Genomic DNA, 1,097,824 nt, shown 5'->3' with positions numbered 1-1,097,824 from the left:
GTAATAATAATAATAATTATTTTTTAAACGTAAAGTTAATTCGTAATAAAGAAAAATAACAAGTAATAACAGTTAAAAATTATTAATTTCAAAAATGGAAGTTTAATATAGTTATTTTTTTTAATCATTTACAATTTGTTAATGAGAAAAGAAATTATAACAAATAATTGATTATATTAATAGTTATAAATAGTTATTATAGTCTCAATTCCTATACTTATAAACTGTTTACTTTTTTCAATTTTCACTTGTGGTTTAGTTTACTTTTTGTTAGTACTTTACTTTGCTGTACACTTCATCTTATTTACAATTTTGTCTTATCAATGGCTCTAAGAAGATAAGTTATATCAAATCTACGCCCCTTACGATAATAAGACATCCGATACATATTTCATTATTCATAGTAGTTGATGAAAAGTCAAGTATTTAAAAAGTTAAAGTTTTTTTATAGTGCTGGATTTAAAAATAAACTTATTTCTATATTTACATACAAATTTCCCGAACACGAAAATATAGTACATAACAAGAAAAAAAGTTTTTGTCTACTACGTAAGTATTTATGTCACTTATCATATATAATTTTATTCAAATATTTTGATTTGTAATCATGTGAAATATAACTGTTAAAAACGTATGATCGAATCCTATCTATAGACTAGGTTTTCTTTTGTCTTTTGTAAAATTATTCAACTCCAAAAAAGAGTATTTATATCTTGATTTTGTTTTAGATTAAAACATGAAGATAAATCCTTTGAGCGTAGTCAATTTATTATTAGCATATCAAAGTTTACAAATACCAGATAGCGAGATTAATTTCAGAGAAATTAAATTGTCAAAAAAGTTGGAAGAAATATTAATAGATGCCGTGTATGAGTTTAATGATATTGATATGATTGTTGAAGAGACGCTAGATTTTCATGAAGATTATAAAGATACTGATGCTAAAATAATCGAAGATGAAGTTCAACATCACTTTCCCGATCCTGATTTTGCACCAACAAATCAGTGCACAAATGATGATGAAGAAATCACATTTGATTATAAACAAAGAGCCGTAGAATTTTGGAGGAGCGGAAAAAACAAAAACTTAAAACTGGATACTGTACAACATAGATTCAAAAAAGCTTCATCTATAAGTAAACTTAAACGTTGGGCGAAAACAATTAAAAAAAATGGAACTTACCGAGAAAAAATTGCGCAAATTTGCGAATACACGTTTGATAATTTAAAAGCCGCTATTGCAGCTGGTACGATAGTGCATGGTCGAGATATACGGAAATGGGCATTGCAAGCTCAAAAAATTGTTGGCCATGAAGATATAAGATTTAAGGCTTCTCAAAATTGGTTACTAAAATTTAAAAAAGCTCATAGAATAATATCTAGAAAAATAAATAAATTTATCACCAAAAAACATTAGAAAGTAAAGAAGAACTATAAACTAATGCTGATGCTTTTGTAGCTGATGTTAAATCATGTATACCAGAAATCAGCATTCCAAACTTTTATAATTCAGATCAGAGTGGTTTCCAATGAGAAATGCACTCGGGAAGAACATTAGTAGTTGAAGGAGAAAAGCAGGGGCAATGTCTGGTATAGTCGGTTTCATCGACAACGCACAGTTATACAATTCAGCCAACTATATCAGCAACCGGGAAACTTTTATCACCACTTTTTATAGTATTAAAAGAAAAAAGTGGTCAATTCGGTCCCATAGTGGAATCTTCATTATTTAGACCAGAAAATGTGCATGTGGAAGCATCTAAATCTGGAAAATTAACGACAAGTTAGTATATTTTTGTTTATTATAATGCAATGACATAAAAAAATGTTGACATTTTTTTATTTTAGATCATTTTAAAATTTGGTTGAAAGAAGTTTTTTACCCAAATGTTGGACCTCAATCTGTACTTTTACTCGACTCTTGGAGTGGACATTGCGATAAAGCTGTAAGGGAAACGATGCCGAGAAACAAAATTGTTAATATAAAAAAATTCCCACAGGAACGACAGGGAACATCCAACCACTCGATGTTTATGGATTTCGTATCTCGAAAAACTTCGTTCGACGTTTATCAGATCAAGTAATTTTGGTGGACTATGAAATGAATCTACATTTAAGAAAGAACATCATAAAAATGCAGTCTCTTGTCCATAATCAGCTTTCTTCACCAAGATATATAAATATTTTTAAGTACGCTTGGTATAAAAGCGGCTATATTGCTGAAAAACCAGCTAAAACAGATAACCCTGTTGATTTTAGTTTTGGAGATTCTTGCAATATATATTACGAAGTAGTAGCATGTAAAAATGTTGCTATAATACGGTGTAGTTGGTGTAAAAGATCATTATGTTTCAAACACTTTTTCGATGATTATCATTTCTGTAAGGAATTCGTTGAATGATTTAATTTACCAATAAATAAAAAAAAGAAAAATATGAAAATTATTATGAAAAATCAAAATATATGTAGTATCGCGTACGATGGCTCTTACGTAAATATATTTATGTATCTACATACGAATATAAATATATATGTATAGATCTATAAATGATAATTAGACCTCGTGTTATTCTCGTGTTTATTTTTAAGAGATATTTCTCGCCAATTTGGTACTATTAAAATAAAATGTATTAAACATATTTTTATTTGTCATAAATTATGTTTGAGCTACAGATATATTTTATCAAAAAAAAATGGGATACCCCACGTACGGTGTAGAAATAAATTATTTTAAGAAAAAGCAATTGATAAACTCAATTCTCCCAAAGTTAGGTCTATTAGACTACATTTGGTTGGATAAGGGTGGTTTATAGGGGTTTGATGGGTTAGAGGCAGGTTGGTTAGTTGAGGTAGCTTCTAGGGGTGGTTTCTAGGGGGTGAAACACACCTTAAATATATTTTTTTTTAATCCGGAAACAGGTTAATTTAATTTTGGTATTTTTTCATTATCAGTGCGATTTTTAAATCACTCGAGCTAATTTACTATATTACATGTCGTAAAACAGTACAAAAAATAGTGTATTTACCCCTATTAAAAAGGGGGTTGCAACCCTTCGGTATAAATGTTATGTCCTTAAAAGCGCCTATTTATACACTGAGAAAAAATAATGGTTGGTTCAACGTATCAGCTGTTCATTCAACTAATCCGCTGTTCACTTGACTGGCCCTCTATCGGCTCAATTGCGCGTATGATGATTTTACAGACTCGTCTGTTGAATTGGTAGAATTCACTATGATAAAATAAGCCAACAGCAGAGTCTGTTGTTTCGACATCAATTATGTTGTGTTAACGTCACATATGTTAGAATATCAGAACCTTGTTGAATCAACAGAAAACTTGATGTTATGGCTAAAGACCTTAGGTGGTTAAAACGAATGCTTCTCGAAAGTTGAAACAACTGCAAAAGTTTTTGTTTCAATAGCATTGATATTGATTTAACTTAATTTTTATTGAATCAACTAAATATTTTATTTAATCAACTGAAGTTTCAAAAAAATAATAATTGTACCGCTGTCGGTGTCTATCTGTCTGTCTCTCTTTCTTGATTATTCTTACTTATATACCTCATACACACTCATATTAGTTATTTATGCGTTAGTAGCGTAACGGGTGCCATATTACACCGGAGGAGAGTATGTTTTCAGCGCGGGATAGTATGAGAGCCGAGGCAGCGAGCGTAGCGAGAATTTTAGAGCAAAAAAGTTGGTAACATAAAGCGACACTAGGTGGCTAATCTTAATTTACTATCTTTTCTGCGAGTGCATAGAAATTCTTTCCATTAGTATATAAGAAGCCTTAAGACCCCTACTATATAAGAAAAATGGAGAGTTGGCGAGTAACTCTCCTGATCGTTGCGAGCGTTTATATATGTATGCGTTAGGAATTGCGTGCGAAATAATCTGTAGTCTTCTATATGTTTAAATTTGTATTCTGTGTGTATGTGGAGTTTATAATAGTCTGATCTGATCTCTCTTCCCCCTCTATCTCTCCCTCTCTCCCATTTCAAATATAACATTTTATTCAGATTAGAAAAAAAAATTTTATAGAGAATTTAGTTCGTTAGGTTGATACAAAAAAAGTTTTAAATGAATGAACCAATAACCTTACGTTAAAGCAAGCTATGCATGACATCGACTCAACGGAGGTTCTATCAAATGAACAGAGTACATGTATCAATTCAACAGAAGGGCGTCTGTAAAACTGATATATCGGGTGTCTTGAAACAACGAAGGAGTCTTTGTTGCTCCATTTTAACAGAGCGTCTGTTGTTGATTCAACCATACTTATTTCTCAGTGTAAGAAATTTTTTAACGTTGAGTTTACTGAAAAATATTCATTTGATGCTGAGAAATATTTAAAAAACTGATTTTAGGGATTGATTTTCAGGGTGGATTTCACCCCTTAGAAGCCCTTATGGGCCGATAAAAAAAAACACGTATCTAATTTTTTTTCAAGTACTACAACATATCCCAAAATCATTTAAATCTGTGAGGTCAGGTTGGGGTGGTTTTCCCTTGTAAGCGATCAGCTTTGAATAACCCAACCCAACAAATTGTTCTGATCACACTAGCGGTGATATATATTCATTCATAAAAAAAAATATATATATATATATATATATATATATATATATATATATATATAATAATTCCCTCTAGATTTTTAAGAATAAACAGGCATAAACCTTTTTATTATTCCAAAATAACCCTTCTTAAATTAACTGATTGATACGTGATTGACGTTGCGGAGGATTAAAAGTACAAGGTTGTAACGGTCCTATCTATGAGCTGTTTTCTTATTTCACTGAATCACTGCAACCCGCTAAACTCATCAATCTATTTACATCAATTAGCATATTAAACGGCACCACCTCACATATTATTTGATTGACTTAGTACCAGAGTCAAATTTCATGACCATATAAGGAGCGTGACGTCACATACTTATAGATATAGATATAATAGTTTTTGTTATTTGAATAAAATATGTTAATTAAGAGTAAGTTTGATGAGACAAAGCATTTTTTATATAGATTTTAGAATATACATTTAGATTATAGTAATTTTATTTGCGTTTAATTATTAAATGAAATTGAATTTTAATATGCAAAGTTCATTTTTTTATTACATTGTAAATATTAATTATTAGAAAATAATGAATATCTTAAGAACATGAGTAAAAATTGGTTTCATTGATAATAGTTTAATTATAACTGTTATCAATAAATAAATAATTAATAATTTATTTAAACATAAAGTTGAATATAGATTCAAATCATTAATTTTGTACATAATAATGACAGCTTTATAATTTATAAATCTTAATTAATTAATCTAGTAATTACATTATAAGATTTGTGACGGTGAACGTCAAATTAGCGCTAATTACCTAACCTAATTGATGCCCGCGGGGGGCAGCACTTGCCGGGAGACCAAAAATGTAACGACGGAATTCGGTACGCGAGCAGACGGAACGCGCGCGATTGAAAATGAACCAGTGAGGGTTTAACCATCATCGCGCTCGCCCGTGAATACGACACTAGCTACCGCTACACGAACCGCCAGGACTGAATTCCGCAAACAGAACGTCCGTACCAGAGCTGATTTTGAGTGACCGCTGTTACCGAGGTGCCGTGCAGCTACCAGGAGTGCAGACCGGAGCCAGCAGAAAAGCGCTGTGTCCTGTGACTTCGAAAGTGTGTGTGAGGTTTCGCCATCGAGGGCGAAACCACGTGCGCGTGAGTTCGCGACCCGCGACACGAATAAAAACAGACCGCTTTCACGCAGTGCGACTTGTTACCGTCATCTTCGTGCGCCTGCCGAATAAAGATAAGCTGGCCAGCTTAATCTCGCGATCGCGATTGCATGCGTAATAACTAATTTTCCGTGCTCGAAGCGTGCATGTAATAGCTCTACGGACAAAGAGCAGCGAACGTCCCGACACTGCATGTTGTTGTCGAGCGTGCGCCGATGTAAACATAAACACGCGGGCCGACTCTAATGCAGCATTGAAAAGATTATAAACAGTTTTCGTACACGATATTAACAAGTACTTTCAGAGTGTTCTTTTTGTATTCGTAGTTAGTTGGTTGACTGACACCTGTTTCCCCTTGCTCTCCGACTTCCCCGTTTGATACAGGTGATTACGAAAGTATTTACGCGATCGCCTCAATAAAATTAATTAAACGGTAAGCAACCCCGTTACAGATTATAGAAAAAACCGTTACAAATATGAAAATTTATTATAATTCAAATGTTATTAAATAATTGGAGTATGTCTTTTCAGAAATTACTTCTACAATTGATAAACTATTAATTTATGTAAAATTTTATTATTGTTTTATTGTAAATATTGTGATATTACATTAATTAACTTTATTAGTTAATAACTTTTGACGAAAACTATTTGTGATAATTGTAAATCATACTAAAACGATCAATAACTAATTTTGTAAAGTTTAAATGTTTTAAAATTTCAGTATTAATGTTTATTCTCTTGTAAATTTAGAAAATTCATTTCTCAAAATTGCGAATACTTCTCGAAGATTCGAAAATTTCTCGAAGAGAGTTATCCTGCGAAAATAGGCGGGAAAATCTGTGTATAAATACGCTGATTTTTGCACAGACTAGCATTCACTCCTAGCCTTGCAAAGTGAGCGCATGAGATTGAATAAACTTGGCTAATATATAAGTTCTTTCTCTCATTGTGATTAACTTCGCAAATCCTCTCTCTTCCTATTGTAACTCATGCTCGACTTATAGAACACTTCGCGCTATAAGAAACTTGGGCTGAATGATATCCTTTATAAGAAAGACTTTAGCTCTGCTTATGGGACAATTTGCATCATAAGAAACTAGGGCAAAGTCTGTCTTTTCCTTGAAATTTTACTTACATACTTATATACATTATTTGTTGATTTATTTCATATTAATAATTAGGGTAAAATTGAAAGAAACGAATTCTTACTCATTAACGCGACAAGACCACGAGAATACGAACTATAAAATAAATTATAAGTGATACGAACATCACAAGGTTATCGATTGTTCATGCCCTTTCTTATCAGATAATTATGAAACATAAACAAAAATACTAGATATAATTTGTATTTCGAGTTTTCGAAAAATTAATTATCGAGCTTTTCGTCAGATGCAGACAAGGTACCAGGGTAGTTTGTTCTATAGTCCTTTTGAGGATAGTAGCGAGTAATATCCGTGGAAACCTTTCCTTTAGTTTCTTTCTTCGGCTTGCATAATTTGTATTTCGAGTTTTCGAAAAATTAATTATCGAGCTTTTCGTCAGATGCAGACAAGGTACCAGGGTAGTTTGTTCTACAGTCCTTTTGAGGATAGTAGCGAGTAATATCCGTGGAAACCTTTCCTTTAGTTTCTTTCTTCGGCTTGCATAATAGTCCTTTAGGATAGTTAGGGAATTTAGAAAGTCTTCGAAAATGCGGGGCTACGTGTGTAATGTTCAATTGAATGTACGTCAGCTGGCATTTATGAATGGTATTCAGAATATCATTAAAAGATTGTAATAGCGTCGGCCTGCAATGCCGATATCTTCACTACTATTACCAATTATTTGAAAGGGGGAAGGCAAGGGAGGCGGTGTATCGCTCCAAGCAAAGCAGGAAGGAGAACAGCGGGCAAAATGACTTCACACACAATTTGTTAACACACGTTTATTATAAACGCACTACCACGAGTGCCGACGAGAACACAAATCACTTATTACTAATAACACGCGAAACTTAGCCTAAACGAGATGACCGGCACGTTAGCGCCATGTCACCTCGTTAACCGGCTCAAACAATCACTTAAATTGCGCACTGCCGAAAACTACGCCGGCTCGGGAAAGCCTGGCGTAGCAACGCGAACCGTGAGAATCGCCGAGGAAAATTAGAGAGAGAAACGAGAGGAGAGGAAAACTAAACCTGACCAAATTCTGTTTGCTGCTTGGCAGGTGGGCTGTAGGTGAGGCGACTAGCGCAAAACGTGGCCCAGTCTTCTTTGTCGTCACGGCTCTCGCACTTCCTCTCTGGTCTGAGGCAGGGAAACAATGGTCGTCCTTCCAGTGCGGCCGATCTCCTCCTTCTCTGTCGATCTAGTGACGAGTGCCTGCGAGTCGGCTTCTCACGCCTTCTCCCACCACTTGCCTAATCGGCGGCACGCGGCACTGCCCGTCGCGACAAGTGCCGCGCGCCAAGCCCAATCCTCAAACTATTGCTTCTCTCTCTCTCTCTCTCTCTCTCGCACTCTCAATACTCGAGCGCGTAGTCGCGTCCACGGCTTCTCCTTCCACTCTCGTGCGTAGCTGAAAAATAAAGGGCAGGCATCAGGCACGTGGTAAAAACGTGCGCTTGATGCCGGCCGTGCGCCTTTGCCCAGGAAGGAGAGGGAGATAAGCGCACGGTGCAGGCCATGACGGGCCTACACCGTCACAAGATAAATAGCTAGAAGAGATGAACGAAATCATCCATTTCTAGTCCTAGATAAAATCTCTAGAATATGTGTTAATTGTAATCGGTTAATAGTTGCTGAGATTGCTTTAGAGGATGCAGATTCAGCCTGTTTGCGACTAAACGTTGTTACGCAAACAGCATCTCAGACTTGCATTATTTGCAATGCGTAAAATGCCATTTTCAGGTTATCTTAAGAATGTAGGGCTCAGGTTTTTATAAAAAGAAACATTCTTATACCAGAGAATGTATGTAGTTGTAGACATCACTTGAATGACAGTGGGGTTTTCTTCGATCCACTAATGCTTGGCTTGCAATCTATTCATCGACCGTATGTTATTAGAGGTCAGCAATTACAGTAATGATAAACTTGGTAATGAAAAGGGGTAAAGGAATTGACTATACGAGGGTCATTTGAAATTCCGTGCAAAAATAAAAACTACTTTATTTTTTTTAATAAATCTTTTTTGTTTTTCAACATAGTCTTCTTTTAGGCTTATACACTTCATCCAACGCTGTTCTAGTTTGTTAATCCCTTCCAAATAATAGGATTTGTCCAAGTCTGTAAAATAGGCATTCGTTTCTGCAATCACCTCCTCGTTTGAATAAAATCTTTTCCCCGCCAGCCATTTTTTCATATTAGGGAACAAATAGTAGTCCGACGGAACCAAGTCTGGAGAATAGAGGGAATGTGAAATGAGTTGGAACCCTATCTCCATCAGTTTTGCGGCCATAACTGCTGCGGCGTGAGCTGGCGCATTGTCGTGGTGGAAGAGGACTTTTTTGTGGGCCAATCGTGGACGTTTCTCTAGCAACTTGGTTTTCAAACGATCCAATAACGATGAATAATATTCGCCTGTAATGGTTTTACCCTTTTCCAGATAGTCGATGAAGATTATTCCTTGTGAATCTCAAAAGACAGTCGCCATAACCTTCCCGGCCGAAGGAATTGTCTTCGCCTTTTTCGGAGCAGATTCCCCCTTGGTAACCCATTGTTTAGACTGTTCTTTGGTCTCAGGAGTGTAGTGATGTATCCATGTTTCATCTACAGTGATGAAACAACGCTTAAAGTCTTGCGAATTTTGCTGAAACAGTTGCAAACCATTCTTGGAACACTTCACACGATCTCGTTTTTGGTCAATTGTGAGCAATCGCGGCACCCATCTAGCGGATAGCTTTTTCATGTCCAAATGTTGGTGCAAAATATTATGTACCCGTTCGCTCGAGATGCCTACAGTACTAGCAATCTCACGCACCTTCACTCTTCTATCAGCTATCACCATATCATGGATTTTATCAATGATTTCTGAAATGGTAACCTCAACAGGGCGTCCAGAACGTTCAGCGTCTTTTGTGCTCATGTGGCCACTCCGAAAATTTTGAAACCACTTATACACCATTCTAATCGAAGGTTCACAATCACCATAATGTTTATCAAGCTTCTGTTTAATCTCCTGAGGCGTTTTGCCTTTGAAAAAGTAATGTTTAATCAATACACGAAATTCTTTTTCGTCCATTTTTTTACAAGCACTCGATTTCTTCGATTGAAACGAATGTAAAACGCAAAGTAATTGGCCGATTTGGCTGAAACTTGGTGTGTGCTCTTCCAAGATATGCCACTAACTGAAAATAATCTTGATACGCAAGATTATTTTACGACAGTGACGTCGTGACAGTCAGTCAGTCAGTTTCGTGACAGTCGACGAAACATGGATCCACTGGAATATAGTATACCAGAGACCAAGGAACAGTCGAAACAGTGGACTTTACCCGGCGAAAGTGCTCCGAAGAAAGCGAAGACTGCCCTATCGGCCGGAAAGGGTGATGACCACCGTTTTCTGGGATTCACAAGGTGTGATCTACATCGACTACCTGGAAAGGGGCAAAACGGTCACAGGGCTGTACTATACCGAATTATTGGGCCGATTCGACGTCGAATTGCAGAAAAACGGCCCCATTTGGCGAAGAAAAAAGTGCTCTTCCACCATGTCAACGCACCGGCTCACACCTCCGCCGTCGCCATGGCCAAATTGGTTGAATTAGGCTACGAACTGCTGCCCCATTCACCGTATTCTCCAGATTTAGCCTGTGACTTAGCCGTGCGACTTCATTTTGTTTCCAAACTTGAGAAAGTCATTCGCCGGGCAGAAATTTGAGTCGAATGAGGAGGTAATCGCTGCTACGGAAGCCTACTTTTCAGACCTCGAGGAAACATATTTTTCAGATGGGTTAAAGAAGTTAGAGCATCGCTGGGCCAAGTGTATCGAACTAAAAGGACACTATGTTGAAAAATAAAACGCCACTTTTCCAAAATTTTCGTTTTTCTATTATAGGCTAAGTACTTATCAGACCACCTTCGTATATCTATTACTTTTTGACGTCACGCTATTTATTTTGATTCGACTCTTATATGAATATAATCAAGTAAACAGTGAGGTAGCGTCGCTTAAAGTATTAATTTGAATAAACAGTTAGATACGTTAGACTGGTTGTAGTGATTCAGTGATATAATAAACTAGCTCATAGATAGGACCGTTACATCCAATAAAGAAGGCAAAAGGAACAAAAAATTCTGTGTTGAATGCTACGATTACATTTGAGGACTACGTCAAATGTCTTCGAGAAAATCTGATTCTAATCCAACAGAAAAAGTCTATAAGATCACGTCATCATCAGTTGTACAGCGAGACAAACAAAGATCGCATTCAGTACGCATGACGATAAACGCTTCTTGCTACCTGGAACCACCGATACACTTCCTTGGGGTCATTACGGCATCCCATTGGTCGAAATGGAAGGGATAGTAGCGTTAAGAAGGATAGTAGTTGAGCAGCCAAAAATGACTAGAGTAGGGTACGGGTTATATCAATTAGAATCCGAGGCTTCAGAGCTTATTCTCATCAAGAAAAAGTTACCTGCAACGACAAGTAGTGAACAGCAGCAGCAGCAGTCTTCTAACTTCATTCTTAGTCAACTTTCTTCAAGGAAAAATCAGTTACTGAAAGCTCGTTTTGTATGAGTTTGAAGTTTGGAACGTTCAACTTGAACGAAAAAAACGAAATTTAGACAAATGCCTTCTTATCAAAATTAATCGCTGAAATTCAATATAATAATGATAAAAAGCCAAAACAAAACTATTGGAATCACCTACCACCCTCTAAAAAATACCCTTAAAAATTAAGACATTCTCGAATATTGTTATATGTTATTTAGTACAAAATAATTAATTATTTTCAACAACAATTATTTATTCTTATGTAAAATCATGAGTGAAAATTTTGAGCGCTTGGAACTACCCCGAACCACCCCTAATTTCATTTAAACAGGTAAGAAAGCAAAATTGATATCTTTTAGCTCTAATTTGTTATTAGCCACTAAATCGTTTTATATTTTCGCATATAATTATTTATTGTCATGTAAGGAATTGGTGTACAAAGTTTGAGCGAGCGGAACGATACGCAACTACCCCTAAGTTAATTTAACAACTAATCACATATAGGGAATACGCAGTTTTTGGGCTGCCATTTGTTATTAGCCACTCGATATTTAAATTTTTTTGTATATTATTGTTGAATGTCATGTACAGAACTGGTGTACAAAGTTTGAGCGATCGGAACGATACGCAACTACCCCTAAGTTAATTTAACAACTAATCACATATAGGGAATACGCAGTTTTCAGGCTGCCATTTGTTATTAGCCACTCCTTTTTATAATTTTTTTGCATAAACTTGTTGAATGTCATGTAGAGAACTGGTGTACAAAGTTTGAGCGATCGGAACGATACGCAACTACCCCTAAGTTAATTTAACAATTTACGCGATCAAGGAAATTCGCTGTATTTACGCCCCCATTTGTTATTAGCCACTCCTTTTTTTAGTTTTTTTACTTAACATCGTTGAATGTCATGTAAGGAATTGGTGTACAAAGTTTGAGCGAGCGGAACGATACGCAACTACCCCTAAGTTAATTTAACAACTAATCACATATAGGGAATACGCAGTTTTTGGGCTGCCATTTGTTATTAGCCACTCGATATTTAAATTTTTTTGTATATTATTGTTGAATGTCATGTACAGAACTGGTGTACAAAGTTTGAGCGATCGGAACGATACGCAACTACCCCTAAGTTTAATTAACAATTTACGCGATCAAGGAAATTCGCTGTATTTACGCCCCCATTTGTTATTAGCCATTCCTTTTTTTACTTTTTTTGCTTGACATTGTTGAATGTCATGTAAAGAACTGGTGTAAAAAGTTTGAGCGATCGGAACGATACGCTACTACCCCTAAGTTAATTAAACAACTAAACACATATAGGGAATACGCAGTTTTCGGGCTGCCATTTGTTATTAGCCACTCGATATTTAAATTTTTTTGTATATTATTGTTGAATGTCATGTAAAGAACTGGTGTAAAAAGTTTGAGCCATCGGAACGATACGCAACTACCCCTAAGTTAATTTAACAACTAATCACATATAGGGAATACGCAGTTTTCAGGCTGCCATTTGTTATTAGCCACTCCTTTTTATAATTTTTTTGCATAAACTTGTTGAATGTCATGTAGAGAACTGGTGTACAAAGTTTGAGCGATCGGAACGATACGCAACTACCCCTAAGTTAATTTAACAATTTACGCGATCAAGGAAATTCGCTGTATTTACGCCCCCATTTGTTATTAGCCACTCCTTTTTTTAGTTTTTTTACTTAACATCGTTGAATGTCATGTAAGGAATTGGTGTACAAAGTTTGAGCGAGCGGAACGATACGCAACTACCCCTAAGTTAATTTAACAACTAATCACATATAGGGAATACGCAGTTTTTGGGCTGCCATTTGTTATTAGCCACTCGATATTTAAATTTTTTTGTATATTATTGTTGAATGTCATGTACAGAACTGGTGTACAAAGTTTGAGCGATCGGAACGATACGCAACTACCCCTAAGTTTAATTAACAATTTACGCGATCAAGGAAATTCGCTGTATTTACGCCCCCATTTGTTATTAGCCATTCCTTTTTTTACTTTTTTTGCTTGACATTGTTGAATGTCATGTAAAGAACTGGTGTAAAAAGTTTGAGCGATCGGAAAGATACGCTACTACCCCTAAGTTAATTAAACAACTAAACACATATAGGGAATACGCAGTTTTCGGGCTGCCATTTGTTATTAGCCACTCGATATTTAAATTTTTTTGTATATTATTGTTGAATGTCATGTAAAGAACTGGTGTAAAAAGTTTGAGCGATCGGAACGATACGCAACTACCCCTAAGTTAATTTAACAACTAATCACATATAGGGAATACGCAGTTTTCAGGCTGCCATTTGTTATTAGCCACTCCTTTTTATAATTTTTTTGCATAAACTTGTTGAATGTCATGTAGAGAACTGGTGTACAAAGTTTGAGCGATCGGAACGATACGCAACTACCCCTAAGTTAATTTAACAATTTACGCGATCAAGGAAATTCGCTGTATTTACGCCCCCATTTGTTATTAGCCACTCCTTTTTTTAGTTTTTTTACTTAACATCGTTGAATGTCATGTAAAGAACTGGTGTAAAAAGTTTGAGCGATCGGAACGATAGGCAACTACCCCTAAGTTAATTAAACAACTAAACACATATAGGGAATACGCAGTTTTCGGACTGCCATTTGTTATTAGCCACTCGATATTTAAATATTTTTGTATATTATTGTTGAATGTCATGTCAAGAACTGGTGTACAAAGTTTGAGCGATCGGAACGATACGCTACTACCCCTAAGTTGATTTAACAATTTACGCGATCAAGGAAATTCGCTGTATTTACGCCCCCATTTGTTATTAGCCACTCCTTTTTTTAGTTTTTTTACTTAACATCGTTGAATGTCATGTACAGAACTGGTGTACAAAGTTTGAGCGATCGGAACGATACGCAACTACCCCTAAGTTAATTTAACAACTAATCACATATAGGGAATACGCAGTTTTCGGGTTGCCATTTGTTATTAGCCACTCGATATTTAAATTTTTTTGTATATTATTGTTGAATGTCATGTAAAGAACTGGTGTAAAAAGTTTGACCGATCGGAACGATACGCAACTACCCCTAAGTTAATTTAACAACTAATCACATATAGGGAATACGCAGTTTTTGGGCTGCCATTTGTTATTAGCCACTCGATATTTAAATTTTTTTGTATATTATTGTTGAATGTCATGTACAGAACTGGTGTACAAAGTTTGAGCTATCGGAACGATACGCAACTACCCCTAAGTTAATTTAACAACTAATCACATATAGGGAATACGCAGTTTTCAGGCTGCCATTTGTTATTAGCCACTCCTTTTTATAATTTTTTTGCATAAACTTGTTGAATGTCATGTAGAGAACTGGTGTACAAAGTTTGAGCGATCGGAACGATACGCAACTACCCCTAAGTTAATTTAACAATTTACGCGATCAAGGAAATTCGCTGTATTTACGCCCCCATTTGTTATTAGCCACTCCTTTTTTTAGTTTTTTTACTTAACATCGTTGAATGTCATGTAAGGAATTGGTGTACAAAGTTTGAGCGAGCGGAACGATACGCAACTACCCCTAAGTTAATTTAACAACTAATCACATATAGGGAATACGCAGTTTTTGGGCTGCCATTTGTTATTAGCCACTCGATATTTAAATTTTTTTGTATATTATTGTTGAATGTCATGTACAGAACTGGTGTACAAAGTTTGAGCGATCGGAACGATACGCAACTACCCCTAAGTTTAATTAACAATTTACGCGATCAAGGAAATTCGCTGTATTTACGCCCCCATTTGTTATTAGCCATTCCTTTTTTTACTTTTTTTGCTTGACATTGTTGAATGTCATGTAAAGAACTGGTGTAAAAAGTTTGAGCGATCGGAAAGATACGCTACTACCCCTAAGTTAATTAAACAACTAAACACATATAGGGAATACGCAGTTTTCGGGCTGCCATTTGTTATTAGCCACTCGATATTTAAATTTTTTTGTATATTATTGTTGAATGTCATGTAAAGAACTGGTGTAAAAAGTTTGAGCGATCGGAACGATACGCAACTACCCCTAAGTTAATTTAACAACTAATCACATATAGGGAATACGCAGTTTTCAGGCTGCCATTTGTTATTAGCCACTCCTTTTTATAATTTTTTTGCATAAACTTGTTGAATGTCATGTAGAGAACTGGTGTACAAAGTTTGAGCGATCGGAACGATAAGCAACTACCCCTAAGTTAATTTAACAATTTACGCGATCAAGGAAATTCGCTGTATTTACGCCCCCATTTGTTATTAGCCACTCCTTTGTTTAGTTTTTTTACTTAACATCGTTGAATGTCATGTAAAGAACTGGTGTAAAAAGTTTGAGCGATCGGAACGATAGGCAACTACCCCTAAGTTAATTAAACAACTAAACACATATAGGGAATACGCAGTTTTCGGACTGCCATTTGTTATTAGCCACTCGATATTTAAATATTTTTGTATATTATTGTTGAATGTCATGTCAAGAACTGGTGTACAAAGTTTGAGCGATCGGAACGATACGCTACTACCCCTAAGTTAATTTAACAATTTACGCGATCAAGGAAATTCGCTGTATTTACGCCCCCATTTGTTATTAGCCACTCCTTTTTTTAGTTTTTTTACTTAACATCGTTGAATGTCATGTACAGAACTGGTGTACAAAGTTTGAGCGATCGGAACGATACGCAACTACCCCTAAGTTAATTTAACAACTAATCACATATAGGGAATACGCAGTTTTCGGGTTGCCATTTGTTATTAGCCACTCGATATTTAAATTTTTTTGTATATTATTGTTGAATGTCATGTAAAGAACTGGTGTAAAAAGTTTGACCGATCGGAACGATACGCAACTACCCCTAAGTTAATTTAACAACTAATCACATATAGGGAATACGCAGTTTTTGGGCTGCCATTTGTTATTAGCCACTCGATATTTAAATTTTTTTGTATATTATTGTTGAATGTCATGTACAGAACTGGTGTACAAAGTTTGAGCGATCGGAACGATACGCAACTACCCCTAAGTTTAATTAACAATTTACGCGATCAAGGAAATTCGCTGTATTTACGCCCCCATTTGTTATTAGCCACTCCTTTTTTTAGTTTTTTTACTTAACATCGTTGAATGTCATGTAAAGAACTGGTGTAAAAAGTTTGAGCGATCGGAACGATACGCAACTACCCCTAAGATAATTTAACAACACATGCAATTAAGAAAATTAAAAAAAAAATTAATTTTTTCTCCCCTTATAAAAATGTGTTAGAAGCCGGATTGAAGTATTTTATTCGTGACCTGATTGGCCCTCATGAAAAAAATTGCGAAAATTCAAATTGATTTTAGTCTATTTTTTATTTCAGATCAATTTTAGTTGGTTTTTATCAAGAAAATAAAACATCAAATATATAATCTTTCATTCATCTTTTACGATTGTAACGGAATTATATAAGCCGACTATTCGTTGAAGAATAGTTGCTCGCGGCCGTCCGCACAATATTTATCAAAGGAGGGCTCGGGAGGCACGAATGCTCCCACGACTGAATGGCACACCGAGCGTGTGTGCCAATCGCGCACGAATTGAAGGAAAATCGGGAAAACGAACGGGTTAACGCAATAATATATGACACATATATATATTATTACAAATTTATTAATACGACACAATAAATGAAAATGAAAGAAAAACACACAAATTAATAATTAGACGGAGCACGCACACTCCGTCTCGCAAATCGGCCTAATACAAAAATCGCTAATCCGCTTAACCGGATTATCGGCAATCCTTGCCCGATAATCCGCTTAAGCCTAAGCGCCCGCGAACTCAAAACCCGGCAACGGGGGCCGGCATCACTGCCCGACCTGCACCGTTGCACCCGCGAACACCCCGGACATGCAAGAGAGCGAGAGAGAGAGAGAGAGAGAAAGAGAAAACCGGCACCGACCTTCCAACGGCGACCTCAGGCGAAGATGGCCGCTCCCGGTCAACGGCTGCGGCCTGCTGCTGCTGCTGATGTTGTTGCTGTTGCTGTTGTTGCTGCAACGGTTGCTGTTGTTGCTGTTGCGGCTGCTCAGCCGCTCGCCGGATCCGCTCACCGAACACGCGCGCGCCGGCGGTACGGGCTTCGCCCTTACCCACGCACACCGGTGCTGGGCGGCAAGGCTTGGCTGGGCGCGACCCAGCCACTCACTCCTCACTCACAACAAAAATGAACCCCCGATGCGCGCCCACACACCGGGTGCGCATCCACAAAACAAAAAAACGTGGCGAAGCACCGCACCGCGTCCAAAAACCAACGGAAGATCCGAAACGGCGACAAACGAAAAACAAACGCGCGCACGCGATCGGCCAGCCCAAACGAAACTGACGATTTCCCCCCTCGGCCGCGCTCTCCCCATTCCGCTCGCTCCCCCGCATGACGATCCTGGCAACGGATCGCCAGCTCGTCGGCCGCATCCAGCTCCGCCAACGCCCGTTCGCCGCACCTCAAACAGAGAAAAACCAGGCATGAGAGTGCATACCAACACACTCTCAGCCCGGGCGTAGCGAACGGACGAGAGAGAGACGAAAGAGAAGTCGGTGAGCCGAAATTCTCCGTCACAGCCCCCCCGTAGCAACCGATCCTGCACCAGGATCGGGAGCTATCCCCCGCTCTCATCGTCCGTGTGTCACACCCGGGTTGGGTCCCGAGGACAGGCTCGTCCTGATGGCAATCCTGCCCAGGGAGCCTCGCATCTCGCTGACCACGAGAAAAAAAAAAATGAATGGTGGGTCATCACTACGAAACGGGACAACAAAACAGAAAGAGAAAAAAAAAAAAAAAAAAAAACGAAACCGAAACCATGCGTCATTGCGGGGTTCAGAGCGCGACTTACCTTGGGTCCCGCGTGGCCTCACCTACTGGCCACCCTCACGGGCGGGAGGCTGCGAGACCTGATCAGCCTCCTCCACAAGGCGCAGGCGATCCTCTCGGGACAGCCCGGCAAGGTAAGCCAGGACCCTCACACGAGAGGCCGGCCTCGGCGCCGACGGCACTGGTGACACCGATGGTGGTGAGGGCGTCACCGACGCCACAGGTGGTAGTGGCGTCTCCGGCGCCAAAGATGTTGATGGCGCCGCTTGTGCCGTCGGGAGCACTGGCGGCTCCGTGGTTGGTGAGCCCCGCTCGGCCCGAGCTCGGACCTCAGCCAGAAGCCGGCGTCGAGCCCGACGCCTAGCCGCCACTGAGGTGGGCGATGGCGTGCCCTGCTTGGCGGCGGCGGCTCCGGCCCTGGGCCGAGGCAGCTGACACCGGCTTGCCAGCGCGCCATCGGCGGTCTGATGGTCGACCGCGGTGCACGCCGGAGAGACCCGCTTGGCCTCAATCCCCTTCCTCGTGCGCCGCCCCCCCGCTCGGGTCACAGGGCGAAAATGGCCGTCACCGCAAAGGCGGTAGACGATACCATCATCACCCACGACCCGACGCGAAGACGACGCCGAGGCGGGGACGGACAAACCCGTCTCCAGGGTAGGTGAAGGTGTCGCGGTCGTCGCGGCTTCCGGCACCAGACCAACCCGAGCCTCGGATGGAGACGTCGACGGGGCCTTCCCCACCAGTCCCGCGGGTGGAGACGAATCCGAGTTCCCCACAAGAGGGGAACCGGCCCTCACCGTCTCCTTCTGGGGGCACCCAACCTCACCGGACGCGTCCGGCTCCGCCGACGATCGGCACTGAGGAAACTCCTCCTGTCGAGGAGTTGGCTCCTCACCGATGTAGCGGAACTCTACGTCCCTGGTGAAATCGGGCAGCCGCCCAGACCTCTTCTTACGAGACGGTTGAGGGGTCGCCTCCTCCCTGTATCCCGCGGGAGGGTAGAGGCCCCGGCCCCCGGTCGCGACAGTTGGGAGCGCCACACGCTTCGGCTGCTCCGCTTGTACCCCCGACGCCGGGAGGAAACGATACTCGAGAGGGATTTCATCCCTCCTCGAGTGGCCGCGAGATGGACGCGGCTCCCCCCGAATCGCCGGAAGCACGTTCCGGGCTCCCGGACACCGTAACTCGGTGCTCGGACCGGGGTTACGTGGCTCAACGAGAGCCTGCAGACCCCGGGTCCGTGCCGTCCGGAGCCCCATGGGCGAGCCCGCGTACAGGCGCTCCACCAGTTTTTCCTGCCGCGGCCCGCGGGCGGCCAGGTTGGCCAGCGCCCTCTGCAACGGCAGTGCCTGGCGAGCCGGGCCGGAGTTGAGACTATTGTCCCACTCCGACCTACCCCTCAGTGGAGAGGCCTCCACCGGGACCATCCTGGCCACCAAGGCCTCACTGGCCCGGCGTTCCCGCGCCAGCCGCTCAGCACGCGGCAGAGATCGGACAGCGGAAAACGGCGCCCCGGAAGGAGTCGCCAAGGGAATTGGCTCCTCCCCCAGGTATGCCGCGAGCTCCAATTGCGCGGCTCCGCTGCCGATCTCCAGCGCGTCCCCAGCAGACGCGGACATGGAGGCGTCCTCCACCTCCGGACATGGCTCGCCAGACCCACGAACGGGGAAAGGCCCACTGCCCCGGGGCTCGGAGGGCATCACGGCGGCCACCGAGGCCACACTCCCTCCGAACCGCGCAGAACTCACCTCAACGACCGAGTTGGCCACCGGTCTGGCTTCCGCCGCGGCATCACTGTCCGCCGCGGAGCCTTCCAATGGCTCCGGTGTCGAGGTCGGGGCCGACCCCTCACCTCCAGACCCGCTGTCCGTCCCGACGAGGGCTCCCAGTTTGCGGATCTCGTCCGCCAGTGACATGCTGCTGGACCTGTAACCAACCAATCAACCCAATCTAGAGCCTACCCAATAATACTCTGTCGGGACACCACAATGACCGCATGCAACACCAGCTCACCATAAACAAGAGCGACGACAAAAACACTCACGATTCGCACGACTGGAAAACGCAAAACTCGACCCACCATTCGCCGACTTACAAACTATTGGCCGTTTCTACACACACGCTGTCGCTCGGTTCGAACGCGGAGGGACATATCGCTTTAACTCCTTCACGTGTACGCGGTCCACCTGCTTCTTGCTATCCGTCGTCAGAATATACAATTCTGGGGACAGCACCTCCAGCACCTTATACGGACCGATATACAAAGGGTCAAGTTTGGCGTTCCTACCTAGCGCTGCGTTGGACAGAGTGTGGGAGCGTCGCAAGACCAAATCTCCCTCTTGGAACTGGACGAACCGGCGGCCACGATCATAGTGGCGCTTCTGCCTGTCCTGCGCCTGCTCAATATGCCTGACCACCAGGCTCCTCAGAGCATTGAGGCGCTTCAGCCGGTCCGCCCACTCCTCAGGAGACAACCGAACAAAAGGGCCCCGCACCTCTACTTCCCTACGCAGGCTCTTCGCTTGACGCGGTTCCCGACCAAAATTGAGGAACGCCGGTGACACCTTTGTACTCGCCTGTACCGCCGTATTTATAGCATGCCGAAACTCGTGCAGGTGCTTATCCCAGTCGCGATGATCATGATCTACAAAAATGGAGATCATGGTCTTCAACGTCTTGATCGCACGTTCACAAAAGTCTGCCTGTTGATGGTAGGGTGGGCAGGGCACGTGTTCAATCCCATACTCTTTGAGTACGGTCATGAAGTCCGCCCCGCAATAGTTCTTACCACTGTCGCTGACCAAATACTCCGGAACTTCCCACCGGAATAAAATAAGTTCCTCGAGCGCACATCCTAACATCTTACCGGTCGCGACTGTCAGTGGTTTGAACTCCACCCATTTCGTAAACAAGTCCTGGAAAACCACCAGGTACTTGTAACGATTTTTGCTGCGGGGCAGTTCGACAACATCCGTGGCAATCACTGCCCACGGACGCTCCACCACACGCTTGCTCATCAGACCTTGTGGCGCGCGTTGTTCTAGTTTGTACCTCTGGCAGGCCGGGCAAGACTGCACAAAACCCTGCACGTCAAACCACATGCCAGGCCAGAAGTACTCGCGCGCTATGCGATCGTACGTTTTCTCGCGTCCGAAATGTCCGGTCGACGGTTCGCAATGAGCATCCCGCATCACACGTTCTCGATGCTCACCCGGAACTACGAGTCGCCAGCACTGCTCCTTATGAGTCACTGGATCTAGGAGTTCATTCGTGCCGTACTTGTACAGCATTCCGTCCTCAACCTTCCACCCGCGGTATTTAAGTGGACGCGCTTCCACGTCCTTCATCCGCTGAAGGTACCACGGGTCGTTGATGACTTCGAATGCTGCAGCCTCCACGTCGCTCCCAAACCCACGAGACAACGCATCAGGGACATGGTGGAGTGTCCCCTTGCGATACACCAGCTCGAAGTCCCATTGCTGCAACTCGAGGATCCAGCGGGCCAGACGTCCCGTCGGATCCTTCTTGTTCTTCAACCAGGTCAGAGCCGTATGATCGGTGACTGCAATAAAATGCGCGCCCTCGATGTACGGTCTGAACTTCTGGATTCCGAACAGCAGCCCTAGGCACTCGAGCTCGGACACGGTGTAATTTTTCTCGTGCTCATTAAGCATGCGACTCGCGTAACATATCGGGTGATCGTACCCTTCGTCGTCTTTTTGCATCAGGCAAGCACCCAGTGCATAAGACGACGCGTCGCAGTGCACGTAGAACGGCCGACAAAAATCCGGTCGCACAAGCACGGGAGCTTCCGTAAGAGCTCGCTTGAGCGCATCGAACGCTCGTTGCTGCTCGGAGTCCCAGTGCCATGCTTCGCCCTTGTGCAACAGCTTCGTTAAGGGTACTTTCAGATGTGACTCATGCTCGATGAACCTGGAGTACCATCCACACATCCCCAGGAAACGACGCAGCTGTTTGATGTTCTGTTGGGCTGGAAAGTCCAGCACAGGCTGAACTCGATCAGAGTCAGGCCGCAGCCCACCCTCGTCGAGAAGATATCCCAGGAACGTGACCCTGGAGCAACCAAATTCACTCTTCTCGACGTTGATCTCCAGCCCCGCCCGGACCATGCGCTCCAGCGCCTTCTCGAGCCACACCAAGTGATCCTCGAACGTTTCCGTGACTATGATCACATCGTCGAGGTACTTGAATACATGCGGCTCGAAATCTGGTCCGAACAGCGCGTCCATCAAGCGCATGAAGGTTGCGGGAGCGTTGACCAGACCAAAAATCATCCGGTTACACTCCCAGAGCCCGCAACCCGGCGCACCAAACGCCGTGTACTTTCTACTATCTTCCTGCAAGGGCACCTGTAAATAGGCACTCTTGAGGTCGATCTTAGAAATGTACCGGGCTCCTCGCAACCTATCGAGAATCACATCTACCCCCGGCATGGGGTAAGCATCGATCCGAGTGGTCTTGTTCACCGGCCTCAGGTCGATGCACAAACGGTAGCTACCATCGTGCTTTTTCACGACCACCGGTGCACTGCACCACTCGCTCTGAGACGGACGTATCACTCCTTTCTGATACCAGTCCTGAATCTCCTGGCGAATAAACTCCGTGACCTGCGGAGAGTACCTGCGCATCGGCGTCTTAATTGGCCTGGCACCTTGCACATCGATGACGTGCTCGATAAGGTCCGTTTGCGCAGGGGATCTCTCCGGCACCACTCGCCGCACCAACGTCTCAACCTGGAGTCGTTGGGGCTCCTGCAGTGCCGAAAGTCCTCCTACCTCCGCGGTCAATTGGAGCTTTCCTGGTTGGTCGGGAAAGTACACCCGGCCATCTTGCCATTGGGCAAAATCATGCCAACTCTCCCGACCTGCGACACTCCATGCATTATGTTCGGCATCCATACGGAAACCAAACGCACGGATGAAGTCCTGTCCAAGGAGCATATCGTACTGCAATCCCTGCTCGCACGCATACGCCTCAATGGACCGGACCACAGTGTCGATCTCGATCACCAGCCTCAGTTTTCCTACCATACTGACTGATGTACCCGAGAAACCATTTACTGCTCCTGGAGTTTTCCTCACCTGAGCCTGGAAGTCTTGCGTGACTCGGCAGCCTACCACTGACACTTGCGCTCCGGTGTCAAACAGCGCACTGTAAGGCTCGCCATTGATGAGCAATATGAGCAGAGGACGGTTCTCCGTTACCATGTCAACTGCGGGATCTCCGTTGTCAGAGGCGCCCGGGCAACCCGTTGTGTCACTCACAACGCCCACCCCCGCCGGAACCGACGAAGCTTTCAGCTCTCTCGTCGCGTTTCTCACGCACGGGGAAGCCTCTGTACCCGGCACCTCGCGTCCACGCAGTTGACCTGTCCGCTCTAAGAACCCCTGCAAGGTCTGACAACCGGGGGCAACTTGCTGCGATTGCTCGCTCGCAAGTCGCCTCACACACAGTTGCGACCTAGGGCTCCCCTGCTCACCTCGCACTTCCTGGGACTCGCTTCCGTCAGCCACCTGCCAACGGCTCTCGAGTCGCCGGCTCAGTTGTCGCCAGTATTCATACGTCTCAGGCCCCGGATCTTCTTGGGGTCTTACGCGTATGTCCCATCCGCTGTGCTCCACGCCGGCTGCCCTCTGCGAGTTATGGCGGAGAGCGTAGGGCCACCGTTCCCCGCTGGCCTGTTTTCCGCCATCCGACGAATCGGCTCGCAGTTGATGCACGTGCGAAACGTGCAGTTGGGCGCCTGGCAGTTTTGGCACGACTCCACCGGGGCTCCAAAGGGGCAGCTGGGGGCATAATGGCCCACCCGGTTGCATCGGTAGCACACAGGTGCTCCGCGAGCCTGGTCGTTCTGGCGGCCAGTATTATGCGGGCATTGTGACCGTCTATGTCCCTCCCCGTTGCAACCAAAACAACGACCTCGAAACGGGGATGGACCCTGGCCGCCTCCAGAACTTGCGCCACCTTGTCCCTGCTGCAGGACTACAGCTCGCGCTGGAGCCTGCAGGGACGGCGCTGCTCGCGGGTTCGTGCCCCCACCGGCAACCTTCCCTTGGGCCTGGGCGTTGGGATAACGCCCGGGTGCTGAGTGCATCACTGCACTCGCCATGCACCCCTCAGCCCCCGAACCGCCACACGACGAACGCCCCGAAACCGGTGCTCCCGAGGACTTGGCACCCTTGCTCTTCTTCTTCTTCTGCTTCGGCTTGCTGGCCGGCTGCTCCTTGGAGGTTTGGGAGACCTCGACGGCAATCTCTGCAACGTGGGTCTTCCTCGCCTTCCCTCGGTACGCAGCATCCTCCACCAGCAAGTTATCCTTGGCAGAAGGTGGGTGCCATCTCCTCTCGCGATCCTGGTGCCTCTCCAACCTGTCTCCATAATAACGGAGATCGCGGAGGTCGTGTACGGGTCTATCTCGGAGGTAGCGCCCATACTCCGGGTTCAACCCGGCCATCGCCAATCGCACTTGCCGTCTGTCGGACGGAGGGGACCGCATCCGCCGCACGATACTCTGGAATGCGGTGAGGTAGTCAGCGATCGACTCGTCCTCACCCTGCATCCGGCGGCTCAACTCACAGTAGAGCTCCTCACGGTCCAACGTCCGGCAGTACTGGTGGCGGAAATCAACAGCAAAATCATGGAAGGTGCGCCACCCTCCGAGGTTGTTCGCCAACCAAACCTCCGCGCGATCGGAGAAGATCGCATCCAGGGCCGGGAGCACCTCACAATCGGGGAGGTTATATAACCTCACGCAGCGCTTCAACTTCTCCAGGAAGCGTTCTGCACCCGATCCCGCGGCGCCGTTGAACCGCACGTTCCAGGCCCTAAACGCCGAAATCGCATCGGCGGGCCTGCCATTCAAACGGCCGCGCGACCTCTCCCTGCGCGCGCCTCGATGGCCCGAACGTACGCGCCCCCGACGACACCGGTGATGGCGTCGCCGGTGGCACGCGCTCACGTCATTGCTGGAAGAACTTCCAGCGATGGAGGGCTCGGATTCGGAGGAGCTCGTGGCTTCCCGGCTGTGCCGCCCTCTGCGCGACCGTCTCCTGGGCCTCAAATGCGCCTTGCTCGCCTCACTAGGCGAGTCTGACGTTGAGGACAGCAGCAGCGGCGGCCTCGCCAGGACAGGTCGTCGCTCCTCCTCGAATCCACTCGAGGCGGCGAAGTGCTGTCGCCACTCGCGTGCGAGCTTGCGAGGGCACCTGCGTTTGGGAGAGTCCAAACCCGTTAACCGCTCCCCCCGCTGGGGGTCAGCTGCGGGGCCACCCGGGCCCATCGGGGGCCGGGGCCGCAGCGGGGAGGGCTGTACCGTCGGCATCACGGACATCAGCGGGGCCGTACCAGCAGGCCCATAACCCAGAACCTGCAAGGCCGCCAACACCTGCTGCAAAAATAGCGGGTCAAGGGGCGGCACTGGCACCGCTGGAACCGGGACGGGTCCGGCAGCCACGTCCCCCGGGCCCTCAGCCTGCTCCAGGTGGGCCCCCCGTGGCAACGCCGCAGCTACCGCAGCCTCTCTCGCGGTATCACCGGAGTCGGAGCCTGTCGAGGCGCTCCGGACTTCCTCCTCAAGCAGGGTACGGTTGCCCTGGTCCTCGCTCAAGACCGGCCCAACTCCAGGAGGGAAGTGCTTCACCTTCCCCTGGACCGTTGAGCTGAGCAAGGACACGTCACCCGTTTCCGTGCGAGCGAAAAAAGGATTCCGGGCCAGAGTATCCTCAAACCGTGCGCGCAAACTCTGGTCCGGCACTACGTCGTGCGCTTCGCCAGAGGAGGAATCGGGGATGCGCCCCGACATAAAGTCAGAGGGGAAAAGGGGCACCTCAGTTCCGGATCGCGTATTCGCCAAGAACACGCGGAAAACGCGGTCCTGTAGCACCGGGAGTCCACCCTCTGTAGTTAGCCCCTGAGTCCGCATATACCTCACCAGTTCCTCACGCGGAACCCTGGTGATGCTGGCCCTCAGGTGCTGTAACTCCGGCTGCCTAGATAATCGGCGCATAAACAAATTCGCGTCGGCTGCGGGGGGCGGCATCTTAACGGGACCGAGCGACAGACGCGACGCGATCGCTGCCCAGCGATCCTAATAAAAAACGAAAACGAAAAAAAACAACAACAATCACGTCAACGACCTCGGCACCAAAAGGGGACAAGAAGGGGGGGGGGGGGGAACAGCGCCTGTCCTGCGGTCTCTCGGTCAACCACTGGCTGGGCCGGGCCGCAAGGAGGGTCGCGGCAATCACTGCCTGCCACTCAACCGACCGCCGAAACCGCCAGTCCCAGAAACACGCTAAAGCTGCTTCGGTTTGCTGAAAGAAAAACCCCCTCCACCTCCTGAAAAGAAAAGCACGGCAGCGCACGCGACCCCGGTCACCAACGGCAAACGAGGGAACAAAAAACGGACAACCTACCGGTGCAACGATTGTCGGTCTCGCCGCCGATCCACCTTCCCCTATGCCGCGTCGTTAAGCCCCTGTCACCGCTACCGATTCGCGATCATCCTACTCGCGCACGCGTCGCGCCCTCCCCACAAGGGATGCCATGTAACGGAATTATATAAGCCGACTATTCGTTGAAGAATAGTTGCTCGCGGCCGTCCGCACAATATTTATCAAAGGAGGGCTCGGGAGGCACGAATGCTCCCACGACTGAATGGCACACCGAGCGTGTGTGCCAATCGCGCACGAATTGAAGGAAAATCGGGAAAACGAACGGGTTAACGCAATAATATATAACACATATATATATTATTACAAATTTATTAATACGACACAATAAATGAAAATGAAAGAAAAACACACAAATTAATAATTAGACGGAGCACGCACACTCCGTCTCGCAAATCGGCCTAATACAAAAATCGCTAATCCGCTTAACCGGATTATCGGCAATCCCTGCCCGATAATCCGCTTAAGCCTAAGCGCCCGCGAACTCAAAACCCGGCAACGGGGGCCGGCATCACTGCCCGACCTGCACCATTGCACCCGCGAACACCCCGGACATGCAAGAGAGCGAGAGAGAGAGAGAGAGAGAAAGAGAAAACCGGCACCGACCTTCCAACGGCGACCTCAGGCGAAGATGGCCGCTCCCGGTCAACGGCTGCGGCCTGCTGCTGCTGCTGATGTTGTTGCTGTTGCTGTTGTTGCTGCAACGGTTGCTGTTGTTGCTGTTGCGGCTGCTCAGCCGCTCGCCGGATCCGCTCACCGAACACGCGCGCGCCGGCGGTACGGGCTTCGCCCTTACCCACGCACACCGGTGCTGGGCGGCAAGGCTTGGCTGGGCGCGACCCAGCCACTCACTCCTCACTCACAACAAAAATGAACCCCCGATGCGCGCCCACACACCGGGTGCGCATCCACAAAACAAAAAAACGTGGCGAAGCACCGCACCGCGTCCAAAAACCAACGGAAGATCCGAAACGGCGACAAACGAAAAACAAACGCGCGCACGCGATCGGCCAGCCCAAACGAAACTGCCGATTTCCCCCCTCGGCCGCGCTCTCCCCATTCCGCTCGCTCCCCCGCATGACGATCCTGGCAACGGATCGCCAGCTCGTCGGCCGCATCCAGCTCCGCCAACGCCCGTTCGCCGCACCTCAAACAGAGAAAAACCAGGCATGAGAGTGCATACCAACACACTCTCAGCCCGGGCGTAGCGAACGGACGAGAGAGAGACGAAAGAGAAGTCGGCGAGCCGAAATTCTCCGTCACACGATCATATTGTGGATTATTGTTTATCAGTTTTATCCCCGTATAAAAAAGTGTTTGATTCCATGTTGCAGCATTTTATTCGTGATCGGATTGGTTCGGATACATATGCTGTTATCCGTTGGCAAATAAGCGTGTAAGTGTGGTTTAGAGTTAATATTTTAGTAATAAAGTTTGAATTTTTCATAATTTATCATGATTTATCATACGGATAATTTTGAAGATTATAAAATGTAACAGGCTGTCATTTAGTCGGTAATCTCCTAAAAGTGCCCGTACTCTAACTATATGAAGCCTTGTTATCTATGCGCTCGATGCGCATTAACCTACCTTGCCTAGGAGTGCGCCTGCGCAGAGTCTCTTCAAAGTTCCGAGTTGGGTTCCCCCAACTCGCCACTTGGCGGCGCTGTCGCTCGTACTATTAGCGCTCGAGCGGCCACCACCGGAACCCAGGACGTCGACTCGCGTCTAGTGATTCTCACGCGATTCGTGCTTCGCAACCGGCGAATTCGAATCGGAATGTAAACAAATATGCGCGACCTCCGGACAAAGGGAAACACAATAACGGAAACTCGTTCGAATAAAGACCAAGGGATGATTTATTAACTGAAATCAATTACACAGGGATTTGGCCGAGAGACTGACGCGCGCACGCGTGAATGACAATACACGCTTTTTGAGAGAGAGAGAGAGAAAAACCACGAATGCCGCGAACTACCTGCTCGCACGCAATATATCTGTTCTTCGCGCTCGCTGCGCGGATTCGCACGCCAAATTAACAACAATCAGAAACAGGGAAGGTGCACCTACCGCAACGACGGCGTGGATACGGTGGCCAACCGTATCCGAATAACTCGTAGTTATTAAACTGCTCCGCTGTTCTGCCTCTAATGCTGTCACCGCTGTTGTTGTTGCCGCTACTGTTGCTGCTGTTACTGGTGTTGCTGCTGCTGCAGTTGCTGTTGCCGCTGTTGCTGCTGCTGCTGCAGATGCTGCTGTCGCCCACACTCACCCGCGCAAATCACAGTCTCAGTCAGTGGCAAAACAAAACGAGAAAACTCGGGACGGATGGAGGTTAGGCACACGGATTGACTGAGTATCACAGTCGTACTGGCGCTCGGAGCCTCCCCTCCCGGTCGTTGCCCCTTACGCGCTCTCTCTCTCTCGCGAACCGAACGCGGCTCACCTCGCTTAACCGCTAATTCCATCGCGCGAGTCAAACGATTTTCGGTAATCGTTGCAGCCCCCTCCTAGCTTCGAACTACCGGATCGAACTACCCTATTGACTCGCGACCCCAAGGACAGGATTGGGGAAGGAGAGGAACCAACACATCCTATTCTCAACAAATACTTTATTTGCCCATCCCGGGCCACCACCCCCCCACGTCATTTGCCGGAGCCCCCTGGCGCCTTATGCCTTGGGTAGCGCCAGTGCTCCGACTTGTTGGGGCACTTCGACGTGGTCGTGATCCCGGGATGGCCGCAGATATAGCAGCCTCTTCCCGGTCGCCTGACGAGGCTGGGCTCCGCCCCATGGCCCTGGCTTCCTGTCGGTTGTTGGGGCGGCGTGGCTGCTGACGCCGGGGCGGCGATGAATGTAACGCCGCCCACCGTGGCGGATGTGCGTCCCCCCTCGGTTCGCACCACCACGGTAGGGTCGGAAACCGACCCGTCCACGCGGACCACGAATTCCTGCCCGGCGCCGGGGGCCCCCGACGCTCTCTTGTGTTGAGCCTTGGTCGGGGGCTTGGCTGGAGCCCTGGCCGCATCCCTGCTCGTCGGGGCCGCCGGTGGCAACACTGCCGGCGGGCCCGCGGCCTCTGGGGACTCCAGCCCCCGGTCAACGCGCTGGAGGGCCTCTCCGTAGGCCCTCTGCCGCCGGACTACAGGAGCCCACTCCCCCAGCAGTTCCTGGGCACCTCGGAAGTCGAGGAACTCTCCCAGGTGCGCATGCACCTGGCGCTGGAGTTCCCCGACGAACTCCCAGGCATTCTCGAGCTCCTGGAGGCCCAATCTCACGTGCCTCCAGGTGTTCTCGAGACCCACCTGCTGGGGGACTCGTGGGTGGGTGCAGACCCAGTGCTGGCTGCCGCAGGCCTCCCTTGGCCCGGGGCACTGGGTCGAGCTCTCCACCGTGGACGCGCTCGACCCTTGGGTCTGCGTACCCTGGTCTTGCGTGGACTGTGACCGACGACCCTCTTCGGATGGGCCGTCGGTCTGGGTGGATACTTCCCGGGTCGAGGGCTTGGATGCCTGGGCCCTCATACCTTCCCGGAGGAAGTCATCCACCCGCTGGCGAGAGCGGCCCTCGCGAGCGGCCGTCTCGACCTGGGCCCGAATGAAGCGACGTAAATCGCCGATCAGCCGATCGGCGCCCGGGCCCAATCCCAGGTCGAGCAGCAGCTGGGTTGCCGTCTCGAGGGCCTCCTCACTGATGACCAGCTTCCTCTCCATCTGTAAAAGAGAAGAAGTGGGGTCAAGGGATTTCTCAGGCTCAGCCCTTAACCTACCCGTCGCCGTGTAATGCTCGACGCTATTCTTTACGAGGACGTCCCGGTCCCCGGCGCTTTCCTCGCGAGCATGGCCCATTTGCGGGGGCAGCTGGCAGCACCACCTTCCGCACGTGCTGGGCGGTTCTACGTGGTCTGCCCCTTCCCTTTACCGCATTGCCATCCAGGTCGTCTCCACCTGGTTCTCGAGGTTCGCACGCGGGGTTTTTGCGCGGCCTACCTCGGCCACGCTTAACCGGCGCCTCGATCGATACTTCCGGAGCCGCCGCGGGTTTCTCACGCTCGTTCGAGGGGGCCGCATTCGCGACGCGTTCGCATATCGGATCCTCGCTGGATCCCTCGATCTTCGCTGGCGGGTCGCCTACGCCCTCCTCCTCGTCCAGCGGTGCTGAGTCCCCGCCTCCTGGTTCCTCGTCGTCCTCATCAGAGTATGGGCCGAAATAGGGCTTGAGATCCTTGGCGTGGATCAGCTCGGGCAACTCCTCCTGCTGGTTACCTAGGCGGTAGGTATTCGTCCCGCATACCTCCAAAATCACGTAGGGACCAGCGTATTTCGGTGCCAACTTCGCCGAAACGCCCTGAGCTGCGGAAGACAAGATGCGGTTCCGCTTCCACACCCAGTCCCCAACCCTAAAGTCGGCCTGACGTCTCCTCCGGTTGTAGTAGACCGCCTGACGAGCCGCCTCCTCCCTGGACTTAGAGCCAGCGCGTTCCCACAAGTTTGGTAACTGGCGCATGTGCTCGCCCCATTCGGTCAGTTCTTGGCCCTCGGAAGCTTCCCGAGCCAACTGATCCTGGGCCCTTCTAAAGGTCGAGGGGGGAGTAGGCTGTCTACCGAAGACCAGCATGGCCGGGCTATACCCTGTCGCGCTGTGAGTTGCCGAGTTCAACGCAAAGTTGAACTCAGGCAGGTGCTCGTCCCAGCTCTTATGGTCCCGCTCCACGTACGATATGAGCATGGCCTTGAGGGTTCGGTTCACTCGCTCCGTGGGGTTTGCCTGTGGGTGGTAAACTGGGGTAAGGGCGCGCTGGATGCCGTTCCTCGACAGGTAGGCATCGACCTCTTGATTTTTAAATTCGGTCCCGTTGTCCGAAAGAAAAATCTCTGGCGCCCCAAACCTGGTGACCACCCTCTCGTGCAATTCCCGTACGATGGTCCTTCCGTTGGCCTTGCGCACGGGCACGCACTCCACCCACCGAGTGAACAGGTCTAAAAAGACCAAAATATACTCGAACCCTCGTGAGCTCTTTGGGAAGGGGCCAGTGATGTCACTGGCCACCACCTGCCAGGGTCGCGAGACCTCTCGACGACCCATCAGCCCGCAAGGCGGCCTTTGCTCTGCCTTGCATTGCTGACATACCGGGCAACTCCGCACGTACTCTCTGACCTGATCGTACATCTTTGGCCAGAAATACAGGTGCCTAGCCCGGGAGAACGTTCGTTCTCTCCCCTGGTGTCCCGCTGCTGGCGCATCGTGCACCTCCTCAAGTACTTGATGCCTCTTCTCGGCAGGAACCACTAGCTTCCAGGCTTCCTCGTTGTCTATGGACCCTTCGCTCTCCTCAGTTGGATGGTAATGATACAGTCTCCCACCCACTACCTTCCAGGTAGGCTGAGAATGTGGGTCCTGGCATACCTCCCTGTATCTCTGAAGGTACCAGGCATCGGCAGTTTCCGGCAGATGAGTCATGGCACCCACTTCTACCACCCCCTCCTCATAGGCCCTAGATAAAGCGTCTGGCACCACGTTGAGGTCTCCTTTTCGATACTCTATATCGAACACGTGCCCTTGTAATGCTAACGCCCAACGCGCTAGCCTTCCTGTAGGATTCCTCATACTGTGGAGCCACTTAAGGCAACTATGATCGGTGATGACTTTGAAGTGGTGCCCCTCAACATAGGGCCGGAACTTCCCGATGGCCCATACAACTGCCAGGCATTCTCTTTCGGAGACTGTATAATTCCTCTCCGCACTGTTTAAGGAGCGACTGGCGTACTCAATTACGCGCTCCTGTCCATCGACTTCTTGCGTCAATACCGCGCCTATCCCACTATCGCTCGCGTCCGTTTGTAGCACGAACTGCGCGTTGGGATCTGGCGACTGCAAGATCGGTGCCGAGACCATTGCGTCTCGCAACCGTCCGAAAGCCTGTTCCTGTTCCTGCTGCCAAGCAAACGGGATGCTCTTCTTCGTCAGGCGGTTTATCGGTTCAGCGATTGTTGCGAAGTCGGGTATGAAGCGACGATACCACGACATCATCCCCATGAATCGCTTCACCTGTCTGATCGTCCGTGGTACTGGGTACTCCATGATGGGCTTGATCTTCTCTGGATCTGGCCTTACCCCTTCACGGTTCACCAGGACCCCCAGGTACTTGACTTCCGACTTACAGAAGTGGCTTTTGGTCTTATTCACAGTGAGGCCCGCACCCAGGATTCGTTGTAAAACCAATCCCAGGTGTCGCTTATGCTCCTCAAAAGATGGCGAGATAATAATCACGTCGTCGAGGTACGCAAAAGCGAAAGGATCTAAATCCGGGCCAATCACTCTGTCCATCAACCTCTGGAAAGTCGCGCCGGCGTAGGACAATCCGAAGGGCATTCTCTTGAACTGAAAATGCCCCAGGCCGGGGACTGTAAACGCCGTAATTGGGCGCGACTCCTTTTTAAGAGGTATCTGGTGGTACGCGCTACTCAAGTCCAGTGTCGAGATGAACTTAGCGTCTCTGATCCTTCGTAGGATGTCACTCATGAAGGGTAATGGGTAGGCGTCTGGCTTGGTTACTGCGTTTACCTTCTGGTAATTTACGCAGAACCGATATTTGCCGTCTGCCTTCTTAACCATCACCACTGGACTTGACCACCCGCTGGTTGCTGGTTCAATGACGTCGTTGTCCAGCATGGCCTTGACCAGCGCGTGCATTTCGTCTCGCACCCTGTCGGAGACCGGGTAGTATTTCTGTTTACAGGGTCGAGCGTCCCCGATGTCTATCTCATGCTCGACCCCCACAGCACAGCCTAAACACTCGCCTCCGTCTGGAATTAATCCATCGACGAGGCTAGCCACTTCTTGACGCTGTGCTTCCGTGGCTTCTACCAGGCCTACGGGTGCGAGGCACGACGTACCAGTGACGCTTGCCACTTCTAACGGTACCGCCACTTTGGCTTTCGCCAAGTACAGCTGGTCCGTGTCAGGGTTCAGGTTGGCGCTGAATTCCCTCACGAAGTTCGCGCCGACGTAGCAGTCATCCGACAGCAATGGCGTTATAGCGACCCTTACATCTTTTGTGATTCCCCCTACTGTGAAGGGGAAAATCACATGACCCAAGATGGGACATGGGCGACCGTCAGCGAGCTTCGCTTCTCCCGCTCGCGTGACGTCCAGGCCCAGCCCCATATCAGATGCCAACCTAAGCCCGAGTTGACCCATTACCGTTGATGAGGCCCCGGTGTCGTAGAGTGCCCTTAATTTATAGGCACCTATTCCCACCTGAAGCCACCACCTGGTCTCATCCTCGGGTCTGTACCTGCGGGGAGCTTTCGCCGCCTCTCTCCCCTCTGTGAACGGGAGGCTTTCACGGCTCTTCTTGCCTTGGGCAGCCGCTACTCGCGTCGACGTGCTCTCGCCCGCAGGTGTCTGGGTCGCCGGCGTATCCTCCGGAGCGTCAGGTGGTCTCCTGGAGCTTTTGGGTCTGGTGGTCTCCTCTCCGGCCCACTCAAACCCCTGCTCCACCACCTGAATCCGGCCTCCGTACCCTTCGAGGATACAAAATGCCCGGTTACCCAGATCAGGCATCGGTTCGGTCGCTGTCGCTTCTAACGCCGCTGCACTGCTGGATCTCGTGGGGTCCGATACCCCTGTCGAGACCTCCTTGAACCCTGAGGTCGTTGACGGGCCCCTGCCACGTTCAAACGACCTGCGACGAGAGGTCACCTTTACTGGGGACGCGGAGGGGACCTCCGTCCTCCGCTTCCCTGCCCGTTTCCCTTGTTGCAATCCGGGCAGTACCTTCTGGTAAAGCCCAGTTTGCCACAAGACGAGCACTTGATGGGTTGGGAGTAATCTATCTTCCTCCGCTGACCCTCTCGTCGCTGGCCAGGAGACCCTGGGGGGGTTTTATTCCTCCCCTTCTCTTGTGGCCGGCCTCTCGGCCGCCTGGGAGAGTTAGCCTTCCTCTCCTTAAAGTACCGGTCCATATCGCGCCGCAGGGTCGCAATTTGCGACGACAGATCCTCAATGGGGTCTGTTGCCTGCGTTGCAGCGATGGTGGGCCGGTCCTCGGGTCTCTTGGCCGGGGTTTTAACCGGCGACTCGGGTTGCCGCTGCTCCCTACCCCGAGACTTGCTGGATATGGCCGCCGTTCGGGGTCCTGCCCGGGGCGGTGGTGCCTTAGCTGACACCCCCATGTGCTCGGGGTATAACGTGGATGTTGGCTCCAACCTGGTCCTCGGGCGCTCGTCGTCCCGCAAAGCGGTTTCGATCTCGGTCGCCCGGGCGTGAAACTCGTCCACGTTGGAGAACGCGTTCCTTCGCAGTTGCATCCGGATGGCGGGTAGGAGATTTGCATATAACAAATCTAACTGCCTCTGCTCTGGTAACGGCGGACGCAGCTGGGCTAACATGAAGAGAAGGTGGCAGGCATATTCTCGTACCAGCTCTCCTTTCTCCTGGTACCGAGCTTGGGCCTCTTGCAGCAACCTCTGTTGCTGAAGCTCACTCGACCCAAACCAACGTCGAGCGCCTGCCACGAAGTCGGCGTAGTTTCTCCATTTAAGCTTGTTAAGCTCGTACCAGGTCCTCGCAACGCCTTCGAGGAGCTCTGATACCGAGCACAAGATTTCGCCGTCCGTTAGCCCAGACCCCGCGCGTAGATCTTCTAGCCTAGACAAGAAGGTATCTACGCACTCTGAAGCCGTACCAGAGTATCGCAGCTTCCACCCTCTCACAATCCTACCCGCGTCCCGAGTCGCGTAGTACCCCGACGCCGCGTTGGCGTCGTACCAGGCAGATCCTTCAGGGATCATCTGCTCTTCTTCAGCGTCGGAGTCTCTTGGACCTCTTCTCGGTGGCTGCTCCGTCCTTGAAGGCACCTGCCTTTGGGGAGCCGCTCGAGGTTCGCCAGGGGTCGGTCGCTGGGGTTCCGGGGTACTACCTGGTACCCTTGGGTCGTAGTGGCACGTATACGTGGACTGGAAGTCCACGGTCCTCCGGGGCCGCTCTGGTATGACCGTTCGTCGGTTGGTGGGGTCCCTGCTTCTAAACTGCTGGAACTCCACCTGCAGAGCGGTCAACTGGTCGCTCCACCGAGCGCATACCTGGTCGTGCTTTTCCAGCATCTCCAATATGCGGTTTATCCCGACCCGGTTGCACTCGATTTCCTCCTTTAGTCGCTCGGTCACGCAGCGCTCTTCCTCTTCTTCTGGAGGTTGTAGCTCCGCGTTCTCGAAGCGACGGGCTCTTCGCCTATCCGGCGATCCGGTGGAGCCCTTGTGCTCACTACCGACCCCCTCCGTGGGCCCCTTGACCTCGCCGGTCCCCCCTTCCTCTGCGGGCTCTCGTTCCCCCATCTCGCTCTGGCTCTCTTCTTCGAGGTTCTCGTAGACGGCGAGAGTCCGCGTTAGGTTCGCCTCCACCGCCTCATCACTATATAGCAGCATGAGTGGGTGGGCGACAAGATCCTCGGCGTCGGCTGCTTCCAACTCGCGTCGCTTGGTCTCCAGCCACCTCTCTCGGCTCCGTCGCCTGCGTTGTGTGGCCTCCCTATCCAACGCCGCTCCTTGGAAGTCTAGGTCGATGTACTCGCCTAGCAACCAATACGCTAATCGGACTGCCTGCATCAGCCTGGGACCATCTGTACGCAACTCCAGTTGCGTCAGGTATCTGTCCAGCTGTGTCGAAGGCAGTTCCGAAGCCCACCGAGTTATCGCGTCGGCGGTATCCTCCATAACGCTTATGTTAGGGCGTAGGTGACGGTTGAGGTTAGTTTTCGTACTCGACCGCTACCGCCTCCTATCGCCCAAGGCGCGAGCGGGGTGTTGCGATTTTTATCGCCAACTACCCAGTTACGCCTTTATTTACAAGGCAACAATACGCGTGGCTTGTGGGTGTGTGCAGGTATCGCGCAGTCTAAGGAAGTACTAACTTCCGCTTCGCAGCTACCTGCCTATAGGTGGAGGCTAACTGTTTGTGTGGTCCACCGGGTTAGTTGGTCTAACCCTACACACACCCTAATTGCGCGCTCTGCTGGTACTGTCGCTCGGTGACTAACCCCCACTTTACTACTTTAATGTGTAATGAAACACTTAAAAAAGCAAAAAGTTAACCTAAATACAATTAGTCACCTTTTGTTTTCAAGTTAGAGCGACTACGGATGTCTCTTCGACCCCTGGGGTTAGTGTGCTCTCGGCTCACAAAAGCAGTTATTATTGGGTCGGAGAGGCGTCTTTCCCCTACCGCAGAGCACGTACCGAACGAGCCACGCGTTATTTTACCCGCTCGCACCTTATTACGCACGCGCGCAAACGTCTCTCTCTCGCGCGCGTTGCTCTCTCTTTTTTTTTTTTTCGTGTGTGAGTCCTAATTCTAGTTGGGCGCCATGTAACAGGCTGTCATTTAGTCGGTAATCTCCTAAAAGTGCCCGTACTCTAACTATATGAAGCCTTGTTATCTATGCGCTCGATGCGCATTAACCTACCTTGCCTAGGAGTGCGCCTGCGCAGAGTCTCTTCAAAGTTCCGAGTTGGGTTCCCCCAACTCGCCACTTGGCGGCGCTGTCGCTCGTACTATTAGCGCTCGAGCGGCCACCACCGGAACCCAGGACGTCGACTCGCGTCTAGTGATTCTCACGCGATTCGTGCTTCGCAACCGGCGAATTCGAATCGGAATGTAAACAAATATGCGCGACCTCCGGACAAAGGGAAACACAATAACGGAAACTCGTTCGAATAAAGACCAAGGGATGATTTATTAACTGAAATCAATTACACAGGGATTTGGCCGAGAGACTGACGCGCGCACGCGTGAATGACAATACACGCTTTTTGAGAGAGAGAGAGAGAAAAACCACGAATGCCGCGAACTACCTGCTCGCACGCAATATATCTGTTCTTCGCGCTCGCTGCGCGGATTCGCACGCCAAATTAACAACAATCAGAAACAGGGAAGGTGCACCTACCGCAACGACGGCGTGGATACGGTGGCCAACCGTATCCGAATAACTCGTAGTTATTAAACTGCTCCGCTGTTCTGCCTCTAATGCTGTCACCGCTGTTGTTGTTGCCGCTACTGTTGCTGCTGTTACTGGTGTTGCTGCTGCTGCAGTTGCTGTTGCCGCTGTTGCTGCTGCTGCTGCAGATGCTGCTGTCGCCCACACTCACCCGCGCAAATCACAGTCTCAGTCAGTGGCAAAACAAAACGAGAAAACTCGGGACGGATGGAGGTTAGGCACACGGATTGACTGAGTATCACAGTCGTACTGGCGCTCGGAGCCTCCCCTCCCGGTCGTTGCCCCTTACGCGCTCTCTCTCTCTCGCGAACCGAACGCGGCTCACCTCGCTTAACCGCTAATTCCATCGCGCGAGTCAAACGATTTTCGGTAATCGTTGCAAAAAGTAAAAAAAAGTAGATTGCACTATTATTGTTTATACACTTATATCATGAAACTAACGACGAAGAAATCGTTTCATTTAAATAATATGAGTTGAAATTGTTCTAAATATTTTCTATTAATAATCGAAAATCTGATTTTTGAATGTGTAAAATAAAGGTTGTAATGTTGCAATTTTTATTCAAAAAGTAGGATAAAAGGTTAATAATAATTTAACTCGTCGATAAAACAACTAGTATAAAATTATATTTATTGTAGTTTTTAATCTAATAAATCATGAATTTAAAAACGTGTTACGCAACTAATGCGCATTTTTCCGCTGTGACAAGTGTTTTGTAAAAAAATTGAAATATCTACCTTTGAAAAAAGGAATTTATGTTAAATTTGTTACTATTAATATAATAATACGAAATAAAAAAGAAGATAAGAGCGTGAAAAATATATCTAATACTATATATTTTTATTTTCCTATATGAAAAAGTAATGCTAAGTGAAGTAACTTCATTAGTGATCTAATTCTGTGAATTTATTTGGGTGTATTCGGCATCGTTAATTTATTTTAAATAAATTTTGGAATTTTGGAAGAATTTCTCCAAATGGTTCCGGATGAACAATTGAAAAAACAGTTCAGTTAAAATAATATATTTGTTGAAATGCAGACACCTTTTACGGAAAGCTTGATATCATGAACCAATATGTTAAAAATAAACAAAATTAAATTGTTAGGCACAACTGACGGTTCTATTCTATCTTTATCCTTCTCTTATATTTTTTTATTTTTGATTTTTATATTTTTTCCACGTTTTATTCTCTTTCTCCGCTTCCTATCCTTTCTTAAAAGAATGATGGTATGGTTCTATCTTATTTTAATGTTAATCCTATCTTTAAGGAAAGATGAGTCGCCGATATTCAGCGTTGAGATTGGTTGATGCAAAAATAAATTTTGAAATTTTGAAATTTTGAATTTTCCTATACGTTGAAATATTACTATTGTTATATATCAAAGAGTGTAAGATTTATATTTTATCGGTAAATTAAAATTATGAATAATTAACATGGATAATAAACTGCAAGAAAAATATGTTGATAAATTGGTTTGAGAACATAATACGTTATGTTTTGAAATTATCTGTATAAATTGTTAATTTTATAACCATCTCCTATACTGCAGTCAATATCGGTGTTAAAATTTGGTAAAAAGAAAAAGAGAATGAATGGAATAAAATAGAGACTACATACTTATCTTTTATACATTTTAAATTAAGACGCATGCAAACAAAGGAAATTATCACAATATTAATGCCGTTAAATTAGAAGAATATTCACAGTTGTTTTTATAGTGGCGGCAGCAAAAAGTATACACGATGTTAAATTTATTATACATACCAATATAAAATTGGAGACATAATCACTACCATTAAGAATGTTAAATTTAGTGCTGTATAATAGTGTAATAGCTTTATCGATCTTAGGTCGAATTAATCTTTTGAATAAATTTTCCGATATATCTTGAAATGATAAAAGTTCATCGATTTTTGAGAAAAAATGGGTGCATGTTCTATTTTTATTCATCAATAAATATTGACGTATGTAGTCTATTTTAACCAGCATGACTTATTCCTGTTCATGGAAATTTTGAAGTTGACATTTAAAAGGTTTAAAAAATTATCTGATTAAAGACATAAATTTTTGTTGAAAATTATTTTATTTATTTTATTATAAATTATTTTATTTTATTATTTAATATTAATTTTTTTAATTAATTAAAACTTGTATCTGAAACAAAAAAAGTTTAATATTAAAAAATAATGTTTATCGCAGATAGTATTGAAACAATTTGATTTTTACTTACGGCATCATTTTCTTTAACAGCTCCAGCTGAGCTGTTAAGGATTTATTTTCGTCCTGGAGATTTCGGACTTTACGTCGCTCAGCTGCCAGTTTCTAAAAAAAATGTATATTTAGATTTTTATAATTATAGTTATGGTAGCTGTTTTCCATGTTTCAATTACTTACATATTTTAATTTCTGGACCTCACTATACGGTACCATTGATCTGTAAATATTTAAAATTATAGTTTCATTAATTATATTAGTTTCATTAATTATAGTTTCATAAATAGTTTCATTCGTAAGTATCTTTATTCAAATTTATACTCTCTCTCTCTCTCTCTCTCTCTCTCTCTCTCTCTCTCTCTCTCTATCTCTTCCTCTCTCTCATTCTCTCATTCTCTTACTCTCGCGTGCGCGCTTTTCCTGTCCTATCATTTTTCTATCTTTTGCTTACTGTCTCTCTCTGTCTTCTTCTCTAGATTACTCTCTCTCGCTCTATCACTCGCGTGCGCGCTCTTCTTCGGTCAACTCTCTCTCTCTTTCTTCTTTCAGTTTATCACTCGCGTGCGCGCTCTTCGGTCAACTCTCTCTCTCTTTCTTCTTTCACTCTATCAGTCGCGCGCGCGCTCTTCTTCGATCAATTCACTCTCTCTCTCTCTTCTTTCACTCTATTACTCGCGTGCGCGCTCTTCTTTGGTCAACTCTCTCTCTCTCTTCTTTCACTCTATCACTCGCGTGCGCGCTCTTCTTCGGTCAACTCTCTCTCTCTTACACTCTCTCTCTCTCTCTCTTCTTTCACTCTATCACTCGCGTGCGCGCTCTTTTTCGGTCAACTCTCTCTCTTTCTTCTTTCTGTCTATCACTCGCGTGCGCGCTCTTCTTCGATCAATTCACTCTCGCTCTTTCTTCTTTCACTCTATCAGTCGCGCGCGCGCTCTTCTTCGATCAATTCACTCTCGCTCTTTCTTCTTTCACTCTATCTGTCGCGCGCGCGCTTTTCTTCGATCAATTCACTCCTCTCTCTCTTCTTTCACTCTATTACTCGCGTGCGCGCTGTTTTTCGGTCAACTCTCTCTCTCTTTCTTCTTTCAGTCTATCACTCGCGTGCGCGCTCTTCTTCGATCAATTCACTCTCGCTCTTTCTTCTTTCACTCTATCAGTCGCGCGCGCGCTCTTCTTCGATCAATTCACTCTCGCTCTTTCTTCTTTCACTCTATCTGTCGCGCGCGCGCTTTTCTTCGATCAATTCACTCCTCTCTCTCTTCTTTCACTCTATTACTCGCGTGCGCGCTGTTTTTCGGTCAACTCTCTCTCTCTTTCTTCTTTCAGTCTATCACTCGCGTGCGCGCTGTTTTTCGGTCAACTCTCTTTCTGTCTTCTTTCTGTCTTCTTTCTATCTATCACTCTCTTGCACGCACTGTGTTCGGTTTCTCTCTCTCTCTCTCTCTCACTTCGGCTCACTTGCTTGCGCGCTCTTTCGATTACTCTCTCTCTCTCTTTTTCGTTCACTCACTTGCGCGCACTGCATTGGTTTTTCTTCTCTATCTCTCTCTATTTCGCTCACTCACTTGCGCGCACTGCATTGGTTTTTCTTCTCTATCTCTCTCTATTTCGCTCACTCACTTGCGCGCACTGCATTGGTTTTTCTTCTCTATCTCTCTCTATTTCGCTCACTCACTTGCGCGCACTGCATTGGTTTTTCTTCTCTTTCTCTCTCTATTTCGCTCACTCACTTGCGCGCACTGCATTGGTTTTTCTTCTCTATCTCTCTCTATTTCGCTCACTCACTTGCGCGCACTGTGTTCGGTTTCTCTCTCTCTCTCTCTCTTTCTCTCTATCGTTCACTTGCTCTTGCTCTCTTGATTACTCTCTCTCTCTCTCTCTCTCTCTCTCACTTACTCTCTTGCGCGCACTATGTTCGGTCTCTCTCTCTCTCTCTCTCTCTTACTCTCTCTCTCTCCTCTTTAACAATTTTATATGTCAACTTACTCTTGGCGTGATGCGTAATGTTGTTGGTGACGCTGGTGTGGCCAGCGCGCTGGCGATTGATGCGGCGGTGGCCCGTAGGGTACCTGGGGATATGCGGAAGGTCCCGCGGAGTTATCCGTCCCCCAGTACCCGTAGGCTGGTACTTGTGATGGTGGTGGTGGTGGTGATGGTAGTGGTGGTGATGGTAGTGGTGCTGAGGGTGGTGATGGTGGTGGTGCTGGCGGTGAGGATGCGGCGCTTCCATGCGGCATTTGTTGGGAAATGTCGTCGCCATCAATGCCAGGGGGCATCAGACCTGTGTCCGAATATTCTGCCATCTATATTTTGCATAAATACAATATTAAAATTTAATGAAATTAATAATTTAATTTTAAGATAAAGAAGCGAAATAGTAAACTACTTACCTTAAGTACACTTGTTAGTCTCGCGACAACCGTTGCCTCTGACTGTTTTCTGACAACTGACTGTAGTACGGGCACAAAGCATTCGCCGTTTGAAAAATATATCGTCTTTCAAACCCTATGTTTTATATATGTAACTATGTGTTCATATAGCATATAATGTCAACACATAGTCTTTTCTCGATAGTCGCAGTCAGTTGTTCAGTGACTTTTGCCACGACTACAGTGCACAGTGAATTTTTTCATTGTTCAAAGTTGATTTCAATTTTCAATTCAATGTGTTTCGTTTATTTATTTCATTTTTTTAATTTTACTTTAATTTACTTTGTTTGAATAGTGCTATATTCAAGTTTTGAAAAACGGTTATCTGTAATAGTGCAAGTTTAAAAAGTGAGAAGGGAAAATGATCGATAAAAAATTCGTTCAGCTTGCTGCAAAAATTATTGCAGATAATTATAAATCCACTATAGAAGTGAATTTTGACAATGTTCGAAGAGATTCAATAATTAAAAAGGTATGTAGGAAAAGTTTAATTATAATATTATATAATCTTTTTCGTTCACTAACTTGCGCGCACTGCATTGGTCTCTCTCTCTCTCTCTCTCTCTCTCTCTCATCATAAGCTATGAAAGTAAGTGTAATATATTGTTAGTAGTAATTTAGTATAGGAAATGATTGTTTATTTGCAGAAAATAAATATCAGACATTAGATTTTATTCGCTATATTGTTTATATGTTTATATAACTCCATTCCAAATAAAAATCTATTGTTATACCTAAATATTTAAAAGTTTCACCCTCTATAATAGTTTATTGAAAATTCTAATTTTAAAATATTCTAAATTACTATCTCTATAACTATTAAAATTCATCTAGGAGTAAATTATTGTAATTGATTTTACTCATAATGTTTCTTAGGTTATTGTGATTCATTTGTTTATCGTAAACATTTTTGCAATATAGTATCAAACAGCGTTTACTTTCAATCTATTTACAAGTAACGTTTAATCATGAGTAATATCACTTAATATATTATAAGGTTTAAGCTGTATTTTTTCAGTCCTAACAATAATATCGCATAACTCTTATACATATATGCAGTATATAATACACCATGCCTGATGTGTCAAAAGTTTAGGCTGATTCTCCAATAGATACAAAAATTGTACGCACCAAATTGCTGCCAACTTACGAATTCAAAATAACTCAACTTTGCAATTTCATGCAATATAATCTCAATAATAATAACGAAATTACCCTAACTTACAAACATTTTTTTATAATATTATAATTTAATCTGAGTAATATTTTAGTCTTAACTATTGGCTAATAATTTGAATATTTTTTACACTTTTATTAAAATATACTTGTTGTATTTAACTTTGTCTAATCATTTTGAGGTTATGTTAAGCATTTAATATTTCAAGTTGGTAGCAACAGAAAATCCATTAGAAATTGCTTGTCGCGTACGATTTTCGTGTCTATTGGGCCCCGGTCCCATAGCTACGTATGAATGCGGACGGATACGAACGCGAATCGCAATAGTAACATCACTAAAAATATCCAGTTCGATTATTTAGTACCAACACTACCGGTAGTGAGCAAAAGTGACTTGTTTAAAACTGTAGCGCCGAACGTACCACATTTAATGAACGCCTATCTAACTTTTTCATTATTAGTGTTATTTAGCGCGCTTCGCGCGCTTTTTTTAAATGTTTTACTATTATTTATTACATTATTTGAACCTTTTACATGTCAATTTCAAGATTTCAATGGACACGAATACGAGGTGTGTTCAAAAAGTAAGGTGATTTTGTATTTTTAAGAAAAAATATTTATTTATTTATCAATATTTATGTTGTCCCCTTCAAAGTAATCCCCCTCAGATACAATACACTTATGCCAACGGTTTTGCCAATCCTCAAATCACTTCTCATAAGCACTTTTCGGTATAGCCTTGAGCTCTTCCAGCGATGCAGTCTTTATCTATTCAATCGTTGTAAATCTCCGTCCTTTCGTAGGTCTCTTTAGTTTTGGGAACAAGAAAAAGTCACATGGGGCCAAATCCGGTGAATATGGTGACTGAGGCATGTGTGGTGTTGTTTTTGGCCAAAAAATCTCTCACAAGCAAAGATGAGTGAGCAGGGGCATTATCGTGATGCAAAAGCCATGAATTGTTTTACCACAATTCTGGGCGTTTTCTTCGTATTACTTCTCGCAAACGGCGCATAACTTCAAGATAATACTATTTATTGACCGTACGTCCATATGGTAAGAACTCTTGATGCACCGCGCCATGGTAATCGAAGAAAATAGTGAGCAAAACTTTGATATTTGATCGAACTTGGCATGCTTTTTTCGGTCTTGGCTCATCTGGGCTCTTCCATTGGGACGATTGGACTTTGGTTTCGATATCATAACCATATACCCATGATTCGTCACCAGTTATGACCCTTTTGAGTAAATTTGGGTCGTCGTTGACGTCATTCAACAGTTCTTGTGCGATGCTCATGCGACGGTTCTTTTGGTCAAAATTTAGGAATTTCGGAACAAACTTAGCTGACACACGTCTCGTGCCCAAAACGTTAGAAATAATTTCATGGCACGAGCCAAGCGATATACCAACATCCTCAGCAACTTCTCTGATAGTGATTCGACGATTTTCCAGAACAATTTTCTTTACTGCTTGAACGTTTTCATCAGTTGTTGACGTGCTTGGACGTCCGGAGCGAGGCTCGTCATTGGCATCTTCCCGGCCATCTTGGAAGAGTTTGTACCACTTGTAAACATTTTTTTTACTCAGAACAGTTTCATCGTATGCCACCGTCAACATTTCAAATGTTTCAGAGCACTTTATTTTATTTTTTACACAAAATTTGATGCAAATCCTTTGATCCATATTTTTCGATAGCAAGAAATCGCCGAGCACGCAAAACACTTATAACCTTTACACCTCTCACAACCAAACAAAAAATGCTATACACTTGAAACTTGGTACAGATGTTCGGGAGGAGTGTACCAACATAACAAAACAAAAAAATCGATAATCGAAAGTACGTTGCCCGTGGGATTTGAAAAGTCACCTTACTTTTTGAACACACCTCGTAAGTCATGCTGTTTAAAATAGACTACATACGTCAATATTTATTGATGAATAAAAATAGAAAATGCACCCATTTTTCTCAAAAATCGATGAACTTTTACTCATTTCAAGATATAATGGAAAAATTATTCAAAAGATTAATTTGACCTAAGATCAATAATGCTATTACACTATTATACAGCACTAAATTTAACATTCTTAATGGTAGTGATTATGTCTCCAATTTTATATTGGTATGTATAATAAATTTAACATCGTGTATACTTTTTGCTGCCGCCACTATAAAAACAACTGTGAATATTCTTCTAATTTAACGGGTTTAATATTTTGATAATTAATTTCCTTTGTTTGCATACGTTTTAATTTAAAATATACAAAAGATAAATATGTAGTCTCTATTTTATTTTTATTCATTCTCTTTTTTTTTCTACCAAATTTTAACACAACGATATTGATTGTAGTATAGGAGATGGTTATAAAATTAACAATTTATACAAATAATTTCAAAACATAAGGTATTATGTTCTTAAACCAATTTACTAACATATTTCTATTCTTGCAGTTTATTATCCATGTTAATTATTCATAAATTGAATTTATCGCTAAAATAGAAATCTTACACTCTTTGATATATATTTCGAAGTATAGGAAAATTTAATTTTGTTTCTCTGTAGATTTGTAAGAGTATAAAGAAGAAAGGTGACAGCGGGTTTGTAAAAAAAATTAAGTATCTATGGACAAAACCAAACTCAGAACTACGTGCTGAGGTCGAACATCTTATGGTAGGTAAATGTAATATAGTTAATAATAAAGAATCGGTTTGTTTAAACAAAAGTAAAAACGGTAGAGTAACTGAAGACCATAGAAAAGAGTTTGATGATGACTGTAAATTACAGTATTCATCTAATAATGAGCTTAACTCATTTAATAATATTAATAAGGAGCAACAACTTGCTGAAGATAGAAGTGAAGTGATGAAAAATAGTGAAGTTTCAAGTGATGAAATAGAAAATAAATTAGAAGATATCGTTGAGTCTGATGGCTTGCACCATTACAGACAAAGAAATATTATTGGTGATGGAAATTGTTTATTTAGATGTTTATCTGACTTTTTGTATGATGATCAATCTTATCATGAAAAAGTGAGACAATGTATAGTTGATTACACAACGAAAAACTGGGAATCAGAATTATCGTCAGTGATATATTCTAATCCTAGTATCGTTAAATATAATGATGCTACTCATTATAAAAACGTAATGGGAAAATTAGGAGAATACGGGACTTTGTATGAAATAGGAGTTTTTATCAAGATATATGGAGTTAATATGAAGGTTTTTATTAAAAAACCAGGTGACTTGTATATAACTAAAGTAGATGAAAATACAGCTGACTCTTCAGATCAACCTTGCTTCTATATTTTATTGCTTGGTAATCTGGTGGAAGGTCATTGGGTTGTCTTGGATAAAATATTGAAAGACACCCTTACTATTGAAGAAAATAAAGATGATCCTGCAGCAATTTTGGAAGATACACAAATAGAAAAATATACAAGTGAAAAGGAAATTGATGATCCTTATTCCTTTGTATATAAAAATAATAAGATTAATATAGAAAGTGTTGTGAAATTCCCGACTGGTGAAATGAAGGCAAAAGAATGGAAGAGAGAAATAAAACCAGTTTCACGCAGAAATTTCTTTCGTAAGTCAGAAAGTATAGACAGCGACTTTGAATTGTCTGAGTTCGATGAATGTGAAAGCGTCAATAGTGATATTTCTAAAATAAAACCAAAGAAGAAAGAAAAATTTATTTATGATATAGGTTCAGTCCAAATGCCGTCAGCAGCATTAAAAGATGATATAGGGACTTTTGACGATGACAAAATCAGAGTAGCCATTGAACAATGTCTAGTCGAAGATATGAGATGTACATGTAGATTACAATTTTATGGAGGTGTGCGTTATAATCAAAGAGACATAGTTGCATATGCTAAGTGTGGTCAAGCTCAACACAGCGCACAGTATAAATTCAGGTTTCATCACACGGATGATCTCGTAGCTGTCTTAGAAGTATCGTGTACAGAAGAACTGAAAGTAGTTCATCAAGTTAGTCCGATGACACGATGTTTTAAATCATTGAGAAAACAACTGCGCAAAGAATGGGCTGAAATATGTGGAAGAGGAGGCATTTCAGATCATATGAATAAAATAATTACCAAAATTGACACAGGTCTGTACGAAGACGGCCACTCGCAAGAATTAAGAAAAACGTCAACAGTCTATAAGGCCGTATCTGAATTAAAAACAAAAAATCGGTGTAAATTGGAGTCAATGGACTTATCCGATCTTTTTCAATTGTGGATGGAACATGCAAAACTGAAAGATCCTTTTTTGCGAATAGTACAACTGCCATTAACTGCTATCATGCATGCAGAACAAGAGTTGAATGTATTAGCAGAAATAAAAAATGCAATACTTCATATAGATGCGACGGGTTCTGTAGTACGTAATCCACAGGACCTGAATTGTAAGAAGATCTATTACTATAATATATTAATAAGACATGATGCAGCAATAGTAAAAATAACGCATATGATCACATCTGAACATGGCGTTTCATCAATTAGTAAATGGCTAAAAGAATACAGAAATTTTGCAATGGAAAAGTTAAAAAGATGGCCAATTTTACGATGTATAGTTACTGATTGGTCATGGATATTCATTCACTCATTGCTGTTAGAATGGAACAATATTCTATTACCGAAGTATATAGACATTTTGTATACTTTCTGTGCAGAAGGTGTATTACCACCTAAAGGATTTATTATTGTAAAAATATGCTGTGCCCACTTTGCACACGCAGTTTCACGATCCTTGAAAGTCAATTTTTCACGTTTTGTACATAATAAAATGCACGACCAAAAAGAAAAAAAGAACGTACAGAGTTTCTTGTTAGATTGCATTTGTTTATTAATATTGTGCAGAAATCTTGTTGAAATTGACGAAATATTTCAACACATTTGTAACGTTTTACTGACTACAGAAGAAAAAAATGCGAATGATAGTATCTATGCATTGCAGTCATTATTGATTAAAAAATTAGATTTAATCCCGAAACATGAAGATGACGACTATAAAGAAAGTGAACGGGATGTTGGCAACACAAATGAAGATTTTGAGATAGTGGCTAGTGAAGATTTATTTAACCGTGCCACCTACAAACAATCACCATTTTATCAACGTTATTACCAGAAATATATTGCAATCTATGGTAGTAAAATACAATGCGAAGAGGAAATTCCAAAAACAGTTTCGAATAAATACTTTGCTCCAGAATTTGTTGAATACGCTATAAAAAAATGGATTCCGTATATAGTGATGTGGAGTGGATTAGATTTGGATTTAGTAGATAATACTATCTCAAGAGTAAGTAATGCTTACATCGAAAGCTCCACAAAAGTTATGAAAAATAAAGTTCTAAATGGAAATACTAGGTCTTGTATTGGTGATGTAATACGCGTACTAGATAAAAGCAGACAAGAAACGGCAGCTTTCATTAAACTTAACCCATGTATAAAAGGAACCAGATTATCGAATAAGAAAGCTAAATATCCAGCAACTATTGCTAACCCGTACTTAAAAGAGACGTGGGATAGAAAGTCATCAGCAGACACTAAGATAAATATCAAAAAGCATAGTATAAAGAACCATCTTAATGCATCAACTATTATTCATGAAGCAAAAAAATTACGTAAAGTAGAAGAAAACTTAAAGAATGATTTGGAAACAAAAGAGTTACAGAAAGTGAAGATTAATGAAAGAAAAATAAGTAAAAGTAGTATAACTGCGGCGAAAATAGAGTTGATGCCACAGAAAATATCAGAAAATTATTTGCAAATACGTGCTCTTACGGCCACCGATAAAAAGAAGAAATTAGATAAATCAACGAACAAAAGAAAATTCGAAGGAGATGATCGTCAAAATCTTGACATAATAGATCTTACTAATAAAGACAAAGAAATTACGTGTGAGACAATCCCAACACAGGATGTAAAAATTAATAATATAAATATTGATAATCATTCAGAAGAACAGATGAAAGAAGATATACAAAAAAATAGTACTAAATTCGTGGAACACGATGAAAATGATGAAAGAAGAGTTGTAGAAAAGTATCCAAATAAAGTTGTCAAAGATGCAAATTATTACTTTAATTCTCGTTCTTATAATGTTGCTGTAACTAAATATAAAAGCCAGAAATTAGTAATAATGAATACATATGAATTAAGAGCTCAAGAATTTCATACACTAAAAACTAAAATATGGATAAATGGTATAGTTATAGATTCTTATGTAGCTACCTGTATAGATGAATGGAAAGGTGTAACTTACATATCTACAGATAATACATCGATAATATTAGGAGAATACAGCGGAAGGAGGAAATGCACAGATCGAAGAATAAATACAATTACATTTCCTATTGAAAACCTATTACTAATGCCTTATTTACTAAATAGTCATTGGCAATTATTTGTTGCAAACATAAGTGAAGAAAAAGTATGTGTTTTAGATCCTTACGGTAAAGGTGACGATGAAGATCGAGCTACAAAGGCATTTGAAAACTTTATCAAACATACAAACTCATCATTCAATCAGTTACAAAAGATCCAATGGAAAAAATGGAAGATTGATAATCGTCCATACCAAAATTGTAACGATGGTCACAGTTGTGGATCATACGTAATGTATTATCTTGAGTGTTTGGAAATTCCAAATTTCTTATTTGCAGGATAGTCAACTATTATATGTAACAAATTTCTATACACCATTTCTTTACATACATTCAACATTTATAAACAATAAAAGTGAAAAATTAAGTGGCTAATAACAAATGGGAGAATTGAAACTCTACATTTCTTTGATCGTGTATATTGTTAAATTATATTGTTAACTTTTAGGGGTAGTTGCGTATCGTTCCGATCGCTCAAACTTTGTACACCAGTTCTCTACATGACATTCAACAATAATATACAAAAAAATTTAAATATCGAGTGGCTAATAACAAATGGCAGCCCGAAAACTGCGTATTCCCTATATGTGTTTAGTTGTTAAATTAACTTAGGGGTAGTTGCGTATCGTTCCGATCGCTCAAACTTTGTACACCGGTTCTTTACATAACATTCAACAATAATATACAAAAAAATTAAAAAAAGGAGTGGCTAATAACAAATGGCAGCCCGAAAACTGCGTATTCCCTATATGTGTTTAGTTGTTAAATTAACTTAGGGGTAGTAGCGTATCGTTCCGATCGCTCAAACTTTGTACACCAGTTCTCTACATGTCATTCAACAATAATATACAAAAAAATTAAAAAAAGGAGTGGCTAATAACAAATGGCAGCCCAAAAACTGCGTATTCCCTATATGTGATTAGTTGTTAAATTAACTTAGGGGTAGTTGCGTATCGTTCCGATCGCTCAAACTTTGTACACCAGTTCTCTACATGTCATTCAACAATAATATACAAAAAAATTAAAAAAAGGAGTGGCTAATAACAAATGGCAGCCCAAAAACTGCGTATCCCCTATATGTGATTAGTTGTTAAATTAACTTAGGGGTAGTAGCGTATCGTTCCGATAGCTCAAATTTTTTACGCCAGTTCTTTACATGACATTAAACAAGTTTATGCAAAAAAACTATAAAAAGGAGTGGCTAATAACAAATGGCAGCCCGAAAATTGCGTATTCTCTATATGTGTTTAGTTGTTAAATTAACTTAGGGGTAGTAGCGTATCGTTCCGATCGCTCAAACTTTGTACACCAGTTCTCTACATGACATTCAACAATAATATACAAAAAAATTTAAATATCGAGTGGCTAATAACAAATGGGGGGCGTAAATACAGCGAATTTCCTTGATCGCGTAAATTGTTAATGAAACTTAGGGGTAGTAGCGTATCGTTCCGATCGCTCAAACTTTTTACACCAGTTCTTTACATGACATTCAACAATAATATACAAAAAAATTTAAATATCGTGTGGCTAATAACAAATGGTAGCCCAAAAACTGCGTATTCCCTATATGTGATTAGTTGTTAAATTAACTTAGGGGTAGTTGCGTATCGTTCCGCTCGCTCAAACTTTGTACACCAATTCCTTACATGACAATAAATAATTATATGCGAAAATATAAAACGATTTAGTGGCTAATAACAAATTAGAGCTAAAAGATATCAATTTTGCTTTCTTACCTGTTTAAATGAAATTAGGGGTGGTTCAGGGTAGTTCCAAGCGCTCAAAATTTTCACTCATGATTTTACATAAGAATAAATAATTGTTGTTGAAAATAATTAATTATTTTGTACTAAATAACATATAACAATATTCGAGAATGTCTTAATTTTTAAGGGTATTTTTTAGAGGGTGGTAGGTGATTCCAATAGTTTTGTTTTGGCTTTTTATCATTATTATATTGAATTTCAGCGATTAATTTTGATAAGAAGGCATTTGTCTAAATTTCGTTTTTTTCGTTCAAGTTGAACGTTCCAAACTTCAAACTCATCGTTTTGTCGATAAAATTAAGAAAAAAGTTCCGTGATTGAAATTACTCGAAATAATTATGATTTGGTAAATTTTTGTTTTGTTTTAAGTTAACTGAGTTTAAATATCATTTTTTCTACAGATAGATCTTGCTGAATAATATAGCTTGTTATCAATTCAAACACTAAGAAGATTTGAGAATTGGAGATAGAATCCAAGTATATGATCACTAGACTAAAACGAGTTGAAACACGATTTGGTGCAAAAGTCGTAGTTTAAGTGAATGATAAGTTTAAGCTGTTTCTACCAAACACATTATCGACTGCATTGATCGTGGATTAAAAGCTGCTGAACGATATTGCAGATTACGCTAATAAACTTAAATTATTTCTCACCTATAAAGGTGATGGTTGTATAGAATTTACTACTGCATGAATATATATCAATGGACATATAAGAAAAAAATACACTATTTTTATATTTTTCAAATCGGTGGGTTTCGACTCGTGGAAGGGAGCGGACGTGTCTTGGCTGTGAGTGCGAGTTTTGGAGAGAAAGTTAGAGAGGAAAAGTGTTTTAGGGGAGGGATAGAGGTGGAAAGAGGGTAGAGGCGGAAGAGAAGTGGAGTAGAGAGAGAGAGAGAGGTTTGGAGAAGAGCAGGAAAAAGCAGAGAGAGAGGAATAAAGAAAAAGAAAAGTTGAGGTTAAGAGAGAAAATCAGGAAGCGGGAAAGGTAGGTAGAGAGGAGGGGCGGTAAGAAGTAAAGGCGAAGACAGGAAAGGTAAGATAGGGAATAAAGATGGGATCACGCGCAGAATTAGAGAGACGAATTAAGGCGTACGGGTTAGTGAAAGAAATGTTTGTGACAACAGGTGAAATGAGAGATAAGGATGGAAGGATGGATAAGAAAGGCACAGAGGAGGAAAAGAAAAAAAGAGTAAAGGTGATGAGGGGGAGAGAGAGCGGAGTGGGACTGAGGGAGAAATTAGAGAGGCAAAAAGATGCAAGAGTGAAAGTGAGGGGAGCGAGGTTGGACAACACGATAAGAGAAGTGGGAAAAAGCAGTGGAGTAGAAGATATAATGGAAAAGATACGAGCAGATATAAGGGATTTAAGAGAGGTATGGGAGGAAGAAAGGAGAGAAAGGACAGAAATGTTTAAAGAAATAATGGAGAAAATGGAAAGAATGGAAGCAGAGGGGAAAAGAAGAGAAGAAAGATAGGAGAAAGAAATAGGAAAAGTTAGGACAAAACAAAAGAGAGAGAGAGAGAGAGAGAGAGAGAGAGAGAGAGAGAGAGAGAGAGAGAGAGAGAGAAGAAAGGAAAAATGAGATGAAGGAAGAAAGGGAAAAGGCAGAACTTAGAGAAAAGAAACTGCGGGAATAATGGAGAGAAAGGATTAGTTGGAAGAAGAATGCGTAAGAAAAAGAAAGTATAAAAAAGGTAACTAAAAGAAAGTATAGAAGGAGGAAACGAGAAGCAAAGAGGAACAGAAGTAGGCAATAAGGAAGAAATAGAGTGTATGAGAGAAAAAATAGATAGAGAAAGTAGGATAAACAATATAATAGTGACAGACTTAGAGGGTGGGTTAAAATGGGAATGGAAGGGAGAGGTAAAGAACTGGTTAAGGAAGGAACTAGAAATGAAAGGGGAGATAGTGAATCTGAGAAGAATAGGAGGGATAACGGGAAGGGAGGATCGGAGAGAAAGAAGAAAAAAGATGTGGCGAATTAAATGTGCATCATGGAAACAAAAAGAAGGAATTATGAAGAGGAAAAAAAAAACTGAGACAGAAAAAGATCTACATAGATCAGGACTGGACGTAGAAGCAGAGGAAGATAAAAGAGAAAGTAAGAAAGAAAGCGAGAGAAATAAAAAGTAAAGGTAAAGAGGTAAAGGTGTGGCATAACGGGGTGAAGTCAGAGGAAGAAGAATGGTGGTGGAGTGAGAAAGAGAGAGGGAAAAATGGTAGGAAAAAGGGCGGAAGGGTGTTAAAAATAATAGGGAAAAAATAGAGAGGGGGAGGGAGAGAGAGGGGAGAGGGTGAGAGAGGGGTGAGGGAGAGAGAGGGAAGAGAGGCAGTAAAGATACTATTCTGGAACGTGGAAGGGATTAGGAGCATGGAGAAAGACGGCTGGGAATATGTTAGGTAATTCGGTATAATAGGGCTAACGGAAACTTGGGTGAAGAGGCAAGGGGCAAAAACTGGGGTGGAGAAGCAACTGAAAGGGTATAACATAGAGTGACGAGATTCAAGAAGGGAAGGAAGAAGGGGGAGAGATATAGGGGGAGGAATAATGGCGGTAAGAGAGAGGAAAGTGATGAGTAAGGTTGAATGGAAGAAAGAAAGGACAAGTGAAGTAATAGCAGGAGAAATAAAGATCGGAGGGAGGAAATACATGATAGCAACGTTGTATATGCAACAAGAGAAAAAGGAAAACTATGAATACCTAAGCGAAGAGATAGAGGAAAACAGAGGAAAAACAATAATTATAAGTGGAGACTTTAATGCAAGAACAGGAAATGAAGGAAGAGAATGGGAGACAGAAGAAAACCTAGAAGAAATAAAGGCCAAGGATAAAGTGTTAAACGCAGAGGGAGAAGAAATGATAAAATGGTTAGGAGAAATGGGTTTAGTGATAACGAATGAAAGAAAAGAAAGGGATGAAGAGGGAGAAATAACATATATAGGAGCGAGAGGAATGTTAACGATAGATTATGTAGTAGGTAACGAGGAAGATGATGAGGCGATAATAAGGGTTTAGATAAAAGAGAGGGTAAAGTCGGATCACTTACCAGTAGAAGTGGAATTGGAAGACAAAATAGCAGAAGAAAGAAAAGAAGAGGAATAAAGAATGATAGATAACTGGAGTAAAGAAGGTATAAGAGAGTATCAGAAATGGATAGACGCAATAGAGGGAACAGAAAAATGGAAAGAGATAAAAAATAGAGTGAGGAACGCAGTCTTAAAAATAAGATAAGAACAAAAAAGGATCGAAAAAAAGCTGGTGGAGAGAAGAATTTAGGATGAAAAGGGCTAAGGTGATGGCAGAGTTAAATAAAGTAAGAAAAGGGGAAGAAGTCATAGGCAAATACCTAGAAGCAAAGGGAGAATACAGAGAGGAAATAAGAAAAGCTAAAGAAGCTGAGGGGAAAGGAGTGGCAGAAGAAATAAGAAAAGATAAGACGAGAAGAAAATGCTGGGATAAAGTGAATTGCAATAGGAAGAAAAAAATTGGATTAGATGAAAATATAAGAAACGAAGAATGGTTAAAGCACTTCAAGGGACAACTGGGAGAGAAAGAAAAGGAAGAAAGCAAAGGGGAAGAAACCGAAGATAGCCAAGGAGAGGAAGGGGAAGAAATCAAAGTAAAAGAAGTAGAAGAGGTAACGAGAAGAATGAAAAAGAAAAAGGCGACAGGAGAAGACGGTATAGCAAATGAAGCGTGGATGGAAGGCACGGAAGGCTTGTTAAAAAATATGACAAAATGCTTAAACGGAATATGGAACGGAGAAGGATACCCAGAAGAATGGAGGAAAGGAATAATAGTTCCAATATATAAGAAAGGGAGGAAAGAAGAAGGAAAAAACTATAGAGCAATAACGCTGATGGACCCGATATAAAATATACGCGGAAATACGGAGGAAAAAGCTGGAAAGAGAACTAGAAGCAAAAGAAACGCTAAGCGATACGCAGATGGGATTCGGGGAAGTAAGAGGAACAATGGACGCAATATATATATTAAAAACTATAATAGGCAAGGAAATAAGGGAAAAAGGAGAAAAACTATACGTATTCTTTGCCGACATGAAGGACACTTTTGACAAGATAAAGAGGAAGAAAATATGGGAAATCATGAAAGAGATAAATGGGAAAATCAGAAAAAGAATAGAAGAAATATATAAAATAACAGGGAGTAAGATAAAAGTTGGAGAAGAAATAATTGGGGAGTTTCAGACTTACAAAGGCGTAAGGCAAGGGTGCCCTTTGAGCACCATGCTATTTAATCTTGTGACGAGAGCAGGCCGTGTACCGGTTTTTCGTCTGCGTTTCTCCCTCCTTCTCCACTCGGCAAGGCATGGTGACCAATGTTGGGCGCATTAAAGTATGCGCCTAACACTTGGCCTTTTGTTTCAGCGCCAAGGACGGGCCAGCACAATTGAGCGCAGAAAAATTGAAGAGCGCGGAGAGAGTGAGAAAGAGAGAGAGAGAGAGCGAGCGAGCATTAGGCCTATGCAGGGATAGGCAGGCGCGCGACGCGTGACCGATAAGCGGGCGTTGCGTGCCGCCTAACTAATAGGTTAGGAAGGGATGGGAGCGAGCGCCGCTGAGCGGCCGCGAGACGGTTAGCGCGAAAAAATGCGTGTGCGAGTTCATTCCAGTTCCGTGCAGTGAGAAAGGAAGAGAGCCAGAAAAAGAGTGAACTAGAAGTCAACACCCTTGATTGGCAGAGCAGCAGTGACCAGCTTATCGTCGTTCCCGATAGTCAACTCGAGGGCAGTAGCTTTGTCAGCTATTACAGCCTTCCGGGACAGCAGCCTCCACAGCTTCTACTATTCCCCGGAACAACGATCTCGTCACGGTTGTAGCTCTTCTTGGAAAGCAACCACGCCATCTACAGCAGCTCTTCCGGGATTGCAACCTCACCGATTGCAGCTCTCGACCGTTCTTTGTTCTTTTTTGAATCTCTCTTTCTCTTTACACTCTCTCTCCGGTGATGCGACGACCGGTGCGCATTGAATAAGGTAGCCAGGCATTCACGTGCCGGCTATCTAGAGGTTCGCACTTAGTTTAATTTGTATTAGTGATAGTTGCGACCGGCGAATTGTCAAGGCACTCACGTGCCGGGCAATTCATTCAGTACAGATTTCTACGTAATTTTTAAGTAAGTTTGTAAATAGGATAAGTGCGTGATTAATAATTGTTTAGTTAGGAGAGACCGCGATACATTTATTCGCGATGATGCTAAGCCGTTTATTTTGTTCTATTTCTTCGTTAGTTGTTCAATAATTTTAGATTATATTATGCGCGCGTATGTTTAGTGTGAATAATTATTAATAATAATAGGTTGTAGGTTTAATTTGATTTTTGTCTTTGTATAATTTATTTATTGACCTCCCCTCTCCTTTCTCCCTCAATTGCCGTGAACGAAAGTGCCTCACTTACCCCGCAAAAGAATTGGTGACAAGGAGAGAGTTTTGTCGCAATCTTGCCTTCGCCGACTTGGAAGTCAAGATCAAACAGGTGCAAGAAGGAGGGGTAGTGATAGGAAGGAGGAAAATATGGACATTACGATATGCAGATGATATAGTGATGATCGCAAAGAGTAAAAGTGGAATGAAAGCGATGCTTAAAAAATTAAAAAGATACCTGGAAGAAAGGGGATTAGTGCTAAATGTAGGAAAAATCAAAGATGATGAAATGCAAGAGAAGAGGAGGAAGAGGGAAGGAAGAATAATTCGAATGGGAAGGTGAGAAGATAGAGATGGTTAAAGAGTACAACTACTTGGGATATGTGATAAGCAGAAATAATGAAAATAAAAAGCAGATAAAGAAGATAGAAGGGAAAATAAATATGGGACTCGAAAGACTATGGGGGCTACGAGAAAAGCTATTTAGAGAAAATTGGGAGTTAAGGATGTACCTATTCGATGCACTGGCGAAAAGCGTGATTGTACATGTATGTAGCAGAAATCTGGGGATGGAAGAGATATGAAGAAATAGAGAGATTACAACTAAAATACATAAATGGGTATTGGGATTAGATAGAAACACGCCAAGTTACTTAATACGATGGGAAACAGGAAGACAAGAAATGAAAGAAACAGCATTAGAAAGAGCAAAAGGTATGAAAACAAAATAAGAGAAGAAAGAAACGGCTCAATAAAAAAAGAAGCATGGAGAGAACTTAAGAAAAAGGAAAGAAATGAAAAAGATAAAAAGGGTAAGAAGGAGGAGAGAGAGGAAAGGCTAGAAAAAAGTAAAATATATAGAGAGAGGGAAGAGGGAGACGAAAAGAGACAAGAGTTTTGGGAAGAAATAAGAGAAGAGCTAAAGAAAAAAGAAGAACAAGATCTAGAAGAAAAGCTAGAAAAGTCAAAATTAAGGAGTGGAAGGAACTGAAATAAGAAATGAAAAAGTATAGATTAAAGGAAATTCAAGGAGAGGGAAGAATAAAAGACCTAGAAATAAGGGAAAGGTTTAGGTTAGGTAATGAAACGAGAGGAAGCAGGTATTGGGAAAAAGAACAAAATAAGAGATGCAGAATGTGTATGAAAGAGGAAGAAAATTGGAGGCACATAGTAGAAAAATGTGAAAAAAGCAAAAAGGAAGGGGAAGAATGAGAAAAAATAATAATAGGAACTAAAGAAAAGATAGCGTGGATGATGGGGCTAAAATGGAAAAGAAGAAGAAACGAAGAGGAGAAAGAAAAAGAAAAACAAGAAAACGAAATTACAATAACCTAAGGACAGGCGGGAATAGAAGTCAGAGACACAAGACTCGCAGACATATCTACATACGCACAGATATACACAAAACACGCACACACACCCAAACATACACATGCACACACATATATAACACTCGTACTAGCAACTACACAAGCGAGAGGAAGCAGGTATTGGATGATGGAGCAAAAATGGAAAAGAAGAAGATTCCGCGCTGTTATTTGCTCGACAGTTTTGATTATTCATCGTCGCAGTTACATGTTTTTTGTCACACGAGCCTAAAGGCATATTCGGCGGTTGCGTAAGAACAGAAACTCGAAATAGCGTTAAATTGTTCCTAGTTATGTCAAAATCGCGAGTCGTACCGATGAAACCTATGACAGTGTCGCGACTGGAATTGCAAGTTGCTTTGTTGTGAGCGAGGTTGGCAGTAACCATCACCAAAGAAATCGAATTCAAGATTCAAAAGCGCGTCTTTTGGTCAGATTCGACCACCGTCTTACATTGGATTTGCGCGGATCCACGAAATAAACAAATGTTTGTAGAAAATCGGCTAGATAAAATCGGCGAATTGACTAAAACGTCGGAATGGCGGTGGGTACCTATCAAGTCTAATTCGGCTGATAACGCGACACGCGATTCCGATAAGCCAATGTGCTCAACTGTTCGATAGCTTGTTAGGCCTGAATTTTTACATGAACCTGAAGATATGTGGCCTAAGAAAAAATCTTTAGAAGCTTTTGAAGTAAAACGGACGGATGAACACGATTTCGTGGGTGTACATTATGTTAAGGACCCGGAAAAAGGTGTTATACCTAACAAAATTGCAATACTCGGTTGGGCAAGAGTCGTTTGGCTTATGCAGCGTGTGAGGGAATATTTTCTCCGTTGGCACGCAAAGGCGCGGGATAGCAAGCTCTGTGCGAAAAGAACGTTGCGCTCGAAAATAAAGACGCAGAACGCGATGTCGCCATTATGCAAAAATAAGTCGCCGCTAGTAAAAGAAATCGAAGCTGAAAAAGCGTGTGCTTTCCAGCGGAATTTGAAGCAATCAAAAAAGGGATCGAGCTACTAAGAGGAAGTAAGCTCGTTTATATCAAACCGTATTTAGATGAAGAAGAAATACTACGAGCAAGGGGACGCGTTTCCAAAATTTGGAATCATTCATCCCAGAGCAATACAATAATTTTAAATGCGAATCACTATGTCACAAAACTGCTTATAGCGGCCTTTCATCGACGGTATGCCCACGCTAACAATGAGACATTGGTGAACGAAATGCGCCAGCAATTTTACGTGCTAGGGCTACGCAGAAGATTACGATGGCTCGCAAAAAAATGTATAGTTTGTCGTCTACGCCGGGCAAAGCCTGAAAATCCACCGATGGTCGACTTGCCGGTTTGCCGTGCTACATCGTACCAGCGCTCATTCACTCACTGCGGGATTGATTATTTCGGACCGATGTTGATAAAGACTGGACGACGCAGAGAGAAAAGGTGGGACGTCCTTTTTACTTGTATGACAACTCGAGCGGTGCATTTAGAGCTGGCATACATATTAAACGCGAGTTTGACGATTATGGCCATTCGACACTTAGCAAGTAGGAGAGGTTTTCCTCAAGAAATGTATAGCGATAATGGGACAAATTTTGCTAAGGCCAATAAGGAATTGAAAGAGGCCATCGGAAAACTGGATGTTGACAAACAAAGACAGTTTGCTGCTCAGAATAGGTTCGCGTGGCACTTTTATCCTCCCGACGCACCCCACATGGAGGGAGCTTGGAAACGATTAATTCGATCGGTAAAGCTCGCGTTGAATCGTGTGTTGAACGATCAAGCGCCGTCCGAAGAAGTACTCATAACATTATTAATCGAAGCGGAACATATGATCAATTCGCTGCCGTTGACGCACGTTTCAGTAGATCCGCAAGATGAGGAAGCGCTTACGCCAAATCATTTTTTAATCGGTTCCTTATCAGGTCATTTACGTTTCGAAAAATACGAAGCGGAAATCACCAATTCGCGAAGAGCTTTCGAAATAGCGCAACAATTAGCGAATCACTTAGCGTTTGAATCTTGAGGTAAGTAGACGTGTTAAAACTGCGCTCTACCGGAAAATTTATAGTTATAGCAATAGCATATCAAGTGAAATGACAGTCAAAGGTGAAACACGTTTAAACAGACCCACAAAACAAAATAGCCAGAATGGCCACAAAAGTAAAAAATGATTCGTCATCTAACAATAAATACAAACCTTGGAGAATGGAAAATCGCTTCTAACAAAAGAAGTCCAATCAGTCAAAGCAGTCCAGGCAATTAAACTCAAATTATTCAAACTATCAAACAAGCAAAATTAGACTACTGGCTAAGTAATACAAGAAATAGATTCGAAATACTACAAGATGATAAAGAAAATAATCATAGTGAAGATGAAAAATCACGAAGTAACGAAGCAAACAAAACGATAAACAAATCCCCCCCGATCTTTGTTTACAACGTTGAAGATATTCAACTGTTAGAAAAATTATTAAACACAATAGCCAAAAATAATTTTACACTAAAAGTAATAGGGCAAGATAAAATTAAAATTCAACCAACAATATCAGAAAAGTATCTCCTGATAATAAATGCACTGAAAGAAAAAAAGATACAATTCTACACCTACCAGCGTAAAGAAAAAAAAGGTTTCAAAGTAATACTAAGAAGCATGCATCCGTCAGTTGATACTGAAGAATTAAAAGCTGTCATAGAAAATCACGGACACAAAGTACTAAGTATTCATAACATAAGGCAGCTCATCACAAAAGCACCACTATCGCTTTTCCCAGTTGAAATTAAACGTGATTATAAAAGTCAGGACATTTACAAAGTAAACAAACTTCTTCACACAGTAATCAAATTCGAACCACCAAACATAGAAAAAGAAATTCCTCAGTGTCAAAACTGCCAAGAGTACGGACATACGAAAAATTACTGTTTCAAAAGTGCAGTGTGTGATAAATGTGCTGAATATCATCAAACTAAGGAGTGCCCAATCAAACAAAAAATCAAAGATGTAATATGTGCAAGCTGCAAAGTAAATCATACAGCAAATTATAAAGGTTGCCCTGTACGTAAGTAATTACAGCAAATATTATTTCCCAAGTTGCGTGAAGAAACATTTCAAAATAGTATACAAACACATATAATCACAAATGCAAATTCAAATCCAAATGACAATAGAGTTAGACCGAACACAACATATGCACAGGTAATAGCTAAACATAACGGCCAGAATGAAACAGAACCACCAAAACAAACAGCAGTACACACAGAACAAAACAATTGCAGCAACGATGAAAAGTGAATTAATAATCTCGAACTATTGATGGAAAAAATGACGCAAACAATGGACATATTGTTAAAATTAGTAACCACAATTATTAATAAATTAGTAGAACCATGTCAAATCTAAAAATTGCTACCTGGAATGCAAGTGGCCTTACGAGAAGACATCTCGAATTAAGACCATTTTTCATTCACGAAAATATTGATATTACGTTAGTTTCAGAAACACACTTTACCAAAAAAAATTTTCTCCACATACCAAACTACTCAGTACATAAAACAAATCATCCATTCGATAAAGCACACGGAGATACTGCGATTCTAATCAAAACAAATATAAATCATCACGTTCACAAACATATTAGTGAAATCTACCTTCAAGCAACTAGTATAATCATCAAAGATAAAGAGGAACCGATTACAATATCAGCTATTTACTGTCCTCCAAACAAAATAATTACAAAGGACAGAATTCTTCAAAATACTAGGAAACCGTTTTATAACAGGAGGGGATTATAATGAACTATAATAGAAACTCCAATACCCAGAGGCAGAGTACTCTATGAAATACTGTAAAAAAATTAATTCACCCCGATATCCACCGGAAAAGCAACATACTAACCTACAGACTTAAAAAAGCTCTTGGACTTGATTGACTTTGCAATAGAAAAAGGGATAAGCAAAAATTATTCCGAAGCGGCATCATGCCTAGACCTTACATCGAACCATTCGTCGATAATAACACAGGTCTGCAAAATCAGAATTTTGATTGTTATAGAAAAGCCATAGGTCATTTCCGAAGTAATTTTTGGCGTAGAAAACGAATCCGGAGTCCAAATTGCTCCATCACGTCAGGATTTTGAGATATCCTAACCTAAAAATGCGAAAATAGTGGTTTTTTGCTATTTTTGAGGTTATGTAGCACCGCGGCATTCTCATTAATCAGAAAAAAACCAACGACACCTTAAAGTATAAGTCTGACACTTTCAAATACCGTTGAGTTTGCTCAAATAGCTCATTTCTGCATCAAAATATTCCATCTTGAATTTTTCAAGTTTCATGAATTTAGTTGTTTACTTCGTTGGTAAACTCACATAGTTCTGGAGAAAAATGAATACGAATTTTGTTTAATAATCCCATGAAAATACGGTTACGAAAGAATTTGGAAACGAAGATTTAGTAATGAAAATACAAAAGTTTACAGAAATACACAGACACATAAACTGAATAACAATATATCACTAATTTCACTAATTTAGGATACTCAAAGGTATTTTAGGATGTTGAACTTTGAGTCATTTTGGCTTTTAAAAACTTTTGAATAAAAAAAAAAGTCGATTCAAGATTTAAAACTAGAATCACATCTTAAGTATAAATCTACAACTATATAAACTGCAAAAATATCGGATTTGCTAAATAACAAAATTAGGTTTTTTTTCGAAAAAAAAAATTTACCAACTTGTTTTACCTAGGGTAGGTGGGTTCACCTATTAGAGTATATAAGTATAAGTATAGCAGTTACAAGGGTTTTAAGGGTATGTGATAATGAAGTCTATAAAGCTTAAAATAGGGTAGTCCATCAGTGATGGAGAATTCGGTTTGCTTAAAGAAAAGTAGTTGGTGTACCCAGGGTTAGGTGGGCTAGTCTGTTTGATGTGCTAGGGTGGTTTATGAGGGTTCATAAGATGTATTTGGATAAAATACTTGAGGGTTAAGTCATGTTAGCCTATCTGAGGTTAAGTTGTTTATTTTTTAAAAGAAAGGCGATTAGTCAAACACTTTTTCTCCAGAACTATGTGAGTTTACCAACGAAGTAAACAACTAAATTCATGAAACTTGAAAAATTCAAGATGGAATATTTTGATGCAGAAATGAGCTATTTGAGCAAACTCAACGGTATTTGAAAGTGTCAGACTTATACTTTAAGGTGTCGTTGGTTTTTTTCTGATTAATGAGAATGCCGCGGTGCTACATAGCCTCAAAAATAGCAAAAAACCACTATTTTCGCATTTTTAGGTTAGGATATCTCAAAATTCTGACGTGATGGAGCAATTTGGACTCCGGATTCGTTTTCTACGCCAAAAATTACTTCGAAAATGACCTATGGCTTTTCTATAACAAAATCTTGCAGACCTGTGTAATTATTCTTCACCGTCAAGGATACAATAATGTAAACATACGAGGTCTGTCCGGAAAGTATCGGGCCTACCTTTACATTTTCGTGCTAGCGTTATTCTTTATCATCTGGTGGGTGGCATTCTTCAAAGTAATCCCCACTTGATTGAATAACACGGTTCCATCGATGTTTAGGGATAGTCTTAAGTACACTCGTCGCATTGTTTTCAACCGTTGTTTTGTCATCGAATCGGTGTCCTTGGAGTGGTTTTTTTAGTTTTGGAAACAGCCAAAAGTCACAAGGGGCTATGTCGGGACTGTATGGAGGTTGTCGAAGCAATGCGATATTGTGTTTGCTCAAAAACTGCTGCACAAGATTGGATGAATGCGCTGGCGCATTATCGTGATGGAGAAGCCAGTCACCACTTTCCCAAAAGTGCGTCCGTTTTCTTCTTACTGCATCACGCAAACGTTTTAAAATTTGAATATAGTATTCTTTATTGATTTTCTGACCTGTTGGAGTATATTCGTGATGTACAACACCTTCACAATTGAAAAAAACAATTAACATTGACTTAACATTGCTCCGACTTTGACGTGCTTTTTATGGTCTTGGCGATTCAGAATGCTTCCACTGTGAAGATTGTTGTTTTGTTTCAGGATCATAACCATAAACCCATGATTCATCACCTGTAATAACTTTTCTAAGCACATTATCATCATTTTTGACCATTTCCAGATTGTCCAGAGCGATTTCTTAGCGAATGTTCTTCTGCTCTGCTGTGAGCAATTTTGAGATGAATTTCACACACACGCGTTTCATTCCTAAATTTTCGGTTGAAATTTCTGAAGTGATAGTTTTTGGTATCCTAAGGTCTTCTTCTAGTTCTCGCACAGTCATACGACGATCTTGTTCGATTGCGAATCGCACCCGCTCAATATTATCTGCGGTTTTTGTCGTCGAAGGTCGGCCGGAACGAGAATCACTATCGACAGAAGTGCGACCATCCTTGAACCATTTATACCACTCTTTTATTCGTGTTTTGCTCATACACTCGCTTCCGAAGGCCTTTTGCATCATTTCAATAGTTTCCGAACTCGTTTTTCCGAGTTAAAAGCAAAATTTGATGCAAATTCGTTGATCTTGTTTTTCAGTCATTTTTGACAATATCAAAATCCGACGAACGCGGAAAAGGCACTGTAAACAAAGACACGCTGCGCATGAACTATACGTCCGGCAGGTGTCAGTAAGTCGCCAATAGATTCGTGAGGCTTTACTGTTGACATTTCTGTACGGTAGAGGTCGCTCGAACACTATGGCGCGAAGATATAAACGTAGGCCGGATACTTTCCGGACAGACCTCGTACACATAAAAGTGGACTGGATAAAATATGCTCTTTCCATAGATGAACGCATTACGTGTAATGTCCCACTTAAAACAACTATCAATATAGAAAGCTGCATAAATCCACTCAACGTACTTTTACGAGTATCTAACACCATTAATGACTGCTCTAGAATAACAACCAGAAATAACACGCAACAAATCAAAATACTTCTCTAAAATAGCCAGAAAAATTAAAGAAAAAAGATTACTAAGAAAAAGAACCAAATAACCAGATCAAGTTAAGATGAATTAAAACTCAACAAAGTAATCAAAGTTCTAACGAAAATGCTACAAAAATAAAAAAATACCCAAACACAAAATTATCTTAGAACACTGATGAACAAATTGGACAATTAATTTAGTAGAAATTCCAAGTTAAGTATAATCAGCACAGAAATTCAAATCACCTATAAAAAAGAATTTATAAATCTCATGTACATCAAGTTCTTTGAAATTTAATACGGATGTGGTACGTGAATATTGAATAAATAAAGGATATGGATTTATTTTTATTAGATTTTTATCAAGTATAATTAGGCTCGTATTTATCCGGCATAAAAACCCCAGTTATAAGTAGGGAAAAGCCATCTAAATATGAGCAAACACAATCGACAAATGTACAAAGAGTTACGCTACTTATTTACAATTAATAAATTTCGGCAGGCTCGCTTTGCCTGTGAATGGCCATTCAATTCAAAAACTACTCGCTTACCACACGACGCTAATTGCACCTTGTGCGAGAAGGAGGATCGTCTCCTAGAGCAGCACAGTGCCAATGTCTTGATCACGGGCACGGCCCGCACTATGCTACACCTAAGAGTAGGGCCGAGTTGTTGCTGTTTGAGCTGCCCAGGGTCGGAAACGCCTCAGAGGATATCATGTACATCCTCAGCTAGGCCAACGTGTGGCGGTAGCTCTTGTTGCGATCGTGAGTTCGCCAAGTCACAGAATAAAAGCACGACACTCTGCTCGCACGCAACTGTTGTCCACAGAATGTGATGTAAAGCCAGGAACTCGCACTCTCATTCAGCACACACGGTATCAGTGAAGGCTATTACTATAAGCTATCACAACTAAGTAAAGAATTGAAGGCATTAAGTTAACTGAGAGAGCAACTAGGTAACTGAAAAACAGAGCAACGAGGTGCTGAGAGAGAGAGCAACGAGGTGCAAAGGTCGAGTTCTCGAGAACTACTGACTGCTTCCTCCTTCCTGAAGAAGGATCAAAGAGTTTTCTCCAGCATTGGGTCTGTTCGTGGGGCTAATTAGAGTTGCAAGAGTTATTGTGCCGAATTTCCCTCCAAACGTTTACCTGCGCGACAATTACTGGACGACCATACCCTTTTTTTGCATCGCTCGCACACCACTGGAACTGCCGCACATGTTCATATTCTGTGTTTTCCCCATCCGTAAAAAACCCATTAAGCGACAAAGAACCGCATCTCCAAATGAACTTTCACTTTTACAGCAACCAAAAAAATGTTATAAATTATTGCTCTCTACTCTCGTACTACGCACATAGAGCACAGATGCCGCGAACAACTGAGTCCAACAGAAGCAACAGACTACTCTCTATGGAAAGCCACAAAACGTCTTAAAAGACCAACATCATATACGAGGTGTGTTCAAAAAGTAACGAGAATTTTTAAATTTCGCGGGTTTGGAGAGTCCGCTTGTATACATTTTTTTTTATTATGTTGGTACACATGCCCCTGAAGTACGATAAAATTTTCAGCAATATTCATTGCTTACTTTTTAAGTGGCAGCCGCTAACGTTAGACGTGTTTTTCGAGCTCGGCGATTTTCGTTTGTGAAAAAAAATGGATCAAAGAATTTGTATTAAATTTTGCGTAAAAAATGAAATAAAGTGTAGTAAAGTTTGTCAAATGTTAACAAAGGCATATAGTGAGTCTGCTATGAGTAAAGCAAGGATTTATGAGTGGTATAAGCGTTTCCAAGATGGCCACGAAAACGTTGAAGATGACGAACGACCCGGACGCCCAAGCACATCAACAACCGATGAAAACGTGAAAAAAGTGAAAGAAATGGTTATGAACGATCGCCGAATCACAATCAGAGAAGTCGCTGATGATGTTGGCATATCAGTTGGCTCATGCCATCAAATTTTTTCGAATGTTTTGGGTATGAAACGTGTGGCAGCAAAATTCGTTCCAAAATTGTTGAATTTCGAACAAAAACAGCGGCGAATGGAAGTTGCTCAGGAGTCGCTAAATGAAGTCAATAACGATGCAGAACTACTAAAACGTGTTATAACAGGTGACGAAACATGGGTTTACGGATATGATGTCGAAACTAAGGCTCAATCGTCCCAGTGGAGGCATTTTGGATCGCCAAGACCGAAAAAGGCTCGACAAGTACGGTCGAATGTGAAGGTTATGCTCACTGTGTTCTTCGATTTTAATGGCATAGTGCATTATGAATTCTTGCCACAAGGTCAAACCATCAATAAGCAGTATTACCTACAAGTTCAACGTCGTTTGCGTGAAGCAATCCGAAAAAAACGCCCGGATTTGTGGCAAAACAATTCATGGCTTTGCACCACGATAATGCGCCTGCTCACACTTCATTGCTTGTTCGTGAATTTTTGGCCAAAAACGAAACTGTAACGATGCCTCAGCCTCCACATTCGCCAGATATGGCTCCATGTGACTTTTTTCTATTTCCAAAAATAAAGAGAACATTAAAAGGCTGTCGTTTTACAAGCATAGATGACATTAAAAGCGAATCGCTGAAAGAGCTAAAAGCTATTACAAAGATCGAGTTTCAAAATTGTTTCGAGGATTGGAAAAAGCGTTGGCATAAGTGTATTGTATCCGAAGGGGACTACTTTGAAGGCGACAACATTAATGTAGATGAATAAATAAATATTTTTTTCATAAAACGAAAATTCTCGTTATTTTTTTAACACACCTCGTATACCGCCTATCCGAAAACCGGATGATAACTAGACGAGATCGGACAAGGAAAAAGTTGAAACCTTCGCAAATCACCTTAGCACTATATTCCAGCCACACTAAAGAATAATTATCGAACGAGAAGAAAAAATTTTACTGGAAGAATCTGATGGGCAAAATAGCACTCCGATCAAATCGATAAAAATGAAGGAAGTATTACTCATTACTAATAATATTAAAAACAGAAAAGCTCCCGGATTTAATATTTCCCGTAATAATATTACGGGAAAAATGTTTAAAATGTTACCCAAAATTGCGATAAGATACATAACAATTGTTTTGTAATGCATGCTTGCGTCTCTACTATTTTCCTTCCCAGTGGAAAGTAGCTGAGATTGTACTAATACCTAAACCTGGAAAAAATCCAGAACTGGTAACGTCTTATAGACCAATCAGCCTTCTACCTTCTCTATCAAAAATTTTTGAGAAACTAATAATACCTAGAATCACTCCAACAATAGCAAACAGGAAACTCATCCTCGAGCATCAATTCGGATTCAGGAATAGTCACTCCACGATTGAGCAGGTTAACCGAATAGTGGCTGTGGTTAGGAAGGCGGTAGAGGACAGGAAGTATTGCACTGGAATATTTCTGGATGTCGCACAAGCATTCGATAGAGTGTGGTACAAAGGACTGTTATGCAAGCTCAAGAGTTTTCTCCATGTGCGCCACTACGAGCTACTTCAGTCATACCTACAAAATAGAACTTTGCAAGTGAAAATAAACAAATGTAAGTCAAAAAGCCATCTAATAAAAGCAGGAGTACCACAAGACAGTGTTCTTGGCCCAACGCTATATTTGTTGTACACCTCAAACCTACCAATATGACAAACGTGCCTTGGTTCGTGCCAAACGAGATCATTCGAAAAGACTTACAGATTACAATAGTAAAGGAAGAAATAATCAATTTCTACAAATAATACCACATCAGACTGCAAAACCACTCAAACGAACTTATTAGCAAACTGCTCTCGGAAGAGATTACTAACACTAGACTTAAGAAACATAAACTGATGAACGACGAAATAGATTAAGTTAATCATGCAAAAATTGTAAGCAAAAACAGCATACTCACTGGAGTGTTCTGTTATTTATATTGTATATGTTGAGTAGTAGAAACATTTGCTTATTATCTCATTATGCGAGACAGATTGTAAATTTACATGGAATAGTAAAAAAAAAAAATAGTAAATGGATTTTGGAAAAGATGGCAACGCGAATATTTACCGACTTTATTACCGAGAAAAAAATGGAATTCACCAAGTTCAATGTTACAAGCAGGAGACCTTGTACTAATTGTCAACTATTAAACTCCGCGCAGCTCTTGGGAAACTGGAAGAATCGTAGAAGTATACCCAAATAAGTCCGACAATGTTGTAAGAATAGCTAAAATACGCGTTCGAAAGAAAGAACTTATTAGACCTGTCCATAAATTAATTAAAATTTTCAGCGACTCGGAGAAAATCTAAAAAGAAATATTTAGACTTGGGGGAGGATGTGAAAACGCTGAAAGTAAAAAAATAATGCAGCTATTCTCGCGATTAATCCAGTCAATTGTAGAAACGCAAAGGCTCAATATTGTGCGTCGAGCCACCTTAAAATTATTATGTGAGTAAGAATGTTGTAGATTGCAGCTTAAATCTATCACATGATATGCTATGATTGATTGAAGATGCAACCATAACAGCAAAATGCGTCTACGACTCTCGTTTAGCTGAAAGCTCGACCCATTGACGCGAGCGAACGTCGTTTTTTTTTTTTCGTCGCCATAACGCCAATTACAGTTCTAGATTTCTGGAAGCTGTAGTCCTCGCGGTATGCACATGACTACCGGACTGTTGGGCCCATTCACGGTAAGAGTTAGCACATTGCAAACTCTAAACCGGCCGGCTGGCGAGTAAAGCGGGCAAGAGCGCGGGGAGCGAGAAGAAGTGCACGAAACAGTCGTTTATTTAAAAAAAAAGAGAGAGCGCGACTGTTCATCAAGACTACGCGAAACAGTCGTTTATTTAAAAAAAATGTAAGCTTCTGTGGACTTTTGTCTTGAGAAAGCATTAGTCAGTTGCGCATCAGTACGTGCTCAGCTTTCGCCGACTACGCATCGCCTAGTAATTCCTTCGTTTCAAAATTTGTAAATCAATAACCTGTAATTAATAAAGATTAATTCACGCAACCACACCTCCTTGACAACAAATAAGACACGTAAAACTTTTGATAGCATATTTGTGCCAAATGAATTTTACATTTATAAATGACAAAAAAATAAAAGCTATTGCTTTTTAATGATATAATTATTTTTTACGTTGCCTGCATACGTGAAATAATCAAATTCAATCTAATTGTTGTTATGAGCATTCTTATTGAAAAAAATGTTTCTTTCAATATGTTCGATATTTTTCAACATTTCACGTACATTTCAAGTTCAAAGACCAGGTACTTTTAGCTATTTTTAAAAGACATATTTCGTAGATATTTTAATAATACCTCATAACTAAACAATTTCTTTTAATAAACTGGTACCTTAATTTGGTATAAGCTTATGTTAATTAAATTGTTAATGTCCGAGATAAATTTGAAAGTCATTTACGAAGACTTATAATATTATCAATTTTCAATATACATTAGTGAAAATAATTATGAAGGGATCATAAAAAAGATCCGAATTTTTAGTAATTTTTCAAATGGCTGTATCTTTGTTCAAAATGATCGTATAAAACATTAAAGAGAAACAAATTTAAGCTTAAAGTCTTTAGTTTTAGAATCTTAGAGTCGACGAATTTTCCAGTCTATACCTATTGCGCAATGCTAAAGAATAAAGCGAAAAAAATTTTCGAAATTATTTTGATGCTTATTTTTGGTTCACAAACTTGCAAAAATTGTTTTATCTATTGATTTAAATGAACTATATAGATTATACATTCAGCTTTAATTTTGGATATTGTAGAGTTCGATACGGCAATTTGTTTCAGAGATATCAGAGTTTGAATGAACAAGGATCATTTTGTCTTCGATGCTCGATATCTCAGAACTAAATGATCGCACAGAAAATTAAATGTGGAAATGAAATCTCTGCAAAAAATAAATATCTGCAAATATTGTATTCATATGTCAATAAAAAATATTTTTTGTACTTTACATGAATTTAAAATAACAAGAAAAAAAAAAAATTTTGATGGAAAAACCGTGCGTTAAACTAACAGTATGGCAAAAACCAATATAGTGTTAAGTGTATCTTTTACAGTTCAATATATCCTCAAGAATCTTCTACAGTTTTAAATAAATTCATCGATGCGTTTGTTTGTTTTATTTGATTAAATTTTTGAAAAAATTAAACGATCATTTTTTTTGCTCTTAAATGCCCATAATCTTAAAAAAAATGAAAAAAAAATTCTTTTTCTTGTTTTCTAAAGTTTTGATCACAAGCAATGTTTAATTTTGTGAATTTTCAATTTTTATGACTATAGGCAATGTAGAAAAATGGTGATTACTGTTTTTCAATGCGATTTCGTTGCTGCATCTTCTGATTTAACTCATTAATTTATAATAAAATTTTTTAAAAAGTTGATACCCCTAATGGAATTCTTAGCTTGACCTAAATATTTTTCAGAGAATATTCGGCGATATTTTTAGAGAATTTTTAAATGCGATCAATAAAATAGTATTTTTCAAAACTACTCTTTTTCCAATAAGAGAAAAAAAATTTTTATTTTTGTTAGAATTTCTTTTGATTCTTCACTTTGCTCATCTCGAGCAAGTTGTTCATCCACACGAGCCAAACAACGTATTTTTAGTCTCGAATTCTCGTGTCCCAATTAATACCACTGCGCCAGACATTCTGCATAAGTAATTTTACTTAGACCGTAAACGGTGAAATAATTCCAAGCGGGTCATATAATGACATTATTATGCTAAAAAATTCGCGTTTCGTCGGTTTAGCATTTCCGCGTACTAAGTCTGCTCGGATTTTCTGTAAGCCTACATTAAAACTGAACGTGTCTTCGTGTTTGTCCCAATACAAACCGAACACGCGTTCTTCCTCATCACAAAGGTTCGCTTTAGTCGTTTGCTCGAGCTTATTTTTATTGCACACTCCTTTGATGACGTCCAGAGAAATCTTTACGATCTCGCTCTATGAGACTAATATGGAGGTACATATCTTTAACGTCGGCTTTGGCTGCTACAGGGAATTGTCTAAATTTTAACAATACCCCGAGCAGCGATTGAAGTAAATCCGGACCTGTCTCCAACAAATCATTAAGTGAAACTCCCCCGGTTTTCGCGGCCGCGTCAAAAACGAGCCTAATTTTATCTGGCTTTGTTCGCGCTCTCCACACCAAAATACGGCACGAACCAAATTCGCGGTCTTATGAGTTCTTCGACGACTTTCTTTGCGTATCCATTATCAATTAGGCGCTCCATTTCATGATAATATCGAGCAGCGAATTGAGTATTTCGATCTAATTTGCATTCTAACGACCGTAAACGTTTAAGAGCAGTAGTTTTGCTGTCAAGTCTCGGCATCAAACCCGGCTTCAACAGCAAGCCAGTCTCTCAGCCCTTTTCCGTCTTCCGCGACGTCGCCTCTAAAATCACCAGCGCTCTTTCATCCTTGCTTTTCTTGACGGCGATTCTACAGCAACGAGATTTTCTAGTTCTAGGTATTTTCGAATCGAAAGTTCAAAATCTAATTGCTGTTGTTGCTCCGTGTCTTTTTCCGTGCAGCCTATTGCTTGGATCGAACTAGCTTACAAGCTTGCAGCGAGCTCGCGCTTTTCTCCCACGTATCCGTGTGTACGCTCCAACCTAACGCTGAATGCGATACAACCAGTTCACTGTAGCCAAGCTTTCGCGTCTCGTCGCACATGAGCAATGGCCAGTTGTCTTGACCTATTAAAATGCATACTTGCGCGTTGTAAAACGGTTCTATCGCAATTTTCTGTTGACCAGCGATATTTTGAGCAAGCTCTGCTGACAAGGTTTGCCGTGACAAATCTAATCGAGGGATTACTACAGCGTGTTCGATCATTTGTTTACCGAATAGCCCACTAACTTCAAATTTTATCCTTTGGCAACTCATATCCTCCGCACTTCCATATAACCCTCTCATATTTGAATCGATCTAAGTGATAGTCGATCCTCCATCAAAGAAGGCGTATGTTGTCGATTTTCCCCGTGTTCCATGGACATTCAATGGCACGATACGTAAATATCCTTTTCGCGACAATAGTCATGTCTGCTTTGACTTTAAATCGCGATCCTGCGAGTGCAAGCGCGAACGCGCGCGGCTCCTCTGTTCTCGGCGACGCGTCGATTCTCGTTCATCGTGTCGATGATTTTCTTGTCGATGCAATGGCTCTATCTCTCGTCGATTATTGGACTTTACAGGATTTTGTTGTTCAGCAAGAAAATAGTGTAAAAGCGTGTGGTGATTTTTCTTTACATCGCACAACACTCCATTCTCATACGGAGGACGCGTATGACACCCACCAAGGCATGCGAAACAAAGCTTCATTTTCTTCGTTAAAGACAATTACGCCTTGTATTCTGTCCTTTAAAATCTCGACATTCAGATACTGCATGCTTACCGCGCCCGCAATGTTGACATTTATCGTCCGACAATGTTTTTTCTATTTTATTATTATCACAAGCTTCGAGGTTAACCGTCGCGCATACTGCGGCTGTTCTCCTAGATTTTCCCGGTTTTCTCGATACATGTGTATTTTCGTAGTTCAATAAAAACGCTGCCTCAACTTCCAAAATTCCCGCTCGCATAGCTAAATCAGCCTCTCGACTCATAAATTTAGCGAGCTTTTCCAAGGAAGTGAGGTTTGTCGCTGTCGGATTTAACATTATCTCAGTATCGGCATATCGATAATAAGCCGTCTTTAATTTGGCTGTAATTTTTGCCGCTACGTTCGATAATATGTCAATACTGTTGATGTACTCACTCATCTGTAACGATTTAAATGCCACGATTCCGTTCGATAGCTTTGTTGAAAAAACGAGAAAATTGCACTTTCCTGATTTTAAGCATGGCAAACATCACAACTCTTTAACAATATCTCGCGCGACAAGATGCGGATTCCCGAAGTGTTTGCTGAGCGTATCCATTACCCAACGGATAATTCGAATTATCCGTTGTGTTTAATACCGTGCTACGTCATCTTTCAAAGCCTTTTCCAACCGGCCTATATTAAAACGGTCGCTAAAATTGGACGCGGATTCAAAATAAGTTTGCCTAAAATGGCTCCATTCTAGCGGTTTTCTGCTAAACTCAGGTAACTTTTTTTTCTTGATCCATTGGATCTCCGATACGCGAACTATTAATACTCGCATTTGCGGCAGTCTCACGAATCGTACGCATTGTCTCGATTAGCGTATTGGATAATAAAATGAGCGCGTTTTTATTCGCATTTGCGGGTGAGTTATCGCCGTTGTTCAAGCTACCTTGAGTACGATGTTCTTGAAATTCCTCGTTGTTATTCGTGCTATTGTTCTCGCTTCTCGAATGTGCACCAATCACATGAGTAGGCTGGATCGCATTGACCTCCGGGTCCAGTGGATACATCGGCGGTGGCGGATGTTTTTCGAGTGGTGGAAGCGATGTCGTTTCCATTGGCAGATTTTCAGGCGACGGCGGCGGCGGCAGTGGCGGCATCTCTCTCACCATTCTCTCCTGCCGTCAAATGATTTTCGGTGTACCTTGCCCCTTACTGCGAACCTCTCTTGTCTTCGGAGGTGGAGGTGACGGTCCTCCAATAGCAATGATCGTAGGTACAGTGGCGGCTTCTGTCGCCTTTTCACGTGCTCGCTTTGCTGCAGGTGCTTGATTGACAGTTAGCGCTTGGTGTTTCGTTGGAGCCATTGTTGACGCAAACAGATACTACGCACAAATCCCTCACTTTCCAAACACAATACCTTCAATAATATTCACGCAACTTGATTCCTCACCCGGGGCACCACTTGTAGAGGAGGTGAGGTTGCGTGAATTAATCTTTATTAATTACAGGTTATTGATTTACAAATTTTGAAACGAAGGAATTACCAGGCGATGCGTAGTCGGCAAAAGCTGAGCACGTACTGATGCGCAACTGACTAATGCTTTCTCAAGACAAAAGCCCACAGAAGCTTACATTTTTTTTAAATAAACGACTGTTTCGCGTAATCTCGATGGACAGTCGCGCTCTCTCCTTTTTTTTAAATAAACGACTGTTTCGTGCACTTCTTCTCGCTCCCCGCGCTCTTGCCCGCTTTACTCGCCAGCCGGCCGGTTTAGAGTTTGCCATGTGCTAACTCTTACCGTGAATGGGCCCAACAGTCCGGTAGTCATGTGCATACCGCGAGGACTACAGCTTCCAGAAATCTAGAACTGTAATTGGCGTTATGGCGACGAAAAAAAAAACGACGTTCGCTCGCGTCAATGGGTCGAGCTTTCAGCTAAACGAGAGTCGTAGACGCATTTTTCTGTTATGGTTGCATCTTCAATCAATCGTAGCATATCATGTGATAGATTTAAGCCGCAATCTACAACATTCTTACTCACATAATAATTTTAAGGTGGCTCGACGCACAATATTGAGCCTTTGCGTTTCTACAATTGACCGGATTAATCGCGAGAACAGCTGCATTTTCTTTTACTTTCAACATTTTTTACATTTGTATTTATTGAATTCAAATTGCAAATATAAAAATATGTTACAAGCCGGAGCAATACTATGTAACGGTGAACATTATATTTGCACTCCCACCTCGTCAGAACAACTGCCCGCGAGGGGCAGCACCTACCGGACTCGAGTTGAGAGCGCACTCTGCGCCGGGAGAGTGAGATAGAGATAGCGAAAAGAGTAAAGTCTAGGATAGCTACTCGCGGCGGATGGTTGCGACCTTTAAAGTGCGAACGTTTTGTCTCGTATAAAAGTGTGCAGCTGCTTTGAAAGATACTATAGCTGAGAAAAGAAAAGGGCATACTGAGAGGTCGCACACTAAGGGTACGGTGGATGCAAGAATCGACATCGGCAACTTTCCCAGCGAGAACGGAATATGAGCGAGGCTAATCTGAGCGTTCGCGAAGTTAAAGGCCGTATTCATAAGATAAACTGGCCAGCTTTGCGTTTCGCGCGTTTGGACGAAGTCGCCGGCGATCTCACGTGAGATCGCGAAACGACAAAAGGGCGATCGCACGTATTGCGTAACGAAAGTGAGTGAGCGTAAACCATGTGCGGCAGCGGATAAGATGGCGGCGTCCTTATATGCTACGTGTAGTAAATTGCGGTAGCAGCGCAGGCCTAAAACTAATATCCGGATAGTGAATAATCAAGAAATTGATTGAAAAGTTGTATTTTATAGTACGACATTTTAATAATCTATCACTTCAAAATCATAGACAACATTTTATTTAAACAAACTATAACAATAATTTAATAGACATATTTTACAATAAATATATTGGTATGTAAATAATCGTATTACCCACTTGTTAAATCTATATTAGTATTATAACAGGGGTTTCGCCCATCTTGGCGGTCCCCGTTCATATAAAAGTGTGTTCGTCGAGGGAATGAATTCGTCGTTCTCACCTAAAATTGCCGGAAATCAAATTTGATGTGCGGATTTCGCTGATGTCTTGCCAAACCCGATCCGGTAGCACAGTATGCCGCTTATAAGGCCGATCTGCCTAAGGGCCCGCGGAGGCGTCGTGAATACAGGCTTCTTGTGAGACGCGAATTTATCCGAACGTGAACACGCATTAATTTAAATTATTGAGGAAATGGATAGAGAGTTAGGCTTCAAAGAACGAACAGTGTGTAAGAGAGAGCAAAAACGTAGTCAGGGAGAGAGTCAAAATCGAGCGGCACTTACAATTGTCGTTTTTAGACACGCTCGAGTTCAAGAAGCTGCCTAAAGTCTGGATCGCCCGGTGATGCGAGTCGCAGAAGTCGGTTGTAAAACAATGAGGGCGGGCGGCAACGATGCCAGCTCGCACGCACACTCACACAGTCTTTTCAGTTGTTTTAGACCACCGACACTGCCAGTCTTTGATTGTGGGATAGTCCAGTCGCTCACCCACACACCGGGATGGTCTGCTATATATCAAATGCTCACAAAATACAGTACGGAAATACCGCCAAAACTCTCTGGAGTTCGAATCAACGCGCCCGTGCCGTTCGAAGCGTAGCCTCTGGTCTCTGCCTAAAATCACGGCTCGCGGTACACCTCTCGCGCCCCCTCTCGACTCTTACCTCTCTCTCTCCCGTTCCTATGTCGCATCTCTCTCTCTCTCTCTCTTACCGTATTCCCCTTGCGTTTTCGCTGCTGCTTAACAAACGGCAAATACAAAATAGATACTACAAATAAATATATATATATTTTAAACACAATGGTACTTGAGAGAAAGAGAGAGAACATAACGAGGAATTTTTCACTCGTATATTTCCCTCCCCAAAACGCTGCGTATCAGGAGGTACCAGCTCGAAATGAACTCTCTCTCTGAAATAAATAAATCCCGTGTACAAAATACAAAACCTTAACATCAAATTGGAAAAAGAAACTAAGTAGGCGACTTGCGCACTACTCTCTCTTTTACATGAGGATATACTTATGTACTAAGCGTACCCGCATTACTAATCTCGAACACAAAATAATGGCGTCAATGCCTAATCACAAAAAAAACTGTAATGCGGTCCGCTGCGACAACGCTAAACAAAAAAAAAACAAATTTTCGACCTGTAAAGGCGACGTCGCGCTATGACGGAAAACTACTCCTCGTCCTCTTCTTTCTTCTCCCTCTCTTCTTCTTTTTGTTGTTCCAACTCCTGGAGCGTGTATGCGTAAGGGAGTCCCATGCAGCCGGCCCATCTCCAGTGATTGGCCCAATTGGGGCAATCAGAAGTGCGAGGCACGCCGGTCAACCTACATATGTTGCAAAAACGCTTGCCACGTAGGTCGATGCGCGGGTCGTCCCATTTGCCGCAGGGGCCTGCGGCGAGCGCATTACCTTGCGCGAAATAGCCTGGAGAGCGATGTTTGCAGGGTGCTGCCGAGCGCGACCTGCTTCGTATTCGGCTGTTTCGGACAGGTGCACTGCGTGAGTCGCCGTGATCGGTGGGCGTCTCCAGAGCTTTCAGTCTGTGTTGGATACTCCTCAACTCAGCCTGCTTAGCCTGCTCCTGTTGGTGAAGCCTGAGCCTGAGCCAATGAAGCTCCTTCTCTTTGGCCTCTTGCTCTGCCTCAAGTCGCCGGCACACAATGATATCTTGCTGCCGCCCAGCATGGCCTTCCTTCCATTGGATTGCCAGGACCTTCTGTTGACGTCGCAGTTCGGTGGCGTCTTCCACCCTTGCAATCCAGTCGGCAGCGATCTGGAGCGCGCGTGCCTTATGCTTGTCGGTAAAGCTAAGCACCTGTTGATAGGCGATATCCTCAGCCTTATCTGCTGCGATTTTCGCATTCCGTCGTTCCACCGCCTGGGCTTGAATGGCCTGCCATTCTTCCCAAATGTGTACAGGAATGCCATCCTTCAGCACTGGAGAGGTGGATCTTTGGAGCCCTTGGTTATCCGGTTGGACTTGTCCTTTGCCTCCGTCGAGTCGATGATGTGAGAGGTGATTGTCCCTATTCTGTTGTCCTTCCTCAAGGCTTCGAGAGGTTGTCTGCGAGCCTCGCGTTCTTCTCTCTGCGCTTGACGCCTACCCTCACGCACCGCGCGCTCGCCTTCACTTTGGTCGGAGTTAGCTGGCGACAGAACGGACTCGAACGCAGCTCGAATCCTGGCGAGCTCTCTGTCCACATCGGCGGAACCGGACTCCTCGACGTGTACTACCTTTGAGGGAGGCGTATGCAGTTGACACAGAGGTGAGGGGGAATCGTCGTCGGTAGAACCCAGCTCCGTTGACAGCGGTGAATGCGGCTGTCGCAGTGGAGACGGTGGAGGCGAATCCTCTTGCTGCTTATCCGAATTGTCCGGGATTACGAGGGACAATAAGTTTGTTGGAGATAAGAAAAACAGCCCGAGGCCCGAATCCTCCATAGAGCCTGTAGGGGTCAGACTGGCAGCCACATCTTCCTCCGGTGCCAAAAGCCGAAGTTGGAGCTGCAGAGCCAGCTTAAGTGGATCAACGGCTGAAGTCGAACCGAGTGGAGAGATCCATGGACCAAGCGCTTCCCCCAATTCTTGCGTCCACTGACGTACTTGCTGGACTAGCTCTTCAGTGACAGGCATGATCCTGTTGAGATTCAAAGTCGCTTAGAAAACATGTCGAGAAATCACAAAATGTCCAGAAAAATAAAGCACAAAATCAGCAGTAGACAGGTCACACACAAAGCAGCAGAGTAGATTGTCGAGAGGAAGGAAAAAAAAAATGAGCACAAAAGTAGCAGGAAACGGAAAATCGCAAGAGTTACATTATTTATCTTGATTGCCTCTCGGACGTAAACGCCGCTGAGAGACATCCACGGGCGTAGGTGCAGCTTTCTTTGAACCAAGGGGCCTGCCCCTTTTTCTCGGAGCTAGTACGGTCGGTATTTCGACCGTTTTACAAATTTCGGGCTCCTCGAGTTCAATGTTGGCAAAAGGAAGAGTCGCGTTCATAACGCGCTCGTCGCTCTTTTGCGTATTCGCTTGCTGCGTGCCTACCTCAACTTGCGACTCGTCTTCGTCATCTTCGCACAAAATTGTCAAATTCGGTATTTCTTCGTCAGGAAATTGCTCTTCGTTGTGGCACGGCTTCAAGTCGCAAACGGCGACTTTGCCAATATCAACTCCATTTTCTTTCTGTAGTTGGTACGAATTCGGACGTAATCGAGCCATGACGACGAACGGGCCAACAAACTTTGGAGTGAGTTTTGCGGCTATCTGTTGCGCGGCTGAAGAGAGTACGCGATTTCTCGCCCATACTTTATCGCTGAAATCGTAAGTAGCGTCGCGATGTTTTGAATTATAGTACTTCTCTTGCCTGTCTTGAGCAGCTCTCGACTTTTCTATAGCTTGTGCACGGAAATCATCTAATTTTTCCATGCGAGCGCGCCAATCATCTACCACCTCAGCCTGATGTTGCTCAACAGCTGCGCATTCTTCTTCTCGTTTCTTCGAGTGTGACGGCTCTGGGTTACGTCCATAATTTAAAAATGCAGGACTCGATCGAGTGGCTTCGTGTATTGCGGTGTTGTACGCAAAGGCGAACTCAGCGATATACGCATCCCACGTGTTATGTTTTTCTTCGATGAACGCCGCTATCATTGTTTTGACAGTGCGATTAATTCTCTCTGTGGGATTACTCTTTGGCGAGTACGGGGCGCACGTCGCATGAATAACGCCGTGAGCTTTGAGAAAATCATCCACGAGCCTGTTTTTAAACGGCGTGCCGTTATCCGAAAGAAACTTGTCCGGAATACCGAAGCGCAAAAAGATGCGCTCGTTAAGCTCGCGCTTGATCGTCTTTGCATTCGCTTTCTGTATTGGTATGCATTCGATCAATCGTGTGAAAAGATCGACAAATACCAATAGATGCTCGTGTCCTTGCGTCGATCGAGGGAATGGTCCCATTGTATCGCCCGACACTATCTCCCATGGCCGAGAGATAACGTGGCGACCCATTAGTCCTGCAGGTGCCATCTGATCTACCTTTACTTGCTGGCACACTTGACAATTGCGCACGTAGTATGCAATGTCCTTATAAATATTCGGCCAATAATAGCGTAAAACTGCGCGCTCATGCGTCTTGTAGCGGCCGAGATGTCCTGCCGTCGGTTCCTCGTGGCATTCGGTGAGCACTTGTTCACGTTGCTCGCGCGGCACGACTAACTTCCACGCGTCGTCATCCGTTCCGAACATCTCGTCAATTATCAAGTCTGGCCTGTATGTATACAGGCGGCCGCCTACAATCTTCCAATACGGGTGAGCTGTTGGATCGTTGAGAACTTGTTTGGCCTCTTTCAAGTACCAAGGATCTCTGATTTCCTCGCTGATTCTCAACGATGCGAGCGCTGCAATTTCATCTTCGTCAGTCTCATACATGCAAAAAAGCGCGTCAGGCACGACATTCTCTTTTCCTTTACGATGCACGATATCGAAATCGTACGATTGCAGCTGCAGAGACCAACGGCCGAGTTTTCCGTTGGGATGTTTTAGATTTCTTAACCACGTGAGACTATGGTAATCGGTGACTACCGTGAAATGATAGCCCTCTATATACGGCCTGAACTTGTCGATCGCCCAGATCACTGCGAGACATTCTCGCTCCGTCACCGATAGTCTGCGCTCTGTCGCGGACAACGTGCGACTAGCGTAACACAGTACGCGATCTTCGCCGTCAATGCGCTGAAGAAGTACACTTCCGAGGCCGGTATCGCTCGTGTCGCACTCAATTATGAATGGCGTGTTAAAATCTGGCCGAGCGAGAACAGGCGCAGTCGCAAGTAGTCCTTTTATCTGCTCGAATGCAGCCCATTGCTCGTCATTCCACTCGTACTTCACATTTTTCCTTGTCAGTGCAGTGAGCGGCTCACAAATCGTGGCATAATCGTCCATGAATTTTCTGTACCACGACGCCATCCCAAGAAAGCGTCGCAGCTGTTTTAAATTTCTCGGTGCAGGATATTCGAGTATCGGACGCACTCGTTCCGGATCTGGTCGGCTTCCATCTTGATTCACTAGCACGCCGAGATAACGTACCTCGGTCATGCAAATTTTTGATTTCTTGCGATTAATCGTCAGACCGGCTTCGTTTACTCGTTTAAAAATAAGCGTGAACCACTTAATATGGTCTGCGAATGTCTCGGTCGCAATTATCAAATCGTCAAGATAGGCAAACGCATACGGTTCCATTTCAGGCGTGATAACTTTATCAGCTAACATTTGAAACGTTGCGAGCCCGCCGGCCAAACCATATGGTATTCTGGTAAATTCAAAGAGCCCAAGCCCTGGCACAGTGAACGCTGTGATCGGCATCGATCTCTCTGTCAGAGGGATTTGCAAAAATGCCCCCGAACAATCGAGTGCCGATATATACTTTGCGTGATGCAACTTGCGCAAAATAATATCCATGTACGGCAATGGATATGCGCTCACGCGAGACAACGCATTCACTTTTCTGTAATCGATACAAAATCGGTAAGTGCTGTCAGGTTTCCGGATTGATGTGCCCATCAATCGCCTTTGGGCCTGGACCAGCGTAGTAGCGCGGGCATATTCCTAAATACGATGCAATCTGTAGTCCGACTGGGCTGAGGACGGTGCGTGATGCACCTGTATCGAAGAGTGCTTTGATCGAAAACTGGCCGAAATTCAAATTCAGCCACCACCTGGGGTATTCGTCAACTCTAGCGCTTGCCGCGGTAACTCCATCAGTATACGATCGCATTTCATTCGAGCAACTCGGAGCTAGCATTGAGTTAGCTGTCATGTTCCGCGATGTCTGCGCCACTCCCGCAACGCTAGAAGTCTCAAAGGTCCGGGTGTCTGTCGGAGCGGTATGGACCTCATCTACTCGCTCCCTTGTTCGTTTTTTTTTGCGAGCACTCTGGGCAGTCGAATCGGGTATATCCGGGCCAACTGCATCCCCAGCACAGGAACTTTTCATCCCCTTTACCTGGTTCCTTGTCTTTGTTCTTGTCACTTTACGGTGTGACTTCTCTCGTACAAAAGCCATTCTGCCAGATCGCACTTCGGCTTCGGCCACGATAAAAGCTGCCTCGGCCTCTGTTGCTCGAAAATTGCTGTTATTGTGCAGCGGGCACGCTCTTGCCTTCTTTCGGCTGTGCCGTAGGAGTCGTTGCGTTGTCGCTCTTCACTTGCTGCTGTGTAGCTGGAAGTCCTTTGCTTTTTGCCGCATTCATTTCTTTCAGCTTTTTGTCAAGAAACTTTTGCAAATATTTCTCCATATCTGCCTCTGATGGCACGACCGCCTTTTCTGTGATCGATGCAAGAGCTGTCTTTGGCTTCTGTGCCTTTCCTTTCTGCGGACGCCAAGCGACTTCAGGCAACAAACAATCGTCGGCCGTAGGAGGTTCGTAATAATTTTCTTCGGACTCTTCGTCCTCGGCCTCCTGCGCTTTCTATACGAGCTGGCCAAAATTGCTGATTGAGTGACGTACTTGCTTCATTCTTTTCCTAAGCTTCGGCAGCAAATTTTCGACAATCAAGTCGATTTGTTGCGCTTCAGGCCAGGGTCTCTCAAATCGGTTCAAAATTGTGAACAGAGAAGCGATATAGTCACTGACTGGCTCTCCTCTTCCTTGTGTACGTCGATGTGTGCTTCAATTACCAAATTGGACTTGTTTCTCCTCGAGATTTGATTTAATTTAATTTAATTTGATTTAATCGACTTGCTGTACGTGCTCAACGCGTCTTTTTTAAAGTCATCGTATGTATGCCAAGTACGCCTCAACACACGATACCACAGCAAAGCCGGTCGTTTAAACAACGGTGTCGAGTCGAGCAACTCACCGTCCGTTAATCTATCAACGCGTTGATTTTCCTCAATCTGCTCGAGAAACTCCTCGATACTTACTGTCGTATCCCCAGAGAACTGGATTTTCCATTCTCTAATCGTCTTGCCCATATTCTTATGGCTGAAGCTAGTACGCGCTGTATCTTAATAGCTTTGCGTATTCGCTTGGGGGTGCGGGGTATTATTCATTGGAAATCCGCGTGACGGAGGCGTTGGGTGCGATGCGTGTACGCTGTGCGAGAGCGATGGAACTGGCGCTTGAGTCGAGTCTCCCCTCCCCCAGCTCAAGCATGCGGGCTGAGCATGTGGCGCGTGTGACGCCGCGTCTGCCGGCCAAGGAGCGGCCATGCTCGCTGCTGCATTCGCGTACCGATCCGCTGTTTGCATTGGGAACGTGTGCGATGGTCTTGTTGTTGACGAAAACAAGTTTCCTTGACTTTCTCTTGGTAAATGTAGCGCCGATAAATCCTCGATATTGTCGTATTTTGTTGTGTTGAAAATCTCGTATGTGTCTTGAAAATTCACACTTTTCCCCGCTTTTACTCTGTTTATTGCTTCTGTTGATTGTTTCTGTACGCTAGTGACGACGTTTTGCATTTGCACATGCAGCTCTGCATTAACTTTTTGCAAGTCCCCTATTTGCTTTTCTTTGCTTGCGAGAGTTTTTCTCAGAGCTTCTACTTCACGATACATTGCTTCGTGTGCAAGCATCAAGTCGCGTTCTGCTATAAGAGCGCGTCTCAATTTGTCTGCTGTCGGCTTAGGGATATATTGCGGAGCGCCGCTTGGCAAGCGCACCATAATCATGTCTAACTCTTGCCTATCTTTAATGCGCGGCCAATTTGACCGATGAGAAGATACGGGGTGTTCTTTTGGTACAGTCCTGGTTCCATTGTACATTGGTGTAGTGGAGGTTATTGCGTGTGTGAGGGTCGCCGTTGTAACTGTAGTACTTTGGGACGAGATAGGAAGAGGAAAATCAAACGGGCTTTGCGCGAGCGTCATATTTTGCGGCAAGCCGGCAGACCGATTTGTAGTCGAAAATTCAAATGTGCTTGTCGCATCGTGAGTTTGTCCTGACATCGGAAGATGCGTGTCTACTGTCGTCGTAAACGACATATCTGTGTGTCGCTCTATCGGCGAGCTGGCCGGAAAATCCGTGGGCCCCCCTCTGCCTCCGAATTATATATTTCCTCATCGTCGTCATCTTTTGTCACAGTATACATCGTGTGTACCAATGCATCGCGTAAACGAGGGGGCATATTATTTTCCTGCATGTATGTTATGTACAGCTGATCGCGTCGTTCGATCGCAGTCTCTTCCGGATCTTGCGTTTGAACGAAATCTGCTGCTGTATAATCGCCATACAAGCGATTGTACAGGCGATCGCCTCTTTCATATAATGAACCCTCAGTGCGTAATTCTAGTCGATTTAACGCGTCATTTAATTCGTCGCTTGGTAGTTTAAATACCCACTTTTTAATTTATTTATCAACATTTTTGTTGAAGATGCTAAAATCGCTATCGAATAATACGTTATCATTTGTCATTTAAAATGCCGAATTACCAAAAACAAAATAATAGAAATTTCGCGAAAATGCTAATTCCGAAAAAATTTTGATTTACTATGTCGATAAACGGCGACGAAAATTGAAATCACGTCAACGCCTACCATGCACACAGCACGTAAAATACCACACACAATTAACCAAAATTTTCAGACATAAAGATTCGCTGTTTTTTTTTTCATACACAAAAATTTTATGCGCTAGAAATGGGACGCTTTGTTTACATGCGCGCGCGCCTAACTCTCGAAATGTAAACACGTGTCGACCGGCGCGCTTTCGCCGCTGACAACTCGGCCGATCTCGAAATTCTTTCGTCGAATTGTCAGACAAGCGCACTCGCGTAGCCCTAAGTTTTCCGTAGTTCGTGTATCGGCGACTCTGGCCTTTGTTCCAGGAACACGTTGGGCGCTAAATTATATCGTTTTATATAAATTATATCGGAGTTTCGCCCATCTTGGCTGTCCCCGTTGATATAAAAGTGTGTTCGTCGAGGGAATGAACACGTTCTCACCTAAAATTGCCGGAAATCAAATTTGATGTGCGGATTTCGCTGATGTCTTGCCAAACCCGATCCGGTAGCACAGTATGCCGCTTATAAGGCCGATCTGCCTAAGGGCCCGCGGAGGCGTCGTGAATACAGGCTTCTTGTGAGACGCGAATTTATCCGAACGTGAACACGCATTAATTTAAATTATTGAGGAAATGGATAGAGAGTTAGGCTTCAAAGAACGAACAGTGTGTAAGAGAGAGCAAAAACGTAGTCAGGGAGAGAGTCAAAATCGAGCGGCACTTACAATTGTCGTTTTTAGACACGCTCGAGTTCAAGAAGCTGCCTAAAGTCAGGATCGCCCGGTGATGCGAGTCGCAGAAGTCGGTTGTAAAACAATGAGGGCGGGCGGCAACGATGCCAGCTCGCACGCACACTCACACAGTCTTTTCAGTTGTTTTAGACCACCGACACTGCCAGTCTTTGATTGTGGGATAGTCCAGTCGCTCACCCACACACCGGGATGGTCTGCTATATATCAAATGCTCACAAAATACAGTACGGAAATACCGCCAAAACTCTCTGGAGTTCGAATCAACGCGCCCGTGCCGTTCGAAGCGTAGCCTCTGGTCTCTGCCTAAAATCACGGCTCGCGGTACACCTCTCGCGCCCCCTCTCGACTCTTACCTCTCTCTCTCCCGTTCCTATGTCGCATCTCTCTCTCTCTCTCTTACCGTATTCCCCTTGCGTTTTCGCTGCTGCTTAACAAACGGCAAATACAAAATAGATTCTACAAATAAATATATATATATTTTAAACACAATGGTACTTGAGAGAGAGAGAGAGAACATAACGATGAATTTTTCACTCGTTATAGTATGTAATAGTAATAATGAACAAATTGGACAATTAATTTAGTAGAAGTTCCCAGTTAAGTATAATTAGCACAGAAATTCAAATCACCTATAAAAAAGAATTTATAAATCTCATGTACATCAAGTTCTTTGAAATTTAATACGAATGTGGTACGTGAATATTGAATAAATAAAGGATATGTATTTATTTTTATTAGATTTGTATCAAGTATAATTAGGCTCGTATTTATCCGGCATAAAAACCCCAGGCATAAGTAGGGAAAAGCCATCTAAATATGAGCAAACACAATCGACAAATGTACAAAGAGTTACGTTACTTATTGACAATTAATAAATTTTGGCAGGCTCGCTTGGCCTGTGAATGGCCATTCAATTTAAAAACTACTCGCTTACCACACGACGCTAATTACATCTTGTGCGAGAAGGAAGATCGTCACCTAGAGAAGCACAGTGCCAACGTCTTGGTCACGGGCATGGTCCGCACTATGCTGCCCCTAAGAATAGGGCCGAGTTGCTGTTGTTTGAGCTGCCCAGGGTCGGAGACGCCTGAGAGGATATCATATATATCCTCAGCTAGGCTAACGGGTGCCGGTAGCTCTTGTTGCGATCGTGGGTTCGCTAAGTCACAGAATAAAAGCACGTCACTGTGCTCGCACGCAACTGTTATTCACAGAACGTGATTTAAAGCCAGGAACTCGCACTTACATTCATCACACACGTTATCAGTGAAGGTTATCACTATAAGCTATCACAACTAAGTAAAGAATTGAAGGCAGCAAGTTAACTGAGAGAGCAACTAGGTAACTGAAAAACAGAGCAACAAGGTGCTGAGAGAGAGCAACGAGGTGCAAGGGTCGAGTTCTCGAGAACTACTGACTGCTTCCTCCTTCCTGAAGAAGGGTCAGAGAGTTTTCTCCAGCATTGGGCCTGTTCGTGGGGCCAATTAGAGTTGCAAGGGTTATAGTGCCGAATTTCCCTCCAAACGTTTACCTGCGCGACAATTGTTGGACGACCATACCTTTTTTTTTTTGCATCGCACGCGCACCACTAGAACTGCCGCACATGTTCATATTCCGGGTTTTCCCCATCCTTAAAAAAAACCATTAAGCGACAAAGAACCACATCTACAAATATATTTTCACTTTTACAGCAACCAAAAAAAATGTTATGAATTATTGTTCTCTACTCTCGTGCTTACGCACATGGAGCGCAGATGCCGCGAACAAATAACGATAAGACAATAGCTATATTATATTAAGCGTGCTCAGCGTATATTGAGACTATAGTAGTTAATTAAATGAAAAAGTTCATCTCGTGAAAAATGTCGTTTAGTTTAACATAAGATTGAAAAAAAAACCCAAAGAAAATTACAGTATTTTTTTTATTTTTTTTTCATGATCCTCTAGAGTGAATGCGCAAACAAAAAACGTATACTATTTGTCAACAATATTTATTATATCCAAAATAGAATTATAAAATGCAGTCAATGTCTGAGCCTTCATTGAGAGCAGACGTGTTTATAATTCACCCCGCGCTCGGTGTGACTTAGTAAATAGTGTTTACGTTCCGCATCGTTGGGCCTGGCCCACATTCAAAGTAAAGTAATATTGCGAGCCTTCCATCGCTCGCAAAACCATACCACCATGGCTTTTCTAAACAAAAGCCAACAAAGTTCAGATCCCAAATCAAATGTTTTCACGTATACAGTCAGCGCAGCAAAAATAGTGTCAGTTATGCAACAGCCACACAAGCCGACCAATTCCCAGTACGTGAGCAAGGATTAGTTTTAGATTGTGTCGACAATTTGAATTTAACCGATTATACCTGTGCAGTGGGTGAAATTGTTAAACCAACTAATATAGTCTATGCAACGCGCATATCCAAGAACCAAGTTTGTTTATACTTAGCCAAGAAAGAGCTCGTAGAAGATCTCACTGAAAAACACTCCTACATTCAAATACAATCGCACCAAGTCACTATTAGACCACTCATATCTAAGCAGAAGCGGCTCATTTTTTCAAATGTAGCCCCTCCGATCCCTCATCATGTCATCGAGGATATCATGGAAAGCTTAGGAATCAAACGTCACGCTCCCATAACAACTCTTAAAGCATCTATCTCGAAAGACGAATACAGTCATGTGCTCAGTTCAAGAAGGCAAACTTACATCGATCCTAATGATGTCAACAAACTTCCCGATCTTATCAAAGTTGTGTACGACGACGTCACGTACTATATATATCCTAGCACGGATTCTCTAAAATGTTTTCTTTGTAAGAAAGATGGACATATAGCAATAAACTGCTATAAACTGCCCAAAAGCTAGCGAATTAGATGCAACTGACCCGCATAAAAATACAACTCAACCAGAAAAAACAGAGCAACTAACATCATTAAACGAACCATTGTCACGCAACCAAGAACAAGTAAATAACTTGAATGAAGATATTCCTCTTGATAAAACAAAAGACTCCGACAATAATGAAAAAGCGCCCAAAGATAACTTCGCTGTTCCCCGTCTACCTAAAAACAAACGAAAGCTTCCAAGCTCCAATTCCTCGACATCGGGTTCTGTAATGGACCTTTCTCAAAATACAAAGGAACATACAACGAACAAAAACAAAACTCGATACACCAGTGTAGAAGACATCGCAAACAAAACCTTACCAGCCAAAAAGACTTTAGAAGACAACGAATATAGTTATCCTATAGACTTCGACAAACTTAACCAATTTTTGTTCATGACGTATGAAAATCCTAACATCTACGAAGAAGCGCTGAAATACACCACCGAAATCAACAGCCTCGTAGAAATGTTACTAGATACTGTAGAAATCATTGATGATAAAAATCTAAAATCGAGAATTAAAAGAATTATCCACCGCTTGAAAAATATAAATAGTACAGAAGCTATAGAAAATGACTCGAGTGCTAATGAAATGGAGAACTAATTAACTATAAGAAATGGATCCTGCAAGCGAAACATATTATGCTCCTCTCAAAATCCTCTACTGGAATGCTAGAAGCTTCAACATGAAACGTCAAGAAATTGAAATTAGGAAAGATCAATATGATATAATAATTTGCGTGGAATCATGGCTGAAACCAAACGACTACGTCCGATTTCCTGGTTTTTTAACGCTAAGACATGATAGAATCAGCAAAAAAGGAGGAGGTATCATCTGTTTAATACGTAAAAATCTAGGCTTTGTTAAAATCACTAATCTTGAATTTCCAAATGACATTGTCGAAATGTGCGGAGTACGTCTAACAAGCGTAAACCCTTCAGTAGATATAATCGCATGCTATCGACCCCCAGGCCTCACGCTTTCTCAACCGCAATGGAACAGCATTCTAGATAATGCTGGAAATCGCGAAAACTGTATTTTTCTAGGTGATTTTAACGCTCACAATCTTAGCTGGAATTGTAAATATACTAATTTAAATGGGGAGAGACTATACGAGGCAATAAATGAGCAAAACTTATTTATACATAATGTTGATTCATACACTCATATAGATATGGCAAACAATCAAACTTCAAATATAGATCTAGTTGTGTCATCTCATGCCATCGCGGACCAAATGAACTGCCTGGTGAAAGATGAGACCTGGGGCTCGGACCATTTTCCGATTTGTATAAGCGTAGATACTCAAAAACACCACTATGTAAAAAAAACTTTCAAACTGAAAAGCGTGCAAACGGACTGGGCTAATTTCGAAAAATACATTGACGCAAACTTCTCACTCTTTTTATCACTTGAGTATGATCAACTTTCAGCAAGCGAAAAATACAACTCATTTCTCGATTAAATATCTAATGCAATTCGTGACTGCACCCCCCGCAAACCTGTAAAATTCACTCAGAAGAAGCTAAACAATCCCGTTGCTTGGTGGGACGCTGAATGCGCTCGACTCAAAAGGCTACGACGAGCTTCGCTCAAAAAATGGCAACTTTCAAAATCGCTAACTGACCTCATCGAGTATAAAAAATATGTAGCATTTTTTCGGAGAACAACCAAAGTTAAAAAAATAAACTGCTTCAAAAAATTCGCTTCCAGCCTAAACGCTCACACTAACCCCGGTTTTGTATGGAACACGTGCAAAGTACTTAAAAATAGCTGGACAAAAAATTGCAACCAGGAAACTTCTGAAAATCTTCAGCCTAATAGCAATATTGATACCGCAACAAACAAAATCAGTCCACCCTGGGCTCAAACTGACCCTGCATGGTTTCCTCCTTGCCAACAAAACGATTTTTTTGATTCCCCATTTAACTTTGAAGAATTTAACGTGGCTCTTGATGACAAAAATCCAAAATCATCTCCCGGATTAGACGGCATTGATTTCGAAGTCCTGCAAAAAATGCCAGTCAAACTCAAATTAATCTTGGTTGACATATTCAACGAAATGTACAAAACAAATAAATATCCGCAAGAATGGAAACAGTCCTTCATTCATTTCATTCACAAACCTGATAACAGTGGCGTTAGACCAATAGCACTAACATCGTGCATATGCAAGCTCTTTGAGACCATGATTAAAAATCGATTAACTTGGTGGATCGAACATTTCAATCTTCTTCCTCCTAATCAAAACGGTTTTCGTAAAGCCAAATCATGCACGGACAGCTTGACTGGTCTCTCTATCAAAATAGAAGAAGCATTCATAGAAAAACAAGACGTCCTTACGGCATTTCTCGATGTACAAGGCGCCTTTGATAACATCAATATTGATATACTGCTAAACTTTCTCTCAGAAATAGGCTGCACTCCGCAAATCATCCAATTTATAAAATTTCTAACACATGAAAGGCACATTTTCTCAGATCACATAGATGGATACAGATCAGTTTTCAAAGGGGTAGCGCAGGGTGGTGTACTCAGCCCCCTGCTCTACATACTATATGTTAGCAAAATTACTGCTAATTTAGCAAAATCTGTTACAGTCTCCCAATTTGCTGATGATCTGACTCTCTACATAAAATGCAAAAATTTAAAAAGAGGCAAGAGAATCTTAGAAAAAGCTATCAAAAAAACTAGTGCTAATCTTCGCGCCCTCGGCTTAGACCTTTCTCCTAGCAAAACAAAATTTGTACATTTCAACAGAAGAAAATACCGACCAGGATCACTAGAATTAAACATTGGCGGCTGCACTATTAAATCATCCGAATCCGCACGCTTTTTAGGTATTACTTTTGACTACAAAATGTCATTTAGACAACACACCGCCCAAGTTCAGAAAAAATGTGCTAAAGCCTTAAATATTATTAAATTTCTTTGCGGCACTTGGTGGGGCTCCGATCCCTCTACCTTAATCACTTTGCACAAGAGTTTTGTCCGGTCAATATTAGAATATGGCATACAAATCTACTACCCTTCAACATCTATACTCGCTGATAAAATTGAAAAATTACAAAGAACTGCTATTAGACGGGCTCTAGGATACCGGATCAGCACGCCAAATAATATTGTGATTGCTGAGTCGAAACTAAGCTTAATTAAAGAAAGAGCCAAATATCTATGCAACTGCTTCCTGGCCAAATCATTAGCAAATCAAAATTCATTAACTGCAAAAAGCATAAACAACTTTGTAAAACTATGTAAAAGAAAAACGAAACCGTTCACACTCAAAAGCTTAATATGCATCAGCGCTACACACGCCTCAAATATGTTTAATCGAATTGATTCTCACAATAACTGGATCATATATGAGCATAACTACGAGACGGCTATCACGCCTATTCCAATCAATATTGAGATCGGTTCAAAAATCAAAAAAGAACTTGACCCAACAGCGGCTCTTACAAAATATATTGTACAGAACGACGCAGTCTCTATATACACCGACGGTAGCAAAATATCAGGTGCGCCCTATGTTGGCTCGGCTTGTTATTGCCCAGACCCTAACCTCTCACTGACCAAATCAATTGATAGTCAAGTGCATCGCTCTAAATAATGCACTAGATATAGCGCTAAACATTACAAATCGCAACATTATTATACTATCCGACTCATTGAGTGCGTTACAATCATTACACTCTACAAAAACAAATGTTAAAATCAACAAGTACATCTTTGAAATTAAAGAAAAATACAATACCTTTACAAAACTAAATAGCAATTATAAGCTACAATTCTGTTGGATTCCAGCGCATATCGGTATATTAGGAAATGAGACTGTCGATGGTCTTGCGAAAAAAGCAACCCAAACTAGTGAACAACTTGTACAATCTATCCCTCATACCGATTTATTTGAACTTTTCAAAAGAGAGGCTTCTGTTGAAAACGATAAACATATTCTACAGCGTAGTAACCAAACAGGCTCGCTATATTTCCAATTATTCCACAGTAACAGCAAAAAGCCGTGGTTTGCCGGAAAAAAACTGAACAGGGAATTTATTGTAAGCATTAACAGAGCACGTGCAAATCATTATAACATGGCTGAATCCCTACACCGTCTGGGATATATTGATAACCCGAAGTGTTTATGTAACACTGAGAATGAAAATCTAAATCACGTGATCTGGAGCTGCAAGCTTTACAACAAACAGAGAGAAAAACTGTACCAATTCCTCAAAATAGCAAAGGTACAATTTCCTATAAATGTGGAATCTCTCCTAGCTAACCCCTACAGCGAACCATGTAAATATATTGTAAACTTCTTCAAAGATTGTAATCTAAAAATTTAAAGATAAGATATCTACTGTATAAAAAGATCAACATGTAATTTTACAATGCAAACTCATGTAAATAATTCAACTGTATTCTCAACTGTAGCAGCAATGAACACATAGTTCAAACTGCTAAATAATAAAAAAAAAAAAAAAAAAAAAAAAAATAAATAAAATGCAGTGACGGCACATGAAAATTTTCTTTTTAAAATGAGTAATAAAATTCAAATAAATATAGACGGATGTACTACCAATTTTACAAGATGTTAAGAATGAAATTTACTATGCGATTACCTGTGTAAAGTACAAGAAATTACATGATCTACCTGTAATTAACTCTAGTCACCTTACGATAATTTCTACATAAAAACAATATAAAAAAAATTATTTATACATATATCCACACAATCAATTATACTTTACTATATTCAACGCTTCTTTATTTCAATCCAATAACGTTGTACGCTTTTTTCATAAAATTCAGATACTATTAGAAACGCTAAAACTATACGAATATCAATCAAGTGTCAAAAAACGTGCTTGCGTCGAGATTGTTTCACCACGCCGCAGTCATGCGTGACACTCCACATATGACTTCTACCTTTGTCCTACATGCACAACATTAATTCTTTCAATCATTTATACATTTATATATTTGGTAAATGCTTTCTGGAATCACAACTTAGACGTTTGAATGCGTAAATATTGATGAAGTCTCTCTCTACCAAAATATCGATTGAAGACGAAAAGCAATTGAAAATATTGCATGCGCAACGAAATGCGATAATTGGTGAATTCAGTTCACTTGATACGTTTCTAACGACATACGACCAATAGACGAATTTTGTAGAATCGTAATTTAAACATAAGAGATTGACGACAAATTTTCAAAAATTCGATATGTGATAATCTAGACGTGCTAGATAATTCTGAAGCAAGTAAAAACGTAAGATTTGAAGTATTCAATGAATATTACAGAATCGATAATAAAGCACACGATCTCCTTTCAAAGGCTTTTCGTGATTTCGGTATAGTAGTGAATCAACGAATCAAAAATAACGATTTCAACGCGCAGAATAATAACGGAAATAACGCTGCAGGTACTACTCGGAGTACTGCTCTGAGCGTGACTCATTCACACGACGACAAGCAAAGCTCAAATCAAGCGTAGTAAAATGAAAATTAAAACTCTCGAATGTGACTGTCCCTCCTTTCGACGGGAATATCGAAAACTGGTTCTTTTTGAAAAATTCATTTACGGAATACATTCATAAACGCGATGATCTTGATATTCTTGGAAAATATCAGTATTTAGAAGCAGTGTTACACGGTGAAGCTCTAGACAAAATCAAAGTATTCTAGATTTCAGGCGTGGAATTCATAAATTCATTGACTGAATTCATGTATCAACACGCTGCTTTAAAATCATCGCAAAGTTACGGAAATCAATCTGACGCGAAGAATAGAAGCGGTCCTCCTGCAAAGGTATGCAAAGCCAATGAAAGGAATTTAGCTATATTGTTCACAACGTTGGATAGAAAATGCATAGCGTGTTCTGAGGAACAACGCGTGCTCTATCAATGTAAAAAATATAGAGAAATGTCAGTTAACAATAGAGTAAAACTGAACAAGAATGCAAAATTGAACATTAACTGCATGAGAAATCACGGAAAGTTAGAATGTAGATTCGGAAATTGTAAAACATGTGACAAAAAGTACAACACGATGTTACATTATCTGCGATAATCGAAAAGTATGAACGAAAACGGAGAGAAATCTGAGAAATCGACATGACTAGAGACTAAAAATCCGGATCGCAGTTTTTGTTTTTCAACTTATACGCTTACATTTGATTTGATGACTAGTGCTCTTGTAAGAGTAAACGACAAGGATGATAATGAAATAACATGCAAGGCATTATTCGATACTTGCTCAACGACACATTTTATCACAGAGAGATTAATGAAGCGATTGAAAATACTGAAAATGCGTTGCTCATTAACAATCGGTACAATGAACAACCTTAGCACCACTGCAAACTATTTCGCAAAAGTTTAATTTAAAGCATTACATTCAGAATTTCAAACATCATGCATATTTTTTGTCATACCCATTATCACTGAATCAGTACCGAATGAGACATTTTCAAGAGAAAATTTCAATATTCCAAAAAAACATTAAATTAACTGATTCGGAATTTTACAAATTATCGAATGTCGATCTACTCATAACATCCGGTCCGACTTTGTGAATGTTTCGTTCAGGTCAAATGAAACTCATTGATAACGAAAATTTAATTTTACAAAAAACGAGATTAGGTTGAATATAATCGGCTTTTTTAAAGCTAGGAGTGATATTATATATGGAAGAGAAGCGCCTAGCAAATAGATTAGCGATATCCTGACCATTGCTAGCCGTGTAAATATCCACAAACATGGTATCCGGAAAATCACTGCGACCACTTTTCGACTGGCAAATTTCCAAAATATGCCTGCGTCATATAATAAAGACTCCTCCATGTACTTTATATACAGTTTATGAATACGCGAAGTCAACCGCTTATAAGCCGCTCTAAGCAATCTAAACTCTGTCAGAGACTGACCATATCCTGTTGTCTTGTATTCAAGGTGAGCCATTTTCTTCTCAAAAATAGTGTCTCTCAATTCACTTGAAATCCATGACGGAAAAGTGGGAGAAAATGACTTCACCACCGGCGTATTGCAGCTGATTATTTCAAAAATTTTATTATCAAAATTCTTAACTGCGTCGATGTGTGACCGATCACTGAATACTAATTTCCAATCTAAGTTAGACAACGTACTATTTATGACCTGATAGTTTGCTTTTTTAAAGTTGAATGAAGTAGGAGAACTATATAATAAAGTAGAGGGCGACAGAGCAGTAGAATACTGAATGTCAACTATATGTGGCTCATGAAATCTGTCGGAGTGTACTAGTGGATCCAGTGGTGAACAAGACAAAGCCTTATAGTTGTAAAAGACCAGATCTAAGCTATTACCAAAACTATTAGCTGACAGCACCACTTGACACAGTTCTCAAGAAGATGCGCCGTTGTACGTTTTGCAGAGCTTGCGAGTGTACCATCAACGTGAAGGAGACCATCAATGTCGACCATCAAAGGATTTTAGTGCGCTGAATCCAAATCCGAGATCAGAATTGCGCCAGCACATCAGGATTTTGAGATATCCTAACCTAAATATGTGAAAATCACGTTTTTTGACTATATTCGGTACCTTATAACATTGTGAATAAATTTTTTCACGCAAAACTGATAACGGCATCTGAAAGAGCAACTCTTGGTCTACAAAATGCACTACCGATTTTTGTTTTTATGTCTTTTTAACACCTATGAAATTTAACACCTATGAATTTGTTTATACTGCGATACTATAGAACGAGTGACCAGACATAGCACACCTGAAGGATTTTAGTGCGCTGAATCTAAATCCGAGCTCAGAATTGCGCCAGCACGTCAGGATTTTGAGATATCCTAACCTAAATATGTGAAAATCACGTTTTTTGGCTATATTCGGTACCTTATAACATTGTGAATAAATTTTTTCATGCAAAACTGATAACGGCATCTGAAAGAGCAACTATTGGCCTACAAAATGCACTACCGATTTTTGTTTTTATGTCTTTTGGTAATGTAGATATCGTCGTTTGAAACACCTATGAATTTGTTTATACTGCGACACACCAGAACGAGTGACCAGACATAGTACACCTGAAGGATTTTGGTGCGCTGAATCCAAATCCGAGCTCAGAATTGCGCTAGTACGTCAGGATTTTGAGATATCCTAACCTAAAAGTGCGAAAATCAAGTTTTTTTTGCTATATACGGTACCTTATAACATTGCGAATAATTTTTTTCGTGCAAAATTGACAACGGCATCTAAAAAGCAATTCTTATCGTACAAAAGCACTAATAATTTTTAGTTTATGTCTTCTTTTATCGTCAATTGAAATGTACTACTTATCAATTGGTTTATACGGCAACGCAATGAATTTCGACTATTATAACTCAAATCCCTGATCTTGGAGCATTGTAAACTACGGGGCAATAAACCTTGTCCACTTAACCCTAAATCCCTTAACCCCCGAGTCCTGTGACCTTCGATGCAATAATCCCCGTCCCCTTAACCCCAAATATTTTAACCCAAGAAGGTTATAACAAGCGCGGCAATAAAACCTGCCAACTTAACCCCGAATTTCTTCACCTCGGAATTCTGTAACCTGCGATACAATAGCCCTAGATTCCTTGTGGCGCAAATTACTGGGCTCAGGCATTAAGGGTTCGGGATTTGCGTAACGGCATCGAGGGTTATAACATCACAGGTTTCAGGGCTACAGAGTTAACGGATTTAAGGTTAAGGGGGCAGTTAAAGGTTAAGGGGTCGAGGGTTTTGGGGTTAACGGATTTAGGGTTATGGCCACGCAGATTATAGCCTTCTAGAATATCACTCGTTCTGGTGTGTCACAGTATAAACAAATTCATAGGTGTTTCAAACGACGATATCTACATTACCAAAAGACATAAAAACAAAAATCGGTAGTGCATTTTGTAGGCCAATAGTTGCTCTTTCAGATGCCGTTGTCAGTTTTGCATGAAAAAATTTATTCACAATGTTATAAGGTACCAAATATAGCCAAAAAAATGTAATTTTCGCACTTTTAGGTTAGGATATCTCAAAATCCTGATGTGCTTGCGCAATTCTGAGCTCGGATTTGGATTCAGTGCACTAAAATCCTTCAGGTGTGCTATGTCTGGTCACTCGTTCTATAGTATCGCAGTATAAACAAATTCATAGGTGTTAAATTTCATAGGTGTTAAAAAGACATAAAAACAAAAATCGGTAGTGCATTTTGTAGACCAAGAGTTGCTCTTTCAGATGCCGTTATCAGTTTTGCGTGAAAAAATTTATTCACAATGTTATAAGGTACCGAATATAGTCAAAAAACGTGATTTTCACATATTTAGGTTAGGATATCTCAAAATCCTGATGTGCTGGCGCAATTCTGATCTCGGATTTGGATTCAGCGCACTAAAATCCTTTAGGTGTGCTATGTCTGGTCTCTGGTTCTGAAACCTTGTTGGCCTGTGTTATCTACTTAAAAAGTAAAAAAAATCACTATAGAAATCCTTTAACGACTTCATTGCTTTCTTCTCAATCCGGGCAACAACCATCGATATAAAACTTTTTCATTGATTTAACCTTTAGATGTGCACATGTCGTTACGTATTTGCCGTTATGATTAAGGCACATGGTAACTGATTTTGATCTTTCAAAAGATAAATAACCCCAATCATTCAATTCGAAAACTTTCAAGCCATGTATGCTTAAAGCGTAAAGCTCTAGCCATTGTTCTTTCACTTCAACGCGAAGAAGTCTCTTTACTTCCCCCCCCCTCCCCCTTTTTTTTGAAATTAATATCTCACTCGTACTTCGGATTTGATAGAAAATTGTAGAATAGGAAAGGTGTCAAATTAAAAGAAACACTTAGGAGCCAAATGATGTATAATTTTGGCTCCAAGGAAAAAAACCTGTTACCAGGCAAAACTCCCTCAAACGGAAACTAATAAAAAATTACAATGATAATGTGTGATATTGTTGTGTGTGTGTATGTTGTGGGTTGTGCGTCTGTTTGGATAGACTGCGAAGCAGCGGTTGATCAATTGATGCTTTGTTCGGATAGGCTGCGAAGCAGCGATTGATCAATTGATGCTTTGTTCGGATAGGCTGCGAAGCAGCGGTTGAATAAGTAAATGTTATGAATGCTGGCACGTCACGTCAGAAATCAAGAATAGAAATAGCTGAAATTCAGGAAATAATGATAGGAGAATAGCGTTGAAAAAGGTCAAGAAGATTTCGAGAGATCAAAAAGTGCGTATCGTGACCGTGCACATGAACGATTCGCAAACAGAAAACCTTTCTGTGCGACAATATTGAAAACTATTGGTTGAAATTCAAGTTCTCTCGCGAGCGATTAATACGTCCGGAAACGTTCGATGTTGAATCTAAACTAACTAGCTACCTTTTTGTTCCTTCCACACGCGACCTCTGGTGAGAAAAGCAGAGAAAGCAGAGAGAGAGAGAAAGAGAGAGAAACAGAAAGAGAGAGAGAGAGAGGGAGAGAAACAGAGAGAAAAAAAAGAAGGAGAGAGAGAGAGAGAGAGATAGAAACAGAGAGAAAAAGAAAAAAGGAGAGAGAGAGAGAGAGAAACAGAGAGAGAGAGAGAGAGAGAGAGAAACAGAGAGAGAGAGAGAGAGAGAGAGAGAGAGAGAGAGAAACAGAGAGAGAGAGAGAGAGAGAGAGAGAGAGAGAGAGAGAAACAGAGAGAAAAAAAAAAGAAGGAGAGAGAGAGAGAGAAACAGAGAGAGAGAGAGAGAGAGAGAAACAGAGAGAGAGAGAGAGAGAGAGAGAAACAGAGAGAAAAAAAAAAGAAGGAGAGAGAGAGAGAGAGAGTGAGAGAGATAGAAACAGAGAGAAAAAGAAAAAAGGAGAGAGAGAGAGTGAGAGAGAGAAACAGAGAGAAAAAGAAAAAAGGAGAGAGAGAGAGAGTGTGAGAGAGAGGGTCATAGGAGCGATCAAAAATCAGATAAGGACTTATTTTGAAATGACGTGGCGCGCCAGCTCATAGCGTTGATTGACATGATCGTGCTATTAAGGAATGACGGTACGTGTGCAAGTGGGTTGAATTTTAGTAAACATGCTCCCCGCGTTGCGAATCGGTGTGCAATAGTCATCATCTATTCAGTCCAAAAGTCATGTGAATTGTGTGTTACATATAAATTGTAAGTAATACAATCAATTAATCGAAATTGTCTGTAGCAACAGGTAATCTGCACAGCAGCGTGATATTCCGTTTGTAGGTACCATGGTTCGTTTTGACTGTGACTACTCTCACGATCCCGTCGCTACCTGGATGAACTTCGGTAACGATACCCTAACGCCAATGTCTACAAGGTTTATTTTTGTCGATGAGAAGAACGATCGTATTGATTTCGATCTTGTGATTTAAATTAAGCCAACGCTGGCGTTTCTGTAACTCGTTCAGATATTCAAAGTGCCACCTCTTCCAAAAGTCTTAGCGTGCTCGAGTGATGAAACTCCATATAGATAGACGATTGCCTAGAATAAATAATAAGTCATCATCCGGTAAAAAATTAATTAAATTAAATCATTAGGATCGGTAGAGATAGAATACAGTGGACGAGAGTTTGAAATCGCTTCAATTTCTATCGCGAAAGTATTCATTTGTTCAAACGTTAGCAATTGATCTCCTACCACACGTTTAAAATGGTGTTTGAATGATTTGACACACGCTTCCCACAGGCCTCCGAAATGCGGTGAGAGTGGTGGATTGAAGTGCCAATTGATATTTCTATGTACTGCGAAAGTGTCGACATCAGAGCGGAATGACTCTGAATTTAAAAGCGCGTACATCTCGATTAGCTGACTATTAGCTCCGAGAAAATTTGTGCCATTGTCTAAAAAGACGTGTGAAGGAATACCGCGTTGCGATATGAAACGTTTAAAAGCTCCTAAAAAGCCCTCGGTGGTTAGGTCGCATGAAAATTTCACAGATGCGTTTCTCGAATTATTAAGTTGGTTACGTGATGACGAAAAGGTAATAAGAGGGGGTATTTTTGATTGAAAGAGATGTTTGCGTTTTTTAAGCGGCCTCCCACGCGCAAGAGTCCGTGTTCGTCTAGAAAAGGGTTGACTGATGCAAGTCGCTTAGTTTTTGCAGGCTTAGATTGAGAAAGAAGAGAAATCTCACTTGAGAATTACTCTCCTTGAACGATTTTTAGAACGATACGTTCAACTTCGCGTTTTTTTCGTACTTTGATAGCTTGGGACTTGTATTTATTAGCTAGTTTGAAATGCAAACAAAATGCGATGACCTTCAAAAACGTCGTATATGAGGAAAATCGACTGAATATGTCATTTCTTGTACCGCTAGCAAGACTTACAACGGCTCTCAGCCCTGGCAAAGTTTTCTACTGAAATTACTATTCCATCTTATCGATGGGCCACATAGCCTTAGAGTTCGTTAGCCATGTAGGGCCCTTTAATCACGATCTATTGCCAAGAAAATCGACTGGCAATCGCCCACGAGAAAAAGCGCCAGTCGGGTTGTCGTTGGTTCGAACATGTCACCATTCACTCCCCGCGCTAAGCGACTGAATTTTATTGACTCTGTTACCTCCAAAAACCTTGAGAATATTTGGCGATTTCTGCAACCAGTGAAGCACAATAGTCGAATCTGACTAAAGAATAATCTTGTCTGCTGAGAAATTGAAAGCCGGTTGCACTTCATGCAACAGCTCGACCAATATTAATGCGCTATAAAGTTCAAGTTAGGGAATAGTTTTGACCTTAAGAGGAGCTACACGCAACTTGGCACACGCAAGTCTGACTGCTACGCATCCGTTCCTGTTCACCGACCGTACATATATACACGCACCGAATCCTCGCTGACTCGCGTCACAGAACCCGTGGAGATTGATCTGCACTGGGTCGTCTATCAAGAGTCTACGTTGAATAGTAAAATCACGAATCAATCCTAACTGCGAAGCGAATTCTAACCAACGTGAATGTAGTTCCTGTGGGACTGGTTCGTCCCATTCGCATTTTACCTTCCAACAATCCTGCATTATCCCTTTCGCGTACAAAATTACCGGTCCTAAGAATCCGGGCGGTTCGAAAATCTTTGCGATCTCGGAAAAAATGACACGTTTTGTGATTCTATTTGATGTGTCGATGTCTTTAACGGTGTACACAAATTCATCGGTTTTCGCATTCCAAATGACCCCAAGCGTTTTTGAAACCGTTTCTCCTTCTGATGCATCGAATTTGAAAAATTTTTCATCGAGAGAATCAAGCGCGTGTTGATTAGAAACCCACTGTCTAATATTGAATCCCCCGCGGCGTAATAACTCTATAATTTCGTCACGTATTTGACGAATCTCGTCCAAAGAATCTGCCCCCATAAGTAAGTCGTCGACGTATAAATCTCGCTTCAATATTTGTGAGGCGCGTGGACGCTCGGTCTCTTCGTCGTTTGCGAATTGGTGAATGGAGCGGATAGCTAAATAAGGCGCAGAGACTACTCCAAATGTTACTGTATTTAATTTGTAGACTGCAATCTGTCGTTGGTGGTATCAAAAAATTCGTTGAAATTTTCTATCTTCCGGTTTTACGAGCATCTGTCGGTACATTTTCTCGATGTCGGCTGTTAACACAAATGTGTGTGTTCTGAAACGGGTGAGGATTACAAACAACTTATCTTGCATAAATTGCCCGATGAGTAATTGGTTGTATAAAGAAACTCCTTGATCTGTTTTTGCCTATGTATCGAAAACGACCCGCACCTTCGTAGTGTTGCTCGTCAGTTTTATCACAGCGTGATGAGGCATATAATAGCTAACGGAAGTTTCCTTCTGAACTAACGACATGTGTCCTAATTCAATATACTCATTCAAGACCTTGCTATATTCAGCTTTGAATGTCTCGTCGCCCCTAAATCTACTTTACAGTGCGAAAAAACGACGCAAAGCGATAGAACCCGAGTTACATAGTTCGGTTCGGCATTCCTAAAGGCGCAGGTGAATGACATACCTACCACTCGCTTCGCGAGTAGTAGTGTCTTGAAAACGTTTCTCGCATTTTGCTTCGATATTGATTTTGGCCGCGTGAATTCCGACTTCCTCAATCTCCTAGAACCTTTGCAACTGATGGCTCAACCCTATTACATTACAAAAAGCCGTAGACTTGAGCTCGTCGTTAATCGCACCTCCGGCAATGACCCACCCTAACAATGTTTTCTGTAAAATCAAATCGTTCCCTCCGCGCGACAGATTGATTTGCCCCACAGAAAAAAGAGATAACGTAGCGCCCGAGCCTATTAACATATCTACACCACGTGGTATATGAAATTTGGGGTCTGCGAGTTTGATGTTTGCCGGAATATTCAGCCCTTTTCGAGCAAACGATTCGTCCGGTATGAAATCTGCGATTTTCGAAATTACGAGAAAGTTTAATGACTGAAAATCCGTTATAACGTGAATGGATTTCAATGTCTATGCTGTTATTTGCGATTGTACTTAAAGAATTAATCGCGCCTACAAAGAATAGAAAGGCCCAAGTCGCGAGCAAACTTATCGGTGACAAAATGTGCGGTTGCACAGGTATCTAATAACACACGTGCTTCAATGGCATTCCCCTTTGCATTTTTACAATGAATCAATGCGCTCATCATAAGCTGAGATCTCGATCTCGGTTCGAAATTTATGGATTTCAAAACGGATAGGCGCTGACGTGTATCGTCCACGAGCCGCGACAAACTGTTTGCAGTTGCGATACCTATGGTCGGTGTATCAAGAAGAGCATCCACATGCCTTGCGATGAGAATACGCTTGCGATCACAAGCGTATATGAGCGACTTCCACGCCTTTTTGTAATTCTCAGCCTTAGCGCTAAAAATAGCTATCTTGCTCGCGGCTTCCTTTTGTAATGCATCACGTAAGTATAAAAACTTAACCAAATCGTCAATATTTGTGTGCGTAGCTACCATCGATTCGAATGAATTTTTGAAAGTGATCCATTGATCACAGTTGCCATCGAATTTCGGAATATCAGCCACTGGCAACTTTAGTTGACGCTGCTTTTCTAAAAAAGTGGACGATGCCGTAGGTATACCTCGTCCCGTTTAAGCGTCAGATACTGATTCGTTAGGATTGGGCATCGATGCAACTCGAGACACGAGCGCGTAATAATCGTTTGATAAAGCTGTCATACGTTTTAATGCTTTGTTTGTGGGATCTTCCATTTTCACTACATTGTGTAACTTTTCATGCGCATGAAGGAGATCGGTCACTCTCTGCAAACGGAGGACAGCGTTTGTACGAACTACGGCACCCTGAGTAGTATAGCAATGTATGTTCCAGCACACCTGCGGGGGGTCTGTAACCCTTTGACCCCACCGGGCTTAACCCTTTGACCCCCCTGGCTTAACCCTTTCATGTTAATAATAATTATTATTGTTAACAATTATTATTAACAATATTCGTGGGGGGTCCCTTGGTTTAACCCTTTGATTCCCTGGCCTCTATCCCTTCCATGTTAATTATTATTAATGTTAATAATTGTTTATAATTTTTGAGGAAGGTTTCTAGGGCTCCTAGTCCCTAGGGCTCCTAGTCCCTAGGGACCATATACCTAGTGCTTTCAGTCTAATTAAATTTAAATGTTTTTTTTTTTAAAGTTATAAATATATATTATTAACAATTTACTTCCTACATTGAGAATGAAACGAATATAGAAAATAGCGACGATTTTTTGAAAAAAATGAAAAGACAGACCGGAGAATCGAACCGGAGTCCTCTGGGTTGGCAGGCTAGCGTTCTACCACTAGAGCCAATGCCACATGTACCTTAGAGGATGCATATTGTGTATATTAGCTACACACGCATACATTTGGTATAGGGTCCGAGCGTGCGGAGGAGGAAGGGAGCGCATGCTGTCTATAGTTCTGGCCTGATGGGGATGTGCTACTATAGTAGTAGTAAACATGCGCTCTCTCTCTTTCTCTCTCTCTCTCTCTCTCTCTCTCTCTCTCCTACGCTCTAGCTAAGCGTGGACCATGGTGCGCGGAGGGGAGCGTATGCTGTTTATAGTCAATACGTGCTCTCTCCACGAAGGGAACTGTTTTCGTGAGAATGCTAGAGACTACGAATGCAGTCGCTCGACTGACACCTCCTTGAGATGTTTCTCCTAAACATCTCTGCTAGGAGAGAACCTTATTCCCATCCATTCACCCTTTCTTACAATCGTTATAATTATTTTACTATTTAAAAAAGCACACATTTATTATTTATTTAATATTTATTATTTTTAATTATACATTGAATAGAGTACACTTTGTCTATAATCTTTATGTTCAGTGTCTGACATAGCTATTTTTAAATATTCAGTTGAATTTTTATATGAATTATAGTCATCTGTAAATCTTTCGACTGTGTCGATCCCTTTTGATTTTGCTTGTTTTTGTCTTTCCATCATCCAATCGTGTATCTTTTGTGTATTTACTGCAGCACATATTCTCGCGATTTTGACTATGATATATGCATGATGGTTTAAATTTAAGACTTAAATCTTCCAATCGCGGACATCTCATTTCAGTTTCGATATCTAAAATATTTCTGTAATTAAAAAAAAAAAACTAATTAAATTCGAATTTAGAATTTTGTATTATTGTATATTATTTGAACCTACTTTTCAGGAATAATTTTTTTGAGCCATTGCTTCTTTTGTAATCCTTTCACATAAATATTTCTACAATTATGTAAATGACTGCGTATAGTACAATTTAAAAAATTATATGGTAAAATACCATTTCTCCATAATATACCTATAAAATTGATTATATTAAATATTTCAAATAAAATCAATGTTAATTAACGATAATAAAAATAAATACCATGATGATGTAATTCCAACCACTTATTAACACTTTGATATTCAATAGACAGTTTGAGCCAATGATATTGAGGTTTAAGAAGTAGTACTGTAGGTGAAGTATTAGAACATACTGGTAAATAGGCAAACTCCTTACAAATAAAAGTATTATTAAGACTCTGAAAGCCTTGAATATCTAAAATATAGTCCATCTTAGAGTATAAATCCCATTATTCTCTATGATATGTGAGCTGAATCGTATCTCAAAGCAATAATGACTATATTTTTATTCTGAAGATCTATATATAAACCCTTTAATACTAAATTAATAAGTTAGATGGTGCTACAGTCGGTTCACCCCCACTCTTTCGTTTGAGCTAACCCTTCCATATACTGCCTACAGCGCCCACACTTTGTAGGCAGCGCCCTTAGTTTGCTGGCAGCGCCCTCAGATTGCTGACAGCGCCCTCACTTAACCTTTAAAAGCAGCTTTGGCCTAGCAAAAGAGCGCAGTCTCTCGAGACAGCCTGCGAGCTAAGCTTGCCTTACCTTACGCCATTTGCAAGTAGTTCCTCAGTAGTTAGTTGAATCCTTATTGATTTGTTAAACAAATCAATATTCTTTACCAACTGAGAACAAGTTCATTTTAGAGCTGTTCACTACCTTTTCCATCCTTTCATCATAATAATCCTTTATACAACTATAGACAAGTGACTGTACAAGACAATAAAACTAGATAACTAACAACATGACTTCTATCGCCTATTTTGAAGAAACAATTAAAAATTTATGGAAAGCTTATAACCATTCGAACGATTTAGATATAGACGATTGTATTAGATGGAGAAATCTAACAGTTAATGCTATAATTTCAATTAATGAATTTATGAAACGATCTGATTTAAGTAGAGCAATTCGACAAAGGTGTCAAACTTGTGCTTGTCATTTGAATTCTATTGAAGTCAATTTAAGTAAAACTATAAAAGTTGGTGGAAGTATACAACCGTTAACAGCTATTCAGGATGAAATTCTAGGAGATGGAGTTGTTTGGAGACCAATTCATTCAGCCTTTGAAAATCGAATTAGTACAGTCTGTATAGTTAATTAACATCATTTAGATATAAAAGCATTTCTAGTTGCCGCAAATCAACTATTACAAATTAAAATACCTCAATTTCTTGCTATCCATAATAACTTAAAAATAAATACAGAAATGGCATCACAATTTATCATAAAGAAAAATCAAGAAGAAGATATTCAAATCAAGTATTTCAATACAGAAAATGTTTGCATTTATAAGACTACTGATCTTGATAGATGGTTTCAAAATAACGTTAAAGATATTATACTTAAACAAATCGAAGAATTTCAAGAAAGAGACTCAGGCTGGTCGTTAAAAACTATTATCGGTCTCACTATTAATATAAATAAGTTGTAACAGGCTGCCGTTTAGCCTATAATACCTCTTGAACGTACCTATATAATGACTAAACGACGCCTAGTTATCTATGTACTCGAAGCACATCAATCTACCTTGTTTTGGAGTGCGCCTGCGCAGAGTCCGTTCGCTACTCCGAGTTGGGTTCCCCCAACTCGCCGCTTGGCGGCGCTGTCGCCCTTGCTTAGTAGCGCTCGCGCGGCCGCTGCTGGAAACTCTGTTGACGGTTCCCGTCTACTGGTATCCGCGTGATCCGTGCTACGCTACCGGCGAATTCGAATCGAATGTAAACAAATATAGACGCGACCTCCGGACAAAGGAAAGACTAAATAACGATGACTAGATCTAGTAAAGATTAACGTTCACTTTATTCATGCAATTCAATTACACGGGGGGATTTGCCGAGAGTCTTGCGCACGCTAGCGCGAATGACAATATACGCTGTATGAGAGAGAGAGAGAGAGAAAACCCGTTCGCCGCGAACTAACCGCTCGCACGCAACAATTAATCCCTTCGTGCATGCTGCGCGGGATCGCACGCTATTAACAATAATAGGGGAAGGTGCACCTACCGCGAGATAGTAGAGGATACGGTGGCCAACCGTATCCGATCAACAAGCCGCTGAAAAGCTGCTTCGCTGCTCGCCGCACCGCCGCGATTACTGTTGCTGTTGTTGCTGTCGCTGCTACTGTTGTTGCTGCTATTGTTGCTGCTGCTATTGCTGCTGCTATTGCTGCTATTGCTGCACACCGCACCAAAGTTCACGCTGTCCGATTTAGCACCACCAAACGAAAACGCGTTGAAGGCACGGAAAAGGGTTAGCTCCACGATACAGGCGGACTGAGTGACACAGTCATACTGCCTGTTGAACGCTCCCCTCCCGGTCATTGCCCCTACGCGCCCTCTCTCTCTCGCGAACCGATCGCGGCTTTTCTCGATCAGCCGCTAATTAACCTCGCGCGAGTCGAACGATTTTCGGTAATCGTTGCAAAGTATAATCCATTTAAACCATGCTCGTATATACCATTACCGTCAAGCATAGATAATAAAAGAGCCTGTGTTAATGTAAAAATTGAAGACAATGAATGTTTTAAATGGGCTATACTTTCATGCCTTCATCCAGTTGCAAGAAATCCAAACAGAGTAATTAAGTACAAGCCCTATGAGAATGAACTGAATTTTGATGGTATAAGCTTCCCTGTAAAAATAAAAAGTATTCCTAAATTTGAAAAGTTGAATAATATAAGTGTAAATTTATATATACTAAAAAAATATGGATCGAAATATGAAGTCTCACCGTGCTATATAACGAAATTAAAACAAACTAAACATGTGAACTTACTCTTAATACAAAACGAATATATTGATGAAAATGAGACTAATAGACCACGAATATCAATAGATGATGAAAAATTCAAATTAGAAACTCACTACGTATGGATTAAAACTTTATCTGCTCTCCTTCGTAGACAAGTTACTCAACATACTGAAAAAATTAATCTTTGCGAACGTTGCCTTCATTATTTTACTAACAAGGAAAATTTGAAATCTCATGAAGTTGACTGTTCCAAAATAAATAAGTGTCGGATTAATTTACCTGACGATGCTACTTTAGAATTTAAAAATTTTAAACATAAAGAGGATGTTCCATTTATTATATACGCGGATTTTGAATGTCTGTTAAAACCTATAGAAGATCCGAATAGAAATCTCAATGTTAAGAGACATAGTTTCCAAGAACATGAAGCCTATAGCATTGGATTATATGTAAAATGCCGTTATGATGATAGTAAGTCGATATATAAGTCATATAGAAAAAAATTAACCAAAAAAATTACCAGCATCATGGTTTATAAAGCAATTGAAGTCCCTAGTGATTGAGTTAGAAAAGATATATAATAATGCAATAAAAATGGATTTATCATTTATTAATGAACAGACATTCAAAACGGCAAGAAGATGTCATATTTGCAACCAATATTTTCAAGATAACCAAAAACGAGTTCGTGATCATTGTCATTTAACAGGAAAATTTAGAGGTGCAGCTCACAATCATTGCAATTTGAATTATAAAAATGCTGCTTTCATACCAGTCGTATTTCATAACTTTACAGGCTATAACTCACATTTTATTATAACAGAAATTGCTACTAACTCAGAATTTGAAGGAAAAATCTCTGTTCTCGCTGAAAACAAGGAGCGATACATATCCTTCACAAAAGAAGTTGCAAACAGTCGAATTAGCTTTCGTTTAATGATTCCTTTCGATTTATGCCTACATCTCTAGATAAATTAGCATATTATTTACCTCAGCTAGATATTGTACAGAGAGAATTTCAGAAAGATAATTACACTTTAGAACAGATTAATTTACTCAAAAGAAAAGGAGTTTTCCCATATGAATACATACAAAATTTAAATAGACTAACTGAGACAGAGTTACTATCTATTGAAAAATTTCATAGTCAATTGACAGATAGTGATATTCCTACTGAAGAATATAAGCATGCTCAAAACGTATGGAATATTTTCGGTAGTATTTGGAAGAAAATAGATTTAGGAATGTATTCTGATCTCTATCTGAAAACTGATGTATTTTACTAGCTGATATTTTTGAGAATTTTCGATCAACCTGTAAGAATGCATATGATCTCGATCCCGCTCATTATTACACTACTCCTGGATTAACATGGGACGCGATGTTAAAATATACAAATATGAAGCTTGAACTATTAATAGATATAGATATGGTTTTATTCATTCAAAAAGGTATTTGTGGAGGTATTAGTCAATGCTGCAATAGATTTTCAAAAGCAAACAATAAATATATTGGTGAAGAATTCAATAAGGATGAGCCAAACAAGTTTTTAATGTATTATGACGTAAACAACCTTTATGGTTGGGCTATGACTCAATCACTACCAGTTGAGGGCTTCAAATGGGTTTCAAATGTGGATATGTCAAATTTTTTCAATATCTCTGATGATAGCGACGTAGGCTATATTTTAGAAGTAGATCTAGAGTATCCACAAGAGCTGCATGATGAACATAAAGACCTACCTCTTTGTCCTGAACATACTAAACCACCCGGATCAAAACAGAAAAAACTTTTGACAACGCTTTATGATAAAGAACGATACGTTATTCATTATAGAGCGTTAAAACAAGCTCTCAAATATGGACTAAAACTCAAAAAGATATATAGAGCGCTAGAATTCAAACAAAAACAATGGCTGAAACCATATGTTGATGTAAATACTGAAAAAAGAAAGCAAGCTAAAAATGAGTTTGAAAAATTATTTTACAAGCTTATGATTAATGCAGTATATGGAAAAACAATGGAAGACGAAAGAAAACGAAAAGATGTCAAACTGATCAATCAATGGGGTGGTAGATATGGCGCTGAAGCTCGAATTGCCCAACCAAATTTCCATAGTAGTTCCATCTTTCATGAAAATTTAGCTGCTATTCCATTATCGTGGATAACTATCAGTATTAAAAAACCTATATACGAGTACATCGGTCTATGTGTATTAGATCTTTCAAAAACATTAGTCTATGACTTTCATTATGGTTACATGAAGCAACGAATTGGTGAAAAATGTAAATTACTTTATACTGATACTGACAGCCTCATTTATGAAATTCAAGATGTCGATATGTATGAGATCATGAAAGTAGACATTGATAAATTTAACACATCGGACTATCCTGCTGATAATCAATTTGGAATGCCTCTAGTTAACAAAAAAGTTCTTGGTGTTATGAAGGATGAGTGTAATGCTGCTATTATGAGGGAGTACATTGGGTTACGAAGTAAACTATACAGTATTGAAATAATAAATAAGGATCCCTTGAAAAAGGCAAAAGGAGTGAAAAAACATACAGTAAAAAATACAATAACTCACTCAGATTATCGAAGGTGTTTAAACAAAATGGAAATTATTAAACGTACTCAATGTAATATTCGATCTAAATTACATCAAGTATTAACAGAGAGAGAGGAAAAGACACCACTAAGCCCTCATGATGATAAACGATGTATTTTTGATAATAATCCGGACACACTTCCATGGGGGCATTATAAAACTCTCGAAATTGCTGAAATGAAAGAATGAGTTGAACAGCTACGAAGAAAGAGGTATAGAGAAGAAGACGAAGTGATAGAACAAAATAGTAATATGATGTAACGGGGGCAGCGCCTTATTCGGCACTGACGTCACTAATTTATTAAGGGGAGAGTAAGAGAGGCACTTTCGCTCTTTAACAATCGGGGAACGAGAGGATAGGTCGAACGAATAAATAATTTTCTTTACTTGGAACATACAACTTAAATCTATTCAGACAAACAAATACAAAATCAGTTACAATAACGTTTACACCACGCGCACATATACAGAACAACTTAAACTAACGCGGGAGGACGAATGGCCCGGCGACTAAATCGCCTTGGCCATTTACCTCCTTACAAAGGAAAGAATACGTTGAAACCTCTCAACCGCATTACCGGCAAGTGATCGCCTGGCTACGTATCGTTCCTACGCGGCCGCGCATCACCATGAGAGAGAGAAATATCGGGAGAGAGAGGTAACCTGACCTTTGTCCTTGGCGATGAGCCGGCAACGGGGAGTTGACCTGGCCGCTGGCTGGACGTTTTCCTCGGCGTAGCCCATGGTGAACCCACTGGAAGTCATGCAGTGCATGGCAGCGAGGGCGACACTGAATGCCCTGCTGCAGGTGTTGCCTCCACACGTTGCCTCGGCTCGCCCTGGTCTGGTCACTGCTGCACGTGTGTTTCTTCTTCTCTCATCGCGCTGCTACTTCCAACTTCTCTCCTCAACTTTCTTCCGGGAACTACCTCACGCGACTTGACGCATGGTCAGCATTCGCGCTCTCGCCGGGCTCTCCCACCAAGCCCACTCATTAGACGGCGTGCGACAAGAGCGCTAATTGGTCGCGCGTCACACGCCGGCCTAAACCTGCATAGTGCGTGCATAGACGCGCACTCTAGCATGCTCGCTAACTTTCTCTCTCTCTCTCTCTTTCTCTCTCTCTATCTCTCTCTATCTATCTCTACCTCATAGTCGCTGCGCTCTTGCTTCTTCGGGCGCTCTCAATCTTGCTCGGCAATCTTTGGCGGCTGGAAAAACATAAAGGCCAGTGGTTAGGCGCAATAAATATATGCGCCGAACGCTGACCACGTCGCCATGCCGAGTGATAAGAGGGAGAGAGAGAAGAAGGGCAGACGAGGAGCAAGCGTACTGCTTGCTCTCGTCACAATGAAAAGATTCAGATTTGAAGAAAATAATTCTAGAGGGCAGCACTAGCGAAAGAATTCTACTCCTTCGACAGTTACTAGATGGCGCTGATGACTAGTAATGGAGAGGGAAAAACAATGGATATCTGAGTCTACAGAGTGGGAGAATGGTTTTAGATGAAGAATCATGAGAGAGGGGAGACTGAAAGAGAGGGAAGCGGCGACGGCGGCTTGAGCTTTAAGAGTGGGGATGCCACTTATAAAACTAAGAGCTCACTCTTGTTCGAAATAGTTGCTCAGCTCTCACTCAAGCAACAGTCTTACCTCTAATACGTCTTCCACTAACTATTGAAACAAGTAAGATATTTAAATAATTTTAGTTTATTAATACCTTAGTAATAAATAAATAAATAATTAATTCTTTGATTTTTTATTTTACAGAATGGATTTCTCAGCAATAAATAAAATTTCCAAGACGACTTTCCTTCCTCGGAAGGCGATGTCCCAACTAACATCGAACACATTATATCAAGTTACTAAAGTTAGATCATTAACAACGAAATGTGGATTTAGCGTTGTTATTACAATTGACGACGAATTTGATGTGTTCCTGCCTAAAAGGGTTAACATAGTTCTCGAAAAAGATGAAATGTTGAACAACCTACATCAGACTAGTGAGAAGGATGAGTTATTTATTTACCATATTGTCGGTTCAAACTTCGAATTTAAACATAATTGTATTTTCAACGAATAGTAATTAAATGTATTATAATACTAATGTAAATAGCTACACTATGAATAATAAAAAAAAAAATATATCTAATTAAATAGTCTTTTTTCCTTTATTTAACTATCCTCTTATTTCCTTTTGTGGAGAGGTAAAAAAAAAGTTCTTAATGTAGCCCTTTCCATTGAATTTTATCTCAATGTAAAGGTGACTCATGAGCGTTGATTCGAAAGGAAGTACCTCAGGTGAGAGCGAAGGTTGGGGCTCTCACTATTCCTATAATTAACCTTAAGTTCCGATAGAGGGCAGTCATTCGAGTTCTAATATATTTATAAGAAGAATGCATAGTTTGCTTTACCATCATTCAGTGAGAAGAAATAGCTATAGCAAGACTATCCTCTTGTGGTTCATCATGGTGCCTATTAGAAGAAACAAGAAGAGCATTCGCGCTTCGAAGTATGTATGGTTTTCAGATAATATTCAAATTCATCATCTTCGTATTGAAGACAAAGACTCGAGAAAAGGAGTGTGGGAGCAGCTTGCACGAGATCGAGAACGCTTCCAACGTCGTATTATGCAACTAAGTAGTATAATATTGCGAGCACTATTTAAAAAACGTATAATAATGATGAATCATATTCTTGAACCTATACTAAAAAATCATTGTATAGTATATACACTTAACAAACTAAAAATCTAAGTCGAGGTGAAAGAAGCAGCAAGTGGAGGTGGAAGAAGTAGCAAGTGGAGGGAGGCGGCCGTGCCGGCTAGAAAAAGTGTAGGTGAAGGATGTGTAGGTGTAGGATTTAGAAAACGTCATTCTGTTAGAAGAATCATTACCAGTATTATCCACTTCCTTCTCCACTATTCTCAAGTCTTCGATAGCAAAATGGACTTAGAAATGTTAAATAAAATAGCTATGAAGTCCTTTGATCCACTACCGGAGAAAAATCATTATGAACTTGAAGAAAATCATTGTTATTTAGTAACAAACTTTAAGGAAGAAGATAACAATCGAATCATTCTCGAGCTCGATTGTGAATTCCAACTTATTTTACCAGATCGAATTTCAAGAGCCATCATGAAACATTATGATCTTTATATATTACTTTCAGATCATGTACAAAAATATTGTTTACAGATTGAATATCATAGCGCTGGTAGATTTCAATTTATTATTTAATGTAACATCAATGTATCTTTATTTCAATAAAGTATGTACAATAAATTTATTATAAAATATATTGTGGAGAGGTAAATGAGTCACAGGTGTTTCTAGTAAAGCAGGTTTCGACTTGTTCTAATGGACTCACAAGTGATGATGCTCAAATGGAAGTACCTCACAGGTGAGAGCGAAGGTTGGGGCTCTTACCATTAAAATAAAACAAAAATTATTTATTATTATTGTGATATTTATTTGAATAAAATTTACTTTACATAAACGTCTTTATTCTTTCATATGTATAAAGTCTTATCTATCCATGAATTGTGCGAATTGTCGAATCCCAACCATTTAACGTATACTTGATTACCACGTTTCCTTAAAACTTTTTCAATGAGATATACATCAGGATACATAGCTTTCTGTAGTTCTTGCACGTAAAAACCTCCAACAATTGGATTGCCTTTATAATCTCTTAAATGATAAGTGATAGGCTTTGTCTTCGCAACTCGTTGAATAGTAAAAATCTCAGTAGACCAATTAGGAGTGTATCCTTTTTCGAAAACGTGTTTAGACTTGCTCACACGTACTTTATCGCCTACTTGAAATTTAGGGCTCTTAACGAAAAGACGTCGGTCGTAAGAGAATCGTCTCAACACCTGCATTTCATTATCTTTAGTTACGTCTTTTGGCTTCATATCTATCGTACGATGTTTTCGATTATTGTAAGATTTCAATAAATCAGCTAGAATGTTGATCCATTTGTAATTTCCTTGAAGACTGAATTTTTTCCACATGACATTTTTTAGCGTGCGATTGAAACGTTCACAAATAGTCGCCTTAAGATTGCTATAGGTTGAATATAGATTTATTTTATACTTTGTCATTAGTCTTTGAAAATTTGAATTGTAGAATTCTTTGCCACAATCCACATGTAGATTTCTAGGAGTGCGTCCTTTTTTTAATATAGACTTCATTGCATAAGCAACATCTACACCAGTTTTTTGTTTCACAGGAACTGCCCAAGCGTACTTTGAAAATATATCAATGACAGTTAATAGATATCGAAAGCCTTTGTTCTCTCTCGAGTAGCCTTGCATCTCTACAAGATCAGCTTGCCATGTCTCATCTATTCCGCGTACATCAACTTTTCTACGGGGATAGTTTCGACGTGCTGGTTTATGTAACTCATCCACCACTCTTTGATGTTTCATTTTAAAGTTTTTTTTAAAATGTCAAACGGTCCAATAGTTTTTAAAATGTCAAACGGTCCAATAGTTTTTTCTTTCTCTTTATGATTACTATTATTATCTTTTTCTAACTGAGTAATAACTACTCGATGCTTTACTAATTCTAATCTTATTGTATCCAATGATTTTGAGAGATCATTTATCATACTCGTAAGCGTAGTAACGTTAGCTTCACTAGTTTTTCGCAGCGTTCGTAAGTTTACAGCATCATTACTCTCCTGAGGATCGGCTATATAACAAATTCTTTTATCATTCGCGTCGTATTGTTCGTCTTCAGTGATATTATACCCTATACCAGTAGGACCTCTATTATCCTCCTTCTTTTTATTCAATATACGTCCAAACACATCAACACTCATTTTATTACTGAGTAATATTTAGGATTCTCTTAATATATATAGCCAGCTTCACGTAATTCTTCAATAATTGAATGAATTTCATTAACATGACTAGAATTACCGGCGGTTTGTTCGGCAATAAGCAATCTCAATCGATCAACGAGCTCGTTTGGATCATTCCAATATACATAATCAAATAACGTTCCTTTTCTAGCTATTTTATAGTTAGGAAAAAGACCTCTTCCATCAATAGTCGATTTTCGCTTCTTAGCGCTACTGCTCAAAGATAAATTTGGACCAATATACTTTTTAAATTTATTTACATGCTTATTGCGATATTCTCCATTTGTTTCATATCTCTTACGATGAGCGTTAGTGATTTCGAGAATTTTTATATAATTTTCAATATCCAATGAACTGATTAATTTAGAACCAGGTTCTTTACGAAAGAGAAGTTCCATTAAACCAAGCGTCTTGCTGTATGCTTTATCATTCACAGTCACGTTATCGTTTTGGAAGGAAATTAGAGAATTGCCTATGACATATGTATTTTCATGTAAGCGAACACCAAATGTCTTGTCTAAATTACTTTTCTGCTGAGGTTCATGCAATAGTCGAACATAGTTTCCTATAATCGAATCATCCAATAGCTGTTGCCTCTGTTCTGTAGTTACATTTGAACTACTTTTGTTCACATTTATAGCAATTGTATCAAGTGATGATTCATCATGATCATCATCATTATCATTCAATAGAAATAGCAGACTCAAATGTAGTATCAAGCGGTTGTAATGTAGAATTTAATTCATTAGCAGTACTATTGAAATATCTAGATTTGTAGGGAGTGTCAGTTGCTACTTCTGACTTGAAAACATTATCGAACTCGATTTTCTTTTTCTTTTTCGTTGGCTGTTCAGCAGTAGTAGCGTTACTTTTATCAGTAGTTGCCTCTACGAGTTTCTTCAATGGATCAACCATAGGTTTAAAAGTTTCATGCAATGTCTTTTCTAAATCAGCTTTACCACGTTTTATTAGTTGATACTTGCGTCTTATGGCATCACGAGCCATGGATAATTGCTCGAGCACCTTCTTTTCTCTTTGAAAGTCAGCCATGTTTACGCTTCTAATTTCTGAAGTTAAATAATCTTCATCCACTCACTCATCTATATTTATAGCAAAAGAATCAAATCCCTTTCTATATCGTCCATGATTTATTGTTCTGTCTCTGTTGATAACCAAAAATCCATGATTATCGTCTCTCCAACATTTTAAACAAATTGCTTTAAACTTCTCAAAAGACATATCTGAGTTAACATGATCATTGTAAATGTGCTTAATATTCACGCCATCTTGTCGAAACAAAACAAGTAAATTCACATTATCTCGAATGAGATGCTTCGGAATGCGAGCGTACGATTGACAGAGATAGAAACTATCTACTTTTTTATGTCTACCCATACAGAAGAATGCTCTTACGTTATCTTCCTTCTCAGTGGCTATATCGTCAAAAATCATGATAGAATTTAGTCGTGTTTTATCTGGTGAAACAACTGTCTCATGCTCGCTGAAAGCATGATACTCTATATCATTAATAGGCTTTAATAAATCTTTCAAAAATGTATATTTAGGCTGATTAAGGGATTTTGAGTATACATATACGTTTTCAAATCTAAGACCACTAGGATGAGTGATTAATGTTAATAAACAATTAGTTTTTCCACAATTACTAGGTCCGCAGAAAACGGCACGGATACTATTAGGCAATAGTTCACCATGTCTTTTTTCTTGTTTTTCCGTCTCCACCACTCTATCGAAATTAATGACTTGAAGCTTAAGAGGTTGTTCTTGGAAATCCATGTTGTTTACTCATCATTGACACCTCAATAAATGAGTTGTTAGGTATAAAAAGTCTGCTTATATATCTTTTATTTCATTAACATGCTGTCTTTCGAAGAAGTATGATCACGTACTATAAAAGAAAGACTGGTGGTGATCTAGTGAACGAGATTATAAATAACTTGCCTATTGAAGCTCACTTACCTGGATATCAGTATTGTGGTCCTGGTACAAAATTGAACAAACGATTGGCACGTGGAGATCCTGGTAAAAATCCACTAGACGTTGCTTGTAAAGAACACGATATTGCTTATGCGCAAAATATGGAGGATATTGCGACAACAAATAAAGCTAACGAAATTCTAGCTAACAAAGCTTGGGAAAGAGTACAAGCTAAAGATAGCAATTTTGGTGAAAAAGCAGCTGCCTTCACTGTAGCCAACATTATGAAAGTTAAAAGTAAGCTTGGTATGGGTGTTGCTATGAAGAAAGGTAGTAAGAAACAAGGTAGAGGATTTAAAAAACGTCAAGCACGAAAGAAATATAGAAAAATCAAAAAGCCGTCAGTTACATTGAATAAAATTATTAAGAAGGTCTCGAAAAGTAGTGTGCCTAACAATAGAGCTCTTGTAGTTATTCGTTCGGCTATAAAAGGAGCCAATGAAGCTGTGAAAAAGGCTGGCGGTAGAAGTAAAATAAATATACCCCGTATTTTACCTATTCCTAGTAAAGTTGGTGGAGCGATTCCTTTTTTAATTCCATTATTTGCTGCTTTAAGCGCCACTGGAGCTCTAGCTGGAGGAGCTGCTTCAATAGCAAAAGCCGTTAACAGTGCTAAGGCCGCTCAAAATCAATTGAAAGAAGCTCATAGACATAATAAAACTATGGAAGCTATTGCTATTGGTAAAGGACTTTATTTGAAACCATATCGTAAAGGTTATGGTCTTCATTTGAAACCATATTCAAGTGGAAAAGGTTTAAAAAAAAAAAGCTCGAAATAACTTTACCTAATCGAGCACTGACAGATCATGATATAAGAAAATATGCTAAAATACTAAAAATTGCAAATTTTCGAGGTGTTTTCATGCGTAATGCTATGCCAGCTGATGGACCGCGATATAAAGAGGCAGCTATTGTAAATTTAGATGATAAACGTGGACCAGGTACTCATTGGGTAGCATACAAAAAGAAAGGTGATTAGGTTATGTATTTTGATAGTTTTGGTAATCTACAACCACCTATAGATCTATTGCTTTATCTCAAAGTTAATAGAATCATGTATAATTATATTAGATATCAAGATTTTAATACATATAATTGCGGCCATCTTTGCCTCAAATTTCTTTTAAACAAACTATAGAAAAGACGACTAGTATATAAAGTACTCATTCAAAGAATGACTATCATTTGACATGCATCTGTCATAGAGAATACACTGACATTGAGTCTCTCAGGAACATCATCCGTACTCGAAACATATTATTTTCCACCGATCGAATTGATACCAAACAAAAAATACGTTCTTGGTCTAGTTGAGCTATTAACATTTAATTGAATACCAAACATTGACGTTGGTTATAATAAGTTTTACATTGAAGGTCAAGAAGCTATCACTTTACCAACTGGTAGCTACGAAATAGAAGATATTGAAAGCTTTCTCCAAGAAGCATTAGCATCTAAAGGTATATCGTTTAGCCTGAAACCAAATAATAATACTTTACGTTGTGTCATTCAGTACAGTCAAAAAATACATTTTGAACCAGAAGATTGGAACAATTTTAGGCTTCACTAGACGTACGCTCGTTGAAAACAAAACATATAGTTCTGACTTACCCGTCACTATTCTCAAAGTCAACGCTTTACGTGTAGAGTGTAATATTACTACAGGCTCTTACATAAACGTTCGCAAAGTACATACTATACATGAATTTTTCCCTGCAGTCCCACCTGGATATAAGATTATAGAAGTTCCCTCTCAAGTCATTTACCTTACAGTCGCTGTGAGGAGCATTGATCATTTTCAAATTCGTATAGTTGATCAAGACGGAAACCTAGTTAACTTTCGAGGAGAAGTCATCACAGTGCGAGTACATATAAAGACCATATCTTAGTAATGGGTATCATTTACAATATAAAGTCCGGTCGAGGCTATATTAAGAGACAAAAATGTCAATCAACAATCAGTCAACAGCGAGCTATCAGACCGCTCACACCTCAGAACTGTCAATTCCTGAAAAGCTTGAGACTGAAAGTCGTCGAAAATCGTGGAAGAAAATATTGTGCATATTAGTGTGCTGTATAAAACAACAACAACAATATGGAGGGAATTCTAGACATTCATTCAGGTGTCGCTTTCGATGAGTCTATAGCTCATTATGAAGTTCATACGCATCAGCCTTATTCATTATCATATTTCAATAATAGTGATGAAATCCATATAGCAATTCAACATCAAGATTTATCTCTGCTTCCATCACGCAGTATGATTCATATTTGTGGTCGGTTGACCAAGCCGGACGGTAGTACGCCAGTGGAGAACACTTTATTAGTCAACAACGCCCTCTGTCATTTGTTCGAGGAAATACGATATGAAATAAATGCTATTGAAATTGATAAAGTGAAAAATGTAGGCTTAACGAGCCTCATGAAAAATTGGCTTTCACTCAATCCATGTCAAAACTCTATCGCTGAAAATGCCGGATGGAATGGTGATAACAATGAAGTTTTAATATGTAACGCTCAAGGTTTTTTGGACGTGACTATCCCTCTCAGTATGTTACTGGGCTTTGCTGAAGATTATCGGAAAATTGTAGTCAATGTCAAGCATGAACTTATTCTCACAAGATCAAAAGATGATTTGAATGCTATTTTAAGTATTCCAGTAAGGAATCCTGATGCTTCAGAAAAATCAAAAATTACTTTAACTAAGGTTGAATGGTTGATGCCATATGTGATGGTCGCAGACAAAGAAAAAATCAAATTACTCAATCAGATTGGACGAGATCGTGCAATTACTATGAGTTATCGTACTTGGGAAATGTATGAGTATCCAAAATTACCTCGTACATCAAAGCATGTTTGGAGTGTTAAGACTTCCAATCAATTGGAAAAGCCTCGCTTTGTTATTTTAGCTTTTCAAACTAAACGTAAAAGTTCAGCAAGTGTTAATTCTAGTAATTTTGATCATTGTAATATTAGTAATGTGAAGCTATTCCTCAATTCACAATGCTATCTGTATAGAAATTTCAATTTAAATATCAATCAAAATCAGTTTGCTGTTCTCTACGATATGAATACTAATTTTCAAAACGCTTACTATGGTAAAGAAAACGAGCCGTTACTCAATAAAAAGGATTTCATTAATAAAGTGCCGTTAATAGTTATAGACTGCTCCAAACAAAATGAAACATTAAAAAGCGCTCCAGTCGATGTTCGCCTAGAATTTGAAACTCGGACCGATTTTCCTGAAGATACTGCAGCCTACTGCTTAATATTACATGATCGTATTGTACAATATAATCCAATTAGTGATGATGTTAAAAAATTAGTTTAAAATTAACAAGACATTATATGATCAATGTACACAATGCTTTTCAATAAAAAAATAAAATTATATATATATATATATATACAGTGCCGGTCAGCCACTTTTACCCCCCCACGGACAAAATCAGTCTAACTTCGAAGTTTTATATCTCTGGTAGAAATTAACGTACAGAGACGCGCGTGGGTGCGTTTGAAAGGTCTTTCGGAGAACTTTCAAATGATATGACTCACGGTTGCCATGGATTGTTTTTTAAAATTTTGCAACAATTATGCAAAATTGAAAATTCTGAAATTTTTTTATTATTTTTGACAATTAGCCAATTTTGGAAAAAAAATCGTACGAAAATTTGAAGTACACCATTTTTTAGCTATTACCAAGCCCTATCTGAATCACTCATCAAAAATTTATTTTCGTCAAATATGACGCGCGCACGGGCATTTTTTCCTGGAAGTGACAGTTTTTTTCAACATTTTTTATCTCCGTCAAATTGTAACAATCGAAAAAAATTTTATAGGAGAAAAAATGTTTGTTTTTTTACGTAGAATACTGCAATAATTTTTTTTTTCGGTTTTTCGAAAAATTTTTTTTTTTGGGTTTTTTTCAATTTTTTTTTCTCAGTCGGTACGCTAAAAAGATGAGAAACCACAAAAAAAAATTTTTTTCCACCCATTCAATAATACTACATAACAAGTATCGTAAATTACATCAAAAAAAAAATCTTTTTTTTTTCGACCTTGAAAAATAATTTAAACCGAAAAAAAAAATTTTTCGAAAAACCGAAACAAAAATTATTGCAGTATTCTACGTGAAAAAACAAACATTTTTTCTCCTATAAATTTTTTTTGATTGTTACAATTTGACGGAGATAAAAAATGTTGAAAAAAACTGTCACTTCCAGGAAAAAATGCCCGTGCGCGCGTTATATTTGACGAAAATAAATTTTTGATGAGTGATTCAGATAGGGCTTGGTAATAGCTAAAAAATGGTGTACTTCAAATTTTCGTACGATTTTTTTTCCAAAATTGGCTAGTTGTCAAAAATAATAAAAAAATTTCAGAATTTTCAATTTTGCATAATTGTTGCAAAATTTAAAAAAACAATCGATGGCAACCGTGAGTCATATCATTTGAAAGCTCTCCGAAAGACCTTTCAAATGCACCCACGCGCGTCTCTGTACGTTAATTTCTACCAGAGATATAAAACTTTGAAGTTAGACTGATTTTGCTCGTGGGGGGGTAAAAGTGGCTGACCGGCACTGTACATATACACTATATATTGTTAGAATTTAATACAAACTACCTATAATCATAGAGAGAGAGAGAGAGAGAGAGAGAGAGAGAGAGAGAGAGAGAGAGAGAGAGAGAGAGAGAGAGAGAGAGAGAGAGAGAGAGAGAGAGAGAGAGAGAGAGAGAACAGCATCCACACTAAACGGCGTATGCACCTAGAGTAAGCTAGAGACGCTACCCCCTCTCCGAGGGCCCAAACTTAGCCAGCATAAGCTTACTATGCTTCCTACTATAGAAAGAGAGAAACCATCATATAGCTTACTAAATACCTTACCAACTTCTACAGCATCCTACCTTACCAACCTATGTAGGTGAATGTTGGTGGGTGAGTGGGTGAGGGTAGGTTGACGGGTGTGGGTGGGTGGGAGAGTGTGGGTGGGTGGAGTAGGTGGATGGGTGGTTGGGGAAGGCACTCTGTCGGAGGGCCCACTGGCAGATCCAATCAGCGGTGATGTGAAGATCTTCATGATGTGAATGACTCTCTCTCTCTCTCTCTCTCCCTCTCTCTATCTCTCTACCAATAGTTCTCTCACTCTCACTTCTTTCTCTCTAATTAAAAAAATTAAGCATTTTATTTATTTTAATTTATTTTATTCAAAATTTATATTAATTATTACAAACAATATTATTTTATTTTATTTTGTCTTCTTTCTTCTTATACGTTCCTACTACCTTGAGGGGGCGAGTCGGCTTTCTCGTTGTCGGTTCAGCCGGAATCATAATTATCCTACGCCGAATAGCCTCACTACTCTTGATTTACGGCTTCTTCGGCACAGTACTCTGTAAAATATTAAAAATATTAATTAATTTTGTTTAAAATAAACGTATGAAATATATAAATTTTATAATAAATATATTTTATATATTTATTATAAAATTTATTATAAAATATAGTTTTCTTACCTTAGTAGACAAATCAATTGCCTCATCATGAGGTAAAATGTCGAGCGAAGGCATCGATAATGTTGCAGGCGCAGGCATAGATGACGCAGACGTAGACGATGCTGACGTAGACGACGATGACAACGTCTCCGATACTAAAGATGATGCAGATGAGGGCGACGCTGATGACGATGATTCTGCTGCAACTAATCTTTTTTTTATTTTGGCCGTTAATTCATCCTGCACCGTCTTGGCCAGCTCAGCTTTTCTCTTGCGCTCCAATTGTGAGAATTCTTGTTTTTTCCTCATTATTTCAGCGCGCTTCTGGCGACATAGCTGCGCCCTCACTCGCTCTTCTACGGTCTTCTCAATCTGATAGGCCAATTGTTGTGCGACCAGTCTTTCCGTCATTGATTCTTTGATCAACTGAAAAATGAAAAAACTGTATAAGTACATGTATATTAAATAATAATATTAATATACTTACTTCACGAACAATCGCTATAATTTGAGTTAGTTGGGCAACGTGTTGTGCGTTGCCTGCACACCTAAGCAACTGAAAATAAATAAATAAATAAATATTCAAATATTAAATATTAAATAATATAAAAAAGACCTTACTACGTTTAAAATAACAATGAGCAGCCGATACAGCAGCTCACGTGGGATATCATTAGTACTCTATAAATTATAAATAAAAATTATTAAAATTATATACATAAATTATTTTTTATTTTTAAAATGTTTACTTACGGTTTCTATAATGACAAACACTAACTATATTTTCCATTTTTCTTTTTCACCAACAAAAATTTGTTCACAAATAAATAGAAAAAACTTATTTCACAATGTGCTGTGACCAACTCAAAGTTTCCCTTGAGACTGACCGTTGAAAACTCTACCGAACGCTCGTAATATTAATAGGTAGTATTTTTTCTACAATATGAGTATAAGATAAAGAGGGTTGGTAGTAAAACATAGCTGCTCTCTTTTTCTCTCTTCCTGAAAGTAGTGGAGAAGCTTCATCACCCTCAAACTAGTTGTGATCTACATTTGTGATAAACATAGTCAACTTAAGATAAGAGGGTAGGTAGTAAGCATAGCTGCGTAGGAGAGAGAGAGAGAAAGAGAGAGAGCGCACGTTTACTACTACTATAGTAGCGCATCCCCATTAGGCCAGAACTATAGACAGCATGCGCTCCCCTCCTCCTCCACGCACTGTGGTCCACGCTGAGTCAGAGCGTAGGAGAGAGAGAGAAAGAAAGAGAGAGCATACGTTTACTACTATAGTAGTGCATCCCCATCAGGCCAGAACTATAGACAGCATGCGCTCCCCTCCTCCTACCAAATGTATGCGTGTGTAGCTAATATACACAATATGCATCCTCTAAGGTACATGTGGCATTGGCTCTAGTGGTAGAACGCTAGCCTGCCAACCCAGAGGACTCCGGTTCGATTCTCCGGTCTGTCTTTTCATTTTTTTCAAAAAATCGTCGCTATTTTCTATATTCGTTTCATTCTCAATGTAGGAAGTAAATTGTTAATAATATATATTTATAACTTTAAAAAAAAACATTTAAATTTAATTAGACTGAAAGCACTAGGTATAGGGTCCCTAGGGAATAGGAGCTCTAGGGACTAGGAGCCCTAGAAACCTTCCTCAAAAATTATAAACAATTATTAACATTAATAATAATTAACATGGAAGGGATAGAGGCCAGGGAATCAAAGGGTTAAACCAAGGGACCCCCCACGAATATAGTTAATAATAATTGTTAACAATAATAATTATTATTAACATGAAAGGGTTAAGCCAGGGGGGGTCAAAGGGTTAAGCCCGGTGGGGTCAAAGGGTTACAGACCCCCCGCAGGTGTGCTGGAACATACATTGCTATACTACTACCCTGCTCTATAGCGTCAGAAAGTACCTTAATTTGCCGATTCAAAGCATTTCGTTTTTGATTGTAAACTTTGATATGTGAAGCCATGTTTAATGCAAAAATCACTTGAAATATTCTAAAGAGAAATGAACTGATTAGTAGTTGTAATGCGCACGAGAAAATAAGAACAAATATTAAAAAAAGAAAAACTTGACGCCTCTATGTATATTTATGACAACGTGTTTCAATACCGACGACAAAAAGAAAAACACGTGCCTTGTGAAATGCCGAGTCAAATATGTCTACTCGAGTTACCAATGCTTATCAACGTTTCTCTAGTCCTAACACTAACGAATCTGAAATTTCTCGAACTACAGAAACACAGAAAACTACGATGCAAATCGAAATAAAACTCGCGTCTTTTCTTTACGCGATGAATTTTAATATATTTTTACACTTATAGACTTGATATATTGTTACTTATCTTTGTATTTTGGTCGATCCACTTAGTCGTATTATGCTGTTCATCGTACCTCACAGGAGGCACCAATTCTGTATGCTTCAAGCGTAAAGCTCTAGCCGTTGTTCTTTCACTTCCCCCCTTTTTTGAAGAAAAAACTCTTTATTTCCCCCCCTTTTTTGAAATTAATATCTCACTCGTACTTCGGACTTGATAGAAAATCGTGGAATAAGAAAGGTGTCAAATTAAAAGAAACACTTATGAGCCAAATAATGTATAATTTTGGCTCCAAGGAAGAAAGCCTGTTACCAGGCAAAACTCCCTAGAACGGAAACTAATAAAAAATTACAATGATAATGTGTGATATTGTTGTGTGTGTGTATGTTGTGGGTTGTGCGCCTATTTGAATAGGCTGTAAAGCAGCGGTTGATCAATTGATGCGTTATTCGGTTAATCTGTGAAGCAGCGGTTGATCAATTGATGCGTTGTTCGGATAGACTGCGAAGCAGCGGTTTATCAATTGATGCATTGTTTGGATAAGCTGCGAAGCAGCGGTTGAATAAGTGAATGTTATGAATGTTGACACCTCACGTCAGAAATCAAGAATAGAAATAGCTGGAATGCAGGAAATAATGATAGGAGAATAGCGTTGAAAAAGGTCAAGAAGATTTCGTGAGATCAAACAGTGCGTATCGCCACCGTGGTCACGGACTATTCGCGAACAGAAAACCCTTTTGTGCGACAATATTGAAAACTATTGGTTGAAATTCAAGTTCTCTCGCGAGCGATTAATACGTCCGGAAACGTTCAATGCTGAATCTAAACTAACCAACTACCTTTTTGTTCCTTCCACACGCGACCTCTTGTGGGAAAAGTAGAGAAAGCAGAGAAAGAGAGAGAGAGAGAGAAACAGAAAGAGAGAGAGAGAGAGGGGGTCATAGGAGAGATCAAAGATCAGATAAGGGCTTTTGAAATGACGTGGCGCGCCAGCTCATAGTGTTGATTGACATGATCGTGCTATTAAGGAATGACGATACGTCTGCAAGTGAATTGAATTTTATTCGTTTTCGACTAAACAGGCCATATTGTTCTAATCACTCTTTTCTTCAGATCTTCGGAAACGAAAATTATTGTGGCATCTTTGAGTGTATCTGTGATGATGAATTTATATTTTTCGTATTTAAAATCACCAGAGTTCCATGTTAATCCATGATAGTAGAGTTCTAACCAGAGATTGCCCCAACAGGTATGTTGGTAACTTGCTTTACGACGTGAAATTTATTATTATGTACGTTAATATTAGGTATCGAGTTGAACGTTAGCAACTCGATTAAGCCTAACTTGTAATGTTTATGCTGTGATAGTTCAATTGTCGGGAAATAGTGTGCTTTCAACAGTGAGAAATTACCCGAGAGAGTCAGAGTTAACGAATCCTCCATGACTGTCCGAACATGACTACCAATTTTTTCAGATTGCCTTTACTTTTCTAACCTCACCCAAAAACTGTAAACAAAGATGACCGCATACGAAAGTATTGAAATCTTAAGATCTTTTCGTATTATATTTGATCTCGATATTACCAAGATACATTATTAAACCAATAGGTGATCTAAGATCTCCAAAACTATCAAAATATGTGACGTTTTTCCTCATGAAGACTCTGCGAAAATTTAGTAATTTCAAATTTTTACATACTTCATCAAGTCAGTGTTTGTGAGAACTTATCTGGTAGATTTATTTCGAACTTTTTTTTTAAACCTGATCCTAGATAAGGTTTGAGATAAAGTCCATAGCCTTTTTCCTAGAGTAATGGCCTCCATCGTTTTGTTGTGTCTCTTGTTCTGTTCCAATTGCTGTTTTGTAGACTTTGCATCATTCACACACAGCTTTTGGGATTCCCGCTGCGCTGCCATCTAAAGCACCAGTTACACTTAAGCCTGCAAAAAGCGGTATGAGGAAGGGCAAAGCTCCACCCGTTTTCGTTGATATTGAAAGAATTCGTGGAACGTTGATGTTTGCTTTTCCACTAGCTTTTTCAACGGTTGTACAAGCTTTTTCAAAGCAGAACCGATGACTTAGCGTGCACATTTATCCTTGGACCATTTGAATGTGGCCGCTTTGATTATGCTTTTCAAATTAACTAACTTTTTAGTTTTCTTACGTCCTTTTGGCTTGGTCCTTTTTTTTCTCCTCTTGAGACCCATACCAAACTTTGATTTTAATTTCATGGCGTTAGATACAGCGTAAGTAGCTACTTTCTCACTAAAACTAGAATCCTTAGCAAAGACTCTATTGAACGCTTTTTCAGCTAAAATTTTGTCTGCGATATTTCTAGCCTGTATTTTTTCTCGATTTTTCGAGTACGCTATATCGTGTTGCTTGCAAGCTGCGTCGAGAGGATTGATTCCTGGATCGCCGTGAGCTAACCATGTCTGTAACTTAGTTCCTGATCCGCAATATTGATAGCCTGGAATATGGAGCTCAAATGGAAGTTTATTGATGATATAATTGACCAATCCGCGTCCTTTCCTTGCTCTTTGACGTTTGCATATTATCATCACTTGATCAAGTCTAAGACACGACTAACGTTTGAAGCTATAAAAACAGGTATATATATAGACATGTGGCCAGTTATCGTTCGAACTTTGTCTCGTGTGTATGAATTTAAAAAAAAAACTATGAAACTTCCTGTAGTAAATTTGACGTCATCGTGCGGGAAGATTATTATAAATTATTATAAAAGTATAAATTATTAGAAGAGATGTTAAAGCCGATTGATGGTGTAAAGTATTTTCCGTTCAAGAAGTGCAATTCCGTGATCGACCCCGAGCATGCACTACCTAATTCGATTATGATATTTGACGACATCGTCCGTGAGAAACAGGACAACGTACGTGCTTTCTTTTGTATAGACAAACATAGAAGTATCGACTGTTTCTATCTCTCGCAAACTTACGCCCGTATTCCTAAACATTTCGTGAGAGATAACGTTAATTTATTGGCAGTTTTTTGACAAGACGATGCAAATATGAAACATATATGATCATGTAAATTCTGATATGATTTACAATCAATTTAAAGAACTTTGTGCAAAATGCTGGTTAGATGATAAATATGGGTTTTTAGTGATCGGCAAAGATAGAGATATAAACTGTGGAAGATATCGAAAAGCTTCTAATTTTCTTGTTATAAATATATCACGATAGTAATGCAGTATACAGTCTCTCGACAATCGTTGAAGCGTCAACATGGTTGATTATCAACGGGAAAAACATGTGCTTTCTGAACTCGCAAAAGCGCAAGACGCGATAAGACAAAAATATAGTTTATTGAATCATACGTGAAATTATACCGACGAAGTTTTGAATAAGACATTCAAACCAATAGTCGATACTATAAAAGCCATAATAAGCGAGGTAGATCCAATCAAAAATTTAATAAGTAAGAAGGAAAATCTTCCTGAAGCTTTTATTACAGTTACAGAGCCGAAATTTCTAAACAAAAAAAAAATCAAAATATAAAATCAATTATTCTGCTGATAACGTCGATAAGTATGACATCGCTCAGTCTTGTGGCGAAGATAGTGATGATACTGTTACGCACATTACTACACATATTTATAACAGTTTATCCGAACCGAGCGAGGATGAGCGTTTAGCTGGCGACAAGTACACGAATGCATTAAATAAAAGTGATTCGTATTTTGTGGACTTGATTTATGGAGTATGTAAAGAAGGAAATGGATCATGGACGCTTGGGAAATCTACGGTGATTTTTGAGAAAAATAACGTAAACGTCAATGGTTTCAAGTATCTAAAAACACAGGGTATAATGGACTTACTGTTATCAAAGCAACATAATTAAAGTTTAATCAGTTCGAATAATCTCAAGAAATACAAAGAAATCATGGAGATATCTAGTATTCATAGGAAGAAAAATAATCCAAAAAAGGCTATACGAGCACAGAATCGTAATAAATTGAATAACATAATTGATCCGTTGTTCAGTTTGACTAAAAAGACAAAAGAAGGGCAGGGGCTACAGACTGGTGCATCTTTAGCTATCTACAAGGTTGTACGAAACAATACTTATATGGATTACGTATACTGGGATGATCCGAATGAGCTCATTCTTCCATTGTTAGTGGCTGAACAATCAGTTGGTAACAATAATCATATCAAAGAAATTCATTCAATAATTGAAGAACTACGCCAGCGTGGATATATACACTTTTACCTACAGCCACTTTTACCCCCCCACGGGCAAAATCAGTCTAACTTCGAAGTTTTATATCTCTGATAGAAATTAACGTACAGAGACGCGCGTGGGTGCGTTTGAAAGGTCTTTTGGAGAGCTTTCAAATGATATGACTCACGGTTGCCAACGATTGTTTTTTTAAATTTTGCAACAATTATGCAAAATTGAAAATTCTGAAATTTTTTTATTATTTTTGACAATTAGCCAATTTTGGAAAAAAAATCGTACGAAAATTTGAACTACACCATTTTTTAGCTATTACCAAGCCCTATCTGAATCACTCATCAAAAATTTATTTTCGTCAAATATGACGCGCGCACGGGCATTTTTTCCTGGAAGTGACAGTTTTTTTCAACATTTTTTATCTCCGTCAAATTGTAACAATCGAAAAAAATTTATAGGAGAAAAAATGTTTGTTTTTTCACGTAGAATACTGCAATAATTTTTTTTTCGGTTTTTCGAAAAATTTTTTTTTTCGGTTTAAATTATTTTTCAAGGTCGAAAAAAAAAGATTTTTTTTTTGATGTAATTTACGATACTTGTTATGTAGTATTATTGAATGGGTGGAAAAAAATTTTTTTTTGTGGTTTCTCATCTTTTTAGCGTACCGACTGTGAGAAAAAAAAATGAAAAAAACCGAAAAATAAAATTTTTCGAAAAACCGACAAAAAAATTATTGCAGTATTCTACGTGAAAAAACAAACATTTTTTCTCCTATAAAATTTTTTCGATTGTTACAATTTGACGGAGATAAAAAATGTTGAAAAAAACTGTCACTTCCAGGAAAAAATGCCCGTGCGCGCGTCATATTTGACGAAAATAAATTTTTGATGAGTGATTCAGATAGGGCTTGGTAATAGCTAAAAAATGGTGTACTTCAAATTTTCGTACGATTTTTTTTCCAAAATTGGCTAATTGTCAAAAATAATAAAAAAATTTCAGAATTTTCAATTTTGCATAATTGTTGCAAAATTTTAAAAAACAATCCATGGCAACCGTGAGTCATATCATTTGAAAGTTCTCCGAAAGACCTTTCAAACGCACCCACGCGCGTCTCTGTACGTTAATTTCTACCAGAGATATAAAACTTTGAAGTTAGACTGATTTTGCCCGTGGGGGGGTAAAAGTGGCTGAGCGGCACTGTATATATATATATATACATATATATATACTGAGAGCACACCTATAGTTTGAACATTATCAAAATGAACGTCGACATATTCGGACGAAAATTTAAAGAGCAAGGAGTGAACGGTTGCCTTCGCGGTTTGCCCGTTATTGGGTTCAAGCTCATGAGTGAGTACCATTACGATTTAGAATATAAAAGATTGGAAAATCTTGCTTCTCCACGACAGGCTAGAGATGCTATAAATTAGGAAACCGTGGAAAAGATCGTTCAGATGGAAATCAAATCTACGAGCGACGTGATCGCACGATTGAAGACTAATCTTGAGAATTTGGATGAAATTATCAAAGAACAATTACCATGAATAAAGTCAAGTGTTGAAAATTTAGAAAACAGTCTTATTAGATGGAAGCGGTGGTGTTGGGAGAGTTGCACAAACCAACGAGACATAATTATCCAAGATGAAAGTACGACGTTCCAGGTATCGATGAGACGTGGTAAGCCGAACTCGTCGATATGTAGGCCTACTCTAGGCAAATCGCGGCTACAATTGGCTTCTCACGATAATTGATCATTTTTCCAAGTACGCGTCGACTGTGTCAGTGAAAAGGAATACCGGTAGCGATGTGACAGCGGCCATGAAATTTATTTTAGCGAAAAGTAGATTGCCAAAGAATCTCCACACGGATAGAGACAAGTAATTTTACAATGCAGATTTAAAGCTGCGAATGATTTAATAGCATGTTGATGAACGGTACGTGGAAAAAGTTTAGTCTCCGTGGAAGCTACAAATGGTTGGACATATTATCAGAACTCACAGCTGCTTACAATAATCGCAAACACAGAACTATTGAAGAAGAAAGTTAAAGTTCAAAGTTGATGACAAAGTCAGAGTGAGCAAAGCGAAGCAAATATTTGAAAAAGTATATACACCAAATTAGTCAACGGAAATATTTAAAATTATACGCGTGGCCCCAACAAATCCAACTACTTATCATTTGAAAGATTATCAAAATCAGCCTATCCTAGATGGTTTCTACGATCAAGAACTTTAAAAAACTAAGTATCCCGATATCTATCTAGTAGAAAAAGTTATCACAAGGCGTGGTAATCAAGTTTTGGTAAAGTGGTTCGGATTTGATGATTCGCATAATAGTTTAATAAATAGAACCGAAATGTAAAAAGGAAACTATTTAGATTAAAAAATTAATAAATAAACATGTGTTTGATTTGAAAAAAATATATATATTGTTTTATTTCAACTTTTGTTACATTTTGGTTCACATTTTCTACTTCACTATTTGTGTCTCGTGTCCAGTTTGTGTGTTTGCTAATGTATGTGTTTTGTGTTTGTATGTGCGTGTATGTGCGTGTATGTGCGTGTTTTATGTATATGTGTGGGTATATAGGTGTGTCTGCAAATCTTGTGTCTCTGTCTTCTGCGCGTGTCTGTTCAGCCTTTCTTCCCATTTTTCAGTTACTTAATCTTCTCTTCCTCTTTCTCGAGATCTGCCTTTTCTACTCTTCTATTTCTCTCTTTCTTGCTTATTTTCTTTTCGACTTCTTCCTTTGCTACTTTCTTTTGCCTTTTCGCCTTTGCCTTTCTTTTGTCTTTTCACCTTTGCTTTTCTTTTGCTTTTACCCTCTTTCTCGCTAATCATCTCACCTGTCTTTCTCCTTATTAGGGCTTTGATACCTTTTTCTCATTTCCTATTGCTCCCTCTGCCTTTCATTTCCTCAGCCTCACTTATTTTCCTTAGTGTCTTATAATTTTGTCTTCTTGTTTTCTTTTTTCTTTCTCTTCTTCGTTAATCTTTGATTTTTTATTATGGTAACACAGCATTTATCGGAACCAGAGATTGCACGTTTAATAACTCTGATTGACGAAGGTTACAGTCAACATACAGTTGCTGCACGGATGGGTGTTAGTCAGTCAGTAGTATTTTGTTCTTAGGCCAGATATCAGAAGACGAACGAATACAATCGTAATGAATGAACGAAGTCAGCATCGTGCCATAACTCCTGGCGATGATCGGATGTTCATGAAGTTGAACGTGAACCTTTTGTGGCACGGAATTTCTCGAATCAGAGCAACAGCGACAACGACAGAGATATCACGAGCGAAACATTCCCTCCTAAACGATCATCAACCGTCTTCATGAAACTGACTTAAATACTCGCTAATCTAATCGTGTACCTATGCTGACAGTGAGACATCGCCGAGCTCGTTTAGCAATACAATTCTCAATAAAATTTAGTCTTAAGATAATGAGGAAATATTTTATTCAGTGACGAATTATATTTCAACCTTCATGTTAGCAACAGACATTCTCTTATTTGGCGCCGTCGTGGAGAACGTTTGCGCCAGAAGATTGTTCGTCCAGTCGTGACTTACGCCGGGGGATCAATCATGGTGAGGGATGGAGTTCCGCGAAAATGGAGAACGCGTTTGATGATCGTTTGCGAAAATTTAATGGCTCAGCGCTATATTGATTAAATTTTGAGACCAACCGTTTAACTCAACATTTAGGGTCTTTCATTTTCATGCAAAATAATGCACGTCCACACATGGTCAATATCACAAGGTGTTTCTTTCAACGACACAACATCACATTACTACGATACCCACCAATGAGTTCAGACCTTGACCCTATTAAGCATATTTAGGACATAATAGGCCATTGGTTGCAAAGGGAGCATTTTTTCAAAAATCGAAAAAAATTATTCCTTTCCATAAAATCAAATGTATTTGCGATAAAAACTTGAGAAAATGAGAGAAAGAATTTTTTCTCATTTTTTTAAGATTATGGGCATTTAAGAGCAAAAAAAGTGATCCTTACATTTTTTCAAAAATTTAATTAATTTAATTATTTTTCAATAAGGGTATAAAATTTCTAGTGAGGTTATGAGGCATTTCAAATAATAAATCAAATTTTTAAATGTAGCGCATAACATAGTCACTTATGGAGAGCTTGAGACATGCAAATTGCGACATACATTAAAAAATACTTTTACCTAAGAGATTACTATAGAAAACCGAAGGTATGTTATTGAAATTATTAGAAATACATTTACGTGCTTTAAAATTAAAGTCGTTGCGGAATGACAGAATTTATAGTTAAAGTATTATTTTAGTTAAAGTAATAAAATTAAGGTTAGGTTGACACTTCTGCAAGTTAAATCGAGTTTTGAGTTGAATAATTAAATAAATATTAGAAGCAAAACCATGGTAACTAAGATGTACAAACTCATATTTTGAGTATTTATCAATCGTGAATCACGAACAAGACAAGTAAACGAGATTTTAAAAAGTATATGACTGACAAGTAACACTACCCAAGCGTCACTCATCAAATCGGATGAACCTTGCCACACGAATAAAATATTCAAAAATATTATACACATGTTTTTTTATATCGGCCCAAACGCATTTTAAGGCGTAGAAACCACCCCTACCAACTCCTACCATAGGCTATTATACATAAGTCTTGGACCAGCGAGTTTAGTCGTCCGTTTTCCATAAAATAATAGAATTTAATATAAATAGACAGCTGAACCACCTATCATGTAACCACTCAAGTCTATAACCCTGGAAACAGAGACTTTAATTATTTGATTTTTTGTGATTATAATTAGAATTTTATTTGATATTGTAAACATTTCAATATGCTAGCTTAACTTAAGCTTCCTAGCCTCTTATAAGCCGAGGTGTCTGATTATCATGACTCCCCTTGCCTTTCATGTTTATGTGTCCGACCTGAATTGAAAGGTGCATATCCGACTATTATATATTTATTTCATGAATTAATTTAAATATACTTTAGAATTATTTTTTGCATTAATTTTGAAATTAAAATATATTAAATTTTGTAACAGGGAACGTTATATCCGCGCTCTCACCTCGTCAGGACAACTGCCCGCAAGGAGAAACACCTGCCGGACACGAGTTCAGGGCACGCTTTGCGCGGGAAGAGTGGGATAGAGATAGCGAAAAGAAAAGAGTCTAGAATAGCTACTCGCGTAAGACGATTATGGCCATTGCGGAGTTCGAACGTTTCGTCCCGTTTTAAAGTATGCAGCTGTTTTATGAGGGACTATAGCTGAGAGAAGAAAAGGGCATACTGGGAGGACGCGTGCAAAGGATACGGCAGACTCCCGAATCGATTTCGGCAACTTCCCCAGTGAGACCGGAATACGAGTGAGGCTAATCTGATCGTTGGCGAAGTTAAAAACCGTTTTCATAAGATAAGCTGGCCAGCTTTGCGTTAATAGTTTCGCGCGTTTAGACGAAGTCGTCGGCGATCTTACGTGAGATCGCGAAACGACAAAAGGGCGATCACACGTATTGCGTAACGAAAGTGAGTGAGCGTGACCCATGTGCGGCAGCGGATAAGATGGCGGCGTCCGTATATGCTACGTGTAGTAAATCGCGGTAGCAGCGCAGGCCCAAAACTAATATGCGGGTAGTGAATAATCAGGAACGCCTTAGAGACAAGTGAATTATGTATGCGATAAAATCATTGACTGACCCAGTATTCGAATCCCTTTCCCTCATCGGTGTATTCATGCCTACAAAACGACGTCGTGCTTTCGTGCCCGTTTTTAGCTAGTCGGAATCACATACATTCCAACCTAAATACCTCCGAGTGAGGCTGAGCCTACCGAACAAAGTTACGGTGGCAATAAATGGAAACTTCGCCCAGAGACGAGCGTGGCTACGCTAGAGGTAAAATAGCAGCGGAAGGATTGCTACAGAGAAGGTACTCGAGATTACCCGAGCGAGCAATCTTCTAAAAATTCATTGAATATCGCTGAAGTCTGTCACATTGTGTGTCGCAGCGACAATGTTCACGCAGCTTGTGCTCAATTGCGCACATACATACGTGAACCCACAACCCGTGCCCGGCATTGCACGCACATTAAATTAACATTCCGTTACAATTTTTTAAATAAATTTTGTCATTTTTACAAAAGTAATTAATTATGAAATAATTTGAAGTTATTTCAAGGAATAATTCAGATGAAGCTAACATAAATTTCGTTATTACTTTCATTTATTTTATAAATTAATTTAGAAATAATTCATAATTATTTCTTGTATTAAATTGGAAATTAAAATTTATAATATTTTTCGGATCCTTTCCAAATTCATACATGCATTGATAGTTTAATTCTTTCAAAAATAATTACATGCATCAATTCTGAAATAATATTTAATTATTTCAAGAAATAATTCGTAATGAGGTGAAACTAGATTTCATATTTTTATTTATTTCATGAATTAATTTAGAAATAAACCATAATCATATCTTGCATTAATTCCTAAATTAACTTTGTTTTATTTTAAAATTATTTTTTGAATATAATTCTATAATCCTATAGAAACGGTTTTTGATATTATAGACTAAATGGCTGAAGCTAACAACATTGAAGCAATAACAAACAAAATTGATTCAGCCCCAAGCATGACAATAGTACAACCAAATTGCATTAGAATGACTTGCGGTGACATCAATTATTTAAGCAACAATAAAGCTATTTTTTACTTCAGCAGAGGAATACAAGGTACTCAAATTTATACCAATTCCGTTTACGGACTAAAATTCCAACCTAAGCATAAAGATATAATAGTTGTTGATCATATCGTCTTTACATCAAACTATAAGTGCTACTTTTCCTAACAACAAAGCATGCTTCCCCATTATAGAGTCACATGTGCAGTAGGACTTATATGCCCGGCCTGACTTAATCACATAGAGAAAATCTGCTATGCAAGTGATAGAAAGCAACTTACAGCAATAGAACTACAGTCAGAACTATGCTCGTTCGATTTTGGTGATAAGTGTATAACATTGTGAAGTACATTGATTGATATTATAATAGTTTGCTTGACTTGATAGTTTCTTGATTATCAAATTTCAAGCGGACTATACAAATATATTTTTTGTTTTCATGACTTTTATTTTATTTTATTAGTTTTTAAATTTAAGTATGTCCAGACCGGTAAACAGGAATACTATTTCGTCTGCTGGATTACATAATTTATTGTGTACGTAATGTATGTATGTTTATTGCGATTATGTAATTAATGTATATATACTCTGGTAAATAAATAAATAAATAAATAAATAATTCTTTACATTAGTTGAAGAATTATTTCCTAGAATTAATTACTTAATAATTATTGCATAGAATTAATGCTGTGTGGACACTATTGATATGATTTTACGTACGAAGCAAATATTGAAAACGACTACAGGTAGAATTAGAACTAACAATAAAATTTAACTAAAAACTAAAACTAAAATTACGCATTGTCCATTATTATTTTCTTAAAATTAAAAATTATACTTATAATCTAAAAATAATATTTTATAAATACATAAATCTCATAACAAGAATAATATAATTTTACATTTTTTCAAATTACCATAGCTATGAGTTGACTCAATAAATTACTTTTTATTGATGAATGTTTAATAGCATTTTCTAATGTCAGTTTAATTTAAATTTTTTACGTAGTTAAGCAATTGATGAAAAATTATGTATTGTTTAATCTCTCTTGTCAATTAACGACTATAAAATGACTTTGAAGCCCAGAAACTTTCTGACATTTTTAAAATTTGCCTTTGACCATCCATTGTATGACGTACAGTTTATTGTGACTGATTAAGAAACATCTTTTTCATAATATTTCATAGATATGATGAAAAAAGCGATTATTAATGAAGTATGCATTGACACTTATGATACTTTATGCTTTAATGAAGGTAGTGTATTCGCTGACAAAGTCATTATAGTAGAAGATAAATTTGATGAAAATACGCGTTTGAAGAAAAGTATGCAGATAAGGATAAAGAAATGTGGTCAAGCTTTGGCGTTCGTCACAAAATAAACGGAGGAGTTTATCTACTGTGCAGCATAGGTATAAAAAAGTAAATAATTTAAGACAATCGTACAGGTGGGAAAATCAAGTAAGAAATCAAGGAACTAGAAAACAATATATTTTCAATTACGTTCAACAACAATTTCAAAATGCAATAAATAAATATTTACCTATTCGTGATATTGAGCTCAAAAGATAGTCACTGATTGCTAGAGAAAAGGTGAAGTTGTTACCTAAAAGATTTACAAGTTCACCAAAATAAATCCATAACTTTAAGAAAAAAAATAACATAGTTTCAAGAAAAATAAATAAATTTGGTACACAGACACAAATATTAAATAAATCGAAATTATTAGAGCAGACATCAAATTTTGTTGAACAAGTTAAGCTAAAGATTTCTCGAATAAGTAATGTCTATAATTCGGATCAGGCAGGATCCAATCTTGAATCCCAAGTCAGCCGTATCTTGGCGATAGCAGATATATTAAAGATTGAATATCTTGCTCAATCTCTGAACTTCCTGACTCATAGTTATACTGTACAACCAATTATTTTTGCCGAAAATATTCTTGCTATGGCATCATGTTCTGGAAAATTAACATCTAAAAATACTATAAAATGGTTCGATGACATCTTATAGATTGAGGGAAACTAAAGTGTTTTGTACCTGGACTCTTAGACTGGACAAAAAGGAAAGATTTTTACTAATACCAATAAATTACCTAAAAAAGTAAAAGTGAACACTATTCCTGCTGGAGCCACTGGTTTTCCAAACCACTAGATGTGTAAAGATTTAGATCTTGGAAACTTTTTAAAACATTATTCTGGTCTTATTATGTCACATAATTATGAAATAAATTTACATTTAAGAAACAATATTCTAAAAACTCAATCACTCATTCACAACCAATTCTCATCACCACGATTTGTAAATATATTTGAACATGCGTGGTGGAAGAGTGGTTACATTACAGAAAAGCCTGATAAAGTTCAAACGTCTGTACAAATCAAATGAGCTTGGTGTACTATGCTTTCGTGTATACAACACTATTATGCCACCCATGAAAATAATAATTTTTCACTTTACTGTAAAAAATACGTTAAATGAATATTTTAATACACAACTACCAATCTTTAGTTTCAACGAAAAAACATTGAAAACAAAATCTTCAACAAAAAAACGCGAAGTGCTTGTCTAATCTAACATGATAATTAAGCACCCTAAATGTAAGAGGTAAGGAAACTCACGATAATCAAGCACCTCAAAAGTGAGATGCAAGAGGACTCACGATAATCTAGCAAGACGGCTTAAAAGAGTCTAGAAGGCTTCAGTTTAGCTATCATACTGAAACATTTACAACATCGAATAAAATTTTAATTCTAATCACATAAAATCAAATAATTGAACTCGCTATTTCCACGGTTATGTAGGTTGGGCTGCTTGGGGTTTGATAGAGTTGGCCTTAGGGTAGGGGGTGGGGATTGAAGGCATAGAGATAGCTGTTTAGGTGGAATTGAATGGTTATATGATAGGTAGTCAAGCTATCTATTTGTATTTAATTCTATTATTTTATGAAAAACAGGCGTGGTATAAGTTTCGACCCCTTAAATTTGGGTCGATATAAAAAAACGTGTCTAATATTTTTGAACATTTTATCCATGTGGAAAATTTCATTCAATTTGGTGAGTGACACTTGGCTATTGTTGCGAATTGTTACTTTAATTAGCGATTCACGATAGGACTACCTTAAAGTTGTTGTTATGTCCAATTTTTTATATCTTGAATCTTCTTTTATCGAATAGTTATTATAAATATTAATTTGTAAATTCATATGCACATACAAAATAGTACATATGTAACATTTACTAAATTTCAAGTTTTTAATCGTCATATTTTTTTGCTTTACGTACTCTTGGGGCCTGCAATGGCTTGGTCGATAGGGCGATGGACTTGCGCCCGGTAGGTCCGGATTCGATTCCCAGTCCCATGCTGATTGATACAAGCACCACTGAAAAAAGTTTTAATTTATTAAACAAAATAAAAAAAAACTTTACCTACTCGTATCTGTAATCTGGAAGCATCCTGATGAATGAAATAATAGTAATAACGATAATCACGATATTTTCACTTTTTCTTACACAATATAAGAATAAATCAAGCAGTTTAGTAGCAGATAGTTTAATGTTGATCTAATTCTAGTTTATTTTGTCAAGCCGATTATTTACAAATAACTGTTGTGCATATAACAATTGTGCAATACTAAAATATTGGAACACACACGCATACACAAACAATTTCTGTATATTCAAAGCATTACTATTTAAATTGTATTTATGGATACACAATTGTGTTTATATTGATTTAAAGAGTGGTTTCGATGCCGAGACTTACGATCGCTGAATTTATAATACAAAGTGTAATCGCGAAGCGACTGATGAAATATTGTGAATTAATGCATTAATAAAAACGGTGAGTGAGCAAAGAAAGCGTATTAAACAATTAAAGTGTGAAGCTATTGCGCAAAATCACGGGAATGATAAGATTGCTAAAATAGAACGTTGAATTATAGATAACGCGAAAATATAAGATGACATTGTACTTGTTTTTAAACAAATAGTAAAGAACTGTGAAAATGTAATTCGAGTGATTGACATATATATCCTGTCAACAACGTTTATCTATTCCGTATTAAGATTATTTTTTTGATACATTACTTATATTCTTATTTTTATAAAATACCGATCATAAATTGCCTAACATTTTGTGAAAGAAAAGCTATTCTTTAAACAACAATATCGTCGATTCTATTGATCATAAAATAAAAATAAAAAAAGCAAATGTAAGTAGAGGCTAAATACTAACTTTCCATGGAGCGCGAAAATTGTTTAAGTCATTTTTTTTGTGTTTTATACCACTTTAAAAAGTATCAATTTTCCAAAGGATTTTTTATTTTTTTATATTAACAATAAAATGTATATATAAAATTTAAAGCTTAGTAATACAAATTTTTTCCAGAACTTTTAAACACATTTTTTATACAACTTTTTAATAGTAATAAAGTTGACCTTCATGTGACTTTGAAGATTGAGTTCAAGGACAAGTTATTCAAGTGTAAGTGTAATCATTTAAAATAGGTAAGGAATTTTTTTAAAAAGTATCGTAGCGAAAAAGTTCGTCAGTAATAAATTTTGAAGTTTTTTCAAGATTTTTTGATTTATAACAGAATTTTTTACCTATCACCGATATTTTCAAAAATACAAATGATTAAAGAAATTAAAAACCTTTTAGAAAATTGACACTTTTTAAAGTGATATTAGAAATATAAAAACATAACTAAAAAATATTTGATTAATAGAATCGGCAATATTCTTGCTTAATAAATGGCTTTTCTTTTACAAAATTTTCAGAAATTTATGAACGGTACTGTAATGCAGCGGTAATCGATTAGAAATATCGACTCGTTCGTGATTTGGACGTACTCGAGGTGCGAAAGCAAGCGATTAGGATAGAGAAAGGACGCGCTAAGCGTTTTAGATAGATGAAGCGCGCGAACAGTATGATCTGATCCGTCAGCTGGTAAGGCCATGTACTGAAAAAAAAGACTTTGCCGTTAGTGAGAGTCAGCAGAGGAAAAAGCACAAGCACACGAAGATAACATTAGTGTCGGTGCAGCAGAGGCATTGAGAAGGATACGCAACCATTCATGACAACTGCAGGAACAGCAGCAATTTGACCCGGAATATCCGAAGACTGAAAGTTTGTTCGCTCCGTTACGGGTGATTACCGTAACCGTAACTCAGGGCAAGTGCATCTATCAATATCCATGATATTCATGTGTAACGGTCCAGTCTGATTTGTCCCCCTTTTTTTTTCTCTGCAAAGTAGCAACCCGTCATACACAAGACAATCAAAGAAAAGCGGTAATTGAGCGAAGGCGCTTTTCTCACATATATGCAAATGTGTTAGGGCAACTCTGCAAAAAAATTACCATATAAGGAGCGTGACGTCACAACCGTGGGAAATTTATTGTTTAAAATAGAAAATCGACAATTATAAAGTTTTTCGAATGAACAAAAGTATTTTATAGTCAATTTTGATGAGCTGATTCTGAATTTCATGTCGTTATAACTCTCAAGTCGGTATTTATTAGTCAAATTTAATTTACAAGTAGATAGTGTTAGTTATTTTGCAATAAATAATTATATTGTTAATTCGAGTATGCGATTACGTCCGCGACGTATTGAAACAGAAAAGCAAGAATTTGACACTTTGATAACTAATTATTCACTAAGTTATCAATAAATAAAAAATTTATAATTTTTTAAAACAATTAAAATTGCACTGTTAGATAGCGAATCGATCGTACGTATCTGTAAAATTAATGATTATGATTGTTACTAATTTGCTGATTTTTAAATCGTTAAAAAAGAAATTTGCAAATCCGTTTTTTAATTATTATTCAAAATTAGATAGCTACATTAATCATTTTTAACTTGAATAACGTTCCGCTAATTACAAGCGATTTTTTCATGTAAAAATTTTCCGTAAATTTATTGTAAAATTGGCGTAATTTGATTATTGAATTGTATAACTTATAACTTTAAAAGGCGATTTTTCCTCGAGAATCGATTTATATTAAAAAATTCGTCATTTCATACTTAATTTTTTAAATTATAAAATTGCAATTTCGATCGAGCCATTTTGCGACAAAACATGTGCAAAGTTTGTATCAATTTCGAAAATAGCGTTGTAGGGGCTACCAAGCGTAGAAAGGAGCCCATTTCGCAAGTATAAATTCGCTCGTCGCTGCGGCAAGAGGATTCACTATACTACCTTGCTTAGCAGCGCGAGCACTGTTAGAGAAATAAAGCCTCAGCAATTTCCTGAGATAAATTTCTTATTCAGTGGTTAGCCTGCTAACTCCTATCCAATAGATATCTAAGCGCTCAACTCATGAGACTATCTCTCTCATGAGAAAAAAGTAGCCTTAGATATCTTCCTACCTCAAATACTATTACTGTTAAGAAATTAAGTTGAGTATTGGTTGCAGCGCTGTCGGGCCTCTCCCCGATAGATGTAATCACGCTCAATTGCATTTCAAGACAATTCATCGAGTTAGAAAGCCTTGGGTTTGCTACTCGAAAGATTTTTATATATCATTTAAAACACACGCGTGTCAACTTCTTGCTTCTCTCGGAGACGCGATTGCGAATTCAATAGAAAGAGTCCGAACTATTGTTTTGATAACTTGAGATAGATTCGAACGTTACACATGTTAGTTAGTACCGCGTGAATAATTTAATGCATGCGCTAAATAACCCTTTCGAAAGTCGTGCCACAACGTTAGTACGCGTATAATTTATACTTTCTCTCTCTATTTCTTCCTGGATTATATTGCGATACACGAGCGAAAGTCTTTTGGTCCGTATAAAGACTGTGTATTTTAATCCCTTATAAAAGGATTTAGAATAATTCACCGACTTGCGATCATTTGTTCCTTGCTTAACGTTAAATCTAATCCCCAGAATTTAAACCGATTTTGTCTAGGGGATTTTGTGGAATATATAATTGTAATTTTTCGGATCAAAAGAGCCGATGTATTGATACAAACTTCGCATGTAACTCTTAAAATTGTAACAACAGTAAGATTTTTCAAAAACAACCAAAAATATGTTAGTATAACATTTCGAAATAAATGTAGAGTTACATGTAGAAAATAAAATTCGTGATGCCGATCAGACACATCTATTATGTAGCCAACTCTCAAAAGCTTCAAAACACTTTAATATTAAACAACATGATTCTATCAAATTCTAATATTTGACAGAACCAAGGTCGAGGGTGGGTATGTACATTTATTTTAATTTACAAAAGTAATTGTATCATCATAATAAAATACTTTTTTTAATAACATTTACAATAGGAACGTCTGTTGAAAACTTCGATAATAATTATAACATTTATATAAAAAAAATAGAACATATTCCCAACTTATGTGATTGCAGATATTACAGTTGTAACTGTTTTATGCAACATCATTATAACACAAATATTTATTATTAACATGACTATCATCACCGTGATTATTATCATCATTATATAATTATCAACATCATTCTTTAAATATAAGTATTCTTCATTTCATCACCAAAAACAACTTTTTAATTAAGAGTTGTTCATCCTACGTGGAAAAATTACATCAGTTTATAAATTAAAAAAATAGTACATCACTCTACTAGTAATCATTACAGTAGTGCACGGTAAAGCGGTGACGTTATACCCTCAGTAGGAGATACAGAACCACATTAATTGTCTAAAATTAAAATTTCTTACGGATATCGGATGTCGATAAAGGTTCCTATCTTACTTTGAAAAAGATTTCGAAATTTTTTTAAGAACAAATGCATTTTCATAACTTTTCAGATTATTTTGCTCTTCATTACTTTAATAAAAAGTATTTGTCAATAGTTTAATGAAAAATTGATTTATTTATTTGTAAAAAAAGTTTGAAAACCTTTTAACAAACATTCTTCTATTGCTTTCTGGTTGTTTGCAGTCCTTTTTTCAAACTTTTCTTAAAAATAAAAGAACCAATTGTTATAAAATTTCGGAAGATACCTTTCATGAATAATATAAAGAGCGGGAAAGTGCGTTTTTTCTTTAGAAAATATGGAAAATCATATTGATAACTAAATAGGACTCAGTCGGTAACATTCCGTCCTCTTAAAGTATAATTCAAGCCTGATGATTTGAACAATAAAACCATGCATCGCCTATACACGAGACACTTTACTCTCAGGCTATTATCCATGTAATTCTGTGTTCCTTACTAGGAAGATATACATCAATTTAGTGCTGAGAAAAATTTTTCTTCACACACCGTACTTTTTAATAGCGAAATGTACTATTTCGAACATTTACTTATCATATGTTTTCAAATACGATATTATATTTTTGTTTTTATTTACACATTTTTTTAAATTGATTCAAATGTTATTTATGGCAGCTTGTTACTTAACTTTTAAGAATTTAATAATTCACTCAATTCCAAACAATTCGTTGAAGGAGATATGATATACAATCCTAAATAGTATAATTTGTATTATTATTAAATCTGCATCCATTTAGAAAAACTATCTTGAAACCTTATGTTTTTTTTATCATGCTCATATTGTACATTCTTATTCTTTTTATTATCTGTTATTATCATGATCTTATTATTCTGTATTTCAGCTCCATATTCAGAAACTTATTCCATTTTTTAAATCTTTTTAATGTCTTACTATTTTCTATCGCTCTTGAAATAATTTTCTTCGTATCTTTTTCGGTAGTTGATGCCTCCAAACTATCTGAAATCAATATTTAATCAATTATTAATAACCTAATTTTTTTATATGTAATTGTGATCTACTACTTGATAGTATAGTATCAGTCACTAAATCTGTAATATAGGTTTTTCTTCATCATAAGAGCTCTTGGTTATTTAGCACAGCTTATTTTCATTGATACCCACTGTTTAAGTTATATTTTTTTTGCACTTGTTAATGCTATAAATTATAGGAGACCAAAAAAATAAGCAATGATTGGTTATCAAGAAAATCACCAGTCCTGCGGACGTCTAATATTTATGAAACTTTAGGGAAACATTTCTTATGAAAAATAAAAAGATACGAGTCCTCAGTAGCTCATTCCACATATTGGAGGTTACCAATTAGAAGCCGAGATATAATCCTTCTATTCGAATTATAAGTCAAAAAATTTTGAAACACTTAAGAGTTATACTGAAACCAAAATATATCGAGCCGGTTTTTTGGTACTAGAAATCGACTAGTATTCATTTACAAATTTTAAAGTCATAAATTTAGAGTGGTGTGGCCTAATCCGAATAAACTCATTTAACAGAAGAGGTTGATCTCAACTTTCTATCATGAACATTTAAATTGCAGCAAATAAACAAATAATTTTTATAATAAAAATGGGCGTGATGTGATCTCCTCGTAAATAAAAGACCTAGCACTCAACCCCGTGTTTTTGTCCTTTAATAAGTTTTTTAAAAACTTTTTTATAGTAGACTTTGATATGCTGAACAGAAGTTATGCACAGTGAACATAGCGGCAGAAGCGAATTTTTATTTTTTCAACTTTATCAATTTTTTTCTCGAAATCTATGGACTTTAGAAAAAAATTCATAAAAACAAAAATGTCTTAGAATCACTCGAGAAACATCCTAAAATTTTTTCAGAATTTTTGGAGACATTTTTGAAAATTCCATTTCCCAAGTTTCCCGGAAAATCAAAAATTGTCTCAAAAAATTCTGAAAAAATTTGAGAATGTTCCTCGAGCGATTCTAAGGCATTTTTGTTTTTATGAATTTTTTTCTAAAGACCATAGATTTTGAGAAAAAAGTTGATAAAGATTGAAAAAAAAAATTCGTTTTTTCCGCCATTTTGTAAAGAAGCGATGGTTCAAGGTAAACAAAAAAATTCCCTGTTAAACTTCAAATCCCATGATCACCTTTGATCACGGTCGCAAGGTGATATCTTCACCGTAACACTTCGAAAAAAAATCCTAAAAATTTTTTTTTTCGAAAATTTAGGTGTTTTTTATGTTTCAATCGAGCATATCTCTTTTCCTGTGAGTTTTATCATGATTCTGGCAACGGATTCTGAAAGAGCATGCAATTTTACATCAGAATATGTGGTTCAAGAATTTTTTCAACGCCAATTACATAGGAAAAAATCACTTTGAAAACGTGCAAGAAATTTTGACATTTTGGACGTTAATGGGTTAAGAAAAGGTTTATTAAAGTTGCGTATTACAGTATGGGTTATGACAAGTAATAAAATAAAATAAAAATTTTTTTCGAATTTTTGAGTTTTCGGAGGAATGCTCTGATAAGTAAAACAACAATTATGTAATTAACTTTTATATAATATTTACAACTACCGTTGTTTTCAGTTACTCCAATTATTACTGTGAATACTTTTAGAGTTTCTCTAGACGATATAGAATAATAATGACAATATTGAATAATAAAAACACTCTAGTCTGGATTATAATTATTATAAAACATTTTCAAGTAATATTCAACAATCCCCTATTGCAAAAAATGACGTCATAAAAAGACGTCTTTCAAAGACGTCTTTTTATGATGTCATGTGTCACGTCCTGATTTGGTACATAAAAAGACGTCATTTTCCAACTTTTTTAACCAGTAAAATCTGAAAAGACGTCTTTTCCTCCCGCAAAAGACGTCATTTTTCAACTTTTTTAACCAGTAAAATCTGAAAAGACGTCTTTTCCTCTCGCTAAAGACGTCATTTTTCAACTTTTTTAACCAGTAAAATCTGAAAAGACGTCTTTTTCTCCCGTAAAAGATGTCATTTTTCAACTTTCGTATCGAAATCTCAAAAGATGTAAAAAATAATGTCATTTACAAAAATTTTATGTACAATCATTTGAAATAATGTATCTTTCTTTATTCATTAATCTTGAGTACAAAAATGCAATTTAAAAAATTCCAAATAATAAATTTAAGAAATATCCTTGAACATTTTCTATGTTACATTGTAATATTTTTCTGTATAGAAAATAAAAAAGAACACATTTTTTCGTTTATAAGAACTCAAATCAAGCAGAATGATTGTTTATCATTCGTACATTTAAATAATACAAGGCCTATAAATATCTAATAAATTATCTTAAGTAATATTAGAAATTTGTACGATCCAACAAACTTTAAAATATTTAAAACTGAAATTATGAATTAAAAATCATTTCAACGTTCTCTGTTATTCAGTTTTCATTGGTACCATCTTCTGGTTGGGCATAGGATTCAGCATCATCTTCATCCATCTCGCCATCAGTCAAAGAATTTTTGGAAGGCAAAACAGGTGATTTTAGATCCTTCGCTCTTTCTTGGTCAACAAGAATACCGAGTTCCCTTCCGAACTTGCTAATAAGACTCTTAGCTTTCTTTTTAGCTCTTCAATGGTAGATGGGTTACCGTCAATGAGTCTATTTTCAATTAGATATTGAGCATATCCCCCTGCAAAAAAAAAATTATGTATATAAAAGAGAATGAAATAAAACTAAATTTTCAAGAAATTTTACAATCATACTCTTTAATTCCTCAAATTTTTTAGGTTCAAATTTCTCTCTAACGTCTAGACTTGTCGTTCTTTCAACTTGTACAGCTTTCTTAATAAATGTTGCATGCTCCCAAATGTGAGGTGTAGCCAAAATACGCAGAAACGCCCTCGATGACTTAGCTTTGAGTGCTTTTTTCCATTTAATATATGGAACTGACACATTGAAATGTAAATGGAACATGGTACGCTGCAAAAGAAAATAATTGTTATAATGCTATAATTTTGCAAGTCGATAAAAACATACCTTAACCATTAATCCAGTTTTAGGATCTTTTGTATCTTCCTTCCACAAGCTCAGTTTCGGTAATTTTGTTTCTTCTGTATCAGAAGATTCCCAGTCATCACTATCGTAAAGGCATGGTTTTCCTTTTCGTTTATATCTAGAATTTTGTTTAGATTCTTTTTTTGACTTTCCCTTGTTGCTCAATTTCTGCTTTTTCTTAGGTGGACTGGTGACGACATTATTACTACATGTGGAAGCAGCAGAGTTCTTTAATAGGGCCGTTGAGACAGGTGCCTTTTCAGGATTTATTGGTGTTATTCTTCGACGCAGTGATCTTCTTGGTGTAAAAAACAACGTGTCTGTAATATATGATGAAAATAAAGTTTTCCAGTGTATTATAATAACGATTAAATTTATTATAAATATGTACGCAAATGAACTTACTAGATATGAAGTTTCTCTGCTTGGCGCCGTGCGTTGGAGTCATCAAGTTATTATCAATTAAGGCAGAATCAGCATGTGTCTTATCTTGTAATGCTGCTCGCAGCTGAGCAATGATAATGTCTTTTTCTTGTAAAGCTTTGAAAGCATCATTTTCAGTAGCCTCCACATTTTCAAAGGCCAATTTCGTCATTGATGTTGCAGTTATTGCTGCGTCTTTTAAAGCGTCATCAATATTTTTAGGAGAAGGCAGAGGAAAAACATTCTACAACGATGGAATGATCATTAATGCATACACATATATGAATATACACATGGGTACATGTAAAAATCAAACGCCATACTCTTGTTTTTCGCTGATCAGCATCTCTCTTATTTTCCAATTGAGTCGTAGACTGTGAGTGCTTCTGTGCTTTCATTTCTTCTGCAGCAAGTTCACGTATGACATCACTCCTTCTTACATTCGGTTTAGTATACCTTTTCTTTTGTAAGGACTCCTTGTTGTCTAGTTAAAAGAAAAATATTTATCAGTTAGTTAGAATTTGTGTACAAATGTTTGACGATAAAATGATTTTGAATCGTTCTTATCAGACATAGCTAAAACAAAGCCAGGTTCATACACAATCTCACCATCTTCATCAAGATCTGTCATTATGTAAGCTTTGTATGGAACACGTCTATTAGGATCAAAATTTTTGATATCGGTAACAGTCTTAATTTCTATTTCTCCTTTGCCAACACATAATCTGATAGCTACAAAGTTTACATTACTTGATGGCTGATTTGATGATAAATCATTTCTTGGACTGTTATCAGGAAAATTACTCGGCATTATATTTTTGGCATTATATTGTTTAGGTGTAGATCCCACATTTTTGTGCTTGACGTTGTTAGGCGGACTTTTGGCAGACTGAACAACATGCTTGATGCCTGGCTTTATAGCTAACTTAGGACTTCTAGCAAATCTACCTGGTCTAGACATATCTAAGGCTGTTGACTCTATAACAATAATATTTTTTCAAAAATAATATGTTCATATCATAATTAATTAACAAGCAGTCTTCTAATTGAATCATGCACCTATGTCAAGCAGAAAATATTTTTATGTAAAATGATTGAAATTATGAGTAGATTATAGTAGAAAGAATATTATCTATTTTCGTTTGATTCATGTTCATTTTTTAATAACACAAAGATATTTTTTAAATCACGTACTTGCATGAACATAAATGATGAGTATATGAAACATATTGAAAAACATTTTGTGATTTAAATTGTATATCATACAATGGTATACACTGCTCATTAATTTTTGTATAAAATAGTTTAAATAAATGTACTAATATTTTGAAATTAATTTTAATAAACTTTGACTTTACAGTTTTCTATTGTAATTTTAAAAAACTACTCAATCAAGATACTTCACAATTACATTGATTTTGCAATTTCTTTCGTTCAATTTATGAAAAAATCTCATGAAAAAAAGCAGTAACGAATAAAGTTTGACTAGGTAATTTCAATAGTTCCACAACTGATTTTCTGTCTCATTATATGATTATTTGATTACATACCTACGATTTTTTTTGAAGGTGGTTGATCTACAGAATGAAATTCCTTTCAGAAAAGAAGAAAATAAAATGTCAAACAAAATTTCTTCATCGTCACTCTGAAAATATTTTTTCAACTAACTAGGCTAACTACACTCTGTATTAATTGTTTCTTATAACCTCGAAATCGATGAATTTGCGTACGTTTTTACAGAATCGAGCCAATAAATAACTTCTACACTTTCTTATTTTCCCAAAAATTAGCAAAGAACAAAAAAAAGGAAAATATTAGTATTTGAGGCTTGATGCTGAAACTGGTTTTTCCGGGCTGTCACAAGAGTGCACGTTTTTCTTTGTTCTTTTTTTTCTTTTGTCATCAATAAGACCGACCGCTGCTGCGCTGCTTGCTATATATCGGGATTCTCGACCGTGATTGGTTGGAGTGATGAAGCAGGGAAGCCTTAAGCCAAGCCAAGGCGGGAAACAGGGCAGGTAGTCGACTAAAGCCGACAGCATGCGGCAATAAAAGCTAGAGGTTAGAGGGACGAGAAGTTTTTTTGCTGTTCGTTAGCGCTAATTAAAAATTGTATAGTTAAAAATACAAAGTTACTAAGTAACATAACAATTGGTTCCAAATTGCTGTAAAGAGTACATTAAAGAAGTTATTTTTTCAAGTAAGTATCAATACAAAATACTGATACGTTGTACTATATCAAACCTAGTCATTCATTTCAATATTTAGAGACTGTTTTGGGGGCAATAAGTCTTGCGCGAAATTTCATTTATTACTTCAACGTTTATATTTCACGTATGATATAATTCGTGCACGTTGACTTATATACTTTTTTAGAATACCTTAGATTCTATTAAGTTTGTTAGTTGTACAATTTAATATTGTCAAATTGTGTTATTGTAATAATGTTTCTTAGTTATCACCAATTATGCTAATCCATTTTACAATGTTATTATTATTCTAGTTGGTTTATTCAAATAATGGCACAGTACAACATGGGTAGACATGATCCTACCATCGAAACACCACGAAGAACAAGAGCAAGAAATAACCGTCAATTTCAAAGAAGAAATCAATCATCATCATCGGACTCCAGCATTGCAAACCAACGATGGAGAGATAATTACCTAGTGAGTATTAATTGTGATTTTGTAGTTACTTTATTGTACCAAAAAATAAGTAAAATGTATTTTAGAAATGAAAAAATATAATGAAAATGATATTGTATATAACTTTTTTATTCTATTGTTTCAGTTAGTCTCTGCATTAATTCATTCAGTTGGTGACGATTCAGAAAATGCAAGTACATCAACAGCAAGTTCTGAATCAGAGGGCAACTTGGACAACTCCTCATCGTCAAATTCAGAACAAGATGTTGTTGAAAGACTAGATAACTTGCAACAGCGATCACCAAATGGTGACTACAGACAGGTATGTTGATTCAACCAATATTTCCTGCATGAAATTAGCTAAGAATGACGTAATATTTATGCACTACAATCAATTTTTAGACATCAACCTCTTCCACCGAAAATTCTAATGATGATAGACGGTTAAATCATGTATCAAGTGGAGCTGATTCAGAAGATTCTGATGTAAGTACAAGTTTTGTCAGTTTTATGTATGAACAAGAATTTTAAATTTAAATACATATATATAGAGAGATGTTCATGCAAAAAATTCATTCATTTATTTTGTCTTTTGGGTAGTTGTTGTAATAGGTCACAACTATAGGGAAAAATTTTGTAAATCTTTACATAGTTTATGATTCTAAATTTATATTGTAGACATTTTTTTATGAGAAATTACAATAAATCTGTCTGTATTATTTGCATAACAAATATCTATATAATATAAAAAAGAAATATTATATACAGAAACGTGACCAGGTAAAAACATGTACTGTATGTAATTTCTGTACAAAAAATAATAATGAAGCCTTTAAAAAAAAACTTCTTTTCTGTTCTTCAATGTACACAAATTTTTTTGGATTCACAGCCTATAAAAAAAAATTAAGGGGGTAGGATACCCTTATGCACTTTTTTACATTTTTTACTTAAAAGACTTGAACATCAACACTTTTCACAAATAAATTACATATTCTTAATCTACTCCACCTGTTGTAACCAAAACCATCCTCAAAAAGTTCATTTGTGCACTCCTATCCATATATATCCATCAAAACATATTTTTGGCTTGCGCGCAGAATCCTGTCACCAAAAATCAACCAAAACACTTCTGCCGAGACTTAAAATTTTCCTGAAAACCTACAGAATACAATGAAGCTATGTGTATGAATTATTTCATGCCTCGAGTATTTTATTTTCTTAGTTGAAGACAAAAAATGAGCACAAAAAAAGATGAATTTTGATATTTTTTCATTATTTGGACTATAAAAACCCTTTAACAAACTCTGGACTCAATATAAATAGCTTCACTGTATTCTGCAGGTTCTTAGAAAAATTTTAAGCCTCGGCAGAAGTATTTTGATTGAGAATTCACTCTAGGAGACTGCGTGCAAGCCAATAAAAGTGAATTGCTAGAAAACTCAAAACAAAGATTGACATGAAAACTTGACATAAACTTTCTATATCAACTGTTATCACCCACTAGAACTTTGCATACACTCAGTATTACATAGTCACCACATACGAGGTGTGTTCAAAAAGTAACGAGAATTTTTAAATTTCGCGGGTTTGAGAGTCCGCTTGTATAAAATTTTTTTTTATTATGTTGGTACACATGCCCCTGAAGTACGATAAAATTTTCAGCAATATTCATTGCTTACTTTTTAAGTGGCAGCCGCTAACGTTAGACGTGTTTTTCGAGCTCGGCGATTTTCGTTTGTGAAAAAAAATGGATCAAAGAATTTGTATTAAATTTTGCGTAAAAAATGAAATAAAGTGTAGTAAAGTTTGTCAAATGTTAACAAAGGCATATAGTGAGTCTGCTATGAGTAAAGCAAGGATTTATGAGTGGTATAAGTGTTTCCAAGATGGCCACGAAAACGTTGAAGATGACGAACGACCCGGACGCCCAAGCACATCAACAACCGATGTAAACGTGAAAAAAGTGAAAGAAATGGTTATGAACGATCGCCGAATCACAATCAGAGAAGTCGCTGATGATGTTGGCATATCAGTTGGCTCATGCCATCAAATTTTTTCGAATGTTTTGGGTATGAAACGTGTGGCAGCAAAATTCGTTCCAAAATTGTTGAATTTCGAACAAAAACAGCGGCGAATGGAAGTTGCTCAGGAGTCGCTAAATGAAGTCAATAACGATACAGAACTACTAAAACGTGTTATAACAGGTGACGAAACATGGGTTTACGGATATAATGTCGAAACTAAGGCTCAATCGTCCCAGTGGAGGCATTCTGGATCGCCAAGACCGAAAAAGGCTCGACAAGTACGGTCGAATGTGAAGGTTATGCTCACTGTGTTCTTCGATTTTAATGGCATAGTGCATTATGAATTCTTGCCACAAGGTCAAACAATCAATAAGCAGTACTACCTACAAGTTCAACGTCGTTTGCGTGAAGCAATCCGAAAAAAACGCCCGGATTTGTGGCAAAACAATTCATGGCTTTTGCACCACGATAATGCGCCTGCTCACACTTCATTGCTTGTTCGTGAATTTTTGGCCAAAAACGAAACTGTAACGATGCCTCAGCCTCCATATTCGCCAGATATGGCTCCATGTGACTTTTTTCTATTTCCAAAAATAAAGAGAACATTAAAAGGCCGTCGTTTTACAAGCATAGATGACATTAAAAGCGAATCGCTGAAAGAGCTAAAAGCTATTACAAAGGTCGAGTTTCAAAAGTGTTTCGAGGATTGGAAAAAGCGTTGGCATAAGTGTATTGTATCCGAAGGGGACTACTTTGAAGGCGACAACATTAATGTAGATGAATAAATAAATATTTTTTTCATAAAACGAAACATCTCGTTATTTTTTGAACACACCTCGTAGTTACTTGATTTACACTGTCCCAGCTACATGTCATCAGATCTTGGACTCGTACAGATGGTTATTAACTTGAATTATCATAATGTATGAAGTCGTACACATGGTTTTTAACTTGAATTCACACATTCAACACGTAACTACATTTATTTTTCAATTAGAACGTTGACTTTCATAAATTGTATTTATATCTCCATGTATCCTCAACACTGTTTCAATCAAATATCAATAAACTTTTTTTAAGAATCAGTCAAAACTAACATTCATACACAGTCTCACTAGTAAAAAAAACTGCACCCCAAGATTATAACACTTCGAGCTATTATTTTTTTAATTCAATAACTAAACTTCAAAAAGTCAACTAGAGTCTTTGTTTACTTTCTTTGGATGCTTTCTGCTAGGTACATACTGGTCTGTTTTTGTCAAGCATAGAAGTACAAACAATATAGATGGCTAAACAGCAGTTATCTACCCCACCTACTCTAGGTCATGTTTGTAGTTTATGGTTCAGTTCAAACTATTTCAAAGTATACATCTTTTTTATGTGAAAAATATTAGTTTTTTTATGAAAAATTAATTCCACAAAACATTTAGAATGAATATAAGTACAAAAAATAATTTGGCATTTTACAATTTTTGGGGTATCCTACCCCCTTAAATTACGTCTTTTCTATAAAAAAATGTTTTTTTCCAAAATTTGTTTAAAAAATGTTTTAAAAAATGTATTAAAAAATGCCGGCCTATAACGTAATTTTTCATATGAAAAAATACGTCTTTTTAAATTTAGAGCCTACAGAAAAATAATAAATCACGATATTTTTTTAAAGTTCACAACGGGAAAAAATGACGATTTTCGGTGATGGTTTTTTTTTATTGAGCTTTAAAATCATTTACAAATTTTAAAGCTCAATAAAAATAATAATAATAATAAAATAAATATAAAAAAACATCACCGAAAATCGTCATTTTTCCCCAACGTGAACGCGTCTCCGATTAACAACTTTCTCATCGTCGACGGAACGTCATTAACGTATCAACAATTACAAAATTAATGGTATGAATTTCGGTGATGGTTATGACGAGAAGATTTAGTTGTCAAGTTGGGCAGATTGGATAGAGGTTTTTTCTTGTTATGTTTTGCACTAATATAGGTTTATTGTCCCCTATATTAAATACAATTAGCACAGTGAGAAATTATCTGAACTTACGGAGGTAATAATCAACCGAATGATGTGCGTACCGAAAGGGCTTTATAATTTGGAGCAAGCAGTATCTGTACCAAAATTCGAGTAGATTAAATCAAATTCACTCTAGTTATTGAGGAAACTAAACAGACTTACTTTCAAACAAAAACATTTTTTCTTCATGCAATTCTCTAAATAATGCAATTATTGATATCAAATCAAAAAAATGGAAAAAACCAAAGTACAAAAATAAAAAAAAAACGCATAACCTCAAATATTGACGCGAATACTCCATGAAATTACCGGAATCATTTTTTCCACCCCACATCATGTAAATGCAAATCTAATGAGCCGTTGTGCGAATAATGCTATGGTATACAACTTGAGTTATTTTGATGTACTACACACACATCATACACACACACATACATACACACACACATACATACATACATACATACATACATACAGACATTTTCAAAAAATTATGTAAAACGTTTCCTTGTAGCTTAAAACATACTTCCATGATGTTTTTACGACAACTTATTTTTCTACTAAATCAAAGCTTCCTCTACGAGGAAGCAATACGTAATCTATTGCAAGTTAAAGACGTCTGGTTAAATTTGTAGCCTATAAAATCGACAATTGCGTCTTTAAAAAAATACGTGTGTTTATATTATAAAATGCAAGATGAATTCTTACATTTGAAGCCTACACACAAAATCTTAAGTTACGTCTTTTCCGATTTAAAAAATGTAAAAAACTGGGCGGTGACATGATTTTCCCAGAGGAAAATTACAAAAAATTGCGCAATGACATGATTATTCATAAGAAAAAAATGTTTTTCTAGATTCAGAGCCTAAAAAAATCTGAAATGACGTCTTTTTTTTAGGAAAAGACGTCTTTTTGATTAACCAAATGATAAAAATTTGCCCAATGACGTCATTATTCATGGTAAAAAGACTTCTTTTTAGATTTAGAGCATAGAAAAATCTGAAATTACGTAATTTTTAAAAGAAAAACACGTCTTTTTCCAAAATAAAAGACGTGTTATTTTATCTGAGGCCTACGAAAAAAATCTAGACTTCTTGGGATCTTTAATCACTCTTACTGTTTTTTTTTAATTGGAAATTGCTTTGAAAGTTTTCCAAAAAAAATCGAAAAACTCATACTGATTTAGAAAAAAACCTATCTTCCATTTGCGTGAAGTTGAGATATATTTTTAAGATTTGAATAAGCTCTCTTTTAATTTTCAGTTTAAGCTATGATATTCTATTGAGTCTTGCAATAGAATATTAATATAACCCTTGGCTGCCACGCTAGGGTCAATAACCCAGGCTGATTTACACGGTGCTAACTGAACCTGTTGCCCGTGACACCACTATAGTCTGAATGTGAAAAATTCAAAAAATTGACGAAACATACAAAATAACTCAATCAGTAATTAACTAATTCATTAAAAAAATTGTTCTAGTATATTTCAACCTTTTTGTGGTAAGACACAATGGTTATTGCAACTTATTCTTTTTCCACAAACATTGACAAAAATTATTGAAAGAAAATGCTGAAAAATAAGCGTGGCAGCTAAGGGTTAATATTACAAAACCTTACAAAAGTGCACATCAGTATTGATTTTTTTCTCATTTTTAAGGATGTCAGAAGACAAAATGTACATCAGCAATTACTTGACGAGCAAGAAGACGAATACGCTAGTGATGATGATTTTTTAGTATACGATATCTTCAATTATGGTGTAATCGATCAAAATGGTGCCCCTCACAATTAACTACAAGAATTGTTGATCGATGATGAAGAGAACGTTTTGCACAATGGAAGAGTGGACGTGACTAAACCTGAAATATTTTTAGCAGTTATTAAATAAGCGTTAGTACATAACTTATCACAATCTGCTATTGCAGACCTCTTCAAAATGTTGAACCTTTTTTTTTCTAGTACTGATTTACCGCAATCAAGATATCTTATTGACAAAATGTTTAATTTTACTGATAATATTGATTATTATGCTCTGTGTCCTAATTGTAAAGGTTTTGTGTCTCAATTCAATCGCGAAAACGATAATGTTGTTCACTGTGAAGCGTGCGATTTAGAAATTTTTCTAAATGATGCTAATTACAGAGATTTCTTTTGTATAATCAATCCAGAGGCTGAAATAGCAGAACTCTTAAAAGACAACTGGCTTTTTTACGAATCTGTGGTGGAAGCTCGAACTCAAAATCACGAAAACATACACGAATTTTACAACGGCTTAGCGTACAAACGTCTTCAAAATTCTTTGCCTAACAATAAAAAGAATGATTTTGTAACTCTAACTTTCAATAGTGATGGCTCGCCAGTTTTTGAAAGTTCAGCATTTTCAGTTTGGCCTATCCAAATAATGGTTAATGAGTTACCATTTAAATTGAGAATTTCAAAACCAATAGTATGCGGTTTATGGTTCGGGCGGAGCAAGCCGGATATGAACGTTTTTTTAAGACCTTTTGTTACATTAATGAATGAACTAGGTGATAATGAAATAACATTGAATATCCGAGATGCACCTTATACTGTCTATGCATATGCGATTTGTTCATGCGATGACTGTTGCGCGTGCGCCAATGCAAGGACTCACTCAATTCAATGGTTATTACGGCTGTAACTGGTGCTTGCACCCTGGATATTACATTGCAGTTGGTAGAGGGGGTTGCGTGAAATACATTATAACGGATGAGCCTGTGCCTGATAGAAACCACGAAGATAGTTTAATTCATATGCGAGACACTTTTGAATCTGGACAATCGGTTTACGGATTCTTAAATCAAGCTATTTTAATCGAATTACGATTTTACAATATCATTTCCGGGTTTGTTGTTGATCCATTACATTGTTGTGATTCAGGGATCGGTAAGCAGTTCGTAAAGTATTGGGTAGATACGAGTAATATGCCTTATTCTTTAACTAATGCTGAAATTGAAATTATTGATAGTGCATTAAAAAGATACAAAGTCCCAAGCAAACTCATGCGTAATTCTCGATCTTTAAAAGATAGAAAACACTGGAAAGCTAAAGAGTATCAGAATTGGATCCTGTATTACAGTATACCTTGTCTGCTACTTATTCCTCGAATGAGATACTACGCGATACATTGGTCATACTTTGTACGAGGATATTACATTTTATTACAAAATAACATAAGTAGAGATCAAGTACGCGAAGCACATCGATTATTAACTATTTTTGTCGCATTAACAGATTACTACACCTTTCTCAAAGTGTTATCAATTGGGGTCCTTTACATTATCATTCTGGTTACGGCTTTGAGAATGGTAATGGACAAATAGTTAAGCAGGTACACGCTGCGAAGGGTGTTATACATCAAGTATGCAGGAATATTGGGATAAAACGGAGCGAATATATTTTAACCAATTTTATCTTAAGAAACAACCCGTACTCTCACGTCCTAGACTATGTTAGATATTTAGAAACCAGAGAATGTACAAAAATATTGAAAACGAATAATGGTCGATATTGGGCAAATTTTCTCATCCAGAGCCGCGATGGGTTGAAAATCTGAATCTGCCAGATTCAGCGGTAGTGTATAAAAAGTTAGTGAGACTAGAATGTACATACTTGTCTAGTTACACAACAAGATTGCGATCAAATAATTCTTTTGCTCAAACGAGGAACAGTACTTTTATTCAAATAGATTATTTTATTGTAGATGTTGAAAATGGAAGAGAATACACAATTTGTAAAAGTATTAATGTTATTAATATTCACGATGAGAATCATCATTACGATGATTTTCCAATCAAAAGAATTGAAAGTATCAGTCCACTTGTTAGAGCTATTGAAACAAATACAATACATAAAATTTGCGTTTATATCAACCACAACGACGCAGCTTATTTGTGCCCAGTACCGAATGTGGAGTCTTATTAATATCGATAAAGATGTCGTTACACGCTTGAACATAATTATTATTATCAATTCTTTTTGTATATTATGTAACTATATTATTATTTTATTTTGAAAATTCCATTGAAGTTGTAATATCTAACTTATAAATACGAAAAGCCACCAACAATATTGAATTTTTTTTGGACAACAAGATATTATTTTATTTCTCCATCCAGTCATATATTTTATTTAAAAACGTTATAAAATATTAAAAAATGAAGTTTTTTGAGAACCCATTTTCCTATACAATGACAAGATTCCTGTACAAACTTTAATAGTAAATTTGAAAATTACGTTTTTTCAGATTTTACTGGTTAAAAAAGTTGAAAAATGACGTTTTTTACGAGAGGAAAAGACGTCATTTCAGATTTTACTGGTTAAAAAAGTTGAAAAATGACTTCTTTTGCGGGAGGAAAAGACGTCTTTTCAGATTTTACTGATTAAAAAAGTTGGAAAATGATGTCTTTTGCGGGAGAAAAAGACGTCTTTTCAGATTTTACTGATTAAAAAAGTTGGAAAATGACGTCTTTTTATGTGCCAAATCAGGACGTGACACATGACGTCATAAAAAGACGTCTTTGAAAGACGTCTTTTTATGACGTCATTTTTTGCAATAGGGTCGAATAATACTCAGAATGATTTTCAGTAGTTGAAAATTGCTCCAGAATATTATTCAATAATCGCATCTCTGCAAAACTTTTTAATTTCAATCACCGCTTAATTCTCTGGGTTAGTTATCCATAGTTGAAACTTGATTTTGAAAATTGTTTTTCTTATCGACTAATACCCTAATCAGAATATTTTTTTGAAAATCAAATATCTGTAAAATGAGTTTTTTTTTTAACCTTTAGAGGACGGGAAAGCCACTATAGTGGCTCGACCATCGATCACCACTTCACATATAGTATATTTGCATTGCTAGATTGACGTTTGACTGTTTGGGTTATCGATATTACCCTTGATCGACACAGCATATTATTGTAATCGGATTGGTATTTCTACACGTAACAATTAAATGAGGATTTTAAATTATACAGGGTGGGCAATTTTAAATGACCCAGTCGATTTTCTCGAAAACTATGGGGGTTAGCGAAAAATAGTTCAGATAAAAGTTGCCCAACTTTGAGGGGGACATATCCCTGTGACCTTGCCTTTGACCTCTTAGGTCATGTTCAAGGTCATTTGAAGGTCAACTTTGTTTTTTTAAATAGGAACCCCTATTTTTGACCCCGGATTCGAAAAGAGCGGAAAATTGTACGTTTAGATGAGGTAAAATGAGTGGGGTCAGGGTTTGAAATTAGAACAAAGTAAAATTGTAATGTTTATTTTATTGTACCGGAGGATTACAAGGTCAAATACAACTTATGTCTGCTATTTATGAAGTCATTTATTAAGCATATTCTAAATATCATTCATTTAACCTCGAAGCAAATGTTCGAAGTTACCTCCATTTGCTTGGAGGCATAAATCGAACCGCCTCTGGAAATGGCGCACAGTGCCAAGCAAAGTTTCTTTTAGTATTGCAGCACATGCTTGGCGAATGCGATCCTGCATGTCTTCTCTAGTTTTCGGCTGCTGTTCAAAAACAACATTTTTCAAATAGCCCCATAAATAAAAGTCTGGGGATGTGAGGTCAGGTGAACTTGCAGGCCAGTTAACTGGACCTCCTCGTCCGATCCATCTACCATTATAGTTTTCATCCAAAAAAGCCCATACAATTCGAGCGAAATATGGTGCTGCACCGTCCTGCTGAAACCACATTCTTTGTCGCGTGTGTAAATCAACATCTTCCATCATTGCAGGTAACTGATATCTTATTAGCTGTAAATAACTATTCCCGTTAACGTTTTCTTCAAAAAAATAAGGACCGATCAAATAACCATTGATGATTCCACACCAAACCATCAGGCTCCAACGCCTCTGGTGATTCACAGTTCTGTGCCAATGAGGATTTTCATTCGACCAATAGTGGCAATTATGCCTATTAAGTTCTCCGTCACTTTGGAATTTAGCCTCATCAGAAAAAAGGACATAGTTGAAAAAAATTGGATCATTCTGTATCATCTGTAAGGCCCATTGGCAAAACGCAATTCGCTGTTGGAAATGTGCAGGTTGTAACTCCTAGATCAAAGTAATATGATAAGCATGATATTTTAGGACTCTGAGAATTCTTAAAACTGTTTTTCTTGCTATACCATGCCCTCTTTCAATTCGGCGACTGCTGGTATGAGGATCAAGGTGAATGATTGCAAGAACAACCAGAACACGTACATCATTTGCGTCATACACGTGACGCCTGCGTTGCCTAACTAAACGTCCACGACGAGCTCTCTGAGTTATGCGACTTATTTGTCTATGATCTGGGTGTTGTCGGTGAGGAAAGCGTTCAGCGTAAAGTCTAGCTGCAGCACGATAATTATTATGACTAGTCCCTAAAACAAACATATCCATAAAAAGATATCCATAATCTCATTCGGCTGATAGTCAGGCATTTTTAGAGGTTTCAATTACTCAAACAAAATTAAGATCACGTAATTTCAATCGGAACTTCCAAGACTGATGGAAATAGAAAATTTGAAAAATTACTCAAATTTCATGATTAATTTCCTTTTGATGATTTTCCAAAATTTGGAACGTAAAGGAATTGAAGTTATTTTGTTTTTGTTAAGTTGAAGAATTTTTCATACATTTGTAGTATGATGTTGCATTAGTAATTTTTTTCAATGAATATTTAATTTACATGTAACATCATTCTGATTTTATGTAATTACAAAATACAAATAATAACTTTAAGATTATCATCTGAATTTTGGAATGGTGATGTCAGAATATGACAATAAATATCTAATTAATTCTTTAATGAGAAAAACATAAAAACGAAAGCTTAATCTGTAACCGAAGATGAAGGCCGAATGACCTTGAACATAACCTGAAAGTTCAAAGGCAAGGTCATATAGATATGTACCCTTGAAAGTTGAAGAAACTTGTTTGAAGAGTTTACGCTTAACCTTAGGCGTCCCAGATTATTCGGGCCGGAAAAATGTCCTGTACATGGCCTTGGGGTTCATGTGGATCCCACACATATTACATTATCTAAACGTAGAATTTCCCGCTCTTTCCGAATCCGGGGTCAAAAATAAAGGTTCCTATTTAAAAAAACAAAATTGACCTTCAAATGACCTTGAACATGATCTTAGAGGTCAAAGGCAAGGTCACAGGGATATGTCCCCCTCAAAGTTGGGCAACTTTCATCTGAACTATTTTTCGCTAACCCCCATAGTTTCCGAGAAAATCGACTGGGTCATTTAAAATGGCCCACCCTGTACCATAAATACTCTCTGTACTACTAACAGGTAACCCTACCCAAGTGATACTCATCAATTGCAACCACACTTGGCATATCATTAAAACACTAAAAAATTTTGAACTCATATTATTTTATTTTGACAGAATCCATTTTTTAGGGATAGGAACCACCCCTTCCAATTTCTAAGCAGGCTAACTCATCTAACTATGGGAAGAGTGAGATTAATCAAATATATTTATTATAAAATCGCTGCCTTGAGCGATGACGAACAGAACAATCTATCAAACCTTAACCTAATACACAATAACTTTTTACCAACTAAATGAGATGACCGACACGTGAGCGCCTTGCCATCTCATCACTGACTCGATACACAATAAAGAAAGAAAACTTAACTACTAGTTCAGCTGTGCCGGCTTGCGAGAGCCTGGCACAGCGCATAAGACGTGAATAGCCAAAAGGAGTAAAACCGATTAAGGAAGAGAAACAAGAGGAGAAAGTATGACCTGTTTAATTGGCGAAGTTCGCTGGGCTGGCGCGTTGATTTTCTTTCTGCCGACTGGTGACTTCCTTAGATATGGCGTGACTGGTGGACAAAGGCCGCTCTCCAGAATACTGTGCTGGCGCGTTAGCTGGTATGCTCTCGCTCGTGGGGTCACTTCCTTAATACTCGCGAGAGACCACTCAATAGTGCGTGAGAGACTGCTTCTCACGCCCTCCCCACGACTCACTTGCCTAATCGGCGGCTCACGGCACCGCCAACTGTGACCAGTGCCGCGCGCCCAGCCGCACTATAGCTGCTCTCTCTCTCTCTCACTCTCTCTCTCTCTCACACACACACACTTTCGGTGACTGACGAGAGCCCATGTTGTTGCGCGCTCCTACTCACTAATACTGCTGCTGCTCTCTCTTTCTTTCTTGATGAAGAGAAAAAACGATGTTGAAAGAAAAGACTGGCATCAGGTACGAAAACATACGTGCGCCAGATGCTTGTCATGAGCCCTTGCCGATGTCGGAAAGAGAAAAGGGACGCACGGTGTAGGCCATGACCAACCTACACCTCTCTCTCTCTCTCTCTCTCTCTCTCTCTCTCTCAATGAATTCGGATTCTTTATTATACTATATAAGCATAATGTTTGTAGGCTTTTGGAAAACTATGAAACTTTATAATACGATATCTCAGCAAAAAAAAGATATCTGAACAAACACAATTTGAAAGGTGGAAACCTATACTTTAAAATGGTATGAACGGTTTTTGGCTGAAAAATTTTTTCTCGATGCTACATAACCTCAAAAATGGACAAAAACCGCTTTTTCACACTATTTTCAGCACACCAAAATGCTTCTGGAAAGTATACTTTAGTTTTTGTAACTAAAAATCCGTTAAATTTTGTGGAACTGTGAATAAGAGATACACTTAAGACCTTTAAATAAACGAAAACCAATTAGCTCTTTCCAGGGTCATATAACATGCAAAATCCGTTTGGCAATCTCCACGTGGTGCATATTGGTTATTCTAATGTCGACGGTACGTAAAATTACATGACGGATTATTTCACTTATTATTTGATAACAAATAAAATTATTTGCACGGTTGCTTAGAAAAAAGTAGGTTAGAAGGTTAGGCAAATTTAAGCAACGACCTATTGGGCGATGCCCCCTCTCCTCCGCAAATCTAGAAACCTTAAACTCACAAACTCCTAATCTACAAATCTCTAACCCACGTTCCACAAACCTACAAACCTCCACAATTATAAAAGACACATACACTGAAATTACAAAGCCACAAAATTAAACTCATATACCCCGAAACCCCAAACTTCAACTTCATATATCTCAAACCACAAACCCAAAATATGAAATACAGATACCCCAAACACTCTATGGAAATTTTGTATTTTTCAATTAACTATGATGTTTGATAACTATATTCAATCACTTCTTTGAAATTAAAGGATTGTCAAATTTAGGTTCGCGGGTTTGACGTTTGTGAGGTTGGGGTTATGGATTTAGGCTCAGTGGGTTGTGAGTTTCCTAGCGTTATAGTATTATATGCTTTTAATAAAATCCAGCGATTGAACTCACCATATCCAGTATTAGGTGAGTGAAACTGTTGGTTGCTAGGGGTGGTTGGTTGGGGGTAAGACGGATAGAGAGTATTTTAGACTGGTTCTTCCTGAATTGTCTGAAATTTGGATAACTAGGAATAAACATGACTTTCAATTCATAATGTCAAGGCTAAGGTGAGTGTGACTACTTGTAGTTTGTTATAGGGGTAATGAGGGTTTGGGTGGGTTTGAGGATGGGTTTGTAGGTTTTTAGGGCAAGTAGCTAAGCTTGTTCCTTGCGTTATAATATTAACTGCTGTTTTTGATAAAATAGTTGATTAAACTCTTTCCATGCAAAATTAGGTGGGTTAACCTGCTTGGAGATGGATAGAGATGGTTTATAAAGGTTATAAGAGTATAGAAGGATGAGGTATATCAGGGTTAAAGTTGGTTAGCCTACTTGTGATTGAGATCTTAATTTTCTTAAAGCAAAGCAGTTAAATAAACTCGCTCTCCCGAGTGTTAGGTTGAGTTAGCTTGCTTAGGGATTGGAAGGGATGATTTTTACCCCTAAAAATGGATTCCGCCGTAATAAAAAAACACGAATTCAATATTTTTTAGTGTTCTAACGATGTGCTATCTTGGTTGTGATCGGTTGATATCACTTGAATAGGATTACTTGTAAAAAACCCTGCATTCACGTGAAACTAACTCTGAGTAATTTTAAAATTTCTATAAATACTCCGGAGTAGATTTCAATCGTTGAAAAATATTCAGCAGTAGTTTTACTGCAGAAGAAGTTTCCGGAGTAGTCATCAATCTGAAAGGCCCAACTAAGAATGGTTCTTGAGTAATTTTCTGTCGTAAGGAGGTCGAAAAATAATTAATCAGCAATTTTCAACCGTGGAAAACTGACTCCGAGGAATTTATAACATTTACTGAAAGCCAAAACATGGATTTCAGTATGAAATTCTTCTCAAGTTAACATTATAGAGTATTGATTCTTTAGTATTTATTCATTGAGATTTTATATTTTTCTACGAGATAGAACAAAAAACGGTAAAGAGAGAATCCCGTTTCCCAATGTTATTTTCTTTCCTTGTTACACTTATTAGGTACTGCTTTCCCTCATAATAAATACGTAAAAAGTAGAAAGAGTACTTCCGAAATTCGTTATTTAATTTAAAATTTTCACCAATAACTAGTTATTTCTATGTTCACAGGGGTTCGGATTTTTTCAGGATTTTCCACATTCCAAAAATGACTAAACTTAGATTTAAGCGAAACATAGAAATAAATATCAATAACGAATAACAAATTAATAGAAGTTGATCATACCATGAAAAGTTAAATGATCATTTCACAATACCAGCTATTTTAGTCTCATGTTGCATCTCGATGACGATTGTATCAGGATCTGGTACCAAGTTGGCCGAAATACATCCATTTGTCATTGTAGTAGGAAGAATGGTTTCAGACTGTAAACATTTTAAAAATAATAAGATGTGGTTTATTTTACAAATTCTAATTAAATATTAAGTTCCTATTGATTCATGGTAAAATAACCAATCCTGACGAAATCCTACGAAAGAAAAACTATATTATTAAATGTCTTAAAATTTTGTAAGGTTTCTATTACTGTTTTGCAATAGATCAATATCCATTCAAATAGTTTAATTAATATGATTATAAAACATAAAACAAACTATTTTAACGACAGCTAAGTAGACATGTTGCTGATAAAGATCATAAACTGGGAATATTATATTACTCAAAAACTAAACAAACGATCATGCCTATAGTTGGTATATATAGCTAAGATGATTATATGACCATATATTATAAACAATTTTTCTGTGGACTAGAATTGAAAGTAGTGTATTACCACAATAGTATACACTACTGTTTAAAAGTTTAAGCTCACTCTAAATGAAAACTGCAAATTTAAAAATTTTTTTATTTCAGGTTCTATGCATCAGAGAAAACTTTTATATGGCTTATTTTAAAGGTCTTGTAATACTCTTTCAAAGTACTGTAAAAAAATTATTTGCGACATGTATGTCTGTTTTGCGTATGCACAAGGTTGTAAAATTTTCATAAATTTTCAAAGCAACTTTGATGGCAGCCGGAAATAATAATACTTAAGTAAACTTAAACTCATTCGAAAGGCATTTTTTAAAGCTTTAAAATGATTTTAATGATCCTTAATATTTTTCTATGATACGGTAGATGATTTTGAAAAAAATTTCTATTTTTTAAAAATGTTTTTTATTTGAAATATTATGCATCCTACAATAATACAATGGTAAAGAGAAAAAGATGTAAGTGTAATAAAGATATTTTTGATTCAGAGGGTGAAGTTGAAGTTTTATTTTTGAAAAGTGACACAGGCTGTGGTTGTTTTTTGAGAGTGAGAAAAATGCCAAGCGCAATGTTTATATAATTTTTGCTATGGAATAACAACTGGATACCATAGTAATGTTATAAAAAACGAATTCGTAACTTAAATAACTAATCGAATAAATATCAATACACATTTTTTGTTTTTACTTAATTCTATCGGGAACATTCTCCCTACCTACAAAATTTTCAAAATGTTGTCAACATAAACTTTACAATCATAAGAGCGAATTATGTATTCGATTTTAATTTAAACTTCACAAAGAATTGCATCTGAAACTGCTCAGTTAACCGTCTGTAGTTTAGCTTCTGTGCTGGAACTACCCCGTAGCCTTGCCTTTTACCGATATAATTCGATGACAAGGATTCTGCCCCCTTTGCGACGCGACCTAGCCATAGTTTTCGAAAAAATAATTTCTGTAATAGTTTGACAAATACAATTTTTCTCGTTTGAAATGAAAAATCTTGCACAGGTTTTTCAAATAAAAGGACAAACCCTTTTATGCATACTTAACTAATTTATTGCTAGGTTTTATCAAAGTACCATTTTCAATTGGAATCTCGACAACTCTTATTCGTTTATGAGCACCAGGCATAACGCGAATTACAATACCTTTCTTCCAACAATTTATGGAATCATTTTCATTCGTAATAATTACCAAATTATTCTCTTTTGATTGCGATTGGTCTTTTTACTTTTTTTTTGTCGTATGTAACGTCGGAATCAACCATCTATACCAAAATTTATCTGCAGTAATATTGCTGTATAAGCAGTTGAGCTTGCGTCATAAAATACATCCAACTCTGCTTCTTTAATCTGATAATTTTTCAACAGATAGCATCTGTTAATCCGAATCAATTCAATATTTTTTAACTTACGTACTCAAGCTTTCCAAACAATGAATTCATCGTCCAAAATTGTTTCATCCCAATGAATTTTACTAGCCCATATTCGTTGTATTATAATATGTGCCTGAACTATGAAAGGTAATAGAAAATCTAAAAGATCGCGATATGATAATACCGAGGAATTGTCTTTTTGTTGGTTTATTTTCACCTGATAAAATCTCAGTTTTTATTTTATTACTGTTGAAAGTGAACGCTAATAGATCCGAAGAATTAATCCATTTCAACCTTAAAACTTTAACAATGTTGTCGCTAGAATTTAAGACTTTCGAATTTCCTTCTGAGCGATTTAACGAGTGAATGTTATTTAGAGCCAAATTGCAATTAGTTACCCAACTATGCATATTGAAAGAATCTTTTTTGTTTATTTCTATTATTTGTTGAACTATTTTATTCACCTCCATACTTGATTCAAAACTGTCCAAATAGTCATTTATATAATCATTCTCTATTATTTTTGTGATGCTTCAGGATAACAAAATTGAAACGACATTGCATTTTGTTTTTGATATAGAGAGCGGTACTAGGTGAAAATTTGGGACCAAATAACAATATTCGCATCCTACATGTCTCTGGTTTTTTCGATTTATCTTTTCCTCTCCATAAAAATTTTTGCACGTCATGATCTGCAGGAATAATTTATATTATCATAAATATATCTTTTATGTCTGATTTTACTGCTACTTGATACAGACGAAAACGCATTAGAATTCCAGGTGATGATTTTAAATAGTCTGGACCAAGTAACATAAGATCATTGAAACAAGTTGACTCTGATTTAGAAGCGGCATCAAAAATTAATCTTACTTTCTTGGGTTTACTTATATTGTGAACTCCAAAGTGGGGTAAATAATAAATACGATCATTTCCCGATTCTTAAGTAACCTTTTCTGCGAATTGACATTCAAATAACCTGTCCATATCTTTGTAATATAAAGCTGCGTATTTTTCATCACGATCTAAATTTAGTTCTAGGGCAATAACCGCGACAAAGCATGAGCTTTTCCGTCTGAGAAATTCTTATTGTCGGATTTCCATAGTAGCCCCTACTTCCTAAGAGTCATTCGTATAATTACGGGTTGAGTGTAAAATTTTAATTGATCATACAATACCGGGATCTACAAACTTAAAATGAGTTCTACCGATAGAATCGAAATTAAAATATTTATGCACTAATTCATTCAATTCTTTATAATTATGTGATTTTATTTATCTCGAAGGAATATTTTCTGTAACTTTTGTACTGCACAAATTTATGGAGGGTTTCGATGACTTCTCGAGAGAAGAACCGAAATTTCCGCGAATGGCCCATCCTAATAAGCAACGGGATACGACTAAATCGTCCTTAACAATTTTCCGAACTTCGCGTATTATGATGATATGACAAATCTCTCTCTCTCTCTCTCTCTCTCTCTCTCTCTCTCTTTCTCGGTGAGTAACGACACACTGGTCTTTGAGGCTCTCTTCCTTAATAAACATTTTCTCAATTTTGCCACTTCCTCGAGCGGCATATTTTTGCAGGCGGGTTCGTCCAGCTGGCCACTGCGCCTCCTGCTAAAAATTCTTGGCTTTTAGTCAATTTTTTGGCCAGTGGATGAATAAACCGCCTGCCTGGTTACAACATAACCTTCATCAAATCTCCAATTTTAATGAGTTTTGATCTATACATTACTGCAAACAACGCAAACAACAACACAGCCTCCACACCAGGACCGCTACACTCTACACACTATACACTACACATCTTACCGAATGCAACACTTCCAACACTTTTGCTGCTAAGTACCTGTATCAACAATTTTTACCGTTATCCACATATTTGAATCTTCTCGGAGAGACTCCTCATAGCCGATGCTATTTCTTCGCCGCATCACTACTCTTAACCTAATTTGTTCTTGCGCTTAGTCATCGCGATGGCTATTTTAATTTTAATTTTATTTTAATTTACATTTATTTTACTTCATCTTGTTTTGTTTTATTTACTTTAATACTGTTGTATTTTCATCTAGCGCTATCTACACGCTAGACAATTTTAATTTTTAATCTTAATTTTCCTACTTTTTCACGAAATTTGCAATGTAATTTTTCTGCGTTCGCTTCATCAATCATTTTTTCTCATTTCATTTTTGCGTATAAGTTACTTATTTATTTTTGCGTTTTAATCATCTCTAGGTTAATTTGCGAATTCCCTTACCGTCTCTTGTAAATGGCATCATTTTACTCCCGTATCTCCCGCCAATTTTTGATCCTTAACTAACTGAGTTGGTGCCACTGAGGCGCCAATTTTCAAATCTTTTAAATCCAGACTTTTCACAACTACCGTTTATGACTGGTCAGCGACTCAAATTTTCGCGCGAAATTCAAACTATTCAATTTGTCGTGTCAATCGGTCCTTTAAATTATCTCATTTGTTACAGTTTCTTGTGAAGTTTTAAAATCCGGAGAGGAGATATGGGAAACTTTTTGACACAATCTATGAATTTTTATTTTTTGTCTCAACTAGTTTTTAAATTTTCAAACCTTTCACTTTTATCAAATGGTCTTGTCTTCATGCGCCGAGTGTGGTGAAGCGCTGAGTTATCTGGGTGCTAATATCTTGCAGTGCGAGTCCTGTGATAGATCTTTCCATCAGCATTGTTTCCATATAACCTCAAACTCTGACCTTGCAACCTTTACTTGTCGTGCCTGCTCTATTCAGTCTGCGGTTTTGGCCAACTCTCGTTAGTCCGGTGGCGCATTTTTGAAATCCCCTCCTTCCACTCAAATCGACTCTGCTTCAGCTGGCACTTTGCCTTTCATCGAAACCTCAGGCCGTGAGAGACAGGCATTACCTTACGAGCTTTTCCCATCGAAGACGTCGAGAGTGGAATCCCGGAGTGACTTCTGTAGTGCTGACCGATCGGCTGCCCTTCCCACTGTTTCTTCCTCCAGTACGGACCAAATCCACTTGCTGGATAGCATGGCATCTACCACGGGCGACAAACCACCAGCATGGTTTTCTGGCTTCGTGAATAATGAATTCACTGAATTTCGGAACGAGATCAGAGCCACCCAGACTTCCATTCTAAACAAAGTCAATCGTGTTGCCGACGAGGTGAAGAGCCTCAAGTCCGTAGTGGGTCTCAAGGATCGTTCCGAGCTCCTTATTCTGGGCCTACCGCAGGGGTTCCAGGGTTCGCTGGAGGATGCTGCCGGGATGCTTTTTGAGGCGATTGGCTGCCCAAACGCTGGTGGTCGCATATTGGCCACCAGAAGATGGAATGCCACTCGTTTTCGTCCAAATCCGACCGATACTACGTCCACTTTCGTCGTGCGTATCGACTCAACGGTGGTGCGTGATGTCATATTAGAGCGTTCGGGCAAGCTCCCTGGGAATATGGCGAGAGACATTTTTAAGTGCAGTCACGGAAATTCCGTCTTTATCCGCTAGCTGTTACCACAGCCGATCCACAATCTCTTTGTAAAGGCGCTTGCGCGCAGTCGTGAGCTGGGTTTCGCGCGCCCTTTCGTCTCGGGTATGGTCGTCCATATGCGGGAGAATACACGTTCCACCCCGATCCCAATCACGTCGGAGAGTGACCTTGACACCTGCACGCCTTTGCCTCCCGGTCAGCCTCGTGCCCCGGCCGCTCCGCGCTCTGGTGTCATGTCAGTGGCTGCCACTCCGATCGGCACTCGCAGACACGCTTCACTCAACGTTAACTTCGCGCCCCAGGTTGTCATATCGCGACCTACTGCCTCCATCCCAAAAAAACCCGGCTCCGCAACTTAGCACAACAGACGGTTGTTTTAGCCCGACAGTGTCTGTCTTTCCGGCCCAGCTATCTTAAGCCATCCCAACTTTATCTCCTCCAGTTTCTGGTCCATGATGCCAACTAATCCGGGACCATATCCCGCCCTCTGCTTCCTTCGTTGTCGGCCACATTAATATAAACAGACTAAAGTCCCCCTGTCACTTTGCTCTTCTCGAAGCACAAGCCCTTTCTACACATTTTGATGTCATAGCCATTACTGAAACTTTCCTCTCACCTGATATTTCTGACTCACACCTCTCTCTCCCCGATTTCAATTTTTTTAGGCTTGACCGAATTGGAAAGCAGGGTGGAGGTGTTGGTCTGTACGTCAGATCTTACCTTAACTTCAGTTTCCTAGCTACTTCAGATCCAGTTTTCGAGAACACGCCTGAATTCATCCTAGGTGAAATAAAGTCCAACAACACCAAGCTTTTGATGGCGGTGGTATACAGACGTCCCTCTGCTTGCTCTCCCACACACTTTTTCAACTACTTGACCATTTACCTCCCTCTGTACGGAAATGTCATCATTACCGGTGATTTTAACGCAGACCTAAGTTCCAGCTCTCTATCGGATGCTCGAGCTTTGAGATCTCTCGTTGACCTACACAACCTCCACTTCGTATCCACTGCCCCCACACATCAAATACAAATAAATATCTTGATACAAACCCTCTTCACATACTACTCTTGACCTCTTCATAGTGAAAGACCCAAATGCTATCCAAACATTTGGAAAATCTGATACTCCTTTTATTGCTGGCCATGAATTCATCTCGCTCACCTATCGTTTCGCTACTAACAAGCATATCACCAGAGTCATTAGGTTTGAATCGGGTGGACGAAGCGGCCTTAAATGGGACCCTCAGCGGCCTTCTCTCGTGTCTGGTCGACAAATCTTCAACTCGACTGCAGCACTCTTTCGACCCGTCGATCGAAGCCGACGTGCATTCCCTTGTCAACTTGGTGCACTCTCTCACTGAAGTCCTCATAAAATCCTTTAATAAGGTAGCCTCTCTCAGGTGCATCAAGTTGTCTTCTAGGCGTAAACCCTGGGTGACTCCGAGCATTCTCGCTCTTATGAAAAAGTGTGACGCTGCCTATAAACTGGCATTCTCCTTCCGCTCGGGCAGTGACGTCGCTGGGTATCGAAGACTACGCAACGATGTCTCAAATGCTCTCGAATCTGCAAAAGATTCTTGCATTTCAAGCAGACTGTCTTCCGCAGGCACCAGCAAGGCCAGATGGAGAAAGTTACGAAACTTGGGAGTCACAAGGCGCGCTCTTCCATCCCCGTTTCAATTTTTTTCCTCAGCCGTACTAAACACCCATTTTGCCAACATAGTCAACTCGTCCCCTCCATTGACACGTGACTTTTTGGACGCCCTTTTAGCGAGTCCCCCAAACGCTCTTCACGTCCACTTCCCATTCAAATTTCGTGAGGTCACCTGCCAGGAGGTCATGGATGCACTAAACTCGTCCACATTCAGAACATTCGGTCCTGATGGTTTGTCTGTCAAGATGCTTAAACTCGTCTCCTCTACTTGTCTCTCGTCTCTCACGCATCTTGTCAACAAATCATTACTGTGCGGCGTCTTTCCAACCTCCTGGAAACGGTCTCTCATCACCCCTCTTGCCAAAGTACCTTCGCCCGCTCTTTTATCGGACATCAGACCGATAGCAAGGTTATTTGAGGTATCGAAGGTGCTTGAGAGGTTCGTTCATTTACAACTCTCATCTTATCTAGACCGCTGCAAGCTACGTGATCCACGGCAGGCGGGGTTCGTGCGGTTTCACAGCACCTAGACAGCTCTCCTGGGTGTCCTGGATGACGTCCGCAGGGTTATTGAGGAGCGTAAAATTACAATCCTCATCCTGCTGGATTTCTCCAGGGCTTTCGACGTTATCCCTCATGGTCGTCTGATGGTCAAACTCAGAGACCTATGGATGGTTCTTCAGCTATCTGACTAATAGGTTTCAGGCTGTTATGGGGGAGGATGGCAGGGTGTCGGATTGGCTCAGGGTTGCTACTGGAGTGCTGCAGGGTAGTATTCTAGGACCATTGCTATTTGCAATCTTTATCTCGGACCTGCCCTCTGTTCTCTCCTTCATGAACTACATGCTTTATGCCGACGACACGCAGGTCTATCTTTACTGTCATTCTGGCAGCCTTGCAGAGGCTTTGGGGAGGGTGCAGCTTGATGTGCAGGCTATAGCGGATTGGGCACTAGGAAACGGTATCTCCCTTAACCTCACCAAGACCAAGGTCATGATACTAGGCAGCGAACAGTACGTTAGGGCTATCAATTTGAATGACATCGTGAAGATCACCATCAACGAAGTTCCACTCGACTATGTTACTAGTGCTCGTAACCTGGGTGTGACACTTACTCCCACGTTAAATTGGTCCGAACATATGAGAAGCGTGACGAGGAGGGCATACAGCTGTCTGGCTTCACTTCGTTTCCATAGGAAATCTCTCTCAGAAAAGTTCTTGTCGAGCAACTCGTTTTCCCACATTTCGATTACCTCTTAGTGGTTTGTATTTAGCTTGATGGAGAGCGCTCGTCTAAGCTTCAAGTTGCACAAAACGCCTGCGTACGCTTCGTAATAGGATGGATCCCTTTTATACCTCCTCTATCCTTAAACAGCCACATCACGCACCATAGACTAGCCCTGGACTGGCTATCCCTTACCCCAAATACGTATAGAGCCCTTGCCGTTCTGGCCTACTCTGTTGTGTCCAGCAAATCGCCGCACTACCTGGCTAAAAACCTGTCTGCTCTGCTCGATGGTGTCATTATTCGGCGCTCGGGTCACCACCCGCCGTCGGCGTTTGAATACAAGGCCCCTCGAACTGAGGCCTGGAATCATTCCTTTGCTATCCTTGCTCAGAGAATACTCAACTCACTGAGCGTGACCCTGTTCCCCATCGATCGGATCCCTGACTTCAAGGATTGAACTCGCTATCTATTTTTAAACTACAAGGCTAGAGCATGGATTGAGAGGGCGACTCGCGAAAAATTAATGCCAGTGCCGGCACTGTCCGATTACACTCGCATATCAAACAGTATCAATCCAGTCGCGTTCTCCCAAAATTATCCATCGTCCCACACTTACCCCTCTATCGACCTATGGTTCATGAAATAGCTAATTGAACGGTGGTTTTCTAGCCAAATGCACGTCGATCCACCTTTATGCCTTTCCTCTTTTCAGACCGTCCTTCTGTAAAACAGGTGCCATTCGCGTCTTTACTACTCTTGCTACTTTTATTATTTCTTACTACTTTTAGTATTTTTGTTGTTCTTATTATTTTTATTATTCTTTATTACCTTTATTGTCTTTATTATTTAGTATTATTTTTCATCTTTTATTATTGTTAATTTTGTTGTTTTATCTGTTAACGCATTTATATTGTTCTTTATATATTTTATTTTACTATATTTTACATATTTTATTCTATTTTTATTTTTACATATACAGGGTGTCCCATTTTAACTTACGCACCAAGATAACCCAAAAACTATGAGAGCTAGCGAAAAATGTTTCGAATAAAAGTTACTCGTCTCCGAGGGGGACATATTATGGTGACCTTGACTTTGACCTCGAGGGTCATTTTCAAGGTCATTTGAAGGTCAACTTTGTTTTTTCAAATAGGAACCCCTATTTTCGACCCCGGATTCGGAAAGAGCGGAAAATTCTACGTTTAGATGACCTATCATGCGTGGGGTCAGGGAGACCCGCCAAGGTCATTTGAAGGTCAACTTTGTTTTTTCAAATAGGAACCCCTATTTTCGACCCCGGATTCGGAAAGAGCGGAAAATTCTACGTTTAGATGACCTATCATGCGTGGGGTCCGGGAGACTCGCCAAGGTCATTTGAAGGTCAACTTTGTTTTTTCAAATAGGAATCCCTTATTTTAACCCCGGATTCGAAAAGTACAAAAAATCCTAAATATTTTATGTAATGAATTAATTCAACTTTCCATGGCCATTTAAACGTCAAATTAATGGCAAATTACTTTACTCAGAACAGTTTCATGTTTTCATATGAGAAATAAAGTATGCGTAAATTTTAGAACACACTAAATTTATTCAACTTTTTATGTACAGAGTTTAACAAAAAAATATTAGTCATTAGTAGTAATAATCAACAGTATTAGTCAATCTGATGAGGAATAACTCAATAATAACAATAATAATGATCTGGCAATAAGTTGGTGATGAATGATGCGCACGCACAATTACATGAGATGTTCAATAGGTCCCCCATTGTTTGCTAAGCATGTTTCCAAACGCCGATGATAATTATTGAGAACGTTTGTAAGTATTTCAGGCGTAACAGCTGCACAAGCTCTTCTCACTCTATCCATCATATCTAATCTAGTGGTAGGTGCATCCTTGTAAACAGCGTCCTTGCAATATCCCTAGAAATAGCTGTCTAGTGGATTCAGGTCAGGAGATCTAGGTGGCCAGGGAACTGGACCACCTCGACCTATCCAATGGTCACGTAATTGAGCATTCAAAAATTCTCTAACGTTTACAGCAAAGTAGGCTGGAGCACCATCTTGTTGTAGCCACATGAGCTGCCGAACATTCAGTGGGATGTCCTCCAAGTATTCAGGTAGATGATTCTCCAGAAAATCAAGATACGCTTGGCCGTTGACATTGCCATAAAAAAAATGGGCACCAATAATATGCCCGTTGAATATTCCCACCCAAACATTAAGACCCCAACGGTGTTGATTTATCACTTGACGATGCCAATGAGGATTGACAGGTGACCAATAATGACAATTATGTCTATTGAGTTTACCGTCACTTTTGAAGGTAGCTTCATCGCTAAAACAAACATTCCAAAAGAAATTGGGATCCTCGTCCAGTTGATTAAGAGCCCACCTACAGTAATTCATTCTGAGTAAATAATCATTTTCATTGAGTTCTTGGTGCAGGATGATGTGGTATGGATGGTAACCCACGGATCTTAACATCCGATGAGCAGTAGTACGAGGTACGCCCAACCGACGTTCGATTTCTCTTGTACTGATGTGAGGATTCACATGAACCACTGCTAACACAGCAAGAAGTCTTGGATCATTGTTGTTCACATTTCTGTTTCCACCTCTCTGTCGATGAAGATCATTCATACGGCAACGTCTTTCGATATTTCTGATTTGCCTGTCATTAGGATGGCGCTGGTTCGGAAAACGTTCAGTATAGAGCCGAGCAGCAGCTCGGTAGTTCCGGCGACATTCACCAAGTACTAACAATACTTCAACGACTTCATTTCCTGAATAATTGGTCATTCTGTGAAGAAATATCAAAGACGTAATGCATATTTGAAAGATAACACTAACCACAAGAGTGGTAATAATTTGTTAATACTTACATGAAAAACGCTCAACGACTTTTTCAACAGTTGTTAAAAAAATGCTTACTATTAATAATCACTCATCTCAACACTAAATTCGTCACTCCGTTCAAAACAAAAATCGACGTTTTTATTCAAAAACTTACTTTTACCTCTAAATGAGCATAAAGAATTGAAAACACGTTACATCTCGACGTTGACAGAACGGACAACCTTCCATACTTCCCGAATCCGGGGTCGAGAATAGCGATTCCTATGAAAAATAGTTAACCTTCACATGTTCTTGAGTGATCAACCACAAGTTACACCTTGCCTGAACGTAGAATTTTTTGTTGTTTCCGAATCCGTGATAAAAAAAGTAGGGTACTCCAGGAAAAAACAAATTTGACCTTCAAATGACCTTGGCGGGTCTTCCGGACCCCACGCATGATAGGTTATCTAAACGTAGAATTTTCCGCTCTTTCCGAATCCGGGGTCGAAAATCGGGGTTCCTATTTGAAAAAACAAAGTTGGCTTCAAATGACCTTGGCGGGTCTCCCGGACCCCACGCATGATAGGTTATCTAAACGTAGAATTTTCCGCTCTTTCCGAATCCGGGGTCGAAAATAGGGTTTCCTATTTGAAAAAACAAAGTTGACCTTCAAATGACCTTGGCGGGTCTCCCGGATCCCACGCATGATAGGTCATGTAAACGTAGAATTTTCCGCTCTTTCCGAATCCGGGGTCGAAAATAGGGGTTCCTATTTGAAAAAACAAAGTTGACCTTCAAATGACCTTGGCGGATCTCCCGGACCCCACGTATGGTAGGTCATCTAAACGTAGGATTTTCCGCTCTTTCCGAATCCGGGGTCGAAAATAGGGGTTCCTATTTGAAAAAACAAAGTTGACCTTCAAATGACCTTGAAAATTACCCTCGAGGTCAAAGTCAAGGTCACCATAATATGTCCCCCTCGGAGACGAGTAACTTTTATTCGAAACATTTTTCGCTAGCTCTCATAGTTTTTGGGTTATCTTGGTACGTAAGTTAAAATGGGACACCCTGTATACTCTTAGTGTTTTACTGTTAATGCCATTGGAATTTCGCTGCTCATCGTATATACTGCTCACGCATTTTCACGTAATTCATCTTCTTCAAATAGTTTAGTTAGTTTATTTATTTACAACTTATATGTTACATTACTTTACATCTCTTATATTACTATTTGTGTCTCGTATCCAGTTTGTGTAGTTGATTATGTATGTGTGTGTGTATGTGTGTGTGTGTGTGTGTGTGTGTGCGTGTGTGTGTATATGTTGTGTAAATATGTGCCTTTGTAGGTGTGTCTGCAACTCTTGTGGCCTCGTCTTCTACGCCTGCCTGTTCCTCTTTTCTTCTCATTTTTCTTCTGATTACTCTTCTCTTCCTCTTTCTCTCTCCAAGATCTGCCTTTTCCTCTCTTCTATTTTTCTCTTTCTTGCATATTTTCTTTTGCCTTTTCACCTTTGCCTTTCCTTTGCTTTTGCTCTCATTCTTGCTAATCATTTCCTCTATCTTTCTCGTTATTAAGGCATTGACACCTTTTTCTTGTTTCCTATTGCTCCCTATGCCTTTCCTTTCCTCAACCTCACTTATTTTTCCTTAGTATCTTATAATTTGCCTTTTTCTTTCTCTTCCTCGAATCTTCTTCTTTCCCATTTTGCTCCGTCCTCCAATACTGCTTTCTCTCGCTTATGTAGTTGCTGTTACTTGTGTCTTGTGTGTGTGTGTGTGTGTGCATGAGTATGTTTATGATTGCGCGTATGTTTGTGTTTTGTGTGTGTGTGTGTATGTGTGTGTGTGTCGATGTGTCTGCGAGTCTTGCTTCTCTGTCTTCTGTTTCCGTCTCTCCTTAGGGTCTTGTAGCTTCGTCTTCTTGCTTTTCTTTTTCTTTCTTCTCTTCATTTCTTCTTCTTTTCCATTTCAACTCCATCATCCACGCTATCTTTTCTTTGTTTCCTATTATTATTTTTTCTCATTCTTCCCCTTCCATTCTGCTTTTTTCACATTTTTCTACTATGTGCTTCCAATTTTCTTCCTCTTTCATACACATTCTGCATCTCTTATATTCTTCTTTTTCCCAATACTTGCTTCCTCTCGTTTCATTACCTAGCCTAAACCTTTCCCTTATTTGCAGGCCTTTTATTCTTCCCTCTCCTTGAATTTCCTTTAACCTATACCTTTTCATTTCTTCTTTCAGCTCTTTCCACTCGTTTATGTATCTTGATTTTTCTCGCTTTTCTTCTAGTTCTTTTTCATCTTTTTTCTTCAGCTCATCTCTTATTTCTTCCCAAAACTCTTCCCTCATTTCATCTCCCTCTTCTCTCTCTCTGTAAATTTTACTTTTTTCCAGCCTTTCCTCTCTCCTCCTTCTTACCCTTTTTATCTTTTTCATTTCTTTCCCTTTTCTTTAGTTCTCTCCATGCTTCTTTTCTTATTGAGCCATCTATTTCTTCTCTTTCATTTCTTGTCTTCCTGTTTCCTATCGTATTAGGTAACTTGGCGTGTTTCTATCTAATCCTAAAACCCACTTTATGTATTTTAGTTGTAGTCTTTCTATTTCATCATATCTCTTCCATCCCCAGATTTCTGCTCCATACATAATCACGCTTTTCGCCAGAGCATCGAACAGGTTCATCCTTAACTCCCAGTTTTCTCTAAATAGCTTTTCTCCTAGCCCCCATAACTTTCCGAGTCCCATATTTATTTTCCCTTCTACCTTCTTTATCTGCTTTTTGTTTCCGTTATTTCTGCTTATCACATATCCTAAGTAGTTGTACTCTTTCACCATCTCTATCTTCTCATCTTCCCATTCGAATTCTTCTTCCTTCCCCCTTCCTCCTCCTCTCCTGCATTTCATCTTCTTTGATTTTCCTACATTTAACTCTAATCCCCTTTCTTCCAGGTATCTTTTTAATTTTATCAGCATTACTTTCATTCCACTTTCACTCTTTGCCATCATCACTATATCATCCGCGTATCCTAATGTCCATATTTTCTTCCTTCCTATCACTACCCCTCCTTCCTGCACCTGCTTGTTCTTCCCTTCCAGGTCGGCGAAGGCAAGATTAAATAGCGTAGTGCTCAAAGGGCACCCTTGCCTTACGCCTTTGAAAGTCTCAAACTCCCCAATTATTTCTCCTCCAACTTTTACTTTACTCCCTGTTTTCTTGTATATTTCTTCTATTCTTTTCCTAATTTTTCTATTTATCCCTTTCTCTTTCATTGTTTCCCATATTTTCTTCCTCTTTATTTTATCAAAAGCGGCCTTCATGTCTGCAAAGAATACGAACAGTTTTCCTCCTTTTTCCCTTATTTCCTTCCCTATTATTGTTTTTAATATAAATATCGCGTCCATTGTTCCTCTTCTCTTCCTAAATCCCATCTGCGTATCACTTAGCGTTTCTTTAGCTTCTAGTTCTCTTTCCAGCTTTTTTCTCAGTATTTCCGCATATATTTTATATCCCGTGTCCATCAGCGTTATTCCTCTATAGTTTCCTACTTCTTCTTTCCTCCCTTTCTTATATATTGGTACTATTATTCCCTTTCTCCATTCTTCCGGATATCCTTCTCCGTTCCATATTCCATTTAAGCATTTTGTCATATCTTTTATCAAGCCTTCCGTGCCTTCCACCCAAGCTTCATTTGCTATACCATCTTCTCCTGTCGCCTTTTTCTTTTTCATTTTTCTTATTACCTCTTTTACTTCTCTTTCTTTAATTTCTTCACCTTCCTCTCCTTCGCTGTCTTTGGTTTCTTCCCCTTTACTTTCTTCCTGTTCTTTCTCTCCCAGTTGTTCCTTGAAGTACTTTATCCATTCTCCTTTTCCTATATTTTCATCTAATCCAATTCTTTTCTTCCTATTGCTATTCACTTTATCCCAGAATTTTCTTCTCGTCTTATCTGTTCTTATTTCTTCTGCCAATCTTTTCCCTTCCTCTTCTTTTGCTTTTCTTATTTCCTCTCTGTATTCTCTCTTTGCTTCTAAATATTTGCTTCTGTCTCCTTCCCCCTTTCTTACCTTATTTAACTCTGCCATCACCCTATCCCTTTTTGCCTTACATTCTTTTCTCCACCAGCTTTTTTTGATCCTTTTTTTTTCCTTATCTTCTTTTTTACAACTGCGTTCTTCACTCTATTTTTTATATCTTTCCATTTATCTGTTCCCTCTATTACATCTATCCATCTCTGATACTCCCTTATACCTTCTTCACTCCAGTCGTCTATCATTCTTTCTTCCTCTTCTTTTCTTTCTTCCGCTATTTTGTCTCCCAATTCCACCTCTATTGGTAAGTGGTCCGACTTTACCCTCTCCTTTATTTGAACCTTTTTTATCGCCTCATCACCTTCCTCGTTACCTACTACATAGTCTATCGTTGACATTCCTCTCGCTCCTATATATGTTATTTCTCCTTCTTCATCTCCTTCTTTTCTCCCATTCGTTATCACTAAGCCCATTTCTCCTAGCCATTTTATCATTTCTTCTCCCTCTGCGTTTAACACTTTATCCTTGGCCTTAATTTCTTCTAGTTTTTCTTCTGTCTCCCATTCCCTTCCTTCGGTTCCTGTTCTTGCGTTGAAGTCTCCTCCTATAATTATTGTTTTTCCTCTGTTCTCTTCTATCTCTTCACTTAGGTATTCATAGTTTTCCTTCTTCTCATGTTGCATATACACCGATGCTATCATGTATTCCTTCTTTCCGATCTTTATTTCTCCTACTATTACCTCACTTGTCCTTTCTTTCTTCCATTCAACCTTATTCATCCCTTTCCTCTCTCTTACCGCCATTATTCCTCCCTCTATTTCTCTCCCTCTTCTTCCTTCTCTTCTTGAATCTCTCCACTCTATACTGTACCCTTTCAGTTGTTTCTCCACACCAGTTCTTGCCCCTTGCCTCTTCACCCAGGTTTCCGTTAGCCCTATTATGTCGAATTCCCTAACATATTCCCAGTCATCTTCCTCCATGCTCCTCACCCCCGCCACGTTCCAGAATAGTATTTTTACTGGCTTCCTCCCCCCTCTCTCCCATCTCTTCTCTCTCTCTCCTTTATCCCTATTGCTTTCGAAACCCTTCCACCCCTTTTCCTACCATTTTTCCCTCTCTCTCGCTCCACCACCATTCTTCTTCCTCTGATTTCACCCCGTTATGCCATATCTTTACCTCTTTACCTTTACTTCTTATTTCTTTCGCTTTCCTTCTTACTTCCTCTCTTATCCTTCTCTGTTTCCACGTCCAGTCCTGATCTATGTATATCTTTTTCTGTGCCAAATTCTTTTTCTTCTTCATAATTCCTTCTTTTTGTTCCCATGACGCGCATCTAATTTGCCACATGTTTTTTCTTCTTTCTCTCCGCTCATCTCTCTCCGTTGTTCCTCCTATTCTTCTCAGATTCACTATCTCTCCTTTCGTTTCTAGTACCTCCCTTAACCAGACCTCTGCCTCCCCCTTCTTTTCCCATCTTAACTCCCTCTCTAGGTCTGTCACTATTATATTGTTTATCCTACTTTCTCTATCCATTTTTTCTCTCATATGCTCTAATTCTTCCTTATTGCCTACTTCTGTACCTCTTTGCTTCTTGTTTCCTCCTTCTATGCTTTCTTTTAGTTTCACGCATTCCTCTTCCAACTGGTCCATCTTCTCTCCCCATTTTTCCTGCAGTTTCTTTTCTCTACATTCTGCTTTTTCTCTTTCTTCTTTCATCTCTTTCTTTCTTTCTTCTCTCTCTCTCTCTTGTTCTTTCCTAACTTTTCCTATTTCCTTCTCCCACCTTTCTTCTCTTCTTTTCCCCTCTGCCTCCATTCTTTCCATTTTTCCCATTATTTCTTTAAACATTTCTGACCATTCTTTCCTTTCCTCCTCCCATACCTCTCTTAATTCCCTTATGTCTGTCCGTATCTTTTCCATTATTTCTTCTGCACCACTACTTTTTCCCCCTTCTCTTATCGTGTTGTCCAGTCCTTCTCCCCCCTCCCCGTCCATCTCGCTTCCCTCGCTCTCACTCTTGCATCTCTTTGCCTCCCTCATTTCTCCTCTAATATTCTCCCTCAGCCCCTCCCCGCTCTCTCTCCCCCTCGCCACCTTTACTCTCTTCTTCTTTTCCTCCTCTGGGCCTTTTTTATCCAATCTTGCACCTTTATCTCTTAATTTTTCTGTTGTCACAAAGGGTCTAGCAGGATAAGATAGTCAAAACTGCCCCGAAGTGATTCAGGAAACTAACTATACTCCCATGTTCAGCATGGAAAAAGACTACGATTTCCAGATTTTCAGACCCCTAAACCCATACGGGGCCCTATAAGGCCCAGTTTTGTCATTTTTGGTTTTTCGACGATATCTCAATCAGTTTTTGAGCTAGAAAAAACTTTTTTTTTTCAAATTGTAGGGTATTTTAAGCCCGATCAAATGGTGCTAGTTTGAAAAAATTTTGGCGCGAAATTCAAATATTTAGAGACGTTCGAAAATTTTGAAATTCGATATTTCCGGAATGGGGACCGACTCAACGCCAAAAAAAAAATATGTTGTTTCTAAACATCTCAAAAATATGTGTGATTTTTCTTAGATTTTTGAAAGTGGTGGAACGACCCCAAAAAAAATAAAAACCAACAAAAAATTTAGTTTTTTGATCCTACAGCCTTGTAGATTAGATCTACGTTAAAACAAATAGCACCATTGCATTCTACGTAAAAAAATACATCGAAAATATGTATCATATGTTTAGAAAAAATTCAAGTCATCATGCAAATCCGTACATGATAAAATCGGCCCTGCCGATCGGCTCCACTTACACTGTAAATATTTATTATTTGTCGATTTAACGTCCTCAAGAGATTGTTTTCAAACATGTTATACATATTTTCAATGTATTTTTTTCCGTAGAATATTATGGTGCTATTGTTTTTATCATAAAATTTACCTCATGAGCGCTCGAGGCCAAAAATTGAAAAAAAAATTAAGTTTTTCGCATTTTGCGTATTTTATGAATGTTGTGTTTTATGAAAAAAATCAGGAACGATATCGTATTTTCCATAAAGAAATACATCGAAAACGTGCATTGAAAATGCGTAAAGGTTTTCTACTCAAGATTTATTTATAGTTGCAAATCATGATATTTGTCTACATTTAATAATATTATTACTTTTTGAATTTTTACAATCTGAGCCGACCTTATAGTATTCAAATTCTGCTAAAACATTTTTAAATTGAGTTTACTATCACTTTAATTTATACTTTTGACGACTTGATTTTGATTTGTAATATTTATGAATTTCATGTTATGACATCAAATCATACCGCACTATTCACCACCAATCTTCTACTTTGAAATTTTTCTGGAATAAATAAATAAAATGGTACAACTTTTTAAAGTTTAAGGCACTGATATTTATTACAAGCTTAAACACATAGGCTAATATATAATGTGATTGAGCTTTACGTATTGGCTTTTCAGTTTATTTATACATCTTATTTAACAATTTACATAAAATAATACCATGACTTTAGTGCAATTTGATTCGGCAGATTTTGACCTTAATAGCTCTATGAATCTTCGTCGCTGTCTTCTTCTATAACGGGAACGACTTCGTTTCGTTCAAAAATCTTGGTGAGATGCTCTGCAGGTCGAAGAATGCGAGACAAATATCTAGCATGAGACAAATAGTAAACAACTGCAGCAACATGAGAGCAACAACCGATCGTTCGCATCCCATTAGCACATTCGCAATAATATCGCTGAATTCCACCACATCCAATTGAATTGGGTTTGTAATCGATGTAACAGTTGTAAGTCTTTTTTTCAATATGCCTCGATCTCACACGCAATTTGAGAATGTTCTCTACATCTTTATGAAACTGCACAGTCATCTCATTATTGTCATCTATCATTTCTGCCAAATAAGAAATCGATTGCTGCAGTTGATAAGTTCCAGTAAATAGCGTAATTAGATCATTTTCTGTCATTTCTGGAAAATCATCCACATCAGAGGAACTCAATTTTGTAAATTCACTCGTTCGGCGACTCCATCTTCCTGTCGCTACATCTTCAGCTAAAGTATTTTCCGTACCGTGTTTTGAAATTACTTGATTGAGAATATCTTCATTTGTAGAAGCTCTAGACACCAGCCGTTTCCCGAATTCATTAATTAAAAAACAAACGACTTTACAATAAAGACTGGCTTCGACTAGAAAGCGATTATCTAGTTGCTGGTGGAAAATTTTATATTTTTGAGCCACGGCACCATGAACAGCTTCTACAACCCACCGAATCATTGTAACACGGCGAGAATTATTCGCTGCTTCTGCTGTTAATTGCTTTTCTCCTTGTTTTTTTAAGGATGGCATGAGAACTCGGTATTTCATATTTTCTAATAGTTGCAGTACGTCACGGAATCCACGGTCGAGTACGAAAACGTCACCTGCTTTACACATAAGATTTTTCAAATCATCATTTTCAGTTAGCAGTTGTTCCAAAATCTTGGCATCATTGTCTTTGGCGGAGAAAGGCCCAAGCACATCAACAATATATCCATCAGTAGTACAAATAGTGAAGGGCTTACATAAAGGAAGCTTCTTGTGTCCCGAGTAGGACCTCCTTTGGTATTCGTTATTGGCGCTCTTCTGATGTTTCAAGTAGGTTCCATCACCAACCAATGTGAGATTACTGTCTTTTATATTGTGAAGTTTCTGGAGGAGAATTGTTGAGTGGTTTTCAATCAAGTCATTTCTATTTACAGCTTTCAACCCGAAGCGCGAAGGTAATACATCTTTTTCAAATGATTTTAAAATTGATTTTGAAAATTCAGATACTTGCTGAGGTCGGTCTAGACCGAAGACAGAGCTAATCATTTCGTTTGAATTTCCAGTTCGCAATCTGAATAGAAAAATCACTAGAGCTTGGTTTACGGTGCGATTATCCGTATTCCTTAAAGAAGTCATCATTTCTCGCAATCGAATTAACTGTTCCCAGTTAAGTCCAGTAAAAGTTTGAATTCTTTTTTCAGATATAGCAAAGTCGCCGACTCTGTGATGTAGTTCTCTATCTGAAGTTACAGTGAAAGCTTGGAATAATTTAGTTATGTCATCGACTGTAACCAAAGATGAATGAGAAACGACTGTCAAATTATTTATTTCATCTGCATAGAATTTTTTGTTTATCAGATGAATTGTGCAACATCTATTCCCTTTTGGAATGAAGATTTGTTTTTCAACAAAAACTTGGTGACGCGCTTCGAAAGGTACAGAAATGAACCCAGATTTTTTTCCACACAAACAACAAGAATTATGCGTAGAAGTGATTCTTCTATATGGCAACTCAATGGTCTCTTCTTCTTTTTTATTATCAACTAATAACTTTTTCGATAGTTGGAATGGCGGATCACTATGAGAAGGTTGAGAAGCGACTTCTGAAGATGAACTGGATTCTTGACTTTCAGTTTGAGGAACATGTTCAAGTTTTCTTTGTTTTGACCTTGCGAAACGAGCAGCCCCAGCACATTTTATGCATAGAATATCATTAACCACCACCGTTCTTGCAAAAACATCTGAAAGGGTTGTCGCTTCTTCTTCATTGCTCACAGTCTGTTTGTAGCCAGACATTTTCTTCTTTGCCAGACCACATCCTGCGCAACTATCTCCGACTGTCGTATCAGCCATTGTGAATGGAATCTGAAATGAAAAAAATGCGACCCTCTAGTAATTGTATTTGTAAAGAAGTGATTGCCGTCAGGTGGTAGACAGACAAACGTTTTTTTACGGAATTTAATCTACACGCACATTCATTCTTTTATTTATTTATTTGATAGAACATGTTTAGTAATTGCTTTAATACACCAATATACACAAACATTGGATTTTATTTACATTATTTAAAGAAAATCATATAACCGTGTTGGTCAATAATGACCTTATTTAACATAGTTACCAAATAAATCGTTACAATTTTTTCGCAAATAACATCGCTTATAAAGTGTTTCCTTGGAAAGTAACAATGTTAAAGTAACGGCGTATTTTTTTTAATTTAACGGTTGTAGTTCAACTTTGTTACTTTCGAAAAAAAATGTCAACGACGTTATTTGGTAACGACGTTGAATAACGGCGATAAATAACGCCATTATTTCCTAAAAATGTTATAATTTTTTTTTAATCAGGGCAGCATTAGCACTAATGAGCAACTTTGAAATTATTTCTATATAGTATGTTAATGTCTTATAGGAAACAAAATTTTTTTTTAAATAACGCATATTAACAAATAACGAGGTTACTTTAACGGCATTATTTTCGAAAAAAAATTAATGACGTTACTTTCGGAAAAAAATTATAACGTCGTTATTAACGTTAACGGTAACTTAAACGGTAACTTAACGGTTAAATAAAAATAGTTGAAATTATTTGAGTATAAAACTCAATAGCAAATAAATTGATATAGCCAGAAAGCAGACTTCTGTCGGCTTTGCTCGTCTTTTAGATTAGAACATTATTCATCATTTTTAAGGATTTTTCCATTATTTTTGGTAGACACTGTTTGTTACAACTAATTTATTTATTAAGTCCTACGCACCGTTTTGCGGCCTAATTTTTTTACCTCATTGTTTATTTCGATTCTACCAATTATTAAATTATTTATTGAATTCGATCAGTGCGAAAAGACCGTTTTTAAATAAATAAATACAACTTTTTCTTTTTGTGATTTTTATTCTCGTCCGGACTCTATTAATTAACAAATTCCACACTCTGTTCGCTACACGACATTTATTATTTGTTTTATTAGTTGACTTATTGTTTATTTAATCTATTTATTTTCGTTAATACATTCCAGTTTTTTCCGTCATTTAATTTCTCGCGCGCTTTTATATTTAAATAATTAAAAGTACTGAAAATGGCACACTACATTTTTATTTGTTTAGGATTTTTCATTTATTTATTTATTTATTTAATCATTACCTGCGATAGGAACACCGAGGCGATCGTAACTCTATCTGTTTCTTACGTGACTGTCTTTGGGAGCTGTCGGCTTTGCTCGTCTTTTAGATTAGAACATTTTTTCGTCATTTTTAAGGATTTTTCCATTATTTTCGGTATGTACTCAATATTAAAATTAATTTATTTATTAAGTCTTACCTCCGTCCCGCCGCTTAATCTACTTGTCTCATTGTTTATTTCATTTTTACCGTTTATTAAATTATTTATTAAGTTGTTTAAGCGCGAAAAGCCCGTTAATTGATAGGATTGTTTGTGCTCTATTAACTTGAGTAAGTATATGTAATAGTCAAATAAATACCTACCCTGCCTGCCGGGTAGGCCAGCGTGTGAATAAATACAAAAACACTGAGAAACGCAGTATTTTTGCTTTCGGAGCCTTCTATATGTATTCTAGGCTAAAACCAATAGCACTTTTGTATTCTATGTGAAAAAATGCATCGAAAACATGTATAATACGCAAAAATGCACAATTTCGTCGCTTATACACGGGCTCTTATGGAGAGCATCATAAACAAAACGGTATTATAGAGTGCAAAACTAGTTAAGAGAACTTTTCAAAAAACTATACTAAGGAAGGATAAATATTAAAGAAAGCTGTATGCGAAGTCAGAGTTGCGGTCACCATTGGAAATAATAATTATCGAATTAAAATGCGAACGAAAACTCGAGTTTGTAGGTTATGCGGGGAAGTGCGGGGGGACCCCCCGGCCCTGACTCTCCATGAGGACAGCATAGCATTAACTACCTTAAACTCCCGACCTTCCACATCATCATTAGCTCATACTGGTACGCGGAGGTATGTTATGTTGAACTATGAATTCTCAGTGTATAATGGCACTGATAATATATGTATGATATCTGTTTTCGATGTATTTTTTTACGTAGAATTCAATGGTGCTATTTGTTTTAACATAGATCTAATCTACAAGGCTGTAGGATCAAAAAACTAAATTTTTTGTTGGTTTTTATTTTTTTTGGGGTCGTTCCACCACTTTCAAAAATCTAAGAAAAATCACACATATTTTTGAGATGTTTAGAAACAACATATTGTTTTTTTGGCGTTGAGTCGGTCCCCATTCCGGAAATATCGAATTTCAAAATTTTCGAACGTCTCTAAATATTTGAATTTCGCGCCAAAATTTTTTCAATCTAGCACCATTTGATCGGGCTTAAAATACCCTACAATTTGAAAAAAAAAAGTTTTTTCTAGCTCAAAAACTGATTGAGATATCGTCGAAAAACCAAAAATGACAAAACTGGGCCTTATAGGGCCCCGTATGGGTTTAGGGGTCTGAAAATCTGGAAATCGTAGTCTTTTTCCATGCTGAACATAGGAGTATAGTTAGTTTCCTGAATCACTTCGGGGCAGTTTTGACTATCTTATCCTGCTAGACCCTTTTTCCATCCTATCTCGTACGCCTTAATTCGATTCTCTATAACTACCCGTGATCCCATCTTTATTCCCTGTCTTACCTTTTCTGCCTCTGCCTTTACTTCTTACCGCCCCTCCTCTCTGCTTGTCTTTCCCGCTTTCTGGTTTTCTCTCTTAACCTCAACTTTATTTTTTTTTCTTTATTCCTCTCTCTCTGCTTTTTCCTGCTCCTCTCCTGGCCTCTCTCTCCTCTCCACTTCTCCTCCACCTCCACGCTCTTTTCACCTCTATTTCTCTCCTCAAACATTTTTCCTCTTTGACTTTCTCGCCAAAACTCGCCCTTACATCCAAGACACGTCCAGACTTCCCTCAAGTGAAATATAACCTCCCCATCTTCTTCAAATAGTTAAATGCGTTACTATTTATCCTTGCATCTCCTCTTTTGTCATGTTTTAATTTTGTTATTATTTTGTTTTGTACATTTTCCAAACTGCCAGACGGGGTTCCACCTCATTGGCGCAATAAACGAACTAATCTAATCTAATCTCTATACGTGCGTCAGATGCCTGCCATGAGCCCTTGCCAATGTCGGAGAGAGAGAAGGGACGCACGGTGTAGGCCATTACCAGCCTACACCGTTACAGCCCCTCCGAAGGCCGAAGTTCTTCCCAGGACAACAAGGCCTTACTCCAACCTCAAGTCTCTCTCAAGACTCACGACTTGGCCTGACGCAGTAATAAATGACTTATTCAATAACTTAATAAGCTTATGATTAACTTAAATCTAAGTTAGTATAAAAATGAAACTGAAATTTTAGCTTAATGATCACGGCTAAATACAAGGGTTAATTACAAGGGCAAACGCGTGATCCATGCACCGTAGAAGAAAATAAACTCAACCATCGAGTCGATGACGCGACAAGACGTTAAAGTCAGCTAGGTTACTAATGAGAATATCATACCTTAAGGCTCGACGGCTATCGGTTGCCCTCCAGGAACTTGAGCTTGAGAGCCCTAAGCTCCTCGGCTACTGGTGTAAGAGCGCCAGCACCATTGAGTCGATAACCACCCGCGGCAGTCATTAACGGCGGAGGCGCCTCCGATGTATCCATCGGGGCGACCTCCGCCGAGAGCGAACTGGATTCGTCTCACGATCGCGACTCCGCGCCGTTTGTCTGATGACGAGCGCTTTTGCGTGCCAGCCTCTTTCGGTAAGCCTTATCCGACCGATGGCGTGGATTTCGGGTAATCTACGGAGTGCTGGCCAGGGGAACTGTCTGCCCCGTTGTCAAAGGTCCCTGACTTTGAGGAGCCTGCTGTGGCGCCGGTTTATCTTGTGGGACAGACGGTACGCTAGGCAGCGACTCACTCAAGACCGGGACTGGGGCATTTCGGCTAGAACCAGCCCTCGCTTATTCCAGCGAGTATGCCAGGCAACACCGCGGGCAATCGCTGACGGTTGTGTCCAACCGTTCGCAATGCGGCTTCGCGTCCGCGTGCGGCTTCTCCCCGGAGAAAAGCCTCCCTCACAAGTCCGAACCCTGCACTAGAGGCGCCAGTCCTAACTGGCACACTCGCCGGGACCGACCCAGCTGATGGCTTTTCCCCGCGCTACAAACCAGACTGCCTCAGATGATGTCGAGGCATGCCCAGTTGTCGGCACGGAGAGGACGGACGTAGTAGCAGTCAACACGCTTACGGGGCCCAGGCCTTTGAGTCAATGATTGACTCGTCGTTCGACCCGTAGTCGCCACGGGACGCTGGTCAGCTTCCATCGATGCAACGTCCGCAACCACACAAACCGATAGCGGCGGCGCTGGGTCCCTAGAGTGCAAGGGTGACTTTATATTGCAGGAGGACAGATCAAGCCGCGTCCGCCGTCGCGTCCGTCCTGCATTAACGCGTTCTTCATGCTCTCGTCTTCGCTCATCAGCCGAGTAGCTAGCCGGCGCATAACCCCCGGTCCACCAGTCCTTACGAACTGATAGGCCGGATCGAGCCGAAGAGGCTTCCACGGCAAATGTTCATACCTCTGAGGCGCCACTCGAGGCACCTCAGGAACTCGTGAAATCTCCCCCGCCGAATGGCCGTCTTCGTCGAGGATCTCCAACACTCCGTTGTTACTCGCGGAACATAACACCGTGCTCTCGCGACCGACTCCTCGAATTTGCGTGCGTTCTAGCGATTCTCCCGAAATTTGGCCTTGGGGAGCGACCGATCGAGATACGTCACCGATCCGGTGACGATCCTAAACAGGTACTTGTATCAACCGGGGGCTGATATAAGTCGTTCGCGGTGGAAGCCACGCGCGATTTCTCCGCCGCCTCACGTATTGCGAGAGACGTCAGGCGGTAGGACGTACACTTGCGTACGGCCTCTGCCCAGTACCGTACTGGAGCAGCCAAACGCAACGTCGTGGATGAAGCCATGCTTTTTTTAAGGCTCACCAAACCCGACGTTTCAAAAGGGACCGGATCCACCGGTAACGGTGGAGGAGTCGGAACTCCTCGCGACCTGAGACTGGCACGATCAAATGTTTCGTTCGAGGCGCCAGGAAGCTGTGGTAGAGCCTCGACCAGAGTGGCCGTCTGCTCTTCTTGTGAAGGAAAAGCGGCGAGCCCCTTGGCCTGGCTCGACCCCGCAGCTTCCGGCGCCATCGGTTGTTGCAACACGTTGGGAACGCTCATGCCGATCGCGACAGACGATTGCGCGGAACGGTCGGTTACAAAGGATGCGGCGGCTATTATCGCTCTATTATCCATCGGCGCTACCAACACCTTAAAAATAAAATAACAGACATCCAAGTTATCACACCTATAGTCTACATGCCTCCTTGCTTTCAACTAATATCCCTTAACCTTTCGAGGTGCAAGGTATCGCTTTAATTCCGACATATGCACTCGCGTACTACAATATTTGTTGTCCGTCTGCAAATCGTATACTTCCGGTGATAATACTCTAACGATTTTGAACGGACCGTCATATTTAGGGTCTAGTTTCGCGTTCTTACCCGCGGCAGCGTTAGAGAACATATGAACTTTCCGCTAGACTAAGTCTCCTACTTGGAAAAGTACTTGCTTCCTGCCTTGGTCATATTGCCGCTTCTGTTTTTCCTGAGCTTCCTCAATATGCCTTCACTACTAGATCTCTAAGCGCATTGAGTCGAATTAAACAGTCCGTCCACGCTTGCGTATCAATTTTCGTAATAGGCAGTTTCTTTTGTAACTCTCTCCTAAGACTTTTAACCGGCTGAGGATCCCTACCAAAGTTTAAAAACGCCGGCGATACTTTCATAGACGACTGCGTCGCGGTATTTAATGCGTGCCTAAACTCGTGCAAGTAACGGTCCTAGCTTCTATGGTTTTTGTTAACAAATATTGCGATCATAGTTTTCAGTGTCTTATTAACACGCTCAACCGGATCGCTCTGCTGGTGATAGGCAGGGCACAGCACGTGCTCAATGTCATGCTCCCGCAACATGCCCTGAAAGACCACACTCTTATATGCTTTCGCATTGTCACTAATTAAATACTCTGGCGTCTTCCATCTATATAAAATTAATTCTTCTAAGGCAGTGGCCAGAGCAGGCCCGTCTGCCGATCTAAGCGGTTTCAATTCTACCCACTTGGTGAATAGGTCTTGAAACATGATCATATACCTCATGATCCTCATGATCATATATATTATAGTGATTCTGCATAAACTTTTAGAGCGCACTACCTTCTACTCTCCAAGTTCTATACTTTTTCGGCCTAGACAATACGTCCTGAATCCGTTGCAAATACCATTTATCGTATCCGCAGGTATGCTCGTATCCTCGAACGCGCATACCTGGCACTCATCCTCAAATTCTCTAAATAGCGCGTCTGGCACATGATGTAATACCCCTTTCCTATGTATTATCTCATAATCATGCTGTTGAAACTCAAGTACCCATCTTTCTAACCGACCTGTAAGTTCTCTTTTATTCAGAATTTTCATAAGCGCGCTATGATCAGTAACTACAATAAAGTGTGATCTTTCTATGTACGGTCTAAACTTCTTTACGGCGAATAGAACGGCTGGAAACTCGATCTGACTAACTTTGTAATTACGCTCATGAGTGTTAAGCATTCGACTGGCATAGCATATGGGATGCTCGCCGTCCTCGCATATTTGTACTAAGCACGCACCAACTGCAAAAGATAATCCGTCGCAATGCAAGTAGAAAGGGAGCGCGAAGTCCGGGCGCGCAAGAACAGGCGCCTCAGTCAATGCGCGTTTCAACCTTTCAAATGCTACTTGCTGTACTTCATCGCATTCCCACGGTTAATCTTTACGAATTAATTTTGTCAGAGGGACTTGATATCACTTTCGTGTTCAATAAACCTAGCATACCAACCTACCATCCTGAGAAAGCGGCTCAACTGAGCTACGTTGCTTGGAGCCGGAAAATCTACAATCGGTTGCACTTTATCGTCATCTGGTCGCAAACCTTCGCTGTCCAAGCGATAGCCCAAGTACGTTATTTCGGTACAGAAGAAGTCCGATTTCTCGAGGTTAATCTCTAAGCCTACACTTACTAACCTATTTAAGACTTTTTTTAACCAAACAACATGACTATCGAAATCAGCACTAACTACCAATAAATCGTCAAGATACCAGAAAACATGCGGTTCGTATTCAGGTCCGAAAAGTGCATCCATGACTCTCATGAGCGTTGCTGGCGCGTTCACCAACCGAAAGTTCTCTGGCTTTATAGGCCCGTCCAACGCCGAGGAAATAAACTCTCCACTAACTACGAGATCTGATCTCTCCAGCTTCTCGTCAGCTACATCGTAAGTGACTTCACTACCCGGCGTACTAACGATTTGTTTTCTTTCATTTGCACCCGACTTCTCACCCAACACACTATTAACAGCGTGATCGAAATTCTTTATTTTCGACGCGTCAACCCAATTACTTTTCCTTTTTAGTAGCTCCTCTATCCATACCGCCTGTTCAATTTGCCTTAAGCAGGAGTTGCTGAACGGTCGACGGCTCCCGCACCCGAGTTTCCCTGTCTTACTTGATTACAAACTGGACAGTTTCGGAAGACAAACCCGACGGTATCGCATACCTGACATACTGGCTTAGCCTCCGTCGGCCTCAGTGGACAACTGTTTGCATAGTGTCCAGGTTGTCTGCACTTAAAACAATCGATCGGCCTCGCATTCTGTGTGGTTAGGCACTGAGACCTCTGATGGCCAACCAGACCGCATGCGAAACACGCGCCAGCGAAAAAACGTTGTCCTCTCGCGTTGTCTGCTTGCAGATACGCATCGTAAGTCAATCTTTGCATGCGAGCGGCATGTTGAAAAAAAAATTTTTCTTTTAACGGCACAGTTACAGTGGTGACGGACAGTCAAACAAGTGCATGGAACGCGATAACCGACACGCTAGGAATTTAACAACACAACATAAAAAAAAGAAACGAGAGAAAACGAAACAAAAACTAAATTAATCGCGCTTTCTCCGTGTCATATGCTGGCAAGTTATCGCCTAGCATAAGATTACAAAGGAATGCGTCGAGCGGTTGTAAACGAACACCTCCACTAGCCGAATTTCACAACACGAACACGTCACGGCGCGAACGATCCCGCCACGCCGCGAGCCGATACCTGAAACTTATACTTACAAGGCGGCATGTTGTTTTCCAACACACGTCTTTTTGTTCTTGTTCACACACAAAAGAAAAAAAGAAATCACTCGCGTTCGCTAATTTGCCCTAATTAAATAATTCGCGCACTAATGATCGTCTTCTCTTACTGCCTCGCCTCTCCCAATAAGGGATGCCATGTAATAGCGTCGGCCGTCCTTGGCCGGCAATTCTTTCCCGTTATCACCTAATTATTTAAGAAGGAGGTAAGGGAACCGGCATATCGCTCCCAGCAAGGCAGGAGAGGAAAGGAATTTAATTTGCCAGGTTTTATTTTTTTATAAGCCAGACTTGGTCGCCTTTACTAAAGTAAGTTGGATTAATAAAACGGTTATAGTATTTTTTTGTCTTTTTTTTGCTAAAATCAGATTTTTTCGTGCAGTGTTAGCAACATTTTTCATATTTTTGATTAATTGCGATATGTAATTATTATATGTTGGGAGTTGTTCACATGCTTTAAGTGGTTCATTTAATGGTAGTCGGGGTGGGTAGGCGAAGATTAGTTTGTGTGTAGCGAATTTGTGTGCGCTGTGTGTACTTGTATTGTAATGAAATTGTGCTAATTTCAGTAGATTATCCCATTCTATTTTCTTTGAAGCGAAGTTTTTCAGCTATCCGCACAGTGAACGATGAGCTCTTTCTAGTGAGCCATAAGATTGAGGTGAGAATGTTATTGTTTCACTTTTTGAGAATGTGAATCTTTTTCCAGTTACTTCAATTTACTTGTGAAGTTTTCATCGCGGGTTTTTAAAGCTATTTTTGAAGAGCTAAATGTGCATATGAATTTTTTTTATGACTTAGCTGTTTGATCAGATAGTGGGATCACAACGAGGAATTTTATAAGATGATTTTGTATTGTTAGAATATATTTGTTATATTTAACGGTCCTACTATGTCCATCGCTATTTTATCAAATGGTTTGAATGGTGTATCAGTAATAATCATAGATTGTCTGGTTCTTATCCTTTTTAGTTTGTATCTTTGGCAGCATTTACAGCTTTTGATACGGTTTTCTATAACTGTTGTCATATTTTCCTAGAAGTATTTACACTTAATGCGGTTCATTGTTCTATTTATTCCTGAACGTCCGACCAGTGTAGATGTATGATGTAAGTTGAATATGTTATCTAGATTGGTTGTTTCTACGTATTCTATACAGTTTAGACATGTAATAATGTTAATGTCCGTATTTTTGAAAGTATCTCTGAGAATTTTTTTTAATGTGTTTCCCTCAAGATTACATATTAGTATTTTTTTGAAATACTGTATCTTTTAATTTTTTTCTTGATCATACGTTCTTTAAAAGTTGTGATTCTTTGTTTAATACATCTGTTATTGAAGATGTTAATTGTTTTCTGTTAATGCATAGTGTGAATAGTAATTTTTTTGAGTCCAGTTGTGTGACTTCTATTTCGTTTGGTCTTAAATTATTTTTAACTATTATTGTTTTATTAGATATGAAGCAGTTGGTTTTCTCGTCAAGTGAGTTGTGTAGATTGTCGATAAAAATAACGATCTTTTCTAGATAGAAATTTTTGTAAAATAATATTATCGTATTTTCCTTTAGTACGTGTGTCGTTATTGTTTTCTTTTTTTGTATTTGTCTTGATAGTTGTTGCTTTTTTGATTGTTCGTTGTACAATTTTTTACCTTTCGTTTTATCATTTCATTTTTCTGTGTTTGTTTGTTTTTCGATTCCCTTTGCGTTCTGAGCTGTAGTTAAAAAATTTATTTCGCCTTTTGGTATTGGGTTTCTTAATAGTGCGTCTGCATTAGAATTAGTATTTCCTGGTTTACATATTATATCATAGTCGTAATCTAACAATTTTAGTCTCCACTTTTGTACTCTTGTGTTGTTATCGGATGATTTGAATGACAGTATGGTTTATGGTCGCTAACAATTATAAATTTATTCCCGTAATTATAATTTTTAAGTTTTTACTGCGAATACGATTCCTAATGCTTCTCTTTCATAGGTATGGTATCGTTTTTCTGATAATTTTACGACTCTTAAAGCAAACGCTATTGGCTTATCTTCTCCTATTTCGCCTTGACAGAGTACGTATCCTAATGCAAAATTTGATGTGTCTGTGGTTATTAGAAATGGTTTTTTCATATCTGGAAATTGTAAAATTAGGGCTGCACACAATGCCTTTTTCAAATGGTCGAATACTGTTTGTCTTTCGGTATTCCAGATAATCAGATTAATTATTTGATTTTTTTTTGGAATAGTTCTATTAAAGGTCTAGCTTTCTGTGAAAAGTTAACTATAAAATGTCTATAGTAGCTCGTTATTCCTAAAAATTAACTGATGTTTTTTATGTTCTGAGGAGTAGGAAATTTTTCAATTGCTTTTATTTTCTTGGAGTCTATTTTAATGCCTTCTTCACTCATAATATGACCTAGGAATTCGACTCCTCTTTGAAAGAATTTATATTTGCTTGTTTCCAGTTTCAATCCGGCTTTTCTAAGGTTTTCAACAACCAGTTTAAATTTTTCGTTCAACTGTGTTGGAAACTACAGTTATGTCACCTGTATATACGTAGCAAAAACCTTTTTCTAGTAAATCTCTGAGTGCTTTTGTCAGTACTCTTTGAAATATTCTTGAAGAGTTTATCAATCCGAATGGTAGTACTTTAAATTCAAAACGCCTTAAACCCGGTATACTAAATACGGTTTTGTGTATGTCTGATTCCTTCATCTGAATTTAGTGAAATCCTAACACGAGATCGATTGTTTCAAGGGATCTATTTTTCCAATATAGTCAAAGATTTCGGTTATATTTGGTAGTAAATAAGGATCTAGTATTGTGTTAACGTTTAATTTTCTGTAATCAATTACTAGTCTTCATTTCTTTTTCCTGTCTTTTGTTAGACCCTTTTTTGGTACGATCCATGCAGGTGCGTTAAATACGCTTGCTGATCTGATTAAGTTACTTTCTATTAAATTTTTGTTTCTGTGACAGCAACTTGTTTCTGCTGATTTTTTTTGTTCCGTAATATTTCCATTGTTTAAGTTTGTTTGTAATTCTTTTGTTAAATATATAGATCCGTACTACAGGGTTTTTATTTCCTCGGATACTAGTTCTATTGTGATACCTTCTAGTCTGTTAGACATATCTTTGATGTCGAATGTAAGATAATTCATTTCGTTTTCTCCGTTATTGTGTTTATCTAATTTCGTAGTTCTGGAGTTGTTTCGTAATATTTAATAAAAGGTAGAGTAATTTTATATATTACATACATCGTTTATGACGCTGATTATACTTTCCTGTGAGTTATTCAAATTTTCCAAAAAATGCTCTACATGGAGCTGATATATTGATGTTATAGCTTCTTTATTCTTATTGTTGAGTATTTTGCAGATTCCTATTGTGTTATGGTTTATGTTTTGATTTTTTATGTATTGTTGTCATTTCTTCTTGCCGCTGCGTTTTTATAATTCTATTTGTTTTCTTTTATATTTCTTTTGATTCGTTACATGTTGCAATACTCCCTTTTGTTCTTATCAACGAATTTATATGCTATTTAGTGTCGATTGATTTTAATTGACATTTTTTTACATTTATCTCTAAGTATTATCGCTATCCGATTATCTCTAAGTATCCTTCGTCTAATATTAGTTTGTGATCCAGTAGTGCTACCGAGTATTATTATATCTAATATTCCGTCGAAAGGTATAGAGAAGTTTTCTGGGGCTACGTGAAAATAAAAATAAATATCATAGACAGGTATTTATATATAACCGAGGGTTTTTATAGAATTATCTCCGATTCCTGAAATGAGTATTCGTTACTATTGAAGTTAGTCGTCGAAATGCTATGTTGTTGTATTATATTTAGTTGCGCACTATTATCGCGTAAGTTATAAGTTTTTTACTCGAATGTTTATCATCTATTTCTAAGTATTGTAGTAGGTTTTCAATTTCCAGTACGTATGTTAGAGATTTAGTCTTGTTTCCAATTAATGTGTTCTCGCTTTCTTGTAATGTGAGTGAAATATTTTCACCAACGTAGTTTTTGTTACTTTGTGGCTGTTTTGTAATATTATCAGTTTTTAAGGTAGTTTGTTGTGAGAACGTTTTGTTATTTTTTTCTCCTTCTAGACGTTCAATCGAAAAAAAGTTTCACCGTTTCCCGATCTATTTCTGTAGCATGTGTCTGCTATATGTCCTACGGCTTTGCAGATTTCGCAAAAGTGTTTTATCTCTAGTTGTTTTATTAATAATTTACTACAGGTGGTGATTGAATGCCCTTGAGTGTAGCAGACCTTCCAGAATTTTTTCGTGGTTTCTGATTTATAATTAACCACTGCCTCTAATTTCTTATAGTTGTCTACTATATGTCCGGGGCCTTTACAATATTCGCAAAATTTTGTTTGAAATTTATTGAAATTTGTGTTACTTGCATTTAATTGTATCATTGGCATTTTCTTTAATGTTGAGCAGAATTTTGCTATATGGCGAAAATTCTTTACATAATTGACACTTGTATTGCTGTTTTTTTTTGTACTCTATTACTAATATTTTGGCTTATATGTAATTCTTTTCTACGTGTCATCTGTTTTCGCAGATCGTGCAGACTTTAAACGTTATTTATCGCTCATCTATTTTGCAGTTATTTATTCTTTGTTATTGCATTTGCCGCAGATCGCATCTAGGTAATTTTAGTTTGTATGGCCAAGGTTATCACCAAATTCGCATTTGACTTCTTTTGTCTCCGGTTTCTTTCCACATACGTTTAGGTCGTGGCCGATTCCGTTGCATTTCCAGCACGCTTCATAGTCTTTAATGTACGGGCATTGATCTACTTCATGTTCTAGATCTTGGCAGTATTGACAGTGCATGTTCTGTCACATCTTGAGTCTGCATTTAGTAATTGAATGGCTAGGCTGGCTGCAGAATTTGCAAATTAATTTTTTTTTTATTTTTGCAGTATACGCAGCCTGTCTTCTTACAGAAAAGTGCTTCGTGTTGAAAGTCCCTGTAAATTTAACAGATCAATGTTCTAGTTGGTTCTTCCTGGCTGTCTCTGTATAAGTGTTGTTTATGGCGACTTTGTCCAACATTGGTGCTTTCGCTCTTTTGATATCTTTTTCTATTTCAATAGCTCTCAGTAATATTGCATTTATTATATTTTCTTAATCTGGTTCGTATTTGATTTCTTACATGGATAAGCAATTTTGTTAAAACAGATGAAATCGTGAATAAAAAAATTTAACATGAGATTCTCTAGTACCATCCAATCTTATCAGGTCATCGTTTTATTGGAGAAAATTATGTAATGCAACAAGATAATGACACAAAACATACGTCGAAGTATTGTACATTTAGAGTGAGCTTAATATTTTCAGCGGTGGTGTATTACTGATAAGTACTATGTATTTTTGTTCCTATGACGAAGTATTATTATCAACATTAAGTTGATTTCGTTAATAAGATAGTGGTTTTAGCTACACAAATTCACGCTGGGCTGCCCATGTAATTTATTTGAATTTCTGTTCCGTGCACCAGCGCATTCTATTGGTTCCATAGAGTCATGGAGTGCCAATATCTGCCCATGAAGATTTTATCTCTATATGTCCATACGTTATACATTAGACGTAATACGACAATTTTGAAAAAGCAAGGTAAAGCCGAAGTTTTACTGATCAGAGAAAGGGGTTGGTAGGCGTAGGTACTTCTAGCCGAGGGATAGAAATGATAGATTCCATACTTAGATCAGAAAAGTATTCGTAAGTCCATAGCACGTGATAATTGATAACTGAGACTATATCACATTCCTAACCTATGTACTCAATCTACTATCAACGAAAATAGACGCTTATAGATGGATAGGTCTTATGTGGACTTAGTCAGGCAGCTGCCTATTATGAGCCATTGTTCTGTTAGACAGCAACGGTATGACACCACGGTGGTCGTCTAACAAAATTTAGTATATGTATAGTGTTTCGGAGCAATATTAGAAATTAAAATCAATGGTGTGAGGAATATCCCAAAATTAAATCACAACTACAAAACTTCCAAACTAATTCAACGTTTCGCCATTTTGTTCATGGCCTCTTCAGGAATATTTTATTAAAAAATTATACAAAATTAATTAATACATTCAAATTATTAAATATCAAACAATAAATTACGAATAGTCCATTCACAATTTCAAAATGCTTTCTAAACATTGTCAAAATGAATTTTCTTTCAGTGAAACTGAAATCATCAACTGTGAAAATTATAGTTAATTACGAGTATCACGATGCATGATTTAGAAAGGACTGTAATAGAAGTAGTAATGCCGTCAAAATTTCAAGTTAATCCTATTATGAATAAGGCAACTATTTACCAGATGTGCCCAATGAAATTATATAAATGACCAAATTTTTCTTAATGAATATTATCGGTTTAGACTATTTAAAATTGTATTTATTCTCAAATACTGCTTACTGAGAAAAATGTATCTTCTTTCCTGTTGATTGTGTCACTGTGACTATTAATGTGTAACATTTCAGATATTAATCTTTTTTTATAATTACTTTCTCTGTCTAGGATTATTGTATTATTCCAATCAAAACTGTGATCCGGATTTTTAGAAATATGTAATGGAACTGGTAAAATGTTAGTTCCTATTGATTTTTTATGTTCATTTATTCTAGTTTTTAAACTACGTTTTGTTTCATCTATGTATATAGCAGGACATGACTTACAGTTAAATTTGTATACCACGCCAGTTTAATCCCATTTACAATTATTAGCTTTGCCTAATTTTATGATATTATTTAATTTGTGACTAACCGTAGACACACATTTAATATTAAATTTTTTAAAACTATTGCTATATTTGTAAAAAAAGTCATGAATAAATGAAATCGGTAAAATTGTATTACGGTCACATTCATTCTTATTGAAACAATTAGGTGTCATAGTATTTCTCTGTTTATATCTGTGTTGTCTGAGTCTATTATCAATCTGTGCAGATATAAAGTATTCCGGGTAATTGTTTTCTTTTAGTAAGTCCGTGATCAATTTGAAATTAGTATTATGAAAGGACTGATCAGATAAATAAATTGCCTTGTCAATTAAATTGGAAATTATATTTCTCTTTTGTTGGATCGTATGATTAGAATAATAATTTAATAATCGATTAGAAGCTAAAGGTTCTTGATACCAATTTGTGATGATCCGATTATTACTATACTAAAGCATCACATCTAAAAACTTTATAATACCATTACATTCTATTTCGTGTGTAAAGTTTAAATGTTCATCATAACTATTAAATGTATCTAAAACTGTTTGAATGTGATCTTTTTTGACACATAATATAGTATCATAATATAAAATATTTAATTAACAATTAAATTTTTTCGCAAGAATATTCAAACATTCAGTCTCCAAGTCATCCATTACCAAATTCGCAAAAAAAATATGTTTCGGAGCACTTGTATGAAACTATACATTTTGGTTCAGCTTGACTCGTGAAACACTGACTTTTTATGTTTTATGATCTTCTGAATCAAAATTCGATAGGTGTTTAGTGATAGTGGACGTTTTTAGATATGAACATCTTAATGTTTAAACAATGATAACTTTTTTCTATTAACATTAGAGACGCAGGCAATATATGAAATGATTTATTATTTAATGTCGAATACGCTGTTTTTGTTTCAAATTAAAGATATATTAATTTGAATTAGAAATATTATAAAATGACTTAAATAATTCGGGACAACAAAATATTTAATTGTTTCATCGACTATAATTATTTTTCTGATCAAACTACAAGTATCATTGAAACTTTAAATGATTTCTCATCTCATCATGAATGCGATAGTTTTTTTCAAATTGTAAGACTACCTATCATAACAAAAGAATTTGTAAATTAACGAATAAAAAAAACGAAACTTCCCATCAGTTCAGGAAAAAAGTGATTCTGTTTGAACAATCAAAGTTTATAAAATTGTTTGCTTTTTTATTAGTTTTCACGATTTTTTTTGTTCTAATCAGTATTTTCATAATTTGCAAAAAACTAATGCATTCTTGATAAGGTTAACCCATTAACGCGCAAAATCGCATTTTTGTGCACACAATTTCAAGCGCCCGACTCATACAGAAAAAGACGGTTTCTTTTTCCCAAAATACCACTTAGGGGGTTTTCGTGGGTGCTCTTTCAGAATCTGGTACCAATTTTATGTTAAATTATCAACAACCCTATTTATTTTGCGTTTTAATAAAAAAAAGACCCATTTTTTCCGGTTTTTTAAAATTGTTTCTCAATTATTTTCCTGTTGTGGCATTCAAATCAATATTCTATTAACAGGAATCGCGATCCCGATGTTTGAGCTTTCAGAAACCGCCCGGGAAAATTTTTTTTCTTCCAGCATTTTTACAAAATGGCAGTTTTTTATGGCAGTGCTCTATGAAAGTTTATAATTTTTTTACTCCAAAAGTATCAACTTTACAAAAAAAGTGAGTACTATAAAAAATACTTCAAATTATTCAAAGAATACATGTAAATTTTTTCAGAGCTGATTAAACAAATTTTGGCTTTTTTTATTTTGACCATATTTTGAAAAATAAAAAATTTATGTAAAAATTAAGGAAAAAATCCTATGAGTTTTCTGACTAATTTTAAGCATATTTTGTATAATAAATTTTTTCTGTTCGGTTCATTTTTTTCAATAAAGAAAATTCTGAAATTTTTTTCATACTTTCATACACGTTGTTCGAAATCACTTTTTTCCAAAATATCTGATGGTTTCATTATATCAGCTTGAAAAATACCAACTGGCTTTTGTTAAAATACATAAATGATGCTTGTAATGTAAAGAAAAATCTCAGTAAGTCATACATATTATTAGGCCTTTTTTGGAGTAGATTGCGGAGAGGTAAATAAATTGATGGATTACAACTAATATTATCGGACTGAAAAGAATTGTCTGTTAGCTACTTGTCTGTTGTGAATTGTTAGAGCGAGTGTGACGGTTGGGGGGGGGGGGGGGAGATATATAATCCGCTGTGTTGGGACGCGAGAGGGGTGCGTGTTGAGACGCGAGAAGGTGTGTGTGTTGAGACGCGAGAGAGAGTCTGTTGAGGCGATTGACGATCAACGAATGTAGTACGAGTGCAGTACGAAGGAAATACACAAATATCTCGAACTAGTTGAATAATTTATATTTTCCCACCGCCATCTCCTTGTTCGGACGCCCTCAGTTTTAGAAATGGTATCTGATTTATCACCGGAGTTAGCACGGTCGACTAGAAGGAAAATGGAGGAGTATATAAGAAGCATGGTCGCATTACAACAGGAAGGGCACGCGCAATTTCGCCAAACGTTGGACACCATGGTTTCACAACTCTCTCAAATGATGCAGCTGTTGGAAGCACGAGACCGTGAGATTATCTAGTTGAGGGAAGCAGCGCAACGCACCAATGACATAATACCCAACCAAATTCAGCAAACAGAAAATCAGCCTAACAATGGAAAACTACCGTACACAGAAATTGCATCTCAAATTCCGATTCCTAGTTTCGGAGAGGATTCGGTGACGGTGGAGATGTGGCTGAAAAGAACTGAAAGTGTTCAGATAGCGTATGGCGTACAGAATGATGTCATGAAGCTGTTAGCAACAAACAAGTTTTTCGGACGAGTACGTAAGCGATACGAGATGCAGGAAGGATTATGGGAATTGCCGTGGGAGGAATTGAGGATTAAGCTGAAGGAGGTTTTCAGTGAAATAAAGGATGTAGCGAAAGTTATGAAGAAGATGCGAGCCCGGAGATGGAATCGACACGAGCGGTTAGAAGACTACTACATTGACAAACTTAACTTGGCTAAGCACGCTGACTTGACGGATGCCGAAATTGTCTCGCATATTATACGTGGCATTGATAATTTTACCATCAGAACGCAGCTCGCAGCTGGCCATTTCCAAACCCTGGATCAATTGTTTACAGTCATTAAACACCTCTGAGTTGGTGTTTCGACTGAGAGCACGGAACGATCGAGAGCCGACGAAAGGTCTCGATTGCCGTCGACCTGCAATGTTTACAAGAGGGAAGACCACCAAAGTGAGCGATGCTTGAGCAGAGATATAAACAATTCCACGCGAGATACTGTCAATAAGGAAGCGTCCTCATCCCTCCATAAACAAACAGTTAGGTGCTAAAGATGTGGTTCGGAGGGACATATCGCACGGCTTTGTACGAGTGGAAACAACCGCAACCAACCAGGCGAGATTAGCGAGCCGAGTGTAATGAATATCGATACGCTATCGGCCCCGACGCGCACGTCAACCTTTTATAAAACTGTCAGAACACCCAAAGCTACATTGCGAGCTCTACTGGATAACGGAAGTACATATAATTTAATTAAGGAAAACTTGCTAACTCTTGTAGAATATCAGGATAAAATCGGCGAAAGTCGCCTTCTGAGAGGTTTTGGCAATAGCCAAGTTTTGTGCGACCGCCTGGTGACATTCGAGGCCTCGATCGATGCGGAAAATTACAACATACCGACCCTGGTTGTTCCCGACGACGCCATGAAGGTCGACATCATCCTTGGGCAGGCTTTTATCGACTCGGTCCCTTGGGGGAGGAATAGCACCACGTTCGCGTTCAGGAACGAAGATGACGGCGACTCGTTCATTAGCTCATTAATGAATATTGACGCCTCTTCGGAAGAACTTTCAATCACTGCAAATCCGATGCTTACTTTCGAGCAGAGGAAGATCGTGTTGGATGCGATTGTCTCCTGCGTGGGACGCCGGAATCAGAGTCCTGAGGGCTGCCCGGTGAGGCTACGGATTCGATTGAAGTCGGATCATATCGTGCGAGCGCGGCCGAGAAGGTTCCCAATACACGAGGCGAGCATCATAGAGGACATCGTGCAGGATTGGCTGGGTAAAGGATATATTCGTCCCAGCAACTCCGAGTTTGCTAGCCCCGTCGTACTAGTGCGTAAGAGTAATGGAGAGAGCCGATTGTGTGTGGACTATCGCGATCTTAATAACCTCGTTGTGCCGATGATTCGTCCGATTCCACACATAGAGGACTTACTTTTGCAGTCGGGCCAGAATCGTTATTTTACGAAAATTGATTTAAAAGACGCGTTTTTTCATGTATTTGTGGAGGAAAGTTCGATAAAATATTTACCATTTGTAACGGCAAGCGGCCAATATGAATTCATCGTCGCGCCTTTTGGTTTTAGGAATTCGCCGTTAATTTTTGCCGAATTTATTAATTATGTTTTCCGTGATTTAATTCGTGACCGGAAAATTTCAATATTCTTCGATGATATTTTGATCGTGACAAAGACCATGGAGGAAAATGTTGACATTGTTCTGGAAGTCACACGACTCATGCGGTAATTTGGGCTAGAAGCGCAGCTCGATAAATGCTCTATAGCGATGACCGAGCTTGAGTACCTCGGGTATACTCTAAGTGAAAACAAGATAAGGCCCGGAACGCTGAAAACAAAGGCTGTTGACAAGTTTCCGATCCCGCAGACGCCCAGGCAGCTAAGGGGCTTCATAGGGCTCACTGGCTATTTTCGAAAATTTATCCCTAATTATGCGAGTATAACTGCGCCGTTGTCAGAGCCTTTGCGTAAGGACGCTCACTTCGTTATTACTGACAAACATATCAGGATAATCGAGCGGCTAAAATCAATGCTTGTTCGCGAGCCGATTCTAAGAATTTTTGATTTTCATAAAGAAACTGAACTACACAGACGCTAGTTCACATGGATTCGGAGCCATATTATTGCAAAAACAGGACGACGGGAATTTTCACCCGGTTTTCTTTTACAGCTCGAGAACCAATGACGCGGAGCGCAAGCTCCATAGTTTTCAACTTGAAACGTTAGCTATAGTCAGGGCCTTGGAACGATTTCGAGTCTATTTGATAGGTAAACAATTTACGCTCGTTACTGATTGTAAAGCGCTGAAACAAACACTGGAGAAAAAGGATATTAATGCCAAGATCTGTAGATGGAGTTTGAGACTGCAGGAATTTAATTTTAAGATTAAGCATCGTCGTAGCGTACAGCTACCGCATGTTGATTCACTTAGCCGATGCTTCGATATCAATTTGATATCGTCCGGCGATCTGGATGACCGACTAGCGCTGTCGCAGTTAACTGATGCCGTAATTCAGAATCTAAAAACACGCGTCAGTAAGGATTACGAGAAGCTGGTGCGTGATTATGTTATTGTCAACGATAAATTGTTTAGGGTCCTCGATGGCGAGAAGCGGTTCGTTATTCCTCGCGGCATGCGCCGGGGGTTTATTTTAAGAATTCACGACGACATCGCTCATTTGAGCGTCGATAAAACATGTAGCGAACTAAGGAAAAATTACTACTTTGTAAATATGAGGAAGTTTGTAAAAAAATGTTTGGCTAATTGCATTAAGTGTCTCGAATATAATGGGAAGATGAGCGTTAATGAAGGACTGCTTCAGATGATCGATAAGGGTAGCGAGCCGTGGGACACGCTGCACTTGGATCATATGGGACCTTTCGCAAGGTCATCAAAGAGTCATAGGCACGTCTTCGAAATTATTGACGCCTTTAATAAATTCATTATATTGGAGCCGACTAGATCCACAGCCACTCATGAGGTAATCAGAATTCTTGAGAGTTTGTTTGGCCTCTTCGGAGTGCCTAGGCGTGTCATTTCAGATAGAGGAACGGCCTTCACTAGCCGCGAATTCGAGGAGTATTGTGTCGTTAAGGGAATCGAACACGTTAAGATTGCCGTGAGAACGCCAAGGGCAAATGGGCACATTGAGCGCTACAACAGGACAATCGTACCGGCCATGTGTAAGTTGAGCTCTTTTCCTAATAAATGGCACGAGACTTTGAGAAAAGTGCAGCTTGCTTTGAATAGTACTGTTCAAAAGACTACTAAGAGAACTCCGGCCGAAGTGTTCTTCGGGATGACCTTGCGGCGCGGGGGTGTGGACGTGGTGGCTGAGCCGATAAACGAGGAGCTGTTATATGATCAACGAGGCCGCGACCAAGCGGAGATTCGGGCTCGGGTCGGCGAACAGATCTCTCGTCCCCAGGCCGAGACTGCGAAGCGTTACAATTCGAATCGTCAACCCTACCCATCATATAAACCAGGGGAATATGTAATGATTCAGCCGACTTTGTTGAATGTCATGGGTAGTGCTAAGTTGAGTAAAAGATTCGTCGGGCCTTATGTAATAAAGAAGAAATTGGAACACGATCGATACATTGTAAGTGATATCCCCGGTTATCTAATGAAGCAAAAATTGTACGAATCTATACTCTCACCCGAACGACTAAAGCCCTGGATCGCTCTTAGTGGTGAATGGGAGGACGAGGAGCATTTGGAGGATGAGTGTGATGGCAAAAGTGACCACGATGCGGGGGAATCGCGTCAGGAGAGGCCGAGCTGTTAGCTGCTTGTCTGTTGTGAATTGTTGGAGCGAGTGTGATGGTTGAGGGGGGGGAGATATATAATCCGCTGTGTTGGGACGCGAGAGAGGTGCGTGTTGAGGCGCGAGAAGGTGTGTGTGTTGAGACGCGAGAGAGAGTCTGTTGAGGCGATTGACGATCAACGAATGTAGTACGAGTGCAGTACGAAGGAAATATACAAATATCTCGAACTAGTTGAATAATTTATATTTTCCCACCGCCATCTCCTTATCCGGACGCCCTCATGTCCAATATTTTACTTTTTAGTTTTTGATTAATTTGAAAGGTATAGCTGAAGAAAATTACAATGTCTAAAAGGAAAAGTAGTAATGTAAAAAAAAGACGTCGCCAACCTGAAATACAGGTTACAGAATGTGATGAATATTACGATGTCTCTGTAATACTAGACACCTAAGAATCTGGAGATTCTGACGATTCTGCTGAGTCGCATAGCGATTTTGGAGGTAATGATGAAAGCGAATCTGCAGAAACAATGGAGCTTGGCTCTTTGGAAACTTTTAGAACAGTTATAGAATCCTACGCTATTTCTCAAACAAAGTTAGAGAAAAATCACATCTATGACTGGGTTGAAGGCGAAATTGAGTACAATGAAAGTTTAGAAAATGAAATATTAATAATAGAGTGTGATTGCAAAAAAATTTTGAATAGTTCATTAACAGAAATTTTTGAGTTTTTTTTTCACTTGAAATTAAAAAACATATTGATTGTACAAAAGCAAATGGCTATGAACTTTCTTTGGAAGACTTGGATAAATTTATTAGAATCATAATTTTCAGTTGCTTCGATAAGAAATTATCTCAAAGAGATTATTGGTCAAAAGATGAGTTTTGAGATCAGATATAGTGGCATCATGTATAGGCATCAAACAGTTTGAAATGATCAAATCTAAATTAAAACTCCATCATCCCGATGATGAAAATAAAGAAGACAAAGTTTGGCGGGTCAGAGATTTTATAAATATTATAAATTTTATAAATATATTTTATAATATTATGCAATTTGGGGTTTTCTCTACAGCGTTATCAATAGATAAAATGATGATAAAATATTATGGGCGATGTTCTTTGAAACAATTCATCAAATCAAAACCAATTAGATTTGGAATAAAAATGTGGGGTCTTGATAGCGCTAACGGATTTTTATTCGATTTTGATATATACTGTGGAAAAAATGGCAAAAGCAATATTTTACCTAAAATTTCTCTTGGTAGTCGTGTCGTAATTCAAACATTGAAACAGTTTTTGTCACGAACTACACCACGTAATATGCAAAAATACCATTTATATTTTGACAACTTATTTTGTTCTGCAGATCTTTTGGTTCATTTAAAAAAACTAGGATTGCGATATACTAGAACAGTTAGACAGAACAGAGTACCTGTAAAGCACAACATAGATAAAAAGAAAGATGAACGTGGAAATTATGAAGTAAAGCATGATAAGACCAGCGGTATCAATTATATCACAGTGATGGATTCTAAGCCAGTCTCAGTATTGTCTACTGCAGCTGGTGTAAATCCCACTGGTTCTATTGAAAGGTACAATAAAACTGAGAAAATAAAAAAAAAAACTTGATTCACCAAGACCGTTTTGTGCATACAATAGTCATATATGGGTGGAATAGATATTCACGACCAATATTGTAATAAAATTCTACCTCTTTTTAGATAAAAAAAGTAGACTTGCGTAATTTTACTTAGATGCATCCAAATGGCAATTACAAATGCTACAGTTTTATTAAATACTGCAATTGAAAATAAAAGTATAAAAATTATCTGAAGGAAAAATCTTCAAAAAAAAAATCTTCACATTGCAGAACAAAATCCCCATCAATAGAATTGCTCTAATCAAAGTTGCTCTCTAAGGACTAGAAAGATTTGCAAAAAGTGCAAATTATGTTTCTGCAAAAATTGTTTTGAATCTGTTCATATCAAAAAGTAATACATATAGTATTATTGCGAAAATATCTACAATTACAAAAAAAATAAAAAAAAAATAAAATTTAATTATAAAATTTAAAAAAAAATTAAAAAAAAAGAAAATTGAAATATAAAATTTAAAAAAAAATTAAAAAATATTTAAAATTACAGTTTTAGTGATAAAAACTTTTATTAGGATTATGAAAGAACGAGAAAACATTATTTTTCTCAGTTGTTTGTCATATGCATATTCGCTGGAATTTTTTCAGAATTTTTATGTAAAATTTTTATTTTTCAAAATATGGTCAAAATAAAAAAAGCCAAAATTTGTTTAATCAGCTCTGAAAAAATTTACATGTATTCTTTGAATAATTTGAAGTATTTTTTATAGTACTAACTTTTTTTGTAAAGTTGATACTTTTGAAGTGAAAAAAATATAAACTTTCATAGAGCACTGCCATAAAAAACCGGCATTTTGTAAAAATGCTGGAAAAAAAAAATTTCCCCGGGCGGTTTCTGAAAGCTCAAACATCGGGACCGCGATTTCTGTTGATAGAATATTGATTTGAATGCCACAACAGGAAAATAATTGAGAAACAATTTTAAAAAACCGGAAAAAATGGGTCTTTTTTTTATTAAAACGCAAAATAAATAGGGTTGTTGATAATTTAACATAAAATTGGTACCAGATTCTGAAAGAGCACCCTCGAAAACTCCCTAGGTAGTATTTTGGGAAAAAGAAACCGTCTTTTTCTGTATAAGTTGGGCGCTTGAAATTGTGTGCACAAAAATGCGATTTTGCGCGTTAATGGGTTAAAGTAATTCAAATTTTGTAACTCAAAAAATAAAATTATTCTTTTTTTTCGTATAAGGGACTATTTGATGTTACTTTTACAAAAAAATTATTCATTAAAACAGTTGTCTATTTATCAATTAACTATGTGACTTTTTGAAGCGCAGGTAGGAAAATTCGAAAGAAAGTTCAAATGCGCCCTATCTCTCTGCATTAATGGACTTGACTCGAACTGTCGTGGGGTTCATTCGTAGGATCTTTTCTACCTGTACTTGAAGAGGTTATTAAAGAGGGTTATGAAAATATTTCGTTTTCTTACGTTTTCTTAAAAAAATTCATGTGATTAGTTGACTCATGGGCCTAACATATTTACATTTGAATGTACTTAGTAGTTTAATAATGAAGAAAGAAAAAAATTCTTAAAGTTGAAATTTTATATATGGCGGTTTATGGACGGATCCTTTTCATGCATGCTTATTAATAAATATTTTCTTACTATTTTGTTAAAAATCTAGTATGATGTTCTAAAGTATCATCGAAATACTATATTTGAATGTTAAATAGTTTGTCCATCTGGCTTTTAAGATAGCAGCTATCAAACTTGAACTTATTATTGTTTCTGAAACGCTAAATAATGAGAATTTCAAGATGTAATAATACCGCGTAAATGTGAGCCAAATTTCGAAGATTGAAATGTAGGAAATTGAAACACATCATTATGTAAAGTCTATTTCTTGTGAATTATATTAAGAAAGTTTAGAACAGTTTCGAACTGGACTGGGGTAAGGGAAAAGTGCCTACGCTAACATAGGATAGAATAAGTGGTGGTAACTGTAAAAAGCTAAATTCAATGTTCGATTTTATTGTACTTGAAAAAGTATGAAGTGATGAAAATGATGAAAATTGAATGCAGATCAAACACTATTCCTACTATGCGTCAGTCGTCAATTTTAATATTTTTATTTGAATCACGAAAGTACGAAGTGGAAGTGACAATCTGGTAATAAGACATACTTTGAAATGTATTTTTCTTATATTGTCTGCACCGTGCATGCATACATACGCGAGTGACACAAGGTGGTCGGAGCACTCGAAGCTGCTGTGCGTATACCTAATCTTCAGTTTATTTAATTTATTTGCATAACAAAGATTAATCAACGTCTATCGAAGTTATTTGAAATAACATTGAAAAGTTGTCAATAAATTATTTATTTTATTATTGTCTTTTTAATTTAATTTCACTTGATATAACACCATCGATGAACAAATTTCGTCTAAACTATTTATAGGTACACCATTTACTACAGAATGAAAATTGATTTAATTCTAATTCATAATAAATATGGTCGTATTATATCTTTGCTCTGTAATACCGACTACGGTAAAACTACGTTAGTATATCTATATAGTGTTTGAGATGTTGCCGCACTTCATTAGTTCGTAACGTTGGCTGGGAGTGGGGTAGAAAATGTTCATACTTAAATTACTATTATTTCATCGGAATATACGGTAAACCATATGTCTAAAGACATAAAAATAATCCTGGATCAATTCTCTTTCAAGCCTTCTTAACAAATACAAAATCTGTGCTTTTATCATCGAGCTATTCCCGTAAGATGAGGCCGATTTACTCATTTACACGAGAAGGCTATTTACAACAATGTTAATTACACGCATTGATTTTATCAAAACTACACGGTCAAAAATTTTGAAAAAAATCAGACATCATAATTATATTATACTCTAGTACAGTTTTCAGTTTTATGACAATGTGTGCATTTTTACGAAACCCTAAACCTACTTAATTTAATGCGTTACAAATATTTCGACTCCATAACGTTAAGAATATTCTATCTACGTTTACAGAAACTGTACTTTTTTAATATAAACTCTTCTTAAAATATTTTCTCTTATTTTATTTATAATTCAAATTTTTCAATCTTATTTTGCATAATTTACATTTTTCAATGAAAATTATTGAATTATTACATTAAAATGCGTTTCTTTTTTCATTTAATTGTGGATCCTTGAAGAGAGCGAAATTGTTTGCTTTGTGCTCTACTCATAAAGCTAAAATATTAGCCGATCGATTGAAGTGGCTAATTAAGTTGATATTAATTTATATTCTAATAATACAATAAAAGCAAATAAACAGCCAAAATAGCCACTCAAATAGGAAACACAATGTCTACCCCTACTCAAAATAACACCAAAGATTGGAAAATTGTAAATATCAAAAAATAATGAACTAAACCAAACAATCAAATACCAAATAAAAAACGGTAAGCCTAGTTATCGGATAACTGGCTAAGACAATCCATCGACAAGTATGAGGTTCTTCATAAAAATCAAAATGAAGAAATAAATACAGTGAACAAAGAAGTTAAAACATTAAAAAAATAAATTTCCTCCAATTGTTGTATACAACGTAGAAAATATTCGCCTGTTAGAAAATCTGTTATAAGCATATAAAACTTCTTAGTTAGGGGTAAAATAAAATAATGTTGAGTTTATCTCATGATCCTTGCTATCATTTTCCTTTTTCCTATGACTAGTACATGCATGTGTGTGTGTGTGTGTGTGTGTTGCGCGGGAGGCATGGCCTCGCTTCGATTTGAATTTGTGAGTTGACCTGAGTCACGCCTGGTTACTAATCGACGTGCTATTATTATTCTCTGCTGACCGTTGTACTGAAAAGTCGCACTCTAATCTAACTGTAACTATATTTGACTAACGTAAGTTATTAAACGAGTCTAGTATTATAAACTGTGTTATTTATTTATAATACCCAAAAGGTTATGGGCCTAGACTCGCTATAACTGCGCTCTGTTTTGTGCAAAGTGAAAACATTATATAGAAGCGTCCGTCAAATTTTCAAATCAGGATGGCCGATGAAATTAGTGTGAAAAATTACGTGACCAAGTTTAATGGCAAGAATTTCCAGATTTGAAAATTTCAAGTGACAAAGGTCTTAACGTCATTAGGCCTGAAAAGATACATCACTGGCTCCGAGCCTCGACCACAGGGAGAAGGAAAGGAAAAAGAAATTCTAGAATGGGAGAAACAAGATGCCCGCGCCGTTGTCGTCATCTCGTCAGCAATGATTCCTGAAGAGTTGCAAAATTTACTGACATGCGAAACGTCTCGCGAAATATGGAGGAAGCTTCAAATGTTACACGAAGAGCGTTCAGAGGTAAATAAACTAGCGCTAGTGCAGAGATTCCATCAGTGTAAGATGGAGCCTCAGGATACCGTGATTAAATTTGTAGCTAAGGTCTAGAATATTGCGAGACAAATCGAAGATGTTGGCAAGAATATTAGCGACACATACGTTATGGCAAAAATTCTTGGTGGACACCCGGCGAAGTTTGGATCCTTCTGTACAGTATGGGATAGTGTGGAAGTAGCAAGGCAAAAGTTATATTATCTATAAGAGTGATTAATAAAAGAAGAAAGAAAATTGACAGCAGAGGAGGAAGAAGAGGAGGTCACAAACGCTTTCGCTTCTATCAGCATGAAAAGGTCAGTTGGAGATTCAAATGTACACAGAAACAGAGCCAAGGAACGACAAGTGTTATAGGTGTAATAGTAAAGGTCACATTGCTCGAAACTGTCGGACTAGGAGACAGTCAAATCTACAACAGCCATCGAAGAGACGGGGTGATTCTAGGCGAGAGTAAAAACAAACAGGTCAGTCACAGAAGGACGGGGGAAATTTCAAATTCTCAGGCGCGTTTGCGTCGCAATACTTGCAAGGAGACGAGAAAGATCTCGAGGCTCACGCCATCTCGCGAATAGCAACCATCTCACTGAGTGTCGAAATGAAAGATCTCTGGCTGTGCGACAGTGGTGTCTCTGGACACATCTCGTTTCGAAGAGAGTGGTTTTTAGAGTTAATCCTCACTGAAGAAGACAGAATTAAACTTGGAGATGGAAATTAAAAATCCGTAGCAGGCATCGGTACTATTAAAATAAAACGATTGGTGAAAGACATGTAGTTGGATGGACATCTTGAAAATGTACTGTTTATCCCAGACTTCAAGAAAAATTTATTTTCGACGAACGAATGCACGAGAGGCGAGTGATCTTCGAAGGAAATCAAGTTGTACTACAAATGAAAGAGACGTCCGAGACGGTAGGAGAAGGCACGAAGTATCATTCCGATACATGTTGTATGCACTTCAAAGTGGAATTTTCACAGGTGTATTTTGGAGCAACAAGCTTGAAGCAAATGCATGAAAACATGGAACATGTAAACAGAGCCACAGTGAAGAAAATGGTTGCAAGCAAAGCAGTGGAAGGTGTTGACCAGCTGATTGGAGAGCGGGACTTCTTCTGTGAGACATGTGTTCTGGGAAAAATGCACCGTCTACCATTCAAAGGAAAAAGTACAGAAGAGTACGAATACGAGATTGTAGAAAGTGTGCACGCAAATTTGTGTGGACGCATGTCTGTCTCTTTGGGTGGTGCTAAATTCTTCATGCTGCTAAATAACATAAGAACTAGTTATAGATGGGTTTATTTTCTGAAGAGGAAGTCTGACACCCTCAGGTGCTTCGTGGCGTTCTACAACGAGGTGAAGACAACGCATGAAGTGAGAGTCAAGATCCTGCGCACTGACTGTGGATTGGAGTTCCTGAATAAAGAGTTTCAGATGTACCTGACCAACAAAAGTATTTGATCCTATACATCTGCACCATATATACTAGAACATATTGGTAAGATTGAGAGGGAGAATCGAACAGTCATTGAGGCAGCGAGGAGTACGTTATATGCAGCATCAGTACCGCAAAATCTACGGGCAGAAGCCGTCTCCACAGCAGTCTATGTCCTAAATAGGACGATTCCAACAACTTCAAGAGAAGCCAAGACGCCATATGAGATCTGGTACAAAAAAAACCTAATATAAGTCATTTGAGACGTTTTGAACAAGCAGCTTATGTAAATATTCCAGAAATTAAAAGGAAGAAACTCAACACCAAGACTGAGAAGGGTATCCTGGTAATCTATGATGAGTATAGTGATAATTATCGAGTGCTGATCGATAAAACTAAGAAGATTGTAGTCTTCAGGGATGTAGTGTTTGCAAATGATGGGACTAATACCAAAAATCTTGAACAAGAAAAATCTGAAGTAAGTATGGAGAGTAGTGTCAACGAGCAGCACCTGGACGTGTCGGAAGAGGAATCTGAAATTGGCAAAGAGGGGATAGACACTATTGAACATCCTATGGACGTGTCTGACCATCAATCAGAGGATGAACCAGTCCAGAGGGAGGAGATTAATCAAGTCCCTGTGTGTGATGAGGTATTCGAGGATGTGGATGAGGAGCTTCAGATGGAAGTGGACCCGCCAAAGACCAGAAAAAGCAAAGCCCAAGAAGCAACACTGGAGCTTCCCAGATTGAGAGACAGGATACTGCTGAAACGAACACTGAAATATCAGGTAATCTATGCAGAAATTCCAGAACCTATAGATTATATTAGGAGAAAATGATGCTGAGGAATGGAAAGCAGCTATTAGGGAGTATAATATAAGCTAACTGGCCTCACACGAGGAAAATCATACTTGGCAGATGGTGCCTCGACTCCCAAATGCAAAACTACTGGATACAAAATAGGTCTTTAAACTTAAGACCGATCCTGATAGAAATATAGTCAAGTACAAAGTTAGATTATATGCCAAGGGCTTCAGACACCGTCAGGGTATTGACTATGAGGACACTTGCTCCTGTGGTGCACTATAAGTCAATTCGAATCCTCTTTGCTATTATAGCCCAAGAAAACCTTGAAATTGTTCAGTTTAATATAAAGACAGCTTTCCTGTATAGAAATCTAGAAGAGGAGCTTTATATCAAGATCCCACAGTGGTTACAGGTCGAGGATCTAAAATTAAAGGCATGTAGATTGAGAAGATCCTTATATGGTCTAAAACAAGCGCCTAGGTGCTAGAATAAGCGATTCAGCGGGTTTCTGTGTAGCTTTGGTTTTAAGAAATGTGAAAATGACTTATCAGTGTTCGTGAGAAGGACTAAAGATAAAGTATTATACTTAGCGTTATTTGTAGATGATAGTATGATGTTTAGGAGCTGTACGAATGATATCAACGAAGTGATGGATGTTTTAAGGAGCGAATTCGAAGGAACTACTGGATCTGACGGCGTATTCGTGGGCATGCAGTTTGAACGAAACAGAAAGAAAAAAGAAATTTTCATATATCAAGAAGCCTATGCAAGAAAGATTATTTATAGATTTAATATGGCTCTCACAGCAGCCTCGACTACGTCTGCGGATCCAAAATTTACTTCGTATGCTTCGGATAAGCCTTAAACTTTAAATGTTCCGTATAGAGAGTTTATGGTATCTTTTATGTTTCTGTCGATTGTATCTCGATCTGACATCGCTTATATTGTTAATTACTTAGGAAGGTTTTTAAATTGTTTTGACTCGATACATTGAGAAGCGGCCAAGCGTGTACTTAGATATTTGAAGTATACTGTAAATTTAGATATTTTATACAAAGGAAATGTATCGAATAGATTGGATATCGGTCTCAGATTTCGCGGCGGACAGGGTAGGCAGAAAGTCAACCAGTGGATACCTAATCCAAATATCGTCCGGTCCTGTAATTTGGCTTTCGCGGAAGCAGAGCATCGTTGCACAAAGTACAACAGAAGCCGAGTATGTCGCTGCAAATCTTGTGGTTCGCGACATTGTGTGGATAAACCGTCTTCTTTGTGAAATTGGACTTGGATGTGAGGAGCAATTAAATTGCACGTGGATAATCATGGCGCCATTCAATTGGCCAAGCATCTAACTTTAAATCAAAATACCAAACACATCGAAGTCAAATTTCACTTTATACGTAAAAAATTTAAAAGCGAAGAAATTGAGTTGGAGTATGTGAGGAGTGAGCAGCAACTGGCTGATTTGCTGACTAAAGCACTACCTAAAGAAAGATTCGTAACTCTGCGAAAGTGCATTGGTATGAGATGAGAAGTGATGCAAAGACATGAAATAGAGGAAGTGTTTAGTTCATCTCATGATCCTTGTTATCATTTTCCATTTTCCTACGACTAGTGCGTGCGTGCGTGCGTGCGTGGACGCGCGCGCACGCGTGTGTGTGTGTGTGTTGCGCTGGAGGCGTGGCCTCGCTCCGATTTGAATGTGTGAGTTTACCTGAGTCGCGCCTGGTTACTAACCGAAGCGCTATTATTATTCTCTGCTGGCCGTTGTACTGAAAAGTCGCGCTCTAATCTAACTTTAACTATATTTGACTAACGCAAGTTATTAAACGAGTCTAGTATTATAAAGTGTGTAATAGCGTCGGCGTGCAATGCCGATATATTCACTACTATTACTAATTATTTATAAAGGGGGAAGGCAAGGGAGGCGGTGTATCGCTCCAGGCAAAGCAGGAAGGAGAGCAGCGGGCAAAATAACTTCAAACACACAACTCGTTGATAAACCGTTTATTACAACACACTACCTAGAGTGCCGGCGAAAGTACAAACACTTATTAACAATAACACGCAAACTTAATCTAAACGAGATGACCGGCACGTTAGCGCCATGTCACCTCGTTAACCGGCTCAAACAATTACTTGAATTACGCACTGCCGAAAACTACGCCGGCTCGGGGAAGCCTGGCGTCGCAACGCGAACCGTGAGAATCGCTGAGGAAAGGAAGAGATATATAGAGAGAGAGGAATCGGTGACCTGACCAATTTCGGTGGACGTCGCTGTTGCTGGCAGCCTTGAAGGTGTCCCACCGGCGGCTAGGCTGGAAAACCCCTGGCTGCTGCGTGGCCGGCGACCTGGCAGAAAAGGCTGTCGGGTATTGCCTCGATGACGGCTTCTTGCAGGAAAACTCCTGACTGCTGCGTTGCTGGCAGAGGAAGTCCCGTCCGGCCAATCTGCTGAGGAATGCTGACTTCTTCCCGAACAAAGGGCAGGCAGCGATGGTCACCAACTAACTCGTACGACTGATTGCTGTCGCGCGCGTCGCGTAACTCACTGTCGCGAGTGCATGAGAGCCGGCTTCTCACGCCTTCTCCCACCACTCGCCTCCTAATCGGGGGCACGCGGCAATGCCGGTCGCGACAAGTGCCGCGCGCCAAGCCCAACTACTAGACTATAGTTTCTCTCTCTCTCTCTCTCTCGCACTCTCAATATTCGGTAGCGTCGTCGCGTCCCTGTCCTCGTCCTCCGCTCTCGTGCGTTGGTGAAAATGAAATGGGCAGGCATCAGGCACATGATAAAAACGTGCGCTTGATGCCGGCCGTGCGCCTTTGCCAAGGAAGGAGAGAGAGATAAGCGCACGGTGTAGGCCTGTCATGGTCATGTCACAGCCCCTCCGAAGGCCGAAGCTCTCCCTTGGAGACAAGGCCTTACCTCTCTTTAAGCTCTCTTTAAACTCTCTCTCTCTCTTTCCGGCAAATGGCTCACGGCTCGGTCAAACGCTACAAACTAAAAATAGCTTACACATAAACTTAAAATACTTAAACTAGCTTAATCCAAGTTTCATTGTCTAAACGAAGATTCGAATTAATGACCGATCTATACAAGCTAAGTCTTACAACATCAAGCACAAGGGCAAAAAGATTATTCTAAAAGAAAAATGAATCCAATAAAGAACTCTTAATTAACGCAAAACCCGATCGAATCAGCGGCGCACCAGGACGCCACACGCACGTATCCGCCTCAAACCCTCACTATCTAAGCGATAGCCCAAATACGTCACTTCTGTGCAGAAGAAATCCGACTTCTCGAGATTAATTTCCAGACCTACGCTACCTAACCTTTTTAATACCTTTTCTAGCCAAAAGACATGACTTTCAAAGTCCGCGCTAACCACTAGTAAATCGTCAAGGTACCAGAAAACGTGCGGTTCGTATTCAGGTCCGAAAAGTGCGTCCATGACTCTCATAAACGTTGCCGGCGCGTTTACCAAACCGAACGGCACCCTTTCGAACTCCCAGAGACCTAATCCTGGTACTGCAAAAGCTGTATACTGCTTGCTCGGTTCCGAGAGCGGAATCTGCCAGAATGCTGACTTTAAGTCGATTTTCGAAAGATGGACCGCGCCGCGCAACCTATCTAAGATTGAGTCCATGCTTGGCATTGGATAAGCGTCAATCTTTGTCACTTTATTAACCGGCCTAAAATCTAAACAAAATCTATAACCGCCGTCTTGCTTACGTACGACTACCGGCGCGCTATACCATTGACTGTTCGACGGCCTGATTATCTTTGCTTTCCACAGGCGCATCGTTTCCTCCTGCAGGAAAGCCAAGATTTTCGGCGACATTCGACGCATTGGCGTTTTAATCGGGCGCGCGTCACCTACATCGATAATATGCTCGATAACATTTGTGACTGCCGGTGAGTCACCATACTCGGGGACGATCCGGCGAACAAGCGCCATGATCGTCTCGCGCTGAGTCTCTTCGTACCTATTCAAACCTGCGCATTCCACAAACACGTCAACTGCTTCACTACCTTCGTCGGCAAATTGACACCAATCACTCTGATCACCTGACCGCCAAGCACGATTCCCGAAATCAATGTTAATTTGCCAGTTCTTACAGAAATCCGCGCCTAATATCAGGTCGTGTTTTAAAGTTGACACGGCCGTCACGGTCAGCCAGGCGATTCTACCACCTATCTCAACACACAGTCTGAGATCGCCCAATGTTCGCGCCTTTTCACCTGAAATACCTTGCACGAATATAGTTGGCGGCCTCAAACGTTCCTCGTATCTTTGTGCAAGTCTCGATCCTACAACTGATACCTGAGCACCTGAGTCCAGCAGCGCGTTATAGACTTCATTGCCTATCTTCACCTTCAAGAAAAACCTATTTTCTGTCACGGCTACTAACGCTTGATCCGACTCTTCCGTTCTTAGTAAAGGTACTGAGCTATCCTCAGTCTCCCCCCTCACCGAAACGGACGGTGCGTCTGTACAGACAACCGGACGCTTGCCCAAAGCTACGGAGTTGGCGGGTTCGTCAAATATGTGCGCATTATCTATGCGCGAATTTGTTGAACCCGCCGTGTCGTCAGATGTGGAAGAGTCCATGCTAAGCTGAACTTTGTTTGTTCCGACCGCATCCCACGCATCGTACTTAAGCAATGTTCTGCTTGTCGCCTCGTCCCACTGTTCACGACCGGCCGTAGCACTAACACGTTGAATCGAGACTTTTTCGCCGCGCGAAATGCTCGATTTTTGGTTCTCTGGCTTTAAGGGCCCGTCTAACGCCGAGGAAATTTGATGGCCAACCAGACCACACGCGAAACACGCGCCTGCAAAAGGACGTGGTCCTCTCGCAGCACCTGTTTGAGCGCCATTAGCTTGTCCACGCTGTTGTGGAATCAAACTCGGCGCGGAGAACATCGGCACCTGGACGGCCGGCGGCTGCGCCGCAACGTTCTGCTGAGCTGCAATATTCGGTTGCGCTGCAACGTTCGGTTGCGCAGCCTGCTGCGAAAAGCGGTTCGTCGCCTGCGGCTTCGCGCCTTGGGCATTAGCCGCGGCAACTTCGCTCTTCGGCCCTTTGCCCTTGGCCTTTGCCTTTTTTCTGTTAGCGCGCGTTTATTTAGCCGGTTCTACTGTTAAAACCTCGTCTAATTCGCTCGCGACCTGTTCTACCGCGACGACTGCTTTCTTTCCGGCCAATTTCTTAGGCTCGGTATAAGCAGACTCTGGTACGAGCGTGACGTCCGCGCTCGGTGGACGTTGCCACCTTCTCCAACCTATCATACGATCTTCTAACGCTAGGCCGGCTTCCTTGAATTGGCTCAGGTCTTTAAACGCTTTCGTTTCAAGGTATCGCCTATACTGCGGATGTAACCCTTCCACAATAATAGCTACTTGCTTTTTGTCGGAAACCGGCGGATCGAAACGTCTCAAGATCGACTGGAAGGCCGCTACATATTCGGAGATGCGTTCGCGTTCTCCTTGCGACCTCTGCATCAATTCCCTATACAACTGCTGCCTACTAAGCCGACGACAAAAATTGGCTGAAAAGCTCTTTTTGAATTCCGATAAAGTCGCCCATTGCTTTCGATTAAGCTCATACCAAGTACGCGCCTTACCACGCAAACTAGTGCCGACTGCGTTTAGCAATTCTTTATCCGGAATTCTATAGAAGCGCTGACAGTCCTCTAGTCCTGATAAATAGCTAATCGCGCTCGTATTACCATCATCCGAAAAACGAAGCGACCAGGCATTTAGCGCACTAACACCATCGGCTGGCACGCCATTGATATATTTAACGTCGTGCTTTGGACTTTTCTTCTTCTTTTCAGCCTTCGTCGTCTTGTCGCTTTTACGCGACGCCTCTTTCCTTTGCTCTCAGATCTCTGACTCGGAGGAGCTCGAGAGGTCTACGGTGCTGCCATGGTCCAGCAAAGTTTTCGCCTTGACCGGCTTACACTCCGACACTCTCGTTGAAGCTCTGGACTCCGAGTCCGAGTCTTCCTTTTCTCGCCTAAACACTCGCGCGCCTACGCTAACAGGCGCTCGCACAGCTCTTTCCCATTCAGAGATCCATGACTCTCTGTCAGATGGTGGGCACTCAGGAAAGAGGACCTGATTCACTGGCTGGGCGCTTGAGTGAACCTGGTAAACAGGGCTGGCGGCCGCTGGCACGTTGAGCGCCGCGCAGCCGATCGTCCGATCGGCTTGCAACGGCTGTTGAGCCTGTTGCGCAGCCTGATCCGCACCACCCTGCATTGCCTCTCTCTCTACCCTATATACGGTGTTTGTGCCGTCAGTAATGCCTTGTTGCACTTCCCGCCGGTATATCCATCGCGGAACAGCTGTTATTGCATTCCATACCTGGCTCATGGTGCCGGCACTACGTCTCTCTGTGTCGGGCGCATTCGTCGCGCGCGTGCCTCGCTCTGGGGGGGTAGTTCTTACTGGACTGGTTACCGGCGAGATAACCTCCTCGCGAATGGGCGTCATCGCTCTAGCACTCTGGGGCTGAGCCGTGCTGACAGCGCCAGTTGCTGGCAAAATTACCTCCCCGCGGTCAGGAGTCGTAAGCCTAGCGCCCTGCAGCTGAGCTGGCCGATGCAGAGCGGCAACACTTTGTGGTGTCAAAGTCGCCTGCCCTGGCAAGCCTGGCTCTACTGCCCTTGGTGACGCGACTCTAACGTATTCGACCGGACCAGTCTGGCTTTCGTCGCTGCTAACCGCCGCGTGTGTGGGTTCGCGGTGCGAAAGATCACGCACGCGACCTTCTTTAAAATCGCTCGGTTGAAGCGGCGCTCCTAACTCTGGCCTTTCTATCGCAAGCGTAAAGCGCAAGTAGCGTTCCCTCAACTCTTCGATTTCGCCGTGTAAAGAAAGTCTCCTAAATCGCATTAACCGTAACAATGCGACCGGCTTTGTTGAGTCGATACGGCGCTTGACTTCCTTGACGCGAGTATCGCGGAGAATTCTACGCATGGTTACGCGATCCTTACATGCAAGCGGCATGGTGCGATCGAATCGTTAGCTAATAAAAAAAAAGTTCAAATGAAATAAATACTTAAAAAAAAACTATTTTCAAATCCAACGACGCGCGCGAGTTGCCAACAGACAGCTAACACGTTAAAGAAAAATATAAACGGAAAAACTATACTATATGTAACCAACCAAAAAAAGAAATAAATAATAAATGAATAGAATAATACAAAAAAACTATGTTCCTTCAGTGTGCTAGGCCGGCAAGTTATCGCCTTGCCTAGAACCAGAGAGGAATGCAGCGTTCAAACGTAAACACACTCGGACGCTCGAATTCTCAGAAGCGAACACGTGTTGGCGCGAGCGACCTTTGCGCGTCGCGACCTGATACTGATGCTTCAAATTTCTACGTTTTCTCTCAAACAAAGGCGCGTTGTTTTAACACGCTTTGCCCTTGCTAACAAAACGCGACAAAATCACTTTCACAAACCATACTACCGAATTAACCGTAAAAAAAAGAAAAATGTAATTACTGATGCTACTTATTAGCTATTCGCGCACACACATACGAGCACTGTTCTCACCTCTGCTTTGCCCTTCCCCACAAGGGATGCCATGTAATAGCGTCGGCGTGCAATGCCGATATATTCACTACTATTACCAATTATTTATAAAGGGGGAAGGCAAGGGAGGTGGTGTATCGCTCCAGGCAAAGCAGGAAGGAAAGCAGCGGGCAAAATAACTTCACACACACAACTCGTTGATAAACCGTTTATTACAACACACTATCTAGAGTGCCGGCGAAAGTACAAACACTTATTAACAATAACGCGCAAACTTAATCTAAAGGAGATGACCGGCACGTTAGCACCATGTCACCTCGTTAACCGGCTCAAACAATTACTTGAATTACGCACTGCCGAAAACTACGCCGGCTCGGGGAAGCCTGGCGTCGCAACGCGAACTGTGAGAATCGCCGAGGAAAGGAAGAGATATATAGAGAGAGAGGAATCGGTGACCTGACCAATTTCGGTGGACGTCGCTGTTGCTGGCAGCCTTGAAGGTGTCCCACCGGCGGCTAGGCTGGAAAACCCCTGGCTGCTGCGTGGCCAGCGACCTGGCAGAAAAGGCTGTCGGGTGTTGCCTCGATGACGGCTTCTTGCAGGAAAACTCCTGACTGCTGCGTCGCTGGCAGAGGAAATCCCGTCCGGCCAATCTGCTGAGGAATGTTGACTTCTTCCCGAACAAAGGGCAGGCAGCGATGATCACCAACTAACTCGTACGACTGATTGCTGTCGCGCGCGTCGCGTAACTCACTGTCGCGAGTGCATGAGAGCCAGCTTCTCACGCCTTCTCCCACCACTCGCCTCCTAATCGGCGGCACGCGGCAATGCCGGTCGCGACAAGTGCCGCGCGCCAAGCCCAACTACTAGACTATAGTTTCTCTCTCTCTCTCTCTCTCGCACTCTCAATATTCGGTAGCGTCGTCGCGTCCCTGTCCTCGTCCTCCGCTCTCGTGCGTTGGTGAAAATGAAAAGGGCAGGCATCAGGCACGTGATAAAAACGTGCGCTTGATGCCGGCCGTGCGCCTTTGCCAAGGAAGGAGAGGGAGATAAGCGCACGGTGCAGGCCATGACAGGCCTACACCGTCACAAGTGTGTTATTTATTTATAATACTCAAAAAATAAAAATACAATTAACAACAGCAATAATATCTACCGATAATTATTACACTAAAAAATATCAGCTATTAATATAACACTCTATTTTATACATATAAATGCAAACTAGATAAAGAATTTAAAGTAGTATTCAGAAATATGCACCTATCAGTGAAAATTAATGATTTAAAATCTAGTATAGAGAATTACGGACACAAGGTAATATTCTGTATTATTCATCATTATGTGACAAAAATACCATTACTGCTATTTCCGGTACAAATAGAATACAATTACAATAGCTAAAACATATAAAATAAACAGATTATTGAATACTGCAATTAAATTTGAACCACCGCTTGTTATGAACATTCTCCAATGACATAACTTTCAAGAACTCAGGCGCACTAAAAATTATTGCAATAAAAACTAAAAGACTATTCAATTAAAGAAAAATTTTAAATTTTGTAATTTTGTAATTTTTAAATATAAACAGAGTCAGGCCAAAGAAAACATTCGCTCAAATAAGGGCAAAACAAAATGAACAGAGCGAGACAAATTTAGAATCAAAACAAATAAATGCATACGCAGAGCCAAGTAAACATATCAATGACATAAACACAAATAGATTTGAATATAGGATGAAGCATCTAATACAAAAGATGGACACTATATTAAACCTTTTAATTGTATAATATTAATAAATAAAATAGCACAATGACCAATTTGAAATTCGCTATTTGAAACACAAATAGGCTTATACAAAAACATCTTGAAATAAGAACATTCTGAATCAACGAATACATAGAGAATATGTTAATATTAGAAACATATTTTACAATCAAGAACTATTTATCATACCAAACTACTCTGTGTATAGAATAAATCATCCATTCAATTATATTAAATATTAAAATTATATTAACCCTTTGAAGCATACATTTTTCTCTCCAGGATATTTAGATGAAAATTTATATATAGGGGTTATTGAGGTCGCTGATCATGAATCTGACATTAGATTGTTCGAATTTTGCATCTAAGATGGTGGATTCAGAATGGCGGACATAGATTTTTTTCTATATTCGCTTGAAAATTTTAAAATCCATAACTAATGAGTTTTAGGGGTCACTGATAACGAATCTGATATCAGGTTTCCTAAATGATGTATCCAAAATGGCGAATTCAAAATGGCGGACAGGCATTTATTTTCTATATTGGCCTGAATACTTCAAAATTCAATGTAAGGGCTTTTAGGGCTCGCTGATAACGAATTTGATATCAGATTTCCGAAATAATATATCCAAAATGGCGGATCCAAAAATTCGGATATCAAATTTCATTTTTAGGGACTTCATTTCCATGAAACGTAATTTCTAAGGGTTTTCGGTCGTGCTGATAACAAATCTAATAATATAATTTAGTATTCTGTTTCAAATATTCTAGTATTTTGTTTTCTGATTAGGTGAATGAATCTCTCAAAAAAACAAATATATATATATATATATGGCCCTCAGACCCATGGAGAGTACATTCAATACAAAGTGTTTGGTGCTCATACAAATCGCCAAAAGGCCCTCAACCCCCGACCTACGAAAAATAAATAAAGATCGGCTCTTTGCTTCTGGAGTCATCCATATATTTGTTGACACTCATTGACTAAAATAAAACATAAAAAATGCAGAAAATAATATATAAAAAATAAAAAATAATATAAAATATAAAAAATAAAAAAAATATATAAAATATAAAAAATATAAAAAAATATAAAATATGAAAAATACAAAAAAATGTAAATGGAGCTTGAACTCATCACGTCCTCATCGTAAACTCCGGGTAATGTCGAGAATGAGTGAAAGAAGTATCCACTATTCTGAGATATTATACTTTCAAGTCATGCAAATAAGCATGTACATCAATCATATCCTTTGGCCATCTTGGCTGCAGAATTTCAGAAAACTAGTATGATATTGATTATCACTGAGATTGAGGCACTTTAGATATGAGTTTGAGAGTATTCAAGCCAATATAAAAATATACATATCCGCCATTTTGAAAGCATTATTTCGGAAACCTGATACCAGAATCGTTATCTGCGACCCCTAAAACCCTTTAGATATGAATTTTAGAGTATTGGTATCAATATAGGAAATCTTCTTGTCCGCCATTTTAGATCCGCCATCTTGGATACACAATTTTTGAAATCTGATGTCAAATTATTATTCAGCGACCCCAAAAGCCTTTGTATACCAAATTTGAAAGGGATACTCTCATTATTCGCGTCAATAATGAATTTCTCCCCAAAAATTCAATTTTTTTCTTCTTTGTTCATTTAAAAATATTAAAAAATAACCCAATATATTGATTTCAACTACAAAATTATGTTTTTGAACTATTAATGAACTGAAAGAATGCAAAAGACCCTGTTGAAATCCATAATGTTGTTCTAAAATGGCTAAAGAAGCAATAAATCAATGTGTCCATCAGGATGGACACTGTGCTTCAAAGGGTTAAAATCAAAAATAAATCACTACGTTCATACACACATTAGCGAAATTTACCTCCAAGCAACTAATGTTATAATAAACGATAACAACAGACCAATAAAATTATCAGCTGTTTCCCACCCTTCCAACAAAAGAAAACTAGGCAGACGTCCGCAAACACTATAAAATGAATTTATGGCAGGTGGCGATTATAATGTGAAGCAGAATAACTGCATTCCAATATCCACTGGAGAACTAACATATCCGCCAACAGGTATAAATAAGCTTCCTAATCTGGTTTACTTTGCAATTGTTAAAAGTACAAGCCAAAAATATTTAAAAATATCATATCTTCTTCTAATATCAGACAACTCGTCAGTATCAATTACTCGATACTCACAAGTACTCAAAACTGTAAAGAATTATACAAAAGTTGATTGGAAAAAATATTCTCTTTTCATTCAAGAATGGATAATATGTAACGTGCCTCTCAAATCAGCTATTAATATAAAAAGCAATATTCAAATGCATAACTGACTCCTAACTAAAACCATCACCAAATGCTCTAATACTATAAATAGTAAGAAAACATCGTAAATTATTTCCAATAAAATAGTCCAAGGAATTAAAGAAAAGAAATTACTTAGGAAAAGATACTAGACAACCAGATTGAGTCAAAATAAAACTAAATTAAACAAAGCATCCGAAGACTTAAAAAAATATTGTATCAAAAAAAGAATGTACAAATACATAATTATCTTAGAATAAGGAGTCCAATAGAAGCAACAGATCATTTACTACGTAAAGCGGATTAAAAGATCAACTATATTTATTCCATCTATTAGAAAACCAATTTTTTTTATCTTGCTTGACGTCGCTCTATTGATGCTCCATCAGTGCTAATCAGCGACGGAGACTTGTAATGTGTTTAAGAACAAAGCACATGAAACTATTTTCAGTGGTGCTTGTATCAATCAGCAGAGACTAGAAATCGAACCCGGGCCTACTGGGTGCGAGTCCGTCACCCTATCAACCGAACCATTGCAGGCTTCTTAGAAAAACTTATAACGAATTTAACTCATTCGTTATGTCTCTCTTTTCCCACACATGCATGTACACAATTTATATACTTATACCATATTTGAATTATATTATTATATTGTACAGCGGCCTGCAGCAGCCGACAACGTCGAAGTGTAAGGTAAGAGAGAGAGCCCGGCATGTCTACTCATGTGCGTACAAGCAGAGAGAGTCGCGCTCGCATGTATGCGTGTATGCGTGTATGCGTGTGGTCGCGCTGCCGAAAAGTGCGATAAAAGAGTGGGGACGCCTCTCGCGGCAATTGACTGGCAGACGTAACGCGGGCGACACGTGTCTGGACGCGCATCGAGGCAAGGGCTTTTCCGTCCTCTTTTGCTTGGGCAATCGCCGCGATTTAGCGTTCGTCAACTTCGTCCTCTTTACCGGAGAGTTTGGACTTTCGGTCCGGCATTGCCTGGAATTGTTTTGCGAGTGCGTGCCGTGGTGCGGCGACTTGACAGAGTGGTGTGCGCGCGCTGGGACCTAGCGTTAGACGGTCCCGCGCTTCTTCACCACTGCAACCTGCGTCCGGGAACGCCGTCCGGCGAGCGGATACCCGTTGTACCGAGGGCCTGGCCGTTGCCGTCGCATTGTAAGTACCGACTCGTTTAGCTCTCTCTTGCTGGCTTGCCGCTTCTCTCTCTCTTTGCCGATTTACCACTCTGTACGCTTTCCCTTGGATGCTTTATATAAATTATTTTTATCCTTATTCTCCGTGTTTCTCTAATTTTGCGTCCAACTCTCACTCCTTATCCTTGGCGAATTCTCTGCGCCCGTCGCTACCTTTCGCGCTTTTCAGCCACTGCTACCTGCGACGCTCTACGCGGGCCACGAGGCTGCCTGATATTGTGGCTAATTGAAGGGCCTGGCCACACGTGCTACAACGCACCCGCCTCGTGGCATCAGTAACTGGTTAAGCCGAGCTGTCAATTAATTTATCCTCTCGATTATAACGACGAGTTAGCTAAAACCCCGTTATAAACTTATGGTATTTATATTCCAGGAAATTTTGTGGAAAAATATTATGTAATAAATTGACTCAAAGTATTTGAAAAGTACTTCCAAGACCTTTTAAATGTTGCCTGATATAACTCTAGCATTTTCTTAAGCAAAGTTATAGCGATTTTTATGAACAAAATCACTTTTAATACATTAGTTAAATAGCTTGGTAATTTCGAAACATAGAGACAAATGTTACTGAGGAAAAATGTTCTATTTACAGTATAGATAACGTTGATAAATGTTTTGGAATATTTAGAGAAGATAAATTTTTCGATATTGATTTTCAAATTATCATTCTATATCTTATCAATTGGATAAATGGTATTAATTAGAATCATGAATTGAGTTAGGAACATGTAATATTTGTATTTTCTTAAATGAATTAACGAATACAAGTATTAGTCTTTTATTCTGTACAACATGAAACACAACAAAATAACATTCGATTTTAATTCATCCTATTCCATCAACTAGAAAACAAAATACAATTGCTATTTATATAACAGACTTTAGTTTCAACTGAACAATACTTTACGGCACTAAATAATAATAATGTTTGTAATTATAATATCTCAATAAACTACATAAATCAGTATCTATGAACATATGCACTATCACAATTCTTTCTTCACATTTAAATACTTTTTTTGTCAAAATGACCACCTTTATTCAGTATTACAGCATTACATCATCGAGGTTGCTATTAATTCATCCAACTTGTCACTCGTGATTTCTTTCCATGGATGGAGTCATATTTTTTTGTAAAACTTGTTCGTACCCGTTCTTTTTTTATAATGCCATCTATTTTAACTAGTTTACTAATTTTCGATCTTCCTAAGAATCCCCAAACCATCACAGAACCCACCTCCGTGTTTGACAAATGATACGATACATTCTTTTGAGAACTTTTCGTTTACTCGTCGTCACACGTAGATCCGACGTTTAGAGCTAAAACTTCAAATTTAAATTCATCATTCCATAGCACTTTTTTTCACTTATTAATGCTCTAACTTCTAGTGTTTAAGCTCACTGAAGTCTCTTTTTCTGATTAATTTTTTTCAAAAGCGGTTTTGTCACAGCATCTCTTCTTGATAGACCTTTCTCAACTAATCGCCGTTTTACCGTAGAAACACTTGTTTTTATGTCAACATGTTCGTTGATTTCAGAGCACAATTGAGGAGCAGTAAGACGTCGATTTCTAATACTTAGACACGCAATGTAATTATCTCCTGATTTAGTCGTTTTTCTTGGTCTACCGGTAATTTTGTATTCCTCATGCTTTCTGTTTCTCGAAACTTCAAGACTTTATAATTATCGGTAGTTCTCGCTATTCCCAAAATGTTTACAATTAACCAATTACTTTTTCCACTTTTATGTAGAAAGGCAATATCAGAACACGTTTCAAGAGAGTGATTTTTTTGTCTTTGCCATTCTTATCGAAGGACTCTACGAAGAACTCATGAGAGTTTATGTAGCATTAAAGCAGAAAATTCAAAAATATACGATTCTAACGAATGTTTATATGTGAGGAGTCTTATAAATTAAATAGTCCTCCGACGTGAATATTTTATTTTATATTCAAATTTCGGTTCTTTTTGACTGCACAAGGTTTCCAGGAATAAGAGACCGTAGTAATGTGATGATCTGAATTTCAAAATGAAAATATTAAAAAATCGAATATCATCGAAAAATTCATCTTCTCTAAATTTTTCAAAACTTTTATCAACGTTATCTATACTATAAATAGAACATTTTTCTCTATGTATCGAAATTTCCAAGCTTTGTATTAAAAATGATTTTTTTCACAAAAATCGCAATAACTTTGTTTAAGAAAATGCTAGAGAGTTCTACCAGATGGCATTTAAAAGGTCTTGGAAGTACTTTTCAAATACGTTGAGTCGGTTTATTACGTATTTTTTTACAAAATGGCCTATCTAAACGTATCCAAAAAAAATTTTTTTTAAATCCTTCAACTCTGATACAATGATAGAAAAACTAATTTACATACATTCTAACATACATAGGATGATGGTAGAATAACCTTCAAAATGACCGGCTGCAGATCTTTCTACGACGTTCTCAACGAGAGTTACAAAACTTTTAATTTTATACAATTTTCAGTTTAAGTGACGAAATCTTCTTGAGCGGGAATGTATTAAGATCTTACATTTTAAACATAATGATTGAAAGTGATTAAAATTGATTGGATCAATTAGAATTCAAATGGATTAAATCGAATAATATCGAATATTTTTAATTAAAAAATCGAATGCATTTCATTCAATAAGTTTTAATATATTTGATTTGATATCCTATTTTAATAATTTCTCATCATTTATTCGAAAATAGAATGAACCATAATAATCTTTAATCATTTTTAATAAAATGGTTGATTTCCACTCAAGACGTTGATTGAATATTAATTTGCACATAACACCAGCATACAACATTTATAGACTCTCCAGAAGTGATATTTTTAAAGGATCGGGTAAGCAGCCAAGACTGCTGAGGTAAAACATTGGCTATAGATTTATAATTTACTTTGTTTGAAGAATTTATTGGAAAGTGAAGCTTTAAAGCATTATAGTCTACTAATAAGAAGTGCATTTACTTCGTTAAAGCCTGCGCAAATTGACAAGGAACTTCTAAAATGTGATGATGATCTTTTATAATTCGAAGTTGATTGTGACAAACACTATGGTGAACAAAAGATTATATTCAATCTTAACGCTCGTAGACATATCGTTAGTTCTTTTGAAAGCAATATTTATGAATTAAAAACGTACGTGAATGATTCAAAGAAATTGGAAAGACAAATATCAAGGAAACGATTACAAAATTACTAAATAGGCAATATTAAAAAAATTTATTCATCAGAAAAAAACCGTAAATTTTTGCTCTAGCTTATCTAACTCATTAACATTTAGTACATCGTTCCACCATGGACAAGATATTATTTATTCCAGTAAGAGTGCGTTGAAAAATATAGGCCTTGAACAAATCTTACTTTACAGCAAAAGTATATATTTTTTGTTTTTGCCTAGCTGGAAAGATGTATTCGTTATAGATAGAAAATTACTGTGAATAAATTCTATTCTATTCTAAGTTCGAAAGTTTAATAGATTTAATAAAAGGTAAATTAATTTCTGAAATAGTCTAAATTAATCTAATTACGTGATGTATGAATAAATGATGCGTCTTATTTTTATCCTCCCAAGACTCGGAAGACTATCTTCTCAGTATCACAGAAAAACAAAACTAAGTCGTTGAAAATAAATTGAGTTACCTAACCTGTGTCAGGGCGAGGTAGCCTGAACAACTCAATAAACCTTTAGTAGAGTAAAAAAACTCAATAAACCTTTGGGTGGATTTAGACTCACTTTTTGCTTATGCGAGTAGGGTGCTACGTGAGTTGAACATCTAACCCCGTGGAGGGAGCAGGTTAGGCAGTTATAAGGCAAGTGACACGTTAAACCTAGAAAAATCAGGTGTGATGCTGATTTTATTGATCATATCAGATACTCAAAACTGTAGCCAGATAAGCTCATTATTAGCTTATTATAAGTACACTTTCTTACATTTGGAAGGGCTGTCGCCTTCTATCGGTTGCAGGTAATTTCTGTGTTTTGCACTTTTCCATTTTGGGGGTAGGTGTAGCGTCATCGGTCATTCCATGACGCTATTCCCTGAGCGCTGAAGGTTGGCATAGCCCACTGTCTTTCACTCCTTGGTTTTGCTTTCGATGATACCTTGGAGATCCGGAAGTCAAGTTTGCTACGACATCCCTGACACTCACAGGGAGTCGGAGCCTTGTTAATCTAAGACTGCGACCTCCTCGAGAGGAGTACCGATCTTTTCATGGTTCAACGTTCAAGGAGAGCGAAACTAAAGGTTTGACCCTCGGTTGGGGCTCGACAGGCTCTAGTTGTCCCGATGTCTTCCACGTCGGAAGCACACGGCATACAAATCTTACGAGATTTGCTTGACCAGGTACTACTGCCCCGCAGAGACCAACCCAAATTGGGACGTCGAAAAAAAGATTCAGCTAGGACAGCCAGAGGAAATTCCTAAGACGATCAACCAGCTAAACCTTCCCTTCTGGGCTCATTCAAAATAGTCCCACCCTGCGTACCTGTATTTTTTAAGGGATTGCTCCCACGACTCACAGGTCCCTCGTTTCGACGTACCAAGGCACGTCTTTCCATTGCGTTTCGGTCATCCCCGTTCATGCTGGTGGATATCCGTCATTCAAAGAATTGTTTTCCCGATTTTCGCCCAAATTTCGGATTTCGCTTTCAATGGATAGGCTTTTATGACTCGCTGATATCGATCTTTGCTCCTTCGTTCAATATTGATTGACTTTAGGTCTCGCCTAGCCGACAAGGCGACTCCCCAGGCAGTTTTTAGTATTCGTGCCAGTCATGCCACTCATTCGAATAAAGTTCCGAAATTTAAGCTTAAATCGGGTGTTTAAAATAAGCGTTCAAAATTAGCGTTCGAATTATTACGCTGGCCAGGCGGCCTGCTTCTCGTAGGAGAGCGTTGTGTATTTTGCCTACTATCCCTTTGCAGAGACAGTATTTTCAGTTCCACCACGTGAAGGTACACATAGCCGCTATTGTGATTGCAACTCGTCTTTTAAAGATATATTGCAAATTCACTTCGGGTCGACTTGCAGTCATTTACTGCTTGCCGAGGGTAATCGGTGGCGCATTTTCGTACATTTGCTTTCGCCTGTACGGAAGGAGAAGTTTTTGACAATTCTCTCCCAAAACAATAAATTGTTTGTTTGAGAAGTCTTACTTTTACTTTAAGGAGGACAATCATAATCCGCCGCCTTGACCAAGATTTTTGTACAAAGTGACCTGGCCAGCCTCGCGGCCGGCCATATGGTGCACTATGTGCATCATTTATGTTTTTGCTAAGCGGGTCCTAATCGAGCCTCCTGAGAGCATCGTGATTGCAACCGCCCTCTATCGATTGCACTTAGAACTACTACAAGTTAAGGTTTAGATTTTTTCAATATACATATAAAGTTAGGTAAACTATTTTAATGGATGGTGGTTAATGCCCTCTATTGGTTATAATTATAACTACTATCGTTTGAGATTTAGACTTTGAGTATACATATAAGTTTTGGTATGTTACTTATATGGGTTGAAGTTAATGCCCTCTCTTGGTTACACTTATAACTATTTTATATAAGGTTTCAGATCGTTACAATATAAAAATTTTCTGTACCACAGTAAACTAATGATTCTGTAAGACAGTTAACTTCAGGAGAATTCACGAAGTTAATACAGAGAAAACTAAGATAATGATTTGTTGTGAAGGAAAAATAGGCAAAGAGAGGGTTTTTACATACAAAAGCAAGAAAAGTGGAGGTAGTTAGGGAATTCAAATATCTGAGGTATTGGTTCAATCAAAAAAATGTGAATGCAAGACATATAATAAAATAATAGGGAAAGTAAGTAGGGTAAAAATAGAAAATCTAAGGAAAAGGCTATATCTTTTGGACAGTCTAATAAAAGCAGGACGTTTATATGAGGTAGAGATTTAGAGGTGGCAGAAATGAGAAAATCTTGAGAGGGTGCAAAGGAAATATATAAAAATGGCCATGGGATTAAATAGTAACACGCCAAATTATATAGTTGCCGGGGAAGCAGGAAGAGCGTAGATGGATTACAGCCAGCTAGGAGGGCAATGGAGTATTTGGTTGGGATAGAAAAAATGGAGGAAGAGTGATAGCCAAAAATTTGTTTGAAGGAGGAAGTGAGGAGCATACTAAATAATAATCCGACGAAATGGGGATAGAAGGTACTAATACTATTGGAAGGGGTAGGGGATGCAGAAATTTTCAAAATAATATGGGGTAAACAAAAGTAGAAAAAATAAAGGGCAAAATAGAGTGAGGGATAGAAAGAAAAGCAGAACAAGAACTACAAAGCCTGTGGGGTAAAATAAATGGGTCAACATATAGCGAACTTTTTAAAAAACTGAAACAAACGGTGGGAGAAGAGGCTTATTGGGAGGACAGGAAGATTCCGGGATGCATAATGAACAATGGGCAAGAATAAGGTGTGGGAACGTGGGCAGAGAACAGGCGAAAGGGTATAAAGAATGTAAGTGCAGATTCTGGAGGAAAAGAAGAGAACTTGGAGCATATGTTAGAATGTAGGAAAGCAAAAGAGGAAATAGGGGGTAGTTGGATAAGAGGGCTTGAGGAGCAAGAAATTACTGGTGGAGGAAGGGAAAATAACAATAAATTGATTGAAATATTAAAGGAAAGCCCGAATATAGCAATTTTTAACTATGTATTCATTTTCGAGAAGTTGGCCAAATCGAGGAGAAATAGTGAGCATCCTGAATAAGAACAGAGGCAGTAGGGTAAAGAGCAAATAAGTGAGAGGGAAAGTGTATATGTGCAAATATTTATATTGTTAAAGCGAATATAGGCGGATTATATTGTAACGAAGCGATTGAATTGAGGTAGCTTAAGTTCTTAGATTTTAAGTGTTAATGTAAAGTGAAAAATTTTGTAAAAGGCCGTGAAGGCTATACCTGAGCAAATAAAATACTATACCATACTATTTGTTTTACCACGAAAATAACATTTTACTCACAAATAAAACCAAATCATCAGATTGAAATGCCAGAATCAAATGTAAATACTCGTAAGCTTTTTTGAGTAGAATATTCTAACTCGCGGTTCTTCTAGAAGTAAACAAAGAGATACCTAGTTGCTGTTTGTTTTGGTATGTAGATACCTATAATTTCACGTACCTACTTTTATGCAGGTGCATGAAAGTATAGGTAGAGAGTTTTCGTACATAAATAATTGGTATACTGAATTAATCAATGGCTACTTCTAGAAACGTGCGTTATCCATGAAAAAGTAAATAATAATTTTTTTATTATTGCAGCATATCATGAAATTATTTAAATTATTAATTTTTTTTAATGCATATTTTGAAGTCAAAGAAAAAAAAACGCAGCGAGTATGTTACAAGGAATAACGAGAGAAAAAAAAGTAAAAAAGTAAAAAAAGAAATAAGTTATTTCATTTAAATTTTATTTTAATGTTTTAAACAATCTTGCCCCCTTAACATGCTAATTAACAATACCTCTGTGTTGACGTGGAAATCTGTCAAAATTAGAAAAAAATTTAAATAATATGCTGTAAACTGCTCTGCCTGAACGTATCATTGATGAGCTAAATAGATGTACAGACTTATTGTTATTCATTAATTTTATTTATTTATTGTATATGTACTATTTCTACGAGTGTTTTTTATATATTTGAATTTCATTTAGAATAAATATTCATGCTTATGATATAAAAAAATGTATTTGTATAATTTATTATTTGATAAAAATAAAGTGTCCAATTTTGATTTAGACAGTAAGATAATTAAAAACTTTGCAAAGTATTCGAAAATGTAGAAAAAATGACTTTTATTACATCATGAAAGCTCCAGAACCTAATTACATTTGAAATGACCTTGAAAATGACTTTTAAGTTCAAAGTCGTTGCCCTTCTTGAAGTACAGTAACTTTTGTCTTCAACAGTTTTCAGGAATCTTTAATGTTCTTATATGATTTAAGTAAAGAAATTAAGAGAAACAATATATTAAGCTTCGATTACCTCGAAATGACCCAGACTTCACGTGTGATATACTATCTAAACGTAAAATTTTCAACTCTCTTCAAATTCAGAGTAAAAAATTAAGGTTCCCATCGAAAAAATAGAACGGACCTCGAAATAACTTGAAAGAAACTCTCAAACGCATTCTACGCGAATCCAAGGTAAAAAAATTGAGTTCCTACTTAAAATACAGCGTTAACTTTGAACTGACCTTGAAAATCAAGTTCAAGGTCAAGTTTAAGGTCATCATGAGTTGACCCCCTCCGAAATATACAACTTTTAGTTAAAACATTTTTCGAATACTTTGCAAAGTTTTGAGTTGTCTTATTGCTCAAGTTAAAATGAGATACCTAGAATAATAATATGTAATATTTTATGTAATATTGCGATTTTTTTATATTGTCAGTCCGTATAAATAACTTTTGTATGTATTAATGTAATATAAAATCTAGATATTCGTAGAATGTAACTAATAAATAATGACTATGGAATAAACAAAATCCAATTAAATTCTTAATTATTGTCCCTGCCATGTAAATTAATAAATTTTTATTCGTCAGAAAAAGAAAAAATACGTGTCTATTATTTTTGTAAGCGTTCAAAAGCACGTGTGTGAGCATGTTTTCCGAAAAGAATCTAATATAATTGGAAGATTTTATTAATGATGAATTGAAGTAGACCTTGACTGAATTTTATTATAAATAGAGTACAAATTTATTTCAAATAGGCGGATCGATAAACTAACAATGTACAACTCTTTGACGACTCTCAGTTATTTATCCACTGTTAAATCTTCAGACAACTCGACAAATTCGGTCATTTTCAAGTCCTTCTCTTTAGAATTTTGAAGCCTTTCAGAAAGTCGAACTCATCTGGTTTTTGTATTCTTAAGTTTTGAGAAATTAAAGTACAGTTCGAAAAGATTAAACTCAATCGTTAATTTCAAACAGGTACCGCATTTTGTTGAAAACTATTCGTAATTTTATAGTAAAGCTCGAGGACTTAATTATTGCGTGATACGGCAAATAATAACCCGTGCAGCACAGTGAGCTTGTAACTTACTTATGGTTTGAATAGAAAATCGTTTGAATAGCGGCGTAGTATTGATTCTTTAGATTCGCTTCTTAAAAAAATATTGACGTTAAATATTTTAATCGTTTCATAGCCATAGGCTACGATTGTTCCAGTAAATCCAGGGATTTCTTAAAAGGCAGAGCTACGACGTAACGACCGGCTTTATCTCTCCGGCTTTACTAATTTTTTAGTATTTTTTAGATTTGCGTCCTTCTGAAGACAGATGTATTTCTATATGTATTTCTTTGAATAGCCAAAATCTTTCTTTTCTTTTTTCTAAATTCGTCATCGTACAATTAGCTTTCACTTCGCGATTAATAGAAAAGTTCAAACTTCCACCAATCATCCATCCAAAGTTCATTTTTTTGCACAATCTTCCTTTTGTAACGGGAATTTAGGCCGCTACAATATTAATAAAATCGAGAATGAATATTTGCTAGTAAGACTGCAGCTCGTTGCGGGCTCGTGCTATGTCACATAAGACGGGCCCGGTAGACCAGGTTGCCAACAGGCCCGCAGAGAGCGTCGTGGATCGCGCAGCTGAAATCGCGAAAGTCGTGGAAAGCGAGAGGAAGAAAAGCGATAAATAAGTAGTAGCAAATATAAATGCAGTTTATATACATGAAAAAGGCGTGTACATAGCGGCGCAGAGAGAATAGCGAGTTCGGCAGAGCGAGAGAGACGTAAAGTATGGTTAGTACTTATAATCGGCGTTGTTCCTTGCTTTGAATCGGCCGGATGGCAAGGTCGCAGAACGTGCGTAAGCGACTCGTCGATCGTCGCAAAAAGGAGAGAGTGTAGCAGGCACAGTTGCACCTCACGATCATTCTCGCTGTCGAGAAACATTTGCTAGCCACGAGGCAGATCACAGACAATCGTCGAAAAGGACACACGGGTAATCGAAAGCACGGTCGTAGGCGTTTTCAAGACTTGCGAGCTATCGGCTCTCTGCCGGCCCTTTTTCACGCGGCCGGCGGCGCGTGACATCTCACCCATACCGATACTCACACACGCACGCGGTCTCTCTCTCTGCCGGCACTCTCTCTTACCTTATTCTCCGCTGATATCATCTACGGCAGCTAAGAAGAAATATATGTTAAAAGACATAGTATATTATATGTTACAATTGTTTAATATTAAACAATTACCTTTGAGAGAAAGACATAACAAGCTGATATCAGACTCGTTATATCAGCTCGTTATGCTTTCATCTTCTGAATAATTAATATCCGAATCAAATAAATTTCATCTTAAATGTAAATTAAACAAAACATCCAAGGAATTGAAGAAAATGTTGTATAAACAAAAAATACATAAACGTAGAATTATCTTATCGCACTGTATCCAACAAAAGTAACGGACTACTCACTATAAAAAGTCACTAAATTATTAAAAAGACCAACAAAGTTCATATCATTTATAAAAAGAACCATGCTATAAATGGGCCTAATCTGATGAGGAAAAACGGTAACTTTTGTCAATCATCTGTGTTTAGTATTCAAACCTAACGAAAGAATAATCACTGAACAAGAAAAAGAAACCTTACTATAAAATTTAGACGCCACCATTTAAGAAGATAGCATAGCAATAAAATTGATTAAAATAAAGAAAATATTTCAAAGAATTAACAATATTAATTACAAAAAAGCTATCGAGTTTGATAATACTAAAGGAATAATGATCAAAAAGTTAATTACAAGAACAATAAAATACATAACAATTATTTTCAATACTTGTTTGCGTCTCTGTTATTTTCCCTCTCAGTAAAAAGTAGCAGAGATTATTTTAATGCCTAAACCCGATAAAAATTTGAACTGGTAACTTCATACATAATGTTTAGTCTCTTCTTACCAGTAATTTCAAAAATCTACGAAAAATTAATATTAGAATCAATTCAATAATACTAAATAGGAAACTTATTCTATACCATCAATTTGATTTCATGTGCAACCACTCCACGATTAAACAAGTAAACATAATAGTATCTACGGCGATGAAAGCCATTGAAGACAAACAGTATTGCTCTAGCATATTTTTTGATGTTGTATAAGTGTTTGATAACGTTTGTCATAAAGGGCTACCGCATAAACTAAAGGGATGTTTTCTAAAGCGCCACTATGAGCTACTACCGTAGGGTAGTGCTCTCAACCCAACAATATACCTATTAAACACATTGGATCTATCTATGTCTCCTAAATCATGACAGCAACAGATCCAAATGATGCAGTTATTTTAACATCACACCTAGAGGCAACAATAGCATTCGAAACGTTACAAAATAACTTAAATAATTAACTTCGATTCAAGTTATTAACCACTAGTTCACAAGTAACGTTATAATCCATTAAATATAATGTAATTAACTGACATCATTTGATGTCATAAATTGGAACAACCATGACGTCAATGTATAAAAAATTTTTCCACTTCTGAGCTTACAAAAAATGATGTCATTAAAAGGATGGAATTTTATAAAATTGATAAATGATGTCATTTTTTATTTAATCTAATGGGATAACACCAATGACGTCATTTTCTAAAACATGTATATTGAATTTCATTCGATAGTAAATTACATCATTTTCGAAAAGCATATCTTCATGCAACGGAATATTATTCAGTGATCGTTATTTTAGATTTAATTCATAGGACAGTAATGATGTTATTTTTCAGAAACATCTTCATACACTTTTATTTGTGAAAGAATTATGTCATTGAGATGATGTCATTTTCTGTTTAAACTCACTGGCTAGTAATGACATAATTTTTAAAAACTATTTTTTAATGTTCTTCACGAGAGATGAATGACGTCATTCAGATAACAAAATTTGCTATCTATAATGACGTTATTTTAAACATTTTCACCGGTGCAAGTAGGTTTTCAGTATGCGCTGGTATAAATAAGTTACATGAGCGTTAACAATATATTTTTATGAAATCTGAAATATAATCTTCATTACGTGGTCCATCATACATAGTACATTTAGAAATAGTACAATAATTTCTAATTTTCTTTGTCTGAATCTTACAGCAAAGTATACGTACATCGAATATATATGAAATTAGTTAAATGATAAAATTTGTAATAATGGAAAGAAGGGAAATAGTGAGAGCTGAAAATTTACATAATTTTAATTATATTCAGCAACGTTTCGTCAGCACATTTGTTAACCTCTTCAAGCTTTATTAACAGAAAAACAAAAAATTATTAACAATAAAGTTGCAAATGTAATTTTAATGGCATATAATCAGGTACACACATATACATATATGTATATATATATATATATATATTGTAACGATTGCCGAAAATCCAGATTATACATTAGTCCACATTATACCCCGAGCACATGGGTGTGTCAACGAAGGCACCACCGCCCAGGGCAGGAGCCCGGACCGCGGCCATGTCCAATAAACATCGGGGTATGGAGCAGCTGCAACCCGAGTCACCGGTGAAGAGTCAGGCCAGGAAACCCGAGGACCGGTCTTCAATCTCCGCGACGCAGGCGACAGACCGTTTTGAAGACCTGTCGTCACAGGTAGCGACCCTGCGACGCGACATAGACCGGTACTTCAAGGAGAGGAAAGCTAACTCCCCCAAGCGGCCAAGGGGTCGGCCGCAAGACAAGGGGAGGAGTAAAACCCCCTGGGTCTCCTGGCCAGCGGCGAGAGGGTCAGAGGAAAAAAATAGATTTCTCCCAACCTATCAAGTGCTCGTCCTGTGGCAAGCTGGGCTTCACTAGGAGGTACTGCCCGGATTGCAACAAGGGAAACGGGCAGGGAAACGGAGGACGGAGGTCCCCTCCGCGTCCCCAATAGAGGTGACCTCTCGCCGCGGGTCGCTCGAACGTGGCAGTGGCTCGTCGGCGACCCCAGGGTTCAGGCAGGTCTCGGAAGGGCCATTGTGTCCTACGAGACCCAGAAGTACAGTGGCATACGAGGCGACAACGACCTTACCGGTGCCTAACCTGGGCAACAGGGCGTACTGTATCCTCGAAGGGTATGGAGGGAAAGGAGACCGTCGGCCTCAAAAGCTCCCGGAGACCACCCGACGCTTCCGAGGATACGCCTGGGACCCAGGAAATAGCGGGTGAGAGCACGGCGACGCGAGTAGTGGCTGCCCAAGGCAAGAAGAGCCACGAAAGCCTCCGGACCACGGAGAAGAAAGGGACGGAGGAAACTCCCCGTAGTTATAAGCCCGAGGATAAGACTAGATGGTGGCTTCAGGTAGACATAGGTGCCTATAAGTTGAGGGCACTCTACGATACCGGAGCCTCATCGACGGTAATGGGTCAGCTCGGGCTAAGGTTGGCATCGGCCATGGGGCTGGGCCTTGATGTGACGCGTGCGGGCGAAGCCAAGCTCGCCGACGGTCGTCCATGCCCCATATTGGGTCATGTGATTTTCCCCTTCACGGTAGGGGTAATCACCAAGGATGTCAGAGTTGCCATAACGCCACTGCTATCGGATGACTGCTATGTCGGCGCGAATTTTGTAAGGGAATTCAGCGCCAACCTGAACCCTGACACGGACCAGCTGTACTTGGCGAAAGCCAAAGTGGCGGTACCGTTGGAGGTGGCAAATGTCACTGGTACGTCGTACCTCGCACCTGTGGGCCTGATAGAAGCCACGGAAGCACAGCGCCAAGAAGTGGCTAGCTTCGTCGACGGATTGATTCCAGACGCAGAGGAGAGTTTAGGCTGTGCTGTGGGGGTCGAGCATGAGATAGATATCGGAGACGCTCGACCCTGTAAACAAAAATACTATCCGGTCTCCGATCGGGTGCGAGATGAGATGCACGCGCTGGTCAAGGCCATGCTGGACAACGTCGTCATTGAACCAGCAACCAGCGGGTGGTCAAGCCCAGTGGTGATGGTGAAGAAGGCAGATGGCAAGTATCGGTTCTGCGTAAATTACCAGAAGGTGAACGCAGTAACCAAGCCTGACGCCTATCCATTGCCCTTTATGAACGACATCCTGCGAAGGATCAGGGATGCCAAGTTCATCTCTACACTGGACTTGAGTAGCGCGTACCACCAGATCCCTCTTAAAAAGGAGTCGTGCCCCATTACTGCGTTTACAGTCCCCGGCCTGGGGGATTTTCAGTTTAAGAGAATGCCTTTCGGATTGTCATACGCAGGCGCGACCTTCCAGAGATTGATGGACAAAGTGATTGGCCCGGACTTAGATCCTTTCGCTTTTGCTTACCTCGACGACGTGATCATTATTTCGTCGTCCTTTGAGGAGTATAAACGACACCTGGAGTTGGTTTTACAACGAATTCTGGATGCGGGCCTCACTGTAAACAAGACCAAAAGCCACTTCTGTAAATCGGAAGTCAAGTACCTGGGGGTCCTTGTGAACCGTGAAGAAGTAAGGCCAGATCCGGAGAAGATCAAGCCTCTCGTGGAATACCCAACACCACGGACTATCAAGCAGGTGAAGCGATTCATGGGGATGATGTCGTGGTATCGTCGCTTCATACCCGACTTCGCGACAATCGCTGAGCCGATAAACCGCCTGACGAAGAAGAGCGTTCCGTTTGCGTGGCAGCAGGAACAAGAGCAAGCTTTCGAAAGGCTACGAGACGCAATGGTCTCTACACCAATCTTGCAGTCGCCGGATCCCAGCGGACAGTTTGTATTACAAACGGACGCGAGTGATAGCGGTATCGGCGCCGTCCTGACGCAGGAAATCGATGGACAGGAGCGCGTCATAGAGTACACCAGTCGCTCCTTAAATAGTGTGGAAAGGAATTACACAGTCTCCGAGCGAGAGTGCCTGGCTGTGGTATGGGCTATCGAGAAGTTCCGGCCTTATGTTGAGGGGCACCACTTCAAAGTCATTACCGATCATAGTTGCCTTAGGTGGCTCCACAGTATGAGGAATCCTACAGGAAGGCTAGCGCGTTGGGCGCTAGCACTGCAGGGACATGTTTTCGATATAGAGTATCGAAAGGGAGACCTCAACGTGGTGCCAGACGCTTTGTCTAGGGCCTATGAGGAGGGAGTGGTAGAAGTGGGTGCCATGACTCATCAGCCGGAAACTGCCGATGCCTGGTATCTGCAGAAGTACCGAGAAGTATGCCAGGATCCCCATTTTTAGCCTACCTGGAAGGTAGTTGGAGGGAGGCTGTACCATTACAATCCGACAGAAGAGAGCGAAGGGTCCATCGATAATGAGGAAGCCTGGAAGCTTGCGGTTCCCGCTGAGAAAAGGCACCAAGTGCTTGAAGAGGTACATGATGCGCCAGCAGCGGGCCATCAGGGGAGAGAACGGACGTTCTCCAGGGCTAGGCGCCTGTACTTCTAGCCTAAGATGTATGAGCAGGTAAGAGAGTACGTGAGGAGTTGTCCGGTCTGTCAACAATGCAAGGCGGAGCAAAGACCGCCTTGCGGGGTAATGGGTCGACGAGAGGTCTCGCGACCCTGGCAGGTGGTGGCCAGCGATATTATGTGCCCATTCCCAAAGAGCTCAAGAGGGTTTGAGTATATCTTGGTCTTTTTAGACCTGTTCACTCGGTGGGTTGAGTGCGTACCCTTACGCAAGGCCAATGGAAGGACCATTGTGCAGGAGTTACACGAGAGAGTGGTAACCAGGTTCGGCGAGCCCGAGATATTCCTTTCGGACAATGGAACCGAGTATAAGAATCAGGATGTCGATGCCTACTTGCTGAGGAACGGGATCCGGCGCGCCCTCACTCCAGTCTACCACCCACAAGCCAACCCTACGGAGCGAGTGACAAAACCCTCAAGACCATGCTCATGTTATACGTAGAGCGTGATCATAAGAGCTGGGACGAGCACCTGCCAGAGTTCAACTTCGCATTGAACTCGGCAACTCATAGCGCGACAGGCTATAGCCCGGCTATGCTCGTTTTCGGAAGACAACCCACTCCTCCCTCGACCTTTAGAAGGGCCCAGGATCAGCTAGGCCGAGAAGCTTCTGAGGGCCAGGAACTAACCGAGTGACGTGAGCACATGCGCCTATTGCCCAACTTATGGGAACGCGCTGGCTCCAAGTCCAGGGAGGAGGCGGATCGTCAAGCGGTCTATTACAACAAGAGGAGACGCCAGGCCGACTTTAGGGTTGGGGACTGGGTGTGGAAACGGAACCGTATCCTATCTTCCGCAGCTCAGGGCGTGTCGGCGAAGTTGGCGCCGAAGTATGCTGGTCCATATGTCATCGAGGAGGTATGTGGAGCCAATACCTACCTCCTCGGTAACCAGCAGGAGGTATTGCCCGAGCTGGTCCACGCCAAGGACCTCAAGCCCTATTTCGGCCCATTCTTGGACCAAGACGACGAGGAGCCGTAACGAGGGGACTCAACGCCGCTGGATGAAGAGGAGGGCGCAGGCGACCCGCCCACGAAGGTCGAGGGTCCCAGCGGGGAATCTCTATGTGAGAGCACCGCAGCAGCAGCCCCCGCGAATGCGTACGATGAGTCCGTAGCGGCTCCAAAGACTCTGACCGAGGAGCCGGCCAAGCGAGGCCGCGTTAGGCCGCGCAAGAACCCCGTGAGTGTGCCCCAGGCGTCGGGTGGCAGTGACCCGGATGATGAGAAACCAAAGGGAAGGGGCAGGCCCCGTAAAACCGCCAAGTACGTGCAGAAGGTTGTCCTGCCAATTCCCCTCGCCAATAAGCCACACGCGCCAGTGAAGCACAGGGGACCGGGACGTCCTCGTAAAGCGTAGCGTCAAGCGTGAAACAACGACGGTTAGATTAAGGGCCAAACCTGAGATATCCCTTGACCGTACTCTTCTCTTTTACAGATGGAGAGGAAGCTGGTGATTGGCGAAGAGGCCTTCGAGGTAGCCACCCGGATGCTCCTCGACCTAAAGCTGGGCCCGGATGCCGATCGGCTGATCGGTGAGGTCAGGAGTTTCGTCCGGGTCCAGGTGGAGGTGACTGCCCGAGAGGACCGCCCACGCCAGCGGGTGGACGACTTCCTCCGGGAAGGGTTAAGGCCGCCGCCAAGGAGAGCGCCAACCCGAGAGGCGTCCACCTAGACCGTCGGTCCGTTTGAAGAGGACCGTCGGTCTTCGTCCACGATGGACCAGGAGGTGCAGACCCCGGAGACGAGCAAGCCAGAGGTGACTGACAGCTCGACTCAGTGCCCCAGGCCAAAGGAGGCCTGTGGCCAGGGGCAGTGGGTCTGCAACCACCCCCGCGTTCCCGAGAAACAGGGGCTCGAGAACTCCTGGAGGCACGTGAGGTTGGGCCTCCAGGAGCTAGAAAACGCCTGGGAGTTCGTCGGGGAACTTCAGCGCCAGGTGCATACGCACCTGGACCAGTTCCTCGACTTCCAGGGAGCCCGGGAGTTGCTCGGGGAGTGGGCTCCGGTGGTCCGGCGGCAGAGGGCCTATGGAGAGGCCCGGTTGCGGGTGGACCGGGGGCAGGAGTCCCCAGAAGTCGCGGGCCCGCCGGCGGCTGTACAGCCAACGGTACCAGGAGGTAGGGCCGCGGCCAAGACTCCTGCCAAGCCCCCGGTGCAGGCTCAACCGAAGAGAGCCTCGAGGGCCCCCGGCGCCGGACAAGAGTTCACGGTCCACGTGGACGGGTCGAAGGTTTCCGACCCTACCGTGGTGGTGCGCACACATGGTGGACGCACCTCCGCCACGGTGGGCGGCGTGACGTTAACCTTGACCCCACAGCCCCCTCCACCGGCGGGGAGCCACGGGCAAGGATCAGCGCCCGGCTCCTCCAGGTCACAGCTGAGGGGCTGTTACATCTGCGGACATCCCGGCATCACCACCACCTCCAGGTGCCCAAATAAGGCGGAACATTGGCGCTACCCCCGTCACAAAGCACCAGGAGGCGCCGATCAATGAGGTGGGAGTGTGATGGCCCGGGTGAGGGCAATAAAGATTGTTTTTGTAAGAGTGACGTGTGGTGATTCCTCCCCATCCTTCTCCTGTCCTTAGGGTCGCGAGTCAGCGAGATAGTTCGGCCCGGTAGTCCGAATCTAGGAGGGGGCTGCAACGATTGCCGAAAATCGTTTGGACTCACGTGAACTACTAAGCGTGGCTGAGCGTAACAGCCGTGATCGATTTGGGTTAGAAAGAGAGAGGACGCGTTAGGAGCAATGACCGGGAGGGGAGAGCTAGCGAGACAGTATGACCGTGTCCTTCGGTACGCCTGCATCGCAGCTAATTGTGTTTAGAGCAACGACGTGACCTTTCTTTCCGAGTGAGATCCAGGGAGTTGGCGTAGATAATTAGCGAGTGGCGAGGCGAGTGTGCACACTGCGGAACGTGTGCACCACCAGTGGTACTGATAATTGTGAGTGGAGTGCCGAGTGCACGCACTGCTCAACGTGTGCGGCCTCGGCAGCAGCGAGATCAACCTCAGCAGCTTCAACAGCAACGCGACAGCCCCAACGGAGAAGTAGTCGCAGAGGCAGTTCGTCGTCCCGTAGTATAGTCGGATACGATTGGCCACCGTATCCCCGTCGATTTAGCGATAGGTGCACAGCACTTTTTAATTATGTTTAGCGTGCGATCCCGCGCAGCGTGCGCGGGGAATTTATATGCAGCGTGCGTGCGAATAGTCCGAGACGTCCGCGAGATTTACTCTCTCTCTCCCCGTTCGAATCATTGTGTCGTAATAGCGTGCGTAAGTCTCTCGGCAAATCCCTCCCTTATACTGGTTTAGTGTTGCTTAAATAAAGTGGTTAGAGATCAACGAGAAACGATCTTATTATTTAGTCTTCCCTTTGTCCGGTGTCAGTATTATTGTTTACATTCGATTCGAATGCGCCGGTAATCTAGCACGGATCGCGCGAAAGCATAGTAGGAGCTGTTCGTCGACCGAGGTGTTTGCGGTGTCCGACGGAGCGCTAGTAAGCTAGCGCACCAGCGCCACTTTGCGGAGAGATCGCGCACCCAAGTTAGATCGCTGAGTGGACACGGCGCATGCGTACACCGGATCGAGGTGAGTAAGTGTGCTAGAAGCATACAGCTAACAGTGCACCGTCTGGCCGTATTAAGGATTACAATCACCCGGGATTTGCGGCTAGGCGGCAGCCTGTTACAATATATATATATATATATATATATATATATGTGTGTGTGTGTGTGTGTATATTGTAACGGGGTGATACCCGTCTAATTATTTATGCGCACGATCGCATCGATGAACGCGCGGGATTATCCAAACGTTCAAATTCGTAAACCGGAGAGCAGGAGGGAACGGGTGTCAGTCAACCAACTTTCTACTAGCGCGAAATAATAACATCGAAATTACAGACAATATCACATGCGAAACCGTTTATTTCCTCTTATCTCTACAATGTATTAGGCCCGCGTGTTTATGTTTACAAAGCGGGCGCACGACAATAACATGCAGTGTCGGATCGGTCGCCGCTCTTTGTTCGCCGAGTTAATACATGCATGCTTCTTATGGAATACGAGAGATTAGTTAGTAGCAATCATAGCAATTGCGAAATTAAGCTGGCCAGCTTACCTTATTATTGAGCGCCCTACTCGCAATGGAAAAAGGAGACAAGTCCGCTAGCGTTAGTCTTTCACCGGAACAGTCTGCTCTTGGTTTCGCCCTCGATGGCGAAACCTCCACTCACGCTCACTCACATACATATTCGCTACCACAGCGACGGCAAAAGTATGGCTTTCGGTTAAGGTGGTTTGATTCAGCTGGCTCACTTCAGCACTCGGAAACTCTCGTCCTTGGTAATTGCAACTGGATGTTTAGATAGCTAATCCTCTACTGGTTTATTTTCATACGCTCGCGTTCCGTGTCCTCTCGTGCCGAATTCCCTCATTACACATTTTCCCCAACCGGTAGGTGCTGCCCTCGCAGGCAGCCGCATGGTTGGGCTGTTAGCGCTAATAAGACGTTTACCGTCACAATATATATATATATATATATATATATACATATACGAGGGTGGTCCGATAAGTACTTAGCCTCATCGCCCGATGGCGCCACTCTCGCAAAAAAAATATTCTATCACGTAGTACAACCTTCGCGATGGTTACTGTCAAGATTTTAGCCGGATCGGAGTTGTAGTTTATTTTTGAGAGCGTGTGAAAGCAAGTGTTTCCGTTGATTTTTGAAAAATGGAAAAAGAGCAGTATTGGTCGGTAATTCGATTCTTGTTTTTGGAAGGGAAATTGCGCAGCGAAATATTAAAGCGCTTGGATGCTGTGTACGGTGACTCTTCTCTTTCGATGGCGACCGTCAAAAATTGGTTTAACGAGTTTCAACGTGGTCGCACGTCGATTTTAGAAGAGCCACATCCAGGTGCTCCGAAAACGGCTACCACGGAGGACAATGTGACAAAAATTCAAGGTCTCGTATTGGCAGATCGACGATTGAAGGTGCGCGAGATAGCTAAGATCGTAGGCATCTCAAAAAACCACGTGGGTCATGTCCTGCATGAAATTTTGGACATGAGAAAGCTGTCGGCACGATAGGTGCCGCGTTTGCTCACTCTGGACAACAAGCGCAACCGTGAGACAACTTCAGAGCAATGTCTGACGCTGTTTAAGCGCAATCCGAAGGAGTTTCTGCGTCGTTTCGTGACAGTCGACGAAACATGAATCCACTGGTATACACCAGAGACCAAGGAACAGTCGAAACAGTGGACTTTACCCGGCGAAAGTGCTCCGAAGAAGGCGAAGACTGCCCCATCGGCCGGAAAGGTGATAGCCACCGTTTTCTGGGATTTACAAGGTGTGATCTACATCGACTATCTGAAGAGGGGCAAAACGGTCACAAGGCTGTACTATGCCGAATTATAGGGCCGATTCGACGTTGATTGCAGAAAAAACGGCCTCGTTTGGCGAAGAAAAAAGTGCTCTTCCATCATGTCAACGCACCAGCTCACACCTCCGCCGTCGCCATGGCCAAATTGGTCGAATTAGGCTACGAACTGCTGCTCCATCCACCGTATTCTCCGTGCGACTTCTTTTTGTTTCCAAACTTGAAAAAGTCACTCGCCGGGCAGAAATTTGAGTCGAATGAGGAGGTAATCGCTGCCACGGAAGCTTACTTTTCAGACCTCGAGGAAACGTATTTTTCAGGCGGGTTAAAGAAGTTGGAGCATCGCTGGGCCAAGTGTATCGAACTAAAAGGAGACTATATTGAAAAATAAAACGCCACTTTTCCAAAATTTTCGTTTTTCTTTTGTAGGCTAAGTACTTATCGGAACACCCTCGTATGTATACATATACGAGGTGTGATCAAAAAGTAAGGTGAATTTTTATTTTTCTCAAAAAATATTTATTTATTCATCAATTTTTATTTTATCTCCTTCAAAGTAATCCCCCTCGGATATAATGCACTTGTGCCAACGCTTTTTCCAATCCTCAAAGCATTTCAATAAATCATTTTTTGTGATCTTGTTTAGTTCATCCTTCGATGCCGTCTTTATCTCCTCAATCGTGGCAAAACGCCGTCCTTTCATGGGCCTCTTTAGTTTTGGGAACAAGAAGAAGTCACAGGGGGCCAGATCTGGGGAATACGGTGCCTGTGGCATCGTTACTGTGTTGGTTTTAGCCAAAAATTCGCGCACAAGCAACGATGTGTGAGCAGGGGCGTTATCATGGTGCAAAAGCCAATTTTTATTTTTCCACAAATTCGGACGTTTCTGGCGGATTGCTTCGCGCAAATTGCGCATAACTTGCAGGTAATATTCCTTATTTACTGTTCTACCCTGTGGCAAGAACTCATGATGCACCACGCCCCTGCAGTCAAAGAAAACTGTAAGCAAAACCTTTACATTTGATCGAACTTGGCGTGCTTTTTTTGGTCTTGGTGATCCAGAATGCCTCCACTGGGACGATTGAGTCTTAGTCTCGACGTCATAACCGTATACCCATGTTTCGTCACCTGTTATAACTCTGTTGAGTAAATCTGGATCATCGTTGACGTCATTCAGTAGCTCTTGGGCGATGCTCATGCGACGTTTCTTTTGATGTGTGCAACATTTCGAATATTCTGCGTTTCTTATAATTCTTTTCATAATCCAATATCTTAGCTTTGTCCCAATCAAATTCGTGTGAGAGAGTTCTTCTATGTGTAACTACTACTGTATGTGAGTCAATGTTTTTTTTGTGTTCATTTAATCTAAATTTTAAGGATCGCTTACTGTAGACCGCTGAACATTGTTTCTAGTTAAAACTGTAGACAATACCAGTGATGTCTAATAAATCAGATTTGTCTGTTCCTAAACAAATGAACTCTTGTAATGGTTTTTGTAATAAAGGGATTGGAGTAATGTCATGTTTTTTTAACACAGAAAAACATTTTTTAAATATGTTGCAATTATTTGAAATAGCGACTATAGGTAGTTTTTGATTTATTAATTTTTTAGAATTATTCTTCCCTTTTTTATATTTGCTAATCCGTTTATGTATGTGTTTTTTAATGAATTTAGATGCATAATTATTTTTTTTCAAGATATTATTAACTATTTTTAAATTGCGTGAATGAAATTTTTTGTGAGTAAGTAAAAACACCCGGTCAACTAAATTTGAAACTATATTAACTTTTTGATGAATTGTATGTTCTGAGTTAAAATTCAAAATTCTGTCAGTTTGTGTTGTTTTTCTAAACCAGTCAAATTCTAATTTATTATTATTTCTGATCAATTTTAAGTCAAGAAATGGAATAGAATTATTCATTTTAATTTCAAACATAAATTTTAATCTATTATGATAAGAATTGAACGTCTCGACAGTTAAATCAATTTTATCTTTCGGAACGCACATCAAAGTATCATCAACATATCTATAATAGAAAACAGGATTAATTTGATATTTATTCCATAACACGTTCAGGCTGTGTTTCTCTAAGCAACTTTTTAATTTTATGAGACTGTTGAATTATAAAAAAAGAATTAACGCTTTAAATCACTTAGTAAAAGCAAATAGTTAGTTTTATAAGATTGTTGAATTATAAAAAAGAATTAACACTTCGAATCATTAAGTAAAAGAATTGTTAATTTTATGAGATTGTTGAATTATAAAAAAATGTTTAATTTAAGAAGAACAATACACAATACTTATAATCAACAAGTAAAATCCAAAGATTCATTTCACGAGACTGTTAATATCTATAATGAATTATAAATGTTATTTGTGCAAAACAACAGTTTGAATCAATATGTGAAAGCTCATGATTAATTTTGTAAGATTATAAAAATATAAATAAACGTTTTGTAGAAACATAATTATGTATATTTATTAATACATATAAGTTTCTGTAATTAAAAATAACATTAAATAGTGTGAGTCCCGTCCGTGGCAAAATAGTCTTCTTCGGGGTGGGGAGAATTTGCGATAACAGATGTAACACCCATATTCAGTTATAAAAAAATTTCCCAGGTCAATAACTTTTCTTGTTACAATACAAAAAAAGAGAAAATCCCTCATAACCGCGGAAAAAAATATTTTTTATATTATTATTTAAATTATACTATTAGATCATTTGAGTCGAGTTTGTAAATGACGTTAGTTATGTGATGTAGTGGGTGCTTGGTGCTTCTATTTTTACGAAATCCGAATTGTGTTGTGGATATTAGGTTGCAACTTTCTATGAAATGTAATAATCTTTTGTGTATAACTTTTTCAAATATCTTAGCTTTATTAGAAATTAATAAAATTGGTCTGTAGTTGTTAGATAAGTGCTTTTATTTAGATTTGCAACTTTGGCATCCTACGAAAAGCTTATTGTTATTTTCTCTTATGTATTTGTATAAATTTGCTGCTACTTCAATAATTACTGTTGTTGTTCACAGTCTTTCGTTTAAATAGGAATATAATACTTCGCATTTCTTTTCATAACTGCTAAAATTTCTTTGATATCTAATTCTATATTTTTTTTATTCAATGTAAAAGTTTTACTGATTCCAGTAATTTTTAATGTTAGTTTTTAATTTGTTCTTTTTTAATTTTGACATTTCTATGTAGCTTTTTTGTTAAAATTTTTCGATAGCACTAATACATTTCTCGTTCTTACAATTTATAATGACTGTGTCACTATTTACTATTTGAGCTTTGTTTGTATATTTTTATCTTTGAATAAATAGTGAGTCACAGCATTTTCAAGGTTGATGTTGTCATTTTTCTTTGTTTTTTCAATTATTAATCTTGGTATTCTTTTTGGCTTAGACTTAGTCATGTTAGCAATTTCTGCGTATGTGCTTTTGAAGATATGTTTCGGTTTATTTTGCTTTTCTTTGATGAATAATTCATTCAATAAAATGTTTACTGTACAGTTCTTTCAATAAATTATTTTCAATTTATAAAGCTTGTAACTGACGATAGTCCTCGTAAGTTGTAGCTTCCATGCATTTTCCATTTTTCTTTTGTTTTTGATGTAATATTTTATTTATCATTTCTTTTTTAATTTTCTCTCTACTTATAACTTTTAGCTAAAAAATGAGCTTTCTTGCCTCTTCGTTCGGTTCACCGTATTGTAAGTTTGAGGTTAATGCAAAGTCTGGATGATCTTGGAAGATTATAAAAGTGCTGTTTAGCAATTTGACTAACAAGGAAGGTACCCGAGGTGTACCTCACCGATTTTCTTGAAATTGTGATATGTTGTAGAACATCAAAAAATATTCGACGCGTATTTTTTTATACGTGCCCATAAGCCTATTTAAGGGGTGAAACCCACCCTTGAAGTTCACCCCTAAGAACAAATTTTTTTTAATTTCTCGAATACAATTCGTAATTTTTTACTGAAACAAAGTGGGTAACACTTGTTATTGAAAAACACATATTTATGCATTGTTTTTAGTCATCAGACTCGTAACCCCCGTTTTTTATTAATGAAAAACTATATTTGATGACCATTTTTTTCACTATACACATTCCAAAATCTGTTAAATCTTGACAAAATTAATTGTTTTATGCACAATAATCAAAAATAAAGTTGACCTGTTCCGGCATATTCAAAAAAAAAAATCCCTTGAGGGGGTGAGCTACCCCTAACATTTATACTATTATATTTCATTATTCCATTACGATATCATGGTGTAAATCTCTTGGATACTATTAAAATTGTTAAGTAGTTGATGTAGTTTGAAATTTTCTGAAATCAGCCCTTACAAATGAATTCATCCCTAAAACTCAATCTCAAGTATTATTTTTTCATTACTTGAAAATACCCTAGGACTATTCAGTGGCGTAAAACGTGTAATAATATTAGTTCACATCCTTGGTATTGAATTAGAATTCTTCACCCCACTAATGTATCAACCCCTATTTTTCAATAAATAAATGACACCCTTTTTCATATGAAAATACTAGTTTCTTGAGTTTGACGAAAAAAATTTTGGCAGTATGCACAATATTCAAATACGAAATCGACTGTTCTCACCTTAATAAAAATAACCTATAATAAGGGGTGTACCAGCCCCACAGGAGATATTGTCGTATCTCTATGATTTTATTCTTTTTCTATGGGACTTTCAAAAGTAATAAAAAATTAATGATTCAAAGTACAAAAAAATTTTAAATTTAATATTTCAATAGTTTCGAGTTTTAATGTTACTTTTTATAATCCTGGCAATAATGATAATCATTAAAAAAATGTTTCAAGCATAATGATTTCTTACACCAAGAGCATCTTACAATTGCTGAGTTAGAGCAACCAGGAACTTCACAACGCTCATTACAATCATTACCAAAACTAAAATCTACGGGGTTATCAAATTTATCTGGCTTTGATTCAACGTAGCCACTTTTATACCATGAATATTTGAATAGGTTATTGTATCGAGGAGATGACAATTGATTATGTACCAAGGATTGGAGTTTTATAATGTTATTTCTTTTATGAAGTTCTATATCCTCATTCATTAATGTTACACTGTCCTCGAAGCGACGGACGTAATTTTTCCACACTCGGAAGCCGAAAGCATCTAGTGGCTGAATTTTGCCTGTTGTTCCTTTTGGAATTATTTTTACATCAACAATTTTGTTTGAAGGTGCTGCTTCCTTTACAGCATCAGGGCAATGCCCACTCCACGAATCAATTAATAAGACACTTGAATGCCCAACATTGGGAAAATACACATCCTTCAGCCATGTTTTGAAATGTTCTGTAACCATTGAAAAAACTCATTTTTATTCACATGACATAAGTTAAAAACTGTAATCATCAATAATAAATATCATACCTGAGGTCAGTTTGCCAAAAGCGGAAGGCATCACGTAAATATTTGATGGCTTGAATAATTTGGATTCTACTACCGGTTCAAAGGTTCCTTTACTTTCTTTTAAAACAATGAATAATGGGGAAAGCAGTCTCCCATCACCTGAAATGAGTGGTTGAATTGTGTAACTGTGAGTCGTCGAACTTACAGATTCTACAAGACATTCAATTTGCTTTTCGCCTTCAATAGCTAGTGTTCTTCCCGAGTGCATTTCAATTTGAAATCCACTCTGATCTGAATTGTAAATTGATTCCAAACCTTTGCTTTTAATTATTTTTTTCACATCTGAAACAAAATCATCAGCTGTTTTTTGTAAATATTCTCTCCCTTCAACAGTCTTTTTTGTTACGAATTTATTTATCTTTCTGCTGACTATTCTGTGAGCCTTTTTAAAATTTTGTAGCCAATGACGTGACGCTTTAAACCTTATATCTTCATGTCCAACGATTTTCTGAGCTTGTAATGCCCATTTTTGTAAATCTCTATCGTGAATTATATAACCGGCATCGGAAGCCGACTGAAAATTATCTAATACAAATTTATTGATTCTTCCAATTTTTTCTTTATAAGTGTCTCCTTTATTCAAAGTATGCGCCCATCGTTTCAACTGTGTAATTGATTGGACTTTTCGAAATCTATGCTGCACAGTTTGCAGAGCGAGATTTTTCGTAACTCCGCTTCTCCAATAGTCCACAGCTTTTCGTTTGTAATCCCAAGATAGATCTTCTGTATCCGCTGTACATACTAGTGAGTGTTCATCAACATCCGCTGACCAGATTTTATCAATATCTTCAATAATATGCATTTCAGTATCCTTAAATGGTTCTTGAAAAGCTAATGTAGATTCCACAATGAATTCTGGATCCTCAAAGTTATTTATACAATCAAGTAATAGTTTTTCTATATTATCCTTCAAAGCAATTTCATCTTTAGTAATGGGACTTTCTTGTATATTCATAGCTTGAAAAGATAATAATAATAATTGTATAACATTTATAGGATTAATAGTCATTTTTCCAATACCTAGAAATAATAATTATTATTTGTTTTTTATATGATGAAATCCGAAGCGCATTAATTTGAATATTTTTTTACAAAGTCAGGCAATAATTTTTAATATCATTTAAAGCAACATTACACTGACAATTACGTATCAATTTCATTTCTAATTTCTTCGAACGATAATTGAATATTGAAAATTCCAAAATTTCTTGTCCATCTTTGATCCCTCACCAATTCTGGAAAAAGACCACATAAAAATATGAAGTATTGCATTTTATAACTCTTTATAAGCTATATCTAAATCACTAATTAAAAAATTATTTTCGTCAAATACGATGTGAGTATGAAAATTTTTGAGCTTTTTTCTTCGGAAAAATATTTAATTCAAAAATGTAGAGTAAAAAAAATGATGAAAATAATTTTTTATGGTTTCTTTAGATAGGGCTTGTAAAGAGCTGTAAAATAGAGTACTTTCAATTTCTGTACGTTTTTTGAAAAATGGCGAGGGCATGTACTATATACAACATCTATCAATTACCGCGTTAAGAAATTTTACGCAAAAGGAAATTTTACTTACAATCAGGAAATAAGTATTGACCAAAAATTATATGGTAGAATTAATATGTACGAATTCCAAAAAACTATGTTATACTTTGATGAAATTTGAAGTTTGAAATTTGGTTGCACATTTATTGGATTCCAATGTAATTTCTTGTAAATTCAACAAACACTGCACTCACAATTAATATACTGATTCAAACGAGCTCGATGAAGCTCTGACTAAAGACTGATGATGAGAGGTAATATCGAGTATTCGAGTGTTGTTTTGGCGAGCTGATTGTGAGTTCAAGAGTGTGATCGCATCGTCGAAAAAGGTCTTATCTATCCAAAACATAGCAAGACGATAATTTAACCGTTGAGGTTTTTCCCACCGTCCGATCTCGACAACAACAACAAGAAAATGATAAATTTAATCTTATCTTGTTATTTTAAGCTGTTCACTTCTCTTAATTTGTTTTCGAAGCGTTTATACGTTTATTCTTCGTATGCATTTATTCGATAATTAGTTAGTTCTTCTTGCTTTGAATCATTAATTTTTTATTACTTTTGAAAGTCCCATAGAAATAAAATAGAATAAAATCATAGAGATACGACAATATCTCCTGTGGGGCTGGTACACCCCTTATTATAGGTTATTTTTATTAAGGTGAGAACAGTCGATTTCGTATTTGAATATTGTGCATACTGCCAAAATTTTTTTCGTCAAACTCAAGAAACTAGATTTTCATATGGAAAAGGGTGTCATTTTTTTATTGAAAAATAGGGGTTGATACATTAGTGGGGAGAAGAATTCTAATTCAATACCAAGGATGTGAACTAATATTATTACACGTTTTACGCCACTGAATAGTCCTAGGGTATTTTCAAGTAATGAAAAAATAATACTTGAGATTGAGTTTTAGGGATGAATTCATTTGTAAGGGCTGATTTCAGAAAATTTCAAACTACATCAACTACTTAACAATTTTAATAGTATCCAAGAGATTTACACCATGATATCGTAATGGAATAATGAAATATAATAGTATAAATGTTAGGGGTAGCTCACCCCCTCAAGGGATTTTTTTTTGAAAATACCGGAACAGGTCAACTTTATTTTTGATTATAGTGCATAAAACAATTAATTTTGTCAAGATTTAACAGATTTTGGAATGTGTATAGTGAAAAAAATGGTCATCAAATATAGTTTTTCATTAATAAAAAACGGGGGTTACGAGTCTGATGACTAAAAACAATGCATAAATATGTGCTTTTCAATAACAAGTGCTACCCACTTTGTTTCAGTAAAAAATTACGAATTGTATTCGAGAAATTAAAAAAAATTTGTTTTTAGGGGTGAACTTCAAGGGTGGGTTTCACCCCTTAAATGGGCTTATGGACACGTATAAAAAAATACGCGTCGAATATTTTTTGATGTTCTACAACATATCACAATTTCAAGAAAATCGGTGAGGTACACCTCGGGTACCTTCCTTGTAAGCTTCCTGCGTCATATTTATAATGTCTGTTTAGCGTGACATTGGGCGGGTCTTTACCGCTCAACGCTATATAGTTGCGACTCTGAATATGCATTTCAAAAAATAATAATGAATAATATAGTTATACTGAAGCACAAACCAATTTCATTGAGTACATAATATCAAAATAATTATAATGTATATGTAAATACCAATAATCTCAATGAAATAAGTTTGTATTTCATGATGACCAGCATGTTATTCATTATCACTTTTTCACATGCATGTGCAGGGGTGGAATTTTATTTTATCGTAGTTGCCTATAAATAAAAGCCTATAGTTACTTTATTTCATGGAAAAATTAACACGGTAAATATAATACTAAATTATTATGACAAAATTAATAATTCTGATAGACTATGTAATAGCGTCGGCCGTCCGTGGCCGGCAATTCCTTCCCGTATTATCGAATTGTTTAAGAAAGAGGCAAGGGAGGCGGTATATCGCTCCCGGCAAGGCAGAAAAGTACAGGTGATCACAATGACTACGCTCCTTATCTCAAACGAATTCAAATTTATTACAAAACGCTACCTCAAGCGTTGACGGTCGAAACACTTTAATACATACCTTAACCTACTATACACTAAATTCTTATTAACTAAATGAGATAGCCGGCACGTGAGCGCCTTGCCATCTCATTACTGACTCGAAACACAATAAATTGAAAGGAAAATTAACAACTAAAGTAGCTGTGCCGGCCCGCGAAAGCCTGGCACAGCGCACAAGTCGAGAGTAGCCGTAAAGGTAAACTTGATTAAGAGAGAAAGACAAGAGGAGAGAGGATGACCTGATGAATCGAAGTCCACTGGGCTAGCACGTGGATCCTTTCGCCGGTTGGCGACTTAGTGGGTTATGGCGCGGCCGGTGGACAAAGGCTGGCTCAAAATACTGTCCCGCTGCGCTGGACTGCTGCACTATCGCTCGCGAGGTCACTCTCTTAATATAATGCTAGCGAGAGACGACTACTAGTGCGTGAGAGACTGCTCACGCCTTCCCCACCACTAACTTACCTAATCGGCGGCACGCGGCACCGCCAAGCGTGGTCAGTGCCGCGTGCCTAGCCGCACCATAGTTGCATTCTCTCTCTCTCTCTCTCTCTCTCTCTCTCTCTCTCTCTCTCTCTCTCTCTCTCGCTCTCTCACTTTCGGTGACTAACGAGAGCGCATGTTGTTGCGCGCTCCTGCTCACTGGTACTGCCGCTGCTCTCTCTTTCTTTCTTGCTTGTGGAAGAGAAACCGATGCTGAAAACAAAAGCTGGCATCAGGCACGGAAATACATGTGCGTCAGATGCCCGCCATGAGCCCTTGCTAAGGTCGGAGAGAGAGAAGGAACACACGGTGTAGGCCATGACTAGCCTACACCGTTACAACTATTTCTAACATTACACTCAATTTTGTTTGGCCATAATAGAACTACTGTTTTGAAGTTTAATATATGGGTAATTCTTGGCTATTTCGATTGACTTGTAACCCTTAGGTTGCGGATTTTTTTTTAATTTGGCACAATTGTTGTACACATAAAAATGAGATTTTTCCCAAATTTTGAAGACGATACATTAATTATATCAAAAGTTATTAACAATTAAAGAAAAATGATAAAAAATTTTCAATTGGCTATATTTTAAAAACTAATAAAGATATCGAAGTCGGATTTTTTTGAAAATACTTATGATGCCTTAAAATTTCGAAATAATTACAACAATAAACAATAAAAATTTTTTTTCGAAAGTTATTAATTTTTTGTTTAAAAAATTGCTAATATCTCAAAAAGTATACTTTTTTTTGAAAAATTCTTGTTCCTGCGTGTTCTTGAGGTTTTTTGCTATCGAAATCAATCATAAAATTCAAGGGCCCGACATATCGGAAGCGTAGCCCTAATCAAAAGAAGATGCCTCAGCGTAAGACCACGAAGACGTCCCGCTGCCGTTGCGACGTAAGTACACCGAGGCATCTTCTTTTGATTAGGGCTACGCTTCCGATATGTCGGGCCCTTGAATTTTATGATTGATTTCGATAGCAAAAATCCTCAGGAACACGCAGGAACAAGAATTAAAAAAAAATATACTTTTTGAGATATTAGCAATTGTTTGAACAAAAAGTTAATAACTTTCGAAAAAAATTTTTTATTATTTATTGTTGTAATTATTTCGAAATTTTAAGGCATTATAAGTATTTTCAAAAAAATCCGACTTCGATATCTTTATTAGTTTTTAAAATATAGCCGTTTGAAAATTTTTTATCATTTTTCTTCAATTGTTAATAACTTTTGATATAATTAATGTATCGTCTTCAAAATTTGGGAAAAATCTCACTTTTATGTGTACAATAATCGTGCCAAATTAAAAAAAAAATCCGTAACCTAAGGGTTACAAGTCAATCGAAATACCCAAGAATTACCCATATGTGTGTTTGTTTTTTTTTTGATTGAAGAATGCTTTATGCAGCTCACTAGCCAGAGTAGACTCACCGTGTGTGGGATTGATCTAACTGGCTTACCCACTAAACGCTTATCTCTCTTTTCTGTCTGTATCTCCTGCGGGTATTGCGCTAGGCATTACTTCGCGAGGGAGGCGTCGGCTGTATACACCTGTCTTCTTTCTGCATCGTCCAGTCGTGTTCTTCTTTCAGTATCATCTGATCATCCTCTGAATAGACGCAATCTCGACACCTACGTTTTCCTGTATCTTTTGGGGTGACTGCGTTTTATCTGCGGTAAATACTCTTCGTCGTCCTTATTTTGTCCTTTTGCATAAACTACACTTGTTGTTTTTCTATACACAACCTGACATTAGCATACCAAGTTTTGGTTTCTTCTTTAACTTTCTTCAACTTCCTTTTCTGGAATGTCATTAGAGTATGCACTTTCATTGTTCAGCATATCAGAATAACTGAAAGACATATTTTTTTATTGATTGATCGTCAATGTCAACGTCCTTGAAAGGGAAGGTTACATATTTCAAAAAAATAAAATCAATGCCTTTTCGAACAAATTAATTCTGGTAAAGAAACGTCTAATGATTTTAATAAAAACACAGATACAGCTCCTGAGCTCTGTTCACCTTATTTCTAGTACAATGAGTCCTAAATAGTTCAGTAACAACAAATATTTGGTCACGATAAAATTTATTGATTACACACCAAGTGATCTGCAAACAATAAAACTGTATTCATCTCTGCCAGTCATATATCCACTCATGACTACGCTATACGTAACTGCAGGTTATTTCATATACAAGTCTTTGGCTAGTAGACTACAAAGCCTGTAACGGTCCTATATATGAGCTATTTATTAAATTATTAAATGACTGCAACTAGTCTAACGTATTTATTTGTTTAGTCAAAACAATACATTAAGCGGCGCTACCTCACTGTTTACGCGACTGTATACAAATAAGAGTCGAGTCAAAACAAATAGCGTGACGTCACAAATAATAGACATAGATATAATGATCCATAATATTGAGAAAAATATGTTAATTATAGATAATTTGAATATAACAAAATATCGATTATATAGATTTTAACATACAGATTCACAATATCTCATTCAATTATAAATTAATAATGAATATCAATATGTAAAGTTAATTTATTTATTAACATATGAAATATTAGAAAAATATAAATAATTTATATGTAAAATGAATAAGCATAGAACATGAGTAAGAATTGGTTTCATTAATAACAGCTAAATAACAACTGTTATTAATAAATAAACAATTAATAATTTATTTAAACAATAAGCTATATATAGAACGAAAATATTAAGTTAATACTTGATAATGACAATTTTATGATTTAGAAATCTTAGATAATTAATCTAATAAATGCATATTAAGATTAGAAGAAAACCGTTACAAATATGAAAAATTAGTCATAATTCAAATGTTATTAATTAATTTAAATAATTAATTTTGGAAAATACTTCCAAAATTAATCAACTTTAAGGTTATATGAAATTTTAACAATTTTCTATTGTAAATAATGTAATATCACGTTAATTAACTTTATTAGTTAATAACTTTTGACGACACTATTGGCGATAATTGTATACTGTATAAAATCAACAAATAACTAATTCTGTAAAATTTACATGTGTTAAAAACTTAATATTAATGGCTATTTACTTGTAAATTAAGAAAAATCATTTCTCAAAATTCGCGAATGTCTCTCGAATTTTCGGTGAAATCTCTCCTACAATAATAAGCGGGAAAATCTATGTATAAATAGGCCCACCTTTGCACAGGCTAGATTCATTCACTTCTAGCCTTGCAAAGTGAGCGCATGAGTCTGAATAAACTTGGATTAACACCTAAGTTCTTTCTCTCATTGTGATTTACTAAGCAAGACTAACCTTTCCTTATAATTTGAGCTCGACTTATAGAACATCTCGCGCTATAAGAAACTTGGGCCGAATTATATCCTATCAAAGAAAGACTTTAGCTCTGCTTATGGGACAATTCGCACCATAAGAAACTAGGGCATTGTCTGACTTTCCTCGATATATCGCAATTACTTATATATATTTGATTTACTTATTTATTATATTTGTTTCATTTATCTATTTTCTTGACAATTAGAGTAAAATCATCGGAAACAAATTCTTACTTATTAGCTACATTACGAGAGTTCGAATTATTTTTATTTATAAGTGATACGAACATCACATTTGGCGACCGTGACAGGACTCTTGTTACATTAGTTATTGTTAAGTATTTGTTATTTAGTTTATATTAGTTTGTAATTTAATTGTAAATTTTTATTATGCCGAAAAGAAACAAACATATGCGAGCAGTACTATGTAAGAATGCGTCATTGGAAAAAGAAATAAATGAACTACGTACATTGTATATGGAACTTGCGGAATCGTTTGTTAATTTAGGCAATAATTACAAAAAGAACATGAAATTATTTGATACTAGTTTGAGAAATATGAGCTCTGATTTAAATCATTTGGCTGACACCGTAGAACATATGTTAGTATCTAGGCCTGCTCCAGGCGCATAAATTGTATTATTATTTATAATAAATTTGATTACTACGATATATAATTTGAATTTATTCAATTATTTGTTAAATCCTATATATTATTGAAAATTGATTGATTAGTATCATCTATATATATTATTTATTATTGGTATTGAATTGATTGTATGCTTTGGATTTTTTTTGTTGATATTACAATGTCAAACGAAAAACGTTCAATGATAATTCTACTGAATGTGCTCCCGAAATAATTCTTAACGAACTTAGTGAATCACTAATTAGTGAAGAATTGACCGTGCAACAAAAAAGAACGCACGAATGGGAAAAAGCCGTAGTAGATGAATTAAAGACATTTCATACTGATCAATTTAAATTACAAAATGATTTTAAGACAATTTGTGAAACTATTAACAATTTAAGTAATAAAGTTGATAGATTAACGAATAAAATGGTTGAACAGGATCAAATAATTAAGAGTTTAGAATCAAATTTAGAAAAGTCAAATGAAATTATTGCTATTTTAAAAGATAGATGTGAAGATAATTTTAATGATATTGTTCGAGCGAAAAATAATATTACTATGGAAATGAATGAAACATTTTCAGTACTTCGTGAGAATATTGATAAAATTAAGAATAATGAACAAAATAGATCAATTGTTAATGAAACTATTATTGAAACTATTAAGCAACCTGCTTTAACGTGTCCAGTTTTTGACGATAGTTATAAATATCGACCAGTAAAATATTTAAATGATCTCAAACGTTATTTGCAAGCAAGTAATTACAATACTGCTCAATTGTTATGTTTGTTATCTCAATCTATGACGGGAGTAAATTCTTCTTGGTATGATTTAGTACAGCGGGAAATTAAAAATTTTGAAGATTTTGAAATGTTATGTAAAGAGAAATTTTGGAACGCTGAAATACGTAGAAATATTACTCGCGAAATAGAATTTGGAAAATATTTTGGTGGAAAATTATCACGTTATAATTATGCTATACGTAAGATTAATTTAGCTTTTGATATAAATGAAAATCTAGATGAAGAAGAATTAATAGATAAATTATCTCGACATTTTGATAGAGATGTGCGTTTATTAGTTCAAGCTAGACATATAAAAAAGATATCAGAATTTATTAAAGTTTTATCTTCTTTGGATAATAATGATTATATTAGTTCACGTCATGCTCAAAAAGATAGCGGCGGAGAACAACAAATTAATAGCATAACAATTGAAAATAGTAAGTCGAATAATAAAAATAATAAAGCAAATAAAAATAAGAATATTGCAAAACCGATTTTACAAGATGTACCTAGTACTTCCTCGGGAAACGAGTAAATGTTGCTTCTCGGAAATCGGATAAATGCAAAAGCTTGCAACGAGTTGCAACAATAAAATCAAGTAACGATTTATTACCAAAAGAATTATTAACTATTTTTGAAGATCCTAGACATGAAATTAACGGTGAATTATCAAATAACGATAATAGCAATGGGGGCAGAATTTGTCCTGAAATATTTCTTTTATTAGAAAACATTCCAGTAAAAGCTCTACTTGATTCGGGTAGTGAAGTTTCTGCTATTTCAGAAGAATTTTACAATCAAAACTTAAGTAATTTTAAAGATAAACCTACTTTGCCGATTAGTGGACACATTATTAAGGTAGCTACAGGCCAAAAATCGGTGAGATTGAAAAAGCAAATTTATTTGAATGTAAAATGGGGTAGTCAATACATTGATATTATCTTCATAATTATTCCTAGATTAATAAAAGATTGTATTATCGGTTATGATACTATGAAAAATATAAAGCTCAAGCTTGACACATTTAAAGTGCAAATTTATTTTGAAATTAATAATACTTTGGAAAACATGAAATATAACGATGCATTTATAGATGAAAGTACATATCAAAGCTTAACTATTCAGTATGATACTGTCTCGGATTTTGGGGATGACATACCATCACTCATTGATCTAACTCGTAATGAAATAGATGCAGGCATCACAAATGATGATTCTGATAATCTAACTCGAGGGGAAATTAATGAGAAAGTTGATGAAAGCTCTAACCTTACCGATGCTCAAAAAAATGAGATAGCTTCGCTTGCGTACGAATTTAAAGATGTATTTCGTAAAAAATTAGGTTTATTGAAAGTATATACTCATAAATTGATTTTAAAAGATAAAGAGCCATATTTCTCAAAACAGTATCCTATACCGTTAAATTATCGAGAAAATGTTCGAATTGCAATCAAAGAAATGCTAAGAGATGGCGTTATTCGTCGATCAATTAGTAATTATATTAATCCAATTGTTATAAGCATTAAAAAAGACGGATCAGTGCGATTTTGTTTAGATGCTCGAAAATTGAATAAAAAATTAGTTAAAGATTATGAAGCCCCACTACATATAGATGATATCTTTCAACATTGTTTTGGAGTAAAGTTTATTTCTAGATTTGATTTAACAAGTAGTTTTTGGTAGATTCCTCTCTCGAAGAAAGTAAAAAATATACAGCATTTATTATCGAGGGCAATACTTACGAATTTAATGTAGTTCCTTTCGGTACATGTACTAGTACAGCAGCTTTAGTGAGAGCTTTAAATTTGTCAATTGGCGATTTAAAACAATTCATTATACCATTTGTGGATGATATACTATGTATTTCTAAAACCTTCAATGAACATATTTATCATTTAAGAACATTATTTACATGTTGTCGAAGAGATAATTATACATTGAAATTTTCAAAGTCTAAATTAGTTCAAGAAGAAATTGAATCTTTGGGACATATTATAACTCCACAAGGTATAAAAGCTCAAAAAAGCAAATTAGAAATAATTCAAAATTATAAAGCTCCAAAAAATTTGAAAAGCTTGCAAAGCTTTCTTGGTTTTGTTAATTTCTATACCAAATTTGCAAAAAATTATGCTAAAATATGTAGACCTTTTTTTTTTTTTTTTTATGTTAACGTCGCTCTATTTATGCTCCATCAGTGCTAATTAGCGACGGAGGCTTGCAATGTGTTTGAGAACAAAGCACATGAAACTTTTTTCAGAGGTGCTTGTATCAGCAGGAACTGGGAATCGAACTGCAGGCCTCATGTAGACCTTTAATGAATTTATTGCAACAAAGTAAAGGCTATCAATGGTTACCTGAGCATGAAACAGCTTTTAATAATGTGAAAAAAATATTTATTGATGCAATCACTTTAAAATTTCCTGATCCTAATAAACCTTACATATTAACTACTGATGCCAGTTATCATACTATAGCCGCTGCTTTGTCACAATTAAATAATGAAGGTGATGAAGAAGTTATAACATTTATATCTAGAACTCTAAAAGGAGCAGAATTAAATTATTTTACTACTGAAAAAGAATTATTAGCTGTAGCTTGGTCATGTTTAAAATTAGAAACGTATCTAAGATGTAAATTTACAAATGCGAGATTAGTGAGGTGGTGCTTGTTTCTTCAAGACTACAACATTACGTATGAGTATCTACCAGAAAATAAGAATAAAGCCGCCGATTTTCTATCTAGACATATCACAGACTGCAGTAATAATTATACCGATGAAATTGAAATTGCTATGTTGATGAAAGAACCTTCACAAAATTTAATGAAATACTTCAAGAATATGGAGTCATTACAACAAAATGATGGTTTTATACAAAATTTAAGAAATAAAGAAAATTTCAATCATAGATATATAGTTTATAACAATTTAGTATATAAAAAAGATAAAATTAACAATAAATTATTACTACCAGAAAAAATTGTTCAAGAATTAGTCCAAGAAATACATGAAGTATATGATCATATTGGAAAAAGAAAAATTACAAAGATGTTACAGGAAAATTTTTATATCTACAAACTTCGTAAAAAAGTGGCTGTAACAATAAATCGTTGCGATTTATGTCAGCACACGAAGCATTACACAAAACAGATATTACCTGTAAATCCATACCAATTTTAGCTACTAGAAGATTTATCTTCACTCCAAACAAATTTACAATATATGTAAATATTGGAGAAAATGTGCTAATAATTTTGAGACAAGGAGGGATAAAATCAACTTGGATGGTTGTCCAATGTAAAGAACTTTATCTTCCTCTCTCAATATAAATTTTAAAACACATATATAATAAAAAGCTCATAAGGAACTCATTCATGAGACTTCTTATCAGAAATCATTCAGTCTCAAGAGGGGGCTATGTAACGGTCCTATATATGAGCTATTTATTAAATTATTAAATGACTGCAACTAGTCTAACGTATTTATTTGTTTAGTCAAAACAATACATTAAGCGGCGCTACCTCACTGTTTACGCGACTGTATACAAATAAGAGTCGAGTCAAAACAAATAGCGTGACGTCACAAATAATAGACATAGATATAATGATCCATAATATTGAGAAAAATATGTTAATTATAGATAATTTGAATATAACAAAATATCGATTATATAGATTTTAACATACAGATTCACAATATCTCATTCAATTATAAATTAATAATGAATATCAATATGTAAAGTTAATTTATTTATTAACATACGAAATATTAGAAAAATATAAATAATTTATATGTAAAATGAATAAGCATAGAACATGAGTAAGAATTGGTTTCATTAATAACAGCTAAATAACAACTGTTATTAATAAATAAACAATTAATAATTTATTTAAACAATAAGCTATATATAGAACGAAAATATTAAGTTAATACTTGATAATGACAATTTTATGATTTAGAAATCTTAGATAATTAATCTAATAAATGCATATTAATATTAGAAGAAAACCGTTACAAATATGAAAAATTAGTCATAATTCAAATGTTATTAATTAATTTAAATAATTAATTTTGGAAAATACTTCCAAAATTAATCAACTTTAAGGTTATATGAAATTTTAACAATTTTCTATTGTAAATAATGTAATATCACGTTAATTAACTTTATTAGTTAATAACTTTTGACGACACTATTGGCGATAATTGTATACTGTATAAAATCAACAAATAACTAATTCTGTAAAATTTACATGTGTTAAAAACTTAATATTAATGGCTATTTACTTGTAAATTAAGAAAAATCATTTCTCAAAATTCGCGAATGTCTCTCGAATTTTCGATGAAATCTCTCCTACAATAATAAGCGGGAAAATCTATGTATAAATAGGCCCACCTTTGCACAGGCTAGATTCATTCACTTCTAGCCTTGCAAAGTGAGCGCATGAGTCTGAATAAACTTGGATTAACACCTAAGTTCTTTCTCTCATTGTGATTTACTAAGCAAGACTAACCTTTCCTTATAATTTGAGCTCGACTTATAGAACATCTCGCGCTATAAGAAACTTGGGCCGAATTATATCCTATCAAAGAAAGACTTTAGCTCTGCTTATGGGACAATTCGCACCATAAGAAACTAGGGCATTGTCTGACTTTCCTCGATATATCGCAATTACTTATATATATTTGATTTACTTATTTATTATATTTGTTTCATTTATCTATTTTCTTGACAATTAGAGTAAAATCATCGGAAACAAATTCTTACTCATTAGCTACATTACGAGAGTTCGAATTATTTTTATTTATAAGTGATACGAACATCACAAGCCCTAAGAACGACAGATGAAAGCTAGAGTATAGAGCAGAGAATCAGTCTTTCAATTTTCAGTTGAGCTTTAATATCCAAGTTAGTAACTATTTTTATTTGTTAAAATGATTCACATTATGTATGATGGGTGAAAAAAAACCAAAAATATTCTTCAGAAATATTTTAATAATGAAAGAAAGTAAATTAGAAAGTTGGAAGATGTAACATATGAAAATCACGTACCTCAAATGATATAACCAATGTCCTCATCGACGAGTGAATTTTTAAATCAAGTGAATATCTGTGATAAATACATACGATAAAATTGACCAAAATCCAGTCCAATGCCAATGGCAAAGCCAAGGTAAATGCAGAGCAGGAAGCTGTACAAAAGACAGTTATTTTAAAGCTATATTTTCAAGTATAAAGACCAAAATTATGACAAGCACAATAATTTTGACAACTAAGACTTTATATGATTGACAGCTTAGATACAGGATCTTTTATTATTCCACTAATGATAAAGTCCAATTCAAACAATGATTTTATCTAAATAAACGACTTAATAAATTTGAATTCATGAATAGTGCCATAATCTTTCTAGGTTATATCGTGGCATATTTTCTAGATTATTTTTGTAGCATGTCAAAAATAATTGTTTATATTTAATACAGAGTCATAGGTGAAATGAGCGACACAAAATTATGTAGGAAACAGAACTGATTCCATAATGTTATATGAGAAAATTGGCGCAACGTTATACGTAAATATTGAAAGTTGCTATACATCCATGAATATTTCAGTTAATTGCTCATTCACTCGTAAATTTGTGTGTGTATATATATATATATATATATATATATATATATATATATATATATATACACACATACATATATTACTTACTCAAATAGCAAATTGTACATAATAAAGTACCTGAACTTTCCTGAACAGCAAAAATTTACGAATTAAGATTTGAATTTTATATTTCTCTGCAATTGCCACGTCGGTTAAAGAAGTGGTAAACGTTTGTACTTAGCACTCCGCAGTCCTTGGCCCGTATAGAGAATGGTGCTCGCATGCGCGAGAATGAGAATTTGAGCGATAAAAGAAATGGACAAACTAAATTTGGCGGCAAGTCTGATCTACAGCCACACTGACGTATATCAATATATATGTTCCAGTGTACGACATATGCACGGTGTGTTTTAAAAAATTTAAATCGAATTGAAAACCACTCAGGATTTTCTTGTTGAATACGATAGTAGGAACTTTCTGAAAACGTTTCCACGCGAAATCGAAATCTAGGACTTGGCCGTTTTTTTTACACATTTAACTGTTTTTTCATTATTATATAGTATCTACACATATAGTGACGTTTGATAATTGAATAAAGAGGTAATGGAGGTTTATAAATAAATTATATAATAAATCAAAATCTAAAATTAATTTATTAACACTTTCTACAAATAAATAAAATAAATTTTACTCATTTATTTACAATAAATTAACAAGAATAATATGGAAAATTTTTCGAAATAAATTATACAATCAATTGTATAATTATAAACGGATTGTAAACGATAATAAACATATATTATTCACGTTTTTTAAATAAATAATAGTAACGACAAACTGTAACAAGTTACTCAGGATAGCTTACAAATGACTACTATTATAGTCACATACAGTTTTCAATAAATGATTTGCGAACTCAGGGTGCGTATTAGCAACTTTACGTTTCTTCCATGTCTTTTTAAGGTCACAATGAACAGACTCCATTGCTTGCTCACTGAAGAACCCAAACCCTTTATTATATTTTAAACAGAAGTATGATACGTGGTGGACAACTGCATAAGCTTTGGAAGTAACATTTACATTTATGTCTAAATAAGTTTGACGAAATTTATTTATTGCATCAACATAATTAGGTTTTAATACATCTGAAAAACACGAATCTACTACTGATCGAAAGTCGGAAAAGCATTTCACGTATTTCAAACAATTTATATTGAAATTACTACGAAGATTGTCTATTTTGTTTAATAGAGTCTTACACGAGTTTCCTGCAAAAGCTGGCCCGCCATAAGTGACTTCTTTCATAACATTGCAAACTTGTACCCACTTCAAACTATCTTCTTCAAATTCTTTAGACATGTGATTATATAAAGTGTTCACAACACAAATCATGAAATGCAGTTCGGGAGGAGGAATTGTACTAATAATCTCAATATCTTCTCCGAAAATTTTACTATTTTTGAAAACTGGATAGTTTACACAATTTTCATATAACTTTGCATCATTTTTTTTACCGCCATTTTTCATCCAAAACTCGTAATTCTTGGAAATTTGAGCTATTGTTCTGTAATTTCCACAATCGTGTAACTTACTTTTTGATGCATTACACCATGGGCAAGGAAAAGTGCTTGAGTGAGGCATAATTCCTACTAATATGTTAATCATCTTCAAATCGGCGGCAATATTACAATCGAGTTCATTTAGATTCAAAAGAGACCAAAACGTAGAAACATTAACCCATTAACGACCAAAATACTCAATTTTTTTTTGGCGATTTTTAACGCGTTTTTTTCGGTAGTCATAGGCCTAAGAAATTTTTGCAAACACGTATTTGGATGGGAAATTAAACGCTCTTTCAGAATCTTTTTTCAAAATTGCGATTGATTGCGTTATAAAAAAGTTATAGCCAATTAAACAATAAAAACCTAAAAAATTTTGCGAAAAATCAAATTTGTGATTTTTTTTAGCAATGTTACCGCTAAAAAATCATCAAACAAATATGATCAGAGGTGATCACGACTACCAAAGTATCTCCAGGAATTTTGGTGAAATTTTTGAACCACTTCTTCCAACAAAATGGTGGCAAAATAAAAAAAAATCCATAAAAAACATTTCTCATTTTTTATCTCGGAAACCATTAAGTTTAGATGAAAAGTTCATTGAACAAAAAAGTCTTAGAATTAAACGAGAAATACGCCTGAATTTTTTCAGAATTTTCCGAGGCGATTTTTCAATTTTCGGAGAATACGGAAAATCCATTTTTCGGAAATCATCTCCAAAAATTCTGAAAAAATTCAGGCATGTTCCTTGATGAATTCTAAGACTTTATGTTCTATAAACTTTTCCTCTAAACTCAATAGTTTTCGAGATAAAAAGTGAGTTATGTTATAATCCTAGCAGCGTTAATATTTTTGATACAGAATAAAGAACAGCCATTCAACAATAATATAATAATGTTTTGCCTTTTGATGTGTATACAAGTGCAGTTTATATAGCGTATACTAATATACACATATCAAAAAAGCAATTCAGAAAATTGTATGTAAGCTCTTTTTTATTACTTACTAGTCTCTTATTTTTTTGAGACCATACAGTAAATCGAATCGAAAAGATTATTTTCGCTTTCTAAAGTCTAGGTTTGACAAGAAGCATTGAAAACTGCAGTAATTATTTTCATTAGGTATTTTTATTATTTTATATAACATGTCGCAAAAACGTAAAAGACGTTCCACTCGCTCCCATGAAATATACGAAATTGATACTTCAAAGAACACTTACGATGATATAGTTACCTTTCCAAATCCTGACAATTCTGGTTCTGATGGATCAGATTTCGATACTGATTCGGATGATGAAATTTCTAATATAACGTACACAGAAGCTTGTAAAACATATACTGAAACTCAAACTAAATTAGAAAGAACGCATGAACTCTAGTGGATGGAAGGAGAAAAAAAGTATAATGATATTTTGAAAGACAAAATTTTATTGAAAGACTCGGTAAAAAATAAAATACAAGAAATGGAGCCAGTAAAACTATTTGAAACATATTTCTCAACTGAAATGAAGCAATATATTATAGATGCTTGCAATGAAAATAATTTTGATTTAAAGTTAAAAGACTTAAATACATTCGTGGGAATAACCATTTTGACTTCATTCAACAAAAGGGAATCTCAGAGGGATTACTGATCACGTGATTCCTTTTTATCCTGTAACGTTGTTTCTTCTGCTATGTCACGTAATAAGTTTGAAGAGATCAAATCAAAATTAAAATATTCACAAACGAAAGATAAAAATCCAACTGACTATGCTTGGCGTGTCCGTTCACTATTAAACCTATTTGAAATTAATATTATGAAGTTCGGTGTGTGGAGAACTGCTCTTTCCATCGATAAAATGATGGCTAAGTCTTATGCGCGGACGGTTCTAAAACAATTCATTCGAGGAAAACCCATACGATTTGGTCTCAAATTCTGGGGTCTTTGTACTTCCGATGCTTTTGTATTAGGTCTTAACTTATACTGCGGAAAAAATTCTACAACGGGAAGTAAATTTAGTAGGTGTGCATTAGGTTCTCGCGTTGTCATGAATTTACTAGAAAAGTTTTTTCGTGTTATACCTCCGGGCAAAATATCTATGTTCCATCTTTATTTTGATAATTATTTCACAAGCTTAGATCTCGCTGTGCATTTGAAGAAGCTTGGGCTAAAATGTACAAGTACTATTAGAGAAGATAGAGTCAAAGATAAAAATGTTCTAAATAAAAAAGCTCAAAGAGGTGAGTATGCCGTGAAGCACGATAAGAACAGTGGTAAAAATTACATCACTGTGATGGATTCAAACCAGTTTCGATTATTTCTACTGCTGCAGGGGTAACTCCATTATCCATTTCAAAGAGATACAGTAAGCAAGAAGGAAAAAAAGTTGAAATACCTTTTCCGAGGGCTATTAGCGTCTATAATAGTTTTATGGGTGGCAATGATGTCCACGACGAACATTGTAACAATTTACTTCCGAGTATTCGTTTAAAAAAGTGGACGTGGGTAGTTTTTTTAAGACTAATTCAAGCTTCGATTGTAAATGCTACTGTACTATTCAATGCTGTCAATGATGAGAAAAAAAAGGTTGGAACAAAAGATTTTGCACTTTTAATAGCTAAAAATTACATGACGCAGAGACAATGCAAAAAAGAGAAACACAATATGTCCAAATAAACAAAACTCAAACTTTGTTCTTATTGTCCCGTAAGAACGAGAATTATCTGTGAAAAATGTGATTTATCGATTTGTGTTGAATGTTTCAAAAAAAAACACTGAAAAATTCGTATTGCAGTGAGAGACAAGGGGACTCACTCAAATCAAGCACCTCGAAAAGTGAGAGGCAAGGGGACTCACTCAAATCAAGCACCCCAAAGGAGACAAAATTCTTCTACATCCTCGTCGTTATCTCTAGGTCATGCTAAAAGTAGAACGTTTTTTATCTCGAAAACTATTGAGTTTGGAGAAAAAATTTATGGAACAAAAAGTCTTAGAATTCATCAAGGAACACACATGAATTTTTTCAGAATTTTTGCAGATGATTTTCGAAAAATGGATTTTCCGTATTCTCCGAAAATTCAAAAATCGCCTCGGAAAATTCTGAAAAAATTCAGGCGTATTTCTCGTTTAATTCTAAGACTTTTTTGTTCAATGAATTTTTTATCTAAACTTAATGGTTTCCGAGATAAAAAATGAGAAATGTTTTTTATGGATTTTTTTTTATTTTGCCACCATTTTGTTGGAAGAAGTGGTTCAAAATTTCCACCAAAATTCCTGGAGATACTTTGGTAGTCGTGATCACCTCTGATCATATTTGTTTGATAATCTTTTAGCGGTAACATTGCTAAAAAAATCACAAACTTGATTTTTCGCAAAATTTTTCAGGTTTTTATTGTTTAATTGGCTATAACTTTTTTATAACGCAATCAATCGCAATTTTGAAAAAAGATTCTGAAAGAGCGTTAAATTTCTCATCCAAATACGTGTTTGCAAAAATTTCTTAGGCCTATGACTACCGAAAAAAACGCGTTAAAAATCGACAAAAAAAATTGAGCATTTTGGTCGTTAATGGGTTAATATAGTTTTCTTGAAGTCCTTCTACTATTCCTAAAATCAGTAGTTTTTTTACACCGGAAACTTTGAATTTGTTTGGTGCTATTCCATCGCTGTAATTGGAACGAGATCTTTTATTCGACTTCTGAACGAACGCCTGATTGTTACTTTGAATTGATAAACATGTTTTTAAGAATTCTCCACAGCCATCTATACCGACTTTTAGATGCACTTCGTAATTTTCACGATGCTCATTCACATATTGACACAATGCAGATATAGTATTACATAAAACAAAATCTTTTATTTCATTAGAAACTTTTTTATCAGTAGACTTTGTAAATGTGACCTTTTTTACGTGAAAAAGCGAATCAAGACGGTGACTTTGAGTACTTAATTTTTTTCTTAAATCTTTGTCAATTAACTTTCGCTTTTTTGTAGCTGTACGTAGAGAAGAAACTATACTGTAAGTTGTGTTAGCACTTAATCCATAGTTTATTTGGATTTTTAATATATGAGCCATTCTACAAAAGTTCACACATTGAGCGTTATATCTTGTATTTTTTTTGCATTCCACCAGAAAGGTCTGTAATTTGGTGTGAAAGTGTGTTGATATGTAAGCATTCTGAGAAAAAAAATTACAGAACTATTCATCGTGATATATCTCAGAAGTAATCGTAAATGTGTAATCTCCGAAGCCTTTTTTTTATGTGATTTTCGTAATTTATCAGCTTTCTCCACATTTTTGATCCCAAAAATATTTTTATTGGTATTTTTGGACAGTATCATTTGAAAGGTCTTTACTGAAACTTTCATTTCATGCATCGATAAACTAAAAAAAAATCTTTTTTATTCAATTTTGACTCACTTAAGTAAATGTGATGTGATTCGGGAAAAAAATAAAGGGATACATGTTTTTACTTTTTTAAGCGTATAACGAATTTAATTCATTCGTTATGTCTCTCTCTTCCCACGCATGCATGTACACAATTTATATACTTGTACTATACTTGAATTCACATTATAATGTACAGCAGCCTGCAGCAGCCGACAACGCCGAAGTGTAAGGTAAGAGAGAGAGAGCCCGGCATGTCTACTCATGTGCGTACAAGCAGAGAGAGTCGCGCTCGCATGTATGCGTGTATGCGTGTGGTCGCGCTGCCGAAAAGTGCGATAAAAGAGTGGGGACGCCTCTCGCGGCAATTGACTGGCAGACGTAACGCGGGCGACACGTGTCTGGGCGCGCAAGGGCCTTTCCTTTCTCTTTTGCAATCGCCGAGATTTAGCGTTCGTCAACTTGTCCTCTTTACTGGAGAGTTTGGACCTTCATTGCCTAGAAGTGTTTGGTGAGCGCGTACCGTAGTGCGGCGATTTGATAGAGTGGTGTGCGCGTGCTGGGACCTAGCGCTAGACGGACCCGCGCTTCTTCACCACTGCAACCGGCGTCCGGGAACGCCGTCCGGCGAGCGGATACTCTTTGCACAGAGGGCCTGGCCATTGCCATTGTATTGTGAGTACCTACTCGTTTGGCTCTCTCTTGCTGGCTTGCCGCTTCTCTCTCTCTTTGCCGACTTACTGCTCTGTGTACTTTCCCTTGGACGCTTTGTATAAATTACTTTTTTATCCTTATTCTCTGTGTTTCTCTAATTTTGCGTCCGGCTCTCACTCCCTATCCTTGGCGAATTCTCTGCGCCCGTCGTTACCTTTCGTGCTTTTCAGCCACTGCTACCTGCGACGCTCTACGCGGGCCACGAAGCTGCCTGATATTGTGGCTAATTGAAGGGCCTGGCCACACGTGCTACAGCGCACCCGCCTCGTGGCATTAGTAACTGGTTAAGCCGAGCTGTCAATCATTTTATCCTCTCGATTATAACGACGAGTTAGCTAAAACCCCGTTATAAGCGACTTAATGTTTTTTAATCGATTTTTGAACTACACCATCTTGAAGTACGCGAAAAAACCTTCGATTACATGTATTATAATTATTCAATTGACACATTTTAGAACCATAAAAAATACGTTCAACTTTATTTTTTAATCCGAGTAAAAATTCATTGTAAACTCCGAAGCCTCGTTATAGTAAAGATGCCAATATTTTTTCTTTGACCTACTACGGTTAAAAGAAAGCTTTTGGATCATATATGAACCTATCATCGCATTAATAGCATTCAATTTAATTCTTTCCTACAAAAATAAAGAAATAGTTGTTTTTGTAATCTCCGAAGCCTGTAATCTCCGAAGCCTTTTTCGTAATTTTTTATGTACATGTTCTTAAGCGAGGAAGTTACATGTATACTTTTAATTTCTTTATCCTTTCGATAGTTATAATACTAAGCATCCCCACTCCAATTCAATTTCACATGTTACATATCGGTATGAAGTCGTTGTAAGAGCGGCGCCACAGCCAACTTTGATCACATATACATATGTATACCTATAATACATACAGGTTACTTCTACAAAATATAAACAAACATTGATTTCAAATGCCGTATTATTTCCTAAATAGATTTGCGCCTAACTCGCATCAGTGTTGAAATTTCATTCTAACGAGTTAGACAAGTTTGTGTTTGAAAATTTCTTTTTTTCTTTGTATAATAAACAAATAGTTAAAGTGAGAAATTAAATAATAATAGTTGTAGTTTTGTTTTATTGGTAAATATATTATTTTGATACACTTTTTTATTTTATTCGAACAAAGTGAAATGACTCGAAATAAGAAAAAAAATTCTAAAAGTGCTAGAAAACCAAAGTTAAAAACGAAAAAAAACAGATGAAATTGAAAAAAAGGAGAGAAGTCCAAAGAAAAAGAAGATTAGCTATAAAAAACGATCCTGAGAAATATGAGCTTTGTAAAAAAAAGAAAAAATGCGTTTTACAGACAGAGTTGAAAAAGGTAAAGTTAAAAAGAGATCTGAAATGTCTAATGATGAAATCAAATGTATTCGAAAAAAAACTCGTGAAGCTGTCAATCGTCACAGGATTCGAAAAAAAAAGAGCGAAAATAAAAATGATAAAGAAGTTGATTTGGCAAATTCTTGTGATTCAAATAGTGAAAATCGTATAAATCCGACGCCTGCTCTTAAATCAAACAGAGTTAGAAAACGTATGAGAAAAAAAATCGATTCAAAGTGTTACAGAGAAAATCTAGATTTAAAAAGACAAAACAATGATCTTAAAAAAAATTACATTCTGCTAATATGAAATTGTCAAGAACGAAAAATATAGTGGAATCTTATAAATCAAGTGAAATAGACAAATTTGAAGAACAGAGTGGATTGAATGAGCTCGCTAAAAATAATAATGTGTCTGATCAAATTAAACAAAAACTATTAGATGGAGAGGTATTGAAGCAGAAAGTTGTTGCGGCTTATAAAGAAACAAGGAGCGTAAAAGACAAACAACGTATTAGACAGATATTACACAGTAATGAAAAACTATCACTGCCATCAAAAGTTTTAAATAAGGTACGCAAAATTATTCCTTACAAACAGAGAAATAAAGAAAATACAAAAACGTCAAACAGAATTTTAGTGAGGCAAATCGTTAGCAAATTTTACAAAGAAAATAGTCAAATAAGACCTGGTAAAAGAGATTGTATAACTAAGAATAAAATAAAAAAGCAGAGTTCTTATCTCAACGGTAGTCTTAAATCTCTCTGCGTGAAACTTCTTTCTGAAAATCCAAGTACTAAAATAAGTTATGCGTTTTTTGCGCGATTACGTCCATTTTGGATTGTCCCTCGTAAATCTAACTCACGTGATACGTGCCTTTGCATAACACATGAAAATATGAATTTATTAGTGAGAGCGTTACACATAAATGAAATTATAACAGAAAAAAGTTATCAAGAGGTTATTGCGTCTATTGTCTGTGATTATAAAAATGAAGATTGTATGTTACGAAAATGCTAAAAATGTAAGAATAAAAGAGTTCGATTTTTACTAATAAAAGCGAAAAGGACAGATTTCCTTACAAAAAGTAGGTCACCAGAAGAGAAAAAAGAATTTCGGCAAAAACAAACAAAGAGATCACTGTTCAAATTACCTCCAAAGAAACAATTTATACTAATGCAAAAGAAATTAAAGAGGAAATACATCCCTTGCTTGTTGCTTTTATGGGTCACTTCACAGAATCCATCATCAATTTAAAGCTATGAACAATGCCAAAGCTAATTTGACAGATACTGATTTGTATATTGTAGTGGATTGGAGTGAAAATTTTCTTTGCAAACATGGCAGTGAGCCACAAGCTATGCACTTTGGTGCTTCTCGGAATCAAGTTTCGTTACACACTGGTATGATGTATTTAAATAATTTTAAGAAAGGCTTTTGCACATTTTCAAAGACTTTAAGCCATGATCCTCCAGGTATTTTAGCACACTTAAAAAGCATTATTGATTATGCTTTAACTATAAATCCTTCTATAAAACATTTGCATTTGCAAAGTGATGGTCGTATGACACAATATCGGAACAAAACTTCATTTTACCTTTTTTGCAAATATTTACCTGAAGTTTACAGTAACTTTGAGAGTATTGTTTACAATTATACAGAAGCAGGGCATGGTAAATCAGTAGCTGATGATATAGGAGGCGCCTTTAAGCGATTTTTGGATTCTTCAATAAATTACGGTCAGGATATCAGTAATTATGAAATGTTAGTTTCTGCTATTCAAGAAAAGTGTAAAAAGTATTTCATAGCTTCAATTTCTGATGAAAGTATAACCGCTGTCAAAAAAGTTATTCCAGAAAAATTAAAGTCTTTTTATGGAACCCTAGACGTCCATCAATTTAAATAGAACAAAGCAGAAAACGATTTGGTGAGATTTAATGCAATAAGCTGCTATGAATGCGAGGTAACGCAAAAATGTAAACATTACCATCTAGGAGAAATCCGATTTTCAACATTAAATTCAAAATCTACTCAGTCTACCATAAAAAGCAAATCTTCGAAAGTTCAAAAGAAGTCCATAAAAGTACCATCTAAAATTGTAAAGAAAAAAAATGCAGCAAAAAAAATAGTACAAAAACTTGTAATACAAGAAACAAAACTGAAAAGAAAAAAAAATAAAGTGATATATCTTTAAAGAAAAAAATGATTATTTAGTTCTATATCAGTATATTCCAGATGTTCAAAGTAAGATTGTATTTTATTTAATAAAAAATGTATTATTTCATTATCGTTGTTATAGTTAAAACATGGTATAAAAACTGTATGTAAAATAAAATTTATGTTATTTCAATAAAAAAACCCATTGAAAATTTATTTTATTATCAACTAATTTATTTAAATTAGTAATTTTTATAATATTTTAAGTATTATTTACATATAGTATACAAAAATAGAAAAAATTAGAAAGTAAAAGAACAATTTTTATCGCATAAGAGGTTTTTTCTTTTTTTTTGTTAAAAAACGTCTATAAAATTCGTAATTTTGAAAATAAATTTAGCGCAGCTTAGGAATCCCTTCTAGGACACATTTACTATAGTTTAAACATTCAAACTCATACAAATATGCAAAAAAAAATTTTTTTTTTAATTTACTGAAATTATGTCAACTTTTGTAGAATGGCTCATATCATCAACTGAAATAGTAGGAAAAGATTCTTTTTTGTTATTTGAATTTAAGGATAGTTTGAGAGGTAAACCGTGTTATTGTGATAAGTTTATTACGTCACTTTTGCTTGACTCACTTGTAAGTGAAGATACCTTCTTACTTTTTAATAGCTCACTTATTAAATGTTCTTTAGTTTTAGAGGGCAATTCATTATTTATATAGTTTTTTACATTGTTATACTTTGTTATACGGTTACACTCATGAGCTTTCCCTTTCTTCATTTCCGATAAACACTCAGTGCACTGCTTTAAATAAATGCGGTTAATACGGTTTTGAGAATTAACTTGTGAAGACGAAACTTTTTTTGGTTTTTAAATTTTTCTTCTCTCGCAAAATTACAAAGAGTACCTTGACACTTACCCTGAGATGTTGTTTTAGTATATTTAAAAGGATTATTATACATTGAGTAATCCGGAAAAAAATATTAATATTTTCCTTCTTTATCTCTCGATAAAAGTTAATTCTACATGTACTACATGAAGCAGTTGGCAAACGAACATCATTCGAATCGTAATCTGTATAACTTTGAGTCAAACTTTTAAGCTTAGGCCCTATACTTGTCATATTTTTTTTCTTTTGTTGACACAATAAACATATTTTTGTGTGATTTTCATCGTGAGAGTACGCATGATCTTTTGAATGTAAAGCCATTTTTCATTCTTGTCCTTTCTTAAAAGAATCATGAGGAAAATGCGTCGCCGACAGTATTTTCATTGGTTGAGATATGAAATGGCGCGGAAATTTAAAGTATCGTTAGATTTCTTTTTTTTTTTTTTTTATTTAACGTCGCTCTATTTATGCTCCATCAGTGCTAATCAGCGACGGAGGCTTGCAATATGTTTGAGAACAAAGCACATGAAACTTTTTTCAGTGGTGCTTGTATCAATCAGCAGGAACTGGGAATTGAACCCGGGCCTACCGGGTGCGAGTCCGTCGCCCTACCGACCGAGCCATTGCAGGCCTCATCGTTAGATTTCAAATATTATTTTTATTGATTAATTACTATATTCAAAAAGAAATATTATTACTATACAAAAATAAATATTATATACAATAGTTATATGTGATTTGAATTACATTATGCATAGACGTATTTTTTTACACGTGGAAAAACGTAATCATCCAGTTCCAACACTGAAAATATGTAGAATTCTTAACCTAACTTTTAGATGAGATACGCGTACATGTATGTATGCACTACTGATTCAATATGGTTAAGCAAACCGTTTTTATTTTTATATAATAGGAAATAGGAATAAGGAAAATGTTTTAATTTATTTAGTCTGTAGAAAATAATTAAGAAAAAAAGGGGCATAATAAGTGCGCGCGAAGCGCGCTTGACAGCACTAGTAAGTAAAAAAACTCATCGAACTTTAATTTGAAAGATGGTATTGTTGCGCATACTTCTTCAGTAAACGAAAAACGAAATAGCAGTGATAACTAATATCGTAATAAAATTTAATAGAAGTCTGCTCTGCGAGTTAAGCCTATGTATATACGTATATACTCGTAAACACTTATCATAAATAATATAGGTAAATACTTAAGAACGCGTGAAACGTAAACAGACAGAATAAGGCTGTGATCTAAGTAAATAGAAAATAATGTATGTAAAATGTGTTAAATGTGGTTGAAAGAGTGTAAAGCAATTTGCTATATTTTTTCAATACTTTGTTCTATACAAAAGAGTAAAATTATTTTATTTATTTGTAAAAGTGTTAATAAATTAAATGTAGATTATAATTTATTATATAATTTATTCATAAACCTCCATTACCTCTTCATTTAATTATCAAACGTTACTATATGTGTAGATACTATATGTATAATGATAAAAAAACAGTTAAATGTGTTAAAAAAAACGGCCAAGTCCTAGATTTCGAATTCGCGTGGAAACGTCTTCTGAAATTTCCTACTATCGTATTCAATAAGAAAATCCAGAGTTGTTTTCAATTCGATTTAAATTTTTTAAAACACACCGTGTATGGTGTGCTTTAGTTCGTTCTTGGAACTACTCATCTAGATTATAGATATGGATATTATCAGTTATTATTGCAAATCTATAAATCAGTAACAATAATACCATTTCTATTGAAGTGTAATAAGTTCATCTATAAACTGAACAGGATTTTTAATGGAATCTGGACGTAATAAAAATTGGTATATAACACCGCCTTAGTTTTTATATAAGATTATAGAACATTACTTTTTTTATCATTCCTGTATAATTTGGTATCGCTTATTTTACTCCATATTGTTTTTAATCTATTATGTTCGACACCATGCTAATAAAAAAAAAGTTGATCATAACATACATAAATAATATCAATATTTATCTTATATTGTAGTCATAAGTAACTAATTTCAATCTTCATTTTGATATATTACATATTAAATTGTACAAATTGGAATAATTTTGATAGTAAAATGAATTGAATTATGCAAATAGTTTGAAACAGCATTGTATATTATTTATATTTCAATATGGTCCTCGATATGATCCCCTTCAATGCCAGTATTTTTCTTCCAAGCGAAATAACTCATCCTGCAAATTTTGGTCAATTCAACTTACGAGGTCTGTCTCAAAAGTATCCGACCTACCTTGATTTCTCGGCGCTTGATTTAATCTTCGTTAATCTTCGTTAACCGGATGGTGGCATCCTTCAAAGTAGTCCCCATTTGATCGAATAAGACGCTCGTATCGACGTTTCCACTTATTAAAGCATTCCTGAAAATCAGACCTTGAAATCGCCTTTAGTGCATTTGTCACATTAGTTTCAACAGTCTCTTTATCGTCGAATCCATGTCCCGTAAACGGTCATTTCAATCGAGGAAGCAGATAAATGGCACAGGGAGCTATATCGGGACTGTATTGAGGTTGGCACAGCTGCGCATCACTGTGTTTCAAAAAACGCTGCTGCACAAGGTTTGATACGTGCGCTGAAGCATTGTCTTGATGAAGAAGCCAGTCACTGGTTTTACACAGTTGCGGTCGTTTTCTCCTGACCGTTTTCTCCTGGCCACATATTTGTTAACAAATGTGCGGCCACTTTCGAACCACCTATACCACTCTTTTATTTGTGTTTTGCCAATACACTCATTTTTAATGGCCTTTTGCAACAGTCCAATAGTTTCCGCACAAATTTTACCAAGATTAAAGCAAAATTTTATGGAAATTCGCTGTTCAGTTTCCTCTGCCATTTTTAGCAATAAACTAATTGTAACGAAAGCAAAAAAGTCATTGTAAACAAATACACGTTGCGCGGGAACTAAGGCGTTTCATCGAACTACTGACGAGAAGGTTCGGAGTTGCTGGTGATGTTCGTACTCTCCAGAGAGTTATTTCAAAGCGAAGATATGAACGTATGTTGGATACCTTTGGGACAGACCTTGTACGTCATAAAAAGTAACCTAGATGATCGCGCGTAAACAGTAAAATAGTCTATTACTTTCGCAAAATAAAACATAAAAAAGAATTGATTTATGAACTTACCATTGTATGGTTTTTAAGCAATGTTTATCATATTACAAATTTCTTTGTTGCATAATGGCACAATATATCTTGAAGAGGTTTAATCCAAATGCACGAATATCAAGAACCACAAGACATAATCAACGGAGACAAATACAAAATATAGAAAAAGATTCTGATTCCAATGATGAACATGCCCAGTGGAGGGCTGAATATACGGCTTGTATAAAATCCTTCACAAATATATAATGCAATGTCAATAAAATAGAAAATCATTTTTTTTATTTTAGCAAGTACAACGATTTTTGCAAGACAGCGACATTAGTGCCGACGAAGATTTAGCGCAAATCTTGCTTGATACATCAGATAGTGGACTCCATGTAAATCTTCGCGAACAATTGGTTAACATAAACGAAAATAATATATCCCAATTGCTATGTGAGTGATATATAAATTATTATTCATAGTTTTATTTTGTACTTTTAGGGTTCCGATTCGCATACTGAAGGTGCTGTTCCGTTACGTGATGAGAGAAATGAATAATATAGCGATATAGTCTCAGAAATTGAGGTAAGTTCATTGATTGATACATATAGTTTTCAGATGGTCATGGATACTGAATATTTATATAAATAATCTTATCAATACCATTAAATAGTTTTATAAATTAAACTTAAAAAATAAGTTTCTCTTGTTCATCCGTAATTTTTTTATATGTCATTATTGAATGACAAAATCGTTGACTTATCGATTATGTCACACTGCTGCTACAAATGTGAAAATCAGTTTATAAAATAACGTCATAACTGTAATTGAAATTATTCGTATAAAAAAAATTATGTTTTATTAGAAATTATAAATTTATAAATTATAAATAATTATAAATGAATTAGAAATTACATTTCAAATTAAACTAACACCAAAAACTGACAAATAAAGTATTTTTATTCAACATTCTTAAAAAAACGTTATTTTATTTAAAGACGTTTGGAATGTTGTTTCTATCATGAAGTAATTTTAGTAACACTCAAACTTTAGGAAAATCACGTAGAGTAATAGTATTGTTACGTCTCACGTAACGGCCGCGAATTGACAAGAATTATTCAAACGCGACTGTCTCTTTTCGGTCAACGTGTAAGCACTTTACCACGGATGCGAGACTCAAACGAAAGCAGGGCGGCAACGTATCTAAAGTACCGAGTGAATAAGTAATAATTAAATAATTTATCTGCAGTTTAACTGGTCCAGAAACTCGTACATCAGAACCCAGAGATGAAAGTGGATTAGGTATAACTCTCAAATAAGTTATTATAGAAATAGATTTATAATATTTATTGATCAAATTACAGAAGGTGCGTAGTGTCACAGATTAGAATACAGAGTGTCTGTTACAATTGTTTTGCGTTCTCTTTTATAGCACAAAATACATAAAAACTAATCGATAAAGGGTTAATCCCAGAAGGGGTAAGTGCGTCACTGAGATTAAAGTCAGCTATTAAATGACTATTGCTTTTAAATATGGGAACTCCCCTTCCATGAAAAATTCAAATTTTACTGCCATAAAATAGTCTGACTCGTCCTCGACGTAACAATATCTGGAAAAAATATCGTTCTTGATTTTATTTTGCCAGACATGGTATCTAAAAAATTTCTATTGAATAATCAAACTTATCAATTGAATATTCGTTCAACGACGCAGAAATAAACTGGTAAGATTTATTATTCAAGTATTAGAAAACATTAGATGATCCCATGTTGCAAGAAGCAGGTACAGGATATGTCAAATATTAGTTGAGAAAAAAGCTAATAATGTTATGAACACGGGATTCAATGCGTTTATAAATTTTGTTGTCGACTTTAAAATTCTCATCGGTTTAACATTTACCGCAATATATAATTGTTGTTTTATTTAAAACGTGGAACATTTATTTACGAGGGGGGGTTAATAAGTCTTTACAAAATCCAAGAGATGGCGCTCGTTACGCTTAAATTATAATGTTTTCGGCAAGCAATACTACTAACTAGATATCGTACAAAGTTTCAGCTCGATTCATTAAGTCGTTTTTTGGTGAGCATTGGTTGAACAAAAAGTTATTGGTTTATTTGAAAAATGGAAAAAACAGAGTTTCGAGCGGTGATAAAACATTTTCATTTGAAAGGCCTTACATTAAAAGAAATCATAGTTGAGTTGAACGGCACACAGTGTTCCAAATCAGAAACAAATCTCCAAAATGAAGGTCAAAGTTCAAATTTTCTCAAGAAAAAAGAGTTTTTCGAGTTTTAAATATGGTTCAGTAATTTTTTTTTTAAAGTAAATAGGCCATTTTGTAGCTTTTTCAATAACAAATAATAACCTGTCATTCAAAATTTTTTTTTGTTTATTTTTGAACAAAAAAAATTAGGTCAAAGTATCAACATTTTCAACGAGTCTATAATCTCAGCACACAATACAGAAAATATCTATAACAAGCATATTATATAGATTATTTCGATGTAATTTTCCCCGCTGAACACCACTCCGTAGTCAGAAGTGGCCTACCACGTTCCGTTTCCTATCCGTTAACAATAAGATTATCCTATTATTGGTTATATATTTGTTGACTTATTTGATTTTATAATTAAAGAAGATTGCTTATTGCTTAAATTTTTGATTTTATTTCATTAGAAACTTTCAAGCAACAGAAACGGAAAATTCAAACTGTACTATACGATAACTTTGGAGTTAAAGTCGATTTATGCTTACAAGGGCACGGAACGACCAATACGGGCAATCTGGCGAGAAGATGCTTCAGTGATCCTATATTGTTTGCTGATAGTTTAGAGTTGGATCATACTTTAGTTAAAAATATAGCACAAATTTTAATTTGCTTCAAGTCAAAAAACCGATTAGATTTGGATAAACTCGAAAAGTTTTGTTTTGAGACATGAACTACATTATACATTATATTCGTGGAGTAGGATGAACGTTTCCACGCATAAATTATTAAGACATGGATGCGAAATCTCTTGGGAATTTTCAAAATTGAAAACATCGTCAATTGTGCAATCCAAAGGATCTTTTAAGCTTCCATCCTCGATATTATCTTTATCTTGAATTGTTACAGTATTACAAATTATAAATCATTTCATAGATTTAAATAATATAAGTTGATAATTTATTAATATCACAATCGTAGAAAAAAATACCTTATAAAAAAACTTTCAATTTTTTCTAGAAAACATTGAGTTTGCTTTCGTGACTGTAAACGTTCTCCAAGATGTAAGAGTGATATTTTTGGATCTGATAAGTACATAGCTCGATTAAATACATCCAAAAGTCTATGTTGTCGACTGTCTTAGCGAGCCCTATGTATCATATTCCTCCTGTTTAATTTGTGCCATGCTTCACTCGAATCTTCGGAGTAATATGCTATAGGCAAAGAAAATTTCCAAGAGATTTCGCATCCATGTCTTAATAATTTATGCGTGGAAACGTTCATCCTACTCCACGAATATAATGTATAATGTAGTTTATGTCTCAAAACAAAACTTTTCGAGTTTATCCAAATCTAATCGGTTTTTTGACTTGAAGCAAATTAAAATTTGTGCTATATTTTTAACTAAAGTATGATCCAACTCTAAACTATCAGCAAACAATATAGGATCACTGAAGCATCTTCTCGCCAGATTGCCCGTATTGGTCGTTCCGTGCCCTTGTAAGCATAAATCGAATTTAACTCCAAAGTTATCGTATAGTACAGTTTGAATTTTCCGTTTCTGTTGCTTGAAAGTTTCTAATGAAATAAAATCAAAAATTTAAGCAATAAGCAATCTTCTTTAATTATAAAATCAAATAAGTCAACAAATATATAACCAATGATAGGATAATCTTATTGTTAACGGATAGGAAACAGAACGTGGTAGGCCACTTCTGACTACGGAGTGGTGTTCAGCGGGAAAAATTACATCGAAATAATCTATATAATATGCTTGTTATAGATATTTTCTGTATTGTGTGCTGAGATTATAGACTCGTTGAAAATGTTGATACTTTGACCTAATTTTTTTTGTTCAAAAATAAACAAAAAAAAATTTTGAATGACAGGTTATTATTTGTTATTGAAAAAGCTACAAAATGGCCTATTTCCTTTTTTAAGAAAAAATTACTGAACCATATTTAAAACTCGAAAAACTCTTTTTTCTTGAGAAAATTTGAACTTTGACCTTCATTTTGAAGGTCAAAAGTTTAAGTGATTCATATGAGACCATTTTTTCCTTATTCTACATCATTTCAGATTTAAAATGCCGTTGTGCTCATTTCGCTAGGGGTATTGGTTCGCGATTTATTTCATTTTGGAGATTTGTTTCTGATTTGGAACACTGTGTGCCGTTGGGTTGATTTCTCTAGGGGTATTGGTTCGCGATTTATTTCATTTTGGAGATTTGTTTCTGATTTGGAACACTGTGCGCCGTTCATGGAAAGTCTGCCCCTGTGTTTAAAAATGTTTATAACTGGGTAAATGAATTTAAACGCGGCCGTACATCGACTGCAGGTGAACATCGTTCAGGGCGTCCTGTAGACGTGAGCACTCCAGAAATGATGAATAAAATCATCCACATGGTGTTGAGGAACCGAAAAATAAAATTGCGCGAAATAGTTGAGGCCACAGGAATTTCCAATGGTACAATTATTTCGATTTTGCATGAAAAATTGAACATGAGAAAAATTTCGGCAAGATGGGTGCCGCGTTTGCTCTCAGTCGAGAACAGACGCAGTCGAGTGGTGGCCGCTGGAACAATCAAAACAGTCGATTGTGAAAGGTCAACCAGCTCTAAAGAAGGCGAAGACAATGAAATTGGCCGGCAAGGTTATGGCCACTGTTTTTTGGGATGCACGAGGAATTATCTTCGTCGACTATTTAGTAAAAGGACAAACAATTACTGGAGCATATATTGCGTCGTTGTTTAACCGGTTAAGCGAGAAAATAAAGGAAAAACGTCCTCATTTAAACAAAAAAAAATTCTGTTTCATCGAGACAATGCACGAGGGCATACTTGCTTAGTTTCAATAGCTACAATTAAGGAATTTAAGTTCGAATTAGTAGACTAACCACCGTATTCACCAGATTTGGCCCCTAGAGACTTTTTTTTATTTCGAAACCTAAAAAAGTGGCTTGCTGATCAACGATTCATCTCGAACGAGTAGGTCATAACACAAACAACTGATTATTTTCTGGAATTTCGAAAATTATTTTTTTCTGATGGCTTAAAAAACCTTCAAAGATGCCTGGAAAAGAATATCGAGTTAAAAGGAGATTATATTAAAAAATAAAAAAATCTACCAAAAAAAAATTGTTTTTCTATCCTTTTCTAAGGATTTATTGACCTACCCTCGTACAATATGTTTACAGTCTTCCTGGTTCCTAGTATGTTACTACGTACTTCTCGTTCTATAAGTGATCGAAAATTTTGAAAAGGAAAAGAATTTCAGAATTGTATTGAATTACAGTATTACTATTCATTTAACCATACCCTGGATAGGAGTATTGTACATTATATATATATATATATATATATATATATATATATATATATATATATATATATATATATATATATATATATATAATATTATTTATATTATATATTATACATTGGTGTCATCTAATAAGAGTTTATTATATTTTACTGCAGGAAAATATCGCAACAGATGAAGTATGCAAAGCATCACTAACAGAATTTTTTATGGAAGAACTGCAATGAGTTTTAATATTCATCAGCTACTTGATGTTGTACAAAGCGTTATAAACTTTGGTTCCTTACATTACTATTCTGAGTATGGTTTTGAACATGGAAACAGACTAATTGTTAAACAGGTGAAATCTGCAATAGGTGTTTTATACCAACTTTGTATTAATATCGGTATGTGGAGAAACGAGTTTATTTTGAAAACATTTTTGATTAAAAATGATCCTCATTCTAGTATTTTCCATATGTTCAATATTTAAAAAAAAAGAATGTGCCAAAATATTAAAAACTGATGTTGGAAGGTATTTCGGAGCAATCTACTAGTTCAATAAATGACATAATTAGAGCATTCAATTTATTTGACTCTGCTGTACGTAGTTTATCTGAAATTAGTAAGGAATGAATGCACGTACTTACCTTATAGAATCGTCAAATTATGATCCTATAATTCTTTTGCAAACACAACAAAAAATATGTACAAATTAATTATATTATCATTGATGAATTACATGAATAATAATTCACTGTATGTAAGAACATTGATGTTGAAAGTATTATCGATATTGAAACTTACGAGTTCTGTCCCAAAAGTATTCGACCTACCTCAATTTCTCGATACATGATTTAATCTTCGTCATTTGGGGTTAACATTCTTCAAAGTAGTCCCGATTTTTTTTAATAAGATGCTTTTATCGATGTTTCCACTTAATAAAACAGTCCTGAAAGTCAGACTTCGAAATCGCCTTTAGTGCACTTGTCGCATTAGTTTCAACAGTCTCTTTATCGTCGAATCAATGTCTCTTAAGTGGTATTTTCAATAAACAAAAGGCACAGGTAGTTATATCGGGACTGTATAGAGGTTAGCAGAGCTGTGCATCACTGTGTTTCAAAAAATGCTACTGTACAAGGTTTGATGCGTGTGCTGAAGCATTGTCGTGATGAAGAAGCTAGTCACCGGTATTTTGGTATTGCGATCGTTTTTTCCTGATTGCATCAAGCAATCTTTTCAAAACGTCAACGTATAACTCTTTGTTGATTGTTGGTCCTGTAGGAACATATACGTGGTGCACAACGCCCTTATAATCGAAAAAACAATCAACATTGACTTGATGTTGCTTTGACTTTGATGAGCTTTTTTCGGGAGATGCTCGGATGGAAGCTTCCACTGCGAAGATTATTGTTTTGTTTCAGGATCATAACCAAATTTTTACCGAAATTAACACAAAATTTTATGCAAATTTGTTGATTAGTTTTTTCTGCCATTTTTAGCAATAAATTAATCGCGGCGAACGCAAAAAAGTCGTTGTAAACAAATACACGTTGCGTAAGAACTAAGGCGTTTCATCAGTATCTCGGACTATTGGTGAGAACGTTAGGAGTTGCTGGTGACGTTCGTACTCTCCAGAAATCGCTTGAGTCTCTCCGCACGAAGATATGAACGTATGTTGGATACTTTTGGGACACATCTTGTACGTACCCAACTTCCAAATCAAAAGATTACACGCTATTGAAGAAGAATTGCAAGTTATAAATACTAGCATCATTAATGGACTTCCGGTTGGACGCCGGAACAAGCAACAGCACAGCGTAACGCAACAAGAAAAAGATTTAATTAAAAAGTAAAAAGTGAGTGAAAGTGTGTGAATAAGTAGCAGGAAAGGAGTCTGATATAAAAAGGAAGAAAGGAAAGTGAAAGTGTGAGAAATTAAGTGGATAGAAGAAAGTTAAAGGAGGAAGAAAAAAAGGAGGAGCAAGTGATGTTAGGAGTGCAGGAGAAAGTTACAGAAAAAGAAGGAGAGCAAGAAAAAGAATGTGTGACGAACAGGATTCCAAGAGGAAAAGAGGAAGACCTTCTAAGAGAGGACAGACTAATGGTGGAAACCATCAAGAAATTAGAATAAAAAAATTTATGGTAAATGCGGGGGAGGGAGAAGAGACAGGGAGGAAAGACAAAGAAAAGCGGAATGATGAAGGAAGTATAGAGAGGGGAGGGAACAAAAGAGAAGAAAGAAGAGCTGAAATGAACGAGGAGGTCGGTAAGGAAGTGGAGAAGATGATGGAGTTATTGGGCGGAGATAATGGAAGGGAGGAAACGAGTGAGCACATTAACACCTGCGAAGCAGATAAAGAAGAAAGTTTCACGGATGGAGAATTAGCAGTTAAAAAATGGGACGAGGAGAGGTTAATAGAAGTAGACAGAAGGATTGAACCAGGATTGAATAAATCAAAGGGAAAGAAGAACAGATGAGGTAAGTGACGACATAAAAAAATTTAAGAGTGACGTTGATAGAAAAGTAAGATTGTTAGAGGGTATAATTGAAAGTAATGAAAGGAAACATAAAGAGGAAATAAGAATTATAGAAAGGAACTAGGAAATTAGGTTAGATGAAATTTGAGGGCAAATTAATAAGAAAGATTCTAAAATAAATTAATTGCAGGAGGGGATTTATGAATTGGAGAGAGAGAGAAACCGAGATATCAGCATAGAAGAGAGGGAACATTAGGAGAAAGAGAAGCAGTGGGAAGGAAAGAATAAGACGATAATGAAGGGGCAAGAGAAGCAATTAATGTAAGGGGAGGCACTCAGAGGGATTTCGAGGAGGAACTACGAGGATTTTATCTAGAAGAAAACAGGAATATGTGGGAGTAAGCAGAAAGAAGAATTGTGTCACCAATATGGGAAGAGAAGGAGGCGGAAAGCTTTAGAACCAAACCATATAAGATGACAGAAGCTGAGCAAGAATATGAGAGAAAGGAAAGAGTAGCGAAAAATAGTACATTACGATACAAGTGCGGGAAAGTAGATTCTTGTCTCGTGTGGCGTTTACGCCCGAGCGAAGCGAGGGTGTTTGTAAAATCTTATAATGCAGATGTTAAATTAGTTAATGAAAATTAATAAATTATAAAATGTCGTTGTTATGTACAAAGTTAACGCTTTCGATTCATATATAATTATTTGTTTAAATCAATTATTAATTGTTTATTTATTGATAACAGTAATAACTAAGCAGTTATCAATGTTATCAATGTTTAATCACAGTTATCAATGAAAGGAATTCTTACTCATGTTTCTCAGATACGAGTAGTTATCTTGAGTTCAGAGTATCCGCTTTATTATAATAACATTTACAAAGTTATAAACAAATTAAGTTTGCACATTAAAATTTAATACGATTTAGTAGTTAAAAGTAATTAAAAATATTATAATCTTAACCTATGCCCTAAAATCTATATAAAAAATAATTTGTTACATTGAAATTACTCTTAATTAACGCATTTTGATTAAACATAAAAAACTATTATATCTATATCTATAAGTAGGTGACGTCACGCTCCTAATATGCTGATGAAATTTAACTCTAGTACTAATACAATCATATAATATATAAGGTGGTGCCGTTTAATGTGCTAATTGATGTAAGTAGATTAACGAGTTTAGCGGTCTGCAGTAATCCAATGAAAATAAGAGAACAGCTCATAAATAGGACCGTTACAGTTTTTATTCCATAACTGGATATTAGTATGAAATTATTATTTTCAGAAATAATTGCATCGACTATGGCAAAGAAGAAAAATCTATCTATTGAAATACGTGCGATGATTATGGGCCTCCATAAAGCTGGAAAAACCAATAGCCAAATTGCAAATGTCCTGAAAATTCCCAGACATACTGTAGATTGCAATGTTAATAAATTTTTAGGAACGGCACTTTAGCCAATAAACATGGAGGAGGCAAACCAAAAGTGACAACTAAGCAACATGATAAATATATATCACTAACTAGTTTACGTAGTAGGCGATTAACTGTATCCGAAATCAAGTCTGACATTCAAAAAAATTTCAAAGAATCGATAAGCGAATTAACTATCAGAAGAAAACTTCGAGATCAAGGCTTTTTTAGTAACTGTGAAGAAACCTTTACTCAAAGAAATGAACAGAAAAAAACGTTTGCTTTGGGCTAGAAAGCACAAAAATTGTACTACAACTGATTGGGAAAAAGTTCTATAGAGTGATATCAAAATTCGAAATCTTTGGAATCAAGAGAAAAATTTATGTACGTTGAAGAGTGAATGAAAAATTTTCAGAAAATTGAATTGTGCCAAAAGTTAAACATGATGACATATTACCGGATCGGTAATAGTATGGGGATGTTTTGCGAGTTCCCGTGTTGGTGACCTTGTAAAAATAGAAGGGATTTTGAAAAAAAGAGTATCATAACATCATTTAAAGGCATGTAGTTCCATCAAGAAGTAGAATAATCGGTGCAAATTTTATATTCCAACAAGATAATGATCCAAATCACACTTCCAACCTTTGTAAGAATTATTTAAAAATCCTTGAAGAAAAGAAATAACTTAAAATAATAGTTTGGACTCCTCAATCTCCCGATTTAAATCCGATTGAAAAGTTATGGGAAAAGCTCGATCATCCTCAGATTTATAGAATATATTGCATCAAGAATGGAACTAAATTTCAGAATCTACACTTAAGAAACTAGTTAACAGGATGCCTAGAGATTGCCGTGCAGTAATAAAAAGTAAAGGTAGACACTTTAATGAAAGTAATGTTTAATTTCTTTTAAAGTTTTGTGTTACTTAGAATTTTATTATTATGTTACGACGATTTATTATATAAGTTTATATAATTGCTACCTATTCGTATGTCAATTTATGATTTCAGTTGAAAAAAAACTTGTTTAATGAAATAATGCTTATTTTTTTCTGTTGGAAAACTATTGTGGTGACTATGAATAATGTGGAGAATAACAGTTGTAAGAGAAATACATTGTTGTATGTGTAATGAATATGATAATCTATCAATCTTGTTTGAATAACAAATTTATATAAATATTAAATATTTGTACATTAATACAATACCTCCAATACTATATTTATCGAGCCATATAACTAAATTTCATATACATTAAAAAACATGCAAAGAAATGGAAAAAAAATTTTTTTCAAAAAAAAATTTGAAATATTCTATCATATTTAACTTTAAATAACACACATTTTCTTTCGAATAAATATTTTTGTATCTCTCATATTTATCAAGATATTTTGAATTGACAAAAATGGTCATTTTTTGGTAAAAACTCGATTGCACGCAATATACTTGGGAATTCAAATTTCTAATTAGCTTTTTGCATAGCCCTTAAAAAAAGTTAAAAAATGGTCTACTTCAAATTTTTTACGTCTTTTCCTTCCGGTACAGGCAGGAGTGAAAGGTGATTAAAAAATATAATTTTAACGATGAATTATCGTTAGAAACAATTAGAAAATGAACTAATCATATTTGCTATACATACTATATAATAGGTCTTGGAAAGACCTTTCAAACACGTCCCGACTGGTTTTGTACATAAATTTTTCACTAAGATATTAAACTTTAAATTTTTAAGAAATCTCTGCTTGGGTGGGCAAAAGCAATTGACGGGCACTGTATACGTACACACTGACCGATCTTCCAAGCACCGAAAGGTAATCACGGAGAGCGGAGACGGGACGCGACGCTGACGCAGCGGCCATATTCCACTTCGACTTGACTCTTGATTCTTGACCGACCCCTCCCCCCCTTGGGTGTGTGTGCGCACAGCGCCAATTATGGATGTCGACAGCTGGATGAGGCCGAGGAAATCCCTACAAATATTTTCTTGTCACCTCTCCCACGTCACATTAAAGTGGCGCCCAATATATGGGGCCCACGAAATCGGGGAGTTAGTAGGCAGCGATTAGGAAGTGTTAATGTAAGCTTACCCTTTGTATTTTTTTATTGTAGCGATAGCAACAAATTGGTAGACCTTTTGGCGCACCGTGACTGTGAGAGCGATAACGGCCTGTATGAATGCGATGCGATACTTATCGATAGATTATAACGATTAATGAGATGAATGATGCATGATAATTATTGAGATTGATTGATTATATTATGCATGCTATATATATATATTATATAATATATATATATAATATATATGTGTATATGATTATCATGTTATATTTGCATATATAAATTCTGCGTTAGATAAAAGGCCGACCAGGCCTAGTTTTAAGGTTGGAAACGGTAGACCGAGGGAAATCTACATCTTTTTCTTCTTTATTTCCGTTGCTAACCTGGGTACTGGGTTGACTTTGACAAGTGGCTTGACCTTGGGAAATTTCTTGATTAAGCTTGACCTTGACTTAAGCGAGGCAAGATTGAGCTATTAGCCAGCTACGATCTGGCTAGTGGGGAAGCGCTTGACCATCGGAAATGGAATGACTTCGCGATCATAGTCCCTAGTGACAAGCCTTGATTAGACTTCACTTTCTAAGTGAGTTGGAGTTAACGAAGTTTGATCGAGTATTAGCTCAAGAGACTGCGATATTTATAAGGTTGACAGCTTCGCGTAAGATGACGACTGTCGGTAATACAGATATGCAGGCCTTAAAAGCCGACAGTGCAGCTGCCTTTGTAGGACTAGATGGACAGTCTTTGGATAATGTGAAGATGTGAGATATTCTAAGGAAGTCTCATGCCGGACACAAGATAGCTGTGATGATTAAAGAAATGACTATTGGCGAAGTGCATGGAGAAATAGAAATGGAACGACTTGGACTCCCCATAGCTGAGTTGCCCGATGTTGACCGCCTGGAGTATTTACAGTATCGACTATGAGAGGAGCAGATAAAACTGGACCTACGAATTAAAGGATCTCCTACATCTCAGCACCTTTCCGACATACTGTACAGTATTGTGGCATCCCATCGAAACTAGCAGCGATGCACAGACACAGCACTCGGAGTCTACGGCTATTGAGGAACGAACTCGACCGAAGTTGAGATTAAAGAAGGTCGCTGGAGAAAGCGACCGCGAAGTAGATGACCAGCCAAATACGACAACACCCAAGATCTCTCAGTGTACTGGATCATCGAGTCGAAGCGAATAGCCCGAAGATGATGCGAATAGTATTACCAAAGGAGATGAGACTGACCAAGCAGGTAGACTAAGGCTTTCGAAGCGTACGCGTCGTGAGATAGCAAATATGAAGATAGCAAAGAGAAAGCAAAAGGAGGACTCAAAAGTAGGAAAACTGAAGTCTATGAACTACCAGCAGGTAAGGGCAAAAAGCACGGAAGCCCCCGCCAGCAAATAGGATACTCGATAGGATACAGTAAACGGGTACTGTGATAAAGGGATACCATCGCGCGGATGACCGAAAGGGTACCGAAGGACGATCAAACAGAGGAGTCTTCGCGACTAGCTGATCTTTTGGATCACGACCGGTCAGACCGAGCCTTAGCCCAGTCGCGTAGCTTAACCAGAGTTGAGACGCGTACTTTCTGTGATCCAGATAGTAGTCCAAATTGGGAGATCTCAAATAAAAACATTAGTGAGACCGAAATAAGAACCCCTCGACGTGAACCATTGTCTACCATATCTGGAAAGGAACGCCCTCACCGCGATAGCATAGACAGAAGCATAGAACGAATCAGCTGTAGATACACAACTTTCCGGAACGGATATCCCGATCGACTTCACAAGTCCGGAGATATTCGACCTGAGAGGCATGCTACGCACCGAGCCCAAACGGGCCAGAGCTCTGTATTGAGCCATAGACCATCCCAACGGTATCATCGCGATGCATCAAGTGACCGAAAATACTACGCTCATGAACATCATCACCGGCATTGTACTGGCGAAACAAGAAGGCATAAGCGAGCTGATCGCTGTCTCTGTATCGTGTGACGATAGGTATTCGTCACACTCCCGGCGAATACGAGACTCATCCTCCAGCACGGATAGCAGCTGTGAGAGAGGCAGTCCAGTATACACTCCGTGATACCATAAAGATTACGTAAGTTAGCGAAAGAGGTACGACCACGACCGTTGGTGAGAACCACAGCATTACGCTTCTAACATTAGTCAGTCCGATTATTTAAATGACTCGAGTGATAGCCCTGACCGACATCGTTCGCACCGGCATGACAACTGCCATGGTTATGAGCTTGCCAAACGAGACCTCAGGAATATTAGGATTTTGGAGAGTCGCAAAAAAAAGTACAGTAGAATGGATGGGTCGGAGGAATTCATTAGTCAAGTCGAAGAGGTTAAAGCTCGGACAGGAATGACCGGTTATGACCTGCTGCACGCGATACCCTTAGTGTTCACCAGAGAGGTAGCGTCGTGGTATCGTAGTTTGGCCCAGAAGTTACATAGTTGGTAAGACCTACAGCGAGCTCTTAGGGACCAATACGGCCACCGACTGACCGACAATGACGTCGACGAGGAACTGCGACGTAGATCATAAGCCCGAGGAGAGGCGATCACGGAATACCTAGATGCCTTCCGACATGGCGAATTTCTTCAAACACCTGCTACCTATGTCGACTCAGCTGAAAATCGCCTAGCGAAACCTACTGCCCGGCTATCGCAAGTATATGGCTGATAAGCACATCTATCATTTCAGTGACCTAACTCATTATGGTCATAAATGGGAGAGTCTGGAGGATATGAAGGAGCAGTATCACCCTCCTTTTACCAAAACACGGTTTCATGCAGTAGTCTCTAAAACGAGCAAAAGGATGGCAAAGGTCTCTGCAGTCCAGACCAATAAACGGGATGCAGATAAGAATAGCGGAGTCCAGTCCGATCCGATTTACAGAGTGAGTTAGGACGGAAGGAAGAGGATGAGAAGATAGAGGAATAGTGCACGGGCGTGATGGACCGACAATGGACGTGGATCCAATGGAGTTGACAGCGCCCGAAACGTCTCCCAAAACCCTGTAGACAAGTTCTGAGGACTCAGACACGCCCATTGACCGACCTCTCTGGACAGACGACGAGCTTCTGAGTAAGCTACTGCGGAAGCTCGACATGCCTGAGATCCTCATCTTAGAGCTTCCTACTAGATCCATTTTGACCGACTCACAGATGGAAAACGCTTCGTATCCACCTCTGAGCAAAAGGATGCTGGACAATTCGACCGCCATCGGACCGTGGACTTATCGGAGTCTAGAGTCAACGATCAGGTACGAAACACCAGCGACCGACCTACAAGAGAACAAGCAATAGGCGCAAGATAATACCCCTGGGAGTCAGGCTAGATAGTTGTGGATCCTGGGAGGAAAAATGGAGCGAAAAAACTTCTTGGCTCTAAGGATAGTAAAAATAACTCAGAGTTGCGGATAGCAGGCAAAACAATGGATCCGTGGGAGTCAGGCCAGATGATTGCTGACATCAAAAGGAAGAGTAAAACGGTAACCTTCGTTGACCCTGAAGACAGCACCATAAACTCAGCGTTACAAGCGAAACCTCAAGAGGAGGAAGATGTCCAGCTATACGGGCCAGCCGATTGCTCAGGCCCACGGCTCTTAAGCCTGGAGTGGAGTATTAAGAGTAAGTGCAAGAAAAATTAGGCGGCTACTGCAGAAGTTAATAAGTCAGAACATCTTAAGCTATCAAAAAGGCGTTTAATTGTACTTTATAACGCACATTCTGAATTTCTCTGTTCGCCCTAGTTTACGTAGTTTGTCGAGCGATATTTGAATTAACTAATAATTAGAGAATTTTGTACATTTCTCGCGCTTAAATTTGTCACCTTTAGTTAATTGATTATATATTGTTCGTTTGAATTAATTTAGTGCCTTAACTTAAGTTCATCGTTCGTTTAATTCAATTCGTTATTTGTTTTCTTCAAAATTGAAATAAAATAGAAGTCCGTTTAGAATCTAACGATCACGACTACCACTCACTCTCCCTTACCTCAACACTCAAACCCCCCCGGCTACGTTTCAACGACTAGCCGAAGCGTTATTTGGACCCGACTGGGAACCATACGTATTCTCCTGCCTGAATGACATCATTATAGCTACTGAGAGCTTTGACGACCATCTACACTTTTTGGAACTAGTGTTACGACGATAAAATGATGCAAGCCTACAGATTAACACCAAGAAGTGTGAATTTGGGTATTCCCGTCTTAATTACCTAGAATTCTCTTTGGACTATAACGGACTGCGATCTGACCCAGAACGCACAAGATCAGTGTTGGAATTCTCAGTTCCTTGTATTGTCTCACAACTAAAAAGCTTCTTAGACTTGGTGGAGTATTATTCTCGGTTCATAAAGAATTGCTCCGATATAAAAATCCCATTACAGAAGCTAATTAAGAAGAATCAAGTATATACTTGGGGACCAGATCAGCAGATAGCCCACTCAAACGAGTCCACACCCAATCCCCTGTATTAGCCCGTCCAAACTTCAGTCGACTATTTACTGTACAGACTAATGCCAGCGACTTCGCTATGGGAGGAGTACTAAGTCAAAAGTTCGATGATGGTGAATACCCTATTATATACATTAGCCGATTACTGACAGGCCCGGAGCGAAATTACTTGGTGACCGAAATGGAATGTCTAGCCATAATTTATGCAATAAACAAGCTTCGACCATAGCGCCCTTAAATGATTATTTGGTAATAAGGAACCAAAAGGTCATCTAGGACGCTGGATATTAGAGCTGCAACAATGGCCAATGACCATTCAGCATCGGAAAGACAACTTACATTGCTTACCTGATGACCTATCAGTATCTGCCTTCAAACTGGTTAAGAACACTTGGTACCTACACTAACGCTGGGAAGTAAATGAGACCCCAGTAAAATTCTCAGGCTGGAAAGTAGAAGACATGTTGTACTATCACAGGATCGACGAGTCGATCGACCCCGTCACTGACGAAGAAACCAGTTGGAAACTTGTAGTGTTCGTTGAATACCGAAGCCGGATAATGCATGATGCCCACTGCCTAACCACTACCGGACACTTAGAAGTTGAAAAAACGTACCTACGAATCGCCCAGGATTATTACTGGAGGGGAATGTATACCGACGTCTACAACTACGTGACTCACTGTGCAAAATACCAGAAATACAAAATCAGCCAGTTAGGATAACAAGGCCTAACGGGCCGACGGAATTTTGACCGACCATGGGCTATAGTGGCAGCTGACACAATAGAATTTTCCAGAAGTAAGACCTAGAATAAGTATTTGATAGTGTTTCAAGCCCTAATATATCTACAATATTAATATAGATAAGATTTTCATTTCTCACAGACTACACCACATGTAAAGCCCGGTCTTTATTCATATTTCTATCTCTCTATTCTGAGAATTTTCATAAGTAACTTTGATGTTCCATAAGATTATAAATAGAGAATGTGTTCCAGATAGCCATAATAATTTTATATGCATGTAGAAATAAAAAAAAAATAAATACATATCGCTATTTCTCGTTTTCTTAGCAATTAAACAAATGTTCAAATTTTTCTTTATTAAAACAAAATCAGTTTGCTTAGTTGCTAAGAAGACAAAATTGTTATTACTATAGCAAAGAGAGACAATAAAATGCCTCTCCTCGGCGCACTGGGTCTCTTTCAATACACATACGGGAGATAGTAACGTCGTGCTCTGATTATATTTAAAATCAAAAAATTAATTATTCTAAAGATTAATAGTGTTGCATTTTTTAACATTTTGGTGCCGAAACCCGGAAAAGAAAGTTTAAGTGCAGTGTTATTATTTAAAATGGCCAGTGAAGAGGGCCAACGTGTTGGTGATATGATAGACTACGAAGAGGAGCCCGATCTCGTTCACGACCAAGTCGGGGACGTTCCAACTCCTCCCGCAGTTCGCAACACGATTCCACGTCGCACCGCTGTGCGTACCCCTGTTCTTGCACTTCACGCACGAAGTGCTGCCCCACGTCGAGCTGCAGGCAGCACTGACGCAGCCACACGGGCTCCAAGTCGGGCTGCACGACATGAAGTCGCGAATGATGTCAGTGTTGCGCGGGCCGCTGCTCGTGGCCGTAACGCCGTGGCTCCTGCCGCCGCTGCTCGTGGCTGCAACGCCGTGGCTCCTGCCGCCACTGTTGATGACCGTGGCACCGTGGCTCTTGCCGCTGCTGCTCAAGGTCGTAACGCAGCGACTCCTGTCGCCACTGCTCGAGGTCGCAACGTAACGACTCGTGCCACCACCGCTCGAGGCCGCCGAAGCCTCAATACTGCTGCTTCTGCCCGAGACCGAAACATCGCGGCCCATGCCGCCGCCCGAAGCCGCAATATCGCAGCCATCTCAATCCACGATCTCGATGTCAACGACGACGAAGAAATTACCCCAGAATACGACGAAAACTACGACCCGCTCATCAACGAACAATCGAGCGGTAATTCCGAAATCGAAAACGCCGATTCCGAATCCGAGATCGAAAACGATAGTTTCAATGTTCAATTACATAGCACTACGAGCGATACATTCGATAGAGATAGGTTAAATCAAAAACATTCGAGTACTGATCCGATAAATCGATTAGCTGACATATTACAAAATTTGCTTCCATTGCGAAATTCTTCATCGTTAAGTGAAAATTTTACTTTGATCATAGAATGTCATCTACTAAATCTTTACCGGTTTTCACAGGGGATCCTCTCGAATGGTTTCGATTTAAGAACGTGTTAGAGACATCGACTACTGAAAATTACTTGGAAAAAAAAACGTACTACGTCTTTCTGAGGTTTTAAAGGACGAAGCGTATCAAGCCGTAAAATCTCTCTTATGTCGTGCCAAAATACTATGGAAATAATGCAAACTTTAGAAATGCGTTTTGGCAATTCAAAATTAATCCTAGATAAATTAACCTCAGAAATACGTAATTTGCCAAATTTGAACGAGGCTGAATCTGCTATTGTAGAATTTGCATAAAATTTAAAAAATACTGTGTCTGCGATCAAAACTATGAATGATTGTCACAGGTATTTGCATAATCCTGAACTAATTGACGATGTTCATAAAAAATTGCCTCGTTCACTTTTGAGCATTTACATACGATTTAATGCTTCTACGAGCAAAGGCAAATCCGAATCAGAAAAGCTTGCTGAATTCATTTTTGAAGAAGCAATTATGAGAATCAATACTAAATTCCAAAAATATCGTTAGTTTCGCGTAACAAACGTCGTAATAATACTAAAAACATACTATTTACGGAAACACGAGATAGTGAGATCGATAAACTTCCCGCAAAAAGACAAAAAAAGAAATTCTATATTACAATTACAATCGTAAAAACCATTCCATTGATAATTGTCGCGGCTTTGCGAAAGAAAAATTACAAAAAAATGGAGATTAACGAAAACCGAGCGTTTATGTTTTCTGTGTCTTCAAAAGGGTCATGCGCGAAATGATTGTCAATCAAAACAAAATTGTAATCGTTGTGGGCGAAATCACCATACATTATTACACTTTACATCTCGAGAAAACCTTTCTGAACAATCGGGAATTTATAAGGATTAATTAAAAGACGATAATTCGAATCAGGAAAAGCCTGTTAATAATATCACGTGTAATAACTTGTGACTATCTTCTTGGTCCTTATTAAAATGTGTATCAGTTATAGTGTCAGTAAATGAGAAATCTGAATTAATTTATGCGTTAATTGACGACGGAGCGTCTGTGTCATTAATTGATTTATCCGTAGTAAAACGATTATGCGCACAGAAAATAGAAACAAATATATATATAAAAGGAATCGCTGGCAAAAAGGCGCTTTTAAAATCAAATTATAAAACTAATATTCATATCAAAATTGATTCTGATTTATTCGAAATTAAAAATATTCTTGTAATGGATCAAATTCCTTTATCTCGTCAAATAATTGACATTTAAATCGCAGAATTATGTAAAAAACAAACGGATATTTACGTAGAGACATTCAATGCGATACCGCGTATGTTAATTGGGCAAGACAATTGTAGATTAATAACAATTCGAGAAGTACGTGGAATATTCAGAGACTATTTAGTAATTTCACGATGCTAATTAGGCTGGTCAATTCACGGTCATTTTAACAATTCTATGAAAGCGCAGGTTAATATGTGCGATACAAAATTAATTAGAATCTCTCCGAAAAAGTATTCATCTCGTAATGATAAAGAACTTCATGATTTAGTTAATAAATATTTTTCTCTTAAATCTATAGGTATAACTCATTACAAATGCGTTGATCCAAGTATATCGCGAGCAATTAATATATTATATTCTACTAGTAATTTCGTCAATGGTGCTTGGCAAGTAGGGCTGCTTTGGAAGTCCGATAAAACAGATTTTCCCGACGGAAAAGTTAATGCGTTATCTCGTTTGAATAAGCTTGAAAAAAAAATTAGATCGCGATAAAGAGTATGCCGAGTTATATTATAAAGAAATTGATAGGTTATTCGAATTTGATTTCGCTGAGTGGATTACCGAAGAATTGACTAACAATCGAATATTTTATTTACCTCATTTCGGAGTCCAAAATGTAAATAAACCTGGGAAAATCCGACTTGTATATGACGCAGCCACGATATCTGAATCAATAAGCTTTAATGAACTTTTATTACCGGATCCAGACTATTTAAAATCTTTACCTGGAGTCTTAATGCATTTTTGCCAGTTCAAGGTCGCAATAAAGTCCGATATTAAATACATGTTTATGAAAATTTTTATCATTCCGTCTGATCGAGATGCGCAAAGATTTTTATGGCGCCGAGAAAATAGATCAATAAAACCTAGAATAGCAAGAATGCGCGTTGTATTGTTTGGTGCAAAATCATCCCCCAGTACCGCTATATATATAAAAAATAAGAATGCCATGAAATTTCAATCTCAATTTCCTGTAGGTGCGCAAAAATTAATTGAAAATTCGTATATGGATATTATCTAGATAGTTTCGAATCGGTTGAAGAAGCAAATGAAATAGCTCGTCAAATAATAATAATAAATAATAATGCTTCCTTTAAAATGCATAGTTGGGCAAGTAACTGTAATTCGGCCTTATTAAATATTCATCCGTCAGATCGCGCAAGACAAGATTTAAATGCTGTCGATAATGTGGAAAAGGTTTTAGGTTTGAAATGGTTAATTTCATCAGATGTATTAACATTCAACTTTAATAGTAAGAAAATTTTACCCAAAATTTTACAGGGTTTAAAGAGACCGACAAAAAGAGAATTCCTTGGGATAATTATGTCAGTATATGATCCCTTAGGTTTTTTGTTGCCTTTTACTGTACAAGCGTGTTTCTTAATGCAAACTATTTGGGCTAGTAAAATTCATTGGGATGACTCGATTCTAGATAAAGAATTTTCTATTTGGAAGAAATGGCTGAACAAATTCCAAAATATAAAATTAATTCAAATTCCAAGATGTTATCAAATTACGGAAATTCAAAATAAAGAAGCTGAGTTACATGTGTTTTGTGATGCAAGTTCAAAAGCTTACGCGGCTGTTTGTTTCTGGCGTTTTCGCGTTTCAAAATCTGAACTTTATACTTCATTTATAATGGCTAAAAGTCGCATAATAGCTCTAAAAGATAGAAATTCTATTCCAAGATTAGAATTACAAGCAGCGTTAATGGGAGTAAGACTAGCCGAATACGTCGCACGCGAACACGAATTCACCATAACAAATCGATACTTTTGGTCAGATTCCAATACTGTTTTAAGTTGAATTTGTAAAACCCCCGTGGAATTCAAAAGCTTTGTCGCAAATCGATTAGGGGGAATTCGAAAAAAATCGAGTATTTCTGAATGGCATTGGGTAAATACGAAGCAAAATGTAGCCGACGATGGGACAAGAAGTAAACCGGACGCATTAAATAACAAAAGTCGTTGGCTAATAGGGCCGCCATTTTTACGCGATTCAGAATTTGATTTGATTAATTAACGCATTTTAGTGGAAAACATTAACATCGAAGAAACAAAAAAAGAATTAATAAATAAAGACGAATATATTTTTCTAACAACAAATTTCATTCCCTTAATAGATTTCGAAAGATTTTCTTCATATATATGATTAATATTCTCATTAACAAGAGTTTTGAAAGCAATTTCTATTATGAGAAAAATCAATTCCGCTGACGAATCCGAAACTCAACGTTTCGAGAAAGTTAAAAAAATCGCAATAAAAATTAGTCAACAGATTTCGTTTCAAGCAGAGTTTACTTCTTTAAAAAGTACTGGCGTCATTCGCAATAATAGTAAAATATTAAATTTGACTCCTTACATAGACGAACACTGTTTAATACGATCGGAAAGTAGAATTCAAACCACAATCGACGAAGAATATCGAATTAATCCAATAATACTTGATGGTAACGAAAGATTTTCAAAATTATTAATTCGGCATTTTCATTTACAATTTTTTTTACATGAATCACGAAGCTGTAGTTAATGAAATTCGTCAAAAGTACGTTATAAGAGGTTTGAGACGAGTATTCAAAAGTATTGTTGCTAATTGTAATAAGTGTCGATTATTGAGAGCAATTCCAAATCAACCGCGAATGGGAGTGTTACCCGAAGCTCGATTAGCTTATCGTTTAAAACCTTTCAGTCACTGTGGCATGGATTATTTCGGTCCTATGAAAGTAAAAATTAGTAAAAGAGTAGAAAAACTGTGGGAAGTAATGTTTACTTGCATGACAATAAGAGCCGTACATTTAGAATTAGCACATAGTCTAAGCGCCGATTCAGCAATAATGGCTCTGCGTAGATTTTCTGCTTGAAGAAGTTCTCCGTCAATTATTTATTCTGACAATGGTACCAATTTCGTAGGAGCATGTAAAAAATTATCGGAAGCTTTAGAATCATTAGAAAATTGGAAAATTATTGAATATTCAGCCACTAACAAACGTGAATGGAAATTTAATCCATCTACAACGTACATCAAACATGGGAGGAGCGTGGGAAAGACTCATACGATCTGTAAAAAATGCATTAGCAGTTACAATTAAAAATGAAACCCTCCCTGAAGAATCATTGCAAACTTTATTAACTGAAATTGAGCACAGTATCAATTCAAGGCCGTTAACGCATGTTTCAGCAGATCCTCATGAGAAAGAAGCACTCACGCCGAATCATTTTCTATTCAATTCTTCATCAGGTCAATTACACCTCCCGCGTTATAATTATAAAAATATAAACTTAAAAAAAGAATGGAAAATTGCTCAAATGTATGCGGATAAATTTTGGTCAAGATGGCTATGTGAATATGTACCGACTTTACATATACGTAAAAAGTGGCAAAAAACCAGCCGCAATTAAAAGAAAATAATTTAGTTATAATTATAGATGAGAATATTCTCCGAAGCTGTTGCAGAAAAGGTGTTGTAACTCAAATTTTACCAAGGCAAGATGGTAGAATTCCTGTAGTCGAGTTACATAGGGAAAATGGTACATTAACAAGGCCAAGTAATAAGTTAATTAAATTTGCATAAAAATATTTATAAATAATTATTGTAATTTACCAGACTGTGAATTCTTCTAACTGGGCTCTCTCCGTGAATGAAGCCCAGTTTTGCCACTACGGGCACTCACAATCACGCATACTCTACAAGGGAGAACACTTAACACAAAGGGCGGAGGAGAGGGGACCTTAGGGGCCATGCGTTGTTCTAGCGTGGTTCGTGGAGTCCCGACCACGAGGGACCTTTAGCACAACGGGACGAAACCAAATCAGGAAAATGTACAAAAGTAACACTGGATTACCTCAAGTGGTAACCCCTTCTCAGGGGGATCCACCCCGGCTTCCGATAGGTTAAAGCCCCGATGGCCACGGGCAGCGGCATGGATTTTGAAGGCCGTACTTTATGCACGGGAAAGAGGAGGACAACATGAAATAACGACACGAACAAGAACTTACTAAACTTACCAAGACGACAGAGAATAGGCAGTGTGTCAAACGGCGGCAGCGGGGTGAGCTACATCTCTGCCGCTGACAGCCAAGAACCGACGATAGGACTCACAACGACAAACAACATACGAGACTTCACTGAACTGCTATGGCTCATACAAGAGACGACGACGAAAATGGCCAAAGCAGCAAACGTACAAAAGAATATGAATATGACAGTGAAGACGGGAATTAAGACAGCCCTTGAGACTGTGGACATTGCGTTACACAAGCGATCGGACGCAGTTTCGGGGACGTCTCCAAGACAACAATAATACAGGCATAAAAGCGGAAAATGGCGAAGAGACGCCACGGACGAAACGGAAACGTTCGCCGGCCGGAACCACGCCGGAGCCCTCACAAAAGAGAACCAACCAAGGACTGGCAGACGGTCACACGAAAAAGAACAGACAAGACAAAAAAGAAAACGGATGCAAAGAATCAGTCTGACAGAGGCGGATCAGCCTACCGGAAAAGGGGACTGGCTGTCGTGGTCAAACCGGGCATGGACACGACGGACTCCGATATAGTACACAAAATACGGACGATGATCGATCCGAAGGAGAGCCACATGCAGGTGACGACCTTCAGGAAGACGAAGAATGGCTTATGCCGTCTGAAGCACAGGTAGATGCAGATAAATCGGAAGGACGTGAGGGGTTTGGACGACAGATCCAAGATACAATCGGGGAAGCGGGCAGTATCAGGGCCATAACCTCCAAGGTCCAATTGAAGATCATGGATCTGGATTGCGTTGCGACTCCGGAACACTTGATAGATGCGCTGAGGCGAGGGACGGGAGAAGACACGGACTCCTGAGTCCACATTTTCGGTCCGAATTGCGCTGAACAGTATATGGCGGTCTGCGTATTGGAATCGTGGGAAGCCGATACGTTGCTTCGGCGTGGTCGGATCGGAATTGGCTTGGTGCACTGCCGCGTTCGAAAACGACTGACGGTGACAAAATGTTACATATACCTGGGCTTCGGCCATGTAAAAGTTGTATGCACAGGTAAAAACAGAACGAAATGCTGCCGTAATTGTGGCACATCCGGACATTACGCGACGGAATGTAAAAACAAACCAGTCTGCCCACTACGCTTCGAGATCGGGCACAAGGACGTCGCCCACCTTGCCGGAACCGGCAGGTGTGCCATGTTCCGAGCCGAGCTGGAAGAGTGCAGGGGACGGGCCGGAAGACAGATAGAATAGTTCAGGGAAACCTGAATCGATGTAGGACCGCAGACATGCTCCTACTTTAGATAGCCGACGAATATGACGCGGACATTTTGATCCTGTGTGAACCATACAAGAGAAGGACGACCCAGATCTACATCACGAACGAGACAGAGACCACTGCTATCTGGGTAAGGGGATTCACCCAATCTAAAGTTTCCAACCGCGGTGTCGAGAATGACTACGTCTGCGCTAAAGTCGGCGCTATCACTTATCTCAGCGTTTATCTGACAATCAACTGCACCGCGGTAGAGTTCAAAAGAAAGGCCGCACTCCTAGAAGACGAGATCAGGGATCTACCCGGGGATGTCATCGTTGCGAGGGATTTCAACGCGAGGGCGACCGAGTGAGAAATGCACGAAACGAATCGATACGGACGACTACTGTTGGAAATGACCGCAAGGCTCATCCTAGCAATGATAAATACGGGATATACGCCGACGTACAGACGTCCAGAAGTCAGAGACTCCATCCCTGACGTTACGATGACGTCGGACAGAATCCTGCCACGGCTGAGGAGGTGACGGATGATCGAAGACCATACAGTCAGCGATCACCACTACATTGCCTTCGAATTCTTGCCGACGGACGGAACGAGAACCCACCAATCCCCGCGGTGGAACCTACATAAACTCGACGGACGAAAATTTTCGGAGGAGTTGATGACAGCACCAGCTTCAGGAGTGAAAATTCTCCCCGAGCTGACGGGCCGGTGAAGAACGGAAAGATTGACAGACGAGACGGCCATACTAATAGACAGATTGTGCGGAAGCACAATGACGAAACGTCGACAGATACAAAAAAGACAACCACAATACTGATGGATGAATGAGATAACCGAGTTACGCAGGATAAGCCTGGTAAATCGGCGACGAGTGACAAGAGCTGGGGGAGGACCCGAAAGGGAAAATCTCCAGGCCATATACAAAATCGCACGAAAGACGCTGACGAAAGCAATACGGAACAGCAAGACGCGTTGCTGGAGGAAGCTCTCTGAGGAGGTGAACGAGGATCCATGGGGAATCCCACCGGAAATCAAAGATACCGAAACAGCAGTACGGATTGTTGACGGATGTTTCCGATGCATCATATTAGGAAAAACGTGATGGATGACGTGGACGTACTGGTGCCCTCCGCCTTTGCCGTTGAGGAGCTCACTAGAGTAACGAATGCGATGAAGACGGGCACGGCGCCCGGACCAGGCGGAGTACCGGCCTAGATCCTCCGGCTCGTGGCTCGTATACGGCCGGAGATACTTCTCAACCTATACAATTATACTTAGTGATAGGAACGTTCAGCGACTGGTGGAAAGACGCAAGGCTTTGGGGTCTGGTCCTTATCCCAAGTGGTAGGAGCAATCCTGGCATGTCTTCGGCGTACCGATCGTTGAATTTACTTGACAGGACTGGTAAACTCTTTGAACAATTACTGAGACCGAGACTAATGGACGCGATACAGGCTGGAGGGGGTTTCTTAGACTTGCTGTTTGGTTTCAGGAGGGGTCGGTCAGCGATTCAAACGATCCAAAAGGTGGTCGACTCTTTCCTGGAACTGGACAGACCACGCGGCACGATCTATAGTGTTGCTGGCAACGCTTGACATTAGGAATGCTTTTGACGTTTCAGCAACAGGTGGGGGGATATCTCGGAGGCACTGAAAAATAACTTCAGAATCCCACCATACCTATTTCAGGTTGTGAAGAATTACCTGAAAAACAGACGGATAACGAATGAGACGATCGAAGGACAAATAACGAGACAGGTCACCGCTAGAGTGGCACAGGGGTCGATACTGGGACCTGACTTCTAGAATGGTTTATACGATAGCTTGCTTCGGTTTGGAATGCCGCTCGGAGTGACTCTCGTTGCCTACGCTGATGACGTGGTGGCGGTGATTATGGAGAGGTCCCCCGAGCTGGCGTAGCTGACGTTAAACTAGATCATGAGACGCGTTGGACGATGGATGACAGACCACGGACTGCAACTCGCAACAGAAAAAAGGAACTGACATTTCTCATGAGAAGACGCATACAGACGATAATACACATGAGGGTAGGGACATACGAGATGGAGACCAAGAGAGAAGTCAAGTACCTTGGGGTAACCCTTGATATACGAAGATGACCTTCTGGCCTCATATACAAAAAATAACCCGGAAAGCGGTAGAGAGGATAACATTCTTGAGTCGCCTGATGGCAAATACGACGGAACCGAGATCGGGGAAACGGCGACTGTTAATGTCGACAGCTCACTCGATACTTCCTTACGGTGCGGAAATATGGGCAGACTCTCTGAAGACAAAGAAATACTGTAAGACAATGATGATGGTACAGAGACAGGGCGCACTGCGAATCGCTTGCTCCTGTCGAACAGTCTCTGCGCAGGCTGTTTTGGTGGTGGCTGGCGTAATACCCGTGGATCTCCTGGCCTTCGAACGCAAAAGAATCTACGGAAGCAGCGCTGACATAGGACGAAAGAACGCGACAATCGCCGAGCGTGATAGGACAATTGACATGTGACAAGGCCGATGGATAGAAGAACACAATGTTAACTGGACGAGACGACTGATACGGAATTTGCGGCTATGGCTCGGAAGGAAATTTGGTGATGTACATTTTTACGTCACACAGCTCTTGACGGGTCACGGGTACTTCCGACGGTACCTTCACAATATGAACAGAGTACGAACACCCGACTATAAGTACTGTGGACACGAACGAGCCGACGCGGAACACACGTTTTTCGCGTGTGACCGCTGGACAAGACTCAGACGAGAACTAGAAACAACGGCCAGCAGCATCACCCCCGATAACATTGTGGAGATGATGCTGCATGAACCGGAATGGTGGCGTTTAGTAGCTATCTATACGGAAACTATACTGAGACGTAAGAACGCGGACAACTGTCTGACAGATAATTGAGCAGACGGAGTGACGTAACGTAACGAGATACGAAGGAACGACACGAACGGACGAACACAGACAAAACCTCCAGTCAGAAGTAATATCAACATAGTCCCTGACTAGGGGAAGGACATAAAGGAGGTGGCGGTTTAGTGGGTAAGCCTGTTTTTTTTGGGAGTCCCACATAACTCCTTAGTCATCAAGATTAAGGGGAATCCGCAAAAAAGATTCCGGAACTCCTTGTAAAAAAAAAGAAAAAAAAATAGCTATCCTATTAAACGAATATGTATTATTTATGTTGGCATAATATAACCAATCTACAAACTGCGATATACTTATTCATTAATTTGTCAATAGTTTCTTATAAAAAATGTTTTTAGCGCACCTTTTTGTGCATAAGTTCACACGCCTTATAATAATTTTCGTTCGAGACAAATAGGAACTAAATAAAAAATCAATTATTTAATTTATTTTTTAATTCATGTTCTTCCAGAATTCCTACACTGAATCTATCTACCTTAATATTATTTTGGATAAAAACAAAACTTCTCATAGAAATATGTTATTTTTAAATAATTATAAAATTGCAAATTTACCTGATACGCTGCCGCATCTAATGCCATTAATTCTTTTTTTGACAAGTGTTCAACAATCGCAGCAGCATAACAATCTCCTAGCATATTATTTGTGGTTCGTATACGATCGCTGTCAAAAATAAAATACAATGAACTATTAGAGATCATGAAAGCTTATTAAAAAATGTTACATGTTGTATCGATCTGAATAGGACTGAAATTGTTATCCAAGTAAAATAAAACAAGAAACTAATTTGTTTTGTTATAAGACTTACTGATAGTATTAAAGGCATAGACAGGGGAGTCCTAGCTCTTATCAGATCGATTCAGCATTCAATGTGTATCAATTCAAAAAATACTCACACAAACCAATCTATAGCGAATAAAAGCGAAACGTCATGTACTGGTACATCTATAGCACTTAAAACAACTAATAATAGGACCAGAGCTGCACTGGGAACAGAGGCAGATGACACTGAAGCTGCCGTAGACGTTAATCTTTAAACATAAAATATAGATTATTATATATTACCCTATGATATCGAACAAGACATTTTAAATAGATATTTTTTCTGAAATAATACTTTGATTAAAACGGAATTGTAATTGTACTTAAATTGTAATTAAATTGTACCTGAGATTGTGTGAAAGACGCGTAAAAATGCGAGGCAAAAATCACCATGACCATATTTTACTTAGTGATCTGAGATATGAACCACAACCTTCTCATCATTTAAAAAAGGTATACGGGGGCTATTAACTTTTGCTTGTGGCACAAGCTCCTCTCCCCCCACCCACCCAATCTAAAATGCGTTTTAAATATTAAAATTTATTTATGTGTAATTGAATTTAATTTATTCATATAATTTATTTATGTGCATATGCAATGCAGATGTAGCTCAGCGAAAAAAATGATCAGGCACTACGGGAAACCGTATTCGCGTCCTATGGATCGATAGATCGTAGCCTCTAACAACTGAGCCTCGATTACTTCTAGCACTTGATAGTTATTACTGTGTATATTAGCTACACAGCCAAAAGTGACTATTACGGCGTCCCCGCGCTTCCCCCCCCCCCAATTAAGTGTGCGTGTATGTGCATATATATTGTATGCACAATTAATTACACTGTATGCATGCGAGCGTGTATCCATGTATGTACTGATTATTAATTAATAAAGTGGTGGAGCGAGGAAGGGGTGTAATAATAAATATATACAAAGTTTTTTTCTTAAATGAAATTTTCTTATTGATAAAAAATAAATCTTATTCTATAAGTCAGTTGTTAAAAGAATACTTATAGACGTTCTTCAATAATTTCATCGCTCTTCCGAATCCATGCAGCAACCATTTATGTAAAACTTTTTCATAAATTTAACGTTTTGATGTACGTACATGATTACGTATTTACCGTTATGATTAGGACACACACTAACTGGTTTCATATTTTTCAACGGAGAATAGTCCCAACCATTCAAGTCGAAAACTTTGAGGCCATATCGTTCTAACCACTCTTTTTTCAGATCTCTGGATGGAAAATGAAAATTTTCGTGGCATCTTTGAATGTGTCTGTAATGATAAATTTATGCTCTTCGTACTTGAAATCACCAGAGTCCCATTCTAATCCATTGCAGTAGAATTCCATTAAAAATTATGACGCTTACATTTTTCAGTTAGTTTTCACCATGGGAAGGGAGGTTTGAATAATCGTACGAGTGGTTCTTCGTCATAGTTAAGCAGAAGTATCGTTAGCTCCTTTAAGGCATACATTTCGCCAAGAATCATGAAACCTTGCATATCCACTACGTACTCCATTCTGGCTATTACTGAGCCACTTGAGGGAAAAGTCATCTCTTTAATACAACGATCTCCACTCTCTAAATATGTTTCTTCACATCCCCACTTATTTGATTGTATTGAATGATTCGATCATGTAAAATGAGACAATAGGCTGAAGTTCCTTCAGGAATATTTTCCCTTGTTTCAAACTCCAAGCGTACATCCATTGCAGAGTTCTTTAATGTATCATTTTGTTTAGAGCAATCAATGACAATGAGTGGTACTTGTTTTATGAAAGTAGATTTTTTTAGCATCAGTTCTTAGACTTTACCGTAGTATGACGGTTGGAAATTGGCATAAATGTCGTACAATATTGCAAACTAATGCTTATTTATTTCAATATTAAGATTACCATACGGATAACAATGAAAGTTAAGGAAACGTTTCACGTTACTAATTTGCAATGATCGGATATGCTAGCATTAACTGTTGGAATTTTTTTTCGTTTAGTTTGAAAAGCTCAGATGACATAACGTGGTTTTTCCAGTTGATTTGCAGTTTTGACTGTCCATACATGACCTGTCTTCATAGGTAGCATTGGATAATCATATAATTCCCAACTACGAAAACTCATTCAAGTTTCTTTCTTTTTTCAGAAAATCAAATAGACAAATTTTTTGAGTATTCGATGCAGTAACGTACGGCCTAAGCCATTCGATACACGTTATATCGATTTTGAAGTTTTCGATGATTGTTGCTATTTCTACTTTTGTTGTTTGGATAACGACATTTAAATCACTTTAAGTATTCTTCATCGTTGATTATTTTCTGATCATTTTCTGTTATTTATCCGGCATTTTCAGCAATCCAATTTTGACTTAGATTACGTGATAGCTAATTTTTCGTAATAGTTGTTAGACTAATGTCTTTGCGATTATCGATTTCTATTATATTCAGCTCATACTTAATTTCCTCAAACAAGTGACAGATGACGTTGTTCACAAAGAGGGTATTCGTTAAGATTATATTTTTTACGTCATCTAATTTACCATAAATACGCAATGAGCTATGCGAATTTCATCGCTATTTTTGAAAGATGTATTAGTGTACGGTTAATAAGTATAAATCTTATATCGAGCCAAGAATTCATTAAAGGCGACAGGTGACTGTATTTCTAGAATATTCTCCATAATTTCGTCGAAAGCATCAAAAAATTATGCAAGTTACTTTCGCCACAAATTACTTTTAAGCCGAGACTTTTTAGAAACTATAACGGGGATTCAGCCCGGTTTACCCCGTAAATATAAAAAAAGAAGAAACAATAAATGAGGAATGTCCGAGCGTAGTCTGGAGCCTCCTGGATTGTCCGTCTTCTCAGTTCCGGTGCTCGTCACGCCGGTGATAGGACAGCCAGATCCGCGCAGATTCGTAGTGTTGGCTGAAGAACGCGAAAGTCGAAGATTCAAGAGCGGGCTTAGGCGCGAAAAAGTGGAACGTTTGAAGTAGGCGGCGGGATACGATTAAATAAAAAGAAACTTACGGTGAACAGTATTTTTAATCAATAAAGGTTAACAAAAGTGGTCGGAAGGAGGGAGAGAGCACGCTGAGAGGGTGGATGGAGAGAGAGTAAACCAACAAGCCGGTACTTACAATGACGGTGCTCATCCTCTAGGCACGCAAACGAGTCACACGATTTGCGTAGACGCGCACGCACGAATTGTAGGGCACCACGTACACTATGCGGTTCGGTTCCTTCTAACGAGAGTTCCGCGCACAACAAGGTCCTGCTCTAGCAGCTACGACCCACGTGCGTAGATTCTCTGCAGGGCCAGGTGACGTCGCGATTCTTCTCTGGATAAGGGCACACTCACTCCAAGATCGAAGGAAAAGGGAGGCGTCTGGTCACAACTAAGATCCGAGCAAGGAAAGTCGTTGGGACAAAGAACTCTGTTCTCTCGCTCGCGAGTCCACACAACAACTCTCTAGCGTGTCGCCGGCTCGACTCTCGATTTCGTTCTAATGAGTCAATCAGTGCGCGCGGTCACTCGCTAAGGCACGACTAAGTCTCTCTCTCTCTCTCTCTCTATCCGCGCCTCGCTGTCGCGCACGAAGGTATCCCTGTGTACTCGCATCTGTCTCTCACCTCATTTACCTTATATCCGAACAGAAGGGTAATTACATATGTAGATATAAATAATAAATGAATATAAACATAATAAATTCATAAATACATAGGATAAGTTCGGAGAAATATGCTATATTTACATATCGTTACTAGGGAGAGAGAGATATAACGAGTTTGCAATTTCACTCGTTATAAAACTTTATGCTTTGATGTATCAATGCTTTTACTTTCCGATAACGATTGACGTATTTTACTGCTTTTATAGCCGCCACTACTATTTAAATTTTAAATAATTTCCATCACGTACTTTTCAAGTGTAATCTAATTGTTATCACTTCACGTTGAAAGTTTATTAAATTTCCGTCTTGGTCAACAATGCGTAATTGTAATTTATTTACACATTACGGTAGCTGGGAGATAAATCACATTTGAAGGAACATCAATAATTTTATATCCAGGTGGTACTGCAGGAAAAAATTCACGAATATCGTCAACCTTACTCCCATTCATATGTGCACCTGAGATAATGTTACACTCGATTCTCAAAACATTCACTTTGAGAATTTTCATCGTCAATCTCAACAATCATTTTGTCACCAAATCGTGTTCTAACTGGCTTTACTTTAGTGATCATATATTTGCATCCTGTCAATTCACTAACTTTTTTGGTGGATTTAAATTTACCACATGCAGTAATATTTAGTTGAGTAAAATCCATCTGTAAAAGGAAAAAAAAAACAAAAAAACAAATTAGTAATAACGACTCAACTTGTAGAAAAGAAAAAATGACTTGTAGCATATTTTGTATTTACCTCGTTGGTAAAATAATTTTATTCTTTCAATCACGAAGACACTTGACATAGTCGTCAAATACGATCGTAGCTTTCAAAACAGAACTCTATAGACCTTTCGTCTTTTTTATTGGATTTCTATTCTGAACATTTACTGCTGAGTCTGACAAACTCCAACATGATTTCACTGTTGTTCTCACCTTTCATCAGTCCAAACAGTTTCTTATTGGCTCTTGGAATATTGAACTAATTTTGTTTTTTAAAGTTTGAGATATCAATTTCATGGATATCTCGACGCATGACGTCATATATATTGATATTAGCGATCTCATACAACAGACTATCCCTGTTAGCGTATAACAATTTGCAATGCTCACCCACAGCACTAACCATATAGTCATAGTGGATTCGATACAAGAGAGTTTTCGACAAGTCTAAGACAGCAAGACCGATGTATATGGGTTTTCTCACTGTTATTTCCGTTTGCAAGATTTGAATCACCGCTAGCTCATCGTAAAAATATCTCTACTGTGGACATTTTGCCGAGTTATGAGAGCTTCAGTACCATATCGCTCCACCCACTTGCTCACCAATTTCACATCGATGCGTTTCTTTTGCTTTTCCATAGTCTTCCTATACACGGCATTGTTGAATAGTTTAAATAGCATTTTTTCAAACTTATTTTTCGCCTGTTTACGCATGTCGCTGTTCAAATCACTATATTTCCTCAACCACGCATTCTGATTAAATTTCAAAGCCCGATAGATTTTCTTGAGACGTAAATCATGCTTTATTACTTGCTTCAATGCTCTATAATGGATCACGTAACGCTCTTTATCATCCAGAGTCGTCATGAGTTTTTTCTGTTTGGATTCAGGAGCAGACTTGTGCTCCGAACAGAATGGTAGATCTTTATACGCGTCGTGAATTTCCATCAGATACTCTAAATCAATTTCGAATATGTATCCAAAGGGTGAATCATCGGGAACATCGAAAGAGAAGAATAAAATGTCGCACCATTTAAAACCGCCTTTTGGAAGAGGTTCAGTCATATTCCACTTATAAAGATTATTTATGTCGTAATACATAAGATATTTGTCATCTTTTTATGAATTGTAATCAGTCCCATGTACAAATTGTTGGCGACGGTATATCTGTTGCAGCACTGGCTGATCCCTCCACGAATACCGCGTTCGATAAACGTGAGCATATCGATATCCGTGAGAAGCTCCAATTTTACGCCTGCATATTTTAACATAGCATCCCAACTTAATCCAGGTGTTGTATAATAGTTAGCAGGATCCAAAAGATACGCAATTCGACATTTGTTCCTAAAGTTTTTAAATACTTTAGCCGATAAGAGAACATCAATATTGAGATAAGGATCCGAAGAGCTACTGAGATCGGTGATATTGAACGTTTTCAAAACTTCTTTCGCGTGAACCTACTCCTCGTCGCTGACATGCGAATCATAAAGACTGCTATAAAAGTCTTGTTTTTGGGAAGAGATATTTGGGAAGTTTTAATAAGATTTTAATAAGATAATAATAATTAATAAGTTTCATTAATGATGATACATAATCATAGGGAAAGACACCTTTTCTCTTCACTAAAGCAATCTTCTGTATGGTGTATCTATCTTTTTGTTGGAAATGACGTTCTAGAATATCATGTTTTTCCAAGTACAATGACAGTTTGTCGAGAGACGAAGCCATAAAGCGGAATGAATCAACGAATCGTAGATTAATGTCACTACATTCCACATATTTGGTCAAAGATATATATTTTTTCTTTGTTTGAAGAAGAAGGCTCAACTTGACCAGGAAACTCATTCGCAATTTCTTTAATGAATAGGTGTGCATCGCATCCGCTGAGATTATGAAAAAATATGGGAATAGTTCTTGATTCTTGATAAGCAATGTTACATATCCTATGAGCAGTTCCTCGCTACTTCCCCGTAAAGTGACAATGATCGCAAACTTTTGTGTCCTTTTCAGTGTTGAAGGGCTTTTTACATATGTGGCATTCTGTAGCACTAAGAAAGCTGAATGTCTCATGAAAAGTTAAATTTCTTATAGGTGGTGGATTTTTATATAACTTCTGCAGGTATATAGTTAAGTCATAAAGATTATATACGAACCACTTGGCTGGACTAATATCGATAGTTTTCTGTCTGTAGCTTCGGTAATGTGAATTAAAGGTATCATAGCTACACATCACGAAAAAACCAACATTATACGGCTTGTAATGTTGATAGACGCGTTTGTCATTAGACACCGGTTTCGAGAGACTCTCGAAGTCAGCATACATAACATACTCGTACAGCACAGGACACTCATTTTTCAAATTGTTAAATTGTAAAAATTTGTCTTTTTCATCAGGAAGCACAATTTTACACATTATTCACATTTTTTAAATTAATATCGTGTATTTTCAATATTTCTTCAGTTCGGAAATAGTGCAGACAACGATCACAAATATACGACTTACATCTTCTAGATAACAATTATTTATCGATACATCACTCGAGACAAGTCTTTTATCCATACATAGTGTACTTTATAAGGCATATGAGGACGTTGTATTTGATTTTCATTTTCTTCAGCATTTACATCAACGTAATAATTCTCCACTAGAAGAAGGTTCACGTGCTTTTCCTTCTTCTCAGCGGTCAAATACCAAGGTGAAACTTCGTAGATGCCATTTTTCAAATTTAGAAAATACACATTTACTGAAACATCATTTTCTTATTCAAATTTAACGACTTACCTTGGATCCACGGGAAATGTAAGATTCTTAAAATTATACTTCTGCTGATGCATAGTATATGCGCTGACATGATTTGGATTCATTGCAACCGGATGTAATGCTGAGAGGATAGCCCATTTGAAACACTCATCATTGTTTTGCTCATTTAGACAGGCTCTCCTTTTTCTGATAGGTTCTGGCAATTTAATGTAAGAACCAGCCCTCATAGGATTAGATTTACTGATATTGACAGTTAAATTTAGTATAATGCGAAGAGACCACTCTGAATCTTACTCTTGGAATTCTTCCATACTAGTGCTGATAGGTTTGAGTACATTCTCAATATACATTTCGTTTATATTCTTAGTTATGTACGGGATGGGTCAACAAATTCTTAGAAAAGATAGAAAAACTATTTTTTTTAGGAGAATTTTTTATTATTTTTCAACATAATCTCCTTTTTACTCGATACACTTTTCCAGGCGTCCTTCAAGTTTTTTAAGCCATTAAAAAAATAATTTTGAAAGTTCCTCAAAATAGCCATTTGTTTGTTATGACCTCCTCGTTCGAGATGAATCATTGTCCGGCAATCCTCTTTTTTAGGTTTAGGAATAAAAAAAATCACCAGGGGACAAATCTCGTGAATACAGTGGATGGTCTACTAATTCAAGTTTCAATTCCTTAATTTTAGCCATTGAAACTAAGCAAGTGTGCACTCGTACATTGTCCTGATGAAACATAATTTTTTTTTGTTCAAATGAGAATGTTTTTCCTTTATTTTTTTGCTGGACCGGTCTAACAACGATGCATAATACTCTACGGTGATTGTTTGTCCTTTTTCTAATAGTTGAAGATAATTCCACGTGCATCCCAAAAAACAGTGGCCATAACCTTGCCCGCCAATTTCATTGTCTTCGCCTTCTTTAGAGCTGGTTGACCTTTCACAATCGACTGTTTTGATTATTCCATCGTCTCAGAAGTGTAGTGGTGTATCCACATTTCGTCTACAGTTATAAATCGACGCAGAAAATTACCCGGATTACCGTGGATGCGCGCTAAGAGGGCCTCAGCGGTCACCACTCGAATGCGTCTATTCTGGATTGACAAGGGAACCACCCCAACCCTCCGCCACCGATTTTTCTGCAAATGAGATATATTATAGTTCGTATAAAAATAAAAGAGCCGTATTTTTTTTTATCGGCGGAAAAAGCTATCTAAGGGATGAAACCCCCCCCCCCCCCAAAAAAACAGCCCCAAAAGCAGTTCGATAGCAATATATTTAGTTGCAATGAATATTTTTTTATGAAACAAAAAAACACAAGATACTTATAAAAAAAGTATTAGACACACATCAATTTGGTCCCCGGGGGTTGCAACCCCTACGTTGTATAAAGGAAAAACTGTATTTTTAAGTATATTTTTACCTTACAAAATCAAAAAATTATGTTAAAAAAATTTTGAAAATGATATTCTAGTAGAAAATAATAAAACTAAATTGACGTGTTTCGGGGTTTTCCTATTGTCTATTATTTCTAGGGTCAACTACCCCTTAATGTTATTCATACAATTAAAGCAATTGTTAATCGCAGAATATGCTGATTATTTCATATTCGATGACGTTCAAAAAAGCTAAACACATGTATACTTTTGTTCTGCCGAATAAACTATTTAGAGGGTGAAAGCTACCCCTTAACACCATTTTATAGCGAAATTTTCGTATTTTATGCACAGTTTTCGCCGTAATAAACTCTAAAAAAATCTTTTAAAAAATTTTAGTTAAATATATGGATTTCGTCTAGAAGGGTTGCAACCCCCTAAGTCGCCTGAAAGAAAAGCTATGTTTTCAAATATTTTCTTGCAAACTTTTTTCAGAAGAAATGAAGTTTATGAAATTCCGTTTAAAATCGAACACAAAAGTATACAGTATCTATCACCATGGGCTGTACCTCTTCATTGGAGAGTGAACAGAGCATTCATTTGTTACCCTGATCCCCTACCACCCCGAACCCAATTTCCTTAAACCTCGAGCTGGTTACACTGCCATGCTGTAACCCCAAACTCTTAATCCCAATTTCCTTAATCTTTGAGCTGGTTACCCTGCCACGCTATAACCCCGAATTTCTACACCCGAATTTCATCAATCCTCGAGCTGGTTACCCTGCCACGCTGTAACCCGTAACTCCTACACCCCAATTTCATCAACCCTCGAGCTAGTTACCCTGCCACGCTGTAACACCGAACTCCTACACCCGAATTTCATCAACCCCCGAGCTAGTTACCCTGCCACGCTGTAACCCCGAACTCCTACACCCGAATTACATCAACTCTCGAGCTGGTTACCCTGCCACGCTGTAACCCCAAACTTTTAACCCCAATTTCCTTATTCCTCGAGCTGGTTACCCTGCCACGCTCTAACATCGAACTCCTACACCCCAATTTCATCAACCTTCGAGCTAGTTACCCTGCCACGCTGTAACCCCAAACTCTTAACCCCAATTTCCTTAACCCTCAAGCTGGTTACCCTGCCACGCTGTAACCCGTAATTCCTACACCCGAATTTCATCAACCCTCGAGCTGGTTACCCTGCCCTTTCCAATTTTCTAGTCCGAAACTCGGTTCTCTGTTATTCATAATCCCAATTTCGACATATTTGTAATATCTCTGAAGAAAAGGACATAGGTGAAATAATTGTAGAAGATAACGTTAAATTTATTTTATTTTTATGTTATATTTACGTTATATTAGTTTGTCATTTTATCTGATATTGAGATTACATTTTTTGAATATAAAAAGACGATCCGCGCTCATTATCACTGTACATATTGTGAACAATAATGATACTCTATAAATAAATGCTGTAGACATATATGTTTCCTGCACCATGCACATTTTATAATTGATATTTTCTCACAAATCTCGCAGATAGGCTGTTCTGAAATTTCGAATCAATATTCAACAGGATTGTCGAACAAATCAGGTTTTTTATCCAAGTACCCACTTTTGTACGAAGCGTATTTAAATACGCGCTTGAATCTAAGTGAAGATAATTAATTATGTGTTATAGACTGTAATTTTATAATATTATTCCTCTCATGTAAACTGAAGTCTGATCCGACTAAAATAATGGCATCAAATATTTTTCTTACAAAGTTTTTCCAAAATCGAAAACCGAATACATCCAGTGGTTGAATTTTGCCTGTCGTACCCTTAGGAATAGTCATCAATCAAAAATTTGTATCTGCTGGTGTCACTTCTCTTACAGTTCGTTTACACTGTCCACTCCACGAGTCTAGTAATAAAACTGCTGTTTTCCCACAGTTAGGAAAAAATACATGTTGCAACCATGTTTGAAGTAATTCACTCGACAGCTTTCCTGATGCACTTGCTCGCAAAAATATATTAGGTGCATTGAATAGTTTTTTTGAAACAATGGGTCCAAACTCTCCGTTTGTTTCTTTTAATACCATAAAAAGGGGTGATAGCAATGGACTGTGACGGTAAACGTCTTATTAGCGCTAACAGTCCATCCATGCGGGTGCCGGTGAGGGCAGCACCTGCTGGTTGGGGCGAAATGTAATGAGGGAATTCGGCACGAGACGAGATGGAACGCGCGCGTATGAAAACGAACCAGTTAAAACTCAGCATCTGAGCACGCCGCTGTTACGTCTCGTGCATCAACTACGAATAGCTAATGAATGAGACGTTCCAATATGTTGACTAGTGGTCGGATATGTTTCACTTATAATAAATATATGTAGAAATGTATGTCTGATGATTGTACTACCTTGATAATTGTAGCTTTTAATTGTTGATAAAATGTAGCAGGCTCTAACTGCTTGTTGGATTGTATGAGTGTAGCAGGCTCTAACTGCTTGTTGAATTGAATAGGATAGGTTGTTGAATAATACTTGCACGATATTACTTTGTAACAGTCGTGAGTTTATTAAGTAAAATGATCACCAATTGTCGGACCAGTGTGTACGGAGTTGAGTCTTACAGGTACTTATTGACTGACTGACTACTGATCAACTGACTCGTAATGATGTTCATTGCTTTTTATATGTTAATTTTCAGGTCAGTATTGAATTGTGACATTTTGTTTTTTGCTGAATATACATTCTTGTGCTCGGTGGCTTTATTTCGGAGTGCTATTTGTTTTGCGTTTTGTCAGCTTTCTGCTGACGTGTGAATATTTTAGCAGTTTTGAATTTCCTGAATATGCATTTGTTACAAAAGAGGATGTGTCGCAAGGTGTAACAACTTTATTTCGGAGTGTCATTTACCTCGCGTTTCGTCAGCTTTCTGCTGACGTGCGAATAGTTTTAGAAGCTTTGAATTTCACGAGTGTGCAGTTGTTACAATAAGGATGCGTCGTAAGACGTAACACCCCAGGGCCTAAGACATTGCAATATGATTGCAATGTTTTGCATAAAAATACTCCTGAAATTCAAAGCTACTAGTTTGCGGTTTATACAGAGATTTTGTGGTATGTACATTTTATTTAGTATATAAGGAGTGCAGTTGCTCGACTTTGTACAGTTCAAGTTTTTCAGTTTACGATGTTCGGGTTCCCAAGGAAACGTTATTTCATGGTCTGTGTAAGTATTAAAGATTGATTGTAATTCTTGTTGCCATGCTTTTTTTTTTTTTTTTTTTTTTTTTTTCTGTGAAGAAAGCCAGACGAGAGGGCTTGCCCCTTCCTGCCGGGCCGAAACCCGGAACCCGGAAGTATGTGAGGATAGATGTAAGTATTTTGCAATGTATATTGGTATTTTTATATATATGGATTAATGTGTTTCCTGTTTGCTTTGTTAGTTTCAGAGATGGCAATTGGTGCGGACTCTACGGCATTGCGACCGAGTGACGCGCACGGCCTTCTTCCTGGGGGAGTATGGGCCAGACGAAGATACTTGGGGTCTTCGTGACTTATTTTTTTATGGTTTGTTAGTTTATTGCAATGGTTTCCGTAGGGTATGCGTAGAAGTGTTTAGTGATTTTTATAATGTGATTGTAGGTCCAAGTGTGGACCACCGGTATAATTGCAATTGTATCTGAGTGTGATTATATTTGCGAATATGCTTGTAATTTTGTAAAAATAAATATATATTTTTTTCTGTTTTTAGATAAAAAGAACAAATCTTTGTTTTTTTATTTCAATTCCTTTGTCATCTCAGCCTAATATCCTAGAGCGAATATCTCGCTTCCCTCCCCGCTTAAAATGTGGCCATGACGTAAAGCATTTGGGGTACTGAACGACATGACAATTAGATTTTTGTTGAAAATAGGTCATGTTTGTATTTGATTATTGTTGTTTCGAGAGGTAAGTTTTGTTGAGGAATAGGACAGTGGGTATCAGGGTAGATTTGTATCTTGACGTCTGTGTCGTTCAGGTTTGTGTGTATTGTGTCTAGTTCAATTTCTGCATTTTGTTTATTAATTTTTGTCATACTGTTGTGGTTTTGTCGTCCTAGTGTCACTAACAGGTGGGTTATTGAGCTAAAGAAGGCCCATAGTAGGTTCATAGACCAGCCATAAACCATGTGCAGCGTATATCCTCTGATGATGGTGTCAATTGTCAATTTTGTTATTTGCAGTATTATTAATATCATGATGATTACTGATGAGATTGATCCGCACATGACTAGCTTGTTGAACATGTGATTCCATGTGCTTTCTGCCAATTTTGCAAGTGTATTTTCTGTAAAAATATTCCCTGTTGTTCCTTCTCCTGATATCTCTTTAGCTATAATATTTAGCAGAGATGCTTTTTCCATGGGGAACATTATTTGTTGTTGTAGTTGATCTAATTCTTGTTGTGAGTATATGCCGCTAGTTGCTAATGACTCTATGAATTCAAATTTCCAATTTATGTTTGTGTTTGGTTTGAGTGTTTGTGGTGATATTGTTTCCGTTGGTTTCGGTGTTAGTTTTATCCATTTGTTATTTACTTTGTAGTATGTAGGTATGATGGAGTTGCAGTTCATTGGAGTACCTCTTCTTTTGAGGATATGCGTTTTTGGAGTAAGAAACCAGGTTTCATTGCCTGAAATTACTGGTAATTCGCTGTAGCATTCGCTAAGGTGCTGTGCCTTCACTACAGTAGGGATGCATTTTATGATATGAACTGCTTCTCCTGCGATCCTGGCAATGTATCCAGGTCTTTTCATGATACTGTATGCGAATTCGTCAGGGGAGAGGGTTGCAAGGGATAGGGAGTTTTGTAATGTTTTCCTCTCTACTTCACACCTATCTGTAATGATTTTTCTGAAAAGATCGTTCAGTTGTCTGCCCAAATGCTTTTCGACATATACAAATTTAGAATTTACGTATGTGAATAAATCGATGTTAACCTTGCTTTTGCTAGTAACCGTATCTTTATCGAATTTGTATCTGTTGAAATTATTATTTTCTTCCGCGATAAAGAGTTTTGGGTGTTCTGTTCTAGTGAACTCTCTGTAGTATTTCAATATTTTGTCTTTAGCTGTTAAAGCAAAGGTCGTGTCGCTAGTGTTTACCATGTATATTATGTCGTCATTGTGTGTGTTAAAGTATTTTGTTACTGGACCTTTATATAAAATATCGTAAGTGTTAGTAAAACATTCTTCCTGAGGTAAAATATCCCAAAATGTATAACCCCCGTCAGAGTCTACGCAAGTTGTGTCTGAAAATTTACATATCGTTCCTGAGCTTAAATGTAATTTATCATTATTCAGACTAATTTTCGCATAGGCTTGTATTAATGTGATTTTAATTGTGCCTTGAACAAGTACCTTACTCCATGATCCGAACCTATCTGCGTAGGCTACGCCGCTGCAGCTTCCTGCATCGCCAGCGAAGTCTATGCCTTTGGTTGTTGTGGCGTTTATTTTTAAATCAGCAATCGTATGAAAATTGTCATACTTAAAAATTCTCGTTTCGTGGATAGTTTGGCATTGTTCATGGCTCAATTCATACAAGTATTCCTGTTCTCCATTTTGTTCAGGTTCGAGGCGTCCGAATAGTCCGCATTGGTATACTGTCCGATGGATTTCAATTTTGCATTGATGTACTGGAATATTTCTAAATTCGGCTGCTTGGATAAGTTCTATATTTGCTATTGTTGAGTTTATTGTTTCGGTTTTAAAGTCGCATTCGTCAGCGTCCAGTAGAGAGAATGTTGTGATGTTTGTGTTTGTGGTGCCGCAGTGATATCCAATGTATGCATAAGTAATTTGAAAAAATGTAATGAATAACGTTATTTTTGAATACATGATTTGTTTGTCCTAAAACAGAGAAAGGTTTATTATTTTATATACTTTTGTGTAATATTAATTTATTTTCATGAACTGTATTCGGTTTTCCACCCTTATTTATTGTTACATTATGTTTGTCTGTGATATTTAATATTTCAAAAGGACCCAGGTTTTGATTCTTTTCTAATTTTCCCGGTTTAGGTTCTTTAATGAGCCACACTTGATCTCCTATTTTGAAATTGCAAGGGTTTATGTGGCGATCATAATATTTTTTTGATCTTTCTTTAGCTATTATGAGGTTTTCCCGCGCTAAGCATGCAATATCCTGCATGTTTTGTATAAGTGTGGATAGATAATTATTAAATGTTGGCAATTGTTCTGAAGTTTTTAATGGTTCACTAGATGGTAATCGTGGTGGATAAGCGAAGACCAGTTCATGCGGAGTAAATCTATGTGCGTTGTGAATGCTTGTATTGTAATGAAATTGGGCTAATTCTAATAAATTATCCCATTCAATTTTTTTACTAGAAAAATTTTTTAAATATTCACAAAGGGGGTGATGTGCTCTTTCTAGGGAGCCGTTTGATTGTGGTGAAAATGCGGTGGTTTCTATTTTTGCAAATTTAAATCTACGAGCAATGGCTTTTAAAATTTTACTTGTAAAGTTTGCTCCTCTGTCGGTGAGGACTACTTTTGGTGAACTGAAAATACATATAAATCTTTTAATTAGGGCATCTGCAATTGTTTCTGCCGTTTGATCACTGAGTGGAACAACTATTATGAATTTTGAGAGGAGGTCTTGGATAGAAAGAATGTATTTATTTTGATTATTAGTAACGTTTAGAGGTCCTACTATGTCCATTGCGATTTTGTCGAATGTTTTCATGGGAGTATCCGTTATTATCATTGGTTGTCTAGTTTTTATTCTTTTTAGTTTGTTTCTTTGACAAATTTCACAATTTTTAATACGGTTCTCTATATCAGTTTTCAGATTTTCCCAATAGTATTTGTTCTTTATTCTATTCCATGTTCTGTTGATTCCCGAATGTCCTCCTAGTGCGCTTGAGTGATATTGGTCGAATATATTGTCTCGGTCTGTGAGTTTTACGTAGTCGATGTAATTTAGGCAAATGATAATTTTAGTTTTAGAGTTTTCGAATGTTGTCGCTAGAATGTTTTCTATTTCAGTCCAGTGTATGTTTTTTAATTGTAGGTCTTTTGAGATGCTGAATGTCTTTATTCTCTTGCGAATTATTAATGTTCTTAATAATTTGAAGAGACTTTTGAGAGTTTCCTTTATTCTCATAGCCGACTGTCTTGTGTCAAGACAGGCTATGAAGATGTTTTTTGTTCTTGACTGTTTTATTTCAATTTCTTGGGGCTGTAGATTTTTGTCTGGTTGTATATGTTTGATTTTCATTAGACTTTCTGTTGTGTTATCTAATGATTGATGTTTGTAATCGATAAAATGTATGATGTTGTCTTTTCTTGATTCGATGGGTTTTTTCGTAAATCTTATGTTATGTTGTTTCCGTGTTGTATTTTCGTCATCTATATGTACTTGTGTTTGTGTAATATTTTTATTTCTATTTCTTTTTTCTTTGTCTTGTTTTCTTATTATTTTGATTTGTTCCTCTTGCTTTTCTTGTTTATTTGTTACTATTTCTTTTGATTCTTGTTTTGCTTTTTGTGCTCTGGTAACTGCGTTTATTTTTATATTTTCTATCGGATTTCGTGAGAGTGCATCGGCATTTGTATTTATTTTGCCAGGTTTGTAGATAATGTCATAATCATAATCTGCCAGTTTTAGTCTCCATTTTTGTACTCTTGAATTGTTGTCTGCTGATTTAAAGGATAACAATGGTTTATGATCACTAACGACGGTAAATTTGTTTCCATATATGTAATTCTTAAATGTTTTTATTGCGAATACTATGCCAAGTGCTTCTTTTTCGTATGTATGGTATTTTTTCTCTGCTGATTTTAAGATTTTTGATGCGAATGCTATTGGTTTGTCGTCACCGATCTCTCCTTGAGAGAGTACACAACCCAGCGCGTAGTTTGAAGCGTCTGTTGTAATGATGAATGGTTTTTCCATATCTGGGTATTGAAGAACTGGAGTTGTGCATAGGGCGTTTTTTAATTTTTCAAAAGCTTCTTGTCTTTCTTCGGTCCAAATAAATGGTTGTTCTTTTTGTAGTAAATCTATGATAGGTTTTGCTATTTGTGAAAAGTGTCCAATAAAGCGTCTATAATAGCTTGTTAGGCCTAAAAATTCTCTGATATTTTTGATAGTTTTCGGGATAGGAAATTTCTTTATTGCTTCTATTTTCTTTGGGTCTGTTTTGATACCTTCTTCACTTATGATGTGGCCTAAGAATTCTACTTCCTTTTGGAAAAATTTGCATTTACTCGTTTCAATTTTTAATCCTGCTATTCTTAATTTTTCTGCTATGAGTTTGAATCTTTCATTATGTTCTTCAACCGTATTTGCAACGATAATTATATCATCGATGTATAGGTAGCAGAACCCTTTTTCCAATAGGTCTCCGAGTACTTTTGTTAGTGCTCTTTGGAAGAGTCTAGGTGAATTTATTAGTCCGAAAGGTAATACTTTGAATTCAAAACGTCCCATGCCAGGGATACTAAATGCCGTTTTATGTATATCTGACTCTTTCATTTTTAGTTGATGAAATCCGGAAACCATATCGATAGTGGTAAAAACTTTGTTTTTTCCTATGCAGTCGAAAATTTCCAATATATTGGGTATAAGATATGGATCTGGAATAGTTTTTGCATTCAATTTTCGATAATCTATCACCATTCTCCATTTTTTCTTTCCGTCTTTTGTTAATCCCTTTTTTGGCACAATCCATACTGGCGCGTTAAATGCACTTGTTGAAGGTCTAATTAAGTTATTTGTAATTAGTTTTTTTGTCTCATCACATGCGATTTGCTTGAGTGTATATGGCAGAGGAAATTGTTTAACATATACAGGTTTATCATCAGTTAAATTAATTTCGTGTTCTTCTATGTTGCATTGGCCAAGTTTATCTCCTTCTAACCAGCATATGTCTTCAAATGACAGTATTAAATTTTTTATGTTTTCTTTTTTTCGTTGAGTCAGGTGTTCTAAATTTATTGTATCTATCAGTTGCTTTCGTCGTATTGTTATTTCATGTTCTTGTGTCTCTTTTTGTGTAATTTCGTTGTGCGTAGTTGTAAATATATGTGCTGGTTTTAAATTAGTTTCTTTAGGTGTGAATTTTTCATTGATGTTTTTGAAGTTATTTTCTATATCATTTATAATGTGAAGGTTCGTCATTTTGTCATATTTTCTATCGATCTCTCCTGTAACGTTATCTCTCAATGTGTCGCAAAAATTTGAATAATCATTAATAGTATAGTTCTCCTTGGTTTCATTGGATTCGTCTTCCAGGGCTTTATTAATGTTTCCAATAAATTGTGTTACGCTTGAGTTATAGTTAGGTTGAGATATTTTTGTTTCTGGGTTCCCATATATTTGATCATTCGTACTATTTTTCGTTTCTTCTTGTATGTCGCTTATTATATTTAGGATTTGAATTACATCTTTATGTATTGATACTTCTTTGCTGTGTGTAATCGTATTTATTTCAATATCATTTTTGCTTACTATGTATCTTTTATCAAATGCTATGGGTTTCCATGTGTCATGATGTTCATTAATTTCTTTTGAGGTTTGTACTGTAAATGTGTTTGTTTGATTTCTGCTAGTGATTTCTTTTAATGGCACTTTTTGATTATTTATTTCCAAGTATCCTCTGTCTAATCTTAATTTGTGTTTGGATTCCTATTATTCCATCGTAAGGAATAGAGAAGTTATCCGGTGCTACATGGAAATCAAACGGTTCATCTGCAATATACATTTGTGTTGAACCTATTGTTCTTATTGCGTCTTCTGTGATTCCTGATATAGATATTTGTTCATTTCTGTTTAACTGCTTTTGTGGAATGCTGCTATTTTTGATAATATTTAGTTGTGCTCCACTGTCTACTAGTAGTTGCAGTTTATTATTCGAATTTGGTTCGGCTATTTCTATGTACTTGAGCAGGTTTTTTAGTTTAATAATGTATATTTTGGTACAGTCATTTGTAATTTGTTGGTTAATATCAGTGCTATTTTTAGCTATATCTGTCTGTAGCATGGTACTCTCTATTTCCTTTATATTTTCTTTGAATTTGCTGTATGTATCTATGTGATGTTTTGTTTGTGTTGGGAGAGTGAGTGTTTTGTCCTGGAACGTTTTTATTGTCTGCTCATTCTTTAGGCGTTCCTTCCCAAAGGAGCTCCAGAGTTTTCCGAGTTTGTTCCATGTTTGCGACATTGTTCTGTTGTATGACCGACACCTTTACAGATTCTGCAAAATATTCTTTCTTCTTGTAATCTTTTAATTTTTTCACAGTTATCTATGTTATGTCCAGTTTCGTTGCAACCTTCGCATGTGATTGAAATATTTTGAGTTGGATAATTTTTTAGTGCTTGTAATTTCCTACATTCACTTGCTATGTGACCTATATTTTTGCAATAAGCGCAGAATTTTTTTCTTTGATCATTGTTAAAATTGTTTCTGTATCCGTTGTTGTGGTTTCTATTGTAAGTGTTATAGTTTTGCTGATTTTGCTGAGGGTTTGCAGATTGTTGTGTATTCGCGATTTTTCTGCAGTACTTTGCTGTGTGACCTAATTGATCACATAATTGGCATTTGTAACTTGATTTATTTCTTTGTTCTGTGAAATATATTCGCGCCTCTTCACAATCTTCTTCTTCGTGTCCCTGTTCTTGGCATAGGGTGCATATTCTATAAGGTGATCTATTTTTACCTGTTGTGCAAAATTTGATAGAGTGACCTTTTTTATTGCATTTTTTACAATAGACCTCAAGGCATTCTTGCGTTGAATGACTTCCTTCACAAATATCGCATTTATTTACCTTTTGTGTGATCTTATTTTTACACTTAATGGCTTCATGTCCTGTTTCTCCACATTTCCAGCATTTTATGTAGTCGGCAATGTAGGGGCATTGACCTACCTCATGTCCTAATTCTTGACAGTATTGGCAATGGATATTTCTTCGTTTATTCAGTGGGCAAGCGCTTATTGAGTGTCCTTTTTGGCTGCAGTATTTGCATATCAAATTGATTTTGTCTAATGAATTTTTACAATTATTAGAAAAGTGATCTGATCCCTTACAATAGACGCATGCTGCAGAATGGCAAAATAGTGCTTCGTGTTGGGGGTCATGGCAAATTTGACATATCATGATTTTTTTTGGTAATTCAGGTCTATAATAATCATTGTATTCTGCATATGTGTTATTAATTGTTATACTATCTGTTGTTTTTCTAATATTTATGTCATTTTCAATTTCTATGGCTTTTTTGGACATTTCTTGTAATGTTGTCTCATTACCCAGTTCGTATTTTATTTCCGTTCGCATTCCTTTTTTGAAACATTTTGCTGCGTCCGCATCTAATTCTTCGTAGAAATTCTTCCTGGCTATTTCATTTGTTTCTTGTATTTTATATATTTCTTTTATTTCTAATACCAATTGACATAATCTATTTGTGTATTGGATAATTGATTCTGTAGTTCCTTGTGTTATTTTGCGTATCCTAGCACGCAGTTCGTGTATGTCTTCTTGAATTGGGTATAGACTTCGTATTGCTGTAATTAATTCGTCTATTGTTTCTACACAGCTGTTTCCTAAAGCTTCTTCTGCCTCTCCCTTCATTCTCACTTTCAATAGTTCTACTACATTATGTTCATCTTGGTCTTCTACTAAATTTTTTACTCGTCGTAATCTTCTGATGTACTTTGCGGGTGGCATATTTTTGCCATCGAAGTCCGGAACATAATTTACCAATTCTTTAAGTGATAATTTGATTGGGTGTGAATTTGCCATGTTTATTGGGTTTGTTGCTGGACTTGTGATACGTTGGTTTTCTTGAATTTGTCTTTGAATTTGCTGAGTGTTTCTTTCACTCTCCTTTTCGTTTATGTATTGTGTTTTGTTTGTTTTTCTAATGTCTTTTTTTGAATTTTCGATGTTCTGTTGTTGGTTAATAGGTTCGTCAGAGTTTTTTGGTAATGAGTATTTTGTGTAGACAGATTCTTCGTTTGTGTTTATGCTGAATAATATATCTTTTGGTGTCCCTAATATTAGGCTTTGTTCACCTAAAAATCCTCCAATGTCTGAATATCTATCGTGTTTTTCTGAGTCAAATGTGTCAAACGTCTGGTTTAATAGTGAATATTTGTCTGAATCAGTGTAGTCGGTTTTATTTGTTTGTTTTTCTGTTAAATCAACTAATTGGTCAACTGTTGGTATGATTTTCTTTATTGCTCCTGTGTTTTTCTCTTTTCTTACGATTTCTTCTTGGGTCTTGGTCTTAATAGGCGATCTTTGTAGCTTGTTACTCTTTTTGAAGGCTATCTCATCCAGTCCTTTTTCTAAAAGGTCTTCTAATTTTGGATTCTTGTCGATTTGTGATCGCGTAAGTTTCCTAATTATGGATGATGTGTCCTTCGTTGTGCTGGACTTCTTGCTCATTTATTGCACTTTCGTAATAAACGGGATAAACAAAGGGAATTCGACAAAATCAAAATAGATGAAGTAGGAAAAATATATAAAATAAGGTAAATTATTGTTAGCAAAAAATTATGGTAGAAGTATATGGAAACACAATTTCTTATTGAGATGACAAAAATGAAAGGGGAAAAAGAAAAGAAAAAAGGAAATTCTATCTACATATGGTATTTGACCTACTGGCTGAAAATTATTTCTCGGTCACTTGTTTCTGCTGTTGTCTTAGTTTCATAATTTTGCAAAATTGCAAGTTTGAAATTCGGTTACTATGAAAGAAGGTGACGTGTGCTGCTTACTTCTGTAATACGACGCCTACTCGTATATCCGCGGTTTTCGAACTCTTTCTTTTATGTTTGATGCGTTAATTCATTAATAAGAACTAAGTTTTAATATGTATAAAAATAATTTCCTTTATCTCAATCGAATGTATTTTTCGTACCGGAACCAATTGTTACTTCTCGTGCATCAACTACGAATAGCTAATGAATGAGACGTTCCAATATGTTGACTAGTGGTCGGATATGTCTCACTTATAATAAATATATGTAGAAATGTATGTCTGATGATTGTACTACCTTGATAATTGTAGCTTTTAATTGTTGATAAAATGTAGCAGGCTCTAACTGCTTGTTGGATTGTATGAGTGTAGCAGGCTCTAACTGCTTGTTGAATTGAATAGGATAGGTTGTTGAATAATACTTGCACGATATTACTTTGTAACAGTCGTGAGTTTATTAAGTAAAATGATCACCAATTGTCGGACCAGTGTGTACGGAGTTGAGTCTTACAGGTACTTATTGACTGACTGACTACTGATCAACTGACTCGTAATGATGTTCATTGCTTTTTATATGTTAATTTTCAGGTCAGTATTGAATTGTGACATTTTGTTTTTTGCTGAATATACATTCTTGTGCTCGGTGGCTTTATTTCGGAGTGCTATTTGTTTTGCGTTTTGTCAGCTTTCTGCTGACGTGTGAATATTTTAGCAGTTTTGAATTTCCTGAATATGCATTTGTTACAAAAGAGGATGTGTCGCAAGGTGTAACAACTTTATTTCGGAGTGTCATTTACCTCGCGTTTCGTCAGCTTTCTGCTGACGTGCGAATAGTTTTAGAAGCTTTGAATTTCACGAGTGTGCAGTTGTTACAAAAAGGATGCGTCGTAAGACGTAACACCGCTACAGCTAGTGAAAAAGAGTTTTTCCCGAGTTTTCCTGAGTCTCGAGACGAGATAAATAGGAGAGAGAGAAGCTGTGCCTTCGCCTGACGGAGCTGCGTGCGTGTGAGTGTGTGTGAGTGAGGGGTTTCGCCATCGAGGGCGAAACCGAATACGTGAGCTACCTCGACGTAAAAAGACAGACTTTCCCGCAACTAGAGTGCGAACTTTTACTCTTGTGCTACCGTACAACTACTAATAAGGTAAGCTGGCCAGTTGAATTTCGCGATTGTAATAGAATTGATAATAACTAATCTCTCGTACTCAATAAGAATCGTGCATGTAATAACTCGGCGAACAAAAAGTGGCGAGCGATCCGACACTGCATGTTATTGTCGCGCGCGCGTCTTGTAAAGATAAACACGCGGGCCGAATACATTGTAGAAGTTAGAGAAAATAAACGATCTCGCATGTGATATTAACCGTAATTCTGATATTATTTTGTGTTAGTAGAAAGTTGGTTGACTGACACCTGTTCCCTCCTGCTCTCCGATTTTTGAATTTGAACGTGTAGATAGTCCCGCGCGCTCTTCGATGCGATCGCGCGCATAATCAAATAAACGGATAGCTACCCCGTTACAGTACCTTCTGCAGATATTGTCGGTTGAATCGAATAACTATACGTAGTCGATGATACTGGTTGTACTACTGATTCGACTGTCTTCTTACCTTTTTTGCTTAATGTTCTGCCAGTATGCATTTCTAAATTGAATCCACTTTGATCGGAATTATATATGTTACTTGCACTTTTGGTTGATAATTCTATTTTTATGAAGTTGATAAAATTTTGACAATCTAACTTTAAACTAGCCTCATTTTCAACAGATACTTTAGTCACATATTTAATTATTTTACGCCATACAATTTTATGCTTTTTTTTGAATAGTAATATCGAATTGGGTGAAGCTTTAAACCAAGGCATATCTAACTCATACTTTTTATGTAAAGCCCATCTTTTAAGATCTAAATCTTGCACTGTTAACTTCCGATTTAAAGCATCTTTGAGTTGTTGTAAAGTATATTCTGAATCTTTAAACAGATTCTCTCTTTTGGTCCCGCCTGTCAAAATTTGCTGTTTCCATGTTCTCAACTGACGTTCTGACGAAACTTGTTTATATTTACTCTGGACGGAAGTTAAAGACAGTTTCTTTTTCTTACCACTTTCCCAGTATTCAACAGGTTTTCTTTTATATCCATCGTCGTAGTTCCAATCTTATTATTTGAACCACATGAACCGCATTCGTTGATTGTGGTTTCTATCAAGGAAAATAACAGTTGCAGTTTCAATCTTGTTATTTGAACCACATGAACCGCATTCCTTGATTGTGGTTTCCACGTCATGCCACAGTTTGATTTTGTTTTGCCACGCACATACTCGAGTGTGTTTCAGGTGGAAAATAAGAGTAACATTATCTTATGTCAGTATTTTTATATTGGCTAAAACCGCCTCGCGAAATACGTGCATATACCTATTAATATGGTAAAATCAGTTTGTCTAATGAATTTTTTCGTAATAACATAATAATCGAATTTCCTCAGAGATAGTAGTAATATTTGTTGAACATAATGATTTAAAAATGAAATTCCCCGTAGCTAATTCGAATTTCAAAAATTTGCATCATTCTGCAGTTGCATTTGCTATTTCCTACCTATACATAAATATACGTAATTAATTAAATTTTATCTTCTACAAAAAATGTGCATATGTCCTTTTATTTGAAGATACTATAAATATTTCGAAATCGGGATTATAAATGACAGGGAGCTGGGTTCCCGATTTTAGAAAATTGGAATGCAGGAGTTCGGGGTTACAGCGTGGCTGGGTAACCACCTCGACGGTCGATGAAACTGGGATGTAGGAGTTAGAGGTTACAGCGTGGCAGGGTAACCAGCTCGTGGGTTGATGAAATTCGGGTGTAGGAGTTCGGGGTTATAGCGTGGCAGGGTAACTAGTTTAAGGTTTAAGGAAACTGGGTTCGGGGTGGTCGGAGATCAGGATAACAAATGAATGCTCTGTTCGCTCTCTAATGAAGGGGTAGTAGCCCCTGGTGACGGATACTGTATACTTTTGTGGAAAATTTTAAACGGAATTTCATAAACTTCATTACTTCTGAAAAAATTTTGCAAGAAAATATTTGAAAACATAGCTTTTCTTTCAAGCGTCTTAGGGGGTTGCAACCCCTGTAGACGAAATCTATATATTTAACTAAAATTTTTTAAAAGAGTTTTTTAAATTTGTTTCGTCGAAAACTGTGCATAAAATACAAAAATTTCGCTATAAAATGGTGCTGAGGGGTGACTTTCGAGGGTAGCTTTCACCCTCTAAATAGTTTATTCGGCAGAACAAAAGTATACATGTATTTGGCTTTTTTGAGCGTCATAGAACATGAAATAACCAGCATAATCTGCGATTAACTACTGGTTATATTGTATTAATAACATTAAGGGGTAGTTCACCCTCGAAATAATAGATAATAGGAAAACCCCGAAACAAGTCAATTGTGTTTTATCATTTTCTACTAGAATATCATTTTTTTAATTATTTTAACATAATTTTTTGATTTTGTAAGGTAAAAATACACTTAAAAATACAGTTTTTCCTCTATACAACGTAGGGGTTGTAACCTCCGGGGACCAAATTGATGTGTGTCTGTTATTTTTTTTATAAGTATCTTGTATTTTTATGTTTTATAAAAAAATATTCATTACAACTAAAGATATTGCTATAGAACTGCTTTTGGAGCCGTTTTTGGGGGTGGGTTTCATCCCTTAGATAGCTTTTTCCGCGGATAAAAAAAATACGGGTCTTTTATTTTTTTACGAACTATAACATATCTTAATTGCAGAAAAATCGGAGGTGGAGGGTTGGGGTGGTTCCTTTGTTAGACGTTCGCTCTAGCATCGCGAGTGCTACCGAATCGCGAACGTATCGATTGATCGAATCGACTACCGTTGCAATTTATTGATTGAAATTAATTTCAATATTTTTTTCAGCAGGTATAGTGAGGCGGCTCCTCGACGAAACCAGCGAATCCAACCATCAAAAAAGGAGCAGTAGAAGGACACCGTCAGTGCTCGCTCTAAGAAAAATGAATCTTTTATACGAACTAACGAGACAACGGCGATGCTGATGGATAAAGAGGAAGAAGAGTAGATATAATTTGATTATATAAATTAAGAATTTTAATTAATAGTTTATAATGCAATGATAATCGATTAAGGGAATCGAGTCATTCGCGATTCGGTGGCGATCATGGCGCGCTAGCTAACTAACTATAGAAGAGAGAGGGGGCGCGCGCGCTATTTTGGAAGAGCAGTATAGTCTGAGCAAGTGTCCGGAACACATTGTTTTCCTTTTTCGAATGCCGAAAAAGAACAGTAACAACTGTGAGTGAAGTGCCAACTAGCATTGTCCCGAGACAAGGAGCTAAATTATAAGCAGCTAGCACATCATTGCCATCACTGCAGTAGTATAAGCAGCAGCAGCCTCCCAGCAGGGAACGGTGCGAGCAGCGGTTTGCATCAAGGTGTCCAGGACATAGAGATAATACAGATAGAGTAGGCATGCCTGTAAGTGGAAGTATCCGCCGAAACTGGCCGAATGAAAAGAGATGGAGAAACGATTTGGCAGTTCTATCTCTCTCTAACGATGCTGCACGTGCGTGACTTTTGTATGTAATGGTTGTCAGAGAATCAGTTCCTTTTGAACGTCTTTAACCATATACCGTAATGTAAATATTGTTTTTATGTAGTTATTAGTTAGTTTATTAAAAGTTATTAGTTAGTTTATTAAAAGCAACTTGAAGAACGTTAAAAATGTTTTAAAAATCTCAGTTCAATTAAATATGACGATTTCTTGTGTTGCCTGTAAAAAAGAAGCAGTACCTGGAGACAGTACTCGAAGTTTCCATAAGTAAGTGTAAACAAATTTTTTTTAATGATTAAATGTAATCAATGATAAAATGAAGTATTTTAGAAAAATTGATTCTTTATAGTGTTTGAAATCACAATGTGGCCTTGCCTTTGTTTCTTGCAGATTTCCAGGTGAAACGATTTTACAACAAAAATGGATGGAGGCAATTGGAATGAAATCATCTGTAACCCAATATACAAAGCTGTGCAGTGATCATTTTGACAAGGATGCTTTTGTTGGAAATAATCAATACACCAAAAAGAGACGTTTACTGCCAACTGCAGTTCCTTCTAGATTATTAAGCAAGAATAAAATTTTGTGTGAAGCTGAAAATGTGTCTAGAAATGCAATTTCTAAAGATAAAAAGCAACCTCAAGATTCTGAACCAAGTGATACTCTCGTCAATTTGAAAAGGTGAATTTTAGAAAATTTATAATTGTACACAATCAATTATTCAATTATTTTACTTTTCTCTTTCACATGCATTTATTTTATAGGAGGTTACCGTATACTGATAATTTAAATGAGACACCAAGTAAAAAATGCAGAGATTCTGAGCCAAGTGCTATTCGTGTAAATTTGAAAAGGTTAATGTTAGAAAATCTAGAATCAACAATTAATTGATTCAATTTTCTCATTCATGTGAATTTATGTTATAGGAGTTTATGCGGTACTGAAAATTCAAACGAGATACCAAGCAAAAACCTGTGCTCTAATAATGATTTGGAATCAAGCTCGGTTGAAAATGTTAACGTCGTCGAGTCGGAAAAAAATTGTACAGATTCGAAAAGGTAATCGATACATCTATTTCTATCAACTTATAGTATGCAGAAATATCAGCTCTATATACATGAACATGTATTTTGTAGACGCCAAGCAGCTCCTATAGATATTTCGCATATTTCTTCAACAACAAAAATTCGTTTTTTCGATGGACCACAACCTGTTCATATATCGAGGGAACATTTTAAAACAGATGAGGGATGGACACTGTTCTTGAAATATCATTTATCCAATAGAAGACAGAAAGATACACTTCGTAAGAGAGACGCAGGGAAAAATATTAAAATTGGCAATATTAAAGAACTCGTTACAAAATTAAAAGAAGAAAATGCTACAGCTGCAGCCGACTACCTATAGGTTATTTGATAATTCATACTAAAATATAATCTTTTAGTTCGACTCAATGAATGTACAGTGTATCATTTTACAATAACATTTACTTTTACAAATAATTATTACCTGACTATTCCACTACAAATAACACTTGTCATGGAGAGAAGAAATTGTTGCATGAAATCCTTTTTTAATCCTCTTATTTGCTATAGCTTATTGACTTTTCTACTTTCTAAACAATTGTCTTTTTTCTTATCACTAGGAACTCCCTGAGCATGTCAAGCAATTGATTTCGCGGATGAAAAACAATAAACCTACAAGTCCTTTTCCTGCACATCTCAAAACTTTTGCTCGAAGTTTACATTTTCATTCTCCTGCTGCGTACGAGATGGTAAGAAAAAGTTTCTTGAAATGCTTACCTTGCGTTGAAACGCTGAATAAGTGGAGTTGCTCGAAAAATTATAAGCCAGGAATATCCGAAGAAATAATAAAGCACGTATCAGAAATGGTTGCAAATGAGTCGAAAAAAGGAAAACAATTGGTTTTCAATTTGACTTTCGACGAAGTAAACATTAAAGAGTGGGCGGAGTACTGTCAATAATCAAAAGAATGGAAGAGATTTGAAGATTTTGGGGGTCAATTAGAGCAAACGGACAAAAAAGAAAAACTACAGAAAGCTAAGAAAGCTTTAGTATGCATGCTAGTTAACATTAATGGCGGTTTCAAAACTCCCGTGGCTTATTATTTAACTAATTCGGTTACCGGCGAAGGAAAATCTATACTTTTGCGAGACTTATTAATTAAATTGCATGAGCATCGAATTAATTTTGTTAGCGTAACTTTCGACGGTGATGAATCGAACCTTAGGTGTTGCAGGCTGTTAGGAGCAAATTTTGATTTTACGAATAAAAAAACTTTCAGTCCATTCTTTACACATCTGGCGACAAACGAACCGGTTTACTGTTTTCTTGACGCATGCCATATGTTAAAATTGATCAGAAATTATTTAGCCGAAAAAGGCCCCTTTACATACGATCATAAGGACATTATCAGTTGGACACACATAATAAATTTGAACAATAAACAGTACAGCGAGGAATTACACTGTGCCTGCAAAGTTCGCAATCGCCATGTTTACTTTTATAATGAAAAGATGAAAGTCTTTCTTGCTTCTCAGGTTTTAAGTGCAAGTTCATCTTTAGCTTTAACATATTTAAAGACTGAATTGAAAGATCCAATATTTGAAGACGCTGCCGCTACGGCTAAATTCTGTAAAATATTTGACGAAATGTTCGATATTCTTAACAGCAAAAATAAATTTTGTAAAACTCCTGGTCGAAATGAGATGACAGAAAAAGATTTACCAGAATTACGATTGAAGATTGACGCTTTTGAGCAGTATATAGAAAAACTGGAGGCGAACGTTGAAGTACCAATTAAAGGTAAAAATAAAGGTAAAAATAAAGTCAACGACTAAGACAAATGTCCGAATGGGCAAAGTGAAACAAAAACCGGTGAAAATACAGAGCAAAAATTTTTTTCTAAAAAAGTTCCAGTCTTGAAGTGTACTACTATTCGAACAGGTTTTGTAGGTTTTATAATTTCCCTAGAATATTTTTATTCTCTTTGCATAGATTTATTTAAAAAAAAAGTGGTTTCTTACGTTTTAGCATATAAACTATCACAAGATCACCTGGAAATGTTTTTCGCTCTTATAAGACGTATGAACGGCTTCACTAGTAATCCAACAGTCATTCAGTTTCAGTCAGCATATAAGAAGTTATTATTAAATAATATGAATGTTACGGTTCCTGCAACTGCCAATTGCGTACCTCAAGACAACACATTAATGATATTTGATGCTCAAGATATTATCGATGATAAACGAAATGAAATAGATCAACCAAATGTAATTGAAAATTCAAACAGAAACAAAATTCCAGACAACAACATAGACGTACAACCAAAAAGAAAAAGCATATCTCCAAAACAAATAAGCAAGATGATGTCTTTTGGTATGAATAAACTGTTACACTGTGATTACAACATGAGCGAACACGATTATTCTAAAAAGAATTCATGGGTACAATCAGAGTACCTGGACGACATCGTGAAACATACTGCTGGAGCAGTAGTACGTACTATAAAAAGTAAAATATACTGTGAAAGGTGTAAAAAAATGTTGCAAATTGCCCCGTTATCTAAATCGAAATTATCGATTTTGAAAGATCGTGGTGGCTTAATATTCGCATCAGATGATGTTAATTTGACATGTCATTTTGCAGAGAGAGTCATCAGACAAAATAAAAATGTATTGTTCTCAAAGACAGTTAATTACAGAATTGTTACGGAAACCTTAAAAATCTTGCCTCCGCGTATCTTTGATGATGAAAAACATTATTTGGAACAGGAACCGTTGTATGATCACAGGCAACAATTAATTTATCTAATAGTCCAAAGTTACATAGATAAACGTCTGAAACACGAAAGCGATAAATTGAATGATCATAAAAGTAGGATAAGGATTCACTATAACAAATTAACCCATTTCAAGGGTCAGTAGGTGTTTTCATCTCAATACCAAATGTATAATGTGATATTTCTAACTATGTTGATATTGACAAATAACAATGTCCAAAGACAACTAATATTTTTCGTGTAAAGGTATAATAAACATTATAGATTTCGTGATGATTGAATCTTCACTATTAAGATTGTGTAATACTGTTGTTAATTAATTTGTTAAGAGATGTAGATTTTCAAATTTATTTATTTATAAATAATTTGTTTCCCTACCTTGTATGTAACAACTATAAAATGCGTTGATTTTAATAAATATTACTTCTTCGTTCAATAGTATGTGACACTGTCATTATCCTTATTTAAAATATGACCACAATTATAAATGTTAATTTTATTAACCATATTCAAACATAAAATAATATTTTTTAATAAAACGGAAGATTTTCATAAATAACCTTGGACAAAAAAGCTGCAAATTGAAACCTTCAATTACTACGTAACGCAACATTTTTTTTAACAGCTAAGCTTTTCAATATATTATTAGGTCAATCAAATAACAAAGAACAACAAAACATATGTGATTAACAAATGACATATGGTTATTTAGTGGTTTGATAATTTTTTTTCAAGAGTACTTTCCATTTTTTCTATAATAAATTTTGCGGTGTTGCCGGCAAGAACTTCAAATCAAATATACTTAAAAACTAGTTATAAAAATAATATTGTTTGAAAAAAAAAAATCGCGAGATTTGAACTCGAAATGCAAAATCATTAGATTGTAACGCTACGACCTCAGCCATCACAGTTATTATGATTAGATAAGGTTGAAAGTAGTTGAAAAACTTGTAGCCTCAGGAGCTTGACCAAATAATTCGTAGATAAGCTTGGGCTATAATTATTTTATCACTCAAATATATTATAAGGAGCATTCTTTTATCAGCATTATTTAATATATAAAATTGGTTTATGGAGTAATTCGACATATATATGCATATGCACTATATAAACCGGGAAGTGTCAATAGAATAAATCCTTTTTTCATTATTAGCATACAATTTGAGAAAAAAATTCTTCGTAAGTTTAATTTGTTCAATCAGTTATATCAAATACCACGTAAAAAATTATTGCGAAAAGGCGATTACTTTCATAGAGTTAGTTTTAGGCGCGAGCATGAATGAAGTCACTGCGCATGCTCCAGTAGACAAGGACAGCGCTGCCAAAGTCATCGTCTCTCTCTTTCTAACAAGCGGACCTCCCCACTTCAACTCGGGTATATGGCATACCTACTCTATTTGTATTATCTCTATGGTCCAGGAGCCCAAACTAAAGTTGAAAAGTTAATGGTTACGGCTGATTACATTGTTACATTACATTACATTAATTGTTACATTACATTGTTACCGTAACCGCAACGAAGGGTAGGTGCACCTACTTTATTTACGTGTTTATTTAAGATAGATTTGTGAACTAGGTAGGATTAGCGACGATTCGACGGGCGATCATGAGAACCGTAAATTAGTTCGCGCCGACTTAATTTTGTGTTTTCCTTCTCTCTCTCCCCGATAATATTTTTTAACCTGAGCGTGCGTGAAAGACTTTCGGCCTTCGATCGGTGTATTTAATAGTAAATTAGATTAAAAGAATTATTGTTTACATTTCGCTGCATTACACTCTTTATTTACGGTCAGTAAGCTCATTTCCCGGAAATATTTGAACGACTTAGCCTAGGGGACAATAGCGGATCAACATTAGCATTCACACACGATACGAGAGACGAACATCGCAAATCAGGTGACTTAAGGTGAGTTCAACTGGAAAAAATACGTACGTGAAGTTGGAGTACGAGTATGTGTCAATCATAAAGGCAAGTTCACGTATACACTATTACGTGTTTAACAGAGTGGCGGTTAGCTCTGCATCGAGGGATATTTTGCAAATATATTCCACATTTGCACGACCTATTTCCCCCTGTTACAATAATTATATAATAAGATGTATTTTTATGTATACAAAAGTTTCATATACATACATATAAAATTAAATAAGACTTATTTTTTATAAATAAAAAAATTCCTTTAAGAAAAAACAATGTATATATTTAGTATTAACCCCCCCCCCTGCTCCACTAATTCATTAATTATTAATTATTATTATTAATGAGTATATTTTTTTTTTAAAACGTGCACACACGGATTAACTAGGGGGTGGGGGAGGGGGGAGGTGCGCGAGGCGCGGGGACGTTGTTCTAGTCGTTTTTTGACTGTGTAGCTAATATACGCAGTACGAAATATCAAGATGTAAAAGCAGCCGTGGCTCAGTTATTAGAGGCTACGGTCTATTGATCCATAGGACGCGAGTTCTATTCCCCGTAGTGTGTGCTCATTTTTTCGCTGAACTACATCTGCATTGCATATTTCCATAAATAATTTATATAAATAAATTAAATTCAATTAAATATAATTAAATTTTAATATTTAAACCGTATTTTAGACTGGGTGGGTAGGGGGAGGGGCGGGACTCTCGCGCGTGATCTAAGAGTGCTGATCTGATAACTCATGCACTTCAGATCACTAATCTAAGACTCCCTTGATCTGAGACCCCCCTGATCTGTGGACTCTCTAGTTTACCTACTAGCAGAGATGAACAGAAAGTGAAAAAGAAAAGGAAAATAAGTGCTAACAAAAAACGAGTTGGTATCCGAGTAAAAGAAAAATATGACAAAAAAGAAACTCGTAATTAGACTAATGGAGAAAACTGGATAAAGCAAATAAGGTCACGAACATCGTTTATTCTAAAATGCTTAAGGTAGCTGTTCCCTAAACTCAAAAACTGGAGATCATCATGAAATTTTGAAATGCTGTTCCTTAAGTAATAGTAAATTTTCTGCCGAAATTTCAACTCCTGTCAACATTGAAAATTTTCAGAACGAGCCTCTTAAAGTTGACTTGTTTAACATGGGCTCATAGGATTCCTATCGGTTTCTGTTGCTCAAAAATTAATATCTCAACAAATAAACTAGATAATCATTTAAAAAATTGAGAACTTATAGTTAAAATGATAAGGATCTTGATAGTATTTTTGTAATTGGGAGTCAACGTGCGTTTTCAAAAGATATTCAAAGTATAAAGTCGTTGCAGTTACCTTACGGACATAACATCCGGTCGTGCTTATATGCTCCTGGCACAAGCGCAATTCAAATACGACAAGTGAGGTTGGAATATTAAACACGAGTTTTTCAATAAATTATTATTTATTTCTCTTGTGTGATGATTCCAAAACACTATTTAATAATAATCATAATAACATCAGTCGTTTTACAAAAATTTGAATAATTTAAGAATACAATTTAATAATTTATAACGCAAAAGAGAGTCTACATTTAGATTATTATAATAAACAGTTTTTATTATCCTATTTATCACTTAGCGTATTCGTAGTAAATAAACTATATATTGACTGCAAAATATTTGCGTTTTTTGTTACGCGGGGCTTATTATTCACAATTTCTGCGCACGTTGAGTACACTCTCTGTATACCATGTTTTTCAAAAATTGTTTCCATAATTTCAAAAGTAATGTTAGCCCTAGCCAACTTATTAATCGTTACATTAAATAATAAACTTTTGTACTTTTGCCAAGTAGCTTTATTATTTGTTGTCTTTGTTTTTAACTCCTTTTTTTTAATAATGTCTGAAATACTTTTAGAATATTTTTTAATAATAGTGTATTTTTTAATAATTGTTAGCAGTAACTTTTTAAGAACTTGAACGTCATCTATTGCATTGTGAAGAGAAAACGATTTTTTTTTTCAGGCAAATAATCGCGCATCATATCATTTACTGTAAATTTCTTTTTCTGTTTCACTGTATCTACGAGAATATTTTTCAAAAATTGATACGAATCAGCAAAATCTGTGACAATATTTTTAGAATTTTCATACAATTGTCATTTTTGCAATAATCTTGTCAATCTTGAATTGTCAAACCTGTAAGCAATACACAATCAAGTTTTTATGGCGATAATGCTTTTAGAAATGTAGAATATGCGTAAAAAAAATTATTCTTACGAAAATCCATTATGCGCCACTAAAATCACAGGACTTTTAAAGCTTCCTAGGTATTCTAAAAAATTTTCGCAAGTAACCTTTGCAGATATTGCTTCGACAGGATTCTCATACAAATATAATTCATCATTAAAAACATGTAGCCCAATAATTTCAGATGCCACTTTTGAAAACTGTTTCGAAGGGATGATGTAAGCATTGAAAGGATTAAGATCTGTAAAAGAGTCTGCTGAAATCTGAGAAAAAGTCAGTTTATATTATATAATATTATAAATTGTATAAGATAAATGTTTATAATTTGAATGACATGATGTCTTCCTTGAACAATTTCATCGTTAATCGAGGTTCCTGTTGTTTTCAAATCATAGAGTAAAACCTTACATTCGTTTAAGTCAACTTTTTCATAAGTGATAGCGATGGTTTGAATTATCAAACTTGATACTTCGTTTGGAGGAAATCCACTTTCATATGAGATTCCTTTTTTTTTCACACGCAACATTTTTCAAAGTTTTTGAGTTTTTTAACACTAGTCTCCTTTGTTTATTTAATATACTACTTGTACGTAGTGTCGTCATTTGGCGAAATTTGTTTGTCTGTTTTCTATAAGCGATATTCGTGGCACTTTATGCATAGCCCATCTTTTTAAAAACGCGCGTTGCATACTGTCTACCGAGATTTTTTTGAGAAATACTTGCTTTCACACGAAAAATTAGTGACTCAGATCCTGCGTAGTACCTAAACTTGGAATTTTTTCTAGCTATTATTTGATTCAATGACTCGTTAATCTGTGTAGAAGCACACTGTGCTATTTTTGATGAATTGTCTGCGTAACGATTGATTAATTCTATCAATTTTGTTTTTAAATTAGAATCGATTAGAGTTTCACCACATGGAAGATGTTTATAAATATACTTTACATTTCTAGTGCCTTCACACCAATTATCACATTGACTGTGATCACCGTACGCATGAGGTACAATAGCTTGTAATGCTTTTTCAATTTTCGTAGCATCTCTCTCATTTTGCTAGATTGCAATTGTAAAAAATTTACTAAAATAAGATATGAACATGGCAGGAAGCTTCATACTATGTAGATGACTGGTGAATCCTTTTTTGACATGATTTAAATCAGACCACTTGTCAACAGCGTAAGGAGCAGCTCGTCTTACTGCTGCAATCGTACAACTGTCTTCATCGACAATTATTGTTCCTATTTGAACGTTTTCTTGTTTGAAAATGGGATTGTTTGTGTATATATCTACGGCTATGTCAGACTCCATTGATTTAGCAGAATTTTCATAATTTTGCCTGCAATCTTGTTCACTCTTTGAAAATCCAAGCTTACATTTTCGGCAGTCTTTACACCGAATACCCAAAGATAACACTTTACCAGAGTAATGAACAACAGCGGTACCATGGCCTAATGGAATAAGTATTATGTAAATTGCATATTCCATACAATAAGTCTTTCAAAAAACTGTCTTACCATTCAAATTGATATACGAGCGACCATTCCCTCGTTTTTGCCAACCGGTGTCGAATGGTGATTTCAACCCAACAGGTAGAAATTGTGATACATTCTCACAATTTTCATTAAATCTAAAATATAAATTTTTATTCTAGGGATACGAGACCATTCCTGCAGTACTACATTGAGTACAAAATATATATTTTCAATAATTTTGTTTTTTATTAAGTCAAATAGTATAATTATACAAAGTAACCTTCCCCGTTGCATGGCCCCACGTTGGGCGTCACGTAACGGGGGAGGTTATCTAACAAAAATGAGAAATTTATTTAAGCACAAGCTCCCACGATGCAGAGCTAACGCTGCTCCGTTAAACACGTATAATTATACGTATATTCGCCTTTATGTCAGATGATTTCGTTTTGATGTCTTCTTTCCAACTGAGTTGAACTCGCCTTGAGTCACTTGACTTGTGACATTCGCTCTATCCTAAGTGTGAGTGACTTTATACCTAATCCGCTTAATCCTCTAGATGATATCGGATTAAAACCTAAGCTTTTATAAATCGCTTAAGCTAATAGGAAATAAAATGACGTAATCGGCGAATAAAATTAACTAAGTTTAATCAATAAAAACTACAGTCTTTTATGGGCCGAAAGACTAACGCACGCGAATAGGATTTACAATTAATTGTTAATATTTAGTGAGAGAGAGAGAGAGAGAGAGAGAGAGAGAGAGAGAAAGAGAGAAAGAGAGAGAGATAAAGAGAGAGAGAGAGAGAGAGAGAATTCGAAAATTACCGCGATAACTAATGCTCGATGCGAATACAAAAAGATTCAAGATCACGGTTGACAAAATTATAGCGATTATACCGCTTAAATCTTTGCACTGAGTTTCGCCGTTAAAAGTTTAAGTTTCCTGGGACAATTTTGATACGTGCGTGTGTGAGTTGCAAGGAAGTAGTGAATAGCAGCATTTTGGTAGCAGCAGCATTTTTGGTAGTAGCAGCAATATCGCAGATAGCAACAGATTCGAGGCAGCCAGCTGATTGATCCGAGGAGCAGATTTCTTCACTTCAACAATTACGGCTGATCACCGTAATTACACCGCAGGGTAGGTGCACCTCCCTTTATTGTTGCATGACAAAATACGTTCGAAAGTAATTTGTCAACCATGATCTTGAATCTTTTTGTATTCGCGCCGAGCGTTAGTTTTCGCGGTAATTTTCGAATTCTCTCTCTCTCTCTCTTTCTCTCTCTCTCACCGAATATTAATAATTAATTGTAAATCCTATTCGCGTGCGTTAGTCTTTCGGCCCATGAAAGACTGTAGTTTTTATTGATTAAACTTAGTTAATTTTATTCGCCGATCACGTCATTTCATTTCCTATTAGCTTAAGCGATTTATAAAAGCTTAGGTTTTAATCCGATATCATCTAGAGGATTAAGCGGATTAGGTATAAAGTCACTCACACCTAAGATAGAGCGAATGTCACAAGTCAAGTGACTCAAGGTGAGTTCAACTGAGTTGGAAAGAAGACACCGAAAAGAAATCATCTGACATAAAGGCGAATACACGTATAATTATACGTGTTTAACGGAGCGGCGGTTAGCTCTGCACCGTGGAAGTTTGTGCTTAAATAAATTTCTCATTTTTGTTAGATAACCTCCCCCGTTACAAAAGGGTATATAAATAGAAATGTTCATAGTGTACATATGAATCGAATCGAAGCTTTGTAATATCAATAACTGCTGTGTTAACTTAAACACTATTTAAGATTATATTAAATAAAAATATAGAATTATATCATATAAAATCATATAAAAAATATAATTATATATCATATATAAAAATAGTAGCACAATTCATTTTGGAATATAAATCAACTTAATTTTTAAACACTAGTTTCAATTATACATTACTCAAAATCCACATTTTTATATTGTGCATAATATTTTTTCGATTCAATAATAGTGTAGAAATAAAACTATAGGTGTATTTACATTTACTGTGTTACTGTATGATATTTTCAGTGAAGTTAGCGAACAGATATGCATTTTGTCTGTCAGTGTACCTCTTATTCAGCCATTGGTTTCACCATACCGTACAAAACAATCTTACATGGCTTCCTCAGGCTTCTTTTCCAAGATCATCTTCTTCTCTAACTGTACAGTCCCCACACATGATTTGTTACAAACTTCCTCTATGGCTGCTCCAACTTGCCTCTCATATTTTTTTATAGTTTTTGGTGAAAGTGTAGGCATGTCCATGCTTGACATGAATGCATTAATATATGAGGCTCCAATGCCAGTGTCAAACATTCCTGTAAATAATATTAAATCTCATTTATAATTTGAACGTAAATCAATTTATATTTTTTTATATATTATAAAGTCAAGTTACCAAAGGCTAATTTTCCATTAGCTTCATACGTTTTGTCAACTGAATTGTATTTTTGACTATGAACATATTTCAGTGAACCGCATTTTGTGTAATTTATCGTAAATACACTTGCTAGACCCATTCTCTTCTCACTCACTCTATCCTTGAATGATAAAGGCAACTGGCATTTACTGCACCACATCTCTTCTGATAATACGTTGAAGTTCATCGCACGGGTTACTGGCTCATAAGTGGAAGCATACTTATTTGTTTCATCCTAAAAAGTTTTTAATAGGAAGTATGTAGTTATATTCTAAAATTGGTAGTTTGCTCTCTTTCAATAATTATATTCTAAATATATTTATTTGCTGCAACGATTGATGAAATCATAAAACGGTATTTTACTTACGTGTTTTCGTTTCTCCTCGTTTCTGCAACACATGCGAGCAGACGTTCTCGTGAATTAATTACTTTTTTTTTGCAAATTTGCTTTTCTTCTTTCCTCTTGTATAGTGTAAGGGCGGCATTTTGTCAGTCAATAAACAAGTATGAGATTACGAGATACGTATAAACGCGATAATGGAGCAAAAGAGGTTATGCACAAAGAGAATAAAAGAGCAGACCAACGTATTTACATCACAAACTGCGACTACGCAATACTGCGCATGAACGCAGGTCAAATGTGCGATGCAGTCTGAGAGTCGACTACGTGAGTCTATTGAGCTTTAGGGAACAGCTACCTTAAAAAGTAAAACAGAATGGAAAGTCGGATTAAAGGTTGGACAGATGTACGAAATCAGAAAGCTATTGATGGTGTTCACGAAAAGCTCATAACTGAAATGATCAGAGGGCATAAGTTTTGTTGTAGGCGATAAACTTACAATGAAACCATTGGTTTTAACTGGGACATTACACTTACTGCGGTAAGGATTATAAGTCCAACTATAAAGAAATTATAATAAGCAACGGCATAACTTTCAGAAATCTAGTAAAAAAGTCTAAATATAATAACGGAGCAATAAGCCTACAACCAAATCGGAAGAACTCAATGAATACTTCGAGGGACGAATTTGTCACCACTTTGGACAGGCATAATTGCTATGCTATTTCATAGTATATTATGTCTTACGACTTGTAATATACTGTTGTCTAATTACGTTAAATTAAATAAAGTTTTCAAATAGGGTCTAAAATAGTATTGGTACACACTAAAGGTATTTCAATCGTCAATGTAAATCTAAGTTACAATTAAAATTCGAAATTTGATTGGGTCGTGTATTGAACAGTTTTTATTCAAAAATCTAATAATCTAATTAAGATAATAAAAAAACTTAAAATATAATGGTTAAAAATTAAAAAGTTTTATTTTATCAGGTTAGTACATTATTGTTAAGAGTAGTTCAACTCAACACGATTTTTCAAAACTAGAATATTAATAACTTAATACTTTCTAGTAGATGATAGATATATACATATATATATATATATATATATAGAAACACAGCTTAACTTACACAACTGTGACGATTTCTCCAAAACCTAGTAATATGCCATTCATTTGAGCAATGAAAATACTTGCTATGGCAACGAACATTGCCGTTCCATCCATATTGATGTTGCAACCAATAGGCAGCACAAACCGAGTTACGCGAGCATCAACTCGTAATTTTTCAGTCATCAAATGGAAGGTGACAGGAAGAGCAGCAGCCCTGTACATTTAATTTTTTAAATTATTTTCTAATCAATAAAAACATTAGTTAAAGTTTTAATAAAATAATTATTTCTCTTGATTTATATAATTTTAGTACAATTTAGATGGATTTAGAGTCAACAAATTTCTTCAATATACATGAATATACATATCTCTCCCTACCCTAAACACCTTTCAAAAAAAGTAAATCTGATATGTGAGTTAAGTCTAGTAGACTAACAAATCCATTTACTAGCTCTATGAAATTATAAACATAGAAATTGTAATTATGACTGCGAAGCGCTAATTTCAAATATATGGCCGTTTTACTATTCTTTAGAAATTGATCTAGCATATTTTATTTTATAAAGTTTAAGATTGGCGCTTTGTAAATTTCGTTCTTATTCATTTTTAAGCCCTATATAAATATCTAATCCATCTATCCTTCGAAATTACTTAATAAAGGGAGGCTGGATTAGATATTTGTAAAAACTTCAAAACTGTAAAAGAACAACGAAATCTATGACATCTTTTGTAATTATGTATTCCTACTTATCCCTATATATTTTTCATTATTTATTTAAGTAAATTGAATCTTTTATTGAATTCTTTTTATTCTTTGTAATAGCGACGGCCGTCCTTGGCCGGCAATCCTTTCCCGCTATCACCTAATTCTTTAAGGGGGAGGTAAGGGAGGCGGTGTATTGCTCCCAGCAAAGCAGAAGAGGAAAGGCGATCGCAATAAATATTCTCACTTTTTACCACATATATTTATTATAAAATCGCTACCTTGAGTCATGACGAACAGAACAATCTATCAAAATTTTAATCTAATACACAATAGCTTCTTACCAACTAAATGAGATGACCGGCACATGAGCGCCTTGCCATCTCATCACCGACTCGATACACAATAAAGAAAGTAAACTTAACCACTAGTTCAGCTGTGCCGGCCCGCGAGAGCCTGGCACAGCGCACAAGTGGCAAATAGCCAGGAAGGGTAAAACCGATTAAGGAAGAGAAACGAGAGGAGAGATTATGACCTGTTTAATTGGCGAAGTCCGTTGGGCTGGCGAGTTGATCTTCTTTCTGCCGGCTGGTGACTTCCTCAGATATGGCGTGACTGGTAGACAAAGGCCGCTCTCGAGAATACTGTGCTGGTGTGTTAGGTTGGTATGCTCTCGCTCGCGGGGTGACTTCCTAAATGTTCGCGAGAAACAACGCAATAGTGCGTGAGAGACTGCTTCTCACGCTCTCCCCACTCACTTGCCTAATCGGCGGCACGCGGCACCGCCAAGCGTGGCCAGTGTCGCGCCCCTAGCCGCACTATAGTTTTTCTCTCTCTCTCTCTCTCTCACTCTCTCTCTCTCTCACTCTCTCTCTCTCTCTCACTCTCTCTCTCTCTCTCACTCTCTCTCTCTCTCTCACTCTCTCTCTCTCTCACACACACACACACACTTTCGGTGACTGACGAGAGCCCATGTTGTTGCGCGCTCCTACTCACTAATACTGCTGCTGCTCTCTCTTTCTTTCTTGATGAAGAGAGAAACCGATGTTGAAAGAAAAGACTGGCATCAGGTACGAAAACATACGTGCGCCAGATGCTTGCCATGAGCCCTTGCCGATGTCGGAAAGAGAAAAGGGACGCACGGTGTAGGCCATGACCAACCTACACCGTTACACCTTATGTATTTTATATAGGCTCGTGTGTTTCCTATAGAGTGATAATAAAGCGATTCTGACACATTCAAAATTACATCAGTTCTGACGTAATAGGACAGGTGTTATGACCAAATCAGGGACTTCGAAAAGGTGCATTTTTTTAACTAAACAAATTACAAATATTTAATAACAATTTTTATGATTATACACTGTTAAATCCTAACTAAATCGTAGAACAAACAATTTATAAGTAGGAGATGTCATCTTTTATCCTCTTTCACTGTTTCGGTAGGTAAATTCAGCGCTTCCATGAATCAAACATCTGGTGTTTTCTCCTTGCGAGTGCACCAGCTATTTGGAAAAGTATTTTTTCAGAAATCTCACCAAAACAGCTAGCCATGTAACTTATTGTTCTTCAGACGTGTCGTGCAGAAATAAAATTTCATGTTTGTAAATCAGGACAGTTTAGTCTTTTTCGTTAACCTATTAACGATCAAAGAGGTCAGTTTTTGGACATATTTTTGATCGCAAAATTCATTTGTAAAACGAAACAATAAATTGATCCAGGGTACCATACCATATGTTTTTGGGTGTGCTGAATCTAAAATCCGGGCTCAAAATTCAAAAATTTTGCTTACATAATTAAATATGGCCGTTTTTTTATAAAAAAATAGGGAAATTTTGAAAAAAATAATTTTTTGGAATTTTTTTTCTATCATAACACATGTCAATATCGAAATCTTTCTTCAACCATGAGTGCACAAAATTGTTGAACTTTAACAGAAAATATTTATATTCAAAGTTTTTTTTTCCAAAATGGCGGAAAAAATGCCAAAATCTGGAAAAAAAATGCGTTTTAGGTTACTATTTTTTTCTCAAAAACTATGAGGTTAAGGAAAAAGTTTTATATAACAAAAATGTCTTATGATTTGTCAAGGAACACTCTAAAATTTTTTCAAATTTTTTGAAAGTTTTTTTAATTTTTTAAAAAATTACAGAATTGAAAATTTCGAAAAAATTCTGGAAAAATTAGAGAGTATTCTTTGACTAATTCTAAGACATTTTTGATCTTATAAATTTTTCCCGAAAGCCTCTAGTTTTAAAGGAAAAAATTCTCAAACAATTGTGGAAATTCTATTCAACCGTTTCAACTTTTGGAATTTCATAAGATAAGTTGGGGTATAAACATACCTAAGTTTAATTTATCAAGAGGTTCTAAATAAAGTATTGCGTAAGTATCTCTAAAGTGTGACTACTTTCAGTTTATATTTATATTTTACTCTTAGCGTAACCCAGAGACAACAGCGTGGACGTAGTAAAATCATGTCTCCTTCGAGGTGCTTGTTTATAGTGAGTCCCCTTGCCTCTTACTCTATGAGGTGTTTGTTATAGTAAGTCCCCTTGCCTCTCATTCCTCGGGGTGCTTTTTTATAGTGAGTCCCCTCGCCTCTCATTCTACGAGGTGCTTTTTTATAGTGAGTTCCCTGGCCTCTCACTGTAATCAGACATGCTTTGCTTTCATGCATGCACTGCAAAAAAACAAATTGCACTTCTCACAGTACACATATGTTCTTATTGGACAAATGGAACACTTGTTCTGTTTCTTTTTTCGAATTGTTGTATGTTTTTCCTTATTTTTTTCAGCATCATGAATGTAACTTTTCGCTATTGACATTGCAAATTCTTTAGTTCCAACTTTTTTTTTACTATCATCAGCAGCATTGAATATTACAACTGCATCTGTAATTGCTGCTTGGATAAGTCTAATGAAAACCACCCACGTCCACTTCTTTAAACGAATACTTGGCAACAAATTGTTACAGTGACCGTCGTGTACATCAACTCCACCCATGGACTGATTATATAGGTGAAAAGCTTGCGGAACTGGTATATCGACTTTTTTTTTCGATCAAACTGTATCTCTTTGCTGATGATAATGGAGTGATCCCTGCAGCTGTAGATAGTATTAATACTGGCTTTGAATCCATAACTGTGATGTAATTTATTCCAGAGTTTTTTTCATGCTTTACTGCATATGTTCCACGTGGAGCCTTTTTATGAATGACATTTTTTACTGGGACACGATTGTCTCTAACAGTTCCAGTACATTTCAATTTTAATCGGTTTAAATGCACAACAAGATCTAAATTTTTAAAGTAATTGTCAAAATAAAGATGATAAAGAGGAATTTTTGCATCAGAAGTCAATTCAAAAAAAGTCTTCAATAAATGTAAAACCACGCGAGATCCTAAAGCGCATTTAGATAACTTATCTCCTATTACAGAGTTCTTTCCACAGTATAAATCTAAATTGAATAAGTATCCATTAGCAGCGCACAAACCCCAAAATTTAAGACCGAATCGTGTAGGTTTTCCTCGTATAAACTGTTTCAAACACGTTCTAGCATACGATTTAGCCATCATTTCATCCACTGATAAAGCTGATTTCCAAAAGCAAAATTTCAGAATATTCTTTTGAAACAGTTTCAACAAAGCACGAACTCGCCAAGCCTTATCTTGTGGATCTTTATCTTTGGCCTTTGAGTATTTCAATTTAGACTTTATCATTTCAAAATGAGATCGTGACATTGCTGAACAAATTTTTTCACAAGATAAAAAAGGGTCAGTTGACCAATAATCTCTTTGAGATTTTCGTTTATTGAATGAACTTGTTATAATGATTCCGATGAATGTATTTAGATCAACTAATGATAAGTCAAAATAATTTTCCTTACATGCATCGATAATATAATTTTTCATTTCAATAGAAAAAAAATTTTCAAACAGTTCTCTTGGATAACATTTTCTAATTTTTTCTTTTGTAGATCTAGGAAATAATATTTTATCTTCATTTATATTGTGACGAGAGCAGGCCGTTTGCCGTCCGCGTTTCTCCCTCCCCCACTCGGCTAAGCGTGGTGGCCAACGTTGGGCGCATTTAAGTATGCGCCTAACACTTGGTCTTTTGTTTCAGCGCCAAGGACGAGCCAGCGCAGTTGAGCGCAAGAAAAGTTGAAGAGCGCGAAGAGAGAGTGAGAAAGAGAGAGAGAGAGAGAGTATTAGGCCTATGCAGGGATTGGCAGGCGCGCAACGCGTGACCGATAAGCGACGCGTCGCGTGCCGCCTAACTAATAGGTCAAGGTAGGGAGAGGAGCGAGCGCCGCTGAGCGACTGCAAGATGCGCGCAAGAATTAGTGCGTGAGAGAGTCGCAGCCGAGCCTTACTAGAGTGAGGGAGTAGAAGCCTAGTCCTACTACAGTGCGGAAGTCCGAGCCCAGCAGAGAGAGCAGTTTGGGATAGCCGGAAGGAAGGAAGATCAACCCTACCGGCAACGGCTCTGCCAGCAACTTCAGCCAGCCCACTTGCCAAGAGAGTCAACGTCGCCTACGGATACCTGGTCAGCGACAGCGGTTAACGACGATCTGACCAGAGACGACACCCGGTACTTCCTGCGGCAGCGCATCGCCCAGGATTCCCGACGTTGCGAGGAACAGGAGAATAAAGGTCAAGCCTTCCTTTTCTTCTTTCTCTCTACACTCTCTCTCTCTCTGTTGATGCGACGACCGGTGCGCGGTGAAAGAGATAGCCTGGCACTCACGTGCCGGCTATCTGAAGGTTCGCGCTAAGATTAATTTGCAGTGACGTAAGTTGCGACCGGTGAATTGTCCAGGCGCCCACGTGCCGGGCAATTTACCCGGTATTAGTTCGCGTAGTTTTAAGTAAGTTTGTAATAGGTTAAGTATGCGATTTGGTATTAGGATAAAATGCGAAATGTTCATTTGTGATTATCTTAAGTAGTTTATTGTTCGATTTGTAGTTTGTTGGTCGGTAATTTAGATTATGTTATGCGCGCGTATGTTCTGTGTGAATAATTATTAATAATAATAGGTTGTAAGTGAGATTTGATTCTTGTCTGTGTATAATTTATTTATCAACCTCCCCTCATTCTTCTCTCTCAATTGTCATGAGCGAAAGTGCCTCACTTACCCCGCAAAAGAATTGGTAACAAAGGATCAAGTTTTGTTACAATATCAGAATATATATTTCACCATCTACCCAATCAAATTTATGATCTTTTTCAAGCTTAGCTTGATCAGCTTGATAACTTTTTGAAACTCTCTTGTAAGTAGCTTTCGGTATTTTTCATCACGGTAATTATCTGAATCACTATCTGAATCTTTTTCAGAATCTGACGAACCAGAATATTCTGCATTTGGTATCATGCAATTTTCATCATCGTCTGTGGTGCATGATTCAGATTCACTTCCAGATTCAGAAGAAACAGCACTTCTCGATCTTTTTCGAGGCATTGCTAGTATAAACACGAAAGTGTTAAGAAAATCTCCTAATTTCAAAGGATAAATTTGAATAACTTTTGAGTTGAAAAACTACGTTATGTTTATCGACTTCAATCGATCTGCCCAAATGGGTTTTGGTAAAACTTTTCTAAGAGAAGAGATGGGCTACGCTGAGAGTAAAATCTAAATATAAATGTTATGAGCACTCAGGTAATACTCAGGTAATACGATTTTTTCCTCCAACCTCATGGAGAATGGAAATCCCGTACATCTTATCTTATGAAATTCCAAAAGTTGAAACGGTTGAATAGAATTTCCACAATTGTTTGAGAATTTTATTCTCTAAAACTATAGGCTTTCGGGAAAAATTTATAAGATCAAAAATGTCTTAGAATTAGTCAAAGAATACTCTCTAATTTTTCCAGAATTTTTTCGAAATTTTCAATTCTGTAATTTTTTAAAAAATTAAAAAAACTTTCAAAAAATTTGAAAAAATTTTAGAGTGTTCCTTGACAAATCATAAGACATTTTTGTTATATAAAACTTTTTCCTTAACCTCATAGTTTTTGAGAAAAAAATAGTAACCTAAAACGCATTTTTTTTCCAGATTTTGGCATTTTTTCCGCCATTTTGGAAAAAAAACTTTGAATATAAATATTTTCTGTTAAAGTTCAACAATTTTGTGCACTCATGGTTGAAGAAAGATTTCGATATTAACATGTGTTATGATAGAAAAAAAATTCCAAAAAATTATTATTTTCAAAATTTCCCTATTTTTTTATAAAAAAACGGCCATATTTAATTATGTAAGCAAAATTTTTGAATTTTGAGCCCGGATTTAGATTCAGCACACCCAAAAACATATGGTATGGTACCCTGGATCAATTTATTGTTTCGTTTTACAAATGAATTTTGCGATCAAAAATATGTTCAAAAACTGACCTCTTTGGTCGTTAATGGGTTAATAATAGCCCCGCTTAAATTTAAATGTAAACCTTACGATAAATAAATCAACCTTAAAATTAAATAAAATTAAAAAGCCCCTTTCTATTTTCAAACCAAATTCTAGCTAATGATTTTCGGCTTGTAAAGTTGAGTAGCCATGAACGGTGCCTAGTGCATAATTTTCAGCAGTTGCTGACGACAAAGAAAATTACGGTCATAACATACACTATAATAACTAATATGAATCAAGTTCGTTGACTGTAGATAGTCACTTATGTAAAGAAATAATGATTGATCACGGTTCGTTACCGGCGAGATAGCCGAGCCCAGTTCTTGAATGCGTTCGCGATAATTTACCGTTAAGCAAAATTAAAGCTAAAATTTCGGAAAAAAGGGGAAATTACTCGAATCCCGAATGTTAGGAAGGGTAAAATAACTAACACGAAGATATAAGGGAAAAAGCCTGTCACGGCATAAAAAGACCTTTTTATTTAAAAATCACTTACACAAAAGAACAATGAAAACGAATAAAACAATGAATTTTTATTCGCGGATGACGTCACGGCAAGCATAATGCCGGCGCCGCACGCACGCACGTGTTCGAAATTTTTTACACTCTCGATGACACTTTCACACACACTCATGCGCCAGTCACGAGAACAATTATTAAGCTTTTTACATACACGAAGTGTCGGTGACCACGTGGGTGGCCGAAAAATCGTTTCTAGCGATTAAAGATTTGCACGAGAAATGCACGCCGTACGTTGTACGGCAGTTCGCGAGGGAGCTCCGCACCCAGGACGATGTCGTCGACGACAGCCGACCAAGCCGGAAGACCTCGAGGTACCCACGATGATTGACGACAGCATCAGCAGATGCTGCCGCCACTCTAGGTATTTCTAGAGCTCCAGTACCCTCACACACATGCATACGCATACATTATGACTTGCGCGCGCAGGCGCTGGATCGTGTCGATAGAAAAATGTAGCGATGCTACATACTGCTGGCCAGGATTATTTACATTATAATAATATAGTAGGTTAGACTTTACGTAATAATATACAAAGTGTTAGTAGTCCGATTGAGTTAAACCGTTTTGATCTAGTTGAATCTTTGGTTAGTTGATAAACGAGTGAAGTCAGTTTCCGTTGGAGGGATTGCTCCTCTGATTAGCGTTGTTATCACAATCGATTAATCGGAATTAAGCAAGTTTAACATTATATATATATATATATATATAAATTTTCTCTGGAACCAAGTAACGCAACTTAACTAATTAGAACAACTAATTCTACATAAATAATAATTTAATTCACGCAATTGAACAATGTATCATGAGTAGACGATCTAGCTATCTATGGACTATCGATGCACCGCTTGCCCGAGACCCGCCACGGTCCAGAACTCCGAGCCCCGCATCCGGGGGAAGAAAACCTGATCCCGATCAGGTATCGCGTTCGGCATTGCCGCTTCTGGCTGTAAGGTCTCCGACTTCATCATTCACGCGGGCCAGGCCTTTATCGCTCGCACAGGATACGACATGGTCCAACTCGTTTATGGCGAACCACATCGCACACATCTGGGGCGCTCATGACGCAGGGGAAGATGCTCCCGGAGCTCTCGACGAAGACTCTTCGTCCTGAACCACAGGCAGGGCGCAGAGCCGAGTGATGTTCCTCTTGTAGATTCCTGACGCCATTTGCACGGACGCTATCCTGGCGATGCCATCACTCCCAGGGTGGACCTTTGTGATGACACCCAGTGGTCAACTTGCACACGCGGAATCGTCTTCCATCGATACGGTCACAGCGCCTGGGGTTTAAATCGCGCTCGAATTTAGCCATTTTTGGCGAGTTTGCAGTTCGTGCAGGTATTCAGTCCACCACTTCGACCAGAAATGCTGTCTGACCTTGGAGATAAGTTGGTAAAGCTTCAGACGATTGTCACGAACTGAAAGAAAATCAGGTTCGGGTAAGAAATCGAACGGATGCCCAATCAAGATATGAGCAGGCGTTATAACTAACGGGTCGTTAGGATCCGCGGAGATCGTGTACAAGGGACGGGAATTGAGAATAGCTGCGATTTCTTTAAGTAGTGTTTCCAGTTGCTCATACATGAACTTTTGATCTTTCACGACTCGATTCAGATGGTGTTGAAAACTTTTGACCGCAGCCTCTTATAAACCGCCAAAATGCAGAGAGGGATGGATTAAATTGCCACTCGAAACGTTTGGACGCGACAAAGCTCTGAATCGCTTCTTGGAATTCCAGAGTCGCGTGTAATTCGTAAAGTTTTTTGAGCTCGTTGTTCGCTCCTACGAAATTCGTCCCGTTATCGGATTTCATCACTCGAGGTTTGCCGTGTGTACTAATGAACCGACGGAGACAGGCTATGAATCCCTCGGTGGATTGATCAGATGCTAATTCGATATGAACGGTCTTCGATGCCATACAGACAAAGACGCAATCATAAGTCTGTATAAAGTTACGATTACGCTCCTTCTTTTCCTTGATCAGGATTGGACCGAATAAATCTACTCCCGTTTGACTAAATGGAAACTTTGGGATCACCCTAGACTCCGGTAGATCAGCTATCTTAACATGCGGAAATTTGGGTTTTTGACGAATACATGGCACGCATTGATGAACGACGTGCCGAACTTGATTCTTTCCGTTGAGAATCCAGAACCTTTCGCGCAATGCGTAAAGTGTGGATTGAACTCCACCGTGAAGATTTCGTTGATGAGCATCACGAATTATGAGATCAGAAACGAGGTGCTTGCTCGGAAGAATATTCGGATGTCTTTGATTAAACAGAAGATCTGAGTTTTTCAAGCGCCTTCCCACTCTAATGAGCCCATCGTTAACAAGGAATGGATTGATTTCATCGAATTTAGTCCTATCCTTGAACGCCCCGTTAGGGTTTCTGGAGTTGAGTTCTTTAGCAGATTCAAGAAGCTTAATTTCGTGGCCAAAATTCTCACGTTGAATTAAAAGAAGAATAGAACGCTCGACCCGACTAATTTCGGTGGGAGAAAAATAACGTATACCTTTCTGCGACCTATTCGAATCTGGTGTACCCGTTCGGCAACCGTCCCTTGTTCTTCCATCGAAGCGAGTATGCTATCGACCTAATCAAGCATCTGTAATCGGAAAATCGAGAATATATCGTGCTACTGGATAAAGTAGTAACGAAGACGAGTCCTTCCTTCAGACCCGGTAGGTCCTTGGGAGGCGAATCCAACGGTCGAGGCTGATTTTCCTCTTTCAAAGACAGCCACTGAGGGCCAAATTCCCAGAGAGTGTTGCTCAGAAGTTCGCTCGGTAACTATCCGCGTGACAGTGAATTAGCTGGATTGTCCCCCGACCGAACGTGTCTCCACTCGACCTCATCACCCAATTTTTGGATGTCAACTACTCGATTGTGCTCATAAGTTCTCAACAGATGAGGAGCCTTTTTAACCATCAAAAACGATCATTAAGTCTGACCAGAGTGTCGCCTGATCGATCGGAAAAACTAGCTACTTCCTAGATTCGACGTACAATTTTTTCAGAAGTACTGCTCCAGCTAACTCCAGTCGTGGTATCGTTTGATGAGTCAACGAAGAAATTGGATTTGCTTATGAGCAACCTTACAGTGACGTGATTGGTAGAGTCGAGCGTACGAACGAACAGGCAAGCGCCATATCCGTTCATTGACGCATCACAAAAACTGTGAACTTCGGTGCAGATTGGGTTCTTGCAACGGAAATACCGTGATACCGCAACCTCCTGTACTTGGGGTAATTGATCAACAAACTTGATCCACTTGGTGTGAATATCCTGAGGTAACGATTCGTCCCAAGTCACCTTCGCTCGCCAGCAACCTAACAAAAGGGTTTTGGCGTACAAAATCAAAGGTCCTAATAGACCTAACGGGTCGAATTTTGGCTACTTGGGAAAGAAGTTTCCGCTTTGTAGAAACTAATGCGACGTCTTCCGGGTCTGACGAGTATGTGAAAATATCTCGTTGAGAATCCCAAACGATCCCTAGAGTCTTCTTGACGGGATTATCTTGAATTCCGCAGTCCAACTCGAAAATTTTCTTATCGATGTTGTCCGAAGCGGATGGATGATTAGACGACCATTTTCGAATAACGAACTCTCCCCGACTAAGAAGTTGAATCATCTCGTCGCGAATCGCCAAGATCTCCTCCAGTGATTCTGCACTGGTAGTATAAATAATCTAGGCAACATTATGTGAATACTATAATACGAGGGTGGTCCGATAAGTACATCGCGCCATCGGCCTCACCGCCCGATGGCGCCACTCTCGCAAAAGAAATATTCTATCACGTAGTACAACCTCCTCGATGGTTACTGTCAAGATTTCAGCCGGATCGGAGTTGTAGTTTATTTTTGAGAGCGTGTGAAAGCAAGTGTGTCCGTTGATTTTTGAAAAATGGAAAAAGAGCAATATCGGTCGGTGATTCGATTCTTGTTTTTGGAAGGAAAATCGCGCGGCGAAATCAAAAAGCGCTTGGATGCTGTGTACGGTGACTCTTCTCCTTCGATGGCGACCGTCAAAAATTGGTTTAACGAGTTTCAACGTGGTCGCACGTCGATTTTTGAAGAGCCACGTCCAGGTGCTCCGAAAACGGCTACCACGGAGGATAACGTGACAAAAATTCACGATCTCGTATTGGCAGATCGACGATTGAAAGTGCGCGAGATAGCTAAGATCGTAGGTATCTCAAAAGACCGCGTGGGTCATGTCCTGCATGAAATTTTGGGTATGAGAAAGCTGTCGGCGCGATGGGTGCCACGTTTGCTCACTCCGGACAACAAGCGCAACCGTGAGACAACTTCAGAGCAATGTCTGACGCTGTTTCAGCGTAATCCGAAGGAGTTTCTGCGTTGTTTCGTGACAGTCGACGAAACATGGATCCACTGTTGAAAAATAAAACGCCATTTTTCCAAAATTTTCGTTTTTCTTTTGTAGGCTAAGTACTTATCGGAGCACCCTAGTATATATGTGGATGATTATATAAGTTTAAATAAGTTATATATTAAAACTTAATAAACTCATTAGAAATTCGATAATAATCATCCATCAATGTGTTAAATACACTAATATTTTCAATTCGTATACCAGTAATATATTCGTCTATGATTGTCACGGCTACTTTTCTTTTTTTTTATTACTCTAAGTCTATTTACAGTCTGTCTGATGTATAGAGACAATAAGCAAATTTTTTTGTTTAGAATTTAAAATTACGTTGTTTAGAATTTAGAATTATTTTATTAGAATTACGTTGAGTGAGTTGCTGCTGCTTTCTATATTATTAGCTGTTTTAAAAGAAATGTTGCTGGTTATGCCTTCCTCTATATAAAGAGTATCTTTTTTTCAGTCGACTTTTATGTTATTGCTTACTTTATTAAATGTAGTGTAGAGTAATTAGTACAGGTGAATAATCTGATGATAAATCTAAGAATCATAACACTTCCAAATAATTTTTGTTTATACCTTTTACTATAGCAAAGTCAATCAAATCCAGAAGCTTGTTTATATCTGTAGACCAGTACCTTGGTTCTCCAATAGATATCGGAATGTAGTTATTTTTTTATAGTATTTCATTGAGTATTCTTTGGAATTGATGATCTAGATCCCCACCACGGATGTTTCATATTATAATTGCCTCCTACTATAAAGTGATTTCCAAGTGTGTTGAAAAAGTTAGTTCAGTTTTCTTTTGTAATTGTTTTTTGGAGGACAGCAAACGACTGATATTGTTATCGGCCCGTCTTTATCCTTGATGATTACATTGGTTGCTTGTAAATACATTTCGCTATTGTAAGTGTGGATGTATAGTGTAGTAATGGTTTATTTTTGTTTTGATTATAATCGCAATACCTCCGTGTGCTTTATTAAATGGATGATTGGTTTTATGTACAATGTAGTTTGGTATAGTAAGATAGTTATTACTTGTAAAATATGTTTCTGATATCAACATGATGTCTATATTTTCATAGATTAAAAATGCTTCTAATTCAATATGCCTCTGCATAAGACCGTTTGCATTCCAGATAGCGAGTTTTAAAATGCTCATTATGCAATTTTGTTTACTAGTACAGTTAAAAGATTTAACGTAATATCCATTCTTGTTATTAGCTGCTATTTATGTTTACTTCGTTAGTATGTCTACTTAGCCCTACTTGAACTACTATTTGTTTTGATATTTCTATCTCACTCTGATCGTTTTGTTTTGATATTACCTATGTATATGTTATATTTGGTCAAACTTTATTAACGTTATCATTTAAATTTGAATTTGAATTTTGATGAACTTGAATACTGTTTTGATTGAGCATCTTTTCTCTTAGTCTAGGAAATATTTATTTCTGTAATGCTTAAAAACTCGGTATCCTTTATAGTTTGTGGTGTAATTTTATACATATAATTTTATATATAATTTTATATTATAATTTTATAATTCTATACAGTTTGCACATGTTACTTCTTTTATTTTTTGTTTCATTAGACATTTTTTTGGTTTGGTGTTGTTCAGCACATTTCATACACACAACACTTTTGTAACAATAGTTTTTTGTATGCTCGTATTCTTGGCAGTTTTGACATTGACGGATTTCTCTTTTAACGTTCGGTGGCTCGAATTTGAATACCATGTTTTATAGTCAGTTTACCTTATAAATTTCTTGGATTTTATAATCATGTTCAATTTCAACTGTGAATAGTGGCAACAGTAGTTTTGTGATATGATGTATTATATTATGAATACTTTATACTTCATATTCATGTTCTTCTATAGCTATCTTTAATTCATCTATATCAACAGACGGGTGAATACTTCTTAATATAACTTTGAAACCTTTTCCTTTTTTGCGCTGGTAGGTGTAAAATTGCGTGTTTCTTTTTTTCAATTCAGTAATAATTAGCAAATATTTTTCGAAAGTTGTTGGCTGAATTTTAATTTTGTTTAGTTCTATCACTTTTAAGGTGTAATTTTCTTTGGCTATTGAGTCTAATAGATTTTCTAACGGTTTAATATTCTCTATATTGTAAACGAAAATCGGAGGGAATTTGCTTTTTAACTTATTTGCTTCGTTGTTTGCTTCTTCACTGTGATTTTCTTTATTTTCTGCAAATATTTCCTACCTGTTTCTTGTGTTACTTAGCCAGTAAACCGATAATTATGCTTCTAGTTTTTTGTTTTGGATTTGGTTTTCTGAACTGTTTCTTTGTCTTCTGCCGCTTATGATTTTCCATTTTTCGTTGTTTTTATTAGGAATAGTCTTGTTATCGTGGCTATTTAAGCCGTTGTTTACTTTCTTTTGGAGTTTATTAAATTAAATTTTCAATTTAACTGTCACTTCATTGCATGACTAATACTTTAACTTTTAGGGTAAAGCGCAATGTTGACAGGTTTGCAGACCTCAGTGGTCAAACGTTGAATGACGGCGACTTTTGAATGATGATAATATTCAGTATGTAACCGAATTAATCCACAAAAGTGCAAGTAGCTTAGAAAAAAATCGTTTTTCTTTTCAAAAGAAAGAAGGGTATCTGAAATATACAAGTGGCACGAAATACACAGCGCACATGAAATCGGTTACCGGCAATTCATTTGGTAATCTCCGCTTTTACTTGTAACTCGACGAAACGCAGCCGACCGTTACAACAAATGCAGGGGCCGATAGAACTACTCAATCACACATGCCTGCATACAACTTTCGTGTGGTTGGAAGAAATAAAGCGTTGACAATATATAATAGTGATAGTAACAATAATTGTAAGCGTACAAACGGCATGTTTTTGTTTAGCAAAGCGGTTGTTGCATGACAGTAGTGGAATCTTGTTGATACATAGAAGTGCAAGGCAGCGCAAATGTACGTGTAAAGACTCAAGCTAATTGTATAATCTAAGAATTACAAATAAGAAAACCTCAAAGAGGTGCGCACGAGCTTAATATATAAACTTAATTTAACGCAGAGGGGGGGGGAGGTGTATTTATAGTTTTGATTAGAGGGAGAGATTTGTTCCATCAGTCAGGAGTCGATAATGCAAATATCTGCCACCCACCAGTAGATATGAGGGGTTAGGAGCGAACGCAGAGACATTATACGGGCGTGAGATATGGGGTAGGTAAGCGAGGGCAGCTGTACGTATCATTTGCTCCTGGGCAACCCGAATAGAGAATCTGTCGATTTCAAGGAGTAAAAGGAGATCAAATAACCAGTACTTGAATTCAGTGAGTCGTTCCAAGGAAAAAGTGGTCATTTCAAGCTGGTTTAGGAGATCCATACCTCTAATTGCAAATGATCTCTTCCAGGACTCAGTGCATGGAGCGCGAAAATGGAAGGCCGCGGGTACATTGCGGGTAGAGCGGCGAGCGATAGTAAGTTGATTCAGTAGTGATAAGTGGCCAGTCAGATACGACGGACCATTGTTGCAGACGACCTTATAAAATAATTTTGCGAGGGCGAGTTGACGTGTCGATGAGAGTGTGAGCCAGCGTAGTTTCAGGCGGTGGAACGTAACGTGAGAGGTGAGGTCGTTATTTGGTAGGAATGGGATATTACCAGAGAGGAATCTGACACAGGCGTTTTGCGCCACCTGGAGGTCACGAGTGCGTGTCTTGTCAAGATCCATGAAGACGGTGGACGAGAAGTTTAGTAGTGGGAGTACCAGTGACTCAACCAGAGTCTTGCGGAGAGCGAACGATAAAGACCGGCGATAGAACTTAAGAGAGATGAGAGAGCCGTAAACCTTCCTCACAACGTCTGAGGTGTGTGACTTCCATTGGAGCGTAGGAGAGAGGGTAACCCCAAGGCTCTTTGCCGCCATCACGAAGGGGATCATATGACCATTGACGGTGATGCGGGGCAAGATGGTGAGGTCAAGGACAGTCACATACAATGCGCTGCCCAAGATCATAGCATTCGTTTTAGCAAAGTTGAGATCAAGGCCATTCCCCAAAGCCCAGTCAGTCACGGCCTGTGCATCTCGCTGGGCCTCGGCGATGCCACGCTCAATGTCCCGCGGGAAGCAATGCACATATATCTGCGTGTCATCCGCATAGATGATATACTTGGCAGATAACAGGACCATCGGAAGGTCGTTGATGTAGATGGCAAAGAGTAGTGGGCCAAGGACACTCCCCTGCGGGACACCGGTAGCAGTACGGAGCCATTCGGAGACAACGCCTCCCTCATCGACCACCGCCTGTAGGCGATCCGCCAAATAGTTGAAAAACCATTTGAGGGCTTTGTCGGAGAGGTTTATGTTGCGCAGCTTGGTGATCAATCGCAAGTGGCAGATACGATCAAAGGCTTTTGAGAAGTCAAAAAGCACAAGGATGGTGAGAAGCCTATTTTCGGTAGCGAACCGAACATCGTCGAGAAGACCAAGGAGCGCGGTCTCGGTGGAATGTCCCTTTCTAAACCCAGCTTGGCGGGAGTCGAGTAGGTGGTGCTGCTGAAGGTAGGCTGACAGTTGACGATGGACGAGGGGCTGGAAAAGCTTCGAGGGCTCACATAGCTTAGCGATAGGTCGCGTGTCCGAAAGGGATGGAGAGGGAAACAAGCACACGGTGCAGGCCATGACCAGCCTACACCGTCACACCCCTGGAAGCGCAGTTATTTTTGCTCGCTTGTACGCCGCCATGCGAGCACGCATGAGGATGCGAATGTCGGCTGATACCCACGGCTTTGCCTTGGCAGACAGTTTTGTCTGGCGAACCGGTGAAGACTGGGGAAGAATCTCGACGACAGACGCCAACGACGAGTCGCTGCTACTAGTATGTTGATGACTCCTGCAGACGAATGTTCAGATCCCCTGGGGCGCAGTGACGGCGACACACAGGCGATGTAAAGGAGCGCGTTGCATTCAGTGCATAACAAAGTATTGTCGATACGGTGCAGGGGAAACAGACATTTAGCGCATAGACTGGACATAGAAGCAGATCGGTGTTGACAGACAGGGGAAAGCTACATGAGCGAGAGATGTTGGCAGAGGCAATAGTTGATTGTCCGACCGTAGAGAGTTTGACGAAGTCAAGAAAAGCGGAGACGCCACGGGCAGATTTCAAGTTTTGAATTTCGCGGGTGATTGCGTGCCAAACAGACTAACTTTTCTAACTAACTAGAGTAACTTTTCCCAGCTGAATAGGTAAACAAAACGAGCAGACAAAATGTAAACATAAACACAATATTTGGAAACTCGGCAAAATACTTATAAAAGCGTGTTATATGAAAATGCGCGATAACGCAAGCGGAGTACAATAGTGCAAATTTATGCAACGCATACGAGGGTGCAGATAGGCATGCACGAGATTTGGGATTTTTCTCTCTCTCTCACCAACATGTAGGTAGAGTGCAGGCGAGGACAGCTACGGCGAGTTGGAGCAAAGCCGAATGTGTTGTAGAGGTGCAGCAGCACAGAGATGCAGCTGATGCAGTGGACGCAGATGAGAGCGTAGTGTGTAGAAGCGCAGGTGTGCAGAAGCGTGTGTGTGTGTAAGGTGTAGTTGTTTATGTTTGTAGGTTATGTTGTGTAGCCGGGTATTTAATCGCCTCCGCAGCTCGAAAAATGCAATAAAAATTGCGATTTATTGCCCAGGCATGAGAGCCGCAGTCGGCGAATACCCTGCAAAGTGAGTTTTCACTCCGAGAAGGAAAACAAGATGAGTAAGGCAGAGTATCAACAGAGCGAAAAAAGGAGGTGTTGTACGTACCAGAGAGAGAGAGAGAGAGAGAGAGAGAGAGAGAGAGATTTGATTTGATTTGATTAAACTTTATTAAGCCATGAGGTATAACCCCGTAGGCTCCAAGCAAAAGATACAGCAAAGGATTAACTTAAAATTAAATTACATAACATTGAGAGAAGCAGTAAGATCATAACATAAAAACTTAAAACTAGACTTAGTGATTAGCGCTGAAAAATAACATAAGAAGCAGACTAGAGTTTATAACAGTGACTGCTAGAAAATTGCAAGGAATACGCAGTACAGTATGAACGCAACGGACTTAAAAATAGAAACGAGTAGACTAAAATTAACTTAAACTAGACTTAAAATTAAACTAGGAGATCAGTGGTATCTAAAGAGTTGACAAAACAAAAACATCAAATAAACTGTACAATGATAAAGAGGGCTGCGTTAGGTAGAAGGTAGGCTGCAAGAATAAAGCAGGAATGTGAGAAATGTGCATAGGTGTGTCAAGGAAGTGAGTTAAAAGGTGGGAAATTATAATCCTGGAGTTAGGAGATACTCGGAGGTAGAAGTGAAGGCCGAAACATTAAAAGGCAGGGAAACAGGAGGTAACTTAAGGAGTAAGGACATGTTTGCAAGATAGTTAGGGTTTAAACGTTTGCGGAAAAGCTGCTGTTCAAGAATTGCAAAAAGTGAATTTAGCCAGAGCTTTAGTTCATACAAACGATCGATGCTGAAATCGGTTATGGAAAGCTGGTTTAAGAGAAACATGCCATAAATGGCGTAGGAGTAATTCCAAGCCATCGTTCTGGGAGCAGGGTAAGAGAAGGCCTTTGGGTGGTTTCGAGATGAGCTTTTGATGTTGGGTAAATTAGGTTTGGAGAGATGAGTGGTGAGGTAACTGGGCATGGATGAAGAAATTGTTTTATAGAAATGAAGGATAAGAGAGATATGACGTTGAGACTCCAGGGTGAGCCAACCCAGGCGTAGACGGTGAAAAGAGACATGAGATTCTATGTTAGTTGAAGGAATGAAAGGGATGAAGCCTGACACAAAACGGACACAAGGATTGTGGGCAATTTGCAGGGCATTAGTGCGAGTTTTGTCGAGTTTTATGAAAGCAAGAGAGGCATATTTAAAATGGGGGAAGATGAGGGTCTGAACTAGGTATTTCCGAGTGGTGAAAGAGAGTGATTTCTTATAGAATTTCAGAGTATTGAGACTGGAATAAACTTTAGTGATGATATTTGTAATGTGAGGTTTCCATTGTAATGTGGAGGTGATGGTAAGGCCAAGATTTCTGACTGAGACAGAGAAAGGGATAGGAATATTGTTAACAATGATATTAGGTAAGGAGTTGAGGTCAAGAGAGGAGACATAGAGTTCGCTGCCAATTATCATCACCCTTGTCTTAGCAACATTCAACTGAAGCCCGTTCCGGACCGCCCAGTCAGCAACCGCCCAGGCATCCAGCTGAACCCTCCCAAGACCCTCGACGATTTCAGAGGGCAGGCAGTGAGAGTAAATCTGGGTGTCGTCGGCGTAGATAATGTGGTTGCAGAAAAAGAGGACCCTGGGAAGGTCATTAATGAAAATGGCAAAAAGGAGGGGGCCGAGAACACTGCCTTGAGGGACTCCAGACTGTGCACGCAACCATTTGGATACAGTGCCACCCTGGTCGATAACAGCCTGGAGCCTATCCGACAAGTAGGAAAAAAACCAGCGGAGAGTGTCATCGCCCACATTACACTGTCTGAGCTTAGTGATAAGGAGGTCGTGGGGAATAGAATCGAAAGCCTTTGAAAAATCAAATAAGAGGAGGATGGTCAGTTTTCGTTTTTCTATTGCATATCTTATGTCGTCAAGTAGGGCTATAAGGGCAGTTTCAGTAGAATGCCCCCTGCGGAAACCTGTCTGTCTTTTGTCAAGTATGTCGTGTTTGTCAAGGTAATTAGAGAGCTGTCTATGGAGGAGGCGTTCGAAAATTTTAGAGGGTTAAGAGAGTTGAGCAATCGGTCTAGTGTCGGATGGAGTCTGTGGTGATTTGATTTTGGATAATGGTCGGATGAGGGTCTGTTTCCATAATTTAGGGAAAGTGGAGGTGCGGATGGAATGGTTAAAAATGCGAGTGAGCGAGGGGGCAATAGCACCCGAGCCCATTTTAAGCATTTCGGCCGTGAGATCATCAATACCCTTACCCTTAGAATGAAGTGCCCTTATCTCATCCTGAACCTCTCTCTCGGAAATATAGGAGAAAGAAAAAGGAGCGAATGGTGGAGAAGAAGAAGAAAAGTAATTTGTGATAGGAAGCTGGAGGATATTTTCAAATTTATGTAAAGTGAGAGGAGCGGAACGATTGACCACGGTTGCATAATGGTTATTAAGGGTATCAGTAGTGAAAAAGGAAAGAGGGGATGGTAGGAGCCTGTTTGCTATGCCGATGTCATGCAGGGTTCTCCATTTCTGTTTAGGTGTAGAGGCTTGTTCGATCTTATTTCGGATGTAACTGTTTTTCAGTATGTCAAGTTTATTAGAAACCAGGTTGCGGGCTGTACGGTACTGAGCCAGAGCCTGTAAGGAACCTGAAGTCTTAAATCGCTTAAAGGCAGCGTCCCGAGCGCGCATTTCGACTCTGAGATAATCTGTGACCCAAGGTTTCTTTTTAGAGGATATTGTAACTGTCTTAGAAGGTGCGAGTATATCAAAGGATCCGACCACAGCCTTAGCAAAAGAGGAGACAAGTTGATCCACGTCAGTAGATGCAAGCAAGTGATCGTGAGGTGTCGGGAGTTCAGGAAGCAGAGAGAGGATGTGAGAGTTTAGAGAAGGTATATTGATGCGATGGAGTGAGCGTGAGATGAAAGATCTAGGAGATTCAATCGGAGCAGAGAATGAGATGGTGAGTTGAATTAGGTCATGGAAAGGTACGAAAGGGGAGAGGGATTGCGAGAAGTTGAGAACATGAGTGGAATGATTTGTAATGAACAGGTCCAGCGTGGTATGTGTGATGTCACCGTTTATGGAGATAGGGTGATGTGTTGGTACAAGAGAGACAACTTTGAGGGCATTTTGGTCAATTAGGTCACGGAGGGCTTGGACATGGGGGAGTTTGGAGGAAAGGTCTGAGTTGAAATCGCCAGTTATTATGACGTCTTTGTAAAGAGGAAGAAAAGGAGAGATAGAGTCAAAGAAAAAGGTGGGAGTTGAAACGGAGGGGCGACGGTAAACAACGGCAAAGAGGCACTTAGCATTACTTTTGTTCTTGTTTTGCAACTCAACAACAATGAATTCCGGAGTGTTATCGTAGATAGGTTGGGAAGTGACTAATTTTCTTACATTAAAACAATTTCTAACAAAAAGAGTGACTCCACCGCTCTCCTTACCCACGCGATCCAAACGAAATAACATAAAATTACTTAGACTAAGGTGAGCATCCTGAACAAGATTATTTAATTTAGTTTCGGTGATTGCAATAACATCATAATAATTTTGATTTGCTTCTGCCTCGAGCAGTGCGAAATGCCACGGAACATTAAGGCCATTTATATTGATGTGAGCAACTGTAAGTTGTGAACGAAATGCTGGGGGACGGGACTTAATAAGATGCTCTGAAACACTGGGGGCCGGAAGTCAGAGCAACCGCTGGTTAGGATGATGCGGGTGTTGACTTGTACCATCAAGATGGCGCTGAGCATTAGTATCTACTGGCTGGTGATTAGGTGCGCAAATTGGTTTTAGCTTCTCGAGGTCATCCTCAGTGACAATGGGAATCAAATCAGAGTGTTAAGTTGCGCGACAGAAAACTCTGAGATTTTTCACCAGTGGCCACGCATAACCCAACTCCCGACTGACCTTCCTCGCCTTAGTAAGGAGATCGAAGACAGGCTAGGGCCAAATTGGTCGCAAGTACACCCTGGCAGTTCCCCCACAGCCAAAAATTGAGTGAGCAGTATGTTCCATGAGTTTCGGGGACAAACGGATGATCCTATCACGTACAGTAGGAGAGTCCAACAAGAAGGCAAAAGAACGGCGCTCGGGCAAGAGATTCACTTGGGAGGGGGGGGGCTGTATTAATCCATTCCCGAGTAGAAATAATATTAGGGAGACTATGATTGCCTCCAAAACTAAGGGCAAGGAGAATGGCTGTCGCGGCCTGGGGGAGCGTACCCTGGAAGTCGTTAGGAAGACCATGTACCAGGATCTCAGGCTCCTCAGTGATGGAAAAATGTGCATCTCTGGTGTATAATTCCGCTTGAGTCCTTGATACCAACCGGCAAACCTCTTGGTGGCGCTTGGCATTGAGCTCAGCCTCGCTCTTGAACCACTGTGGAGCCTCAGCCATCGAAGTGACAGTAGAAGTTGAGGTAGTAGACTGAGGAAGAGGCAGCTCCGCAGTTTGCGGTGGTGACAAGGAGTCAGGAAAGAGGCCTGAGGCCCTAGAAAAGAGTGGGGGCGTATCAACTAGAACGGTGCAGAGCTGTTTCGCTGCGGGCAAGAGCGGCAGCTGCGAGGGCGAGGCACCACGCTTTTTGGCCAATGAAGAGACAGCGGGGACGTGGCCAGTAGGAGTGAGAAAGAGCGATGATGTTGATTGCGAAGAGTGCGTGTCAGCAATCAGTGAAAGGTTATTGCAGCAGATAAAATCCACGGAGTTTGAATTTAGTGGCCTGGAAGTCTGTGGGATGCAGTTGAAGTGGTACAACTTGTTACAACGCTTACAAAGAAGTACTTGATCTTGACGCCGCAAAACTTGATCACACTTTAAGCAGTTGTGATTTGACATAGAGTGCGCAAATTTCAAACCTTCGCGCGCTAAAATCGCAGGTAATTTGGGTCACAAACGTAGCCGACCGTGACAAAAGCAGGAGTAATAGCTGCTTACAAAGCGGATTATCTCGGGGACTGTAAACACCACAATTGGCTTAGCGAATATACGCGGATAAATGAAAACTTGGCGCCCAAATATCGTGATTGACGAATAATGCGATCAGCAAGCTATCAATGAAACCAGCCTCGAAGACGTCGATACATATACAAATGATGAGTAGGTAAAATGATAAGCATGTCGCAAATGCAAATGAGCGATAAAATAGGCACAAATCAAACGCAACCCAGAATTGAGATGAGGTGTATCGCATGTGACATTACAAATTACTAAACATGAAATGAACAATGTAAGTACAATAAGATGAGCGCAAGGAAAAATTTTGTATTTGTAAGAACGGACTCCACAGCAATATCTACTTTCTCACTCAATTGTAAAAATTCAATCGATACACTGATGAAAGTCGGTGGGCAGCAGGCAAGAAGTGGAGCGAGGTCGGCAGAGCAAGCATAATCTTCCGTAAATGGTGATCGCCAGATGTAATCCGAATAAGACTAAGATGATGATTCCAGTGATGTTGGCAGAAATGTCAAAACTGTTTTGGAGGTTAGCTTCTGGTGCAGCGATGAGGTAATGCAGATTTCCCGGGCTGAAGTGCACGAAAAGATGCGAATGAGCGAAAGCCTGGTAGCCCTTTGGAAACTGCATCACCTAAAACAATCAGCTCGAGAAAGTGCGACGAAAAGATTAGCAAAATAGCCGTATAATCCGGGAGCTGTCGTTGGATGTGTGCTAGACTCACCAGAGAGAGAGAGAGAGAGAGAGTACGGCATTGATCTTCTGCGCCTCGGTGACTGTTTTTCGCTACCATCTTCGTTGTTTCTACTCGTTGTTTTTGCTGGTGGTAACTCGCTGCCATTAGCCATTGTTCTTGCAAATGAACTGCCGCAAAGTGGCTGCGCGCGCCAATAACTCGTTATCCTCATGGATGTTCCCCGGGATCCCACACATATATCAGTACTTTACGGTTACACTGGTTGAGCACGATCCAGTTACTAACCACAATAAAAATACACAAACACGTCCCACCCACCAGGCGTGTATCGTTGACAATGAAATCTGGCGAGACTATGCTCGAAAATAAACAATTAAACAACCCAGATAGTACTATTATCTCTTTAAACCACTCTCTCCTCTCTCTTTTTATTCGTCTCTCTTGTTTTCGCGTTTCTTGTATTCGTCGCCTCTCTTCCTTCATAGTTGTAGGTTGCTTTTTGTTCCACCAATCAGCCCGCTTGAACAGAGAAACAGGTATGAGAGTATATTGTTATTGTTATTGTTATTGTTAATGTAACTTCAAGAATTGTGTCCACGTGAAACGCTGCAAAGGTACACTAGTGCTATTTTATTCAACTCATGCATATATGGAGATCAAAACTCGAATAAAAATTCCTTTATTTTTGACTCATTTGTAAATATATTTATTCAAATCTTTTTTACGGATATCACACCACGTTCTATTTTACTAATGGAGTCAATAAAAGAATTGTAAACTTTCAACTTTGATTTCACAGTGTAAATTGAAGCGTATTTACTGTAATTTTATTTTATTTGTTATTCCATTTATATCAAAATAAGTTTTAATTTAGTATCATTTTAAAATTCTACGGTCTGAAACTTCTACATTCATCGGTTTGTTTAAAATAGTTGACTCGCAAAAATATAATCATAATTAATTATGTAATCAAAACAACAAATACTTAATATCTACTTTATTTTGTTAATATCGCACATATAAACTTACGAGTACATCGCTTTCGTCATCACGTTTTACCTGTATCAAAAGTGTGTCTAATGAAATTTGATCACTAACGTTTTCAGTGTATCTTACATCGTACTGTCTCGCTGAGTCACCGTCCTGTGGACTTCCTCTAAAAAACTTCTACTAAAGTAGTTTTGATGTCCTCTGCCTCCGCGGTTTCGAAGCTACTGTGACTGCTGTTGCTATTGATAATATTATGGATCACATCCACCTCTACGCCAATATGTTTTATTTCTCCCCTGGATTTTCTGATCCTTAGGTCTCTACAGTCCTTTATAAAGAGTCCAATTCTTCCACATCCACGATAAGTCCTGTTCTTGCTCTGTCCAACTTAAAGAATACTCTTTATTTTCTTTGTATTATCATTTGAGTTTCGATTTTCCCACATTGTTACTATTTTTTCAGAAATTCAGTTTCTTTTTCCTTCTTTTAATGGGTCTACTTATAAGTTTTCAACGTAGCTTAGTGAGGCCGATAGTGTTCTTAGCATGTAATTAAGCTTTTGTCACTCGGCAAATTTTGTGTGAATACAGAGCCACTTTACCCAACCTGCAAAAAGAGTATGCAAACTTAACTTTTTGCACAGAATTGGAGAAATCTTATAACTAAAATAACAACAATGTTAACGTTGAATATGGGCAGAGTGGAATTCATTGCTGGTGCGAGTCGAAATTACAAAGAATGAAAGCAATAGTATATGATTTAACATATGAGGTGTACGAGATATGTAATTTAATAATTAGCGAACGACTTGTCTAGCTAACGTCCTGGTCAACAGTGAGTGGTTGTTTTTCCAGATGGCTGCACGCGCAAAACGAGCCGCAGAATTTTTGTTCTCTTCCTTTCAACTTTTTACGCACCGCCACCACCGCATCGGTGGGCCTTTGGTGCGCACACCCTCTCATTCTTTCGCACGCTTGCCCTCTCGTGGGCTCACTTTAATAAGCGGTAAATACTTCCTTCGGCTCCTCTCAATTTCTGGTTTGCTATTTTGGCCTTCTCGCTCGCCAACTTATCGACCTAAGACAAACCTTATGCTTACCCTTATCAAAGATGCCCTGATACCCGAAATTTGTGTTCCAGAGGGACACAGTCTTTCTAAAGCAACAAAACGTCCGTGCACTCATTCACGTCAAAGGGACGAGCTTAGGGTGGCGAAAAGTCTCGGCATATACCATTAAGCCTTTACAGCAGAAAAACAATGGACTGCAGATTGCCTTGTGCATTCCCTTGATCACTCTGCTTTTCTGTATAACTATAGCCATAACCGCGCCGCTCGCATTTCGTTGTATTACATCCGTCTAATATCTATTTATTTACATCTCTTTATATTTCGTCTTACCTTTATTTATTGACATATCTTTATAATCCATACATATATCTCGCCGTTACAATTAATCGCAATGTAAATCGTTTTATAAACAATTCTTTACCTTAATCGCATGATATTTAATTTATTATTATTATTGTGCTGTGCGCCGGATTACTTCGTGGACAGCTGGGCCCCCTCCGCGTCCTTTTTTACAACACCTAATCTAATCTTTGCCGGTTTCAGTTCATTAGAACAATGACCATCACGAGGTCCGCACATTTGGCACGCATGTGCTGCAGATCGCTTTTCCATCCATCAACTCTGGGTTTTCCCCGTATCGCGTTTATTTCCTGTTAATAATGCACCAGATACTCAAACAGCTAAAATAGTTTTATGGCTTGTTGTACCGTCCTTTTTTGCCTAACCCGTGAACGTGCCAATTTTTTCTGTCACCTCAAGTTCAAGCTCTAACAAGCGGTAAATAGACAACGCGTGCATTTCATTCTTTTTCTCTTTTGTACTCCGATTCACAGTTCATCCATATTCCGCGTCTTCAACAAAAAAAAATAATAAACAATAAACCGTAATAATAAACAAAATACAATTCCAAATGGTTTGTAGGCAATATTTTATTTTGTTCTATTGGTTTTATTTAATCCTGATCAAAAATGTATACTTATTTGACCAGTCCTATTTATGGCGTCATTATCAATAAGAATAGTCGTGTTAAGCTGTATATATATTCTTTAATTATATAGGCATCACTGTCTTGTTTGATATTTAGATTTCTCATTTCACTGTCAAATTTTCGAAATATTTTAACAGCTACGTATCAATAAATTTATAGAGTTAGTCTCTTGCTAACATTTAGCAAAACTACTTTATTAATAGTTGAATTTTTCAAATCATTGAATTCTTCACGTAATTTGTTATAAATTTCCTTGACTGCTTCAAATATAAAATATTCAAATACGAAATCCGCTCACAAAAATAAATTTTGCATGTTTATCTAAAGTTCTAATTGATATTTTACAATGAAATGAATTTCATTTCATAAATATAAGAAAATTTTGATGATGGAGAGTAATTCCATATTCAATAAAAACAAACAACTAAATCTTTGACAAAACAGAAGATTCGCTGACTATGTTTGTAAGCTTCATCAGGGTTTTTCTTTATTAATATAAATATTATAAATATTAAATTTATTTCAATTAAATCATAAAATAAGATAATAAAAAACACTTACATGAATTATAATTAAGTAAAAGACAAAATATTACTGCAAAAACTGTTTGCAACATTGATGAAATTGTATTTAAATTTAAATAAAGAAATTAAGAGAACAAAAACATTTTTTGATTTCTCAGTCGTGATTATTCAAAAGAGCAACAGTTATTAAGAAGTTACGTGGGTGTAATATAATAAAAAAATTGATTTTTTTATTGTTTCATCTAAAAGTGAAACTGAACGAAAAGACTCTCTGAAAGTTTGAAGTCGATCCAAGCTATATACGAGATCTGTCCGGAAAGTATCGGGCCTACCTTTATATTTTCGTGCTAGCGTTATTCTTTATCATCTGGTGGGAGGCATCCATCAAAGTAATCCCCACTTGATTGAATAACACGATTCCATCGATGTTTCCACTTTTCAAAATAGTCCTGGAACTCACTTTTAGGGATAGCCTTAAGTACACTCGTCGCATTGTTTTTAACCGCTGTTTTGTCATTGAATCGGTGTCCTTTAAGTGGTTTTTTTAGTTTTGGAAACAGCCAAAAGTCACAAGGGGTTATGTCGGGACTGTATGGAGGTTGTCGAAGCAATGCGATATTGTGTTTGCTCAAAAACTGCTGCACAAGATTGGATGAATGCGCTGGCGCATTATCGTGATGGAGAAGCCAGTCACCACTTTCCCAAAAGTGCGGCCGTTTTCTTCTTATTGCATCACGCAAACGTTTCAAAATTTGAACGTAATATTCTTTATTTATTGTCTGACCTGTTGGTGCATATTCGTGATGTAGAAAACCTTCACAATCGAAAAAAACAATCAACATTGGCTTAACATTGCTCCGACTTTGACGTGCTTTTTTTGGTCTTGGCGATTCAGAATGCTTCCACTGTGAACAGTGTTGTTTTTTTTTCAGAATCGTAACCATAAACCCATGATTCATCACATGTAATAACTTTTCTAAAGCACATTATCATCATTATTGACCATTTCCAGATTGTCCAGAGCGATTTCTAAGCGAATCTTCTTCTGCTCTGCTGTGAGCAATTTTGGGATGAATTTCACACACACGCGTTTCATTCCTAAATTTTCGGTTAAAATTTCTGAAATGATAGTTTTTGGTATCCCAAGGTCTTCTTCTAGTTCTCGCACAGTCATACGACGATGTTGTTCGATTGCAAGTCGCACGCGCTCAATATTATCTGCGGTTTTTGTCGTCGAAGGTCGGCCGGAACGAGAATCACTATCGACAGAAGTGCGACTATCCTTGAACCGTTTATACCACTCTTTTATTCGTGTTTTGCTCATACACTCGCTTCCGAAGGCCTTTGGCATCATTTCAATAGTTTCCGAACTCGTTTTTCCGAGTTGAAAGCAAAATTTGATGCAAATTCGTTGATCTTGTTTTTCAGTCATTTTTGACAATATCAAAATCCGACGAACGCGAAAAAGGCACTGTAAACAAAGACACGCTGCGCATGAACTATACGTTCGGCAGGTGTCCGTAAGTAACCAATAGATTCGTGAGGCTTTACTGTTGATATTTCTGTCCGGTAGAGGTCGCTCGAACACTATGGCGCGAAGATCTAAACGTAGGCCCGATACGTTCCGGTCCGACCTCGTATTAGAAGGGAGAGCGATTTTCCCATTTTGATATACCCTACCTATGTGAATCATATTTTTCGTTTCACGCAACTTCTGAAGAGAAATTTAATTCAATTTACTTAACTTTTGGGCATAAACAAGAAGAGGTTGTAGAGGTAGCTGATGCAGGAGAACAACGCTTTAATGGGACTACTAGCAATGATTTTATGTAAGTTAGAAAAAATCATTTTTTCTTACTTGAAGTAGGTGAATATGATAACTCATAAACTAAATCACCAATCTTAATCTAAGCACCAATCTTATCCAAATTTTTCACACTTTTTTTTTAAATAGCATTGTCTTGTACTTGTACGAAGGATTTTCTTTTTCGTTCATTGAAATTATACATGACATTATTTAATGAGTTTTTGTGTCGAAAAATAAATTTTTGACACGCAACGTCGCCAAAAATTCAGATTTCAATTTTTTTACAAATTCTTCATTCACGTATAAGCTAAACTCATACACTAATAGAAAAAATTTGTTTTTTTTTTGTTTCAGATGACTCTAGCCAAAGTTATAATGTCCACCGTAATTTTTGAAGATTTTCGTAAAATAGGCGTCAGAGGACGAATTTTCGGTATTTGTTTATAAAAATTTTCTTACAAATAGATCAAAATTTAATTTATTTAATAGTGATAAGATAAATATTATTTTAATTTATTATTTACTATTAAATAATGTATCACTGTATGTATTTGTAAATAGTTCAGAATAATCATTATTGAGTAGAATTATTTTAACTATGTTAATTTTATTATTGTAAAAGAATTCCTGTAATAATAAAATCGCTCTATCCATTAAATTATAAACTATGTTAATTTTTTGCTATGATTTGAATTGAAATACAATAATCGGCTTGAACAAGTTAGTTTTTGTCATCAGTTAGTTTTAAACTGTTACTGTTTTTTATAATTGATAAGTCTAAAAAATTTATCGTATAGTCTAATTTCATCTCAAAAGTAAATTTTAAATGTTTATTGTACTTATTAAATGTATGGATTAAATATATGCGATGTATTGAAATTAACTACAAAATAAGAAACGACAAATCCAATTACCAGTTTACTGGTTAAGGTCTCTCATCAGTAATCGTCGCTTGATGTACGTAGTCAAAATTATATTCAAAGAATGTTTAAATGTTCTCATTAGAAACTCTTTATAAATTAAAATTATAATTTTCGATGATGGTCTTACTGATAATTAGTTCCTAATTCATAAAATAATATAGTTATAGTAACTATTAATTTGATTATGATTATTTCTTGAAGTGTTACTTACGCATGTGCAGCTGATACTCAGTTATGAAAATAAATGATCACAACATTAGCTTAACTTGTCACCATTCTCAACTTTGATACGTGATTTGTGAAATTGTACCTATGCGAATAACATTGAACTAATTTTCTGTTAATATTTTACAGTTATTTTGTTATTAACGTGATATTAACTAAAAAAATTTAGGCAATTACAAAATGATTTTCACAAATTTACAAATAGATTTTTATATACTTACAAATTGATTCTTTTATATTTACAAATTGAATTTTATATATTTCCAAATTGATTTTTATATATTTACAAATTTACAATAATGCGAATATTTATACATCTACAACTGTCAATAATGTATTTACATATGTACAATTTTAAATTTCGTTTATATATTCAATGGTTTTACAAGTATATTCTGAACACAAAAAAGATTTATAAAATATACAATATTTTTTTATCAAACATCCTATCTCACATTATATCATTAGAAAAAAAATTTATTTTTAGTTTCCAGTATAAATGCAATCTTTAAATATCCAACTACAGACAAACCAGTGAAGCTAAAATCATCTTACGACAGTGGTTGGCAGAGACGAAGAAATGGACGCTCGTATAATAGTTTGAGTGGTAGGGAATGGTTTATATAGAGTTTATTTCCGCTTTCATGAATATATTCTAACAATTGTAGGCCATGGTACAACTGTCGAATATCATTCAGGGAAAGTTATGTCATTTGCTATTTGTTGTAAATAATGTCGTTTTTGTAAGTTCGGGCATCCAAAAAGTGACCACGATTGTCGAAAAAATTATGCGAATTCCGCAAAATCAATGGAATCTGACATGGCTATGGAAATATTCACAAATAACCAATTTTTTAAAGATGAAAATGTTCAGGTTACTACAATAATCGGAGATTAAGACAGCTGTACAATTGTATCTGTAAGAAGAACAGCGACATATAGCGTAGAAAAATGATCTGATTTTTAACAAACATGATTATAATCATGTTAAAAAGAGCTTTACGAATTATTTATACGAGGTGTGTTCAAAAAGTAAGGTGACTTTTCAAATTTCACGGGCAACGTACTTTCAATTATCGATTTTTTTGTTTTGTTATGTTGGTACACTCTTCCCGAACATTTGTACCAAGTTTCAAGTGTATAGCATTTTTTGTTTGGTTGTGAGAGGCGTAAAGGTTATAAGTGTTTTGCGTGCTCGGCGATTTCTTGCTATCGAAAAATATGGATCAAAGGATTTGCATCAAATTTTGTGTAAAAAATAAAATAAAGTGCTCCGAAACACTTAAAATGTTGACGGTGGCATACGGTGAAACTGTTCTGAGTAAAAAAAATGTTTACAAGTGGTACAAACTCTTCCAAGATGGCCGGGAAGATGCCAATGACGAGCCTCGCTCTGGACGCCCAAGCACGTCAACAACTGATGAAAACGTTCAAGCAGTGAAGAAAATTGTTCTGGAAAATCGTCGAATCACTATCAGAGAAGTTGCTGAGGATGTTGGTATATCGCTTGGCTCGTGCCATGAAATTTTTTCTAACGTTTTGGGCATGAGACCTGTGTCAGCGAAGTTTGTTCCGAAATTGCTAAATTTTGACCAAAAGAACCGTTGCATGAGCATCGCTCAAGAACTGTTGAATGACGTCAACGACGACCCAGATTTACTCAAAAGGGTCATAACTGGTGACGAATCATGGGTATATGGTTATGATATCGAAACCAAAGTCCAATCGTCCCAATGGAAGAGCCCAGATGAGCCAAGACCGAAAAAAGCACGCCAAGTTCGATCAAATGTCAAAGTTTTGCTCACTGTTTTCTTCGATTACCATGGCGTGGTGCATCAGGAGTTCTTACCATATGGACGTACGGTCAATAAACAGTATTATCTTGAAGTTATGCGCCGTTTGCAAGAAGCAATACGAAGAAAACGCCCAGAATTGTGAAAAAACAATTCATGGCTTTTGCATCACGATAATGCCCCTGCTCACTCATCTTTGCTTGTGAGAGATTTTTTGGCCGAAAACAACACCACAATCATGCCTCAGCCACCATATTCACCGGATTTTGCCCCATGTGACTTTTTCTTGTTCCCAAAACTAAAGAGACCTATGAAAGGACGGAGATTTGCAACGATTGAAGAGATAAAGACTGCATCGCTGGAAGAGCTCAAGGCTATACCGAAAAGTGCTTGTGAGAAGTGCTTTGAGGATTGGAAAAACCGTTGGCATAAGTGTATTGTATCTGAAGGGGATTACTTTGAAGGGAACAACATAAATATTGATAAATAAATAAATATTTTTTCTTAAAGATACAAAGTCACCTTACTTTTTGAACACACCTCGTATACGATGAAATTGTCACCGAGCCTCATTGGTTATTTTGGAAAACAATTTTCAATAGCAATAAAATAAAATAAGGGAGATGCTATGAAAATCAAGGAAGCATTCGAAGCAATTATGCCGCACGCTTTCGGCGATCACTCTGTTTGTGGCGATTGGTGTCAGGCCATTATTAATCCCGATGATTATGTCCATAAATACCTTCCACAGGGTAAAGTACTGACAGATCCAGATTTAAAGATTCGACTAAATGAGATGATTGTCCGTTACGTTGCTAATTCTAAAAAAATTTCTCCATGTGCTTCTAGTCGAGCAAATGAATCGCTAAATCAAATTATTGCTTCAAAAACACCAAAACCTAGACACTACTCTGGAACGGAGTCTTTGAGCTTTCGCGTGAGTGCTGATGTATGTCAAAAAAATATCGGCATCTAGTGTGCAAATCCCGTTTTTTAAAAATTGAACTGGACACAAAGTGACAGCAGCATCAAATTTAAAAATTAAAGGATGTATTATGTGAATTATCAGCTGATCGTACGAGCAACACTTCCATAAAAAAACGAAGGCAGAAGTTAAAAAAAATGTAATCATCAAGAAATGCTGCTTGCGACAGAAGAGAAGGCATAGCTTACGAATCTGGTTTCGCAATGAATGAAGTAGCAAACTTGATTCCTGATTCTGAAATATTACCACCACAAAAAGCTGATTTGCAAACAAGCATAATTTTACTGTACGATTTAAAAACTATTCGCTGCTCATTGCAAGATGAAATCATCCAAGTAATAACATAATAAATGTTTAACTTATGAATTCAAAATAAAGTAATTGATGAAAGTATATTTTTATTTTTAGATTGCAGTTCAATCATATATAAATGATAAATCTTTTAACGTATATATAATCCCCTCAAAATCATTTTCGAAGAAAGCATCAGAGATGACAGAACTTCACGTTGTTAATAGTGAATTGTATTTACACGAAAATGTTGTAGAATCGATGTCTGCTACAGTAGCTTGTTGAAAATTTTTGACTTTTCTTGCGAGTTTCAAATGTCAGATAATTTTAGTTACCCATAATGGTTTCTTGTATGTATATTATTGTGGTATTTTTATTTTTCTCAACTTTATTATTACATGACTATTCAAAGACAGTTGAGTATATGCGCAGATTTGATAATCCTTGATTAAAACGGCTGATGCAACAGTATGGATTGTATGATGAATTCAAGAACATTGTTCAAGGTTTTGCAGACTCATATAGATGCTTATAACAAATTCTTACAGAGAGAAACAAGGAAAAGAAAAAATTTTCAGTTGATGCTCTGATTAATGATTACTTGCCTGAAGAAAACTCTTATTCTCTTCATAATTCATATTCGCAAGCTCTCAAAGAACTGTTGCAGAAGATCTTGCAAGTGGATGCTGAATCAAAAATCAAAGAATACGCTAAAAGTATTTCAGAAATCGATAAAGAGAAAGAGGAGTTAAAATTGAATAAAGTATCAAATAAAGCGACTTTGATTGAATTTAAAGGACAATAAGCTCTTGCATCATCAATCGAATGTCAGCATCTGGCATTACTAAACAAGTTATGCAGTTTACTTATGGAAAACATGTAAAGAACAGCTTGGCGTATTGTTATCTGAAAATATAGATGGAAAACCAAGAGCCACTAACAAAGCATTTTGAATAACATTTATAGCTTATCTATTAATAAATAAAAAAAATATTGTATACTTTTAATTTTAAATTTATAACTATCATTTAGAATTATAATGATTATTTATTTGAAATTCTATTTTTTTTTAATGTTTTAGCTGTTCCATAAAAATCGATGGAAACTTATTTGACCACCCTTTCTTCAAGATAAAAAACAGTTTTCAGAAAGTGAATCAATACTTACATCGCAGATTGCTGCAGCTCAAGTTTATTGTGAACGAGAAAACCAGCGAATCAAAGCTTGGACGATCGGTGGTTCAAAAATGCCACCTTCGTTAGTGCATCTAGCAGATGAAATAATGAATGTTCTATGTGTTACAGTTAATCTCAATAATCCTTTATTGAGTGATGATAAATTTATAAACATTTAATATTCAAAACATTTGTTAACTACATGTATTACGTATAATGTAATATTTTTTATAAAGCTATAAAATCACACATATATTCTTATCCTAATATAATTTGTTTGAAAATTGCTTTTTGTTTTTGAATAATCTTTGTTATTTATTAATTACTATCACATGTAGTTAATCTAACTTACTACATACAGTACAGTTTGATTTAACATTGCTTCCTTGATTCTTATGTTTTTTACTGAGTATCAAACTTTGGTACTTAAACAATAAAAATAAATTAAGTTTTCAAAGTATAATTTCTTCAATTAACTAAGCATTGATTTTAAAAACATATAGTCTCTCTGCACTCGTATAATGAAAATTTGGTTTTTGGAAGCTGAATATATAACAAAATCTGCCTGCAAAACGTTAATCACTGCTATGCCAAGCTGTACAACTTGGTCATAATAAGCGTGAATTTTCTTCAAAGTCAAAAAAACCATTTTTTCTTCTAAAAATTTACCTATGCATTTCAACGCAGTATCTTTTAAATTTTTGTCAATAAAAGGGCATTTGATTTTTAACAATCCTACTAGGGCATTGTTATGGCAGATCACACCGTCTGTCGAATAAGCGAGCCATGGTGTTAAGTGAAAACTTTTAAATTTTCTTAATACTGATTAATATTGTGTATTAGTATTATGTATAATTGCGCCGCGCGTATTAGTTGTACGCATTGGGCGCGCATGGTGGCGCTCCCGCACTGCATTACTGTAGCACCCACGCCCAATAATTCATTCCCGTGCGAGAGTTAATCACGGACAGTCGTGCCACAACTTTGTTCTCTTCAGAATTACGTTATACAAATTATATTCAGTTCTTTTGTAAATTTGTCTTTCTTGTTTATAATCGGTTTTCATCTCAGTTTTCTTATCAATTAGTTTTTGTCATTAATTTCTAAAATCAACATATACACATATATAGCAATATAACTCCAAGGACAAGTCCATTAATACATATACAAATATAGCGATATATTTGACACCAATTAATAATAACAAATAAACATTTAACAAGTAAGTAACTCAAGGTTTATTATATAAAACTGTCTTCTTCTTACTTATTTTTCTATAATAATAATTATTTTTGGAGTAATTACCATTTGGCAAATTCCACGTATTCATTTTGTGTATAACTACATATATATATATGTGAATACATATATGTATATACAGGGTGTCCCATTTTAACTTACGCACCAAGATAACCCAAAAACTATGAGAGCTAGCGAAAAATGTTTCGAATAAAAGTTACTCGTCTCCGAGGAGGACATATTATGGTGACCTTGACTTTGACCTCGAGGGTCATTTTCAAGGTCATTTGAAGGTCAACTTTGTTTTTTCAAATAGGAACCCCTATTTTCGACCCCGGATTCGGAAAGAGCGGAAAATTCTACGTTTAGATAACCTATCATGCGTGGGGTCCGGGAGACCCGCCAAGGTCATTGAAGGTCAACTTTGTTTTTTCCTGGAGTACCCTACTTTTTTTATCACGGATTCGGAAACAACAAAAAATTCTACGTTCAGGCAAGGTGTAACTTGTGGTTGATCACTCAAGAACATGTGAAGGTTAACTATTTTTCATTGGAATCGCTATTCTCGACCCCGGATTCGGGAAGTATGGAAGGTTGTCCGTTCTGTCAACGTCGAGATGTAACGTGTATTCAATTCTTTATGCTCATTTAGAGGTAAAAGTAAGTTTTTGAATAAAAACGTCGATTTTTGTTTTGAACGGAGTGACGAATTTAGTGTTGAGATGAGTGATTATTAATAGTAAGCATTTTTTTAACAACTGTTGAAAAAGTCGTTGAGCGTTTTTTATGTAAGTATTAACAAATTATTACCACTCTTGTGGTTAGTGTTATCTTTCAAATATGCATTACGTCTTTGATATTTCTTCACAGAATGACCAATTATTCAGGAAATGAAGTCGTTGAAGTATTGTTAGTACTTGGTGAATGTCGCCGGAACTACCGAGCTGCTGCTCGGCTCTATGCTGAACGTTTTCCGAACCAGCGCCATCCTAATGACAGGCAAATCAGAAATATCGAAAGACGTTGCCGTATGAATGATCTTCATCGACAGAGAGGTGGAAACAGAAATGTGAACAACAATGATCCAAGACTTCTTGCTGTGTTAGCAATGGTTCATGTGAATCCTCACATCAGTACAAGAGAAATCGAACGTCGGTTGGGCGTACCTCGTACTACTGCTCATCGGATGTTAAGATCCGTGGGTTACCATCCATACCACATCATCCTGCACCAAGAACTCAATGAAAATGATTATTTACTCAGAATGAATTACTGTAGGTGGGCTCTTAATCAACTGGACGAGGATCCCAATTTCTTTTGGAATGTTTGTTTTAGCGATGAAGCTACCTTCAAAAGTGACGGTAAACTCAATAGACATAATTGTCATTATTGGTCACCTGTCAATCCTCATTGGCATCGTCAAGTGATAAATCAACACCGTTGGAGTCTTAATGTTTGGGTGGGAATATTCAACGGGCATATTATTGGTCCCCATTTTTTTGATGGCAATGTCAACGGTCAAGCGTATCTTGATTTTCTGGAGAATCATCTACCTGAATACTTGGAGGACATCCCACTGAATGTTCAGCAGCTCATGTGGCTACAACAAGATGGTGCTCCAGCTCACTTTGCTGTAAACGTTAGAGAATTTTTGAATGCTCAATTACGTGACCATTGGATAGGTCGAGGTGGTCCAGTTCCCTGGCCACCTAGGTCTCCTGACCTGAATCCACTAGACAGCTATTTCTGGGGATATTGCAAAGACGCTGTTTACAAGGATGCACCTACCACTAGATTAGATATGATGGATAGAGTGAGAAGAGCTTGTGCAGCTGTTACGCCTGAAATACTTACAAACGTTCTCAATAATTATCATCGGCGTTTGGAAACATGCTTAGCAAACAATGGGGGACCTATTGAACATCTCATGTAATTGTGCGTGCGCATCATTCATCACCAACTTATTGCCAGATCATTATTATTGTTATTATTGAGTTATTCCTCATCAGATTGACTAATACTGTTGATTATTACTACTAATGACTAATATTTTTTTGTTAAACTCTGTACATAAAAAGTTGAATAAATTTAGTGTGTTCTAAAATTTACGCATACTTTATTTCTCATATGAAAACATGAAACTGTTCTGAGTAAAGTAATTTGCCATTAATTTGACGTTTAAATGGCCATGGAAAGTTGAATTAATTCATTACATAAAATATTTAGGATTTTTTGTACTTTTCGAATCCGGGGTTAAAATTAGGGATTCCTATTTGAAAAAACAAAGTTGACCTTCAAATGACCTTGGCGGGTCTCCCGGACCCCACGCATGATAGGTCATCTAAACGTAGAATTTTCCGCTCTTTCCGAATCCGGGGTCGAAAATAGGGGTTCCTATTTGAAAAAACAAAGTTGACCTTCGAATGACCTTGAAAATGACCCTCGAGGTCAAAGTCAAGGTCACCATAATATGTCCCCCTCGGAGACGAGTAACTTTTATTCAAAACATTTTTCGCTAGCTCTCATAGTTTTTGGGTTATCTTGGTGCGTAAGTTAAAATGGGACACCCTGTATATGCGTGATTGATAAATTCTTAACTATTTTGACTTTGGCATTTTATTCTCGCGACTCTTTTTATTTTATTGTTATAAATACCGCTCGCGCTGACCGGTCGGATTAGCGTCATACGACCTCTACGAAAACGTCGTATAATAGCTTACGCTGACGAAGTGTTTAACAATTAAGCGCGTTGCCGGATAATATGATATGCATGTGTATAGGATAAATAGTACGTCTGCAATATTTTGATTATATTTAAAAGAACTTAATTTCAAATTGCTCGTCAAACGCAGCCATTACTACCTTTTATATCTTTGTCTTTAACCAGTGCAGTCAAGACTAATAAGAGTTTCGATCTATATCATTATTTTATTATATATATGAATAATTGTGCCTATATTTGCGATAGTAATAGAAGGACCCCTATAGGCATTGGGATTGGTCATCAGGTGGGTTGGCATCGCGTCTCGTAGCAGTGTCAGTTAAGGGCAAAAACTGAGGTTTTAGAGCGAATCTAGGGCGACTTGTGCTTTCATCGGCTGGAGGAGACAATAAGGACAGTGTGGAAGTGGAGGCAACAACGTCGGCGCCTGGAAAAATACAGGAAAAGTGTGAAACAGAAGCCGGGAAGGTACAGGTTAGAACGGTTGGAGCGAGCTGACAAAACGGCGAGTGCGCACGCGCACACTAAGGCCTTCGTAGATATGGATGGTAAGGGTGTCAGAAGTGAAGAAGAGCAGAAAAGACGAGGTCGTGGCAGGCCGCCGAAATTGCCTCCAAACGCCGAAGCAAACGCTATGGAAAAATACATACCGAAAGGAGGGAAAAATGACGGGGGGAAGCTGGAGGATCAGCAAAAAGTAGGGAGCACGGCTGTGGCAGCTGGGGAGGGTAAGGAAGAGACTGACTTCAGCGACAGCAAGGAGCAAGAGGCGGCATCTGGCGAGAGCGAGGAGGAAATACCCGATGTAAACAAACAGGAGGTTTTTGCAGACGGAGCGCATGCCATGACTCAGGTACAGCGAGAGGATAAAGGTAAAAATAAAGCTAGTATGGAAGAGGAAAAAGCCACGGCAGCTCTGGAAAAGGGAATGGTAAGAGGGAGGATTGATGTAAGATTGATGTAAGAGATAGAGGAACAGACTGCGAATGTGTAAGTAAAATAGAAAAAACGGAAAGTTTGATAATAAAAATGACAGAACAGGACAGAAAAATTGTCTCGCTGGAAATTAAAAATTATGACCTACGATTAACAGAGCTGCAGGAACAACTGAAAAATCTGAATGACAAAAATAAATCTCTGCAGGAGGAGCTAAGGGAGGAGAGAAAGTTGAGAGAAAGGTGCGAGAGGAACTTGGTGGACTTGCAGAGCACGATGGGGCGGGAAACGCTGGAAGCTCTAAGGAGGTGGCAGAAACAAAACAACGAAGCAGGAGGCAGAGCACTGGGATACTTGCGAGAAGAGGACAACGGGACGAAAAATGACGAGCAGGGAGTAACCTAGGACGAGCAGGAAGCATGAGCTACACCAGAAAATCATGCGTGGGTGGACGAAGAAGCGTGTAGCTACAGGACTAAGCCCGACAAGATGGGTGTGGGAGAGTGCTAGTACGAGTTGAAAGAAAGGGCAGCTAGGAAACATAACATTCTGGTAAGGGGGGTGGGACTGGTAAGAGGTAAGGAGGCCCAAAGGAAGGTGAGGAACGAAATTGAAAATAGGCTACAGATGCCATTAAAATTATACTGCATGGACTCGTATGTGAAGGTATGACAATGACTATGTGTAGTTTACAGGAAAAGGTGAATGTTTTAAAAAACAGGAGCAGATTGAGGGGCACGCCGATAATATTGGAAGACGACACAACGCCGAGGGAAAGTGAAATTCAAGATTGGCTGGAAAAAGTAGAGCAGGAAGAAAGAAGTAGAGGAAAACAAGTGAGACTGGGCTTCACAAAAATCAACGTGGATGGGACATGATACGAATGGAAGGAAACGACGGGGAATTTATGCGAGGCAAGAGAAAGAGGGAGGGGTGGGCATCAGAAGCAGGGGGAAAAGCAATAAGGGGGGCAGGAATAGTAGGAGTGACATGGAACGCAACTGGTGCAGTCAACATACGAAGAGAAGTTTTATAGCAAGATACGATATAGTCATTCTGCAGGAAATATGGGTGGTTAAAGACAAACTAGAAGCAGCATTGAGGAGCTTGGACAAGAATTTTGTGTGGAAAGCGAAGGAAGCGATCAAACTTCACAGGAGAGGTAGGGCAAGCGGTGGGATCTTTATGGGAATCAGGAAAACGCTGGAAAGGGGGGTATCGCTGGAAGAATGGAGCCATGGGGTATTTGCTAAAAACCTACAAATTGGAACCGATAGGAAATGTAATTTAATAGCAGTATACAATAACGCTGGAATTAGCAAAATCGAAAGGGAACTGAAAGGGCTGATCGAAGAGACGAAGGAGCAGGGAAATAGGGCTCTGATTATAGGCGACTTTAACGCAAGAATAGGAGAAGACATAGAAGGACAGGAACATCATGTAGCAAGGAACTCTGAAGATAAATGTAGAAACACCGAAGGCAAAAAGCTATTGAAGTTGTATAAAGAAATGGAATGAATAATAAAATGGACACATGAAAGGAGACTGGAAAGGGGAAATAACTTACATAGGAGAGGGAAGCGGATCGGTGCTGGATCTTATAATAGAAGGAGACGAAGGAGACGGAAGCATAGTCAACGAATTGAGAGTAATCAAGCATGCGGTATCAGATCACTTACCAGTACAATTTGATATAGGAACCGATTGGAACGAAACTAATGGTCAAGAGCAGGAAAGCCGCGGAGAAAAGAGAGTTGTAATACTGAAATAGGAGGCGGGCAAGAAAGAAGAATACCAAGAAGCTATGGAGGAACAAGAAAAGAAACTACAGGACGGGGGGGCAAAAGAAAGTTGGAATAATATAGTAGAAGCGATATGGAGGGCTGGTGACAAAATAAACATGAGCAAAGAGAGGGGAGGTATGGAACAGTCGCAACTGAATAACAATGCCTTCTACGACGAAGAATATAGAGCACAGAGGAAGAGAGTATGGAAGAGTTTGAACAGTTTTTTAATAACCAAAGGTAAAAAAGAAAAAGAGAGGCTGAAAAAGGATAAATGGAAATTGAGAAATATACTGCGAAGAAAGCAGACCGAAGCAGCGAAAAGAAGAAGGGTAGCGAGGGACATATCGGAAGCAGACTGGATGGAACATTTTGGAACTAAAGAAAATAAACCCAAGCAGAAACAAGTAGATAATAGTATAGATGAAAACAACGCACAGGAAATGGTGGAACCGGAAGAACAAAACATCGAGGAGCAAGAACAAGATCGGGGGGGCGAATTTAAATAAAAATTAATTTTACCTCCAATTTTATTATTGATTATGATTTATGGTATGGCCTGGCCATATGGCAAGAGGTAATCAAAATCCTACAGTTAGCGCTTTTTTTTTTCGAGACATTTTTGTGCAAAAATGTCTTTGTTTAGAACTAAATCAATTTTTCAACAAAAATGAGGAAAAAAATCTTATCTTCGGGTTAATAATAATAATACAATGATAACCTGCGTATAAATTTAATAAATGTTAACTTAACGACACATTTCCATTATATTTAATATATCAATTTACTTTTAACTTTTAACATCAACATCAGAATCAGTAACTTTAACAATGAAAAAGAAACCTTTTTAACATGGTAGTTGTGACAAAATTATAGATCAAAGCCATTTTCGAGGAGAGAATTCATGTTTAATTTTTTCCAAATTAGAGATATATTTGTATAATTCTCTTGAACTTCGGATGCTATACATTATAACGGGGAGTAGATTCGCCCGCGTTATTTCGCGAGAGATCATGTATTATTTTATACGGCTCGAAGCGGGTGTACAGCAACCGCGCGAGGATGTGCCCGGAAACTTAATCACGCCTTAAGGCCCGCAGGAGCGTCGTGGGCATAGCAGCTAATCCCTAAATAAAATCACTGACGGAAAAGCGTGGGAAGTTGTAGAGTCAGGTGTAAATAAGAAAAGAGGTCATGCAAAATAAGTGATATTTATATATCTTATAAATTTACAAGGAAAGCAGTGCGGCGATAAAGAGAGAGAGAACGATTAGCTAACGAGAGAGTGGCAAGGTACGCAAGTAAGTACTTACAAAAGTGCGTCGGGCCACCGATGAGCCGTGTTAAATATTCGACTGCCAGAGAAACAATCACCCAGTTCGCACGTGAATTGTCCTACGCACTATCTTGAAGTACAGCACACTATTCACGAGATCCGGCTTCGATTATCTGCCGCCGCTGGGCCAAAACGAGATGTCTGTATGCAGAAGGGCGATGTCGCGATTTTTCTCTCTTGAAAGCCGGTCGGCAAGAACACGTGCTTTCTCTAACGCGAGTCTCGAGCTAATGTCGCGGCAGCGTCCCCCCCACTCTCTCTCTCCTCTACTCTGTCGAACCTAAGTCGGTTCTTGTCGCGCGGCCGTCTCTCTCTTACCTCGCACGCTGTAGTCTGCTGCGACGGCCACATCCAGGCTTCGTACATATAATTACATGAGAAGGTTTAAATGTGAATATATAAGTATATATATATATATAAGTAGTTGTTAGAGAGAGAGAGACATAACGAGTGATTTATCGCGCGTTATAACATATAATAAAAAGTTTCTTTACACCCGATTCCGAAAACTTTTTATCATTATTTTTTTTCTTTTTGAAACTTTGAGGTACTATACTTTCAACATCTTTCGATTGCAACGACATACAAAATTTTAAATATCCACCACCACCGTCGATACCAAATTATACGTGAAATTCTTGTGCATTCCGCTTGTTTGTAACGAATTCGATAAATTTGTTTAAATCTTTGCAAATAATTGCTTTACTTGGTGCATCAGTTAATTTACCTTGTTTTTCCTTAACAAAATTGAAATCACATATTTCAAAATAATTATCTAATACATGGGAATTTTCATCAATTTTCGATTTGAAATTCCGTTCAAATTTTACTGAACCGTCAGTTTCTGAATTAATCGCAGAGGCCAAGCCATACATTTATCTATTGCTCAAATTTAAATCTGTTTTGACTTTTTCTAAAGTGCTGCTTGATATAGTCGATGTTTTCTGTTTTTTATTTGGCTTTAATATAACTTCAAGAGGTTTACCTCGTTTTTGCGAAAGAACTACTTTTTGCTGATCACGTCCAATCGTTTTTGATGATTCAGGATTGTCCTTATTTACTACTGTTTTTAAAAGTTCAACTACAACGTATTCTTTTTCTTTTTCACTGTGAATTACATTTTCTTGAATATTTTGAATTAATGTTTGACTATCACATTTATGACTAATACCCTTGCCTATGACAGTATAACACTCAATACATCGACGATTAACACTTTCGATTTTTTATCTTTATTTTTAATTTGTTTGTTTGGCTTCCTAACTAGATCACAAAGGCAACATTGACACAGATCGTTTATGCGATTTGACCTTAACTTACGTTTAGCTAAAAACTTGAGTACACTGTCTTGTAAATTATAAGTAATAGTTCTTGTTGTTCGCACTTTCAATCCTTGGTAAACAATTGTTTTACACGTTGGGCATAACACGCTAGGTAGTCGATCATCAATAACATCGTAATCAATAAGTTTACTTAATTTTTCTAATAATTTCCCACCGATTTTGACCATCTTTTCTGACTTTTCACAACAAAACAAACAAATTTTAATTCTGTTCCCTTCATGGTTTGTTTTTTTTTATAGTTTGGAACAATCATTTTTATCAAATATTCTTAAATATACCGAGTCAAGTGTCAATAGTGTGTAATACATGCTGTCCCATCGAGTGATAACACTATACTGCGAAACTTCTCGCGAACGATGAACGCTGGAATTCGCGGGCTTTTCTATAGTAAACAACAACATTTCTGATCAGCGGCTAGCAATCCGCTTCGATTATCTATACTATAATACAGTGTGCACGTAATTATACATGTCAGAAAGAGTTCTTATCATTATTTGAATTTTTAAAATGTTTTAAATAGTGAGAAAAATAAGAAAACGACGTTATAACGAAAAAGTATTTATAAAAAAAGCGCCAACTGCAGGATTTTGATTACCTCGTACCATATGGCCAGGCCATACCACAAATCATAATCAATAATAAAATTGGAGGTAAAATTAATTTTTATTTAAATTCGTCTAGGAGCACCGTGGGCGAGGATATATTCAATAGAGAAATTGTAGACTGTGAAGTAGAGGCCATACTGAGGAATTTGAAAAACAACAAGGCAGCCGAAGAAGATAGCATTCCAAGTGAATTCCTGAAAAACGTGCCGAATGGATGGAAAAAAATACTAACGAAGGTACTGAATGACCTATGGAAGGATGGGGATATAATCGACGGCTGGAAAAAGGCGAGAATTTTCCCCATATACAAGGCAGGGGACGAGAGCAAAGCAGAGAATTATAGAGGTGTGTCGCTACTGGATATAGGCTATAAAGTTCTCGCGGGGATTATCGACAATAGATTGAGGTTTTGGCTGGAGAGCAATAAAGTCTTAAAGGAGAGTCAAGCTGGATTCAGGGAGGGAAGGGGAACGAGGGATCATATTTTCGTACTAAATAGCCTCATAGGCAACAAGCTCAAAAGGGCAGGCGGAAGGCTGTATTTAGCGTTTGTCGACTACAGGCAAGCTTTCGACATGGTGGATCGCGGAGTACTAATCGAAAAGCTAAAGAAAATAGGAGTCAAAGGGAGAATGCTGCAAATGATAAAGAAGATCTACAGCGAAACGGAGTGCGAAATCATAACAGGAAACGGAATCTCCGCCGGTTTTTACACGACAAGGGGAATACTCCAAGGCTGCCCGATCAGCCCTACACTCTTTAGCATTTACATCGATAACATCGACGACGTATGGGAAAAGAAAAAAGAAAGGGGCACCGTGATAGGGAAAACCAAAGTGTATGGACTGAAGTTCGCGGACGACATTGTGATGGTAGCGGACACTCCAGAGGGACTACAACAGATGCTGGGAAGCCTGGAAATATATAGCAATAAAAATGGGATGACTGTCAACACAAAAAAAACGAAGGTAATGGTGTGCAGGAACGGGGGAAGTATAGGCCATGAGGGGCGCTGGAAATACGGAGGCGAAATACTAGAGGTAGTCAACGAATATAAATATTTAGGATTCTGGTTCGCTACAAAAGGTGGTTTTGACACTCACATTAGCAAGATGAAACAGAAGGCGCGCAAAGCCATCAACGCGACATGGAGTATAATGAAGAGAGCCAAGTTGAGCTCACTACAAAGGAGGCTACACATCAAGGATACTATGGGTAAAGCTTAGGATATCTACTTTCTGATGCTATGTGCGCCTTTACAAAATCCAACATGGCGGCTCCAATATGGCGGCTACAAGAGACAAACTCGTAAACAAAAAATTTTATTTTTCAAATTTTTAGTAATAAATGTTAAAAAAATTAATATTTCATATTTTTTTATGAAAATCTGGCTCATTTCCTACAAAAAAGTAACAGAGACCATTTTTGCTAAAATGAAAAATAAAAAAGTTATAATTTTTTGAAAATTTTCAAAAATAAAAAACTTTGCGATTTTTTTACTCAGAAAGAAATGACTTTAGAAAAAAAATTTAAGGAACAAAATTGCTTGAAATTCATCAAAACACAAGTGTGAATTTTTTCGAATTCCTTTGAGCGATTTTTTGCTTTTTGGATTTATCAGATTGTTTGAAAAATTAAAAAACTTCCCAAGATCTTTTACAAAAATTCAAAAAAATCGCTCAAAGGAATTCGAAAAAAATTCACACTTGTGTTTTGATGAATTTCAAGCAATTTTGTTCCTTAAATTTTTTTTCCAAAGTCATTTCCTTCTGAGTAAAAAAATCGCAAAGTTTTTTATTTTTGAAAATTTTCAAAAAATTATAACTTTTTTATTTTTCATTTTAGCGAAAATAGTCTCTGTTACTTTTTTGTAGGAAATGAGCCAGATTTTCATAAAAAAAATATGAAATATTAATTTTTTTAACATTTATTACTAAAAATTTGAAAAATAAAATTTTTTGTTTACGAGTTTGTCTCTTGTAGCCGCCATATTGGAGCCGCCATGTTGGATTTTGCAAAGGCGCACACAGCATCAGAAAGTAGATATCCTAAGCTTAAAAATGAGTCGTTGCACGATTTTTTTGGTCACATCAAATTTTGGACACAGTAGTGATCCGGTTGACATGGATCGTCCCATATATAAGTTATATTTATCAAATAACTTGCTAGCGTTAAGTGAGCGAGATCTCATACATGCAGCAATTCACCACAACGAGTTGTAGTGTCACTCGTTTGCTAAAAGTACACTAACGACGTGTGTGTCTACTCGAAAACACGTCTCACAAGGGTTGCACGATGACGCAATCAATCCAGGGCACAACAATTAATAATTTGTAGAACTAATATATGCTTTCCTGGCTTTGTCTCCTGTGATTTTTCCATATTCGGTGTAAGAGCTTTTAAATTTTGCTGGAGAAAATACGTTGTCAAATTTTTTATTCTAATCTGGATTCATGTTTCTAATGTACTCGTATGTGTACAATCTGTAGCATACACTACCAATAATCCGCATACTCCTTTGGTTCATGCATTCATCGTAATGAATTTTGGTTTTATCACAAATATCATAATAATCTCCTCGTAACATTAATAATCTCTTATAACAGCAACTCTGAAAGAGAACAACCGTTTGCTGCTTAATATCTTTCATCAGTCGATGATCACGCAAAAGAAAAATATTTTGTATACATTCTTTTTCTTCTAGCGAGTATGAAATCTCTCATTTTACTTGATAAACAAAATACCTACCTTTGCTGTAATAATATTATGACATGACAATAATATTATTACATGTTTGAGTAATTATTATGTTTACTTACGCATGCTTACTTATTCCACAGTTAGGTATGCTATTTGTTATAATATCTACGAGGGTGGTCCGATAAGTACTTAGCCTCACCGCCCGATGGCGCCACTCTCGCAAAAGAAATATTCTATCACGTAGTACAACCTTCTCGATGGTTACTGTCAAGATTTCAGCCGGATCGGAGTTGTAGCTTATTTTTGAGAGCGTGTGAAAGCAAGTGTGTCCGTTGATTTTTGAAAAATGGAAAAAGAGCACTATCGGTCGATGATTCGATTCTTGTTTTTGGAAGGGAAATCGCGCCGCAAAATCAAAAAGCGCTTGGATGCTGTGTACGATGACTCTTCTCCTTCGATGGCGACCGTGAAAAATTGGTTTAACGAATTTCAACGTGGTCGCACGTCGATTTTTGAAGAACCACGTCCAGGTGCTCCGAAAACGGCTACCTCGGAGGATAACGTGACAAAAATTTACGATCTCGTATTGGCAGATCGACGATTGAAGGTGCGCGAGATAGCTAAGATCGTAGGCATCTCAAAAGACTGCGTGGGTCATGTCCTGCATGAAATTTTGGACATGAGAAAGCTGTCGGCGCGATGGGTGCCGCGTTTGCTCACTCCGGACAACTAGCGCAACCGTGAGACAACTTCAGAGCAATGTCTGACGCTGTTTAAGCGCAATCCGAAGGAGTTTCTGCGTCGTATCGTGACAGTCGACGAAACATGGATCCACTGGTATACACCAGAGATAAAGGAACAGTCAAAACAGTGGACTTTACCCGGCGAAAATGCTCCGAAGAAGGCGAAGACTGCCCTATCGGCCGGAAAGGTGATGGCCACCGTTTTCTGGGATTCACAAGGTGTGATCTACATCGACTACCTGGAGAGGAGTAAAACGGTCACAGGGCTGTACTATGCCGAATTATTGGGCCGATTCGACGTCAAATTGCAGAAAAAACGGCCCCATTTGGCGAAGAAAAAAGTGCTCTTCCACCATGACAACGCACCGGCTCACCTCCGCCGTCGCCATAGCCAAATTAGTCGAATTGGGCTACGAACTGCTGCCCCATCCACCGTATTCTCCAGATTTAGCCCCGTGCGACTTCTTTTTGTTTCCAAACTTAAAAAAGTCACTCGCCGGGCAGAAATTTGAGTCGAATGAGGAGGTAATCGCTGCCACGGAAGCCTACTTTTCAGACCTCGAGGAAACGTATTTTTCAGACGGGTTAAAGAAGTTGGAGCATCGCTGGGCCAAGTGTATTGAACTAAAAGGAGACTATGTTAAAAAATAAAACGCCACTTTTCCAAAATTTTCGTTTTTCTTTTGTAGGTTAAGTACTTATCGGACCACCCTCGTAAAAAAGTTTTTCTCTGAGTCTTATTCAATTGCAGTGTATTTAGTCTTCTTTCTTTAGCATAACATTCATGCTCATTGAGTAGCGCAGCTTCATAGTTTTGTAATAATACATTTTGTTTATTTTTCCACTCACATTTCTGGTCTATACAAGAGATTTTATCAAATTTTTCGGCCCTGCAAATTTAAAAAAAGTTGTTGTACAAATTAAAGCACCATTGAATATCACTGAATTGTAATAAATGAAATTCAAACTTACGAATAAATTTTAAGCAACGTAGCCAAAACATGCTTACACTGGCCAATCAAACCTGCTTTACAAGAGCATTTGAATTCGTTTATAACGCCTTTTTTTGCGATTTTCCTACTGAAAGCAGTAGGAAAATCGCAATCGGCTTTTCGCGCAGATGTGACGTCTGCAGACAAGATGATGCGATTCTAACCTCGCCACTATCATTTACCTCCACTTCTCCACAAAGTATTATGTGCCCTGCTTTGAGCTTCATTTTCGCCAGCCTAGTTGTAAATATTTTGCATAGTAATTAACATTGTCCTATTAAACCTAAGGCGCACATAAGCTCGCAAATGTACTCTAATGTATCTTATGCGCCATGTTGGTTTATTACAGTTAGCTATATATATGGTATCTTATTACCCAATTGCCATTAAAGTGCTGTTTGTTTTAGATATACTAAATAACACACAACTGAAAGCTGTCCAATTAGAAAAAAAATTAAAGATATAAAATACGTAAATCGTAATGGTAATAACACTGCATATTATAAAGATTGCCTAGTCTACAAACAACTTCAATAAAAATTATATTCCAAATTAAGAGAAAAAACTTTAGGTCAAAACGATAATCATACCCAATGAAATTTAAATATAAATACAGAGTCCGACCAAACAAAATATACACTTAAGCAACGGCAAAACAAAACAAAGTAAGACAGAAGAATCAAACAAATACTCAGGTAGAGCCAAGTAAACATAACAACGATGCAAATGTAAATAAACTTGAACATATGATGAAATAAATAATGCAAAGAATGGACACTATGTTAAATCTATTGACAGTATTAATAAATAAAATGGTACAATGAATGTTTGAAACTCCTTATCTGGAACGCAAATAGGCTTAGGCAGATATAGTTCGAATTAAGAATATTTTTAATCAATGAAAATATCAACATCATATAAATATCAGAAATACACTTTATAACCAAGAACTATTTTACTATACCAAACTAAACATACACAAAACTAATCACCCACACAATAAAGCACACAGAGGTACTGCAATTATAATGAAACATACACACTCAAACATACACACACACACAAGTGAAATTTTTTTACAAGTAACTAGTGTAATCATAAATGATAAGAACGGCCCGTTAACAGTAATAGCTGCTTACTGTGCCGCGAACAAAACAATAACAAAAGAAGACTGGACAAACTCTAAGAAATCGGTTTATAGAAGTAGACGATTATAATGCAGAGCTTCCGTAATGGGGTACAAAATTTAACTTGATTCCAGCATTCGGTGGCAGAGTACTCCGTGAAATTCTACAAAAAAATAACTCCACTCCAATATTCACTGTAGAACCAACATACTGGTCAACAGATTTAAATGAGCCAGCAGATTTGATAAATATTGCAAACATAAAAGATATAAATAAAAAATATTTCGAAGTATCATCATGCCTAGATTTAATATTAGATTATTTTTAAGTACTAATTTTTCTGCATTTTTTAATACTCGAAACTGTTAACAACTATGCAAAAGTTAACTGGAAAAAATATTTTTTTTGATTAAGCAACGCATAAAATGTAACTTTCTTTTTAAATCAGTTACTTTTATAGAAAGCACTATTAAAATTCTTAACGTACTCCTAACTTAAGTTCTCAACAAATACTCTATCATTATTGACTGTAAAAAAACATAGTAAATCACGTCCAATAACGTAGCTCAAAAAATTAAAAAAAGAGATTATTCAGAAAAAGATATCCGTGAACCAAATCAAGTAATGATAAATGTAAATTAAACAAAGCAAACAAAGAATTAACCCATTAAAGCCCACGCTAAGACTGGTTGAGATAGCGACAAACAAACTGTGCTATCTTTTGCATAAGTGAAAAATAAAATATACGTATTTTTTTTATGTTATTTTCAATTGTTTATAACAAATTATTTAAACAAATTACAAAAAAATTCATAATTATCAAAATCTAAATGCGGGAATCGATTCTGGAGGTGAAATCAAGACGAAAACCTATATAACACTTTTTTGTCAGAATTCAATTTGTTAGTGTAACGTAGGAATAAACAATTGCATGTTGGGGAGAAAAAGTGACCATGTCAAGTCCCAAGCAAAATCTATCTGGAATAGCAAAAAATAAACTGTGCTATCCTTTGCATAAGTGAAAAATAAAATATATATATTTTTTCTTATGTCATTTGCAATTGTTTATAACAAATTATTTAAACAAATTACAAAAAAATTCATAATTTTCAAAATCTGAATGCGGAAATCGATTCGGGGGATAAAATTGAGATGAAAACCTATATAACACTTTTTTGTCAGAGTTCAATTTGATATCTTTATGTAGAAATAAACTATTGACAAATAAGTGTTTTCATTCTCACACATGGTATCTGGAATCATATCAGTATTTTTTACTGATAAATTTTGAGATCTTATACTGTAATTGGATAAGTTTATTTCATTTCGTAAATCCTTCCGTGTTAGAGATCACGTTTGAGTGGCGGGCTAACGGTTGAAAACATTTATACATTGGATCTATTCTTTGAAATAATAATTTCGGAAAACTTTTAGTTTTTATTTTGTTCTAAATTGGTAACGTTACTGATAATGCCGAGACGGAGAATTAGCGATCTACCAAATTTAGTTGAAGATTCTGATAGTGATGAAGGTCAACATATTGATATAGCATTCATTCCTAATGAATATGAAAGTTCAGATGGAGATTCGGACGGTGATCCAAATGAAGATACATTATCAAATGAATTACCATCAGGTTCTTACGAACATGTTAAAAGTACATACACAAGTACTCAGAAATTGTTGGAACCGAATCATAAGTACAGTTGGAAAAATGATGCTTTGAATGATATTTCTCCGCATGTCGAGAGCAACTTCAATATTTCACCTATTTCATCATTGCAATCCAAAAATGCTTTTGAGTTGTTTGAGGTTTTCTTTTCGAAATCAATGAAAAACCATATCATTGAAGCCACTTCTGAAAATCATTTTGATTTATGTATGGATGATCTAGAAAAATTTATTACAATCATAATGATTACTATCTTCAATTCTAGAAAAAGTATTCGTGATTACTGGTCAAAAAAGCGAATACTTCAGTGTCCAGTAATTGCGGAACTTATGTCTAGAAATAATTTCGTTGCCATAAAAAAGAACATACGATTCTATAAACTTCAAGAAACTGATCAAAATGATAAAGTCTGGAAGGTTAGAACTCTGTATGATATGTTTCGTGAGAATTGTATGCAATTTGGTTTCTTTGACTATAATTTATCAATAGATGAGATAATGGTAAAATACTTTGGTAGGTTTGGTATCAAGCAATGTATAAGGAATAAACCCATTAGATTTGGAATAAAAGAATGGGCAGTCTGTTCTTCTGATGGGTATATATATGATCTTGATATTTACACTGGTAAATCAGGAATCGATGAACGAAATCCTTTAGTTGCCGTTGGTTTAGGGTCTAGAGTGGTGATAAAGTTACTTTCGAATTTATTAGAAAAAACACAGAGAGAAGAACTGAAAAAGTATCATATTTATTTTGACAACTTTTTCACAAACCCAGATCTTATGATTCATTTGAAAAAAAATGGTTTATCGGCGACAGGAACTGTTCGGCATAATCGTGTGAAAGTGAAAGTCGAAATGCCAAAAAAAGCTAAAAGAGGATACACTATTTCAATGCATGAAGTGAATTCAAAATTGAATTATATTACAGTTATGGACTCAAAGCCAGTATCGATTCTCTCTTCGAAATATGGAAATGAACCAAAAGTTGAAATGCAGAGATGGCAGGAATCATCGAAAAAATCTATTCTTTTTCCTCATTGTTTCTCTATGTATAATGAACACATGGGTGGCGTCGATCTACATGATCAACACTGTAATGCTTTGATGCCTACAATTCGAAGTAAGAAATGGACATGGTGCCTTGTATTACGGCTCATCCAAGCATCCTTAGCAAACGCTACAGTGATTTACAATAAGTTACATCCAGACGAAAGAAAAGGTTCCAAAGATATTGTTCAAGAAGTTTGTGAATATTATATTGACAAGTTATCTTCCAAACGTCCCCCCAAACGACAGAAACAGAGTGAAACTTCATCCCAAGAACACGTGATGAAACATGGGAGTCTTAGGAAATGTGGAATTTCAACATGTCGGACAAGAACGGAATGGTATTGTGAGAAATGTTCTATGCCTGTTTGCAAAAGTCATAAAAAAGGACATGGCAATGAACAATAATTCAATCCCACCGATTATATTTACAATAATTCATGCCAATATTGATGGATAAATACAATAATTAGCTTCATTTTATACGATTTTTTGAAACACTCTCAGGAGGCCGAATGTTTCTTCCTTCATTACAATAACTAATTGGCCTCTGACAGAAAAGTGTTATATAGGTTTTCGTCTAAACTTTACCCCCAGAATCGATTTCCGCATTCAGATTTTGAAAATTATAAATTTTTTTATAATTTGTTTAAATAGTTTGTTATAAACAATTGCAAATGACATAAGAAAAAATATATATATTTTATTTTTCACTTATGCAAAGGATAGCACAGTTTATTTTTTGCTATTCCAGATAGATTTTGCTTGGGACTTGACATGGTCACTTTTTCTCCCCAACATGCAATTGTTTATTCCTACGTTACACTAACAAATTGAATTCTGACAAAAAAGTGTTATATAGGTTTTCGTCTTGATTTCACCTCCAGAATCGATTCCCGCATTTAGATTTTGATAATTATGAATTTTTTTGTAATTTGTTTAAATAATTTGTTATAAACAATTGAAAATAACATAAAAAAAAATACGTATATTTTATTTTTCACTTATGCAAAAGATAGCACAGTTTGTTTGTCGCTATCTCAACCAGTCTTAGCGTGGGCTTTAATGGGTTAAAGAAAATGTTGCAGCAAAATAACCCAATAGGATTCAATTTGCTTAAATAAATAAAAAAAAAAGAAAATGTTGTATGAAGAAAAAACACAATGTTTGAGATAGTTTGCTCAGCATTTCATGTGTGTGCGCATGCGCGTACTCTGTAAGAGTGTGTGTGTGTAACAGATGCGTATAGCGGCCTGCGAGCCGCCGATATATCTGTCTTTAAAAACTTCACTTGGACTGTAACATTCTGACTGTACACAACTCGCTGCACGATATCAAAATAAATCTCTATATTAAAACAGAATCTTTTGTCAACCGTTTTGTTCTATCCTCTGCTCAATTCAACAATAGGTTATCGGCCCAGCACGCTTACACTGCGCAAAGATTGACAAGTAATCAAGTAAGTAGAAGTGAGTGATTTAGACGAAAAAGTGTAGATGATAAATTGATGAAATCACGAGTGGCTTAAAAGCTAGAGAGAGTAGACGAAGGGATAGAGATGACACGATATAAAATGCAGGTTTAAGTTTAGAAGTGGCAGTATCACAGAAATGTGAGTTTTCAAAAGTCTGCGATTTAGAAGCGTGAGTGTTACTAGAGGAATAGTGCAAAATAAATCTATCGAAGATAGTAGCATCGCGAGTGTTTTAGAGGTAATAATAAAAAAATTTGGAAGTTCGTTTGATAGCAAGCGTTATATGTCTCGACCGGCTTAACAAAGGTGCGACGCCATGACCCCGAGTCGAGCACGAGTTGAAGGCATAAAAGATGCGAGCATATACAGTAACGCCGTCTTCCTATCGTGTTTCCGAGCAACAGGTCGGCGCGTGCCTGAAATTCGAGGAAAAAGAAAAAAAAAGAAAGAATATGAAACGAAAACAAAAGTTATTGGGTTATTATTTCAAATCATCAAATTAAGTAATATAATAAAATAGATGTACTTCGAAAGTAAAATTGATGTGACTATGACATTAAATAGAAGTAACTAGAAGAATAAATTAAAGTGATTAACGAATAAATTAGATGTATTCGAAGAATAAATTAGACGTATTTTATTAATGCAAAATTAGAAAGTTGTTAAAATTATAAAATGTTATATCAGCCAGATTGTACAAAATCAATATGAAACTGATCATAACGTAAATTCTAAATGCAAAGTCGAGTAATTTCGGGCGATGTTCGAACGTTTTTTCTCAATAGACTGGCGTGAGCTTGGAACACATTTCTGGCGCTTTGCATGTGTGCGATCGCCCCCTACTTTTAAAACTTTGTCGTTGTACGATTTTGTTTTTAGTGGGGTGCATGTGTTGAGTATTAGTGTGTGCTAAGAGCAAACGTTGTTTCCAATCCGAACTATCAAATGTTTTGACAGGAAGGAAAAGAAACTGCAAAATATTCATGAGAAACTAATTGAAATGTTTGGTATTTATCTAGAGGCCTGCTACTCAACTAAATGTGTGACGTCACGCAACATACTGATGCCGAAACCGGCACTCGTCCGGGAACACCCCCTTTAAGAAGGGCTCATGTTTCTCATGGTAAGGATAACAAAATGATAACAATTAAAATAAAATTACATGCATATAAATTACATGAAGATTTAAATAGAAGTCATATTATAAGTAGATGTGCGGATCCGCCACTAGAAGATTTTAAATTAGAAGCTAGAGGTCAAGCAAATATGGCCAATACTGTTCAGCCTTCCCTTGGTCACCGTGGTGGCACTGATGCTTGTTGGCGTTGCAATGAGCATGGGCATGCTAAAGGTGACTGCCCACTCATAGCAACAAATGAGTGGTTCTGCTACGTATGTCGTAGGATAGCCTCTCACAATGGAAGAAGCTGTCCTAACAATGGACGAGACAATTATGGATCTAGAAGGTATCTAAATAACAATTATAGAGGTAATTACAAAAGGAGTCAGGGTTCGGAAGGAGTCGGCTATAACGGAGGTTTTAGAGGAAGAGGCAATAATAATAATAAAAATAGAGGTAGGAGTAATAATTATCGAGGTAAAAATAATAAAGGAAACAAAGGTAAAAGTCGATCCTTTAAATCCAACGCTAGACCATACACCCCACACAATCAGCAACAGAATAATGCCAAAACTGCTGCAGCACATACAGCGGTCCAAGGTAAGGTCATACCTCAATCCATAATATAAGTTTCCTGGCTGATTCCGGTGCAACAGAACATATAGTAAATAAAGGCTTTATTCTATCCAACTTTAAAGAATGTTCCGGGGCAGTTATTAGAAGCGCGAATAAAAATAGTACTGCTGATATTAAAATAGATGGAAAAGGAAACCTTGTTCTAGAAAAACTTGATAGTCAGGGTAAAACTATTGTACTATCAAACGTTCTAGCTGCGGATAATATTAGTGAAAATCGAAAGTCACTTAGGAAGTTTGTTGATGCAGGTTTTAGTATATATTTAGATGATCGAATTTTGAAAGTTTTTGACAAAGAAACAAATAATGTGTATTTATCAGGCGTTTATAGTAAACCAAATTGGATTATATCGCTGAGTATTAAGAGTCCTGTTGATGCTTTAGAGGAAAAATATCATAGTTATAGATGTGACGCGAGAATGATCACTCTTGATGAAGTCCTCGATGAAACTCATATTAAATCATCCGATCAGTTAGACGAAAATATTAAAAATAAAGATATAGATGCTGAAATTGAGAGGGAGTGCATTGTGGACGAAATAAATTCTAGTTCAATACTTAGCAATAATCCCTCACTCAAATACTTAAATTATAGATTAGTCGACTTAGATAGTTTAGAAGATGCAGATAAAATAGAAGACTTGTTCACGTCATTTGAATTAGAAAAACTCCACACCGAAAAATTAAACGAAGGTATGTTATGGCATGTTAGATTAGGTCACCCTTCATTGGCTTATCTCAAAGAATTACAGAAATTAGATGTAAACTTGAAAGGGATAAAATTCGATAAAAATATAATGAACTGTGAAATTTGTATTTTTGCTAAATTGACGAAATTACCATTTAAAGAAACTAGAACCAGAGCGACAAAGCCACTTTATATGATTCATGCAGATACCATTGGTCCAATTAAACCAACTTCATTCCCAGATCAATGTCGATATATAGTAGTTTTTGTAGATAACTACACCAAATTTGCAATGGCCTATTCGGTAAAACACAAGTCTGAATCAGGTGATTGTCTAGAGTTTTTTCTGGTTAGTGCACGAAATCTGCTAGGTAAAAATGAAAAGGTCAGTTTTATCCGTGCTGATAATGGTACTGAATTCACAGGAGGAAAGTTTTTGGAAGTAATGAAAAAGGAGGGCATAGAACCAAATTTTTCTAGCCCTTACACTCCACCACACAATGGTACTGCAGAAAGATTTAATAGAACCCTTATTGAGAAAACTAGGTCACTTATGATTGATTCCGATTTGCCCAAGAGTATGTGACCACTTGCTGTAGATGTATCTATAAACTTATATAATAGAACTCCTAATAAATCAATTGACTTTAAGATTCCTTTGAAGTTGATAAATCCTGAAGGCAAATGCCACATCGACAAAATTAGAAGGTTTGGAAGTATTGCCTATGCTACGAAACACTCCCTTGAAACAAAATTCTCAGCCAAGGCTATTAAAGGTGTGCTGATAGGTCAGACATCAATTGGTTATATACTATGGCATCCTAGCTCGGGCAAATTTGTCCACTCAAAGCACGTTAAAATCAAAGAAAAACTAACATACAAAAATATTGAGAACAAAAGAATTTTAGAGGAAAGCATTAAAAGAAATCAAGATATTGAATTAGAAGATGGAAAAGAAAAGACAGTGCATTTTTATGGAGATAATTTGGAAGTATTAGAAGTCGAAGAAGATAATCTTAAAAACATGAAACTGACATCAAACCAAAACATGAGAGTCGATAGCTCAGCCAAACCTAAATCTAAAGGGAGTAAGAAGGCCCGATCTAAGGAACAAACTATAGATGTAGAGTCCATTAGAAAGCAACCGAAAAGAAATGTAAAAACTGCAAAAGACTATAAGACCATGGATACAGGAACTTCTGATGCTCGAATGGTAGTAGATGTCAGCTTTGCGTTTTTAAGTAAAATAAAAAGCATTGACTTAGAAGATAAACATGAGTCAGTTTTTGCTCTTTCGGCTATCATAAATCATGATCCCATTAGTTTTAAAGAAGCAATGAATATGGAAGACAAAGATGAATGGCTTATAGCAGTTAAAGAAGAGTTGAAATCAATGGAAGTCAACAAAGTTTGGAGTTTGGCCAACAGTCTTGAAGAATGGTAAACGAGCAAATGTTATTGACTCTAGATGGGTATTCAAGAAGAAATTAGATGAATTATACATACTGAAAAGAAAAGGTAGGCTCGTTATTAGAGGATTTATGGATAAAAATAATTATGAGCTCAGAGAAACATATGCACCAGTTTCTAGACTGCCGGTTATAAGAGCAGCTCTAGCTATTATAAACAAATTGGATTTAGAAGTCCGCCAGTTAGATGTTAAAACAGCTTTCTTAAACGGTACGTTAAATGAAGATGAAGAAATTTATATGGAGATATCAGAGAGCTTAGAATTAGATGAATTCACTAGAAAGACTAAAGTTTGTAGATTTACATAAGGCACTGTATGGTTTGAAAACAAGTCCCAAGAAGTGGAATGAACGTTTCACAGCAGAAGTGCTAAAACTGGGTCTGCAAAAAGATATTAATGAGCCCTGCCTGTTTACTTATAGATATCAAGGGATTGTTGTTTTTCTAGTCTTGTATGTGGATGACATTATTGCGGCGAGCAACTGCTCAAAGAAATTAAAAGAAATAATAGATCATTTGAGCGGTGTTTTCCAAATGAAAAACTTGGGCGAACCAAAACAGTTCTTAGGCATGACTATAAAGAGAGATAGAAGTAATAAAATATTGACAATCAATAAAACAGAGTATGTTTACAAAGTGTTAGAAAGTGTTAATCCACACGAAACACCTATGGTTACTCGACAAGCTAGAAGCAAGAAAATCTACCAAGATCAAGAAAAGACTAGAAGAAAATTAGATGTCTCATATAGAGAGATCATTGGATGTATTTCTTATCTGGCAAATGCTTCGCGACCGGATATTTCCTTCGCGGTAAATTTCCTCTCGCGTAAGCAATCTAATCCCACCGAAGAAGATTAGTTAGATGTCAAAAGAGTACTTAGATATTTAAAGGGGACAGTCAAGTTAGGACTTACTTTTAGAGGTAATGGTGATACTTTAGAAGCTTACTCTGATTCAAGTTTTAAAGATTGGTCAAATTCCACTTCCACAAGTGGCTTGGCCATTTCATTGTATAAAGACACCGTTGCATGGAGAAGTCATAAGCAAACTTTGGTAACTTCTTTAACTTGTGGGTTAGAGTATTTGGCTATGAGTGAGGCATGCAAAGAAATCGTTTCGTTAGATAAGGCATTAAGAGATATATTAGGCTACACTATGTATCCAGTTACTCTGTACTGTGATAATCAATCTGCCAGAGATTGTACCCAAAAGGAGGGTAGTCACAAATTTAAAAATTTTGATGACACTTTAAAAGAGATTAAGAAACGTCTGGATGAAAGAGAAAGAATAGGTGTTAAAAGAAAGTTGTCTGATACTCACGGAGATTACGTGAAACAGTGTGCTTTAGAAGGTAAAGTCAATATTAGACGGGTATCTACTCATGATAATACCGCTGATATATTTACTAAGCTGCTTCCTCTTCAATCATTTAGAAAATACAGAAATATATTATTGAATTATTGCAATTGATTCTAGATACATAAATGTAAAACATTCTCCTATTTAAATTTTCAGAGGCGGCTGCGGTCACTAATGCTGATTAGAGACGATAATGATTTGGTTAGATGAACTTAGAAGTACTTAATTAAGAAGATGTAATATGAAACAAGTCAAAAGTTAATTATGAAAAACTGTTAGTTCCTTTTGTATTTTAGATAGTAAGTTAGATTCCAATATTCATTAGAATGTTGTGCGTTCTGTGATCAAAGTATATATATATTATTTATTTAATTAAACAAATTTAGTTCGAAATTAGATGTGACATAATTAATGTTTAGAAGTTTTTTTTTTCTTTTGTATTTAATGTTTAGAAGTTTTTCTTTTGTATTCAAACATGGAATGCAAAGCAAGAGAGGGAGTGTTTGAGATAGCTTGCTCAGCATTTCATGTGTGTGCGCATGCGCGCACTCTGTAAGAGTGTGTGTGTGTGTAACAGATGCGTATAGCGGCCTGCGAGCCGCCAATATATCTATGTCTTTAAAAACTTCACTTGGACTGTAACCGTTTGACTGTACACAACTCGCTGCACGATATCAAAATAAATCTCTATATTAAAACAGAATCTTTTGTCAACCGTTTTGTTCTATCCTCTGCTCAATTCAACAACACACAAATATAGAATTATCTTAAAGTTTGTACCCAATAAAAGCAACGCACTACTCGCTATGTAAAGCCACTAAATGATTGTAAAGACCAACGAAGTTCATACCATCTATAAAAAACCATATGGTAAATGGGCCATATCTGATGAAAAAAAACAGTAACTTTTGTCAGTCATCTATCTACAGAATTTATAATTCACAAAAGAATAATCACTATGCTGTATGCTAAGCCTATAAATGTATAAAAAAATAATCCTTGTAATTAGCATGCTCGTACTAATAAAAGAAGGTCCGCAGGTGATAATCGCCAAGAGAGATCTTATGAGGTAGAAAGAGGTGGTACCCACATTGAGGTTTCACCTATCCTAACTCTACCTTTCTTTATCTTTTCGATATTTTCAAGTTCTGTCCCGTCAAAGTTATAAATTTTCGCGATTTTTTACGTTGCTTTTTATACGTAAATTCAGCAAGCTTTCAGTTTTATTTCTCTTTTATCCTCGTTGCAATACCCGACGTTGTTGTGACTTAAATGATCATCTTATATATTTTTGGAGTCACTCTACACGATTCGAAACTCAATTTTTTTCCATGATATCTTCATTATGATTATTTTAGAATTTGAACTAAATATTCTATAAATTTTCAAGTTATCTTTAAATCACGTTTTATATAAAAAATATTAGTTTAAGCACATTCAAATACAGTCAACATTTAAATAGATAACATTTTGAAATTGAAGTATTGAAATATATAAACTTTTTATCGTATGTACATATCTCCCTTCGCATAATCCAGAGTCAATGACAGGTACGTAGAGAAATAAAGTGACTCCATCTTCTTTTATCATTTTATTTACTTTTTTAATATTTCTGAAAGATGAGTGCATACATTTTTTCATTTTTGTATAATTTAAAAACATTTTAATTAAATTTATCGAAGGTCAAATATTGTGAAGAAAGTATAATATTGAGAAGATGTTATTCGTTTATAACTATTTTGAAAATTTTAAATTAATTTAATGCCAACATTTTTTATCTAAAAAATGTGTCAAACATTGAAGTTTATTACAATGAGCACACTTTAGGAAGCTTTCATCTAATATTTCTTCTTCATTGAAGCAAACTTTATTTACATTTCTAAATTTGCCGGGATCGGCTACAACGTATCCACTTTTTATACTAAGCGTACTGTAGCAGTGGTCGGAACATGTTTGCTGTGAACTGATTATGAACGAGTGAATGCATCTTTAAGAAAAATATTTTATTATGAACTTGTTGTTCAATCTTTTCCAATAAGATTTGATTGTCAATTTCTCGTACTAGAATCTTATATTATCTAAAAAAATATACATCTAATGGTAGAAAAAGTCCTGTTATATTTGCAGGTATTGTTAATAGGTTAACACAATCATTTTTATCAGGTGTTAAACAACTAGTCAAATGATCTGCTGATTGTACAGTATAACTATCAGTTAAAAATCTTTCAAGTGTGGTGTTAAGCACTCTATTATCCACTTTCTGATATGTTCCTTCGTTAATTTACCAGATGTACTACAAACTACAACCAAATTACTCGATGTATTCTGTACTATTTCTTGGTGAACTCTAGGCCCAAACTCCTGTAAACCAGTAATTTCCTGTAAACATATTAACATAGGGAACAGAAATTTATCAGATGCTGTAATTAATTATTGACTGAATTATGATTGAATGAGTTGTATTAACAATATTTTTTACGAATTGCAAAGTATCTTTTTCACCTCGATTACTTGAAGTTCATGATGAAAAGTATTCTTTTAAAAAATCAGACTAATTAGAGTTCATAAAAAAATCTAGATTATAATGAGGTATTTTACTATTCATAAGTTGTAAGTGAAGAGACTTGCGCTCTTCAAATTCAGTTTTTCTTGACTTAAATGCTTCCTAGTTACAAGTATTGCTACTTTTCTTAAAGAAAAAGATTTGTTTTGAAAAGTCGATGTTTCAAATTCTTAATGAAATGAGAGCTTGCTTTAAATTTATTCAATCCAATTTTTTTTTTGCTTCAGTAATCGATTCTTTATACATTACCCTAGTTCGTACATCTTAAATAAAAATTTTCCACTGTTTTCTATGTATTGTAACGGGGTGAATGCTCCGCTTTTATTCCGATAATTCGTTCAACGCGCCATAGTAGCGAGATGCGCGCGGTGATATCGAAATATTCAAATTCGTTAATCGGAGAGCAGGAGAGGACGGGAGTTAATCAACCAAATTACTACTAGTAAGAAAGGATAACAGTAAAATCATCGTTTGAATTACATGCGAGTTAGTTTATTTCTCTATGCTCTACAAAATACTTGGCCCGCGTGTGTATGTTTACATAGCGCGCGCGCGACAATAACATGCAGCGCCGAAGCGTTCACAGCTCTTTGTTCGCAGAGTTAGCACATGCACGCTACCGATTCTTACAGAGTACGAGCGATTAGTAATTAGTTCCGCGCAGTCATATAAAAAGTCGCGATACTAAGCTGGCCAGCTTACCTTATTATCGCTCGCACTATTAGAAGGGGGGAGAATAAAGTTCGTATATCCGCCTCCGAAATATCAGTCTTTTTGAATGAGGTGACTAGCACTCTCAGTTTCGCCCTCAATGGCGAAATCTTTCACCCACACACTCACACACAGTGACGGCAAAAGTACAGTTTTCGGTTGATGTCTGGATAGCTCAGCTGGCTCGCTTCAGCACTCTCGGAAAAACTCTGAAAAACTTCTATTGATATTAACTGCAGCTGGATGCTCGGATTGATAGACCACGACTGGTTCTTTCATATTCGCGCGTGTTCCGTCCCGCCTCATACCGAGTTCCCTTTTTCTATTTTTCCCAACCAGTAGGTCCTGCCCTCGCAGGTAGCCGCGTGATTGAGACGGTAGCGCTAACAAGACGTTTACCGTCACAGCCCCCTTCTAGTCTGGACCTATGGGATCCTTGACGATAGAATCGTTAGCTCTATTCCCGTCGAGGTTAGGAGAATAAAGGTCAATAAAAAGGTCATGTTCTATGTGGTGTCTCTCTTTATTTACTTGGTGTAATCTGGGATCGGCCCTGCCCACGGGGGTAGGGACCTTTCACCAGGAAGACCACCAGGAAGACCACCAGGTCTCTTCTCGGCCTTCCGCGTCCAATTTGGGGCGTCCGCACACCTCCCAGTCCAGCTTCTCGTTAACCAGGTCGGGATGCTGCCGGATACGAGGGCAACGGTCTGTGCGGGTCACCCCTGACTAATGACACACATTACAGCCCTCCCACTGGGCACGGGACACGGTGCCCCGAGGGAGGCCTCGTTCCCTGGGGGTCAGCGGTAACCCATCACGTCGGTTCGGGACGAGCCACAACGGTTTTTCAATTCTGAGTCCCTCACCCGTGGACCCCACCACAAGGTTAATGTGGATGTGGATCCGGTTGCTTGACCCCCGCTGCTGCTGTTGACATTTAGCACCAGGTTTACCCCGCACGTCCGCTGGTCCTGGTGTGCAGCGGCTGTTGATCCGATCCGGCTCCGGAGCCGTTGGTCCGATTTCGGTGGCTGGAGGCTGGGTGGCGGTAGCAGGTGCGCCACCAACCGGGCCCTCGAGGGCCTGGCGGTGACGGTGCTGTACCTCCTTCAGTGCGTGCGCGAATTGATGCCGGCGGGACACCACCTTGCTCCAGTGTTCCAGGTCACTGTGGCGGTGTCCCGCAGCCGTATACGCGTCAAATTCCACGTATACAGTTCGTTGGAGAGCATTGAGGGTGGTCCAGCCTTGCTCGACCTCCCTCAAGCCCTCCACGATTTTCTCCCAGGATCGTGGTTTACCTGGCGAGGATGTCTGGCTGGTGAACCTGGGACGCCAGGTCGCATCGATGGGGCGCTCTCCGTTTGCGTGCCCGTAGTCGATCGTGGAGCCCTCATTGGGTTGGTTTCCGCTGGGGGTCCGGGTAACGGCGCGGTCTCCTCGCGCACGATACCCGGGACCGACGATGGGCGTTGGTTCTCCTCACTGCTGACCTCTTCTATCAGCACGGATGACGAGCCCTTGTGAGCTCGCATCTGTGCTTGTTCCTCCTCCTCTCTCTTCTCGCTGAGGAGGTGCAGAGCGGCGTGCACGATCCCCTCGATGGCGGGGCCCAGGTCCAGCCCTATGAGGGCGGCTGCCGCCTGCTCGATTTGCTCGTGCGAAATCTTCATCCTGTAACAGTTCTACATGTCAATATCGGTAGGCGGTTGCAATCACGACGCTCTCGGGAAGCTCGATTATGGTCCGCTTAGCAAAAACATAGATGATGCACATAGTGCACTATATGGCCAGCCTCGCGGCTGGCCAGGTCACTTTATGCAAAAATCTTTTGTTAAAGCGGTGGACAGTAATTGTCTTCCTCAACAGAGAACGGAGACTTCTGTAACAAACAATTCGTTGTTTTGGGAGAGGACGTCGTAAACTTCTCTTTCCTGTACGGGCATATGCAAATGCAAATGCTGAAGTACAAAATGTGTCACCGATTGCCCTCGACAAGCAACTAATGCTAGTCGTCCCGAAGTGAATGCAATGTGTATTTGAACGAAGACTTGCAATCACAAGCGCGGATGTGTGTACCTTCACGTGGTGGGGCTGAAAACGCTGTCTCTGCTAAGAAACAGTAGGAAAAACACACAACGCTTTTCCCTATTTGAACATCGAACTTCGGAATTAAACTCCGAAGTTCGATGTTTTGAACGCGAATTAGAATACCCGATTTAGCCTGATGTTGGAAATTGATTCGAAGAAGTGGCATGACTGGCACGAATATTGAAAACTGCTTGGGGAGTCGCCTTGTTGGCTAGGCGAGGCCCCGCCCCTGACCCAAGTCAGAAAATATCAATCGAAAGAGCAGACATCAATATCAGCGAGTCATAAAAGCCTTCCATGGAAAATGAAATCCAAGACTCAGGCGAAAATCGGGATACAACTTTCCTTTCGAATAACGGATACCCACCAGCGTGAGCGGGGATGACCGAAACGCAATGGGGAGACGCACCACGACACGTCGAAACGATGGACCTGTAAGTCGTGGGAGCAATCCCTTAATACAGGTACGCAGGGTGGGATGTTTTGAACGAAAGCCCAGGAGGGGAGGCTTAGCTGGTTGATCGTCTTAGGAATTTCCTCTGACTGTCCTAGCTAAGTCTCTCTTCTGACATCCCAATTTGGCTTGGCCTCTGCGGGGTAGTGGTACCAGGTCAAGCAAATCTCGTAAGATTTGTATGCCGCGTGCTTCCGACGCGGTAGACGTTGGGGCAACTAGAGTCCCGTCGCGCCTGAACCGAGGGTCAAGCCTTTAGTTCCGCTCTCCCTGAGCGTCGAACATTGAAAAGATCGGTACTCCTCTCGAGGAGGTCGCCGCCTTAGATTAAAAAGGCTCCGACTCACTGTGTGCGTCAGGGATGTCGTAGCAAACTTGACTTCCGGATCTCCAAAGTGTTTGAAAGCGAAGAGGTGAAAGACAGTGGGCTATGCCAACCTATTGGCGCCCAGGGAGAGGGGTGGTAATGTATGACTACAATATGCCACCCTCAAAAACGGAAAAGTGTGAACAACGCAAACACTCACTGTCAATATCGGTAATCCTTTCCTCGGATATCGAAGGTGGGCGCCTGTTCAGCTGTCCAGGACCTTCGTCACTGGGATGGGGTCCTTCGCGTCGGTCTCCCAGGTCCTTCGTTCGCAGGGCCTCATGCATCAATAGTCGGTGTTTTCGGTGGTCTACCTCTCTTCCTTTTCACGACGACGGGAGGGGAGATATGTGAATTCTGTTGACACGGTGGGGTTCGAATGGTTAGCGCGTTCTTGCGAGATCGTCCTCGTGGGCGTTTTACCGCATTATTCGACGGGGCTATTATCGCGGTCTTATCAAGGAGGTCGGAAGGGACGTGAGGAGGGTGACCCAAACTTGTCGCGTTATCGTTCCGGGGTGTGTTATCCGTGGTAACGGCGCATTCGTTTTCGTGTAGTGTCGCATCGCTCGCCATAGTCGGGATATTCGTCGCCTCGGCTCCCTCGGTGGTCGGGGTATCGTCGTCATCTCGTTGTCGGGTTTCGTCTTCTGGCAAGATATCCTCCTGTCCATAATAGGGTTTGAGGTCTTTAGCGTGAACCAATTCCTTGACCTCTTCCTGTTGGTTGGCAAGGCGGTACGAGTTGACTCCGAGTACCTTAGTGATTAATTATGAAGGAATATAGATAGCGAGACAAACTCATCGGGATTTTATAGCTTAACTAATGTAGAATGGGAGAAAGCTATCCCGGAATTAATCATTTGACCCTTTCCCCCTTAAATTCAAGGTCCAATTTATACTTTTTCCGAAAAATTGCAGTTTTTTCTATTTGTTCACTTCAAATATTCAATTTTTTGACAATGACATAACGTATTTTTGTAATATTTTGAACAAGGAATCCGAATTCGTTATTAGAATTTCGATAAAGTATATTAGTCATTGAGAAAAACACCCTTAAAGTCGAGGAAAGCTTGATTTTTGCCTCAATTTGGTAGTTTTCCGAACTGTGAACTGCGGAAATCATCTTATCTTGTAGAAAAAAAATGTATTTCCATAGGATTTTGAACGAGGAATTCTAATCTGTCATTATAATTTTAATAAATAATATTGGTCATTAAAATGGGAATCGACAAATGTCTGCTCACTGGAAACGGATGCTATTGGGCAATAAACAAGCTAATAAAATAACGATTGATACTATTATTATGAAAATGATATCAAATTAATGAAGTTTAAATTAAGTTAAATTTTCACAAAATTTTTCACTTTTTAAATCTTGTTCTTAGCGTATGAATTACAGGCAACTATTTGAATTGGAACACAAATGATGTTTGATAAAAAATAAAAACAGAATCATTATAGTTTATACATACTGCTTAAAAATACGATCAACAAACTCACGTCGTAAAATACTATTAATAATAATAAAATCAACTTACCGGTCTGGTTACAAATACTCGTACTTGAAATCCGTGTCGAATATATGATATGCTATTTTCTAAAACCATATATAACTTTCTATTCCATTAATTTTTATAGGAGCCTTAATTAATTTAACGTGAGGATTCATTGGGACCGTTTCTATTCCATCATCATCTTCCTCGATAATCGGGCTAGATAACAATTAAACTTTATAAATCTTTTTGGACTATTATATAGTACACAATAAAATAGGACATGTTTCTTACCTGATTTTGACAAAAATGAGCAATTTCAGGGGCTGTTTCTTTTATCTTGTGCAATTTCATGCTTTTTTTAATAAATAATAGAGATATCTTAGGATCTGACAAATAAACTGCTCTATTGAATACGTCGAGCAATCTTGCTTTCTTACTTATTTGTCGCGCATGTTCTATCATATTTTTCCGGTACAACTTGTGCCATGACTCACTCGCATCTTCAGAGTAAAATGCAATTGGCAATGGAAATTTTCGCGCGATCTGACAACCATGTCTCAACACGGTGGGTCTGAGCGACATTTAAATAAAAGTGAAAGCAGGTTCCAATTTTTTTGCATATTTCGGTAAAAATACTAATAATTAGAAGATCCCAGAAAGAATTAAAAAAAATCCCTGAGCCCTTTATGAAAAAATCGATTTTTAAAATTTTTTATCAAAAAAAAATAAAAAAATAATTTTGGTTATGGTTGATGGTATTAATAAATAAATCAGTATTTTTTCGATATTTACACAAATGCACATTTAATAAAAAAAAAACGTTAACACGAGTCATACTTATATATTATAAAAAATTAACAACATAACATTACATAACACAAGAAAATAATCAATCGCCTGAGGCTACAAGACTATGAAAAATCATAAAAAATAACTTTTCTATTCACCAACAAATAAAAATTATAAATGTTTGCTGTTATATTCTTGCACAGCTTTGAGCAAATTATTTGCATAATTAATATGGGTCTTTTTAAGCTTGTATTTATTCCAAATTTGCTTGAAATCTGAATGAACAGACTCCATAGCCTGTTCATTGTAATATCCTAACCCTTTTTGAGTCTTTTTACAAAAATATTCTACATGGAAAAATACTGCATGCACCTTCGGTGTAATACTAATCCCTAAGTCAGAATAACTTCTTCGAAAATCAGCAATATATAATTGATATTTTAAGTCTAAAGCCACTGAAAAGCATGAATTCACAACATTACGAAAATCTGTTAAACATTGTATGTATTTCAGGCATTGAATATTTTTATTACTCCTTAAGTAATCGATGTTATTCAACAATGCTTTACATGCGTTACCGGCAAATGACGATGCACCATAATATACCTCTCGTGCCACATTACATTTATCCGCCCACTCAAGACTTTCTTTTTCAAACTGTAGCAGCATGTGTGAGTAAATATGATTGACTATTCCTATCAATAAATGAAGTTCTGGTGGTGGAATGATGTCAATTATCTCTAGACTTTGCTTAGTTGAACAGATGGGCAAAGAAATACAATTCTTGTAATTTTTAGCGTCAGTTTTTATACTTCCCTTTTTTTTCCATTTTTCGTAATTGTCTTTGCAACCTTTCACTGTTCTATAATTACCACACATGTGAAGATAATTTTTATCAGCTTCACACCATGTACATGGATACATACTCGCATGCGACATCAATCCAACTAGTATATTGGCGAGCTTCAAATCCGTAGCAATTGTGGCCGATTCAAATTGTCCAATATTAATAAGTGACCACAACATAGCAACATTTTCATAATTTTCGTCGGATGTTTCAACTAGACCTAATAAAAACAACTTTTTAACACCCGAATTTTTGAATCTTTTCGCTGCAATGCCGTCTCTATATGATTGTCGTTTTGCCATTCCACTCTTTTGTTCACTATCACTATCCGTTAGCAAAGACAAACAAACTTTAAGGAATCCGCCTCCACCATCTATTCCAAATTTTAAATGAAAGCTTTCCCCAAATTTTCTGTAGTCTTCAACATGTTCAATTAATCCTTTCAAATTATTACAGAATACTAAATTTTCAGAATATTCTGATCTTTGATTACTTTTCGTATTTACAAAATTACACTCTTTTACTTCGAAAAACTTGTCAAGTCTATGATTTGTAATTTCTAATTTACTTTTCAGATTAGGTTCAAACAATTTTCGATCGTTTGTACTCACACGAAGTGCTGTTGTGATTCCAAGCATTGTATTAGTGGATCAAGAGTAGTCTGTTTGAACCTTACTCACATCTTCTGCTGAAATTTGACGACGTTTAAGATTTTGTTTTTTATTGCTATTGATCACAATTCTAATAGGCCTACCACGTCTTTGGGACAGTTTAATATCATCACAATCTATTTTTGAGTCTTCACTTTTTTTAGATTCAACAGTATCTTTGAAAAGTTCACATAACAAATGCTCTTTATCTTTGTTTTCTAGTGATTCAGAAATATGATTTTGAATGTTATTGATATTGTTTACCGTATTACATCGATGTGCTTTTCCACGAGATATAACTGCTAAACATTTTGAACATTTCTTTGCAATCTGTTCGGGATAAAGGAAGTGGGAATTATTACAATGCTAAATTATTATTACTACTACAGTTTATTGAGCAACAACGCAATACAAAAACAAATGAAACAAGTATCGGATACAAACTTAAAGAAGGCTAGCGCGCGTCTGAGCTCGCCTCGGGCTCGGACCGGAGGGAAAGCGCCGGCCGGCCACCACCCGAATTTTCCTCTCTCTTGCGGCTTTTCTCCCACTCGTGGCCCAAAGGCCCGGGAAGCCCTACTACATTTTTTGCGCGGTCTACTACCCCGCTCCTCTTACGAGTCTTACGACTCAACATCGGGGGCGGCCCACTGCCTGCCTTATTCTCTGGAGGAGAGTAGAAGTTTTAGTCTCTCCTCCGTTTCCTTTTTATTTTTTTTTTTACTCAAGGAACTTGTATGTTCCGAGTTACTTGGCAGCCCTGATCAGGTACGAGCCTAGTTCTTTTGTTTGAGGGCGGTGGTAGCGACTTTGCGTTGCGCTTTTATGCGCAGCTCTTTCAATTATTGGGCGACGCAGAGAGAGTTTCGGCCGGTGCCGGCCCTAGCTGTTTATTTTATGACCCGACAAAAAAAAAAGAAACGAGAGGAAATAGGAGGCAATTTATTGACGAGGTCGATCAGCGTCGACGTGGCACACCTGAGAAACAGATGCGGCTCGCCGACCCCGTCTTACGGCTAACGACGGGACCTCGGGACCATTTTTTTTTATTATTACTCGCGCTCACCCGTTTGTTTTCTTCTTCTTCCTTATAGTAATAAAGAGAGAGGAAGAGAGAGAGACGAAGCGATGTTCGACTGTCGTTTACAGTTTCCTTTTTTTTGTTTTTATTTAACATGTTTTTAGCTAAACATGAGGACCACACATGCTAATAATTGAGGCGTCTACGAGCCTTTCATCGATTTTATTTTATTAGCCTAGTATCCGGAACACAATCACTTTTGTACTGTTTTTTGTCACTTTGTTTTTAACTTCACCTTTTTTTTTTACAAAATTATAATCACATTTTCGCGCAGTTTCGCATAAAATACAATTATTACCACAAACTTGTAAAGATTTTGATCGCGTATTCAATTTTTTCCATTGATTGTAATCAGGTATAATTAAAGAGCCTTTACCCAGCTTTTCTTTGTTCATTTTATAAACAGTAATTTCGCAATTATTACACACAGCATTCGGTAACCAATCATCTTCAATGTTGTAACTCACTAAATTCTCCAATTTCTCGAGAAACTTTCCACAAATTTTTTTCAGTTTAGCCTTCTTTTTCTGACAAACCAAACAAATTTTCGAACGATTCTCAGAGTGCGTTAGTGCACGTCGCTTCATGTTGCTAATTCAATTATTTTGAAGAAACACAGAACGTTAACTACAACAAAATTCTTATTGTATTTCTTATCACGAGAACACTATTACTGGCAGATTTCATTGTTGATCGGTCAATCAAGCTGGGACAACTGTGAAAACTTTTGAGCACGCTATTCTAGCTACTACTTCCTTAGATACAGGTGCGCGCTGTAAACACACATGTTTACAATACTGCTATGTCCTTATCGTATGTATACTATTAATAAACACTGATATTTATATATACATGTGTTTCTCCATTAATATGATTGTGTATGGGAGAATAGAGAGATAAAAATTAGTAAAAACAGTCAATAAATAAAAAAAAATTAATTTTCAAAATGCTGGTGTTGAATTTTTTATTATTAAATGTGCATCTGTGGAAATATCGAAAAAATATTGATTTATTTATTAATACCATCAACCACAACCAAAATTATTTTTTTATTTTTTTTGTTTGATAAAAATTTTTAAAAATCGATTTTTTCAAAAAGGGCTCAGGGATTTTTTTTAATTCTTTCTGGGATCTTCTAATTATTAGTATTTTTACCGAAATATGCAAAAAAATTGGAACCTGCTTTCACTTTTATTTAAATGTCGCTCAGACCCACCGTGTCAACAATTTATGAGTAAACGGATTCAATCTACTCCATGGATATAACTGATAATATAGTTTGTATGTTTCAAAGCAGAAACGCTCCAATTCGTCTGTACCTAATTTGTCCTTGCTTTTAAATGCCAGTATAATGGTTGTTAATTTTTTGACAAGTGCAACATTAATTTCTAAACATTTTGCAAATAACGTCGGATTGCTAAAACATTTCCGTGCTGTATTACCAGTATTGTTTGTTCCATGTCCTTGTAAGACTAAATCAACTTTCACTCCGATTTCCTTGTAAATATTTTTCTAAACTATCAATTTTCTTTCATTGAATTTATATAAAAATAAATACCTAAATTAAGCTATGATATTTATAAATATTAGTCAACAAATGTTCATTGTAAGTGTTGTTTACCAACTATATTTTTACGAATATCCCAAACCTTCAGTTCTAAGCGATATGACAGATGTAATAAATGTTCAAAAGTTTTTATTTCAGCATGTAAAAGACTCAGTCCAAAATATAATGAAGAATCATTTGGTTCGAAATCATCATTCAAGTTGCCAAACTGATGCGATGTTCGCAAGCACACATGGGTCACCTACATGTTGCTGTATTGCCAACAAGCGTATTCACGCATTTCCCATCAAATAAGGTCTTTGTTCTAATATATTTGACTTGTACTAGCTTATTATTTTCCATTTTGAATCGATGTACTTTGAGATGTTTTATTTCGTCGGTCAATCTCTTGTGTTCTATTTCAATTACATCATAAGCTTCTTTTTCAAATGACAGTCTTTGAGGTCGTGTGAACCGAATGCTTTGGGGTGTTGGATTGATCCAAATATGCTTCTTCCTCGATTCTTCATCGCAGCAGCTTTCAAGTTGAATGGTGTTAATTGATGTCATGAAAAGTGATTGTTGAGCATTTAAAACTATATCTTCTATGAGTGTCTTTGATTCTTCAGATCTTTGATGAGGATCTAAATGTCCTGATGAACTATCAAACCCTAAATTCATGGTTAGTTCCAAGTTTCGAAGACAGTTTTTACTCCAATCATTTGCTACTGCACCACATAGACGTTCAGCAGTTTTATCAAGCATAACTTGCGATGGGACATAAATTTCACTGTCAGTAAAAAATATCCTTTTCACGCTACATTCTTTTTTAGACTTGCTAATGTTGTTATAAGACGGGTATATTGAGCATCCGCTTGACCGCGAGTCTGATACTAATCCATTGTATCCATGTTTAGAATAACCATATTCCATAAAAAATCCTAATGCTGAATCATTGTCGTGTTTTTCAAATCGATCATTCTTTTCAAATTTACTATGACTCTCAACTTTTTTATCGATACCTTGTCTTTTTTTTGCTATTTGTAAAACTAACTCTAGCAAAGACACGTCATAATCAACACTTAGAGCATGTTCGGCAGCTCTTCTCTTCTTAGTTAAAATAGAAGCTACTTTTACAAGTATACGCTTCCTGCCACCGTTAACAGCTTTAGCACTTTTTTTACACGGTCTTCCACCTTTGGTTTTTGATCTTGTTCTCATGTACGTAGCTGCCATGGTATGCCTTGACATGAAATAATTAGCACAAAATAATAGAGTTGATCAATATTATGATTAATTAAGAAAAAAAATTTTATATATTTTTCATTTTGTTATTAAAAGTTTTGTTAAAAATTAAGGGGGCTAAATGGAGTTAAAAAAGGGTTATTGACAATCTTAATTATTGATCTATAGAAATTGCCTTAATGAAGATTCATGCCGCAAATCCGGTTATTCCGAAATTAAAATTTTCTTCTTTCTGATCTTCAAAAAACTGAATTTAAAAAACTGGTTTTGTATCATGAAAAAATAACTTTTTTAAAAATGGGCTCCACTTAATCCATAACGGAGATCTTGAGAAAGAAAATGAGTCCCTTCAAAATGATTTTTGTTAATTTTAAGCTTTAGAAACGCGTGGTAAATTCAATTTTTCAACATTTACGATAGTATGCAAATATTGACTTTATAGAGTGCAATCATAAGATTTTTAAATTTATGGCAAAGAAAATGAAAGCGTTCACGGAGTACTTTGAGGTGCAAAAAGTTTCGCATCGATATCTTCATTAAAGCAATTTCTATAGGCTAATAATTAAGACTGTCAATTTCTACTTTTTAACTGAATTTGGTCTCCTTAACTATTTTTAATTTTATAAATAAGATGCCTCTTCTCATTAGAAACAAGAAACGAAACAACTAGGATAAGAAAAAATGTGTATGTTTCTAAAAATAATCAAAAATGTATTTCATCGTTGACGTCGAAATAATTGAATTAGCATTTTTGAATTTAATAAAATATGGAAAACGGTTTCCACAAGCTAATGAAATTGGCCGCTTAATGAACGATGGAAATTTTCACTTTTTATCATCGTTATTTTTATTTCGTAATTTTAATTGGTATAAGAAAATATTTTATTTACTTACGAAAATCAGTGATTATTCGAAGAAAGTGCCAATAAAATTCCACAAATTATTATTTTACGATAGGCCCTTTGTATAAATATTTCCACTCAATAATAATAATTGCAATGGTAGTCGATTCAATTAATCGAACCGTTCGCGATTCTGATTTTCGCGCGTTAGTTCTAAGTATTGAGAGAGAGAGGGGGCGCGCGATCTTTTGAATTAGCAGTTACAACTCAGCTGTTGATACGAGTGGATATCGCCGAAGTTTGTTTGCACAGTTTTTCTCGCCGAGTAATAGTTGTTTTATCCAGAATAATTACGCGCGCGAGTGCAACAACGTGATCAACAGATTGCAGCGTTACGGAAGCAGCAGATTTGCAGCTGATAGGCGGTACGAGGTAGCGCAGCTGATAAACCAGGACCAGAAGCAGTTGATAGATTTACTGACATCAACAATTACGGCTGATCACCGTAATTGCACCTCAGGGTAGGTGCACCTCCCTTAATTATCAAGTGACAAAATACATTTGGTATTTTGTCCAACCGTGTTAGCGTTAATTTTTTGTATTCGCGCCGACCGTTAGATCGCGCCAATATTTGAATCTTCTCTCTCTCTCTTTCTCTCCGAAAATTATTTAATTGTCGATCCTATTCGCGTGCGTCAGTCTTTCGGCCTGACAAAGACTGTAGAGATTTTTTATTAATAAAATCTGTTAAACTTATTCGCCGATTTCGTCATATAATTTTCCTAGTAGTTTAAGCAATTGAAAAAGGCTTAGGTTTTAATCCGATTACAGCTAGGGGATTAAGTGTATTAGGAGTAAAGTCGCTTACACTTACATCGAGTGTCACAAGTCACGTGACTTAAGGTGAGTTCAACTCCGCTTGATCGAAGACAACTAAGTTAAGTCAGCTGACGTTAAGGTGAATACACGTATTAACATACGTGTTAACGGAGCGGCGGTTTGCTCTGCATCGTGGGAGTTTTCTCTTAAATAAATTTCTCATTTTGTAGATTTATCCCCCCGTTACATAATATATAATCTTACACAAATCTTTGAAAAATGTTAAAAAATTATTCAATTTTTTTCATTAATTTGTTTATCTTTTCGAACCAATAACTTTTTTTTGAGCTTTCAGGACAATAAATATTGATATTTTTGTATCTAAATATCTTCTATTATAAGACTTATGAATAAATTTTAACTTCAAACATTTTTTTGACGAAGTAGCACTGAAATCATTTGTACCGAGGGTTTAAAATTTTTTAATTTTTTAGTGGTCCAATGTTGCACATATTAATTGATTTGTTAATGAATACGAATTATTATTTAACTAAACCTAATTATTTTATTTAAATGATATGCCCAATACCAAAAATCGTATTGGGAATCCTCGTATTTAATTAAAATAATTAATATCACTTACTTTTCATAATAAATACAGAAAGGTACAGGGGCGGAATTCTGAATTGTCTTGTCTTGTGTTGTCTTGTGTTGTCTAATGTGTGTCGTCTGAATACTCTGACATTTGGGAGGGTAATTCAAAATTATTTTTCAAATTTTTGATTATTTAAATAAATGAGTAATAATAATCAATGTGAAAGTCATAGAATTAATTTATACAACTCTAAAGTTGCAAAGTAATTAAATTCTGAGTATTACGGGCCAAATAAAAGATTATAAACTTTTTCGGAAAAATGTGTCGATAAAGAGGAAAGTAAAAAATACCGCATTACTTATTTTTATTCGGCCTGAATCACTCAGAATTTCATTACTTTGCAACTTTAGCCTTGTATAAATTAATTCTATGACTTCCGAATTGATTATTATTACTCATTTATTTAAATAATCAAAAATCTGAAAAATAATTTTGAATTACCCTCCCAAATTTCAGAGTATTCAGACGACACAATTAGACAACACAAGACAAGATAATTCAGAATTCCGCCCCAGTGGTTGACTATTACGACTATTGAAGTATATTTACACATAATCATCCAATTTGTCTCTGCTTCATTTCACGTACATGTCTTCTGTTCTGTTTCACTTGAAGAAATTGATACTTGACTTACAACTATTATGTTTTATTTGAATCGAGGGTCATTTGGGTTAATTATGAATCGTTTGATGTTGTTATTGTAAGCAAACAGATTTACATTATTGTCGGTAACCATGATCAAAAAGATCATGAAGATCTGATTGGGGATCCAATAACCCAATATACTTTACAGAAATTCTAATGACGGATTCGGATTCCTCGTTCTAAATACTACAAAAATTCGTTACGTCATCGTCAAAACTTTGAATATTTGAAGTGAAGAAATAGAAAAAACTGCAATTTTTCGGAAAAAGTATAAACTTGACCTTGAATTTAAGGGGGAAAGGGTCAAATGATTAATTCCGGGATAGTTTTCTCCTATTCCACATTAGTTAAGCTATAAAATCCCGTTGAGTTTGTCTCGCTATCTATATTCCTTCATAAGATATCCGTTTTTAAACAAAATTTTTTTTAAAAGTCCCACTATGTGCCGCTGCTCTCCTAATTATCAGCCGCGCTGCCTCGATCTGCCTTAATAGAACTTTGATGCTGCTTCTGTACTACTGCTATTAACTGTCACGGAAATGCCGTTGCACTCATGCACGTAATTGTCCCAAGTAAAACTTTATATTGGCGAAACAAAGTGCAAAACACAAATCGACGGTTAACTCGCGTGAACAGCTGAGGCGTAACTGCTTATTCAAAAGATCACGCGCTCCCCTCTCTCTCTTAATTGTTCGAACTAACGCGCGAGAAGCAGAATCGCGAACGGATCGATTAATTGAATCGACTACCGTTACAGTATATAAAATTAAAGAATTTGTTAAGTTGAGTGCCTGACACCATTGCTGGTTGAAATTTCGACCACTCCTATCTACAACGTAATGTTCTAATGTTAAAAATTTGATTAGGTAAATTAGGAATGCTTTTCTACGTAATTGGATGTTACGTCTAGAATTTATAAAATATTTACTATCTTTTTTTAATGTAGAGTACTACCGCAATTTACTAGGAAAATCGATCTAGAGCGAGCAAAGCTACGCAGAATAATCGAAAGGAAAAACCTGTCGTGGCGGGTTACCCTTCACCACCTTTGACTTGTAGATTCTCCTACGATTTGTCGAACTACAGTCCGGCGTCAACGAGAATAGTGAAATGTGCCTAAAGCACCGCTCACAGCCAGTCACACTTCACAAGTCGAGAGGGATTGGCGCAATATTTCGGTTCGAGTTTTACCTTCAATAAATTTGATATTATCGATTTCTTTATTACTACTTACGTTCAATCTTATAAGAGAGTTCAACGTTTTTATTTTTGTGTAGAGCGTTACGATTTTGCTCGTAGTCGCGAAGTGTGTATTCAGTCCTCTCTACACAATCGAAAAAAAGGCCAATAATGGCCCACCCACTGGCGTAATAACTAATATCACTGGCCAATGGGCTAATTTCTCATTCAGCTTCACGAGTTATTCCTTATTATATTCAGCAACTTCCGCATATCTATCACGAATGTCATTTGTAAGAAATATTTCAGCTCTCTCTTCTTAGCATGACCCAAAACTTAACTTCCATAGCAAGACCCAAAACATGGATGTGACGAAAAATTGATCCCTTTGAGATGCTTGATTTTTGTGAGCCTCTCACCGGTAAATATTAACTTTATGATAATGTTTCTTATGTGTAGTATTCTTCACGCCTAGTAGTCCAATCACACGGTGGTCCTCGACGAACTTTAACCCTAAGTGACTTGCACCTCCGATTTTCTTTTTCAATGTGATCAAGGGTCACTTCCCCAACATATCCTCGTTGCGCAGAAAACCGCAAAGTTAAAACTTTTTTTTAACCGGCATTTAAAAAAAATGCATTTTTCCCCGTTAGTTTTAGAAGAAAATTTTACCAAATATTTTTTTTTATACCAGAAATCAAAAGTTATTCTTTTGAAGTAAATAAATTATTGCTGTACGTAAAATACATGAGGAAATTACATATTTCGCTATATAAAATAATAACATTTCTTTCAATAAACTATTGACTCAAAACTAAACTAACATTTCTTTAAACTCAAAATATCCTACACGTGTGATAATTATATTCGCAGATTGCTTTCAGTAATTTTTTGGAATAATTTGGATTATTATGTGGTAATACCTTATACTTAGCCCAAGTAGCAGAAAAGTCGTAATGAACGGCTCCCATGGTCTGCTCACTATGAAAACCTAGACCCTTATTAAGTGTACTACAGAATTCTTTGACATGAAAAAAAACAGCATGGACTTTTGACATTAGTGGAATATTCAAGGCCAAATACGTTTTCTTGAATTCATTAATATATTCCAGGAATTTTGGATTTAAGTCTACAGTAAATCAAGCTTTGATTACTGAATAAAATTTGTAAAAGCATCAACGAACCTTAAGCAACAAATGATAGATTGATTTAAAAAATCAATATTATTACATACGAGGGGGGGTCAATAAGTCTTTACAAAAAGAAGGAAAAAAAAGTTTTGCATATGTAATTTTTTTTTTATTTTTTAACATAATCTCCTTGAAGGTCGATACATTTTATTAAATGGCCTTCCAGTTTATTTAAGCCATCAGAAAAATATGATTTCTGAAAACCCTCAAAATAGGCATTTGTTTTGTCGATGACTTCTTCATTCGACGTGAATCGTTGTCCGGCAAGCCATTTTTTGAGGTTAGGAAATAAGAAAAAGTCACTGGGAGCCAAATCAGGCGAATATGGTGGATGGTCAATTAATTCGAACTTTAAATCGTTAATTTTTGCCATCGAAACTGCACACGTGTGAACTCACGCATTGTCTTGAAGAAAGAGGCATTTTCTTCTGTTCAATGTGATTTTTTCTTTCAGCTAACCTAATAATGACGCATAATATTGTCCAGTGATCATCTGGCTCTTTTTCAAGTAGTCGATGTAGACGATTCTATACGCATCCCAGAAAACCGTGGCCATAATCTTGCCAGCTGACTTTACTGTCTTTGCCTTCTTTGGGGCTGGTTCTCCTGCGATAATCCATTGTTTGGACTGTTCTTTGGTTTTAGGAGTGTAGTGGTGTATCTATGTTTCGTCTACAGTTACGAGTCGACGCCAAAAGTTTTCCGGATTACGACGTATACGTGCCAAAAGAGCCCATCTTGCTGATATTTTTTTCATCCCCAATTTTTCATGTAAAATTGAAATGATTGTACGATATTTGATTGTATCAAATATCGTACAATCAATTGTACGATATCTAGTTAGTAGTATTGCTTGCCAAAAACATCATAATTTAAGCGTGACTAGCGCCATCTGTTGGATTTTGTAAAGACTTATTGACCCCCCCCCCCCGCCAGTATTTCACAACTGTTTCCTTTAAAAAAAGGACTTCTATGATTCATTTCTTGTTGCACATGACAGTGCTCAGCCCATTCATTAGATTTTTTTTCAAATGCTTTCGACAAATGCCAGAACAGCATATAGAACCCCTAGCAATAAATGTAATTCTGGCAGAGGAATTATATCCAAAATCAATCTGTCCTTAGCAGTCTAAATGATTCGCAGGGTATATACAATTTTTATAATTCTTAGCTTTCATTCTATCGCCACCTACATCACGCCATTCCATATAATTTTGTAATATATTACCGATAGTTCTATATTCATCAACTTACTAGAGATTATTTTTAGTCGCATAGCAGCAACAACATGAATGTAATCTCGAATGTGACATCACGCCGATAAGAATGTTTGCGAACTTTAAATCGGTTGCGATAGTTCCCTCAAAATTATTAATACCTAACTCTGACCATATCTGTATTACGTTATCGTATTTTTCTTGAACACATTTAGCTACATCAATAATAAATAGTTTCTTTACACTTAGTCTTGTAAATTTTTAGCCGCTATTCCATCTTTGTACGTTTTACAAATACATTTTTTTTCAAAAACATTCACATCATTTTCAATAGTAGACTGCTAACTCAAACAAACTTCTAAAAAACCACCTCCACCATCAATACTAAATTTCAAATGTTTTGATGTAATATTGCGTGATTCAGTAACGTGTTCAATTAGTTTCTCTAATCTAATGCAGTATATCAATGTCTCACTAGCAATAGAAATAATATAACCAACGTTACGTTTAAAAACAAAAACTTTGCAAGCAAATAAATTATCTAATGTGTAATTTTTATCTAAAGTTTCCTTTTCAAATGTGATTCAATAATTCTTGCATTTTTGGTTGACGTACGAATTGCTGTCGCAATTCCACTCGTAACTTGGTATCTTAAATTGAAGGTTGTATGAATATTTTGAAAATCCTCTATCGTACTCGTATACAACGTTTCTTTTAGCTTTTTAACTGCTCCGACTGTAACTCTCAAAGGTTTTCTACCTTAAATTTGCAATAATTGCACTGAATTACTATCACTTTTGACTACAATAATGTCTTCTAACAGAGAAGATGATAGCTGTTCTTTTTTTTCAGCGCAACGTTTGTTATACTTTCTTTGACATTATTTACTATCAGTGACTTTCTACAAATATAACTTTTGCCTTTCTCTATTACACTTTTACATTTTGAAGAGATTTTTGTAACTGCAGTTTTCTTTGGTTTTTTCTCATTCAAATGCGACTTATGTTTATCCATTCTATCCTTTCTTGCTATTTTACAAAAGTAACAATCACATTTCACATTTTTATTTAGTTTTGTTTCTTTCTTCAAGTGAAATTTTGAGAAATCTAATTTTGTCACTTTTTTCTTGTCGAGTGTCGAACGGTATAAATTCCTCTTGCACGATGGACAAACTACTTTTGGAAGACACTCATTTTGATCATCGTAACTGTGAAATAGATTATTTTTTATTTCAAGAGAGAGGACAGTCCTACTGTGACGAGAGCGAACCTTGCGCTTGTTCTCGTCAGTATTTTTCCCCATTTTCCTCTCTCTCGGCAAGACAATATAGAGTCAGCGGACAGCATCGACGCCGCAACAACATATCTAATTTTCTTGAAATGAATGACTCCAACGACCATGAGATCAGTAGGCGAGAAGGCCAAAACAACTCTCATCAATGCCAGTAAACAACGTTAGGATTTTAAGTTTCAATCAATAGACCAATTTGCGAATGGTAAGTTCCATAATAGCTATTATACACAATATACGTGTTCAAGTAGCATGCTAAAAAAATTAAACACTATCGTTCAGCAATGCGTGATAGCATTAAATCTACAGTTTCACTTGATTATGAATGAAAATGTTTTTATTTGTAAATAAATAACTTACAAAATTGCTGAAGCAAGGGGGAATACAACACCGTCATAATGTGATACGTGATAATATAGAGAATTTACGCGAAGATTTAGAACAACGAGATGTATTGAGCGATCAGGATAAAATATTATTGTTCAAATTAGATTATATTTAAACGAACTTTGATAATATCAAAGCATTTTATCATAAATATAGGAATGTAAAGTTTTTTCGGTATAGTAATGGTAAAGAAACAGCATTAGAAAGAGCAATAAGATATGAAAACAAAATAAGAGAAAAAAGAGATGGCACAATAAAAAAAGAAGCATGGAGAGAATTAAAGAAAAGGGAAAGAAATGAAAAAGATAAAAAGGGCAAGAAGGAGGAGAGAGAGGAAAAGCTAGAAAAAAGTAAAATATATAGTGAGACGGAAGAGGGAGACGAAATGAGAAAAGAGTTTTGGGAAGAAATAAGAGAAAAGCTAAAGAAAAAGAACTAGAAGAAAAGCTAGAAAAGTTAAGATACATAAACGAGTGGAAAGAACTGAAAGAAGAAATGAAAAAATATAGATTAAAGGAAATTCAAGGAGAGGGAGGAATAAAAGGCCTATAAATAAGGGAAAGATTTAGGTTAGGTAATGAAACGAGAGGAAGCAGGTATTGGGAAAAAGAAGAAAATAAGAGATGCAGATCGTGTATGAAAGAGGAAGAAAATTGAAAGCACATAGTAGAAAAATGTGAAAAAAGCAAAAAGGAAGGGGAAGAATGGGAAAAAATAATAATAGGAAGCAAAGAAAAGATAGTATGGATGATGGAGCAAAAATGGAAAAGAAGAAGAATCGAAGAAGAGAAAGAAAAAGGAAAACAAGAAGACAAATTATAAGTGATATAAGGTATATAAGTGAGGCTGAGGAAATGAAAGAGTTTCGAGCGGTGATAAAACATTTTCATTTGAAAGGCCTTACACCAAAAGAAATCACAGTTGAGTTGAACGCCATTCATGGCAAGTCTTCCCCTGTGTTTAAGACTGTTTATAACTGGGTAAATGAATTTAAACGCGGCCATACAACAAAAGATGAACCTCATTCAGGACGCCCCGTAGAAGTGAGTACGCTCGAAATAGTCAATAAAATCCACGATATGGTGTTGAGTGATAGAAGATTAAAATTGCGAGAATTAGTTGAGGCCAGAGGGGTATCAAAGGGTATAATCATTTCAATTTTACATGAAAAATTGGGGATGAAAAAAATATCAGCAAGATGGGCTCTTTTGGCACGCATACGTCGTAGTCCGGAAAACTTTTGGCGTCGACTCGTAACTGTAGACGAAACATGGGTACACCACTACACTCCTAAAACCAAAGAACAGTCCAAACAATGGATTATCGCAGGAGAACCAGCCCCAAAGAAGGCAAAGACCGTAAAGTCAGCTGGCAAGATTATGGTCATGGTTTTCTGGGATGTGTATGGAATCATCTACATCGATTACTTGGAAAAGGGCCAGACAATCACTGGACAATATTATGCGTCATTATTAAAAAATCAGAGAAAAACGTCATCATTTGAACAAAAAAAATGCCTCTTTCTTCAAGACAATGCTCGAGTTCACACGTGTGCAGTTTCAATGGCAAAAATTAACGATTTAAAGTTCGAATTAATTGACTATCCACGATATTCGCCTGATTTGGCTCCCAGTGACTTTTTCTTATTTCCTAACCTCAAAAAATGGCTTACCGGACAACGATTCACGTCGAATGAAGAAGTCATCGACAAAACAAATGCCTATTTTGAGGGTTTTCAGAAATCATATTTTTAGCAGTAAAAGTTTCAAGAATCTAGAATTAAAAAAAATTATTTCATTCTTATATGTTTTTACCGGTTGTGGTACCGTGCTGCTTTCTATAACTTAGGTAAAAATTGTATCGTAGTAAATAAAAAATCTTTAATTGATTTATCATTAATTTACTATGATTGTTTAATTAATACGGAATAGTAAGAAAAGGAGAAATTTATTAATGATCTCACCAGAGGATGAAGGCTTCTATTTGGTACTTGAGTTAGATTAGGGTTAGAGGTGTGTGCGTAATATAAGTAAATAGTTCTGACTCAGAGATTAAGTGAAATCTTACTTTTAATCAGGAAAGAAACAAAAGCTAACATGTATACTTATCCGGCATAAAAAATCCCAGTCCTAAGTGGGGGAAAAGCCATCTAAGTATAAAGTTGAACTTTAACATCTACATTAAACTCTAATTACATAAAATTATTACCCGAAGGCTCGCAGAGCCTGTACAGAGCACGTAGATTTAAATTGCGATCGCTTACCAGCTCATTGCCCACACACAGATAGCCAGGAAGTGCCACCACACACAAACACACACACACACGCCTCAGTGCACCGCAGCCCCGACGTCTCGGGCACACAATACTGCGATGACCTGTGATGCCGGTCTGATGGGCTTGAAGAGTTATGGCAACACCTACAGTCGTGAAGACGTCCTCTGCTAACATAGTTAGCCCTTTATTCCGTTCACCGGCAATCGAGAAAAGGCGGTATCGACTCACGACTATGCGAGATAGAGAGAGAGAAGTGGCACTGCTGGTTTCCCTGAAGGAACTGAACTGTCATCGCCAAATTTCCTTTACAAGAAAATTTGTCCCCACTCCTAAGGCCTTTGCCAAAAACTTATTAGAGGACCTCCTCTTTGCGAAGACTAAAATGGCCCCGTTGTCCGGGTTGATTACCTGTGCTCGTCCAACACGTGTCTTCTTTGTTTCATGGCATCGATGACACGTGAGTCCCATACCTTTTGGGTATCTCAGGGCAGGGATCAAACATAAGACGCACAGATGTGCAGCGATAATTGAACGCAATTGAGCACAGACGATCCGAGCATGCACCGTAATTTAAGAGCCTATTACCGCACAGCTATCTCTCTCTTGTTCTCTCTCACTCTCTCTCTCTCTCTCTCTCTCTCTCTCTCTCGGTGAGTAACGACACACTGATCTTTGAGGCTCTCTACCTTAATATACATTTTCTCAATTTTGCCACTTCCTCGAGCGGCACTTTTTTGCAGGCGATTTCGTCCAGCTGGCCACTGCGCTTCCTGCTAAAAATTCTTGGCTTTTAGTCAATTTTTTGGCCAGTGGATGAATAAACCGCCTGCCTGGTTACAACATAACCTTCATCAAATCTCCAATTTTAACGAGTTTTGATCTATACATTTCTGCAAACAACACAAACAACAACACAGCCTCCACACCAGGACCGCTACACTCTACACACTACACATCACACATCTCACCGAATGCAACACTTCCAACATTTTTGCTGCTAAGTACCAGTGTCAACTATTTTTACCGTTATCCACATATTTGAATTTTCTCGGAGAGACTCCTCATAGCCAGTGCTATTTCTTCGCCGCATCACTACTTTTAACCCAATTTGTTCTTGCGCTTAGTCATCGCGGTGGCTATTTTAACTTTAAGCTTATTTTAATTTATATTTATTTTACTTCATCTTGTTTTGTTTTATTTAGTTTAATACTGTCTTATTTTCATCTAGCGCTATCTACACGCTAGACAATTTTATTTTTAGTCTTAATTTTAATTTTATTCTATCGACTGTGTCAAATTGCGTTTACTTTCTTACTTTTTCATGAATTTTGTAATGTAATTTTTCTGCGTTCGCTTCACCAATCATTTTTTCTCATTTCATTTTTGCGGAAAAGTTACTTATTTATTTTTGCGTTTTAATCATCTCTAGGTTAATTTGCGAATTCTCTTACCGTCTCTTGTAAATGGCATCATTTTACTCCTGTATCTCCTGCCAATTGTTGATCCTTAACTAACTGAGTTGGTGCCACTGAAGCGCCAATTTTCAAATCTCTTAAATCCAGACTTTTCTCGTCCAACTCTTGTCAGTTCGGTTGCGTTTTTTTGGAATCCCCTCCTTCCACTCAAATTGACTCTGCTTCTGCTGGTACTTTGCCTTTTATCGAAATCTCAGGCCGTAAGAGACAGGCATCACCTTACGAGCTTTTCCCATCGAAGACGTCGAGAGTGGAATCCCGGAGCGACTTCTGTGGTGCTGACCAATCGGCCGCCCTTCCCACTGTTCCTTCCTCCAGCACGGACCAAACCCACTTGCTGAATAGCATGGCATCTACCACGGGCGACAAACCACCAGCATGGTTTTCTGGCTTCGTGAATAATGAATTCACTGAATTTCTGAACAAGATCAGAGCCACCCAGACCTCTATTATAACCAAAGTCAATCGTGCTGCCGATGAGGTGAAGAGCCTCCAGTCCGTGGTGGGCCTCAAGGATCGTTCCGAGCTCCTTATTCTAGGCCTACCGCAGGGGTTCCAGGGTTCACTGGAGGATGCCGCCGGGATGCATTTTGAGGCGATTGGCTGCCCAAACGCTGGTGGTCGCATAGTGGCCACCAGAAGATGGACTGTCACTCGTTCTCGTCCAAATCCGACCGATACTACGTCCACTTTCGACGTGCGTATCGACTCAACGGTGGTGCGTGATGTCATACTGGAGCGCTCGGGCAGGCTCGCTGGGAAGACGGCGAGGGACATTTTTAAGTGCGGTCACAGAAACCCCGTCTTCATCCGCCAGCTGTTACCGCAGCCGATCCACAATCTCTTTGTAAAGGCGCTCGCGCGCAGTCGTAAGTTGGGTTTCGCGCGCCCTTTCGTCTCGGGTATGGTCGTCCATATGCGGGAGAATACACGTTCCACCCCGATCCCAATCATGTCGGAGAGTGACCTTGACACCTGCACGCCTTTGCCTCCCGGTCAACCTGCTGCCCAGGCCGCTCCGCGCTCTAGTGCCATGGCAGTGGCTGCCACTCCGATCGGCACTCGCAGACATGCTCCACTCAACCTTAACTTCGCGCCCCAGGTGATAAAATCGCGACCTACTGCCTCCATCCCAAAAAATCCGGGTCCGCAACTTAGCAAAACAGACGGTTGTTTTAGACCGACAGTGTCTGTCTTTCCGGCCCAGCTATCTCAAGCCATCCCATCTTCATCTCCTCCAGTTTCTGGTCCATGATGCCAACTAATCCGGGACCATATCCCGCCCTCTGCTTCCTTCGTTGTCGGCCACATCAATATAAACAGACTTAATTCCCCCCGTCACTTTGCTCTTCTCGAAGCACAAGCCATTTCTACACATTTTGATGTCATAGCCATTACCGAAACTTTCCTCTCACCTGATATCTCTGACTCACACCTCTCTCTGCCCGATTTCAATTTTTTCAGGCTTGACCGAATTGGAAAGCAGGGTGGCGGTGTTGGTCTGTACGTCAGATCTCACTTTAAATTCAGTTTCCTAGCTACTTCAGATACAGTTTTCGATAACACGCCTGAATTCATCCTGGGCGAAATAAAGTCCGACAACACCAAGCTTTTGATGGCGGTGGTTTACAGACGTCCCTCTGCTTGCTCTCCCATACACTTTTTCAACTGCTTGGCCACTTACCTCCCTCTGTACGGAAATGTCATCATTACCGGTGATTTTAACGCAGACCTAGGTTCCAGCTCTCTGCCGGATGCTCGAGCTTTGAGATCTCTCGTTGGCCTGCACAACCTCCACTTCGTATCCACTGCTCCCACTCATCACCGTCTTGATACAAATCCCCCTTCCCACACTACTCTTGACCTCTTCATAGTGAAAGACCTAAATGCTATCCAGACATTTGGAAAGTCTGATACTCCTTTTATTGCTGGTCATGATTTCATCTCGCTCACCTATCGCTTCGCTACTAACAATCATATCACCAGAGTCATTAGGTCCCGCAGTTTGAATCGGGTGGACGAAGCGGCCTTAAATGGGACCCTCAGGGGCCTTCTCTCGAACCTGGTCGACATTTCTTCAACACGACTGCAGCACTCTTTCGACCCGTCGATCGAAGCCGACGTGCATCCCCTTGACAACTTGGTGTACTCTCTCACTGAAGTCCTCATAAAATCCTTTGACAAGGTAGCCACTCTCAGGTGCATCAAGTTGTCTTCTAGGCGTAAACCCTGGGTGACTCCGAGCATTCTTGCGCTTATGAAAAAGCGTGACGCTGCCTATAAACTGGCATCCTCCTCCCGCTCGGGCAGTGACGTCGCTGGGTATCGAAGACTACGCAACGATGTCTCAAATGCCCTCGACTCTGCAAAAAATTCTTGCATTTCAGGCAGACTGTCTTCCGCAGCCACCAGCAAGGCCAGATGGAGAGAGTTACGAAACTTGGGAGTCACAAGGCGTGCTCTTCCATCCCCGTTTCAATTTTTTTCTCCAGCCGTAGTTAACACCCACTTTGCCAACATAGTCAACTCGTCCCCTCCATTGACACGTGACTTTTTGGACGCCCTTTTAGCGAGTCCCCCAAACGCTCCTCAGGTCCACTCCCCATTTAATTTTCGTGAGGTCACTTGCCAGGAGGTCATGGATGCACTAAGCTCGTCCACATCCAGAACATTCGGTCCTGATGGTTTGTCTGTCAAGATGCTTAAACTCGTCTCCTCTTCTTGTCTCTCATCTCTCACGCATCTTGTCAACAAATCATTACTGTGCGGCGTCTTCTCTACCTCATGGAAACGGTCTCTCATCACCCCTCTTGCCAAAGTACCTTCGCCCGCTCTTTTATCGGACATCAGACCGATAGCAAGGTTATCTGAGGTATCAAAGGTGCTTGAGAGGCTCGTTCATTTACAACTCTCGTCTTACCTGGACCGCCACAAGCTGCGTGATCCACGGCAGGCGGGTTTCGTGCGGTTTCACAGCACCCAGACAGCTCTCCTGGGTGTCCTGGATGACGTCCGCAGGGCTATTGAGGAGCGTAAAATTACAATCCTCGTCCTGCTGGATTTCTCCAGGGCTTTCGACGTCATCCCCCATGGTCGTCTGATGGTCAAGCTCAGGGACCTATGCCTGTCTGACACTGTCCTGGGATGGTTTTTTAGCTATCTGACTGACAGGTTTCAGGCTGTTATGGGGGAGGATGGCAGGGTGTCGGATTGGCTCAGGGTTGCTACTGGAGTACCGCAGGGTAGTATTTTGGGACCATTGCTATTTGCAATCTTTATCTCGGACCTGCCCTCTGTTCTCTCCTTCATGAACTATATGCTATATGCCGACGTCACGCAGGTCTATCTTCACTGTCATCCTAGCAGCCTTGCGGAGGCTTTGGAGAGGGTGCAGCTTGACGTGCAGGCTATAGCGGATTGGGCACTAGGAAACGGTATCTCCCTGAACCTCACCAAGACCAAGGTCATGATACTGGGTGGCGAACAGTACGTTAGGGCTATCAACTTGAATGACATCGTGAAGATCACCATCAACGAGGTTCCACTCGACTATGTTACTAGTGCTCGTAATCTGGGCGTGACACTTACTCCCACGTTAAACTGGTCCGAACATGTGAGAAGCGTGACGAGGAGGGCATACAGCTGTCTGGCTTCACTTCGTTTCCACAGGAAGTCTCTCTCGACTACCCTCAGAAAAGTTCTTGTCGAGCAACTCGTTTTCCCACATTTCGATTACCTCTCAGTGGTTTGTATTAAGCTTGATGGAGAGCGCTCGTCTAAGCTTCAAGTTGCACAAAACGCCTGCGTACGCTTCGTAATAGGATGGATCCCTTTTATACCTTCTCTATCCTTAAACAGCCACATCACGCACCATAGACTAGCCCTGGGCTGGCTATCCCTCACCCCAAATAGGTATAGAGCCCTTGCCGTTCTGGCCTACTCTGTTGTGTCCAGAAAATCGCCGCACTACCTGGCTAAAAACCTGTCTGTCCTGCTCGATGGTGTCATTATCCGGCGCTCGGGTCGCCACCCGCCGTCAGCGTTTGAATACAAGGCCCCTCGAACTGAGGCATGGAACCATTCCTTTGCTATCCTTGCTCAGAGAATACTCAACTCACTGAGCGTGACCCTGTTCTCCACCGATCGGATCCCTAACTTCAGGGATTGGACCCGTGATCTATTCTTAAACTAGGAGGCTAGAGCATGGATTGAGAGGGCCACTCGCGAGAAGTTAATGCCGGTACCGGCACTGTCCGATTATACTCGCATATCAAACAGGGTCAATCCAGCCGCGTTCTCCCAAAATTATCCATCGTCCCACACTTACCCCTCTATCGACCTATGGTTCATGAAATAGCTAATTGAATGGTTATTTTCTAGCCGAACGCACGTCGATCCACCTTTATACCTCTTTTCAGACCTTCCTTCTGTAAAACAGGTGCCATTCGCGTCTTTACTAATCTTGCTATTTTTATTATTTCTTACTACTTTTAGTATTTTGTTGTTGTTACTATTTTTATTGTTTTCTATTACCTTTATTGTCTTTATTATCTTCGTATTATTTTTCATCTTTTATTATTGTTAACTTTGTCGTTTTATCTGATAACTCATTTATATTGTACTTTATATATTTTATTTTACTATATTTTCATATTTTATTCTATTTTTATTTTTACATGTATACTCTTAGTGTTTACTGTTAATGCCATTGGAAACTCGCTGCTCACCGTATATACTACTCACACAGTTTCACGTAATTCATCTTCTTCAAATAGTTAAATGCGTCACTTTTCATCCTTGCATCTCCTCTTTTGTCATGTTTAAATTTTGTTATTATTTTGTTATGTACATTTTCCAAACTGCCAGACGGGGTTCCACCTCATTGGCGCAATAAACGAACTAATCTAATCTAATCTCTCTCTCTCTCTCTCTCTCTCTCATTGTAAAGAAAATTTTCGAAGCGCAAACGGCGCGGACAATGATTGATCTGATAATGAAAGAATATTAATTGAGAATTGTACGAAAATAATTCAAATTCTGAATTCAAATAACGCGAATAGAATGTTACAAAATCACGGAAAAGATTTCACTATGAGTGAGCTTCGTTATGTTCATTTTGAAAAATAAACGAAGCTGCATTCAAGCTCGAAAGTTTACCGCCGACTGAGGGGACAGCTACCAAATATTGCCGAACGTTTACAAATACAACCCTAGCTCGGGATAATTTAGATTCACTAAATTATGGCTGACACATAGGAAAAAATGATTTAGAGACAATGATACCATCCGAGATATCAGAAAAAATTTTATGTAGATGTCGAAAAAGCTGTAAAACTTCGTGTAGCTTCTGCTACAAACACGGTCTTAAATGTTCCAGATTATGCGTATTCTGTTCTGGGGATAGTTGTAGCAATGTAGAAATAGTAGAGAGTGATAGTCATGAAAACGATGACTATAATTTTCATAATACGAGTACGTTAGTTAATACGTTTGTAAATAATGAAAATGAGCAAAATTACTATTGTAAAGCCGCGCCTAGAAGAAATAAATAAGATTTAAAATAAGTTTTATATTGCTATTGAATAAATTGTACGAAAAATGAGAATAAAATAAAATAAATACATAACTTGAAATATATTATTTATGTTGCTTATCCTCATTTGTATAAGGAGCAAATATTATTTATATTATCTATATTATTGTCAATATTAACATTTAGAAAATAATTATAAAAGAAATTATTAACAGATTCGGAGAATTTGGACTATTCATCGATTTCATCCTCTTATCACATAATGTTAACTTAGGACTCGACGCCTGAAGATTTCCAAAAAAGACTTAATTTCTGCAATTAAGCTCAAGAAATCTCAAATCGCGATCCACATATTTTTAATGATGTCATGTTTTCTGATGAAGCAACGTTCCATAGTGATGGTCAATTGAATTGACATAACAATCATTACTGGTCAGTAGAGTACCCAAACTGACATCATGAATTTGATCAAAAATATCGCTGGAGTCTTGTAGTTCGGTATAGAATAGTTAATGACTATCTAATTGAACTTCATTTTTTTTTATCGAAACGTAAATTCATAAAGATATTTAAATTTCTTACGGTATATGTTCCACTTTTCAGAAAATATTGACTTGTTAACTAGGCAGCGAATGTGGTACCAGTAATACCAGCAAAATTGTGCACCAGCCCACAGAAATTTTAAAAGTAAAAAGATTCTTAAATTGCAGATTTCTCCATAGATGGATAAGAATTGGAACGGATATTGAATGGTACCCTAGATCTCCGAATATGATTAGTCCCGATTTTTTCTTATGGATATACTTGAAAAATGTATTTTATATAAAATCGCTCACAATAAGAGAAAATATGATGCAGCGTATAACTGACATGTAGATCAGTCCCAAGATAGGCTCTATTATCAATCGTTGAAAGCTTTTAAAGACAAATCTAACTATACATCAATAATAATGGAAAGATATTCGAAGACTTGAATAGAAAAACATAATCTTCTACTTTATAAAAAAAGTAGTATCACTTAGTTTCTTTAATTGTTGAAAATGAATTTGCCAAGTGCTTTGTAATTCTAATTTTTGAAACTTATAATTCTTGCGTTTGTACCAACAAAACGTCGATAATAAAAAATATATTTAAAAAAATATCTTCTTAACTTCACATTTCTTAATTAACATTCTAATGACCTTAAATCATACAAGATAAACTTGAATTCCTGAAAATAGAGGTTCTTATTTAAGAAAAAATAAAGTTGACTTCGAATATGACCTTCAAGGCAATTGTGAGGTCCTGAGTATATGTTCCCTGTTGTTGATCCATTTTTATCTCAAACCTTTTTCACTAATTGCTAGATGCCAGGGATAGATTAAGGAAAAAAATAAAACTAACGTCTATATAACCTTGAGGATCAATCCAACTTCGACTATGTTATCTTATTTGAATGTAGAATTTTTCACTCTTTCCGAATCCGAAGTAAAAAATAGGGATTTCTATGTAAAAAAAACAAAGTAGACCTTGAACTGTTTTTGAACATGACTTCCAAGGTCAAAGGCAAGGTCATTAAAATATATCTCCTTCGAAGACAAGTAACTTCTATTTGAAACGTTTTTGTGAAAATTTACCTGGATGGAGTAATCTGGGTACATCTTTTAAAATGGCCCATCCTATATAGATTTTCTAATTATAACTGGTGACGCTGTATACACACATGTATACATACAAGCGTGAACATGTAATGAGCATTGTTTAAAAATATAATAAATTGCTATCTCTTTTCAGCCTCACTTCAACACCCTCAGCATTGACAGCAATAAAAATTAACAAGGCTATGGCCAATCTGTCTGCGGCTGATGAATTTTCACTGACAGTTATAAATCAATCTATGTAGTAAGCAAAATAATGTGTATCCATACGCGGATGCACGTGTATTATATAGTTTTTGTCTTTTTAATTAACTTGTCATTTTTCTACATCACTGAGACACCGGTTAAAATAGTTTTTGAAATATGTCAAAGAAACTTTTGCAAAATAATAGTCAGCACGGGACAATCTAAATAACAGCTATCACCACTAATTCATTTATTTCGTTAAGCGTCTATTTTTTATAGGCATATTATATATATATATATATATATATATATATATATATATATATTGTGACTGTAAACGTCTTATTAGCACTAACAGCCCAACCATGAGGCTGCCTGCGAGGGCAACACCTACCGGTTGAGGCAAATGTAATGAGGGAATTCGGCATGCGACGGGACGGAACGCGCGCGTATGAAAATGAACTAGTCGAGGATTAGCTATCGATACCTCCAGCGAGAGTCGAGGATAAGCTGTCGATATCTCCAGCCACAGTTGAAACTCAGAACCTGAGCACGCCGCTGCAGCTGGTGAAAAAGAGAGTTTTTCCCGAGTTTTCCTGAGTGTAAAGACGAGATAAATAGGAGAGAGAGAAGCTGTGCCTTCGCCTGAAGGAGCCGAGTGCGTAGAGCGTGTGTGAGTGTGAGGTTTCGCCATCGAGGGCGAAATTGAAAGCGAGAACCGCTTGATCATAAAAGTCAGACTTTCCCGCAACTAGAGTGCGAACTTTTACTCTCGTTCTCCGTGCGACTGCTAATAAGGTAAGCTGGCCAGCCTAATTTCGCGATTGTAGTAGAATTGATAATAACTAATCTCTCGTACTCAATAAGAATCGTGCATGTAATAACTCGGCGAACAAAGAGCGGCGAGCGATCCGATTCTGCATGCTATTGTCGCGCGCGCGTTTTGTAAACATAAACACGCGGGCCGAATACATTGTAGACTTTAGAGGAAATAAACGATCTCGCATGTGATATTAACCGCAATTCTGATATTATTATTTTGTGTTAGTAGAAAGTTGGTTGACTGACACCCGTTCCCTCTTGCTCTCCGATTTTCGAATTTGAACGTGTAGATAATCCCTCGCTCTCTTCGATGCGATCGCACGCATAATTACATAAACGGATAGATACCCCGTTACAATATATATATATATATATATATAAACTGAAAAAAGTTTTCAGTTTATTAAATCAAAATAAGTCTTTATATATTTTCCTCAATTCCTCTGTGATGTTCGTATCACTTATAAATAAAATAATTCGAACTCTCGTAATATAGCTAATGAGTAAGAATTTGTTTCCAATGATTTTACTCTAATTGTTAATCAAATAAATAAGTAAATCAAATGTAAGTAATTCGAATATACATAAATAGGTATAATGTTTCGAGGAAAGTCAGACAATGCCCTAGTTTCTTATGGTGCGAATTGTCCCATAAGCAGAGCTAAAGTCTTTCTTTGATAGGATATAATTCGGCCCAAGTTTCTTATAGCGCGAGATGTTCTATAAGTCGAGCTCAAATTATAAGGAAAGGATAGTCTTGCTTAGTTAATTACAATGAGAGAAAGAACTTAGGTATAATCCAAGTTTATTCAGACTCATGCGCTCACCTTGCAAGGCTAGAAGTGAATGCTAGCCTGTGCAAAGGTGGGCCTTTTTATACACAGATTTTCCCGCTTATTTTTGCAGGAGAGATGTCATCGAACATTTGAGAGACATTCACGAATTTTGAGAAATGAGTTTTCTTAATTTACAAGTAAATAACCATTAATATTAAGCTTTTAACACATGTAAATTTTACAGAATTAGTTATTTGTTGATTTTATACAATGTACAATTATCGCCAATAGTGTCGTCAAAAGTTATTAACTAATAAAGTTAATTAACGTGATATTACATTATTTACAATAGAAATTTATTAAATTTTCATATAACTTTATAGTTGATTAATTTTGGAAGTATTTTCCAAAATTAATTATTTAAATTAATTAATAACATTTGAATTATGACTAAATTTTCATATTTGTAACGGTTTTTTCTAATCTTAATATGCAATTATTAGCTTGTGACGGTAAACGTCAAGTTAGCGCTAACCATTTAACTTCATTGCTGTCTGTGAGGGCAGCACCTCCCGGGGGGACAAAATACGTAACGAAGGAATTCGGCACGCGAGCAGACGGAACGCACGCGGTAGAATTCGAACCAGTGAAGCATAGACCATCGTAGTGTCCGCCCGCTATCGCTATTATCACCGCCAAATCACGCATCCTCGACGAATATAACGCGACAGAGCAGCAGCAGTCAGTGATCCGGGATCGCAGCCTCCAAGGAGCCATCAAGTACGAGCCAGAGGCCAGAACGAGAGTGAGAGAGAGTGTGTGAGGTTTCGCCATCGAGGGCGAAACCAGTGTGTGCGCGCATTCGCGACTCGCGAACAATAAAACGATAAACCACTGTTCCGTGCTGTGTGACCTGCCGTAGTTTTTCTCCGATCACCTGCGAGTAAAAGGTAAGCTGGCCAGCTTAATTACGCGATCGGAATTGCATGACTGATAAATGATTTTCGATATTCGATGCGTGCACGTAGCGTCGGCTCTATTAACAAAGAGCAGCGAGCGTACCGGCGAAGTGTGTCGTCGACGAGCGAGCGTGCATGTAAACAAACGCGCGGGCCGACCTTTTGTGAGTTTTGAGGGACAATAAAAGATCCGATCTACATTACTAACAAGTGTTTTCATTGATTCTCTCATTTCGCATAGCTTCCACTCAGTTTAGTATAGGTTATTAACGATTATCGGTTGACTGACGCATACTTTCTCGTGCTCTCCCGGAATAGTAGCGAGCATTGACGATTTACGCGCGTCCCTTAACGTAATTGCGCGATATAAATTTATTAAACGGTCATACCCCGTTACAAGCTTAATTATATAAGATTTCTAAATCATAAAGTTATCATTATCAAGTATAAACTTAATATTTTCGTTCTATAAATAGCTTATTGTTTAAATAAATTATTAATTGTTTATTTACTAATAACAGTTATTATACAGCTGTTATTAATGAAACCAATTCTTACTCATGTTCTATGTTTATTCACTTTGCATATGACTTATTTACATTTTTCTAATATTTCATATGTTAACGTAATAAATAAATCAACTTTGCATATTGATATTCATTATTATTTCATAATTGAATGTGAATTTTGTTATAATATTATGAATCTACATGCTAAAATCTATATAATCAATACTTTGTTATATTAAAATTATCTCTAATTAACATATTTTTCTTAATATCCTAAATCATTATATCTATGTCTATTACTTGGTGACGTCACGCTGTTTATTTTGATTCGACTCTTATTGGTATACAGTCGCGTAAACAGTGAGGTAGAGCCGCTTAATGTATTGTTTTGAATAAACAGATAGATACGTTAGACTAGTTGCAGTCATTCAGTGATTTAATAAATAGCTCATATATAGGACCATTACACCTCATTTCTAAATGTTATAAAAAGAAACATTTTGAGAGAAGAGGGATTAAGAAGAGGAATGGGTGAGAAGGGAGACCACGTGAATGAACCGGTATCCACCTTATGCCAATGTCGATATTAAATATGTGAAGAAAGAAAAAAGAAAACAAAACCCGGAACCGTTATTTTACGCTGTATACAGGATCAGGTGTTACTGTAGTTTCATCTGCTACTTAGCATCTACATGGAAGAAAAAGTAAATACGTAGCAAATGCTCAATTTTGTATCCAGCAAAAATCACAGGAACCCTCACTTCAGGTAAATACAGGTTTCATTTATCACTAATCGATGTTCACTGTACTGCTACAGAGCTCTTTGTGCAGGTTACGTATCATGCGGACACAGGTAAATTTAAGCGCGATAGTCTTAAATTTTCTCTAGTACAGATTTAACCAGACTCAAGGTTGATGCCCGTAGTAGTTATAGTCTTTGTAAAAATAACCGTTTAATCTTATTGATATTGAACTCAACATACTTTAATTTATTTATATAAAAAATATTTTTTTACTTTGTTATTAGTTTTATTCTTGGGTTATTAAATGAATTACTTCAATTTAGTCTCAAAGGTATTTTGTTGAACAATTTATTGTTAATTTTCAATTTATTTTACAAACATAATAGAAAACATAAATTAGATAATGTGCGATATTATATAACTATTAGAATGTATTGAGGTTATACACACAATTACGTTGGTTTATTTGCGTTGAGTTTGTTTGTTAATGATTACATTTGATATTTTTGAGAAGAAAGCTCAGAGCTATCATCAAAGCTATCATTGCTATAATCGAATCGAGCTATGATCAAGTTACCGTCTAATAAACATTTCAAAATATCAAAAGTCTAATCTTTTAATTAGAAATACTTAAATAATTCTTTTCATTTAGGTCTAGCATGTTCAAGTTATTCTGTATTCGCATGGTATAACTTTTCACTATCAAGCGAAACGTTTAGTATTACTTTTCAGCGATGAGTAATATCCAAACTCAATGTGGCACTTATCAACAACCCCGAACGCTTTTACGCGACTTTCCATTATTCGTGGTAGTCCAGCACTTGTTGATTTCTTTACAAACGAAAGTAGCGGCAGGTAAATGTCTTATCCTAATATAAGAGAAATTTGCTTGAGTGTGTATGTGTGTGTGAGAAACATTCTTTGTCAACCAGAACAGAGTTCTTTTCAAAATTCACATGGATAAATTTTGTCCAAGGGCTCAAATTATTTCTTATCAACTCTTTTTCATGAACTCACATGGCTTTTATGAAAATTTTAATATTTAATGTGATGACTCAATATGGTGGTTACAAAACACGAACAAATAAAAATCTCAATTATAAAAGCTTGTAAAAAAAATTTTTAACAGTCTATTTTATTGATTAAGGCCTTAAATGGTTGATAGTTGGTATCCTTAGGGTTAATAAAATAGAATAGTGAAACGCAAGGTAGCGGATCTAAGATGATGGTTAAAAGTAAAAAATCGTTAAAATTAAAAGAAAAAACATTGTCACATAGATACTAAATTTAGTCTACAGAAATTTTTAATGTCCCTGAATAGTCCAAGGGTAGATTTTAAATATTTAAAATAGCGAATGCAATATGACGTCAACACATCTTCAAACCCAGCTAAATTAAAAAATTTAAGCAAAATCGTCTTGTTAATGGATATATAACATTTTTTGAGATCACTAAATATGAATATGAATTTCGATTTTCGAAATTTACAATGGTGAATTTAATATCCCTGTGACACACCCTGAAAATAAAAATTGATTAAGTAATAATCACTAGAATCGTCTTGGCTATACATCTATAATACTTTTAAAAATCACCAAACAAGAATTACATGTCCAATTTTCAAAATTAAGTAAGGTGTTCCACATGGGCATGAAAATACAAGACGATTATGCTCGATTATGCTCGATTTTTATAAACTTAGTTGGGTTTGAGGTCATTAGTGCCATATTGAATTTGCCATTATGAATTTTGAAAATCTAAATTTAGATTCTTATTTAGTGACCTTAAAAATCGTTCTATGTCCATCAACAAGGCGATTTTGTTCAACTTTTTTTAATTTAGCTGGCGTTGAGGGTGTATTGACGCTATATTGGATCCACTATTTTAGATTTTCAAAATCTAATCTCGGATTCTTATTCAGTAATCTTCGTAGATCTCGTTATTCCAAAACGTCCGTAGACTGAATTTGATATCTATCTCACCATTTTTTTTTTCAATTTCGACAATTTTTTGTTGTTAATTTGCCATATTGAGCTATCATTTAATCATTTTCGAAAAGGCCACATAGGTTCAAGAAGGGCAGTTGATAAGAAACAAATGAAGCCCTCGATCGCCAAAATTCATCTGTTAATTTTGGAGAAAACTCTGTTCCGGTTAACAAAAAACGTCCTATATATATAGTATACCTAGGTATATAAAGTATATATGTATAAAGTATATATATACTATATGTATATATATATACATAAAAGAAAGCCGGCGTTGCTCAAGCCGATGCGCGTACGGTCGGGGAGGGAGTTCGAGCCGAGATCTTGGGAGAGAAAGATCGAATTGTGACGGCCGAACATGCGCACGCTAGAAATTCGTATAGCCAAGCGGAGACAAAGAAGCGAAACGACGCTGAGCAGATTATAGCCCGGAGAGAATTTCCAGGGACGCCCGAGGCATCGTGGAATTCAACTGGACCGATCGCAAGCCTGCCTGGAGCTCCAGCGACATTTCCTGCCTGCAGCTCCAGCAGCATTTCCTGCCAGCAGCATCAGCAGTATTTCCTGCCGGCAGCCTTCACCAGGTCAGGTCGTCTCTATCTCTTTCTCTCTCTCTATTCGCGAGTGCGCGACACGTCGGCGAGGTGCTCGCGATCATCCGCGAGCACAGCGAAATCGGCGAACACGGCGAGTCCCTCCTTTGAAGTCCTCTCAATTATTGTATCGTACCCCCGTGTATTTGTCCGCACGAGCGAATGCACGCTGCCGCAGAGGACGACGCGTAAACCCGTTTCGTTGCTCTTTTTGATTGTTAAACGTTGAAGACCCATTCCGCTGCCGGACGCCGTACAGTGTAGACGTGTTTACCTGCGAGCTGTGATTGTGTTTTCTGTTTACACGTATGACGCGGCCGCGAGGCCTATTGCTCCGCTCGAGCATAGGCAAGATTACAAATTAGTGAGAAAAAAAAACCGAAGCTGACGGCTCTGTCAAGAGTCTCAACAGTAACAATGGAGGCCGAAACCACTAACTCACAGTCAAACACATTCTCTAGTATTGTTCAGCAAGAAAGAGTAATCCCACGAAAACAAGCCATCGTCATCGACTCAATCGAAGGAAAAACAATACAGCAATACGCGGTAGCTCTTAGCAAAGTAGTCCCACCGAAAGACATGATTTACGTGTCCAGAATAAGCCAAAATCGAGTATGCTTCTATCTAAGTGACATTATAATTGTAGATAAACTAAATGAGAAAAACCAGCAATTGAAATTGATGAATCGTCACTACTTATCAGACCACTCAAGTCAAAAGCTAGAAGAGTTTTGATTTCAAACGTTCAGCCCTGCATTCCTAACTCTCTCATAATTCAAGAACTTGGCAAGATTAACATCATTCCAATATCTCAAATTACAACAGTGAAAGCCGGTATACATTTGGCGGAGCTCAGCCATTTGCTTAGTTTTCGCAAACAAATGTACCTCAAAGAAGAAGACATCAACAAAATTCCAACAAGCCTAAAAATTACCCATGACGATGTTAATTACTGGATTTACTTCTCTTTGGACAAAATGATCTGCTTTCAATGCAAAGAAGAAGGCCACTTGGCAAAAAACTGTAAAAACTCTTCTATCATCGAAACTTCTCAAGATGATTCTACATCAGAAGAAACTCTTCAACTCACACAAGACAAAAATGGTATATCTCAGCACAAAACCTCTAACACCGTCGACGGCAACAAAATCACGCCAAAGCGCCCGCTCTCCTTCTCTTCACCCAGTGAAAATTCTAAAGACTTTAAACCTCTAGAGATGGCATCGCAGCAAGCAAAAGTGAAAAAGCCTCCCAAGAAAAAAGCTAAAGTAAATAAAAAAATAGACTTCCTAACTCATCTAGAACCAGCTCGCACAACTATCGAAAAGACAGACAATAACTTCCTCCTCAACTACAATCAGCTGCTCGAGTTCCTCGAAAATACCTATGGCAACGACAATATCACCGAAACGGCCGCCTCGTACACAAACAACACAGAAGATCTGTGTCGAATGCTCACATATGTATATGCAAACATTGTAGACCGATATGCGCGAAGCAGAATCACTCGTGTACGCAACCTCCTTTCACTGCCCGCCAGATATAATACACATGCGACCGATAATCCAAGTGTATATGACACTGACGATACTTCCGAAATCAGCGAGGATTCCAAAATGGACTAACGATCTTTCCCCTTTTCTTTCTCTTTTATTATTTTTCAAAATCTCAAAATGGATAAAAACCTGCAAGAATATAAATTAAAAATCATGTTTTGGAATACTCGTAGCGTCGTACAGAAACAAGCAGAGCTACATAAAATTCTTCACGGAATCGATATCTTTATATGTGTGGAATCGTGGCTCAAACCCGAGAATCGATTTTAATTTGGGGGGTACAATACTTCCAGAAAAGATCGCATAAACACTAAAGGTGGCGGCATCGTCTTCTTAGTTAAAAAAAATATATCATTCAAAGAGATTGAAAATTGTACAATACAAAACGAAAAAGTGGAAATTACGGGCATACGTATTCTTAATGTTACACCTACAATTGACATCATGACTTGCTATAGAATTCCAGGGTGTTCCCTTTCTCAAACTGAATGGGACGATATTGTCCACCGAATTGATCCAACCCAACCTCATTCTCTGTATCTCTGCGACTTTAACGCTCATAATATTAACTGGAACTGTGAAAAAACAGACAAAAATGGAGAAAGACTCGAGCAAAGCATTGATACTTCTAATTTGTACATACACAACTATAACACTTTCACCCACTATGATAAAAGCACTCGTAAAAAATCTAATATAGATTTGGTTCTCTCTTCAATTCCAATTTTTGACAAAGTAAATGTTACGGTAAATGATGAAACTCTCGGATCTGATCATTACCCGATCACGATTGATGTCGACACCCAGAAATATTGTTACGAAAAAAAACTTTCAAACTAAAGTCCGTTAGAACTAATTGGGGTCAATTCAACGAAGAATTATCCTCTGAATTTTCTGACAAATTTTTCTCTTCAGAATATGCCTATCTCACACCCTCTGATAAGTACGATTTTTTTATTAAGACTATCACAGAAATATTGAAAAGAGTAACCCCACGCCACAATAAAAAAATTAATCGCCCCTATTCAATCCGGCTTCCTGGTGGAACACTGATTGCGATAAAATAAAACGGCTAAGAAGAGCTTCATTCAAAAAGTGGAATTTCACCCATAATCTCACTGATCTTATTGAATACAACAAATATTGCGCTCTAGCTAAGAAAACATTCAAACAAAAAAAAAGACTACCTCAAATCAATATTACCACTAATAGAAATTATGTCTGGAATAAGTGTAAAATTCTAAAAAATTCGTGGTGTAAAACCAACGTAAGCTCCGAAAATGACATGGAAAAAGCCAAATTAAAAAGTATATGTTGTCTTGAAAAGCTAAGTTCGCCGTGAACCAAAACTAACCCAGATTTCTTACCTCGATGTAGTGAAAATAACATTTTAGATGAACCGTTTTCGTTTGTGGAACTAAATAGAATTCTAGACTCTCGAGGTAATTCAGCCTCTCCTGGTCTTGATGGTATTGACTATGAGGTATTAAAAAATTTACCAATCAAACTTAAACTCGAATTACTAGATATATTTAATGTAATGTATAAAGAAAGCGATTTCTCTGAAGAATGGAAACACTCCTTTATTCACATGGTTGATAAACATGATCGAAGCGGCGTCAGACCAATAGCTCTCACGTCATGCACTTGCAAAGTATTCGAGGCTAGAATGGTAGCTGGAAAGTAACAACCTTCTCCCCTCTTCTCAATCAGGTTTCCGTAAAGGCAGATCATGTCATGATAATTTAGCCCAATTGACTTACATAATCGACGAAGCACTGATTCAAAAAAATGAAGCCTTAATCACTTTCCTTGACGTCTCGGATGCATATAATAATGTTCTACCTGACTTATTGCTAAATAAGCTTGCGAAGCTTCAATGCTCTGAAAAAGTCATCAAATTTACCAAATTCCTCACGTATGAAAGATTTTTACATACTAACATCGAAGGATATGAACAATTATCGGTTAGTAAAGGGGTTCCCCAGGGAGGCGTCCTGAGTCCGCTTTTCTACATAATATATACGTCGGAGATAGCCAAAGATCTAGAAAAAGATGGAATAACGGTGCTAGAATTTGCTGATGATATTGCAGTCGTTGCTACCTCATCTCCGGCAGCAAATTACCTTAAATTGCTAGAGAGAACCAATGATACCATTAGATCTAACTTACTCCAAATTGGTCTCGAACTTTCTCCCAAAAAAACTGTGTTCATTCACTTCAACAAAAAAAAGATTCTTCCGGGATATACTACTATAAAAATCGGTGATCACCTAATTAAATCTAGCGAAACAGCTCGATTTCTGGGCATAACTTTCGACTATAAAATGACATTTACAATGCATATGAATAATATATTAGCTAAATGTACCACACTGCTGAATATAATTAAATTTGTATGCGGAACTTGGTGGGGTGCAGACCCTGAAACCTTAATCACTTTATATAAGAGCTATGTCCGGTCATCAATTGAATACAGGAGCTTCATATACTTATCGGAAAAGAAAAAGTTTATTAACAAATTTGAACAAATGCAATATCAAGCCATTAGAGCGGCATTGAGTTTCAGAAGAAGTACCCCCACTAATATTCTTTTAGCCGAAGCAAAGCTCCCATTTATTCGAGAAAGGGCTAAACTCTTAGGTAACAGATATGTATTAAAAACGCTAGCGAACAAAAACAATCGCATGTACAAAAATATAATGTATCATCCATCTGGCAAAGACAAGCCCAAACGAATATTAACTGACTGTATATTAGGCATGACCGCCTTTTCTGACTCCGTAAATATACACAAATCTTTACTTTTCAACTCCGAATATAATACATACATCTCTAGTATACCCGTTGATTTCGATCGAGGAAATAAAATTAAAACAGCAAAAAATCCAGATGAATGCTTTAAGAAATTCTTAGAAGAACACCACAACGTTGTAACTATATTTTCAGATGGTAGTAAATTCTCAGACAGCAGATTCTTAGGTGCAGCATGCATAGCTCCCAAGCTAGGAATTGCAACAAACAAAAGTATTGCCAGCGTGTGCTCTATCTTCACTGCCGAAGCTATCGCTATCAACTTAGCCATGGACATAGCCCTGGAAATTAACGAACCCAACGTCTTCATTTTCTCGGACTCCAAAAGCGTTCTCCAATCCTTAGTAAGTGCAAAAACCGACAATAAAACGAATCCTTATGTTATTAAAATAAAACAGAAGGTTGCAAATTTTAAAAGTCTGAATCCTCAACAGAAACTAAAATTCTTTTGGATTCCCGCTCATTTGGAAATTCGTGAAAATGAAGACGTGGACGCACTGGCTAAGGCAGCTACCGAAAAAGCATTTCCACAAATCAAGATCTCTACCCTCAGATCAATGAAGTAGCTAGCGATAACATGTCAAAAATTATTAAAGATCTGGGTAACATTAAAGGCAGCAAGTACTTTCAATGCTATTATCGGGACAAAAAAAGTCCATGGTTTTTTCAGAAAAAGTTACCCAGATACTTAAGAGTCTCAATAAATCGAGCTAGATTCAACCACTATCACCTTGCAGAGTCATTAGCAAAAATTAAAGTGACCGACAGCCCTCTTTGCAAATGCGGCCTTGAACCCGAAAACGTTAATCATGTTATCTGGCAATGCGGTGCGTACGAAAGCGAAAGATCACTGCTACTAAAAAAACTTTTCAAACTCAAACTGCAACTTCCAATGTGCATCAAAATGTTTATATCAGAACCGAACATCAACGTTTGTAAGATTATTTTCGAATTTATGAAAAATATGTAACCTTAAGATTTAATTTATATACAAAATGTTCATATACCCATAAATATATACACATAATTACATCTAGTTTATAAGCGAAATAAACTTGTAAAAGTTTGAAAGCTTCAATAAAAAAAAAATTAAAAATAAACGTTGAAGAATAAATATTATTAAAGAATATCGGTAGTGATCATTGTGTGCGCCCGTCATTCCATTCCTCTCAATTCAAAGCCCAAAACGCCAACTTAATGACGAGGCACATCGTCACCGTTCAGAGGAGCGAAAGAGCCTCCCTTACCTTCCCCTTTTAAATAATTTGTGATACGGCGCTTGGGCACGGGCTCTTGCATGGCTCGTAGGAATTATTAAAAAGTATATTATCCCAAAACGCGCTGGTAAATTTAATCATTAGTGTCGCAAATAAAATAAATTCTTTTTGCGTTATAAATTCCTTTTTCATTTCATCGCCCATTTTTACGATATTTTCGTATGAATCGCCTTTATTAATAAGATCACGATTTAAGTTTCGGAGGAATTGTAGCCCTGACAATCACCGACTTTCGTTCTTTAAAGCTTCTCAATTATATCTTATGCCATCATCAGCAATATTTCTTTTTGTATCTATCCAACTCCATTCGCTTATATCGGACTTTTTCCAAATTTGGCCGACACGATTAGCTACGAAGCTTTTGAATTCTAACTGATTTTTTCGAATATAACTTAAAACTGTCGTAGAGTCCTAATAAAAGCTCTGTCTCGTAACCATAAATTCATGTTCTCGAATAACAAATTCAGCTAGGCTGACACCAGTTAAAGCAGCTTATAGTTCAAGTCTCGGAATCGTGTTTTTATCATTTAGCGCAATCACTCTACTTATCACCATTATAAAAGCTGTATGAAATTCAGTTTCTGATATTTGAAAGCACCAATAGTATACTGCCACATAAGCTTTTGAGCTTGCGTCGCAAAATACATACAATTGTACTTCTTTTCTCTGATTGCGATTATGATCACAGTGAAAACAAATTTATTTTTTCGTACAATTTTTGAGTTTGTGTCCATCGTTAAGACATAAAAAGCATAATCATTCATTTTTCACCACCCTCCAATGCTGATTGAGCTTTTCTTTCGCGAAATCACGACAATTTTCGATCAAATAATTATTTTGTTTGCAATTATAACAATGAATTTTCTTTTTACGCTTTTTTGTTGATGGCTGATCGTCAAGGTTATTTTTCTTGGTTATACTCTCAGTTACAGTTAACAACACATTTTTGGATATATCACGATTGTCGCTATGAGGACATTTATTTCTAGAATCTAAATTTTTTACTGAAATTACACCAGCTCTAATTCTCATGAATGCTTCATCAAAAATAAATTCGGCATTTTTCTCTATATCTGTTTTATTTGTATTAATCGAGGTATTAAAACGAGTCGAGTATAAATGTTAATCAAAGATTGAGGCATCTTTCGAATTGTCATCCATTAACTCAGCACTGAACAAATAACTTTGACTATCACCAAACGCTTTTATAGCAGAAACTGTATTTTTTAATGTAGTAGCGAATTCAATAATATGTGATTCGTTAGTATTTAGATCAGGAAAATCCTCAGAAACTAAATTGTTCATAATCAATTTAGCATTACCAAAACGCATTTCTAATGACTCCATTATTTCCCTTGTTCTTTTGTGGACTATGAACAACGATTTTACAGAATTATATGCATCATCTTTGAGTACTTTGGCTAGTCTCAAAACATTTTTGGGGTCTGCATAGTTTACCATGACAGTTGAAGTTTCAAAGGTGTTTTTAAATCTATGCCATTTGACAGCATCCCCTTTAAAAATTGGCAACGTATTTTTCGACGACATTCGACTGATTAAACTTAAATTTTCGCGATTCGACAATGAATTACATGAAGAAATTGTATCTGTGAGTAAATTTGATAAACGTTCGATAGGATCGCTCGAATGGCTAAAATTTAATCTAACCGAATTGACAATATCGCGCGTTGTACTATTTAAAGTATAGATAAAACTATTTACAGATTAAAAATTATTGTTTTCTTTTTTGTTGAGTCGTTGAAGTGGCTTGAAATCAGGTACCGGTGTATGAGAAGAGAGGCGCTGTGGTTCTATGTCCGACAGCGCGATGTTAGTTCGTTGATTTTGCACACTACTATTGTCAGAATGGTATCGTTGCGCTGACAAATGGTTACGAGCTGCAACCAAACAACGTCGTGCAGCGACTGAACCGGTCCGACGCTCGATAGCCCGGGCGTCCTTGACCGAACGAACTGCTTCATTTTATCCTGAAGTAGAGCTAATAAGAGGGTCGAGACAGAGTCGCCCGCAAACCGACGTGCACGGCTCGACGGGCGTGGGTAGGCAAAGATGCAGCCGCAGCGCCAGCGTTGACTGTAGCTCGAGATGGTGCGGTCTATCGACTACGAGCGGGTACAGAAGCAACCGCACCTATAGCGTCGCTTACAGCTCGATGTTGTGTAACATGTTGGCCACGGACAGGTACAGGAGCAGCCGCAACGATAGCGTCGCCTGCTTCTCGACGTTGAGCGGCGGCTCTGTGGTTGCGGATTGAAATAATCAGTGATACCGCCCCGACGGCATCATCATCAGCAGCACGGTGAGGAACAGCGGCCATATGGCCGCGGTTCGGATTCCGAATGAGAGCAACTCTGTGACCAGCGATAAGATGAGGTGCCGTAGCCCTATGACCACGAACAAGATTAATAGAAGGATGTGCTAAAAGAGCGGCACGACGTCCATGAATAGCTGCAGATGGTGGCACTATAAAAGTATTGCGTACAGCACGTTGAGGAGTGGCGCGACGGCCGCGAGGAGCGAGTGCAGGATTGGCTGCTGGTGCTCTACGAGGAGCAGCTTCTCGATTTCGAGCTCTGTTACGATCTCGTGCAGAAGCAGTAACTGCTTGAACTTGATGTTATGCTACATTGCGATGACCTCGTATGACAACGAAAGCAGTTTCTTTTCCAGCAGCTTCACGAATAACAATGTTTGCAGGAGGCTCGGCCAACTCGATTTCGCCATTGACAAGGGCTAGAGCCTTGTCTTCTTGTAACTCCAAATTTACATTGGCTCTACGTCCTCTTCGAGCAATTTTCTTATCTGCACTTCAGTTTATTTAGTCACTTTTACAATGTTACTTTCGTTTTTGTAATTAACTGATAAAACTTTTCAATTTCCGGGTTTTGGCATCATATTAAAAATGAAAGCTTTAAATTGTTTCTTTTAGGAATTTAAATTTATTCACAATTAATTACACTAGAACGTGTACGGGTTACAAAATTTATCAAACAAAAAAGAGAGGTCGGCCGCACGCCGCCAAGAATTTTATACTTTTCGTTGCTATAACGATAAACAGTCGCATAGTAACGCTTCGCTTTTTATAAATAATCGGTTTAATAGTTTTGCTACCGTGATTCTTTTGTTACAATATTCGACAATCTTTTTTTTATTACTTTTCAAAAAATATCATATGGTGATTATTTTGTATTTTTTTATTACACCGGGCGTCCTCTTTTTTCTTCGTCTCTTCGTCTCTCTCTCTCTCTCTCTCTCTCTCTCTCTCTCTCTCTCTCTCTCTCTCTCTCTCTCTGGTGAACGCCGCACGCACTTTACATCGGCTCCAGGTTTTTATAATAATAAAATAGTGCATAATTTGCCCTGGAATTACACATTACCTCAATCTACAGTTGTCACATAACCTGTTCCATCTCAATCTGAATGTACGTGAGACTTCAGCAGCCACTGATATCATCTGGCATCATTTCGTACTACATAGATTTCTCCTGCACATCGGATTCCTGCAACATCGGCTACTAAAGAACACATTGTCATCGCCTACGCACCGCTTTAGTGAGAGAGAAACATCAAAAATTTAATTTAATAATTATCGCCCCGTTATCCGGCTGTGCCCTTAATCAATTTCTCCTGTATCCGTCATCGTTGCCTCTTCGATTGAGTGATTTGTTTTGTTGTTTCTGTTAGCCATCTGCCAATTTATTATTAAGCGACCTATTTTAAGTACTCATAATTCCGAGCGCCATTTATCCAGAAGAATCTTCTCTATTGGAGCAAGAATCCACGTCAAATAATCTATAGCTTTATGACTTCTTATTACAATTTTATTTTCCAACCAATCTTTGTTCGACCACTGCAAATATATATATTGATTGTATTGTACAATCCACCTGGAAAATACTACGACATATTGTATGCAAGTAGGATATCCTTTGCTTTGTCTTTGCAGCTTTACTACAGCTTATTTATAATTACTTGTACTCTCGTCTGTCATACTGATTGGTGAAATTGAAGTAGAGAATACAATCTCAACTATCTACAAAACTGACATCAGTTTTCTAAAATACAAAAAGTAATACACGAGTACATATAAATACAACTACTTCTTGTAAAACCTATTTATTTAAGTATCAGAATTCAAGTATTTTCACCGCTGAAATTAACATGGGTCGGTAGAATATTTTAAATGATTTTGTTTCAATATTTACCTTCTATAATATAAGAAATGAATGGACGTAATATATATTATTACCTGCAAATTAGGATTTTATACACCCACAGTACTGGTAACACACGATTATGAACATACTTCTTTACATCAATTTTATTTTTAGCCTTCAATGGTGGAAATCACGCTCAACTAAACGTACCGGGGCTTAGTTATATCATCAGAAATATGACAGAAGAAGTAGAATATAGGAATCCATTACAAAGTCTGACAACAACTCACTATTCCCTACCAAAGTCCATGAACAATACTTTTCCACATCAATTTATTCACGTGCCTACTACTGGTACCGGACAGTACGAAACTCCACATTTATCGCCGTACCTAAATTCAAATGACTTTCTATATATGCTGGCAGTAATGCAACAGCGGCACACTCAAAGGGAATTTTCCAAATGAAGCAGACCATAGTACCTTTTCCTCGAAATTATTAGTGGATCACAAAATTGATAAGACAATTTTTCAAGAACAACGTATAATATTAAAGCAAATTATTACGCAACGTATATAAAAATATGGTAATAACAGTACGTCGACTTCAAAACCATTTAAAATATCATTGTTCTGTAGATTTCGTTGACGACTACGATAAAAATAACCCGGTATACTAGACACATACATTTAGAGGCTCGCTGTATCTATTGGCTTACAAAAGAAATAAAGCTTCAGGGTTGTATTGATAAATGATTTACAAGATTAGCAGTGACATACAAAAAAAGTTGGACACGGCTAGTGCTGCTCTGTTTCCAGTAGTTGATTCCAAACATTTGATATCAACCAAGCGTAACTGTAAATAGGCAGTCAATGACCGCGCGCAAAAAGCAAACAAGACAGTATAAAGTACTTTCCTCTATGGCAAAAATGCTAGGTGTGCTCGAGAACGAAAACGACGACCTATTAGGTGCGAATTACAGAAAAGAAAATTCAACAAAATTTCAATAAAAAATTAATTGTTCTTATTCTATTTTTAACGAACGGGAATAGTAAATATTTAAAGATCTGAAAAAAATTTAGAAATTGATAGTGAAGTCATTAAAAAATGTCTAAATTCACGTCATGAGTTACAAAAATTTTTCATGGAGACAGACTTGTGAATCATTTTTAATAGTATATCTATCATTAAAATGGATGAAGGATTACAGTTGATAAGAAATTGTCACTTTTTCTTATGAAAAAAAAAAAAAAAAATGAGTATTTCAACACCTTATGAAACCGATTGTACTTAAATATTTGTAACGTTTGTCTGTAATTTCTCTCTAATTTGTTGAAAAATTTTATGATCTTCGCCAAACCGTTACTGGAGTTGATATCTTTTTAAAAATGTATGGTGAAAAAATGTTTCAGTCGAGAGTCTCTTTAACATTACAGTTAATAAAGCTATTCAACGCCCAACATGAGAGTAAAAGTCAGTTATTCGTACAGAGTAGGGAGTACGAAATACGATCTCTCTCTCTTTCTCTCTCTCACTCTCTCTCTCTCTCCGGTACGTACAACACCTCCTTTTTTCGCTCTGTTGATACTCTTCTTACTCATCTTGTTTTCCTTCTCGGAGTGAAAACTCACTTTGCAGGGTATTCGCCGACTGCGGCTCTCATGCCAGGGCAATAAATCGCAATTTTTATTGCCTTTTTCGAGCTGCGGAGGTGATTAAATACCCGGCTACATAACCTACAAACATAAACAACAACGCCTTACACACACACGCTTCAGCACACCTGCGCTTCTACACACTACGCTCTCATCTGCGCTACTACACACTACGCTCTCATCTGGGTCCACTGCATTAGCTGCATTTCTATGCTGTTGCACCTCTTCAACACATTCGGCTTTGCTCCAACTCGCCGTAGCTGTCCTCGCCTGCACTCTACCTACATGTTGGTGAGAGAGAGAAAAATCCCAAATCTCGTGCATGCCTATCTGCACCCTCGTATGCGTTGTATAAATTTGCACTATGGTACTCCCTTGTGTTATCGTGCATTTTCATATAACACGCTTTTATAAGTATTGCCGAGTTTCCACATATTGTGTTTATGTTTACATTTTGTCTGTTCGTTTTGTTTACCTATTCAGCTGGGAAAAGTTACTAGCTAGAGTCTGTTTGGCACGCAATCCCCCGCGAAATTCAAAATTTAAAATCTGCCCGTGGCGTCTCCGCTCTTTCTTGACTTCGTCAAACTCTCTACGGTCGGACAATCAACTCTTGCCTCTGCCAGCATCTCTCGCTCATGTAGCTTTCCCCTGTCTGTCCACACCGGCCTGTTTCTATGTCCAGTTTATGCGCTAAATGCCTGTTTCCCCTGCGCCGTATCGACAATACTTTGTTATGCACTGAATGCAACGCGCTCCTTCACATCGACTGTGTGTCGCCGTCACTGCGCCCCAGGGGATCTGAACCATTCGTCTGCAGGAGTCATCAACATACTAGTAGCAGCGACTCGTCGTTGGCGTCTGTCGTCGAGACTTTTCCCCAGTCTTCACCAGTAGTTCCACTGGCCTCTGGCGCGTCCCTTTTACCATATCTCTCCAAGAAGCGGTTAGCCTCGCCCACTCTGCCTAGTTTACACGTTCCGAAGCTCCGTTGCCAGGGTCCTCCATTGTTACGCCGCAATTCAACTACTTTAGACAGATCCTCGCCTGCATCATTGAACAACTCCTCTACTACCTCTCGCTCGACTATACAGGTAGAACCTACATCAGAGCCCATCATGTCTGAAAAACCACCTACTTGGTTTGTTGGCTTCCTTGAGGAATTCCAAGACCTCAGAAATGATATCAACTCTATTAGCTCCACTCTCCAGCATTCCGTCAAACAAAATGATCTCAACAATAAACTTGCTGCACACATTGATACTCCAGAGGTTATGGTTCGCGGGCTCCCCTCGCAGTTTAATGGATCGCTGTATGATGCCGCTCGCTACATACTAAGCACCCTCACGGTGGTCCTGAACCAACTTTAAATAGCATGGAAAAGCACCACGAAAAAAATCATGGGGTTCGATTCAGAAACACAAAATGTAAGCTCATTTAAATTTTTACAGAATTTCTGAGGGCCGTTTTTGTAAAAACTCATTTTTGAAAAAAGAAATATAAAAAAGTGAAAAAAAATCACGTTTATGTCAATTTTTTTCACGAAAAAAATATTTGCAACGTCTAAATATATTTTTCGAAGCTTAAGTAAAAGTAGTTTTTCTAATTGGTATTCAAATAAAAAATTATTTTTACAAAAAATTCTCTATTAGCATAAATGATGTACATCTTTTCATTATAGTGCGTATCAATATATCAGTCTTCGTCGAAATGTTGAAACAGAGCATCGCACTCGATTGTCAGGTGTGTTGTGGAAGTTATTTCTCTGTTTTGATCGCGTCAATGCATGAGAAGTATTGTAGTCTTTCGCGAATATGCATAAAATAAAAAGTCACGCTCTAACCCACGAAGAAAATCGATCGAAAATATGTTTGTTGTGTTTACAAAAGAAAAATAATTTGAGGGATATTGCTGGTGCATTACTGTTAAAGATTGAAAAAGTTTGCAGTTATGATGTTAATGATGTTAATTTACCCAGTGCTATTTGTAGTTAATGTAAAATTAAAGTATATCGTGCTGCGAAGAAAAAAGAAAATGGTGATAGTACAATTAAAATCACTTTGCCAGATTATTCTGGTTTCAAAAAAGTTATTCGTAATACGAGGAATGTTGATGGTAATATTTGTCAGTGCGGCTTGTGTATGATTGGAAGATCAAATCGTGCTATATCTAATAAAAATGATACTGCAAACCAAGAGAAAAGAAAATGTGCCAAGTGTCAACGGAATTACACTTATGGACGAAAACATATTTGTCGAAAAGTTATGAACTATAAAAAAATAGAACGTGTCACACAAGATTTGACCTTGAAAGAAAAGGAACATTTGGTTTGTAAATTGATTAAAAACATAACAGAAGAAACAAATACATCGTTTGATAAAGGTAAACTAGTAGCATTATCCCAAACTCACGGAAAGAGAATGCGAATAGAAGTTAATAAATCTGAGCCAAAAGGTAAAAAACTTTGTCGACAAATTTCGGCTGAAGACTTTAACAAAATTTCAATAGATCTCAATTTATCATCAAACAAAGCTAAACGTTGTGCTAGAGCTATTCGAGTTGCAACGAATGATAGAAAATTTTTCGAATCCAACCTGAATACTAAATTACAGAAACTAAATCACACACTCGATTCTTTTTTTGAAGTCAAAAACTGTGATATAACAGATATAGCGAATGGAAAAAGAACTATTTCCTCCCAAACCCTCGTATTTTGTAACAATGTTGAAAAATTAGTAAGCACAATTGTAGAAAAAAGAAATATTAATAATAAACACTTGAAATTCAGAATAGACGGAGGTGGGGGTTTCTTAAAAGTCTCTCTTTCAATACAAAACGACGATGACAGTATTATAGAAACAAGAAAAAATACACGGCAAAGTTATAGGGATGGTATTGCTGCAAAGCAGTTTAAAGATACAGGTGTGAAAAAAATATTATTGCTTGGCTTGGTCGCACACACACAAGAAAATTATGAAAATGCTTTGATGTTATGGCAACTTTTGAAGATTAAAAATATTGAAAGTACAATAGCGACGGACTTGAAATTAGCAAATGTTCTAACAGGTATAATGGCACACTCAAGCATGCATCCTTGTACGTGGTGCACTGCATCGAAAAATAATCTCAATGAATGTGGAGTTTATAGAACTATTCAAAATTGTGAAAATAGTGCCTGTTCCTAGAAGAAAAAGGGAAGTATTAAAACAAATGCTAAAAATTATAATAACTGTACAGATAACCCAGTGTTTTCATCACAAGACAACAATCAGAAAATCATTGATATAATACCACCACCTGAATTACACCTTTTAATTGGCGTTGTAAATACTGTACATAAAGATATGCTCTCTTGTTGCGAAAAAGACAGCTTACAGTGGGCTCACGATTGTAATGTAACTCGTGAATTCGTGCACGGTAGTCCAGCATTTGCCGGAAATTCTTGTAAGAAACTTTTGAATAGTGTTGATTTATTACGAGCGAAATGTTGTATCAATTGCTTGAAATACGTTCAGGGCTTACAAAATTTCCGAATCGTGGTTGACTCTTGTTTTTCTTCTGTGCTTAAACCTGATTTTCGGTCTTGTATCGCTAAGTTTAGAAGTAGTTATATTGCTTTGGATATTTCAATCACGCCGAAAGTTCATGCAGTTTTTTTTCATGTACCTGATTTTTGTGCCAAAGTTGGAAGAGGTCTTGGTTTCTACAGCGAACAAGCTTTGGAGTCATTGCATTCCGATTTTCAAAGTATTTGGGCGAAATATAAAGTTCATGAGTCTCATCCAAACTATGCCGAAAAATTGTTAAGAGCCGTTCAAGAGTACAATTCGAGGCACATATAAGTGATCGATCAATTAGAAATCTATTCTCGAAAACTATAAACTGTGTTATATATGTGCCTTATATAATTGTTATGCGTTACTATATGAAGTTATTTTATTTATTATGTGTTTTATGAAGAATATATTTATTACAAAAACTCAATTGTCATTTTTATTTCTATTTTCCAACGTATCATTTATGCTAATAGAGAATTTTTTGTAAAAATAATTTTTTATTTGAATACCAATTAGAAAAACTACTTTTACTTAAGCTTCGAAAAATATATTTAGACGTTGCAAATATTTTTTTCGTGAAAAAAATTGACATAAACGTGATTTTTTTTCACTTTTTTATATTTCTTTTTTCAAAAATGAGTTTTTTCAAAAACGGCCCTCAGAAATTCTGTAAAAATTTAAATGAGCTTACATTTTGTGTTTCTGAATCGAACCCCATGATTTTTTTCGTGGTGCTTTTCCATGCTATTTAAAGTTGGTTCAGGACCACCGTGCCCTTGGATTTGGCCGTGGCCATGACATGCCTGCTATCGAGGCCACCCGTGAATAGTATCTGCCAAACCGCTACCAAAATGCGCAACAAAATGTTGACGCCTCTGCTGAGTCTTCTAACCCACGCCCCCCTTTTCTCACCTTCTCATTCTACCTCTCATCAACCTCCTCTCGCGATCGCGTTATCGCTGCAACAGCTCGTATTCGTGAGCTCACTGCCTAATCTATTTTTGGGTGCGATGGAAGCTCCCCTGTCTATGTGCGCCCAGTCTACCCCAATATGATCTCCTCACAAAAGCTAGGGCTGCCTGCACATCGCTTGGCTATCTCCGTCCTTTAGTCCGCAATCTTCGTATCTTCGTGCGACCTACATTTAATTCTGAGCTTTTGCCGATTCTCTGCGAGGAGGATCTACACCTTCTTCCCCCCAATCAAAATCAAAATCGCTCAGCCAACCTCTTACTCAACGCTATTACCCCTACTCGTGGCTCTCGACCCTTCATTCCACGAAAGTGCCAGCGACTGCAGCACCCACAAAGTAAAGAGCAACAATACTCGCATCAGCTACCCTCACTTCTGCAATATCAACAAGCGCAGCAACCACCACAGCAACAACAGCAGCAACCACCTCAACGACAGCAACAACAGGAACTTCAGCATAGTCAGCAGCTACCACAGCATCAGCCACCCCAATTGTCTCAACAGCTCTATCAACAACCCCCGTCCCTGCAGCAACAATATCACCAGCCTCAAACTTTCTATGCCCAACCCCAGTATCAACCACTCCAACCACCCCAGCTATCGCACCCGCAAGCCACGCACCAACATCATACTCAACCGCTTCCACCAACCCTGCAAAATCTTCAACACCCACTTTTGCCGCTTTCTACAACCGGGCCGCTCACACAGGCAAACGCCCCACAGTGTGTAACTAAACTACCGCAAAACGCACGCCCGCAAACTTCCCAGAAATGCTTGCAGAAAAATCGTGACCGAAATCCGGCGCAAACCTCTGGTCTGTATCTGCTCCCGTTTCTGCCTGCCCATCCCTCACTCGCTGTTACAACATCCTCCACTTCTCACACTAGCCAACCCTCACTTCAAAACCATCCGCGCATCAGTCCCGAAGTTGCCCCTCAAATGTCCTCACTTGCAATGGATACGGCGGAGCCATCACTCTCAAGTGGGACAAACTACTGTCCACCTTCCCACGTCGCAGACGATGCATCCCTCGCCGCTGAAAGCACTACGGGCAATCCACCTACCATCGATTGACCCTCAAGGTCAACACAGCCCCCAACCGTTGCCCCCCCTCCCATTCTCTGTGTAGCACATGCAAATGTGAACCGCCTGAACCACGGCGGCCATTTCGCCCTCCTTGAGAACAGAGTATCCCACTCACACTATGACGCTGTTGCCATCACAGAAACGTTCCTAAAGGATACTGTGGCTGACTCTCACCTCTCACTGCCTGGATTCAACCTATTTCGACACGATCGCTCAGCCATGGAAGGTGGTGGTGTTGCTCTCTACATACGTGACAGTTTCTCCGTTCGCACAATCGCCAAATCTCATCCAGATGACTATAATGCGTCAGAATTTTTGGTGGTGGATTTACGACAACAACATGTAAAACTTCTACTTGCGGTAGTCTATCGTCGCCCGTTTGCGTTGGCTCCACTGAATTTTTTCCAAACCATTGTCCCTCTTCTCCCAAACTATCATGATACGATAATTTGTGGGGATTTCAACTGCAATCTCTTACCGCACACACTACACTACGTCAATGTGCTCCGAGAACAAATCGAGCGTTACGCCCTAAAAGTCGTCTCCATGCTGCCTACTTGTCATCGATTCCAGGATGGTCATGCTTCTCACACTCTTCTGGACCTCTTCTTAATTAAAAACGACACAGATATCCACTCCTTTTCAAAAACGCCGGCCCCTTTTATTGACTGTCATGACCTTATCGAGCTGTCTATCTATGCCACGGTTCCCCCCTCAGCCATGAAAACCTTCGTCACTCGCAAACTCGAAAGCGTTGACACAGTGCAGCTAAACTCACTGGTTGCCGAGTGCGTTACCGCACAGTACCCATCACCGCAGACTACCCTTACTGACCCAACTCAAATGTCCCTGGATTTACTCGAGCGCTTCCTCTCAAACGCCGTGCTGAAAGCCTTCGACACCCTCGCCCCGGTTCGCCAGACAAAACTGTCTGCCAAGGCGAAGCCGAGGGTATCAGCCGACATTCGCATCCTTATGCGTGCTCGCACGGTGGCATACAAGCGAGCAAAAATAACTGCGCTTCCAGGTGACATTCGGAGGTACAAAGACCTTAGAAACCGCGTTTCAAACGAGCTTGTCACTGCAAAAAATAAGCACATCTCGGCTAAACTTGTATCTGCCACAGATCCCAAGACCAAATGGAGAGAGCTTCGCTGTCTCGGCATTGCCCAAAAATCCATGCCCTCTCCACTATCATTTTTCTCACCCACAGCGTTAAACTGTCACTTCGCCAAAATTATCAACCAGCTTCCACCTATTACTCGTTCTTGCTACGACAATCTGACATCGATGTCACTCTCTCGCTCATTCTCATTTCCTCAATTCAATCTAAACCCGGTGTCGGTCAAGGACGTAGAGGCTGTTCTCGCGGATGCCCACTCAAAGTCAAAAGGAGAGGACGGGATCTCGCTGAAAATGCTCTCGATGGTTTCGCAAACTATCCTTCCGTACTACACCATGCTTTTTAACCACTCAATTGCCAACTCACTTTACCCCACGCTCTGGAAGCGCACGCAAATCGTCCCGCTCTTCAAAGTGAAGTCTCCGACCTCCCTTTCGGACACGCGACCTATCGCTAAGCTATGTGAGCCCTCGAAGCTCTTCGAGCCCCTCGTCCATCGTCAACTGTCAGCCTATCCTCAGCAGCATCACCTACTCGACTCCCGCCAAGCTAGGTTTAGAAAGGGACATTCCACCGAGACCGCGCTCCTTGGTCTTCTCGACGATGTTCGGTTCGCTACCGAAAATAGGCTTCTCACCATCCTTGTGCTTTTTGACTTTTCAAAAGCCTTTGATCGTATCTAGCACTTGCGATTGATCACCAAGCTACGCAACATAAACCTCTCCGACAAAGCCCTCAAATGGTTTTTCAACTATTTGGTGGATCGCCTACAGGTGGTGGTCGATGAGGGAGGCGTTGTCTCCGAATGGCTCCGCGCTGCTACTGGTGTCCCGCAGGGGTGTGTCCTTGGTCCCCTACTCTTTGCCATCTACATCAACGACCTTCCGATGGTCCTGTTATCTGCCAAGTATATCATCTATGCGGATGACACGCAGATATATGTACATTGTTCCCCGCGGGACATTGAGCGTGGCATCGCGGAGGCCCAGCGAGATGCACAGGCCGTGGCTGACTGGGCCTTGTGGAATGGCCTTGATCTCAACCTTGCTAAAACGAAGGCTATGATCTTGGGCAGCGAATTGTATGTGACTGCCCTTGACCTCACCACCTTGCCCCGCATCACCGTCAATGGTCATATGATCCCCTTCGTGATGGCGGCAAAGAGCCTTGGGGTCACCCTCTCTCCTGCGCTCCAATGGAAGTCCCATACCTCAGACGTTGTGAGGAAGGTTTACGGCTCTCACAGCTCTCTTAAGTTCTATTGCCGGTCTTTGTCGTTCGCTCTCCGCAAGACTCTGGTTGAGTCACTGGTACTCCCACTACTAAACTTCTCGTCCACCGTCTTCATGGATCTTGACAAGACACGTACTCGTGACCTCCAGGTGGCGCAAAACGCCTGTGTCAGATTCGTCTCTGGTAACATCCCATTCCTACCAAATAACGACCACACCTCTCACGTTACGTTCTACCGCCTGAAACTACACTGGCTCACACTCTCATCGACACGTCAACTCGCCCTCACAAAATTATTTTATAAGGTCGTCTGCAACAATGGTCCGTCGTATCTGACTTATCACTACTGAACCAACCTACTATCGCTCGCCGCTCTACCCGCAATGTACCCGCGGCCTTCCATTTTCGCGCTCCACGCACTGAGTCCTGGAAGAAATTATTCGCAATTAGAGGTATGGATCTCCTAAACCAGCTTGCAGTGACCACTTTTTCCTTGGAACGACTCACTGAATTCAAATACTGGTTATTTGATCTTCTTTTATTCCTTGAAATTGACAGATTCTCTATCCGGGTTGCCCAGGAGCAAACGACAGGTACAGCCGCCCTCGCTTACCTACCCCATATCTCACGCCCGTATAATGTCTCTGCGTTCGCTCCTAACCCCTCATATCTACTGGTGGGCAGCAGATATTTGCATTATCGATTCCTGACTGATGGACCAAATCTCTCCCTCCAATCAAAACTGTAAATACACCCCCCCCCCCCCCACTGCGTTAAATTAAGTTTATATATTAAGCTCGTGCGCACCTCTCTGAGGTTTTCTTATTTGTAATTCTTAGATTATACAATTAGCTTGAGTCTTTACACGTACATTTGTGCTGCCTTGCACTTCTATGTATCAACAAGATTCGACTACTGTCATGCAACAACCGCTTTGCTAAACAAGAACATGCCGTTTGTACGCTTACAATACTGCTATTGTTGCTATCACTATTATATATTGTCAACGCTGTATTTCTTCCAACCACACTGGGTCCTACCCCATGGTTTAATAAAGATTAATCAATCAATCAATCAATCTCTCTCTCTCTCTCTCTTTCTCTCACTCTTCTTGTGTAAGCCAAGTTGTTTTACTCGCACTTACAATATTTTGAATTCGATTGGAGTGGGGGTAGTTACCAAGCAGAGATCCTGAATAGAGCCGCTCTTGATGCACTTCGCTTCACTATTGCGTACATAGTAGCAAAAAGCGTTGAGAGCAGCATCAACTGACAACTCTTTAGGCGTTTTGAAAAAGACGCAATATTGATATTTCATTACAAAGGTGGAGTAGTTTTGAACCTCCCATTTGGATGAGAATCTTCCGAATGCAAAGTAAGATACGAGTATATCATCTATGAGTCATATTCTACATATCTAGATTACTTCATGTTTATAAGTTCTACTTTAATCAATTTATAAGAATTAAGGTTAGATAGATACAGTCTTTTTTATACGAGAAAAGTATCCAATTGATATTGGTTATACTATCATTTATACGAGTCAGCGAGTTTAAAAATTTCTATTACATATGTGAAGTATACATGACGGAAAATGCAAATTTCAAGTAGAAGAAGAAAAAGACGTTATCGGTACACACACTCTTTGAGATCGGAAAAAATAGCATCAGCGCTCCTATCGGCCAGTGACGTAAGCCATGAGAGTAGGCTAACAATTCAACTACCATATAAAGTGCATTATATTTACCCGAATGCTGTTATCAATATTTATCTAAAAAAAATAATAGTGTGTTGAAAATATTAATTTTAATTGTTATCACAATATTCTTGCTCAAAAATGATTGATCGTTGTATCCGTAAAAGTATGAAAATATTAGTTAAAATTGCTACTTTTTCTAGGTTAAATGTATTATAGAGTATTGAAATAGAATTACCTAAAAAATCTAGAAATTATTGTTCCGTAAAATCTCTCGCTTTCTTAAAAACTGCGGGAAGCATAAGTACAGCTTTTAAATTTCAATAACTCATGGCGACTAAGCAATGTATGTTAAAAATATAGGTCTACTTAACCTAGCAAAAAGCACCAATTTCAACTATTTTTTCTCATAATTTTCGAATACATCTATCTGTAATTTTTTAGCAAGAATATTACGACACAAATTAAAATTAATATTTTCATAAAATAATATCACACTATCAATTTTTTTTTATAAATACTGATAACATCACTCACGTAAATAAAATGCATTTCATATCGCAGTTAAATTATCAACCTATTCTTATGGCTTACACCACTGGCCGATAGGAGCGCTGATGTTAACTTTTCCGATCCCATGCAAAGTAATTTTCATATTTGTATTGTTTCTGTCAAATTTTTCTATTTTGGTTGAGGGATGTCGCGAGTTCAAAGATACTTTTAAAATTGATAATCTTTTTTTTTCAATTGAAACGAAGTTTCTCTCGATTTTCTTGCTTTCGCAGTTACTATAAGTAACGGCTACGTGGTAAATAATATTTTCGGTATCGCGTACAAACAAAGTAGGCAATGCTTATCATCCTATATAAATCCTATATAAAAAAGGAGATGGACTAGAAAGTGTCGCGTTTTATTCGTGATACGATCGGCTGAAAGTGGTCACGTGATATACATATGACCAGTATATATATACTATAACAGTGTAAGGATATGTGTAGTGACAAGTACACGTAGTCGGATTGGTTGCACGTGGCAGGTTGTAATTCGCCCTACTTTCTATCGACATCGATTTTATTTCATTTTAATTAGTTAATATTTAAAAATCGGTAAATTTATTATTCTTATAAAAGGGATTGGGTTTGATTTAAAAGTGAAGTCAGTTCATTCGTAATTTGATTGACTAAATGTATTTACGTGGTTTGGATCACTATTATGAGTAAATAGGCACTAAAGAAAATATCGAGCCGTTTTACATCGATTTAGACTCAATCATTTAAATAAATTTTTTTTTTATTTACTCCTAAAGTACTTCACAATCTGTCTAAATGAAAATAATAAGTAAATTTTTATAACTGTATGATTAATTTACATGGATACAGAAGATTACTCCAGTGAGTATTCTTACTAGTTCTTAACATTATCGAGAGACATTGTACAATAATCTATTTATTTATTTATTTATTTATTAATCTATTTATCTATTTATTTATTTATTTATCTATTTATCTATTTATTTATTTATTTATTTATTTATTAATCTATTTATCTATTTATTTATTTATTTATTAATCTATTTATCTATTTATTTATTTATTTATTTATCTATTTATTTATTTATTTATTTATTTATTAATCTATTTATCTATTTATTTATTTATTTATTAATCTATTTATCTATTTATTTATTTATTTATTTATCTATTTATTTATTTATTTATTTATCTATTTATTTATTTATTTATTTAAATAATCTATTTGAACTTTCATTATTTTTTGTTTCTTGAGTGGTGTTTTTGATGGAATCTTTAGATCGTTTTGAATGATTTTGTTTGGGACAAACCAAAGCGCGCGTACAATATTACGAAGTACTTTTCATTGGAATCTTTCCAGAATTTCAACGTTCGTATTTGAAGTAGCACCCCACAATTGAATGCCGTAGGTCCATACTGGTTTGAGTATAGCTGTCTATAGTAAGAGTTTGTTTTCGATTGTCACCTCCGATTTTTCTCCTATGAGCCAGTACATTTTCTTCCATTTTAATCCTAACTGTTTTCTTTTTGTAAATATGTACTCTTTCCATGTTAACCTTCGATTTTATTTTACATGTTTTACATTTTACAAATATTATTACGATTTTGAACAATAAAACTAATGTAATTATTTCATCTAATTTGTAAACTTTCTTGCACGATTCACCCCCAATCCTCAATCGAACTCACATACGAGGTATGATCAAAAAGTAAGGTGAATTTTGAAATTTAGCGGGCTACGTCCGTTCGATCTTCGACTTTTTTATTTGGTTATGTCGGTACACTAGTCTAGAACATACGTTCCAAATTTCAGCTTTGTAGTATGTTTGGTTTGTTTGTGAGAGGCATCAAGGTTAGAAGTGTTTTGCGTGCTCCATTTGCTGCTGTCTAAAAACATGGATCAAAGAGTTTGCATTAAATTTTGTGTGAAAAATGGAATCAAATGTTCCAAAACACTTGAAATGCTGAAAGTGGCATACGGTGAGTCTACTTTAAGCCAAAAAAATGTTTACAAGTGGTATAAACTCTTCCAAGAAGGCCGAGAAGACACCGACGACGAACCTCGTTCTGGACGCCCCAGCACATCAACAACTGATGAGAATGTTGAAGAAGTGAAGAAAATAGTGTTGAGAAATCGTCGAATTACCATTAGAGAAATTGCTGATGATATTGGCATCTCATTTGGTTCGTGCCAATCAATTTTGACGAGTGTTTTAGACATGAGACGTGTGTCAGCGAAGTTTGTTCCGAAATTGCTCAATTTCGACCAAAAGAAACGTCGCATGAGCATCGCCCAAGAGCTACTGAATGACGTCAACGATGATCCAGATTTACTCAACAGGGTTATAACAGGTGACGAAACATGGGTATACGGTTATGACGTCGAGACTAAGACTCAATCGTCTCAGTGGAGGCATTCTGGATCACCAAGACCAAAAAAAGCACGCCAAGTTCGATCAAATGTAAAGGTTTTGCTTACAGTTTTCTTTGACTGCAGGGGCGTGGTGCATCATGAGTTCTTGCCACAGGGTAGAACAGTAAATAAGGAATATTACCTGCAAGTTATGCGCAATTTGCGCGAAGCAATCCGCCAGAAACGTCCGAATTTGTGGAAAAATAAAAATTGGCTTTTGCACCATGATAACGCCCCTGCTCACACATCGTTGCTTGTGCGCGAATTTTTGGCTAAAACCAACACAGTAACGATGCCACAGGCACCGTATTCCCCAGATCTGGCCCCCTGTGACTTCTTCTTGTTCCCAAAACTGAAGAGGCCCATGAAAGGACGGCGTTTTGCCATGATTGAGGAGATAAAGACGGCATCGAAGGATGAACTAAACAAGATCACAAAAAATGATTTTTTGAAATGCTTTGAGGATTGGAAAAAGCGTTGGCACAAGTGCATTATATCCGAGGGGGATTACTTTGAAGGAGATAAAATAAAAATTGATGAATAAATAAATATTTTTTGAGAAAAATAAAAATTCACCTTACTTTTTGATCACACCTCGTATTTTATTTAACTTTGGAAAAAGGCTATTCAGTATGACAATTTTGCTCATCGGTCTAACCTTGAATTAATACGGTAAAATAATCTTCAATTACATTTATTTATAGGATATATAAATATATTAAATAATAAATTATTGAATATTTATTGAATAATACATTAATTTATTCATTGTAAAGTTTAGCTTTGAACAAATAAATTTATATTTCATATGAAATACTATGAATTGATTTGGGTGCATTCGGTACCATTGGTTTATTTAAATAATTTTGAAATTTGATTTATATATGTAAATAAAATTTTTTACAGTTGAAATGGCATATTTGATAATATCGAAATGTCCTACGAAAAGCTTCAATTTATATATACCAATATGTTGAAAAATAAAAAAAAGTAAATTGTCAGACGCAGCTGACGATTATGTATTTATTTCATAAAAGGAAAACTAACTTGATGCACTGCACATTTCTTATACAGGGAGTCCCATTTTAACTTACGCACCAAGATTTGTAAAGTTAATAAAGTATGTTATATTATGATATATTATATATGTAAAAGTTAAACCAAGATAAATAAAAGTTAATCGTCTTTGAGGGGCTCATAATTGTGGTGACTTGACTTGACCTTGAAGGTCATTTTGAAGGTCATTTGAAGGTCAACCTTGTTTTTTTAAATAAGAACTTCTATTTTTGACACCGGATAAGCTGTAAATTCTACGTTTAGATTTAGACATTGGGGTTCTGAAGATCCCCCAAGGTCACACTCAAGATCACAAAGTTAAATGTTATTTTTTTCTTAATCTTATCATCTAACTTACCTAAGAACGGTAAGGTTTTACTTGTTAACGGTAAGGATTTAATGTTTTTCTCGCACTCTGTGAAATAGTTTTTAATCTCGGTACGTATCATAGGCTCCGCTTAAATTGGATTGCTGTCTCCATTAAGCTTTTAAACTCCTTTGGGGTATTACAATTTAAAGTATAATCTACGTCATAGCTTAACTACCTTGATACAAATTTCTTGAATTATAGCGTCCATGTTTCAGAGTAGACTTACAAGCGAAATATTCCTGGTGCTCTCTCATATCCAGCTCTTTGAACTAAGGCTCGGAATTAATTATTCACTGTAATTTAGTAGAAGCTAATAAACTCTCTCTCAGTAACTAATTTTGGTATTGATTGCTTTGATAAATTTAAAACCTGGCTAAGAGTAGTGCTTCTTACTTTTATAATTTTATTTCTATCGAATCTAGTATTAGACTCACGAGAAATACAAATATGCACACACTATGTCATATGAGTGGATAGAACAGAGGAATATATTAAAATGATTAAAAGTATATCATGTCAGTATTCATAATATGGTCGCATTATTCAAATTTTGTTACACTGTTTTAATTCATCTTATATAATCATTACAAGTTTCAAAGTACACAAGGTCAGAGTTAAATTGTTGTCGCCTTATTCAAATTCCTAATATTCAAAACAGCTTTGTCCACCTTATTTACATACGCGCCATTATTTACATTCTCGAACTAGCCGTAGAAATACATACGTAACTTAAAATTAATATTCATTTCAAAATCTTGTAAATTTAATTCGTCGGACACTTTCAATTGTTTGTTATAATTCGCCTTCTCTTTTTCTCGTCACTCACTATGTTAAGTTAATTAATAATGTGATCGATTTTATCGATTCAAATCCTCACTTACGTGATAACGAAACTCTAAGCTGGTATAGCCGCATTCTCCAAACATACTGCAGCGGTGCGGATTTCAAAGAAGAATTATCTATCCTAAAGATCACGGTTAAAATTCCAAAATGTAGATTCGTCTGACGATTGCCTCGATGTCATCATGGTGAAGAATCGTTGGCGTTGATCAAGAAAAAGGGGCGGCTTCCTGGACCGGACAAAACACCTCGATACTAAGATCGTCGCACTTCCAATATTCTCCAAATGATTGGAGAAAGTCGCTCCATCCTTAGTTAGTCCGAAAAAGAGTCACTTATCCAGGGGATGTCCGTATCCGGCGAGCGCCGTTAGCAGAGTGTACGAAGTCAATCGTGCCGCCGGCAAACGCGCGCAAGTGACGTCTCTCGCCGACGGCTCCGCGAGCGCCAGCAACCGAGCGCTCGAGTCAACGACACACATACACACGTTACTCTCTTGAAACTCAAACAAAGAGGTTCAGAATCATTTTTGAGATTCTCGCCTCCATGATTGCTTTAAATTATCTTCCTTTACCTATACTGTTCATCCATATGACTCAATTCTCGTTCTCAAATAATCACCTTTTGTTACCTGGTCGCTATCTTAATTATGACTCAATACATTCTACTCTACTACCGTTCTATCTAACAGCTAAACTATAAAGTAATAACGTATAAACTATTAAATCTTCAGCTGCAATCAATCAATTCAGAAAGTATAAACTATTAAATCTATAGCTGCAATGACCAAAACCCCTATTTTTTACCTCAAATTTAGGAAGAGCGGGAAATTTGAAGGTAAAATAAGCTAACATAGGATCAGATGATCCTTAATGTTACTTCAAGGTCATTATATTCAGTTATATTTTTTTATTCTTTCAATCCGAATGCTCGCACAACTGTTAGATTAAGTGGAAAATGTTTTAGTCCGAGTTTACTCAACTTTGACATATTTTTATGAACTTGCTTTTGACCTTGAAGGTCATATTTAAGGTGATTTTAAGATCTACTTTGTTTTTTAAATGGGAATCTCTATTTTCGACTACGATTTCAGAAAGAGTGAGAAAGGAAATACTACCTTAAAATTAGGTATTATGCGTTGGTTCCGTTTGTCTCCCAAAGTTCACGCGAAGATCAATCTTTTCACCAAATTAATTCATGTAAGAAAAAATTTTACGGTCAGCTTTGCAATTATGAATATGTTGCGATGATAAGATGAAACCACCTGAGTAAAGACGAAAAAACTTTTAGTAAAACTTATCTTGATTTCGTAAGGCACATGTGTTGATAATCTTGATCTTAATGTCAAGGTAATTTTTCGAGATCAAAACATACGTTGTATGGCTGATTCGTATGGAAATATTAATAATTAATAATGGCTTGACTAAATTTAGTTGATAATAAAGTTATTAATCGGAAAAGTTTTACTGAAAATATTTATCTAATAAATTTTCTTTTTTAAGCATTATTTTAAATTGAATTATTTATTTCAGATATTTGAAAATTTTTCAAGAAACAATTTTTGGAGACTTCATAAATTACAAATTTAATAATATATTTAATATTTCGGTTACTTTTCTGCTTAACTTTTTACATCAAATAATATGATATAGTGGTCTATTTCAAATGTGTTATTACACGTCTTATTGTAACATCTATTGTCTACGTGTGATATTAATGTTTAATTAGATTTTTCCAAAAAAATGCCAGTTTATACACTTAATGAAATAACTGGTATTCTGTTGGTGCTCGGTGAATGTTATCGTAACTATCGTGCAGCAACGAGATTGTATCGAGAACAGTTCCTGAATAATCGTTGACATCAATCAGATACCACGATTGCTAGATAGAAATACGTGAATGGAATCGACATGAAGTACGGCGACAATGATGTCATGTTGATGTACCTGAAAGAGATCATGCAATAGTCTTAATTGTGTTAGCATTGATAGACTTAAACCCGCACTTGTCTACAAATCAAATTTTAGTACAAGTAAACATTCCATGTAACATAGTTCAGAGAATTTTGGCTATTCATCGATTGTATTTTTATCACATATCATTAACCCATTAACACCAACAGGACACTTTTTTGAGAGCTACGTTTGAACAGTTGCTGTACAATGAATTCGAGCAAAAATATTTTTAAATCACTTATGACAAGGCGAAAAGCCATAATCGCTGACCCTCTTTGCGATACTCTCCTCGCACGGACGCAGCGATCAGGCGCGGCTGTGACAACATGGCATTTACATTTGGTTTGTTACAGGGCTTGGAAGATGTGAGTGCAACTGGAGGAAGGGGCTCGAGATGACGGCGAAAGCAAAAAAGAGCAGAGAGAGAAAGAGAGCAGCTAATTAGCGGAAAGAGGGGTGAATCGGCGGATTCTTAAGCGAGAGAATTTGCAGAGGGAGAGTCGTAAGAAATCCAGAGGAGAGATCCAGCCAAAATCTAGTAAGAGAGTCCGAAAAGAGGTGGAGAGGGAGAGACCGAAGAACTCTCGTGTGTCTGAACTATCGAGGATACTCGTTGGAGGGACAATGCCCTGAAGTACTAGAACACGATTTCAGTACACAGCCATCACTGCCGAGGCAAAGGCTGCCAGAAGATCCTGGCAAGGCGCCCCTCATTGCCATCTTCAAGGCTGGACAGCGGCGCAGGTGTCTTTATCCCTCGAGCGCCTCTGCCGATTGCATTTCCATAGCCTCCGGACTGTCACCTGCGAGCGGAGTACGACGGAACCTGGTGGGTCGCTCTCTAGAGCATCCAACTTTCTTTCTCTCTCTACACCAGCTCTCGGTTGGAACTTCGCAGCCATGATTTTATCCTTTTACGTTGAGGGCACTGAGCAAATTTTCTCGTGTTCTCTTCGCCGAAATTGCGCTCGATTATCGCGTTTCCACGAATGAGCGAATACGCTCACTCTTGGTAATTTTATTATTAATTCGGATTTTGTTCATTTGTTGATCGCGTTTTGATACACAAACGAGTCCGCTTACTCACCCTATAATTATTTATTTCATTTTGTTATTGATTTTATTATGTATATATATATATATATATGGGACGATCCATGTCAACCGGATAACTGCTGTGTCCAAAATTTGATGTGACCAAAAAAATCGTGCAACTACTCATTTTAAAGCTTAGGATATCTACTTTCTGATGCTGTGTGCGCCTTTGCAAAATCCAACATGGCGGCTCCAATATGGCGGCTACAAGAGACAAACTCGTCAACAAAAAATTTTATTTTTCAAATTTTTAGTAATAAATGTTAAAAAAATTAATATTTCATATTTTTTTATGAAAATCTGGCTCACTTCCTACAAAAAAGTAACAGAGACCATTTTCGCTAAAATGAAAAATAAAAAAGTTATAATTTTTTGAAAATTTTCAAAAATAAAAAAATTGCGATTTTTTTACTCAGAAGGAAATGACTTTGGAAAAAAAATTTAAGGAACAAAATTGCTTGAAATTCATCAAAACACAAGTATGAATTTTTTCGAAATCCTTTGAGCGATTTTTTTGAATTTTTGTAAAAGAATCTTTTTAATTTTGTAAAGGAAGTTTTTTAATTTTTCAAACAATCCGATAAATCCAAAAAGCAAAAAATCGCTCAAAGGAATTCGAAAAAATTCACACTTGTGTTTTGATGAATTTCAAGCAATTTTGTTCCTTAAATTTTTTTTTCAAAGTCATTTCCTTCTGAGTAAAAAAATCGCAATTTTTTTATTTTTGAAAATTTTCAAAAAATTATAACTTTTTTATTTATCATTTTAGCGAAAATGGTCTCTGTTACTTTTTTATAGGAAGTGAGCCAGATTTTCATAAAAAAATATCAAATATTAATTTTTTTAACATTTATTACTAAAAATTTGAAAAATAAATTTTTTTGTTTACGAGTTTGTCTCTTGTAGCCGCTATATTGGAGCCGCCATGTTGGATTTTGCAAAGGCGCACACAGCATCAGAAAGTAGATATCCTAAGCTTTAAAATGAGTCGTTGCACGATTTTTTTGGTCACATCAAATTTTGAACACAGCAGTGATCCGGTGGACATGGATCGTCCCATATATATTGTAACGGGGTAAGACCGTTTAATTAATTAAATCGCGCAATCACATTAAAGGGACGCGCGTAATTAATTATGCTCAGTATACGAAACGGAGAGCATGTAAAGATAGTCGCCAGTCAACCAGTATGTTCTCTTACCGAAGGAAAGTGTAAATAACCTATAATCAGTCGGGAGTGAGTAGAAGCTACGAGATATAAGAGAATCAAAAGGAAACACTTGTTAGTAAAATGAACTAGATCTTTTATTATTCCTTATACTCTACAGAAGGTCGGCCCGCGCGTTTGTTTACGTTGACGCTCGCTCGTCGGCAACACGCTTTGCCGGTACGCTCGCTGTTCTTTGTTAATAGAAACGCTATTACATGCACGCATCGAAACTAATGATTTATTTGTTAATCGGGTAACCGCGCTCGCGAGATTAAGCTGGCCAGCTTACCTTATATTTGCAGACGATTGGAGAAAACGGCGACAACTCGCGCAGCACGTAACAGTTTTTATTATTGTTTTGCTCGCGGGTCGCGAATGCGCGCACACACTGGTTTCGCCCTCGATGGCGAAACCTCACACACTCTCTCTCTCTCGTTCTGGTCTCGAGCTGTCGGGTGGATAACTCCTTGACGGCTGCGATCCTGGATCACTGGCTGCTGCTGTTTTGATGTGCGTAGCTATCAAGGGCACGTGAATCGGCAGATGCGGTAGCGAAAGCGGGCGGACACGACAATGGTCTATGCTTCACTAGTTCGAATTCTATCGCGCGCGTTCCGTCTGCTCGCGTGCCGAATTCCTTCGTTACCTATTTCGTCCCCCCTCACAGACAGCAATTAAGTTAAATAATCAGCGCTAATTTGACGTTTACCGTCACAGCCCCCTTCCAGTCTGGACCTATAGGGTCCTCGACGATAATTCCATTAGCGCTGTCCCTTCCGAGGAGGAAAAGAGAGAGGATAATAAAGGATTATAGTCCACGTGATGTTTTCTTCCATCTTTATTCGCCGGGTAGTATAACGGTTGCCCTGCCCACGAGGGCAGGGGAAGATCACCTAGCTGGTTTCCCGGGTAATTCTGCGCCCTGGTCATCCAATGGATGATGTCGGGGCCTTCAGCGGGATAGATCCCGCTGGGGGTCCGGGTAGCGGTGTGGTATCGCCGTGCGCGATACCGGGAGTCGTCGACGGTATCGCGGTAGGGTCCGCCATCGGGAGTTCTTCGATGAGCACGGATGACGAGCTCTCGTGAGCTCGCACCCGTGCTTGCTCCTCTTCTCTTCGGGTACTTTCGAGGTGCAAGGCGGCATGTACCACCCCTTCAACGGCGGGACCCAAGTCCAGGTCGATGAGGGCGGCTGCCGCTTGCTCGAATTGTTCGAGCGTGATCTGCATCCTGTAATTATCCAGCAAGTTAGTATCCTGAATAGTTTTGGATATCGAAGGTGGGCGCCTGTTCGGCTGCCCAGGACCTTCGTCGCCGGAGTCGAAGGTGGGGTCCTTGGCGTCGGGCTCCCATGTCCTTCGTTCGCCGTGTTTCATGCGTTCACGGTTGGTGTTCTCGGTGGCCTGCCCCTCTTCCTTTTCCCGACGATGGGAGGAGGGGCTCGAGTAGCCTGTTGGTGTTGTGTACTGTGTGTAGTTAGCGCACACTCACGAGGTTTCCCTCGTGGGCGCTTCATCGTGTTAGTAGGAGAAGTATTTATTGGGACTCGGCTGGTGGGATTACGACGAGTACGGCGAGGTGAGCTCGGAGTTGTCGCGTCGTCATTTTGGAGTGTGTTACCCGCAGTGTCGGCGCTCCCGTTCCTGTGTATCGTTGTATCGCTCGCATTAGGCGGGACGCTCGTCGCCTTGGTTCTCTCGGTGGTAGGGGTCTCGTCGTCATCTCGTGGTCGGGTCCTATCTTCCGGTAAATCATCATCTCGTCCGGTTCTGTTGTGGGTAATCGACAAACCAAGGTATGTGGCCCCAGAGTTACAGAAGACACTCTTCTCTCGATCAATCGAGAGGCCAGCCCTATACAACCTATCCAACTCTGTTTTAAGACTTTGTGCGTGATCTTCGAATTTGGACGATACTACTATGATATCGTCCAAACAGGCGAAAGAGAAACCGCCAAGCTCGGGTCCAATCACGCTGTCTATTAACCGTTGGAAGGTGGCGCCGGCGTACGAGGGATCGAACGATACTCTTACGAATCGGAGGTATCCCAGTCTGGGTACGGTGTAGGCAGTGAAATGTCGGCGTTCGGTCTTGAACGATTTTATCTCATTGACTCGAATCTCGAGTTCAGTGCCTATTGCTCGTCCCAGTTCCACGGGGGCCTGCGATAAGGCCTCGTCGATGGTCCTCTGCAATATAGCCTGTTGAGAGGCGGTTACCTCGGCTAGTCCGATAGTAGCTAATCTCGGACCAGCCTCCAAACTAGCTACTTCTAGTTTCATCTTGGTTTGTGATTTCTTGAGCAGTAATGTATCATCATCCGGATCCAGTACTGCTCTAAACAACCTAATAAAGTTCACTCCTAAGACACATTCATCGACGAGGGTTGGGAGGATAGCCACCCTCGTCGGCATCGTCATCTCCCCTACGGTGAATGGCAACGTGACATGGCCAACGATCGTCAACTTACGACCGTCGGGTAGCCTTGCCGCACCTGTGTGGGAGGTATCTAACCTGACGCCTAGCACGGACGCTATTTGCAAAGCAACATTACCCATGGCTGTGGTGGAAGCTCCCGGATCATAGAGAGCCCGTAACTGGAAGGCTCCTATTTTCACCGGTAGCCACCAGCGCGTTTCTTGTTCCGGGGAATATCGGGAAACGGTTTCGGCGGAAATTTTTTTTTTCGGTTTTTTTCAATTTTTTTTTCTCACAGTCGGTACGCTAAAAAGATGAGAAACCACAAAAAAAAATTTTTTTCCACCCATTCAATAATACTACATAACAAGTATCGTAAATTACATAAAAAAAAAATCTTTTTTTTTCGACCTTGAAAAATAATTTAAACCGAAAAAAAAAATTTTTCGAAAAACCGAGAAAAAAATTATTGCAGTATTCTACGTGAAAAAACAAACATTTTTTCTCCTATAAATTTTTTTCGATTGTTACAATTTGACGGAGATAAAAAATGTTGAAAAAAACTGTCACTTCCAGGAAAAAATGCTCGTGCGCGCGTCATATTTGACGAAAATAAATTTTTGATGAATGATTCAGATAGGGCTTGGTAATAGCTAAAAAATGGTGTACTTCAAATTTTCGTACGATTTTTTTTCCAAAATTGGCTAATTGTCAAAAATAATAAAAAAATTTCAGAATTTTCAATTTTGCATAATTGTTGCAAAATTTAAAAAAACAATCGATGGCAACCGTGAGTCATATCATTTCAAAGCTCTCCGAAAGACCTTTTAAACGCACCCACGCGCGTCTCTGTACGTTAATTTCTACCAGAGATATAAAACTTTGAAGTTAGACTGATTTTGCCCGTGGGGGGGTAAAAGTGGCTTACCGGCACTGTACATTTGGGTCTTCTCAAGCTGAAGAGTGCCTGGCAGTTCACAAGCGATTTGCAAAGACAGGTGCATGAACACCTGCAGCAATTCCTGTACCGCCAAGGTGCGGAAGAGCTGCTGGGAGAGTGGGCAGTGGTAGAACGAGAGCGAGAGCTTCCCGCAGCGCTTCCGAAGCCGGCTCCTACGAAGAGAGCCCTAGGAGCTCCCGGAACCACACTCACGGTCCATGTGGACGGGCGCGTGACTTCCAACGCCACGGTTATAGTATGGTCGCACGAGGGATGTGCAATCGCCACAGTGGGAGGCGTTACTATTACCGCCTCCCTGGGAGCCAGCGTCCAGCAGCCTCCTCGGGCTGCGACACCAACCGCTCAGGACCCGGGAACTGGTCCTTCGCGCTCGCAGCTGAGAGGCTGATATATTTACGGTGAGCCAGGGATGACCAACACTCAAAAGTGCCCCAAGAAAGGTACACATTAGCACTATCCCAAACATAAAGCGCCAAATGATGCTAAAAAGTGATGTATCCTCTGGGAGGGTATAAATAAAGGACCTTGTAAGAGGAAAGGACTTGAAATATTTGATTTCTTTCACTTTTATATTGCGAGGTAATGAAGATAGGACGAAGAATCGTGATTATTCGTCCTTTCCGGGTAGTCAGGACTTGGAAGGGGCTGCAACGGTAATGGATTACAGGTATCGATTCGTTGGCGATTCGGTATCACTCGAGGCGTACGAGCTAGCGATTTGGTAAGAAAGGAGGCGCACGGGAAGTAGAAATAGTATCGATAAAACTGGCAAGCGAGACTGGTGTCAAAGTTTTACGGAAGCATTAACAAGTGTCCTAGTAAAAAAAATCATTGTGAGAAATCGCAAGCATTTTGTGAGCGAGTAGTGTACAGTTTTTGAGCCACCATTACACCAGCAGCTACCAGCAGCAACCAGCAGCATTTAGCAGCGATATTGGCCAAAAGTCAACCAACACGTAGCAGCAACGGCAGTAGTTACAGCCTCATCGACCAGGGGCTCTCAGTTATCCGCTAATTCACGTACTGTTACAACTGATCACCGTCACCACAAACCAGGATAGGTGCATCTACCCTAACCGTGACTTTCTCACAAAATAGTACTGTGGAGTAGTTAGTATATGCAACAAATACCCTTTTAAGAACGCCGCGCTGAGCGTTAGTCCGCGTTGAATTTGTATTTTCTTTCTCTCTTTCTCCCCCCCCCCCCCCCCACCGGCATTTATTGTAAACCTATATCTCTGCATCGTGGGATTGTACATTACCATTTTCCCTTTTTGCACGACTAATTCCCTCTTGTTACATCAGTTACTATGTAATATAGTACACACACACACATACGCATGCGTGTATGCGCATGAGGTCCAAATATCTCGAGACCTCTTAAAAACTCGAACGGAACGCATTATCAGGAAAAAAGTTTCAGATAAAGTTTATAATTTTGTCATTGATGATTCTGGTGATGATTTTTATTTTGGCCATAAAGTTAAGTTTCAAGGTCAACTTTCATTTTTTTAAATAGGAACCCCTACTTTTGAACCTAAATTCGGAATGAGAGGAAAATTTTACGATCAGGTGATTTATCAAGTGTGGAGCTTAGAAGACTACCTCTTCCTTCACTCGCCCACATAATTGCCAAAATCTTACGAATTTTAATGTTATTTGTTGTTTAATTAATCTTCTAAAATGATCATAACAATAATATGTATTAATGAAAAATGTTTCAGATAAAAATTATTGGTCTCTGAAAGGAACATTTTATGATGAACTTTGACCATGAAGTTCAATTTTTGAATCATTTCAAGATCATTATTAATTTCTAGTATTTTAAAAATAACTTGTTTTTTATCAAAGCCTTCATTTTTGAATCAGGATAAGAAACAGGTTATTTGACCCTTAGTGGTGGGTACATATTTGAATTTCAAATTTTACACTCTTTCCAAATCGAAGATGAAAAATAAGATTTATGTAAAAGAAAATAAAGATGACCTTGAAATAAATTCGAAAATGAACTTCAAGGCCATAGTTGAGTTCACCAGAACATATTCCTGTTAGAGCCCAGTAACTTTCGAGCTTCTAAAACCTACAATTTATAAATTATCATTCCGATTCTAGGATCAAAACTAGGGGTTTCTATGTATAAAATGATAAGTGATCTTGAAAAATAATTTTAAGGTCAAAATCAAGATAATCATCAGGTTCGTTAATGACAAAATTTCTAAATTTTATCTGAAAATTTTTTTCTAATAATGCCTTCCGTTTGAGTTTTTGGAGGGTCCTAAAACTTTTGAAATACTATGTATGTATATACAGGATGAGTCATTTTAAAAGATGCACCCAGATTGCTGTGCACAGATGAACTTTCACATAAAATAATTCAGATAGAAGTAGCTTGGCTTCGAGAAGGAGATATATTTTGATGACCTTGCCTTTGATCTTAAAGGTCATGTTCAAGAAAATTTCAAGGTCAACTTTGTTTTAAAATCATTATTTTTTACTTTAATTTCGGAAATAGTGAAAAATTCTATGTTTAAATTAGGTAACAGTCGAGGTCGGGTGATCCTCAAGATTTCTTAAAAGTTAGTTTTATTTTTCTCCTTAACCTGTCTCTGACACCTCACAATTAGAGATTTAAGACAAAAGTGTATCAACAACAGGAAACATATCCTTAGTATCTTGCATTTTCATTACTTCCATTCGCTCTCCATCGATTGTTCGGATCGTACAGGCTGACCGTCCTCTGTACCATATGCACAGTCTTGCGAGGCCTATATCTTCCTCTGGATCTCTTTACGGGAGAGTCGTCCTCTCCTGTTCGACCGGTTTCCGACTCGGGTACCTTCCGAGGCCTACCTCGGCCTCTCCTAGTTGGCACAGTTACTGTTATACCTAACATTTCTATAGGATTTTTACTTACGACCGTGGGAGCTGCTAATTCAATCTGCTCGCTCGATAAATCCTCGCATGTACTAACGCCTCAAACGAATCGTCTACCTCCGCCAGTCTTTCTTGACGTGGCTCCGCTGGTTCTCCATCTCCCCGTTCCTCTTCTTCTTCTTTACCCGGACCATAATAAGGTTTGAGAAAAGTTCAGGTAGGATCTCTAGTTAGTTACTTAGTCGATACGTATTGGTACCGCACACCTCCTCTATCACGTATGGTCCCGTGTATTTCAGTATAAGTTGAGCAGATATTCCCTGGCCAGCCGGTGTTAGTATCTTGTTCCGTTTCCATATCCAGTCTCCCACCTTAAACTCTGGTTGTCGTCTTTTTCGGTCGTACTAACCTGCCTAACGTACTGTCTCCTCCCTTGACTTAAGGCTGGCACGCTCCCATAGGTTAGGGAATTTGTCCATGTATTCCGTCCCCTTTAAAACAGCTTAACCCTCTGAACACTCTAGCGACTTCTGATCTTGGGATCTTCGGAATGTCAAAAAAGGAACTAGCTGTCGCCCAAAGATAAGCATCGCAGAACTATACACGGTGGCGCTATGAGTTGCCGAGTTCAACGCAAAGTTGAACTCTGTCAGGTGTTCATCCCAGCTCTTATGATCACGATTCATATACGATGTGATCATAATTTTTAGTGTCCGATTTACCCGTTCCGTTGGGTTCGCTTGGGGATGATACACGGAAGTCAGGGCGCGCTGAATACCGCTCCTTTGGAGGTACGAATCAACTTCCTAATTCTTAAATTCGATTTCGTTATCCGAAAAGAATAACTCTGGGATGCCAAATCTCGTGACAATCTGCTCATGTAACTCCCTCGCGATTTTTTTCCCATTCGCTTTGCGTATTGCTACTCACTCAACCGAGCGAGGAAAAAGGACGAAGACAAGGACATACTCAAAACCTTTAGAGCTTTTCTGGAACGGACCAGTGATAGCACCGACCATCATCTAACAGGGTCGCGACACCTGCCGTCGACCCATCAGCCCACAAGGTGCTCTTTACTCTACCTTGTATTGCTGATATACCGGGCAAGTCTTAACGTACTCCCTGACCTGGACATACATTTTAGGTCGGTAGTACAAACGCCTAGCCCTAGAAAACGTCCACTCTCGTCCTGCCGTCGGAGCAGCATGGACTTTCTCGAGCACTTGGTGCCTCTTCTCCCTAGATACCGCGAGCTTCCATGCTTCCTCGTTGTCGGAGGAAACTGTGCCCTTCTTATCTGGCTGATAATGGCACAATCTCCCTTCAATCATCTTCCATGTAGGATGTGAGTATAGGTCTTGGCATACCTCCCTGTACTATTGCAGGTACCAAGCGTCCGTTGATTCCAGCTGACTAGTCATGGCATTCACTTCGATCCCCTCGTTCTCATAGACTCTAGATAAAGCGTCTGGCACCATATTGAGATTTCTCCTTCGATATTCGATGTCAAAAACCTTGCAATGCTACAGCCCAGCGTACTAGCCTTTCTTTGGGACTTCTCATGCTGTGGAGCCATTTCAGACAACTATAATCAGAAATGACCTACCTTGAAGTAATGCCCTTCAATGTACGACGGGAACTTTCCAATGCCACACACTCTCTCTGAGACTGTATATTTCCTTTTAGCGCTTTTTAAGGATCGACTGGCATACTCAATCACATGCGCTTCTCCATCAACATCTTGCGTAAGAACCGCTCCGATCCCATTATCACTGGCGTTAGACTGCACAAACTGCCCGCGGGGTTGGGTTAGGGGGGCTGTAGTATTGGGGCGAAAGTCATCGCTTCTTGCAACCTTGCGAAAGCTCGCTCTTGCTCCTCCTCCTAGGCGAAACACACATTTTTCTTCGTCAGACGGTTTATAGGATCATTACGAAATTGGGTATAAAACGTCTATACCACGAAGTCATGCCCATGAATCGCTTCACCTGTCTCACCATCCATGGTGTTGCATATTCCAATATTAGTCTCACTTTTTCGGGGTCTGGTCTTACTGCGCCCTGGTTCACGAGGACACCAAAGTATCTTACTTATCCATTTTACAGAAGTGGCTCTTCTTTTTATTGATGGTTAGGCCCGCACCCAAAATTCGCGTCAACACCTTTTCAATGTTCCGTTTATGCTCCTCAGAAAACGACAAATGGATCCTAATCCGGGCCTAACACCTTGTAGATCAAGGTCGCTTTCGCGTATGGCTGACCAAAAGGCATCCTCTTGAATTAGAAATGCCCTAATCCTGGTACTGTAAACGCTAAAATCGGGCGTGACTCTTATTTTAGGGGTTTTTTATGGTACGCGTTACTCAAGTCCAGGGTCATCCCTGATCCCCCTGAGGATGTCATTCATAACCGGTACAGGATAGGCATCTGGTTTGGTCGCTGGTTCAATAACATCCTTCTCCAGCATATCCTTGACCAGTGCGTGCATTTCCTCTCGCATCTTGTCCGATACTAGGTAGTACTACGGCTTAAATGGCCGAGTACTTCCTACATCTATTTTGTGCATGGCATAGCTCATTACCTCTCCTCCGTCCAGAATCAATCTATTGACGAGGTCTTTAACTTCTTTCAAATGCAGTTCCATGGCTTCCCACAGTCCTACCAGCGTAAGACATGCCGTACCATCGGTACCCGCCACATCCATTGGTACTTTCACTTGGGCCTCTTTCAACCATAAATGGTGCTCATCGGGATCCAACACTGCGCGGAACTCACGTATGTTCGTACCAACATAGCAGTAATCAATAAGCAGTGGCATTGTGACGACCCTTATGTTCTTAGTGATTTCCCCCACCTTAAAAGGGAAAATCACGTAGCCGATGATGGGGCATGGAAGTCCATCAGCGAGCCTTGCGACACCTGCCCTGGACACATTTAAACCAACCAAAATTAATACCATCGTAAGGGTCAAGACCAATCAATATTTACTATATCTTCTCGGTTCGTTCATAGCCATCAGAAAAATGTCACTGACCTCACTTTTTTTTCAGTACTAATTCCAGTGATGCACTGCATCGATCCATTTCTTTCTTCGAAATGTTTGATTTCTATTAATGTATATTATATGTATATTTATTACATATTTTATATAGAATGTATATTACATATTTACTTATATGTTCTAACAAAGTCAAATCTACAGGTATTAACAAGGCGAATTATACTTATTAATGGCAACTTCATGAATGGCCATTCATCGCGTAATATAAAGTTTGTACAGGCTACCCGAGCCCATATTGTTCAGTCGATGTAAGGATTGTTGTGATTCCAGTCACGCGTTTGTTGTAAGCTTAGTTCTTTACTTGATTTCGCAATCATTACTAAATGGCTTTTCCTCCACTTACCAGGGTGGTCCGATAAGTACTTAGCCTACAAAAGAAAAACGAAAATTTTGGAAAAGTGGCGTTTTATTTTTCAACATAGTCTCCTTTTAGTTCGATACACTTGGCCCAGCGATGCTCCAACTTCTTTAACCCGTCTGAAAAATACGTTTCTTCGAGGTCTGAAAAGTAGGCTTCCTTGGCAGCGATTACCTCCTCATTTGACTCAAATTTCTGCCCGGCGAGTGACTTTTTCAAATTTGGAAACAAAAAGAAGTCGCACGGGGCTAAATCTGTAGAATACGGTGGATGGGGTAGCAGTTCGTAGCCTAATTCGACCAATTTGGCCATGGCGACGGCGGAGGTGTGAGCCGGTGCGTTGTCATGGTGGAAGAGCACTTTTTTCTTCGCCAAATGGGGCCGTTTTTCTGCAATTCGACGTCGAATCGGCCCAATAATTCGGCATAGTACAGCCCTGTGACCATTTTGCCCCTCTCCAGGTAGTCGATGTAGATCACACCTTGTGAATCCCAGAAAACGGTGGCCATCACCTTTCCGGCCGATGGGGCAGTCTTCGCCTTCTTCGGAGCACTTTCGCCGGGTAAAATTCACTGTTTCGACTGTTTCTTGGTCTCTGGTGTATACCAGTGGATCAATGTTTCGTCGACTGTCACGAAACGACGCAGAAACTCCTTCGGATTGCGCTTAAACAGCGTCAGACATTGCTCTGAAGTTGTCTCACGGTTGCGCTTGTTGTCCGGAGTGAGCAAACGCGGCACCCATCGCGCCGACAGCTTTCTCATGCCCAAAATTTCATGCAGGACATGACCCACGCGGTCTTTTGAGATACCTACGATCTTAGCTATTTTGCGTACCTTCAATCGTCCATCTGCCAATACGAGATCGTGAATTTTTGTCACGTTATCCTTCGTGGTAGCCGTTTTCGGAGCACCTGGACGTGGCTCTTCAAAAATCGACGTACGACCACATTGAAACTCGTTAAACCAATTTTTGACGGTCGTCATCGAAGGAGAAGAGTCACCGTACACAGCATTCAAGCGCTTTTTGATTTCGCTGCGCGATTTCCCTTCCAAAAACAAGAATCGAATCACCGACCGATACTGCTCTTTTTCCATTTTTCAAAAATCAACGGACACACTTGCTTTCACACGCTCTCAAAAATAAACTACAACTCCGATCCGACTGAAATTTTGACAGTAACCATCGAGAAGGTTGTACTACGTGATAGAATATTGCTTTTACGAGAGTGGCGCTATTGAGTATTTAATAAAAGAATATTTGTTAAAACGAGTAGAATGTATTTCAAGAAGGTAAAAAAATATTCTCTAAATTAGTATAAAACGAAATATAACTATAAAAAAACAAACTAACTCACTCAAGACGTATTAGGTACAAATGTTTTATAGTGAGTTAGTGGTTGAAGTATCTATGTCTTCAAATGTAATGTAAACGTAATAAAATTTTTTGATTTGTGTATTTTAAATTCCAGTGACCAGATATAAATTATCTATGATTATCTATTAAATTCTCACACACATGAAAATAACCAACATTTATGCCTGATTTATGGGAACAGTTAGTAAAAAGAAATTGCAATAAAGAGAGAACGCTGTTTCTTCACTTATATCCAGCACTGTACGGGACTTATCAAAATAATAATAAGCGTTCTCAACGGTTACTCTTCCTAGCCTACAGCTTACTTTACAACGAATTTAATATATCGCAGAGTAGTTCAATGTCTACTCAGCACTTGTTAATAAGTGCGCAATAGTCTATTTTACGTTCCTTGTCTCTTTTCCCGTTTAATGGAGTAATTTCGAACAACACGTGCTGCGTTTTTTTAGGCTTCGTCACCTTTTAGAGGTATTTGATTTTTACATTGTAAGTAAATATTTGATAAAAATTGATCATTTAACACATGGCGACCTGCACATAATCCAGGCTACTAGATAGCGGTAGCAGTATTACATTTTACGGTGGGCGCCAACTAGCAATAATTCAAATAGTTACCTACCTGTGGTAGGCATAAAGTTCCTGGCGTTGTCGTAGAATGCAAAATTATGCATTTGCTGTATGCTTACTTTTTTCCAAGTACTTTCATTAGGTTCGCAACTAAGAACCTGAAGAGAAGAGAAAAGTATTACACCACCATAATGGGTAAAAAAGGTGGTAAGGCAAAGCGTTGATCCTGACGTGATATCTCAAAAATACAAAGAGTTTTGTTAATTTTGATCGAGCTCTTCTTATAATTTGTTAAAATATTGATAAAATGAAGCTTTTACTGTTTTTATAAAGAATAAATGAGATTTCAACAAGATTAACGAGAAAAATGAAATAAGATATTAAGGAAAATATACTATCGTTGTAAAAACAAAATAGACAGGGGAATTTAATTAAGGTATAATTACTTTATTAGAGTATTATTAAAATTGGTTTTATAAATTAATTTGAGAAAATTTCGGAACAGAAGCTTGATAAACTCACGTTGATGCCATGGCGAAAGCGGTGAGAGTACCTTGTGCAAGACCAGCATAAAATTTGAAAGGATTCTTTTTCACAATAACTAAATAGATAAGTTGAATTATGACTAATTGATAAAAGAATACTCCAAGAACTATCGTGATAATGAACCAGGCCAATTGAGACATAACTAATGAAATATCCACAACTCCGAGAATTTTTCCGGCTATAACCGATGTGATGCCAATTGGAGTCATCCTGTAAAATATATTATAAAATTTTGTAAATGTACCATCTGGTATTTCAATCCCATCAACATTACGAAGATATACGTATATTAGTCGAATAAACATATCCAAAGTATTTAATTGTATTTTTATTATTGAAACTAACTAAAGTTTTATATGTCCAATATGTTAAAATTGATTTATTACAATAAACAGTTGTAATAATTTCTAAAATAATAACTATACATAGTAGAAATTATTCCTCTAAATAATCAAGGTAATAATAGTAGACTTTGGATATTTTTCAAGATACGACTTTTAAAATAAATGCAAGAAAGCTCTTTTTGACCCAATAAGTATTCCTTGAGGTAATAAGAAACTTAAAAAAGGTCGATAATATGGATAATTGAACTATCTCTTAATAAAATAATATTGTATCATGATAAGAATTTAAACATGCATTTAACGTTACAAGGAATAATTTACAAAAGTACTAACGATAATGTCGAATGAAAACTACTGTAATTATTGTAATTAATTATGTAATCCAAATATCATTGTCATTATGACGTCGCGCGGTTCGGAGTCGCCATACTTTTCTCTATACAAATATTACAAATGTTATCCGTCCACAAAAGCTGGTACAGAGGTTTGCTTAGTGTGTGGAAACTTCTATCACACTAGTGAATTAATGTCCACATACAATACAGTAAGCTCCATCAAATTCACAAACAATTCATTCGTAATCTGCCAAGAACATCCTAACCTTGCACTCACCTCAAATCTACCATATGCTAATTTGAGTGAGGACGCAAGACAACAGATAGCTCAACTTAAACTTGTAAGTAGACAGTAGATAAAACAGAAAATATTAAATGAAATTATACATGAAAAACAAACAGAAAATGGCCAAATAATGGCAACGATAACGTATGAAAATTTCGAAGAACTGCAAGCTCTGAAAATTGAAAACAATTTATTAAAAAACTTATATAATGATAAAAAAGAAAAAAAAAAAATTGCTAAATAAATTATTGTTGAAAGAAAGATAAAATAAACTGATAACACCATTAAAAAATTCATATGTTGAGGTTACGATAATGCCGAAATCTACTGCAAAAAAAGTACCAAGATTGACAGTTGAAAAAACAACTAATAACGACAATACTAATCTAGAAAATGTTGTAGCCCATTATTTGACCAAGGATAAAACTCTTCAAACTAAAAAATTACATATAAATAAAAATAAAGATACAGTTGTAATAAATTTGATGAATGAAGACAACGTAAATACAATTAAAAAAATACTAACTAAAAACCTATCAAATAATATTAAAATTGAAAAAGAACAACTTAGAAAACTAATAGTTAAGATTACGGGAACTTATAAAGCTTTCACAACAAATGAAAATGATATTGAAACAGACATTAATCAATGAAATTGTAGCAACTTCAATGATAAATGTAAAGTCTTACATGTCTTCTCAAGTGATAGACTAAACACAAGTGGAATATTAATTAATCTAATTTATGCAAACATATCAAAAATAACAAAAATAGAATATTCATTGGATGCTAAAACTGTAGAATGTTTCACATCGTTAACACGTATCCTTACCATAAGTGCTCGAGATTTCGCCACAGTGACAATAAATGTAAAAATGAAGCTACGTGCATCAACTGCACTGGCAATCATACAGTTGACAAATGTAATAATAATACCACTAAATTGACGATTGATACGGGACTTGAAGCTGTGGCTTGGAAGGAAATTTGGTGATGTAAATTTCTACGTCACCCAGCTCTTGACAGGCTACGGATACTTCCGACGGTACCTTTACAATATGAACAGACTACGAACACCCGACTGTAAGTAATTTGGACTCGAACGAGACGACGCGGAACACACGTTTTTCGCGTGTAACCGCTGGACAAGACTCAGACAGAAACTGGAAGAAACAGTCGGCAGTATCACCCCCGATAACATTGTGGCTGTGATGTTGCGTGAACCCGAATGGTGGCGCTTAGTCGCTTCCTATACGGAAACTATACTGAGACGTAAGAACGCGGACGGCTGCCTGACAGATGACTGAGCAGACGAAGTGACGTGACGTAACGAGATACGGAGAAACGACATAATATTAACATAGTCTCTGGCTGGGGGAAGGACACCAAGGAGATGGCGGTTTAGTGGGTAGTCCTGTTTTTTTTTCGGGGAGTCCCACATAACCCCTCAGTCAGAAAGACTAAGGGGAATTCGAAAAGGATTTCAAAAAGGATTCCGCAACTCCTTGTAAAAAAAATGCCCAAATTGCTTATACCACAATGAAAAATACAATACGAAATATAACGTGAATCACACAACAAACGATAGTTTATTGTGTGAAGTACTCAAAATCCAAATAAAAAAATAAAGCGAATTAACAGACTGCCCGGTACAACTTACTTACCAGCACTACTTTGGTAAAACAGAGCGCACTTTCAGTCATCAACACATAACAAGCGTACAGGAGATAACAGACCGACAATTAAGATTAACAAGTAGTCAATTATTATCGTCTTTATCCTCGCAAAGTCTATAAAATAATACACCAATTAACAGGAACAAAAATGGAAAGTGTTCATGTAAATATTAATATTGAAAAAATTGTTGATGATACATGCACCTTAAATAAATATTTAGAACAAAAAAAAAGAACGTGTAATATGCATACATATTAAAAGTATTAATTTTAGCCAATTATAACAAACTGCTAACTTTTATTAATAATCTAAATAAAAAACCTGGTATTATCATTGTTAGGGTGAGAAGGACTGAGAGTGGAAGTTTTAAAACATTTGATATGAGAACGCCGGATTTATTCAACTCACAATAAATTACCTTAAATATAACAACTAAACCGGAATGCTCGGAACCAAAGTAAGATTGCAATTAAAAACTAACGGTACAAATTGCATTTATAAAGGTTTGAAATCTCAATCGCAAACTGAGTTAGTTAAATTAAGAAATGATTAACTTTATGTCGGCACGAAAATCGTATCTCTAAATTTTACAAAGGTATAGTTGACGGAAGTACAATTAATAGAGTTCAACGATAAGCGACTTGCCTTTTGTCAGAGCCTGATCTAGAAAGAATGAAACGCATCGCCGCGCCAGCTGAGTCCGCTCCAACTGCTCCTTTCTCTGTTTGATTGGATCGAGTCGAAGTCTGTGATGATTCCGACCGTGCGCTAAAGATTGTGCCGTGTTTTGGTGGCTCGTGTTGCGTTGTTTGATATCGCCGACTTTCGGCTCAAACAACGGGGTGACGGACGCTCAATGTCCGTCGTCGGCAATCAGCTTTGAAAAGTAACCTATCAACCAATCTGATTGCCACAATGCATTTGCCATCTTTTTTAGCGATGTATGCATTTTGGCGAGTTTGGAGGCAATGATCGTAGCAATGTTGAATAGTAAAATCTGATTCCAAATCGCAACTCAGCTTGATGCGGCGCACGCCTCTCTCACACACTTATTTCAAGTAAATAATATTTGTAGTGTTGCTTAAGAGTTCGAAGAGGCCGTAATTAAATTTAACAACAAAGGAACCAACCGACAAATATCGGCAGATAAGAGATTCTTTTAAAAATAAGAGTGTCGATGCCGCTACGCATGGTCACTCGATCTTGATTTCGAGTTCGATATCGCACGCGCGCAGATTAGCAAAACAGTCCGCGGCGTAATGAAATGATCTAAGCGCAATGTCTTTGTCCGAAAATTCTGTGAGAGCATATTTCAAAATACATCCGTAACAATCATATGCATAGAAAATTGGAATGTTGATTATTTTCCGATATTCAACATTGCAGGCTACAATAACAGTAGAATAAATAAATGCGATGGAGTAGTAATATATATCAGAAATTATAGAAAAGAAAACAGAATTAGTACAACATAACAACTTTAACCGATTAACGCTCACAGGACGGTTTTTCGAGACCTGAATTTGAACTATTCTCATGTCATGAATTCTCGTGGAAAAAATTCAGGAACCATTGTTTCTTATGTTTTCAAGTATCCTCTTTCCAATGATGCTGGTTAAAATTGTCGCTGAAAAACTTTTACGGTCCAAAAATCACAAATAAATAAAAAAAACATGATTTTCTGATTTCATTTTTTTTTAAATCGACTTTTCGTTCCCTAAGCATTTTTTTAATGCGTAAAACCCTTATAGATCGCGGCCTCGAGGTTTTAACTACAAGTTAGTATGGTTCTCCGGATACGAACATTTTTCGTATAAACAAAATGGCGGCCGAAGTGAAAATTTTTTATCTAAAACTTTACAAATTTTTTTCTCGAATACTATAGATTTTCATGAAAATTTTCAAAGAACAAAAATATCTTAGAATTAGTTATAAAATACTCTCAAATTTTTTCGGAATAATTCGAGAAAATTTTGGGATTTTGGAAAAGTCTCTGAATTGAAAATTCAAAAATTATGTCGGAAAATTCTGAAAAAATTTGAAAGCGTTCTTTGTTTGTTTTTAAGACATTTCTATTCTCAGAAAAATGTTCCTAAAGAGTATACTTTTCGAGAAAAAAAAAAATTAAAGTTTGCTAAATAAATATTTTGTTTACCAAAAATGAAAACGCCTTCAGCCATTTATATTATCTAAATGTTGCCCAATTCTCACCACGAGGAGGTAGACGTTACCGAGAATCTCGTTTTTTTTTTTGTTTTTATTTTAATTTTTTATGTAATTTTTTTATCATCAGCCATTATGACAAATGAGTTTTATTGAAACATTGGACACGGAAACATAAATTGCAGCCCTCACAAATCTTGTTACTTCTAACTGCGCATTTTCCTTCATTACAATTTTTCTTTGTTTCACAAGTTTTTAGTGAATGGTACTTCTTTGTCTTTGATAAATATTGTCGACTAATCTCGAGAGCAAATTCTTTTGTACCAACTTTTCGATTATTTTTGTTGCACATGTTGTACAAAACAGTAGCATTAGTTATGGATGATTGTATCAAGCGTTGAAAAATAACGCATGTCCACTTTTTTTATCTTATTATCGGAAGGAGTCTGTTGAAATGCTGATCATGTACATCTACGCCCCCCATAAATTTATTATAATAAGTGAAAGCATTTGGATATTGTAAATCGGTTTTTTTCTTCTTAATTTTATCGTAACGTTTAACAGTTGATAGTGGAGTGACACTCGCAGCTGTAGAAAGAATTGATACAGACTTTGAATCAACAACTGTTATGAAATTCATTTTACTGCCTTTTTCATGTTTCACAACATAAGTACCTTTAGGAGCTTTTTTATCTATATCATTTTTTTCTGCAACTCTGTCACTTCTAACTATTCCAGTTAGTCTAAGACCAATTTTTTTTATATGAACTAGTAAATCTGGACTTGTGAAGAGGTTATCAAAATAAATTTGGTAAAGAGATATCTTTCTAGGTGGAGTACTGATAAGTAATTGTAGTAGTATTCCAAGAACGATCCTACATAGCTTTTAATTAGATTATGGATACTTGCTCTTATACCATAATTATATAATTTATCAAGTAAAATTTTACGATCAACTGTGTCAAAAGCTTTGGTTAGATCAAGAAAGGTAATAACTATGGGATCACTAGAGTCCAGTTGTTTATAAATCAAATTTGATATATACTGGAGAGTATCTTTAATTCCTTTATTTTTTTGGAAACTAAATTCTTTGCTTGATAATAAGTTGCAATGGTATATAAATTTTGTAAGTCTTTTGTGAATGTTTTTTTCAAACATCTTAGTAACGTTGAAGATCAGAGATATTGGTCTGTAGTTTGTTGGCAGGTATTTTTCTTTTGCTATGTCGATCGGTATAATTACTGCTTCTTTTAATGCGTCTGGCCAAATTTCTGTTTCAATGCTGATATTTATTATATTACCAATTCGTGGAGTAATAAAGTTTATTGGGGTTTCTGAGAAGTGGTATTGATGATATCTATTCCTCTATTTTTTTTTCTTTATTTTACTAATTATTTTACGAATTTCATATTTCTTTATTGGATTTAGAAATAAACTTATAGAGTTAATAGTAGACATGGTAATATTGTTATTTTGTGAAGCAGAAATTCTATTGCTTAGATCTTTACCTATATTGCAGACAAATTTGTTCATTTTATCTGTAATTTCTTTTGAATCTGTTATTTTTGCGTTTTTATCAATTATTTGATCAATAATGTTGGTTTTCATTGTATTTTTACTAAATTTATTATTTATTATTGACCATAAACTACTTGAGATATTTACAGATGACTCGATCAGTTTTTTATTAAAATTTTCTTTAGCTTTGTTGATAACTTTTCCAGGAGTTTGACATACTGTTTATAATTATCTTTTTTTATGTATTATTGAGATCATTACGCCAAAATTTGTAGAGTTTTTCTTCAGTTTTACACGAAAAAAGTATTGCTTCAGTTATCCATGATTTTCTTGGTTTCACCTGCTTGTTGTTTTTTGGTGTGGTGCTGTATATTTGGGCTGTTTTAATACAATGTTGTATGCTGTTTATTAATTTATTGGTTGCTATGTTCGGATAAGTTATAGATGAACTATCATTCCAATGAATAGTCTTGGCGATAGCTATCATTTTTTGAAAATTAATATTGTTCTTGTGTTCGTTTTCTTTGGTGGGTCAATATTTTTACTAAAGCAGTCCAGAGACATTTAAAGCGGATAATGATTATTAAGAAGAATTATAAGTAGATAAGTTTTGTGATTCGAGTTTTTCGACTTTACGTATATTTGGTTAATGCAAGTATCTTTGTTACTTTGATCTAAGGACGGTCGAGTAATACTACTAAATCCTGGACTATATCCATTTTCTAATAGGACATGTATAAATTCTTGATGAATTATGTCATCATTTAGGATGTTGAATTTAAAATCGCCAGCAATAATTGCATTTTTGTTTTTTGTATTAGTATTTTAGAAATGTCTTCAAGTTCATAAAAAATTCAGTCTGATGCGTGTCATGTGATCTGTACGAGAGGTGTTCAAAAATTAAGGTGACTTTTTCATTTTCGCAGGCTACGTACATTCAAGTTTTGAATTTTTGTTGTTGTTCTGTTGGTACACTCGCCACGATCATATATTCATAGTTTTGACTATATAGCACGTGTTGTTTTTCTGGCAGAAGCGTCAGAGGTTAGAAGTGTTTGGTGTGCTCAGCGAATTTCTTCTATCGAAAACAATGGAACAAAGAGTTCAATTCAAGAGCATTCAATTTTGTGTGAAAAATGGAATCCAGTGCTCTAAAGCTCTTGAAATGTTGATAATTGCATCCGGTGAGTCTACTCTGAGTAAAAAAAATGTGTATAAATGGTATAAGTTCTTCCAAGAAGGCCGAGAGAATGTCGAGGACGAATCTCACCCTGGACGTCCCAGCACATCAATAACGGATGAAAAAGTTGAAGAAGTGAAAGAAATTGTGTTAAAAAATCGTCGAATCGCCATCAGAGAAGTTGCAGAAGATCTTAGCATATGGGTTGGCACATACCATGATATTCTTTAGGATATTTTAGGCATGAGACGTGTGTCAGCGACATTCGTTCCAAAATTGCTTAATTTTGATCAAAAGAACCGTCGCATAACCATCGCTCAGGAGATATTGAATGAAGTTGATGAAGATCCTGTTTTTCTCAAAAGGGTTATAACTGGTGATGAATCGTGGGTATATGGTTCACGGCGGTCCTGAAGTAGGTTTAAATCGAAGGTCCTTGCACTCTCAAAATTCCAATGGGGTATCTTTTTAGGATGTTTCCTGAGCAGTTTGAGCTCAAAACGAAAATCGATGATTGGGCCGTTTTTGAAAAAACCATTTTTTAAGTTTTCAATGCAAAAATAATTCATTTTTCTATGAATATGTGAAATTTATCTATTGAAATATAAATGTATGCCTTCCTATGTTGAATTATCGTCTCTTTTCATTAATGTGCGTTCATAGATAAAAAATGTGTTCATGCAAAAAAAATATTTCAATTATAATTAATATATGAAATTTTATTTATTCTTATAAATAATGAGTTATTACGTTTTGATATATTTTATTGACAAAGGGATTAATATTATTTGCTTCCAAATTTAATTCAACTTCTGAATACAGATTTGATTTCGACGTATTATACATGAGTTGTTTGTAAACAGAGCGCGAAACCTCGATAGTTCACGCGTACGGTTTTCTCGGAATTTTCAGTATTGACTCGATCTGAAAATTTGCGAGGACAATATTATTTGACAGTCGTAAGAAGTCAATCTACGAAATAACATTCGGTTAGTGATATTCTTTCGCGCTACGATGTTGCATAAAAGTAAATCGCATTTGCGCTCACACCAAGAAAATCGTGATATGGTCTGTTTATTATGCTTTGACAAGAAAAATGTGATGGTGAATATTACGACTGTGATACAAAAAAAAAATAGAAAATTTGTTCGATAATTACGATTCTACAAATGAATGCCTCTCGCATGTGATTTGTGCCAGTTGCAAGAGAAATCTTTACCGCTTTGACTCAAAGCAACAAGTTAAGCAAATTGTTTTTCCAAAGTTCGACATCAGGGACAGTACTAGATCTCGTGAAAATAAAATATGTCAATGTGAATATTGCACAGTAGGTAGAATGAATGGGAATGAGTGGAGATGGAATGCTCCTATTCGAAAGGTTTTTCAAATCAATCCAACATCATCTGATGTAAAAAAGAATACATGTACTCAGAAGAAATGTTCAAAGTGTTTCGGAGTAATTGCAAAAGGCAAAAGTCATGTCTGTGAGAAATCTAATCGTATACCTAATTTGAGTAATTCCATCAAAGAGTCGTGTAATTCACAGGAAAAGGAACAATTTACTGCGCTAATTTTGAAAAATATTGAAAGTGATAAAAGTAAATCGAGTGATAAATCAAAAGAACGTGTAGTGTTATTATCTCAAAGACGAGGGAAAAAATAACAATATAGCAAAGTTCGAGAAACAAAAAAACAGTGTATATCGAGTGCTGATGATTTTCTTAAAATTCAAACTAATTACAATATCAGTTACAAAACTGTATGTGGTATCGCCTCTTGTATTCGGATTGCTTTGAAAGATCGTAAAATCATCGAACCTAATTTGAAAAATAAGCTGCTATTGAATAATCACTCCGTAGATGACTATTTTGATGCAAAAAAGTTCGAATTTGTTAAGAATAAAGGTGATGAAGTTTCTGAAAAGTTTGAATCTGTGGTATATTGTAATAATGTAAAAAAATTGATTGAACATGTCAAAGAATCACGCGAAGTTGACGATGTACTTTTAAAATTTGGTATTGATGGAGGACGCGGATTTTTGAAAGTTTGTCTTTCCGTTCAGTCGAAATCCCAATCAGCGGCACAGACGTCCGAGAAAAAAAATACTCGTCAATCTTACAAAGATGGCATCGCCGCTAAAAAATTTAAGGACTCAAGTGTAAAAAAAATATTTATACTTGCATTGGCGCCTTACACGCAAGAAAACTATGCTAATGTTTATCAGTTGTGGTCTGAGTTGAAGATTAATAATTTTGAGGGAACGATAGCAACAGATCTTAAACTTGCTAATATTATTGTTGGAATAATGACGCATGCAAGTAAGTTTCCATGTACATGGTGCTATGCAGAAAAAAATAAATTGGATGAAATTGGAATTCATAGAACTATAGGGAATATTTTTGAAAATTATGCAAATTGGATAAAATCAGGGGGTAAGAAAAAAAAGCAAAAGAGTACAAGAACTGCACGAATGTTCCTATTATACAAACTAAAGAAGATAAACTGGTTTTAGAAGTGATACCACCTCCAGAATTGCATTTAATGTTAAGGGTAGTGAATACTTTGTATGATCATATGCTTAAGTAATTTGAAAATGATGCTGAAAAAAGGGCCAAGTCATGTCATGTGGAACGTGAAATAACGCAAGGAAACTCAGGTTTCAAAGGCAATTCATGTAAAATCTTACTAAATAAAGTAGATTGTATAAGCCTGTTTTGGCGTTCATTTACAACCTGAATTTGAAAAATGTATTTCTAATTTTCAACAGAGTTATTTAGATGTAGGTATCCCAATGACACCAAAAATTCATGCAGTTTTTTTTCATGTGCGCTATTTTTGTGTAGAAATGCAAAAGGGTTTGGGTAATTACAGTGAACAGGCCATGGAGTCCGTGCACTTTGACTTTTCTAAGACCTGGGACAAGTACAAGGTTTCAAATAGCAACCCGAATTATGAAAAACAATTGTTGAGAGCTGTATGTGAATACAATTCACATCATGTATGATTTTTTTGTGAATATTAATTTTTCCTATTGTTGAGAAATAATTTTTTTTTATAAAATTATTTATTATAGCCTTATTAATTATTAATCCGAAATTCTAGTGACCTATAATAATAATCTAATTTAAAGTAGCATGAATTGTGTATTTGAATAGATACTGATAAAAAATGAATTATTTTTGCATTGAAAATTTAAAAAATGGTTTTTTCAAAAACGGCCCAATCATCGATTTTCGTTTTGAGCTCAAACTGCTCAGGAAACATCCTAAAAAGATACCCCGTTGGAATTTTGAGAGTGCAAGGACCTTCGATTTAAACCTACTTCAGGACCGCCGTAGGTTATGATATTGAAACTAAAGTCCAATCGTCCCAATGGATGACCCCAGAAGAGCTAACCCCCAAAAAACCACGCAAGTTCGATCAAATGTCAAGGTTTTACTCACTATCTCCTTTGATTACCGTGGCGTAGTTCATCAGGAATTTTTACCACAAGATTGCACGGTCAATAAGGAGTATTACCTTGAAGTTATGCGTCGTTTGTGAAAGGCAATACGTAAAAAAATTCAGGAACTTTGGAAAAACAATTCGTGGATTTTGCATAACAATAATGCACCTGTTCATCCATTGTTGCTTGTGAGAGATTTTTTGACCAAAATCAACATCACAGACATGCCTCAGTCTCCATATTCACCGAAGTTGGTTCCTAGTGACTTTTTTCTTTTACTAAAACTTAAGAAACTCATGAAAAGACGTTGATTTTCAACGATTGAGAAGATAAAAACTGTATCACTGAAAGAACTCAAGGCTATACCACAAAATGATTATCAAAAGTGCTTCAATGATTGGAAAAAGCGCTGGCATAAGTGTATTATATCTAACGAGGATTACTTTGAAGGGAACAACATAAATATTGACCAATAAATAAATATTTTTTGAAAACACCATAAAGTCACCTTACTTTTTGAACACCCCCCGTATATGGCTGAGAGTAGTAGCTTATTTTTTTCCATGGTAATCTTAGAGGTTAATATTTTAATCCATTAACGCTCACAGGACAGTTTTTCGAGACCTGAGTTTATACTATTCTCATGTCATGAATTCTCATGGAAAAAATTCAGGAACCATTGTTTCTTATGTTTTCGAGTGTCCTCTTTCCAATGATGCTGGTTAAAATTGTCGCTGAAAAACTTTTACGGTCCAAAAATCAAAAATAAATAAAACTAACATGATTTCCTGATTTCATTTTTTTTAAAAATCGACTTTTCGTTCCCTAAGCATTTTTTTTAATGCCTACCCTGTTGAAAAAATCCAGCTGGAAATCCAAGATGGATATCCACATGGATATCCCGCTGGATATCCATGTGGATTGATGTGGATTCCATATGGATTTGATATGGATATCCATGATGGATATCCATGTAGATTCCAGGTGGATTTTAACCAAAATCCAGGTGGTTTTTTCGGTCGATCCATGTGGATTTCATCATAAATCCAGATGGATTTTCCGGTCAATCCATGTGGATTTCAGCATAAATCCAGGTGGATTTTAACATAATTTCAGGTGGATTTCAGAATAAATCCAGGTGGATTTCAGAATAAATCCAGGTGGATTTTAGAATAAATTCAGGTGTTTTTTTCGGTCGATCCATATGGATTTCATCATAAATCCAGATGGATTTTAACATAATTTCAGGTGGATTTCAGAATAAACCCAGGTGGATTTTCTGATCAATCCATGTGGATTTCAGCATAAATCCAGGTGGATTAATAGAAAACCAAGGTGGATTCGTCAACGAATCCAGATGGATTTTCCGGTCAATCCATGTGGATTTCAGCATAAATCCAGGTTAATTTTGCAGTCGATTCATGTGGATTTTAACATAATTCCAGGTGGATTTCAGAATAAATCCAGGTGGATTTTTAATAAACCCAGGTGGATTCCTTGGCAAATCCAAGTGGATTTCTCGGAAAATCCATCATTTTCATAGGTTTTAGCTGAAATCCAGGTGTGTTTGTCAATACAGATATTTGAGTTGATACAAATAGACGCGCTGATTCAGCGGATAGAGCGCAAGTCGTGCAAAATACCTGGATATGATTTTCGGCGGTAGCAATGACTTTTGTTTAATTTATCTGCCAAAATGAACACCGCGGTTTTTCAGTCGTTTGGGTCCTGTAATCGTGAACTGACAGACCCGGTTATCTGTACGGGATTGCTGTGAAGTAGAAGCATTACATAGAAAGCAATGGCTGGGAAAAGAAACTCTGAAACACTAAGCCGTTGGATGAGGTGTCCTAAAAGCCGGGAGATATGGGGAGTAAAAAGACCAAATACGAAAATGTGAACTTTAATATATTAAGTTATAATTTTTGTTTTATAAAAATTTTCTATTTTTAAGCCTCACTGGGCACCTTAATGTTGATTACAATCAATTTTCCTTAGAAGATTTCATGGTATTTCTAATTTTCTTTCGGCAGAAATTGATATCCTCCGATATAAAACTATTTTTCTTTGCTAGCACTTTCTTAATACCTTCTTTATTCAATTTTAATGTTTTTTGACAATAGTAGATCAAGCATTCTGCAACAAAAAATCAAATTTGTATCAAATAAAATAATAAACAAAACGGGGAAAGCAAACAGAGCAATTAAGGAGGTTCAGGAGTCATATGAAAATGCACAGATGGCAATAATAATGAAAACAACTAGTCTATTGAAATATTGAGAATGTCCTTGAATTTTTTCAATATTTTTTAACAGCGAAAATCTGAAGAAATTCGAGCCAGAAGTTCGCCTTGTATACACGGGCTCTTATTATGTTAACGACTCTGATCGCGAAGTTTGAGATTAGATCTCTATTGAAAAACTTAAGTAATCAAATGAAATGTTCACAAAAACTCGAGTTTGTAATGTTTTCAATAAAGTAAATGAGAGCACATTTATTAGAAATTGAATAAGTTATTTTTATGAACCTTGTAACAAGTTGCATTAATTAATTAATTAAACAATCGTTATTCTCGCGAGCGATAGAGAGAGATGGAAAACCCTAGCAAGATATACATGTCGGATCCATGAGTAGGAGGAGAGCAATTAGACAGTCGACATTGAGATCACACCGAGACGACATGTAAAATAAAAGCCCGAATTCTAATCTCAAACAAAAGAAGAACAACTCCCGGTGCAAGGAAAAGTGTTTCGCCAAAGAGGACAACGTCCCTGTCGGAAAAAATTTATGTAAATAATCATAAATAACTGAAATCAATTATTGATAACAGTTATTTGCAATTTGTAACAGTTTATAAACGTCAGATTTTGGACACAAATAATAGTTATGAACAGGTTTTTTTTGTTAAAAAGTGTTATTATCAGTAATTAACAGTTATTACAGTTATAACACTGCAGATCGGGGCGGGGGTTAGTCTCGCAAAGGCAGATTAAATCGTCAGTCGACATAACAAGAAAATATTCTTTAACCGGCAGTGCGAATAAAATAAATAATTATTCCCTCCCGTTATAAACTATAAATACAAACGAATAATAAAACAAATATAAGAGATGAGCGTGCTAAGCGCGCGTGAAATTACACTAGTTAAATAATGTGATAAATAAATATACATACTACTGATTGTCTTATGCTCCATTTCAGTAAGAGGCACTCTTCGATTTCCTCCATTGGGTGATGGTGCAGTTTTGTCCGCAATGACACATCGTGTACTTAATTGTACCTCATAAGAGTCATGATCATCAGTATGCATCGCTCTTAAAATAGCTTTGGTAAATTTACTACCATCTTTCAATGACAGATACTTTTTCCAGTCCTCGTATTCCATATGAAAACTTTTATTCAACCATATGATTGTTCTCTAAATAATTAAAATATACTTTAATAATATTTTATAATATAAAACGAGACATTACAAATGACACCTTTGATATTTTGAATCCTTATAGAAAATCGAATTCTGTTTACATTTTTCAAAGGACGACCGATTGTCGTTTCAAAATGTCAATTACTAATTAATTAATTGTCAGCTTTTTTAATTAGTTTTTCTAATAATAAACTGTATTTAACTGTATATTCGTGGCAACTCACAATTTTAGGTGGATGCTTGTAAATATTGAAAACAAGTTATATGGTTTCTCAAAATTTTACATTTGACCTCAAAATTGAAAAAAGACAACGCATAAAACTTATCACTGCGATAGAAACAAAGAAAGAATTCACTGTTTTGACTAGCATTGTACCGATAGAACTTCCATAACTTTTCCAATTAAAATATACACAGTATTAACTATAAATGTGCAGAGAATATTTGGGAAGACAACATCTGAATATTATAGGCAAAAATATTAATAGTGTCCTTTGTAAGAAAAACAAAACAAGTCTACTGACCGTAATACCATCATTGTTCGTGATAGTTTCCCTGTGACCAAAATTTCCAAAATCTGAAACATCTGAAGACTTATCTACATTTTCATATTCGTCTTCTATACTTGAGTTCGATGCAGAATTCCTGTTGATTTCTTGAGACGGATTTTCAAGTGTCTTTAATTTTTTTGCATTGTGAGTATTTGGTGCAGACTTCTTTCCCAAAAAATTACGTGATAACGTTGAAAACTCTTTTAGGGACAGTTTAACATTATTATTTTTTGAAACCGACGATCTTGATTCCATTATTCCAGAATCGCTAGTATTGGTTTCACATTCAAAAGATTTTTCTGATTTCTTTTTTTTTTTGTAGCAATGATGGACTCCAGTTTTGTTCAAAATCTAATTTTCCTTAAAAAGTCATAAAAATATATTTATTAAGCATATATTATTTATTTAATCAATATATATATATATATATACACATGCCGGGGTTCAGAAGGACTGCAGTATCTGGAAATGAGTCATTTTCCATTATCACGAGACATTATAGCGAGTATCGCTGGTGTCGGCGGGTAAGGCTTACTTCTGCAGTTATTTTAGCAGTTTTTATTTTTTTCAACGGTTATTCGATCTAACTGCTGAAATAACTGATTAAAAAATGCTTACGGAACTACCATGCTACTTGCTGTGGCCGAGTAATGGAGAGCGCAGCAAAAAACCCTTTTTTATGACCAGTTTCAGGGAACTACAATTCTTCTGAATAACCCTGTATATAAGTTTCTAACTTTTTGTTTTCGAGTCTGGGGTTTTCTGCACATCAACATCCTGGAACATATCCTGTTCCATCCAATCATTATCGGTTTCAGGTTGTGAATGATCTTCTAGTTCCTTATCAATATTTGGCGAGATTTCAGGTAAAGGTAATTCGCGAGATCTTACAAAGTCATCATCGCTCATACTTCCAGATCTATAATCTGAATAGAATGATTTTTTAGGAGTCGATGCTTTACCAATCGCAGCATTATGTTCCTTAAAAAAAGTTAATATACACATTTATATACTAAAACATATTAACAGGTCCTTTAAAGTATAATTTTGCAAAATTTTTAAAACATTTTTTAAGGGATTTTTAGGGACACAAATAAACATTCGGTTTTGAATAATTGAAATTGGATGTATAAAGCGTCAAAAGTGGGCTTTTTCCGAGAACTTTAACGTAGTTTTTTCAGATTTTTATTATAATAAAAAACCGCGCAAATATTCCATTTGTTATTAATGTCAAAATCTTGACTTTTTTTTTTAATTCCAAAGGTCGGTTAAAATTGAAAAATAATTTTTTTTACTATGGAATATTATAGTTTTTATATTATAGATTATGCAAAAAAATCACGGCAGTTGAGAAAAATTTGTGAAAAATTTTGTGATGATTGCAAACAGTGTATCTCGTTCGCAGAATCTTAACCCATTAAAGCCCACGCTAAGACTGGTTGAGATAGCGACAAACAAACTATGCTATCTTTTGCATAAGTGAAAAATAAAATATACGTATTTTTTTTTATGTTATTTTCAATTGTTTATAACAAATTATTTAAACAAATTACAAAAAAATTCATAATTATCAAAATCTAAATGCGGGAATCGATTCTGGAGGTGAAATCAAGACGAAAACCTATATAACACTTTTTTGTCAGAATTCAATTTGTTAGTGTAACGTAGGAATAAACAATTGCATGTTGGGGAGAAAAAGTGACCATGTCAAGTCCCAAGCAAAATCTATCTGGAATAGCAAAAAATAAACTGTGCTATCCTTTGCATAAGTGAAAAATAAAATATATATATTTTTTCTTATGTCATTTGCAATTGTTTATAACAAATTATTTAAACAAATTACAAAAAAATTCATAATTTTCAAAATCTGAATGCGGAAATCGATTCGGGGGATAAAATTGAGATGAAAACCTATATAACACTTTTTTGTCAGAGTTCAATTTGATATCTTTATGTAGAAATAAACTATTGACAAATAAGTGTTTTCATTCTCACACATGGTATCTGGAATCATATCAGTATTTTTTACTGATAAATTTTGAGATCTTATACTGTAATTGGATAAGTTTATTTCATTTCGTAAATCCTTCCGTGTTAGAGATCACGTTTGAGTGGCGGGCTAACGGTTGAAAACATTTATACATTGGATCTATTCTTTGAAATAATAATTTCGGAAAACTTTTAGTTTTTATTTTGTTCTAAATTGGTAACGTTACTGATAATGCCGAGACGGAGAATTAGCGATCTACCAAATTTAGTTGAAGATTCTGATAGTGATGAAGGTCAACATATTGATATAGCATTCATTCCTAATGAATATGAAAGTTCAGATGGAGATTCGGACGGTGATCCAAATGAAGATACATTATCAAATGAATTACCATCAGGTTCTTACGAACATGTTAAAAGTACATACACAAGTACTCAGAAATTGTTGGAACCGAATCATAAGTACAGTTGGAAAAATGATGCTTTGAATGATATTTCTCCGCATGTCGAGAGCAACTTCAATATTTCACCTATTTCATCATTGCAATCCAAAAATGCTTTTGAGTTGTTTGAGGTTTTCTTTTCGAAATCAATGAAAAACCATATCATTGAAGCCACTTCTGAAAATCATTTTGATTTATGTATGGATGATCTAGAAAAATTTATTACAATCATAATGATTACTATCTTCAATTCTAGAAAAAGTATTCGTGATTACTGGTCAAAAAAGCGAATACTTCAGTGTCCAGTAATTGCGGAACTTATGTCTAGAAATAATTTCGTTGCCATAAAAAAGAACATACGATTCTATAAACTTCAAGAAACTGATCAAAATGATAAAGTCTGGAAGGTTAGAACTCTGTATGATATGTTTCGTGAGAATTGTATGCAATTTGGTTTCTTTGACTATAATTTATCAATAGATGAGATAATGGTAAAATACTTTGGTAGGTTTGGTATCAAGCAATGTATAAGGAATAAACCCATTAGATTTGGAATAAAAGAATGGGCAGTCTGTTCTTCTGATGGGTATATATATGATCTTGATATTTACACTGGTAAATCAGGAATCGATGAACGAAATCCTTTAGTTGCCGTTGGTTTAGGGTCTAGAGTGGTGATAAAGTTACTTTCGAATTTATTAGAAAAAACACAGAGAGAAGAACTGAAAAAGTATCATATTTATTTTGACAACTTTTTCACAAACCCAGATCTTATGATTCATTTGAAAAAAAATGGTTTATCGGCGACAGGAACTGTTCGGCATAATCGTGTGAAAGTGAAAGTCGAAATGCCAAAAAAAGCTAAAAGAGGATACACTATTTCAATGCATGAAGTGAATTCAAAATTGAATTATATTACAGTTATGGACTCAAAGCCAGTATCGATTCTCTCTTCGAAATATGGAAATGAACCAAAAGTTGAAATGCAGAGATGGCAGGAATCATCGAAAAAATCTATTCTTTTTCCTCATTGTTTCTCTATGTTTAATGAACACATGGGTGGCGTCGATCTACATGATCAACACTGTAATGCTTTGATGCCTACAATTCGAAGTAAGAAATGGACATGGTGCCTTGTATTACGGCTCATCCAAGCATCCTTAGCAAACGCTACAGTGATTTACAATAAGTTACATCCAGACGAAAGAAAAGGTTCCAAAGATATTGTTCAAGAAGTTTGTGAATATTATATTGACAAGTTATCTTCCAAACGTCCCCCCAAACGACAGAAACAGAGTGAAACTTCATCCCAAGAACACGTGATGAAACATGGGAGTCTTAGGAAATGTGGAATTTCAACATGTCGGACAAGAACGGAATGGTATTGTGAGAAATGTTCTATGCCTGTTTGCAAAAGTCATAAAGAAGGACATGGCAATGAACAATAATTCAATCCCACCGATTATATTTACAATAATTCATGCCAATATTGATGGATAAATACAATAATTAGCTTCATTTTATACGATTTTTTGAAACACTCTCAGGAGGCCGAATGTTTCTTCCTTCATTACAATAACTAATTGGCCTCTGACAGAAAAGTGTTATATAGGTTTTCGTCTAAACTTTACCCCCAGAATCGATTTCCGCATTCAGATTTTGAAAATTATAAATTTTTTTATAATTTGTTTAAATAGTTTGTTATAAACAATTGCAAATGACATAAGAAAAAATATATATATTTTATTTTTCACTTATGCAAAGGATAGCACAGTTTATTTTTTGCTATTCCCGATAGATTTTGCTTGGGACTTGACATGGTCACTTTTTCTCCCCAACATGCAATTGTTTATTCCTACGTTACACTAACAAATTGAATTCTGACAAAAAAGTGTTATATAGGTTTTCGTCTTGATTTCACCTCCAGAATCGATTCCCGCATTTAGATTTTGATAATTATGAATTTTTTTGTAATTTGTTTAAATAATTTGTTATAAACAATTGAAAATAATATAAAAAAAAATACGTATATTTTATTTTTCACTTATGCAAAAGATAGCACAGTTTGTTTGTCGCTATCTCAACCAGTCTTAGCGTGGGCTTTAATGGGTTAATAAACAATTGCAATAAGTCAACAACTAATGGAGATATCGGAACCAGGTTTACGGCAATAGATTTGCAAAGAATTGAAGTTTCCAAAGAATTATTCGCAAAAAACATTCATTAACCTTATCAATTGCAATCGCTCGTGCAAAAATAGCATTTTTTTAACTACTTTTTTTTTATTCATTCGACTTTTGCACCTATGGAAAATTGAATTTTGCGATTCTAAATAATTGAGCTGGATAGAAAATTTTACGCTCTACAACTTTATACCTGTGCATTTTTCCGTCATAAATTTGTTATTTCACGAGTAAAATCGCATAGACCGATGAAAAAATGGCTCATTTTCGCTCAATTTTGCTATAGACATTTATAGAACAAAATGCAATAAGAAAGTTGAGACGCTGAATTTTTTGGTCATTCAGTATGATATTTTGAACAGTTTAAAACAATCAGGAATGCTCTACCTCTTACATCCACCTCGAATTATAATTCGCCTTTTCTATTCATTATAAGCTTATCAGCCACATTGTAAAGTGAAAGAACAAATTGATTAAAGTTAATGTCACCTATTAAGAAATGCTGCCCTCACAGAGCTAATAAAAAAGTGTCTTTTTTTTTAATATCGTCCATCCTCAAGCATAGTTTCTACAGGCATATAAAACTCTCCCAACATATATTTTTATAATATATTTTTTATAGGTAAATAATACTGAGAGTAAAAAAACAGAAGTACGTAAAGCTTTTGTCTGATTTTAAATTAATGTTGAAGAGTGTCACATGCCTGTAGAAACTGTCCTTGTGGCTGTATGAGATTATAAAAAGAAATTTTTCATATTAACTGTGTAAATATAGCATTTCTTAATAGGTTACATTAACTTTAATAAATTTATTGCTGTAGTTTACAATATGCCTGATAAACTTATAATACAAGTGAATAGCTAACTACCAAATCAGCTTACCCCAGTCTTGTTCGATACTTTTCTGACTTACAGTGAGATTATTCATAAAATCAGTAAGTAGCTATTCTTTTCTTCGCATACAAACTTACTGTAAGTGAGAAAAGTATCAAACAAGATTGTGGTAAACTGATTTGGTACTCAGCATACTTACTTTCATTATAAGCTTATCAGCCACATTGTAAAGTGAAAGAACAAATTGATTAAAGTTAATGTTACCTATTAAGAAATGCAGCCCTTACACAATTAATTTTTGTTTCAATTTACAATATTAATGATAAACTTATAATTTAAGTGAATAGCTGATTATCAAATCAGTTTTCCTCAATCTTTTTGGATACATTTCTCACTTACTGGAAGATTGTTCATAAAAAGAATAACTATGAAGAATAAACCGATGAAAAATGTTATTGTCATAACATCCTTACCTCCACTGCTGCTGTTGATCTTTGATGAATTTTCTCGTTTTTAGTTAATTCTTTTATTTGTAAATCATAATGCAAATTCTGGATTTGCAATCGTTCATTTATTATTCTGTATGTTTCTAAGCGCTCATTCAGAAGATCTATTGTATTCTGAAGTTTTGTCTGGTTTTGTTTTAAGTGTGAACATTCTTCTTCCAATTTTTCAAATTTTTTCCGTAATAGATTGTCATTTAATACCTTTCCATGCCGCATTCCAATTGAAACCTCTTCTATATTGTCAATTTCACTATGTTTTTCTTTATTTGAATCATCAGAATCTTTCTCATTATCGTAGTGTAATGTTTTTGTGTTTACAAACTTTGCTAGCTTACTTTGTAGAATCTGCTTTTCTATTTCATTATCACAAATCTAGAAAAGTAATTGATTATATATTATTGTACATATTAGGAATAGATAACAAGCTGTAAATAATTTAATCACATACACAAACGTAGATTGGTTGAAATGTATAATAATTATTAGTTAATTGAACTAACCATTTTTTGTTTACTTCTTTCTTTGTTCTTATCCTCTTTTCCTGTGACTTCTTTTGTTTTCTTTAATTTTGGTGGAGTATTCTTGCAACTGTCACTTTCTGAATCACTGTCATAGTATCTGTTTAATACTGATTGGTTGAGTATGCTAAAAACTCCTCTTTTGTTTTTGAACTCAGTTAATTCATCTTCACTTCTTATCACTAAAAATGAAATAACATAACGCTAAATGATTTTGTATTGATTCAACACCAATAAATTTCCATTTATCTCTACATTACAGTTTTAATTTATTGTATTAAAAACCAATAAATTCCCATTTATTTCTAGATTCAGTTTTAATTTTGTTTGTATTATATTTCACTATATTAAAAAAATTATAATAACTCACTTTTTATATCAGCTATTTGGATGCCAACTTCAATCTCTTTTACCATTTTTTCATCTTTCCATAAAATTGAGTATACTGCATCCTTATCAAAATTTTTTATTGCATGAGGGTTAGATTGAAATTCCAAAATTTCGTTTACGGGCTTTACGTCTCGTAAATGATCATCTATATATTTGACCTTAGCATAATATTGAGGCTTCATGTCTGAAAAATATTACTGCTAATGCAGAATAGTGCAATTTACAATGATACTTATATACTGACTACTGATTACTGATAAAAAAAGAATTCGCAATACACTACACTGTAGAACGAAAATGACGAAAGACAAAAGCCTCCTTTTGCTTTTCTTGGAAAAGTGGATTATATATAATAGACTATATATATGGTAGATAATACTAGTAGCCAAATCGTCCGCCAGGGGAGACCTCGTGCACTAAGAATCGTGGGCTGTGAATTTGTACTGAGAATAAGACCAACGAATAGCGTCTATATAGTATATAGCCACGGATTAAAGGTTCATTTTTATATCGAATGTTTATGTCTAGCCTCCAAGTGTAACTCTGTCCGTAAATCTATTTTTCTTTGTATAAATAATAATTAGAAAAATTTATCGGTATCAATTGATTAAAATCCTTGAACGAGTATTGTAAACATGGATACAGATAGTAATGGAAGCATGGATATCTCACTCTGTAAAAGTCATGAGAGTGTTGTGGCTGATTATGCACTTACATCAGATTCAACAAACGATATGCATAATTGTTATAGTTCAGAAAATGATACCGACAGTATCATGAGGAGATTGAGACAATCTAACAGTGACACATCAGACCGTTTATCATTTCAAAATGTGTCAGATACATCACCTGTAATCGGAATCAGAAATTCTATTCAAAATGAACAATCAGATCTTAATGTGGATGTTCAATCAAATTCAGGTAGTACTACAATCAAGTTTTCATAGATTGAAAGTTCAATAAGAATTTTTTATAATCTACCTGTCAATGTGTAGTTTCACAAAAAGAAAATCAAAAAAATAAATGTTATCTTAGCTAAATATTTATCAATTCACAGAGATATTTTTTAACTATGTAAAATAATTATGATCTATTAATTTTTGTTAAAGATTGTACAGATTATCATTAAGAATATTTATTTTGTTTAGAATGCAGTAATAGATCTCATGCATATTCACATGTCAACAATCACTACCTTATAAATGAAGATGAAAGTATTCCACAAAATGTCGTAAGTTTGCAATTGATTATATACTTTTCTTATGTTTTTTATCCCTTTTCACATTAGTAATAATATTTGATCGAATAGAGACAGTGTTTGAACTTATTTTTCTTGTTTCATATCAAATCTTTTCTTGTTTCATATAAAAAATAATGCTATTGATTCAAACACTAAATCAGACCTTACGTGTTATATAATATATATAATATTGTTGTAGTAGTCATTTTGTAGCTTATTGTACTAATACAAAGAAAAGAATTATATAAAAAATGAGTTCCCTTGGTTAAGTATTAGTTTTATATTCACAAGTTTAAAGGCTTGAATCACAATGCCTTTCCAAAATAAAATCATGTAAATAACTTTTTAATTATTTCTACCTTTTATTATTATTGTAATAATAACTTTTTTTATTGGATACTATCCTTTCTATATTATAAATATATATACCTTATACCTTATACCTGCTTTGTGTCAATACCCTTTAATATTTCTTCAATATTTTTGAGTACAATCATCAATATAAGTATAAATAGTTATGAATAAATATATAAGTATGAAATTTTTGCCACACATATAAAATATTAATTGTTGATATACTTCATTGCCATTGCTAATTGCTAAATTAGATTTTCGTAAGTGATATTTTTTGTGTGTAAAAAAAACCTTTTTTTTCGCCTTTGAATTATCTACCAAAAAAGTCTTAATTTATGCCAGAAAAAATATTTTTCATTCTACTTATTGCTGTGCAGACGAACCTCGATAATGCAAACAGCAACCCGGCTAAAAATGTGATATTTCTAAAAATAAAAACTGCTAGTAAAGTTTTTATTTTGTTTCTCGACCTCCAGGACAATTTTCCAAAAAAGGGCTCTTTAGAGCTCTTTATTTCTGCCCAATGGATGCCCCAAAAATGTTTCAAGTTGATTAATTCATTTGTTTAAGATAAAAGCTGAAAAAACCCTTTGGTCAGTCAGTAACCCGCAACAGAAGCTTAACGACGACCATATTTGAACTCGAGATTTCGCATTTTATAAATTACTCAAATTGCACCGCCTGCTATTGCAAATGCTACAATGCACGAAAAAAAATTCGGGAGGGCTCATTGTTTTCGTTGAAATCTGTACTTTCGAATGATAATCAGATTTTTAATAAACTTATTTTTTAATTATGTAAAACCTCTTTTTCAAAAAAATATTTTTTTCAATATTTTGACAAATTCATTTAAGGCTATGAAAAAATTTTTTTTAAACAAAACCGATTTTCATCAGTCAAAGAGTCGCATGCGGCGTAATTTGAGTAATTTATAAAAAATGTGAAATCTCGAGTTGAAGTGTCCTCTTCGTCAATATTTTTTGGTGGCACGCTGCCACTTTTTTGTTGTTTGTTTCCCAAAGAACAAGAAAAATCTTGTCCGGCAACGCGATGTTAAAAGAAAATTTTTTTTTCGGAACACGAAAAGTGATTATTTTATTTTAGATTCCAGCAGTTTTTTTAAAATGTCAAAATAAGCCTTTTGGCTATCTCAGATTTTCGTTAAAATATAACTATGCCTATATATATTTTTTCAAAGTCAGAAAATTTACCTTTTTTTTAGCTATTTTTGAAAAATTTTGTTCAAAGTTGGTGCTTTTTTTGAAAAATCGGAATTTCAAATTTTCGAAGCCATTTTTCTTCGAAAAAAAAATATCCACATCGTGAAAATTGGAGGGTATATTCTACACGATTTGACCTAATAAATAACGTGTTAAAGAAAAAGAAAAAAGTAAAGCGTTTTTTGTTTCGACTGTGACGGAAGCTAATTTTTTCGATTTTTAAAATATAAGTATTTTTAAGTTCATTTTGGAATCGAATGAGAACCTTCTTCCTTACTCGCAAAAAAATAGGTTGAGAGTCTTTTTTTCTTCGTTTTCGAAGGGTTTTCTAAAAGCTAACGAGGGCCAAGATAAGAAAAATAGTTACAAACTCCATGTAAAAAAGACTCTCCTATATTTAACCCAGGCTCGGCCGAAAGCGCTGCATCTGGCCCGCGCAAACAGCGCCCCAGTTAAGATGAAGGAAGCCGAAAGTCGTAAAGAAAGCCGAAAGTCGTTTTCCAGGCGCGATTTTCGCGAGCGATTATGCGTGCGCGTATTTGTACTTTTGGGCGAGAGAGAGCTCTCCCAATTGAAAAAATCCAGCTGGAAATCCAGCTGGATATCCATATGGAATCCAGATGGATTTCTCAGAAAATCCAGATGGATTTTATTTGTGTTTTTGATTATAAATATATAAAAAAATGTCTCCTGTTAAATTATTGTTTTAAATATCTCCTACTCCGACAAATATCAATATTAAAAAAAGAGGAACGTGTCACGGAACACGCGTTAAGAACGAAGTTCCCTTCAGAAGCAGGGTTGGCTATATTAATTAATTAAGGTGTGTGGGACCATTTGTTCGGCTCATCTTTCTCTCTGTTGATTATTGGAAACAATAAATAATTATATTCATAAATTTTTTTTATGTATATATATATTTTTTTTCTGATCAAAATATATTGCAATTTACTAAACTGGAAAAAAACATACATTCGCTATAAACGGCTTGTTCAGATTTACTGCGCCGGCTGATCGAGTGTGGCACATATTTTCAATGTCTCAGATGTGACTAAGCAGGAGAGCAAAAGAAACATAGTATAGAGAAAGAGACAGAGTATAGTCCTGTGTACTGCGGTATATAGTTTGTATGCAAGCGAACGAAAGAGACAGAGAGAAGAGAGAACCAGTATATAGTTTGCACGCAGCTGTACGAGAGAGAGAGAGAAGCGCGTATATAGTGTCTAAGCGAACTCATGAGAGGGAGCGAGAAAAAGACACTCAAAGCCAGCCAGCGTGGCTCGTAGAGAGGGGAGAGCAGCCGAGAGCCAGCGCGGCTCGTAGAGCGGAGAGAGGAGCCAAGAGTCAGCGTGGTTTGTACAGTAGGGAGGGGATCTCACCCACTGTGCGACTGTTTCCTCTCCTTCTCGCGTTACTAATTTTGTAATGCGTTTCACTTTTTCTGGATTAGACCCCCTCCGCAATAGAACTTCGTTCTAAATATATATATATATATGTGTGTTCCCTTAGCGGGGCTTGAACTGACGACCTCTAGCACTTTAGCTTGACTGTCTACCACCTGAGCCATTGTATCATCTTGATTTCAGTAGTATATTTCACTTACATTGCTTATTCTTGCATTTATATTTGAACTTTTATCATGAAATGATCTAACATTTTATCGCGGGCATATTTGTTATGTGCAAAATATAAAAAAGGTGATACTATTTAAGTACATAATGCAAGAATAAGCCATGTAAGTGAAATATACTACTGAAATCAAGATGATACAATAGCTCAGGTGGTAGACAGTCAAGCTCAAGTGCAAGAGGTCGTATGTTCAAGCCCCGCTAAGGGAACATATTTTTTTTTTTAATATTGATATTTGTCGGAGTAGGAGATATTTAAAACAATAATTTAACAGGAGACATTTTTTTATATATTTATAATCAAAAACACAATTAAAATCCACCTGGATTTTCTGAGAAATCAATCTAGATTCCATATGGATATCCATCCTGGATATCCATATCGAATCCATATGGAATCCACATCAATACATATGGATATCTAGCTGGATATCCATGTGGATATCCATCCTGGATTTCCAGCTGGATTTTTTCAATAGGGAGAGAGAGAGATAAATCGCTCTCTCGCGTGAGCGGCGACACACGTGTGAGCCGGCAGTGAGTTAGTCTTGGTTTCATTGCACGCTATAGTCGTATTTCTTGGGAACTACAACTATACCTCGTGCCCTTGAAACCAAGATGTCCATAAACCTTCTACGGGACTATCCGCGCGGGTAATCGCGTGATTCGTGCATTTGCGGCATGTGTGGGCAGCGGTGGTAGCGACGCCGAGTTCATTCCGCTAAGAGCTTGTGCGGACTTTTGCATCCGCGGTAGCGAGCATGCAGCCCTCGAAAGGAGTGGGCAATTGCGGTGTAACTTGTCGGCTGGCCAGCGACAAGTACAAAAGATAAAGCGACAATTCTGTGTGGGCGATACTAGTTTCGCGTATAACGTGCGTCATTATTTTCCTCTATCAACCATTCGCGTAATAGCGGGCGCTCGACCTATCTTTCTGTTAACATTGTGTATTTGTTGCATCGCCCGATGGGTGACACTTCATTGGCCAGAGCATCATAAATAAAGCTTCGGTGCGTTGATCTGAACCTCCTTTCTCAGAGCATTTGCCTGCTTGTTGTACATTCTCCTTGGTCCTCGTCGGATGACCCGCAATCATATTATCAGCGCGAAGGTCATCTCGCGGTCGTGACTTCACACTCCTTTCAGCTCGCGTCGTATCTATGCAGTCCTCAATGCATCAACTTCTGCATTTAACGTGGACGACGAAGGGTTGCTTCGAGGAAATATCCCCGTCGCATTGGCGAATCATTGGCGAGGCAAAAGTGTCTCCCGCGCGAACGTCCGCTCTGCTAGCCCTTTGGGCTAGTGTAATGAGTAATAAACGTGAGCGCTCCGCTGCCATGTGCGGCATGTCTATTATACTTAGCCTAGCGTCGCAGCTCGTACGTTTACTACCTTCTTCGTTTATTGGGCGATGCCTAAAACCTTATACTTAACAGTAGTCCAATTCAGAATACTGCTTCAATATTGTATATGCAGTAGATATTGGAAATATTTTTCTCTTTTCTCAGAAGTTGACTCCGGCGAACCAATTCTCTATTATACACAGCCTCTGCGTTGAACAGTCTGCAGGTTGACACATTAATAATGCGGCCAAATAAGCCATTTTTTATTGTTTTGTAGATAATTCAAAGACAAAATAAAAAGTATTTGACTTTTTTCTAAAATTAACCCAAAAAATATACTAGCGAAAAACATTAAAACCGTATCTTTGTTAATTTATTAAACATGAAAGTAGCCAATCTCGTGTTAACTATATACGCTATCTTTATGAACTTGACAATCTTTTAATTATCAAGATGAAAAAATAGAAGCAGCTGAAGCTATTTTGTCTTTTAATGAATAATATAATGTAACTCCGTACATTTCGTAACGTTCTGTAACCTCTGCTATACAAAAATTGTAATTATAAAAGAGCATACATAAAATTCGCCGCACAAACTATGTAATTGAATATTTGTTTATACTGATCCTTCATAAAACTAGGCCACTATTGCTTCAATCCCATAATCCAATAACCCAAATGACTTATAAACTTATAACAGTCATAAATAATTCATTAATGTTTATCAATTTTATTATTTTAGGACCTTTTACCGATTTTACAAGATGTACAGGATTGTATATTGGATACTAGCGACGAGGAAGACTTCAATGACATGGCACCTGATGATAATGAAATGGTTGAAGGTAGATTTGCGAGATTAGACGAAATTATAAATAATGAAGAGTATAACGAGCCTCTAAACTTACTGATAGGTATTAGTCGAATAGAAATGATATTAACTGTCATGAAATATTGTAACAAATATCATGTACCAACTACAGGAATAGTAGATTTGTTTAAAATGCTAAATATGTTTGTCCATAAACAAGTTTTTCCAGAAAATCGTTATCAGCTCGACAAGCTATTCAATCCAGAAGAAGGTAGAGAGTATCACGCTGTATGTCCAACGTGTAAAGTGTACTTAGGAGCATTTAAAAAGGGACTACGTACAATGTTTTGCGAAGTGTGCGATGAAAATATTAATTTAAAAGATCCTTCGTTTAGAGATTATTTTGTAATGATTGATCCAGTTAGCGAAATCCAAAATCTTATTGAAGCAAATGAGGACTTCTACCTTGATATTATATCTCGTCGAAATAAAGAAAGAAATGTTTCTATGACAGATATTTATGATGGCCAACGATACAAACAATTTCTAGCATCGTTACCTGAGGACCGTAAAGAAAGTTATGTGACCGCCACGTTTAATAGCGATGGGTCGCCTACTTTTAAAAGTTCTAAATGTTCCGTTTGGCCAATACCAATTCTTATCAATGAACTTCCACAAAATATTCGATGTCAAAAAACTATTACTTCTGCGCTCTGGTTTGGACGGAATAAGCCAAATATGACGTATTTCCTACGTCCTTTTGTCGATAAAATGAATGAACTTTCAGAAAATGGAATATCATGCAAACTAAAAAATGGAACGAAAAATTTACATTTGTACGCATTGTGCTGTTGCGTCGACGCTGTTGCTCGTGCACCTATGCAGGGTATTATACAATTTAATGGCTACTTTGGGTGCAATTGGTGTTTGCACCCAGGTGTGTCTGTTCGTCATAATACTGGATATTCTGTTAAGTACACAATACTAGACGAACATCCTGAAAAACGAACCGCAAATACTACTTTTCAGCATATGCAAAGAGCAGTTGAAGCAAATGCTCCTATTTTTGGTGTAAAAAATGCTACTCCTTTGTTGCTTATGAATGGCTTTGACATAATTGGTGGTTTTGTTCCATGTCCAATGCACTGCGTCGATCTAGGAGTAGCTAAGCAATTTTGCAACTATTGGTTTGCCATATCTAATGAACCTTATTCGATCCCTAAAAGTAAAATAGAGGGTATTGATAAATTTATGGCAAACTTCAAAGTTCCCACACAACTAGAACGGTTATCACGTTGTTTAAGTGATCGAGCACATTGGAAAGCTGCTGAATGGTTAAACTGGATTCTATTTTATAGTCCGCCAATATTAAAATTATTATCAGAAGAATTTCCACGATTTGAAAAATATATGACTCATTGGTTTCTCTTAGTACAAGCGTATTATATATTATTACAAACCGAGATAACTGTCACAGATTTGCAAAGAGCAGATTTTCTGTTGAAAAAATTTGTTTTCGAGACAGAACTTCTTTACTCAAGCGATGCGATGTCTTTTAACGTACACCAACTGTTACATTTAGTACAGAGTGTTGCTGACTGGGGTCCGTTATATGTACATAGTGGCTACGTCTTCGAATCGGGTAACGGAAAAATTAAACAAACAATTTATGCTGCGAAAGGTGTCTTGAGTCAAGTGTGCCGTTATCTGTACTTTCAAGACAGTATTAGGATATTAGAAAAACATGTGGGACTTGAAAATGACTCACCATGTATAGAGTACCTTAAATACTTAGAGAATGGATTTATTACGAAAACGGTTAAATTTTCATTTCGATATTTTGGAAGAAGAGTAGTTAATCAACGAATTATGGATCTGTTCCAACTACCGAAAGGACAAGTAAGAGCTTATGAAAAAATGGTTAAAGATAGGTGCTTATTTAGGTCATCAGGAAAGTTTTTATTTAGATCAAATAATTCATATGCAGTTTTGAAAAATGGAGATTATGTGCGAATTGAGCAATTTCTCATCAATTTTGAAAATGGAAGAGAGTATACAACATATAGGAAGCTTCAAGTGGATAGTGATTATCTAATGAGTAATGATTTACGCTACATGAAATATGTCACAGGGACAAATTTAAATATTGATATGACAGAAACTAAAAATGTAGATATATTATGTGTTTACACTAATACTAATATCGGTATTTACATTTCATCAGTTCCTAATATGTATTGGAAATAATAATTTAAATAATTGCAGCGTTTCACAATTTTGCACCAATTTTTTACCAACTAAACATGCACATATTTTAGAACTTACTTTATCAAAATACATTGTAAGTTTTGTACAAATAAAATATGAATTTGTTTGAAAAACCACAAAACAGAATATTCCATGGAATAATATTGATCTGTTTTTTATTTTTAATAATGAACTGAAAACCTCTTCATACTTTATGATACATGAAATGAATCTTTAAAAAACAAAAAATCTGATCGGATATAAATAATTATCTTTGACTTGATAAAATATTGACATGTTGACATGTATTACACATAAAATTTAGCGAAATATATGTATATTTCGAAATAATTCACCTGTATTTCAGCTCAAATATCTGCATTGACATACTCGCCTGAATTTAAGCAAAAAAATCTATGAAAATAGGTGGATTTGCCGATGAATCCACCTGCATTTATGCTAAAATCCACATGGATTGACCAGAAAATCCACCTGGATTTATTCTGAAATTCACCTGGGTTTATTAAAAATCCACCTGGATTTATTCTGAAATTCACCGGGGTTTATTAAAAATCCACCTGGATTTATTCTGAAATCCACATGAATCGACTGCAAAATTAACCTGGATTTATGCTGAAATCCACATGGATTGACCGGAAAATCCATCTGGATTCGTTGACGAATCCACCTTGGATTTCTATTAATCCACCTGGATTTATGCTGAAATCCACATGGATTGATCAGAAAATCCACCTGGGTTTATTCTGAAATCCACCTGAAATTATGTTAAAATCCACCTGAAATTATGTTAAAATCCACCTGGATTTATGCTGAAATCCATATGGATTGACCGGAAAATCCATCTGGATTTATGATGAAATCCACATGGATCGACCGAAAAAACCACCTGGATTTATTCTGAAATCCACCTGGATTTATTCTGAAATCCACCTGAAATTATGTTAAAATCCACCTGCATTTATGCTAAAATCCACATGGATTGACCAGAAAATCCACCTGGGTTTATTCTGTAATCCACCTGAAATTATGTTAAAATCCACCTGAAATTATGTTAAAATCCACCTGGATTTATGCTGAAATCCATATGGATTGACCGGAAAATCCATCTGGATTTATGATGAAATCCACATGGATCGACCGAAAAAACCACCTGGATTTATTCTGAAATCCACCTGGATTTATTCTGAAATCCACCTGAAATTATGTTAAAATCCACCTGGATTTATGCTGAAATCCACATGGATTGACCGGAAAATCCATCTGGATTTATGATGAAATCCACATGGATCGACCGAAAAAACCACCTGGATTTTGGTTAAAATCCACCTGGAATCTACATGGATATCCATCATGGATATCCATATCAAATCCATATGGAATCCACATCAATCCACATGGATATCCAGCTGGATATCCATGTGGATATCCATCTTGGATTTCCAGCTGGATTTTTTCAACAGGGTAAAACCCTTATAGATCGCGACCTCGAGGTTTTAACTACAAGTTAGTATAGTTCTCCGGATATAAAAATTGTTCGTATAAACAAATAAATATAAATATAAATATAAATAATATAATATAAATATGGCGGCCGAAGTGAAAATTTTTTATCTAAAACTTTATAAATTTTTTTCTCGAATACTATCGATTTTAATGAAAATTTTCAAAAAACAAAAATGTCTTAGAATTAGTTATAAAATACTCTCAAATTTTTTCAGAATCATCCGAGAAAATGTTAGGATTTCGGAAGTCTCTGAATTGAAAATTTAAAAATTATGTCGGAAAATTCTGAAAAAATTTGAGAGCGTTCTTTGATTGTTTTTAAGACATTTCTATTCTTAGAAAAATTTTCGTAAAGTGCATGGTTTTTGAGAAAAAATTTCAAGTTTCAAACCTCAAGGAACCTTGATGTATTCTTGTATTTATATGATGCCAGTTAATGATTTCACGTATTATATATCATTAGCTTTTGGGAATACTCCTGAATAATAAAATTATTGAATTTGTCAATCACCTTTTTGTTTTGTGTTACACAATTTTTGTGCAACATACAAATTACTGTCTTATTTGTTGACCGTATGTTAAGAACCATCCCAGCGGACTTGCGCTCTCAATGCTTGTAAATACCGGTATACAGTGTATCGTATATTTTCTTGATTTTCAAAAAATTGGAATACCTAAGAAATATGCCTAGAAAAAGGAAAAGTGATCCTATTTGTGAGCCTGATCCTACGAAAAAACGCGCTATTGAATCAACGATAGTAACGCGTACGAAGAAAAAAAGAATAGAAGCCATAGAAAAGGACGATGTTGTTGATGCTGTTTACATTCCGAATCCTGATGATTCTAAAGACTCGGATTTTCTCGAATCTGATGGATGTGATGAGTTTGAAGATGATAACTTTTCTGAGGCTAGTAACAGTGATTCGGAAGTTGACGGTTTTGTGCATTATGAATCTTACGAAAAAGTATTGTGTAATTATTCTACAACACAGAAAAAGTTGGAGAATAATTATTAGTATAGATGGGAACTGAAGGAACACCCTTTCAACGAAACTTTGTCCAATGAAATACTGCTCTCTGAAAAAGATAAAACTAAATTGTCATCTTACTCGTTTATTGAACTGTTCGAGCTATTTTTTTCATTAGAATTTAAAAAGTACATTATATCTTCTACTCTTGCTAACGGTAATAACCTCACTGAGGATAAATTGAATATATTCATTGGCATAATTATACACACCATTTACAATAGAAGGCTATCTCAAAGAGACTATTGATCTACTGATCCTATGTTGAAATCAGAAGTGGTAATATCAGCAATGTCGAGGCATAAATTTGAAAAAATAAAATCGTCTATAAAATACTCAATGTCTGAAGATCAGGACGATAATGACAAAGTGTGGCGAGTAAGAAAGATGCTAAATATTTTTAGAAAAAAACATCAGACAATTTGGATTTTTTTCGACAGCTCTGATGATGGTGAAATGATGGTGAAATATTTTGGAAGGAATTCCCTGAAGCAGTTTATAAAATCTAAGCCCATTAGATTTGGGATAAAGATGTGGGCTTTATGCAGTGCAGATGGCTACTTATTTGATTGCGATATATACTGCGGAAAGAAATCGAATGCATCCGATTTCTTGCTGAATGTGCATATCTAAGCAAACGAAATCAAAGAGTCAAAATCAACAATATACTCAGCAACACTGAAGAAGTTCAGATAGAAGTTCCTGAAGGTACAATCTTAGGACCACTGCTCTTCATAATTTATATAAATGATATTTTACAAGTCTCGCCATATAAAATATAATTCTCTCTGTTGCTGATGATATGGCAGTCATCTCAACTGTTAAAAAGTGGAAAGAAACAGAAACAAATATGAACAATTAATTGAACATAGTGGGAAAATGGTTAGTCCTTAATAAACTGTCACTCAATATTAATAAAACAGCTTATATTGAATTTGGTAACTACTGTAATAGCACACCTAAAAAGTTGGAAATAAAAATACAAGGTATGACTATAGAGAAAGTTGAATACATTAAATATCTAGGAGTGATTTTTGATAATAATATGAAATGGGAACTTCACTTGCAAAATATTTACAAAAGAACCAAATATTTAACTTTTGTCTTTTACAAATTATCAAAAATAATGAATTCCGACATACTGAAGATACTATAATATGCACTAATTCATAGCATTTGCTCCTATGGGATAATTGCATGGGGAGGAGCTTATTCAGGATCAATTAAAGGATTACAGAACCTACAAACTAGATTACTGAGAATAGTTTATCAAAACTATTTCATAACGGAACAACAGCCATTAAATATTGACTAAACCTTCTCTATATAATCACTATTATTCCACTATGAAGTTGTATCTCATATATATAGCGTAAAAGATAAAAAGACTAAACATAATAGTATACAATTATCTAAAATAATAAAAAGAATTAGTAAAAAAACATCTTTAACAGAGCTATTATATTCTTCAACAATCTACCAAGTCATCTTAAAACAATGGTCAACAAAAATAATATTAAAAAAACATTAAAACAATCGATCAAAAGAAATCCCTGGAACTAAAGTTTTTGAATACCATGCTGCATAAAATCGATTGTAAAGGAATTAATTAGTCATTAATCACTTGTGACGGTAAACGTCAAATTAGCGCTGATAACCTAACTTAATTGCTGCCTGGGAGGGCAGCACCTACCGGGGGGACGAAATACGTAACGAAGGAATTCGGCGCGCGAGCAGACGGAACGTGCGCGATTGAAACCGAACTAGTGAAGCTTTGACCACCGACACGCTCGTCCGCTTTTGTTTGTTTTGCCACTACCGATCCACTGCAGCTAACACCGAAAAATCGAGAGGACGCCCGTTCCAGTAGTAGCCAGAGCGATCGCTATCATCAAGGTGCCTTACTAACAGCAGCCAAAGGGAGAGATCCGCGCCGACAGAGAAGCGTCGCCCCAGACGAAATTAAGACAGTGTGTGTGAGGTTTTGCCATCGAGGGCGAAACCGCGTGTGCGCGCATTCGCGACCTACGATAAACAGACAAAAACAGTTCCGCGCAGTGCGACTCTTTATCGTGTCACCTTCGTACGCCTACAATAACAAGGTAAGCTGGCCAGCTTAATCTCGCGATCGCGGTTGCATGTTTAATAATTAATTTCCGACATCCGAAGCGTGCGTGTAGCGGCTCTAATAGCAAAGAACAGCGAGCGTCCCGACAATACGTGTTGTCGATGAGCGAGCGTCAATGTAAACAAACGCGCGAGCCGACCTTATGTAGTATTTGAGTAATAATAAAAGGTTCAGTTCGTATTACTAACAAGTGTTTTTCGACTCGCTTACACCTTACAGCTTCCACTCACTTTATTATAGGTTAATAACAATTACTGGTTGACTGACGCCTGTCTCCGCATGCTCTCCGAATGACATTTTGAGCATAATTGATTACGTTCGCCCTTTCAACAAAGTCGCGCGAATAAAAATATAATTAAACGGTGATACCCCGTTACATGACGCCTAACGTTAAAGAACCTACGGTGTTTTTGATTGTTCAAAACACCGGTTCTCAATAGTGACCTCGCGCCCAGTCAACCAGCGACTTAGGTGGCAATCAAATGTTGTTGTGCACACTCGATACCGAAGGCCACAATAGTAAACATAGCCTGTTAGCTAGCTTGCGAAGGCCCGCCGCGGCGAAAAATTGTAAATAATGGCTGTGAACGCGTGCGAGTGCGACCGAAAGATGCTTAAGCGTAAACACCAACGAATTTTGAAAGTTGTCGCAAATAATATTATTATACCCGTTGGCCCGGGGAAAACTAACACCGGCAAATTTCAAACGAAATTAATTCAATTGAGTAATTTTATTTGATATCGTGTTGTCTTAACGTAAATATGTTTTTTTTTAAATATTATTAGCTGCGGTTATTAGTGCTTACGCGCAACGCTCGTTACAATATTTTAGATACTAACTCACACCGCCGTGCTAACAAACAGTTAGTGCGCCTGATAGGTAGGATCATTATATTGCGTATTAACGAGCGAAGAATCTTTCGGCAAATAAATTATTAAACGCCCTTGGTCAAGCCTAAAGTCGGCTAAGAAAATTTTGATTATTTATTTGAAAACGGATTTTAATACAGCACTCGCACTCGTATAACATACCTGTAAATTTTACAAAGAAATTAGACGCAAGTAAACTAACAGAGAATTATGGACCGCACTCAAACAGAGATAGAAAATTGGGTATTGACGCTCCAGGAGGAGGAAATCGAAGATTACCTCGAGCAACTGGAGCTCAAAACAAGCGGGACCAAGCTCTCGAGAGCTGGCCGCCTGCATAACTGGTTGCTTGGTGACTACTCCGCAGCAGATTTCGCGGAAGTCAACAACCAGCACAGCAGTCCAGCCAAAAGAGCCGCCCTACGCTCGGAGCTAATCGTATCCCTATGCCAGGAACACACAGCATCCGAGCAGGAGGGAGAACACCCGCTAGCCCAAGTAATGCAAAGTGCGGACGTAATATCGCGAGTTCAGAAAACCGCAATAAACATCGCGAATGCCCTGGACAGCGGAGAGAACACAAATAGTAATAAGGAAATTACTATAACGGCTGACGATGGCAGCCAGTTCAAACTCCCGCCGGCATTCGCGGTGATGATTCAAGACCTCATTTTCCGGTCCAGAGAAAATGAGAAGAAATTGGAAGTACAAGAATCACGGAGTTCGAATATATCCGGTCTAACAAAAATAGTAGACCAGATCCTCAGGAACAGCATCGACTTTAAGGAACAACTGAACAACCTGTCAGCCAGGATCAGCGCATTAGAAAACGCCGAACACAGAGATATGCGGCAAGACGATGCGAACAGTTCCAACGAAGCGCAGCAAACGGAAAACACGTGTAGGAGCGTTGCATTCCAGGACACGTTCACATGCCACTACGACGCCAGGCTACCCCAGAGCACTCCAGCTGGACCCGGACTGAGGCCCACGGGGGCCGCCGGCAGGACCGCCCGCCGGACGCCCCCTTTCGGAGAGGGTGGACAGCATCAACTCGGTGGAGTTAATGCTGAAGTGGACAACCACCCGCCGAGCATGTGGTCATCCCAACAGACGTCAAACCCGTGGTCGACAACAAGGGACGTCGGCCGCATCGTCCGGGGATGGAAACTCAGGTTTTCCGGAGAAGGCAACGCGAGCATTGACACCTTCTTATCAAGGCTGGACAACTCGAGGAGCAGCACCGGACTCACAGAAGACGAGATGCTCATAGCTGTATCCGAGCTACTCGTCGGTCCTGCCCTCGTCTGGTACGAGGCAATGAGAAACGAATGGTTCTCCTACGCGGACTTCGAGGCAGACGCGAGAGCATGGTTTGGGACCAGCAGACAATAACAGCAGCGTTTAACGAAAGAGGTTCAAAGCCGATATCAGGGCCCAGATGAGCCTGTGAACGTCTACATCGCAAACATGATGGGCCTGATGAATCGACTGAACCCCAAAATGTCGCACGAGAGTCAGCTGGACCTGCTGCATGCCAACCTTCTCCCGGACATCCAGGGTCAAATACGGAGGTTGGAAATAGATTCCATACGGACCCTGAACGATCTTGCCACGGCGGCCCAGAATAGCCTGCATCAGCGAAGGATGAAGCGAATGGTACCGGACCCTCAGTCGACTTTATATCCTGAATTAGCGTACCACCCCCGCACCGACGCGAGCAACGGTCGTAAGGGCAAGGTGGCAGCCCTGTCCGGCGACAAACCGGAGGTCAACGACAGGCTGGAACGCATGGAGAAGGTACTCGACGCCCTCGGGGGCGACACCTAATCCGAGCCTGGAATCGGTCGATGGCGAGAAGAAGGTTCTACCCACCGACGTATTCAACTAAATGCTGTTGTCCCTTAAGGAAATATCGGCGGATATAAAGAGTAACCGCGCCGACAAAAGTCTGACTTCCGAGGACCGAGCCAGGAGGCCGGAGACTCCCCGCAGACGAGGAAGAGAGTTCTCAGGGCCGATCAAATGTGCCGAGTGTGGCCTACTGGGGTACTACAGGAAGTTCTGTCCCCAATGCAATAAGGGAAACGAGCAGAGAAGTGGATAGGTGGGGTTGACCCCACTCCTTCATCCCGTAACCCAAACCGCGTTAAAGAGATCTCGCGGCCTCCGCCAACACAGCCCGCGCCGTTAGTAGCGAGCGTGTTGAGCGACGAGAACGAGAACTCCCTTAGTGACGCCAAAGATGAACGTGGCGGTAGAGTGCACGCGGAGAATGAGGGTAATGACGTTAATAAAGCCAGAGACCCTAGACCAGCCGAGGCGGTGACGTATGGATCGCACACGCCCTCGGGGGCACGGGCAAAGGTGGATAAATCGTCAAAGAGTAACCCCACGAAAACTCCAATCGTCCGAACCAAGGGGGCTCGGACGACAAGTAACGTCACTCGACCACGCGACAGCACAGTGGCTAGCGCTATGATGTATAAGGAGCAAAGCTGTGGAGCCGTCGAAACTGTTTCCCAATATTCCCCGGAACAGGAGACGCGTTGGTGGCTACCGGTGAAAATAGGGGACTTCCAAATACGGGCCCTCTATGATCCGGGAGCTTCCACCACAGCCATGGGTAGTAATGCTCTACAAATAGCGTCTGTGCTGGGCGTCAGATTAGACACCACCCACGCGGGTACAGCGGGACTACCAGACGGCCGTAAGTTAACGATCGTTGGTCATGCCTTATTGCCATTCACCGTGGGAGAATTGACGATGCCGACGAGAGTAGCCATCCTCCCTATCCTCGTCGAGGAATGCATTTTAGGAGTGAACTTCATCAGGTTGTTCAGAGCGGTACTTGACTCCGACGATAACACGTTGCTGTTCAAGGGATCACAAGCCAAAATGGAGCTAGAGGTAGCTAGCTTAGAGGCTGTTTCGAGATTAGCTACAATCGGACTAGCTGAGGTAACGACAACCCAACAGGCGATACTGCAGAAGACCATCGATGAGGCCCTATCCCAAGCCCCTGCGGGCTTGGGATGTGCGGCAGGCATCGAGCACGAGATTCGGGTCGGTGATACGAAGCCAATCAAACAGCGTTACTACCCGGTATCGCACAAGGTCGAGCAGGAGATGCATAGACTGGTAAGGGAAATGTTAACCCAAGGAGTAATCGAACCAGCGGACAGTGGCTGGTCGAGCCCAGTGGTTATGATACGCAAGAAGGACGGTTCGTACAGATTTTGTATTGACTTCAGAAAGGTCAACAAAGTCACCGAGCCGAATGCGTATCCCCTACCGTTTATGCAAGATATATTAAGGCGTTTGCGAAACGCACGCTATATATCGACGCTCGACCTCATCAGCGCGTATCACCAGATTCCACTCAAGACCGAATCTCGGCCAATTACGGCCTTTACCGTACACGAACTGGGACATTACCAGTTCGTACGGATGCCGTTCGGCCTCTCGTATGCCGGCGCCACCTTCCAACGGTTGATCGATAGCGTGATCGGCCCCGAACTAGGCGAATTCGCTTTCGCCTATTTGGACGATATCATAGTAGTATCGTCCAATTTCGAGAATCACCTACGACATTTAAAAACCGTATTGGACAGGTTGTGCAAAGCTGGCCTCTCGATTAATCGAGAGAAAAGTATCTTCTGCAAGTCTGAAGCCAAGTACCTGGACCTGTTGATCAACCGCGAGGGAATCAGGCAAGACCCTGAAAAGGTGCGCTCTATCGTGGAGTACCCACGACCAGGAAACGTGCGACAGCTGCGCACCTTCCTGGGAGTTGCTTCATGGTACCGCAGATTCTTAACCGACTTCGCCACGCACGCTCAACCGTTAACGAGGTTAACAGGAAAAAAGAGCGAATATGTGTGGGGAGAGGAACAAGAACAAGCCTTTGCCAAACTTAAGGCACTCATGCTGTCCGCACCATGCCTGGGATTACCGGAACGCGATGGGCAGTACGTGCTGGAGACTGATGCTAGTGCTACGGGAATCGGTGCCGTCCTGATACAAAATGTAGGAGACGGAGACCGAATCATAGAGTACGCTAGCAGAGTCCTTAATCCGGCTGAGCAAAACTACTCAGCTACGGAGCGCGAGTGCTTGGCGGTCGTGTGAGCTATCCAAAAATTCCGCCCATACATAGAGGCGTACCCGTTCAAGGTGGTAACTGACCACAATAGCCTGAAATGGCTATACAACCTGAAGAACCCAATTGGACGTCTCGCCCAATGGGCCTTACAACTTCAAGGCCATACTTTCGAGATCGAATACCGAAAGGGGGCAGACAATGTGTTGCCCGACGCCTTATCACGCGCTTTTGAGCCCACGAAGGCAGAGGTTGGCGCAATGGACCAGCCGAAGTCAAGGGACAGCGGCTGGTACACGGACCAATTCCGGCGCGTCGAGAGCCACCCAGAGAGATACCCGAATTGGAAGGTTGTCGGCCGGGTGATGTATCACCGAAAGCCGAACTACGACCACCAAGAAGAAGACGGATACGGCGACGAATGGAAACTCGTCGTGCCCCCCGAAGGAACGCAAAGCGGTGTTGTTCGAGAATCATGACATAGAGACGGCAGGACACTTGGAACGCGAGAAGACCCTCGCCCGCGTCGCCCAATCCTATTACTGGCCGGGAATGTACACGGATGTTAAGGGATACGTCCAAAAGTGCCAGGTCTGCCAACAGTGCAAGGTCGAGCAGCGACCGCCGCGCGGGCTCATGCAGGACCGAACGTGGTCTATGCCTTGGCAAGTGGTCGCGGGCGACATCGCCGGACCCTTTCCGAAGAGCTCTCGAGGGCACGAATACGTCCTAGTATTCATCGACGTATTCACACGATGGGTCGAATGTATACCCATACGTAGTGCTAACGGCAAGACGATAGTGAAGGAACTCCGGGAACGGGTAATCCTACGTTTCGGTACGCCAAAGATCTTCTTGTCCAACAATGGTACCGAGTTCCGCAACCAGTTGATGGACGGATACCTAAGAGATCAGGGGGTAAAACGGACCTTCACCCCAACCTATACCCCGCAGGCTAACCCTACGGAAAGGGTTAACCGTACCTTGAAAACGATGATAACATCGTATCTGCAAGGAAACCACAGGGAATGGGACCGAGCGCTACCCGAACTCATGTTCGCATTGAACAAGGCCGTCCATAGTTCCACCGGGGTCAGTCCTGCCATACTCAACTACGGCAGACAACCGGGAGCCCCGAATACTCTCCGGAAACGGATGGAAGAGCTCGCCGCGCAACAGGAGAGTTTGCTTCGAATCGAGCAATGGAACGAGCACATGCAGAATAGCCGTTCCGCCGTTCAACAAGCTCACGAGAGCGCCTTGGATGAGTCCCTGAGGCAGTCCAAGTACTACAACGTCAAGCACAGGGACCACAGGTTTAAAGAAGGGGATTGGGTGTGGAAAAGGAATCGCATACTGTCCTGCGCGGCGCAGGGCATTTCCGTGAAACTAGCACCCAAGTTCATAGGCCCCTTTATTGTCACGAAGGTACACGGCGCCAACTCATATCGCCTCGCCAACCAACAGGAGGAGGTCACGGAGCTGATACACGCTAAGGACCTCAAACCCTATTATGGGCGAGATGACGATATACCGGAAGATGGAACCCGACCACGAGATGACGACGAGACCTCTACCACCGAGGGAACCAAGGCGATAAGCGTCCCGCCCAATGCGAGCGATACAATGATACACGGAAACGGGAGCGCCGACACTACGGACAACACACTCCGAAATGACGACGCGACAACTCCGAGCTCACCTCGCCGTACTCGTCGTGGTCACCCCGCCGAATCCCACTAAATACCCCTCCTACTAACGCGACGAAGCGCCCACGAGGAAGACCTCGTAAGTGCGCGCGAACTACACACACTACACAACATCGACAAACTACTCGAGCCCCTCCTCCCATCATCGGGAAAAGGAAGAGGGGCAGACCACCGAAAACGACAACCGTGAATGCATGAGACACGGCGAACGAAGGACCTGGGAGACCGACGCCAAGGACCCCACCTTCGACTCCGGCGACGAAGGCCCTGGGCAGCCGAACAGGCGCCCACCCTCGATATCCAAAGCTATTCGGGATACTAACTTGCTGAATTATTACAGGATGCAGATCACGCTCGAACAATTCGAGCAAGCGGCAGCCGCCCTCATCGGCCTGGACTTGGGGCCCGCCGTTGAAGGGGTGGTGCATGCCGCCTTGCACCTCATAAGTTCCCGGAGAGAAGAGGAGGAGCAAGCACGGGTGCGAGCTCACGAGAGCTCGTCATCCGTGCTCATCGAAGAGCTCCCAACAGCAGACCCTACCGCGATGCCGTCAACGACTCCCGGCATCGCGCGCAGCGATATCATACCGCTGCCCGGACCCCCAGCGGGATCAATCCCGCTGAAGGCCCCGACATCATCCATCGGCACCCAGACGGAGGAGGGTGCCACCGACGCGACCTGGCGCCCCAGGTTCACTAGCCAGACACCCCCGTCTGGCGAACGGACCTGGGAGGAAATAGTTGGGGGGTTTAGGGAAGTCGAGCAAGGCTGGGCGACCCTCAACGTCCTCCAACGGGCCGTGTACGCTGAGTACGACGCGTACGCGGCCGCGGGACACCACCCAGACGATATGGACCACTGGGATAAGGTGGTGTCCCGCCGTCGCCAGTTCGCGTCGGCACTTAAGGAAGTGCAGCGGCGTCACCGCCAGGCCCTCGAGGGCCCGGCGGGTGACCTCCACTTGGAGCTCTCCCAGCCTCCGATCGTCGGAGCCAGGCCAACGGCTCCGGAGATCAGGTCGGGAGCCACTTCGCGCCAGGGCTCACAGACGTGCGGGGTGAACCTGGTGGTAAACGTAGATGGCAGCCAAGGAGGTCAAGCAACGGGGCCCATCCACATTAATGTGGTGGTGGGGCCCGCGGGTGAGGACCCCACGGTCGAAAGACCGTTGTGGTCCGCCCCGAACCGCAAGGACGGGTTGCCGCTGACCCCCAGGGAACGAGGCATCCCACGGGGCACCCTATCCCGCGCACAGTGGGAAGGGTGCAACGTGTGCCATTACCGCGGGGTGACCCGCACGGACCGCTGCCCCCGCATGCGACGGCACTCCGACCTGGTCCAGGACAGGCTGGGATGGGAGGCGCGCGGCCGTCCTCCACTCAACGACCAGGGGGAGGAGATATCGCCGAGACCTGCTAGGTGATCCTGCCCTACCCCCGTGGGCAGGGCCACCGATACCTCGCCCTGCGCTACAATAAACCATAAAATTAAACATCACATGGACTGTAACCCTTTATTATCCTTTCTCTTCTCCTCCTCGGAAGGGACAGCGCTAATGGAATTATCGTCAAGGACCCCGTAGGTCCAGACTAGAAGGGGTCTGTGACGGTAAACGTCAAATTAGCGCTGATAACCTAACTTAATTGCTGCCTGGGAGGGCAGCACCTACCGGGGGGACGAAATACGTAACGAAGGAATTCGGCGCGCGAGCAGACGGAACGTGCGCGATTGAAACCGAACTAGTGAAGCTTTGACCACCGACACGCTCGTCCGCTTTTGTTTGTTTTGCCACTACCGATCCACTGCAGCTAACACCAAAAAATCGAGAGGACGCCCGTTCCAGTAGTAGCCAGAGCGATCGCTATCATCAAGGTGCCCTACAGCAGCCAAAGGGAGAGATCCGCGCCGACAGAGAAGCGTCGCCCCAGACGAAATTAAGACAGTGTGTGTGAGGTTTCGCCATCGAGGGTGAAACCGCGTGTGCGCGCATTCGCGACCTGCGATAAACAGACAAAAACAGTTCCGCGCAGTGCGACTCTTTATCGTGTCACCTTCGTACGCCTGCAATAACAAGGTAAGCTGGCCAGCTTAATCTCGCGATCGCGGTTGCATGTTTAATAATTAATTTCCAACATCCGAAGCGTGCGTGTAGCGGCTCTAATAGCAAAGAACAGCGAGCGTCCCGACAATACGTGTTGTCGATGAGCGAGCGTCAATGTAAACAAACGCGCGGGCCGACCTTATGTAGTATTTGAGTAATAATAGAAGGTTCAGTTCGTATTACTAACAAGTGTTTTTCGACTCGCTTACACCTTACAGCTTCCACTCACTTTATTATAGGTTAATAAGAATTACTGGTTGACTGACGCCTGTCTCCGCATGCTCTCCGAACGACATTTTGAGCATAATTGATTACGTTCGCCCTTTCAACAAAGTCGCGCGAATAAAAATATAATTAAACGGTGATCCCCCGTTACACACTATGTTCAAAGATTTTTTGTATCCTACTTCGGATGTCCATAAGGATACAAATCTCTTTAATAAGATTTTACTGAACGTTAGAACATATTTATGTGCCCATAGTTTTTGCAACTTATACAATAGAGTCCATAATAGATTAACTTTGTACAAATATACTAAAATACAACAAAAAAGTGATAAAGTCCTAAAAGCTATAACAGACTTAGCTAATACATTTCTGGAATCCCGGACTGACTTAACAGACAATGTGAAAATCAGTGTAAAATTAGACATAAAACTCCAGAATAAGGATATTAAATATATGAAATTTCTGAAAGCCATAACTTTAAAATCAGTATCTAAAGCATCCAATCATAAGGCAAAATACAAAACTGTTTTTGACACTATTGATAACGTAGCTGTTGAAAACATTAACAAGAATTTAATGCAAAATGTACTGCCAGCCCCTAGAAAACTATAACAGTCTGCAAACTGTATGAGGATGACCTATGGGGATATAAACTATCTAGGAAACAAAAAAGCTCTTCTCTATTTTGATAGAAGAACTCAAGGAACGCAAACTTTTACTAACTCACTTTACTCACTAAAATTTCAACCAAAACATAAAGACCTAATGATTATAGATGATGTAGTGTTCACATCCACTTGCATTTGTACCAATATTATACAACATCAAAGTATGTTTCCACACTATATGGAAATATATGCAATTGGACTAACTTGTCCGACGTTTTTAGATTATTTAGGATAATATATGTAAAAGAGAAGAAAGCAAACATCGAATACTACAACACAGCAAGACAAATGCTAACCAGATTCTGGTGAAGAACAGCAATAGTATAGTAGAATATTTAGATTACACTTTTGCTGCTTAAAATGATAGTATTCACTGACAAGTTTAGGAAAGCTGTACAATTGTTGTTTTTTATAAATATTATTTTCTTTAGTTTTTAAGTTTTTTTCTTTTTCTTCTATAATTGTATGCCAGATCATCGTACAGTATATTTTCGTACGTAATATTTTCTATTGGGTACAATATTTTATAATGTATGTATGTATTTTGCTAACTATGTAACTTATGTAGTTACTCTAGTAATAAATAAATAAATAAATAATGCGAATCATATGTGTCTTATAAGATAGAAGATTGAAGTTTCTTTATGCAAAACCTAAAAAGTACGCAATTAAATAAACTACACTACTCAAAAAAAGTACAGAAAATTCATCATCGAAAATTACTTAATTTTGAAAGACAATTAGCGTGCGGATAATTTTTTGTAACCATTCTAAACATGGCATCTTAAAGTACAATTCTGTTCCTTTATTTTAAAAATAATTTATTTCACTACGTTGTTTTGAAATTGATATAATGCTTTTTTGCGAAAAAGTGGATAGTTCGACTTTGAGCTAGAACCTAGTACAAAAATTGCCGAGAAGTGAATTTTTTTAAATCATGGCTTAAAATCTCTACTTTAAGATATTAAACCATTTTTATTTAACCATTTTTTATTAAATATAAAACTGAATTACGTGATTCAAATTAGTCTGTGCTTGTGTGGCTAATACTGTCTCATTATAAATAATGATAATTAAAATTTTTATTATCCAAAACTTAATTTGCCTTTTTAAGAATTTATACCCTTGTTTTTTAATTACAATTTGTCTTTAATTTTGACAATTATAATCGCTATTATTGTTACGTTTTGGTATATGTTTTGATAATTATACTGTTATTATTTATGTTTATTAATCAATTACTATAAGAATCTGAACATAAGCTTATTGTTAAAAATTTGCACAAATTATTCTGAAGATTTCTCTCGAAGTTATGTAGGTTGATGATTAGAAATCAACCAATCAACTGTCTCAAGAAAATGGTTTCGATATCAAGCTACGGGTTCATTACAACTACTTTTGTTCAGAATGGTTAAATAAAATTATCCACGCACATGTACATGGCGAAACTTTGCAAATTTTCATTTCTAAAACATGACCTTCAATTTCAAGGTCACGTAATGCAGACTATTACTTAATGGTTTAAAAATTACTTAAAAATATTTAAATAAATTGTAAACTAGACACTTCAAGCTTTGATGAAAATATCATCTCTGTGTTATGTTCTGAAGCTGAATAATCGTCTTTCAATGTTTATTAATTTTTGATGATAAATTTTCTATATCATACCTTTTTTGAGTAGTGTAATTAGAATTTTCCGAGATAAATTATTTATAAAGTGAATAATTTTATGAAACTGACGAATAAAAATACAACTGATAGACTTAATGTGACGAGTTAGAATTCAAACTACATGTTGCGTGCGTAGCTTATGCATTAAGATATGCATTTAAGATACAGGATTAAATAAAATAGTATATTTTATTTATTAATATAAGATCTAGCCGGCATAAAAAAACCCAGTCTAAAGTGGAGGAAAATCAGCTTAAATTTTAGTTATCAATTAATAAGTATCATTAACAATTAATAAGTAATCTAATTGAATAATTAGTAGTAAGATAAATAAATACTTGATTAAAAAAACTAGTTCCGATATAAGTTGTATGGCTATTCATTCACACGTTGCTCACTTATCAGGACGTTCACATCACCACACTAAGAGTACAGAGGGAAGTATCCCCAGGTCACGACAGAACAGCGCTCCAACGGAAATAGCCATCGCATTCGATCTCGCCAGAGAATGTGCCAAAAGATTTGAGCACAAAGTCGGAAGGCCCGGAGATACTCCAGAGAAGGTAGCGCCTCCTCTGCTAAGGCAGCAGGTTCTCCCGTTCTTATCTCTTTGTGTTAATGCAGCTGGCCCAATTGAGCTGACAAAGGGTGCTCCTTCACAAATATAATCAAACGATTGCTGCACGGAACTATGATCGTGTAGCGTGCGGAGCCCTTTACACAAATTGAGTGTGAACCTTTCACGAGAGTTGAGCGAGGACTTACTTCTCGAGGAACTCACTAAAAACTGAAAATTTGGTGGCAAATTTTGACTTCGTTGTCTCGCGAAGGCCCTCCATTCATTCACCCTAGACAAAGGCCCTAGTTAGGGGATACAAACGTACTCACAGCGGGTTCGAGTAGGCACTCGGCTACCTGAGCGTCATATGGTCCTCTTTTTATAATCTATGTATTAGGTCTTTCTCAACATGTGTCGAGTAGATTTGCGTAAGCTATGAAGGAAGGAGGAAAAAAGGTCTATACTGTCCATCTGTTCAGCACGTTTTCTACAACAAGGCGTTATAACACTTCTCCTCTTCTCTCAGCCTAAGAAGCGCAACTGAAGCGAACAGTTCGCTTGCCTTTGTCCTTAGGACGAATCTCTGTATAAGTGGTTACGCAATGGCTCTCCCTTGCTTTGTCAATTTATCGCAATCTTCAGATTTATCCAGACTAAGAGGTGCTAAGCAAGCGAATGCCGACGAAGAGTGTTAGTGGCCTTTTTGACAGTGACCACTCGGACGAGGTCATCCTTACCAGGGATGAAGCTCGACCACTCGTCCTAAAAACCACTTCGAAGTTGGATAGCGATCATCTTTCAATAACACTAGCTGTCCTATGGTGAAGTTCTCGGTTGGGTTCTGACATTTATATCTCTCCTGAATCTGTAGGACGTATTCATTTGACCAAAGCTTCCAAAATTGATTGGGAATGCGTTGCATTAACTGAAAACGGTCAAGGCGATTCATAGAAACGGATGGAATCGGTTCATCTGAAATGACTGCAGACGCTTTACCGATGAGAAAGTAAGCAGGCGTCAATGCTTGCAGATCTTCTAAATTCGATAATAACGGACAGAGTGGCCGAGAATTACGGCACGCTTCAATCTTTGCAGGACTGTAGACATCTCTTCGAACTTAAGGGTATGTTCTCCGATCAGTTTTTTCATAAATGTCTTTGTAGACTTTACCTCAGCCTCCCACAGCCCTATAGTGTAAAGTGGATGGTAGGATGAACTCCCACGAGTTGCCTTTATCAGCTAACATAGCGGCGATTTCCTTCTAAAACGCCGTCGCAGCCTGAAACATGGAACGAAGTTCGGAGTCTGCTCCACTATACGTAGTTGCGTTATCGTTATATAACTACTTGCAGGGACATCGTCTGCTTACAAATCGGCGGAAGGCGGCGATGAGCGTTACCGATGTCTAATTGCTTACAAGTTCTAGGTGTATCGCTTTGGTAGCGAAACAAATGAAAAGAGCGATGTAGCCTTTGTAAGCCCTTTATCCACGGCCCTTTGAGGTGCGTATGCGAAAGGCCCTGCGTAGTCCATTCCAGTGGTCATGAAGGCTCGAGTTGAGTTCACACGTACAGTAGGAAGGTCACCCATAAGTTTATGGGCCAAGCGAGGTGCCTGACGCTGACACTTAATGCATTTATGTATCGCGTTCATAACAAGTGAATGCATACCGATAATCCACGCATAAGAATACTAATAGCACAGGCACACAAAAACAATGGGCTGTTTCAAAGATGGCACCTATGTACCTTTATGTTTTTTGGTGCGCTAAATCCGAATCCACCGTCAGAATTGGCCCTATACTCTTCAGTTACTCGTAATCGGGGTAAACTACCCCTAAAATTCGGGAAATCTCTTCTAAACTTGGATTCTTCCGTTTAAATACATTTTCATAGATAAGTTGAACCACGGTGTAATATATACGAGTACAACTGTAGTTCTCTATTTTAATGGGCTGAAGTAGAATTTTGGGGTGTCAGAGCCATGCAACTCCCTAAGTCTGCTCAAAACCACCCATAATACGGAAAAATTCTTGTCACGACAGAAAATTGAGGGGATTGACAGAATTGGAGTATCCGGTACCAAGCTTAGAGAATAAATAAAGTTGCACATATATTCAGGTGCAGAGCATCTTTTATAAGTTTTCGAAATTTGCAACCCCCTAAGTCTGCAGAAAACGACCCCTAATCTGGAAAATTCTCTGTCTAAACGAAAAACTGCGGTAATGGTATCAGAGTATCAATTGCTGAATTAAAAGAGTAAAATTGTACGTACTCTCCGAGACAGAACAGAATATAGAAATTTTTGAAACTAGCAGCACCCTAAGTCTGAAAAAAACTGTCCCTTCATCCGAAACACAATATAGGAATTTCAATTCGAAAAAAAAAGAATTTGCTTTGTAAAGTAATGGTAATGTAACGACGGCTCGAAAAAAAAGAGACAAGAAAAAAAAAAGACAAAAAAAAATAACGGCCACACACTTAGCTCGTAAATTAAGATGAAAATCTGCGTACAGCTGAATAAAGAAAATTTTTTCTGTGAACGGCAGTTTTCGGCTCGCGCATCTGGCAATTTTCGGATGTTGAAAACAATCAGAACGATTTTACGATCGCGCCATCCGGAGTAGCCAGATTGCGAGCATCTTTAGAAAGTAGAGATCTGCAGCGTACATGTGCATCCTACCGATAGTACTGTTATTTTATTTTAAATAATTTCAATATTACTAATTTCTTTTAAATTAAGGGAGGCGCATTTGCTTGCAGATCTCTTAAAAAATGCGAAATTTATCTATTGTAAGTAACATTCAAGTAATCAACAAGGACTATTTTAATTAATAGTTTTTGTTTATTGCTCGGATAGTTTTAATTTTATACCTAAATATAAATATGGAAATAATTCATTATATTTCCGTATTTATTAAGATTTTTTTTTTGCGAAATTTGTATGTTTAATCGTTGAATGCGCTCAACTTTGCGTTAGAAAATTTAAGAACGGCTTGAACGAAAGTTAATCACTATATTTATTATAATTAACTCTGATTTTTCAGTATTTCTTAAGGCTTTTTGATAATTAATTAATAATTAAGACTATTAATATCTTGTTTGTTTTCAGATAAATATAATCCTTAACTTTTGTTCTGTACTTTAGTTTTATTATAGATTAAGTAATATTTTTGTAAAAATTAGAGTACCACACCCACAATTGAATTTAAATAGAATTAGCTTAAATAATTAAAGGTCAAAATAGTACATAGAGGGCCCAAATGTGAAGAAGGCCCAAAGCATTTTAATGAGGTCATTCCCGCACACTCCGCCCCTGGCCAATTAGGGTTCGAATGTCGCTTACGCTTGAGACACTCCCCAAATTTTCCAACCAATTAAGTTAAGAAAATTTGAGTTCTTCCTGCCCAAAAATGACAAAGATTTTCGAGTGGAAGTCTCTTGCGAAAAGCATAAAAGGGAGCTTTTCAAAAAAATTAGGCAGTTATTTTCTAAATTCAGTTCGTGTAACCATTCCAAATTAGTTTGCTGTTTTTCAAAGTTCGTCCAGTTCGAAAGTTCTAGTTATTCTTTCCAGTGTGTGTGTGGAAAATTAAGGCAAAAGTAAGTAAAGAAAATCAAAATAAATTTTTTTACTCTATCTTCTTTTTACATCCTTTTCTCTCCTTATTCTTTCCTATTTTAGTTTCACGGACGGTCTGTCTTTTAGATAGTTAGAGTCGATTGCCAAGCGTGTGGTCGAGTGCATATTAGATAGGCCCCCCTTTACGTTATTTTATTGCCAAGGTAAAATAACGCGAAGCGTTGCTATATTGCCAAGCGTGTGGTATAGTAAAGCTTCGATCCTCCGTCGCCGAAAAAAGAATTTCCCGCAATAGTGGTCACGCACGTCCCGGTTATTTTCCGTAAGGATAGACCAAAAAAGTGCGCCTGAGAATTATTTCGTCAACCGACGTTACTGTAGGAAAAATTTTTATAGCTATCGAATTGATCCTCAATGGTAAGAAGGCTTAGCACTTGCGTAGTCTTTGTCGAGCTGGCTAGTTGTGCGGAGAAGAGGCGAGCCACTCGGGTCCATACCACCACAATTCCGTCTTTTTTAGTTCCGTAGGTGAAACACCGTGATAAGTCAAGTCGGCTGGATTCTGCTTCGTTAGTACGTGGCACCAAGAAGCGGCAGGAAGTTCTATCTGTATTAACGACACACGGTTTGCGACAAAGTCTTCCAATAACACGGGTGTTTATTTAATTATGTCACCACAATCTGGCTGTCGGACCACAGACGAACCGACACATTTTGTAAGAACTCCAACTTTTGCACGTGGCGTACGAGCTTCACGAGCAGCATGGCACCGCCTAAAATTCCAAATTGGGGGTGTTTACAGTTGTTACCGGTAAAATTTTGTTTTTGCGCTCACTAACGAAACACGATATCTGCCATTACCATCGTCGATACGAAGGTAAACGATAGCGGCGTAGGCGCTAGAGGATGCATCTGAAAAGCCGTGCAATTCAAACGATTTATTTTGCGATAACTCGAGGCAACGACTTATTGTCAGCGCCGGTAGAGCCAAGAGCGACTGACAATAACGCTGCCATTTCTCACGAGTCTCACTTGCATTCTGCTCGCACCTTTCTATTTAGAGATCTTGCATAATAATTTTGACGGTTATTGTAACGGGAGCAAACCAGTCTAACGCGTCAAACAAATGTGCAATTTACGAATAAATTGATCGTTTGATCAATTCCCCTGCCTTTTGTTTAAAATTCGATGCCCTGAAATGAGTCATCGGACGATGGATTCCAATGCACTCCAAGTGTTTTTACAGCATTGCCGCTGTTGATTTCTATGACTGCATCATTTTTCTCTGCTTGCTCACTCGAGGGCAACAAATCCGGGTGATTTGCTGCCTACTTAATCTAACTCGATACCAGCCGACCTCAGAATATCTATCAATTCGTCTCAAATTCGCACTGCGGTTGCAAGCTCTTCAGCTCCTGCAAACGTGTCGTTCACATAAGTGTTCAAACTTAAACAAGCTGCACCGAGCGGAAATCGTGACTTTTCATTGTATGCTAGCCGTAAAAGGGAGCGAATGGCGAGGAAAGACGCGGAAGCTGTGCCGTAGGGGACAGTCGCTAGACGATAATCGGTGGGAGGTATTCACTGTGGAGATGACCATAAGATACGTTTCAGGTCCATATCCTCGGATGCAACGCATATCTATTGAAACATTTTCATGATGTCTACTGTAAATACGTAGCAATATCGACGCCAATTTAGGAGAATGAGTGATAGATCGCTTTGAAGCGGCAGTCTGGCCATAAGAAAGTCATTAGAAAGAAAGAGAGTCAATGTTTTTCGTGCGTCTTACGAGAAACATCGAACATGACGCGGATCTTTGAATTCTCGCCAACGTTGATGAGTACAGCGTAATGAAGCAAGTACCACGTTCGCGTATTATTTAACTCCGCTCTTTGTACGGGAGCCATATGACCGAGCTCGAGATAAGTTTGCATGAACTCTATTTACGCACGTGCTAATTTTGGATCATGCGAGAACCTTTGCTGTTGGTGCTTGAAAGAATCCACAGCTATTTTTCGCATCTCGACGGCTACATTCGGTGGTTCAGCAGCTAATGGGAGTCGCACCATGAAATGTCCGTCGGCGACGCGCGTATGCGTTTCGCTAAAAAGTTTTTCGCAAGCTTCGTCGCTTGATTTTAGCTGCATGCTTGCACTAGGAATTTCCTCGGGTGTCTAAAAACGTTGAAGAACCTCGCTCAAGTCATCATCAACCGCGTCACGCAGAGCTCTCACCAACGCGCGATTACACTTTACCGGCCACCGTGACGTGTTGCCTTGAGTGGGGCCTGAGAGTATCCACGCAAACGCGGTGTTCTGCGCTACTAATAGTGTGTTGGGGAAAGTGGTAAGACCTGAGCGAAATACCTGACCATCCTGACCATAAATGTCAGCGCGTATCATAACGTCTACTCTATTCGAACGGTTAAACTCGGGATTAACCAGAGTGAGATTTTTAAATAATACAACATCGAGATCATAATGATTGCTAGACGGCAGTTCTGACATAAGTCGTGGCAATACGAAAACGTTGACTTCGAGGTTGAGGTTAGAGTCGATGCGCGACTGCAATGTGAAACTGGTAGCTTGCTTAACAACGCTGACCTCACAACCTTCGACACCGGTTAAGTTCGTTTGTAGCCCTTCTCTCCTGTAGGTCTCTTTGAAGCCCGAGGAGCTGAACTAATGACTCGGAAATAAACGTAGCCTCTGACCCTTGATCTAAGAGTCCGTGCGTGCATTTGTTGTCTACGAAAGCCTACAATAATCACTTATGCTGTAGCGAGCAGGATCGAGCACTGGCTTTCATTGCCACGCGTGCTGCACGAGTTTACAGATAATCCGGATCCAATGGCTAGTTGCGCGAGATTCGACTTTACCTGCTTCGCGTGCTCAGTGCTAGCAATTTGCGCGTTATTCTTTAGCAGCCGTGCTTGATGCATCGGCTATTTGTCCGCGGTGGAACAAGTTTACAAGTATAGGTGAACCGACAGTCCTTTGACTTGTGCTTGCCTAAACCATTGAAATACAACTTCAAATGCTGTACGATAGACAGACGTTCAGACTATTTTTTCTTTTCCTTGAAGATGAGACAAAGCGTAATATAATGATCACCCGAACAGAGTGCACACTTCCCCGCATTAGCTGGTTTGCATATGATGAACTCTACGCGAGTTAGAGATCGCGTTTGAGCGGCTGAGCAGCCTTCTTGTCGTCTCTGTCTGCATGAATTACCGACAGAGATTGAGCACGCTTTTCGAGAAATGATACTAAATCATGGAACTTAGGAAAACGCGCCGCGTCATTCTCGCCATCATATGCCACGTTCAAGGCTAATTATCTATTCCTGACGATCAATTCTGCTTCCCAGAATTTCCTAGATCTCAGGATCTAACCTGACTTCTAACGTGTGTACAAGTTACATATCCCAGTGTAACACTGGCGTGCAAAGGTTAGTGAGCGCGCGCACAATCCTCTATGTTTCATCCATGAACGTAAGTAAATCTACCGCAGATTCTTTCTTTAGATTAACGGTTAACGGTTAAGCGCAGGTTATAGAATCGATCTTGAAGGGCTTCCCATGTAGATACGAAATTCACACCTAGAATTACTACATCTTTAACTAAGTCGACGGCGGTGCCTTTCAAGCAAGTCGTCAGGTATTGAAGTTTGGTGGTATCTTTAATACGCGGCGCGTCATGTATGAGTGTTCGAAAGATACCGGCGAAGCTGTCCAAATCCTCATAATTGCCTGAAACACTGGGCAGATCGAGGATGGGTAATTTTGCTGATAGGTCGTCATCCTCGTATTTATTGCATTCGCATCGACAAGGATTGCGCTCCTTGTCATTTGGGAATCTTGTCATCGCAGTCGATAGCCATTCCAGAGTCTCCTCATACACCTGGCGTATTTTATCGAACTCATTTTCGGTTATAACTTATGGTTTTCTGCGTCCGCACGTATCGCGATTTTATTGTGCGCTCTGCGAATTTCTTTCCACAGCCACACCACCGCGGTGAAACGCGTTTGCACGATCATTTTGTTGAGCATGTCGGAGTCATGCTCTTTCATGCAAGTGCCGATCGCCGCGACTTCGTCGCTGCGATGACGCTACCGTGTGACGAGTCGTGCTAAAGGGATTCACTATCATCTTGGTGGACCTCGCACACAGTTACACATATACAAATTGCACAATTCACAATAGTGCAAGATTCCATTAAGAACACGCACAAATAAATACAATCTATATATGGCATTATCTGCTTACTGCGCTGATTAGAAATAAATGTTAAACTAAATAAATAGATCAATCAAGCACAACTTCATTTTTACAGTCACACACTCCTCACTCGATGCACCGTGAATAATTTTGTGAAATTGCCGAATAAAAATACAACTGATAGATTTAATATGACGAGTTAGGATCCAAACTACAGGTCGGATGCTTGTGCAAATAAAGATACAGGATTAAATAAAATATACTGTTTTATTTATTAATATAAGATCTAGTCGGCATAAAAATTCCCAGTCTCAAGTGGAAGAAAAGCCATTTAGATTTTAGTTATCAATCATTAACAATTAATAAGTAATCTAATTGAGCATTTAGTAGTAAGATAAACAAATACTTGATTAAATAAACTAGTTATGCTATAATTTGAATGGCCATTCAGTCACACGTTGTTCATTTGTCAGGATACTCGCAGCACCACACTAAGAGTAGAGAGGGAAGTATCCCCAGGTCACGACGGAACGATGCTCCAACTGGAACAGCGCTCGCGGTTACTCTCGCTAGAGAATGCGCCAAAGGATGTGAGTACAAGGCCGCAAGATCCCGGGATACTCCAGAGGAGATAGCGCTACCTCTGCTAAGGCAGCAAGTTAGCCTGTTCTTAGTCCTTCGTGTTAACGCCACTGGCCCAATTGAGCTGACAGAAAGTGTACCTTGGCGTATGCAATCAAATGATTGCCTCGCGGAACTATGATCGTGTACCGCGCGGAGCCCTTTACACAAATCGACGGTGAACCTTTCATGAGAGTCGAGCGCAACTTACTTCTCGAGCGACTCACTAAAAACTGAGAACTCGGTGACAAATTTGGACTTTGTTGTCTCGCGAAGATCCCCACTCATTTACTCTAGACAAGGGCCCTAGTAGCCTACTCATGCCGGGTTCGAGCAGGCGCTCACCTACTTGAGCGTCACGTGATCCTTTTTTCATGGTCTGAGCACTGGGTTTTCCCCAACATGTGTCGACCAGATTTGCGTAAGCTATGAAGGAAGGAGGAATAAAGGTCAATACTGTCCATCTATTGAGCACGTTTTCTACAACAACAAGGCGTCATAACACTGCTCCTCCTCTCTCAGCCTAAGGAGCGCAACTGGCGCGAACACGTAAAAAAATTAAAATAACAGGCTTGAATGAAAACACATTCATGATAGTATCATGTTATTTTATCGATCTTTTTAGGAGTATATGTTTTCAAAAATGAGCCACGGCAAATGCGGCAAATATATTCATAAATCGGGTTTCATTTAATTACTGATTCAGAATATATATTTGATTGGTCAATAAGTTAATACAAAATAGTTTTCTGTCAATTATATATCTATCAGAAATTTTATCCGAGAAAATAATAAACAGATGTCACGAAAAATTTACTATTATAATAAACACATTGCCGAACAATATATATATGTATATATGTTAATTGGTCAATTAATACTTATTTCTACTTAATGAATTGACCATAAATCCCCGATTTTAAAAGACACAGCCACCGTTTGTTTACTAATGAAATTTCAATTATTAAAAAACCGAAGTTGGCAGTTATTTAACGTGCTATTAATGATCATTTTTATATTGATTTTCACAAGGTTTGGCACATTATATGCTTATTTTCATTTATAATTTATAATAATATTTAACGGATCGTTTAATTCCATATAATTATAATCAGTGGCATAAAAAAATTTGCAGTTATATTTATTCAATAACGTTACATGAAGCAATATTAATTTGTTCGATTTCATTCGCTTCTTCAATGAAACAAATTTTGAATGATACGATATATTTTATTGATTCACTCACCACATTACAGTCGATACCATGCGCATGATTACTTCGAAAACGGCTTTAAAAAAGTCTATAACGACTAGACCTTTTTCTCCTAGAGTTCCAAGAAATGTACCAAAAATTAAGCAGAAAAATACGATGCCTAGCGTATTCGTTCCACTTCTATACTGAACAACTCGTATTAATTCGTCATCATTCGTCTTTTCACTGCGTGTGAGATATTCCGTATTATTCTGAAAACTATTTTTCTTTGGTACATAAACGGTATGAGCCTATAAAGGAATTTTAAATAGATTAATTTTGGTAAAAAAACTTGGATAAGTTTATTTTAAACATACCTGTTGAAAAGCCGCTTGAAAAAGATTGTCCGGAAACATGTTTCTGAAAAAAAACACGTCTATATTTAAAGATTGTAAAATCATTTTTCAAGAGAACAAAATTGTGAAGTAAATAATTTTACAAAGAAATTTATATCAATGATACCAGCACAGAAAAAAGTAGTCTGTACTTTTTATAAGAAACATCTATCTCCGTGTATTTTGGACCGCTGAAACCGCATCTGGAATTTAAATTGCCTATACATCCTCAAAGTTTCTTACAAAATCGAAAAATAGGGAGGATGAGTATTTGTTAAAAATGAGATCTAAAATTAATTTCATAAATACTGGAACATTCTGAAACATAGTTTTTTTACTTGGGTGAAACATACTTCTTACGTATTTTCAACCGCAGAATCTGAATATGAAGTAAAAATTGTTCAAAATCCCCGCTAAAATCCAAAAAATTTACGATAACGACCGCTAAACTACTACTGAAGACTCTTGTAACATTATGAAATATTTTTTCCCCTTTATAAAGTACGCTTATTATGTATTTCTACGCGTTAAATGTAAGTATAAAGGTTATTTTGCTAAACAAAATTGTTTCAAATAATTTTACTGTTTACGGAAAGCGATAAGAAAGAAATAAAAAGAGAAGGGAATCGAAATGAAATAATTTGTCTCTTGTAGTACAATTTTTTTGATCAAATTACCTATGTAGATTTCTCTACCTCTTTCTGTTAGTTAAAGTCTTTCAATATGGTTTAAACTGAGAAGATTGTTATTTTTATATAACAAAAATCACACATGACTTTGAAAGCTTTTATTGCATATGCAAATGTATCTTCAATTATGGAAAAAAAACTGGAAAAAAGGAGTAGTTCAAAATATAACAGTGGTTCTCGATATCTGGACTATTATTACAATAAAAATGAACGAATTTTACGAAGAATAGCAATGAACAATATCAATAATGATAAATAGGTGAGGCAAAAGCTCTTTATAAATTTACCCAAGGCGTTAATTTATCTCATATATTTCGAATTACCCATATATAGAACTGAATATATTTAATAATAACATCAAAGAAGAAAAATTTATTGCATGATAAAACTAAAGTAACAACTATAACATCGTCTAGATCAATTAAACAGATATCATCTAAAAGATCTCAGAGTATTTTCTTCATGAATTATTCGAAAGTAGTTAGCTCAAAAGCCGTTACAATAAATTGTCACGAACCATTACCTATGAAAAAAATTTTTTTCTTTTTTCTATCTTTTAACCAAATTTTACCTAACCAATACCCGCTTTAAAGATCTAAAGTAAAGAATCAAGAATTATTAGCTAATTTATCTATAGTTTCTCTTTATAAAAGTTGTGGAAACTTGTCGTTGGTGAGGGAGCTTAAGGTGGTGAGTGGCGACTCAGAAGTTTCCTACCTATAAGCAAATGAATAAGTGGATAGTCATATGAATGCGTACATGACTGGCATCCTCGTAAAACAAGCATTGCAATGATTGTGAGGGAGAAGGCGTCAGTTAAATACAGTTAGGTACCTTATCCTTGACCGAAACCAATGCTGAGTTGATGAGCTCATTAAGTGACTAAGAAGCAGCCTCTATTTTGGCGATGGGTGTAGCTGAATAGATAAAATCTACCCCTCCCTCAAACTAAAAGTATTATGCGAAACCCTGAGTTGTGCGATGCCCGAAACTGGCCTTTAGGCCGTCACGGATCAGGTACGTGCCCGCTGGATATCCTGGGGGATGAACATTTGAGAAAATCCTCAAACTCAGGCTCACTGAGTATGGAGCACTAATTTGGAAGAAGCGTATGACCAAGAAATCGGCCCAGGTAATATTGAAAAAGCAAGGGGGCTGGGGCCTCAATTGTCGCCCTGGGAACACTACTGTAAAAGAGCATTCTTTTTTTTTTTTTTTTTTTATAGATGGAGAAATGCGTTTACGTATCTCAGCAGATGTTGGCGCTGGTATGTGAGGCTCGCCTCCATGGAGGAATACCCACTAAAACTCCATCTGTCACCCGCACTGAAGATGTTGATAGCGCAGGCTGCGGCTTTATTTTCCAATGCCGACTTAAGGTGGTGGGGTCTGGGTTACCCAAACGCATAAGCGTATTGACCGCAATCGCCCTATCCTACCCCTTCTCGTGGGACAGGACGGCCGGTGACACCAGTCATCCTGTTCCACCGTGTCCAGTTCATGTGCGAACCCTGCAAGGCTCTTGTTGTAATGCCTGGCAAGAGTTTTTGGAGCTCTAAGGACGTCAGGTCGCTAGCGGACTTCAACGACCAGATACCCTTCCATGAGAGGGCAATGGATGTGACCGAGATATTCTTGATCACAACCCCCAACTCACGAGTTATATGATGTTTAAGCGGAAGGTTATCATATTTTCTACACTTGATGTTATGTGCGTCGTCGAGTGATGCTGCTCCGCTAACCACCTGTGCATCGATGATTTTGACGCTGTCATCCTTTACTGCGACGACATCGGATTTCTGTAACCCTGATGGAAGACAGTAGTGCGGATTCTCGAACACGCACCACCCCCTTTGCCTGAGCCCTATCGCAGCTATGCGACAGATGGCATCATGCCTCAGAATTCGGCTGCCGTGAGTCCGGTGGCATTCCTGCACGATGTGTGCCGTAGTCTCCGCCACGTGACATCCGGCACGACAAAGCACAGGAACACCTCCGTCACGGCGTCCTCTAGATGTTCTAATTCTGGAGGGCAGAGCGTTTATTCGTGTCCTGTGGTACTGGATTTAATTCCGACCAGGGACTCTCGCACTACCTGCGTCTACCCAATAGCTGCTCGCGGTGACATTAGCAGCCTCACGCAACTCGCTTCCATCGTTGGACTGATGGAGCCGGGACGCCCAGTAACGTCGCCGATCTTCTGGACTCGTTAGTGACTGCCCATTATATGTGAACATCCCCTCAGCCCATCGAACCAGCTTAACGTTATAAAGATGTTGAGTGGCGTCCCGTACCGCAGGCGATGTGGAATGGGCCATTGCCAGTATTCGGGCATGCATTAGTCCCGGCACAGATGTTACAAAGGCCGGGACTCCTAATTCGCCATCCCTGCATTTGGCATGGAAGTACCCTAACGGAGTGTCCTTGGGCAGGCGCAGCCACCTACGGACTGCGATCCTCACCTGCCTATCCAACGCCCTCAAGACCCTCGCAGTGATCCGTTAGAGCATCAGACTATGATACAGGCGAGAAATGAAAAAGCAGCGAAGGATCTTAAGCCGCTGTTGAGGCTTGAGAGGAGCTCGAGAGATGTTATTCAGCTCTCTCTCTAAATATCCACCCGGCTTTTTGATACCTAATGGCGAGATGTTAATGCCTAGGTATCTAAAGTCTTCTGTGGACCCCAGCTGTTTAATGGATCCATCTTGTAGCCTAAATAGCGGGGTGCTCATGACTTTATAAGTCTTAGCTTTCCCCACTATTTGGATGGAGATGACCTGACTCTTCGATGGATTGAATTGCAGGTCATATTTAAGGGCCTCTTCCTCGGCAGTCTTCCGTAGTGTCTCCATGCCAGCCTTAGAGGATGCAAATAACACTATGTCATCCGCGTATGCCATAGCGTTGGTCCGATGTTGGTGTACTTTGAACCCGATGTTAGTGGGTAGTGACCTCATGACTCTGTCCACAACCATGGCAAATAGGATGCTTGACATGGGATCTCCTTGTCTCACACCCCGCCTTACCACGATTGGTTGTGAACATTGTCCGGCCACTTGGAGCACCGTTCCACATTTCCCGTACATATTATCAATGTACCGGACGAGGCTAGATGGTATGCCTAGTCCCCTCATTGCCGATGTAATGGCATGATGGCTGACACTGTCAAATGCCTTCGCGACATCGAGTGACACGGCATGCATTTCACGAAATGATGTCTTCGCTACGTGCAATGCGTGTCAAGAACCATACTGTTCTCGGCGCAGCCATCATGTAAGCCTCTTTGTCGCTCGTCGATGATCTTGGCTTTCACCAATCTCATCGCTATGATCTTATGTAGCTGACGAACGACAACAGAGGCCACACTTATGGGACGGAACTCTGATGGTAGTGAGCTCCCATCCTTCTTGGAAACAAACACCGTCCTGTTGAGTAGGAGTTGAGATGGAAATTCTCCAACAGCCAGGACGATGTGGTAGAACAGTGCCCGCAAACGCATTGGCACACTCCTCCACTGTCGGCTGGAAATGCCGTCTAAACCGGCAGCCGAGGCGAGCGGTGTTTCACTGTCCCTGATGTCATTGGGACAAATTGCATCTGCAAGCCATTGCAAAGCCGGGTCCTCCCGAGCGACCACTTCCTCTTCTAGGTGTTGGGATGGAGTAGTGAGAATGGGTTTCCAAAACTCAATCAACTACTCCATAGAGGACTGGACGGCGCGCATCTCGCCATCCAGGACAAACTTAGCCGCTCGCGACATGTTCTTGGTCCACAAGCTCTGCATGGCAGCATATTCCCGCCACCTCTTACGCCAGTTCGAGATATGTGCAGCCACCGTGTCCCTAGGTATTCTAGGGCCACGATGTTCTGTCTTGGATGGAGGAAATTTCATCACCCATCGATGGCAGTCATCAGATGTAATTTGACTACCATCCCGGGTCGACCCGATCGAGTGCTTGATTGCGTTGATGTAGATGTTAATATCATTGGCCTCCTCCTCTGGTGGAAGAAGCGTTAGATGGTCGTCGCTATCCCCAGTCACTTGATGGGTGGTTGGGCTGATGTTCGGCCCATCTACATCTGAAGAGGGATCTGGGGAGGGGCTTTGTAGAGATGTTAATTTTTGCATCACGAGAGTTTTGTACGTCTCCTTCTTCCGGAGACCCTTCAATCGCTCAATATCACACCCGAGCGACTTCAAAAGGGGCGTAGATAATAGATACTGCCGTACAAACCGGACATTGCCCTCGTAAATGGCCTTAGCCTCCTCCATGGCGACTAGTTCAACCTCCTCGTCCTTCCATCTCACCTTTCTGTCAGCCAACTGCACTTTCTTGTTAGCATTCTCAGGATGGTAAGCCGCCAAAATCTCGTACCGATAAAAACACCTAGGTAATATATAAATGGTAAAGAGATCTGGTCTGAAGAACCTTGTAAACAAGAACGTCCTAAATATGATGCTCTCAGATGAAGTTCAGAAGACTTTTCTCTTGGGAAAACGATACATCGTTAACGTCCAATGTGGAAAAGACTGGAGCACGATAAAACCAAACTGCTCTCGGACGAAGATATCTCTTACACGGATGGATCAAGAAGATAGGAGCAGGCAGGATCTGGAGTATATAGGTACAGAGGAGGTAAAGAAGGAGGTAATCATCCTACTGAGCTAATACACATCGGTTACAGAGGCTAAAGCATGTAGCATACGAGTACTTGTGTCTACCCAGCTAGATCTACAGAAGAGTAGATGCAGACCGGTATACATTTGCACATATAGCAGTATAGATCTGTCAACACTACTACGTACAACTACAGAATCCCAATAGATCTAGAGTATCATAACTGGCTCAATAGACTCGTCATGAAAGCGGTTGTAGAACTGCTCTGGATACTCAGATACAAGGAAATTCAGGGCAATGAAATAAGGCCAGAAACAACGGTGGACATCCCATACTCTCAAGTAAAGAAATATTTCCAAGCTTAGGAGAAAGAAAGCATTAGAATCTCTTGAATAGAGGAACGTGGCTATAGACAAGTCAAAGCCTTTGTTAGAGCAGAAGACTTGAACAAGTGGACAACAGAAATGCTCAAGATTAAACGCAAGCAAGCAAAAACCTTGACGGGCCTACAAACGAGGTACATCGGGGTTAATTACCTCAAGAAGATAACGGGCAGAACTATAAAATTCGACTGACGATATGATGGATAGAAGAAGGAAACAACTGCACACGTCCTTTGTAGATGCGAGGAGCTAATCGGAGCCAGAAGGCGAATCCTTAGATTCGATCTGTCCGAGGAGCCTTGCTTTAATACCTTAGCAGGAAGGGAGATGTAACGATATCATCCAGGCATCAGGGCTAAGAGTATTCATCCCATGATAATAATAAAAATATTTAGAATTTGGTTAAACCTAGAAACAGATATAAATTTTCAATTGTTCTGTCATTCTATTTACGGAAATTTAGGTAAAATCCCCAAGTACCATCAATAATTGGCAAATAATTAATAACATACAGATATTCATTAAATAATTAATAACATGTTATTAATTGTTATTAATTATTTAATGAATATCTGCTTTTAAATAAAAAGGGAGAAGATGAACTAATTATTTAATAGAATGAGGAACACTCAATTCAGTTTAATGTTCGATCAAATTAATTTTTCTGCCAAATCATCATCTTAGGAAATGTCTGTAATGTTTTGTTCTAAACAAATTATAACATTAATCCTAAATTTAACAGGAAAATTTTCACCAGTAGCATGCTGCAGTAGATTTTTATCGAGAGAGATCTGACGAAAATATGGATCAATTAATTTAGATTTTCAAATAAATACATCTGAACTTGAATCAATTTTGATTACACATGACCTACTATTTAGACTCCCTTGAAATTTGATGGATTTAAAATTTTGACGAACTCTGCTAAAACGTATTGTTGAATGATTAGATGGTAAATAATGAACTTTAGGAACCTGCTCTTCAAATGCTAAACTTATACCTGAAAGTTCAACACGAGCTAATTTCCCTAATCTACGGATATCGCGGGTGCGCGTGTTATTTTTTATGATAACCCTAGCACTCAAGATTTTTTAACCATTCTTAATGATTAAATCGTTGATCAAGTATTCACTATCAATAAAAACTATGACAACAGTTGGATGAATCGTGGCTTGTGCTTTCATTCTTATCTTACATGGTACTTTCAGCGACGCTGGTCAAGTTGTCTCTGACTTTTAAAAACCGGTTATTGTGATTATAAAATCTCGACTAAGTTTCTAAAGTATACCAGTCACCTCAATAAATAAATAAAATGCAAGATTTTATTACAAACGAACAAAAGTGTGTATAATAATATCTACTGCCACTATTTTATGTCAACCTTGTTCATGAAGCAATTGTCAAAATTCTCAATACAGAGGGTAATTGATTCCTCTATTTAGATAAGTGATGCAAAATTAAAAGAAGATATTTTTTATGGTGCCCCAATTTGGACTCTTGTTCAGGGTGAATTCTTCATCCCAAAGTAAAAGCAGTGGAAACATATGATTGAGTTTCAAGGATGTCATTTGAAAATTTTTAAGAAATGAGAAGAGTGAAAAATTACAAAAAATATAGTTGATGAGATGTTATAAAATTAAAAAAAAACAGCTTGCTTAAAGAATTTTAAATTGCAACCTCTATACTCTCAATCTGACTACTTTTCTGAAAATTTTAAGATATCAATGAAATGGAGAACGGACACTAAAGAAGGTGGTATACCGACATTATAGTAAATTTCTGTTGAACTCTGAAAAGAAAAACACTTCTAATTAGCAAAAAGAAGAAAAATGCATTATATATGCAGGTTATTTTATGACAAAATTGTGCATTACAAGAGAAAAAAAAGTGTAAATACTTTTTTCGTTCTTTTGTAATTTTATTCTCATCGCCTTCAGTACACACACAGCAAAATTACACAAAAATATAATTTTTGAAACAATTTCTGTAGCAAAATAACCTTTATAATTATATTCAACCCGCTAGAAACACATAATAAACGTACTTGAGCAAGGGTAAAACGTATTCTAGAATGTTACAATACTCACCATCGTCATTTTAGGCCACGCTTTTGATAATTTAGCAGTCATCGTATTTTTTTTATTTTTCCGAATTTTAGTGGAGCTTTTGCGTAATTTCTACTTTATATTTAGATTTTTCAGCTCAACGAATGTAAGAAATATGTTTTTATCTGATTAAAGGAAAATGTTTAAGAATGTTCCAGTACTCGTGAATATTATTTTAGACCTCATTTTTATTGAATGATACTTATTCTCACTGTTTTTTCTCACTGCGCGCAAAATATTGAGGATGTATGGGCAATTCTCAGTTAATTTTTAAATTTACCAATATACATGGAGATAGATAGATCTTACAAAATTTAATAGCATTTAATTTTTGTGCCAGGAAAATTATTGTTGTATTTTTTAGTTGATTATTCCGTCATCGGCAATTGCGATAGTTTTTACCCTTTCAAGTAAGTCTGGTAAAATCGTGGTATGGTGCCGCGTTTTCATGCCGCGTTATATTAGACGACTGTCATTCTGCGAGATTATGTTAGTTCCACGACGGTCTACGCCGATGATTCTTTTTTTCTCTCTCTCTCTCTCTCTCTCTCTCTGTAGCTTTGGCGATAAATGCGTAGCCCCTGGCAAAATTTCGGTGTGAAAATGAAAGCTATAGTGGAGAGAAGTAATAAAACTTCAGTAATTCAACGCGTTTGAATTGAGTATACAAGTGATTTTCCCTATCTAACACTCCCGATCCGTCGACAATACGGATTTCGAACTCATCGTCCCCTCACGTGCGCATTACACGATTCGCGCGCAACTGTTAAACCATTCACTCCGCTGTTAGGAAACGTCGGCACACGCGCGCCGACTCATTAACGGGCCGCAGAGGAGCCATCAAAAATAGTCAGCGACCCAGGAGCCGATGACGAATGAGAAAGGTGTATCATATCACCTTATTCCTCATTAATTAAATATCACCCCGTTACACTACTACGTAAGTATTACTTCAATATTATTTTATTTACGCAAGTCATCCTACGACTTTTTAATATTAGTTATAAAAAATGTTCAAAGTATACTGATTATGAAGATTCTATTGATTAAGAAATTAATTAAGACTGTTAGAAATTCGAAATATTTCGTCTGATATATACATATATATTGCAATGATCCAGTCTATTGTTTTCTTGTCAAGTTTCACTGTGCAATAGTAATCTGCTACACATCCGAAAATGAGAAAAACTGCTATTAAAACTAAGGCGCTACCTCACTTACATTCTTAGATGTATTAGGGTACTTGATTAAAATTATTACCACATAAGGAACGTTACGTCACGCTTATGCAAAATCTATTGTTTACTATGCAAAATCGGCAATTGCAAGCTTTTTCAATGAACAAAAGCACTTTTTCAGTTAATATTGATAAACTGATTTCGAATTTAAGCTTATAAGTATTAATTGGATAAGACTTTGCTAAATTTAATTTACATGTATAAATTACGAAACATTTTTTAATAAACAAATGTAATGCGAATTTGAATATCACACCGTGAAACTAGTATCTTAAAAAAGAGAAGCAAGAATTTGACGCATTGATAAGTGATTTTTCAACAAAGTTAGCAATAAATAAATAATAATTAATAATTTATTTAAACATTTAAAATTACTTAGCGATATAGCGATTCTACTATACAATCTGTAAAATTAGTGAAAATGATTGTTATCTGATTGTCAATTTTATATTTGCAAAAGAAATATTTTACGATTTCGTTATTTAATTAATTATTATTATTCAAATTCTGTTTGTTAAATTGGAATGCTTGATTTTGGATAATGTTTAGTGTATCGTAAATAATTTTTTCGTGTAAAAAATTTCTTTATTGTAAATGTTATTCCATTCATTTAATTAACTTCAATTAATTATTTAATTAATTAATTATTAATTAAATTAATTATATTCATAATTTCGGAAGGCGATTTTTCCGTAAAAAATGATTTATATTATAAAATTCAGCAACTTTAACTTAATTTTTTTAATCACAAACTTTTCACTTCACGTACGCGATTTCGTGGTATAGTTAAAGTTTGTGAAAATTTGCTAAAACAGCGTTGTAGAGGCATTTCAGCATAAAAGCAAGCCTCTTTCGCAGGTAAAAATTCGCTCGTCGTTGCGGCAAGAGGAATTCCAATCCAACCTTTCTTAGCAGCGCGAACACTCTACATATGAAATAAAGTCTCAGCCATTTTCTCAGATCCGTTTCATTATTCAGTGGTTAACCTTGCTACTCTCTTCTTCTACATTATAGTCTAAGACCTCAACTCATAAAACCTTTTATCTTATAAGAAAGAAGTAACCTTAGACTATCTCCTCTAATAATTATATTATTACATTTTAGAAATTCGACTAAGTTTTTCTTGCGGCAATGTCTGCTCTTTCTCTGATAGACACGACAATATTTACACGGCACATCAAAGTAAAGAACCGTGTCGAATCAGACCATGTTCGTTACTTGATGATTGAATTTTCTTACTGTTTTCGAAATCCACTTACTTTCTATAGCAAGCCACCGAAGATTATCATCCTTGCAGCTTGACTTTGAATGGTGAACTTCCGCAGACTTAAGTAGTGATTATTGATGTTCGTATAAGATCACCTTAATCACTACAAGTAAGCCACTGATAACTATCATTTGTATTATTTGAAGTACGTATTACTATATGTCAACTTCTTCCTTGCTCTCGGAAATATAATTTGTAAATATATCTTAGAATTCGAACTTAATTTATTATAACATAGAAAAAATGAAATGTTACAATATATGTGTGTGTATGTGTGTGTGTATGTGTGGGTGGGTGTCAATGTGTAAATTATACTAAATACAGGGTATCCAAAAAGTTCCGGGATACCCCAGTAAGTCCTGAGATATAACTATTTCCGAGGAGATTAATCCGGGGTCAAAAAAAGGGGTTTCCATTACAAAAAACACTTCAACCCTGAAATGACCTTCAAAATGAGGTTAAAGGTCAAATGTTTTTGGTGCATTGGGTGGCCCACTCTGTTCTGAACAAATTTTGTAGAGGTCATTTTTCGATATCTTAAAAATTAAAAAAACACTTTTAGGCAGTTTTTCAAGCATTTGACCTGAAATCGGCCTTCTCAAGGCCATGAAAAAAAATTTTAAAATACCGTTTTGGACGTAAAATTTCCCGCTCTTTCGATTACCGTTGTCAAAAATAGGGGTTCCCATTTGAAAAAAAAAGTTGACCTTGAAATAACTTTGAAGTTCAAGCTCAAGGTCAAAACCAAGGTCACCACTGGATTCCTCGTTCAAAGTTATTACAGGAATGACCTTAATCTCCTCGGAAATAGTTATATCTCAGGACTTACTGGGGTGTCCCGGAACTTTTTGGACACCCTGTATATACGACCCTGTAAACGTGTTGAATTTATTATTAGTTTACTTTCAAACTTTACACATACCTGAAAGTAAGACAAATTATCAATTGTCAGAAAGAATTAAAAGACTAATGCGTGCAGGTACTTAGTTTACCTCTGCAGTGTTCCACGTGAACGTAGTTCTTGAAGTAATAATAACAATAACAATTGTAATAGATCTTGTGAATGATTTCAATGAAGTAGATATGATCGCAGAAGATACATTAGATTTTCAAGAAGATTAATAAGATTATAATGCACAAATAGAAAAAGATTAAGTTGAACACAACATTCCTGACTCTTTCGAAGCATCCACAAACCTCTGTACAAACGATAATGAAGATATTAATTTTGAATACAAGCAAAGAGCTGTAGAAATAGCAAAAAAAAATTTCACTCCTCGTAAATTCGGTTTTGCTTTTACATAGCATACTATTAAAACAATCTGAATAATTACCAAAGTTTAATAGATATATAGAGAACCTAATAAAGAAAATGAATAAAATAGCGCATATTACTATAAATAATTTCATAATTTCAGAACATAAATCAAAGAATATGATCGATTTATAAATTCAATAGAGTTTAAAACAAAGATTAGTAGGGAGAATGCTGATGGCACTACTTCTCAGTGTGCCCGACTAAAGTTGTAGGATATATGGAACCGGGGAATGATAGAGTCCTACCTTCTTTGAGTGGAATGATAATAAGACTCGGTTAACAATAGCGATATTTATTTAATAATTATACAGGGTGGACCATTTTAAGTGAGCCAGTACGTTTTCTCGGAAACTAGTGGGGATAGCGAAAAATGTTTCAAACAAAAGTTGTCCAACTTGGAGAGGGACATACCCTTATGACCTTGCCTATGTCCTTGGATGTAAGGTTCAAGGTCATTTCAAGGTCAACTTTGTTTTCTTAAACGGGACCCCCTATTTTTAACCCTGGATTTGGAAAGAACGGGAAATTCTACGTTCAGATGACCTATTATACGTGGGGTCTGGGGTGACCCTCAAGGTTATTTGAAGGTCATTTTTATTTTTTTACGAGTGTAAGATTTACGAAAAATAGTTTCATACAAAAGTTGCTCAACTTGAGGACATACCCTTATGACCTTGCCTGTGACCTTGGAGGTCAGGTTCAAGATTATTTCAAGGTTAACTTTGTTTTTTTAAACGGGGCCCCTAATTTTGACCCCGGATTCGGAAAGACCGGAAATTCTACTCAACGTCTTGTTTAGCCGTCACGTGTGCGGTCTATGTTGCCCTGTTTATTCATGGTCGTAATATGATGAAGAAGATAAGTGATTAAAGTATTTTAGATTTACTATTTATTTACCAAATTAATTAATTGTTAATTACATGTAAAATATTTTACAGTAAGTGTTCAAAGACATTTCCTTCTCCTTGAATGCATAATTCAATTCTCCGATGAAAATTATCTACTGTCCTTAGTAGTACATCCTGCGGTATGTTCTGACATGCGATCCTGATCCTATCCATCATGTCTTCTCGGGTAGTTGGTTGTTCTTGATAAACGACATTCTTCAAGTATCCTCATAAGTAAAAGTCAGGAGATGTCAAGTCGGGAGATCATGGTGGCCATGCAACTGGTCCACCGCGACCGATCCATCTACCATTGAATCTGTTGTCCAGGTAAGCTCTAACATTTCTGTGGAAATGCGCAGGAGCTCCATCTAACTGCATCCACATTCTCAGTCTTGTTTGGAGGTCAACTTCTTCCAGTAGTGCATCTACTTCATTTTGTAAAAATCGAGAAAAGTTTTCCCCATTGACATTTCCCTCAAAAAAGTATGGTCCAATCACATGTCCATTGATAATACCACACCACACGTTGACGCTCCAACGATGCTGATGATCTATGTGTCGATGCCAATGAGGATTTTCAGCTGACCAATAATGACAGTTGTGCCTGATGAGCTCCCCATTATTTTTGAATGTAGCTTTGTCAGAGAACATGACATTACGGGAAAAAGTTCTGTCGTTTTGAATCATTTCTCTTGCCCAACGACAAAACTCCAGTCGTCTTTCCATGTCATCTGGTGTGATGGCTTGAGTGAGAGTGATGTGATATGGTCGGAATTTTTGGCTTCTCAAAATTCTCAAGACAGTTTGTTTTGGTATGCCAGTTTCTCTTTGAATTTGTAATGTACTAATATGAGGATTGTCATGAATAATTGCCAATATCACAAGCACGCGAACATCATTCTCATCGTAAAGATGATGTCTTCGCGTACGAAATAAATGTCCTTGTTGAGCTTTCACATGAACCCTTCGAATGGTGTTACGATTAGGGTGTCTTCGGTACGGGAAACGTTCTTGATAAAGTCTTGCAGCTCTACGATAATTCTCTCCGACTAGACCAAGAATAATAATCATGTCACGCACAACACGTTCACGCGCAGTATAATCCGGCATACTCCGAAACAAAAGGCTTTTGATTTAATTTTTAATAAAAATTTGTAACAAAAAAATTCTCTTCAATGAACACAAAATCTTTATTCAGTGAAATAAACGAATAAACTAAGCTGCTGTATTAAAAAATAATTTTTGTTTTGGGAGAATGAAGAGATTCGATAAGCCAAACCATACAATGACAGATATTCTATCTTCACGGTAAATGTTACTTTTATGGAGTAAAATGGATGGTTAAGCTAGAAAAGCATACGGCCTTGCGCTAGCATATGATAAAAGGGGCGAATCAACGCTTTCCGAATCCGGGGTCAAAATGAGGGGCCCCGTTTCAAAAAACAAAGTTGACCTTGAAATAATCTTGAACCTGACCTCCAAGGTCACAGGCAAGGTCATAAGGGTATGTCCTCAAGTTGAGCAACTTTTGTATGAAACTATTTTTCGTAAATCTTACACTCGTAAAAAAATAAAAATGACCTTCAAATAACCTTGAGGGTCACCCCAGACCCCACGTATAATAGGTCATCTGAACGCAGAATTTTCCGTTCTTTCCAAATCCAGGGTCAAAAATAGAGGGTCCCGTTTAAGAAAACAAAGTTGACCTTTAAATGACCTTGAACCTTACATCCAAGGACACAGGCAAGGTCATGAGGGTATGTCCCCCTCCAAGTTGGACAACTTTTGTTTGAAACATTTTTCGCTATCCCCACTAGTTTCCGAGAAAACGTACTGGCTCACTTAAAATGGTCCACCCGGTATATACAGTGCCGGTCAGCCACTTTTACCCCCCCACGGGCAAAATCAGTCTAACTTCAAAGTTTTATATCTCTGGTAGAAATTAACGTACAGAGACGCGCGTGGGTGCGTTTGAAAGGTCTTTTGGAGAGCTTTCAAATGATATGACTCACGGTTGCCATCGATTGTTTTTTTAAATTTTGCAACAATTATGCAAAATTGAAAATTCTGAAATTTTTTTATTATTTTTGACAATTAGCCAATTTTGGAAAAAAAATCGTACGAAAATTTGCAGTACACCATTTTTTAGCTATTACCAAGCCCTATCTGAATCACTCATCAAAAATTTATTTTCGTCAAATATGACGCGCGCACGGGCATTTTTTCCTGGAAGTGACAGTTTTTTTCAACATTTTTTATCTCCGTCAAATTGTAACAATCGAAAAAAATTTTATAGGAGAAAAAATGTTTGTTTTTTCACGTAGAATACTGCAATAATTTTTTTTTCGGTTTTTCGAAAAATTTTTTTTTTGGGTTTTTTTCAATTTTTTTTTCTCTGTCCGGAGGTCTGTCCGGAAAGTATCGGGCCTACGTTAATATCTTCGCGCCATAGTGTTCGAGCGACCTCTACCGGACAGAAACGTCAACAGTAAAACCTCACGAATCTGTTGGTTACTTACTGACACCTGCCGGACGTATAGTTCATGCGCAGCGTGTCTTTGTTTACAGTACCTTTTTCGCGTTCGTCGGATTTTGATATTATCAAAAATGACTGAAAAACAAGATCAACGAATTTGCATCAAATTTTGCTTTCAACTCGGAAAAACGAGTTCGGAAACTATTGAAATGATGCAAAATGCCTTCAGAAGCAAATGTATCAGCAAAACACGAATAAAAGAGTGGTATAAACGGTTCAAGGATGATCGCACTTCTGTCGATAGTGATTCTCGTTCCGGCCGACCTTCGACGACAAAAACCGCAGATAATATTGACCGGGTGAGACTTGCAATCGAACAAGATCATCGTATGACTGTGCGAGAACTAGAAGACCTTGGGATACCAAAAACTATCATTTCAGAAATTTTAACTGAAAATTTAGGAATGAAACGCGTGTGTGCGAAATTCATCCCAAAATTGCTCTCAGCAGAGTAGAAGAACATTCGCTTAGAAATCGCTCTAGATAATCTGGACATGGTCAATAATGATGTTAATGTGCATAGAAAAGTTATTACAGGTGATGAATCATAGGTTTATGGTTATGATCCTAAAACAAAACAACAATCTTCACAGTGGAAGCATTCTGAATCGCCAAGACCAAAAAAAGCACGTCAAAGTCGGAGCAATGTTAAGTCAATGTTGATTGTTTTCTTCGATTATGAAGGTGTTGTACATCACGAATATGCACCAGCAGGTCAGACAATCAATAAAGAATATTACGTTCAAATTTTGAAACGTTTGCGTGATGCAGTAAGAAGAAAACGATCGCACTTTTGGGAAAGTGGTGACTGGCTTCTCCATCACGATAATGCGCCAGCGCATTCATTCAATCTTGTGCAGCAGTTTTTGAGCAAACACAGTATCGCATTGCTTCGACAACCTCCATACAGTCCCGACATAGCTCCTTGTGACTTTTGGCTGTTTCCAAAACTAGAAAAACCACTCAAAGGACACCGATTCGATGACAAAACAACGGTTGGAAACAATGGGACGAGTGTACTTAAGTATATCCCTAAAAGTGAGTTCCAGAACTGTTTTGAAAAGTGGAAACATCGATGGAACCGTGTTATTCAATCAAGTGGGGATTACTTTGAAAGATGCCACCCACCAGATGATAAAGAATAACGCTAGCACGAAAATATAAAGGAAGGCCCGATACTTTCCGGACAGACCTCGTACTCTATCCATACACAGTCCTCTTCGAGTGTAAACGATATACCAAATTTTTTATTTTTTATTGATTAGAAGTATAAAAATTCTGTACGAATACAATCTTTCTAAATATCTAGATAGATTTTCTAACCCTAATTATAATATTTAAACATTAGAGTTACTGTAGGAGTAACATTATGACATGGATTTAATACTTGATTCTTAATCAATTTGATTTAGTTTAAGTGATATTTTCTTTTTTCACTGATAAGTCTTTAGTACTGGAGTATTCAAGGACGACATATCATTGTCTTGTCCCTAACATGGAGTGAGAAAACCCTTATCATCACCTTGACTAGGTTCGTTTGACTCAGGAGTCAACAGTACATCTAGATTATCAGATAAGTAATATACAGATTTAAGAAGTTCGACGGAAACACTTTTAGTTGTATCTTTCTAATCTATGTTAAAAACCCCATCAGACGGTCTGTTAACAACTTTGTACGGATCGGTGTAAGTATGTTCTAGGGATTTCGTAGTCATGTTACGCATGAAACATAAGAACAGTCGTACAAATTGTTATATATGAAAGCAATTGCGAGTCACCGGCACAGGACTAACTAGAGGCATGTACTCCCGGAATTCCTCGATGAAAATCCTAGGATCTGGAGTGAAGTGGCCTTCGAAAAATAATTCGCGAGGTAACTATAGAGATGTGCCAAAAACAAATTTTGCCGAAGAAGCATCTGTATCCGAACGAACGTGTGAGCGTAAGTCAAGTAGTATCGAGGGCAGAGTATGAGTCCAGTTTGGATCGTTTAAGCAACTTAAAGCAGCTTTTAAACAACAATTTCAGTGTTCAATAATACCATTCGAAGCTAGGTCATAGGTCGTTCTGCGACTACGGCTGTAACCGATTAGACTCAAAGAGCATTTAAACAAGGTGGCTTCCAATTCAGTACCTCGATCAGATGTGATAACTTTGAGTGCACTGTAACGCGACACCCAAGTATTATAAAAGGCGCGAGATAGAATCTCCGTAGTTTTGTCTGGAATCGGGGTAGCTTTGACCCATCGTGAGAAGTAATCTACCATAGTTAGAAGGTAAGTAAAGCCGTTAGAAAGAGACAAGGGCCCTACTAAATTAATGTATACATGGTCAAAGCGAGCATCAAAAGCCGGTGCTCTGGCAGAAATTTCATATGCCTAGATACTTTTGACTGTTGACAATCTAGACAAGTTTTACGCCATCTTATTACATCTCGGTGGAAACCGAGTCAGATGTACTTATAACAAATCTGTCTATCTCTAAATATCGCAACTATGTGAGTGATATTATGTATGCCATCAAAAATTGTTCGACGTAAGGGTGTGGGGATATACAAACGATTTGAGTCATCTGAAATTTCACAGTACAGAGAAGTATGGTTGGAACCCCATCAAATTATTTTGAACGTAAAGTCCTTGTGAGGAGTTTTTAGAAGTTCTGAAAGTTCATCATCCCTTTTCTGAAGATCCGCAATTTCTTTTAAGAAGATATCAGTAGAAAGCCTGAGAGCATTAATTTGAGGAAACGTATTGTCCACTAGGTTGTCAATACTTATAATACCTATATTCGATGCGATTGAAGAATTGAGAAATGTATAAAAGTTGACGCGATTGGCGCGATGAAGCTTTATCTTGACGTTGTAGAAAAACATATGTTAGAGGTTTATGGCCTGTTAATATTTTGAAGTCGGGACTCTCAAAGTAAATCTTGAAGTATTTTATTGCTACGTAAATTGCAAACGATTCCATATCGTACGGGAAGTACTTAATTTACTCGTAACTGAACAAGAATTTAAAAAATAAAACGCTAAAGGCTCCCAGGATTGATCTTGACCATCAATCTTAAGAGAAAGATGCTCAAGAGACGAACCAATTGCTTTATCTGAAGCATAATAGACGACACGGATTTCAGTGTCAAAACGAGAATGGACCAATTAAGTGGCCTTGGCCAACGCAATTTTGACCTGATCCAAAGCCTGTTCCGGTTCCAGAGTCCATTCGATTGAAAGTTGATAATTTTTAGTAGAATCTTTAAAGTAGGCATTTCACGGAGTTTATAATGTAGCTACATTGGGAAACTACGGTAGTAAAAATTCACCATGCCTACGGAACAACGCAATTCGACAAGAGTAGATGGATTTAAGAGTAATAATCTGCACTTTATTGGGAGTGAGTGACAACTATTTTGCGTTAATAAGTAACCTAAGAATTCTATTTCTTCAACAGCCAAAATTCATTTGACTGGATTTAATCGAAGGATGAAATGCCTGAGTCTCTGGAAAACTATACACAAACGTTTGTAATGTTTTTCGAGAGATTGATTATATTGAAAATATTATTTTAATTAATTGAATTTAATTTGAATAATTAAATTATATTGAAAATACTAGGATATCGTCTTGATAAACAAAATCGAAATCAAGATCACCAAGAGTCTGATTTACGTATTTTTGAAAAATTTATCTCGCATTTCTTAAACCTAATATCATGAATAAAAATTTAAATAAACTAAATGGTGTTATTTGGGCGGTTTTCTCAATATCCTCAGGATTGACCGGAATTTGGGTAAATGCGCGATTTAGATCAAGTTTAGAAAAAACTGTCGCGCTATGCAAATTACTCTAACAGTCATGCAAATACGGAATTGGGTATTTGTCGGGTTTAATAACCACGTTTTAAGGGAATATAATCGCCGCAAATACGTCAATCATTGTCACCTTTTTTGGCCATGTGAATGAGACTAGCCTATGAACTGGACAACGGTATACAGATTTCTGTTTCCACCTCCGTTTGAAACTCTTTTTTCGCGACACGGAGCTTTTCAGAGAAGAGACGATGAGCGTAAGAAGAAACTGGATGATGACCAGAGATCTCGTTATAATGAACAATTAGGAATTTTAGCAGAGACACTTTAGGCGAAGCCTGAAATCTTTGGAAATTCGATAAGAATTTTTTTACATGAGCTATTAATAGATACATAGTGAATCGAGTGCACTATAGTTTCTTTAACAATGCTTAGTGAAAACAATTTAATCGTGGTATAGACTAAGCGACGTTTTCGAACGTCAACTAAAAGGTCGTAAGCGTATAATATATCAGCACCGATTATGGAGTAACAAATATCTGCTATGCAGAAGTTTCATGAAATGCCGCCATGTAATCCTAAATTGAGAGTTCGCAATGATTTCTCGTAGATATCAATGCAAGAATCGTTTGCAGCGTATAATTTAAGTAGTGTGGGATTATGATGAAGTTTGAAATCGACTGGTACTAGCGAAATATCTGCACTAGTGTGAGAAGCAGGTGTCTCTAATTTTCTTAATTTTTCGAGAAATTCAGCATTTTTTTTGCACCAAGATCTACAAGACAATGGGTTGTTGGGATGCTTAGAATGTACGATATAAAGGTCACAGTTCTACTATTAGACTTGTCAAATGTTTTTCCTTTCTTATTTGATGAATCGCGTTGAGGCTGATTATTCAGTTTGTTACCTTCTTTGTGCATGTTTAACAATTTATCAAGTTTGGATTCGAGTCTTTGTACGTCGTTTGCAACCTTAAAAGCCTGAGCATAACTAGGTTCACTACTCGATTCTATTCAATCCGCGATTTTCATAAATGTATTAAATTCTTTATCCGTGATAGTTACGAAAACTTAGCACTGTTTAATTGGTAAACACTTTAAGAAGTTTGTTTTGAAAACATGATCACTGAAGTTGCATTCATGAAGATTGCACAATTGGGTTGAGTTGAGTTATTGAGAGAATTTTCGACGGTTTACAATTGATATCAACGCGGCCTTTTATGAGCTTTTTTAACGTTACTTCGCTGACGGGGCAAAATGTTTTATCAATTTAGCCTTAGCTTGTTTGATAGTATCGTCAGGTAAAGGTAGTGTTTTGACTAATTGTTTTACTCATTTAAATGCTTCTAAATGATTATCAAGTACCACGATGAAATAGTCGTACTTAGTTGCATCCAGTGTTATGTGGGAATACCGAAAATTAACTTCAACTTGAAAGAGCCACGTTCGTATATTAAAAGTCACAATTTTTGGAGCTTTTAAAATAGAAGCATCAACATGATTTGGAGCAATCGTACTAAGTTTATTATTGATGTTTGCAACATTTCGTGCTTGAGTTAAAGCTTGAGTATCTTTAATTCGAACGCGATTCAACTTTGCATTTACTTCGTTTAGCTGTTTCTGAAGCGTAGCTGGATCCATTTTAAATGTGTGTGAAAACCAAAACTGAGCACGCTTTGTGGTGCAGCACAAATTACCTTAATTTACATACACATGTGTGTTACAATGAGATGTAGCTTATGCCTAGCGATGTATCCTACAGATTATTTACGAGGTGTGTTCAAAAAGTAAAGTAAATTTTTATTTTTATGAAAAAATATTTATTTATTCATCGATATTTATGTTGTCCCCGTCAAAGTAATCTCCCTCAGATATAATACATTTGTGCCAACGTTTTTTCCAATCCCCAAAGCACTTCTGGTAAGCACTTTCTGGTATAACCTTGAGTTCTTCCAGTGATTTTTTTCTTTATCTTCTCAATTGTTCCAAACCTCCATCCTTTCATGGATTTCAGGAAAAAGTCGCAAGAGCCATATCCGGAGAATATGAAGGCTGAAGCATAATTATGGTGTTGGTTTTGGCCATAATATCTCTCACAAGCAACGATGAATGAGGAGGTGCATTATCGTAATACAAAATCCATGAATTGTTTTTCTAAAGTTCTGGACATTTTTTGTGTATTATCTCTTGCAAACGATACATAACATCAAGGCAATACTCTATATTGACCGTACGACCTTATGGTAAGAACTCTTGATGTACTACGCCACGATAATCTAAGAAAACTGAGCAAAACCTTGACATTTGATCGAACTTCACGTGCTTTTTTCGGTCTTGACTCTTCTGGAGTCTTCCATTGGGACGATTGAGCTTTAGTTTCGACATCATGTCCATAAATCCACGATTCGTCACCAGTTATGACTCTTTTGAGCACATCAGAACCATCATTGACGTCGTTTAGCAGCTCTCGAGCGATGCTCCTTCGACGATCCTTTTGTTCAAAATTAAGCAGTTTCGGAACAAATTTTGCTGCTACACATTTCATGTCCAAATATTCGGAAAAAATTACATGGTACAAACCAACAGAGATGACGACGTCTTTAGCCACTTCTTTAATAGGGATTCGACGATTTTTTAACACCATTTGTTTGATTTCTTCAATATTTTCATCGCTTATTGAAATGCTGGGGCGTCCAGAGCGAGGTTCGTCATCAGTGTCTTCTCGACCATCTTGAAAGAGCTTATACTACTTGTAAACGTTTTTCTGACTTAAAGTAGACTCACCGTATGCCACTGTCAACATTTCAAATGTTTTGGAGCACGTAATTCTATTTTTTACACAAAATTTTATGCAAACTCTTTGATCCATTGTTTTTGACAACAAAAAATCGCCGAGCACAAAAAACACATCTAACGTTTCTGTCTCGCAAAAAATAAAGTAAACATACAAACTGGCTGAAACTGTGAGCATATGTGAGGGACATGTAAACCAACATAATAAAAAAAAATATCGATCATCGAATCTACGCACCCTCCCAATTTATAAAATCACCTTACTTTTTCAACACACTTCGTATAATCACACGCAGGTATGTTACAATAATGTTCACTTTATGCTGCTCACGGTGAATTTTTAGGACAACTAAAATTATTTGAAAGTCACTAGTAACAATTCTATCGACATAAATTTCGAGAACTAGAATTTTGTTTTAGTATAGAAGTTCCATGTGAGTTATCGATTCACGGAACTATGAAGTACAACGTTTTAATGGTCCAGTATGATTTGCTCGTTTAACGCATCTGTATCAAGATCGCATGCTCATCGGTTATTGTAAAAAAGTATTAAGGCTCAGAGCATCTTTGACTTAACATAAAATAAGCAGATGGTTAACTCATATCCAAATAAGGAGCGTGACGTCATTGGTAGCCAGACCTTTAAACTGGCGACACAGTTTTCAAAATAAATACCTTCAAATGAATGGAAATATTATGGTAAGCCTTTAAAGGGATTTATAATTATCTTACTCCTAACACGGAAATAACTTGAACACTTGAATTTTATTAAAAAATGATATTTTGACGTAAAAGCATGATAACTAATAATTAAGCTCAACTTATCAAAATAACTATAGCAAAGAAAATTCATTCCTGTTTAACGAACTAAAAAATAGATTGAATTTCATAGAATAATAAATAAACATAGTTAAATGTGCTCAATGGAACAAAACTATTCTAGACCTACACTTAGATATGAATAATTCATAACTTCTATGATAATTCATATTGACAATTTTACTAGAATAAAAATTTGTACGAAATAGGATAATTCTCTAGGCTAAAAATCCTATTTCACCTAAGCAGCTAATATGAGCTAATCAATGTTATGCGTACTGGCGAGATAGCGAGGATAATCTAAAGGAAATAGCCCCAACTTGCATCTATAAATACGTTCATCGTATCTGTCTTGGGAAAGTCTGAACCCGAGGCTTCTCCGAATAGTGGTACGAGCTCTGTTTGAATAAAAATCTAGCTAATACCTATGATTAGTAATTCTTTAACTGCAGTTTGATAGCAGTCCTTACTCGTCACCTTATCCTATCCTTCATGATCTCGTGCTCAACTTAAGAGAGGAATAAATCTCTTAAGCAAAAGTAGCCGAATCATATTTTTTACGCTCTCCAATTACAATTTCTACTATAGACGTCTGTAAAAATTGATAGCGATGCTATTGAGTTCAGCTCAGTAGACGTATCAGTTTCTTTGGCACTTTGCTAAACATATGGTAATAGACGAAAAAGAAAGCCTATTTATAAGACCACATAGTTCCATTAAGCACATTTCACTATTAGAAGAAATAAGAGTAAAGCGTAAGGTCAAATAGATGAATAACAGAGAGTTTGACTACTCTTTTAATAACGTCTTTGTTCTAATGTACAATTCTGGATGACATAAGAATGTGACGTTACAACGTATACACGATGATTCTAAAATATTGTATGAAACTTATATCACTATATTCGTCTTAAAAAATTATTTAAAAAATTTTTTGGTAATTAGGTAATGACATAATCAACTTTAAATAGTAGCCAATCAGCGGCCGGCTTTAGAATGTAAAAGGCAGCTTGGAGAGTGCGCAGCGGCGTGAGAGCTGATATGCGCGCGCCGCTGTCAATTGAAAACGGTGCTCAACTACATTCATGCGCGTAATGAATTTTGCTTGCTAACTGTAATTTTCAGTAATTCATCAATTACTTGAATTTACTTGAATTATTTTATTCGAAATCAAGCGATGAATTAAGATGATGAATTTAAGTGAGTCGAAAATACAAGCGTTTTTAAAAATTATGTTTCATAGCGGAATAAAAACTACGCTAATCAAAAATAATTTGGAAAAATACCATATTTTTTTCTTTTGTTATTTGCTAATGATTATAAAAATATGTTTAATAAATGGTTCGAAAATTTTTTATTTCTAAAAATATTTGGTGTTATTTTTGATCATGATGTTTTAATAATAAAATAATGCACAAAATAAACTAAAAAGCACAAGCTAATGAAAGAAATCAAATTAAAGGCACGTGCTTGCTTTTTCAAGCGTGCGTAAATAAAGCATTTTTTTAAGTAAAGATTACTCTGGCAAAGATATCTTAGTTAGTTTTTACATAAGCTATGTTAATTATCTTACTTTTTTTATTCTTATCTAACGTAGCATCAATACTAATCAATACTAATATCAATAGTAATGTGTTCAAATTCGAAAAATTATTGTTACTTAAAAAAATAATTGAATAATGCATGCTAGAATTCACAGACCAATACAGTTCAGTCCTTTCCTTACTATTCACTTGTTTAAACCCTTTTTTGTTGTCGTTTATTAATTTATCGCGTGAACGTGTTACTATCCGTCGTCGTGATGTGCGTACAATATACCGCCGCGGAGTATACCGATATGGTGTTATGTCTTGTTTGGGCGGAATAAGGTAATCACAAAGAGGCAGCTTGGGAATACCATCGTCGTTTTGAGGGTATAAGATAGAATATGCCCACACCTAAAACTACGAGGTCTGTTCAAAAAGTATAGGGCCTACGTTTATATCTTCGCGCCATAGTGTTCGAGCGACCTCTACCGGACAGAAACGTCAACAGTAAAACCTCACGAATCTGTTGGTTACTTACTGACATCTGCCGGACGTATAGTTCATGCGCAGCGTGTCTTTGTTAACAGTGCCTTTTTCGCGTTCGTCGGATTTTGATATTGTCAAAAATGACTGAAAGACAAGATCAACGAATTGGCATCAAATTTTGCTTTTAACTCGGAAAAACGAGTTTGGAAACTATTGAAATGACGCAAAAGGCCTTCGGAAGCAAGTGTATCAGCAAAACACGAATAAAAGAGTGGTATAAACGGTTCAAGGATAGTCGCACTTCTGTCGATAGTGATTCTCATTCCGGCCGACCTTCGACGACAAAAACCGCAGATAATATTGAGCGGGTGCGACTTGCAATCAAACAAGATCGTTGTATGACTATGCGAGAACTAGAAGAAGACCTTGGGGTACCAAAAACTATCATTTCAGAAATTTTAACCGAAAATTTAGGAATGAAACGCGTGTGTACGAAATTCATCCCGAAATTACTCACAGTAGAGCAGAAGAACATTCGCTTAGAAATCGCTCTGGACAATCTGGACATGGTCAATAATGATGTTAATGTGCATAGAAAAGTTATTACAGGTGATGAATCATGGGTTTATGGTTATGATCCTGAAACAAAACAACAATCTTCACAGTGGAAGCATTCTGAATCGCCAAGACCAAAAAAAGCACGTCAAAGTCGGAACAATGTTAAGTCAATGTTGATTGTTTTTTTCGATTATGAAGGTGTTGTACATCACGATTATGCACCAACAGGTCAGACAATCAATAAAGAATATTACGTTCAAATTTTGAAACGTTTGCGTGATGCAGTAAGAAGAAAACGATCGCACTTTTGGAAAAGTGATGACTGGCTTCTCCATCACGATAATGCGCCAGCGCATACATTCAATTTTGTGCAGCAGTTTTTGAGCAAACACAGTATCGCATTGCTTCGACAACCTCCATACAGTCCCGACATAGCTCCTTGTGACTTTTGGCTGTTTCCAAAACTAGAAAAACCACTCAAAGGACACCGATTCGATGACAAAACAACGGTTGAAAACAATGCGACGAGTGTACTTAAGTCTATCGCTAAAAGTGAGTTCCAGAACTGTTTTGAAAAGTGGAAACATCGATGGAACCATGTTATTCAATCAAGTGGGGATTACTTTGAAGGATGCCACCCACCAGATGATAAAGAATAACGCTAGCACGAAAATATAAAGGTAGGCCCGATACTTTCCGGGCAGACCTCGTATTGCGGCGACGGAATGGAGGTTACGCGAGACAGGTAGCACGACCGTGCGGAATCCTGACAGTGGACGTGCAAGAGAGTTACGTGGTGCCCTTCACGATCCGGTAGTCGAAGCTTTTCACCGGGATCCAAACAACAGCTTGCGCAACATTACTCGTGAAATGCGGGACAATTTTGGCATGAGATGCTCGTACAGTACGGCACAGCGGATCATGAAAGATGATGGACAACATCCTTATCATTATAGTCGCGTTTAGGAACTTGGTAAATTTTGGAGCTAATTATTTGAAATATGAATTCATATAATTTGGATCCCACAAATCAATATTTTTAATTAAATTATTGAAATTTCAAATAAATATCTTTATTTTTAAAATTAAAAAATTTAATATAAACCATAATATTATTAATATAATTAAATATTTTAAAATATTTTTTCTATTCCTATATTTTATTGAAGAAAGAAAATTACTATGATAAATTGAAGGAAATAAATAAACACAATATAATGCTCTTATCGAATTATCGCACTTCCACAAGTGCGCATTTGTACTCACATTTACGAAACACATTCACGCTAACAGGTATACGCGCCGACACATACATACGAGTACATGCTACATTGTTAGTATTCCGTTTATTCGCAATTGAATATAATTAAAATTGATGGCGATGCTGAACGACGCGTAGCTTACAGTCGGTGGCTGTTAGGTGAAAGAGAAATCGATGAGGGTATTTTGGATCGGATTTTATGGACGGATGAGTCGACTTTCGGAAGATTTGAAATATTTAACCAGCATAATGAACATTCAAGGGATTATGAAAACCCTAATTTGTTCAAAGAAGGTATATCGCTTCATAACTCATTAAACCATTAACGGGACTAGCTAGTGTTGTATAAGAAAAATTTAAAGTTAACTTTGTTTATGTATAAAAATCATTATAATGACAATATTATCATGAAATTTATTTAGTTCTAAAGCGTATAGTATCATCTTCCATTTTTGTTAATTGTAATTACTTGAATAACATTTAGAGTTCCTAGACAGTTTCCTTAACTATAATCTTTTTTATTTTTGAAGAATCTTAGCGTTGTACAAGCTTTTTGGTATTATAATGAATACAAGTGTTTTTAGGAGGGATAATTTTCTTTGCTAATATCTCTGCTCCAACTTAAACAAAGCAATTTTGTCATTGAAATCTTTCAGCTAAATTTCAACATCGTTTCACCGTTAATATTTGGGCAGGACTGATCGGCAATAGAATAATTGATCCGTACGAGCTACCGCAACTTCTAAATGGGGAAAATTATTTATAGTTTCTTCAAAATGAGTTTCTAGGTTTACTGAACGATTACTTGACGCAAGGGCAGCAGAACAACATGATTTTCATGCATGACGGAGCACCAGCACATTTTGCTGTTAATGTCCGAAATCATCTCGATCAGGTAAATTCGATACACGGACACACACATACGTAATACACGTTCACACACACACGTAATACTCACACGCAATACATATAACATACATGCAATACGTGCATAAACACGCACATAACATATACACAAGCAAGCACGCGCGCACACGCCTGCAGCAGATAAGAATACTGTATATTTGATCTCTCACACATAGCCTCTCGTACGCTATTTGCATACATAACACGTCACCTAGAAACATACTATCTAATTTATAAATTTCATATTTGGAACCATGGGAATTGGGTACAGATATATCCTGGACGCTGGATGGTCGTAATGGTCTAATTGAATGGTCTGCAAGATTCCCAGATTGTAATCCTTGCGATTTTTTTTTGAAAGGATCATCGACGGAGAAAATTTACCATGGTGAAGTACCTCAAAACATTGATGAATTGCGTCTACGAATAGAGAACATCGCTAACCATCTTGATACAGACATCATCAAAAGAACGACACGAGACGTAAGGCGTAGAGCTACCATGTACTCGTATATTCAACAGCACGGCGGCCATTTTGAGCAATGTTTGGGTAGCGCGAACCCGATAGATGAGGGAAATGACAACGATGACGATGACGATGCGATGACGATGACAAAGACATTGACGACGACGATCCTGATTGGGAAATGAATGAGTGAATGTATGCTTTAGTGTGTTGTCAGCGAGCGAGTAAGTGTATGTGTAAGTGTGTAAATAATTGTTCTGTGTTCATTTTTATTAATAATATTCAAGTTTTATTTTTAATTTCCTACACATTGTATTCTATTAAAAAAAATTCGTTATAAATATAAAATAATTTGTTTTTGTTTCCCTCCCTAAAATTATTATAGATTTATCGAATAAATAATAAACAAGAAAATTATTTGGGGTATTTTCCACGACTATTTCACCTCTTTACGACTTTTCTAGGGAAAAGTCGTAGAAAAGTCGTAAAAAAGTCATAAAAAAGTCGTACAAAAGTCATAGAAAAGTCGTAAAAAAGTTGTAGAAATTCACACAATAGTAGGAAATTAATTGAAAAATCAATTAAAATAAATAATGTTCAATAAAATAAATAAAACTTTATAGAATAAATAAAGAAAGAAAGAAACAAACAAACAAATCTGTAACGAAAAAATAATTTTTTATTTTTCCGCGCATTGTCGCACAATCTTGTCAGCACAAGCCTATACGTTGCTGCCAATATTTTTTCCGCTTGACAAACCTTTTTGTTAACCAACTCTGAAACATAAGAAAAGGAAGAATGATGTTTGTTGTATAAAATTATTTTCGAAGTTATTTATTTACCCAATACTCCGTCGTAAATAACTTTAGGAATGGCCACCGTGCCGGCTTTCCCAGTTGGAGTCATACGACGGAACTCTTCCTTCTCGATTATTAATTGCATTAATTTGTTGACTATCTTTTGGCTGTTATATTTATATTTTGCGGTTATATTGTTCAACTTAATTTAGACAACATAAACCGCACAACCATCGCAAAGCCGTACCTATAACAATAATAAATAATACATTCTGTTACAATATCGTATGTAACAATTTTGACGCGGTACTACCTAATTTGAAAGGGGAAGGTAAGAGAGGTGCTTTCGCTCTAGATGTAATCAGAAGAGTAGACGGGAAAACACACCAATTTATTTAATACCAAATGACAAACCTTTTATTATCTTATAATTCCAAACAAACGCGCGCTTAAACTAATCAACTATGAACACCTTATTCGTGTGTCTACAATATGAAACTAATCAATAATCTAAACACCTTAATCGTAAACGCGACTTGTTCTAATACAATGCTGTACCTTGACGGAATGATAAACGCGACTTATTCTAATACAAAGAACCTCGTAAAGCATCCGGCGAGTGATCGCCTGGTTACCGCGCACTTACAACTAAACAAAAGACGCAATACAAAATTACCGACAAAAGGAATTAAACAAAGGTAACCGGCAAGTGATCACCTGGCTATCTAATGATTCGCGTGACTGCACATCACTGCAAGAGAGAGAATAACTGGAAGAGAGAAAACCTGACCTTTGTTTCTCTCCTCGATGATGTCTTAAACTCAGACTCTTGTCGTTGTCGCTGCTGTAGGTGGTGCGCGCTCTGACGAAGGCCAGGACGTAGGGCCGCTCAGGATGGAAGGCAGCCAACCTCTTCTTCGCAGGGAACAATGACAGATGATGGCAGCGCGAGCTAATTCCTTGTTCGACTGACCCCGATTGATGGCTGACGTAGAGTGAATGAGTGACGCCGCGCAATACTCCTGCGCGGGCATTGACCACTTTCTCACAAATTATCTCTACTTAGCCAATTTTTAGGCTATCTTAGCCTGGCCTGGTAATTTATAGTGGCTAATAAAGAGGTACAGTATTAGGCGCATAGACAAAGTGCGCCCAATACTGACCACCGAGCCTTGCTGAGGGTAGGGGGGGGGGAGGCAGAGGGACCAACGAGAAACAGGCAACAGCCGACTCTCGTTACAAGTACATAATATTCTCTCAACATCAGTTGAATATGCAAACATGTGTATGAATGCCTAAGTGTATAGGCGAGTATACGTGACGGTATATGCGCGTGTGTACGAACTTGAAAATGTGCACGGAAAATGTGCGAGCGTGTTTGTTATGTAAGTTTGCAAGCGTGCGTGAGGATATGTGTAAATGCGAGCGTGCGCGGCTATATACGAGCTTGAAAACGTGCGCAGATCTGTGTGCGAGTGTATTTGGTGTGTGAGCTTGCAGCGTGCGTGAGGATGTGTACATATGCGAGTGCGTGTGAGTGCATATGCTGTGTACGAGCTTGCGCCTTAGTACCTTGCCGTTTCCGGGTTCCAATCCGGCAAACTTTTTTCTCAAAATTCTTCTTAAACGTATCTCCTATTCATTATCTTCCGATCCTGCAATAAATATCTTTTATTATTATAATTTATGTATTCATTTGTTATTTAAATTACCTTCATTGTACCTGTCACGATGAATCACCATCGGTCGAAACGTCCAAACTATTTAAATACCCTTCGTCATATAAATAAAAATCTCAATTAAAGGTTTCATATTTTTAATATAATTTTATAATATAATTTAATAATATAGTATAATTTTTTTAATTTTAATAAGTGTCTGGTTCCCGCGCGTACAAGTGTACGCGGGAGCGTGGTTGTATGCGAGCTTACAAGCACATGAGTCTACGTGTTATGCGCGAGTATGTTTGTATTTATTTACCGTTCGTTGCGACGTTTTACATTATTTGATACCATAAACCTAAATTCCGCAGGGTTACACGACTTCCACAACACCAAAGAGAACATTTCGATGTCAGTGAATGCAATACACTAACCGCGTTTTATCAATCAGGTTAGATAAATAATGTGAAGTTACCATTGCTAATAATTTGTTAGTTTTTTACATCGAATTCGAATTTTATTAATGTTTCTATTAATTTCGTATTTACTCGTTCGATTACATTCATATTTATTTCCCTCGGCTTTTTTCCATGAATTCTTCTTAAAATTGAACATAATTTTTGTTATGTAAAAATTAAATCAATTTATTGTTGTCATTTGCGATGAGTATAACATTATCAAAAAATTACTACAATATGCAATCAGTAATATAGTATGCAGTGGCAATCGAGTTGAGCAACGCTATCACGTGTTGATTAGTATGCGCGCGTCCATTTGCATACTCCGTCATAATCCGCCGTCGCACGGCTTGTCGGTCGTAATCAGCCGCTCATAGGCTAACATTGAATCGCGATTATCTGTCTAATTATAAGAAAAAATTAATTGTACCATCTTACTCAATGTTTTAAGACGAATCCAATGGTACCAAACTCTTGAATCAACCTTAGAGGGGCGATTTTCTTGGGGTAATAGTGCGAATTTCAAAAAAATAGATTCTTTACAGCCCGCTGAATATTGGTTGAGATCAAGAAAACACTATCGGAAATTTGGAAAATTGAAAATTGAAGGGTGAGAAACGCCTTTATGGGATGAGAATCGCTACACTACGTTAGATAAGAATAAAAAAAGGTAAGATAAATAACACAGTTTATATAAAAACTAACTAAGCTATCTTTTCCAGAATAATCATCCCTTAAAAAAATGTTTTACTTACCTTTAGTCCTGTAATTGTGCTTATTAACACACCCGTATCAAGAATAAAGTGAGTTGTAATTTTAGTTAGTCATTTACAATTCACACCATAGAATTTATACATACGCGTGAATCATACGCCTGAATAAAGTATAGTATGCTATACTCGTACTATTGTCATATTGCTAATTAAATATGCTATTCGTTAGCAGTACTGCTCTTGTATTTTTTCAATGATCCGTGCGCGAAGAATCGATTTACGTACGCTCAAGAGAGCAGGCACGTGCCTTTAATTTGATTTCTTTCATTAGCTTGTGCTTTTTAGTTTATTTTGTGCATTATTTTACTATTAAAACATCATTATCAAAAATAACACCAAATATTTTTAGAAATAAAAAATTTTCGAACCATTTATTGAATGTATTTTTATAATCATTAGCAAACAACAAAAGAAAAAAATATGGTATTTTTTCAAATTGTCTATGAATAGCGTAGTTTGTATTCCTCTATGGAACATAATTTTTAAAAACGCTTGTATTTTCGACTCACTTAAATTCATCATCTTAATTCGTCACTTGATGCCGAATAAAATAATTCAAGTAAATTGAAGTAATTGTTGAATTACTGAAAATTACAGTTAGCAAGCAAAATTCATTACGTGCATAAATGTAGTTGAGCACCGTTTTCAGTTGACTGCGGCGCACGCATGTCAGCTCTCACGCCGCTCCGCGCTCGCCAACCTGCGTTCTACATTCTAAAGCCGGCCGCTGATTGGCTACTCTTTAAAGTTGGTTATCTCATTACATAATTATCAAAAAATTTTTTAAATAATTTTTCAAGACGAATCTAGTGATATAAGTTTGATCCAATGTTTCAGAATCACCGTGTATACGTATGTACTTCATAGTTCAGCGAATCGAAGACTTACATTGAACTTCTATACTAAAACAAAATTTTAGCTCTCGCAATTTCTGTCGACGAAATTGTTACCAATGACTCTCAAATAATATTAGTTTTCCTAAAAATTCACCGCGAGCAGCATAAAGTGAACATTATTGTAACATATCAGCGTGTGTGATTATAGATAATCTGCATGGCATGTGGCATTAGCTACATCTTATTCTAACACACCTGTAGGTGTAGATTAGGGTATATTGTGCTGTATCACAAAGCGTGCAAGGTTTTTGATTTTCACGTACATTTAAAATGAATCCAGCTGCGCTTCAGAAACAACTGAACGAAGTAAATGCAGAGTTGGATCGCGTTCGAATTGAATATACTCAAGCTTTAACTCAAGCACGAAATGTTGGAAACATCAACAATAAACTTAGTACGATTGCTCCAATTCATGTTGATGCTTCTGTTTTAAAAGCTCCAAACATGGTTACTTTCAATGTACGAACGTGGCTCTTTCAAGTTGAAGTTAACTTTCGGCATTCCCACATAACACTGGATGCAACTAAGTACGACTATTTCATCGTGGTACTTGATAATCATTTAGAAGCATTTAAATGAGTAAAACAATTAGTCAAAACACTACCTTTACCTGACGATACTATCAAACAAGCTAAGGCTAAATTGATAAAACATTTTGCCCCGTCAGCGAAGAAACGTTAAAAAAGCTCATAAAAGGCCGCGTTGATATCAATTGTAATCCGTCGAAAATTCTCTCAATAACCCAATAACCCAATTGCGCGATCTTAATGAATGCAACTTCAGTGATCATGTTTTCAAAACAAACTTCTTAAAGTGTTTACCAATTAAACAGTGCTAAGTTTTCGTAACTATCATGGATAAAGAATTTAATACATTTGTGAAAATCGCGGACTGAATAGAATCGAGTAGTGAACCTAGTTATCCTCAGACTTTTAAGGTTGCAAACGACGTACAAAGACTCGAATCCAAACTTGATAAATTGTTTAACATGCACAAAGAAGGTAACAAACTGAATAATCAGCCTCAACGCGATTCATCAAATAAGAAAGGAAAAACATTTGACAAGTCTAATATTAGAACTGTGACCTTTATATCGTACATTCTAAGCATCCCAACAGCCCATTGTCTTGTAGATCTTGGTGCAAAAAAAATGCTGAATTTCTCGAAAAATTAAGAAAATTAGAGACACCTTCTTCTCTACTTCTTCTTTTTTTTTTGTGCGAAGGCCACAAGTACAGGTGGCTTCATATTCATATTCATATTCATACATGTGCCTTCATATTCGAAATAGAATAACTGGTCGAATTTACTTAATTCACACTAGTGCAGATATTTCGCTAGTACCAGTCGATTTCAAACTTCATCGTAATCCCGCACCACTTAAATTATACGCTGCAAACGATTCTTGCATTGATATCTACGGGAAATTATTGCGAACTCTCAATTTAGGATTACATGGCAGCTTTTCATGAAACTTCTGCATAGCAGATATTTGTTACTCCATAATCGGTGCTGATATATTATACCCTTACGACCTTTTAGTTGACGTTTGAAAACGTCGTTTAGTCTATACCACGACTAAATTGTTTTCACTAAGCATTTTTAAAGAAACTACAGTGCACTCGATTCACTATGTATCCATTAATAGCTCATGTAAAAAAATTCTTACTGAATTTCCAGAGATTACAGGCATCGTCTAAAGTGTTTCTGCTAAAACTCCTAATCTTTCATAATAACGAGATCTCTGGTCATCATCCAGTTTCTTCTTACGCTCATCGTCTCTTCTCTGAAAAGCTCCGTGTCGCGAAAAAAGAGTTTCAAACGGAGGTGGAAACAGAAATCTGTATACCGTTGTCCAGTTCACGAGCTAGTCTCATTCACATGGCAAAACAAGGTGACGTACTTGCGACGTTTATAGTCTCTTAAACGTTGTTATTAAACCCTACAAATACCCAATTCCGCATTTGCATGACTGTTCGAGTAATTTGCATAGCGCGACAGTTTTTTTCTAAACTTTATATGATTCGCGCATTTACCCAAATTCCGGTCAATCCTGAGGATATTGAAAAAACCGCCCAAATAACACCATTTAGTTTATTTAAATTTCTATTCATGATATTAGGTTTAAGAAATGCTAGATAAATTTTTCAAAAATACGTAAATCAGACTCTTGGTGATCTTGATTTCGATTTTGTTTATCAAGACGATATCCTAGTATTTTCAATATAATTTAATTATTCAAATTAAATTCAATTAATTAAAATAATATTTTCAATATAAGCAATCTCTCGAAAAACATGACAAGAGCGAAACGGACGAAATCGGCCTAGCGGAGATTCTCCGTTACAGGCTATATTAGATTTACTTTCAATAGATTTATCAAAGTTATATCTTACTCCTTAAGAAAAAATCAAAAGCCTTAAGAACTTAATTAAATTGAAATATAACATTGACCGTATATACAGAATGTCCAAAAAGTAACAATCCATCGCAAAAATTTACCTATTAAGCTATTATTTTGAAAAGATCACGGTCATTCTATGGGTAACTTTTCACAAGAAATCGGTTGGTGACCTTAAATGTGATCTTGAACATGTCCTTCAATTATACGAGGTGTGATCAAAAAGTAAGGTGAATTTTGAAATTTAGCGGGCTACGTCCGATCGATCTTCGACTTTTTTATTTGGTTATGTCGGTACACTCGTCTAGAACATACGTTCCAAATTTGCGGTTTGGTAGTATGTTTGGTTTGTTTGTGAGAGGCATCAAGGTTAGAAGTGTTTTGCGTGCTCCACGATTTGCTGCTGTCTAAAAACATGGATCAAAGAGTTTGCATTAAATTTTGTGTGAAAAATGGAATCAAATGTTCCAAAACACTTGAAATGCTGAAAGTGGCATACGGTGAGTCTACTTTAAGCCAAAAAAAATGTTTACAAGTGGTATAAACTCTTTCAAGAAGGCCGAGAAGACACCGACGACGAACCTCGTTCTGGACGCCCCAGCACATCAACAACTAATGAGAATGTTGAAGAAGTGAAGAAAATAGTGTTGGGAAATCGTCGAATTACCATTAGAGAAATTGCTGATGATATTGGCATCTCATTTGGTTCGTGCCAATCAATTTTGACGAGTATTTTAGACATGAGACGTGTGTCAGCGAAGTTTGTTCCGAAATTGCTCAATTTCGACCAAAAGAAACGTCGCATGAGCATCGCCCAAGAGCTACTGAATGACGTCAACGATGATCCAGATTTACTCAACAGGGTTATAACAGGTGACGAAATACTTAAATGTTAAATGGGTATACGGTTATGACGTCGAGACTAAGACTCAATCGTCCCAGTGGAGGCATTCTGGATCACCAAGACCAAAAAAAGCACGCCAAGTTCGATCAAATGTAAAGGTTTTGCTTACAGTTTTCTTTGACTGCAGGGGCGTGGTGCATCATGAGTTCTTGCCACAGGGTAGAACAGTAAATAAGGAATATTACCTGCAAATTATGCGCAATTTGCGCGAAGCAATCCGCCTGAAATGTCCGAATTTATGGAAAAATAAAAATTGGCTTTTGCACCATGATAACGCCCCTGCTCACACATCGTTGCTTGTGCGCGAATTTTTGGCTAAAACCAACACAGTAACGATGCCACAGGCACCGTATTCCCCAGATCTGGCACCCTGTGACTTCTTCTTGTTCCCAAAACTGAAGAGGCCCATGAAAGGACGGCGTTTTGCCACGATTGAGGAGATAAAGACGGCATCGAAGGATGAACTAAACAAGATCACAAAAAATGGTTTTTTAAAATGCTTTGAGGATTGGAAAAAGCGTTGGCACAAGTACATTATATCCGAGGGGGATTACTTTGAAGGAGATAAAATAAAAATTGATGAATAAATAAATATTTTTTGAGAAAAATAAAAATTCACCTTACTTTTTGATCACACCTCGTATTTCAAGGTTAACTTTGTTCTTTTAAATCGAAACCCCTATTTTGGACAACGGTAATCGAAAGAGCGGGAAATTTTACTTTTAAAATTGTATTTTAAAGTAAGTTTAAAATGTAAAGTTATAAGTTATTGGATCATAGGATGATTAGATGATGGGGATCCAAGCCTCTATTTTTGAGAACGGTAATCGAAAGAGCGAGAAATTTCACATTCTGAATTGTACGCAGGTTATTGGATCCACAAAGACATTCAAGATTAGCTGATGGTTTTCAGGATCGATTCAAGTATGGGCTGGGTTACGCATGATCTTCAAGGTCAATAGTTTTACATTTAGCGTTATCCAAGAACAACGACGTGGACGTAGTAAAATCTGTTAGCTTTGGGGTGTCTAATTTACGTGAGTCCCTTACCTGTTACATTTCGGGTGCTAGATTTACGTGGGTCCTCTTTCTTTCGTATTTTATGACTAGCATTAATCAGTATAGCATTTTATTTCAAATGCTCGAATTCTTCTTCATTTATCTCTTGACAATAGGCTAAGCGATGATAACAAGCAGCAACCACATTTTCAATCATTTGAGTGGAAATGAGAACTGATTCATCTACGATCTTTTGTCCTAATTCATCTACTAAATCCCGAGGTTTCGTTTTGAATACCCTATCCTTCAGATAACCCCAATAAAAGTAATGTAGAAACGTTAAGTCAGATGGTCTGGCTGGCCATTCAATTGTGCCCATTCGTCCTATCCACCGATCAAAGAATACCTTATCATCTAAGTAAGCACGAATGTCTCTTACATAGTTAGCTAGTGCACCGTCCTGCTGAAATCATATCTCTTCGAAATTGTCTTTAGCTATCTCTCTAATTGCAGAAATTATTTGATTTCGAAGAAAAGCTTCATACTTTTAAGCATTTAAGTTACCATCAATGAAAAATAGTTCGATGATTCTGTTGTTAAGGATTTCTGTCCAAACATTCAATTTCTGCGGATACTAAGATTTATCTTCTCGCATCCAGTGAGGATTTTCATCTAATCAATATCTGGAATTCAATGTTCCATCAAGTTCGGAAGTTGCTTCATCTGAAAAAGCTATATTGGAGGGAATAATCTATGCGTGCCATCACATCTTCACAAAATTCAACGAGATGATTGAAATCGTCTTGATTCAATTTGTGAACAAATCTTACTTTGTAAGGCTTAAATTTTGCTTTTTCGAGTATGAGCATACAGAAGATTTACTAATTATATGCTCTTAAGAGACTTTGCGGGTGGAATTATGTGTATCTTCATTAAATGATAATAAAACATCTAATGACTTCTCCTCATTTGTGACTGACCTTGGTCTGCCTGATCGTGGCAAGTCTCTAACATGGCCGAAATTATCTAATCTATGAACATTATTTTGAACGATTGATAATGCGGTCGGAGTTTTTCCAAACCTCAATTACATTGAAATTCGTCCTTACTGCCCTAAGAGATCTTTGTACTTGACCCTAATCATAAGCAGTGAAGCATTCCATTTTGGCTTTAGCGTCTAATCAGTACTTTATTTCCATTCTGAGTCAAAAAGATTGAACTTAAAACCCAAATGAAATTTGGAAAAACTGGTAATCATAGTCTGCTAATTAGATTTAAAAAATGTATCTCATTTTAACTTAAAAATTAGTACACTCACAATTAATAAAAATGTTTGTAAGGTAAAAGAAATTAGAAATCGTTGCTTTTTTTAACTAAGTAGTCTCTTAATTTTTATCTATTTATTTATTATTTATCAATTTTTTGGTTCTTACTGTCTAATTTCTATTTTTTGTATAAAATATTTTTTTTTTATTTATGGGTCATGTAAATTTTTTGAATAACATTTCCAGATTTCTATAATTTCTAGACTTTTGAAATTAACATTTCAAAGGGTCTAGCCGGATAAGATGGTCGAATGTGCCCTTGACGATTTCGGAAAAGTGATTACACCATCTTGTTCGTCTTGAAAAATGATGAAGATCCCTAGATTTTCAGACCCCAAAATGCCCTAGGGACCCCAAAAAGTCGCATATAGTAACTTTCAGTTTTTTGACGATATCTCGGTCAATTTTTGAGCTAGGAAATTTTTTTTTGCATTTTGTAGGGTTTTTGAAGCCCGACAAAATGATGCTATTCAAAAAAATTATGGCGCGAAATTCAAAATTTTACAGCCGTTTGAAAATTTTGAAATTGAATAAAAAAAAAACAAAGACAGACGCATCGCTGAAAAAATATATATTGTGTATTTTCAACTCAAAAATGCCTGTGAATTTTTTCAGATTTTTAAAAGTGGTGGAACGATCTTCAAAAAAATCGAAACCACAAAAAAACTCAGTTTTTTGCTCCTAGCCCTTTTAGGTTATGTTCTATCACATAATCGACAACATTTTTGAATTCTATGGGAAAAAATACATCGAAAACATGTATCCTACATTCAGAAATAATTTTTTTTTACCCGTCGATCGGGAAGGAATGAAGGTCTATACAGTGAACACGGCGAACCTGCGTAGGAAATCTTTTGTTTCGCTGAATTTTTGGTGGGCTTTGATGATTTCACAACATTTCAAGCTCATTTTCCATCCATTTTTTCCCCTGGAATACGATAGTGCTATCAGTTTCATAATACTACATAACCTTTGAGTGGTACAAACGAAATACTAATATCAATTTAATAAATGAGCCATTTTTCTACGCTGATCGACCTCTTTGTTCTATTGTTTAGTAATAAAATATTTCTCTATTATAAACAACCAAGATGGAAGCTTTTCTATTTTCATTCTTATTCAAAATTATGAAGCGTTATATGAAACTTATGAGATGTAGCACATGCGCAATAGGGCGTTGCCCAGTGTGATATGCGCCGATTTTGACCATCAAAATTGATTACAGAGTAGTGAAAATCAGTACACAATGTATGATATGGCATATGCGCAATGCCCAGTGCGCATGTGCCATATCTCAATTGTCAATAAGACCCTACATATGAATATAAATATTCATCGGTGCGTCAAATACCGAAGCATGAGTTGTAATTGTTGTATTCTATAATTGCGTGATGAGTTGGTATTAAAATTGAGAATAGTTGATAAATTGTGCTGAGCTACATTTGTGAAATGAGCAAACCGTTTTTCCGAAGGAGCATTTCAAGAATTCAAGAGCAATCTTCCAAGCTGTCAAACGTCAGTTTGCAAGTATTTATGAAAAACGTGTATGCGCCCTTATGTTGATACATCCTGAACAATTACATGGTGACCGGCTGTTTAAAAAGTTTTTACACCTTGGCTGTTTCTATCTAATAACGGCATTTGATGTTATTGTTGACGTTTCATCCTTAAAATTATTGTATTTACATATTTTTAAAGCAGAGCATTGAGAAGCATATTGAGTGGATTGTATTATTCTTTACTGTGAGTATAATAGAAAGGTTTCTTTCTACTTGATTATATTAACTTGGTTATACTGCTTACCAGTGTTCATGTATAAATGTAAAATGTAATGTTTCATTGTAAATGTAATGTTCATGTATAAATACTTAATATAAATAAATAAATAAGACATTTACTCTTGGTATACAAATATTGGAGATTAATTGATAAAATAAGTTCAATGAGTCTAACCAACCATGTATTCTCTTGTATGTATGTAGAAAAAAGTAAGTTTTTTTCTAACAGTAGTTGATTGAATTTTTAGCTAGCATTTGAAAGTTATAATACTATTTGGGTACTGTTCAACTAAACCTAGATTGGAAAAGAAATGTTTGAATACACGCATTGATTTTGTTGATGCAAAGCTGGCTTGTTACATTTTCAGTTGGATAATAGTTTTATAATAAAAGGTCCATGAAATATATTTTGTACAATATGTACTTGCTGATACGACTAAAAACTACATCACCTCTGCTCAGCTCTTGCGGCTTGCTGAAAACTGAATGATTTGTAATGACACTTAATAGATATAACTTGCAGTCAGAAATAAATGTCATTTAGAAAATTTTAATTTAATGCAAACTTATTTTGCTACATACTCATATTGCCTATTCAAAACTGATATTGATTAACAGCTGGTTTTGAAATTTAATCTTACTAGTAAATCAATTTACCGGATAACTATAATCGCAATAAGTTTTCTGAACAATTGCACACTCTCAAGTAGGGTATTCTGTGCTTGACTTGACACACATCAGTCTATAACTATCGAATGATAAATTATTTTATTATTTTTATCAACATTTATTCTCAAGTAAACACTCTGCGTTCACTATTTTTACGATTGCAAATCAAAATATTCAATAAGTCACTTATCTGTTAACTAATATTGGTTCAAGGGTCAAACTCTTTATAGTTTGATGATTTTAAACACACTTATTATAATAACTTTTTTTTGACATGTTAACTGATAGGTGATACAGACACTCAAGGGTATAGGCAGGTCGAGATACCAACTTCAAACTTAAATAATTTTCAACATTACTTTTATCATCATTGTATTTCTGGTACAAAAGCATTCCAAAAATATGGTCCAAAAATTATTTAAGTTGAGTTAAACAACTCAAATGTCTACATGTATGTCATATAATGACGATGATTCAAATAGGTTTGTAATGAATAACTTGACCAAGATTCTTCCTTTAAAGATTTTCTAAAAGAGTAATACTTAAGCTAAAAATCTGTCATATGATTTTTATTCGTATTCAAAATATCAAAAGTTGGAGCATTAGTCATCGAAAAACTCCAGAAAACCATCAATTTTTACTGATTTTCAATGTTTTTCATACTTTTAAAATATAACAACCCATTCTTATGCCAAACCGTATGACAGTTTTCAAGAATAACTATTTCTGAACCCAATTCTAGATTTGAGTTTTTCACTCTACAACTATTTAGGGACAACACAATAGCATTCGGACCAACTTTTACTGCCCATCATGGCATTCGAAAAGCTTACTTGGTCCTCTTATTTTGATAACATTCGATAATTATTTCCTACCAGCTACATGAATCTCTTCAACTTGAATGCAAAAAACGAATTATACGTGTATTATAGTCGAGTATATTTACAGAATTGAAGCACTTTTGAAATGTCAAGATTATTTTTTATACTCACAATGTAATATAAAAAGTACTCTAATACTAATCTGTTGTATTTCATCCTATAATCGTTCAAATAAGATAAAATTAGTGAAATATGGAAAATTGACATTTTCAAAAACACTTCTTGTGTCGATTAATTGCGGTACCTAAAATAATCATTTGGGCTACCGATTTTTTTTTCCTTTAAGTTTAGTAGTTGAGGAATGAAAATACGTAATGAAAAAAATTTTGATAATTTCAAAATTTTTCAACAAATCTCGACACGCCTATACCCTTAACCTTAATAAGAATCATCAAAACTTACATCAACATGTTTATATCATTCTCTTTTTTTAGATTCTCAGTATTATATCCGCAATGAATGACAAATGTATAGAATGTTCTATTTCAACAAAGAAAATGGTTGGACTCAAGTACACAGTGGGTACAGTCGATGATGCTGATAAAATAAAGGATATTCTTGATATCCCCATTGATGTTGGAAATGTTTTGTGTAGCAAATGTTGGTTCGGGGTTCGTTTCTCTTTGTCAAAAATACGCAAAGAAACGACAACAGTTTCTCCGCCAGATAGTCAAGTGCTGTCTTCTGAATCTCCAATTGTAGTAGAAAAGAAAGATCCAGTTTATGAACCTCCCAAAGTTCAAAAACCCCTTGCGGAAGAATCAATTGAACTACCTTATAAGAGAGTAGTTTATACTCACGCATATTGCTTTATATGTGGAAAAGAATCAAGCATCATTAACATTCCTTTTGAAGCGCGTAAGCAGCTTTTTCAGAAACGGGAATTTTTATCCCACAGGGAAATCGATGCTGTCATCAACACCTTTTGAAAAATCGACTTTATCCAGATGAAATAAAAGACTTGAGAGTTGTTGCTCATTCTTCCTCTATCAAAGCATCAGATTTAACAAAATTGCTTAATAAGTTGAGCATAGATTCGGATAGAGAACTAATGGATAGAATTGCTGATTTTTCAATTCCTGAAGAACGCATTTACACATTCACTGGACTTACTTGGGAACAAATAATCAAATTACGGGATATGATGACTTCTCTGAGAAATTCGGACAATCGAACTGTAACACAAGCACTTGTTTTTTTATTCAGGTTGCGTACCGGAAATTCGAATGAAATGATTTGTTCCATCCTCGGACTAGAAAGACATCAACAAGTCTCAGATTTTTCGACGTCTATTCTCGATTCTTTTGAAAAAGATGTCTTGCCCTCCCGTTTCGGACTAAAGGCTGCAAATCGTGACCAACTGATTCGTGATCATACAACACCTCTTCTGAATAAACTTCTCAACGTCAGCGATCTAAATCTTGGACTCGTTGGTGACGATACTTACATAAAACATCAAAAGAGCTCTAATAATGAGTATCAGAGGAAATCATATTCGGGGCACAAAAAACTTCCTTTGTGTAAATCGTTCACGCTTTGTGCTTTAGATGGTTATGTTGTAGACGTGTTGGGGCCTTTTTATGCTACGGAGAATGACGCTACGATTTTGGGTTCTCTATTAGCTGAAGATCAAAGTGATTTGAAGAAATTGATGTGCAAGGAAAATGTCGTTTTTGTGCTCGATCGTGGATTCCGTGACATTCAGAGTAGATTAGAAGATGAGAAATATCGGGTTTTGATGCCATCGTTGAAAAATAAAAAAGACAAGCAATTGACGGCTCAAGAAGCAAACGAATCACGACTCGTCACTATGCTTCGTTGGGTTGTCGAAGCTGTGCATGGTATTGTTGCTCAGAAGTACAAGTTTTTCCATCAACAGCTGGATAATTGATACTTACCCAAAGCTGGACTGTATTGTAAAATTGTTTGCTTTCTAATCAATGAATTCGGAAAACGATTAGTGTCAAGGGCTTCTCTTGATGAAGAATTAGCAGAGTATGTTCTTTCGAAAAGTTCAAATGAAAATAGTTTGGCAGTTGAAGCTCATACAGCACATTGGGGCCGAAGAAAGAGTCAGTTCATACAATTGAAATCTTCTGAAGTCCTTGATTTCCCTGAAATGACAGAACAGGATCTCATCAAGTTTTTCACAGGCACGTACCAACTTCAGCAAACAATTTCTTACCTAGCCGAAATGATGAACGATCAAAACGAGTTGAATTTGAGTTATTGCAAAGCAACTATTAATATCATCAAGGTACAAGTGAGATCTAGGCATATTTCTCGACGAAACTACAATTGTTACATTGATTACAAGCCAGATTCAATCGGCTACGCTGGAATTTCACGTCATTATTGTGAATGTTCCAACGGCATGCAAACCATCGGCTGCTGCTCTCACGTGGCTGCAGTCATCTACTACCTGTCGCACGGTAGATACCTGTCCAAAATTTTGAGACCTGCCGAAATTCTCACCAAGATTTTTGAACGCGAACAGGTAACGCCTGTCATTGAAGGTGACAGTGATGAAGAGTAGGATTGACACTTTACTTACCCGTGATGAAGGTGATAGCCAACTCAGGTAAGCCTTCAAAGTTCAAAAAAATCTTTTGCCAAAAAATTGAGTACCATTGATTTTTCATCGTCGTGTAATTGATTACAGCCTGCACAGTGAATAGAATGCAGACGCACATGAAAGGTTCAAGTATGCAGCAGTTACTCCATTGCAATTTTAGTATCTTTATAGGAAATGCAACCAGTTATGATTAGGATAATTATCGCGCAATGTAAGATAATTTTGTTTAATATACTGTCGAACAGCACGAACTGTGAATTTTCGTTGATCTCAAGTTTGTTGATATTAAATTGATGATTCTATAAAAATCATAAATTACAGCATACATATTTTGTGTGTACTTACATTTTTTCCCAATCTCAGTAAGAATCTCATGCTTTACAATAAATGACGGTATAAAAAGCTTACAAGATTTTGTGGAACGAATAAGTCTCTCGCCGGCTGATTGCCCCTATATATTTCTTGGGTGTTCATGATCGGCTCAAAATTATTTTACAGCTTGGTGTTTTTGATATATGTTTTCGATGTATTTTTTCACGTAGATTGAGACAGTGCTATCGGTCATATTATAAAACCTACTCAAGTTCTGTTAGAATGAAAAATTCACTGTAACATACGGTTTTCGGCTTGTACCACTCAAAGGTTATGTAGTATTATGAAACTGATAGCACTATCGTATTCCAGGGGAAAAAATGGATGGAAAAAGAGCTTGAAATGTTGTGAAATCATCAAAGCCCACCAAAAATTCAGCGAAACAAAAGATTTCCTACGCAGGTTCGCTGTGTTCACTGTATAGACCTTCATTCCTTCCCGATCGACGGGTAAAAAACAATTATTTCTGAATGTAGGATACATGTTTTCGATGTATTTTTTCCCGTAGAATTCAAAAATGTTGTCGATTATGTGATAGAACATAACCTAAAAGGGCTAGGAGCAAAAAACTGAGTTTTTTTGTGGTTTCGATTTTTTTGAAGATCGTTCCACCACTTTTAAAAATCTGAAAAAATTCACAGGCATTTTTGAGTTGAAAATACATAATATATATTTTTTTCAGCGATGCGTCTGTCTTTGTTTTTTTTTATTCAATTTCAAAATTTTCAAACGGCTGTAAAATTTTGAATTTCGCGCCAAAATTTTTTTGAATAGCATCATTTTGTCGGGCTTCAAAAACCCTACAAAATGCAAAAAAAAAAATTTCCTAGCTCAAAAATTGACCGAGATATCGTCAAAAAACTGAAAGTCACTATATGCGACTTTTTGGGGTCCCTAGGGCATTTTGGGGTCTGAAAATCTAGGGATCTTCTTCATTTTTCAAGACGAACAAGATGGTGTGATCACTTTTCCGAAATCGTCAAGGGCACATTCGACCATCTTATCCGGCTAGACCCTTTAATGCTTTCTCGTGAAAATATATCAAAATGAAATTTTTTAATTCAAAATTAATTTTTGAGATATCACTCCATGAGCTGGATATTAAGTGAATGGTATCTGTAAACCAGGCATGAGAGAGAATATGTTAATAGATATTAATATTTTAGAGTTAAACTCTAAGAAAATTCCACAAATCTAGCATGTTTATCGCGAGGTATTACAAGGGGCCTCAGGTAGTTGAGCATTCCAAAAGGAACAGATTTTACTACATCCACTTTGTCGTTCCTGAGTAACACTAAATATAAAACTAATGAACTGAAGATTACGTGTACTCAGCCTATATTTGGATCAAACCTAAAAACCATCAACTAATCTTGAAGGTCTTTGTAGATCTAAAACCTCAGTTACAATATTAATTAGTAAAATTTCTCGCTCTTTCGATTGCCGTTTTCAAAACTAGAGACTTGGATCCCCATGATCCAATGATCCTATGACTGTATAACCCAATGACCCTATAACCTGAGTACAATTTTAAACGTAAAATTTCCCACTCTCTCCATTGCCGTCCTCAACATTAGAGGCTTGGATCCCCATGATCCAATAACCCTATGACCTTATGACTCTATAAACCAATGAAGAAATATTTATAACCATAGAATGAGAGTGGGTTAAATAAAAGTGGATTCAAAGAATATCTCAGATCTTCTTTTCGGATACGTGAAACGTATGCGCAGCGGCGCAAACTAAATAAGTAGCAGGATGAGACGGCGATTAGCTTCGTACCGAAGGACAAAATTCTTAGTGGCATTAAATAATCTTGATTTATTTCATCAACTATTACAATATACAGGGTGGCCCATTTTAAGTGATCCACTCAGATATCTAGATTGGAGTGAGTTTTATCGAAAAAAGTTTCAGACAAAAGTTACTCAACTTTGAGGGGGCCATGTTTCTATGACCTTGGATTTGACCTTGGAGGTCATGTTCAAGGTCATTTCAAGGTCAACTTTGTTTTTTTAAATAGGAACCCGCATTTTTGACCCCGGATTCGGAAAGAGCGGGAAATTTTACGTCCAAAACGGTATTTTTAAATTTTTTTTCATGGCCTTGAGAAGGTCGATTTAAGGTCAAATGCTTGAAAAACTGCCTAAAAGCGTTTTTTTAATTTTTAAGATATCGAAAAATGACCTCTACAAAATTTGTTCAGAACAGAGTGGGCCACCCAATGCACCAAAAACCTTTGACCTTTAACCTCATTTTGAAGGTCATTTCAAGGTCGAAGTGTTTTTTGTAATGGAAACCCCTCTTTTTGACCCCGGATTCGCACATAGCGCGAAACTCAACACAATACCTTATCCAAACGTCGGATTTCGCGCTATGTGCGTATCCGGGGTTAAAAAGAGGGATTTCCATTACAAAAAACACTTCGACCTTGAAATGACCTTCAAAATGAGGTTAAAGGTCAAAGGTTTTTGGTGCATTGGGTGGCACTCTGTTCTGAACAAATTTTGTAGAGGTCATTTTTCGATATCTTAAAAATTAAAAAAACGCTTTTAGGCAGTTTTTCAAGCATTTGACCTTAAATCGACCTTCTCTAGGCCATGAAAAAAAATTTAAAAATACCGTTTTGGACGTAAAATTTCCCGCTCTTTCCGAATCCGGGGTCAAAAATGCGGGTTCCTATTTAAAAAAACAAAGTTGACCTTGAAATGACCTTGAACATGACCTTCAAGGTCAAATCCAATGTCATAGAAACATGGCCCCCTCAAAGTTGAGTAACTTTTGTTTGAAACTTTTTTCGATAAAACTCACTCCAATCTAGATATCTGAGTGGATCACTTAAAATGGGCCACCCTGTATGTACTTTAGGTGATATAGTTTTAGCAGTCTGTGTTTATATTAGAGAAATTTTACAATATCGCTACAAATTTGAGGATTTGGGTATGCCAAAACATTAATTATATTTAGTATGAATAGATTTTTTTGTATATTTTATTCATAAAAGTTTTTTTTTATCATTAAGTGTAGATAATCTCAACATGTGGTTCAACTCCTGTTCATATTCTCCACATTAAGCCAATATAGATGGTTTCGCTAAATTGACTGTAGATAATAAAGTAGCTAAATTATAATGATTTATTCTGCATCTCTTTATTGATACTGTATGATTTCTTGAATGATTCTAGAACGATAGTAGAACGTTTGAGGATTTTTAAAGTATAGTTCATAATTTGTAAATGAGGAATTACCAGTAGTCGACATCGACCCAATCCTCGCTTGAAGTAAAATCTCCCATCAAGGTCCAATTTGTCTTTGCCGTAATCATTTCTACTTGCTAACTAATTTTTTTTTCAATAGTAACTGCTGTTTCGTTGATGTTAATGTGCAACAATCAGTGCAGGTTATCCGCTGAAGTACAGCCTTCACAATATGCGAGTTTTAATTTGATAAGCAGTTGCCATCAGCTCTTGATCATCGAGGTATATACAAGCCAACACTGTGATCTATCTAAAAAACTGAAATATTAGCCAATCAAATAAACTGATAGTTATATTTCTATTAATATTCTCTAAATACATGATAAAAAGTTAATAACGGTCGAAATGGCCACTCTGATAGGAGAAGATATGTCTACTTCTAATAAAAACAATAATGAAAACTAGAAAATTGTAAGCGGCAAAAAATACGAAGCAGCCCAGATTACTAAAATCTAAATAAAAATGATAAGCTTAATTACCGGATTATTGGCTAAGCAAATCAAGAAATAAATAAAAGATACTGCAAGACAATGAAGAAAATTAATGTGACGATAAAAATAAGCAGAACAATGAGGCAAATACGTTGAAAATAAACCCTTCAATTTTTGTCCATAATGTAGAGGATATTCGTTCATTAGAAAAACTATTGAACAAAATAGGAACAAAAAGTTACACACTAAAAGTAATGGAACAAAATAAAATTAAAATTAAAATTAACCTCAGAATATTTACCGATCATTATCATACTAAGGGGAAAAACATAATTCTACAAATACTCGTACTAGCGTAAAGAAGATAAATATTTCAAGGTAATATTAAGAAACGTGCACCCTTCAGTAAATATCAAAGTATTAAAAACTGCCATCGAAAAATATCGGTATGAAGTATTAAGCAACCGTAATATGTGGTATTGTATCTCAAAACTGCCAATGCCATTATTTACTGTTGAAATAGAGTATCATTTCAAAACCTAAGAAATCTACACAGTGAACAAACTTTTGAATTTAATAATTAAATTCGAACCACCGTACGTCAAAAGAAAATTTCCTCAATCTCAAAACTGTCAAGAACTCAGGCATACAAAAAATTATTATAATAATAATGCTGTATATATAAAACGTACTAAACATAATCCAACTAAAGAATGCCTAATCAAAGAAAACATAAAACAAGTAGTCTTTGCATAAGAAAAGACACGGCAAGCTATATAGGATTCCCAGTTAAACGATTAGAGCAAAAATTATTTCCTAGACTATGAGACAAAACATTTAATCAAAATAATACACAAGTTAATCAAATTTAAATACCAATATCAATAAAGCCAGATAAAACTTAATATATGTATGCCCAGGTAACGTTAAAACAAAATAATCAGAGTAAAGCAGAAATAACAAAACAAGCAACTGTTCCGACAGTCCTAATTAAATATATTAGTGAAAAAAACACCAATAAACTCAAACATGTAATAGAACAATTAATGGAAAGAATGGACACAACGCTCGATTTATTAACTGTGGTAGTTAATAAAATAGAATAATGAACAAACTGAAAATTGCTACCTGGAATACAAATGGTCTTACGCAGAGATATTTCAAAATAAGGGTATTTTTAATTTACAAAAACAACGACATTATGCGAAATCCAGAAATAGACTCTACAAGCAAAAATTGCACAATTTTCCTAACTACAGGGTACTGTAATAGGGTGAGATCCGTTTTATTTTCTTTGTTTCGCTCGACGCGCAGTCGTATCGGAATGCGCGCGGCGAAATCGAAATATTCACGTTTGCTAACCGGAGAGCAGGAGGGATCGGGGATCAGTCAACTAACTTATTACTAATGATAACAATAAATTTCCGTTTCAATTAAACATGAGTTAGTTTATTTTCTGTGAACTCTACAAGACGCTTGGCCAGCGTGTTTATGTTTATACGGCGCGCGCGACAATAACATGCATCGCTAGATCGCTTACAGTTTCTTTGTTCGCAATATTAATTCACATGCACGCTACTGATTTTTACAGAATCGCCGGTATGAGAGGATAGCAATTAAACGCGGTCGTTTGTTAGAAATCGCGATGTAAAGCTGACCAGCTTACCTTAGATATACGGTCGAACTATCAGGGGGAACAAATCAGTATTGCCGCTTTCGATATCTCTGGTTATTGTCTCTCTCTCTCTCTCTCTCTCTCTCTCTCTCTCTCTCTCTCTCTCCGTTGTCTTGTCGACTTCGTAAGAGGGGTTCCGCGCCCTCATGGTCGCCTACGAAGGCGAAACTCCACACACATCCTCCAAACGGCAACGACAAAGAAAACTCCAATTTAAGCTGTCAGCTGGATCACTTTCGCACTCTTTAGATGTTCGTGTTCGCGTCTTACTCTTCTGTGCAGCTAGATGCTCGCATGGCTAATCCTCGACTGGTTCTTCACCTTCGCACGCGTTCCGTCCCGTCTCGTACCGAGTTCCCGTTTATCGTTTTCCCCGGCCGGTAGGTGCTGCCCTCGTAGGCAGCCGCGTGATTGAGGCGATAGCTCAAACAAGACGTTTACCGTCACAGTACACAAAACAGATCACCCACTCGACAAAGCACATGGAGATACTACGATCATCATCAAAACAAAAATTAATCATTACGTTTACGTACACACTAGTAAAATTTATATACAAAAAACTATTGTAATATTAACAAAAGAAAATTGGACAGACCTTTTTAACTTACTAGAAAAATTGCTGTGCAGCAGTAAACCATAATAATGCGAAGCATCCATGGTGGGAATCAAGATCACTAACTACAATCCTTAAAAATGGAATACTTTATAAATTATCACTTGAAAATAACTGCATACTAATATCTACCAGAGAACCTACATACTAACCAATAGATATAAATAAGCTGTCAAATTTGATAAACCTCATAGTCGCTAAAGGTATAAACAAAAAATTCTTTTAAATATCATCATGCTTGGACATAACATTGGACCATTCGCCAGTATTTATTTCACTGCAAACACAAGGCCTCAAAGAAAGTAAAATGTTACGTGAAAATAGACTTGAAAAAATTAGTTTCTTACATTGATGAACTTCTTACATTTACCGTATTTCCTAAATCAGGTTATGACCTAGAAAAACCCTTAATCTACTCAAACTAAAGCTTTAGATAAATTCTCAGTAATTATAAATATTAAGAAACTCAATAATTAACCTCTAATATAATAGATGAGAAAAAAGATACCAGAAAACCAGATCGAGTCAAGATAAATGAAATAATGAAGCTAAATATTTCAAGAAAATACTGTTTCGAGAAGAAAACTTACACAAGGAAAAAACTTACAAAAGAAGTCAATCATAAACTCAAAGATTTTTATGAAAAACTAGAAGTAATTAAAAATCAACTAGAAGAAAAAGAAAGAATTGACAAGAAAATAAGTTAACAGATGTACATGGCGAATACGTCAAACAATGTGTCTCAGAAAGTATAATTAAAATTAATTGGTTTGCACGATAGAAAATTTAGCTAATGTTTTCATAAAGTCTCTTCCTTTTTTAAAAGATGTAAAAACAAACTATTGAATACTAAAATATAAATTTGAAAGTAATTTTCATTTATGTTTTATTTCAGAAACATTTCATCAGCCTAACGACCAGTCTGAAATGCAAGTTCATAAGTACGAGCTGTATGCGCAGTATGATCAATATGAGCAGTATGACCAATATGAATCATACAACAAAACTAGAAGTTATTGATTTTAGAACTATTTTATTTTCGAGGCTTAGTATATAAGTTTGAATTTTAGATTTGTGACGGGCAAAGCGACCGTTGAGTTCGCTCACCCTGTTCGCCTCTCTCTCTTCCGCGTGCCTTCCCCTGAGCCGCTGCTACATTGGTCTCGGTTGATTAAAGCCGAGTATCGACGCACGATGTGGCTTTGTTGCAGGTTAGATTCCTGATCGGCGGAGATACCTGACGTTGGAGGGATGGAGCGAGAGCGGAGAGCAGAGGAGGAAGAGAGAAAGAAATAGTGTCGCCGGCATGAGTCACACATGTGTGCGTAGCCGGCGGCGCTCTGCCGATTGGGTACCTGTAGGGAGGGGCGCGGGAGACGCCGCGGAAAGCGCGAGATCGCGGGAGTAGTATGGCTTTGACCAGCAACAAATTCCGAGTTAGGTAAGCCTCGCGATGAAAAAGTGCGTGACCAGTTACTGCTAACGAGTGTATAGTATTGAAGAGGAAAACCAGCTGCGCCTACATAGATATCCACCTTTTCCAGGACTACGTAGTGGGCCCAGCGGACGTGGACTGCCACAGCAGCGCTTCCTCCTAAGGTCAGGTACCCTTTTTCATTTCTCGGTGCGCGCCTCGATTTCTCTCTCTGAGCATCGTATCGGCCGGACATGGACGAGTGGCTGCGTGCGTGAATTCGCACCGTACTGGTGTGAACTCGCGGGAAAGTTGTAAGGCGATGTCCTGTCTCCTGTGCGTTAATTTGCACGGAACGGACTAGCCCGGATTTGGCCGACACACATGTCGAACGCCGCATGTAAAAAAAAAGGGAGAGTTGTAATAAAATGTAAATAACTATTTGAAAGAATGAGTTTCTTTGTGCTACTTGTCTCTCTCGTAATTAGGTAAACCACAATTATTGACACTACCGGAGGACATAAGCCCTCGTTGATTTTCCGCGACGAAGCGAATACGCCTTCCGAGTCCCTTCCCTTAAAATAATTTATGACGCAACGTTGTTCGGGCTTATTTTCCACGTGGAATTCAAAATTACTAACGTACGTGTTACATGGCATCCCTTGTGGGGACCTCGCGGAAATCGGGATTGAAATAGTCGTGAGAAAGAGAGACGGGGCGCGAAATTATAAATGAGTCGCAGCTCGAACGGTGTTTGTTTACAGTTCTCATCTCGGGTTCACAGAGCGCGCCGATCGAGAGAGAGATACGCGGTCGAATTTGTAGCATGGTTGTTTTGTCGTTGCTACGCTTAGGCACGGGCGAGCGAGTCATCGACCTAAAATGTCGAAGGCCACTACTCACCATACATATAGTATATGGCCGGTAAAAGGACGGATAAACGAGTAAATTTAAGAGACAGTTATTGTCACAGCGGTCAGTTAGACGCTTGATCGGTACGGCCGTTGAGTACTAATCTGTTTGGATTGGCGGATTATCTAAGGTGCGCCCTTGCCTGGGAGCCGCGGCGAGAGTGAGTAGTTAGTATTTGTGTTTTATTTTGAGATTAAGGACTCGGAGCAGTACGTATAATTCGCACTGCCTGAAATATTATTTTATTTTATTGACCGGAGTCGTAACGGACAAACCAGAGTCAAAGCGAATGCGTAGAAGTCGCATCCGCCGATGATGAGTGTAGGCCGGACGGTAATTTAGGACAAGTTAGTATTGATCATTAGTGTTTCTTTTTGTCTAATTTCGTTTTTGTATAGAATTGAAACAGTTGCGCGACGCGGTCGTCGGTTGTGCCCACATCGCGAACGTGACGGTGGATCGGGTGTTTGACCAGCGCGAGAGGCAAGCGGCTTGTCAAAATGCCGCCGAGCGGGTCGGCGGGCGCGATTATGCGCGAAATTCTAAAGGATAGATCAGTATGGGCCCTTAAGCGGCGAATCAATGAGATGCCGCCCGCGGAGTTACTGAGTCTCTTTAAGAGCTATGGCCTTAGCGTGACGGGTAGCTTCAGGGAGCTTCAGGAGCGCATGCTGCGCTATATGATTTCGCGTGAGCGGCAGGAGTTTAATCCGCCCTAAGTTCTAGTGACTTTGAGTCGGGCGTTATGACGGGCCCACCGGAGGGTATTCTGCGGAAGGAATCGCGTGAGGCCAACATGGACCTGCAGCCGGATAGAAGCGGAGTGAGCGACGGACGTGTGGAAGGCCGGATCAAGCCTGCCTTAATTCGCAGGCGAGAGAGCTTGGCATCCGCGGACGAGCGGCCGCACCCGGTTGCGGCGTAGAGAAGCGGGTCAGAGTATAGGAGCAAGGACAGGCAGGATAATGCCCAAATTGCGTCAAATGATGGAGCAACGGCTCCCGCCGATACGACGAAAGAGTTGGCGCCTCACGGAGAGGTAGCGTTCCAAGGTGTCGCGGGAGGGTCTAACATTTTCGGACAGGCGTGAAACATCATCGTGAGCCTGCCTGGATTGGTTATGCGTAGGGAAGGGCGAGCAGTGTTATCTGAGAGCGCGAATAATTTATATCGCGTAGAAGAGGCCGCGTTGGGGATGCAGGCGGGTAGGCGGAATGCGCTCCGCGCTGAGGGTAAGACGGCAGCTCGGACGCTATATATATACGGACGCGGGAGGAGCGATTGTCTCGCTCTGCGTCGCGCCGGCGGCAGTAAAGTACCTCGCGTGAGCCAGTTTCAGAGGACGAATTTTCTTCCGATGGGGAAAGCGACGCTACCGGAGAGGAAGTATTGGGGTCGTCCAACAGGAGAAGGAGTACCCCAGCATTACCACACGAGGTTGGGGAGGCCATGAAGAACTGGGAAGACTTAGTGAGAAAATTGTTGAAGGACGGCGCTCGAGAAAATCGCGCTGTGAAAATAGAGGGAAGTCTGTCGCCGCGTGCTGGACCACGGTTCGCCAACCCGAGGGGGTCTAGGGAGGAATATAGGCGGGGGTGCTCATCGGCAAGCGAATGGGAGGATAGTTGGAGTGAGACATCGAGTTCGGATAAGTACGGGCCGGGTGCTGCGGGGCTGGCCAGTCGCAGACCAAAGCGCCGGAGTACTAACAGGCGCTCAGCTCTGCGTTTGCCCCGACGTTATAAACCGGTGAACACGGTGAAAGCTTTTCGCTCGTGGTCGCTGAAGTTCTCGGGCGACGGTGGAGCGGATGTGGACGGTTTCGCGAGCGATATTAGGAAGTATCAGGATTTCTATGGTTTGAAAGATGATGAAGTACTCAGGGCGGTTAGCATAATATTAACGGGAAAGGCGGCGCTCTGGTACCGGAATAATGAAAATACTTGGCGAACCCTCAGAGGGTTTCTCGCGGTTTCAAAGGAGGAATTCGGAAGACATTATAAAAGGGAGGATTTATACCAGGAGTTACGGTTACGAACACAGGCTGAGGGAGAGACGCTGGGTGATTACCTGACCGCTTTCCAATGTATCGTTCGCCGTTTTGATAGGCTTCCTTCGGGAAAAGGCAGGTGGCGATTGGCAAAGAAGGTTTGCATCCCACCTTCGCGAGATATTTGTACGGGAAGCCGTTCGCTACGCTCAAGGAGCTGAAAAGGGTACGTTGCGAATTCGAGCGTCAGCGGGCGAGGGCGAAGAGGTAGCGACCACCTCCGGCGGCCAAAAATATGCTGGTTCAGGACGCGGCGTACCGAAGTTTGGCGGGACCAGCGAGAAAAGTGGCAAGGACCGCGGCGATAGAGGCGGAAAAGAGCGCAGGGGTGACACCGGAGGATAGATCGGGTGCGCGACGTTCAAGGAGGCGGTCAAAGGGAAAGAGCAGCGACATGTCAAAGAACGAAGTACTCACGGCTGCAGCACAACATGGCGAAAATAATAGGCCGATCTCAGGCGCCGGAGCCGGGAGGGGGGGGGGGGTACAGCGCGAATAATTTCGCACCCTTGGCCGCTCCGGCAGACCCGAGTGCAGCGTGGACACGAGCCTCGGTTCCGCTGAGTTTGGTTCCCCAGCAGAGGGGCGCGCAGCGAAGCAGTGAGGGTGTCACGGCGGTCCTGAAGTAGGTTTAAATCGAAGGTCCTTGCACTCTCAAAATTCCAACAGGGTATCCTTTTAGGATGTTTCCTGAGTAGTTTGAGCTCAAAATTCATGCTACTTTAAATTATATTATTAGTATAGGTTACTAGAATTTCGGATTTATAATTAATAAGGCTATAATAAATAATTTTATAAAAAAAAATTTATTTTTCAACAATAGGAAAAATTAATATTCACAAAAAAATCATACATGATGTGAATTGTATTCACATACAGCTCTCAACAATTGTTTTTCATAATTCGGGTTGCTATTTGAAACCTTGTACTTGTCCCAGGTCTTACAAAAGTCAAAGTGCACAGACTCCATGACCTGTTCACTGTAATAACCCAAACCCTTTTGCATTTCTACACAAAAATCGCGCACATGAAAAAAAACTGCATGAATTTTTGGTGTCACTGAGATACCTACATCTAAATAACTCTGTTGAAAATCAGAAATACATTTTTCAAATTCAGGTTGTAAATGCACGCCAAAACAGGCTTCTACACCATTATTGAATGTTTGAAACGCCTTAACGAATTTGAGACACCCTATACTGCAAAGCGATGTTAGAACATCTACTTTACTTAGTAAGATTTTACATGAATTGCCTTTGAAACCTGAGTTTCCTTGCGTTATTTCACGTTCCACATGACATGACTTGGCCCATTTCTCAGCATAATTTTCAAATTGCTTAAGCATATGATCATACAAAGTATTCACTACTCCTAACATTAAATGCAATTCTGGAGGTGGTATCACTTCTAAAACCAGTTTATCTTCTTTAGTTTGTATAATAGAAACATTCGTGCAGTTCTTGTACTCTTTTGCTTTTTTTTTCTTACCCCCTGATTTTATCCAATTTGCATAATTTTCAAAAATATTACCTATAGTTCTATGAATTCCAATTTCATCCAATTTATTTTTTTCTGCATAGCACCATGTACATGGAAACTTACTTGCATGCGTCATTATTCCAACAATAATATTAGCAAGTTTAAGATCTGTTGCTATCGTTCCCTCAAAATTATTAATCTTCAACTCAGACCACAACTGATAAACATTAGCATAGTTTTCTTGCGTGTAAGGCGCCAATGCAAGTATAAATATTTTTTTTACACTTGAGTCCTTAAATTTTTTAACGGCGATGCCATCTTTGTAAGATTGACGAGTATTTTTTTTCTTGGACGTCTGTGCCGCTGATTGGGATTTCGACTGAACGGAAAGACAAACTTTCAAAAATCCGCGTCCTCCATCAATACCAAATTTTAAAAGTACATCGTCAACTTCGCGTGATTCTTTGACATGTTCAATCAATTTTTTTACATTATTACAATATACCACAGATTCAAACTTTTCAGAAATTTCATCACCTTTATTCTTAACAAATTCGAACTTTTTTGCACCAAAATAGTCATCTACGGAGTGATTATTCAATAGCAGCTTATTTTTCAAATTAGGTTCGATGATTTTACCATCTTTCAAAGCAATCCGAATACAAGAGGCGATACCACATACAGTTTTGTAACTGATATTGTAATTAGTTTGAATTTTAAGAAAATCATCAGCACTCAATATACACTGTTTTTTTTGTTTCTCGAACTTTGCTATATTGTTATTTTTTCCTATAGCCACTTGAAGTTTTTTCCCTCGTCTTTGAGATAATAACACTACACGTTCTTTTGATTTATCACTCGATTTACTTTTATCACTTTCAATATTTTTCAAAATTAGCGCAGTAAGTTGTTCCTTTTCCTGTGAATTACATGACTCTTTGATGGAATTACTCAAATTAGGTATACGATTAGATTTCTTACAGACATGACTTTTGCCTTTTGCAATTACTCCGAAACACTTTGAACATTTCTTCTGAGTACATGTATTCTTTTTTACATCAGATGATGTTGGATTGATTTGAAAAACCTTTCGAATAGGAGCATTCCATCTCCACTCATTCCCATTCATTCTACCTATAGTGCAATATTCACATTGACATATTTTATTTTCACGAGATCTAGTACTGTCCCTGATGTCGAACTTTGGAAAAATAATTTGCTTAACTTGTTGCTTTGAGTCAAAGCGGTAAAGATTTCTCTTGCAACTGGCACAAATCACATGCGAGAGGCATTCATTTGTAGAATCGTAATTATCGAACAAATTTTCTATTTTTTTTTTGTATCACAGTCGTAATATTCACCATCACATTTTTCTTGTCAAAGCATAATAAACAGACCATATCACGATTTTCTTGGTGTGAGCGCAAATGCGATTTACTTTTATGCAACATCGTAGCGCGAAAGAATATCACTAACCGAATGTTATTTCGTAGATTGACTTCTTACGACTGTCAAATAACATTGTCCTCGCAAATTTTCAGATCGAGTCAATACTGAAAATTCCAAGAAAACCGTACGCGTGAACTATCGAGGTTTCGCGCTCTGTTTACAAACAACCCATGTATAATGCGTCGAAGTCAAATCTGTATTCAGAAGTTGAATTAAATTTGGAAGCAAATAATATTAATCCCTTTGTCAAGTAAAATATATCAAAACGTAATAACTCATTATTTATAAGAATAAATTAAATTTCATATATTAATTATAATTGAAATATTTTTTTTTTGCATGAACACATTTTTTATCTATGAACGCACATTAATGAAAAGAGACGATAATTCAACATAGGAAGGCATACATTTGTATTTCAATAGATAAATTTCACATATTCATAAAAAAATGAATTATTTTTGCATTGAAAACTTAAAAAATGGTTTTTTTGAAAACGGCCCAATCATCGATTTTCGTTTTGAGCTCAAACTGCTCAGGAAACATCCTAAAAAGATACCCCGTTGGAATTTTGAGAGTGCAAGGACCTGCGATTTAAACCTACTTCAGGACCGCCGTGGTGTTATCGTGACTTTGCGCGCGTTCGGAGGAAATTGTTTTTCGTGTGAAGGACGGGGGCATAGGAGTTTCCAATGTCCGAATCGCGTTGATCGCGAGGGAGGGAGGCCGTCCTCCACCTGTTATCGCTGTAGACAGGCCGGACACTTTGCCAATGTGTGTCCGGGGGCCGTGGTTAGCTGCCAGGTTTGCGGGACCGTGGTGGTGGTCTTCCAGAACTGCTCTACGTGCGCAGATGGTCTGGCACCACAGGGAAACTCGCGGGCGGGGGCCGAAACTCGCTCGTCGACCCCTGCTTGAATCTGCTCGGGCGAGCGCGGTTGGCGCTGGAGGTGCACCGGGACAGGGTGGCTCGCGCAACGAGAACCACTAATGGCGAAATAAAGGGTAATGAAGAGGTCGAGCCCGGTGAGGCTGCGTTGTTATTCGCCTCCGAGCCGCCCGACCAGAATAAAAATGGCGCGATTGACAGGCCGGTGCGCGGAACTGGAGGCGCACACCCAGAAACAGCTAAGGATAGGGCAGAGGAATTTTGGGATAGTCTGTCGTGCCGTTATGAGCGGTTGAACGTGTCGGATCTCGAGGATGTTCAATTCAGGAAAACGGTAGGAATCGAAACAGGGAAAGATCGCACTGTCAAAAAAGGGAAGTCCGGAGTAGTGAATGAGCGATCCGATCGAGGGCAGATTGAGCGCGTGGCCGGATGATCGCCACTACGCTCCCAGCTGCTCTCGGGTGCGCCTCAGGTAAAAGAGAGGTCCGATGGAGCTCGGGGGGACCGCGGGGCGATGGAATCACCTCGATCCTCTCCGCGGCTCTCGGACAGCCGCGAGCGGAGCGGTGTAGCGGTGCGACGGGGATCGGTGGTCGAGGATCCCGCGAGCTGTGCGAGGGTGGCGGAGACGCCTTTCGTCGTAGCGGAGGGAAGAGCCGAGGCAAGCTCGGATGATTGATTCGCGAGCCTGCGTGAAGACAATAACGCAGCCCAGGTGGCCGTAGTGGAGAATAGATTTTTTCTAGTCATCAAGATAAATGGAAATAATTATTTAGTGTTGTTGGATTCGGGTGCGCAGGTCACGGTCGTGGGCCCAGGATTGGCGAATAGGTTTAAATCGCGAATGAGGCCGCCAACGATATTTGTAAGAGGAGTGTTGGGCGAGGAGCCGGACCCTTTGAGCTATCTGAAATTATACCTCGAGATAGGAGGGAAGAGAGGGACGTTGATCGCATGTGCCGTGGCGCAGTGCGCGCATGACCTTATCTTAGGCGCGGATCTTTGGAATGCATGGATGCAGGATATCAGCATCGAGAGACGGGAATGACGACCTAAGGGCTCACGAGAATGGATCCCCTTCGCGAATAATGCGGACGGGCCGGCACATGTGTTCGCCGAGTGCGCGGGACTTGTGAGTTATGTAAAGGCGCAACGTGAACGGGTGTTGGCGTTGGTGCACCGCATGGTGCCAGAACCCGGAATTGCTCCGGCCGTGACGAATTTAATCAAACACGTGATAGACGTGGGGGATGCGAGACCGATTAAAACGCCTACACGTCGGATGTCGCCACCAATCTTGAAGTTTACTCAGGAAGAGACGACGAGAATGTAGCGCACGGGGATAATCAGACCGTCAGATAGTTAATGGAGTAGCGCGCCGGTCGTGGTGAAAAAGGCAGATGGGGCGTATCGATTTTGTCTGGACTTCTGTCCAGTAAATAAAGTGACAAAGATCTATGCGTACCCGATGCCTAGACTCGACTCAATTCTGGATTGATTGCGCGGCGCCGTATTTTTGTCAAAGGTCGGCGTTTTGGCAGATCCCCCTTGGACGAGAAAAGTAAACAATTTACGGCGTTTGCGGTTCCGGGGTTGGGACTGTGAGAGTTCGAAAGAATGCCCTTTGGCCTGGTAAACGCGCCCGCGATATTCATGCGCTTCATGGACGCTCTATTTGGACCGGAGTTTGCGCATAACGTCTTCCGGTATATGGACGACTTATTGGTAATGAGCGCAAATTTCGAAGACCATGTGCAGTGATTAGAAAGAGTACTGCGGCGTTTAGTTGAGGTAGGCTTGGAGATCAACCTTGAATAGTCGGACTTCTTTTGTACGCAAGTGACCTATCTTGGCTATAGGCTGGATAGGGAGGGCCTGCGCCCAGACCCGGATCGGAATCAGCCGATTATGGACTACCCGGCGCCTCGATCGATGGAACAACTTCGTAGATTCCTGGGTATGGTGGGTTGGTACGCGAGGTTTATCGAAAACGAAAGCGACATAAAGGTACCGCTCACGAAATTATTGAGGAAAGATTAGCCGTGGGTTTGGGGCGAAGAGCAACAGGAGGCCTTTGAGCGACTGAAAAGAGCGCTCACTGAGGCTCCTGTGCTTGCGAGACCGGACTTTGAGCGGACATTTTATCTGCATTGCGACGGCTCGTCATACGCGGTGGGAGCGTGTTTAGTGCAGATTTTCGAGGACGGGGAGCACCCGATTTGCTACGCAAGTCGTATGTTAAACGCGCATGAGAAACGATATACGGTAAGTGAAATTGAATTCTTGGCGGTTCGGTTCCCAGTTAAGAAGTTTAGGCCGTATATCGGGGGGTTTCACTTTGTAGCAGTGACGGATCGTAGTGCGTTGACGAGACTTCTAGGCAAGCGAGATCTGACTGGCCGACTAGAGCGTTGGGTGCTTGATTTTCAGCAGCTCGATTGCGAAATAGTGCATAGGAACGATACCTTGCACCATGTTCCGGATGCACTCTCGCGCGAGTTTGAGGACGAGGCGGAGGTCGGCGAATTTGCGACAATCAAGGACTCTTGGTATCAGCGGAGACGCCAAGAAGTCCAAGAGCGGCCGGAGAAATATAAAAATTGGAAGGTAGAGGACGGCCTGTTGTATCGCTATATGACCGACTATCTGCTTGATCCGGTTACCAATCGTGAGGAGTGCTGGCGAATGGTCGTTCCGCTCGAGTATCGGGAAAGGGTCTTGCGGGATGCTCATTGTGCGCCCTCGGCGGAACATTTCGAACAGGACAAGACGTGCGATCGGGTAATAAGGGAATATATTATTGGCCAGGGGTACGATATGACGTGCAGACTTTCGTAAACCAATGTCAGGTTTGCCAAAAATATAAGGTCGAGCAGAAAATACCAAAGGGGTTGATGGGAAGACGGGTGATTGAGCGCCCTTGGATGGTGGTTGCGACGGACGTGATAGAGTGGTCGCGAAGGAAGAACCGATTTCGGTATATGGTAGTCTTCTAGGATCTCTTTACTAAGTGGGTCGAGCTCAAACCGTTGAGCTCTGCGGACGGAAAATCGCTCTCGCACAACGTTTGAGGAGTTGATCCTGTTTCGATGGGAAACGTCCGAGTACTTAGTTAGTGATAACGCGAAAGCTTATCAAAGTAAGGCGTTTCAGGATACGCTTCGAGAATACGGCGTTGAGCATGTATTCTGCCCCCCTTACCATCAACAGAATGATCTAGTAGAGAGAGTTAACCGGACGCTAAAGACTATGATAGCTATGTTCGTGAACAGCGATCACCGGACTTGGGACCGCTACCTACACGAATTCAGGCACGCGATTAATACCGCGACCCAGTCTTCTACGAAGGTTACGCCGGCATTCCTGAATTCCGGTCGAAGTCCTCGGCCGGTGAGAGGCTTAAGGAGGGAAGTAAAGCGGCGCTCTCCAGTGATGAGGATCAAACCCGAGATTTGGCAGGACCGATTGCAAAGACTTAATGCTTTACGAGACTTGGTGGGCCGTCATATCGAGAAAGCGCAGGAAAGGCAGAAGAGAGAGTATGACAAGAGGCGAAGGGACGTAGTGTTTAGCGTAGGTGATTTAGTTTGGCGGAGGAACTACTCGTTGTCGTGTACTGCGATAGGAAGGAACGCGAAGCTAGACCCCGAATATACAAGACCGTATAAGATAGTAAGGAAAGTCTCAAACGTAATATACGAGTTGGAGACTGATAACAATTATCGGATACCGACGGCCCATGTAAAGGACTTGAAGCGTTACATTTCGCCGCGCGATGTGGGCAACGAACGGCGGCCAACCGCCGTCGGGTAATGAAGTGGACGGGTTGGATTATTACTTTTTTGTTTTCTTTTTGATATTTTGACCGAAAAAGGACCAAATAACTAATGAGCCTTAAATTTACAGATGGAGAAAGAGATCACGGAGTTGGCTGCTCTGACTGCCGAGATAGGCGTCGGGAGCGGGCCTTCCCCGAGACAGGACGAGACGACGGCCCCGGGATCCGAGAACACGGAGGCGGGGGCGGCCGAGCCTTCGTTACCTTTGGCTCAGCCCGAGCAGCCGCCTGCCGGTTCCACGGAGGGTGACGGAGAAGGAGCTCTCCCGGACCCGTGCAACTTAGCGCGCACGCCCGGAGAGGTAGCTCTCAGGACCCAAGAAACTCGGGGCACGCGAGTGCTGGGGCGAGCCGTGGTCATGGTCGCGGAGCTCTCGGCCTACCGCATCCTGAGCGTGGGTCCAGGATTTCCCGAGGAGAAACTGGGCACCGAGGGAGGAGAGGCGGCCAGCCTGATCGTCGATAGCGACGCGGCAGAGATGGAGTAGGAGGAGCTTCTACTAAGAAGTCCTCCAGCGAAGCCGTAGGAGCTGGGGAGCGAGATGCCTGTGCGCGAATTCGCACGTCCGTCGAGCCTCAGAGGCTTTGCGGACCTGCCCACCCTGCTATCGGCGGCAGCCGCGAACCGGCCCCGGAAAATAGGTTTCACCAACGAGCTGCTGCAGTTGGCGGGGGAGCCAACTCCGAGGATTGGAGCGAGCTCGGCAAGGGCGATGGCGGTGGTGCGACCGGGGGAGCACGTCCATGAACCCATGGAGTGGGTGCCCTTGCACCGACAGCAGCTGGACCCCAGGTTTAGCTTCCGCCGGCGGGGGACACCGTCGAACATCACGCCTGCCGGGTATCTCGAAGACGAGCGAAGGAGGACCGCGGAGGAGCAGCGAAGCAGTAGCAAGCGGAAGAAGAGGAAAAGTAAGGGCCCGCATTTCTTGGCGAGCAATTGGGTCTCACCCCTTACTGAGGCCGATGCAGACGAACGGGAGCGGCCCTCAACGAGCAGGATGGAAGCCGAGATCGGCCGCCGCCGTACCGGGGACGCTAAACCAGGGAATGTGAGCGTAAATTCGCACCATTCCCACGGCGAGGCGTCCGCGGAGGCAATGGCCTTGGGGATGCACCCGCGTCGGCTGGAGATTGGACGAGCCCGTGTACTGCCGTGCCCCCGTTGCTCCAGGGGGATTTGTGTTTGGCCTCCGCGTCCTGCCGAGATGCTGGTGGCGGGTGACCGGGGGGGGGGGCGAGGTGAAAGGAACTCTGTGATGCCCGCCCCGGAGCCTCACAAGTCGGCCGGTCAGGTGTCGGCGGTTGAATCGCTGCGTCTAGTATTCCGGGTTGGACGGTGGGTCCGAAAGATGATCGGGGCCTAGCCAGTTCTGGGAATCTTTCCACACCACCGCCGACTAACGTGGGAGACGAGCGAGAAGATATCGCCTCCGCCAGGGATTCCACGCCTACCCACTGCTGTCCGGCCCGAGCCTGGGCAAGAAGAGGAAAAGGTGCCGTCTAATCTGGGGAGGAACTCATAGCCCCCACTGAAGAGCATCTTCCCCGTCAGGACTCCAGCCGCACGGACCAGGGAGGAGGACGTGGCGGTTTGCCGCTCGACAGGCACTTTCCTGGTCGGCCTGGACCCGGTACCGTTCGACCAGGAGTTGGACGTGAGGCCGTTCACCTACTTTAACTGCAGGCCTGGGATGCATCGCCGCTCAAGATGCCCGGAGCCGCCGAGCCAGAGAGATTGCTGCCGGAATTACGGACGCTTGGGCATGACGGTCGCCCACTGCGTACGATGCGCTGCCGCCTACGCCAGATATCTACGGGCTCAGGCGTGTGACGGAGGTGTCTGGGGAGCAACAGCCCGAGGAGGAGGAGGGACCCCGACACATGAATGAAGGGATGGAAGAGTCCCAGGGGGAAAAAGCTGAAGCCGAGACTGCAGCCGAGCCGCGCAAGAAGAAACAGCGGCGTGGTGGCCGTCTACGACGAGAGCAGATAGCGAGAAAAACAGCTCTCGAAGCTGATAAGGCCAGCCCGGACACCGTAATCTTAAGGTTGCGAGAGGATGCGCAGCAGGAACACCAGGCTGCTAGTTCCCGTCAGCGAGACGCCGAGATCACCCTGCGGCGCACTCCGCCGGGGTCCGGCGATGACGTGGAGAGGACTGATCCTGCCCCTGGTCCCTCGGGGGAGCCTTTTCATTTTCGAGCGGAGGTTGTGGGGTCGACGGCTGAAGAACTATGGACGGACAAGCAGGCCGAGGAGTTGGGTGGGCTGGCTGGGATGGTTGATCCTAGCCACCCCACCACGGCCGAGTACATCAGGATGGTGCGGCTGCGACGCTTTTCGTTGCAAGCCAGCACACCTGATGTCCAGGGTACCAACTAAGGTGATTGGGTGAGTAGTGGTAAAGGTTAATTTTTTTTTTGTGTTTTGTTAATTAGAGTGAATGTTGAATCTGGATGTTGGCGTGTGCGAGTGTTGCCTTTTGTCTGGTTTCAATTTTCTGTCCTTATGAGTGCCCGGGACCGTTAGCGGCGGTGCTGGGGGAGGGGGGGAATCGATGTGGTCGTCCGCCGATGATCGAGGATATCGTTGGACTTGGGAGGGGGTGTGACGGGCAAAGCAACCGTTGAGTTCACTCGCCCTGTTCGCCTCTCTCTCTCTCTCTCTCTCTTCCGCGTGCCTTCCCCTAAGCTGCTGCCACATCGGTCTCGTTTGATTAAAGCCGAGTATCGACGCATGATGTGGCTTTGTTGCAGGTTTGATTACTGATCGGCGGAGATGCCTGGCGTTGGAAGGATGGAGCGAAAGCGAAGAGCAGAGGAGGAAGAGAGAGAGAGAAATAGTGTCGCCGGCATGAGTCGCACATGTGTGCGTAGCCGGTGGCACTCGGCCGATTGGGTACCTGTAGGGAGGGGCGCGGGAGACGCCGCGGAAAGCGCGAAATCGCGGGAGTAGTATGGCTTTGACCAGCAACGAATTCCGAGCTGTAAGCCTCGTGACGAAAAAGTGCGTGACCAGTTACTGCTAACGAGTGTATAGTATTGAAGAGGAAAACCAGCTGCGCCTACATAGATATCCACCTTTTCGAGGACTACGTAGTGGGCCCAGCGGACGTGGACTTCCACAGCAGCGCTTCATCCTAAGGTCAGGTACCCTTTTTCATTTCTCGGTGCGCGCCTCGATTTCTCTCTCTGAGCATCGTATCGGCCGGACATGGACGAGTGGCTGCGTGCGTGAATTCGCACCGTACTGGTGTGAACTCGCGGGAAAGTTGTAAGGCGATGTCCTGTCTCCTGTGCGTTAATTTGCACGGAACGGACTAGCCCGGATTTGGCCGATACACATGTCGAACGCCGCATGTAAAAAAAAAGGGAGAGTTGTAATAAAATGTAAATAACTATTTGAAAGGATGAGTTTCTTTGTGCAACCTGTCTCTCTCGTAATTAGGTAAACCACGATTATTGACACTACCGGACGACATAAGTCCTCGTTGATTTTCCGCTACGAAGCGAATACGCCTTCCGAGTCCCTCCCCTTAAAATAATTTGTGACGCAACGTTGTTCGGGCTTATTTTGCACGTGGAATTCAAAATTACTAACGTAAGTGTTACAGATTATAATTTATTTTGTAACTCTTCCAGTAAAGAGATAAAACTACCTAATTAAGTTTGTAAGATAGATTGCAAATGTCAATGTGATTTCGCGTTGAAATGTGATGAAAATAAGAACCAAAAGATTGATTATTTATTTTGTTTAATTAGAAATAAACTTAATGTAATTTCAACTTTTTATTAAAGGCATAATAATAAAACCAAAGTGTATTAGAAGTTTTCCTTTTCTATATATATATATTTTTTTTTTATTTAACGTCGCTCTATTTATGCTCAATCAGTGCTAATCAGCGACGGAGGCTTGCAATGTGTTTGAGAACAAAGCACATGAAACTTTTTACAGTGGTGCTTATATCAATCAGCAGGGACTGGGAATTGAATCGGGGCTTACCAGGTACGAGTCCGTTGCCCTACCGACCGAGCCATTGCAGGACTCTTTTTCTATGTATTTATTTATAATTACATGATTTAAATGATTTTAGAAGAACGGAAGAAAGATAGGAGTGTTAAACTATAGTTTTCTTCATTCTTGTAGTTAAGAGTATACGTGCGTCACCTATATATATGTGTATGTGACTCGAGCGCCCCACAATGCACGCCGCTCCTATGGCGTTACTTTGTAAATCTTGGTGAGCTCTTCCATTGGATCAAGGAACTATGTAGCAGGAATAGTAACCTCCATTTTCTACGACTACGTTGAGATAGGTACCGTGCTCTGTTTATCGGGCTAGATATTTTTGACCACTAGGGTGGCATGAGACCCAGGAATCCTCATCTGATCTCAGTGAGCAGCATCCAGCCACTATGACTTTCACAAAGTTCACAGATGTCACATGTACCCTTATTTTTGTGACGATGTCCCACATGGCGATTAAAATCATCTTTACTTCTAACAATATCTTTACATCTAGCTTCCCAACCCGAAGCTTTCCAGCTTTGTAAAGCATTCTTCAAGTGTATGGATGTGCTCCTTCAATCTCTAAGGAGATAAATGTAAGTGAGAGAATTACTTAGATGTTAATAAAGGTGGTTAGTCATCGATCATCTTCGTTGATGATTTTCTGAAGTTGTCTGAAAATTCAATATAGTCTACAATTAGTTCTTGCCAGTAACACTCGAAGGAAAGATCAGTGTTCTAGATTAATCTCGACTTATTTTAGTCGAATAAGTGTGTAGGAAACAACAAGAAGCTGCCTAGTAAAACAGTTCTTTCCAGTTGTTCAAACTAACGATCGAGAGCATATTACATTATCCGCCTCTTTTTTAAAATGGTCACCCCGACAATCTGAAAACGTTAAAAAAGAGATCGTTTTCTTCAATCAAGTTACCCCCGTGCTCAAGATTAAAAAAATCCACGCCTTGAATTTATCCATTTTCACGAGTTAAAATTACCTTGAAGTTTTCATGGAATCATCTGCTTCTTAAATGGGTTAATTCTTGACTCATCCAACCGTAGGACCGTTTATTGAGAAGTAAAATTTATTATCAATTAAAAATCATTGATGGGCACAATTGTTATCTGTGAATTATCAGCATCAGGAAGTGTCGTGAGATAAATTGGAGACAGGAGTAGGAGTTAATATTTTGTGATACCACATCTTTGCTCGTGTTTCGGTATTTGTATCGTGGCTTCCGAAAAAAAATTACAGCTCAAAATAACCGTAAGCAAAGGAGATGAAATTAAGTAAATCTACTTCGCTATAATGGTAAGTTCCAAGTCGGTCAACATGGATAATTTTTTTTCTGTTTAGTTTTTTCTGGATACAAAAAAAGACATTATTTTGACTTTCTTCATGTTTTTATACGATCCTTCTTAATCGTTTTTAAACTTCGGAGTTTTTCCCTTGATCCAGCGAGAATTATAAAATCATAATTTTTATTGTTCTTTCAAATCAATATATCAAGTTGTCTTATCGCAATTTCATTTTGTTAGTAAAGATAATATTTCAATGTTTTATTTGGCGTTGCCATATATCCTATTGAGTTTTGATGATTGAATGGCTTCTATTTCTTAACAATATCAATTGGAGGAGACCCGTATGTCAAATTCATAGGATTTCGTGAGTCAGTACCAGTCAAAATCTTACTAAAGTGATCCTTATTATCACGTGAATTGAAGATTTGTAAGCTAATATCTATAGTAAAATCTAATGATTCCAATCTTTTTGGTTGTTTGGTATCAATTTCGATAAGTTATATTATTATTAGCACTCTCCATTTGTTGAACAAAATATTTTTAATCCAATTTTGAGAGCCAACCCGTTCGATAATTTCGATAAGTATTGTTTTATTTTGTCTTGCTACTTGTCTTTTTGATTTTGGGTGTGATGGCATTGTTCTTATTTTTTGAGTTTTTAACAAATAAGATCGTTCCTTAACTAACTTAGAGTTAAAATTAAGACCTTGATCAGTGTAAACTTCTAAAGGAACTCAATATCTATACATGATTTTGCATATGACTTCACGAACAAATGCTTCGGCAATAGTCTTTGTTCTCATTTTAGAAAGTGGAAAAATTATAACTCACTTAATAAAATAATCCATTATAACTAATAAGTACCTATTTCCTAAAGAAAAAATAGGAAATGGACCTAATATATCCATTTAGAGTCTCTTAATCAGCAACTCTATATTGTGGATTTTCATCTGACTGTGACTCTTATCCGAAGGACTTTTTTTCGTAAATTAAATCAAACAAAACTAATACCAATTTTCAACATCATTCTTACACGAATCCTAGTACAATATTTTCTGAAGTCTTATTTTTTTTCTATTTCAAGTTTACTAGCAAACAACAAAAAGTAGAAAATTATTAAATAGCCTCTTGTTTTTTCATGTAATATCTATTAATTGTAACTATCTGATAAGTTTCTATTTGAATATGGAAAGAAAATGGTGTGTTTAAAAATGTTGTTTATTGATTGTGAAATCCTAGTCTTATTTAAGAAATCACAGCCAAGTATATAATTGTCAGTAATATCCGTAACAAAAACCATGATCTCAATAGATACTGACGATCTAAATCAATTTAAACGACTGTTCTAAACTTGACAAGAATATCATCACCAATCTCCATCAGTAGGTTACTTCAAACTTTTTCCATTGAAGGAAATCCATTAACAAGATGAATCAGTGACCTTAAAATTCAGAATCGTCATATCTGAACCTGAATCCATTTTTAAAATACATGACTTATTATTTACACTACTATCATACTCGATAGTCTTCAAATTTCAAAGAACTGGACAAACACGTGAATTGAAAAAATTAAATCCTATAGCGTCATTTTTAAAAGCTCGTTCGTCGAATGTCAAACTCGTCTCTGAAAGTTTGAATTTATCTAATTTTCCTAATTCAAAAATTGTTAATATAAGTGTAATTTTTTATGACAAGCCTAGTATTTTAGATTTTTAAGCAATTTTAATGATTGAATGGTTTCTATTACTTAATAATATCAGTAGTCTAAGGTTTTGTCGAAGAATTTTGTAAATTTCGTAAGTCTCCAGTATCCATTTGTAAGCCTCAGTTCTGATTCTGCTCTTTAATGACTTTAACCTTTAAAGTACATGCAATAGTAATCTTGAGAAAGATTTTAAGATCTAATTCAAATATTTCTTTAACATTACTATACTTATAAATTGAAAACATACAATTTTGTCCTGAACTTCTACAGAGCACTCTGTATATGTTGAGGCTACTAATTTTTCTATAATATAATCTAAAATAAGGAAATCTTCACCAGGTTTTTGATGCCTATTTTGAAAAGATAAATAGCTATATGATTTTAGATGTTCGTCAAAATGCGTTTCAAACTTTTCTAACATTTCATCATTTAAAACCTCAGTATTTTTGAAGTTATTCAATATGCTTTTCGCCTTGTCATTTAAAGAAGCTACTAAGGCAATTATATTCTTTTCATCCGTTGAATTGTTAGCTTTAGAAATTAGATGAAACTGATGCAAATATTGAGATAGTAGGATTGAATCATTGTCCTTAGCCCGATTAGCGATCAGCAGTGTCGCGTGCCGCCATGGAATTAATTCAAGACGGGATGCGACGAACGTTAAGAGAAGAAAGAGTTGAGCGGCAGTTAAGAACGAGTGATGCGAAGGAAGAGTTAAGTACGACTAGTATGAAAAGTAAATGTTAAATTTAAGATTGTATTCTAACTCCAGATTAGTATCAGAACCGATAATTTGTGACTGAATATTCATATCCATACTAGCATCTACCCTAATCTGTTGTACATCTGTGACTTGTGTTACAACTGTGTTTCCGATCGATTACACAGGCACACAAAAAAAGTAGGCTGATTCTTCCCTTTATAATACATTTTCATAGATAAGTTGGACCTTGGTGTAATTTTTACAACTACAGTTCTGTATTTTAATGAGCTGAAGTTGAATTTTGGGATATCATAGCCATACAACCCCCTAAGTCTGCACAAAATCACCCCTAATATGGAAAAATTATTGTCACGATAGAAAATTAGAGTATCAAATGCTGAATTAAAAGAGTAAAATTGTACGTACTCTTAGAGGCAGAACAGAATTTAGAAATTTTCGAAACTCGTAGCTCCCTAAGTCTGAAAAAACTGTCCCTTCATCCGTAACACAATATAGAAATTTCAAATGGATAGCTATCAAAATTTTTCTCACCATTACTTTACAAAGGAAATTTATTTTCTTTTGAATTGAAATTCCTATGCCTGGCTCTTACACCCCAAAATTCAACTTCAGCCCATTAAAATACTGAACTATAGTTGTAAATATTACACCGAGATCCAACTTATCTATAAAAATGTATTATAAACGGAAAAATCCAAGTTTAGAAGGGATTTTCTGAATTTTAGGGGTAGTTTACTTCGATTACGAATAACTGAAGGGTATAGAGCCAATTCTGACGGTGGATTCGGATTCAACGCACCACAAAACAGAAGAGTACATAGATGCCATCTTTAGAACAGCTCACTTTTTTTTTGTGTGCCTGTGTTATCTTTTAATTTATGAGAGAATGATGCTGAAGCTCGATGCGGGCATATGCAAGGGTCATTCGAAGTCTTGTCCAGAGTGTCAGTTCGTCCTGGAAATGCCTCTAGACCCGTGGAGAGTCTTGTGGATTTCGCGGCAGAGATTCACTTTTTCACAAATTGAAACAAGCGCGTGCAGAGGAAAAGATAGGAGAGCTAGGCATGAGATCAAAGAATAGGCAAATAGATCCAGAACAAAATATAATTTATGTAATCGAAATGAAGTACAAAGGAAGCGCAGTAGTAGAGAGAGAGGCAAGCGAACAGAGAGAAAGAAACAGAAATCAGACGGTTACTTATATTAGCAATCATGGCTAATTCCTCCCTTGAATTACTTGCTTGTAAGGTTTGCTTTACAAATATGAAATTAATTTTGTATATTAAACAACAGAAGGGTAGTGGCCTCGATGAGTCATGTTTAGTCTTCGCACCGGGACTCGCAGTCTTTCACACAGGGCCAAGGCCACGCAATCGCACAAAAAAATACTAGAGTAGAAGGCCGTACGCGTAATATCCCAAGAAGCATCGTCAAGAGCACGTGCGTACACAAGCGAAACAGCTAGCTAATTGCCGCCTAGCTCTCTCCTCTTTCGACACGCGTACCAGGCGCAGCACGCACCACACGTATTTACGTATATACATATATCCTATACGCCGGTTTCTATCTGTTGCCTGCGTGCCTAGCTCGAGGCACCGTCTCTCTCTTACCTTTTCCTTGGTATAATGTCCGCTACTGTTGCTGTCATGAAAATGGTATACATATAGTATCATACATAAATAAAAATAAGTATAAATAGTTATAGTGTATTCACCTTGTTTATGTTTCTTGTAGTTCGCGTGTGTGCATTTGAAATAGGGGTACTTATCTGATTTAATCGTTGATGAAATTGACAAATTTTTCTTAAAAAGTAAGCTATTCTGATAGCAAGTGATCAATAATTCTATGTCAATCATTTTAATCCTTTCATACCGTATGTTGTTCATACGGTACCTCAACGGTACCGGTTGCTGCACTTTGTTCAAGATGCTATAGAAAACTGAAATGAAATAGTTCTTTATATTTATTGATTTAGTCGTGTTCTTCCATCCATGAAGAAACTCTCTGATTATTAAAATTAAATTTTTTTGTTTTTTTTTTCCGTTTCGTTTAGTACGTTAAAAAAGCGCTCAGAGATGAAAAATGGGATTTCACAAAAATTCGAATCTTTACTGGTTTATTTTTTAATAAAAAAGGGTTAATGAACATTTTTTTTTATTGTGAAGGGTGGATATTATTGATGAGATAACGTACTGAAATTTTATCATTTATCCTGTGACGGGAGTACGCGACGACGTTTTGTTGTGCGCCTCTCTCTTCTTCCTCTACTCTCGGCTGGCCTATTAACCAACGTTGGGCGCATTTTAAAAGTGCGCCTAATGCGCTTTATATTCTTTCAGCGGCCAATAATGTTCAATGAGCTGAGAGAGGGGCTAGCAAAAGCGACAACGTATAATAAAAGAAAAGAGCGAAGTAAGGGACCAAGTGCCGGTATTGGACAATGGTTCCCGGCAGGCACGCGACCGATTAGCGGTGTCGCGTGCCGCCATGAAATTAGGTCAAGAGAGGATGCGACGAACGTTGAGAGAAAAAAGAGTTGAGCGACAGTTAAAGACGAGTGGTGCAAAGAAAAATTTAAGTACGAGGGGTGTGAAGAGTAAGATATCAGCGATTGAGCGAGAGCAAGAACAGTCAGTCAGGTTGGAGAGTCAGTCAGGTTGAAGAGTCAGGCAAAGGAGATTGTTAGAAGCAGAATCAAATAGGAGAAGTGAGAAGAAGAAGAAGGAAAGAGGCAATGAAGGACAAGAAGAAGTCTAGGAGGAAGCTGCTCACCGGGAAGGTGACGACGCGCCTTTAAGAAAAGATGACCTGCCACTTCCCACTCACCAAGGAGACCTGCTGCAAAATTAAGGTCAAGTACCCTTCCAGAGTTTTCTCTCTTTCTCCCTCTCAGATGTGGCGGTTGTTCTCGCATGTATCCAGGTGCCGCAATAGTAAGGCGTCCGTCCGCCAACTATTACGACGATTCTGTATTCACGTCGTTGCCGAGACGATATCGCGCCAGACAACGAGCTGACTGATTATCGGGCTTTCATTGTACAGTACGTTAAGTTAATGTATAGAATATAGAATAAAGATTGGAATTAACAAGTCTAACCCTTTTATTTTTCCTTTCTCTTATTCTAATCCTCTCTCAATTGCTTAGAGCGATATTGCCTCTCTTCCGTGCTCAAAATAATTGGTGACGAGCCGTACTATCTCGTTATACACTTTTCAAGTTCAAAAATATAGTGCTACTGACATGATATTTTACGTAAAGGTTGTGGGTCTTGTAGTACCAAATCATTCGAACCGGTTTTTTTTACCGGTATACTCAAACACCTTGCTCTGGTATAAAGATTCTCTATGCTAAAGTGGTATAATAAACGAGGCATCTAAGGTCTACCTGTATACTCGCAAACTCATGCTGTGTAAGTTCGCGGTATTTTTCGTCACTCAAATACGGTCTTTTTACAAGCATGTAAGTAAAAATGTGTATAATTTTGTATACATTTTTTTAAATATTTAATTATGTTATGAAGTTATGATTAAAATATATAATTCTGTATAAATTTCTGTTAAATATATAATTTGTTTAATATAAATATATTGATTCTAAAAAAAATTTCCTTACGACTTTATGGATTCTCTATGACCCGCTTCAAAAATAGTACTTATCGATACTTTTGAAAAAAATAAACGGCGGATCGATCTTCGTTGAAGCCTTTACAAATAAAATATCAAAAAGAAAGTCTCTTTTTGCCCGGGAAAGGGGTCTCGGTATGAAAGGGAATTCATTATGAAGTTGTAGCTCAGTTAAAAATCAACTTTCTGCAAGGTCGAAGCGTCTCCCCACCCTCTAATCGACGTTTACGCTCTGCGTCACATTCAGCTCATAGTGACTCCAATAATCTGTGATAATATTCCATTTAACTCTCCGCCTTGTTAAGACACAATAGTGTTTTTTTTCTAACCAATCTTCATTAATTTTCACTGAGTTTCACAGTTCTAAATGCAGCAGTCGTCGATAAGTTGTTAACCATCGGCGGTATATTACCAACTACCATTAGTAAGTCGTCAAGTATGAGCCAGGTACCAAATGCGACTCAACTCCCAAACACAAATTATTAGACAAACTTTACAAACTTTCAATAAAGCGCGAATCGAATTAATATTTTTGAGGTTAATAGTACTTATTTGAAGATGTTTATTGAGACTTTTGTTAGTTAAAGAATTCGTATTGATAGCGGTAACATCGACAACTATGTATAGTCTAGTAGCAGCTTCGACAGTAGCCTGTGTGTTTCAAACAAACCTTTTATTTAATATGGATAATAAATTAACAATCTATTAAGGAAAAGTATCCGAGTTATTTATAAGACAATTGTTTTTAATATTATTTGTTAAATATACGATTTTGTGGATCTTGAGTTAATTTTACGTTATTGTAATATAAGCTACATCTCTATTTATTTACGCCATTTTTACTTTATTTTTTTATCATCAATTTGTGTATTAATTTTACGGTATTTTGTGTATTTTACATATATATTGTTTTTAAGGCCTCATAGGCTTCATCTACTTCAATTTGAATCCTTTGTTTCGCTTTTAGGGAAATTTACAGTCCACTTAAAAATCTTCTATTTCTTTAGCTTTTGTGTCCAGAATCACATGTATGCTAAACATACCGAGTTCCGGCTTTTCAAAACGCTAAAATATCTGGTGTTTTTTCTATAAGTGGTCATTATGTACATCGTTTTCTACGACAAAAGCAAAGAAAACAAAGCACTGTTCTTAAAAAGTGGTATTTAATAATTTTTTGTACCAGAATGATTTTACTAATCATAATATAAGATCTGTTGCCCGTTTAGGCTCTGGTATTACAATTCACCATGAATCAAAAAACGCAACTTTTCGTAGAGAAAATGTAATATACGCAATAGCCAAATTTTTTAAAATCTTTTAAATCTTTGAATGTAAATACGATATCGTAAAGCAAATCAAGACTTTTGAAATATTGGAACTAATATTTACAATTGATTAAATCTTTTCATATATTGATAAATACTGCGCCATTTCAAATTTCTCCATATTACAGTTGTTCAGTTCGCTCGCTCTGATTGCACGGGCTTTTTTTTTACTTTTTTATCATGAATTTCTCATTTGACCGTTTTCTTGCTAAACCAGTTTGTCGAAGACAAGGAGTGTATGACGTTGCTGTTTAGCAAAAATAAATCATAAATATTTTGTCATCTGTCCTATCCTTACAATGTAGTTCGATGACAAGTCCAATTCTACTGTTGGTTAACTCGCAACACAATTGTTGACGATACTTGTTTTCTGTTTGTTGAACAAGTCTCAACTAGCATCGAATTGTGTACTGACGTCAAATACTTTCGCTCTGATGTACGAGGTGTGATCAAAAAGTAAGGTGAATTTTGAAATTTAGCGGGCTACGTCCGTTCGATCTTCGACTTTTTTATTTGGTTATGTCGGTACACTCGTCTAGAACATACGTTCCAAATTTCAGCTTTGTAGTATGTTTGGTTTGTTTGTGAGAGGCATCAAGGTTAGAAGTGTTTTGCGTGCTCCACGATTTGCTGCTGTCTAAAAACATGGATCAAAGAGTTTGCATTAAATTTTGTGTGAAAAATGGAATCAAATGTTCCAAAACACTTGAAATGCTGAAAGTGGCATACGGTGAGTCTACTTTAAGCCAAAAAAATGTTTACAAGTGGTATAAACTCTTCCAAGAAGGTCGAGAAAACACCGACGACGAACCTCGTTCTGGACGCCCCAGCACATCAACAACTGATGAGAATGTTGAAGAAGTGAAGAAAATAGTGTTGGGATATCGTCGAATTACCATTAGAGAAATTGCTGATGATATTGGCATCTAATTTGGTTCGTGCCAATCAATTTTGACGAGTGTTTTAGACATGAGACGTGTGTCAGCGAAGTTTGTTCCGAAATTGCTCAATTTCGACCAAAAGAAACGTCGCATGAGCATCGCCCAAGAGCTACTGAATGACGTCAACGATGATCCAGTTTTACTCAACAGGGTTATAACAGGTGACGAAACATGGGTATACGGTTATGACGTCGAGACTAAGACTCAATCGTCCTAGTGGAGGCATTCTGGATCACCAAGACCAAAAAAAGCACGCCAAGTTCGATCAAATGTAAAGGTTTTGCTTACAGTTTTCTTTGACTGCAGGGGCGTGGTGCATCATGAGTTCTTGCCACAGGGTAGAACAGTAAATAAGGAATATTACCTGCAAGTTATGTGCAATTTGCGCGAAGCAATCCGCCAGAAACGTCCGAATTTGTGGAAAAATAAAAATTGGCTTTTGCACCATGATAACGCCCCTGCTCACACATCGTTGCTTGTGCGCGAATTTTTGGCTAAAACCAACACAGTAACGATGCCACAGGCACCGTATTCCCCAGATCTGGCCCCCTGTGACTTCTTCTTGTTCCCAAAACTGAAGAGGCCCATGAAAGAACGGCGTTTTGCCACGATTGAGGAGATAAAGACGGCATCGAAGGATGAACTAAACAAGATCACAAAAAATGATTTTTTGAAATGCTTTGAGGATTGGAAAAAGCGTTGGCACAAGTGCATTATATCCGAGGGGGATTACTTTGAAGGAGATAAAATAAAAATTGATGAATAAATAAATATTTTTTGAGAAAAATAAAAATTCACCTTACTTTTTGATCACACCTCGTAAGTAACTTGAGTTTGAGGTTGACACTTTAGAGATTATTTTCTTCCTTTGGAACTAACGGAAGGATCGGAGAGCGCTTTTATACCTCAGCCCTATGTATAAAAATGAGTGCATCATCACTTCTCGTCCCAATCTATTCTAACAGTTGATCGGACTAGCAGCTGAGCTTTTCGGACCATCTAGTCAAGTCAACCTAGTCAAGGTGTCATCAAGGCTCCCTTATATAGTGTCTACACACCAAGACGCAGACACCGAGAAGACAATACGAGCTAACACCTAGTGTATTTTTCAGGAAGTAGCAACCAACAACCATTGTGAAAATTTTAACCTGCCTACAACCTATTTCTTTGCTACACCAGCTTTCCAATTTTTTTTATCTTACACTATTATTATTTTATCTTAATCGCTTCAGTACTTAACTCAGGGAAAGACGCGATTATGTACAATAGCCAACAAAGTATTGTTGAAAATCGACCAATTAAAAACCTATATGTGATTTAATTAATATTCCCAAGTATCTAACATCACTGCTATATTTTCTTAGTCAACTCGAAAAAACATGATTAATATCGACTTTAAAGAAGCTAAAATATGTGGTTGATAAAACCATATATTAGATACTCAAAAATTATTTAATTGGTTGATGATCGATTGGCTTTGTATCCAATGGAATCTACAAAATAAATCAAAAAAACAACAAAATTAATATTAATTTAAACATTTTCCTCTAATCATAGATAGATTGTCTAAATTTATAAATTCTTTCTTGTAAATTTGATATCGTCAAATTTAAAATGCATATGTCAATTGCTCAAAGTAACAGAAAAAGCAATTTTATTATGCAATTTATTATGAGCAATATAATAAATAAATGACAATATCATAATAATAGAAATAATATAATAGAAACTACGTATCATGAACAAGAATTTCATACAGAAAATATTGTCTCATAAAGATCTATAGTTGCGTGCAAAAATGTTCGGCCAAAGATAATTTTATATTTTAATAATCTATAAAAAATGTAAAGTAGGAACACAAATATATCTAAGTAAAGTAACAAACCATGTAATCCAAACATTTATTTGAAATAATAAAAAAATTGCAATCCAAAAATAACAACTCTTTCTCTTTCATAACTAGCTAAAAAACTACGAATTTGGCACTTATACATAGCAAAAATATAACAACATGCAAAAAAAAACAACTGAAAATAATCTTAAATGTAACATAGTTATTCTTTAGAGCCATGCCCTTAGAAGCTATTGCAATAGGACATCGGTGAGGTATTGAGTCAATAAATTTGATAATTCTATCATGAGAGATATTTTCCACTCTTCTTGAACGTTTTCCCACAAAGCACATTTATTAGCATAATTTTTAGCCTTTAATCATAATTTCAACTATTGCTACAAATATTCTATAGAACTCAAGTCCGGAGAATAACTTGGCTACTTAAAAACTAGAATTTCATCCTTAATAAAAATGTACTGAAGGAGTTATAATCGATGGATCGGTTGATTTTGGCTCATTATCTTACTAGAATATCCATCCTCTTAGCATGTTATATCAAGCGTAAGAAATATTTGCTGTAATATAATATCCGTGTACATAGGAGAGTCCAGAGTACTTTTTATTTCAAATATTGGACTTACGTCTTTAGAAGAAAATTCACCACATAGCATAATGCTATGTCCACCACGTTTCACAATCGGTATTTGATATCGGAAATCATATCTACCTTTTCGTCACCGTATATGCCTTCTACCATCATTTCCAAACAAATTAATTTTAATTTCATTCCAAAACAGCACTATCTTCCAGTTTTCAACAGTTCAGGTTTGGTTTACTTTTGCAAAGTCTAATCTCGCCTTATTTTTCAAGCTAATAAGTGGTTTTTTTCATAAAATCACATTTAAAAAGTCCTACGAGGGTGGTCCGATAAGTACTTAGCCTACAAAAGAAAAACGAAAATTTTGGAAAAGTGGCGTTTTATTTTTCAACATAGTCTCCTTTTAGTTCGATACACTTGGCCCAGCGATGCTCCAACTTCTTTAACCCGTCTGAAAAATACGTTTCCTCGAGGTCTGAAAAGTAGGCTTCCGTGGCAGCGATTACCTCCTCATTCGACTCAAATTTCTGCCCGGCGAGTGACTTTTTCAAGTTTGGAAACAAAAATAAGTCGCACGGGGCTAAATCTGGAGAATACGGTGGATGGGGCAGCAGTTCGTAGCCTAATTCGACAAAATTTGGCCATGGCGACGGCGGAGGTGTGAGCCGGTGCGTTGTCATAGTGGAAGAGCACTTTTTTCTTCGCCAAATGGGGCCGTTTTTTCTGCAATTCTACGTCAAATCGGCCTAATAATTCGGCATAGTACAGCCCTGTGACCGTTTTGCCCCTCTCTAGATAGTTGATGTAGATCACACCTTGTGAATCCCAGATAACGGTGGCCATCACCTTTCCAGCCGATGGGGCAGTCTTCGTCTTCTTCGGAGCACTTTCGCTGGGTAAAGTACACTGTTTCGACTGTTCCTTGATCTCTGGTGTATACCAGTGGATCCATGTTTCGTCGACAGTCACAAAATGACACAGAAACTCCTGCGGATTACGCTTAAACAGCGTCAGACACTGCTCTGAAGTTGTCTCACGGTTGCGCTTGTTGTCTGGAGTGAGCAAACGTGGCACCCATCGCGCCGACAGCTTTCTCATGCCCAAAATTTCATGCAGGACATAACCCACGCGGTCTTTTGAGATGCCTACGATGTTAGCTATCTCGCGCACCTTCAATCGTCGATCTGCCAATACGAGATCGTGAATTTTTGTCACGTTATCCTCCGTGGTAGCCGTTTTCGGAGCACCTGGACGTGGCTCTTCAAAAATCGTCGTGCGACCACGTTGAAACTCGTTAAGCCAATTCTTGACGGTCGCCATCGAAGGAGAAGAGTCATCGTAGATAGCTTCCAAGCGCTTTTTGATTTCGCTGCGCGATTTCTCTTCCAAAAACAAGAATCGAATCACCGACTGATACTGCTCTTTTTCCATTTTTCAAAAATCAACGGACACACTTGCTTTCACACGCTCTCAAAAATAAACTACAACTCCGATCCGGCTGGAATCTTGACAGTAACCATCGAGAAGGTTGTACTACGTGATAGAATATTTCTTTTACGAGAGTGGCGCCATCGGGCGGTGAGACTAAGTACTTATCGGACCACCCTCGTACTTCTCTCAGTCTGCGTGCAATAGAACTTTGATTTATGTCTGCTTTATTTTTTTTCGTGTAATTCGCGTGCAATGATGGCAGCATTCTTTTTTACATCTACAACAGCTTTTCTTTTAATCATTTTATCAACACAATTAGTGATTTTTCTTAATCTCCCAGGAAATTTTTTTATCTTGTAGAGTGTGAGTATTCTAGAATTCATTTATTATATCGTTCACAGGTGATTTTTCGATTACCAAAATTATTACCAACATTTTTGCCATTCAATGAAACTTTTTCTTCATTGTGTAATTTAATCACAACTTTTCGAATATCTAAAGACATGCGCTTCGGCGTATTTACTGATTGATATTAATTACGAAGTGTAACAGAAATACAATTCTAGTGCTTACACACTTGCAACAGATAATGTTAACAATGCGATGATAATTGTATCTACGTAGCGTTTGGCCGGAAACTTATAAATAAGCAAAATATATTATTTAAGTTGTAACGGAGATCAACAGCCGTTTCCGTCTGGGTAGCTCGCAGCCGTCCGCACAAATTATTTATTTGGGGATTCGGGAAGCAAAAGACGTTCCCACGACTGAATAACGCGTCAAGCACAACCACGTTAAATGCATAGATTCGAAGTCGGGATGAGGAGTGATACAGCGACGAATAAACACAACAGTGGATTAACACACTAATCTTTTACTTGTCAACAATCGATTACAAGACGGCGATCTTACGCCGATATACTATAAGCGGCACAATAACAAATGCGAGCGCGAAGGTGAATCGGTGGCTGGTCAGCCTGCCGATTCCTTTTTTAAAGCTAATTATTACAATGAATGCCCGATAAATAATTTCCGCCATTATTTCGTCAACGGGGTAGCCGGCAGATCTGTCACACTACCCACCCATCAGCTGGCGCCCAAACATGCAAGAGAGAGAGAAAAGAAAGAGCACGGCACTGACCTCGACCTTCAGCCTCTCTGACGACTAGAATAATTCGCAGTTTGACGTCACTGGTGTGCTCCTTCTCGCTGACTACCTCGCTGGTGTTATTGTCGTCGCTTTTTGTTCTCTAGCTCACCCTCTTGTTCGCTCTACCAATGTTTCTGCCTCAACCTGTTATTCCGCTCGTTGTTGTTGTTGTTACTTCCGCTGCGATTGCCGTTGTTCCCACTGCACTTCGGTTGCTTGGTGTCTGCAGCAGTAATAAAGTTCGCTCACGTGCGCACCCGCGCACCTCGCCGGTTACCCATACGAACCGGTACCGGGTATCCTTCGGGGCACGGCTGGGCGCGACCCAGGCACAATACTCCAATTCTCGTCCGTGCACCCGCACGTCTCCGAAAATGAACATTGACGAGGTCGCGGGGACAACTCCGGAAAACCATTAACTTCGGTTAAATCCGCGCGCGTGAAAGCCCAGCAGAGACTCTTCCAAATTTTCGCGGTGATCCGCAACTAGAGAGGGCTCTTTCTCTCTCTCTCTCTCGCTCTCTCTCTTTTTTTCTTTCTCTTCCGCGCCATTTCGATCGCTCCAGCCGTCAATTCAACCCGTACACAGCACCTCGAAAACAAAATCCTAGCATGAGTATGCGTGCCACACGCACACACTCACAGCTTGGCGCGGCGCGCGGGAATTGACGACAGCTAAACGGACGAAATCAGCCCAGCCAAGATTCTCCATTACAAAATTATAAAATTTTGTTAATAATTACAATAAATGTTTAGGTCACGTGGTTGATAAAATAATAAAAGTACTTGACGAAGGTATATTTGTGTTTCTATTTTACATTCTTTAAACATTATTAAAACAAAATTATCTTTGGCCGGATACTTTTACGCACGAATGTATAAACAAGTATTTTTATATGATTTGTATTTACGAGGTCGTTTAATAATTCCGTGACTTTTCGGAAGATGTTGATGTTATCGTAACATATCTTACACTGTAAGAGAATCACATCTAATATAAATGCGTATACAATATTTCAAGTTAATACGGTATTTTAGAAATTTTTTACAGTTATTTGAATTTAGTTTTTCATTGTGTAAACAAAATCGTGGAAAAACATGAGTTTCGTATGCTTATCAAACATTATTTCCTATGGGGAAAATCAATCAAAGAAACTGAAGAAAAGCTCAGGATATATTATGGAGACTCTGCTCTATCGCATGGCATGATTCAAGAATTATTTACTGAATTTCGTTGTGTCCGTAAGAGTACAAGTGATACTGAACGTTCTGACCATCCAAAAAAGGTGACTACTCAAGACATGGTAGATAAAGTTCATAACATTATACTTGTCAGTCGTGAATGGAAAATGCGTGAGATTAATGAGGGTCTCAACATTTCAGTAGAATGCACTTAGAACATTTTACATGAATGTTTAGACATCAAAAAGTTATTTGCAAGATAGGTGCTGCGCTTGCTCACAGCTGATAACAAGCGAGCTCGTGTGGTTACGTCTGAATAATATTTAAGCATGTTTCAACCTAATTCAAAGGAGTTTGTGAGGCTATGTTATTGTTAATGAAACATGGATTCATTGTTCGTCAGAAACAAAAAATTAGTTGATAATATGGACTGGGCCAGGTGAATTTACGCTGAAAAAAGCTAAGACGGTACAACCAGCCGGAAAAGGTATGTCTACAATTTTTTAGAACTCAAGTGTTGTAATATCAATCTTACCTACAGAGTGGATAAAGTACTACAGAAGAATATTATACCTCATTATTAGACCAATTTGATGCCATACTGAAGGAAAAGTAGGTCTATATGACGAAAAAAAATGTTCTTTCCACTACAACAATGTACCAGCTTACACAAGTTCCATCGGAACGGCCAAAATATTTTATTTATGCTCCAAAATATTAGCTCATCTACCTTATTCTCCAAATTTGACTCCTTTTGATTTTTTTTGTTTGCTGATATGAAAATTTGGCTTGCGGATAAAAGATTGTCTTCCAACGAAGAGATACGTAATTGCTGCGACAAATGAGTATGTTGAGGAGTTTGATAAAAATTACTTTTCAGAGGGCGTAAAAAAGCTCATATAATGGAAAGGGGACTATGTTGAAAAAGAAATTATTAAAAAAATAAATAGAAATAAATAAAAAATATTTAAAAATAAATATTTAATTAAAATTATTTAAATAAATAGTGTTTTTTTTATTTAAAGTCACGGACTTATTGAACGAACCTCGTACAGCTTCTAATTCTGTAATGTTTTCAAGTACATATGTATATTTTATGTCGATTCTTGATATCAACACAAATGTTTTCTATTCTTTTACAATAATTTAAAAATAGGAATTCGTAATGTTCTGTATTTTATCTGCCATTTAAGAAGAGTTACATTATTTTCAAAAGATATAATCTACAACTTACTAACCTTCCAAGATCCAATAAACTGTCTAGAATATTTACAACTCTATCATTTGCTGATGGTGAAATTGGTTCTCGTAAGCCAGGATTACCAGGATGAATAATTAATACGAAACTGATTCCAAGGATAGCATTCAGTAAAGACGTTAAAACAAAATAAACCAAAGTACGAACTGCAATCATTCCATTCATGCGGGCATTTAAACTTGCTGACCCTGTATAAAGATAAAAAGTATTCCAATTGTTTACATACGATATTAAAAACTGTGAAACATTACCTGAAATTAAACTAGCTATTATAAGTGGTAAGATCATCAATTTCAATAGTCTCATGAACAGTTCGCCTGGATAACTGATCAGCATAACAGCATCTTCATTCAGGCCTAGTGGTCGTAAACTGAATCCTATAAATCAAAACATTAATTTTTATTATAATATTTTATCAATAAGTGTGAATATGAATAAACATTTTCAAGTAATAACATTAATAGAAAAAAATCTTTCATATACCAGCATCACCCTGATGGAATAAGAAGTTCATGAATATAAAATCATCGTTTCGATAATCGCTAATTACGTTTACTTTTAGTGCTTTATATGTTTTTTAATTTTCATTTTATCAGAAAAAGGAATAAAATATTCATTATATGCATTGGACGAAAGTTAACCATGATATAAGGTGTTAACACTGCACGTAATATATTATTTTTAGTTTCCACATAATCTTTTTATATTCCTGAAATCGTATATAACTTCAATGGTTTATAGTAGTTTTAATCATTTTCGTTGAATTTAAAAGAGAGGAAAATCTTATTTAATTATATTATTTATGATTCTTCGTAAAAAGCTTACAATGGAATTCGATTGCTTGTATTATAAAAATTGAGAATTAAATAAATTCTTTTCATGAATATGTAAGATTTATATTCTCGTAAAATCAGATTTGGTTTTAAGTAGATGAAATTTTCAGTTAAAATGCGGAAATTGGGAAAACAAAAAATGTTACAATTGCAATCGAATATTGATCTCGTTCCACTTAGATAGACTTTATGAGCTCTTAAATTGTTACATCGATACAAATAATCAAATTAAATAATTAAAAGTTAAACGAAAGCTAGAAAAACAGCTAGCTCAAATCATTGTAAGTTATAGAGCCATGGAAAACTATGGAAAAACTCGCAAAGGTAACGAAACGAAGCTCAAATGTGCACTCGCACACGTTCAATTGCTCACCTATTCACTCGCTACTCGCTTATTTGAATGCACACTTGAATACACGCTCTAACGAACAATTAAACGTAAAATCGAACGGTCTACTCTAGAAACGCTACAGGCGATTCAAAGAAGACCAAAACTTAAGAGACTATAACTAGATATTGCGTTGTACCTCGAAAGCGAAATGGTCAACCAATCTAGGTATAGAAATGCGAGAAAACGTAAGCAGGATATAACCGTAGAGAAACCAGAGCATTGCTCTAACACTTCGGCCTCAATTCAATTTCCATCGCAACTACCTAATTCGAACGAAAACAAAGACAATTGCCCACTAGCTAAGAAGTTTAACTCAAACGCCCTACAAAATTTCAAACTGGGCCAGAAACTGAGGATCATCCAATTGAACCTCAGCCGAAGGCAAACAGTCAACGATGAGCTCGGAGAGATCATGATAAGCAGAAATCTAGACATACAGGTAGCACTAATACAAGAGCCTTACCACTGGAATAACGCGATTTCAGGTATGTGCGGTATCATGGCCATTCATGGAGCCGAAAAAGACGAAGTGATTAAAGCCGCGATAGTCTACAACTCTAACAGTGTTACAGCTACCAATATTTCTAACTTGTGTGACTCCCACTGTGTTTGCGCACAAATAGTCAGAACCTTTGATGAAATTTATTTGGTAAGCGTCTATTATCAGTTCAGTCACAGCAGAAAGATCTATCTCGTCAAGTTGGCTAAAACTCTAAGGTAATTGAAAGACAAAAGAGTTTTAATTGGAATGGATGCCAACGTTAAGTCAAAGATCTAGTCTAATACACAGGATAAGAATGGAGAAACCATTGAAGAATTCATAGAGCAATACAGGCTATCAGTGGCAAATAAAAAGAGTCAGCTATCAACGTGACACAGCACAAGGAGGGAGACGGACATTGATGTGACTTTGCACACGTCAAATCTATTAAGCCTCTTGGCTAGCTGGACGGTGAAAGAATGAACCACCAGTGACCACAAGCCCATAGTGATCGAATTGGACTTCACCTCATAACCAGTCAGACTCACTAAATCCCATTCAATACACAGTACAGTTTATGACTGGTGTTTGGAACAAGAGCGCACCCAGCGCCCTGCCGCTACCGACGTGCGGCAGGGCCGATTGCTGACGCCTTAGAGAGAGGCCGACAGGGAGCGCTCGACAGTGACCTCTCCCGACAGGAGCCTGTTTCCCGAGCTTTCTTTTGTCCTGAACGCTTTCGACGGTCTGACGATCAAGTGCTCTCCAGAACGTGTCACATTGGTTCAGAGTGTAATCCGATTTCAGTTAAGCAGAATAAATCGAATCGAAACATCCCGCCTTTTCTTTCACCTTCTGCGCAACAACTGGACATGGTGCTTTTAAGTCATACCTCTATAAAAGAGAATTGTGTGAAGACCAACTGTGTAACTGTGGAGAAGTTGAAAGCGAAAGCCATGTTCTCTTTGACTGCAAAGAATTAAAGGAATGAAGGAAGCCGTTAATAGAGGTTGTTCTGGAGTAGAGCCATGCATGGCCTTGCCCTGAAACAGCCCTGGTATCTAGCAGGAAAATCTACAAAGTTTTCGAAAATTTTGTTAGAAAAGTCATCGAGCCGAGGGTAGAAGTACCTGTAAGGGCGAGACGGAATAAATAGACAGTTGATAACTACAGCAGAAAGAAATCGCCCCTTACAAAGTCCCTAACCAGAAAACAAAACTCGCATAACGATCAAGCTAATTTTTGAATAGTTCGATAAACTTTGAATAATTTTTGAACCATAATTTTTGAATTTTGAACTTGTGAATTTTGAATTCTGAAGTTCAACAATTTGAACGCTAATTTGTGAAGACCCGATCTGAGCTTAAAAATTTCGGAACTTAAATCAAATAGGTGGCACGACTAGCATGGACGCTAAAAACTGCCAGGGGAGTCGCCTTTTCGGCTAGGTGAGTCCCCGACCCATAACTAACCAACATTGAATATCAGGGCAGCGGTCAGCACCAGCAAATCATAGAAGCCTATCTTTTGAAAGCGAAATCCGAAATTTGAAAGAGAAATATTGATAAAACAATTTTTCGAATAATGGATACCCACCAGCGTGAACGGGAGTGACCGAATTACAATGGGGAAACGTGCCCTGATACGTCGAAGCGAGGGACTTGTGAGCCGTGGATCAGCATTTATCGCAATAACTTTTTATGAATCAGTGTCCTCATTTTAAGTCAAGGGAAGGGTTTGGTAGCGTGGATAAAAAAGGAACCTTCCACCGCTGTACTCGCTCTCTTACGATCTGTCTCTTCTGTTAGCTCGTTACGCTCGATCTTCAACTCTTGTCTCGCTTAATATTCCGATAAACCTGAACTTTGTCAGTTAAAATATTGTATTGATTAAAACCTGAATTACTTAAGTATAAGTGTATTTGTATATTAAACTTAATATCCGGAATATCCGGTATTATTTATTTAACTTTACCTTTCGAATCAGACCGCGTACCACTCGAATACTTTAATAGAGATTTATTGCAACTAATTATCAACAAGCAAAACTCAAGGTAAGAATATACTTAAACTATTAACTACCCTATGCATGCAAATAGCTATTATTCTATCCTCGTTCTAGTTATCGTATACTTTTCGAGCTCGCACTTACCTAAAACACTACCTATCCGCTTTGAACCTCGCACCTAAACGTCATATCTAAAGTGTGTTTTTGATATCAACATGATATCTATATTTTCATGGATTAAAAATGTTTTTAATGCCAAGTGCCTTTGCATAAGACCGTTTCCGTTCCAGATAGTGAGTTTTAACCTATCCATTTTGCTATTTTATTTTCTAATACGCTTAAGAGATTGAGCATAGTGTTTATTCTTTGTATCAGTTGCTCCATCATATGTTCAAGTTTATTTGTGTTATTGATGTTGTTATCGCTTGAGAGTTTACTTGGATCAACCTGTGTAATTGTTTCATTTAATTCTACCTTTATATTTTCATGATATTGTTTTGATAACACTTGAACATATGTTACGTTTGTTTTAATTCTGTTGGCAGTTAAATTTGAATTTGTATTAGTATTATTTTGAGCTTGTTTACTGTTTAGAACGAAGGTTTTTCTCTCTTAGTTTGGGAAAAAGTTTTTGCTGTAATTGTTTGCGAATTAGACATCCTTTGTAGCTTGCAGTATGATTACCTTGACAATTAGCACATCTTACTTCTTAAATTTTTTCCTTTATAGGACAGTTTTTTGTTGCATGTTGTTTCGTACATTTCGAACAGATTGCGCTTTTAAAATAGTAATTTTTTGTATGCCTGTATTCTTGGCATTTATGATACTGTGGGATCTCTCTTTTAATATTCGGCGGTTAGAACTTTATCACAGTATTCAACAGTTTGTTCACCTTAGAGATGTCTGGGCTTATGTGGTCGTAAATGCGTTTCCTCTCGCCTGCCAAGAGGTCGATCGCGATAACGCCCGCGATCGCGAATATTGCGTTTTCCGAAACTGTTCGGTACGCGCACACGATTCTTAGCACCCCCGTTCTTTGTACGCTCGTCATAGTCTTTGCGCGTCTCCTCACCCGTAACGAGGCGGCCCATGCCTCTGCTACATAAAGCATGATGTAGTGTGGGGTTACACCCATTAGCAGTCTTCGTATACTCGTCTCGGTCCTTTCGCTGGCTCTGGCGGTCACGCCTCGTATGTGGAGCCAAAAGTTCAGTTTCGTATCTAGAGTCACCCCCAGGTACTTTACCTCATTTATGGTCTCCAGTCGTTCCATTCCTATGAAGTTAGTAGGTCCTGCAATCTTTCCTAGTCGTCATCGGTATTATCGTGTCTATTCTCTGTCTCTTCAGTATCAATAAACCTGTCTTAAAAAGAGCCAGGCTCAGTCCGTGGTCCGCCATCCACCCGTCCAAACGCCTCATCACCTGGCTCAGTTTGAGCTGAGCCTGATGTGTGTCGCGGGCCGTTATTACGGCTGCTACGTCGTCAGCGTAGGCGACCAGACGCGTGTCCGGAGGCATGTCGAGCTTTATTAATCCGTCGTACAGTACGTTCCAGAGGTCGGGACCCAATATGGATCCTTGAGCCACCCCCGCTGTAATTTTCCGATACTTCCGTCCTTCCGTCGTTTCGTACGTCAGTCTTCGGTCCTTTAAATAATCCTTCAAGACTCTTAGAAGGTAGGTGGGTATCTGAAAGCCGTCTAGTGCTCTCAGAATATCCACCCACCTAGCAGAGTTAAAGGCGTTCTTTACGTCTAATGTTACTAGGAGCGTTATTGGTCTGGCTCCATAATAAATCTCGTTTATTCTGTCAACAACCTGTCTCACGTCTGTAATTGCTCCTATCGTTGAGCGTCCTTTCCGGAAACCGTGTTGTCGATCCGATAGGTCGCCAGCGGCTTGCACCGCCGCATTCAGTCTTGGTCTCAGTAGCAGTTCGTATAATTTGCTGGTCGTGTTGAGGAGGCTCAAGGGACTATACGAATTCGGCTTGTCGGGGTCTCCCTTGCCTTTGCCAATGAGTACCAACCTCGCGTTTTCCAGAGTTTACTGAAAACACTCGCTGTCAGGCACCCACTGTACAAATGCAAGAGTATGTCGGGCCGTCGAGTCGCTACATACCGTAGCAGTTCACCCGGTATACCGTCTGGTCCATCTTCAGCAAGGTTGTCGCTCATATGAGCTCTTCTCTTGTAAAGCAAGGACATTCCATTTCTTCGTCCGTGTTCATGTCATCGATTCTGTCAGGATGAGCTGGAAAAAGGCCCTCAACTATCTTTTCCATTGTCCTAGCGTCTTTTGTCTCCGGTGGAGCTCGGACGCCTAGTTTTCGGGTCACGATTTTGTAACCCATCCCCCACGAGTCCGAGTCCACCTCGTCTGTCAGTCGTGTCCAGCATTGTCGTTTGCTGTCTGTTATAGCTTGTCTTAGCCTTTTTCTGGCAAGTTTGTATGCCTCTAAGGCTTCTTCGTCATATCTGTTTCTTTGTCTTTGTGCCTGTCTATGTCGCCGGTGATATTCGCGTCTGATGTCCGCGTACCCATATCGCCGTCGTGTTCGATTTTCTAGCGAACCACGATGGCTCAGGTCTGTCCCTGTATTGTTCGCTTATAACAAGCACGTCTGCGTTCGTCTACGTCGCAATTTGAGAGAGTAGCATGTGTGCTACGCTACTCTTGTTCACATTGCATTGTAGTATCGGCAGGATAATTTTTTCTGTTTCGTCTTCAGTTCCGTCAGTGCTGCTCTGTATACAGCGCACCCGCCTGATCCAGACACGTGATCCAGGTTCTATCCTTCTATTCCCTTACAGAGGAAGCAGTCAATAGTGTTTTGACACTCCTTGCCCACGTGACCCGTCTGTCCGCATTTCATGCAGCAGTTCTTTCTATTCCCTTTACATTCCTTCCGCGTATGTCAGTACCCGAGGCATTTGAAGCATCTTTGAGAATGAATGCGGAGTCGAACTCGACAATTCATCTATCTTATTTTGATGCGTTGTTTGCCTATCAGTCTCGTTGCTTCCGTTGTGTCGAACTCGCAAACGGCTCGCGCATTCCCATATGCATTTGGCGCAAAGAGATGCACTTTCCGTTCCGAACCCGTGTTTAGTTCACGATTTATCGCGTTCGCGATGTCCTGTACCGCTGTGACGCAGTCCAAGTCAGCAAACTCCAGCGTCACCCTGGAAGTTAAGTCTTTTACTGTCGCAATCTATCCTAATACGTTCTGAAGTGTCCGTTGGAAGTCCTGTCCTTACGACTTTTCCAGTCGCATCAATATAGCACCGTCCTTGGTTTTTCTAATCGTCCGAACGTCTACCTTCTCTATCTTGGGATCTACCTTCTGTCTGATAGTCCGCAAGACATCGGCGTACAGTTGTCCTTCCGCCGGCTTGATCAGAATGGTTCCGCGCCTGGTTTTCCCGTTGGAACATTCCGATCCTCGGCTTCTGTGTCTGTCTGTCGTCTTTTGTACCGTCTCGTTTTCGGTCTTTTTCTTGTTCCTTTTATTTTTCTTTTTTACGACGGTGGCCCGGTCCTCTCACACCTCCGCTCTCATCTCAACATCTTCCGAAGGAGTCTGTTGAGTGGTATGCGTGGTGTCCCCCTCGTCAGGTATCTGTTGGTTTTCGGCATTCACCCCCGGCGTTTGCTGTGTGGCAGCAACGTCTAGGAGCGTTCTCCGTATTTCGACATCTACCTGGTCTGGACTTGGGGTCTGTTTTAGCCGTCGCCTTTTATGTCCTGGAGTTTTCTCCATTATATTCGCTCGTCTTTCCGTTACATTCGTCTTTTGTCTGATCTGTTGCATTCGCTTCAGTTCATATATACAAACTTCTACAGTCTCATATATCGCAGCCATATCGTTCGTAATCACGCGATTCATTCTTTGGACGTTTGTCTTCTCCGTCATTTATCCTAGGACGCTGTGTATGGTGAGCAGTTGCTCTCGCATCTTACTCTCCCCAGCATCCCAGGATTCTGGTGACGTCAACCCTGTCCTTTTTCCTGTCGCAATTACCCGTCCACTAGCCAGGTTTCCTACTGGTGTAACGGGGGAGCCGGGCAGCTCCAGTGACTCTCCTGAGTCGATGGGTGCAGGCGGCACTCTTGTACCTGCAAAATTTTCTTTACCTCCTTCATTCTATTATGTGTTTTACGGGTTAGTGGTCCGAACTAATTACCAGGTATAGTCGGTCCTACAATCTTTCCTGAGTAGACTCCCTGACCTAGAGTGCCTAGAGTCCGGTGGCCTCGACCGCCCCCCCCCTCCCAATAGCAAGGGCCCTTCCGATCGCCAATCGGCATTACTACAGAGAGCGAGATTTGGCACTTATTAGGCGCTTTACCATTGCGTAGGGCGAGCCTCTCATGCTGGCTATAAGCTGGGTCCGACTCCATCAAACTACTGGCGGCCTAGGAGTGCAAGACTGGTTTTACGATTGTAATCTCCAGAGTCGGCACACACACAATCTAGGGTAAACTCTCTCGTGATTGCTCTCACTACCGACTGGTAAAGTTCTGCTTTGTGTCTGATCGACTAATCCGTCATTCCTCTGGTTTCACATCCATTCGGGAGATGCCCGTTTATAGAGCCCCCTCATTCATAACCCGCTTGGAAAAAATACCCGTTTATAGGGTTCCATCTCATTCGTAGGCAATATCCGTTTATAGGGCCCCTCATTCATGCTCCCAGAGAATTTGCGAACAGTCAATCAGATGTATAGGTTTTGTCTGATGAGTGGTTGTGTACAGCCTTACTGCCTACCACTATTGGCGTCTGTAGCCAGTGCTTCCATTAGCCGTCTCTATTATAGCGCTGCTGCAGAGAGCATCGACGCGATATTGACGTTTTCAGCGGGCGCCACGTGGACGCCGGAAGTTAGCGTGTCTCTATTGTATGTGTGATTCACACAATAGAGCACCCACCATCCTTCCCTCTAGTACTTCTAATTTTCTTACTAATTCTTCTCCTTTCCTCTACCCTCTCCAGTCATCCACCGCATTTACCCATTCTTTTCTTATAATCTTCCTCGCCTTCTCGCATATCCAGATGTGTTGTAGGTCTTCTTCCTCTTTCTCGCATACTCTACATATTTGATTAGTATAGTATTTTTTCCCCTCTTTTCCTATGATCCCGCATCTTATCCTTGCCCATTCCTCTTTCAGATGCTCCTCGCTTCCTTTTTCTGTCCAATATTTCTCCCTTCTTATTGTTTTTTTTTTCATTTCTTGTAGTGATTCCAATATTTTGATTCATCTATCTTATTTCATCTTTTTTGGATTTCTTGTTCTGCTCTTATTTTTAAGGTTCTCTCCGTTATTTCCATAAGTTTTTCCATTTTCAACCCTTGATTCATTAATCTATTTAGCTCGCCATTTCCTGCCTTTGTACCCGATTCCATCCATTCCTTCCGCCATCTTGTACGATTGTTATTCCTTATCCCTCTCATTTCCTCCCTTAAGCATATTTTTGGAAGTCTTTTGTGATCCATTTCAGTAATCTTACCTATGTAATTTGTCGCCCTCCTTATTGTTTCCAGATATAATCCTTCTACCCCTGCCTCCATTTCCCTTATATAATCTAGTGTATTTATGATGATACCAAGTACCATTTTAACTATTTTTGCTTGTATTTTTTCCATTCCTTCTTGCAGTGCCCAACCCCATATCTCCGTTTCACAAGCCGCTTTCCCCATTGAATACATTATCAACAATTTGCTTTTCATGCAGATTTGAATTTAAAAATTAATATTTTTTGAAACAATAAAGTATCGTCGATTTTGTTGCATTTAAAACACTTTACAAATGTTGTATCAGTATATGACGGCATGATTCTTTTTTCCTGGTATTTTTTCAATTTTTAGCTTTAACTGATGAAAATTTCAAATGGCTATGTATAAAATTGTTCAAACCACATAAAAATAACGTCTAATTTTCATATTTGAAAATCGCTAATTTTATTGCATTTAGGCCAATTTTTTTCAAATACCCCAGTCATTTCTTAAATTTACTGCACACAAATTGCAGGAAAATACATATTCTATTCATTTTAAATCAATCAGTTTTCCAACAAAAATATCATAGATATTCCAAAATTTTCTTTATAATTTACAAAGGTTAGTTGAGGTTTGGGAGTTGCGACACGAGACTTCAAATTCTTTTCAAGTAAACGCCTGTTGACTGTTTATCTAGATATTTTAACCTTTTATTCTAGATCTAATCGACTTTTAATACTATTTGCTGTTATATTACGATTTTGTTTGGCATTTTGAATGATAATTCTATCAATTCGAGAACTTGTTGCGCGTGGTCTTCCTGTATTTTTCTTATTTCTCACCGCCTTACTTTTATGGTAAGCAATAATAGTATTTTGTACACAACATCTACTTACGTTCAATAATTTAGATATTTTAGTCTGGTTTTTATTTGCTTTGAACAAACCAATAATTTGCAATTTTTTTCGTTTCGGAAACTGCTTTCCTCCCCATAATTATTTTTTGAATAAAACCTACAAATTCATTAGTTGCGTTGATAAAAAACAATAGACGAACATAGAATAAAACATGTCACACCCACCTAAATTTTTTATCGAAGGAAATAAACAAGCTATGTAACAATATCAGATGTATTGTTATAAGAATGACCTCACTTTTTCCGAAAGATGAAGCACGACGTGATCTACAAGGATCTGAAAGTAGCATTCTATGACGTTTCCTCTTTCTAATATCCAAGGATTGCAAAAATCTTATAAAAATGTAAAGAAAATTTTGGAATATCTATAATATTTTTGTTTCAAAATGAATTGATTTAAAACGAATAGAAAATGTATTTTCCTGCAATTTGTGTGCAGTAAATTTAAAAATGACTGGGGTATTTGAAAAAAATTGGCTTTAAATACAATAAAGTTAGCGATTTTCAAATATGAAAATTAGACGTTATTTTTATGTGGTTTGAACAATTTTATACATAATCGTTTAAAATTTTCATCAGTTGAAGCTAAAAGTTGAAAAAATATCAGGAAAAAAGAATCACTGATACAACATTTGTAAAGTGTTTTAAGTGCAACGAAATCGACGATACTTCATTGTTTCAAAAAATATTACTTTTTAAATTCAAATCTGCATGAAAATTTTGTAGTGAATCAAACCTACATCGTATTGACAATTTTTTAAGGTAGTTATTTCTTAAGGTAGTTCGATGATCAGGTATTGGAGGGGAAGTGAATGAGAGGTAACCTATGCTTTAACATTGGAGAGAGTAATCACTGCCAATTCACAATAATGAAATTTCCATTTTTTTTCAATACCTACGCGTCAATTATATCAATAACAGTATGCCCTAATCATTTAATTTAGCAATTAGAAGCGTTTTAAAAATTTTAAGAATTTTTCATAAACAAATATTATTTTTATAATGTGTGCATAAAATGTTGCGAAGTTTTCATTTCGTAAGTTACCACCTTGTCATCCAAGCAAGCGCAAGTGGCAACAGCGCACGCCGACATGTCGCACATATATTCTAATAACCTCTATCTATAATAGTCAGTGCCATTAGTTTTTGATCTAATTATTTAGTTTTTCGATCAAAATGCCCAAAGAAAAGGTGTGCAAGTGGAGAGGATAATTTGTGAAGCAAAAAGTTTTTGAAGCTATGATGAAGCGATTGCAAAATGCACAAGATCGTTTGAAAAAGCGTTTAATCCAACGTCAACAATAGCAAGAGCAAACAAAGTTACCATGTGTTCAAAGCAACAGAATCATTGACATGAATTACATGTCTGAGCAGATGTATTGTAAATCTTGTGGAAAAGAACTAATAATGCAGCACATCGAAAAAGAACATATTATTGGACTTGCTTCGTCTTTTCAAATACGGTACCAGGAATGTTTGATTTTGAATACTGTAAAGTCTGAAAGAGAGTATCAGCCGCTCTCAAGTGAAAAACCAGTTTTTTCTATAAACACGAAAATTGCACTAGGTAAAAATATTAATAATGATAACTGGGCTCAATTTTTATTGTAAATGAATGAACAATGTCACTTTTAATTCATAAAAAAATTGAATTATTTTAGAAGCGGTTCATACTGGCACTGGTCAATCTAACCTTAATAAATTGTTTATTGTGATGGACTTGCCTCAAATCAATGCTCAACTGTTCAAAAATCATGAACGCATCATTGGGCCAGTTTTGAATTTGTTGCAAAGGAAAGCTGTTCTGAAGCTACTGCCATAGAGCGCATATTGATAGTAGAGAGTATTAATGAGATTAAGAAGTTGTTGTGAGTGTCAACGAGTCATGAATTAATTTCAAATGTGCTACGTCATAAGACAGATCAATTTACTTGATAATCTATTTTTTATTTATTTTTGATCAATTTACTATTTTTGAAAATTAATCCTGATTGTATTCGTCTTGTTCTATTCCTAGCTTAGTTTTATTCCAGCGATTTTTACCTTGCATTTAATCATGTAATAAAAGTGATCATATTTTCTACAAACGCATGTATTACTATTTATTGTACATGTCATTGTTTAGTTTTTTTTTGTCTGTAGTTTTTTTCATAAAAATTGAAATCTGTACTTTTTAACTAAATATTGAAAATGTATTAGTGACATCTGTAGAAATAAAGAATGAACTATAGAATGCTATTGCTTTTTATACAGAATTTAAATAAATTTGTGAACTGCTGAATTGAATAATAATCGATACTCTATTCTAAATTATACATTGACATCTGATTCATATGCAGCCCATGTAGCTGAGGAATATTAATTGAAATAAATACACATATAGGAAAATCCCAGAAACTTTTGATTTTTGTGTTAATCGCTTCTATAGCTGTGTAGATATGAGTTTGGCCAAGTTGTGATTGCTTAAATTGAAAGGTCTGCAACGTATGTACCAGGAAAAAAATTATTATCAGTTCAATATTATTTTCGTATGCGATTCTGAAGGTCAAAAAGTCGAAAAGTCGGAATATTGATGAATTTTGCATGTTACTTTGCAAAAAAAAAAAATTTCGAACTGCTGTAAAATGTGGAGCATTGTTTGAATTCTTATGAAACTTTCAGGAGTTGCTATTTACGATGCCCTTAAAGAAACAACTGCATTTTTTCACGTGCCCATAATAAAAAAACAAATGGGAGTCGCGACAAGTTTTGTTACTAGTTTTTTGATAAATTTGATTACTGTCGATTTTCGCTTATATAGGTTGAAGCATTCAATGAATCACAATATAACCAATTTCTGTGTTTAACTGGCGCTAAAACGAAGCTATTTATGTACCAACAAAGTATGTGCTCGCTAAAACGAGCTTTTAAATCGATGTCAAACACCGAAATATCTCGCGAAACTTTTTTCTAGTTAAAGTAGCATAAAAATAATAATATATTACAACCGTCAATAATCACTGTGCTCTATTTAATATCACCAATGGAAGTTCCTAACAAAATGCTAGCTTGATTAAACTTTTTATTGAAAGGATAGAGCTATTATAAATTTTAATGTAACAAATCTAAGTGTCAAATTTTTTATATTAGCGATTTGAACATTGTAAATTAATTTTACACGTTTTAAATGTCTATATTTTACGTTCTGTAATGAAAACTAAGTATAAATAATCAAATTAATAAATTATACATGAATCAATCAAAATTTTAATTTTGTAATGTTGAAAATATTATGTTCACGTCGATGACAAGACTATTCTATTTAAAAGTGTAGTAGATTCAAATTTGTGAATATAGTCTGTTTATCAACACAAATACTAATCTGATTTCGTGCCTATTTTAACAATAGTAAAAATGCTAACGTACAAAAAGTCTCAAAAGAAGAAAAACTGATACTGGATTCAGAAAAACTGAACTGATTCACTCGAAAGAGAAAAAATGATACAAATCCAGATGTACAACCACCTCAAAGTAAAAAAAATACTAAAAATAGTACGAAAAGAAACTGAAAACTTAGAGACTGAATATTGTTAAACTGGTTCTTCTATTTGAATAGAGAATATTTATTATAGTTTGTTATCGTTCTATGTTCGTCGCAACTTCTTGATATACGAAAAGTGATAAAAATATTGTTGGTATCTTATCTTTTATTATGTATTTTCATTTAAGAATCATTTCCAAAATTATTGCTAATGAGTAGTGCGCGCGCGCGTGTGTGTGTGCGTTTTTTTTCTATAAAAACGTGTGTGCTCCAAAAATTGGCCTTTTGTACTTTTTTTGACGAAAAATCAAAAGTTTCTGGGATTTTCTTATATATAGGACAACTACATAATTCAATTTCTAAACGATACGTTTTTTGCATGTAAAATAAGACATTAATTAATGTTTTTCGTTCTTTTCATATTTCAAATTTCATTAAAATTAAAATAGTACTGTATTTTCCACAACAGTTTTATCAGTATACCTAAATAACTTTTATTTGATAGTAATGCAAACAATCACACAATATACGCTTTCAATCATAATGACCTATAGAGTGGTGTATATTTTTCTCATTTTGTAATTTTAATGTAATATAATGGGCATACTGAAATGTAATAGAAATTAACGATTATTAAAATTTTTATGAAGAAAAATGAAAATTCTAAGTGTTTATATACAATTTCAATATTTGATCAATCTGCTAAACCAGTGTATCTGGTTATGATCATATGTAATTCCCTTTCTTTTATTTGGGTTTCATAACACAGCCCGTGAAACTTGCTCATTAGATGAGACTAGTTATTTCCGGTAGATTTTAGGTCGATAAATTCAAATCTAACTTTAGAACTACTCTATTACATCAAGTTTTGTAAATATCCTAACCTCAAAGTGCAAAAAATGCTGTATTTTTCTGTTTTTGAGGTACAATGACATCTTGAAAAACTTTTTTTTTGGAAAACTGAGTACGCTATCTTAAAGGAGCATTCTTATCCTCTAAAACCTTTTTCCTAAGTTTGGAATATCTTTTTTTTCTGTCCAAGATATCGTCATTTAAAGTTTACTGTTATAGCAAATTCGTTAAAACCTAAAAATAGAGTGAGTCATTTATAAAATCGATGTAACGTATTTTATTGTCATTTGGAACACCGAATCGATACTCATTATCAAAACTGCACCATGACCTCAGAATACCCTATTACGGACCCCCATAAGTCGTTTTTTCTACAGATATATAAAGCTAGTGTGCATGATTTAAATAGTATTTTTTATAGGACAAAACTTTACTGGACACTTTTAAATATCTAACTTATATCCACGTATACCGTAGGCATTTGTGCAGATGTCGATTCAACGATGATGACTTAAAAACCTAAAGCGGTGCAAGATACTCTTACAACCCAATTTTCTTGACCCACGAACCCGGTAACCTGCTGGTTTTCAATCTGCAACCCTCTCAACCCAATTTCCTCAACCTTCGAGTCCGGTAACCTGCTGGTTTTCAACTCCCGACCCTCACGATAAGAAGAATACATTAACGAAGTTTTGCCTGTCGGAAAAAATTACAACCCATACAAAGGGAGTGAAAATACAGTACGACTGAAAAAAATTGTACTTAAATTTAACTACATTGTTTTTCAACAAAAAATTTTACATAATTTAATTCGGTAATGTTCATAGTGATGATAAGAAACCATTTACCAAATTTGTCGTTTGAAAAACTTTACGATCTTATATATTGAAAATAAAATTCTAATTGAACAATAGCAACTTTACTACTTTATGAAACGAACATAAATAAGAAGTAAAAATAAGTAAATAAAAATAAATAAGAAAAAAAATGAAAAATAAATAAATATAATTAGTAAGAAAGAGAAAAACAGAATCAATAAATAAACGCTTCAGAAAACAAAAACAATTTACTTTATCTTTGCAATGAGTTTTCGACATTTTGAATACTTATCCGTTAGCCTGCCGCTCAAACATGATCTCTAACACGGATAGTAATTTTTGCACTGCTAGTATCAAGTCAGAACTATATCGTTCGACTGCATCCCTTGAACTCTCCAGTGAAGTAGAGAAAACTCTGCTTTTCCACTAGACAAAGATGGTAGCCACCTAGTGGATGAAAGGTGAACTTGTTAGAATAGCGCCTACCTCGAAGTTACCGGGCTCGTGAGTCAAGGAAATTGGGTTGTAAAAGTTCTCTTGCACCGCTTTAGGTTTAAGTCATCATCGTTGAATCGACATCTGCACAAATGCCTACGGTATCAGTGGATATAGGTTAAATATTGAAAGGTATCCAGTAATGCTTTGTCCTGTAAAAAATACTATTTCAATCATCCACACTAGCTTTATATCTGTAGAAAAGGTCCTTAATAGGGTTTTTCGAATTTTTAGGCTAGGTTATCAGGGGTAACCTGAGGTCATGGTGTAGTTTCGATAATGAGTATCGATTCGATGTTCCAAATGACAATAAAACACATTACATCGATTATTTAAAACACTTACTCTATTTTCAGGTATCAACGAAATTGCTATAACAGTAAACTTCAAATGACGATATCTTGGACAGAAAAAAGATATTCCAAACTTAGAAAAAGGGTTTTAGAGGGTAACAGTGTTCCTTTAAGATAGCGTACTCAGTTTTCCAAAAAAAAAGTTATTCAGGATGTTATTGTACCTCAAAAACAGAGAAATACAGCATTTTTTGCACTTCGAGGTTAGGATATTTACAAAACTTGATGTAATAGAGTAGTTCTAAGGTAAGATTTGAATTCAACGACCTAAAATCTACCGGAAATAACTAGTCTCATCTAACGAGCAAGTTTCACTTCGGGATGTGTTATTCAAACCAAAAGCCAAACGAACATCTAAAACCAAAACAAGAGCAAATTTAAAACATAAAAAAAAATAAATTTGTTGACTGCTTCAACAAATCTAAATGTCAAATTCAAACTTATACAATAATTAACTATTTTTATTCAATACCTTTACAATTAATAAATTCATTTAATTTGAACTAAAATGGCTAGAAGACATAAAACTCACTTCAGATGAAAAAACAATTTATCAAGCACAAAGGTATTTCAGAAATGCCAAATGTCAACGAATTAGGCGTCAAGCTGCACATAATTTTATAAATAACGAATACCGAAATGCTCCAGTAAAGCAAGACTACTTAAGAAAAATGGATATTTTATGTAAATATTGTAAAGTAAAACACTTTGAATCAGAAAAAGTTGAAAAGAAAGGTTTATCTTTTAATGATTACACAGTCACACAAAAAAAAAAAAGTGGCAAAACCCACAGACCAAACCATGCAGACTTTATGTTTTTGGGGTCGCTGAGTCCGAATCCGGGGTCAGTTTTGCCCCACCACGTCACAGTCAAGGGCAAATGAAGGTTAAATTTGCAAAAATGGAGAAAATCAATTTTCTCCAGTCTATATATACGTTTTTGGGGTCGCTGAATTCAAATCTGGGGTTACTTTTGTCACACCACCTTGGTAGTGTAGTATTCATCAAAAACAAACAGAAAGTCATGCCATCTAATTTTTTCTGCTATACCTTACGCGTTTCTCATCGAATGAACGGTGCAAAGGTTTTCTTTTACGTTTTTTTGCCGTTTTACAATCTCTTTTCAACATCCAACAGTAGTCAGCCAACATGCATGTATCCCATCTTCCTTGATAACGCTTTTCCATCACTTTCACATCTTGATGGAAACGTTCACCTTGTTCTTCACTATAATCACCACAGTTTTCAGGGAAACTATCCAAATGATTGTGTAGAAAATGTAATTTGTAATTCATGAGACAACCCATCACCCTAAAGCTCTCCACCATTTGAGATACAATTTCTTTGTAATTGGGGCTTCTACGATTACCCAAAAAGTTTACGGTAACGTCCTTCAAGCTAAGCCATGCAGTTTGTTCGATGCTGGTCATGGAACTAATAAACTTATCATCAGCCATCATTTTTCTAATCTCTGGACCATCAAAGATACCTTCTTTTAATTTCGCATCCGATTTACTTGGAAATTTGCTTTCCAAGTACTTGAAGCTCTGAGCATCTTTATCTAAAGCCTTGACGAATTGTTTCATGATACCAAGTTTTATGTGCAATGGTGGAATTAGAACTTTTTTAGGGTCAACCAATGGGGTAGCTTTAACGTTGTGTTCTCCAACAGTTAGAGATTTTCTCTCAGGCCATTTATGATCAGTTTGCTCGATCTCCACTATCCCATAAGCACAAGAAACATGGCGTCTTCGTAAAACCAGACTGCTGTCCTAACAATATTCCTGAAACTTTCAAATCACCACAAATACGCCATTGATCCTTGTCATATTTAATTTTTTGCAGTATAATTTTGAGATTACCATATGTTTCCTTCATTGTGATGGAGTGCGCTATAGGAACTGAGGCATAATAGTTGCTATTGTGCAGTAATACAGCTTTCAAACTTCTGTTTGATGAATCTATGAACAATCTCCATTCTTCGTCTTTATACACATTAGGTTTAATTTCATTCATTAAACCTTTTACGTCTTTACAATATACTATTTTATCACCATCACGATTCATTTCTTCGAAGTATGGTTCGAAACTTTTGCTTCTTTTTCTGTAAAAAGATACTCTAGTAGAACTTGCTAACTGATTCATATCTTTCAAACTAGGCTCTCTAACAAGGTCGTTTAGTTTACCTTGAGTTCATAACTTTATGTTATTTTTTTTTGATCCGCCGGAAGGAAAACATTGTCATCGTCATCATCGTCTTCTTTAGTTTCTCCATCGTTATCACTTTCGTAGAATTCAACCTTGAATCATCATCCGAGTCATCACTTCTATCCTCATCATTGCCGCCACTTACTTCGGCGTTATGTTCTCAACAATTTCAGATACTTCATAATTTGGGCTTCTGCTACCCCCCAAAAAGTTAAAAATCATATTTATTTCTTTCATATTTGTGAAATCGTACGTTCAACAATTTCCTAAATGCATTAGAGTTTTCTGTATCATGAGTAGAGAACTTTTTAGAAAACCAGCATGTATTTGCTAATTGTATAAATGTATGGTGACATGAATGAGAAGAATTCAAATATGAATTTTTCCTTCAAAGTTGCCTTAACCTGCTGCCTCGACAAAAACTGTGACGGTGACACTGCCCTAAATAGGGATGTGTGGGATGATCCGCTCATTAGTTTGTCAAGATAACGATGCCAGTGGAAGCGCACTGCCTTGCAGGGGGGCGTTAGGGTGTGAGGATGAAGCTGTAGTGTGTCTGACGACGAGTTGACACTGTCCTCGTCAAAGTCGGAAAGCTCTTATACTTAGCCCCGGAGAGGTATAAAAGTTATCACCTCCGGGACAGCGGACTCACCTGCGATCGGACCAAGATCCCTAACGTGCGGGGTTATACTGTCAATCATGGAACATTTACCTTCTACTTCTCGTCATAATTGCAAAAAAAATCGTGATCTTTTTTGTTTCGTCTGTGGAGTATATACTCCTAAAAAATTTCGTCGTGATTTTAATGAACGCCTCAGAAAAATTCACAAATCATGTTTTCAATTAGAGACGGATGATATTATAAAAGAGTGGACTCCAGGTAGCATCTGCGAACGATGTCGTAAAATGCTTTGTAAATGGAAAAAGACAAAAAAACGTGATGATGTCATATTTATTAGCCCAATGGAATGGTATCAACCAGATGGAAGCGAAGATTGCTACTTCTGCAATACTGAAGTTTCAGGATTGAATAGTAAATCAAAAACAAAAGTGAATTACGCTAAAGTCACTTCTGTAAAAAAAGCTGTTGAAAAATCGAGTACCAATGAAGAGCTTTATGTGCTTGAGAAGTTATCCATTGAATCGGATACGAATGATGGAGATCATAATGACGAAGATTGTGACGACATAAGTGATGACAATAATGGCAATGCTACCAATGATGTAGGTGATGATTTGGAAGATGAATCCTATGAAAGTGATATTGATGGAAAAACTGATGATGATGATGAAGATGATGATTTTCCTTCCAGCGGGCCAGAAAGACAAAAGCTTAAAGTTATGGTCTCAAGATAAACTGAACGACCTAGTTAGAGAGCTTAACTTACCTAAAGATGGAGCAGAACATTTAGCTTCAGCTTTAAAAGGCATGAATCAGTTGGCAAAATCTACTGAAGTATCTTTTTACAGAACAAGAAGCAAAAGTTTCGAACCATACTTCGAAGAAATGAATCGTGATGGTGATAAAATAGTATATTGTAAAGACGTAAAAGGTTTAATGAATGAAATTAAACCTAATGTGTATAAAGACGAAGAATGGAGATTGTTCATAGATTCATCAAACAGAAGTTTGAAAGCTGTATTACTGCACAATAGCAACTATTATGCCTCAGTTCCTATAGCGCACTCCATCACAATGAAGGAAACATATGGTAATCTCAAAATTATACTGCAAAAAATTAAATATGACAAGGATCAATGGCGTATTTGTGGTGATTTGAAAGTTTCAGGAATATTGTTAGGACAGCAGTCTGGTTTTACGAAGACGCCATGTTTCTTGTGCTTATGGGATAGTGGAGATCGAGCAAACTGATCATAAATGGCCTGAGAGAAAATCTCTAACTGTTGGAGAACACAACGTTAAAGCTACCCCATTGGTTGACCCTAAAAAAGTTCTAATTCCACCATTGCACATAAAACTTGGTATCATGAAACAATTCGTCAAGGCTTTAGATAAAGATGCTCAGAGCTTCAAGTACTTGGAAAGCAAATTTCCAAGTAAATCGGATGCGAAATTAAAAGAAGGTATCTTTGATGGTCCAGAGATTAGAAAAATGATGGCTGATGATAAGTTTATTAGTTCCATGACCAGCATCGAACAAACTGCATGGCTTAGCTTGAAGGACGTTACCGTAAACTTTTTGGGTAATCGTAGAAGCCCCAATTACAAAGAAATTGTATCTCAAATGGTGGAGAGCTTTAGGGTGATGGGTTGTCTCATGAATTACAAATTACATTTTCTACACAATCATTTGGATAGTTTCCCTGAAAACTGTGGTGATTATAGTGAAGAACAAGGTGAACGTTTCCATCAAGATGTGAAAGTGATGGAAAAGCGTTATCAAGGAAGATGGGATACATGCATGTTGGCTGACTACTGTTGGATGTTGAAAAGAGATTGTAAAACGGCAAAAAAACGTAAAAGAAAACCTTTGTACCGTTCATTCGATGAGAAACGCGTAAGGTATAGCAGAAAAAATTAGATGGCATGACTTTCTGTTTGTTTTTGATGAATACTACACTACCAAGGTGGTGTGACAAAAGTAACCCCAGATTTGAATTCAGCGACCCCAAAAACGTATATATAGACTGGAGAAAATTGATTTTCTCCATTTTTGCAAATTTAACCTTCATTTGCCCTTGACCTCGCGGGGGTGGGACAAAAGTCACCCCAGATTTGAATTCAGCGACCCTAAAAACGTATATATAGACTGGAGAAAATTGATTTTCTCCATTTTTGCAAATTTGACCTTCATTTGCCCTTGACTGTGACGTGGTGGGGCAAAACTGACCCCGGATTCGGACTCAGCGACCCCAAAAACATAAAGTCTGCATGGTCTGGTCTGTGGGTTTTGCCACTTTTTTTTTGTGTGTGGCTGTGTTAGTGTTCCCATATAGCTTTAGACGAGACACCAGATTTTCCTAAAGAACTTTCATCTTTATTTAATGGAACTCACTCAAAATCAAATAATTTTTTTTTAAAACATCCATTATTACAATAATTCACTTCCATTTACCTCTTTCAACACTAATTTAGTTAACTGTCAATCGCCCGGCCTGTTACATACTGTTTCAAAATTTACAGAGAAATATATTATAAAATTAACACAGCTTTATATTTTTACGAAAATTAAAACCCTACATATGGACAACTCTTTTTTGTCGATCAAAAAAAAGCTCTTACTAGACTAACTCAAAATCCTCATCTTGAACATACGTAGAATACTTCAATGATGGATAAAATAATATGAGAGAATAATATTTTTGCACAGTCTTATGTAATGATAAAGCAAGAAATAAACCAATAGAAATTACTGATGAATCTCGGGAATAAGCCTGAAATGTAATTATTATTTTCCTTGAAACCAGAAACTGATAGGAAAAGGTTCAATTTTCAGCGAACAAATAAGGTAACTGCTATTTTTTCAACAGTTGATAGTGAAATCCCAGAGTCATATAACTATTCAAAATAAGAATAAAGAAGTGTTACAATACATCAGTACTATGGATCCAAATGTGGAACCATGGACATATCCATATCCTTATGGGTCACGAGGGTGGCACAGAAATTTAGAGCATATCAAGATAAATAAAGGTGATCCAACTACATGAGTGACATGCATGTCCTATACTAAATATAAAATTGTAAGACCAGATGAATTTAATCTTATATTGTTTGGTCGACGATTATTTCAGCAATGGGTTGTGGACTCATGTTAAAATTAAAAAAGACAGGATTCAGTGGTGCAAAGATCATCAAAAACAGATAAAAGCAGATACATATCAAGAATTGTATGACTACTTGCAAAACTCAGCTAATGATATTGAAAGTCAAGTAGGAAAAACTGTAATTTTACCATCAACTTTTTTAAGTTCCTCTCGCTATATAAAACAAAATTATCAGAATACAATGGCTTTAATAAGTAAAACTGGTAAACCATACATTTTTCTTACAATGACTTCTAATCCTAGATGGAAAGAAATTCAAGAAAATCTTCTACCTGTCCAACAGGCATGTGATATACCTGATATTGTAGCTAGTGTATTTCATTTAAATAAAATCCTTTACTTGACCTAGTCATAAAAAAAATTTTTAGGGAAGTAGCATCTCATGTATTGTAGAATTTTAAAAGCGTGGTCTACCACATATGCATTTATTGATAACTTTAAAACATCCTTATAAAATAACCACACTTGAAATTGATAACAAATTTATATCAGCTAAACTTCCTGATAAAGAACTTCATCCTATTTTATACGATATCGTCGTAAAAAACATAACTTATGGACCGAGCGGTGACTGATGTATGGTAGATAATAAATGTTCAAAAAAATTTCCAAAAGAGTTTCAAATTGAAACCACTAACGAAACCAGTTATCCTCATTATCGAAGGAGAAACAATGGTGTTACTCATGAACTACCAAATGGTTATGTTGTTGATAATCTGTAGATTATGCCATATTGTAGTGAATTGTTAGAAATGTTTGACAGTCACATAACTGTGGAAATTATTTCAAGTGTTCTAGCTGTCAAATATTTGTATAAATATATGTATAAGGAACGCAGCTACTGTAACTATTGGAACTGAGACTGCATCTGGAAATTATAACTATGATGAAGTTAATCATTTCACATAAACTCGATATGTTGAATCCGTTAAAGCATGCTATCGAATTTTGAGTAAAGTATTACAAAATAAAAGTCACACAGTAGAATAATTAGCGGTTCATTTACCAAACCGACAGTCCGTTATATTTTCCATCGACGCACATGACTAACAAATCTTAATCAAGCAAGTAGTAAATTACTTGATTATTTTAAATTAAATATTAAAAATGAAAATCCACGCCAGTATTTGTACAGCAATATTCCATCTTTCTTTACTTATGAAAAAAAAATTAATGGTATCACAGTAACGAAATGGGCAACATGTAAGCAACAGTTTAACTGCTTCGGACGGATGTTTCCTGTCAGCCCTACATAGAAAGAGTTATTCCACTTACAATTATTATTGTTGCATGTGAGAGAAGCTACAAGATTTGATTAATTAAAAACAGTTAGAGGCATTCTGCAACCTTCGTTTACAGCAGTTTGTCTAGAACTAGGACTAATAGAAGATGATCAAGAATGGGCTAAAGCGATGGAGGAAGCAACAATATGGATGATGCCAAGTAGACTTCGACAATTATTCGTTCACATTTTAATATATTTCCAATCAATATACTTGCAGAATTATTTGATAAATTCCAAGATGCATTATCTGAAGATTTTTCACGGAAACATGATATTGATATAAGTCATCAATTGGCATACGCTGACAAATAAATTGTTGAATCATGAAGGCAAAAGCTTGTCTGATTTCTCTTTTATGGATCAAACAGTTACTCACTTAATACTTGAAAACATGGATCAATTGTTACAAATAGACTTTGCAGAAATTAATGAACAACAATATAAACTATTAAATAAGCAGTAAAAAGAAATTTTTGATGTTGTTTTAGATAGAGCAAGAGTTCTAATCATCTTTTGAATAATTGTACATATATTGATGGCCTATGAGACTCCGAAAAAACTTTTATTTGTACAACTATTTACAACTTATTGTGCTCAAAAAGTATTAAAGTATCTTCAATGGCTTTCACTGGCATTGCGGCATTATTACTTCTAAAAGGAAAAACAGTGCACAAAATATTCGGTCTCCCTGTTCCTACGTATAGTGATTCATCGTGAAGTATTACAGCACAATCTAAAAAAGGTCTTCTACTAAAAGAAACAAAAGTTTTTATTTAAGATGAAGCGCTCCGACGATGTGCATTGGAAATAGTAAACAGAACGTTACAAAATATTATGAACAATGATTTACCTTTTGATGGTAAAATTATGGTTTTAGGTGGCAGTTTTCGAGAATTTCTTCTAATCAAAATTAATGGAACACGAACTGAGACGTTGAATCTTTCTATTGAATACAGTGAATTATGGAAACATTTCATCAAATACAATCTTATCACGAATATGAGAGTCTTACCCAATGAAGTTAATTTTACAAAATTTTTATTATTAATTGGTGACGGAACTATGAATGACCAACATGACAATTTCATTTTACCTGGACATTCTATTCTTAATATGAATGTTGACGTTGTACGCAGTGTACTTAGTAAATTAATCACAGAAAAGAAATGTGATGCAATAAGTAGGTGTGCTATTTGATCTGCACGAAATATTTATGTCGATTAATTAAACAAATTAGTTACTGATTTACTGGGCATAACTAAAGAACATATTTATACTGCAATAGAGAGTAACAATAATTGTGACAATGGTGAATTTAACAAAGTACTTTTACCGGAATACTTAAATTCTTTAAATCCTTTCAATTTGCCTCCATATGAATTGCGATTAAGGAAAAGCTGCATTGTAGTACTTATTAGAAATATAAGTATTCATGGAGGGTTATGCAATGGTACACGTTTACGCGAATTGGATTTTTTTAACCATTTATTAAAATGCCAAGTCTTAACGGGGAAAAAATTCAATAATATTGTATTTTTAAATCGTATTTCATTAATTTGCACAAATAAGTATACATTTATATTTAAAAGACGTCAATTTCCAGTCAAATTAATATTTACAATGACAATAAATAAAGCTTAAGGTCAAACGTTTGATGATATTGCTATTGATCTTTGTAGAGATATTTTTAATCATGGTCAATTGTATGTTGCCATGTGTAAAGTACGCTCTTAGGATACGCTTAAAATTTACCTTGGGAATCACCAATGGAATGGTTTCAAAATTAAGAATTACGTTTACAAAGAGCTTTATTTATAAAAATAAACTTTCCCTTCACATTACCATAACAATTCCCCCGCTATACATATACTTGTCCAATGTTATATTGCACCCTAAAAGTTAATGAAGTTAAGACGGACGTAGCACGCTATATGATTCTAGTACTAGAAAAAAATGTACTAGATTTGGAAGTAAATGCGTGTTATTGATTGTGATGTACTATAATGACTATGAAAATAATAATCTTCTTGGATCACGCATAAAGGCTTAGCAGAAACCGAAGCGGTTTACATGAACATATCATATTTGCCAGAAAATTATCAATTCAAATTAGATAATATTTTCGTATTTTGTTTATTCAATTCACTAGATAGACAAGAATTTGGAAACAAAAAATTTTTTTTCTAGTAATTAAAGAATTAAATTTCTTACAAGAGAAAGGAATAATTTTAAGCCTTTCAAATGGCAAAGTATAAATTTATTTTGAGTTAGATTTCTCTTTCAAAATAGTTTGCTTCTGTGCTAAAAGAGTACTCACATCACATTATCACTTAGTCTATATTCAGTAAAAATGTATAATGTACATTATTATTATTACAGGTGCTGTTTATTCTGGTGCTGGAAAGACAGCTTTAGATAAAATTCTTGCTTGTGCAAATGTTCCACCAATTTCAAATACACTATACAAAAAGTATGAAAAGTTGATTGGGGATCTGATAGAGAAAGAAGCGAAAGCAAGCTGTAAGCGAGCAGCAATGGAAGAAAGGGAGTTAGTTATAGAGAATATTGAAAAGTTATCCAAAGAATTGTAAGCTTTCTCGCTGTCATACACATTTGAGTAGTTAATTGTATTGTACGAGTAATTATTACAATGATTGAGATTTCACAGTATTGTACAACTTCCACAGTATTGGTCAACGAACAACTTCATTCTAATTTATCTATTTGTTATCTATATTTTTTTTACATTGTTGAGTCTTGATGACTATTTCTGGATCAATTTTTTTACACACATTTATATTATTAGTTTGATTATACATAATGTTATTGTATAATACATAATGTTATTATATAATTTTTTTTTTTCATTTCAAAATTCTTTTGTGTTTGAATGTATACATTTTTTTTGCAAGTGATTTATATATTTTTTACTCTTTTTCTGGATCAAGTCGTAGTAAAGATGATTTTTTTTTCAAGGACCTTGCGTGTTTAGCCAACGTCATTCTTGTAATATGCGACACTTGATAAATTATGATAAATTATCTTATGAAAATGATTATTTCAATGTAAAAGAATGTTTGACATAAGTGGTATTTTTAATTTTTTTCAAACCGCTGTAAATTTGAATGAATAAAATTATACAAACTTCACACATATATATTTATACGAATTTATTTAATTCTTGACTTTTTTTTATGTAATTTATTACTTTTTCAGGCCCAAAAATATAGTTAATGATATTTATCCACACCTCGCTACCCTTCAATCCAGTCATTCCAATGAAAAAACTAATGCAATTTTTGACGTAGCTCTAGGAGAAATAATAAATATAATAGTGTCTTTTGACATGGCTTGGAGTAAGCGCGGGAATGGTCGAAGCTATGATAGCCTGAACGGTTATAGTACTATAATTGGATTTTTGAGCGGAAAAATTTTGGATTATACTACTAGGAATCGCAAATGTAAAAAATGTGATATGGGACACGATAAAAGCGATCACGACTGTCGCAAAAATTTCCAAGGAAGCGCGAAGGCTACGGAAGCAAATGCTGGCGTACAATTAATTAATCATAGCGAAATTTTGAATGAAAGTAAATCGCAAGTACGAGTCATAGTTGGCGATGAGGATAGCTCAATGATTGCAGCTGTACGCAGAGATAATCCTGTGATCACTTTTCATAAACTAGCTGACAAAAACCATTTATTGAAAAATAATATAATATGCGTTCATTGCATAAAGAAATGAATAAAAAAGGAGTTATAGCGCATATTAAAAAATGCTTTGCATACGCTGTTGCCCAAAATAAAGGCGATTGTGAAAGATTATGTAAGGAACTGAAAAGATTACCAGACCATTTCTATGGATGCCACGAAAACTGTGGATTCTGGTGTAAATATAAAGATAAACACACACTAACACTAATAAACAATGAATTGTATGACAAACTAGTACAATTGCTCAATAAATATGCAGCAAATGCTGCTAAATTTTCTGTTGCCGCTTCAAGTCAAACAAACGAAAGCTTTAACAATGTCGTTGCCCATAAGGCTCATAAAAATCAATGCCTGAGTACGACTGCAACTTGTGATGTTCGAGTCGGAGATAGTGTATGCACATGGAATGATGGCGAAAAAGCCATTCTGAATTTTCGCACTAGATTGGGTTTTGAAGAACAGTGTTTCAGTGCCCTGCATGCTGAAGGCGCCGATCGTAAACGATTGAAAAGAAAGCTTGCGGATTCGTCTCATGCTAAAAAGTTATGTAAAATTTAATTGAAATAAAATAGAGAAGCATTGAGGCAAAATCAAGAAAAGACAGAAGGTATCACATACCAAAGCTACTGTGGTTTCAATTCGCAAATCGACATGCCTGTTGAACAAGAATGCGTGGTTGATAGAAAAGTGAAACTTGTATTCTTCGACTTGGAAACAACTGGGCTTGATAAAGATGCAGACATAGTTCAAATTGCGGCAAAATGTGGAAAGTTTGAATTCGATTCTTACGTTGGCCCGACAAAAGATATTTCACGACATGCTACGAAAGCGACTGGCTTGTGTAACACGGATGCTCTGTCTCCGTGGAGATCCAGTTGAAAAATTGACACTTCAAGAAACTCTAGTCGCCTTTAAACAATTTTTGGAATCATTATCAGCATCTAAAAAATGTTTACTAGTAGCTCACAATGCCACATTTGATACGCGAATTTTCATTCGACAAGTGATGACTCAGAACATGCTTCGAGAGTTCGATAGAATTGCTGGATTTTCTGACACATTAACAGTGTTCAAAAAGAAACTTAAAGATAGAAAAGGTCATAAGCAGTTCAACTTAGAATGTTTAGCAACAAAATTTTTAAATACTAAAGATTTGCAAGATTTTCACAATGCACTTGGTGATGTCAGGGTTCTAAACAAACTTGTTGATATTTTAAAATGTAGACAACTTCTTATTGATACGAAAAAATCTTATATAAATTGCTGTCAAGGAATACTTGAGCAAAATCAGATTAACGTGAAATTAACATATTTGACTGAGCTGAAGAACGTTATATCTCAAACATTTTTGAAAAAATTAGCTAAGCACAGCATTACATATCAACAGATACAAGACGTTTACAAAAAAGAAGGAGCACAAGGAATTACTAGTATGTTCAGCGAAAAAATTGATGGCAAAATAAAATTAACCAAAGATACGAAGGTATTAGATAAAGTAGTTGAGTTTTTGAAGACTAAACAAAAGAAATAAATATATATTTATTATATGATAATATTTAATGTTAGTCTATTATTAGATAGGTAAAAAATCAAAGTTTAAAAATTTTATTTTCAATGTTTGAATAAATAACATAAATTTATTACGATCATAATTATTTAATAGTTTTTATTTTTCAACCTTCTTGAATTTGTGCATATAAAAAATTTATTTGAGTGAGTCAATTCAATTATTTCTCCAATACTTTTACGTGGAAAAAAAATTGGAGTGTGCTAGTTGGGGGACAATTCAAACATGCAGTTGATGCCAGCTGATGCGGTGTTGCCAAGTCGCCATACTTAGCTCCGTAAGCTGACTGAAAGATTGATCATATTATCAATTTCAAGTCCGTTTAGCATACAAAATAGTGCGGATACCCCCCTTTTTTAACATCGCATTTGATTCCTTATTATCTCTACAAAAGTTTGTTAGTTTTTGTCGAAAACCTAGGTTGTATTGTATATACAGTTGAATAAAACCTTTTGAAAAACAGGGTTTGGCCTATACCTCACGTGTTAAATGTGTGAACTTTGAAGCTAAATTTATAGATTGTTAGGCCGGTTACCTACATTTTTTATTTTACCGTTGGATAGAGCTTCACAAATAGTACTTATTCTCAAAGTTTGAAAAAAATCTAGGTATAAGTGATTTTCTGGTGAACGTCCTTAAGAGATCATGTCTTATTTAATTTTCTTATTATAATTAACTTATTATTTCCTTTTTTTGTTTATTAATTTAGATATAATTCTTTCATCATTAATTAAAATACTAGTGATTTTGTTTGTAAGTTTTATTAATTTATTATTTTCAAGATTCTTTACAGTATTCATTTAGGATTATTTTATCACAGCAATATCTGCGTAAAAATTTCTACTTAAAAGATCAATAGTAGAATTTAATTTGTCAATTTTTAAAAAATTTCATAATTAATTGTTATGACATAATAGCGTATTCAATTCTTTCAGTAAGATATTCAATGCGAGTTTTTTTAAATAATCTCCTTGGTTGTCAATTGTACTATTATGATTAATCTGCTTATTTTTAGTACAAACTGTTTCTTTATCTTTTTAACTACTGCTTTTGTTGAGTTATTAAAATTCTTGCAATTTTATTTATACTATTTTTAGTTATATAGAGTTATAAGTATCATTTAACCTTATACTTTTACGAGTATTTATATTTTTTTAAATAATTAATTTTATGACAATCATATTTAATGTATGGAGTTACAAAATATAGCCGTATAAACACTTTCATTATTCAAAAATGATGCTAATAAATAATTACACTTAATAGTATAACTAAAGTTGAAGTGATTGATTATGTATAATCTTTCAAAAATTTCAAAAATATGTACGTTACATAAAATGACATTTTCGAATCTATAAAAAAATGCCTAAGAAAAAAACGATTCATTCTTACTGAATCATAGCATGATTAATCAATTAAGTTATATCTGTACACCATTGGAATTCTAAGAAATAGCCGACGACTATAACAGACTACTACTAAGGTATGTATAAGTCTCAATAATAGAAGTTTTAGACTAGTTAGAAGAGATAGAAATGAAAAAAAGACATATACTGTAATGTGAGTGCCCTTATAATTTGATAGACATTTACAGAATTATCTCGAATAATTGAAAGAAAATATAAAAGTAATGATCCGTAAAAATCTTACCTAAAATAACACCCAGTACAACACCAGATAAGGTGACCAGGAGAAGAAGGTTTTCGTGCATAAATTTTTTAGTATGGACTGTCATCTTGCGGGGACCCTGCGAGGCCGAGACATCTTGACCATCCATTTTTGCAAAAAGATATTCGGAGAAACGTGAAGACAGTTTGTCTTCCATCTTTTAGAGGGCCAGTTAGATTGAGACGGATCCTGCAGATCCGGCTTCTGTTTCCGACGAAGCTCCGCGTAGCTGACGTACAGCGGGTCTCCGGCTACACAACGAGGACGAGGGTTGGCCGTCTTGAGGGTGTTTCCGAAAATGATTATAAAAGGACAAATATCTACTGTCACCCAGCCGTTTTCCAATAAATCGTAGGATTCAATTCAATATATCCAGCCAATATATCGTTATATCAGATTATTTATTTACTAGTCTTATTTACTCTAATCAATTGTTTCTGAAGTATCACCCGCTAATTTGGCCACTAATTATTCAGTTGATTTTTCACTTTTTTTTTGTTAATTTTTATGCTGTCCTTTATAAAAGATCTTTTGCTTCTTTTCCTTTTTCTTTATTTTTTGCAACCCTTAGCCAAAACTAATCTTCTTTAAATTTCTATATTTATTATTTATTTTTCTATTGTAGTTTATGTCAATTGATTTTTATATGAAAATTTTTAAAGCTTCCACTGAATCAGGTTAGTTTCTCACTTGTTTATTATAAACAATTGATTTTCAAGTATATAAGTATTTATTCTTTCTCTTAGCTTTATAATACATTTAATCATTTAGTTTGTTTATGAAAACTAAAATTTAGTAGTTATAGAAACACGACTAGTTATGAAATAGTTGAGGGCACGATATGTCCTTGACGAAGAGAAAGTCTCGACTATACGTCACCAAATAAGAGTCTAGCAGTAGTCCGTTAGCATTGCCATATCGATCAGCCTATCACAAGGTTTTACCCGTTAGTAAGACAAAGATAGGCAATGAAAATAGGGTAAAGCGAATAGCATGGTAGGTGGATGAAGACCGTCTGACGCCTGCGCTCTGTGATGACTCATCAGAGTTACATATACATTTTACTTTTTGTTGTATCATTTATTAATTCAAATGCTATTAAATACGCGTATGTTAATAAACTACTTATACTTAAATATTTAAGGAGTATGCCATATAATTTTCAGAGATTAAATTTAAAAAAATTTGCTTGATACATGACAATGAAACAACTATCTTAATATTTAATATTTTAATAATAATGTTATAAGTACGTGGTTCACTATTTATGCCTTTTTAATCCGTTGATATAAATTAATTATGCAATAAATTTCAAATTAAGCCATTAACGTCTGAAACGGTAAATTTCCACTTTCTATATTTATTCTCTACGGGTACAGTACGATTCTTGAAAATATGCAATTGTTCAGGTCTAATTACTTTTTTCTTTACTTACAATACAATAAAGTTGATATTTTATAGTTATTCATGACTATATTTTAAGTAATTCTGTACTTTTCTCACACAGGCATCTAAATATTTAAATATTAAGATCAAAGTTTATCATGCTCCCAATCCATCAAAGTTTTCCGATTCCCACCGCAAGGGGTAGACGACTGGCAAGAGTTGTTTTTTGTATTTTTATCTTTCCTCGTATTTATGAGTTTCTATTAGCTATATTTTTCTATAAATTATCACGTATACTTTTTTAACATTTGTTACAATAAAATTGCTCGGACACAATGCAAAATTTTCGGATCCTGATTCTACGTTTTCTTAAACAACACTATTTTCCAGATTTATAACTGATTTGATGATTAATAAATTATTCATTTTGCTTCAATGCTATTTAGCGTTATTCGTCGCTTTATCTTTAGTACATACTAATCTTATAATTATGGCCATTTGTTAAGTTTTACAATCAGAACATTTGTCAGAAAAGTTCAAATTATTATAATAAAAAGATCTAATGATTCTAATAAAAGGATCACACGTCCTAATTTGTCTAAATCAACTAACAATTCAGTAACAACTAGTAACAAAGTTATTAAAATAAATATCATACAGTCTTAGATTAAGTGCATTTATAGTATTCAGTAGTTTTTATAGTACGGGGACACTTGCCAAAATAGTTTTTCGAACAATTTTTTCCTAATATCCCTTTTTCCTGACGAAATTTTTTTAACAATATATTGTTTTTCTAAAATTATATTTTATCTCGATGATCGATAATAATGTTTTACTATCAGTATTATAAATAATCAGAGTATTTCTATCAATTTGCAATATGTTATTGTTTTTGAAACCACCTTCATTCGTCTATCAGCAGCCGATGTTGAAATTTTAGTTACATTCGGCACTTCATCAAAATTTCTAGTAAATCAAAAATGAATACAATTGAGTTAATTAAATATAAAAAATATCATTTTTCACACAATGACGAGATCTTATGCAATAAATATTCGTGCTCGAAAAACTGGAATTATTGGAATAAAGATGAGTGCAGAACATGAATTCAGTATCTACTCGTATAATAGATCTTGACAACATCGTGATTTATAAGGGCATTGATCATTCTCCTCACATTTATGCATCCAACCATGAAAAGGTGAAAAGTGTACGGTCGGTGGCTAAAATTAAGAACACTGCTAAAGATCATCCTGAAATACCCTCCGATAATATTCTGCGCTAGGAACTGCAAGGAGTTCCCTCAGGTAAAAAATTGTAGTCTCACGTAAAGTCTTACGCATTTATCTCAGGAATTTTTCTCCTAATCCCATGAGTTTAGTAGATTTGAAGGAAATACCACAACGGTATACATTGATATTAGATAGCTTTCAATTCCTCTTAAAATACTCCAGGAGCTAGGTACCTTCCCGTATGCATCGAGGATAAACCTCACAAAAACTAAAGTTCTATATCCAATTTCCCGCTAAATTCGAATATCTGGTTCAGAATTTATGAAAAGTGGGGCGTTTTCCGGAAAATTCGAGTTTTCGGTAGCCTATGAAAACTTGAATTTTTCGACCCAGACTCATTTTGGATTCCTTTAACCTTTGTCTTTCCAGTGATGTTTATATATTATGCGTTTTCGCTATGTGCCCGCGCGCTCGCTCCGCAAAGTCTTAGACTCTTAAAATCATTGTGTGTGTATGCATTAACTTTTATTGTGAGAAACATTATCAACTATATATATTAACATTTTTCATTAATTTAAACAAGATTAAATTTATTTTTACATGTTTTGTCCTTAAAACACGAACAGAATTCACAACAAGCGATTTGTGCTTATACGCAACAACTCATTTTATTGGCACATAGTTTACTAACACAATTAGATACAGATTCTTCTATAGGGGGTAATAATTGTTCATTTTTCGCTGGTATCAGCATACCATCTTCAACCTTGAACCCAAAAATAAGAAAATCCAAAGTTTTAACACTGCAGTTCAAGCAATTTATTTGCATATAAGTGACATAATATGCTCGCATTGCTTCGACAACCTCCATACAGTCCCGACATAGCCTCTTGTGACTTTTGGCTGTTTTCAAAACTAAAAAAATCACTCAAAGGACACCGATTCGATGACAAAACAACGGTTGAAAAAAAATGCGACGAGTGTACTTAAGGCTATCCCTAACAGTGAGTTCCAAGACTGTTTTGAAAAGTGGAAAAATCAATGGAACCGTGTTATTCAATCAAATGAGGATTACTTTGAAGGATGCCACCCACCAGATGATAAAGAATAACGCTAGCACGAAAATATAAAGGTAGGCCCGATACCATCCGGACAGACCTCGTATATGGATATTTATGGAATTCCAGGATGGATTTCCTGATGGATGCCCTGGATAATCCAGGTAGATTTTTTAAATATCCAGATGGATTTTTGAGGAAATCCAGATACATATACTCCATTTCCAGGTGGATTTATTTCACAAAATCTAGATGCATTTTTTCAATTTCCTGGTGGATTTATTTAAAGAAATCCAGGTGCATTTCTTCGAATTCCAGGTGGATTTATTTAAAGAAATCCAAATGAATTTTCTGAATTTCTAGATGGATTTTTATAAGAAGTACAGATGGATTTTCTGGATTTTCAGATGGATTTTTATTGGAGATTCAGATGCGTTTCTAGGGAGACCAGATGAATTTTTATAGGAAATACAGATATATTTTCTGGAATTCCGAGTGGATTTATTCCAGGAAATCCATTTGGTCACATGGATAATTGAAATTCAGTTGGTCCGAAATTATTTTTTAAATAAAGTTCTTGATCTACGATATCAGGGGTAAAAACTAATTAATAAGAAGCGTGCCGGAAAAATATCCGTTCGGTACATTGTAAGTCTTTCATGAATATAGCATCTTTGGTAAATTTTGATTTAATTGATTAATTGAAAGGGAATTTAAGGATTTTGAACTTGTGTGTGTGTGTGTGTGTGTGTGCATGCGCGTGTGAGTGTGAGTATTTATAAAATTAAAAATAATATAATACATGACTCGCTAATTTGTTTTATTTGTAATACATATTAGGAACACTTATTAGATAATCATTTCCTCCTATTGTCAAATAAACACAGGTTTTATCAATATTTACTGTGTATGTGATTTAAATATTTGGAATTTTTTCTGAAACTCGTTTAATGCAATATAATTCATCACTGATTGGATTATAATCGTCTATTACCGCAATCTTTCTGTATGTAACATACTCTTTTGCATCATCTGTATTCACGAGAAATTGTTGAATCTCTATGAAATCTCCATTTTTTAAACTTGCAAATGAATTGTCTGATCTGTACAAGATTTTTTCACTTGACTTGAATGGGCATCCATCCTTAATAATTTTTTTGTAGGCTCTTACTTTTTCTATAGGAAGTTCAAATTGTCTTAATACATCTACATTAGCTGCGGTGCTTCCAAAATATCGGAATCGAAATTTGACACGTTTTTCAACGACGTTATTTTCTAAATATTTATTGTATTCCATACAAACTAAGTCTTCTTTCATTTGCACATGATTTTGTTACTGTCTTACACTTTCTTCAAAAGACAGATAGCGACATACTTGGCTTAAAACGCCATTGGCTGCATATATAGTTTTTTTATTCTCCCATTACCCGATTCAAATACATAGCCGCTATGCGCATACAATGGACCCCAATCAGCAGCGCTCTGTGCTAAATGTAATAATTGATGAACATTGTATGTCATCGCATCAACTGAATACAACAGCTCTATACCGGAAATAAATTTGTTTAAAAGAAGATTTGCTTTTTGTAGCTAAGGAACCTTTATTTCAGATTGCAATAGTATATAATAAGCTTCTACAATTAACGACCAGTGATTCATGTAGTCTTCAATTTCTGAAATCTCTTGAGATATTAACCTTAATATTGGTATACTATAAAACAGAATCCAATTTAACCACTCAGCTGCTTTCCAATATGCACGATCACTCAGAGGACGTGACAATTGTGTTAACTGAGAAGGTAATTTTATGTTTTTCAAATACTGATCAATGATAGGTTTTTTATTCTTAGGAATCGAGTAAGGCTCATTTGATGAAGCGAACCAATAATTACAAAATTGTTTGCCTATTCCAAGATCAATGCAGTGCTTCGAACATGGAACAAATCCATCAATTATATCAAAATCATTCAGAAGCAATAATGGTGTAACGTTTTTTATACCAGAAATTGGAATGTTTGACTCAACCGATCTTTGCATTAGTTCAAATGTAGTATTTGCTGTACGTCTTTCGGGGTGTTGATCCAGTAAAGGATACTTTATAGAATAACCAGTATTATGACGAACGCGCACACCTGGATGCAAGCACCAGTTACACCCATAGCAGCAATTAAATTGAATAGTGCCTTGCATAGGCGCACGTGTTACAGAATCCACGCAACAACACAGTGCATAAACATATAAAGTTCTTGTTTCATTTTGCAACTGACATTGTATTCCTTTTACTGAAAGTTCATTCATACGATCGACAAAATGACGCAGAAAATATGTCATGTTTGGTTTATTACACCCAAACCATAATGCACAAATGATTGTCTTTTTAGAACGAATATCTAATGGAATTTCATTGACGACAGGATTTGGATAGGCCATATTGAGTAATTTGAACTTTTGAACGTTGGACTTCCATCGCTATTAAACGTATTAGTGATATAAGATTCTTTACGATCTGCTGTCAATGAAGCTACAAATTGCTTATATTTCTGCCCATGATAAATATCTTGAAAACAATTGGAGGGTTCCTTATTTCGTCAGGACACAACATTAATATAGAAATCATCGTTTGCTTCGATAATATCTTGTATTTCACTCACTACATCAATCGTAAGGAAATAATCAGTATATTAATGGTCTTTCAAGTTGATGTACTCAACGCATTGCTCACAAAATATTGTTCGTTGTCTCTTACCGAATGTCCCAAGATAGATTTTACATACCGGACATACAGCGTAATACTCTTTTCCCTCTTTTGGATTGAATAACATATCAATCTGATAAGAATTCTCAGGGAAAATATTCTTATTCAGAAACATATTTTGCATTTTGAACAAATCTACTATACCTGTGTTTGGTATATGATATTTTTTGCAAAAAGTCTTTATAGCTAATAACATTTCTATTTTACTAACTTGTATCTGAGCATTGAGATATTCATGACTGTCTTCGTCTTGCACAATTTCTTCTAATTTTTTGAATCTACTTTCAACAGACTCATTCCCATTATTTGATAAATTATTGAAATCTTCTTCGTCGCTACTATTATCGGAATAGTCTGCATTATTCAGTGAAACTTGACCAAAATCCTAGAATACATAAAAAAATTTACATTACTTCTCTATACAAATGATAGTGTAATTAATAAAAATATTGAAAATCTCTATTTCTACATTTTTTATTGTACTGATTTTGTGGCATAAATTAAGAATTCTATTATAAGCGTTAGTAGGGAACTAGTTATATTATTAATAATTATATAAAAAAGGAGGTAGAGCAGACTATAACAGGAATCTCTATATCTCTATACAAGCGATCAAATATTTACGATAAAACAACTAGAAAATAAATGAGAATTCAATGCAGTAATACGCCAGTAATTTATCAAAAAAGCCAACGATTCGATTATACGCGCGCGAATCTACTGAGTTCTAGAATACATGGGTATACCAAAGAAATCAGTAAGTTGATCGAAATTTGAGTGGCAGTAAAAGCAGAATACGCGTGAGGGGGCATTTTTCTGAGGAACTCTGTATTCAAGATGGCTTCAAACACGGGGGTGCACTCTCATGTATCCTTTTCAATTTTGTCTTAGAATACGTAGTTGGACAAGTTCAAACAAATCCTACAGGTCCTACTCTCAATGGTGTAATACAAATTCCGGGATATGAGGATGATCTTGGCCTAGTCGAAAACGATAAAGAAATTGTTGCCAAAAATACAGAAATCCTTTTTATAAAGGTGAGAGAGATCGGATTGGAAATTAGTGAACCAAAAACGAAATATATGGTAGTGGATAGGTCTGGGCGTAGTGACGAACGGGGCAAATTAATGGTGGGAATTGTGGAATTTGAAAAAATTGACGAATTTAAGTATTTAGGAACTATTATGACAAGCGATAATAACACTACAATGGAAATAGACAAACAATTTTACGCAGAGAACTCATACTACTGGGACACATACAAGCTACTAAAATCAGGGCTGTTATCTTGTAACATAAAAATATGAATATATAAAACAATAATAATGCCTATTATCATGTGTTGGTGTGAAACGTGGACTTGACAAAACAAGAGGAAAATAGATTTAAATACATGCCCTGTATGACTCACCTAATATTAATAGAGCTAATGACTCACCTAATATTAATAGAGCTAATGACTCACCTAATATTAATTAATGAAAGCTCGTACATTACGATGGATAGGACATGTATACTCGGCGGACGTTGTATCTCGTGGAACATTTTCAAATACTGTCATGGCGCGGGGTGCAAAAGTTCGACATAGAGTAACCTTTCTCATTAAAAATTAGTTAATGACCCACGCAATGTCAATAAAGTCGATAAATTAGGAAACTTGGCATCATTCTGGACAAATTTATAATAATTTAAAGAAAAGGTATGTTCACGAATTCGGAGTTCTAATTTTCGATACTCGGATTCAAGTAACTTACGCTTTTAAACCTGTCGAATTAATTTATGAAAAAATGTTCCATTCGTATTAAAGTCAATATAAGACTTGAAAAATATTTTTTTTAGCTGCAATTACCACATGATTGATTACTTTCACTGAAATAGAAAAAGATTATGCGGTAACATCTGCGTGCGATGTATTATTTAAAATAAATTGTTACGTCAAGTAGGTATGATAATCGGAGTGCATAAGATGCAAAATCAAACTTCGGTCGATCGTAACTCTTTTAGGTAACGCGGTTTTACAATTACTGAGCATACCATATCTCATCGGGAAAGCGATTGTCCTTAAATGCAGTAATCAGTCATGCTGAAAAAAATATTCTTCTAGTCTTATATTGACTTTAATATGAATAGAACATTTTTTCACAAATTAATTCGGCAGGTTTAAAAGCGCAAGTTATAACTCCGAATTGGCGAACACACCTTCTCGATAAATTGTTTAAGAGTTTGTCCAGAATGATGTCAAGTTCTTACTTTGCCGACTCTGTTGACATTGCGTGGGTCATGAACAAACTTTTAATAAGAAACTTTTACTCGATATCGAATTTTTGCACCCCGCGCCATGACAGCTTTTGAAAATGTTCCATGAGATACAACGTCTGCCGAGTGGACCTAGAATAGGCGATAAAAGAGTAGCTGGACGAGTTCTGAGGGGTCGACCGACTAGTAAGAGGCTTTTAGACAAGCCAAGAAATAGATAGGAGAAAAACGTTAGAGATGATTTAAATAATTCATGGTATAATGGCGCACATTGGATGGAAGATGTTCAAGATAGAGAGGTTTGGTGGTCTCGGGTAGATAAAGACATGAATTTTCGAGTTCCTAAGGCTAACTAATAATAATAATCCGCCATATTAGCAAAAAACATATATAAAAATTTCCTGTTAATAAAATTCAACAATTTTTTACACCGATGTTTGAAGAAAATTTCAGACTTAGCCGCGTTTTATATCTGAAAAAATATACATTAAATAAAAAATATTTAGTAAAAACAATTTTGTTATCGTTGATGTTAATTGTTCAATGTTCACATTTTATAAATTATTGAAGTCGTGTACCTTAAAGAATAATCAAAAAAAAATACAAATTGTAATATTACGGAAAAACTCAAATTTGATCGTGTAGGTTTTACTAATTCATAGGTTATATTGCGTTATTACATCTCCTTCAGGGCCCTCTGCACATACAAATCCGAATACGGCAGCTTAGGCTAGCAATTATTTTTTCATCGCGTGCTCACATGGGTTTTCTGCAAATCATGTGGCATATTGTACAATTGAAAATTAGTTAAAATTTTCCATCTGGATTTTTTATAAGTTCCGTATAACATTCAGGCCAAATCTAAATGAATCAGGGTTTGCATCTTATTATCTAGAGTTTCGAATTTATATAAAATATTTTTTACGTCGTGATGCATTGTAAGAACCCTGTTAAAAATCTTGGATTCAAAATTATTGAAAATAGACCAATCATTTTTAATCCTAAATCTGAATCCTTCAAATGTCGATTGGAATGGATTAAAATCATACATCATAAAGCAAAATGAGTAAAAATTATTAAATATAAAAAATTCTTATGTTTTCACTCCTGATATTTAATAAAATAAAAAATTATTAAAATTGATTAGATTGAAAACTATTCAAATTGATACGATTATTAATAATAAATGGAGCAAAAATTATCATAAAAAAATTGTTGAACATGTAATTTATATCCAACTGACCCTAATAAAAATTGTAACAATAAAAAAAAAAAAGATACCTGAGTTTTTCTCTTAATTTCAATTCAAAAGTATTAAAAAATATTCGATTAAATGTTATTGAAGTTGAAGTACGAGGCAGTCATTAAAATAGATTGATAATTATTCGATTAAGTGTTGTCACGTCCTGCATATTTTTATTCAATTTATATACTACTTTTCTCTAGAATACTTCGCTTCTTTACTCTTCCAAAAATTTAATGCATTCGTCAAGTGTGCACTCGACTCCCCTTGTTTGCTATATGAGTAATCTACTAGAAAAAGTCGTAAAACTGCGTCCGTTTTATTTTTCTCAGGGAAACGACTCTTTTCTAAAACATTTCGCATTCAGAAAACCGAAATATAATTATGAATTTTAAAATAAAAATTATTGCGATATGTCAAGTTACGCGCCAAATTACGACCTTTCTAAGACCTTACAGACGAATTTAGATTAAAAGTAGAGTTTAAGAGAAAATTACGAAAAACGAAAATATTACTATTCGAAAAAAAAAATAAACTAAAAAGCGTACATGCTTATCTGGAGAGCAAGCAACCCATCCTAGCCCTCAAGTATAGGCGAGCGTTTACACACGTGCAGGGCCTGCAAGCGATAAAAAAGCCATAAAACTGTATCCCGTTTCCGTCTTTCAGCTATGGGAAAGAAAACCGTTGGAAAATTCCATTATTTTAGCGTGGGAATAAAAAAACTGAAATCCAAAATATTAAATAATAATAATTCGGAAGATATAAAAATAAGCACGATATTATGGCCTTTTTAAAAGCTTACACGCATGTTATGATTTTATCTATAGTTATCGAGTAAACTTCGGAAATCCTAGAGTTTACACGAATCACATGTTAAATTTAAAAAATGTATAACAACATTATAATCAAATCGTGTAACCCTCAGCATAAATATAAATTTTACTGATAGTTTTAAGTATTGTTTGTCTCAAAACCTTAATTATTTTTAAGTTCTTTTGATGTTTAGTTAACAAATATTGAATTTCATATTAATACAAGTTGAGAAATACCTTAACCCATTACCGCCCAAACGGACGTTTTTTTTATATATTTTTCAACGATTTTATTTAATATGAAATCGGTTGCAAAAAAAATTGGGAATAGTCATAGTCGACGTAAAATTGTCCGCTCTTTCGATTAGCGCAGCCAGAATTTTGAAGAAATGATTATTAAAAAAGTTATGATTGTTTATTTAACAAAAAACATGAAATTTCGAACGGTAAAAGTTTTTAATTATTTATTTTCACATCGAAAATGTTTGTGGATTTATCTAATTTGTGAATTTTTTGCGTCCATGGATCCACACCTCTAAAATATAGGGGTAAAAATTTTTTTTTCCAAGATGGCGGACCCAAAATGACGGCCAGAAGCCAAAATTTTTTTGTTCGTTTAGATATACGAGGTGTGTTCAAAAAGTAAGGTGACTTTTCAAATTTCACGGGCAACGTACTTTCGATTACTAATTTATTATTAGACTTCAAAAAATTCAAGATTGACGATCCAATATGGCAGAAATAAATTATTAAAATTTTTTAATTTACATAAATGTTGGTGTGATAGGGACTTTTTAGGTACGCTATTATTAGATTTTGAAAAATTTTAGACAACCGATCCAATATGGTATCAAAACTATAAAAATTGTTCAATTTTCATGAAAAACGGGTAAGCAGTGATTTTTTATTTGCTGAGCATAAATAATTTATTTGTTGTTGATAAATTGAATGTAGACGGTTCTGTATGAAAAAAAGTTTCAAAATATGTTTAATTTTTGTAAACTATGGTAAATATCTCTGTTTGATGTTATCAATTTTTGTGTAATCTTATTTTATAATATTATTTATAATCTTCTAGACTATCTTAGAGTATTATTCTATGATTAAAAATAATACACATCAATAATAAAGTTGTAAATATTAAATTTAAATATTTTTGTATTCAAATCAGTGGTTACATACTTAAGATTAGGAATGCAAGAAACACTAAAGTCAATGTCAAATCTTAACAATGAACATCTCAGTATTTATTCACCGATAGAACAATGAGACACAAATAATCCAATCCAATATAAAATTAACATAAAATCCAATTTCTCTGATCTAACAATACACTTAATCCAATCCGATCATGATTTTCCGCATCGTATATGAATAGATTACATCCATCGCACACTCACTTATTGGCCTATTCATTATTTTCTCATTTCAAATTTAAACATTTTCGCAACTCATTCATTTCATACTTACACACTCACTCAATTTCACACTCACATACTAAGTGAAATACACCTTATTCTTTATAAAAATTCAAATGTTCGTTATAAGTAACATTATAAAATAATATCAATTGGTTTAATTCTCGCATAATGTATTCTTTCACACAACTAAATGAAATACGCGTTGCAGCTCTAATCTTATCAATCGTTACATTTTTACATTCTAAATAATCTTAGTTATTTTGTCATTTCTATTTATTCTGTTTCGCGCAAACGGCCCTTTCGTTTCCATTTAAATATTTTTCAATTCAAATAATTCGAAGTTAACAGTTCGTGTTCTCAGGCGATTGACGTAAATCAGGTTACTTATCTCTAAATTCGTCGAATCCACGCCAATAGCGATCATGGAGAACTTCCTCTTCGAGGATGAAAAATACTCCAACTATCCAATTTTCTCCTTGATCCAACAGACTGCAGCAAACACTATTTGAGGACTCTCCTTCTTCTTCTACTATGCAAATAGTACGGAGCCCTCTGCAGCTGTTGTTGCTTCGGCGGCGGGAAACAGAATCTGCCGCGCTCCGCGGCCCGAGCAGCTCCCTCAGCCAGCCTTGGCATGAAGTCGCTCGCGAGACCGCATCGAGCGAGCCATCAATTATATCGATTCGTCACAAAGTTCTGAAATTTAAAACTTTATTTAGAATATATATTACCGATTATTTTCATATGTTAGACCATAATGATAAATGATAAAGAAAATTTGATTCTGATATCAAAATTTAGTTTTTGATGATTTTTGCAGTTCTTCACTAAAAGCCTTTATTTATATAAGTGATAAAATTTTAAACACAATCTTTCAATATTTTTTGCAATAATAAAATAATTAATAATTAGAGATTACAATATTCTTTTGTCAAACATACGATTTTTTAAAAAATGTCTAATCTTCGTAAGTCGAAACGCCAAAAACGAGCTCTTCATGATCTTGAATTCGAGGAGTATGAAAATGGGGGGTATAATGCAATCTATGTTCCAGATGTAAATGATTCTGAAGATTCTTATTGTGAATCAAATTCTGAATCTGATAATGAATTAGACTTTCGACCTAAAATCTCATTGTCCCATTGATGACATATCTAAAGTTTCATATCGTAAAGTATTAGATAATTACTCAGAAAATTAGAAATATGAATGGGTTGATGGGGAATTCAAGTATAATCAAGGTAATGAAAATAATATTCTGCTTTCTGATCATCAAAAGAAGATGATACATAATTCTTCTTTGGTGCAATTATTTGAACTTTTTTTCTCTCAAGAGATAAAAAAATATATTATTGAAAGTACAAATATAAATGGCTATCCTCTCACAGAAAATGAATTTGATGTATTTTTAGGAATAATAATATTATCAGCTTTCAATAAAAGGAAATCAGAAAGGGATTATTGGTCTACGGACCCACTTCTTACATGTGAACCTGCAGCTTCAGCAATGAGCCGTAATAAATTTCTAAAAATCAAATCAAAATTAAAATTGAATAAACCTGATGATAAAAATGATAATGATAAAGCATGGAGAGTTTGAAAGGTTCTTGAAATGTTCAGAAAAAATTTGATTTAGTTTGGTTTTTTCTCGACACCACTGTCTATTGATGAAATGATGGTAAAATTTCGGTCGCACTGATTTATTACAATTCATGCAAAATAAACCCGAACGATGGGGTTGTAAATTGTGGGGCATTGCTAGCCCTTAAGGATATCTGTTTGACTGTGATATTTATTGCGGTAAAGGATCAAACATTTATTCTTTTGATGAATAAGGTTAGATTTCACTCGAGGGAAGTGTGGACGTTTCTTGGATGTGAGCGCGAGTTTTGGTGAGAAAGTTAAAGAGGAAAAGTGTTTGAGGAGAGAAATAGAGGTGAAAAGAAAGTGGAGGCGGAGGAGGAGTGGAGAAGAGAGAGAGAGAGAGGCCTGGAGAAGAGCAGGAAAAAGCAGAGAGAGAGGAATAAAGAAAAAAATAAAAGTCGAGGTTAAGAGAGAAAATCAGAAAGCGGGAAAGGCAGGCAAAGAGGAGGGGCGGTAAGAAGTAAAAGTAGAGTCAGAAAAGGTAAGACAGGGAATAAAGATGGGATCACGGGTAGATATAGAGAGTCGAATTAAGGCGTACGGGATAGGATTGAAAGATTTGTGACAACAGAAAAATTAAGAGATAAAGGTGGAAGGTTGGATAAGAAAGGCACAGAGGAGGAAAAGAAGAAAAGAGTAAAGGTGGTGAGGGGGAGAGAGAGTGGGGAGGGGCTGAGGGAGAATAATAGAGGAGAAATGAGAGAGACAAAGAGATGCAAGAGTGAGAGCGAGGGAAGCGAGATGGAAGGGGAGGGGGGTAAAGGATTGGACAACATGATAAGAGAAGTGGGAAAAAGCAGTGGTGCAGAGGATATAATGGAAAAAATACGGACAGATATAAGGGATTTAAGAGAGGTATGGGAGAAAGAAAGGAAAGAATGGACAGAAATGTTTAAAGAAATACTGGGAAAAATGGAAAGAATGGAGACAGAGGGGAAAAGAAGAGAAGAAAGATGGGAGAAGGAAATAGGAAAAGTTAGGAAAGAAAAGAGAGAGAGAGAGAAGAAAGAAAGAGACGAAAGAAAAAAGGGAAAAAGCAGAACGTAGAGAAAAGAAACTGCAGGAAAAATGGGGAGAGTTAATAAGGAAGAATTAGAGCATATGAGAGAAAAAATGGATAGAGAAAGTAGGATAAACAATATAATAGTGACAGACTTAGAGGGTGAGTTAAGATGGGAAAAGAAGGGAGAGGCAGAGGTCTGGTTAAGGGAGGTACTAGAAATGAAAGGAGAGATAGTGAATCTGAGAAGAATAGGAGAAACAGCGGGGAGGGAGGATCGGGGAAAAAGAGGAAAAAAGATATGACAAATTAGATGCGCATCATGGGAACAAAAAGAAGGAATTATAAAGAGGAAAAAGAAGCTGGGACAGAAAAAGATCTACATAGATCAGGACTGGACGTGGAAGCAGAGGAAGATAAGAGGAGAAATAAGAAGGAAAGCGGGAGAAATAAAATGTAAAGATAAAGAGGTAAAGATGTGACATAACGGGATGAAGTCAGAGGAAGAAGCATGATGGTGAAGCGAGAGAGAGGGAAAAATGGAGAGGATGGATGGAGAGAGAGGGAAAAATAGAGAGGAAGTAAGAAGGAAAGCGAAAGAAATAAAAAGTAAAGGTAAAGAGGTAAAGATGTGGCATAACATCAAGAAAAATGGGGAGAGAGGATGAATTAGTTGCAAGAAGTGTGCGTGAAACTAAAAGAATGTATGGAATGAGGAAAAGAGGAGCAAAGAGGAACAGAATTAAGCAATAATGATGAAATAGAACATATGAGAGAAAAAATGCACAAAGAAAGCAGGATAAACAATATAATTGTGATATACTTAGAGGGGGGGTTAAGATGGGAAAGGAAGGAAGAGGCAGAGGATTTATTAAGAAAGGAACTAGACATGAAAGGGGAGATAGTGAATCTGAGAGGAATAGGAGAAACAGCGGAGAGGGAGGATCGGGAAAAAAGAGGAAAAAAGATATGACAAATTAGATGCGCATCATGGGAACAAAAAGAAGGAATTATAAAGAGGAAAAAGAAGCTGGGACAGAAAAAGATCTACATAGATCAGGACTGGACGTGGAAGCAGAGGAAGATAAGAGGAGAAATAAGAAGGAAAGCGGGAGAAATAAAATGTAAAGATAGAGAGGTAAAGATGTAACGTAACGGGATGAAGTTAGAGGAAGAAGCATGATGGTGAAGCGAGAGAGAGGGAAAAATGGTAGGAAAAAGGGGGTGGTTTCGAAAATAATAGGGGAAAAAGAGAGAGAGCGGAGGGGAGGGAGAGAGATGGAAGAGAGGCAGTAAAGATACTATTCTAAAACGTGGCGGGGATTAGGAGCATGGAGGAAGACGATTGGGAATATGTTAGGGAATTCGATATAATAGGGCTAACGGAAACTTGGGTGAAGAAGCAAGGGGCAAAAACAGGGATGGAGTAGCAACTGAAAGGGAATAAAATAGAGTGGAGAGACTCAAGAAGGGAAGGAAGAAGGGGGAGAGAAATAGGGGGAGAAATAATGGCGTTAAGCGAGAGAAAAGGGATGAGTAGGGTTAAATGGAAGAAAGAAAGGACAAGTGAGGTAATAGTAGGAAAAATAAAGATCGGATGGAGGGAATACATGATAGCATCGGTGTATATGCAACATGAGAAGAAGGAAAACTATGAATACCTAAGCGAAGAGATAGAGGAGAACAGAGGAAAAACAATAATTATAGGAGGAGACTTCAACGCAAGAACAGGAAACGAAGGAAGAGAATGGGAGACAGAAGAAAACCTAGAAGAAATAAAGGCCAAGGATAAAGTGTTAAACGCAGAGGGAGAAGAAATGATAAAATGGCTAGGAGAAATGGGCTTAGTGATAACGAATGGGAGAAAAGAAGGAGATGAAGAGGGAGAAATAACATATATAGGAGCGAGAGGAATGTCAACGATAGACTATGTAGTAGGTAACGAAGAAGGTAATGAGGCGATAAAAAGGTTTTAAATAAAGGAGAGGGTAAAGTCGGACCATTTACCAATAGAGGTGGAATTGGGAGACAAAATAGCGGAAGAAAGAAAAGAAGAGGAAGAAATAATGATAGACGACTGGAGCGAAGAAGATATAAGGGAGTATCAGAGATGGATAGACGCAATAGAGGGAACAGAAAAATGGAAAGATATAAAAAATAGAGTGAAGAACGCAGTTGTAAAAAAGAAGATTAGGAAAAAAAAAGGATCAAAAAAAAGCTGGTGGAGAAAAGAATGTAAGGCAAAAAGGGATAGGGTGATGGCAGAGTTAAATAAGGTAAGAAAAGGGGAAGGAGACAGAGGCAGATACTTAGAAGCAAAGAGAGAATACAGAGAGGAAATAAGAAAAGCAAAAGAAGATGAGGGGAAAAGAATGGCAGAAGAAATAAGAAAAGATAAGACGAGAAGAAAATTCTGGGATAAAGTGAATGGCAATAGGAAGAAAAGAATTGGATTAGATGAAAATATAGGAAAAGAAGAATGGATAAAGCACTTCAAGGAACAATTTGGAGAGAAAGAAAAGGAAGAAAGCAAAGGGGAAGAAACCGAAGACAGCGAAGGAGAGAAAGGTGAAGAAATCAAAGAAAGAGAAGTAAAAGAGGTAATAAAAAAAATGAAAAAGAAAAAGGCGACAGGAGAAGATGGTACAGCAAATGAAGCGTGGGTGGAAGGCACGGAAGGCTTGATAAAAGACATGTCAAAATGCTTAAACGGAATATGGAACGGAGAAGGATATCCAGAAGAATGGAGGAAGGGAATAATAGTATCAATATATAAGAAAGGGAGGAAAAAAGAAGTAGGAAACTATAGAGGAATAACGCTGATGGATACGGGATATAAAATATATGCGGAAATACCGAGGAAAAAGCTGGAAAGAGAACTAGAAGCAAAAGAAACGCTAAGCGATACGCAGATGGGATTCGGGGAAGTAAGAGGAACAATGGACGCAATATATATATTAAAAACTATAATAGGCAAGGAAATAAGGGAAAAAGGAGAAAAACTATACGTATTCTTTGCCAACATGAAGGACACTTTTGACAAGATAAAGAGGAAGAAAATATGGGAAATCATGAAAGAGATAAATGGGAAAATCAGGAAAAGAATAGAAGAAATATATAAAATAACAGGGAGTAAGATAAAAGTTGGAGAAGAAATAATTGGGGAGTTTCAGACTTACAAAGGCGTAAGGCAAGGGTGCCCTTTGAGCACCACGCTATTTAATCTTGCCTTCGCCGACCTGAAAGTAAAGATCAAGCAGGTACAGGAAGGAGGGGTAGTGATAGAAGGGAAGAAAATATGGACATTAGGATATGCAGATGATATAGTGATGATGGCAAACAGTGAAAGTGGGATGAAAGCAATGCTGAAAAAATTAAAAAGATACCTGGAAGAAAGGGGATTAGAGTTAAATGTAGGAAAATCAAAGATGATGAAATGCAGGAGAGGAGGAGGAAGGGGGAAGGAAGAAGAATTCGAATGGGAAGGTGAGAAGATAGAGATAGCGAAAGAGTACAACTACTTGGGATATGTGATAAGCAGAAATAACGGAAATAAAAAACAGATAAAGAAGGTAGAAGGGAAAATAAATATGGGACTCGGAAGACTATGGGGGTTAGGAGAAAAGCTATTTAGAGAAAACTGGGAGCTAAGGATGAACCTGATCGATGCTCTGGTGAAAAGCGTGATTATGTATGGAGCAGAATTCTGGGGATGGAAGAGATATGAGGAAATAGAGAGACTACAATTAAAATACATAAAGTTGGTATTAGGATTAGATAGAAACACGTCAAGTTATCTAATACGATGGGAAACAGGAAGACAAGAAATGAAAGAAACAGTATTAGAAAGAGCAATGAAATATGAAAACAAAATAAGAGAAGAAAGAGATGGCTCAATAAAAAAAGATAAAAAGGGTAAGAAGGAGGAGAGAAAGGAAAGGCTGGAAAAAAGTAAAATATACAGAGAGAGGGAAGAGGGAGATGAAATGAGGGAAGAGTTTTGGGAAGAAATAAGAGATGAGCTAAAGAAAAAAGATGAAAAAGAACTAGAAGAAAAACTAGAAAAATCAAGATACATAAACGAGTGGTAAGAGCTGAAAGAAGAAATGAAAAGGTATAGGTTAAAGGAAATTCAAGGAGAGGGAAGAATAAAAGGCCTGCAAATAAGGGAAAGGTTTAGGTTAGGTAATGAAACGAGAGGAAGCAGGTATTGAGAAAAAGAAGAAAATAAGAGATGCAGAATGTGTATGACAGAGGAAGAAAATTGGAAGCACATGGTAGAAAAATGTGAAAAAAGCAGAAAGGAAGGGGAAGAATGGGAAAAAATAATATTAGGAAGCAAAGAAAAGATAGCGTGGATGATGGAGATAAAATGGAAAAGAAGAAGAAACGAAGAGAAGAAAGAAAAAGAAAAGCAAGAAGACGAAGCTGCAAGACCCTAAGGAGAGATGGAAACAGAAGACAGAGAAGCAAGACTCGCAGACACATCTACACACACATACATACACACACATACACACAAAACACGAACATACGCGCAAACATAAACATACACATGCACACACACACACAAGACACAAGCGAGAGGAAGCAGGTATTGGAGGATGGAGCAAAATGGAAAAGAAGAAGAATCAAAGAAGAGAAAGAAAAAGGTAAACTAGAAGACAAAGCATAAGATACTAAGGAAAAATTAGTGAGGTTGAGGAAAGGAAAGGCAGAGGGAGCAATAGGAAACAAGAAAAAGGTGTCAAAGCCTTAATAAGGAGAAAGATAGATGAAATGATTAGCAAGAAGGAGAGCAAAAGCAAAGGAAAGGCAAAGGTGAAAAGGCAAAAGAAAGTAATAAAGGAAAAGCTAAAAAGAAAATATAGAAGAAAGAGAAAAAAAAACAGAAGAGCGGAAAAGGTAGATCTTGGAGAGAGAAAAAAGAAGAGAAGATTAATCAGAAGAAAAATGAGAAGAAAAGAGGAACAGACAGGCGCAGAAGACAGGGACATAAGAGTTGCAGACACACCTAAAAATGCACATATTTATACAACACACACACACACACACACACACACACACACACACACACACACACACACACACACACACACACACACACACACACACACACACACACACACACACACACACACACACACACACACACACACACACGCCCACGGACCTACTTAGTAGTCTAAGTGAACGCGGAGGTGAACCCCGACGTGGCGCGTCCCAGGTGGCGGATAGGGAGGCTCGCTTGCTATTGGCTTGTCAATAGCGGGAGGGTTTGAGGGAAATAAAATACCTCTCGCGGACCAAACACAAACCCCGTCCAGGTTCACGGACTAGGAGTAGGAGCTCCGAATATAAACCAACCATGGAAAGTACATCAAACAATAATATACCCCAGGTAGGTAAACCCTCAAATGAGGTCAATCCTACCACTGGCTCCGATCGAGTGAAAGCCTCGGTGGCCGGTGCTGGCGCTTTGGATTCTGGGGACGCCAAAATGTACGAAAAAATGTACGAAATGCTAGGAGAAGGTACTCCGCATCAAAAACCACATGAGGATAAGCTGCAGCGACTTGAGAAGGCTGTTGAAGAGCTTCTCGAGATGCTGGAAGACAAACAGCAGCGCACGATAAACAACACCATACGTGGTCTGGGCCGGAAGGTGAAAGCAACGCTGAAAAGCCTCAAAAGCGCGATGTCAAATGGAGAGGTATCTGTAACTACCAATCCTCGGATCCAAGAGATATCAGGTGTTAGGAAAGTGCTGTTCTCTGCTCCTGTAGGAACGCCTACACCGAGTCCTGCGGGAAGTACGCCAAAGAGGAAGGCAAATTCACCGCCCACCACTGAGACGGCGACTGTGAAGAAGAATAGAAGGGCTCGCCAACCGGGTGTGACTCCACCTATGGAGCAGCAGCAGAAGTTTGTCCAACAAGACGATCGACAGAAAGAAGCAGGCGATGCCAACGACCGAAGCTGGGAAACAGTGAAGAAGAAGAGGGAAAAGAAAAAGAAGAGCTTCGAGCCGATACGGAGACCCTGGATGTTGCCGAATGCTCTACTTATAAGCGCTAAACCGGAGAAATCCTACGCGGACATCTTGAGGAAGGTGAAGACCACAATCCCGGGAAAGGTAGCCGAGGACAGCATTGACAAAGTGCGTAGGACGGCAATAGGCCAATTGCTAATTGTGCTCAACCGGAAAATAGGAGACAACATGGGACCTCTCCAGAAGGAGATAGAAACAGCCCTGAAAGAAGAAGCTGACGTCACCAGTAAAACACACCAGGTAGACCTCGAAATCAAAGATATCGAGGAAACAACTACCAAGGCTGAGCTCTTGGAAGCCCTTCAAAGAGTGATCGGAGAAACGGCCACCGTGAAGGATGAATCGATAAAGTCTATGCGGGTGGCATATGGGAAAACCCAAATAGCCTGCATGAGACTGCCGGCTGAAGTGGCACGTAAAGCAATAGGTGAAAGGGGTAACATCCAGATTGGCCTTGTCAATTGTAGGATAAGAGAAAGCAATCGGCCTCTCAAGTGTTATAGATGCTGGCATCCGGGACATATAGCGAAGATATGCACGAGTGAAGTGGACCGATCTAAACTCTGCATGAAGTGCGGTGGACCTGGGCACAAGGTTGCAGAATGCACCAAAGATGCATACTGCATCCTATGCGCTGAATCAAAGCAAGCAGAGCACTGCAAACATGTAGCTGGCAGTATTAGATGCGCAGTTGCTAATGAAGCTATCAAAAAGCGGAAACGACCACGACGACAATGAAGATATTGCTGCACAACCTAAACCATAACCAAGGTGCGCACAACGTGCTCTTGCAGACAGTACGAGAATGGGAAATAGATGTGGCCATAATAGCTGACCCGTACAAGGCCGGAGTAACTCAGTCATGGGTCACCGACACGACAGGAGAGGCAGCCATCTGGCCGTGTGGAAACTTACCTTTCCAGGACACAGCAAACTGCACTCAAAGTGGATTCGTCAGAGCTAAGCTCGGTGGCATACACTTTTATAGCTGCTATGCACCTCCTAGATTAGACAAAGAGCAAGGAAGATTTACGGACCTCCTAGATAGGCTGTTGAAAGATGTCAAGGCACACTCCCCATCAGTAGTCGCAGGAGATTTTAATGCTTGGGCAGTAGAGTGGGGAAGCAGGTGGAACAACAACAGAGGAAATGAATTGCTAGAAGCTATGTCGTACCTAGACCTAGAGCTCCTCAACACAGGATCTATGCCAACGTACGAAAGAGACGGAAGATCATCAATTGTTGACCTGACGTTTGTCAACGCGGGTATTGTACGAAATTGCGTAAACTGGAAAGTGAATGACATTTTCAACTTAAGTGACCACCGAGTGATTACCTGGGAGATAGGAAGGAAGGAGACAATGCAAGAAAAGCCAAATGCAATGGGATGGAAAGCAAAAGAGTTCGACCCTGAGCTTTTTATAACGGCACTTGATACGGGCCTTATCAGCGCTCGTGACGCCGAAGAAGAAGCTGAGAAGGTTATGAAGAAAGTCGCTGAGGCTTGCGATGCAACTATGGCTCGAAAGGGCACAAGAAACAAGCATGCACCGATATACTGGTGGAGCGAGAACATCGCTACCATTCGAAAGGAGTGCATCTCAGCAAGAAGGGCGGTAACACGCGGACGGAAGAAAGGCAGAAATGTCATAGAGCTGCAAAACCAGTACAAAAGGGCTCGTTCAAACCTGGTAAAAGCGATCAAGATCAATAAAAGACAATGCTGGAAGGAGCTTCTGGAAGAGGTCGATACTGACCCTTGGGGAAGGCCCTATAAGGTCGTCACCAAACGGCTAAAGAGCCAGGCAACGGTATCACCAAGTTGTCCAGTGTTTCTCAAGAAGGTAGTAGAAAACCTATTCCCTCAACGACCTAACTGCGAATTTCATATAACGCAAAACGAGGGAGAAGTCATCCCACTCGTGACGAGAGAAGAACTGAACAAAGCATGTGCGAAGGTAAAAAACGCGAAAGCCCCAGGATTAGATGGCATTCCAAACGCTGCACTTAAGAAGGCTATAGATGCAGCGCCAGACATGTTTCTCAGCATGTACAACAGATGCATCCTAGAAGGGTCATTCCCCAGCAAGTGGAAAGAGCAGAGGTTGGTTCTTCTCCCTAAGGGGAAAAAGCCACCTGACGAACCATCATCATACCGTCCACTTTGCATGCTCGACACAGCAGGAAAAATTCTAGAACGAATCATCCATGGAAGAATCGAGGAAGTAGTAGACAAGCAGCTCTCCGATAAGCAGTTCGGATTTCGAAAAGGTCGGTCGTCACTCGATGCTATTGACCTGGTCACTAACATAGCGAAAGAAGCTATCTCCGGTGAAAGATGGAGAAACGGGAAGAAGAAATACTGCTTGGTTGTCGCACGAGACATTAAGAATGCCTTCAACTCGGCAAGGTGGGATCGCATCATGGACGCGCTAACGAAGATGAATGTTCCCGCGTACCTTCTCAAAATGGTGGCCAGCTATTTCACGGACAGAAACCTGAAATATGATTCAGAGGAAGGGCCAAATGAGTACCGGGTGACAGGAGGCGTACCGCAGGGCTCGGTACTTGGACCACTCCTATGGAATGTGATGTACGACGGTTTACTACGGCTTAAACTGCCAGGAGCAGTTACACCAGTGGCGTTCGCGGACGACATTGCCCTGGCCATTGTCGGCAAATACCTCGAAGACCTGAGAAACCTTTTCGATATGTGTTTTGTGAGATATCAAGAGTTCCTAGGTTACCTTGGACAGGAACTCGCAAAGCATAAAACGGAGGCGGTACTAATAACAGGCAGAAAGGTAACTGAAACAATTACATTGCGAGTGGGACAACACAACATCAGATCACAGCCGTGTATCCGATATCTGGGAGTGATGATCGATGCCCGACTTAGCTACAAGCAGCAGGTGGAAAACGCTGCCAGTAAGGCATCGGTGGTCGGAGCTGCCCTGTCGAGGCTCATGCCGAATGTGGGAGGACCTAAACAAAACAGAAGAGCGCTCCTGGCGTCTGTAGTTACATCAGTCATTACATATGGCATTGCCATCTGGACAGATGGACTAAGGACACAGGAATCTCGCAGAAAACTATCAGGGGTATACCGACGGTGTGCCCTTCGAGTGGCAAGCGCATACCGCACTGTTGCGAAGGAGTCTATCGAGGTCATCGCTGGGATGATGCCAATTGAAGAACTCGCAGGCGAAAAACGACGTATCTACTATCAAAGAAAGGATAGTCAGATTGATGCAGACCAGGCTAAACGTCAGAAGAGACAGGCAAGCCTGCTTCGTTGGCAAGAGGCTTGGGATAGATCAAACAAGGGACGATGGACCTACCGACTCATCCCCCGTATTGACAGGTGGGTGCAACGTGCACACGGTAGTGTAAACTACTATCTGACACAGATGCTATCAGGATACGGATGCTTCAGGGCATACCTGTACAAATATAAGTACGAAGATTCCGTGGAGTGCCCGACTTGTGCTGGACTCGAAGAAGACGCGGAGCATGTGTTTTTTCACTGCCCGAGATACAAGACCTATCGCTGCAACCTGGAGCAGACGTTAGGACGAAGCATCACAGCGGAAACACTAGTAGAAGCCATGCTGACCACAGAAGAGGCATGGAACGCCACGACGAATTTCGCGACCGAGATCATAAAGGACCTACGGAATGAAGAAAAGAAGAGGATCCTACTGAAGAAGATCGAAGAAGGAAGAAGTACGCTGCCGAACCCTGTAACCGACCATCGCCATCTAGGTTAGCGCAGGGATGTAGGCAGCACAACTAAGAAGGAAGAGCTGGAAACAGCTAACGCCTCCTCCACGATGTAATACTTCACCGTCTTTCCGTGGAGGATTTAAGGCCGGGTGTAGAGAGGTTATTTTTAGTCGGTAGTGCACTTGGCATACGAATAAGTATGAAAAGGCCAAGATGTGGTCATACCATCAGACCACACAGGTTGTTTTAACACCCAACAACCTGGCGAGCCCGGCACAACGTGCGTCAATGCATTTTTTTCCTCTCAATTAAAAAAAAAAAAAAAAAAAAAAAAAATAATACATACATACACAAAACATACATTATCAATTACACAAACTGGGTACGAGACACAATTGTAATATATGAAACGAAAACCAAATGTAACATGTAAGTAGTAAATAAATAAACTAACTAAACTAAACTTCTTTTAATGAACAAGAAAAACTTAGTAAATGCGCTTTGGGAAGTCGCGTGGTAATGCTAATGATCCAAAAACTACTTACAATGGTTGTACCTAAAAAATTATTGCAATATCATCTATATTTTGATAATTTTTTTTCTAATCCTGATTTATTAGTTCACTTGAAAAACGTAGGCATAAAAGCAATAGGTACGATGAGGACTAATAGAGTAAACGTAAAAAATACCATAGATAAAAAGAAAGGAACTTCTTCTGTCCATCACGATAAAAATAGTGGGCTAAATTTTATTACGGTCATGGATTCAAAACTCGTATCAGTGCTTTCAACGGCTGCAGGAGTTACTCCTTTATTTCAAGTAGAAAGATTTTCTTTTGATGAGATGAAAAGAGTAGGTATACTATTTCCTTATGCGTTCAAGCTATACAATTTATTTATGGGTGGGATTGACTTGCATGATTTACATTGCAGTAATTTGATGTCATTTATCAGAGCCAAAAAATGGACGTGGCCTATGTTTTTACGATTTATTCAATCATTCATAGCTAACGCAACTGTTCTTCGAAATCTAGTACACGAAAAACAAATAGGTACAAAAGATATTGCTTTGGAACTTGCCAGATACTACCTTGCAAACTCAAACGTAAATAAATCACATAAATCTGTCACAGTAAAGTCAAAGAAAAACTATGAAAATTTTAAAAAATGTGCGACGAGAACTCAAAGAATGTCTGAAAGCTGCAATATTTATTCCTGTTCTGCTTCCTTCCAAACTTTACATAAAATTTTATTTACATAGTAAATAAAAAGAAAAAATATATACGCGTATCTATTATTTATTTATTTATTCTAGTTATAAACAATGAATTCAATAAAAACAAATAAAAAAAAGAAAAAAAAGAAAAAAAAAGGAAAAAAAAAAGATATAAAAAGAAAAAAAGGAAAAAAAAACAACAAAAAAAAGAAAAAAAAGATAGAAAAAAAAAGAAAAAAAAGAAAAAAAAGAGGTTCTCTATTATTCCTTTACCTCCACGTGGTAAGAGCTGGGCAACGTGATTTCACGGCTAAAATACGGATTTACAAAAATTATCGAAACATTATTGATCAAATAACAAGTATATATATCTAATAAGCGACCTAAAAAATCTTAATAATTTTTTGCCGCCACATTGGATTGTCAATCTTCAATTTTTTGAAGTATAATAATAAATTAGTAATGAAAAAATAAAAATAAAAAACCTCTGCAAACTAATTTTTATGAAAATCGATCAATTTTGAGGATTTTTGGCCGCCATATTTGATCCGCCATTTTTAATTTTCAAAATCTGACAACAGATTCTTGATCAGCGATCAAAAAAAACCCCATATACGAATTATCATAAAAATTGAATAATTTCGAAAATTTTCAGCCGCCATATTGGATCCGCCATCTTGAATTTTCAAGATCTGATAACAGATTCAATATCAGCAACTCAAAAAACCTCCATAATGCAACTTTCATAAATTTTAGAGCATTACAACTAAGTTTATGCACATATGTCTAAACGAACAAAAAAATTTTGGCTTCTGGCCGCCATTTTGGGTCCGCCATCTTGGAAAAAAAAATTTTCTACCCCTACGTTTTAGAGATGGGGATCCATGGACGCAAAAAATTCAGAAATTAGATAAATCCACAAACATTTTCGATGTGAAAATAAATAATTAAAAACTTTTACCGGTCGATATTTCATGTTTTTTGTTAAATAAACAATCATAACTTTTTTAATAATCATTTCTTCAAAATTCTGGCTGCGCCAATCGAAAGAGCGGACAATTTTACGTCGACTATGACTATTCCCAATTTTTTTTCAACCGATTTCATATTAAATAAAATCGTTGAAAAATGTATAAAAAAACGTCCATTTGGGCGGTGATGGGTTAATAAACTATAAAGCTTTAAATTAACTAATTTTGCATAACGTTTTAAGTAAGCATTTAGTAATCATGAATGAATACGTTATTATCAATGTAACATCAGGTGTTAGTCAACTTGTAATCTTATATAAATTCATCCTATATTTTTATTATACGAAATAATGTTTAAAAATTAGATCTAATTAATAAATAAAAATTTTAAGAAAATTATATTAGGAAATAAGAAAATTCGATACTTGGGTTGCCATCTCTCGAGAAAACTCTCAGACGGAAACATGGTTGCGGGCGGGGCTGAAAGAAAAACGGCCACTCTTAACCAATCAGAAGACTGCGCGTTGGCCTGGGGTCTGAAGGAAGGGAGGTTCGCGCCCTCCCTATAAAAATGGGAACAAGCCTCAATTCCAGCAATTTAAGAAAAAAACTAACAATCAAGAAAATCAAAGAAAAGGAAGCCGAAGAAAACCCAATCAAAAAGTGAGGAAAGAGGAAAAATCCAGTTCTCAATGATCGCCCGCATTCCTGCCGAGAGCAAGCAGCCCCAAGTACTGACTACGTGTACTGTCAGCGTCTAGAAGTAATTTACAAAAATTAAAGTAAGTTTTTGAAAATATTTTGTATCCAGAGTTAACTTTTCTACTCCTAATTTCCTTTTTCTTACAACAAACGTGTGTTAGGAACTCTACAGTGTACTTTTATAGTTACAGAGAGTATTTAGGAAACCCAAAGGGGTAAAAATCTTGCAATTTATTTACAAACTCTTCTTACTTATTTAACTTTTCCTTGTTGGAATCTTATACTTTATGTGTAAGCTCTTTCAACTCCTTCACACCTTAGTTAGTTTCATAATAATTTTGATCTGGCACTTCTCGTCCAGGTTTATAGTGCGCAAGCACTAAACCTAAATTAGAAGCCTGAGCTACGGTCATATTCCGCCGTCCTGAAGCGATATCTTTCCCGATATCACAGTGTTATTAAATATTATGTTTTATTATAAAATATGGAAAAGTATTAAAAATATTCGATTAAATGTGTTTAAATATCATGCTTTATTGGAAAATATTAAGTTATTAAAAAATATTAAATAAAATGTTATTCAAATAGTTTTCATTGAAAAGGATTAAACAAAATTTTAATTAATTCTAAATTTTCGTATTAATTGTGATTACGATTCAATTGTATTCAAAAAGATTCAACTGTAATCCTAGCCTGAATTGGAAATCATTCATTTCATTAAACATGATTGACAATTATTGAAATTTAATCCATTTCAATAATTTCCAATGGGTCCTTTTTAACAATACTATTACAGAAGACGTTACTTGAATCAATATAAAGTTAACTATAAACATTTTGAAGTAGTACTACTATTGACAAAATTCAGTTAAAATTCTAGGCTGGATAGCTATTTGGATTTGTATGGATTCTATATGAATTGCCAGGTGGAACCCAGGTGGGCTTATATTATTCATAAAAATTGTCTCTTGTAAAATTATTATTTAGAATACATTTGTAATCTTTTAAAGTAATAAAATTAATTTTAATAAACGTTGTATCAGTATAATTTAGAAGCAGGTATTTCAATAGTAGCTATTATTATTACAAAGAACTGATTCAATTCTATGTAATGAAGTTTTTATGGACTTCATTATTATAAAAAAGTTATAATCAAAAGTTGACTTACACGATGCTCTGCAATACATTCGTCTTCATCAATAATGAATTGAACGTCTTCTGAAATTCCATAATCATTAGTATTTGACGACTTCTGTGCAACTGTGATACTTGATGGCTCTGAACTATTTACAGCAGATCCATGTATTGAACCATTTCTGACTGAAAAACAATAAAATTATTTCATTAGTTTATAATAAAATTATTGAAATATATAAAAGCTGTACTGGGGTTATATACCATTTGAATTTTGGTGTATTGTTGGATCATATTCTTGATTTCGTACATTCTGTCGTAATATCAACATAAGACTATCAGTATCACTAACAAACCTCATTAAATCATCACTGACTCTTGAAGTGGAATCGAGCCTCAGCATATCAGATACTATGCTTGCATGACTGTACTCATTTGTACTTCTTTCCATTTTCTGGAATTGTGAATAATAGTCAAAGTATAAATACTAATTTATATTTCATCAATAAATAAAATGTTTTATATTAATTGCTTGACATTTTGCAATTTTACTTACCAGTATGTGTAATTTCTATCTCTTAAGTAGATTTGTATAATACCATTATCGTAATAGCATATTATCATACCATAATGTATAGAAAAATATAGTTGTTATCATAGAGATATTATAAATAGAGTAGGGAAGGTAGCCGAAAGAGCGTAACACCAATAGAAAGAGAGTGAAGATAGAATACCTCTCTCTGTCTCTGTTTAATTGCACATGCGCCTGCCGAACAAAAATTGTACTGTTATAACTAGTTAGTTTATTTATTTACAACTTATATGTTACATTTGGTTTACATTTCTTATATTACTATTTGTGTCTCGTATCCAGTTTGTGTAGTTGATTATGTATGTGTTTTGTGTGTGTGTGAGTGCGCGCGTGCGCGTGTGTGTATGTGTTGTGTAAATATGTGCCTTTGTAGGTGTGTCTGCAACTCTTGTGTCCCTATACCATTTGATAAAACAAACAATTTTCAGAAGTAAGTAAAAATATATTTGCATATAACATATTTTTTAGTTTAGATGTATTAAAATTTTAAAGGTGCAGTATTTATACATTCTATTAATTGTATCAACTGTAACGGGGGGGATCTTGCAAAAATGGGAAATTTATTTATAAGCAAACTCCCACGATGCAGAGCAAACCGCCGCTCCGTTAATCACGTATGTAAGTACGTGTATTCGCTTTAACGTCAGATGATTTCTCTTTGTTGTCTTCTATCAAACGGAGTTGAACTCACCTTAAGTCACATGTATCGTGACACTCGATGAGTTTGAAGTGTGAGCGACTTTACTCCTTCTCCGCTTAATCCCCTAGGCGTAATAGGATTAACACCTAAGCCTATTTCAATTTCTTAAACTATTAGGAAAATCATATGACGAAATCGGCGAATAAGTTAACAAAGTTTATTCATAAAAAATCTATACAGTCTTTGTCGGGCCGAAAGACTGACGCACGCGAATAGGATTTACAATTAAATAATTTTCCGGTGAGAAAGAGAGAGAGAGAGAAGATACGAAAATTGGCGCGATCTAACGCTCGGCGCGGATACAAATAATTAACGCTATTACGATCGGACAAAATACCGATTGTATTTTGTGACGCGATAATTAAGGGAGGTGCACCTACCCTGCGGTGCAATTACGGTGATCAGCCGTAATTGTTGATGTCAGCAAATATCAACTGCCTCTGTCCTTTGAATAATTGACTGCGCTGCCTCACTCTGCTTATCAGCTGCAAACTGCTTCCAAAGCCCAGTACTTGCTGTAATATCGCTATCACACTCACGCACGAAATTGTCACAGGAAAACTATTATTCGGCGAGAAAAAACAGTGCAAATAAAATTCGGCGATATCTACACGTATCAACAGCTGAGGCGTAACTGCTAATTTAAAAGATCGCGCGCCCCCTCTCTCTCTATACTTAGAACTAACGCGCGAAATTCAGAATCGCGAACGGTGTGATTAATTGAATCGACTACCGTTGCAGCCCCCTCCAAGTCCTGACTACCCGGGCAGGACGAATACCCGCGATTCGCCGCCATCAGGAACCTGAAAATAATAAAGAAGGAAAGGAATTAAATAAATACTCCCTTCTTTATTTCGGCTAATTTACTTGCCCTCCAGGGCCTACATCATTGTTTGGCTACACCTGGCGCGCGATGTTTCGGGTAGCGCCAGTGTGTAGCCTTCTTCGGGCACCGCTGGGAGTTGGTCACCCCAGGCTCTCCACAGATGTAGCAGCCCCTTAGCTGCGACCGAGATTGAGCAGCCTCCCGTCCTCGTGATGGCTGCTCAGCAGCCAGAGGGGACTGCTGGGCACTGACTCCCTGTGAGGCGACGATGGTTACGCCTCCCACCGTGGCGGTCGCACGTCCATCCTGCGACCTAACCACGATGGTGGTATCAGGAGCCATGCGCCCGTCCACATGGACCGTGAGCGTCGGTCCAGCGTCAGTAGCTCCCGGGGCTCTCTTCTCTTGAGCCGGCGCCGGGAGCGCTGCGGAGGACTCTTCTCCGTTATCCACCCGCAGCAGGGCCTCTCCATAGGCCCTCTGACGCTGAGCCATCCCTGCCCACTCCCCGAGCAACTCTTCTGCGCCCTGGTGGCTCAAAAAGCGTCTCAGGTGCTCCTGCACCTGAGACTGGAGTTCTTGAGCGGACCGCCAGGCACTCCCCACCTCGTTGATCCCCAGACGCACGTGTCTGAAGTCGAGGAGGAGAGTAGGCTGCTCAGGGATCCGGGGATGATTGCAGACCCAGTGCGAGGCCCCACAGGTTTCCCTGGGTCCTGGGCATTGGCTCGCACTGTCCGACGTAAGGGTTACGCCGGACTTGAGGGTCTGCACCCCCTGGTCCATTGTAGACTTGGGACGTTCGACACTGTCCTGGTCCTTGGTCTGTGTCGAAGCGTCCCGAGAAGCCTTCTTCGGGGCGACCCACGACGAATCCCGGAGAACCTCTGCCACCGAGGCATTACGCCGATCCCTTCGGGTGGTCCCTTCCAACTGGACCCTGGCGAAGCTCCGCAGATCTTTAATTAGCCGCGTCGCATCAGAGCCCAGTTGCAGATCTAACAGCATCTGCGTGACCACCTCGAAGGTCTCCTCTTCGACGACGATTCTCCGGTCCATCTGAAACATCCAAAAAACAACAAATTTCGGATGAATCTCCCTGCGCGAAGAAACAATCCTAATAATAGCCGCATCCCACCGAGTTATACGCTCCCTCGCGATTCTTTGTGGGAACGTCCTGGCCCTCGTCGGTTACCGCTCGGTTTTATCGGCCCAACCGTCCTTTGTACGACGGGCACAGTCCTTCGAGGCCTACCTCTCCCTCTATTCACCTTCACGGGAGAGTTGTTGCCCCTCGCTGGACCGGTGACCGTCTCTGGAACCTTTCGAGGTCGACCCCGACCTCTCTTAGTTGGGGCAGATACCGGTAACTCCGACGTCTCGGTGGGAACTTTATCTACGACCGTGGGGGCTGCTAACTGGACCCGCTCGCTATCTGATAAATCCCCTCCCAGATTTTCGCGCGCATTCGTGGAATCGTTCGCATCCTCCGACGGCAGTTCTTCTGGCGGCTCGCGAGGTTCGATGACCTCCTCGCTTTCCTCATCCTCACCCGGACCGTAATATGGTTTAAGGTCTTTGGCATGGAAGAGCTCAGACAGGATCTCCAACTGATTGCCTAGCCTGTACGTGTTGGAACCACAAACCTCTTCAATCACGTACGGACCGGCATATTTCGGCGCTAATTTAGCTGAAATACCTTGAGCAGCTGAAGATAGAATCCTGTTCCTCTTCCAAACCCAATCTCCGACCTTAAACTCGGGTTGCCGTCTCTTTCGGTCATAATAAGCCGCCTGACACGCAGCTTCCTCCTTTGACTTGGAGTTAGCCCTCTCCCATAAATTAGGAAGCTTCCCCATATGTTCGGCCCAATCTTCTACAGCTTGACCCTCCGAACATTCAAGGGCTTGCTGATCTTGGGCTCTTCTGAACGTCAAAGGAGGTACCGGCTGACGCCCAAACATGAGCATCGCAGGACTATATCCGGTGGCGCTATGAGTTGCCGAGTTCAACGCGAAGTTGAACTCTGACAGGTGTTCATCCCAGCTCTTGTGATCACGGCTTACATAAGACGTGATCATGGTTTTGAGTGTCCTGTTTACTCGCTCTGTGGGATTCGCTTGGGGATGATACACGGGAGTTAAGGCGCGCTGGATGCCGTTCATCTGGAGGTATGAATCAACCTCCTGATTCTTAAACTCGGTTCCATTATCCGATAAGAATACTTCTGGCGCGCCAAACCTAGTGACAATCCTCTCGTGTAATTCCCTTGCGATTGTCTTCCCATTTGCTTTGCGTATTGCAATGCACTCTACCCAGCGAGTAAACAAGTCTACAAAGACTAGGATATACTCAAAACCTCGAGAGCTTTTGGGAAATGGACCAGTAATATCACCGGCCACCACCTGCCAGGATCGTGACACTTGTCTACGACCCATCAGCCCGCAAGGTGCTCTTTGTTCCACCTTGCACTGCTGACATACCGGGCAACTCTTTACGTACTCCCTGACCTGATCATACATTTTAGGCCAGTAGTACAAGCGCCTAGCCCTGGAGAACGTACGCTCTCGTCCTTGATGTCCTGCTGTAGGAGCATCATGGACTTCTTGGAGCACCTGGTACCTTTTCTCTCTAGGTACCGCAAGCTTCCACGCTTCATCGTTGTCGATGGACCCTTCACCATCCTCATCAGGCTGATAATGATACAGTCTCCCTCCCACCACCTTCCAAGTGGGGTAAGAGTGTGGATCCTGGCATACTTCCTGGTATTGTTGCAAATACCAGGCGTCAGTGGTCTCCGGCCGACTATTTATAGCACTCACTTCAATCCCCTCCTCCTCATAGGCCCTAGATAAAGCGTCTGGCACCACATTGAGATCCCCCCTTCGATATTCGATATCGAAGACATTACCTTGCAATGCTAGCGCCCATCGCGCTAATCTTCCAGTGGGATTTCTCATATTGTGGAGCCATTTCAGGCAACTATGATCGGTGATGACCCTGAAGTGATGCCCTTCAATATACGGCCGGAACTTTCCAATGGCCCATACTACTGCCAAGCACTCTTTCTCGGAGACCGTATAATTTCTCTCAGCACTGTTGAGTGATCGGCTGGCGTATTCTATTACGCGCTCCACTCCATCGACATCCTGTGCGAGAACCGCCCCGATCCCACTATCACTGGCATCAGTTTGCAATACAAACTGACCGTTCGGATCGGGTGATTGCAGTATTGGGGCGGAAGTCATCGCCTCCTGCAATCTCGTGAAAGCTCGCTCTTGCTCCTCCTCCCAAGAGAAACGTACATTCTTCTTTGTCAGGCGGTTTATAGGTTCAGCGATCATGGCAAAGTCGGGTATAAAACGTCTATAACACGAGGTCATTCCCATGAATCGCTTCACCTGTTTGACAGTCCGGGGTGTTGGATATTCTAATATCGGGCGTATTTTCTCGGGATCTGGTCTTACTCCGTCCTGGTTCACAAGAACTCCCAAGTACCTGACTTCCGTCTTACAGAAGTGACTTTTGGCTTTGTTGATGGTTAGGCCCGCACCTAGAATTCTTTTCAATACCATTTCTAGGTGCCGCTTATGCTCCTCAAAGGACGACGAAACCACAATTACGTCGTCAAGGTAAGCAAAAGCGAATGGATCCATATCCGGGCCTATCACCTTGTCCATCAACCTCTGGAAGGTCGCTCCTGCGTATGACAGTCCGAAGGGCATTCTCTTAAATTGAAAGTGCCCTAATCCAGGAACTATGAACGCTGATATTGGACGCGATTCTTCCTTTAAGGGAATTTGATGGTACGCACTGCTCAAGTCCAGAGTAGATATGAACTTTGCATCCCTTATCCGTCTTAGGATGTCGTTCATATATGGTAAAGGATAGGCATCAGGTTTGGTAATTGCATTTACCTTTTGATAATTCACGCAAAACCTATATTTTCCATCAGCCTTCCTTACCATTACTATCGGACTTGACCATCCGCTGGTCGCTGGTTCGATAACATCTTTTTCCAGCATATCTTTGACCAGCGTGTGCATTTCCTCTCGCACTCTATCTGAGACCGGGTAGTACTTCTGTTTGATGGGTCGAGCATTTCCAACATCTATTTCATGCTCAACCCCCACGGCACAACCTAAAGTCTGACCTCCGTCAGGAATCAATCTTCCGACGAGGTCTTCAATTTCTTCAAGCTGTGACTCCGTGGCTTCCCATAGTCCTACCGGTGCGAGAAATGCCGTACCATCAATTCCAGCCACTTCCATTGGTACTTTCACTTGGGCGTCCTTAAGCCATAATTCATCCTCATCGGGATCCAAAACTCCGCGGAACTCTCTTATAAAGTTCGCGCCTACATAGCAGTCATCTGTGAGCAGCGGCGTAATGGCGACTCTGATTGCCTTCGTGATTCCCCCTACTTTAAAAGGGAACATCACGTGACCAATTATAGGGCACGGGCGTCCATCAGCAAGCCTTGCATCGCCCGCCCTGGTCACATTCAACCCGAGTCCCATCTCCGATGCCAATCTCAGCCCTAATTGACCCATGACCGTGGATGAGGCGCCGGTATCATAGAGTGCTCTAATTTTAAAGTCACCTATGTCTACCCGCAACCACCACCTGGTCTCATCCTCTGGGTCATATCCACGAGTTGCATCTTTGCCTCCCTTCGTCGTGTTTTTCAGCAGTTTTTTCCCTTCCGCTGCTGCGACGACGATAGACTTGCTTTTACTCGTGGATTTCTTCGGCAGAGGAGCTTTTTGTGTGGAGAGGCCTTCCCTGGAATCTTCCCCCTCCTCCACAACCTGTATATGGCCATCTGGTCCTTCCAGAATGACCACTGCTCTATTCTGCCGAGGGCTGGCATCGGGTTCGATCGCCTTCTGCTCTAACGTACTGCTAGGTCCTGGACTCTCTTGAGGCCCTTCCAGGACCTGTTTGGATCCCTGGGTCGCCGACAATTTGCTGTTTCCCATCGGCGACCCGCGGCGAGAGGTCGAATCTAGTGGAGGTGCGAAGATGACCTCTTCTCTTCGCTCTCCTTGCCGTTTCCCTTGTTGCAATCTGGGCAGAACTTGCGACTGAATCCCAGCTTGCCACAAGCGGAACACTGGAGAGGCTTGGTGAAGTCGATCTTCCGCCTCTGCCCATCTCGCCGCTCGCCAGGAGACCTGGGAGAAGGGGAATTTTTCCTTCCCCCACGCCATCGGCTCTTACGCTGTTCTGGAGGGCTGCCTTGCTTGTCAGTGGCCAGCTTGCGTAACATCCGCTCGATGCCCTCCAGACGTTCTTCCATCTTCTTATCAGAAGTGGGAGCTTGCGTAGCCGATACCGACGCTTGTTCGGTAGGCCTCCTGGCAGGGTTCTCCACTTCCTGTCCGCGCTGCGGATCTCCCTCCTTCTTCGCACGCTCTTTCCCTTCGCTGGCCATTGCAGCGGTTTGGGATTTACTACCAGCCATTCTTTTGCTCGGCTGGTAGGCGTGCTGAGGGAAGATCGTCGAATTGGGGTCAGCGAATACACGTGAACGACGACCGTAAGATAAGGTGTTCTGTACTTCGGTCGCCCTCCTGTTGAATTCGCGTATCGACTTCATCTCGCTTCGACGCAGCTGAATTTGGATGTTTGGAAGGAGGTTTGCATGGAGTAAGTCTAATAACCTCTCCAAGGGCATGGGTGGTTCTAGTCTATTGACAAGAGCCACCAGGTTGGACACGTAGTCTCGCACTAGTTCGTCCTCGCCCTGGAACCGGTTCTGAGCTTCCTGCAATAGCCTTTGTTGCTGTTGCGTACTTGTGCCGAACCAGTCCCGGGCGTCCGCGACGAACTCTGTATAACTGAGCCTCTGGTACTTGTTATTATCGTACCAGGTCCTCGCGTTACCTTCGAGGATCTCTGATACGGAACAAAGTACTTCGTCATCAGTTAGCCCTGCACCTACGCGCAGATCTTCCAACCTTGACAGAAACGTATCTACGCTCTGTGCCCTACTGCCCGCAAACCTCAATTTCCATCCGCGGACAATTTTCCCAACATCTCGGGTTGTGGAGAGCCCTGAGGATATTTGATGTCCGGTGCCAGCTGATCCGCTTCGACTCCTCTGTCGAACAGGTTCGGATCTCCCATAATCTTCCGGATCCTCTTCCTGTCCTCTTCTTTGGAGGACTTCCGGTGGGGTGACTTCCCTCCTTCTGGGTTGTGGTCTTGGAGGAGCCGGTGTGCTTCCCGGGATCCCAGAGTCGTAGTGACAGGTGTATGTGTCCTGAAAGTCCACATTACGTGCGGAACGTGGTTGAACCGAGTCGTGAAGAGAAGAACGACTTGCATTGGCCATATCATGCATTGTCTCTTCCAGCTCTCGTATTCGCAGACGCATATCCTGCGCCTCGCGCTCCGCACACACCTGTATTCCCTGCAGAGTCTGTAGGGTTTCCAGGATTCGACCTACCAGTTTGTGGTTACGGTCGACTCCTTCCTTCAGGTACTCTATTTCTCGGAAGGCTTCTCTCAAGGACAATTCTTCCTGAGGCTCCTTCCGGGTGCAGGTTTCCTGCGACCTGAGATCCGGATTGCTCCGCCTCCTTTCCCTCTCCTTCTGTTCTTGCGTGTGGAGGGCCTTTTGGACGAGTTCATCCTCTTCATGGCGGCTGGCTTCACCTTCAGAGTCCTCATCTGGGCAGGTGAATGTTCTTGACATATCAGTCAATGATATTCCCTCCCTATTGATGATTCTGAGGGGATGGTCGCTGTTATCATCCGCGTTGGAGTTTTCCAACTCGTCACAGACTGTGTCGAGCCACGCTTGTCGGGATCGCCTCCTGCGTCCCGCCACCTCTTTGCTGTGCGTGGTCTCTTGAAAATCTGTGGCGGTGTACTCACCCAGCGACCATCTCCCAAGCCTAGCCGCCTGTTGGATGACACTTCCATCCTTGCGCAGTTCTAATTCCGCTAAATAGCGTTCGCGCTGTGCGGAGGTCAGCTCGAATGCCCAATTGTCAATTTGAGCTGACAACAGAGCCATCTTGCCTCCGCACGGGTGTAGGATGCGGTTGAGGTTTAAAATTTTCGGCCTAATCGACCACTACCGCTTCCTATCACCCAAGGTATGAGCGGGGTATACACTATTTAGTGTAACTACCCTTATTGCCTCCTTTTATAAAGCTCAAATTCGCGAGATTATGAGCGCGTGCAGTTCCGCAAACTTTCTATAAATATAAAAATATCCTACCTAAGGTCGGAGCCTGCTGTTTGCTTGCTCCGCCTGGCTAATAATTGAACTGCACGCTTGGGTCACGCTCTCTGCCTTTATCGTCGATCAGGTGCTACCAACCCCCCTTTATCCACCAAACTGTGGCTGAAATGGGTTAACACCTGATTATCCCGTACGACCTGAAATCACTTCGACCTATCAATAATTATCGCTTTCGGCCCTTATTACAATATTCTTAACAATTTTTAGCTAAAGGTTCGAAGTGGTTTCGTTTTTTCCCCAGCAGAGGGCGTACCGCTCGCGATCTCGCTCTACCACCCGCTCAAACCTCCCTAAGCGCTCGCGCAATCGTCTCTCTCTCTCGTGCGTCGATTACCTTCGACGCACAATCCTATTCGCACGACACGGGTCTTAATACCAGTTGGGCGCCATGTAACGGGGGGGATCTTGCAAAAATGGGAAATTTATTTATAAGCAAACTCCCACGATGCAGAGCAAACCGCCGCTCCGTTAATCACGTATGTAAGTACGTGTATTCGCTTTAACGTCAGATGATTTCTCTTTGTTGTCTTCTATCAAACGGAGTTGAACTCACCTTAAGTCACATGTATCGTGACACTCGATGAGTTTGAAGTGTGAGCGACTTTACTCCTTCTCCGCTTAATCCCCTAGGCGTAATAGGATTAACACCTAAGCCTATTTCAATTTCTTAAACTATTAGGAAAATCATATGACGAAATCGGCGAATAAGTTAACAAAGTTTATTCATAAAAAATCTATACAGTCTTTGTCGGGCCGAAAGACTGACGCACGCGAATAGGATTTACAATTAAATAATTTTCCGGTGAGAAAGAGAGAGAGAGAGAAGATACGAAAATTGGCGCGATCTAACGCTCGGCGCGGATACAAATAATTAACGCTATTACGATCGGACAAAATACCGATTGTATTTTGTGACGCGATAATTAAGGGAGGTGCACCTACCCTGCGGTGCAATTACGGTGATCAGCCGTAATTGTTGATGTCAGCAAATATCAACTGCCTCTGTCCTTTGAATAATTGACTGCGCTGCCTCACTCTGCTTATCAGCTGCAAACTGCTTCCAAAGCCCAGTACTTGCTGTAATATCGCTATCACACTCACGCACGAAATTGTCACAGGAAAACTATTATTCGGCGAGAAAAAACAGTGCAAATAAAATTCGGCGATATCTACACGTATCAACAGCTGAGGCGTAACTGCTAATTTAAAAGATCGCGCGCCCCCTCTCTCTCTATACTTAGAACTAACGCGCGAAATTCAGAATCGCGAACGGTGCGATTAATTGAATCGACTACCGTTGCACAACAATTTGATTCTTTAAGTCCATTTTTAATATTTTCGAGAAAATGTGTTTTGATACTAAAGTAACATTGATCTACGCAGGAAAAAAATTTTTTCATTTAAATCCACTCAATTAAATTTTTATGAAAAGGAAACTTAAGTTGATTTGCCTTTTCCCTGTCGATATTATTCTTCAGTGAACATTTTCGTTATATGTATGTACAAACATTTGATTAGTCTAAATCTGTGGTGCATAACAGAAATTATTATATTCATATATTTTTTTCATTAATATTACATAGTTAACCATAACTGGAACAAGAATAAATAAGTATATGATTAATTAATATTAATTAAATATGACAAAAAGAGAAAAGAAAGTAGAAATTAAACAAAAAATTACTGCTATTTCTGGTACAAAGAAATAAATCCTTTTCATTACACAAAACACCGCCTAAGTACATCATAATATACAGTATTTTAATTCTTTGAATTTATTTAAATACTTATGATTAGGAAATTGATTAATTCTTTCTTAAGGTTTCAAAATTATTACTACTCTTTTTTTACATTTCACGTTTCAGTTATACGAAGATCGCATTGAAAGAGAATGCGCGAGTTATGAGTCAATGACAACAGCTCAGTGCTTTGCGCATGCGTGGTTAAACAGAAACATAAAGAGGTGATGTATCTTCTTTCTCTTTCTATTCACACTACGCTTCCACTTCCGTGTGCCCCTATATCTCACCTACTCTATCTATAATATCTCTATGGTTGTTACTGGAAACATGTGAGGTTAAAGAGAGTTAATAAATATTTTTGCGAGTTGTTTAAAAAAAGTAATTCAAACAATTGTTCTCATAACAGTTACTATAAATATAAAAAGTTTTATTTTGTACAAGGTGCACAGAAGCACTACATACACATTTATATTTTCTGGAATATGTGCACTACATTATCCAGCCGCATCAACCGCTTCTGTGTTGTTGTATTAGTGTACACCCAACGTGAATTGAATCGCGACCCCCCCAGTTAGGTTGGTATGAGACTATGAGTGCTACTTTCAGTCCGTAACGGTGGTTTTCAGATCGGCCATAGTATAACGCTCGTTCTTAAATTATATAATTAAAACCTAAAATCAAATAATCATGCATCTAAATTCATTGTTCGGCAAACAATTAATTTTAAACCTAAAAACAAATTAGTAACGTTTTATCTTTTTATCGTATCTTAAAACGAATTTTCATTTTTGAATTTTCCCGCGGTTTCTTCGTTCAATGCAACGACGGAATTCTCATACCAACCTAACTGGGGGGTCGCGATTCAATCCACGTTGGGTGTACATATGAGCCTCGACCACGGTTGCCGCTGACTGCTAATGCCATCGCGAGGTTTTTGTGCATACCCTTTATTGCTTTGTTCTTTCAACTCGACATACGAAGCTGCTTCCTTAGTTAAAATTTAGTTGTGTTTGATAATAGTCTAATTATATTTCAATTATTCAACGGAGTCATTAAGAGCGTACGCCAAAATTAAATATATAGAAGACCAAACAAAACAAGTGGTTCCTGTGGAAGATATCATAGAATTTAGAGATAATCCAAACGAAGCCATAAATACTTTTGATAAAAATGCTATTTATACGATAATGTGGGATGATGGCAATTCAGAGGAACTCATACAATTAGGAATTCAGATTGCTTCAATATCACGTGAGAATTCGTTCTAAATTATTCTAAGTATTACATTTTTCATATAGTATTTATCAAATCATAACATTTTATAAAAACAATTGTATTGCAGTACTCAAGAATAAGAAGGAGCTTGAGGAATTTACAACAAAAAGGAGCATTTTTACTGTTTTCCATGATTCCATTATTGTTGAGTCCTATAATAATTCAATAAATAAAGATAATGGTTTGGATCAACTACAATTGAAAAAAAATTAGCAAATCCATGTGCGAAAGGAGTGAAGGCTAAAAAGAATTATCAAACGTGAGTCATTATGGATTTTACATTCTATTTATATTATTTACCTGTAAAAAAGCTAATGATTTTCAAATGGTATACGTAAAGCATAAAAGTAATCAAATCCACTAAGTCAAATTCACTACATATATATGGGTGATATCAGGTCATCTCACAGAGTCGAAAATTGTTTTTCAATTTTTATTGCATAAATATATACTCACTTTTGTTCCGATTTTTAAAATCAACCCCCAAAATTAAGGTTGCCTACTGGAAAATCTAATTTCCCAAAATTATTGGTAAAATCTAAATTTTGAACCATTTATTTAATGTGACGGTAAACGTCTTGTTTGCGCTACCGTCTCGATCACGCGGCTGCCTACGAGGGTAGCACCTACCGGCCGAGGAAAGCGGAAAACGGGAACTCTGTACGATACGGAATGGAATGCGCGCGAAGGTAGAAGAACCAGTCGAGGATTAGCCATCCAAGCATTAAGAAGCGCAGAGGAGCCAGGCACAAATACGAACATAAAAAAAAAGGAGTGCGGAAGCGAGTCTGCCTATAACTTCCATCAAAGTTTTCCGTTGTTGCCGTTCGGAGTGAGTGGAAATATCGTCATCGTAGGCAACAGAGTCCCTCCGACAGAGTCGACAGGACGACGGAGAAAACCCTACTTACAATAGAGAAAAGCGACAACCTGAGATACCAGAGACGATACTGATTTGCTCCCCCTGATAGTGCGACTGTACACTCAAGGTAAGCTGGCCAGCTTCGCCTCGCGATTTTTGTTAAACGACCGCACTTGATTGCTCTTCCCTCACACCGGCGATTGTGAAAAAATCGGTAGCGTGCATGCAAACGAATTTCATGAACGAAAGATTGTGAACGAACTGGCGATGCATGAGATTGTCGCGCGCACTGTATAAATATATACACGCGGGCCAAGCGTATTGTAGAGTATATTGAAAATAAAATAGCTCATTTATGATTGAAACGTTAATTCATTGTTGTCATTGTTAGTAAGTTGGTTGACTGACACCTGTCCACTCCTGCTCTCCGGTTAGTTAATAGACTCGATTATTCCAATTTCGCCGCGCGCATTCCGGTACGATTGTGTGTAGAGCGAGACAAAGAAATAAAACGGAATTCACACCCCGTTACATTACATATGATAAAGCTTGAAAAAATTTGTTATATTTTCTTCAAATTTTACTATATATATATATATATATATATATATATATATATATATATATATATATATATATATATACATATACATACCTCTATTATGTGTTTAAAGCTATTCTGTATTTTTCAGTGTTCGATAGTTTTTTTTCAATTTAATTTTCAAAGCTATTCTATTTTTTTCAGTGTTCGATAGTTTTTTTTCCAATTTAATTTTTAAAGCTATTCTGTTTTTTCAATATTCGACTATTTTTTTCAAATTTAATTTTAATAATAGAGGTATGTATATATTATATATTTTAGCAGGGAGAGGTATGTATATATTATATACATACCTCTCCCTACTAAAAAGAACCCATTAGAAATTATTGAAATGAATTGAACTTCAATAATTCTCAATCATTTTTAATGAAATTAATGATTTCCAATTCAGGCTAGGATTACAGTTTGATTTTTTTGAATACAATTAATTCCTAATCATAATTAGTACAAATATTCAAGATTAATTTTAATCTCTTTTAATCATTTTCAATAATGCTTTTAATAAAAACTATTTAAATAACATCTTATTTTATTTTATTTAATAATTTTAAATATTTTCCAATAAAGCATAATATTTAATCATATTTAATTCAATATTTTTAATACTTTTCCATATTTTCTAATAAAATATAATATTTAATAACACTTAATTGAATAATTTATAATCTATTCTAATGATTACTTGATACTTCAACTTCAATAACATTGTAACGGTCCTGTCTGATTTGTCTCCTATTTTCCTCTGCAAAACGGCAACCCGTCATACACGAGACAATTAGAGAAAATCGGTAATTGAGCGTAGGCGCTTTTCACACGTATATGCAAATGTGTTAGGGCAACTCTGCGAAAACATTACCATATAAGGAGCGTGATGTCACGACCGTGGGAAAATTTATTGTTTACAACCAAAAATCGTTAATTATAAAGTTTTTTAAACGAACAAAAGTATTTTAAGTTAAATTTGATGCGCTAATCCCGAATTTCATGTTAATTTAACTCTCAAATCGATATTTATTAGTCAAATCTAATTTACAAGTTAACATTGTTAGTTATTTTGCAATAAACAACGATATTGTTATTTCAAGTATGCGATTACAATCTCGACATATTAAAACAAAAAAGCAAGAATTTGACACTCTGATAACCCATTATTAACTGAGTTATCAATAAATAAACAATTTATAATTTTTTTAAACAATTAAAATGACACGGTTAGATAGAAAATCGATCATAAGTATCTGTAAAATTGATGATTATGATTGTTACTAATTTGCTGATTTTTAAACCGCTAAAAAAGAAAATTGCAAATCTGTTTTTTGATTATTATTCAAAATTAGAGAGCAACATTAATCATCTTTTATATGGATAATAATCTTCTAACCACAAGCGATTTTTCCATGTAAAAATTTTCCATAATTTTATTGTTAAAATGGCGTAATTTGATTATTAAATTGTATAGCTTATAACTTTAAGAGGCGATTTTTCCTAGAGATGCAATTTATATTAAAAAATTCATCTTTTCCAGTTTAATTTTTTAAATCGCACAATTGTAAATTCGTTCGAGCCATTTTGCGATAAAACGTGTATAAAATTTGCGTCAAAGACAAAAATAGCGTTGTAGGGGCTACCAAGCGTAGAAAGGAGCCCAATTCGCATGTATAAATTCGCTCGTCGCTACGGCAAAAGGACTCACTTTCCTACCTTGCTCAGCAGCGCGAGCACTGTTGTTGAAATAAAGCCTCAGCTATCTCCTGAGACGAATTTCTTGATCAGTGGTTAGCCTGTTAAGCTCCCATCCTACAGATCTCCAAGCGCTCAACTCATGAGACCATCTCTCTCATGAGAAAAAAGCAGCCTTAGAGATCTTCCCTTCTGAAATATACTTGCTGTTAAGAGATCGGATTGAGCAGTAATTGCGGCGCTGTCGGGCCTTTCCCCGATAGATGCAATTGCTCTCAATCGCATCTCGAAAACAACTCATCGAGTTGGGAAGCCTCGTGGTTTGCCACTCGAAAGACTATCTTTTGATCATTTAGATTGCGCGCGTGTCAAATTCTTGCTTTTTTCGGAAATGTTATTGCGAATTTACTGTAAAGAGTCCGAACTTTTATTTTCATAACGCGAGAAACACTCAAACGTTACAACATATAATAGAATATTTTGTAATACTTTTCAATATTTTTTAATAAGACATAATATTTAATTACATTTGATTGAATTATCAAAATTATTAAAATTATTGAAATTATTAAAATTAAATTTGAAAAAAAAACTGTCAAACACTGAAAAAAAACAGAATAGCTTTGAATACATAATAGAGGTATGTATATGTTGTAACAGGCTGCCGTTTAACCAGTGACCTATTAACTGTATTTATTATTTCGGTTAAACGACGCCTTGTTATCTACGTGCCGAAAGCACGTCAATCTACCTTGCCCGGGAGTGCGCCTGCGCAGAGTCTCCTTGCCAATCCGAGTTGGGTTCCCCAACTCGCCACTTGGCGGCGCTGTCGCACTTGCTTAGCAGCGCTCCTGCGGCCGCTGCTGGAAACTTGGTTGGCGATTCGCTTCTACCGATCTCCACGCGATCCGTGCTTCGCTACCGGCTTATTCGAATCGAAAGTAAACAAACGCGAACTCCGGACAAAGGAAAGACAAAATGATGATTCGATTTAGTGACAACTATCGATCGCTTTATTCAGATTAAATCTGATACACGGGGAATTTGCCGAGAGTCTTGCGCACGCAATTACAATTAACAATGTCAACGGATGGAGAGAGAGAGAGAAAACCTCGCGACCACCGCGAACTAACCGCTCGCACGCAACAAATAATCTCTTCGCGCACGCTGCGCGGGATCGCACGCTAACAACAATAAAGGGAAGGTGCACCTACCGCGAGATAGTTGAGGATACGGTGGCCAACCGTATCCGATACGTAAACCGCAGATTAGCTGCTACGCCGCTCGCTGCACTGCCTCTGTTATTGCTGTTGTAGTAGTTGCTGCTGTTGCTGCTGTAAGAGCGCACGTTCACTCGCACGGCCACTCCGCACTCCGCTCACTACTCCAAAGTTCTCGTCTCCCTGGATCTCGCACCACCAAAAGAAACGCGTTGCCGACTCGAAAGGGTTAACTCGACGTAGACGGACTGAGTGACACAGTCATACTGCCTACCGAACTCTCCCCTCCCGGTCATTGCCCCTACGCGCCCTCTCTCTCTCTCGAACCGATCGCGGCTATTCCGCTCAGCCGCTTGTTAACCTACGCGAGTCGAACGATTTTCGGTAATCGTTGCAATGTATATATATATGTAGTAATTGACTAATTTATTTAATTTCAATCTTAAATTACTTTTATGCTTCAGGTAGTAAATCATAATCATTTGAAAATCATTAGAAAGATTTACCAATTATTTGTTAATTTTATTTTCTTAACGCTTAATTATTACTTAATTATTGTTATAATTACTTATTAAAGAAACAATGCAATTATAATACAAATCCGTAAAGAAGTTCTTAGTTGAAAGTATTATATTACAGTAGATGAACCATTCATGAACAAAGATGCTAGTAACTAAAGTTGATTTTCTCATGATTTGATTAAAAAAAATAGTTGAACATAATTCATTACTAACACTCAGCTTACATGTTTTCAATCAAGTTATTATTTTGTCTTTCTGCACGAATCATATTAACAAAAAGTTTATTTCATAATTTAGATATTGTGTCATAATTTATTTAAACAAAGTAATGAGACTTATGATTACATGCATTAGAAATGATGGATTACTGATTGATGAAGTTTGAGTTTGTCGTGTTTTTTGCAATCTCAGTTCCGATTTTGTGAAACGTCGTGCCAATTTTAAGGTGATTGACACGAACATTTTGTTTTTCTAGCAAAATATAAAAAAAGAAATTACCATTCTATAGATCCAAATTAGCATCGGCCCTGCTGCCTATTGGCAGTTTGAAAGAGTTCAATCAATATCTGAATTATTTTTGAAAGAAAAAATAATTTAGAAATTGGTCGTCATTCGTCATCAAATAATTCTTTTTATTTTAAAAAACTGTAACGGGGGCAGCGCCTTATTCGGCACTGACGTCACTAATTTATTAAGGGGAGAGTAAGAGAGGCACTTTCGCTCTTTAACAATCGGGGAACGAGAGGATAGGTCGAACGAATAAATAATTTTCTTTACTTGAAACATACAACTTAAATCTATTCAGACAAACAAATACAAAATCAGTTACAATAACGTTTACATCACGCGCACATATACAGAACAACTTAAACTAACGCGGGAGGACGAATGGCCCGGCGACTAAATCGCCTTGGCCATTTACCTCCTTACAAAGGAAAGAATACGTTGAAACCTCTCTACCGCATTACGATGAGCGTAGCCGGCAAGTGATCGCCTGGCTACCTATCGTTCCTATGCGGCCGCGCATCACCATGAGAGAGAGAAATACCGGGAGAGAGAGATAACCTGACCTTTGTCCTTGGCGATGAGCCGGCAACGGGGAGTTGACCTGGCCGCTGGCTGGACGTCTTCCTCGGCGTAGCCCGTGGTGAACCCACTGGAAGTCATGCAGTGTATGGCGGCGAGGGCGACACTGAATGCCCTGCTGCAGGTGTTGCCTCCACACGTTGCCTCGGCTCGCCCTGGTCTGGTCACTCCTGCACGTGTACTTCTTCCTCTCTCATTGCGCTGCTACTTCCAACTTTTCTCCTCAACTTTCTTCCGGGAACTGCCTCACGCGACTTGACGCATGGTCAGCATTCGCGCTCTCGCCGGGCTTTCCCACCAAGCCTACTCATTAGGCGGTGTGCGACAAAAGCGCTAATTGGTCGCGCGTCACACGCCGGCCTAAACCTGCATAGTGCGTGCATAGGCGCGCACTCTAGCATGCTCGCTAACTTTCTCTCTCTCTCTCTCTGTCTCTCTCTACCTCATAGTCGCTGCGCTCTTGCTTCTTCGGGCGCTCTCAATCTTGCTCGGCAATCTTTGGCGGCTAGAAAAACATAAAGGCCAGTGGTTAGGCGCAATAAATATATGCGCCGAACGCTAACCACGTCGCCATGCCGAGTGATAAGAGGGAGAGAGAGAAGAAGGGCAGACGAGGAGCAAGCGTACTGCTTGCTCTCGTCACAAAACAATGTCATTAAATGTCTCAATTTCGAATGTCAAATTGAAGTCGTCCTAAAATTACGTCTATGTGACGGGGCCCTGGCTAGGATAGCCGGCCCTGTCTGGCTCGCTCTCTCTCTCTCACAGCCTCGCTCCTTCGGTGTTGCCCTGGCGAGAGTTTGAAATTACGAACCGATACCGATGCTCGCACCGCTTTATTTCAGGACCAATACCTGAGCTGGGCATCGTCATTTGGAGCCAATTGGGAGCAAGAGCGGCTGCGGTAAGAAGAAGAGAGAAAGAATGACACGTCGCGAATAGAGAGTAAGCGAGCGCGAGTGACCCGCGGCGATCCGCCCGCGAGAGCGAAGCCGCCGGCGTCGCTCGAGCCGACGCGCGAACGATTAGAGGAGAGAGTTCGAGCCGAGAATCAGAGTTAGACGGATCGTTTGACGGCCGAGCGTGCGTACGTGAAAGAGACCAAATCAAACAAAGAAGCAGAGGACGACAAGCAGTTAGCAGCAAGAGGAGAGGACTTTCAACGACGCTAGCATCGTGGAAGCCACATCCGAGCCTGCCAGCAGTCCAGCAGTATTTCCTGCAGCAATTACCAGCAACAGTTCTTGCCTGCAACTACTAGCAACAGTTCCTGCCAGCAACTACCAGCAACAGTTCCTGCAGCGGCATCAGCGGCGATTCCTGCCAGCAGCCTCACCAGGTCAGGTCATCTCTCTCTATCCCTATCTCTTTCTCTCTACACCCGCGAGTGCGCGACGCGTCGGCGAAGTAATCGCGATCTTTCACGAACACGGCGAATTCCATAATTGTAACGAATCCCTCCTTTGTATTCTCACAAATCATTGTAACGTGCCCCTGTGTGATTGTCTGCACGAGCGCAAGCACGCGGCGTTGAGAAGAACGCGTGAACTCGTGTCGTCTCTCTTTATTGTTAAAAGTCGTGAATAAATATTGTTAACGGTTATCGCGAGTGATTATTGTGTGCGCCTTACATTCCGTTCCTTTCAAACTGAAGCCCACAACGCTAATTTAATGACGAGGCCCATCGTCATCGTTCAGAGGAGCGAAAGAGCCTCCCTTACCTTCCCCTTTAAAAATAATTTGAGATACGACACTTGGGCACGGACCTTTCCATTGCTCGTGGAAATTACCATTCCCCATAACGCGTTCGATTTTTAATCATCAGTGTCACATCTATTTTTATAATAGACCCAAAATTTAAGAAAAGGCACATGGATTTCTGAAAATACGAGGGTGGTCCGATAAGTACTTAGCCTACAAAAGAAAAACGAAAATTTTGGAAAAGTGGCGTTTTATTTTTCAATATAGTCTCCTTTTAGTTCGATACACTTGGCCCAGCGATGCTCCAACTTCTTTAACCCGTCTGAAAAATACGTTTCCTCGAGGTCTGAAAAGTAGGCTTCCGTGGCAGCGATTACCTCCTCATTCGACTCAAATTTCTGTCCGGCAAGTAACTTTTTCAAGTTTGGAAACAAAAAGAAGTCGCACGGTGCTAAATCTGGAGAATACGGTGGATGTGGCAGCAGTTCGTAGCCTAATTCGACCAATTTGGCCATGGCGACGGCGGAGGTGTGAGCCGGTGCGTTGTCATGGTGGAAGAGCACTTTTTTCTTCGCCAAATAGGGCCGTTTTTTCTGCAATTTGACGTCGAATCGGCCCAATAATTCGGCATAGTACAGCCCTGTGACCCTTTTGCCCTTCTCCAGGTAGTCGATGTAGATCACCCTTGTGAATCCCAGAAAACGGTGGCCATCACCTTTCCGGCCGATGGGGCAGTCTTCGCCTTCTTCGGAGCACTTTCTCCGGGTAAAGTCCACTGTTTCGACTGTTCCTCGGTCTCTGGTGTATACCAGTGGATCCATGTTTCGTCGACTGTCGCGAAACGACGCAGAAACTCCTTCGGATTGCGCTTAAACAGCGTCAGACATTGCTCTGAAGTTGTCTCACGGTTGCGCTTGTTGTCCGGAGTAAGCAAATGCGGCACACATCGCGCCGACAGCTTTCTCATGCCCAAAATTTCATGCAGGACATGACCCACGCGGTCTTTTGAGATGCCTACGATCTTAGCTATCTCGCACAACTTCAATCGTCGATCTGCCAATACGAGATCGTGAATTTTTGTCACGATATCCTCCGTGGTATCCGTTTTCGGAGCACCTGGACGTGGCTCTTCAAAAATCGACGTGCGACCACGTTGAAATTCGTTAAACCAATTTTTGACGGTCGCTATCAAAGGAGAAGAGTCACCGTACACAGCATCCAAGCACTTTTTGATTTTGCCGCGCGATTTCCCTTCCAAAAACAAGAATCGAATCACCGACCGATACTACTCTTTTTCCATTTTTCAAAAATCAACAGACACCCTTGCTTTCACACGCTCTCAAAAATAAACTACAACTCCGATTCGGCTGAAATCTTGACAGTAACCATCGAGAAGGTTGTACTACGTGATAGAATATTTCTTTTGCGAGAGTGGCGCCATCGGGCGGTGAGGCTAAGTACTTATCGGACCACCCTCGTATACATGGGTTATCGAAAATGCAGGTTAATATGAAACCCTATAGATGATTTTTTTCAAATTCCACCTGGGTTTTTTTATGGATCTATTTAGATTATTATTATTTATTTTATTATTATTTTTATTTTTATTTATCTATTTTATTATTCAGATGGAATTCCATATGGAATACATATAAATGCATATATGGAAATCCATGTAGATTTCCATATGGATTTCCTCATGGAACTTTTCAACAAGGTTTTTTGACATATGTCTTCATTTTCGTTCAGAATAATACATGAGACATACATAGAGTAATTAGTACGGATTCCCCCTATAAAAAAGTGATTCTGATTTCATTGAAACCAATTTATTCGTGATCTGATTGGCTGAGAGATGGTCACGTGATCTGTCACTATGTGACAGTACACGCTAATGTTGTGTAGCGTTCATAAATAAAAGTACAGTTGACATGGATTTATTATGAATTAATTAAATTAATCATTAACGGTAGAGAATAGACAGAGGCGACGTGTTTTCTCGGCCGGTCTAATATATACTTTTTGGCTATTAAATAACTGTTAATAATGGAATGCCATGTCTGATAGTCTGACTTGTGATGCATTATTATAAGGGTAGTTTGAGGGGTAAAATTTGAATAGCGACTTGTACAAGATGATTTGCTCAATATAAGGATAGGAATTGTGACAACTTAATTTTCATTCATAAATCTGATTACAGAAAGACATTGAGTCAGAAAAAGAGATCCTCAAAAGAAAAGAAAGGAAATTAATTGAAGCTATCACGGTAAAGCTTGTCTATGATGGGGATTCAAGTGGTAAAGTAAAGTAAAGAATAACAGCACCTTTGATTTAGAAACAAAGCTCATTATATCGGAAAAACGTCGCTTATCTCTGGAAAATGATGTTTTGAAATTGAGAAATAATCTGGAACTGTACCAAGAACGATTGGAAACTTATAAAATAATCAACGAAATATTGCAAACTCAAATACTGAAGTATGAACAAATAATGGAACAGTCGAAAGAAAATGACAATAAAAGAGATGTGGATATCGAGGTAAGTTTATTCCATATAGTTCGGTCATTCTCAGATATTTATCAATATTTTTTTCGAATAGTGAGATTTTTGTAGAATTCGATTTTTTTTGCAGGATCACAAAGTTTTTAGTTATTAAATGAATTATCTCAGCTTCAACGAATCGTAGTGATATTTTTTTTATATTGAAGGATTTTTTCTCTACTTTCCGAATCTGGAATTGCATTTTCAAAATATACGAGGTCTGTCCGGAAAGTATCGGGCCTACGTTTATATCTTCGCGCCATAGTGTTCGAGCGATCTCTACCGGACAGAAACGTCAACAGTAAAACCTCGCGAATCTATTGGTTACTTACTGACACCTGCCGGATGTATAGTTCATGGGCAGCGTGTCTTTGTTTACAGTGCCTTTTTCGCGTTCGTCAGATTTTGATAATGTCAAAAATGACTGAAAAACAAGATCAACGAATTTGCATCAAATTTTGCTTTCAACTCGGAAAAACGAGTTCGGAAACTATTGAAATGATGCAAAAGGCCTTCGGAAGCGAGCATATGAGCATAACACGAATAAAAGAGTGGTATAAACGGTTCAAGGATGGTCGCACTTCTGTCGATAGTGATTCTCGTTCCGACCGACCTTCGACGACAAAAACTGCAGATAATATTGAGCGGGTGCGATTTGCAATCGAACAAGATCGTCGCATGACTGTGCGAGAACTAGAAGAAGACCTTGGGATACCAGAAACTATCATTTCAGAAATTTTAACCGAAAATTTAGGAATGAAACGCGTGTGTGCGAAATTCATCCCAAAATTGCTCACAACAGAGCAGAAGAACATTCGCTTAGAAATCGCTCTGGACAATCTGGAAATGGTCAATAATGATGATAATGTGCTTAGAAAAGTTATTACAGGTGATGAATCATGGGTTTATGGTTATGATTCTGAAACAAAACAACAATCTTCACAGTGGAAGCATTCTGAATCGCCAAGACCAAAAAAAGCACGTCAAAGTCGGAGCAATGTTCAGTCAATGTTGATTGTTTTTTTCGATTGTGAAGGTGTTGTACATCACGAATATGCACCAACAGGTCAGACAATCAATAAAGAATACTACGTTCAAATTTTAAAACGTTTGCGTGATGCAGTAACAAGAAAACGGCCGCACTTTTGGGAAAATGGTGACTGGCTTCTCCATCACGATAATGCACCAGCGCATTCATCCAATCTTGTGCAACAGTTTTTGAGCAATCACAATATCGCATTGCTTCGACAACCTCCGTACAGTCCCGACATAGTCCCTTGTGACTTTTGGCTGTTTCCAAAACTAAAAACACCACTCAAAGGACACCGATTCGATGACAAAACAATGGTTGAAAACAATGCGACGAGTGTACTTAAGGCTATCCCGAAAAGTGAGTTCCAGGACTGTTTTGAAAAGTGGAAACATCGATGGAACCGTGTTATTCAATCAAGTGAGGATTACTTTGAAGGATGCCACCCACCAAATGATAAAGAATAACGTTAGTACGAAAATATAAAGGTAGGCCCGATACTTTCCGGACAGACCTCGTATCTATTTTAACGTTGAAATATAATTTTAAAAATTATAAGTACCGATTTTAATGTTTATTTTATAAATAATCAATAACATGACCGGTTTAACTACATGAGGCCTGGCATTGTCGTGGACCAATTTTATAGGACGTTTTCTTTTATCAGTGAATAGACGTTTTCTTCGATTTCTTTGTTCAAACGTATCAATTGTTTACGATAGCGGTCGGCAGTGACTTTCTGGTCAGGTTATAGTAGTTTATAATATAATACACCTTTCATATCCCACCATACATACAACATGACCTTACCACAGTGAATATCGCGCTTAGGCGTTGGATTTACCAGCTTACTGGGATCAACCCAATAAAACTTGCGTTTCGATTATTGAAGTATATCCATTTCTCATCGCCAGTCATAATTTTCAACAAATCAGACTTTCTACGTTGCTTGTTGTAAAGATTCAATCAAATGTCTAAACGGCCATTTTTATTCTTTTCAGTCAGACAGTGTGGAACCTATTTTGTCACTTTCTGAATCTTTCCCATTGGTCTTAAGCGATTGGAAACAGTTTATTGAGTCACTCAAACCTTTTCCGCTATCTGTTTTTCCGTCTGACAAGAGTCTATATCAAGCGATGCTTGCAATTTCTCATCGTCCACATTTACACGTGCCCTGGCTCGTTCACGATCGTTAACGTCGAAGTCACCATTTTTTACATCGCTTACACCAATACTCACAATAAGTTACTGGATATATTTCAACAATTTTTATCGTGTATAACCGGGTTTTGACCCAGCGCGGGTCACTCGTTATATAACTTACGAGGGAATGAGAAACAGCTCGGAGTGGGCCTCGTAATAGGCTGCGCAAAGCCTAACCCAGCAGCAACAGAAACGTCGTGGTGCAGCGTCCGTTACCTTAGCCCGCAGAGAGCGTCGTGCAGTCCTATAGGCGCTTTGGAGCGATCACGAAATTCAGGTGCGAAAGCCAGTCGGAACGGGATTGTTTACGATAGGTAAAAAGAGGCGCAGAGGAAGAAAACAGATATACGAGCAGCATTGAGTTTACTACAGAAAATAGTACAGAGTTAGGACGCAGCGTAAGCGAGAGAGAGAGAGCGACGCAAAGCTAGCGAGAGAGACACGTATTCGAGGTGGTACTCACAATGACGTCTCGGAGTCAGCCCTAGAGACGGTGTTCTCGGCCTCGCACGTGGCCCGCGAGGACGCGCAGTGCGCAACTCGAATGCGGTCAAGAGGCGGGCGGCTTTGAAGACTCGCACGCGTAGTCGCTCGAATTAGCTCGCCAAAACACTGGGGCAATCTCGGCACCAAACCTTACACCGAGTGGGCACTCGTGTACTCGCCAGAAACACCAAAAAAAAACAGTCGCAGATCACAAAAGGTCGCAAGCACGTGTATAGCCGCTCGTCACACGTCCACGTGCTTCGAAGTCGCCGGTACAAGAGAGAGTTCTTATCGCGGGGCTTTCTCCTGCCCCACTCTCCTTCTCGCGCGCGTCGCGCCGGCTTCCCGAATTCTCTCTCTCTAGCTCGCCCTCTATTAGCGCTCTCTCTGACTTACCTTTGGCTGCCATACATGTGAAATAATTATATGACAAATATATATATATAAATAATTATAATTATGTGTGGGAAGGGAGAGACATAACGAGGGTCTGGCCGCACGTTATACATGATTCCCAGATAATACATTCTTTTTACTTTCTCAGATAATATACGTGACATAACAATATATTTAATATTATAATATATCTAAAATTAATATGAACGTATTATTTTTTTTCATAGAGTGAAATGCGTGCCATTTTTGGTACATCTACTCCTAAAAAGGCAGATAATATGGGAAGTTCAGGCAGCCCTCCACATTGTTTCAATTCATTTCGAGGTCTTATTGAAAGTACTACGAGCAACCAAGAACTTTCCAAGGCTATTGTTGTGGACGAGTGTTCCCTAAATAATAGAACGGAATGTTCAGATTTTAATGAAACACCACATGTACAAACAAATAGTAAGTAATCACAGTTATCACGGTTGTGTATACAAGTCTGGATACTTTGATAGTGAGAGTTATTCTTGTTTCTAGAGTCGCTTATTTTGCATGTTATCTCTTGATTATGCGGAAAAACTATGGGAATTACAATCGTTGTTATTGACTGGAGGTTCAGAATAGGTTTGTCTCTTCATTTATTCTAGATAGTCGTCTTTTTAAAAATTTGAAATTTTCCAAAAATTTAAAATTTGCCTTTTTCAAAATTCTGCAAAAAATTCAATTTTCAGTTTTAAGATCGGAATTTTTAGGTACATGTTCAGTAGATGCAGTAAACTATATTCATGAGAAAAAAATGAAAAAAAAAATTTAATCCCGTGACTTGACGTGAAACTGCCGACATATATGCTATTCAACCGTAAAGTAACTCAAATTCCCATTCATTAAATTTGTTATCAAATATTTTTTAAATGATTGACTTAGGGAAGTTATCTTTCGATGATGATCCGTCTTTGCCGTTCAAAAGGGCTTTTAAAAACTTTAAAGATGATGGTACTAACGATTCAGGATTGGTACACAATGCTGAACATAGTCAAGATTCATCGGTTGAAACTGAAATTGAAACACTATCATCAAAAGAATTGTTATTATTATCTAAGAATGTATTAAAAAATCCTATACAAGAAAATCTGAAATGAATGAGCGAGGAGTTACCGGCAATGATGTTGACGAATTAGCCTCACACTTTTGTAACTTCGGTCACAAAGAACAGATGACCAATTCTGATAATATTACCGTGATTATTCTATTTTATTATTTCATTTTTCATTACAGTATTGACAACAATAGTTATTATATTATATCTTGTTACTTTCAGACTGTGTACATTTGGTTGAATCAGACTAAAAAAATTCTTTACGATGAATGGAAAAATATGCTCAAATGCAAATCAGAGTGGACATTCACGAAAATGGTTCTGAGAACTCTCCATGCTGATGAAAATGGTTCCTACGAGGCAAATCTTAGTAAAAGATGTATCTTAACTGACAAAGTTTCATATTCGCCAGATGGACTTCATAAGCGAATTCCTCTCAACAGGATTGAGCATACTACCATAGAAAGTACGTACTTTTCACAGACTAAGCGAATATTATTTTCATTTACGTTTCCTAGTACTAAGATGAGTTTTTTTATTTCAGAATGTTTGAAGGTTTATTGCAAAAAAATTTTGAAAAAAATGATAAAGAAATTAATAATATTATTGTAAAGAAGAATTCTTTTTTAACAGAGGAAATTAACGTCTGTTTAAAAAGTCAAAAAAACTATTAGAACGGCAGAAGTGAAGTAGTTCCTTTTTTTCACTTCATTCAGAAATTTGTCAGTTTGTGTAATTTTTCATTGTGCCATATACACCGTGGATATACGAATCTTACTCTTTTGACGTGTACTGAACTTTCTTATGTTTTGGGGTAGAGATATTTATTTGTTTTATAATATTTATACTAATTATCTAACATTTTTGAACAATTTAAAAAATAATTTAATAAGTACTATTTAAATATACGTAATTCCCCTTGTAACGCCTATCTAAATTTTCCAAAAAATTAAGAATCTTACTCTTTTGACGTGTACTGAATTTTCTTAAGTTTTAGTATAGAGATAGTTGTTTATTTCATAATATTTATACTTAATTATATAAGATTTTTGTACGATTTAAAAAATAATTTAATAAATACTATTTAAATATACGTGATTCCCTTTGCAACTCCTATCTAAATTTCCCAAAAAATTGAAATTGGTTCGATGCAACATCTATTTAAATTCAACAAATAAATATGCCGATTGACTAATTGATTAATTTTAATTATTTCGAAAAATACACCTGAAATTTTCAGAATATGTATCTGTGGTTTTTATACAGGGTGATTCAGAAGGATTATAGTTCCCGAAAATGGGCTGTAGAAAAAAATTTTCTGAATCGATTGCCGTTTTCAAAAAATTTTTATCATTAATACTTTCCGAGAAAATTAATTTCAAAAATTAATAATTTCGACCAATCAGAGCGCCGTTTCGGTCGACTACCAAATTTCTCCTCTTTTGCTGTTTTCCCCTCCACTTGGCCGTAGCAACCGAAGCGGTGATTGAAACGACGCAGTAACTAACATTGCAAAATATCATTGGTTGCTTAGCAGCGCATCGAAGAAAGAACCGCCTTGTAAAGACGTCATTTTCTTAGAATAAACGGTCTAACAATGTCTTACAATTTATTTTTTTTTATAACTTTATAACAAACATATACATTTAAAGTAATTTTACGTAATTTTATAATAATTTTACGTAATAAGCGTACGAAAGTACGCGACTTCAATGTCGATCTTGGCAATATTTTGCCACTTGAATTCGAATGAAACCTTTTTCATTCAAAAGGTCATGATAAGATGTGTTCACGAATCTTTTTCTGACGCTCGGAAAAGCCTCTGACATTAACCGGAGAAGAGAGGGAGAAAGCCGTACAGCCGCGTCCTCCTGAGTATCCACCTTCGATGGCGTTTTTGGCTATATTTTACCACTGTTATTCGAATGAAATCTATTTCATGCGAATGATCATAGAGGAGAGAGGCTGTAAAATTTTGCCGGCACTCGGAAAAACCTCTGACATTAACCAGAGAGGAGAGAGGGAAAGTTTTATCATTTATTTTTGTTAATAACTTTATAACAATCATATAAATTAACAGTAATTTTTCTAATCAAATCAAAAGTGATTCTTTTAGTTATTACTAGAAATACAAATAAAAAGTAAAAATTAAGTAAAAATTTAATACTGAGACTTTTTATTTTCAATTGCTTATTGAGTGAGATTAATTGTATCTCGCTCACCATTCGGTATTACTGACGGTGACATTAATATCCGTGAAACTTTTGCCGACACTTCGAAAAGCCTCTCACATTAGCTACAGAGGAGAAGGGAAATACGCGCGGACAAGCGTACGAAAGTACGCAACTTCGATGTCGATTTTGGAAATTTTTTGCCATTTCTATCGGAATAAAACTTTTTTTCTTTATCATTCGCTGTTGTTTATAAAAAATATTTTGAATCAATTATTCAACAATTTTTTATTTTTAAAAATTCAAAGTACAAAAAAAAACATAAACTTCATAAATTAAAATTTTGGATGTGACGGAAACTTTTGTATTTAAAATTAAATATCAGAACATGTTTATTGAAAAATTTGATGCATTTTTGTTGTCAAAGTTTTTTTTTTACAAACATGTGGTGGCGCTATCCTTTACAATAAGTTTCATCATAGTGTGCAACTAATTTTGTTTAAGTTGCGTTCGGTGCGAATAAAAGTGGTAATTTCTAAACTACATTTCGGCATTAATTATGGGTAATCGCGGGGGTCGTGGCGGTAGAGGTGGAAATCGAGCTGGTGGTCGTGCGGATGGCCGAGGAAGGCATGTTGATCGTGGTGCACCGTATATGGGAGCCGAGTATACGGAGATGATTATTTTTTACGGCGAGGCCGGGCGCAATGCTAACGAAGCCGCGCGTTTGTACGCGGCTACATTGAACCGCAGGAACCCGCCTGATTTAAGGCGTCCGGATGCAAATGTCATTTTGGGAACAGTACATCGTGGTCGAGAGGACGGTAACCTCATTCCCCTTGCTCATCGAGGTGCTGGACAAGGAGTAGTCGGTGCTCCACGTGTTGTACGCAACGTGGAAAATTATTAGAGTATTATTAGTATTAGAGTGTTTAGAAGAGGATCCGACTAGGAGCATTAGAAACGTGGCAGGCATGCTGAATCTAACCTACTCCACGGTAAGTAACATAAATTATGTTCAGGTGAGGTGGGTGAAAATAACCGAATCATAATTCAATTTTTATAACACTCTAGATTTATTTAATTTCACAAATATAAGGAGCCGTTTGACGATGAATATTACAAAAAACAAGTAATTTAAAACTACGAGAATATTACAGATATAAAAAGAAAAAGAACGCTTATACAACAAAATACGCAAACTTTGAATTACTAAAAAATCGCGGAATCAAGAAAAGATCCATAAAACGTCTGGAAGGTGTCCGGCCATCCCTCGCTAAATTTACGCGAAGTCGCCTCCAAAATCGCTAAAGCCCGTTTGTTGTTTTTGTCTCTCAATTCGGTTTTAACTACTCCGAAATTTTCCATTTTTATATAGTCATGAACTAATTTTTCTAATTCCGCGAGCTTTTGTTGTTCCGTCATCTCCTCCTCGGTAGCGATAAAACATTTCGCGAGTATTTGCGAATCTCTGTTCGAATTCTGCCTGTTTTCGATGTATCCGTGTACCGACCAGCCCAATCGCGTGTGTGAAACAATGAGCCCGCTATCCCCAATCCGTCGCGATTCATCACACATAATCAACGGCCAATAGTCCTGTCCTATCAAGATGCTCAACTTAGCGTCTTTGTACGGGTATATCGGGATATCGTGTTCCTTTTTAACGTCCTGTACGAGCTCTATCGACAACGTTTGCAGAGGCAGATCTAGCTTTGGAGCAATTAGCGTACGAGCGATCTTTTCTTGGCCAAACGGCCCGCTGACTAAAAAACTAACTCTCTCGCATCGAATCACACTCATACCATACAAGCCGCGTATGCTTGTCCTAAAGAGCTCCCCCGTCAAACCGACATGATCCACGAATCCCCTGTCGATTAGCGTAGCCGTTGCTCCACAGTCCAACAATTCGCACGTCGTCGCTTTCCTTTTTGGCCCGTCGATGTTTAGCGGTACGGCGCGTAAAAGGCCCGTGCGAGCCGCTAGTCAATTTCTTTGAGAAGTTGACTTGCGATCTCGGGTGCGTGATTCGTCGCGACGCCTTCTCTCGTCGCGGTCTCTCTTGTCGCCACGGTCTCTCTCATTGTCGCGACCCCTCTTGTCGCGATCTTCCCTTCGATCAGCATTATCACGTCAGCTTCCGCGGTCAGAATTATTCCGGCGGTCGTGGCTACCGAAAGAATGCAAGAGAGTGTGATGGTGTTTATGGCAATTTTCGCAAGTTTCCTTCTCGTCGCAGTCCCTTCGCGAGTACCTGTCGCCCAAACACTTGAAGCAGAGTCGCCACTGCTTGACCAAAAACCACCTGCGCCTAGTACTTTCGTTTTTAAACTCGCCGCAGTTTCTCAATTCATGGTTCCCGTGGCGACAATGCAGACATCTGTTCCCCGCAAGTGGTCTTTCTTCATCGTCCCCTTGTCCCTCCGCTGCAGCGCATATCACGGCAGCTCTCGGCCTCCTCGCTGAACCATCGATGCCCCTTGATGACGTGATCTGGATGTCGAATATCCCAGCACGCACTGCCATATCCGACTCCCTGCTTATAAATTTCGCGAGCTTTTCCAGAGACGATGCGTCGGACAGCAAGTCGCTCGCATTTTCGACGTATCGATAGTATGTCGATTTCAATTCGTCCGGGATTTTACTAGCCACGCTTAATAGTAAATCCATGCTATGCAAATATTCGTTCAGTTTCAGCAACTTCAGCCCATCAACACTGCATTTCAGCTGAGTCGCGAACGAAACCAATTTGCCTTTGCCAGATTTCAGACACGGCAGCGCATACAGGTCACGAACGAGATCCTGAGCTATCAGAAACCTATTCCCGAAATGTTTTTCTAACTCGGTTATGACATCTTTCGGATCCTCGGTTGTTGCTAAAAGTGTCTTCACGAGGTCGTAGGCTCGATCTTTCAACGCTCTTTCTAAGCGCCCGATGTTACGACGATCGCTAAAATTACTCGCGGACTCGGCGTACGTCCTATGAAAATGAATCCATTGCAGAGGCTTTCCGGAAAACTCCGGTAATCGCTTGTCATAATCTAATTGATCGCTCGCCAGAACATTATTTGCTGCGCTCTCGCAGATTACATTGGCTGTACTGATTAAACTACCGGATAACAATGATACCGCTCTTTCGAGTAAATTTGCGCCTTGAAAATCGCTAACGCTTGCGCTACCTTGATCGTGAAGTTGACGATTTGCCTCGCTGGTGACCACGTAACTCGTTGATACTGCTGTTGAAGACGTTGTACTAGTGACGTTGACCTCCGGCTCGAGCGAAGGACTCCGCTGCGGTCGTTGCCGTTCATCAGATGGAGTCAATTCTGTCGGTGACACTACAGGTGGCTCAGTTGTTCGCTTTCGTTGACGGCGGGTGGGCCTTGGTGCCCTTTGCACACCACCGCGCCCTGACCTCATGCGGGTGACTTCCCTTGGCGGAGCTACTACAGGAGTTGCAGGTGCCGCAGGTGCAGCTGCTGGCACAGCTGCGACAACCTCTCGCTGGACTTGCTTCGCAGGTGCCCCTGCTTGTTGGCCGGCGCGCGTCGTTTTCTCATCACCATCATAAAGACACAGATAAACTTCACGAACATCAGAAACCGCACAACAAACCACTATAGCAGCAATCTCGACTTCGCACAATTTAAACGATGTTCCTCACCCGGGGCACCAATTTGTTAGGGGTGAGCAATTGTGCGGGAGAGATTGAATAAAAGAATACACTGAGTTTAATATTTCTTTTTTTTTAATAAACTAAGTTACAATTAAATTAGATCTAAATAGTCGGCGTAAAAAACCTCACCGTGTGAGGAAAAAGCCGCTATTTTACAAATTAAAGATCTCGATCAAATTAAAGGATTGAGTTAACGCGCACGAGTCCAAAGAGAGGCACAACTCGTCTCGTTAGAATCTGGACGTAAAGTGACTCGCATCTCAGTTTCACGTCGCATGTTGCCGAATTTTCTCGCCAGCCTTGCCGTCAACGCTACCCCGCCGCGTGCACATGTTTACTTTTGGGCCTTGCAGGCGCGCTTTGGCACGCTGGCATGCTTATCGCGTTCCCGCTCTCTCGCCCTCCGACTCTCTCGCTTGCTCTCACTCGCCAGCCTCCCGGTCCTAGGAGCAATCTCAACATTGTCCTATCCGTAAAATTCATCAAGTAAGATGAGGTGATCCACACAACCAAGAGTAAAACTCCAAACGGGGTCTGCAGCCTTCGGGGAGCAAGCTCCGCGAATCTGAAAATTCTGGCTTCACGGCCACGTAACGCATCCCGCGCTCGTGCACGTCCATTGGTCGAGTTTGAGCTCTGAGAGCAGTACTGCTGGCTCGATCCCAGGTTCGCAACAAGCCGCCCCGGTGTATATCCTTGCGACATTCGTTCTCGTTTGTCCTTTCACACTCAACATCGACGATCGCACTCGTACGTCCACTCCTATCAAGCAAACGATTACAATAAATTGTCGTAAGCCGCTCGATCCTGAGTTCGTTACAGACTTATCCTCTTACCGCAAGCTAAACTAACTATTATAATTAAAGTAACTTATCAATTACTCAGTCGTGGATTCATTTTCCTACTTGTCGCGCCGCGTGATAATAACCAGACCCGACAGCAGCAGTTAATTTTTTATGAAAAAAAATTTTCTTAAAAAAAACAGGCGAAAGTGAACACAACCCTTACACGCGTGCCTAACCCGCTCGGGCGCGTTAATTTCCCTATTTCCTAATGTGCTACGCTTTCATTTTCAAAGGTCCGTCCTGCACACCACGTGTACAACTCAAAAACTCTTTTTCGTCTGCATAATCCCTTGCTCGATATTTGGAACGTCCGAAACAAATTATGAATATGAAGTTCATAACATTAATTAGCACGTAAAACATTATTTTGAAATTAATTTTTAACTATTTTAGTCGACTCGTGTGACCTTAGTAGTGATATAAAACTACATATTAATCAATAATAACCCTTAATAACAACCCTGAAATAACTAACCCTAAGAGCCTAGTTCGCTCTATGACAATATCGGAGTACACGACTGCGAAGACATTTTTGGCAATGTTTTGCCACTTCTGTTGCAATGAAATCTTTTTCGTTCCAAATATCATAGTGGAAAGAGGCTGTAAAACTTTTGCTGGTGCTCGGAAAAGCCTCTGTCCCTTGTAACATAAAAGGGAAAGCGCGCGGCCGAGAACACGAAATTACGCGAATTCGATGGCGTTTTTGGCAGAGGTGTGACACTTTTATTGGAATGGCACCTTCTTCATTCGGACATAAAGTATTCGTGAAACTTTTGCCGATGCTCGGAAAAGCCTCTGACATTAACCAAAGAGGAGTGGGAGAAAACGTATTCATCTTCAATTTACTCAGTGAATAATGGTAGTAGTATGGTTGTTATGCGATGCCGAATATTCCGAATGCTTAAGACTTTATATCCACGTTCCGTATGGCAGATTTCAAATCGTCAATGATGACCGACAAATGCATAGACTTCTCAATATCACTTTAAATCCTTTCTATTCTTACGCTGTTATGTTTTTTTTCTTTTAATCCATTGGTAGATATTTATTGGTAGATATTTTTCAGATGCTGTTGGTTGCATATTTATTTTGTTTTGTCCCAATATTTTCAAAAGATAGTTTTCTTTGGCTATTCTGTTTAGTAGTTTTTCCAATGTCCAACGAGAAACTTAGTAATAAAACAAGTAAGAGAAAGTGGCCGGCTGCTCAAATAATTTTATTATGTAGAGCCTTTGTGTATTACATTTACAGCATCATCGTCAAATGGTTTCATTTGTATTACATTAGTAATAGCAGTAAATGTAAATCCATAAAACATGTTTTATTTGTCGTTAGATTAATCTATTTTATATTCGATAATTTATATCTAATCACTATTCTATATTTTTAACTTAGGTACAACGGATCATTAAGGACAACTTCCTCCATGCGTATCACTTTCGCAAAGTTCTCAACAACTGAACGATGCAGATTACCATGTGCGGGTTGAATTTTTCCAAAGGTTATTACGTAGAATCGAAAACGATGAACATTTTTTAGAAAACATTTTATTTACCGATGAATCGACGTTTGGGAGAGACGGAACGTTCAACATGCATAATAACCATTATTATGCTGTAGGAAATCCCAGATTAGCTATTGTAAATAGACACCAGAATCGATTTTCCTTGAATTATTGGTGTGGAATCGTGAAAAATGAAGTTGTAAGTACATACAAATATATTTCTACACAAATATATATATTTTTTATTTATTCACAAAATTTATTTACAATCTGTCAACCTTAAATAAAAAGGACAATCAGTAAATTATTTTACGATATAAACAATTTTACATGTTATCAGCAGAGTACTCCAGTAAGTATTCTATCTTGATCTTGTAATGCGAAGGTACTGCTTTTTATCTTGAGTTATATTGTGTCTTCTTTATTTTACATTTCTTAAGTCTTGTATTGGTAATCGATTCCGAAAGAAGTTTGCTAATACGTTTTTTGAATGGTTTCCTAATTTTGTGTAGTATTTTGCGAATAAAGTTTGAATTTCTTCTTTTTCTGTTGCGATCTGTACATCATTTGGAATAATTTCGCTTGGAATGAACCACGGCGCATGTGTTATACCGTGTAGGACTTTCGATTGGAATCTTTCTAGGATTTTAATGTTCGAGTTTGAAGCGGCTCCCCATAGTTGAATGGCGTAGGTTCAGACTGGCTTGAATACTGCTTTATATAGCAGAAGTTTATTTTCAATTGTTAGCTCCGATTTTTCCTCAATAAGCAGTACATTTTCCTCCATTTCAATCCTAGTTGTTTCCTCTTTGTGAATATATGTTCTTTCCATGTCAACCTTCTATCCAGATGTATACCTAAGGATTTGACATGGTCTTTTTGCGTATGTATTTGTCATTCAACGAAATATGTGGACACGTATTTTTACGGAGAGTAAATGTGGTGTGAATTGATTTACTCTCGTTTACTATTATTCTCCACGCATTTAGCCAGTTTTGGAGATAGTTATTAACGTAATTTTATAGTGTTTCCCATGCTATTGTTGTTTCTTGATGTGTTGTTAATATTGCTGTATCGTCTGCATATGTTACTGTCAGAATATTTGGAGACTTTGGTAGGTCCGATGTGTATAGCAGGTATAGCGTTGGTCCTAAAACACTACCCTGTTGTACACCTGCTTTTATTACTTGCCATGTTGATACTTTTTTATTGATTTTCATCTGAAATGTTCTGTCTTGCAGGTAAGATTGTAGTAAATCACTGTAACATTTGGGAAAAAATCCCCCTATGTTGAGAAATATGCCTGTATAGTACAGTTTGTTTTCTATGGATTTCCTCGCTGTTGATACTATTCTATTCACTTGTTGGATCGTAGAATGATGACTTCTGAATCCGAATTGGTGGTCCGGGATAAGTTTTCTATCTATTACGATCTGATTTATTCTTGCTGGTATGTTTTTTTTCATAGACTTTTCAGAGTACAGGCAGTAGACTAATTGATCTGTATGAGGTTACAAGTTCATTTTCTTTACCAGGTCTAGGTATTAAGATATCTCTGCTACTTTTCATTGAAAAGGTAAATAGCAATAACGGAAGCATGCATTAAATATTATTGTTATATATCGAATTGCTATCGTGGGAAGCTTTTTAATCATTTTTCCGGTAACGATATCTTAACCGAGGGCTTTTTTATTATTTATGTTATTAATGATTTTGAATACTTCCTTTAGTTTAACTGGTTTCGATGGAATGTTATCCTGTGCATTATGATCTTCTAGTAAGATTTCTTTTTCTTGTTTAGTGATTATACGTTGATGTGGTTTGAACACTTCGCTTAGATGATTTGCAAGAGTTGCCATTTTTTCCTCGTCCGATCTGGCCCATTTTCCACAGGTTTTACGTATGGGTGGAAAGAATGAGGTTGGTCTATTTAATCTTTTTGTCGCTTTTCATAGTGAGTATTTCGTTGCTTCGATTGAACAAAGTGTTTCTTCTGTATTTCTGCATTTTTCTGTACGAACAATACTTTCTTCAGTTCTTTAACTGCTCTATTCTAGATTTGTTTTATCCCGGCTCAATCTTGTAATCTAATACCTTTTTCTCAGTAGTCGTTTTTCTTTGATTTTTTGTTCTACTACTACTATAAAGATGATTTGTTGATATTCTGTCTTCATTACAGTAGTGGAGCATTGGTTAATAGCTACAGTTAGGAGTGAGTTGAATGTTTGTATACTGTTTTCTATGACAGTAGTTGATTTGAGAGGTACATTACATTTATACGTTCCTCTAGGAAGCTTTTATATTTTTTCCAGTCTGTTATTGTGAGGTTGTTTACAGTTTTGTGCACAGTAGAGTTTAGAGTGACTATTATCGGTGAATGATCTAATGTAAGGTCAAAGCATGAGGAAGCTTGCATATGTGTTTTATTCATACCTTCAACTATTGCGAAGTCAATTAAATCTGGTTTCTTGAACATGTCCGTTGGCCAATATGTTGGTTCTCCAGTGGATGTTGGAATGTATTTGTTTAATTGTAATATTTCGTATAGTACTTTGTTTATCCTCGATTATTACATTGGTTGCTTGAAGGTAAATTTCGCTGGTGTATGTGTGTGAACGTAGTGGATTATTTTTGTTTTGATTCTTATTGCAGTTCCTCCGTATGCTTTATTGAGTGGATGATTCATTTTATATAAGTTGTAGTTTGGTATACTAAGATAGTTCTTGCTTGTAAAGTGTGTTTCTGATACCAACATGATGTTTATATTTTCATAGTTTAAGAATGATTTTAATTCCAAGTACCTTTGCATTAGACCACTTGCGTTACAGATATCGAGTTTTAAACTACTCATTTTGATAGTTTGTTTACTAATACGGTTAAGGGATTGAGCATAGTGTTCATTCTTTGCATCAGCTGCTGCATGATATGTTCAAGTTTATTTGTGTTATTATTGTTGGAGTGTTTACTGCGCTTTTGTGTAGCACTTGTAGATCAGCCTGATAAATAAATACAATAATGAATAATAATTAAACTTAAATCTTATTTGTTTGATGTATATATGTTTGATGTATATACAATTTTTTTTTAAATCAGTCTCTGTATCTCAAGTATATTGAAAATACAATTTTTTTATTATATTCACATTCAGATTGATCCAGTACAAATGCCCAATTATTTGGGAGCTGATAATTACGTAGACTTCCTGCAAAATCAGCTTCCGAGATTGTTGCGCCATTTACCTAATGAAGATCGGCAAAACATATAGTATCAGCATGATGGAGCTCCCGCTCATCGAGCTGCTGGAGTGATTAATCTGCTGAACCATATGTTTCCGAACAGATGGATTGGTCAAGGTGGAGAAATCCATTGGCCTCCACGATCGCCGGATTTAAACCCACTTGATTTTTTTTATAGGGTTATTTTAAAGATTGTATATACGGAACAGAGATAGAAAATTTAGAAGATCTGGAAAACAAAATAACAATGGCGTTTAAAAGCGTAACGCCTGAAATGTTAGCTGCAATAAGACGGAATTTTGTACGCCGATTGTAGTGCTGCATTGAAAACGGAGGACGACAATTTGAAAACTGTCTCTAAGTTAGTTATTATAATTTTCAAAGTAATATAATAACAAATTTGAGATTTTAAACGTGTCGTATTATTTCAGATCAGCATACTCAAGCACTTGTATATATTTTGTTTTGCGAGCTTTGTTCGCGATAAGAGTAGTGTAAATAAAAGCAATTATTACTGAACAAATTGGACAATTCTTTAGTAGAAATTCCAAGTTAAAGATAATTAACACAGAAATTTGAATCACCTATAAGAAAGAATTTATAAGTCTCATGTATATCAAGTTCTTTGAAAATTAATACGGATATGGTGCGTGAATATTGAATAAATAAAGGATATGGATTTAATTTTATTATATTTTTATCAAGTATAATTAGGCTCGTATTTATCCGGCATAAAAACTCCAGTCATAAGTAGGGAAAAGCCATCTAAATATGAGCAAATACAATCGACAAATGTACAAAGAGTATATATATATATATACTTATTTATAATTAATAGATTATTAATATTATACTACTTATTTACAATTAATAGATTTCGTCAGGCTCGCTTTGCCTGTGAATGGCCATTCATGTTAAAACTATTCGCTTACCACACGACGATAATTACATCTTGTGCGAGAAGGAAGGTCGTCTCCTAGAGCAGCACAGTGCCAACGTCTTGGTCACGGGTACGGCCCCGCACTATGCTGCCCCTAAGAGTAGGGCCGAGTTGCTGCTGTTTGAGCTGCCCAGGGTCGGAGACGCCTCAGAGGATATCACGCATATCCTCAGCTAGGCCAACGGTGCCGGTAGCCGTTGTTGCAATCGTGGATTCGCCAAGTCACAAGATAAAAGGCACGACACTGTGCTCGCATGCAACTATTGTCCACAGAACGTGATGTAAGACCAGGAACTCGCACTCACATTCAGCACACACGTTACCAGTGAAGGCTATTACAATAAACTATCATAACTAAGTAAAGAATTGAAGGCATTAAGTTAACTGAGAGAGCAACTAGGTAACTGAAAAACAGAGCAACGAGGTGCTGAGAGAGAGCAACGAGGTGCAAGGATCGAGTTCTTGAGAACTACTGACTGCTTCCTCCTTCCTGAAGAAGGATCAGAGAATTTTCTTCAGCAATGGGCCTGTTCGTGGGGCCAATTAGAGATGCCAGGGTTATAGTGCCGAATTTCCCTCCAAACGTTTACCTGCGCGACAATTACTGGACGACCATACCCTTTTTCTTTTGCATCGCGCGCGCACCGTTAGAAATGCCGCACATGTTCATATTCTGGGTTTTCCCCATCCGCAAAAAAAAAACATTAAGCGACAAAGGACCGCATCTCCAAATAAACTTTCACTTTTACAACAACCAAAAAAATGTTATAAATTATTACTCTCTACTTTCGTGCTGCGCACATGGAGGGCAGATGCCGCGAACAATTACAAAATTATATCCAATTTATTATTATGACAAAAAATTATTAATATTTATTAATTATAAATAAACAAATGAAATCAAATTGTAAAAATAAATAATGTCTTTAGACGATCGGAAATTATAATTGTGTTTGAATCGAGTTAATAACGAAAAGACAACTTGCCTCGCTGATAGCTTTCTGACTAATACTTGAATGATGCCTGCCGAACGAGCCGAGAAACCAAAGCATTATTCTCCTCCATCTTTTTCTTTCCCTTAAAGGGATCTAGAGGTGGAAGGGGCGTCAGTTTTCGTTTTCAGCTTATCATTTGGACTATACGCGTACCTATGCGCACCATACTGCTCGCTCTATCAATTAATCGTGTGTCTTTGCATGGCTTTTTAAACGTTCAAATAATGGTGTAATGTTACACGCTAAAAATGCTTAAATGAGAATGTGCCTTTGCACGATAAACATTCAGCATTGATGTGCCTTTGCACGATGAAAATTCAACAATGATGTGCCTTTGCACAATAAATATTCGAAGGTGGTGTGCCTTTGCACGATAAATGTTCGAGGTTGCATATATTGCGGTATGCATAGCTCCCATCCGATCTATGGATGTGCATGCGATTCGAGTTGCAAGCTTGAGAGCAGGTGGCAGTAGCTTTCGTATTTTTTGTTTAACCTTTTAAGGACGGGACTGGTCGATATATCGACCACCAATTTTGTCAGGCACTCCACGTGACATATTCTTTCATTTTATGCACAAATATTGTGCAAAAAAAAAGTCAAATTTTAACGAAAAAATCCCCGTCCTTAAAAGGTTAAACATGATATGTGGCAATTGTACGGTTCTACTTTCGATGAAATTCTACGCAATGTTTGTTATAATTCGACTCGCCTCGGCTGGCATCATTCTGCATAGTTTTAATCGCTCGGTTTACAATAATTTTCGCCAATAAATTATGATTGTGCTCACTCATTCAGCTTATGTCTAGGTGATTAATACTACGGCGGTTACAAGTTATAATCGCAGAGAAAACGTGAAACTATTTAAAATTAAACAAAACTTAAATAAATGGCCGGCATAAAAAACCTCGCCGTCTGAGAGGAAAAAACCTGCCATTTTACAAGCCAAACTTAATCTAAAAAGGTGCAGAGACAATATTAAAAGATGACATAATCGCGTACATTTCGTTGCAATTTATTTTTCTTCTCCGAAGAATTTTTCGAGTGTCGGCTCGGCGATACTTGATTGTACGGTCGTAGATTCGAAAGCGAAGGCTTTATCAGATTTTGTATGGGTATACAAGTTGTATCATATATCGGCTATGAATCATGGGACAAAGAGAGAAATTTGAAATAGAAACACACCATGAAAATTAAGACACACGTTATCGTCGGCACGAGTTTCGATTTTGACATAAGCATCTTGATTTCGTTGCAAGCAAACCGCACGGTTAAATTATACTCGGTCGTACGGAACAAGCTTTGAAGATTTACAATTATAGTTTTTTTATTCTTCTTTTATTCAATTTTTTCTTTAATTCCATGATTTTCATGTTTCATTCTTTGTTATATACACGGTGGTTCAAAAACATATGTAACTAATAATTCCATTCGATTCGTCTCGAAAACTTAATTTAGAATTGTATTCTTAGTTTTTCGATTAAATAATTAGGTAATTAGATAATTAGCTTCAATGATCGGCCAATCAGCGCACAGCTTTAGAAGAACAGGCGCTTGGTGGCGAGCGCGGAGTAGTGGGGGGGGGAGCGGCGCGCGCCATGCAACACGGAGCTCCCATGTCTACATACTGATATACATATTCATTGATTGAACGCGTATCAATAATAAGAACGGTTCAATACCGATTGACTAATAACAATGATGCACGTCAAAGCTTTTGTGTTTATTTATCGAAATAGGTTATTTAGTATCCGTGGTCGTCGAATTCAAACTCGCTGTCTTACTTAAGAATTATGTTCATTTAATGCTGAAAATCGCTGTGATCGGCTACTACATCATTGCTTTTTTTTGCGTTTGATAAAATTGAGATCAATAGGTAGAGGCGTACAGTGTGTTTCCAATTAGCTTAGTTATACGTTTTTTTAAAATTAAGAAATAAAATAATAATAAATAAATACTGACAACCCTCGGCTGAAAATTTCCATGTGGGAAATTCATCCCTGATGTGTCATCACACTTGGAACAAAGTCTCAATTCGCGTGTGCGAGACGATTTACACTAGTCACACACAGGAAATCCATCCTAAAATTTCTCACGCATGCGAATCGTATCACATCTGAATTTGAGACTATGGGTAAGACTCTAATAGGGCCTATAATAGAAGGAGCTTTAAATCTCCGAAAAAAAACGCGTTTTGGCAAGTAGGCGGCTCGCAAACAAAAATGTTGTTGCTACGATGGCTTGCAGCAACTCGGCGCCTCGAATCAAGTAAGTGAAATTTGATTTTCAGTAATGATCATTAGTCATGAAATTATTTCCAGCACATAATAATTATAAAGAAAATATTGCAATGCTGAAGACTAGATCTACAATACATTACGCATTTCTGAAACCACGCATCAATTTGATATTAATTTTATTAGCACAAATAAAAATACATAAGTGATATTATTATCAATCTAACGAGCAAGCTACAATTATCAAAATAGTTAGGATTATTGTAGAACCCATTAGAACTTTAAGTCGTAGTCTGGGAAGCGAAACGCTTTTCATAAAGTACGTAAATGTGTGTACATCAATTTTTCTAAGTTGAATTAAGAATTATAAATAATAAAAAACTGAAAATTATAAAAGTCGTCGCCACTTTTCGGTGAAAAGAAATTCCAAAAACAAATTTCCATAATTTTTTTTAAAATCAATCTCTCGTTGCCGCTGTTCTGCATGGTAACTTCATCGTTTAAAAAACCGACATATGAAAGAAGATCCAAAATGAGTCAAAGTTGCCAGGCTGCTCGGAGAGAGTAGTGGATGTGGCGAAGGTGCGGATTTTGAGAAGAATAAACGAAACGGGGGATGAGACTGTGGGGCATGAGGACAGGCGAACGCAGTGCGACCTAAGAAAATTGCGGACGCCGACGGGGTGCCCATTCAGATTTATTTTGAATTTAAAATGTGGCAAAATCTTATCGACGTCGATTTTGGCTCTGAAAAAATTTTGAAAGCAGCAAGTTGTATCTTGAAGGGCCTAGAATGAAAAAGGATACCGATTTTTGCGATTACAAAGTTTGGTGTGATACTTTTTCTCGAGCTCACAGTCAAAAACTGGGAAATTCAGTTTTTCGCTTTTAGCAAGATCGCGCTGGCAATTGTACGCTCCACAATTGTTTTTCGATCTCGAAAATGTATTTCCCATAGTATTTTTCATCGCTGAACACGAATCTGAAATTAAATTATTTCGACAACTTAAAAGTTCGACAAAATTTGATACGCGGAAACAGAAAAAGTCACCCTACTGTTTTCGCGTTTCCTGGACGCAAGTTTGAAGTCAATTGTCATCACAGCTGTCATGACAACTGCTAACTGTCAAACTGGCAATTTGACTTTAGATTCGGGGTCAACGACAAAAAATACAATGGAAAAAACTTTTTTTGGGAAAAACATGATGCTTTCAAAATTTCTTTAGAGTCGAAATCGACGGTAATAAGATTTTTGCTCTTCCATGATCATAATAAACCACAGTGCGGCCTCAGAAAAACTGCGAACGAAGCGAGGCTCAAGTAAAAATTCTAATGACGCCGAGGTTTAGGCGAAGAGGGCAGACGTGCCCTAAGCTGCTCTGAGAAAAAGGTCACATATAGCAGAGGCTCGGGGAGAAAAAGAAGACGAGCCCGGCGCGGCCTTAGAAATAGGCAGTAGGAAGCTGGGACTTGATTGATCAGGGCAGACGAGCGCAGTGATGACTGAAAATATGACAAGCGAAGTAACGGCGCTGGGAAGATAGCAGACGAGCCCAGTGCTGTTCGGGAAAAGTCAAAGAAACCGAGCGCTGGTTTGATGAGAGCGGACGAGCCCAGTGCTGCTCTAAAAAGGAGCGGGCGAGCCTAGTGTTGCTACGATAAAGGGGTATGAGTCCAGTGCGGATCTGTAAAAAGGCAGATTGGCGAGGGCAACGTTAAAAAGTGTAGACGAACGAAGGGCAGCATCTAGAAGGGCAGACGGGCAGAAGGCTACGTCAGAATAGGACAGCCGAGCGAAGGGCTCTGTGATGTAGGGCAGACGAGCAGAGACATAGGTCACAATATGACGAACGAGGGGAGGGCTGCGTCCAAAAGGGCAGACGATGAGAGGGCTATGTTAAAACAAGACTGACGAGCGGAGGGCTGTGTAAAATAAGACGGACGAGGGAGGGCTGCGTCCAAAAGGGCAGACGATCAGAGGGCTATGTTAAAACAGGACAGACGAGCGGAGGGCTGTGTCAAATGGGGAAGACAGGCGGAGGGCTGCGTCATAAAGAGCAGACGAGCAGAGGGCTGTGTCGAAGATTAGACGGACGGTGGGAGGGATTCGTCAAAATATGACGGACGAGCGGAGGACAAGATGTAATAAGACGGACGAGCGGAGGGCTGAGTATAAAAAGAGGGACGAGCGGAGAGCTGGGTGAAATAAGATGGACAAGCGGAGGGCTGCGTCTAAAAGGGCAGACGAGCAGAGGGCTGCGTCGAAATTAGACGGACGGTGGGAGGGATCCGTCGAAATAAAATGGACAGTGGTAGGAATTCGTCGAAATTAGACGGACGTTGAAAGGGAGACGTCCAAATAAGACGGACGATTAGAGGGCAACGTCATAAAAGGCAGACGAGCAGAGGGCTACGTCGAAAAGGGCAGACGAGCTGGGGGCTGAGCGGAATAGGGCAGATGAGCAGAAATCAAGGTGAAATGAGATGGACGAGCTGGGCGCTACGTCAAAATGTGACGGACGAGCTGGAGGCTACGTCGAAATGTGACAGACGAGCTGAGGGCGGGTCGTAATAGAACGGACGAGCGGAGGGCTAGTCGGAAAGGGCAAACGAGCTGTGGGCTTGATGAAATAGGGCAAACGAGCGGAGGGCAGAGTAAAATGAGACGGACGTATGGGGGGCCGTGTGAAACAAGGCGAACGCGCGAAGGGCTGCGTCTAAAAGGGCTTGCGAGCCGAGGGCTACGTAGAAATTAGACGGACGGCGAGGGGGAGACGTCGAAATAAGACGGACGAGCAGAGGGCTGGGTGAAATAGGGCACACGAGCGGACGGCAGAGTAAAATGAGACGGACGGTTGGGGGGCTGTGTGAAATAGGACGGACGAGCAGACAGCTGCATCCTCAAGGGCAGACGAGCAGAGCGCTATGTCAAAAAGGGCAGACGAGCCAAGGGTTGGGTGAAATAGGGCGGACGAGCGGAGGGTTGTGTGAAATAGGGCGGACGAGCGGAGGGTTGCGTTTAGAAGGGTAGACGAGCACAGGGCTATGTCCGTGAACGCAATAACGGACACCTCCGGAATAACGGCACATAAAAGCGAGGACGCTAGTTGTAGGCCAGACGAGCAGGGGGTGGCCTTGGAAAAGGGTCAGGCTAAGTGGGGCTCGAATAACAAGGTGGTCGAGCCCATTTCTTCTCTGGAAAAGGCCAATCGAGCATAGTGTTAACTTGGATTGACAGTTAACGACGAGCAATAACAGCAAACGGCTTGGGGACAAGATAAGGCAGTCATAGTAGGGTCTTAGGAATGGGTTCGACGGAGCAAGGGCGCGGAAATGATCCCAGACGACCATATTGCTAACTAGAAATTATGTCAAACGGAGCGGATTCTCGGAAAAAGAGGACGGATGTGTCCAATGCAGGTTTGAAATAGAGTTATACGAATTTGGGTTCGGAAAAGAGAGCGGACGAGACCATTCTGACTTGGAGAAAGAGTTAGTCGAAGCGGAGTCTCAAAAAATAGGGCGCAGCGAGCATAGTTTAAGAAGATGGGAAGGTAGAGCAACGACTCGGAAGAAAAAACGGTCAACCTCAGGGCGGTCTCAGAAGTGTGTCAGATATATAGAGATTTGTGTGAAGGGCAGATGTGCTCAGTGCTGCTTGATAGAAGAGTCAGAGTCAAACATGGACTTTGGTAGAAAGGCAAAGGAGCACAGTGTGGCCTGGTTTAGCCGTAGAAGACGTGAAGATAATATTGAAAAGATAAAAGCAACGGGCGGAACAAGTAATGCAACAGACCAAAGATAAGCTGTGGTATAAGTGTCAATGATCAAGAGTTAGACGTAGTCGATGTTTTGGGAAATATGGGAAAGGAAGGACGAGAGCGAAAAAAAAGGTAGAATAACGAGAACGGTCTCACCACCCTACGCTTATTTAACCTTTCGTCAGTTGACATTCTGTCACCTCACCCACATTTATTTGTCTTGATTCCATTTTTAAAAGTTGAACGAGTAAATTATCACTCTTCTTTTTAATTATTTATCTAATTACCTCAATTCTAGAAAAAATTTTTCAAATGTCCACTTATCCATAACTGTTTGTGATGAACTAAGTGGTGTATGAAAATTTAAATAATTGAGGCCCGTATTGAGAACAACCAAAACAGCTAAGGGAGATGATTGAAAAAACAGATTTATATAACAAATCATCTTTAATTACAGAGAGTATAACGTTTTATCGAATTATTCGAATTTCGTCTACTATTAGGCTGACTAGTTTTTAGTAAAACCTTAGTAGAAAAGAAAAAATATAAAAAACATGTAAATTCATATCTCCCAATCCGGATCGTTGCCAACATCGTCATCATCTTCATCCATACTATCATCAGCCTCACCGTCTTCGCTGCCATCATTTTCACCATCGTTGTTCATATCATCATCATCTTCTCCATTTTCATCATTGCCATCAACATCAATATCATCACCATTCTCGTCCTCCTCCTCAACAACATCATCATCACCATTACCACCATCATCACCATCCAAGCATTGTTCGAAATGCCCCCCACCCTGTTGCTAAATACACAAAATGGCATAGCTCTACGTCTTATCTGATGTGTAGCTGCATGTATTTTTTCGGGTTCTAGATGCTGGGCGTGATGTTGGATTCTTTGAATCATTTCATTTGGGTCATTGAGGCCGGCATTGTGATAAACTGCTTCTTTGGATGTCCCCCAGTAAAAGTAGTCCAATGGGTTCAAATCAGGAGATCTTGCTGACCAGCGTACTGGACCATTATTGCCTATCCAATGGACGCCATATACCTTGAAGAATTAAAATATTTTATAAGCGATTTTAATATACCTGCGTAAAATTTGTTATGAAACCAATAATTTTTCTAGCCGACAGTTGTACATGCAGGTGCATGTACAGACATATACATATTTGGTTTCTAGCGCTGTACTGTGAATGCACTCTCACATGCTCCCCGAAGTATACTAATGAAGCCGTGTTGGTTTCAAAACTTCTGTAGACTGAAGTAGTACGAGTAATCAAAATACTGGTAGCATACGTAGAGATTAAAAAATTTTATATTCAAAGTAGAGTTGAAATAAAAGGGAAAGAGGAGGAGAGCGAATTTTAATTGAGATTTGAGAATCTTTGAGCGACGGAAATAAAACTCGTCAAGTATGACACAAAGTAGAAAATTTTCATAAGGCTATCTGTCCTAGAAAGACTTTTATATTTTTATAAAGAATAATATAAAAGTAATTAAATTTCCTTTCAAGTCAGAGCAATATTCCCTTCAGCAAATAATTGGCATAAAACCACGACAAAATTATCCTACATGAAATTTCAGAGTGTTAAGACTTTCATTAGGAGAAACCGCATAATACAATTTTTGGTAAAGAAGGGTAAAGCAGGCAGAATAAGTGAATAAACAGTTGTAGAAAAGAAATGCTTTATTCGAGAGAAAGCCTTTGGCGTCCGTGTCACGGAACAAATTGAGCGGCAACGCCGCTAGCCGCCAAGAGAGAGTGAGACGTGCAGTCACGCACATGCGCAAAGCAAAATAGGCGAGACGCCTTTACATATTTCACGTCGAGTCTATTTTATTAATAATCTTTGGTTCTTTCTCACATTAATGTCTAAAGTCTTCCTTATATTAGTAACCCTTCTAATATTAATATTTTAAATGAATGAAAGTGAACGAAAAGAAAATAGTTACATCTAATGATCCCTTAGATTTAAATAAAGTGAATGAAATGAAAATAGTTATATCCAATGAACTCTTAGATTTAAATGTAGTAAGTCCCTCCAGAATGATACACGTAGTCATCTGTCTCGTTATCGTAATAGAAACGACGACCACGAATACTAAATAACCTATTTCGCAAAATAAACAGAAAATCTTTCGCGTGCATCATTGTTATTAGTCAATCGGTATTGAACCGTTCTTATTATTGATACGCGTTCAACCAATGAATACGTATATCAGTATGTAGACATGGATGGGAGCTCCGTGTTGCACGACTGGGTTGAGCATCGCTTGCAATCAGCGCCGGCGCGCGCCGCTGCCCCCCCCCCCCCTCACTGCTCCGCGCTCGCCACCAAGCGCCCGTTCTTCTAAAGCTGTGCGCTGATTGGCCGATCTTTGAAGCTAATTATCTAATTACCTAATTGTTTAATCGAAAAACTAAAAACGCAATTCTGAATTAATTTTTCGAGACCAATCGAATGGAATTATTAGTTACATATGTTTTTGAATCACCGTGTATGTTTTATTAATTTGGTTCAGTGTTTCATTGTTTTACTTGTTTACTTATATTATTGTTCCTTATTTACACATTCACTTTTTTTTGTTATAAAATATAATGTGTTACAAATAATGTGTTAATTATTTGCATAAAAAATTGCATAAAAAGTTGTTACTGTTTAATTTATTATTGTATACTGTATATTGTAATTAATGGAAAATTATTCGTAACTTTTTTTTTCTTTATTTAACGTCGCTCTATTTATGCTCCATCAGTGCTAATCAGCGACGGAGGCTTGCAATGTGTTTGAGAACAAAGCACATGATACTTTTTTCAGTGGTGCTTGTATCAATCAGCAGGCCTCTATTCGTTACTTAAATCTGATACCATTGTTAACTTCTTATCATCTATAGAAACGTGGGTGCCTGATGAACTATATCACAATTATTCAAATTATTATTATATTATTATTATTATTATTTTATACTATTTTTTTTTTTTTACAAGGAGTTGCGGAATCCTTTTTGCGGATTCCCCTTAGTCTTGATATCTAAGGAGGTATGTGGGACTCCCCAAAAAAGACAGGCCTACCCACTAAACCGCCATCTCCTTGTTGTCCTTCCCCCAGCCAGGGACTATGTTAATATTACTTCTGACTGGGGGTTCTGTCTGTGTTCGTTCGTTCGTATCGTTTCACCGTGCGTCGTTACGTCGCATCAATCCGTCTGCTCAGTCGTCCTTCAGACAGTCGTCCGCGTTCTTACGTCTTAGTATGGTTTCCGTATAGGTAGCGACTAAACGCCACCATTCGGGTTTATGCAGCATCACCTCTACAATGTTATCGGGGGTGATGTTTCCAACTGTTGTCTCTAGTTCTCGTCTGAGTCTTGTCCAGCGGTCGCACCCGAAAAACGTGTGTTCCGCGTCGTCTCGTTCGTGTCCACAATACTTGCAGTCGGGTGTTCGTACTCTGTTCATATTGTGGAGGTACCGTCGAAAGTACCCGTGACCCGTCAAGAGCTGGGTGACGTGAAAATTCACAAATTCGTTCTTCTGTCCATCGGTCTTGCCCCATGTCGATCGTCCTTTCGCGTTCAACGATTGCCGCGTTCTTTCGTCCTATGTCTGCGCTGCTCCCATAGATCCTTTTGCGTTCTGAGGCAAGAAGATCCACGGGTATTAAGCTCGCCACCACCAGGCAGCCTGCGCAGAGACTGTTCGGTAGGAGCAAGCGATTCGCAGAGCGCCCTGTCTCTGTACCATCGTTATTGTCTTACAGTACTTCTTTGTCTTCAAGGAATCTGCCCATATTTCCGCGCCGTATAAGAGGATCGAGTGAGCTGTCGCCATTAGCAATCGCTGCTTTCCTGGTCTCGGTCCCGTCGTGTTTGCCATCAGGCGGCTCAAGGATGTTATCCTCTCTGCCGCTTTTCGGGCTGTCTTCTGTATGTGAGGCCAGAAGGTCATCTTCGTATCGAGGGTTACCCCAAGGTACTTGACTTCCCCCTTGGTCTCCGTTTCGTATGTACCCACTCTCATGGGTAGTATCGTCTGTATGCGTCTTCTCGTGAGAAGCATAAGTTCCGTCTTTTCTGTTGCGAGTTGCAGTCCGTGTTCTGTCATCCATCGTCCAACTCGTCTCATGATCTGGTTCAACGTCAGCTGCGCCAGCTCGGGAGATCTCTCCGTGATCACCGCCGCCACGTCATCAGCGTAGGCGACGAGGGTCACTCCGAGTGGCATCCCAAGCCGAAGCAGACTATCGTATAGACCATTCCAAAAGTCGGGTCCCAGTATCGACCCCTGAGCCACACCAGCGGTGACCTGTCTCGTTACCTGTCCTTCGATCGTCTCGTACGTTATTCGTCTGTTTCTCAGATAATCCTCCACAACCCGAACCAGGTACGGTGGGATCCGAAAGTTGCTTTTCAGCGCCTTCAAGATATCCACCCACCTGGATTATTATTATTATTATTATTATTATTATTATTATTATTATTATTATTATTATAAAATTATATTATTCAATTATTCAAAGAAATAAGTGCAGCAAACTCCATGAAAAATAACTCGAAAAAGTCATCAAAAAAGTCCATGGGAAAATCCTTGAAAAACTCCCCAGGCAATTCGTCAGAACAATCCCCAAAAAAGTTCTGAAAAGTCCTCAAGAAAGTCGTCAAAAGTTCTCAGAAAATTCCTCAATAAAGTCTTTAAAAAAGTACTCAATAGAGTCCTCGGAAAAATCCTCAAAAAAAGTCCTCAAAAAATTTCTCCAAAAAGTCCTCAATAAAGTTCTCAGAAAAGTCTACGAATTAGCCCTTGAAAAAGTTCTCAGAAAAGTCTTTAAAACAGTCCTCAAAAAAGTCTTCAAAAAAGTCCTTTTTTTTTTTTAATATTCGACGTTAAAAAAAAAAGAACAACTAATGCAGGTGGATTAGGTTTTCGGCAGGGACTGAGAAAAATAATTTATATTTCCACCGAACGAATAAAGAGATTGACTCAAAAATGTTCTTAAAACTCCAACCGATTATAGTTTGTTAAACAGTCATTAATCAATCGACAATTATATCAATGATGTTATAAAAGTTGAACAATTTTCAATTAAGCGATCTAAGATTTACATCATGCTTGAAAGAATAATTTTTTACTGTTTGGTCAGTATAGCGAAGTTCAGACTTTCTAGACGACTGAAAGACCCTTCGGAGTTTCTCTCGATGACTAAGAATACCTCTGGAGCCCTTTCTATAACTGAAAAAACCTTCGGAGTATTACTCAACAACTGGGGATACCTCCGGAAAATTTTTCGAATTTTCAGACGGTTGTTAAGACCTTCGGAGCCTTCCTCGACAACGAAAAGATTTTCGGAGTATCTCTCTAGGACACAAAAGGCCTCTGGACTATTTCTCAAGGACTGAAAAAATCTTTGGGGTATTTTTAAAATTTCCTGACGGCTGTTAATACGTACGGAGCCTTTCTCGATAGCGAAAAGTATTCTTCGAAGACTGATAATACCTCCGAAATATCTCTCGTCGACTAAGAATACCTCCGCAGTATTTTTCGAGGGCTGAAAAGCCCTCTGGAACTCTTTCTCGAATCTTTAGACGATTGAGTATACCTCTGGGGCCCGTATCGACAACTGGGGATACCTCCGGAGTATTTTTCGAACCTCCCAGGGGTTTAAAGACCTATGAAGCCTTTCTCGACAACGAAAGATCTAGCAATAATGAAAATATATATTTAAAACATTGAGCAATAAGTTTTATTTATGATCATCGAAAATGTCTTTGAGGCAATGCTTCTAGCATTTAAAAAAAGCGTCTTTCAAAATATTGCAACTTGCATCTTTCAATATAATTCCGAGTACTTATCGATCATCATTTAATTATGTTTTGCAACCAAAAATAGTAATGAGGAAGTTCAACTTGCTATAGTCTGGTTATGTAGGAGGACGTCTTCGACGAATGTGACGAGGTATTTTCAGTCGTCGAAAGGTTCAAGAAATACTGCAACGGTATTTTCAGTCGTTGAGAGGTACTCTGGAGGTCTTTTCTGTCGTCGAGACAGGCTCCAGAGGTATTCTCAGTCGTCGAGAAATACTCGAGGGTCTAAAAGAACCTTGCATTAGTTGTTCTTTCTCTTTTAAAGTCGAATTTATATTTAAGATGAAAAGTGTGAGGAGGGCGGAGAAAAAGAGAGTAAGTAATTTCTTTTCCTCCAATTAGACAATTTGTTTAGGGCGTGAGGGCCTGAGGAAGGGGCTTCTTACCCTTGTCTATAAAAGTCGAGGTTTTTCATAATGCAGGCAGATCAGTTTTTTTGGGCGTTGAAGGGCCGAAGAAGGGGCTTTAAGTCCTTGCTTATAAAAGAGATCAATTAAGTTTTCGGATTAATAAGCAGTACAATTCAATTCAATTTGATTAGTAGTGCAGTTGCAGTTGCAGTTTAGTTCGGTTAGTGAGTCAGTTGTACTTTTCATCAAGGGTCTTATAGCAAGAGCAGCCTAGGCCATATTTCAAACCATTTATAAGTAAGTCAAAGAATAAATACAAATTAAAATTAAATTACTTTTACTTTTCTCTTCTTCACTTTTCTATTAGCTAAAACGTGAGTTATGATCTTTTCAGTCAACCTTTATAGTCACGAAAAGCCTTATAGAAAACCATTCCAATTATATCCTTGTTGGGTCCTTTCTTATTTTCATTCAATTTTGATGATTTCTATAATAAGCGAGATAAATATGAATGTAAAAATATTTAATTATTGAACCAGTAATTGTTTAGGGCAATGACTTGGAGTAAATTTTATACGCAGTAAACAGGCTAATACAGCGATTCGAATAGTCATTTGAGTCATAAGTTGCAAATATTTTTAATAAATTCATAATAAAATACTTTATTTTTGCAATTATAGAAAATTTATCTGAAGACAAAGACCATTTGGTTCATAAAAACTATGTACTGCTGAAAATGAATTCATGAATTTGAGATTAAAAGATGAAATAGACGAAGGTAAATTCAATTTTTTTCGTTTGTGTTAGCTTATAATAATTTATTTAAAATTATAAACACATTTATTGATATTGAATAAAATAATGATAGAATGTTTCAAATTTTCTAATTCGAGAATTCATTCGAGGACTTTTTTGAGGACTATTCTGAGAATTTTACGAAGACTAATTCGAAGCCTTTCTTACGGATTTTTTCGAGGACCAATTTGAGGACTTTTTTGAGGATTTTTTTAGAGCTTATTTTAGAACTTATTTGAGTATTTTACGAGGACTATATTTGAGGACTTTTTCGAGGACTTTTGGAGGACTATTTTGAGGACTTTTTTGAGGACTTTTTTGAAGACTTTTTCGAGGACTTTTTTGGAGGACTATTTTGAGGACTTTTTCGAGGACTTTTTTGGAGGACTATTTTGAGGACTTTTTTGAGGACTTTTTTGAGGTCTTTTTCGAGGACTTTTTTGGAGGACTATTTTGAGGACTTTTTTGAGGACTTTTTTGAAAATTTTACGAGGACTAATGCGAGGACTTTTTTGAAGACGTTGATGAGGACTTTTTTGAAGACGTTGATGAGGATTTTTTTGAGTATTTTTTGAGGACTTTATTTACGATTTTATTGACGACTTTATTGTAGACTTTTTTGAGGACGTATTTCAAGATTTATTTGAGAACTAATTCGAGGACTTTTTAAAGAATTTTTTTGAGGAGTTTTCGGCGGACTTTATTGAGAACTTTTCGGTTGATTTTGTTGGTGACTTTATTGAGAATATTACTAGGACTAATTACAGGATTAATAAATTATCCAAACGCTATAGAGTTTTTCTTATAATAAAACAAGAACATAAATGTACTAATTTAATTATTACATCATTTTAATTCTAACGATATCGTAAGTTATTGAAAAATTTAGTGAGTAGGATCCTGTATCTATTTCTTGAAATTCTCTGGTCCTCTTCGACTACGTCATTTACAAACTCTAGAAGAATATAACATTTTCAGATTTCATTTCGGATTTCATTTAATTGAATACAATAAATTATGATAAGTGGTATGAGTGCTTACCAAGAAGTCCTTCAAATATGGACGTTGGGATTGGTTCACTATCTCTTTTGCCAGTTGGCGTCATCTTGATCAAATATTCTCGTTTTATCAAGGAATTCATCAGTTTGCTGACCATACGGTGGCTATTTTTCATAAACTTTGCCTTAATTTCTTCAATTTCCACCTTCGAAACGTAAATTTCTAGGCTTTGCGTTAATCGTATCTGAATATAGTAATAGAAATATAATAATTTTCAGTGTAATAGGACTATAATCGTTTATGATTGGGTGAGTTTTTGTTTAAGTGTATGCGTATGTGCTTAAGTTTTTGTTTTAGTGTATGCGTATATGTATATTCATACATACGTTGCCAGCCTTTGGTTTGCAACTCGCAAACTGTCGTCTCAAAATACGATTCAAACCTCCATTTTCATCATAATATTCTGATCCTTTCATATTTTTTCTTTCTTTCACGTCTTCATTTCTATTTTTGTCTCCTTTTTGTCCCTTTCACTCCTTAGGGTAGGCCCTTCCTTCTCTTTTTTCTTCACTATCTTCTTCCTCCTCTTTTCCCTTTTTTCTCTTTTCCATAGATTCTCCTTTCTCTATTTCATCTCCCATTACTCCTTCGTCCATGTCTTCTCTTTATTCTTCGATTCCTTCTCCGTCTACTTCTACTTTCATCTCTTCTTCCAGTTCTTCTCCTTCGCTCTTCTTGTCTATCTCTTCTTTCTTTCCTTTTCTTTTTCCTACTTTACATCAAAAATTGAATTATTCAATTATATAAATTTAACTACATGTTTACGAACCTTGGTAACTAGATTGTGTAGTCCCATCTGTAAATACCTCGAGACTTTCCATATATTTCTTATTATCTATGTAAAAAATATAATGTTAACATTGATTTAATCAAATAATATTAATGTACTGAAGTGGTACTTTCGAAATAACAACTGCATTTTCTTTAGCGCCATTAATACATAAAAATATTTACTCCGCCCCCGAACTAGCACGTTCAGTTATTAGTGTACAAGAAATAATATTCACTATGTAACGGGGAAAGTCACTTAAGAACGTTTTCTATCATTTCACCATTGCTTTGCACGGGAAGGATAGACATTGGTACGATTTATATTTTCCTTTCAACTCATACGAACATTTTTCAAATAGCTTTTACGACGAATTTTATAATACAAACATTCACATCGATTTCAAAAATTAATTGCCGAGCACAGAGTAATAGTAGAGAGGATACACATTTATAAACATTTTACTATAGACAATTGAAACAAGCTAATTTCCTAAGGCCGGTATGGACGTTTATAAGAAAAGAATATAACTATAATCAGACAACTCCCTATATCAGTCAGAAGAAGTTTAGTTCTTATCGACTGCAATAATTCAAATGATCTAATAAAGTCAATGATAAATTTAGACAATTTGTTTACAGAAAGAATAAGAAACTATGAATTCGGGCAAGATAGACGTGGATATAATAAGCAAGAAAATATTCAAATTAGCCAGTTTATCATTAAAAAAGCATTATAATTCAAATTATAGAGGTAGACAAAATTATAACAGACTTTGTACACGTGGTAGGCCACGTGGTAGACCACGTGGTTCATACAATCGAAACTTTTATCATCGAAATTTATCGAATGAAAACGTTTTTAATCAGATCCCCCTAAGCCATAACTATCCGACTCAAACGTACACAAGCTAGCAAGATCCATCAGTTCAATTAACGCACAGCCATTATCTTCACTAATACCCAGCACTCGTTTTCCGCCTCCAATACATAACAATACAAATCATCACACAGCCAGTAATGTCCAAATACAACAAAATAATTTAAACGCAAAATAGTCGCGTTGAGGTGCGGTCCGTCAGCGCGTCAATTTCACAATGATATTGTTTCCGAAATACATATGGGAATGAACGATAAGGACCCCTGTGATAAAACGCCGAATAAAACAATACTAACTTCACTACACTTATTGTGCAAAGTAAATGAAATATCGATATGGTCGCTTATCGATACGGGGAGTCAAATCAGCGTTATTTCTGAAGAATTTTATAAGGAAATTAGTAAAATAAGAAAATGTTTAGAGCTTCCAGTAACAGGCATACAAGTTTCAGTGGCTTTAGGAAAGAAATAAACTGCAATAAAAAAGCAAACACAACTGAAAATCCAATTCATCCATTTATGAATTTATCTTTTTGGTTGTTGCATTCTTAACAAGTTAAATCATATTAGGAAATAATATTCACACGTCGATAGGCTTGCTCATAAATTGCTGGCATATAAAAAATAAAACATTACCAAATTCGTCGACTTTGTTTGAATCGGGCGTGTCAGAGAGACTATGCATAATAAAGGAAAAAGATAAAACACGCATATACAAAATTATTTGCGATAGAGAAATCATCGAAAATGAAAAAATATCAGAAAAAGAAAGAAGTGAAAAGGATGAAACTTTGCAACTAAATGATATAAATAATGAAGAGCATAATGGTGAATTATCCAAGGAAATAAAGCAATTGAACTTAATGAATATATAAATGGAATAGACAGGATAATGAATACAAATAAAGTTGGAATAAATGCACGCACGCGGAAAAGTGAAGAACGAACCAGCCTTTCTAAACAACTTGATTCAGTCACGAAAAATTTCTCAAATATTGACGAAAGACAAAAACAGATTTTTTTCACCATGTTAAGTATCACAGTATAACAATACACAGTATAAGTATGTTAAGTATAACAGTTTGAGTATCTGTTTTCTGACAAACCTGGATGCGTAAATAATTACACACAAATTGAGATAAAAAAATCAAAATCCTACATTAAAGCAAAAGTATCCTGTGTTGTATGCTCTGCGTGATTAAGTCGAGGCGTACCTAAACAAAATGATGGAAGCTGAAATTATCTAACCAGCAGTAAGTCCGTACTGCAATCCGCTCCGGATCGTTTGCAAGGACGATGGCACAGTGCGAATCCGTCTTGACACTTGAAATCTGAACAAATACCTAGAAGCTGATCATGAGGCCCAACCTATCGTAGATGACAAAATGCAATTTTTTTACAGATGTAAATTTTTCTTGAAGGTAGATATGACAATGGGAAATAGGCAGATTCTGCTTGACGAACAATCACGTCCCCTTACAGCGTTCGTTTTCAAAGGTAGAATGTACTAATTAATTCGCGTCCTTTTTGGAATTAGTACTGCGGGCAGCGCTTGTTTTCGCGCTTCTTCCTTGGCGCTACTTAAAGAAGTAAAAATAATCAATATCTTTGAAATACATCCGGAGTTATAGAGTTATGTTAATAAAGACCAGAAAGATATTGTAAGCCCCAAGGGGCGGTTGCAATCACGACGCCCTCAGGAAGCTCGATTATGGTCCGCTTAGCAAAACCATAGATGATGCACATAGTACACCATATGGCTAGCCGCGAGGCTGGCCAAGTCACTTTGTGCAAAAATCTTCTGTCAAAGCGGCGGACAGTAATTGTCTTCCTCAACAGAGAATGGAGACTTCTCAAACAAACAATTCGCTGTTTTGGGAGAGGACGTCGTAAACTTCTCTTTCCTGTACGGGCATATGCAAATGCAAATGCTGAAGTACAAAATGCGTCACCGATTGCCCTCGACAAGCAACTAATGCTAGTCGACCCGAAGTGATGCAATGTGTATTTCAACGAAGACTTGCAATCACAAGTGCGGATATGTGTACCTTCACATAGTGGGGCTGAAAACGCTATCTCTGTAAAGAAACAGTAGGCAAAATACACAACGCTTGTCCCTATTTGAGTATCGAACTTCGGAATTAAACTCCGAAGTTCGGTGTTTTGAACGCGAATTAGAATACCCGATTTAGCCTAATGTCGGAATTTGATTCGAATGCGTGGTATGACTGGCACGAATGCTGAAAACTGCCTGGGGATTCGTCTTGTCGGCTAGACGAGACCCCGCCCTGACCTAAAAGTCAAAAATATTAAATCGAAAGAGCAAACATCAGTATCAGCCAGTCATAAAAAGCCATTCCTTAGAAAGCGAAGTCTGAAATTAGAGCGAAAACTGGGAAACAACTTTCTTTTCGAATGACGGATACCCACCAGCGTGAGCGGGGATGGCCGAAATGCAATAGGAAGACGTGCCTCGGTACGTCAAAGCGATAGACCTGTGAGTCGCGGGAGCAATCCCTTGATACAGGTACACAGGGTGGGATATTTTTGAACGCGAGCCCAGGAGGGGAGGCCTAGCTGGTTGATCGTCTTAGGAATCTCCTCTGGCTATCCTAGCTGAGTCTCTCTTCTGACATCCCAACTTGGGTTAGCCTCTGCGGGGTAGTGGTACCAGGTCAAGCAAATCTCGTAAGATTTGTATGCCGCGTGCTTCCGACACGGTAGACGTTGGGGCAACTAGAGTCCCGTCGCGCCCAAACCGAGGGTCAAGCCTTTAGTTCCGCTCTCCTTGAGCGTCGAACCGTGAAAAGATCGGTACTCCTTTCGAGGAGGTCGCCGCCTTAGATCAAAAAGGTTCCGACTCGCTGTGTGCGTCAGGGATGTCGTAACAAACTTGACTTCCTGATCTCCAAAGTGTTTGAAAGCGAAGGAGTGAAAGACAGTGGGCTATGCCAACCTATTGGCGCCCAGAGAGATGGGTGGTAATGTTTGATTACGCTGCGCCACCCTCAAAGCGGAAAAGTGTGAACAACACACATACACTAACTGTTAGCCCCAAGGATATAAATATTTACAAAGAATCAGCCACATACGTTGATGACTGTGCGATCGGAACGCAAACTTTCAAATATCAAATATTAGTCCTGCAAGTGATTTTCTCGAAACTAATGGTAAGCAGATTTACTATTAATTTAAAAAAATGTCAATTCTTATTAAGCAAAATCCTTTTTCTTAGTTTCGTTTTATGATTTCACGGGATCAAAGCTAACCCGGATCGTATTCAAGTAATAGTTAATTTTTTAATTCCAAGAAACAAATAACGGCTGCAACATATTTTTGGCGTATGCAACTACTACAGACGTTTTGCGATAAGATATAACGACTTTATTACCCCTTTTCGTGATCCATTGAAGGATGATAGGGGCTGGTTTTGTACAAAGGAGCATACCAACGCATTTGACGTTTTCAAGCAAAACTTTATAACGCCGTTTGTTTGAGTCATGTCATGCCGAATGTGTAGTTGGAAGTCTTTTTTTAGATTGACGAAAACGGGGATAGATGCATAGTTTCCCTCGCGAGCAGATGTTTGACAGATACAAAAATAAAGTGTACGACCACAGAGCTAGAACTTTTAGCAATCATTTACAGTATATCAAAATTTAGTATGTATCGGATAATATAATATATAATATATTATATTATATAATATCGGACAGAACTTTGAAATCGTGACCGATCACAAAGCATTGGAATTTTTGAATTCTACGATTTTTCACAATTCTCGTTTGATCAGGTAGTCGCTTTGCCTTCAACAATTTACATACACAATTGTACATTCCCGGGGAAAGGACAACATAATAGTTGATTTTTTTAGTAGAAACTCTAACGTAAAATTACATTACATGAACACACCAAGGAAACAATCGTTATTTCATCGCTACATAATTACAGCAAACTAATCATAAAAATCATCGGCAAAATGCAAAAAAATGATGTTGCCCGTCAAAAGATTCTAGAGATAATAGAAAATAAAGAAAATGGAAATAACTGTTTGCAGTTATACAACGAGTACAATGTCATACCACTTATAAAAGAGAATAAAAACAACTGTTGGCGCATAATAGTCCCAAACGAATTAGAAAAAGATTTAATAGAGATAAGGCATTTGCAACTAGAACATCCCGAAGATAGCATGTTATTTTATAAATAACATGCTATCTGAAACGGTATTACTATTGGCAAGCTATGTCAAAAGACGTACATCGGACGAAGACCGTTTCCCTTATCAACATCTCAAACATTGCATCATCGCCAGACACGCAGCGAACCCGATTAACTTGGGTGACAGAGGACTCAACATCTCCATGCCATGTAAGCATCAAATCGCCTTTCCGATACGGGGTTTCGATAATGTCTGTAAATTAGCAATGTTTGCGAATTAATGCGCCACGGAAATCTGAATATGATGATAAAGACTCGATTCCAAAATTAATATAATTGTCACGCGATTTTAATGAAAACGAAAAACGAAATGTTTTGTTTGCCGAAATAAAATTCAAGTTGGAAAATAAAAGTGCTCGCTGATTATCTTTTATAATTGACTTTAAATCCCGTCACCGCATACTTTCTGGCGTCGACTTGCTTTGTGATCATCGAGTCTAATAGCAAATAAAATTTACAGATTGCAAAGACGTAAAATCATCAAAGCGCTGATCGGGTTTGATCTCATACACATCTAAGTTATAAAGTATGTAATGGGGAATGCCCAGTTTCTCGCTCCACCGTGCCTGTCCGTCGCCACAAGTCATGAGCAAGGAGAATTCTTGCTAATGCGTTGTGTTTTCATTTAGGAGATGCGACGTGGCAATGTGGCGACGGACCAACGGCAACGATAACGGCGACGAGGAGGGCAAAGCGAAGACGTGACAGAAAAAGAGAAAAGCATGTGTGGTGCACGCGGACACAGCGGGGTCCGTGCGTTGGGGGCGACTTTACGCGTGTCCGCGCCGCGAGCGGAGATGTTCTTCTCCATCCGGCGGTAGTGGCAAGCAGACGCATCTCGCAGCAACAAGCGAACAACACAAGATTTGTGTACGACGATGACGAAGTATCGTGGGTGATACATCTGAGAGGGCACCTAGACCTGAGTGCCGCAGCTCAACAACAAAAACTCAGCAACAGTTTAGCAACAACAGTATTAACAGCCTCAACTACGGTGAGCCCCTTCGGTCGCTCTCTCTCTCTCGCTCGCGCGCGAACACTAGCAGTCGCCGGATCGCGCCATTATTGCGACATGGTGTGCAGTTCTTGCGGCCACGCGCAGTATTTGACGTTTTCGTCACAGGCTTTCCTCGGGGCAGCCGTCGCAGTGGTACATTAAAGCGGGCTGCGATTCGGTATTCTCGGGTGAATCGCGACAGCGAAGCAGTTGTCAGGTCGTCCGCTAGTTCGTAGGGCAGAGTGAATATTTTTATACGGATAATGTCACCAAATAATAATATGGGTAATTCTAGGCTATTTCGATTGACTTGTAACCCTTAGGTTACGGATTTTTTTTTAATTTGGCACAATTGTTGTACACATAAAACTGAGATTTTTCCCAAATTTTGGAGACGATACATTAATTATATCAAAAGTTATTAACAATTAAAGAAAAATGATAAAAAATTTTCAAACAGCTATATTTTAAAAACTAATAAAGATATCGAAGTCGGATTTTTTTCAAAATACTTATAATGCCTTAAAATTTCGAAATAATTACAACAATAAACAATAAAAATTTTTTTTCGAAAGTTATTAACTTTTTGTTTAAACAATTGCTAATATCTCAAAAAGTATATTTTTTTTTTGAAAAATTCTTGCTCCTGAGGATTTTTGCTATCGAAATCAATCATAAAATTCAAGGGCCCGACATATCGGAAAGCGTAGCCCTAATCAAAAGAAGACGCCTCGGCGTAAGGCTGCGGTAGCGTTCCAGCGGACTCCCGGTCGAAAGGTACTTTAGCTTTAATCTAAAAAACTAATAAAGATACCGAATCGGAGTTTTCCCAAATTACTTATAATACCTTGAACTTTCGAAATAATTACAACAATAAACAATAAAAATTTTTTTCGAAAGTTATTAACTTTTTGTTTAAACAATTGCTAATATCTCAAAAAGTATATATTTTTTTTAAATTATTGCTCCTACGTATTCCTGAGGATTTTTGCTATAGAAATCAATCATAAAATTCGAGGGCCCGACGTATCGGAAAGCGTAGCCCTAATCAAAAGAAGACGCCTCGGCGTAAGGCTGCGGTAGCGCTCCAGCGGACTCACGGTCGAAAGGTACTTTAGCTTTAATCTAAAAAACTAATAAAGATACCGAATCGGATTTTTCCCAAATTACTTATAATACCTTGAACTTTCGAAATAATTACAACAATAAACAATAAAAATTTTTTTTCGAAAGTTATTAACTTTTTGTTTAAACAATTGCTAATATCTCAAAAAGTATATTTTTTTTTGAAAAATTCTTGCTCCTACGTATTCCTGAGGTTTTTTGCTATCGAAATCAATCATAAAATTCAAGGGCCCGACATATCGGAAAGCGTAGCCCTAATCAAAAGAAGATGCCTCGGTGTCCGGTCGCTTTCGACCGTGAGTCCGCTGGAGGACTACCGCAGCCTTACGCCGAGGCGTCTTCTTTTGATTAGGGCTACGCATTCCGATATGTCGGGCCCTTGAATTTTATGATTGATTTCGATAGCAAAAATCCTCAGGAATACGTAGGAGCAAGAATTTTTCAAAAAAAAATATACTTTTTGAGATATTAGCAATTGTTTAAACAAAAAGTTAATAACTTTCGAAAAAAATTTTTTATTGTTTATTGTTGTAATTATTTCGAAATTTTAAGGCATTATAAGTATTTTGAAAAAAATCCGACTTCGATATCTTTATTAGTTTTTAAAATATAGCTGTTTGAAAATTTTTTATTATTTTTCTTTAATTGTTAATAACTTTTGATATAATTAATGTATCGTCTCCAAAATTTGGGAAAAATCTCAGTTTTATGTGTACAACAATTGTGCCAAATTAAAAAAAAATCCGTAACCTAAGGGTTACAAGTCAATCGAAATAGCCTAGAATGACCCATATAATTGTTATTTTTTATAGGATGCAGAAGATACCATATTAAACCAAGTAACTTGTACATACTGCGCCGCAAAAACATAAAGCTCCAGTTTCAGCATAATTTTATTTAATAAAATAATAACTTTAATTACTCACTACTGCGTTCTATTATTTCCGCTTCAAACCATTTCTTCCCAAAATTTACTTCGATTCTATTCCTATTCTGTCTCACGTTTTTGCTTTGCACAACGCTATACTCTTTCGGGTCACCTTTCCACAGAACCAAAATATACTTATGTTATTATTAGCACTCTCCATTTTTTTCAGCAAAAAATTCTTTAATCCAATTTTAGAGCCAACCCGTTGTAAAAAAATAATCAAACAATCATCTCAGGTGGTTACACACGTGTGTTTCGTTGGTAAATATCCAACCTCATCAGATCTTTATTAAAAAACAAAAAGAGAATAGTTACAGATATAAACACAAACAAATAAAAATCACGCTAACAAAACATTTACCTCAATTCGCAAGTCACAATCAAATCAAATATCACAATAAAGTCAAAAATAAATTGTTAAACTCATCTTATAACTTAACATTCGTTCAAATACTCAAAATACTAACTGATCTCACATTTATTTATAATATTTTTTAAAAATTTTGTTTTGATGTATAATGATGCTTAATGTACCGGTTTTCTTGGCATAGTAGAGGGGATACATTTGATTGTGTGTCTACCTGTGATTTGTTTTGGTATAAAAGGTAGCAGACACTGTTTGATTTGCATTATTTCATAGTCGTTGTCTGATTTGAATTTTGAGTATTTGAACGAATGTTAAGTTATAAGATGAGTTTAACAATTTATTTTTGACTTTATTGTGATATTTGATTTGATTGTGACTTGCGAATTGAGGTAAATGTTTTGTTAGCGTGATTTTTATTTGTTTGTGTTTATATCTGTTTTGTTGTTTGTTGTTTGTGTTTATAACTATTCTCTTTTTGTTTTTTTAATAAAGATCTGATGAGGTTGGATATTTACCAACGAAACACACGTGTGTAACCACCTGAGATGATTGTTTGATTATTTTTTTACAACGGGTTGGCTCTAAAATTGGATTAAAGAATTTTTTGCTCAAAATATACTTATTTTCCGCCATAGCCAAAGAAAATACAATTGCCAACTAACCACTTCGCTATCAGCAATTTGGTTATAAACATTTAACAGTAACTAAGACATCGATTTGTTCGAATATTCCCAACAACAAAAGAAAAAATAAATTTTCAATATGATTGAATATATTTCAATATGATATTTTCCAATATGATTAAATTAAATAGCATTGAATATTTAACGCTATGTAGCATAAATTTTCAATTTAATGATCATTCGAATTAAAAAAGTTTCATTCCGATAGAAATGGCAAAGCATTGCCTAAATCGACATCGAAGTCGCGTTCTTTCGTACGCTTGTCCGCGCGCCATTCACCCTCTCCTCTGTAGCTAATGTCGAAGGCTTTTCCGAGCGTCGGAAAAAGATTGGCGGACACATCTTATCATGACCTTTCGAATGATACCTTTTTCATTCGAATAAAAGTGGCAAAATATTGCTAAGATCGACATCGAGGTCGCGTACTTTCGTACACTTGTCCGCGCGTATTTCCCCTCTGCTCTGTAGCTAACGTAAGAGGCTTTTCCGAGTGTCGACAAAAGTGTCTGCAAAAGTTTCACGAATAGTAATGTCACCGTCAGTAATACCGAATGGTGAGCGAGAAACAATTAATCTCACTCAATAAAAAGTCTTAGTATTAAATTTTTACTTAAATGCTCATAATTTGTATTTCTCAAAATAACTAAAAGAGTCACTTTTCTATTGATTAGAAAAATTACTTTAAATTTATATGTTTATTATAAAGTTATAAAAAAAATAAATTATAAGACATTGTTAGACGGTTTATTCTAAGAAAATAGCGTCTTTACAAGGCGGTTCTTTCTTCGATGCGTTGTTAAGCAACCAATGATATTCTGCAATATTAGTTACCGCGTCGTCTCAATCACCGCTTCGATTGCTATGGCCAAATGGAGGGGCAAACAGCAAAAGAGGAGAAATTTGGTAGTCGACCGAAACGGCGCTCTGATTGGTCGAAATTATTAATTTTTGAAATTAATTTTCTCGGAAAGTATTGATGATAAAAATTTTTTGAAAACGGCAATCGATTCAGAAAATTTTTTTCTACAGCCCATTTTCGGGAACTATAATCCTTCTGAATCACCCTGTATAAAAACCACAGATGCATATTCTGAAAATTTCAGGTGTATTTTTCGAAATTCAGATGGATTTCCTGCAAAAATCCACTGGAATTTTACGAAAATTCATTTAGGACTTTCTTAAAAAATCAAACTAGAATTCCAGGAAACACAATCTTATCGCCTGTAAAAATCCATCTGGAATTCGAGAAATATCTTCTGCATTCCTGGAATGCATCCACTTGGAATTCTAGAAAATATATCCATAGTTTCTATAAAAATTTATCTGCTCTTCCTAGAAACGCATCTAAATCTCCAATAAAAATCCATCTGTACTTCCTATAAAAAAATACCTGGAAATCCAAAAAATTCATTTGGATTTCTTGAAATAAATCTACCTGGAATTCCAGGAAATGCACGTGGATTTCTTGAAATAAATCCAGCTGGAAGTCCAACAAATGCACCTGGATTTCCAGAAAATGCACGTTGATTTCTTGAAATAAATCCACCTGGAATTCCAAGAAACACACGTTGATTTCTTGAAATAAATCCACCTGGAATTCCAGGAAACGCACTTGGATTTCTTTAAATAAATCCACCTGAAATTCCAGGAAATGCACCTGGATTTCATGAAATAAATCCACCTAAAAGTCCAACAAATGCACCTGGATTTCTTTAAATAAATCTACCTGGAAATTGAGAAAATGCATCTAGATATCCTGAAATAAATCCACCTGAAAATGGAGAATATGTATCTGGATTTCCTGAAAATTCCATCCGGATATTTCAAAAAATTCAGGGCATCCATCAGGAAATCCATCCTGGAATTCCATAAATAACCATATAGAATCCATGTGACCTACCTGGAAATCCAACTGGATTTTTTTTATAGGGAATTGACTGTAGCTGCAATCTTTTGTATTGATTTTTTGCATCATTTCATCTAATAAGGCGCGATCAGTACAACATTGTATACAGCCGGCAGCACGTTTATGCGCGTTGATATTTTATTTCTACGTATGTGGAATTTTAGATATGTATTTATTTTTTATTAGAGTGTATACTGTATACTTATATCATTCACAATGTCATCGTTAATCATAAGGTGTTTAAAGCTTATCACGAAGTGAAATCATCAAAATTTTCGAAACAAAATTGCAAGATAATATGAATGAACTATAGAAAGCTTTGATATATAAAGATACTTTCCCAGACAATATAAAAAAAGATTACAGAATTCAAACAAAAAGTAATAAAAAGAAAGACAACTTATTTTGATTATCTTACTTTTCAGGTAAAAATTTACTGTTATGCTAAAAGCGCTATTATTTGATATGTACTGAACTTATTTTTCTACTGCTTTCGGAACACGAACAAGCGACAAGTTTATGCACACATTAATTTTTAAATCTTTATTAATTCGTGAACATTATTTAATATGATAGGTGACTTTTAAAAATCCGAAATTAATTAAACTACGTCTCAATATTTTTTTAAGGTATATTTTCAAGAATAGATTTTTAGAAGCCTTGGTATAGCAATATTTTCTCTACAAAGAATTCGCCGATTCTTTGTGAAAAGAATACGTTAACATCTCAATCAGTTTCAACGATATCTCGTTCTAATATGAATATCTCTTCAGCAACAAAAGAAGGTAGTTATTTACAAACAAATCCCTTTTTATTTAAGATATTATACGCTGTTGATTATTATTTAAATTTTAATTGGTTTTATCAGTTTAGAATATTCACGTAAATGTTCATATTCAATCGAAGACAGCAATGTAGACTGAGATTTAAGTTTGAATTGACACCAATTCAAAATTAAATTGTAATACACTACTCCTGCACAAGATACATTCAAATCTCATGTAAATTTTTGGAAAAAAAATTGATGTTTGAACTCGAGCGACGTGATTCTGACCTTACTCCAACTGAAGTTTAAAAAAGAATTAATAACATGAAGAAGGACATCGAGAGTAAAAACAAACTGTTATCGACAAACATAAATAAACTAACACGTCCAAAAATATATAAAGAGAAAACAGAAAAAAACATGTTAACCCTTACATCTAAAAATGTAGAGTTTGCAAGTAAATTGAGATTAAGCTATCTTTATACGTATATTTTTATAGTTATGAAAAATTTATTTTCAGTTTTCAATTATATGAAATTCATTGAATATATTTCTTATAATACATATTGCGTATTGCACAAATCGAAATCTTTGGTGGAGCAGCACTTGATCGCCACCGCTCAGATCTAATCAGAAGCTGTAAAACATTACAACATTTACATTTAAATCGCAAGGCTTTACATTGTCAAAAAAAGTTACATATTTTCATCTTCTCCCTTGGGACTGTCTGACACGTGAATGAAAAAGCATCAGCACAGTGTCAGTTAAACTTTATCGCTCTCAAAATAACGCACAAAAAGAATACGTTAACGGTAAATTTTGCATGGCGTCAATTAGTTGACTATAATTTCATATTTTTACTTTTTATGACTCCAAAATCATAATATTGAAATTAATACTTTCTTAATTACATTTTATTTCAACAAAATATTTTTCAAAACAGATCTTTATACAACTAATCTCAGCGCTCTGTAGTAAGCAAGTAGCCCAACACATAGACACCTTTATTAATGCACCTTAAGTACAGAATTAAATTATTAGGCCTCAACTGGATTATACCAGTACCCCATAAGCTAACTAAATATCGTGAATTTCGCACCTCTAGGACATCTCAAGAACCTTAGGTGATGGATCAATTCTGAAGCCAGATTGGGATTCAGCCTTTCGAAAACCTACGAAAATATACTATTGAGTATTTGGATTTCTTCAATTTTGAAATTTTGTCAGCTTGTGAATTATCAAAAATGTTAAGTTTTTATTTATTCAAAGAAATATTTTATGTTTAGATAAATGGTTTAGTACAAACTTTATTTTATGATTTTTATAAATTGTATTTTTATATTTTATAATGATTTTTCTACAGATATACAGAGAATATGAAATCCATTGTCATCATAATGAGCAACAGTGGATCGGACGAGAACTCGCGTTATCAGAAAGTGGACGCATTTACAATAGAGCATTTTAACCCATTAACAACCAAATGTTCTGATATTTTGCACAAACTTCAAGCTGTTAGAAAGGGTATAACAAATCCTAGAATTTTTGCCGATCCCTTATATCTTACGTTTTTGAGGTAGCTCTTTTAGAATTTGACCTCAGATCTAACCTGATTTTTCAGAAAAATTAAATATGGTGGCGTTTTTCCAAAAAAAAATTATTAAAAAAACTTAAAATGTGTTTTTTTGAAATATTTTATTTATTGCTCAAAAAATTATTGTTTTTGACATAATTTCAATAAATGTTGTTACAATAGTGCTAAAATGCTCAACATCAATCAATGATATCTCGATGAAAAAAAAAGATTTTTCTAATTCAAAAAATTGGACTAAAAGAGCAAGAGTGCTACTTTCTGATAGTTTAACTGGTTTTTGGAAAAAAAATTATTCAGTGTTGCATGTCTTCGAACATAGCAAATAATCGTGATTTTTACACTTCTAGGTTAAGATATCTTGAGAACTTTAGGTGATGGATCAATTCTGAATCCAGATTTGGACTAAGTGCATGGAAAAGATTGGGAAATATACTATCGTGTTTGTAAATTTTTTGGATGTCTGTCTAATTATTCGTCTATGAACGCTTACAGTAAGCTTATGCGGTACTGCTATAATCCAGTTGAGGCCCAATAATTTAATTCTGTACTCAAGGTGCATTAATAAAGGTGTCTATGGGTTGGGCTACTTGCTTACTACAGAGCGCTGAGATAAGTTGTATAAAGATCTGTTTTGAAAAAATATTTTATTGAAATAAAATGTAATTATAAGAAAGTTTCAATTGAAAATCATATGATTGTTGGAGTCATATAAAGTAAAAATATGAAATTATAGTCAACTAATTGACCTCTTGCAAAATGGCACTGTGCTGATGCTTTTTCATTCACGTGTCAGACAGTCCCAAGGGAGAAGATGGAAATATGTAGTAGTTTTTGACAATGTAAAGCCTTGCAATTGGGGTTGTAGATTTAGTTGTTTGCGTTTGGTCCATATATGATCTCTATGTTAAGCTACGATCCAGATGTATTCTAAGATATTTGGCTTTGTCTGCTTGAGGTATTAGTTGGAGGTTTATATCAACTGAAGAATTAGTTTCTTTTTTAAGGTATAAGTTACTGGAATTGATTTTATTGCATTAATTTTTATTCTCCATTTGTTACACCAAATTCTGGATTTGTTTAGATATTTTTACACATTATTAGTAGTCCAGGAGCCAGGGGGGTTTTCGTAACCGATGGACCTCCATGGAATTTTATAAGCGTTTTCTATGTATGTTGACCTCCTGAATCCGAATTTCGAAGGTGTAAAGCTGGCACCCTGGTCAGAAAATTGTTATTAACAATATAATTGTTTAATCGTTGATAACTTTCTCCTTAATTCACTCACAGCTACTGGACACAAATCAAATGAATTCTTAATAAATAAGGAATAAGCTGAATTTTGCAGATTGAAAAAATATCAATTAGTTCCAAAGATATCGCCAATTATTTATAAAAAACGGGGGTCGCAAGAAATTTATTTTTTAAATCGCTCTAACTTTTTTGCTAACAAAGTCACAGATCCCGCTAACATGTCAATCGATTCCTTGTTACGTCAGAAATCTAATGCATTTTGAAAATTGAAAAAATTCAAAATAGAAACGAAAATATCGCATTTTTATTAAAGAAAAATGTCGAATTTTCTTAAAGTGTAATTGTTTATACCTCTGTATCTTTTTATCCAAGAAGGTGCCGGAGGCTGTATATATCACAAATCATAGCCCATTTCATACGGAACATGTGGAATTTTTCAAATTGTAAAAATGTTGAATAGAACCGGAGATATAGCGCATTAACTGAAGAAAAATGTATGACGGCGCGCTGAGAGCGCGCGACCCATGCAAAACAGCGGCGGCGGTGTTCGCGCGCGTGCTCGCTCGCTCGCCATCTCAATATCCCTTATCGCTGCTATATAAGGTAATGCATTTTTTTTATAAATAATTGATAACAATACAATGATAACTTCCAACCACATAAATAGTTATCAAATAAATTATTATTATTATTAATAAATATTACAATATTCAACAATACTTATCATTGATGGAATATAATCTCAAACAGAATTTTCCTTGTGAGGATTTTTGCACGTGTTTTCTTTTTGACATTCACAAAAAGTACAACATGGTATACCGTTAGCTACACATATACAAGTCTTTGTAGAGCATACTTTACCAGAACAAGGAGGAACTAATTCATTTGTAGGCGGTAAAAAAGTATGAGCTTTTTGAGGCATAAGTAAATCATTATCTACTTTCCAATCCAATGACTCTGGGTTTAAAGTGAGAGCTTCCGTATTGAAACATTGAGTTTGAGTGTAAACTACGTAAATCGCTCGAAGTATGTGCAGTCTCATTGAATTACTTGTAGGTGGTAACTTTTCAATCGGCCTCTGTTGGTGAAAATGATATACGTAATCGCGCAAGTCATCAAATGTTTTTAAATTTGTTTTGAGAGTCCAAATTTTAACTAAAAACTCTTCAGCTCGTTCGATATCTGTGTTTATGGAAAATTTCTGATAATATTTCTGCAAAAATTAGGTTAATTGAACAAACTTTCCGCTTCTGAAAAGATCATGTTATAATAAATATAATGAATGAGAGTTTCGTTCACCTTGTCCAAAATGAAGTAAATATTCTATAGGATTTCCTTGCAATGATGAGTTTTTCGTTCCAACTCTGCTAGTGTAATCCGATCTTGTTAAGTGGTGTAAAGCAGGTAGTATGGAACAAAATGAATCTCCATGACGTTCAGCTAATATATGTAATGGGAGTTGTCTGACATATTTGCCTGAACCAGCTCTTACCCACAAGGTCTATGTATAAAAAAAATTAAAATATAGGCTTATACCGATCAAAGTAAAGAATAACAGAATAGTTAAGGTACGTAACTTTAATCCGCTTTCTGAAAAAATCTTCAAAATTACAAGGGAAGGACAATAACATCGGTGTCGGATGAAATTAAATAAATATTTTTATAGCCTTGTAGTGAAGCGTGCTTGATATGGAACATTATTTTTACATCAGCTTCTTCAATATCCATGCGCTGTAGTAATTGTAAATCTTGAGTTACAGTTGACGTTGCAAGTAATTCATTAATTGTACTAAATACTAATTGAAATCTAGAAAATCCTTCAGTTTGACTTAGAATAAAAGCTTTAAGAATCTCCTGTAATAATATTTTATTCTCCGAAGATCCCCAAAATGTTTCTTTTTGCTTAGGTAACTCGGTGTCTATCGTGAAATTGGGATATACAATGACATCTGACTTATTCCTTCTAAGGTGCTCCGAAGATTTGATAGATTTCTCGAAGTACGAATCGAATATGAAGTTGATTCTTTCTGTAGTTTGCTCGCTAGCTTTATGCAATACAAAATTGCAAAAGCCCCTAGCAAGATTTTCAAATTTATCTTCCCACTTCAACTAGTGTAATACCAACATGACATCGACAACTAAACATGTAGGAATTGCAGTTTTCACAAAAAGCCTTTCATCGTTTGTTAATACTTCTTCATCAATTGTTCTCACTAGTGAGCTTTTATCGTCCTCCTTAAGTATAAGGCCATTGCTGTCGAATAAGGGATTCTTGGTCATGAGTTCATATCGAAAAAGTGATTTCAAAGAATAATTTCTTGCGTTTGCCAAAGCAACATACCTTTGAGCATCGCTTGCTGTTAATTCTTTTTCTTTCTTCGACTTGATTTTGTCTTGTTTAATTACACTTTTGAAGCTTGGCAGATTAACCTTTTTCATAGGATCTGTGAGCGCTTTGGTTTTTAAACGAAGTCTCTCATTCTTAAAGGGTTCAAATGCGTCAATACCCTTTTCAAAAATACTTAGAATTTCTTTTGCATCTTCCGGTCGCACTGGCTGATTAGTTATGATTGTTTTTAACGGTTGTGAACCAGGCATGAATGGGTTACAATTTTTCTCCTCTAGGAAACGTAAAATTTTCTCGACTGCAGCTTCAGACGACGAAACAGCCGATGGAGAAAATTCATGATGAACCTGTAATTCTTCGTCATCGTTGCTAAAAAATGTAATTTCTGTTAAGTAATTGACAATAGACCAGTATTCGTGGTGTGTTACACCTCATGCAGCCACTGTTTCTTTTTTTTGGGTAAATCCAATTACGCCATGTGGACTTTTCGCCGAGCGATTGATCGACTGTTCAATTTTGTGGTCATCACTCATAGAGGAAAAGGAAACGAGCGATTCTTTAACAGTAAATTGTCCTCTCATAAACTGCTCGAAAACTAGGGCATTTTGTTCTAATAAAAGCATATCTTCTAAATATTGGGCACACCACTTGGCATAATTTGTTCTATCCAAACTGTGAAAAACTGGAAGTAATTTTCGAATGGTGTCCAAGTGTAAAAGCCAGTCACCGGTGCGATCAGCGCGAATAAGCGCTAACATTAAGTCTATCAAAATCAACACATTATTCCAATACTTGAAAAGCTCCGACTCAGCACATCGACGTTCGACAAAATTATGAAATTCTTCTAACAGTTCGTTGCATTCGTCTTGAAACTCATCGAGGAAAGATTGGCTTTCCTGAAAATTTTTTTCAGCAAAGCTTTCTTGGTTGCAAATAATTTTCACAATAATATTATCATATTTTGCTAATCGCTGTTGTGTAAAAAATTCCTTGAATTGCAGTCGTCTTAGTGCCTCCATTATATAACCAAAACATTTACTGCATCTATAGTAGTGTTTACCGTCGAAAATTTGATCTACTACACATTCTCCAAATAAACCTGTTTCGATAAGTACATTTCGGATACCACTCTCTAATAAATATTTACCAATACAAACTTGAACGACTTTTGTTGTATGAAATCTCCCCAAAATCAAAATAATTTTTTCGAATTCTTTTTCATTTAACAGTAAAATCGGTCGAGCGATTCGATAAACTCCTTCGTCACAAGCAACCGATAAATATTCTTGATCCAGCTAGCTTAATAAATCATTAAAATTACATAAACATGTATATACAACCGTAGGTTGCGTCACAGGAGCTGGTATAATGGGGCATATCTAACTATTTGTATATTGCGTTTGTCTTTCAAAAGTAAAGAGTTGAAAGCACTCCACGTAGCTATTTGCTGCTGTGGATTATACAAACTGACTTCTTCATTTTCTATTTTCATTCTTGAAAGTAACCATGCTAAGTCTCCTTTACGCAAGCTACGCATATATTCTTCGACAGTTACCGCCTTATTTTCTTCATTAATAATAAAGTGAGCCAGAAGCTGGAATACATTGACTTTCTTTTCATATTTTTTTATTTCTTGACATTTTAATAACGAAGTCAAAGCTTTCGATCTTTTATCTTCGGTTGTTTCGGAAATTCTCGGTTTCTCTTTCAAGCTACTATTTACAGGGTGATCCTGAAAGGCAACCGCTACAGTATCATGCGTCGAGTTAAGGCCAAATACAGTTGCCTTATTATGGTCGAAATTATCAAATGCAACAGTCACAAAACCGCTTGCATTGAAGTGACTCGGTAACGGGAATTTATTTTGAGAAATTTATGTAGTATATGCAGCCAATCGAGCTCTAATTCTCAATACTTGATCGTACGATATAGAAAACCCTAGACGATTCAATATTGCAATGGAATTTTTGCTTTTTGTAGTAGCGTAAACAAAAGATCCAAGTAGGATAGTGCAACGAAGTTTTTAGCTGGCCATTATTTTTTATGTAATGAATAAGTTGAAAAGGGTTTTTGATTCTAAGTAATTTAATATTTTTTGAAGTACGAGGGTGGTCTGATAAGCACTTAGCCTACAAAAGAAAAGCGAAAATTTTGGAAAAGTGGCGTTTTATTTTTCAACATAGTCTCCTTTTAGTTTGATACACTTGGCCCAGCGATGCTCCAACTTCTTTAACCCGCCTGAAAAATACGTTTCCTCGAGGTCTGAAAAGTAGGCTTCCGTGGCAGTGATTACCTCCTCATTCGACTCAAACTTCTGCCCGGCGAGTGACTTTTTCAAGTTTGGAAACAAAAAGAAGTCACACGGGGCTAAATCTGGAGAATACGGTGGATGAGGCAGCAGTTCGTAGCCTAATTCGACCAATTTGGCCATGGCGACCGCGGAGGTGTGAGCCGGTGCGTTGTCATGGTGGAAGAGCACTTTTTATTCTTCGCCAAATGGGGCCGTTTTTTCTGCAATTCGACGTCGAATCGGCCCAATAATTCGGCATAGTACAGCCCTGTGACCGTTTTGCCCCTCTCCAGGTAGTCGATGTAGATCACACCTTGTGAATCCCAGAAAACGATGGCCATCACCTTTCCGGCCGATGGGGCAGTCTTCGCCTTCTTCAGAGCACTTTCGCTGGGTAAAGTCCACTGTTTCGACTGTTCCTTGGTCTCTGGTGTATACCAGTGGATCCATGTTTCGTCGACTGTCACGAAACGACGCAGAAACTCCTTTGGATTGCGCTTAAACAGCGTCAGACATTGCTCTGAAGTTGTCTCACGGTTGCGCTTGTTGTCCGGAGTGAGCAAACGCGGCACTCATCGCGCCGACAGCTTTCTCATACCAAAAATTTCATGCAGGACATGACCCACGCGGTCTTTTGAGATGCCTACGATCTTAGCTATCTCGCGCACCTTCAATCGTCGATCTGACAATACGAGATCGTGAATTTTTGTCACGTTATCCTCCGTGGTAGCCGTTTTCAGAGCACCTGGACGTGTCTCTTCAAAAATCGACGTGCGACCACGTTGAAACTCGTTAAACCAATTTTTGACGGTCGTAATCGAAGGAGAAGAGTCACAGTACACAGCATCCAAGCGCTTTTTGATTTCGCTGCGGGATTTCCCTTCCAAAAACAAGAATCGAATCATCGACCGATACTGCTCTTTTTCCATTTTTCAAAAATCAACGGACACACTTGCTTTCACACGCTCTCAAAAATAAACTACAACTCCGATCCGGCTGAAATCTTGATAGTAACCATCGAGAAGGTTATACTACGTGATAGAATATTTCTTTTGCGAGAGTGGCGCCATCGGGCGGTGAGACTAAGTACTTATCGGACCACCCTCGTACTTGTGTCGTCGTTTAAGTTACTTTGATCGTTAGATATATCATCCTCTTTGCAACCATAAAACCTTGAGAAAAGCCATAAAAAAGGTTTTGGAATTTTCGCGTTTTCCCAAGCTAATTTCAAATCTGTTTGATCGGAAAATTTATCTTTTACATCGAAATTTATTTCTTTAATCGACTGCATTAGAATATCCGCACATTCGTGCACAATATTTTTGTCATGATCTTCTCCTTTTCTTTGGTTGTTCGTAGGATCAAATAAAATTATTGATTTATCCTTTCGTTTTGGGTACACGAAGCAAATATTTTCACCAAAGTATTCGATAAGGTATGTATTGATTGTGTCATTTTTCACATCTATATCGTATCTTTCTTTCAGAATATTTCTAACGTCTGTTAACGAAAATTTTTCACCCAAAAATAATGTAGTATTTTAATGTGTCTGACAAAGCAGTATCTATTTCAATCTTAAAAGAATTCGATTGGTTATCATTTGAATCGTCAATTACATTAATATTATCCGATTTGACACTAGTCGTGGAATTCTTCAGTGCCATATAATTAAATTCATAATTTCGAAAACAATTAGCATGGTACTGTAATTTTGCGGAAACGAAAGCTTCAGCGCTTTCAAATGTTGACGTCCGAACGAAAACGTCGTCTTGATAATGTCGCGAAGCATCGAGTACTATGCTAGCTCTGGCTGAACCGATTGAAATAAGATCTGTATTTCCCAAACACTTTGTTTTACCGCAAATCACACATTTTTTATCACTTACTTTAAATTCTTCTGAATGTCTATTTGACAGTCTTGGACGCTTGGTTGCGTTTGGCTCCAAATTTTCGGATTCCGCAAGATCAACGGCATTTGCATTCGACTCGTCATCGAGCTTCTTATTGGATTGCACTTTGGCCAAATTTCTCTGACGCGTATAGCTTTTGTAGCAGTCATAGTTCATGTGATAACGGAAAAGAGCTGTAAAAATATGCATTCTAATGTATTTTTATATTTTTTAATAGTTATTACACGAAAAATAATTCTTATCCGTAAAAAATTAAGAATTGAACAAATTCACGTTTATTATGTGTCTTTGTTATCGCAAATCGTATATATAAACTAATATATAATCGTATATATATAATATTGTTTTTAACTTTTTCATTAAACAGTGAAACTAAATATACTTACCAGTAGAATTAATAAAACTTAATCGGTGAAAATTGGTAGACTTGTTATCTATACAGAGGTCAACATCTGTGCAGAGTTTTAGATCAAAATACACAGGCCTGCAAGGTTTTGTTCTTTTGCAACTGAGGGTCATTTCCGAAGTAATTTTTGGCGTAGAATTCGAATCCGTCATCAGAATTTCTCCATCACGTCAGGTTTTTGAGTAATCGTCCCCTAAAGGTCGAAAAAACACGTTTTTTGGCCATATTCAAGGCTTGATTACATCGTGAGTTTATATTCTTTTCAAAAACGGTTGACGGCATCTTAAAGAAGCACTCTTACCCTTTAAAACCCATTTTTGAAATTTAAGATATCATTTTTTTTTATCAAGATATCATCAATTGAAATTTGCCATTTTTGAGGTTTCACCATGAGCTTAAAAATTCGGCCAATTGTCCTGGAAGAATACGATATATTTCTTGGTATTTTTTGGATAATGATTATAATATAAAAGAATATAAACTCACGATGTAATCAAGCCTTGAATATGGCCAAAAAACGTGTTTTTTCGACTTTTAGGGGACGATTACTTAAAAACCTGACGTGATGAAGCAATTCTGACGACGGATTCTAATTCTACGCCAAAAATTACTTCGAAAATGACCGTAAGTTGTAAAAGAACAGTGACGACTCTCACTTGCAATTTTGCAGGCCTGTGATATTGATAAGGGGCCGACTTATCAACTGTTTAAAAAATATTGGACTTATTTTATTAATTCGATTTCTCGGAGACTAATAAAGATATGGACATGATTCTTTTTTTAAAAGACGCGGAAAGTGTTTCACTTTTAAAATGTAAATAATAAAATACCAAATCATTTATTTATGCCACTGTTATAAACAATTTTTTCAAAAAATCGACGATATCTCAAAAAACGATATTTTTTTTTAAATTTTTGCACCATCGTGTTCCTTGTCATTTTTTACATAAGAAACCGTTGAGAAAATCGAGTGCCCGCTATTAGGATTAAGATAGCACTAAAATGAAACGAACCGCGCGCTAGCCGCTCGGCCGTCTGCTACTCGTGCGGTTCCAACGTTGCTTGCTGCAATTGCCTTCTTTAAAGAATAAATAATTTCATATTTTAATAGTTTATATGTATTTATTTAAATAATATATAAATTAATTAATTAAATAAGTAATTAAATTTAAATTAAATTTAATGACTTATTTACTTAATATAACGTAATATAAAGTAATATAAGTAAAGTAATATAAGTAATATAAATGAACTATTATTTTGTACAATCTGAAATAACATTGAATGAAACATTTGCTCTGTGCGTTAGATCGGGCGTGAGAATGACGTATATGCAAAAATATATGGTAGAAAATATAAACACCAATTTGTAATAGCTTCTAGAAGTCTTTAAAAGTCTTTAATTTTCTTACGAAAAAGAATTTATGCTAAATATAAAAAAAAATTAATTGAATTCGTCAAAAATACATTTCAAAATAATGTAAAATTTATTTATGTTAGTGATGGTGCTGGAAGCCAATATAAAAGTAGAATGAATTTTCTAAACTTAGTTCAACATTACAGCATTTATTTTATTAGAGTAGAGTGGTATTTTTTTGCAAGTTGTCATGGTAAAAGTCTGTGTGATGGAATTGGCGGAGGTATAAAAAGATTAGCTCGAATAGAAAGCTTGCTCGGTAAAATCATAAGTAATTCTGCAGAATTTTACAAATGGGCGAAGCAAGCTATGCCTAAAATAACGTTTATTTACTGTAGTCAAGAAGAATATGAAATTTTTGAAAGTAGCATGTATAGTCAATTAAAAGATGCTCTTACTATACAAGGAACACAATCACTGCATGCATTCATTCCAGTTAGTGATGACAATACAACGGAAATTAAAGTAAAAAAATCTTCATACTCTTCTGAATTTGAAATAGAAGACGCATAATTTAAAGGGTTTTTTTTGTAAAATTACTTGTAAATAACTTATTAAGAAAATTTGTTGTAGGTCCGATAAAAAAACATTTTTAATGCGGCCGCATCCTAAATACTCGTATGCGTCGGGCTCAAGCCCGCTCAAACGCAGAGAGCAAATGTTTAATTTCAATATTATATCAGATTGTATAAAAAAATAGTTCATTTACATTACTTACTTAATTAATACATTTATATATTATTTAAATAAATACATATAGACTGTCAGAATATGAAATTATTTATTCTTTAAAGAAGGCAATTGCAGCAAGCAACGTTGGAACCGCACGAGTAGCAGACGGCCGAGCGGCTAGCGCGCGGTTCGTTTCATTTTAGTGCTATCTTAATCCTAATAGCGGGCACTCGATTTTCTCAACGGTTTCTTATGTAAAAAATGACAAGGAACACGATGGTACAAAAATAAGAAAAAAATATCGTTTTTTGAGATATCGTCGATTTTTTGAAAAAATTGTTTATAATAATGGCATAAATAAATGATTTGGTATTTTATTATTTACATTTATAACGAATTTAATTCATTCGTTATGTCTCTCTCTTCCCACGCATGCATGTACACAATTTATATACTTGTACTATATTTGAATTCACATTATATTGTACAGCAGCCTGCAGCAGCCGACAACGTCGAAGTGTAAGGTAAGAGAGAGAGCCCGGCATGTCTACTCACGTGCGTACAAGCAGAGAAAGTCGCGCTCGCATGTATGCGTATATGCGTGTGGTCGCGCTGCCGAAAAGTGCGATAAAAGAGTGGGGACGCCTCTCGCGGCAATTGACTGGCAGACGTAACGCGGGCGACACGTGTCTGGACGCGCATCGAGGCAAGGGCTTTTCCGTCCTCTTTTGCTTGGGCAATCGCCGCGATTTAGCGTTCGTCAACTTCGTCCTCTTTACCGGAGAGTTTGGACTTTCGGTCCGGCATTGCCTGGAATTGTTTTGCGAGTGCGTGCCGTGGTGCGGCGACTTGACAGAGCGGTGTGCGCGCGCTGGGACCTAGCGTTAGACGGTCCCGCGCTTCTTCACCACTGCAACCTGCGTCCGGGAACGCCGTCCGGCGAGCGGATACCCGTTGTACCGAGGGCCTGGCCGTTGCCATCGCATTGTAAGTACCGACTCGTTTAGCTCTCTCTTGCTGGCTTGCCGCTTCTCTCTCTCTTTGCCGATTTACCACTCTGTACGCTTTCCCTTGGATGCTTTATATAAATTATTTTTACCCTTTTTATTCTCTGCGTTTCTCTGACTTTGCGCCCGACTCTCACTCCCTATCCTTGGCGAATTCTCTGCGTTCGTCGCCACTTTTCGCGCTTTTCAGCCACTGCTACCTGCGACGCTCTACGTGGGCCACGAGGTTGCCTGACATTGTGGCTAGTTGAAGGGCTTGGCCACACGTGCACCAGCGTACTAGCCTCGTGGCATTCGTAACTGATAAGGCCGAGCTGTCAATCATTTTATCCTCTCGATTATAACGACGAGTTAGCTAAAACCCCGTTATAGCTCATAGAATAGTATCCCGGAAAATAAATAAGTTTATAACCAAGAAAACACTAGAAAGTAATTCAGAACTAACGATTAAAGCAAATACTTTTATTGCTGATGTTAAAGCAGGCATAAGAATAATTGGAATTCATAATGTGTTTAATTCTGATCAGAGCGGATTTCAACTGGAAATGCACTCCGGAAGAACGCTAACGGTTGAAGGAGAAAAGCAGGTACAGTGTTTAGTACAGTCAGTTTCTTCAACAACCCACAGTTATACTATACAGCCACTCATATCAGTCGCAGGAGAATTACTGTCACCACTCTTTTTAGTTTTGAAGGAATCTAGCGGTGAGTTTGGACCCATTGTTGAAACCACTTTATTTAGACCCGAAAATGTTTACGTAGAAGCATCTAAATCTGGAAAGTTGACTACAGGTATACATAATCCCATCTAGTTACAATTAATGTCATTATAAATGATTTTACAAATAAGATTTTTGATTTTAGATCTCTTTAAAATATGGCTGCAAAAAGTATATTTCCCTAATGTAGGTTCCAATACGATGCTGTTGCTTAACTCCTGGAGCGGTCATTGTGACAGTGCCATAGAAACTGTAACTCCACGTGATAAAATTATAAATTTTAAAAAAATACCGACTGGCACAACGGGAAAAATTCAGCCACTTGATGTTTTTGGATTTCGCATATGGAAGAACTTTGTCCGCCAATTTTCAGATACCGTAATTTTGATGAATTATGATTTGGATTTACATAAAAGAAACAACATTATTAAACTTCAGTCGTTAGTCCACAATCAATTATCTTCACCAAGATATACTAATCTTTTTAAATATTCCTGGTTCAAGAGTGGTTACCTCACTAAAAAACCAGAAAATTTTGACAATCCTGTTGCTTACAGTTTTGGAGATTCCTGCAATACACATTGTGACATAGAAGGATGCAAATATGTGGCTATTATACGTTGCGGTTGGTGCAAAAAATCATTATGTTTCGAGCACTTCTATGAAGAATATCATTATTGTAAGAAGTATGAACAATAAATCCGTCCTAATTTTTTTGATTGTTTTTAATTGGTAACTGAATGAATTATAGTAACGCATATAAAAATCAATTAAATATATATTACTTGTCAGTTTACAATTTTAGTCACAAGAAAGGAGAAAAACTCAACCAACAAAAACAATGGCAATGCTATCAACCCTCCTAATCACCGAATGGCGATGGTAATAAACCTCCCCCTAATAACCCTCCTAATATCCCCCAATGGCATTGCTTACAACCCCCCATTAACCTCCTAATAACTCCCCCCCCCCCCAATAAGACCCTCCCCCTAATAACCCCCTAATAATCCCAGTAGTTAGCAGGGTTGATAACGTTGCCATAATGTTATTCGGTGGGTTGCAAGCATTGCCATAAGGTTGCAAGGGGGCTCAGCTATGTCTTCAGGCTATTAGTGGGGGGCTAACGGCATTTTCATTGGAGGTTTTTAGGGGGTTATTAGGGGGGGTTGTAAGCATTCTGATAGTGCGGGTTAGTGCGGGAAATTGCCATTGGGATATAAGGGGAGTTTTAGAAATTGCTACTGGGTGATGGATCATTTTTCCGGACAGATCGGCGCAACAAAATACTTTGGAAAAACGTTGTCCCAGTTCTGGGTCTTGTTGGGTGATATAATCTTGAATTGGTACATATTTTTCGTATTCTATCCACGATAATAATTTTTCCAATTTTTTAAGCTCATTATGAACTTTTTTTCAAAAATAGGAATGGAGAAGGTAAAAATTTCGATGACATAAATTAGGGGTTGCAACCCTCGTGGTCGAAACTGCACGAGATAAATGTGTTTGTGCATTATAAGTGATGAGCAACGTATTTTACAGTAAATTATCAACAGGACCTGTAATGTACTGGAAAACAATTTTTTGGGGGTGGTTTTAAAAATGAGAAGTAAATTTTTTTTTCTTATTCTATCCATGGTAATATTTTTTCTAATTTTTTTAAGCTCATTATGAACTTTTCTTCAAAAATAGGTACAAAGAAGGTAAAAATTTCGATGACAGAAATTAGGGGTTGCAACCCTTGTGGTCGAAACTGCACGAGATAGTTGTGTTTGTACAGTATAAATGATGCTTAACGTATTTTACACTAAATTATCAACACCACCTGTAATGTATTGAAAACAATTTTTTAGGGGTGGTTTTTCAACTTTAAGGGGGTAGTTTGAAAAAAAGCTTGACTAGATTAACTTTATTTTTGTATTTTATGTAGGGTAATATTTTTTCCAATTTTTTTCGGGTTATTTTAATTTTTTTCATAAAAATAGCCATGAAATAGATAGTATTTTAAATAAAAAAAATAAGGGTTGCATCCCTTGTGGTCGGAATTGCACGTGCTAGTTTGCTTTTCACATGAGAAGTGATATGAAATTTGTTTGGTCGTAAAATATCAATTAGATGCTGAGATACATTGGAAAATCTATTTTTGGGGGTGAACTTTGAGGGTTGTTTTCACCCCGTCAAAGTGTTTTTCCGCCGATAAAAAAAAATACGTATGTCTTATTTTTTGATGAACTATAACATATCAAAAGATTATTGAAATCGGTGAGGTCGGGTTGGGGGGGTTTCCTTGTAAGTCTACTTTGTTTATTACAGCAAATGCTGCTTAATGATTGCTAGTCTCGACACAGGTGCATATGTTTCTCTAAGTTGATACTTGTTTGTATTTATGAATCCCCTAACAACTAATCTAGCTTTAAACGTAGTATTACCTTCGATATTAGTTTTTCTCTTTAATAGCGATTTACAAGCTACGAGGTCTGTCCGGAAAGTATCGGGCCTACCTTTATATTTTCGTGCTAGCGTTATTCTTTATCATCTGGTGGATGTCATCCTTCAAAGTAATCCCCACTTGATTGAATAACACGGTTCCATCGATGTTTCCACTTTTCAAAACAGTCCTAGAACTCACTTTTAGGGATAGCCTTAAGTACACTCGTCGCATTGTTTCCAACCGTTGTTTTGTCATCGAATCGGTGTCCTTTGAGTGGTGTTTTTAGTTTTGGAAACAGCCAAAAGTCACAAGGGGCTATGTCAGGACTGTATGAAGAAAACAAAACTTAATCACCACGCTAGACGGACCTTTCTTCCCTATTTGTCGCTCCAGTCAGGTCGCAGTCCGTAACAGAACTAACTGAAATTTTTACGCAGGAACTACGTAAGGGTCTTCCGAGCGCCCCCGCTGCCAATCGTTATTAGACCCCGCCCCGCTTCGGACCCCGATAACACGCACTCTCGCCCGTCCCCTTTTTCTTTTCGAATCGGTTTTTTCCCTTTTTGCCATGACCGATTCTCACTTTCTCTCTCTCTATTTCTCTCCCTCTCTGCTGCCCGACCGGACCATAGGTTAGCCATGTGCTAACCTTTCCGTTCCTTGTGACCTACAATGCCCGGGAGATTATCTCCCTCGTGAGTTCTAAAGCCTTCGAAGATTCGACTCCTCGAAGCTAAAGATAGGTATCACGGCCACGATGACGCTATAATGCGCTCGTGCACGTCCATGCGCAGAGATAGAGTTACGAGAGAGAGTAAAAATCGAGTCGGCACACACAACCACGTTCATCGTTAAGTCTCGTCGTCTCGTTTTCTCGAGGTTCGGGAAACGCGTACATTTGAGTGGTTAATTGAGATAGATTAACTTAAATTTCTAGAACGCACGCAATTTACATAAATTTCGCATTTTCGATCGTTCGACCATAACAACTTTCTCTTGTTTCCTTAAAATTATTTTCGCTCGCATTACGGACGGGTCCACGGGTGGTCCTTGAGAACAGCCGCGTTTTTAGCACATATGTTTTGAATATTTCGCACATATGTCCCGAGTCTTTCGCGCACGTGATTTTCCGAAGTATACATCTGTAAGAGGCTACGGCTCCGGTCTCGGCATCGGGCTCTAACCTCGGTATCGGGTTTTCTATTATCGATTTACAAGCGCGCGCGTTTCCCGATTTTTTTTTTTTTTTTTTTTGCGTTTTCAACAACTATGATAAATTGTTTATGATCTGAAACTGTCTGAATTTTAAATGGTCCTACTATATGGGTGTGGGTTAACTGTAAAGGGTAATCAGCTCTACTGCGTACTTCTTTGTACGGTTGTCTACTCATTTTGGACAAGATACACACTTCATAATGTTCAATATTTTCATTAAATTTGATATCCTTTAATATTTTATTAACCTATTGGAATTTAAGTAAATAATCTTATGAAGGGTGTCCTAGTCTAACATGCTACAACATACCTTCGTCTAGTTCGTCAGTGTATCTCTTTTCTAATTTTAACGACGAAAAAAGGTCGTCTATTATATCGCGTTCATCTAAATCGTCCAACATATAGCTCTCAAAGTTATTATATTGTCTGATATTATTCGGAGTTAATTCATCTGTATATGGCTCCCTCCTAACCTCTGAATCTAATATCTCTTTCTGCTCTAAATTTTGTGATTATCTAAGGGACTCATTTAACCTTATTGAGTCCACTTTCCATGTGTATCTTTTGCAACCAAATGTTTCCGAGCCTTCAATAGGATTCATTATCACTAACTCGATTAAACGATTTGATTTTTCATAGTGTCCTGTTAAGAGTTCTTAACCGTTGCTTTTATTGAATATTCTAAAAGTAGTGTTGTCTAAGTATATCCTATAGCCTACATCGGCAAATTTTGACAATAGGTTATTTGTAATTTTTAATGTCTAATATAGCTATTATATTGGTTAATTTAATATTGTGGCCATTTTTGTCTAGTTTATTCAGGTATAAGTCGGTTTTTCTATCTATTCTTATATCGGCTGATTTGTTTCTATTGGCACATTTTATTGCCGCTGATCACTATCAAAATTGTCTGATGTAACTTTATTATCACCAGATTGAATCTTGATGAAGATGAAATAAAACAAATCTTGGATAGTTGAGTTGAGAAGGCGTTGACTTAAAACAGAATGGAGAATACTACCACTGATCAATTTTATTATTTCACTGGAAAAGACTTTGAATAATTGTGACAGGGCCATAGCGATGCTCGCTGGCCCTGTGTACTGCACTCTCCTCGCGTGAACGCAGCGACCGAGTATACGCTATATAGCGACTACATACTTGTGTCGTTGCAGGATCTGGAGACAGGAGCGCGACGATCGGCGAAGTGTTGCCGTGAGTGCAAGTGAGAGCGAGAAAAGCGAGAGAAAGAGGGAGCGATTTTGACTGATTTTTGACGGCGAGGGAAGTGGGAGCGCAGCGGCGCGAGGCCTAGAAATTAAGAAATAAGAAGGGCAATTAAGCGCGAGTTCTGGAGTAATTAGGGCCGCCTAGAGAGAACCTTCTGGAGAGTTCCGGCTAGAGAGGAACCATTGCCACTGGTGCGACAGTTATTTCTGCCAGGAAAGAGAACTATCAAGGAAGCAGAGTCATTTCCAGCAGCAACCATACGCCGTCTACAGGGTAGAGGCCGAGCTGCTGCCCTTCCTGCAGCCGCCACCTCCATCGTCGCCAGGGCGCCGTTGCCAGCGAGTCTCCGCTTTCGGCGGCGTCGCCTCTCTACCGACGGACCGTCGGTGCCCGGTGGGTTCAAAGCTAGTTTACTCTCTCTCACGCCAGCTCTCGCTCGTTCATAGATTCTGGTTTATTACGAGTAGTTTTATTGCGCAAGCTGAGCGATCGCGCTCGCGTGACACCGCGAACTCTGGTCGCGGAAGGCTGAGCGAGCGCGCTTGCCTTGGCGAAGTGAATCTTGTAGTGTTTATTTGTAAAAGGGCGTCAATAAATGAGATCGCCATATGTAATGTTCATTAATCAGAGTGTCCGATTATTTGGATCATCCTCCCTAACCAGAGCGAAGGTCGACCTGTGAAAGTCAGCGCCGGCTCTCTTGACCGAGAAAGAACCCAGTAAAATTTAGCAGAGACCAGCCCTTGGCGCACGGTGGTTGACCCCCCCCCCTCTTGCATAATCTACTGGAATACCATCAAAAAAATCTCTAGGTTTGGCAGCAAACACTGATAATTCTAGGCAGTCTTCTTGGAAAAGCCTTGGGAAATGATACTAAAGGGTCTCAGAAAGGTGACTGGAAAAGCTTCAGAAAACTTTTGACTTCGTAGAAGTTACTGGTAGTCATAGACGATCTTCCTGGAAAAGCCTCAAGAAAAGCCACTAGGAAAGCCTTTAGAAAGGCCATTGGAAAAGCCTTTGGATAGGCCACTGGAAAATCCTCTGGAAAGGCCACCGGAAATGCCTCTGAAAACTCTCTTAAATTGGTAGCAGGCACTGATAGTCAAAGGTGAACTTCTATCCCTGATAGAAGGCTTGAGAACTTCAGAGAGATCTGGTTAAGCTGCTAAAACTAATGGTCTGAATGATCGTGTACACTGATCTTTATACTTTTGCTTAGAGCGCTCAGAGTGCTCTCTCCTACTATGTCGAATTTTGGGGGAAAGGAGAAGATGGTCCATAATAGGTCGCCATCTGGGGAGTTTTGAGATCAGTTCTGGATGAATTTTGACATCAGAGAAGATTTAATTTTAGTTGCTACTTGTAATCCAAAATACAAAATATGTATCACAACAATAGTGTTGCGAGTAACAAGAAGCAAAATTCGACCTGTGGTTGTTGTACATGAACGATATAGAAGACGAGGTAAAACATTTACTCTTAATATTTGTAAAGCAATAACGTTACAAACTGTTTACCGTAGGATCGTCGATTTGAGCGAAAAAAAAACCAACCACACAGAAAACCGATGTTGAGGGAAAAATTGAGTTAACCCATTAATACCCAAGCCGAATCTGGTAGAGATAGCCTTGAAATAACTATTGAGTTTATGTTATAGCTCAAAAATAATTTACACGTGTTTTTCTTTTTGCATTTCCAATTGTTTATAAAAAGTTATTTAAACAGATTGACAAAAGTTTTAGTTTTTTGAAAAACAATTTACGGCAATCGGTTCTACGGGAAAAACCAAGGCGAAATCCTCTGTAGCGTTTTTTTGTCAGACTCGATTTTGTTGGTGTAATTTCGTTATAAACAATTTGAAACTGAGAAGTGAGCTGACCTCGTTGTATCCCAAGCCGAATCTAGTCGAGATAGCCTTGAAATAACTATTGGGTTCATGTTATAGCTCAAAAATAATTTACACGTGTTTTTTCTTTTTGCATTTCCAATTGTTTATAAAAAGTTATTTAAACAAATTGACAAAAGTTTTAGTTTTTTGAAAAACAATTTACGGCAATCGGTTCTACGGAAAAAACCAAGGCGAAAACCTCTGTAAGATTTTCTTGTCAGACTCGATTTTGTTGGTGTAATTTCGTTATAAACAATTTGAAACTGAGAAGTGATGCTGACCTCGTTGTATCCCAAGCCGAATCTAGTCGAGATAGCCTTAAAATAACTATTGGGTTCATGTTATAGCTCAAAAATAATTTACACGTGTTTTTTCTTTTTGCATTTCCAATTGTTTATAAAAAGTTATTTAAACAAATTGACAAAAGTTTTAGTATTTTGAAAAACTATTTACGGCAATCGATTCTACGGGAAAAACCAAGGCGAAACCCTCTTTAGCCTTTTAACATACAATTGTAATTAGAAATCATAAAGCAGTTTCCATCATTTAAATTTTACGAACCGAATGTGAACTAAAAATAACTTGAAAAAGATTTTCTACGGTTGTACTGAAATAATCATACCATCAGTAGAAATTCCTCATAATTTTATAATTCTTTCTAATTTTCATACCTATCTTCATTTCAAATGTAAATCGACTAAATAGTTCGGTGTCATATACTATTTCGACGATAGCTTGTCACTCAGTGAAATGGAAGATCATTCTATTATATTGAATAAATTACTGATTTTGTTCTTTTTATATACTTCAATATAAAACTGTAATACCATGACGAGGCGAAGAATTGCTGATTTGAATGAGATGGTTGACGGTAATGATATAGATGGTGACCATCATGTTGATATTGCATTTCTTCCAACAGAGCATGAGAGCTCAGATGAAGGTTCAAGTAATGAAGAAGAAGAATATACTTCACTTCGGCCGCTTCCTACAGGATCGTATGAACATATAAAGAGTTATAATCTATTTTATTTTCCTTCGAAATATTACTAATCTCATATATAAACAATGGTTAACGAAAATCCCTCATGTAATTAAAACAACACTCTTGAAAATTTCAACGTTTCGCCATAAATTCATGGCCTCTTCAGGAAAACTTTATTAAAAAAAATTATGAACAATTAAAAACTTTTTTAAAAACAAATCGACATGATCATAACACTACAGTACACATCTAACAATAATAATAAAATCATTCGTACTCACAACTATAGAAAACCTAAGTCATAGTAATGTTAATTAATAAAATATTTTTACTATTCAGAAACAAACCGAAAAGTCAGAGATATAAAATGAACTGTGAATTTCAAAGTGGTAAAACTGTCTATATACTAGGAATGTCAATATAGTAAGCAATTAAACAACCAATCAGAGTCAAGCACGAAACGGAGATGCCCGAACAATTCGAATCACACAAATAAAATTCAATGACAAGAGCGCATCTCTTTTACAACATTTACAATCCGACAGTATTGTTTATTGAGAAGCTTCACATCTTCTTTCCTGTTAATCGTGTTATCACTAATATTAATATTAATCATCTTAGATTTAATTCTTTTTTTGTAATTTGATTCTCTATCCAAAATAACTGTGTTTTCCAAACCAAATTCATGGTTAGGAAAATTCTCTATGTGAGAAGATACTGGTAACTTATTTTTTCCTATTGAATCTTTGTGTTCTTTAATTCTCTTTTTTAAACTACGTTTTGTTTCCCCTACATAATTCGCAGGGCATGATTTACAATTGAATTTGTAAACGACTCCAGTTTCATCCCACTTTGACAATTTGTCCTTGCCTAGTTTAATTATGTTATTCAGTTTTTTGCTTAAAATAGGAACACATGTGATTTTAAATTTCTTAAAGATAGAATTACAATTATAATAAAAATTCTCACATAACGGCAGTGGTAGTATAGTGTCTTGATTATATTGTTTATTATTGTGAACTGATTCAATAATACCTTTGATTTGTTTGTATCTATGTTGTCTTAGTCTATGATTGATATTTGAGTTTATGAATTTAATCGGATAATTATTTTGTAATAATGTTTTTTTTATTTGTTCAATATTAGCATCATGAAAGGTCGGATCTGATAAACGTACTGCTCTATCAACTAAATTAGAAATAATATTTTTCTTCTGTTGAATAGTGTGATTAGAATTGTAATTCAATAGTCTGCCTGCCGAAAGTGGTTTCTGATACCAATTAGTATAAATAGAATTGTGATTTCGGTAGATAGTCACATCAAGAAAATTTATACTGTTGTTTTGTTCTATTTCATATGTGAATTTCAAATGTCTGTTATAGCTGTTAAAAATGTCTAATACTGATTGTACATGTTCTTTTTTTATACACAAAATTGTATCGTCAACATAACGGTAATAAAAAATTGGAACACAGTCAAAATCCTTTTTAAGTTGATCCAAACAATAATTTTCTAAGTCATCCATGACTAAATCTGCAAATAATGGCGATATTGGGGATCCCATTGGAGAACCAAACATCTGTTTATATATTTTATTATTAAAACAAAAATAAGTATTATTAAATATGAATTTGGTAATATCAATTATTGTATTGAATGGAATTTTTGAGTGTGATTTTATTCTATTGTAACGTTTGTCTAAACTTTTGATAACCAAATCACAGGGAATGTTCGTAAAAAGAGAACTTACATCGAGCGAAAGTAAATTATAATCATCCGGAATATATATTTTTTTAAACTTATCTATCAATGAAAAACTATTTTTAATATATGATTTGGGTGGTTCAATACATTTTCTCAGATTTTTATCTAATACTTTTGAAAGAAAATAAGTAGGGCTATTTATTAGTGAAATAACTGGTCTAAGTGGGCAACCACTTTTATGTATTTTAGGTAATCCATACGCTCTCGCTAAAGATGTATTAGTTTGTGTGAGATTGATTCTATTATATCTCTGATCTAAGAATTCTTCCACATTTAATTGTGATAATATCTGATAAACCTTTGATTGAAGATTTTTTAACGGATTTTTTTCAACTATTTTATATGTATCTTTATCAGCCAACAATAATTCCATATTTCTCATGTAATCATCCTTATTCAAACATACCGAAACATTACCCTTATCTGATCGTGTGAAAAATAAATTCTTATTATTTTTTAAAAATTCTTGAGTTAATTTGTAATCTTTAGTAATTTTTTTCTCGTATGTACTAATATGATTTGTTTGTCTACAAGCGAATTCAATGTTTTTAATTAAAATGTTTCTCATTTTTGGAATGTTTTTTGGTTCTATGTCTACGTTTTCATCTATTGTCAAATCTATTGTCAAATTTTTACGAACATTCCCTGTGATTTAGTTATCAAAAGTTTAGACAAACGTTACAATAGAATAAAATCACACTCAAAAATTCCATTCAATACAATAATTGATATTACCAAATTCATATTTAATAATACTTATTTTTGTTTTAATAATAAAATATATAAACAGATGTTTGGTTCTCCAATGGGATCCCCAATATCGCCATTATTTGCAGATTTAGTCATGGATGACTTAGAAAATTATTGTTTGGATCAACTTAAAAAGGATTTTGACTGTGTTCCAATTTTTTATTACCGTTATGTTGACGATACAATTTTGTGTATAAAAAAAGAACATGTACAATCAGTATTAGACATTTTTAACAGCTATAACAGACATTTGAAATTCACATATGAAATAGAACAAAACAACAGTATAAATTTTCTTGATGTGACTATCTACCGAAATCACAATTCTATTTATACTAATTGGTATCAGAAACCACTTTCGGCAGGCAGACTATTGAATTACAATTCTAATCACACTATTCAACAGAAGAAAAATATTATTTCTAATTTAGTTGATAGAGCAGTACGTTTATCAGATCCGACCTTTCATGATGCTAATATTGAACAAATAAAAAAACATTATTACAAAATAATTATCCGATTAAATTCATAAACTCAAATATCAATCGTAGACTAAGACAACATAGATACAAACAAATCAAAGGTATTATTGAATCAGTTCACAATAATAAACAATATAATCAAGACACTATACTACCACTGCCGTTATGTGAGAATTTTTATTATAATTGTAATTCTATCTTTAAGAAATTTAAAATCACATGTGTTCCTATTTTAAGCAAAAAACTGAATAACATAATTAAACTAGGCAAGGACAAATTGTCAAAGTGGGATGAAACTGGAGTCGTTTACAAATTCAATTGTAAATCATGCCCTGCGAATTATGTAGGGGAAACAAAACGTAGTTTAAAAAAGAGAATTAAAGAACACAAAGATTCAATAGGAAAAAATAAGTTACCAGTATCTTCTCACATAGAGAATTTTCCTAACCATGAATTTGAATGGGAAAATACAGTTATTTTGGATAGAGAATCAAATTACAAAAAAAGAATTAGATCTGAGATGATTAATATTAATATTAGTGATAACACGATTAACAGGAAAGAAGATGTGAAGCTTCTCAATAAACAATACTGTCGGATTGTAAATGTTGTAAAAGAGATGCGCTCTTGTCATTGAATTTTATTTGTGTGATTCGAATTGTTCGGGCATCTCCGTTTCGTGCTTGACTCTGATTGGTTGTTTAATTGCTTACTATATTGACATTTCTAGTATATAGACAGTTTTACCACTTTAAAATTCACAGTTCATTTTATATCTCTGACTTTTCGGTTTGTTTCTGAATAGTAAAAATATTTTATTAATTAACATTACTATGACTTAGGTTTTCTATAGTTGTGAGTACGAATGATTTTATTATTATTGTTAGATGTGTACTGTAGTGTTATGATCATGTCGATTTGTTTATAAAAAAGTTTTTAATTGTTCATAATTTTTTTTAATAAAGTTTTCCTGAAGAGGCCATGAATTTATGGCGAAACGTTGAAATTTTCAAGAGTGTTGTTTTAATTACATGAGGGATTTTCCTTAACCATTGTTTATATATGAGATTAGCATATAAAGAGTTCTTTTACTAGTGACCAGAAGTTACTAGAACCGAATCATAAGTATGATTGGCGTGATAATGCTTTGAATTATAACGATCTTCCAGATGATGACTATGATCTTTCATCTATTTCATGATTTTACTCAAAAAGTTCTTTGGAATTGTTTGAACTCTTTTTTTCTCAATCAATGAAAAACTATTATAGAAGCTACTTCCGAAAACCACTTTGAATTAACCAATGATGATTTAGACCGATTCATCGTGATCATTATGATTACTATAGTCAATTCTAGGACTTGATTGGTCCAACAAACGACTTTTGCAGTGTCCAATAATAAAAGAACTTATGCCAAGGGAAAAATTTGTAAAAATAAAAAAAAACTAGGTTAAAAAACTAGGTTAAAAAACTAGGTTACTAAAAAATTAGGTTTTATAAACTTCAAGACAAAGATAAAAAAGATAAAGTCTGGAAAGTCAGATATTTATTTGAATTATTTAGGGAAAATTGTATGAGATATGGATTTTTTGATTATAATTTGTCAATTGACGAATTTATGGTCAAATATTTTGGAAGATTCAGCATCAAGCAATGCATTAGGAACAAACCTATAAGATTTGGGATAAAGCTATGGGCACTATGTTCTTCAGATGGATATATATATATGATTTAGATATATATACGGGCAAGTTTGGTACTGAATCTGAAAATCCTTTAGCTTCTGTTTGTTTGGGATCGAGAGTGGTTATCAAATTACTTCAAAGGTTCCTGGAGACGGTTAAAAATGAAAATCTGGCAAAATATCATTTGTTTTTTGATAACTTCTTTACATCTCCAGATCTCATGATTCACTTAAGAAATATTGGATTATCGGCTACAGGAACTGTTCGTCAAAATCGTGTCAAAGCAAAAATTGATATGTCAAAGAAAGCTGATAGAGGAACCACTATCTCAGTTCATGAAGCCAATTCAAAATTGAATTACATAACGGTGATGGACTCAAAACCCGTATCAGTTCTCTCAACTAAATACGGAGATGAACCGAAAGTTGAAATGAAAAGATGGCATAATAAAACTAAACAGAAAATTCTCTTTCCTCAAGCTTTCTCAATGTATAATAGGCACATGGGTAGAGTAGACTTACACGACCAGCATCAGCATTGTAATGCACTTATGCCTACAATCCGAAGCAAAAAATGGACGTGGTGTCTCTTCATAAGACTTATTCAAGCTTTATTAGCTAATGCTACTGTTATTTACAATAAACTCCATCCAGATGAGAAGAAAGTTTCAAAAGATATTGTGGAGGAAGTTTGTGAATATTATATTCAAAAACTCGAAAATACTCATCGACCCAAACGACAGAAAAAAGTTGAAACTCCGACAGAGGAACATCAGATAAAGGTTGGGAAACGTAGAAAGTGTGACAACGAAAATTGTTTTGTATTGACTGAATATTGTTGATTAAAATGTGATATTTATTTTTGGAAAACTCACAGAGAAACTCATTCGTAATTGTTTTTAAGGATGTGTTTTGAAGAAAGTAGTTCTTTTATCCATAATGATTAACAAAAACAGTTTGGTCGAAAAAAATAATGTTAGAGAGGTTTTTGTCAGCATCACTTCTCAGTTTCAAATTGTTTATAACGAATATACACCAACAAAATCGAGTCTAACAAGAAAATCTTACAGAGGTTTTCGCCTTGGTTTTTTCCGTAGAACCGATTGCCGTAAATTATTTTTCAAAAAACTAAAACTTTTGTCAATTTGTTTAAATAACTTTTTATAAACAATTGGAAATGCAAAAAGAAAAAACACGTGTAAATTATTTTTGAGCTATAACATGAACCCAATAGTTATTTCAAGGCTATCTCGACTAGATTCGGCTTGGGATACAACGAGGTCAGCTCACTTCTCAGTTTCAAATTGTTTATAACGAAATTACACCAACAAAATCGAGTCTGACAAAAAAACGCTACAGAGGTTTTCGCCTTGGTTTTTCCCGTAGAACCGATTGCCGTAAATAGTTTTTCAAAAAACTAAAACTTTTGTCAATTTGTTTAAATAACTTTTTATAAACAATTGGAAATGCAAAAAGAAAAAACACGTGTAAATTATTTTTGAGCTATCACATGAACTCAATAGTTATTTCAAGGCTATCTCTACCAGATTCGGCTTGGGTATTAATGGGTTAATTGACTTTATTAGTTAATAACTTTTGACGACACTAATTGCGATAATTATATATTGTATTAAATAAACAAATAACGTATTCGGTAAAGTTCACATGAATTAAAAGCTCATTATTAATGTTTATTTACTTGTAAATTAAGATAATTCATTTCTTAAAATTCGCGAATGTTTCTCGAATATGCGAAAACTTCTCGAAGAAAACGCTCCTGCGAAAATAGGCGGGAAAATTTGTGTACAATAAGCCCACTATTGCACAGGCTGGCATTCACTTCTAGCCTTGCAAAGTGAGCGCACGAGTCTGAATAAACTTGGCTAATACCTAAGTTCTTTCTCTCATTGTGATTAACTGAGCAAGACCTTTCCTTTCCTATAATTCGAGCTCAACTTATAGAACATCTCGCGCTATAAGAAACTTGGGCCGAATTATATCCTCTACAAGGAAGATTTTAGCTCTGCTTATGGGACAATTCGCACCATACGAAACTAGGACATAGTCTAACTTTCCTTGAAATCTCATTCATATCGCATGTATTTGATTTATCAATTTATTTTATTGAGAAGTAGAATAGATTTATTAGAAACGAATTCTTACTCATTAACGCTACTAGATACGGGAGTACGAATTATTATTTATAAGTGATACAAACATCACAATACCAAATAATAGTATAACAATCAATTTTATAACTATTCAGATGATTTTAGAGTTTTTATAAAATAGTTTATAATAACTAGTCATAGAATTGCTATATTTTTGCGTTATCTCAATTTATTATTGATTTCTCAGTAGTAAGTGACAATGTAAAATTAAGTACATCAAAAAACATTTGTTTGCGATAATTAGTTATAAATGATAGCGTCACTTTTGCTGTAAAAAATGACACTCTAAGAGCCATCTCTGGATAAAAGGGCCCAAGTTTAGAAAGGACCGCTCTCTTTCTCTCTGAAAACTCGTGCCCTCCGACCAATTATGTCTTCTGACTCGTTCGAGAAAATTCCTCAACCAATGCGGAAAATCTCCACTTTGCCCCTCATGGGCCTGATGAAGGGGATTTCCATCCAACCATCCAGAGGTTATAAAAAGCTCTGCACAAGGCTTCAAAGGGGCTAGAAGTCAGAAAATCGGAGAGTGAAGGAGTAAAGCAGTAAAAGAGTTCAAAGAAGTCGAGCAAGTCAAGAGAAGAGTTTGTTCGGAAGTTCAGGAGTTCGAGAGTTCAGTAGCCCAGCAGTTAGAAGAAGTAAAGAGGAATAGCCAGCCCCAAAAAAACCAGATCAGAGAGAATCAGAGTAATAAAGAACAAAGAGCAAGAGTGCCGAAATTCCCATTTCAAAGTCATAAAATCATATATAGTAAAAAGTCAGTAAAACTTTTATGTGTCTGTCTTTTTATTCTTTAATAGTACCTTCTCTGGAAATTCTTCAAGCAAGAGTCTGGTGAATTTCCATTAGAACCCCTTAAGAACACATTAAGCAAGAGTCTGGTGTGTTTGTAATAACACTTAGTTTGGCTTGCTCGTCTCGGCTAATGCGTTACGTGCAAGCCAAATCAGAGTGACCCTTAGTCTACGCTTACTCCAAGCGTACCTGGGAGTGACCCCGATGTCACAGTACTATAATTCCTTTGAGTAAAATTCATTTTCAATACAGTCATTGTTAATTTTCTATAACGCAAGTCAGAACTTTTGATAACAATAGAGGTTGACCTACGTAGAATAAAAAGACATCTGCTTTGTAGGGTCATTGGATCATGGAGATCCAAGCCTGTAGTTTTGAGAACCCTATGATCCATAACCTAAATACATTTTTAAATGTAAAATTTTCTGTTCTTTTGATTGCCGATGTCCAAAATAGAGGTTTCTATTTAAGAAAGTAAAGTTAATCTTGAAATATCATTGAAGGACATGCACAAAGTCAAATTCAAGGTCACAAATCGATTCCTCGTGAAAAGTTACCCATGGAATTACCTTGACTTTTTTTAAATAATAATTTACCAGGCTTAAATTTTGAGATGTTACGTAACTTTTGGGACATATTCTATAAGAAATAATCTGAAAAAAATCTTTAAACGCATTTTTCACGAAACTACATTTTTCAAATCGGCACAGACTTGTTATTCGTAACTAGAAGTTCGATTTTTCTCATTTTTTTCTATGTAGGTTTATTTGTCTATCTGACAGCGTAATCCACTAGAAAATTACAAAAATATGTAATTATAAAATTAAGTTTGGTAGTAAAGTCGAAAAAAAACATGAAAAAAATATATTTTAAGGTTCATTTGAAACATCAATTTTACTTGTGATTATGTTTAATTTCATTAATTCAACAAAAATGTGGTTGTTAGAATTTCAGTATTTTAGTGCGTGACTGCAGATAACTGATGAATATATGATTATAATTTTTCCTGTGAGTTTTTGCCTAATTGGTTTGGATAATATTATCTTCTTTAATAATAATTCCATTACTCTTGTCTTGAACAATTATTCTCATCAGCTTCTTTATCTTTAATCACTTTGAGAGCCAAGGCATCACGATTTTCTTGAAATTTATTTTTTTCTAGAATTGTTAAAATATTATAATTAGGTTATTGTTATAGTATATCATTTCTTAAATTATGAATATTTTAATTATTATTAATAAAATAATGGGAATTAAGGTGGATTAATGGGTAAGAGCTCAAACTTCTATCATTTTCAGAAATTTCTATGTTGATTACCCTGGTCTGGTAATTGAGATTCCATATTAAACTAACACGTGTGATATGTGTGAAAGCCATCACTTTTTTTATATAGAACATAAACGTTATTTAGTTATTTAGTATTTATATTTAGTATTTATACCAGTGTTTTTGCACTTTTAGGTTAGGATATCTAAAAAATTTGACGTGATAGAACAATGCCAGATTTGTAATTAGTGCACCAAAATCCTTTGAAATACTATAGCTCGCTTGTGATACAAAATCTTGTATACCTGTGTTATTCCAAATTTTGGAAAGGCTGGTTTAGGCTCTCAACTGTCTCATTGTAGTCATGAAAACCCTACTACTGACGTGACATGAGATCACTTGTGTGAAATAGCAATCAATACAGCCCAGAAAACTAAATATTGTAAACGCTACTGGGTTATACTAAATTCATTGCGGTTAGCGATGAAGTATTCTCAGCTGCATTTTAACCAATCATACGAGATGCAAATATGCAGACAATGATAAAGCTGCAAAAAAACTTGAATACGGTTTCTCCATGATTTAAAATTTTTTTCAGTTTTGTAAATGTGAAAAAATAACGCGTTATAGGTGCGCAGATAGAGTTTCCTGAATTAATGAGTAAGAAAAAAGACAGCCACATGCAACCAAGGAAGACAAATAGAGATAATCATCATTATTACAAACGTGGTTGCTGAGAGAGAGACAGGTGAGTTGAACTGATTGTGCTTTATCTTATCATAAGATGATACCACATCTGGTGTGTTAGAAATACAACTGTTAGACAACATAGCCTGACGAGAAACTTGCTCATTAGATGATATTAGTTATTCATGGTAGATTTTGGATCACTAAATTCAAAGTTGACCTTAGAATTACTCTATCTTATTAAGTTTTTTAAATATCTTAACCTAAAACTGCAAAAAATGCTTGTTTTCGCTGTTTTTAAGGTACCATAACATCTTGAATACATTTTTTTTGAAAAACCGAGTACGCTATCTTAAAGAAGCACTCTTACCTTCTAAATTTATTTTTTAAAGTTTGGAAAATCTTTTTTTCTGTCCAAGATATCGTCATTTGAAGTTTACTGTTATAGCAATTTCGTTAAAGCCTGAAAATAGAGTGAGTTATTTAAAAAATCAATGTAACGTATTTTACTGTATTTAGATCACCGAATCGATACTCATTATCGAAATTGCACCATAACTTCAGAATCACATGAGACGTTTTTTCTACAGATATATATAAAGCTAACGCGGATGATTGAAATAATATTTTTTATAAAACAAAGTATTACTGGACACCATTAAATACCTAACCTATATCCACTGATACCGTAGGCATTTGAGCATGCGTCGGTTTAACGATGAACACTTTAACCTAAAGCGTTGCAAGAGACTCTTACAACCCAATTTTCTGGACCCACAACTCCGGTAACCTGCTGGTTCTTAACCTCCAACCCTCTCAACCCAATTTCCTCAACCCTCGAGCCCGATAACCTGCTGGTTTTCAACTCCCGAATCTTACGATAAGAAGAATACATTAACCAAGTTTTGCTCGTTGTAAAGAATTATAATCCGTACAAAGGAAGTCAAAATACAGTATGATTAAAAAAATTGTACTAAAATCTGATTACATTGTTTTTCAACAAAAAATTTTACATAATTTATATTCGGTAATGTTCATAGTGATGATAAGACACTATTTACCAAATTTGTAGTTCGAAAAACTTTACGACTTTTATAAGAGGGGTGAGAATGCAGTGAAAACACGATTATTCACACAACACTTAATTTACGGACCATAAACTCACCAAATCCCAAGTTCACAACCCTCAAACTATAAACAAATGTTAAACGTTTGTAACATCAACGTGCGCTTCCAGAACCAACTGCGAGAAGGTACCAATCACTAAGTTCTTTTTTTTTGTTTTTGTTTTTTTTTAATTTTACTGGTTTTATTAGAAATAAAAATCAATGGTGTGACGAATATCCCAAATATAAATCACAACTACAAAACTTCCAAGCTAATTCAACGTTTCGCCAGTTTGTTCATGGCCTCTTCAGGAATACTTTATTAAAAAATTATACAAAATTAATTAATACATTCAAATTATAAAATATCAAACAGTAAATTACGAATAAATGCACTCACAATTTTAAAATGCTTTCTAAATATTGTCAACATGAATTTTCTTTCAGTGAAACTGAAATCGTCAACTGTGAAAATTATAGTCAATCACGTGTATCACGATGCATGATTTAGAAAGGACTGAAATATAAGTAGTAATGCCGTCAAAATTTCAAGTTAATCCGATTATGAACAAGACTACTATTTAACAGACGAAAATTAAAGAATATATACTGGTATTATTATTTTTAAAGTTTTAAACAATATACTGTTAGTATTATGTACAATTGTTGTAATTTTATTGTTCTTGAAAATGGCATCTTAGGTTTTTATATAGGCATAAATTTAAGCTTACTAGCCTGTCGTTTATGCACAGTTATTACATCATCACGTTTGAGTAACCAACAGTAGTCAGCTATCATGACAGAATCCCATCGTCCTGGATACCTAGATTCAATAACTAGTAGATCCTGGTGAAATCTCTCTTCCTGCTCATCACTTAAATCACCTAAATTTCCATCCGTGAAGAGATCGAGATGGTCATGCTAAAACGTAGTTTTTGACTCATACAACATCCTAGATCTTTAAATTTTTCTAACATGTTTTTTACAAGCTCTTTGTAATTGTTTTCTTTTTTATTTCCGAAGAAACCATTTGTGACTTTTTTAAATACAAACCAGGCTTTTTTTTCTTTAATACACATGGTTTTCTTGAAATTGTCATCTTTATACAGCAATTTCATTGGAGGCTTAAAAAAATTCCTGATTTTATTTTTGCGTCACTAAGTTTTGGAAATTTTTTATGTAGTACTGAAAACTTGCATTTGATTGATCGAGCTCTTTTACAAGCTGCTTCATAAACTGCATAACTATATGCAGTGGAGATAAAAGAATTTCTTTTCGATCAACTAACGCTTCGTGAAGGATGTTCATGGATCCGGGTATTAGACTCTTTCTACTAGGTCAGTTCTTTTGTACCTAATGCACCTAATCAGTTCTACTATCCCACTTGCAGATGAAACATGGGCATTTGGTGTATCCACTTTGTTGGCCTAGAAGAGTGGATTTGACTTTAAAATCACCGTATATCTTTCATTTACGTTTTTTGTAATCTATTTTTTCAAAAAGCAGTTTCATGTTTTCATATTCCTCATCTAAAATTGTTGAAAGTCCAGTAGAAACGGACGTACACGGATTTCCATTATGAAGGAGAGCTGTCTTCAAACTGCAAGTAGAGAAATCTATAAAAAGTTTTCACTCGCCTGGATTATAAGTTTTAAGACCTAAAGCAGACATTAAACCTGAAGTAAAATTTACCTCGGGAGAAAGCGCACTTTTTTCTTACAATCTTGAAGCTAACAGCATCGACTCTTCTTTCGAATTTCCTAAATTTCGATATAAGTTATTCAACTCAGCCTGATTAAACGTACAAGGTTTACCAAACGATGAGCGCAGTTCGTTGCTACTATAAACAACTTCAAATTCATTTTCATCTTTGTTATATCTGTATCTTTGTTCTCTTTTTTCTTTTTCTTCTTCTTTTCTTCGTTTTTTTCTTCTACTGCTTCCAATTTAATTTTTGGAATAGGAATGGGATTATTAGGCATATGAGGAGTAGGTCTTGAAACAGATTGTACGTTTGCATATTTAATAGTGTATTTATTTTTGCTACTGAAGGTACTAATTTGTTTACCACTATGGCACACACAAAAATAGCAATCATCAACGTGATTTTTTGGTTCTTGCCATACTGTGGGAGTACCAAATGGTATACACTTTCTTTCCATTTTTCCAGTGTATTAAACCTACTTTGCACGTATCACAAATCATGTTAGGAACCTAAGTTTTATTTAAATTGGTCAATTCATTATTAAAATATTCTTTGTACAAAAATTTGATAGACGTTATTATGGATTTAGGTTGTTTAGTTGGAACGACATCACCACAAATATAACAAAACTTCTGCGGGTCATTCACACACTGTCGTGAAGACATTTTTTATAAAAATTTAAGTTTTTTACTTAAAATAATACCTAAAAAGCTGTTTAATACGAAGTACTAAGAAAATGTCTTGATTATGTTAATGTTATCTGAAGATTTTCAGTTTATTGTATTGATAGGAACAGAGCTAGTATTTTCAGTTTTCAAACTAATTTAATATAAATGACGAAGGTCTGCCATTCACAAAGATACAAATATTTGATATAACGAAAATACAAAGATAAAGATTGCCAATTTTCTTGAAAATAAAATTGAGCAACTTTACTATGTACTGTATGAGGTGAACATAAATAAAAAGTAAAAATAAGTAAATAAAATAAGTAAATAAGAAAGAAAAATGAAAAATAAATAAATATAATTAAGTAAGAAACAGAAATACAAAATAAATAAATAAACGCTTGAAATGTACCGTAAAACAAAAATAATTAACCTTATCTTTGCAAGGAGATCTCAATATTTTGAATATTTATCCGTTAGCCTGCCATTCAAACACGATCTCTAACACGAATAGTAATATTTGCACTGCTATTATCAAATTAGAACTATATCGTTCGACTGCATCCCTTGAGCTCTTTAGTGAAGTAGAGCAAACTCTGTTATTCCACTAGACGAAGATGCCACCTAGTGGATAAAAGGTGAACTTATTAAAATAGCGTCTGCCTCGAATTTTCCGTAAACTTAAGGTACCGGAACTTTTAACAGTAAACTTCAAATGATATCTTGGACAGAAAAAAAGATATTCCAAACTTAAAAAAAGGAATTTAGAAGGTGAGAGTGGTCCTTTAAGATAGCCTACTCAGTTTTTCAAAAAAAAAATTATTCTAGATGTTATCGTACCTTCAAAACAGCGAAAAGAAGCATTTTTTGCACTTTTAGGTTAGGATATTGAAAGAACTTGATATGATGGAGTAATTCTAAGGTCAGCTTTGAATTCAGTGACCCAAAATCTACCGGAAATAACTAATTTCATCTAATAAGCAAGTTTCACGTCAGGCTGTGGCATAGTTGTATTAACAATTGATTAATGCATCGTTTGATATACTTGAATAAAGCATCTATCAAAAAGAAATAATTTAGCATAATTAAAACCAGATATAATACATGTGATAAATAATAACAGCTTAATAAATAATAAACTATGAATAATAACATTAGATCTAGACTTATAGGCACAGTGCATCGATTGGTTACAGCTAAAGATTTAATAGTTCTTGTATTATTGCTTTATAGATTATAACATGGTAATTTTCCAATAATAACTTACCATGTAAGTTATTTTCTATTTTTCTCTCGAAATGGGCGGCGGCATAATAGCTTAAATTTTTCACATTTAATTTATGCAATAATAAATTCAGCTGTGTTATCAAATTCTGCATTGGAGGTAACTAAGAAATTAACTGTGTAAAAATCACATAAATGGTTACATTTCCGCCCTTCTTTACAGCATAATCGAGACGAAAAAAGTTAAAACCGGTTATAGATAAGTGATTATATGGAATAGTTTTTTTCAAGTATTTTTCAGTAACAGCAATAATATTGAAATATTCTTCATCCAACTTAACTTACAATAGTGAAAAGTAAGCAAATGATTCAAGCTTATTTATATTTGCATAACCATCGCTTAGCGAACCTCTATTATGACAATTTGACTGATCAATTTCCCGTCATTGTTTGTTCTTCACCAAGTAAAGTATACTAACGCCATCGATATCGTTAGGAGCATTAATAAAGCTTGTACTCTTGCCAACAGTAATACATTTGTTCATAAATTAGTCCTGATGTTGTGAATGAACAGACCTAAAATACGAGGGTGGGTCAATAAGTCCTTAGAAAAAAATAGAAAAACAATTTTTTTTTGGTAGATTTTTTTTTATTTTTTAACATGATCTCCTTTTAGCTCGATACACTTTTCCAGGTGTCTTGCAAGTTTTTTTAAGGGAGTTCTAGCGTATAATGAATTGACAGTCCGAAAAAGATGAAACTTAAAGCGTATATAGTTAAACATATAAAAAGGACTTAGTAAAATTTTTGAGGTTCTAGGGAGTCCTTGAGCTAAGATATTTTGAAAAACATTTTCCATCATTTAGCATGCATTCATATGTAAAATCACTTTTTTGTCGTACTCAATCACTCACCACAGATTAGCTAACAGTTAAATGTCAATGAAATATTTTTTGATCGCAAGAAAACTATTTGTCAAATATATCTAGATTGTAAGATTATTCGAGGAGAGCATGTAAATTTAATAGCAAATAAATAAAGTTCCGAAAATGCGTATTTCCGAGTTGACGTAGTAGATGTGGCAACACTGTAGTCGTATCCAACGTTCAAAGGTTATGGCGTATGTACTATTCAAAAAAGCACATCGTAGATGTGCAGGTTTGAATACTTAGGATGAAAAACTGAGTTGGTAAATTGATTTTTAAATGTTTAAACATACAATTTAATCAAAGAAAAGTTGTTGTTCTAAATAATAATACAAAATAGACATTGTAAACTGAAAACATTTTTGACCCAAATTTTTATTTACTTATGAACACATCGAATGCATTAAATTATAACATGTTTTTTTATAAATTTTTACTTCATATTTAAAATGCTATGAACATTAACACTTTAGTACGTTTTGAGTCGTAACATATAATTTTTTACATATAATTATATCTTCATAAAAACAATTATTAGATCACAAGATAAATTTACGATATATGCAGCTATAAATATGATAAAAATTATAATAATATTGCACAAAGCTATACATTTTTGGTACATAAATTTTGGTCTTCGATTAAAAAGTTATGTAGTTTCTCGATTACTTTACCACATTTAGTAACGACTGCTTTCCCTTGAACTTTTCTACTCAACATTTTCTTCAAACCGTCTAACCCGTGAACATTACATGTATCATGAAGCATATCGATTGAGATTTCCGCAGCTATCAGTCTTTTTCTCATCTCTGCGGAAGCACCGTTCTTGATTACATCATATATTTTCATCTTCTCTTTCAGTGTTTCATTAAACGTTACTTTCTTTTCAGCTTCATCCCAACTCACTGCAGATTGTATAATCTGTTCATCATTAATATTCAGTTTTTTCAAAATTTTATCAAGAACATCCACGTCACATATTGCATTGTGCGCTTCAGATATCTCAATATCTAAGGACTTAGCTAGTGTTCCAAGTGTACAAGGTGTGATCAAAAAGTAAGGTGAATTTTGAAATTTAGCGGGCTACGTCCGTTCGATCTTCGACTATTTTATTTGGTTATGTCGGTACACTCGTCTAGAACATACGTTCCAAATTTCAGCTTTGTCGTATACTTGGTTTGTTTGTGAGAGGCATCAAGGTTAGAAGTGTTTTGCGTGCTCCACGATTTGCTGCTGTCTAAAAACATGGATCAAAGAGTTTGCATTAAATTTTGTGTGAAAAATGGAATCAAATGTTCCAAAACACTTGAAATGCTGAAAGTGGCATACGGTGAGTCTACTTTAAGCCAAAAAAATGTTTACAAGTGGTATAAACTCTTCCAAGAAGGCCGAGAAGACACCGACGATGAACCTCGTTCTGGACGCCCCAGCACATCAACAACTGATAAGAATGTTGAAGAAGTGAAGAAAATAGTGTTGGGAAATCGTCGAATTACCATTAGAGAAATTGCTGATGATATTGGCATCTCATTTGGTTCGTGCCAATCAATTTTGACGACTGTTTTAGACATGAGACGTATGTCAGCGAAGTTTGTTCCGAAATTGCTCAATTTCGACCAAAAGAAACGTCGCATGAGCATCGCCCAAGAGCTACTGAATGACGTCAATGATGATCCAGATTTACTCAGCAGGGTTATAACAGGTGACGAAACATGGGTATACGGTTATGACGTCGAGACTAAGACTCAATCGTCCCAGTGGAGGCATTCTGGATCACCAAGACCAAAAAAAGCACGCCAAGTTCGATCAAATGTAAAGCTTTTGCTTACAGTTTTCTTTGACTGCAGGGGCGTGGTGCATCATGAGTTCTTGCCACAGGGTAGAATAGTAAATAAGGAATATTATCTGCAAGTTATGCGCAATTTGCGCGAAGCAATCCGCCAGAAACGTCCGAATTTGTGGAAAAATAAAAATTGGCTTTTGCACCATGATAACGCCCCTGCTCACACATCGTTGCTTGTGCGCGAATTTTTGGCTAAAACCAACACAGTAACGATGCCACAGGCACCGTATTCCCCAGATCTGGCCCCCTGTGACTTCTTCTTGTTCCTAAAACTGAAGAGGCCCATGAAAGGACGGCGTTTTGCCACGATTGAGGAGATAAAGACGGCATCGAAGGATGAACTAAACAAGATCACAAAAAATGATTTTTTGAAATGCTTTGAGGATTGGAAAAAGCGTTGGCACAAGTGCATTATATCCGAGGGGGATTACTTTGAAGGAGATAAAATAAAAATTGATGAATAAATAAATATTTTTTGAGAAAAATAAAAATTCACCTTACTTTTTGATCACACCTCGTATTTTCACCTTTTTCTTTTTTTTTTGTAGTTTCTCTTATAATTAGCAACGAATCAGCAAATCCTTGAATAACTGATTTAAAATATTTGTCCATAAAAACTTTTTTGATGGATAACATTAATCTGGGATAATCAAAATTGCAATTATGTGCGGTTAGTATACATTTTTTGCCAAAAGATTGAAGAAACTTAAAAAACAATAACATTGGATCTGACAGAGCCGATGAAGAAACAATTTTTTCATGTAACTGAAGATTTCCATTGACAAAACGTAAGCCATTGACTTGGCTAGCGCGTTCATCTATTTTTTGCTTTGGCTTGATATATATTGAAAATTATTTCGCTGCTATCTGCAATACATCTGCACTGGTACTAAAACTGCCTGTTTCCAAATCAAAATAAACGATCACGGATTCTGCATTATCATCAATATTCGATACTTCAATTTGTTCGTGTAAATTTGTGAGAATTCCAATATCAGATTCGTATGTTTGCCTTCATGAAGTTGTTTTTTATTTCGTAGATCAGCTTTTTGTTGTTTCAAAAAAAGACGACGTTTTTTAAAAGCAGTTGTTGTAGATTTTCGATATCGCTTTTGCTTGCACGAATCTGCGTTATGACAATATTTCTTCGAATGCTGCCCTGGTAAACATTCTACTCTAGTAGATAAGTTCACAGTAAATACCTGTCCATTATTTTTTTCATTTAGTCCAATATCACATCGTGTACCTGTACAATATTCAATATGCCATACATAAGCAATTTAATGGATTAATAAATCAAATAAAATAAAAGTACGAATTAAATACCGTAAGATTGCAGATAGAGCCTTGATTTTGCTGCTTTACTAGCGAATGTAGCATTCAAGCTTTCGTTTGGATTACTTGAGACTCCAGCATAGTACCTATGCGCATAATCAGCCATAGCATCAAATATTTTTGTCAAAGCATCAAATAAAGCGGGATCTTTGAAACCATCGCCTATAACTGAATGTGAGTATGATTCTGGATTTTTGTTGTATCCACACCAATCTCCACAGCATGTATGATTATTGAAAGTATGGCTAGTTATGTTTCTAACAGCGGCTAATATTTTTACTTTGTCACCTTTATTCTGTGTAACGCAATAGTTGAAACATTTCTGCAAATATTTGAAAGAATTTGAATTAAGCTCTTTATGTTCTTTTATAATCTTATAAAGTACTGAAGTCACGGTTTTGCTGGTATGATTGATGTTGTCATATTTTACAATTTCATAGTCCACTACATTTCTAGCAGCATATATAGCATTATCTCCTATGAAAATGCCCCATTAAACATTACATTCTTTGAAAATAGCGTTTTGAACAAGTAATGCTGCAGCTTTAGGCTTCATAGCTTTGGCACTACCTTCAAAGTTTACCGTGCAATCGTGATCTTCTTTGGGACGACCAAGGTCACACATTTTGCATTTACGTCTTAAAATAACTCTAGCTAATATTTTGCCAGTGAATCATCCAATGATACAAGCAATACCAAGCAAACTATCGTAACTCCTTCCAGATCCTTTTGTCGGCCAGCCTGTGTCAAATGATCCAGCTATTCGTACAATATTTTCTGGTTTCACATTCATAGCTTTTTCGTCTTCTACAGACAGATCAGGAAAAATAAAACCATTCTGCAGACGATCGGGCCTAACAACAGTTAAAATAAAAAAAATAGAATACAAATTGGAAACAAACAAATAAATTTATTTTGTTAGTCATACATATTTTTTATTTATTGATCGTAGAAAATAAGGCTTATAAAAACCATTTAATACAATCAGTAACCGAAATTAATTTTTTTTAAAAGTTAAAAAAATAATGTGATCAAGAATTTGACATTTGAGAAAATAAATTAAACTAAAAGATCGACGAAGCCGTGGCGCGAACCCACGCACGTAACAATGTCGGTGATGTATAATTATTTACAAGTTTATATTGTTAGTATAATAATAATAATAATTAAAATTAGTATTACATCAACTAATTTTTAAAAATATACAATTCATATTACCTATATTAATCGAAAAAAAATTATGTTTCCAAAAATACTATTCAGTGAAACCAATTAACTTAAATTTCTAAAAATGTATAGTAGAAATGTATCAGTGATGTACAATAGTTGCCGCATTACATTACTAGCTTTTAAAATTAGTTAAAAGAATTACTCATTTGTAAATTATATAAAACTATTCATATAAATAGTGTGACAAATACATGAGTTGTGATGTCATGAAATTCAATTAAAAAATTGCCTTTTGTAAATGATCAAAAGAATTCTTTTATGTCTATTGTACTATACAATTTTATGCAAATTTATCTTCATAAATTGTAAAAATTTTATACTAATTTGATACTGTGATAACAGTGATTTTTTGTGATGTCACACACATTCAACTCTATCAATTATAAAAATTATTTTGTTTACTCTAGTCCATTTCATTATTTTATATATCGTATCGATGATATTATACACAGTTGATATGTAATTACGATTCTTAAATTAACTTACAGTAGTGTTTTCACTTTATCATAATTTTCAATAGTTAATTGTCGTTCTTCTTCAATAGCTTTCTTACAGTTTTCATAAGTCATGTCCTGAACAGCATTACTGACTTCTTTTTCGTGTTTTGAAAGTTGTCCAATGCAACGGTGGGATGTTTACAGCAGACAAAACTTTATTCAAATGAGTTACTTCCATACCTGCATCCAAAACACCTGTGAAATGATATTGAATATATAATTTTATATATCACTATTTGATGTATTTTTTTATTATTTTAGCTTACCGATGGCAGTCTTCGTATTCACATCATAATGTTGCTTTTGCTTAGCGGTAGCATGATGCTTATCAGTATCAACATCATTCAAAATTTTGCAATTTCGACATGAAATATAAAACTTTGATGCTAAACCCGAACGCTGCTCGTCAGTTATATCTGTTAGAGATAGTACAGACTTGCACTTTTTACAAAACAATTCACGTGCGAGAGTTTTTATGTGGACTATTCGACGACCTTTTATTTCCTTGAAGGGAGAAACATTCGCATCAGTTTCATCATTGACGGGTACATCACTGACGGGTAGTGTTGACGATGCTGCACTTTCGAGGTTATGTCTCGACTTCGTGCCGTAAATGCTTCTAATGTTTCGGCCGATATTTTGCGCTGTAATACGAGCTTTGTAAACTTTTTCTGTAACTCGTTTCCGGTTCCAAAAATAAAATGTTTCACCATTTTCAGCACGACATACTTTTCCTACTTTCGGCATGCTGTATACAATTTATTTATCACATATGATTCACTATGTCGACACTGTCGAGTCAGTCGACAGAGCCGGCTACAGATGTGTGCCTTTGTCTGTACACACTCACACGAATACGAGTGACGCGGTATTGCCACATCATGTACCTCGCAAATCAAGTGCACGACGTTTCTTGCTTTGACTTGCTAGGTACCGCTAGTACTCCCTTAAGCCATCAGGAAAAAATAATTTTGGAAGTTCTTCAAAATAGCCATTGTTTGTGTTATGACCTCCTTGTTCGAGATGAATCGTTGTCCAGCAAGCCACTTTTTTAGGCTTGGGAATAAAAAAAAAGTCACTAGGGGCCAAATCTAGTAAATACGGTAGATGGTCTACTAATTCGAATTTCAATTCCTTAATTTTAGCCATTGAAACTAAGCAAGTGTGCACTCGTGCATTGTCTTGATGAGTCAAATGAGGACGTTTTTCCTTTATCTTGAAATAATATGTCAAAGGAGAACTTTTTTCCTTTATTCTCTTGCTTGACCGGTCCAACAATGACGCATAATTGTTTATTCGGTGATTGTTTGTCATTTTTCTAAATAGCCGACGAAGATAATTTCACGTGCATCCCCAAAAAAAAACAGTGGCCATAACCTTGCCGGCCGATTTCACTGTCTTCGCCTTCTTTGGAGCTGGTTAACCTTTTACAATCCACTGTTTTGACTGTTCCTTCGTTTCAGGATTGTAGTGGTGTATCCATGTTTCGTCTACAGTTATGAATCGACGTAGAAAGTCATCCGGATTACGGTAGATGTGCGCCAAGAGGGCCTCAGCGGCCACCACTCGATTGAGTCTGTTCTCGACTAAGAGCAAATGCGGCACCCATCTTGTCGAAATTCTTTCCATGTCCAATTTCTCATGCAACATCGAAATGATTGTATCTTTTGAAACCTCTGTGGCTTCAACTATTTCGCGCAATTTTATTCTTCGGTCACTCAACACCATGTCGTGAATTTTATTGATCATTTCCAGAGTGCTCACGTCTACAGGACAGCCTGAACGACGTTCATCTGCAGTCGATATACGGCCAGGTTTAAATTCATTTACCTAATTGTAAATATTTGCAAACACAGGGATATATACATCATGAACTGTATCGAACTCAGCTTTGATTTCTTTCGGTGTAAGGCTTTTTAAATAGAAATGTTTTATCACCGCTGGAAACCCACTTTTTTCCATTGTCAACAAGAAACAAAAGTTATTCAATTGGATCGACGAAGAAAAAGGAACTACTCGATGGATCTGGCTGAAACTTCGGCAGCACTCTATTTAATAGTGACGCTTGCTAGTGCAATATAAGTTTGGATACCTTGAGCGCCATCTCTTGGATTTTCTAAGGACTTGATCCACCCTCGTATGATAATTTAGAAGCCAATAAAATAAGTTCAAACAGCAGGATTTTTCTCATGCGAACTCGCAAGTTTCTCACTATAGGTCTTGCATAATTAATATCCTTACTTCGCTTCAATAATTTTATATGTATATCATGTATAGGCTTGGGCCAAAAAAAACGAATATAGATATAGGGGTTACCATTACATTTAAAGATATTTATTTCCATATTGTCCTTAAGTAATCGCGTGAGTTTCAAAACTTTCTTACGTAACATGGGGGTTCCATGTTGGAATACGAACGGTCTAATTTGTGGCTGACCATTCTGGGTTAGTCCAGTAGTATTGGTCGCCTCACCAATAATATCATTCCACGAGCTGGTAAAGTGGATGCTAACAGCATATTGCAGTCAACATCAAGCCCAAGAAAAATAAAAATAGTCTACGCAACATCATAAACAGTAGAGCTATATTGAAGAAGAATACCTTAAACTAGTAGTTCGTAGTTATCGGTTAATATGTCGTGGTTATCACGAAAACGATTCCAGGAAGCCTCAGCGGCTTGAGAGTTGGAAGGTGGTCGATGCCATTTCTAAAATATTGCTGATCATTGCAATAATATTGCATGAACTCCTGGAAATAAGCCGAAACAGTAGACATGACGAGTAGGTAAACTAGAGAGGCATCAGCTCAAAGAGCTGATATCTCCCTGAGCTGATGCCGGTGCGTTCTATGTTCTACACTTTCAGTTCATTGTGTACATGTGTGTGTTAAATTTTTAAACATAATATGTAAATTGTATTTACTTAATAATTATTTATATTGTGAAATGACGTAGTAAGTTATATTATTAAATTACGTATTGAGAGAAGGCTTTGTTATAATTGAAAAAAAATGAACGGATAGGTCGAGTGATCGGTCCTCTGGATTCTCAGGACAATGCTTTACCATTAGAGCTACTGCCATTAGTAAGACAAGCAGTTCTTATTGTGTATATTAGCTACACAATTGGTATAGGGCTCAAGTGCTGATATATATAACTAATAATGCTATTATGTATATATTTATTTATTTACAACATATGTTACATTTGGTTTACATTTCGTACTTCACTATTTGTGTCTTGTGACCAGTTTGTGTAGTTGCTAATGTATATATTTTGTGTGCGTGTGTGTGTGTTTTGTGTATATGTGTACGTATGTAGGTGTGTCTGCAAATCTTGTGTCTCTATCTTCTGCGCCTGTCTGTTCAGCTTTTCTTCCCATTTTGCTGTTGCTTAATCTTTTCTTCCTCCTTCTCTCCGAGATCTGCCTTTTCCGCTTTTCTGTTTTTCTCTTTCTTACTTATTTTCTTCTCGACTTCTTTCTTTGTAACTTTCTTTTGCCTTTTCACCTTTGCCTTTCTTTTGCTTTTGCTCTCTTTCTTGCTAATCATTTCTCTTGTCTTTCTCCATATTAGAGCTTTGACACCTTTTGCTCATTTCCTATTACTCCCTCTGCCTCACTTATTTTCCTTAGTGTCTTATAATTTTGTTTTCTTGTTTTCCTTTTTTTTCTCTTCTTCGTTTCTTCTTCTTTTCCATTCTTTTTCCATCATCCAATACCTTCTTCCTCTCGCTTGTGTAGTTGCTAGTACTTGTGTTTTGTGTATGTGTGCGCATGTGTATTTTTATGTTTGCGTGTGTGTGCGTGTTGTGTATTTATGTGTGCGTATGTAGATGTGTCTGCGAATCTTGTGTCTGTCTACTGTTTCCGTCTGTCCTTAGGGTCTTGTAATTTCGTCTTCTTGTTTTTCTTTTTCTTTCTCCTCTTCGTTTCTTCTTCTTTTCCATTTTAGCTCCATCATTCACGCTATCTTTTCTTTGCTTCCTATTATTTTTTTTCCCATTCTTTCCCTTCCTTTTTGCTTTTTTCACATTTTTCTACTATCTGCTTCCAATTTCCTTCTTCTTTCATACACATTCTGCATCTCTTATTTTCTTTTTCCCAATACCTGCTTCGTCTCGTTTCATTACCTAACCTAAACCTTTCTCTTATTTATAGACCTTTTATTCTTTCTTCTCCTTGAATTTCCTTTAATCTACACTTTTTCATTTCTTCTTTCAGTTCTTTCCACTCGTATATGTATCTTGACTTTTCTAGCTTTTCTTCTAGTTCTTTTTCTTCTTTTTTCTTTAGCTCTTCTCTTATTTCTTCCCAAAACTCTTCTCTCATTTCGTCTCCCTCTTCCCTCTCTCTATATATTTTACTTTTTTCTAGCCTTTCCTCTCTCTCCTCCTTCTTACCCTTTTTATCTTTTTCATTTCTTTCCCTTTTCTTTAGTTCTTTCCATGCTTCTTTTTTTATTGAGCCGTTTCTTTCTTCTCTTATTTTGTTTTCATACCTTTTGCTCTTTCTAATGCTGTTTCTTTCATTTCTTGTCTTCCTGTTTCCTATCATATTAAGTAACTTGGCGTGATTCTATGTAATCCCAATAGCCATTTTATGTATTTTAGTTGTAATCTCTCTATTTCTTCATATCTCTTCCATCCCCAGATTTCTGCTCCATACATAATCACGCTTTTTGCCAGTGCGTCGAACAGGTTCATTCTTAACTCCCAATTTTCTATAAATAGATTTCTCCTAGCCCCCATAGTCTTCCGAGTCCTATATTTATTTTCCCTTCTATCTTCTTTATCTGCTTTTTATTTTCGTTATTTCTGCTTATCACATATTCCAAGTAGTTGTACTCTTTAACCATCTCGATCTTCTCACCTGCCCATTCGAGTTCTTCTTTCTTCCGCCTTCCTCCTCCACTCCTGCATTTAATCATCTTTGATTTTCCTACATTTAGCTCTAATCCTCTTTCTTTCAGATATCTTTTTAATTTTTTCAGCATTAGTTTCATTCCACTATCACTCTTTGCCATCATCACTATATCATCTGCATATCCAAATGTCCATATTTTCTTCCTTCCTATCACTACCCCTCCTTCTTGCACCTGTGTGATCTTGACTTCCAGGTCGGCGAAGGCAAGATTAAATAGCGTTGTGCTCAAAGGGCACCATTGCCTTACGCCTTTGTAAGTCTCAAACTCCCCAATTATTTCTCCTCCAACTTTGATCTTACTCCCTGTTTTCTTATATATTACTTCTATTCTTTTCCTGATTTTCCATTTTATCCCTTTCTCTTTCATGATTTTCCATATTTTCTTCCTGTTTATCTTGTCAAAAGCGGCCTTCATGTCGGCAAAGAATATATATAGTTTTCCTCCTTTTTCCCACATTTCCTTCCATATTATTGTTTTTAACATGTATATTGCGTCCAGTGTTCCTATTTTCTTCCTGAATTCCATCTGCGTATCGCTTACCGTTTCTTTTGCATCTAGTTCTCTTTCCAGCTTTTTCCTCAGTATTTCCGCATATATTTTATATCCCGTGTCTATCAGCGTTATTCCTCTATAGTTTTTTACTTCTTCTTTCCTCCCTTTCTTATATATTGGTACTATTATTCCCTTCCTTCATTCATCCGGATATCCTTCTCAATTCCATATTCCGTTCAAGCATTTTGTCATATCTTTTAACAAGCTTTCCGTGCCTTCCATTCACGCTTCATTTGCTATACCATCTTCTCCTGTTCTCTTTTTCTTTTTCATTTTTCTTATTACCTCTTTTACTTCTCTTACTTTGATTTTTTCACCTTCCTCTTCTTCGTTGTCTTCGGTTACATCCCCTTGCTTTCTTCCTTTTCTTTCTCTCCCAGTTATCCCTTAACCCTTTTCCTCCCAAATAACACAAATTTTTTCTTAACTTTCATCCTCGTATCTTTGAATGAAAAAATCGTATGAAAAATTTATCAAGCATCACATCTTGTAGATTTTGACCTCCTCTTTCGAATGCCGTTGACAAAATTTACCTAAATTGTAAGCCGGAAACGTTATAGGCCGGTTTTCCGGAAAATTCACAAATTTTTCGCGTTTTTTTTTCTAAAAAAAGTATATTTTGAAATGGAACCAGTTTGCACACACCATTGGAAATACTGTTATCGGTGTTATAGATGTCTTTTCTTTCAAATGCCGTTGGATTTTTTCCGAAATTCAAAATGGCGAACACAAAATGGCGTTCGAAAGGAAAAATTTTTTTTTTAAACTTGACCAATTTTTTCCTCCTAAACTATCAAGTTTAGTGAAAAATTTCTAAGAACAAAAATGTCTAAAAATTAGTCAAGAAACACTCTCAATTTTTTTAGATTTTTTTACAGCGAATTTGGAAATTTCGATTTTCCGATATTCCAAGAATTCGAAAATTAACTCGGAAAATTCTGAAAAAAATTGAGAGTACTCCTTGGTAAATTTTAAGACTCTTTTGTTATTATGAATTTTTTTATTGAGTCAATAGTTTTTGATTAAAAAATTAATCAATTTTATTCCTACTATACATTTTTTTCAAATTGATTTCACAAAATTTAAAAAAATTTCAAGTCTAACAATTATTTTTTTTTGCTACCCTCGCTAAAAGTCGATTTTCCTGATCGCGACGCGATAGGACTTTAGGCGAGAGAGGAGCAGAAAAATAGTATGTCAGTCACGGCCGTAAATAAAAAAGCCTCAGATCAAGCGAAACCTCGGGCGACAATATTCGGCCAATTTGACACCTTATTTACTTTTACGGTCTAAGGCCATTATTATCATTTAAAAAATTCAAGAGTCAATTGGTTTAGGTTTTCAAAAATTTTTTATTTTAGCCCACAGTAAAAAATTGTTAAACATTTATTTACGTAAACGTTTTAAAATTTTATTTCTTACTAAGTTTTATGAGTTGTTAGAATTTCAGTTTTCAATATTCTGTCGTAAATTCTTGTGCAGTTATAAGCAGAACTTTTAATTTTTGTTTTTTGATACATGCTTAACCATACAAAATTTTCTCATAAAGAGTAACTATAGTAGTGTTTGAATTCCGTTCGAATCTTTCGTGTTCTACTTAAAAATTTCATAGTAATAATTGAAAAATTTTTATTTGCAATCTTCGTTTTAGTTATTTTTTATACAAATCACAAATTGAATTTTTAATTAATATTGATTTATCTAAAAGCCATAGTTGTTACTTCTAATCATTAAAAATTCACAAAATAAACATACCGTAAATTATTTTTTTTCGCAATGCCGAAACGAAAACAACCATCATCAAAATCCTCGCGCCAAAACATTACAAATGTTTTGCTCGAAGATTCATATCAGTTATTGGAATACGATAACCGGATTGACGTTTCCGTCATGCCTAATGCTAATGATTCGGATATGGAATCAGACTTGTTTAGCGATGATGATATATTTGATAAACAAATGTGAAACGAAATCGAAAAGGTACTATCTTACAAGCAGATTACCAACAATTATTCTTCTGATCAAAAGTATTTAGAAGAAAATCATAAATATAATTGGACATTAGGAGAAAAAAAGTGCGCTGAAACACTTAAAAATGAATATTTATTGACTGATAAACAACGGGATGAGATTCTTGCGAGTTCGCCAACTAAATTGTTCGAAACATTTTTATCTGCCGAGATAAATACTCATATTATTGAAGCCTCTGCCGAAAATTATTTGCATTTATCAATGAGTGAAATAAATACTTATTTGGGTATAATAATTCTAACAATTTTCAATAAAAGACCAGAGATAAGTGACTAATGGTCCACCAATCCATTATTGGAGTGCTCCGTTGTAAAATCAGCTATATCCCGTAATAGATTTCAACAAATCAAAGGGAAAATGTTATATTCCAAAAAATCTGAACAAAATCAAAATATCTTTGCCTGGCGAGTACGTACTATCTTTGAAATTTTCCAGAAAAACTAGAACAATTTAGTTTTTTCCAAACTGCCATAGCTGTTGACGAAATGATGGTTACGTTTTTCGGAAGGTTGGCAATCAAACAATTTTATAAGTTTACTTTTTACTTTAATTTTTTTTTACTTTTTTTGTAATAAACTAGTAAGGTTCGGTATCAAGATGTGGGCATTATGTGGAGCTGATGGGTTTTTATTTGATTGTGAAATCTACGGCGGAAAAAATGCAGCCATCGATGGAAACTTGAAAAAATGCGCTTTGGGAAGTAGAGTGGTTCTCGGTCTTTTAGAAAAACTTTTTATTACAACAGTAAGAAAAAAACTAAAAATATACCATCTATACTGTGACAACTTTTTCACTAGCCCTCATCTGTTTGTACATTTGCAATCATTAGGTTTGAGAGCTATGGGAGTTGTGAGAAAAGATAGAGTGAAAGAAAAGAATGATTTAGATAAATAAGCTTCACGTGGGACTTTTATTGAAAAACATGATCAGACTAGCGGTATGAATTTGATAACTTTGATGGGCTCAAAAGAAGTGTCAATGCTTTCTACTGCTGCTAGAGTTGGATCTGAAAGTAAAGTTAAAAGATATTCCAAAGAAATGAAAAAAAAAGTTGAAATTAAATGCCTCTTGCATTTACGACCTATAATAAGTTTATGGGTGGTGTCGATATACATGACCAATATTGTAGCAAAGCATCACCATCCATGAAAAGTAAGAAGTGGACTTTTTCAGTATTTATAAGAATTATTGAATCATCTATTACTAATGCGATTATATTGTTTAATGCTGTGCCTCCAGAAGGGACTGAAAAATCGACTGTCAAAGATTTTGCAATGAACATTGCACAAAATTATCTATCACAAACTAAATTAAAAAATCACGTCTATCTCAAAACTACCGTATATAAAAAGTGCTCATCCAATTGTGGTAAACGAAGTTTTTGGTATTGCAATCAATGCAATCAATACATTTGTCAAACTTGTTGGAATGACTCTCATGCTGAATGAAAACACTAACTTTTATAAAGAGTTTTATTACTGTTCAAATTATATTAAAAAATTATAAAAATTAAAAAACTATACAAACAAAATTTAAAAAATTAAAAAAATGTAAAAAAAATAAAAAATAAAAAGAAAATAAAAAAGACTTTATATCACGTTTATCTCCACGTGGTTAGGGTCGGGTAACGACAAAAACGTTTTGTCGGCAAAAAGACGTGATAAAAAAACGTTGGTTTATATTTAGTTCTTTTTTATGTAATTTATACTAGGTATAATATTGATTAATTTTTTACTCAAAAACTATTGACTCAATAAAAAAATTCATAGTAACAAAAGAGTCTTAAAATTTACCAAGGAGTACTCTCAATTTTTTTCAGAATTTTCCGAGTTAATTTTCGAATTCGTGGAAAATCGAAATTTCCAAATTCGCTGTAAAAAAATCTAAAAAAATTGAGAGTGTTTCTTGACTAATTTTAAGACATTTTTGTTCTTAGAAATTTTTCACTAAACTTGATAGTTTAGGAGGAAAAAATTGGTCAAGTTTAAAAAAAAAATTTTTCCTTTCGAACGCCATTTTGTGTTCGCCATTTTAAATTTCGGAAAAAATCCAACGGCATTTGAAAGAAAAGACATCTATAACACCGATAACAGTATTTCCAATGGTGTGTGCAAACTTGTTCCATTTCAAAATATACTTTTTTTAGAAAAAAAAACGCGAAAAATTTGTGAATTTTCCGAAAAACCGGCCTATAACGTTTCCGGCTTACAATTTAGGTAAATTTTGACAAACGGCATTCGAAAGAGGAGGTCAAAATCTACAAGATGTGATGCTTGATAAATTTTTCATACGATTTTTTCATTAAAAGATATGAGGATGAAAGTTAAGAAAAATTTTGTGTTATTTGGGAGGAAAAGGGTTAAAGTGCTTTAACCATTCTTCATTTCCTATGTTTTCATCTAATTCAATTCTTTTCTTCCTATTGCAATTAACTTTATCCCAGAATTTTCTTCTCGTCTTATCTTTTCTTATTTCTTCTGCCACGTTTTTCCCCTCAGCTTCTTTCGCTTTTTTTATTTCCTCTTTATATTCTCTCTTTGCTTCTAGGTATTTGACTCTGTCTCCTTCCCCTTTTCTTTCCTTATTTAACTCTGCCATCACCCTAGCCCTTTTTATCCTACATACTTCTCTCCACCAGCTTTTTTTCGATCCTTTTTTTTCCTTATCTTCTTTTTTACGACTGCGTTCCTCACTCTATTTTTTATCTCTTTCCATTTTTCTCTTCCATCTATTACGTCTATCCATCTCTGATACTCTCTTATACCTTCTTCGCTCCAGTCGTCTATCATTCTTTCTTCCTCTTCTTTTCTTTCTTCTGCTATTTTGTCTCCCAATTCCACTTCTACAGGTAAGTGGTCCGATTTTACCGTCACTTTTATTTGAACCCTTTTTATTGCCTCATCACCTTCCTCGTTACCTACTACATAGTCTATCGTTGACATTCCTCTCTCTCCTATATATGTTATTTCTCCCTCTTCATCTCCTTCTTTTCCTCCATTCGTTATCACTAAATACATTTCTCCTAGCCATTTTATCATTTCTTCTCCCTCTGCGTTTAACACTTTATCCTTGGCCTTTATTTCTTCTAGGTTTTCTTCTGTCTACCACTCTCCCTTCATTTCCTGTTCTTGTGTTGAAGTCTCCTCCTAAAATTATTGTTTTTCCTCTTTTCTTCTCTATCACTTCACTTAGGTATTCATAGTTTTCTTTTTTCTCGTGTTGCATATACACCGTTGCTATCGTGCATTTCCTCCCTCCGATCTTTATTTCTCCTGCTATTACCTCAATTGTCCTTTCTTTTTTCCATACAACCTTACTCATCCCTTTCCTCTCTATTACCGCCATTATTCCTCCCCCTATTTCTCTTCCCCTCCTTCCTTCCCTTCTTGAGGCTCTCCACTCTATGTTATACCATTCAGTTGCTTCTCCACCCCAATTTTTGCCCCTTGCCTCTTCACCCAAGTTTCCTTAGCCCTATTATATCGAATTCCCTAACATACGAGGTCGGTCCGGAAAATATCGGGCCTACGTTTACGAGGTGTGTTCAAAAAGTAAGGTGACTTTGTATTTTTAAGAAAAAATATTTATTTATTTATCAATATTTATGTTGTCCCCTTCAAAGTAATCCCCCTCAAATACAATACACTTATGCCAACGATTTTTCCAATCCTCAAAGCACTTCTCATAAGCACTTTTCGGTATAGCCTTGAGCTCTTCCAGCGATGCAGTCTTTATCTCTTCAATCGTTGCAAATCTCCTTCCTTTTATAGGTCTCTTTAGTATTGGGAACAAGAAAAAGTCACATGGGGCCAAATCCGGTGAATATGGTGGCTGAGGCATGATTGTGGTGTTGTTTTTGGCCAAAAAATCTCTCACAAGCAAAGATGAGTGAGCAGGGGCGTTATCGTGATGCAAAAGCCATGAATTGTTTTTCCACAATTCTGGGCGTTTTCTTCGTATTGCTTCACACAAACGGCGCATAACTTCAAGATAATACTGTTTATTGACCATACGTCCATATAGCAAGAACTCCTGATGCACCAAGTCATGGTAATCGAAGAAAACAGTGAGCAAAACTTTGAGATTTGATCGAACTTGGCGTGGTTTTTTCGGTCTTGGCTCATCTAGGCTCTTCCATTGGGACGATTGGACTTTGGTTTCGATATCATGACCATATACCCATGATTCGTCACCAGTTATGAACCCTTTTGAGTAAATCTGGGTCGTCGTTGACGTCATTCAACAGTTCTTGAGCGATGCTCATGCGACGGTTCTTTTGGTCAAAATTTAGCAATTTCGGAACAAACTTCGCTGACACACGTCTCATGCCCAAAACGTTAGAAAAAATTTGATGGCACGAGCCAAGCGATATACCAACATCCTCAGCAACTTCTCTGATAGTGATTCGACGATTTTCCAGAACAATTTTCTTCACTGCTTGAACGTTTTCATCAGTTGTTGACGTGCTTGGGCGTCCAGAGCGATGCTCGTTATTGGCATCTTCCCGGCCATCTTGGAAGAGTTTGTACCACTTGTAAACATTTTTTTTACTCAGAACAGTTTCACCGTATGCCACCGTCAACATTTCAAGTGTTTCGGAGCAATTTATTTTATTTTTTACACAAAATTTGATGCAAATCCTTTGATTCATATTTTTCGATAGCAAGAAATTGCCGAGCACGCAAAACACTTATAACCTTTACGCCTCTCACAACCAAACAAAAAATGCTATACACTTGAAACTTGGTATAGATGTTTGGGAAGAGTATACCAACATAACAAAACAAAAGAATCGATAATCGAAAGTACGTTGCCCGTGAAATTTGAAAAGTCACCTTACTTTTTGAACACACCTCGTATATCTTCGCGCCATAGTGTTCGAGCGACCTCTACCGGACAGAAACGTCAACAGTAAAGCTTCACGAATCTATTGGTTACTTACTAACACCTGCCGGACATATAGTTCATGCACAGCGTGTCTTTGTTTACAGTGCCTTTTTCGCGTTCGTCGGATTTTGATATTGTCAAAAATGACTGAAAAACAAGATCAACGAATTTGCATCAAATTTTGCTTTCAACTCGGAAAAACGAGTTCGGAAACTATTGAAATGATACAAAAGACCTTCGGAAGCGACTGTATGAGCAAAACACGAATAAAAGAGTGGTATAAACGGTTCAAGGATGGTCGCACTTCTGTCGATAGTGATTCTCGTTCCAACCGACCTTCGACGACAAAAACCGCAGATAATATTGAGCGGGTGCGACTTGCATCGAATAAGATCGTCGTATGACTGTGCGAGAACTAGAAGAAGACCTTGGGATACCAAAAACTATCATTTCAGAAATTTTAATTGAAAATTTAGGAATGAAACGCGTGTGTGCGAAATTTATCCCGAAATTGCTCACAGCAGAGCAGAAGAACATTTGCTTAGAAATCGCTCTGGACAATCTGGAAATGGTCAATAATGATGATAATGTGCTTAGAAAAAAGAGGTCTGCAATGGCTCGGTCGGTAGGGCGACGGACTCGCACCCGGTAGGCCTGGATTCGATTCCCAGTCCCTGCTGATTGATACAAGCCCCACTGAAAAAAGTTTCATGTCCTTTGTTCTCAAACACATTGCAAGCCTCCGTCTCTGATTAGCACTGATGGAGCATAAATAAATCGACGTTAAATAAAAAAAAAAAAAAAAAAAAAAATGTGCTTAGAAAAGTTATTACAGGTGATGAATCATGGGTTTATGGTTATGATCCTAAAACAAAACAACAATCTTCACAGTGGAAGCATTCTGAATCGCCAAGACCAAAAAAAGCAAAGATTTTTCGATTGTGAAGGTGTTGTACATCACGAATATGCACCAACAGCTCAGACAATCAATAAAGAATACTACGTTCAAATTTTAAAACGTTTTGGGAAAGTGGTGACTGGCTTCTCCATCACGATAATGCGCCAGCGCATTCATCCAATCATGTGCAGCAGTTTTTGAGCAAATACAATATCGCATTGCTTCGTCAACCTCCATACAGTCCCAACATAGCCCCTTGTGACTTTTGGCTGTTTCCAAAACTAGAAAAACCACTCAAAGGACACCGATTCGATGACAAAACAACGGTTGGAAACAATGCGACGAGTGTACTTAAGTCTATCCCTAAAAGTGAGTTCCAGGACTGTTTTGAAAAGTGGAAACATCGATGGAACCGTGTTATTCAATCAAGTGGGGATTACTTTGAAGGATGCCACCCACCAGATGATAAAGAATAACGCTAGCACGAAAATATAAAGGTAGGCCCGATACTTTCCGGGCAGACCTCGTATTCCCAGTCGTCTTCCTCCATACTCCTAATCCCCGCCACGTTCCAGAACAGTATCTTTACTACCTCTCTTCCCTCTCTCTCTCTCCCTTCCCTCCTCTCTCTCTTTTTCCCCTATTGTTTTCGAAACCCTTCCGCCCTTTTTCCTACCATTTTTCCCTCTTTCTCGCTCCACCACCATTCTTCTTCCTCTGAATTTACCCCTTTATGCCAAATGTTTACCCCTTTACCTTTACTTTTTATTTCTCTCGCTTTTCTTCTTATTTTCTCTCTTATCTTCCTCTGCTTCCACGTCCAGTCCTGATCTATGTATATCTTTTTCTGTCCCAGCTTCTTTTTCCTCTTCATAATTCCTTTTTTTTGTTCCCATGAAGCGCATCTAATTTGCCACATCTTTTTTCCTCTTTCTCTCTGATCATCCCTCCCCGCTGTCCCTCCTATTCTTTTCAGATTCACTATCTACCCTTTCATTTCTAGTTCCTCCATTAACCAGTCTTCTGCCTTTCCCTTCTTTTCCCATCTTAACCCACCCTGTAAGTCTGTCACTATTATATTGTTTAACCTACTTTCTCTATCCATTTTTTCTCTCATATACTCTATTGCTTCCTTATTGCCTACTTCTTTTCCTCTTCGCTTCTCGTTTCGTCCTTCTATACTTTCTTTTAGTTTCACGCACTCTTCTTCCAACTAGTTCATCCTCTCTCCCCATTTTTCCTGCAGTTTCTTTTCTTTAAGTTCTGCTTTTTCCCTTTCTTCTTTCGTCTCTTTTTTTCTTCCTTCTCTCTCTCTCTTGTTCTCTCCTAACTTTTCCTATTTCTTTCTCCCATCTTTCTTCTCTTCTTTTTCCCTCTGTTCCACTCTTTCCATTTTTTCCATTATTTCTTTAAACATTTCTGTCCATTATCTCCTTTCTTCCTCCCATTATGTCATTACAATCAAATTAAAGAACTTTGTGCAAAATGCTGGTTGGATGATAAACATGGGCTTTTAGTTGTAAATAAAAATAGAGCTATAAACTGTGGAAGATACAGAAAAGACTTTGATTGTTTTGTTATAAATATATCATGATAATAATGTAGTATACAGTCTCTTGACAATCGTAGAAGCGTCAACATGGCTAAATTTCCACGGGAAAAACATGCTTTCTTAACTCGTATAAAAACAAGACACAATAAGACTAAAATATAGTTTATTGAAGCATACCCGAGATTATATTGATGAAGTCTTAAATAAGACATTTAAACCAATATTCGATCCTCTTAAAGCTATAATACGTGAAGTGGATCCAATAAAAAATTTAATATGTGAGAAGGAACATCTTCCCGAAGTTTTTATTACAGTTAAAAAGCCAAAATTTCTAAACAAAAAATCAAAATATGAAATCAATTACTCTGCTGATAGCATTAATAAATAACACACCACACAGTCTAGTGGGGAAGATAGCGATGTTACTGTTACGCACAATACTATACAGATTTATAGCAGTTTGTACGAGCCGAGTGAAGATGAGCGTTTAGCTGGTGATAAGTACACAAATGCATTAGATAAAAGTGATTCTAATTTTGTGGACTTGATTTATGGCGGACGTAAAGAACGAAATGGCTCATACACGTTTAGTAAATCTACAGTGAGTTTTGAATAAAATGATGTAGACATCGATGGTTTCACGTATCCAAAAACATAGGGTTTAATAGAGTTACTGGTAACAAAGAAACCTAATCAAAGTTTAATCAGTTCGAATGATCTAAAGAGCTACAAAGAAATCTTGGAGATATTTAGTATTCATTTGAAAAAAAAAAATAATCAAAACGAGGCTATACGAGCGCATAATAGTAATAAATTCAATAACAAAATAAATTCAAAAAGACAAAAGGAGGGCAGGGGCTACAGACTGGTACGTCTTTATCTATCTACAAGATTGCACGAACAATACTAATATAGACTATGTATATTAAGATGATCCGAATGAGCTCGTTGATCATTCTCGATTGTTAGTGACTGAACAATCAGCTGGTAATAATATTCATATCAACGAAATTCATTTAATAATCGAAGAACTACGTGAGGGTGAATATATAAGTATATATATAAGAGGTGTGATCAAAAAGTAAGGTGAATTTTTATTTTTCTCAAAAAATATTTATTTATTCATCAATTTTTATTTTATCTCCTTCAAAGAATCCCCCTCGGATATAATGCACTTGTGCCAACGCTTTTTCCAATCCTCAAAGCATTTCAAAAAATCATTTTTTGTGATCTTGTTTAGTTCATCCTTCGATGCCGTCTTTATCTCCTCAATCGTGGCAAAACGCCGTCCTTTCATGGGCCTCTTCAGTTTTGGGAACAAGAAGAAGTCACAGGGGGCCAGATCTGGGGAATACGGTGCCTGTGGCATCGTTACTGTGTTGGTTTTAGCCAAAAATTCGCGCACAAGCAACGATGTGTGAGCAGGGGCGTTATCATGGTGCAAAAGCCAATTTTTATTTTTCCACAAATTCGGACGTTTCTGGCGGATTGCTTCGCGCAAATTGCGCATAACTTGCAGGTAATATTTCTTATTTACTGTTCTACCCTGTGGCAAGAACTCATGATGCACCACGCCCCTGCAGTCAAAGAAAACTGTAAGCAAAACCTTTACATTTGATCGAACTTGGCGTGCTTTTTTTGGTCTTGGTGATCCAGAGTGCCTCCACTGGGACGATTGAGTCTTAGTCTCGACGTCATAACCGTAGACCCATGTTTCGTCACCTGTTATAACCCTGTTGAATAAATCTGTATCATCGTTGACGTCATTCAGTAGCTCTTGGGCGATGCTCATGCGACGTTTTTTCTGGTCGAAATTGAGCAATTTCGGAACAAACTTGGCTGACACACATCTCATGTCTAAAACACTCGTCAAAATTGATTGGCACGAACCAAATGAGATGCCAATATCATCAGCAATTTCTCTAATGGTAATTCGACGATTTCCCAACACTATTTTCTTCACTTCTTCAACATTCTCATCAGTTGTTGATGTGCTGGGGCGTCCAGAACGAGGTTCGTCGTCGGTGTCTTCTCGGCCTTCTTGGAAGAGTTTATACCACTTGTAAACATTTTTTTGGCTTAAAGTAGACTCACCGTATGCCTCTTTCGGCATTTCAAGTGTTTTGGAACATTTGATTCCATTTTTCACACAAAATTTAATGCAAACTCTTTGATACATGTTTTTAGACAGCAGCAAATCGTGGAGCACGCAAAACACTTCTAACCTTGATTCCTCTCACAAACAAACCAAACATACTACAAAGCTGAAATTTGGAACGTATGTTCTAGACGAGTGTACCGACATAACCAAATAAAAAAGTCGAAGATCGAACGGACGTAGCCCGCTAAATTTCAAAATTCACCTTACTTTTTGATCACACCTCGTACAATCATCCCTAATTCTTCGAGGACGTACAGGTACGGCGCTCGATCCGATTGGATCATTGCCGCAATTTTTGTTGCGAATAAAAAGACAGCACCCAGCCCAACGCTTATATTCCGTCACAGGGTCGTCACCTTCTTCCCAACTTCCAGATAACATTCACAACAGTGCACTCGATCAATCTGCTCTGTATAGTAGAAGCCAGGTGGAGCCAGATCTGCTGGTTGTACGTGTGCGCATGTCCATTGAGATATGCAGTGAAGCTATCCAGCCTCGCTTGTTCAAATCTGCACAAATAAACATTATAAAAATATATTTAAAAACAATATACACTCCCGCCCAATAATCTTTGCCCACCTAAGAACAAAACGACTATAACTTTGAAACTCCATATCTCGGCTGGAAATACACCTACAGAGCTCTGCGGGGGGCTCATTTGAAAGGGTTTTTCGAGCACTTTTCAATGGTGTATATTAAAATCATGCTTAGATATTTCCCTTGCAGATAGGACAGCGAATATCAAAACAAAAATTACGAAATTTTTGCTTTTTCTTTAACCGCTTGCCATTTCGAGAAAAAAAATCGTAAAAAAATTCTAAACATAGCATTTTCGTCTAAATTCAGCGATTATATGAGCATTTCATTCAAAAACAGCATCTATATTCATTGCTCTGTATCTCGGAAAAATGGTAAAAGCAATCGTCAGATTGCTAGTATTCTCAATATTCCTCGTCGAACCGTAGATTACAATGTAAATAAATTTAAAAATAGCGGCAGTGTTGAAGACAAGAAGCGCTCTGGTAGACCGCGGAAACGATTGCTTTTACCATTTATGTGAAATCCAATAACTTGATAACGTTTACTAAAATCTCTCGGTGCCATACTTCAATAATATTTTACTATGGTAAACAATTTTTTAGAAGATTAGAACAACATTAAAAAAAAATTTTTTTCACTAATCATTAGTTAGGTCAGTTTTGGTAGATTAGATTAATTTTTCTACTTAGATTTTTCGTTGATCGAGATTTGCATACAATTAAAATTTGTCTACAATTAATAGAATAGCTTCGAGTATAAATGATCTGTTTTATTATTCCAAAGTGAAATATTGAAAAAATTAGACTACTTGATATTACGACTGAAAAAAAATGTTTTCATATGATTATGAAATTTCGTTCACATATTCTACTTACAAAATAGAGCATTTTCTTCCAAGAAAATTTTTTTCTACAATTCGAATTTTCCGAGATACAGAGCAATGAATATAGATGCTATTTTTGAATGAAATGCTCATATAATCGCTGAATTTAGACGAAAATTATTTTTGAATGAGTGTTTTGGATAGTGCAGAAAAAGAGCTCAAAAATGCTATGTTTAGAATTTTTCTACGATTTTTTTTTCTCGAAATGGCAAGCGGTTAAAGAAAAAGCAAAAATTTCGTAATTTTTGTTTTGATATTCGCCGTCCTATCTGCAAGGGAAATATCTAAACATGATTTTAATATACACCATTAAAAAGTGCTCGAAAAACCCTTTCAAATGAGCCCCCGCAGAGCTCTGTAGGTGTATTTCCAGCCGAGATATGGAGTTTCAAAGTTATAGTCGTTTTGTTCTTAGGTGGGCAAAGATTATTGGGCGGGAGTGTATGAAATATAAAATATTCTCTATAAACAATAAAAAATAATTATTTCTAATCAATCTTGTTGTCGCTCATTGTAGAATCCTTGTATCACATTTATCTTTTTCATAATTTACACTACGTAGTACACGCTCAATGCGAATGCGACTGCTAATGAGATGCAGATTATTTTTATAGCGGACGATTGAGATTTTCTCTCCATTAAAAAAATTCCATAAATGCCATACATTACATACTTTCCATACATTCCATTGAAAAATTACAACCCTTGCATACAATCCAAAAAAAGTCGTTATTTTTAACATTTTTTTTTAAATAAATTTTCAAAATTTATATAAAACCTATAATTAGAATTTGATGAAATATATGCTGTGTAACGGGGTGTTAATTTAATGTACGTGCAACGCCGGGAATGGTTTGTGGGTTCGCGTGTTTATGTGTACAATTGAGCGCAAACTGCGCGAACATTTCCGCTGCGCCACACAATGGCGCGAGTTCAGCGGTATTCGATGAATTTTTAGAGGATTGCCTCACAGGCAATCTCGAGCACTTTCTCTGCGACAATCCTCCCGCTGCTACCTTTCCTCGGGCGTAGCTTCGCTAGTCTCCGGACGAAGTCTCCATTGTTTGCCACCGCTACTTTATCCGGTAGGCTCAGCCTCGCTCGGAGGTATTTGGGATTATGATTCGCCTAGCTAGAAACGAGCGCGAAAGCACGCAGTCGTTTTGTCAACACGAACGTACCGATGAGAGAAAGAAATTTTAATAATGAGTCAGTCAATTATTTTATCACATATAAAATTTACTTGCCTCTAAGGCGTTCTTTATTATTCACTGTCCGCGTATAAATTTTAGACCTGCAATGATACCACGATTTACTACACGTGGCATGATAGTACAGCTCGTAATCAATTATTTAGGACGGGAAAGAGAGACAATGACGCTCTGAGCAATTGAGGGAGGATTAGAATAAGAGAAAGGAAAAATAAAGAGGTGTAACGGTCCTATCGAGCTCGTATCGGTCCTATGAGCTCTTAGACTATTCTCTTATTTTTACAGTATTACTGCAATCAGCTAAACTCACGAATCTACATCTATCAATTAGTATATTAAGGAGGCTCCAGCGACTACCGCCGGGATCAAAAACACAACAAAAAATAAACTTTCAAACTAACGGCTAAAAAATCTTATAAGCAGTTTCTAAAGCAATATTATTACAAAATAGTACGATTTTCAACTACAGTTGGTAACTTTTTACAACAGAAGTTCCAGAACTTGAGTTTGGTACGACGCACATAACCTATAAAGTAGACAATTTCAGACTTTTTTGGAGAATATCTCAAAATTTTCTACGGCTATCCATATTTTGCAGTACATCATTCGAAAGACCAAGTTTTTATCTATAAGAAGATCAGTTTTTCATTGCGTAACTACACCATTACTTTTAGTTATTGATGAATTTCTAACATTTTTTCACCTTGTTCCATAAGATACTATACAAAAAGCGCAAACTTTGAGATGAAATATCTCGAAATTTTCCACGGCTTGAGGGGTAAAGAAGAATACCGTTGGATTCAGTGCATTTTCACTTATCGAAATCACTATAACTAACATCGAAACTTTTCAATACCCCTCCTCGCTGGAGCCTCCTTAAATGGCACCACCTCACATATTATATGATTGTATTAGAGTAGAGTCAAATTTTATGATCATATAAGGAGCATGACGTCATTTTATTTATGGATATAGATATGATAATTTTTATTGTTCAATTAAAATGCATTATTAAGAGTAATTTCAATGAAACAAAGTATTTTTATATATATTTTAGGGCTTAGATTAATATTATCATATTTTCAAGTACTTTTAACTATTAAATAGTATTGAATTTTAATGTGCAAACACAATTTATTTATAACTTTGTAAATGTTAATTATTGTAATAAAGCGGATACGCTGAACTCAGGATAACTATCTTAGAAGCACGAGTAAGAATTCGTTTTAATGATAACAACTTAATTATTATTGCTATTAATAAATAAACAATTAATAATTTATTCAAACAAATAATAGTATATGAATCAAAAGCGTTAATTCTGTACATAATGTGTGACGGTAAACGTCATATTAGCGCTAATAGCCTAACCTAGTGGCTACCCGCGGGGGCAGCACCTACCGGGAGACGAAAAACGTAATGAGGGAATTCGGCACGCGACGAGGCGGAACGCGCGCGATTGAAAACGAACCAGTACGGGACTAGCTACCGATACGGAGACCGCAAAAATCGAGGCTCGTAACCTAATCGCCTGAACGCACCGCAGAGATCGAGTGATTGTTGTCGCCGAGTTATCCAGAGAGTGCTGACCAGAGCCTGCAAACACGGTATCCTCCCCAGCCACCACGAGTGTGTGTGAAGTGTTTCGCCATCGAGGGTGAAACCGTGTGCGCGCAAGTTCGCGACCCAAAAGAAAGGGAGAACAAACGACTTTATCCGAACGCGCTGTGTGTGCTAAGTTTCGATCGCTGCCGAACGCTCGTCATTAAGGTAAGCTGGCCAGCTTAATCTCGCGACCGCGATTGCATGCCTGATAATCAATTTTCCGTACTCGAAGCGAAGCGTGCATGTAATAGCTCTGCTAACAAAGAGCGGCGAGCGATCCGACACTGTATGTCGTTGCCGTGCGAGCGCGGTATGTAAACATAAACACGCGGGCCGAATGTAATGTAACATTTAGAAGTAATAAAGAGTTTTCGTCTGTGATATTAACCAGTACTTTTGACGTGTTTATTCCGTATTAGTAGATTTGTTGGTTGACTGACACCCATTCCCTCTTGCTTTCCGACTTTCGTATTTGACATACAGTGCCGGTCAGCCACTTTTACCCCCCCACGGGCAAAATCAGTCTAACTTCAAAGTTTTATATCTCTGGAAGAAATTAACGTACAGAGACGCGCGTGGGTGCGTTTGAAAGGTCTTTCGGAGAGCTTTCAAATGATGTGACTCACGGTTGCCATCGATTGTTTTTTTAAATTTTGCAACAATTATGCACAATTGAAAATTCTGAAATTTTTTTATTATTTTTGATAATTAGCCAATTTTGGAAAAAAAATCGTACGAAAATTTGAAGTACACCATTTTTTAGCTATTACCAAGCCCTATCTGAATCACTCATCAAAAATTTATTTTCGTCAAATATGACGCGCGCACGGGCATTTTTTCCTGGAAGTGACAGTTTTTTTCAACATTTTTGATCTCCGTCAAATTGTAACAATCGAAAAAAATTTATAGGAGAAAAAATGTTTGTTTTTTCACGTAGAATACTGCAATAATTTTTTTTTCGGTTTTTTGAAAAATTTTTTTTTTCGGTTTAAATTATTTTTCAAGGTCGAAAAAAAAAAAATATTTTTTTTTTGATGTAATTTACGATACTTGTTATGTAGTATTATTTAATGGGTGGAAAAAAATTTTTTTTTGTGGTTTCTCATCTTTTTAGCGTACCGACTGTGAGAAAAAAAAATTGAAAAAAACCGAAAAAAAAAATTTTTCGAAAAACTGAAAAAAAAAATTATTGCAGTATTCTACGTGAAAAAACAAACATTTTTTCTCGTATAAAATTTTTTTCGATTGTTACAATTTGACGGAGATAAAAAATGTTGAAAAAAACTGTCACTTCCAGGAAAAAATGCCCGTGCGCGCGTCATATTTGACGAAAATAAATTTTTGATGAGTGATTCAGATAGGGCTTGGTAATAGCTAAAAAATGGTGTACTTCAAATTTTCGTACGATTTTTTTTCCAAAATTGGCTAATTGTCAAAAATAATAAAAAAATTTCAGAATTTTCAATTTTGCATAATTGTCGCAAAATTTAAAAAAACAATCGATGGCAACCGTGAGTCATATCATTTGAAAGCTCTCCGAAAGACCTTTCAAACGCACCTACGCGCATCTCTGTACGTTAATTTCTACCAGAGATATAAAACTTTGAAGTTAGACTGATTTTGCCCGTGGGGGGGTAAAAGTGGCTGACCGGCACTGTAGGTAATTACGCGCGCTCATCTACACGATCGTCCGAATAAATTAATTAAACGGTAGCAACCCCATTACATGGCGCCCAACGCAAAAGAACCTATGGTGTTTATAAATGTTTAAAACACCAGTTCTTAACATTGACCTTGCGCTCAGTCAACCAGCGGCTTAGGTGGCAATCAAGTATTGTTGTGCACACTTGGTATTGAATGCCACAAGAGTAAACATAGCCTGTTAGTTAGCTTGCGAAGGCCCGCCGCGGCGTAAAATTGTAAACACTAGCTGTAAGTGCGTGCGAGTGCGACCGAACGTCTCTTAGTTAATCGTAAACACTAATAAATTTTGAAAGTTGCCGCAAATCAATAAAATTGTACCCGTTGGCCCGGGGAAAACTAACACCGGCAACATTCAAATAAAAGAAATTAATATTAGTAATTTTAATTGATATTGTGTTGTCTCAACATGAACGAAATTTTTAAATATTGTTAGCTACGGTTATTGGTGATTACGCGCAACGCTCGTTATAATATTTTAGATACTAACCAACACAGCCGTGCTAACAAACAGTTAGCGCGCCTGATAGGTAGGATCATTATAGTGCGCAATAACGAGCGAAGAGTCTTTCGGCAAATACACGATTAAACGCCCTTGATCAAGCCTAGTGTTGGCTAATAAAATCAAAATTCTTACTTGCGTACGGATTTTTAGTACAGCACTCGCACTTACACCACGCGTATGAAACGTGTAAATTCTGCGTGAGATTAGCCGCAAGATAACTAGCAGAAGAAAATGGACCGCACTCAAACAGAGGTAGAAAACTGGGTGTTGGCGCTCCAGGAGAAGGAAATCAACGAGTACCTCGAACACCTGGAGCTTCAAACAAGCGGGAACAAGCTCTCGAGAGCTGGACGACTGTAAAGCTGGTTGCTTGGAGACTACTCCGCGACAGATTTCGCGGAAGTCGACAACCGGCCCAGCAATCCGGCAAAAAGGGCAGCCTTACGCTCGGAACTGATAGTACCCTTATGCGCGGAACACACAGCATCCGAGCAAGAGGGAGAACACCCGCTAGCCCAGCTGATGAAGAGTGCGGAAGTAATATCGCGAGTACAAGAAACAGCGATAAACATCACAAATGCCCTGGACGTCGGCGAGAACACGAACAGTAATAAGTGCATTACGATAACAGCTGATGATAGCAGCCAGTTCCAACTCCCGCCGGGATTTGCTATGATGATCCAAGACCTCATTTTCCGGTCCAGAGAAAATGAGAAGAAGCTTGAGCTGCTAGACTCACTAAGAGTGAATGCGTCGAGTCTAACAAAAGTGTTAGACCAGATTTACAGCAACTGCAGCAATGTAAAGGGCCAACTGGACGACCTGTCTGCCAGGATGAACGCATTGGAAAATGCCGAAAACAGAAATATACGACAAGACAATGCGAATATTCCTGTGAAATGCGTCAACAAGAGAACACGCGTAGGAGCGTAGCATTCCAGGATACACTCACATACCATTACGACACCACGCTACCCCAAAGCACTCCAGCTGGACCCGGACAGAGGCCAACGGGGGCCACCGGCAGGACCCCCCGCCGGACGCTCCCTTTCGGAGAGGGTGAACAGCATCAACTCAGTGGAGTTAATGCTGAAGTGGATAACCACCCGCCGAGCACGTGGTCATCCCAACAGACATCAAACCCTTGGTCGACAACAAGGGACGTTGGTCGCATTGTCCGAGGATGGAAACTCAGGTTTTCAGGAGAGGGCAATGCAAGCATCGACACCTTCCTGTCTAGACTAGACAACTTGAGGAGTAGCGCAGGACTCACGGAAGACGAGATCCTCCTAGCCGTATCCGAGCTATTCGCCGGTCCTGCCCTTACCTGGTACGAGGCGATGAGGAAGGAATGGCTCTCCTACGCAGATTTCGAGATGGACGCGAGAGAGTGGTTTGGGCCCAGCGTACAGCAGCAGCAGCGTCTAATGAAGGAGATTCAGAGCCGATATCAGGGCCCCCCACGAATCGGTAAATGTCTACGTCGCTAACATGATGGGCCTGATGAAACTGATGAAACCCCAGATGACGCCTGACAATCAATTGGACCTGCTACACGCCAACCTTCTCCCGGACATTCAAGGTCAAGTACGGAGGTCCGAAGTAAACTCCATACGGACCCTGAACGCGCTGGCCACGGCGGCCCAGAACAGCTTATATCAGCGAAGGATAGAACGAGTGGTACCAGACCCTCAGTCAACTCTGTACCCGGAGTTAGCGTACCACCCTCGCGCCGATGCAAGCAAGGGTCGCAAGGGCAAGGTGGCAGCCATGTCCGGTGACAAACCGGAGGTCACCGACAGGTTGGATCGTATGGAGAAAGTGCTCGAGAAGGTGACGCACCAGGCTGTCTACACGTCGACGCTCTCGGGGGCGACACCTAGTACGAGCCTAGAGGCAATGAATGGCGAGAAGAAGGCTCCACTCACCGATATACTCAGCCAAGTACTACTATCTCTTAAGGAGATATCGGAAGGGATGAAGAATAACTTCGCCAGGAAAAACCTGACCTCTGAGGACCGAGCTAAGAAGCCGGAAGGTCCTCGCAGAAGAGAGAGGGATTTCTTTAAGCCACTCAAATGCATCGAGTGTGGTTTACTGGGGTACAGTAGGAAGTACTGCCTCCAATGCAATAAGGAAAACGAGGAAAGGAGTGGTTAGGTGGGGTTGACCCCACTCCTTCATCCCCTAACCTAAACCGCGTTAACGAGATTTCGCGGCCTTCGTCAACACAGTCCGCACCGTTAGTAGCGAGCGTGTTGAGCGATGAGAGCGAGAACTTCCCTTATGACGCCGATGACGAACGTGGCGGTAGAGTGAATGCGGGGAGAAAGGGTAATGACGTTAGTAAAGCCCAAGACCCTAGACCGGCCGAGGTGGTGGCGAATGGTTCGCACACGCTCTCGAGGGCGCGGATAACGGCAGATAAACCGTCAAAAGGTAACCCTATGAAAACTCCGATCGTTCGAACCGAGGCGGTTCGAACGACAAGTGACGTCACTTTACCACGCGAGAGCACAGTGGCTAGCGCTATGGTATGCAAGGAGCAGAGCTGTGGAGCTGCCGAATCTGTTTCCCGATATTACCCGGAACAGGAAACGCGCTGGTGGCTACCGGTGAAAATAGGAAACTTCCAGATACGGGCTCTCTATGATCCGGGAGCTTCCACCACAGCAATTGGTAGTAACGCTCTGCAGATAGCGTCTGTGCTAGGCGTCAGGTTCGATACCACTCACGCGGGCACGGCGGGACTACCCGATGGTCGTAAGTTGACGATCGTTGGCCATGCCATGCTGCCGTTCACCGTAGGGGAGATGACAATGGCGACGAGGGTAGCTATCCTCCCAACCCTCGTCGAGGAATGTATCCTAGGAGTGAACTTTATTAGGTTATTTAGAGCGGTACTTGATCCGGACGATGATACATTACTGCTCAAGAAATCACAAACCAAGATCAAACTAGAGGTAGTTAGTTTGGAGGCTGGTCCAAGATTAGCTACTATCGGACTAACCGAGGTAACAGCCTCTCAACAGGCGATATTGCAGAGGACCATCGGCGAGGCCTTAACGCAGGCCCCCGTGGGACTGGGATGTGCAACATGCATTGAACACGAGATTCGGGTCAGTGATACGACACCACTCAAGACCGAATCTCGATCTATCACTGCCTTTACCGTATCCGAACTGGGACATCTCCAGTTCGTACGAATGCCTTTCGGTCCCTTGTACGACGATGCCAATTTTCAACGGTTAATAAATAACGTGATCGGACCTGAGCTTGGCGATTTCGCGCTCACCTATTTGGATGATATCATAGTAGTATCGTCATATTTGACGATAATATTCAAGATCACCTACGACATCCTAAAACCGTATTGGATAGGTTATGTCGAGCCGGACTCTCGATTAAGCGAGAGAAGAGCGTCTTCTACAAGCCCGAGGCCACATACCTTGGTTTGTTGATTATTCACGATGGGACCCGACGACGAGATGACGATGAGATCTCTACCACCGAGGGAACTAAGGCGACTAGCGTCCCGCCTAATGCGAGCGATGCGACGATACGCGGAAACGGATGCGCCGACACTACAGGTGACATACTCCGGAATGACAACGCGACGACTTCGAGCCCACCTCGTTACGTCCCTTCCGATCCCTTCGTCAAGATCCCAATAACATCCCCATCAACTAACGCGGAGAAGCGCCCGCGAGGGAGACCTCGCAAGTATGCACTAACCACACACACTACACTGCATCGACAGAATACATAGATTCTCCCTCCCATAGTCGGGAAAAGGAGGAGGAGCAGACCGCCGAGAATACCGATCGTTGACGCATGAGCCCCTGCGAACGAAGGACCTGGGAGACCGACGCAAAGGACCCCACCTTCAATTCCGGCAACGAAGGTCCTGGGCAGCCGAACAGGCGCCCACCTTCGACACTCGAGGAAAGGGGCATAAATAATGACACAGTTGACTGTTACAGGATGAAGATCACCTTCGAACAAATTGAAGAGGCAGCGGCTGCTCTCATTAGGCTGGACCTAGGTCCAGCCGTCGAGGGAGTAGTACACGCCGCCCTACACCTCCTCGGCGAGAAAAAGGAAGAGGAGGAGCAGTCACGGATGCGAGCTCACGCGAGCTCGAGGAGATCGGCGGCGAAGAGTCTCTGCGTCCCTCGACCGTGCGGGGCGTCGTGCGTGCCGAATCGATGCCACTACCCGGACCACCCGCGGGGGCCATCCCCCGAAAGGCCCCTCCGACTTCCGTAGGAACGCAGACGGAGGGGATCTTCGCCGACGCGACCTGGCGCCCCAGGTTCACAAGCCAGGCGTCCTCGTCTGGCAAACGAACCTGGGAGGAGATAGTAGAGGGGTTGAGGGAGGTCGAGCAAGGCTGGACGACCCTCAACACCCTCCAACGAGCCGTGTATGCGGAGTACGACGCGTACACGGCTGCGGGACACCACCCCGATGATATGGACCACTGGAGTAAGGTGGTGTCCCGCCGACGCCAGTTCGCGCAGGCGTTAAAAGAGATCCAGCGCCGTCATCGCTAGGCCCTCGAGGGCCCAGTGAGTGACACACCCGAAGGCCTTTCCCAGCCTCCAGTCATCGGAGCCAGCCCAGCGGCTCCGAGGGCCGGGTCATAGGCCAAGAGATGCCAGGGCCCACGGACGTGCGGGGTAAACCTGGTGGTTAATGTAGACGGCAGCAATGGGGGTCAAGCAACGGGGCCCATCCACATTAATCTTATGGTAGGGTCCACGGGTGAGGACCCCACGGTAGAAAGGCCGTTGTGGTCCGCCCCGAACCGGCGGAACGGGTTGCCACTGACCCCCAAAGAACGAGGCCTCCCGCGTGGCACCCTCTCCCGCGCTCAGTAGGAAGGGTGCAACGTCTGCCATTACCCCGGGGTGACCTGCACAGACCGATGTCCTCGCGTCAGGCAGCATGCCGACCTGGTTCAGGAGAGGCTGGAATGGGAGGCACGCGGGCGCCCCCCGCTGGACGAGGAAGGACGCGAAGTGACCAGCGACCAGCTCAATTGAAGATCCCTGCCCCCGTGGGCAGGGATACACCGACACCAACGCGCAATAAAGCCGCTCAGAATACCACAGAGAATATGACCTTTTATTATCCGTTCCCCTCCTCACCTCAAAAGGAACAGCGCTAATAATATTATCGTCGAGGACCCCATAGGTCCAGACTGGAAGGGGGCTGTGACGGTAAACGTCATATTAGCGCTAATAGCCTAACCTAGTGGCTGCCCGCGGGGACAGCACCTACTGGGAGACGAAAAACGTAATGAGGAAATTCGGCACGCGACGAGGCGGAACGCGCGTGATTGAAAACGAACCATTAGAGGATTAACTACCGATACGGAGAGCCGCAAGTGAAGGATCGGCCATCGACATGCCTAGCCAAAAGTGCACAATCAGCTACCGATACACGAGCCCAAAGTCGAGAGTTAGAACCCTATCGCAGAGCTGCACTACGTTTCCCCGAGTTTTACCAGAGTGCCGATTCGAACCGAGTCGGAGCTGCGACAGCGGTGCCTTCTCCTGCCTGGAAAGCGTGTGAGGAGTTTCGCCAGCGAGGGCGAAACCGAAACCGCGAGCTTCCGCACATTAAAGACAGACTTTTCCGCAGTGAGAGTGCGAATCGTTTCTTTCGTTTTTCGTACGCCTGCAAAATAAAGGTAAGCTGACCAGCTTAATTTCGCGGTCGCGATATAATTGCTACGCGACTAATACCTCGATTCGACAAAAAACGTGCATGTAACATCTCGGCTAACAAAGAGCGGCGAGCGATTCGACACTGCATTTTGTTGTCGTGTGCGCGGCACGTAAACAAACACGCGGGCCGAATTTGATGTAATACTGAGAGAGAATAAAAGTTTTCGTTTGTGACATTTACAGTAATTTCGAAGTGTTCCTTTCGTATTCGTAGTTAGTTGGTTGACTGACACCCGTTCCCTCTTGCTCTCCGACTTCCGTATTGAACATAGGTAATTACGTGCGCTTTTCAATACGCTTACGCGGATAAAATTAATTAAACGGTATTCACCCCGTTACAAATGACAAAATTGTCATAATTTATTAATTTTAAGTAACTGATGTTACGAGGTGTATTCAAAAAGTAAGGTGAATTTTTAAATTGGGCGGGCTACGTAGATTTGATCGTCGATATTTTTTTTATTATGTTGGTATACATATCCCTCACATATGCTCACAGTTTAAGCTAGTTTGTATGTTTATTTTCTTTTGCGATACAGAAACGTTAAACGTGTTTTTTGTGCTTGGTGATTTTCTGCTGTCGAAAACAATGGATCAAAGAGTTTGCATAAAATTTTGTGTAAAAAATGGAATTAAGTGCTTCAAAACACTTGAAATGTTGACAGTGGCATATGGTGAGTCTACTTTCAAGATTGCCGAGAAGATATCGACGACGAACCTTGCTCTGGACGCCCCAGCACTTCAATAACTGATGAAAGTGTTGAAGAAGTGAAACAAATGGAGTTAAAAAATCGTCAAATCACTATCAGAGAAGTGGTTGAAGATGTCGGTATGTCTCTTGGCTCGTGCCATGCAATTTTTTCCGAAGTTTTGGGCATGAAACGTGTAGCAGCAAAATTTGTTTTGAAATTGCTTAATTTTGAATAAAAGGACCGTCGAAGGAGCATCGCTTAAGAGCTGTTAAACGATGTCAATGATGATCCTGATATGATCAAAGGAGTCATACCTGATGACGAATCATGGGTTTATGGTTATAACATTGAAACTAAAGCTCAATCGTCCCAATGGAAGACTCCAGAAGAGCCAAGACCGAAAAAAGCACGTCAAGTTCGATCAAATGTCAAGGTTTTGCTCACTGTTTTCTTTGATTATCGTGGTGTAGTACATCAAGAGTTCTTTCCGCAAGGTCGTACGGTCAATAAAGAGTAATACCTTGAAGTTATGCGCCGTTTGCGAGAAGTCATACGAAAAAAACACCCGGAATTGTGGGAAAACAATTCCGAATTCATGGATTTTTCATCACGATAATGTACCTGTTCACTCATCGTTGCTTATGTTGAACTTTTTGGCTAAAAACAAAACCACAATCATGCCTCACGCACCATATTCACCGGATATAACCCCCTGCAACGTTTTCCTGTTCGCAAAACTCAACAGACCCATGAAAGAACAGAGGTTTGGAACGATTGAGGAGATAAAGAAAAAATCGCTGGAAGAACTTAAGGCTATACCAGAAAGTGCTTAACAAAAGTGCTTCGAGGATTGGAAAAAACGTTGGTACAAGTGTATTATATCTGAGGGGGATTACTTTGAAGGGGACAACTAAATATTGATAAATAAATAAATATTTTTTCATAAAAATAAAAACTCACCTTACTTTTTGAACACACCTCGTATATTTACATTATAAGATTTTGCAAAAAACGAAAATTAATTATTACTCAAATATTATTAACCAATTTAAGTAGTTCTTTTTTGGAATTATATCTACAAGCGATACGTAATTTTTATGTGTAAAAAATTCTTAATATTGTATTGTAAATTTTGCGCTATTGTATTAAATAACGTTATTAGTTAATAACTTTTAACTATGACTTTTGCGATAAGTGTAAATTATACTTAAATTATCTTATCACCTTCTGTATTTTTTACACGATTTAAATTTTCTTTAGCGCTGTCTATTTTATTGTAAACATGAAAAAATAATTTTGCACATTTGCAGAAACAGTGTAAAGAGGGCTATCTTGCGAAAATCGGCGGGGAAATTTGGGTATAAATACGCTGAATTTTGCACAGGCTGGTATTCTTCCCTAGGCTTACAAAGTGAACGTTCGGGATTAAGTAAACTTGGCGTAGACCTATGTTGTTTCTCTTTAGTGATTAGCTAAGCAAGCCTTCTCTCTCTTATTGTTATTTACGCTCGACTCATAGAACATGAGAAACCGAGGCTAAATCACATCCACTCAAAGAAAAGACATAGACTCTATTTATGGATTACTTCTTGCCATAAGAAACTAGAGTAAAGTCCATCCTTAAATATATATATATATAGATGTAATTGACCTAATGCTTATTTCACCTAATCTCCTAGATGAAATCGGTTTAAAATTTAATCTGAATGGATCCGTTAAATTAATAGGAAACGAAATTACTTAATTCGGTGAATAAGATTAATAACGTTTATGACTAGAAAAATTATAGTCTTTGATGGGCGGAAAGACTAACGCACACGAATTGGATTATACAATCACTAATAATAATAAGGGGAGAGAGAGAGAGAATTCGAAACTTTGCCGCGAAAACTAACGCTCGGCGTGAATACAAAATAACAGTCGCGATAGACAAAATACTCTCGGTAGTATTTTGTCGCGCAATAAAAAGGGAGGTGCACCCACCCTGCGGTGTAATTACGGTGATCAGCCGTAATATTCAGCAAAATCAAAGGTGCTCCTCAGTAATCAGCTGCGCTGCCTCGCTCGCTTCCAAACTCCTGCTACTTTGCTGCCGCTTTATTTGCTGTTGCTGTGATGCTGCTTCTTTTCCAAAGCTTCCTTGTTATCACACGCGCACGTATCAAGAATCTTAGTAAACTATTTCTGATTATTAAAACGGCGAAACACAGTGGAAAAAAATTTGGCGGTACCATCCAAGTAACAGCTGAGGCTTAACTGAAACTTTTATACTGTCGCGCGCCCTCTCTCTCTCTTAGTCGTTCGCTCTAGCATCGCGAGTGCCACCGAATCGCAAACGAATCGACTATAACATATTTTTCTGTCAATTAAAAATTGGCTAAAAAGTGTGTTTCAATTTCTATAAACATCTTGTGGTCTCTGCGAAACAACTAGATATCAGTTACCTATCTCATTTATGTCATGGTCTATTTCTGTCCCGTAATTTTCAAAAGCTTTGCTCATGATTGTTGAGCAAAAAGATGTACTTATAGAAAGAAAATTAAATAAAATTTAGATAATAAATTTTTTTTGCTTTATATGAGACAATTTTTACGTATGTTTAGTTACTCACAAGCATGTTTGTTGATATTAAATTCTTTTACTAAGTTCCTCAATTATTATGTTATATTTATGGACATATCAAAATATGGCACTCACGTCACTCTTGAATAGTTGCTATGCTATTGGATAGAGTTACATTGTTGACTAACTTGAAAATAAGATGTCCTTTATATATACATTTTGGCGTAAGATTTAGGACGCTAGCTGATCCTTTACGACAAATCATCATTAATTTAAATTTCTCTACTCTCAAAGTCATTAACAAAATCTAACATTTATGAATTCAGTAATTTTTTAACATAGATAAGTTTATTGCAGCTATAACTCAGCACCATCAATCATTATAAGGTGTTACCCTGTGCAAGTATCGTTAAGAAACTTTTCGGCTATATTTTAATACTGATCGTCTTAGCAGTAATAGTACATTACGATACAACAATCTACTTTCCTGCACTTGTATCGAAATGTACTACTTCCACACGGCGCGCGAGAAGTTCGATTTCCCGCACGCTTTTCCGTACGGGAAGTGTAGCATTCCCGCACGGTTATTCGACGTGCGGAAAAAGTCACGAGAGCCTGCGGAAAGTAAAAGTAGGTAGGGGTAAGCGTGCGGGAAGTAAATGGCCTGTCATAAAAGACAAGACAAGTACGGGTTTTCCAAATTTGAGCACTATTACTTTTCGCACAGAGCATTGGAATAGTACATGACGATTGATGCGCAGAAGGTGAAAGAAAAGGCGGGGTATTCTGATTCTATTTATTGCGCTTAACTGAAATCGTATTACACTCCGAACAAGCGTGACGCGTTCTGGGAGCACAGCTCGTAAGACAGACGAAAGCGAAAAGGACAAAAGAAAAGCTCGGGAAACAGGCTCCTGTCGGAAGAGGTCACCGTCGAGCGCTCCCTGTCGGCCTCTCTCTAAGGCGTCAGCGATCGGTCCTGTCGAACGTCGGTAGCAACAGGGCGCTGGATGCGTCCTTGTTCCAAACATCCCGCCCGCCTCGTTCCGGGAACGACTTCATTTGATGGGGCTGCTGCTGTCGACGAGCTGGAAGTGTCTTGGACAGGTAGCCGAGCGACCTTTACGATGGGTCGAGTATACTCGCCAGTGGCGGTTTTAACGGTGACCGCTCTCACGAGGCCGTCCGATCCAGGCATGGTGGCCGTCACGCGGCCAAGAGGCCATCGGCCGTCCGGTCGAAGCAGAGTGGGGTCAAGGAGGATAACAAAATCCCCGACTTCGAGGTTGGGCGGAGGAGATTTCCACTTTGACCTCTGGAGGAATGTATTCAGGTACTCCCGACTCCAGCGGGTCCAGAAGTGGCTCCTCATGGCCTGGACGAGCTCCCAATGACTAGCTCTATCTAGGGGCTGGTTGGCACTGCTAGTCTGGGGATAAGAGGTGGCTGAAGTTCCGATGAGGAAGTGACTAGGAGTGAGGGCCTCGATGTCATCGAGGTCACCAGCAGGTGGAATGAGCGGGCGGCTGTTCAGAGTAGCTTCGATGGAAACTAGAAGAGTGGTGAGCTCCTCGTAAGTGAGGCGGCGAGGAGAGGCCACCCGCATCAAGTGTCTCTTCATTGACTTGACACCGGCCTCCCACAGCCCCCCGAAGTGCGGTGCCGAGGGCGGAATGAAAATTTCCACGAAGTTCCGTCCTTGGCGAGTTCGCCCTCGACGACGCCCCAGTCGATTTCGGCCTCTCGGAGCAGACGTCTCAGCTCCAATGCAGCTCCTCGAAAGTTGGTGCCATTGTCGCTCCAAACTTCAGCTGGTCTCCCACGCCTTCCGACAAACCGAGTGAAAGCTCCTAGAAAACTGGCTGTGGTGAGGTCGCTGACGAGCTCCAGGTGCACTGCCTTTGTGCAGAGGCACACAAATAGCGCAACGTAACCTTTCAACGTGGCAGCACCTCTCCCTTTGTTGCGGCACATGGAGAACGGCCCGGCGTAGTCAACCCCGCACTTGGAGAATGGTCGAGCGGGGGTGACTCTGGCCGGTGGTAGAGCGGCCATTTGTTGGGAGGCAGGGCGTGCAGTCAGTCGAGCACAGAGTGTGCAGTGGTGTATGAACTTCTTGATGCGGACCCGAGCTCCGGTGATCCAAGCTCGTTGGAGGGCGCGAGAGTAGGTCGCTCGGAAGCCCCCGTGGAGGCAGCGCTCGTGGGCCCAGCGGATAACGAGCTGAGCGAAGGCGGACTTCCCGTGGAGTAGTATTGGGTGTCTCTCGTCGAAAGGCAGAGGCGACCGAGCGAGCCGTCCCCCGACTCGAACTGCCCCGTCGACATCCATGAAAGGCTCCAGCGACTTGAGTTGGTGGCATCCTTGCAGAGAGCCGTCTTTACTGAGACGAGCTAACTCTTCGGCGAAATGTCTACGCTGCGAGATCTTGGCGCAGACGACAAAGGCATGCCGGAGCTCATTGGCGGCAACCGGTGCGAGAAGGTTTTCTTGGCATCTCAGGATGCGAATGGCCCGGGCCGTGCCTCTCAGGAGAGCGCCCAGCGACGAGAACCTCTCAATGTAGTCCGTTTCGGTAGTGATCTTCGTACAAGCTGCGATGAGGCATGGCGACGTGGTCGCGAGAGGGACTGTTTCCTCCTCCTTGGGCCACTCGCTCGTCGGACGAGGGAGCCAGGCGGGACCTTTCCACCAGAGAGGGTGGTGAGCCAACTGGGTGGCGTCTGTCCCGCGGGTGGCGACGTCAGCGGGATTGCAGTCGGTTGGCACGTGATGGAAGGCAATTCCTTCGGCGAGTTCCTGAATGTGTGCCACGTAGTTGTCGATGAGGTCATGACCGACTGGACTGTCCGAGCGAAGCCAGTGAAGAGTCACCTGGGAGTCGCTCCACAGATGGCAGCTCGTCAGTGGAACGGAGAGGGCGGCTGCGGCGTTTCTTAAGAGCTGCGCCGCGATGAGCGTGGCTCTTAGTTCCAGGCGTGGGATCGTCATTCTGGTGCGTCTTTCGGAAGCCGGCATAAGGCTCTTGATCGAAGCCAGCTTGGACTTGGCGCCGATGATGGTCGTGAATCCCCGCTCGCCGTCCTCAGCCGCTCGAGAGTAGACCACGGCGGCTAAAGCTCGGCGACTTGCATCTGAGAATGCGTGGAGCTGGAGCTCCTGGCCGGGGAAATGGCTAATCCAGCGGCTGATGGCAAATCCCGTCGTTTCGTGGATGCTCGTTCGAAATGTGAGCCACTTGTCGGTCCAAACCTTGGGCAGATCCTCGTCCCAATCTAGCTTGGCTCGCCACATGTCCTGGATGAGGAGCTTGGCCACGAGAGTAAGTGGTGTGAGCCAGCCGACGGGGTCAAAGATCCCGGCAAGTTCTGCCAGAGCTGTCCTTTTGGTGAGCCGGGGAGATGTCTCGGGGCTACCGGGGCCAAATTTGAAATTATCCTCCATCGGGTCCCAGGCTACGCCGAGCTCTCTGACCGGCCCCTCGGCAGACAGCTGTACCCAGCTGGGCCGGAGTCGATCGTCGGGGGGGATCTCCTCGAGGAGAGCAGGGTCATTGGCTACCCATTTGCGCAGGTGGAACCCGCCCGCAGCGAGTAGACCGATGAGTTGGTCTCTGATATTCCTGGTGGTGTCTAGATCATGGCCGCCGCTCAGGAAGTCGTCCATGTAAAGGTCTTGATTTAAAACCTCTCGTGCGAGCGGGAACTTTTCGCCCTCGTCGTCGCTTAGCTGTTTCATCGTGCGCAAGGCCAAGTATGGTGCGCAAGCGGTGCCGTAAGTGACCGTACGTAGGGCGTAGTGCTGCAGCGGCAGGCCGGCGGTGGGGCACCAGACGATGCGCTGAAGGTGGATGTCTCGGTCGTCTATGAGTACTTGACGAAACATCTTCTGCACGTCTGCGCAGAAGACGTATCGGTGCCTTCTCCAGCGGGTTAGTATGGTGGAGATGTGGAACCGTCGTCTCTTGGGGATGGTGCGCCGGTGGCAGCCGTCTGGAGCTGCGTAGTCGGTGTCTCCCCCGAGGTCGATGGGCGAGGCTCTTCTTCCCCTCGTCTGGATCTTCCAGCGCCCTCGTGGATGAGGGTATGATGCGCTCCGGAGCAGCTTCGGCAAGTGCCGCTGGAGAGGCAGTTTCTGGCGGTGTGGCTCCCGCTGAGGCAATTATAACAAAGACCTCGAGCGGCCACAAGTTTCCGTCGCTCCTCAGGGTCGAGGCCTCGGAAGGTGAAACAATGGCCGATGTAGTGGGCTTCCTTGCAGGCTGGGCATCCTCCCTTCACTCGAGACGCTCCAGTAGCGTGGGCGCGTATGGTCAGGGTGTCTGCGGGTCTCGAAAACTTCCGTTTCTCGGCCGGGGGGTGAGAGGAAGTGCTGAGGGTTTGACTCAGAGCTCTCAGTGTGCAGTAGCGCCGCTGAAGAAATTCGGCGAACTCTTCGAAGGTCGCTTCAACTTTCGATAGCTCCGCGTTACGTGCCTGCTGCTCTATGTGTTCCTCCCAGGCTCGCATGGTTACTGAGTCCAGGGCGCGGCACCCCATGTAGACGAACCAGTCACCCCAGGCTTCGACTGGCCGACCGAGCCGCTCGAGTTGCGTGCGGCGCTTGTTCAGCTCGTCCAGCAAAGTCTGAAGGCTCTCCGGCGATTCCTCGGCGATGGGTGTCAGCTTCACCAAGGCGGCGAGGTGGTCCTTCACCTGCAGGCGCGGCTGGTCATAGCGTCGACACAATGCCTTCCAGGCCTACGCATAGTCGCCGTTGACCGAGAGGAAGGGCGCCAGTGCATCCTTGGCCACTCCTTCGACGTGCGTCTTGAGGTAGTTCATCTTCATGGCGATCCCAAGCGTACTGTTGTTGTGCACGAGGTCGAGGAACAGATCCCTGAACGACTCCCAGTCCTCAGGCTTTCCTGAGAAGGTGGGTATGGAGAGGCGCGGCAGCTTTACGGCCGGGACTGTCGGATCCGAGGCGGCCTCCGAGGAAGTAGCAGTCAACGTTGAGCGGTCTTCAGACGCGATGCAACGGACGTGGTGGTCCAGGAGAGTGCTCTTGCTTTCCATGAAAAGCTCCTCTGCGACCGCGTAGTCATTGCCTGCCAAGTATTCCAAGACGCCGGCCTCCGATGAGGTCAACAGTCGGCCATGATTGCCGTTCAGATTGTTCCAGTAGCCCTCGAGTAGATCTAATCGAGTCTCGATGGCGCCGAGAGTCTAAGAGGCTGTCGGCGTGTCAGCCACCTTTTCGGCGATCCGACGGATGGCCTTTCCAAGCTCCCGCTGGACTGGGATGAGTTCCATCTGTGAGAGAGGGAGTCGTGTGAGAATCAGGATGAGTCGGGCGGGCTCGCACGGATGGCCAAACTGTCACCCGAGGCTGACCTTTCAGCACTCGGGGCCGCGCGCCGTACCGGCTCACCCGGCCCGCAGTTGGGTCCGCCAAGCGCAGTCGACACGATGCCTGGATCGGCCAGCCCGATGGCTCGTCGCGCGCTTGGCGGTCCGCCTGCCGTCGTGTGCTCGAGGGCCTGTAGTTTCGTCGGTTGCCGCGCCGCAACGCCTCGCCAATGCGTCGTTCTGAGCGTGAATATGTTAGGCTCTTCCCCGCGCCGCTGGGTTCGCCCAGGCGCGCTGTCGTCGAAAGAGAGAGAAAAAAAGGGGGGGGAATTCATCGGCTGCATCGGCAGGCGCGGCAAAGGTGTCGGCCGTTGCGTCGTCCTCGCATCCGATGGTCCACCCCCTAGTCGCCCCCTAGTGTGTGTGCGCGCCCAGGCAGGACCCGTGTGCGCGAAGACCTCGTGTGGGCGACCGCTCGCCAAGCGCCCGCCGTGCCGAGTTGATGCTATCGTCGTCGAACGTCGCCCGCTGCGACGCCCGCTCTGTATACCGACGGTTCCTCACGCGACTCAAGTGTTCACAGCCGTGGCGCTTGTTGTGCCGAGTCGGTGATCGTCGTCGCGCGCCACTCGCCCAGACGCCACATCTGTGAGTCGCTGGGCCCTCGCGCAACCCAGGAGCTCGTCGACGGCAGCCTTCCGCCGTGACGCCCGCATTCATCAACGAATGACCCGTGATCCGGTTCTCTGTTGAGCCCTGCGCAACGCTGCACAGATGGCTTCCTCTCTGCCCGCACCAGAGAGTCTTGAGGACGTGATGGGCGTCCGCCATTGCACTCGGACAGCTTGAGTTTACTCACCGTGAATTTCCTCCCTTGGCTGGAATCCGGCTCGAAGGACCAATGATGCGCAGAAGGTGAAAGAAAAGGCGGGGTATTCTGATTCTATTTATTGCGCTTAACTGAAATCGTATTACACTCCGAACAAGCGTGACGCGTTCTGGGAGCACAGCTCGTCAGACAGACGAAAGCGAAAAGGACAAAAGAAAAGCTCGGGAAACAGGCTCCTGTCGGAAGAGGTCACCGTCGAGCGCTCCCTGTCGGCCTCTCTCTAAGGCGTCAGCGATCGGTCCTGTCGAACGTCGGTAGCAACAGGGCGCTGGATGCGTCCTTGTTCCAAACAACGATACAAGGGCGGGAAAGTAGATTCTTGTCTCGTGTGGCGTTTAAGCCCAAGTGAAGCGAATGTACTATTTCGACTTTTGAAGCTGTACCTGATATTAATTTCATTGTTTTTTGAAATTTGTTACTTTTAAAGCTATATCATACTAATAGCAAACAATGTAGCTGTGGAATTTCGTTAAGGGTCGTATCTTGACCTTGGCCAAGTAAATGAAATCCCCTGTGAATACGTTTATTGTCTGCCCGTTTTCACTAATGACTGTAATCTTAACAATACTGACTTACTGAATAAAATGAATGATGTAAATACAGCTTAAAAAGTTAGGGAGGGGGCGGGGCCATAGCTTTAAAAGTGGAAGAGTTTGGTCCCGAGAAATTAGTTGGAGCCAAGTTTGTCTATGTGATGGAAGCTTATACTATTTTGCCATATCACACAATATATTAAGAGATTTTTGAGTTGTTTAAATAATATTAAGTTAAATTATAAAACATAGCATTAAAAATCAAGTCATTTTTATTCTAGTACCTTGTAATAAAGCAAGTTACGAAATGGATTTTTGAAATTTTTGAAATAGTTTTGAAATTAATTAATTTAATAGTACATTTCAAATATAATAGCATCTAATATAAAATGGTATGAGAAAATGTTTAACATATAGATAGCCCAAATGAAATAGAGATTAGAGGGGGATGTTTTTGCCAAAGTTTTGTTTGTATTTACAACATAAATTTGTATTTGTATGTGATAGAGCAATCGCAATAATCGTAATATATTACGCGAAAGAAAAATATAACTTTAGTTAGCAGCTGCTTCGTTTAGTCTAAAAATATTCGTCAAAAAATGCAAGCATTAGAAATATAATTAACTATAACGGCCGGGGCCGTTTTCGCGGAAGATTGTCCGCGCGCGAGGCCGAGCATGGCCAAGCGGGCAAGCGAGCGAGGAGTGAAGAGAGAGAGAGACAGAACGAGACTCGATCAGGCGTGTGCCGTAGCGGTAGAGTGGGGAGAGAAAACGATTTTCGAGAACTTGGACTTAGACCGGCGAGCTGAAAGGATTGTCACGTGCGCGTACGAACGAAAGAAAAAGGAGAGCGACTGGGAAGATATAAAAGTGAAAGCGCGCAAGGAAGTAGAGACCATCCCCGAGGATCGCCGGAACCTGTAGATCGTCATCTCGAGTGGGCGATTACCAGGGGCAGAACTTGCCCGCCCGAGCAAGGGCGATAACGCGGGCGACTGGCGAGGGGTAGTCTGTCTGCAGCAGCTACTTCACGGTGAGTTTCGTTGCGTTTGTAAGCGATTATTTAGCGTGTGATAGTTGCGCGAGCGAGCGTCTCTCGCTCTAAAATAGGATACAAAGCAAAATCTCGGCACGCGATATTGTGTATAAGATTTGCCTAAAGGAATAAAGCCCGATTTGACCTACACTAGTGTTGTCGTTGTGTTGGGCGTACCTAGGAAGGCACCTCTGTCCCTTCCCACGCCCGTCATTAGAACTCACGCACGCTCTCGTGCTTAGCCGTGCTTTCGCGATCCCTTTTCAGGGCAGCGCGTGCCCGCCCGTATTCGGCGGAACGCCAGGAAGCGGCTAGCTGATCAGGGCGGCGGTGAGCCCCGCACCGAACAGCGAAAACAAAATCCTTAACGGGCCGCGAGAATAATTTGATTATTTTCCAGGCCGTTACATAACGTAATATTTGTTATTTTAAATATAAATTTAATTTTTGGGAAATAGAAGCCGTTCCATAACATCATTAAAGTTATTTTAATATTATAGTTATAATATTTCAAATTATACGGATTTTTGTCGCTATTTTCTTAGTTCAAATTTAATTAGAGAGCTCGACGAATAGAAGAAGAATAGCTATAAAAATGAATTTTAATATTACCAATAATGAAGCGTACATGAATCGACTGCAGTTTCAGGAGCAAATTAGAAAATTGACATTATCATTATATGAAAATCCTATAGTTTCTAGAAGCGAAATCCAATCTACAATAGACAAAATAAGTGGATTTGTCTCAGAAGCACATGATATATATTTTTCGACACTCCATGCGGAAAGTACGATTTTCCCGCACGCTCGGCAAAAAACGTGAGTTGAAAATCGCACTTTCCACACGTCGTATAAAAAAATACGGTATGGCACATGCTTGGAAAAGAGTTTCTCATCTCGTGTACCATTCCACCCTCGCTTCGCTCGAGCGTAAACGCCACACGAGACAAGAATTTATTTTCCCGCACTTGTATCGTAATGTACTATACAGAAAGAATTAGCTAAAATTTTAAGATACAAATTTTGGTATTGAAATGAGAGGTAAAATTCATGCAGTTTTCAAACAAAATAAATATCCGTTGCAAGATTTTACAACGGAGTACTTACGGTTTCAAAAATATAAACAATATAGTTTGTTTTTTGAACCTTAAGAATTTGAAATCGGTGTGAATTTAAATGGTAAATCGGTATATGGGTTATACGAGGTGTGATCAAAAAGTAAGGTGAATTTTTATTTTTCTCAAAAAATATTTATTTATTCATCAATTTTTATTTTATCTCCTTCAAAGTAATCCCCCTCGGATATAATGCACTTGTGCCAACGTTTTTTCCAATCCTCAAAGCATTTCAAAAAATCATTTTTTGTGATCTTGTTTAGTTCATCCTTCGATGCCGTCTTTATCTCTTCAATCGTGGCAAAACGCCGTCCTTTCATGGGCCTCTTCAGTTTTGGGAACAAGAAGAAGTCACAGGGGGCCAGATCTGGGGAATACGGTGCCTGTGGCATCGTTACTGTGTTGGTTTTAGCCAAAAATTCGCGCACAAGCAACGATGTGTGAGCAGGGGCGTTATCATGGTGCAAAAGCCAATTTTTATTTTTCCACAAATTCGGACGTTTCTGGCGGATTGCTTCGCGCAAATTGCGCATAACTTGCAGGTAATATTCCTTATTTACTGTTCTACCCTGTGGCAAGAACTCATGATGCACCACGCCCCTGCAGTCAAAGAAAACTGTAAGCAAAACCTTTACATTTGATCGAACTTGGCGTGCTTTTTTTGGTCTTGGTGATCCAGAATGCCTCCACTGGGACGATTGAGTCTTAGTCTCGACGTCACAACCGTAGACCCATGTTTCGTCACCTGTTATAACCCTGTTGAGTAAATCTGGATCATCGTTGACGTCATTCAGTAGCTCTTGGGCGATGCTCATGCGACGTTTCTTTTGGTCGAAATTGAGCAATTTCGGAACAAACTTCGCTGACATACGTCTCATGTCTAAAACAGTCGTCAAAATTGATTGGCACGAACCAAATGAGATGCCAATATCATCAGCAATTTCTCTAATGGTAATTCGACGATTTCCCAACACTATTTTCTTCACTTCTTCAACATTCTTATCAGTTGTTGATGTGCTGGGGCGTCCAGAACGAGGTTCATCGTCGGTGTCTTCTCGGCCTTCTTGGAAGAGTTTATACCACTTGTAAACATTTTTTTGGCTTAAAGTAGACTCACCGTATGCCACCGTCAGCATTTCAAGTGTTTTGGAACATTTGATTCCATTTTTCACACAAAATTTAATGCAAACTCTTTGATCCATGTTTTTAGACAGCAGCAAATCGTGGAGCACGCAAAACACTTCTAACCTTGATGCCTCTCACAAACAAACCAAATATACGACAAAGCTGAAATTTGGAACGTATGTTCTAGACGAGTGTACCGACATAACCAAATAAAATAGTCGAAGATCGAACGGACGTAGCCCGCTAAATTTCAAAATTCACCTTACTTTTTGATCACACCTCGTACATTTCATCAATTGGAACATTGAAAGTTTTTTTACAGCTACCGAAAATATATACTAGCATAAAAAATTACATGAAGTCTGTAAATAATGAAAAAGATATCATTTTCAATATAGCGCAGGGACAATTATGGCCAATAAAATATCTTAAAGATAACCGAAACGCTTTCTCTTTATTCATATCATTTGACGACATGCAGCCGAGAAATTCATTAGGCAGTCACACGAATCAACGAAAATTTGGAATGGTATATACATCTGTTTCTTGTCTTCCACCTCATTTAGTTTGAAAACTATTTTTTTAAATACGGTTTTTCATTCAAACGATTGAGCAACTTTTGGAAACCGAGCAGTATTTTCAAAACTTAAAGAAGAATGATACGTGTTATCAAAAATAGGAATTACTATAAGCGTCGATGGTAAAGAAGAAAATACTTATTTTGATTGTTTATTTTTAATAGGTGATAACTTAGGATTAAATAGCTGTTGCAATTTCACAGAGTCATTTAATGCTAAATTTTTTTATCGTATTTGTCACGCTTCATCAAAAGACTGTAAACAATTTACTGTGGAAGATGAATTTCTCATTAGAACTGAAAACTCGTATGAATCCGATGTGTTATTTAGAAGTAGAGGCGTAAAAGAAAGATGTTTTTTAATAATCTACGATCTTTTCATATTGCTGAAAATCATAGGCTTGATTTAATGCATGACTTGTTTGAAGGAGTTGGTCAAAATGAAATTGAATTATATTAACAATTTTTGTTTTTAATAAGAAAGTATTCACTTTGCATGAATTTTATACTTAGATAGAGAATTTTAGTTTTGGCTGTGAAAGCTCAAACAAACCGGTACTTTTATTTACTGAACTATGTAAACCGGGCGAGAAAAGAAAATTAGGAATAAGTATTAAAATTAAAGCTAATCAATTAGCTGCTGAAATGGCTTGTCTAATACGTTATTTAGGGCCTATTTTAAGTACGTTGATTCCGATTCCAAATGATTTAATTAACTATTAGACGTTGTATATTAGACCGAGGCAAATTGTTAGAATCGTTACTGTTAGAATCGTTACTCATAGAATTAAAACGTTGATTCATGAACATTACATTTAATACATAAAATTATTTGATGACTTAAAACTAAAATACCACATGATTACGCACATTCCTGGAACCATGGAAGAAAATGGGATTTTGATACATTTTTAAGCTATGATGTTTGAACGTAAACATTGCGACTTTAAAAATGTTTTTCGTGTTATTATAAGCCTATAGTAGAATGTTCAGATCCACCATTTTTCAAACGATCATATATCGGTTGAAAAAATTATAAAATTAATTTTAAATGGTATTTTTTGTAGCCCAAGAGTTGCTTTTTTAGAAATTATGGTCAAAATTGCGCAGAATAAATCCTTCCTTGTACTTTTGATGCTTTAGGTTAAGATGTCTGAAAAACCAAGGATGATTGAGCAATCCTGAGCCCAGATTTGGAATCAGCGGATGAAAATCTATTAGTATGCTATGTCTGGTTTCAAGTTCATAACTTTTGAGGGAAAATGTAATAAAAAATATATTAGAAAATACAGTTATAACAATTGTAACGGAGGAGATAAATCTGAAAATGGGAAATTTAATTAAGAACAAACTCCCACGATGCAGAGCAAACCGCCGCTCCATTAAACACGTATGATAATACGTGTATTCGCCTTTACGTCAGATGATTTCGTTTTGGTATCTTCTTTCTAGCTGAGTTGAACTCACCTTAAGTCACTTGACTTGTGACACTCGATGTATCTTAGGTGTGAGTGCCTTTATGCCTAATCCGCTTAATCCCCTAGATGAAACCGGATTAAAACCTAAGCCTTTATAAATCGCTTAAGTTAATAGGAAATGAAATGACGTAAGCGGCGAATGAAATTAACTAACTTTAATTAGATCCCCTTTTCGATATTCAATATCGAAGACATTGCCTTGCAATGCTAGCGCCCATCGCGCTAGTCTTCCCGTGGGATTTCTCATATTGTGGAGCCATTTCAGGCAACTATGATCAGTGATGACCCTGAAGTGATGCCCTTCAATGTACGGCCGGAACTTTCCAATAGCCCATCCCACTACCAAGCACTCCTTTTCGGAGACCGTATAATTTCTCTCAGCGCTGTTGAGTGATCGGCTAGCGTATTCTATCACACGCTCTTCTCCATCAACATCTTGCGTGAGGACTGCTCCGATCCCACTGTCACTAGCATCAGTTTGTAGTATAAACTGACCGTTGGGATCGGGAGATTGCAGTATTTGGGCGGAAGTCATCGCCTCCTGCAACCTCGTGAAAGCTCGCTCTTGCTCCTCTTCCCAAAAGAAACGTACATTCTTCTTTGTCAGGCGGTTTATAGGTTTAGCGATCATGTAAACGCTGATATCGGACGCGATTCTTCCTTTAGGGGAATTTGATGGTACGCACTGCTCAAGTCCAGAGTAGATATGAACTTTGCATCCCTTATCCGTCTTAGGATGTCGTTCATATGTGGTAAAGGGTAGGCATCAGGTTTGGTAATCGCATTTACCTTTTGGTAATTCACGCAAAACCTATATTTTCCATCAGCCTTCCTTACCATTACTATTGGACTTGACCATCCGCTGATCGCTGGTTCGATTACATCTTTTTCCAGCATATCTTTGACCAGCGCGTGCATTTCCTCTCGCACTATCAGAGACTGGGTAGTATTTCTGTTTGAGGGGTCGAGCATTTCCAACATCTATTTCGTGCTCAACCCCCACGGCACAGCCTAAAGCCTGACCTCCGTCAGGAATCAATCCATTAACGAGGTCTTCTATTTCCTCCAGCTGTGTTTCCGTGGCCTCCCACAGTCCTACCGGTGCAAGAAATGCCGTACCATCAATTCCAGCCACTTCCATTGGCACTTTCACTTGGGCGCCCTTAAGCCATAACTCATCCTCGTTGGGATCCAAAACTTCGCGGAAATCTCTTATAAAGTTCGCGCCTACGTAGCAGTCGTCCGTGAGCAGTGGAGTAATGGCGACTCTGATTTCTTCGTGATTCCTCCTACTTTAAAGGGGAACATCACGTGACCAATTATAGGGCATGGGAGCCCATCAGCGAGCCTTGCATCGCCCGCTCTGGTCACATTCAATCCGAATCCCATCTCTGATGCCAATCTCAGACCTAATTAACCCATGACCGTGCATGAGGCGCCGGTATCATAGAGTGCTCTAATTTTAAGGTCACCTATGTCTACCCGCAACCACCACCTGGTCTCATCCTCAGGGTCATATCCACGAGTCGCATCTTTGCCTCCCATCGTCGTGCTTTTCAGCGGCTTTTTCCCTTCCGCTGCTGCGACGACGGTGGGTTTGCTTCTACTCGTGGATCCTATCGGCAGAGGAGCTTTTTGTGTGGAGAGGTTCTCTCTGGACTCTTCCCCCTCCTTCACAATTTGTATGTGGCCATCTGGTCCCTCCAGAATGACCACTCCTCTATTCTACCGTGGACTGGCATCAGGTTCGATCGCCTTCTGCTCCAACATACCGCTAGGCCCCGGGCTCTCTTTATGCCCTTCCAGGACCTGTTTGGATCCCTGGGTCGCCGACAACTTGCTGTTTCCCATCGGTGACCCGCAGCGAGAGGTTGAATCTACTGGAGGCGCAAAAATGACCTCTTCTCTTCGCTCTCCTTGCCGTTTCCCTTGTTGTAATCTGGGCAGATTTTACGACTAAATCCCAGTTTGCCACAAGCGGAACACTGGAGAGGCTTGGTGAAGTCGATCTTCCGCCTCTGTCCTTCTCGCCGCTCGCCAGGAGACCTCGGAGAAGGAGAATTTTTCCTTCCCCCAAGCCATCGGCTCTTACGCTGTTCTGGAGGGCTGCCTTGCTTCTCATTGGCCAACTTGCGCAACATCCGCTCGATGCCCTCCAGACGCTCTTCCATCTTCTTATCAGAAGTGGAAGTTTGCGTAGCCGATACCGATGCTTGTTCGGTAGGCCTCCTGGTAGGGTTCTCCACGCCTTGTCCGCGCGACGGATCTCCCTCCTTCTTCGCACGCGCCTTCCCTTCGCTGGTCATTGCAGCGGTTTGGGATTTATTACCAGCCGTTCTTTTGCTCGCCTGGTAGGCGTGTTGAGGGAAGATCGTCGAGTTGGGGTCGGCGAACACACGTGGCCGACGACCGTAAGATAAGGTGTTCTGTACCTCGCTCGCCCTCCTGTTGAATTCGCGTATCGACTTCATCTCGCTCCGACGCAGCTGAATCTGGATGTTTGGAAGGAGGTTTGCATGGAGTAGGTCTAATAACCTCTCCAAGGGCATTGGTGGTTCTAGTCTATTGATAAGAGCCACCAGGTTGGACACGTAGTCTCGCACTAGTTCGTCCTCACCCTGGAACCGCTTCTGGGCTTCCTACAACAGCCTTTGTTGCTGTTGCGTACTAGTGCCGAACCAATCCCGGGCGTCAGCGACGAACTCTCCATAACTGAGCCACTAGTACTTGTTGTTATCGTACCAGGTCCTCGCGTTACCTTCGAGGATCACTGATACGGAACAAAGCACTTCGTCATCAGTTAGCCCTGCGCCCACGCGCAGATCTTTCAACCTTGACAGAAACGTATCTGGCCCATTCTCGCTTACGGCGAATGCCTCCAGACCTATATGTCATCGATTTTCATGAAACTTGGTAGGATGATTGTTTATATGAAGAACAATATCCGTACAAATTTTTAGGTCAATATATTAATTATTTAAAAAGTTATTAACAATTAAAAAATTTCAACGAATTTTTTTTTTTCTATTCATATCTCGCTAACCGCAAAAGCTATCGACACGAATGTTTTTTTAAAATACGCACAAAACTACATACTTTTAAGATAATAATATAGAAAACCAATTTTTTTATTTTTTCAAATGTTATTAACTTTTGAATATAAAAAGTAAATTTTTTTCGATGACGGTAGTCTTGGATTTCAAAAATTCTTTTTCCATTGTATTCCTTGGCCCTTTTTCTATGAAAAACCGTCTTAACATTTTTGTAATCGGCACTTCCAGCCTCGTAATAAACAATAAACTAGTGACGGCGCCGACGCGCTGTTCGGACGGCCGCAGACGCTCGAGCGGCACACTAACCGATTGTAGCTTTCTTGTTGTATTTGTATTTTTTTTTTACTACAATTTGGTCTTTATTACCTCTATTTTATTATACTATTGTTAACCTAATATCAAATTCAGCTTTTATATTAATAATGAAAATGGGGAAAGCTCTAAATAAAATATTCACTTTAATTTTTGTTTTATTTTGAATAAATACATTTGTACATTTATTATAGATATAACAATGGAATTATAATTAAATAACTACAACACGTTCTGTACAATAAATTCATTAGAATATGATACTTTCTTAATTTTTATCTGTTTTTCATTAAGCGGAATAAAAGCATGAGACATTTGTGTTCCACTAATAGTCTTAGCTTTTGCGAAATCTAGTTTTAGTTCTTCTGTTATTTTTGCGTGCTCTTCGTTTGTACAATACGCAAAAGTCAAATTCGGTAATGCTGACACTACCCACTCGTACAATTCTACAGCATTGCTTATATATTTGCCTCTTAAACTAGCTGGGTGGGCTAATCTTTTCACAGTTCCGCCTACTCCATCACACGGACTTTTTCCGTGGTAACTTGCAAAAAAGTGCCACTCTGCATGGATACAATACTTTTGATGATGATGGGCTAAATTAAAAAAATTGTATCGATTCTTGTACTGACTGGCAGCTCCATCAGACACATAAAAAATTTTGTGTACATTGTAGTTCTTACTTTTGATATAATTAATAAGTTTTAAGAACGGTTAGCATTGGCCATCTCATGCATTGCGTCTTCCAGCTCTCGTATTCGTAGGCCCATGTCCTGTGCCTCGCGCTCCGCATACACCTGTATTTCCTGCAGAGTCTGAAGAGTTTCTAGGATTCGACCAACCAGCTTGCGGTTGCGGTCGACTCCCTCCTTCAGGTCCTCTATTTCCCGGAAAGCTTCACTCAAGGATAATTCTTCCGGAGGTTCCTTCCGGGTGCAGGATTCCTGCGACCTGAGATCCGGATTGCTTCGTCTCCTCTCCCCCTCCTCCTGCTCCTGGGTGCGTAGGGTCTTCTGGATGAGCTCATCCTCATCTTGGCTGCTGGCTTCACTCTTAGAGTCTTCATCCGGGCAGGCGAATGTCCTTGACATATCTGTCAAGGATATTCCTCCCCTATTGAAGATCCTCAGGGGATGGTCGCTGCTCTCGTCTGCGCTGTGGGTTTCCAACTCGTCACAGACTGTGTCGAGCCACGCTTGTCGGGTGCGCCTCCTGCGGCCCGCCACCTCTTTACTGTGCGTGGTCTCTTCAAAATCTGTGACGGTGTACTCTCCTAGTAACCATCTCCCAAGCCTAGCCGCCTGCTGGATGACACTTCCATCCTTGCGCAGCTCTAGATCCGCCAAATAGCTTTCGCGCTGTGCGGAGGTCAGCTCTAATGCCCAATTGTCGATCTGAGCTGACAACAGAACCATCTTGCCTCCGCACGGGTGTAGGATACGGTCGAGGTTTGAAATTATCGGCCTAATCGACCACTACCGCTTCCTATCACCCAAGGTATGAGCGGGGTATACACTATTTAGTGTAACTACCCTTAATGCCTCCTTTTTGTAAGGCACAAACTCGCAAGATTATGAGCGCGCGCAGTCTCCGCAAACTATCTATAAATATTATAAATATATCCTACCTAAGGTCGGAGCCTGCTGTTTGCTTGCTCCGCCTGGCTAATATTTGTTGGACTGCACGCTTGGGTCGCGCTCTCTGCATTTAACGTCGTTCAGGTGCTTCCAAACCCCCTTTATCCACCAAACTATGTCTAAAATAGGTTAACACCTGATTACTTCAAACGACCTGAAATCACTTCTACCCACTTATAATTATCGCTTTCGGCCGTTTTTACAATCAACTTAACAATTTTTTAAGTAAAAAGTTCGAAGTGATTTCGTTTTTTCCCCGGCAGAGAGCGTACCGCTCACGATCTCGCGCTACCACCCGCTCAAACTTTCCTAAGCGCTCGCGCAATCGTCTCTCTCTCTCTCGTGCGTCGATTACCTTCGACGCACAATCCTATTCGCACTAAACGGGTCTTAATACCAGTTGGGCGCCATGTAACGGGGGAGATAAATCTGAAAATGGGAAATTTAATTAAGCACAAACTCCCACGATGTAGAGCAAACCGCCGCACCGTTAAACACGTATGATAATACGTGTATTCGCCTGAACGTCAGATGATTTATCCTAATGGTCTTCTATCGAACGGAGTTGAACTCACCTTAAGTAATGTGTCTTGTTACACTTGATGAGTTTTAAGTGTGAGCGACTTTACTCTTAATCTTGTTAATCCCCTAGACGTAATTGGATTAAAACCTAAGCCTTTTTCAATTACTTAAGCTACTAGGAAAATTAAATAACGAAAATGGCGAATAAATTTAACAGACTTTAATTAATAAGAAAATCACTGCAGTCTTTGTAGGGCCAAAAGACTAACGCTCGCGAATAGGATTTTACAATTAACTATTTTCCGTGAGAAAGAGAGAGAGAGAAGATTCGAATATTACCGCGAACTAACGCTCGGCGTGAATACAAAAAATAACAATATCACGAATATACAAAATATCGAAAGTATTTTGTATCACTTAATATGACGGGAGGTGCACCTACCATGCGGTGCAATTACCGTGATCAGCCGTAATTGTTGTAAAAATTTCAACTGCCGCTGCCCCTCTATTATCTACTGCGCTGCCTCGATCTGCCTCAATATATCTTTGTTGCTGCTTCTGTACTGCTGCTATTATCTGTCACGAAAATGCCGTTGCACTCACGCACGTAATTTACCCAAAGAAAACTTTATTTTTTGCGAAACAAAGTGCAAAACACAAAACGGCGGTAAGCTCTCGTGAACAGCTGAGGCGAAACTGCCTATTCAAAAGATCGCGCGGCCCCTCTCTCTCTCAATAGTTCGAACTAACGCGCGAGTAGCAGCATCGCGAACGATTCGATTAATTAAATCGACTACCGTTGCACAATCCATTTATCTTCACAAAATAAATTATTATAAAATTAATTTTATTTAAAAAGTATTGTAACGTTAACCCTTTAACGATGAAAAACGTCAATTTGTGAGCATGTTTTTGATTGCAAAATTCATTCGTAAAACGGAAGAAAAATTGATCAGAGGTATTGCTCTTTATGTATATGGGCGTACTAAATCTAAATCCGGGCTCAAAATTGGAAATTTTTGTTTACAAACAAAATATCGCGACTTTTTTATAAGAAAATAGTGAAAAATTGAAATTTTTTTTTTCATGAATTTTTCTCTACCTCTAAGCGCATTAAAATCAAAATTTTTCTTGAACCATGGCTGCAAAAAATAATTGAACTTTAACAGGAAATTTTTATATTTAAGCTTTCTTTTTTAAAATGGTGGATAAAATGCCGAAATCTGAAGAAAAAATACTTTTCTCGTTCCAATATTTTTTCTCCAAAATAATGTTTAAGAAAAAGTTTTATAGAACGAAAATTTTTTATGATTTGTCGAGGAATACTCTCAAATTTTTTTCAGAGTTTCTGGAGAAAATTTTTTATTTTTCAAAAAACCATAAATTTGAAATTTCCTAAAATTTTTCAATAAAATATTAAAAAATTAAAGAGGTATCTTTGACTAATTCTAAGACTTTTTTGTTCTCATAAATTTTTTCCCTAAGCCTTGTGACGGTAAACGTCCCATTAGCGCTAGCAGCCCAAGCACGCGGCTGCCTGCGAGGGCAGCACCTACCGGTTGGGGAAAAATGTAACGAGGGAATTCGGCACGAGACGTACCGGAACGTGCGTGATTATAAATGAACCAGTCGAGGATTAGAACCCGCACACTCAGCTGCAGCAAGCCGTAATTGGAGTTTTTCCCGAGTTTTTCCAAGTGTTGAGACGAGCTGACTAGATCACCGACAGGAGCTGTGCCTTCGCTCGACCAGAACGAGTATGTGCGAGTGTGCGTGAGTGAAGGGTTTTGCCATCGAGGGCGAAACCGAAAACGCGAGATACCTCGCCCCAAAGACAGACTTTCCCGAGACTAGAGTGCGAACTTTCTTTCCCTTGTTAACTGTGCGACTGCTAATAAGGTAAGCTGGCCAGCTTAATATTTGCTGTATGATTGCTAATAACTAATCCCCCGTACTCAGTAAGAAGCGTGCATGTATTAACTCGGCGAACAAAGAGCAGCGAGCGATCCGACACTGCATGTTATTGTCGCGCGCGCGCTTTGTAAACATAAACACGCGGGTCGAATGTATTCTAGAGATAAGAGAAAATAAACGATCTCGCATGTGATATTGACTGTAATTTTGAAGTTATTATTTCTCGCTGGTAGAAGATTGGTTGACTGACGCCTGTTCCCTTCTGATCCCCGGTTGACAAGTTTGAACGTTTAGACAATCCTGCGCGATCTTCGATGCGATCGCACGCATAAATTAAAAGACGGATATCAACCCCGTTACAGCCTATAGTTTTTGAGAAAAAAATTATCAAACGTATGCGAATTCTTTTCAACTATTTCAACTTTTGAAACTTTCCAATACAATTTGGATTCAAACCTATGGCATTTCCATCCTTCAAGAGGCTCTAAATACAGAAAATGACCTGAATGCCTATAAAATATATACTGTGCTCATAACGTAACCCATCCTTTCTTCAAGAAAATTGTTCCCAAAGGCTATTTGATGACATCGGCGGTCGATAAAATATATCTTGGTTTTGTAATCGACAAGTTATTCAAATACAGTATCCTGAAATCGCGAGGTTTCCTGAACAATTTCTTTCTTTATCTATTAGCAATGCCACGAAAGCGATCGAAGCGTGCTGTTTCACCTCATCCTGAAAGTGATACTGAAGCATATACAATAGACGATGATGAGAACTGTATGACACCAAATGCAGATTATTCTGGTCCGCAGATTCTGAAAGTGATTGAGATATAATTTGGATAATTATCGCGATGAAAAATTGCCGAAAGCTACTTTCAAGATGGCTTCGAAAAGTTATCAAGCAGATCAAAGTAAGCTTGAACAAGATCATAAATTTGAATAGGTAAATGGGAAAAGGATATATTCTGATGATCTTGAAGATGAACTATTATTTCCTAGATCTACACAGTAAAAAATTAGGAAATGTGAGCCAAGAGAATTATTTGAACATTTTTTTTCAAATGAAATAAAAACGTGTAATATTGAGGCATGTAAGGAAAATGGCTTTGATTTATCGTTAGTAGATCTGAATACATTCATTGGAATCGTTATAATAACTTCATTCGATACAAGAAAATCTTAGAGAGATTATTGGTCAACTTACCCTTTTTTATCTTCTGAAATAATTTCTTCAGCAATGTCATAAGATACGTTTTAATTAATCAAGTCCAAATTGAAGTACTCGAAGGCCAAGGATAAAGATCCAAAATGATAAGATCTGGCGAGTTCATGCTTTATTGAACCTATTTCAAAAAATATCTCGAAGTTTGGCTTCTGGAGATCAGCTTTATCAGTGGATGAAATGATAGCTAAATAGTATACTAGAACGTGCTTGAAACAGTTCATTCGTGGAAAATGTACGCGATTGGGTCTTAAATTTGGGGTATTGTGCACTGCTCATGGATATTTATTGAATGTAGACTTATACTGTGGAAAAACCTCGGTAATAGAAAATAAGTAAACCAAATGTACATTAAAATCTCGCGTGGTTTTACATTTATTAAAACCTTTCTTTGAATTAACATCGGATGCAAAAATTTCTCGTTATCATCTTTATTTTAACAATTATTTTACAAATTTAGATCTTGTTGTGCATTTGAACCGATGAAAATTGAAATGTACTGGAACTGTTAGAGACAACTAAGGAAAAGTCAAGAGACAGTCAAGGAAAAAAATTTCATCGATAAAAAATCTCCGCGTGGCACATATGGAGTAAAGTATGAGCGAAACTCTGGAATAAATTACATCACTGTAATGGATTTGAAGCCGGCGTTTATATTATCTACAGCTGCGGAGTCACTCCATTATCATTAGCAAAGAGATACAGTTCGATCGAAAAAGAAAAAATTGAAATACCGGTTCCGCAAGCTGCTTACCTTTACAATCACTTCATGGATGGAGTTGATGTACACGATGGGCACTATAATAAATTATTGCCAAGTATTCGTTTAAAGAAATGGACATGGGTGGTTTTCGTTAGACTTATCCAAGCAGCAATTACAAATGCATTTGTAATATCGAATGCTGTTGATCATAGTGGAAAGAAAGTTGGAACTAAAAAATTTGCAATATCAAAAACTAAAAGTTACATTCATGATGCTAAAAAAATCAGGAGAAACATACAACACTTCGACAAAATAACCAAAAAAAGTGGTTCCACTTGCTCAATAAGAACATACATGTACTATGAAAACTGCAATTAGTTTTTTTGCGGTACATGTATGAAACAAAAGCATTCGAATGTCTGAATACAGTGAGGAGCAAGAGGACTCAATAAAAAGAAGTACTCCGTACAGTGATAGGCAAGAGAACTCACTAAAAAAATGCACCCCGTACAGTGAGAGGCAAGGGCACTCACTATAAACAAGCACCCCGAAGAAAACAAAATTTTACCACGTCCACGCCGTTATCTCCAGGTTGCACTAAGAGTTAAATCTCAATATAAACTGAAACTAAGCATATTTTATAGGTATTCAGGTCATTTTTTGTATCTAGAGTATTTTGAAAAATGGAAATGTCGTACCTTTGAACCCTAAATTATATTGGGAAGTTTCAAAAGTGGACACGGTTGAAAGGAATTCGCAAAAGTTAGATAATTTTTTTCTCTAAAACTATAGGCTTAAAAGAAAATTATGAGAACAAAAAAGTCTTAGAATGAGTCAAAGAATACTCTCTAATTTTTTTATGTTTATTTGAAAAATTGTTGGAAATTTATAATTTGTGGTTATTTGAAAATCAAAAATTTTCTCCAAAAACTCTGAAAAAAATTTGAGAGTATTCCTTGACGAATCATAAGACATTTTTGTTCTATAAAACTTTTTCCTAAACCTCATTATTTTGGAAAAAAATAGGAACGAGAAAAGTATTTTTTCTTCAGATTTCGGCATTTTATCCGTCATTTTGAAAAACAAAGCTCAAATATAAAAATTTTCTGTTAAAGTACAATGATTTTATGCAGCCATGGTTGAAGAAAGATTTCAATTTTGATGCGCTTAGGGGTAGAAAAAAATTCATGAAAAAAAAATTTCTCACTTTTTTTTTATAAAAAAGCCACGATTTTTTTTTTGTAAACAAAAATTTCCCATTTTGAGCCCAGATTTAGATTTAGTACGCCCAAATACATAAAGAACAATATCTCAGATCAATTTTTTGTTCTGTTTTACGAATGAATTTTGCAATCACATGCTCACAAAATGATGTTTTTCATCGTTAAAGGGTTAACGTCGTTGGTAATTGAGAGAGAATATAAATATACAATATATTTCAGTCAGGAATTTCCTAAGTGGAAAGAACCTTCATCCATATTAGTAAGCCGTTCAACGTGGGGCTCATTTAAAACGAAACTACGGTACTGCTATGCCCTGAATTCTCGTCTTGACGTTCGCTCAGATGACGAGTTGCGTACGCACCACTAAGTACTCGTAGTTACCTGAGGTACTCGTAATAAAAACTTGGGCGAATATAGACTTACCCAATACTAGGTGGCTCTACTTGTAGTAAGAGGAAAATTTGTCCACCTCCATTGTGCCAGCTTTTTTTTCCGTGTGATGATGCTGCTGTACTGTGAGGTTCATTGCTTGTCGGCGGTACGTAGTTCCTCGGCTGCTCATAACACTTTCGTTCCTGCTGCTCTTCACCAATAGTCTTGCAGATGCTGCCATCCTTGTTCCTGCTATTGTCGTTAGTCCTCTTGCATCACTCACATGCTTCTTTATTTGGCTTGTGACGAGAGAAACAGTACGCTTGCTCTCAGTCCCTATCTCTCTCTCCTTCCCTCTTCGGCAAGGTATGGTGGCCAACGTTGGGCGCATTTAAAAATGCGCCTAACACTTGGCCTTTTTGTTTTCAGCACCGAGGACTGACCAACGGAGCCGAACATGCTGGAAATTGAGAATCGCGGAGAGAGAGAGAGTGATCATTTAGTTTATACAGATTTAGGCAGGCGTGCGACGCGTGACTGATAAACGGTGCATCGCATGCCGCCTAAGAAATAGGTCAAGTAGGGAGAAAAGCGAGTGCTAGCGGATGACCATGAGAAGGCCAGCGCTAAAAAAGTGTGCACGTTAACAAAAGAGTTTCGACAGTCAGTTTGCAAGGGAGGGAGCAAGAGGAAGAAAGAGAAGCCCAAAGTTGACGCTTTCAAACGGACATCACCGGCAACTGTCAGCTGAACATCACCGGTAACTGCCAGCCCGACACCACCGGTAACAGCCAACTCGACATCGCTTATGGTAACCAGCCCCAGCTTCGTGCGGCGACATCCTGCTGGACATTAAGAGACAGGACAGCAGCTTCGCCAACAGCAGCTTTTTCCCAAGAGGCGAGCGGTTTCGAGCCGGGTCAAATTTGTCTTTTGAATCTGTCTCTCTCTCTCTCTCTCTCTCTCTGGTCATACGGCGACAGGTACGCGTTTAAATAGGTAGCAAGGCGCTAACGTGCCGGCTATCTCGAGGTTTAAGGGTAGTCTTACGTTAGTTACAATTAGTATTAAGTCGGTGAATGGTCCAGGCATTCACTTGTCGGGCATTTCTTCAGCTTCTTCGGGCGTCACAAAGAAATACGAGGGTCGTTTGAAAAGTCCGTGCAAAAATAAAAACTGTTTGATTTTTTTTAATAAATCTTTTTTATTTTTCAACATAGTCTCCTTTTAGGCTTATACACTTCATCCAACGCTGCTCTAGTTTGTTAATCCCTTCCAAATAATAGGATTTGTCCAAGTCTGTAAAATAGGCATTCGTTTCTGCAATCACCTCCTCGTTTGAATAAAATCTTTTCCCCGCCAGCCATTTTTTCATATTAGGGAACAAATAGTAGTCCGACGGAGCCAAGTCTGGAGAATAGGGGGATGTGAAACGAGTTGGAACCCTATCTCCATCAGTTTTGCGGCCACAACTGCTGAGGCGCGAGCTGGCGTATTGTCGTGGTGGAAGAGGACTTTTTTGTGGGCCAATCGTGGACGTTTCTCTAGCAACTCGGTTTTCAAATGATCCAATAACGATGAATAGTATTCGTCTCTAATGGTTTTACCCTTTTCCAGATAGTCGATGAAGATTATTCCTTGCGAATCCCAAAAGACAGTCGCCATAACCTTACCGGCCGAAGGAATTGTCTTCACCTTTTTCGAAGCAGATTCCCCCTTAGTAACCCATTGTTTAGATTGTTCTTTGGTGTCAGGAGTGTAGTGATGTATCCATGTTTCATCTACAGTGATGAAACCACGCTTAAAGTCTTGTGGATTTTGCTGGAACAGCTGCAAACCATTCTTGGAACACTTCACACGATCTAGTTTTTGGTCAATCGCGGCACCCATCTAGCAGATAGCTTTTTCATGTCCAAATGTTGGTGCAAAATATTATGTACCCGTTCGCTCGAGATACCTACAGTACTAGCAATCTCACGCACCTTCACTCATCTGTCAACCATCACCATATCATGGATTTTATCAATGATTTCTGAAGTGGTAACCTCAACAGAGCGTCCAGAACGTTCAGCGTCTTTTGTGCTCATATGGCCACTCCGAAAATTTTCAAACCACTTATAAACCATTCTAATCGAAGGTGCACAATCACCATAATGTTTATCAAGCTTCTGTTTAATCTCCTGAGGCGTTTTACCTTTGAAAAAGTAATGTTTAATCAATACACGAAATTCTTTTTCGTCCATTTTTTTTACAACCAATCGATTTCTTTGACTGAAACGAATGTAAAACGCAAAGTTTTTTTATTAGCCGATCTGGTTGAAACTTGGTGTGTGCTCTTCCAAGATATGCCACTAACTGAAAATAACCTTGATACGCATTAGTAGCGCCATCTCTCTGACTTTGCACGGACTTTTCAAACCATCCTCGTATTATTGCGTTTATTTATGAATAGGTTAAGAATCTCGTTTTGATTGTTATACGAGGGTGGTCCGATAAGTACTTAGCCTCACCGCCCGATGGCGCCACTCTCGCAAAAGAAATATTCTATCACGTAGTACAACCTTCTCGATGGTTACTGTCAAGATTTCAGCCGGATCGGAGTTGTAGTTTATTTTTGAGAGCGTGTGAAAGCAAGTGTGTTCGTTGATTTTTGAAAAATGGAAAAAGAGCAGTATCGGTCGGTGATTCGATTCTTGTTTTTGGAAGGGAAATCGCGCAGCGAAATCAAAAAGCGTTTGGATGCTGTGTACGATGACTCTTCTCCTTCGATGGCGACCGTCAAAAATTGGTTTAACGAGTTTCAACGTGGTCGCACGTCGATTTTTGAAGAGCCACGTCCAGGTGCTTCGAAAACGACTACCACGGAGGATAACGTGACAAAAATTCACGATCTCATATTGGCAGAGCGATGATTGAAGGTGCGCAAGATAGCTAAGATCGTAGGCATCTCAAAAGACCGCGTGAGTCATGTCCTGCATGAAATTTTGGGCATGGGAAAGCTGTCGGCGCAATGGGTGCCGCGTTTGCTCACTCCGGACAACAAGTGCAACCGTCAGACAACTTCAGAGCAATGCCTGACGCTGTTTAAGCGCAATCCGAAGGAGTTTCTGCGTCGTTTTGTGACAGTCAACGAAACATGGATCTACCGGTATACACCAGAGACCAAGGAACAGTCGAAATAGTGGACTTTACCCGGCGAAAGTGCTCCGAAGAAGGCGAAGACTGCCCCATCGGCAGGAAAGGTGATGGCCACCGTTTTCTGGGATTCACAAGGTGTGATCTACATCGACTATCTGAAGAGGGGCAAAACGGTCACAGGGCTGTACTATGCCGAATTATGGGGCCGATTCGACGTCGAATTGCAGAAAAAACGGCCCCATTTGGCGAAGAAAAAAGTGCTCTTCCACCACGACAACGCACCGGTTCACACCTCCGCCGTCGCCATGGCCAAATTGGTCGAATTAGGCTACGAACTGCTGCCCCATCCACCGTATTCTTCAGATTTAGCCGCGTACGACTTCTTTTTGTTTCCAAACTTGAAAAAGTCACTCGCCGGGCAGAAATTTGAGTCGAATGAGGAGGTAATCGCTGCCACGGAAGCCTACTTTTCAGACCTCGAGGAAACGTATTTTTCAGACGGGTTAAAGAAGTTAGAGCATTGCTGGGCCAAGTGTATCGAACTAAAAGAAGACGATGTTGAAAAATAAAACGCGACTTTTCCAAAATTTTCGTTTTTCTTTTGTAGGCTAAGTACTTATCGGACCACCTTCGTAGAGCGTGTAGAATATATTCGTGATTAGGCTAAGTTAGTTCGTTGTTCAATATGAATAAGAGTAGAGATTAGTTTAGGCTATAGCGCAAGTTTGGTTCTGTTATTAATAATAAGATTGCGAGTTTATTAAGGTATAGAGATTGAGTTAATTATTTAATGAGCTTTCTTCTTTTTCGCTCCTCGATTGCCATTAGCGAGAGCGCCTCACTTACCCAGGTAACAAAGAATTAGTGGCAACGGGTGATTTTGTCACAGTTCGATGCGGTGCAACTGCGGCCAGTGCCAAAGGGATATTATCAATGGTCTCGTCGATAGTCTTACGATGGACCTCCTACGCACTCTCTTCTCCTTTCATTTCTCTCTCTCTCTCTCTCTCTCTCTCTCTCTCTCTCTCTCTCTCTCTCTCTCTCTCTCTCTCTCTTACGTGCACTTGAAAAGTAAACGAAGTTAGCGCACGCTCACTCTCCATTATTACTTTTTACTTTTCTCGTTATACCCAAAATGTCCACCACATATCAAAACAGAGAAAAATCGACTGTGCATGAAAGCAAGCATTTACAATTTAGCAGCGGCAGAGTGGGGCGGAAGGTGAAGGTTTCAGATGAGGAATCGGTTCACAGTTAATTCCGTACAAAATAGTTCCTAAAAATAGTTCCTATTTAGAGCCATGCAATAAATTTATAAAAAAAATATATAACTTTTACTGAATCTTGAGTACAAAAGCCACATTGAATACAAAGGCTTGTTGCAATAAATACATATCTATCACTTAGGTCAGCATTTTGTAATGCTCATCTAGTACGTGCATATGATCAATCACTCTCTTGGGACTTGTACCAAGTTTATACTATAAGTTATTCAAATAGTGTTAAACATAGTCAAAAGCATTAATCCAAGAACAGTAAAAATGGATACTAACAATCAGCGAGATATTAACTTTTCCGAAGAAACGGTAAATGCAACCGAAACCTGGAAAGCCGTTAATAACACAAGTCTGAGAAATAGTCCTAAAGAAGGCAGAACAAACAAGAAAAGATAAACAACAATAAGGAATTACTGGTTTCGTAACACAAATAACTTAGTAATACTATGTTCCGATGGATCCACTAAAAAATTCAAATTCAAATAGTTAAATAATTGTAAGATGTTAATTAAAATAGGCGAATAATAGTACACTACAGTTTTCAGTATTTGAACATCAATACGCATAAGGCTGTGTGCGTTTTTTTGTCTTTATTAGACATATTCTCACACACACACACACATACACACACAAGCCAATAAATTAGAAATTTACGTGACAGTCACGATTGTTCTCCTTTATTTAATCTTGGATATTCAAGTACTTATTAAATCAGTAAAATCAATTTTGATAATAATGAATCGTTGAGAAAAATTTATTATAAAAAAAGTTATTGAAGATGATCATAATATATTTTTATATTCTAAATCTGATGTTAGACATGGTGATCAGATGCAGACTGAAAACTTTTTTCATTATGTGAAAAATGCTGTGGAAGACGAATTACATGAAGTCGTAGAATTTATCGACACTCCATGCGGAAAGTGCGTTTTTCCCGCACGCTCGGCAAAGAATGTGTGTTGAAAATCTCACTTTCCACACGTCGTATCAAAAAATACGGTACGGCACATGTTCGGGAAAGAGTTTCTTGTATCGTGTACCTTTCCAGTTACATTACCATTTTTAATGCCAACTACAAAAAATCCAGCAAAAGTGAAATAAAAATTCGAATAAATAATCCAAAATTCTTTACTCTAAAATAGCGGAACTAGAAAAGAGAGCCACCGATTCCACGCTCCCTCCTAAAGTCAGGTACCCTGGTTTTCCTTGGTGCGCACTTCGGTTTCTCTCTCTCTAGGCATCTTATCGGCCGGACGCGAACGAGTGGTTGTGCGTGCGTAGAATCCGCACCGCATCCACGGGAACTCGCGGGATAATTCTGTAAGGCGACGGTTTGTCTCCAGTGCATTTATTTGCACGAGACAGGCTAGCCCGGACTTTGCCCGACTTGGGCTCATTTCTGTCGCGAAAATAGGAAAATATAAACGAACGTGTTACACCTTTTCCCGTCATCGCGTCGGATTCACGCTCGTCGGAGTTCGCGTCGGCTCTCAAGAAAGGACCCATTAAAAATAAATCGCGGGGCGCAACATTGACGCAGTACGTTACGAAGTCGAATCCCCTTGCTATTTGAGCATGATTGTATTCAAAATTACTGTTCCCTGACAGGCTATAATACTTGTTGGAGTATGGTATCTATGTACATATGATACTTGTAACGGAGCATCGACTGTTCTCGCCTGGGTAGCTCGCGGCCGTTCACACAAATTATTTATTTCGAGGCTTCGGGAAGCAAAAGACGTTCCCACGACTGATTAACGCATCAAGCAAAACCACGTTAAATGCACGGATTAAGATTCGGGATGAGGAGTGACATAGCGGCGAATAAACACAACAGCGGATTAATACACTAATCATTTACTTGTCAACAATAGCTTACAAGACGGCGATCTCATGCCGATAGACTACGAGCGGCACAACAACAAATCGCGAGCGCGAAGGTGAATTAGTGGCTGGTCAGCCTGCCGATTGCCTTTTGAATCTATTTGTCACAATGAATTCCCGATAAACAATTTCCACCGTTAATATGGCCGACGAGTTAGTTGGTGGATCTGCCACACTGCCCACCCATCACCTGGCGCCCAAACATACAAGAGAGAGAGAAAAAAGAGAACACGGCACCGACCTCGACCGTCAGCCTCTCTGACGGCTGGAAGACGTCATTGGATGACGTCACTGGTGCGCTCCTTCCCAATGAGCGCCTCTTTAGTAGTATTGCCGTCGCTCTTCGTTTTCTCGCTCGACCTCTCACTCGACCATTGGCTCGATTTCTCTCAAATATTGTTAACAAAAAACCCGTTGTTGCTCGTTGTTGTTGCTGGTTCCGCTGCAGCTGTTGTTGTTCCCGCTGTCTTCCGGTCACTCGGTATCTGCAGCAGCGACGATGTCCACTCACACGCGCACCAACGCCCTTTGCCGGTTACCCACACACACACACACACCGATACCGGGTATCCTTCGGGATATGGCTGGGCGCGACCCTATTTCTCATCCGTGCGTGCATCCGAAAACGAAACGTTGGCGAGGTTGTGGGAACGACTCCGGAAAATTGTTGAAGATTTGGTTCAATCCGTGCGTGTGACGGTCTCTGCTAATGCCCAGAAGATACTCTCTCTCAAAATTGGCGCAGGGATTCGCAACTAGAACACACACTCTCTCTCTCTCCTCTTCTTTCCTCCGTGCCATCTCGATTGCTCCGTCCATCAGCTCAGTCGGTATGCCGCACCTCGAAAACAAGAGCCAAGTATGAGTGTGCGTGCCACAGGCACACACTCTTAGCTTAGCACGGTGCGCGGTCATGGATGAAATCCAAACGGATGAAATCGGCCTAGCCGAGATCCTCCGTTACATACTATATCCTAACATCCTACTATAAGGCAACAAAGGCCTCTAATAATATGCAGAAATATTTATTCAAAGTAATACTCAGGTTTAGGAAATGGAGAATATTAATAAATGTAAACAAGTGAATTAAGATAACTTACACCTTAAATAAGATAAACTCGTTTTCTACTACACATTAACAACCAACAAATACCACAAGGGAATAAAAATAAATACTTTGGTATGCACTTGGATCGTCGACTAACGTGAAGAGACTACATTTGGACCAAACATTAACAACTTAATCCACAGTTAAAAAAATTATACGATCCATCATATTTGAACTATGGTTTATTATAAGTGAAATAATTATGAAAATCGTTAACATACCAACTGTAAAAAAATAAATTAAAGCGATTTACACAAGATGCACCAACCAACTATAGGAATATTCTAATTGCTTGACGAAAAGTTTAATGCTCAAAACACCATCAGTTTCAAGATTCCAAAAAATATAAAATATTTTTCTTATATACATAAAGCAAGCTTTGTAAAATACGTATACGTTTTGGTACTATGGTAAACTACTTTTACGTAACATAGATTCAAATCAAAATTTATTAGATTTATCTATTGTCACTGACAGATTGTAAATGAAATTAGGAAATAAAAAAAAGTTCTCTAGGAAAAGTACACGTTTGCCGTGGACCAAGAAATGAACATTTATGTAAATTTTGCTTTCACCATCTGTAAAATTAAAAATAAATCTAAGTCTCTACGACAACCAGGCCAAATTGAAAATTTGAGTCGATGTTCTCTATTGCTATCTAGACTGTGAAAAATACTTTGAAAATATAACTAATCTTTTTATCTGAATTGAACATTTATTTGTTTCTATTCTATAATTTTTTTTTGTAGAATTTTTTTAGAATTTTGAAGTAGAACTGCTTTTACCAGTCCGAAACGTTAGATTAATAAACATTCATAAGGAATAACTTTAACAGTGCTCCAATTAGGTGATTAGGTTATTACTAATCATATTCATCATTCTTATATTTTATATCAAATATGATCCAGGTGCAATAGAAAGGAGACTCGATAAGTACAGTTTTTAGTACGCACGATTGGTTAGATCATCGTAGAATGAATTACAGTGAATAAAGTTGTTTACGCTATTTGCGCTCAGGTATAGAGAGAAAAAAATGGAGCCTTTACACGTGGCGAAGGTGTGTCTCAGTGCGTTAATGGTTTACTTTACGACTATGAGGGCTTTAGCGAAAGCAGTCGAACTGAAGCGCGTGATAATTTATAGTACTTCTCCGCTGGCGCATGTCTACTGTCGCTCATCTGTTTTTCCTCGTTGTTAAAAACAGATATCCGTTCTTAACATGTTTGGGTGAAACTCAAATTGCTTTAGGACCGATGCGCAGTAATAAAAGAATGCGTCATATAAAAAGAAGGAGTCGGCTGCTGGCTTCCCGGGCAGGTAGTTGACCTAATCTGACCGCCCTCTCGATCACCAAAGTATGGTATAATTGGCCCTGGATGATGGATTAAAAGAAAGGAAGGAGTCTCGCGCTTCTTTTTTCAAACGGAATTTGAAAATTGCGAGTTGAGTTCCTTCCGGAATATTGAAGCTATTCGTCTTCTCTGCGCGACCGAGAGTGTAGGCCTGGTGGCTCTCTCCTTGAGCGTTCGAGTCAGCTTCATGGACAAGTAAGAATCACTATCAGCTATGAGACCACAGTTACGACGCGAGCCCGGCGGCGTTGTATGACGAGGGCTGATTGCGTCAACGGAGAGATTTGAACAAAAGTTTTGCCTAAATTTTAGCAATACTGGAAACTATATTTAGTTATTATCTCTAGACAAACTAGTCAGTAAATATATTGCAACGGAAGCTATTTGCTGTGGAGAATAAAATCAGAGATATAATGCGACCAATTATCGAAAGAGATTTCAATACCGACGAGATAGTTTTTTATGTCAAGTACAAAAAACTATCATAATTCAAGTTATTTACATTTGAATTTATTAAATAATATTGTATTACCAAACATTGAACAGTCTCCACCTAGTAAGCGCAAATAATGAATAGCATCATAAGTAGAAATGTAAGCTCTTAATGACATACTTCCTCGCCATCCTACTAATTTTAGTTTTAAAGGATATTCATTAGCAGTATTTATCTCTTCGTAAATTAGAATACAACTACCTTTAGCTGAAAATGGAAAAAAACATTTATTATAATGTTGCTTAAATTTTAATAATATTCTAAAATGTATATTTACCAAAGCTTTTCAAACGTTCTTGTGTAACTACATTTAATTTGGAAATTTCAGGTGGGATATTATGATCACTATTTTGAAGAAGCATAATAAGATCTTCTTTTAATATCTGAATTTTACGACAGTCACCAATGAAATGTACTATGTTATTCAAACCTTCTTGAGCTAATCGGAATGCACAAATCATATTTTTGTTATCGCAACGAACGAAGGTTTTTATGCCAGTATTTATCATTTTTATTTTGTCTACGTTACACATAACAAGATCTCGTATTCGTGGAGAAGTGAAGTATATATTTTTCTTTTTACCTTCATAACACCTCACTAATAAACATTCTGGATTCAAGTTATCAGAAATGTCGTAAAATTCCCTAATATAAAAAATTGGTGATTAGTATTAAAATATTTGTACATAAATTGTAATAAAAACAAGAATTTATCATTACTGTATAGACGGCCAAATATCTTCATTTTTATTTTTGAAAAATACGAAAGGGTCTTCTTTGTAACCTTGAAGCCTTTTACGTTTTTTCTGAGGACCACAAGGCTTCATATCAGTTTCCAAATTTCGCTTTTTACCTTCATTATTCGTTCCATATTCTTCACTTTGTGAAGAAGGCTGTTTTAAAACTATATTTACAGCACTAAGTGTATAATTGTCCATTTCCCATGGCAAAGGTTTAATTTTTTCCAAAACTGCTACGAAAAATCCTCCGGTATCTTGGTGGTGTGGTAAAATCCGCATGCTAAAAATAATAATAAGCAATAGTTTACAAGAATAATGTTTGCTTACAAAATATATACAGAATTAACGGATATATATCTAATAAATATTAAAAATTTGCATATTGTACATATTGTAGGTTATAATGAGTAAGATTGCTAACTCGTTGTTATGTCTCTTTTTCCTCATGTTCTATAATAATTATTATCTATATTATTTATTGCAACGGTAGTCAATTCAATTAATCGATACGTTCGCGATTCGGCAGCATTTACGATGCTAGAGCAAACGGTTAAGAGAGAGTTTAATTTTCAGTAAAGCCTTAGTTGTTGTGCAGGAAAACAGACAAAATTTTCTCTCGTGTTTTGCCGTTGTAACGGTGCCGGTGGATTCGACCTGCACCGTGTGTTCCCCATCTCTCCCTACCATCGGCGTGGACTCATGGCAGACCTATAGCACATAATTCACGTGCCTGATGCATGCCTGTATGTTTTCAGCGTCGCCACCGCAACGAGCAAGAGGAAGAAGGATAGAGAGAGGCAATGGCATTGGTCGGCAAGAACGCCTGTTACTATGCACTCTTGTAGGAGAGAAAGAGAGAGAGTGAGAGAAAGAGAGAGATAAGAGAGAAAGAAAGAACGCGATTAGTGTAGGCAGGCGCGTGACACTAGCTGCACTTGACGGTGCCGCGTGGCGATTAGGCAAGAGAGTGGGGAGAGCGTGAGAAGAAGTCTCTCACGCACTCGGAAGCGTACTCGCGACGAGTAGTAGAAAGTGGCCATTAGCAGAGAGAGGTGTGCTGACCCCCTGCAGTCAACCGCAAAAGATAAGAGGAAACCAAGACGACATTAGTATCGGCTACGGATCCAACCCATCTTTCGTCGAGTTCTTCCAACTACGGACAGATTTGCCTGCAATCGGACGCCATCACCATCTTCGGCGAGGCCCTGCATCGAAGATCGTCAATCGTCAGGTCAATTTCTAATCTCTCTCTCTCTCTCTAATTCTCACTCTAAGGCTACTCACGGCTTGTGCGCTGCACCAGGCTCTCACGGGCCGGCGCGGCTGGTTCGGTTATTAGCCTAAGTTAAATTATATCGAGTCGGTATCGAGATGGCAAGGCGCTAATGTGCCGGCCATCTCTTTTAGCGATCGTAGATTGTAGTGTAGATAATAAGACGCGCGTTTGAATGTCCGAACTGTATGCTCAGGGTAGCATGATGTAATAAAGGGTTTATTAAGATATGAGGAATGATTATTGCGCCCACCTTTCTCTTTACCTTGTCAGGAGCGATATACCGCCTCCCTTGCCCTCCCCCTTCTAAATAATTGGTAATAGCGATAGGTGCATCGGCGTTGCAAGCCGACTCTATTACACCGTTTACCGGAAAAAGTTTGTTGAAAATTTATTAGTTTCGATACGTGCGTGAGTGATAGCGAGAAGATCGGAAAAATCAACTGAGCCAAGATCAGTGAGGAGTCGGAAGAGCAGCAACCGATCTGGGAGCTAAGGGCAGCTCCGTTGCAGCATCACCGGAGAGCAATAGTTATTTGCCGACATCAATTACGGCTGATCACCGTAATTGCACCGCAGGGTAGGTAATTGCACCTCCTTTTTTTCGGCGCGATAAAATACTTATGAAAGTATTTTGTATACGCGACCGTTATCGCAGTCGTGCCGAGCGTCAGATTTCGCGGTAGTATTTCAAATTCTCTCTCTTTCTATCTCTCTCTCTCCTCGTATAATTGTAAATCTTATACGCGTGCGCAAGTCTTTCGGCCCATCAAAGACTGTAGCTTCTAATATTTATAAACGTCTTGATTTTATTCGCCGCATTACGTTATTTCGTTTCCCTTTAGTTTAACGGATCCGTCACTGGATATTTTTTAAACCGATTTTATCTAGGAAATATTGGAAAGAAACATTAGTCTTCGTACACCTAAGAGGCAAGTGTCACAAATCAGGTAACTTAAGGTGAGTTCAACTCTGTTGGAAAGGAGACATTGGAGCGAAAGTAGCAACCGTAAAGGCGAATACACGTATGCTCATACGTGATTAACGGAGCGGCGGTTAGCTTTGCATCGTGGGAGATTGTTCTTAAAATAAACCCAAGTTGCATCGGTTGATCCACTCCGTTACATTATAAATTTACTATAATGTTCATTTTTCTTTACTTGTAATATGTACCCATACTCTTGCGTAAGGTAAGTGCGAGACGAAGAAAAATTCGTGGTCGCGTGTATTGTGTGTTACCTACACTTACAAGGGAACATTTCCAACTGTCCGCTTTCAATTTTGTTGCAATTGAGATATGTTATACTTTATAAAAAAATAAGAAACACGGTTTTTTTTTATTGGCGGAAAAAGCTGTCTAGGGGGTGAAAGCCACCCTCAAAAGTCACCCATAAAAACAGTTAAACAGCAGTAACTTTGGTTGTAATGAATCTTTTTTCATGAAACAAAATGGAAAAAATTTCTTACTTAAAAAACAACAAAGCCGCATAGTTTTGGACTCGGGGAGTTGCAACCCCTACGATGTACAGGGAAAAAACTACACTTTTAAGTGGATTTTTCGTCTACAGAATTACAAAATTATCATAAAAAAATTGAAAAATAAATTTTCATTTAGGAAATGATAAAATAAAATTGATGTGTTTCGGCGTTTTTTCATTTTTATGTATTTCGAGGGTGAACTACCACTAAACCCTATTAATACTATATGATAATAATAATAATAAAATAATAATAAAATATATAGTTACCGATTACCAATTGTGCTGATTTTCCATATGCTATGACGTTTAAAAGTGGGCTAGAAAATGACACTGTTAGTTTGTTGGAAAATAAATGTAAGGGCTTAAGACCACCCTCAAAAACTACCCCAAAAACACTATTACTGCCATATCTTCGGTTTATATCAATATTTTTCGACAACAAAAAATTTGAAAAATTCGTTATAAAATGGTGAATATAACTATATAGGTTTTGTCTCTGGGGATTGTAACCTCTACGGCGTAAAGGGAAAAAACAACCTTTTTGATTGGATTTTTCGCGTAAAAAATTACGAAATTACCATAAAAGTTAAATAATAAATTTTCATCTAGAACATGATGAAATAATATTGACTAGCTTCGAAGTTTTTTCGTTATTTAATATTTCGAGGGTGAACCATCCGTAAACCTTACTATTGCTATATGAATAGTTGCTAATCACCAATTTCCCTGATTTTCCATCTGCTATGATGCTTATGCTGCTCTCGCTGATTTATCAACAGATGTTTAAGAAATCTTGGGTTTTATTTTAAAGCCTTCGATGGTATTGATTTCTTGAAATAATATGACAGTGTCGTGCGTCGAATTTAATCGAGATACCATTATCTTATTAGATCAAAGTTTTCAAAAGAATTAGATACCAAATTTCTGAATCGAAATGACTTGGTGATGGAAAAGTATTTTGATAGGTTTCTTTTCTATATGCAGCTAAACAATTCTAAGTTATCAGTATTACATCATATGACACGAAAATACCGAGATGATCTAGAATTGAAATTGTATTTTTACTCTTTGTAAGTGCATAAACATATGTAATAAGTAAACCGTGAAGAGGCGTTTTAACAATCCTATTATTTATTATGTGGTACATTGTCTGAAAAACACTTGAATCTATGTAATTTTATAGATCTTTCAATTTTCAGCTCATCTACTAAGCATTTTTTGTCTTCAACAATTTTTTTCTCTTTGCAATCATAAAATCTCAAGAAAAAGCATGAAACCGGTTCCGGAATTGTTACATTTTCCCACGATTATTAGAAATAAGTTTTGTTGTAGAAGCTGTCATCTAAATCAAACATTCAAAACGTAACATACTGTCTTGATTCCCTTATGATTTTTAAGTGATAAATTTGTAATGATGGAGAGAAGGAAAATAGTGATAGATGGAAAATCACTTAATTTTAATTATATTCAACAACGTTTCGTCAGCACATCTGCTGACCTCTTCAGGCTTTATTAATAAAAAAAAAAAAAAATTATTAACAATAGAGTTTTCACAAGTAATTTTAAAAGTATATAATTATAAGTATACGAGGTGTGTTCAAAAAGTAAGGTGACTTTGTATTTTTAAGAAAAAATATTTATTTATTTATCAATATTTATGTTGTCCCCTTCAAAGTAATCCCCCTCAGATACAATACACTTATGCCAACGGTTTTTCCAATCCTCAAAGCACTTCTCATAAGCACTTTTCGGTATAGCCTTGAGCTCTTCCAGCGATGCAGTCTTTATCTCTTCAATCGTTCCAAAGCTCCGTCCTTTCATAGGTCTCTTTAGTTTTGGGAACAAGAAAAAGTCACATGGGGCCAAATCCGGTGAATATGGTGGCTGAGGCATGATTGTGGTGTTGTTTTTGGCCAAAAAATCTCTCACAAGCAAAGATGAGTGAGCAGGGGCATTATCGTGATGCAAAAGCCATGAATTGTTTTTCCACAATTCTGGGCGTTTTTTTCGTATTGCTTCTCGCAAACGGCGCATAACTTCAAGATAATACTGTTTATTAATCGTACGTCCATATGGTAAGAACTCCTGATGCAGCACGCCATGGTAATCGAAGAAAACAGTGAGCAAAACTTTGACATTTGATCAAACTTGGCGTGCTTTTTTCGGTCTTGGCTCATCTGGGCTCTTCCATTGGGACGATTGGACTTTGGTTTCGATATCATAACCATATACCCATGATTCGTCACCAGTTATGACTCTTTTGAGTAAATCTGGGTCGTTGTTGACGTCATTCAACAGTTCTTGAGCGATGCTCATGCGACGGTTCTTTTGGTCAAAATTTAGCAATTTCGGAACAAACTTCGCTGACACACGTCTCATGCCCAAAACGTTAGAAAAAATTTCATGGCACGAGCCAAACGATATACCAACATCCTCAGCAACTTCTCTGATAGTGATTCGACAATTTTCCAAGACAATTTTCTTCACTGCTTGAACGTTTTCATCAGTTGTTGACGTGTTTGGGCGTCCAGAGCGAGGCTCATCATTGGCATCTTCCCGGCCATCTTGGAAGAGTTTGTACCACTTATAAACATTTTTTTTACTCAGAACAGTTTCATCGTATGCCACCGTCAACATTTCAAGTGTTTCGGAGCACTTTATTTTATTTTTTACACAAAATTTGATGCAAATCCTTTGATCCATATTTTTCCATAGCAAGAAATCGCCGAGCACACAAAACACTTATAACCTTTGCGCCTCTCACAACCAAACAAAAAATGCTATACACTTGAAACTTGGTACAGATGTTCGGGAAGAGTGTACCAACATAACAAAACAAAAAAATCGATAATCGAAAGTACGTTGCCCGTGAAATTTGAAAAGTCACCTTACTTTTTGAACACACCTCGTATAACCCGGACACACACTAGTATCACCATCCCTCTGGAAAACGTTATGGAACAATAGCCTATGGCCAGCAGCAAAGAGGCGAGCTTAGATCTAATCCAAAGTACCAGCAATAGAATAATGCAAATAATTTAAACTCGGATGGGGCTCGCCCAGCAGCGAATGGAACGGGAGCCTGTCAGACGTGCCGCCAGAACCAAGACAAAATTCAAGATCAACAACCGAAGGCGAAGACGATGTTGACCGACATCTAGGAAGAATCAACGTCCGAAAAACCAGGAGTACCTCCGGCAAAAGTGATGACGATACTAAGGAATCCGCAATCGTTAATGAACCAGTCATCGCAGTTGCCTTAAATTGGGGACTTGGCACAGGAAATAATCAGATCTATGCGCCAACAAGAGTAAGGTTTCGCATACCAGAGACCTGTAAAAAGTGGACCGTGTTCATGGTTGATAACACAGGCCGACAGAATTTGACAAAAATATTTTACCAAGAACCCGAGTATAGTTTTCCGAAGGTTTTTTGCACGCTGAATCCGAATCCGAGGTCAGAATTACTCTGGTGGCTCCGGTTTTCGATATCCTAACCTTAAAGTGCAAAAAACGCGATTTTTGCCTATATTTGAGGTTATGTAGCAAAGAAAAGAAATTTTTTTTTAAAAAACTGTATACATCAAATTAAAGTATGAGTTTTCTTCTTTCAAATGCCGTTGAGTATGCTCGGATATCTTTTTTTTTCACGAAGTTACACAAATTTGAAAATTTCAAATTTTATGAATTTAAAAAGCACCACACCATTCAGCCCAAGCTATCTAACAAGTAACCATATTAAAGAGCCATTCACCAATTTAAACCAAACTTGGAAATATGACAAAACACTAAAAAATATTGTGAGCATCGTGCTTCTATTTACAAAATGCTCTCTTACGGGTAGAAACCACCCCTGCCAACCCCTAAACAGGCTCACCTATATAACCCTGGGTAGAGCAAGTTTAATTAACTGCTTTTCGATAAAAAAACTCATTTTCTAATCACAGGTATGCGTACTAATATGATCTAGATAGGCCTCATCCCCAAATACCTCCTCAACCCTTTAAAACCAGCCCTCCCAACCGCGTACAAAAAATAAGCTGCGTATGTCTATCTGTGATTAATTCCTTCATCGAATTTCACATGATTAAAATAGCTTACCCAGGGTTCTATGATTAGCCTGCCCAAGGGTTTTTAAGGGTTGTACATGTATACAGGGATAAGGCATATCCAGGTTAAGATGTGTATGTCTATTTGTGATTAAAAAATTAATTTTTTCATCAAAAAGGATTTATTTAAACTTGGTGTAACTAGGGTTACGTATATAAGCCTGCAAGGGGTAGATAGGGGTGGCTTTTAACCCTTTTCGGCATACATTTTTCTCTTGACTATTCTGGCTTAAAATTTCTTACTCGGGGGTTTTCGGGGTCGCTGAATACGAATCTACAGTCAGAATTTTCATTTTTGAAAATCCAAGATGGCAGATTCAAGATGGTGGATGAAAATCATAGAATTAGCATATTTTTGGTTGGAAATTAGTACTCGGGGGTTTTCGAGGTCGCTGAGTTCGAATATACTACCAAAATTTCGTTTTTTCAAATCCAAGATGGCGAACGCCAGATAGCGAATTCAAAATGGTGGAGGATATTTTTTTGAAATCAATATTTCGCTCGAAAAATAGTAACTTGAAGGGTTTCCAAAACCACCGAGAATGAGTTTTTTTTACCGAAAAGCAGTTGATTAATCTTGCTCTACCCAGGGTCATGTGGGTGTGCCTGCTTAGGGGTTGGTAGGGGTGGTTTTAAAGGGTTCAGCAGGTATTTGGGGATGAGGCTTATCTAGGTCGAGATTAGTACGCATACCTGTGATTAGAAAATGAGTTTTTTTATCGAAAAGCAGTTAATTAAACTTGCTCTACCCAGGGTTATATGGGTGAGCCTATTTAGGGGTTGGCAGGGGTGGTTTCTACCCGTAAGAGAGCATTTTGTAAATAGAAGCACGATGCTCACAATATTTTTTAGTGTTTTGTCATATTTCCAAGTTTGGTTTAAATTGGTGAGTGGCTCTTTAATATGGTTACTTATTAGATAGCTTGGGCTGAATGGTGTGGTGCTTTTTAAATTCATAAAATTTGAAATTTTCAAATTTGTGTAACTTCGTGAAAAAAAAAGATATCCGAGCATACTCAACGGCATTTGAAAGAAGAAAACTCATACTTGAATTTGATGTATACAGTTTTTTGAAAAAAAATTTCTTTTCTTTGCTACATAACCTCAAATATAGGCAAAAATCGCGTTTTTTGCACTTTAAGGTTAGGATATCTCGAAAACCGGAGCCACCAGAGTAATTCTGACCTCGGATTTGGATTCAGCGTGCAAAAAACCTTCGGAAAACTATACTCGGGTTCTTGGTAAAATTTTTTGTCGGCCTGTGTAATGGATCAGCCGTGAACTTATGTAACGGTCCTGTCTGATTTGTCTCCTATTTTCGTCTGCAAAACGGCAACCCGTCATACACGAAACAATTAGAGAAAATCGGTAATTGAGCGTAGGCGCTTTTCACACGTATATGCAAATGTGTTAGGGCAACTCTGCGAAAACATTACCATATAAGGAGCGTGACGTCACGACCGTGGGAAAATTTATTGTTTACAACCGAAAATCGTTAATTATAAAGTTTTTTAAACGAACAAAAGTATTTCTTAGTCAAATTTGATGCGCTGATCTTGAATTTCATGTTAATTTAACTCTCAAATAGATATTTATTAGTCGAATCTAATTTACAAGTTAACATTGTTAGTTATTTTGCAATAAACAACGATATTGTTATTTCAAGTATGCGATTACAATCTCGACGTGTTAAAACAGAAAAGCAAGAATTTGACACTTTGATAACCCATTATTAACTGAGTTATCAATAAATAAACAATTTATAATTTTTTTAAACAATTAAAATGACACGGTTAGATAGAAAATCGATCATAAGTATCTGTAAAATTGATGATTAAGATTGTTACTCATTTGCTGATTTTTAAACCGCTAAAAAAGAAAATTGCAAATTTGTTTTTTAATTATTATTCAAAATTAAAGAGCAAAATTAATCATCTTTTATATGGATAACAATCTTCTAACCACAAGCGATTTTTCCATGTAAAAATTTTCCATAATTTTATTGTAAAAATGGCGTAATTTGATTGTTAAATTGTATAGCTTATAACTTTAAAAGGCGATTTTTCCTAGAGATGCAATTTATATTAAAAAATTCATCTTTCCCAGTTTCATTTTTTAAATCACATAATTGTAAATTCGTTCGAGCCATTTTGCGATAAAATATGTATAAAATTTGCGCCAAAGACAAAAATAGCGTTGTAGGGGCTACCAAGCGTAGAAAGGAGCCTATTTCGCATGTATAAATTCGCTCGTCGCTGCGGCAAAAGGACTCATTTTCCTACCTTGCTTAGCAGCGCGAGCACTGTTGGAAATAAAGCCTCAGCTATCTCCTGAGACGAATTTCTTAATCAGTGGTTAGCCTGTTAACTTCCCATCCTATAGATCTCTAAGAGCTCAACTCATGAGACCATATCTCTCATGAGAAAAAAGCAGCCTTAGAGATCTTCCCTTCTAAATACACTTGCTATTGAGAGATCAGATTGAGCAGTAATTGCGGCGCTGTCGGGCCTTTCCCCGATAGATGCAATTGCTCTCAATTACATCTCGAAAACGATTCATCGAGTTGGCAAACGTCGTGGTTTGCCACTCGAAAGATTTTCTTTTAATTTTTCAGACTGCGCGCGTGTCAAATTCTTGCTTTTTTCGGAAACGTTATTGCGAATTTTCTGTAAAGAGCCCGAACTTTTATTAACGTGAGAAATACTCAAACGTTACACTTAATTAAGTTTAGTGCATTAAATTGGATTACGAGGTATGATCCGAGGGAAGTCACTACCTTGAGCGGTATTACGGCACACACCGTTCCGACCATAGGTACGGCAATATTAAATAGTGATGTAATGAACCCGATACCGTTCTTACCGAATGATGTTCCCATTGACCGACTACAAGATGATCTGATACAAACAATGAGTATTAGAACTCGTGAGAATGAAATATTGGATATTGAAACTGCAGTGGACCTAGATAGAACGACTGGCTTTTAAACTGCGAGTAATAAGATTACAGATAGCAAAAAGAGACTGGCGGTTGGCACGGTACAATATACATTAGCACCAAGGACTCGTCAAGTTATACAGATTAATTTGCTGAAGAGTACGCTCGCAGAAGGGTATCTAGAATAAATGTGGCCGACGAAAAAGTGTTTCTTGGGGAAGGCATAGTCATTAATGATCATGAGACCTGCAAGATTGTGGCTATCAATACCCATGAGAGAGAAGTAACCATAGAAGTGGACCCAAAGAAAATTATTCCATTTGAATATTACAAATCGGAATTCTCTAGTGACACGAATTCAGATCAGAAAGATAGCCTTCAGGAACCATGGACTATGGATCAACCCGAGAAACGGCGTAATCAATTATTGCAATTGATTAGAACAGGACACCTTAACTCGCATGAACTCAAGAGTATTAAACGCTTAATGAAGAAATATCCGAATGTGTTTTTACTCCCTGGAGAACCTTTACCATGTACTAACTTGATAGAACATGAAATACACTTAGAAAACAGAGTACCCGTTAATACCAAACAGTATAGGCATCCTCCTGTGCACCGAGAATTTATATCAGAACAAATAAAAAAACGGTTAAGGGAAGGAATAATCGAAGAATCTAACTCACCTTATAACTCACCGCTCTAGATTGTCCCTAAAAGCTCGGCGAGTGATGGCACGCCAAGGTGGAGGATGGTCATCGACTTTAGAGAATTAAATGAAAAGACTATTGGTGATGCCTACCCTTTACCTAATATTGCTGATATTCTAGATCAGTTGGGAGGTTCGATGTATTTCTCGACGTTTGACTTAATCAGTGAATTTCAACAAAGTCCCTTAAGAGTTGAGGACAGGGAGGAGACGGCATTTTTAACTTTTGATAGACATTTTTATTATATCAGAATACCGGAAGGACTAATGAACGCGCCAGCGACCTTTCAACGAATGATGAATGCGTTGCTGCGAGGACTGTTGAACGTAGAAATGTTAGTGTATTTGGATGACGTGATAGTTTACGCTAAGAATTTACACGAACATGAAGTTAAAGTAGGGAAATTGTTTGAAAGACTTACCGATGCAGGATTAGTCTTACAACCGGACAAGGTAAATTTCCTACGTCGAGAAGTAAAATTCTTGGGACACATTGTTAGTGCGGAAGGAGTTCAGCCGGACTCTAAATTGATTGAAGCCGTAAAGAAATTTCCAACGCCCAGTGGAGTGAAAAGTGTCAGATCTTTTCTTGGACTCTCCGGATATTACCGTCGCTTTATCCAGGACTACTCGAAGATAGCCAAGCCTCTCAGTGATTTAACGAAAAAAAACCAAGCATATAACTGGGGACCGACACAGGAAAAGGCTTTCGAAAAGCTGAAGCGGATGCTTTGTGAGGCTCCTATCCTAGCTTTTCCTGATTTTAAGAAGACCTTTACCTTAACCACAGATGCTTCGGATTATGCAATAGGAGCGGTTTTATCACAAGAAGTGGATGGTCATGAAAGGCCTGTAGCGTATCTTTCAAGGTTGTTGAATAAAGCGGAAAGAAGCTATACTACCACGGAAAAGTGTGTTGCAGTTTTATACGCGATGAATCAGTTTAGACCTTATCTCTTATGCAAGAAATTTACCCTGATTGCTGATCATGAACCTTTAAACTTTGTGCATAATCGCAAGGACCCAGGACAAAGGCTAATGAGGTGGATGATTAAATTCACAAGCTACCAATATACATTCAAATATAAACCCGGAAAATTAAATTGCAACGCAGATGCACTCTCAAGGAACCCGATTAACCTGCAAGAGTATTTAGACAAAAAGGTTCAGAAAGAAAAGGAGCTGAATGAAAATATCCCGAAGATTCAGGTAATGATACTAAAGCGTAAGACTGGAGGAAAAGAAACAGATGAGAAAGAGAAAGTTGAGCCACGGGAATCGATTGGTAAACGGAAGAGGGCTCATACTATCTCGAATGAACCAAGGACAAAAGGAAGGCTTGTTGGGGCCAAGACGATTAAAGAAAAACCAAATTTAGATCACAGTACCATTGCTGAAAGAACTCGAAGCAAGAAGTCTGTGAAAACCGCAGGAAAAACTCTCCGACTACCGAATAAACCCAGACCCGGCACTTCTAAACTTAAATTGGAGGTTGAAAAAGGGGTCAAATTAGACAAGGATAAACCCTTACCCAAGAGGCTACAGGCGCTACGAAAAACTACATCGGATGCGGCAATAGATGATTCCGGATTGAAAACTGGTGAATCGGACAAGGAAACCTCGCCTAAAGTTACAGAGTGGGAAGGAGTAACTTCGACTGATGAATCTGCTATCGAAGTTGCCGTGAAGGAAGTCGATAGCAACGAGTTCGTTAAAGATTCGTCTTTTGGACAATATCTGCCGACTGGACGACACAAACGGGTACAGGATATTTTAGATCGATTGGAAAGGGAAAACATTAGCGCTAGTGTTTCGGATTCTGATAGCGAGATCGGATTGAAACAGGCAATCTCCTCTCGGGGACCCTTGTTATCCTCAACTAGGATGGAGGATAAAGATCCGAAAAATGTCTAAAACGGTACGGATGACAGACCCCCGATAGAAGATCCGCGACATAGTGGGCTGAGAAAGGAAACCGAAAGGGAAGGGGATAACTCAAGCGATGAAGTTCAGAGTGATAAATCGGAATTTACTGAACGAATAGAGCTAGAAGTCAGTGGACCTCAAACCAGCGGGAACTCTGGAGAAGACGATGAATTAACAGAAAATGAAAGTTCTACTAAAAGATGCGAAGAACGAGCCCCGGCACAGAGGACTAGTTTATCGGCAAACGAAGTGTGGAAATCAGCAGAAAAATTCGAAGCCAGTTTGGGAAGACATAAAAGTTTAGATAACGAATCGTATTATTGGGACGACATGGGCCTTGCACGAGACAACCGAACCATAGAAATACCTTCTCATTTCTCGGATGGAGACGACCCCCCCCCCCCCCCCCCCCCCCCAAGAACTACAAGAGACTCTATGGAGCCTTGACCCATATGATGAAATAAATGATTCTGATGAGGTAATGGCGAATAGAATAACGAAGCTAGTGGAAGATTCGCTAAAATTAATGGAAACTCACCTAGAACACGACAGTGGCTCGGACATAGATCGTCCGGATGAAGATGAAAATCAACGTCTTTCGGATAGGACTAAAGAAGAAAGTCCCGAACAAATTAAGGAAGCTGAAGAAACTTTAAGGCAGCCACAATATCGAGAGATATCAGTAACCCCAACTATTAAAACAGGAATACCGGGAGCCAGAAGTACTCCTATGGTTAAAGGACCTCGACTTATGGTAAGATTCGAAGGGCTTGAGGGCATACCCGAAGAGTCAGATCCTAGAAACAAGAGCCCTGTAGAATTACGCTTTTCAAAAACACCCGTAGATGATGAATTATTCTTCTTGTTACCGCCGACAGGACCAATTAACCAATATCGAAGACCGGAAGACTATAAGAACCCAAGCTAGGGGTGGCTAGACGAGGGGACTATACTGATGACCTTGGACCTGGATTACTAACAGAAATATTAATAAGAATTTTCGCGAAGAGTCCTATAAAAGTAATTGTTTGTTATGGGAACATGATTCTCCCACCGGCAAACCAGCGGACAGAAATAATTAAAACACTACATGACAGCCTAGTGGGTGGCCATAAGGGTATTAACCAAACATACCAAACAATTCGATCAAGATATTATTGGCCAGGACTATGAAAGGACATATTAAATTACGTACGGAAATGTCCGAGTTGTCTTGAGAAGAAAATTGATCGTCACCAGACTAGGGAACCGATGCTGATTACGGACACACCAATCGAGGCGTTCGACAAGGTATCGATAGACACCGTAGGAAAATTACGAACCACTCCTAGTGGAAATTCTCACCTGCTGACCATGCAATGCAATCTGAGAAAATACTTAATTGTAGTACCAATAAAGGACCTTAGAGCAACCACTATCGTTGACGCATTAGCCAGACACTAAATATGCCAATTCGCTGCCCCTAGAGCAATATTGTCAGATCGCGAGACAAGCTTTCTTTCGGAGATTGTAGAATCACTATTACACTTATTCAAAATTCATCATTTAACAACTTCCGAATATAGACCTCAGACTAATGGGCCTCTTGAGAGAAGCCATGCACCATTAATCTATTTCTTACGGATATATTCCGAGTGTTTCGGCGACTGGGATCGGTTAACCCCCTTTGCGGTTTTTACATATAATACAAGTATACATAATGGAACTGGTTACACCCCCTTTGAACTAGTTTACGGACGAATCGCTCGTTTCCCCATGAAGATACCTAGGGAGGAAAAATTAGAGACCTATAATCAATATCTACGTGATCTAGTCTTACGTTTGACAGAACTAAAGATAGCGGCGGGTGATAATCAAATTCGTGAAAAGGAAAAATCTAAAAACCAATATGATAAACACGCTAGACCCTTTAAAAGGAAAGTCGGTGATTACGCCTGGATATTAAACGAACCTCGGGTAGGAAAAGCCGATAGTTATTATAAAAAACCCCTAAAAATCGTCGAAATTTTAAATCATAAGAACGTTTTATTAGAATTACCCAATGGAAAAACAATACGGAAGCATATGGATAAACTTAAACTTCAGGCGTAGCTATATAAATTCAATTACTCACTTATCTTATCTCTATATTCTTCGTCTATACTATTTACTTTATTCTGTTCTTTCAGGTACTATTTCTTTTAATATACTTCCTTTCATTTAATATGTATCTAATCTTACTTTCCTTTCTCTCCGTATTCGCCCTGTCTATTATGGACCCCCAAGCTTATTCTATAGAAAAGTGAATTTACTACGAAAGAATAGATCCAATGAGAATAAAGAGGGCAGATTGGAAAGTATACATATCCATCGACTTCAATTTGTTCCTGGCGAAGACCACTGCTATAATTGACCTACGGTCACTACTACAAAATTGTACTGGGCATCTCAATGAGGAAACTTGCAGTAATATAATCGGCAAGGATCACATTGATCTGAAGACAATCGCTTTTGAACAAATACGAATGAAAATCCAAGGAGCTATTGAGAACATGGGACATATTCAGCCACCCGATGTCCAAGGACCTAAAAATATCAGGCCAAAAAGACTGGTACCTTTTGGAGGCAAAGGAAGACTGAGTCATAGTTTATTTGGATTAGTGACCATTGACAAAACTGATAAAATAGAAGCCAACATAAATCAATTATATGCAGACCAAAAAGATATCATTAAATTCTTTAATGATAGGACACATATAATTACCACAGGAATGGATAAACAATATAAAATGATAGACGTCCACGGGGACAGAATTTCTAATTTAAACTTCCAAATGCGATAAAAATTCAGGAAATTAGAAAATGAAAATGCCCGACTGGAATATATGATTTCAGTACATTCACTTGGAAGAATGCTACAGGCAAAATAAGATCATTTTATCAAAAGCTCGGAAAAACTTCTTGAAATTATTGATGCGTTGAAAAGGGGCAAAATACATCCGGACCTCATAGATTCTAACATGTTGCACCAGATAGCAAATGATATAAAATTCATGGTAACGGACCTCAATTTCCCAATTCCAACCGAACACCTCTGAATTGAAGAAATTATTAAAATTTCCAGCATTTACGTGATCCAGCGAGAAAGGAAGACATATATTGTCATTCATTTACCTCTAGTTGACAGAAATTACTATAATCTATACCGTCTGCACTCAGTATTAATACCGCAATCACCAAGCTCAACTGGAAAATCTGCATATATTAGACACGAGTACCCGTACTTGGCATTAAGTTCGGATCAAAAACAGTATATACAGATGGACCACCATTCATTGCAAAGTTGTGCGCGAACACACTATACCTTTATATGTCCGGTAGGAGGACCTGTTTTAGATGCTAATCTAAACAGTAAATGCGAACTAGAACTGCTATTATAACCATCCAGTCATGAACTATACCATTGTGACATAGTTCTGATAATACAACGAATTACAAGTTGGAATTATATATCAACGGATGGGTCATGGATATACTCAGTCAACCAACAAGATACAGTCCGAATTGTCTGCCCGAACCAAGTGGACCAAAAAACCGAAATACAAGGGGTAGGAATATTAAGAATTACCCCGAGGTGCATCGGTTATACCAAGGATGCGACCTTGTTTACGGAAATGGGCAAAGACAATACAAATGTTTACCTATATCAACTAAACTTAACCCTTAACCTAACGAATCTTTACCCGACACTAACCTACTTATCTGAAACAGATATTAAATTGGAAGAATGGACTCCACAAGCTGAAACTTGGGCCAGCCAAGAAAACACATTAAGCAACGCCATGGAAAAGACGAAAATGATAAGAAATCATAAAAAAATCACAACAACGTACAATCAGGACTGATTTATGGAGGATTCAGTATTAATATCCTAATCATAATAATTATCAGTATAATTTATAAATGTTGCATCGTACGCACAAAAGCGTTAAATAATACCATAGTACACGAATCACCTCACATGCATACACCGGATCCTCGACACAGATCAATTCTTCATAGCCTCGGACTGATTACGAATAAGCAAACGCCTGCCCGGATATCTGAAGAACGATCTAAGAAACAAGCTCAAATTGAAACCCTTCACATTCAACCCTCGAAGAAACCGAAACCCTCCGCGACTATACCTAATCCGTTGATAAAATCTGAAAATTCTTCGGGTTTACAAATCCAGACAGCGGAGTCTGTATGAATTTTTTTTTTTTAATCAATAAATTATTGATCATTTGTTTCAGTACCCAATATCGTCATGAGTGACCTGTCCGAGCACTTGATAATAGACCCGACTTGCATGAAGATACGGTACTCAAAGCATAAGCCGCTGAGCGAACTCTTGACACGATTAGAGAGTATCGGAGCCATAGAGGAGTCTCATTCACTACAAAATCTCACAAACAGCAGTACAAGAATTATTCTCTGCAAATTTACTAGGATTAAATATGTAGTTGAAGTAAGAAAAATAAAAAATTGGAACATAAGTGCGATAAATCGTGCCCGTATTGGAAGACCGAAACCGTTACGAACAAACAATTCTAGGCCCACGGAGAAAACCCGACTATTTTGTCGACTTCCCTGGACAATCGAAGAGAGTTATAGGAAAATCTCATTTTTCCAACACTTCGTACAATTCGGACCCTTAGTGTATCATAAAGTGGTGCGAGATAACAAAGGAGCCCTTGCTATAGGCTATGCTCAGTATTATAAAGCTGCTGATACCGCAACAGCCTTAAAAGAATGCGACCTTATTTACGGCGCTAGATATGCTGACAAGGAAAAGAAGATGGGACCACAGTGATGAAACTAGGCACCACTGGATTTGCGACAAATGGATAGACGCTTCAATATATGAGGATCACGATACCATCTGCAGGTGGCAGCACCAAAATAAACTCAGGGAAGGAAAAATGAAAAGACAATACCCTAAATCAGAAGTGAGAAGAGTGTATAAGGTGAATTCTACCAAAACAAGCCGACCTGACATAGGATTAGACAAAAATGGACCCTATACAGATCTTGTTACGCTTACGGAAATTAAATTAATGGACCCCACTCCTAATCCACGGGCAACCTTACGAAAAGCCCGACGAATTGACCTAACGAAAGAAGACGCGATAACAGGAATTGACCCTGAAGATAGAAGATACTTCGAATCAGTTGTATAAATTATAAGTCGTAGGATAAAAAAAAAATTATTGAACCATCCAATTATATTATTATTTTACTTAACGGACCCATAACTCTTTAATCTTTGACCTATTACTTTACTCTTATTTATGTCCAGTCTTAAATCTTTGTATTTTTTTCTCTTCCCTCGACCACGCAACTAACTAGACCATATTTCTACCTTAGAATGGAAGAAATTAACGGGATTCGCCTCCAAGCTGTGGCACCAGTAGATAACTCCTCCACTACAATTCGAGTCAAATATGATGACCCTCAACAAGAAGCTGCGGTCATCAAATTATTTAGTACTGTGGGGACCATACGCTCTACTACAACGATAGCAGCCTCATCCTCCTCACATTATGGAGAAATCATTATAAAATTTCTTCTCGAGGATGATTACCTTGCGGCGATACTAAGATTCTTCCCGTGTACCGTAGGGGAATGGTCACCTTATACTTCAGATGAACACTCTTCGGAAGACGAAGACGGGGAAACAACGGACCCAATTGGGTTCACGCCACGATCAACTACACCAGCCTATGCGAAGGAGGATGACGCCGACCGACGACTGCATTTCCTCATACCGCACCGCGATGAACAGGGTAAACCATGGCCAGAACAGCGGGTCCACGACGACTTCATGCAATTTGGACCAGTAGATTATATTAAAATATGGCAAAGCTCTTGCGGGTCTATGGGAGTAATCAAATACGTATTTAGTTGAAGTGTCACTTCGGCATTAAGCAACTTAAATAAACGTTATAAGGCGAAACATTCGCCACCTCGACATCTGACAGCCATACTCCGGAACAGGTCCATGTACGTTTATCATGGTGCCTGCAGACACTATGTTACCAAGACAGAATTGGAAGCACACAGGACCATTTGCCAATACCAAAACAGAAATGTGCTGAGAACGCATTGATTCTGTGGAAGAGCAGTGTATCTTTCCGATTAGGACCAACATTTGCAAGACTGTAATCTAGAGACCTACGACTACAACGGGTCCCCCTTTGATAGTATAAACAAGCTGACTTTGTTTTTGCAAATTCCCTCGGCCAAACCAAAGGAACAAATTTTGTTACTCCAGGACCAAACTTCCTGTCTACAAGACTTAGAGGGACTAGATCTAACAACCGGACAGGATTACCGCCAACTTACGTTGCGCAAATAAAGATTGGACCAAATTGACGAGCTTTTGCCTCCTTCTATTAACTATTTTGCTTGTATATCAATAAAGAGGACCATTTATATTATTTTACTATTATTATTTATCATTATTATGTATATTATTATTTTCTTCCTGTACTACCCTAGTTAGACCCAAAACGTTACCGAGGACGGCAACGATTCTAAGGGGGGGGGGGATGTTACGTGACGTTCCATTATGTTATAATTATATTTTACTATTAAGATTTTGCTCTCGAGAATTCGGACATAGCAATAAAACACTATAGCTAGCAGTATTCGTGTGCGCGGCTCGGTGGGAATGAGCGGCAGAGGCTGATTCACGCTGCTGCAGCATGCTGTCGCAGCATGCTGCAGTCAGCGTGCTTAGCTAAGTAATACGAGTCGATTCAAGAAGTGTAAACGTCTAAAGCATATGTGCGAGTGAGAGACGGAATACGAGGGACAAAGAATATATAATAAACCGGTGAAAACAACGGAGCTTGAATTAGTCAGTCAGGACTGAGCGCTAGAGCAACTAGACCGCATTATAGATTTTATCTCGCCGACTAAAATATAAATTGAGTTTGATTTGTCCGTGTTATTCGGCGTCATTATTTTAGTTAATTGAAAACTTCAGTTCAGATCACGTTAGCAGAGTCCTAGTGTTAATAAAAACCCCAGGAAACACAACCATTATACAGGAAATTCGTTCACGCTAATAGGACCGAAGAAAATATCTTAATCCACTGGACACATAATTATAATATACATATAACGGACCATACGATCCGCTCGAAAACAGAAAGGAGAGAGGACCAATAAATAGGAAATAATATTAATATATAAAGGACCGATTGTCAGAAACACTATTTAAAAAAATAAGTGAGTACCATATAGTTTATAAATTATAGACAACGCGTGGCGAATGACACGCGTCTATATTTACTTATATCTTTTTCTATTCTCGCTCTATCATTTATTCATGTACTCGAGCTTTAAACAATAAATTTTTTAAGTATTATTAAACGCACTTTAGGGTATCCAGATGCTTGCCCATTGTTTATTCTATATATAATTGATTATGGATAAATATATACGGCCGATCGAATATCCCATTGACGAGCGAACGGGACGGGGTGCCCGAGAGCCTGATTGCCGCCCGAGTCAAAGGCCACTCGGCTGTTGAAAGGCCTTCGCACGGGACAAACTCGCTTCGCGCAAGTTATCACCCATCATCCCCCCTCTCCAACGGTGAATGATCAAGATGGAACGGTCGAAAAGAGATCAACCGCCGTAGGTCGGCATGAATGCATGCTCACAGCAGTCCGCAACATTGATAAAAGTCTCGTTGGAATGATACCGTCCATCTAGCACTCTGAAAAATAGAGAGCAAATGTATGGTCGCTCGCGAATACACGCGCAACGTGATTCTCAGATGCGTTCACTCTCTCTCACATTGAGCCACACATTCTCTGTTCTTTTCTCTCTGTCTATATTTTTATTTCTATTCCTACGCCCGCCTTCGCCTTCATGGACCGCCGAAATCACTTGTTTTTAATTTCCGCCTCCGTAAGTCAGCACCTCAAATTAAAAAAAATCGAGCACGAGTGTATGCTCACGTACATACACATACGTTTGGTCTGAGAAAGACACGCACACAGGTACCGACAGGCAATGGACGAAGAGAAAACAGCTAGCAAGGCGGGTTTTTCCGTTATAATATTTCTAAATCAAATGTTTATTCATTTATTTACATATCTATATATGTGTAATTATACTGGAATAATAACTTTTCTTCTGTAGCTCAGTTTTGTCTAACTAACTATTAGGCAAATTATGTAATTCCAATCATTTGACAAAGAATTGATTACCATGAATTTTAATAATTCCGTTTATTACATATGATGGTCGTTTGAAAAGTCCGTGCAAAAAAAACTACTTGTTTGTTTTAATAAATCTGTTTTATATTTCAACATAGTCTCCTTCTAGGCTTATAGACTTTATCCAATGTTGCTCTAGTTTGTTGGTTCCTTCCAAATAATAGGATTTGTCTAAGTCTATAAAATAAGCATTTGTTTCTGCAATTACCTCCTCGTTTGAATAAAATTCCTCATTGACAACTCATTGTTTAGACTATTATTTGGCCTCAGGAGTGTAGGTTTATATTTTATGTTTATATCTTATCCACAGTGATCTCGTTTTTGGTCAATCGTAAGCAATCAGGGCACCCACCTAGCAAATAGTTTACTCATATCCAAATTTTGGTTCACAATATTATGTACCTTCACTCTTCTATTAGCCATCACTATATTACGGCTTTTATTGATGATCTGTGGAGTGATGATCTCAATAGGGTATTCAGAACGCTAATGTGCACAATCACCATAATGTTTATCAAACTTTTCTTTAGTCTCCTAAGGCATTTTGCTTTCAATAAAGTAATGTTTCATCAACGGAAGAATTCTGTTTCGTCTATTTTTTTACAACCACTCGATTTCTTTGATTCAAACAAATGTTAAACACAAAGTAATAGACTGATTGGCTGAAATTTAGTGTGTGCTCTTCCGTGATATATTATTAACTAACAATAATCTCGATACGCAGCAGTAGCGTCATCTCCCTAACTTTGCACGAACTTTTTAAATGATCTTCGTATAAAGGGTAGGTCATTTTAATCTATACACCCTGATTTCTACTGAGGTAAGGCTTAGAGAAAAATATTTCAGACAACAGTTGTTCGACTCTGAGGAAGATTTATTTTTATGACGTTGATTTTACCTTGAAAATAATTTTAAAGCTTATTCCAAAGTCAACTTCGTTTTTTCAAATTGAGAATTCGATTTTTGAAGCAAGATTCCGAAAGAGAGAGAAATATAGGATCTCAAGTTATTTAAAGATTAACTTTTAGTTTATATATGGAAATATTAATTTTTATTATTAATTTTTATCCTCGCTCTCAAAAACTTGAATACCATTTCGCATTATCACGAAAAAATCAATATCATTTTTTATTTGAAATCTTTATCCTGAAGTTATTTTATATTGTTGCATATGACATTATGACTCAAATACATGAAACAAGGTAAAGACTACTGTGTACGGTTTACGTAGTGATTTGTATGGAACAAAGATCTTCTATACTTATTGATTATCGTATTAGCATCTGGTTTGTAAATTTTTACTCTAACTAAATGATCATTACTAATTAAGTATATCTATTAACCCGACAAACTTCTATAACGTCCCTAACTCATTGAAAATAAGCACCATGATGCATTCACAAATATAATTGATCAGTGTTAAAGTGTCGAAATAAAAATATACGCACAGTACAAATATAATCGGAACGTAAAAAATGAAATTTTTATAACTTCCCCTTGCAAGATGTAATAATGTATATTTCAGTGTGTATTATTTACTAAAAATACATATATAAATGGAAAAAGTCCAAGAACAATAGTGATTGAGATTTTTAGAAATTTTTTTTTTAGCTATATTTTTATACACGGTTTTTAGCTATATTCGAGGTTATGTAACATCGTGAATAAATTTTTTGTTCATACACCTTCATAAAGTGGCACCCTTATTCTTCAAAATCCATTTTCCGAATTTGGAATATCTTTCCTTTTCATCGAGATATCGTTGATTGAAGTGAAGTATTTTAGTAGTGTCTTAACATTATACAGTTTCTCATTTTATTTAAGATGATGCACCAGACTTTGCATATGACATTGCAAGAGTAGGTAAGGGTTTTTGTGTTGCTGATTACGATTCCGAGATCGGTTAACCTCATCACGTCAACTTCAAGGTCATTTAAAGGTCAAATCGCAGTGAATCAAAAAAAAATCTGAACCAAATTAGATGTATATTTTTTGCATGTCTCAATCCAAATAGAGAGCGGTCCACTTTAATCGAGGGGCTCAATTATTTGATTCCAGAAGCACGATAGCGAAACATAGTTCGGATAAAAGTTACACGGCTTAGAGGGGGTAAGACGACAGCGACCTTTAACTTGACCTTAGACTTGTATTTCAAGGTGATTGAAAGGTAAAATTTGTTTTCTTAAATTGTAATCTCTATAGAACCATTCTCCCATCTCTTCACTGAATGTTCCAATAGAAGTAATGTAAATGAAAAAAGAGAAAATGCAATTTCAAGCTCATCAGGCATCCTAATTTTCGAAAATTTTCCAACGTTCTTGATATTATATTTATATATAGGATCCCGAAGATTTCCCAAGAAGTTTTCAGTAAGTAATTTAAAACTCATCCAAGCATTTTTTTCCACAGATGTTATGGTGGATATGAAATAATTTTCTTTCATAAGTGATCGAATATCAAACCCTACAAATATTCCTTCTTTAATTTTTACATCAGATAATTTTAGGAATTTTGACTTAAGATACTCGTATATTGAAACTAACTGGTATCTTATTTTGATGCTTTGATAAATTGTTTTATTAAGAAAAGTTTAATATGTAAAGGCGATTGCAGGATATCATTAGGTTTCACAAGACTCTTCTGAAAAACGTTATTTAAACTAACATTCAGGTCATTTCTTTTGGGCTAATTCCTTTTTACCCAATGTTAGTCTCGGGCACAACTATATCATAAACAAAGAAAACAAGTGTATAAAACAAGTGTCATAGGACACTTTCATTTAAATCAAGTAACCAATAAGGACATATTTGTTTCCGTTATGAAGAAGTATTGCCTTGAGACTATCTACTGAGGAATCAAGAAAAAAGCCGCCACTTTTCTGGCTTATACTCTTCTTGTATTGCATACAAATTAAAAAGACTTCCAATATTATTACAATAAATAATTTCATTTTCTTTTGAGAATAAGTCACGAAATTGCTCATTTCTGTTTTTGTAAACTGAGACTTGTCGAGTAAGACAGTACACTCATTCCCACGAGTCCTACACCTATACATATACATATATGATAGCTAACTATAATAAAAGATAGGCCGAACTTATTTTTCTTGCGTTTTAAGTAAACTATTCCTACGTACATATTCAGAAACGTCGTCTAGAGTAATAGTCCCATATCTATGTAATATTAGTTCATGCGCATTCTAAGATGCATCCGCCCTTAAAGATAATGAAAACTACCGCCTAGCAACTGTTATAAATATGAGAGTCCATCATGGGACAGCGGTTATTCTTGTATAAGCTATCGTAGCATAACGACGTCTCTTAGGAGCTCCGTCACTTTAAAATAAAGACTTTTCAATATAACGTCTATTTCAAAAATATTCATTTGTGCCTACATCGACGCTCGGATTCCTGCAAGTACCCACACGAGCTTTAACCTCGACCATTGCTACCGTTACGCGTAAAATCTTGTGAAAAGTGTACGTCTAGTTTAATAGATTACAGACTTTTGTACCAGATTCTAAAAGATTTCCTTCGATCAGTTCTGAACCGAATAATTCTGCTAAATCCTTAGGCAGATTCAAATCACGAATCAAATCATCCAAGGAATTTTTGTTGAAAAGATGAAGTTCATCAGAAAAGTTTTCATCATTAAATTCAGTATTATCAGGTTCTTTTTCCGATTTTTTTGAATCAAATCGTTGTGACTGAAGAACAGGATTTTCATATTTTTTCTAATTTTTTTCTTGATTCACCGGAATTTGACCTTTAAATGATCTTGAAGCTAACGTGATAGAGACAACCGACCTCGCATTCATAATCAGCGGCATAGAAACCCTTATATACCCTTACAATGTCATATGCGGATTTTAGGTGCATAGTCTTAAATAAAATTATGAACTGTATAATGTTAAGACACTACTAAAATACTTTATTTCAATCAACGATGTCTTGATGAACAGAAAAGATATTTCAAATCTGAAAAATAGATTTTGAAGGGTAAGGGTGCTACTTTATAAAAGGTTGACTTGTTTGAGAAAAAAAATTTATTCACGACGTTACATAACCTAAAATATATCTAAAAACCATGTTTTTAGCATTTTTAAATTAGAATATATCGGAAACCTAGGGTGATGGATCAATTTCGAGACCGGATTCGAAATCAGCACATGAAAAACCTTCAGGTATGTACTGTCTCTGTTCTAGCTGCTTTTTTGCAAATTTGTTGGGCTATGTTATTCTTCAATATAATATTTATCATTGAATTACTTATTTATTCTCTATAATTGATAAGGATTTATCGAACCAATCAAAATTAACTTCGTCAACGTTTATTACAATGCTGCATTACTTATTATATTATAGTGTAAACAGCTCACTCAATATATTTTGACAAATATGAAAAATTAGTATTATGAGAATAAATTTATATAATCCAAATGCTTGGATTGCTGTACCTTGTATATACTAGTAATGAAATAGCTTCCTAAAAGCCCGTATTTAAACTCGTTCGCATTACTGTGGGAAGAGCTTGATTATTGAAGTGATTAAAAGAACGCGGAAGCTTTGTCGAGCTGTTATAAAATCAAACGAATACCATTTTGATGAAAAAAGATGTAAATAATGTAATTTATGTTGTTTATTTGAATCATAAATTATGACTCGAAAAACTTTATTTTTGAATAATAAAAATATTCTTTATTTATTATCTGTTAATACTGTGGTTAATTTATTGTTAACGTTACTTAATTGATGTAACTCTTCAAGAGACTTTCTTTGATTATTTCTAACTTTTGTAAAAAATTAATTAAATTTATCGTAATACTGATGAGTAATTCAATAATTTCCTGAATATTTAAATACTTTATTGTAGTAATAGAAAATTATGATAAATAGAAAACCAACGATTTATTTATTTATTATTGATATTAATTATTATAATTTATAAATTAAGATAAATAAAATTAATATGTTTTACTACATATTCTGTAAGGATTCTATATACATTTTTTTCTATGATAAAATAATATAAAACACAAATAGTACCCTCCCTGAAGATAGGGGAAATGCCATCCTCCGTGGATGTTGAGACTAAATATTCAGATGAATTCTACATTTAAAAAAAGTAAGTTAACTGGAAACTGGACCTTTCTTTACCCCTTCCAAGCCAAGATATATTGAAAAAATTTCTTTTTTTACTTTTTCTTTTTTCTCCGCATCTCAACAAACTATCAACACCAAATTTACGACATTCTTTTTTTTTAGATAATTAGCTTTTACTCTGATTTTTTTCAGAAATACACGGTTGTAGAAGCTAACTTAAAAAAATTTTTTAATTTTTAAATCGCTTTAGAGCCGACCGTTTATTTGTTTCGGGCTTAGATTTTCTAAGGGGAAGGAGTCGAAAATCGTACAATTTATCTACCTAAATTAGTTTCGAGCCAATAAAATTAGTGCACCATATTGAAAAATCAAAAACACCCGTTTTTTCAGGTTCAACACTTCAACAGAGGTAGCTTAGGTAAAATGAATGATTTCATCGTATTGTACGAGAAAAATCACATCGAAAACATGTATAATTTTTTTTGATAGTCACTTTTGACTATACAGAATGCTCAATAATAAAAATGTTAACTGCAGCAAGCATGTTAAAAAACATTTACCTTTATTCTCTGTTCTTCTAATAAATTGTAAATACTTATGTTGAGTCTTATATACATTTTCTTTGTATTTTTTTTCCATAGAACGCGGTAGTGACGTTAGTTTTATCGCGTCTCTTCTTGGTCAAGTGCTGACTGCCAAAAACCGCTGAAAATTCGATGAATTTCAGGTTTTCGTGCATAAGTTGCATCGCAACATCAATATGATTACACTGTTTGACAGTATATTTATGTATATACATAAATATACTGTACTTGTTGTATTTATGCATACATTTGCATATAAATTTTTGATTCCTAACAACTCTTTTACGATTTCTATAGCAAAGAAGTATAATTTCAAGATATATAAATTTCTTATATCCTTATGAACAATTAATTTACAAATACAATATACAAAATTGGAGAGATATTTTAAAAGAATAAAATTAGTCTTTATCATCACTGTTTTCTTGAATCAGCCGATTGACTTACTCAAAATGAAATAGTTCGGTCAATATTCCAGCTGGATTAACCATGTGTGAGAAATACTGGGCATAACTTAGGAAATATATCACAGCGGCAATATGAGAGCAGTAATCAACAGTTCTGTTACCGTTCGTAAAAGTGCAACAGTACCGTTCGAACCATTCATATCATCAATATGTGAAGCATAGTCTATGTAGGCTTTAGAGGTTTTGATGTTGATCTGTCTGAACCACAATTCAAACTTTATAACCTTGGACTGTTGCTTTAAATAATGTAACTTAAATGTGTTGTCCTGAAGCAATTCAGCTAGGTATGAAATAGATTATAACAGTTGATATGTTCCTATCAATAGCACTTTCAAGTTGTTTACTGAGATTCTAGGGAAACCTGACATGTCATTTGATGATAATTGTTGGAATAGTACTCTTTTAGCATTCCAATTTTGTTTCTCAACTTTGTCGACTAAAGGTGTTTCATTCAAAATCCTTCATGTGTTTGATTCTATCAATAACACAGGCATACAAAAAAAGTAGGCTGTTCCAAAGATGGCACCTATGTACCCTTATATTTTTTTGTGCGCTGAATTCGGATGCACCGTCAGAATTGGCCCTACATCCTTCAGTTACTCGTAATCAAGGTAAACTACCCCTAAAATCGGAAAATCTCTTCTAAACTTGGATTCTTCCGTTTAGAATACATTTTCATAGATAAGTTAGACCCCAGTGTAATATTTACAACTACAGTTCTGTATTTTAACGGACTGAAGTTGAATTTTGGGGTGTCAGAGCTATGTAACCCCCTAAGTCTGCATAAAACCACCCCTAATACGGAAAAATTCTGATCACGGTAGAAAATTGTAGGGATTGACGGGATCGGAGTATTCGGTGCCAAGCTTAGAAAATAAAGTTGCACGTACACTCAGGTGCAGAGCATCCTTTATAGGTTTTTGAAATTCGCAACCCCTTAAGTCTGCAGGAAACTACCCCTAATTTGGAAAATTCCCTGTCTAAACGAAAAACTGTGGTAATGGTATCAGAATATCAAATGCTGAATTAAAAGAGTAAAATTGTACGTACTCTCAGAGGCAGAACAAGACTTAGAAATTTTCGAAACTCGCAGCTCCGTAAGTCTGAAAAAAACTGTCCCTTCATTCGGAACACACTATAGGAATTTCAATTCGAAAGAAAAAGAATTTCCTTTGTAAAGTAATGGTAAGAAAAATTCTGATAGTCAAAAAATTACTCTGCGTCTGCATGAACTGATTCTGTATCAAAATAGTCGTAAGCTTATTTCAGAAATTCGTCATTTTCTTCGTTTGTACAGAACCCTCGTCTCTTTGACGATCTGTGTAGTGGATTTCTTTTTCTCTTCTTTCCTTTGGTTTCAGCATCCAACAGAAATCTGCCATCATGTTTATGTCCCATCTTCCTTGGTATCTACGTTCCATTTCCTGTATATACTGATGAAATCGTTCACCTTGTTTTTCACTGTAGTCCCCGAGATTTGCGGGAAAATAGTCCAGATAAGAATGCAGGAAATGTAATTCCAAATTCATCAAACAGCCCAATTTCTGATAATTCTCCAGCAGTTCATTAACTAGAATCTGATACTGATCACTTTTTTGATTTCCCAGGAAGTTTTGTGCTACTGCTTTGAAGCTGATCCATGCGTTCTTCTCGGTATCGTTCACTCTCGTGACAAGAATTTTTCCGTATTAGGGGTGGTTTTTTGCAGACTTAGGGGGTTGCATGGCTCTGACACCCCAAAATTCAACTTCAGCCCATTAAAATACAGAACTGTAGTTGTAAATATTACACTGGGGTCTAACTTATCTATGAAAATGTATTCTAAACGGAAGAATCCAAGTTTAGAAGAGATTTTCCGATTTTAGGGGTAGTTTACCTTGATTACGAGTAACTGAAGGATGTAGGGCCAATTCTGACGGTGCATCCGAATTCAGCGCACCAAAAAATATAAGGGTACATAGGTGCCATCTTTGGAACAGCCTACTTCTTTTTGTGTACCTGTGTAATTTGATCTAACAATAGGACGTCGGAGTTCAATTTTTTATCAAACAGATATTGTAAGAAACAAGCTATTTTACAATATAATCCAGCTTTAGGTACCATAGCATTATAAAATTGGTGATGTAGAAGCCTATTTATTTACTCTATAAGTCCATGGCTTCCTTCGATAAACTATCTAAATTTGGTTACCAATCGAGATGAATTTGATGCAACGGTAATAAGTTGTGTTTCTTTATCTTTCAAAGTTGGCATCAAAACAATGAATCCTTTCTCTTCTAAGGGATTTTGAATATCTCTGCAACCTTTATCTAGGATAAAAATGTCACTTTTTATGAATATTCTACTTAATCCCTCAGGTTGTTAAATGATTTCATCAATATTTGGGCATCGTTGAGATTTGTCATAAAAGTTCCAAGTTTATCCACTACATAACTATTTGTAGTACAAATGGTAAATGCTTTGCAAAGTGGGGTTTTTTTCTGGCCCGAATATGACTTACGTTAATGAAAGTTGTTACTACTTTTTATGTAACGCAAATAAGTTCCGTCACATATTAATGTTAATATTCCATCTCCTATATTATGCAGCCTTTTTGCCGTTTCAAATGTTTGGCTAAGAAAAAATTTTCTCAAATAGGCAGCAATTCCGAAATTTTTTGAAGACTTTTTTGTTTAAATATTTTGAAAACACTATCTATGAGTTTTATGACTTATTTTTCTTCAAGCCTAAAATAGCTGAGATTTGAATTACCAATGTGCATTTTGAATAAAAACATTACCAAGCCTTGAAATATATTACGTGTTTGAGAGGATCTTATCAATATTATCAAATTTTGAAGATCAAAAATATTTTTCCTTGAATAGCTAGTGAGAGCTTCCAGGCGCTCGTTTGTAATCTGATAATTTTCTACATGGTCATGAAATTGGGAGTCTGTTTTACTTGATAATATATCCATGAATTTTCAAAGTTCTGTAGCTATGACACTACTTTTATTGGGAACAATCTTTAATTTTTGCATTTCATCTTCAGAAAATTATGTATAAGAAGAATACAAGTACAACATGTCATTTGAGAGCTGAAAATGTTTCTTGCGATAAATGCTTGTATTCGAACTTCCAACGACACATCTTGAATTCTATCTTTACATTTGCATATGAATCAAAATCTATGAATTACAGTTACCCTAATAAAGGGCATAGAAACATATCCAATCACAGATTCAGAAAGTGGCTGATATACTAAAACATCACTCAAATACTGATTGTTTTGTTCAATAGTTTTGAACTTGACTGTCTGTTATTGTTTCACTAGTATTTTATATTGATTTGCTACTGGCTATTTTGTACATGATTTGTTTTAATGATTGTAAAGTATTTTCTTCAATGTCATTAGATGATGATGCAGCTTTTTTCGACTGGTAAGCGCTCGGAACAGAGATCGATATTTGCAGCAAATAACATCATCACTCTGAACAAAAATTAAACCTTTTACTGAATTCCTCAGTAACTTTTTTATTTTCAAAATATTTGGCCATAGTATTTGTTTTCCGAATGAATGCTTAGCATTTCGCACATTTTGCTTGGATGGTTTTCAAACATGATTACTTGTGAGGTGGTTCAAAATGAAGATTATCCATTCTGTTTACTACACTATAAAAAACAATTAATTATATTAATCAAAAATATATTTGATACTATTTCAAAAATTCAAATATAGTTAATGAACAAAAAATGATAAAGGTTAAGTATAACTTTTAGAAACTGTTTTTTTATCTACTATAGATCAATAATAAAGCCAAAGATGAATAATAATTATTATATTACTGTTACAATATCTTTATTATTTTTAATTAAATATCTTCCATAAAAACGAAAATAAATGAAAAATTGTTGATTTAAAGTTAATTTTAAGGACGGAGAATGTTCAGGAAAAATAAAAAAATTATTTATCGTGAAAATAAAATTTTATGGTGATTAATTTTCGTAATATTACACGTCTTTGATTATGTTACATATAATAACCTAATTAAATTAGAATATATATTAATTATTTAAATAACAATAAGTAATAAGCAAAAAATTATATTCAAAAAAGTCAAACAAGTAAAACAGTTGATACACGATTTAATAAGGACAAATTAAAAAATTGTTCAAATGAAAAATGTCTAATAAGAACAAGGATCCATTATGAAAAATTGTATCTATATGTATGCAATAATTGTTGGGCAAAAACGCACTCATAAAAGAAATGTTAAAATGAGAGGCAAGGGGACTCATGAAAAAAGCACGTCAAAAAAGACAAAGTTCTACGACTTCTACGCCATTGTTTCTGGGTAATATTAAGAGTAGAAAAAAACAATGTATATACACAGAATGAGCGAAGAAGTAATTAAAGAACACTCATAAATTTTGTCAAAAATTTTTTAGGTATTTTTGAAAAATTGGATTTTTTGAAATTTTCGAAATTCAAAAGTTTTCTCCAAAAATTCTGAAAAAATTTAACAGTGTTCTTTGACTAATTTTAAGACATTTTTGTTCTTAAACATTTTTTTCTAAAGTTTATAGTTTTGAAGAAAACGATAGATTAAGATTTTTATAAAATCTTTTTATCTTGCTGACATTTTGATAAAACACGTTGATGAATTTTTCTGAAAAAAATTTCTCTTAATGTTCAAGTGCCATGATCACCTCTAGTCATAGTAAAAAGTTGATACCTTTGCAGTATCATTGTAAAAAAACCAACGTCGCCCGTCGATGTTCTTATCAAAGTCACCGCAGTTCGTTACTCTTCAAAAGCCATAGCAGAGAGTGAGAGAGGAACTATACTCGTAAACAACCTTGTGTTCGCGCGTGGCAGCCGACTTCTATTACACAAACGATCCCTGTTTTCGACATTCTATTTACTTTCAATAAATTCCGTATTTTACGTGAGCGAATAGGATAGACTTATATTGAATTGGCCAACTACATTTGACATGATATCGTTCAGTCAACGTCTGGACTTAGAGCAGCGAGGATCGCATATTAGCGCATTTTACTCTTTTATTTCCATTTTTCTTTTAGTTTACTTTTCATTGTTCTTTTGTTAATGATTGAGTACTCTATTATTGTTATTGTTACTTCAAGAACTACGTCCACGTGGAAGGCTGCAGAGGTGAACTAAGTACCTGTACGCATAAGTTTTGGTTCCCTATAGTCATGAATATGCAGAATCACCTGACCGATCATTTTTTTTAATGGTGTAGGAGGATAAAGTTTAACACGCATCATGACTGGACCTACAGTTTATGGTGGAATCCGAACCACTACAATCGCGGTAATAGACATGAAAATTTTATTTCTGAAAATCTTCACATGTCCGGGGCTCGAACTCGCGACCTCTTGCACAGAAGCCTGGACTCTTACCCACTGAGCCACCGTGATCCTTTAGTTTAGTTTTAATTTTTCTTTTATTTTGTTTTTTATTTTTCGTTTGATTTACTGTCCATTTTTCTTTAATTTTACTTTTTATTTTTTTTTAGTTACTGATTAAGTAGCCGATTATCAATTATAATATATTTACGTATATCGTATCAGTGTATTTACTTTCCACGAAGTGCGTCTTTTGCGTGAAGCGGACAGGAGAAAACTAGAAGCGTTGTTAATTTGATATTTCATCAATTTTACATTTAACAACAAGCGTATATTTCTACAATGGCCGATAATTTTTTGAGTCTTACTACTATAATTATTGCTAATCATGTTAATAGTATTGATGAAGTTAACCTAACGACAATTGGCAAAGGTTCTTTAGCGAAGAAGGTAAAGAAAGTAAGTCATTTACTATCTTCATCCATTCACCAAGAAAAATGTTATAATAAAATTTTCTATGAAAATAGTATAAATTACTATATAAAATAAGAACAGTCAGGCACGCGATGTATAGGAAAAATTACTATTTCAAAATTTTACTATATAAAATAGTAAATTTTATGCTACATTAAATTTAAATACATTTTAAAAATATACTATTTTGAATAGTACATTTTATTGTGCAGAAAAAGTTTTATATTTTTATTACATCACCCTTATATAATAATTCATTAGAATTTTCGGTAACAATTAGTTAAATAATTGATAAGATTAGGAAATAAATGTAGAAATAAATGTAGAAAATTGAAAACATTAATTTTTGTTAATTATAACCATCTCTTTGAAATATAATGGTAACCATCAGGTAATAATACTATATTCAAAAATTCATTGTATTCAACATCTTCAACGTTTACTTTATCCCAAAGGAAATTATTTCAATTAAAAAGTTTATAAGTTTGATATTTCTGGTAGTATATGCAATTTTTCAATTTTTATAGCGCTCCGTGTTGCAAATGCGCGTCAAGCCCAAGCGTTTGCGTGTCTTATATGTAAAAGGCTGACTGAGCATGTTATATGAATCAAATTTCACTTCGGTTCTTTACGCATAGACATAGACCGGTTTAGTAACCGTTTTAACAGAAAAATGCAGATGCGAAGGTACGTGCAATTACCATGGAATCATTTTGTTAAAAAATATTTTATTTTCATAATGGATAGTTAAATAATGATGAACACGTACATCTTCTGCGATAATTTTAGCAGATATGTCAACTATTATTATTCGCTCTTATTCTGCACTGTGTTTCTTTTTTAAATACCATTCGTCGTCAAGTTGATTATTATAAGCGGCCCGAAAGCTAATATGTAGGTCAGCCTTGAAATGATAAAACACTATTTCGTTATCAAAATGAGATGATAAGTGATATTTAAGACTGCGAATATTTATATCATCTATATTATCCGTGTACTACTTTAATATTTCATTTAATGAAAATTGACAGTTTTCTTCATTATTAACTATATAATCGATTATAAAAGATATTAATCTTGAAAGATCTAGTGCTGTTGACCGGCCAACTGTATTTTTCGTTTTATTCAAACTAGCTAGATAGGTATAGTTAATAATGAATTACGGTAAATAAATACGGTAATTACGGATAGACTTAATACATTTTGAAGCCACCCCAAATTGAAAAAAATTGATCGATATTGTGACGTCGTGGCAACGGCACATCTCAGGTGCACCTGAGGCTTGGCGCAGTCTCAGGGTTCTGTTGTTGCTAGTCTGCGATTTCTCTAAACTAGCGGGATCACTATTCGAAAATTATTAACACCGAAGGGGACAGTACCACTAAACTTGTGCTTCTGCTCTTGGATTCTAATCAATAGTTGTAATCCGAGAGCGGGAAGTACCCTCGGTCCTATCAATAGTAGAACCCGGTTTTCCTAATATAAATTGTATTTGGAGCCTATCAAAAGTAGTCTCCAAATACGACAAAGGGAAATTTTTTGATTTGTGACCTACTTCTAAAAGAGAGGAGAGATAGATAAGTTAAAAAAAAATTTAAATTTTGATTGCTTACTCTTTTTTATTGAAAACTTGACACGGTTAATTTTCAGGTCTTTATTCTGTATTGGTCGATCTTTTTTTTATTTTATCTGTTCTGCTACTTCGCTGCTTGGCTGCTTGGCTCTTTCGTTCACTTCTTCTTGTCTAGACTCTTGGTGTATGGACTCCTGTGCTTCCTTCAATCTTTTCTTAATTTTCTTGTCTTCTTGGCTGCTTTACTTTTTGGTTGACTTATCCTTGTGCTTCCTTCAGTACTCACTCACTGGTACTTAGATTTTCCTCGTTAGATTTTCGGGCCCTGATTGGAGCGGGGGCGTGGAGAAAATCGAGAGCACGGACGCAAGGGTACAGGCCTTAGCTCGTAAGATGGCTCTTCAAGTATCATTCGGAGCCAAGATTAATTAAAAATGTCGTAATTATTAATTAATTGAAGTTGGAACAACCATAATCGATCAATACATAACTTATACACTACTTATATTAATAATCAATATTATAATTAAATTCGCCGCAAAATACAGTTATCAATAATTATCTAATAATAAAATATAATAAAAATAGAGCGATGCTTGTTATCTCGCACGCCATGTTGTATAAATTCGTAGATTAATTTCTTATAATAAAAGTTCGCTAAATAACAGTGAATTCATTAAAATTAACATATTTTTTTATTTTTTTCTATTTTCTGCTTAACCTAAGCTCCGGAGCGAAAACTCGATAAGAGGTTTTGAGAGGCCAAAATTAGTTTTGATATATTGTTGAAATCAAAATATTCAAGTTCAACAAATATTATTTCATAATTTCTAATGCCTAAATTAATTGGAAAGGGAAAAATTCATTAGTTATGATGTGAATAGGATGCAGACGCGATCCCATGGCCCTCTTCTCTCATCGGCATGATAACGCTTCATGATGTATACACGATGATCGTAGGCTCCTGTCAACACATGCGCGTGGGACAAAGCAGGATAGAGCGTCGATTGTAAGGCCGAGTACGCAGGCTCGGGCCACTATCAAAGTTTATATAAACACTTTATTTCGAATGCGTTTTCATCGTGGAAAATCAGGAAGGTTCCCACTCCGTTCGTCATATTTAATAATTAAATTAATATAAAAAAAAACTAAGATACGGCTGGCAGTCATAATATTGATGCATTAGTTCACGAAATAAGCTTGATTTTTGTGGGAAGCATCTATTTGAACGTGGACTTTCAGTATTTCCAAGCGCACAGAATAGACCATCCAACCACCGTCCCGATCTACAGTTTTTCTCCTGCTTAAATTAAAATCTCATTATCATTGTTAAAGACCCAAAATACGAAAAGCCTTGTATCGGAATGAGAAAATGTAACGTATTAATAAGCGAACCTCGTTGATCCAATTTATTAATTTTTCTTATTACAATAATAGCGATTAAAAAAAACTGCTCTCGGCTCTTATTGGTCGAAAATAAAAAATTATTTTCAAAATATTCATCTTAAACTTAACTATATAAATTTCTAAAAAAGAAATTTCTTTAGACCCCGGTCCCATAGCTACGTATGAATGCGGACGGATACGGACGCGAATCGCAACTCTAGTAACATCACTAAAAATATCTAGTTCGATTATTTAGTACAAACATTACCGGTAGTGAGCAAAAGTAACTGTTGTTTAAAACTGTAGCACCGAACGTACCACATTTAATGTTCAAATGTCAGGTCTACAATTTACTTTTCAAATTCTCATGAATATTGCTTATTGATGAGTATGCTAATGTAAAAAAAGCTTTTGGGATGATTAATACATGTCATTTATATATATTTTCTTCTTCTTCTCATATATTCAAGTACTTCCGTAAAATTATGGCCTAATTCCACTAATTGTAGTTGTAAGTCTATCAATTCTCTATCATTTGCCTTCTTATAGACTACAATAATGTAAAGGTTAGATAAGCGTTCATTAAATGTGGTACGTTCGGCGCTACAGTTTTAAACAACAGTTACTTTTGCTCACTACTGGTAGAGTTGGTACTAAATAATCGAACTAGATATTTTTAGTTATGTTACTAGAGTTGCGATTCGCGTCCGCATTCATACGTAGCTATGGGACTGGGGCCTTAATGCATCGGAAAGCCGCAAATCTAATTGTTTATTGAAAAAAGTGCACCTTTTGTTGAAGTAAAAAATAAAGGTTAAAAATTAATTTTTTCTTTTGCCTCTAATCATTTATCAAAATTGACGTTTCGACAAAGGGATTCAGCTCTTTTGTAACTCGATACCTTCGGCCGAAAAAAATTATAGTCCCGTACTTTGGGCGTCTTTAATTAACTCATAAGAATAAATCAGTAACTAATAAAAATATGTAATCGTGTGAGGACTCATTTTTTTTAGAACCACAAGAGCCTTTCTTTAATAGTAACAACATAAACATAAAAAGGTCGTTTTTACAATAAATATTCGATATAATTGTAATGAGATAGTACGGCTCGTCACCAATTATTTAGGGCGGGGAAGAGAGGCAATGACGATCTGAGCGTTGAGAGAGGAATAGAGTAAGAGAAAGGAAAAATAAAGGGTTTAGACTCATTAATTCCAAATCTAATCCGATATTCTACACATTCAACTTAACTTACAGTACAAAGAAAATCCGACAATCAGTCTACTCGTTACTTGGCATGATATCGCCGTGGCAACCGCGCGAATATCGGCACAAAGAACTGTCGCAATAGTTGGCAGGTGAACGCCTAACTATCGCGTCACCCATAATGGGTGAGGACGATCGCTATGTGAGAGAGAGAGAGAGAGAGAGAGAAAGAGAGACAGAGACAGAGAAAGGGAGAGAGAGAGAGAGGGAGAGAGAGAGAGAAAGAGAGAGAGAGAGAGAGAGAATTCAAAATTCTACCGCGAAAACTAACGTTTGGTGCAAACACACAAACTGTCGCGATTGACAAAATACTATCGCAAGTATTTTGTCGCGCAGAAAAAGGGAGGTGCACCTACCCTGCGGTACAATTATGGTGATCAATCGTAATTGTTGAAGAAAATCGAATTCTTCCCCTGGAAAGGCTGCGCTGGTTGTCCTCGCACCAAATCGACTGTTGCTGCACTTAATGCTGCTGTTCACTTGTGCTGCAGTTTGCTGCTACTAATCTAACACCTCGCTATCACTCGCGCGAATCAAAAAGACAAAAAACTTTTGACTTTTTGAATTGGCAAACGGCAAAACACAGTGGAAAACTTTTGGCGGTTTTATCGACAACAGCTGAGGCTTAACTGAAAAATTGAACTCTCATGCGCTCCCTCTCTCTCTTAGACGTTCGCTCTTGCATCGCAAGTGCTACCGAATCGCGAACGTGTCAATTAATCGAATCGACTACCGTTGCAGATACTTAATTGTTTCAATAAGAATGATTGTGACCATAATACATTTTACCAATTCCGTTTATTCATGACTTTTTTTACAAATGTAGTAATAGTTTTAAAAAATTTAATATTGAATGTGTTCCTACAGATAGTCACAAATTAAATAATATCATAAAATTAGGCAAAGATAATAGTTGTAAATGGGATGAAACTGGTGTGGTATACAAATTTAACTGTAAATAATTTCCTGTTATATACATAGGTGAAACAAAACGAAGTTTAAAAATTAAAATAAATGAACATGAAAAATCAATAGGAACTAACATTTTACCAATTCCATTACATATTTCTAAAAATCCGGATCACAGTTTTGATTGGAATAATACAATAATTCTAGACAGAGAAAGTAATTATAAAAAAAGATTAATCTCTAAAATGTCACACATTAATAGTCACAGTAACACAATCAACAGGAAAGAAGATACATATTTTCTTAGTAAGCAGTATTCGAAAATTAATGCAATTTTAAATAGTCTAAACCGATAAAATTCATTAAGAATAATTTGGTCATTTATATAATTTCATTATGCACATCTAGTAGATACTAGCCTTGTTCATAATAGGATTAACTTGAAATTTTGACGTCATTACTACTTATATTTCAGTCCTTTCTAAATCATGCATCGTGATACACATAATTGATTATAATTTTCACAGTTGACAATTTCAGTTTCACTGAAAGAAAATTCATTTTGACATTGTTTAGAAAGCACTTTGAAATTGTGAGTGCAACTATTGGTAATTTATTATTTGATATACACTGCCCATCAATCACTTTTGCCATGCTTACCTCAAAATTAGGCAAACTTGAAAGTTTTGTATCTCGGTCGGAAATCATCGTATCACAAAAAACCGCAGGGCATTTTAAAGGTAATTGCAAAAGCTTCCATTTAAGACGTGCAGAGACTTAAAAATAAAAATGTGTTTTTTACAGTAAAAAAACTGATTAAAAAAATTTCAATTTTTTTAACCTCGACTTAAATCAATGCCAATTTAGAACCAGGCGGTGGAGGGCAAATCGACCGGAGGGGTTGGGAGGGTAATATCTTTCCCTTTAAAATTAGCCCCCCGCGGGGTTCTATCCGATGTTTTTTAACCGAGTTACGGCATTTTATGTAAAAAAATAACCTTTTTTTTCAATCCTCAATTACTTCGACTTGCGTACGTTTTCGAAAAAAATGCCAAGGAGAAAAAAGTTTCATTTTGTGCCCAAGAATACGAAAATAAAGTCAAAATAAAGAAATAGAGAAAAAGTTTTTTTTCGGTTTTTTAGCGCATTAAAAAAATAAAGGAATTTAATTTTTTTTTTACGCTTAGTTTTAGTTTTTTTGTGATTTACTATGTCCCTAGACATTTTAAAACGAAGCGTAAAAGAAAAATTGAATTCCTTTATTTTTTTAATGCGCTAAAAAACCGAAAAAAATTTGTTTCTCTATTTCTTTATTTTGACTTTATTTTCGTATTCTTGGGCACAAAATGAAACTTTTTTCTCCTTGACATTTTTTTTCAAAACGTACGCAAGTCGAAGTAATTGAGGATTGAAAAAAAGGTTATTTTTTTACAATAAACGCCGTAACTCGGTTGAAAAACATCGGATAGAACCCCGCGGGGGCTAATTTTAAAGGGAAAGACATTACCCTCCGAACCCCTCCAATCGATTTGCCCTCCACCGCCTGGTTCTAAATTGGAATTGATTTAAGTCGAGGTTAAAAAAATTGAAATTTTTTCAATCACTTTTTTTACTGCAAAAAACACATATTTTCATTTTTAAGTCTCTGCACGTCTTAACCCATTAAGGACGGGACGGACACTTTTTCGTGTCCAAATTCAAGCTACCACCAAGCCAATAATTTAATTGCAAAAAAATTCGCGAACCACCGTTTCCTATGTTTTGGAGTATGCTCTTTCCGATTATGACACTTAATTTTTTCTAAAATGAGTTTTTTCATGTAAAATTTGAAGATTAAAAAAAAAAAGCACTGATTTTTTGGAAAAAAAAATTTTTGTGATCGAAATTTGTTTGCCTTTCGATTTTTTTATGAGCTTAAAATTCATAAAAAAGGTGTCCATGATACCTTAACTAAAAAATATCGGCCCTACGAAAACCCAAATATATATATATATATTTTTTAATAAATTTGCGTAAATAAACAATAATTTCATTCACTAAATTCACCGATTTTTATCTCGAAAATTATCGACTTTCATGAAAAGTTTATAAGAACAAAAAATGCTTAGAATCAGTCAAGGAACACGTCTGAATTTTTTCAGATTTTTGGGGACCATTTTTAGTTTTTTCGAAAATGGCCATGACGTTATTCTTCAAAAGATCACTCTAAAGTAGGTTTGCCAGTTCCTAAAGTTGTGAAACAGTATAATGATTATATGGGTGGAGTTGATCAACATGATGCTCACTGCAGCAATTTATATCCTTCTTTCAGATCGAAAAAGTGGACGTGACCTATATTATTAAGATTGATACAATCATCAATTACTAATGCGTCAATTCTTCGAAATTTAGTTCATGATGATAAAGTAGGAACGAAATCGATCGCCTTGGAAATTGCAAAATCCTATCTAGCTAAATCAAAGAAGCACGAAAGTGTACATGTTGCAAAGAAAGGATATTGTCAAAATTTTGAGAAATGTAACGCAAGGACACAAAAAATGTGCAAAAACTGTGAAATTTACTTATGTTCGTCCTGCTTTCTTACTTTCCACACGTCATGAACAAAACAAAAGAAAATTAAAAGAAAATGAACAAGAAAAACTTAAAAAATGAACAAAAAAGAAAAAAAAAACATAAATTAAAAACAAAAAAAACAATTTTAAAACAAAAACAAAAAAACGAGGCTCTTGATTATGCGTTTACCTCCCCGTGGTAAGAGCTGGGCAACGGTAGTGTTATTAGCCGGCTAAAGAACGCTTTTTCAAACTTAGATAATTTTTTTCTCGAAAACTATCGACTTTCATGAAAAGTTTATAAGAACAAAAAATGCTTAGAATCAGTCAAGGAACACGTCTGAATTTTTTCAGATTTTTGGGGACCATTTTTGGTTTTTTCAAAAATGGCCATTTTCGAAAAAACTAAAAATGGTCCCCAAAAATCTGAAAAAATTCAGACGTGTTCCTTGACTGATTCTAAGCATTTTTTGTTCTTATAAACTTTTCATGAAAGTCGATAGTTTTCGAGATAAAAATTGGTGAAGTTAGTGAATGAAATTTTTGTTTATTTACGCAAATTTATTAAAAAATATATATATTTAGGTTTTCGTAAGTTCGATATTTTTTAGTTAAGGTATCATGGACACCTTTTTTATGAATTTTAAGCCCATAAAAAAATCGAAAGGCAAACAAATTTCGATCACAAAAATTTTTTTTTCCAAAAAATCAGTGCTTTTTTTTTAATCTTCAAATTTTACATGAAAAAATTCATTTTAGAAAAAATTAAGTGTCATAATCGGAAAGAGCATACTTAAAAACATAGGAAACGGTGGTTCACGAATTTTTTTGCAATTAAATTATTGGCTTGGTGGTAGCTTGAAGTTGGACACGAAAAAGTGTCCGTCCCGTCCTTAATGGGTTAAATGGAAGCTTTTGCAATTACCTTTAAAATGCCCTGCTGTTTTTTGTGATACGATGATTTCCGACCGAGATACAAAACTTTGAAGTTTGCCTAATTTTGAGGTAAGCATGGCAAAAGTGATTGACGGGCAGTGTATAATAATTTGAACGTTGAATTAGTTTGGAAGTTTTGTAGTTATGATTTATTTTTGACATATTCCTCACACCATTGATTATAATTTCTAATATGATCTTTTTCTCGTATATTTTGATTAAATAAATCTTTATCTGATATCTGTCACGAAAAATTTCTTTTATTTTCACAATTATGCCGGTTGTTTTCGAATAGTCAAGCGAATGGAGTTGGAAATCTTATTCGTTGCAATATTGTCATTTTTTTGGAATACCTATTTTGAATGTTATATTACTTTATTAATCTGTATGATTTATATTTATATATCATTTTAGTAAGGACTCAACTGGTTAGATGAATTTTCAAGGTCAAACAAATTTAAAGACGTTGCCAACTCAAATTTATCCAGGATCCACATAAGTTATTTAATTGATGGCTGAGATTTTGAACTAATGCACTCTAGCTATAAAAATTTCATTGAGCTACGGCATCACACGTATGCCACTATTAGAGGTGAATACATAGAGTCTCAACAACGGAAAATTTTTATAAAATTGACGATAAAAATTGAGAAGGGGGTTTTATTTGTTATTACAAAAGCTATGAAAATGTAAACGTAACATACTGTCTTGATTCTCTTATGATTTTTTAAATGATAAATTTTGTAATGATAGAAAGAAGAGAAATAGTGATAGATGGAAAATCACTTAATTTTAATTATATTCAGCAACGTTTCGTCAGCATATTTGCTGACCTCTTCAGGCTTTATTAATAGAAAAACAACAAATTATTAACAATAGAGTTTGCACAAGTAATTTTAATAGTATGTAATTATATGTATATGTGTATACCTGATTTCTCTCGTAGCACAGTCAAGTTACAATAAAGTGAGAAATCAAGTATTTCAACCCATATATATACTCTTCATCTATTATCCCTTCCTCATCGATCTTAATAAAGGCTTATAAATGTAACTAAGATATTGTATATCCTCTTTTCTATTTAACGTGTTTTTATGTAAGCCAATGTTTAACAATTCGGATATTCTTCGTTTCTTATAATTCTTTTCATAATCCAATATCTTAGCTTTTCGCAATCAAATTTGTGTGAGAACATTCTTATATGTGTAGCTACTACTGTATCTGAATCAATGTTTTTTTTTTGTGTTCGTTTAATCTAATTTTTACGGAACGTTTACTTTCACCTATATAGACCGCTGAATATTGTTTGCAGTTAAAACTGTAGACAATACCAGTGTTGTCTAATAAATCAGATTTGTCTTTTCCTAAACGGATAAACTCTTGTAATGGCTTTTGTAATAAAGGGATAGGCATAATGTTATGTTTTTTTAATACAGATGAACATTTTTTAAGATCTTGCAATTATTAGGAATAGCGACTGTAGGTAATCTTATCATAATAGACTACAATTTACGTTTGAAATTTAAATGAATAATTTTATTCCATTTCTTGACTTAAAATTGATCAGAAATAATAATAAATTAGAATTTGATTGGTTTAGGAAAATAACACAAAATGACAGAATTTTGAATTTTAACTCAGAACATACAATTCATCAAAAAGTTATTATAGTTTCAAATTTAATTGACCGAGTGTTTTTATTTGCTAACAAAAAATTTCATTCCAACAATTTAAAAATAATTACTAATATCCTGAAAAAGAATAATTATCCATCTTTATTTATCAAAAAACATATACAAAAACGTATCAATAAATACAAAAAAGGGAATAATAATTCTAAAAAATTAGAAAATCAAAAATTACCTACAGTCGCTATTCCTAATAATTGCAACATCTTCATAAAATATTCGTCTGTGTTAAAAAAACATAACATTATGCCTATCCCTTTATTACAAAAACCATTACAAGAGTTTATCCGTTTAGGAAAAGACAAAACTGATTTATTAGACAACACTGGTATTGTCTACAGTTTTAACTGCAAACAATGTTCTGCGGTCTATATAGGTGAAAGTAAACGTTCCGTAAAAATTAGATTAAACGAACACAAAAAAAAACATTGATTCAGATACCGTAGTAGCTACACATATAAGAATGTTCTCACACAAATTTGACTGCGAAAAGCTAAGATATTGGATTATGAAAAGAATTATAAGAAACGAAAAATATCCGAAATGTTACACATTGGCTTACATAAAAACACGTTAAATAGAAAAGAGGATATACAATATCTTAGTCACATCTATAAGCCTTTATTAAGATCGATGAGGAAGGGACAATAGATGAAGAGTATACAGGGTGTCCAAAAAGTTCCGGGACACCCCAGTAAGTCCTGAGATATAACTATTTCCGAGGAGATTAAGGTCATTCCTTTAGTAACTTTGAACGAGCAATCCAGTGGTGACCTTGGTTTTTACCTTGAGCTTGACCTTCAAGGTCATTTCAAGGTCAACTTTTTTTTTTCAAATGGGATCCCCTATTTTTGACAACGGTAATCGAAAGAGCGGGAAATTTTACGTCCAAAACGGTATTTTAAAATTTTTTTTCATGGCCTTGAGAAGGTCGATTTAAGGTCAAATGCTTGAAAACTGCCTAAAAGCGTTTTTTTAATTTTTAAGATATCGAAAAATGACCTCTACAAAATTTGTTCAGACCAGAGTGGGCCACCCAATGCACCAAAAACCTTTGACATTTAACCTCATTTTGAAGGTAATTTCAAGGTCGAAGTGTTTTTTGTAATGGAAACCCCTATTTTTGACCTCGGATTCGCACATAGCGCGAAATCAGAAAGAAACATTCAAAACGCAGTGAGTGGAAAAAACTTATCCGGCAAAAAATCTGTACCTATGTCTCTGCTTGCTCCTCATTTAAAACAACTTGACTTTCGGTTTGGATAACCCGTTACTTTATTATTCAAACAATCAAAGGTGACCTTGAAATAACCTTAAAATGATCTTGAAGGTCAAGGATAAGGTCACTGGAACATGCTCCCAGTAGAATTTAATAAATTTAGCCCGAAACATTTTGTAAATGTTTCGCGAATAATATTGGATCTAAATTTCACATGACCTTAGCGATGAACGTCGTGGATCAATCGAAACTCAACATAATACCTTATCCAAACGTCGGATTTCGTGCTACGTGCGAATCCGGGGTCAAAAAGAGGGGTTTCCATTATAAAAAACACTTCGACCTTGAAATGACCTTCAAAATGAGGTTAAATGTCAAAGGTTTTTGGTGCATTGGGTGGCCCACTCTGGTCTGAACAAATTTTGAGAGGTCATTTTTCGATATCTTAAAAATTAAAAAACGCTTTTAGGCAGTTTTTCAAGCATTTGACCTTAAATCGACATTCTCAAGGCCATGAAAAAAAATTTTAAAATACCGTTTTGGACGTGAAATTTCCCGCTCTTTCGATTACCGTTGTCAAAAATAGGGGTTCCCATTTGAAAAAAAAAGTTGACCTTGAAATGACCTTAAAGGTCAAGCTCAAGGTAAAAACCAAGGTCACCACTGGATTGCTCGTTCAAAGTTACTAAAGGAATGACCTTAATCTCCTCGGAAATAGTTATATCTCAGGACTTACTGGGGTGTCCCGGAACTTTTTGGACACCCTGTATATATGAGTTGAAATATTTGATTTCTCACTTTAATTTTGACTGTGCTACGATTTATTCGTTTTAGTCTATAATAATTTGACTACGAGAGAAATCAGGTATACACATATACATTTAATTATATACTATTAAAATTACTTGTGTAAAGGCTATTGTTAATAATTTGTTGTTTTTCTATTAATAAAGCCTGAAGAGGTCATCAAATGTGCTGACGAAACGTGGCTGAATATAATTAAAATTAAGTGATTTTTCATCTATCACTATTTCCCTTCTTTCCATAATTACAAAATTTATCATCTATGAAAATGTAGTCAAATAAAAATTCTCGGATGAAGGACAGTCAATTTTCACCCGAGTTTCCATTTCTTTCACAAGATAAATTTTTTTTATTCATTGATATAAATTGTGACGGTAAACGTCAAATTAGCGCTAATTTTCTAACCTAATTGCTGTCTGCAGGGGGGGCAGCACTTGCCGGGAGACGAAAAATGTAACGACGGAATTCGGCACACGAGCAGACGGAACGCGCGCGATTGAAAATGAACCAGTGAGGGACTAACCATCATCACGTTCGCCCGTGGTTACGACGCCAGCTACCGATACGCAAGCCGCCAATATAGAAATCCGCAACAAAAGTGTCCGAACTAGAGCCGAATACCAGTGACCGCTGTTACCGAGCTGTCCGGAGTGCTGACCTGAGCCAGTGGAAGCGGTGCCATCGCCTGCGAAGCCGAACGTCAGCGTGCGAGGTGTTTCGCCATCGAGGGCGAAACCACGTGTGTGCGCGTTCGCTATCCGCGAGTAACGGAAGACAGACTTTTTCCCGCAGTGAGCGTGCGAATCATACTTCTTGTCTCCGTACGTCTGCTAAATAAGGGTAAGCTGGCCAGCTTAATTTCGCGGTCGTGATACAATTGTTAATCCGCTAATCACTCGAAGCGAAATGTGCATGTAATAGCTCTACGGATAAAGAGCAGTGAGCGTCCCGACACTGCATGTTGTTGTCGAGCGAGCGCCGATGTAAACATAAACACGCGGGCCGATTCTAATGTAGCATTTGAAAGATACTAAAAGTTTTCGTACATGATATTCACAGTAATTTCGGAGCGTTCTTTCCGTATTTGTAGTTAGTTGGTTGACTGACACCCGTTCTCCTTGCTCTCCGAGTCCCGTATTAAACATAGATAATTGTGTGCGCTATTCGATACGAGTACGCGAATAGAAATTAATCAAATAGTAGCAACCCCGTTACAAAATTTAACGTATATTAATATAGAAAATCATAATATTTCCGTTTATAATAGAGTATTGTATATAATACTAAGATATTTTCCACCATTTCTGTATTGTAATGTTAATGATACAGTTTAAAACTCAATGAAAAGACGATAATGTTGAAGAAATTTATGTTCATCACTAAAAACGCGAATATAAAACTAAACAAAATAATATTTTTTTACTTCACATACTTAAATACTAATGTTCTTAAAAAAAATCATTCTCAATAGTGAAGAAATAAAACATCTCTTTTTTGAAAGAATATTCAGATAATTACATAGATAATATTAAAAGCACAAGCGGTTTCTCATCATGAAAGAATTGTAAAACGTTAGAAATTTCGTACGTTGTACTGCTGGTAAAAAAACTGCCTAAAAATTACTGTGAGCATATAACTAAAAAAGCTGTTTTTTTAAATAATTTATATAAATCGCGTAGTTTTAAATTTGATGTTGTAAAAGGTAATGTAATAGAGGAAAAAACTTTTATAGGGATAGACAGAAGAAATAATTGACGTTATATTAAGTGAACATCATATCATTGGATGTTATGTTTCAAAAGTAATGGCTGACGAGAGGCAAGATTTTTTCAAAGTGTGCATGTTGATAATACGAGCTTTCAAATATTCCAAATCGTTATATCAAATATTATTAACAAATATTATTCAAATATAACAGATCGTTTAACGACTTTTTACTTAAAAAATTAACACTAGAAACAAACCATCTTTCCAGGTGATACTTTTCAGCTTCATCTTTGTTAGGAGGAAACATCTTTGGACGTATTTGCGTTTGCAAGTGTCCTGGAACATCTTTCCAACAATTAAAATGTTCCAAGTTTTTCGATGCCGGTTGCCAATATGTTAAACCTGCAACACACGAACAGTTAAAAATTATTGAAAAATTAATTTAATGTCTTATACATATTATAAAATACTATCGCCATTACCATCATTGCCACTACTGTGTATAAGAATTTTTAAATTAGCTTTAGTAATATTTTTTCAATTGAGCTGTCGACGCTGTACAGTTTTTATTATTCGTGTACTTTTATTTTTTGACAATTTATCCAGATGCGATTATATAAAATGTTTATTAAAAAGAACTGTTAAAATATTTAGGTACCTATAGAGGGTGTCTTAAAACTCCGGACTTTGGAGATCATTCTAAAGGTTATTTGAAAGTCACCTTGGGAGTCGTTCAGATCTTAACTATTTTTGAAACCGAAAAATGACCAGCATTTAATAAAATCGAAAAAGAACAGATTAAAAAACTTTACTTGAATGTTAATTTTCCTGCTCATTCCGAATCCGGGATCTAAAATCCATTTAAAAAAAAACAAAATTGACCTTTAAATAAACTTGAACATGACTTTCAAAGTCAAAGGTAAAGTCAGGGGAATATGGCTTCGTCGAATTCAAACAATTTTTGTCTAAAATAATTTTTGCTAAACATTACCCTTACCCGATTATTCAGATGAAAAGATTGAGATAAAAAATTAGGCTTATTCCCTACTTGACCTGTGAGATCACTCAAACCCTAACTATTTTACATTATCTAATTTTAGAATTTCCCCCTCTTTCTGAATCCGGGATGAAAAATAAGGGTTTCCAATTAAAAATCAAAGTTGGCCTTCGACTAACCTTGAAGATCACTCTCAAGGTCACATTCAAGGTTACCAATGGATTTCTTGTGAAAAGTTAATCCAAAAATGACTTTGACCATTTTGAAAAATTACTATGGAAAATTTTTAAATGTTTCCGAACTTTTGAAATACCCTGTATATGTTATTTATTACTATTTCAAGTAGTTATATTTATTATAACAATAATAATCATATTCTTGCCGGGCCGGTCCAGTGAGTGATTACACATCACTGGGCAAATGCTAGCTTCCAATGTCCACGACCGTACCCGGTGGAAACGTCGTCCGTCGCGTCAATGCTCTGAGCAGCAACGCTATAACGGACACGGCCAAGAGGAAGATATGACTCACAAATGACGCAAAAGATAATGGTATTCTGCCGATGTGCCCAACCATTAATCACTTACACACACCTACACTCACACATTACACACACATATGCCTCTTGGCAAACCGTGATGAATGAATGCTCGGCGACCCTATAAACAGAGCTTACCGAAAGAGCGAATGCCGGGGACTCGTATAAATGGAGCCGCTCGAAAGCAAATGGAGGGGATCCCTCTAATCGGGCTCTCCCCGTGAACGAAGCTCGGTTTTGCTACAATGGGCACTCACAATCACGCACACTCTACAGGGGGGAACAATGAACACACAGAGTAGAGGAGGGGGACATTAGGGGCCCTGCGTTGTTCCAACGCGGTTCGTGGAGTATGAACATGCACAAAAAAACATAGATTTACCTCAAGTAGTAACCCCTTCTCAGGAGGAATCCACCCTGGGTTCCGATCGGGTGAAAGCTCCGGTGACCACGGGCAGCGGCTGGGATTTTGAGGGCCGTACTTTGTGTACGGGGAAGAGGAGGACGACATGAACTAGAACCTACTAAACCTACCAAGACGACAGAGGACGGACAGCGTGTCCAGCGGTGGCAGCGGGGTGAGCTACGCCTCTGCCGCTGACAGCCAAGAACTGACCACAGGATGAACACCCACAATGACAAACGACACATGAGACGTGACGGAACTGCTATGGCTCATACAAGAGACGGCGACGAAAATGGCCAAAGCAGCAAACGTGCAAAATAACATGAATATGACAGATGGGAATTACGACAATTCTCGAGCCTGTGGACATTGCGCTGTACAAGCGATCGGACATAGTTTCAGGAAGACGTCTCCAAGACAACAGGAATACAGGCATGACAGCGAAAAATAACGAAGAGACGCCACGGACGAAACGGAAACGTTCGCTGACCGGAACCACGCCGCAGCCCTTACAAAAGAGGCCACCGACGACGGAACCGACCAAGGACTGGCAGACGGTAACACGAAAAAGAACAGATAAGACAAAAAAGAATCGGTCTGATAGAGGTGGATCGGCCCACCGGAAAAGAGGACTGGCTGTCCTGATCAAGCTGGGCACGGCCACGACGTACTCCGATATAGTACGAAAAATACGGACGACGATCGACCCGAAAGAGAGCCACGTGCAGGTGACAACCCTGAGGAAGACGAAGAACGGCATATGTCTTCTGAAGCTACTGGTAGACGCAGACAAGCTGGACGGACGCGAGATGTTTGGACGACAGATCCAATCAATGAGCAGTACACGGCGGTCTGCGAATTAGAATCGAGGGATGCCGATGCGTTGCTTCGATGTGGTCGGATCAGAATTGGCTGGGTGCATTGCCGCATTCGGAAACAACTGACGGTGACAAAATGTTACAGATGCCTGGGCTTCGGCCATGAGAAAGCTGAATGCACAGGAAAAGACAGGACGAAATACTGCCGCAAGTGTGGCACATCCAGACACTACGCGACGGAATGTAAAAACAAACCGGTCTGCCACCTTGCTCCGAGGCCGGGCACAGGGACGTCGCCCACCTTGCCGGAAGCAGTAGATGTGCGGTGTTCCCGACCGTACTAGAGGAGTGCAGAGGGCGGACCGGAGGACGGACAGAATAATTCAGAGAAACCTGAATCGAAGTAAGACTGCAGAAATGGTCAGATAGCCGTCGAATATGACGCGGACATCCTGATCCTGAGTGGGATATAGGAGAAGGGCGACCCAAACATACATCACGAACGAGATAGAGACCACTGCTATCTGGGTAAGGGGTGGTACTTAATCTAGAGTCTCCAATCGCGGTGTCGGGGACGACTACGTCTGGGTCACAGTTGGCGCTGTCACTTACCTCAGCGTCTACCTTACACCCAACTGCACCTCGATGGAGTTCGAAAGAAAGGCAACACGCCTAGAAGACGGGATCAGGGACTTGCCCAGGGATGTCATCGTTGCGGGAGATTTTTACGCGAAGGCGACCGACTAGGGAATGAACGAAACTAATCGACGCGGACGACTACTGCTGGAAATGGCCGCAAGGCTCGATCTAGCAGTGGTAAATACGGGACACACGCCGACGTACAGACGGCCAGGTTTCGGAGACTCCATCCCCGACGACACGATGACGTCCGATAGAATCCTGCCACGGCTGAGAGGATGGCGGGTGATAGAAGACTACACAGCCAGCGATCACCAGTACATCGTCTTCGAAGTGGTGGGATGGATGGGAAAGAGACGAACGAGAACCTACCAACCCCCGCGGTGGACTCTATGTGAACTCGACGGACGAAAATTTTCGGAGGAGTTAAGGGCAGTACCGGCTCCAGGGGTTAGAATTCCCCCCGAAATGACGGGCCGGCAAAGAACGGAAAGACTGACAGACGATTCCCAAGAGGGAAGTCAAGTGCCTTGGGGTAACCCTCGATACGAAGATGACCTTCTGGCCTCATATACAGAAAACAACCCGGAAAGCGTCAGAGAGGATAGCATCCTTGAGTCGCCTGATGGCAAATACGACGGGACCGACATTGGGAAAACGACGACAGTTAATGGCGATAGGTCACTCGATCCTGCTATATGGCGCGGAAATATGGGCAGACTCCCTGAAGATAAAGAAATACTGTAAGTCGATGATGATGGTATAGAGACAGGGCGCACTGCGAATCGCTTGCTCCTATCAAATAGTTTCTGCGCAGGCTATTTTGGTGGTGGCTGGCATAATACCCGTGGATCTTCTGGCCTTTGAACGCAAAAGGATCTACAGGAGCAGCGCGGACATAGGATGAAAGAACGCGACAATCGCCGAGCGTGACAGACAATTGATATATGACAAGGCCGATGGACAGAAGAACGATGTGGTAACTGTACGAGACGACTGATACGGGATTTGAGGCTGTGGCTCGGAAGGAAATTTGGTAATGTAAATTTCTACGTCACCCAGCTCTTGACGGGCCACGGGTACTTCCGACGGTACCTTTACAATATGAACAGAGCACGAACACCCGACTGTAAGTACTGTGAACACAAATGAGATAACGCCGAACACACGTTTTTCGCGTGTGACCGCTGGACAAGACTCAGACAGGAACTGGAAGGAACGATCGGCTGCATCACCTCCGATAACATTGTGGCCGTGATGCTGCATGAACCTGAATGGTGTCGCTTAGTCGCTACCTATACGGAAACTATACTGAGACGTAAGAACGCGGACGACTACCTGACAGATGACTGGGCAGACGAAGTGACGCGACGTAACAAGATACAGAGGAACGACAGGAATGGACGAACACAGACAGAACCTCCAATCCGAAGTAATATCAACATGGTCCCTGACTAGGGGAAGGACACCAAGGAGATGGCGGTTTAATGGGTAAGCCTTTTTTTGGGGGAGGGGGGGGGGAGACTCACATAACCCCTCAGTCATCAAGACTAAGGGGAATCCGCAAAAAGGATTCCGCAGCTCCTTGTAAAAAAAACCATTCTTATGTATAGGTCAATTTATGTCTAACATATTATGGCTCTATCTAAAATTGTAGATCATCAAAAAAATGTGGATAGGCTCAAAATTTTTGCCGTATACTTTTTTCTACAATGTGGTGACTTTGAAAAATATTAAATAGCGGGTCAAACCTACAGATTTTATAAAAAATTAAGAAAAAATCGATTTTAAATCAATTATTTATGATTCTACTTATTTTTTATTTCAGAAATTAATTCAGCGTTCAATTTTACATAGGCATATAGTATTGCACTCGAGGTACAAATATTTTACAATGTGTTCTGAAGGTTAAATTGAGAAACAATAGTTAGTAACTAAAAGCTAATTGAATAAAAATTTGACAGTGTACTGTGCTAACAATTTACCATCTGCATTCCATTCTAGATTGTTCAAGAATATCGACCTCAGTCTTTTAGCGGGGATATGAGAGAAACAATAGTTATTTCTTGAATTACAATTGATCAATGTTAATTAGTGAAGAAATGAAGATACTCATAGGTATTTTGAGACACTGAATCCAAATCTAACATCCGTTTGACCGTACCAGATCTTGATCAAAATCATTTGAAGGTAAAATCGCGAATATTTTTTATTTTTTATAAGATTAGGACATTCTCAAGTTTTACGTATAGCTGAATCCGAATCTAGATTTCGTTGGAGTATGAAACGACGTAGTTATGAAAAAATTGATTTACGGATAAATGAGATGTCGTCACGTTAAGTTATTAAGATTAAATGTACACTGCTAGTCACGTACTTTAGACCCCCAAGAGTAAAACTAGTCTTACTTCAAATTCGTGAATCTCTGATCAAAATTGACCTACGAAGTCGAGCGAGGTGTCATCTGAAAACTCTTTCCAAGAGTTTTCAAATTGTTATACTGATAAATCAAATCAACAATCCGTCCTGCTCTATTTTTTTCAAACGATAATTCGACATTGAAAATTATAAATTTTTATGTCCACATTCGATCGCTCGCCAAATCTTTAAAACTTGTTGCACAGAAATTTGAAGTACACCATCTTGTAGCTCTTTCCAAGATCTATTAAAATCATGCATTGAATATTTATTGTTCTCTTGGAAAGAGCTTTCAACTGACATCACGCTCGACTTCGTACGTCAATTTTGATGGAGATTCACGATTTTGAAGTATGACTAGTTTTATTCTTGGGGGCAAAAGTACGTGACTGGCAGTGTACATTTAATCTTATTAACTTAACGTGACGACATATCATTTATCCGTATACCAATTTTTTCATAACTACATCGTTTCATACTCCAACGGAATCTGGATATATATAGACGTAAGGAGGTCAGCAGTTTTTGCCCCTCCGCCTTTCTACAAAGAATAATTGTTAATTCATAACCCCCCCCCCCCCCCCGATTAGTTAGACTATATTTATAAAATGTTATGAAAATAGAGAATATAAAGAAAATACAATATGTTTTTTAAAATAAATTTTATTAGATCATTTCGTTAACTATATAATTTACATAAATTTACCAAAGCTTATTTATAATTTATATATAGTTATAATTCATATTGAATTTTGCATGTCCTCAACGTGACATAGTGAAGTTATATTATATCGAATTAATGACATGATGCTCAAAATATATTTATGTATTCAATTAAATATTATTGTGATATAAATTATTTTGTTTGTGATGTCGACTTTTCGACATATTGGTGTTATTTTAATGAAATAAATTTAATGAAATAGAGTTCATTAAATAATATAATTGATAATTATTGTGATGGTAAACGTCCGATTTGCGCTACCGTCTCGATCGCGTGGCTGCCTGCGAGAGCAGCACCTACCGGCCGGGGGAAGTAAAAAGGGAACTTGGTCCGAAATGAGGCGGAACGCACGCGAATAAAGAAGGACCAGTGATAAATTACCTCTAGCACCGGTAAGAGCGTTAGTGCGTGCGAGAACTATACGAGGTGTGTTCAAAAAGTAAGATGACTTTGTATTTTTAAGAAAAAATATTTATTTATTTATCAATATTTATGTTGTCCCCTTCAAAATAATCCCCCTCAGATACAATACACTTATGCCAACGGTTTTTCCAATCCTCAAAGCAGTTCTCATAAGCACTTTTCGGAATAGCCTTGAGCTCTTCCAGCGATGCAGTCTTTATCTCTTCAATCGTTGCAAATCTCCGTCCTTTCATAGGTCTCTTTAGTTTTGGGAACAAGAAAAAGTAACATGGGGTCAAATCCGGTGAATATGGTGGCTGAGGCATGATTGTGGTGTTGTTTTTGGCCAAAAAATCTCTCACAAGCAAAGATGAGTGAGCAGGGGCATTATCGTGATACAAAAGCCATGAATTGTTTTTCCACAATTCTGGGCGTTTTCTTCGTATTGCTTCTCGCAAACGGCGAATAACTTCAAGATAATACTGTTTATTGACCGTACGTCCATATGGTAAGAACTCCTGATGCACCACGCTATGATAATCGAAGAAAACAGTGAGCAAAACTTTGACATTTGATCGAACTTGGCGTGCTTTTTTCGGTCTTGGCTCATCTGGGCTCTTCCATTGGGACGATTGGACTTTGGTTTCGATATCATAACCATATACCCATGATTCGTCACCAGTTATGACTCTTTTGAGTAAATCTGGGTCGTCGTTGACGTCATTCAACAGTTCTTGAGCGATGCTCGTGCGACGGTTCTTTTGGTCAAAATTTAGCAATTTCGGAACAAACTTCGCTGACACACGTCTCATGCCCAAAACGTTAGAAAAAATTTCATGGCACGAGCCAAGCGATATACCAACATCCTCAGCAACTTCTCTGATAGTGATTCGACGATTTTCCAGAACAATTTTCTTCACTGCTTGAACGTTTTCATCAGTTGTTGACGTGCTTGGGCGTCCAGAGCGAGGCTCGTCATTGGCATCTTCCCGGCCATCTTGGAAGAGTTTGTACTTTTATTTATTTATTTATTTATTTATTTATTTATTTATTTAAGTCCAGAGTAAATATACATTAATAATAATTAATAATATACAATTACATTACATATACATGTAATCCAGCAGAGGAATTTCTTCCTGTACGCTGGTCTGGCATGTTTAATAAACTAATACTAATACTTAAAACTAATTAGTAATTTGTATAAAGAAATTCGTGATTTGTTGTTCTAATCCCATGTTCTATTTAGCATCTGTCTGGCTGTAGTGAAATATCCTGTTGTTGCATTCTTGGTTCTTCTGTAGATGACACGTTCGAAGCTTGTTAATCTTGCTGGACATGTTAGTCCTATTGCGCAAGTTTCTCTATAGTGTGGAAAAATTTCTTTGTGTTGTCTGTTCGAGACACATTTGCAAGTTGAGGTGAACACTATGTCATCGACAACTACAATGTCTAGGTGTTGTGGTTGATATTCTAGAGGTTATGCTGAGTTCTTGAAAATTTGTGCTCCTTGAATACCTCTGTCAAAATTTAACAGGGCTTTATTGTTGCCTAGATAGTTTATGTCTCCATGGGTCATTCTGATACAATTTGATTGTTCTATCAGTTTTCCAGGGGCTGGCATCGGTTTTCTTGACAGTGCTCTATAGTTATTTTCATTTGCCATCTCATCAATGGCATCGAAAACTGTTTCTATGGACATTTTGTTATTACTGTTTATGTTATGTTCTTCGAGTGTAGACTTAGTGAATTTTATTCTGTTGATTTGTGTAGCTGTCGTTGTTTTCATATTATTCAAGAGGCTGTTAGCTAGCTTTGCGATCCTGTTGATTTCTTGTGTTGATCCTTTCAGCATTTTTTCATAGTTATACTGGGTGATTCTTTTGTGTGATCTTTTATGAGATAAATTGCAATTGTTATTTGCACAAATAAATGTTCTAATATCTAGTATTAATTTGTTGTGGTCTACTGCATCCTCATGGACTTCCGATGTCGGATACAGAGTACCATAGAGATCAATTAATTGTTTTATATTTTTGCAGTTTAATCTATTTGCCATATTGGGTTTCCTTTGATCCATTTTTTAAGTTTGTTTTTCCTAGTTGTCGTGTTGCTAATTGTTTTCAAGTCAATTGGTAGTTTATTGTATAACATAATTGCTCTTACATAACTGTTTTTTATGCTGATAGTTAGTGTTCTTTTTGGGTGTTGGATTGAGGCGAATCTTGTTTTTCTTTCTTTTCCAATATATTTGTCCTTAAAAGTATCGTAGTGGAATAATAGAGATTCCAATGAAAAGCATTGATCTAAGTTAAGTGGGTATTCATGTGTCACAAATAGGTTTTTATAGATTATTTTTAGTAGTCTGTTTTGCAAGTTTTGTATTATTTTAATTCGACCTGTGTACGCTCCTCCCCAAGCTATAATTCCATAGGTCATTATGCTGTGAAAGAGTGCGTAGTAGATCATTTTTAATGTACTAGTATTCATTATTTTTGATAGCTTATATAGGACAAATGTTAGATATTTTGTTTTTTGGTATAGGATTTGTAGATGTAAATCCCATTTCATATTACTGTCAAAAGTAACTCCAAGATATTTTGTGTTTTCAACTCGGTGTATTGGATGTCCTAAGATTTCAATTTTCAGGTTTTTTGGCGTACTGTCATGATAATTTCCAAATTCCATGTACGTTATCTTGTCTATATTCAAAGATAGTTTATTAAGAGCAAGCCAAATTCCCACTATTTTTAGATAACTGTTCATATTAGTTTCAGCTTCTTTCCAATTCTTACCTTTTGCTATGATTGCTGTATCGTCAGCAAAAGATAGTATGGATTTTTCTGGTAGTATCGTTAGTAGATCATTTATGTATAGTAGGAAAAGTAGCGGACCCAGTATAGTTCCTTGTGGAACGCCCATTTTTACTATTTGTTTATCGCTACTTGCATTATTTACCTTCACACATTGTTTTCTATTTGTTAGATAGCTTTTGATAAGGTTATAGGCACTACCCCTAATACCATAGTTGTATAATTTTTGTAACAGTATCTTGTGGTCAACTGTGTCGAAAGCTTTGGCAAGATCCAGAAAAGTTATTGCTATAGGTTTACTTGCATCTAATTGTTCATAAATGTTGTTTGAAATATAATTTAGTGCATGTTTTGTGCTTCTATTTTTTCGAAAGCCAAATTGATTTGTGGAAAGCAAATCACAGTTGTCAATGAAAGATTGAATTCTTCTATGTATTATTTTTTCAAAGATTTTAGCTATGTTGGAGATTAGAGAAATAGGTCTGTAGTTATTTGCTAAATGTTTTTCTTTTGATTTGTGGATTGGTATAATATCCGCTTCTTTTAAAGCATCAGGCCAAGTTTCATCAATAATGCACTTATTTATAGTAAGTGCAAGTGGTTCAGATACGTAGTGGATTAATGATTTTAATAATAATGAATTAATTCCATCAACTCCTCCTTTTTTGTTTTTTAGTCTGCCAATTATTTTCTTTACTTCTTGTTCATTTGTAAAATTTAAAAATATTGTTTTTGGGTTTATTTTTGGGAGGTTGAGCGTTGCATTTTGCGGTTGTATTATATTATTGCTAAGTTCCGTTCCGATTTCACAAAAAAATGTGTTCATTTTGTTTGCAATTTCTTCTGGATTGGTGATTCTATTATTTTTGTCCGTGATGTAATCAATTATTAAGTGTTATTCTAAGTATTTCTCCCTAGTTTGTTGTTGACAACTGACCATAATTTTTTAGGATCATGTTGCACCATTTCTATGATTTTTTTATCGTAATTTTCTTTTGCTATTGTAATTATCTTATCTAAAATTTTGATAAAATTTTTATAGTTATTTTTTTTTGTTGTATCGTGAGGATTATTTTTCCATTCAATATATAGGTTTTCTTTAGTTTTACATGAGTTTATTATGCCTTTGGTGATCCATTTTTTTCTTGACTTCAAGCTATTAATAGTTTTGTTTGTGACATTTTTCTTTTCTGCCTGTTTAAGGCAATATTGTATTTTCATGATTAAGTTATTGATAGATTGATTTGTATCATTAGTTTCACTATTTTCATTGCAGTTTATAGTTTGAGCTATATGTTGAAGTTTTCGGTAATTAATTTGTTTTTTATTATGTGAGTGATTTATGCTTTTTGTTTGGTTCTGCAACGCCATTATTAGTGGATAATGGTCATTGAACGGGGTGTTGACGTTGAAAGTTTTGTATGCGTTATTTTCCATTTTTATAAAAAAATTATCTATGCATGTTCCACTAAACTACTTGTAAACATTTTTTTTACTCAGAACAGTTTCACCGTATGCCACCGTCAACATTTCAAGTGTTTCGGAGCACTTTATTTTATGTTTTACACAAAATTTGATGCAAATCCTTTGATCCATATTTTTCGATAGCAAGAAATCGCCGTGCACGCAAAACACTTATAACCTTTACGCCTCTCACAACCAAACAAAAAATGCTATACACTTGAAACTTGGTACAGATGTTCGGGAAGAGTGTACCAACATAACAAAACAAAAAAAACGATAATCGAAAGTACGTTGCCCGTGAAATTTGAAAAGTCACCTTACTTTTTGAACACACCTCGTATCTTAAAAAAAAATCAAGGAGCGCAAATATACTAATTCGTATATTGCCAATAATTTGTTGTTGCTGCTGTCTCGCGAGGTCAGCCGAAACGCCATCGTAGGTTAACTACGAAATACCAGGAATTGGTCCGACGGAAGCGGCAGGGCGATTGAGGAGACCTCGTTGTTCAGCGTGGAAAAGCAGCAACCTGAGCAACGTGTCAGGAAACGAAGACGATATGCTCCCCCTGATAGCGCGATTAAACATATAAGGTAGGCTGGCCAGCTTCGCGTTATGATTTTTGTTAAACGACCGCGCGTAATATCTCAACTCTCCTCTCACATCTGCGAATATTAAGAAACCAGTAGTAAGCGAGCCTCCGAGCGAATTGAATGCGCGGTGTCGAATAAAATGGCGGTGCGTAAAGTTGTCGCGCACATTGAATAAACGTTTATACGCGGGACAAATGCGTTATAAATAATTATTGTTAATAAACTAGTCTGTGAGTGATCGAAACATTAATTTACTTTCATCCCTTGCTATTAGTTAGTTGGTTGACTGATACTGGTCCTTCCCCACTCCTCGGTCAGTTAAGAAAATTGATTATTTCATTCTCATCGCGCGCAGTCTGGTACGACTGCACATTAGGTGAAACAAAGGAATTAACACGGATTTCACGGAATTGTAAAATTATAATTTGGAAAATGATATTAATAAATGGAAAAAGTAAACAAAATTAGTTTTAATATATACAAAATTTTAATTTTTTCCTGGAAGGTTTTCATTATCAGTATGAAACATCTGAATAATAAGACATTTTTATTATAATACTGCAATATTTTTCATGTATTTGTTTTTTATCATTAATTATAGCTAATTTTATTTCAAACTATTTGATTTGCAAGAAGGTCTTGTATAGCCGTTATTTCTCCATCATTAATAGTTTTAATATTATCTTAAATTTTATCTATAATACAAAATTTTATGGGGTTTCTACAAAAGGAAGTTTGTTTATATAATTATGAACATTGTAAAGCAATGTCAGAGTTGAATCGTTCAAAATAGAGATAAATCTATTTGTAATAGTGTGTTGTAAATCTATAGATGGAATCAGGAATATTAAAAAGGACATTATAAAATTATTTATAAAATTTTTGTTAGAAAAAAAAGGAATGAAAAAATATTACAAATTTGAACAGGTTAAGTTTACACAACAAATTTCAATTAAATCGTGGTCCGAATTCGCGGATTTTTCTTTAAGAACAATAAAAAGAGAGGAAAGAAGCCGACCGTCACTAGAAATTGTTGGTTGGATTGTGTAACTATGACTTGTGGAAGCTACAGATTGAACTAAACATACCACTTTTCTTTCACCTTCAATTACCAAAGTACGGTCTGAATGTAATTCTAACTGAAAGCCGCTTTGATCAGAATTATAGACATCATGTATTTCTTTTTTCTGAATAAGATTTTTTCATCAATGATAAATTTATCAGCATTCCTTTGTAAATAATCTGCTTCTTCTACTGTTTTTTTTGTAATAAATGTATTAATTTTTCTTGCAACAATTCTATGGGCTTACAATGTTTTGACGCTATTAAGCGAAAATCTTCATGTCAATATCTTCTTGAGCTTGTAAAGCCCATTTTTGTAAATCTATATCATGAATTACATATCTAGCATCGACAGAGGTTTTTAAATTTTCGAACACAAACGCACAATTCTAGCTATCTTTTCTTTATAAGTATCACCTTTATTTACAGTTTTTGTCTAACGTTTTAATCGTGTTAATGTTTTCACTTTTTAAAATCCATTTTGAATAGTTTCTAATTTGTTTACTTCTCCAAAAGTCTACTGCTCTTACTTTGTAGTCGTGGTTTAATTCTTCAACATCTGATGTACACACTTGAGAAGTTTCGTCTCCGGAGATATGTCTTTTATCATTTTCTACCACTTGCGTTTTAGCATCTTTATAAAACTCTGCAGAATTTAGAGTTTCACCTTCGACAACCTCAATTCTATTAAATGCTTCCATGGCATTAAAAAATATTTTTTCAATTTCATTTTAAAATTTTGTTCTTGTTGTGTTATTGAAATTTCTTTCCGCTTAAGTGCTTGAAATGTTATGAAAAAGTAAATTGAGAACATTAGTAGAATTTACAGTCATTTTCTATCAATTTTAAAAAATTTAAATATCAATATAAGAAAATATTTTGATTATATTTAGCACATGCAAACAAACATTTAAACTGGAGGAAACGTAAAGTAAAATTGTTATCATTATTTTTGCCAGCTCCACAATCACGTATAAAGGTAAATTTATCAAAAAGATAACAGGATGATAATATTGGTAGTTGATAAATGAAAATACCAAAAACAACTTCTTTCTACATTACTCATCACTCAATAACTCGGGTTTACTAAATTATTTTTAGTACGTATTGTAACGGGGGGGGGGATCTAATAAAATGGGAAATTTATTTAAGCACAAACTCCCACGATGCAGAGCTAACCGCCGCTCCGTTAAACACGTATAGTTGTACGTGTATCCGCCTTTACGACAGATGATCTCGATTAAGTGTCTTCTTTCCAACTGAGTTGAACTCACCTTAAGTCACTTGACTTGTGACACTCGATGTATCTTAGGTGTGAGTGGCTTTATGCCTAATCTGCTTAATCCCCTAGATGAAATTGGATTAAAACCTAAGTCTTTACAAATCGCTTAAGCTAATAGGAAATTAAATGACGTAATCGGCGAATGAAATTAACTAACTTTAATTAGTAAAAAACTACAATCTTTTATGGGCGGAAAGACTAACGCACGCGAATAGGATTTACAATGAATTATTATTATTCGGTGAGAGAGAGAGAGAGAGAGAAAATTCGAAAATTACCGCGAAACTAACGCTCGGCGCGAATACGAAAAATTCTATATCGCGGTTGACAAAATACTTCCGGATGTATTTTGTCACGCAATAATAACGGGAGGTGCACCTACCCTGCGGTGCAATTACGGTGATCAGCTATAATTGTTGATGAGGAAAATTAACTGCCGCTGCTCCTCCAATTAATCAGTTGCGCTGCCTCGCTCTCCGATCGGCTGCAATTTGCTGCTGCTAATCTGCTACTGCTTTTTGCCGCGGTAAGACCGTTGCACTCTCGCACGTAAGATTGTCCCAAAAAAACTTGATAATCGGGGAAACACAGTGCAAACTAAATTCGGCGGTATTGTCGCGAAAACCGCTGAGGCGTAACTGCTTAATTCAAATGTTCGCGCGCCTCCTCTCTTTCTCTTAATTGTTCGAACTAACGCGCGAGTTACAGAATCGCGAACGGATCGATTAATAGAATCGATTACCGTTGCAGTATATTATAAACAGAAAATAACTTTTAATCTGATAATAATAAATATATGTAGCAACTTATAAAAAATTGTAATCATTTTGAAATACTATTTTGAAATTATATAATTATATAACATTTTTTAATTTTTTAATTTATTTTATAATTATTAATTGAAAATTTATAATATTGAGAAAATTGAAATGTTTCTGACAATTGATAAATAACGTATATTATATTTTTAGAAAAATCTAAAATGGATTCATTCTTACAATTATTTTTTCAAAGTATGTAATTAACATATCAAATTTTGACAATAATAATAAAGATTATATCCCCTTATAAAAAAGTGATGGAAGCCATGTTGTAGCCTTTTTATTCGCGATCTGATTGGTTGAAACTGTCGTCATCTGTTAGTGAGTGAGTGAAAGAGAGAGAGAGAAAGATAGAAAGAGATGAAAAGTGACACTTCAGATTTGAGTTCAACAAGGTTTTACGACTAATGACACGAGGGATAGGTAAGTTGATTAATCCATTATTAATCTATGGTGATCTGAGTGATTATTAATTCAACGGAGCTTATATTTATTTAAATATTGTATTTAGAAATCTAGAACAGTAATTAATCTATAATATTTTTGCATAATTTTTATAATAAAGAAAAAAATATTCTATAGAATGCTTTGCCGAACTAAAGGTTAGGTTTTGTGTGCATTTCAGTGCATATACATAATTGCTTTTAATTCGTATCAACGTAATTTGAAAATCATTAGAAATTTACACGGTGATCAGTGACGAAAGAAAGAAAAACACACACAACTTTTTTTATCTTGTAATATATCATCTGTCTTTTATATCGCAGCTTTTTGAAATAACGACAGCATTCAATTCAATATGCAGGACAACGACGCTTCAATTCCATACACAACAGACGAAGAGTTTCTAGAAATATCCAACAACGACAAGAGCGTGTAAGTTCTTTTTTTATTTTATTTCGCGACATTTTCAACTTTTGACGTTTCTTTATACTAATAATTATTCTATACTAATATTCACTGTGTGTGCTATTTAAAACTTTTAACACTAGTTAAAACACTAGTTAAAAGTTTTAAATAGCACAGTTTTAAAAAATTCAAAAAGTTTTAAAAACACTAGTTAAAAGTTTTAAATAGCACACACAGTGAATATTTACAGAGTAATTTTATGTTTAGATTTTTTTTATGACCTTCAGTAGTTTGTTTGATCTTAAAAACAAAATCAATTGAATCAATTTTATGCTCTGATTTTTTTTTTTAATCTTCAGTAGTTTGTTTTATCCTAAATATAATAATAATTATTAATGGTGTTGAAAAAATAATATTTTTATTACCTGAAAAACATACTATATGATGTATAGTACATACTATATGATGTACGAGTATAATGAAAAATATACTCTATAGTGTATTACTCTGCGTAACTCTCTTAATAAATTGGTTTCAGTGAAGTTGTTGGCTACGTGGAGTCTATAGTTGCTCCAACTGATGTGGGTAGTGGACATAAGAAGTTCAAATTATTCAAGGTAAACTAAGCAACGGCAGTAGAAAAATTACTCTACTTTTTTGGGGTCAAGAGGTGATTGATAAACACCAATCTGAAATTGATTTGAATCGTGTAAGTGTAAAAAAAATGAAAATATTAAGCTCTTAAAAATATGAATGGAACTATATTTTTCAATTTCAGATTCCACATGTTGAACGAGCTACCTCCAAGGCTGTGAATCCTAATTATCACAAGGACGATTCATTAGTCCCCTTCGAACTCATTGTTGGAAACGCAACTAGCATTGAACTCCATGGGTACCATGGTCAACGAAATGGTGAAGCAGCAAAGAAGCCTCCAAAAAAATTGGATTTTGTGGGTACGGTTGGTTATACAGGACCGATAAGTATGTACTTAATATTCAAATACTTTTAATTAACTTTCTTTTTATAATCATGCAACTAATTTTATGTCTGTTATTTCTATTTTTAGTGATCGAAGGATATTTGAAAACCGAATTTGCTCTGGTAACAAACGTCAAAAAACATCAAGTTGGGGAATCGGAGCCATCACTGATGGTGTGTTTAAATAAACATACAAATTACGCAATTTGAGAAGTCAATAACACAGACCAACAAGGTTTCAGAACCAGAGATCAGACATAGTACACCCGAAGGATTTTGGTGCGCTAAATCCAAATCCGAGCTCAGAATTGCGCCAGCACGTCAGGATTTTGAGATATCCTAACCTAAAAGTGCGAAAATCAAGTTTTTTTCGCTGTATGCGGTACCTTATAACATTGCGAATAATTTTTTTCGTGCAAAATTGACAACGGCATCTAAAAAGCAATTCTTATCGTACAAAAGCACTAACAATATTTAGTTTATTACTTCTTTTATCGTCAATTGAAATGTACTACTTATCAATTGGTTTATACGGCAACGCAATGAATTTCGACTATTATAACTCAAATCGGTGATCTTGGAGCATTGTAACCTGCGGGGCAATAAATCTTGCCCACTTAACCCTAAATCCCTTAATCTCCGAGCCCTGTGACCTTCGATGCAATAATCCCCGTCCCCTTAACCCCAAATATTTTAACCCAAGAAGGTTATAACAAGCGCGGCAATAAAACCTGCCAACTTAACGCCGAATTTCTTCACCTCGGAATCCTGTTACCTGCGAAACAATAGCCCTAGATTCCTTGCGGCGCAAATTACTGGGATTTGCGTAACGGCATCGAGGGTTATAACATCACAGGTTTCAGGGGTATAGGGTTAACGGATTTAAGGTTAAGGGGGCAGTCAAAGGTTAAGGGGTCGGGGATCTTTGGGTTAACAGATTTAGGGTTATGGCCAGGCAGATTATAACCTTCTAGAATATCTCGGAATACTGACGTGCTGGCGCAATTCTAAGCTGGGATTTGTATTTAGCGCATCGAAATTCTTCGGGTGCGTTATGTATAGTTTTTGGTTCTGAAGTTTGTCGGCCTGTGACAGACAGACAAATATTAGAATTAAAAATTTAAATAATTTGTTTAAATAAATTTAAATGTACAAATCTGACATCAAACTCGAGACTAGTAACCCCCAAAACCATGGAAATGTGGTGCAGCTTGCAAAAATATTCTATTATACAGGAATTTGTTTAAACAAATTGCTTGAATAAAATAAGTTTTGAAAATCTGATATCCGATACGATCAGCGGAATCAAAAACCGTGAAATCTTTCATTCGTTTTTGAAATTCTGTAGATAGATGATGTAGAATATTACGTAACTTGAAATGCATGATTGTATGCTGAAGCTGAGATAGCTGAAAGCTGAGATAACTGATTTTGTGACATGCTAATCTTTCCGTGTTAGAGATCACGTTTGAGTGGCGGGCTAACGGTTGAATTTCCTATAAATGCTATTATCTTATTTTCTTCCACTTTATTTGTTATAAGAATATTTATCATAAGAACATTTTTTATCCTCTTTGTTATTTATTATAAGAAAAATGAGTTCCAGAAGCCCTTGTGCAAGAAAAATTGATACATTTTGTTATGTTTGTGGGAAGTTTGAAACAACTTCTTATCGACGATCAATTAATGATTCAATCAAAACTCTATATATGAAATGTTATAAGGTTCCGATCGACAATTTAGATAAGACATGGGTACCATCTTCAATTTGTAATTCTTGCAGACTTGCTATGTTGAAGTGGGATGATAATAGCAGCAATATGACTGTTATTGAACCGACCATCCGGCGTGAGCCCAAGGACCATGAAACTGATTGTTACTTCTGCTTATGTAATACAACGGGTTTCAATAAACAAAATTCAAATAAAATCATCTACCCTGCGGTAGCGAGTGTAACACCAGCCAAAGTAGGAAAAGTAAGTAAACCCGGAAAAGAAGTTGGTTCGGCAAAAGTTGAACCGATGGATATTGATACAACTGAAGATGTCTCTTTTGAAGATAGTTCTGATGACGAGAGTCCTAAGCTTTTTGACCAAAGTTCGTTAGATGATTTTATTCGAGACCTCAATCTTCCAAAGGATTTAAAAATAAAGCTGAACTCTGTGCTTCAAGACTCCAAGAAAGGAAGCTATTATTACCTGGAACAAAAGTGTCAATTTACAGAAACCGAGAAGAGGCGTTCATAAAGTACTTTACAATGGAGGATGTGATGGTGTACTGTAATAACATCGAAGAATTGGTTAACTTGTATATCCAAGATTTGTACAAGTCAGAAAACTTGCGTCTCTTCATTAATTCTTCCACACAAAGTCTCAAAGCTGTGTTACTACACAACGGAAATAAGTATGCGGCACTTCCTGTAGGTCACTTAATTGCACTAAAAGAATCATACAATAGTTTTCCATTTCTACTGGAAAAAATAAATTACAAGACTCACAATTGGCTTGTTTGTGGTGACTTTAAGATGATAAATCTTATAGTTGGCTTGCAGTCGGGAAATACCAAATTTCCGTGTTTCCTCTGCCCTTGAGACAGCCGTGCAAGAGATAAGCATTGGATAACAAAAAAATGGCCCACAAGATCAGAATGGAAAATAGGTTCTCATAATGTCGCCTACGTAGGTCTTGTTGATAGAGAGAGAGTATTACTGCCACCACTTCACATCAAATTAGGTTTAATGAAACAGTTTGTGAAAGCCTTGAATAAAGAAGGTAAATGTTTCAATCATTTGAAAGCTACATTTCCGAAATTGAGTGATGCAAAAATTAAGGAAGGCATTTTCGTTGGGCCTGATATACGAAAACTCATGAAAGATGATACATTTATTGAAACCATGACTCTCGTTGAAAAGAATGCGTGGTTGAGCTTCAAAAATGTTACAGAAAAATTTTTAGGCAATAATCGAGACCCGCAGTTTGAAGCTATTGTGTCTAACATGTTACAGAATTTCCGAAAAATGGGTTGTCTAATGAGCCTTAAAATACACTTCCTTCATTCTCATTTGGACTATTTCCCAGAAAATCTTGGAGCATATAGTGAGGAGATGGGTGAATGATTTCACCAAGACTTTAAACAAAAGGAACAATACTACCAAGGAAGGTGGGACGAAAAAATGATGGCCGACTACTGCTGGTCATTGAAAAGGGATGATAATAACCCTACTAGTCACAAACGTAAATCTCTTCAACGATCGTTTGAAATGAAACGCCAACATTTTCACAAAAAGAAAGCATAACATCACAGAAGTGGCGGTTATAGGTTTAAGAATATACATTCTAAAGATTGTCAGCTTCTTAGTGTAACCTCTCTAACTACATTGGAGCTTAGGTTGAAATGCTATGGATTACAGTCCACTTAAATTAATTTGTCCTGTGCTTGACCCTCACTGTTCACTGCATTTAGTTTAACCTGTTGTGAGTTTAGCGCTCGCAGTTCATAGCGAACGTAAGTTCACCTATAGTGGTCTAGAGCTCGAAGGTTACTGCCCATATAGGTTATACTGTCGTGGATTCTAGTTTGCAAGTTATTTTCTTTTTTAAATTTCAAACGATGATATCTCCATTACCAAAAGATATAAAAACAAAAATCGGTAATGCATTTTGTCGGCCAAAAGTTGCTCTTTCAGATGCCGTTGTCAGTTTTGCATGAAAAAATTTATTCACAATGTTATAAGGTAACGAATATAGCCAAAAAAAACGTGCTTTTCGCACTTTTAGGTTAGGATATCTCAAAATTCTGATGTACTGGCGTAATTCTGAGCTCGAATTTGGATTCAGCGCACTAAAATCCTTCAGGTGTACTATGTCTGGTCACTCGTTCTGTAGTGTCGCAGTATAAACAAATTCATAGGTGTTAAATTTCAAACGATGATATCTCCATTACCAAAAGACATAAAAACAAAAATCGGTAATGCATTTTGTCGGCCAAGAGTTGCTCTTTCAGATGCCGTTGTCACTTTTGCATGAAAAAATTTATTCACAATGTTATAAGGTACCGAATATAGCCAAAAAAACGTGATTTTCGCACATTTAGATTAGGATATCTCACAATCCTGACGTGCTGGCGCAATTCTGAGCTCGGATTTGGATTCAGCGCACCAAAATCCTTCGGGTGTACTATGTCTGATCTCTGGTTCTGAAACCTTGTTGGCCTGTGTAATTTACTAAATTATGAAGGTAAAATTTTGTCTGATTTTCCTTCCATGGATCAAACAGTAATTACACATGTATTGACAGAAAACGATAATGAATTATCACAAACAGAATTTGGTGATATCGGTAAAAAACAATATGAGCTGCTGAATGAACAGCAAAAAAAATTGTTGATATTCTTTTGGATAAAGCTATTGATACTAATAATTACGATACTAATTGTACGAGGGTCGTTTGAAAAGTCCGTGCAAAGTCAGAGAGATAGCGCTACTAGTGCATATCAAGGTTATTTTCAGTTAGTGGCATATCTTCGAATAGCAAACACCAAGTTTCAGCCAGATCGGCCAATTACTTTGCGTTTTACATTCGTTTCGATCAAAGAAATCGAGTGGTTGTAAAAAAAAAGAATTTCATGTATTGATTAAACATTACTTTTTCAAAGGCAAAACGCCTCAGGAGATTAAACAGAAGCTTGATAAACATTATGGTGATTGTGCACCATCGATTAGGATGGTTTATAAGTGGTTTCAAAATTTTCGGAGTGGCCATATGAGCACAAAAGACGCTGAACGTTCTGGACGCCCTGTTGAGGTTACCACTTCAGAAATCATTGATAAAATCTATGATTTGGTGATGGCTGACAGAAGAGTGAAGGTGCGTGAGATTGCTAGTACTGTAGGCATCTCGAGCAAACGGGTACATAATATTTTGCACCAACATTTGGACATGAAAAAGCTATCCGCTAGATGGGTGCCGCGATTGCTCACGATTGACCAAAAACGAGATCGTGTGAAGTGTTGCAAAAATGGTTTGCAGCTGTTCCAGCAAAATCCGCAAGACTTTAAGCATCGTTTCATCACTGTAGATGAAACATGGATACATCACTACACTCCTGAGATGAAAGAATAGTCTAAACAATGGGTTACCAAGGGGGAATCTGCTCCGAAAAAGGCGAAGACAATTCCTTCGGCCGGGAAGGTTATGGCGACTGTCTTTTGGGATTCGCAAGGAATAATCTTCATCGACTATCTGGAAAAGGATAAAACCATTACAGGCGAATATTATTCATCGTTATTGGATCGTTTGAAAACGGAGTTGCTAGAGAAACGTCCACGATTGGCCCACAAAAAAGTCCTCTTCCACCACGACAATGCGCCAGCTCACGCTTCAGTAGTTATGGCCGTAAAACTGATGGAGATAGGGTTCTAACTCGTTTCACATCCCCCCTATTCTCTAAAATTAGCTCCGTCGGACTACTATTTGTTCCCCAATATGAAAAAATGGTTGGCGGGGAAAAGATTTTATTTAAACGAGGAGGTGATTGCAGAAACGAATGCCTATCTGTAGATTTGGACAAATCCTATTATTTAGAAGGGATTAACAAACTAGAGCAGCGTTGGATGAAGTGTATAAGGCTAAAAGGAGACTATGTTGAAAAATAAAAAAGATTTATTAAAAAAATCAAGCAGTTTTTATTTTTGCACGGACTTTTCAAACGACCCTCGTATATATATCAATGGCCCAGGAGGATCCGGAAAAACTTTTATTTATACTACTATTTACAATTTATTATGCTCACAAAATATTAAAGTATCTTCAATGGCTTTCACTGGTATTTCAGCAACATTACTTCCAAAAGGCAAAACAGTACACAAAACATTTGGTCTTCCTGTTTCAATGTTTAGCGATTCATCATCAAACATAACAGCACAATCTGAGGAAGGTCTTCTACTCATGGAAACAAAAGTTTTTATTTGGGACGAAGCACCTATGACTCCAAGATATGCTCTAGAAATAGTAAACAGAACTCTACAAAATATCTTGATGGATTTTAGGAGTTAAGTGGGTTGGAGGGTAGATGGTTAGGCTGGTTACTTGGCTTGTGGTGTGAAATTTAATTATGTCAAAAAAAGCGACTATACTTGCTGTTCCCAGAGTTAGGTGGTTTAGCCTGCTTGTGATTTGGTACGGGTAGTTTTTAGGGGTTAGAGGGTAGGAGGTTAAGTCGATTAGTTGGCTTGTGGTGCAAAATTTAATTATTTTAAGAAAAATAAGCGACTAAACTCGATATTTCCAAGGTTACGTAAATTAGCCTCCTTAAGATTTGGCAAGGGTAGTTTGTAGAGGTAAAACACCCTTGGAAAAATCTTTTCTTAAAAAATCCCGAAAAACGTCAAAGTAAAATTTTCGCATTATCAGTGCAATTTCTAACTAAAACTAGCTGATTTAATTAATTTTGTATTCAAGAATAGTTAAAAAAATTCACAACTACCCCTGGAAAAAATAGGGGTTGCAACCCTATGGTATAAAAGCTATGTCTGAAGAAGCATATCTTTATAAGAAATTTTTTGATAATGACTTAATTTAGAAGTTCCAAATAGTTTTTGAGATATTGAAAAAAAAACTACTTTTAGAGATGAACTTTAGGGATGATTTATACCCCTAAAATGAGCGAGTTAGCACTTAAACGAAAATACGTGTCTAATATTTTCTTGAGTACTATAACACATTACAATATCATCAAAATTGGTAAACTAAATCTGACGACCCTTTCTTGTAAGTTATTATTCTATATATGATACGACTATGTCGAGTTGACGATACAAAAATATCAATAATTATTATAAATTATAATTATATCTAAAAGATATGTAATTTACATATACAGGATGTTGCATTCTAATTTACGCACCAAGATGTTTCTAAAGCTCTAAGAGAAAGAACGAAAAATGTTTCAAATAAGTTAGTCGCCTTGAGTGTCATTTCCAAGGTCGAAATCAATATCATATAATTATCGAAGACCCTCCAAGATTATAAAGTGGGACACCCTGGATATGATGTTTTAAGATAATATAATAAAATTTATTTAAAAAAATTTTGCATTCTGTATTATATATATATAAATTTATTCAACTAAATGTTACATCTTAGTTTTTTACAAAGCACACTTTATTTCTCTACTGTGTGACGCGCCTTGCCTCCCTTTGCCTGTGTTTTGTGTGATTATGTTGTATGTGTGTGTGATTGAGTTTTTGTTTGTGTTAGTGTCTTTTGTATTTCCTTCTCATCTTCTTTTCCATTTGCCTTCGTCTTCTTCTCACTCTTTCATTCCATCTTCTATCCCATCCTCTCTCTTTCTCTCTCCCTCCTATACTTACCTCCTCTCTTTCTATATGTCCTCCCATTTATAATCATCCTTCTGTTTTCTACCACGATGTCCATTACTACTCCTGCTTCCTGGCAAGCACTGAGGACCTTCTTTGCTGCCCTTACCATTTCGTCCCTCTCTTTTCTTTCTTCAAAGGACAGCCACTCGTCTAAGCTCATTTTTCCTTCTCTATATATTTCTCTTTCCAGGTCCCATATCTTGTCTCTGTCATCTCTGCTATTAAACTCAACTTTCAGCCTTTCTCCCAATTCCTTTACGTGATTCACTTTCACTTTATGAACATTTTCAAACCATTCTTCTATTTTTACACCTTCTTCCCATTTTGGTCCCTTTTTCACTACCAGTATTCTTTTTTTCCACTCGTCCCATTCTTCTCCTGGTGATTCGTCACTCTCACTTTCCAGTTTCCTTTTTTTTCTTTTGTTTTTCTCTTTTTTTCTCTCTACTTCCTCCTCTGCTCCTTTCTCATCTCTTTCTTTTCTGCTTTCTTTTAGGTTTTCCTCCATTGTTCTTAGTCTTATTTCCTGGTTCCTAGCCTCTCTTTCCAACTCTTTTACCTTATTTTCCAGATCACTTCTTTTTTTTCATTCTATTTCCATCCATTCTTCCAGGTCTTCTTTTTCTACTCTTCTGTCTCTTTCTATCTTCATTATTTTTCTTTCAATTTCATCCATTTTCGTTAATCTTTTCTTTTGCCTTCTTTACTCTATGAATTTTCTTTTATTCCTTTCTTATTTAGCCGGTCTTCTCACCTGTCCATATTAAGGCTTTTACACCTTTTCTGCGATCTCCTCCGCTCCCTCTGCTTTCACTTATGCTTACTACAATTCTCTCTTACTAATTTCTTTCTTCTCTCTTTTCACTTTTCTTTTTCTTTCTCTTTTTCTTCTTCTTTTCTTCTTCTTTTCCACTTTAGTTCCCTCATCCATGCTATTTTTTCTTTGCTCCCCACTATTGTTTCTTCCCACTTTTCTCCTTCTTTTCTTGTCATTTCGCATTTTTCTACTATGTGTTTCCAATCTTCCTCTTCTTTTTGGCACATTCTACATTTCTTATTTTCTTCTTTTTCCCAGTATCTACTCCCTCTTGTCTCGTTCCCTAACCTAAACCTCTCTCTTTGTAGGCCACTTATTTTCCCTTCATTTTGTATTTCTTTTAGTCTACACTTCTTCATTTCATCCTTTATCCCCTTCCACTCTCTTATATATCTTGATTCTTCCAGCTTATCTTCCATTTCTTTTTCTTCTTTTTTCCTCAATTCTTCTCTTACTTCTTCCCAGAACTCTTCTCTTTCATCGTCTCCTTCTTCTCTCTCTCTGTATTTTTTACTTTCCCCTAGTCTTTCTTCTCTCTCTCCTTTTTTTTCATTTCTTTCTTCTCTTTTCCTTTCATTTCTCTTCATTTCTCTCCATGCTTCTTTCTTTATTGTTCCATCCCCCTCTTCTTTAATTTTATTTTCATATCTCATCGCTCTCTCCATTGCTTTTTCTTTTATTTCTTTTCTTCCTGTTTCCCATTTTATCAGATAACTCGGTGTGTTTCTGTCCAAACCCAGTACCCATTTTATATATTTCATTTGTAGTCTTTCTATTTCATCGTATCTTTTCCACCCCCATATTTCTGCTCCGTACATTATCACGCTTTTCACTAACGCGTCAAATAACATCATCCTTAGCTTCCAATTTTCTTTAAATAATCTTTCTCCCAACCCCCATACTTTTCCTAGTCCCATATTTATTTTACCTTCTGTTTTCTTTATATGTCTCTTATTCCCATTATTTTTTTTTTATTATGTATCCCAGATAGTTATATTCTTTTACCATTTCAATTTTCTTTCCTATCCACTCAAAACTTTCTTCCTTTCCTCTTTCTCCTCCTTTCTTACATTTCATCATTTTTGACTTTTCTACGTTTAATTCCAACCCTCTTTCCTCTAAGAATATCCTTAGTTTTTTCAGCATCTCTTTCATCCCATTTTCATTTTTTGCCATCATTACTATATCATCCGCGTATCCTATCGTCCAAATTTTCTTTCTTCCTATTACCACTCCTCCTTCCTGAATTTTACTCATTTTCTCTTCTAACTCCGCAAAGGCAAGATTAAATAGCGTGGTGCTCAGCGGGCACCCTTGCCTTACTCCCTTTTCTGTGTCGAATTCCCCTATTATCTCTCCTCTAATTTTTATTCTGCATCCTGTTTCTTTATATATTTCTTCTATACTTCTTCTGGTCCTTTTATCTATTTCTTTTTCCTTCATTATTTCCCATATCTTCTGTCTTCTTATCCTGTCAAACGCTGCTTTCATATCAGCGAAGAAGACAAACAATTTCCCACCTTTTTCCCTGATTTCTTTTCCTATTGCCGTTTTTAGCACATATATTGCGTCTGTTGTTCCTCTTTTTAGTCTGAATCCCATTTGCGTATCGCTTAGTATTCCTTTTTCTTCCATCTCTCTGTCTAGTCTTTTCCTTACTATTTCTGCATATATCTTGTAACCTGTGTCCATCAGCGTTATACCCCTGTAATTGCTTACTTCTTCTTTTTTACCTTTCTTGTATACTGGTATTATTCCCTTTGTCCATTCCTTCGGGTATCCTTCTCCATTCCATACTCTATTTAGACATTTTGTCAGGTCATTTATTAGGCTTTCAGTCCCTGCCATCCACGCTTCATTTGCAATCCCATCTTCTCCTGCTGCTTTTTTCTTTTTCATTCTCTTTATCACTTCTACTACCTCCCCTACTTTTATTTCCCCTCCCTCCTCTTTTTCACCTCTTTCCCATTCTTCTCTTTCTTCTTTTTGATTGTAGTCCTTTTCTTTTTCTCCCAGCTGCTTCTTGAAGTGTTTTAGCCATTCCTCATTACTTATTTTTTTGTCTATTTTTGTTCTTTTTTTCTTTCCTCCGCTCACTTTTTCCCAAAATTTCCTTCTCGTTCTATCTTTGCTTATTTCCTCCGCCACTTTCCTTCCTTCCTCTTCTTTTGCCTTTCTTATTTCCTCTCTGTATTCCCTCTTTGTTTCCAAGTATCTGCTTCTATTCCCAGTTCCTCTTCTTAGTTCTTTCAGAGCATTCATTACCTTGTCTCTTTTTACCTTACATTCTTCTCTCCACCAGCTTTTTCTTGTTCCTTTTTTACTTCTTATTTTCTTTTTTGTTATAGCGTTCTGCACTCTAATTTTTATCTCTTCCCATTTTTCCGTTCCTTCTACTGCTCCTATCCATCTGTGATACTCTTTTATTCCTTCTTCGCTCCAGTCTTCTCTTAACCTTTCTTCTTCTCTATTTTCTTCTTCTTCCACCCGGTTTTCTAGCTCCACTTCTACTGGTAGGTGATCCGATTTGATTCTCTCTCCCATTTGCATTTTCTTCACTCTCTCTTCCCCTCCTATATTTCCTATTATGTAGTCAATCGTCGACACCCCTCTCGCTCCTATATAAGTAATTTCTCCCTCTTCATCTCCCTCTTTTTTCCCATTCATAATCACTAATCCCGTCTCTCCTAGCCATTTAACCATCTCTTCCCCTTCTGCGTTTATCGTACCATCCTTTGTTTTTATTTCTTCTGTCTGTCCTTCGCTATCCCATTCTCTTCCTTCGCCTCCTGTTCTAGCGTTAAAGTCTCCTCCTATTATTAATATTTTTCCTCTATTTTCCTCTATTTCTTCGGTTAGGTACTCATAATTTTCTTTTTTCTTATGCTGCATGTATACTGATGCAACCGTGCATTTCTCTCTCTCTATCTCTATTTCCCCTACTATGACTTCTTCTGTCCTTTCTTTCTTCCATTTTACCCTTATTCTCCCTTGTCTTTCTCTAACTGCCATCAGTCCACTCCCTATCTCCCTACCCCTTTTTCCTCCCCTTCTCGAGTCCCTCCATTCAATATTATACTTATTCAAACTTCTTCCTATTCCTATTTCTGCTTCTTCTCTTTTCACCCATGTCTCCGTAAGTCCTACTATATCAAAATTTCTAATGTATTTCCAGTCTTCTTCTTCCAAGCTCTTTATTCCCGCCACATTCCAGAATAACATTTTTACTGTTTTTCTTCCCTTCACCTCTTCTCTCTTCTCTCCTCTCTCACATTTATTTCCGAAACCCTTCCATTACTTTCTTTGTCATTCTTTCTTCTCTCTCATTCCACCTCCACTCTTCCTCCCCTGCTCTTAACCCGTTGTGCCATATTTTAACTTCCTTGCCCTTATTTTTCAATTCTCTTGCTTTTCTTCTTACCTCCTCTCTTATTTTCCTCTATTTCCACGTCCAGTCGTGATCTATATATATTTTTTTCTCCCCTAGTTTACATTTTTTCTTCATTATTCCCTCCTTTTGTTCCCTATACTCTATCCCTTCCTGTCTCTGTTTTATTTCTGGTCCTCCTATACTCCTTAGGCTTATTATTTCCCCCTTAATTCCCATTCTGTCCTTTAGCCATTCCTCTGCATCTCCTTTTTTTCCCATTTCAGTTCTCTCTCCAGATCCATTACAATTATATTATTTACCCTACTTTCTCTATCCATCCTCTCCTTCATGTGATCATCCCTATTATCTACTCCTTTTTCTTCTGCCCTTGTCTCTCTTCCTTCCATGCATTTTTTCAACTTATTTACCTCTTCTTCCAATCCATTCATTCTTTCTTCCCACTTCTCTTGTCTTCTTTTTTCTTCTCTTTTTTCCTTTCCTCTCTATCTTTCTCTAATTCTTCTCTAAGTTTTTCTAACCCTTTCTCCCATTTTGCCTCCCTTTTTTTCTCCGCCTCTTCCATTCGCCTCATCATTTCATTTAGCAGTTCCTCTTTTAGTTCTCTCATTTCTGCTAGTACTCTTTCAATTGCATTACCTTCTCCTTTACTCTCACCTACTCCTATCAATGTTCTGTCCATTTCATTTCCTTCATCCCCATCTGTTCCACTCCCCTCGCTTTCACTTTTGTACCTTTTCATCTGCCTCACTTCTTCCTTGTTTCCTCCCCTCAGGCCCTCCTCGCTCTCTCTACCTCTCACCCCCTTTGCCTTCCTATTATCCCCTTTACCATCCCTCTCTTTCGCTGTTCCTGGCGTTAAGAACATCTCGTTCCTGTTTCCTATTCCAATTCCTCACCTTGCTCCCGCCTTAACTCTCTCTCTTATTCCCTTTGTCTTCGCCTTTATATCCCTCTCCTACGCTCCTCTTTTCCCGCCTTCTGTCTTATCTAACCTAACCTATCCTTTCTTCCTTTATTTTTTTCTCACCTTACTTCCTTCGCCCTTTATTTCCCTATCTTTTTCTCTTCTCCAAACCCCTTTCCACTCCTCCTGTACCTTTTCTCCACTTTTCTCTTCACTTCCCGCTCTCCTTCTCTCTAAAATTGAGTTATACTCAGCACTCACACAAGACACGTCCACACTCATCCAAGTCTCAATATAACCTCGCATTCTGTATTATATAATTTTATTCTATATTTTATATTCAGTAAATAGTGTTAAACAAGTATTGGGGGTTTACGAGCATAGTGAGTAGGGGGCGTAGCCCCACTAGTAGATATATATACACACATAGGCATATAAATTTACACTTGTGCGGACGTATATCACAATCAAACCATACTTATACGGACTGTAATAAAAGTGGATTTAACACGTTAACTGCCACATCACGTATTCGGGTGATTTTCTGATCGGGCCGCGTCATCCATAACAGTGATACGTGTGGCCTGACGGAGATTTCACTATAATCGCGCGCGGCAGTCAACTTATTGAGGGATGTTGCCCCAACCCCCCGCGACTAATAAGACATCGGCTTTGAAATGTATCAAACCGAAGTCAACAATCGCCCAAAATAACCTAAATGTCTTTTTTAGGGTTATAAATCCACACCAGCTAATCTTAACTTTTCCACGCTTCACTCTTCGCATGTCAATAATAATTTAGCTTTCCCTTGATCATCACGTTTACCTTTAAATATCGTTCCATTTGTCATTATGTCTCTTTAATTATTTTATTTCTTAGAATTTCAATTTCGATAATTTCGAGAGTTTGAAATATATACAATAGATTTTATTAAATGTTTTAACAATTTAATACAAAGCAATAAATAAAAATCAATTTTATGTTCTAAAAATAATAATCTCAATAAAATACGACTAAAATAGTTGTGATATTCATATTTTGCATCTTTATATTCTTTTTTTTCCTTTATTTATTGTCATATTCTTTTAGAAGGGTATTAGCGACAGTAATATAAAGATACAGAAGTTGTTCAATGTAATGGAACGAAGTAAACTAGTGATCGTTTCCTTTTCGAGTAACTCACGACCGCCCGTACAAATTACTTAAAAGAAGGAGATTCGGGAAGCGTGAATGTTCTCACGACTGAATGATCTGACTGAGCCTCGCGCGCTATTGAGTCGTCTCTCGCGAGCATTAAGGAAGTTACGCTATTACACATTTTGCTCGAATCGTAAGGGCTTTTTTAAATGAGCACTATTGTATCAGATGGTTTGGGCGAGGAGGTCCGGTTAACTGGCCTGCTTCCTCACCCGATCTTAAATCACCAGATTTTTATTTATGGGGCTACTTAAAAAATGCTGTTTTTGAGCAACAATCCACTACAAGAGCAGATATGCAGGACAAGATTCGTCGAGCATGCGCTGCTATTCCGAGGCAAACTTTGTTTGAACACCGTTCGCTATTTTCAAAGGGGTTTGACAATGTGTCTTGAAGCAAATGGTCGTCATTTCGAACACTTGCTTCGAGGTTAAATATATATATATATATATATATATATCCTCCCCGTTACAATATATATTGTAACGGGGAGGTTATCTCGCAAAAAGAAAAATTTGTTTAAGTACACACTCCCACGATGCAGAGCTAACCCCCACTCCGTTAAGCACGTATAGTTATACGTGTATTCGCCTTTATGTCAGATGATTTCGTTTCAGTGTCTTCTTTTCAACGGAGTTGAACTTACCTTACGTCACTTGAGTTGTGAAACTCGATCTATCTTAGGTGTGACTGACTTTATATTTAATCTGCCTAATCCCCTAGATGAAATCGAATTAAAACCTAAGCCTTTATAGATCGATTAAGCTAATAGGAAACGAAATGTCAAAAACGGTGAATAAAATTAACTAAGTTTAATCAATAAAAATTACAGACATTTATGGGCCGGAAGACTAACGCACGCGAATAGGATTCACAATAAATTATTAATATTCGGTGAGAGAGAGAGAGAGAGAGATTAGATTTGATTAAACAATTTTTATTTAGCCATGAGGTATAACCCCGTAGGCTTCAAGAAAAATACAGTACTATTACAATAATAAAACAATAAAACAATAAGATAACAATAATAATAACCAATAATAAACAATAATAAACCAATAGTAAACAATAATAGTAAAACAATAAAACACACTAGATAACATACGCTATACATTGGCATTATAACAAGAAACATAACAGGATAAAAACGCAATAAGAAAGGCAATAAGAAATGAAGGACTGTGAGACACACCTAATACAATTACCGTGTTTTATGTAAAAATATCACTTAATAAACATTGAATAATGATGCTTAGATCAGACTGGACTAAGAGATAAATTAAGTTTTCGTACAAAATAGTATAAATATATAATAATTGCGATCCTTATTCTACGCAAGGTAGTTAAGGTAGTTTAACTATACAGTTGAGGTAGTTTAACTACACAGTCTGATAACTTAAAAAATAGATTCCGCCGCAATATACTCACTATTAAAATAAATATCTTTTGTACAATTACGAAAAATTATCTATCCAAACTAACCACCTATTATTAACGATCCTGAAGTATGCCGAAGGCAGTAAAATTGATCCTTTGATATTACATTTCTGCATGGATTTCCACTTCGAGTTGTCGCTCCGCAAACACTTTTAGTCATAACTGGTGTAAAACTTCGTAGTTTAAGAGATTCCCTAGGAGCATACATAGTATTACGAATCGCAAAATCGCGAAGTCCTTTCGGGAAGTTTTGTTGTGGAGAATCTCTCTGTAAGAATTTTGTTCTTAATACAGTACTAGTATTACTTTCGTCATCGCCAATGATATAACCGCCATCTTGTTCATCAGGAAATTCAGCACTGTCTTCTGATATGCTAGAATATCTTTCGGATACGCACGCACGGCGTTGCTTTTCTGGTAGATACGTGCATGAAAGTTCCTCTGTTGAAACAAACTTTTGGCAGATCCAAGATACTATTGAATCGCTGATGTTTTTTAAGTTTACTATGCTGTGCGTGATTTGATAGTTGATGTAACCCCATTTATCATAAATGTCATTCACAATTCTAAGTCCAAGAGAGAGAGAGAGAGAGAGAGAGAGAGAGAGAGAGCGAAAATTCGAAAATTGCCGCGAAAAGTAACGCTCGGCGCGAATACAAAAAATTCAAAATCGCTAATGACAAAATATTTTCGAACGTATTTTGTCGTGCAACAATAAAGAGAGGTGCACCTACCCTGCGGTGCAATTACGGTAATCAGCCGTAATTGTTGCTGAAGAAAATCAACAGTCGATGCTCCTCTACTTGATCAGCTGCGCTGCCTCGCTTTCCAATCTGTAGCTATTTGCTGCTGCTATACTGCTGCTGCTTGCTGCCGCTATAATGCTGTTGCACTCACGTACGTAAAAAATAGTCCCAGAAAACTTTGATTGAATCGGCGAAACACAGTACAAAACAAATTGGCGATGTTCTCTTCAAAACAGCTAAGGCTTAACTGCCTATTTTCAAACTCTCGCGCGCCCTCTCTCTCTTAATCGTTCGAACTAACACGCGAGTAATAGAATCGGGAACGGATCGATTAATTGAATCGACTACCGTTGCAATATATATATATATATATATATATATATATATATATATATATATCATAACCGATAATGCAATCTTTATGAATTTAGGAATGATTAAAACAATAATATCAATATATTGACTATCCTATTTTACATTTAAATATATTTGTTTCTTTAATTTTACCGATTTCTAGCCCGTAGCCACTTTTACGACATGACAGAGTTAGTTTATCCTTAAAAATGTTTAAATTTTGATTATAAAATTCCTCCGAAATAGCAGAAACTTCTCCACCCGAATCAAGTAAAGCTTTAACTGGAATATTATCTAGGAAAGAAGTAGTTTGTGACATATTCTGCTCCCACTATTATTTTCATTATTTAATAATTCACCATTAATTTATCGTCTAGGATCTTCAAACATGGTTAATTATTATTTTGATTTTAACGTATCATCTGATTTTAGTGTTGCTACTCACTGTGAGCTTTCGCATTTTCCACAATACTTACGCGTTTCCCAACGAAGTACTAGGTACGCCTATATCTAGTGGAATAGGTTTTGTACTATTATTATATTTGTTTTTATTTACTTTCTTGTTATTACTTTTATTAATTGATTTACTATTGTCAACAGTTATACTATTTATTTGTTGTTCTACGTCACTATCTTTGAGCATGGCATGAACTAATATAATCATCATTATCTAGAGAAGATAAGATTTTAATGAATTCCGAAATCTTCTTTATGTGTCTTGCTTAAACTAATGGATGCACATCTCTATCAAAATGCCGAGAGAGTTTATCTATTAATTCCTCTTCATCTAAATTTTCATTTATATCATATGCTAAATTTATTTTACGTATTGCATAATTACAACGAGTTAATTTTTCGTTTTCAAAATATTTATCATACTCTATTTCACGTGTAATGTTTCGACGAATTTCGGCATTCCAAAATTTTTCTTTGAATAATGTTTTGTAATCCCTAAAATTTTTTATTTCACGCTGTACTGAATCGTACCATGAGTTCATTCCCGTCATAGATTGAGATAGCAAACATAATAACTGAGCGGTATTGTAATTACTCACTTATAAGTAACATTTAAAATGATTTAGATATTTAACCGGATGATATTTATAACTTTCATCGAAAATTGGACACGTTAACACCGGTTGATTAATAGTTTCGATTATTTTTTCATTTACGATAAATTTATTATGATCATTATTTTTTAATTTATCAATATTTTCACGAAGCATTGAAAATGTTTCATTCATTTCCAAAGTGACATTGTTTTTTGCACGAATAATATCGTCAAAATTATCATCGCATCTTTCTTTTAAGATAGAGATAATCTCTTTTGATTTTTTCAAATTAGATTCTAAATTTGTAATTATTTCATCCTGCCGAATTATCCTATTTGTCAATCTACCCACTTTATTACTTAGATAATTTATTGTTTCCGACATTTTTTAAAATGGTTTTGAAATTTGGATTGATTTGTATGAAATGTTTTTAATTCGTCTACCACGGCTCTTTCCTATTTCTTTTTTGCTGCACAGTTCCTCGCCAATTAGTGATTCACTAAGTTCGTTTAGAAGTGTTTCGGGAGTGCACTGTAGAGTTATAGATTGGACGTTTTTCGTTCGATATTTTATTAATACTATCAAAGAAATGCAAAAGATATAAAATAATCCAATAAGCTTCTTATTTAAGCCTAATAAATGATATTTTTCCTTTAACTTATTTAATTTTGATAATAGAAAATTTTTTGACAAATAGTTAGATAAGCAAATTAGATTGATTATTTTCTCAATCCTCAATCTCATTGTTAACAAAAATTTTATAATAAAAATAACTCTATAATTCATAATATTGTAATTTTATTCAAATAACTTTGATAAGTAAACAAATATTTATTAACATAAATTATACACCGTGTGCAGGTCTAGATGCCATTATATGTTCCACGGTGCCAGCGAAATGATTTAAATCAAAACTCATAATTCTTAAACTCGTATCAAACAGTCGCATATTATGTTTATAATTTTTCCCTAAATTAACAAATGCATTCGCAATTTCAGAATAAGTCGCGTAATTCACGTACTTCTTTCTCTAAAGACGCATTTCTACAACTAATAGCACGCATTTGCTTATTTCACTTATACATTATAAATGTTAAATTATCAACAAATAACAATTAATAATATTATACAAATTAACGTAAGCTAAAATTACGAGGATGGTCCGATAAGTACTTAGCCTCACAGCCCGATGGCGCCACTGTCGCAAAAGAAATATTCTATCACGTAGTACAACCTTCTCGATGGTTACTGTCAAGATTTCAGCCGGATTGGAGTTGTAATTTATTTTTGAGAGCGTGTGAAAGCAAGTGTGTCCGTTGGTTTTTGAAAAATAGAAAAAGAGCAGTATCGGTCGGTGATTCGATTCTTATTTTTGGAAGGGAAATCGCGCACCGAAATCAAAAAGCGCTAGGATGCTGTGTACGGTGACTCTTCTCCTTCGATGGCGACCGTCAAAAATTGATTTAACGAGTTTCAACGTGGTCGCACGTCGATTTTTGAAGAGCCATGTCCAGGTGCTCCGAAAACGACTACCACGGAGGATAACGTGAAAAAAATTCACGATCTCGTATTGGCAGATCGACGATTGAAGGTGCGCGAGATAGCTAAGATCGTAGGCATCTCAAAAGACCGCGTGGGTCATGTACTGCATGAAATTTTGGGCATGAGAAAGCTGTCGGCGCGATGGGTGCCGCATTTGTTCACTCCGGACAACAACCGTGAGACAACTTCAGAGCAATGTCTAACGCTGTTTAAGCGTAATTCGAAGGAGCTTCTGCGTCGTTTCATGACAGTCGACGAAGCATGGATCCACTGGTATACACCAGAGACCAAGGAACAGTAGAAACAGTGAACTTTACCTGGCGAAAGTGCTCCGAAGAAGGCGAAGACTGCCCCATCGGCCGGAAAGGTGATGACCACTGTTTTCTGGGATTCACAAGGTGTGGTCTACATCGACTACCTGGAGAGGGGCAAAACGGTCACAGGGTACTATGCCGAATTATTGGGCCGATTCGACGTCGAATTGCAGAAAAAACGGCCCCATTTGGCGAAGAAAAAAGTGCTCTTCCACCATGACAACGCACCGGCTCACACCTCCGCTGTCGCCATGGCCAAATTGGTCGAATTAGGCTACGAACTGCTGCCCCATCCACCGTATTCTCCAGATTTAGCCCCGTGCGACTTCTTTTTGTTTCCAAACTTGAAAAAGTCACTCGCCGGGCAGAAATTTGAGTCGAATGAGGAGGTAATCGCTGCCATGGAAGCCTACTTTTCAGACCTCGAGGAAACGTATTTTTTAGACAGGTTAAAGAAGTTGGAGCATCGCTGGGCCAAGTGTATCGAACTAAAAGGAGACTATGTTGAAAAATAAAACGCCACTTTTCCAAAATTTTCGTTTTTCTTTTGTAGGCTAAGTACTTATCGGACCACCCTCGTACAAGAATCCTGTCCCGGTCGCCAAATCTTTTGTTAATATTATTTATTATTTATTGTAACGGTCCAGTCTGATTTGTATCCTATTTTCCTCTGCAAAACGGCAACCCGTCACACACGAGACTATTAAAGAAAAGCGGTAATTGAGCGTAGGCGCTTTTCACACGTATATGCAAAAGTGTTAGGGCAACTCTGCGAAAACATTACCATATAAGAAACGTGACGTCACGATCGTGGGAAAATTTATTGTTTACAACAGAAAATCGTCAATTATAAAGTTTTTTAAACGAACAAAAGTATTTCTTAGTTAAATTTGATGCGCTGATCCTGAATTTCATGTTGTTATAACTCTCAAATCGATATTTGTTAGTCAAATCTAATCTACAAGTTAACATTGTTAGTTATTTTGCAATAAACAACAATATTGTTATTTCGAGCATACGATTACAATCTCGACGTATTGAAACAGAAAAGCAAGAATTTGACACTTTGATAACTAATTATTCACTAAGTTATCAATAAATAAACAATTTATAATTTGTTTAAACAATTAAAATAACACTGTTAGATAGCAAATCGATCATACATATCTGTAAAATTGATGATTATGATTGTCACTAATTTGCTGATTTTTAAACCGCTAAAAAAGAAATTTGCAAATCTGTTTTTTAATTATTATTCAAAATTAGAGAGCAACATTAATCATCTTTTATTTGAATAACATTCTTCTAACCACAAGCGATTTTTTCATGTAAAAATTTTCCATAATTTTATTGTAAAAATGGCGTAATTTGATTATTAAATTGTATAACTTATAACTTTGAGAGGCGATTTTTCCTCGAGATGTAATTTATGTTAAAAAATTCATCATTTCAAGTTTAATTTTTTAAATCGCATGATTACAATTTCGATCGAGCCATTTTGCGATAAAACATGTACAAAATTTGCGTCAATGACAAAAATAGCATGAGACTATCTCTCTCATGAGAAAAAAGCAGCCTTAGATATCTTCCCTCCTGAAATACATTTACTGTTAAGAAATTAAATTGAGCAGTGATCGCGGCGCTGTCGGGCCTCTCCCCGATAGATGCGATTGCTCTCAATTGCATTTCGAAGCAGCTCATCGAGTTGGTAAGCCTCGTGGTTTGCTACTCGAAAGATTTTCTTTTATTATTTAGATTACGCGCATGTCAACTTCTTGTTTTTCTCGGAGACGTAATTACGAATTCAATGTAAAGAGTCCGAACTATTATTTTCATAACGCGAGATAGATTCAAATGTTACATTATATTGTTCGTACTCTCGTGGTTGTCGCGTTAATGAGTAAGAATCCGTTTTCGTATTGAATTTGAAAAATTATATATATATATATATGATAATTTGAAGTATAATTAAGGATAGACTTTACTCTAATTTCTTATGGCGCGAAGTGTTCCATAAGTAGAGCTTAATTCTTTTTGTAGAAAGGATCTAATTCAGTCCAAGTTTCTCATAGCGCGAAATTTTCTATGATTCGAGCGTAAATCACAATAGGAAAGGAAAGAATTGCTTAGCTAATCACTAGAGAGAAATAACTTATCCTGTTTACGAAAGTGTACAAAATAATTTTCTCTTGTTTACAATAGAATAGACAGCGCTAACGAAAATTATGTAAAAATACAGAAGTTGATATGGATCATTTAAGTATAATTTACGCTTATCGCAAAAAGTAAAGTTAAAAGTTATTAACTAATGAAGTTCGTTAATACAATAGTGCAAAATTAACAGTAAAATAATAAGAAATTTTTACATAAAAAAATAGTTTATCGCTTGTAGATGTAATTCCAAAAATGAACTACTTAAATTAGTTAATAAAATTTGAATAATAATCAATTTTCGTATTTTTGCCAAATCTTATAATGTAAATATAAAATCGGTTAATTAAAATTAATAAATTATAACAATGTTGTCATTATGTATAGAATTAACGCTTCCGATTCATGTACTATTATTTGTTTAAATAAATTATTAATTGGTTATTTATGGATAACAGTAATAACTAAGTTGTTGTCAATGAAACGAATTCTTACTCATGTTTCTCAGGTAGTCATCTTGAGTTCAGGGCATTCGTTTTCTTATAATAATTAATATTTATAAAGTTATAAACAAATTAAGTTTGCACATTAAAATTTAATACTATTTAATAGTTAAAAAGTACTTAAAAATATTATACAGTTGCGGGCAAAAGTGTCCGACCAAAGTTGTTTTTATGTTTTGATCATGTATAAATGATGCAAAGTAGCAACACAAACATATCTTAGTAAAGTACTTTTATTATGCATTCAAATCATGTTGTCCAACAATTTGTTATAATGCTTAACAAAATTTTATATCGATAATAGAAAATATGGCTTATTCATAAGTATCCGGCCAACTATTACGTCGATACAATTCGCGTGGCTTTGTTTACATTATCGGTCACAAAGGTATGTAAGCGCTGGAACTGTCTATCAGTTATGCTCTGACATCAGTATCAATCGGTAAACATGCCGAAACGCACGTCTGTAGATATTCGACAAGTCGTAATTAAATTACATAATGAAGGAAAGGTTTCTCGTGATATATCTAAAATTGTAGGCATAGGAAAATCGACTGTGAATGATATAATTATTAGATTCCACAGCACTAACACTCTGAAAGATAAAAAAGGTTCTGGGAGACCAAGAACAACCACTAATCGTGTTGACAAACTGATCAAAAGAAAAGCTGTCGTAGATGTTAAAAAGAATGCTGCCATTATTGCACGCGAATTACGCGAAGAAAATGTAGCACACGTCAGTCGTAGTACTGTATCACGTAGACTAAGAGAAGTGGGACTTGTTGGACGTGTTGGTGTGAAAAAACCACTTATTAGTAAGAAAAACAAGAAGGCCAGACTAGAATTTGCTAAAAAATATGAAAGCTATACTGTTAAGGACTGGAAAAAAGTGCTGTTTTCGGATGAAACTAAAATCAATCTATTTGGAAATGATGATAGAAGGTATGTGCGGTGACCGGTAAGGAGTAGATATGATTCAAGATACCAAATACCGACTGTGAAGCATGGTGGAGGTAGCATAATGCTATGGGGTGCATTTTCATGGAAAGGCGTCGGTCCAATCTTCAAAATAGAAGGCAATATGAACTCTGTTATGTACAAGGATATTATATTGGAGCAAATGCTACCTTATGCTCGACAAAAAATGCCCAGAGGATGGATATTTCAGCAGGATAATGATCCAAAATACAGGTCACACCTCTTTCAGCAAGTTTTTAGTAAGAAAAAAATTCGAGTTTTACAGTGGCCGAGTCAGTCTCCAGACTTAAATCCTATTGAACACTTATGGCAAGAGCTAAAAATGAGATTAGGAAATCAAAACTATGCTAATAAAGCCTCCCTATGGCAAAAAATGCAAGAAGAGTGGAACAATATCTCTCATGATAGGATTGTGACACTTATTGAATCGATGTATCATCGATGTGCTGCCGTGATAGCTTCTAAGGGTATGGCTACGAAGTTCTGATGACTGTGTTTCTAGTTTGTTTTGTTTCATGTTACTATATTTTTTCTACTTGTAATTGCCACATTCATAGTTGGCCAGATACTTATGAATAAGCCATAATTGTTATTATCGATATTAAATTTTGTTGATTGTTAAAATGAATTGTTAAATTACATGTTTTGAGTATATAATAAAAGTACTTTACGATGATGTATTTGTGTTGCCACTTTGCACCCTTTGTACATAATTAAAACATGAAAACAACTTTGGCCGGACACTTTTGCCCGCAACTGTAATCTTAATCTATGCCCTAAAATCAATATAAAAAATACATTATTTTATTGAAATTACTCTTAATAATGTATCTTAATTGAACAATAAAAATTATCATATCTTTAAGTAGAGTCACGTCCTTATATGGTTATGAAATTTGACTCTAGCACTAATACAAACATATAATATGTAAGGTGGCGCCGTTTAATATACTAATTGATATTGTAACGAGCTGAATGTCGAGGTGTGCGCTGCGTACGTAAGATGACGCTTTCGCCTGTGCTGGATCTTCTATATTCAAATAATAGCGGTTTCATGGAAAGGTAGGAAAATGATCCAGCTGATCGTTGGGAGCCGGAAGGCGGTTTAGCGCTGGGGAGCTAGAGAGTGGTTCTCTCGCCTGGGGTCCGCCGAGGAGTCAACATCATCGTTGGACACACTCAACCCATAGGTGTTATAGTTGAATTGTTGCATTGAACCGATACGCTATAAGTCATCATCACTAAAATTATAATTCCGCCTTGTGATTCGCTAAGAAGAACGCGTGGACCAATTCATGAAGATTCTCGATTCCAAGGGGAACAACAAGAAACAAGACTCCAGGCAGCGAGCCATCGATTTTCATCGCATCATCTATAATCAGCTAAGTTCTTCGCGTTGCCTTGTATCAACTCGTATTTTTCTGTATCAGTGAAGCACACTCTGTACCGAACACAATAAAATTATTATTCCACCCATAGTTTTCTGTAAAGTACACATTTTAGTTACAATATATGTAAATTAATTAGTTTATCGGGTTGCAGTAATACAGTGAAAATAAGAGGAGAACTCATAGATAGGATCGTTACATATAATAAAAAAAATTTTTCGTGGAGTTAAATTATAGTAAACAACATTTATATTTAAATTTTCAACTACATTTATTTAGAAATAATTTGATTTAAAAAAGACTTTTTTCACAATGTCATTACTATTTATTTTCTTATATAATAATTTTATGCTAGTATAATCTTAAACTAATTTCTTGACGTCTCCATTGATTGGATTATACTGTATAATTCGATCATGTACAATTAAACAACAGGCGTCAGTGTTGTCAGGAAAATTTTCTCTCGTTTCAAACTCGAGGCATGCGTCTACATTTTTTTCAATATTTAGATTAAGATTTCCATATGGATAGGATTATCAATTGAAAAATAGTTTGACATTACTAATAGTACAGTGATCAAATCTGCTTCCATTAGTGTCCGGTTTATTTTTTCGTTGAGTTTGAAAGGCTAAAATAGTAAACATATCTAAAATGCAAACTGAGGCTTTCCCAATGAATTTAATGTCTTCACACTTTAAACATGCTTTTATGTGCGAGGTAACTTCTCGACGCGGCCCTCGAGAAGGCTCGACATTGGTATGTTTCCCAACATTTGAAAATAATCGTTAAATACGATAATAACATTCAAGTATATTATATATATATATATATATATATATCTATGCACTGTATAGGTATACCAAGTGTGCTAATACATTTTCTCGATTATCTCAAAAAATAACGGTTGATCGAAAAAATTTTAAGAGACAAAAGTTGTTTGGTATTAAGAAATATACAACTTTTTTTAAACATTTTTTTCCGAAAAATCAATATTTTTCAAGTTGTGGCGAAAAATCTTGTTTTTTGCAATAAAATTTTTTATAACAAATAGAAGGAGTGAGAAATTTGCAATTTTGACAATTTATCACCTCCTATAACGTTTTTCGTAGAATCGAATCGAAAAGATTGCAACCTTCTACCTCATTGGAAAGGAGTCAAACATTTGCATTACTCACTCGCACAATCATTGTTCATCCGGGTGTATATGCGATGGACTCGTTTAATTCCGAAGTGCGATAAATTAGTAGTGATTGCTCTATCACGACCAATTTAATTAAGTAGTTTAATTCTTTTTCTATCGGCTACAACTACTGGCATTAACCATTCAATTTTATTCAAAGTAATATTATTTTTTCCGAAAGTATTCACTCCTTTGGTGGAATTATGACAGCATTCAAATCATTTCTTAGTATTATAATGATAAGCTCATATTTGACATTTACTACTATTTTTCGATAATCTTCAGCAAATACTAGCAACATAGTAAGGGAGGTATTGACGTCAAACTAACCTGAATCATTTGTAAGCGCCCACTTCTTTGTAGTTAGTCCAGCGAGCATTTTCGACAATTAACCTTTGATTTGAATTGAGTGATAACCAGTTCTTTATAAGGCTCGTTAAGCCGAAATTTTTAGCTTTATTTATTTCAATAGTATTTATCTCATATCGCACATCCTCAGACAAATGACAGACGGCGTTATTAACCATTATAGTTTTTTCTACTGCATCGCCTTTTTCCTTAGTTAATCAACTACATATACGAATCATACTGCGAAATGGAAGTAAGAATAAATCCTGATGTTGCATTCCGATACGTACTTCATGATTATCGTTGTAACGTGATAAAGAATAAGGTTGATGTGTAACATTTTTGTTATGTATACAATACCCATTATGATAATATAGCTTTTATATGCAATCGTACAGTGATAATTTCTCCACGAAAATGTACTAGATACCTTTCTTGATCAACAATACGTATTTGTAAATGATCAATGCTTTTCACGGCGATTGGAAGGTAAATGACGCGTGAAGGAACTTTTATAATCTTATATGCAGGTGGTACGGCTGGAAAAAATGCATGTATAGTGTGTACTTTACATTAATTTACATAAGCACCCGTAGTAATATTACACTCTACAGGTAAAGTGTTCACTTTTAGTATAGTCACTGGTAAATCAGAAAGATGCGTTTCGTTTGGGGTAATTTTATGTGTAGTGAAGTCTAAAATCGATCCGATAGAAACCTCCGGTTCAAAATTTATTTTGCAACTGGATTGAATAACACTACGTAGAGTATTGTTATTTGGTTTCAGGCTAAATGGCATATCTTTCGCTATTGAGACTTCTTTGGGAAAACATTCTATATTTTCTATCTCATACCTACCAGTCGGTAAAATGACTTCTTTTTGACCTTCAATATAAAATTCATTACTACCAACGTCAATGTTTGGTATCAAATTAAATGTCAGTAACTCTACTAGACTAAGTACATAATTTTTATTTTGTATTAGTTCAATTGACGTAAAATAATTTGCTTCCAGGACGGCTGATATTTCTGACAGACTCAATGTTAGTGTATTTACTATGACGGTCGTAGAACAAATGACTTTCATTTTTAACTATGCGTGTTTATACGATAGTTTATTCATAAGAATTTTAAAACAAAGATGATCGCAATTGTAGGTATTAAATTTTTGATATCTAAGGTAATTATACTTAACCTTATCAACTCTAACAACGAGATAAAGTAATAAATCTATGGGTAGTTGAATGTCACCAAAACTATCAAAGTATATAACCTCATCTCTTCTCTTTTTGTCGGCTACCCTATGAGTAGCTGGACCATTTCTGTCATCTAAATTCACAATAGCCGACTCTTGATAGCGAGGTTCATTAGTTGGAAAAGTATTACGCACGAAAACTCCTTGAAAATCATCAATTTTCATTCATTAAAAATATTTCTTTATATCTTGATCAGTCAGTGCACGATTAGATAAAGCTACTTTGAGTTTTTTGTTTTATAGACCTCTCCCATTGGTATATGGCTTGAGATGCATACCATAACCTTTAATATGTGGCTTCAAGTAAAGACCTTTACCTATAGCAATTGCTTTCATGGTTTTATTAAGGCTATGAGCCTCTTTTAATTCATTTTGAGTGACCTTAGCACTGTTGATAGCTTTTACTATTCAAGGAACGTCTCCAGCAAGAGCACCAGTGGCGCTCAAAGCGGCAAATAATGAAATTAAAAAAGGAAGAGCTCCACCCACAGGTTTTAGAATTGTTTAATTGGTAAAATACATGGTATATGTATTTTACTTCTACCTCCGAACTTTTTTACCGCTTCTTTAACACTCTTTATAGCAGAGCGAATAACTAGAAGCGATGTAATTTGTTTTTTACTTTTTGTATATTTCTTTCGTGGTTGCCGTTCTTTGATACCTTCACCTCGTTTCACAAGCAGTGTCTAGTGAATTTTTACCAGGATTACCTCGAGCCAATCGTTTTTTCAATTTAGTTTCTGGTCCACAGTACTGATAATCAAACAAATAAACTTTGAAACGTAAGTTATTGATGATCTTGTTCACAAAGCCAACGCCAGTCTTTCCTTGATGATGATGATGATTGATCATACTACTTTGAAAGACGATACTTTGATGAAATCCAAAATATATAATCAGTCTTTTTATAGTCTTGCATTCAATCGTCGGTGACTCAGTGACGAGCAAACAACATGGATTTTAAGGAGTAGCCTCTCAAACTCCAGGTTATAAATTTCGATAGGGTAATGGAGATGGAAAAACGAGAAAAAAGATATGACGAACTACTATCAAATAGTATACAAACAGTTTTCTGTGGACCCAGTAACTGTGGAAAAATTAATTGTTTGCTAACGTCACTCAAAGTCACTAAACCAACCCAATTATCAGTTTCTAAGAAATTTAATGAAGCCGATAGATGAAGTATAATATTACTCATTTAGTGAGCATAAGTCAGTTGTCTTGCCAGATAAAGCACAATCTAAGTCCATTATTATTTTTGACGATATCGCAACCGAGAAACAAGATAATGTAAGAGCGATTTTTTTTTATAGGAAGATGTAATAAAGTAGATAGCTTTTACCTTTTTCAATTGTATGTATACATTCCAAAGCATCTTATTAGAGATAGTGTGAATTTACTAGCTTTATTTTGACAAGATTATGTTAATATCAAACATATTTATAATGATCACGTTAACTCAGACATACCTTTCGAACAGTTTAAAATTTGTTCCAAATGTTGGAGAGATGATAATCACGGATTTTTAGTTATCGATAGAGATAGACTAATAAATCATGGAAGATAGAATATAGAAAATGATTTGACTTTTGCTATAAATATCGTAGACTAAGTGAACGAGCGTTATTTCTCTTTCATCAATACAACTATCAAGAATATAACAGATTTTGAACGAGAAAAGATAGTTTTTCAACAATTAACTAAGGTTCGTGATACAATTAAACGTGCATATCAGCTATTAAAACGTGGAAAAGAATATTTAGAAAAAACTTCGAATGAAACATTTAAACCAGTTGTTGATCCACTGAAGAAGCTTGTAGAGATAGCTACTGAGAAAACTAATACTGCTGCTACTACTGCTACTACTAACGAATCGTCAACGAAAAAAAATAGAATCGCTTTTGAAAAAATATTCAAGTCAAAAGCAAACTGTTCTAAGAGGCATCCATACTTTAATAGTACTACAAATGAAATTGATACTACTTTACAACCGTTGGATACTACATTTGAATCTGCTATTGGTGCTGACGATGACACTGATAAGTCTGCTGACGATGAATCTATAGATACTCCTACTATAAATTTAGATAGAATGTATTCATCTCAACCACTCGTCGACTAAATTTCAGGAAACTATATTCGACTATTGCACGAGCCTAATGTGAAAAGTAATCCAGATAAAACATTCGCTGTCCATCTAAAGGAAAATAAGTACATACTTAGTAATTCTCATATTTATTTCGAAAGCGATAGTGATAGTGAATGATGAAAGATACACCAAGACTTTCAGTTTGATGGAACTTCTTTTTCGTAAATAACCCAATCCTAAACTAATTAGCTCATAGGATAAAGAAAATTATGTAAAACTTCTTAAAAACACTAACGCTCATTAGAAGCGATTTGACTCAAATGGAGAATATTGAAATAAGCATGTGAAAAAATTCAAAACCTACATTGGTCCTAACTTACATCTCGGCAATAATAGTGCTAAGAAACGTAAGTCTATTGGTGGAAGGGGTCTTTTACCTCGCTACAAAGTAGCAAAAAAAGAAATGTCGTTTGACTTATCTACTGGAATGGTTTGAATGAGTTTGTCGATCGACTAAAATTACTTATAGTTGAATAAGCAGCTAGTAATCCTAATCATATTAATGAAATATATTCAATTATTGAAAAATTACGTGAATCAGGTTATATATATTGAGAGAGAACTCTAACTATCTATCAGTATTAGAATCAGAGTTGACGTGTTTGGTTATAAATTAAACAAAGAAAAGGGCTCTTGTGGTCCTCTCGATATAGGGTATAAAATCACTGTAAATAATCACTTGGATGTAAACGGAAAAAGGATCTGTAATTTTTTTCTCTCTCTCATGCTCTCTCGTGCTCTCTCTCTCTCTCTCTCTCTCTCTCTCTCTCTCTGTAAACTGAAAACGTAGTCAATTTAGACTTCGTATCTTGATTAATTGAAACAGAGGTTAGAAATATTAACGAAAAAGTTGTTCAAGTACAACAGAAATTTGAGAAGTTAAACAGTGTATTAGATCATCTGTTGATAAAATGTAATGAAATTCATAAAAAAGATAAAATAATATCTAAATAAAATAATTAACAATCAATAAAATACGAAACGTCAAAGAGTCGTTGATGAGCTTCATAAACCAGCTTGTCGTAACTATCCGCATCGAAAAGTTGATATACATGGCAAAGATGATATCTGGCAATTTTATCTTGTAGAGATACAAGGCTATTCGAGAGAGAACAAATGCTTTCGATATTTATTAATTGTCATTGATATATTTTCAAAATATGCTTGAGCCGTTCCTGTGTAACAAAACAATTGGTCCAGATGTCGCTAGTGCAATGGAGTCTATATTTAAAAAAGGACACACTCCTAGAAATCTCCACGTGGACCGAGGTAAAGTTCTACAATTTTTCAGATAAAATATAAAATAAATCTATATTCCACCTATAGTAATCTTAATTTGTAAACGTTTCATTCGAACGCTAAAAAATATCATGTGGAAAAAACTCAGTCTACAAGGAAATTACAAATGCCTCGACATTCTCGCTGATTTATTGTAATCTTATAATAATCGAAAACATCGTACAATAGATGCGAAACCTAAATATGTGACTAAAGAGAATGAAATACAAGTGCGGACATGATTCTCTTACAACCAATGTCTTTTCAAGAAACCGAAATTCTGAGTAGGCGATAAAGTACGAGTGAGCAAGTCTAAACATGTTTTTGAAAAAAGATATACCTCCAATTGGTCTACAGAATTTTTTACTATTCAACGTATTTTGAGAACAAAACCCATAACATACCGTGTACTAAATTACCAAGAAAATTCGTTGGAGGTTTCTATGAACAAGAACTGCAAAAAGCTATATATACCACTGTCTATCTCGTGGAAAAAGTTTTGAAGAAACAAGGCAATAAAATCTATGTAAAATGGTTAGGATTTGAAAACTCACACAGTTCATGGGTTAATAAAGCAAATATAAATAAATGAATGAATGAACGATTGAAAGAAAAAAATTATTTTATCAAATGTAAAAAATTTTATTGAAATAAAAAAATTTTTCCATTAGTCAACGAGTATTAATTTTTATATAAAAAAAATTTTTATATCCAAAATAGTGAAGTATCAGAACATTTTTTTTAAGGGAGAGAGCCCCCAACCTTCGTTCTCACCTGTGAAGTACTTCCATTAAACGTCATTTGTGAATTCATTAAAACAAGTCGAAACCTGCTTTAGTAAAACCACCTGTGACTCATTTACCTCTTCACAAAAGAAATTTAAGTATGAGCTTTATTGAAATGAAAGAGATTTTAATTACAACGAAAAGAGAATTTCAATCCGTCTCATCCATGATACACTAAATATAAAGCATATTTTTTAACATTTTCACTCATTTCGATATACAGATGATAGTGATTGTGAATTGTTCTTGAAATTCGGTCTGGGAAAATGATTTGGAATTCATAATTGAATTCAAAAATAATCCTCAATTCAACTTGGTTCATGCCTGTCATTAGATAGTTTTAATATTCATGTAATTCATAATAATTCTTTATGAAAAGTGAATCAAATAGATTCATAGCTATTTTATTTAACATTTCAGAATCTATATTCTTCTTCTTAAATATTCAGATTTCTAGATTGGGAATAGAGAACTGGATACTACTTCTACTAACTAATTCTTGAGACAGAATGATGCTTGTTGATGCTCAAACTGCTTATAAAATGTGGCAACCTCACTACTTAGCTTTCTCGAGACGTCCCGTTTCCCTCTCTCTCCCACTACTCGAAATCAGATTTTTATTTTACAAGAACATGTAATTAATATAATGATTATTTAAAATCAGTTCAAATATGAGATTAATCCATAGTATTCTTTTCTTAATCAATGCGAGCGATATAACTCGATCCTGCTCAATAATGCGTCGTCGAAAGCGCCCACGATAACGTGCTACCTGTTTCCACATTCCGTTTCTTGAATCCGAATCTTCGTAAGAAAGACGATGTATTCTAACTTTCTTTGCGAACCGTACACGCTTAAAAGAGGAGTGAAATCTCTTGCCTTTTATACGTAACATGATTAAGGATGGGGACAAGGATACTAACATGCTACTGCTATTGCTATTTGTTATCAATTCTTCTAATAGACTGACTCTAGTCTTAGGTTTTCGACGTTTATTTTAGTGAGGTATTATTTTCATCAGTCATGGGGCCTTTATATGGAATCAAAATTCCATAAAAGATCGTATCACTGACTACTTTTACCTCTCCTCCAAATGGATAGGTAAGAAAGGAGATAATTAAATAGATGAATAAGAATTAAATAATTAAAAACAGTGTTTAATTAAGGTTAATATATTTTATTATAACTCTTATATCACTAATACAACAGAAGATTTTTTTAAATTTCTTAATTACTAGAGTTCTTAAATTCAAAATTTGATTATTCATGATGTAGAAGGAATAGTTCTTTTTTCTCACATGTTTCGTAGAGTTTCTTCGACATATTGCTATCCTTTTCAAGAGCCAAGCTTACTCTTTTTAGTAAAAGAATCTCAAATTCTTGATCAATAGTAATAATGATGCCATAATTAGTTATTAGCCATCACAATTTAGTAATCAAGTAGGTGCAATTTGTATTCAATTACAAGATGGTTTTTTTTAAGTAGAAAAGCCGATTTAGCAATCCTATTGATTGAAGAAAAATCCATTCTACAACAAATAAGATCAATAGGTTAATTTGACCTACTTTTCTATTGGGAAATGATGAGAAAATTATATATAACAACTTACTTTTACTATAGGATTGCTAGAGATTTACTAGAGGAGAAGGATGAGAATGTGACTGCTGATTCAAACGAGTGTTGAACAACTGTGCTGGGCTCAAGCGAGCTCTCGGTTTTGTTACCAGCATCCCCTTCTCTTCCTGCTTCGTTATTTATCAACTTAGTCACATAGGCTCTTTTTCTTGTCCACCGCAAATAGCTTGTTTTGAGTCACGTCTGCCAGTGGTTGGAGGAATTTAATCACTGCAGTGAAATATATTTTCTCATAAGGGCTCTCTCTCTCTCGTCATAAGGGCTCAGTGCTATCTTCCGCTCTCTCAATTCTTATTTGGTGCAGTACACTACATATACAGCATTGCTCACGCCTTATAATTTCTGATTCCATTAAACATTTTCGATAATCTTCATGAGATATAGTTCTTTTTTAACAGAATGCATTTTTACTCGTTTTGCTTTTTTGATAGTTTGCTGATCTTCTATTTGTATGTTATACATTTTACTTCGAAGACCAATGAATTCTCTCATAATGTTTTGTAACATATGCGAAGCTTGAACGAAACAAACAAAGGATTGTTAGGGCAATGACCGACGGAAGATACGAATACCAAATAGATAGACTTAAGCGTGGATGTATACAAGGCACACCTACAGTCAGAGTATATATAAGAGCAAACGAGCTTAGTCGCTCACTCTTATTTTGGTCTTCTAGCGAATGCATTGTTACTCTGTTCGATAGCGTAAAGAGTTATCCTGTCGCTAAACGTCGAGTTATAGATGTATCACCTGATCTTTTCCTTATGATAAAAAAAGAGGTAGCTAGGAATTGGTGTTCCGCCGCCCACTCTAGTCTGATCACTAGAGAGAACGAGCTTAATAATAAAAAGCAATAAATCATGTCTTTCGAACCAATTGAGTAATCTCAAAACAGAGTGACAAGGCTGTTCGCTCGAATGACAGAAATTCATTAGGTTTTCCTATCACATTACCACATCGAAACACGCGCATGCCGGGCCTAAACAACCCGACCTGCTTGTTAGGTCACAGTTTCCATTACGTTCTTCTTTCATTACTTTGAAAATTTTTTTATTGGTTCGAGGTATATCAAATTTATTATCTTCTGGATAGTCGAATGTATCAAATTTATCAATGTCTTTTTTCATAATTGCATAAATATCAACATCCAGAATTTCAGACATGAAGCTGTTTGTATCTGTATAGTGTAATTTAACTTTATCACCTATCTTTTCTTTCATATATCCATAGCGGAAGTCGTACATAATGGTTTATGAGATATCAAGCACACAAAGTCCGATATATATAAGTTTTTTATAGAAATAGACGTCCGTGTTAATTGTATTGTTAATTGATTTTTATGAAAAATGGAGTTACTGAGAAAGTTGGGTTGTGCAATTCGTGCGTCTGCTCCACATCTACCATCCTATTTCTTAATTAATTTAACATCTTTTCGCCTCCTTTCATCCTCCATAGTTTTTCTATATACTGAATTAAACATGAGCTTATAGAATAATTTTTCAAACTATTTCGTTTCGAATCGTTCCGTTTCGAGTCCGTATTTAAGAACTTCCTTTAACGCTCTATAATGAATTATATAACGTTCATTATCATAAAGTATTGTTAAACATTTTTTCTTTTGATCCGGAAGGTGTACTGTAAAGATCCAGTCTGATTTGCCTTTTCCTTCGTCTTCCACTGCAAAACAACAACCCGTCATAGACAAGAAAACTGAAGAAAAACGGTACTAAGCTAAGTCGCTCTTCTCATATACGCGTAAATGTGTTAGGGCAATTCAGCGAAAACAAGACCATATACAAGGTCTGTCCGGAAAGTATCGGGCCTACCTTTATATTTTCGTGCTAGCGTTATTCTTTATCATCTGGTGGGTGGCATCCTTGAAAGTAATCCCCACAGGAGTGCAGTCTGAGTGCTGTGAAACCTCACGAATCCGGCCTGCCGTGGATCACGTAGCTTCCGGCAGTGTAGATAGGACGAAAGCTGTAAATGAACGAGCCTCTTAAGCACCTTTGATACCTCAGATAACCTTGCTATCGGTCTGATGTCCGATAAAAGAGCGGGCGAAGGTACTTTGGAAAAAGGGGTGATGAGAGACCGTTTCCAGGAGGTCGGAAAAGCGCCGCACAATAATGATTTGTTAACAAGATGCGTGAGAGACAAGAGACAAGTAGAAGAAACGAGCTTAAGCATCTTGACAGACAAACCATCGGGACCGAATGTTCTGGATGAGTTTAGTGCATCCATAACCTCGTGGCTAGTAACCTCACGAAATTTGAATGGGGAGTGAGCGTGAGGAAAATTTGGGGGACTCGTTAAAAAGTTGTCAAAAAAGTCACATGTTATGGGAGGAGACGAGAGAAGGACGAGAAATGGGGATGGAAAAGCGCTCGTAGTGACTCCCAAGTTTCGTAACTGGTTCCATCTGGCCTTACTGGTTCTTGCGGAGGACAGTCTGCTTGAGATGCAAAATTTCTTGCTGAGTCGAGGGCATTTGAGACGTCATTACGAAGCCTTCAATACCTAGCGACGTCACTGACCGAGCAGGAGGAGGATGCCAGTTTATAGAAAGCGTCACGCCTTTTCATGAGAGCGAGAATGCTCGGAGTTATCCAGGGTTTACGTCTAGAAGATAACTTGATGCTCCTAAGAGGGACTACCGCATCAAAGGACTTCATGAGGACTTCAGTAAGAGAGTGCACCGGGTCGTCAAGGGAGCACAAGTCAGCATCCATCAGCAGGTCCAAAGAGCGCTCCGATCGTACAGCAGATTTATCGACCAGACACGAAAGAAAACTGCTAAGGGTCTCATTCAGGGTCGTCCACCCGATTTAACCCGCGGGACCTAATAAATCTGGTGACGTGCTTATTCGTGCTAAAACGATAGGTGAGCGTGATAAAATCATGGCCAGCAATAAAGGGAGGATCGGATTTTCCAAAGCTCTGGATGGCATTTGGGTCTTTCACTATGAAAAGGTCAAGTGTAGTATGGGAAGGGGGATTTATGTCAAGATAGTGATGTGTGGGATCAGTAGATACGATGTGGAGGTTGTGTAAGTCGACGAGAGATCTCAAATCAAAACCGTAATAAAAATAAAATATCACAATATTGTCAGACTTACCTGAAATTAGATAAATGTAAATATTCAATTAAATTTATAATATGTAATAGAAATTCAGCTTACATCACTAAATAAATCTTGTCCCCCACACTCCGATCTTACGTAAATACACATACTCGTAAATACAAAAAAAGTCACTTCTTTGCGTTAATATTATAATGCATGAAAATTATTCAAAGTATATTTTTTCAAAAAGTCCAAAAAAAATTATGAATATTATCTTGCGTAATGTAATTAACCCTTAAAGGTACAAAATTGCATATACGGTACACTGGTATTTGAGGCTTTGTAACTCACGCTATCGGTGACTAAAAAATTGAGATAGACATGTTTTATAATTTTCAAACTTGCCCTTTCCGATGGTATATATGAAATTGCTATAAAAAATTATTAATCATAAAAAAAATTAGTTTGTTTGAAAGAAATCATGTTTTTTTTTGCTCTCTTTTTTTTTAAATCGAGTTTTGAAAAGTTTTTTCATCTGCCATCGACCTGGAACCTTTTTAATCGGTCTAGTAAATGTTTGAACTTTGAGAATCCATTGTTCACAGTTCAATTTTTAACTTTCGTCTTTGCAAAATGGTGTCAGAACTGTAAAATTATCTTGATAACGTTTATGATTTTTTTCCTCAGTAAATATGTGCAAATCGACAAAATGACCGAGAATAAGAAGTTCTTATAATCACTCAGAGAATACATTTAAATTTTTTGAAAACGTTTGGAGAAACTTTTCAATTTTGCAAATGGACAAATTATTGCAAAATAAAAAAATTGTCCAAACCACTTTGAAAAAATATATATGGATTCTTTGACTAATTCCAAGCACTTTTTATTCTTGGTAATTTTTCTCCTTAATATTTTATTTTCGAGGAAAAAATTCTTAAAAATCAAAGTAGTTCCGGATGTGAAAGTCTGACGAAATTGCACATAGATCGCCTATTAGCCATAAGCAAAGCTTACGTTATCCAACTATCATCAATGTGAAGGTTGACAAATATAAATAGTCTCTTTTTTTTACATTTTCTGTTTCCTATTTTATTTTTTTTTAATTTTTGTTAGATTTAAAAAAAAACATTTTTTATAATTTTTGAGGTGGTGTGACGGTAAACGTCAAGTTAGCGCTAACTACTTAACCTTATCGTTGTCCGTGAGGGCAGCACCTTCCGGAGGGACAAAAATATGTAATAAAGGAATTCGGCACGCGAGCAGACGGAACGCGCGCGAACGAATTTGAACCAGTGGAGCCGAGACCATCCTGGAGTCCGCCCGCTATCGTTACTATCGTCGCTAATTCCCGTGTCCTCGTCATACACACGCCTTAAAAAAAACAGCTGAAACTAGTGATTCAGGAGTGTTGCCGCTAAGGGGCTGCCCAGCTGCGAGCCAGGGACGAGAACGAGAGAGAGAGTGCGAACGGTTTCGCCATCGAGGGCGAAACCAGTGCGTGCGTGCGTCCGCGACTCGCGAACACCAAAAAAAAGAAACAATAACAGAACTGTGTCGAGTGGTGCGGAGTACCCGTTGTTGCTCCTCGATCGCCTGCAAGTAAAAGGTAAGCTGGCCAGCTTAATTTCGCGACCGCGACTACATAAATAATAATTCAATCTTAATATTCGATGCGTGCATGTAAGGCTCTAATATCAGAGAGCAGCGAGCGTACCGGCGAAGCATGTTGTCGAAGAGCGAGCGTGCGTGTAAACAAACGCGCGGGCCGACCTTTGTGAGTTAGAAAGATAATAAAGCATCCGATCTATAATACTAACAAGTGTTTTCGTTGATTCTCTCCTCACATAGCTTCCACTCAATTCAGTTAGGTTATAAACGATAATCGGTTGACCGGCGTATGCTTCCTCATGCTCTCCCGTATTAATAGCAGTGAGCTTTGACAATTTCGCGTGTCTTTTCCAGGTAATCGCGCGACATAATTTATTAAACGGTCATACCCCGTTACAGTGGGTAACACGTATTTATTGAGAATTTATTTCAGAAAAATACTTCACAAAATATTTATCACAATCACATCCACGACTACTGTGATCTTTAAATAATTTTTTCTCAAAAGCAATAGATTTAGAAAAAAAATTTCTAAGAATAAAAAGTGCTTGGAATTAGACAAAGAATATATAAAAATTTCTTTTAATTTTTTCAATTTTTTCCAAAAGCATTTTGGACAAACTTTTTATTTTGTAATAATTTGGCCATTTGCAAAATAGAAAAGTTGCTTAAAACTTTTTTAAAAAATTTGAACGTATTCTTTGAATAATTCTAAGAACTTTTTATTTTTGAAAATTTTGCCGGTTTGCACGTGTTTGCTAAGGAAAAAAATTATAAACGTAATCAAGATAATTTTGCAGTTCTTACGCCATTTTGCAAAGACGAAAATGAAAAATTGAATTTTGAACAATGGATTCTTAAAGTTCAAACATTTACTACACTGATTAAAAAGTTCCAGGTCGATGGCAGATGAAAAAACTTTTCAAAACTCGATTTAAAAAAAAAGAGAGCAAAAAATTCATGATTTTTTTCAAATAAACTAATTTTTTTTATAATTAATAATTTTTTATAGCAATTTCATATATACCATCGCAAAGGGCAAAATTTAAGTTTTCGAAACATGCCTCTCTCAATTTTTTTAGTCACTGATAGCATGAGTTACAAAGCCTCAAAGACCAGTGTACCGCTTATACCATTTTGGACCATCAAGGGTTAATTGAGGGGACGCATATCATTAGCAGTTAAGCGCTTTATCTTTTCAGAAATATGACACCGATTATCAGTTTTTCAAAGTTGTAAAAACAAGGGTCGAAAAATATCAATGAAAAATGTTGACTTTTTACATTTATCATTCTGTTAAATTTAAACATTCAAAGAAAAAAAGCAGAATCTTAAAAATTACAAAAGTAAATTAAAAAACTTTTTTTACAATTAATTACTATATTATCATCAAGTATCATCATAATAAATTGACTTTTTTAAATATATATAATTATCTAGTGTTGTAACGGAGAATTCCGGCCGTACCCGTCTGGGTTGCTCGCGGCCGTCCGCACAAATTATTTATTCGGGGATTCGGGAAGCAAAAGACGTTCCCACGACTGAATAACGCGTCGAGCATAAACACGTTAAGCGCACAGATTCGAAGTCGGGATGAGGAGTGATACGGCGGCGAATAAACACAACAGCGGATTAACACTAATCCTTTAATCGTCAACAATGAGTTACAATACAGCGATCTCGCGCTTATACACTACGAACGGCACAACAATGAATCCGAACGCGAAAGGTGAATCGGCGGCTGATCAGCCTGCCGATTCTCTTTATAAATTAGACCGTTACAATAATGCCCGACAAAATACTTTTCGGTGATAGGCCATTAACGGGTAGCCAGCAGGTCTGCTGTGCTACCAACCATAGACCGACGCCCGAACATGCAAGAGAGAGAGATAAGAGGAAAATGCGGCACCGATCTCGACCTTCAGTCTCTCCGACGGCTGGAGCGCTCTGCACTGTGACGTCACTGGTGTGCTCCCGACCGTATCGCTGGTACATTTGTTGTCGTCGCTATCTGTCCTCTGGCTCGCCCTCTTGCTCGCTCCGCAATATTGCTGCCTCGATCTCAACCCGCTCGCTGTTGTAGCACGTCACGTTCCTCGCGCGCTCGCCCGCGCACCTCGCCGGTTACCCGCACGCACCGGTGCCGGGTATCTTGTGGGACACGGCTGGGCGCGACCCAGCCTCACGCTCTATCACTCGTCCGCGCACCCGGCGTGTCTCCGGAATGAACAAGACGTCGGCGAGGTCGCGAGGCCAACTCGGAAAAACCGCGACCTTTCGGTTTATCCGCGCGCGCGACTTTCTCCGCTCAATGCCTAGCAGAGACTCCCTGATTTTCCGCGGCGATCAGCAATTCGAGCGCTCTCTCTCTCTCTCTCTCTTTCTTTCTTCTTCTGCGCCATCTGCGTCGCTCCAGCAGTCAGCTCAGCCCGTGTTCAGCACCTCGTAAACAAAAGGTCCAAGCATGAGTGTGTGTGCCAAACGTACACACTCTCAGCCTGGCGCGGCGCACGGACATTTGCGAGAGCTAAACGGACGAGATCGGCCTAGCCGAGATTCTCCGTCACAGCCCCCCCGAAGCAACCGATCCTTTCCATAGGGTCGGGGGCTGTCTCCCGCTCTCGCCGTCCGGGCGCCTCGCCATGGCTGGGCCTTTTCTGCTGGCCACGAGTGAACTGTCTGGTAGCGGTATAATAAAATAATTAAAACCCACAACCAAAAGCAAAACCCAGGACTAAAACTAAAACCAAAACCAGACGACCTTACAACACGAAAACAACAACCCCAAGAGAGAAACGTCGCTTCTTCGGATTGGCCCGGCACCTTCCTCGATGGGCAACCCATTGCGAGAAACCGCTCGCGGGCACTGCCTCATACGAGTGGCGCCTATGGCACTCCGAACAATCCCACGCGTTTCCTGGTCTCACGCCCTTAGGTCGAGCTCGTCGTGCCCGAACCCTGCAGCCTACTGCAAGTTACCGCAGAGAGCGTTGGACTTCCACTCCCTGTGGACCGGTTTTCAGCTAACCTACGGATCGGCTCGCAGTTCGCACAGGTGCGAAACGTACAGTTCGGCGCCTGGCAGTTCTGGCATGACTCTCTCGACCGACTCAGAGGACAACTCGAAGCATAATGTCCCGGTTGACGACACCGGAAACAAATTGAGTTTCCCTGTGTCCGGCCAGCCTGTCCTCGATCAGAACCAGAGCATTCCGAGATCCTGTGGCCCTCTCCATTGCAGCCATAGCATCGACCCTGAAGAATAGCTCTATCTCGTCCATTCCTTGGGCTATTCTGATGTTGAGTGACCTGCATATGTCTGCCAGATCTTCCCTGGTCTCTGTCGGTGCTAGGACCCGGTAATTGTACTGGTACGGGCTGCATAAAACTGCTCGCCGCGCACTGATACACTCCCGAGTCGCTACCCGACGAACGTCCGGATGTGGCAGTGCCAGAAGCATTCCTCTTCTCTTGCTTCTTCTTCTTAGCCTTCGGCTTCCCCACTGGAGACACCTCTCCTTGGGAAACCACGGCACTGACTGCCATGTGGCTCTTCTTGCCCTTTCCTCGATAAGCAGCGTCCTCAACTGGCAAGTTGTCCTTAGCAGAAGGAGGATGCCATCTCCTCTCACACTCACGATGCTTCTCCAGCTTCTCTCCGTAATATTCTATATCACGCAGAGTGCATACCGTCTTCTCCCGGATGTACCTTCCGTACTCCGGGTTCAATCCTGCCTTTGCCAAACGAATCAGTTTTCTCTCTGACGGAGGGGGCCTCATTCGCCTTACGACGCTCTCGAACGCAGTCAGGTAATCCCCTATCGATTCATCCTCACCCTGCGTTCGACGAGCTAGCACGTCGTAATATTCCTCCCTAGACAGTGTTCGGCAATAATGATGACGGAAACTGGAAGCGAACCCTCGGAACGTGCGCCACGTTCCAAATTTGTTGGACAGCCACACCTCTGCGCGATCGGAAAAGATGGCGTACAGAGCTGGGAGCACTTCGCGATCCGGGAGCCTGTACATTTGTATACAGCGCTCCAACCGCTCCAAGAAACGCTCAGCTGATGATCCTGAAGTTCCTGTGAATCTCAGGTTCCACGTACGGAACGCAGTCACTGCATCAGCCCGTCTCCCATTCAAACGTCTTCTCTCGCCTCGAGGGGGCCACTCACTGGAGCTCAATCTCGCTCGATTGTCACGGTGTGACTGACGTTGGCAACGAGCACATGTTCTCTCGTCTTCGCTAGAGGAACTGAGGTCACTCGCCTCGCTCGACTCTGAAGAGCACACGCGCCTATTTCGCTGCCTCCTGTCTGGCCTCCGCCTGCGACGTGATCGCCTCTGGTTCGTCTCACTAGACGAATTCAGTGAAGACGCCGGCAGGCCCAAATTTCTTGCTGGTCTCGCCCGACGCTCCCTATCACTCATCGCTGAAGCCATTGACCCCCGTCCCAGCTTCCGCAAAGGTCTGTCAGGACCTGAGAGCTGGGGTAGCCTGGGCCGACTCACTCCCTGCTGCGATGCGATTCCCGCACGCGCCGACGACACTCGAGAGGCGCCTGGGACCGTGGGAACTTGCACCGCCGGGGCCATATTCCCTGCCACAGCTCGACCACCTGCACCGAACCCGAACGCCTGCAAGACCAGCACTAGCTGATCAACCATTGCTGGGTCCAGCTGTGCGATGGCCGGCGGCAAAATATGGCTCGACAGTCTCGCGCCTCCAGTCCCAACACCGGGATCCGCCACACTGCCCCGCGGCATGACCGAGGCAAACACGGACGTCTCGTTTCTCCTCTCGACCTCCGATGCGTTCGACTCGCGTTCAGCACCCTTTTCGACGAAGGCCCGCTGTGCGGTGTCGGGTGGGTCGACCGACCCTGAAATCGGAATCGAGTGCTCCAGCCCCTTACATCCGGAAGGACGGAACAAGGAGAGCTCGTCACCTCCCAAGAGATTCGAGTGAGTCTCACGCGTCAACGCCTGCTCTAGTACGTTGGGCAGGCTCAGATCCGTCCCCATATCCTCATCGTCAACGTGGATGGACTCCGGCAACCGACCAGACAAGAAGTCCTCGGGGTACAGGGGAGCGCCGGTCTCAGGTCGCGACTTCATCACGAACGTGCGGAAAAAGCGATCCTGTAGAACGACTAGCTTCCCTTCCGTACTCAAGCCCTCCTGGAGCATCACCTCGGTCAACTGTTGTGGCGGCATCTTCAGGATACGTGCCCGTAAATGCTGAAGCTCCGGCTGTCTCGACAGGTGCCGTATAAAAAGCTCCGGCTTTCTTGACTTTTGCGGCATCTCGATTTGTCTTCTAAGGGACCCAACGCGTCAACCGACCCACAAACCAGAAAAACAACCTAAAAAATCCTAAAAACTATTACCCCGCAAGATAGGCCTTCCTCTGACTCCACTAGTACCCGCTCGGCCCTGTACAGTAATGCCCAGTCACCATGCACTGCAATGACACGTCTCAGTCGACAACCAGGCTCAGAGTCTACTGTGCACGCGCTTGAGCCGCTTGCGCACACCCTAGCGCAGACTGTTACCCAACCAGCCCCCTGCGCACTCACCGCGTACACGCCCGTCCAACCGCCGTCGACTGAGATACTGCACGCCGCAACGGCTGCACCACGCAACTATGCGAGCTCAAAGTTCCCCTGCACTCAGGCAACCAACTGGAGTTCACCACCACACTAGGCGAAAAACCCGTCCTCACGACGATACCGCGCCCACGCATACGAATCGCGACCGTACAATCCCCCGATCATCCGACTCAATCGCGTGTCCGAGAACTGTCACTCCTCAATCGAACTTCGTCCACAAAATCTTATGCGCGTCGTGAATTCCCCACAAGGGATGCCATGTAACGGAGAATTCCGGCCGTACCCGTCTGGGTTGCTCGCGGCCGTCCGCACAAATTATTTATTCGGGGATTCGGGAAGCAAAAGACGTTCCCACGACTGAATAACGCGTCGAGCATAAACACGTTAAGCGCACAGATTCGAAGTCGGGATGAGGAGTGATACGGCGGCGAATAAACACAACAGCGGATTAACACTAATCCTTTAATCGTCAACAATGAGTTACAATACAGCGATCTCGCGCTTATACACTACGAACGGCACAACAATGAATCCGAACGCGAAAGGTGAATCGGCGGCTGATCAGCCTGCCGATTCTCTTTATAAATTAGACCGTTACAATAATGCCCGACAAAATACTTTTCGGTGATAGGCCATTAACGGGTAGCCAGCAGGTCTGCTGTGCTACCAACCATAGACCGACGCCCGAACATGCAAGAGAGAGAGATAAGAGGAAAATGCGGCACCGACCTCGACCTTCAGTCTCTCCGACGGCTGGAGCGCTCTGCACTGTGACGTCACTGGTGTGTTCCCGACCGTATCGCTGGTACATTTGTTGTCGTCGCTATCTGTCCTCTGGCTCGCCCTCTTGCTCGCTCCGCAATATTGCTGCCTCGATCTCAACCCGCTCGCTGTTGTAGCACGTCACGTTCCTCGCGCGCTCGCCCGCGCACCTCGCCGGTTACCCGCACGCACCGGTGCCGGGTATCTTGTGGGACACGGCTGGGCGCGACCCAGCCTCACGCTCTATCACTCGTCCGCGCACCCGGCGTGTCTCCGGAATGAACAAGACGTCGGCGAGGTCGCGAGGCCAACTCGGAAAAACCGCGACCTTTCGGTTTATCCGCGCGCGCGACTTTCTCCGCTCAATGCCTAGCAGAGACTCCCTGATTTTCCGCGGCGATCAGCAATTCGAGCGCTCTCTCTCTCTCTCTCTCTCTCTCTCTCTCTTTCTTTCTTCTTCTGCGCCATCTTCGTCGCTCCAGCAGTCAGCTCAGCCCGTGTTCAGCACCTCGTAAACAAAAGGTCCAAGCATGAGTGTGTGTGCCAAACGTACACACTCTCAGCCTGGCGCGGCGCACGGACATTTGCGAGAGCTAAACGGACGAGATCGGCCTAGCCGAGATTCTCCGTCACAGTGTTTATATTGAATTTATTTAAAATTTAGTATGACATTATTCTGTTCGGTTACTCAATTCTAAACAATATCGAATCACATTGCCTTTGTATTTTAGCAGCGACGAAGATTACTCGAGGACGTTTAACACTAGAATGACTTATAGCGAGACATTGATTTTTTAATAATCAGTGAAGATTTCTAGAAAAACTCATATCAAATTAATAAATAATCACTTGAATAGAGCATTTTTACCCAAGTCGTGTGTTTGTCGATATAACCGCGCGACATCGTACTCAACAAATCAATCACTTAACCTGTTAACCGGGGAAATCCCTTTCTAATTACGCAACATATACGCAACATAACAAACGCGGCAGAGTTATAATCCATCTCAAGCCTCAGAGTTGGTACTAGCAAAAAGTAAGATAAACATACACACACATACACCATATATTATAAGTTACCGTGATTGTACACTAATCCAGGTACGAAGTTTTGACCATCCACTAAATGAATTGAACCCTCAGCTTCTGCAAGTAGTCGATGTAAAACAGCTTCATTTTCGATAGGATTTAAAGAACACGTTGAATAGACCATTTTTCCTCCTATTTCTAATAGTTCCACCCCACGTTTAGCAATTCTGTACTGAATTCTGAAAAACAAATTATATAATTTTATAAATATTATTTTATAATCGGTCTTTTGTGTTAAAATACCAATGGTAATGTTACTAAATAAGATCATCCTAATAAAGCTATCATTCTTGCTATAATATATATGTATATATAAACTACTATATATATAAACTATATATAAACTAAACAGATTAGAGGTACGCTCCAATGTCATAATTGTTCCACTGCGTATCCGACGAAAAATGGTTTAAGGAACGATCGATCCAATCCAAATGTGCCGATGACCTGTTGACTGTAGACGACAACTTGTGCTCACTTGTGAGCAGAGCTTGATGTCTGGACTTGAAGATGTGCAGTGGAAAGCGACTGGTTCTCTAGGACGACAGACGGTGGGAAGTAGAGAAGTAAAGTTTTCCCCAGCGCCCCGTATTGGGAGCGAGAAAGTGGGTCCGAATCATAGAATTCAGACGCTTTCGAACCGAGCCATGGTACAGTTCGGTTGAAACGACATGTAGTCAAGTGCAGTCAGAGTCCAAAAGAGCGTTTGAGTCGCTGCTATCGAAACCGGTTTAATTGAAAATCAGCGGACACGTTGGAGGCGTTTCGAGCTTGGAACTTGAAATTTTTAGGAGTACCCGGATCCGTTGCCGAAAGCTTCCTGAGTACGAGGTGTGATCAAAAAGTAAGGTGAATTTTGAAATTTAGCGGGCTACGTCCGTTCGATCTGCGACTTTTTTATTTGGTTATATCGGTACACTCGTCTAGAACATACGTTCCAAATTTCAGCTTTGTAGTATGTTTGGTTTGTTTGTGAGAGGCATCAAGGTTAGAAGTGTTTTGCTTGCTCCACGATTTGCTGCTGTCTAAAAACATGGTTCAAAGAGTTTGCATTAAATTTTGTGTGAAAAATGGAATCAAATGTTCCAAAACACTTGAAATGCTGAAAGTGGCATACGGTGAGTCTACTTTAAGCCAAAAATATGTTTACAAGTGGTATAAACTCTTCCAAGAAGGCCGAGAAGACACCGACGACGAACCTCGTTCTGGACGCCCCAGCACATCAACAACTGATGAGAATGTTGAAGAAGTGAAGAAAATAGTGTTGGGAAATCGTCGAATTACCATTAGAGAAATTGCTGATGATATTGGCATCTCATTTGGTTCGTGCCAATCAATTTTGACGAGTGTTTTAGACATGAGATGTGTGTCAGCCAAGTTTGTTCCGAAATTGCTCAATTTCGACCAGAAGAAACGTCGCATGAGCATCGCCCAAGAGCTACTGAATGACGTCAACGATGATCCAGATTTATTCAACAGGGTTATAACAGGTGACGAAACATGGGTATACGGTTATGACGTCGAGACTAAGACTCAATCGTCCCAGTGGAGGCATTCTGGATCACCAAGACCAAAAAAAGCACGCCAAGTTCGATCAAATGTAAAGGTTTTGCTTACAGTTTTCTTTGACTGCAGGGGCGTGGTGCATCATGAGTTCTTGCCACAGGGTAGAACAGTAAATAAGAAATATTACCTGCAAGTTATGCGCAATTTGCGCGAAGCAATCCGCCAGAAACGTCCGAATTTGTGGAAAAATAAAAATTGGCTTTTGCACCATGATAACGCCCCTGCTCACACATCGTTGCTTGTGCGCGAATTTTTGGCTAAAACCAACACAGTAACGATGCCACAGGCACCGTATTCCCCAGATCTGGCCCCATGTGACTTCTTGTTCCCAAAACTGAAGAGGCCCATGAAAGGACGGCGTTTTGCCACGATTGAGGAGATAAAGACGGCATCGAAGGATGAACTAAACAAGATCACAAAAAATGATTTTTTGAAATGCTTTGAGGATTGGAAAAAGCGTTGGCACAAGTGCATCGTATCCGAGGGGGATTACTTTGAAGGAGATAAAATAAAAATTGATGAATAAATAAATATTTTTTGAGAAAAATAAAAATTCACCTTACTTTTTGATTACACCTCGTATGTTACGAAATTGCGTACACTTGTACAAATTCCGAGAAGAGAAAGTTTTAGTCATTAGGGCAATGTGTATGGCCAGGTAATAATCATGCATACGGTTAAGTAGAGAAAAATTTGGAAAGTTGTGGGAAATATGCGGGGAAACCCTTACTAATTAGTAACATATTAGTCCTAACATAATTAGGGAATCCTTAGTACCGTCTTCGTCTGTGCGATCGTGCGCGTCCCGCATTCAAACACGTAAGCGAAAAATGTAAGCGTGAGAGAAAATGTATACGTATGGATCTGAGCGGAGAGGTCAACAGAAATGTAAAATGAAAGAGAAATCGGCACCTGTCTTCGAAAGCTTCTCTCATTTAACGATATAGCTCTTTTTTTTAAAGAGTAGATCTACGACCGTACGCCGTGACTCAGGGCAGCGCAGGTACCATGCGCTTTCTCCAAGTCGCTCCGACCACTCCAGGAGAGGGCAATGGTTACGATTTGGTTAGAGCGCTAGGGTTTTCTTAAGACCATTTGGCGGACCATATGGGAAGCAGAATTTGAGGGTGAGATAACATCGCATGTCCCTAGAGACGCAGCCTTATAAGGGTTGGCACGGAGAACAGAGTTAGTTAGACCTCGCGGCTCAAGTGATTGTCAAAAGTGAGGAACATTGTACGTTCTGCTTGTACGTTCAATTTGTATGATATATCAGTGTCGTATTTTTCGAATGATATTGTTGTAATTAGTGTGTCAATAAAAACTGTGGATTCAAAAAAATATAAGAAGTCTCTTGCTTACCCGTGTGGTATTACGGAGATAAATTTAATCGTTGCCGTGAGTGAGATGATAAATGGCGTCCACTACTACCTAAGAAACACATGTGACGAGAGCAGGCCGTGTGCCGGTTTCTCGTCTGCGTTTCTCCCTCCTTCACTCGGCAAGGCGTGGTGGCCAACGTTGGGCGCATTAAAGTATGCGCCTAACACTTGGCCTTTTTGTTTCAGCGCCGAGAACGGGCCAGCGAAATTGAGCGCACAAAATTGAAGAGCGCGGAGAGAGTGAGAAAGAAAGAGAGAGAGAGAGAGCATTAGGCCTATGCAGGGATAGGCAGGCGCGCGACGCGTGACCGATAAGCGACGCGTTGCGTGCCGCCTAACTAATAGGTCAGATAGGGAGAAGAGCGAGCGTCGCTGACCGGCGGCGGGACGAGCGCCAGAAAAAGTGCGTGCGCGAGGCCAGTATAGTATGGTCGTGAGAGAGTGTAGAGAGTGCAGTTTTGGGGATAGCTGAAAAGAAAGCCAACTCCACCGGCAACAGCTTTATCTGCGACCACAGCCAGCCTCACCTGCAAGGAGAGCCAACATCTCCTGCAGATACATCGGCTGCAGATCTTGGCCAGCATCGTTCGGCAGCAATCTGACCAGCAGCGACGACCGACACTCCCTGCAGCAGTGCTTCGTTAGAGGTTCCCTACGTTGCGAGGAACATTAACAGGAAAGGTCAAACCTTCATTTCTTCTTTTTCTTTACGCTCTCGCTCTCTCTCTGGTGATGCGACGACCGGTACGCGTTGAATAAGATAGCCAGGCATTCACGTGCCGGCTATCTAAAGGTTGGCGCTTGAGTTTAATTCGTAGTAGTGTAAATGGCTACCGGCGAATTGTCCAGGCGCCCACGTGCCGGGCAATTCATCCAATACAGGTTTCTGCGTAATTTTTAAGTAAGTTTGTAAATAGGATAAGTGCGTGATTAATAATAATTGTTTAGTTAGGAGAGACCGCGATACATTTGTTCGCGATGATGCTAAACCGTTTATTTTGTTCTATTCCTTCGTTAGTTGCTCGATAATTTTAGATTGTATTATGCGCGCGTATGCTTAGTGTAAATAATTATTAATAATAATAGGTTGTAAGTTTAATTTGATTCTTGTTTTTTATATAATTTATTTATGACCTGTCCTCTCTTTTCTCCCTCAATTACCTTGAGCGAAAGTACCCACTTAACCCTGCAAAGAATTGGTGACAAGGAGAAAATTTTGTCACACACATATTAATCTAGAACGCCCTATAACAGGGAAAAACGTCGAAAAAATAAAAACCTCGGTCGTAAATGTGTCTGTAGTTTGACAAAAAATGCGTCGAGTTAAGGAAACTGGAAGGATCGGGCCAGAAAGTGACAGCTGTCGAAGGAAATCGACAGCCACTATTCGATGTGATCCGAGGAGGGCTGTTGGCGAGTGCGATTAGAGTTTTAGTGCTATCACCAAACACGCCGCGTTCCTAGTATTCGTGCCTTAGGTGATGCACAAGTGCTGCAAACTTGGGGAAAGAGAGAGAGAGAGAGAGAGAGAGAGAGAGAGAAAGAGAGAACACACGGCAGCATAACGGTTCGTTCGGCCCTAAATACATGGAGTTGAGTATCCGTCTACCTGAGGCTTCCATCTGTCGGAAACGTCTGTTCTGGGGAAACCCCAACACGCGTCTTTTATCGCGTGTCCGCCCAAGAGGAAATCCAATGTGTCTTTAATTGCGAGCGTACAATGGTATATGCGCGCGGCTTTGCATCCGTTTTTGCATCTCTGATTATTTTCCTAACCCCAAACCAAGGGAATGTGGATGTAGTTCCGCAGTTTCCTCCAAAGAAATGGGCGAAGGATCTAGCAGTTGTATTCGACGCACTGCCGAGTGCGTTTGTCCTATTTCTCTAAGATTATAATAGCCTAGTGGAACGACTAGTCTAGCGCTCTGATAAGTTCCGATGAATGTCATCTGTATGCCCGAATCAAATGACAGCGATTTTTCAGTACGGAAACCGCAACGAAGACTACTGGTGACTGACGACGTAGTTGAGTACACCTGCCATGAGTTCTGGGGTGCCTCGACCTGGGCAGTCCGAATGGTGGTATCTCGGTCCGTCTACATTATTAAGGATAGCGTAGTGTGGGCTGTCCCTGTGACGTCCAGGATGTCGGCACTGCGTTTCCCTAGAAGGCATTTTCCTCTTCGCACATTAAGCATATCATGAAACAATTCTTCCACTATTTCTGATTCACGGATGTTAAACAAGTTATCAATAACAACAACAGATAATACAATAATAATAAGATAATCGATAGGTACAATGAATTCAAGTCTTGGTTATATAATTGGGTCTTTGCTATATATTCTTAAGAGACGAAATTGGAGACTGAGATTGGAGACTCTATTAACATAAGCTCATCTTAGCCTCCGCCCTTGATTCTCTACCTCATGTGATTCTACAATTTAATGTGCTGCTTTCACTTTCAACTTTCGACTACTTATTAATTTCTGGTCGATTTAAAACTGCTACTCATAGTTCTTATATATATCTAATTTTTTGCTGTTTATTTTTGCTGGATATGATCAATGATGATCCCGACTTAAAACTCGAGGACTGATGATTCCAATCGTTAATTTACGTATTATACACCTGGAATAATTTACTCTTATAATTACAAGATTATGTACATTTATACCAATATTATATCATTCATTTTAAATTATAATACCACAAATATATTATAAATCAAAAAACTTGTTTTTAGTTCGAAAGTTAAATCTAGTATTACTTAAGAGAAAACACATTCTTAAACATGAATTCAGTCATACAGGCGCTGAAAGAAAAAGTTTTAGCTTTGTATAATAGTATTGTATCAAAATCACAGATGGGCTACTGCCCCAAGTTGCAATAAAGTAACATCAACATTATCATCTCTTTCTCTTTCCAATGTCAAAGAAGTCAGCAGCAAGTATTTGAACATTATAATGCTCAGTCATTATAATGAAATCACATTTTGCGGATAAGAATTATTTGTGTGAAACACGATAAATTTTTGACAAATTCTGTTTTTCTTTTTTAATAACTAAAAATTACTAACAAATTACGTTTTATTTAAATCGCTGATGTTCTTCGTTATCAATTGAGATATGAATATATAATTAAAACACCGAAATTTTTTGTTAATAAAAATATCATCAATTTCTAGTCAAAGAGCTTTTTAAAATTTTTATAGAAAATACACGTTAAGACTATGCTGACAAGATTCTCAAGATCTTTTACTTTTAATTTGTGTTGGTAAATCGCGTTAAATTCTCTCTTCGATGCATGTAGTATACAGGTTTAACTTGACGTTACTGACTATAGCCTCCTTCTTTTAATGGAAGGGGACTAGCTAATGTTTTGGGTCGACAAAATCGATTTTTTTGTTCATTGTTTTTAATGGAAATTTCCGGAAAAAAAATGACGTTTTCCGATTTAAAAAATATCCTACTGTTCAAAATTTATAAATAACTTTGTAAAAAAAATTTGTTCGCTATTTTTCATATATTTGAAAAATTCGATTTTTTATTACGCAACTATGGCAACTGCAACGGTAGTCGATTCAATTAATCGATCCGTTCGCGATTCTGTAACTCGCGCGTTAGTTCGAGCAATTAAGAAAGAGAGGGGGCGCGCGAACATTTGAATTAAGCAGTTACGCCTCAACTGTTTTCGTGACGATACCGCCAAATTTATTTTTCACTGTATTTCGCCGAATAATAAGTTTTCTGGGACAATTTTACGTGCGTGAGTGCAACAGAGTTATTGCAGCAAGCAGCAGCAGATTAGCAGAAGAAAATTATAGCTGATAGGAGAGCGAGCAAGCGCAGCTGATTAACAGGAGGAGTAGCGGCAGTTGATTTTCTTCATAAACAATTACGGCTGATGACCGTAATTGCACCGCAGAGTAGGTACCCCTCCCGTTATTATTGCGTAATAAAATACATTCGGTATTTAGTCAACCGCGATATCGAATATTTTTGTATTCGCGCCGAGCGTTAGTTTCGCGGTAATTTTCGAATTTTCTCTCTCTCTCTTTCACCGAATAATAATTGATTCTAAAATCCTATTCACGTACGTTAGTCTTTCGGCCCATAAAAGACTGTAGTTTTTTTTACTAATTAAAGTTAGTTAATTTCATTCGCCGATTACGTCATTTAATTTCCCATTAGCTTCAGCGATTTGTAAAGGCTTAGGTTTTAATCCGATTTCATCTAGGAGATTAAGCGGATTATGCATAAAGCCACTCACACCTAAGATACATCGAGTGTCATAAGTCAAGTGACTTAAGGTGAGTTCAAGTCAGTTGGAAAGAAGACACTTAAACGAAATCATCTGACGTAAAGGCGGATACACGTACAACTATATGTGATTAACGGAGCGGCGGTTAGCTCTGCATCGTAGGAGTTTGTGCTTAAATAAATTTCCCATTTTTTCAGATAACCTCCCCCTTACAATTTATGACTATTAAATACTACAATATTTATTATAATTTATAAATATCAATTTAAATCATGATATACCATCGCGTTCAATGATAATTGGTATTATAACGTTGAATATTGTCATTTTCTTTAAAAAAATGACATTTTTAATATTTCACCATTGGTAAATGCCGATTAACTATTGCTTGATGAGTACAAGCTCTATTAGAAAAGTATTTGTATTGTATTTATATTTACATATGTAAATACTCATTTTATACATTCAAGATAAACATCTGCAATTTTCATTACCAATAGCCAGCAAAACTTTTTTTTCAAGTTTTACGCGATTTTACATACATTAATGCTTAATGTATAATAATTTATTTATTTTAATTATTTTGGAGTTAATTTTTGAGTTTGACAAGTGAAATTAAGTTGTTTATCTGTTGGTATACAACGAGAAATATGCGTCACTACAACTACAGCAATCACACAGATGCAGTTCGGCCCATCGGTCCTCTTTTACCTGGACTTTATTACCCCGAAGGAAAGGACGCTCAACCCACGCCAACGGTCAGTAGTTCGAGAGTGTCTACCGACGAATGCGGATCACGCCTCTACTCCCTGTCTTATTATTCGACATTTATATATTCAACTTTCTTTTCACTACAATGGATGTATTGATTACGCTATGTGTTTTATAATTTAATAAAGATACACTTAAAATAAAACACACTAGATTTTTTTCGCCTACATTATCAAACAAAATTAGTACATGGCAGATGTAGATGATAAAACACCAGGTTTTTGTGGAAGAATAATTGGAATTTCAAGTAATTATCAAAAGCGTTGGCTTGGAAGAACCGAAAAATGAAAGAATGGTTTTTATGGAAGTATGAATGATAGCACATTAGCAAAAAAAACCAAAAGTACTTGATAAAAAATACAGTCCAAAATAGGAGTAGATATTTTACACAATAGATTTAGACTTGTTGATGTTAATATTTTTTACGAAGCTTTGCAAGATAAAGTTTGTTGTATAGAGTATCATGGAAAAGTAAATTTTTTTGAAGAAAATTTTCGAGAACTAGGTTTCCAAATTATAATTACTTGTGCTGATTGTGGAATGAAAAATGTGATTGAATCCGATAAAAAGGTTGGCAAACAGAAAAATGGGCAGGTAGTCAATATCAGATTGGTACTTGCAATGCGTGCACTTGGTCATGGATAGGTTGACTACAAATGTTTTTGTGGTCTAATAGTTTACCAAAACCTGTTGCTCATAATGTTTATGACAAACTTAATAATCAACTGTTGGAAGCATGCGAAAGAATAGCTAAAAGTTCTATGGAGACTGCTATCAAAGAAGAAACTTTTGCTTTACCAATGGAAAGGAAAGGAAAGGACTTATTGTTAGTGTTTCTGGTACGAGGCAAAAAAAAGGTTTTTCCTCTTTTGAAGGAGGTACGAGTTTGATTGGAATAGAAACTGCTAAAGTCGATGGCCACATGTGTAAAAAATAGTTATCTTAGAGAATGTAACAAGTGGAAAAGTCAGAAAGGGCATAAGAATATGAAAAATGGCATGGAGAGCATCTAAATACTTATCGAGTAAATTATATAGGTTCTGCAGGTAGAATAGAAGTAGATAGTATCACAAAAATTCTTGAAGAGATTTACAAAGAAGGTATTATGGTAGTATATTATATTGGTGATTTTTTTCCACGTAATATTTTTTAATATTGAAACGTTCACAAATTGTTGCTTTAAGATTGCTATAAGTAGAATAAAGGTTTATTTTATATTTTTTCATTAGACTTTGAAAATTTGTATTGTAGAACTCTTTGCCTCTATCCACTTGGAGATTTTTAGGAATGCGTCCCTTTTTGAATACAGATTCCATTGCGTTAGTGACATCTGTAGCAGTTTTCTGTTTTACTGGAACTCCCCAAGCATATTTAGAGAACTATCTATAATAGTTAATAGATAGTGAAAACATTTATTCTCTCTAGAATAGCTTTGCATCTCAACAAGATCAGCTTGCCATATCTCATTTATTCCACATATATCGACTTTTCGACGAGGATAGTTTCGACGTGCTGGTTTGTGTAACTCATCCACCACTCTTTGATGTTTCATTTTTTCAATCAATTTGTTATTATCGAATGAAAAGTCAGACGGCGTAATCTTTATTCCTTTCTCCTTATTATTATCATTATTATCTGTTTGTAAATATTGAATCGCTTCTTCATACGATCGTAATTGTATTCTTATTATATTTAAAGATTTTTTAAGATTATTTATTGTAGTCGTAAGCTTATCGACGTTAGCTTCACTAGTTTTTTGCAACGTTCGTAAGTTTACAGCATCGTTACTCTCCTGAGGATCAGATATATTAGAAATTCTTTTGTTATCCACGTCGTATTGTCCGTCTTTAGTAATTTTATACCCTACACCAGGAAGACTTCGATTACCCCCCTTTTCATTCAATATACGTCCAAAAACATCAACACTCATTTTATTACTGAGGAATATTTAGGATTCTCTTAATATATATAGCCAGCTTCACGTAATTCTTCAATGATTGAATGAATTTCATTAATATGACTAGGATTTCCAGCGGTTTGTTCGGCGATAAGCAATCTCAATCGATCAACGAGCTCGTTTGGATCATCTCAATATACATAATCAAATAATGTTCCTTTTCTTGCTATTTTATAGTTAGGAAAAAGACCTCTTCCATCAATAGTCAATTTTCGCTTCTTAGCACTACCACTTAAAGATAAATTTGGACCAATATACTTTTTGAATTTATTTACATGCTTATTGCGATATTCTCCATTTGTTTCATATCTCTTACGACGAGCGTTAGTGATTTCAAGAATTTTTATATAATTTTCAATATCCGATGAACTGATTAATTTAGAATTAGGTTCTTTACGAAAGAGAAGTTCCATTAATCCAGGTGTCTTGCTAAATGCTTTATCATTCACAGTCACATTATCGGTTAGGAAAGAAATTGGAGAATTGCCTATGAGATATGTATTTTCATGCAAGCGAACGCCAAATGTCTTGTCTAAATTACTTTTCTGTTGTGGTTCATGCAATAGTCAAATATAGTTTCCTACAATAGAGACATCCAATAGCTGTTTTTGTTGTTTTGTAGTTACATTTGAACTAACATTGTTTAAATTTATTGCAGTTCTGTCAAGTGATTATTCACTAGTCTTACTAAATTCGTCTCCATCAGCATTATCATCACCATCATCAGCAGTATCAGCAATAGACATAGCGGATTCAAACGTAGAATCAAGCGGATGTAATGTAGAATTTAAGTCATTTACAGTACTATTGAAATATCGAGATTTATAGGGAGTGTCAGCTGTTGTTTTTGACTTGAAAACTTTATCGAACGTAATTTTCTTCTCCTTATTCGTTTCCTGTTCAGTATTATCGTTAGTTTTATCAATAGCTACCTCCACAAGTTTCTTCAATGGATCAACCATAGGTTTAAAAGTTTCATTCAATGTATTTTCTAAATCAGCTTTGTCACGTTTTATTAGTTGATACTTACGTCTGATGGTATCACGAGCCTCAGATAACACAGGTTAACAGATAACAGGTTTCACAACTCTGATATTTGAACGCGACACATATTCCCATGTAATTTGATCCGCTGATCACGAATCCGCGGTCCAATTGACCCCATGACGTCTGGGTCAAGGGCATTTGAAACTCAAAATTGAACACACACATTTGAGTTGAAAAAAATGACTAATCTTTATGTTTTTTGGGTCGCTGAATAATAATTCGAGGTCGATTTGACCTCAAGTAGTAAAGGTCAAGGTCATTTTAAGGTCAAACGTGTTTATTTTAGAAATAATGCATTTTTGACTGCAGATTCTGAAAGAACGAAAAATTTTACGTCCAAAACTGTATTTTTTTTATTTTTTTAATATGATCCAAAGGTCATTTCAAGGTCATTATAAGTGGTGATGTGGGGAATTAATTTGATGAATGCAGAAATACGAAAATATGGTTCCCTTCACCTAAACTACTGTGGTAATATATTTTGGTGGTTGCTGGATCAGAATACGAGGTCTTTTTGACCCCATCACACCTTGGTCAAGGGCATTTGAAGGTCGAAATTGGGAAAAATATCGTTTTAGTGGAATAAACTACTTATCATTATGTTTTTTGGTTCGCTTTGAGGTCGGTTTGATCTCAAGCTGTGAAGGTCAAGGTCATTTTAAGGTCAAATTTGTTTATTTTGAAAAAAACTGCATTTTTGACTCCAGATTCTGAAAGAACGGAGTAGTATCTATCGGTAATACCTATCTTGTGACAGCACCCAGGGCACCTCCACGTGGTGACGGCGGAAACGACTTTGTTTTTCTTGTTTGTTTTCCGGCTAAGCCCTGGGGTGAAGGCATTACGCCGTCATGGCTGGCACAGGAAAGTCTACGATGCAGGGTCTTGGATGCCCAGTATCGCCGGTTGGTCAGGGTGAGCAAGCGGGCCCGCAATCGTCGTCATCAAGTGACCGCAGCTCTTTACTAGTTGATGACTTGGCTAATAAGGAGTGTGATGCTACAAGAAGAATTGAAGATGCTGCAAGCCACTTTTGTGGCACTGATAATGTTTTTTGTTACGTTTGCGGGAAATATGAAGTAAGCAAATATCGTAGGTCAATGAATAAAAAATGTACAGATATATATGAGAAATGTTATAAAAAAGAACTTTCTGTTCAAAATTCAACGTTTGCTCCAGAAACTATTTGCTGCTCTTGTTTTAATATGCTTATCCGATGGGATAAAACCAGAAATGATAAAATTTTGAAATATACTTCACCAGTAATATGGTCAATACCTGAATCCGAGAAAGATTGTTATTTTTGCAATACCAATGTTAAAGGATTCAACGTTAAAACAAAGTCACGGATATCATACGCACTAGTATCTTCCGTTGTACCAGCAAAATCTAGGGTAGAGTGTGCTGACGAAAAAATGGATACGAGTCCATCAATGAATGAAGCTTCAACGAGTAAAGAAACTGATAGGGAGGAATGGTTTGATAGTGTAGAAGAATCTCTCGATAGCTCCGACCAAGATGATCATGAAGAAGAATATATTCCAAAATTGAGGGAGGAAAATAATAAACCTGTAAAACTATTCAATCAAGAAAGTTTAAGTAATTTTATCAGGGATATGGGGCTTCCTAAAGATGCTTCTGAATACATGGCCGCTGTGTTGAAAAATCGAGGAATGCTTGAACGGGGAACGAAGTCATCAGTCTACAGAAATAGAGAAAAAGAATTCCGACAATATTTCAAGAAAGACGAAGAAGGCACTCTGGTATATTACACAGATGTTTTAGGTTTGATGAACGAAATGAAAGAAGGTATTTATATTCCTGAAGAATGGAGATTGTTTATAGATTCCTCAAAACGGAGTCTGAAGGCAGTGCTTCTCAATAATGGAAATGGGTACGCAAGTCTACCTTTAGCGCACTCAACGCAATTGAAAGAAAGTTACGAAAATGTGGAATACGTATTGGATAAAATACGATATAAAGAACATAATTGGCAGATTTGTGGCGATCTAAAAATAATAACGATTCTTCTTGGTCAACAGTCAGGATTTACAAAGTATCCCTGCTTCCTATGTTTATGGGATAGTAGAGATCGCGAAAACCATTATGTAAAAAGAAATTGGCAATCAAGAGCACAACTAGTTCCTGGAAGTTACAATATACTGAAACTGCCTTTAGTTGATCACTCAAAAGTTTTACTTCCGCCTCTTCACATAAAACTTGGGCTGATGAAACAGTTTGTCAAAGCGTTGGATAAAGGTGAAAAATGTTTTAAGTACTTAGTGGAGCGATTCCCTCGATTAACTGAAGCGAAATTGAAGGAAGGGATATTCGATGGAACTCAAATCCGTAAAATGTTTAATGACGAAAAATTCATTGATACCATGAATGACTTAGAGAAAGCTGCATGGCTCTGTTTCCGAGATGTTTGTCAGAACTTTTTGGGAAATAACAAAAGCGATGACTACAAAACTATTGTAGCAAATATGATAAGAAACTATAAGTGTTTGGGATGTTTGATGAGTCACAAAGTTCATTTCATGGATGCTCGTCTTAGCTATTTCCCTGATAACTTGGGAGATTACAGCGAAGAACACGGAGAACGGTTCCATCAAGATCTGAAAGAGGCTGAAACTAGATGGCAAGGGAAATGGGACGTAAATATGTTGACGGACTACTGTTGGTTACTGAAAAGAGATCGAGTGTCAGATGATGAAGAAAATGACGAGAGCGCAAAAAGAATTAGAAATCCGCTACACAGATCCTTCGAAAGTAAAAGAAGGCGTTATAGAAGAAAAAACAATAGCTAAGTCTCATATTTATAGTTCTGCAGAGATTTAGTTCTTTTTTTACCTTGATGGGGCGACCCTTATCTTGTCCTTGAGGAGACAGACGAACCTTGTATTCTGATCCAGCAACCACCAAAATATATTACCACAGTAGTTTAGGTGAAGGGAACCATATTTTCGTATTTCTGCATTCATCAAATTAATTCCCCACATCACCACTTATAATGACCTTGAAATGACCTTTGGATCATATTAAAAAAATAAAAAAAATACAGTTTTGGACGTAAAATTTTTCGTTCTTTCAGAATCTGCAGTCAAAAATGCATTATTTCTAAAATAAACACGTTTGACCTTAAAATGACCTTGACCTTTACTACTTGAGGTCAAATCGACCTCGAATTATTATTCAGCGACCCAAAAAACATAAAGTCATTTTTTTCAACTCAAATGTGTGTGTTCAATTTTGAGTTTCAAATGCCCTTGACCCAGACGTCATGGGGTCAATTGGACCGCGGATTCGTGATCAGTGGATCAAATTACATGGGAATATATGTGTCGCGTTCAAATATCAGAAACTTGGTTTTTTTTGTGTGCCTGTGTAATTGCTCGAGCATCTTCTTTTCTTTCTCAAAATTAGCCATGTTGACGCTTGTAATTTCTAAAGTTAAATAATCTTCATTCGTTCACTGCGCTATATTTATAACAAAAGAATAGAATCCTTTTCTATACCGTCCATAATTGATTGGTCTATTTCTATCAATAACTATAAATCCATGATTATCGTCTCTCCAACATTTTGAACAAATTACTTTAATCTTCTCAAAAGTCATATCTGAATTAATATGATCGTTGTAAATATGTTTAATATTCATGTCATCTTATCGAAATAAAACTAGTAAATTCACATTATCTCAAATGAGATGCTTCGGTATGCGAGCGTATGATTGACAGAGATAGAAACTATTTACTTTTTTATGTCTTCCCATACAGAAGAATGCTTTCACGTTGTCCTGCTTTTCAGTAGCTATATCGTCAAAAATCATGATGAAATCCGGTGAAACAACTGCCTCATGCTCGCCGAATGCATAATACTGTATACCATCAATCGGTTCCAATAAATCTTTTAAAAACTTATACTTTGGCTGATTGAGGGACTTTGAATAAACATAAATACATACATTGACGCCCTCTACTTTCGAATAGTGAGGTATAGGCTTTATATACGAGTAGAACAAACACGTGCCTCTACTCTCATAACGGTTTTAGGAACTAGTAGAGTTCACATTAACTTCAGCATCTTTTCAAATGGATTTCGTGATAGATTTTCAAGGCTTTCAAAGTTTAAACGAGACTTTTGTTTGTAAAGAACTCGCATATCTACCATTAGATGTAGATACTGTTCCAACTGTGTTTTTCTTCGAACCACCATATCATTGGTTTCAACTTCCTTTCAAGTGTCGAAAAGTGAATCATTTCTTAGAAACGTGTCATCATGGTTTATTATGGAGATCCGGTCTTATTCCATATAAAAATTAAGCACGTGTACTAAACAATCATTTAAGTAATTCTAGAAATATTTATGTAAAAGGATTAAAAAAGAAGCAATGGTTACAAAACATTTTACCTGAAAAGTAAGTATTTTTATTTTTTTTTTGTTAGAAATTAAAATCATTATTAATTAAAAATTTTTTTCCTTTTTTAAAAAAATTTTAGAACTTGAAAGCGAGATGAGATGTCCACCAATGAGCGCATTACCTTACCCATTAGAAACAATATGTACATATCATTACAATAAACCAGCTAACTTTGTATTTGCCGTTACAGATGCACAAAGATTGTTTTTATGAATAAAAGCTAGACGGAAGCAATCTGAAATGGAAGGTTTCCAACTAACGAAACAGCGTTTACACATCTTCTTTTGGCTGCCTTTACGGCTGTTGTTTCGATCGCAGCCCTTTCAGCCCTTTCAGCTATATATTTTGCGGCCTTTGCTGTCCTTTCAGCCGCGGCCCTTTCAAGCGCAGCGACCCTCTCGCTTGCGGCCCTTTCAAGCTCAGCGGCCCTCTTGCTTACGGCCCTTTCAAGGGCAGCAGCCCTTTCACTTGTGGCCCTTTCGGCTGCAGCTTTTTCGCATGCAGCTCTTTCGGCTGCAGCTCTTTCGGCCGCAGTTCTTTCTATTCTCTCAACATCGCTCTGTAACTAAGAAAAATATATATATACGAGGTGTGTTCAAAAAATAACGAGAATTTTCGTTTTATGAAAAAAATTTTTATTTATTCATCTACATTAATGTTGTCGCCTTCAAAGTAGTCCCTTTCGGATACAATACACTTATGCCAACGCTTTTTCCAATCCTCGAAACACTTTTGAAACTCGATCTTTGTAATAGCTTTTAGCTCTTTCAGCGATTCGCTTTTAATGTCATCTATGCTTGTAAAACGACGGCCTTTTAATGTTCTCTTTATTTTTGGAAATAGACAAAAGTCACATGGAGCCATATCTGGCGAATATCGAGGCTGAGGCATCGTTACAGTTTCGTTTTTGGCCAAAAATTCACGAACAAGCAATGAAGTGTGAGCAGGCGCATTATCGTGGTGCAAAAGCCATGAATTGTTTTGCCACAAATCCGGGCGTTTTTTTCGGATTGCTTCACGCAAACGACGTTGAACTTGTAGGTAGTACTGCTTATTGATTGTTTGACCTTGTGGCAAGAATTCATAATGCATTATGCCATTAAAATCGAAGATCACAGTGAGCATAACCTTCACATTCGACCGCACTTGTCGAGCCTTTTTCGGTCTTGGCGATCCAGAATGCCTCCACTGGGACGATTGAGCCTTAGTTTCGACATCATATCCGTAAACCCATGTTTCGTCACCTGTTATAACACGTTTTAGTAGTTCTGCATCGTTATTGACTTCATTTGGCGACTCCTGAGCAACTTCCATTCGCCGCTATTTTTGTTCGAAATTCAACAATTTTGGAACGAATTTTGCTGACACACGTTTCATATCCAAAACATTCGAAAAAATTTGATGGCATGAGCCAACTGATATGCCAACATCATCAGCGACTTCTCTGATTGTGATTCGGCGATCGTTCATAACCATTTCTTTCACTTTTTTCACGTTTTCATCGGTTGTTGATGTGCTTGGGCGTCCGGGTCGTTCGTCATCTTCAACGTTTTCGTGGCCATCTTGGAAACGCTTATACCACTCATAAATCCTTGCTTTACTCATAGCAGACTCACTATATGCCTTTGTTAACATTTGACAAACTTTACTACACTTTATTTCATTTTTTACGCAAAATTTAATACAAATTCTTTGATCCATTTTTTTTCACAAACGAAAATCGCCGAGCTCGAAAAACACGTCTAACGTTAGCGGCTGCCACTTAAAAAGTAAGCAATGAATATTGCTGAAAATTTTATCGTACTTCAGGGGCATGTGTACCAACATAATAAAAAAAAATTTTATACAAGCGGACTCTCCAAACCCGCGAAATTTAAAAATTCTCGTTACTTTTTGAACACACTTCGTATACAGGGTGGGCCATTTTAAATGACCCAGTCGATTTTCTCGGAAACTATGGGGGTTAGCGAAAAATAGTTCAGATGAAAGTTGCCCAACTTTGAGGGGGACATATCCCTGTGACCTTGTCTTTAACCTCTAAGGTCATGTTCAAGGTCATTTGAAGGTCAACTTTGTTTTTTTAAATAGGAACCCCTATTTTTGACCCCGGATTTGGAAAGAGCGGGAAATTCTACGTTTAGATAAGGTAATATGTGTGGGATCCGCATGAACCCCAAGGCTATGTACAGTTCATTTTTTCGGCCCGAATAACCTGGGACGCCTAAGGTTAAGCGTAAACTCTTCAAACAAGTTTCTTCAACTTTCAAGGGTACATATTTGTATGACCTTGCCTTTGAACTTTCAGGTTATGTTCAAGGTCATTCCGCCTTTATCTTCGGTTACAGACTAAGCTTTCGTTTTTATGTTTTTCTCATTAAAGAATTATGTAGATATTTATTGTCATATTCTGACATCACCATTCCAAAATTCAGATGATAATGTTAAAGTTATTATTTCTATTTTGTAATTACATAAAATCAGAATGATGTTACATGTAAATTAAATATTCATTGCAAAAAATTACTAATGCAACATCATACTACAAATGTATGAAAAATTCTTCAACTTAACAAAAACAATATAACTTCAATTCCTTTACGTTCCAAATTTGGGAAAATTATCAAAAAGAAATTAATCATGAAATTTGAGTAATTCAAATTTTCTATTTCCATCAGTCTTGGAAGTTCCGATTGAAATTACGTGATCTTAATTTTGTTTGAGTGATTGAAACCTCTAAAAATGCCTGACTATCAGCTGAATGAGATTATGGATATGTTATTGGTTTTAGGGACTATTCATAATAATTATCGTGCTGCAGCTAGACTTTACGCTGAACGCTTTCCTCACCGATAACACCCAGATCATAGACAAATAAGTCGCATAACTCAGAGAGCTCGTCGTGGACATTTGGTTAGGTAACGCAGGCGTCACGTGTATGACACAAATGATGTACGTGTTCTGGTTGTTCTTGCAATCATTCACCTTGATCCTCATACCAGCAGTCGCCGAATTGAAAGAGGGCATGGTATAGCAAGATGAACAGTTTTAAGAATTCTCAGAGTCCTAAAATATCATGCTTATCATATTACTTTGGTCCAGGAGTTACAACCATTTGCACATTTCCAACAGCGAATTGCGTTTTGCCAATGGGCCTTACAGATGATACAGAATGATCCAATTTTTTTCAACTATGTCTTTTTTTCTGATGAGGCTAAATCCCAAAGTGACGGAGAACTTAATAGGCATAATTGCCACTATTGGTCGAATGAAAATCCTCATTGGCACAGAACTGTGAATCACCAGAGGCGTTGGAGCCTGATGGTTTGGTGTGGAATCATCAATGGTTATTTGATCGGTCCTTATTTTTTTGAAGAAAACATTAACGGGAATAGTTATTTACAGCTAATAAGAGATCAGTTACCTGCAATAATGGAAGATGTTGATTTACACAGGCGACAAAGAATGTGGCTTCAGCAGGACGGTTCATCACCACATTTCGCGCGAATTGTACGGGCTTTTTTGGATGAAAACTATAATGGTAGATGGATCGGACGAGGAGGTCCAGTTAACTGGCCTGCAAGTTCACCTGACCTCACATCCCCAGACTTTTATTTATAGGGCTATTTCAAAAATGTTGTTTTTGAACAGCAGCCGACAACTAGAGAAGACATGCAGGATCGCATTCGCCGAGCATGCGCTGCAATACCAAGAAAAACTTTGCTTGGCAATGTGCGCCATTTCCAGAGGCGGTTCGATTTATGCCTCCAAGCAAATGGAGGTAACTTCGAACATTTGCTTCGAGGTTAAATGAATGATATTTAGAATATGCTTAATAAATGACTTCGTAAATAGCAGACATAAGTTGTATTTGACCTTGTAATCCTCCGGTACAATAAAATAAACATTACAATTTTACTTTGTTCTAATTTCGAACCCTGACTCCACTCATATTACCTCATCTAAACGTAGAATTTTCCGCTCTTTTCAAATCCGGGGTCAAAAATAGGGGTTCCTATTAAAAAAAACAAAGTTGACCTTCAAATGACCTTGAACATGACCTTAGAGGTCAAAGGCAAGGTCACAGGGATATGTCCTCATCAAAGTTGAGCAACTTTCATCTGAACTATTTTTCGCTAACCCCCATAGTTTCCGAGAAAATCGACTGGGTCATTTAAAATGGCCCACCCCGTATATATATAGTTATTTAAATATACTTATTTAAATATAATTATTTATATATATATACCTTTATAACTACTTCTAATATATGTTGAATATGTCGCCTATGCGACGGCTCCGTCACGATTATATTTAGCTGAAAAGAAAAAATAAAATGATTAAAAATAAATATATTTTATATTATATAAAAAATGCTTACCACTCTTAAAATAGCAATCAATAAATAATAAAATATGCTAGTCTGTAAACTAGCTAGCAGGTTCGGCGGAGTCTAAAAAAAATAAAAAATTTATTATAAAAACTATCTTGAATAATTAATAGAATATATACATAAACTACTTACATTAACCATGAAAATAATCATGGCATTTATTGTACTAATTAATTGTGTACTATTCTTTTCTTTAAATTTTTTTATAAAAAACAAAGAACAGTTACTAAAAAATACTAAATGCTTCGTCGATATATTCTTCTTGAGCACTACCGAGCGATTAACTACGGAAAAGATTTTTGGAAAAATCAGGATGATTCTTACTCTCCAAAAGAAACTCTAGTCAAATTGATAAAAATCTTTAAAGGAGGAAAAACATTGATTTCGCTTTAGACGCTTAGCGGGTGGGGAATGTTAACGCAACTAAACAAGGCTAACTCAAAAACCTTATCTCTAAGGTAAAAAGCAATAAAATGACTAACAGACAATTCGTCATTAAGATTACTCTATCTCCAAACACCTGCTGCGTAATACATACTTTCGAACGCATCTTCATTGAAAAAGGAACATCAAATGCGTTTTAACCCTCAGCTTGAGGTAAAGCGTTATTAGAGAGAGTGCAAGGTGGTGTGAGTGGTCGAAAGTTTCCTAAATTAAATGTGACCCTGAAAAAGGATAGTGCACGCTGCTAGAACGCATCTTCATTTAAAAAGGAACATCGATTGTGCTTTAGACTCTTAGCAACGACTTCTACAGCAACCTACCTTAACAACCTCTTTAGGTGGGTGGGAGAGTAGGTGAATGGGTGGGGAGGAGCACTCTGTCGAAGGGCCCACTGCCTTTTGCCTCAGGACATACACATATACCTTATGCATTGGCGGCGCATTTTCAATGCATAAGCTACATCGATTACCTTTTAGGTACTCAGCGGGAGGTGTCACAGGTACATCAAATACCTTTTAGACACTCAGCATGGGGTCTGACCATAAATTAAAAGGTGTTACTACCGCGACACCTTCATCGAGCGGCTCCTTTGTGTCCCAGAACATAAATTGCTTATCTACTGGGGACCTCAGGGGCCGTGCGTTGCTCCAGCGCGGTTCGTGGAGTCGCGACCACGAGGGACCTTTAGCACAACGGGACAAAACAAAAAATATGAATATGCACAAAAAAAACATTGATATACTTCAAGTGGTAACTCTTTCTCAGCAGGAATCCACCCCGGGTTCCGATCGGGTGAAAGACCCGGTGACCACGGGCAGCGGCAAGGATTTTGAGGGCCGTACTTTGTGCACGGGAATGAGGAGGACGACACGAAAAAACGATACGAACCTACTGAACTTACCAAGACGACAGAGGACGGACAGTGTGTCAAGCGGCGGAAGCGGGGTGAGCTACGTCTCTGCCGCCAACAGCCAAGAACAGACGACAGGACGAACAACCACAATAACAAACGACACACGAGAAGTGACAGAACTGTTGCGGATCATACAAGAGACGGCGACGAAAATGGCCAAAGCAGCAAACGTACAAAAGAACATGAACATAACAGTGAAGACGGGAATTAAGACAATTCTCGAGACTGTGGATATCGCGCTGCACAAGCAATCGGACATAATTTCGGGAAAACGATCCCAAGACAACAATACAGACATGACAGCGGCGAATAACGAAGAAACGCCACGGACGAAACGAAAACGTTCGCCGGTCGGAACCACGCCGGAGCCCTCACAAAAGAGGCCACCGACGACGGAACCGACCAAGGACTGGCAGACGGTAACATGAAAATGATCAGACAAGAAAAAAAGAAAACGGACGCAAAGAATCGGTCTGACAGAGGTGGACCGGCCCACCGCAAAAGGGGTCTGGCTGTCCTGATCGCTGAATTTACTTGACATGACTGGTAAACGCTTTGAACAATTACTGAGACCGAGACTGAAGGACGCGATACAGCCGGAGGGGGTTTCTCATACTTGCAGTTCGGTTTCAGGACGGATCGATCGACGATTGGAGAGATCCAAAAGATGGTCGACTCTTTCCTGGACAGACACTGTCACGCGGCGCGACTTATAATGTTGCTGGCGACGCTCGACATTAGGAATGCTTTTAACTTGGCCAGATGGGGGCTATCTTGAAGGCACTGAAAAATAACTTCGGGATCACACCATACCTGCTGTGGGTTGTGGAGAATTACTTAAAAAACAGCCGGATAACATACGAGACGATCGAACGACAAGTAACGAGACAGGTCACCGCTGGGGTGGCACAGGGGTCGATACTGGAACCTGACTTCTGTAATGGCTTATACGATACTTTGCTTCGGCTTGGGATGCCGCTTGAAGTGACCCGCGTCGCCTACGCTGATGACGTGGCGGCGGTGATTACGGAGAGGTCCCCCGAGCTGGCGCAGCTGGCGTTGAACCAGACCATGAGACGAGTCAAACGATGGATGACAGACCACGGACTACAACTCGCAACGAAAAAAACGGAACTGATGTTTCTCACGAGAAGACGCATACAGACGATACTGCACATGACGGTGGGGACATGCGAGATGGAGACCAAGAGGAAAGTCAAGTACCTTGGGGTAACCCTCGATACGAAGATGACCTTCTGGCCTCATATACAGAAAACAACCCGGAAAGCGGCAGAGAGGATAGCATCCTTGAGTCGCCTGATTGCAAATACGACGGGACCGAGATCGGAGAAACGGCGACTGTTAATGGAAACAATTCACTCGATCCTTCTATACGGTGCGGATAGATGGGAGACTCGCTGAAGACAAAGAAATACTGTAAGACGATGATGATGGTACAGAGACAGGGCGCACCTAATTGTAAATTGTAAATAATCGAAATTGCTCCTACCAAACAGTTTTTGCGCAGGCTGTTTTGGTGGTAGCTGACGTAATCTCTTGGATCTCTTGGCCTTTGAACGCAAAATGATCTACGGAAGCAGCGCGGATATAGGACGAAAGAATGCGACAATCGCTGAGCGTGACAGGACAATTGACATGTGACAAGGCCGATGGATAGAACAAGGAGGTGGTAACTGGATGAGACGACTGATACGGGACTTCAGCTGTGGCGCGGAAGGAAATTTGGTGATGTAAATTTTTACGTTACTGAGCTCTTGACGGGTCACGGGTACTTCCAACGGTGTCTTCACAATATGAACTGAGTACGAACACCCGACTATAAGTACTGCGGAAATGAACGAGACGACGTGGAAAACACATTTTTCGCGTGTGACCGCTGGACAAGACTCAGACGGGAACTAGAAACAATGGTCGGCAGCATCACCCCATTGTGGAAATGGCGATAACATTGTGGAAATGATGCTGCATGAACCCGAATGGTGGCGCTTAGTCGCTACTTATACGGAAATTATAGAGGAGAGACCTATCCGGAAGAGAGGGTGGGCAGCATCACGCCCGAAAATACAGTGGCGACGATGCTGCAAACCGGAGAAAATTGGATGGCGGTCGCGGTGTACGTTGAGGCTGTCCTGAGGGAAAAGAAGGCGGACGGATGCCTGGAATTTGAATAAATGTGTGAGAAATACCGCGACTGAATGAATGAACGAATGAAATGGATGGAAAAACGTAAGGAAACCAATGAAACGGATAGACGATTGGACAGAACCCGCAGCGTCGAAGTAATACGAAAGTAGTCCCACGCTGCGCGTTGGACAGAAAGTGGAATTTCCCGTCCAGAGATCATGGTTCTGATTGTCTTGAGGAGAATGTCCGACAGATGGCGGATTAGACGGTCCCCGTGAGTCACCGAAGCTCTTGCCGCGGATGGATGGAGCAATCCAGCCTAACCGCTGCCCAGACTGACATGCTCCCGGAACCCGTCACACCGGCGGAGTCCACAGCAGCTGCCTTGGGAGATGAGAGGGCTATCGCTGATGGTCTGGTATAAGCAGATTCTCCGTTATTTATCACCATAAAAAATAATAATAATAATTGTAATAATATCAAGTATTGTTATTCAAGTATTAAATTTATTTTATTTTTGATAAAAAACATAAACAAGTAGCTATGAATTTGATTGTTCTTATGATTACAGCATTATATTCAATAAAAAAGGCTGGAATAATATTGTTCAAGGAAACCAATATAGTATGCAAAACTATTGAAGATTGAAGAAGTTTGAGTATAATAAAAAAAATTGTATGCTTATCATGCCTACTCACCTGCAGAAGTTTACTTTTCATGGTTGGTGTGGAGCAGGGCGGGGGGAGGGGGGGGGAGATATAATATATATTTTCATAGGAATTTGAGTTAAAGTTAATTAATAACTTAAAAGCTGTTAATAAATAAAAAATTAATAATTTAGTTAAACAAAACTAATTTTACGTAATGAAGAAATGATTATCAAATAGGTAAACAAAATTTGAATTAAATTGAAAGGTTGCGCAAAAGCCAAGATATCGCAATTTATTAATAAACTGAAAAGTGGAAAAACTCAATAATTTATTAAAAATAGTAATTTTTGACATTCTGTTTTGACAATTGTGTTCACTTTATTATAAGATATAAGTACATATAATTCTCTATCATAATTACAGTTTATTCACTCAAGTAATCATCATTTATAACTTTAAATCAATATATAAAATAAACCAACATTGTAAAAAAATAATTTGGACTCATACGAAATTCAAGCTCAATCAAAAATGTATTTTAACCCTTAACAACGAAAAACGTCATTTTGTGAGCATGTCTTTGATCGCGAAATTCATTCGTAAAACGGAACAAAAAAATTGTTTTGAGGTATCGTTTTATATGTATTTGGGCGTGCTCCATCCAATTTCGGGTTCAAAATTTAAAATTTTCTCTACAAAAAAAATATCACGGTTTTTTTATAAAAAAATAGTGAAAAATTGAAATTTTTTTTGTTTATGAATTTTTTTCTACCCCTAAACGCATCAAAATCGAAATCTTTCTTCAACCATGCGTGCACAAAATAGTTGAACTTTAACAGAAAATTTTTATACTTGAGCTTTTTTTTAAAATAGCGGATAAAATGCCGAAATTAAAAAAAATACCTTTCTCGGTATTATTTTTTATTCAAAAGAATGAGGTTTAAGATAAACTTTTGTAGAACAAAAATATCTTATGATTCATCAAGGAATACTCTCAAATTTTTTTCAGAGTTTTTGGAGAAAATTTTTGATTTTTCAAAAAACTACAAATTTGAAATTTCCAAAAATATTTCAAAAAAATATGAAAAAATTAGAGAGTATTCTTTGACTAATTCTAAGACTTTTTTGTTCTCATAAATTTTTTTCCTAAGCCTGTATTTTTTGAAAAAAAAATTATAAAACTAGTGCGAATTCTTTTCAACCGTTTCAACTTTTGAAACTTCCCAATACAATTTGGGGTCCAAACGTACGACAGCTCCCCATTCTCAAAGAAGCTCTAAATACAGAAAATGACCTGAATGCCTATAAAATATGCCTAGTTTTAGTTTATATCGAGATTTTACTGTTTCGCAACCTAGAGATAATGTCGTGGACGTGGTAAAATTTTGTCTCCTTCGAGGTGCTTATTTATAGTAAATCCTCTTGCCTGTCACTGTACGAAGTACATTTTTTCAGTGAATCCCCTCGCCTCTCACTGTATAAGGTACTTGTTTTTAGTGAATCCCTTTGCCTGTCACTGTATTCAGACATTCGAATGCTTTTGTTTCATACATGTACCGCAAAAAAACGAATTGCAGTTTTCACAGTACATGTATGTTCTTATTGAGCAAGTGAAAAACTTTTTTTGATTATTTTATCGAAGTGTATGTTCTTCCTGAATTTTTTAGCGTCATGAATGTAACTTTTAGCTATTGATATTGCAAATTCTTTAGTTCCAACTTTCTTTCCACTATCATCAACAGCATTAGATGTTACAACTGCATTTGTAATTGCTGCTTTGATGAGTCTAACGTAAACCACCCATGTCCAATTCTTTAAACGAATACTTGGCAATAATTTATTATAGTGCCCATCGTGCACATCAACACCACCCACAAAGTAATTATAAAGGTAAGTAGCTTGCGGAATCGGTATTTCAATTTTTTATTTTTGGATCGAACTATATCTCTTTACTGATGATAATGTAGTGACTCCTGCAGCTGTAGATAATATCGACACCGGCTTCGAATCCATTACAATAATGTAATTTATTCCAGAGTTTCGCTCATGCTTTACTGCATATGTGCCACGTGGAGACTTTTTATCGATGACATTTTTTTTCTTGACCCGGTTGTGTCTAATAGTTCCAGTACATTTCAATTTTAACCGTTTCAAAGGCACAACAAGATCTAAATTTATCAAGTAATTGTCAAAATAAAGATGATAACGAGAAATTTCTGGATCAGATGTTAATTCAAAGAAATGTTTCAATAAATGCAAAACCACGCAAGATCCTAATGCACATTTAGATAACTCATCTCCTATTACAGAGTTTTTTCCACAGTACAAGTCTACACTCAAAAAATATCCATCAGCAGTGCACAATCCCCAAAATTTAAGACCGAATTACGTAGGTTTTCCTTGAATGAACTGTTTCAAGCACATTCTAGCATACGATTTAGCCATAATTTCAGCCACTGATAAAGCTTATCTTCAGAAGCCAAACTTCAGAATATTTTTTTTCAAATAATTTCATTAAAGCATGAATTCACCAAGCCTTATCATTTGGATCTCTATCTTTGGCCTTCGAGTACTTCAATTTGGATTTGATCATTTTTTTTTAAGTTTATTTGCTTATAAAAACTTACAGTATTGTACAAGATTAAGGCGCAAATAAAATTTACAAAAAAAAGCCTTAAAATAACGGAGATCTGCAAATGTATGGCCCCAACGGGCACTCGCACCTGAGCAATAGCATGATTTGCGAAAAACAGACTTTGGGGTGAATAAAAGCGAGGGACAGATTCGTCAGAGTAGCTAGAGGTATCAGTACATATAGCGCTCGGAAAAAGGGGGGGGGAGGTGTATAGGTGAAAAAAAACCTGTGCCTCATTAAGATAACTTAAGACTAAAGACTTATGGCTAGATAAAATAATAAATATAAGCAGCCGCTTGCTACTTTACATACAGTATAAATGAAATAAATTAAGATTGCAACGTGTGTAGTCTAACGGAAATATCGGTACATTGTTGATTATCATTTTTTTTTGCGTTTGGCACGTTTTCTTATTTCCTCTAGATATTTGGAATCTTTAATTAGCCACCAATATTTTTCAAAATTGAGCCTATGCATATCGTTATAATCAGTATCCGGGATAGAAGTGGAATAACAGATCTCAGCTTTATTATCAGGATCGAGAGAGATTGACTTATTGGCAGAGTTGCGCTTAATGTGATATATAACTGATACGACAAATGCATCTTGGATATAGCCTTTATTGTCGAAATACATGAATTGTTGTGGAGGAAAGTAGCCAGAGGTGGCTGTGGCTTTACAGTCAATTTGATCTAGGGAAGAGAGCTTCCTAATAATTTTATTTTTTATGTTGGATAAATTGGCAAAATAGTCCCTGCATAGCTTGACGATGAAGTTATCGATTCGGGAGATTCCAGCTTTATTATAGAGCTCTTTGTTACTTATAAATTTTTTACTATCTTTTTTCCTATAACAGTTGAGCGCTGCTCGGAGGCAGTAGCGTTCGAATTTGCGAAGTTTGTCAACAAGGCAGGCTCCAAGATACCACCATATAGGGCATGCATAGGTTAATAAGAGACGGATGAGTAGTAAGCAACAGATAACTTTAGCACGGGGCGTAAGCGCTCTATTGTAGAAGAGACGAGTATATCCTTTAAATGATTTTTTGGCTTTTTGTAATTGGGTATTGATGTGATTGTTCATTCTAAGCAGATAGTCTAGTTGAACACCAAGATATTTGACTGTTTTTTTATGTTCAATAGGGTGAGATTTGTTATTGTTGTGGAAATAAATTTGGAATTTATTTATTTTATCTCTAATAGAGGGAGTGATGAACCTTAACGGACGATGAAATAGAATAGTTTCACATTTATCATAGTTAACTCGAAGGTTGTATAAGTTGTAGTAATTATTAGTTTTATTGAAAAGTTCTTCAAGTTTCTTTTAAACTATGAGAGGATCTTTATCAGCTACTAGTATGACGTAGTCGTCGGCAAAGGCTGCAGAGTGGGTATTATTACCAGAGATAAGGTCAAAGAGGTTCGAGATTTTATGGATGAATATATTAAAAAGCTCAAGTGAATTAACAATTCCTTGCATTAAACCTTCTGCAATGATAAACATAAGGGAGGAGATTTCTTCACCATTCCAAGAAAGAAATAGGTAAGGAAATTTTAACACTTACGTTAATAATTTAAGCCCGAACAACGTTGTGTCACAAATTATTTAAGGGGGAAGGCTCGGAAGGCGTACTCGCTTCGTCGCAGAAAATTAACGAGGGCTATGTCGTCCAGCAATCTCGATAATCGCAGTTTAACTAGTTACAAAAGAGAGACAGGTTACCCAAATAAACTCATCAGTTCAGATATTTTACACTTTATTACAACAACAATGTACATAATGCGTTTGACGTGTGCGTCGGCCGAGTCCGGGCTAAGTCCGTTCCGTGCGAATTAACGCACAGGAGACAGAACATCACCTTACAACTTATCCCGCGGATTTCGCGAGGGCGATGCGAATTCACGCATGCACCTGCTCGTCCGCGTCCGGCCTATACGATGCTCGGAGAGAGAGAAATCGAGGCGTGCACCGAGAAACGAAAAGGGTACCTGACCTTAGGAGGGAGCGTTGCTGCGGAAGTCCGCGTCCACTGGGTCAACGATGTCGTCCTCGAAAGGTGAAATTCTGGGTGGATGCAGATGGTCCTGTCCTCCTTTTCGATTCCGTTCACTAGATGACGATTAACTTATCACACGCACTTCTCGGTCGCGAGGCTCAACTCTCAAATTAATTGCTGGTCAAAGCCACACTGACTGCGATCTCGCGCCTCCCGCGACATCTTACGCGCCCGTCCCTATCGGCACCCAAAACGGCCGAGCGCCACCGGCTACGCACACACGTGCGACTCATGCCGGCGACACTACTCCTCTCTCTCCTCCGTTCCCCGCTCTCGCTCCATCCCTCCAACGCCAGACATCTCCGCCGATCAGGAATCAAACCTGCAACAAAGCCACATCGTGCGTCGATACTCGGTTTTCATCAACCGAGACCGATGTGGCAGCGGCTCAGGGGAAGGCACGCGGAAGAGAGAGAAAGGCGAACAGGGCGATCGAACTCAACGATGGATTCGCCCGTCACAAAATAATAAAATCGAGTAGATATTTGAGAAGAGATAAAGAATGAAGTAGGCCGTGGATCCAGACAGAATCGAAAGCTTTCTCTAGGTCGACTAAACACGCGCCAATTACTTCACCTTGATAGAGGTGGCTATTGATATCAGATACAAGTTTGTGGACTGCATGAGTGGTGGAATGTTGATGACGACAGCCGAATTGATTATCAGGAATGATGTCGTTTATGGTTGTGAAATTGCGGAGAGAGGTGTTGATTAGGCACTCAAAAACTTTACTAATAGCGGGAGTCAGACTGATGGGGCGGGAACTCGAGACTTTGTTTATTGGTTTCTCTTTCTTGGGGATGGGGAAGATTTTTTATTTTTTTTCAATTATCTGGATAGAATCTATTATTGAGGCAGTTGTTGAAAGGGATAGTGTAGCTGTTTAAGACATTGTTGGGCAGATGTTTGAGAACTACGGGAGGGATGTTATCAAGTCCGGATGAGGTCTTGTTGGGAAGTGAACTAAAAATGCGAGTAATAGCATAAGTGCGGTGGAAGGTGATACTATTTTCAATAGAGCACGGGTTGTGCGCTGGATTGTCTGAAGTAAATGAGCAAATGGAGAGGTTATTGCGTATGTTGTTTTGGAAAGAATCGATCATTAACTCTACTGTTGGGTCTACCTCTATATTTAGGGGAGTATTAGTGTTGGTGAATCTAGGGGAATTTATCTTTTCATAATAAGCACCGATAATGGTTAAGATATCACCAGGGGATTCAATAAGATGAGTCGGCTACTTTAGAAAGCACATCAGTGTTCATGTTGCAACGATTGAGTAGGTCAAGTTCATTAGGGCTGATTTCTAAATGGTCTATTCTTATATCACTCCTTGGACGGAAGAATCGTTTAATTTTAGGAAAAAAGGATTCAGATTTACGATGGTCAATGGCTTTGAATTGATATTCCTAATATTTATTGTAAGAAGATCGGTATTCAGATTTGAGTTTTATGTTAATATCATAGATAAGGTCACGGAGAAGGGGAGCTACTTGAGTTAATTTGAAACGGAGTGCGTGATTGAGTGAGGTTATAAGATATGACTTTTGTTTGTGTAATTTTTTTATTCTATGATTGACGTAGTTGAGTACATTATCCTCAGGTTTATATCTGGGAACATAATTCCCTATTGCTTCTTAGATAAGAGTTTCAATTTCACTTAGATAATTACAAATTTCATTATTATTTAGGTTACAGTCGGCGGGAATTTTAATATTGTAGTTATCCTCCACTTTTTTTTATGCATTTTTCCCATTTGGTTTTTTTGTACATAAGTCGGAAAGAGAATGATGAACTAATGCATTCAATTGGAAAGTCAAGAGCTATTGTGAAACAAAGGGCTTTGTGATCACTTTCGTAATCGAGAGTGAGCAATTTGTTTTTGAATAGGTCAAGAAAAGGTATTCTATTATCACAAATGCAGAGGTCTAGATACGAGGTGTGATCAAAAAGTAAGGTGAATTTTTATTTTTCTCAAAAAATATTTATTTATTCATCAATTTTTATTTGAACTCCTTCAAAGTAATCCCCCTCGGATATGATGCACTTGTGCCAACGCTTTTTCCAATCCTCAAAGCATTTCAAAAATTCATTTTTTGTGATCTTGTGTAGTTCATCCTTCGATGCCGTCTTTATCTCCTCAATCGTGGCAAAACGCCGTCCTTTCATGGGCCTCTTCAGTTTTGGGAACAAGAAGAAGTTACAGGGGGCCAGATCTGGGAAATACGGTGCCTGTGGCATCGTTACTGTGTTGATTTTAGCCAAAAATTCGCGCACAAGCAACGATGTGTGGGCAGGGGCGTTATCATGGTGCAAAAGCCAATTTTTATTTTTCCACAAATTCGGACGTTTCTGGCGGATTGCTTCGCGCAAATTGCGCATAACTTGCAGGTAATATTCCTTATTTACTGTTCTACCCTGTGGCAAGAACTCATGATGCACCACGCCCCTGCAGTCAAAGAAAACTGTAAGCAAAACCTTTACATTTGATCGAACTTGGCGTGCTTTTTTTGGTCTTGGTGATCCAGAATGCCTCTACTGAAACGATTGAGTCTTAGTCTCGACGTCATAACCGTATACCCATGTTTCGTCACCTGTTATAACCCTGTTGAGTAAATCTGGATCATCGTTGACGTCATTCAGTAGCTCTTGGGCGATGCTCATGCGACGTTTCTTTTGGTCGAAATTGAGCAATTTCGGAACAAACTTCGCTGACACACGTCTCATGTCTAAAACACTCGTCAAAATTGATTGGCACGAACCAAATAAGATGCCAATATCATCAGCAATTTCTCTAATGGTAATTCGACGATTTCCCAACACTATTTTCTTCACTTCTTCAACATTCTCATCAGTTGTTGATGTGCTGGGGCGTCCAGAACGTGGTTCGTCGTCGGTGTCTTCTCGGCCTTCTTGGAAGAGTTTATACCACTTGTAAACATTTTTTTGGCTTAAAGTAGACTCACCGTATGCCACTTTCAGCATTTCAAGTGTTTTGGAACATTTGATTCCATTTTTCACACAAAATTTAATGCAAACTCTTTGATCCATGTTTTTAGTTGTTTTTGTTTATGTTTTGCTTATGTTTTTTAACCATCAAAAATTGGTTTAACGAGTTTCAACATGGTCGCACGTCGATTTTTGAAGAGACACGTCCAGGTGCTCCGAAAACGGCTACCGCGGAGGATAACGTGACAAAAATTCACGATCTCGTATTGGCAGATCGACGATTGAAGGCGATAGCTAAGATCGTAGGCATCTCAAAAGACCGCGTGGGTCATGTCCTGCATGAAATTTTGGGCATGAGAAAGCTGTCGGCGCGATGAGTGTCGCGTTTGCTCACTCCGGACAACAATCGCAAACGTGAGACAACTTCAGAGCAATGTCTGACGCTGTTTAAGCGCAATCCGAAGGAGTTTCTGCGTCGTTTCGTGACAGTCGACGAAACATGGATCCACTGGTATACACCAGAGACCAAGGAACTGTCGAAACAGTGGACTTTACCCGGCGAAAGTGCTCCGAAGAAGGCGAAGACTGCCCTATCGGCCGGAAAGGTGATGGCCACCGTTTTCTGGGATTCACAAGGTGTGATCTACATCGACTACCTGGAAAGGGGCAAAACGGTCACAGGGCTGTACTATGCCGAATTATTGGGCGAATTTGCGATTCGACGTCGAATTGCAGAAAAAACGGCCCCATTTGGCGAAGAAAAAAGTGCTCTTCCATCATGACAACGCACCGGCTCACACCTCCGCCGCACATTGGAGCTATAGAGGCGGGTTGGTTGAAAACCACCTAGATGAAACAATATTTAATGGAATTAAAAATTTCTTGAACGAGATTATTGGTAATTTAATTCGTCAGAGAACTACGAAGCGTTATTTTTGTAAATCATAAACCTTAAGACCTGAAACCATGAATTCTAAACCCCAAATCCATAACCCCTTAGCTATATAGTCGAACATATATATGTCCACTTCATATCCGTTCCTAAGCATGGTTCCAGAACATGTTTTAGGCAAAATAAATTTAGGATAATCAGAGTCATCTGTCTGTGCAAATATATTTGACTTTAGAATAATTTTCAAGGTCATTTGAAGTTTTTTAATAGAAAACCTCTATTTTGACACCGAATTCGAAAAGAGCGAGAAATTTTAAGTCTGAAATTGTACTTTAAAATTTCATTTTTTACAAGTGCTCAGAAGCTGTTGCTTTAAATGAGCTAATCTTACTTTTAGCACTACCCAGAAACAACGACGTAGACGTAGTAAGGACTGTTTCCTTTGGGGTGCTTGATTAAAACTAAAAAGGTTCTTCTTGTAATCATAATTTACCATTATTCCAATATTAACATATTTTTTGCAGCCTTATCTATTTCAAGTTTAGTGTTTTTCATTTTGTATCTCAAACTAGAGACGTATGGATTAGATGGAATAAGTAATTTATGAATCAAATCGGTATTAGTAGCGATTCTACTACACTTTCTTGTATTGAACTTTCGGTAATGCTTCACGTCCTTGTTCGAGATTCCTGAAATTCTTCAGATAATAAACCTATTGGAATTAGTGCAAAATGGTCATATAGTACCAATTATATAAATTTATATATAATTGTAAAGTTTCTTTTGCATAAAACTTGAATTTCATGGTGTCAATTTTTATACCACATGCAATAGTTTGTAATATGATTCCAAATCTGACGATTAATTGTTTGTCGACACCTGTTATTTGCGATGCCAAGTCAGGATCACGAAAAAATCTTCTTGCAGTATTACCGTCATTGGAAGATCCTGTCCCTTGTTTTGGGTAATCTATAAGTAAACCTGTTTTATCTTTGAACATTTTTTGGATCCTAATTTCATTTGTTCTTTTTCTTCAATCGATTTTGCAGCCCACTTGCAGAAATCTAATCTATATGCTATATGAAGAATACATTCCATAAATCGTATCCATGCATGCAAACTTGATAAACCATATTTATAATTATCAAGTATCTCAGTTTTTTTCAATAACTCATTCAAATTATTCATTTGTGATGGTGTTGCTTTACATATTACACAAGATGCGGATGAAGGTGTATCTGTTAATGTCTGTACGACTTTTCCATCTATCATAGTTAGATGCAGCGAGTGCTTTACATGAATTTTTACACCAGCAATCTCTAGTGACGTTGGTGATAGAGCGTTGATTTCAGATTTTATTCGAGCTACTTTATCACGAGTGTTCTCTGGTGTTTCTTTGATATATTCGAAACTGATAACTCAGCAATATCTAGTCGAGCCAGATTGTGGATTAGACAAAATTTTTTTTCTTAAATTTGATATATTTTGTTCTAATGTAAGCGGTACCATAGAGATCATCAAAATACTACTGTCTGATGTAGTGCCATCAGTAAATTTTTGTTTATATTCACTCTGATCAGAAGCACCATCACATCCCCATTTACAAGTCATTATAAGAGATACTTCAGTTACATTTTTAGGTATGAGAGAAATAACAGTAGGTATTTGTAGTAACCGCTTACATGTATAATCTAATAAAGCTTGCAAATCAATGGAAACGTGTTTCTTAGTTATTAATATACTTGAAGGTATAGGATAGCATTCTGCTTTTGCTTCTGCAAGCTTTTTATAAGGTATAAAAATATCTGCATTCTTTTCTTTAGATCGTTTTCGAATCGTATCATACTGCCACCGAGATAACTTTGTATCCTCAATAAGAGCTAATGATCCAGTTTCGGTAAATGTAAGTAAGTTGCATTCTTCATTGTTTAAAAGGCATTCAATAACATGTATCAAATGTTTCTTTCCAGAATCTCTTAAGTTTTTATAAAAAGCCTGTTTTATTTCTTCTTCTGAATAACTTTCAGACAGAAGTAGTATTTTTCTGCGCTTAGTAGATGTAGAACTACCTTCGTAATTATCTAATGATGGTCTGCCACCACTTGGGGCATCCTCTTTAAGATGAATAATAACATTTTCTGATAACCACTGGCAATTTTTATTTCTAAATACATTTTCTTTGTAAAATGCAGAAGATAATTTCATTTTGAAGATGCGCAGAAAACTAATACTAAGTTTTTTTTCACGCGCGATAACTGTTCTTCGTCTAAGTCAGGATAAATCGTATTAACATAACTGATTAAGCAATCAACATTTTGTTCATTTTTATCGACTTTGAACAATACGTCACATAAGTTCAAGTGGGGTAGAGTAAGAGATTCCATTTTAAAATATTAAGTGTGATGTAAGTGTGATGTAAGAATACTAATAATACTGCAAGTATGCACAAATCTTTATTTTTTTTAAAATACATTAAAATTTAAAAAAATGGGCTCTCGAATGATTGTGATGAATGAATGTGATGTGAATGATTATAGATAATACAATACAAATATGACTTATAAGTATTACTAAAGAATATTACTAATATTAAAGGAAATTATTTAGCAAATTTTAACTTAAACGTTATATGTGGTTAAATTTTTTATACATCTTATTCTTATTGATAACGACTACTGTTATTCCATTTCATTTACAATTTGAGTTACTTGAATTTGACAATTTCAATTTTGCTTGTTCTAATTATAAAAATATTATTTTATCTATAGTTTTTTCTTGTAATATAACTGATTTAGGTTTGTAAATCGATCTACTAGCAAGACATTATAATAAGTTGCATACTATAGAAAGGAAAATAGACAGCCCTACATAGTTGTTTTAGATTTTCACCATAAACATAAAACAGTAACTTTCAAACTTTCACCATTATAAGCTTTCAATGATGTAGAATAAATTGGGATTACAATTTACAGTATCAGTATTTGAAATTACACGATTAAGAAATTTAAATTTATAATTGACACAGAGCTTACATATTGAAATCTGTTATTTAAAAAAAAAATGATGAATTCAGGATAAAAAGACATAATGAAGTGCAATGTGTTAAATGAATTCTACGAGAGAGAGAGGTTTGTGGGTTTGGAGTATTGGGTTTGTGGGTTTGGGGTTTGTGGGTTTGGGGGTTTGGGTTTGTGGGTTTGTGTTTGTGGGTTTGTGGGTTTGGGGTTTGGTGTTTGTGGGTTTGAGGTTTTGGGTTTGTGGGTTTAGGGTTTGTGGGTTTGGAGGTTTGGGGTTTTGGGTTTGTTGGTTTTATTGGGTTTGTGGGTTTGGTGTTTGTGGGTTTGGGGTTTTGGGTTTGTGAGTTTGGAGAATGGGCTTCGTAGCTCTCTTCCATATAGTATAAAAAAGATCCTCACCAAAAATTATAAAGTTTGAACAAGATTTCTGGCCTCTAGGTGGTTTAGAACCTATTGAGCACAATGTGCGCCGTCGCCATGGCCAAATTTGTCGAATTAGGCTACGAACTGCTGCCCCATCCACAGTATTCTCCAGATTTAGCTCCGTGCGACTTCTTTTTGTTTCCAAACTTGAAAAAGTCACTCGCCGGGCAGAAATTTGAGTCGAATGAGGAGGTAATCGCTGCCACGGAAGCCTACTTTTCAGACCTCGAGGAAACGTATTTTTTAGACGGGTTAAAGAAGTTGGAGCATCGCTGGGCCAAGTGTATCGAACTAAAAGGAGACTATGTTGAAAAATAAAACGCCACTTTTCCAAAATTTTCGTTTTTCTTTTGTACGCTAAGTATTTATCGGACCACCCTCGTATAAGACATTTTTGTTTTATAAAACTTTTTCCTAAACTTCATTGTTTTGAAAAAAAATAGTAACGAGAAAAGTATTTTTTTTTTTAGATTTCGGCATTTTATCCGCCATTTAAAAAAAAAAAGCTAAAATATAAAAATTTTCTGTTAAATTTCAACTATTTTGTGCACCCATGGCTGAAGAAAGATTTCAATTTTTATGCGTTTAGGGGTAGAAATAAATTAATGAAAAAAAAAAACAGAATTTCAATTTTTCACTATTTTTTTATAAAAAAACCGTGATATTTTTTTTTTGTAAACAAAAATTTCCAATTTTGAGCCCGGATTTGGATTCAACATGCCCAAATACAAAAGGAGCGATACCTCAGATCAATTTTTTGTACTGTTTTACGAATGAATTTTGCGATCAAACACATGCTCAGAAAATGACGTTTTTTGTCATTAAAGGGTTAATGGAAAAAACGGAACCCTCATATAAATAAGTCATTGCAATAGCAATAGGTAAATAAAGAATTATTTTCGTTATTATAAATTAGGTAAATAAATAATTAGATATGTTACTATATGTTAAATGAATAAATAAATAAATAAATAATAAGTCTTTCTATGGCAATTATAATGACGAAAACAAAATGAATGGTGATATAAAGATATTTAAGTAAAAAAATGAGGAGAAAAGAAAACAAAAGATTATGTCATCTTCTATTGTCTGCTTTGTTGGTTGATTTGTCCTTCTCTGTTGTTTTATTCAGCTCCCCTTACCTCGAACGCCTCGCGTCGATCATCCATCAGCAGCTCGCACTGAGCTGCGCCTCTAGCTTCGGAATCGCCTTTGAATAGTTTGTTTTTTAAGTATTCACGCAGCCGTTAGTTTTTGGCATATTTACGGCGGTATTTCTTTTCCAATGTTTCGTCATTGTATCAATGGCATCTTTGTCATTTTAGGGCATTGAATATCCTCCGGTATCATATTTGCTACTTTCAATATATTTGCGCGCAGCTCGAAGTAATCGTGGCATGGGGCTGTCATTCTCAAGCTTGGTGGTACGTCAACGTCGAAGTCGGCTGATAGAGAGTAGTTAACCCGCACGTCGATTTTTCGCATGTTGTGGATGTTGCGATCATGCTTATCGCCACTTTTTGCTTATTCTGGCTGTTGTAATGCTGACATAAGGTTAGGATGCGTCTATATGAATTTATGCAATGAGTGGTGACCGCGTCCTATGAATGTTTCTGTTCTTGAGCTCGCCTTCGTCGTTAACCACAAAACTAATGTCGCTGTTGCTCTTTTTTTGATAGTAGTCGTAGATCTTGTTGCTGGAATATGGAAAACCTGCTCCGAAAATAGCAAAAACTATTCCATCATCCGGCAAGGTCATAGCTACAATTTTTTGGGATTCACAAGGTATAATATTCATCGATTACCTACAGAAAGGAAAAACGATTACAGGACAATATTATGCTTCATTATTGAATAGATTTGAAGTCATACTGAAGGAAAAGCGATCCCATCTGACGAAGAAAAAGTGATTTTCCACCACAACAACGCACCAGCTCACACGAGCGCTATTGGAACAGCTAAATTAATAGAATTACGGTATGAATTTTCCTCACTCACCTTATTCTCCAGATTTAGCACCGTCTGATTATATTCTATTTCCAAACATGAAAACTTGGCTTGGTGATAAAAGATTTTCATTGAATGTAGAGATTACGGCTGCCACAAATGAGTATTTTGAGTATGGTCGACAAATATTACTTTTTGGAAGGCTTAATAAAGATTGAATACCGCTAGAATAAATGTATTGAAATGAGAGGGGATTATAATGAAAAATAAAAAAAATGTTTTTTTTTTCATTTAAAAGTAACGGACTTATCAACCATCCTCGAAAGTCTGTTTGGATTGTGCTATTGTTTATTGGTGTGTTATATATGCTTGTATGGATTGGGTGATGTATTCGACTGCGCATCTCTATGGTACGAGTGATTACAATTCACGGCCGTGAATGAGGTATGAGGGGGGAAAATCGGTTGATGAATTGATGGTGTTGTATGAAAACTGGAACTGTGGTAGGTATTTATCCCATTCAGTATGTGTATTGGTGAAATATGCGCGTATTATCAATTTAATGGTTTAATTTGCTCGCTCTTTCGAATTACTTTTGGTGAATAAATTACTGTTTTTTCATGTGTTTTTAAGAAACCCGTAATGACGCTGCTTGTAAATTCTGGGCCTTTATTTGTAATTAGCATTTCCATGCAATCATGGTTCATAATCAATGTGTTCTCCAACGCGTCTTTTACTAACTGTGCTGTTTTGGTGTCCTGGCGGAAGAATTCGTAACCAGGTGGAGTTAATCCGTCCTCAGGTTGGATACCGACCATCCTGGTAAGTACTAGGACCGAGATCACCTCCCGCGGGCGTTCCCGGAAGTGAAGGGTGGCGATGACAAAGATTAAATCAAGTGCCGAGAAATTGAGGTAGGTCGGATACTTTTGGGACAAACCTCGTATAAGTAAAACTCGCTCAACCTTTTGTGTGCTTCACTACGGGACCGCAGTCATTTATATGTATATTTACGTATACTGGAAAACTATTTGCTCGTGATAACCATACTAAATATACGCAGTGCAAAATTAAGCATTTATGTTTTGGGCGAGACAAGCGTGAATACGATATTCTCTGTGCCTCCGACTTTATACTAGACCGCGCTGCAAACATATTCTTTATGCTGTGTTGCCAGACTTGGCTGTCTCTTGGCACTAAAAATATTTTATATTCTTCGCGATGACATTTTTAGAGTTATATATAGGTGGTACTCAAGTAGTAAATGGGTGTCATACAACGAAACTAATTGCACATAAACCTATATTGCTAATAATTCTGTTATTATGTCGACTGAGGATCATTCGTCTCGACTGTATGGTCGGTTAATACAGCTTAGCAGCCATTCTCTATACTATCTCCACGGGAGCATTGGATCCAGGAAAGTTTGTTGCATCTTTGTCACCTATTTACTAATCGAGTGACATCTATACGCATAAACTCGAATGCATTTGTAATTTAATAAAACTAATTCTTTTGCATTATTTGCGGTATATACATAAACCCCGCTCGTGCGTAGTTCAACGCTTTATAACTTTCAAATAAGCCCTGAGGACCAGGGGTGGCGCTATCGGACCAAGTACCTAAAATATAAGAAATCCAAAGACCATTAAGTATCACAAATATGAAATCGAAGAATCACGATCAAATTTTCCGAGTCACGCTACAAAAAAAAACCTCGCGTATATATTAATGTAAACGATTCGTGACAATTAAAGCAGTACCTACCTAGTTTGGTTAGCAAGTGCGTTAAAAGTTTCGTCTCACATGTTGACCAGGTAGATACAGCATTGTCAGCGATTTTGATTGACAGGAGCAGTAGAAATCAAAATTAAATTACATTGCGAGACAGTGATCCAACTGTACATACTTGTAAAATTAGTAAAAACAATTGTTATCCAATAGTTGATTTTTGATTTGCAAAAAATAATTGGTTAATTCGTTATTTAATTATTATCCAAATTCCGTTTGTGAAATTGGTAATTTTTATTTTGGATAATGTTCCGTGTATCATAAAGAATTTTTCGATGTAATAAATTCTTACAATTTTATTGTAAATTTTATTCTATTCATTTAATTAGCTTTATTTGTTTATAACTTCGTATGGCGATTTTTCCCTAAGAATCGATTTATACCATAAAATTTAGACTTTTAACTCAATTTTTCAAATCACAAACTTTTCACTTCGCGGACCCAATTCGCGATAAAGCTTGTTTTAAATTGTGCAAATCTACGAAAACAGCGTCGTAAGACCGCCAACCCTACGTAAAAAGCGTCCTCTTTAGCAAATACAAATCTACTCGTCCTTGCAGCAAGGATGATTCCAATTCAATCTTGCCTAGCGGCGAGAACATTGTGCACATGGAATAAAGTCTTAACTATTTCCTTAGATCTGTTGTCATTATTGAGTCATTATTGAATGGTTGAGCCCTGCTATTCTCCTGTCCTACATGATAGTCTAATAGCTCAACTAATAAGACCCTTTTTCTTATAAGCAAAAAACAGTCTTAAGCTACCTCCTCTCACAATTATATTATTACAGCCTAGTAATTCGGCTAAGTTTCTGTTGCGATGCAGTCTGGCCTTTTCTAGATAGATGTGACAATACTTAGCAGAATTTCAAACGGTACATCAAAGCAGTGAACCATGTCAAATTAGACTATGTTCCTTGCTTGATGATTAAATTTTTTTACTGTTTTAAAAATACACGCACTCTCTATTACAAGCTATCGAAGATTGTTATCCTTGCAGCTTCGACTTTGAGTAGTGAATTTTCGAAGGTTTCAGTAGTGATTGTTGATGTTAGTGTAACGGTCCAGTCTGATTTGTCCCTTTTTTCCCTCTGCAAAATAGCAACCCGTCGTGCACGTGACAATCAAAGAAAAGCGGTAATTTAGCGAAGGCGCTTTTCTCACACATATGCAAATGTGTTAGGGCAACTCTGCGAAAACATTACCATATAAGGAGCGTGACGTCATGACCGTGGGAAATATATTGTTTACAATGCAAAATCAACAATTATAAAGTTTTTCGAATGAACAAAAGCACTTTTTTAGTCAATTTTGATGCGCTGATCCTGAATTTCATATCGTTATAAGTCTCAAGTCGGTATTTATTAGTTTAATTTAATTTACAAGTTAATATTGAGAATAAATTATTTAAGATAAAATAATAGTACTATCGGCAGGATGCACATGTGCGCTGCAGAACTCTACTTTCTAAAGATGCTCGCAATTTGGCTACTCCGGATGACGCGATCGTAAAATCGCTCTGATTGTCTCCAGCATCCGAAAATTGCCAGATCCGCGAGCCGAAAACTGCCGTTCACAGGAAAAATTGTCTTTATTCAGCTGTACGCAGTTTTTCATCATAATTTACGAGCTAAATGTGTGGTCGGTATTTTTTTGTCTTATTCTTTTTTTTTTTGAGCCGCCGTTACATTATAATTTTTTTAAACAATTAAAATTGCATTGTTAGATAGCGAGTCGATCGTACATATCTGTAAAATTAATGATTATGAATGTCACTAATTTGCTGATTTTTAAATGGCTAAAAAAGAAATTTGCAAATTCGTTTTTTAATTATTATTCGAAATTAGATAGCTATATTAATCGTTTTTAATTTGAATAACGTTCCGCTAATTACAAGCGATTTTTTTTATGTAAAAATTTTCCGTAAATTTATTGTAAAATTGGCGTAATTTGATTATTGAATTGTATTACTTATAACTCTAAAAGGCGATTTTTCCTCGAGAAGCGATTTATGTCAAAAAATTCGTTATTTCATATTTAATTTTTGAAATCATAGAAAGGAGCCCATTTCGCAAGTATAAATTCGCTCGTCGCTGCGGCAAGAGGATTCACTATCCTACCTTGCTTAGCAGCGCGAGCACTGTTTGGAAATAAAGCCTCAGCATTTTCCTGAGATAAATTTCTTTATTCAATGGTTAGCCTGCTAATTCCTCTCCTTTCGATATCTAAGTGCTCAACTCATAAGACTATCTCTCTTATGAGAAAAAAGTAGCCTTAGATATCTCCCTACCTCTAATATAATAGAGGCGCTGTCGGGCCTCTCCCCGATAGATGCAATCACGCTCAATTGCATTTCAAGACAATTCATCGAGTTAGAAAACTTTGGGTTTACTACTCGAAAAATTACCCTCGGAAATATAATTTACAAATAAACCTTACAGTTCGAAATTAATTTATTATAACGTAGAAAAGTTTAAACATTATACCGTATTTCTCCATTACATACTGAATCAAACTTTCTCAAGTGGCCACCTAAAATCCACTACTTGAATTTTATACTTGTATTAAAAATAATATCCCATATTTTTGAAAAATTGTAATTTTTATAAAAGTTATGGTCATATGAATTTTTTACGTCTTTTTATTAAAATGACTATCTCAGAAATGAAAAATTAAAATTAATGAAATTTGATACAGATATTCCTAGATATAAACACAATAATTTACTAAAAAACTTTAAAAAAAGACAACACATTATTAATAAAAAATTAATTTTGTAATAAAAAATTGAATTTTTAACTAACTTCTTGTCTAGGCAGAACAACAAATTATTTGAAGAAGGAAATTTTAGTCAATTCATAAGAACGGAAGTTATCGCGCTGAAGCGTTATGAGCGCCCGTCTCGCGGTACTTTTTTTAATTAACTCACACTCTATATTTTTAAAATTTTCTTGAATCTTTTAGGAACAAATATCATTTATTTACAATAGTGCGATTATTTACATTGTAACAGGAGGGGGTGTAAGCCGAGCAAACGGGAAAAATATTTGTACAATACGAGGGCTGCTATTTATATTTTGAGCCTTGACATACCAAGTGTTTACAGGCGCCATTTGATGTTTTCAGTTAAAAGTTTAACCTTTTTAACCATAACCGTCTTCAGAACATTTTGTCATTTCAGTACAACTTATGTTGTCTAGAGCGACTTGAAAATTTAGTCTCAGTGAAAAAATGGAATTAACTCATGAATAATTTCGTGCTATGATTTTTTCCAACTTGCGACGTAGCTTATCAAGACAAAAGTACATCGATCAACTTACTTTGACTTTTGGCGATGAAGCCCCATCCTTAATTAATTTACTTAATTATATACCCTGAAATTCACATGACTTTTGCCTCATTCGAGTACTGAATTTTTTATGGCGGCTGACTTTATGGGTCTTAGTTACTATATTTAAATTTATTGTTTAATTAAAGAATCAAGTTCTAACTAAATCATCAGTGTCTATTATTCGTTCACACCTGCACCGAAATCGTTCCTACCTATTCTTTTATTAATTTTCTGTGTTTAGATTGTTCACTTTGTAACGGAGAATCTCGGCTAGGCCGATTTCGTCCGTTTATCTATCACCAATGTCCGCGCGTCACGTCAAGCTGAGAGTGTGTGTGTACGACACGCACACTCATACTTGGCTTTTGTGTTCGAGGTGCGGTGTACGAGCTGAGCAGATGGATGGAGCGATCGGGATGGCGCGGTAGATAGAAGAGGAGAGAGAGACGTTTCGTTTTCGGAGTTACGCCCGGTACGTGGACGAAAAACAAGGTGTTGTAGCTGGATCGCGCCCAGCCGTGTCCGGAAAGAAACCCGGCATCAGTGCATATGGCTAACCGGTAAGGTGCGCGGATGCGCGCGTGAGTGGTCGGTTCGGTCACTTCAGAAACCACGGAGCAGTTAAAACAGTGGACTTTACCAGGTGAGCCTGCTCCGAAGAAGGCGAAGACGGTCCCGTCGGCCGAAAAGCAGTCGCCACGGCTAAATTGGTCGAATTACACTATTAACTGTTGCCCCATCCCCCGTATTATCCAGATTTGACTCCGTGCGACTATTTTTTGTTTCCGAACCTAAAAAATTCACTCGACGGAAAGAGATTCCACTCCAACAACGAAGTAATCGCTACCACGGAGATCCATTTTGCAGACCAAGAGAAAAAATTTTTTTCAACGCGGTTTAAAAAATTGGAACAACGTTGAAGCAAGTGTATTCAACTAAAAGGAGACTACATTGCAAAATAAATTTTATTTTTTGCAAAATTTTTATGTTTTCATTTGTAGGCTAGGTACTTGTCAAATGACCCTCGTATGTTATTGTCCATTAAAGAATTAGTGAGTTAATCCACTGTTGTTTTCGTTTGTCGTCGAGTCGCTCTTCATCCCGAATCCTAATCCGAGCGTTTAACGTGGTTTTGCTCGACTCGTTATTCAGTCGTAGAAACATTTTTTGCTTCCCGAATCCCCGAAGTAAATAATTTGTGTGGACGGCGGCGAGCTACGCAGGTGGAATGGCTGTTTCTCCGTTATAACATGCTTTATATGGATTAGAAAAAATATAAAAATGGCTTTTGGTGGGAAAACCGTGCGTTAAAATAACAGTATCATGAAAATCAATAATATTAAGAGTGCTTTTTACCTCCTTTTAGTTCAATATACCCACAAAAACCTCCTACAATTTCAGTTATTTATCAGTCATTTCTTTGTTTTATTTGATTAAATTTTTGAACAAATTCAACGATCACTTTTTTTGCTCTTAAAAAATTAAAGAGAAATTATTTTTTCCATTTTCTCAAGTCTTTATCGCAAGCAGCGTTTAATTTTATGAAACAAATAGAATGTAAACCAAACAGAAAAAATGATATTGAAGAACATGAGGAGAGCAATTTGAAGGGTAAGAATTGCTTTTCAAGATGCCGTCATTCATTTAAAAAAAAAAAAAATTTTCATAAAATTACAGGTATTGGAAAACAGCAGATAAACGTGTTTTGACGCTTTTAGGTTAGAATATTTAGAAAACTGAGGGACGTGGAGCAATGCTGAGTTTGGATTCGGATTTAGCACATCACATCCTTTCAGAAGTACCTGTTTGATTCTCTGAATCTGAGAAGTGTAATATATATACAATTATATACATAATTATAATAAAAATTAATTTTCCTAGCTGAATTTTTTTTCTATAATTTAACTTTTCTGTACAATATCGCTCCATTTTTTGAACTAATTCCAAATTTCTTTTCATAAAAATAAGTACGAAAAGGGTATAATTTTCTTTCAAACAAATACGGGTTGCAATTCTCGTGGTCGAAACTGCATGTATTCGATTTACTTATACATTAAAAGCAATACACACTGTATATCGGTAAATGATCACTTAGGACTTGCAGAATATTGAAAAGCACACGTTACTTATTTTTCTATGATCTACAACATATCAAAAGAATATTAAAATCGGATAGAAAGGAGAGGGGGAATTTCCTTGTCAGAGTTCTTAATCCACTTTTCTATCAATTCATTCTCTGTAAATGTTGAGTTGATTTTCATTCAAAAAGCATAGTTATCATGAATGTAGATTTGTATATTATATTGAAAATTTTATGTACTCGTATGTTACATATGATTATTTTATTTCGATATCGTGGTAAATTAAGGACCTAGTCTATTATAATCTGTTTTCCTTTCCTCTCCCTCCCTCCTACCTTTTTCTTCCCCCTCTCTTTCTTTTATTATATCAAGCTTTAGAATTATATTTATTGCAGAAAAAATGTTGCCGAGTATTATTTTTACCCATGAAGATTATTTCCATTGGCTGGACTCCATTTGCACCAAATATCTGGGTTTTTCCTCATTGTGCCGTCACCACTGCATGGAACATCAGCTAATATCCGATCGAATCTACAAAATAAAATAATAAATTCAATTCTATTATAATCCACGGAGTTATGTAGCCACATTAAATAAATAAGCAACCCACTCCGCGGATTTTAGTTTTGCGCGATTGTTTCTAATAACATATATAATGAAAATAAACTTGATTTAAATTGATGATACACTTGTTTACAAAAATGTAAAAAACTTTTTTATTTCGAAAATAACGAAAAATATCATTTTACGAAAACAATGAAAATAGCAAAAAGGAAATACATGTATATTAACGACACATACATATTTTTATACAAAAACATATAGGCATGTATATATTACACACACACATATACGAGTACACACATACGTATACACAAAGGGTGTCCAAAAAGTCTGGAAACACCCAAATAACTTTCCAGGTGATTTAATTTAAAAATATGTCAAAGTCACTTATGAAGTAATTTTCAACAAGAAATTTAACGGTGACCTTGGATTTGACCTTAAAGATGACCTTGCAGGATACTAGCAAGATTGAGTTTGAGGTAATTGCGATCAAACAAAACAACTAAAACCAGCTTTGGTCTATTTCCATCAATCGAGTTCTAAGAGGCCCAAGAATTGATTGACCTTTGAATGACCTTCAAGGTCAACGGGAAATTTTTGACCTTAATGGTTTTGAACATAAAATTGTGCCGCTCTTTCGATCGCTGATGTCAAAAAAGGCGCTTTCAATTTGAAAAAATTGACCAGACCTTGAAAAAATCGTTAAGGTCATCTCAAGGTCAAATCCAAGAACACTAGAATTCCTTTTTGAAAAATACTTCAAATGTGATCTTGATATATTTTAAAAATAAATCACTTGAAAAGTTATTTGAGTGTTTCCAGACTTTTTGGACACGCTGTATATTTTCAAAGATAAAAATGGAAATATAAGTAATAATCATTATAACGATTTATACGTTTATTAAATTTTATCATATTTATGACCCATTTGTATGTACATATACAAATTTATATATATAATATCTATTTAATAATTACATAATTCTTCTACAAATGACGTATGTTGCATAGCTGAAATACTGTTAGTAAAGAATCGTCATATCTTGGATTCTCTCGATGTTATAATTATTCTCTTAGCAAAAGTCAAAAACAAAATATTGCATGAATTTTAGGTGTGAGAGCTATACCTGTGGAAAAGTAATTTTTTTTTATTTTTCAATGGTGTTTTCAAATATAGGTTACAACGATTACCGAAAATCGTAGGACTCGCGCGAGGTAATGAGCGGCTAAACGAGAGTAGCCGCGCTCGGTTCGTGAGAGAGAGAGAGAGAGCGTAGGGGCAATGACCGGGAGGGGAGGCAGCGACCGGTAGTATGACTGTGCCACTCAGTCAGTTCGCGCGCCTAACCTATTTAGAGCCGTTCAGATTACGTGCGTGATTTTGATTCCTGGTGAGAGTGCGAACTTCGGTGCGGTGTGCAGCAGCAGCAGCAGCAATAGCAGTAGCAGCAACTGCGATAGCAGCAACTGCAGCAGCATCAACAGCAGCAACATCAGTGGCGACAGCAGCAACAGCAATAACAGCATTCGAGGCGGTGCAGCGAGCAGCGTAGCGGCGTTCCAACGATTCGTCGTCCGGATACGGTTGGCCACCGTATCCACATCGTCCTTGCGGTAGGTGCACCTTCCCCTTTTTGATTGTTGTTATAATTTGCGTGCGAATCCGCGCAGCGAGCGCGAAGAATTTATTGTTGCGTGCGAGCAGGTAGTTCGCGGGAATCGCGGTTTTTTCTCTCTCTCTCGATCAGCGTGTGTTGTCATTCACGCGTGCGTGCGTAAGCCTCTCGGCCGATTCCCCGTATAAATTAATTGCTTAAATAAAGTACATCTTTGTCATTATTTTCGAGTTCGATAGTCGTTATTGTGTTTTCCTTTGTCCGGAGGTCGCGCCAGTGTTTATTTTCAGGGGATTCGAATTCGCCGGTTGCGAAGCACGAATCTTGCGATTATCGATAGACGCGAGTCGATGACTTAGGTTCCGGTGGCGGCCGCACGAGCGCTACTAGTAAGAGCGACAGCGCCGCCAAGTGGCGAGTTGAGGGAACCCAACTCGGAACAGCGAAGAGACTCTGCGCAGGCGCACTCCGAGGCAAGGTAGGTTACTGTGCTCTAAGCACATAGATAACAAGGCTTCGTCTAGTTGAAATAAGGGCACTTTCTGGAGATTATCGACTAAACGACAGCCTGTTACAAGGTTTAAAATCATTTCCAAATCAGTCATGTATTACGTCTTAAATCTTCCAATAATGCTACATACTTAATAAGAAAAATATTTTTAAATTGTAACGAATTTCCTTCTAAACAACAATCATAATAAGTTTTTTTTCTCGGAAATCTAAGTTATTATAGATACAAGAGAAACGACGTTTGATTAATACAAATCAATTACTAATTTTTTTTCTATTCAGCAACATTTTGTCACCAATTTATCTGACTTCTTTAGACTTTATTGCAAAAAACAAGAGAAACAAATTAGCGAACTTGATACAATATAGAATCGTAATGATTAATTAGAAAAACGTTTTTTACTTAATTTCTCAAGTAGTCAAGTTACGAGGGTGGGTCAATAAGTCCTTAGAAAATCCAAGAGATAACGCTCAAAGATCCCAACATATATTGCACCAGCAAGCATCACTATTAAATGAAGTGCTGCCGAAGTTTCAGCCAGATCCATCAAGTACTTCTGTTTTTATCGTCGATTAAAGCGAATAACTTTTGTTTCTTGTTAATAATGGAAAAAAGTGAGTTCCGAGCGGTGATAAAACATTTCTATTTAAAAGGCCTAACACCGAAAGAAATCAAAGTTGAGTTAGATGCAGTTCATGGTGTATCTGCCCCTGTGTATTTACAATTGGATAAATGAATTTAAACGTGGCCGTACATCAACTACAAATGACCATCGTTCAGGCCGTCCTATAGACGTGAGCACTCCGGAAGTGATCAGTAAAATCCACGACATGGTGTTGAATGACCGAAGAATAAAAGTGCGCGAAATATTTGAGGCCACAGGGTTTTTAAAAGGTACAGTCATTTCGATTTTGCATATGGATTTTGGATATGAGAAAAATTTCGGCAAGAGGGGGCCGCGTCTGCTCTCAGTCGAGAACAAGCGCAGTCAAGTGGTGGCCACTGAGATCATCTTGGCGCGTATCCACCGTAATCCAGATGACTTTCTGCGTCGATTCATAATTGTAGACGAAACGTGGATACACCACTACACTACTGAGATGAATGAACAGTTAAAACAGAGGATTGTCAAAGGTCAACCAGCTCCAAAGAACGCGAAGATAATGAAATCGACCGGCAAGGATATGGCCACTGTTTTTTGGGATGCACGCGGAATTATCTTCGTCAACTATTTAGAAGAAGGACAAACAATCACCGGAGAGTATTATACATCGTTGTTGAACCAGTTAAGCGAGAAAATAAAGGAAAAACGTCCTCAATTGAACAAAAAAAAATTCTGTTTCGCCAAGACAATGCACAGGTACACACTTGCTTAGTTTCCGTGGCTAAAATTAAGGAATTGAAGTTCGAATTAGTAGACCATCCACCGTATTCACCAGATTTAGTCCCTAGTGACTTTTTTTCCAAACATAAAAAAGCGGCTTACCGGACAACAATTCATCTTGAACGAGCAGGTCAAAACACAAACCAATGATTATTTTGAGGAACTTCCAAAATTAGTTTATTTTGATGGTTTAAAAAAACCTTGAAGGATGCCTGGAAAAGTGTGTCGAGCTAAAAGGAGATTATGTTAAAAAATAAAAAATCTACCAAAAAAAATTGTTTTTCTATCTTTTTCTAAAGACTTATTGATTCACCTTCGTATTAGAGGCTAGAGGAAAGTATTCCTTGCCAGTCAAAATACAACTGAAAAATCAGACATTGTACATGTGCAAAAATCGTAATCTATAATCATTTTTTCATTGAATTCAATAGTGAATTATATATATATATATATATATATATATATATATATATATATATATATATATATATATATATATATATATATATATATATATATATATATATATATATATATATATATATATATAATTTATATGATATATATATATATATATATATATATATATATTGTGATGGTAAACGTCTTATTAGCCCTAACGGCCCAACCATGCGGCTGCCCGCGAGGGCAGCACCTACCGGTTGGGGAAAATGTGTGACGAGGGAATTCGGCACGCGACGGGACGGAACGCGCGCGTATGAAAATGAGGCAGTCGAGGATCAGCTATCGAGATCGCCTGAGAAGAGTAGAGGATTAGCTACCGGCACGCTTAGCCAGGAGTGCAAGATAAGAACCCGCACACTTAGCTGCTACCAAGAAGGACGAAAGTTTTCCCGAGTTTTCCGGAGCGCAGAGATAACGAGAGACGAGCTGTGCCATAGCCTGACGGAGCTGAGTGCGTGCTAGCGTGCGTGAGTGAGCAGTTTCGCCATCGAGGGCGAAACTGAAAACGCATATACGTTCGCCGAAAGACTAGTGTATGCCGCAAGAGCCTCCTTCGCCGTATCACTTGTTTCCGCACGAGCGCAGGCACGCGGCGTTGAGGGCGACGTGTGAACTCGCGTCGTCGCTCTTTATTGTTAAAAGTCGAGAATAAATATTGTTAACGGTTATCGCGAGTGATTATTGTGTGCGCCTTACATTCCTTTCCTCTCAAGCCAAAGCCCAAAACGCTAATTTAATGACGAGGCCCATCGTCATCGTTCAGAGGAGTGAAAGAGCCTCCCTTACCTTCCCCTTTCAAAACAATTTGTGATACGACGCTTGGGCACGGGCCTTTGCATTGCTCGTGGGAATTACAATTCCCCATAACGCGTTAGATTTTGAATCTCCAGTGTCACATGGCATCCCTTGTGGGGAAAGCTGAAAGAATTGGCAATTTATGGGCTGAGAGGAACGGAGTGCGGATGGAAACGCACTTGTGAATTTTAAAATCGTGGAAATTGAGAGAACAAAGACTGGGTAGAAAGCGCGCGTCGAAGTCGCGCGAAGGTCGAACAACGTGAGTTGACGCTTGTTGTTGTGAGCCGCGAGCGGTCGAATAGTGCCGGTTAGTAACCCGAGCGGTCTGTTTACATTCACGCAGGCCGGCTGCGCCTTCGAAGCTAGGCAAGCTAAGAGCTACGCGGGCCGTTGAAATACCAAGTTTGAATGTGAACGAATGTTATCTTTCATTTTACTTTGATAGCAAACACCACCGCTTACTGTCGTCGCTGCGCTTGGGCCTGGACAGGTGTGCTTTCGGACTAGTGCTCCGAAGGTCGTCAATTGTCTTTAATTGTTTTTGTTGTGAGGCACAAAGCCGAGTCAAGTAGTATTGTTGCTAAGCGGATTATCGCTGAACAGTTGACACGTCTTTGCCCGAGAGCCCGGCTAATGTGCATGTTATGAAATTGGACTTTGTTGTGTAGTGTTTGTTGCGAGAAAGAGGGGAACTGTAGGACACAGGGTAAACATTTGGCGTAAATCCGCCGAGTGTACCTAGTGCGAGAAGGAATTGCGTTAATCCGTAACCTTCTCGAGTAGAGTTTTACATAGTCCGACCAGGTGCGTAAAGCCGCACCTGAGTAATTGTAGAAAGTGTTTGTTGTGTAGGGTCAGCGTATCTATACCAAAAGTTTTGGTCGCGTTATTGCAGGTGTAGATCGCGGAACTTGCCGGTGACACGCGTCAGGGACGGATCATTTGCACCGAGAGGTGTCGTGAAACGGCGACGTCACGATGCCGCCCCCGCGACCGATAAATCCCGTGATGCGCGTGATCTTCAAGGATCGTGTGAGCGTTGAAGCGGCGCATCACCCCACCGGCTGAGCTTATGGCTCTCTTACAGAGGAGCCAGTCAAGCGTGAGTGGCACATACAAGGACCTGCAGGACCGCATGCTGCGGTATATGATCGCGCGCGAATGCAACACCGATTCTCGGTGTTCATTTCTGGAACGAGTCGATAGAAGAGTTTAGTATTGAGAGACGCGAATGGAGGCCGAAAAGCTCAAAAACGTAGATCCCGTTTGCAAGTAACAAGAAAGGATTGGCGCACATATTTGCGGAATGCGCAGGATTGACTCAATATCGTGAAACGCAGCGAGAACAGGTGTTGACACTCGTGCACAGAATTGTGCCGAAGCCCGGAGCCGCGCTGGCCGTAACGAATTTGATTAAGCACATCATAGACGTCCGTGATGCGCGGCCGATCAAGACGCCTATGAGGCGAATGTCGCCTCCAATCTTGAGCTTTGCGCAAGAGGAAACGATGCGGATGTGGGGCGCAGGAATTATAAGACCGTCGAATAGCCAGTGGAGTAGCGCGCCGGTGATCGTCAAGAAGGCAGACGGAACGTATCGATGTTGCCTGGACTTTCATCCGGTGAATAAAGTAACTAAAATCGATACATATCCGATGCCTAATCTCGATTCGATTTTAGACCGGCTGCACGGCGCGGTTTTTCTCTCGAAAATCGACTTGCGATCAGCATTTTGGCAGATCCCGTTAGAGGAGAATACCAAGCAGTATACTGCATTCACGGTACCGGGATCAGGATTGTGGGAATTCGAGAGAATGCCGTTCGATCTAGTGAATGCCCCGCAACGTTTATGAGATTTATGGACGCTTTGTTTGACCCGGAGTACTCACCGAATGTATTTTGGTATATGGATGATCTACTAGTAACGAGTGCGAGTTTCGAGGATCACGGCTTGGTTAGGTCGAATGTTGCGTAGGTTAGTGGAAGTAGGCCTAGAGATAAACTTGGAAAAGTCGGACTTCTTTTGCACCGAAGTCACATACGTCGGCTACCGATTAGACTGCGAGGACCTGTGCCCCGACCCGGAAAGGATTCAGCCGATCCTGGATTACCCGGCGCCAGGGAACATAGAGCAATTGCGTCGATTTTTAGGTATGGTCGGGTGGTATGCGCGATTCATCGAGAACGAAAGCGATACCAAAGTCCCGCTCACGAAATTGATCAGGAAGAATCAACCGTGGGTGTGGGGCGAAGAGCAACAGGAAGCGTTGAGCGGTTAAAACGAGCGCTCACGGAGGCTACTGTGCTTGCACGGCCAGATTTTGAACGAACGTTTTATCTGCACTGCGATGGTTCTTCGTACGGAGTAGGGGCGTGCTTAGTACAGATATTTGAGGACCCGATTTGTTATGCGAGTCGCATGCTAAACCCGCATGATCGTCGGTATACGGTTAGCGAGATCGAGTTTTTAGCAGTTCACTTTGCGATTAAGAAGTTTAGGCCGTATATCGAGGGGTTTCATTTCGTGGTGGTAACGGACCACAGCGCATTGACTAGATTGTTGAGTAAGCGAAACTTCACGGGGCGACTCGAGCGATGGATGCTGGAGTTCCAACAGCTCGATTGCGAGATCGTGCACAGGAAGGGTGTTTTGCACCATGTCCCAGATGCACTCTCGCGCGAGTTCTTGGCTATCGAGGATACTTGGTACCTGCAAAGGCGCCAGGAGGTTCTCGAACGGCCTGAGAAGTACAGAAACTGACATGACAAACCATTGTTCCGTTGGAGTATAGGGAAAGGGTGTTGCGAGATGCGCACTGTGCGCCGTCCTCAGGGCATTTTGGGCAGGAAAAGACTTATGATCGCGTGGCTCGCGAGTACTACTGGCGAAGCGTCTGGTATGACGTGAAGACCTTTGTTGACCAGTGCCAAGAGTGTCAGCGGTACAAGGTCGAGCAACGAGCGCCTTGTACGAAAGGTTAATGGGAAGTCACTTGATTGAACGTCCTTGGGCGGTGATCGCGACCAACGTGGTGGAGTTGCTGAGGAGTAAAATCGTTACCGATATATCGTAGTTTTACAGGATTTGTTCACGAAGTAGGTAGAGCTTAAACCATTGAGTTCGGCGGACGGAAAGTCGCTTGCACGCGCGTTTGAGGAATTAACATTACTGCGATGGGAAACACCGGATTATCTCGTTAACGATAACGCGAAAGCGTACCAGAGTAAAGTTTTTCAGGATAACTTAAGCGAGAATAGTGGAGCACGTGTTCTGTCCTCCCTATCACCAGCAGAGTGATCCGATAGAGCGAGTGAACCGAGTCCTGAAGACTATTATCGCTATGTTCGTCGATAACGATCACAGAGATTGGGATAGATACCTTCATGAATTTAGGCACGCGATAAATACCGTGACTCAGTCCTCGACGAAGGTTTCTCCGGCATTTCTGAACTTCGGACGTAATTCGCGACCCGCGAAAAGCCTAAGGCGTGAGGTAGAAAGAAAAGTACCCGTGATCAGAGTGAGTCCCGAAATTTGGCAAGATCGCTTGCAGCGGTTAAACGCGGTACGCGATTTAGTGAATAAGCATATCGAGAGCGCTCAAGAACGACAGAAGAGTACGTGCGATAAGAAGCGCCGGTATGCTGCGTTTAGTGAGGGAGATCTGGTTTGACGCAAGCTTCATCCGCTGTCAAGTGCAGCGGTGGGCCGAAACGCCAGCCTGGAGCCTGAGTTTGGAGGTCCGTATAGGATTGTCAAAAAGATTTCGGACGTCGCGTATGAATTGGAAGTAAAGGACAAACGACAGGTCCCGATGGCACACGTAAAAGATTTAAAAAGATACGTTCCGCCGCGAGTCGTGGGCCGGATCCAGTGATTATCGTGTCGTCTAGAGTGAGATGCAGAGTTGCGTTATGTATTGATGTATGTTATATTGGTTTCTTCTCTTTCTCTATTGTATATGTAGTGTAATTGTAGTAATGGTGGTAGTTTTGCCTTTACAGATGGAACAGCAAGCGAGAGAGTCGGTGTCCCCGACGTCCGAGGTCGTGACCGAGGACGCGAGTCCTATCGGTTGGGCTTCGGACAGTCAAATGGACACACTCGAGCTCGAAGGTGAGGTGAGCAGAGCTAAGCCCGCGGATTCGCTCCCTCCGATCCTAGGGGATACTCCCAGTGAGGCATCCTGCAAGAGAAGTGCCGCAGAAGGCGCTCCTCGAGGAGAGCCCCGGGAGGGGGGAAATGAAGACCCTAAAACCCCAATTTCGCCTGAAATAACCGCCATGGTGGACGAGCTCATGATGCTCCGCGTTGCCCGCGTTGAGCCGGAGCTCTTGTCTCCCGATTAAGTCCCAGAAGTAGGAGAAGAGACAGCCATGGAAGCGGACAGCGCAGCAATCGGGGAAGAGCTGGAAGAACTTCTCTTGAGATGTCCGGTAGCTCCCTCTGCTGAGGTTGTCCCTCCGATCGAAGGTAAAGAAGATGTTCCTGTGAAAGAGGCAACTGGCCGCAAAACGGCGAAGATTCCGCTTCAAGGATTTACAAACGGCCTCCTTGAAGTCATTGAAGAGGAAGAGGAAGATACGCAGAGGCCTGCGGAAGCAGTGAAGGTTTTAGCTCCCGTAAAGCCTGCGGAGCATGTGCCTGATCCGCTGGAGTGGAAGCCCCTCCATCTCCAAGCTTTGGACCCAAGATTCTCGAAGTCCGGATTTTTTGTTAGAAAATCTGTTCTTCGCTGAATGAGGGACAGACAGCTTATGCAAGAAATAACTTTTGTTTCCCGATTTGATCTTCAGATGACATTGTAAAATATTTTTACCTCTAGTACAATACTATTCTTATGTATTCTTATGTAAGATTGAATGTTGAATTCATTTCTGGCATAAAAAAATACGTAGAATCACAATTGAGACCGAATCCATTTCAACTTACGCAGATTGGTAGCACACATGTCACTAAAAGTTTTCAAAATTAAGAGGCTTGTTCTATTTGAAAAATAAGCTGATACGTATTTTTTTTATGTTGATATTTTCAAAATTACAATTTTTATGACTATTTTAAGTTTAGACTTAAAATTATCAATTTCCCGAAAAAAAAAATTTTATGATTTGAATTCTGCGCCATTCGCTGCGGTTTCGGACTTTTGAACTTTTTAGCTGTCGGTGGGGTATTAGATACATTTGTAAGTGTACTTTCTAATGCCGTTCTCAAAAATGAAACATTTCGAATAATAAAGGGAGATTCGAAAAATAAAAGGGAAATTTCGAAAAATAAAAAAACGAACAATGCGTTTTTCTCAAAAAGGACTTTTGCGCTGACCAAAATATATGTAATAGCTTACCAGCCATACTATAGAATTCTACAGTCAGTCAGTTATAACGATTTAATTTTTTTAGGGACAGAACAAAAATACAAATGAAAAATTTGTTTTATTTTTAACTTTATTGGTTTTTCGTTTTCGTATTATTTATTATTATTTATGATTTGATATTTTTTTTCTTAAAGTAATAGCGGCTACTGGTACCATATTTGGTTCCAATAACTTTTGTCTTCTTTCTTTTAAGATTATTTATTTTCTTAAATGGATAATAACCGATCCGAGCAATAAAAACTTCTCTTACATTTTCTTTAAGAACACATCTCCAGAAATGGTATTTCTGTATTCCAGTTACTTTTACAGCTCTTTTTCATTTAATAAATTTTTCTGTCTGAAATCCTGTACCTGTGCACTGTTGAATAATAATGGTTGTATGGAGCTGTATATTTTTGAACAGTAGTTACAACAGTATTGAAACCTTGAATATTATTAATTAAATCTTTTTTAAGATTATAAACTGTAGCATAATGCTTTACTAATCCACCTATACCATCAAAAGCGCCCTTTCCATGACCCGTAGAAGAAAAACTCCAATTTCTATTACGTAAAGACTTCGTGAATTCATAAAGTTGGAATAGATTTTTGAAATGAGCAGCAGCTTCATCTGACAAAATTGTTATGCTTTTAAAAGTGCCGTATAACTTCTCCAAATGGCCAATTATTGTATCAAGTGCTAATAAGGCATAAGCGGAATCATGCTTAGTATATTTTATAACAACTGTAAAACTTTTGACTTCATTATCGAAATAACATATAACAGTGAAAATAGATATTTGTTTATTTATCTAATTGTTGCCTTTAACTGCATGATGGAGCACCATCGTCCAATTTTCCACAAAATCAATGTGGAGGCGCTGATAACATTTTTTGTTTCACATTCTTGATATAATTTCTTCGAATATCTCGAACATAAATATGTGTATTTGTAGAAAAAGCACACTTAGTTAAATCATTTTTAAAGGTAGAAAGTAAAACAGTTTTCTTTATCAATTCTCCTTTGACCTAGTTAGCAAGGCAAATTTCTTCAAATGCATCAGTGTCTTGAAGTTTAATTGATGAAAACGTGATGCCTCCAATTCCTGGACACGCTTTACATTCTTGAAAATAACATGCATTTGTGGGCTTATTGGACATTAAAGCAGATAATATATCTTTACGTATCGTATCCAAATCTGCATAAATATCCTCTCAAAATATCATTAGCACTCTTAAAAATAAATTAAAATTAGCAGGATGAATGCGAAGGCAAAAGTCATTCATAGGACAAGTCATCACATGTTTTAGCTTCAAAGTACAAAGCTTTGATGTTTTTAATTTGAAATGTGGATTTTGTTGTAGGTATAGCGAGTATGTTTTATTGATAGTTCGAGTTATGTAATGTTTCTCTTTTTTTTTCTTTTTAAACATTGACCTGGACAGTTATGACGTAGTTTTTATTTGGGCTTTGAATAGAGCAATTAAAATCGTCATTTAAAAAATATTCTGTAGCTATTTTTATATCGTTTTTATTTATTTGATGGCTTACATAGACGTCTGGTTCAGTATATAGCTCTTTCTAGGTCACAACTGTCTTTGCTTTTTCTAGCATGTGCTTAGCAATCGATTCTTGATAGTTTATAAAAAATAAAAGTAAAGAATTTTATTTTTTTATATAGGTTTTATAGATTAATTTCCCATTTCATATTACTGTCAAATGTGATACCTAAATATTTTGTATTATCCACTCTATTGACTTTCTGGACTTGAATTATTATGTTCAAATTTTTTGGTGTACTATTAAGATTAAACTCGATACAAGCTGTTTTGTCTGTTAAATAATAATTTGTTTAGTACTAGCCAGTTTTCAACTTTTTTCAATTAATTATTCATCTTATTTTTCACCTCTTTCCCATTTTTTTCAGTTAAAATTATTGCTGCGTCATCTATGAAAGATAATATCGTATTTTCTATGTATACACGTAAAATGTTCTATGAATCGAGCGTAAATCACAACAGGAAAGAAAAGAATTGCTTAGCTAATCACTAGAGAGAAATAACTTAGATATAAGCCAAGTTTATTCAATCTCGAGCGCTCACTTCGCAAGGCTAGGAGAGAATACCAGCCTGTGCAAAATTCAGCGTATTTATACACAAATTTTCCCACCTATTTTAGCAGGACAGCTCTCTTCATACTGCTTACGCAAGTGTGCAAAATCATTTTCTCTTGTTTACAATAGAATATACAACACTAACGAAAATCTAAATCATGCAAAAAATACAGAAATTTATATAAATACACTTCTCCCATAAATTAATAGAACAAAAATATTTTTGTCAATTTTCAATAGGCTGTATTTCAGTGAGAAATTGTCGTACAGGAAATAAAAAAATATAGCTTTTGAAGCTCGAAGACTCTAGATTTCGAATTTGTTGGTTACAAATTTTTCGAAGCACCTGTAGCCATGCAATTCTTGGATAAAGCACAAAAAAATTTTCCAAAATTTTTATTTTATTATTTTACTCTACGGGCATGAAAAATTTTTTTCAAGCTAGCCCAATGCATAGGTCGCATAGCCTGTTTATTCAGCTTCAATTTGCTTTTTGCGGAAGTCAGATACGACCATTTGTCTTTGAGATATCGAATTTTGAATACAAAAGAATCCTTTTTCACTTAACTGCCGATATCTCTGAAACTACTGGTCGCCCAGCGAACGGACAGGGGGTTGCGTTTTCTGCAGAATATTTCCTACAAAAATCTGTCATGTTTGATTGGAAAAAAAATTATTTTTTTTCGTTTTCAAGCCAAACAAGGTTTTTGATTGATTACTAATTTACCGCCGGCATTAGCGTTATCCAAAGCATACCATGTGGAAGTTGCACGGTCGGATTTACGCTTATTTTGTGCTTACGCACGTGTGTTAGATTCTTCGGAAAAAATGAGACCCTGTGGTTTGTTAGTTTCACAGTATTTAATGACTCCAAACTCATTTTCCGAAGGGTGTGTATGTCAGTGTCATGTACACAATTTTTAGAAGAAATGAGACCCCGTGGTTCGTCAGCTCCACAGTATTTTACGACTCCAAACTCATTTTCTAAAGTGTGTAATGTGTATGTGTTCAGTATCGAGTGTTCCCGCCTCTACTCCTAATTACAGTTTGCAACCTTTGTCGCACATTCTAAATGCAATTTCGGGTTATCCGTTGAGGGATCTGACGCCAAACTCTTATCAGAGCGTTCTCTAATTCTGCTAAATTATTCAGATGGGGATAATTTTGATGTAATCGGCGGTCCAATATGTCCCAGACGTACTCTGTGGGATTCAGATCAGGACTCATTGCAGGATGCCTCAACAATCTGATGTTGTTTCTCTGAAAGAATTGAAGGGTGATATTCGCTGTGTAAGGCCTAGCATTATCTTGCATAAAAATAAATCCCCTCCTGTTTCGTGCTAACGGTAACACGTGAAGTTGCAAGATTCGGTCGATGTAATGCCTAGCATTGAGAGTGTCTCGAATAATCACTAAAGGAGTACGAGAATCCCGTGAAATTGTAGCCCAAACTATCACTGATCCTCCACCATAAGCAGCTATGGAACGAATAAAACGCTGTTGATAGCGTTGACCTGTACGACGCCAAGCTCGAGGTCTTCGGTCGTTACCATGCAGGCAAAACCGAGACTCGTCAGAAAAATAAACGCTGTTCCGACTTCTCATTGACCAGTTCACATGCTCGTGAGCGTATTGCAAACGAGCTCTACGATGTGCAATGGTCAACATTGGTCCACGGGCAGAAGTTCGGAGTTCAGATTCGCGAAGACGATTTCTTACCGTCGATCGAGAAATGTTTCGCGGCTGTCGTTGTTGTTGTTTATGTTGTTGTTGTTGTTGTTGTTGTTGTTGTCGCTGTTGTTGACGATTCGGGAAGTTTCAAGCGATGATGTTTGCTGGAGCAAAAGGGTCTTGGATAGCCTGTCGAATGATTGCTCGACGAGTCGTTGCTCGATATCGTCCTTGTCCAGCACGTCGTTGGTATCCATTTGTTTCCCGGAATCGGTTGAACGCACGAGATATAACCGAAGCACTTACACCGAGTTCTTCACCAACCTGTCGATATCTGTACTCCTCTTGAACAAAGGTCACTAGTCGAGCGACTTCTGTGGCAGATAAATGTCGCCTGGGAGGCATTATGGGATAAATTGGAATTTAAAAGCTGCTGTCAGTAATTTCTTTAAAAATAATGAAACAAACTGTTGGTTGGTTTTTATTCCCAGAAGTCGAAAAGTTTTGAAAAAAACTGTTTTGTGTCACGTAAAGGCTCTGTAGAAAACGTAAAAAATTTATCGCTCAGAATTTCGCGCAATGAGTACCATGGGCACCTTCGGGATATCGACTTTAATTCTATTCAATAAAATTTTTTTTAGGAAAAAAAAGGTTTGTATTAATAATAATATATATTTTTTATAATAATATATTCAATATTCAACTAGTGAATTTGATTGGACTAGATATATATGGGTCATTCTAATACTTCTCGTCAAAACCGTGCGCACGGGGTCAACCGATTTTGACGCCAATTTTTTTCTAGATTTCATATGTCAAAATATGACGTCTTGAATTTTTTCAGATTTTTTTAAGCAGATCTAGGGTCCCTAGATTTTTTCAAAGTCCCTAAATCGACCAAAAATCGGTCAAAAAATGGCCATTTTCAAAGTGTCATAGAATCGTCAATTTTGAAGCTACAGTAACGGGCGAGAGCTCATTCTCTTTTTCTTTTTAAGAGCTTTCCATTGGTATATTTCAAAATAAGTTTATGTGACCCGGAAGTAGCTAAACGGCCAGGAACGTAAAGCACATTTTATTCGATTTCCTCTTATCTTTAAAGCTCTGTAAAATTGTCAATTTTGAATATTTTTCATCGCACAAGACACCATTTTTTTGGTCTTTTCAAGACAAAAAAAAACAAGTCTTCATACGTAAGAAAATGTTCAAAATTGACGGAGATACTGCCCTTCCAAGTTTGCAATTTTAGCAAAAAACGCATTTTTTGCGATTTTTGAGTGCAGTTTTCAATACGTTTACCTATTTCTTTTGAGCTAAAAATTTCAGGAAATGTTCCAGAAGTGTTCAGACATAGGGGGAAAAAAGTTCCGTAATTGGCATCGGGCTCCATCAAACGATAAATGGCATGTATTTTCATCAATTTTTTTATGTTTTTCCTCTATTCTTAAATAATTATGGAATCCTAAAAAAAAAATTTTTTCCTCTTTTCTTTGTCAATTACATTGCAAATGTTTTTCTGGTTATCGATATTTATAATATTTGGTTTTAGAAAGATAATTTAATTTGACCAGACATATATTAAGTTATGCAAAAAAAAACATTCAATTGATGTATACGGTAACTAAAATATTTTAAAATATTTAATGAATCAAAAAATTTGGAAATCGTCTTCGTCAAATTAGTGAAATATCAATTAGATTTTGATAAAAATTCGAACATCACATCATTTGTAATATCAGAAAAATGTTCAATTTCTACATGTATTTATGAATGCTCAAAAATAATATATGTACAATTTAAAAAAAAAGAGATGTCAAACCGCAAATTAAAAAAAAATATATTGACACTAACACTCTTATGTATATTATCCTCTATCTGTTAAATAATTTTGGAATCCTGAGTATTTTTTTTCATTATAAGTGTGTAAGTATAGCAAATTGATATTTAAAGGATCGCACATTTATAATAATCATTTTTCTGAGTCCGAAACAGTTGTCATTTTTGATCCATCAGAGGGCGACACGAGGTAATGAAGTAGCGAATAGGATCACTAGACGCTTCTGCGTTTATTTTATATTCGTTGCTAGCATGCAGCTTCTCTGTCTAAACCGTGTTTTTACTTGTGTTCTACCGTTGCATTCATTGTTTACTTGACTTCGTATTTAATTTCTGTATAAGTTAACTTGTACTTTTTCACCCTTGTTCTTGTCAATCATATTTATTGTAGAATTTTTTTCAGTTTTAAGGGCCATCCCATCCTCTTCATTAAATTAACTTAAAAGATTAAAAACCATTGTTGACGTTTCGCAAATCATTTATTGCCACTTCAGAATTATATATTTTATTTACACATTGTAGTAAAGTTTTTTATGATGATAGTTTAATAACATAATGTTCGTAAATATTGCAAGTAATTGTTAAGAAGTACATGTTTATTAAAGTGTACGACAGATTCATAACGGTACATAGAACGAATCTGTCGTACATTTTAATAAACATGTACTTCTTAACAATTACTTGCAATATTTACGAACATTATGTTATTAAACTATCATCATAAAAAACTTTACTACAATGTGTAAATAAAATATATAATTCTGAAGTGGCAATAAATGATTTGCGAAACGTCAACAATGGTTTTTAATCTTTTAAGTTAATTTAATGAAGAGGATGGGATGGCCCTTAAAACTGAAAAAAATTCTACAATAAATATGATTCTGTATAAGTTCATTGATTTAAGTTCGCTGCAATTAATCATAATATCAACGTACCATTATGACGTAGAAATTGAAAATAATAAATTTTTTTTTAATGCTAGTGCAAAGTGATAAGATGTCAAATGAAAATAGCTGCTCTATAAGTGATCTTGTAAATGAAGAGTGCCATAAAGAAAGATTTCGTGCAAATAAGGATATATACAAAATCGATTCTCTGACTGTAGAAGATTTACAGCTTCTTTCTTTAAGAGTACCAGGATTTAACAGTCTTGAAAAAAAATCCATTTGTGATTATCATCACAAGAAATATATTAAATTTTATTCACATGCTGAGCGTTATTGTTGTGATCCTTGTAATGTACATGATAAAAACATATCAAACACTTTGACCATTATTGACTTAAAATTAGCAGAAAAAATTTTAAAAAGCTGTGATCGTCAAGTTATACCTGGTAAAAAATTATGTAAACATTGTAAAGATGATTTTTCAACAAAAATTAAAAATTTTGAAGAAAAGTTTAAATACTGTATTGATCCATTTCAAAAGCATAGAACAAAAGTTGATGATGATTTAATTTTTTTGAAACAAGAATATATAAATTATTTATTGAATGTCCACAAAACTTCTTTTTGCTTGGAACATAAGGTGTGCAATGCTTGTAGTGTTCGCTTGAATTCTGACATGTTGAAATATCAACAATCTTCAAAAGCTGAATTTAAAGGTACACAATCCAGTCCATTAGTATGTAATGAAAGTCAAGAAATTAGCAGCACAGAGAATACACCAGGGTTTACTCATAGTTCTTCGAGTTCTGAATTCACATCAAACAGTCAGAATAAACGAAAGCTTGCCCAAATGCTTGAACCTTTTGATATAACATTCAAGCGCCAAAAGTTGAATGATGATCGTATTATAAATGAAGGTGTTGGTATTTTACAAGATGTTGTAAACCAGATATCCCAGGTTTTTCAAAATGCACATGAGGTCGAGTTACCCAAATTCAATAATATCAAACAAATGTCAAATGAAGGCAATTGGTTTCAAGAGATTGTCACTAATATTCAAAAGAAATATCATGCTCCTGCAACAAATTATAATGAGAAAGTTTCTTTATTGACACTCTTGCCTACTACTTGGAAATATTCAGATGTAAAACTGTACATTCCATGCAGCAGATACATGTTTAGTGAAGCTAATAAATTGAGAGAAAAGACTGGTAATCATAATAAATTTGCATTATTTTTATATTTAACTTAATTTTTTCATATTTATTTATTTGTACTTTAATTAAATCAAAAATATTTAATTAAATACAAAGTACACTATGCATTGCATATTACTCAAGCCCTTCTGGTCATGAATATTGCTTAATCTTTTAAACCTTAAAAATGAAATTTCAACACATAGTACTTCAACTTTTATTTTGACGAAGATCAATTCAATTGTGTTATTTATTCCAAATAATTATATTCAATCATTTGAACTCTCCAGATTTGAACTCTTTGTAATTGAATTATTTCCCATGGTATAAAAGTAATATGAATAAAATCGTGATATTTAAAAAATATTAATGTTGAATTTTAAAAAAATGCATGAAGGAAAATACATTAAAGAAGTTCCATACCTCATAAACTAACTTTTTTTGTGGAAAACTTATGAACTTTGGACCCCTACATTCTACATAAAAAAAATATAAAAATAAATAAGCTATTTTCAAGCCAAATTTCAAAATTTCAACGCGTTTTCATATTTTTTTCACTCTGGGTTTAAAAGTTTGCTTTTTCACTAACAGAATAATAGTTACCTCATGGGAAATTTTCTTCACTGAACTTGCACTGAATTACACCACGATTTGTTCATATACATTAAAGAGTCAGTGGTAATAGACCACATTTTAGGCAACAAAAATAATTTAACCTTTTTAATTGTAGCAAGACAGATAATAATCTTATTTTCGATTATTTGAATTGATTGAATAAAATTTTGCGCATGAACAACTAAACTTCAAACAATATGACTGCGTATTTTCATTTTAAATATATCACGCATAAATGAATAACTTAATGAAAAATATTATCCCTTCATATTTCAAGAAAAATATTTCAAGAAAAATATTTTATTTTTACATTGTGGTTGCACTTTGTCACTGTTACGGTCATAAATTTGTAAAACATATATGAATTCTTAAGGACATTTCCCTGTATATTAAAGTAATAACAGAATTTGATAAAACTGGAATATATAAAAGTTGAGAGTATTCTGAATGTAATGTGATTGTCTTTAACCCATGTTATAAGGCTACATTTTGAAAAATATGAAATTGAAAATGGTATGTTGAACATTGGCTCTTATGGGGCAGCCTTGAAAATGCTTGCAAAAAGTACGACGGAAATTACAGAGGTTAACAAGTTTGGGAGAATAGATAGAAAAACGTTAATGGAATAATACTTCAAAGTTTGAGCAAATGTTATAATGCTTTTTATTTGAATATCAATTAAAAAAACACTGAAATTTTCTTGTTTTATTTCATGCTCGAAATATTTGTATGAACGATGCTGTGTTTATTGTTAAGCACACTTATCTTAAGAGAGTGTCTATTCCCGGTTCCGATCAAGTTATTTCAGTAGATTTTTATTTCAATATAAAACAAAACCATGGTGAAAGGTTCAGCAAAATCCATGATCCAAAGTGTTAGTTTTTCATTATAGATGTATAAAAATTATGTCTACTATTTGTGACTAAATTTATAGTATTTCATATAAATTAACAGGTATTTTGAGCCTACGAAAAAGAAAAACGTATTGGAAGTACTCTCCCGAAGTAAGAAAAGAAATTGTTAATTTCTATTTAGATGACACAAATAGTTCACAATGCAGTGGAGCAAAAGAAAAAATCACAGTAAAAGTCACAGGTCAACAACCACAAGTCTTCCAAAAAAGAATTATGTTGTACGACCAGAAAGATTTATACAATAGCTGGAAAGAAATTACTACTCAATCTTCTATTCCATGCCTAGCATTTTTTTGTCAGTTACAGCCGCCATATTGTTTTTTTGCCGGAGAACCGGGTACACACAACATTTGCGTTTGTTCTACTCATGACAATGTAAAACTTAAAACTGCAGCTGTCAATCCCAAGATTAGCTACAGAGAAGCTATTGCAGCTTCAGTTTGTTCAACAAATAATAAATGTTGCATGTTCCGCAAATGCAATAGCTGTCCATCTCAAGATAGCGTGTATCAATTTCTAAGCGATGGCATCGATATTGAGTCAATGCGAAATGTAAAATATACAATTTGGAGCACTACTAAAGTAGCTGGTAATACTTCAGAAAATACTTCCTTCAGCAAAATATCTCTTATAGAGTGTGACGAACCTTTCGAGGTGCTTTTAAATACTACTTCTGAAGATATATACAACTTAACTCAGCACCATTTTATTTCTTCTCAACAAAAAGACTATTATTGTCAATGTCGCAAAACACTAGATCGATTTACTGCAGTACTTATTATAGATTTCGCCGAGAACTATTCATTCATAGCTCAAAATTCACCCCAAGGACTTTATTTCAACAATGTGCAGGCTACATTGTTTACTGGAGTATTATACTATAAAGATAATGGGACTGGTGACGTGTCATGCCAAAGTTATTGCGTAATTTCGGACAGTAAAACTCATCAAGCATATTCTGTAAATGCATTCCAGGAAGCTATTCTCAATGAAATAAAGCAAGAGTTTCCTTGGATAACACAGCTTATTTATTTCAGTGATGGAGCTCCAACCCAGTTTAAAAATAAGTAAGATATAATACTATTTATTCAAATATATAATTTTTATAGATTTTGCTAATTATTGTTGACTGTGATGGCCCTCCACCCTTATGTCGTTTTTAAATTTCTTTGATTTGATAAAGAGATTCTTGAACTTTAAGAGATCTGGAAACAAATGTTTCAATTTAAAAAAAGATCGTTTTTAAATGTTAAATTGCTAGAAGAGAATACATAATAGTGTTAGAGTAAATGGATTCTCCATTTTAAATTTGCGGTTTGACATTTCTTTTTCTTTCAAAATTGTACTTGTATTATTTTTGAGCATATATCAATTGAATGTTATTTTTTTTTAGAAATCACTTGATTAATATCTGCTACCATGAAGAGGACTTTGGTCTAAAAGTTGTATCATACAACTTTTTTATGACTTCTCATGGTAAAAGCGCTGCAGATGGCATTGGAGCTGCTGCAAAACGCAGGGCAAGAAAAGCAGCCTTACAAGGGCATTGCATTTTGGATGCCGAGCAGATGTACGATTATCTGAGTAAAACTGACTCTGATATAAAGTATGTTAAAATTATTGAAAAATATTTTTATAATATATCAGATATATTATTGATTCGATAATATTTCAGATATCTATATGTTTCCAATGACGACGTAGAAGCAAGAGGAAAGAAGCTTTCTTCCAAGAAGGATAGTAGATTCAACAATGCAAAAACTATTAAAAACACTAGGCAATATCACTGTTTTCTACCCATAGACTTAAATACAATGAAAGCTAAACTATATTCTTTTGATACTGAGTTTGACGTTGTTAATATAGCTTAAAAATAAAGATATTTATTTCAATTTACAATTCATTTGATTTATTTTATGAATGCTTGTATGCTGAAGTAAATATATTCTACAAAACCGCTCACAAAAACTACGTATATTTATCAGGTACAATTAAATTATCTTTATTTAATAAAATCACATATTATAAATATCTATAACCAGAAAAACATTTGCAATGTAATTGACAAAGAAAAGAGGAAAAAATTTTTTTTTTAGGATTCCATAATTATTTAAGAATAGAGGAAAAACATAAAAAAATTGATGAAAATACATGCCATTTATCGTTTGATGGAGCCCGATGCCAATTACGGAACTTTTTTCCCCCTATTTCTGAACACTTCTGGAACATTTCCTGAAATTTTTAGCTCAAAAGAAATAGGTAAACGTATTGAAAACTGCACTCAAAAATCGCAAAAAATGCGTTTTTTGCTAAAATTGCAAACTTGGAAGGGCAGTATCTCCGTCAATTTTGAACATTTTCTTACGTATGAAGACTTGTTTTTTTTTGTCTTGAAAAGACCAAAAAAATGGTGTCTTGTGCGATGAAAAATATTCAAAATTGACAATTTTACAGAGCTTTAAAGATAAGAGGAAATCGAATAAAATGTGCTTTACGTTCCTGGCCGTTTAGCTACTTCCGGGTCACATAAACTTATTTTGAAATATACCAATGGAAAGCTCTTAAAAAGAAAAAGAGAATGAGCTCTCGCCCGTTACTGTAGCTTCAAAATTGACGATTCTATGACACTTTGAAAATGGCCATTTTTTGACCGATTTTTGGTCGATTTAGGGACTTTGAAAAAATCTAGGGACCCTAGATCTGCTTAAAAAAATCTGAAAAAATTCAAGACGTCATATTTTGACATATGAAATCTAGAAAAAAATTGGCGTCAAAATCGGTTGACCCCGTGCGCACGGTTTTGACGAGAAGTATTAGAATGACCCATATAAATAAAGATATAAGATGTAACGGGGTGGTTATTCTACAAAAATGAGAAATTTATTAACGCACAAACTCCCACGATCGTAACCGCCGCTCCGTTAAACACGTATGAGTATACGTGAATTCGCCTTTACGTTTAATGATTTCGTTCCAGTGTCTTCTTTCCAACCGAGTTGAACTCATCTTAAGTCACTTGACTTGTGACACTCGATCTCTCTTCAATATGAATGACTTAATGCCTAATCCACCTAAGCCCCTAGACGAAATTGGATTAAGGCTTAAGCCTTTATAGATTTATTGAGCTAATAGGAAACGAAATTACGTAAACGGCGAATAAAATTAACAAAGTTTAATTAATAAAAACTACAGACTTTTATGGGCCGAAAGACTAACGCAGGCGAATAGGATTCACAATTATAGATTATAATTCGGTGTAGAGAGAGAGAGAGAGAGAGAGAATTCGAAAATTGCCGCGAAATCTAACTCTCGGCGCGAATACAAAAAAGTACGCGATAGACAAAATACCGTAGGAAGTATTTTGTTGCGCAATAATAAAGGGAGGTGCACCTACCCTGCGGTGCAATTACGGTGATCAGCCGTAATTGTTGAAGGAAAATGTAAACGGTGCTCCTTGGATCAGCTGCGCTGCCTCGCTCAAAATCTGCTACTGCCTGTTGCTGCTGTAATGCTGCTGCTGCTGCTATAATGCTGCTGCTGCTTCCTCGATACACTCACGCACGTATCAAAATCCCAGGAAACTTTCGATAAAACACGGCGAAACTCTGTGCAAAATATTTGATGGTACTTTCACGAAAGCAGCTGAGGCTTAACTGAATATTCAAACCCTCGCGCGCCCCTTTCTCTAGTCGTTCGAACTAACATTGCGAGTGTACCGAATCGCGAACGGATCGATTAATCGAATCGACTACCGTTGCAATGTATAGAATTAACGCTTTCGATTTATATACTATTATTTGTTTAAATAAATTATTAATTGTTTATTTATTGATAACAGAAATAACTAAGTCGTTATCAATGAAACGAATTCTTACTCATATTTCTCAGATAGTCATCTTGAGTTCATAATATTCGCTTTACTATAATAATTAACATTTACAAAGTTATGAACAAATTAAGTTTACACATTAAAATTCAATACTATTTAATAGTTAAAAGTACTTAAAACATTATAATCTTAATCTATGGCTTAGAAATCTATATAACTTTGATTTATTGAAATTACTCTTGATAACACATTTTAATTGAGCAATAAAAATTATCATATCTATATCTATAAGTAGAGTGACGTCACGCTTCTTATATGGTCATGAAATTTGACTCTAGGACTAATACAATCATATAATATACTAATATAAACTAATAATAATATACTAATAATAAGCTTTGTAATAAATATACTAATATACTAATACTAAACGCTGTTTAATATACTAATTGATATATGTAGATTCATGAGTTTAGCGGCTTGCAGTAATCCAGTGAAAATAAAAGAAATGCTCATAGATAAGACCATTATACTATTACTGTTTTTATCTGCTCGGTTTGGTGTCGACAAAGAAGATAAAGAAATATAACGATGCATTACTTGCTAATTTAAATCCTTGTTTCGCTTGATTAGATTGCTTAGTTACCTTTTGTTGAGTTGAAGCGCGATCTATTTTACCGAAATAATAGTGGTATGTTGTATGTACCAGATAATAAGTCATTTCTATAGTTTTTTTTTAACTTTGTTTTTTAATATTTCATACATTAGACTATCCTTTGCACTATGGTTTGTATTAAAATCAGTTTTGTATTTATTATTGCTGAAAGTAAAATTAGGACAATTATATTATTTTCATTGCATTTATCTACAGTATGTTTTCCAGCATATTTCATACACATTAAACATTTGTAGCATGGAATGATATTGATGATCTCGTAAACTTTGCAATTTTGACATCCAATAAATAATCTATTTTTGTTATTATTGATATACATATAAAAATTTGAAGAAACTTCAATTATTGCTATTGATGTTTGTGATTTTTCATTTAAATAAACATGAAGTACTTTACATTTGTTATCATAGCTATTAAAATTTCTTTGATTAATGTATGACTCAATGTCTATTTCATTTGTACGAGTAGTAAATGCTTTGCTTATGCCTGCGACTTTTACAACAGGGTTTTTTTATTTGTCCTTTCTCAATTTTGACAGTTGCTGGTAATTTTTTGGTCCAAGTTTTTTCTATTGCATTTGCACTGTCTTCATTCATGCAATCAATATTATTGTGTCATTGTTTTTTACGTAGATTTTCTTTTATTTGAATGGTTTTGTCTTTTAACAAATGCTGTGCTACATCAATTCCAAAGTTTGTATTATAATTTCTATTTCTTTTCTTGAATATTAATCGCGGTACTTTTTATTTTTTGGTTTGGGTTTTGTAATAACTTTAGCACAAGAACTTTTGAAAATATTTGTATTTTTGTTTCATTATAAGACACCAAAGATTCCGTTACTAAAATTTCAACTGTCGCTTTCGGATAAATGAACTTCATTTTTTCCACTTGAAAATATTATACACATCGTAATTTTTAAATATAAGCTTGTTTATTATATATCCTTCAAAAATTTTTTTATCGCCAATTTTTTGACAAATTAAACAATTCACCTTCTGTGGTCCTTAAACTAAAGTTAGAGATATTTTGCAAGTTTGAAACATCTTTTACAGAGATTATTTTATTTTCGATTTCCTGCGATTTTATTAACACTTATCACGAGTTTGTGAAAGAAAAATAGTTATGTTATCTGCACTGGTATTTTCTTCGACAAGATGTATTTATTTTTTCTTATGTACTTCTTTATTTTTATGTTTTTGTACAAGATTTGAAACGTTTTCAACTTTACTGAAACATTTATGTGAACCAACTCTATGAATTATAGAAAAGCACTTTACACACCATTTTACTATAAATTGTTCCTTTTTTTGACTTCTTGTACTTTGATATATTTTCGATTTCTAATTGTTTCACAAAGAAAATAGTTGCACACATGATCATTCGATCTTATGAAACAAAAATTAAATTTTGAGTAGTCTAATAGAATAACTTTTTTCATTTTTATAAACTTTACTGTAGCATGTGGTACAAATAACAATGGTTGGCGCAGATGCATTGATTTTGAAATTAATTATGCTTTCAATTTTCAATTGAAACTTTCCTTCAATCGTTTTTATGCTTTACTTCAAGAAAGACAAAGTAAACAGAGTCATTTTCTGTTATCTTCACATGTAGATGAAACATAATATTTTGTCATGATCATGTCATTTTATAAATATTTTTGAAACTTAATTTATATCCACAATTCAGTGAATGTAAAGCACCTTGCGTCTAACAATTCCAAATTAATACTGATTGGCAAAGCTACAAATATTCATTTTATAGCCTCTATCATGTTTTACGATATTGACATCTTGCCTGTATATAGATTGACAGCTCGTCTCACTCATATACACATATATTTCAATGAAAGAAAAAAAGAATCAAAACAAAATAGCAAGCAGTCATCCAACCTTTTCCGTGCGTTCATAATGTATCAGAAAAAAATTGTTCCATTCACGATTGTAAATCAAGTTTATTTTCATTATATATATTATTAAAAACGTAATTGCGCAAAAATTCGCGGAGTTAGTATTATTATTAGTATTTATTTCAAATGGCTAAAGAATACCATAAATCGATAAATAGTTTTTACTAAAATTGATGTATATGACTTAATTATTCTACTAACTTTAATATTCTTTTACTCCCATCTGCTTCAGTGAAAGTGAAATTGGGCATGACCGATGAATCATGGTTAGTGATCAAAATATTTGGACTATTCAATCGTTTTGCTTGGTGAACCAACATATAGCAACGATTATTATCCAAATCATTTGCAATTACAAAACCATCTAGAAATTGAATTAAATTAAAATTTCCAAACATTATAAGAAAAAAATAAAAATTTATTGCTTACCAGGAACGGGAACTTTTTCATCACTGTGAATCATTTCTATCAGTTGTGCGGTTTTGGATCCAGGAGCTGCACACATATCAAGAATCTGAAATTAAAAATATGTAGTTAAAAATTTATTTTTTATCAATGCTAACTTAAAAAAATAGATATAATTATGAATCCTTCATTCCTATTCTTTCTAATTATTCCACATTCCAAATTATTCCAGAAAAATCTCAACAGTAATAAATTTGTAACGAAGAATCACGGCTTTGTCGCGTTCAGGCTGAGAGTGTGTGCGTATACATACTCTTATGCCTGTTTCTCTATTCGAGGTTCGGTGAATCACCTGATTGGCGAAGCCGAGAGCGGCCGACGACTGAGAAGGAAGCGAGATAGCAAACACAAGGAGAACTAAATCAAGAAAGATGGAGAGAGGGTTCTTGAAAGAGCGAATTTAAAAGGGTAGATTGAGCAGGTTGTGAGATAAGGCGCGTCACTGATTTTACAACGGTTTATTTTCAAGATCAGTCTCATTGGTTTTTGATTGTTGAAGAATCTCGACCGGTATATGATCGAATTTGCTAGAGTTTATAGACGTTGGTGATTGGGTCGCACCTAGCTAGTATCTTATCATGGCACCGGTGCATGTGGGATTCCAGTACTAGCGCACGCGACGGTTACAATCGGCAACAACAATAGTCAGAAGTGGAGTATAAGCAACAGCAACACCAGCGAGCGGTAGTAGCGACGATTATCTGCAGCAAAGAATGGTCGTCCGATCGCGGAAGATCGGTATCATATTTTTTTTCACTCTCCCCCCTCCCCTCTCTTGCATATTCGGGCGTTACGAGTACACGTGTACGGTCAGGCAGTTTTCCCAACCGCTGCATTGGTTGGCATATCGGTCGGTCGTAGGTTTCGTCGGATTCAAATGGAAAAGGATTACCGAACAGATTTCGGTAATCTGATTGATGTATTCATATTGCCACCGTCTTTAAATATGCCTAATCCAGTTTAGATTTATACACGTGTGCACTTGATGTATTTTTCTTCTATCTATAATTAAAATTAGTTTTATTTAATTGAGTGGCACCGTATTTCGCATATCACTAATACCCATCCCAACATTAGTTTCGCGGACGATTGATATACACATCCGATATATTCAAGGCTCAAGGTTATTGTGATGTAATTTTTTTTAATTTAACGTTACTCAGAAACATCGACGTGGATGTAGTAAAATCTGTTCCCTTTGGGGAGCTTAATTAGCATGAATCTCTTGCCTCTCAAGATCGGGATGCTTAATTTTCGTGAGTCTCCTTATCTCTCACACTTAATTATTGGAAGCAATAATCACATTTTACTGTAAGTGCTCGAACTGTCCATTCACTTTTTGACAGTAAGCTAATCAATGGTAAAAAACATTAATAGCATTTTGGATGGTTTGAGTAGAAATGAGAGCAGATTAGTTTATGATTTTTTGCCGTAATTCTTCCAAGTTTCAGAGATTTGTTTTGAACACCCGACCCTTTAGATTTTCCCAATGAAAATGGTCTTACGGCGTGAAATCTGGTGATCTAGATGGTCATTCAATTGTACCCCTTCTTCCTATCCAACGATTAGTAAATATCTCATCTAAATACGCGCCAATGTCTCATGCATAGTGAGGTGCTACACCAACCTGTTGAGGCCATATATTTTCAAAGTTATCTCATACTATTTTTCTTATAGCAGGAATTATTTAAGCTCGAAGCATATTTTCGTAGTTTTCAGCAGATAAATTTCCATCAATAAAATATGGTCCTATAATACGATCATTAAGTATTGTTGCCCAAACATTCAATTTTTGCAGGTACTATGGTACCTACGATATCCGCAACAATAAACAAAATATTAAATACCCTGACAGTTTGTTATTGAATTCAACACTGGATGCTGCAAATCAACAAAATCAAGAAATAATTGCAATAAATTAAATGGAAAACCTTTAAAGAAAACAACAGTAACAAAAACATGATCAAGAGGTAACGGGGTCTAGGATGTAAAATAAATAACGAATAAAGATATATGGATAAGTGTTATTTAATGAAAGAGTGAGTAGAGGGGTAATAGACAAGGGGGTTTGGAGGGCTGTGCTTATTGGTGGTGAGGGTAGAAGAGTAAAATAGAATTTGGAAAAAGAGTAGGCGTGGAATGAGAGTGCTATAAAGAATAATTGAACCTATAGCATGAAATAACCGTAAAAGTACTTTTTTGGGTTTTGGAGCTATAGTAGGAGGTCGGAGTTTGATTTTGGTGGGTTGTGCCCATTGAGACTGTTGATCAGCATGTTGCTGGGTACCTTTGTGCAAAATTTTAGGAAATTTAGCCGAAAGCTAGTTTTTAGAAGATTTGTGCGGGGTCCTTTCTTATTATTTATAGATGATGAAAATTTAATATAATCGTTTCGCAAGTCGTCTTAAGCTTTTAGCAATGAAACACAATTAGCTGAGTCACTGCGATTTCTTTTTTATATTATTAAGATTAGTGAGCTCAAACAACAATTTTATTTTGTCATATGTCTCTTTAAATCGGAGTACAATACACAAAATAATTAACCTGTTAACGCTGGTTAATAGCCCTCTTTTACCTGTACTTCCGCCCTTTGAATATGACGTTTTGCCTAGAGCTCTTGAACTACTCACTAAATTTTCATTCTCTTCGTTCAATTCTGATAAATAGTCTTCCGGGAATATTAAGATGCTTATTTTAAAAAAATTCTTGACCACCATCTACTATACATTTAATGTTTATATTATATATTTTTTCAGCAATGGGTTGCTATCTAACAATCCTTTTCAGGATATTGGCGAACTATTTCATCGGCGAGTTTTTTTTCATCATTAAGTTGTTTTTCCAACAATTCTTTTAAAGGCAGTTGATTAGTCATCTACTCATACGAGGTCTGTCCGGAAAGTATCGGGCCTACCTTTATATTTTCGTGCTAGCGTTATTCTTTATCATCTGGTGGGTGGCATCCTTCAAAGTAATCCCCACTTGATTGAATAACACGATCACATCGATGTTTCCACTTTTCAAAACAGTCCTGGAACTCACTTTTAGGGATAGCCTTAAGTACACTCGTCGCATTGTTTTCAACCGTTGTTTTGTCATCGAATCGGTGTCCTTTGAGTGGTTTTTTTAGTTTTGGAAACAGCCAAAAGTCACAAGGGACTATGACGGAACTGTATGGAGATTGTCGAAGCAATGCGATATTATGTTTGCTCAAAAACTGCTGCACAAGATTGGATGAATGCGCTGGCGCATTATCGTGACGGAGGAGCCAGTCACCACTTTTCCAAAAGTGCGGCTGTTTTTTTCAGAATTGTAACCATAAATCTATGATTCATCACCTGCAATAACTTTTCTAAGCACATTATCATCATTATTGACCATTTCCAGATTGTCCAGAGCGATTTCTAAGCAAATGTTCTTCTGCTCTGCTGTGAGCAATTTTGGGGTGAATTTCACACACACGCGTTTCATTCCTAAATTTTCGGTTAAAATTTCTGAAATGATAGTTTTTGGTATCCCAAGGTCTTCTTCTAGTTCTCGCACAGTCATACGACGTCATAAGTCGCACCCGCTCAATATTATCTGCGGTTTTTGTCGTCGAAAGTCAGCCGGAACGAGAATCACTATCGATAGAAGTGCGACCATACTTGAACCGTTTATACCACTCTTTTATTCGTGTTTTGCTCATACACTCGCTTCCGAAAGCCTTTTGCATCATTTCAATAGTTTCCGAACTCGTTTTTCCGAGTTGAAAGCAAAATTGGATGCAAATTCATTGATATTGTTTTTCAGTCATTTTTGACAATATCAAAATTCGACGAACACGAAAAAGGCACTGTAAACAAAGATACGCTGCGCATGAACTATACGTCCGGCAGGTGTCAGTAAGTAACCAATAGATTCGTGAGGCTTTACTGTTGACGTTTCTGTCCGGCAGAGGTCGCTTGAACACTATGGCGCGAAAATATAAACGTAGGCCCAATACTTTCCGGAGAAACCTCGTAAATCAAAGTTTTTGTGCTGGAATTTGTTGTTTAACATTTCTGTTCAGACGATGGTCAACTTTTAACGTGGGAATTTTTCAGCGTTCCAATCGTCCTGATAAATTTTGCTACGTATGCTTCACGTTTAAAAAGCAAAAAATCTTTATCGACAAACATGTAAAAACGTTTATAAAAACTATTTCCAATTGCCAATATCTCAATAAGTTAAGTCTTGGGCTCCACATGTAGTACATGCTTCATACGACGAAGTTACTTTTTCAGGTACTTATTCAGTTACTTTTTCGGGCACTATTTCGATTATGTATCGAGAAGGGATGTTATTGCATTGGTGACGTTTATTTATGTTTGTATGTTTTTCAAGCAAATTTTAAAGGACTCTTAACGATGAGAAGGTAATATAACCAGAACAAGATAAAAAGCAAGAGAACAATTAATTAAATGTGATTTAAATTTGTATTTAATATTGATTAATAAAATAAATATTTAAAGTATTAATAATAAAAACGAAATAACAAAAAACAACTCAGAAAACATTACATATAAAGAAAATTAACAATATTTACATAGATCAAATTAATAATACGATCATTAAGTATTCCTGCCCAAACTATCAATTTTTGCGGGTACTGTGTTGTAGGGTCTTCTTGTATCCAGCGTGGATTTTCAGCTATCCAATATCTGTAATTATGTCTGTTCAAAATTCTGTCTAGCTGAAAAGTTGCTTTATTTGTAAAAGTTATGTTTGACGGAAGGATAAAATCTTCAACTATGTGTGCCATCATATCTTCACAAAACTCAACACGAAGATTAAAATCATCTTCATTTAGTTTGCGAACTAAGTTCACTTTAAATGGATAAAAATTCGATTCTTTTAATATTTTACTTGCAGATGATTTGCTTACGTTATACTACTGGGCAACACTGCGGATAAAAGAATGCGGATTTTCAGTAAATGTTAATAAAACATTTAGTGATTGCTCTTCACCTGCTGCTGATCTTGATCTGGCAGATTTAGGTAGATCTTAATACTAACTAAACGGAATGGTGGCGTTGAGGCGATTGAAATCTGTTTCCACTTACAATACAACATTATACCAATTAAATATCTTGCTTGTACCACTAATTACATGCGCAATACGATAATACAATATGATACATATTAAATATTTTAACTATTTTAACGACAACCTACTATATAATCCGGTAAAACAAGGAAAAAAATGAATTTTATACAAAAATTTTTTTTCATAAATAATTTTGACTTAAATCACTTCCGAATGTCTAGGTTAATGAAAAAAATCGTTGGCGTCATGCGAGTGACAGTGAATTTGTTATTAACAATTAAATATCTATTTCTCGTACTTTTTTCAGTTTTTCAATATTTGGTTTTTTATACTACAGAAATTTGGTGGATGTCGTTCGATTCATAATATAATTTTCTATTATATAATATTATGAAGGTACATAAAATAAATTCTTTTTTATAACAATATCTTGCGAAAACCGGAAAAAATTTAGAATTATTTAAGTCATTGTAAATTTTGAATAAATAGTTACTAAAGCTTGAAACTTTAGAAAACGTTTATTTCATAATCTGAAATAACAGACCCCAGCACGGTTTTGACATTATACGAGGGTGGTCCGATAAGTACTTAGCCTACAAAAGAAAAACGAAAATTTTGGAAAAGTGGCGTTTTAATTTTCAACATAGTCTCCTTTTAGTTCGATACACTTGGCCCAGCGATGCTCCAACTTCTTTAACCCGTCTGAAAAATACGTTTCCTCGAGGTCTGAAAAGTAGGCTTCTGTAGCAGCGATTACCTCCTCATTCAACTCAAATTTCTGCCCGGCGAGTGACTTTTTCAAGTTTGGAAACAAAAAGAAGTCGCACGGGTCTAAATCTGGAGAATACGGTGAATGGGGCAGCAGTTCGTAGCCTAATTCGACCAATTTGGCCATGGCGATGGCGGAGGTGTGACCCGGTGCGTTGTCGTGGCAGAAGAGCACTTTTTTCTTCGCCAAATGGGGCCGTTTTTTCTGCAATTCGACGTCGAATCGGCCCAATAATTCGGCATCGTACAGCCCTGTGACCGTTTTGCCCCTCTCCAGGTAGTCGATGTAGATCACACCTAGTGAATCCCAGAAAACGGTGGCCATCACCTTTCCGGCCGATGGGGCAGTCTTCGCCATCGTCGAGAGCACTTTCGCCTGGTAAAGTCCACTGTTTCGACTGTTCCTTGGTCTCTGGTGTATACCAGTGGATCCATGTTTCGTCGACTGTCACGAAACGACGCAGAAACTCCTTTGGATTGCGCTTAAACAGCGTCAGACATTGCTCTGAAGTTGTCTCACGATTGCGCTTGTTGTCCGGAGTGAGCAAACGCGGCACCCATCGCGCCGGCAGCTTTCTCATGCCCAAAATTTCATGCAGGACATGACCCACGCGGTCTTTTGAGATGCCTACAATCTTAGCTATCTCGCGCACCTTCAATCGTCGATCTGCCAATACGAGATCGTGAATTTTTGTCACGTTATCCTCCGTGGTAGCCGTTTTCGGAGCACCTGGACGTGGCTCTTCAAAAATCGACGTGCGACCACATTGAAACTCGTTAAACCAATTTTTGACGGTCGCCATCGAAGGAGAAGAGTCACCGTATACAGCATCCAAGCGCTTTTTGATTTCGCTGCGCGATTTCCCTTCCAAAAACAAGAATCAAATCACCGACCGATACTTCTCTTTTTCCATTTTTCATAAATCAACGGATACACTTGCTTTCACACGCTCTCAAAAATAAACTACAATTCCGATCCGGCTGAAATCTTGACAGTAACCATTGAGAAGGTTGTACTACGTGATAGAATACTTCTTTGCGAGAGTGGCGCCATCGGGCGGTGAGGCTAAGTACTTATCGGACCACCCTCGTATAGAGAAAAAAATGCTCGAATTAGTGATTATGTATTACAAAATTTTAAATCTGCTATTGACACTGGTCTTATTGTGCATGATCAAGATTTGCGTCGTTGAGTATTACATGCAAAAAAGGATCTAGATATGAAAATTTTAGATTTAAAACTTCAATATACTAGTTGTAAAATCCAAATTATCAGGTAAGTAAGAATTACATATAATATAAAAATAACAGAATGCTGGTAGAAAAATGTTGAACAAAATCTTTTATTGCAGATCTTTTTAAAATTTGGTTGAAGAACATTTTTCATCCAAATTTTGGTCCTACCAGTATATTGCTGCTAGATTCTTGAAGTGGTTACTGCGAAAAAGTAATTGAAGAAACAAGACCAGAAAATAAGATCGTTAATGTTACGAAAATTCTAACTGGAACTACAGGAAAAATCCAACTATTAGATGTATGCGGATTTCGAGTGTGGAAAAACTTTGTTCGACGTTTTTCAGATAACGTTATTTTAATGGACTACGATATTAATTTACATTCGAGATATAATATTATTAGGCTTCAGTCATTGGTTCATAACCAATTTTCGTCACCAAGATATTTAAATCTTTTTAAATATTCTTGGTTCAAAAGTGGATATCTCGAAGAAAAACGGGAAAAATTTTATAATCCGTTTGATTTCAGTTTCGGGGATGCTTGTAGTTCAAAATGCGAAATCGAAGGCTGCCGAAATGTTGCAATTATACGTTGTGGCTGGTGTTAAAAATCCCTATATTTCAAACAATTTTTTGATGATTATCATTACTATTCAGACTTTAACAAATAAAAAATGTTAAAAAACTATTCCTTCTAAATTGTATTAAATTTTATAAAAGTTTATATTAGTAAGCGTGCAGCACTCTATCAAAAAATGTGTACAAAGACAAATGAGTTGAAAGAAGAGTCATGTAAGATAATATAGATTAAATATAATTTTCTCGTTTTATCGATTCTGTATAAAAATAAGAATTTACACCATAAAGAGTTATAATACGAATTCATATAAATTTTTCCAGTTTATTTTCATTGGGAACGGAAGTTGCAATGCCTATAATTTAATTAAAATCAAAGAAACTGTTTACCTCTATTTTCTTTCAAAACATAAACATCTGCTCAAAACTAAACTATATTTCCAATGCGAAAATTCATGTCAATTTTTCAATTTTTCACCGATCAAAAATAGGGGTTGCAACCCCCAAAAGTCAATTTCATCAGAATTTGTTATACTTTCGATAAGAAATATTACCCACTTGGTTTTACTAAAAAATATTGATTAGGAAAAAAGCTATTTAAAAAAAAACCTTTTTTTGGGGATGAACTTTGAGGGTAGATTTCACCCTTTAAATATGTTTTTAAAATATTTTTATTATAATAATATCTATAAAGCAGTAAAAATTAAAAAATTTGCTTTTAAATAATTTCAAAAACCAAAATTCTAATTTTCATTGATAGGGCTAGCTTTACCCTCTAAAAATATTTTTTATTAAAAATGCTGGAAAACATAAACGTATTTTTTCTATTTTTTTGATAAATATAAAAATTTGGTTATAATTACACTATTTTAAAAGTTTTTACTGCAGAAAATGATGTCAATTTTTCAATTTTTTGTGTATTAAAAATAGAGGTTGCAACCCTCAAAAGTCGAACACAACAGAGTTTGTTTTACTTTTTATAAGGATTATTACTCACTTTGTTTTATTAAAAAATATTGACTAGAAGAAAAGTTATTTGAAAAAAATATTTTTGAGGGTGGATTTCCCCCTTTAAATATGTTTTTCTGCCGATAAAAACAATACCAATCTATTGCTTTTTTAATGTACTTCAACATATACAAGAATTATCAAAATCGGTGAGTTCGAGTTGGGGTACCTTCCTTGTAAGGAAAAGATATTAGACTGCCAGATCATATCAAGACAAAACTAAACTAAAGAAAGCAATAAAAGAATTAAAGAAAATTTTACAGGAGGAAAAAATGTTCAAATACAGGAATATCTCAGAGGATTAGACTCAACAGAGGCAACAGACTACTTGTTATGGAAAGCTGAAAAGCAGTAAAAAAATCCAACATCTTCCATTCCACCAATCAAAAACTCTGTGGGAAATTATCTAGAACAGATAAGGAAAAAGTTACAAAGTTTGCTAAACATCTATATGAAGTATTCGAACCTCATACAAGAACAATTACGGAACAAGAAAAAAACACTCTACTAGAAGACATAAACACCATTGCTAGCGAGCCAATCAAACCAGTTCAAATAAGTAAAGTATCTGAATTAAGTTATAATATTAAGAACAAGAAAGCTCTAGGATACGACAACGTCACAGGAAAAATGACTAAAATGCTACGACCAATAGTAATAACATACATGACAATAACATTCAATGCAAGTTTTCGTTTATGCTATTTTCATACACAGTGAAAATTGGCAGAAATTATATTGATACCTAAACCCGATAAAGCAGCGGAACATGTAACATCATACAGACCAATCAGTCTCTTACCAATACTGTCTAAAATCTGCAAAAAAACTAATCCTAGCTAGAATCAACATTATAATATTTAATAAAAAACTCATCCGAGAACATCAATTAGGTTGTAGATGTAACCACTCCACTATAGAACAAATGAACAGGATCTCCCGCAAGGAAATCTATCAAAGAAAAACAATACTGCTCTGCAGTCTTTTTTGTCGTTGCCCAGGCATTTGATAAAGTTTGGCACGAGGGGCTATTACACATTATAAGAATAATTTTCCTGTTCATCACTACGAGTTGCTGAAATCGTACCGGCAAGGTAGAACATTACATATTAAAATAAACAAAGTTGTATCAAAACAACAACAAATAAATGCTGCATCGAAACACCTACAATACTATTTAGATAATCTTCAAAGCTAGCTCAACACATGGAGAATTAAAGTGAAAGTATATCCACTCACATGACCTTCACTTTACGAAAAGACACTTGTCCAACAGTTACGCTAAACAACAAAATCATTCCACAAAATAGTCACGTAAATTATTAAGGAATACATTTGGATCGGCGGCTTGCATGAAGAGAGCACATATTCACCAAACATAAACAACTAGAGCTTAAACTAGAAAGTTGTACTAGCTAATAGGATAGAAATCAGAAGTTTTTCAATTGAGAATAAATTGCTTCTTTATAAAACTGTTTTTAAACAAATCATTGAAAGTTTTCAATCAAAAGTACTAAGAAACATCGTACAAGCTCCCTGATTTGCAGCAAATGAAATAATTCGCAACAATCTACAGCTACCAACCGTGAAAGAAGAAATAATAACGTTCTCTAAAAAGTATAAAACCAAACTACGGAGCCATCCAAACCAACTAATCAGCAAACTCCTGCATATATATCAAAACTCAAGACTCGAAAAACATAAAATTCTAACTACGTGAATTGATTATAATTCTCTTGTAAATTTTTCAGTTTCAAGTTTACCTATATACTTAAAATTGAGCTAGGATGTTCACTGGAATTTCCCCTCGTAAAACTTGTAATCTATTCGTATTGTAAACAAACTTATTTATTGTTTAATTAATAGAATAGATAAAGTGTAAGTTAACGTGGACAGAAAAGAAAAAAAATTTAGAGGCTCTTGAAAAATGGAAATGCCGTACATTTAGATACCAACTTATGAGTTGAAACGGTTGGGAAGAATTCGCACAATGTTTGGTAATATTTTTCTCGAAAACTATAGGCTTTATTAATTTTTTCAAGTTCTGTAACGAAGCAGTTGCTGTGAAAGTATCTATTTGAAACATGATAACTTAAGTGGGACACCGTTAACCTCGAAAGTAACTCAAATAAGAAAATATCGACCTGTCCCTATCCTATTTCTTTTCCCACTCTCTTCTTTCTACTCCCTTACTCGTCCCTCTCCCTACCCTACCTCTTGTATTATCTCGCTCCCCTTTCCCCCTCCCTCTCACTTCAAGTGATTAATCATATGAAGCTGTTGAACCGTATTCGATTTGAAAGATGAATAAATTGAAAATTATTGGTTTCATCTTTGAAGAACTTAAGATTTAATTAAATTTATTTAATTTTAATTACAATGCAAAAAAGTGTAGATGTATACATTCAAATTATGCATTGCAAAATAATGGGAATTCTAAATTTTTACGCCCTCATTTGTTATTAAACACTCTATTTTTTAATTTTTTTGCAAAACATTGTTGACTGTCATGTGCATTTCCTTCTTCCACTGTATTCTCTCAATATTATCGATGTACTCGTATCATCTGCAGATATGTAAGTTACACCTTTCCATTCATCTATACAGATAGCTACATAAGAATCTATAACCACACCATTTATCTATATTTTATTTTATAGTGTATGAAATTCTTGAGCTCTTAATTCATATGAGTTCATTATTACTAGTTTCTGGCTTTTATTTTAGTTACAGCAACATTATAAAAACGAGAAATTAAGTAATAATTTGCATCTTTGACAACTTTATTTGGATACTTTTCTACAACTCTTCTTTCACCATTTGCATCGTATTCCACGCATTCTGTACTGTTTTTTGTATATCTTCTTTCATCTGTTCTTCTGAATGATTATGAATATTCATATTATTAATTTTTACATCCTGTGTTGAAATTGTCTCACATGTAATTTCTTTGTCTTTATTAGTAAGATCTATTATGTCAAGATTTTGATGATCTCCTTCGAATTTTCTTTTGTTCGTTGATTTATCTGATTTCTTCTTTTCATCGGTCGCCGTAAGAGCACGTATTTGCAAATAATTTTCTGTTATTTTCTGTGTCATCAACTCTATTTTCGCCATAGTTGTACTACTTTTACTTATTTTTCTTCCTTTAATCTGTACTTTCTGTAACTCTTTTGTTTCCAAATCATTCTCTAAGTATTCTACTGTTTAACGTAATTTTTTTGCTTCATGGATAATAGTTGATGTATTAAGATGGCTATTTTTACCATGCTTTTTGATATTTATCTTAGTGTCTGCTGACGGCTTTCTATTCCATGTCTCTTTTAAATGCGGGTTAGCAACAGTTGCTGGATATTTAGCTTTCTTCTTCAATAATTCCTTTTATACGTGGGTTGAGTTTAATGAAAGCTGTCGTTTCTTGTCTGCTTTTATCTAATACGCATATTACATTACCTATACAAGACCTAGTATTTCCATTCAGAACTTTATTTTTCATAATTTTTTGTGGAGCTTTGAATGTAGGCATTGCTTACTCTTGAGATAGTGTTATCTACTAAATCCAAATCTAATCCACTCCACATCACTATATACAGAATCCATTTTTTATAGCGTATTCAACAAATTCTGGATCAAAGTATTTATTCGATACTGTTTTTGGAATTTCCTCGTCGCATTGTATTTTACTACCATAGATTGCAATATATATCTAGTAATAACGTTGATAAAACGGTGATTGTTTGTAGGTGGCACGGACAGATAAATCTTCACAAGCCACTATCTCAAAATCTTCATTTGTGTTGCTAACATCCCGTTCGCTTTCTTTGTAGTCGACATGTTATGGGATAGAATCTGATTTTTTGAAGAATAATGACTGCAATGCATTGATATAATACCTTTTTTTTCTTCTGTAGTCAGTAAAACGTTACAAATGTGTTGAAATATTTCGTCAATTTCAACAAGGCTTCTGCACAAGATTAATAAACAAATGCAATCTAATAAGAAGCTATGTACGTTCTTTTTTTCTTTTTGTTCGTGCATTTTATTATGTACAAAGTGTGAAAAATTGACTTTCAAGGATCGTGAAACTGCGTGTGCAAAGTGAGCACAGCATATTTTTACAACAATAAATCCTTTAGGTGGTAATACACCTTCTGCACAGAAAGTATACAAAATGTAATTATACTTCAGTAATAGAATATTATTCCATTCTAACAGCAATGAGTTAATGAATACCCATGACCAATCCGTAACTATACAACGTAAAATTGGCCATCTTTTTAACTTTTCCATTGCAAAATTTCTGTATTCTTTTAGCCATTTACTGATTGATAAAACACCATGTTCAGATGTGATCATATGCGTTATTTTGACTATTGCTGCATCATATGTCTTATTAATATATTATAGTAATAGATCTTTTTGCAATTCAGGTCCTGTGGATTACGTACTATAGATCCCGTCGCATCTATTAGAAGTATTGCATTTTTTATTTCTGCTAATACATTCAACTCTTGTTCTGCATGCATGATAGCAGTTAATGGCAGTTGTACTATTCACAAAAAAGGATATTTTAAATTTTTAATTTTAAATTTTAGTTTTGCATATTCCATCCAAAATTGAAAAAGATCGGATAAGTCCATTGACTCCAATTTACACCGATTTTTTGTTTTTAATTCAGATACGGCTTTATAGACTGTTGACGATTTTCTTAGTTCTTGCGAGTGGCCGTCTTCGTACAGACCTGTGTCAATTTTGGTAATTATTTTATTGATATGATACGAAATACCTCCTCTTCCACATATTTCAGCCCATTCTTAGCACAGTTGTTTTCTCAATGATTTAAAATATCGTGTCATCGGACTAACTTGATGAACTACTTTCAATTCTTCTGTACATGATACTTCTAAGACAGCTACGAGATCATCTGTGTGATAACACCTGAATTTATACTGTACACTGTGTTAAACTTGACCACACTTAGCATATGCAACTATATCTTTTTGATTATAATGCACACCTCCATAAAATTGTAATCTACATGTACATTTCATATCTTCGACTAGACATTGTTCAATGGATACTCTGATTTTATCATACTCAAAAATTCCTATATCATCTTTTAATGCTGCTGACGGCATTTGGACTAAACCTATATTATAAATAAATTTTTCTTTCTTCTTTGGTTTTATTTTAGAAATATCACTATTGACGCTTTCACATTCATCAAACTCAGATAATTCAAAGTCACTGTCTATACTTTCGGGCTTACGAAAGAAATTTCTACGTGAAACTGGTTTTATTTCTCTCTTCCATTCTTTTGCCTTCATTTCACCAGTCGGGAATTTCATAACACTTTCTATATTAATCTTATTATTTTAATATACAAAGGAATAAGGATCATCAATTTCCTTTCACTTGTATATTTTTCTATTTATGTATCTTCCAAAATTGCTGCAGGATCATGTCTATTTTCTTCAATAGTAAGGGTACTCGAATCTTTCAATATTTTATCCAAGACAACCTAATGACCTTCTACCAGATTGCCAAGCAGCAAAATATAGAAGCAAGATTGATCTTCGGAGTCAGTTGTATTTTCATCTACTTTAATTATATTCAAGTCACCTGATTTTGAATAAAAACCTTCATATTAACTCCATATAACTTGATAAAAACTCCTATTTCTTATAAAGTCCCGTATTCTCCTAATTTTCCCATTAGGTTTTTATAGTGAGTAGCATCACTATATATAACGATACTAGGATTAGAATATATCACCGACGATAATTCTGATTCCCAGTTTTTCGACGTGTAATCAACTATACATTGCCTCACTTTTTCATGATAAGATTGATTATCATACAAAAAGTCAGATAAACATCTAAATAAACAATTTCCATCACCAATGATATTTTTTGTCTGTAATGGTGCAGGCCGTCATACTCAAGAATATCTTCTAATTTATTTATTATTTCATCACTTCACTTCTATCTTCAACAAGTTATTGCTCCTTACTAATATTATTATATGAGTTAAGCTCATTATTAGATGGATACTGTAATTTACAGTTATCATCAAACTCTTTTTTATGGTCTTCAGTTACTCTGCCGTCTTTACTTTTATTTAAACAAACCGATTCTTTATTATTAAATGTATTACATTTACCTACATATGATGTTCAACCTCAGCACGTAGTTCTGATTTTGGTTTTGCCCAGAGATACTTAATTTTTTTCTTTCTTTGTACTCTTACAAATCTACAGAGAAACGAAATTAAATTAACATGAAAAATTTGTACGGACATCTACATTTAGTGGGATGTCTATCTACATAAAATTGTTTAATAAAAGAATTTGTAGTTATATTATAAAATTAATCGCATATTGACTGGATGTCGAGTATCTATAATTATATAGTAAGAATGTAGGAAGAGATAATATTTTTCTGTTGATTATTAATAAAAATAATTTTGACAATTTTGTATCTATTAACGAGAACCTGAAGAAACAGAAATATGAAAAAAAATTTTACTTCGTGGAAGGAAAATATATTAAGTAACGTGAATCATTCTATCTATAAAACATACTAGAAATCTCAAATGATTTTCATTTGTCGGTTGAGGGATCACGTGGTGTGACGACGTAGAATTAGCGAGATATTTAAAATTTTTCATTAATATTTTTCAATTCCAATTTGAAGTAAATTATTTTAATGTGAATTAGTACTATTACTTGCTAATATTCTAATTATAATTATGTTACAGATGGAACATTACATGACAATGATTGTTCGGTTGAGTTGCCCGGCTTCGCGCGGCTCGAGCCAGGCCCCCTTTTTCCTCTATCCTCCGACGAGGAGACAACGACGCAGGCCCTGAAGTGGGGGCAAGACTGAAGCCCCTTCCCGTGAATAACGTCACCGCCGTTGCTAAGCTCTGTTTACTTGGAGCTTTCGGCCAGCATTGACCTGCGCTCTCCACCGTCAGAACTTTCTTTTTTCAACGCGACTTTATTTCCTTCGCCTGTTCTGTTACTACGAGTGTAGCCAATAAAGTCTTCAAATTAAAGAATATTGTGTCTGCGTCGTCTCATTCCCGACGGAATTACATCCTCAGCTCCCGCGCCAGCGCTTCAACAATGATCATTGTCTAAATATACCATTACATTGTTTGCTTACAATTTCAGCAACTATTATTAAAAATATTTTAGCACGCTCATTCGTGAAAAAAAACACAATGACGTGGGTTAATGTGCAGTATTGTCAACTAAAAATATTGATTGTTACGACATGAATTGATATAGACGATATAAAAAAAAATACCAGTTTTTAGATCCTACAAATGAATGTTTATAAATTACAGTTGATGCTATACTAAATAAAATAATGGTGAAATATATGATGTTATAATGCTCGAACACTTAAACTCTATTAATCCATAAGTCTGAAGTTTGTAACGTTATTCAATAACGAAAAAATCAAAAAAATTAAAATAACTAATTAATAACACAGGCCGACAAAATTTAAAAAATAGAAAAACCCAGAAATCAGACAGTACGTTCCCAAACGTCTTTGGTGCGCTGAAACCGAATCTGACCTCAGAATTGCTCCATCACTCTAGGTTTTCGAGAAATCCTAACCTAAAAGTTCAAAAAACACGATTTTTCACTATATTTCGCGTAGTATTACGTCGTAAGCCAATTTTATTTTAAAAAACGAGTAATGCTATCTCAAAGTACTACTCTTACCCTTCAAAACCCTTTTTTCAGATTTAAAAAATCTTTTTTTTCCATCGAGATATCGTAGATTGAATTTGAGTGATTTAGCGATTTCGTTACAGCACGAAATAGTGGCGAATTTCCGAATAAGGAGTTATAATGTAATTATATGTTTTTTGGGTCACTGAATCCAAATTTAACGTCAGAATGACTCTATAATCTCAATTCCCTTAACCCTAGAGCCCCATAACCTGCGACGCTGTAACCCCTGACCGACATACCCCAATTTCCTTAACCCTTGAGCCCTTTAACCTGCTGCGGTATAACCCCCGACCCTCACACCCCAATTTCCTTAACCCTCGAGACTTTAACCTGCGAAGCTATAACTCCCGGCCCTATCGAGGGTTAAAGAAATTCGGGTTTGGTGGGCGGGGAATACCGCTGGGTCAATGGAACAACGATAGACGTCATTTCTGCGGTAAAAGAAGGTAGAAGAATTTGTGTCAGTGATAGGAAAATTCATATCCAACTTACGTATACAAGTACAATTTACGTTTACATACAAGTGTCTATAACTTGCGAAATCGATCAGCTAGGATTTTTAATCTTACATTTTTCTGATCTACTAACGATGAAGAAAGTATCTACGTCGCAGATATCGGATTCACTTAGGGCCTACATTTCCTTACTTGAGGATAACCGTGTATGACATTGCTCAAAAATTACAAATTTTTGTGCTTCGTTCTTCATCCGTGTTAGGGATCGTGTTTGAGCGGCAGGCTAACGGATAAGTCACTGGAATTAAATTTTTGGTATTATTTCTCGTACAACACTGCGTGCAGTACTTTCATTGATTTTTATTATAACTTCATTTTTCAGAAATTTTATCATTACCCCATTCCGGTATTAGAATAAGTTTATAATATTATTCGTGTTTTAACACTGCACGAAAACTCCAAGTTTTTGTGTTCTACTCTTTATCCGTGTTAGAGATCGTGTTTGAGCGGTAGGCTAACGGAGAAGTCACTGGAATTAAATACTTTCTATTATTTCTCATATAACACTGCGTGCAGTACTTTTACTGATCTTTATTATTACTTTGTCTTCTAGAAATTTAATTATATTTACCCATTTCGTTATTAGAATAAGTCTATAATATTACTCGTGATTTTCAATTAACTTAAGTATTGAAGTATAAGTATTGAAGATGTCGGCATGTAGAATTCCATGCAAAGGAAAAATCGACTCCTTTTGTAATATCTCCGGTAAATTTGAGGTAGCTCGACTTCATCGACCAATCACTGATATCATTAAAGATCAGTTTGAAGAATGTTACGAGACACCTATGAAGAATTTAAACAAACCATGGGTTCCTAAATATATTTGTGAAGACTGTCGCCGAAGTTTGAAAAACTGGAATAAAACTAAAACCGAAGTTGTTCTCCAACCAACAATATGGCGTGAACCTAAAAATCACCATGATGACTGTTACTTTTGTAAATGTGATACTTTAGGTTTTAATCATAATAACAAAGCTTCTCTCCTTTATCCGAACATTTCTAGTGTAACAGCAGCTCAGTATGGAAAAATAGAAAGAAAAAAAAATTCTGATTCTGAGCCAAAAAAACTTCAACCAATAGAAGTTCCGGTAACAGACAAAAGCAGCAGTAGTGATGAAGAAGATTTTTCTGACTCAGAAAAGCCCAAACTTTTCGATCAAAATTCTTTGGATGATCTGATCCGTGATTTGAATCTTCCGAAAGATTCTTCAGAACTCTTAGCTTCAAGACTAAAAGAAAGAAATCTTTTATTACCTGAGACAAAAGTTTCTATTTACAGGAAGAGAGATATTAAATTTCTGCCATATTTTACTTGCGTGGATAACCTTGTTTACTGCAACGATATAAAGCATCTCATCAGTTTATATAGAGTGCAAGGAGGTTATAATCCAGAGAACTGGCGACTCTTCATGGATGCATCTGTACAAAGTCACAAGGTAGTACTCCTGCACAATGGGAATGAGTATGCAGCTATTCCCATTGCTCATTCCACTGTGATGAAAGAGTCTCACGATAACTTTCGATTCCTTCTTGAGAAAATCAATTACAATGAACACAAATGGCTCGTTTGTGGCGATTTCAAGATGATCAATATATTAGTTGGCTTGCAATCTGGAAATACGAAGCACCCTTGTTTTTTGTGTCTTGTTTAAGTGCACGAGAAGAACATTGGGTTCGGAAAGAATGGACGAAAAGAATCGGAATGGTTGTTGGATCAAGCAATGTCGTCCATGAGAACCTTGTTGATACTAAACATATCTTGTTATAACTCCATATAAAACTGGGCTTGATGAAGCAATTCGTCAAGGCACTAGATAAGGAAGGCGAATGTTACAAGTATCTTAAGGGCAAATTTCCTAAATTGTCTGAAGCGAAAATTAAGGAAGGCATATTTGTAGGGCCAGACATTCGAGCACTTATGAAAGATGATGAATTCCTATTGACAATGACGACTAATGAAAGAAATGCTTGGATAAGTTTCAAAAGTGTCACCGAGAATTTTCTCGGAAACCACCGGGACCCTAAATACAAAACTATTGTGTCGACAATGCTACAGAATTTTCAAAAATTAGGGTGTTTGATGAGCCTGAAAATACACTTTTTGTTTTCACATTTGGAATACTTTCCGGACAATGTTGGGGCGTTTAGTGAAGAAATGAGTGAAAGTTTTGATCAAGATTTCAGAAACAAAGAGGAACATTATCAAGGTAGATGGAATGAGAGCATGATGGCTGACAATTGCTAGGCTCTACACCGACACGATACATTGACAGATCATCATAGACGCAAATCTCTTAAACGTTCATTTCAAGATAAACGACAGCGTTTTCATAAAAAAAAGAAGTCAAAAACTGTAGGGTTGCAGATATTCAGATGACTCACTCACAAACTGAATAAATGAGATTTAAAACGCGTAATTGAAAGCTGCGTAGAATACAAGGCTTGGATATTGAAGGGATTGAAATGTAGAGACATACGGTTATACGATAGCAGCTTGAAGTGCTGATTGAGGAAATTCTGGCAAAGGAGTCTGAGGTTGCAGACTTGCAGGGCTCGGGGGTTGAATATATTTTGGAGGCTTGAGGTATTCTGCGAAGCGAATTTCGGTATGAGGGTTGGGGGTTATAGCGTCGCAGGTTAAAGGCTCGAGGGTTGAGGAAATTGGGGTATGAGGGTCGGGGGTTATACCGCAGCAGGTTAAAGAGCTCGAGTGTTAAGGAAATTGGGGTGTGAGGGTCGGGTGGTAATACCGCAGCAGGTTAAAGGGCTCAAGGGTTAAGGAAATTGGGGTATGTCGGTCAGGGGTTACAGCGTCGCAGGTTATGGGGCTCTAGGGTTAAGGGAATTGAGATTATAGAGTCATTCTGACGTTAAATTTGGATTCAGTGACCCAAAAAACATATAATTACATTATAACTCCTTATTCGGAAATTCGCCACTATTTCGTGCTGTAACGAAATCGCTAAATCACTCAAATTCAATCTACGATATCTCGATGGAAAAAAAAGATTTTTTAAATCTGAAAAAAGGGTTTTGAAGGGTAAGAGTAGTACTTTGAGATAGCATTACTCGTTTTTTAAAATAAAATTGGCTTACGACGTAATACTACGCGAAATATAGTGAAAAATCGTGTTTTTTGAACTTTTAGGTTAGGATTTCTCGAAAACCTAGAGTGATGGAGCAATTCTGAGGTCAGATTCGGTTTCAGCGCACCAAAGACGTTTGGGAACGTACTGTCTGGTTTCTGGGTTTTTTTCCTTGTCGGCTTGTGTAATTTTTTAATCGTTCGAAGGGTTATTATAGTCATATATATGAAAGTAATACATCGCAATTACAAGATTTACTATTAAAACTACCCTTAAATTATTTTTACATAATAGACTATAGAGAGATAGAATAAAACTGATTATACTTATTATTAACGAAAGAATATGCAGTAAATAGAAACCCTCCTTGTATACAGGAAAAACCATTTTAATCGAGATGGCCAATTATTTCGTTCTGGAAGCATGATAGCGAAAAATAGGTTGGATAAAAGTTTTAGAGTTTGGAGGGGTACAACCGATGGTGACCTCCAACTTGACCTTAAACTTGAGTTTCATGATCATTTGCAGGTCACCTTGTTTTTTTTAATGGAAACCCCTATTTTTATCCCGGATTCGGAATCTGCGTTAAATTCTACGTTTAAATCATGTAATATGTGTGGGGTCCAAATGACCCCCCACCCCCAGTCAATTCGAGGTCAATCTTACTTTTTTAATGGGACCCCTCATTTTTTGTCGCAGGTTTGAATTATATGTGAAATTGTACGTTCGTAAAATCCGGGAACTTTGAATATTATTCCACACGAATAATTTCTCGCTTTTTCCAAATCCGGTGTGAGAAATATGGGTTTCCATTAAGAAAGTAAGGTTAACCTTGAAATGACTTTGGGGGTGGGGTGGTGGTCATTTGGACCCCCTAATTATCCATAATCATTGAAAGTACAATTCCAACCTGCGACGAAAAATGTAGGGTCCCATGCAAAAAGTAAGGTTGACCTCGAAACGACTGGGGGGATGGGGTCATTTGGACCCCACACATATTACATGATTTGAACGAAAATACAGAATTTAACGCAGAATTTGAATCCGAGATAAATATAGGGGTTTCAATTTAAAAAACAAAGTTGACCTTCCAATGACCTTGAAACTCAAGTTTAAGGTCAAGTTGGTGGTCACCATCGTCTGTACCCCTCCAAACCCTGAAACTTTTATCCAAACTATTTTTCGCTATCATGCTTCCGGAACGAAATAATTGGCCACCTCGATTGAAATGGTTCACCCTGTATAAAGATAATATCTACTTGAGTGATAAGTTTCATTTGTCGCACTCCCTAAGAATCACCCCTCCAGCAACTTCAAACGGCCATTCCCAGCGAATTTCAAATTATTATTTATAGCATTTCCTAGCAACACAATTTTTTTCCAAGGTATTTTTTCTAATAGATATTGGTTAGGTCTATATGCATGCAAAGTTTCGTTTGTTACGCTCCCTAATAGCGACCCCTATAACCCTTTGAAATTCCCGCTCCCGGTAAATTTCGAAAATATTTATTACGACATTTCCTAGCTACACAATTTTTTCTTTCCAAAGGTGGTTTTCCTAATCAACATTACTTATTTTTATTTAATTATATTTATATATATTAGTATTATATAAACATATATATTAAGAACTGTATTTATAGTAGCAAAAGAATCAGTGTATATTTATGCACGTCTAAAGAGATATTGACAGTTACCAAAATGAATTTAGAGAATTTTTAACGATACTCGGAAAATTATTCTTCTTTCGTAAGAGTGGCTGAGAATAGCGCGTATTTTTCAATATTTCAAAATATATATTGATGATATATATGAATTTCTTCAGAAAATACCTTAAAAATATTATTTACAAGCAGTATTAGTAAACAAATTATGAATTTCTTGCCAAATGATTATATTATAGATTGTAACGGGGTAGCTATCCGTTTATTTAATTTATGCCCGCGATCGTATCGAAGAGCGCGCGGGATTATCTACACGCTCAAATTCGAAAATCGGAGAGCAGGAGGGAACGAGTGTCAGTCAACCAACTATCTACTAACGTGAAATTAATACGTCGAAAATACTGTTAATATCACATACGGGATTGTTTATTTCCTCTAAACTATACAATGTATTAGGCCCACGTGGTTATGTTTACAAGACGCGCGCACGACAACAACATGCAGTGTCGGATCGCTCGCCGCTCATTGTTCGCAGAGCTATCACATGCGTATTTATATCGAATACGAGAGATTAATTATTAGCAATTCTATCGCGATCGCGAAATTAAACTGGCCTGCTTACCCTATTAACGGTCGTACGGCAGTAAGAGAGAACCCAGCACACTATCGAGTTCTGGCAAAGTCTATAGTTTTTTGTTTGCTGTTCGAAAACTCGCGTGCACGGTTTCGCTCTCGATGGCGAAACCCCTCACTCAAGTACACTTGCACACACTTATACCCAACGAGAGATAGCTCAGCTCCTGCGGGCTCAGGTCAGCTCGTCTCGACACTCAGGACAGCTCGGGAACAACAACCTCTTGCACTCCTCTGCGATCGGATACCAATCCTCGAAATTGCGGCTAGACGTATCGGTAGTTAATGCTCCACTGGTTCATTTTCATACGCGCGCGTTCCATCCCGTCCCGTGCCGAATTCCCTCGTCACATTTCAACCCAACCCAACCTAACCCGTAGGTGCTGCCCTCGCAGGCAGCCGCATGGTTGGGCCGTTAGCGCTAATAAGACGTTTACCGTCACAAGATATTGTTCTATTTTTAATATCATGCTACTAAATATTTGAGAAAGAAATTTATAAAAATTTGATTTATTAAATATAGAATAATGGAATTATATACGATTTATATATATATATATAGCCAGACACTTACATTTACCATCCCCTTACCCCCCTGGGCAAAATCAGTCGAATTTGCAGTCTTACCTCTGGTATGAAATAACGTACAGAGATCAACAACTCTTTCAAAGAGCTTTCATAATATGTATATTTCACGACTGCATAAAATTGTTTATTTGATTTTTACAAGCGAGTTTTGGACATTGTAAATTGAAAAATTTCTTATCTTTGAAATCATGTTGGACGTGGGATAAAAGTGATAAAAACATTTGGCAAAATGCATAAATTAATTAATTCCACGCTCTGTCTAAATCATTCATTAAAAAATTTATTTCATCAACTGTGAAGCGCGTACGAGCATTTTTTCCTTATATTTACTGTTTTTTCAACATACTATATCTCTGTGAATACCAATCATAGAAATTTATAAAAATTTATAAAAATGAAAATGTTTATTTTTTATGTGAAATGCTGTCAAATTATTTCAGATTTTGATTGATTTTTATAAATTATAATAAATATTGTAGTATTTAATAGTCATAAATTGTAAGGGGGAGGTTATTTGAAAAAATGGGAAATTTATTTAAGCACAAACTCCCACGATGCAGAGCTAATCGCCGCTCCATTAATCACGTATGAGTATACGTGTATTCGCCTTTACGTTTGATAGTTTCGTTCCAATGTCTCCTTTTCCAACAGAGTTGAACTCACCTTGAGTCACCTGACTTGTGACACTTGCTTACTTTTAGGTGTACGAAGACTAATGTTCCTTTCCAATATTCCCTATATGAAATCGGTTTGAAAAAATAACCGGTGTCGGATCCATTAAATTAAAGGGAACGAAATAACGTAATGCGGCGAATAAAATCAAGACGTTTATAAAAAAAAACTAGAGTCTTCGTTGGGCCGAAAGACTTGCGCACGCGTATAGGATTTATAATTTTACTATTATATGGGGATAGAGAGAGAGAGAATTCAAAATTTTGCCGCGAAATCTAACGCTTGGCGCGAATTCGAAAAGGGTAACGGTCGCTTACAAATCATCGCGCGGAATTATTAACGTCTCACGAAAGTTAATTTGGTGCACCTACCTAATGCGATGCGGTTACGGTGATCAGCCGTACCGTTAATCAACAAAATTAGTGTTGGCCCCTGGAGAACTTGCTGCACTGCCGCGGTCACAGAGATCGGTTGCTGCTCTGCGTAATACTGCTGTTTATTTTGCACCTCTCTATCACTCGTGCACGTATCCAAATCCAGAAAAACAACATTTGGAAAAACGTCAAAAACAAGAAAATTTTGGCGGTTCTATCGACAACAGCTGAGGCTAAACTGAAAATTGAATTATACTGAAACTCTCTCTTTTAGACATTCGCTCTAGCATCGCGAATGCTACCAAATCGCAAACGTATCGATTGATCGAATCGACTACCGTTGCAATATATATCTTTATACAATACTAATACGAGGTGTGATCAAAAAGTAAGGTGAATTTTTATTTTTCTCAAAAAATATTTATTTATTCATCAATTTTTATTTTATCTCCTTCAAAGTAATCCCCCTGGATATTTCTAAGGGCTGATTTCTAAATGGTCTATTTTTATATCACTCCTTGGACGGAAGAATCGTTTAATTTTAGGAAAAAAGGATTCAGATTTACGATGGTCAATGGCTTTGAATTGATATTCCTAATATTTATTGTAAGAAGATCGGTATTCAGATTTGAGTTTTATGTTAATATCATAGATAAGGTCACGGAGAAGGGGAGCTACTTGAGTTAATTTGAAACGGAGTGCGTGATTGAGTGAGGTTATAAGATATGACTTTTGTTTGTGTAATTTTTTTATTCTATGATTGACGTAGTTGAGTACATTATCCTCAGGTTTATATCTGGGAACATAATTCCCTATTACTTCTTAGATAAGAGTTTCAATTTCACTTAGATAATTACAAATTTCATTATTATTTAGGTTACAGTCGGCGGGAATTTTAATATTGTAGTTATCCTCCAGTTTTTTTGTGCATTTTTCCCATTTGGTTTTTTTGTACATAAGTCGGAAAGAGAATGATGAACTAATGCATTCAATTGGAAAGTCAAGAGCTATTGTGAAACAAAGGACTTTGTGATCACTTTCGTAATCGAGAGTGAGCAATTTGTTTTTGAATAGGTCAAGAAAAGGTATTCTATTATCACAAATGCAGAGGTCTAGATACGAGGTGTGATCAAAAAGTAAGGTGAATTTTTATTTTTCTCAAAAAATATTTATTTATTCATCAATTTTTATTTTATCTCCTTCAAAGTAATCCCCCTCGGATATGATGCACTTGTGCCAACGCTTTTTCCAATCCTCAAAGCATTTCAAAAAATCATTTTTTGTGATCTTGTTTAGTTCATCCTTCGATGCCGTCTTTATCTCCTCAATCGTGGCAAAACGCCGTCCTTTCATGGGCCTCTTCAGTTTTGGAAACAAGAAGAAGTCACAGGGGGCCAGATCTGGGAAATACGGTGCCTGTGGCATCGTTACTGTGTTGGTTTTAGCCAAAAATTCGCGCACAAGCAACGATGTGTGAGCAGGGGCGTTATCATGGTGCAAAAGCCAATTTTTATTTTTCCACAAATTCGGACGTTTCTGGCGGATTGCTTCGCGCAAATTGCGCATAACTTGCAGGTAATATTCCTTATTTACTGTTCTACCCTGTGGCAAGAACTCATGATACACCACGCCCCTGCAGTCAAAGAAAACTGTAAGCAAAACCTTTACATTTGATCGAACTTGGCGTGCTTTTTTTGGTCTTGGTGATCCAGAATGCCTCCACTGAGACGATTGAGTCTTAGTCTCGACGTCATAACCGTATACCCATGTTTCGTCACCTGTTATAACCCTGTTGAGTAAATCTGGATCATCGTTGACGTCATTCAGTAGCTCTTGGGCGATGCTCATGCGACGTTTCTTTTGGTCGAAATTGAGCAATTTCGAAACAAACTTCGCTGACACACGTCTCATGTCTAAAACACTCGTCAAAATTGATTGGCACGAACCAAATGAGATGCCAATATCATCAGCAATTTCTCTAATGGTAATTCGACGATTTCCCAACACTATTTTCTTCACTTCTTCAACATTCTCATCAGTTGTTGATGTGCTGGGGCGTCCAGAACGAGGTTCGTCGTCGGTGTCTTCTCGGCCTTCTTGGAAGAGTTTATACCACTTGTAAACATTTTTTTGGCTTAAAGTAGACTCACCGTATGCCACTTTCAGCATTTCAAGTGTTTTGGAACATTTGATTCCATTTTTCACACAAAATTTAATGCAAACTCTTTGATCCATGTTTTTAGACAGCAGCAAATCGTGGAGCACGCAAAACACTTCTAACCTTGATGCCTCTCACAAACAAACCAAACATACTACAAAGCTGAAATTTGGATCGTATGTTCTAGACGAGTGTACCGACATAACCAAATAAAAAAGTCGAAGATCGAACGGACGTAGCCCGCTAAATTTCAAAATTCACCTTACTTTTTGATCACACCTCGTATATATAATTATAATTAAATATTAGTAAGCAATGATGATTAGAAAACCCACCTTTCGTTGAAAAAAATTATGTTGCTTGGAAATGCCGCAATAAATATCTTCGAAATTCGCGGGCATTTCAAAGGGCTGTAGGGGTGGTTATTAGGAAGTGCGACAAACTAAACTTGGCACGCATATAGACCTTAACAATATTTATTAGAAAAACCACCTTTGGAAAAAACCGTAGCAAAACATTGTTTAATAATTAAAAAGCGCTAACATCGAGAAATACGCGACATTTTCACCCCCTGTACGGAGAAAAACTATCATTTCCGAGTGCCGTCAAAGCCAACGTTGCTTCATATTAGCAAGACCTTTTATGTTATACAATTAGATAGCAAATAAAAATAACAAAACATTTTTTAAAACCATAAAATCAGCTAAAACATAAAAATACGCGTTATTCGCCCCCTGTAGGAAGGGAAATTCATTTTTCCGAGCACCGACAAATATTCTGTGTATACATTTTAATATGTAAATAAATTGGATGAAGAATAACATTGTAAATTTTTACTGTAGACATTTATATTATGTTGATTGAATGAGAACCTAGATGTAATATAATTGAAAATCAAAACAACATATCTTATTTTTAATCAATAAATATTTGAGAGAATATAATATATATTTCATAATATATGAATTATTGAGGGTGGGTTTGGGGGATGTTAACTTGACATAATTCTAATATTAATTGAGATTGAAATGGAAATAATTAAAATAGAAATGTTGCTCAAATGGAACTAATGATTTAAATTAGTTTCTATAAATATTCATTTGGAATAAAAAATTTAAGCAACAATATTGTAACATTAACAATAATGCTAACTTCCAGTACATAAAATGGACATCTTAAATGTTAGGACAGTACACTCATTATATCATTTATTCGCAAAATTACAATGAAATTAAAATTAGTATTCGACCGCGGATATACCCTCCTGATAATGAGGCGACGCAAAGTCTAACAAAATAGCTTACTTGACTTATCGTGACAATTTTAGATCTCACGCGTGCGCTCAGATGCTCAACTCACAGAGGATCATTCGCAACCTTCCCGCCGCTCCATGATTCGCCACACTCTGTCTCCCCTTAGAGTGCTAGTCCGATGCTCAATCCGCCGTAGCGCAGTACAATCAGAGATCCCCGAACGACGTGAGCAGCTAACTGTCGCAGTGACCAACGTCAGCGGCAAGAGTCCCAGCGAGATCCATATTTTGTTGTCCTCCGGTCAACGGTCGCCACACGTGTGGGTCTGCCAGCAAACTCTCTCCATCATTCCGGCGCGAGGCGCGGCGAGTCATTCGATTATCACAAGTATTGATAGTGGGGTGCAAACGGTTCAATTCATATTTGACCGTTACAATATAGTATCAATATTTCAATTTGATTCAATGTTGGTATTAAAAAAAGGGGTCATTAATTTTGTTATTGTACTTATACAAAAGGCAAATTTTGTTAATAAAATTTATCCCCCCCCCCCCCAGTCTATTAGTCAATTCAATAAGGCAAAAATTCTATTTGCGACAAGAGAGAGAGAGTAGCAATGTATCACACTTGATCACTTGATTTCAGCCAACGGAATTGAGTCCTTTCTTGGTCGACGAATTCGTTCCGATGCCTTAGGTGAATTCTTAAAATAATCATCAAAAATAAAATCCATACGACTCACACTATAAAAAGAAATACTCGAATGAATATGCGTACAAAATGCATCTGCAAAATCGGAGAAATTTTTTACGCTTTTCCATGAAACTTTTCGACAATAGAGCATAACATTTATGATGACGATTGATATAGTTTTCTCTACAATATCGTAGTCTTTATCCGAGTCAAGATGATTCAATAGTTCTGAGTTGCAATTAAATCGCTTTTATTTAGAACTTTTTTAATAAGTCCATTCTCATCAAACAATATATTTACTGGTGTGATATCAAAGTTCAACTATTTTTTAATATCGTAACGACGATCTCTTACGATGTCTATGATATGATAAGATTTTTATACAGTATCCAATTTTTAAATAGCTTTTTTTTAACAAGTTCTTTGTGAGAGAGAGAGAGAGAGAGAGAGAGAGAGAGAGAGAGAGATAGATAGATAGATAAGAATTTATTCACCGTGATGGCAAAACATAAAATACAATAATATATAAATATATACAGTAATTGTCACAGCTTTCAGTAAGTTTACATTATGCCGTACCGGCATCACATTTCATCACAGTTCGATTACAATTGTAGTTCCTCAGTCAATAAATAAAATTATGATTGTAGTTATTACGTTAAAATAGATAGACTAGGATTTGACTAGTTCACAGTTCAATATTCCAGAGGAAACAATAATTCTTATCACTACAGTCAAGCTTGCTTATCTTAAAACTAGTAATGCAGTCAAAAGTTTAGGCTAGTTTTCGTCATACAGACACAAAACAGCACAAAAAATAAATAAATAAATATAATTCACTACAAACACGTAAATAAATAACTGTACAAACATTTATACAGTAACTAATAGAAATAAAAATACTCCAGTGGTACCACCCTACGCCCTTAATGACGCAAAGTATCCGCGCGCCCCCCTCTTAAAGCTGCTAAGCGACGGCGCGTGCCGCAGGTCAGATGGAAGAGTGTTCCAGAGATGGGCACCCATCACCTGGAAAGACCTGCGAGCCGTCTCCGTTCTAACCTTAGCAACTCTAAGCTCAGCCTGCCCCGCCCTACCCGGATACCTAGACTTGTGCCCTACGAAGAGCTCAGCCAGGTAGCCAGGCTCACGCATGGTCAAGCACCTGTACATTAGCAGGGACATAAAATATTCCCTGCGCACGTCCACGCGAAGCCAACCCAACCGCGACCTATATGGAGAGACCGAGACATCACGCGGGACACCATAGATGTATCTTACGCACGCGTTGCTCAGTCTCTGCAGCCGCTCCCTCTGCTCCGCCGAGGCCCCCAGACACACCACGGTGCAGTAGTCCAGGTGAGGCTGGACCATCGACTCCACCAGTCTGCGCCGGAGCAGCTCCGTAGTACACGGCCTAACAAAACGCAGACCATACAGAGCTCTCCAAACCTTCGCCGCGACCCGGTCAATGTGCGATCTCCACGACAGCTTGCTATCGAGAACGACCCCGAGACTGGTCACTTCATTACTAAAGGGAACAAATACTCCCTCTTGCACCTCAACTCCAGGCAAGACCTCAGCGTAAATGTCATTGACATGTTTGTTAGTTCCAAACATGATAGCTTTGGTCTTGCCCGCGTTCAGGCGCAGATCCGAATCCCGGGCCCAGTTCGCCACCAATCTCGCAGCCTCCGTCAGCATTCGGATGCCCTTCGTCAATTCATTTTTATGTATATGCAGATAAATCTGCAAGTCATTCGCATAGAAGAGGTATGAAACCTCATGTCCGCGGAGCACATCTTTCAGATCGCCGACATACAGGCAGAACAAGAGCGGTCCCAGCACCGAGCCCTGTGGAACCCCCAGATTCGTCTCCCGCCACTCCGAGCTCCCACCCCCAGCAGTAACCCTTTGCGAACGACCACCGAGGTAGGACCTCAGCCATTGGAGAGCAGAACCAGAGAAACCAAGAGCACGGAGCTTGCGCAAAAGTCTCGAGGGTGATATAGTGTCGAACGCCTTGCTGAAATCGAATAACAGCAAGAGCATCACCATCCTTTTGTCAACTCCCATTCGGATGTCATCCGTCAACTTTAATAACGCTGTCTGAGTACTGTGGCCCCGCCTAAAGCCGGCCTGGAGAGGATCAAAAAGATTTTCTCTATTCAGATACTCCGTGATCTGGTCATGGGCAAGCTTCTCGAGAACCTTTGAAAGAAAGCAAAGCAAAGCTATCAGACGAAAGTCCGAGGCCGAGGAAGGGGTGTTATTCTTCCTCAGGGCAATCAGCTGTGCCCGCTTCCAGGCTCCCGGGAACTCCCCCTTAGCAAATGAGGAATTAAATATTGACCTCAGGTGCTCACCTATGACTGGAAGAGCCTTCACCACCACCCCATGGGGAATCCCGTCCACGCCGCTCGCTTGTGATGTAAAATGGGAGACAGCTAGGATGACGTCATTAATGCCAACAGGTTTGAAGGCAAAGCCTCGCTCATCCACGACATCAACTCCAATCATCCCACTATCTATATCCTCAAGCGGCGAGGCCGAAACCCCAGCGAAGTGGTCATTCAGCTCGTCCAAGGTAAACCCATGAAGGCCATCCCCACCCGCCCCTGGCAAGAGGCCGAGGTTCCGCATTTCCTTCCAAATATTTTTACCTTCATCAAGAGCGCTAGACAGATAATTTTGAAGGAAATTAACGCGCTCCTGTTCCAAACGAACCTCGACCTCCCTACTAAGCCTAAGAGACTCCTCTAAGACATCCGCCCGCCCAGTACGCTTATAGCGTCTCCGCGAGGCATCACGTCTGTCGACGAGCCTCCTCAGCTCTGGACCAAACCAAGGAGCATACTTTTTCCTAAGGCATATTGTCTTCTCAGGTGCAAATTTATTTATGGCCTCAGTTAAATTATGGTTGAGGCATTCCAGCGCTCCTTCCAAATCCGACTCAGCAGCGCCAACAGATGCCCAATCGCAGCGTGTCAAGAAGTCTAAAAGCATATCCGGGTGAATGCCACGAAAGCTGCGATAGGTAAAGCTACCCGCCGAAGGAGAAGGCACACGGATGTCAATCATGACCTCTATAACCGCGTGCTTACCAAATTCGGGGAGCAATTCGTTCTTCTGGTCCATGATCGTGTCGCATGCGTCAGTCAGCATGACATCAATCCATGTGTGGGAATCACCCACGTGATGAGTCGGGCCATGCCGAACCAAACTCAGCGACAACTCCCCACCCAAACGCGAGATGGAGAGAGCATCATCCGAGCCCGAACTCATATCGGCATTGAGATCACCCATGATGATCTTATGACTGAAATCACCACAGAGATCCCTCAACACCTTAAAAAGATCCGAGCCCTGCTGCAGAGGCACCCTAGGCGGGCGATAGATGACGCCGATAAGCACCGGAGGAGAATTACCCATCTCAATACTGCAAAACAGGTACTCTGGTATTCCCGGTTTCCCAGGCCCTTGAGTGGCAGATGAAGCCAGCCTTGTAATTTTAAATTCCTCGCGTATGAAGAGGGCAACACCGCCCCCATTAATGTTGCGATCGCTTCTTATCACCGAGTACCCCGGAACCCGTATGATGTGATCATCAACCACAGGTCCCAGCCAAGTCTCAGCAACCCCAAAAACATGATAGATGGCATCCCCAGCTAGGAACAGACGAAGCCTTTCAACACGCGCTCTAAGCGAGTTAATGTTGAGAAACCCAGCCCTGAGGAAACCACCGCGACATGCAACATCTTTGGTGCTCACCGTCCCGAGTCATGCCAATTGCGAGTTGGCATCAGTGCCCTCCCTGATCCGCCGCATGCTCTCTCCTCCCGATGGCGTAGCGCCCCCCGAGTCGGTGCTCAACTCCGCTGACGACCGCGACCCGCCAGTCGACTCCCACGCCGACCTAATCGCCTGCAGATCCGCTGCCGTCTCGAACGCGTACGCCCTCTCTCCTGTCCTTCGTCGGACCAGAAATCTCCCACCACTGTGCCACACATACCTGAAGCCAAGCCCCTTTGCTACCGGCTTCAGGGTAAGGAATGTTTTGAATTGAGCTTGGGGCAGGAGTTCATTAATAAATAATTTCCTCCGTGGCACCTTGGCAGACAACTCCGGCCCGAGAAGGTCCTTGTCTAGATCCTCAGTCGTAATGCAAGCACGGGGCATGCCACGCTTCGCCTTCATTATATCGCGCAAAAGTCCCTCGTCTCTGACCCCTACAATGCAGGAGGGCTGGGATGACCCTGCTCTCCGTTGTCCCTCCTGACTCACCGCCCCCGCACCTACAGCGCCCTCAGCTGGCCGTCGACGAGGCCGCGAGACCCTAACCCCCGTCACGCCCTCTGGCGTCACCGAAGGCAGAACGACCTTCAGGGCCGCAAGAGCCAGCCCACGCAAGTCATCAGGGGAAACGTTGGACGCTTCGTCCAGAAGGCCATGTATTATGACCTCATGGCCTTCAGCGCCTCCACTTTGTGGTAACGAAACCCCCTCTAGCACACCAGACCGCACTGCGTCCCCTTCCAGGTTCAAAGCGGCACCTCTAGAGCTTGAAGCGGGTGTTACATTGATAACCCCTTTGTCAATGCTGGCTTTGGCCTTGTCATGATTAACGTTCTTTGGGCTGCATTTTATGTTGGTGACCCGGCAAGCACACCGGACATCACCAGACCTGGTACATGCTTGTATTAATCTTTCTTCTAGAGAGCGGTTGCTCTCCAGAAGAGTACCGCATAATTTTTGCAGGTCTTTGACCATCGAGGACTGATCTCGGATCATGCCCTCTAGTGTTGCAATGCGCCCTTCACCGGTAATTTCTCCTTCAGTCACAGGTAATGTGGTGACCATAGAAGCATTTTCCAGTTCCGGATGCCGCTTCACAAGGGCCTTTACTTCATCGACTTGTCGCTCGATGGTATCGAAACGCTGGAATAATAATTCCAGGGTGCTTACCGGAATCAGTATATTATTAATACTTGGCAGCTCCGGCGTCCCTAGGAAGTGCTCATCTACACTTTTGTGCGCATCGTTCTTGTTTGTCACTTCCGCGTTAACACTCTGGTCAAATCCAGACGCCTGTATAGCGGCAACCGGTTCTGACACACCTTGAAGTTCGGTAGGCGCCTTCTCACCTGCAACCAGCCGAACTGTCGTCTGCTTATCGCCGGCCGGCCGACTCGGCGGGCGAGAGAGAGAGAGAGAGAGAGAGAGAGAATAAATTTGTATGAAAGTAACATAATTCTACATATTTACAGGCAAATGGGATATTACAATGATGTGCAGAAACTCAGAAATGTAAGTTACCGAAACATATGAACGACAGCGATATAAACTATTCTTATAAAAATATAATTATAAATTTTTTTTTAGAAACTGTTAGCGGAGCGTTGAAAAGTCAGAAGTCTGGTGGAGGAAAACAAATCATTAAAAGCACAGTTGGATCTGCTAAAGACAATGACACCGTAAATAAAAATCAAGTTAATTCAATACCATCTGCGATAGACAATATTTAATATTAAACATTTTTTGTTTCAGATAAAAATTCAATTAAATAATATTATAAAAATTTCATACGCTAAAAAAATTATTATTTTTCATTATACAATAAATTGTAACGGTTGTGATTTATCCGAGGAAATAAATCGGTATCCGTTGACAAAAATCAGTCACAGTCGCTTCCACGTTACGAAGCTAACCGCCGCTTCGTCGATTGAAGACTCACCTCCCGGCTGTTGTACCGGCTGCTTCGTCGAATGTGCGCTCGGCGCACTGCTCACGCGGGGAAGTCAGTGGGTTCGGGTGGCTGGGCAGAGGAGGCACGTGTGCTTCTGCCCACGTCAATAAACAAGGCGGCCGATCAACTACAGACACCCTTTATTCACTAAACGGTTGATACACATTCCATGAAGAAAGAGGCCGAGAGCTTTTCCGAATGACGCACTGCTCAGTCGCGCATTTACAACGCGCGATGTTTTGCCGTAAGAGAGAGAGAGAGATATACGGACCTACTCTCGCACACCTAATCTAACGTGACCTTTTCGCAGTTAATTACGTATCGGGGAGGTTATTCACTTCTCTTCGCTGTAATTCCACGCAAAATTTAGCTGCGAACTCTTCAGTTGCCGAGCTCACGTGACGGTTCTCGTTGCCCGGGAGGCGTTTCCTCCTCTTGATCCTCTCGACACTCGTCAAATCCTGTGTCACCTGGGCGACGACACTCACTCCTGGCGTACTTGTTTCGGTACTCCTATTCGATCTCACTTCTTCTTTCGCTACCTCTCTTTATCTTTTTCTTTTATTCTCTAATGAGCAGTGTTCTTCCTTTGTATACTTCCGCTCGGCAAGCCGGTTCACACGTGAATGTCTCTCCTACTTCCCCTCACCCCTGACCGTCCTCTCTCTCTTCTCTCCGCTCGCGCACGGTTTTCTGCGCAACTGGCCCGCGCATGGCACGCGCTGGCCCTCTAACAAGCGGATTTCTCCCTGTGACGAGCCGCCTCGTTACAAAATGTATTAATTGTATACACCTGTATTAATTTATTTTCGCTGAAAAAAATTATAATATTTCATGGCAAATATAAGAGCATTAATACTTAGAATTTTCATCATTTTTTTCGTTGTTAAACTAAATTAGGGGTGATTACATGTCGTTCCGCGCGCTCAAACTTTGTACACCATTTCTGTACATAATGGTCAATAATTTTATACAGGAAAATTAACAAATTAAATGGCTAATAACAATTGGGGGCGTAAAAACTTAGAATTTCGGATATCTCTTTAGTTGTTAAATTAATTTAGGAGTAGTTGCATGTCGTTCCGCTTGCACAAACTTCGTACACCAATTCTGTTCAACAATGTTATACAAATAAATAGGTGTGGCTAATAATAAATGTGAGCGTAAAAATTTCATATTTCCTTGATTATGTATATTGTTAAATTAACTTAGGGGTAGTTGCATATCGTTCCGCGCGCTCAAACTATGTACACCTTTTCTATAAATGACGGTCAACAATGTTATGCAAAAAACTTTAAATATTGAGTGGCTAATAACAAATAGAAGCCTTACAACTCCAAATTTTCTTGATCGCGTATATTGTTAAGTTAACTTAAGGGTAGTTGCGTATCGTTCTGCTCATTCAAACTTTGTACACCAATTCCTTACATAACAATAAATAATTATATGCGAAAATATTAAAAAATTTGATGGCTAATAACAAATTGGAGCTAAAAGATATCAATTTTGCTTACTCGTCTGTTATTATTAAATTTAATTAATTAAATGAAATTAGGGGTGGTTCGGGGTAGTTCCAAGCGCTCTAAGTGTTTACTCATGTTTTTACATAAGAATAAATAATTATGGTTAAAAATAATTAATTATTTTGTAAATTAAATAACATATGGCAATATTCGACTTTTTCTTAATTTTTAAGGGTAGTTTTTAGAGGGTGGTAGTTGGTTCCAAAAGTTTTTTTTGGCTTTTTATTATTATTGTAATGCATTTTAGCGATTAATTTTGATAAGAAGGCATTTTTCGAAATTTCGATTTTTTCGTTCAAGTTGAACGTTCCGAACTTCAAACTCATTAGCAAAATGATAAAGTACAAGATTGATAAAATGAAAATCTCATGTTGAAGTTTCACTCAGGTCGATTATATTCTTTTATTTGGAAGGCATAGAAAAGCTCCTGCGCAAAATTGCCAAGGAAAGACAGGACAGCCCTCCGGAACAGCGCAAAAGCCGATGGCGTGGAAGAAGGAGGAATTCACCTCCTCCCAAGGATCCAAAAAGGTCCTACGAGGGCATCAAGAGAGTCCGGGACCTAGCGGTACAGCAGAGCAGAAGGCGATCAAGCCTGATACCAGCCCTTGGCAAACTATGGCGTAGTCATCCTAGAAGGACCAGGTGGCCACATACAAGTTGTGGAGGAGGGAGAAGACTCCATTAGTATGAAGATCGAGCAACCCGAAGATCTGAAAGGTTCGGACCCCTCCACACAAAAAGGAACCCTGCCGAAGGAGTCCACGAGTACGAGTAAGCCTATCATCGTAGCAGCAGCGGAAGGGAAAAAGCCGCTGAGAAACACGACGAATGTAGAAGAAAATGCGACTCGTGGATACGACCCAGAGGATGAGACCAGATAGTGATTGCGGGTAGACATAGGTGACTTTAAGATTAGAGCACTCTATGATACCGGCGCCTCATCTACGGTAATTGGTTAGTTAGGGCTGAGATTGGTATCGGAGACGGCATTCGGACTTAATGTGACCAGGGCGGGCGATGCAAAGCTCGCCGACGGGCGCCCATGCCCCATCATTAATCACGTGATGTTCCCCATTAAAGTAGGGGGAGTCACAAGAAAGATAAGAGTCGCCATTACGTCACTGCTCACGGATGATTGCTACGTAGGCGCGAACTTTATAAGAGAGTTCCGCGCAGTTTTGGATCCCGATAAGGATGAATTATGGCTTAAGGACACCCAGGTAAAAGTACCAATGGAAGTAGCTGGAATTGATGGTACGGCATTTCACGCACTGGTAGGACTGTGGGAGATCACACGAAGGAGAGGAGCGTAAAATCGAATACGCTAGCCGATCATTCAACAGTGCTGAGAGAAATTATACAGTCTCCGAGAGAGAGTGCTTTGCAGTGGTGTGAGCCATTGGGAAGTTCCGGCCGTACATTGAAGGGCATCACTTCAAGGTCATCACTGATCATAGTTGCCTGAAATAGCTTCACAGTATGAGAAATCCCTCGGGAAGACTAGCGCGTTGGGCGTTAGCATTGCAAGGCAATGTCTTCGATATTGAATATCGAAGGGGAGATCTCAGTGTAGTGCCGGACGCATTGTCTAGGGCCTATGAGGAGGAGGGGACTGAAGTGAGTGCCATAAATAGTCGGCCAGAGACCACTGATACGTGGTATTTACAACAATACCAGAAGGTATGCCAGGATTCACTCTCGTACCCCACATGGAAGGTAGTTGGGGGAGGCTGTATCACTATCAGCCTGATGAGGACGGTGAAGTATCCATCGACAACGAGGAAGCGTGTAAGCTTGTGGTGCCTAGAGAGAAAGGGGCATCAAGTGCTCCACGAGGTCAATGATGCTCCGTCAGCAGGGCATCAAGGACAAGAGCGTACGTTCTCCAGGGCTAGGTGCTTGTACTACTGGCCTATGATGTATGACCAGATCAGGGAGTACTTGAAGAGTTGCCAGGTATGTCAGCAATGCAAGGTGGAATAAAGAGTACCTTGCGGGCTGATGGGTCGTAGACAAGTGTCACGACCCTGGCAGCTGGTAGCCGGTGATATTACTGGCCCATTCCCCAAAAGCTCTCGAGATTTTGAGTATGTCCTAGTCTATATAGACCTATTTACTCGCTAGGTAGAGTGCGTTGCGAAACGCAAAGCCAATGGGAAGACAATCGCAAAGGACTTACACGAGCGGATTGTCACCAGATTGGCGAGCCAGAGGTATTCTTACTGGACAACAGGACCGAGTTTAAGAATCAGGAAGACGATTCATACCTCCAGATGAACAGCATCCAGCGCGCCTTGATTGCCGTGTACCATCCTCAAACGAATCCCGCAGAGCGAGTAAACAAGACGCTCAAAACCATGATCACGTTACATGAGCCGTGATCATAAGAACTGGAATGAACACCTGTCAAAGTTCAACTTCGCGTTGAACTCAGCAACTCATAGCGCCATCGAGTATAGTCTTGCGTTGCTTACGTTTGGGCGTTAGCCGGTACCTCCTTTGACGTTCAGAAGATCCCAAGATCAGCAAGCCCTTGAGTGTTCGGAAGGTCAAGCTGTAGTAGCTTGCGCAGAACATATGGAGAAGCTCCCTAATTTATGGGAGTAGGCCAATTCCAAATCAAAGGAGGAAGCGGCGCGTCAGGCGGGTTTTATTACGACCGGAAGAGACGGCAACCCGAGTTTAAGGTCGAAGTTGGGTATGGATGAAGACCAGGGTACTCTCCTCGGCTATCCAAGGCATATCAGTCAAATTGACGCCGAAATACGCCCGTTCGTACGTGATTGAAGAGATATGAGGTTCCAACACGTACAGACTGGGTAATTAGCTGGAGATCGTGTCCGAGTTCTTCCATGCTAAAGATCTTAAACCGTACTATGGTCCGGATGAAGAAGAGAGTGAGGAAGCGACCGACAACGAACTTCGCGAGCCGCGCGAAGAAGGACCGTTGGAGGAGAGCGATTCCGCGGAAACGTGCGAAGATCCAGGCATGGATTTATCGAGCGAGCGTATCGAAATAGTAGCCCTCACGGCCGTAGGTAACAATCCCAGCGAGAGGTCGAGGTCGACCTCGGAAAGTCCCAGAGACGGTCACCGGTCACGCAGGAGGCGACAACTCACCCGAAAAGGAATCTAGAGGGAGAGGTAGGCCTCGAAAGACCGTGCTCGTCGTACAAAGAACGATTGGGCCGATCATCCCGAACAAGAGACAGGAAAGGAGCGGTAACCGACGAGGGCCGGAGCGTTCACGCAAGGAAAAGCGAGGGAACGCGTAAGATGGTGGGATGCAGCATAGTATGTTATTTCTTTGCACAGGGAGTTTCATCCAAAATTTTTTGTTGGATGTTACAGATGGACCGATCTATCGTCGTGGAGGAGACCTTCGAGGTGGTTACCCAGATGCTATTGGATCTGCAGCTGGGCCCTAACGCAACGCAGCTAATAGAAGACTGGCGCATCTTCTCCAGGATCCAGTTAGAGGGGGCCACCCGAAGGGAGCGCCACCCCGGATCGATGCCGGACGTTCTCTGGGACGCGACATGGGTCACCCCGAGGCTTCTAGGGACGCTTCAATACAGAGGACCAGGAAGAAGTCAAGCGTCCCAAGTCCACCGTGAACCAGGGGCTGCAGACCCTTAAGTCCGGCGTACCCCAGAAGTCGCACAATGCGAGCCAGTGCCCTGGATCCAGGGAGACCTGTGGGACTCAGCACTCGATTTGCAACCACCCCCGTATCCCAGAGCAGCAGGCTCTCCTTCTCGACTTCAGACATGTACGTCTGGGGTTTAACGAGGTGGAGAGTGCCTGGCGGTTCGCCGAAGATCTCCAGTCTCAGGTGCATTTTTCTGAACCACAAGGGTGTAGAAGAGCTGCTAGGGACGTGGGCAGAGGTGACACAACGCTAGAGGGCCTATGGATAATGGACAGGAGTCCCCCGCAGCGCTCCCTGCGACGTCGCAAGAGAAGAGAACCCCGGAAGTTACTGGTGCTGGGCCGATGCTCACGGTTCACGTGGACGGGCGGGTGGCTACCGACACCAGGATCGCGGTTAGATCGCAGGATGGACGTGCGAACACCACAGTGGGAGGCGTCACAATCTCCGCCGCCCAGGGAGTCAACGCCCAGCAGTCCCCTCGTTCTGCCAAACAGACCCGACAGGATCGGGAGCCTAGTCATTCCCGATCGCAGCTGAGGGGCTACTATATCTGTGGGGAGCCTGAGGTGACCAACTCCCAGCGGTGCCCAAAGAAGGCTACACACTGGCGCTACCCGAAGCACAGAGCGCCAGATGTAGCCAAGAAATAGTTTTTTTATCGGCCCATAAAGGCTTTTAAGGGGTAAAATCCAACCTGAAAATCAACCCCTAAAATCAGTTTTTTTAATATTTCTCAACATCAAATGAATATTTTTCAGTAAACTCAACGTTAAAAAATTTCTTATAAAAAGGCGCTTTTAAGGACATAACATTTATACCGAAGGGTTGCAACCCCCTTTTTAATAGGGGTAAATACACTACTTTTTGTACTGTTTTATGAGATATAATATAGTAAATTAGCTCGAGTTCTTTAAAAATCGCACTGATAATGAGAAAATACAAAAATTAAATTGACGTATTACCGGATAAAAAAAAAATATTTAAGGGGTGTTTCACCCCTTAGAAACCACCCCCGTCAAACTATCTGCAGGTTAATCCACCTAACCCTGGGATAAACGAGTTTAGTCGTTTGTTATTTCTTGAAATAATTTAATCCTATGCATGAGCGAGCTACCTCAACTAACCAACCTGCCTCTAACCCACCAAACCCCCATAAACCACCCTTACCGAACCACATGCAGGCTAACCCACCTAAATCCTGGGAAAAGCAACTTTAGTCGTTTGTTATTTCTTGAAATAATTGAGTTTTATACCATAAGCGAGTTATCCCAGCTGTATAACATACCTCTTATCCACCTACCCCTAACCTATCTAACCCCCACCCTTATAAACCATCCTTACTGAAACACAAGCAGGCTAAACTTCCTAACCCTGGGAAACGTGAGTTAAGCCGTTTGTTATTTCCTGAAATAATTTAATCCTACGCCTGAGCGAGCTACCTCAACTAACCAACCTGCCCATACACCACCAAACCCCCATAAACCACCCTTACCCAACCAAATGTAGGCTAATAGACATAACTTTGGGAGAATTGAGTTTATAAGTTGCTTTTTCTTAAAATAATTGATTTCTATACCGCATGTGGGGTATCCCATTTTTTTTGATAAACTATATCTGTAGCTCAAACATAATTTATGACAAATAAATTTAATACATTTTACTTTAATAGTACTAAAATGGCGAGAAATATCTCTTAAAAATAAACAGGAGAATAACACGAGGTCTAATTATCATTTATAGATCTATACATATATATTTATATTTGTATGTAGATACATAAATATATTTAGGTAAGAGCCATCGTACGCGATACTACATATATTTTGATTTTTCATAATAATTTTCATCTTTTTCTTTTTTTTATTTATTGGTAAATTAAAATGTATTGTGACGGCGGACCATTTTAAAATTTTAATTTTTGTAAGAATATTTTTGTATAGCATCTAAGACAAGCGGAGAAATGAGAACAGTCGCTCAAAAACGAGGGGGACCGAAACAAGTTATAAGAATTTTTCCTTGAAAAACAATAAACCCGCGACTGCAACCGAGCCAGCGTTTTCTAACGCATGCAAAGAGCGTGTAGCCCCTTGTACGTGTTTAACACGTGTCAACATGTCGATGAGAGGAGAAAGTCATAAAACTGCGACTACATCCTGTATGCCACTTTTCCCAACGGATTTTTCCTCCTTTTTAAGATGCTCAAAAATTTACCGTTGAGATGAAAGAAAATTTAAAATTATCCAAACGTAATTATTTAACTATCGCAATGCATCCCGGATAATTATGACTTCTCAAACCACTCACCGAGTTCTCATTTCGAAGCTTGAATTAGCTAGGAAACGAGAAAACAGGGAAAATAAAAATGAATATTATATGCGCGCGCTATGTTATTAAACAAATGTTTTGTTAATATTATTGTAAAGAATTAGGAAATCAACACCTTGTTAAGTTGCGTAAGTTTCTCCGATTAAAAATAGAATTATATAGTATGATAAGTGTAAACTAATAAACCGCCCGTGAGTCTGTTTGATACGACGTGCGATATAATAAATTACATTCTACTTCCTGTTTGAATACGATTTAAACTTATAAGTTATCAAGTTTAATTTTTAAGTTATTGTAAACCCGCTTATTAAATAAATCTTGGTTGAGAACGGTACTCGAGGAGCCATCTCGCGAGCCAAGGCCTGTACCTTTGCGTCCGCTCCCCCGATTTTCTCCACGCCCCCGCTCCAATTAGGGCCCGAAAAATTAGTGAGGAAAATGAGAAGAGACAAACGAGCCAATGAAAGCATCATCGCTTACTCCACTCCTCCCAAAACCAAGACGCTGCGAGAGGGATTTACCACCCAGCCACCCCCAGTGTATACAAAGAGCTGTATGAGCCTCGAGAGTCAGTCAGAGAAAAAAATCAGAAAATGTGAAAAAAAGATCACGGAGAAGAAAATCCCACAAGTGCTACCAGCAAAGAAGCAGAGAGCCAAGCAGCCAAACAACACGAAAAAAACCCAGAGATAGGACAAGGAGACCTCGTTCAGCACCAAACTCGCCAATACTTTAATTAAGAAAAAAGACAGTAAGCGAATAAAGTAATCTTTCTTTTTATTTCTTTTCTTCTAACTTTCTTCTAGTTAAGAAATAGCTCGTATTTCCCTTCCTTTTTTTTTATTATCTGGAGACTACTTTTGATAGGCTCCAAGCATTAATATTATTAGGAAAACCCGGGTACTACTATTGATAGGACCCGTGGTGCTTCTAGCTCAAAGATTACGACTTTCGATCGGAATCTGAGAGAAGAAGTATACCGACTGTACCAGACATTGCACCTGCTTTTCTCCTTCACCTGCTAATGTTCTTCCCGAGTGCATTTCTAATTGGAAACCACTCTGATCTGAATTATAAAAGTTTGCAATGCCAATTGCTGGTATACATGATTTAACATCAGCTACAAAAGCATCAGCATTAGTTTGTAGTTCTTCTTTACTTTCTAATGTTTTTTGGTGATAAATTTATTTATTTTTCTAGATACTATTCTACGAGCTTTTTTAAATTTTAGTAACCAATTTTGAAAAGCCTTAAATCTTATATTTTCATGGCCAACAATTTTTTGAGCTTGCAATGCCCATTTCCGTATATCTCGATCATGCACTATCGTACCAGCTGCAATAGCGGCTTTTAAATTATCAAACGTGTATTGGCAAATTTACGCAATTTCTTCTCGGTAAATTCCATTTTTATTAATTGTTTTCGTTTAACGTTTAAGTTGACTTATAGATGAAACTTTTTTGAAACTATGTTGTACGGTATCCAGTTTTAATTTTGTTGTTTTTTCCGCTCCTCCAAAATTCTACGGCTCTTTGTTTATAATCAAATGTGATTTCTTTATCATCATTTGTGCACTGATTTGTTGGTGCAATATCAGGATCAGGAAAGTGATGTTGAACTTCATCTTCGATTATTTTAGCATCAGTATCTTTATAATCTTCATGAAAATCTAACGTCTCTTCAACAATTATATCAATATCATTAAACTCATACACGGCATCTATTAATATTTCTTTCAACTTTTCTGACACTTTAATTTCTTTGAAATTAATCTCGCTATCTGGTATTTGTAAACTTTGAAAATATGCTAATAATAAATTGACTATGTTCAAAGGATTGATCTTCATGTTTTAATATAAAACAAAATAAAGATATAAATACTCTTTTTTGCAGTTCAATAATTTTACAAAAGACAAAAGAAAACCTAGTTTATAGATAGAATTCGATCATACGTTTTAACGTTAACAGTTATATTTCACATGTTTATAAATCAAAATATTTGAATAGAATTATATATGATAAGTGACATAAATACTTACGTAGTAGACAAAAACTTTTCTTCTTGTTATGTACTATATTTTCGTGTTTGGGAAATTTGTATGTAAATATAGAAATAAGTTTATTTATAAATCCAGCACTATAAAAAAACTTTAACTTTTTAAATACTTGACTTTTCTTCAACTACTATGAATAATGAAATATGTATCGGATGTCTTATTATCGTAAGGGGCGTAAATTTGATATAACTTATCTTCTTTGAGCCATTGAGAAGACAAAATTGTAAATAAGATAAAGTGTACAGCAAAGTAAAGTACCAACAAAAAGTAAACTAAACCACAAGTGAAAATTGAAAAAAGTAAACAGTTTATAAGTATAGGAATTGAGACTATATAACTATTTATAACTATTAATATAATCAATTATTTGTTATAATTTCTTTTCTCACTGACAAATTGTAAATGATTAAAAAAGAAATAATAACTATATTAAACTTTCACTTTTGAAATTAATAATTTTTAACTGTTATTATTTGTTATTTTTCTTTATTACGAATTAACTTTACGTTTAAAAAATAATAACTATTATTATTACTCTTTTATACACAGCTATGTGTAATACAATGCAAACAATATTTTATAAAAAACTGATACTATAACTGTTATTATTAATTTCGAAAAAACAAAATAGTTAATAATTATTTATAATTTATTTTAGTCTCAAATCTTACATTTATAAACCGTTATTAATATTTTTATCTTTTTTGTATTTATAATGAAAAGAAAATAATAATTATTACATAAAATTTGTAATACTTGGGACATATTGTTATGCAACATGAATGTTATTCAAGAAATACATTTATTTTTCGCTATTTATATAAAGTTAGCCCGCATTTGGTTCGGTAAGGGTGGTTTATAAAGGTGGGGATTAGATAGGTTAGGGGTAGGTGGATAAGAGGTATGTGATTCAGCTGGGATACTCGGTTATGGTATAAAATTCAATTATTTCAAGAAATAACAAACGACTAAAGTTGCTTTTCCCAGGATTTAGGTGGGTTAGCCTGCATGTGGTTCGGTAAGGGTGGTTTATGGGGGTTTGGTGGGTTAGAGGCAGGATGGTTAGTTGAGGTAGCTCGCTCATGCATAGGATTAAATTATTTCAAGAAATAACAAACGACTAAACTCGTTTATCCCAGAGTTAGGTGGATTAACCTGCTGATAGTTTGACGGGGGTGGTTTCTAAGGGGTGAAACACCCCTTAAACATTTTTTTTTTTAAATCCGGTAACACGTCAATTTAATTTTGGTATTTTCTCATTATCAGTGCAATTTTTAATGAACTCGAGCTGATTTACTATATTATATGCCGTAAAACAGTACAAAAAGTAGTGTATTTACCCCTATTAAAAAGGGGGTTGCAACCCTTCGGTATAAATGTTCTGTCCTTAAAAGCGCCTTTTTATAAGAAATATCTCTCTCTCTCGCCCTCTCTCTCTCTCTCTCTCTCTGATTTTATTCGCAGCATTATAAAATTTGTATATTTATTTCCAATGGGGATATTATTTACTTAAAGCTGATGTTACTCATATTACGTATTATTAAACAGTTCTTACATAGAAGGGTTGTTAAATAGCAAAAAATTCTTTACCCTTTGAATCCTTCTGAGCCAAGTTTATTCCACAGCTTGCTAATGTTTCGCTAATATCGTTGATCATCATTATCAAGGCATAAATGTTAATTAAATGTTACATTCTTGTTAATAGTTTGAATGAAATTGTGAATAACTTGAAAGAATACATCAGCACTCAGTAGTTTTTACTGGTTGAAGTAGGAATAACAATCAAACTTAAATGTTTTTGAGAATTTGTTTTGTTTGAGTCCATGGAATAAAATAGTATCATTAATTTATACAATTATTAAAAAATCTAAATTAAAAGTTATTTGGACAATGTTTATGACATTGAACCAAACATATATGTAAATTAAATCCTGAGTAGGATTAAAAATGGTCACTTTGCATCAATAATATTCACTGAAGTACATAAATTACTGATTATTGTTTGATTTTTTAAGCCAATATCATTAATTTTTACATGATTAGTTAAAAAATACAAAAAATTGTTAGTATTTGCGGTACTTCAAAATAGATAAGAAAAGAAATACAAATAAAATGGTATTCTCAAAATCACATCAATTTATAAAATAATACAAGAAAAACAAGGTGTGTAATTATTTACAGGGATAACTCCTAAGATCAGAAATTTAATAAAATAAAATCATCAAATATCAGGAGTGAAAACATAAGAATTTTTTATAAAATAATAATTTATAAAATAATAATAAAAAACTAGATAAATTATGGATGAATTATATATCTGTTAGAACTAGAATTACTTTCTCAATGATATGAAATTTTTAATCATAATATTTTCTTTAAATAAAGATAAAAGTTAATAATTCATTGTTAATATATATTTAAGAAGTTTACCCTGCTAAAACAAGGACATTCAACCTAATTGAAAATCCAATCTGCTTCAACTCTATTTCTAAATCCTACAAATGTCAATTTAAATTTATCAAACTGGAATCGATTAAAATCCCCTTTAATATTTTTCTATCCTGAAATTAATTATTATGATATGTAAAATTAATTTTGGGATAAATAAACGTTAAAGTGGATTGAGATTCATTCTACTTTAATTAATTTCAATTATCATTTATAGGATTCAGAAATAGACTGAAAGCAGATAGGATTTTCAATCTAGTTAAATGTCCTTGTTTTAACCGAGATTAGTCAACACAGATTAATTGTGCTTTGAAATTTTGAAGGTACTACTGCAACTATAGCAATATTTTTTTAACATATTGACTAACTATACAATATCGAATGGAATTGATATAGCACAATATAAATAAATATAGTGACTCTGATTTTAACTAATTAATATATTATTAGGTTAATTAACCTTTAATATTTTAATATTTATCTTCGAACAAATGCGAGATAATGTATTTTGAAACATATATTTCATACATTGATTTTTAAAACAAAATATTAATATTTTCTAATTCAGGTAATGTAATATATTATCACATACCTTATGAGAAGGATTTATATCAAGAACTAAAGGTGGCACCATGCTGACAACTTCTTGCCGACTAATATTACCACTGTTTGTTTCTGTGATAAGAAAATTATGCAACTTAAAAAAGGCTTCAGATCGTCTTATATCTTTTCTTGTAAGCTGTAACTGCCATGCCAATTCTTCTGGATAAAATGGTAAACTATGAGGTTTTGCATCTTTATAATCACTGCAGATGTTGGAATTAGGAATATTGAGAATTTCTTTAAAATAATCTCCTTTAATTATTTTCAACAAAGTTTTTGCTTCTGCTTTGGATCCGGTTATTCGAAAGGCTACTGGGAGATTTTCTTTCATTTTATTTATAAATATAGTCCATTGTTCATCAGGAACAATTTTTTGTGTTTTGTAATAAGCTTCAAAATCCTTATTTTCTCTAATAATTTCTTTGTAGGAACGTTGTGGTGCGGTGTTCCATTTATCTTTCATCTGTAAAATGTATATTATCATTTTTTTAAATAATGTATATTTATATTTAACCAAATAATGTTTTTCCAAAGTCAATATTATGTTTCAATATTGCAATTAATAGATACTAAAATTTATGGTACAATTTGATTTGAAAATGTAGATATGTTTAAAATATAAATTTCATTTCATTAAAATTAATTTTACAAAATTAAATTTTTACAAGTAATTACAAAACCTAACTTTCTGTTTTTCTCTTCGTTTCTCAGCAAAATTCTTTTTAGGTTTATATTTTCTACCTTTACCCATGGTATCAAGTTCAAAATCAACTTAATGTTAACACCAGGGAGTAAGAGAGAAGGAGACCCCACCAGGCTGGAGTTTCGATAGTTTACTTTGGAAAAAAGGCTCCCTGAAGCTGTATACGCAGCCAACTTCCGTACGCTCTACCAAGCAACTGTTTTCTATTCCTCTCATTCCATGTTTCCCGCTCTCAAGTGCAATTTGGCGCGAAGTCACAAGCTACTATTTTTCTCTGAAATTACATGAGCTGAGCTTACGAGTAAAATTCAGACATTTAGAAGGCATTTATTAATCATTTTCAGGTGGAATATTAGTATTATTCATCTTAAAATCGAGGCTAAACTGATAGTGGTAAGAATAATCAAAATTTGTATATGCATGTCATTTTATGATTTTTATTTACATGCATGGAATTATTTTAAATTGAATAAATGGTGTTTTAACAATGTTTTAAATAAATTTACGGTGATTTATGGAAATGAACGTATAATTTTATGTACAAAAATCTCTTCCTGATATTAATTTTTTAATTACAAACATATAATTGTTATCCATTTTAACATATGGGTTAGGTCAATCGAAAGATATCTTTGTTTTTTTTTTATGTTATTCTAAGTATACTAATCGTAACTTATTTTTAATAGACATATGTATAGAATATTTTTTGTTCATAAAAATTATACATATTTTGTGTAATATTATAATATTGACATATTTGACACGTAAATCTCGGCTAAATAATTAATTATATTTTTTGTTGTGTTTTTATCAAATTCTACATTATAGTATCGTGTATAATTTGCAGTATTATTGTGTGGGCAAATTAATTCAATCAATTAATTATTTTTCATTACTGCAAATAAAATGGTGATTGAGTAACATTTAGACAATTAAAAACTCATAACTGGCACGGAAAGATTTCTTTGTAAGTATATAGAACTCAACTCAATTTTTAGACGAAACGTAAAAAGCTTCCTGTTTATTTTACAAAAAAAAAAATTAAACGAGCAAGAATTTCCAAAATGCTATCAATTTACTGTAGTTTTATTCAATTTAGTTTATTTACCAAAATGCAACAGGCTAGGTTGTCTGTACCTCATTTTTTAGACTAAACTAGACCATTTATATTGTTTGTAAAATAATATCAATTATTGTTACTGATAAATTAACAAATACATGGGTGCAAGATTTTTTTATAATAATTTTTTAAAGACTGTTTTACTTCTTCGAATTAATATCGTTGATCAATTCTGTAATCACGATTGTACTTCCATACTACGATAATTAGTCTTAATTAAATAATTATATTTAACAATAATAAGATTTTTAGACAAAAAACAAAGAAGTGTTCAGACAATTAAATTATCAGGATTGATTTAGTTGTTTGCTCGACAACGTAGCATCAAGGGTTGCGGCATCGACCTGCGGCATGAATGCCGAAGGCGCGGTAAACGCGAAACATATACAACGGCTTTGTACATTAATTAATTATTTTGCGTATTAAGTGAAATATTTTTCGATAGTCTTCAAAAAAAATTATCAAAACATTTAGCTAAGTACTTATTTGGTTTCTCAAAAACAATAGGATGGGCAAATTTATAATTAAACTAGTTATGAATGGCGATCAAATATATATATTTATATCACTTACATAGTTTGCTTGCTAAGTATAAGAAGCCGATTCGCTATCAGTTTTCGTTATTGAATCAATATTGATCATTAATAATGTGAAAAATCACAAAAACGAAGTGATTTTTCACATTCTTAGAGATCAACATTTATTATCACATATTATATAAAAATCACAAAAGCAAAATGATTTTCCACGTTTTGCAAAGATTTCTTTTTACAAAGTATCATCTTTCCAAACTTTAATGCCTATTCGTATATAATTGCTTCTTGATATCATGCCAGGTTAGGATGTAGTTTTTTTTTTTACTTTAGCTACGTTTGGATATATGAGCAATTCCACAAGAATGCGTCCATAATTTGGCATAGTTTTCACGAATTTTCATATTAGGGGCACGCGTCTATGAAAGTCATTATTATAAAAAGTGTGCCTACATTTTTGGAAGATACGTATTTTTTTTATTCGGTCCTGAAGTTTTAAAAGTTATGACATTTTTTGCGATTTAGCGATAATCAAATTAAATAATATCTCAGTTTATAATAAAGATATTTTGGCTTGTAAAGGCTCATTTTGAATAACAAAGTATGCCCTATATTTTGATGAAAAAAAATATTGTACACTCACTTGTAAACAAATTAGAGCATTAAATGTAAAATTTCTTTCGGATTTTTCGCTATTTTATTTGTTAACAAGAGTATAATTATCGTTTCAAATGAGCCAACCACCTTAAAGTTACACAATAGGATAGACATTTACTTAGAAATTAATAAGCATTTTGATTTTTATAAAAATATCATATATAACTGGAGCTATTGACTTTTAAACAATCACCGCACTGATTCGACAGTTAAATATATTCGTCAATTTGGAAAATAGTATTATCACAAAAAATAGTTGGTGTATTTTTTATCAAAACTATTTCTTGAAACAATATATTTAGCCAAAATGATTCTTTAGCAGCCTCACTCAGTGCTATATATTCAGCTTCTGTAGTTGAAAGAGAAACGCTTCGTTCTGCTCCACCAGAATACATTGATACCATTCCATTCACATATCGTCTATTAATCACTTGCATAATCAGCATTGCAAAAAATATTCAATCTTCCAGTTTTAAATTCATGCTTATACAAAATTCCCTGACTCAAAGTTCCATTTAAATACTTGAAAATACGCAAAATTAAATGCCAATGTCTCTCGCGAGGATTTTCCAAAAATTGAGATGTATAATTTACGGCTAATGCAATATCTGGTCGAGAAACAACCGCTAAGTACATGAAACA

The 1,097,824-nt window shown here is 37.7% G+C and overlaps 5 protein-coding genes across 9 annotated transcripts; all 5 read right to left on the bottom strand.

Moving 5' to 3' along the window:
• Positions 1 to 40,048: 40,048 nt before the first annotated feature.
• Positions 40,049 to 42,339, bottom strand: LOC131667412 (uncharacterized). Its single transcript, XM_058940806.1, has 3 exons — positions 42,023 to 42,339; positions 40,217 to 40,256; positions 40,049 to 40,144 (listed from the first exon to the last, which is right to left on the bottom strand). The coding sequence occupies exons 1-3, from the start codon at positions 42,337 to 42,339 to the stop codon at positions 40,049 to 40,051; spliced, it is 453 nt and encodes a 150-aa protein (XP_058796789.1).
• Positions 42,340 to 144,090: 101,751 nt separating this feature from the next.
• Positions 144,091 to 665,865, bottom strand: LOC131666605 (excitatory amino acid transporter). 4 transcript variants are annotated; one of them, XM_058939426.1, is made up of 11 exons: positions 664,980 to 665,865; positions 634,846 to 634,971; positions 634,575 to 634,782; positions 551,331 to 551,373; positions 551,008 to 551,264; positions 494,093 to 494,326; positions 352,619 to 352,813; positions 313,484 to 313,618; positions 313,142 to 313,250; positions 166,364 to 166,503; positions 144,091 to 145,535 (listed from the first exon to the last, which is right to left on the bottom strand). In XM_058939426.1, the coding sequence occupies exons 1-10, from the start codon at positions 665,152 to 665,154 to the stop codon at positions 166,381 to 166,383; spliced, it is 1,605 nt and encodes a 534-aa protein (XP_058795409.1). In that variant the 5' UTR covers positions 665,155 to 665,865; the 3' UTR covers positions 144,091 to 145,535; positions 166,364 to 166,380. The 4 variants fall into 4 exon arrangements, with proteins under 4 accessions (XP_058795409.1, XP_058795419.1, XP_058795436.1 ...); XM_058939436.1 differs by having other exon boundaries at positions 144,091 to 145,531; XM_058939445.1 differs by lacking the exon at positions 144,091 to 145,535 and adding an exon at positions 270,201 to 270,340 and having other exon boundaries at positions 166,365 to 166,503.
• Positions 147,810 to 150,932, bottom strand: LOC131666623 (uncharacterized). 2 transcript variants are annotated; one of them, XM_058939469.1, is made up of 8 exons: positions 150,690 to 150,932; positions 150,572 to 150,614; positions 149,631 to 149,999; positions 149,345 to 149,505; positions 149,004 to 149,265; positions 148,581 to 148,918; positions 148,307 to 148,523; positions 147,810 to 148,233 (listed from the first exon to the last, which is right to left on the bottom strand). In XM_058939469.1, the coding sequence occupies exons 3-8, from the start codon at positions 149,980 to 149,982 to the stop codon at positions 148,085 to 148,087; spliced, it is 1,479 nt and encodes a 492-aa protein (XP_058795452.1). In that variant the 5' UTR covers positions 149,983 to 149,999; positions 150,572 to 150,614; positions 150,690 to 150,932; the 3' UTR covers positions 147,810 to 148,084. The 2 variants fall into 2 exon arrangements, with proteins under 2 accessions (XP_058795452.1, XP_058795445.1); XM_058939462.1 differs by having other exon boundaries at positions 150,572 to 150,932.
• LOC131667396 (uncharacterized) lies at positions 161,087 to 161,946 on the bottom strand. The gene is made up of 2 exons (XM_058940785.1): positions 161,866 to 161,946; positions 161,087 to 161,791 (listed from the first exon to the last, which is right to left on the bottom strand). The coding sequence occupies exons 1-2, from the start codon at positions 161,944 to 161,946 to the stop codon at positions 161,087 to 161,089; spliced, it is 786 nt and encodes a 261-aa protein (XP_058796768.1).
• Positions 665,866 to 790,300: 124,435 nt separating the features above from the next.
• On the bottom strand, positions 790,301 to 1,094,987 carry LOC131666910 (tRNA (cytosine(34)-C(5))-methyltransferase). The gene is made up of 11 exons (XM_058939987.1): positions 1,094,855 to 1,094,987; positions 1,094,159 to 1,094,632; positions 1,047,727 to 1,047,811; positions 1,047,499 to 1,047,661; positions 1,021,385 to 1,021,492; positions 975,883 to 976,070; positions 914,423 to 914,567; positions 867,439 to 867,738; positions 866,996 to 867,363; positions 866,758 to 866,925; positions 790,301 to 790,650 (listed from the first exon to the last, which is right to left on the bottom strand). Exons 1-11 carry the CDS (start codon positions 1,094,918 to 1,094,920, stop codon positions 790,556 to 790,558), a joined length of 2,160 nt encoding a protein of 719 aa, XP_058795970.1. The 5' UTR covers positions 1,094,921 to 1,094,987; the 3' UTR covers positions 790,301 to 790,555.
• Positions 1,094,988 to 1,097,824: the final 2,837 nt, after the last annotated feature.

This window comes from Phymastichus coffea, unplaced genomic scaffold (assembly GCF_024137745.1).
Source record: "Phymastichus coffea isolate CEN01 unplaced genomic scaffold, Cenicafe_Pcof_1.1 PCOF00004, whole genome shotgun sequence".
In the NCBI taxonomy this organism is placed as follows: domain Eukaryota; kingdom Metazoa; phylum Arthropoda; class Insecta; order Hymenoptera; family Eulophidae; genus Phymastichus; species Phymastichus coffea.
Note: the sequence above shows the minus strand (reverse complement) of the source record. Positions and strands in the feature narration are given on the sequence as shown.

What these genes read in the sequence shown, in the direction of transcription:
- LOC131667412 (XM_058940806.1), bottom strand. Translation starts at nt 42,339, where the DNA reads ATGGCAGAATATTCGGACACAGGTCTGATGCCCCCTGGCATTGATGGC. An exon ending in CATTACGCATCACGCCAAGA is followed by an intron (nt 40,257 to 42,022) that starts GTAAGTTGACAT and finishes AAATATTTACAG; the next exon opens with ATCAATGGTACCGTATAGTG. An exon ending in AGGTCCAGAAATTAAAATAT is followed by an intron (nt 40,145 to 40,216) that starts GTAAGTAATTGA and finishes CATTTTTTTTAG; the next exon opens with AAACTGGCAGCTGAGCGACG.
- LOC131666623 (XM_058939462.1), bottom strand. Translation starts at nt 149,982, where the DNA reads ATGTCTAGACCAGGTAGATTTGCTAGAAGTCCTAAGTTAGCTATAAAG. An exon ending in GACAGATCTTGATGAAGATG is followed by an intron (nt 149,506 to 149,630) that starts GTGAGATTGTGT and finishes TCTTTTAACTAG; the next exon opens with ACAACAAGGAGTCCTTACAA. An exon ending in AAAATTTGAGGAATTAAAGA is followed by an intron (nt 148,234 to 148,306) that starts GTATGATTGTAA and finishes TTTTTTTTGCAG; the next exon opens with GGGGATATGCTCAATATCTA.
- LOC131667396 (XM_058940785.1), bottom strand. Translation starts at nt 161,946, where the DNA reads ATGATGTACGTGTTCTGGTTGTTCTTGCAATCATTCACCTTGATCCTC. An exon ending in CCGAATTGAAAGAGGGCATG is followed by an intron (nt 161,792 to 161,865) that starts GTATAGCAAGAA and finishes ACTTTGATCTAG; the next exon opens with GAGTTACAACCTGCACATTT.
- LOC131666605 (XM_058939426.1), bottom strand. Translation starts at nt 665,154, where the DNA reads ATGGAAGACAAACTGTCTTCACGTTTCTCCGAATATCTTTTTGCAAAA. An exon ending in TGTACTGGGTGTTATTTTAG is followed by an intron (nt 634,972 to 664,979) that starts GTAAGATTTTTA and finishes TTTGATTTATAG; the next exon opens with GATTCAGTTTACGACCACTA. An exon ending in TTCGCTATAGATTGGTTTGT is followed by an intron (nt 313,251 to 313,483) that starts GTGAGTATTTTT and finishes TATTTTTGACAG; the next exon opens with CGATCGTATACGAACCACAA.
- LOC131666910 (XM_058939987.1), bottom strand. Translation starts at nt 1,094,920, where the DNA reads ATGGGTAAAGGTAGAAAATATAAACCTAAAAAGAATTTTGCTGAGAAA. An exon ending in ATATAAATCCTTCTCATAAG is followed by an intron (nt 1,047,812 to 1,094,158) that starts GTATGTGATAAT and finishes TTTTAATTTCAG; the next exon opens with ATTCTTGATATGTGTGCAGC. An exon ending in TGAAAAAGTTCCCGTTCCTG is followed by an intron (nt 1,047,662 to 1,047,726) that starts GTAAGCAATAAA and finishes TTCAATTTCTAG; the next exon opens with ATGGTTTTGTAATTGCAAAT.